The 1,153,433-nt window shown below is 36.5% G+C and overlaps 27 protein-coding genes, 5 long non-coding RNA genes and 1 pseudogene across 46 annotated transcripts; 11 read left to right on the top strand and 22 right to left on the bottom strand.

Annotated features, from left to right (window-relative positions):
- The first annotated feature begins 26,429 nt into the window (after nucleotides 1-26,429).
- Nucleotides 26,430-32,618, top strand: LOC121732456. Its single transcript, XM_042122332.1, has 4 exons — nucleotides 26,430-26,571; nucleotides 30,924-30,993; nucleotides 31,316-31,393; nucleotides 31,720-32,618. The coding sequence occupies exons 2-4, from the start codon at nucleotides 30,936-30,938 to the stop codon at nucleotides 32,205-32,207; spliced, it is 624 nt and encodes a 207-aa protein (XP_041978266.1). The 5' UTR covers nucleotides 26,430-26,571; nucleotides 30,924-30,935; the 3' UTR covers nucleotides 32,208-32,618.
- Nucleotides 32,619-41,774: 9,156 nt separating this feature from the next.
- On the bottom strand, nucleotides 41,775-56,715 carry LOC121732654. Its single transcript, XR_006036415.1, has 3 exons — nucleotides 56,668-56,715; nucleotides 55,470-55,477; nucleotides 41,775-41,785 (listed from the first exon to the last, which is right to left on the bottom strand). It is a non-coding gene; the product is annotated as an uncharacterized LOC121732654 (long non-coding RNA).
- A 32,836-nt stretch (nucleotides 56,716-89,551) lies between these two features.
- Nucleotides 89,552-90,940, bottom strand: LOC121732378 (probable tubulin polyglutamylase TTLL1). Its single transcript, XM_042122242.1, has one exon. It carries the CDS (start codon nucleotides 90,893-90,895, stop codon nucleotides 89,624-89,626), a length of 1,272 nt encoding a protein of 423 aa, XP_041978176.1. The 5' UTR covers nucleotides 90,896-90,940; the 3' UTR covers nucleotides 89,552-89,623.
- Nucleotides 90,941-103,735: 12,795 nt separating this feature from the next.
- Nucleotides 103,736-105,034, bottom strand: LOC121732691 (probable tubulin polyglutamylase TTLL1). Its single transcript, XM_042122642.1, has one exon. It carries the CDS (start codon nucleotides 105,032-105,034, stop codon nucleotides 103,736-103,738), a length of 1,299 nt encoding a protein of 432 aa, XP_041978576.1.
- Nucleotides 105,035-180,548: 75,514 nt separating this feature from the next.
- On the bottom strand, nucleotides 180,549-205,884 carry LOC121732491 (outer dynein arm-docking complex subunit 4-like). 2 transcript variants are annotated; one of them, XM_042122390.1, is made up of 13 exons: nucleotides 205,807-205,884; nucleotides 203,674-203,743; nucleotides 195,019-195,112; nucleotides 193,991-194,148; nucleotides 193,156-193,302; nucleotides 191,377-191,583; nucleotides 189,645-189,765; nucleotides 189,114-189,295; nucleotides 188,066-188,202; nucleotides 186,123-186,265; nucleotides 184,812-184,978; nucleotides 181,104-181,255; nucleotides 180,549-180,733 (listed from the first exon to the last, which is right to left on the bottom strand). In XM_042122390.1, the coding sequence occupies exons 1-13, from the start codon at nucleotides 205,872-205,874 to the stop codon at nucleotides 180,586-180,588; spliced, it is 1,794 nt and encodes a 597-aa protein (XP_041978324.1). In that variant the 5' UTR covers nucleotides 205,875-205,884; the 3' UTR covers nucleotides 180,549-180,585. The 2 variants fall into 2 exon arrangements, with proteins under 2 accessions (XP_041978324.1, XP_041978325.1); XM_042122391.1 differs by having other exon boundaries at nucleotides 184,812-184,975.
- Nucleotides 205,885-214,682: 8,798 nt separating this feature from the next.
- On the bottom strand, nucleotides 214,683-216,469 carry LOC121732493 (dynein intermediate chain 3, ciliary-like). The gene has a single exon (XM_042122392.1). The coding sequence runs from the start codon at nucleotides 216,450-216,452 to the stop codon at nucleotides 214,710-214,712; it is 1,743 nt and encodes a 580-aa protein (XP_041978326.1). The 5' UTR covers nucleotides 216,453-216,469; the 3' UTR covers nucleotides 214,683-214,709.
- A 1,749-nt stretch (nucleotides 216,470-218,218) lies between these two features.
- LOC121732689 lies at nucleotides 218,219-225,804 on the bottom strand. Its single transcript, XM_042122641.1, has 2 exons — nucleotides 225,720-225,804; nucleotides 218,219-220,145 (listed from the first exon to the last, which is right to left on the bottom strand). The coding sequence occupies exons 1-2, from the start codon at nucleotides 225,749-225,751 to the stop codon at nucleotides 218,219-218,221; spliced, it is 1,959 nt and encodes a 652-aa protein (XP_041978575.1). The 5' UTR covers nucleotides 225,752-225,804.
- A 4,579-nt stretch (nucleotides 225,805-230,383) lies between these two features.
- Nucleotides 230,384-264,857, bottom strand: LOC121732311 (transcription initiation factor TFIID subunit 1). Of its 2 annotated transcripts, none has more exons than XM_042122152.1 (36): nucleotides 264,822-264,857; nucleotides 264,496-264,747; nucleotides 263,626-263,693; nucleotides 262,720-262,958; nucleotides 262,346-262,460; nucleotides 260,924-261,102; nucleotides 260,339-260,513; nucleotides 259,612-259,764; nucleotides 259,205-259,332; nucleotides 258,366-258,604; nucleotides 257,889-258,048; nucleotides 257,480-257,714; nucleotides 254,578-254,763; nucleotides 253,505-253,677; nucleotides 252,581-252,701; nucleotides 252,115-252,272; nucleotides 251,501-251,696; nucleotides 250,084-250,347; nucleotides 249,150-249,283; nucleotides 248,675-248,843; nucleotides 243,560-243,671; nucleotides 242,743-242,942; nucleotides 242,323-242,411; nucleotides 241,762-241,906; nucleotides 240,893-241,057; nucleotides 239,971-240,195; nucleotides 238,806-238,950; nucleotides 238,354-238,484; nucleotides 237,648-237,810; nucleotides 236,780-236,922; nucleotides 236,178-236,340; nucleotides 235,265-235,321; nucleotides 234,462-234,554; nucleotides 233,955-234,085; nucleotides 232,568-232,687; nucleotides 230,384-230,494 (listed from the first exon to the last, which is right to left on the bottom strand). In XM_042122152.1, the coding sequence occupies exons 2-36, from the start codon at nucleotides 264,713-264,715 to the stop codon at nucleotides 230,420-230,422; spliced, it is 5,469 nt and encodes a 1,822-aa protein (XP_041978086.1). In that variant the 5' UTR covers nucleotides 264,716-264,747; nucleotides 264,822-264,857; the 3' UTR covers nucleotides 230,384-230,419. The 2 variants fall into 2 exon arrangements, with proteins under 2 accessions (XP_041978086.1, XP_041978087.1); XM_042122153.1 differs by having other exon boundaries at nucleotides 241,777-241,906.
- A 27,238-nt stretch (nucleotides 264,858-292,095) lies between these two features.
- On the top strand, nucleotides 292,096-304,827 carry LOC121732612. The gene is made up of 3 exons (XR_006036406.1): nucleotides 292,096-292,106; nucleotides 292,390-292,392; nucleotides 304,755-304,827. It is a non-coding gene; the product is annotated as an uncharacterized LOC121732612 (long non-coding RNA).
- A 75,891-nt stretch (nucleotides 304,828-380,718) lies between these two features.
- LOC121732413 lies at nucleotides 380,719-393,638 on the top strand. Its single transcript, XR_006036367.1, has 3 exons — nucleotides 380,719-380,933; nucleotides 381,685-381,691; nucleotides 393,627-393,638. It is a non-coding gene; the product is annotated as an uncharacterized LOC121732413 (long non-coding RNA).
- Nucleotides 390,921-425,193, bottom strand: LOC121732412. The gene is made up of 5 exons (XM_042122282.1): nucleotides 424,979-425,193; nucleotides 404,728-404,854; nucleotides 400,312-400,620; nucleotides 394,569-394,683; nucleotides 390,921-391,078 (listed from the first exon to the last, which is right to left on the bottom strand). The coding sequence occupies exons 1-5, from the start codon at nucleotides 425,037-425,039 to the stop codon at nucleotides 390,962-390,964; spliced, it is 729 nt and encodes a 242-aa protein (XP_041978216.1). The 5' UTR covers nucleotides 425,040-425,193; the 3' UTR covers nucleotides 390,921-390,961.
- A 364-nt stretch (nucleotides 425,194-425,557) lies between these two features.
- On the top strand, nucleotides 425,558-428,171 carry LOC121732182 (evolutionarily conserved signaling intermediate in Toll pathway, mitochondrial). The gene is made up of 5 exons (XM_042121976.1): nucleotides 425,558-426,059; nucleotides 426,550-426,776; nucleotides 427,124-427,331; nucleotides 427,529-427,648; nucleotides 427,965-428,171. Exons 1-5 carry the CDS (start codon nucleotides 425,672-425,674, stop codon nucleotides 428,126-428,128), a joined length of 1,107 nt encoding a protein of 368 aa, XP_041977910.1. The 5' UTR covers nucleotides 425,558-425,671; the 3' UTR covers nucleotides 428,129-428,171.
- Nucleotides 428,172-428,551: 380 nt separating this feature from the next.
- LOC121732184 (TM2 domain-containing protein CG10795) lies at nucleotides 428,552-430,231 on the bottom strand. Its single transcript, XM_042121978.1, has 4 exons — nucleotides 429,817-430,231; nucleotides 429,622-429,703; nucleotides 429,042-429,207; nucleotides 428,552-428,824 (listed from the first exon to the last, which is right to left on the bottom strand). The coding sequence occupies exons 1-4, from the start codon at nucleotides 430,040-430,042 to the stop codon at nucleotides 428,702-428,704; spliced, it is 597 nt and encodes a 198-aa protein (XP_041977912.1). The 5' UTR covers nucleotides 430,043-430,231; the 3' UTR covers nucleotides 428,552-428,701.
- A 3,817-nt stretch (nucleotides 430,232-434,048) lies between these two features.
- Nucleotides 434,049-454,992, bottom strand: LOC121732180 (nuclear pore complex protein Nup214). 2 transcript variants are annotated; one of them, XM_042121972.1, is made up of 28 exons: nucleotides 454,815-454,992; nucleotides 454,603-454,741; nucleotides 454,217-454,383; nucleotides 452,050-452,222; nucleotides 451,155-451,366; nucleotides 450,682-450,802; nucleotides 449,832-449,919; nucleotides 448,963-449,065; nucleotides 448,606-448,759; nucleotides 448,261-448,312; nucleotides 447,818-448,034; nucleotides 447,593-447,636; nucleotides 447,006-447,188; nucleotides 446,427-446,593; nucleotides 445,891-446,049; nucleotides 445,411-445,590; nucleotides 444,501-444,904; nucleotides 443,993-444,130; nucleotides 443,156-443,368; nucleotides 442,352-442,783; nucleotides 442,088-442,171; nucleotides 440,458-441,466; nucleotides 440,013-440,191; nucleotides 436,855-437,001; nucleotides 435,933-435,996; nucleotides 435,519-435,685; nucleotides 435,018-435,144; nucleotides 434,049-434,147 (listed from the first exon to the last, which is right to left on the bottom strand). In XM_042121972.1, exons 1-28 carry the CDS (start codon nucleotides 454,851-454,853, stop codon nucleotides 434,117-434,119), a joined length of 5,193 nt encoding a protein of 1,730 aa, XP_041977906.1. In that variant the 5' UTR covers nucleotides 454,854-454,992; the 3' UTR covers nucleotides 434,049-434,116. The 2 variants fall into 2 exon arrangements, with proteins under 2 accessions (XP_041977906.1, XP_041977907.1); XM_042121973.1 differs by having other exon boundaries at nucleotides 447,006-447,185.
- A 1,647-nt stretch (nucleotides 454,993-456,639) lies between these two features.
- Nucleotides 456,640-461,241, bottom strand: LOC121732183 (D-beta-hydroxybutyrate dehydrogenase, mitochondrial). Its single transcript, XM_042121977.1, has 5 exons — nucleotides 461,127-461,241; nucleotides 460,616-460,762; nucleotides 458,333-458,490; nucleotides 457,292-457,457; nucleotides 456,640-457,008 (listed from the first exon to the last, which is right to left on the bottom strand). Exons 1-5 carry the CDS (start codon nucleotides 461,224-461,226, stop codon nucleotides 456,659-456,661), a joined length of 921 nt encoding a protein of 306 aa, XP_041977911.1. The 5' UTR covers nucleotides 461,227-461,241; the 3' UTR covers nucleotides 456,640-456,658.
- A 5,461-nt stretch (nucleotides 461,242-466,702) lies between these two features.
- LOC121732181 (phenoloxidase-activating factor 3-like) lies at nucleotides 466,703-478,133 on the bottom strand. The gene is made up of 9 exons (XM_042121975.1): nucleotides 477,997-478,133; nucleotides 476,577-476,737; nucleotides 475,564-475,918; nucleotides 473,934-474,083; nucleotides 472,712-472,880; nucleotides 471,901-472,094; nucleotides 471,014-471,264; nucleotides 467,014-467,197; nucleotides 466,703-466,960 (listed from the first exon to the last, which is right to left on the bottom strand). Exons 1-8 carry the CDS (start codon nucleotides 478,058-478,060, stop codon nucleotides 467,015-467,017), a joined length of 1,527 nt encoding a protein of 508 aa, XP_041977909.1. The 5' UTR covers nucleotides 478,061-478,133; the 3' UTR covers nucleotides 466,703-466,960; nucleotide 467,014.
- A 16,283-nt stretch (nucleotides 478,134-494,416) lies between these two features.
- LOC121732645 lies at nucleotides 494,417-496,937 on the bottom strand. 3 transcript variants are annotated; one of them, XM_042122597.1, is made up of 3 exons: nucleotides 496,748-496,937; nucleotides 495,978-496,462; nucleotides 494,417-495,892 (listed from the first exon to the last, which is right to left on the bottom strand). In XM_042122597.1, the coding sequence occupies exons 1-3, from the start codon at nucleotides 496,875-496,877 to the stop codon at nucleotides 494,972-494,974; spliced, it is 1,536 nt and encodes a 511-aa protein (XP_041978531.1). In that variant the 5' UTR covers nucleotides 496,878-496,937; the 3' UTR covers nucleotides 494,417-494,971. The 3 variants fall into 3 exon arrangements, with proteins under 3 accessions (XP_041978531.1, XP_041978532.1, XP_041978533.1); XM_042122598.1 differs by having other exon boundaries at nucleotides 495,978-496,204; XM_042122599.1 differs by lacking the exon at nucleotides 494,417-495,892 and having other exon boundaries at nucleotides 495,912-496,462.
- Nucleotides 496,938-533,624: 36,687 nt separating this feature from the next.
- LOC121732188 (brain-specific angiogenesis inhibitor 1-associated protein 2) lies at nucleotides 533,625-781,585 on the bottom strand. Of its 4 annotated transcripts, XM_042121984.1 has the most exons (17): nucleotides 781,382-781,585; nucleotides 653,295-653,346; nucleotides 602,373-602,541; nucleotides 554,120-554,195; nucleotides 548,745-548,837; nucleotides 547,025-547,086; nucleotides 545,969-546,040; nucleotides 545,398-545,535; nucleotides 544,041-544,106; nucleotides 543,432-543,623; nucleotides 538,876-539,089; nucleotides 537,272-537,527; nucleotides 536,915-537,053; nucleotides 536,325-536,537; nucleotides 536,074-536,243; nucleotides 534,215-535,962; nucleotides 533,625-533,823 (listed from the first exon to the last, which is right to left on the bottom strand). In XM_042121984.1, exons 3-17 carry the CDS (start codon nucleotides 602,415-602,417, stop codon nucleotides 533,801-533,803), a joined length of 3,507 nt encoding a protein of 1,168 aa, XP_041977918.1. In that variant the 5' UTR covers nucleotides 602,418-602,541; nucleotides 653,295-653,346; nucleotides 781,382-781,585; the 3' UTR covers nucleotides 533,625-533,800. The 4 variants fall into 4 exon arrangements, with proteins under 4 accessions (XP_041977918.1, XP_041977916.1, XP_041977919.1 ...); XM_042121982.1 differs by having other exon boundaries at nucleotides 533,625-535,962; XM_042121985.1 differs by lacking the exon at nucleotides 534,215-535,962.
- Nucleotides 781,586-788,397: 6,812 nt separating this feature from the next.
- On the bottom strand, nucleotides 788,398-795,418 carry LOC121732688 (annotated as a pseudogene).
- A 923-nt stretch (nucleotides 795,419-796,341) lies between these two features.
- On the bottom strand, nucleotides 796,342-806,063 carry LOC121732257. Its single transcript, XR_006036342.1, has 3 exons — nucleotides 805,829-806,063; nucleotides 801,599-801,601; nucleotides 796,342-796,352 (listed from the first exon to the last, which is right to left on the bottom strand). It is a non-coding gene; the product is annotated as an uncharacterized LOC121732257 (long non-coding RNA).
- LOC121732256 (cathepsin B) lies at nucleotides 797,996-799,176 on the top strand. The gene has a single exon (XM_042122079.1). The coding sequence runs from the start codon at nucleotides 798,084-798,086 to the stop codon at nucleotides 799,092-799,094; it is 1,011 nt and encodes a 336-aa protein (XP_041978013.1). The 5' UTR covers nucleotides 797,996-798,083; the 3' UTR covers nucleotides 799,095-799,176.
- A 475-nt stretch (nucleotides 806,064-806,538) lies between the features above and the next one.
- On the bottom strand, nucleotides 806,539-812,786 carry LOC121732255. The gene is made up of 7 exons (XM_042122078.1): nucleotides 812,563-812,786; nucleotides 812,327-812,475; nucleotides 811,901-812,054; nucleotides 811,144-811,737; nucleotides 809,944-810,234; nucleotides 807,680-807,785; nucleotides 806,539-806,730 (listed from the first exon to the last, which is right to left on the bottom strand). The coding sequence occupies exons 1-7, from the start codon at nucleotides 812,618-812,620 to the stop codon at nucleotides 806,565-806,567; spliced, it is 1,518 nt and encodes a 505-aa protein (XP_041978012.1). The 5' UTR covers nucleotides 812,621-812,786; the 3' UTR covers nucleotides 806,539-806,564.
- A 320-nt stretch (nucleotides 812,787-813,106) lies between these two features.
- Nucleotides 813,107-816,141, top strand: LOC121732519. The gene is made up of 2 exons (XM_042122434.1): nucleotides 813,107-813,642; nucleotides 814,892-816,141. Exons 1-2 carry the CDS (start codon nucleotides 813,307-813,309, stop codon nucleotides 815,153-815,155), a joined length of 600 nt encoding a protein of 199 aa, XP_041978368.1. The 5' UTR covers nucleotides 813,107-813,306; the 3' UTR covers nucleotides 815,156-816,141.
- Nucleotides 816,142-817,880: 1,739 nt separating this feature from the next.
- On the bottom strand, nucleotides 817,881-819,010 carry LOC121732342 (UDP-N-acetylglucosamine transferase subunit ALG14 homolog). The gene has a single exon (XM_042122196.1). The coding sequence runs from the start codon at nucleotides 818,844-818,846 to the stop codon at nucleotides 818,211-818,213; it is 636 nt and encodes a 211-aa protein (XP_041978130.1). The 5' UTR covers nucleotides 818,847-819,010; the 3' UTR covers nucleotides 817,881-818,210.
- Nucleotides 819,011-821,462: 2,452 nt separating this feature from the next.
- Nucleotides 821,463-843,539, top strand: LOC121732428 (GPI inositol-deacylase). The gene is made up of 17 exons (XM_042122297.1): nucleotides 821,463-821,717; nucleotides 821,906-821,997; nucleotides 822,223-822,353; nucleotides 825,910-826,067; nucleotides 826,972-827,247; nucleotides 828,595-828,765; nucleotides 829,572-829,690; nucleotides 832,397-832,531; nucleotides 835,013-835,169; nucleotides 837,180-837,451; nucleotides 838,133-838,261; nucleotides 839,101-839,322; nucleotides 840,311-840,499; nucleotides 841,163-841,325; nucleotides 842,138-842,574; nucleotides 842,742-842,843; nucleotides 843,018-843,539. Exons 1-17 carry the CDS (start codon nucleotides 821,565-821,567, stop codon nucleotides 843,397-843,399), a joined length of 3,288 nt encoding a protein of 1,095 aa, XP_041978231.1. The 5' UTR covers nucleotides 821,463-821,564; the 3' UTR covers nucleotides 843,400-843,539.
- A 7,006-nt stretch (nucleotides 843,540-850,545) lies between these two features.
- Nucleotides 850,546-851,012, bottom strand: LOC121732660 (signal peptidase complex subunit 1). Its single transcript, XM_042122619.1, has one exon. It carries the CDS (start codon nucleotides 850,921-850,923, stop codon nucleotides 850,642-850,644), a length of 282 nt encoding a protein of 93 aa, XP_041978553.1. The 5' UTR covers nucleotides 850,924-851,012; the 3' UTR covers nucleotides 850,546-850,641.
- A 2,111-nt stretch (nucleotides 851,013-853,123) lies between these two features.
- On the top strand, nucleotides 853,124-876,018 carry LOC121732659 (serine-threonine kinase receptor-associated protein). Of its 2 annotated transcripts, none has more exons than XM_042122617.1 (8): nucleotides 853,124-853,326; nucleotides 854,087-854,221; nucleotides 855,000-855,158; nucleotides 855,475-855,596; nucleotides 855,855-855,936; nucleotides 856,805-856,972; nucleotides 874,291-874,496; nucleotides 875,784-876,018. In XM_042122617.1, the coding sequence occupies exons 1-7, from the start codon at nucleotides 853,212-853,214 to the stop codon at nucleotides 874,476-874,478; spliced, it is 969 nt and encodes a 322-aa protein (XP_041978551.1). In that variant the 5' UTR covers nucleotides 853,124-853,211; the 3' UTR covers nucleotides 874,479-874,496; nucleotides 875,784-876,018. The 2 variants fall into 2 exon arrangements, with proteins under 2 accessions (XP_041978551.1, XP_041978552.1); XM_042122618.1 differs by having other exon boundaries at nucleotides 874,291-874,513.
- A 1,339-nt stretch (nucleotides 876,019-877,357) lies between these two features.
- LOC121732656 (peroxidasin homolog pxn-2) lies at nucleotides 877,358-978,017 on the bottom strand. 2 transcript variants are annotated; one of them, XM_042122611.1, is made up of 24 exons: nucleotides 977,974-978,017; nucleotides 904,649-904,813; nucleotides 903,704-903,861; nucleotides 900,076-900,236; nucleotides 896,490-896,559; nucleotides 895,177-895,306; nucleotides 890,266-890,458; nucleotides 889,028-889,165; nucleotides 887,998-888,227; nucleotides 887,317-887,442; nucleotides 886,676-886,828; nucleotides 885,474-885,649; nucleotides 884,788-884,923; nucleotides 884,184-884,452; nucleotides 883,658-883,831; nucleotides 882,658-882,834; nucleotides 881,999-882,202; nucleotides 881,337-881,579; nucleotides 880,764-880,948; nucleotides 880,300-880,568; nucleotides 879,744-879,893; nucleotides 879,071-879,214; nucleotides 878,198-878,354; nucleotides 877,358-877,681 (listed from the first exon to the last, which is right to left on the bottom strand). In XM_042122611.1, the coding sequence occupies exons 1-24, from the start codon at nucleotides 978,015-978,017 to the stop codon at nucleotides 877,499-877,501; spliced, it is 4,035 nt and encodes a 1,344-aa protein (XP_041978545.1). In that variant the 3' UTR covers nucleotides 877,358-877,498. The 2 variants fall into 2 exon arrangements, with proteins under 2 accessions (XP_041978545.1, XP_041978546.1); XM_042122612.1 differs by lacking the exon at nucleotides 977,974-978,017 and adding an exon at nucleotides 937,102-937,214.
- Nucleotides 903,058-920,944, top strand: LOC121732661. The gene is made up of 3 exons (XR_006036417.1): nucleotides 903,058-903,067; nucleotides 904,435-904,437; nucleotides 920,819-920,944. It is a non-coding gene; the product is annotated as an uncharacterized LOC121732661 (long non-coding RNA).
- LOC121732658 (acidic repeat-containing protein) lies at nucleotides 971,228-979,282 on the top strand. Its single transcript, XM_042122616.1, has 7 exons — nucleotides 971,228-971,583; nucleotides 973,406-973,510; nucleotides 973,698-974,120; nucleotides 976,738-976,939; nucleotides 978,054-978,537; nucleotides 978,660-978,794; nucleotides 979,145-979,282. Exons 1-7 carry the CDS (start codon nucleotides 971,388-971,390, stop codon nucleotides 979,280-979,282), a joined length of 1,683 nt encoding a protein of 560 aa, XP_041978550.1. The 5' UTR covers nucleotides 971,228-971,387.
- LOC121732657 (sodium-independent sulfate anion transporter) lies at nucleotides 978,025-1,032,947 on the bottom strand. Of its 3 annotated transcripts, XM_042122614.1 has the most exons (14): nucleotides 1,032,832-1,032,947; nucleotides 1,023,035-1,023,241; nucleotides 1,019,442-1,019,637; nucleotides 1,017,141-1,017,280; nucleotides 1,009,510-1,009,590; nucleotides 1,004,203-1,004,366; nucleotides 1,001,032-1,001,186; nucleotides 999,661-999,822; nucleotides 997,662-997,774; nucleotides 995,166-995,339; nucleotides 994,483-994,633; nucleotides 993,764-993,937; nucleotides 989,584-989,751; nucleotides 978,025-978,097 (listed from the first exon to the last, which is right to left on the bottom strand). In XM_042122614.1, the coding sequence occupies exons 2-13, from the start codon at nucleotides 1,023,233-1,023,235 to the stop codon at nucleotides 989,597-989,599; spliced, it is 1,866 nt and encodes a 621-aa protein (XP_041978548.1). In that variant the 5' UTR covers nucleotides 1,023,236-1,023,241; nucleotides 1,032,832-1,032,947; the 3' UTR covers nucleotides 978,025-978,097; nucleotides 989,584-989,596. The 3 variants fall into 3 exon arrangements, with proteins under 3 accessions (XP_041978548.1, XP_041978547.1, XP_041978549.1); XM_042122613.1 differs by lacking the exon at nucleotides 978,025-978,097 and having other exon boundaries at nucleotides 989,444-989,751; XM_042122615.1 differs by lacking the exons at nucleotides 978,025-978,097; nucleotides 1,023,035-1,023,241; nucleotides 1,032,832-1,032,947 and adding an exon at nucleotides 1,020,569-1,020,590 and having other exon boundaries at nucleotides 989,444-989,751.
- A 13,111-nt stretch (nucleotides 1,032,948-1,046,058) lies between these two features.
- On the bottom strand, nucleotides 1,046,059-1,051,753 carry LOC121732419 (cysteine proteinase-like). 2 transcript variants are annotated; one of them, XM_042122288.1, is made up of 2 exons: nucleotides 1,051,210-1,051,753; nucleotides 1,046,059-1,046,126 (listed from the first exon to the last, which is right to left on the bottom strand). In XM_042122288.1, the coding sequence occupies exon 1, from the start codon at nucleotides 1,051,559-1,051,561 to the stop codon at nucleotides 1,051,214-1,051,216; it is 348 nt and encodes a 115-aa protein (XP_041978222.1). In that variant the 5' UTR covers nucleotides 1,051,562-1,051,753; the 3' UTR covers nucleotides 1,046,059-1,046,126; nucleotides 1,051,210-1,051,213. The 2 variants fall into 2 exon arrangements, with proteins under 2 accessions (XP_041978222.1, XP_041978221.1); XM_042122287.1 differs by lacking the exon at nucleotides 1,046,059-1,046,126 and adding an exon at nucleotides 1,047,446-1,047,490.
- Nucleotides 1,051,754-1,112,857: 61,104 nt separating this feature from the next.
- Nucleotides 1,112,858-1,145,678, top strand: LOC121732619. 2 transcript variants are annotated; one of them, XM_042122563.1, is made up of 6 exons: nucleotides 1,112,858-1,113,040; nucleotides 1,130,543-1,130,709; nucleotides 1,134,472-1,134,655; nucleotides 1,135,287-1,135,426; nucleotides 1,143,543-1,143,762; nucleotides 1,145,321-1,145,678. In XM_042122563.1, exons 1-6 carry the CDS (start codon nucleotides 1,113,007-1,113,009, stop codon nucleotides 1,145,389-1,145,391), a joined length of 816 nt encoding a protein of 271 aa, XP_041978497.1. In that variant the 5' UTR covers nucleotides 1,112,858-1,113,006; the 3' UTR covers nucleotides 1,145,392-1,145,678. The 2 variants fall into 2 exon arrangements, with proteins under 2 accessions (XP_041978497.1, XP_041978498.1); XM_042122564.1 differs by lacking the exons at nucleotides 1,112,858-1,113,040; nucleotides 1,130,543-1,130,709 and adding an exon at nucleotides 1,132,073-1,132,428.
- Nucleotides 1,145,679-1,153,433: the final 7,755 nt, after the last annotated feature.

The following is a 1,153,433-nucleotide window of genomic DNA, read 5'->3' as shown; positions in this document are numbered from 1 at the left end:
ACCTATCTATGTCAAGTGAGGCACAACAACCATTGTTTTATTTAAAAATCTTGATTTTTTTGGACTACATTTAAACACATTTATTTTACTCATGCTAATAATTCCTATCAAAATAAATTATTTCATCACTAAGTACATTTTATGTAGATAATATTTTGAATGATTAAAATTGGACGTTTGGTTTAGAAGTTATGGCGAAATTAAAATATTACGATAGTGGGCGAAGTAGGTAGTCACCAAGGCGAGGGTGCGCATGCGGGAGGAAGACAATCTGTGCAGTGTCAACTGTCAAGTGTGCAGCCTGACTGCGTCGTCGATGTCGGAGTCTGTGAATTGACCTGGCAATCATTTTGCTGACCAAGTCGTTCCTGGGTATGCTTTTTGCAGCAGGCGGCGGAGCTGCGGGCGACCGCTATAATGAATATAAATCAAAACTGCTGAATCGATTTTAATCATTTTTTTCATTTCAGCGACTCGCCACACATTCAGCGACTCATTTTTATATTATAGATTGTATCATAAGGTATATTGTGCCAGTTGGTGCTAGTAGCGCTCCATTGATTTGACCCTTGCGTAAGATTCCCTATAGGTATTTTGTCATTTACGCGACTTTTAACTTTTAAGAAAGAAGAATGTTAGCACAAGACAAACTTTCTCATTCAATTTCTGATTGACTTGAGATATTTGGGATGTATTAGATAGTTCAGTGTGTACAAACCTCGACTGTTTTGTGAAATATAACAATATTTTATACCAGCTGCTGCAATGGCGCTGTAAAAATCGTAATTTTTGTGTAAAAAGTAAAAATCTTGGAAAATTAGCTATATTTTTAATCACGAAGAAACCTTGTACTACACTAAGAAATAGTTATGATTTAGCTATAGTACTATAATATAAATTTTATTATAACATTATAATACTTACCGAACTTTATTATAATACCTACTTAAGAAACTTACTTAACGCCTCCGTGGTCTAGTGGTATAGAGCGCGGCTCTTGACTCGGAGGTCGTGGGCTCGATCCCCGCGTTGGAAACATGTTATTTCCAAGTTTGGTTAGGACAATGCAGGCTAATCACCTGATTGTCTGACAAGTAAGATGATACATGCGTCGGATGGACATGTAAAAAGTCAGTCCTGCGCCTGATCTCTCGCCGGTCGTGTCGGTCTTCCGTCCCACTGGGTTATTAGAGTAAAGGAATAGAGAGTGCTCTTGTGTACTGCGCACACACTTGGGCACTATAAAATGACTCCTGCGTAGCTGGCCTGGTTTCAATGAAACCGGCCACCGTCACCGAAACCGGTGTGGGAGCTATTATTATTATTATACTTACCGAGTTGTACCAAAGTAAAATAAGTTTTGTATTCATTAAATATTTCAGTTTCACAATTCCTTTCTCTAGTAAAGGCTCGAGGTAATAATTAAGAAACATAAACTTTAATTTAATATAAATTAATTGCTCACCTTCAAAGCTACTACAGCAACAACTTTAACTCAATTTTCGGAACTTTCTCCTTTGTTAATAATTCGTACTAATAAATAAATGTGAAAGTGCGTCTGTTTGTGTGGCTGTCTGCTGTTATATCTTATCTATACCTGTCTTATAAAATTCTGGTGTCACAATATTAGTTACCGTACTCCTCCGAAACGGCTTTACTGATGTTTACCAAATTTTATATGCATACTCAGTAGGTCTGAGAATCGGCTACTGGTTACTTTTTATATTGATAAGTGTATTTGTTGAATAAACAAAAGTAAATAATTATTACAACTCGAGACTGACGGCGGCCATTGTTTGTGCGACGGCATAGCGATGAACGTTGCCATTATGCCATACTTATTTATAGGTAATATTATGGGTGAAATACTTGTATATAGCAAAACAACATTTGCGGGACAGCTAGTAATGTACCTTTTGCATACAAAATTCAAACATTTTACCAATGCCAGGGGGCATACAAAATTAAAAACTTACCGTAATAGGTTTTGTGCGAAGCGCCGTGTAACAGGATACCTTTTGGTTGCAAACAAATTTTAAACGTCAAGTAAATAATCTGAGGTTGATGAATTGCTGCCCATGAATCCTGAAAGGCTCAAAAGATCCACAACGGTTCCCAGCAATTATCTAAGAAATTGGATTTTAAGTGGAAAAATGTAACATTTTTGGAGAGCAAAAAATTGGAAAAAATAACCGGCAATGTAAGCTTTAAATTACGTTGTGCTACACGTTGACTACGACTTAGGAAAATATACTCTAGGGAAATATTCATTTGTTACTCGGTGGCTATACAATTATTATTTTTTTATTTAATAATAATATATAATACTAGCTATTTGACCAAGCTTTGCTCGGTATTCGATAAAACACGAATAAAATGACATTTTCTAAAAATGATTCCTAGATCAATTTATCGCCCCCGAAACCTATATCTTAATATATATATTTCTTGTGTGCGTGTGTATGTGACTGAACTCCTCCTAAACGACTGGACCAATTTTGATGAAATTTTTTGTGTGTGTTCGTGGAGATTCGAGAATGGTTTAGATTTACAGTTTGGTCTACTAGAAAATGTTTTTTCAATTAATTTCTTATTTATAAGGAGTTGTTGATTTTGGAATGTTTTACATTAGATCCGGCGGACGGCGCTATCATCGCATTCAATATTATTCTATTTCAATTTTAGTTTGTCCTGACAGATGATGCTACGATTAATTTGAAAAAAAATTTGTTATTCAATTCATGTGCTGATTAAAATATTAAATAAATAACACATAGGCTACAATTTTAACCGACTTTCAAAATGGGGGAGGTGTTATGTTCGTTTTCTTATATTCAACGATTACTCCGCCGTTTGTTAACCGATTTTCAAAATTTTTCTTTTGGTATATAGGGTATCATCCCAATTTGGTATTATATTCAGAAAAGTGGTGATCTGATGAAGGATCCATAAGTAATCGAGGGAACTCCTGAAAACTTATAGGGAAACATATGGTGACTTCGGTTTCGTGAGAAGTATTCTAAGCATATGCTACCAACAAGTAAGATTTTGCACCGAGATATACCTGGTATACCGTGGTTCGGAAGGTGCTGAGAGAATTCCTGATTCTTTATAGATACAAGTTTGGGAGTTTCGGCGTTGTTTTAAGAACAGAAAGCATATGCTACTATGCAAATTACATTCTTCATCATCATCATCATCATCATCACTACCATATTATACCATTTCATAGTCTTTTAGATCGAGACTCGAGTTTGTCAAGCGATAATTAAAAAAAATCTATATCTACCTAATATTATAAACCTGAAGAGTATGTTTGCTTGAACGCGTCAATCTCAGAAACTACAGGTCCGATTTAAAAACTTATCTCAGTGTTAGATAGATCATTTATCGAGTAAGACTCATCATTTATCGAGAAGGTTATATTATATTATTACTCTAAGACTAATACGACAGAAGAAACTCAGGAAAATGTGGGAAAAACGGGGGAAATATTTTTTATGGGAAAATGTACCTACGGATTCTGTAAAATTTCTAATTTACGCGGGCGAAGCCGCGCGGGACATCTAGTACCCGAATAAAATTTGGTAAACATCAGTAAAGCCGTTTCGGAGAAGTACGGTAACTCACATTGTGACACGAGAATTTTATATATAAGATAATCATACGTATCAAAGGATTATAAAACATAATATTATGATACTTTTTATCACGAAAAAATGTTCTTGCGCAATAATCGAATTTTGGTGTAACGGAGTTGTGGGCGTCATGTATAAACAATAAATTAAAATTCCTCATAAAGGAAATCAGCGTAATTTCGTATGAAGTTAGTCTGTAGTACTTAAATAATAATGAAAATAATTTATTTTCTCACCACAAAAAACAATAACATAATTAACTTAGACTATATTATAACAATCTCAGGTTGTTGTGGGAGACTGGTGCCTAAACTGCGCGTGAACCTGTATTTCAGGACACCAATCCCAAATATCTTTACACAGTCTTGGTTACAGTACGTACGTAATAAAATAAAGTTAGCTGTAATGAAATTATTTAAAGCATCTTCATTTCTAATAAAATCGATTGTATCTAAAAACTGCTCGAATAGAAAATCCGAGTGAAGCCACATTGCTTCGTTGCGTTGCGGTGAGTCATCTTAGCGACGATGTTCCAACTTAACTTATAATTATTTTTTACTAGAAGACCCGGTGAACTTTGTTTCCCTTTCCTCCTGAATAAACCTTCCCTGGACTTTCAGGAATATTCCAAGACTAGGTAAATTGGTTCAGTGGTTTTCAAGTTACAGTAATATTTTTAACAAAATTAATCAATTTTTTCAAATTGAAATTATTTTTTATTTAAGTACTTAAGTAAAGATTTTTTGATTGATGCGTTTTGTTCTCGGATGCAACTACAGATAGTTATGAGATGAAAAGTGTGGGTGAAGGATTAGTTTGCGACGTCGTCTTGTATTATGTCGACGTGCGTCATCACAACGCCATGTGACATACAATGCGTTATGTCGTTCCGACAACGCTACGCGTTGGAGTTCCGTGGCCTCGCTCTAAGAAGCTTATGCTCCAACTTCTAAGTCTACTGTATACAGTAGACTTATAAGAAGCCAATGTATCCCATAGGATAAATTGGCTACACTATCATGGTACGTATTGTACCTTTACAAATATAATACTTTTATTATTTGCTGCCATGATAATGTCAATTTCTTATTTAGATCTACAAGCATTATATTACTAAATGACGTCCGCAACTCCGTTGCGCCAAGATTCGTTTATCGCGTGGGAATCGTACATTTTTCCAACGAAAACTATCCTATGTCCTATCCAGGGACTGAAAGTATCTGCATACCTTTCATCAAAATTGGTTCAGCGATTTAAGCGTCAAGAGGTTAAAGAGAGACAGATACACTTTCTCACTTATAACCATAAAGTAAATATACCTAGCGGAATAGAGAAACAAAGGCCTGAGCAAGCGAGATGTCACTATCAGTAACACTGCGTGGTAAAAAGAGACGTGTGATACATGACAGCAGCACTCTTTTTTTGACGTCCAGTCGGCACGTGCCGCACGTTGACAATTTAATCTCATAGAATTCATGTTCAGTCATGCTTATGTAAGTGTATATGCAAGTACACATATTTTTCACACAAATGAAAACCAATTTTGGTTTCGTTTGACAGCTCGAGATTGTTGCTCTATAATTCCGCTATGTATATTAACTTTATGCTTATAACTTATAAGTTATATATACTATTATGGATTATGTGATACTTGGTCGTTATCAAAATATAAATGTGCCAATTATATTTATTTTCTTACCCTAGTAAAATAAAACGGAATACAGTATTTTTCAATGTGGCGGTCCCACGTCACCGTATTAGGCTCGCATTTCCAAATCTCCACAAATCCCCGGCCGGGTATCAGGATTCAGGTATAAATCATTACCCTCCGTGTCGCATAAATGGCACATTAACATTATCTTCAACTATTTTTTGGTGACGATGATTAAGTGTGGTCTGGTTATCTATGCTAATAAGGAGTTTTCTTATATGCATCGTAAGGATTTCGTTACTCGATCGATTTTGAGAAAACTTTTTTTTATTTGGGTAAATTAAATATCACAAGAGAATACATACACTTAAAACAGTCTTAAGCAACATTTCCTTTTATTGTAATGTCTTGCCAAAAAATTAATAATACTTGGTAAACATAACCATCCTTTTGCCAGTCGCATGTCGAAAAGGCATAATATAAGTACTCTCGACAGTATCGAAAAATCGAACAAGGGGGAATAGGGTATCCCATCAATCATGTCCATATTGGTAATGTATTGTGTTACACTAATACACTCATGTGTCCAAACAAAGCGGCCCTAATTAACCCCTTTGTTCGTAACTCCCTGTTATAACAAGGGTTAAAGTTAGCTAGAAATATTTAGAAAAACGACACGTGTAGAGCCTAAAAGATTTTGTTAGTTTTATATGGAAATATTTGACTACCGATTCAAAAAATATTATGGTGCAATACTGACTTTTAATGCACCTGAAATCTGAATCAACATTTTGAGTACCTAAAAAAATTTGAATGCCACGAAAATATACGAATCACGAATTTTTGTCAAAAAAAAATTTGTATTCGATATGACGTAGTGTCTAAACTCATTAGGCTGAATTACGCCGGCGTAATTTCCGCCGCAAATGTCAAGCGCATACAAAACGTAATAGTTGTGGTAATAGTGTGTCACCCCTCGTATTCGGCCCGTATTTTGTATGCAATTTAAACGCGGCGGAATTTACGCCGGCGTAATTTCCGCCGCAAATGTCAAACGCATACAAAACGTAATAGTTGTGGTAATAGTGTGTCACCCCTCGTATTCGGCCCGTATTTTGTATACAATTTAAACGCAGCGTAAACGCGGCGGAACTCACGCCGGCGTAATTTCCGTCGCAAATGTCAAACGCATACAAAACGTAATAGTTGTGGTAATAGTGTGTCACCCCTCGTATTCGGCCCGTATTTTGTATACAATTTAAACGCAGCGTAAACGCGGCGGAACTCACGCCGGCGTAATTTCCGTCGCAAATGTCAAACGCATACAAAACGTAATAGTTGTGGTAATAGTGTGTCACCCCTCGTATTCGGCCCGTATTTTGTATGCAATTTAAACGCGGCGTAAACGCGGTGGAATTTACGCCGGCGTAATTCAGCCTAGTGTGTTTAGACCCTTTGAACTGTACTTACTGAAGACGATTGATTACATTCAAGTCTCTGAATTGAAGACATGAGTGGATGAATAACTATACTCAGTAACATTTTGAAAACTATCGTTTTTGCATTAATGGAGGCTTTAGGATCGGGAAAATGATTTGAAATAAAAAAAAGTTTATTCTATGTATAGTTAGATTAGACTTTATTATACTATTAGCCATAATATTTATTTATTTATTTCGATTCACCAACAGAATATCATCTCACACATTTAATAAAATACAAACAATAGTAACTTATAGGTTAAATGACTTCCAATGACAGGTGAAATACAGCATGTAATGGCGACAAAGAAATTAGTGATGAGAATGAGATGAAATGAGGTGAGACACGATTGTTATTTTTTAATGTATAATATGATGAAGTAGGTAAGTTACAAGATTTGTTCAACTTATAAGGTTATTACTCTTATGTTGTAAAATGTTACTTAACCACTAATTCATGCCTTCAATTATACCGAACTTATTCACTTTCTTACTCTGCCCAAAAATGTATATTTCACACAAAGGTTCTGAAAATACAATAAAGTCAGAAACATCTTTGACCAATCTTATTCTCTGGTTTCACTATATCGTGGAACTCATACAAACTATTGTATGAGTTCGACTTTCTCGTCGCATTAGACAACTCGTGGTAACATCTGCCACCCCTTCACAAACGAGTGAACTTTGTTCGTATAACTCACATTTTCTTTACTTCAAGATAACATTTGTATGAAACTTTAGTTAGTGGCTTCACTCAAAAGGATTCAAGCTAGAACGTTTTTTAAAACTTAGAAGCAAGGTTCTTGTTTAGCTCTCACTTATTTTATTCAGGCAACAAACAATTTTATGTTTTATAAGTGAACATTTCAACTGCCATGATGTCACTTATAATGTTTTGTAAAGACATTATAAGAGTGATTAGAATTTCTTGTATAAAAAAGTTGTCTGGCTCTAAAGATATTTTGACTTACGTATTTTGGTCAGGTAATGTCAGACCTTATTTATAAATAATTAGCCTGGACAAAATAGCGTACGCCTGAAGCAATCTGCCCGAATCAATTTTTATGATCATTTAGCCTTATCCTGTGAATCCTTACTACAAGAATTTCTAGCTTTAGTAAGAGACGCACTATAGCTCTTAAGTGTAAAGGCTAGGATAACAAATGAATCAATTGTAACTTTACACCAGTCACCAAGACAGTTGACAAAAGGTCGGCGCGGTTGAGGTATTCGGCGCTAATCGCCCAACTTTTAATTAATGGTACCGTTTAATCCGCAAGATAAGAACAAAATGTATCCTTTGTTTAACAAACTCGAGTACGTAACTTCAGTATAAAACCGCGATATATGGGTGTTGTTAACGAGGGTACTGTTCAGAAGTTAGAATTACGAATTCGAAATTTTGAAATGAAAACTCTTATTTTTATCATATTATTATTATGTAGGTGCTAAAAATATACCTGAAAAATAGTTTTAGCAAGCTCTAAAAGTTTAGAAATTAGAGCCGTTTCGAGTACCTAGTCATATTTGAGCCTGGATTACTAAATAAATTAATTGGTACTATGGGTAACAGGTATTTTCCCAAGTACGTGAAGTACTTAGTAATTTGTTTGGGAACCAATATATTAATTGTATTAATTTTCAATAAGGTTACTACTTCAATAAATAGTTCATCGAATTATTAGTCGTTTTTTCTAAAGTATTAGTTTTCTTACAACAAATGAATTCATGTTAAAATCTTAAGCTATCATTTTTTTGTTCAAACTACTAAATATTACCTACTAAAATATTATATAATTATAATTAATGTGTAATATAAATGAAATATATATCTACTACAAAAGGTTTCCTAGCTTGAATACTAACGAATTTAATATTTTACTGCAGAATATTTCGATATTCAAATTCCAGTGACCTCAATTGAAACTAGCCAAATTGACATTTTTTCGCGTGAAAACTAATACAATGTGGAATAGTCGAGAAAGGACACTGTATTTTCAATATTTTACGTATCATTTGTAATAATTGTAATGCATTATATTGGACTACGTACTATTTTATTTGTTTCTTAATATTTTAGAAGTTAAAGGCTTTTTCCCCGTTTTCTCAACTTTGTTATCGTAGTTATCAACTTTTGGGTCGCTATTTGGGGCTCTAATATTTCAAAAAGACATTAAATTAAAGGCTAGTTAAATTGAAGGCTAAGGGCCTGTTTCGCCACTCAATGATAAATGCCGGATAGCCGATAGGCTATCTGACAGATACTCCGAACTCTATCTGTCAGATAAGTTGTGGATTGTCTATCCGGCATTTATCCCTAAGTAGTGAAACAGGTGCTAAATGAAATATGACTTGCGATGCTCTATGTCAAAATATGACAAAACCCAATGTACATTTTTTTATGAAATAAGGAGGCAAACGAGCAAACGGGTCACCTGATGGAAAGCAACTTCCGTCGCCCATGGACACTCGCAGCATCAGAAGAGCTGCGCGTGCGTTGCCGGCCTTTTAAGAGGTAATAGGGTAATAGGGTAGGGTAGGGATGGGAAGGAAAGGGAATAGGGAAGGGTAGGGAAGGAAATAGGGTAGGGGATTGGGCCTCCGGTAAACTCACTCACTCGGCGAAACACAGCGCAAGCGCCGGCGTGAAACATCACGCCGGTTTTCTGTGAGAACGTGGTATTTCTCCGGTCGAGCCGGCCCATTCGTGCCGAAGCATGGCTCTCCCACGTTTAACATTTTGGATTTGGAACTTCTACACTATAGTGACGAAGAAATCTCAGCTCGGCAACAGCAAAGCATTATAATATCAAAAAAGAACAACGAACCTTACTGGCGTACCTAAACTTACAAGTAGTACCTACATAATATATAAAATGTCGTATTTTAGTGTACACCTATGAAACATACGCCAATCGATAGAGAAGATGTTAACAAAAAAAAATACTCTTTGACAAAATGTCGTAGATGTAATACTTTCTAAGTTATTTCAGTCTGAAAATGTAAAATAATTTTATTTCAGATAAACAACCGGAAATATTTCAAAATATTTCAAATATTAAAGCAATCAATAATTATTATTAATGATGAATTTTCGCAAGTCTTTCTAATATGGAAATAAAAATACTAAATTTAAATTTAGAATTCTAAATTTAAATGTAGAAATACCAGCTGCTTAGATAATTATGTTTGGTGATTTCTTTGTTTTCTTTTTATAAAGTTGAGATTAGGTTCAAAAACGTTTTCCCTGGGAGTCCAAACATTTCGGTAGTAATTTCCTTTCGCTGAAGTTCAAATCTGATTACCGCCGGCCGCCCCATAAATTTCTTTTGTCGGAAAACAAACATTTTTAACGCGGCTAAGATTGAGTTTACTAAATAAAGAATTACAAATGAAAAATTCTTACCTAATATCAGACAGCTGCAGAATAATGAAAGTAATTAATTAGTTACTAAAAAGCAACTGGTGTAAACAACAAAAAAGTTAGCACTTTGGGAATCCCAGCAGAAGTAAAAACGAAACTGCAGCAGCAGGCAAACATTTTCGCCGCACGGTAGAAAGAGGGGGAAACTACTGCTGCTTCTTCGACGAACGCCGGTCGCCTTCTTCTTACGAAGAAGATCAAGGTTGAGAACGCCACTTTAATTTTTTAACGTAAACCAAAATAGTGCACAAAAAAAAAAAAAAAAACTAGGCCTTTACATCCGTTGTGGATGATTTATACAGTATTTTTCAGAGCGAAGTAACCACTCCTCAAATATTTTAGTGCCTGGGACAAGATTTTTAAATGTCCGTATGGTTGCCCAAACGCATACGGCATTCTCGCATCATAGTCGGCCTAGTCCAGAGGAAAGAACTAGTCAATACGTCTGGGACCAACTATGTGCGGGTTTCCTCACGATGTTTTCCTTCACCGTACGAGCGTCCGTATTATGTACTTGAGATCAGAAAATGTCTCATAGGTACACGCCTCCACCCGGGTTCGAACATGCACTCTCTAGGAGTGCGAACCGAAGGTCTACCCATTAGGCCACGGACGCTCACTAAAATATAAATAGTGCACAATATACTAGGTTAATAATAATATGTTTTTAATTGAATACTGAATTTTCGTAACTTAAAGTTCACAAACATATTGTGACTATTTTGGGACAAAAATCTGTGCTTCATACTTTTTAGATTTTTAACCAACACATTGTTTTTTACGCCGTGTATAATCATAACATGGAAAAAATACGCGAATACAAATACACGTCTGCGCAAAAACGCATATCAAAACTAGGTTATTGAAACATTTTAAAACTAGGATGATTGAGGATAGAAACTAGGACTTAGTATCGACGTTCAGAAATATTTTTGTAAAAAAATTACTCTGAATAAAAAATATTTTGATTTTGATTTGATTACATGACTTGCATACACTTGCGTCTTGCTATAATATTGTTACGTGCTAGGGTTCGAAGGATTTGGAGAGAAAGACCTGCTGACTCTCTTGAAGACTTTATTCACTAAGTCTAGGTCACACAAGCACACACTAGGTCACAACACTTAGCACTAAGTCCAAACACTAATCACTAGGTCCAATCACTAAGCACTATCACTGTCCTAGGTCGTAGCCAAGTCGAAGGTTTCACTGGTTCACTCACTAGTCACTATTGATCACTTGTTGTCACTCCGAAATCGCCTTGATGATCGCTCGAACCGAACTGACTCACGGCCCGTCCTCCTGCGACTATTTATGTGGGTCGAGACGAGCCCGAGACTGTACTAGAACATTCCTTCTCGAATGTACACAAAAACACGTATACAAGTAAAAAAATAAGCAGGTAAACACGTAAACAACTGTTGGACTTTTCGAGTAGGTTCGAGTATGTACTTGCGCATCTCACTCCATCTAGTATTGAGTAGGGGATTTATGTTGCCTGTGTTCCCTCGGTAAGTTTCGCTGGTTTGTCGCTAGATGGCACTACGTGTCCGTATACCATGTACCGTAACAATATACTTGTAATTTCTAGAGCTTTCTACGTAGCATGTACATGCGTGATGCGAGTGAACGATCCTGTGATCAAAGCGACAATCGAATAATCTGAATAATGAGACATTCGAATCATGAGAATCTATTTCCCAGTAATATACAAACGATGATGATGTGTGAAAATTGTTATTGCGTGTGACGTGTTTAAAATATCCGGCCATCATTTCAGCCGTAGCAATATCATTAAGTGCAGCTGGTCGACGAAACAGCCTCCGTAATTTATTAGCGTTGCTTATGTCCCGGCAGATTTATGTTCAACATGTACATTGTACGTGTCATAATGTGCGCTTAGACGCTTTGAGAAATGTTTCAAGTTTTGCTACAAAAATGTCTTGATATTGTTATTTTATCTACATATATTTTATACGACATTTAGAATGTTGTTTTAAAAAGTTTATTATTATTTTGATTTTATTGTAAGTAGTATTTAAGTATCTTATGTTGTAATTTTATATTTTGTTTCATAGGGGTGGCATAATCGGTCACCGACAAAACCCCTTTAATAAATAGATTTAAAAAAAAATTAGAAATAGGCAGTCATGCTGGCTTATTATAGTGGACCACCGATCGCAGCCATTGATTTGACATAAAATATATGTCTCTAATGTCTAATGTGAGCTATTCCTATCTCTATACTCCACTCGGGCTAACCTGTCGCTAGCGGTCGTTGACTCCCTGTCAAAAACTTGTCATTTTCCATATAAACCGCGATTGACAATGAAGTGTCAGATATTGCCAATCGTGGTTTTATATGGAAAATGACAAGATTTTGACAGGGAGTCAATGACCGCTAGCGACAAGATAGCCCGAGTGGAGTATAGTAGGGCAAAATCAGAGATAGATCAAATATTGGGAACGGCCGTTAGATGATCGCCCGTGATCGCAGATGATCATGCGACAAATTTCTTCGCAATTGAGTTGCCAATCATAGAAGAGAAAATATGTAAGGTAAAGATTTCACAATGGTCCATGCTGGCCCACTACAAGCGATCGCCATTGTGTAGACGGGGTAGTGGTGTATGATGGCGACGATGGTCATGTAAATATCGTGTGCCTACAGTCTACACAATGGCGATGGCTTATGCTAAGTACTCACATACGATTTTACTCGATCGAGCAATCACGTAGAGTAAAACCCACGGCTTGGCCTTTCGTCTACTCATTCAGCATTAATCTATTATCGAGTGACGCGCGCCGTTCAATATTCACCGAACAGTTCGAGCCAAAAGATGACTGTTCAACTATGGAGACGATGGCTGCATTTAGCAATTCGTACACACACTTGAGTAAAGCTCGACGGCGTGCGTCGAATAAGTCCCAAGGAAATTACTTCTAAGTTATAGCTACCTATATATTATTATATATTTAATTCCATCGAGCCGGCTCAATGCGAGCCTTCGAGTTGTGAGTTTTGCGGTCCACACCATAATTTTTACTCGATTTGAAGTAAAACTATCGAGTAATACCGATAGCGAGTACTGACCATAGTGGGCCAGCATGAACCATTGTGAAGAGGCACCTTTAGATTGGTACAAAATGATTTATTAAGAGGATACACCAGGGGCTAGAGAAATGAAAAAAAAGTACGTGTAATATCTATAGCTGTCTCCCTTACCTCAAGCCTATACCGCAGAACGCGATAGAGACAACTGCAGAAAATCCAGAAAATCAACGATTCGTTGTCCCCTGATTCCTTCTCCAAAACTTAACCGATTTAAGTACTTTTTTCATTAAAGATTAAAAAAAGGCTTGAGCTGTGTTCCTATGTTTTGCTTTTTTTTGTATAATCTAGCCAAATCTGTTTTCTGGACGTTTGAATACAGCGGAAAATCTGGCCATTTTTTTGGGTTTTTGAACGTTCATATCTTATTTAATAATTAAATTATGAAAAAAAGGAAAACATAGGGACATTGTATTAGTGGCCGTAGATATTCAGGAAAAAAATTATAACTCTACTAGCATTATTCAGGGAGGAAACAGGGGACAACGTTTGTATGGAAAAAAGGGCGGTGTGGACTCCTCTTAATCAACAGTTTTTCAAAAATTCAAAACACTGTTTATATAATTCAAGTGAATTGGGTTATCCAAAAGATGTATAGTAGAAAACAAGTAACAATATACAAAACTCCCATTTAAATTTGCTAACAAGCTGGCGTAGGTTTTCACCATAGACACAAACTATTAAGGAGGTTTCTGAAAATTATGATTTATGTAACTCGCAAAAACTAGCATTAACATAGTATTTATTTAATAATATTATAATGTAAGGCTTTAGAGCACTCACACAGCTTTACAAGCCCTCCTAATTTCAAAATTTGCATAATAATATTATATTAACTTTATAAAAAAATCGGCCAAGTGCGAGTCGGACTCACTAACGAAGGGTTCCATGCCATTTAAGAGCAAAAATAGGAAAAAAAATATTTTTTGTATGGGAGCCCCCTTACATATTTATGTTATTTTAATTTTATTATTAATATTCAAACACTGTTAAGTATTTTGTGAATGTTTCAAGTGCCTACATGTAGCCATTATTGAGATATGGGAGCTGTGTCACAGTTTTAACTAGTACAGCTCCCAACGCTAAAATCACTGATCTCGTATTGGAATCAAATATGCCTTATTTATAAGCTTTCAATGATATAAAGCAAAAAAGACCGAAGTCGTTTGTTGTATGAGAGCTCCCTTAAATATTTGAATTATTTTCTTTTCATTTATATTTGGTATTTGCCATTATAGCGCGAGCGGCAAGAGTTGAAATTTTCACAGATTAGATATGTATTTCTATATCTAATCTGTGAAAATTTCAACTCTCTAGCTATCACCGTTCTTGAGATACAGCTTGGGGACAGACAGACGGACAGACATCGAAGTCTCAGTAATAGGGTCCCGTAACCCGTTGTGACCCTCTGGGTACAGAACCCTAAAAACGTTAATTTAAAATAAACTTACCTTCTTACAAAAAAATACACATTGATTTACAAAGTTTTGAACGCTCTGTGTAAATATATATCTGTGTTCGCCACATTCATTGGGATCTAGTACAGCCTCAACCGCTGCGAGGGTCAGATCCTAATCGGGCTGAATACAAACTACCAACCCACTTTTATGTTGTATCACAACGAATACTCGGCTTATTGCATGTTACACTTTAAAAAAAAGTATAAGCACACAGGGTGTTCTATTTTATCATTATACAGGTGATTTGGAATAAACATAATAGAATAATTAATTTAAAAACTATAAAATATTCAAAAAGGGAGCGAGGAGGATTTCCCTTCCTCTCTTACTTGTACTGTTTTCCATCTGACGAATTTTTGGCCCGGTCACGTGTATTCCTTCGAATTTAACATTTTAAATATTGGGTAAAAACCCATCCCTAAAAGAAAATGCAACGCCGCTAAAGAATAAGCTTTCACTTCAAAAACAATGCCAAAAATATAAAATTGTTGTATCACCCCACGATTGAACACAGATGTTTTCATATTTCCTTTTTATTTCACCAATAATTCAATACAGCATACTCAAAACGGATCACGTAAACGATATTGTTCCGAAGTCGGTCACGCTTCTGTCATGTTGCAAATATTGCTTTACCCTTTGACGAGACGGAAAAAAAGAAAAAAAAGACTTTGAACGTGGAACGTAAAAAAGTTGCTCCCTCAAAATACTCACTCGCAGAATGTCCACAGACACAAAAAATAAAGTGAGGTTTGTTCGCTTGAAACAGAAGTTTCAGTACAGTTTGCTAGGAGGTTTTCCGCGCAAATTATGTTGGAAATTATAGAGGTTTCACACCGAATTAAACGTTACTATTAAAATAAGTTAAACGACAAGTATAATATTTATATTTTAATTCGTTACATATTGTCACTTATTACTATATTTTATACTTAATAATAATACGCATATTAAAATATAGAAAAATTTCCTTACTTGTATAATACAACTTCATAATATTATTTAAACATGATTATATATTATAATGTCAAAGCTTTTATTAATTTTAGTAAACAAAGCTCCGTAATCCATATAAGGTATAAACCATTGTAGGTTAAAGTGCTATAACCATTTAAACGAATCATTTAAACGTCACCTCTTTAACACGCAATAAAATAATACAACGCTGCAAAATCAATCATCCGAGCAATTTTATTGCTTACATTGACATCAAAATGAAGTTAAACGGAGTACAAACGCTGCATTAGAAAAAAAATGTATTCATAACGATGATACGAGAATAGCTTCCCAGTTAGTTCGCGATTAATTTCCACCAAGAACTTGATTACAACTACGTGGATAATAAAGTTAATATTATACCTAGCGGAATAGAGCAACAACCTCGAGCTGTCATCGGTGTCAAAAATATGTGTATGTAAATATACACTTACACAAGCATGATTCAAATTCATTTCTGTGATATTAAATTGTCATAGTGCGACACGTGCCGACTGGACGTCAAAAAAAGAGTGCTGCTGTCATGTATCACACGTCTCTTTTTACCACACAGTGTTACTGATAGTGACATCTCTCTTGCTCAGGCCTTTGTTTCTCTATTCCGCTAGGTATATTAACTTTATGGGCGAGACAGTATTCGGCAAAGCACTCGGCATGTTTATTATGTGCTCGGCCGAGGGCATTGTCTCACCACTCTACTCGGTAGGTATAATCAAGGCATTAGCGTCCACTTACAGATACTAACAGTGATCGCAAAATCAGCTGTTCCTGGAACAGACTTGTGCAGATTCGTACGAATGAAACAATTACGCTTGCAAAACGAAGTCTGTTTTTACCATTTTACCGTCATTTGGTATTATTATTTCATTGCTACGTTTACAATCACAATTCACAATGCATAAATAAGTTATTTAATAATAATAATAAGTACCCTACTAATATTATAAAGACGAAAGTTTGTTTGGATGTATGGATTTATAGATGTATGGATGTGTGGATGTATGGATGTTTGTTACTCTTTCACGCAAAAACTACTTAACGGATTTTAATGAAACTTTACAATATCATAGCTTATACATCAGAATACCACATAGGCTACAATTTTAACTGACTTTCAAAATGGGGGAGGTGTTATGTTCGTTTTCTTATGTTCAACGATTACTCCGCCGTTTGTTAACCGATTTTCAAAATTTTTCTTTTGGTATATAGGGTAATATCCCAATTTCGTATTATATTCACAAAAGTGGTGATCTGATGAAGGATCCATAAGTAATCGAGGGAACTCCTCAAAATTTATAGGGAAACATGTGGTGACTTCGGTTTCGTGAGAAGTATTTTAAGCATATGCTACCACTAAGTAAGATTTTGCACCGAGGTATACCTGGTATACCCCACGGTAGGTGGTTCGGAAGGTGCTGAGAGAACTCTTGATTCTTTATAGATACAAGTTTGCGAAATTCGGCGTTGTTTTAAGAACGAAAAGCATTTGCTACTATGCAAATTACATTCATCATCAACATCATCATCATCATCACTACCATATTATACCATGTTATTGGTACCTTTCATAGTCTTTTAGATCGAGACTCGAGTTTGTCAAGCGATAATATTTAAAAAAAATTACAAGTACCTACCTAATATTATAAACCTGAAGAATAAGTATGTTTGCTTGAACGCGTTAATGACAGGAACTACAGGTCCGATTTAAAAACTTATTTCAGTGTTGTTAAGGCTTACGACCGAAAAAATTCAGGAAAATGTGGGAAAAACGGGGAAATATTAGAAATTACGAACTACTGGAGCAATTTTTATGGCAATATTTGGCACAGATATAGAGTAGACCAAGTGAAGGGAGTAGGGACATAAGCTATTTTTTATGGGAAAATATTGTACGGTTTCCGTAAAATTCCTAATTGACGCGGGCGAAGCCGCGCGGGACATCTAGTTATTACATAATATTATAATTATTAAGCATTATGCATACTCCGCGTTAAAATTTCTTGCTGAAAAAGTTACTGACAATTTCGTTACGAAAAGTAACAAAATTTAAAAATCTTTCAAAAATTAATTGAACCAGTTTTGTGTTCAATAAAATTATAATTAAATGCCACATTTCAATTATCATTTCATTTAAGGTCATGTTGACTATGTTGTCATTAAAAATTATTGTTCCGACATCAAAAGTAATTCACTAATGATTGTGTTTTATACTCATTAAATCCCAAGATAGCGATTTATCCTCGCAACATAATTCAAACGCCCAAAGTTAGGATAATGACCATCGGAAAAGAAAAAATATGGGCCCTAATCTCTTCCTAAAAGCAATTTTCCTAAACCGTATATCAGTCGAGCCGGAAAACTGATACGGCGGCCAATTAACTTAATGGCTGCACTTTACGGCCACATGGAGATTGTTTAAAGTTATCTTCTGGAATGATTTATTCTAAATATAATATAGATACAAAGCCTTCGTGGTCTTAAGTAGTTTAGAGCGTGGCTCTTGAGGGTATTCGTGGATTCTATTCCCGCGTTGGAAATTTTTTGTTTTCAAGTTTGGTTAGGATTAAGGACACTGCAGTCTAACGACCGGAGCTCCTAGCTAAGACATTTTCTTTAGCTAAGACATTTTATATATTATCAAAATGTATGGAATTGATATATTAACATGAGTCGAAAGTCGACTTTATTCTATTGTATGGTCATGTCAATTTCATACACGATTTAAATTGGCGATGAAATTACTCTTGCAAAGCTAGTCTGGTTTCAATTTATCCAGCCACCGTCACCGAAACTGGTGTAGGAGGCATTATTATTATACAATTAAGGAGCATAATAATCGTTATAGTTACTATTAAGATGTATGTTACGTAGGATTATCTTAAGTCGCTTACTGATGATTTATTATAATATTAATCCTCTACATGATTTAATGTTGGGCTATGCCGAAATGTAAATAGCCTGTCATGTACTAAGTCTAGATAATGATCAACATTTTTGGAATAAAATGCGATATCACATATTAAATATTTGATATTAGAACAAAACAGAAGAATGTGATTAAAGTGGGTGCCAATTTAAAGTTTTTTACAATCAAATTCACTAGCCCATTCACGTATAAAATGTGTTTATAGACTATGGAAATATATTATGTTTATGGTTTTTACTTAATTGTCTATCAAGCACTTTTTTAATGTAATAGGCAAGTGCAAAATATTGCATTACTAGCTGTCCCGGTGAACTTAATGTCACTTAAAAACCTTCCCTGGACTTCTACGAATATTTTAAAACTAAAATTAGCCCAATTCGTTCAGCCGTTCTCGAGTTTTGCGCTTAGCAACACATTCAGCGACTCATTTTTATATTAAGAATAAGAATAAGAATAAGAATACTTTTATTTCCAGCATCACACGAAACATCATAATAATTAAACAGTATTCAGTGGTACAGTTATTATGATCTAGTCACAAACAGTATATATAAGATCTATAAATATTATTACAATGCTGTGCGATGCCAAAAAAAATATTATAGATTATGTTCAATCCTCATTATCAAAGTAAATAAAAAATTCTCAAATAAAATTTCCTGAATTCAAAAAACCTGCTTGCCATTATTAATACAGTTCAAATCATAATATTTTTGTTCTACACAAAGCATTCTTCAGAGTAAAAAGTTTATGAGAAAAGTGACGAGGGTAGGTAATAATTGACAGTTTTATTATACACATCCCTTCAACGACAGATACCTATATAATAATATGAAGTCTGCAACTCCTTATGGATTGCTCTAAGTTATTATAACTTGGAGTTTTTAATAGAGATCTTATTGTCTTTGGCATTAAGATCCTAACTTCTATCAAAGATACTTAAAGTGTGAAGTGTAAATATTAATATTTTGTTTGTATACTCTCCAAAAATATTGGACCGCTTCTGATGTGAGTCACCTTTAGGAAAAGGAAATTTCATCGCTGCAAATGTACGGATGAATATCGTTTTTATTAGGCACAAACGTTAACATTATAAACTTAAGCATAGTACCTACACTGAGCTACAATATGTTATATTATTGGCCTTTGCACTGGCCATGCACTATAAAAAAGATACCAAAGACAATATTTCCAAGATAAACTTTTTCAAATAAAGAATACACCTGCGTATAGTGTTCATTATGTACTAACGTAGAGTACCTTCTCTTAGCTACAACGTAGAACATCCTTTGCACTGGCAATTCACAATAAAAAAAATAAACCAAAGACAACATTTTCAAGATAAACTTTTTCAAATAAAGAATAACACATGTTCATTATCGCCTGAGTCTAGACGGAGATTGCGCCGACGATTTAGTTTCGGTCCGAGTGAACGAGTGTTTTTAATTAAAGCGAGACGCAGAGAAAAAACTCGTCATTAGAGACCCCTACTTTACTGACTAATAGTCTTTTAAGTTAGTTGAGAGTCATCAGTGGAAATAGCGAAGCGGTTTATGATACATTATTATCAATTTCATCCTTTACGTACCTATGGTATTCCATAGGCATTATAAATATAAGTATCTGGATCCTTACAAAAGTATTCATTGGTGAGGACCCCAAATCATATTTCTAATGCAAAGGAAAACCTGTCTGACTGTCTGAAACTTTTTTTTACTGAAACTGCAAAACCATTTTGTTTTTTTTAAGTTCTTGGAAAGGATGTGTCATTTTTTTACTATAGCAACATGAACGGTCCCAGGCATGAAATACAGGCAACATCTCGTGAACTTTTAAACGCATGATCATTGTACACACAAATTAAACTAAATTCTAACTTTTAAGACGAGAATAAATGTTTTGCTATTTCAGAAATTTTGTAAAGTTCCTCCAAGATTACTTTTCTGTTTTCATCTCTGATTGTTGTGATAACTTTTTTATCTCAACAAATGGGTTTTTGCGTTGGATTCGTATTTTACTAGAAACCTTATTATTTTACTTTAGATATTGTTATTGTTCAAATTATAATTTCATTTCATAACTTAAAATCATACCCAAAATTGTTGAACTGAAGATTCACTCACTTGAGCTTTTCTTTTGCTTTTTTGTAGCCCATGCTGACTTCAAAATATAAATCAATCAACAACGCTGTTGATAAAATAAATTCCTGTAAAAAACCTAAGAAAAAAAAACTATTTAAAATGTTTAAACACTAATGAAACACAATTTCCGTGCACTTTTTTCATTATGATATTATATTTTATTATCAATTTTCAACAAGAATCATTATCAGGTGTGTGTATTATAGGTAGTCATTGGTGTCGTGTATTTCGTTAAAGTTGATAGTAATAGTATTGTGGAAAACCGGCCAAGTGCGTGTCGGGCCACGCGCAATATAGGGATCCATTTATGAATTATTCGGTCTGTCTGAATACTACATATGCATTGATGTGTAGGGGAGGTACCGTAATTTTTTGTAAAGATTTTATATACCATTTTGTCAGCATCATCAAGATTTGCATTGATGCCGAATTATAGCTTTGTAGGCCCTATAGTTTCTCTGAGAAAATCCGCGGACAGACCGAAATTATAAGGATTCCTTGTTGACTACGGAACCCTAAAAACCGACTAATTTATTTCAATACTTTTAAAATTATATTAATTGAAGGTGAAAAAAAAAAGTTCCAAGTCTTCCTTTTTAATAATATTTAAAAATTCAGAAAACACAATGGGCACCTCATTACGGAGATGTTTGGTTAAACATTATTGAAATAAGTCACTGATTCTGATGAAAAATTCTTTGTCGTTTATCTTTTTCAGTAAAATTTACGCAATATTAATATAATAAAAGATTTTAACGAATCGAATTCTACAATTGAATTAAGATTTTTAATTGCCTCATATTATGTGGGTACTAGACGACGTCCGCAACTCCGTTGCACCAAAATTGCTTTATCACACCGGAACCCTACATTTTTCCGGAGTAAAACTTATGTCAAAGTAAAACGTACCAAATTTCAGCAAAATCAGTTCAGCGGTTTGGGCGTGAAGATGTAATAGACAGATAGACATACTTTCGCATTTATAATATAAGCATGAATACTACCAATCATAAAAGCTATAAATATAAAGTTTTACTATTTTTAAAAGATACAATAATATCATAAAAGTTATGCCAAAATAAAAACTTTTATATTTTCAGATTGGAACGCATTATGCGTATCACCTGAGAATTGTTAAATAACTTCTTTGCTTATGCATCAAGGAAGGGAGGTTTAGCCATCGCGGGCTCTTACTCTATTATTGTGGTGTAAAATTATATTTGTGGTGAGAGTCGGGACAGACGGTCGGACGCACCATCACCGACCTTCGAGAGGGAGGAGTTCTGATCGATTGGAGTCGTCTACAGGAGGTTCTAAGGACGACTTCCGAACACGTCGCACCCCACGTCGCAGACAATACGTGTTTAGTGTTTTAGTGTTAGTTTTTAGTATAATTGTATGTATGTTAGTCTATAAGGTATTTATAATATGGGCTAAAATGCCTGAATTAAATAAATAAATAAATTATATCAGGCGTTTTCTTGTAACTTCAAATACAAATATTTTGACCAAAAATTGTTTAACATAATGCAATAACGGATCCTCACACTAGGCGATGCATGCCCTGTGGGGACGAAACGAAGTTTATAATGATTGCATATCATGTAACATTAAACAAAACTGCAAAATTTTAATATAAATCAGAAAGTTAATATTGGTCTTAAATATTATGCATAGTTTTATGTAATACGTCTGCGTCGGCGTTCTGTCGAAAAATTCTAATACCAAGATCTCGCTATTACATTTTCTTGCACAGAACGTACGAGCTTAAAGTCTTAAATGATGAACTGGATAACTAACATCTTAGGCGCTTTGCAGACCACGGGCCGGGACGGGCCGGTCAATTTCGCTGCGTACGTCAATGTCTGCGGCTGCCCGCGCCGCGTACACAAAGCACACGCCGTCTGCGTTACTGCATGTAAACTGGTTTGTGTGATCCACGGCGGGCAGCCGCGGACGTGCGCTGCCAGTGCACGCCGGGCACCTGCGGCGCGGTCTTTTTGCCCTCCGTGTGCGTTGGTAATATAGGATTCCTTTTGTGCTATCGTTTCGAATTCAAATCGAAAGTGACCGGCCAGCCCCACCCCGTCGTTTGCAAAGTGCCTTAGAACAACATAGGGGCAAATACTCATTTTTTCCCTTATAATTTAAATAAAACCTTGCACCTTACCTACTTCATCATTTGGCTCATATATCTGACTATACATAATATCTACATTGTTTTGATTTCAAATAATTTTTCCACTCCAAAAGCCTCCATTTGTGCAAAAAAATGAACATTTTCAAATTGTTAGTTACCCACTTTATCCACTCATGTCTGCTATTATTACAAACTGGCCGTCCAAGTTTCCGCTTGTAACAAAAAGTCACTTGAGTAAAAAGATAACACCGAGAGTTACACGGTTAGTTTATTAAACAAAAACCTTTTAGTTTCTTTACACTGCTATGTTATTTATATCAGATTAAAAAGTTTAACATTGTACAAAAATGCACCAGTCAATTATAAGTAAATATTAATATTTGTTGATATGTAATAAAGAGATGCTAATTTTAGCAGAAATGTGTTTACATTTATCGGTAATAATGTATATTGGTATAAGTTTGAATTTGATGCTATGAAACTAATCATACAGTCTGTAAATAGCAACAGTAATTTATTTTATGTATCATTCACTGTAGCAATAATTATTATGTTAAATTACATAATAATATTATTATTATCACGTTTAATGTTTATATTTCATAATATAAAAACATGAGACAGATATCATGAAAATAATATTGTATTTCACGATCAGCATTAACCGAGACTGGTGCAAGCTTAAAATAAAATTCTACAGTAGTAAGTTGTATATTTCGTCAATGTACTAGGTATGTTGATTTATATATGTACTTGGTTGCAAATAATTTTTTTGAACTTTGAACTTTGAACACTAAGCTCTACGCTGCGTAGTAGCAATCGCTACGCAGCGTAGCACCAAGCTCTACGCTGCGTAGTAGCAATCGCTACGCAGCGTAGCACCAAGCTCTACGCTGCGTAGTAGCAATCGCTACGCAGCGTAGCACCAAGCTCTACGCTGCGTAGTAGCAATCGCTACGCAGCGTAGCACCAAGCTCTACGCTGCGTAGTAGCAATCGCTACGCAGCGTAGCACCAAGCTCTACACTGCGTAGTAGCAATCGCTACGCAGCGTAGCACCAAGCTCTACGCTGCGTAGTAGCAATCGCTACGCAGCGTAGCACCAAGCTCTACGCTGCGTAGTAGCAATCGCTACGCAGCGTAGCACCAAGCTCTACGCTGCGTAGTAGCAATCGCTACGCAGCGTAGCACCAAGCTCTACGCTGCGTAGTAGCAATCGCTACGCAGCGTAGCACCAAGCTCTACGCTGCGTAGTAGCAATCGCTACGCAGCGTAGCACCAAGCTCTACGCTGCGTAGTAGCAATCGCTACGCAGCGTAGCACCAAGCTCTACACTGCGTAGAACCATTCAATATTATCTAATATAAAAATAATAAAAAGTAAAGCATAATATTTAAAAAGAACGTTGTTGTGTTTGCATTTTATTTTGTTGATAATATTAAGTTGTTTTATAAAACATTTCGAAGATTTACGTAAACAAAAACACGGATTTGTGTTCAAAAGAAAGATTTACGTTACAACGTTAGGAGTGACAAAGGTTGGATTACAAAGATTTTGAGATGGGTCCTCGCCAGCTTTGGTCTGTAGTCATTTGGATTTGAATCGATTCAGAGTTTTTATTTTTATTTTATAAAATATATTTTGAGCAGGTAAATACTATAAATTAAACAGTATTATTTTGTTGTTGAAAGTGAAAAGCATATTTTTTGTGAAAAGCCTTGTTCTTATTATAATTTTTATGTAAAAGAACTAATGCAGTGAAGCAGAATTTAAAATTCTGCAAAATAATAAATAGTACAAAACGGGCTTATTATACTCAATGGAATTGGATTAAAAAATTACGTCAAAAGTACTTTTAATCATGATAGGGAAACTCCACATTATCATTGGCAAAATCATCTTTAGAAAAAAAAATACCCCATATTTCCTGTTGCCAATTATAACCAAATCAGAGCAGCTAAGCTAGAAATTTAAAATGAAAATTGAATAGCAAAAGGAATTATTAGACAACTTTGATTGAAGTTTTAATATTGGACCTAAAATACGGGGCTGAAAATACAAAAGGTGAACAGACAAAGGCCGTAATAGAACGAACTCTTTCTGGACGTAATTGGTGTCTAATTTTAAAAATATGAAACTGAATTTAAAATAGATTCATTATCTAATGCCACCTTAAAATTAGCTCCTTATTTTCGGTATTGATTTATGTTATGGACGGGCGCATGAAGTAAGATAGGTTCGTTTAACTCTAAAGGTACCAGTCCGATCAACGCGAAAAGCGATCGTGACCGAAAAATTCAATTGAAATTCCACTTTATTACCTTAGCTATAGGTTTCATTTTGCTCTACGACATTACAAAGCGGCATGGGTCGCTAAAATTGACCTACCTTTTGACCTTTTGATATGAAATAGGTTTCATTTTCTAAGGGCATTGACCCTTAGAAAATGGAACCTATGTCATAAAGAAAGGCCGCATAACACTTCAGGAATAGTTCTTTAAGCTTAATTCTAAACTACTGAGGTAATGTGGATCTAGTAATCCAAATTAATCAAATGTCTAGTTCCAGCAAACGTTAGCTTGCTCATTAATTAATATGGAAGTATAACACGTAGATTTGAAAGAAATTATTTTGATAGTTTGGTTCCACACGACTAATGGGACATCAGGTGCTAGACGAATCCGATGCGTGAATCTTCTATTTTGTCATAGCATCAAGTAATCATACCTACATGGAAACAAAATTTTTGTTAGTCCAACTGACCAAACTGAACCCACAACTATTGAAAGAAAAATCTAGCTTTAAGCTACTGGACAACTTATTACCAATAAGCAATCTCTTCCAGTCAACCTTTTGTATATCGAATTGTCTATAAGAAATTGAGAAGGTCATATAGGTGTACAAACCAGGTAAGGTTATTTTATATGTAAATAGTATGAAAAGTTATAATAAAGTTTTAAATTGTTAAATGTGTCTACGTCATCTAATACATTATCAAAAAAGCAAGTATTGAAAGTAGAGTATCAGAAAAACCCAGCAAAGATTTGCTCATAAAATAAAAATGAATATAGCGAGGCTGAATAGCTGCATTGAAGCCTCGGTTTCGTGATACGAAACACTCAATAGAAATTAATTAACTCTTCAATAGCCACGAATAATGCTCGCCGGGCGTACGGCCTTCCCCGTATTAAACCTACCTGTAGACATGCAAGTTTAAGTATGGTGGGGTATCAAAGAGGTTTTACTACTGTTCAAATATTATGATTGCGGTTTCACAAGTTACGTACACAAAAAATCCATTGCGTAGTATGTTAGATTGAGTAGAATTATTAGCTTAACGCAAAACCAGCAATGTATTGTGTGGCATGGAATAAACACGTTCGGCGCAGTTTTCATGGTAGAATTTAGGGGTATATTGACTTTTCCAAGAGGAAAGCTTTCAGTGTTGTTCTGACTCGCGTTCGATACGGACGTGTGTAGAGGCAGCTCCGCGGCAGGAAAATCGTAAATAAGTTAATTGAAGTTTCGTGAAGTTGTTTTTTGCGAGCGGGTAGATTGTTTTTGTTTTTTTCTATTGTTTGCTGACGTCAGGAACAGTTACAGGTTAGTTTTAAGGTTTCTTCTGTAAAGTTTAGTAAGTTATTAAGTTTGTTTTAATATTTTTTATAATTAACTACTTAATCAAATAAATGTTCTAGAAAATTCTGAATAACTAAAAAATGTAACTAGAAAATATTTGTACGTTTGTTAAATTATTGACAAAATTTCGGTGCTATAACATAAATAATAATTTTAATTCAATGCATAAAATATATCGTTTTTTAGAAAATGAAAATAAATAAAAAATATTTCTTTTCATTTTCTAAGTAATTTTATAGTTCTCCAATTTTAGTGAATAAGTGAACAGGACTGAAATCTAAATAATTATAATTCTTTAAAATAAAGACTTATAAATAATATTATAGAATTTATTCTACACACAAAAAATTTTTGTACAAAAATCGCAATATCAAGCCAAGTAAAGTATTTTACATGGAACCTTATAAAACTTTCAAGAGAAATTTAATCTTGCTACAATTCTAAGACTTTTTGCTGGAACCGACAAGTTAAGCTCCTTGAGCTTTACATTGGCTTAGTTTATAAGTTTACATTTAGCTTTGCTCAAATTGTATACACGGGGGTTACTGATAAAGGAGATTCATATTGTTGTGTGTATATTAATGTTGTCACGAAATACACAAGGATATAAGCACACGGATCACCTGATAGTAAGCAATAACTGTCGCTCATTGAAACTTGAGACACTAGAGGAGTTATGGATCTCAATCAATGCAAAAAAGGAGGTTATCAATTCGACCCGTATGTAATATTTCAGCGTCTGAACAAATATGCCAAATTTTGAAAGTATGTGTATCGTGTATGTATGTATGTTTTTATGATTGTGTTCGCATATCTCCGGAGCTACAAGTCTGTCTGATCTGCCTTATTCGAACTTAGGAATCGTGCATTTCCGCGCTTTTAAAAGTAGAATATGCATAACTAGCCCGTGGTTAATAGACGGTTTACATTTTTCCAATCCAATGATCCAATCCGGTGCTGGATTACTGCTGGATTTCTTTTTTACATTTGTAAATGGACACTGGAATGCACTGGAATTCAATGTTGCAAAAAAGCGCTGGATTGGATCTCTGGATTGGAATAATGTTTATTTTTTATTACTCTATATCTGCGCAAATTTTCACCTGAATCGGCCCAGCCTCATCATTGTGACCATGGAAAATATTAATTACTAGATGGCGCCCGCAACTCTGTTGCACTAAAATTAGATTATGGCGTAGGAACCGTACATTTTTTTTGGATAAAAAGTATTCTATGTCCTTTCCTAGGACTTAAACTATCTCCATACCAAATTTCAGCGAAATCGGTTCAGCGGTTTAAGCGTGAAGAGGTAACAGACAGACAGACAAACGGACAGACAGACGGATAGACACACTTTCGCATTTATAATATTAGTATGGATTTTTGTACATTAGATTTGTAGATACAAATTAAACGCTACATGGCTATGGAAATGTCCATATTGCGTGACTGATAATAAGCAGACAGTGATCATATCAGTATCTAATAGATTATACCTAATTTACCAACGCCTGTTAGTTATCTTGTATTATTAATAATCATACGAGTATAACAAGCCTTTCAGAAACTAGTACTAGTTATTATTAATTTATGATAAGTGAAATTAGCAGTTTACCAGTACAACAAAATTTCGTCCTAGTTAAATGAGTTTCTAGACAACGAATTTAATATTTATTTTCTACATATTCATTATAATATTTTGTACTTGGAAACTATTATTATTTTAAAGTTACAATTATTTTCGTCTTGCTTTTAATATTTTAATATTCTGATGTTTATAGATTTTTGAATCTTATAGACAAATAGCTTGGCTTAAACCTCTTGTATACATGTCTTTCATAAACCATAAAACATGCAATAATGAACCTTTTCATTGCAAAAATAATTTCACCATATCAGCACCTAAATGATTAATGATATAACCGAAAAAATAATGCGTGCGTGTAGGGAACATTACGATAATGAAAATTCTTTCACGTTTCGCTACGGTTTATTATAACGTGGATAAAATAAATTATTTTACTACTTGCATATCAGAATAAAGATAACGTAGTTTATAACACAACAATACATAGACAACCTCAGTGGCTCAGTTAGTGCGTCGAAACTCAAGCCGGAGGTCGCAGATTCAAACTCCGAGGACAAAAAAATGTTCATCTACATTAATCTTATATATAAAATTCTCGTGTCACAATGTCCTCCGAAACGGCTTTACTGATTTTTACCAAATTTTATATGCATATTCAGTAGGTCTGAGAATCGGCTACTGGGTACTTTTTATATTGATTAGTGCATTTGTTGAATAAATCTATATATTAATACGTGAGAGAAAAACTTTGTAACCCTTTTTACGAAAAATGGGGAAACGTAGGTTTATGAAATTTCGCACAGTTATAGTTTATATGATGAAGGAGTGCATCGAGCTAATATTTTTTTTTAATTATGCTTTTATTTTATATATTTTTAACAAATAAAACGTTACACACACTACGACACTTCTACTAGGAAAAATGACAGATTTTTGAGTGACAAGCCTATACATACGAATTATACTCTTTTATTTATGGTTGAAGTCTGCTGACAACAAGTTGACAAATTAAAAATGGATTATTGTTTTTTTTTTATTTCATTTTAGATACTATTAGACAATGCTTAAACGGCCAGTCTGAGATCAGCTGAGTCCCAGAGACAAGAATTGAAAAAAACTATGACGAAGTCAATATTTTTTACAAAATATAGGTAGTAGTCCTAATGTCGTTGCAAGTAAGGTCGAATTTCGACCATTGGGCGATCTCTAGCAATAGTAAATTATTACAACTCGAGACTGACGGTGACCATTATTTGTACGACGGGATAGCGGTGGACTTTGCCATGGTGACATATTTATTCACTTCAATAAAATAATACTGGCGAAATACTTTCTACTACTCGTATGGCAAAGAAACGTTTGCCGGGACAGCTAGTATAATATAATAAATAAAGAGGTAGAGTTTGTTATTTTGTTTGTAGGAGGTAATCTCTGAAACTACTAGTCCGATTGCAAAAATTTTAACAGCGATACAAAGCTAGTGTGTTCCTGAGTGATATAGGCTATATTTCATGTATAAAAGCTCGGTTTTTTTTCTCGAAACGATAACGTTCTCAGAATTTCACGCGGCCGAAGCCGCAAGCAAAAGCTAGTGGCTCATATGGATGAATAATGTATATATAAAATATATTATGATGTATCCTATACTAAAAATCTTAAATGTATGTATAGGTAGCTTAAAAGTATAAAATACTCTGTTAACTAATAACACAAGTTCTTAAGAACATACCACGGGGCTAGAAGCATCAATAGATGTCCAAAAATAGATTTTAAATATTTTGCAACCCTTTTTGCTTACGAGCATACCTTTTAGATATATTGCGTTTAATAAAGTTTAATGCATCGACAATTTATCATCTACGTAATAGTAATTTTTGCGAGTCACCTAATTGCGAGTCACCTATTGGCAAAAACCTATCACTCATGCCCTAGGACACTAACGAGAATAAATTGAAAATATCAATCACCTAGGCGGCAAAAAAGTACCTATTTCTAGTGAGCTAAAATGTATTTGCAATATCTTTGGTGTGTAAATTTGTATTTTGTCTGTAAGCAAACGTAGGGTGAAATGAGTAGTGATTGGACAGTACTAGTTATTGGATAGAGTACAAAAACACAATATTTATTAAGGTTGCTTTAAAAACTACCTATTTCTCTTTAAAATCAGGCGTCCTATTACTTTAAAAACAGCCAGTTTTTATAGCAACCTTAATAAATTTGTGTGTTTTTGTGCTTTGTCCAATGACTGGTACTGTCCAATCACTAGTCATTTACCCTATATCTTTACTATGTTATGTAGGATAAAACTAACTAAGAGGGTTATTTACCCACTTACTAGTGCTAGGCAAATACAAGCAGATATTGTATAGTTATTAGCTGTGTAAAATATTTTTCATTCGAAACAACATTTCATACAGCGTATAAATATGATATTGAAATGCAAAAGGTTTTATATGCATTTTAAATGAAATATGAAATCACCATTATAATATTATTTACTATTGTTAAGCTGACGATTTTAAAAAACAATGCCAAAATTCTAGGGTCCATTTGCACCAGTCTGGTTAACTGTCAATTAGTTACAGAATAATATCATCTTTCGTCTTTTTTAAGTCAACTTATAATAGAGAAAACATGTTTCTGACAAGTTCGATAAGTTAGCCTAGAGATAAGTAGGACCTAAGTACTAAGTAGACTTAATAAGTAAACGATACTTTCGTTGTTACAGATTTTCACTGATATGGGATACGTGCTCCTTCAGTATGCATATTTAATTGTCTTTATGACATTCTATGTAGGTAAGTATAGAAGTCAGATAGTATAGTAAAAATTGTATTTTTTTTATTGTTAAATCTCCATATCTGCATACGTCCTAGTATCACGTCTTGTAGCTTTATTTTGAAGAAATTAAATTGTAATCCCACTTAAGTAATAATTAATTGATAATAGATAATAAACTTAAATAATAAATGAAGCATAAATAGTTATTTTAACCATGTAATTTAGAACTTTAACAATAGTTACGTACAATAATCACCAGGTATTAAAACTCTTGTCTAGTTCTTTACAATTAGATAATGAGTTAATAACTGAATTGTTAAAGGAGCATGTAATTTTCAGGTCAAGGCGATGGTCGACTGAAAAGAACAGCGAAGGACACCTTAAAACATGATCTGAAACTTTATAAGAAAATGATAGGTGAGTATATTCTAAGTCTATAGTTTTACTAATAAAACGATCTTATCATTTTTTTACAATGTTAATATTGTAGAGTACCGTATTCAATTTTTAGCACTGTATAATAGTACATTACAGTTTTAGGAAAGTCATTTGATAGAGAAGTACATTGCATAATTATAATGTCTGAATCACTTTTCATAAACAAGAAGGTTTATTAGCTTTACATTATTAAACTTTCTTGAACGACTCAGACCCTTATTTTATTCAGAAAACAACCAGGCAATTTCTTTTACTATTGCGTTTATAAGACGAAGGAAGTTTACTTAATTGTTTTTTTTTTACAGGTAAAATAAACAGGGAACTAGACACATTTTACGACGAGTATCCTGATGACCCAATGATAGAATATTACCAAGATGACATATTTTACATAAAATACTATGAAAAAGAACACAAACATCCAAAGATCGATGAAAATAATATTGACGACGCCATTATAAGAAAACACAAAAAAATAAAACATCACCAATCTTTACCGCTAAAAACACAAAATGAAAAAGAGCGAGGCTTGAACGAAACAAATCTTTTCCATATCAAAGATGAAAGGTATACTTGGCCGAAATTTGATGACATATTACTGGCTATGGGGAAAAAATACGACTGGAAGAATGACAGATGGATCAAAGTTAAAAGCAATATTGAAGATAAGACGGAAGCAAATACTTCACATAAAGAGTTCAATGAGAAACATCACTTCAAATATAGAATTGTAAAATTGAATAGAACGAAAAGCAAAAGAAATATCGTAATAGCAGTGACCGCGGTAAGATAGGTTCTTAATTTAATTTTAGCTTGAAATTCCCTTTGATATTAACGGGACCAAAGTGGTGAAAATTTGAACATTATCAAAGCTGAATAGTGAATATCTAATATCTGTTAAATTATTGAATCCGCGTTTATATTGTTTCCTTGACTGTGTAATATTATTTCATAATACTGTATATTGAAATGTTAAATAGAGCTGTGCCTAAAGTGTTAAAAGTTGTGTTGCAGTTGTAAAAAATAAGATAGTAAAAACTGTTAAGTAAATGCCATTGTAGAACATTGCAAAAAAAACATATTATTATTGCAATCAATAGTTATAAATCCTTCTGTATTGAATAAGCAAGACTACATCCACGATTGCAAAGCTGTCTAACGCAATGCTATGTATGATCGAGGAAATTGATTCCTAGACAGTTGACAGAACAACGTCATTTGGTCGGATCATGTCAATTCAATGTTAATTGTGATCTGTCTGCTGGGTTTGACGTAACGCGACCAAACTACGTAGGTCCCCCATCTGCCTGGGAATCAACTTCTCTGATAGTACTATCAGAGAAGTTGATTTCTAAGCAGATGGCGGACCTAAGTAATATGGTCGCGTTAAGTCATAACTCAAACCCATCCGACCGATCACAGCTAACATTGAATTGACATAAGCCGACCTACGACATTCGGTCGGGTTATGTTACTTTAATGTTAGTCGTGATCTGTTGGCTCGGTTTGGAATAACGCGATCAAATTACGTAGGCCCGATATCTGCCTATGGCAGGTATTACACGCATCAATATTATCATGATTCTAGTGTCACGCGATTCACAAGTGTACTGCGATACTGCGATTCGGCCTATTACACCATCAATATTATCACGGTATCGCGATAATATTGATGCGTGTAATACCTGCCTATGGATCAGCATCTCTGATATTACGGGCTTGTGGACGAATCTAGACGTCATGAGGCGTGTTTATATCAATTAAAAATGTATTCGCAAAAATGCGGGTTGGCATATTGTGTACGGCCAAATAAAATGTATAATCTTTTTATTAACAGTACGAACTCAACTAACCGTACTAATTATTTTCCTTAATCATACGGAAATTCAAAAATCCGGATGTACATGTAGAAAAGTGGGTCCGGTGCATATGTTCAGTACAATACATAATGTTTTGTCCTTGTTAAAAATAACAGAGAAAATCAATGTTTAATAAGTAATTATGAAGAGAAACATTCTCCGGGGCATTCCAGACAGTCACGATTTCGTTCAGGCTGACCGCATACACACGTTTTCCGCATATTTTGGTTTCTGAATTCGTTTTCCGTATTCGAATTTCCGTGAGCTTAGCGCAAACGTACGGCTCGCTATTGAAACCTACGTGCGGAATCGTTATGTTAAAAAAAAGCGAACGTGTGTGCCAATCAATTTATTTTCTACTGATTATAAGCATTCAGATTTCCGAATACGGAAAACTACTTCGGTAAACGTGTGTATGCGGTCATCTTAACTGAGAGCCGATAAATCGACTGTAGTTGTAAACGCGAGTTATCAATAGCCGACTTCGGTATCTGTTCACATACCCTACTACCAATACCTACTATATTATCTATACATCTATACATATAAATAAAATTGGAGTGTCTGTTTGTAGTATTGAAATAATCGTTTTTACTACATGCATATGAATATTTAGACGGTACATAATATAACAAAATAACAATTTTTAGAATTTTTGTCTGTCTGTATATCTGTCTGTTTGTTCCGACTAATCTCCGAAATGGCGGAACGGATTTTGACGGGACTTTTATTGGCAGATAGCTGATCTGGCTGATGTAATAACGAGTAACTTAGGCTACTTTTTAACCGACTTCCAAAAAGGAGGTGGATATTATTCGACACCTCTGACAAATGTAAATATATTTTATTCAAATGCACATAGAAACTCAACAAATTATATGCTCAGGCATATCATTTGTTGAGTTTCTTTCCCGAGGAATCATTATATCGATTGGTGAAAAGTGCATAAAAATCCGTGCATTAAGGCATTGATTGTATGGAAGCCTCCTTCAAATATTAACGTTACTTTGTTTTTAACGAAGTTTTACTGGCAATAGAAAAACGTAATTTATGACAATGCTAACTATCTAGCTAGCGCGGTTCTTGAGATACAGCTAGAGACCGACATACAGACAGGCTGCTGCTCTCTTTGTAATAGAGTAGAAAATTTTCTGTCTTTGTTATCAACTTAACACATTTTGTTGACGCGGACGAAGTCGCGGGTAACAGCTAGTCAATAATATAAAAACTACGCTGAAAACTTTCCAATATAATAGCTCTACCTTTGAAGTCCTGACTATCATGCGCTATTTTGTTGTAAAGCTTAATGGTTGGCATTTTCAGTTCAAACCAAATTACTGTACTCATTTCCAACCATAATATGAAATAAGAGTTGAAATAAAATAATTAAAATGTATTTGTTCATTTATTTCATCCTATTAGCTGCTAAAAGATGTATTAAAATTTACTTGTATAAATTTATCTTTAAATAAATAAAACAAGGTACTTTTTTCCTTTTAATGCAAAATCCATTGTAAGTACTTACAATACAGTATAAATAGTTAAGACCTGTTTCCCCGCTTTCTGATAAGTGCCGAATAGGCTATCCGCCACTTAACTTGACAGATGAAGTATGGAGAATCTGTCAAAAAAGCTGTGAATAGCCTATTCGACACTTTATCAGAAAGTGGTGAAACAGGCCCTAAAAGTAATAAAATAATTTATCTGTCTGTATCTATGTCTGTTGTTTTTTCATACTTAAGCTGTGGCTGTACTGACTGTAAGTCCTGGAAAGAACATGAGATTTTTTATTGAAAATTACCACAAATAAACTAATGTCTACGCAAACAAAATTGCGGCAAACATAACTTTTAACCAATCAAAGAAATACGAATTCGTGTTCGAACACAAATCAATAATATCGGAACGTATGCAACGGCTAGGCCCGAACCTTATTTACTTTGGGTCCCAACCTGAACAAATAGTAATTTCCTTTAGCAATACGGTGCACTTGGATCTATAAGGTAAATCTCACAAGATTGCTTGCATTGCTCTATTGTGAAAATCTACGAAGGGGAAACAATTCTGTAAGTTGGCAACTATATTTATAAATTCTTTGAGAATCAGCTGATTTGTGATAATGAACAGCTGTTCATTATCACAAAACTGTTAAACAATATTACTAGCTAAAAACCGAGCCTTGTGAGAGCTCGTGTCGTTTTTCTGTGTGGTAATAATCTTTAAGGAAGTTTTTTTTTATATTTTAATAGTAACCATACCTTGATTGATCGATGATGATACATCTACATATAAATACCACTTCCTGATAAGTGCCGGATAGGCTATCCACCACTAACTTGACAGATAGAGTATAGAGAATCTAGTGTCAAAAAAGTTGATAATAGCCTATCCGGCACTTTATCAGGAAGTGGTGAAACGGGCCCTAAGACTAGCAAGTTTAAATAATATTTATCCTAAAATTATCAATCAATTGTTTCAAAACTATTTAGTATTCAAAGGCTTAAAACAATTATTATTGTCTGTGTTGGAGTCTACAACTTCTATAAGTACAAAACTAGCCTTAATTTAATTTATAATCCTTACTTATCGGCCTTAATTTAATTTGTAATCCTTATAATAATTATAAATGCAAAAGTGTGTCTGTCAGTTACACAAACACATTTCGAACACAAAAAATTTTGGCGCAACGGAGTACCTTGAGTACCGGAGTACTATTTATTTAAATCAGGCATCTTGGCCTATAAGGTATAATATATATTATTATACCTTATAGACTAACATACATAACATTTATACTAAAACTAACACTAAGCACTAAACACGTATTGTCTGCGACGTGGGGCACGATGTGTTCGAAAGTCGTCCTCGGAACCTCCTGTAGACGACTCCAATCGGCCAGAACTCCTCCTTCTCGAAGGTCGGTAGATGATGCGTCGGGACCCTCACCACAAAGGAGCTAAAATTGACTTTGTGGCGGGACTCCAAGCGCTCGACCCTCAAGACGAAGTGGGTCTTGCTCCTGATGTAGTTCACGACCTGCTCGACCGCCGTGGACCAGTGCAGCCTGGACCAGTGCAGCCTTCACGTACAGCGTCGTCGCGGGAGTCTCACGACGCAACAGCTGCTCGGGTCCTTCGGGTGCGGTGCCGCGATGGTTGCGGACGACGGGTTTCTTCTTCTTCCTTTCCACTCTTATAAATAGTCAAGAGGGCGACTAACCCAAAAAATCATACATTGTCCTTCTCTTTACACTCACGCCGCCCGTCTTTCATATCATTATGCCAGGTGAAAAAGGACGACGCGGAATCATCGCCAAGTTAGTTTTTTCTTAATAACTCGATAAATATACAACATTTTAAAAATCCGCCAGGTCAATGTCTCAATGATAGAATTATAAACAATGTGTTCAAATATTAACTTAGTTTAATGCACGGTTATGGCTATAGATGAAAAATTCTTGAACATTAGATGCATCTTTGTGATTTTTTTCTATCGAGAACATTTTAAGATATCGTGTTTTTGCTCAGATCAAATTCTTGGAAATATAATGTTGTATCTATGTTTAAAAAACAAAACAATTCGGGGCTTATTTTCAAGTATAAAAATGAATTATAAAATCGACAATTTTGGGTTAGTCGCCCCTTAACCAGGACGTTGCTATTTGTGACCATCATAATTTATTGTTAATTAATACCAGTGTTTATTGTTGTTTATTAACATTATTATTTGATTTTAATATTATCATTATCACATTTCTAGATTGTACAAACAGACAACAAAAAATCTATACCCATTGTTATAAGCCTTTTTGATTTAATAAAACATTTTTAATTCTTAAGAGGTCGGTCGACCGTAACGAATCTTATACTATTTAATAATTTCATCACAGACACCATGGACAATGGTAGTCAAGTTGACTGTGTATACACAGACTATAGCAAAGCGTTTGACCGCATTGACCATGAACTACTAATTTTCAAGCTAAAAAATATAGGTATACATGGAGATCTTCTCCGGTGGTTCTCCTCTTATATCAAGAATCGCTCTCAGGCCACAGTACTCAATAATTACATATCTAGCTGGGTTCCTATACCGAGGTGGTGTACCTCAAGGCTCGCTACTTGGGCCTTTACTATTTATAATATACGTAAATGACATTGATTCCTGCTTGAAGTTCGCAAAACTATTATGTTTTGCAGATGATATGAAAATTTACGCTATTATAACTTCACCTGTAGATGTTCTAAACTTTCAATCAAAAAAGACCTTTCCAACCTTGAAAATTATTGCAAAATTAATAAACTAGATCTTAATCCTAGCAAATGTTCAATAATAACGTATACTCGGAAGCGTTTTGCCATAAACGCAAATTACTCATTAGGAGGCCAAATCTTATCTAGGTCGAGCTGTGTTCGTGATCTAGGCGTACATCACGATTGTAAGCTAATTTTTGATACTCAGATTGAGGCGATTATTAACAAAGCTTCCAAGGCCTTGGGGTTTGTGATGCGAATGTCAAACTGTTTTAACGAAGAGAAAACTTTAAAAATTTTGTACTGCACATATGTCAGAAGTCACCTTGAGTATGCCACGCAGGTGTGGAGCCCTTATTATCATAAATATATAGACCGTATAGAGGCGATTCAAAAACGTTTTATTAAATATATGTGCTATCATCAAAAAATAGCATACCATTCGGACAACTATCTAAGCCTATGTAAAAAATTTCATATCCTACCATTAAAAACTCGACGCATGATAGCTGACTGTACTTTGCTATTAAAGACGATGTCAAATGAGTTAGACTGTCTGCAACTACTTTCTAAATTCTCGATTAATGTCCCCACTAAATTCACTAGGTTCAACCCACCAATAGCTGTACCAATAGCATCTACTAACTACAGACAAAATTCGTATGTTGTGAGAGTGAGTCGCAACTTCAACAAGCTATGCCGGGATTATGATCTTGACGTATTCACTACAAAGGCAACGTCGATTAGAAACAGGTTGAGCTGTAATTTTTTTGATAATTTGATTTCCTAAAATTTGTATCAGTTGAAACCATATTACTTATTTTATTGTAAGTAGCATGTTGTTCTTTTGGTTTTTTGGCCATACCATCGTTTAAACCTTTTGCTATAAGTACTTGTTTTTGCATTGTATCCTATTTAAGAAACATTTCTATATAATGTAATTAAGACCGTTCACAATATCATGTATAATTTTATCTGTTACTTAGAGGTGAAAACTTGTAATTGGCTTTCTGATAATCATACATAAAATTGCCACCGACATTACTTAGCTGTAAGTTTTCCATGTTATATAAATAAATAAATAAAACATTATTATAAGGCAAAAGGCTTTGATTCGAAAACAAAAGACATTTCAATGCATTTTGTTATGAATAGACAAGCTCTCCTTTCAATTTTAATTGAATAGGAAGGACATCCTCTTATCTACTGGGAGATTCACAAGTGCGTTCTCGTCGTTCATTAGCCTGTATCTGTGTCATTATGGCAGTGCAATTGTACAATTGTACTACGTTTGTAGATTTCTATTTTAAAATTTTTCTATGAAGCGGTTTTGTTTGTCATTGTACTAGATAAATTGATTCTAAGTAGATGGTGACCGTCGTAATTTGGTCGGGTTAAGTCATTAGGTTTAAAGGTCTTTGGGTTAAGTCAGTTAACTTAAAGTCGGGTTAAGTTAGTCAATATTAGTTATAATCTGTTCTGCTGGGTTTGACGTAACGCGACCAAATTACATATGCCCGCCATCAGCTATAATATGAATCAACTTCTCTGATAGTGATAGTACAAAATAGTTTTACCTCCGCTCTGAAGATTAGGTACTTAGAAAAGTTACTTCAAAATAAATTAGCCTCAATTTTAAATTACGGTTTTATAGCACTATTATTTTCCTTTATTAGCCAAACGTAATAAGGAAGTGGCTAAAAGATATTTATTAGTAGAATAATTAGGAAAAAGAGATGTGTGATAATACGCATAAAATGCTTCTCAAACTTTTTCCACATAACACTCGAAAGTATAGAAGATACTTATGAGTTTTGAATATCCTCATACGTTTTGTATGAGAAATTTGAATATAATTCGGCGCTTCGTTTTTTATGTTATCTCTTCATTTAAGTAATCAGCCGTCAATAATTATATCGAACTAATTTTTCATAAATTAGCGCAAATTATGGTTACTTAGCCCCGACGAGTACACAGGATCCTAAATGTCCATTTCAGGATTCTAAAGGGTCCTGTAACGGTTCTTTAGGGACCTAAAGCGCGCAGTTTGGGAATCGCGAATAAATGAAGATTTATGCGTAAGAAGATCACAGAGTGGGTAATAATTCACTACGAAGCAGGAAGACCGAAACGCCGAGGGCTCACTAATCATTAACCACGTGTTTACACTGCTAATATATTATCACTGGTACCTTAATATATTTGCTGTATTATCTAGTTATTAACATACCTCTATTATAAAGAGTTTCTTACGCCGGTTCTTCTCGCCGGGATAGTTCCCGAACCGGTGGTAGGTACCCTAGCTAGTATTAACTTTCTGAAAGTATTTTCTTAAAATCTAGTTAGAAATAAAATAATTTTTATTTATTTATTTATTCAGTAATAGTATACAGATAATAAACTAGGAAACACTATTATAATATGAGGAAATTAAACTGCAATCTTTAGATACTTAAAATCTATTAGAATTTTAGGTTATTAGAATCTTAGGTTCATATTCTTAAGGCGCTGTGGTTATTGCAACTACGTAAAATGGGTTTTTAAATAATGTTTTTTTGTAAAGGAAATTATATTATTTAAGTATAAAAAAGTACCATTTTAAAATTGAGAAAATTTCCTATACTTACGCAAAGGTATATCAGTACACAATTTGAAAAATTCTGCTCAATAGAAAAAAATCTCAAAGATGACTGTTATAACGCTGTTTTTCATAATTAAATCATTTTATGGCTAAATTACACACTTTCTTTATGGCTAAATTACACGCTTAAACAAAAAAAATGTAGTATATTTGTCGTAACCTAACCTAAACGATTTGATATATTTGATTTGTGTAATACTAAAAACAAAAGGTTTTTTCTCCTATTTCCTAATATCAAGGCACGCGGCGAGCGCGTAACCGCCACTGTACAAGGCGCGTTGATATGAATGTTATTTTAATGTCCTTTACGTCGATATTCGTACTGACAGACATCGACCTGCTAATTTTAGGGACTACTGGGCATTAAAAGAAATGATAATATTTGTAGCAGCAGCAGATAACACATGTTTTTTTAAATTAGTATGTAGGCGTAGTCTGGTGCTGAAACGTTCAGAAACGTTTTTCAAATGAAATTACATTCAAATGAAATTAACAATATACTTTGTTTTCAGGCTATAGTTCTAAGTTTGAAATACTATAAATTCGTAATAGACTAAGGAAAATTTGCCTGTTACGACATTATTGTAACATTTATTGGATCAATAACTTAAGTTCTACATTTTATGTTTTGTAAAAAGTTAAATCATGTTTCTCTCGCCATAATATTTACTCGTATCGTTAACTAAAAGCTTTGGCAACTTATATACAACCATTATACCTAATGCTATTGCACTCAATAAAATAGTTCTCCGTACGTGTCCAATCTAAGGAAAGCGTACGAGGGGTGCTTCAGTCGAGTTAAACAAATTGAAGCTGCGTTTACCTCGACGTCCACTGTTCAATGGGATTTAAAGTGTATAGAAAAACGTCTTAACTTAATTGATTTTTGATAGATTTTTTATCACAAACTTCTATAGAGGTTGTAACGAAACAAAGTGATACTTAATACTGTCTTAAAAGTGTACATATAAATACATAATATATAAGTAATATAGGGACACCCCTCATATAGAGTTAACTGTGAAAGTAGCAGCGTTGAAAGATAAACTTTTTTTTACTTTTGTATGGGCAAATTTATGACGCTCGGTCACTTGCCCATAGAAATCACAAAAAAAGCTCTTTTAACACGATTCACATTTTGTAGGGGAAATACTTAAATCTATACTAATAATATAAATGCGAAAGTATCTCTGTCTGTCTGTCTGTCTGTCTCGCTTTCACGCCAAAACTACTGAACCGATTGCAATGAAATTTTGTACACAGTTATTTTAGAGTCTGAGAAAGGACATAGGCTACATTTTGATGTGGGAAAATATCTTATTTCCATGAAAATATCGATGAAAATTAATTCGCATTGCGCGTGGCCAGCGCTCATCCCGGGGGTCCTGGGTTCGAGTCCCGCAGGCGGAACAAAAAGTTTTCAATGTTCCTGGGTCTTGGATTTGTACTAAAATAATATTTCAAAAATCTTAAATATATTTTATGTATAATATTATAAAAAATTCAGAAATATATCGATGCAATGAACATTTTAGTTCTAATACGATTCAACAGATGGCGTTTTATTTTTTACTTCTTTATAACATAGAACTAATCATACTTATTAGTTATTATGTTTCTGTTTATAGTTTTTAATACGTTAGAATATTATGTTTAATAATATTATCACTTGGTATAATAATAATCAATCTATCTTATCTTATAGAACTCCTACTGCATTTCTAAGGAGTTCGAGTGTACTGTGTTGGCCTGTATTCCATCCAGAAAATATATCAATGCAATCAACATTTTAATTCCAATATATGTAAACAGATGGCGTTTTATTTTTGACTTCATTATTGTAAGTTGTGACAGAACTAATCATACTTACTTTATTATATATTATTGTTTTTATTCATAACTAGCTGTTGCCCGCGACTTCGTCCGCGTGGACTTTAGTTTATAGCGCGCGGTGTCAACAAAATTTGTGTCAAATTTAAAAACTTTTTAAAACCCTGGTAAGTGGTACCCTCTTAGGGCCGCGCCACACCGGAATGGCAGCGCTGAAAGTGCTCGCCTCGCCGCTGCCATTCTGGTGTAGCGCGCGGCCCTTAATTAATCAATATACCCAAAAACAGCTGTGCAGTGTGCACATAATCTATACTAATATTATAAATGCGAAAGTATCTCTGTCTGTCTGTCTGTCTGTCTGTCAGTCTCGCTTTCACGCCAAACGCCAAAACTACCGAACCGATTGTAATGAAATTTTGTATACAGATAGTCTAAAGCCTGAGAAAGGACATAGGCTACTTTTTTACTGGAAAAAAGGGTTGTAAGGGTCGTAAATTTGTTCAAAAAATTCATAATAGATGGCGCCGTGCGTCTTCTACATCGCGCTGACGCTTGCTCAAAAGTCTTTCTATAAGAGGTGGTATCATCTTACATTTAAGTCTCGATTTTTTTCGATTGTTATATCTATTCTACGGTATTAAATAACTCAGTACTTTATCTGTGCAGGCAGTGACGTAACCTTAAGACCAAATTTCACCAACGACTGTTAAAGCTAATGCCCGAATTAGTATCACGTTAGCTGTATCGTTTTTCATATGAATGAAAGAGAAGACAGGACATTTTAACAAGCTGTTAACACTAACAGACGTTGGTGAAATTGGGGCTAAACCTATCAATGATAAATAGTTTATGGGTAAAGTTGTATAATTGGGGGGCTAAATAAGCTTTAAAATTTGGCATAAAATATAAAGTTTAATATAAAACAATTAAGTACTTATTGTGTGCACACTGCACAGCTGTATTGATTTAAGGGGTACCAGGGTTTTTTTATAAAAGCTTTTGACACCAATTTTGTTGACATCGCGCGCTATAAACTGAAGTCCATGCGGACGAAGTCGCGGGCAACAGCTAGTAAACAATAAAAATAATATAGGTAAATGAAAAACAAAGACTATCAATGATAAAATATATTGACCACAAAGTAGGTGCATCATAATGCAATAATTTATACTAAAACAGCTGCATGTAACAAATTGGAGAAAAATTGTTAAAAACAAGGTAAGGATGTTTTGATTCGCGGATGCGAAACAAATAACAATTGCCCAATACGACGAAATCAACGACAAAATAAATTCAACCGTAGCTAAATGAAATGAAATTATAAATAAATAAAATAAGGTAAAAAGATAGGATGTAAAACAACTGTTAACACGTTAACACAAAACACAACTGACAGTTTGCAAGCCCGTATAAATTATTTTGGAGGTTGTTTCGTTACAAGTTACAACGCATGAAAACATCCATGTTGGATTGTAAATATGACTTAAGGCGGAGGAAGACCAAGCGTATACGCATCGCAATAAGATTCATTTTAGCTTAGCATAAAACTGTAGGTTCTCGGGCGGATCTTCTCTATTTTTCATGTTTTTTTTAAATATCTTTGGAAATAAATATTAAGAAACAAAATTGTTCGGTTAAAGAATTTTTAATATAGATTTGCTAACAATTTATTCGAATAAAATGTACAATTATCCTAGTTAATACTTATATTTCGATGAAATAGAGTTTTTTCGGAGGTAAGTTTGTAAATTAATTACAGCCAAAGTATTACGTTTTATTAAAATGTTTATGGTTTAAGGTATTTTAAATATTGTGCTTTATATCTCATATTTTTTAACACTTCGTTATTATATTGGAACTAGGTAAACCGGGAGTCACGGTATAACAAATTGGGGTTTATCCTCGCCTTAAGGGGCTGTGGTTGTTGCAACTACGTAAAATGAGTTTTTTAAATAATGTTTTTTGTAAAGAAAATGTCATTATTTAAGTATTAAAAAGTACCGTTTTAAAATTGAGAAAATTTCCTATACGCAAAGGTATATCAGTACACAATTTGAAAAATTCTGCTCGATAGAAAAAAGTCTCAAAGATGACTGTTATAACGCTGTTTTTCATAATTAAATCATTTTATGGCTAAATTACACACTTTCTAGTAAAAACAAAAAATGTAGTACATTTGTCGTAAGTTCGTAACCTAACCTAAACGATTTGATATATTTGATTTGTGTAATACTAAAAACAAAAGGTTTTTTCTCCTATTTCCTATTATCAAGGCACGCGGCGAGCGCGTAACCGCCACTGTACAAGGCGCGCTGATATTCATGAATGTTATTTTAATGTTCTTTACGTCGATATTCGTACTGACAGACATCGACCTGCTTATTTTAGGGACTACTGGGCCTTAAACGTTATGGATCAAATTCAACATTTACCCTGATGACTCACAGTAAGCTTTCACGAATGATTTGACCTTTGAAATTTCACTAGCAGCTAACCGCGTTGACCGTAAAATATATTTCACGTGTGACTGGTCGTCGGTAAACTGATCTACTTACGAGCTTACCTAAACTGTATATAATTCAAAATCGATGCGGAATTTTCGTTGTATTTATTTCTTTACTTGGTTTCTAAAGCTCCTGAGGCTATGTTACTATTCGATTTTTTTATTCATTTCATTTTTTTCACTATCACATTTTGATCGTGTGATAAAAAATAACACTCCAAGAGTGCCGACATTAGTGAAAATGAAATAGCTGTGTAAGCAATATATACTATTCATCGCGCGGTACAAAGAGAGGAGAGTAAATAATGAAATCGGCCAAGTGCGAGTCGGACTCGCGCACGAAAGGTTCTGTACCGTTATAGAGCAAAAGTAGGCGAAAATGGGCTTTGTGTATGGGATTAAATTTTTATTTTATTTAAATATTATTATTAATTAATAAAGTTAACATATAATTAAGGCCTTTGTGAAAATTTCAAGTGCCTGTCTGTTGCCATTATTGATATCGAGCAAAAAAGGCCAAAAAAATACGTTTTTTGTATGGGAGGGGCTCCCATACAAAAAACGTATTTTTTAAAAGCTTTTATTTAACTTGCTCTGTATGTATGTAAGTATGTATGTTACGGTGGAATTTTGGAACTCAATTTTGAAGTAGATATATTTAACCGATTGAGCTGAAATTTTGCATACACGTTTAGTTTGGATGACCATGCACGATGTGGTATGTGGCATCACTCTAAATCCAATATGGCCGACCATCCATGATGGCGAAATAGTTATTTTCTATGCAGTCCTACAATATGGATATTAAATGAAAGGGCTCATTGAGAGTATCATGAAAACGAATGTAATGTCATTCTACATCCAATATGGCGTCTCATTCAAGATAGGGGAATATATATAGTTATTTTTAATGCACTTCTGCAATATGGATATCAAATGAAAGTGCTCATTGAGAGTAACTCGGAAACGAATGTAATGTCATTCTACATACAAAGTGGACGCTCATCCAAGATAAGGGAATAGTTATTTTTAAAGCACTTCTGCAATAATATGGGTATCAAATAAAAGGGCTCATTAAGCGTCGTTGTGTCGTGTCGTGTCGTGTCATGTCGTGACGTGACGTGATGTGACGTGACGTGTCGTGACGTGACGTGTCGTGACGTGTCGTGTCGTGTCGTGTCGTGATGTGACGTGACCTGATGTAGGGTGAAATGACGTGACGTGACTTGTCGTGACGTAACGTGACGTGGCGTGTCGTGTCATGTCGTAATTTGACGTAACGTGTCGTGTCGTGTCGTGTCGTGTCGTGTCGTGTCATGTCGTGTCGTGTCGTGTCGTGTCGTGTCGTGTCGTGTCGTGTCGTGTCGTATCGTATCGTGTCATGTCATGTTATGTCAAGTCAAATCCAGTCTGGTTTTAGACAATTTTTGTTGAGTGAAATTTAAATTTTTAGTCATGTAGAAATTAACGAAATATTTAAACAACTCGCTAGATATAGACACGGTTTTTTCACTGATTAAAATCAAGTAGGTACGATTTCTTAAGGACTTAAGTTAATCAGATTTTAACAAATTCTTGAAACAAAACAAAAATAAGAACCGACTAAGAAATCTACCCAGAGATATCTAAAAAACAAAAAATAAATTACTTATATTCAAAAACCTTTTTGAAAAAAAGTTTTTATTTTAAAAACACTCTTAAAAGACGAAAATAAATTTCTGCTTGAAATGTATATTAAGGTATAACCTCTATATACTGTACAATTTGCATGATAATAAAATTTTGTTGTTATAGCGACAACATAATATATATACACAATCTGTGAAAATTTCAGAAGTCTGGCAGTGGTGAGAATGAGTGGTGGGCCAAAGCCCGTTTAATATTCGCACTGCCTACTAAATACTTGATTCTGAAGTCTAATTATTATTAGGTATTATCCAACCGTACTAAAATAAACTAAACGCGAAAGTGTGTCTGTATCTTACGCTTTAACCGCTAAACCATTGATGACTCGCATAAAGATAAAAATTCATTTCCCGAGAAGATTCTTAAATTGAGTCTTAAGGTCCCCACTCCCCATATACGGGATGGCCGATCAAATGGTTGGAATGATCACGGGCCGACCTGACTGTAGGTACTCGTTTTAAGCTTTCCAATATTTGTGTACAAGTCCGGTCGCTCAGCCTTGCGTCATGTCAGTCCAACTATTCAATCGGCCTCCTAATAAGGGCTTCACTTTTTTTTTTTCTTTTTTTTTTGATGCGCAGGGGAAACCCATCATGGGTGCCCCGGGTTGGGGATGTGCCTCAGTTAGCTGAAGCACCCCGGGGGTATGTGGGACTCTTACCCACTAAAACCACCTGCGGTTTGCCTTCAGCCGTATACGGAGGAATGTCCTGGATCTGTCTAACACAGGACTCCCTCCACGACCAGCCGGTCTACCTTAAAAGGGACCGGACTTCCACCAAAGTAAGGGAATGCTCCGGCAAAAGGGCTTCACCCCTTTTATTTCCATTCATAATACTAATTAGTGATTATTAACTATGATTTCAATTTACTTTACGCATTATGCGCTAAAATGCCACAAACGTGGGCCTTTAGCCTGAAGTAATTAGGATAATCGGGGTAAAATAATAATTACGTAGGCCGCGTTCATTACCTTTACGTTTTAAGCCGATTAAACCCAAGATAATCTCCATGATATCGGCTCGTTCGATCGTAAAATAAAAGTAATTAATTTTTCATCCCAATAATAATAATAACTGGTTGCTGTTTCATAACACAATTCGAGTGTACAATAATCCCGAGAGTAAATTGGGCGGTCAAATATGACGATGATCTACTGGATATTGTTTAAATACTGTGGGAATAGTGGACCCGACAGATGTTGTCCTGTATGGTTTTCTAAATCTGACTAGTTTGTGAATCAAAATCGTCTGGGTTGCTATACAAATGCATTAAAAATTCATTCGGTTCAGCCGCTTAGGAGGAGTTAAAGGGTATATATTTTTTTTTATGGAATAAGGGGGCAAACGAGCAAACGGGTCACCTGATGGAAAGCAACTTCCGTCGCCCATGGGCACTTGCAGCATCCGAAGAGCTGCAGGTGCGTTGCCGGCCTTTTAAGAGGGAATAGGGTAATAGGGGAGGGTAGGGATGGGAAGGGAAGGGAAGAGAATAGGGGAGGGTAGGGAAGGGAATAGGGTAAGGGATTGGGCCTCCGGTAAACTCACTCACTCGGCGAAACACAGCGCAAGCGCTGTTTCACGCCGGTTTTCTGTGAGAACGTGGTATTTCTCCGGTCGAGCCGGCCCATTCGTGGGAGAGCCATGCTTCAGCAAGCATGGCTCTCCCACGTATAAATTATACGACATACTCGCGTATATCGCGGACATACACGCGTACGGTCAGGACCGGACCGTGAGTTTAGTTAGCCCCAGGCTAATGCTACTTAGGGCCTGTTTCACCACTTTCTGATAAAATCCAATTCACAACTTTTTTGACAGATTCTTCATAGTTACTTGATCTGTCAAGTTAATTGGTGGATAGCCTATTCGTCACTTATCAGGAAGTGGTGAAACAGGCTCAGGGTTATAACATTTAACTGTCAGTTCGAAGTAGCTACCAACTCCTAAGTGCAGACTTGAATTGAATTAATTGAATTTTGATTGATAGTAGGATTCGTAGGACTGCAAACCACACGATCTGTTTAATTTAATTAAATTATGAATTCTTTCACATTGCCGACCATCTTTTACTTTGACTAGACTTAGGTGGGGGCCCCTTGAATTCGTGGGCCTCTGGGCTTAAGTCCAAAAAGCTTTTATGGTAGATCCGGCCCGTACTGTTGAATTATATCATAAATAAAGTTATAGTGTCACCGCAGACTTACAATTTAAAGTTGGCCGACTATCGTACAAACCACAGAAATAGATCAAGATAGAAGCGCCATGTCGCTCCAATTTGTATGAACACGAGCGTATGGCGCTTCTATCTTGATCTATCTCTGTGGTTTGTACGATAGTCGGCCAACTTTAAATTGTAAGTCTGGGGGGACCCTTAAGCAGCACAGCTAGTCAAAGCTTAAAAACAGCCAATGAATTGAAATCAAGCCGGCGTAGTTCCTGATATATTTTTTGTGCTGAACTCCATGACATGAAAGCTGATATTGTTACCGAGCGCGTCGCCCCTTTATCGAGAGTATTGAAAATTCCTTTTGTGTGTGCTCACATTGTTGACACTCGCGTCTATAGAGCCATTCAAATTAATTTAATATACACACACGTTAAAACATACTATAGGAAACGTGCAGGAAGTATGGGTAGCGAATGTCCAGTAAATAATATAGTACAGATTCGGATTTCTGATGCTAGTTGAAAACGCTTGCTTTGTAAAAAAAAACGTACTGGAACTAAATGACACTGGACAGAGTGGACATATAGTAGTATTTTATATAAAAGATGTAGAGACGTAATACGTGGGAGAGCCATGCTTCGGCACGAATGGGCCGGCTCGACCGGAGAAATACCACGTTCTCACAGAAAACCAGCGTGAAACAGCGCTTCCGCTGTGTTTCGCCGAGTGAGTGAGTTTACCGGAGGCCCGATTCCCTTCCCTATCCTCCCCTATTCCCTTCCCTTCCAATCCCCACCCTCCCCTATTACCCTATTCCCTCTAAAAGGCCGGCAACGCACCTGCAGCTCTTCTGATGCTGCGAGTGTCTATGGGCGACGGAAGTTGCTTTCCATCAGGTGACCCGTTTGCTCGTTTGCCCCCTTATTTCATAAAAAAAAAAAAAAGGTTTTCCTAGGTAAACGTAGTTGCGAGAATTAATAGTCAACATTTATTATAACAAAAACTAGGTCACGGATGATTTATACAGTATTTTTCAGAGCGAAGTAACTACTCCTCAAATACTGTAGTGCCTGGGACACGATTTTTAAATATCCGTATGGTTACCCAAGCGCATACGGCATTCTCGCATCATAGTCGGCCTAGTCCAGAGGAAAGTCAATACGTCTGGGACCAACTATGTGCGGGTTTCCTCACGATGTTTACCTTCACCGTACGAGCGTCCGTATTATGTACTTGAGATCAGAAAATGTCTCATAGGTACACGCCTCCACCCGGGTTCGAACCTGCACCCTCTAAGAGTGCGAACCAAAGGTCTACCTATTAGGCCACGGACGCTCAATTATAACAATACCACTAATAAAACATAAATTAATACGAGTAATTGTGTTAAAATACAGTTTTCCAATTCTTAAAACGATGTTATTCCATTGGGATTATATTGATTGGCACGATACTAAATAAATATTACTCGTGTTATATTTTATTTCCCTATAAAACGAAGTATATCGAAATCCCCGTTTAACTGCGATGTTCTTGGAATAATATTTTATATTAGTATTTTGCTTTACTTAAATATGATTACCTACGAGTATAAACTGTTCTAACCCGAGAACTTATAAGAAAAATCATATTATTATGTTTTGAGCTATTATTTAATAGAGAATAGGGTATTTTATATAGGAATATTTACGCAAAGGTCGAAGCAGCGGGCACCACTAGCGTATACAGTAATCAATCCGACTAAAATCCAACATATTGCACAGTGTGCAATGCACACGTCATATCAGAATATTGACAGAAACGTTGTCAATATTCTGATATGGCGTGTGCAACATGTTGGAAACGTTGAACAGAACTTATTTCTCTCTGTTTTGTGCTTCCGTCTAGCGTGAAAAAATTGCAGTAATATCCTGTTACTGTATTTTCCGGAACTCGCAACTAAATTAGGAGTTAGAAAGACAATCTAGTAAACCTTCTTAAGGTTCAATATGGGTAAAGGAGCCTGCGAAAAATGTTGCAAATTACCAAATCCGTTCAGTTGGTAAGGCGTGGATCTGAACATAGATTACATAATATTTTTGATATTTTCTTAAAGAAAATAGGTATCCCATGTTGTTACACTGTTCCAAAAATTATAGTAAACTGGTATCCACACTAATATTATAAATGCGAAAGTGTGTCTGTCTGTCTGTCTGTCTGTTTGTCACCTCTTCGCGCCGAACCGATTTTGCTGAAATTTGGTATGGAGATACTTTGAGCCCTAGGAAAGGACATAGGATACTTTTTATCCCGAAAAAATTTACAAATTATAGCACAACGTAGTTGTGGGAGACATCTAGTTGTACATACGAAATTGGTCAAATCAGAGGTAAATATGAGAGATTAAAGAGAAAATTATGGGGAGAGAAGAGATTAAGGTCGAGCTCAGATGTGGTTTCTCAAAAGCGACTTATAGACGTAAGACGAGTCTTAAGCCCGCAACATACCCGCGCTTATTGTAAATTGAATTTGAATACTGTATCATATTCTATCTAATAGTGTTCTTATAATTGCGCTTTTTGAAGAGATGCATAATATGTATAAAAAATTACTGCACGGTATAATATTATTATCTAAGTACTTAAATATTAAGTTTAATGATTCCATCCAACTAATATACTTACTTTACTTTTAAAATAAAATAAAGTCGCATTCCGCTGATAATATTATATCTTTTTCTTAGAGAACAATATTCATCACATAATTTACTTCTAGTGAAGGAAGGTAGATAGACGGGTAGATCGAAGGACGCAAGCCCATGAAAATGTTATTTAAAATAATTGTTTAAAATAATTGTTTTATAACATTTTTTTTATTATTTAAAATAATTGTTTTACAACAATATGTGTAAAAAGAAGTGATAAAATGGACATTTTAAATTAAAAGCTTTTGATAATTCAGATCGCAAGTACATTTATTGTTATTTCAATGTTTTATTAAAAAACGTAATAAAATTCGCTTATAAAGTCAAGTCTTCCCGATTCCGTACATCCGCCCGCCCTGAGCCTATCCGCCCTACCCGTATCCGGAAGCCACGTAGACATAAAACATCGTATCCGGACTCGCGGAACGCTTAGAAATTTTGTCGTTTACTTTACCCATACGACATCTGAATGAATATCTACAATTTATTTTATCCTTACTATGTAGTTAATATTATACTTGTAATTACTTAAGATATCGGCAGAGTTAACCCCTCTGAAGATGGAAGACGCAACCGTGGCCGGCCTAGGAAAAGATGGCGCGATGAAGTGGAGGTGTACCAGCCGGGCTGGCCAACGGTGGCGCTGCAGCAGCTGGAGCGAGACAAGTGGAAGACCCTGGGGGAGGCCTTTGCCCAGTAGTGGGATAGTGTAAGCTAACACAAAAAAATATTATGTATGTGTGAAAATGTGTAGTTCTGTCACCTCTTCAGGCTTAAACGGCGGAATCGATTTTGATGAAATTTGGTATATTAAAGATTATAATATTGTTGCGAAAAAATGTACGGTTTCCGCGTGATAAACAAATTCGGCGCAACGGAGTTCCGGGCGTCATCTAAATAATAATAATAATATAATAAAATCTATGGACGCTTCACACCACGTCAGTCTGGCCCCGTGCTAAGTACCTGAAGGAATTGTGTTATACACATCAGACCCGGGAACATTAAAAACTTTTTGTTCCGTCAGCGGGATTCGAACCCGCGACTCCCGGCTTGAGCTGCCAGTTGCCACACACTCAACCAATAATGATTGAGCCACAGAGGTCGTCAAATAGATGAGCCAACTAAGAAGTATGTATGTGTATTTTGGCATCGTATAAAATGTTTGCTTGGACGCTCAACTTTTTTAGAGTTTCAGTCATTTTAATTATATATATATATTTTAATTATATTTTAATATGGCCTCTTGTGAAGTGGCGAAGTGAAATTCATTTCCATGGTATTAAAACTGTTTAAAAAGTAGTGACCGGAGTTCTGGCTTCGGCTTCAGCCTAAATATTATCATGTTCGGCTACACATTTTTCTACAATTTCTTTTTAATTACAGTTTTCACAAAAAACACAGCTGATTTGGATGGTTTATTTCCTGGAAAACCATTTTCGAAATTGAACAAAATGTTATCTATTAGTATCAAATTGTATTTTAAATTATTACATATTGACATTTCTACGACAAGAGAAAAAATTGAATTTTTCTTAATATAATATTATTAAAGCGTTTTAATACAAATAAAAACAATAGTTTTATCCACCTCCAACATTAAAATATTTTTTGCGAGATTTGAAATCTTTTGTTTCAGTTTGGGCTCAAACCGATTAATAAGCCGAAACCGGCTTCGGCCAAAACTCGACCTTCAGTCGGGCACTATTAAAAAGTTAGCAGCGCAGCTTACTGTGTCTGAACTAAATGAAACAGAGTACTTAGCGGTATTCAAAAGTTTATATCAGGGTTGGGGCTGCGGGCAGAATACTAATAAACTACCCGGAATACATAAAATTTTCCCATAAAATACGTGAGTTAGTTTTTACGCAATGAATTATGAATTCAGAGTGGGATGAAAAGTCCGTGAAATAAATATTTTTGAACCGAATACTTTTACGACTTATATAGTTTTAATGGCTTTTGTCCACGGCTTGTATGACGAACAGGAATAGTATTTCAGGATGAAAAGTAATCTAGATTGATCCAGAGCTCTATGTTAACCGTGGCTTTATATCTGATCAGCATTTTCGCGTGAAAATGTAACCGTGTATCGATCCTCATAAACTTTCTATGACTGACATGGTGATCTATCAACACACAGCCCAAACCACTGGACCGATTGGGCTGAAATTTGGCATGCAGGTAGGCATCCGCTAAGAAAGGATTTTGATCTATTCTATCTCCAAGGGGTTAAAATAGGGATGAAAGTTTGTATATAATAATACTTCTAAACGCGAGCGAAGCTGCGAGCAAAAGCTCGTGAAGCTAATAAAACTGAACTTTATTTATTAAAATATGAGACTTTCCCTGCGCTTGTTTGGCGGTATTTCATGTTTCAAGACAATCGCCACATCACGTTGCAAAGTAAACTAACCCTAATAATAGTAGAATAACGCTAGTTTTTCATTATGATTTAGCTAATACTATGACAGGAAAGTCCATAGCAACATCAGGACTTTATTCTCGCGTTAATGACACACCTGATATGAGTTAATGAGTCCTCGTTAGATGGCGGCGTTTTTATATCGAGGGTGCGAGGGGGAGGGGAGAAAAAAGAGTGAGACAAAAGAGATCATTTATAACAAAACAAAGGTATCTGACAATGACATATAAAGGTATTTATTAAGAGCGCGTATATTTTTTCCTATCGTGGCGGGGGATTACACAGGGTGGTTTCATTGCCAGTGTTATGACGTGTAATTAAAGATCTGTCATATTTGGGTGATTCTATACAAAATATGTTTAATGCTATTGCTACCTTTTAAAATATAAACATTGCTTATATTTTTTACCCGATGTTTACCTTTCTGTATGTTACGTTTCTCACGAAAATGATTTCAAATATTGTGAATGGGAAAAAATATACTTCATTTTCTCAAACGTGTTGAATTTAACAAAATATTATATATTATTTACTGTTTACTCTACACTCTCCAGTTTGACGTTTCAGTAGGTTCGTTATTCAGTTAGTTACAGTTTGAGTTATAACTATACTGTACCATAGATTACTGTGTAGAGTGCACATAGTACATAATTATTATCTCTTGCTATCAACTTTTGTATACTTTGAGCAAACACACAATTTGACTAATCGATATACAGATAACTGGTTTAAATAGTAGGTAATTTACAATGTGTCTGCCTGATGAAAAAATTACAGAATTCATCCTTCAGCCTTAAACTGCTAAATCGTAGGTAGATATGATTGGCATAGTGTTCCGGAAACGAACATAAGTAAGCTTTAACACGTATAAACAATATAATACGGTAACCGTACATTTTTCTTCTCTCTCCTTCACTTGGTCTACTCTATATGTGTGCTTAATATTGCCATAAAAATTGCTCCAGTAGTTCGTAAATTTCTAATATTTCGCCCGTTTTTCCCACATTTTCCTGAGCTTCTTCGGTCGTATTAGTCTTAACGTGGTAATATATAGCCTATAGTCTTACTCGATAAATGAGATATCTAACACTGAAATAAGTTTTTAAATCGGACCTGTAGTTCCTGAGATTAACGCGTTCAAGCAACCATACTCTTTATGTTTATAATATTAGGTAGGTATAGATTTTTTTTAATTATCGCTTGACAAACTCGAGTCTCGATCTAAAAGACTATGAAAAGTACCAATAACAGGTTCATTATAAGCTCATAAGTCATAACCATGGGACGATGCATGGTATAATATGGTAGTGATGATGATGATGAATGTAATTTGCATAGTAGCATATGCTTTCCGTTCTTAAAACAACGCTGAAACTCCCAAACTTGTATCTATAGAGAATCAGGAATTCTCTCACCCGTTCCGAACCACGGTATACCAGGTATACCTCGGTGCTAAATCTTACTTGTTGGTAGCATATGCTTAGAATACTTCTCACGAAACCGAAGTCACCACATGTTTCCCTATGAATTTTGAGGAGTTCCCTTGATTACTTATAGATTCTTCATCAGATCACCACTTTTGTGAATATAATTACCAAATTGGGGTGACACCCTATATACCAAAAGAAAATTTTTGAAAATCGGTTAACAAACGGCGGAGTAATCGTTGAACATAAGAAAACGAACATAACACCTCCCCCATTTTGAAAGTCGGTTAAAATTGTAGCCTATGTGTTATTCTGATGTATAGGCTATGTTATTGTAAAGTTTCATTAAAATCCGTTCAGTAGTTTTTGCGTGAAAGAGTAACAAACATGCATACCTCCACACATCCATACATCCAAACAAACTTTCGCCTTTATAATATTAGTAGGAAGGAAGTAGGATTAGTAGAAAGTAGGATTTGGGCTGTAATTGTTAACTTAATATTTATTTTATTTATTTATTAAAAACTTTATGCACATACAAGTACAAAGGTGGACTTAATGTCTTATGGCATTATCTACCAGTCAACCTTTGGGCGATACAGGAACAAAATTGTATAGGTGCCAGTCAAGTTACAAAAATAAGAAAAAAGAAGTAACTAATATTCTCAGCTATAATAGTATTATAGGTAATGCCTGTGTTCGATCCCTTGTAAATATATACCCATCCAATTCTATCGGATTTTCCGGGATTTTTGTGCTTCGCCGGGATTCCCCGAGATTTATCGGTATTGTATAGGGTCATACGTCACGTTGGCCAATTACCGTCCGCATGTGTCACCGTCACGGGAACAGGCGCCGCCATTATTGGCCCATTGATTTCAATAATTAAATGAATAACAATTTATCCGTATTAATTTTGTAAAAAGTCATATTTTATGGTCGCAAAATTTATTATCGTCGATTTATATTAATGTACATTATACACGTTTATATTTCAATAATAACTAGGTGACCGTTTACTGTGCAGTAAAAGTACATTTTGCACTGATAAAACTATTATGTGTTCCTAGACTCATAATAATATTAATATATTTTATAAAGTTTCATTAAAATCAGTTGAGACAGGGCCCGATCTAAGGGGGCGTATCGTATCTTCCAAGTTACGCATAAGACTTGGGTGGTGGACCGTAAATGGCGTAAGGGTCAATTTATACTAGCGCAGAGTCGAAGCGAAGCGAATTCCCAAAAACTGAACACAGAAAATTCAACCTTCACTCCAGAGCGAAACGCATACATTACTTCTGCCAGGTCAATCAGCGTTGGTCGGGCGCATCGACGAGAATTCGCGCGGATGCGCGCGCCTTTTTAAATTCTCAGAAGTAATAAAGTGCGTTAACGCTTTGGAGTTAAGGTTGAATTTGTTATATTCAGTTTTAATAATTCGCTTCGTTGCGCTTCGGCTCTGCGCTAGTATAATGACCCTAAGATACGATACGCCATTTACGGTCCACCACCCAAGTTTGAAAATTTTACATTCTAACCTACTTCAGGTTGTATAGAAAATATTCAAGTATTTTATGTAAATCCCCCCCCCCTTGATCCCCAAAAAATTTGCTCAATAGTAAAGGGCGGCGACAATGATCTTTAGCTAGATCGGGCCCTCAGTTGAGGCAGGCACACTTTCTGGTTTTTAATGTTAAGTATGGATTTATTAATAATCGCTCGTTAAGAAATGTTCTTCAGAAGGTATATTTTATACATATTTTCTTTATATTACGAATAATAAAAACTAAGGAAGAGTACCCGTGTCAAAAAATTTGACCCGCGAGCTAGAAAATTTGTACCGAATACATGCATACTTTACCCGAATATTATATGCAAGAATTTTGTGTAATTGTAGACTATTATTTTCAACGGTTTTATTTCGTGTGTGTTTCGTAGCTATTGTCATATTTTAGTGTGCGAAAATGAAATAAATTCAAAACGGTTGAAGTATGGGAGTAACGTTTTCTTAGTTTTTATTATTCGTAGGTTGAAACATACAAATTCAACGTGAGGTGATGAAACAAGTATAACATATTGTAATAATATAAGGGTTATTTTCAAGGGAGGAAAACATCGTTTCGGTTCCTAACTCAAAGATAATAAAACAGATATTACGCAAGTATCAGAAGGAAAAATATGAATATTCTGCTTCGCCGAGCAAAAAATTATAGGAGCTGATAGCATCATCTCAATGGAATCTTGCCAAGCATAATTGACTCGAGCAGCTTCACGCTCCAGCTAAATGCTTTAATCTCATTACTGCTGATGCTTCGCTTAGCTTTTCACATGAATAATATAATAGTTATAATTTAATAGTATTTTAAAAAGATAAAACAGTAGCTCTACCATGAGTTTAAAGCTATAGTATTTATCGATACTCGATACCGACTAACGCTTAGTATGGAAAATTTTACAGCACCTAGCTTTAAACTCATGGTAGAGCAACAGACTTCAAAATTGTACCTGATTAAGAATTAAAATTCTCTAAATCAAAAAGTACTGAACCTGTTTTGATATAAATTTGGTGTACCAGGTATTGTATAACTTAGGGAACTATGTTGGACAATTATTCCTGGTACAACAAAAAAAGAATTACCAAAATCAAACTTGTAGTTCCGGAGATATGCGAATACAGACATAAAAAAATTAAACATACATTTTATACCCTTGAAATTTGGCACATTTGTTCAGACACAAATATAGTCTTACATACGAAAACTGGACTGTTCTGGAAATATTGCATAAATACGGGTTGAATTGACCTCCTTTTTGCAGTCAGTTTTTGCCATTTCCACAAATCCGATAATACTTTTATAACATAAAAGTATTTCTATTGTTTATTTAAACGATAGAAAACTATTAAGTTCTCAATTTAAATCCGTTAAATTTAACCCGTTGCTAAAGATAATTGGTATGACTGGTTCCTAAAAGCTTTCTACTCGTATTGTAATTTGATTCTAAGCAAATAGTTTATTTGCATAGATCGAAAAGATCTTATTTAACCGCCCGAAGATCGATGCCTACCTGGCAGTCTGAATTTTTTTTTATGAAATAAGGGGGCAAACGAGCAAACGGGTCACCTGATGGAAAGCAACTTCCGTCGCCCATGGACACTCGCAGCACCAGAAGAGCTGCAGGTGCGTTGCCGGCCTTTTAAGAGGGAATAGGGTAATAGGGGAGGGTAGGTATGGGAAGGAAAGGGAATAGGGGAGGGTAGGGAAGCAAATAGGGTAGGGGATTGGGCCTCCGGTAAACTCACTCACTCGGCGAAACACAGCGCAAGCGCTGTTTCACGCCGGTGTTCTGTGAGAATGTGGTATTTCTCCGGTCGAGCCGGCCCATTCGTGCCGAAGCACGGCTCTCCCACGTGAATTTGGGGAGAGGGGGTTATTGGCCCCTCCACTTCACCCTTGAAAACCTTAGGATAGATGTTCGATGAACAAAAAAAAATGCTTTTTAACTAATTACTAATGTTTACCGTCGGTGGTCAGATTATTATCTCACTTGAAAAAAAAACATTTTTTGTGTCTAATAAAGTAACATTATTGTTTTCTTTAAAAAAGTTTTGTTAGCCTTATGGTAAGGTGTAGACTGTAGATTTCTAAATGATTATTATGCAGGTGCCGTCTGGCTACTATTCAGCCATCTGGTGACGGAGATGAGATTGCAAAACTCGCAGGTATTGGTCTTGACGCATGGTTCCTTCAACCAAATATAGTCGACCATTCCTTTTTGAGCTAATTTCGCTCCATATAGTAACCGACGAAGGAGATTTTACTCGTTCAATAACACAGCTTTCATCAAAATTTTCAAGTCGCCTGCGGTGAACAAGCTAGGAATATACGTGGGAGAGCCATGCTTTGGCACGAATGGGCCGGCTCGCCTGGAGAAATACTACGTTCTCACAGAAAACCGGCGTGAAACAGCACTTGCGCTGTGTTTCGCCGAGTTAGTGAGTATTATTACCCTCCCCTATTACCCTATTGCCTCTTAAAAGGCCGGCAAAGCACCTGCAGCTCTTTCAAAAAATTGTCCTAGAGGATCTGAGTCAATTGGGTCATATTAAGGTTATGCCTTTAACCTGATAATTAAAAAAAATGCAGTTAAAATAACTTGATTTCCATCTTCCAGTATTCCTTAGTCCGATGCTAATATATTTTAGCAAACGCAAATCGTTTAGCACGCATTGGCAGCGGACGACATGAGCAACCGCAGACGACGTGTCGTCGCGACTATACTGTTTCTATGAAAGTGTAGCTGCTTCGTGTCGCTAGCTGCGCAAGGTATTTCAAAAAAACGTCGTCTGCTGCAAATCCATGAAGTCGGCTTCCAACTTGTACCTTAAGAGGAGTCCACACCGCCCTTCTTTCCATACAAACGTTGTCCCCTGATTCCTTCCTGGATAATGCTAGTAGGGTTATATTTTTTTCCTGAATATCTACGGCCACGAATATAATGTTCCTATGTTTTCTTTTTTTTTCAAAATTTAATTATTAAATAAGATATGAACGTTCAAAAACCCAAAAAAATGGCAAGATTTTCCGCTGTGTTCAAACATCCAGAAAACAGATTTTACAAAAAAAAAAAACAAAAAAAAACATAGGAACACAGCTCAAGCCTTTCTTTAATCTTTAATGAAAAAAGTACTTAAATCGGTTAAGTTTTGGAGAAGGAATCAGGGGACAACGAATCGTTGATTTTTTGCAGTTGTTCTGCGGTATAGGCTTGAGGTAAGGGAGACAGTTATAGATATTATATACGTACTTTTTTTCATTTCTCTAGCCCTTGGTGTATCCTCTTAATTCTTACGAAGCACTCAGCTAGTTATCATTGTAGTAATATAATTATCGCGCTCTGAATATTTCATTCGCGTTATATTTTATTCCATCTCTTATTTTAAGCGAAGTAAAATACTCGTTTATGTCGTTTGCAGTTGCGATAAGTTACTTAAAATTTTCTTTTTTGGGCATATCTAAACCAAATAGGATATAAGTTCAACTATTATTATAGTCTTATATTTAAGATGAATCTGTAACAACAACCAAAAATATCGGTCAAAATGAGCGAATGCCACCACCAAAATAATAATTTTATTGCCCCAAATACGCTAACGCTCTTTTTGCCACATAACCATAAATTTTAAGAAATCGATGTTCTTGTTTGTCTCTTATTTGATTTACAACACGCGCAATTTAGTCAATAAATATAATTTAGCTTAGCTTTTATTTGTCGAGCGCGAGAAGGCGAGAACATATTTTTTGCAATGTCACAAACATAATAATGACAAACGCCTCCCATAACTTGTGCGAGCGAATTCAATAATCATCTACGTGAGGACATTACGGGGAGAAATATTTTGTAAGGACTAGGTCTTGCCCGCGACTTTATTTTACGGAAAAACTCGTACAGGTGGAGGAAAATCCGACATTTAGCTATGTTTGTTTTCATATCTCTATTACCCATCTATCTAATTAGAAACATACCTACAGGCTCACACTTTCGAGACGAGACTTTCGAGACTTATGAGAGCAGAAAAAGAGGTTGATATTTCTTCCTCTCAACTGTGTGTGTCTACTTTACCTTTGAATTACGAATTTTCGATCCATTACTATTTAGGACAACACCACAACACCACCTATGGAACCGCCGCTATTCACATCAAAAACATTATCCGGCTTATTACAGTGGTATTGCAAATTTCATGCAGAATATACGATGAAGTATACAAATGCGGGGCGTTAAACACGCCAACGTTTTTCTGCCGCTTAATGAAATCCGAGAGATCCGCCGAATCGCTATCATTTCGGTTAACGAAATCGCCTGTAATCATTCGCTGAAAAAAGCGATTTGCGTCTGTTTATGGGACTGTTAAAATAAATGACTTTAATGGATTTGTCTGATTTGTTCTGGATTGTACAATTATTTGATTGCGTTTCGCTTCTTTTGTATACGTTGTTTTGTGTAAGTAATGAAAAAATATAGAAGCTTTTCATATATAACATTCATGGCTTCACGGACAATTTTTAGTTTCGGCAAACAAAATTATTGTATTCTTCAAAATGTCATATCGACGCGAATCGTGTTTCTATCTAGGCCAAAACTCCTATCAGAAAGTTTAATGATGAAGATAAGAATTTTGCTGTGTGACAGTATCCAAACTTTTGTCGACCTCTGTGGCTTAGTTGGTGGGCTGTTGGTAGCTCAGTTCAAATCCCGCCGAGGGAACAAAAAGTTTTCAAAGTTCCTGGGTCATGGATGTGTATTAAATATGTGTATCATATAATAAAAATCTTAAATATATGTATAGTATAAAAGTAATAAATATATTTCCGTTGTTTGGTACCCATAACAAAAGTTCTTTAGGTTAGGCCAGACTGACGTGGTGTGAAGCGTCCATATTAAACTACATTTTTGCAAGGTGCAAAGATGCATCAATGCTGGAATAAAACAGCAAAATCGGGGTACATTATATCAACACTGAAACTTGTGTTAAACGTGTTAATTATTCATTTCAACTATCTCGCTCTATTTCCATACAAAATACCGCTACCTCTTTTACTCACATAAGAAACCATGAAGGCCTACGAAATCGAGTGAAGTCATCCATGACCAACTCGATTCGTAGCACATTCTAGAACGAAACAAAAGAATGCGAGGAACCAAATCAAGATGGTTAGTAAATAGTAAAAAAAAATATATTATTCGACATCTAATCAGTAAACGAAGGAGACAACACGTTTTCATTTCAATATAATATAATATTATTATCTAAATTTTCATTTGAAGAGAATGTTTGCATATTAAAATATACAACACAATGAATATTTAACGTCCTCGTTTGGTGAATCTTTAAAAGGGGCAAGTCATGCATATTGAAAGTGCACGTCAGTTCATTATATTGATTTTACTCTTTATTAATTTATAATCAACCTAGCAGATTAACTGTATAAACATTATAGTTAATCTGTAAAGAGCTCATAATTTACAGAATGCATTAATATCTTAAATTGCCATAAAAATAATGTTAAGTTAATATAACCAGTACTATCATAGAAATAAGTTCATAGGCAGTTAGCGGATATGTGTGATTAAGGGTCAATTCAGACCGCAACGTGACGAGGCGAGGCGAGGCGTGGCGCGACATAAATTTGTATGGATTTGACAGATTTCAATTGCCTGAGACGTCTTGTGAATCTGTCAAATCCATATAAATTTTAAAATGTATCTACGCGTCGCGTTGCGGTCTGAATTGACCCTAAGTTGGTAATTTTGTGATCTGTTTGATGGGCTTAACATAGCCCGACTAAATTTCGTAGGTCTGTCAAATTTCCTGTTAATAAAAACAGTTTCATTTGATCAGTGTAATTGATTCTAGGTCGTTAGTAAAACTCAATTATTTAGCAAGACGTAAGTACTTACTGTCAAGTCAATGTTAATCATGATTCGATCACTCGGCCGAAGCATTTTGAAGTTCGGAGTATGGTTCAACATGATCTGATCAAATTACGTCCGTCAATTTCCCTGTGAATACAATAATAAATTAATAATAATAATAAATTTATTTATTCACAAAAAATACAGCGTTACAAAAACATTGGTGGAGATTTCTATTAAGTAGAGACTTGTGCCAGAAATCTCCGCTCTTCATTAGCAAAATATTTAAACAGCTTACTTCAGTTCAATACTTGTTACATAGTTATATACTTTTTTTTTTTTTTTTAAGAGCCTATGCTGTCCCACTGCTGGGCAAAGGCCTCCCCCAAGTCCTTCCATTCATCCCGATCCATCGCCACCGTTGGCCAACCTGGCTTGTATGTGTCAAGTTCAGTTATATACTTAATAATTAATAATTATTCTTTATAGTTTACTACATTAATTGTTGTTAGTAGGTATGTATGCGTGTGCGTGTGTGTGTGTGTGTGTGTGTGTGTGTGTGTGTGTGTGTGTGTGTGTGTGTGTGTGTGTGTGTGTGTGTGTGTGTGTGTGTGTGTGTGTGTGTGTGTGTGCGTGCGTACGTGTGTGTGTGTGCATCCTATTTAGTTATGTAAAGAAGGCATTCAGTTTCTTCATAAGGTAAGGACTTAAGCCATTCCGTGATACGGTTCTTAGACTCTATGTGGCTTAAAATATGTATGTTAAGGAGTTTATTTATACGATTGTATAATCTTACAGACTGAATTTCAAACTGTCTAGAAGCAAAATGCGTTTTACATGTTTTGTAATTGATGATGGCAGTTCTTCTTTTGGTTACATCATTTGGTTGCACAGGTAAGGTCTTACGTAGTTTGGTAACCGTGTTGAGTATGTATAATTTTCTGATAGATAACAGCTGACTCATGTTATAGAGTTCATTTGTAGGAAACTTATAGGGTAATCTGTACATTATTTTTATAAGGGATCTCTGTGTTCGCTCGACGTCGATAATTTTAGTTTTACAAGCTCCGCCCCAGACCGGTATGCAATATGATATGACTGATTGTGCTAGTGAGACATAAAGCTGGTTTAATAATTTTTCAGAGGCGATATGTCTTAGTATCTTAAAAACCCATTTCAGTTTTCCTAGCCTACCAACTAATGCTTCAATCTGCGAGGATCAGGTAAGCTTATAGTCAATGTTTAACCCTAAATACTTGGTGACACTTAATCGTTGAAGAGTGGGGCAATTGCATGATTTTGTAGCACTACAAGTATGGAGCTGGATTTTGAAAGTATCACCAGGCGAGGTACGGTTTGTGATAGAGAAACATAGGTAATTAGTTTTTGATATAATCAGGGTAATCAGATTGGATTCCAGCCACAGAGCAACCTTTCTTAGACCTGATTCTGCAGCTACCTGAGCAGCATTCCAAGTTGTACCCGAAAAAACCAAGGCCGTGTCGTCTGCATAGGACACTATTGTGGCACCATTAAGTTTGAGTTTACAGAGGTCATTTATGTAAATCAGGAAAAGCGTTGGTCCAAGAACGCTTCCCTGAGGCACACCGCAGGAGATGTCGTGATCGTCGCTAATATAGGCTCCAATTTTAACTGATTGCGTCCTTTGCTTCAAGTAGCTTTTTAAAAGATCTAGGGCTTTTTCTCTGATACCTATGTTTTCTAACTTTTTTATTAGAATGGATATTGAGACTGTGTCAAAAGCCTTTTTAAGATCTAAAAAGACTGACAAGCATTTTCTTCCCTTGTCGAGATGGTCAGTTATGGTGGAGGTTAACAGAGTAATTGCATCTTCTGTCGATTTACCCTTTGTGAAACCGAACTGATTTTTTGAGATCAATTTAAATTTGGTTAAATAATCAATTATGCGACTATTTATAAGTTTCTCAATTATTTTAGCAATAACAGGTAGTACAGATATGGGTCTGTAATTGCTTGTTTCAGTTGTTGTTCCGTTTTTAAATATAGGAGTAATAATCGACTTTTTAAGTACTGCAGGGAAAAGGCCTTCTTTGAAGGGGGCAAACGAGCAAACGGGTCACGTCGGCCATGGACACTCGCAGCATCAGAAGAGCTGCAGGTGCGTTGCCGGCCTTTTAAGAGGGAATAGGGTAATAGGGGAGGGTAGGGATGGAAAGGGAAGGGGATTGGGCCTCCGGTAAACTCACTCACTCGGCGAAACACAGCGCAAGCGCTGTTTCACGCCGGTTTTCTGTGAGAACGTGGTATTTCTCCGGTCGAGCCGGCCCATTCGTGCCGAACTCACGTATAAATCATGTTTGTACCCTCATGTTTGTATCTACAATATTATGTGTGGAAGTTGTATGTAATAAGAGCACGTCATGTCTGACGAGGGTGAGATAACAGCTGCACTGTGACTGACACCTCGCTGACCTGATAAATAACTCTTACTAACTTGAGATGAAACTACGTTCTATATTTATTTCCCGCAACTTCGTCCGCGTGAATGTATGTTATTAAAATCGAGATTTACAAAATTGAACACCCATCTACGACTATTTTATTTGGATCTACATTACACACGAAATGTTTAATGCACCACGAAAATAAACTATAATTATAAAAATTGTAACTGTACTAAGTATAGCTAAATTAATATTGGAATTTGTTGTGTTAGACTGTTGCCAATAATAATTATGACAAAAACGCTTGAAGGCACGGATTAATTTCCTGCTGTCCACGATCACCGTAGTATGCGACATCAGATTTACACTGTAGGTTGTCTAGCATTGTAGTTCTTTCGTCTTGGCAGAAAAAACTCTCCCAGAGAACATGATTCAAACATACCTACTGCCTTCGGTCGTACATATTCTACCATTTCTACCTATGTGCTCGACCGATGCTAGTAACTTAGATCCGTTAAGTTTGACTTTAAAATTTCCATGGCTGGTAACGAATTGAGATACGCAGTGGTCAATATCCATCCAGTGTTTGGATAAGCGTTTACGAATATTAGGAAAAGTTTTAAAGATCGACCTTTGCTAGAATTGGTAATCACTTTGGTTGTCGTTGTAAATTCCGAGGAGTTTCTTCAATTCCATTACTTATCAAGTCACCGTTTTTAGGGTTCTGTACCCAAAGGGTAAAAACGGGACCCTATCACTATAAGACTTCGTTGTCTGTCCTTCTGTCTATCTCCAGGCTGTATCTTAAGAACCGTTATAGCTAGAGTTCTGAAATTTTTACAGATTGTGTATATCTGTTGCCGCTATAATAACAAATACTGAAAACAAAGTAAAATCAATATTTAAGGGGGGCACCCATACAACAAACATGATTTTTTTGGCCTTTTTTGCTCGATACCAATAATTACAACAGGCAGGCAGTTGAAATTTTCACAGAATCCTATTATAATACTATTATCTTATCTTATATATAAAATTCTCGTGTCACAATGTTAGTTACCGTACTCCTCCGAAACGGCTTTACTGATTTTCACAAAATTTTATATGCATACTCAGTAGGTCTGAGAATCGGCTACTAGGTAAGTACTTTTTATATTGATAAGTGCATTTGTTGAATAAATAATAGTAAATTATTACAACTCGAGACTGACGGCGACCATTTTTTGTGCGACGGGATAGCAATGGACGTTGCCATGGTGACATCCTTATATTTTATTCACTTCTATACAATAAATATATGGGCGAAATACTTTATGTGGCAAAGAAACGTTTGCCGGGACAGCTAGTAATATTATATGGTTGTCATAATGTTCATTCAGAGCTTAATATATTATTTTTTGTTAAATAAATATTTTTATGTTTTTTTAATAAACGCAATCAACGATCGCTATGTCAGACAGGCGCAGTCGCAGAAGGAATATACAGGGTGTAACAAAACAATGTGATAATGCATCAGGGTGTGTATGAGTATGGATGTACTATCAGAGAAGTTGATTCCTATGCAAATCGGGGACCTAAGTAGTTTGGTCGCGTTACGTCAAACCCAGCTGACAGATCACAATTAACATTGAATAGACATATTCGACCAAATAACGTTGGTCTGTCAATTGTATAGGAATCAACTTCCTCGATGGTACATATCGATGGATATAGAGTTCAGTGTGAAAGTGGTGCTAAAAAGTATTTTTTAAGTTAGAGTGAATATCCTTGCTAGCATTAAGGCTGGTATAAATAGTCAGTAATCAAGATGCATCTCGGTCTCAAGACACAGTTCAGGCTCTGTGATTGGTTGGCTGTCAAAATTTGGACCAATCACAGAGCCGAATCTCGTCTCGAGACCGGGTCGCATCTTAAGTATTGACTATTTATACTAGCCTTAGTATCCTCATGGTTGAGGGACGTGACCAAATTTGCTTTTCGGGATAGGGCTCTCCACTTGTCTCTGTTTTTGGCCTGATGCAGTGCCTCCTGGAACGTGCAGTCAGCAGCTTCGACAATCGCGTCTGTCCATCGTGTAGCCACTCTGCCTCTGCCTCTTTTCCCCTCTAATTGCCCAGCTAGTATGAGACTCTCAAGATTATTAGGCTTCTAGCGGGATATGTGGCCAAAAGAGGCGAGTGATCGTTGTAGACAAAGCGTGGACAGGCGGGTGGTAATTTTGAGAATTGAGAGTAAATTATGTACTATCCTGAAATCGTCGTGACATAAGCAACGTACTATAACAACGTCTGAAATAACAGTAGATTGGGTACAAGTATGACGACCTCCGTGGCTCAGTGGTTGGGCATGTTGGCAACATCATGAAGGGGGTCACGGGTTCGTATCCCGCCGACGGAACAAAAAGTTTTCAATGTACCTGGGTCATGGTTGTGTATTAAATATGTGTATTGTGTATCTATAAAAATCTTAAATACAAACTCAAACTCAAAATTTTTTATTCAGAATAAATTTTTTCAAATATTCTCTGAACGTCGGGGCTACACAGATGCCTACCACCGGTTCGGGAACTAACCCGGCGAGAAGAACCGGCGTAAGAAACTCGCACGGGGCCATCTTTTTCTAAAAAGATGGAAAATTACAAAAAATATATTATAAAATAACAGTGTCATTATGACTAAATAAAATACAACGAATGTACAATTATTATACATATTATAATGAAACAGCTCTGCAGGGGGCGACCTTATTCCCATGGTGTACTATCATTCATGAAATCAGTAACTTTATAGTACGCTTTGGTACACAAACGTTCTTTAACAACTTTTTTAAATCTATTAATTGAGAGATTTTGAACGCTTTCTGGGATCTTATTATAAAGGCGTATACATTGACCTTTAAAAGAATTTTTGACTTTAGTAAGTCTAGTCACCGGAATTTCAAGCTTATGTTTATTACGAGTATTTCTCCCATGGGTATCACATTTTTTCGTGAATTGATATATATTCTTTTTAACATATAATACATTTGATAGGACATATTGAGAAGCAACAGTTAAGATTCCAGTTTCCTTAAATTTTTCTCTAAGTGAAGTATTACGGGCCAACTTGTAGATTGCCCGCACAGCTCGCTTCTGCAGCACAAAAATTGTATTTATATCTGCAGCATTGCCCCACAGCAAAATGCCGTAGGACATAATACTATGAAAGTAACTAAAATACACTAGACGTGCTGTTGTTTCATCTGAAAATTGTCTAATCTTACTTACTGCATATGCTGCTGAACTGAGTCTGTCGGCCAACCCAGCAATATGAGGGCCCCACTGAAGCTTGGAGTCTAGTGTAATACCTAAAAATACAGCTGTATCCACTAGCTCCATAACATCACCATTTAAAAGCACATTTTCCGTTTTCCTTACATTGGGCAATTTGAATTTAATACATTTTGTTTTTTTACTATTAAGTAAAAGATTATTAACACTAAACCAATGTACAATCTTTGAGAGAGCATTATTTACTTCGTCATAACACGCATTAAGCCGTTTGATATTGAATGTAAGAGATGTATCATCAGCAAATAATACTATCCCATGTTTATCTTTAATTAAGAATGGCAGGTCATTTATATAAATAAGAAACAGGAAGGGTCCTAATATAGACCCCTGTGGGACCCCCATTTCAATTTTTGCACCAGCAGATTTTTTACCATTTATCTCAACCCTCTGAGTTCTATTTGACAAGTACGATTTTAGGAGGGCGAGTGCTGTGCCTTTTATGCCATAGTGACATGTTTAGTATTAAAGTGTTAAATATATATTTCCGTTGTCTGGTACCCGTAACACAAGTCCTGCAGGTACTTAGCACGGGGCCAGACTGGCGTGGTGTGAAGCGTCCATAGATATTATATTATTTAAAAAAAATATTCTCATACCGTATGTAGCAGAACATAACGAGTATATTAACACTAATAACAGAATATCTACCTTGTATCTGTAACCACTACACATGTATTAATACTTGTGAACATATTATTCTACAATGTTCTAGAAGCTATAAATTCTCACTGGTCCAAGAACTTAGTTGGAAGCACCGTTGCTTACTAGTTACTGGTAAGTTTAGGAGTGATACTTAATTGGTCATAATGTTAAACTACACAGAACAGTTGCCTGAGAGAACTATAATTTACAGTCTCAACTCAATAGGTAAGTAGAGTCGTGAGAAATTTTGGTGCTTCAGTAACTTTGTCTTTCCAGTAAGTATAATTATACTAGACTAGAAGACTAACTCCGATGCGCCAAATTCGGCATGATAAGTCTAAAAAACATAATAATATATGATGTACATTACTATAAAAACTACCAACGAAAATTGGTTTGAACGTGATCTAACAAGTAGTTTTATTTATACGTCTTAAATGGTAAACCTTAAATTAACTTTCATTAAATCAACTGAGATATAAAATTAAATCAAAACCTAATAATTTCATAAAAATAAACCTTATTGCTGCCGCGGACCCCTCATGGGCGAGTCCAACTCGCACTCGGCCGGTTTTTTTATTATTATTCATAACTTACATACTTGCAAGCTAATAAATGTAGCTTTGAGTTTCATGAGCTCTATATCCAACTAATGAGTGCAAGGTACTCACTACTTGTATTTCATATTAATTTAACAGCCAAGCTAGAAATGAAAATGTATGGTATTTCACATTTATAGATAGTTCTTTCGAAATTTTCGAATACAAGCAGCATTCGCGCCAAAATCAGTTAGCGCGATGCTCTATAATATAACTGTCTGTTAAGTACTCAACCTTTTTTTACACGGCCGGCCGGCATGGCCACAAACTTATGGTCGAGCTTGGTGTCCGGGCCGCAACCAAAATTTTAGGATAAAAAAATATTGTTCCATAAAATTAGTGATTCAAAAATGGATTTTCTCGAGCTCATCTCACCCAGCACATCATCTAACAACCAGTTGGTACCTCAAACTAACACCCAAAGTATTCCCCTTCAGCGTCTGTAGGGCTACGCCCCTACGAACAATAAGTACGCCAATACCAATGATATAAGTATGCCAGAGATGTGCACCGCTTGTCTCATACGTACTCTTTGTAACTACTTTTAGTATTGACCATAAAAAACTTTTTCAGCCATAAAATGTGTAATAAGTTATTCACATCCAAAATTGCAAAGACACAGAGACGTCAAAGTTATGAAGAGAAGGCAAAGACGCTTCATAATTGAATACATGAGTGGATGAAGTGGGTAACTAATAATTTACAACAAAATAGCAATTACTTATTTTTTCCTTTATAATAGTAATATCTAATATATATTATATAATATCTATGGACGCTTCACACCACGTCAGTCTGGCCCCGTGGTAAGTACCTGGACTTGTGTTACGGGTACCAAACAACGGAAATAATATATTTAATACTTTTATACTATGCATAATATATTAACACTTCATTAGGCGCGCCTCTTTTTGGGACGTTAGTAGTCGCTCGCTCTACATATGTAGAACATTTTTAATATAAGGTTTTCAAAGGAAATTTTTATAAATTGAATTATATTTTTTGGTACTAATAAGAAAAACATTATTATAAAACTAAAACAAACAAAATATGACTAATTTAAACATGTCAGGAACAAAAAATCAGACTTCTTATACATAACTAAAAAACACAAAATTTTAACTTATATTATTGAAAGACTAATTTTTTTTATTCGCTCATGTGCTCAACCTCCGATTCTTCATTTTTAGCGTAGTCTGGACATAGAAGAACCTGATGATCAGGGCAAATCCACTTGTTACATATGTGTTAGAATGCTTCCTGGTTGACTTGTTGAGCGCTCTGCCACAGAAGGAACATTTTCCAACGCGACCGGTGTTGGGGGGTTTGTGCTGGACCCGGGTTCAACTCAGATGCATTTTTCAGACCGAAAATAATTTTTCCTTTTAGTTTTAATGATTTTGAAATGTTTTCCATAGATATTCTGCGCTTTATGCACGGAGCCACGAGTTCAAAACCAATTTCATGCAAATAATTGTAGCCTTTGTTTATTGTATGCACAAGATCCCCGTTGATTACATTTATATTCATCATATCAAAGAATACAGTAAGCGGCCAACGCCTGGATTTTCTGGAGACATAGTAAGAGCCGCACATCTTGTCCACAACATCCACGCCGTATTTGGTATTATTATAGAATGTGATAATTTCTGGCTTACTTTCTTCCTGTTCTGTGTCCGTATTATGTGTCGGATTCTTCTAAGTAGTTTTCTTTTCTTCTAAGAACAAATTTTCAGGGTCACTCTCCACGATATCTCCATCATCAGTGTCTCGAAATCGAGCAATCTCGAAATTCTTTCTTCTCCACTCCGTGAAGCCATTATTTTGGAAAAAATCATCACTCTAGTTAGTACTAACCTTCTTATAAATTGTATGTACCAAAAAAACATGAATGAAAGGTAAAAAATATACTTACAACCAATAAACATCGACCGCAGTTCACGAAAAAAATGTCGCGCGAGTAGTCGCGCGTTCTACAGTTGTAGAAATTCCCTTTTGTCGTCAAATATCTCCGGCATGTGGACGCATCAGTCGCCGCAAGAGCACTGAATGTGTTCATTGTCTTGTAATAGAAGAATAATAAGACTGTGTATGTAACAGACCTTGAGTAACCGATAATATTCCACAAAATGCACAAGCGTTCTACTAATAATTGTAGAACGCGCGCCTAATGAAGTGTTAATAAAGATTTTTATTATATAATACACATATTTAATATACTTACATCCACGAACCAGGAACATCGAAAACTTTTTGTTCCGTCGCGTCGGCAGGATTCGAACCCGCGACCCCAGGCTTGAGCGCTGACAACACGCCCAACCACAGCCACAGCTGAGGTCGTCGAATATTCTAAATACCTCTTGGCTCATTATTTCACGCCATTTTCGAAAATTTTCAATTTTTGAAAATGGCGTGACGGTTAAACGAATATTTAACGAATATTATTTTCTATCAGATTTTAGAACATGATACTCACACTGACACTAATTTATTTGCATCTCTGTTTTATTGTTTATGTTGTAAGAAGTGTAACAAATAGAGAAACAATATAAGCTGGCTTATATTTTTTATTTATATTAGGTCATATTACAATGCCCATTTTGGGCGTTTGACAGATAAGAGGATATTTTGAATAAAACCTAACTTACCTACTTAATCATCTAAATATACATAGAATGCACTTTTTTTATTGAAAACATTTTCCCGGTCCTGAAGCCTCCATTTACACAAAAAAGACAGTTTTCAAATTGTTACTTACCTACTTCATCTTAAGTCTTCAATTTCTCAGCGACTTTAAAGACCTCTTTCAACTATAATAAAGGTTTTCTTAGAACATCATGCACGGATTCTTGAATTTAATTAAAAGCCATCTCGCCATATTTTACGACTCACAAGAGACGAGCTCAAATTAAACGCAATATCAAAACCGATTTCAATACAATATAGTGTGAATACATATTTATATGGTACTAGAAGTTCGCTGTTTTCACGGGGTAGCCGCAAATTTTTCTGGGAATAAAAGTATGTAATGTCTTTTCCCGGTATTCAAGGTATCTCCATACCAGATTTCAGCTTTAGACATTTTTAACCGACTTCCAAAAAGGAGGAGGTTATATGTTCAGATGTGGATATTTTTTTTGTATATTCAACGATTACTCCGCCGTTTGTGAACCGCTTTTAAAAATTTGTGTTTTGTTATATTAGGTTTCACTCCAATTTGGTCCCATTTTAACAAAAGTTGAGGCTTAGCCGAATTCATAAAAAGGCACTATTAGATAGGAAAAATTATTTAATACTTTTTAGTTCTTATTGGATGTTATTATTGTTTTTACCTTGGAAGTCAGTTTTAATTTTTTGTTAAAAATAATAATGCATTTATAATATTAGTAGAGAGAGATTTTGATGTTTAAGCATTCTCAACCAAGCTTACATTGTAAATGGAAAGTATGTTTGTGTTTTTCTGTGTGACCTTTTCCCACTTTAGTTAATTATCTAGTACAGGGTTTCTCAAACTTTCGGCTCCACGAACCCCTGTTAATATTTCCAGGCGACAGCGAACCCCTCACTAAGTAATGACATTCCCCCCCCCCCTCCAGAAAGTAAAAAGAAAATGAAGAAAACTGTTGAAGAAAATTAGGTTTTTATTTAATTAAAAGGTAACATATTATTATAAACTGCCAAAAGAGTGCCGCACGTGCCTGCCAGTTATCAAGCCACCATTAGCGCGCGTTCAGACGTGCGCGTTTTCTGTACGTTTTTTGCTCGCGATTCAGCACATGTGAAATTGCTATGAATGATGAATCCGCGCGAGTAGAAAACGCACCGAAAACGCGCACGTCTGAACGCGCGCTGACTGAAATCTTGTCGCGTTCGCGTATCCCACTTTGAGAAACCCTAGTATTAATACAGGGGCTAGTATTAATAAAAGTATCCTTTTCGGGAAAAACACATTGGACAGATTCGTACCCCAGTAAAATGCACAGTTTAATAAATCTCTGATAAAATAGTGTAAAATATACGAATGTATGTGCATTGCGGACAACAGCTAGTATACAAGTTATTAATGTTTATTGACAAGTACTAAAAGAGCTAAAATATTTCTACTGACTTCTCTTTCAGGGTTATTTTCGTCATACGTGCCATTAAAATTTATGAAATAATTTCGTATCCATTCACTCTCGACCTAATCCACTTTCTATTCATTAGTTTAAAGTTTTCAGCGCATTACAAAAAGTAAATGAAACAGTGAAAATGTGACACACTTTTTGTGTCTCATTTATTTGTTACTCGAGGGCAAAAAGCACATTTCCACGACCCCTTTATTATGATTGTGTTGCTGGAATATTAAATTTGAGATGGGGAAAACGTCATTTTTTGGTTTTTATTGTCTACCTGTAACTATCTATAGAACATTGTTAAAATATTCCATTGTTTGTTGACTTTCTATGGCACATTAGCAATTTTCAAATTCTGAAAATATTATAATAAAAATTATTATCGTAGCGCACAACTGAGAATCAATAGTAGCTGAACAAAGCTGCATCTTAAAAGGGCTAGCTTATATTTTATGCACAAATGATTATCAATAGTAGCTAAAACAAAACTGCGTCTAAAAAGGGATAGCTTGTGTTTATAAATAGCCAGGCCTTAAACAAAACCGGCGTTAGCAGAAGGCCTAGGGCAGGGGTCACCAAATGGCGGACCGCCGACCCATTGTGTGCGGACCAAGCATATTCTAAGATGAACTTCTTTAAAAATAAATTTCGGTCTCGACTTACCGATAAACATCTTCAGGATTTAATGTCAATAGCTTGCACCAATTTCCAAACAAGCAACAAAAATTGACACTTTTCGCAATGATTTGTAAATAAATATTATTTTACAAAATGTGTGGACCGCAAAGGTCTTTTCATTTTTTAAAACGGACCCCGAACGAAACTAATGCCCCCCTGGCCTAGAGGTTGAATACTCTTCTGGTGTTAAAAGTATAATCGCTTATCGTAGCTAATAAAAACCAAAAAAAATAATGTTTTAAGATTTTTCCATTTAAAAAATTCTTAACAGCAACCCCAAGTGGGTAATACCGCTTTAAAAGCGTGGTTATTATCATTATAAAAAGTTGTAACCACAGCGAGGGGGATACTAAACGAAACTATCAACAAACAACTATCATTAGAGATTATTATAACAATTCCCAAACGAAAAATAACACGCAATGTTCTTGTTATAACTGAATTAATATTATTACAGTTCCGTGTTTCAGGCTTCTTATTTCTTTTGTTAAGTGGTAGTATTTCGGGTAAAGGATCATTATGGTATGTTCATATTGCCCACGTTCATACACCTAAAATATGGTATTAAAAAACTCATGCGTATATTTTACTCTAATGAAGACTTGCAGAAATGCAGTAGTCGTTGACTTCATAGAAGTGTATTTTTTTGGAGACTTTGTTTAAAGACTACTGTATAATTAAATTAACTATTGCATTTAACTAATATTATAATATAAACTTTTGTTAAATCGCTAACAATATGCCACGAAAGTTTGAGTAGAAGACAAACAAGGCTAAAAATGCCATGAAGACTTTTCCTAAAAAAGGCAGAAAATTTAAAAAACCTTCCAGGATTAACGACACACAGACACACTTTCACATTTATAATATTTGTATGGATAACTATGTAATCCGAATGTATAGGCTATTCACTAAAATAAATATCACTATAATGTCCGAAATGACTTTGGCCAACGATTGGATTGGATTCAATTTAAATCGCCAATGCGTCCAATGCATTTTCATATTACTAATTACTTTGCGCTCAAACATACGATTTAAATAATACAATGGCTATTATTAGTTCGGCGGGAACGCGTTGTTTTACTTTATTGAAAATAGTACCCCGATTCTATATTAATTTAGAGTTACAATGCAGCTACGTTGTTTATTTGGTTCGTTTATTATCATAAATGTTAAACCAATTAATATAACTTTAATATTAAATATATAACTGCTTCATGTTATATCTCTATTTTTTTTTCTTCGTCTTCAAAGAGAACAAGGGGTGCTTTTATATTGAATTAATATTATTATCATTGCAAAGATTTTTGTTTGAAAATAATTACTATCCCCTACTTTTTTGTTGAATTTAGCCCCATGCAAGTCTGGCACCCGTTTTTTTTTTCATCGGGGTTCCCGAACCAGTGGTAAGTCAATATGTTGAACAGTTCTAAAAATATGTGTTTTAAAGTTGTGCAGAAATAAAACCATTATATTTTGTTAATTTAATATTTTAAATAGTAGAATCAGGGTATATATTCCGAATACGTATTAGTTCAGCTATTATCACTGAATCATAATTAATCAGACCGTGTATCTAATTGTTTATTTGCATTTAATATGCGTTAAATGGGATTTTTCTGGACAACTGGCCGAAATTATAATAGTACCTTCACTTGTAGGTATTGATATTTTTTCTATTGTCTATCTACGAATTGTTAATTTTATGATTGTAACATTAACTTCTATATTTTTCCCTGGTCACCCGAGTTGACCGAACTGGATCGAACAAGGATCGAAGGTGTATTATTATTGTATTAAAATAGTAAAAATAGGATAGTATTTTGTTCGTAAGGTTTAAGTGTAAAGTTATAATTAACAGCTTAAGATTCAAGTTAAAATAAGCTGCCAACAAATTTTGGCTGAGCGTACCTTGTTCAAGTTTTAGTAGTTAAACCTATGAGAATGAAACTGTTAAATAGTTTCACAACTAATTCCAAACTTAGCCTAACTATAAGCTATAAATTTTGTATAACAATTTCTTACTAACTGGAACGTATCCGCACTGTGTTAAGTTAATTTTGGCAAGAGAACAGCTATTGTCCTTTTACACAACTACAGTCCGTCCAGAATCATTTTACCCCCCTACGACTCTTATATCGACGCCGTAAGGATCAGAACGGAACTTAAAAATTACATTGGATGTGACACTGAAACTGCTCATGCAGAAACTATTGCAGAATTACTGCAAAGTTCTAATTGATATGCAGTTATGCCGAAACTGTCAACTTACTCGTATATTAGTGTGATAGAAGTACTTTGCAATATTAAACAACAGTAGTTAGGACACGAATGATAAATAAATTCGATAGTGTCTCTTTCTTACACTCACATAAATATTCTGCTGATATAACGTGTACATAATATGAACGATATAACGTGTGCAATGTACATTTATGTTCTTTACTTATTAGTTATGTACTTTTGTGTACGAGTGAAAAAGACAAACAGTGATTAATTATGGAACAACTCTTTAGAAAAAACCAGACTACATTCTTATTTGTAATGAAAAGTATTAATTTAGTATTTATTGAATAAATCTGATTCACCAATAAACTAATTTGTCGAGCCTTCCTTTCAAAATAAATGCGTCTCAACTACAAATCAAATCATCAGGTTTAGCCCAAAATACAAATAAATAAATTGTTATAACTATCTGCATCTTATATCTTTAAACGAGCAATTCTTGTATATAATATGTATATATAATATAATTGGAATCTCGGCTCCAACGATTTTCATGAAATTTAGTATATAGGGGGTGTCGGAGGCGATAAATCGATCTAGCTAGGAATCATTTTAAGAAAATGTTATTTTATTCGTGTTTTATCGAATACCGAGCAAAGCTCGGTCGAATAGCTAGTATCAATAACTACATAAAATACAGCTTTAATAAAGTAATTTATGAACTGTACCAGTGTGCGTACTCGGTACTATCTATAAATAGTTATTTGCTTTGTAGACTCTCTGCATAAATTATATACGCAATAATAATAAAACTGGCCAAGTGCGTGTCGGGCCACTCGCAATATAGAGTTCCGTAGCACCGCTAGTTTTTTAAATTTTTTGTATGGTCAATGAATGTACATTAATTAAAATGTGTTTTACACTACAAACTTAAAGACTTATAGATTTTGTGCAAAATTTAGAAAAAATATTTTGAAGTATTAAAAAACTTACTTCTTTTGTGTACTTATTGAAAAATTTGACAAAAAGTTCACATAAGCTCTTAACCATAAAGTCAAGTCAAATAAAGTCAAGCAAACCAGCAAAAATCAATACAGGGGCCTGAATGTGTATAATTTAATGAATGCCCCGACTTCGGCTCCTGTTATCCAATTACATTAATTATGTGTACGTGTATCGACCTCCGGATTAACCTTTTTGTACAATTTGCCGACATATTTAAACAGTATTTTATACACACAAGTAACGTCTTCTTAGCAGGTGATAAAATTAATTAATGGCCTGAGTTTCAATATGCATAAATTATTATATAGCCAGGATATACAAGATGTTAGTGTGAACACCGTTATCCTTGAAACCATCAAATGAGCCCGTCAAAATGAACAACTTTTTCTATGAGAAGAATGCTGGGAACTCAAAAATACCGTCTTCATACCTATACAAATTGCCGATCCGGGCATCCGTATGGGTATGAAGACGGCATTTTTTTTGAGTTCGCAGCATTGTTCTCATAGAAAAAGTTGTTCATTTTGACGGGCTCACTTAATGGTTTCAAGGATAACGGTGTTTAAACAAACACACTGTAGTTTAATGAATTTATGATCCAGTTGTTTAGAGCTTGGCTTTCGCCACTGTGGTCGTGACTTTAATTTCCTATGGAACAAACCGCGTGGTGGATAATAGGCTTTTTAGAGGATTATCTTTCAAGTAAGGATTATACACGCGATGGACGAGTACGTAAAAAGTCCTGCGCCAAGTTATCCGTCCAACAACGCACACTCTTGGGCTCTTTATCAGAACTCCTGCGTCTAGGCTTGTTTCTAATGAAATGCGCCACCAACTCAGAAATATATCTAATAAGGAGCAATGTGTTTTGTTTTTTTAATAGTGTCGTCTGGGAAATATAACCGCGTGACTAAAGTAATCATTTTCCACGACGGTACATGATATTAGTGATAAGAAAAGTTGTCATAATATCATGTAACAGAACTAAGCGGATAATACATGGGTCGACACTACCCGCGGGCTACCTCAGGGACCCTAACCAGTACCTCGATTCTACTATTTTAATCCAACATTAAGGCGGCCCCTAAACCTACAATAATAATAATATGGATAATATCAATGGTGCAATAAAATTAAACGAGCTCAAACTAATATTTAAATATTTACCCTAAACGGAAAATAATATTGCACAATATGTAATATTGGTCAATCTAATTGATTAGATTGACCTTATACTGCTTCGCTTGAGTTTCGATGCAGTTTCGGTATTACAAATGACACTTGTTTAGTACTTTACGGTAGTCAATTATGTAACTAAATGAGTGAGGGTTTTTAATTTTTGTCTTGTATTTAAGTCCAGAGAAAGGTATTTGATATTAGGACGGAATCGATACGAAATTCACCGAGTCATCTATTTTATTAATGAATAAATTCACTTGTTCATGTCAAACCAATATTTTTTAATTGTTAGAGGAGATGGATGTGTTCGAACAAGCTTTTGCCGACGATATAGTCCTAGTATTCGAGGGAAATGCGGCCTCAGAAATTGAAAGGAAGGCAAACAGAGTCCTCGACAAAATCAGGGAATGGGGGCAAGCAATGTAAAAAGACACCATGTAATAAAGTAGTAAAAGAAAAATTACATAAAAAAGAAAAGAAAAAGATAAAAATGGAAAAGATATGAATAAAAGATAAAAAGCAGCCCTGATCATGTTAGGGGGAGAAAAAAAAACCAACATTAAACGTAAGTAGTTTTTGTTTCGAATACTATTTACCTTAAAAACTTTGCTTAGGGTTACTTTTTTGCCATTCCATTCGTGTGGCATGTTTATTTAAGTAAAAAAGACTGGCCTCCTATCACGTATCTGGCGAGAGCAATGCGATAGCAATTATTGCACGATAATTGCTCGAAAATTGCAATTTCGTATCACGTATCAGCCAAAATGCCACTATACATGACACCATTGTATGTGACATTCATGACACCCAGCAATCGCTCGCGCGATTATTGCTAGTGGATTGTTGATCGCTATTTTTACATGATAAGGTAGCGGATTCTTCCGGACTGTTTCGGAGCTGTATTCAAGTAGGTGTTAAAATAACTGTATTTTAAAAAGATGAAACCGACTTCAAAATTGTACGTAACTGAGAATTAATACTCCCTATCTCCAAAACTACTGAACCAATTTTGATTAAACTTGCACTGTTCCCTAAGTTGAACAATATTTAGTACAACAAAAAAAATTACTGAAATCGGAATGGTAGTTCCAGAGATATGCGAACACAAACATAAAAACGTACATACATACATACTTACATACATGATACACTTTTGAAATTTGTCACATTTGTTCAGACGCTATTATAGACTAACATATACGAAAATTGGGCAGTTCTGAAAATATTACATACATATTATGCGTCGAATTGATAACCTCTTTTATGAAGTCGGTTAAAAAAAGGTAGAATCAGGGTATAGCTGTTGAAACATCTGACGTTTTGATTATAATAGATGAACAAAGTTTTAATTGAGGGTAACATAATATCAGATGGGACAGAGTTATTACACCTTTATTATTATCATTTATCATTAACGAAAATTTTGTAAACCTAAACATTAAAATAATATTATCTTACACTATTTTAAATACGAATAAAGTCTAGGAAAGCTTTCTTTCGAGATTTATGTAGTATTTTCTAATTCTTATCTAGAAATATTTAATTTAAATATTATTTTATTTATATGAGTTATATTATATAATTATAGCTGAGTGCTTATCCGTTCCTGTTTTCAGATGACGGTTTACTAGGAACCACATAATACCAGGCACTGTGTTGTACGTCACGGTGATACGCCTGAGTGGTGTCCCTTTTGGCAGTAGACATGACAATGCACTACTTGTACCGTTCTTCATGATATTATTATGCTATTATTTTTGTAATTATTTTTATTTTATTTTTCTTTATGTATTGTAATGTGATGTCTATTGTAAATAAACGTTATTATTATCATTATTATTATTATATTTTAAAAAGAAAAGGAAAACACGTCATTAAGTTACAATTTTGTGATTACCAGATGTTTTCCGCAATTTAAGGCCGCAATGTATTCCCAGAAACGGACGATTTTCAAGATTTAAAAGTGACAGGAGGCATAAAAATATAGTTATTAAAATTGTAAAAAAATGTATGTGTTAGTTAAGGATCTAACACAGCGGAATTTATATTCCATTACACAATATCATGAACTTCACTCGATAGAAAAAAAATCCCAAAGTTACCTCTTCTTTTAACGAAATTGCCTTACTATGTCCAAATTATTTGGAATTTATAGATAATTTTTGTGCTGAATTAAAGAATATATCTAGTGCGTTTCGTTTTTTTGACTCGATTTAATTGATGTATAAAATAACGGCGATCAAAAAACTATAAAATTGCAAGCGCAAAGGCTCGGCTGGTACGCTTTCAGTCACACACTTTGCGCCTGCAATTTTATAGTTTATTATTATGTGCCGTATCTTTTTAGTTTTTGTTGTTTTTACGTTTGTGGTTTGGTCTACAATAATAATAATACTGTTATTTACTTTGACGGTATAGAAATTACTGCAATAATTGCATTATTTTAAATCTGCACATACCCTTGTCTGTATAGTTTGTTGAAGAACAAAACTCTCTTTCTGTTGTAATCGGGTAATATTATCAACTTACGGGTATCATCACTACATATTATAAAACAAAGTCGCTTTTTTTCCCTCATGTCCCTTTGTTCCCTTTAATCTTTAAAACTACGCAACGGATTTTGATGTGGTTTTCTTTAATAGATAGAGTGATTAAAGAGGAAGGTTTATAAGTACAATAACATTAATTTAATAGTGGGGAAATACTGTTATTGTTGGGGTTTCTAATCTGCCGTCATAAGCAAAAAGGCCGCTAAGTGATTTTCGCGATTTTCAGGTTTTGAGTCCACTGAACTAAATTCAGTGGACTCAAAACCTGAAAATCGCGAAAATCACTTAGCGGCCTTTTTTCTTATGACGGCAGTAATGTGATGTCGTAAATAATTACATTTTTTTCCGCTTACATTGCAAACGCAGGCTGAAGCCTACGAGATTTATCAAAATAATGAACTAAGTATTGTACACTATGAAAAGGTCTACAGAAAACTCCGCTATGGTAGGTATATGTCTATCTCTTATGAATATCCCACAATAACATTTTTTGTCATTTACTTTTAACTTCAAATGATGGCTAATTTTCGAATCGATTTTAACCAATACGGCAATCATTCTTATTCAATTAAATACTTTAAATACACCATTTGGCCCTTTACAGCATATTATTATGATTTAAATGAATATTTTCGAAGATAATAAATTATTACAGATTTAAAAATTGCGGGACGTAGCTTATGCGGCGGTAGTCGGTAGTCGGTACCGGGCGAGTAATGAATTTATTTAAAAACTACTAAATCGATTTTAATAATTTCTTCAGTGAGTGACATACGCTATAATATATTTTATACCCGTGCGAAGCCGGGGCGGGTCGCTAGTATCTTATATAATATGGAAAAATAAAAATGTTGTACAAATGATATTATTTTCTTTTATATAAGTATATAAAACATTTTTATTTTTCCATACTTCGTTATCGTTTTTTCTGTATCAAAAGAAAAGATGTTTGCGTGCGAAAAGCACGCATTTCTGTTGCGCGTTCTTTGTATTTCTGTAAATAAAGGCCGTATATATAAAAAAATACGTTTGTCCTCATTATTTATTCGTTTACAAGACACTCAAACACGTTCCATTGTCACCTTGGTCGGAGACCCTTGAGCTAGGTCAAGCGATTTTCCCCCTCAGTTCTCGAACGAGTATCAAATCTATTGGTTTGAGTATTATTTTCGGTGTTTTATGGAGTAACTGTAGTGACTCGACAGCTACATTCCAAATATTTTTATGTAAGTTCGAAAAGTTTGGTAGGTTTTAAATAGAAATTATTTACTATACTTACGCACGAATAATTATGTTCGGACACCCGTTGATTTTTTTAGTTTGAGGCATTTTTTCTACGTCGTACTGATTTTATTTTACCGGCTGAGACCTAAAGCATTTACTTTAAATTCTTGTGAGATTGCTAAAAGCAATTTCTTTTACCATGTATCAGAGCGAAGACATTTTTCATCCGGCTCTAAATAAACGCACAAGGGGTGGTATTTTCTAATCTTTCAAGTCATCACCGTAGTACACGTGAAACACATTAATCAAAACCATGTATCATTTATTTCAATTATTGCTGTTTATTGATTATTCCTCCCAAAATAGTGGTAGGTTGGAGGGGTAGGTCTAGTAGACGTTCAAAAAGGGTGTTTTATAATATCAACTTTGATAAAAATTAATTTAGGCATCCATTACACGATCATACAAGTGACAGTCAATTCCGTGAATCATGAATTATGTTTGACTGTTGGTGACTGATATACTGACGAATGGTATTAGACGGTCACTCAATTCTCTTCAGTTTTATGTCAGTCAAAGCCAAAATTTTCAAAGGTATACGTTTTTAATTTTTTTCCTATTTTGTCTGATGTGACAACACTCACTCAAAATTCGTGACTGATGGTTGCATGAAGCAAAAATCTAGATATCCAGATTTTCGTCAATCAACTTCATGCAACCGTCTGTCATGCTCTTACGCGGTAGGTTATCCATCAGTTACAGCCATGACTGTGGTAAAACTGACAGCAAAACCTACCGTGTAATGCCTAATGCCTAATTCTAAGGCATCCATTACAATACCAATACCATTCGTCAGTCCATCGGTCACCATCAGTCAAACATTATTCATGATTGACGGAATTGACTGTCGCTTGCGTGAGCGTGTAATGGATGCTTTATAGGGAATATTACGCAAAGGTCGAGGAATAGGGCGACTAGCACATACCAAATATCAGAAATATTACCAGAAACGTTGCCAAGCGTCGAACAAAACTTTTTGTTTACTCTCTGTGCTGCCTGTAGCACAGAGACTGTAGCACAGCTGAGACTGTGAAAATATTCCAGGAATATTATATCCATCACTAAGGGCGGGTTGCACCAACTTACTTTAATTATAACTGTAACTTTAACTATAACTTTAACTACAATGCAAAATGTCAAATCTTTGGTTAAAGTGAAAAATGGACGCCATCAAGACGCCATATTTAACCATAACCATAGAGCTTGAAAATGTTTTAAATGCTCGTGGCAAAAAAGGAACTAACGCTGTCAGCATACAAAAACGCAATTTTTGACAGTTCTCCTTTACCAGCAGCGCCCCCGCCCACGTCGGTCGTCGTCGGTCAAATTCTGTGTTCAAAGTTAAGATTAAAGTTAAATTAGCCTTAACTATAACCATAACTTTGACCATAACTTTAACTTTAACCACGCCTCTGGTGCAACCCAACCTTAATCACCTGCCTCTATTGAGCTTATTTCAGTAACCGAAACGGCTACCAACACTGAAGCAAGTTATTGATGTTTCATGTTCTTACGTTGTTACTAAGCAATGAACTAAACGAATATGCATACAATATACAATACACGTAAATATAATTTATTCTTAATTCAAAACATAATTTACCCCATAACAAAACGAAAATACGTTCTGAGAATACGTTGCATATCAAGCATATCAACTGAATGGCTCATCATTAACAATACTGTCATTTTTCGCCTACTCCTCTCAAACACGACCAAAATGTAAATTATTTCTTTTCAAAGCCTTTTGTTCGACACAGCTTTTGTTATCAGAAAAATCATTTCATTTCCTGATATGTTTTTATTGTTACCATTTTGTGTGTTTTTGTAGAAAATATTATGTGTTTTATACTCAACATAACATTATGTAGAATCTATATACTATTATATTATATTGTAGATATCAATTTTTCATGCTGAATTTCATGCAGAATTCCATTATCTAAAAGCAAAATATAAATTTTGGTTAACTTGTGTGTGTTTTTTATTACGCAATCTCCAGTGAATATAATAAAGACGTAATACTTGGGATTTTTTTTATGTACTTATATTAAAAATGTTAGTAATAATTACTCATAACAACTAACATTTTTTAAAGCTGATTCTAAAATATTAGGATACTATGTATTAGGTAGACTATCAGGTGATTTGTCTAATGTCCTAATCAGCCTTAAAAAATGATAGTTGTTAATATAAGTTATTAATAACATTTTGAATATACATACAAAAAATCCCAAGTATTTCTTTTTATATTCACTGGAGATTGCATAATAAAAAATACACACAAGTTAACCAAAATTTATATTTTGCTTTTGGATAATGGAATTCTTATAAACTTCAGAGTTTACGACATAAAGTCATAAAAGCGATAGGTTTTAGAGGTTACTATGAGAAAGGCAGCTTAGGATAATAGAAAACTATAAGGGAAGATTACTTCGCCGGTACTATGATTTTAAACTTACATAGTGTACGGTATGTAAGTTACATTATTTCTAAGGATTTTCGCGAGGGTCGAGACTATTAGTAAATACTAAATCTCACCGTTACGCCTAAATTCGTATATCGCTCGGAAATAGTACATTTTTCCGGTATAAAAAGTATACTTTTCCGGGACTCAAAGTATCTCTATACCAAATTCCAGCAAAATCGGATGAGCAGTTTGGGCGTGAAGAGGTAACAGACAGACATACACACTTTCGCATTTATAATATCGGCATGGATGTGCAGAGAAAAAGGTCATTTTTGTATAAGTATATTATTTTCACATATGTGAAAATAATAATATTTTCCTGTAATTCCATTGTTGTCGTTGGAAAATGACTGTTCCTTGCCAAATAAACATTGGCCCATATTTGGTCGTATGTGTTTTGATAGGCCCGGCGTCCAGGCTTACTAACAAAGCTGTTACGATAAAATAGGTTTCAACATTTCCAACTATCGCTATTTTATCGGTGTATTTCAGTTTGTTCTGCAATTTCTCCAAAGTCATACATATTTTATTGATGACCATAAAAATAATTAACGAAGCAGACGTGCAAACTTTTTTTTTAATGAAATAAGGGGGCAAACGAGCAAACGGGTCACCTGATGGAAAGCAACTACCGTCGCACATAGACACTCGCAGCATCAGAAGAGCTGCAGGTGCGTTGCCGGCCTTTTAAGAGGGAATAGGGTAATAGGGGAGGGAAGGGAAGGGAAGGGAATAGGGGAGGGTAGGGAAGGGAATAGGGTAGGAGATTGGGCCTTCAGTAAACTCACTCACTCGGCGAAGCGCTGTTTCACGCCGGTTTTCTGTGAGAACGTGGTATTTCTCCGGTCGAGCCGGCCCATTCGTGCCGAAGCATGACTCTCCCATTTATATATATGTGTATACTTCATAATTTATTTTTGTTACACCTTGTTTATGTAACCTTTCTTTGTTTAGCTTAAAAAAGTATTAGGAAATATTATTTCTCGCGGTGTATACTTAACTTCATAATTTATTTTTGTTACACCTTGTTTATGTAACCTTTCTTTGTTTAGCTTAAAAAAGTATTAGGAAATATTATTTCTCGCGGTGGCTCGTGCGTTATTATGTTAGCTGTGCTACCATGGTACTGTTTATATGAACTTACAAGCTTTAATTAATAAGACAAAAATTATTTAATAACAATAATTAATAATCGTTTGAATGATTTCCAAGGCATCCATTACACGCTCATGTAAGCGACAGTCTATAATTCCGTCAATCATGAATTATGTTTGACTGATGGATTGACGAATGGTATTAGACGGTCACTCAATTCTATTCAGTTTTATGTCAATCAAAGCCAAAATTTTCAAACGTACACGTTTCTAATTTTTTTCCTATTTTGTCAGATGTGACAACACTCACTCAAAATTCGTGACTGATGGTTGTATGAAACAAAAATCAAGATATCCATCTTTTCGTCAATCAATTTCATGCAACCATCAGTCACTGCATACACGACAGGTCAGGCATCAGTCACAGTCATGACTATGGTAAAACTGACAGCAAAACCTACCGTGTAATGTTTGCCTAAAACGCGTATAACTAAATCTTTACAATATTCTAGTCTCGACTATCAAGATGACAACTACAGAATGTTCTACCTAAATAATTTCGGGCTAAACTCTGAAAGCTAATTACGGCGCTAAACTTAAAGCTTAACTTATTAAAACTTTAATCCTTGTAACTAGAGTTGTCTACAACTTGTCATTAATGTTCCATGTTGAAAATAACTAATTATTGGTTTTAGTGCAATAGGCAGGTCTGATTGAAATGAAGTAAAAAGTAGCTAATCTGCTGAAAATTTGAATTCCTGTTGGTACTGCAATAATCATAGTGGCTCAGGTGAAATAAGCTCGAGTATCAATATCTATACCAACTGTAAATAATATTTACAGTTGTAAATAATATTTCATCGTTTGAGCTCATCACATATTATGTGATGAGCTCAAACGATGAATTCTAATAATCCAATAGCTAATATTGGATGTTCTTGCAAATATTTTAAACGAATTTTTTCATGTCAAGAAAAGGAAAAAAAAAGTTTATTGGTTGCTGCGTCAAAATAGGATGATTGGCACTGGAGCTTGTTACATATGAAAATTTTGCGAGTAAATAATTATATTCTTTTTTCTCCAAACTAAAGCCGTGTTTTTACGACTAGTTTTAAACGAAATAATTAAAAACGCTTCGAATGGAAAACTTTATTTTTTCAACGTGAATTTTTATCAGATTGGAAAGTAAGTTTTTTTGGCCGCATTCGGTACGGGCGGCCGCAAACTTTAAACAAGCACAGCCTAAAAACAGACAGCGGTGTTACTCGTTTGCTTTTCATTAAATGAAGTGGCCAAACTACCTTCAACAAGTCTGTACTGCGGACCGAACTATTTCAAGCTGCTCTACTTTAGCTTCAACATAAATAAGCAGCTTACACGGCTATTTTTATCATGTATTTGTGAATAAAATTGTATATTTATATTATATACAGTTGATATTCATAATTTTATGAATATCAACTGTATATAATATAAATATACAATTTTGTTAGTATACAATGTAAATATACAATTTCGTCAGTAGTTAAATGCTGTACCAGATTTTAACTACTGACGAAAAAAGAGTGGTGTTATAATTTCGTCGTGTCTGTCAATGTTTTCCTGTCCGTGACATCAAAACGGGTGGATTAGTGATTTTGATATACATAGTTTTTTGTTTTAAAGCTAACAATATTTAATTAAACTTGATAATTTATTGTATCAAGTTTATATAATTTTCAACATTGATTTTAAGTTAATTTTAATTGCATACCTTATTTATTCAGCGATATTATATGCCATTAGAAGTTGGAAAAGGGACCGGTAGCTTTATATCCACATACTATATATATATATATATATATATATATATATATATATATATATATATATATATATATATATATATATATATATATATATATATATATATATATATATATATATATATATAAACCACTGTAAAACTAAATAATAGCTTTATGATTGTGTATTTAGATTAAGGTTTTTATGTTTTGAGCTGAATAAACAATTTCAATTTCAATATGATAGAGAGTGTTCTAAGCAATATAATAGTTCATAATCAGTTCACTGTATAGGCTAAAATTTTCCACCCACTGCCGAAAAATTTTAGCCTTGCTAGCATTGATATACCATGCCTATTATTATGATTTTTCAAGATGAAGTCAAAGATGTAACATACATAATGTTACAATGACAAGTAATGTAAGTAGCCCTCTACAACAAAGCATTAGAGAATCAGAAAGCTCATTACATTGTTCGTAACATCGATCTGAAATAGTATATTTCAGTAAATAATAGGAAATTGTATCTTAGTATGCTCTTAGTTTCCGAGGAAAGTGACTTTGTGTTGTAACTTGTACGTCAAATCTATCGAATGTCTTTTGTTTCGTTCCTGATTGGATTTGTTATAGATCGTGTTTGTTGGCAGGTGCTTTAACACCTCCATTGTAGGTATCGTAGACACAATAGATTTTCAATTGTTGCTATGCGGCAGCCGGCTGCCCCTTGGGGATTGATGGGTTAACATTTAATTAGGTTAATACCTAATTAAATGTTAACCCATCTTACCTACTACCTTTTGCCCTTAAGTAACCTAATGGTTACTTAAGGGCAAAAGGTTTCGTTTCTCAACATTTTATTTGGATAACAATTTATTACATATTCAACGAATTGTTGAACACTAGAGTATAGTTTATATATATCTAATATAGTTTATATAACCTTATATAACCTAAGTCTAACCTAAGAGCCAATGTCACGAAAAGTAATTTTTTTATTGGTTTTTGTGACTAAATTTTGTATCCCGTGTTGTAGTTTGGGACAGATACCAAAAATTTAGATCGATTATGCCAAATACCTAAACCGTAGTAGAAGACTAACAGATCTAACATAATATTAACTATAAACTATTTTATAATTAGCTATTTATTAAAACTTAAATCCTAATACTGTCCAGCAATTTCTACAGCGCACAAATCATTTGTGTAAAAATATTCTTTCACACACGATAAAATTTTGAATAGTACAGAAATAGTAATAAAAATGACAAAAGGGAATATACCATTTCACGGTACATGGATAATCCTCGTTTGATCTGATCACAGGGACCCGATTCCCGGATTTGTTACCTAATACCTTGTAACTTTTATCAGGTAAAATTAAAGTGAATTCAAATCATCGGTAAAAATATTGAGCTTGAACAATATTGTAATCTGATAAATATTACAGAACTATATTTTATCCTGATAAATTTTACAGGAATACAATTAAAGTACAATAATTCTTTTCGATCAGAATAAAATTATTAATAACATTTTTGTGAACAAAATTTTTAGTTCGTGCAGTAGGTATTTTGTTTTTGTTAAAGGAATAATTATTGCATTAATGTTTAGTAAACGACTAGCATTGTTGTAAAAACATAATATTATTTTTGAAAAAATTCATAATATGCAAAAAAAAACCCTTATATCTTATATCTTTAAACGAGCAATTCTTGTATATATATGTTATAATTGGAATCTCGGAATCGGCTCCAACGATTTTCATGAAATTTAGTATATAGCGGGTTTCGGGGGCGATAAATCGATCTAGCTAGGAATCATTTTTAGAAAATGTCATTTTATTCGTGTTTTATCGAATACCGAGCAAAGCTCGGTCAAATAGCTAGTTATATTATATTAAAAGCTTCGATAAGAAAACACCCGAACAATTTATAACCTCGTGCGAGGTTTTGTGCGCGGGTTCACATCGTCCCTTTCTATTAATTCTTCATCAATCAAAACTTCAAAGTCTCCCAGCGCCTCCGCCGTCGGTATTTTGTTCCATCTCGCGTCGGGGACGCCGGCCGGGGGTACTACCACGGAAATGATGTTATCGATCAACTTGTGCTTCAGTATTCTATCGTTGTGCGTCGTGGACTGCAGGGACGGGGACGCGTTGACTTCGATGAGCCAGGGCTTAAGGGAGTCGTCAATGATGATATCGTAGCCGTAGCACTCGAAGCAGTGGCGGTCGTTGGCCATGACCGGCGCGACCGCCTTCAGCGAGTGAACGATTAGCCACTGGATCTCCACGAACAGCTTCTCCGTGACTTGACGTCCTCTTGTGCCCTCGAGGTACAAGCGTAAGTTCTGCACGCTCATCTTCCCCCCGTGGTAGCTGTTGTAGTCCCCGCCATGTTTTTGCACGCTGACGTTCGTCAGGTGCACGTACATGTTATCCAGTTCGGTGACGCTCGTGTCGTACTTCACGGTGCAGAAGCGACAAAATCCGTGCTGGAACAGGTAAGCCTTCAAAGGTCGAAAGGACGTTATCAGCACATACAATCTCAGATCGAACTTTTTGCCCCCGATAAGGAGCGGGTTATCTATGTAGCGCGAGATCACGTAGCTCTCCTTGCTTAGTTGAGGGTGGAACGAAGTTTTCGTTTCGCGGGACCACTTCTTTAGTTTGGAAAGTTTGTTTATTAGGAAGATGCCGGCGCCCTGTGATTTTCCGCACGGTTTGACGATCCACGTGCTCTGCGGTGACTTTCGGTACTCTTCAACGAACATGTTGTAATCGGCGGGGAGAACGAAGGTGGTCGGTATGAAGTCGAGATAAGCGTACCGCGTCACCACTTGACCGTTCGGCAGGGTGACTTCTGTTTTTTCGGCTAGGGCGTTGCCGTCTCTCTCTAATTCCCGCCGGTACCGTTTAATGTTTTTCACGAGCAAATCCTTCCGCGAAAGTTCGTAATGGTTTGGAAAGTGATTAATCATCTGGTTGTCGGCTAGGCGGTACCCGTTCTCGATGCTGAAAATATTACGGCAATTTTGCGTAAACGACCAGTAAATATTCCACTCGTCCTCCGGCCCCACTTGGAGCCAGCCGCGCCGCTCGAAATTGCTGATAATAACCGACTTCTCTAGATCGGTGCAGTACGTAACTTTATATTTTTCGTAGGAATTCCTCGAGGAAACTTTTTTAGTGTCCTGAGCCATCGTTAAATTTTTATTAAACGTAAACTGAAACCATAAAATTTTAATAAATTTCACTAAAGCATAGCCAACCAAATGACAGCTTTCTTTTTTTTTTGTACAAAATAATTTATGACATAGAGTCCTAGACACAAGCAAAATAAATTCATTTATTTATAAATATTTGTCAGTACTCAACATTGGTATTACTCTAGTTTTTCTCCAAATCGAGTAAAAATTATCGTTTGGACCGCAAAACTCACATCTCGAAGGCTTGCATCGAGCCGACTCGATGGAATTGAATAAAAATCTAATTTCCTTCGAACATACTCAACGCGAGCCGTCAAGCTTTACTCAAGAGTGTGTACAAATTGCGAGATGTAGCCACCGTCTCCTTAGTTGAACAATGAACAGCCCACAGATATCAGAAACAATATGTTGGTTTAATATCTCTATGGAACAGCCATCTTTCGGCTCGAACAGTTCGGTGAATACTGAACGGCTTACGGCGCGCGTCACTCGATAGTTTAATGCTAAATGTGTGGACGAAAGCCCAAGCCATGGGTTTTACTCTACGTGATTGCTCGATCGAGTAAAACCGTATATGAGTACTAGGCTTAAGAATGAATTGTTAAAAGTATTATACAATGTATTTGTACTTCCAAAAAGAGGGTATTAAATACAGATTACTCAACCTGACGACGTTTGTGACAGATAATTGTCTGCAAAAACAAGGGGGGTGAGAGTTGAGATACTGTGGAGATTAGCTGGGAGTTGGGACCCTCCAATAATGGCGGTCATCAATCCTAAATCTTCAGACATCAATAGTTCCATAAAAAGAGTCCGTTTGAAACACTTGTGAAACGCGATTTAGGTTTTTTTTTTATAAAATTGGGGCCGTCTATGGACTGTTCGTCTATATCCTTTTTTTGTTATTTTATTATTTACATTTTTCGCACCAAGGATAATTGAATCAATATTATAAATTTTAATTAATTGTAGTCCATCACGCCATGGACGTTTTTTTTAAATGTAATATATATATATATATATATATATATATATATATATATATATATATATATATATATATATATGTGTATATACTTAATAGGATAGACTATAATTTATACGTATAATAAATAAATATTTATTGTTTTATAAATTACTAATAATATTTAATGTTTTGAACGGTGTGGTCCCAGTCAGTGTGGCGGCCAGTAGATCCGACATTTTCCGATTTCCTTAGATTTTATGCTGCTCCACCCTTTGCCTTTAGATGTTGTGACATTGGCTTGGTGGAGAGGGGTCACTCAAGCTGGGTGGAGTTTCTAGGGTGTTAAAAAGATATCGTTCTGTGTCGAATCTACCCGCTATGTGGCTTAGGACTATATCGTTCCTGCCTTTTATAGCCATTTTTATGTTGTAGTCTTTTATGCGTTCGGTTGACACCTCCGTGGCTCTTTTTATGAAGCTTGCTACAGCGTCTCCATCAGTGTCAGTGTAATAGACACATGTGTTAGTGTGCCGGGATATAGCTACAACTGCATGAGGAACGCTGTCATGGATTGCCAGCTTTCGAGACTTGGTCTGTATGATGATCACCGAGGGACTCGTTAATCCCTGAGCTTCATGGATTGTGAGGACGTGAGAGTCCGTTCCCGATCCATAGCCTGTATTAGTGAGGGCTGCTTTCTCCTCTTGTGTGTGAACAAGATACAGGGTATTTAGATCGGTTTTAGGTATTCTCGCTCCTGTATACTTCATTAGCTTTAGGGACCGCACAATTTCCTTCGATGAATAGATGTTATTATAGACCATGCTTAAGGCGTATGCCACATCCATAGGGCTCCTGTGTGTGCAAGACAACTCCTGGGTGATGCTGGTTACCAGGTTTGGACGAGTGTAATTAAGTTTAAAGAGGTTTTCACGCTCTTTAAACGGAAGTTGGTTAATATCTCCAATGAGGATGACATCGTGGGCGCCTGTTAACTGATTCGCCATGACGATTGAGCCGAAATGGTTCATGAGGGCCTCATAAACTATCAACCTTTTGTAGGTTCCTTTTGTCCCATTTACCAGCAAAGAGGCCATGGTACGAACTTTATCTTTAACTTTGTTGCCAGTTCGTAGCGATAGCCTTTGCTTTAGATCATCGGCTGCTTCGATTGTCGTTGTTATTATAACATCTGTTTCCTTATTGAAGTTATTAATGATCCAAGTTGTCTTTCCACACCCAGGAACCCCATTGACCCACGAGTAGTTGATAGGTTTCGCGAATATGTCCCAGCCCATGCTGGATTCGGGGTCCCCAGATAGGACTTCTGCCATTTCTAGTATCCTGTCTTCCAGCATTATTCTGGTACATTCCGCTATTACCACTATTGGATTCTCAGATTTTGTGATAAATTTGAGTGTTCCCGTGCGTTTTGTCTCATCCTCGTCCAGAACCACGAAACCGCAGTCGGCACTTAATGCCGCCATATACTGCCCTGTCATCGCCCCGGCAATTATTGTGGAGGTGACATTGTCGTATATGGCAGCTTTTGCATCCTCGAGTTTCACTTCTAACAGCTTTTGATTTTTCCGCTGATCCGCCGTCAAGAGCTTTATGGTCTTATTTGCTCTTATTATCGCCTGGAACTCGAGGAAGGCATTTATCATATGATCTTCGGGGTTCTGGGCCAGTCTGAGTTTTGGCGGGAGCACTTGCCCGAGATCGGCCCTATATCTTTTGTTTTTATTTGCCGGTGTTTGTGTAGATGGTTCCCTCAAAAAAGCCTCTATTGCTAAAGCCTGCCGATTTGTTTGTGATGAAGCCTTGACCCGAGAAAGGGTGTTTTTATCCTCGATCATGTCTATTTTTTCACGATGAAGTACTTTTTTGATGGAGCCCACAAACTTTTAATTTGGCCATTGAGTTTTGAGACTTCATAATTTCATTTTTATCCCTCTCTTTCTCATCCTCTTTTTTGTTCTCCCGTGATTCTTGGAGTGGGTTGGGTTTTAGGTTAGTGTGAAAATTTTCATCTCCAGAACATTACAGAAAAACAATACGTTTTATTATCAACTGTATTATATTATTTTGTGGAAAAAATATTCCTTTACGTTTCCATTTTATGTTGAAAGTCATCAAAATCTGATAGACGAACTTTCGCAGCACTTGAGGAGGTTCTTTTCAAAACTTGACTATTCCACTTTTTGGATCTTTGTATAATTTAAAGAAATATAATTTTAAGAACAGAGTTACATGTTTAACATAAAATGTTGGTGAATTATAATATACAACAAGAATAGTGATTATTTCGTATGAGTTTCAAAATTTGAGCATTATTATAATATTGAATAAATCCAGAATCTTAAAATGGAATAATCAAGTTTTGACGAGGCTGATTGGAATAATCAAGTTTTGTTATGTGTTCTATAGGAATAATCTAGTTTTGATTCAAACCATTATGGATTAATCTTATTTTGTTCACATTAATTTAAAATCGTTCTTTACTAAGTAATATTTTATTTCACTAACCTCATTTTCATCTTGAAATAAAATAAATAAAACTAATGCAATATTAAAAAAATGTTTTTTATTTTATACTTACTTAAATTCTAACAGCCGTTTCATGTTCAAGGAAATCACATTGTTCATCATTGTCACAAGCATCTTCTTCATCACTATCAGAATAATTATTGCAACCATTTATAATATTGACATACCAGGAGAGCTCCTGGTTTTCTGCCCAATTTTCACCAAATTGTTTCACAAGCAGGTTTCTTACATCATTTTTCTTTTTTAAAGTCAGGTGTTTTTCTATTACCAATTCGGTTAAATCAAGATTAACCCGACTTGTTTGTCGTTTAAAAAGGGTTAATTTTGTATTATTTTCGACATCCGTTAAAAACATGTAATTTTCAAAAGTTTTAATGTGACATTGACGTTGGTTTCTTTTATTAATAGTTTTAATAAAAGTTATTCTTTTTAAATTCTGTATACCTGTAACTTTTTTGAAGCCTGACTCAACCTTTCAAAAACTTGGCAGATTTAGCACCAATGAGAACATAAAAACTTTAAAAGTTTAAAATACCTGAAAAATATGAGGAAAAAACATGTTTTGTTACAATTTCTAGTAATAAAAAAAATATCTTCAGGATTAATCATGTTTTGTTGCAATTTTAAAATCCTTATTTTGAACATGTTAATTCGAAGAGGAATAATCTACTTTTGTCGAAATCATGCGTTTTGAAATGTTTTTTTCTAGTGGATTGATCACGTTTTGTTAGGATTTTGTTTTCGATGTATATAGATTTCAATGTTACCAACTTAAAAAAAATAAAAAATCCACTTTGGTCGCAAGTGGAATAGTCAAGTTTTGAAAAGAACCTCCTCACTTAATTATTAACTACGATTTACGAAAGCTGTTTATCTACAATATTATTATTATAATAATTATTATTATAATAACGATTGTCACAAAAGTGTCAAACACGTGGGAGAGCCTTGCTTCGGCACGAAAGGGTCGGCTCGACCGGAGAAATACCACGTTCTCACAGAAAACCGGCGTGAAACAGCGCTTGCGCTGTGTTTCGCCGAGTGAGTTCGAGTTTACCGGAGGCCCAATCCCCTACCCTATTCCCTTCCCTACCCTCCCCTATTATACTATTCCCTCTTAAAAGGCCGGCAACGCACCTGCAGCTCTTCTGATGCTGCAAGTCGACGGCGACGGAAGTTGCTTTCCATCAGGTGACCCGTTTGCTCGTTTGCCCCCTTATTTCATAAAAAAAAACCTACTCCCAATTTTCGAATAAGTACCTACATCCAAATTCAAGAACCTTATATATAAATATATCTAATGTAGAATTAGATCTAGATAAATCTGGAACTCAAAGCGAAACAAAAACAGGCGAACTCAATCACTTTATGCATTAAACAGCGATTTCTCGAATAAGTCATGATTTATTATCGCTATAAAAGGGATTTCGCTGCTCTTTCGAGGTAAAAAATCTATTGTGACTTCAGGCCCCTTAGCCAATACATTTTCCTTATCGCTTCTTTATAGAATCGCCGATCAAAATGTACGGAATTGACAAAATCGACAATGGTCCAAAAAAAATCACATGTACTTTTTTTTTTTTTTTGTTAAAATACGGTATTTTAAGAATATAAATTAAATAATTTTGAAATTCATTGGCTAGTTTTTTCTCAATAAATTTTTAAAGTTTCGCTCTGACGTCATCATCGGCGGCCAATAATTATTGACCTCTGCAGTATGTTTTTTTCTTTTCAATCTTATTTATAAAGGCTGGTTCGTCAAATGCAAGTTCTCATTATGTGAAAGCTGATACGAGAAGCTTACCAAAAGTTCGAAACGTAATGTTGGTCGAATTTATTGCTAACTAGCTGTCCCGGTGAACTTTGTGTCACTTTAAAACCTTCCCTGGACTTCTACGAATATTTTAAGACTAAAATCAGCCCAATCCGTCCAGCCGTTTTCGAGTTTTAGCGCGACTAACACATTTGAAAATCTATTTTTATAAATTTAACGCCATTAAAGGTCAAAGAAAGGTTAAACATATTTGTTCAAAAATATAAGTAGCTAATTGGTATTTTTTTCGTTTATATACAGAAAAACGATCACTGACCTTATTCCTCGAAATGTTTTTGTAATGAGCAAAATTAAAAAAAAACTGGACAATCCCCATTATGAAGTTGACGTTCGACTCGTGTAATGTCAACTCCATACATTTTGTTCGACAATTCCATAAAGAAGCGATAAAGCGATAAAGCGATATTAAAGAGATTATGATGTGGGAGAGCTATGCTTTGGCATGAATGGGCCGGCTCGACCGGACAAATACCACGGGCTAACAGAAAACCGGCGTGAAACAGCGCTTGCGCTGTGTTTCGCTGAGTTAATGAATTTACCGGAGGCCCAATCCCCTACCCTTTTCCCTTCCCTACCCTCCCCTATTCCCTTCCCTACCCTCCCCTATTACCCTATTCCCTCTTAAAAGGCCGGCAACGCACTTGCAGCTCTTCTTATGCAGCGAGTGTCCATGGGCGACGGAAGTTGCTTTCCATCAGGTGACCCGTTTGCTCATTTGTCCCCCAAATGTCTTGGCTACAGGCTCAATTTGATACGGCCAATTTTAGTGAGCCAACTTCAAGTCTCACAGGAAATCTCACTCCTCACGCCTATTTTTATTTTCTCTTTGAGAAACATTTACGTTGAAATATTTGCTCTGCAATAAAATATTAGTTAGTCGACTTTGTACGTCAACTACTCCTGATGTTCGGAAATTCATTTATACAGACGGCATTTTTTAGTTATAAAATTTTGGTATTTTAACGGGCGTTCCCAATATTTGATCTATCTACGGTTTTGCCTTACTAGAGATAGGAATAGCTCACAATTGACATAAAATATATGTCTCTAATGTCTAATGTGAGTTATTCCTATCTCTAGTAGGGAAAAACCAGAGATAGATCAAATATTGGGAATGGCCGTTAATCGATTAAGCGACGAAGATGAATTAGACGAATCTAAATTATTTAAAAAATCTTAGAAGTTTCAAAGTTTTTTACCTTTCCCTTCCATTAACCGATTTAATACTACGAGTATAAATGCGAAATTTTTTCACGCTTAAACCACTTAACCGATTTTGATAAAATGTATGTATGGAGATACTTTGAGTCCCAGATAAATTTACGGTTCCTACGCGATAAGCGAAAGTTGCAGGCATCAACTAGTATTCTTAGAGTTCCGTACCCAAAGGGTAAAAAAGGGGGTCCCTTTTTTACCCTTTGGGTATTACGAAGACTATCTGTATGTCCGTCTGTCTGTATGTCTCCAGGCTGTAACTCAAGAACCGCTATAGCTAGACTTCTGAAATTTTCACAGATTGTGTATTTCTGTTGCCGCTATAACAACAAATACTAATAACAAAATAAATATTAAATATTTAAGGGGGCTACAACAAACGTCATTTTTGGCTATTTTTTGCTCGATATCAATAACGGCAATACATAGGCACTTGAAATATTCACGTAATACTGTTTTATCTGTACTTTAATAATTTATATAAAAATTTAAATAAATGAAATAATTAAAGGTGGCTCCTTGACAAAAACGCAGTTTTCAGCCTATTTTTGCTCTATTGTGGTACGGAACCCTTCCTGCACGAGGTTTTTTTTTTAACCCGGCGTCATGGGGGTTGGGTCTGTGAGACCCATCACTTTTTATTTCACTTGTAATTCGGTTACCATGCGTTCGGCGTTGCCAAATTTCTCAATAGCTGGAGCTGTTGAGTTGGTCTATAAGTCACAGGTAACGCGTTAGTCCTGCGACGGCCGCAGCGGTAGTAACAGGGGCCCAAAGTTGCATAAGGTATGTGAGACCCATCCCCGCAGTCAGTGTAACAATTTCGGGACATCTTACGCAGACATTATTGTAATAATTATCAGTCTTTTTAACATTTTTTTTGTATTTTTGTTGTGTTTTACAATGGAATTAGATAATTTATAGTAAAATGTATTATATTTTTTGTAGGTACTTACTTAATTACTTTTTTGCGTTTTTTGTAGGTACTTGAAGTACTTTAATCTTCGATCGTGGATTCTTGGAAATCTATTGTTATTATGTTGTTGTCGCGATCATCGGTGATCTTAATATGGATCTCAAAATGGATCGAAAGAGGCAGAACGACAACCCATTCTTTCAATTTTACAAGAGTCGGAACTCGGACTCTGATTTTACCTCGTCTGACCAGGAAATATGCGAAGAAGAAGATCTCTTGAGTAAACGTAGGAATTTTAGTGACGCAGAGCAAGATATCTCTGGCGATGATGACATTCCACTGTCTTAGAAATCGATTGTCGGAAGAGCATTGTCAGTACAATGCTCTTCCTTCTATTTGAATCGGCTAGTTCATGGCAAAGACGGTACAATTTGGTACAAGACGCCTATTGAAAAATTTCTTGGTGAATCATCAGGGGAACCTCCGACAAAGAAGCCGAATATTCGCAAAAGATGCCAAGACTGTCCAGCCAAAAAAGACCGTAAAACGAATTATTTCATTTGCGAAAGTTGCAACTTGCACCAAACACATTTGCTTTGAACATGTTGTACCTTTCTGTGCTGATTGCACCAAAGATAATGATTAGATGTGATTATTTGTTAATTTTTTATAAAAATATTTTAGCATTCTTTAAATAAGTGCCATTAAAAAATTAAAACTGATTGTTAATTAGTAATAGACTAACATTTAAGTAGAGGAGAAATATTTTGTTAATTTTTGTCGTTCTTTTTTTAAGGCTCTATTAAGTATGGTTAAAAATTATATAATATATTTATGTTTCATTAATTCATATAAATACACATTGAACTTAATATAAACATATAAAATAAATTGATTATTATAAAAGGTTAGACTAATTTTGATATCTAAGACACGGGTATGTGAGACCCACTCCAACGTCCGTGTAACAGTTTTCTGCCCCCATGACGCCGGGTTAATGAAATAAGGGGGCAAAGGAGCAAACGGGTCACCTGATGGAAAGCAACTTCCGTCGCTCGACACTCGCAGCATCAGAAGAACTGCAGGTGCATTGCCTGTCTTTTTTGGTAGGGATGGGAAGGGAAGGGAATATGGGAGGGTAGGGAAGGGACTAGGGTAGGGGATTGGGCCTCCGGTAAACTCACTCACTCGGCAAAACACAGCGCAAGCGCTGTTTCACGCCGGTTTTCTGTGAGAACGTGGTATTTCTTCGGTCGAGCCGGCCCATTCGTGCCGAAGCATGGCTCTCCCACGTAGGTGGCGCGAGTGCAACTCACACTTGGCTGATTTTTATTAGTATCACCTTTACCACAAGAGTCTAACCTCTAATCACACTCAACCACCCACTCAATATTATACGTATGTGTTTTACTAAGTGTAGGTACCTAATATTGAGTAATATCAAGTCGTATAGCGTTGGCTGCCGCGTAAGGACGGAGTAATAATTACTCAGCTACACCCACCAAACTGACAGTTAATTTGCTCAAAGTAATAACGTTTTTACTCACTTTGAAGAATTCATTATTGTACAAGCTCAGGTTAACTCCTTGTGGTTTTTGTGGCAAGATTTTTCGTATTTTTAACCGACTTCAAAAAAAGGAGGTTATCAATTCGACGTGTATGTATGTAATATTTCCAGAACTGCCCAATTTTCGTATATAATAGTCTATATCAGCGTCTGAACAAATGTGCCTTTCAAAAGTGTATGTACGTATGTATGGTTTTATGTATTTACCCGGAACTACTAGTCCGATTAAAGTAATTATTTTTTTGTTGTACTAGGTATTGTTCAACTAAGGGGAATAGTGCAAGTTTCATCAAAATCGGTTCAGTAGTTCTGGAGATAGGGTGTTTTAATTCTCAATTACGTATAATTTTGAAGTCGGTTTTGTCTTTTTAAAATACGTCATTATTGTTATGTATTTATTAATACTGTATAGTGAACAATCCATGCTAATATTATAAATGCGAAAGTGTGTCTGTCGGTCTGTTTTTCTGTCTGTCTGTCTGTTACCTCTTCACGCCCAAACCGATTTTGCTGAAATTTGGCATGGAGATACTTTGGGTCTCGGAAAAGGCCATAGGATACTTTTTATCCCGAAAAAACCGGCCAAGTGTGTTCCGTACAAACCTGCAAGGTTTACAAAGTTCGTTCATTACGACAATCGAGTCATAACTATGGTATTTTTATTGCAAAATGAAATTCATAACATTACAATGGGGAAAGATGGAGGAGCATAAATTTAAGACAAAGATCTCTTTATCGTTTAAGTAATAGCTCTACGCGTTCATGAGGAAAAAAGTAATAAGTTTATATTTATTAAAAAATATATATTTTGTAATGTAACTAAAAATTTAAGGTTTTCGGAATTTTTCCTTTATGTGTGCTATAAAACGTTGCTTCATGCCAAATTTCAAGATTCTAGGTCGACTGGAAGTACCCTTTAGGTTTTGATTCCCTTGCGAGTACTTGCGAGTTTCAAAATATGCAGCTTAAATTGCTGTTTCTTTTGATTGCGTTGACATAGAAGTTTGATTTTGTTACAGCTTAAAGGTATTATAGACCTGAGTATTTGGTATGAATTTCAATTTAATACCTCTACGCGTTTATGAGGAAATGGGTAGTAAGTTTAAAATTATTAAAAAAAAATATATTATGTGATGTAACTAAAAATGTATGGTTTTCGTAATTTTTCCTTTATCTATGCTATAAGACGTTGCTTCGTACCAAATTTCAAGATTCTGAGTTCACGGGAAGCACCCTGTAGGTTTTGATTCCCTTGCAAGTGTCGAAAATTTGCGGCATAAACGGCTGTATCTTTTGATTGCGTTGGCTTAGAAGTTTGATTTTTTCACAGCTTCAAGGGACAGTAGACCTGAGTAATTGATATAAATTTCAGCTTCATACCTCCACGCGTTCCTGAGAAAAAGGGTCTTGACAGACGGACGGATGGACAGACGGACAACAAAGTGATCCTATAAGGGTTCCGTTTTTTCCTTTTGAGGTACGGAACCCTAAAAAATGTACGGTTCTCGCGCGATAAACGAGTTTTGGCGCAACGAAGTTGCGGGCGTCATCTAGCAAATAAATAAATAATAATAATGATATTCTTGCCTCTTGTCTGTGAGATGAGGAAAAACTTCCTACAGACACGCAACATTAAGAAAACTCGGCCAAAATGGAAGGGCAATAAAGGAATTACACGGTGCGTTATTGGTAGATCCGCAATCACACGGTCATACGTGATAGTTACTGCACATGTGGTGATTTTACCGAGCGATCGTTACACTGTACGCGACTTACGCCTACTGTCAAAAACAATTAGAACGTATTTTTTTTTTATGAAATAAGGGGGCAAACGAGCCAACGGGTCACCTGATGGAAAGCAACTTCCGTCGCCCATGGACACTCGCAGCATCAGAAGAGCTGCAGGTGCGTTGCCGGCCTTTGAAGAGGGAATAGGGTAATAGGGGAGGGTAGGGATGGGAAGGGAAGGGAATAGGGGAGGGGAGGAAAGGGAATAGGGTAGGGGATTGGGCCTCCGGTAAACTCACTCACTCGGCGAAACACAGCGCAAGCGCTGTTTCACGCCGTTTTTCTGTGAGAACGTGGTATTTCTCCGGTCGAGCCGGCCCATTCGTGCCGAAGCATTGCTCTCCCACGTATAACGTATCTATATATTTCAACAGTTTTCTTTAGTATTTGCTACTACTTACTTTTTGCTTTATCATACATACTTTGCTACAAAGAAAGAACTTGTGTAGACTTTCCAAAGCGTACATCAAGGGGGTCGTAATTGCAGAAACATGACTAACGTTCTATGCAGTTAAAAATGAACCTTAATTGGCTTTTTAATCTGCAGAACTGAAAGAGCGTCGAGCGCTCTATAGCTATTGTTGCGATATCCGCCCAGCTAAGTTTGATACTTCATTAAAACTGCGCTTCGACTATCAATAAAGCTGGTCCATTCGGCCTTTCAATTATTCTTACCTGTGTTTGAAATACTCACGATTTGTACTAAATAATGAGAAGTGACTTTGGAATTAGGTTGTTTTAATTTGGTCTATGTATTTCGGGTTGGAAACTTAGTTTTGTGAAGATCGTTGGTTTATGCATCTTTCTGTCCATCAGAAGATTATTAACAAAGGTATAACTTTCGATAAACAATATTATGCCATGGGGTATCTCTTATTAGCTATACCTTTTTTTATTAAATAAGGGGGTAAACGAGCAAACGGATCACCTGATGGAAAGCAACTTCCGTCGCCCATGGACACTTGCAGCTTCAGAGGAGCTGCAGGTGCGTTGCCTGCCTTTTAAGAGGGAATAGATAGGAGAGGGTAGGAAAGGGAATAGGGGAGGGTAGAGAAGGGAAAAGGATAGGGGATTGGGCCTCTGGTAAACTTACTCACTCGGCGAAACACAGCGCAAGCGCTGTTCCACGTCAGTTTTCTGTGAGCCCGTGGTATTTTTCCGGTCAAGCCGGCCCATTCGTGCCAAAGCACGGCTCTCCCATGTCTTATAATATGGCATTAGTTAAAGTAAATGTAATGTATTGGTAAGTAAATTATTGTGATTTTACTATGTTTTTCGAAATCATTTTGAGCTTGTCTAAGGAACAATGTACCTTGTACAAGTACTAAACAGGAATATAAATTTTAGCTAGAGCGTCATTCAACTGAATCTAAATTTAACTTAAAGCTACATGAAAGCCGGCAATGGCACACGTAACTCCTGCTTATGAAGACTGTGCCAAAACTGGTACAAACGTCTGAGGTAGAATTCCATTTAATCCGAGCACGTGCGACTTCCCTTTGTACGGTCGTCGACGGCTCCATTGAGTTATTTTTGAACCTTACTGCTACGCAATAAGATCTTAATTTGATATTGATCTATGGGCGACCCAACATGTAGCCTTTGTAACGTCTTAACCTGTAAAGGCCAAAGGAAATAAATTTCACAACGTACATTTTATTTTATTTGATCGCGAAATTTTATCTGACTTGAATAGAGCTGTAGAGCCTTTATAGTGCATTCTGTAAACTATCTGTATCCATTCCAATCAATATAAATAAATAATATACAAGGTGTAACAAAAAGTGATAATAATTTAGGCTGTGCATGTGTCCCTTATATAAAAAAATTAGTATGGGCTAGCGCCCGAACGTCATGAATTTTCCCTTACAAAAGTAAAAAAAGCTTATCTCTCAGCGCTGCTACTTTCCTAAAGAACTGGATACAGGGTAATCATACACAGCCTAAAGTAGTATCACTTAGTTTTGTTACCATCTGTGTATTATATACACAGTTGTTCACGAATTCTTGCTTTTCCCATGCTTCGATGCCCGCGCGATTGAAGCCTCCTCTTTTTCTACTAGCTCCTCGTCTATGAGCAAATCGAAATTACCGAGGGCGTCCTGACTCGGGATCTTGCTCCAACGCACATCCGGCGTCCCCTCAGGGGGCAAAACCACCGACAAAATATTGTCAATCAATTTATATTTCATGATTCGGTCGTTAACGGTGGTCGAAGTCAGTGACGGGGAAGCGTTCACCTCGATCAGCCAGGGTTTTAATTGGTTATCGATTATTATATCATACCCGTAGCATTCGAAGCAGTGTCTGTCGTTGGCCATAACCGAGGAAACCGCCTTTAAAGAGTGCACAATCAGCCATTGTATAGCTGCAAAGAGCTTCTCAGTGACGCTTCTCCCGCGCGTTCCCTCCAAAAATAACCTCAAATTTTCGACGCTCATTTTCCCGCCGTGAATGCTGTTGTAATCTCCGCCGTGCTTCTGCACACTCACATTAGTGAGGTGAACGTACATGTTGTCCAATTCCGTCACACTCGTGTCATATTTCACCGTGCAGAATCTACAGAAGCCGAGCTGAAAGAGGTAAGCCTTTAGCGGGCGGAAGGACGTAACTAGCACGTACAATCTCAGATCGAATTTCTTGCCGCCTATTAGCAGGGGATTGTCTATGTAGCGAGATATAACGTAGCTCTCCTTGCTCAACTGCGGGTGGAACGGCGCTTTTGCCTCGCGGGACCACTTTTTCAGCTTCGATAGTTTGTTTATTAAAAAGATTCCGGTTCCCTGTGATTTCCCACAGGGTTTCATGATCCAAGTGCTCTGTGGTGATTTCCTGTACTCCTCGACGAACATGTTGTAATCAGCAGGGAGGACGAAGGTCACAGGTATAAAGTCTAGATGAACGTACCTTGTCACTAATTGTCCACCCGGTAGGACCACCTCAGCTTTCTCTCCCAAAGGGTTCCCCTCCCTCTCCAATTCTTTGCGGTACCTCTTAATATTCTTTACTAACAAATCCTTTCTCGAAAGTTCGTAGTGATTGGGGAAATGATTGATTATTTGGTTATCGTTCATTCGGTAGCCGCTTTCCACGCTGAATAAGTTTCTACAAGTTTGAGTTGAGGACCAGTAGAAGTTCCATTCGTCGTCCGGACCCACCTGGTTCCAGCCGCGTCGTTCGAAGTTGCTCATTAGCACAGATTTTTCCATGTCCGTGCAAAAGTTGACTCGACATCTCTCCAACGGCTGCGTATTGATCCTTCCGTAAATGTTCGTCTTTTTGCCGTCCAAATTCATTTTCGAACGTCCGTGTATTGTTAGCTCAGGATTGTTTCTTTTAAGCTCGCCGTAACCATGGAGCCTCAACGAGCTAATGGCGACCCTAGAGCCAGGCGTATCGATCAAATATTCCGCACGTCCGTAAACAATAATGTTATCGTTGTATTAAGTAAGCGATCCCAGCAGATATTTTCTTGAATCTGTTATAAAAACATTTATTTAGGTATCTAATTTTCTAAAGCTAATTTTATTTTATTTCTGAAGCTCGTACGTAGTGGGATGATCGTTTTTGAAAATCGGGCTTAGAATAACATAGCGTGGTTTTTGAGTGCGACTATATCATAGTTATAAAACCTAAGCAAGTATTTTGTGTAATGAAAAGTAGAAATTGTTTCGATCTTATGTTACTAACAAACTAATAATGATTTTATTATTATTTACCGAGACGTGTTGTACAAAAATAAAAAACTCGATAGCTAGAAGTAATAATTCTCCATACCTAATACTATTAATGCCAATCTCCAACTATTCACGCCCAAATCACTGAACTGATACTGGAATTTGAAAAGAGGAATTCGTAATTTATTTGTTCACATAAAGTACACTCTTAACTTAAAGTGAAAGCTAAAATCGAGCTACAACGCCAAGCTTAATATTCGACATAAGTTTTCTAATTTAAAGTTCATATAGGTGGAACTTGTATGAAATTAACACTGAATGTAATATGAGGTAGTTCTAAGCCAAAGGTGACTCCAAATTGGTATTGGTACGGCTTCAGTTTTGACTAACCCTAAATTCAAGAATCGAAAATTTTGATTTAGATTTTTTGTTAAATAGCTTAAAAGCGGGATTCTAGCGTAGAAGATACTAAGCGTGGGTTACACCAACTTACTATAACTGTAACTTTAACTATAACTACAATGCGAAATGTCAAATCTTTGGTTAAAGTCAATAATGGACGCCATATTTAATGATAACCATAACCGCAACAGCGACAGACATCTGTCAAATTCTGTGGTCAAAGTTAAGGTTAAAGTTAAGTTAGCCTTAACTATAACCATAACTTTGACCATAGCTGTAACTATGACAACGCCTCTGGTGCAACCCACCCTAAGGATTGTCATAATAAGTAAAAACTATTTGTATTAAAAAATAGGATCTATAATACAAAATGTTGAAAACACGTTCAAAATAAACAATATCCTTGACTGAACCTGAATGACATCGAAACACGAACAATGCATTAACTAATGGGATACGTTATAACAATATCAACACTTAGTTTGATGAAAACGCGGAAAAATATTTTACAATGTAATAAAATAACCAATATTTTTATATTTTTAACAAGTCTCAGCGCAAATGAAGTGGTGGGAAACATCTATCTAGTCTTAATATCTAGGCATAACAAAATGGCGAGCAGCACCGTGTGTAATATAAAATTCTCGTGTCACAGTGTTTGTGCGCGAAGTCCTCCAAAACGGCTCAACCGATTTTAATGATTTTTTATAATATTGTGTACATTCGTGAGGCCTGAGAATAGGTTTTTATCTACTTTTTATATTGATACTATAAATAATTCATATGGCAAAATAAAGTTTGCCGGGTCACCTAGTCTATAATATAAAAATGAGTCGCTGAATGTGTTGCTAAGCGCAAAACTCGAGAACGGTTGGACCGATTTCGCTAATTATTTTTAAAAAATATTCCTTGAAGTACAAGGATGGTTCTAACGGAGAGAAAAATTCTAAAAAAAAATTAAAATTTCCTGAAAAAGTCTAAAAACAACACTTTTCTATACTCCCATACAAAAGATTTGTGATAATACTTAAAAGTCAAATATATAAAAATGGATTTTCAATTATGTTAGTAACGCTATAACTCGAAAACGGCTGAACGGATTGGGCTAATTTTAGTTTTAAAATATTCGTAGAAGTCCAGGGAAGGTTTTAAATTGACACGAAGTTCACCGGGACAGCTAGTCTTCTGTATAAATAAAAATAACTATAAAAAAACTCGAGAACGGCTGAACCACCAATTTTAGTCTTGAAAATATATTCATGAAAGCCTAGGGAATGTTTATATTATAAGGATTAAATAATATGAAGTCATCTACTCGTAGTATAAATTTTATGAGACTCTAGAATTCCATATTGGAAAAGTTTTCTGATCGGAAACTATTAAATGTGGCTTTCACGTTGAACCAGAATGGGTAATATAGACGATTGTAAATACGTAGAGTGCTCCTTTTTAGGGTTCCGTAACAAACGGGACCCTATTACTGTGACTTCGATGTCTGTCCGTCTGTCCGTCTGTCTCCAGGCCGTAACTCAAGAACCGCTATAGCTAGACTTCTGACATTTTTAAAGAATGTGTATACCTGTTGACACTATAACAACAAACACTAAAAACAAAATAAAATTAATATTTAAGGTCGGCTCTCATACAACTAACGTAATTTTTTGGCATTTTTTGCTCTATATCAATAATGGCAACAGGTAGGAACTTTAATTTTTCTCAAAGTCCTTAATTATAATATGTGTACTTTAAAATTTAATAATAATATTAAAATAAAATAAAAAATAAGGGCTCCCGTACAAAAAACACAATTTTTGGCCTAATTTTGATCTATAATGGTACGGAACCCTACGTGCGCGAGTCCGACTCGCACTTGGCCGATTATTTATATATTCGTCATAGATTGCTCATGATTCTAGGCGATTGTGCTTATTGTTTCTTGAAAAAAAAATCTATCAGGGTTAAACGTACCTAAAGGAAATACTTTATTACCAAAAACCTTTGCTCAAATCATTTAACAACTAAATAGTCTGAGAAAAATATTATGGTAAAACTTATAACCGGCATTAAGATGAATCTTTTTACGCCTGGCTGATCCGCTTTGAGGGAGATGTTTTATACCGCGCATATATTTTAAGATTCATCGTAAAATGAATGAAATGAAAAACTCTTTTTCACGTGAATATAACGAATTCCAAAGTGAATGGCTGTATAAATATTATTTATTATTCATCATCACCATCGTCATATTTTTTTTAAACATGCCCAGCAAAACTGCTTACGCTGTTTCACTACAGCAGGTAACTAAAGAAAATAAAAATATAACAAAATAAATATACTATTTAATATTGTAAACTTACGAAAGGCGAGAAAAACTGTGGCGTAGATACTAATTTTATAAAAATACTAGCTGTCCCGGCAAATATTGTTTTGCTATATTATAAAGTATTTCGCCAATGTTATTTTATTGAAGTGACCAAATAAGTATGTCACCATGGCAAAGTCCATCGCTATCCCGTCGCACAAACAATGGTCGCCGTCAGTCTCGAATTGTAATCATTTACTATTAATTATTCAACAAATGCACCTATCAGTATAAAAAGTACCCAGTAGCCGATTCTCAGACCCACTGAATATGCATATAGGTTAAAATTAGTAAAGCCGTTTCGGAGGAGTACGCGGCCTAACATTGTGACACGAGAATTTTATAATATAAGATTTGCTTTTGAAGACTTTATTACATTGTAATAGGTGTTAAAAAGCAAATCAAAATTAATATTATATTATATATTTAGGATACCTACCTGCATGATGTTTTTTCGGAAGAAGGAATTCGAAAGAAAACCTAACTTTTATTATTTACTAGATTGTTGCGCGATAATTCATTATCGCGCAGGAACCGTACATTTTCCGGGATAAAAAGTATCCTATGTCCTTTCCCGGGACTCAAAGTACTCGTATCTCTATAAAAAATTTCAGAAAAGTCGGTTTAGCGGTTTGGGCATGAAGAGGTAATAGACAGACTGACAGCATGAATAATATTAAGTAACTAGATGGCGCCCGCAACTCCGTTGCGCCAAACTTCGTTTATCGCGCGGGAACCGTATATTTTTCGGGGATAAAAAGTATCCTATGTCCTTCCCGGGGACTCAAAGTATCCCGACACCAAATTTCAGCAAAATCAGTTCAGTGGTTTGGGCGTTAAGAGGTAACAGACAGACACACTGTCGCATTTATATGCAGATATAATTGCAGTAATAATATTGCAATGCAGTAATAAAAAACATAATAATAAAATTCTTAGCTGTTAATAAAAGAAATAATCTTATCTCAAAAAGAAAAGTGTAGAAGTTATCTTCAGACTATAGTTAAGTAACACCTTGTAGCAATTTATGTCTCTTTGTCTTATTCTTCTTGGCGAACTGCCAGAACAGCAACATGTGTTATTGCCACTTGTACAGTTTACTATTATTTGTTGAAGAAATAACAAGAGATACGCATCTTCGACCATTATAAGGATAGCTGCTATACTGTACTCGGCGAAACATGGCGATAGCTGTCATTGACTCCCTTTTTTTTATGAAATAAGGGGGCAAACGAGCAAACGGGTCACCTGATGGAAAGCAACTACCGTCGCCCATGGACACACGCAGCATCAGAAGAGCTGCAGGTGCGTTGCCGGCCTTTTAAGAGGGAATAGGATAAAAGGGGAGGGTAAGGATGGGAAGGGAAGGGAATAGGGAGGGTAAGGAAGGGAATAGGGTAGGGGATTGGGCCTCCGGTAAACTCACTCACTCGGCGAAACACAGCGCAAGCGCTGTTTCACGCCGGTTTTCTGTGAGGACGTGGTATTTCTCCGGTCGAGCCGGCCCATTTGTGCCGAAGCATGGCTCTCCCACGTATAAAAACTTGTCATTTTCTATTATAAACCGTGATAGACATTGGATTAGGAACATCTGACACGTCTTCATTGTCAATTTGTATAGAAAATGACAAGTTTTTTACAGGAAGTCAATGACCGCTACCGCCATGTTTCGCCGAGTAAAGTATAATCGAAGAAGAGAAAGGGCTCTTTTTTAAATTGTAGGGTCTACTGGGGCCGTAGCCAAAGTCCCTTTCGTTAAAAACGATGACGAAATTAGTTTTCAAAATGTATGGTATTTGACATTAGTCTTTGAAAGTGAAATGTCATTTAGCTATGACGTATGTCAAACCACATACATTTTGATAACGAATTTCGTCATCGTTTTACATTTTTAAAATTAAATAATATAACAATAATATTATGATTTACAGCTATGTAACAAAAAAATACAATGTAAAAAAAAAACTACGGTATGTGTTCTACGGTTTACACAAAATATTAGCACAGGCAAAATAATCTAGTTGCAAATGTTATTTTTTTGTTTATTTTAAGTTAAATATGATAATATGTTTCGTGAAACGATGTTTATTTGAGGTTGATTTGAAATTAAATATATTTTGCAAAATTTAATTTTAATAATTTATAATAAATACGTATTTTGTTATCGCAACAAATTATATAACTTTTTAATTCAGTTTGTAGAAAGCTAAAAAGTAAATCAAGGAATCATAAAAGAACAAAATAATATTATCAATAGACGCTTAAAGATTTAACCGTTAAAACGTTGCTTCACTTAATTAAAACAAAAGACAATTTTTCAAGTGACCAAAACCACAAGTCTGCTTGAAGCAAAACCTGGATTTAGAATAAAACAGTATTTCTTGTACTTAAAATAGATAGCTCAATATAAAGTGTACTTTATCTCTCTTGATATGTAGAAGTATTGTTTCGTAAAATATTTCTTTAGAAAGCTGTCTCTATTAATAAAACTTGCTGTGTTTCTCAAAGTTTTCCACAAAGTCACGTTCTGTCCCTCACATGTGGCATGACATGTCACTTCAAGAGACACATCGCGAGTGACATCTTGCTTAGATTATGAATTGCATGACAAGACGGTTTTAGAATGTTCATCTTCTCATATTATAACATGTAATGGATTATGCATGATTTGAAATATTTTTAGCTGTAAATATAATAAAAGTAATAAAATAATATAAAATACTTTTCATGTACTTATTCCACTTTATTAATAGTCAGGGTTCTCTAGAACGTTTTTTTTATTACTATCAAGCAAATTTTTTATCAGTAGCTTCAATTTGATAAGACGAACCACATTCTTATTTGCGAAAAATCTCGAAAGTGGTAGCTAACAGAGACAGAAAGGATTTCATACTTTGATTAAAAACATTTTTTTTTTAATGAAATAAGGGGGCAAACGAGCAAACGGGTCACCTGATGGAAAGCAACTACCGTCGTTCCGTCATGGACACTCGCAGCATCAGGAGAGCTGCAGGTGCGTTGCCGGCCTTTTAAGAGGGAATAGGGTAATAGGGGAGGGTAGGGATGGGAAGGGAAGGGAATAGGGGAAGGTAGGGAAGGGAACAGAGTAGGGGATTAGGCCTCCGGTAAACTCACTCACTCGGCGAAACACAGCGCAAGCGCTGTTTCACGCCGCCGGTTTTTGTGAGAACGTGGTATTTCTCCGGTTGAGCCGGCCCATTCGTGCCGAAGCATGGCTCTCCCACGTATAAAATATATTATATTCAACAATGAATATTCAAGCCTTGCTTACTAGTTAACTGTATTTTTCCTTATTCAGATTAGCATTACCATAAACATAAAACTGGCCGAGAAGTAATGTAAAAGGGGTTGGTAGTATATTTTTAGACATTAGGTACCGCTTGGGTTTTCCCGCGGGAGTGAACAGAAGGTGTACAGCGATCAATAGTGTTATGTGATAGTTTTACTTATCAAACGTTTACCCTTTTCCGGATAGTATCGTTATCAACAATATTATCGTGTATACCTAGTTTGGTTATTTAAATTTAACGTAGATAATAAACGTAGTGGTTTCATTGATGTTTATCTTAAATTTAGTTTTTTTTTCTGATTTTTGGTAACATCTTTACAAAGCTTTGATTTTTTATCAAGTTATGCAATTATAATTTGCTTACGTCTTTTTTTAATAAAATAAGGGGGCAAATGAGCAAACGCTTCACCTGATGAAAAACAACTACCGTCGCCCATGGACACTAGCAACATCAGAAGAGCTGCAGGTGCGTTGCTGACCTTAAGTCTAATCACACGCACACAAATACCGTGGCGAAGTGCGGCAACGCCACACTAGTCGGATACATTCTCCAATCCTTTAGGCTTTAAAGATCGCTAATGATATAATATTATTATATTAGCAATACACACTATATACTTACTTCAAATACTTAAAAACCACATTTCCGGCACAGAGGTCAGATAGTGAAAAAAATATAAATAATTCGTATTTCAACCTTGTTTGTCGTATAAGAACGCTTCACAATTTCGCCTGTCTTTATATTTTCTTTTATCTGTTTGGTTACCCACAATTCACATAGCTTCAATACGTCACGAGCACAAAACGAATTATTATCAAAGCGCCTCACTAACGAACCGGCGTTCTTTATTGACTATATTTTTTATTTCCACACGTCCCGACAAATCTCTGCTACGTAAACGTTCAACGGAAAAACGTGACGTAGTTGGTATAGGAAACGTCTGGATTTGTCTTAACGGTGGAACGTATCATGTTGAAAGACTTTTTTTATAAAATCAGGTCAGGCAAATTAGCAAAGGGTTCACCTCATGGAAAGCAACTACTATCGCCCATGGACACTCGTAACATCGGAAGAGTTGCAGATGAACTGACCATAAAATGCTGGAGTTTGCGGCTTAAACATGCTTTGATTAATATGCAACAACCAATCTTATAATATCTTTAAATAAGCAATTATATAAATTATATTATATAATTGGAATCTTGGAATCGGCTCCAACGATTTTCATGAAATTTAGTATATAGGGGTTTCGGGGGCGATAAATTGATCTAGCTAGGAATCATTTTTAGAAAATGTCATTTTATTCGTGTTTTATCGAATACCGAGCAAAGCTCGGTAAAATAGCTAGTTAATAATTAAGTGAAGAAACAGATAATATATTTGTATGAGATATTTTGTGATATAACAGGACAAAGTAAAACAATTTTCCCTGTTACGATAAAGCTATATTTGCCAACTTTTTGCTATAACCACAAACGACGAGTGTTTTAATTAGCCTCTAAGCTGAGAAAATTTTACGTTTTATTCGAACATTTGAGCTCTAACGAGAAAAAGAACTTGTATTTACTGCTTAGCTGTAATTTCTTTCCAGCATTAAGAAATACTGTTTCATATTTTTTATTTATATGTTGGTTAATTGCCTAAATGACGTCCCTAAAGTAATTTCATCGTGGAGAGCTTAAAAATTCTTTTATTTCTTTTCTCTTCAGGTACGCCAGAAAAAATGAATGACTCTTAATTTTAATAGCAGGTGTCGGATTGAATAAAAATTGTGAGATCGAGCAAAAAATCAGAAATGGCTTCCTGATTGCGGGGGTTTTAAAAAACGATTTCAGTACGACAGATTCGTACACGACCCGAAAAAGGTCCAATTTGAGTGCTTCTGCAAACTCATCAACCTTTGATGGTTTCGGCCTTATCCGCTACATCACAAATTTATACCTCAATTTAAAATTCATTGTATAAGCGTTCACCGTTTTATCTACCGACCAAATAAAAGAGTGATTCGTTTGCGTGCAGTTTGACGCGAACGAATAATTATTAATTATATTTCGCACGTAATTTTGTTCGTAGCGAAAAGTGCGTAGCACGTAGTTCATACTACGCGGTACGTAGTACGTAGCGCAAATTGCGTAGCACGTAGCTAGTAGTGCAGTGAGTAGCACATCGTTTGTAGTACATATTCCGTAGCACGTAGTTCATACGCTACGCGGTACGTAGCACGTCGTAGTTCATACTACGCGGTACGTAGTACGTAGCGCAAATTGCGTAGCACGTAGCTAGCAGTGCGTAGTACGTAGCACATAGTTCGTAGCACATACTATTCCGTTGTACGTAGTTCGTAGCAAATAGTTCGTAGCGCACAGTCTAGATTCTAGACATAATGTTCTAGACTCTAGAGTCTAGAATATTGTGCTGCAAGCCAGACTTAGAAAATTAATAATTGCAAGAGTAAATAAATATCAAATATGACATAAATAAATAAATAAAAATAAATAAATAAAAAATGGTATATTTCTGAGTAAATTTGAATCAATTTTTTTCAGAATGTCTACCTGATGCCTACCACCGGTTCGGGAACTACCCCGGCGAGAAGAACCGGCGTAAGAAACTCGCACGGGTTCCACTTTTTACCAAAAAAGTGAGAAAAATATTATTCTTTTAAAATAAAGTTTACAATTTTGTAACTTAATATTATATACAATGTCAACAAAAAAGTTATTTGCTAATACTAAGATAAACAATTTTTGATCCATATTTGACAAACATAAAATGAAAGAGCAGAATATTTTACAATAAATAGTATGTAAGCACCAGCATATTATGGAAAGTAGCGTTTAACATACCGTACCATTTTCTATTTCTCCGCCAGTTTTACATCGCGGTCATACTTTTCGCAATATCATCGAATTTCGCAGCAGATTTTACACTTTGCTCGTACAATTTCCTGAATCGAGTTTGAATTCGGTGCATTCTTGGTGGAAGTTGATGAATATGTATTAATTTTGAATGGCGGTATGCAGAACCTACTTCATTTTAAATTCTCGCCAATCGCCAATTGAAATAGACTGGAATAGCCGCGATACTGAATTCTGATATGCGATGTAACGAACACTGGCAGATTGATATTTGAATCTTGTTTTGTTTTAGAACTCATTGTTTATTGAGATACTCCCTTATGTCATAACTTTAAACCCTTTCTTAATAGTACAGCGAACAAATTTTCAATGTCTGGCAATTCGCAAATGCCTCAGCATAGTATAAGCGAGTCTTAAATAGCTTTTTAGTGTCTTTTATCTTTATCATTATTTCTTCAAGCCCCATAAGAGCACCGGTGATCGCGACAACAATAGAATACAATAGCATTTCCTGGAATCCGTGATCGAAGTATTAAGGGGTATAATATTATATTTGTGTTAAGTTGGATAAGAATCAGTGCAATATCAAAGACTTAGCCCCAATTTCACCAACGACTGTTAAAGTTAACGCCGGAATTAGTATGACTCTTTCGATTTTCATATGAACGAAAGAGAAGACATTACATTTTAACAAGCTGTTGCTAAGAGACTTTGGTGAAATTGGGGCTTAGCCTTTTGACATTCACATAGACTATTAACTCTTTCAATCAATATCAACACGTCGTGAATAAATACCAAAATGTGTTCAACCTCAACTCAAAATCTTTATAATAATAACGGCGCGGAAACCGTATATATAATATAGTATATACCGTACCATACATAAAGGAGCAAAAGTAAAGAGGCAGACAGGCTTATGCATTAATATTAGTATAGATTAACGTAGATACTCCACGTGACGTGGGAGAGCCATGCTTCGGCACGAATGGGCCGGCTCGACCGGAGAAATATAACGTCCTCACAGAAAACCGGCGTGAAACAGCGCTTGCGCTGTGTTTCGCCGAGTGAGTGAGTTTACCGAAGGCCCAATCCCCTACCCTATTCCCTTCCCTACCCTCCCCTATTCCCTTCCCTTCCCATCCCTACCCTCCCCTTACCTATTAACCTATTCCCTCTTAAAAGGCCGGCAACGCACCTGCAGCTCTTCTGATGTTGCGAGTGTCCATGGGCGACGGAAGTTGCTTTCCATCAGGTGACCCGTTTGCTCGTTTGCCCCCTTATTTCATAAAAAAAAAGATAGGGTACTGTTATATATAAATAGATTTAATATTGTAAATAGAATTAATATTGTACGTAATCCGCTAATTATCATGAACACAAACTTTATCATCAAAGGCAAAGGTTTTTACCGGTTATAATATGAATAACGTTTCATAATTTTCTTTGATGTTATTGTAAGCCTTACATGATCAAATATTTAATTATCTCTGCTCCTGTATGCACAAACACTGAGATAATATACGATTCAGTTTGTTCAAACAAACAATGTTAACAAGATACTTAAAGCAATTAAAAAAACTAGAGATCGCCCAATGGTCGAAATTCGACCTTAGTTTCAACGACATTAGGACTGCTACAGCTATATTTTATAAAAAATATTGACTTTATCTTTTTTTCAACTCTTGTCTCTGGGACTTAGCTGATCTCAGACTGGCCGTGTAAGCATTGTCTAATAGTATGTTAGAATTTAGATCCAATAAAAAAACTATAATCCATTTTCAATTTGTCAACTTGTTGTCAACAGACTTCAACCATAAATAAAAGAGTATAATTCGAATGTACAGGCTTGTCACTCAATAATCTGTCATTTCTCATTTGTATGTGTTGTAGCAATGATATTCTATGTTACTAATTGTGTTGTAGTGTGTGTAATGTTTTATTTGTGAAAAAAATTTATGATAAAAGCATAATTTCAAAATAATATTAGTTTGATGCACTCATTCACCATATAAACTATAACTGTGCAAAATTAACTGTAACTTTTGTAAATTAAATAAAGATTATTATTATTATTATTATTATTTCATGCACCTACGTTTCCCCATTTTTCATAAAAAGGGTTACAAAGTTTTTCGTTCGCGTATTAATATTATATGATGACTAAGTGCGAGTTGGGCTCGCGTACGATCAGTTCCATACAAAGCGGTTAAACAGATTTGCTTTATGGGTGCACTAATTAAACATTTTTATTATTAGGTTTTTTTTATTACTTATGATTAAGAATCTATACTAATATTATAAATGCGAAAGTATCTCTGTCTGTCTGTCTGTCTGTCTGTCTCGCTTTTACGCCAAAACTACCGAATAATGAAATTTTGTATACAGATAGTCTAAAGCCTGAGAAAGGACATAGGCTACTTTTTTACTGGAAAAAAGGGTTGTAAGGGGGTGAAAATACGAAAATTTGTTCAAATTAAGTTAGTTCCAAAAATTCATAATAGATGGCGCCGTGCGTCTCTTACATCGCGCTAACGCTTGCCCAACATCTTTCTATAAGAGGTGGTATCATCATTCATTTAGTTTTTAATCGATTTTTTTCGATTGTTATTTCTATTTTACGTTATTTAATAAGTCAGTACTTTATATTATATATAACAGTGACATAACCTTAAACCTATCAATGATAAATAGTTTATGGGTAATTGGGGAGCTAAATAAGCTTTAAAATTTGGCATAAAATATAAAGTTTAATTTTAAAAAATGAAATGTTATGTGCACACTGCACAGCTGTTTTGATTTAAAGGGTACCAGGGTTTTTTTTTATAAAAGCTTTTGACACCAATTTTGTTGACATCGCGCGCTATAAACTGAAGTCCACGCGGACGAAGTCGCGGGCGGGAGTATTGAATAATACTACCTTAAAAATTCTTACTTATTTTGTCTGTATGTTGTTTAAATTTATAATAGAAATTCATTCAATTAATACAGCTTTAAGGACAGAAGAACAGAATATCACGATGTCCAGTACTAAGGTTACCAAATTGTGAATTAAAATAACATCAATTGTATTTTAAAGTAGGGATTCCAAAGGCTAGCTTTATTCACAACACAAGCAGAAACCTTTTTATTCTTTTTCTCTCAGATTGTAACGTGTGTATATTTGTATAATGAAAAATAGTGCGTCACTCTGTCTAATGGTCCTTTTAAATAATAAATGAGCAACACTCTACAGAAATAGAGAGAAACACACTGCGCTTTGTAACTTTTAGCACTCCCCGCTAACAAATGTTGCGGTTCCATTAACACCTATTTCAACCTATGTTTATTTCCCTGCACTTTCAACTCACTATTAAACCTCAGTAACCTTGTTAAATGTACTGTGAGTTATTAATGTAGGATGAAGTTTTGCACTTAATAATTAGATTTATGGTTTATATATACTTTTCATACAAAATATAAATTGATCACAGTATTATGTATAAATTATAATAATTATTAAATATTTGTCCTCGTCTTCTAAAGCGTCTTTACAGACAAGATAAAAACAACTGAAATAATAATATGAAGTTAAGAAACTGAAAAATAACTTATAAGTCCCCATTTTTTTCGGGGGTTAAAAACAACAGAATTGGAAATCTCTGAAATCAAGTAGCTAATAGCTATATTAGTAATATCCACAAATAGCACCTACTAATACTCGTGTACTTATCATAATATAAAGACCAAAAATGTTTTATATTTACACGGTTTCGGTAGGTGCCAAAGTCTTGTGAAAATCTGAGAAATTTAAGTAATTAAATTCAAATTTACTAAACTACACAGCAGATATTACTAACAAATTATATTATACAACGTAATATTATCAGTGCCGAGTTCATATTCGAGCTTAATGGATGCGAAATGGATTGTAAACTTGTTAATATGTTGTAAACTGTCGCTCGTGTCGTCCTAACCGCGGCTTATTGTGTTTTAGGACAATGCAGTGGCGGAGATAAGAAAATGGGCAATCAGAGTAATATTGTTTCTTATTGATTGTTAAACTTTTGAATTATAAAACAAAGCTTTAATGCGATAGTATAATGCATAAAATTTAAAAGACAAAAAGTAATATTAGGTTTAATGAGTAATAACTGTTGATAATGATGTTTCATATATTTTGGCATATTTTGTAGTTACTTTTGGTTGATTTGTAATTCAATGAGGTGGTGAAAATTTTGGTGAAAGTACTTAAACGAATTCTAACGTTTATTTTTATTTTTGTTTTTAGTTTTGTGTTATTTTTTGTTTTAAGACTTAAGGGCCAAAAATATTGCGATCATGCTTCCAATTAACATTTAAAATGATTTAGTTTTTAAATGTCGAGTAAATGTAACTGTAGAATCGACGTTAAAAAAGTAAAAATCACATTGGGAGCTCTGCGAGAGGAACCAACCAAAGAAACCTGTGCCCTTTTAGCAAAAGTATAAAACATAAAACAATATGATTTCTCTTACATAATACGCCACTGAGTTCCATTATCAGTTAGAGGCACGTAGTTTGTCCCATGTTGGCGTTAATGTTGCCCACACTGTTGTTGATGAGAGTTTCTGACAAATACCACGGAAAGTGTCACTCCTACCAACAGTAATAAACGTGCTGATAAAACTTAGCTGGCTCTGCGGCTACATTAAATTAAGTTTCAAGATTTTTATCTAAAACTAGATGTCCCGGTGAACTTCGTGTCACTTATAAACCTTCCCTGGACTTCCACAATCATTTTAAGACTAAAAGTAGCCAAATGTGTCAGTATGTTATCATACTGACAGATATACTCTCTCCACTAAAACCACAAAGTAAACTGATTTTGATGAAATTTGGCCTCAAGATACTTTCAGTCTCGGGACAAAACAGAAGACCAGAGTGAAGATTTTTATCATAGAAAAAGTACTGTGCCTGCGTAAAAAATGAACAATGCCAGTGAAGTTGTCACTAACACTTTATAGTAAACAAAAAACTAAGAAAAACTTACGAACGTGAGATTTTAAGTCAGCTTATTGCAATAAAATAAATAAAAATACTTCATGCTAACGTAAGACGATTTATTACCACGACGGAGCAAAACCTGCCGTTTCCTACAATTTATTACTCAATTCGCAATTTGCACTATATTTTCTATTTCGCTTCCAATTAAATTGATATTCGAAAATAATTGATAGATTTACAGCGTTGCAGATTCAAGTTGTTAATTGGAATGAAATATATTATGAAATATTTGAATGATATAATAAAATGAAATAATTATCATGTAATAGTTGTACTCAGAAATTTTGTTACCAATTTATAATGTACTTTACTTGAAATTTCATATTTTATTGTTACAATCACACTAAGTATTGTAACAATAAAATATGAAATTTCAATTTAATTGTTCTTCAGTTTAGTAATTATAATATTAATTTCATTAAGTAATAATAATAATTTCTGTATTTTGTGGAGCTTTGGTTAACAGCCGTGTCACCTGCTAAGGTACATGCATTAGTAAAATTTATAATAATTAATATGCATATTTTAATAATATATCGAACGGTACATACCGTTTGGTGTCCTGATTAAAATATAAATAAATAAATATTAAATAATTATTATTCTTTATATTATTTTTATCCAACTAGAGCTAGTGGGAGGCTAAGGAAATGTATGAAGTAAAAGGAAAGTCTTTGTATGTCCACAAATTCTTCTACATTATTATAATGACCTGCATTAATTTATAAGTTAAATGATTATAATGATATTTTGTAATACTAATACGGGCTGGGTAATAACTATTAGGGAATATTACGCAAAGCTAGGGGCAGAGGGCGCATACAGAATAATAGTCTACCGAAATCCGACATGTTGCACACGTCTTAACTCATATCAGAATATTGGCAGAAACGTTGTCAAACTCCGAACAAAACTTTATGTTCTGTTCTGTCAAAAATCTATGTTGGTGCTGCCTCTCGAGTAAAAATAATGCAGTAATTTAGGTATCATAATTTAGTTATATCGAGTTATTATTTTTATATAAACAAACTAGCTGTCCCGGCAAACATTGTTTTGCCATATAAAGTATTTCGCCATATTATTTTATTGAGATGACCAAATAAGTACGGCACCATGGCAACGTCCATAGCTATCCCGTCGCACAATCAATGGTCGCCGTCTCGAGTTGTAATAATTTACTATTATTTATTCAACAAATCCATTTATCAATATAAAAAGTAGCCAGTAGCCGATTCTCAGACCTTCTGAATATGCAAATAAAATCAGTAAAACCATTTCGGAGGAGCACGGTAACTAACATTGTGACACGAGATTTTTATTCATTATAAGATGTTACAAACCATTACAGCATTCGTACAACATTTCTAAAGCGTCAAAGTATCTGTTTTTCTATTTCATCGTCATCGTCACATTGAAGCATTTAATTTTTTGCCTGACACACGAATCACGATAAAAATTGCAAGAGTGAGCGTTTCTAAAGCTGCCTGTTAAAGATTCACGCTTCGCTTCTGTAGGCAATAAGGGAGAACAAAAGTGTTATGCTCTACTGTGATCCTCGGCTTGGGTTTTATGTCTCACAGGTGACCTGTTTCCTACCCCTTCGGAACATTTCAACGTTTGACTTTTGAACTTGCAAGAACCACACAAACTTCGTATGGGAGTGCTCGCTGGGCGAGTCAAATATTAGTTTGGATTGGGAGGGTTACTACAGTTAATAATATTATGATCATGCTGACTGTATTTTATATTGTAAATATTATAATAATTATAGATACTCCTAGCTTTGTTCGTGCGGAAATATCTTTATCAAACGGAATCAGGAATCTGAAGATTTTCACAAAAGTATTTATTGTACTTTCTCGGACCCATTATCCATACTGATTATTATCAGGAGTTTATTCAAATTATCAGGAGTTTTACCGTTAATTCAATAGGCTGACAGACTGGCAAATTATAATTCTAAAGGCCTGTTTCACCACTTTCTGATAAAGTGCCGTATAGGCTATTCACAACTTTTTTAACAGATTCTCCATACTTTATAGTATGTCAAGTTAAGTGGTGGATAGCCTATTCGGCACTAATCAGGAATAGGTGAAACAGGCCCTAAGTGCGAATTTTATTTATTACTTTTTAATATCGCGCATGCAACTATTATGATAAAATGTATATTTAATAATAATAATAACAATAATCATTTATTTCGGACAACACATCCATAAGTATTAGTTATTAAGTTAGTAACAATTTTTCTTACACTAAGTTAGTAGTGTTAGTGGTAGTGTTAGTTTTGTTACTAACAATATTTTATCTTAAAAATTATGTTAGTAAGGTTAGTTGTTATATTTGAGCAACTTTCTTCGATTAATAATAATAACTCCCACACCGGCTTCGGTGACGGTGGCCGGTTTCATTGAAACCAGATCAGTTACGCAGGAGTAATTTTATAGGGCCCAAGTGTGTGCGTAATACGCAAGAGCACTCTCTATTCCTTTTACTCTCATAACCCAGTACGACTGAAGACCGACACGACCGGCGAGAGGTAAGGCGCAGTACCGACTTTTTACATGCCCATCCGACGCATGGATCATCTTACTTGTCAGACAATCAGGTGATCAGTCTGCATTGTCCTAACCAAACTTGGAAATAACATGTTTCCAACGCGGGAATTGAACCCACGACCTCCGAGTCAAGAGCCATGCTCTGAACCACTGGACCACGAGGGGGTTTTCTACGATTATTATCATTGAATTAAATTGGTATGTCATTTCTGAGTAAAACGTTCAAAGCTACGGTGTTCTAAAAGAACAATTTAATATAAAAGATAAGATTCTTGCACTGAAGAACTAGATTTTATTCTTGTATTTCGGTTACATTCTCTGCACAAACATTGTATTTTTATTAAGTTAAAAGAAAACTCTATAAATTTTAAACGTGAACTTCTGTCAGTAATGAATAGAAGATTTATTATTCTGTGGAATTTCATCCAGTGTTCCCTACTATAAAATTACTTTTTGCCAAGATAATAAAAGATTTTTATCCCCTTTGGGCTCAAAATGAAAAATGTTGAAACTGAAGCTTAGAAAAAGTGTATATTTAAAAAAATACCTTAATAGGTACCGTAGATACAAAAGTATCTCATTAAAATTATTCGTTGCTAAATGACGACCGAGAGACCGTAGCAGGAGATCGGTCATCTTGGCGTTCATTGAGAGAGGCCTATGTCCAGCAGTGGACGACTATAGGCTGATATAATGATGATGATGATGAAATGACGACGGCAACTACTTCACTAAAATTATCGCATAGGAAGCATACATGTTTCCTGATACACGTTACGAACTTACTCGGCTCGCGTTAGTGACACACGCGAATCGCTTACACTGGATCACCATGCCCCCAGGCTCGCGGCTCGCGGCTCTTTGCTGACACACAGGCGATTAAAATCGTCAAGCCATAAGTCCGCGTACTTACTCGTACCCCTTTAAGAAGTAATCTTAGATGTTCTTTCCCGGGATTCACAAAATATCAGCAAAATCGTTTCGGCCGTTTGGGCGCAAAGAGGTGACAGGTAAACACACTTATGCAAAATAATATTAGTATGGAAGTATGAACATTGGACATTACCATCACGGAAAACATCACAATATTATTTTACCATCTTCCAAAAAAGGCAGTTTGATTTCCGGCTAATACATTATATTGTTTCACTGTTTGCTGCTGACAATTAAGAGGATACAACAGGGGCTAGAGAAATGAAAAAAAAGTACGTGTAATATCTATAGCTGTCTCCCTTACCTCAGGCCTATACCGCAGAACGCGATAGAGACAACTGCAGAAAATCAACGATTCGTTGTCCCCTGATTCCTTCTCCAAAACTTTAACCGATTTAAGTAATTTTTTCATTAAAGATTAAAAAAAGGCTTGAGCTGTGTTCCTATGTTTTGCTTTTTTTGTATAATCTAGCCAAATCTGTTTTCTGGACGTTTGAACACAGTGGAAAATCTGGCCATTTTTTTGGGTTTTTGAACGTTCATATCTTATTTAATAATTAAATTATGAAAAAAAAGAAAACATAGGGACATTGTATTAGTGGCCGTAGATATTCAGGAAAAAATTATAACTCTACTAGCATTATCCAGGGAGGAAACAGGGGACAACGTTTGTATGGAAAAAAGGGCGGTGTGGAATCCTCTTAATACGCATATAAGTTATAACAGTACTTTTTATCAGGGCAGGCGAAGCGAGCCCTAGTACCCTATACCGCAACGAGCACTTTTGTGGTACACTTTACGGAAAAACTATCACGCCTATAATTATTTACATAGCAATTCTCATTTATGTGTAGATGTGTTATCATCGGTCAGTCAAGGTATGGTTACTATTAAATATAAAAAACTGCCTTAAAGATATTAATTATTACCATTTACCATGCAAAAAAACGACACGAGCCCTCACAAAGCTAGTACGTACAAATACGAAGATAATAATATTATTATTGTCACAAGAATAAGCGTAGTCATATTTACTTAGTATTAGAAATTCGTAGCAGAAAAACTCGCAAGAATCCTCGCAAATAACGGTTTCTGCACCTGAAAAAAGTGCTACATTATTTCAGGTACAGAAAGTCAAGTGGTATGACTTTTTAGGGTTCCGTAGTCAACAAGGAACCCTTATAGTTTCGGTCTGTACGTCTTTTTGTCTGTTTGTCTGTCTGTCCGTCTGTCCGTCTGTCCTTCTGTCCGTCTGTCTGTTCGCGGTTCTGCTCAGAGACTAAAGGACCTACAAAGCTGTAATTTGGCATGAACGCACATATTAATGATGCTGACAAAATAGTACATAAAATCTTAAAAAAAAAATATGTATTCGGCGAAGTATAAAGGAACTTTTCGTTCAAATTCCTTTAAACGGAACTGAGATGATGTTGTTAGTAGTGTAAAACACGTTATAAATGTACGTTCTTTGACCATACAAAAATTATCAAAAACTAGCGGTACTACGGAACCCTATATTGCGCGTGGCCCGACACGCACTTGGCCGGTTTCTTCAAATACGAAATGTATACCGAAGCTAATTATACAGCGCTCAAGCCAAAACAATTCCTTACTCAGAAGGTCGTTCAGAAAACGGCTACTTGTCAGACAATCAGGTGATCAGTCTGCATTGTCCTAACCAAACTTGGAAATAACATGTTTCCAACGCGGGAATTGAACCCACGACCTCCGAGTCAAGAGCCATGCTCTGAACCACTGGACCACGAGGGGGTTTTCTACGATTATTATCATTGAATTAAATTGGTATGTCATTTCTGAGTAAAACGTTCAAAGCTACGGTGTTCTAAAAGAACAATTTAATATAAAAGATAAGATTCTTGCACTGAAGAACTAGATTTTATTCTTGTATTTCGGTTACATTCTCTGCACAAACATTGTATTTTTATTAAGTTAAAAGAAAACTCTATAAATTTTAAACGTGAACTTCTGTCAGTAATGAATAGAAGATTTATTATTCTGTGGAATTTCATCCAGTGTTCCCTACTATAAAATTACTTTTTGCCAAGATAATAAAAGATTTTTATCCCCTTTGGGCTCAAAATGAAAAATGTTGAAACTGAAGCTTAGAAAAAGTGTATATTTAAAAAAATACCTTAATAGGTACCGTAGATACAAAAGTATCTCATTAAAATTATTCGTTGCTAAATGACGACCGAGAGACCGTAGCAGGAGATCGGTCATCTTGGCGTTCATTGAGAGAGGCCTATGTCCAGCAATGGACGACTATAGGCTGATATAATGATGATGATGATGAAATGACGACGGCAACTACTTCACTAAAATTATCGCATAGGAAGCATACATGTTTCCTGATACACGTTACGAACTTACTCGGCTCGCGTTAGTGACACACGCGAATCGCTTACACTGGATCACCATGCCCCCAGGCTCGCGGCTCGCGGCTCTTTGCTGACACACAGGCGATTAAAATCGTCAAGCCATAAGTCCGCGTACTTACTCGTACCCCTTTAAGAAGTAATCTTAGATGTTCTTTCCCGGGATTCACAAAATATCAGCAAAATCGTTTCGGCCGTTTGGGCGCAAAGAGGTGACAGGTAAACACACTTATGCAAAATAATATTAGTATGGAAGTATGAACATTGGACATTACCATCACGGAAAACATCACAATATTATTTTACCATCTTCCAAAAAAGGCAGTTTGATTTCCGGCTAATACATTATATTGTTTCACTGTTTGCTGCTGACAATTAAGAGGATACAACAGGGGCTAGAGAAATGAAAAAAAAGTACGTGTAATATCTATAGCTGTCTCCCTTACCTCAGGCCTATACCGCAGAACGCGATAGAGACAACTGCAGAAAATCAACGATTCGTTGTCCCCTGATTCCTTCTCCAAAACTTTAACCGATTTAAGTAATTTTTTCATTAAAGATTAAAAAAAGGCTTGAGCTGTGTTCCTATGTTTTGCTTTTTTTGTATAATCTAGCCAAATCTGTTTTCTGGACGTTTGAACACAGTGGAAAATCTGGCCATTTTTTTGGGTTTTTGAACGTTCATATCTTATTTAATAATTAAATTATGAAAAAAAAGAAAACATAGGGACATTGTATTAGTGGCCGTAGATATTCAGGAAAAAATTATAACTCTACTAGCATTATCCAGGGAGGAAACAGGGGACAACGTTTGTATGGAAAAAAGGGCGGTGTGGAATCCTCTTAATACGCATATAAGTTATAACAGTACTTTTTATTAGGGCAGGCGAAGCGAGCCCTAGTACCCTATACCGCAACGAGCACTTTTGTGGTACACTTTACGGAAAAACTATCACGCCTATAATTATTTACATAGCAATTCTCATTTATGTGTAGATGTGTTATCATCGGTCAGTCAAGGTATGGTTACTATTAAATATAAAAAACTGCCTTAAAGATATTAATTATTACCATTTACCATGCAAAAAAACGACACGAGCCCTCACAAAGCTAGTACGTACAAATACGAAGATAATAATATTATTATTGTCACAAGAATAAGCGTAGTCATATTTACTTAGTATTAGAAATTCGTAGCAGAAAAACTCGCAAGAATCCTCGCAAATAACGGTTTCTGCACCTGAAAAAAGTGCTACATTATTTCAGGTACAGAAAGTCAAGTGGTATGACTTTTTAGGGTTCCGTAGTCAACAAGGAACCCTTATAGTTTCGGTCTGTACGTCTTTTTGTCTGTTTGTCTGTCTGTCCGTCTGTCCGTCTGTCCTTCTGTCCGTCTGTCTGTTCGCGGTTCTGCTCAGAGACTAAAGGACCTACAAAGCTGTAATTTGGCATGAACGCACATATTAATGATGCTGACAAAATAGTACATAAAATCTTAAAAAAAAAATATGTATTCGGCGAAGTATAAAGGAACTTTTCGTTCAAATTCCTTTAAACGGAACTGAGATGATGTTGTTAGTAGTGTAAAACACGTTATAAATGTACGTTCTTTGACCATACAAAAATTATCAAAAACTAGCGGTACTACGGAACCCTATATTGCGCGTGGCCCGACACGCACTTGGCCGGTTTCTTCAAATACGAAATGTATACCGAAGCTAATTATACAGCGCTCAAGCCAAAACAATTCCTTACTCAGAAGGTCGTTCAGAAAACGGCGGAGCTTTACTGCCACAATATAAATAAAAAACAATAGTGTTCATACTAGATGGCTTTTTAACGTCTAAGTGCCTGTCCAGATGAGGCGAAGTCCATACGCGCGTTTCAATTTCTTTTGCATCCAGATACCGCCTTTTACGCGCGTTACTACGCTGGAAGGGATCAAAGTTCCGTATCGAAGTTATCACACTACATCGTTATCAAATACTACCCGCAACGGACTCGCGCATAGTACTGGACGCTGCAATGGTACCCAAGTATCTCGACTCTCGACGCGCGTCGCTTGCGCGTTAAACGGGCGAGTCGAGAGTCCCGCTCATTGCACGCGTTTTAGGCGCGAGCAAGGAAACGCGCGTAGGCATCTAGACGGGATATAATATGTAGCTCTAGTATTTCGGGTATGCGCGTAAAACCCACGAGTCGCGCACTCTCGCGTAAAACGCCACATCTGGACAGGCTCTAAGGGTTAATTCAGACCGCACAGTGACGTGTTGATGCATTTCTAAATTTGTATGGATTTGAAAGATTCGCAAGACGCCTCGCGCTCATGAAATCTATCAATTCAGTAGAAATGCATCTACGCGTCGCGTTTCGGTCTGAATTGACCCTTAGAGGCAATAAATGTTGGTTCTGTAGTTACAAACACTAAGTAATAATTAAAATTATATTATAATGAACTAGCGGTCCCGACGGACGTTGTCCCTTCATATCTATGAAGTTTTAAGTATCGAAAACTGTGGAGCTACCTCATCGGAACTTATTATATACGAAGGTGAAACAATAAATATTCTAATTTGTTTCGTTTTTTTTTTGTTCTAGAAGAGTAAACTGTAAGAAATAAATTTAGTTTCGTGTTTGTTTGATTGACTTGGCACACGCACACATTAGCGCTTATATAACTTTAAGTAGAAAAAATAACAAAGAATACTAATAAATGTGATCGTAGAGTTTAATTCAAGGATGGTGTTACTAGATGACTCTACTATAATGCTGTTTACATTATGGTTCTCCTCCGTATTTTTCAAATGTTTCTTTTCTGGTTTTGTATTACACCACTAGTTTTTAATCAACTTGACAGATGAGATTGCATGTCTGCACCGCTTATTAGTCAGGCTTACCTTAAAAAATATGTTTTGCATTTTCTTACTTTTAAAAATATATTCTTTTTGAAATATCGTACCTAGCTGGTTGTGCCTTTGAAGAGTCGGTTAGATTGTATTGAGGTATTCTTAGAGGTTTGAATACGTGGGCCTATTTCTTGAACTAGATGACCCCCGCGACTCCGTTTTCTCTTCTTTCTCTTATCGCGCTGGTAATTTTTTTTTCGGGATAAAAAGTATCCTATGTCCTTCCCTGGGACTCAAAGTATCTTAATGACAAATCGGTTGAGCGGTTTGGGCCTGAGGAGGTAACAGACAGACACACTTTCGCATTTATAATATTAGTATGGATGATATCATTATCTATGATATTGAATGTCCCGTAACTTCTTAATGGAAATTCATGTTTCACAGTAATAACATACACTTTTCATGCACTTTTTCCACTTTTATTAATTTATTTTATTACAATTATGTTTCACACGACCCGTTTCGATAAATAATACACCTGATGATGATTTTATCGAAACCGGTCGTGTGAAACATAATTATTGTAATAAAATAAATTAATAAAAGTGGAAAAAGTGCATGAAAAGTGTATGTTATTACTGTATATCATTATCAGTTGATGGAAAAAAGCGATTGAAGCCATAACTTGAATTTCAAAGCATGTCCCTAGGAAGCATCCAACAATTAGTGCTATTGTTTGCAGTATACCGACATTTTCATGCTACAATCCTCACTTCTTTGGCTGTATAATTCACTGGCTATTGACTTAGTAGTAATTAGAGATTTGAATCACTCATTGTTACCAGGGCGAGCGAAGCCCACATCCTTTACATTTTGTGATACACTTTACGGAAAAACTATCACGTCTATTGATTTGTGCTTTAAAATAGTAATTATTAATTATATGTAGCTGTGACCAGACAATTTATAATGTAGTATGTATGATCAGTCAGTTAAGCTCAGCTTTTATTTCAATTTTTTTTTTATTTGAACGGATATTATAGGTACCGGAGAAATTGATTCATTATAGACGTATCGCGGACCTACGCGTCTGTCCACATGTCCATTTTACGACGTCGTCAACGTGGAACGGTGCGGTAACGTGGCACGGTACGTTGTCGTGACGTAACGTGAAACTTACACGAACGTGAAAATTTACGTCAACGTAACGCCTATAAATCTGCACTAGCTGTGTGACCGAGCTTCGCTCGGTATCCGATGAAAATTACATTTTCTAGAAATGATTCCTAGCTAGATCGATTTATCGCCCCCGAAACCCCCTATATACTAAATTTCATGAACATCGTTGGAGCCGATTCCGAGAGATATATATATATATATATATATATATATATATATATATATATATATATATATATATATATATATATATATATATATATATATATATATATATATATATATATATATATATATATATATATATATATATATATATATATATATATATATATATATATATATATATATATAGTTATATATATATATATATATATATGTATATATATAAGATAATGAATAAATTCTATAAATAAATCGGTCTACAGTAAGTAGATTTTGACGTCAACGCTGTGGACATATTAGCATTTACCACTTAGTGGCTAGGTTCGTCACTTTCATTCAAATGGTATGGTAATGCGGCTGAAATTCAGATTCTAGCAACCGTATTGCTCAGGTGGTGTACTGTATCAAAAACTGTTCATTAATGAAAACATAGTCTAAATTGAATTCGACTTTAAAATTATTATTGTACTCCAAGATTTAACTGACTAAAATTAAATATAAATGCCATTTCGTCCAAAAAGTGATTGAATGATATTATATTATGAAACGAAGTAAATATTTCCTTATATTATAATAGTTAATCGTTACTGAAGAAACAGCCACAGCATCCTGAAAATTGTGGCAGATGATCCGCAAGCACATATATTGAGGAACTATGTGCGGATAATGAACAAATTCGAGAGCAGACCTCCAGGATACATCCGCTCTTAGTTCTAATTGGGTGCATGATTTAGTTTTAGTAGTATTAATTTAAATATTTTTAATATTACGATTAAATTTACTTAATTTAAAATTTTATATATCGTTGTTAAAAAAATATTTTTAATAAAAATAATATTTAAAAATTATATTTAAAAATTAATTCAGATTTTATTATAATAATTTAAATATTAATTTTAAGTTACATTTGATTTTTAACAAACCATAAATTTTAGTTTGTTATAATAGCCAATGGACCATAGTAGTCTGAAATAGAGATAAAATAATTGTATATATGTCGTAGGATGATTTGATAAATCAAATTTTCGCGAAAATTCTAGGGTTTTCGCGAAAACACGGATAATTAGATAATGTTGATTACATTTTTCAATCTTACTGACAAAAGGTACTGTTTTCGCGAAAATGCGAGTCGCCTTAGTACGATTGCGAAACGAATCGTTAGTTATTATCGAAAAAAATCACTGATTGGTCGCTTTAAGCGCCTCACAATAACATCTTCTCTGATTGGTTGAAGACTTGACATTTTAAGTGTCAATTCATTGTCACTTGTCACACGTTGTTTTGTTTGTGGTTGTTTTTGTAAGCGAGCTATCAGTTTTTGATATTTAATGTGTATAAATTGCAGTTGGACTTGAAAATTAGTGCGAAAAGTTATCTAAAAGTGTCTGTAAATACAAAATGACTGATACATGTGAAATTAGTACTGAAAGTTTAACAGAACCAGAAACTAATTCTGAGTTTTGTCCTTTATAATTCTATGGTGTACGAGCTTTTGCCCGCGGCTTCGCTCGCGTTTAGAAGTATTATTATGTACAAACTTTCATCCCCTATTTGAACCCCCTGGGGTTGGAATTTATCAAAATCCTTTCTTAGCGGATGCCTACGTTATAACATCTACCTGAATGCCAAATTTCAGCCCGATCCGTCCAGTGGTTTGGGCTGTGCGTTGATAGCTCACTATGTCAATCAGTCAGTCACCTTTGAGTTTTATATATATATATATATATATATATATATATATATATATATATATATATATATATATATATATATATATATAGATTACCTCAAAGATACATAGGAAAAGATAGTAACCAATCAGAATAAGAGTTGGCCAGTAAGCAAAAATCAAGCCAATCAGCGTTAAGAATGTGCAATGTTACTAAGGCAACTTGCGTTTTCCCAAAAAACCTAATTTTTTTAGGATAATTGAAAAATGTTATCACCATTATTTAATGATCCGTGTTTTCGAAAAATTTCTAGAATTTTCGCGAAAATTCGATTTATCAAATCATCCTACGACATATACATTAAATCTAATAAATAATTTCTTTATGAAAAGAAATAAATTATTTCTTATCCTCACAATAAACTTCTTTCTAATTTAAATTAATTTTACCAACCCAAAAATACTTTTAAATAAAATACCGAATATAAAATTGTACAGTTTCAACATTATTTTAAAAGTTTAAGATTTTTATGCCTTCATTATAGAGCCCTTGAGTGTATAAGTCTGTAGAGCGAGACGAGATTTTCAGGTGGAATGAATAAAATTCTAGACCTAGACTGCGTGATAAAGTACAACTTAAGTTCTATGAGAGTGTATAAATATGTAAGCACTATACAGTTTTAAATGTAAATAATTTTAGTTTATTTTAGGTCGCTGTATTTGAAATTATTTAAAGTTTTTAAACGTCGGTTAAAAATAGTGAATAGTAATCAGTATTTACTATTTTTAACCGACTTGCAAAGAGTCCTTCTGTGTTAGGCTGTTGTTAGGAGATGATAATATTATAGGTCGTTACCTGGTTCATTAAAAAAAAAACGGGTTGCACAAGTGAAAAATTAACTCTAACTTTAAGCATTTTTGGATTTCGAAGGAAAAGAAAAATCAAATAGTCATGTCCAGCTTACATTATTCCAATCCAGTATCCAGTCCAACGCTGGACTACTATTGGAATAATGCTAAGGATCACTGGAATGCACTAGAATGTAATTCAGTGTTCAATCAATGACTGTTTACATTAAGGTGACGCTACGTTAAAGTAAAAAACCGTGTTGGATATGTTTTAGATTGCTTATTTTCTATGAGAGGCCGGCCCGGTCACTCATAGAAAACAAGCAATGGAACAGCAAAAAATGGAAAGGGTGTAAGCGACAAAATGGTTTTTGTCGCGTAATTTAAACACCATAAATACATTTTATATAAACTATGGGCAAATTAAAGTGTATGATTTAACCAATTTATGTACAAATTTTGGAAGCTTAAATCACTCTCCTCTGTTGGCAAAATATGAATCCCTTTTTTACAGAGGTCTTTTTGTTTGATTATTCTGTGTTATAAAAGTTGACCAATCGAGTTATCCTATGGGTGATTCAAAGACAAATAATGATGAATAAAATTAATTTCTTAGCTTTAGTCGTTGCTGAGAAAAATCGATATTGCTACAGCCTAATTATCAAGGTGTCGCCTTAATCCAGTAGCATATTATCGTCGCTGGGTTGGCTCACTGGATTGGAATAATGTGTTCCGCTATCAGTCTATAAAATAATAAGATTTTTGATACGTTGCCGTCAAGGAAATTAGTTTGTATGTAGAATAGTCTGTATAATGTTATATTGTTACAATCTATACATGTAACAAATACTTTCTCTATCTGGTTCTATGTAGGTATTCTTATATACATTACGTTTTCGTTGCAAAGTTTTTTGTAACTATATTACTATAATGAATTACATTATAATAAACTGTAAGCACAACTTTAATATAACACTTCGTTTACTATTTTCAAACAAAATGTATTCGAAACTCCAATAAAGTATCTTTGAATATTAATTTACCTTCTCGAAGAACGAAAACGAACGACAACGGAACGGAACGGAAAACATTTTGTAAAGGTTTATTTACCGCTTTAACTTTTTATTGTACAGTTAAGTTTCTTCCTCAAAGTTTGAAACAGAACATATAAACTTCTTTTTTGTTTCTTTATGTAGGTAAAAATAATGGAAACTCTAAAACTATGACGACAAAAGCGATAAAAAATAGACAACACAACAACAGAGGACAGGAAGTTCATCGCGTCATCTAGTAGAATATCATACATATTACACACACACACACACACAAATAAAAGCCGATCACAACCCGTTTGCTTTACTGTTCTCTCAATCTGTCTACAGTGGTAGCTCCCAAGTCGTTTATCATACTCCAAGCTTTTTACTGTCAGCCGCCGAAATGACATTTTCCTTATCATCGCAGCTTCTAGAATATTAATATCATTCTTCAACTTATTTTGGTCTGAAGCACTAGGCCGTCGAGCTGTCAGTTTGCTGTCAGATCCAATAATACCGATCACGACAATCATTTTCAATAAATAACGTAGAATTGGTTTCGTTATTCGTTCCAATTTCTCATTTTTCCATCACTCAGTTACTACTCTGACACGTGCGTCAGGGACTTCATTTGTAGAGTTCGTTAGGATTTTTTTTTCAAATTTTAAGGGCGCTTTAATTTCCAGTCATGCATGCTGTCACACGCACACGGATATGGCCCATATGCGGGTGAGTGAACTGAAACTGCAATAGAAAAGAGTTGTATAATTTATTGCGACTCTAGAATATGACGCCCGCAACTCCGTTGCGCCAAAATTCGTTTATCGAGCGGGAACCGTATACCTTTCCCGGGATTAAAAACATCTATGGAGATTATGAACCGCTGAACCAATTTTGTAGAAATTTGGTATAGACCAAATTCAGCAAAATTAGTTTAGCGGTTTAGCGTGCAGAGGTAACAGACAGACAAACAGAGAGACACTTTCGCATTTATATTATTAGTATGGATATTTGTCTCATCGTGCAACGAAACGGCTTTGAACATCTTAATTACTTCCCCGTGAATAAGGACTAATTTTCCGCTCGCATAAATGCCGTAATTAACAACAAAATCTCACAAAATTTCATGACATGTAATTTAAGATCCCAAAAGCGGTTCCATGATCGTATTTCCATATTTTTAATTTAAATTCAAATTTATCTAACTAGATCCACAATCCAATTGTTGGTTTCGTTTTTTCATTGATCTAATTTTGACTGGAATCCTAATATTCTGGCACGCCCGCTGTGAACAAATGCTTGATGAAAAAACGAAATATTTTTAAATATAGGTTTTATTAATTTATTTATGTGCGATATTTTGTATTTTTTTTCTATAGACTACGAATATAATATAATAAGATATCGCTAGATGACGCGCGCAACTCCGTTGCGCCAGAATTCGTTTATCGCGCGAGAACATACTATTTTTCCGAGATAAAATCTATCCTTTGTCCTTTCCGGGGACTCAAATCACAAGCAATTGTACGTAACGATTTATGTAAACAGCGACATGCCGTTTCTTGTAATCTAGCGATGTTGCCGCCACACAGATCATAGCGACCATACCGCTCGACCGCGTGGACCCTTATTGTAAAATCGAGCCTAAGATAGGTATTATCAAAAATCAAAAATATTTATTTCCAAATAGGTTAACAAAGTTAACACTTTTAGAACCTATATCGTTTTATAAACGTTATAGGAACTATCTTAGGCAATTTCTTTCTTGCAATTTCTTGGCTACAGTCCAAAATGCAAAGAAATACAATAAGCCATTAATTTCCACCATCTTAAGATAAATTAAGAGAACTCGTGCTCATCCAACAAAGTTACTAATGCTCCGGTAGACCTTTGATAATTCGGAAGCCAAAATTCAACCGAGCAGAATACAAGTTAGCCGTTTTCAACAACGCCTACATAGAGTTAAATAAATTTAAGCTTCACCCTTCAGAGGTTGGGAAATAATCCCTTTAGTTGCTTAATATAATAACTATTTTAGCGAAGGTATACTTCGCTATAATAGATAGGTATAGTGTACATAACTACAAACTGTACCTTTCTACTTGACTTTAGAGCGAGGTACTATTATTAAAGTTGATGAAGACGAATTAACCAGAATTGTCGAATTCATAAATCAATGTTGTAGTTGATAATAGCAGATGACGGACCTACGTAGTTTGGTCGAGTTATACCAAACCCAACCATCAGATCATGACTATCGTTGAATTGATATAATCAGACTAAATAACGTATGTCTGTCAACTGCCTCTGTATCAACTTCTTCGATGGTACATTGCTTCGTAGCGTTGTGAAGAATCGCATCGTCACTATCCTTTTTAGGGTTCCCAGTAACTAAAAGGAACTCTTGTAATCTCACTGCGTTTGTTCGTTCGTCGGTCCATGCTTTCGTCAGTCCGTCCTTTCACCCTTCATGATTTCTGTAAGTATGAATAAAAATTAACGAATTTTGTATAGTTACTTTAATTGAAATTTGCCCCTACGGCTGCAAATAAATTTATCAATAACTTAATTTTAATTTAGTGACGACATTGATAACAATACATACATTTCTGTGAAACTCGACGTAATTAAATAAAAGTTAAGTTATCATTAGATGTCTCTGCAGAACAAAAATCATTCATCATAAATCGTTAACTTCATATTTAGATCACTGACAATAAAAAACGAACAAACTGAACGAACAAATAAAATGGACAACATCTGGTGGAATTTGAGTAGAGTTTGAGTCCAGCTCAAGTAAATAGCCTGTTATAAATAAAGCATATTTTGGCATTTTCAATCTTGTGACCCGACATAACGTATTCTGCTGGTGTCCGGGTCCGACTTGTGAAGGATCGGAAAAACAATCGTTCTGTAACATTTTGTACGCGCAGTACGACATTATTGGTGACATAAAAACACGCCAGATTTTACTTATATTTTGTACACTTCTTATTTTATGTATTTCCGTATCAATAGGTAATATTATATGGTTTACAACGGATTGTTAAATATATAAAAAAAATTACGGAAAACTATTGGAGAAGAATTAAATAATTGCGATTACGTTTTAAGCGATGGCGTTGTTATGATTAAGTTACAGTGATAGCTCATTAATCACTATGTATAATAACAATAAAAGTTTTACTAAGGCTTAGGGGATCATGTCTGGAGCCAAGATTGTAAGTTTAGTCACAACCTGCATTGTATTTATTTGGGTCCAGCTTGCAATATCTTGTAGCGAGACAGTCGTCGACGTAAAAAGTTGGCAGCGAGCCTGCCAGCTGCTGCGAGTAATAAAACTGTAAAATTTTACAGGCCTAGAAATATCCGATGTTTACAATAGGTAGTATCGCCATCCATTTTCTACCGAAATTGGCGACCCATGCCGCCGATGCTTTGTAGAGGCGTAGGGCAAAATGATACGAGATGGCTGCGTTTCCACCAGAGCTGAGCAGCGCTGTGTTGCGAGAAATGTGTTTTTGAGAACCAATAGCATCACCGCGCTGAGCGATGTCATGGCAAAGTCATATCAATGAAGCGATTCTATTGGTTTTTAAAAACACATTCCACGCAGCACAGCTCCGCTCAGCTCTGGTGGATAGACAGACTTAAACCGCTCCCGACGCGAGCCCTGCTAGCCGCGAGCTGCGCCGCGAGACGAGCCGCGAGCTCGAATTTACACTCTCGGCTCGTGGCGAGTCTCGCGGCTCGGCTTGCGGCTCGCGCGTGAGTGAAAATCATATTGTATGAAAGTATACAGAAAGTGGCCTTTTATTAATTGAATTTTTGTCAGTCGCGGTCTCATGCGGTAAGGATCGGATAGCCACGTTGGTAAGCAACGCGAGGCGATTACAATGATTTATGAGCCGCTTAAATTTGTAATAGATAGGCCAAAATCGCAGCTGATAAGTCAATTCAATGTGCATCTTCTTGTCTAGCCCATCAATCCCCAAGCGGCAGCCAGTTGTCGCATAAAAATGGAAGGTGATTGAGGTGCTAGTATGTAATAATGTTGATCCCGATACATACCATATCGAAAACAAGGTGAGAGGAAAGAAAGAAAGAACGAAGAAAACAAGTGATTTTTTTTCTGCGTGAATCTTTTGGTGTGAACCTTTTTCATAATATGAACATTTTTCTAGATAAAAGTGATATTTAAATTAAAGTGAATTATAATTTGTTACGTTTACTTATATTGAGTAATTAATTGTAATATTTTTCGAGAACCCATTAATTATGAAAAGTAAAAGATTGAGTTCAATTTGTTATTTTGTACGGAAATACTGAATCGTTTTTATTTAAGCGTACGAAACGAAATAAGCCGGTTTCCAATCGAGAGTAAATAAATATTAAATTTCTCAGAACTTGATACTTATCAATGGCGAATTACATTTACTTACATGTACTTCGCCATTTGTGTGCACGTTCACGTAATAATTAATCTTATTGAGTGAACTGTGTATAATTATAATATTCAAAATAACATTTTTTTCATGTTCTAGTAATTATGATCAATATACACTTACCGACGTGTTTAGGTACTTTGAGGAACCTATTTAGTATTTTGGGAATTGTCCCAAAATACTAAATAGGTACCTCAAAGTATTGACCCAAAATTTATAGATCGGTCCCATATTTGGTCCGGCTAACATAACCTAACCTAACCAACCGAATACCGATATACTGACACTAACTTGACATAACCCTACCGAATTACCTAGGTACACCATCGACCATTTTCCTCCAAATCAATTTTTTAAAATCGCTATACTCTGCAAGCGACTGCGTACTTTTCATTCAAATACAATATTATACTATTGTTGAATAAAAAAGTGGATATGACATAATATGGACGGACATACGAGACAGAAGTCGAGTTCCATGTTTTGCCATTTGGCGACGGGATGCTAAGAAATGGTCAACGAAACTCCAATTCCATGGCGTACTTTTAGTTAGGTATTTGGTCTTGCTAGTGCTTATTATACAATTTTCAATAAATAAATAAATAATAATAAATAAATATCTATCGACGCTTCACACCACGTCAGTCTGGCCCCGTGGTAAGTACCTGAAGGACTTGTGTTACAGGTACCAGACAACGGATATATATTTAATACTTTTTATACTATACATATATTTAAGATTTTTTATTATATGATACACATATTTAATACACATCCATGACCCAGGAACTTTGAAAAACTTTTTGTTCCGTCGGCGGGATTCGAACCCGCGACCCCCGGCTTGAGCTACCAACGCGCTCACCACTAAGCCACAGAGGTCGTCAAATTTTCGTCGTCGTCGTCAATATTTTACTACGTGTTTATGGCAGTAACTAGGGCCGCATTTAAGCGGTGTTATGTATGAGGGTTATCGTTCTATACTATTGTATTTCGATGGTATTTATCATTGAAGGGACGTATTTAAAATCATGAATTTGTGAAATGTTTGAATTAAGAGGTCCGCTAATAAAGAGCCACTTAGAGCCTGAAGCTTTTACCATTTAACGTTTAGGGACATTTGGGATGCTTTTACCGTTCTCTCTTGTGACTCCCAAAGTCATTTTAGTACAGAACCACTTTATCATGCACATTCAATTACGGAAATTTTATTTGAACGAAAAAAGTTGTTACATATTTAAACAACTTCAACTTCCATATTTTCTGTGACATAAAGTTTATATTTTGGACTTTAAGTTGTAGACAATAAATACAGATCCAAAGTTACCAAAACCTATTTAATAACCTACAAAATTTATTAGTTATAACTTTTTCTTCTACTTGGTCACGCATACAGATTAAGTTGTTGTTTTAAAAAGTCCTGGAAATGACTAAGCTATACACAATAAAAATTGTAACAAAATTTGAGAATACTGATAAACCTTCATGTAAATTGAATTGGATTTTATTATTTTTTATTACTCATAAATTTTGGCATCTTGGGTATTCATGCTACTTATTCTCCGACAATGCAACGATTTTTAAATCACAATAGAGGGAGAGAATACATAAAATTTTTCCATTCGCATATTTTCAGCTATCGGAAAGCCCGAACAAATATGAAAACATAATAAAATATACCTCCGGAGCGGACGCCTGCTCACCGAGCCAAGTGAATTTATATGCACCCGTAGTAGTTTATCATAATAAATGTACCCCATGCAGGAATGTAGAAATAGATAACGGATATAGGAATGTTATTCCGTTTATTTAATCTCGTTCCTTGTGATTGCACATTTTTTGTGGACTGCTGGAAAAAATGGCAGGTCGTAAGCGATAACCGTTGCTCAGTTATTTGGACAGCAATGACGAAGACTAGCTTTTGTTTTGGAAAAAACCTTGCCTGTATGATAATAGAGATTTGGCTGATTTTGACGTAGAGGCAATCACCGCATCGATAGGAATTAAGGTGACGCCTTGATAATTTGGCTGCAGCGTTATCGATTTTTCTCAACAATGATTAAAGCTAAGAAATTAAAGTTCATTGTAAGTATTTATCGTGTCTTTATCTTTGAATTACCCATAGCATAACACGATTGGTCAACTTTTATAACACAGAATAATTAATGAGAAAGACCTCTATAAAAACAGGGATTCTAATTTTGCCAACAGAGGAAAGTGATTTAAGCTTCCAAACTTAGTTCACAGAGTAGTTCAAGCATACACTATAATTTGCCCATAGTTTATATGAAATATATTTAAGTTTTTTTTAATTACGCGACAAAAACCATTTTGTCGCTTACGCCCTTCCCATTTCTTGCTGTTCCATTTCTTGTTTTCTATGAGAGGCCGGGCCGGCCCCAACAAGCGATCTAAAACATATCCAAAACGATTTTTACTTTAACGCGGCGTCACCTTAAATCAATACCTCACGCTTTAGTTGAACATTCGAAAATTTTAATAAGTATAAGCTATAATAATTATTATTATAAGCTTTTCGTAAAGAGTACGTTTGTACTTCGTAAATCCTTAATTAATAATAATACAATGTGTCCCGACACCGGTGTCCGATTCTTTAATGCCATGATCTGTGGCATATTTTGTCGACAAATTGGCTCTCAAATTTTTTCTCTCTCACGGTTGTAAAATTTCAGCCATTTTAGTTTTTTTCGGGCTTTCACACTAATCCGACCAGCACTTCCCATGTAAATATCCTATGAAGATAAAAAATGTCTCATTTGATAGCTTAATTTGTGGACTACGCTTACACATGCAATATGTTATAAATTTCGTGGAAATAAATATATAAAAATCAAAAATTAAGAAAAAAAAATCTGTATTTTTTAATTAATTGCTTTTTTTGAAAAATCTAGCGCATTAATCTGGTTTTTTTTCGTTTTACAAAGATAGAGGAGGTTTTCATGTTAAATAATTTCTTTACTTCAATGCTCTAAGCCAGATAGTTTTGAAGTTATAATAATTTTCTTATGAAGTATAGGTCAGATTAGTATGAAGCCAACGAAAAATTTTTTTTTCAAAAGTTGGAGAATAAAAATATTTGAAAGCCAACTTGTCACTAAAATATGCCATAAATAATGAGTAAAATTTTTTTTGTCCAACTTTTGAAAAAAAAATTATCTCTGAATTCATACTAATCTGACGTATACTTCATAAGAAAATTTTTATAACTTCTAAACTATCTGACTTAGAGCATTAAAATAAAGAATTTGTTTTAGATGAAAACCTTCTTTATCTTTTTAAAACAAAAAAGAACCAGTTTAATGCGCTAGATTTTTCACAAAAAGCCATTAATTAAAAAATACAGATTTTTTTTCTTAATTATTGGTTTTTTTATGTTTAATTCCACGAAATTTATAATCTATTGCTTGTGTAAGCGTAGTCCATAAGTTTAGCTATCAAATGAGACCTTTTTTATCTTCATAGGATATTTACATGAGAAGTACTGGTCACATTAGTGTGAAAGCCCGAGAAAAACTAAAATGGCTGCCATTTGACAACCGTGAGAGAGAGAAAAAATTTGAGAGCCAATTTGTCGATAAAATATTCCATAGATCATGACATTAAAGGATCGGACACCGATGTCGGGACACATTGTATATTTAATTTAAATGTAAATCCATACTAATACTTTAAATGCGAAAGTGTGTCTGTCTGTTAGCTCTTCACGCCCAAATAACTGTACTGATTTTGTTAAAATTTGGTATGGACATATTTTGAGTCTCGGAAAAATATACGGTTCCTGCCCGATTAAGGGGGCGACCTCAGAACAGGAAAATAAGGGGGCGACTAACCTAAAATTGTCGATTTCATAATTCATTTTTATACTTGAAAATAAGCCCCGAATTGTTTCATTTTCTAAACATACATACCACATTTATATTTTATAAGAATTCCATCAGAGTGAAAACAAGATATCTTAAAATTTTCTCGATGGAAAAAAATCAAAAAGATGCATCTAATTTTCACGAATTTTTCATATGTATTGCCATAACCGTGCATTTAACTAAGTTAATATTTTAACACATTGTATAAAATTCTATCATTGAGACACTGACCTGGTGGATTTTTAAAATGTTGCATATTTATCGAGTTATTAAGAAAAAACTAACTTGGCGATGATTCCGCGTCGTCCTTTGTCACATGGCATATGAAAGACGGGCGTGAGTATGAAGAGAGAAGGACAATGTTTGATTTTTTGGGTTAGTCGCCCTCATAACTAATTTTGGCGCAGCAGAGTTGGGGCCGTCCTCTTGTAATAAATACTTATTCGTTAATAGAGCTTCCCAAATTTTAATATAATCAAGTTGTGCGATAACTTCGAGTTTATTTACCGTGAGTTAATTTGTATTACGAAAGTTCAATGTAAACTTTAAATTAGAAAAGTTTTATCGAATATTAAACTGCGCGTATCACCGCGGTATTAGAAGTTGCAATTACTTACACTGTTTGACGGCCTGCCCAATTTGTAATACTCTTGTATAGATTTTAATTAGCACGAATTTGTAAAGGAAATATTTAAAGTTTTGAGGAAAATAGCTGGTAATATTTTTATACCTGACTATATATAATATATATTCTTTTTCTATTTACATGATACAAAATATTAAATGTATAAGTATAATAAACTTTCCTCTTGCTCTCGTCCTCTTAGATACTAAATTTTTAATTAAAATATGTTACGTACTTTTAAAGCTCTAAGAATTTATAAGACAGACAGCAAGAAGCTACTTATTTTTCATTGTATAATATAGTGATTTACACTCCTTATTATTTAAACCTCTTTATTAAGAAATTAATTACATTGCTTACCACTGGTATAATATTTAACCAGTGTCTTGTAATTCTTAACTTGCATAATATGCCAAAAGATTAAATGTGCTGGTTGGCAGCGGGCGACTTGCAACAACCGCAGACGTGTCGTCGAGACACTACTGGTTTCTTTGTATTTCTATGAAATACCCTCCGCAGCTGCTAGCGACACGAAGCAAGCGACACTTTTCATAGAAAAACATAGAAACGTAGTGTCGCGACGACACGTCGTCGGCTGCCGCTTCATGTAGCCGGCTTCCAACTTGTATCTTAATTCAGATTTTTTAAATACCCGATACGAAATGCCTATTTCAGGAAACCGCGAAACCTAATTTATAATTCCTTATCCGACATTTTTATTATAACGATATCACTCACACTTAACTCCTAACTGAGTTAACTCGGTCAGCTTATCTCGATATAAACTCGGTTTGATAGCCGTTATGGTCCCCGAGGAGATGTTTGTAGCGAAATATAAAATGCCTGTAGTACCAATTCTTGTGGGAAATCTCAACCGAAGCCTTCGAGATAAACAAGCCATCGAACTTAAAAAAATGGCCTCGTGAGGTGCTGCCTATTTCATCCTTGGATGAGTCGGGAAATTTACCCTATTTTTGTTAGTAATTTATCTTTAACCCTATTTTCATTAATAAACTAGATTACGGTCGAAACTATATTTACGCGATTACGCGATTACGCGATAAAATTGGTTTATCGCGCGCGCAATGTTAATTTTTCCGAGATAAAAAAGTATCCTACGTCCTTTCCCGGGAATCAAGAAACTTCATTGACGACCTCTGTGGCTCAGTTGGTGGGCTATCGGTAGCTCAAGCCAGGGGGTCGTGGGTTCGAATCCCGCCGACGGAACAAAAATTTTTCAAAGTTCCTGGGTCGTGGGTGTGTATTAAATATGTGTTTAATATAATAAAAATCTTAAATAAATGTATAGTATAAAATTATTAAATATATTTCCGTTGTCTGGTACCCGTAACACAAGTCCTTCAGGTACTTAGCACGGGGCCAGACTGACGTGGTGTGAAGTGTCCATAGATATTATTCATACCATCTGTTCAGTGGTTTATATTAGTATAATAGGTATTAGTATGGATTTTTCTCATGGAAGCGGGAATATGACGCTCTGACGAAAATATCTTTGGAATAAATAAAATACGTTTAGGATTAAAAAACAAGGTTGGTATTAACAAGGTTAACAAGGTTTCCTAGAGTTTTGGCGTGTACAGAAATGGAAATATGGTTGATGACTGATGAGATTACTTTCATCACGGGAAAATATATCGAAAAAGGTACTGTGATTTTTCAAATATTATTAATAAATGGTGATACAACGCTTTTTGTCCTACATAAAAGCGACCCCGTCATACATTCCTAGAGTGAGTAATTCTGAGGATCTTTTATTTTCATATTAATAACTTTTTTTATTTGGGTAAAATAATAATATCAAAATAAAATACACTTAAAACAGTATTAAATCTAAGTACAATTGATTTTGATATCCATATCATTCACCACATATACTTCTGTGGCTCAGTGGTGAGCGCGTTGGTAGCTCAAGCCGGGGTCGCGGGTTCGAATCCCGCCGACGGAACAAAATTATTTAAAGTTCCTGGGTCATGGATGTGTATTAGATAAGTGTATCATATAATAAAAATCTTAAATAATATATGTATAGTATAAAAGTACAATAATGTACTTTTATACTATACATATTATATTTAAGATTTTACCAGACAACGAAAATATATTTAAATATATTTCCGTTGTCTGGTACCTGTAACACAAGTCCTTTAGGTAGGTACTTACTACGGGGCCAGACTGACTGGTGTGAAGCGTCCGTAGATATTATTATTATTATTATACCTATTTATGTTGTCTATGATTCATTTAATTTGATCAAGTTGATAATTATTATTATGTTAAAGTAGTTAACGATATTATCTGTGTCAATTGAGTTGCCTTTGGCTATATAACTATGTTTTATCTATTGGTTTTATCAAAAATACATGATATTATCACAGCAATATGATAATATGTGAATTTCCCATTCACATAATATCGTATTACTATGATAATAATATTTAAAACAAATCGACCCGTTCCCCATATTAAGGATTTCGATGAAGGCCCGTATTAGAGATTTTACAGAGATCGACGGAGGTGTTGGCGCGTGAAATCAACTTTCTTGCTCATTTATTTTATAAATAGTTGCAATCTCCCAAGAAGGAGCCTCGGAAAATTGGTTAATAGTTGTTTTAAAGTTATCTTTGTGTCTATATTTACTAACCAAGGGCCCCAGTAGCAACAACGTTCGGCAAATGTTTGAAAAAAACTTATTCTGAATAAAAATTTTTGACTTTGACTTTAACCAAACCCATTTCGTTTCGATGTTTGTAAAATTGCGGGCACTTTTTGAGTTGTTGCAAATAAAAGCTTAAAAGAATATTAACAAGAACAATACAAACATACAGTTGATAAACTGCAGTTCAGTTTATTTTTGTCTTTCATTTTGTATCCGTGCGCCAAGCGTCGAGAAAAAAATATTATCTATTTGAATGTATCTATGTAAATATATTTTCTTGGAATGAACCATAAAGTTAATATAATGGAATGAACTTACAAATAAGGGTTGATTCAGACCACAACGCGACGCGTAGATGCATTTCTAAATTTATATGGATTTGACAGATTCGCAAGACGTCTCACGCAATTGAAATCTGTCAAATCCATACAAATGTATGCCGCGCCTCCCCTCGCCTCGTCGCGTTGCGGTCTGAAATCTGAATTGACCCTAAGGATACGAAATCATCAAAACATTTTTATTGTATCTGTTGCTAGATTGCTATATTGAGAACAAGTTGATAAGTTTATGCCGTAATGATTTTTATGTCATATAATATCTGATCTCAACTACTATAGGTGAACCGGAATTTGATGGCAAAAAGTGAGAAAATAAATTGACTCTAGCAATACCGGGATAGTTGGAATAAAACATTTTGATCCTTTTTTTTATAGCGGCTGATTCTGTGGGTTAAACATGCAAATATAAAAATGTATCCAATGATCAAGGATATTTTTGAAAAAAATTGCTGTCAAAAATTGCCATCAGATTCTGGTAGACCTATAACATCTCAACTACTTTGAGTACCGACAACGGACATACCTTTCTCGGTACTAAAAGCAGTTGCCGCCATTGTGTTATACTTGTGTTTTAAAAATGTCTTTAAATTGTTATAATAATATTATGTGTACACAAGAAAGGATATTTACTTACTTACTCAAATTAGTTTAGTCCAAATTTCAGCAAAATCGGTTCAGCGCTGTAGGCGTGAAGTGGTAACACATAGACAGACAAACTTTCACATTTATATATTAGTTTGGATGTTAATAAAATTAAACTGTTTAAAATTCCCCACAAGGTTCCCCATTCGTAGAGACATAAATCTGCCGCACGTGCTTGAACAAACCAAATGAAACTTGCTTTACCTCTACGCGTCTGGCTGGTGACATTTGGCATTGTCTCCATAAAACATAGATAACTTTATAATAACTTGGTAACTAGGCTATTTTTATTTTTTATAGTGGTACAGCTTAGCTTAAGCTCTTAGAAATTAATCTTGTATTGTTGTCTTTTGCTCGTAGTTTGTTACCAGTTTTCGTTTAACCCAGCTAATTATTCTCTTCATTTCAATCTCAATTAAACTATTGAAAAATAAATACAACGGAAACAAATAATTTAAAGCGTAATCATGATCCTTCGACCTAACTTACCTTCATTACCTTAATTTACTCTTTAAATAAAGACCTTATAATTTTAAACCTTAAATTAAATTTTCACTTTTGTGGATGACAGTCTTTATTTTTTTTTCTGTAAGTCTGTTTAAGTCTAAAATTGTTTACTAGGTAAACAATTTTAGACTTAAATAGTATGAATACCAAAAAAAAAACAAAAAAAAAACTTAAAAGTGGAAAGCCACTTTCAAGTTTTTTTTGTTTAAAATATTAGATTACATAAGTGAATTGATATAATATTAATTTTATTTTATTTTATTTATTTATTTAATTCAGGCATCTTGGCCCACGTTATAAATACCTTATAGACTAACATACATACAATTATACTAAAAACTAACACTAACGTCTGACACTAAAACACTAAAAAAATTAATGTCATGGGCGAGGACACTGGCCTCTGCAATACAGTTTACACTAGTGCAGGGGTCAAAGGCTTCTTACTGTACTACATTACTTTTGGTTTAAATAAAGATATTATTATAATATTAATTATTATTATATAACTAAATATTATGATATATATCAAGAGATATATTATATCATTAGTACTAGAAATAAGCGAAGGTATTTGTTTCATTTAAAATTTCTAACTGTGTTATCCGTACACGGATAACTTAAAAATTGGAAATTTTAAATTTAATTTTATTAAATTAAATTAAATTTTAAATTTCACTGTTACAGGAGTTATACAAAACTCCTATAACAGTGAACGAATTCACCTGAATTCTATTTCGGATTATCGAACTTGGTTTTAATGAAGTAAACTTGCAGTGACCGCTCCGCTCCCGATACCGGTCGGATTAAAAATCCAATCAAGATCCACTTAACTGTGCACTCTAACCTGTTAGTTTAACTATTTTATTAACTTCATGCTATTTTAAACTAGAGTTAAAAGAAAGACGGTTTTAGATATTTTGGCCGTTCAGCAGGTTTAGCTGAATCTTAAACCGAATACTTTTTGAATATTTTACTGTAATGAAAGCTTAAGAGGGGTTGATAAGTCTGAAAAATCAGGTAGCAGTCGCCACTTTAATATAATTGTTCACAGATTTTTTTTTAAATAGCGTAAACTTATTTTCCAATAGGTAGGTATCATAAATTGTAAACAAGAAGGATAATATTATTATACATAAGAATATCTTATCACATTTGTTAATCTTGCATAAACTCGAGAACGGCTGTACTGATTTGGCTAAATTTGGTCTTGGAAATAGAAGCCCAGTGAAGGTTTATATTAGGCGGAGAGTGATAAGAAGTTAACCGGGTCATCTCTATTAACCGGTGGTAGGCTAGTGCCTACCACCCTACGTTCAGAGAATATTTGCAAAAATTTATTCTGAAACAAAAAAATTGAGTTTGAGTTTATTTTCTTCAATCTTTATTTTTTATTCTACGGTAGGTTTCCGGGGATGTGACCTATTGACTTGAGGGATATACTCTATGCCACTAAGCTAGAGGTTTTTATTGCTAGATAACCTTGGAAAAGAAAATATATTATTGAAGGCACACAAAAATCTCAATAACTTTTTCTTTTATAATCGGGGTCTTAAGAGTTAATAAAAAGGAGAAAAATATTTCAGAAACCGACGTGTTTCATGTCTTTGTGTCCTCGTCAAAGGACCGAGACTCGCACAGAAATTGATAGAATTTCTACCTTTTCCATTATAAAAGTGGAATTTATTATGCATGTTGGCAATTTTGAGCTGGAATTACGGAAAGGAGCTTACGGTGGAAGCATTTGTTGTGCGCATTAGTTTTAGACTTTTATTTGTCCTTCTCATAATGATGTGTAGTTTTTGTACTCGGAATCAAAATTTTTGAAATATTTTTTTTATTTCTTTACAAATAAAGAATAATTCAGAATTGCAATCAGAACTTTCAAAATATGCTTTTCTTTTCTTCACAATTTCAATTCATTATGATAAAGAAAAAGTAATTTTAACTCTTATTATTTTACTTCCAAGATAAAACTCAATCTGTGGCTCAATGGTTAAGAGCGTGTGGCGGCTCAAGCCAGGGGTTGCGGGTTCGAATCCCTCCGACGGAACAGAAAGTTTTCAAAGTTCATGTGTCATGGATGTGTATTAAGTTTATGTATAATATAATTAAAATCTTAAATATATGTATAGTATAAAAGTATTAAATATAATCCGTTGTCTGGTACCCGTAACACAAGTCCATCAGGTACTTACCACGGGACTAGACTGACGTGGTGTGAAGCGTCCATAGGAAAAAAATAGATAGTCGAACAATAAAACTAATCACTTGCTTTTAGTTACCCATGTTAATAAATCGTAGGATTAACTGCTAATCAAACCATCAACTAAAGACTAACATTTAAGTTTTTAGAGAAATACTATAATATCCCCAGAGTCCCCACTTATATTAATTTCCAAACACTGGCAAACAATTGATAAATAATCGTAGCCTTAGTAGCATCATTAAACTCCTATTACTGTAATACCAGTAGCATTGTAATGTATTAAGTCCATTAAACGTAAAACGTAACAATAATTTTAAAATAAACCCATGTAGGTTGTAGTGCATGGCGAAGCATTAAATGTATGAGATACGCTGGCGAAGTAATTACTGCCTCGTTAACATAATATATGCTGTATATTATATTATGTTGCTCTAGATACACTAACTATTTTAGTTTATCTAGAGCTCAGAGTAGATTTGAATAAGTTTTGGCGATTAAATTCAAGGTTCCTAGTAACTAGATTGATATTTTTATCTATGCCACACTATACTTGGCTACGCCACGCTACACTATTTGCTACGCCACACTATACTTAGCTACGCCGCGCTACACTATTGCTACGCCGCACTATACTTAGCTACGCCACGCTACACTAGTGCTACGCCGCACTATACTTAGGTACCCCGCGCTACACTATTACTACGCCACACTATACTTAGCATTGCCGCGCTACACTATTGCTACGCCGCACTATACTTAGCTACGCCGCGCTACACTATTGCTACGCCACACTATACTTAGCTACGCCGCGCTACTCTGTTACTACGCCACACTATACTTAGCATCGTCGCGCTACACTATTGCTACGCTGCACTATACTTAGCTACGCCGCGCTACACTGTTACTACGCCACACTATACTTAGCATTGCCGCACTACACTATTGCTACGCCGCACTATACTTAGCTACGCCGCGCTACACTATTGCTACGCCACACTATACTTAGCTACGCCGCGCTACACTATTGCTACGCCGCACTATACTTAGCTACGCCACGCTACACTAGTGCTACGCCGCACTATACTTAGGTACCCCGCGCTACACTATTACTACGCCACACTATACTTAGCATTGCCGCGCTACACTATTGCTACGCCGCACTATACTTAGCTACGCCGCGCTACACTATTGCTACGCCACACTATACTTAGCTACGCCGCGCTACTCTGTTACTACGCCACACTATACTTAGCATCGCCGCGCTACACTATTGCTACGCTGCACTATACTTAGCTACGCCGCGCTACACTGTTACTACGCCACACTATACTTAGCATCGCCGCGCTACACTATTGTTACGCCGCACTATACTACTTAGCTAAGCCGCGCTACACTATTGCTACCACAAATTATACTTTGCTGCAAAGCGGACACTGTTGCTACGCTGCATCATCTAATTTGATATAAATTATGTAAATTAAAAGCATACAATTTAGATAAAAAGTAAAATAATTACATTGTCAAAGGATGAAAAGTTAAAAATTGTTTGTGGTTTTCGTTTTGTTTTAAAGTTTGGTACCTGGAAACAATTTAATTTTGAGGGTACAAGTTACATTTGATATTATCGTTTTTAAAAAGCTTCACATTTTGCAAAAAATGCATTTTCATTTATATGTAATTGATTGTACCGTTGGTTCTTGGTGGAATAAAAAATAATTTCTTAATATAGTGGAAAAAGTGCACGCAAACATTGTTTTATTCACCAAATCAAAAGTATATATTTTCTCTGTTCTAACTTCTTCAAATTATAAGTTTAATAAAATAATTATTATGGTGTACTCGTAAATATAGACCTGTCATCGTAAATATAAATGCTCTAAGTATTTCTCGGGACAAGCTGCTAATATTAACATAGGATCTCGTAAAGTGAATTTTAATCACGCTAACAGCTGATAAGATTGCCTTGATAATCCTGCTTAACTTTATTAATGTGATACGATTTTTCTGTTTACTTTTAAAGTTTAAGTAGTTTTTTTTAAGAAGATAATATACTTCACCCTTTAAATAATTATTATTATCTATAGATCATTTTATATTATGTAGAAAAGGCCATGCTTTGACATGACTGGGCCGGTTCAAAAAGTCAATACCACAGTCTCAAAAAAAAACTAAAAGAAAAATAAAACTTATAGTCATGCCGAAGCATGGCATAAAAATAACTACACATTTTAATTATTTTTTTTTATGTACACAGCATTAATAATTATATTAAGGTGTTTCAAATGTCTATAGACGGTGGTTGTCGCTTACTGCGTTATTTAATTGATACGCCGCATACAGTGGTATGGGTTATGTGTTTATCTCTTTTATTTATCTGATTGTACTTACTTTAAGATTATAACATGTTACGCTGTTTTTGTTCCAATAAAAAAACAACACCTAGTCTTGTGATAAAAAAATATTCAATTGAATTATATATATATATATATATATATATATATATATATATATATATATATATATATATATATATATATATATATATATATATTTTACCTATTTTTGCTCTTTATTGGTACGGAACCCTTAGTGCGCGAGACCAACTCGCATTTGGCTGAATTTTTTGTTATCGTAAAGTTTATTATTATTGTATCTGTATGATGTTTTATAATAATAATAACTAAATTCAAACCTGAAGCTGTTCAATTAATTGTGTATTAAGTTCTGGAGGATAAATAGCAATATCTTGGAGCTCCATGTTATTTAAATCTGCGAGGAGTTTTATTTTCATTTCATCTGTTTCGTCAATTTTTGTAGAAGGCGCTGATTTTTTTCCTGCCTTTTTTCTCATAGACTTGGCCATAATTGTGTTTTATTGTAATAAAATCATTAAATATGGTTTACGATCGAACGAACGACTTTCCGAACAACAAAAATCAAACCATAGAGGAAAACAATACAAAAAATAATACACGAGGCAAATCAAACCAAAGAATAAAACGTCATTTTTTATAATCCCACAACCTGTACATTTTGTTGTATACTTTACGGAAAAACTATTACGCCTATTGATTTCTGCTTTAACATAGTAATTTTTATTTATATGTAGATGTGTTATCATATAATTCATTGGTGGAAGACAGAGCAATAAACACTCTAGCCAGTATGATAAACTCTATATTATTTTCCTTAGTTTAGAAATTTTCGATGCCTATACCACAAAATAAAATACAGTGTGTAACAAATAAATAAGTGAAAATACTTTAGGGTGTGTACGTGTTCCTTGTAGAGAGTTCACTGTGAAAGCAGCAGCTCTGAAAGATGAAACATTTTTTTCATTTTTGTATGGGCAAGGGCCCGAGCGTCACGTGTTTCCCCATACAAAAGTGAAAAAAATGTTACATCCTGTATATTTCTTGATAAATACAAGAAAAATGTTATTATCGTCACAATAATTATTGTGTAATACAGCTAATTCACTTCGTCACCATCACGCTAACCGCGGATAAGCGCTAATGTAAGATCAAATCAACACAACCTGCGGAAGCCGCCGTGGCACGCAATATGCAAATCAGTCATAAATTACTGCAAGTGCACGCGTTAGAGTGCTCCGCGTTGCTCCACTGCGTTGCGATCATAAAGTTAATATACCTAGCGGAATAGAGAAACAAAGGCCTGAGCAAGAGAGATGTCACTATCAGTAATACTGCGTGGTAAAAAGAGACGTGTGATACATGACAGCAGCACTCGGTACGTCGCCGCAACGACGCTGCGACGTTTTATCTAACTCTGGCAGTTCCTAAGATAAGCGCATCCAAGCAAACAAACTCCCGTAACTTTGCAATAATATCAAATATATTTTCTTATGTCGTGCAGTACTTGTTCCGAAACGACTAAACCAATTGTGTTTAATTTGCACTGCTGTTGGTCAGCTTGTCAATATATTATTTTATATTATACCGTATTTTTAAGTCATTACCATAAAGTTAATATACCTAGCGGAATAGAGCAAAAATCTCGAGCTGTCAAACGTAACCAAAATTGGTTTTCATATTATGTGTGAAAAATATGTGTACGTATACACTTACACAAGCATGATTGAACATGAATTCTATGAGATTATATTGTCAACGTGCGGCACGTGCCGACTGGACGTCAAAAAAGAGTGCTGCTGTCATGTATCACACGTCTCTTTTTACCACGCAGTGTTACTGATAGTGACATCTCTCTTGCTCAGGCCTTTGTTTCTCTATTCCGCTAGGTATATTAACTTTATGGTCATGACTCAAGAAGCGTTATTTTTAAGACATAACAGGAGAATATGAAATAGCAGGATAGGTGATGCACTGTACTTTTTGTTTTTTATGATCACAGTACATAGAATAATATATTATACAAATGTAGCGGCGGTTTACCCTCAACGCTAACGCATCCGTGTAAAGTGGCCGCAGTCTTATTCCGAATTATTTATCTATCGCTCACAATAAATTATAGATTCTAAGTTTAGCCAAGTTGTAGTCATGTTACCATAAGTGTAATTTTGTATAACTATAATATTATATAAGTATAAATGGGGCCAGACTGACGTGGTGTGAAGCGTCCATAAATTATTATTAAAAATATGCTAGCTGACTGCTACGACTTTTCTCGATGGCAAATTCAATATTCATTCCCAGGACTCAAAGTATGCATGCTTTGGCTATTAATGTCTGGCAGTAGGAAGCAATTATTTTATGTTTGCGGTAGTGGCTAATGATACTGGAAAAAATGAGCTTTATACTTTAATAATAATAATAGCTCCCACACCGGTTTCGGTGACGGTGGCCGGTTTCATTGAAACCAGGCCAGCTACGCAGGAGTCATTTTATAGTGCCCAAGTGTGTGCGCAGTACACAAGAGCACTCTCTATTGCTTTACTCTCATAACCCAGTGGGACGGAAGACCGACACGACCGGCGAGAGATCAGACGCAGGAACGACTTTTAACATGCCCATCCGACGCATGGATCATCTTCATACTTGTCAGACAATCAGGTGGTCAGCCTGCATCGTCCTAACCAAACTTGGACATAACATGTTTCCAACGCGGGAATCGAACCCATGACCTCCGAGTCAAGAGCCGCGCTCTATACCACTAGACCACGGAGGAAAGAAACTTGGGTAGACCTTCACCACTTAACCCATCAATGCCCAAGCGGCAGCCGGCTGCCGAATAACAATTGAAAATCTATTGTGTCTGCGATACCCATGATGGAGATGCTGCTACTTCCTGAAGTAACCGCGACCCAAACTCCATTGTTGTTGGTCAATTTTACATCTACATGTACGGAAAAACTGTCAGCTTTTATTATATGTGGAAGAACAGGCTTCTCCTCCTCTATAATGTGGGCATAGCTTTTTCACTAACATACTATCAATATCAAACTCGACATTTATGTTCCAACTTTCATTACTTCGAATCCATTTAAATGCTTTGACATTTATTCATTGCTTTGAATGCGGCAATGTCACTAAAGTCCACCAAACCACCGTTTCACGTGTAATGAAATGCAATAATTTAATACATCACCATATTAATATCTGGAATCTCGCATGAAATATGGAGCAACAAAAATGCGGGACGCGTCCATCATACTCGAAATCCATTATGTGCTCGAAATCGGAATTGCATGCCATTAAAGTTCACTTAATTTGGTATGTGTTCGCATTTCCAATTTCACAAATTTGCGGTGCACTCAACCCACTTTAGAACTTTTTGGTCTTCACTATTATCGACTTGTCTACTCGCAAAGTGTTCGATTTTTATCGAATGCTTTATACTGTACGTAGGTGTTGCCTCGCACCTTTGGAGTACCGGAATTCATGCACAGGAATTGGCATTTTTAAATCATTTTTCTGGGATATAAACTATTCTAAAATCGGTTTAGCGGTTTAGGTGTAAATACAATATTACAGACAGAAACACAAAAAGACCTCTAATACCTATGCGGGCTCTACACTCGCGGCGCGAATTGCGGCCGCGATTCACGGATGCTACGCGCCGTGAACACGATGCGTACAAATACGAAGCCGCGAAGCGCGAAAGCGAAGACGCCAAACCCTCCACACTCGCGGTTCGCGGCCTTTGCGGGCTTTCGCGCCACAAGTGTAGAGCCCGCATTACATTTAAAATATTAAGAATGGAAGAAGATACAGACAAAATGAACTATAGTTTGATAACTAAACAAAATAATATATATATTTTTTAACCACACTCTAGTTATTGTGGGACAAAATATTCATCTTAAAAGTCGGTTACAGTTAGAGAAGGTTCTATTTTATAAAATATATTTTAAGTAATAATTTTCTGTAACTGTAACCGACTAATTAAGTGAATGTTTTGCCCCACAGGACAGCAGCTACGCCTAGTATGAGAATTTGTCTTAAACTGAGATGACCAAAGACCAAGTAATTTTTACTAAAAAAAAAAAATTGCATTTTACAAAAACGAGGGTACATGAACGAATAGTTCAAATTTCACCGTGAGAAATTAAAGTTTGAAAGATTGGAATGTGATCACAGCGGACTGTTGAGGTTTTATTTGAATGGAACATGCGGGTAGATGACAATCTCGAATTACAACGGCTACCTCGATAGTACTGGAATAATATTTTTACATTAGGCACCTCATATATCGATCCAGTTTTTCATTGGATTATAGGCAGAATTCTTCTTGATTAAACGAAAATAATAACATTTTTGATTTTACCTTATTTATTCTATTTTTACGCATGTATGTATTTAACGTAATTAAAAAGCAATACGTAAATAAATACTGTATCATACAGTATTTATTTACGTATTGCTGTATCATGTATGTAATGTTGAGGCAAAGTTAATTTAACTTTGAGAGTAGTCACCCAATAAAGGTTCACGACTCGAAAGCAAACTGAAGAACGAAGTACTACATTTAGTGGCTTACTTGTGGAAAATACAGTTTTTATAGGTCTATAATTTTTTAATCGACTAAATTAGCTTAACTGAAATATTTTCTAGAAGAGTATTAAATATTAACTTCTCATATGGATTTCCATCTATAATAACTTTACAGTTAAATCAATGCAACTGCAATCTCTTAGGTTCGGTTGCACCAACTAACTTTAACTATAACTGTAACTTTAACTGTAACTTTAACTACAATGCAAAATGTCAAATCTTTGGTTAAAGTTAAAAATGGACGCCATCAAGACGTCATATTTAACCATAACCGTAGAGCTCGACAAGGTTTGAAATGCACGTGGCGAAAAAAGGAACTAACGCTGTCATCATACAAAAACGCCATTATTGACAGTTCTCCTTTACCAGCAGCGCCCCCGCCCACGTTCATTTATAACCTTGTTGGACCAGCTGTCATCTGTCAATTTCTCCGGTTAAAGTTAAAGTTAAATCTAGCCTTAACTATAACCATAACTTTAACCTTAACTTTAACTTTAACCACGCCTCTGGTGCAACCCAACCTTAATTAATAATTCAATCGAATTAACTTTTGAAAGCGTCATCGAATTGTGTTTCAATTATGTATAATATTTAAAGTCAATTAAATCAATTATTAATTGTCAATTCTCATCCTATAAATGTATATTAAAATATCCAATTATTTTCAAAGCACCATTAAATACTTCAACTTCAAATATTGACTTTGCAAATTAACGTCAGCGACAAACATGCGTCACAGCGTTGGGGATATAGTTATAGGGGATGAGTTAAAATATATTGGTGAAAAACGTACGTTAAAGTTTATTAGCAGCTCTGGATTTAAGGTGATGCCACGTTAAGGTAAAAAATAGTTTTGGATAATATTATTATATTGTTTTAGATCGCTTGTTTTCTATGAGAGGCCAGGCGGTCTCATAGAAAACAAGAAATGGAAAGGGCGTAAGCGACAAAATGGTTTTTTGTCGCGTAATTTAAAAACCATAAATATATTTCATTTATGCTATGAGCAAATTATAGTGTATATATATGTACAAATTTTGGAAGCTTAAATCACTCTCCTCTATTGGCAAAATTATTCTGTGATATAAAAGTTGACGAATCGTGTTATGCTATGGGTGATTCAAAGATAAAGATGATGAATACTGACAATTAACTTTAATTTCTTAGCTTTAGTCATTGTTGAGAAAAATCGCTGCAGCCAAATTATCAAGGCGTCACCTTAATAATAGGCCGTATAGGCCGCGAGCTTGCGGCGGCGGCAAAACTTTTAAATTCTCAAAAGTGATGTGTGCTTTAACGCTTTGGAGTTAAGGTTGAATTTGTTATATTCAGTTTTGGTAATTCGCTTCGATGCGCTTCGACTCTGCGTTAGTATAAATTGACCCTTAGGAGGGCGGCAGATTTCGTATATGGTGTGGCGGAATTAAAATGGTATGGTATACATTGATAAAAAATATAAATCCGGCATTGTTTATTTGTAAGTATATAATTATAATATAGAGTATAGACAATCACCTACGGCTGGACGCAACATTATTTATAAATTACTTAAATGTAATTAAACGAAACTTGTGAGACGAACTTCATAATTCTATTAAAGTATTACATATTCATATCCTTTATTTCCAAGAAATTAATTACAAAACATCCGTTCAACGATTACAATTGTTTAATAGTCAAAACTCATATTATTAGTAAATACGTTGTAGCCTAACAATCCATATTATCCATATCCATACTTATTTAATATTATAAACACGAAAGTGTGTTTGCTTGTGTGTCTGTTATCTCTTCACGCCCTAACCACTGAACCGATTTAGCTGAAAATCGGTATGGAGATTCTTTGAGTTCTATTTAAATATGCAAATACATTAGAGAAGGAAGGAAAAACTAGTTTTCTCGCTCTAAATGCAATCAAGTCCTCAATCCGGTACATGATAGCCCTTAGCTCATATTGCGTTCGTTCGTTATTCCGGAGAGCTTTTAAATCTGCATCCACGGCATCTGATGTATGGATGACAGGGAATGAATGTGTCAAGCTATTTCGACACTAAAGCCTTCGAGATTTATAGCCATTCTAAATGCTAAATCTATTAGTTCCAGTCATAGATTCTCCGAACGATTCAAAGATTTTGATGTAAAATATTATGTTTTTTTTATTTTTTATCATAGAACTTAAATCTTAAATAGTAATTATTATTAGTGTTATGATTTATGTAATTTAGAACTTAGTTTATAGTTTTTAGAATACTAAATTATTATAACTTAACTATTTTGGAGTAAATTTGATGGTAGTTAATTATTGGTATAGATGTATTAATACTGGCCACACTGACAATGTGAAATCCCTTCTACGATCACCTGACTTGGAGTGGGAGTTGATGGGTAAAAATTGGGTATAAATACCCCAAGAGCATAGTATAGTTTGGTCTTTGGATTATGACGGAGGAACAACAAACACAGTGTGTACAGTAATATAATAATAATAATAGCTCCCACACCGGTTTCGGTGACGGTGGCCGGTTTCATTGAAACCAGGCCAGCTACGCAGGAGTAATTTTGTAGTGCCCAAGTGTGTGCGCAGTACACAAGAGCACTCTCTATTCCTTTACTCTCATAACCCAGTGGGACGGAAGACCGACACGACCGGTGAGAGATCAGGCGCAGGACCGACTTTTTACATGCCCATCCGACGCATGGATCATCTTACTTGTCAGACAATCAGGTGATCAGCCTGCATTGTCCTAACCAAACTTGGAAATAACATGTTTCCAACGCGGGAATCGAACCCACGACCTCCGAGTCAAGAGCCGCGCTCTATACCACTAGACTACGGAGGCGTTCAACAGTGTGTACAGTGTACAAATTACTGTGCTTATTGTACGAGTATAATAATGTATAATAAAAGTAGATAATATTACAAAATAATATGGAGTTTGTTATCATTAGGTTTTGTAATATTATGAAATAAAAACGGGTATTACTTTTACTACTTATATTTAAAATTTTAGGCATAGCTTTGAGCGGTGGACCATGATTGATATCCATGATTGCCATAATTATTGCGAACTTTAGTATGCATAATCACGATCATTAGCAATGAAAGACGAACATGGGGTATAATATATTCGTCCATATAATAATATTTGTCAATAATTGGCCACTGTGAAGAGGTCGCATTTATAAGAGTTCACATTTACAACTCTTTACTTCTCGATACGTTACATTTACAATTTTTTAGTTCTAGATTGGTATGGAATTGGAATGTAAGTAAAGGTTGAAGAAGGCCGGGCCATGCTGGGCAGCGGGGTGTGAGCATTCGAGATTACGACCATAATTTGCGGCGGAACGCGTCGCGTACATGCAATTTGCCCGTAACTCACCACAGGGGAGAATATACAGTAGGCCTGCTTTGGAATGCGGGTAGATTATAAATAATTATAATAATGCTTAGACATCCTATCATTATTTATAGTTATTATAAGAATGACTAATAACGACGTGGAAAAATAAACAATGTTTTCACAATACGTTGCAACTTTTCTAAGCGATACGATGTATTTATAAATAAGCCATTCAAAACTAAAGTTTATAATAGTGTACATTGATTTGCCAAACTTGCCACCTGCAGTGTTTGGCTGCCTATTCCAAATTTGAATAGCTCCTATAAAATGCATCGCATTGCTTCAACCACGCCTTAATTGCAAAATAATAATATTATTACATAAGTTTAAGTGTATAATCCTAGCTTAAAAGGCTACGTTTCCCTGAAGATAAACATATCCCATGAGGAGAAAAATAGATCCCTGGAGGTAGAAAAAATATAGAAACTTGGGAACTGAAGGCATATCACCAACGTCGGGGCTGGCAACATTCTTCAAACTGCATTTCAGTGGCACATTAAAGTATAGTTTTGAAATAATTATTTCACAGACGAACACACGCGTGACGCGAGGCGCTTCAGGCGGCCATTTTCTTTTTATGCGTCCGCGCTACGATTGGTCAGCGGGCGGATGCACGCTATGGCGTGAATATTTAAATATTATGGAATTATTATTTTTATGAAATTAGCTAAGTACCATTTTCATAATATTAAAAGAATAGTATGCTTACTATCAAATAAAACAGTTGTATGAATCAAGAGGACGATACCGGTATCTAATAAAACATAAATCCCTAACCACTCGTACATTATATTATTGTTATATTATTTACCTTGTTAGTAAAAACTTATTCCTAATTAAAACCTTTTCGTAATCATTCAAATTTCGAAACTGTGATTCTCAAATCTCAATAATTACAAATATATCTACTACCCAAAACAAGCTAACTTTTTCGAGATAGCAAGACGACGATTTGAAACTAACGATCCCAATCGACCTACTCTTTCAATTATTCTGTGACCGCGTTTACTAACAGCTGTGGATTCAATTCTGTTCCAATAACCGCCGATATCAGAGTTTATGTCAACGCTAATACTGCGGTCTCACCGAAAACTATCCAATTATTGTCATGTAACGAACATACCAAATATTTTTATTGTGTGGTTTTTGAGAATACGTATTATATTTATGTGTTATTAAGGTGACACCGCACGACGCGACACTTCACGTTCCATTCAATTGACGTTTGTGAAAAGCCTTATTGACATTACTCACATCAGTATTAGTATGCACACATACACAGAAAACGCTTAAAATAAGCACTTTAATTCATACTAGAGATCGCCCAATGGTGGAAATTCGAGCTTAAATTTAATTATCTTCTTCTTTTGGCTCCCCGTTTAAGGTATTGACTATATCAGATTTAATAAAAAAAACAATCTATTTTTAATTTGACAACAGACTTCAACCATAAACAAAGTAGTATAGTTATCCGTTTGTATAGGCTTGTCAGTCAAAACATGATAGTGTGTGTAATGTTTTATTTATTTAAATAATATTTAAAACAATATTACCTATCTCGATATTCTCCTTCTCCATAATATTTTAAACTACAACTGTACGAACCCCTACGTTTCCGCATTTTCGTAAAAAGAGTTCCAAAGTGTTTCGCTCGCAAATTAATATTTTATAGATACCAGGTTATAACTTATAACAATATGGCCTACCTCTATCTGTATAAAAATTATAAAATAATTGCCAGCGTAATTAATAACAATTATCAATTATTGTTATTAATATCATCTATTTCCTAATTAACTTTGGAAAAGATTATAATAATTACATTCAACAACATTATATTGTTTTGTATTTATATCATATTTATGTTAATGCAATGAAATGCTCTAGGCATTTCGGTGCAAATTCGCAGACGCGTAGTTGTAATCCCTAGCTTACTGCGGACAGAGCGAGCCCAGTTGTTCAAAATCCGTTTTGTTGCTGTCTTGTTCAGTAACATTAGGAGGGATTTATCATAATATATCATAACAAATCTACATAGCGAGGCCACAAACGTAAGCTATAATGCGTAAGTCGGATCAGAATTACGCATTGTAGGGGCTAGGCCACAAACACTACGTTGCGGCGTCGTATGTAGCTACGCAGCAGCTTTGCGCGAACTCAATCAAGGATCTACTTCATCTCCTGTCCATCGTTTCGTGAAAATATCGCGTCTTAAGCCGTAACGCTTTAATGTGGCTCAAATTAAAATATTAAAATGTATGTTATAAGTTATAACATTTTCCCTGCCCCTGCGGTAGTGCAACACGACGGAGTAATGTGGCTTCACTTTAAACATCAATTCAAAACAAAGTGACGCTTCGTTGCGATGCATTTTAAATGTATCGCAACGAATTCAAAAGTGGATCATCGCGGGCGGCAAGTCTGTCATTTCTTGGTGTATCTGTCGCATTCGACTGGTTAAAAAAACCATTAAATCAAACAGCCCTTTGACTGATCTACGCCATTCGTAGTTTGATCGAACGGCTATTTAAACAAGTTCGCTGCAACATAATATCTACTTGTGTAAGAATAGTAATTTTGAGCACATTAACAACTACATCGCAACGGCAGTGAAATGTCCCGATGTCGGAGCGTTGCCGCAACGCAAGCAATATTGTGGCTTCGGTCTAAGCGTTTAAACGCTAAACATAATCGGGGGCCATTCGTCAAGTTATTCCGTGTATCGGGACTTGTCCCATATATTGCCCACCTGGCTGACTTAGATGAATAGAGCTCACCCTATTGACCTCACATTCGAAGACATTTTACCGCTGAGAGCACCCTTATCTCAATCACTTAAGGATCACTTTCCTGGGCACTCTAGGTAGGACAAGTTTGAATGGGCCATACCTTTACACCGAAGGCTATTTATTTTGTAATACTTGCGTACATAAATCCGGACATATTCGGCCGTTTCAGGCCGTATCTGCATAAATGATGGGCCAATCCGGCCCCCGATACATGCTTTATATCACGGCTTGGCCTTTCAACTACATTATTTACAACTTATTCTGTAAGCCGTTTCAATGTGTCGGTGTTTTTTAATAAAACACTAGTCGACCCTAGCTGATTCGGAGAACGTTTTTTCTATAATATATTATATCTATGTTATTTCTGGTATGAAAAGATAAATACTGATGGATATCGTAATCTGAAAATCTACTCCGTAGTAGGTATATATACAACGGAGTAGATTTTCAGATTACGAGACAGGCACACAAAAATTTGTCCTAGTCGATACAGTCGTTTTGAAGAAGATGGGAAACAAACACCGCAACATATTATATTATGGGATTTATAATACATAATATCTATATATTAAATACGTGAGCCGCTCGCCAAAAATGTTCACGGCTATTCTAGAGTCAATGTTTCAGAGACTCGACTGGTCGTCACATGGGATAAATACTAACGGAGAGCGATTAACACACTTACGCTTCGCGGACGATATTGTGATCATAGCTGAAACACACGGAAGTCTGAAACATATGCTAGAGTCGCTCGACGCTGAAAGCCAAAAAATTGGTCTACACATGAACTTCAACAAAACAAAACTAATGACAAATGGTGAACAAATACCTATCCCATTAAATAATACAACAATTGAATATGTCAGCGAGTACATTTACCTGGGCCAGCAGATAGCTTTTGAAGACTCTACTTCCAAAGAGGTAGACAGGAGAATCGCTACTGCTTGGAAAAAATACTGGGCAAACAAAGACGTATTTAAAAGCAAACTCCCAGTACATCTGAAGAAAAAACTGATGGACAATACCATTCTTCCATCGCTCCTTTACGGATGTCAGACTTGGGCACTCACTAAAAATGTAATTACTAAAATTGTCACTTTTCAGAGAGCCGCAGAGCGTTCTATGCTGGGTCTAAGACTAATAGACAAAATAAAAAGCGTCGACATCAGACAAAAAACAAAAGTCTTAGATGCAGTGACGATGCTCTGCAGGCTCAAATGGAAATGGGCAGGCCACATCGCCAGAGCTACTGACGGCCGGTGGAGTGAGCGTATCCTCCACTGGCACCCCCGAGACAGCGCGCGCGGCCGTGGCAGGCCACGCGCCAGGTGGAGCGACGACATCGTGCAGGTGGCGGGCGCCGCCTGGACACGCATAGCACGTGACCGCAGCACTTGGCACAACATGGAGGAGGCCTTTACTCATTTTTGGGTGCCTTAATTAATGTACATTAATATTATTTAAGTAACTGTAAAGTATATTGTTTAGTTATAATTTCAGGCAAATAAAGGCTATATTATATTATATTATATTATATTATATTATATTATATTATATTATATTATATTATATTATATTATATTATATTATATTATATTATATTATATTATATTATATTATATTATATTATATTATATTATATTATATTATATTATATTATATTATATTATATTATATTATATTATATTATATTATATTATATTATATTATATTATATTATATTATATTATATTATATTATATTATATTATATTATATTATATTATATTATATTATATTATATTATATTATATTATATTATAAATACGTGAGCCAAAAACTTTATATCCCTTTTGACGAAAAATGGGGAAACGTAGGTGAATGAAATTTTGCACAGTTATAGTTTATATGGTGAAGGAGTGCATCGAGCTAATATTATTTTGAAATTATGCTTTTATCATAATTTTTTTTAACAAATAAAACATTACATACACTAAAACACACACACTAGGAAAAATGACAGATTTTTGAGTGACAAGCCTATACATACGAATTTATACTCTTTTATGGTTGAAGTCTGTTGACAACAAGGTGACAAATTGAAAACTGATTGTTAGCTTTGTCCATACTTTGCCTTTTTTTGTTCGTCAAGGGCATGCGTTATAGCGCAGTCAACAGCGAACGAGAGGCATGCCCGCGACGCATGCCCTCTGACCGTATCCAAAACTTCAAAAATGACAATATTGGCGTTGCGTTCCTTGACGCATTCAATTATTGAATGCGCCAATATGAAAGTTGATGACGAAAATTGAAGATGAAAGTGCACAGTGTGGACATAACTATAGTTCTTTTATTGAATCTTAGATACTATTAAACAATGCTTACACGGCCAGTCTGAGATCAGCTGAGTCCCAGAGACAAGAGTTGAAAAAATATAAATAGTCAATATTTTTTTACAAAATATAGGTAGTAGTCCTAATGTCGTGGAATTAAGGTCAAATTTCGACTATTGGGCGATCTCTAGTTTACTAAACGCCCAAAACTTCATACGGGTAGAAAATCGGGCAGTACCAGCACTTGTTGAAGATGTTCTTGCGGAAAAAAATATATTATTTTATTCATGCCATGTCAAGTAAAACATCTTTTAACTAATGCTCACCATTCACGTAATGTTAAGGTAATTTTTATACCGTTTTGTACAAAGCCTAGAAGACTTGCCTCGGGACGAAATTCTTCTATCTAGCATTTTTAGTATAATACTAAATGTCCCGCGCGGCTTCGCCCGCGTAAATTAGGAATTTTACGGAAACCGTACATTTTCCCATAAAAAATAGCTTATGTCCCTACTCACTTCACGTGGTCTACTCTGTGCAAAATATTACCATAACAATTGCTCCAGTAGTTCTGCTCCAGTAGTAGATTATGCTTACACGCGGAACTCGATATATTTATACTTCCAATATCGATATAACTTGGTGTATTGTAAAAAGTTTTGGGGCAAGTGTGCCCTTAAAAGTTTCGGTAAATCAAACAAACCCAAACGTTATGTATTTCTGACGACCTCTGTGGCTCAGCGGTGAGCGCGTTGGTGGCTCAAGCCGGGGGTCGCGGGTTCGAATCCCGCCGACGGAACAAAAAGTTTTCAAAGTTCCTGGGTCATGGATGTGTATTAAATATGTGTATCTTATAATAAAAAAATCTTAAATATGTGTATAGTATAAAAGTATTAAATATATTTCCGTTGTCTGGTACCTGTAACACAAGTCCATCAGGTACTTACCACGGGGCCAGACTGACGTGGTGTGAAGCGTCCATAGATATTATATAAAATTTGGGTTGATGTTGGGCCTCCTCTCTTGAACAGCAACGGTTTTGTTTTCATACCTACGCATTTTTTTCAGGATAAAAACAATCCTATGTCCTTTTCCGGGATTGAAAGTATATCCATACCAAACAACAAAATCGGTTCAGTGATTTGGGCGTGAAAAGGCAACAGACAGACACACTTACGCATTTATAATATTAGTAAGTTTGGATTGCTATTCGAAGACTGGATATTCGTGTTGTTTTGTCCGCGTCTGAACATACCTATTACCTGTCAACTTTGTTCACATCTATGTATTATCTTATATCTTTAAATGAGCATTTCTTGTATATAAATATATAATTGGAATCTCGGAATCGGCTCCAACGATTTTCATGAAATTTAGTATATAGGGGGTTTCGGGGGCGATAAATCGATCATTTTTAGAAAATATAATTTTACTAATAAATTATAAATCTGAATCATTTTTAGAAAATATAATTTTACTCGTGTTATATCAAATACCGAGCAAAGCTCGGTCAAATAGCTAGTATTAATTAATACAAGCATGATGTGAATTAATATTCAAATGCGAAGGTGGGATTACGGTGTAAAATATCAATCGTAATCCAGGTGACGTCACAAATAATAATTAATGTGATTGGATTATCGTAGAGAATTATTGTAGTCGAAATACGCGATAATTAGAGCAGCCCTTCTTAAAGTGAGTTTGTTTAAGAACCGCAAATCGGGGTCAAATTTGTCTCCCCAAAGAATGTAATATTATGTACATTACCCTGAAAACTAAATGTGAAAATTGATTTGTACGAGATCTAGCAAGTAATTTTTTTACTACGTCATAAATCGCAAACCGCAATTCAACTTTCATGCAATCAAGTTAGACATAAAAATAACTTTTTTTATGTCTAACTTTCGTGCGTGAGTCTGACTCGCATTTGGTCGATTTTTTTGACAAAAAATGTTAAAAAACTTCCTTAATAGGATCCCATTAAACTGTGTTTATACCAAACAAATGAATATATAGATTCTGAATACCTACCTAATAATGTGCATTACAAATTGGGATTATTAAACGTCCACACAACGTGTGGTTTAGTGTACGAGCATAATAATGTATGTTGAACAGTATTCTATTCTCACTCCGCGATCTATAACTAAACAACCACTATGTGGTTTACCTGTCGATATGCCGCTAAGCCTAAATATAGGCTAACATAGTGAAGGCTAATTTTAGTATTCAGTTTACAGTTTTGGGCTTACTAGGGTTGTTTTAGTGTTTCAATATCCAATAGGTAAACTCCCTATCATTTTGCATCTACATATCGATATATTTATACGCAAGCGAAAAACTTTGTATCCCTTTTGACGAAAAATGCGGAAACGTAGGTGAATGAAATTTTGCACAGTTATAGTTTATATGGTGAAGGAGTGCATCGAGCTAATATTATTTCGAAATTATGCTTTTATCAGCTTTTATCACACATTTTTTTTTTACAAATAAAACATTACACACACTACAATGACAGATTTTTGAGTGACAAACTGTTGACAACAAGTTGACACATTTAAAATGGATTATAGTTTTTTTTGTTGAATCTTAGATACTATTAGACAACGCGCTTTACACCGCCAGTCTAAGATCAGCTGAGTCCAGAGACGAGAGTTGAAAAAAAATATGATGAAGTCAATATTTTTTACAAAATATAGGTAGTAGTCCTAATGTCGTTGAAACTAAGGTCGAATTTCGACCATTGGGCGATCTCTAGTAATAATTATTACGCAAAGGTTTAGAGCAGAGAGCGCGCTGCTAACACATACAGTAAATAATCTGACCGAAATCTGACAATATGTTGTACACGTCAGAATACTGATAAAAATGTTGTTAAACGTAGAACAAAACTTTTTATTTACTGTGTATAATAATAATAGCTCCCACACCGGTTTCGGTGACGGTGCCTCGGTGGGCGGTTTCATAGAAACCAGCCAGCTACGCAGGAGTAATTTTATAGTGCCCAAGTGTGTGCGCAGTACACAAGAGCACTCTCTATTCCTTTACTCTCATAACCCAGTGGGACGGAAGACCGACACGACCGGCGAGAGATCAGGCGCAGGACCGACTTTTTACATGCCCATCCGACGCATGGATCATCTTACTTGTCAGACAAAGTCCTAACCAAACTTGGAGATAGCATGTTTCCAACGCGGGAATCGAACCCACGACCTCCGAGTCAAGAGCCGCGCTCTATACCACTAGACCACGGAGGCGAATACTGTGTGTTGCCTCTAGCGTGAAAACATTATTGTAGCATCACATGATAATATTATCCTTATGACACCAAAATATAAGTTATAGATATAAGATTCACGTCAAACTCACTGAAGTTGTTGAACTACCCGCAGATTCATCAATTATTATTTGTGCTCCGATCTACGTAGCACGTACTCACAGTGTCTTTGTCTCAAATTTTTGGGATCCATACTAATATTATTACAAATTCGGAAGTGTTACCTCTTCAAGTCTTCACGCCCAAACCGCTGAACCGATTTTGCTGAAATTTGGTATGCATATAATTTAAGTCTCGGGTGACATAGGATACCCTTTATCCCGGAAAAATTTACGGTTCCTGCGCGATAAACGAATTTGGACACAACACAGTTGCGGCGTCATCTACCACATAATATTTTTGCAGTCGGGTTATTTTTTTTTTATGAAATAAAGGGGCAAACGAGCAAACGGGTCACCTGATGGAAAGCAACTTCCGTCGCCCATGGACACTCGCAGCATCAGAAGAGCTGCAGGTGCGTTGCCGGCCTTTTAAGAGGAGTCCACACCGCCCTTTTTTCCATACAAACGTTGTCCCCTGTTTCCTCCCTGGATAATGCTAGTAGAGTTATAATTTTTTCCTGGATATCTACGGCCACTTATACAATGTCCCTGTGTTTTCTTTTTCTCATAATTTAATTATTAAATAAGATATGAATGTTCGAAAACCCTAAAAAAATGGCCAGATTTCCGCTGTGTTCAAACATCCAGAAAACAGATTTGGCTAGATTATACAAAAAAAATAAAACATAGGAAAACAGTTCAAGCCTTTCTTTAATCTTTAATGAAAAAAGTACTTAAATCAGTTAAGTTTTAGAGAAGGAATCAGGGGACAACGAATCGTTGATTTTCTGCAGTTGTCTCTTTCGCGTTCTGCGGTATAGGCTTGAGGTAAGGGAGACAACTATAGATATTACACGTACTTTTTTTTCATTTCTCTAGCCCCTGGTGTATCCTCTTAAGAGGGAATAGGTAAGGAGAGGGTAGGGAAGGAAAGGGAATAGGGGAGGGTAGGGAAGGGAATAGGGTAGTGGATTGGGCCTCCGGTAAACTCACTCACTCGGCGTGAAACAGCGCAAGTGCTGTTTCACGCCGGTTTTCTGTGAGAACGTGGTATTTCTCCGGTCGAGCCGGCCCATTCGTGACGAAGCATGGCTCTCCCACGTATATTTTTTATATTATATATAAAACTAATTATTAGGTAATTAATTATCAGGTTATAACTAATTATTAGTCAAATTTTGATAACGTCACGGTCTTTACTATTACCATGTCGTAAAACAATGCACCATCACCCTACACACCGACCCCATTACTCCTCCTATTAGAGGGTCCTCTAATTGGGTTCCGTATGAGGAAAGCTAATTAGATATGGTACCCCGTACCCTCCCTTAGATTTAATAATAACTCTCAACGTGCCGAAATTGCTGCGGTAATTCTCGCCACCGATGTCTATGGGCAAGTAGATAGCCTTATATGTATAGTATACAGATTACATCATGTAATAAAACTATGTGATAATATTTTAGGGCGTGTTTACTCTTTCAATCCGTTTTTTCCGTTTTAAGACATGAAATGACCTTCGCAGTCCACACATTTTTGTAGCTAATTATTATCGCTCTGAAGTTTGGAGTGAAATATTGGTGTAACTGCAGGCTATAGAGATGTTGAAGTCTTAAGATCAAAGAAGATCATCTTCAAACATGCTTGGTCCGCACACAATGGGTCAGCGGTCCGGATGCAGACCGCGGTCCGCCATTTGGTGACCCCTGCCCTAAAGTATTATCGCTTTGTTTTGTAACACGCCGTATAGGACTTCACTTAGTACCTATATTGTATTTTTAAATCTTAATACTACTTGTACACTATAACTTAGACAATAGCACAGGCCCGTATAAATAGTCAGTACCTACTTAAGATGCGACCCGGTCTCAAGACGCGGTTCGGGTCTGTGATTGGTGCAAATTTCGACAGCCAACCAATCACAGAGTCGGAACCGTGTCTTGAGACCGAGATGCATCTTTAGTACTGACTATCTATACCGGCCTTAGTATCTTGTGCTACTAAGGGCACTTCCCACTATAACCAAACGAGACAGTGCACAAAAGCAATTTGAAATTGAACAGTCAAGTTCTGTAACCTATTTATTAATAATAATAATATTATTATTATTAAAGTTTCTTTAAGTCGTGTCTCGACGTGATTGGTTTTATCTATAGACACAGACTAATTAAAATAAGGATAATTTGTCTCTTACGCAATGTATGCTGATTATACTAGTGCCACAGAATATAAATTATAATAGTAATACCACTAGTAGGTACTTAACTTCATTTTTATCGGCCCTTTTATTCTGATAAGATTTTCATCTCGATCCTAACCTACTACTGGCTATGGCTTTCTGAAGAATAATCTTCATCACTGTATGAGCTCGTCTGTACTCTGTACTATACTGATTCACTTTCACATCAATTAAAACTTGTGAGTTTTAACTGAACAATTTAAGATGAACTGCGAAAGAACAATAGAACTCGCAGACGTAGCGAATGCGTCGAGACTCGACTCGAGGACTTCGCGAAACTGTTACCGAGATTCGCGTCTTTAATGAAGCTATTCATTGTTATGACTTGAGTTATAAATTAGGTATTATTCTTAAATCTAGCAAAGAACTAAGTAGCTAAAAGCCGAGCTTTGTGAGGGCTCGCGTCCACACTGCCTGATGATAACACATCTATATTATCTATACATATTAATATATATTTTTTTATATCTTTATTTAAATAAAGGGCTTTTGCCATACATGGCATGCCAGCCCCGACATATTAATATTATAAAACAAAGTCGCTTTTTTTTCCCTCATGTCCCTTTGTTCCCTTTAATCTTTAAAACTGCGCAACGGATTTTGATGATTATTTCAGTGTTAGATAGCCCATTTATTAAGGAAGGCTATAAGCTTTATTTTATCACGCTAAGACTAATAGGAGAATGTGGAAAAAACGGGGGAAATTATTTGAAAGGGCTTATCTCGCGAACTACTGCAATAATTTTTATGTTATATTTTGGCACAGATAAGAAGTAGACCATGTGAAGGATCATAGGCTATCGATTTTAATAATTTTTTCAGTGAATATATATTTTATACCCGTGCGACGCCGGGGCGGGTCACTAGTCTACATATAAATAGAAATTACTATGTTAAAGCATAAATCAATAGGCGTGATAGTTTTTCCGTAAAGTGTACCACAAAATGTAATGGTTGTGGGATATACTAGGGTTCGCTTCGCTCGCCCTAATAATAACTTCAATGTATTTTGTAAACAAAACTTTTACTAAAATTTAACCAGTATCGCTCTAAGGGCCTCTCTTCAAGTTGGCATAACTGCTAAGATTGGTACCATGATTGCAAAGCTGTCTAAAGCAGCATTTACTGACTTTCATGCACATTGGACAGGTGGTTCACGTTCCTAACCGCTTGTAATGTTCTATGATCTATCATGGGCCAACGTAAAGAGCCCGAAAGACGCATCACATAATATAAGAAGAATACAGTATAATATTTACATAATATTTTAAGTGCGTTCGCTGCGTTGAGCGTGTGCCCGGCGCGGCTGCCCGTCGCGGGCGCCTGCGCTGTGCGCTCGCCATAGTAATCTTGCGACGGCTGACCCGCTCAACGCAGCGCTGCTCTATGGATGATATGAAACAAGCACGCCTCACGGGTGGCCGCGCCGGGCGCACGCTTGCGTAGCCCTAAGACATAGTAAAAGGAGGGGAAGTAAGTTATCCTCATACAAAGGCACCGCGCGCGGCTTGTATGTATGCGCCATAGTATCAACGCTTCGCCACGTACGGCACACAACAAAATCTCGGCGGTACCAGCCTCTAAAATTCGCCGAGATTTTGTCATATACAAGCCGCGCGCGGTGCCTTTGTATGAAGATAACATACTTCCCCTCCTTTTACTATGCCTAAGACCTTCAATCAAAAATCATACGTGACAGGCCTTTTAGCAGAGTAAACAGAAACAGAGAACTAACGAGTAGGCCGACTCAGAAGAGATCTCGAAATTTATATTATGTTTGACGTAGTATATAATACTATTATGTCATATCAAGTTGAAAGTCCGCCCGTTTGTTTGAAGTCGAGGTATTTATTTCTCGATATATTTCGACCTTCAGCCTACAATAAAAGAATCGAATATTGATTCTGCACGTCTTCTAAGTAATCACGTATACGTATGGAAATGTCCATTAGACCGGCACAATACAGCCGCCCGGGGCTACGGAACATGCAATAAAATATACAATATACTTCACGCCTGAACCCTTTGTGTGTTTCTATTACCTTTTCTTTTGTGTTTGAACGAATACGGTAAAATGATTGATGCTATATTCAAAAAGCTGTTATTTATTAAAAAATATAAAGATGATCTGATGATAAATATAATAATTCTCCATGTATGCCTTACAACAATAAATTGTATTAAGTTTATAGTAACTTAGTTTCACTGGTAAGATCTAAAATAGAGATTTTTTTGCTTTGTACTAATGAACGGTAGAAGGTATTATACATTTCGTAGCGGTGAAGCATCTGTTTTTTTAAGTAAAAAACATTTTTGGTAGCGTTAAGCGTCAGGACTCAGGACGTAGGACTATCCAAGAATAGACTGACGGCGCATCTCAATTTAAATTTATTTTTGGTGTAAATTTATCAGGGTCTCTGTCAATAATAGTATTTAAAAAAGATTAAACCGACTTCAAAATTGTACGTAATTGAGAATTAAAAGTTCGTATTTAAAAAACTACTGCACCGATTTTTATGAAACTTGCACTATTTCAGTTGAACAATACATAGTTTACGTATACACTTTTGAAATTTGGCACATTTGCTCAAAAGGTGGTATACTCTAAAGTATAGTTTTCACAGAGCCAGTACTGGCTGCCAATAAGACTGGCAGCCAGTATTGGCTTGGTATATGCCGCGTGTGAACAGTTTGGCCTGGCTTGAAAAACTGTTCACACGCGGCATATACCAGTACTGGCTGCCAGTCTTATTGGCAGCCAGTACTGGCTCTGTTAAAACTATACTTTACTTATACAAAAACTGTGCAGTTTTGGGAATATTACATACATACGCGTCAAATAATCTTCTTTTTTTTGAAGTCGGTTAAAAAATAATGTCACAAGTCACAAGCGCAGCTGCTCTCGATGTCGACTGCTGAGCGATTTATAGTGATGCCTTTCAGCTTTCATTAAATCGTTGTAATTTATGTTCAAATCCAATGGAAAACTGAATACAGTTGCAGTATTAAAAATACAGATCTAATAACTAAAAGCTTTGAAAAGAGTCAGTAAAACCGTTTTGATATTGTTGTTTTGTTACAATAGAAATTATACAAGATGTAACAATAACTAAGGGTGGGTTGCACCAACTTACTTTAACTATAATCTTAACCATAACAAAAGGTCAAATGAATTGTCAAATCCTTAGTAAAAGTCCATAATGGACGCCATATTTGACGATAACCTTAACCTTAACAGCTATAGCTACGCCTCTGGTGCAACCCACACTCAGTGATAATATAATACTTTAAGGTAAGTATGTGTCCCTTAGAAAGAGTTCACTGTGAATATAGCAGCGCTGAAAGAGCATTTTTTTGTGATTTGTATGCGCATGCTCCCCAGCACCATGCATTTTTCCATGTGAAAGAAAAAAAAATAGTTATTCTTTCGGCGCTTATACTTTCACAGTCAACTCTTATATGGGATTACATCACAATTCACACCCTAAAGTACTATCACTTAGTTACACCTGTTACACCCGTGACGTGGGAGAGCCATGCTTCGGCACGAATGGGCCGGCTCGACCGGAGAAATACCACATTCTCACAGAAAACCGGAATGAAACAGCGCTGGCGCAGTGTTTCGTCGAGTGAGTGAGTTTACCGGAGGCCCAATCCCCTACCCTATTCCCTTCCCTACCCTCCCCTATACCCTTCCCTTACCATCTCTACCCTCCCCTATTACCCTTTTTTCTTCTTAAAAGGCCGGCAACGCACCTGCAGCTCTTCTGATGCTCCGAGTGTCCATGGGCGACGGAAGGAGCTTTCCATCAGGTGCCCCGTTTGCTCGTTTGCCCCCTTATTTCATAAAAAAATACCTGTACATAGATAGGTACTTAATAAACGATAAATAAAAAGATAAATTATTAAATGAAAACAGACTCCTGAGTCCTGACATAAAAACCAAGCTAGGAAAACCCCCCACTTTGTTCCAGCAGTAAGCAAGCTGATGTTGATGAATTGTTGCTAAGAAGACTGTCGATCATGTCAAGTTTAAGATCTATCCAAATCGTTCCACGCGTTTGGAAGCTACGATGCCACGGAACAGACCCTCGTGTTTTCGTTGGGAGCTAAAAATGCATCGTATCGTCACGTTTTGTCTGTTTCAGTGTAGCGAACCTTAATTTGACGCTGTTGAATATTTGTGTATAATCCAAAAAAAAAAAAAATATATAGTGTATTGAGTTATGAATGCAGTCATGTTCTTTAGATCACGTAGAATAAGACTGCATTCATAATTTATTTTTTTGTGAGTTTAATACACAAATGCACAGATGCACAGCGACCCATTAATATGAGGTATGCAAACATAATAATATCTGTTTATCAAGGATACTTGTGTTTCGTACTACATCTCAATTTGCCCGCAACTAACTAAAAGCATGACAAACCGCTTTGTAAGACTAACCAACAATGCACAATGCTCGCTTAATGAATTTAGACTTAAATAGCTACATGAAAGGGTGCAATGTAGACCACCAAAACAGATCGTAATTAAGACAAGTCTGGAGTATATTAAACGTCTATAAATTCATAGAAGCATCTACCATAATAATATTAATATATTATTATTGTTTGTGGTGAGTAGCTGTAACTTGTCTAAACTAACAAAAACAATTCTACGTTTTTCTGTTCTGAATTTTTTTTTATCGAAAACTTGAACTATCAAAATCGAAAAAAAGGTAAGTATTGGCAATGTTGGTGAATGCAGTCGTAATGCATCGGAGTATTATATAGGAGCGTCAAGCAGCGTATTTTCATTTATTGGTGAAATTTAACTTTAAAGTTAAAGTAGTGAGTTCGTACTCCATTAGCCATTATGTATATTATAGTGTAAGAGACTTTACTTTAATTCTCACTTTGAATGGATGTAAAGACATTTTATTATGTCCGCGCGGAAGCATAAATATTTTTCATAATATCCTTTAAAATTCCATACAATGTTGCGCTGACAAGAAAACGCTCTTAATTTTAATATTCGAAGTTTTCATGTCGAACTAGATCTGATTTTTCTAGGTCAGTGGCCACGGAGGTAGATCTAAGATAAATCACTCGAAATATTATGTTTAAAATAGATAAATCTTTACGTTAGTCTTAAGATTTTTTCTTGAGAAAGTCTCAGTGATAGGTAGGTACCTACTTGTTTCTGTAAATGCTTGTTTTGAAGTTTCATTTTTATATAGGGTTTGTTAAGTGTAGTTATATCAATTAAAACAGGAGCGTAGATTGGACAGGGAAATTTGCAATTCAATTCATTTATTAATTACCAGAAAGTAGAATTAATAAGAATTGTGTAGACCGGTACCTAATAGCATACATTTTGTATAAAAAAAACCTTCAACCCTTCTTGGCGTGGCATTTAATCGTGTTAAAGAATGATTTTCATCTTTAACAATTAATTGACCAAAAAAAAACAGCTAGTACCATTGAAACTGACGAAGTACTTACCTATAACTACGTACGTCGATCACTATACGCATTACAGAAATACTTAAATATTTTGGGAATCATTTCTGTAATGCGTAGTGATCTGTGTGAACTGTAATGTCTTTGCTGCTAATATTATATCAAGTTAATTTTTTTTTATTCAACTTGAATTAATATTAGCAGCAGTTCACATCGATTTTGTTATTTCAATGCTATTTATTGAATAACAAGATATTGTATTTCAGAGCTAAGCTCCAATAATAGAATCCCATCAAGCTGAGAGGATTATCTTGTCTCGTCACTTAGAAGCCTGCAATGTCACTCGATAATTATTCTAATGCAATACAATTCATAACTAATATAGATCACACGCATAATGAATATATTGATAGCTGTTTTACTATGGATCCATTTACATAGTGACAACTTAATCACATTTCGTAAGGGTAATACGAAATGTGACAATGGAATACTTATGTTAAAGACTAGCTTGTACTGTGTAATATTATGCTGTATTGACAATAATCAATGTGATACTCAAGGACTAAAACTATTGATACATATAAAAACTTTAAGCACAATCTGTTCTATATGTGTTTGCTTGAGAAGCTACATTTAAAAACATAAGAATTTTATTCCATACTAATATTATAAATGCGAAAGTGTGTCTGTCTGTCTATCTTTTTGAGATAGACAGACAGACACACTTTCGCATTTATATGAATATGAATTTGGCATAGAGATATTTTGAGACCCGAGAAAGGACATAGGATACTTTTTGTCCCGGAAAAATGTACGGTTCTCGCCCGATAAACTAATCAATCAAGTCATCTAGTAATAATATAATGTGTAAAGACAAGGCTGTACTTATATTTTTCTGATAAGTAAGATTTTTACATTACCCCCGTACGTCGGAGAAACCAGTTTCATACAGAAAACTTAGGACAGCTACGAAGCCAATACGAGCAGATTTTATTGAATACATCCCCAAGATGTATTCAATAAAATTTCCGTGCACACTTCTAGCATAATAAAAATTTACACATTGTGGAAATTTAGGGAAAATTTTACAAATTCTCGAAGATACGTATCAGGAATATCATAAGGCTACGTGGAGAATTTCCTACGCGGGCTTTGTAAAGTTCCAGCCTCAAATACCATAGACTAGAGAAGTTGTAGACGTGACAAAATTGATATTATGAAGTAGGTACGGTTGGATTCAAAGTAATATTTTAAAGATTTCTTAGCTTCAATTTAATGAAGAGCCAAATATTATCAAGTGAATGGAGTTTATGTTATATTGTGTTCATTGTGTTCATTAAATTGATGTTAGGTACCTCATCATTAATATCTATAAATACAGCTGTAGATAAATAAAGCATGTTATGTTAGGTCTAGATGCACTAAGGAAGATGTTTTAATGTTGAAATTTTTTTAGAGGCTAATTTGTTTTAATAACGAGGCGTTTTTGAGCAAAAAAGGTAGTGCTAGTTAAAAAATAAGTTCTGTTTATTTATAATATTACTAGATGACGCCCGCAACTCCGTTGCGCCAAAATTAGTTTATCGCGTAGGAACCGTATGTTTTTCCAGGATAAAAAGTATCCTATGTCCTTTCCTGGGACTCAAAGTATCTCTGTACCAAATTTCAGCTCAATCGGTTCAGCCGTTTAGGCGTGAAGAGATAACAGACAGACAGACAGACACACTTTCGCATTTATAATATTAGTAAGTATGGATTTATTATTTAATTTATGGAACATTCATCCATTTCCTCACTCATGGTTTCGTCTAACAGGCATGAAGCCCGCTGGCGTTGGACTTTTCACTTGAATTGACTGAGATTTTCATACAGTGAAAAATTGGCTACACAGTTTTCCATCAGAAACAGTAGGAAAGTTGGAATGAGTTTTGAGTTTTTTAAGAAATGATATCTAAATTTAGACACAAGCAATTCCGTTTGAAAAAGACGGAAACTTTAAGAAGATTCCAGACTTAATAATAAAAGTATTTATTTGATTCCAGGAGGTTAATAGTTTCAGTATCTTCAAATCATGAGTAAAATGCAGATTTTGGTGATTTATCCTCTGATTTATTAATGATATTAGCATTTATTTTGTGGATTGAAGAAACATTGTTTTTTTATTCAAAATAATTTTGTGATTTAAAGTTTTTAGAATCAACTAGGGTTCTAAAAACTTTAGAGTAGTGCGTAATTTCAATAGCTCAAAAATATTCAAATTTACTCTCGCCATTTAGCTACCCCTAAAACATGCGTAATTTTCCAGACTTTATTTGTCCCACTAATGAACCGAAATATCATCGCCCCTGAAAAAAAAAACAGTTTCATATTCTGTGGAACAATGGCGAATTTGAAAATGGCGGCAAATGGTCGTTAATCATAAGAGAATGTAACAAATTGACGGTCACCCCCGCGCTCGCGGCTCTCCACAATTAATGAACTCATTCCCGAAACACGTAATTAGTGAATCGATGGCCCCATTTTTACGCCATTGTGATAGTGAATTGTAATTCACAATGGCCCTAAACTATACTTAAGGTGACGCCGCGTTAAAGTAACAAACGTGTTGGATATGTTTTAGATTGCTTGTTTTTTATGATTGTTTGAAAACAAGCAATGGAACAGCAAAAAATGGAAAGGGCGTAAGCGACAAAATTGGTTTTTGTCGCGTAACTTAAAATCCATAAATACATTTCATATAAGCTATTTTAGCAAAATAAAGTGGATGCTTGAACCTGAAATGTACTGGAAGCTTAAATCACTCTCCTCTGTTGGCAAAATAGGAATCCCTTTTTTTACAGAGGTCTTTTTGATTGATTATTCTGTGTTATAAAAGTTGACCAATCGTGTTATGCTATGGGTAATTCAAAGACAAAGACATGATGAATACTGACAATGAACTTTAATTTCTTGGCTTTAGTCATTGCTGAGAAAAATCGATATCGCTACACAAGTTGCAAACCGGCTACATGAAGCGGCAGCAGAGATGTGTCGTCGCGACACTACTGGTACCTATGAAAAGTGTCGCCAGCAAGTCCCTAGCGTCGTGTCACTAGCTGCTAGATTTAGAAATACAGATTAATTTAGAAATTACATTTCATTTACAGAATTAGGGTCAATTCAGACCGCAATGCTACGAGGCGCGGCGCGGCATAAATTTGTATGGATTTGACAGATTTCAATTGCTGATACGTCTTGCGAATCTGTCAAATATAAATTTAGAAATGCATCTATGGGTCGCGTTGCGGTCTGAATCAACCCTTAGGGTTGATTCAGACCGCAACGCGACGATTAGATACCTTTCTAAATTTGTATGGATTTGACAGATTTCAATTGCGTCAGACGTCTTGCGAATCTGTCAAATCCATACTAATTTAGAAATGCATCTACGCGTCGCGTTGTGGTCTGAATCAACCCTTAGAAATACACAAATACCAGTAGTGTCGCGACGACACGTCGTCTGCAGTTGCCTCATGTCGCCCGCTACCAACCACCAACAACAACCAAAAAATTATGTTTAATGTCCGCATTAAGCACTAGCTTTTCCGGGATCGACACTATTTTGATTTTAATAATATAATTTATTTTTATAAAAAAATAATTTTAAATATTGTTATACGATAATGGCTGAACAGATTTTGCTGTCCTGGAGTCCTGAAGTCCAGGAAATGTTTATACAGTGAAAAATTTTGTAGTTAAGTGATACGAAGTACACGGGTTATCTAGTATTTTATATTAATGATTGATGATGATTGAATTATTTCACTCTTAATAAATAGAGGTTAGAGGTATAAATACAGATTTATTTATATTTCCGTCTTCAAGTATACTCTCTAAAATGAAATACAAATTCTAAGCTTAATTAAGAGCGAGCTACCTTGAATGGTATTTTTGTTGGAGTGTATTGCGATGCAATTCTAGTCTTTATTGCAATGAAATAAGCGGCAAATTGTGATTCGTGGGTACAGCGTCTGGACAGGGCTTATGCACAGTCGAACAATTCGGACGGTACGGATACCGCAGCTAGGTACGTAACTGGGTAAATAAACGTTATTTAGACGAAGCCATTTTTAGTATTATCATCATCAGAAGCTATTATCTCGTATGTAACTACCACTACCACTTCCTGATAAGTGTCGGATAGGCTATCCGACACTTATCAGGAATCACTTAACATGACAGATATAGTATAGACTCTGGTATAGAGAATCTGTCAGATAAGATGTGGATAGCCTATACGGCACTTATCAGGAAGTGGTGAAACAGGCCCTTAGAGACAATTATTACTTTAATTAATAGTTTGTAATAAAATGTAAAGTTAAATAATCCCTGAATGTCTTTGGCTGCGGGCTGCGGCCGTTAAACCTATAGTTTACTTTCATTGAATTGTGAAAAAATTGGTACCGGTTAAGTATTAACCAATGCGTTTGACGTTAAATTGTAATTTTTTGAAAATACCATTTTGAAGCTAAAATTTTAATACCTAGTTGTTTTATGCACTATTATTCAGCTGGACCGACTTATAATTTAGTACAAAGTTCTAATTAAAAAGATAAATAACTCATTTGCATTTTAATTTTATACTTTACAAGTATTATACTCTCTTTTATACTCTACAATACTTTTATTCCCTGAAGCTAAAAAAAAATAGTATTATACTCTCTTTTATACTCTACAATACTTTTATTCCCTGAAGCTAAAAAAAAATATATTTTTTTCAAAATAAAACCTATCGTTTAGAGTCAAAAAGTTTAGATTCAAAACAAGCACTAATTCCTACTTAATTAACTAATAATAGACAATAGATCTACGTGATACCTTATAAATGAATTAATTGAATTATTAATTAGACATTAACCCTTTGTGCTGTCCGTGACACACGAGACATTAATTGGTCGTCGGTGTGACGTGACCCCCTGCCCCACTGTGGGGGGACGACCCCCCGGGGGGTCAGAGCTAGACCGAACTACGATGACTAATTTGAGAGCTAATTCGAGTGAAATATTAATGACTACCGAATTTGCATGATCCCTTTGACAATGAATTAGTGAATTAGTACTATAATAGCTTTGTCCACACTGTGCCTTTTTTTGTTCATCAAGGGCATGCGTTATAGCGCAGTCAACATCGCACGTGAGGCATGCCCGCGACGCTATGACACTTTTCTTTCCAACGCGGGTGTATTTTGACGCATTCAATTATTGAATATGTCAAACGAAAGTTGAATAAAAAGATGATGACAAAAATTGAAAATGAAATTGCATAGTGTGGACATAGCTAATGGTTATCGTGTTATGAGCCTCAGTTTAAATATAATTCTTTGATTATGAGTGAACTATCGAAGTTACCAAAGCTTGATTCTCTGACTTTAGTTTTGCTGAAAAATATTTTATTAATAATTATTTATAAGAAGGTGGGTACTGCCAAATCAGCCCTTTCAACATTCTCTTTCCATAAAATTTAAGCGTAAGTATAGAAAAAAAATATTGAAAGGTAGGTAAGGTCACAATTTATACAAAAACGATCTGTAAAAATGCAATTTAATTTATCAAAGAATTCTAAAATTAAATAAGTATCAAAATCCTGGAAACCTAGTGGGTTTTGGTGTATCGCGGTTCATTTATTTTTTTCATAAAAAAATACAATATAAATTTTAATTCATCAAAAAATTCTAAATTCAAATATCAAAATCCTGGAACCCAAGTGGGTGGTGTGTTTTGGTGTGTCGCGGCGGCGGCTGCGCGCGCGGCATGATGGACAGACGCCGGACAGACTTGCGCGGACCGGACTCGTCCGGACGACTGCCGGGGAGGACGGAGAAACGTCTGAAATGAGGAACTATTTTTACTGATTTCCCAAAAAGAGAGGAGGTAAACCAAGTTCTTAGCAAGCGGCTTTTCATCCAATATCTATTTATTAGTCATAGCTTTATAATCATTCGGTGAAACTAAAGGGTATCTATTGTAAACCAAAAAGTACAATGTGACAACCAAACAAACAAAAGTGTCACAATCTGATCACCATCTAACAATACCGCCCGCTCTTTGCGCATTACCCTTCCATTGTGGCTAAGAATTCTTGTAGTACGTGAACTATAATACCAAAGGTTTAAGGTAAAGTATCCATTATCAATACATAGATCACATCTTTATAAATCCTAACTATGAGCCACAGAATTTAAAAAAACATAGATACCTCTCAGTGGGTATAACTGACATCCTTCGGAACAGATGTTCTGCCTCCTTCTTCATATCCTCATCCTGCATGAGGCTGACCATGGCCTTCTCGCGCTTGGCCAATATGGCGTCCGACATCTCTACCTCTCCTTCCATCGCTATGTTTACACACTGAAATAGAATATAATATTGTAGTCACTGCAGTATCTAATTATGCCTTTAGCCAAAGTAGCGGACGAAATTTTTATATCCATAGTCCATACTAATAATGGTATAAGTTTGTCTGTCTGTTACACGTTTAGGCTGCCTTTCCACCAGAGCTGAGTGCAGCTGTGTTGCGAGGAATGTGTTTTTGAGAACCAATAGAATCACTTCATTGACATGACTTTGCCATGACATCGCTCAGCGCAGCGATGCTATTGGTTCTCAAAAACACATTCCTCGCAACACAGCTGCACTCAGCTCTGGTGGAAACGCAGCCTTAAGCCACTAAGCTGACTTTTATAAGGATAGTTTTTTTTATTCGGTAAAATATGCTATTCCGGCAAGATAAAGTCGAATTTTGGTGAAAGGAAATTGCGGGCATTATCTATGAGTATTTTACAATATTTTGTGCCACCTCCCAGGGTTTTAACCATAGCCTGGAACTGATAAATTGAACATAGCGTTACTGCCAACCGGTAATAGTGGAAACACGAACTAAGTAAATATTTTAAGGAATTCAACATAATATTTTTCAGTAAAGTAATTTATTAGTGCAGCAACATAATTAAAAAAACTTTCCACCTAAAATTTTACGTTACTTGTTTGTTACTATTTAACTTTTTGTTTTTAACTCTAAAGAGAGTCGTAATTTTCGCGTAATAGTATATTTTAGGCTGATATTATGTGAGATGGGCACATAACCGTAAAAGTTATACTTCCAGCCATAAGCCGGGGCTTCATAACGCGTTTTACACACTTCATTAGTTCAGCCTAGCCTAGCGTATGCGTAGATAAAACGATAACAGACAATTTGGCCTAGGTCTGTATACAGAATGTAACAAAACAAAATGATAACACTTTTATGTTGTTTCCTACATATTATATATACATAATATACATATTAGAGTTGACTGTGAAAGTAACTTCTTTTTTAACTTTGGTAGCATTGCTCCTTTCACAATTAACTCTATGAAAGGGATACATACAGTATTATCAGCTATCACTTTATTATGTTATACCCTGTATAGAAATTTTGATTACGATCATCATACTTAGTTTAAGATTTTTAGAATTATTGAACCATTGAATGATATACTATAATTGTATCTATAATATAATTCTTGGAATTGGTTTTTCATTTCGTTATGCGACATTTTGATAGTAGCATTATAACTTTAATTTTAGTTCAAAATAATTTGAAATTAACTCTATTAAAAATAGTATTATAAAAAGCCATAGAAACAAAACTACATTAATTACGTAGAAGAAACTGCAGACTTTTTTCTAAAGATTTGTATTTAATTGCTCGTAACTTTTAATACAACCACCGATTAAAATTCTTTCAGGTTTTGTAAACCTTTTTATCCTTTAAACTTCAATTAAAATCTTAAAAGGCTTGGAAGTTGCATAAATCGATTCTTGTAAACGGGCTGTCCTTTGAGAAGACACAATTCGCCTCAGGGCGGTACCTGCTCGGTGTAAAACGAGTCGACTGACGTTTTTTACGACTAGGAAAGGTTAAAGAAGTGTGATTTGAAATGTTTAGTACAACTGAGTTTTTATTACTTATAGGTTTTTAAATTAAAGTATTAAACTCCTTTGAGGCTGTGAATTAAAAAACTAGACTTTATTAAAGTATAAAATTATGTCAGTAGTTTAAACTATACTGTACTGGTTACACTTCTCGACCAGCCTCTTCTTTCTAGACTTCTAACTTTTAATTTGAATATTAATGTGCCTTTATTATTTTAAGGTTTTAGTTTGTACTACATAATAGTTATATATGGGAAACCTGTTATTGGCTTTATTGTTTGTTAAACGCTCTATGTAAATTTTTTTAAGTATGTAAGCTGTTGGTTTTCACAATAAATAAAATAAATAAATGGAAAGTCTTACTAACCATAGTAAGTATTCAGTAACAACAATGTTTGGGCAGAAAATACGGCATTCAGTTCACATTGTAACTTTGAAATTCAAGTTTGAAATAGGTAGCTTGACATAGCAAGTTTGTTAATTGAATCATATCTTCTTGTTTTCTAAATATAGTACAGTTTTGGATAGCTCATTGAAAAATGTATAGCCTCGCATTGACGCGTCGCGTTGTAATGCAAACTGACCCTAACGCTACCGACAGTTAATCGATCTCCTAATGTTCCAGTACCTATTTGCAAAGTTTCGTCACAATGAACACAACTAAGTAGTAGACCGACTTCAAATAAACTGACGAATCGGCGCGGGTACCGCTGCTGTCCGCTGTGAGCATGCTACGAACGGTTGAGCAACGCATCAATTCAGACCGCAACGCGACGCGTAGATGCATTTCGAAATTTGTGCTGAACTGACAGACTTCAATCGCATAAGTCGTCTTGCAAATCCATCAAACCCATACAAGTTTAAAAAAATTACATCTATGCGTCGTCTTGCGGTTTGAATTGACCCGGCCGATATGACATACTACTTCAAACGTATCGAGAACTCTTCTAAGTCGGCCTACTGGTTCGTTCTATCTATTGTGGTATCGTTAAACATAGTCGAACAAAAACCAATCATAGGCTAATTCGTGTTCAGCCTGCAAATTCCAGCTAAAATAGACTAAATAAAGTCACATCCATTGATTACTTCAATTCCAACGTACAGTCGAATTAAATCTGTGCCTCTATTCTACTAATTTATGTAGCATTGAAGCTGGTGAATAATTTTATTCAGCTTTTTACAAACTTTTTACAAAATAATTTCTGAATGTCGAAACTTATGGTGTCTACCACCGGTGTAGAATATACAATATGACATTTTGGGTCTTTTGGAACACTAGGCGCTGCCTTGTAAAGTGTCATTTTATGGACAGCGGTTGCTTACACAGTAGAGTCACTTACGTTCTCATCGCGCGCGGATTATATCCAAGTGCCAGAAGATCCTTGTAAAATGGTACAATTAATGTTGTGTCACGAAATGCCAAACCAACGTTTAACGTTTGACGTAACTTTTTTCTGTTTGATAGGAAACGCGAACTGAATCGAGCAAAAAACGAAGCTGCATCAAAGCCGTATAAAACAGTAGAATTGAGATACAATAGTCCAATTAGTAATAAATTGCTACGTTATATTTCCAGCCGTGAAGAAAATTAAGGATCCAGGCATTATAGAGCTTTGCTGTTTCAATATTTATAATTGTTTTTCTCAATTCGATGGTAAATTACAGAATTCTGGGGTGTTATTGGAGAATATTAATCATGGTTTCAATTATTGTGGTTGGATTTTACAGATTTTAATCACACGACATAATATTATATTACTGTTTAGTACACATAACTACGATGCAGAATCGTATCGCAAAAATACAACACCACAACTAGTCATACTAAAATATTCCAAAGTACGTGTGGGTAAGTAAATGTGATACGTTTTTTGCTGCGATTGTGCACGAACCTTTACAACTTCTTATTTAATTAATGAATTGACATAATATCTTCAATAAAGATAATGTAAATATTTTTATACTGGATCCAAAAAGTCTTGATACTTACAGTATCAAAGAACGTCGCTACATCGTGGTATCCAAAGGACCTGGCGAACGCGGCGCCTTCTAAGAGCGTCGCGCGGGCCTCGGGCACATTGTTGTGCTGGAGATGGCAGCGCGCGAGCAGAAACGTCGCGTTCAGCAGCCAAACGCGTTGCTCTTGCTGTCGGGCTTCTGAAAAACAACGAGTTGCACTTCGGGGGTGTAGGTAGAACTGAAAATCAAAGTAGGTACTAGAGAAGTTGATTCCTAGGTAGATGGCGGACCTAAGTAATTTGGTCGCGTTATGTCAAACTCATCCGACCGATCACAGCTAACATTGAATTGACATAAGCCGACCACATGACGTAGGTGACGGACTAACTAGGAATCAATTTCCTCGATGGCACATTTTCGAAACATGATACAAAGGAAAGGAGGATATTCCTTCTTCTACGCTGTGCCGTAGTTTACTCTTCCTACGTCTTACAAATTGTCACATGCCTTACACGAGCTTACACGAGCTTACCAGAAAAATCCTGCTTAGCTCTGATAATCTATAGCGGCGCTAAGCAGGCATTGATATAGCTACACAGTTCAGCCACAGCCCACATTTGCAAAATAATAGCTTTTACCAAGATCTACTAATTACAGTATTCCCCATGAGCACTGTAGATTTAAATAATAAATTATTTTTTATGTATGTTAGTAATTAAGGTATATATTGTATGGACCTACGTAGCCTGATTTAAATAAATTTAAATAAAAAATAATAGCAATCTTTGGCACTGGCGGTCATGATGTAAACGATTGTTCACAGAAAAACCTACATCAGCGGAAATATGCCCGCGGCACGAAATCCCGAAATACGCTTACAAAAGGACAAAAAGGCTTACCGGCTTGACATTTGAGGGCGTAGAACCTCGCTCAGTACGAGCGTTTTAACTCCTCGTGACGTTGCAATGTGAATTAACTACTCACTATTTGAACGTGAAAGCGACCGTTGATAAAAAATCTACGTCATCAAAAAGGAGAGTATGCACATCAGAGAAAAGTGAAAAAATCGTGACCTAGAAACACTCTGAAGAAGTTTCCCTTCAAAACCTAGTCGACAAATATCCAAGTGAAAGACGAAATCGACGCTCAGTTTCTCATCAGTTCAGTCCATCAATCTGTTAAAGATTGACGCGAAACCGAACGTCTAACCCACGGATTGACGTACTGATATTTTTTTTATTATATACTTTTCGGTCATCAGTCTGGCGTCAAACACAGATTGATGGACTGAACTGATCCCAGATTGACCGTGTAACCGTTGTCATATACGCTATTAGCTTACCAGCTTGACATTTGAGCGCGTAGAACCTCGCTCGGTGCGGGCGTTTGGTGTCGGCGTGTAGGCGCGCGAGCTCGTGCAGCACGTAGCAGCGCTCCGCCGCCCGCCCGAGCGATAATCCCCTCTCCAATACGCGGAGCCGCCGTCTGGAAGCGTAAAGCTGGCTCTACACGAGCGATGTATGTGTTTGTGTATAAATAAGTTGGCACGGTCTATCAGTTCGTGCAATCATACCGTTATGGCGTTTGATTATAATATCAATACTATTACAATAATATTATTAATTTAAAATTAGCTATGGACATCAGTCGCGACTGGAGGGAGCATATTTGCAAATATTTGTTGGAAGTAGAACAATACAGGGTGTAACAAATGCCTTCCCTCCCCTAGTCTTATATAATATATCTCATAGTCCCTTATATTATAGAGTTTGATGTAAAAGTAGCAGCGCTGAAAGAGTAACTTTATAAAATAATTGTATTGGCAACTTCATGACGGCATCTGTTTTCGTGGGGTGCTTGCCTATACAAATCACAAAAAAACAAATATGTATTCTTTTTCTCTCACAGTCAAATCTGTAAGAGGGCTACATGCACATCCTGATGTATTAATAATATTTAATATCACTTAGTATTGTATCTACGCCCAACGCGAGACATAACTAGCGCGGCCATCCCATCACTAGCGCGTCAATCCCAAATCTAGCCCCGCCGCGCCGCCATCTTGTCAACCAATCGAAAACCTCAAGAAGATATTTTTCAATACGTGTAAATCTTACATATGAATAAAAGCTGTGATTTTACTTGTAGACTGGTTATTGTGTGCAATTAGTGTTTCTACATAAATCACGCTTCCTGAGAAGAAACATATTGTTACTGCCTATATACGCGAAATTATTGTTGTGATGTGGCTTACTTTTGTATTTCTGTATAAAATATAAGTTGTTAAGTAGATTACACCAACGTCTATAAAAATATTAAGGTAACTCGGAAAAAGATGGTTTTTAGTTACTAAATCTACTTTGTAACTTATAACTTACTGACAAGTTATAAATAGAAACACATACAAGTTATTTCGTTAAACAATAAACAATGCGTGGGCTCAAAAAACACATAAGCTGTAAATCTTTTATGGCAAACAATTTCGAAGTTCAAAGGAAGTTAGGGGAATAAAGTGCCATGTGATGTCAACGTTCTTATAGAGTCACAACTCACAAGGCCGAGTAGGAATCGTACTATGAAATTGCTTTTTTATTTCTATACGTGATGTTATGAGTGTAATAATTATTAAAAATTAGATTTTTGTTTCACCTGAAAAAGAGTGGACCTCAGACATAGTACAAGTTTTCTTTAAGCCTTTTGAGGTAATACAAGTCGGTGAAACCAATAATAAGTTATCTTAATACAATAAAATATGGTAAAGAGTACCTGATTGTAAAGAGTACCTGATAAGACATACTTTGGATTCCGGGAATAGACAGAAAAGCAAAACTTATGTTGTAAGTATATTTTGATGATCCACAGATCAATAAGCTATGTCCACACTATGCGCTTTCGTCTTCAATTTTCGTCATTTTCTTTCAATCAACTTTCGTTTTGGCGCATTCAATACTTGAATGCGTCAACAGCTGTGTCCATACTGTGCACTTTCATCTTCAATTTTCGTCATCAACTTTCATATTGGCGCATTCAATAATTGAATGCGTCAAGGAACGCAACGCCAATATTGTCATTTTTGTTTTTTGGATACGGTCAGAGGGCATGCGTCGCGGGCATGCCTAACGTTCGCTGTTAACTGCCATAACGCATGCCCTTGACGAACAAAAAAAGGTACAGTGTGGACAAAGTAATTGCGTATTATGTCAACATCTGGCATATAATCAGTTTTTAATGGTATCTTCGACCAAACGTATTCGTATCGAAGTATTGATCATTATATTATCATACTTAGCATCCCGTGGCTGTGGAGGCCGAGTACGTATCATGGAGTCGCGGGGGCTCGGCTCGTGCGATATCTGTATGCCGAGCAGGATGTACGCGCGCCGCTCTATATCCTCGTCCGTCATCTTCTTTTTTACACGTTTCTGTTGATGGAGTATTGATTTTATAGTTGGAGTTATTTTATTGCAATACAATTTTTTTAATCAAAGTGTCGAAAACTAACGGTAAGTTAATCTTGATTGACATTATTATGGCAATTATAAGGATCTAAATGTTAATTATTATTTTGACTAGCCCTCTGACTAAAAGATGATATTATTCTACTCTTTTTGTGGAGATATGTCATAGTTCTACACTGTTGTGTCCGTGTTTATTGAGCTAGGTTCTAGACAGACAAGGACATCATAGATATAAATAATCGGCCAAGTGCGAGTCGGACTCGCGCACGAAGGATTCCTTACCGTTATAGAGCAAAATTAGGCCAAAAATTGTGTTTTTTATATGTGAGCCCCCTAAAATATTATTATTAATTATTAAATTACATAAATAATTAAGGATTTTGTGAAAATTTCATGTCCCTACCTGTTGCCATTATTGATAGCGAGCAAAAAAGCCAAAAAATCTCGTTTGTTATATGGGAGCCCCCCTTAATTATTAATTTTATTTTGTTTTTAATTGTAGTTTATTTGTTGTTGTAGCGACAATAGAAATACACAATCTGAAAGAAGTCTAGCTATAGTGGTTCTTGAGATACAGCGTGGAGACAGACAGACAGACGGATACACAGACGGACAGACGTTGAAGTCTCAGTAATAAGGTCCCGTTTTTACCCTTTGGGTAACTATAACGTTTATCTATATACCTGCTTCAACAGAGCCGTGCTATGCTGGATCGCGAGGAAAATGTTCTTAAAATCCAATAGGACCGATGCACTTAATCAAATATAGCAATCCTATTGGTTGCCAGAAACACATTCCTCGCAACGCAGCTTAGCTCAACTCCAGTAGAAGCGCAATTTTAAGGTTGTATTTCAGAAGATATTCTATTAAACTACCTGATCTAAGAAAGCTCGCGCCACGATATTCTGTAATTGCTGGATAAACTTGTCCTTCCCGGGCAACAGCTTGGCTGGGATTCTTGCGATTTGCTCCAATCCGAATTCGACAGCTTCCAGGCATTTCGCCGTGTCTCGTTCTGTGTACAGCGACTCGGCAGCTTGCAGGAGGCGCTTCGCATCTGGGTGGGTCGTACCAGAAGCGTTGTTATAGTTACAGTTATGGTAAAAGTTTATAATTAAGGATAACTTTAACTTTAGCTTTAACAATTACCATTTTTTTTGACAGATGTCTGTTGCTAAAGTTAATGAGGTTGAGAGTATAAAAATTAATTATCCATACAAATTGTCAGGAAAAATAATTTGTTATGGCAACAAAGTAAAATTTTTTAACTTTAACCCAGCGAAATCGCGTGGGTAAGGTTATTGTCCAATATGGTGTCAATTATTGCATTTAAGCAAAGATTTGACAGTTCATTTGATATTTTGTTAAAGTTGAGGTTATAGTTATAGTAAGTATGTGCAACCCACCTTTAATGTGCTGTTTTTGCGTTTTGCCGAGTCTCTCTGCTCTGGCTTTGGCGAGTCTCGCTTTAGCCTCTGCTTCAGCTGCAACTGCTGCGTATAGAGGACGCCGTTCGCGAAGAACAGACTGAAATATTTATTATTTTACTCATACTGAATACAGTTACAATTCCACTGAATAATAAAAGACATCATAATATAATTCCTTACTCAACGGGGATGCCTCATGATTGTAATTGTTTCTGTAATATTAGAAATAAAGATTTATTTATTTATTTATTTATTTATCACATAATAACTATATTTTGCGATTAGCCACTAAATAAAGGAAACTGTTTTTTTTATTTGGGATTAAAAGTAGTTCCTTACGTCTAAAAATATAATACCTGCACAGGCTAATTTTCTAAAAACTGCTCTACTAGATTTTGTTAAAAGTCGTTCAGTTTATTTCGAATTAAGAAGTTACAAACATACACACAACTCGCAAGCTCTTTCCTTTTTAATTACCTTAGTCATCATTCATGTAAAGCAGATTCCTAAGTGGACGAAATGTAAGATAAATTCATAAGCCCAATTCTCGTTAGGGTGAAGCCCACGAGCGTAATTTTGTGAGTCGTGAGTCGCAGAATTTCTGCCGCGTAAATATCTTTTCATACAAATCATGACTCACAAAATTACGCTCGTGCGAATCAAACAGGACTTTTGTATGAAACTGAATGCAGCAGAATTTCTGCCAGCCGAAATTCTGCGGCTCACAACTCACAAATTACACACGTTTGGCTTAACCCTTAACGTTTCTATCCTGTAATCCTAATCCTTAGGTAAAATTTAAAATTAATACGAGAATTGAACTTCTGAGTAAGACTAAAATTAACAACAATCTTACATAAAACATTATGCTAAAAGCAAATAATATTCCAAATTGTTTTTATCCCAAACGGTAAACACGGTGCCAATCCCGTTATTTACCTGTTGTTCATTCAAATGCGGACGCAAATATTTGTTTTACACTTGTATAGCTTCGTTTAATTCTGTTTACTCTGTAAATGAGTCGTATTGTATTTGGAATATTACTAGTCTGACGTGCTGTCTCGAGAAAATGTAGGAAATTTGGACAGCACAACTGAGGCTCTTATTTGCAGTAATATAATAATTTTCGTATTGCAATTTGTAACTTGCAGACACCTGAATACGTATTGAAAAATGCTGTAGAATAGTATACCTACTAATCAATAATTTAGTATAGATCTATGAATAATAATAGTCTTTATTATTCGTAGCATTTTGACCGCGTAGCTTGCTAATTGCTACGAATATGCTACGAGCGTGCTACGGCCTACGGAAAACGCTACGAATGTGCTGCGAGTTTTTTACCAGCACGCTTAGTATGACCACATATTATTAAGTGACACAGGAATTTATACAAGTAAAAATAATTTAAATAATGACGTTTTTAAACAAGTTAAGTATACGACAGATTTAATTTTAATACTGAAACTATAAGTGGCAGCACAATATCTAGCACATAAAGTCTAATAAAATAATCGTTAAAAAAAATCGGCAACGCACCTGCAGCTCCTCTGACGCTGCGAGTGTCCATAGTCGACGGAAATTGCTTTCCATCAGGTGACCCGTTTGCTCGTTCGCCCCCTTATTTCATTAAAAAAAAAAGGTTTGCCACCTGCCTATGAATCAACTTCTATGACAGTACTTATGTCTTGTCTCCTTATAAACTTACTTGTCTCTTTTCGATATCAGCGAGGGCCTTATTAGCCAAATCTTGGAGCTTTTCCGATCCTTGTTTGTTCGCGGAACGAAGTCGTTCGTCCCTACATAACGCCGTGAGGAAATGTTTATCATGGGCCATTTGCTCCAAATATTTGGACGCCATTAAACGAGATATATGTTCTGCCTTCTGTCTCTGCACGCGAGATATCTCTTGGACCTAGAGAATAGAGATATATCAGTATGCACTATAAAGTTTTCATCAGTAATGCATTTCCGTGATTCAATTCGCGAATTAAGAGGGCGATAAGCAAAAAATCAAACATCGTCCTTCTGTCTTCACACCCATGTCCGTCTTTTAGAGGATGTAACGATAGTAAGTGATTATACTTTAGGGGGTGTATGAGTCCCCTGTATTGAGTTCACTGTAAAAACAGCAGCGCTGAAATAGCATTTTTTTGTGATTTGTATGGGCATGGGATTCATTGCTGGAGAAAATTTCATTGCGCATACTAATTATGCTAATACTTTAGGGTGTGTATGTACCCCTTTCATACAGTTCACTGTAAAAGTAGCAGCGCTGAAAGAACATTTTTTTTTTATTTGTATGAGCATGCCCTAGCGACATGAATTTGCCCATACAAAATTTAAAAAAAGCTCTTTCAGCGCAGCTACTTTCACCACTTACACACACCCTAAAGTATAATCACTTTGTTTTGTCAAACCCAAGTAGATATATCAGCTGTATGCACAATTAAATCTCCAATGAATTTCAGTGATACAATTCGCGAATTAATGCAAAACTAGTGCCAGAAATTTTGTTATTTTCATCTTAAGTTGAAGAAGTATTATCTCAAAGTTTGCGAGTTTAAAGCCTAGCGATTCAAATTCTGTTTACTGCTTTACATAATTATGGAACAAATACCAATGACGAACAACAAAAATTAATCAGAATATTTTCTTTTAAAATTAGATATGCTAATTTTAGAACCACAAAAAGTTTTAGAAGCTTAGCTATCAGCTTTCATATAGATCTTATTTCCCAAGCCTTTGAAGATAAATCTTCAAGCAAATCATTTATTATTTGGGTTAAAAACCCATAATAATAAATGATTTGCTGAGAAAAAATACTTCTTTAGCGGTTTCTTTAAGCAATGGTGCTCGCTTCATTTAATTGATAGCTTATTTACCAAACAATTTAATACGACAGACAAGTTCTGCAACTTTTCGTCATCGTTCTACGCGAAAAATATACCATCTTCATCACCTTGATGAGTGGCAGTCTTTCACCGTGCGTTTTTCGCGTAACTTTCTGCCACGTACACGCACAAAACTCTGGAACGAAATGTCGCCAGCAGTATTTCCAGACCAAAATGACCTGACCTTCAAAGAAGAGAGCGTATTCCCTCTTAAAAGGTCGGCAACGCACCTGCAGCTCTTCTGATGTTGCGAGTGTCCATGGGCGATGGTAATTGCTTTCCATCAGGTCACCTATAACCTCACTTGCCGCCTTACTTTACTAGCTAAAAGCCGAAGCTTTGTGAGGGCTCGCGTCGTTTTTCTGCGTGGTTATAATCCTTAAGGCAGTTTTTTTAATATATTTTAATAGTAACCAAAACTTGACTGACTGATGATAACACATCTACCTAAAAATAAAAATTACTATGTTGAAGCACAAATCAATAGGTGTGATAGTTTTTCCGTAAAGTGTACTACAAAAGTGCTCAGGTTGTGGAATATACTAGAACTCGCTTCGCTCGCATTGATAAAATGTCCAGGATATTCCACTAACCGCTATAGACGGTGACGCTTGTCTTGTGAGTCTCGGAGGGTCCCCTTTGATATCTATGCTCACAGACCTCCTGGTTTCTTCGGGCTTGTTCGTTCTAGACGCGTACGCCAATACCTTGCTGGCACTGGTGTCGCAGCATTCCCTGATCTGAAACACCGACCCTAATTAATAATAACGTGTGTCTACGTGTGTCTGTCTTTTATAATACAAAATTATCTTTTTAATACCAAATTAAGTTGTCTATTGTCTTTCGACTCATTTGCATTTATTATTTCTTTTACAACGTTTACCAGGAAAATTAATTTTATAACATCTAAGAGGACTCTTATTAACTAGCGCAAGTAGAAAGATAAATAGAAAGAGATAATATGAAATTATTTTTATTTTTTAGCCCTTTTTGTTTGCTTTTAAAATTGTGAAAGCCATTTAAAGTCGACCGTAAACATAGCTAAACGCATGTTTTTAAGCGACTTAAGCCGCACATTTATTCAAAGACCCTATTTAAGTTAATGAATCCTTATTAATTGCTGTACCTACCTCAAAAACCATTGACGTATAATATGTTGGACATCGCTGGTACACCAAATTATGAACGCACTGAACACGTTTCAAGCCACAAAATCTATTAATTGAAATTGTATATTGAAGTACCGAACTAAGTACAAATAATTGACGGTGTTTTTGCCGTTTCATCTGTACATTTTTCATTTTATTACCTATGTCCCAATGGGGTATAATATCTATGCCTGCTAACGTATATATATAAACGCCTCAATGCCTGTTATGCCTGTTTGACTGTTATGCTTATTATGCCTGTAAAGCGTATAATTCCTACCGTTTCTTCAGCACATCTGGCGCAGTCGTCGAAGTGTGGGGGATATCTCCGCAGCCTCTGGCCGCGGTGTGCGAACACCAGTGCGCGCTCAAACTCACACTTCTCATATTCGGTCTGCGCACGGATGTGTAGTGCGGTGGTGTTGGATGGCTCTAATTCTGTAAGAAATGTATTACTGTTGCCAATAACGTACACCAGATATTTTAAGCCTTATTGCTACGTAATAAAGTTCAAAAGTATCAAATAATTGCATGTTGATGGAAAACTTTGTGTGGCTACATTAGATTAACTCGCTATATCGCGCTAAAGCTGACAGTTTGGTAAGAAAATTGGCAAAAGCAAAATTTTATATTCTTACGTGATGTCGCATCTATAAATAATTTTACTAAGAATAATAATAATTATTTATCTTATAGGCATGGGCGCCGGCAGAAAAATTTCCAAGGGGTGCAGATTTTAGTTTTCTTTCTGTTCTTTTCTTTTTACTTTTTACGAACAACAATGACTGTCTATTTATCAACATAAAACATTTAGTGCCGAAACATTACGAACTATCCTTGTACGGCATGGTAATAGGGTTACAAAATGCTTTTTATTTCAATAATTCCTCTTGATCCCGAGATTCCCAAGGGGTGCAAGTGCACCCCCTGGCACCCCTCTGCCGGCGCCCATGCTTATAGGATAACACTACAGGCAACTAACATATTACAGTATTTCTGTACTGCAAACTATAAAAAATCTCTATTTAATAATTCTGATGCAAAACCATACTCCTCCAATCTTTACTGCGATCTTTATGTCAAAATAGTGTTTCTATTGGAAAGCGGGAGCATCTGGGAAAAACTTTATGAGCTACAACTTTTATGCGAGACGAGAAGTAATTGCATGCGCTTTCATCACTCTGAAATAAACTCTAATCTATAGAGGATAGATTTGAAATTCGTACTATTGGCCCTTTCGGCAATGCATACGCTTTAGTCAATGTAAAATCATCTCTAAAATAAAGGTAATAGATTTGAGATTCCTACCGGTGGCCCTCTCGGCATCTGCAAGGGCTTCGACATAATGCGTCGCTTTGGCCCGAGCTAAACTTCGACCGAGGAGAGCTCGGACGTCGGACTCCTGTAAACAAGTCTTTATGTAATTGGATTAATCTTATAACTTATTCCTACTCATTATTTCCTTTGAACTAATAAACGGAAAGCCTTTTGAATGTTAGCATTAAGCGTATAGGAACAAAGTGGAGGAATTCTGTGAAACTCTCCAGCGTTTTCATTATAAATGTCAATTAGCATGAATTCATTATATTTATATTTCAGAGAATTACAGTCCTTTAAAGCTGCTAGCCATAGCTACATATAACCTTAAATATCAAATATTTTATACGTGGGAGAGCCATGCTTCGGCACGAATGGGCCGGCTCGACCGGATAAATACCACGTTCTCACAGAAAACCGGCGTGAAACAGCGCTTGCGCTGTGTTTCGCCGAGTGAGTGAGTTTACCGGAGGCCCAATCCCCTAACCCCTACCCTATTCCCTTCCCTACCCTCAACTATTCCCTTCCCTTCCCTACTCTCCCCTATTACCCTATTCCCTCTTAAAACGCACTTGCAGCTCTTCTGATGCTGCGAGTGTCTATGGGCGACGGAAGTTGCTTTCCATCAGGTGACCCGTTTGCTCGTTTGCCCCCTTATTTCATAAAAAATAAATAAAAAATAATACTAGTATTAATGTACAGTAGATTGTACAGTAGGTAGTTAAACTGTGTTTTTAAAATCAAACTGCAAATCGAACAACAACAAGCTGCATGACGTGATACTGCATTGTTTTATTATTTAGACTTATCTAAAACCTTGCTAATCTATGTTTCTACTTTGTAACGAAATATCTTAAAAACCTGAACTTATATAAAGAAAATTTCTAAGAAACATAGTATGATCAGGGCACAAAGTTCTTACAGGAACAGCTTTTAGTTTTCAGGCACCAAAACTACTGTGTGTGTTATTTATACCAATAAAAGAGCACGCTCTATCTTGGCAGTTCCTATATTCTGTCGACAAAGTGGTCTAGACAGGTCAGCGTGATATACCACAAGCAAGCCGTAGTTTTGAATGCACCGCACGACCTGTCTTCGTAACCAATTTTCCCAAACGACTGTAGTATAAAATATGTATAAGTATGGTATTTCCTGGTAAGAAGTAATATAAAATATTTGATTCGCAATGTATACATTATCTAAATAAATAAATAAATCTTACTACAGCTCATAAGCAAAATGCCATATTTATTTTCTAGAAATAAAGACTATAGTTAGTACTCTATCTTATATCTTTAAACTAGCAATTATTGTATATCTATAATAAAACTCAAAGGTGACTGACTGATTGACATAGTGATCTATCAACGCACAGCTCAAACCATTGGACGGATCGGGCTGAAATTTGGCATGCAGGTAGATGTTATGACGTAGGCATCCGCTAAGAAAGGATTTTGATAAATTCCAACCCCAAGGGGTTCAAATAGGGGATGAAAGTTTGTATATAATAATATTTTTTAACGCGAGCGAAGCCGCGGGCAAAAGCTCGTTTAATATAATTGGGATCTCGGAATCGGCTCCAACGATTTTCATGAAATTTAGTATAAGTACTTATAGGGGGTTTCGGGGCGATAAATCGATCTAGCTAGGAATCATTTTTAGAAAATGTTATATTCGTGTTTTATCGAATAACGAGCAAAGCTCGGCCAAATGGCTAGTATTGCTTAAGAGGAAATTATACACTCGAAAAACATAACCCTCAAGTCACAGTCGAGTAAATAGGCAATATAAAATGTTTGATCCCTGAACAGAAAGCAAAATATTATGTAGAAAACCCAGTTGTTCTATAATAAAATATACTTGACGAATATAGTGAATAAAAATGTGCGGGGAAAACGTTGAAAGTCAGTCTGAATCTGTGCATCGCTGAAAATGTTTCACAATTTACAAGCACTACATGAAAGTTAGTATTCAAATGCGAATTATACTTCACAATATTATTCATATTTTTGGTATCTACCTTGCAATTTAAGCCGAATCGCGCAAGATAAATTCGTTAGAATTCTTGAGCCTTATTATAAACGGAGAACAATATGGTTTTTGTCGGAAAATGTACGTTTTACTCTCAAATTTCGTTAAACAAATTTCGATGCAACACATTCGCGGGCGTTATCTAATTAATGATAATAGGCTACGAAATTATTCTACTTAGATTATCTACATTATTATTCTATTATAAGGACTTAAAAACAGCCTTTCAAAAGGAAATATAGTTCAACCACCTCGATTCCACAAAGGGAGGGATTATTTTGAAGCAAAATACGTAATTCTAATATTATATTATTTCAATACGAACATTCTCACATTGGCCGTGAGATTTCATAATACAGCGGGAAAACTTTGCGAATAAACTTGTCTGAGATGAAAATTAAACATCGCGACGCCCGCTCGTAATTTGGAGCTCACAAACGTTGATGTACGAACAATTTTTTAATACTACCGAACAATTTATTTTTGTCTCTGGAAGCCCGTTAACTGCCTTTGAATTTAGTTCTCTTATAACTTTACTCGTGTTTAGAAATAGATTTAAATAGTTGTTATGGAAATTATTTAATATTATTTAGTTTCAACAAGTTTTCATAAAGTGGGCACCAAAGACTTTTTAAATTTTGACGCTATTTTACAAACATAACTAGCTGTTTAACCGAGCTTTGCTCGGTATCCGATGAAAATGACATTTTCTAGAAATGATCTCGGAATCGGCTCCAACGATTTTCATGAAATTTAGTTTAAAGGGGTTTCGGGGGCGATAAATCGATCTAGCTAGGAATCATTGCTAGAAAATGTAATTTTATTCGTGTACTCGAATACCGAGCAAAGCTCGGTCAAATAGCTAGTAAATTATAATATGAGTATAATTGTTAATTTGTATGTTTTCAACATGTAAGCTAATATTTCTTTTTTAGTTTCGATTATACAGTTCTGATGCTGTGTCGAATTAATTAAATTAGAAAATGGTATTCTTACAAAATATCAAACGAATTTCTCTTAAATTATTTTTTTATTATACGAAAGTATTTTAAAAGCAGACAAATTGCGAATTGGGGTAGCCATATCTACAAAATATTTTAAGCTCCTGGGTTTTACGTGCGACGCTCCTGATTCATACGTATGTAATATCTTTACACATCTATACACATTTAAATAAAATTGGAGTGTCTGTTTGTAATATTGAAATAACCGTTTTTTTACTACAAGCATATGAATATTTAGACGGTACAGACATCAAAATAACAATTTTTAGAATTTTTGTCTGTCTGTATGTCTGTCTGTTTGTTCTGGCTAATCTCCGAAATGGCTGGACCGATTTTGACGGGACTTTTATTGGCAGATAGCTGATATAATAAGGAGTAACTTAGGCTACTTTTAACCGACTTCCGAAAAGGAGGAGGATATTTTTTACTTTTTTATGTTTTACCTATGTATTTTACTCCGCCGTTTGTGGACCGATTTTCATAATTATTTTGTTGTTGCATAAGATATGGTCCAAATTAGATACCATGTTCATAAAAAATAATAAAATAAAATAAAAAATGTTTTATTTCTGAGTAAATTTGAATCAAATTTTTTCAGAATGTCTACCTGATGCCTACCACCGGTTCGGGAACTACCCCGGCGAGAAGAACCGGCGTAAGAAACTCGCACGGGTTCCACTTTTTACCAAAAAAGTGAGAGAAAAATTATTCTTTTAAAATAAAGTTTACAATTTTGTAACTTAATATTATATACAATGTCAACATACATAATTGTAAGTCATAATATAATAATGTAGAAGTAGCCTTGCAAGAAGCCATCCTACTCCCAAGATGTGCCATCTTCTATGAAATCATTGACCTTATAATAAGCTTTGGCACACAAACGCTCTTTGACTACTTTTTTAAATTTATTAATGGAAAGATTTTGAACGTTTTCTGGGATTTTATTGTAAAGGCGTATACATTGACCTTTAAAAGATTTACTGACTTTACTAAGTCTGATCACTGGCATGTCCAGCTTGTGCTTATTTCTAGTATTTCTACAGTGAATGTCACTTTTAACTTTAAATTTATTTATATTTTTTCTAACATATATTACATTATCCAAAATGTATTGAGAAGCAACAGTTAGAATACCAATTTCTTTAAATTTATCTCTCAGAGATTCTAAAGCAGACATTTTATAAATAGAACGTATGACTCGCTTCTGCAGCACAAATATTGTATTAATGTCGGCAGCGTTTCCCCATAAAAGGATTCCATATGACATCCTACTATGAAAATAACTAAAATATACTAATCGTGCCGTGTCTTCGTCAGAAATTTCTCTAATTTTTCTGACTGCATATGCTGCAGAACTGAGCCTACCTGCTAGATTAGCAATGTGGGGACCCCACTGTAATTTACTATCAAGTGTAATACCTAGGAATACAGTGTTATCTACCAAATTCATCTTCTCATCATTTAATAGCACATTGGTTTGGACTTGCCTAACATTGGGCAAAGTAAACTTTATACATTTAGTTTTACTAGAATTTAAAAGTAAGTTATTAACATTAAACCAATGTACTATTTTTGAGAGAGCACTGTTTACCTCGTCGTAGTTCGACTGTTGTCGCTTCACTTTAAAAATAAGTGAAGTGTCATCGGCAAAAAGCACTATCTCATTATTATTATCCTTTACTAGATAAGGTAAGTCATTTATATAGATGAGAAAAAGAAATGGGCCTAAGATAGATCCCTGTGGGACACCTAATTCTATTTTGGTTCCATTGGACCTTTTACTATTTACCTCAACCCTTTGAGTCCTATTTTTAAGGTAAGAAGTCAAAAGGCTGAGAGCAGAGTCCTTTATGCCGTAGTGGCGCAGTTTCCTGATCAATGTAGCATGCTCAACACAATCGAAGGCTTTGGAGAGATCGCAAAACACACCTAAGGCATCCTGCGACTCCTCCCAAGCTTCAAAAATACTACAAAGAAGTCCTATACCAGCATCCGTTGTGGATCGACCCTTAGTAAATCCGTATTGGTTATCGTGCATAATGTTCATTCTTTGTTATCAACTTATCACTTTTTTTTACGCGGACGAAGTCGCGGGTAACAGCTAGTTCTTCAATATAACCTCAAACTCTCTACATCAATTTGCAGCGAAATATTAATATAATTTTATTTAAGTACTATTCAATAACATTGAACATCTTCGTTTGTATGTAAGAACCCGTTCACTATGAGAACCATTGAAATATCATGTCAGCTTTTACGCAATCTTAGCCTATTTATAAATGTAGGAACATTATATTATTGAAACGTAAAGTCTACTAACGTAGCATGTGAAAGTTTATGTACCTACATGGACTATGTTTGTTGTAGACGTATGCTACTGTTTCACTTAATTTTATTGGCATTCTTAGTTTTATCGCACTTAAGAGGAGTCCACACCACCCTTTTTTCCATACAAACGTTGTCCCCTGTTTCCTCCCTGGATAATGCTAGTAGAGTTATAATTTTTTTCCTGAATATCTACGGCCACTAATACAATGTCCCTATGTTTTCTTTTTTTTCATAATTTAATTATTAAATAAGATATGAACGTTCAAAAACCCAATAAAATGGCCAGATTTTCCGCTGCGTTCAAACGTCCAGAAAACAGATTTGGCTAGATTATACAAAAAAAAGCAAAACATAGGAACACAGCTCAATCCTTTTTTTAATCTTTAATGAAAAAACTACTTAAATCGGTTAAGTTTTGGAGAAGGAATCAGGGGACAACGAATCGTTGATTTTTTGGATTTTCTGCAGTTGTCTCTATCGCGTTCTGCGGTATAGGCTTGAGGTAAGGGAGACAGCTATAGATATTACACGTACTTTTTTTTCATTTCTCTAGCCCCTGGTGTATCCTCTTAAGATTATTCTTATGAGTTTTGCCCTACAATAAAACATATTTTATATCAGTGGTCAGCTTCTTCCAATGTATTGTAATTTGATGGAAATACCTTACAAGGCATTTCCATCAAATTACAATACTTTCGAAGAGTAGCTACTTTTGGGCTGGATTTAAAAACATCCGGGGAAAGCTCGTTTTTGCCGCTACACCGGGAGATCACAAGCATCAGTAGATATGTAACGATTCATATAAATAGCGGTGCGGTTAAGATTCGCGCTATCATGTACCATCGAGGAAATTGATTCCTAGGCCGTTGATAGACCAACGTCATTTGGTCGGATTATTTAGACTGGGTTGCACCAACTAACTTTAACTTTAACCTTAACTATAACCGGAAAAATTGACAGATGTATGATAATATGGGGTGTTTGGACGCCATATTTAACTTTAACTTTACCCACGCCTCTGGTGCAACCCAGTCTTAATAGTTAATTGTGATCTGTCGGCTGGGTTTGACGTAACGCGACCAAGCTACGTAAGTCCCCCAACTGCCTAGGAATCAACTTCCTTGATAGTACATACAATTGCTTGTGATATCGCGATGTAACCGTTAAACCGCGCGGTCGGGCGGACGTATATAAATCGAGTCTAAGGGTTGATTCAGACCGCAACGCCACGCGTAGATGCATTTCTAAATTTATATGGATTTAAAAGATTTGCAAGACGTCTCACGTAATTGAAATCTGTCAAATCCATACAAATATATGCCGCGCCGCGCCTCGCCCGCCTCGTCGCGTTGCGGTCTGAATTGACCCTTAGTTGATTTTCAATTAACACACTCGGGTCGGTCATACCATTTTCGTTGCTCTACCAACATTTTTACGGAAGGATTGAAGCGTTCCAACATATTAGAGTTATCGTTCCATAGGATGTTATTTCGATGGTGATTTCCTTCCTAAATCGCAAACAGTGTTCAAGGATGTATCGATTTTGAATTAGTCTGGGAATGGGCGGCTTATGAGTGACGGATTGGCCGAAATCAATTACTGCTAACTGATCGCTATGGCCACTGGTCTACGCCATGGCAAATATCAAACTATTAATGTAAGGCTGAAAATTTCGGAATTCAGGATATGGGAAGGCGTAACTACTAGAGAAAACGAGGCTTAAATTAAGAAGAAGATAAGTTATCTTCATCTATCACAAATGTGAAAATGCGCCTTAAAAACATAGAGAACTTTAGGTACAATTTATTGTTTACGATAGTCGGTTTAAATAAACTATATACAAAATATTTAACAGTGGACATCCTACCAAGCGCGGAAGTATGCTTTATCGCTGTATGTTACGATACGACCTGCAAACCTTCAAGAAAAGAGCGTATTCCCTCTTAAAAGGCCGGCAACGCACCTGCAGCTCTTCTGATGTTGCGAGTGTCCATGGGCGACGGTAGTTGCTTACCATCAGGTGACCCGTTTGCTCGTTTGCCCCCTTATTTAATAAAAAAAAATGTTTGCTCAGGTTAGAAAACATAACATATTTGAATAATGAGATTGTATAGTTAAGACCTCAGAAAACATCGATAGAGTCATTCAGGATTGTGACGCTACTAGCAAAAATAGCTTCCAAGCTATAAAGTGTTTCATTTTGAATTTATAGTTTATCAGTAATTCCTGATTGCATCCTTATTTTTATTAGCGAAGACAATAATAAAATAAGAAGACAGACAGACACACTTTCGCATTTATAATATTAGTATATTACTGCATGACTGGTGAGACATTTGCAATACTTAAGGAGTGTATTCGGTACTCGATTTTCATTATAATTATGTAATAAAATTAGGTACCTACTTAATTTTTTACCAAATTTCCTTTTAAATAAATGAATCATGTATCCTGAGTGAATTACGCGGCTAGGCAAGTAGGCATACTATGCGGCCAGCGCGGCGGCGTGTGCCATCAAAGAAACACTGCGCCGCTACCCCCCGCGCGCGGTGTCCATGCGTTGGGTAAATATTTATTTATATAACTTTAAGCTACATTTACTCAGTAATCAATTTATATTTTTTTTTCATCTAATATTATAGCCAAATATCATGTCGTCGAGTATTGAAAATGTCTCACCAGTCATCTATACATCTATACATATAAATAAAATTGAAGTGTCTGTTTGTAATATTGAAATAACCGTTTTTTACTACATGCATATGAATATTTAGACGGTACAGACACCAAAATAACAATTTTTAGAATTTTTGTCTGCCTGTATGTCTGTCTGTTTGTTCCGGCTAATCTCCGAAATGGCTAGACCGATTTTGACGGTACTTTTATTGGCAGATAGCTGATGTAATAGGGAGTAACTTAGGCAACTTTTTAACCGACTTTCAAAAAAGATGAGGATATTTTTTACTTTTTAAAGTTTTACCTATGTATTTTACCGTGGACCGATTTTTCACATTTTGTTGACGCGGACAAAGTCGCGGGTAAAGCTGGTGTTTTATAAATATGAAAGTGTCTTTTACCTCTTCACGGCTAAACCGCAAAAACGATTTTGATTTTTGACATGGAGATACTTTGAGTCCCGGGAAAGGACATAGGATACTTTTTATCCCGGAAAAATGTACGGTTCTCGCGCAATAAACGAATTTTGGCACAACGGAGTTCTAGTTTTAGAATGTAACTTTATTGTTGAAGTACAACGTTATGATATAATGGAATCACTCACATTCCATCTCAGGGCCTCGTTGTATGCGAGGATCGCTTTCTCGAATTGCTCCAAGCGCTGCAAATAATTCCTGCAAGATAATTCAACATTTATATCCAGGTATCCAGGTGCAATTTTACTTAGTATGGGATTAGACGACGTGATGTACGCTGCCTAGTTTATACTATTGTATAATAATAATAATATTATAACGCCTCCGTAGTCTAGTGGTATAGAGCGCGGCTCTTGACTCGGAGGTCGTGGGTTCGATTTCCGCGTTGGAACTATGTTATTTCCAAGTTTTGTTAGGACAGTGCAGGCTGGTCACCTGATTGTCTGACAAGTAAGATGATCCATGCGTCGTATGGGCATGTAAAAAGTCGGTCCTGCGCCTGATCTCTCGCCGGTCGTGCCGGTTTTCCGTCCCACTGGGTTATGAGAGTAAAGGAATAGAGAGTGCTCTCGTGTACTGCGCACACACTTGGGCACTATAAAATTACTCCTGCGTAGATGACCTGGTTTCAACGAAACCGGCCACCGAAACCGGTGTGGGAGCTATTATTATTATTACTATTGTATAAGTACCTATTATTTTGTGCTTATAAAAGAATTTGAATTTGAATTGCATACCACCGGGAGTCGGGACTAAAAGACGGTAGAACAGGTTCAAAAATATACTAAGCTAGATCAATAGACTACACCATACCTACTGGATTAACCTTTTCTCATAATTATTTCTAAAGTTCACACGTTTCTTTTCGCAGAGCACTTTTCTAATTATCTACGTTTTTTGGCTATGTTTTCAGTAACTGTGACCAAACAATATTACATCACATCGTCTGAAACTATAACTCTTTCTCCTTAAATTATGCTAAGGCGCGTTACATCTTTGGTATAAAACCACTGATAAAAAAAGTTAAATATGTAATGGAACTTCTACATTTTTGTGCTTCCCTGTTTTGTCCTAAGGCCGTGTTCACACCAAACCGACTGTCAGCCGCCGAATGTGAGCGAACTTTACGCAGTTTATTGTATTTCCATACATATTCACAAGGGCGTCGCCAAGGGGAGGCAAAGAGGGGCAGCTGCCCCCCCCCCCCACATTGGACTCTGTACTGTCACAAAATATATATTTGTATAGTACTAAGATACTGTTTTTATAATCGCTGTATATGTAAGGCTCGTAGTACAAGTGAAAACCTTCATGTGCTGTCGACTTTACCTACAATTCATACTTACTTTCCTCATTCGTAGACAATGAGAAAAGTATGAATTGTAGTAGGTAAAGTCAATTTGCCCCCCCCCCCCCCTGCGCCATCACTTCACATTCACTTTTTCGTTCATACCTAATCGACAATACGTTATTACGCTAGGCGCACATTCGATACCGTATATTTTCACGTTCACAGTGAGCCTGCTCACATCCGGCGGCGTATAGTCAGTTTGGTCTCAACACGCGCTAATGGTTTGCAACTGTCCAGTAGCTCGTAAGCAGCTTGTTACAGGACTATTAGTTTAATAATAATTATTATTCTCGTGGGATCACTAATTGTTATAGTTTTACTTCTGTGGCTTTCGACGACCTCTGTGGCTCAGTGGGTGGGCCGTCGGTAGCTCAAGCCGGGGGTCGCGGGTTCGAATCCCGCCGACGGAACAAAAAGTTTTCAAAGTTCCTGGGTCATGGGTGTGTATTAAATATGTGTATGATATAATAAAAAATTTAAATATATGTATAGTATAAAAGTATTAAATATATTTCCGTTGTCTGGTACCCGTAACACAAGTCCTTCAGGTACTTAGCACGGGGCCAGACTGACGTGGTGTGAAGCGTCCATAGATATTATGATTATTATTACTCTACATTACACAATTGCGTATGATGATGACAGTACCCTAAATTAAATATCATGAATAAGATATTATAATACTAGGTAACGCCCGCAACTCCGTTGCGCCAAAACCGTTTTATCGCACGGGAACCGTAAAATTTTCCGGGATAAAAAGTATCCTATGTCCTTTCCCGGGACTCAAAGTATTTCCATGAGAAATTCAGCAAAATCAGTTCAGCGGTTTGGACGTGAAGAGGTAACAGAGAGACACACTTTCGCATTTAAAATATCAATATGGATATTTTAATAATAGACGAATACTCACCCTCTAGATCGATACAAAGAAACAACATTACAAATCGGTTTTTCCTGCGGCACCAATTTTTTTCTCATTTTCCAACAATGTGTCACCAAAATGTAATATCTACATATTTTAATCTAGCTGGTTTCGATATTGAATCAGACATACCACATTTAGCTTAATATGTTCATAGTTAAAACAATATCTTTCTTCCTCGTGCCTACAGCCTAATCCAGGGGTTCCCAATCTTTTTCAGCCTGCGGGCGCAGTTGCGCGTCACAATATTTTGTCACGGCGCCTTACTCTACCTAGCCAATAAAAAATATACTCACCTACTTACATAAATATTGTAAACACCTTTAATGATTATAGTTGCGTAATACAGGTAAATAAGAATAAACAACGTATTTAATCATCCACCTGCTTCACCAAATTAATATTATATTAGGGAGTGCCTCCGCTGCCGGCGCCGGTTGCCGAGATAGCTGCCGGCGCCGTATTCCGAAGTTTGCCGAAGTCACGCGATGTTTGCCGAATAGGCTGCCGGTGCCTATTCGGCAAACATCGCTTGTCAAATGTAAATATTTTTTATATAATATATTTTGTGGTTTTGGAGATCGGCTCACGGCGCCCCTCTTGCCTTTCCACGGCGCTCAGTTTGGGAACCCCTGGCCAAATCAAATGATTTGACGTTAGATTTTAGACTTTTTTTGGCACTTGACTTACTGATAGTGGGTTTAATTCTACGAATAATAACACCTATCGTGGGTTCAATTCAATCAATTATTGGATCTTGTATTAGTAGTTTAATAAATAATAATATCGAAGTAGGTATTTATTAATATAATTAATCAATGAGATGGATATAATGTTTCATTACTTTAACTTAACATAACCTTACCAAACCTTTATAATATTTTCAAGAACGATGCATATATTACTAACGATATTATTCAGTATCCATAATAATCTGAAACAGATCAATATTAAACTGAAATATTTATGAGACGTAGCACTTATTATAATTAGCTACGGGTACCAAGGGAAATCCCGCAAGAAAAGTTCCAATTACTTTTAAGTTCAGAAATATTTTTCTTAAGAATTCATAAGATTTCAATATAGCCTAGATTTTGGTTAATATTTTAGTATTTAGTTTGTAATTTAATAATGACCGTCAAGGCTGACTTTAGCTTTGAGTTAAATAATTAAAAAAATATATATATTTTACTTGAACAATTACGGACGACTTATATATTTTTATACTCTACGAAAAGCTTAGAAAGCGCAAGTTCCGTAAGGACCCTGAGCCATGTAAGGCCAATCAAATAACGGGAAAATGCTTGTTATTCGTTTATTAACTAAATAAATTAAGAAAACAAATTATCAAGTAGTGCTCTGTTTTTTAACCTAGCTTCAATAGCCATTCAATAAACTTAAGTTTTGCTAAGCTCTTCCAAATGGCCTCGCAAGGAACGCAGCTCCAAACAAGGCCAATGTTATACATCAGTCGCTTAACTTGAAAATAGAGTTACAATTATTTATTTATTTGCTTTTACTAAAACGACATTATAATTTATTTCAATAAAGCAACACATTAAATGCTCAATATATTTATATTATCTAAAAAAAACTATAACGATCATTGCTTGAACATCATCTTTTAACTAAGAATATATAAATGGAAATTCTTTAAAAATAGTAGCAATGAGTATCACATTGACACCTTATAACTAATTGGCAATGAGTTTTATAATACAATCAAATTTTTTTAAATCTAAAATGGCCTTCTTATGGGCCCGTTCTTTATAAGGCCATAATGTTCAATATGCGTGTATAAGTTTAATAATCCTAATAAGTAAAGATGTTTAAAAAAAACAACATTATTTTAATTGTTACGGTACGCATTTATAACTAAAAATAACTGTTTATATGTTAATGGTGTTTAGATGTTCCTTGTAAAGTTTATGTTCCCTAGCAAGGCCAACTATCGAATCTTTGGTTGGGCCTTATAAGGAACCAGCGGCCTTCCTAGGAACATGACCAATATTTTAACGTAAATCGAGGCAAAAGTAGATTTTCTTTTATTAGTACCATATATATCCCTATACGATAATCCCCTGCAATAAAATTTGAGATAGATATAGGTTATGTACTTAACTAAAAACTAAAGTTTTTCAGGGTGCGGAAATTACAATTGTAGCTTCGACAACCAAAGTCTACAAACAGTGAGATCTCACTGCCACAATTGCGGCGCGATCGACTCGCCGCCGCGTTTGTGGCCATAAGTTTGATGGATCTAAGTGTGTAGTAGAAGGAAAATATCTTTACATGACGATAACTGCGACTTTTTGATAGTTGGCCTTCAAAGGAACATGGCCTTACATGGCTCAGGGTTCTTAATTGAAGCTTTAAATTATACTCATTATTATTTTAAATGTCAAAGTGTGTATGTCTGTAACCACTTCATGTTCAAAATAAAATAAATTTACATGTAAATAGGGGCAATATGTAATTTTTGAACCGGTACTCTCGTTTTTTGAACCGATAAGTAAAATACAGGGCAACAAAGTTGCATGTAATCTTTTTTAAATAAACGTTATAATGAAAATGTGTTGTGGCTGCAATATACAACTGTGGCAACATAAAGTTCGTCGCGGTTTTGGAAATATTCTCGCAATATCAACGCTCCATTCACTCAAAAAGATAATTTCGCTTTAAACATTTTAAGATATAAAATTACAGGTAATTGGTAATTACTACATAATATAATTTTAATAAGGCATTTAAACGTTTAAAAACTATTTTAATATGCCAAAAATTATTGTTTAAAAGCAGTATAGATATTGAAATTTGATTTTTTTTAATTAATAAGGGGGCAAACGAGCCAACGGGTCACCTGACGGCATGGATGAAGCAACTTCCGTCGCCCATGGACACTCGCAGCATCAGAAGAGCTGCAGGTGCGTTGCCGGTCTTTTAAGAGGGAATAGGGTAATAGGGGAGGGTAGGGTTGGGAAGGGAAGGGAATAGGGTAGGGGATTGGGCCTCCGGTAAACTCACTCACTCGCAAAGGTATATCAGTACACAATTTGAAAAATTCTGCTCGATAGAAAAAAATCTCAAATATCACTGTTATAACGCTGTTTTTTATAATTAAATCATTTTATGGCTAAATTACACACTTTCTAGAAAAAAAGAAAAAATGTAGTATATGTGTCGTAACCTAACGTAAATGATTTGATATATTTGATTTGTGTAATACTAAAAACAAAAGGTTTTACTCCTATTTTCTATTATCAAGGCACGCGGCGAGCGCGTAACAGCCACTGTACAGTGTACAAGGCGCGCTGATATGAATTGTTTATTTAAGATAATGTGTACTACTTGAGGGAAATAAAGATTTGTTTGTTTTGTTTGTTTGTTTGTTTGAATGTTATTTTAATGTCCTTAACGTCGATATTCGTACTGACAGACATCGACCTGCTAATTTTAGGGACTACTGGGCCTTAAAGTAAAAACCATGTTGGATATGTTTTAGATTCCTTGTTTTCTATGAGAAGCCGGGCCGGCACAACAAGCAATGGAACAGCAAAAAATGGAAAGGGCGTAAGCGTCATTAATAATTTTTGTCGCGTAATTTAAAAACCATAAATACGTTTTATATAAGCTATGGGCAAATTAAAGTGTATGCTTGAACCAATCTAAGTTCAAATTTTGGAAGCTTAACCTGTGTTTGCAAAATAGGAATCCCTTTTTTTACAGAGGTCTTTTTGATTGATTATTCTATGTTTTATAACATAGAATAATCCAACCAATCGTGTCATTGCTGAGAAAAATCGATATCACTACAGCCAAATTATCAAGGCGTCGCCTTAATAAGTATACTCGTATTATCCTATTATCTTATATCTTTAAACGAGCAATTCTTGTATATATATACTAGCTAGGAATCATTTCTAGAAAATGTAATTTTCATCGGAAACCGAGCAAAGCTCGGTCGAACAGCTAGTTATTCTTTATCCTCTGCGCAGTCACTTGACAAATATTTTTTTTATCTTCGAATCTACAAGCAATCTACGAAAGAGGATAAAACAAACGATTGAAGCAATAAATTATATAGGTACTTTATGACGTGATCACAAAGTGATAAAGAAACAAATAAAATTGACATAAACCTTTCTATAACTGCACAAGAAGAAAGTAATCGAAGAGACGGACTAAATTCCGTTTTACTTTAATTCCTGTTTAAAATCTATTTTCAATCTCAATAATCTATTTGTTATAAGTAGAGGTTGTAGATTAAGATCCAGTGACAGCCAAACTTTCGTCATTTTGTAGCTGAAGTTTTCTTATAATATTATGTATGTATATGATCGCCCTAGGTCCTAGACCTAGAGGATAAGAACGGCCAGCAACGATGGAGTTTCGGTTAAGGTAGACCTTCATAACTGAAAGTCAGTTATGAAGGTCTACCTTACCTTTGATAGGTATAAAGCTCAATTCTTTATCTTATTTTCTTGGCGATAAGTGTAGCAATCTCGTCTTCCATTGCCGGGCATTTTTGACAGTTGCTTACCACTGGCAGACATACCTAAAGTGAAGGCCTTTGAGTTTTCTAAACAGACTTACTGTAGCATACTCGTATTCTGATACTATACTCCACTCGGGCTAACTTGTCGCTAGCGGTCTTTGACTCCCAGTCAAAAATTTGTCATTTTCCATATAAACCGCGCTTGACAATGAAGAGTCAGATATTGTTTATTGTGGTTTTATATGGAAAATGACAAGTTTTTGACAGGGAGTCAACGACCGCTAGCGACAAGCTAGCCCGAGTGGAGTATATTATATAATTTAAGTCTACCATTTTCTAGTACACTTAACGTATCTATAATAACAACTTTAATACTTTAATAGGTATGTTCTATGCAGTCAATATATCAAAATGTAACACAGAATGAATAAACAAAGCGTGCTAGGAAATGAATGTTTGAAAACGTACGGAAACTTGCCAATTTACTGCCCCGCAGTGCAGCGCAGTGTTTTATTTTCGCTGTGAAACCCGGTGACATGGTATCAATGATATATTTAACAACGCGGATTGGCGGGGAATATGTTTGCGGTTTTTTAAAGTTGTTAGACAAATAAAATGTTTTTTTTAATATTATATTTTATATAAAAGAGCTGATAAAGAATAATAATTGGTCGCTGTTTAGCATTTATGTCCCAGCCTGTGGTCCTAGCCCTAGCCTAGCCCACAACATTTTTGTTGTTAAAGAATGCAGTCTTAGTCTAAGTCATCTAAAGAACATTTAACTACATTCATAAATCAACACATGATTGTTTGAGGGTTAGTACCTACTTAGTACCTACGTTAGTACACGAATGCTTTGGTAAGCAATTATGAGGCTCGATTCATATGCTATATCTCAAGCAATTATTGTACGTAAATGACAGCGCAGCCGCGCCGCTATATTTTAAATAAATGGTTACAAACTTACAATATTATGCTTGTGATCTCGCGGTGCGGTGTAGCGAAAAAGCCACGGGTTCATGAAGTCACATATAAAATATCAATCAAGCCTTATTAGGACTTACTCATCACAAAGTTCAGAAAATAACTCTATCTAGAATCCTATTCGTATTTCTCATTATGTTACTAATGAACATGCTCTTGCAGTATGCATTTTGTATACATAATAAATCTCTACTTAGCTGCGACTTAGCACAAGGACAAGCCGGCATAATTAAATTATTCAGTCTCCAAGTACTAGCAATCTAAACGGCTCGTAAGACCCGCTACATAAACTTGTTACTTAAAATTCCTTTAGTAAGTCGCGTTTAATCCAACTTAAAGCGTTCTAAATACAAACCATAGACAGAGTTAGGATTTGGATGCGGAAATTCTACTCTTAAACTGTATGTAATAGTCATTTGGTTTGAATTGTTAGAAATATATGAAGGTGAAAATTTAGATCGCAAAAACCCGCGACAGCAGTTTAGTATACTTAACTCTCGCAGTAGATATAGGCAGAACTGACGCACTGAAGCAACTGACCCACTCGCACATGGAAGTAACTCGTATGATGCGAACCTGCCTGGGTTACACGGTGCGAGCTGGCCTAGTACTGAGGTGCAGCTACTTGCACCGCGTGACCGCATCATACGAGTTACTTTCATGTGCGAGTGGGTCAGTTGTTCAGTGCGTCAGTTCTACCTATCTACGAGTACTGCGACGTCAGCAGCGTGCATGGTGTGATCCTGCAGGGAGGCAAGTCGAGCTTCTCTCGTGCGAGTACACAGGCACAGTATCTTCAGCTGCTCGCACTGTGTAACCAATCCTCTACTACGACTAGGCGTAATTCGTCTAGTGCGGTCTCACCTTAACTTTACTTTAGATGATAACTTCCGCGCGTCATGAGGAACTGGTAGCTTGATAGTGCCTAGGTTCCACGGCAGAAAGAGCGCGTGGGGGGTTTTTAGTTGGTAAAACTCCAGCTGCCGGTGGGAGTTCGACATGTTGCTTCCCCGGGATGGGGGATGCCTAATGCATTTCTTCTCTTTACCAAAAATTGCATTGCATTTTTTTATTAACTAATGCAATTATTATAATTCGCATATGTCTAGCCGCACGCAAACAAACAACGTACCGAAGTCTGGCAACGTGCGCCAAGCACCACACCCCGAGCCACACCGAGTCGAAGTCTGCCAAACTGAAACGACGTTAGACGAATTTTAGATGTCTTTCGTTACGAAATTTCTTGATTCAGTCAGATAAAAGCTTTATCACCTTTTAAGCTATTACATATACTTACCTTCAAAGGTGATAAATGTCAATAGTACAGTAGCGTCCTAAAACAAAACGCGTTATGCTGTGAACCTAATATGCCGTATCTACTCTTATAAGGTCTACGTTAAATTCCTACAGGTCCGAGGGGGCCAGGCGTTTGTCCGGCACTGAAGGCGCCTTATTTGCATAAATGACGTCACTAACGGACAACAACATCGGCCATTACAACATCCAGCTTCAAGCGAACTCTAATTAAGAAGACATTTTCAAGGAGCGAGATTACCGGATTTTAGAGCAAAATACTGCTAATAGAATGGATATTCCAATTCATATAACATGTTAAGTAGCACTTGTAAGTGCAGTTACAACATTTTGCATAGAAGCAGCAAAATACATTTATCCGGGGTCTAAGAGATGTAATAATATGCCCCTTTCATCCCGTAGACCCCTTGTAGTTTAAATGCTGGTCATTCTCATTATTTAGGGAGATTTATGATAAGTTAATTATTTAGTTAATGAACAATAAGACATAAGTGGTTTAAAGTATTTCAGTTTATTCAATTCAAAAATCGAATTACTCGTATTCGAGAAACGGAAGCTTTTATTTGTATCGAGCTTAAAGTCACCCCCTGTATATTATTGTAATTGTATTGAGCTGAATGATTGGATTACCAGGGTCCAGGACATTTATTTAAGCCTACGAAGGTAAATATTTAACTTTTTAATACCAAAAAAGTACCACGACATAGCATTTTTTCCTCTAAAATGTTACGGCTAGGCTATCACTTTTCATTCACTCAGAGATTCTGAGTCTATTCATTTTATAAACATACAAAACTAAAATTATTATACCGTCTTGGTCCTAAGCAAACTTAGCAAAACTGCATTCCATGTAAGTATGTACCTTACTCTTTATTATATTGTCGGCATATAAATATTTTATGATTTTTTATAATACTTAATATTACAGTAAGTACAGAATATTTTAATAGGGCCTTTCATAATTGACATAAAAATCCGAGTTACTGCGTTGCATATTCTAGTCAGGTTCTTTAGTTTTCTGCCAGAATACTATATTATTTTCAGCAACATTTTCTAAAATTTCTTTTTAATACCTTTTGTGTATTTAGCTGAGTACTGTCAAAGTTCTCAGAGAGCTTTACTTGCTGTCGTAAAGTTGTGAATAATCTCCTTTTGCACTCAGGTTCTAACTGATAAAGACTGCACTAGTCGGACCATATTCACATACCGCTGTAACTAAACTATATAGCAACTTAAAATAAAGCACACATGATCAGATATTAGTATTTATTTAGCATAATTTTATTAAAATTAGAGAAATTACTAAATTTATAAGTAAACGAGCTTTTGCCCGCGGCTTCGCTGGCGTTAAGAAATATTATTATAAATACAAACTTTCATCCCCTATTTGAACCCCTTGGGGTTGGAATATATCATAATTCTTTCTAAGCGGATGCCTACGTCATAACATCTACCTGCATGCCAAATTTCAGTCCGATCCGTCCAGTGGTTTGGGCTGTCCGTTGATAGATCACTATGTCAATCAGTCAGTCAGTCACCTTTGAGTTTTATATATATAGATAATTAAAAAGTTAACTTAGTTACTTATATTATATACCTTCAAAGTGATCTAAGCAAAGAAAAAAAGAACGTAATAAATTATTTTAAACAGCTATTTTTAAGAAAAGATTGACTAATACCGACTAAAATTAAACTTATGTTTATTTTTCAGTTATATGACTTTTTCAGGAAATACATTTAACACATTTTTCCATAGAACAAAATAAATAAAAATAAAGCTTCATGTAGGATACCTGCCTACCTAGCATACGCCAACGAGATATCTCACTCTCGAGATAATTAAATTTTGACATTATGAGGCGAGTAGTTACTAGTCTCACAATGTCAAAATCTCGACATTATCTCGACCAAACTCTATAAAAATGTGCTATTTCGATGATAGATCTATGCGAGAAAAATTTTTTGTCATGCTAGGGTGAATATAGATGAAGCATGTATATATTATGTCTATGAGATGAAGAGACAAACCATCAAACATCGAGAAAACATGTAGTGTGAGATATCTCGTTGGCGTATGCTAGGTAGGCTGAGAGGAATTCTATTTTCTTCTTATAGCCTGTGGAGCAGGCCGCTCGTGAGTAACGCCTGCGCGCCTGAACTCTTCTGCCACAATTTTCCTGTACTCGTCCTCTGTCGTCTTCAACTGAACTGGATCATCCACCAATACGGTCGAAGATTGTATTGCTAGTTTACTTGTAGATTTCAGCTTCGCCAACTTGATCTCCTTAATCCTAGCTTCTAGAATATGCTCCCGACGTCCCTCGCGCTCAAAACACTGCAGCATCAGCTGCTTGTCCTTATCTCCAGACGTTACCAAATTCTGGGAGAGGGATAGAAGATAAACAGCACCTTCAACATCGCCTATTGCTATAAGTTTTCCTTCCTCGTTGGGCACTACTTTAAGCAGGGGATGCTTCGAAATGGGCAGTGTATAGGTCGGTTCGCGATACTTCCGCAAGAGATCCCAGTAACGGAATTTACCATCAGCGCCCACTGTCATGTACCCGGAGACTCGGTGCGGTGCCCACACGACGTCCGTAATCTGTCTCCGTTGTCCAGTTCCCGACACGATGGGAGAACCACGCACATCATCACTCCAAATATGAGTTGCCCAGTCTCCACAGGTGATGAACACTTTGGAGGTACATGGGCTACGATGCACCGCCTTTACTGGCCCATTATGTGCTTGGAATACCGCGCTCATAATCTCAGTATGGCTCTTGCCTCTTCTGTTCACGTTTATGACCATTCCGGTGACCGTGCCACATAAGAACTTCGTCGGAAATGATCTTTCGTATTGCAAGCAGCTTACGCCTTCAGAATTAGCGAGACTCACGGGCTCTCCCGCTGGGACGTTAACGGACATGATCAGAGTATCAGTGGGTTGGTCGAGATTCCTAATGTCCCACCACATACATTTGCCGTCGTGCGATCCACTGAAAAATTCCGTGTTAGTACGCGACGCAATAAATACGAGGGCGCTCACTGGGTCTCTATGCGCCAAGTGCATTGGACTTATACTGCTGTACTCGCTTTTAGCGCGTAGGTCAAAGAGGCAGACTCTCCCATCTTCGAGACCACCGATTATACTGCGAGGACTTCCAGGAAAGCAGGCCACTTGCCAGCAAGCCGATGGGGGCAAAAAGTCATCAGACGGCTCGATCGGATTTTCCACATCCCATACGTAGCACAAACGATGTTCGTTCAATGGTTTGAGTATTGGATAAGTTTTATCGCAGTACGATGCTACTAGCTTCGGATCTTCCTCGGAGGTCCAAGCGATAGAACTAACGGGACGCTCATCGGGATCCTTGAAAACATTCGTGACGCGAACGGACGATTTCTCTATCGGTTCCAAAGATGGCATATCTTTGAAATACACATTGTACATTTCGATTGCATTATTCTGGTCGGCGTAATGATTGAGTCGAGGGTACGTACGCAGAACGGCGTCGATATATGCATCGTCGCGTTCGTATTTTCTTCTGTGTCGAGCGGTTGTTTCCTCGTCATCATAACTGATCTCCTTTGGCCATCCTCCTTCGGCGTGGCAGATGCCTTGTTCACGGGCGACTATACGCGCTGTGTTCACTTCGTGTTCTGCAAATTCTATTCCAGTCTGCGTGGCCTGATGTACCGGGTTCCGTAGACCATACCGTTTTTGTTCTGTCTTGTCAGGGTCGATGGAGTCGAGCAGGGCAACCGGTACTTCACTGAACAAAGGTTGTTTGCCGAATTCATGACGTTGTTTTATGTACGTATAAACTAAATCTTTACTCATCTTTATCGCTTTTTATTAGAAAACAAAACCTATCTAAAAATCAATTTTATACTCAACTAACGTTGCAGAAATTGACAAAAGTTTGTGCTGGTTTGTGCCAAAGTCATGCCACATTGAATGCTGTATTTTTGACATTTGATAAGGATAAAAAAGTATTTTATGTTTTCAATATTTTTATGAAACCTTGGGTTTTTTCTTATTTACCTGTTTTGAGGGTTTTTTCTTTATATTGTAATATCCACTCACCTATATATTATCTACTCTAAATAACGGCAATTAAATAAATAACCATCTATGAATAAAGCCGGCTTGTATTTCGACGCAAAAAACATAGTTTTCCAGTCACGTTGAAAGCATCAAGATGTTTTGTTAGCAATTTGTTTCTTTTATTCCTCCGGACGTATACGTTCGAGGCCTGATAAATTACTTTGTTTTCGACGGAAAAAATATGCAAACTAGATCGTTCTTTGTTATATTATTATCATGCAAAACATCTTATTTACTGAACAACACATATCGTTCAAACATAATTTTTCATGTCGTAATCAGAGTAACAAGAAACAAAATACTTACTTGGCATGAACCATAAAGTCAATATACCTAGCGGAAAGGTATATTAACTTTATGGCATAAACATCGTTTTGTATAAAAGTGCTTTACAATTAAGTATTGTGTTTTGTTATGAAACGGACTGTATCGAGAAAGGAAAAGGTAAAGCAGCAATAATGTTGCCTGAAAATACTTATAGAATCGGGGTAGCCTTTAATCGTACCCTCCTGCCTTGCATACTGAATTAACTTTTCCTAAACATTTAATTGTATCCTAATGAACGCTATTAGGGAGACTTTAAAACCAGGAACGATCACGATTAGAAGTCAATTAGGAACGCTTTAAGCAAAGTAATGGAATGAAAACTCATTTGCTTCGAATTTCAAGAATATCTTGATGTGACGAAAATTACATTTTGAAGCAATAAAACGGTTTTTAGGGACCCGTACCCAAAGGGTAAAAACGGAACCCTATTACTAAGACTTCGTTGTCGGTCCGTCTGTCTGTCTCCAGGCTGTACCTAACTCAAGAGTCAAGAACCACTAGGTATAGCTAGACTTCTGAAAATTTCACAGATTGTGTATATTATGACGTATATGTTGCCGCTATAAAAACAAAATAACTTTCTCTATATAACTGTACGGAACTGTTACTTGGTGGGTCTTGAGAGACTTTTTAAAAAAAATCACTTTTATTAAAACTTGAATATTTATTTAAAAAAACTTAATAATTATCTTAAGAGAAAACCTGCACCCGACGAAGGTCCAATTCGATCTGATCAAAAAATACGGAAAATGGAATAACAGAAACAGCAAAAGTTTGCAATTGCAATTCATGGAAATGCAACTGAAAACCTAAGCGTTTTTACTACACATACGTTGACATGTGACTTCCGATATAACAGCCCCCCCGTTAAGATCGATCATCACATGTCAAAGTGATGAGAGATTGAAATAAAGTAATTTGAAAGTAATTTGAAAAACGCGGGAATTTGGACTTTCGTTTGGAGTATACAAGGAAGTAGCTAAATTATAAACTATTTAATTAATGACATTTATTTAAAAATTAAAAATTAACTAATACACAATAAAAACACAAAATTATAAAAAGACACAAAAATTTTGATAAGAGATTATTATAATATGTAATTATTATAGAAAATAATATTTATCATTATTTATTCAATATTCAAATAAAATCATACAGTTATAAAATTGTTACATTTCATGATCCTTTACAACATTAGTTATAACAACATTTCTTTTCAAAGGAGTCGGTGTGCTTACAAAATTTGTTTCTTCCAACATAGAATCATTCTTTACACTATTATTATCTTTAAATACTACAAGAGATGTTGGATGATCAGTGCGAGTCTTTGAATTATGACACTGATTAAAGATTTGAATACAACAAGGATTTTTCTGAGAAGTAATATTTTTGCGACATTTATATAAGAGATAAAATATGAATAATATGCTACTAAATAAACTTAAAGACATGTAATAATTTCCATATGTATCAAAGTGAGATGGATTTTCTAAATTATACAACTCATCTTCCATCGAACGAAGATGGATGCTGGCATGAAGTAAAGAATCAAGATTACCAATGTTCTTTAAATTAGAATGTGGAAGTTTAGAGAAAGTTTTATTAATTTTAGTTTGTTCACAACAATCGTCTAATAAAATGTTGAAATTGGAGATTACATTTGTTACGTTGCCGAGTGATGTTTCATCAACTGCGGTGAACTGCAAAGTCTTATAAAATGCTTTACAATGTTTAGGTAAGGTCAGGATGCCAGTACCAAATAAAATTACATCTAAATTTACGTCAGACTTTTCGCAGGTAATATGAGATTTCCCTGGTTCTGATTGTACAAAGATCCAACGGTTAAAACTAAGCTTATGAAATACATCTATAGAACCATGAACAATTTTAGCTACACAAGAGTCTGGGAGTTTAGTAACCACTTCAGTTAATAACGTTGTTTCACACGTAGGATTGGCAACGACTGAGAACAAGTCGGCGAGCACACACACAAAACACTTTTCACTTATTAATTTGCACTTGTCAATGTCCCTTAATAGTGAATAGAACATGCGATCACCTGTTACTGCTACATATGAGCTAGTCGGCTCTATTAGAATATAGGTGTCTGGTTTCAATATATCGTATGGGACGGGTAATGGTATTATATTATAAAGATTATAGGTTTGAGGTAGGACTAAAGGAATGTGAAGGACGAATATTATTTTATTTTGATGATAATAGCAAACTAATTTAGAAATATCGGTTAATTCCTGAATATTTTGTAGCGTTAATGGTATAGGCAAATCATAATGGCTAGGGAGTTTATTTCTATGTTTATCTAATTCGTTATATAACTGATAGGGACTGAGTACAGTCGGGTGTAAAATGTTAAGTTTTGCAAATAAAATAGCATTATTTATGTCGTCGATATCGAATGACGACGTTAAGATTATAGCTTCCAAAGAGTTGGATAAAGAGTTAATTTGAGTTTTTAAAGTAAGCTTATCATTAGTATTTGAAACTGAATCTAATATTGTATGTATTGTTTCCATATTTTCCAAAAGATGTTTTTCATTTAAATTAACTTTTGATATAGAATTATTAAACGATGAAATAGTGGATTGTATGACATGAATATTATCTTTCATAAGATGAGCGAGATGTTTCTCGTCTGTCTGGACACTATTTATAGCCTCTGAATATTTGACAGCATCTTCGGCATCCAATGTACCGAAGATAGTTTTCAAGATAGAACCTCCTAAGTCAATAAGACCTCTTTTAAAACGCTGTTTTGCGTTATCATTTTGAAGCAAATATGAAACCGAAGAAAACTTATTAACATTAATAAGGTGCTGATTTTTCAGCGCCGTAAGAGAATTTATGCAATCCGACTGTATTTTCGACGACGTAAGAGAATTACAAAATACGCTTAATTTTTCTAATAAAAATTCTACCTTATCTAGATTCGGTTGAACATGACTTATATCTAAATATGCTAAGACTTTCCAATCATTATTAGTAAACTTAACATCTAAGAGCTTATCGAAATAGAGGCCCGGACTACTAATGATGGGCGATACGTAATCTGATATAGCTAGCGGCGACAGCGCGCATCTGAAATAGAACGAAAGGACTTATGTTACGATTATGTTATAGTTATTATATAGTTACTACTAACTTACTGACCTAGGACACTATGACGTATCGTCACTTGCTGGCTTTATTTCATCGAAATGATGACGTACGTGCTTACGATTAATTAATAACGTAGCCGTATGATTACCGTTGAGCTTTATTATTTTATAAGGGCCTTTCCACACTGGGGACAAGGCTTTATTTTGCTTATGGTGGCAACGGACATACACCATATCGCCAGCATTATAAATGATAGGCTTTGTTCGTATATCATAATAATTTTTTGACTTTTCTTTAGACGCTTGAATATTTTGTAGAGCCTTTTGACGGCTATAATAAAGACGATGATTTAATGCTCGAATATAGTCTGTATATGTATTATTATCGAGAACATCTATGCTAGATGGTATGTAAGGCTTAAAACCGAATAGAAGTTCTAGAGGGGAATAACCCGTTGTACTATGCACATTTGAATTATAAGCTATCATGGCGCTCGGGATATAAAGGTCCCAAGTATTTTGATTTTCGCCTATATAAGATCTTAAATATTCTTTAAGGGTGGAGTGGCTCCTTTCGAGAGCTCCACAAGTTTGAGGATGGTATGGTGAAGCGAAAATATGCTTAATACTGAATAATTTAGCTAATTGTTTAAAGAGATCTGAACAAAAGTTTGTGCCTTGGTCTGAAATTATCATTTTAGGTATTCCCATGTGAGCAATATAATTAACGAGAGTTCTAGCTGTGTCTTCAGCTGAACATGACTGCATAGGATAAGCCTGTGAAAATTTTGTGAGATCATCTTGAACGGTAAGTAAAAATTTATATTTATATTCATATGTTTCAGGCAATGGACCGACAAGATCTAAATATATTTTTTCATTAGGCCGCGATGCTGTGGAAGTAATTATCATTGGAGCCCGATTGGTTTGACGTAAGGGCTTATTAACTTGACAGGAGCGACAATTTTTAACATAATCTTCGATATCTTGTCTCATATTTTTCCACCAAAATTGAGATTTTATTCTCTCCAGCATACGCGAGATACCGGGATGTCCGGCTACAGGTGAGTCATGATTATCTTTTAAAATTTGCTTAATTTCACTAGGTGTAGGATATTTTATACAATTATGATAGATATGAATTTTAATATTAGTGTTATGAAAAAGAAACGAAATAATATTATATATTTTTGTGAACGAAAGTTTAGAGAAGGGATCTGTGAAATCTGATATTGCTATCTCTTTCTCTTCGGCATACCAGTATTTTATCATGTCTCTATATTCACGAAGGACATTAAATATATCTTTGTAAGTCATTTCATCAAAATGATTTAATTTAATAAACAAATGAGTAAATACATGATTATCGTTAGATGTTGAATAATATGAATGAAGTTCGCGTTCAATATTTCGAATATTAGGCTCACTAGTAGATGCGTCTATAATTTCGCTACAATAAGGAATAGAATCATCTAAATCGACTGATGTAGGATACGCGATTAATTTTATTTTAGTTTTTAATAGGTTTTCATTATGTTCTTGAATTACGGTGTCAAAAGTAACACCGGATTGTTTCGAGATTTGAAGAAATTGTTCGTAAGTTTCAGATATTGACGGAAGGTTATGAGAGTCGATGTCACTTCCGGGTGACAGTGTAGGATTACATAACATTGAATTATCAGTTGTATTTTCATCTAAGGCATGTACTGGATAACGAGATAATGCGTCAGCGTTAGCGTTTAATTTTCCTTTTTTATATACAATTTCATAATCATACTCTTCTAATTTAAGGCGCCATCTAATGAGTCTGGATCCGGGATCTTTGACACTGAACAGCCACACTAATGGTTTGTGGTCTGTTATTATTTTAAACTTACGGCCATATAGATAGGGACGGAACGTTTTTACACCGAATAAAATCGCTAAGAGTTCTTTCTCTATGGTAGAATAATTGCCTTCGGCATTATTTAGGGTTCGTGACGCATACGAGATAGGTTTATCTTTGCCTATGTCTCCTTGCGATAATACAGTACCTACCGCGTAATTAGAAGCGTCGGTAGTTAATAAGAAAGGTTGATTGAAGTCTGGATATTGAAGTAAAGGTGCTGAAGTTAATTTATCTTTAAGGTTATTAAAAGCTAATTCTTGCTGATGAGACCAATTAAATATTGCATCCTTTTTCAATAGAGATGTCAAAGGTTTTGTGAGTTGTGAAAAGTTATTTATAAAACGTCGATAGTATCCGACTAAGCCTAGGAAGGATTTTATATCCTTTGGATTTTTAGGAGTTGGGAATTGAGTTACGGCCTTAATTTTATCTGGATTTGGGCAGACACCTTTGTCTGTGATTATGTGACCTAAATAAGCAACTTCGCGCCTGAGAAACTCACACTTGTCGGGTTGTAATTTTAAGTTAAATTTTCTTAAACGATCAAAGACTAATTTTAGTTTTGAAATATGACTCTGAAGGTCGTGACTATAAATAATAGTATCATCTAAATATATATATGCATGCAACCCCTGAAGACCCGAGAGAACCGTATTCATCAGTCTCTGAAATGTAGCCGGGGCGTTTTTCAGCCCAAAAGGCATTCTAGTGAATTCGTAGTGTCCAGAGACACTCGAATTTGTATTTATAGTGAATCCTGTCTTCGGGGCGTCTTTAGAACTCATCCTAACCTGATGAAAGCCACTAGATAAATCGAGGGTGCTGAAATATTTACTATGTCCTAACTGATCTAAAATATCTGTGATGAGAGGTAGCGGATAACTTTCTGATACAGTGACGTCATTTAACTTACGATAATCTATTACTATTCGCCACTTCTTTTTACCTGAAGCGTCCATCTTTTTAGGAACGACCCATACAGGAGCACTCCAAGGTGAAACCGAAGGACGTATGATATTTTGGTCAAGCATTTTACGAATCTGTGAATCTACCTCTTCCTTATGACATTCTGGGAAACGATATGATTTTACGTAAATAGGAGGCGCGTCTCCTGAATCTATGTTATGTTCGATCGCGCTTGTAAATGTTAGGGGTTCACCTTCCATATGAAAAATATCTGTGTAGTGTGAGCAACATTCCAAAAGACTTTCTTTTTCTTCTTGATTTAAATGTGAGCAGCGAATAAGATCGAGGACTTTTTGGACTCTATCAGAACTAGAATAAGAAATAGAATTTACGGATTGAGACGGAATATTACACGAAGAATTTTCTTGTTCGAAAGGGCTTAACTCTACGGAATAATCTTTAATTTCGATAGCTGAGTCGGTAGTATTTAAAATTGAAACATTAAATCTTTTATTTGATTTTATAGTGACAATACTATTAGCAAAATAAATACCATCTTTTAAAGTATGGTCTAATAATAAACCTTGATTATTCGGATAACGCTCAGGTGTGTAATTAGATACCGCGCACTCGATGACGGCTTCGGAACGAGCTGGAATTATATAAGTTGGTTGGACATAGTTCATATCCATGGTTTGCCCGCAAATATTAATTGTTTTAGAATCGTAGTTAATGTTGGCTTTAAAATGACCGAGAAAATCACTACCGATTATACCGTCATATTCTAAACTTACATCGTCATTAAATATATGAAATTTATAATTATAAATATTATTAGATAAGTAGAAATTAATTTGAGATGTACCTAGAGACTCGGAGCATTGCTCGATATTATTTATTCCTTTTATTTTAATGATTTCGCGAGACAAAATGTATTTATTATTTAAACTAGATTTTTTAATTAGACTTATACTTGCGCCAGTATCAATAAGAAAACGTAAATTACGCACAGAAAATTCAGTTTTTAATTCGATATGAGGCAATGATATTTTTGTTATAAATGATTTTATTTCATAAATTGGAGTTTCAGATTGGACTTGATTTTTGTTTTGAGATTGGGCACATATTTGGGACTGGTTACCCGCGGCTCTGCCCGTTGATTTTCGATTTTGGACACATATTTGGGACTGGTTACCCGTGGCTCTGTCCATCGATTTTTGATTTTGGACACATATTTGGGACTGGTTACCCGTGGCTCTGTCCATCGATTTTTGATTTTGGACACATATTTGGGACTGGTTACCCGTGGCTCTGTCCATTAAAATATGATTTTGGACACTACTTTGGGGCTGGTTACCCGTGTCTTGGTCCATTGAAAATTGATTTTGGACACTACTTTGGGGCTGGTTACCCGTGTCTTGGTCCATTGGAAAATGATTTTGGACACTACTTTGGGGCTGGTTACCCGTGTCTTGGTCCATTGATTTTGTATTAAAATAAGTTAATTTATTTTTAGATTTAGAAGGAATTCGCAATGTGCCTAAATTAGTCGGAAAACGGCGGCACTTTTTCGTAATCCGATCATTTAGTTTAAAGAATTGTCGCCGACATTTTCACAAGAAATTTCATAAGGTGTCGGTGACGGTGGCGACGGCGGCTCGTATGTAATATGATGCGCGTTCGCGGACTTATTGTAATTATTAGAATGATTATTATATGAATTGCGATTTTCATGATTGTATTTATAAGAATTACGATTTTCATTATTAAATTTCCTTCTATAACAATCTTTAATATCATGACCGTCTTTCTTGCAATATCTACAAAAAGCTTGAGAGCTGGATTGATTATTATTATTTAAATTAAATGATCTTTGACCTTGAAATTTTGAAAAATCACGAGGCGGATAAGAACGTCTATCTTTATAATTACATTCAGATTCCGTATGCCCTGTCTTTCCGCAGGTTTTACACCTAGATTTAGTAATATTAGTTTTATATAAAAGATTTTGAATTTTTTCTTCTTCTAGAGCAATATTGATGGCGTCATTTAGATTTTTAGGACTTCTACATCTAACGATATTACTTAAGCGCGAATGTAACCCTAATGAAAATGAAAATAATGCTAAATCCTCTGTCATAGCGATGCGACCAGAGATATCTTTTTTAAGAGAATCAGAATTATAGATTTCGGACTGTAAATCAGTAAGACAACTTTCAATACGCAGAGCAAATTGTGCAACAGATTCATTTAATTGCTGCTTACATGACTGTAGATCTAGTAATAAATGGTTATAGTGTTTTCTTTCGCCGAAATTTTGTTTGAGGAAACTTTTTAATTGATTAAAATCTTCAAAAACTTTATGTGAACAGGCAATTTGAGCCTTGCCTTCTAGACGCGATAATATATATTTATTTAATAAATTCTTTTGAGACGGCGATGCTAAATCTAAGGCGTTTTGACAATTAGTTAGAAAAGCAGTTAGAGTTTCACGATCTCCTTTATAGGGACTAATAAAATTACATAATACATTAATAGGGAATTGTTCGCTTACTGAGACTTCTGCCTTTTTATCGACCGACATTTTTAAATTAATTTAAAGAATTTTTTTTTTCCTAGATTAATTTTTAAATAATTAGGTATAATATTGTTACTTTATGGATAAGAGATTGGTAAGGAATTTGGTAAGTATATTGAACGACACTGATTAAAAATATAGCTGAAATGTAGCAATAACAAATAATAATATGCTTTACTCACAGGGACAGGAACACTAGGAACTTGAGCGGCATAGCAGCACGGCGAGCGACAGCAGGCAGCGGCGGCGCGTTTCCAAACGCAACCACGTCAGGAGCAACGAGAGTGACAGCAGAAGGGCAGCACGACGACCGGGACGGCGGCAGAACAGCAGCAGGAACAATGACAGGAACGATGGCAGGAACGGCGGCGTTACGGATTTATCGCGATTCGCGCGCGAGATGTCGGGGTGCAGGAGTGCAGGACTGGTCTGCAGGCTTACGACGAAAGGCTTATTGTCGAGACACAGTGCACTTGAGTTTTACGAAGTGGACAAGGACACAATCACACTCCGGAGACGAATTGGTTCATAGTTTTTCTATTCACTCAGTTCTTTTTTTCACTTTTCAGTTCAGTTTTCGCGAACCGTTAAGGAATACCAGCGAAACGACGGATTTAGTGCTGGTATCCCACTTCTGACACCACTGTTACTTGGTGGGTCTTGAGAGACTTTTTAAAAAAAATCACTTTTATTAAAACTTGAATATTTATTTAAAAAAACTTAATAATTATCTTAAGAGAAAACCTGCACCCGACGAAGGTCCAATTCGATCTGATCAAAAAATACGGAAAATGGAATAACAGAAACAGCAAAAGTTTGCAATTGCAATTCATGGAAATGCAACTGAAAACCTAAGCGTTTTTACTACACATACGTTGACATGTGACTTCCGATATAACAGAACCCCTCGTGCGCGAGTCCAACTCGCACTTGGCCGAATATTTATTAACTAGATGACGCCCGCAACTCCGTTGCGCCAAAATGCCGAATTTATCACGGGAGAACTGTACATTTCTCCGGGATAAAAAAATATCCCATGTCCTTTTCCGGGATTCAGTCTTCAGCAAAATCGGTTCAGTGGTTTGGGCGTGAAGAGGTAACAGACAGACAGACACACTTTCGGAATAATAATATTAAGTTTGGATCTCGTACCTTTTTTTGTAACTTCGCTATTGATACTATCAAATGCAATTTGACTAATTGACCAAGTACCCTGTCTTTAGACCGTTGCTGTAACAGAAGTTTAGTAGGTCATAGGTGCCTATTTAATTCCTCCGTTTGCACTACTCAAATCTATCTACCTTTAAGTAGAATCGTACCAACACAAACTATGCTCTAAATTCTAAACATTCATAGCGAGACGTGCATGGAAACTATTTCCGTAATTAATTTAATGTGCAGTGCGAGTGTCCGTCACATCTGAAACAGGGTGGATTCGGCCATAGACATGAGAACTGGTAGGTATGGCCTAAATTTATGTGCGAACCTAGTGGTTCCTAGTGGTAGTAAAGTGGAAATTGGTAGTAGAAAAGTGTTGAAAAATAGGTAGAAAAGTGATAAAAAACTCACCTTGAAAGGTAGGAACTGAAGGAGTCACCAATGTCGCAACTTCGCCGGCCGGCTTGTAAAATTCTGCGAAGTAAATCTTGTTGGCACAACAACTTTTATCCGCAACAAAATATATAGATTGAGCACAATTATTCAGTCAGTAAATTTCTAGCAAAGTTATAAGGTGGTTTTGAAGTTTTCTTTTTTCAGAGACGAACACACACCAGACGCTTCAGTTAATTTTTTTTTCAGCGCCCGCGCCTTGCGAGTTGCGCTGTTATTCTGTTATTGGCTAGCCGGCGGATGCACACGATGGCGCGAAATCATCCAACAACTGAAAATCTGTCTGTAATTCCCACGATCGAGGTATTAATGTATCGTTAAATAATTTCAATGCTAATATTATCATTTATAAATGAGAGTGTGCCTGTCTATTTGTTAACTCTTTACGCCCAAACCACTGCGCCGATTTTACTGAAATTTATAATATTTCATTGCGAAGCCATATCTAGTTTCAGTAGCCCTGTTAATAAGCACTTATTGCAGCCTGTGTACAGTAAGCCACTAATTTACCGCTATAAAATGTAACTTCTGTGAACGTGGGCCTATGTTGAAAATTCGTGTTATTATTCAACATTATTTTACGGAAAATGTAAATATCGTCCCTTTTAATAATTTCTTCGGCGACGCACCAAAACTTACTTGATTATGGCTTTGTGATTTTGTACTCTCACCTGGCATCAATTAGTAGTCGCTCGCTAAAGTTAAAAAATAATAAAATTAACCTGCTAGAACTTGGCCTGCGCACTTCCGTGCACTGCCTTGCAGTTGCCGAGTTAGTGTCACACTGTAGGTTCCAAATAATTGTAGTTACTTTTCATGTAGTGACTAAACTCGCACTCAGTACACTGCTACGTTTCACCTACTAATAGGGAGCATAAGAGATCGAGGAAAAAGTATCCCGTATTCGTTTTTAAGTTTACCTTTTTTTTTAATTCTTTTATTTAAATCAGGCCACCTAGGCCCATACAATATATACCTTAATGACTAACATACATAAAAATTATATAAACTTAACAACTACACATTATCACGAATTAACGGCGACGTGACGCGCGCTTCATTCCGGAGTCTCCCCCGGAACCTTCGGTAAACCACATCAGTCGGCCAGAATTCCTCCGCTTCAAAGGTCGAGAGAAGATGCGTCGGTACTCTCACCACAAAGGAACTGAAGTTGACCTTGTGGCGAGACTGCAGACGCTCGACCCTCAAGTGGAGGGATGTCTTCTTACTGATTAAGTATTAAGTTCATACATACTATAATAATATTATTATTATAGTACTATTATAATATAATAGTACCCTACATACTATGAACTTAGTAAGGTGATGCTGTGTGTATGGTGGGATTGGAAGGCATTATTCACTTTGAACTGTTAAAGAAAATAGTTGAGAAAAAGCGTCCGGAATTAATCAACAAAAGGGGTGTGGTTTTTTACCATAGATGTTGGACGTCACATACAGTGTGTTAAGTGTAAACACCGTTATCCTTGAAACCATCAAAATATGAGCCCGTCAAAATAAACAATTTTTTCTATGAGAACAATGCTGGGAACTCAAAAAAAATGCCGTCTTCATACCCATACGGATGCCCGGATCGGCAATTTGTATGGGTATGAAGACGCATTTTTTTTGAGTTCCCAGCATTGTTCTCATAGAAAAAAATTGTTCATTTTGACGGGCTCATTTGATGGTTTCAAGGATAACGGTGTTTACACTAACATCTTGTATATTTAGATTTTAGACACTCAGCAAAAATTGTCTTGATCTTGCACCTTCAGATTTTTACATTTTTTTATGAAACAAGGGTGCAAACGAGCAAACGGGTCACCTGATGGAAAACAACTTCCGTCGCCCATGGACACTCGCAGCATCAGAAGAGCTGCACGTACGTTGCCGGCCTTTTAAGAGGGAATAGGGTAATAGGGGAGTTTAGGGAAGGGGAGGGAATAGGGGAGGGCAGGGAAGGGAATAGGGTAGGGGATTGGGCCTCCGGTAAACTCACTCACTCGGCGAAACACAGCGCAAGCGCTGTTTCACGCCGGTTTTCTGTGAGAACGTGGTATTTCTCCGGTCGAGCCGGCCCATTCGTGCCGAAGCATGGCTCTCCCACGTATACTACATTACCTGTTTCGATTTCTGCAGAATTCCGTAGGCAGTGTCAGGTAACAGGTTAACATCACGAGAGGACTGCCAAAACAACTTGTTGCAATTTTTTTGATAAGCCCCAAGCCCCAAAATGATTATAGCAATAAGATCACGTACCATGCCTACCTACAAGATATACAACATATTATATAAAAAAAACCTTTCGATTTTTTATATAATAAGCCAAGAAACTTTTCCCCAACCTAATATTATCTATACTTAAAATTAATTAGTAAGGATATATCGATTTCAGATAATAATAAGGTGATGTTGTTGTAATATGATATTGTATTCATAACATTTAAAGTTCTTTGTTTTGTCTACAAATGAGTATACCCGAATATTCAATACCCTTGTTATCCACAAAGTAAAGGTTACTAATTGGACAACCTATATTTACATTAACTTATGTAGAATATAATATTAACCTGACGATGAGTCACATAATTTTACATTCGACATTGATCGAAACGAATTCATTGTAAGTAAATTAGTTTAAGGCGACGCCTTGATAATTTAGCTGTAGCGATATCGATTTTTCTCAGCAATGACTAAAGCTAAGAAATTAAAGTTCATTGTCAGTATTCATCATATCTTATCAAAAAGACATCTGTAAAAAAGGGATTCCTATTTTGCCAACAGAGGAGAGTGATTTAAGCTTCCAAAATTTGTACATAAATTGGTTCGAGCATACACTAATTTGCCCATAGCTTAGGTATATGAAATGACGTATTTATTTATTATTAAAACAAGCAATCTAAAACATATCCAACACGAATTTTTTACTTTAACGCGGCGTCACCTTAATGTTTTTTTGCGTATTTTGCTGTAAGAAATCTTTGTTACGTTAATTTTGATAGATCGAAACGATCGATCACAATCGAGTGGCTGCGCTTAGCTGTATAACAAAACACAGTATCTATATTACTCATATTGTTTTGAGTTTTTACGTACGTCTTTGGAGAATGTTGAGAAACATTTTAGTTTACGAGTGAAAAAAAATTGGCACGATTAAAGACAAAACGCTTTTTATAATATTATAATATCAAATATTTTATTGCTTATTATATAAATTAAACTAACCATTTCAACATTATAGTATATAAAATGAATAAAATTGCATATTTTAGAACCACAACCCGTCCTCTGCCTCCTCTTCGCTGTCAGTAACCTGCAGGTCGTCTTGTATAGCGGGCTCCGGCTAAAACAATAAAATAACACTATCAGAGAAAATGATTTATAGTCAGATTGGGGATCTGCTTAATTTGGTCGACTTGTCGACAGATCGCAATTATAAACATTGAATTGACGTGATCCGACCAAATCACGTGGTCTGGCACCTGCCTCTGAAACAATTTCCTCGATGGTACAATAATTTCTGCAATAATTCTAGATGGTTCTGAATAAGCACATTCACAACTTTATCCCAAAAGAGTAGTGTTCTCGTGGGATACCCAAATATCCACCGTCCATTTATTCATGACAATAATAACATTAAACTATTAAACTAGTAGGTTCTTAATAATTTCAAATTATCCCAAAAGAGTGGTATAAAAGACAACTTAAAAATTATTATCTGACTAAATCATTGAACAATAATGACACGGATCAAACATTGTTTAGCCTTGTTAGTCATTAGATTTTTTAACTTTTTTAACTTAGTACGAGGGCTGCTATTTATGTATCCGGAACTGGCCACTTACAAGAAGAATATTTAAAAAGTAATTACAACATTTGAAAATAGAACTCTTTGGTTGAAGAATACATTTTGTTTCATGTGACTGTCAATTATTTTTCCATTGTGGCGTCATTTTCAAAATTGCGTGTCTTCATTTGCCATGGATTTAACGCGTGAACATTTTCGTGCAATGATTTACTACGATTTTCGGCGTGGGCTAAATCAACAACAGTGCTTTATTCAACTCACCGCAACTTTTGGAGATGAAGCACCATCAAAAACCACTGTTTATCACTGGTACAGTGAGTTTAATCGTGGGCGGTCTATGCTCACGGATGAAAATAAAGAAGGTCGCCCAAAAACAGCTGTTGTCCCACAAAATATAGATGCTGTGCAGGAACTAATAATGCGTGATTGTCATGTTACATATCGCGAGATAGAGGCGTCCTTAGGCATAAGTATGACGAGCATACATAAGATATTACACGAACATTTGGCTGTAAAAAAAATATGTTCGCGTTGGATTCCGCACAACTTGACAATCGATCAAAAACGGGCTCGTGTCGATTGGTGCAAAAAAATGATAAAAAAATACAACCGTGGTACGTCAAAAGCCGTTTATAATATCTACACAGGTGATGAATCTTGGATCTATGCATATGACCCCGAAACTAAACAACAGTCAACGGTGTGGGTGTTCCAAGATGAGCCGAAACCAACAAAAGTTACTCGTGCAAAAAGTACTTTGAAGCAAATGGTCGCCTGTTTTTTTGGAACTAATGGACATGTGGCTACAGTGCCATTAGAGAATCGTAAAACGGTTAATTCTGAATCATTTGTTTACCAGAAGTCTTTGAAGAAATAAGAAAGGACAACCGACAACGCAGAATCATATTACATCACGACAATGCTAGCTGTCACACCTCAGCTGAAACAACTCAGTTTTTGGAGGGTCAAAAGATCGAATTGACTGGTCATCCGCCGTACAGCTCTGATTTGGCACCTAACGATTTCTTTTTATTTCCATACGCGAAGAACAAATTACGTGGTCAACGTTTTTCGAGCCGCGAAGAGGCTGTTGATGCGTTCAAAATGCACGTTTTGGAGATACCTCAATCAGAATGGAAAAAGTGCTATGAAAATTGGTTCCAGCGTATGCAAAAGTGTGTCGATCATCGCGGCGAATATTTTGAAAAGCAATAAAACCATATTAAATGATATATGTTTGTTTCTTTTTTTAATTCCGGATACATAAATAGCAGCCCTCGTAGTAGGTAATTAATAGTTTTTCATCGTGTACTTTGGCTTTAATTGTTTCGTGTTTGTGTGTGTGTGTGTTTATTAGTTTTAGTTTGTTATGCACATTATGCATCCACTCGTTTAAGTTATCTTTATATCAATGTTCTAGTCGTAAGATGGTTGCCTGGAAGATATCGCTACTTAGCGATAAGGCCGCCAGAATTGAGTTGTCCTTTTCAGATTTTAGTGTTTTCTTGTATTATTTTGTGGAATGCAATAAAGTATATTATTATTATTATTATTCTCGTAAAATACCTAAATAACCACCATCCATCCATCCAATATAATGCCACAAACCTGCCAATTCTCCATGGGTTCCTCCTTGAACTGCGGCGGTTCCGGCAGCGGGCCGGGGGGCAGCGCCGCGCCCGCGTCCAACGGCGGCTCCATACCCATGTCCGGCTCGATCGGCTCCTCCTAAACGAAACAGGAAAGCGAGTAAGAATACGACAGTATAAGTGATAAATAGTATTTTAAAAAGATAAAACCGACTTCAAAATTGTGCGTACTTGAATTCTCGACTTCGACTAAAAATTCTCTATCTCAAAAACTACTGAACCTATATTGATAAAACTTGCAGATAAAAGTTGGACAAAGCCTCTTTAGCCTAAGTACAGGTCAAGAAAGAATTACTTAAATCGGATTTGTAGTTCCGTAGATATGCGAACACAATCATAAAAAACATACATACATACATGCACTTATAAAATTTGACACATTTGTTCACACGCAGATACCTGATATAGATTAACATACGCGAAAACTGGACGGTTCTGAAAATATGACATACATATAGGGGTCGAATTGATAACCTCCTTTATTTGAAGTCGGTTAAAAACATATGTCATTTCATCAGCGATATGTCAAAAATTACAGGACTGTATCGATTCGAAGATCTTTCGAGCGAGGTGTTATGCTCGGACAGGCCGAAGCCCACTGATTTTAGCCGTCAATAATGACCGACTGACCTAGGAGCCAGCGATAGCTAGATTCGTCTATACTTACTAAAATAATTATAAATGCGAAAGTATGTCTGTCTATCTGTCTACCTTCACACCCAAACCGCTGAACCGATTTTGCTAAAATTTGGTATGGACATACCTTGAGTCCTGGAAAAGGACATAGGATATTTTATCTTTTATCCTGGAAAATTTTACGGTTCCCGCACGATAAACAAATAGCGCAAGAGAGTTACGGGCATCATCTAGACATTTTATAAAATCTGAAAGTTTAATGTGAGAACGACCAGCAACTATGGAGTTTTGGTCTCGGTTACTTCAGGATGTATCCAGTTCTTAAGGTCTAACAAACCTTCGATAAAGTATAAAGCTCCATTGTAGCGTATATTAGCTACTAAAGTTACTTATAAGGCACAGTTACACACGCTTATTTCGAGCACGCTCAAAAATTTACAGGCGTGCGATTTTTTAGCCCCCTATTGCTAGCCTCTCACGGCGCGTAATATCACAAGCCGCACGCGCCGGGTGGCTTGAGGTGACGCGGGCTGGCTCGAGCAGCCGCGTCCGATCCAATTGATATACGGCTCCTGATATTACGCGCCCTGAGAACGATAGCGAGGACTCGCCTGTTGGCTCACTCTCACTCGTACAAATCGGCTCGGCACGGCACGGATATCACTCGCCGTGAGAAGCCAGCATAAGCCTATCTCTCTAGGGAATCTCACCTTGACGATGGGCGGGAAGGTGTAGTCTGTGCTGTCGAGGTCTACCAGGTCGGTGACGTGCGGCGGCTCGTCGGGGATCTCGCGCTTGATCGTCAGCTCCGAGTCAAACGACGTGCCGGGCATGTCCTCGTCTATGTGACAACAGTATTTGAGTAATCATAAATATAAGTAGAGGTGAGTAGAAGAATCAGGTAAGTTACAGTTAAAAAATTGCCGTTTTCAGGGTTTCGTACCCAAAGGGTAAAAACGGGACCCTATTACTAAGACTTCGATGTCTGTCCGTCTGTCTGTTTCCAGGCTGTAGGCTGTATCTTGTAACTACTTTTTTATTTCAAAGTATAGATTTATATGGACAGGTCTCGAAAGCCACTCGCCGCGCGGCCTACTAGACGGCTTGTCCATATAAATATATACATTGGAACGCGCCGTCACCGCTTCCGCCCCGCTGCCCGCTAATTTCGAGACTGAAGCCTTATAAAAAAGACATTTATAAAATTATATAATGACCTGGATTGACGGACAGTTGCACCATGGTCTCCGCCGCCTCCTTCTGTTCCACCTCCTCCAAGCCTGAGCTTCCGCTATCCGAATATTGCAGATCTGTGGAAAGTGAGGGTTTTCGATATATCATTTTGCCACCAGAGGGACGGTAGGGTCTTTCGTGTCAAATGTCGTGTCAAACAGATGTATATATCAAACAGATCTGTGGAAAGTGAGGATTTTCGATATATCATTTTGCCACCAGAGGGACGGTAGGGTCTATCGTATCAATTGTCGCGTCAGACAGCTGTCATATATCGTGACATATGACAGCTGTCTGACACGACAATTGACACGATAGACCCTGAGCTACGGCTACATAGCGCCATAAAACCCTCATTGGCTAAAATCAGAACTAACGCAGCCTATAGCCACATTGAAGAATGTAACTTAAGAGTCAGCTGATTAACTCCTGTTAATGTCAACCAAGTATAATTTTTCACGTGGCTTAAAAGAAAACGCTGCCATAATTTTGATTACGCCTCTAGTCCACCGACGCTGCGAACTGCGAAAACTCTGCGAAACATCAATAGAGCGAGATGCAATATAACACAATGTCGTGTGGCGGATGAGACAGTAAATCGGTTCGCCGCTGTTTCGCAGTTCGCAGCGTCGGTGGACTACAGGCGTTAACTATTGCTTTGGATCCATGCCCCCGTGACGACGAAAAAATGTAGAAACATAAAATTGTTTCCGTCTTCTCTTTATGATATTATGTTTTGATAAATAAATGTGATCAATGGTATCAATGGTACAAATTTTAAACTTACCATCAACAAGACTGTTCTGGTCTTTCCTGGGTCGGCCGCGTTTCCTTGGTGTTGCATCTGTGAAGATATATTTAAACATTACCAATAACGTTTAAGCATTCAAAAAGACGTAATTCTTACTATAAATAGATAATAAGAACTATAAGAGAAAACAAAGAATATGGGTGAAAAGCTACTTCTTGTTCAGCCTATGAAGACGCTTAAGTCTAATGTAAATAAAATAATTTAAATAAACTTTTGGAAAGACTAGATGACGCCCATAACTCAGATGCGCCGTTTTATTGCACGGGAACCGTACATTTTCCAGGGATAGAAAGTATCTTTATGTCAATTCTCGGAACTCAAAGTATATCTATACCAATTCACACAAAAATCGGGCTTGGATATGAAGAGATATCAGACAGACAGATTCACTTTCTGATTTATAATATAAGTATGGATAAAAATCATAAACAGCCTATGCGTCGTATCGAATTTACTTTTAACTGGTCCCCTAGACGATCAATTGTATTGTGGAATATCACGCTTAACTTTTATTGAACAGTTTATTTAACAATTTGATTGAAGGCGCGATGTTCAATATCAACCCTAGACGGTGAATAATATTATGCAAAACGTGATATTGCGCAATAAAATTGCTCGTCTAGGCCGCTAAGATTATAGCGTTCATCACCGGTATTACTAAAGTCACGTTAGATTTTTTCTGAAATTAATAATTATAGAAACTTTTTTTGCGCTAGCGTTTAGAAAAGGTCATATAAATAGCTCAAATTCAAAAACTCAACCAAATCCAACTGGTGCGTTAGCCGCCTGGTTTGAAGGTGCCTATTTTTGACCACATCTTCTTTATTTTTCTTTTTTTTTCCAAAAAATTTCGCAATAAAATTGCACGTCTAGGGGCCGCTTAGCTTACCGTCGGCTGACGTGGACGGCTTGTGTTTCCTCGGTCGTCCGCGGCCGCGCTTCTCGTCCGTCGTCGTGGGTTGTTCCTCCTCCGTGTCGGACTCCGCCGCCTCCAGCATCTTCTGTTGCACTCGCACGATGTTCGCTTCCAGTTGCGACACGTGCTCGTCGAACTGAAAATTATAAAAATTATAAAATAAAAAAAAACGGGCAAACAGGTCACCTTATGGAAAACAACTACCGTCGCCCAATAGAGACTCGCAACATTAGGGCGTGCGTTGGAATACCCTATTTTTTTGAAGGTTTGCAGGTCGTATTGGTGCAGAAATACTGCTGGTGACAGTTCATTCCAGAGTTTTACCGTGCGCGGCATATGCTTGAAAAGTGGTACAGTGGATGTTAACCTGTGTTCATTTCTCAGGTCCAAAATATTTATTGCCTCGAGATAACGCTCCTATAAAGATTAAATATAATAATATATGGCGCTTTTGAATTCTGTTTTACCATACTTATCAAATAGGAGCATTTGTAAATGATATTTCCTGTGCTTACAAAGAATATAATAGTATAAATAACTTATGGGTTAAATAAACACGATTTCTTAACTCTCACCTGTTCCAAAGCCTCCTTCGTAACTTTTAGTATAGCTTCGGCCTGCCGCGTGAACTGAGAGTTGGGTCCGTTGTACGCGCGGCAGTTGTCCACCAGCAGCTGTATGTCACGCAAGAACTCCTCGCGACTGTGGTATTTGTGGGCTAAAAAATATGAACAACTGTTAAGAAAGTTAGCAGAATTTTCATATATAATATTCTACATATTTCTCGACTTCATCTTTTTCCATCACTTTCTATAGTTAAAATATTAAAATTATATGAAGAATATATTATTTATAATTAGTGTATAACGCAAAAATAAAGTTATTTAAAACTAATTAAACAAACGTTTTAAGCTATTGCATAGCTTTTATCGGCTTTATTTATGGGCTTTGAGCGCGACCGAATCAAGAAATTCCATGACATAAAAACCTAATTAAATAATTATACACTTTCCTTGTATTTATTCCACTTTACTACATAATTATAAATGCAATGAAAGTGTATTATTATTTAATTGAATATAACCACCAAGAAGTTACAGTACATTCAATATCATATAAAAAAACTTAACATCCCTCACTCCGACCGGTCGGTGCAGCGTAGCCAGACTTCGGTGTTTGTGTGCGTGCGGCTAGACGTATGCGAATTATAACTGCATAAGTTAGTAAAAAATGCTATGTAATAGCTTTACCGCGGCAGTCTCCGAGTGACACGAGTATTTTTTAGTCATTCTATGTCTTCTTTCAGTATACGAAAAACGATAAAGAAAGCATGATATATTTATTTACGATTAAAAGCCAAGACTGGCGTACTCTGAGTTATTGATATTGTACACGAAGTTTGAATATTTTTCCTTCCGTTGTATATTTATTATTTTTCCTAACCTTGAATCTTTTTCCCAATAGTCTCCATGTCGATAGGCTTCTTGATGACATTGTAGTAGTCCTTCACCTGCTTCTTGTTAACCGGCTTGAGGAAGGGCCACGCCTCTGGCATCACTTTCAGTTTGGTCGTCAGTAAGTTTTCGAATATGAAGGAAAGGGCAACCTGAAAAGATACAATATTGAGATCATTTCAAGTAATTTCGTATCTTATTGCATGTAAAAGTAGTATACTGTATAGCCTAGCACTTTCAATATAGTTTGCATTTAACTTTATCGCAAAGAATGTTGTATTTCACATGTCATTGGAACATATTTCATCCATTAAAAAAATCAGTTGTATCGTTTTGTATTTTTGTTTGTGATTCTGTTGGTGAATCTGTAAATAGTGACATCTCGATTATATAATTTAATCGTATTCTATCTGGTTGTCAGATAGAGATTCAGCCATAGAACTTTAGCTATATTACTTGAACCTTTACACGCACAAAAATAATTATCGACACCTTAATTCCACGCATACGATAAAAATACTTACGAATCTATTACGAATATAGTTTAATTAATGGACGAATTTCTACTATCCGGCCAACGGACTTTATCAAATTATATTTCTATAACTTTACATGGTTTAGATAAGTATAACTTTTATAGTAAATTCTATCAGCTATACCATTTAGAAATCATTAAAGGCGTGTTAATCGCTTACCTGATCATTGTCATCTAGTAGCGGATTAATTTGTTTCTCGAGCTTCATAAACTGTTCCTCTTTTTCGGCCAACTTCTCGAAACAACGCTGCATCATGCGCTGTGCCGCCACCGTCAAACTGCTATTCTGACCTACGGACATAAGAATGTAGTAGTTTTTTGGCTGATGGCTTTGACGATGACAAGTTTGCAATTTTATTCTTAATAACTCAACCTTATCTACCTACTACTTACCTTAATGCGCCAGAAATATTTATCATAATTATATGAAGGGTATGAATATTTGTGCTTATATGCTCAAGGACTAGAACTTAGAAGATCTATCGCACTAAAGCTCTCAAGGTTTCATCTTAGATTTATGTTAGCCTTGAAAATGACATTCAAGTATATATCAATGGTATATTATGTGTGTATTTGTGTGTCATTTTGAATAAATGGTCAGGTTTAACTAACCGTTATACAAAGTAGAGTTTTCCACGATCTGGTTGACGTCAGCCAAGAACTCCTCGCGGCTCTGATAATGCTTTTGTCTGAGGTTTTCTCTAATCGTCTGTAGATCCATCGGCCGTTGAACTATGCGGTGATAATCGGCTACCAGCTGTAAATTATTATCATGTAATGCGGCATTTTTATTCAGCCCTGTTGGGCAAAGTGGGTAGGGAAGTGCTACCCACTAGCTGGGAAGTGGGCAGCGCAATAATGCAAATACAGTGGGTGGCCAAATTATTAATATAATCAGTGTGAGATTTTTACGTAGTTTCGTATTGGTTGATGGATTTTTGTTCACCAAAGGCGACATGATTTTTTTTATAAAAGCTGTGTTATTGAACGAGTGAAACCACCTTCGTCGGTTACGACATGAGGCGAGAATAGAACAAAGGGGAATGGTCGACTACACCTGGTCGAAGGAACCATGCGTTAAGACCAATATCTGCTAGATTTATAAAGTCATCTCTATCCCCAGATAGCTGAATAGCAGCCAGACGGGACCTGCATATGTATGCAGGACTCTGCACCTTACCATAAGGCTAAAAAAATATTAACCTTTTTAAAGATAAAAAAAATTCCTTATGAGACACGAAAACTTATTGTTTTTCAAGTGAGTATAATAATTTGGCCACCGACGGTAGTCACTCGCGCTGCCACTCGTCATGCCGCTGCCGCTGCCCGACGCGGCTAGTATATAGAGGGCTAAGCGTAAACGCTCATTCGCGTCGTTACTACCGCAGAAGTATTCAGAGTAATATTGCCGGCAGCGCGAGGAGCAGCGGCAGTGGCTGAGTGTAAACAGCCCATAAATATGTGCATAATACATATATTATGGATATTTTTGTTTAAATTGTAAGTATAAATCTAAAAGAAGATAAAAAAGAGTTATATGCATTAGGCAGTATCGAACATGTCTATCATTTACTTAAATAATGCCTCGTATTTTATCGGGCACCTATAAAATAAACTCTTACCTTCTGATTAACAGGGAACAAGAAGGCTGTAAATCCGGCAGATGGCGCATATGATTCAGCACGTCTTCCAGTAATGACGACAACGTCACTAGCGAGTCCGGACGGGATCTCTCTGCGGGAATAACACTCAAAACAGGGTATATATAAACTGTTACCTTCTGATTAACAGGGAACAAGAACGGCTGTACATCCGGCAGATGGCGCATATGATTCAACACGTCTTCCAGTAATGATGACAACGTCACTAGCGGGTCGGTACGGCGTCTTTCCGCCGGCCGCCGCACAAGATAGTCGCAGTCGCTGGGGTTACGCCGGCGCCGCCCGCGCGAGTCGCGCCGCCCACCGATGCGACGACCCCGCTCGTCAACTTGATCTAAGTTCTGTTAACGAGATTAAGTGAAAAGAAAAGAAAGAAAAACAAACATATAATCAATCTGTTATAAATTCCAAAAATCAAAAAAACATTAACACAATGAAAATCTAAGTAACACTAGTAACTGAAGTTTTAATCTTGTTTTTTTCTAGCTCATTGTAAAAGTCATTTCACAGACAAAGGCAGCGTATTTTAAAACAGCGCGATGCTATCAATTTATAAATACAATCACCCTGACGCAAAAATATGTTTTATTTATTTATTTAAGTAATACAAATTATAACTTATGTCTAATTGAGAGTGTACCATAAACCTGCAAGGTTTGTCTGGTACAGCTTAGAAAGTTCACCACGCGCAACATTATATCACTATAATCTAGTAAGAAACTAATAAACAAATAAACTTGTACAATAATCTATTGACTAAAGTAATTCATCCTTCACGGGGAAGAACAACTAATAACAAAGATAGTGTAGTATAAACTAAATATAATATATTTTGCAGTTGTAAATAAAAACATTATTATAATTTAATTTGCTAAACTACATCACTTTTCAGTATAACAATATAGTGTCAGCTGTGAACTGCGGACTGCGACTGGACCGGTTTTTGTCGTAAGCATCGACCCTTCACATACAGGTGTTATCATTACTTTGTGTACACTAACTAACTAATATGTAAACTAACATAGTGACGTCACAAACCTTAATAATCTTCGTAGGCAGCGTCAGCTTAGTGCCATCGACGTACCCAAGCTCCTCCTCATCGGGCTCAGGAGGCGTGTCGTGTTCGGGCGACGGCGCCCCGCCCGTGTAAAGCGGACACGCCTTGTTCGTACGCATGTGTCCCACTTGACCGCACGCGCCGCACTGTGACGTTATGTTTTTTTTATTTCATGTTGAAGCAAGGACACACACACAAAGGGTATATATGTAACCAGTAACATATTTAAATAAAAAGGCAAAACCTACAATTAATAATTCAAAACGTTAAAATCAAAATGTCCAGGCTCATTATAAAATCATGCGCAATGTAAACTTAAAATCTTAAAACCTTCATGCGCCAAAATATTACAAAACAAAAGCAAACAATGAACTAGCTTTTAAAATGGATATTCGAGCGAATTATTAAACTCTATTCTACAACTTGCAAAGCAAATAAATTATTTTATTTCAGTCAGTAAAATAACATTTGATTGCCATCCTTTTTAATTTGTCACTTTATATTTTTATTAGGTTTGGATTATTTAGAATAATAATTGCTATAGCTTTGAGTTTCATTTGTCACTTTACTGACTGAGATAACTCATAAAGTCAATTCTCGTGTAACATATAAAAGCAATAATTTATTATTTACTAGAAGACCCCGTGAACTTCTCATCACTACCTTCCCTGGTATTCCACATATATTTCAATACCAAAATTAGCCAAATCGGTTCAGCCCTTCCCGAGTTTTAACGAGAACAAAATTGGAACTTAATTTTGACTCATGTTTTAACTTGACAATTTTTTATTACGAGAACTGGCCTCAGAGTACAGGACGGCACAATATTGAGAAAAAAAGCAATACATACTTTATTTTTATTTACCTTCAGCTTGAGATCTGGTTTGAGTTTCGGGCGGCGACGGGATGGGGTCGGCAAGTCGGGTTCTTGTTTGATCTGACCGAGCGGGATGAGACCGGGGGAGCCACGGTCCAGCATTGACGATGACATGCTCATCATACCTGCAGGGTGGAAAAGGTTAAGGATCTACACTAAACGAGGAGTGTGAGGCATAGGAGATAGAGGTCATTTAGTGTGCAAAAGTACGGTTGTGAAGCATGTAGATTATCGCTACGTTGTACTATCAGAGAAGTTGATTCCTAGGCAGATGGGGGACCTACGTAGTTTGGTCGCGTTACGTCAATCCCAGCCGACAGATCACAATAATTAACTGCCTGCCTAGGAATCAATTTCCTCGATGGTACATTTACGCATTAATATGCTTCTATGCTAATACTTCTATAGCGTACTTGCTCTAACGCGATAATATATTTAGAACGGAGTGAAAGGGACCGGACATCGCGTATCTATACGTAAACTAAGACTATTTTAAATGTCGTTAATTGAAGCAATATTCAAAATACAAAACACATACTGTCATTACTGGGCGTGGCCGGTACGGTGACATTTCCAGCCAGTCTCTCCCTTTCTTGATTCCTCTTGATACGACGCAGTTGTTCCTGTATAAAAAAATTCAGCTGATGTAAAAATCACTTATACATACGCATTACTGAAACTAAAAGAAGCTGAGAATTTCATCTTAGCTATAAACTATATTATGTTATATTATTATCACTAGCCAGTCACTAAACAATAATTGACTTAGTATGTACCATCACGCCACGCTTTTATGTTAAACTTCTCTTTACTTTAAGCAAAGTTTGGTTTTCCAAGTTTTGTTCTTGCAATGTCGTTAGATCTATCTGACTCTAAGCGTTCAATTTATTTAAAAACATATATTTTTTTTATTAGGAGACTTTGAAAATATAATAAAAACTACAATCCACAAACCTGAATCCTTCGTTTCTCTCGTTTCATCTCCTCCTTTTGCGTCTCATCCATGGTCGCGAACTGTCGTATGAACGCTTCGTCCTTAGTGGATCGTATTTTGGTATACGCTTCAATGATGGCCGCTTTACGGACTAACTCTACGCGCGTGTACCGTTGACCCGTCGCGTTGCGGAACGTACGCGCAATACGCAGCACGCGCCCTGCAACAAACAAAGAGTATTAGGGCCCCCGCAGACTACGGACATTTAGTCAGCCGGCCTGTCCACATCTACACGTCACGACGTCGTCAACGTGGAACGGTGCGGTAACGTGGCACGTTACGTTGTCGCGGCGTGCAAATTTACGTCAACGTAACGTGAAAATGCACGTCACGACGACGCAACGTTGCACGTCGCCGTGCCTCGTAAAATTCTACTTATTATGCATTAACTAGGGTACGTTATTCGAATAGAAAAAGTGTACGGTAAATACGGCAACGTCACCGTAAAACTGCACGTCACGTCAGCCGACATGGCTCGATCCGTTGCGCTTGCTCAGTTAATACTTAATGAATCGTTTTTAGAAGTGATCAGGTTTCTGATGCTGGTTTCCGATGCTGGTTTCTGATGCTGGTTTCAGCATAGCTTAGTGTCAAGTTTACAATGCCACTCAAAATTTTATAATACCGACGCGACTCTTGATTAATATCCACTTCTTGTAATTTATTCCAAATAAAAAATTCGAGGTCTTTAGACCTCGTACCTTTTATTTGGATTTGCATCAAAAATTTTGCTTTTAAAAGGTTTTTCGAACAACCAAAAAGTTTGAGGATCACTACCTTGATTATTTGACTGTTGGTCATTTTGGTTGATCTGTGGTTTCTTCTCCGACTGCCCGAGAATCATCTTCCTTAGCTCCTCTCTCTCTGCTTCCTCTCTTTCTTTGGTCAGCTACAAGTGAGATAAAGAATAAAATATATTATAACAAAAGCGATCGTCACTTGTTAAAATAGCAAGCAACGAACTCAAAATTTTTTAATGAATACAAAATCTTATATATAAAATTCTCGTGTCACAATGTTAGTTACCGTACTCCTCCGAAACGGCTTTACTGATTTTTACCATATTTTATATGCACATTCAGTAGGTTTGAGAATCGGCTACTGGCTACTTTTTATATTGATAAGTGCATTTGAATAAATCTTATATCTTTATCTTTATATATATATATATATATATATATATATATATATATATATATATATATATATATATATATATATATATATATATATACAATTGGAATCTCGGAATCGGCTCCAACGATTTTAATGAAATTTTGTATATAGGGGGTTTCGGGGGCGATACATCGATCCAGCCAGGAATCATTTTTAGAAAATGTAATTTTATTCGTGTTTTATCGAATACCGAGCAAAGTTCGGTCAAATAGTCAAATAGCTAGTAATAGTAAATTATTATAACTCGAGACTGATGGCGACCATTGTTTGTGCGACGGGATAGCGATGGACGTTGCCATGGTACCATACTTATTTAGTCACTTCAATAAAATAATAAAGAACTACTACATTACAAAGTTGTATGGCAAAACAACGTTTGCCGGGACAGCAAGTTTTATATATAAAAACTAGCTGTCTCCGCAAACGTTGTTTTGCTATATAAAGTAGGTATTTCTAGGTAATTTTTGGTGTAGACAAAAATAACTGACTTATTGTAAGTGTTTAAGGATGTGGTATATATGCGTGAAATAGCCACGGAGCGGCGTGAACTGATATAAAAATAATAAATGCCAAACATTATTATTTTTAAGTTACTATTATATAATTGATTCCTTAAAATTACATAAGTACCACTAATTAATTACGACAGTAAGGGCCTGTTTCATCTCCTCGAGGGTAAACCTAGCTATTTCTACCAACATTTATCTGGATGATATTGTGTATTTCGATTCATCTGAAGTATTTCGATTTACTTAAATGGAAATATATTATGGTGATTTTTTATTTTTGTTTTGTTGTATAGAAATCATAAAGTTAAACCTAGCGGAATAGAGAAACAAAGGCCTGAGCAAGCGAGATGTCACTATCAGTAACACTGCGTGGTAAAAAGAGACGTGTGATACATGACAGCAGAACTCCTATTTTGACGTCCAGTCGGCACTTATCGGCACGTTGACAATTTAATCTCTTAGAAAGATGCTTGTGTGAGTGTATACATACACATATTTTTACACACAGATGTACTTAAATCAATTTCGGTTTCGTTAGACAGCTCGAGATTGTTGCTCTATTCCGCTTAGGGTCTGTTTCACCACTTTCTGATAAAGTGCCGAATAGGCTATACGCAACTTTTTTGACAGATTCTCCATACTTGATTTGTCAAGTTAATTGGTGGATAGCCTATTCGTCACTTATCAGGAAGTCGTGAAACAGGCCCTAAGTATAGTAATTTAATGATAGAAATACTATTCTGTCCTTTTCTTCTTCCCGACCAACATAACTGACTAGTTTAAGATGACCCGCTACCTGCATAGGAATCAACTTCCTCCAGTGTACTGTTTTGCGTCTATTGACCGTGAAAGGGCGTGACTGTCGTTTTAATCTTATTTCATTGCAGTCAGCTCGTGTATTTTCTGATCGTTTTTGACGCAATTGCGCCATTCTCACACGTGCATCAGTAATTTCTTGCTGGATTTGTTCTTCGGTTCTTTGGCGTCTCCTTTTTTTCTTGCTTCTAGCTATACTTGTATTACGGCTCAAATCAGCCCCTCGGCGTTTTCTTGGCATTGCTCACTGTACAAAGCACTGATAAATAGAATTAATAAAATTACTTAATGATGATGAAAAACGTTATAGTTAAAATTAGGGCCAGGATTTTACCGCAGTTTTGAAATAAAATTGTAATAAGTACGTAGTAATAATAGTTCAATGCTTTCGCCAAATCTTTTTCGACCATTTCCAACAACAATATCAATATAAATAAAGAAAAGTATACTTACAACACAAAAGCCGTTGCTGCCAGCTCGTGCCGCGTGTTGAGTACTTCTAAGCTTATGTAAATCACTTGATTAACTAATCGTGCAAAATCATTTTTTGCAAAAAAAATTTGATCGCGGCGAATACGTCACTCATGACGTCATCATTTACGCTCAGGCAACGCTCAAAACGACCCACGACGAAGTTGGGTCAAAGTGGGCGTTCTAGTTTTTATTTTCAGGGTTCCGTGCGTACCCAAAGGGTAATAACGGGACCCTATTACTAAGACTTCGTTGTCTGTCCGTCTGTCCGTCCGTCCGTCCGTCCGTCCGTCCGTCCGTCCGTCCGTCCGTCCGTCCGTTTGTCTGTCTGCCTGTTTGATCTTAGCGCATGCTTTCGAAAGGCTTGTCGTATCAGCGGTAACTTATAAAGTTGTGTCAAGTTTTGAAGCTTGAAAAATAATTTATTTTGATAGGAAATCGGAGAAACTTTCTTAAAGTATTAGACGTTAAGGGTATCTGGCTTAATGTTCTGGAATCTTCTTTCTTTCGCTATCTTCTTTAATGTTCTGGAACATTGCTGCTCTTAAGTTATTTAGGTTATCCAGTTCTTTGAGTCCGCGGTCTTGTTTGTATGCATAAGAGTGACAAATCTTTCAGCGTTACAAAATCGTTCTTCTGTTTCTTCTTCTTTCTCAGAGAAGTGCAGAACGAGTAGTCGCACAACATTGTCGCGAAAATTTACTGTTAACAGTAAAAAGCTTTACAATCAATCACATGTAGTATGAAACGGGTATCAGCTTCTTCTTGAGTACTTCTCAAATGAAAATCTTTTCTTTGTAAATATATTAGAACTATCATGTTCTTCGTCCAAATATCCACCTGAAGTTAAAAGTTCCTGTGTTGTGTCAAGTTTTGATGCTTAGATAGTAATTTCTTTTCAGCAACACGTTATGTTAGCAGAACCGCAAAACGCCTAAGTAGCAAAGCCCACGTTTTCTGAACCCATAGGCTGTGGCTGAAAGATCGAGGATACCAATCATTTATTGATTGCCGGTTATTTCATCCGTTAATTCAATCTCATTGAAAGATCTCGAACTTGTAATATCAATCCCGTCAATGTAAAGCTGGTTGTTATTCATCCCGTTGTGGATTTTTGGATATTATGTCATGTCGGTTACAAATGTAATCTTTCTAGAGACTTTTGTTACCAGTGTAATTATTCAGAAGATACAGATCAGGTTAAGGACATTAATAAAATAAAATATTTTTTTTTTAATTATTTTATCAGTAAGTTTAAAGGGCCTATTCACGGCAGGACTGCCGTGCAGTCCTGCCGTGAATGGGCCTCTTTAGTACAACAAATACCTATCTATACCTATTATTTAGTTGATCACATAAAAAAAACTGTAAATACAACCTATGAATAAGTACCAGCTTACTTTAACATATTTTTATTACTTCATTCATGCTTTTTATTCAAAATTCTATTATCATTCTATAGAAAACCAGCCCAGTAGCTTAGCTACTGTCATGGGTTCAGCGCTACTGAAGCTCATTCAAACGGCTGCAGTTCTGTTGTTTATAGCTTCATTGTAATGATTTAAAGTTCATTAGAAAGCTGATAAAAGTAGCCAAATATTTTATAATTACCTATATTTCCATGATCCTGAGGGTTACCAAGTTATATACATAGGAAGGAAAAAATATATATTTTTTTAATTATGTTTTTCCGAAATATTTCCCTTGGTAGTTAATTCACATTGATAGTTGTTAGGAATAAAATGATGATTATTTAATAACCTTTCTTTTGAAACCGTATTTAAGTAAATCGGTTCAGTAGTTCTCTTCTGAGTCGGCCTACTCGTTAGTTCAGTTTACTCTGGTAGTATATAGATACAAATAAACCTCCACAACACCATGCGTCATCACGTTATGTCCCTATTATTGGTACTTTTCACAGCGATTTTTCAGCGACCAACGCTGATTGGTCTGGCGCAGAATGGCAGAAGTAATGTGTGCGTTACGCTCTGGAGTTAAGGTTGAATTTGTTATGTGAATGTGTTAGTGTTGCGGTTACCAAGGTGGCAATTTGATCATGTGACCTATGAGGTATGTATAGGAAAGTCGTTCAAATTTATTGGGACAAATATCGTTCTATTAATGTCGTTTTTGTAGTTTAATCATATTTCTTTATGTTGAGCTGATGAGTTTCCATGCGGAAGTGCTATACACTGTACTGTATGAGCGACAGTCACTGAACAGAACTCTAGAGCCTGTGAGATAGGTGTCTGAACGTTTTATTTTCAGCATTGCTTGATAAACTCTAAGCGTTGTATATTATATGTAAATGTTTGGAGTTCTTTAAGAAATTCTGAAGTGCAGGTAGTTAACTCAGAATTCAGATAATTACTTTTTATATTATGAAAAAAAATTAAGGGTGGACATTGGACAACCCTAATCACTTAGGGGTGTAAAAAATACATAATAGCCGATTCTCAGACCTACTGAATTTGCATACAAAATTTGGTAAAAATCAGTAAAGTTGTTTTAGAGGAGTAGCTAGCTTTCCCGGCAAACGTTGTTTTGCCATATTATAAAGTATTTCGCCCATATTATTTTATTGAAATTACTAAATGACATACTTAATGTCACCATGGCAACGTCCATAGCTATCCCGTGCACAAACAATGGTCGCCGTCAGTCTCGAGTTGTAATAATTTACTATTATTTATTCAACAAATGCACTTATCAATATAAAAAGTAGCCAGTAGCCGATTCTCAAACCTACTGAATGTGCATATAAAATTTGGTAAAAATCAGTAAAGCCGTTTCGGAGGAGTACGGTAACTAACATTGTGACACGAAAATTTTATATATAAGATGAACGCAAAACGCTAGAGCGAAAAACAAAGAAACCGGTCCTGTTCTATCGTAAATCTAGTATTTAAATACAACTCACTTGCTCAGTAGTCTTCTTATTGGCGAGCATATTCTCTAGATTCTTGCCCATCTCCTCAAGATCAGACTCCTCGCTGACAGAACTTTCCGCTTCGTCAGTACTGAGCACTTCTGTACTCTGCAGCACTCGGTTTTGTAGCTCGAATATACGCTGACACTCTTCTTTGTATCTGTAAGATAAAATATAATATTGTAGAAAGCAGTTTGCAGGGTGTGTTTCAAACTATAACTCAGTATAATGCTCATGTGTTTATGACGTCATGAATTAGATGCCACATGAAAAGACAGATGGCAGATAAAAGAAGCGCATCTGGAAGTTGCGGCATAAGGAGGGGGGCGGTCGCCCGCCGAAGAAAAAGGGGCGCTGAAGGCAAACAAAAGGGGCACCAATTTTTTTAGCACCCTGAGCGCCGAAAAAATCTCGCCCAGGGTGCTAGGAGTACCGGCACTGTGCGTTAATAATTAAGTTTTTATACCTTTCTTGATGTTCCGCTATGGAGAATCTGTTTCCTCTCGAGAACTTAGTCATTCCCTCCTCGCCGGCCTTCGCTTTCTCCGTGGACAGTGTTCTCACCACGTCAATAACTTCCCAACGGGACAGCTTTTTGATCTGAAATTATAGATAGGAACTTAAGCTACATATTTTACTTGCTAGCTTATATCCACTTACACCAGACTAAACTCATTGTTGCTAATAATCGTACTTTGTCTTAATATGATGCCTTCTTTTTCATAAATACTGAAAATGATAGAGATAGCGCGATATCCACGACTGTTGACTGCAGCCCACAAAGTGTCCATTGTGGGCTGCTACGTCAGACAATTAAGACCGGACTGGAAAAAATATCAAACCACGCTAGCAGCGCCTACACACTCCGCTATCCTCCAATCGTGATATAATGATTCCATGAATCGTGCCTGCATGAATTGTACTTTGCGCTGCAGCTAATAGTGAACAATATCGCGTAACAACGGTTCCCGCATTATAGCACGAAAGTAAAGATCGTAAGTCCCAAAAATGTTTTTGATGATTACTTAAAAATTAAATACAATACTAATATTTCCTTTAGCCATTATTTTATAAAGTGTATGATTGTAGTAGTGCAAGTTATTTAATGATAGTAACTCAATCAGTGTAACAGATATTTGTTGAAAATCCCAGGAAGATTAATAATTTCGAAAATAAAACTATTGAGTCAAAGTAAGTGAATCGTGTTTTCCGTTAGGCAAATATCAGATAAATATACAATGATTAAATAAACTCAATTTTATTTAAGTCAATCGTCTTCCGGGATCGTAATGCTTATTAGAAAACACAGCAAAATTTTAAAGCCCGCTCTTAAAAACTTATTGCAATAATTATATTCAACGATATACCGTTTAATGTTAGAATGAGACAGTGAATCTTACCTCCTCTTCCGGCACACCGAACTTGCGGAGCAGAGCCTTTGCATTGTTCAGACTCAGTCGACGCAGATCGGCGTCAGTACCAGTAACCGTGCGTTTGGGTTGCTGCTCATCCGTGGGTTGCTGGGTGGGTTTATTCGGAACCCGGACGTAGGAGAACCCTTCCCCGCAACCTGTCGGGTCAGCCGGGCCCGTCAGCTGCAGCAGACACTTGCCCCGCATGGCTTGAATGTACGCTCGAGTTGTGTTCCATGGAGCTACTTTCACCTGAAAGGGGAATTAGTTTAGTGACCTAGTTCAAATGTGAAACTATAGTCTGTCAAGAAACTGAAGAAATAATAAAAAGTGGCAACATCGTAGTAACCTTTCAAATCAATCTAAGAAAAAAGGGATGACACTAAGGCCGGCATAAATAAGATTCAAAGACTTTATTAGCATCCAAGTATAGTATACAATATACAAACTCAGCACCTTGTACAGGCGGTTGCTTATAAAATAGTACTTAACAAGATATATTTTGGATTGTAATTTGTTAACTACTTACATAAGTAACATAATATTATGTATTGTTCGTTTCTTAATTTCAACAGTCATAAGTCAATAGTCAGTACTTAAGATGCATCTCGGTCTCAAGACACGGTTCAGGCTCTGTGATTGGTTGGCTGTCAAAATTTGGACCAATCATAGAGGCGAACCGCGTCTTGAGACCGAGATGCATCTTGAGAACTGACTATTTATACCGCCCTAAGATATTGCCACTTTTTAATTTCTTCACTTTCTTGACAGAGAAAATTACTTATTAAAACCAAAGTTACGAGTATATTATATTTATGTAAAACAGGTCGATGCTTTTTCATTATTCAATTCAATTCAATTAATTTATTTCAGATTTTCATCCATAGTGTCAGTTTCAACAATAGGTCCTTAATCTAGTGTTAGTAAAATATGAAATAAATTGGAATAACATCATTAATTAATTTAATTATATATGTGAACCGAGCTATCGGAGCATGGAGCTGCACCCAATGCTTCAACAACGTGGAATCCCACCTGCTACCCAACACATTCAGGTGTCTGTTTGGACTGTTATGCACACTATCATTGACCTCATTTACCTGCTCACCTAACAAAAATCATTAAAGATGATTACTTTTGTATATTTTTCTAATAGCTAGGTAAAGTAGGGCGCCGCCGGCCGCGCCGTGAAATATTGTGAAGTGAAAGTGAAAAAAATTGGGAACCCCTGGTCTATACATTATACTGCACATAATTCACTTTTAACTCCAGTCAAATTCACTTCTTGCATGACATTTTTATTTGTTTAGGATCGTAACGAACTATAGCTGTACCTATACTCTCTCAAAATTATTATACATCTTCAACGACATACTTCTACGTCATGCACGACCTGACTACTGACCTCATCATCCATCTTCAGCTGCAACTCCTCATCATCATCCTCCTGCGGGGTGAAGATGAACTTCTCGCCGTAGCCGGCGTCCTTGAGCCGCTGTTCAGCCGACGCCATGCTGAAGTACGCGCAGCATTGCTCAGGAGACACCATGGCTCGGATCTCCTCTTCGGAAGGCAGACGGAAGTCGGGTTTGATCACCCACCTGAGGAGGAAAAGGTTAATAAGAATAATGCGCTAGCGCAAGTTAGGTCAATGAGTAGTTTTGATGATATACTATAAAACATCATCATCATCACTTAAGCGTACGAGAGCCATGCTTCGGCACGAATGGGCCGGCTCGACCGGAGAAATACCACGTTCTCACAGAAAACCAGCGTAAAACAGCGCTTGCGCTGTGTTTCGCCGAGTGACTTTACCGGAGGCCCAATCCCCTACCTTCCCTTCCCTACCCTCCCCTATTTCCTTCCCTTCCCTACCCTCCCCTATTACTCTATTCCCTCTTAAAAGGCCGGCAACGCACTTTTTGATGTTGCGAGTGTCCATGGGCGACGGAAGTTGCTTTCCAACAGGTGACTCGTTTGCCCCCTTATTTCATTTTAAAAAATCATTTTACAGCTTACCAATTGGAATCCAGCCCCGTGCGTTTGAAATCCGCGCACAGTTTCAGCCGTTTACGTATAGAACTCTCCGAGTGCGAGGGGAACGCGCGCTTGATGTCGTCCATTTTGATACGACGCGGGTTGTCGCGCGACTTCCAGAATAACCTGTATATGAATACCTGGAAAAAATAATATATTTTTAATAAATTACTTCTTATCGTCGACTCCGTTAAATATTTGCATATTTCTTACATCCCTTTCATGTCTTACATAGATGATTGATACAGATATTACTCAGGCCCGCTGCGGATTACAATGATATAACAGATGTATAAATTGAGGTTTTTTTCTTGGGTTCCTAAAAGAATTTAACGGTGATTTCGATACTATCTAACAAAGATTTTATTTAGCTTAAAATTGTTGTAACTTGTAAACAAGAAGTAGGTAAGTATAGGAAAATAGTAAAATAATAGAATATGGTGCTTACCTGTAAGAAGTCTCGGACAAAATTGTTAGCTCGTTTGGAGTTAGGTCCCGGCACTTCATACAGTGGACACTCCTGTCCGGCCACGAACAACGCGTCCACTTCGCGTATGTAGTAGGATTGTCTGAAATAATGTTATTTAGATAAGTTATGCAAATAAATTAGGGCCATATTGATTTATATATGAATGCCAAAGTGTGATTTTGAGACCCACAATTTCATAACACGAGTAGGTTTAAGATAATCAATTTTGTGTTTATGAGTTATTTTACAATCTATTAATAATTAACCCGTCGATCGTAGGAAAACAAGACACAATAGATATTCTATTGTGTCTCATTCACCGGTGAGCGTATGGGGCTTAATGAATTAATCTGTCAATGAAGATGTTTGAAATTCTATTCGCCAAAAGTGCCGCGTTCCATTTAGCGTTTAAAACTATCAAAACGCTCAAAATGCCTCCTATTTTGAGCGTTTGGTGAATGGAACGCGGGGTATGTATAATGTAGCTTTAGGGTCTATCGTGTCAAACTGCTGTCATAATATGTCACGATATAGCTGTCATGTGTCACGATAATACGCCTGTTTGACATGATAGACTACACAGCGGCACCAGCGTAGCTAGCACGGGGTTTCCCAGTCGATTCTTCGGAAGAAAGTAATGGCAGTTTCTTTCCCATGTCTACATATCTTATTCCCGAGCATGGCACCACCCATCGACTTGAGTTTCAGTGGACAAAGACAAGAAACTCTTTCCATAGCAACCATTAAAAGCGAAAGATATCGAGATACGAAAGAAACTTTTACTCCAATGTTTTTCCGGTAAAACTGTCAAAATTTAGTTTCTTTCGTTTGTCTACGTGCTTGTGCTAGCTATGCTGGTGGCAAATAGAAATCCAACACCCATTATATCTCATTAAATCATACCTCGTCCGTATAATAAGGAAGTCGGTCTGCGGCAGATCATGGTTGTATATGGGCGCGCGGTACATGTTATTCTCTATGACGGGCTGCGTCGCGCCCGGCGCTAATATACCGAGGAACGGGGACGTATGCGCGTACGCAACTTCCCCGTATTTTAGCGGCTTGGGACCGCTGTCCTGTAATAAATAAAATCAAATCAAATGATGTTTATTTGGATAAAATATGGTTATATAAATCAAACACTTATTGCGCACTCAGAAACAAATATTAATTACTTGATTGTTATTAAATGAAGATTCTGACATAAGCCCCCAATACATTATTCGTCATAATATACTCGTCATTAAATTGAAGTTTAATCAACACTAAAATTTGAATGTATCTCTGTCGCACTCAGAGTTGATAGTGGAACATTAATTACTTAAATGTAATTGATTCAAAATTTTGACATAAGCCCCATACATTATCTGTCAAACTCTTCATTTAATTGAAGTTCAATCAACATTAAATGTCTCTGAGTGCAGCAGTATAATATAATAATACTTTTTTTTTTTATTAGCCTATAGTGTCCCACTGCTGGGCAAAGGCCTCCCCCAGGATCTTCTATTTTTCTCGCTCCTGCGCCACCGATAGCCAGCCTGGCTGGTATGCCTCCAGCTTGTCACGCCACCTTTTTCTAGGCCGGCCTCGACGGCGGCGTCCATCTTCGGGTGCCAGTAAAACTACGTCTATGTATTTAGTACATGATAATGCGCGCAACTCCGTTGTGCTGAAATTCGTTTATCTGCGCTGGAACTGTGCATTTTCCGCAACAAATCTATCCTATGTCATTTTCCGTTCAATTCAATTTAACTTCAATTGGTTCACCCGAAGCGTAAAGCGGTGCCAGGCAGACAGACAAACTATCACATTTATAACATTAGTATTATTAAGATAGTAGAGATTGGTTAATTGTCTTTACCAATCGTTATAAATGATAATTTATATTGGAAGTAAAATCGAAAGTGTAAAAAAGTCGAAAGTCCATCATTATGACATACCTTCCGGGCATGACATACTTAACAAAAAGATCTTACCTTGGTAGTAGTCCGCTTGTAGTAATTCTTGATCTTGGAGCACATGCCGACCTGGCTGATGAGCGGCGGGTGCTCCTCGCAGAACTCAACCAGGACTAGCTCGCCGTCCCGACCGCTAAGGTCTTCGGGCGTACGCATGAAGAACACGTCGCCGCCGCCAGACGCGAGACGCTCGGCTTCGCGTTGCTGGAATAAAACGTTGATGTAAAAAAAAGGGATATTATTAAATCATCCATCAGAATAATTTTTCAGCACACTAGGTAACTCCACTAATTAACTGAATGCATACCAGAAAAACTAATGCTGATCAAAAAAAACAATTGATTAACTGAACATGTCCTTCAAAAAAAACTTAAACATCATACAAAACGAGACGACCTTTATAACCGAATTCACACCAAAAATATGGTTCATACATCGGATATATTATTTGTAAAACGAAAATTTAAATTGTTTATTAAAAATACTAACTTGCACTCTAAATTGGACAATCTTACAACGGAATTTCTAAAAACGATATCGAAAAGTGCACCACCACAATAAAATAAATTTATATTATCAAAACAAGTCTACAAATTGACAAATCGTGCAACAAAAAATTGTTTAACCTAACTTTATTTTCTTTTTGTTTTTCTGTTTTACTGAAAAACATGTTGGGGCCTCCTTAAGGGGCCTCCTCATCTAACGCCGCACTCACTCCTTTGCGCTCGCTCTTTACTCTTTAGCGACCACAGATATATCTTGATCTATATCTGTGTTACCGACAAAGATTTTTGGTAATTTTTTTTTTTATGAAAGAAGGGGGCAAACGAGCAAACGGGTCACCTGATGGAAAGCAACTTCCGTCGCCCATGGACACTCGCAGCATCAGAAGAGCTGCAGGTGCGTTGCCGGCCTTTGAAGAGGGAATAGGGTAATAGGGGAGGGTAGGGATGGGAAGGGAAGGGAATAGGGGAGGGTAGGAAAGGGAATAGGGTAGGGGATTGGGCCTCCGGTAAACTCACTCACTCGGCGAAACACAGCGCAAGCGCTGTTTCACGCCGGTTTTCTGTGAGAACGTGGTATTTCTCCGGTCGAGCCGGCCCATTCGTGCCGAAGCATGGCTCTCCCACGTATAAGGTAATTATGATATGGTGAAATATTAATTCCAAAACTATATAATTCAAGGTTTCTTGATAAAAATAATCAAAATTCACTACTGTATTGTAATTGTATGGGTTAATAATTTATTAATGATTCTTAGATAATTAATAGCAATGTTGGCCCAATACGACTTGATTGGGTTAGGTTAGATGGATAGATATAGCCTTAGCCATCGTGGTAATTTTTTTGTGAACCACCCAGAAGTAGGAGTAGCGGCGCGTAGCGGCGCTCCGTCTACTCATAATTGAAGCCAGTTGTTTTTTCTTTTTTTTTTCTTTAGTAGCTTGTCAACCCCTAGAGTGCAATTCCTAAGCCGGAGGCTTAATTATTTTGCAATATATATCGGTAAGGAAGTCTTTGTGCGCGAATCCGACTCGCTCTTTGCCGATTGTTTAATTATAATTGTTTATAAACTGAGTTACCATTTAGTGTGCCAAAGTGTAGTCCATGTTAAGTTAGCACTTGATGATTTTTATGTGTTCTTAATTATATGAATATAAAAGATTAAATCTGGTTTTATTTTGAATAAATGATGTTCCTAAAAGTAATTTAGGTGATGGTTTTCCTTTAAAAAGTTGTAGTATGTTTGTTGAACTAAGGAATTGTTAGATATGCTACTTTAATAATAGTTATTCGTTCAGTAAAACAGTTTTGTAAATAACTTTAAATAGTACGCTTAATTCGCATTATTTAGGGTGCATAATTAGTGTGCAAGTCAGTAATTTTGGTGAAAATTTCAAATATTTTGATCGAAAAAAGGGAATATACAGATATTGATTTAAATGCATGCCTAAAAAAAATATTATGAATTTCTACTATCAGAGAAGTTGATACCTAGGCAGATGGCGGACCTAATAGTAATTTTGTCGCATTAAGTCAAACCCATCTGACTGATCACATCGGTCCGTCAACTGCCTAGGAATCAATTTCATTGATGGTACAAAAGGCCTTGTTTTTACGTGACGCCTACCATCGGTTCGTAATTAAATATATTACGTGTACATATTTTCCTTAGTCTATGCGTGTACTTACAAACTAATGGGTACATGTGCGTCCGTGTTGTGATTCTTACGCGTCGTTTATACTCAGCTCTGTTGGGCAGTGAAGTGAGCAGCGCGAGAATGTAAATAGTCATGCAGCTGCCGCTGTCTGACGCAGCAAGTGAGTAGAAAGCTGAGTGTAAAAAAGTATTCAGGGAAATATTTCCAACAACACGAGGAGCAGCTGCATTCGCTGAGTGTAAACGACGCTTATATTGTAAATCTAGTCGTATTGTTACGTATACGGACACACAGTGCCATCTAGCGTCAACTAGTTGAACCACTCAGGGTACACAGACAACATAAATTCCCTACTCGATACTAGATGGCGTTAGTACATGCGCGTATTTTCTAGAAACGTTCAACCCATATGTTTACGCGAGTCAGGTACGTTCTAGAAACGAACTCTCTGGAACAGTCTGGGACTCGCCTCGGCCCATATAAATAGCCGCAGTTAGCCGGGCCAGCGAATCAGTTCAGTTTGAGCTATCACTTCACTTATTTTCACTTCATGTCCCCTTGAGGACAAGGGGACATGAAGTGAAAATAAGTGATCAAGAGTGAAACCTACGACTTGGCTACGACCTGGGACATTGTGAGTGCTAAGTGTTTGGACCTAGTGCTTTGTATTAGACCTAGTGAATGAAGTCTTCAAGATACTGCTGACTATCTATCATTCTCTCCAAATCCTTCGAACCCTAGCACATAACAGTATTTACCTTAGCCTTCTTATTGATGTGTTTGATCAACGGTTGTACGGGATGCGGGCCTGGGGCAGCTAGCGGACCGTACGTTAGTTTCCGCATGGCGGGCCGGTGGAACGCACGCAAGCGGGCGGGGCCCATGTGCGTCTGTATGAACGGCGCGCGCAACTCCACTACGGGCGTACTGTGCTGTATTAGTTGCCCGCCACCTACTTTGAGACGCGGGTTCTGGGATTTTGGTTGGTAGTATCTGAAAAGAGAAATAAATAAATTTTAAGCAGAGTTTTTTTTTATCAGCCTGATAGCCGATAGGTGAAAAAACTAATCTGGACGTTATGACGTTAAGCCCTATCTATTGACTTGATATACCCCACCAAATAGTAGGTCCACTATCTGCCTACAAATAAATTATTCTTATACTTACACGTCATTAGATATATTGAAGGGATCCCGATCTGGGGACTTGGGCGGCGGCGGTGGCGCGTCCTCTTGCAGGACGTTGATCACACCAGCCTTGCCAAGCAGGATCTTGGACTTTTTCACGTGGGGATGAGGGATCTTCACCTTGGGAGCTGGTCCCCTTTCTGGATGTCATTAAAAAATTTACTTGAGGTACACTATTAAAAATAAAATAAAATAATACTACAATATAACTTGTAATGACTTACACTATTTTAACGTAACATTTGATACAATTCCCTGTTTATGCTAAGCTACAAATAGTATTCTCAGTAAATGTCGAAATCAACGTGTTTAACGTTTGTTTGATGTTTGGTAGACAGCGAAATGGATCGAACAAGGAATGTAGGACTTCATTCCTAGTATTAACCGAGCATTCCTTGCATTTTCAAACAAAATACTAAAAACCAATAATAGGACTGCCAACGAGTATTTCGCCTACCTCTAGTGATCTTTGACGGGTCCACGTCATCTGGTATCCCCAATATAATGTTCTCATCGTTGGGGTCCAACGTCAGGATCTTGGGTTTGGGTACCATGGGCATATTCTCCGCGTCCCATATGACCTCCTCCTCCCACGTCCCATAGACCAGCTCCTCATTTTCCACTGGGAAGATGCTGTACCAGGTGTTGTCTTCGCCTTCTGCTGGAGTCCCAGTCCCGCTGGTTGATGTTGACGTCCTGTAGATAATATCAGTAGCGGCGTTAGGGGGGGGGGGGGGGGGGGGGGCGACGCTGGGCGACCGCCCAGGGCACCGGATAAAAAGGGGCGCCGCCTTTATTTTAGCACTATCAGCATCCTGGGTGCCGAAGGAATCCCGCCCAGGGCACTGGTAGCGATGAAAACCAGCCCCGGATATTATTGTTTTTGTATGAGTTACTGAGAAACGAAAGGCACACCAAGGACAATATGATTACACTCGGCATCTATTCATTATGTATCATTCGGATTATGTACTTTTTCTGACAGCAAACATAGCACAATATCTGCTGCTTGTCTAAAATTTCGTAAGTATACGTAATTTCTGACAGACATTGTGCTGTTGTTGTCAAACGCCTGATGCTTACTTGTCGCAAGTAATCATCCTTCGGGTCAGTAATGCGTTTTTATAACAGCATCTAGAGCCACACACACACACAGACAAACACGTCAAACTTATAACACCCCTCTTATTTCTTTGGGGCTTATAATCAAGTTAGCACATAATCAAGTTGGGAGTGTCCATGGGCGACGGTAGTTGCTTTCCATCAGGTGACCCGTTTGCTCAAAAAAAAACTCACGTGGGTAGTTTAGGTGTAACAAGTGTGGGGGGCTGCGGGCGCGGGTGCGAGAACTGCTGCGCGGTGCGGCTCACTGACGTGGGCACCCAGCCCGCCGCGTTACTTTTGCTGTTGAGACGAGCTAGCACCTGCGAATACATTCAAAGTGATAGCGCATACAGAGGAATGACCAAGCATGTTGTGACGCATCACCCGCCGTGAAAGAATTTTTGCAATCACGGTGTGTATTTATACGCGCTCACCAAAAAATTATCACACGTAAAATCTGACAAAAGGTCCGACAAATTGAAAAATTAACGTGATGTTAGCGCTCTCTCCTAATGCTCCTTACTCTGACCCATAAACAACCATATTCTTGCTAAGAAAATAACTTTTCTTTGCTCAAAATATTTTTTTAAATCCTTCACCTTCTGCTTAATCTCACTGCCGTCCCATATAACTTCATCCTCCCATTGCAGCTGGGACACCATCAGAAACGCATCATCTGGGAAACCGCTGTCGGGAGAGTCCACCTTCTCTGGTTCCTCTGCAGGCTTCGCTTCGGGGTCCGGTGATGGAGCCTGCAAGGTAATTTTTTATTTAATAAACATGATTTTAGCCAAAATTATAAAGTTAGTATTATGAAAAATCGACCAAGTGCAAGTCGGACTCGCATATGAAGGGTTCCGTACCGTGAAAATTTCAGACGAAAAGACAGACATCGAAATCTCATGAATAGGGTCCCGTTTTCACCCTTTGGATAAGGAACCCTAAAAACAGGTAGATACCTACTGTTATTTTCAGGACAGTATGAGTAAAATTTTTGTTTTGTCAACATATCCATCATACATGCCTATGTCTGATATTTAGGAAAAGCCCCAGACAGACAAAGAGTGCAATAAGGGGCGTAACATAAAAATGGATTTATTGTAATTTAAGAACGAGTAAGTTTATAGTCATCATTGTAAGCTATGTTGAAGTATTTTAAACTCTATCACCTTGACTTTGAATCCATAATCGAATCCCTCGCCGGTCTCCGGTACGTTAAGCATGTCGATGTCGTACCACGCCTGCGCGGGGCCGAGGCGCCAATGCGCCGGCGTCGGCTTGTCATTATAAGCTGCGTTCATGTTAAAGTATTTTAAGCTCTATCACCTTGACTTTAAATCCATAGTCGAATCCCTCTCCTGTCTCCGGTACGTTGAGCATGTCGTACCACGCCTGCGCGGGGCCGAAGCGCCAATGCGCCGGCGTCGGCCTCTGCGACTTGTCGCCTGTGTTTGAAGTGTTGTTGTCATTCTGCGAGGATTGGGTGTTCTCTTCCATTGGCCTGTTGGAGTGTATTTAAATATGTTACTAAAAACATAGACGGTAAATTGTGTAAGTACTCAGTACATACTATCGGAGAAGTTGATTCATAGGCTGATGATTATGCTCCATGATTATGACTAACTTATCCAATAACTATCTGCCTATGAATCAATTTGTTTACATAAAATTTAAGTTATTGTAAAGTAATATGTAAAGAGAAAAGACCAATTTTGATAGAATTTCTCAAATATACAGTCTAATTATTGTACTTAAACAGAATTTCCAGGTTGCAAGGAACTTGTATTAAGTTTATTACTATGAGGCTCAGAGAGATTAGCCCTATATTAAAACACACACACAGTTTTGCATATAGTTATTGCCAGTCATAAAAAATATTCGATAATAATTATTGAAGACTCAACTACATACCTGAGAAATTTCTCCTCATCATCACTAGCGTACTGCGGCTCCTGTACTTCAGCTGGCAGTGGCGTATCGCTGGATGTACTGCCGCTGCGCTTGCGCCGCCTACGCCTCTTCACGCCGCGCCAGATCTGAGGCAAACTGGACAACTTCCCTGGACCGAAGAGACGCGAGAATAGGAGCACCTGAAATATTATAAGTTTCATTTAATTACACAACAACTACATAATTTTGAGATTTAGATGACGCCCACAACAGCACAACTCCGTTGCGCCGTTGCGTATTCGTGCATCGCGCGGGAAATGTACTATCAGAGAAGTTGATTCCTATGCAAATCGGGGACCTAAGTAGTATGGTTGCGTTACGTCAAACCCAGCTGACAGATCACAATTAACATTGAATTGACATATTCGACCAAATAACGTTGGTCTGTCAATAGGCTACTTGACCTCATTTTTTTCTTCATGCTAATCGCTTCATAATCATACATTATTACAAAAAAAAACTAATATTTTAATATTTTACACAGTAGAAACCCATAAAAATGTTAATTGAAAAATATGCCTTATAAATGCCGCCGAAAACACTGTCGGCCATAGTGTGACGTCATACGTTTTGTATTTTAAGCTATCTTTATTGAACATTTTTTTATATGCTAAATGTACGCGTCTAAAAGTGCCCAAAAATTATAAAAGAATTAAATAAGAAATTAGAAATCATTTGTAATGTTGAAAACTTTTGGAGAAAAGTTTTGGCCATTTCATTTCCCGTCTACAATAAATGGAGATAATTTATATAACTGATGTTTTATTTGAATTATTCAAGAAAATATATTTTACAAATCTTTCTAGGCTTATTTTTATTATTTATGTACAAATAACGAGCGCGATAAATAAAAAATTACGAATAGAATGACGTCACATCCAATTCGGAAGTACCGCAAAAGCGTTTTCGTCAGTACAAATCCTATTTTCATAAAATCATATTTTCAAATCGACTTTATTTATCAATCATAAGCTTTTGTTTGATGATAAAGGTGAAATACGGTTTCCTAGGCCAAGTTCTACTAGAAATATGTATTTGTTCAATGAAATTGAATATAGGTCAAGTAGCCTAATATCAACTTCCTCGATGGTACATTTTCCGGGATAAAAAATATCCTATGTCCTTTCTCGGGACTCTACATAGACATTACATACAAAATTTCAGCAAAATCAGTTTAGCGTTTTTGGGCGTGAAGAGGTAACAAACAGACAGAGATACTTTCGCACTTGATAATATTAGTATGGATATACAGGCTCAGAGTGCACTAAAGAAATAAAACAGACATAATATTATTGTAACTTAAAATAATTTGAACCACCACCGCCAGGCGAAGAAATAATATTTTGATTAGATTTTAACTCATTTGAATAAATTTCAACTCACCTTGTCCGGTCTAAAATCAGGAAACAGCTCCGTAACATCCACGTTTGCATATTTCGATGGCAACATGGCTGCCAGTGGTGTTTCCAACTTCTTTGGTTTATCACCTTTTTGTTTCCTAAAAATACAATAATATTGAAACAAGGTTAATAATAACAACTAGTTGATCCCGCAACTATCCTGCGCAGAAATTCTGTTATAACCATAACTATACTTTTTAATTCTTTCTTCTCCCAGTACTAAAAGTATCTCCATACAAAATTTCATCAAAATCGGTTCAGTGGTTTAAGTATAAACAGGTGACAGACACACACACTTTCGCATTTATAATATTAGTAAGGATTCAAATTGTTTTTTTTTTTAATTGTTAAACTTACGGAACACTTGAAGGGGGTGGCATAAGACCTCCATCTCCTTCCATGTCACCTTCGTACCCTTCATCATTATTACGTTGTTCCGTCTGACTGTCATAATCAGTATCTTTCCAGTCACTTTCCTCATTTGCCTTTGTCAAGTCACCGCCGTCTGCAGAAGATTCTTGCGGCACATTTTCTTCATTGCTCTGATTTAATTCTGAATCATCATTTTGTTGTTCAATTTTCGGTTCATCATCAACCTGCCAAACATAATAATTCTAAGGTTTGAGGTAACAGGCATGTATGAAATGCTTCATCAATCAATTATGGGCATACCCAGGTAGGGGCAGGGGGGGCAGCTCCCCCTGGAAGATAAAATAAACATTACTTTTCCTGGCAAGTGGAAATTAAAAACGTGTTACCTACTCTGCGCAAAATTAAGTTTTGGTAACAAAATATATTTTCAGTCTGATAAATAAAAGTCAATTTTCATGATTTTTTGTTTCAATATACCAGACCGATCATTTTATCATATGCTGCCCCCCTAGCTAAAATCCTGGGTGCGCCCATGAATGCTTTGCTTGAAAATAAGTAATTATTGAAAGAAATTATTGAACCAAAAACCATATAATAGGCTTTTATAATGTAATGTGAGTTTAATTTTTTGAGGATAAATCAATAAGTGATCGGGAAAAGTGAAATAATCTAACTAAGAAATAAGTAGGCTTATTTTGATAAAAATATTTATTTGCTGTTATTTAAAATTCAAATTTTAATATAAAATATTCAAAATAAAATACAATTATTTATTACTAAATACTAGTTGGAAATACATATATACTTATTAGAAATTACAAAATAAAACCTTTGCATACCCCATAATATATGGGATTGTCATTTCTTAGATCCATTATCTATACCATTTACCTGCTCTTCCTCCGCTACTTCTTCTGTGTCGAAAAAATCAACCGCTGAAGGACTTTTCTCATTGTAATCTGCAATACAATTTGAATACAAACATATTTAAAAGGTTATTAATAATAATTAATCACTTGGTAATCCTTTGAGAAACGCACAGCGAGGCTAAAATGGTCACATTTAGCAATTCCTCTACTCCACTTAATCAATTCAGCAACTGAATTGTCAAAACTGTCAAACTGACAAATGTCAAATCAGTACAAAAATACAGAAATGAATTGCAAGCAGAGTTGCATTTTGCGATTTTAGAAAAATTAATCATATTATGATTCATATCATGATTCTTCAAAGCGACTATTTTAGCCCCGCTGGAAACATTTAGATGCAACAAGGCATAATAATTGCAGTAGTTACGATATTGCATGTCAGCAAAATATGAACATTTGAGGCAACCTATCATAATTTAACCCGTCGATCGTGGAAAAATGAGACACAATAGAATTTCTATTGTGTCTCGGTCACCGGTGACCATATGGGGCTTAATGAATTAATGAGTATACGGAGGTGGCTGCACTTTTTGACCACTGGAAATGGATGTTATTTGAAAAAATACAAACAGTTATGCATAATGTAAAACCTTTTTAGTGTTGTTCGAAACAATAAGAAATTCACTGTGTAGTATGATTGTGAATAATGCTATCTATGTTTTCTAGTTAAAGCTGAGGCTTCAACAAGAAAACATAGATAGCATAATTCAGATTAACCCCCAAGTGGCAGCCGGCTGCTGCATAACAGTACCTATGCATTTTACATACTGAGCTGAAATCTAAAGCTGGTCCAGCCTGACTAAGCAATATTTTATAAACTTCTAACACCAACCTTTATCCTCATCATCATTGTTTGGCTCTTGTTCTTCTAAAACTTCAGACAGCATAGAGCCGAGTCCTAGCCGACTAAGTGAAGAGAGCATCCGCTTCGAATCTCCATCGAGCAGGCCATCATCTTCCAACTGGCCGCTCTCGTCGATGTTTCCAAACAGAAATCCAGTCAAATCCAGGCCGGATCGGCCCTGGTCGCTTGGGTCATCACTATCGCACATTCTGTTTTTAATATCATGGAATGTTTTTATTCCTGAAATAAGAGCAGTTTATAATTTATTTGGTTTATAATAGAATAAGAGAAATCAGAAACATTCAATAACTTACGAGAAAATTAATGTTTTTTTATTTCACAAGCTCGCACTTCTTCCACCGCATAAACGTCAAACAATGTTTGACTTTTCAAGTGAAGTGACATTGACATAATTTTTTTTTCTTATTATGGCACTTCGGCTATATAGCCATAGCCAGTGTCAAGTTATAAAAATGGCGGGAAAAGTGAAAACAGTATTGTTGCATACAATTTTCAGCATCGTTTCTTTATATTATATCGTCAGGTCAAAAGTCTAGTCAAAGTTGAAGTAAAAAATCAATACAGTCAAGGAGTCAAGTCGGTCGATTCAGTAAAGTGGAAGCTTTACTGAAACTTTCGATAGAGTTTTGGAGGGAACACAAAATAGCTCGTTTCTGGATATTGCATCACTTTCCTACACTTGTGCACGATAACGAATATCTAATGGTTAATATCACACCAATATTACCTACACATTAAAAACCCCATTACACCATTTTAGGAAAATAATCCAAAAACACAACATCACTCTTTCACATTCCCGAATCCCGCGCCCGTATTTTTTTTTTATTTTATGTTGATACAGGTTTAGAACGTTATTGTATATACCTACTATCAATGATATTCTACTTATACAGATATGTTACGTCCATACTATTTTCCGGCTTAAATCTCTCCCGAACAATTTTGAAATTCAAAATTGCAAACATTTGTCAAATTTGACAGATAAGTGAAACCAAAGACACGAAAAACCCTTATAAAAGTCAATGGAAAAACCATTTAAATAAAAGAGACAGTTCTATTTTTAAACGTCGAATCGTATCGCTGTCTTTTTCTTCGCCTGAGCTATGACGAAAATTCGATTTTTTCCAGATTGTTCGAAAAAATAATTGAAAATGTAAATAATCGAGGTATTTATTGCAATCAAGACATGTGGTAAGAGATTCCATGTGTTTTGTTTACTTTCGAGTCATAATTGGTACATTTTCGAAACACACACGACGTCATTTTCCATTTATTTAGGTAAGGGCCAACCCACACGTACCACAACCACACGACAATCGCAACCACACGACAAACACACGGTGGTGTCTATCTCACACGTAATCGTCGAAATAGAATTTATTGGTACATCCTTTATTGGTAAACAAAAGTCAAAGTCAATTTCGTACTGATTATAGCGGCATATAATATTAAAGCGGCAAGTGAGTGGCAACAGATATACCATACACAATCTGTGAAAATTTCAGAAGTCTAGCTATAGCGGTTCTTGAGAATATACAGCCTGGAGACAGACGGACAGACAGACGGACAGACATCGAAGTCTTAGTAATAGGGGCCCGTTTTTACCCTTTGGGTACGGAACCCTAAAAAGTAACAATCTGCAAACATTTAATTATAACTTAATAATTAAACAAAATAGTGTGTCAAATTAGCAATACCTAGCCATACACCATCACCGACATTATTAATACAAGCAGACCGCACAGCGTCATTAGATAGAGCAAATATGCGGTTAATTGGGTACATAAACTAAATGCCGTAGTCGGCGCTGACCCGACCTCAGATATTTCATCACAAACAACAATAGCAGAAATACTAATATACGTGTGGCACTCGGGGACTGCCGCGGTAAAGCTATTGCATTTTTATCAACTTATGTAATTGATTGTACTGTCGGTTCTTGGTGGAAATTCATGTTGTACACTAATAAAACACACTTTTCTTGCACTTTATCCACTATATTTAGATATTATTATAACTTTTAACAAATAACACGACCGGTTTCGAAATTATTCATCATCAGGTGTAAGTTTAACGTCCTACCTAAAAAGTACCGACGTTAAACTTACACCTGATGATGAATAATTTCGAAACCGGTCGTGTTATTTGTTAAAAGTTATAATAATATCTAAATATAGTGGAAAAAGTGCAAGAAAAGTGTGTTTTATTAGTGTTTATCAACTTATGCAATTATATGAAATTGGCGTTTTGTATGGGAGGAATATAAAGTCGATTTTTTTGTATCATATTATATTTAATTAATCAAATTATATCGCGGGCTTCAAGCCAGAGGGGCGTATAAGCAATACCCCTACTTTTCAGGAGACAGAATAAACTCTCCAATTTTTTTTCAGACCATTTCTGTAACTGAAAACTTGCATTATACTATGAAAGTACTTCTTTATTACCGTGAAATGCTCTTTTGCATTGTAAGTACTGAAATACTCAAAATATTGCGCTTACCTCTATTTGGTTCGACATTTTTAGAAACATCGCGCGTAATTTTTTAAACAAAAATACTTTCATCTGATGGACGTATAGTAAAAAAAATAATAAATGAATAATTATTTGAAAAAAACATTCTAACTCAGAATAGACCGTATCGTTAAGTGACATGAATAAATATATTTTCATATAGTTTATAGCAGTATTTCTTCCATTTTTGGAGATTATACGACCATCTAGCTTGTCAAAAATAAAAACCGAGGGTTGTTTCAAGGCAGACGTAAAGGTTTAATTTTGATGGTTTTATGGAAGGGAAGTGAAATTAAAATCAAAACACGTAAATAGTACAAAATATTATTGTTTAAAAAATAAAACATTTAACAAATAAACTTAATAAAAAAACAGTCTATAGATATCTGCCGTAAGCCCGTAACAGTTTGGCCAGATTTTAAAAAGCTGTAGGTAGTGAACGACACCGGCAGTAGTCCACTCACAAGAAACTTTCGCTACGTCTAAGTCGCACAGAAACACCGTGCCGAAGTCTGGTAATTATGTTACTAATGACTGAAACTAGCTAAATTAGATGATCATTTATTTATAATTAACTAGATGTCCCGCGCGGCTTCGCCCGCGTAAATTAGAAATTTTACAGAATCCGTAGGTACATTTTCCCATAAAAAATATTTCCCCCGTTTTTCCCACATTTTCCTGAGTTTCTTCTGTCGTATTAGTCTTAGAGTAATAATATAATATAACCTTCTCGATAAATGATGAGTCTTACTCGATAAATGATCTATCTAACACTGAGATAAGTTTTTAAATCGGACCTGTAGTTTCTGAGATTGACGCGTTCAAGCAAACATACTCTTCAGGTTTATAATATTAGGTAGATATAGATTTTTTTTAATTATCGCTTGACAAACTCGAGTCTCGATCTAAAAGACTATGATATGGTAGTGATGATGATGATGATGATGATGATGATGATGAAGAATGTAATTTGCATAGTAGCATATGCTTTCTGTTCTTAAAACAACGCCGAAACTCCCAAACTTGTATCTATAAAGAATCAGGAATTCTCTCAGCACCTTCCGAACCACAGTATACCAGGTATATCTCGGTGCAAAATCTTACTTGTTGGTAGCATATGCTTAGAATACTTCTCACTAAACCGAAGTCACCATATGTTTCCCTATAAGTTTTGAGGAGTTCCCTCGATTACTTATGGATCCTTCATCAGATCATCACTGTTCTGAATATAATACCAAATTGGGATGATACCCTATATACCAAAAGAAAAATTTTGAAAATCGGTTAACCAACGGCGGAGTAATCGTTGAATATAAGAAAACGAACATAACACCTCCCCCATTTTGAAAGTCGGTTAAAATTGTAGCCTATGTGTTATTTATTTAATATTTTAATCAGCACATGAATTGAATAACAAAATTTTTTTCAAATTAATCGTAGCACCATCTGTCAGGACAAACTAAAATTGAAATAGAATAATATTGAATGCGATGATAGCGCCGTCCGCCGGATCTAATGTAAAACATTCCAAAATCAACAACTCCTTATAAATAAGAAATTAATTGAAAAAACATTTTCCAGTAGACCAAACTGTAAATCTAAACCATTCTCGAATCTCCACGAACACACACAAAAAATTTCATCAAAATTGGCCAGATAAGATAAATCCGTTCAGCCGTTCTCGAGTTTTAGCGAGACTAACGAACAGCAATTGATTTTTATATATATATAGATTTATCTTTCGATTTCTATATAGTCTTATTAAAAAATAATCGGACAGAGTAACAACTTAAGTTAGCTAAAATAAAAAAATAATCGGACAGAGTAACAACTGAAGTTAGCTAAAATTGTGTTTATTTATGTACTATGTATTTTGAGACTATGCAACTTTGTCGCGTTCGCGATTCACTTTCACTTTTGTTGAGTTTCAGAACGCGATATTAGGTCCTCCAACGCGCACGCGAATTTGAACTTTATGCAGCGGTAATAAATTACAAATTGACTCTCCATTTTATTTAGAAAACGTTTGTATGGGAAATAGAAAAATGCTGTTTTGAGGATTTTCCCGGCAATTATTCGAATTTTTCTCACCTTTTAAACCTTCCCTAGACCTCCACGAATAATTCAAGACCAAGATAAGATAAATCCGTTCAGCCGTTCTCGAGTTTTAGCGAGACTAACGAACAGCAATTGATTTTTATATATATAGATGATCATGTAATTTAGCTTTATTATTATACATAATATTTTCATTCTCAAATTCCGGGCTTTTAAAGATCCCACGCGATCTACCAAGCGTTAACTATTCAAAACAGTCACAAGACTTAGCACGTGATACCTATAATTTGAAGATCACCTCAATTTAAATTAATTATTAAACCTCTAATTAGGATTAATTTCACAAAGGGAGTACTTAGCATTAACAATGTACTAATTTTGATAAGCGGATTACAACTAGACCAGTTATCATCCTCTCAAATTGGGATCATGTGCTTAGATGATCTGTTAAATTGGGAGCAAGCTTTTAGCATAATCTAACAAACTTTCCATAAAATATTACAGATCATAAGTCTTACTAATACATAACCACGTAGATTAGTGTTTATCATAATATTACGCCTGGTTCAATGAGAACTTTGTGGATTTTTTTAAACGTGGGAGAGCCATGCTTTGGCATAAATGGGCCGGCTCGACCGGAGAAATACCACGTTCTCAAAGAAAACCGGCGTGAAACAGCGCTTGCGCTGTGTTTCGCCGAGTGAGTGAGTTTACCGGAGGCCCAATCCCCTACCCTATTCCCTTCCCTACCCTCCCCCGAAGGGAATAGGGTAATAACCCTATTCCCTCTTAAGAGGCCGGCAACGCACCTGCAGCTCTTCTGATGCTGCGAGTGTCCGTGGGCGATGGAAGTTGCTTTCCATCAGGTGACCCGTTTGCTCGTTTGCCCCCTTATTTCATAAAAAAATAAATTAATACTTTGCATTTCATGCAATATAATAATATAAAGACAAGATGATGATGCAGGCAACTCCGTTGCGCCAAGATTCGTTTATCGCGCAGGAACCCTACACTTTTCCGGGATAAAAAGTTTCCTATGTCCTTTCCGAAGCGCATACCAAATTTCAGCAAAATCGGTTCAGCGGTTTGGGCGTGAAGAGATAACAGACAGACAAACAGACAGACGGACAGACAGATAGACATACACACTTTCGCATTTATCATAATATTAGTACGGATATGGAATAATTACAAACAATAATAATTATATTTTGTATCTAAAAATATACCCTCGCACCAATACAGAAGTTTTAGTTACCATTTATAGAGGTTTAAAGGAAACTTCTGTCTGCAAGTTTGAAACCTTTTATAGGTGACAAAACAATTTTTTTCATAAGAAGTTAAAGAAGAAGACTGAGAGACAAGGACAAAACTTTTTGTATTTAATTATTATGTCTGTGTTTACAATATTGTGAATTATTTATTATTATCGAAGATAATAGATAAACCGAATTTTATCACGATCGTTTTCCTAAACGTTTCAGTAAACGCAATTTGATGGAAGTGCAGTAACAGTAAACTTAACTTAGACGTAGGTAACCCTCTTACTTAAAGACATATAATACTTTTGTGCTGACAGAATGTACGGTTACCGATTTATTATTGTCGTTGAAAAATGGCTGGTAACATACTTATCAGGGCTAGCGAAGCGAGCCCTATAGTATATCCCACAACCTTTACATTTTGTGGAACACTACGGAAAAACTATCACGCTTATTGATTTGTGCTTTAGCATAGTAATTTTTATTTAAATGTAGATGTGTTAATGTTATCCCAGTCAGTCAAGCTCGGTTTTTAGCTAGTCTATACTAATATTATAAATGCGAAAGTGTGTCTGTCTCTCTGTCTGTCTGTCTGTCTGTTACCTCTTCACGCTAGAACCGCTGAACCGATTTTGCTGAAATTTGGCATGGAGATACTTTGAGTCCCGAGAAAGGACATAGGATAATTTTTATCCCGGAAAAATGTACGGTTCCGCCGCGATAAACGAGTTTTGGCGCAACGGAGTTGCGGGTGTCATAGTTAATAATATTTTCAGCGTTAAAAATTTTTTCGTAGCACCTCGAACAGTCAATTAAAACAAAGAATATTTGTACGCGTGTCGGTCCAGAGGACCAGAAAGTAATTGTGACCGGTTGGAAATCAATAACGGTGATTGGAAGCGAACGAAATGGTACATGTTCAGTTTTCGCCCACCTGCTGTATGTCAACTAGACAATTGCAGTGTACACGATAACCATTATAAACTAGACAAACCTTTTAGGTTTTTTTAAATGAAATAAGGGGGCAAACGAGCAAACGGGTCACCTGATGGAAAGCAACTTTCGTCGCCCATGGACACTCGCAGCATCAAATAGCTGCAGGTGCGTTTCCGGCCTCTTAAGGAGAATAGGGGAGGGTAGGGATAGGAAGGGAAGGGAATAGGGGAGGGTAGGGAAGGGAATAGGGTAGGGGATTAGGACTCCGGTAAACTCACTCATTCGGCGAAACACAGCGCAAGCGCTGTTAAACGCCGGTTTTCTGTGAGATCGTGGTATTTCTCCGGTCGAGCCGAAGCATGGCTCTCCCACGTATAGCATTAGGTATATTAGTATAGATTTTATTAAAATCGCTTGACAAACTCTAGTCTTAACCTAATCATAATAGACTCATAATCATGGGAGTTGGGACGATGCAAGGTCAATATGGTAGTGATGATGTTGATGAAAACGAATGTCATTTGCATAATGCATAGTAGCATATGCTTTCCATTCTTAAAACAACGCCGAAACTCCCAAACTTGTATCTATAAAGAATCAGAAGTTCTCTAAGCACCTTCCGAACCATGGTATACCAGGTATACCTTGGTGCAAAATCTTACTTGCTACCAACAACATATGCTTAGAACACTTCTCACGAAACCGAAGTCACTACATTTCTCCATATAAATTTTGAGGAGTTCCCCCGATTACTTATGGATCCCTTCATCAAGTTACGACTTTTGTGAATAAAGTACCAAATTACAAACGGCGGAGTAATCTTTGAACATAAAAAAAACGAACATAACACCTCCCCCATTTTGAACGTAGGTTAAAATTGTAGCCTATGTGTTATTCTGATGTATAATCTATATTATTATTGTAAAGTTTCATTAAAATCCGTTCTGTAGTTTTTGGTGAAAGAGTAACAAATATATCCATACATACATCCATACATCTATATATCCGTACGTCATTAACCGACTTCCAAAAAACGAGGTTATATATTCGGCTGTGGATATTTTATTTTTTTATTTTTGTATGTTCAACGATTACTCCGCTGTTTGTGAACTGATTTTCGAAATTTTTGTTTTGTTGTATTAGGTTTCACTCCAATTTGGTCGCATTTTCACAAAAATGGTGACCTGATGATGGGAATCAAGAGTAATCGAAGGAACTCCTCGAAATTTATATCGAAACATATGGTGATTTTGGTTTTATGAGAAGCATCCTAAGCATATGCTACCAAAACGCAAGATTCTGCATCGAGGTATACTATGGTTCCGAAGATACTAAGAGAACTCCGGATTCCTTATAGATACAAGTTTGGGAATATAGGCGCTGTTTTAAGAACTGAAAGCATATGCTACTATGCAAATTACATTCATCATCATCATCATCATTACCACGTCAAGGTCACCAATGTCACCAAAGTCACCAAAATTGAACATAGCAAATTCAGCCTTAACTCCAGAGCGTAAGGCACACATTTGACATTACTTCTGAGAAGTAAGCTGCTTCGATAATACAAGTAACATACCTGTCTCACTTCCATACAAGAGCCGCAGCGGCCAGGCCGCGGCGGCCATCGAGATAGATATCTTAGTATGCAACCGCCATAGCACGCCATAGACCACGCGCACCTGGGGCCCAATTCTCAGGATGTGAGAAAAGTTCATCTTCGAATAAAATACCGAATTATGAGATTTTTACGAGCGTAACACAGTTTGTGTATTCTCAAAACTTCACACTCAAAATATTTCGTGCAAAGATCGCTCGAGTCGAACGAGTGGGACCGGTTATACTCGTAGAATATGTCCAAATTCGTACACCACATGTGGCCGCTTGGGAGTTGAAGCGTTCGAGACCGGTTTCCTGCACGATATAATTTGTTGCTAATAGTTTGTGTATTCTCAAAAGTCAAATCTTCACACTCGAAATATTTCGTGTAAAGATCGCTCGAGTCATACAAGTGCTAGGGACCGATAGTCCGAATTCGTACACAAATTCACCCTCCTATTGGTGGATATGTAGCAAAGTAGTTGTCAAATAAATAAATTACGAACAAATATTGGTGCTTGTGTTTCTTTTACGATATAATTTCCTACTTATAAGTTAATGTGTTTAAAAGAAACTAATTATAATTTCGTTAAGTTAGAGTAGCTTGTACAAATGTGTATTCTGTGGAGTTGCTGAATTAGACTATTAGAATTTTATCAGAACTTTTGTTCTATTATGTAGTTTATATACGTTTTAGGATAATTACGTTTATTATAATATGGGAACTAATTTTTTGAGCAGTTATTTAAATATTTGAGATGTTATTATGATCAGTTTAAAAAAATATTGAGCAGTTATTTAATTTTAAGGCGGTTGATTAATTATTGCGACTGTAAAACATGGACAGTAATATAAAAATAATTGAGCAGTCCAATAACTGAATGAGCGGTAAAAATGATAGAATGAGCGGTTCGATAACGACTTAACAGAAGGCCTACTTAACCATGGACACCGTAGCGGGGGTTCGGGGGAACAAACACAATCCAGAAAGTCCAAGAGTAGGTTAGGTTAGATTAGAACTTAGACCACAAGTTAGACCACAACACACAACAATGTTGAATACATAGGTAAAAAATAAAAAAGTAAAAAAAATGACCTCTTCCTTTTTGGAAGTCGGTTAAAAAGCAGCCTAAGTTACTCCTTATTACATCAGCTATCTGCCAATAAAAGTCCTGTCAAAATCGGTCCAGCCATTTCGGAGATTAGCCGGAACACACAGACAGACATACAGACAGACAAAAATTCCAAAAATTGTTATTTTGGTGTAAGTACCGTATAAATATTCATATGCATGTAGTAAAAAACGGTTATTTTAATATTACAAACAGACACTCCAATTTTATTTATATGTATAGATTAGTAGGATATTAATAGCTGATGCCCGCAACTCCGTTGCACGCATGCGAGAACCGTAGATTTTTTCGTTATAAATTAATGTATCTTTTGCTGAAATAGAGATAGTTTGATATTTCTATACCAAAATTTTAGCAAAATCGCATGAGTGGTTTGGACGTGAAGAGGTAACAGACCAACAGACAGATACACTTTCACATTTATAACATTAGTAAGGATAAATTTGTGTCTAAAGTCTAAACACACTAGGCCGAAGTTACGCGGCGTAAATTCCGCATGATTCCGCCTGAAATGTATTTTAAATTACCGATGACACACTATTCCATCGCGTTCTGTCCGTATTTTGCATGCTTTTGACATTGCGGGCGTAATCACGCGGAATTTACGCCGCGTAACTTCGGCCTAGTGTGTTTAGACACTTAGACGTTGCGCGTAATTTTGTTTATTGTGCGAAAATCGTACATTTTTCTGAAACTTGAACTGCATTCGAAATGTGTTTTAAGAATGAAGATAAGAAATAGATAGACATAAAAACACACCTTCGCTCACTTATAAAAGTTTTAATACTACCATTTAAACTATGGTTATATTGTTTACGATTTTTATCGGGGTTTTGAAATAAAATATGTGATCATATTTTCCTATTACAATAGTATTAAGTAAGTCAAAGTAGTAATACCAATAATCCCATACAGTCGTTCATATTTTTGGTATGTTAGTATTTTGCAGTGAATCTTTGTACAGGAACCTAGGTAGTTATATCTTAAGCTGCATAATAACTCAACTATGGTAAATTTTCTCGTATGGGAAATGATCTTGGTATTACGTTTGTATGAGAATTTCGATGGCACCCGGACTCTTAAGGTTTAACTTTACAATATATTATTTTTACAATTACAATATATTATAACTTTACAATATATTATTTTCACTTACAACGTAAAATACCCAAAAATAAGAATCCCCCTAAAGTTTCATATGTAATTATCATAAAGACGATACGTAGCTTAGGCCAGCCGCCTGAGTAATCCTTTGTTTGGCCAAATTGCACGATTCGAGTATCAACTTCAAACAAACTCCAAGTATTATAATAGGGTAGGCCCTCGATGGTCGTTATAGTGGTTCCACAAAAGTGGACGGATGGAATATAATTTTCTGACCGCGTTCCGCCTCCGTACTCAAAATACTAATTCTTAATAAAGTTAAAATATATTCGAGTGAAGCGATCCCGGGCATTTCAATGTGCTTCAGGTAAAATTTGGCCCTATTGTTGGCATATAAAAGGGCTTAATAAGCATAATATGGGTCTCCAAACTTCCGAATAGTTTTTATTAGGTTCGGTATTGTATAGGCACTTTCGTAGTAGTTTGTGTGTACTTTTGAATATGTTTCCGTTCGGGATTTGTTTTCCTGTACCCCAAATATGATTTGAATTATTTATGAGGAAAAGTAAAGTGTATATTATACACTTGACTTTTTTTTTATGATATAAGGGGGCAAACGAGCAAAAGGGTCACCTGATGGTTTGCAACTTCCGTCGCCCATGGACACTCGCAGCATCAGAAGAGCTGCAGGTGCGTTGCCGGCCTTTTAATAGGGTAATAGGGTAGGGAAGGGAAGGGAATAGGGGAGGGGATTGGGCCATCGGTAAAGTCACTCACTCGGCGAAACACAGCGCAAGCGCTGTTTCACGTCGGTTTTCTGTGAGAACGTGGTATTTCTCCGGTCGAGCCGGCCCATTCGTGCCGAAGCATGGCTCTCCCACGTATGACTGTAGGATAACTGTCGCTTTTTGATACTATGGGAACTTTAGCTAAGAACATGACTATTGTCTGATTCCGTAGCATGCTACGAACAAGCTATGCCGTAGCAAACTACATTTAAATGGTATAGCTTGCTACAACTTTACCAAACTATCTACCTATGAATCAATTGATTTGGTAACATTTAAAAATTTTCTTTCCATACATTGTAAAAACATATACTTTTAGAAGATGGATAACGTCTTTCTGTTTCGTCAATATAATCGCAGCTAGCACTAAATACGAACGAGGAAACAAACAATTTATTATTAATTAAATAAGTTTGAAATCATTTCTCGAAGTACATAATAAATATTATGTACAAAACATGTTTGGAATTTGCGTTGTTGCTTCTTGGTTATTATGAATATTTAATCATTCGAATGCTACGAGAAGAAAATTCACGAATACAGGTTAAAGTAACAAGTGGCTACATAATATCACAAATAATATTGTAAAAAGTTTCATCATCATCTACCTACTATTATTCCTATTAAAGTTAGGATACATGAAAGTTATCAAGACCAGATTATAAGGATAGTTATCAGGACTAGATTACTTTACCTATTTTGATCTTTTTTTTTGTTAGGGTTCCGTACCCAAAGGGTACGGAACCTGAGACTTCGATGTCTGTCCGTCTGTCTGTCTGTCCGTCTGTCTCCAGGCTGTAACTCAAGAACGGTAATAGCTAGAGAAATAAAATTTTCACAGATTATGTATTTGTGTTGCCGCTATAACAACAAATACTAAAAACAAAATAAATTAAATATTTAAGGGGGGCTCCCATACAACAAACATGATTTTTAAAACAGTTTTTGCTCGGTATCAATGATGACAACAGGTAGGCACTTGAAATATTCACAAAAGCCTTAGTGATATGTGTACTTTATTATTATTAATAATATTTAAATAAAATAAAAATTTAAGGGGGGCTCCCATACAAAAAACACAATTTTTGGCCTATTTTTGCTCTATAATGGTAGGGAACCCTTCATGCACGATGCCGACTCGCACTTGGCCGATTATTTAATTAAAAGTTGGCATGATTAAAAATGAATAAAGATGTCATTAATTATGATCATCAGCTATACTGTATATTAAAATATTTTTTAACATTTATAGCTGTAGTGAGTGTAGTATTTAATAAACCATACTGGATTAAAATTAAAATACAGATTATAGCGAGCCACTTATTATGTTGTCTATTAATCTATTTTGTGTAGATATATTAAGATTAAATTTAGTATCACCTGAGGTAACAAAATGGCGGCAAAAGTTTTACAAGAAGACGACAGCGACTTGTTGTTTTTATGGCTCTCATCCAAGTTTCTTTATCACAATGTATTTGAACCGTCTCCATGGGACACAATTCTCGCTGTCATAATAAACTGGGATTCAACTCAAGATTTAATCAAACTTACCTAAGAAGATAAGATACAGTTTCACTTTTAACAAACAAAAATTAAAATTTTCAACCTACATGGCTGCATGCTGGTGGTGTTTGCACGTTCTTTCATGCGAGTGTACGCATATGCAGTGTAGGAAAGAAAGGATCAAGGAGGTGTTGTAACGCATACCTATGCTTTTCACTTAGGTGGTAGGTTAATACTTACAGGTTGTGGTTAATTTCACGGGATATTGCTAGAAAATATGTATACTAGAACATACAAAAAAAATATGCACAGCCGAACATAAATATAACCTCCTTCTTTTTGGAAGAAATAAAACTACATTTTAAGCAGACAAGTTTCTGGTACCTAAATTCAATTAAAATTCAAGACACAGAAATTATTTATTGTACAAGCAATTGTTGCGAAATAAGAAACCATTAAAGTAACAAATAGTATGAACATTCCTCGTTTCATTCATCAATCGTAATGGTTATTTAGTTGTAAGACGCTCACGAATTGCTCCTGAAATTTTATTGCTATTTATTACTACAAGAGCAATAAAAGTGCTCGGCAAACACATTAAAAGACAAAAGCGGCCACGTGATGCGAAAGTTTTTTTAGTTTTTTTATGGTTTTATGCGCTAAGTTGTATGAGTTAATGCTGTTTGTTACAGCAAGTTTTAGCCTTTATATCCTTTTTTTTTTTTTTTTTTTTTTTTTAGGAGGGGAAATGCATTACGCATCCCCCGCCCCCTCGGGGGAAGGGGCAGGGGTATGTCGGACTCCCTCCGGACCACCGGAGGTTTACCGACTAAAACCCCCCCATGCCCTCATCAACGCCACAGGCGAAGGAGCGGGATCGTTGTCGCACCGCGTCCTCCGCAGCGCTTGCCGCATCCGGCACCACAACACTGCAGCAGCCTATGCCACCGCCTGCCTTCACCGAGAGGCTCCCCGGGCATCAGAGGAGCCTGTCTCCTCGGGGCCTATATTGTGGGCGGTGATCCCCCGATCAGCCACCCACAGGCCTAGGCTTCCACCTCCATGGCGGGGACGTTTTGACTCGCCCCTGCCTCATCGGCTCCGGGCCGCTTACGCAGCCGAGCCTTAGAGGGAGCCTTCGTCTTCCTCCTAGCGCCAGAGGGCAGCTTTTTGACCGCTGCTATGCAGCCACTACCTCCCAGCACGTGGGCGCTCTCCTTCCCGAGCTCGGCGCAGAAGAAGCAGCTCGGCTCTTCTGCGCAGTCGGCGGCCTTGTGCCCCGGCTTGCCGCAGCGGAAACAATTCCCGCTACGGTCCTAGCCTTTATATCCTAGATTTGTTTTAAGGTATTGCATAGCTTCTATCGCGGGTATTGAGCGCGGCGAGTGGCGACCGAATCAAGAAATTCCGTAACCAAAATAAACCTAACCGATTTTGATCTAGGGCAGGTATGCGCAAGTAAGGATTACATTACATCTAGACTACTTTTTGCCTTTGTCTAAAAACTACAGTTTTCTCGCGAAGACTATAATATTAAGTATTTTTACAGGCAATGTTTTTAGCAATACTAATGTTATATTTTGACCAATACGTGGTGTCGAAAATGCCAAAAGAAGAAATCATAACAAGAACAATCAAGTATTACGAGCTAAACGTAATTGAACTGATTTCCGAAGTCGTTACAGATGCAAATAGAGTCAAGTTCGGAGCAGAACCAATATAATTATAAAGTTGAAGCGTCAAATAGAAACCACTTTTATACACTGACGTGATATTAGGATTTAATCCATATTTATACATCCATACAAACATTATAAATGCGAAAGTGTGTCTGTCTGTCTGTTACCTCTTCACGCCCAAACCGCTGAACAGATTCTGCTGAAATTCGGTATGGAGAAACTATGAGTCCCGGGAAAGGACATAGGATAATTTTTATTCCGGAAAAATGTAGGGTTCTTGCGCGACGAACGACTTTTGGCGCAACGGAGTTGCGGCCATCATCCAGTAAGTATAATTATAAACTTTAAGCGACAAATCACTTTTCTACACAGACTTGATATTAATACAGAATCCCATTGCTTAAGGTGACGCCGCGTTAAAGTAAACTACGGAACCCTAATAAAAAACCGTGTTGGATACGTTTTAGATTGCTTGTTTTCTATTTTATTTTGCAAACAAGCAATGGAACAGCAAAAAATGGAAAGGGCGTAAGCGACAAAAAAAGTTTTTGTCGCGTAATTTAAAAACCATAATTTATATATTTCATATAAGCTATGGGCAAATTAAAATGTATGCTTAAACCCATTTATGTACAAATTTTGGTAGCTTAAATCACTCTCCTCTGTTGGCAAAATAGGAATCCCTTTTTTACAGAGGTCTATTTTGCTTGATTATTCTGTGTTACGGGTAATTCAAAGATAAAAACATGACAATGAACTTTAATTTGTTAGCTTTAGTCATTGTTGAGAAAAATCGATATCGCTACAGCCAAATTATCAAAGCGTCGCGTCGCTTTAATTGTAAATACTGTGTTCAGGCCTGTATGACACAAGTTGCAATCATTATTTCTTTAATTTACCTTCTATACTAACATAAAAAGTTGATTGTTCTCTGGTGGTAGTTGATACCTATTATACTTGAATACGTTCTTGATAACATTTTCTGAAACATTAAACTCTTATACGACTCTAGCTACATGTAAAAACTGTATGATGTTATTTGGGGATGGAGGACACACTAAAACCATCATCAGGCACTTGGCAATGTAAACTATAATTTGTGCCTATTTACTAGTAAAAGTCTATTTACATTGCAATGTTATGAGGAGAAGGATCGTAGCGGTAAAGTCACAAGTATTTTAACATCCATACTATTATAATTTCTATAAGAAAGTGTGTCTATGTGTCTGTCTGTCCGTCTGTCTATCTTTCTGTTACCTCTTAACTCCCTTAATAGCTGAATCGATTTTGCTGAAATTAAATGTAGAGATACGTTGTTATTGGAACGAAGTTCCTTATCGCGCGTTCGGCGTAAATCTGAAGGCTAGACAGAACGATATTTGACCTTGTCACTTTTTTATTAGTACTTACCTGCATGTTAGGGGAAGAGGGCGTTGATAGTAAGTATTCCTGTGCGTCAACTAGATGGCGTTTTTTTAGGGTGTGTATACAGGTTTTTTGAACATAAGAAATAGCTTCGTTCCATTCGGGTGTCCCTAGACACCTCTCAAGTTTTATTTATCCCGGAAAAAATGTACCGTTTCCTGCGTGATAAACGAGTTTTGGCACAACAGCCCTAGTAGACAAGTGACAAGCGATTATCGTAAACGCTAATAAAATGTATGCGATTTGACATATTAAGTCATCGCTTCGCCAGCGAATACTAATGTCAAATCCCATACCTACATTGTGTGACGTTGGCGTTGGCGTATACGATAATCGCTTGCCGCTTGTCTAGGCCCTCAGAGTTGCGGGCGTCATATTATGGTACTGTATAAACCAGTGTTTACTTTATGTCACCCTTAAATTGAACGCAAAGGTCTAGTTTTCAACCCTAAACGTAGACCTTCGTTAAAAGTTTTACGAAATGTACTACGTAAGGGATTTATTTATTTTAAGTTAATGAAACTACAACTTTAATTATCTTATAATTAGGTAACTACATGTTTCTTGTGCTACCGAATTTCAATAATACTGTTTATCTCTGATTGAGAAAAATCATCTCTCTCTCGGTAGCCCATTTTTTATTGTAAGAAATCTGATATAATAATTAGTCCGAGTTCCCTATTTTTTTTTTTCATTTGATTACGACTATCCACCAAATTTTTCGTGAGTAAAATTTGCTTGATAGTAATAAATTTTAAGCGTGGGAGAGCCATGCTTCAGCACGAATGGGCTGGCTCGACCGGAGAAATACCATGTTCTCACAGAAAACCGGCGTGAAACAGCGCTTGCGCTGTGTTTCGCCGAGTGAGTGAGTTTACCGGAGGCCCGATCCTCTATTCCCTTCCCTACCCTCCCCTATTCCCTTCCCTGCCCACCCTCCCCTATTACCCTATTTCCTCTTAAAAGGCTGGCAACGCACCTGCAGCTCTTTTGATGCTGTGAGTTTCCATGGGCGACGGAAGTTGCTTTCCATCAGGTGACCCGTTTGCTCGTTTGCCCCCTTATTTCATTAAAAAAAAAATGAAAATTTCGAAGATTTGAGCTGCCAAAGTTGCAATATCTCAAATTGGTAAAACTTTGGTAGCTCATGGCGAACAGTAGGTCGGCCAGGCTCCATATAAAAATCTTCATACCCCTTTAACTCTCAGCATGCCTAAGCAAGTTTAACTTTAAAAATTTATTTCGCTCGAAGGTGAGAAAACAATTCATGAAGGAAATATTCTGTCTATCGAGTCGAGAGAAGTCCTTAGCAAGAATATAGCGGGTTTAGTTATCTACCTGCCGAAAATTACTATTTTTAATTATTTTTAAAACTTCATGAATCGTAGAGTGTTTAAGACTTATTAAAAAGTAAACTCAAAAGTACTTACAGAGTTGTTCGTAATTTCTTGAGTTTTTTTTTACTTTGAAGTGATGATATTCTGTTTAATGAGCTGTTTGGAAAGTTTGGACGGAGAGTTGAATAATTAAAAGAGTTCGGCTTGGCTGTTTCAAAGCTGATTTCGCTGGTGTTTTCGATCCAATAGTAGTTACCGTTTTATCCTTTGGCATCACACCAATTTTTGTACAAGGTTTTAAAAAGGGATTTAAAAAATTTGAATACGAATTAATGTTTTTTTAGAAGCTTTTTCTTCGTAAACCAATATACTTCGTATTATACCCTTAATGTTTTTTTTTTATATTTTGGTACTTAAACCAATTTAATAAATGTAAATTGTGTTAAAATATTGTTATTTAGCGATTGTGCTTAAAAGAGTATGTTTTTAAATGTATGGAGTCTGGTCCAAATTTCCACCACTAACGAGACCTATACATATAGTAAAATTGTCTATTGAATACTGAATCACTATAACCTGTCCGCAATCGAAAATACCCTGTCAGTGAAAAGTTATGGCTGAATGAAAAGTCGTGTTTTTTACCATTTTGTATGAAAAATATTGTAGATGTAATAAAAATGTATTGAGTTTGGAGCAAATGTCCACAACCGATAACATTGACGTAATGGTCTGTTAAATACGGAATCATTATTACTGGACCGCAACCAAAATTATCCTGTTAGTAAAAAGTTATGACGGAATGAAAATTTTTTCTACCATTTTATTACATAAAATAGTATTAATATGGTCCATTGCACTTTTTAACTACTCAATCTATGTTATGAGATGTTGCTTGGCATTTCCTATTAGGTTTTCACTGAAATAGAGGAATATCAATATCAATGTTTTCACTCAAAAAAATATTTTTCTTATGGTTATAACTTTTTACTGACAGCTTATTTTTAATTTGTCTCATAATGAAAGTTACTCTATATTTAATGGACAATAAGTGAATATGGGTCTCGTTAGTGGTGGAAATTTGGACCACTTTACTGCATTTTCTTTTGAAACTGACCGGCCCGACCCGATGCCCTCTTGAGTGAGTCGTGAGAGCCAAAAGCTCAAAAACCTGATTCTATTTGATAAAAATTGATTTTAACATACCTACCTTTACATAAAGTAACGTTTTGTGACTTTATGTTTGTTATGTCGGAGTAAAATTATCATGGAAAAGTAGAAAACTTGAGAATATCTCGGTCTCTGTATAGAATTGGTTCAGATGACGTAAATTTACCGCTTTTCATAATTTAAACTTCATAGTTAAAATTGTTAAGTAAGACGGGACACCGCTGTCAGGCTCGCTACTAATAATATATTCCAGTATCTTGCAACACAATATTAGGCTACAAACATATGGAAAATGGCAAATTAGTATAAGTTCATAATAAGGTATTTTAAGCGCTGTATTTCGGTAAAGCTTAAGCCGCGTGGCTAAGTCCTATGTACGACATTACGCGACGCGACGGGGATCAGCATTCAAATTCCAAGTTGTTTGTTATTATAATCTCGAGTTTTATATTTATTTTGTTAAATAATTTGATAGACGTATTGTTTAATAAGATTAAGAAATAAAGAAAGACATTAGTTTCCTTACTTTTCAATCATCACCCTTCTACCAATAGCATAGTATCTACCAATAAAACAAAGCTTTCCGCCTGACTATATTTTATTACATCTAAAAACAATGATGGATTTGACTGCGGATTCATGAAAATATAGAAAATATTTGCAATATAAATTTTGAATACAGTAAAAATCAAATTGTTTTAGAGGATCACTAGATTCTTTATTAAAATTGGTATAATATTCAATAATAACGATTCAAGTAATAAGATTAATATATTATGTGATAATTATGTGATTAAAAACTCTTTACTATACTTTAAGAAATCGGTATACAAACGGCAAAGAGGAGATTTTTACGTAAAAATATATTGGGTTGTAAAATTTTTTAAGATAAAAGTAAAGTAAAGAAAAGATAAAGAAGTAGATAAAAATTAAAAATGCAACATATATGAAGAAGCTACACTATTAAGTTAAATTGTCCCATCATACATCATGTTATAGAATAACTAGAGACATTACGTTCTACAAGGCGACTAGCCTTGTCATCAATCAAGCTTTTCAGTTCGTTCCGAAGTTCCACTAGATAGAGTTGTTCAAATTATGTTATTACTGCAGTATATTGCAATTCAGTTTTCAAACAGACATAATATTATAGTAAACTAAAAGATTATCATAAAGATTTTCACTTGGACTTCTTCGGCTTGATCAAAAATTTATTTCAGCAAAACTAATCTCTGGCTAAAAGAAACATTTTGTCAAAAAGTTTGTAGGAGTTGTTTAACAGTATCACTTAAGCAATACTAGCTATTTGACCGATTTTGCTCGGTATTCTGTAAAACACGAATAAAATGACATTTTCTAACAATTATTCCTAGCTAGATCGGTTTATCGCCCCCGAAACCCCCTATATACAAAATTTCATGAAAATCGTTGGAGCCGATTCCGAGATTCCAATTATATATATACAAGAATTGCTCGTTTAAAGATATAATATATACGATCCAGGTGTCTACAGAATAAGTAGGTAGGTAGTTTTTTTTTACACGGGGAAATGCTTTTTTGTATATGGTAGTACTTCAAGATTTCTTCTTCATCCTTATTCCATGACTCATAATCGCAGTTAAGCACAACTTTTACCTGTAATCTAAATATTCGCTATTCAGCGCATTATCCAAAATGTTCGGCGCAGAATGTCAAATACAACCGTTCCGCATACGCGACCGCGATGCCGCAATATAGATTCAAATTCATGCACGTAATAAGCACCTTTGATCCCTCGTAATGTAATTTTATTTGAGGCGATATATGGGAAAGTGTGGCAGATTTATATAAAATTCTAGTGTCACAGTGTTTGTGCGCGAACTCCTCCAAAACGTCTCAACTGATATTAATTAATCGTTAGGCCTGAGGTTTTTATCTACTTTTTATATTGATACTAGAAATAATTTATATGGCAAAACAACGATTGCCGGGTCAGCTAGTTGTGATATATAATATTATAGCTTATTACAACTTTATGATTAAGTACTAGGCTTAAATGGAGGGGAATGTGGCGCGATATTCGATTTTTGGGTATCTTCTATCATTTTTGGTAGATCGCGTTCATGGTACGCGTCATTAGCTATGTCCACACTGTGCACTTTTATCTTCAATTTTCGTCATCAACTGTCATATTGGCGCATTCAATAATTGAATGCGTCAAGGAACGCAACGCCAATATTGTCATTTTTGAAGTTTTGGATACAGTCAGAGGGCATGCATCGCGGGCATATCTCATGTTCGCTGTTGACTGCGTTATAACGCATGCCCTTGACGAACAGAAAAAGGCATAGTGAGGACAAAGCTATTAGTATATTCTTATGCCCAACTTAATAGTAACAAAAAGTCGTATGTAAATTGTAAATCCAAATAAATTATGTACTAAGCTACATTCTAGAAGTTAGTACAACAAAAATTGATTTCCTGTTTAAAACACTAATAAGAATTCACTGTCACGTAAAGTTTTATAAAATACATTAACTTTTATGTCCGCCATCCCATGTAATCCAATTTTGTGAATAATTCGATTTCCGAAAAATATTTCCATCATTCACAATTCGGGCTACGAATGTTCCTAGTCAGAAGTCAATAACAAATAAATCCATACGGAATTCAATTTGCCGTGGATGTGATTTTTGTTTCAATTTGTTGCAATTGCTTGTATGGTTTGCAGTTTCTAACTTTCTATTCCTTATGAAATCCAACGTCTCCACAAAGCTGGGATGTATCAAAGGTACTATAATTTATACCAATAGTGCTAACGTAATATTCCTAGGAGCGCTTTTGAACTACGTCCGATCCGAATACGATCCGAATCCGAGATTCACGGACGACGGAGAGAAGTGAGTCAGGGCCTGTTCACATCTTACGTATAATGCATATCACGTGTAGCAATATTGTACGTCGCCATGCCTTGTAAAACTGCTACATACTTCACTACTGATCTAGATGTGGACCGCACAATACGTATTCTGCTTTTGCGATTGTTAAAAACGGAGAAGGAGAAGAAAAGACGTGCATTTTTACTTTACGTTGTCGTAAATTTACACATCACGTCAACGTACCGTTCCACGTTGACGACGTCGTGACGCAGAGATATGGACAAGCCCTTATCTGGAGCCGGATTTGGTGGTTGAGCTATCTTAGATATTGTTCACCTTTTTACCGTCTTCAATTATTATGGGACCGGAGCGAAAATAGTGTAAAAGCGCTCTAACAGGTAAGACGCATCAAAGGTGGTTGACGGTCACATAATACATATTATGTGTTTTTATCTATAACTAAATGACGCGCTTAAGGCGAGGATAAACCCCAATTTGTTATTCCGCGACTTCCGGTTTACCTAGTTCCAATATAATGACGAAGTTTTAAAAAATATGAGATATAATGCACAATATTTAAAATACCTTAAACCATAAACATTTTAATAAAACGTAATACTTTGGCTGTAATTAATTTACAAACTCACCTCCGATAAAAATCAATTTCATCGAAATATAAGTATTAACTAGGATAATTATACATTTTATTTGAATAAATTGTTAGTAAATCTATATTAAAAACTCTTTAACCGAACAATTTTTTTTCTTAATGTTTATTTCCAAAGATATTTAAAAAAAACATGAAAAATAGAGAAGATCCGCTCGAATGACTACAGTTTTATGCTAAGCTAAAATGAACCTTATTGCGATGCGTATACGCTTGGTCTTTGGTTGTGTGCAAAGTTATCGTTTTGGATTGAGATTTGAGATTAATCCCCGCCTTAATTCCATTACGCCAAAATTTGTTAATCGCGCTAAAAACGGTACATTTTTTCGGGATAAAAGTATATTGTGTACTTTCCCGGGAATCAAAGCATCCCCATACCAAATTTCAGCAAAATCGGTTCAGTGGCTTGGACGTCAAGAGGGAACAGACAGACAGACAGATACACTGTCGCATTTAGAATATTAGTATGGATTTATTTCTGGGATATACGATATCGTATCGTATAATCTGAGGACCCTCTAAAGCTACAATGTTACTTGAAGTAACACTTACAAAACTTAACTTAATACTGACAAATTGTAGATCAAATATTAGGCAATGTTAGTTGTATTATTTTAACACCTACGCCTTTCATCTCCCCCATCGGCATATTAATATAGTTACATAATATATTTGGTATATAAGGTAGCAAATTGACATGTGTTATAATATCCTTTACAATATTATAGTTACGCTTAATGCTAAGTACACACATACGGTTTTGCTCGATAGTTTTGCTTGAAATCGAGCAAAAACCACCGTGTGGACCGCAAAACTCACAGCTCGAAGGCTCGCATCGAGCCAGTTTGAAGGCTCGAATCGAGCCGGCTTGACAATTTTTTTGACACTAGTTTTTATTATTCGTAGCTAATTTCCTTCGAACAGGAGTAGAACTATCGAGCAACACTGAATGTGTACACACATTCAGTGTTGCTCGATAGTTCTACTCCTAAAGCCCGAGCCATGGTTTTTACTCTACATGATTGCTCGATCGAGCAAAACCGTACTTACACTAATTAACGTTTAAGTTCGCATTCACTCTATTTAATTCCTGCTTTTATATTATTTAAGGTTATCTAGGATTATCTATTTGATCAAAAGCCAAACTAAAGATAAATCAAGTTCAACATCGTTAAAGATTGTAAAATCGATGATACTGATAAATTTAAAAATATACAGGTTGTTATAAAACTATGTGATAATACTTTAGGGTGTGTATGTGTCCCCTGTATAGAGTTTACGGCAAACTCACGAGTCACGACGCTGGGGTGCTTGCCCATACAAATCGCAAAAAAATGTTCTTTCAGCGCTGCTGCTTGCACAGTAAACTCTATACAGGAGACGTATACACACTACACACCCTAAAGTATTAGCACTTAGTTTTCTTAAACTCTGTATAGGTTTTTAGGATTCCTACTATATTTTTACTTATCAATGTGTTGCAAAAATTTTTGCTAAAAAGTTAACATACTTTTTACGTTCGATAAACGAAATTGAAGTGTTTCAAGAAATTTATCTCATAATGTTTCAGCTATGATCGCTTCCACAAGAAACTCTCATGAGAACTTGATCGGGATAAAAATTAACGATCCATCTTCGTGTCGCGGTGCGAACTACTTCGGAGATCTATTTGTAGCGCTGATTTGTTTCTAATGGCTTTTAAATGTTTTTTTTTTTTTCAAGAAAAAAAGGCAAAGACGTAGGGTAAAACGACTAGTGATTGGACAGTACTAGTCATTGCACAAAGCACAAAAACACAATATCTATAAAGGTTGCTTTAAAAACTACCTATTTTTAGGGTTCTGTAGTCAACAAGGAACCCTTATAGTTTCGGTCTGTCCGTCTGTCTGTCTAATCACTAGTCATGTTCACCATATTCTAAACTTTGAAAAAAAGCGATGACGCATTTGAAACGCGTGCGACGATGGTGTTACGAATTTGTGTCACCAAACCACATAGGCTATCTCAGGAATAGCCTGTATAAGTATTTTTGGTAAGGGTAATAATATATTCGTTTTCGAGAGTAAGCTTTGCCCAGAGTAAATTTCATTGAAGTACTAAAAACCGTTGCCGAGAAATTAATTACTCGTATAATTACATCTCCCGTGCAAAGTATAAGATAATTATTATAATTATTCGAATAATAATTCGAAACCAGATAAAATTATTTGAATAAATTATTATATTTATTGTACAATTATAGGGCTATTAAGATAACATTTATATTATAACCTTCGTGGTTTGTTTAACATAAACTTGGGAGGTATATTATATGATGAACTTGTATTTCGTGCGTAAATTTTTTATTGTTTATTCAAATATTCCGAAGGCATATCTCTTGGGCCATTTGTTTCCCCACCATAATGGAATTACGAGCCTAATAATGTTTGTATGTGGCCACAGATCTTAGAAATTAAGACAGTTTCAGACAACGACAAACAAAACCTTTCTATACCATTACTTATGCTATGTAAAAAGTAATATCTACAGCTAAACATATAACCTCCTCCTTTTTGGAAGTCAGTTAAAAATAACACCGACTCCTATGCAATGAACTTGTGTTCATGGCTTTCATGCGACTTCGCTTGCCCTAATTATTATTCTTAGTGCTAGCATGTATTATAAACTAGCTTACCCGGTGAACTTCGTATCACTTTCCTCTTAATAAAAACCTTCCCTGGGCTTCTACTAATATTTCAAAACTAAAATAAGCCAAATCGGTTCAACCGTTTACGAATTTCAGCAAGACTAACAAAATTTAAAATCTATTTTATTTATGTAACAGAAGATAAAATATTTTAAAGTTTGTAAGCTTCGATACTAAATATATTATTATTTTAACTCCTCACATCAGGCATTGCATTTTATGTTAATTTTGATATTTTATATGAAGTTATATGCCTCGATTTGCCGTTTGTTTATCCGTTTTTTTATATTTCGTATTCAGTACTTTTTCCTTCCGATTGAGACCACAAGCCCTTACACCATAAAAGCTTATCCCTTCTGTGAATTCTAAAATCTATGGTTAATTCCTGTGGGTGATAATTAGGCAGGTAGTAACGGTCAAAGGGTTTCTGTCTCGAGTCGTGTTAAGGACAGCCATCAGTATTTCATTATATTACCCTTATATGGACCATTGAGGACATGCCCCAATTTGTAAGTGTACAAGACAGATCCGACTTACCATTTTGACGCTCACTAACAAAGAATAGACACTAGACGGTAGACAGTTCAATAATTCTTTTTTATTTATTTATGGACGCTTCACACCACGTCAGTCTGGCCCCGTGCTAAGTACCTGAAGGACTTGTGTTACAGGTACCAGACAACGGAAATATATTTAATACTTATTATATACTATACATATATTTAAGATTTTTATTACATGATACACATAATATTTAATACACATCCATGACGCAGGAACTTTGCTAGCTTTTTGTTCCCTCGGCGGGATTCGAACCCGCGACCCCCAGCTTTAGCTACCAACAGCCCACCAACTGAGCCACAGAGGTCATCAAATTCATGTGACACTCGGGAATTACCGTAATAAAGCTACTGCATAGCATTTTTATCAACATATGCAATTATAATTCGCAAACGTCTAGTCGCACGAACACAAACACCGTGCTGAAGTCTGACAACGCCGCACTTTGTGCCGGTCGGAGTTGAGTGTGTTAGGTTTTTTTCGATACGGAATTTCAATTCAATTCAAATATTCTTTATTATGCACACAATACAGAGAGAATACAAATATAAAAACAAAAATAATACATAGGTGTCACAATGGCGGCCTTATTACTAGGTAGCAATCTCTTCCAGGCAACCAGGAGCGAAGGTGAAATTGCAGAAGAGATAAGTGTGCGTGTGCAAACAAAAGAATACAAATCTATTGTTAAGATTACCTATATGAATTAATATACAAATATACATAATATATACAATAATACTATACATAAATACTAAATTTATCATAAAATAATACTATATTTATATTATAAATATTTCTGGATTGCCTGCGATACAAGTTATGCAAGAGCTTAAAAGGTACTAGTTTTTATTACTCGCAGGCCTTTGATGAGCTGTTTGACATTAGCCAGTGAAAATCTCAAGCGAATAGATAAAAAACCGAATGAAACACCTCAGAAACTGCAGGTAATAAATCTGGTAAAAAATGTTGATTGTCGAACTCTGTAGTTAATTTAAAACATCGAGCAATATTTTTAAAATAGAACTGTTTTCTCTCAAAATTCCTCCTGTTTTATATAATTTTAGCTTGCATAAATATCGCTATCATTGCGCGCATTATTTATTTAGCCCTGTCAGTCTCTCCCGTAGGCCTGTGGTTTCTCTAGGGAGTCAACATTAGCCGAATATTCGGTAAAATAATGTTTAGCCTACTCTACTATTATACGATACTATCGTAAACTCGTGTCGTGTTTTCTTCCTAATAATAAAAATAAACATACACTCCATTTTTTACTTAAAGTATCCACTAGGTGTACACTAGTACTAGTAAATTTAGATTGGCTGGTAAACACTAATATATTATACGGTATACGGCCTCTCCTTCTTCAAGCAAAAATAGTTTTTAATGATCCAAATATTTCATGGTTACTTCACTTAATCAAATAGAGCAAAATAAATATGCGAAAAAAGCATTTATTACTAAAAAATCTTGTACTGAATATTTTACCGAATAAATTTTGTTGTGCTGACATGCTGACAAATAAATTGCTATTTGTCAGCATGTCAACACAAGGCAGCGCAAGGCAGCGCTAATGGAGCGACGTACAACGCTAAAATATTCTGATAATAATATAACCTTTATGGGCTTACGACACACAAAATATCTTGTACCGAATATTTTACTGAATATTCGGCATCTCTTGCTATTTGTCAGCATGTCAGCACAACGGTTCAGCACACAAATAGCATATTTATCGCAAGTCAGCGCTAATTGAGCGATGCCCGATAAATAATCCGGCACAAAATTTTAAGCCGTGTTAACTTTTAATGATTCCATTGATTTTAGGCCGTGTCTTTTATGGCGCGGTGGCAACGGACGCGAATTTTTGAAATCACCCAATATATTTTATTTAAAGAACGCAATCAGAGTATTTTGTCGTAATTTTACTGCTTTTTGCTGTACATAAGAATATTATATTGAAGTCTTTTTATATGCTCAACCGACAGGGAGAAATTAACAAAATATTTATGTTATTTTATTTTCGTTTATTGGGGTCTCCAAACAGTCTTACATGAATATTATATATATATATATATATATATATATAAAAGAAAGTCGTGTTTGTTACAACACTTATAACTCGAGAACGGCTGGACCGATTGCCATGGTTTTTGATTTGTTGGATTTGTTTCCGTCCCGAATAGCAGAATACATATTAAAAACAATGAAAACTCGATAATTATGTGTAATGAATGTTAATAATTTCAATAGATGCTGATTTGTTTATTACATGTCAAACATTTGTTGTCCAATCCTGTCAAATAGTGTAACAACTATTTTTTTGGAGCCTGGTTGCTGAGACCTTTAAGCCACAACTTTATTTTTTTCTGAAGACATCATGTGTGCGTTCAGAAATTTATTTTTTGTAAAATGTCTACAAAGTTCAGGTACTGTTATATTTGTTTGTTTTAGACATTAATTTTTGAAAATTATTTATTAATTATTTAATTTTTAATTCCCGAATAATACCTAAGATTTATTCTACAGTAAAAACATAAAATCATCGGAAAGGAACGGAATTTAGGGAATAAAAAATCAGTTGGTAAAGATTAAAGGCCTGTTTCACCGCTTCCTGATAAGGCTATCCACCACTTAATTTGACAGATGAAGTATGGAAAATCTGTCAAATAACCCTATCGGGCACCTTATCAGGAAGCGGTGAAACAGGCCATAAGGAAAAAAAAACTACAGGTTAACAAAAGTGTAAATGTCTTTTTATAGGTTGTCTATGATTTTTCTTGATAAGCTATTCATACGTAGTGGTTATAATATACTCTTTGAGCTATTGTCTATGTCTCGAAAGTTCAGGCACTGTTATTATAATTAATTGGTGGTTTTATGCGAGTGCACATTTTAATAACAATGCCGCGTCCTAGAAGATCTAATCTTTCCCAGCGAAGCCGTAATGCAATTGGGCAACGGAATATCGCGAGTCAATTATCTGATGGAGAACGAGAAATTGCACGAGAACAGCGCCGCGTTAGTATGGAGCAAAGAAGGGCTTAATTCGTGCTTCTCAAACACAAGAGCAAAGAGAGGCAGCCCGTGAAACGGCTAGGTTAGAAACGAGTATATAAAAATAAGTCGGGTTTTCCTTCCTGACGCTATAACTCCAGAACGCACGAACCGATTTAAAACGGTTTTGCATTCGTTGGAAAGGTCTCGGGCTCCGTGAGGTTTATAGAAAAAAAATCAGAAAAAACTTCAAGAGAAAAGCAGGAAAACAGGGAAAATCATTTTATGGCAAAACAACGTTTGCCGGGACAGCTAGTATTTACTAAATGTAAAACCAACAGCGGTGACCACAGATGAATAATTTAGTATAGGAAAAAATAGAGATTAAGGAAGTAGAGAGTAAATTATATAATATATAATTAATATAAGGGCATATTTGTGTGTCAATGGTGTGTTAAGTGTGTTTGTTAATAATAGTTAAAATAGTAGTAAAATTAAATTTAGTATAATTGTAAGTGTAATGTTTGTAAGTTATTTATTGAAGAGGAATGCAAGGTTTTAATTATTTATAATATGTAAATTTTTAAGTCTATCGATAAGACATTTTTTATATTTGGCATGTTTGAGAGAAAATATATCTATACCATATAAATGATTATTAAAGTTACGAACTATTCGAGTAATGGGGGATTGCATACCTGCGTTGGTTCGGCTAAATGGAGTAGCAAAAAAGTTATACTGTTTTTTTGTTGTTGTGAACCGATTTTCAAAATTGTTATTTTGTTATATTAGGTTTCACTCCAATTTGGTCCCATTTTCACAAAAGTGGTGACTTGATGATGGGATCCATGAGTAATCGAGGGAACTCCTCAAAATTCAAATGGAAACATATGGTTTTTTTGGTTTCATATGAAGTACTTCGGGCATATCTTACCAAAAGTAAGATTTTGCACCAGAATACACCATGGTTCGAAGGTGGTGAACAGAACTCCTTACTCCTTATAGATACATATTTGGGGGTTTCGGCGTTGTCTTAAGAACTGAAAGCATATACTACTATGCAAATTCAATTAATAATCATTATCATCACCACTATTCCACCATACGTCCATGAGTAATCGAGGGAACTCCTCAAAATTTATATGGAAACATATAGTGATTTCGATTATATGAGAAGTATCCTAAGCATATGCTACCAAAAAGGAAGATTTTGTAATTAGATAATATACCATGGTTCCGAAGGTGCTAAGAGAACTCCGGATTCCTTATAAATACAAGTTTGCGGCTTTCGGAGTTGGTTTAAGAACTGAAAGCATATGCTACTATGCAAGTTACATTTATGATCATCACCATCATCATCACTACCACCAGTCACCAGACCATGAATTATCTAATTATAACCCTTTTATTGGTACTTTTAATCGTCTTTAAGATCGAAACCCGAATTTGTCGAACGATTTAAAAAATTATAATGTTAATTCAATGTAAATGATTCGACCTTGACCTAATGTTTAGGTTACCAAGTTAGCAATTTGATCATGAGATCTTTGAGGTATGCTATTCTCCTTAAAATTTATACGGACGATTATAGTTATATTTGAGCATCTATATATTAAAATGGGGAAACGTAGGTGAATGAAATTTTGCACAGTTATAGTTTACCTGGTGAAGGAGTGCATCGAGCTAATATTATTTTGAAATTATGCTTTTATCATACATTTTTTTTAACAAATAAAACATACAACACACACTACAACACACACACATGAGAAATGACAGACTTCTGAGTGATAAGCCTATACATACGAATTATACTCTTTTATTTATGGTTGAAGTCTGTTGACAACAAGGTAACAAATTGAAAATGGATTATAGTTTTTTTATTGAATCTTAGCTACTATTAGACAATGCTTACACGGCCAGTCTGAGATCAGCTGTGTCCCAGAGACAAGAGTTGAAAAAAATATGATAAAGTCAATACTTTTAGTAGTCCTAATGTCGTTGAAACTAAGGTCGAATTTCGACCATTGGGCGATCTCTAGTAATATTATAATAAGTTGAGCTGATGAGTCTTCATTAGTGTAATGATAGAAAGAAAGTCACTGAACAGAACTTTAGAGCCTTTAAAGACAGGCGTATGTTATGAACATTAATTTTATCATTACTTGATTAACGCCAAGCATATTATACAGTGGTATATGCTTGGAGTTGCTTAAGTAATACTGAAGTGGTAGTGATCTCAGACAATGAGTTCTCACATCATGAAAGTGTATCCTGGACTGATTCCAAAGTCACTAAGCATAACACATTAGTCTGTACAGGAAAACTTATAAATGACTAAAAAGAGTGAAATTATTATTTTTAACAAAAAATTAAAACCGACTTCCAGGGTAAACACTAATAATTTATAATGAACAAAAAAATATTAAATAATTTAATAATTCTTACTCTTTGAAGTGCCTTAGGCATAATTCTCCTATACCTCAACTATTTCTGTACACAATATCTTCATTATTTTGAAGAATAATAAAAGTACAGAAATAGTTGAGGTTTAGGAGAATTACGAGTATGCCTAAGGCACTTCAAAGAGTAAGAATTATTAAATTATTTAATACTTTTTTGTTCATTATAAATTATTAGTTTTTACCCTGGAAGTCGGTTTTAATTTTTTGTTAAAAATAATAATTCAAGTAAAATTTTGTGGTCTACTCTATCGAAGGCCTTACGAAATACTATCAGTCTGTTTATTAGAATCTAAATTATCAAAAAGACAGGAAGTATAAATGACTAAGTTAGTTGTGGTAGATCGGGATTTTACAAAGCCGTGTTGCTGGGGTATTATTAATTTATGAAAATGAGGATAAATTGCTTTGTGAACTAGTTTTTCGAAGACCTTCGATAGAGTAGAAAGAATGGATATTGGTCTATAGTTTTCTACATCTTTTTTGGATCCACCCTTATGTACAGGCACAATTCTAGCAGATTTCCAAACACTAGGAAATGTTCCTTCTTGAAGGCATTTATTAAATAATAAATATAATGGAAAACTAATAGAACGAGCAGTAGCAATAAAGAAAACCGGAGGAATATTATCTGTACCAGGACCCTTTGTTATATCAAGTGACTTAAGAGCAGAGAGTACTTGTTGCTCTGTAACATTAATATCACAAAATATATCAGATGATACATTATAACTAAAGGAACTATCAGACAAGTCGAAGTCATCTGGGATTGAAGAAGGCTCAAATACTGATTCGGAGAATGTCAAAAACAAATTACAGATTTTTTCTGGGTTATTACCCGTTTCATTTTTATAGAAAACAGAGTCTGGAAGAGTAGAATTATTTCTCTTGTTGGAGATATAAGTCCAAAAATATTTGATGTTGCAATGGATACTATGCTCTACATTTTCTATATAATCTTTATAACATTTGTCACATTCAGATTTGAATCTACTCCTATACATAGCAAAATTATTATAGTCAGAATCACAACCATATTTTTTCCATTTTATCCAAGCTCGATTTTTATCATTGAAAATGTGTATTAATGCCTTGGTAAACCAACATGGATATTGTGATCGTTTATTTTAATTGGAACATATAATTTAATTAAATTGTAAATATATGGTGCTCGTCCGGTAGAACAAGAGGTGTGGGTGCAGCTGAAATTTTGCAGTCAGTTACGTTGCTAATAAACAAATCTAAGACGTGATCATTGCTATTCATTATGCTATTTAATTGAGAGAGATTGTTTAAAGATATGAAATTAATTAATTCTATATTTGTGGGGTTATAACTATTAGAAATAGGGCTTAAAGTAGGGCCATTTAAACACCAATCTAGTGAAGGTAAGTTAAAATCTCCAACAATTGATAAGTTTGTGTAAATGATCCTGTACGTAGTTATAAAAAGAAGAATACACATCAGTTTTCTGATTAGGTGGAATATAGACGGCGCATATAATGTGAGTTGAATTGCCCGCGAAAAGTTGCAAGATTACATAGTCAACGATGGGCGGGGGCGCCCGGGCGGCGGCGGTGGGCGGCGCGAGCGTGTCGCCGCGAAGTGCCAGCGCGCGCGCCGCCAGCCCGCGCCGCACCGCCACCCACACACCGCCGCAGTCCCGCCGCGCCGTGGCCGCTCGGTCACGGTCACTGCGATACACTATGTACCTCGAGTCCATAAACTCACTATCCAAGATATCTCTGTGTAACCATGTTTCTGTAAGAACAATTAAATCGTAATAATGCGACAGGATGTTTATGTATAAAGTATGCAGCTTTGTGCGGAGCCCACGACAGTTCTGGTAATACAAGGATATATTATTATCAGCCATTAAAGAATGTATAACATAAGCAGTTTTACCAAAAGGTGTCTTAACATTATAATTGTTATTAGATGCAAGATGCCTTAATATTAGGTAAACAAGTATTAACGTGTACTTTATAAAATTTTTGTTCATAAAAATAAGTGTGCATGAGAATATCGGATTAAATACATAATATAAAAATTTATAATATATACATATTATTTATCTATAATATAAAAATGAGTCGCTGAATGTGTTGCTAAGCGCAAAACTCGAGAACGGTTGGACCGATTTCGCTAATTCTTTATTTAAAATATTCCTTGAAGTACGAGGAATGGTTCTTACGGAGGGAAAAATTCTAAAAAAAAAATTAAATTTCCTGAAAAAGTCTAAAAACAATACTTTTCTATACTCCCATACAAAATATTTGTGATAATACTTAAAAGTCAAATATATAAAAATGGATTTTCAATTATGTTAGTAACGCTAAAACTCGAAAACAGCTGAACGGGTTGGGCTAATTTTAGTCTTAAAATATTCGTAGAAGTCCAGGGAAGGTTTTAAAGTGACACGAAGTTCACCGGGACAGCTAGTAATATATATATTTTGCATAGTATGTTTTAAATTAAATTTTGATTTAATAATAGTTAAAACACGTTTCAGGCTAAATTTGTAGTCAGTTTCAGTGTTTATAATCATGAATCGTCATATTATCATTATTAATCATTGTAGTTCTCAAATATTTCTTATCGTGTAAATTAACTTTAAACAGAAATGTAAATTTTTATGATTTTTCGTCCTGGTTTCGTTTCGTTGGTTGGTTTTGGTCTGTTTCGTTTATTTTAATAATAATATTCGTTCTTCGTATATTATGATTTATGATTATTAAAATATTTTAATGTGTGGTAAATTCAACCATATAACAACAATATTTTTATTGAATATGAAAGTTATTATGGAGTTGGCTGGAAACTGGTGCAGTCGCTTCTAGCCACTTATCTACGGGAAATTAGAGTTTCTGCAATTTTCTCGGATGGAATAATTTTCCAGGCCGGCTTAAAATATAATTTGAATGTAATAAAAGTACGACTCGGTAAGCTGGATGGTTTTAGAAAAACGCTTTAGGACCATTCAGGTATTTTCTTGGAGTGTAATCGGTTGCTTTATTACCGTGATGGGAGGTAGAATGATCTAAGTACTAAGTTATGATTTCTCGCTATGCTATTGTAATATAGTTGTTGCACGCAACTTTTTTCCCCTAAATAGGTAGGAAACCGTTTTATTCGGTATAAAATAATTCTATGTTCTTTTCCGAGACTTAAAGTATCTTTTTACATCAAAATTTCAGTGGTTAGAGGGTAAAAGGTGATAGACAGACACACTTCGCATTTTTAATATAACTATAGAATAAATAGCAGCTTTGCATTTTGTTGTGTACTCAAAAATCTTAATTATTTATCCTTTTGTTATAAATCGTAATTAAACGTCTTATAATCTTTAATTTTCATTTTTTGTCGGAAAATATTTAGGCCAAAAAATTAAAGGTTTCAGTGTCTTCGAAAGGGGATTACCGTAAAGTTCCACCATTAAATTGTGTTTAGCAAAACTGATCTAAGTTTGCGCTTTACAAGAAAGCGCTTGTCCATAATACTTTGCTAAGTCTTCACAGGATTAACAACAAAGGTTTCAGCTCACGTGAAAAACCTTTTATCCGTTAAACAGATAGTAACTAGGTTATTGAAGTTTTTGTGTATAAAATTGAAATGTACAAAGGTATATTGAAATATACCTTTTTCTGGGTTATTACCCGTTTCATTTTTATAGAAAACAGAGTCTGGAAGAGTAGAATTATTTCTCTTGTTGGAGATATAAGTCCAAAAATATTTGATGTTGCAATGGATACTATGCTCTACATTTTCTATATAATCTTTATAACATTTGTCACATTCAGATTTGAATCTACTCCTATACATAGCAAAATTATTATAGTCAGAATCACAACCATATTTTTTCCATTTTATCCAAGCTCGATTTTTATCATTGAAAATGTGTATTAATGCCTTGGTAAACCAACATGGATATTGTGATCGTTTATTTTAATTGGAACATATAATTTAATTAAATTGTAAATATATGGTGCTCGTCCGGTAGAACAAGAGGTGTGGGTGCAGCTGAAATTTTGCAGTCAGTTACGTTGCTAATAAACAAATCTAAGACGTGATCATTGCTATTCATTATGCTATTTAATTGAGAGAGATTGTTTAAAGATATGAAATTAATTAATTCTATATTTGTGGGGTTATAACTATTAGAAATAGGGCTTAAAGTAGGGCCATTTAAACACCAATCTAGTGAAGGTAAGTTAAAATCTCCAACAATTGATAAGTTTGTGTAAATGATCCTGTACGTAGTTATAAAAAGAAGAATACACATCAGTTTTCTGATTAGGTGGAATATAGACGGCGCATATAATGTGAGTTGAATTGCCCGCGAAAAGTTGCAAGATTACATAGTCAACGATGGGCGGGGGCGCCCGGGCGGCGGCGGTGGGCGGCGCGAGCGTGTCGCCGCGAAGTGCCAGCGCGCGCGCCGCCAGCCCGCGCCGCACCGCCACCCACACACCGCCGCAGTCCCGCCGCGCCGTGGCCGCTCGGTCACGGTCACTGCGATACACTATGTACCTCGAGTCCATAAACTCACTATCCAAGATATCTCTGTGTAACCATGTTTCTGTAAGAACAATTAAATCGTAATAATGCGACAGGATGTTTATGTATAAAGTATGCAGCTTTGTGCGGAGCCCACGACAGTTCTGGTAATACAAGGATATATTATTATCAGCCATTAAAGAATGTATAACATAAGCAGTTTTACCAAAAGGTGTCTTAACATTATAATTGTTATTAGATGCAAGATGCCTTAATATTAGGTAAACAAGTATTAACGTGTACTTTATAAAATTTTTGTTCATAAAAATAAGTGTGCATGAGAATATCGGATTAAATACATAATATAAAAATTTATAATATATACATATTATTTATCTATAATATAAAAATGAGTCGCTGAATGTGTTGCTAAGCGCAAAACTCGAGAACGGTTGGACCGATTTCGCTAATTCTTTATTTAAAATATTCCTTGAAGTACGAGGAATGGTTCTTACGGAGGGAAAAATTCTAAAAAAAAAATTAAATTTCCTGAAAAAGTCTAAAAACAATACTTTTCTATACTCCCATACAAAATATTTGTGATAATACTTAAAAGTCAAATATATAAAAATGGATTTTCAATTATGTTAGTAACGCTAAAACTCGAAAACAGCTGAACGGGTTGGGCTAATTTTAGTCTTAAAATATTCGTAGAAGTCCAGGGAAGGTTTTAAAGTGACACGAAGTTCACCGGGACAGCTAGTAATATATATATTTTGCATAGTATGTTTTAAATTAAATTTTGATTTAATAATAGTTAAAACACGTTTCAGGCTAAATTTGTAGTCAGTTTCAGTGTTTATAATCATGAATCGTCATATTATCATTATTAATCATTGTAGTTCTCAAATATTTCTTATCGTGTAAATTAACTTTAAACAGAAATGTAAATTTTTATGATTTTTCGTCCTGGTTTCGTTTCGTTGGTTGGTTTTGGTCTGTTTCGTTTATTTTAATAATAATATTCGTTCTTCGTATATTATGATTTATGATTATTAAAATATTTTAATGTGTGGTAAATTCAACCATATAACAACAATATTTTTATTGAATATGAAAGTTATTATGGAGTTGGCTGGAAACTGGTGCAGTCGCTTCTAGCCACTTATCTACGGGAAATTAGAGTTTCTGCAATTTTCTCGGATGGAATAATTTTCCAGGCCGGCTTAAAATATAATTTGAATGTAATAAAAGTACGACTCGGTAAGCTGGATGGTTTTAGAAAAACGCTTTAGGACCATTCAGGTATTTTCTTGGAGTGTAATCGGTTGCTTTATTACCGTGATGGGAGGTAGAATGATCTAAGTACTAAGTTATGATTTCTCGCTATGCTATTGTAATATAGTTGTTGCACGCAACTTTTTTCCCCTAAATAGGTAGGAAACCGTTTTATTCGGTATAAAATAATTCTATGTTCTTTTCCGAGACTTAAAGTATCTTTTTACATCAAAATTTCAGTGGTTAGAGGGTAAAAGGTGATAGACAGACACACTTCGCATTTTTAATATAACTATAGAATAAATAGCAGCTTTGCATTTTGTTGTGTACTCAAAAATCTTAATTATTTATCCTTTTGTTATAAATCGTAATTAAACGTCTTATAATCTTTAATTTTCATTTTTTGTCGGAAAATATTTAGGCCAAAAAATTAAAGGTTTCAGTGTCTTCGAAAGGGGATTACCGTAAAGTTCCACCATTAAATTGTGTTTAGCAAAACTGATCTAAGTTTGCGCTTTACAAGAAAGCGCTTGTCCATAATACTTTGCTAAGTCTTCACAGGATTAACAACAAAGGTTTCAGCTCACGTGAAAAACCTTTTATCCGTTAAACAGATAGTAACTAGGTTATTGAAGTTTTTGTGTATAAAATTGAAATGTACAAAGGTATATTGAAATATACCTTTTTCTGGGTTATTACCCGTTTCATTTTTATAGAAAACAGAGTCTGGAAGAGTAGAATTATTTCTCTTGTTGGAGATATAAGTCCAAAAATATTTGATGTTGCAATGGATACTATGCTCTACATTTTCTATATAATCTTTATAACATTTGTCACATTCAGATTTGAATCTACTCCTATACATAGCAAAATTATTATAGTCAGAATCACAACCATATTTTTTCCATTTTATCCAAGCTCGATTTTTATCATTGAAAATGTGTATTAATGCCTTGGTAAACCAACATGGATATTGTGATCGTTTATTTTAATTGGAACATATAATTTAATTAAATTGTAAATATATGGTGCTCGTCCGGTAGAACAAGAGGTGTGGGTGCAGCTGAAATTTTGCAGTCAGTTACGTTGCTAATAAACAAATCTAAGACGTGATCATTGCTATTCATTATGCTATTTAATTGAGAGAGATTGTTTAAAGATATGAAATTAATTAATTCTATATTTGTGGGGTTATAACTATTAGAAATAGGGCTTAAAGTAGGGCCATTTAAACACCAATCTAGTGAAGGTAAGTTAAAATCTCCAACAATTGATAAGTTTGTGTAAATGATCCTGTACGTAGTTATAAAAAGAAGAATACACATCAGTTTTCTGATTAGGTGGAATATAGACGGCGCATATAATGTGAGTTGAATTGCCCGCGAAAAGTTGCAAGATTACATAGTCAACGATGGGCGGGGGCGCCCGGGCGGCGGCGGTGGGCGGCGCGAGCGTGTCGCCGCGAAGTGCCAGCGCGCGCGCCGCCAGCCCGCGCCGCACCGCCACCCACACACCGCCGCAGTCCCGCCGCGCCGTGGCCGCTCGGTCACGGTCACTGCGATACACTATGTACCTCGAGTCCATAAACTCACTATCCAAGATATCTCTGTGTAACCATGTTTCTGTAAGAACAATTAAATCGTAATAATGCGACAGGATGTTTATGTATAAAGTATGCAGCTTTGTGCGGAGCCCACGACAGTTCTGGTAATACAAGGATATATTATTATCAGCCATTAAAGAATGTATAACATAAGCAGTTTTACCAAAAGGTGTCTTAACATTATAATTGTTATTAGATGCAAGATGCCTTAATATTAGGTAAACAAGTATTAACGTGTACTTTATAAAATTTTTGTTCATAAAAATAAGTGTGCATGAGAATATCGGATTAAATACATAATATAAAAATTTATAATATATACATATTATTTATCTATAATATAAAAATGAGTCGCTGAATGTGTTGCTAAGCGCAAAACTCGAGAACGGTTGGACCGATTTCGCTAATTCTTTATTTAAAATATTCCTTGAAGTACGAGGAATGGTTCTTAAGGAGGGAAAAATTCTAAAAAAAAAATTAAATTTCCTGAAAAAGTCTAAAAACAATACTTTTCTATACTCCCATACAAAATATTTGTGATAATACTTAAAAGTCAAATATATAAAAATGGATTTTCAATTATGTTAGTAACGCTAAAACTCGAAAACAGCTGAACGGGTTGGGCTAATTTTAGTCTTAAAATATTCGTAGAAGTCCAGGGAAGGTTTTAAAGTGACACGAAGTTCACCGGGACAGCTAGTAATATATATATTTTGCATAGTATGTTTTAAATTAAATTTTGATTTAATAATAGTTAAAACACGTTTCAGGCTAAATTTGTAGTCAGTTTCAGTGTTTATAATCATGAATCGTCATATTATCATTATTAATCATTGTAGTTCTCAAATATTTCTTATCGTGTAAATTAACTTTAAACAGAAATGTAAATTTTTATGATTTTTCGTCCTGGTTTCGTTTCGTTGGTTGGTTTTGGTCTGTTTCGTTTATTTTAATAATAATATTCGTTCTTCGTATATTATGATTTATGATTATTAAAATATTTTAATGTGTGGTAAATTCAACCATATAACAACAATATTTTTATTGAATATGAAAGTTATTATGGAGTTGGCTGGAAACTGGTGCAGTCGCTTCTAGCCACTTATCTACGGGAAATTAGAGTTTCTGCAATTTTCTCGGATGGAATAATTTTCCAGGCCGGCTTAAAATATAATTTGAATGTAATAAAAGTACGACTCGGTAAGCTGGATGGTTTTAGAAAAACGCTTTAGGACCATTCAGGTATTTTCTTGGAGTGTAATCGGTTGCTTTATTACCGTGATGGGAGGTAGAATGATCTAAGTACTAAGTTATGATTTCTCGCTATGCTATTGTAATATAGTTGTTGCACGCAACTTTTTTCCCCTAAATAGGTAGGAAACCGTTTTATTCGGTATAAAATAATTCTATGTTCTTTTCCGAGACTTAAAGTATCTTTTTACATCAAAATTTCAGTGGTTAGAGGGTAAAAGGTGATAGACAGACACACTTCGCATTTTTAATATAACTATAGAATAAATAGCAGCTTTGCATTTTGTTGTGTACTCAAAAATCTTAATTATTTATCCTTTTGTTATAAATCGTAATTAAACGTCTTATAATCTTTAATTTTCATTTTTTGTCGGAAAATATTTAGGCCAAAAAATTAAAGGTTTCAGTGTCTTCGAAAGGGGATTACCGTAAAGTTCCACCATTAAATTGTGTTTAGCAAAACTGATCTAAGTTTGCGCTTTACAAGAAAGCGCTTGTCCATAATACTTTGCTAAGTCTTCACAGGATTAACAACAAAGGTTTCAGCTCACGTGAAAAACCTTTTATCCGTTAAACAGATAGTAACTAGGTTATTGAAGTTTTTGTGTATAAAATTGAAATGTACAAAGGTATATTGAAATATACCTTCAAGCGTAAGCGATCGACGAAGCGAAATTAACCGTAAGCGACATAATAATATGTCGCTCACGGTTTTTTGTATGTTTTTTCGTTTATTACGTCCAGTTGGACGGTTTTTTTGTTTTAGTTTTGGCGGCCGGCCAGTTGTGGATAGTTTACATAAGTATTGGTTCGATTAATATGAAAGCCAGAGAAAAACCAAAATGGCTGCCACGAGAGAGAAAAAATTTGAGAGCCAATTTGTCGATAAAATATGCATATACATCATGACATTAAGGGATCGGAGAGTGATGTCAGGACACATTATATAGTGTTTATTTCCTTCAATGACTATTTTCCATTTCACTAATTTATTGGCCTTATAAACTAGATCAAGTATTAAACTCGATGCAAATAATGCCATGGCAGTGTCCGCATACATCGTCTATCTAATCCCTAGAATACGTAAGCTAAAAATCCTCTTAAATTTATATCCAGTTAGGCTGTGCTCATTACTGGTGTATTTTAAGGCTTATCTCCAGCGGAGTGCCCTAATAACAAGCTGACGCGGTTCGCTGCACTAAATGCTCAATTTTACTATCATTATTACGTAATAGGGTAAAATATCCGATTATTGGCACTTTTTTTTTCTTTGTGGGTTTTAAACGATAAACGAAACGAAAACGTATAATAATTATCCGATAAAAATACGTATTAAGTTTGAATGTAGTTATGTTCTTAACACTAGAAAGACCGGAGCGGTCAAATGACCGCATTTTCATTTTTAATTTGCGATATTTTCGTTACCGTTGCGTGAAATTAGTTTTCTTCTCGTGACATTTAATAATTTTCGATAGTTTAAATTGAGATAACGTGTTTTTAATGATTGCCTAATAATTATAAGTTTTAAATAACAACCTACCTAAAAAGACCGCAGTGGTCAATTGACCGCTTGAATAAAATTTCTAAAGAAAGTGGGTTTTTCTTGCAAGTTTTATTTTTCTTTCAAATTTTTTTTTATTATTATGTTTTGTTTATGTATTTTATTTGAAATTTGATTTAAAATGTATAAAAAACTTGACTGAAATAGACTTGTCAATGACTCATAGGACAAAAGTGGGATAAATACTTTTATTTACATAAATAGTCTAAAATTTCACATTTTTATATATGAAAATAATGGTAATATATTTACAAATATAGTATGTGCACAAATAAAACCTTTTGCCTTGCCTGTTTTGATATTGTAACGTATTTCAAGTTTTTTGCCTAATGAAACCCTGTTTTTTGAAAATTATCAACGTTACTACAAAAATCTGTGTCCATTTTCATAGTATTGTTGCTTGAGTTGACCTTACACAGCCAGGGTTTATTAGTAGTTCGAATTTCAATAAAATATTTATGCTGAGTTAATTTAATTTTTTGTTTTACCTACACAAACGAAGCAAATAACAAACTAAAGGTTGCGAAATTGTAGTTATATGAAAATATTATGATAAAAATTGTTATATTTATGCTAATTTCAAGTATATTTCATTTCTAAAGCATATTTTCGTACTTTTTTAGCTTTAGTGATAAAAGATTTTTATATTGGGACCAAAAATACGACACGAAATAATAATAGTTTTGTCCTCCAATAGGGTATTTTCATCAAGATGTTCATGGCGTCTAGACGTGAATTACTGTTCATGAGAGTAACTTTACCATTCTATTGCTAAAATGAGAAAATATAAAATCTGAAAAAATTGTGTTTTATGCTCAAATACAGGAACAAAACCAATAAATATTTTGGAGTCATTATAATGTCATTATATCAGTAGCAGGTCTATAAAATGCTTTTTTAAATAAATTTCCTGAATATTTGTACTATAATTTAATTTAGTTACATTTATAAATAATTAAATTATCAATAAAATGCAAAAGCAAGATAGTAAGACACACAAAAAATGTAAAAACATACGTTGGGTCATTTGACCGCTCTTGGTTTTTCTAGGAAGTTCAGAATTCCGGTCTTTCTAGTGTTAAGACCATTTAGAATAAGACTTCATTTATAATTCAACAAAAATAATGTGGGCTAGTACACAAAAGCTTAACAGCGATTATATTATATTTACATTATGTAACTTCTTCAAACAGTCATTATTAAAATGGAAGAATCAATGACATTAAAAATATTATTGGCATTCCTACTTGAAACAAATCTAAGGTATCAATAATGGGATGACTGCCAATAATAGGATATATATTGTCCTTCGTTTAGTAAATTAGTATACACTAACATTCATGTTTTATCCAAAGGAAAGGTCATTTGGTTGCATATAGAATATATTCTACCCTTATAATATATATAAATATATAAATCCCCCCTTACCCTATAGGGTAAGGGCGGATTTACATCATATTTAGTTAAAATTCGGCACGGTGATAGAGTAAACCACGTCGGCTACTTTTATTGTAAAAAAGTAGGCTTTTTTTATAAAATAAGGGGGCAAACGGGTCACCTGATGGAAAGCAACTACCGTCGCCCATGGACACTCGCATCATTAGACGAGCTGCAGGTGCGTTGCCGGCCTTATGGTTCTTAAGATACCTATATATTTTTAAGCAGCTGGAGCCGCGGTTATAGGCTAGTAATATAATAATAGCTTTCACCCGCTTATTAATGTTATCTAAATGGAATGGCTACATGATAATAGGAAACAAACCCGATATTTTACCAAAATATATAATGCATAATATTGTGAAAATCACAAACTACATTGCAAAATTAAAGTTTCAACTAGGCACTCGTGTTGTAGATTATCATAAAGTGGAGCATATATAAAAAAATCAGCCAAGGGTGAGTCGGAATCGCGCACGAAGTGTTTCGTACCGTTATTGAGCGAAAGTTGGCAAAAGATTGTGTTTTTTGTATGGGAGCCCCCTAAATATATATTTTATTTTAATTTTATTATTAGTACAAATATAAATAACAATTTAAAATACTCACAAAGTATTTTAAGTGCCTCACATTAGTTTTAATTTGTGGCAAGCAAGTATGGTAATGTTAAAAATATGGTTTGAAAACCACTAATTAAGCATTTTTGCAAAATTTGCGGAAAAAACCCTTTAATTTATATAAAGATAAAAAAGTAAATGAAACAATGGGGGCGCTAAAAATATTTTGTTTTTAAAGTGGGCAGTGGACAAAATAAGTTTGGGAACCCCTGCCCTAAAGCATTAGTGAAATGTAGAGCTGAGCTTTTCCACAAGGTCATTCGGTTTGGACGTCGAAAAACTTTCAGTCACATGAGGCTTATTAAGTAGTTTAGAAACTCAATTATTCATTGCACTAGAAATATCCCGGTCATTAGAGAGAAAGAGAGAATGGATATCGTTTAAAGTGCTATTATCTATTTTCCCTTTCCATCCCTACCCTCCCCTATTACCCTATTCCCTCTTTAAAAGAAAAATTGTCAATTATGTAAATGTCTGTTACTACATAAATAATATATAGAATAACTATATTTTAGGTCTTTGTCTTAGATCACACTAGAAGTTGATCTCTATCAAATAGGTACAAAAGCAGTATCCAGCGGAAATTGTTTTTTTCCGTTATGAAAGTATCCTTTATCCTTATAACTTATAAGTATAGAGTTATCTTGTAATAGAGAACATAGAGGCATGGACATAGTGTCTTTAATCAAAATCGGACCATCAATTTCTAATCCAATTCGATTCTAACAAATAAAATACTTTTTTCCTTTTTAATAAGTATAAATAACGAGGTTATTATAGGAACTCACATTCAAGGTGATTACTATTAATGCGTTTCACACTTTAGTCGAAAGGTTGAATTAAAAATATCAAAGAATGTTCAATTTGAGCTTAAGCCAAATCCTCTTAGGCCAGGTTCAGACCTATCTTTATGCTTTGAGAAGGCTGCCGCTCACACTTGAATAATTCTAGAGCCGCCGGCTTTGCCGATACCATGGCTAAAGCTTGTTCATTGTAAAATATTGCTTCCCAATTCTAGCTGTAGCTGGTGATACCTTTATTTCTTACTTCGTTTTATTTCATTAAATGTTAGCTTTTAACTTGACTAAATTAATGTGCTTCGTATTATTTTGCAAGGCTTATACGTAACGTTGAAATTGGTGGCATCGTAAACGCCCAAACTCACTTTTTACCAAATTTTATATGCATATTCGGTAGGTCTGAGAATCAGCTACTGGGTACTTTTTATATTGATAAGTGCATTTGTTGAATAAATAATAGTAAATAATTACAACTCGAGACTGACGGCGACCATTGTTTGTGCGACGGGATAGCGATGGACGTTGCCATGGTGACATACTTATTTAGTCACTTCAATAAAATAATACGGGCGAAATACTTTATATGGAACGTTTGTCGGGACAGCTAGTTTTCATACAAAATTATTAAAATATAATGTCAAATTCACCTTAGCCTCTGGTAATACAAGCGTTTTAGTAACAAGAAAATACCCGTAATACATGATATTATCTCATATATAAAATTCTCGTGTCACAATGTTAGTCACCGTACTCCTCCGAAACGGCTTCACCAATTTTTACCAAAGTTTATACCCATATTCAGCAGGTCTGAGAATCGGCTACTGGCTATTTTTTTATACTGATAAGTGCATTTGTTGAATAAATAATAGTACTTAAAATTATTACAACTCGAGACTGACGGCGACCATTTTTTGTGCGACGGGATAGCGATGGACATTGCCATGGTGACATACTTATCTTCACTTCAATAAAATCAATGATGTTTTTTATAATAAAATATCACTGGGCAAAATACTTTAGATCGCAAAACAACGTTTGCCGGGACAGCTAGTAATCATTTAAATTTCATTATTATGATTATTTGCAACTAAATAAAGCCTGGGGAATCCAGAAGAAAATTGAACAGGACACCTCCTACAGTAACCGGGATCGAACCTCGATCGAAAAACAGGTAAAAGCTTTAAATCTATTAAAGTACTGAAAGTTTGGCTGTCGCAAGATCTTAGGTTATTTTTCGCAAACACGAACTAATTCCGTTTATCACATCAGCGATTCTCTGATAAACCATAAATGTCAAGCGCCGAATTAATACAAATTGTGTTACCGACTTAGCGCGGCCGACATTAGTATTCCCATCATAGCGGCAACTTCTATATTATTATAATAATATCTAACGCCGTTTGTTCACCGACGCAATAAATATAGATCGACAGCCTCATAAAAATTTGAACCTGTTAACCTTATTTACCAACTTTGATCAAACGGTGGGCACGTAAGCATCTTTCGACTATATTTATTTTTTATTTAATTTATTTACTTATTTAACTCCGGCATCTTGCCCCATATTATCAATACCTTATAGACTATACTAAAAACTAACACTAACACTAAAACACTAAACACATATTGTCTGCGACGTGGGGCGCGACGTGGGGCGCGACGTGTTTGGGAGTCGTCCTCGGAACCTCCTGTAGACGACTCCAATCAGCTAGAACTCCTCCTTCTCGAAGGTTGGTAGATGGTGCGTCGGGAATCTCACCACAAAGGAGCTAAAATTCACTTTGTGGCGGGACTCCAAGTGCTCGACCCTCAAGACGAAGTGGGTCTTGCTCCTGATGTAGTCCACGACCTGCTCTACATTCACAACAAAATCAGTCTAGTCTACAGAAAAGAACTGGTATAGGACCAACCATGTGCAAGTTTCTTCACTATAATTTCCTTCACATGTCATAATAGAGGTAATATTCTAATCAGTTATGTCGCATCTCTATTTTTTTTTTGCAATTCATGACGTCAGTCTAGTTCTACATCGGAAAATTACATGGCAATGTATCTTAGAGTTAGAGTAAGAGAATAAATACAATACTTTTTAGTTGACTTCTAAGGTAGTATTTGTCTGTGAATTGAAGTCTCAAGATTCCAATATATAGACAATATCGTCCAATAAACTCCTACTCTTGAACATAGTTTATCTTTGTACTATGGGATTGTACATAAACCAAACATACCAATTTGTCTTTTTCTTATCAATTTTTAACACTGCATTTACTATTTTACCATAACAGTGTGGTTTGAACCAAATATGCTTTAGTAATTATGTATTTGAGTCTTGTGAATATTGGATAATATAAATGAAACAAAATGTATCGAAGCATTTTCTGTCACAATATAAATATCAGCAATGAGGTGAGATTGATGTCACAGTTTATATGTCATAGAGTAGGTACTCAACCTAGGCGTGTCCTAAAAATGAAACATCAACACAGAAACAAGTTTAACGCGTATGCAACACGATACTGCTTTGCTTTACTACTTAAGTTACCTTTAATCAAGCTTATGTATGCGTGCACCTGATTCGTGTTTTTTATTTACTATAGATGTAGTAAGTTGGTGTACTGTATATTATTTATATTGTGTCGATGTGAAGGCGGCTAGCCCGTTCATTAAATATAGTTAATAAGCTGTAATGGAGTTGTGTTGTTTAAAAGGTTTATGAGTAATTGAATATGAGTGCAGGTTTTTCACGTCTATATTTTATATAATTATTATTGATTTATCTGTTATTCTCTAGAAAATACAATGGGGGCATAGATGTGAAGAAACTGGTAATCAAAATCAAATATGTTTTCATTTTGGTCGTATACAAATTATTCTTTGATGAATGTTTTGACTTCCGAGTTTTTTACGCCGGTTTCAAGTTTCTTACGAAGGTAATTCTCGCGACTTTAGTTCCCGAATCGGTGGTAGCCGGTAGGCATCGTAGATTTTCGAAAAAGAGTAACCGACTTGGAAATAAAAGACTTTGGAACGTAGTTCCTTATCGCGAGTTCTGAGGAAATTACCAGAAAGACCATTGCTACACATGCATGGGTGTAAAAAATCCTAATTTCATTGGCAAAAAACCGCCTTGTAAGCCTGTCTTGACTAGCAGTTTAAAAAACCGATACTGTAAAAGTTTATGGTAAGTTAGGTCAGCGTAACTTACAATTTATAAACTGACCTAAATACGAACCCTTGCAGAATTGTTCCAGCAGTCATTTTGAATACTTTAAGCGGAAAGTGCGACGTTATGCCGGCCCATAACGCTGGGCCATCATTAGGAGAATTACTAGAGCGGCCCGACTAGCCCTAAACTGCATAATGGACATTTAGCTCCAGTCAGTTGCGATGCCAAATGATAGACCTGTATGTAAATGTTTTGCTGGCTTATTTTGAAATATGGGTATCAATTAGTGCTTAGAATTTAATTTTTGTTTTTTTATACCTCGACAACATTTTGTTAAAACAAAATTGTGCTTATAAACAAAATTGTTCTAATTTACGTAAAAACTAATGTATAAGTATTCGTTACTATAAATTATTTTGAAATAATATGTCACCCACAAATTGTACTGAAACCGAAACCGTTATTACACCTATCTCAGGTCCTGTCGCGGGTCTTAAGCTCTCTTAAGTGCGCGGGTCTTAAGTGGTAGGCACCTTAGCAACGATGTTCGGAAATATTTTTGTAAAAAAATTACTCTGAATAAAAAATATTTTGATTTGATTTTGATTTGAACTATGTCCTTTATCGGAATCGATTCTAGGTTTCAGAATGAATAGGTATCAGGCAATCACGTTTTCGCATTCATAATATTTTTCAGTATAAAAATATAAATAAGTACCATGGAATAAATTGATTCAAGGGCAAATGGCGGAACTACGTAATTTATTAGCAATATTATTTAAAACTGAATCTATAGGCTACGACTAATATTGAATCGACATAATCCAAGAAAATAATTAGACGGGCCTGCCATCTTTCTATGAATCATAACTGTATCGATAGTACATTTAGAACAAAGAACGCTCAGTTATATATTAAAACTATTTCTAGTAAGAAGTTCTTGAACGTTTTTCTGCGATTGCTGATGATGGATGTTCCTGTAAATGCGCTACTTAATGCAGCATAATGTTCGATAGCACTTGACCGTCTCTGGGGCTACATACATCGACGATTACGATTAATGAGAGGGCGTTGTTCACGTAACTCCGTTCAGAAAACTTACTTGTCAATAAAAAGTGTGTACCTACGAGTATTTTTTAATGCTTCAGTAAATCCATACTTTACTAACATAATAAATGCGAAAGTGTGTCTTTCTGTCTGTCTGTTACCTCTTCACGCCTAAACCGCTGAACCGATTTTGCTAAAATTTGGCATGGAGATACTTTGAATCCCGAGAAAGGACATAGAATACTTTTTATTCCGGAAAAATGTACGGTTTCTACGTGATATACGAATTTTGCCACAACGGAGTTGCGGGCGTCATCTAGTTACACATATAATTTATTGGCTTTGAAAGTAAACCTATTAGTATTATTATATACAAATTTTCCTCCCGTATTTTAACCCCTTGGAGGTGGAATTGATCAAAATCCTTTCTTAGCGGATGCCTACGTCATAATATCTACCTGCATGCCAAATTTCAGTCCGATCGGTCCACTGGTTTGGGCTGTGCATTGATAGATCACCATGTCAGTCAGTCATCTTTGAGTTTTATATATAATATAATATTACAAACTAATCCATCTAATAATTGAAATGCTTGAAGACTGGTGTTTAAAAATAGAAAATTTTGCATCTTATTAGTTGAGGGAGCAGTATAAGATATTTTTCAGATCAAAAATAAGCATTTACGTACTTATACTTAATTATTATTGTAATAAGAATTCTTGTAAAGCTCATGCTACTAGTAATCTTAAAGAAACAACGTATTATCTTCTTAGAAAACAGAATGGAATTCAGTTTTGCGGTTCCTGAACGTTTTACTTAAGTTACATTACATTGAACTAATTAGCTTTTTATCATGCAAGTATTATATTTAATTTTGCACATTAGCATTTTATTACAATTATAATTAAATTACTAGTTTTGTCGGTAAAACCTGGTTTCAGAGAGCGCGGCCGCATTATGGAAATATATGCTGTGTTCGCAAATAAAACAGAGCTTTCGGTCTCTCATAAATGCTATTAAATAAAAATCAACGGTATTACTCTGCAGGTAAACTAAAATTAAGTTTTAAGTGCTGGATTAAAAATAATTTGAAGATAAATACTACTGCTGATAATGCTAAAGCTCATATTATAATTAATTTAACAGGGACTTTATGTAAGAAATTCTTAAAAAAGGATACCACAGAGTGAAAGCATTCAAGGCGTATTTATGCTCTTTAGTAATTAGTACTAGGCTGTACTAACTGTACAACAAATGTCATTATTTCAAGTCCACCTCGGCCACAATATTTATGTATAATGCATGGCTGAGTTTAATGTTATTACATCGCTGGACCTACAGCGGTTTCCAGGCTTACCGATGCTTCGAAATTTATTGTTGTCATAATGAAAAAATATATTTTAGTGCGTAGATGTTGCGTAGCACTGGCGTAGATGTTGCGTAGCACTGGTGTAGCTTTAGCGTAGCACTGGCGTAGCTTCAGCGTAGCACTGGCGTAGCTTCAGCGTAGCACTGGCGTAGCTTCAGCGTAGCACTGGCGTAGCTTCAGCGTAGCACTGGCGTAGCTTCAGCGTAGCACTGGCGTAGCTTCAGCGTAGCACTGGCGTAGCTTCAGCGTAGCACTGGCGTAGCGTCAGCGTAGCACTGGCGTAGCTTCAGCGTAGCACTGGCGTAGCTTCAGCGTAGCACTGGCGTAGCTTCAGCGTAGCACTGGCGTAGCTTCAGCGTAGCACTGGCGTAGCTTCAGCGTAGCACTGGCGTAGCTTCAGCGTAGCACTGGCGTAGCTTCAGCGTAGCACTGGCGTAGCTTCAGCGTAGCACTGGCGTAGCTTCAGCGTAGCACTGGCGTAGCTCCTGCGTAGCACTGGCATAGCTTCAGCGTAGCACTGGCGTAGCTCCAGCGTAGCACTGGCATAGCTTCAGCGTAGCACTGGCGTAGATGTTGCGTAGCACTGGCGTAGATGTTGCGTAGCACTGGCGTAGCTTCAGCGTAGCACTGGCGTAGCTCCAGCATAGCACTGGCGTAGCTTCAGCGTAGCACTGGCGTAGCTTCAGCTTAGCACTGGCGTAGCTTCAGCGTAGCACTGGCGTAGCTCCAGCGTAGCACTGGCATAGCTTCAGCGTAGCACTGGCGTAGATGTTTCGTAGCACTGGCGTAGCTTCAGCGTAGCACTGGCGTAGCTCCAGCATAACATTGGCGTAGCTTCAGCGTAGCACTGGCGTAGCTTCAGCTTAGCACTGGCGTAGCTTCAGCGTAGCACTGGCGTAGCTCCAGCGTAGCACTGGCATAGCTTCAGCGTAGCACTGGCGTAGATGTTGCGTAGCACTGGCGTAGCTTCAGCGTAGCACTGGCGTAGCTCCAGCATAGCACTGGCGTAGCTTCAGCGTAGCACTGGCGTAGCTTCAGCTTAGCACTGGCGTAGCTTCAGCGTAGCACTGGCGTAGCTCCAGCGTAGCACTGTCATAGCTTCAGCGTAGCACTGGCGTAGCTTCAGCGTAGCACTGGCGTAGCTTCAGCGTAGCACTGGCGTAGCTTCAGCGTAGAATTGGCGTAGCTCCTGAGCTCTGATGTTGTTTTTTTTAAATTTAAGTATTTAAAATTTAGGTAATTCATAATAGTGACAATCTAAAATATTGTTAACAACAAGTTTTAAGTTCCTGTCCTTCTATATTTTCGTTTTTAAATAAGTTTTCACGATTTCATATTGTTTTTGTTGTCGTTCAAAAATCATAATTTAATAACTCGGTCAAACGTAAATAAATATAATATCAGACATCTCATTAAAATATGAATATTTTAATATTAAGGCCACATTAATTATAAAACGACCGCGTCGTGACTAGTACAAGCCAACGGAACTAAAAAATCGTACTCCTGATTATGAAGTGTTTATCATTAAGTTCCTTTTAATACAGCGAAACTGATGTTATGCTAATATTTTAAATATCTAAACAGGGTACTTAACGTCTAACATGGTTCTACTAAAAGGCTCAAAATCATGGGATGATCCCATGATTTTGAGTACGACTTCAGTATTGCACAATTCGCAAATAAAGTTTGCAGCTTTCAATATAAAAAGTTTACAAAAAGCGATTTTGCTAATTGTTATTAGAGTCACATTAGACTTATTAGAGTTACTTAAGTACAAGCACAAACATTGCTCAATATAATATTACAGCGTTAGTACATTTAAAAAAAAAGAATTCTAATATTAATTTTCAAGTAAGATACGAAAATAAACGAAGTAATAATTAAAATAAAATGTAAATTTTCCTAACTTCAAGTCGTTTACGTTGGCAATATTATGATCTTTAATTAAAAATATACAGAGAACATTAGAACGCCATTTTAGCTTTTTCATAATAAAAACATGAATCAGAAAATATTATATTAATTTACTAGATGACGCCCCCAACTCCGTTGCGCCAAAATTAGTTTATCGCGCGGGAACCGTACATTATTCCGGGATTAAAACTACCCTATGTCCTTTGTAGGGACTCAAAGTATCTCCATGCTGAATTTCAGCAAAATCAGTTCAGCGGTTCGAGCGTGAAGAGGTAACAGACAGACAGACACACTTTCGCATATTTTTTTTATTAAATAAGGGGGCAAACGAGCAAACGGGTCACCTGATGGAAAGTAACTTTCGTCGCCCATGGACACTCGCAGCATCAGAAGGGCAATAAGAGAGGGTAGGGATGGGAAGGGAAGGGAATAGGGTAGGGGATTGGACCTCCGGTAAACTCACTCACTCGGTGAACCACATTGTAAGCGCTATTTCACGCTGGTTTTCTGTGAGAACGTGGTATTCCTCCGGTCGAGCCGGCCCATTCGTTCCGAAGCATGGCTCTTCCGCGTATAAATTTATATTATTAGCATGGATTCAGCTGCGTTTGGGCGAAGTTTTCTTAATTTAAGTTTATTTAATAATAAAAAACTGTTTTCATAAGAACTATGAGTTACGCTCAGATGTTATTACTAAAGTTTTCGAGAAATGGAGAGAGAGCTTAAAAATTGCAATTATAGTGTCCATAAAACAAAACACTTCCATCATAAAAATTAATATCAAAAGTTTCATTTTTATTTATAGTGAAACTTTCAGAGTTTTCTAAGGTAAGGCAAATTATAAGTGAAATAGATTAATATTATTGTTTAGCATTTTTGTATAATATATAAATTATTATAATTTATAAAACATCTGTTTGCGTTATTGCTGCGCATACTGATTCAATATTTTTATACTGTAACGTATTTCTATCGTTCATTTTCTTTTTATAAATATTTTATTCATTTATTCATTTCCTACAGAGTCACCTTAGACAATACTGAAGAGTATCGTTATAGTTGTTAAAATATTGGCATAATTTTTAAATAATCATATTAAAATATAACAAAGTAGATCGAAAATTAGCTGCTTAAGCCTGCTGGAAACGGGCCACCGTCACCGAAACCGGTGTGGGAGCTATTATTATTATAGATGTAAAAGTGTGTCCGTCGATAATTATATCGACGGACACACTTTTACATCTATAATAATAATAGCTCCCACACCGGTTTCGGTGACGGTGGCCCGTTTCCAGGTCAGCTACGCAGGAGTAATTTTATAGTGCCCAAGTGTGTGCGCAGTACACAAGTAATGTGTAATCTGTGTAAAGAAATGTGTACTGCGCACACACTTGGGCACTATAAAATTACTCCTGCGTAGCTGACCTGGTTTAAATGAAACGGGCCACCGTCACCGAAACCGGTGTGGGAGCTATTATTAACATCAATATTGCAAATGTAAAAGTGTGACTGTCTGTCTGTTACCTCTTTTTTCTGAAATTTGATTTTGCTGAAAGACATGGTATGTCCATATCAAATTTGAGTCCCGGGAAAGGACATAGGATACTTTCTATCCCAAAAACGTGGGAGAGCCATGCTTTGGCACGAATGGGCTGGCTCGACCGGAGATATACCACGGGCTCACAGAAAACCGGTGTGAAACTGCGCTTGCGCTGTGTTTCGCCGAGTGAGTGAGTTTACCGGAGGTCCAATCCCCTACCCTTTTTCCTTCCCTACCCTCCCCTATTACCCTATTCCCTCTTAAAAGGCCGGCAACGCACCTGCAGCTCTTCTGATGCTGCGAGTGTCCATGGGCGACAGAAGTTGCTTTCCATCAGGTGACCCGTTTGCTCGTTAGCCCCCTTATTTCATAAAAAAAATTACGGTTCCCACGCATTAAATAAATTTTGGCGCAACTTAGTTGGCGTCTTCCAGTTTACAATATTAGTATGTATTGCCGGTGCCAATTTAATCGACTAATCGAGTCGGAATCAAATCGAGCATTCATCGCAAACTGGCTTGCAGTTTCCTAGATAGAATGACAATCGGTATCAACATACATCTAGGTACGTTCAGCTCGACCGCTAAATTAGTTAGGTAATCTCTCCACAATCTCGGAGCACTAAGATATTAGGTTTCAACTGTAGGTATAAATTCAATGCTGAATTCCAATACCTGGTGCACTGGATATTGCGCTTTATTTGTATACTGCTAAAGTTTAGCTTTGATTGCGTATATTTAATATATAAGGGCGATTAATTAGCCAGAGTTATTATAACGGTCCCTACAATGTAATTAGGATGTCATGTGGTGGTTTCTACTACGCAGGACGTAAAGAGATTTTATTTATTTTTATTACGAATATTTTTATATTTCTTTTTGTTTATTTATTAATATCGTTGTAATAGGTAAATTAATATTAAATACAATATTATAAAGGATAACAAGTTTATTTTTTTAAACAACAATTATAAATGCTGTAAACTCTCAAAAAGTATATTACTTAACCCTTCTTGCCGAAGGCAAGGGTTATATTATTATATAGGGTATATTATGCTAATATACCCTATATAATATTATATTAATATCAGATTATTAAAACGATAACAAAACAGAAAATAACATTAAAATTGAATAAAATCTCTTCACACAATCTTGTGTAATTGAAACCTCAACTAAGACTTACTTCTACTTAACCAATATATTACAACTCAATTTCTTACTTATCTATATTATATTAATACGTGAGCCAAAAACTTTGTATCCCTTTTGACGAAAAATGGGGAAACGTAGGTGAATGAAATTTTGCACAGTTATAGTTTATATGGTGAAGGAGTGCATCTAGCTAATATTATTTTAAAATTATGCTTTTATCATACATATTTTTAACAAATAAAATATTACACACACTACAACACACACACTAGAAAAAATGACAGATTTTTGAGTGACAAGCCTATACATACGAATTATACTCTTATATTTATGGTTGAAGTCTGTTGACAACATTGACAAGAAGGTGACAAATTGAAAATGGATAATAGTTTTTTTTATTGAATCTTAGATACTATTAGACAATGCTTACACGGCCAGTCTGAGATCAGCTGAATCCCAGAGACAAGAGTTGAAAAGAATATAGTATAATATAGGTCGTAGTCCTAACGTCGATGAAACTAAGGTCGAATTTCAACTATTGGACGATCTCTAGTTATTATCAAAAGTAATTATTTACTTTACCATTATGTTACCAATAATATCTACAAAGCAAGAACTATCGGAATCCTATTAATCAGAGCAGAACAAATTTAAAGTGTACCATTTCTCACGCTGCACACAATCATTATTCAATCGGCAATTTGAGTCATTCGTCTGCATTACAAATAAAGAAGATAAAAAGAAGAATAATGGGTATCAATGCAAATCCCCGCACGTGAAAAATCTCCAGAGGGCGCAGCCAATACGTTTTATTTATCGCTTCTTTATAGAATTGTCTATCACAACCGTTTGGAATTAGCATAGCTTATTGTATCGAATCAAAAATATATGAAATTGACATAAACGTTCGATAATATGAAGTTGAAATTCGACTCATGTCGTTTCAATTTCATGCATTTTGATCAAATCAAGTCAATAATTTTTATTTAAAATTGGTAAAACACATTTCACTGATTTTAAATAGTTAAGGAACTAACTTAGGGACAAGAAATGGCGTAAGAAACTCGCACGGGGCTACCTTTTCCCAAAAATGTGGGAAATTATAATTTTTTTTTTTTTTCGGATTGGTGATAAGGAAAACGCGTTGGCTAAGGGCTCAGGTACGATAAAACGAAGCGAACTTTCCCGATCGTAATTATTTATTGCCTCGTGAATAATCTATCAGTATGTTAATGATTGTGCTTTTGATTGCTTTTTATTTTTCGTCTGTTCAATGATTAATTATTTTATGTAAATCGCGGATTAATCGATGCCAGAGGCGGGTTTAACGTTATGAGCGTAGGCAACTTACCGGTGCCCTTGTAACATGCTAATGTTATAACACCGCTATTATGTGTGTTTTATTTAACACTTATGTTAACAACGAGTGTGTATTGTGACTTCTTCGGACAAAAACTACTGATGCAATAATTATTCTGAATTAGTATTCTACTACAATAAGTTCATGTTATAGTAAAGGCTCTGGACTAACACAGACCTTATGCAACTTTTTATCCCGAAAAAGTATAGTGTTCCCCTAGGACAGGGATCGTGAAACTTGTCGTATTAATGTGCCCTTTTTCTGAAGAAATTATTTGGTGAAGTCATAAAGGTGCCATTCAATAAATTTTTGTGAACCGATGCATATTTCAAAATTTCCCTAATTTGGTACCCATATGCAGAGGTGGATCTATAACCTTTATTAAGATATTACTAGCTCTTATTTTTGCACTAACAATATTTTGGATCGAATTCCAAAAAATATCATCCGTTTGTGACATCTGCCCCCTTAGCATGGCCACAGTAGAAATGGGAAACACTGTAGAGATAAACTAAAGGTACCGTTCCGATCCTTATCGCTTCTAACCGCGACTGACAGATATTTAAATAAAACGTCACTTTATGACAGACTATAGTCAAAAAATCCAAAAAATGCCACTTTATGACAGACTATTGTCAAAAATCAAACATTCTTTCGCATTTCTTCTGTGGCCATGCTAAAGGGTCTAGTGTCTTCGCGCCTCTAGGACCTTAATTGCCTTCAAGATAATACGCCACTGATCCTTCCCGGAAATTATTATTCATCAAACTTTTCCGTCATCTGCTGCGTTTAATAAACAAAGTTGATATTGTCGGCGTTTTCCTCTGGGGACTTTTTATATAGTACAATCAGCGAAAAATCTGCGAGCTATAAAGCATTTAAATTTAAATAACCTCATTCATTAAAAAAACGGAATCGAGAGACCATTTCGTAAGTTATTTAAATGTTTCGTAAGTTTAATGTAAAAGTGTAAAAATATTATCAAAACGGTAAAAACGAAAAATAATGCCCCTCTTTACGTATCTACGTACGAACGAAACGGTACGAAAAAACCTTTTTTTCCTTAGTTACCTTTTAGCACTTTATCAACGTAGTATGTGCACATAAAATAAGGCACTCTTAATATTGACTTATTAGCTCTTATTAGTCTTACTTTTAGAGAGATTTTTTTATACTAACAAAAACTCTCCATGATATGAGGACGCGAAACGCAGTAGAGTATGGCCAAAGAAATTAATTTTTATACCTCGAAAATAGTGTACATAGATCTTGCACGCCATTTGTATGGCAAAATATATAAGAACAATATATTAATTAATGTTAAGACCTATGTAACACTACATTCTTGCAATAAAAATATTCTTTTCTATTCTGCTCTTGACAGAAACAGGTGAACACCAAAACTAATTAAGCCAAAGTGGTCATATATCACGGTGATATCTTGTTTATATACCCAAATGCATTTAGGATAGCTAATAAATAATTCTTGTTGGTAAGGCAATTTGCTGTGAAGGGTAGGATTATACTCGCATGTGTAATACAAGTATCAATTTATGGCCCTTTTGAAGCCCTTGGGCTACATTAACCTATTTTACGCTTCACTTGAAACTAATATTCAATCATAAACTACCAAGATTGTATACAGGGTAGCTTACCGATAATTGACTCGTTTATTATTCATTCATGTATTTGTGTGTTTAGCTATGTTGTAAATACGTTCCTTTTTATGCTTAGAATATCAAGATTGAAAAGTTTTTTTCGAGGAAAAATTAGCTGCCTTACAAAGTTGCAGATAACGCCTATTCTTTCATGCGTATGAATATTTTCGTATAAAAATGTCATTTCTTGAATGAGAAATTTAAAACAACGATAATTATTTAACATAGTAAAGCTATAGTAAATTTACAAAGCTTAGTGTAACTATAATACTAGTCAAAACTCAACTTAAACATACAAACGCACTTAAATTTACATAAAATACGAGTAAGAATATAATACTAAACTTTGTAATTATAATAACAATTTGAAAAACTTAAAGGTGAAGTTACACCCATACGTGCTATAACGCGAACTTTGGACTATTACTTAACTTGGAAGTGTTACTCTCAACGACAGCGGCCATTACGCTGTTTCGTACTTGATTAAATCCTGCCATTATATTATAAAGTCTTGTATAGAAGCTATAAGGTTCTTAAGTGCGGGTTCGATCCCGGATGTTGGCATATGGTATTGTAATTTTTCTTTTGCAAACTTGAGCAAAATCTATATTAAAAAGTCGATGTTACTTCACGTTGCTTAATAATGTAAGAAACTTGGCGTGTGAGAAAAATTGTCTAATGTTAACAAAGCCTTGTTTATTTTCATTAGCACCATTAACGGTTAATCAAAAGTTGTTATTAAGTAACCACAAGTTTGTAAAATATTAATTAACAGCTGTTTTGTTAATTGCTTGTTAAAGTTACTTAAACATCTACTACGATCGTTTAACAGAAGATTACTTAAAACGTGTTGGATTTTTTCATTATTAAAAAAATTGTTGTTGTACTAATTAAAACGAAAAATACGGAACCCTTGAAGGAAAAGTATTTAATAATAGGCAATTTCTTATAACGATATAAAGTATAATTTCTACGGTATTTAGTCAAAGTGACTGTTAATTTAGATTTTTTTTATCTTAGCATTATTCTTTATAGATGTTTGTGACTTTAATGCGTGGCGTGGTAAAAATGTTGCCATCTTGAAAATTTTTATACGCATAATTTTGCATGTAACCGAATTATGAATTATCACTGGTGTCATGGCAATATCATCTTCTTTTGCAGGTCTGATCAAGATCCTTATATGTGTATTAAATTTAAACAGTAACAGTCTCACAAGCCAAGACCAAAAGCTAGTTTCATCAGTAATAGACTCTAAAGTCTAAACTGTCAATAGTTCATTATCTATTATCAAAGAATAGACTCTAAAGTCTAAACTGTCAATAGTTCATTATCCATTATCAAAGAACGTATAGAGAGACTCTCGTGGTCAGTTCATATTGTGTGCGTGTGTTGTGTGGTCTGCCTTTGTTCGTATAATATATATCATTGTTGAGTAAGGGTCGGTTCAAACCGCGACGCAACGAAACATGACGAGTAGATGCTATTTTAGGTTGTTCATTCCATACTAATATTATAAATGCGAAACTGTGTCTGTCTGTCTATTTAACCTCATCGCCAAACCACTGAACTGATTTTGCTGAAAGGTATGGAGAAACTTTAACTTATTATTATTATTTAATTTCGTGGGAAAGGACATAAGATGCTTTTTGAAGATTGATAAACGAATTTTGAGTTGCGGACTTCATTTAGCATTTAAAAACTAGTCAATAATACATTATTTTAAATTTTAACATAATACTGAACAGCACACTTTTCTGGTTCGGTTCTAAGGTCTCCATAATAGTTTATCGTTTTCCGTTCACGGAAATCTTTTTACACTACTTTTACATTATCCACTTTTCTTTTCAAATACTACATCATCTAACCAAATCAAGTAAAAAATAAAAAATATAGCAAAAATATGAAACGAAAAGCCCACGCTAAAATCCATTAAATTTTCCATCCGATATCCGTATCGATATTAGGTTTTAAAATTTTATTGGCAACAAATAGTCGGTGCAATCGCAAAGTGCACTATAAATGCGGTAATAGTGTAAATTGGGACGGATATGCGAGAGGGAACCACGTCCGTGTACGTGTGCTCATTTGTACAACTAGGACGTTTCTTTTAAAACTTGACATTCGCGTTAAGCCGTCCATCTGGCTTCGTCCGTGGAGACTTGTGGATAAGTATAACGACTTTTCATAACTTAAGAGTTGAGACCTTTGTTAATGTGTACATTCATCATCATCACAAATACATACACATATACTAAACGAGCAAACGGGTCACCTGATGGAAAGCAACTTCCGTCGCCCATGGACACTCGCATCATCAGAAGAGCTGCAAGTGCGTTGCCGGCCTTTTAAGAGGGAATAGGGTAATAGGGGAGGGTAGGGAAGGGAATAGGGGAGGGTAGGGAAAGGAATAGGGTAGGGGATTGGGCCTCCGGTAAACTCACTCAATCGGCGAAACACAGCGCAAGCGCTGTTTCACGCCGATTTTCTGTGAGAACGTGGTATTTTTCCGATCGAGCCGGCTCATTCGTACAGCTACAACTACAAACAGTTTGGTACTTCCATACTAATATTATAAGTGTGTCTATCTGTCTGTCTATCTGTTACCTTTTCAGGCCCAAAGCTGAACTGATGTTGCTCAAATGTGGCATGGAGATACCTTGACTCCCGGGAAAGGACGTAGGATACTTTTTATCCCGGAAAAATGTACGGTTCCCGCGCGATAAACTATTTTGGCGCAACGCAAGTGCGGGCATCGTCTAGTCTAGTAGGTTGTATTGTTGTATTTTGCTAACGAATATAAAACCTTAGGATGTTTCCATTACTTGAGTTAAGAAATCTTAAATTTCTTGCTTAGAATATAGTTTTTCTGTCTTGTGTCCTCTTAATGCCCAAAAAAAATGTATGATACACATTTTAAATATTATAAGCATTTGATTTGATTTGTTTCATAGCACTTTAACATATTTGACTAGAAGATGATCCGTTGAACTTCGTATCACTTTATTATACCTTTTAACATAAACTTTCCCTGGACCACTAATATTTCAAGACTAAAATAAGCCAAATCTGTTCAGCCGTTCCTGAGTTTTAGCGAGACTAATAAAATTTAAAACTCGTTTTTTTATATAAGTAGATCTCAAAATAGAATTATTTTATGTTGAGTAATATTTCACTCATGTAAAGTCGGGCTGCAGTAGTAATACTAGTTTCGAACTGCGAGACGCGAATTATTTTCACTTCACACTTGTCGACGATAAGAAGATCGATGTACTTCAAACTACTTCTATCTTTAGAAATATTTTAAACTTACATAGTACAGAAAGAATTCAAGATGTTTAGTATTAAATATCAGCTATAGTAAAATATGGAAAGGTGGTCATTGGCCACCTAAGTGTGACCTATTAAGAGGATTCCACACCCCCGTTTTTCCATACAAACGCTGTCCCCTGTTTCCTCCCTGGATAATGCCGGTAGAGCTATGATTTTTTTCCTGAATATCTATGGCCACTATTAGCATGTCTCTATGTTTTCTTTTTTTTCATAATTTTATTATTAAAAAAGATAAGAACGTCCAAAAACCCAAAAAAATGGCAAGATTTTCCTTCGCGTTCAAACACCCAGAAAACAAAACTGGCTAAAATATACAAAAAAAATAAAACATAGGAACACAGCTCAAGCCTTGCTTTAATTCTTAATGAAAAAAGTACTAAAATCGGTTAAGTTTTGGAGAAGGAATCAGCGGACAACGAATCGAAGATTTTCTGTTCTTTTATTAGAACTTTTGTCGTGTTGTCTCTGTCGCGCTCTGCGGTGGGAGACTTGAGATTGGTGAGACAGCAATACATCTTCAAATACCTATTTTCAATTTCTCTCGCCCCTGGTGTATCCTCTTAAGTTTTTAACCTATCAAGGCCCATACTCATAAGGACACCGGTGACCGCGACAACAATAGAATAACAATAGATTTCCAAGAATCCGCGATTGGAAGATTAATGGTAAACAACTGTTTCATCATGTGTAATAAAAATATGTAATATGAAATTTGTTTTACTGTAGCGTGTGACTTATAATATTTTTAGCCCAACTTCATTGTTATATTATAAGTACTACCAGCAAATAAACTACCTCTATCTTTCATTTATTATACTTTTCCTGTGACACAAAATGTGCTTATTGGAAAAAAAAACATTTTAAAATCATCAACCTATGTAAACAGTTAACATCTGTCAGGCCTTGTATAATATAAAATGTATTTCACATACGGCCCATTAGACTGCGCATGTTATTCCACACAATAAGTTAGTTGCTAATGAGAAAACTTGGTGTAATTGTACTAGAATGACCTATGTATGTAGGCCATGCGACACAGACCTTGCTAGATTAAAATATGAGACACAAAAATGTGTCAGCTCACTAACTGCCGCACTCAGAGACGGATATCTATATATTAATACGTGAGCCAAAAACTTTGTAACCCTTTTGAAGAAAAATGGGGTAACGTAGGTGAATGAAATTTTGCACAGTTATAGTTTATATGGTGAAGCGCATCGAGCTAATATTATTTTGAAATTATGCTTTTATCATACATTTTTTTAACAAATAAAACATTACACACACTACAACACACACACAAGGAAAAATGACAGATTTTTGATTGACAAGCCTATGCACATGAATTATACTCTTTTATTTATGGTTGAAGTCTGTTGACAACAAGTTGACAAATTGAAAATGGATTATAGTTTTATTTATTGAAACTTAGATACTATTAGACAATGCTTACACGGCCAGTCTGAGATCAGCTGGGTCCCAGAGACGAGAGTTGAAAAAAATATGATAAAGTCAATATATTTTTTAAATATAGGTAGTAGTCCTAATGTCGTTGAAATTAAGGTCGAATTTCGACCATTGGGCGATCTCTAGTTAATATTATTTGACGATAATTTAATAAAGATTTTGACATAAGTCTCATACAATATCTGTCAAACTAAACACACTTGACCGAAAATACGCGGCAGAATTTCGACATGATTACGCTTGCAATGCGCTGTGCATACAATTTCGCGAAGTAATTTCAGCATGGTGTGTCATCAGCTTTTTAAAATACATTGCAGGCGTAATCTTGCCGAACTTCGGCCGCGTTTTTTCGGCCTAGTGTGTTTAGACTTAAACTCTTCATTAAATTGAAGTTTAATCTTAAAATTAAATGTCTTCAGGTGACGCGCGCGAGTATGACGGTAAGAGCGGGTTTATAATACTACAGCGAAGCCTGAAAGGTAATGATTTTTGCAGTCTATATCTGAATATTAAATATGTATACTCGCTCTTTTTCTCTAAGTGTTGTATATCTAACTATCTGTGTACTAACCTATCAGGTTCTCAAAAGCTATAATATTAATTCTATCAAATATATTAATTTATTCTCTTATTTATAACATAGCCCTAAAATACTAGTCTAGTATTTTCGATGAATATGTGAAAAAAGTAGATTCGTTATGACAGAAAAAATAACATTTGTGACTTATTAACGTGTTCTCCTATTAAAATAGACATAAAAGATAAATAAGATAGAAAAGTAGGCGACGACAGCTAGTAAACTTCAAAGCCATTTTTCGCGAAAATCGAGATGTCAAATAGTTTACAAAATATCCCTGTGCAGTTCGTTTGAAAATTCCTGTAAAACTAGCGGAACAAAACTGGAAAAACCCGTGAAATATTAGTAAGAAAATACTACCGGCAAACTTTCAGTTAGTTTTAACTTTTCCGTGTCTGTTATGCATTGAAATGACTCCAGATAACAAAATGCGTACACAAAATGTTGGCACATACTGCCTGGTATTTTTACAATGCAGTACGAGTTTCTACGAGGGGCAGCTATGTGCTTAGACTTTTACAAAGTCTCTTTTGTTTAAGGACGTATTTTAAGTATACAATCTACATTATAAATACTGTTACATACTATTTTTACAGATAATTATTATACTTTAAATATTATTTAAAGTGCTAAAATCTCTCCTAACTAAAGATTAAGGTAAAACCAATTTATATTGTTACGTGCTAGGGTTCGAGGATTTGGAGAGAAAGACCTGGTGACTCTCTTGAAGACTTTATTAACACTGCACTAAACACTAGGTCACAACACTTAGCACTAAGTCCAAACACTAATCACTAGGTCCAATCACTAAGCACTATCACTGTCCTAGGTCGTAGCCAAGTCGCAGGTTTTACTGGTTCACTCACTATTGTTCACTTGTGTTCACTCCGAAATCGCCTTGATGATCGCTCGAACCGAACTGAATTGCCGGGCCTGCCTGCGGCTCTTTTTATATGGCGAGACGAATTCCAGAAATTTCCCGATTTCACGTAAACAAGTAAACAACCGTGGGAAATTTCTAGTAGGCTCGGGCATGTGCCACAATAAAACTGCCGTCCTTGCGATAAGTGCAGTAAGTTGAATTTAATTTAGACCTTATGGACTCAGTCATAAGGTCTAAATTCAAACACGCTAACAAATAAAGGGTAAACACGTAAACAAACACTGGACCTTTTTAGAAGGTTCGAGTATGTACTTGTGCACCACGTGTCCGTATACCATGTACCGTAACACTACTCCCCTCTTAGAGATGCTCGTCCCGAGCATCATTGTTACTGCCATGGTATCGCGCCAGACGGTCTATGTGTACCACTTTGAATGTCCCTCTTGGTTGCTTTTGAATCCTGTAAGTCACATCATTCAATCGGGTAACCACTTTGTATGGGCCGTCCCACTTGGTCTGCAACTTTGGAGATCTGCCTTTGCGGCGAGTTGGGTTATGCAGCCACACCAGTGACCCTTCTTCGAAGCCGCTTGTATTCGATTTCCGGTCGTATCTGGTCTTCATGTTCTCACTTGACTGTAACCCATTTTCCCGAACCATGGCGTGTATATAGCGCATCTTTTCCCTTAAATCGCAGACATAATCTGGTACGGTCTTTGGTTCTTCCGGTGATCCTCCTGTCAAAAGGTCTACTGGTACTCGTAGTTCTCTACCGTAATTGACATACGCCGGGGTAGCTTTTATGCTCTCATGCTCGGCGGTACGGTACGACAGAAGGAAGAGTGGTATATACTTGTCCCAGTCCTTTTGTTTGTCATCTACCAATTTCGCCAAATGCCTCTCAAGGGTCTGGTTAAATCTCTCAACCATTCCATCAGACTGTGGATGGTACGCGATGGTCCTCGTTTTATGCATTCCCAAAATTCTGCACACGTCCTGGAAGACCTGCGATTCGAAATTCCTGCCCTGATCGGAATGGATTTCTAGAGGCACACCAAAGCGAGATATTACTTCTTCGACTAGCTTAGAAGCAACTGTTGTAGCTTCCTGGTTTGGTATGGCGAACACTTCTGGCCATTTGGTGAAGTAATCCATGACAACCATAAAATACTTGTTTCCTGATTCCGTTACAGGAAATGGCCCAGCTACGTCAACTGCGATTCGTTCCCACGGTGCGCCAACGTTATACAAGCGCAGGCTCCCACGGCTCCTTGTCTGTGGTCCCTTCACTGCAGCGCAAGTAGTACATTTGCGGCACCAATCCTGTACATCGTCTCGACAATGCAACCAGTAGAATCGTTCTCGCACTTTTGTTAACGTCCTCTTTACTCCTAGATGACCTCCTGATACGCCATCATGCATTTCACGGAGAACATCCGGTACTCTCGTTCTTGGGACCACTATCTGAAGATGGAACTCTCTACCGTTAGTCTTCTCCCATTTCCGGTAAAGTATTCCGTTTTGAAGAATCAGACTGTCCCATTGCGCCCAGTACGCCTTAGTGACAGCGCCAGTGGGTGCAACCTCACTCCAGATTGGCTTTACGTCATCCCGTTTCTTCCATGTGATGATGTGTCGAAGGTCGTCATCTCTTTCTTGAGCCTCTCTCATACCATCATTCTCCCATGGACCCAAAGGACTTGTTTTCGTTAACTTTAATGTTACTTCATTAGATTCCTGCTTAACACAATGTTTGCAGTCTTCTGAACACGGCCTTCGTGAGAGTGCGTCGGCATTCCCATGCGACTTTCCGCTGCGGTGTTCCGTCTTGAAGTCATACTCCTGGAGTTGTTCTATCCATCGAGCTACTTGGCCTTCTGGGTTCTTGAATTGTAGTAGCCACTTCAAGGCTGCGTGATCTGTTCGCAGTAGAAACTGTCTGCCGATGAGATACTTGCTGAAATGTTGTAGCGTCTTTACGACAGCCAAGAGTTCTCTTCTTGTCACACAGTAGTTTCTCTCTGGCTTAGATAAAGATTTGCTGAAATATGCAACTACAACTTCTCTTTCACCCTGTTTTTGAGATAACACCCCTCCAATAGCCGTGTTGCTTGCGTCCGTGTCGACTATAAACTGACCTTCAGGTTGTGGATACCCCAGGATTGGTGTTTCACACAGATGTTTCTTTAGTTTCTGAAAAGAATCTTCGGAAGTCTCGTCCCAAATAAACTGTCGTTTATCTTCTGTCAGCCGATGTAATGGCTTGGCTATCTCTGAGAATCCCTTAACAAAACGCCTGTAGTAGGAGCATAGGCTGAGAAATGCCCGCACTTCGGTTTTGTTCTTAGGGGTTGGCCAATTTTGGACTGCTTCTAGTTTCTCCGGGTCCGTCTGAATTCCATCACTGGAGATAACATGGCCGAGATAGTTCACCTTACTCCTGAATAAACGACACTTTTTCGGATTCAACTTTAACTTGGCCCCCTCTATTTTGGCGAAAACTCGTTCTAAGTTTCGCAAATGGTCCTCGAAGTCGCGGCCAACAATGATGACGTCGTCCAAGTAGACTAAGCAAGCCTCTCCAACTAAGCCTGCCAGTACACACTCCATGAGTCGCTCAAATGTGGCAGGTGCGTTGCACAATCCAAAGGGCATGACGTTAAACTGCCATAAACCTTTACCGGTGGAGAAAGCTGTCTTCTCTTTGTCTTTTGGATGAATTTCCACCTGCCAGTATCCAGATTTCAGGTCCAGGGTCGAGAACCATTTCATGCCACTCAAGGTATCCAGAGTGTCGTCAATTCGAGGTAATGGATAACTGTCCTTCTTGGTGACATCATTGAGACGTCTGTAGTCCACACAAAATCTTGTGCTGCCATCTTTCTTTTTCACTAATACAACCGGTGAGCACCACGGACTTGCAGACGGTTCAATGATCTTATGCCTTCTCATGTCCTCCAAAAGGCCTTCAACTTCTTTTTCCTTTGCAATGGGTATCCGTCTTGCTCGTTGACGAATTGGGTTCTCGCTTCCGGTATCTATCCTGTGCTGAACCATCGACGTTCTTCCAAGGTCGCCTTCCTGACTGGAGAAGATATTCGCGTGGCGTTGTAAAAACTTCTTAGCTTTCATGCCCTGCGAATAAGTCAGATTACTCTTGCAGTCATCGAGTAGCTCAGTCACTATTCCATAGTTGCTGGTGTTTGCTGAGTCTGAGCCTGTGATCGAACTACACTTTCTCATCCAGACAACTTCCTCGCACTTTCCAATGACGTCACCTTTGTTCAAGCAGATCTCGCGATCAGCAAGATTCAAAACCCTGACCACAGCGTTACTGCTTCCACTAACAAGGGTTCTCGCCGTCATCAGTTTTTGCGCTGATGTCTTGGTAGGTGTGTCTTCGATCAACACGCATCTATTCAACTTCTTCTTTCCAGCTGGCGGTAGTTTCACCAGCACCCGAGCTTCCGCACGTCCAGGTATTATGACTTTCTTTACACATTCAACTTTCCCGCAGGCGCCTCCAAGGATGAAAATTTCTTCTTCACCACACTTGAAAACTCCGTCAGCGACATTAATTCTGCAGTTGTGCTTCTTCATGAAATCCAAACCCAAGATGCAATCATCCATAATCTCAGCCACGATAACGTCATGAGGGTATGAGGACTCCCCCACATTCATCGTAACTGACATTTCTCCCAGGACGGGTATTGGCTGACCGGAGGCGGTAAGAAGCCGACAGTTAATTCTCCTCTTGTGCCTCCTTGCGGCTTTTATCAAATTTGGGTTCACTATTGTTCTAGAGGCTCCTGTGTCTAGAGTCATTTTGCAGTCCATCCCGTTAATAGTCCCCTGAATCACCAGACTATTCCCGCTACTTGCTTGGGAGACAACCGTTATTGGGGCTTCCTCCGTGTCAGCCAGCACTCGCCCCTTAGTCCTGGCTTTTATTCGTTTCCCTGCTCCCGGACAGGGGACGAAGCCCCTTGCTTCTTCAGCTCCTCCATTTGTTCCTCGAGCCTTTTCATTCTTGCCATCTGGGTCTCCTTCTGCGGGCAGTTGAGCTGAAGATGGCCCCTCTCGCCGCACTTGTAGCACATGGCTCCAAAACTTTTCTTCGTGGGAGCCTTGACCTCCTTGACTTCCTCAGAGACCTCGTGGATCTTATGGGTCTGTCGTATGTCACGGCGAACAGCCTCGACTTCCAAAGCATGCGCCAATGCTTCCTTAAGCGAGGTGTGGTGACGAAGCCTCACCGCAGCTCTGACCTCCAGATCCCTGATTCCGTCGACAAATGCTTGCACAATATTCGTGTCGACCATCTTGGCGTCAGCTCCTGGGTGTGCCTTCTTGACGAGTTTTTCAATTTCCAGCGCCCATTGTTGTAATCCTTCTCCTGAGCGCTGGACTCTGTCACGAAGTTGAGCACGGAACACGTGCTCCAGGTGTCGCTCCCCGTATCTGGATTCAAGGGCTTCCATCAGGTCTTTGAACCCATTTCCTGTATGTGCCTCCAGGACTGACAAGGCTTGCCCTCTGAGCGCGACAGTGAGAGCGGTCAGGCATTGTTCGTCAGTCCATCCGTTGGCAGAAGCAACCGTCTGGAATTGCTGACGATAAGCGTTCCAGGAAGTAGTACCGTCGTATGGTGGCACTTTAACTCTTGGTCCTTGTACCACTACGGAAGCTCCACTAGACGCCGCGATTCCTGTGGTTTCCAGGCGCACTACTTTCTTCTGTAGTTCAGTGAGGCCGGTTTTCACATTTTCCACATCCACTCCTAACCCGGTAACGCGTTCGTCCATTACGTCGACATCTTTACGAAGCTTAGTCACCGTGTCACTGACATCCTTTATGGCCAGAAGCGCTTTCTCTTGGAGGTCCTTTTGTTGCTCTTGTGACTCCTGCAAAGCGCCGAGCTTGCGTTCTTGTAACTCTTGCAAAGCGCCGAGCTTGCGATCATGTGACTCTTGTGACTCTTGCAACGCGCTGAGCTTACGGTCTTGTGCCTCTCGAATCGCTCTGATTTCAGCCCTTTGCAGCTCCATTAATTCAATTAAACTTTCTAAATGAAGGGCCACTTGGGGGGCTGTAGGAGCTACGGGTGGGGCCTGGTGGGCGGGGCCAGTGGGCGTGGCCTGAGTGGGCGTGGCCTGGTGGGCGGAGCCAGTGGGCGTGGCCATGCCCAAAGTGGGCGGAGCCTGAGGGGCGTGGTCAGTGGGCGTGTCCCGGTGGGCGGAGCCAGTGGGCGTGGCTTCATCCAAAGTGGGCGGAGCCTGGTGGGCGTGGCCAGTGGGCGGAGCCATGTGGGCGGGGCCAGTGGGTGGGGCCTGTCCCTCAGTGGGCGGAGCTTGGTCCCCAGTGGGTGTGGCCTCCGCAACTCCTCTCTCGGAGTCAATGGCAGCAGCTCGCTGCGCCCTTGTCCTGACACTCCCCTTGAAGTCCTCTCTCGGAGTCAATGGCATCTCCAAATCGCACTTCTGACACCAGTTGTTACGTGCTAGGGTTCGAGGATTTGGAGAGAAAGACCTGGTGACTCTCTTGAAGACTTTATTAACACTGCACTAAACACTAGGTCACAACACTTAGCACTAAGTCCAAACACTAATCACTAGGTCCAATCACTAAGCACTATCACTGTCCTAGGTCGTAGCCAAGTCGCAGGTTTTACTGGTTCACTCACTATTGTTCACTTGTGTTCACTCCGAAATCGCCTTGATGATCGCTCGAACCGAACTGAATTGCCGGGCCTGCCTGCGGCTCTTTTTATATGGCGAGACGAATTCCAGAAATTTCCCGATTTCACGTAAACAAGTAAACAACCGTGGGAAATTTCTAGTAGGCTCGGGTATGTGCCACAATAAAACTGCCGTCCTTGCGATAAGTGCAGTAAGTTGAATTTAATTTAGACCTTATGGACTCAGTCATAAGGTCTAAATTCAAACACGCTAACAAATAAAGGGTAAACACGTAAACAAACACTGGACCTTTTTAGAAGGTTCGAGTATGTACTTGTGCACCACGTGTCCGTATACCATGTACCGTAACAATATAAAACTATATGATGCGGGCACTCCGTTGCGCCCAAAATAGTTTATCGCGAGGGAATTGTACATTTTTCCGGGATAAAAAGTATCCTAAATGTCCTTTTCCGGGACTCAAAGTATCTACATACCAAATAACAAAATCGGTTCAACGGTTTGGGCGTGAATAGGTAACAGACAGACAGACACACTTTCGCATTTATAATATTAGTATAGATTTAGTAGATTAGTAGCAAGTCCGGCGCGAAAACAAAGTGCTGCACAAAGAAGTTTGTATCACGACTTTGTACGATCTATTGTACCTATTAACAATTTCTTATTATAGGTAACCATAACCTTATTACATTATACAATTATGCATACCTATAATATACACTTCTAGCCAGACTATGATAGAAACAATATAATATGAAAAATTAATTGATTTTAATAAACATTGTGACAAGCAACAAAACAAATTTAATATTTAATGTCCGATATTTAATATGAATGTTAGGAAACTCATCATTTTAAATTAACATCCATCAACATGAAATGTTTCAAATTATTCGTCTGAGTGTTTTGGCGTGTATCGAATAACGAGGAGTCCCCGCGGCATAATCGGGCTTTTAACCGATTTTGAAAAAGGCGCCAGTTGTAACTATTTGAATTCAAAATAAAACATTAACAACTGGTTTCTTAATATCCTTCTGTAATACGAAAAGGTCGGCACAGAGGGCGCTACTAGCACATTCAGTAAATAATCCGACATGTTGCACACGTCGTATCAGAATATTGACGTTGTCAAACGTCGAACAGAACTTTTGTCAAAGGTACAATTCCGTGCATCGCGATCGATCGGGGCGGCGCGCGTCATACGACTGTCGTCGGCCGCTCGCGACAATAGTCAGAGTATGAAAATGTATGGCACCGCTTCCCGGGCCCGCGACAGACGCGCGCGACCGACGACTGTCGTAAGCCGCGCGCGGCCGTGTCATGAAGTTAAGAGGATACAACAGGGGCTAGAGAAATGAAAAAAAGTACGTGTAATATCTATAGCTGTCTCCCTTACCTCAAGCCTATACCGCAGAACGCGATAGAGACAACTGCAGAAAATCCAGAAAATCAACGATTCGTTGTCCCCTGATTCCTTCTCCAAAACTTAACCGATTTAAGTACTTTTTTCATTAAAGATTAAAAAAAGGCTTGAGCTGTGTTCCTATGTTTTGCTTTTTTTGTATAATTTAGCCAAATCTGTTTTCTGGACGTTTGAACACAGTGGAAAATCTGGCCATTTTTTTGGGTTTTTAAACGTTCATATCTTATTTAATAATTAAATTATGAAAAAAAAGAAAACATAGGGACATTGTATTAGTGGCCGTAGATATTCAGGAAAAAAATTATAACTCTACTAGCATTATCCAGGGAGGAAACAGGGGACAGCGTTTGTATAGAAAAAAGGGCGGTGTGGAATCCTCTTAATACGTGTATGTATTGTATACTTAAAGACACGGCCGCGCGCGTCTGTCGCGGGCCTCAGAAGTGGTGCCATACATTATCATACACTGACTATTGTCGCGATCGGTCGACGACAGTCGTAGGCCGCGCGCGGCCGCGATCGATCGCGATGCACGGAATTGTGCCTTTACTGTCTATGCTGATGATGCCTCTAGTAAACATAGCAGTAATAATATATCCTATTATAATAGTTATATAAAACTGCGATCATTGTTATAGCAACACTTCCGCTTTTCATTCTTTTCGAAAAGCTTCTAATAGCTGTAAACTGTGCACGAGCGCTATCAGCGGTCGAGGACCTGGCCATTTAGCCGAAACTTTTTTGTTTTAGTTTCGTTATAGAATCGCCGGTCAAAATGTATGGAATTGACATAAGACGAGTCGAACGTCAACGTCATATTAACGAACGTTTATGTCAATTCAATACATTTTCATCGGCGATTCTATAACGAAGCGAAATCGAAAAGATTTTGGCTCACCTGACGCAAAATCCAGACCAAACACAATCGCAAAATACTCTATTATAACCTCTTCCGTACCCATACTATCCATACTTGATAATAATATAAATGCGAAAGTGTATCTGTCTGTCTGTTACCTCTTTACGCCCAAACCGCGCTGAATCAATTTTGCTGAAATTTGGAGTCACTTTGAGTCGCAGGAATTGACATAAGATACTTTTTATCCCGAAATAATGTACGATAAACGTGATAAACGAATTTTGGCGCAACGGAGTTGCCGGCGTCATCTAGTCTAAATATTGTATTTATACAATATTTAGACTAGTTATTATAACTCAAAGTTGACTAACTATCACTGACTGACATAGTGATCTATCAACGCACAGCCCAAACCACTGGACGGATCGGGCTGAAATTTGGCATGCAGGTTGATGTTATTACGTCATCCGCTAAGAAAGGATTTTGATCACTTCTACCCCCAAGGGGATAAAATAGAGAATGAAAGTTTGTATGAAACTTTGCCAATTATAAACCGATCGGGCTGAGACTATGATTCCTAATTATTAATAATAATACTTCTTAACGCGAGCGAAGCCACGGGCAAAAGCTAGTTATTTATAAATTTCTCGGACTCACAGTGTATTAAATAAATTGAAATGGATAACGTAAAAGCGTTTTAAATGTACGTGTATTAATTTGAATATCTGACGAAAAACATTAAATGCCGTCCATAAAACGGCCCACTTTTATAGGTCTTAGAGGAAATCCGACAATGGCCGTAAAGAACATTTTATGGTAATTTATGACACACCGAATTACGCGTGATGAACGATTAATATAATTCACTTAATTCTCCTTATATATTTTTACTTCGAAATTACATTGGATAAAAATATATTTTGTTTTTCTTGTATATTATTATATATAAAATTCTCCTCTGAAACGGCTAGACCTTTTTACATTTATGTTTTTGTTCATCTGGATATATTTCTTTTTCATATTTGTTCTAAATAATCTACGTGACAAAAGAGCGAGGCTAAAGAATAATTTCCGCGAAGTTTTAAAAAACTGCAATTAAAAAAAATAGTACTTCAATAAATATTTATAGGATTGTATTAAGTAAGAAAAGTAAATACGTGATAATCTTCTTATATCTTTAAACGAGCAATATATATATATATATATATATATATATATATATATATATATATATATATATATATATATATATATATATATATATAGTTGGAATCTCGGAATCGGCTCCAACGATTTTCATGAAATTTAGTATATATGGGGTTTCGGGGGCGATAAATCGATCTAGCTAGGAATCATTTTCAGAAAATGTCTTTTTATTCGTGTTTTATAGATAATCGATAAACTGAAAAATATGACTCTTCCTGACATCTATTGGCGAATAATAATACTATTTTGTTAGCAACAAATTGTTTTAACGACCAGCAGATGGCGTTATTAAGTAACACGAAGTCAATGAGTGTTTGCTATACCGAGCAAAGCTCGGTCATCCAGGTACTATTAATAAAGTTAGCTTAGAAAGGATATGTTTTACTAAAACGCAATGGACCCTTAATAGGGTACAATAGGTATTAAGTGTATATTCCTTTAAAATTATGGTCATAAAACAGCTTGAGGTCATATGTTAGGGAAAACTCAAATGCGGTAAGCTGTTTAGACTTATCTTGACAAAAAATATGTACACAAGATTATAAACGCATTGAGACCCAACACGCGAATTTTTCGCACCTTCGATTTTTATTTGAAAATTCTATGAACGCAAATACTAGAATTTTCTATAGTATGATCTCTTAGAGTGATAATATTTGGGTGTTTTACTTTAAATTATAAGAATACAATGATAATATTATTAAACACGAACCATCGATAAAACATCCGTAGCACTTCGTAGAACAGGTGCTACGCCGTAGCGCCATCGTAGCGCCTTCGTAGCGCCGTAGCATAAGCACTCAATAACATTAAGTTTTCTATGAAAAACCTTTGTATATTCCTTGGCACTTTATATTTTGAACGAGAAAATAGGAAGCATTTTCATAATATACAGCTCATTTTGCACCGATCTGGCTGACGTAGCGTCATATTTAAAAGACAGCGTTTACTTATCGAAATTTAGTATACAGTTTGGTAACATATTTTAAGAAATAATAAAAATGTTAAGAACCTAATCTCCTCACTGATGACTACTGTTGTTATTATATTATTAAAGTACTACTTATACTACTTGGCAAATGAGCTAAGGTTTCTATATCGATTGTGGGCAATCATAGACGCTCAATAAAACTACACTACACGTTTATATAACCACTTACTCATCATAACCCAATTTTTAGTGGCCAAAAACAAGGTATGTATTTGGATATTTATAAGGCTACACCGGTAATGTTGTGTTAGGTGTGGAAATTCGGAATTATAATGAAACATTTCTCTTGCACTCGTAACCGCAACAGTTTGTGGCGCACCGGACATAAATACGAATTAGACGTGGGAGAGCCATGCTTCGGCATGAATGGGCCGGCTCGACCGGAGAAATACCACGTTCTCACAGAAAACCGGCGTGAAACAGCGCTTGCGCTGTGTTTCGCTGAGTGAGTGAGTTTACCGGAGGCCCAATTCCCTTTCCTATCCTCCCCTATTCCTTTCCCTTCCCATCCCTACCCTCCCCTATTACCCTATTCCCTCTTAAAAGGCCGGCAACGCACCTGCAGCTCTTCTGATGCTGCGAGTGTCCATGGGCGACGGAAGTTGCTTTCCATCAGGTGACCCGTTTTGCATTTAATGATCGTGATGATGATGATGAATATGATTTTCAATCAGTAGCATATACTACGTTTACATAGTGATTAAGAACGTTTGTGAGTGATTAAGAATATAATCTAAAATAAATTATAATACAATCCTCAATTTTTTTTAATAAAATATATAATACAGAAACAAAATTGATTAATTATAATTATAATTTTTTAAATCAAGATAAAAATTCATTAAAAGCTAACATATAAACATTTTATGAAAAAAACCATTGTATTAACATACTTACATTAGAAATAATTTTCTACTGTGAAACTGTAGTTCTTCACACGAAGCCAACTATAGAACTTGACTACTCGTAACATTAATTAATTTTTAAATTAAATCATACATCTTCTTTTCCCATTTCCATACGTTATTGTTATTGAACAATAACGTAAGAAAATGGGAAAAGAAGATGTATGTATAAAACAATATGCTTACTAAAATTGTAAAACCTTAAGTGTGTATGTCTGTTATATCTTTGGAAGTCACTGAACTGTTTAATAAAGACATTGAGTCCCAGAATAGGACACATACATATTTTTACTATGAAAAATGTCCTATTCTCGCGCGATAGACAGATTATTGACAATATTACATTTTATAACTTGCATCTCGCCGAGTGAGTGAGTTTACCGGAGGCCCAATCCCCTACCCTATTCCCTTCCCTACCCTCCCCTATTCCCTTCCCTTCCCATCCCTACCCTCCCCTATTACCCTATTCCCTCTTAAAAGGCCGGCAACGCACCTGCAGCTCTTCTGATGCTGCGAGTGTCCATGGGCGACGGAAGATGCTTTCCACCAGGTGACCCGTTTGCTCGTTTGCCCCCTTCTTTCATATAAAAAAAAAAAAAAAAAAAACTTGGTTTGGACCATAGCAAACATCCATTCCATTCATCCAATACATTTGTATGGGAACAGAATAATTACAGCTCGTATTATTGATATGGAAGTTATTATCGGTGTTGGTCGTGATTTATCTTGAAGATTGCTTCGTTGACGAGCACACGAGCATAATATATTAATATTAAGAGGGCGACTAACGCATAAAATCAAACATCGTCCTTCTCTCTTCACACTTACGCCCGTCTTTCATATCATATGCCAGGTGAAAAAGGACGTGACGCGGAATCATCGCCAAGTTAGTTTTTTCTCAATAACTCGATAAATATACAACATTTTAAAAATCCGCTTCTCAATGATAGAATTTTATACAATGTGTTAAAATATTAACTTAGTTTAATGTACGGTTATGGCAATGTATGAAAAATTCGTGAAAATTATTAGCTGCATCTTTGTATTTTTTTTTCTATCGAGAAAAAATTAAGATATCGTGTTTTCGCTAGATCGGATCCTCGGAAATATAAGTAGTATCTATGTTTAGAAAATGAAACAATTCGGGGTTATTTTATGTATAAAACTGAATTTTAAAATCGACAATTTAGGGTTAGTCGCCCCCTTAAGATCAATTAGTTGATATTTACATAGAAAATCCTGTCTTGTTTTCGCATAGTGAATGTGAACTTCGTGCATTTAATCTATGGCGTGGGCACCTTGTATTTGTGTTTAATAAAAGGTCATCCTTTCTTGGAATCATAAGAATTCAAAATAATATTTTACTGAGCAGGTCAGTGGTTTTAGCCTGAAGAGGTCTTAGACACACTTTTGTATATTATTAGACACAATTATAACTAAAGCGTCAACCATTTTGCCGATATTACCGATCCACGCTTCAGACCACCCTGACTGAGTAAATGTGTTTTTTTTTTATGAAAGAAGGGGCAAACGAGCAAACGGGTCACCTGATGGAAAGCAACTTCCGTCGCCCATGGACACTCGCAGCATCAGAAGAGCTGCAGGTGCGTTGCCGGCCTTTTAAGAGGGAATAGGGTAATAGGGGAGGGTAGGGATGGGAAGGGAAGGGAATAGGGGTGGATAGGGAAGGGAATTGGGCCTCCAGTAAACTCACTCACTCGGCGAAGCACAGCGCAAGCGCTGTTTCACGCCGGTTTTCTGTGAGAACGTGGTATTTCTCCGGTCGAGCCGGCCCATTCGTGCCGAAGCATGGCTCTCCCACGTATGATTTTACCATAATTAGAATAATTAGAATTAGAAACCATAATTAGAATACCATAGTTAGAATACCATAATCATAATCCAAGCCGCATAGTACAAACTTTCACAAGGAATGGCATAATATAGAAACCACGCAGTGCACTGTGCCAATCTTCATAATACCACCAACCATATCAACCGCGTGAGTCGGCATGCCAGAAACCAGCATCATTTGACAAGCTAGAAACTTGTGCCTTAACATGCCTATGCAATTCAGCATGCCAAATATGTTTGCTAATAATAATTTTTTATTTTTATTTTACTTTCTTTAGGAAACAAACAGTTTTTTTTTTTTAAATTAGCTTAATATAATACAATTTTTACTTAAAAACTAATAGTTCCATAAAATACATAATAATATATTAATTTGTAGTTTGTAATAAACTAAACTGCCGGTGGTAGGCAACGTAGTTTCTTCGTTCGACTTTCAAAAAGTGTATCATGATACCCATTTCGAATAAAAAGATATTTTATTTTTATTTATTTTTAAACCACGTAGTGATTATATTCTCTTTGAATTAAACAAAAATATTACAAATGACAATTATACATACCTTAGTATTTATATATATTTTTTATTTTATTTATGCGAAAGTGTATCTGTCTGTTACCTCTTCACGCCCAAACCGCTTAAGAGTCCGGGTGCCATCGAAATTCTCATACAAACGTAATACCAATATCATTGTCCATACGAGAATATTTACCATATTTGAGTTATTATTCAGCTTAAGATAGTAATTACCTAGGTTCCTGCAAAGATTCACTGCAAAATATTAACATACCAAAAATATGAACGATTACAATTTAGTATGTAAATATTGTAATCGTTCATATTTTTGGTAAGTACTTATGTTAAAATTTTTCAGTGAATCTTTGTACAGGAACCAAGGTAATTACTATGTTAAGCTGAATAATAACTCAAATATGGTAAATATTCTCGTATGGGAAATGATCTTGGTATTACGTTTGTATAAGAATTTCGATGGCACCCGGACTCTTAATGAATTTTGCTGAAACTCGTTATGGAAATACCATGAGTCTCGAAAAAGGATATAATATGATACTTTTTATCCTAGAAAAATGTACGGTTCCATCGCGATAAATAAATTTTGGCGTTTCGGCGTCAGCAAGTTATTATAATATTTTCATCATACTAAGTAATATTATGATATTTCAATTTTTCTGTTTTAAATATTATTTGACACAGAAAAAAAACAAACAGAAGTGTAAATAGGATGAATGTTTCTCGTTATATACCAGTCAGTAAATGATTGGTTTTGCCGCGACTCGTTTTCGAAGCTTTGCATTTAAATGAGGATTATAAAGACGGGTGCACTTTCAATATTTCATAAAAATCTTGGATTTTCCGATGACTTCACAACGTTAAACTCTATTTGAATAAAGCTTTGATTTTTATACAATGAAGCTGTGAAATTAATAAGATTTTGTTATTTCATCTTTGTTGTTCTTATATTTAGAATCGACTTAACACATTAAAAGCTTTCGCCAATGTTTGAGTGTTATCGGTACACACTATGAGTGCACGCGCACACTACAATAAAATAGACCAATTAAGCGAAGGCGTCACGATCAAAAGGAAAGATGCTCATTGCTCACCCAAAAATTGGTGGGGCGCGTCCGGCGCGTCTTTGTGGATTGCAGGACTATATTAAACTATTACTTAAAAACAGATTACTAACCCAATAAATAAATAAGTTACTATAACGCTTGTATAGTCTCGCATAAAAGCTGTGAAGTTCCGCTTATACTAGTAAAGTGTTCCATATCTGGCTATATCTATACATCTATACATACATATAAATAAAATTAGAGTGTCTGTTTGTAATATTGAAAGAACCATTTTTTACAACATGCATATGAATCTACATAGGGTACATACACCAAAACAACATTTTTTAAAATTGTTGTCTGTCTGTATGTCTGTCTGTTTGTTCCGGCTAATCTCTGAAATGGCTGGAGCGATTTTGACGGGATTTTTTTTTGGCAGATAGCGGATATAATAAGGAGTAACTTAGGCTACCTTTTAACCGACTTCCAATAAAGGAGGAGGATATATTTTTAATTTTTATATTTGTTCATTCATATTTTGTACTTTCAACTTTCTATCAGCCTGCAGACATACTACTATAATATTATTGCCGCGGACGAAGTCGCAAGCAACTGCTAGTATTATATAAAACTAGTAAAGTGTGCCATATCTGTAACACGTTATCGCGTACATGGTGTACGTCGAAGCACTTAGCTCTCACGTTTCAGTACTCAGGTGTCCTGGCTGCGAAACATCAACAACTTTCTACTCATTTGCATGCACCATGGCTGTGTTGTTACAGGGACAAGTCCCGCGTTATATGAGTTTTGTGTTGATAACATTTTGTGTTATGCAAGTTGTTTTTGTTATTGAATAATATGCGTTGACGGTCGATGCCATAATAATATTATTATGTTATGTTGATAATATTTGTGTAAAAACTGTTGTTTTCAATCTATTTGAATATATGCTACTTTGAAAATATGCATGAAAGCCCTAAAGTAAAATATACGCATAACGCTCAGTTGCCTGTCTGTATATAATATTGTGAAAAATTTTAAAAACTATGATAGCACGATTAATAGATTGCGGTGAATTTTAATGTAGGTAATCAATATTACATAAAACGTCAGCCGTTAGTAGTTCAAAATCCGACTTTGAGTTTTAGTTGTTAAAGATAATACTTGGGTTTCACTAACCTCCCTATAGTTTAAATTCGGCGAACGCAGTTGTGCTTAATAAGTAACTTTTTTTTTCTGTTCAAAGTAAAATGATAAGGATAAGATAAAACTGACTTTAAATTCCAGCTTACGCTGTGCGTCAGAACTCACTAAAGTACTCAATAACATTTATGTTAACGTGTAAAGATAAAAGCATCCCTGTTTCTTCTATACAAATGATGGTCACCCTATCGCTAGCATAAAATATGGGTGCGCTGTAATCGTATGAAGGAGCGCGGCGTAAGAAACACCGTTTTTGATAAATTGCCGCATGCTTCTGAAGTAAAATCAATTTCACATTCCCAGCAACTCAAGTTGTATTAATTAGTAATTTAATTTAATGAATGTGTAAGCTAAAACTTTGTAGCTGTTGGGGCCACAAAGTTACAGAGTTTTTTTTTTATATTTACGGGAGTAGGTCCAAGATTTGGAAGAAAATACGAAAATACTCCTAAGGGAGTAGATTCATTGCGAATTCCTGGTACAGATGCAAGTCTAATCTTCGAAATGTCCAAATCGCAAGATTTCGTAGTCGTTGTTTGTAGCCAGAAGATATTTTGTTACGAAAAAGTACCATTTCATAAGTATTTTAAAACCAATTAGTGAAATTCCCGTTTTTAAATTAAACACTACAAGAGAAAAAAATGTATAAAAATACATCTCGCACAAATGCACAAAGGTTTGAAAGATCTCAAGCACTAAATTCTCAGCTTCTTTGAAATAAATAAAAATTCTTTTAAGTCCGAACTAGAATAAAATAAAAATTAATATCGTATCGGATTTATGGAAGCGACGAACGATATTCAGAGAGTATTCTTGGGGCTTTGAAAACGTTAAAGGAATTTTAATACAAAGTGTTTCCGTATAAAATGAGTTCCCGTTTTGATCCTCAGCTGCGAAATTACAAAGTAAGATCGCGGAGATCACGAGTGGTTACGGATCTGCATTGTTTAGTGTTTACTACGACTCTATGCTTACGTAGTTGTAAACGTAAAATGTTGAATCCGAACTAATAATATTATAAAGCTAAGCTTTATACGCAAACAGGCGTTTGCGTAGCGGAGCGTCAAGTTGTCAAATGTGTGCTTTGTATACAAAAAACACATTTGACAACTTGACGCTCCGCTTCGCAGACGCCTGTTCGCGTAGGCTTGGCCTAAGCTTAATAGGGGTGTAGACTATTTTTAGGAAATATATTTATTTTACAGGTGACATTTGTTACAGCTAAAAATGTGTATAAAAAATAAATACACTCTTATTTAAATTTAAAAAAAACACTTTATTAAATTTATTTTTAAAATTTCCCGCTAAAACGCTAAAGTTCATCATGGCGTCGCTATAACGTCGCGGTCCTCCAAACAACAAAAATCTTTGTATGGATTTGACATCGAATTGTCACTGTCAAACGCAATGTTTTGGAGATGTTTGCCATTAATAAAAGAAGAAGAAGAAGAAGAACACTCTGTGATGGTTGTTTGCAATCACGTGATATTACAGATTAAATAAAATAAAAATATTATAAAGTTAATGAGTAAAAATATGTCATTTTCGGTAATTTTATAAAACAAACTCTCAAAAAAACAATAATTTGTATTATATTTCGATTACTGTCTACACCCCTGGCCCTACTGTGTAGGTGTATCTGTCTGATTGTACACAGATTTACGCTAATTAAACTAAATGTTTACTTTTTAAAACGGCTCTTTGATGTTTGATTAAGTCTGTATCTTGGCATGTGTAAAAATTCGCCATTATTTTTACTTTGTAAAGCAAAAATAATGACTAATTTTTACTGTCTTCACTTTTTTTAATCATTCTTTATTAATTGTATTAAATTAAATTTATTCCAGAATGAATAATTAATGACTTTCAGGAGTAAATGTAAAATAACTTAAAATACTAACTTAACCTACATTAAAAAATCCTGGCTCGTGTTTAACCTACACTGATTACATAATAATGTTCACGTCTGGACATCACCGGATCACGTTTCCCGTATACTTACCTTTTTTGTGAACACGTTATTTGAGGGTTAAACATCCGACCATACTTATCTGAGTTTAGGTTATTGTTGGCTTGGAATGTTACATACCTCTGTGAATTATTTAAGTGTGTAAAGATGAAAATTTAAATGTTAAAAATTAAACAAATTCAACTTTTTTCTCATACTAGCTTTTTGAGTAAAGGTGCAAGGAATAATAATAATTAATGATGTACTATAATTATTTCGATGCATAAAGTAATTTCAAAAAATTTTAGTAATTTCGGGATTAAAAAATTGCCCATGTGTATGCAGGAACTTACATGCATAATATTCGATTATAAGGAATCAACAAACATTTGTACAAGCTTGCGCCTTGACAAGTATAATAAAACTGCCACTTTGTTATCATAAATTTTAGTCTTCATATTATTTTATAAGCAGTAGCTTACATTATCTAAGGGCCTAACTTACATGGCAATGTTTACCATATCATACATTAGTATTCCGCGCCCGTCCAGTATTTGTTTTCGCACACCTGCCGAAGGCCTGACTTAGCATACACCTGAACCAAACAATACCAAGTGGAATAAATCAGAAGTAGGATCAGCACAGCATGTTTTATATCTATACAATGATTTTATAGGTAAGGATGAGCCTGTACAAGCTTTAAGTAAGTCTGCTAACTATAGGGGTCGGTTAACTATACAAAACGAAGACAAACAATCTTTATATATAAAACTCAAAGGTGACTGACTGACTGATTGACATAGTGATCTATCAACACACAGCCCAAACCACTGGACGGATCGGGCTGAAATTTGGCATGCAGGTAGATGTTATGACGTAGGCATCCGCTAAGAAAGAATTTTGATAAATTCCAACCCCAAGGGGTTCAAATAGGGGATGAAAGTTTGTATATAATAATACTTCTTAACGCGAGCGAAGCCGCGCGCAAAAGCTCGTGGAATATAGGCAATTTTGTATCGCGATTATGCAACGTTGATTCGCGCATCGTTACATAATAATAATAACAACATTAGTAGCACTATTGCTATGATACATTCTATAATTCGGCTACATAAAGTTCTATTTTATTTAGTAAACAAAACATGAAACCAGATATCCAAGTTTCTGATCCTCGCTGCTGTACACTGCTCTATGCATCATCTCATTGTGCTGTTATTTGTCAACATCTTCCACATATCACATGTCTAACCAACAAAGATTCTTTACGTACCGTCGGGCCTCGTCAGGACCTGTCCTAAGTCCTAACACCAGTAATAAGTTAGAAATCTAACCGCAGTAAATCTGACCTTTGGATGCTTTTAACTTTTGATCCTGTTTTGACTAACATATATTTGTAAGAATTGGGACTATCTTTAATGTTATTATTTTTTTAAAGGTTTATAGTATTTTGATACGCGATGCCATGATGACTCTTATTTTCACGCTGTTAAGCATTTGTGTATCATCCCAGAAAAAAAAACGTATTGGTTATGAATGTAGTCATGTTCTTTAGACCATTCAGAACAAGTCTTTAAGCGTGGGAGAGCCATGCTTCGGCACGAATGGGCCGGCTCGACCGGATAAGTACCACGTTCTCACAGAAAACCGGCGTGAAACAGCGCTTGCGCTGTGTTTCGCGTGTGAGTGAGTTTACCGGAGGCCCAATCCCCTACCCTATTCCCTTTCCTACCCTCCCCTATTCCCTTCCCTTCCCTATCCTCCCCTATTACCCTATTCCCTCTTAAAAGGCCGGCAACGCACATGCAGCTCTTCTGATGCTGCGAGTGTCCATGGGCGACGGAAGTTGCTTTCCATCAGGTGACCCGTTTGCTCGTTTGCCCCCTTATTTCATAAAAAAAAAAGTCTGCGTTAATTACTCAACAAAAATATTAGGGTTATACAAAATACTTAAGAGGGCGACTAACTCAAAAAATCAAACATAGTTCTTCTCTCTTCACACTCACGCCCATATGAAATGCCAGGTGAAAAAAGGACGACGCGGATTAATTGCCAAATTAGTTTTTTTCTCAATAACTCGATAAATATACAAAATTTAAAATAAAACCGCTAGGTCGGCTTCTCAATGATAGAATTTTATACAACGTGTCAAAATATTAACTTAGTTCAATGCACGGTTACGGCAATAAATGAAAAATTCGTGAAAATTAGATGCATCTTTGTGATTTTTTTCTATCGAGAAAATTTTAAGATATCGTGTTTTTGCTCAGATTGAATTCAGTATGTAATTTTAGAAAACGAAAAAAATCTGGGCTTATTTTCAAGTATAAAAATGAATTATAAAATCGTAAATTTTGGGTTAGTCGCCCCCTTAACAGGTATAATTACTAGAAGCGAGTAATTAAGAATAATTCTTAATTTAGTAGGCGAAGTTGTAGACAAATTAACTTATATTGATCGAAGCATAAGATCAGGTGCCGAATAGCTTATTCCATGAATAATAAATTGATATTAAAATAAATTTCCATAATACCTACTTGGTGACGATTAGTACAGCGGTAAGCTTATAAAGCTTAGCTGGAAAGCTCCACTTGTGCGGCTTCCGAGCTTTGCTTAGCTAAGCTGATGACGCTAACTTTAACATAATATTGTTAAAATGAATATTTATATATTTTTATCAATTAACTAAATGGGATTCCTTTAATTAATATAATATGCTTATGTAAATATATTTTTATTTTCCAGCCTACACGGCATAAATATTTAAATTCAATTTATTTTTTCCTAGAAAATATACAAACATTTTTCTACATGCATATTTGATGTTCATTAAAACGCTTCAGCCCGTTTAACCGACTGCGAAAGAAGAAGTTCGTACAGAATGGGCACGTGGAGGGACTTAAGTCATTCATAAGATATGCCAAGGGTTAGATTTAGTTGGGTTTATTAAATTACTGCGCTGTGTTCAAACAGTAAACCTATTAAGGTCTGAAATATATCTCCCCTGCTTTTCAGAGAAACTTAAGAAATGTTCATTTTGTGCGCACTTGTAGAGTTCGCATAGTAATTTAAAAAATAATTATTGTGAGAACGTTTTTAATAAAAATATAAATGGATACGCTGTATAATATTTTGTTCTTGTCTATCAAGCAATCTATGCAACGTAATAGACGATGAGAAAACATTATAATATAGTTGTTTCTTTCAAATATCACTGCAAAAAGGTTAATACCGAAATGCAATAACACTTGAAGCAAGAAGCAGGGGAAGCAAAAATTTGTTATTTTAACATTTACAAACATTAATCCTTCAAGCCCCATAAGGACACCAGTGACCGCGACAATAGAATACAATAGCAATTCCAAGAGTCCCCGATCTTATTGTGCAGTGAATAAAGTTTAACTTTGAATTCATTTTTACACCTCTGCTATTCTCGTTGCGATGTAACAAAAATATTCTCATACTTGATGACGCCCGCAACTCCGTTGTCGTCTATAGCGCAAGTACCGTACTTTTTCGCGGGACAAAAAGTATCCTATGTCCTTTCCCGGGACTCAAAGTATCACCATACCAAATTTCATGTTAATCGGTTCAGCCGTTTGGGCGTGAAGGGTAACAGACAAACAGACGGACAGACAGACAGACAGACACACTTACGCATTTATAATTTTATAATATTGTATATACAGTGTGTAACAAAAATAAGTGATAATACTTTAGAGTGTGTACGTGTTCCTTGTAGAGAGTTCACTGTGAAAGTAGCAGCTCTGAAAGACGAAAAAATTTTTTCACTTTTGTATGGGCAAGGGTCCGAGCGTCACGAGTTTCCCCATACAAAAGTGAAAAAAAAAATTTGGTCTTTCAGAGCTGCTACTTTCACAGTGAACTCTCTACAAGGAACACGTACACACCCTAAAGTATTATCACTTATTTTTGTTACACCCTGTATAAATATACAATATTATAATATTGTATATATTGTATATGAATATGGATATCTCGTTAGTTTCCCAAAACATTAACCCGTAAAAACTCTACCTGGTAAATACGGCCCAAATCAGTCAATCACGTGACCGCAGTTTATTTATCGCGGCCCGCCGCTTACCACCGCTTACCACGCTTACCACGCATCACACGTCCGTATGTTTGCCCTCGCTCGATGCATTAACTGAACAAAACTTTCAATTAAGTCCAGCGTTTATATTTTACATTTTTTTTTTGTACACGTAAAGTACTAGCCTTTGTTACTGTGTGATAAAGCTGAAAACTTGTTACGACGAAAGACATAGGTAGGTACCTGAATTTTGTATTTAATAGCATTATCTACCAACGAATCGATCTACGGTCAAAACAAAGGTTCGATATATATTGTTCTTTTCTGATTAAGATTAAAGTTATTATACCTAGCGGAATAGAGCAACAATCTCGAGCTGTCAAACGTAACCGAAATTAGTTTACATCTGTGTGTAAAATATGTGTACGTATACACTTAAGTACACAAGCATGATTGAACATGAATTCTATGAGATTAAATTATCAACGTGCCGATAAGTGCCGACTGGACGTCAAAAAAAAAGTTCTGCTGTCATGTATCGCACGTCTCTTTTTACCACGCAGTGTTACTGATAGTGACATCTCGCTTGCACAGGACTTTGTTTATCTATTCCGTTAGGTATATTAACTTTATGTTTTATACATAGGCAAATCGCGCTTTGTGTCATCTTCTTTCAGTATGAACTGACCCTTAAGGCGAGGATAAAGCCCAATTTGTTATTCCGCGACTTCCGGTTTACCTAGTTCCAATATAATAACGAAGTTTTAAAAAATATGAGGTATAAAGCACAATATTTAAAATACCTTAAACCATAAACATTTTAATAAAACTTAATACTTTGGCTGTAATTAATTTACAAACTCACCTCCGATAAAAATCTATTTCATCGAAATATAAGTATTAACTAGGATAATTATACATTTTATTTGAATAAGTTGTTAGTTTATCTATATTAAAAATTCTTTAACCGAACCATTTTGTTTCTTAATGTTTATTTCCAAAGATATTTAAAAAAAAACATGAAAAATAGAGAAAATCCGCTCGAGTGATTTCAGTTTTATGCTAAGCTAAAATTAATCTTATTGCGATGCGTATACGCTTCGTCTTTGGTTGTGTGCAAAGTTATCGTTTTGGATTGAGATTAATCCCCGCCTTAAGGCCCTGTATTCCAAATCAAATCAAATCAAAATTATTTTTATTCGGAGTAATTTTTTTACAAAAACTTTACCGAACGTCGATACTTCCCAGAAACGGACGATTTTCAAAATTTAAAAGTGACATTAGACATAAAAATATAGTAATTTAAATTCTTAATTACTATATTTTATTAAATAAATGTTAGTTAAGGATCTAACACAGTGAAATTTATATTCCACGAGCTTTTGCCCGCGGCTTCGCTCGCGTTAAGAAGTATTAAATACAAACTTTCATCCCCTATTAGAACCCTTTGGGGTTGGAATTTATCAAAATCCTTTCTAAGCGAATGCCTACGTCATAACATCTACCTGCATGCCAAATTTCAGCCCGATCTGTCCAGTGGTTTGGGTTGTGCGTTGATAGATCACTATGTCAATCAGTTAGTCACCTTTGAGTTTTATATAAGTAAATAAAAAATACAGTATACAGATACAGATTACACAATATCATGAACTTCACTCGATAGAAAAAATCCCAAAGTTACCTCTTCTTTTAACGAAATTTCCATACTATGTCCAAATTATTTTGAAGTTTCAGATTCGATTGATGTATAAATTAATAACGACAATCAAAAAACTATAAAATTGCAGGCGCAAAGTGTGTGACTGAAAGCGTACCAGCCGAGCCTTTGCGCTTACAATTTTATAGTTTTTTGATCGCCGTTTTTTTATACATCAATTAAATCGAGTCAAAAAAACGCCCTAGATATATTCTTTGTCTTTAATTCAGTACAAAAATTATCTGAAAATTCCAAATAATTTAGACATACTATGGCAATTTCGTTAAAAGGAGAGGTAGCTTTGGGATTTTTTTCTATCGAGTGAAGTTCATGATATTGTGTAATGGAATATAAATTCCACTGTGTTAGATCCTTAACTTAAATTACTATATTTTTATGTCTTCTGTCACTTTAAAATCTTGAAAATCGTCCGCTTCTGGGAATACAGGGCCTTAATTATATCATCAGACCAACACGACTACCATCAGTATCCAGAATTCATGGTGATAGTTTACTACCCATGACGATGTGTCGTTATTCTGACTACGCCCATTTAACGTTAAATGGTTAACGAGTACACATTTAAATCGCTTAATTGTTGGCATTTAGGATTACACTCCAAATGGACTAGTTTGGATTTCATTTTAAGTTAATAATGGATACTCCATTACCGTAAAACAGTGTCTAGTACGCCAATTGTACTATTTTAATGTGCCATTAATGCAGCTTCGTTTCTTGTTAGTTCCAGTTCTAGTAAGCTACAAAATGGTATTCTCATGAGTCATGAAGCATTTCAGAATGTCAAGCGTGCTGTGAGTTGTGACTAAAACAACTCTAAAACATAAATCTCTATAAGTTTAAATACTCTAAAGTTTAATATTCTAATACTCTTAATAGGTACCATTCCAATTAACGCGGCAAATAAAACTCAAGGGTGACTGACTGATTGACATAGTTATCTATCAACGCACAGCCCAAACCACTGGACGGATCGGGCTGAAATTTGGCATGCAGGTAGATGTTATAACGTAGGCATCCGCTAAGAAAGGATTTTGATCAATTCCAACTCCAAGGGGTTAAAATAGTAATAAAGTTTGTATAGAATAATCCTTCTCAACGCGAGCGAAGCCGCGGGCAAAAGCTCGTTGAAATATAAAGCCAGTTTATGACGTAATGTATGTTTTATTTTGCTCTACACCCTGTCGGTAGAAAATGAAACCTATTGTTTGAATAGTTGTTGTTCCCGGTCGTTTTTCGGCAAAGATCGGAAAGTGACCTTAAGGATCCGGATTAGATTAGAGAAGAATTTTCCGAATAATGAATATTAACTAGTAACTGCCTCAAAATACAAACCTAGGTGTAGAAATGCACTAATGTCACTGCGTTTTGATGGCCGTATAAGTAAATATAGGCAGTCTTTTTTTGTTACCATTCTCTTCTCCTATTTTAATTCAAGAGTTGAAGCTGTATTACTATTGCTCCAAAATATAATAGAATCAGGGTCCTGGTTTATACTTAGTGGTCCGCTTCAGTTATCAATCATTTATGTACAATATTGAATTAACGTTGATAGAGGTTGATATAATGTAAAATTATTTAAATTATGGATTTCGTGTGCTCCATTATAGTAATCAATAATCATACAAAATATTATAGTAAATAGTTATTACAATAATCCACTTTTATATTATTAATGCGAAAGTAATAATATGTCTGTCCATCTGTCTATCTCAACTGTCTGTTACCTCTTCATGCCCAAACTGCTGAAGCGATTTTCCTGAAATTTGGTACGAATATATGTTAATATGTGGGAATTATCCCACACCGGTTTCGGTGACGGTGACCGGTTTCATTGAAATCAAGCCAGTTACGCAGGACTAACTTTATAGTACCCAAGTGTGTGCGCAGTACACAAGAGCACTCTCTATTCCTTTTACTCTCATAACCCAGTGGGACGGATGACCGACACGACTGGCGAGAGATGAGGCGCAGGACCGACTTTTTACATGCTCATCTGACGCATGGATCATCTTACTTGTCAGATAATCAGGTGACCAGCCTGCATTGTCCTAACCAAACTTGTCAACATGTTTCCAACGCGGGAATCGAATCCACGACCTCTGAGTCAAGAGCCACGCTCTTAACCACTGGACCACGGAGGCGTTAAAGTTAAAGTGAATTTTGGTATGGAGATACTTTAGGTCCCCGGAATAGACATAAGATAATTTTTCATGAAAAATGTACGGTTCCTGCGCGATAAACAAATTTTATTGCAACGGAGTTCCGGGTGTCATTTAGTAATGAGTACATAAAGAATGGCCTTCTGCACATTTGCCTACCTAAGCCTTATCCTTACATATAATAAAGCTGACTGATGTTATAAATAAGAAAGTATGTTTGCCTTTTTTATTTCTTTATATAATAACTAGCTGTCCCGGCAAACGTTTCTTTGCCACATAAAGTATTTCGGCCGTTTTATTTTATTGAAGTGACAAAATAAGTATGTCACCATGGCAACGTCCATCGCTATCCCGTCGCACAAACAATGGTCGCCGTCAGTCTCGAGTTGTAATAAGTTACTATTATATTTTATTCAACAAATGCACTTATCAATATAAAAAGTAGCCAGTAGCCGATTCTCAGACCCACTAAATATGCATATAAGATTTGGTTCGAATCAGTAAAGCCGTTTCGGAGGAGTACGCTACCTAACGTGACACGAGAATTTTATATATTATAAGATTTAGCATTTCACTCGGTCATCGGAAGATCAGCAAGATTTAAAACAGTTTTTTATATCCAATTAATGTATCATGTTTCATCACTGAATAGATAATTATTCCTCAGAATATTGTACTACAAAATGTTTAATTTTATATAAAAGCTAAGGAAAATAATTTTAAATATTCTCCGTGTTACATGATATCAAATTAATATACTTTTTGTGTGTGGCTGAATGTACTTTTTGAGTTACTGAATAAGCCTGATTAAAATATAAGAGTAATTCTGAGAAAATATTTTTAAGGATTATAATATGAAATGTAAAAACAATTGTCTTCTGTCGTATCCGTTCAGAATGCACGTAAAGTAATTATTAGGTCAGAATCTTAAGAGCTTCCGTAATATTCATCCCGAAATCATATTAATCCAAGTTTCGAAATGTGCTAACGCTGTGTCACGATTGGGTAGTTTTTTTTTTGTTAACTTTTCATCTGTTTATTATGACGCAGCCTAAATGTAATAGTCAAAGAGTAGACTTACTGTATCTAAATAGCCACCTCCATAATATTATTAATGACTAGCGACCCGCCCCAACGTCGCACGGGTATAAAATATATAGCCACTGAAGAAATGATTAAAATCAATATCCTATATTATAATCTTTCACGTGGTCTACTTCTTACCTGTGCCAAATAACATAAAAATTGCTTCATTAGTTCGCGAGATAAGCCCTTTCAAATAATTTCCCCCGTTTTTTCCACATTCTCCTATTAGTCTTATCGTGATAAAATAAAGCCTATAGCCTTCCTCAATAAATGGGCTATCAAACACTGAAAGAATTTTTCAAATCGGACCAGTAATTCCTGAGATTCGCGCGTTCTAGTTAGCCCTTTTAGATAATTTTCCCCGTTTTTTTCTACATTTTCCTCTATTTCTTCACTCCTATATTAGTTTTAGCGTGATAAAATATAGCCTATAGCCTTCCTCGATAAATGGGCTATCTAACACTAAAAGAATCATCAAAATCCGTTGCGTAGTTTTAAAGATTAAAGGAAACAAAGGGACATGAGGGAAAAAAGGGACTTTGTTTTATAATATGTATAGATTAATGCTAAGTATACTCATTTCAAAGTATAAAATTCTTCTCATGTATGTGAGACTCTCTGCTCAATGCTAACTCAGCCATCTATCAGAATTTTTCAAGTGTATTTTTGTCTAAGCAAAATATTTATTTTTAACATCTTATAATAACTCATACTGGATTAAAATCTGTGTTTCCAGTATAATTAAATATAATAATACGCTGAAATGCACACCGGGTACTAGTGAATTTGATGTCAGCGATCATGCCAATAGGTTTTTGATTGTGGTTTAATTTCCCCCGTGTATGAACCATACAAATAACATGATAATGTAGAAAATAATTGGTATGAATAACAAACATAATATTGTTGATTCATTTTATTTTAATGTAAATTTATGTTGTTTCTAATTATTGAACTAAACAAAATGACTACTCTGTCAGTCATCACACAAAATAATGACTGTATTTCATATTATATTATTCAACTTTTCCCTTCTTTTGCACACTTAAATTTGCAACGACGACGCATTAAACGAAACGGGAAATATTAGTAGATTGTGCATGTATTTATATGTACAGAGGTATTTCTACTAATAGTAGATAGAATCTTCAAGATATTATGGCTTTGTAGTTTAATCACCGATTAGTATAGTTCTAAATATATTTAGCAAACGATTACAACATGCACAGCCGGGAATGCTGACTGGAGTAACTACTTCCGGAGGCTTTGAGGCTGGCGTTCACTCAATTCTACACATTCTATACAGCCTTACTCAACGGGAATGTCTATGTATTCAAAATGAGATGTTATATCATTAGTTGTCTATGTAGAAACTATCTTTAGGAGAAATACTAAAATTTTCGCGTATTACGGCCGTTCCCAATATTTGATCTATCTCTGGTTTTGCCCTACTAGTGATAGGAATACCTCACAATTGACATTAGATGTCTCTAATGACTAATGTGAGCTATTCCTATCTCTAGTAGGGCAAAACCAGAGATAGATCAAATATTGGGAACGGCCGTTAATCTATATATCGGATCGTCGAGCGGTATTAGAAACTGATTCAATGGCCATGGAATAACATTGCATTCATCCTCCATGGTTGTGGGCGTACATTAGGTGCTGAAATAAAGCTGTGATTAACCAGATATCGTCAGATTTGGAGCAGATGGGTTTGGGAGCATCCACCGTACTTCCCGACATTTTTAAATCTGGGCATTTTCCAGATGACGGTTGTCACCTATCCAAAATGTCCATCGTCAGATAGACAGCGTCACTCAAAACCCCATATGGTACTCGCCGCTCCAACAGATAACATACATAATGAAACTTATCTCAAAATAAGTTGGCAATAGGCATCCGCTAAGAAAGGATTTTGATCAATTCCAACCCCATGGGGTTAAAATAGGGGAAGAAAGTTTGTATATAATAATACTTCTTAACGCGAGCGAAGCCGCGGGCAAAAGCTCGTTATTATTTAATATAGAATAATGTTTTAAAGAACCACTCTTTCAATTAATAGAGTTGTAAGTGAATAGTAATTATTTATTATTCTCTGCAATACAGACGTTATAGTTACACAATAAAATGTGTTTGCCTGTCAAGTTACTTTGATTACTTATCAAAGAAAGACATAACATAGCGTAAAGAATTTTCAATTTTCTTTTTGTCTCAATCAATTTTGATAATTTTATTCTGATAATATTAAAAATAATATTAATACTTATTGATTCCTAAGCAAACTACGGCTAAGGTTTAGGGATGTGTTCCCTTCGATGAGCACAAGAAAAGGGTTAATGGGGTAGTGCAGTCCCATCAATACGTTAGGGTGTGTTCTACGGGGAATAGGGATGCATAATACAGCGAGGGGTAAATAATGGCCTATCAAAATCGATCGGTTTATACTAATTGGGTAAGGTAGGTTGTTACTTAGGTATGTTTACCTAATATCTAATCGCTAAGTTTAAGCTAAGTTTTAAAGCGGCCATGTGACTTAAGACTTTGTTTTCCCAAAGCATTGTTTTCAATCAAATTACCTTTGTAACTTTGTGCCTTTTAGTAAAAAAATATTTCACATTAAAAGCTGCAAAATCTTTGATCAATTCACCATTTTCATTGATGAAATACCCTAATATGTGACATCAGACACATTTATTCATAGGCAAGTCTACTAGGCTATTAATTGATTTGGATACCTCACAGAGATAGACATAATAGACGTAGCACCGCCACCTACCTATGAATAAGTTCATCCAAACATAATATACTAACAATCAAAAGCCCTAAATAATTCCGATTTACCGGGTTAGTATAAATATTACATGACGGCACACTTAAGTTTCTATTCGCCAGTTTATAAACATGTATGCCCGTCGCCGCTGACAGGCGTGATGGGGGTCACGACAGACCCGTCGGCGCCGCAACCTTTATCAATATTTATATACTAGCCGCTTGATGCTTATGTATAATATAAAGGTTTCACACACCTGCTTCTTGAATAAGAAAGCATCTTGTCTGATTGTCTGTCTATGTATGTAGGTAATATATAAAAATTCTTGTCGCAGTTTTTGTTGCCAAACGCCTCGGAAACGGCTAGGAAGATTTTTTGAATTTCAATGTGCTTACCATGTAGATTTGAGAATCGGCTTTCATCTATGTTTTGTACACATAACAACGTTGTAGCGGAACGTGAACGGACAATTCTGAATAGCGCTATCGACGTTTATCTGAAAGTTGGAGGGTCTAAATAAAAGACCCCTTATTACGTCTAAAACTATAACTATAGGCTCGGTTAGAACATCTTTTTTTGAGGCTCTCAAGTACGAGTATATTTCCACACAATACAACCATCAAATGAGCCCGTCAAAATGAACTTTTTCTATGAGAACAATAAGCTAGGAACTCAAAAAATCCGTTTTAAGGATAACGGTGTTCATCCGAACAACCTGCATATGGCAAAACAAAATTATGATGCTTTTGAGCCCCTCTTAAAATTTTCTGAAAGTAGCTGCTAGTGTTTACATTACAAGTAAGTAATGCATGCAGACTTAAAATATTAGAAAAACATTTAAATGTTTCGGCACGAATGGTTCTCACAGAAAACCGGCGTGAAACAGAGCTTGCGCTGTGTTTCGCCGAGTGAGTGAGTTTACCGGAGGCCCAATCCCCTACCCTATTCCCTTTCCTACCCACCCCTATTACCCTATTCCATCTTAAAAGGCCGGCAACGCACATGCAGCTTTTCTGATGCTGCGAGTGTCCATGGGCGACGGAAGTTGCTTTCCATCAGGTGACCCGTTTGCTCGTTTGCCCCCTTATTTCATAAAAAAAAACATTTAAATTGTTAACGTAAAGTTAATTGAGTAACAGACTCAAAGACAAATCGTCTGCATCCCCTAAACAATTTGTAAAGGTTTCAGGGAAAATGACTGAAAACGTACAGTGATTTCGACGAGCATTGACTAGGTGTCTGCGGCGAAAAAAGAAATACAATTTACGTGGGGGCCAGTTTTTTAAAAATGGAAACTTTCTTTCATGTTTCATACTAATTTTGGATGCCACTGGAACCTCCTTATAAAAAAAGAAAAAGAGGAGAAGAGAGAAGTGGAAGAATTTCATAATTTATTTGACTTTAGGATTAATTCCATTTTATTGTATAATCAGAAGTAGAAATTAATGTTTCATTTTTTTTGTTGGTTGGATTTGATATAGCAAGTCCAAATTACATAGGTGACAGTGACCTATGCCTAATGTGACAGTGTCTGCCTAAATCTGCCCAGTTTCTGAGGTTTTCTGACAAGAGTTTACCTTTTCAATAACGTTGTTGATTGGTTAATTTTTTGACGCTAGCCAATCAAAAGCAAATTTATTAAAAAAGATAAACTACGGTTATAAAACCTCAGAAACTGGGCATTAATTAGTCTGATATTTCTGTAAACTTTTTCGGATTTCCTTTTTATACGTCTTGCTTTGTTTTTTTAACCAAGCAGCAATCTAAAAATTAATCGTGCGACCACAAGTAGCATTAAAAACTCCATCGCAAAATTCACTTCTGTTGAACAAAGACTTTAAAAACTAAAGCAAAACAAAGAACCAGCAATCATGTTATACTAAAAAGCTTTTATTTTGTTTCCTTTGTCGTTTCGCTCAACAATCTTGCACAGTTAAACTGTTAAATTAAATTTTGAACCCGTTATATTGTTGAACACACAATTGCGTAAAAACTTTGCATTAAGAGGGTAATAGGGGTCGCTCTGGCGCGAAACAAAATCCTTTGCTTTATTAAGAGGAGTCCACACCGCCGTTTTTCCATACAAACGCTGTCCCCTGTTTCCTCCCTGGATAATGCCGGTTATGATTTTTTGCCTGAATATCTATGGCCACTATTAGCATGTCCCTATGTTTTCTTTTTTTTTCATAATTTTATTATTACAAAAGATAAGAACGTCCAAAAACCCGAAATAATGGCCAGATTTTCCTCTGTGTTCAAACATCCAGAAAACAAAACTGGCTAAAATATACAAAAAAAATAAAACATAGGAACACAGCTCAAGCCTTGCTTTAATTCTTAATGAAAAAAGTACTTAAATCGGTTAAGTTTTGGAGAAGGAATCAGCGGACAACGAATCGAAGATTTTCTGTTCCTTTATTAGAACTTTTGTCGTGTTGTTTCTATCGCGCTCTGCGGTGGGAGACTTGAGATTGGTGAGACAGCAATACATTTTCAAATACCTATCTTCAATTTCTCTCGCCCCTGGTGGATCCTCTTAAGATAGTTTACGTTTTCTTTAACAAAGGTATCTAGACATAAAGGCTACGGTTCAAGCCACGGTCCACGAGGCTAATCTCGAATTGCCGAATTCTGTCCATAGCGGTCATTGACCCCTGTCAAAAACTTAATTTAAAGCGATATCGTATTTTGCATTCTAGATGTGAACTGAGTATGAAGTTTATCACTTCAAACTCATAAATGGTTGGAGATTGTCATACTCAGAATTACCAAAAGGTTTTGCGATGAATTTATAATAGTCTGTGTCTTGATAGGAGTTTTATTTTTTTCTTACGTTAACGGAATACAGTGCAAGCATTTTTCACATAGCTCCTAGACTAGAAAAGTCAATGACCGCTGACACCATCTTTAATTATTTTGACTTTAGTTACAACATTTTATACTGACACTTAAAAACTGGATGTTGTCGCCTGTGGGATTTATCTGAGAAGATAATACCATTTCTAATCAAAGGAATATGTTTATTTTAAGTCCTATGGTGCAGCCAGAGGTATTAAGTCACAGAGCTTCAAATTAAGGGTGGGTTGCACCAACTTACTTTAACTATAACTTTAACTATAACAAAATGTCAAATGAACTGTCAAATCCCTAGTAAAAGTCCTAAATGGGCGCCATATTTGACGATAACCTTAACTATAACAACGCCTCTGGTGCACGTTGCAACCCACCCTTAATCACAGAATATATATTAGTAGTGCCTTTAGAGGAGTCCACACCCCCGTTTTTCCATACAAACGCTGTCCCCTGTTTCCTCCCTGGATAATGCCGGTAGATAACATTTTAAACTTTCGCGTTGTATTATAATTAAACTTTTTAATCGGGACTTAACGCGACTTATTTAAGTAACTTAATGCTACTACGAGTACATACTTTTTCTCGACGTTTCGGCCGTGTTGCAACGGCCGTGGTCACGAGGGGACTGCAGGAGCGCGACGTCTTCGTTTGCACCGGGCGGTCGGTTCTACGACTACCCTCGAGTTGTCCAATATTTGTGTTCCAATACACTGAAAGTCAGTAGGTTCACTGCGACACACAACACTAACTGTATCCGGGTTTACACTTATAGACACAGGTGACACACGTGGTTTGCACTTATTGATCACTGGATTTCAGGCGGGCGACAATTTAAATCCGTCCTCACGATTGAAATTTTTGTACTTTTTCATTTCAATGGCTTCACGTATTACTCTCGTGTGGTAATTACGATCCGTAGAGAGGATTTTAGGGTCGTGTAGCTCCATCCAGTGATTAGTCCCCATATCGAGCAGATGTTCTGCTACCGCGGATTTATTTGTCTGGCGATTTTTCACTGCGGCTATGTGCTCTTTCACTCTTTCGCCAATAGTCCGTTTCGTTTGGCCAATGTACGAACTACCACAGCTACAATCTATTTTATAAACCCCAGGAGTTTGGAAAGGTAAGGAATCCTTTGGCGACCGAAGTACTTGTGATATTTTACGTAACGGAGTATACACAGTCTTAATGGAGTATTTCCTCAGCTCTGTTCCAATTTTGTCCGTTACGCCTTTGACGTATGGTAAAAATGCTGCTTGACGGTTCACCTCTGGATACCTCGTTTTCTCCTTTCTGTCTTCTCAATCCCCTCGACACCTTATACCCGTTACGTCTAAGTACCTCCTGAACATGTGTTAGCTCCTTGCGCAAATGTTCAGGGTCACAAAGGTTATGAGCTCTGTTTGTTAATGATGATATAATAGATTGAAGATGCCGAGGATGATGATGAGAAGATGCGTGTAGATATCTGTCAGTGTGTGTAGGTTTTCTGTACACAGTGTGGGATAATGTACCATCCTCCTTCACTTTGATCTCCACATCCAAAAATGCGAGGCATCTGTTTTTCTCCATCTCGTAGGTGAACTTTATTTTTGGATGGATTGAGTTAAGGTAATTAACATACTGTTCTACACGACCCTAAAATCCTCTCTACGGATCGTAATTACCACACGAGAGTAATACGTGAAGCCATTGAAATTAAAAAGTACAAAAATTTCAATCGTGAGGACGGATTTAAATTGTCGCCCGCCTGGAATCCAGTGATCAATAAGTGCAAACCGCGTGTGTCACCTGTGTCTATAAGTGTAAACCCGGATACAGTTAGTGTCGTGTGTCGCAGTGAACCTAGTGACCAAAGAGAATATAATCACTACGTCTAGTGACTTTCAGTGTATTGGAACACAAATATTGGACAACTCGAGGGTAGTCGTAGAACCGACCGCCCGGTGCAAACGAAGACGTCGCGCTCCTGCAGTCCCGTCGTGACCACGGCCGTTGCAACACGGCCGAAACGTCGAGAAAAAGTATGTACTCGTAGTAGCATTACTACTTAAATAAGTCGCGTTAAGTCCCGATTAAAAGTTTAATTATAATGCCGGTAGAGTTATGATTTTTTTCCTGAATATCTATGGCCACTATTAGCATGTCCCTATGTCTTCTTTTTTTTCATAATTTTATTATTATAAAAGATAAGAACGTCCAAAAACCCAAAAAAATGGCCAGATTTTCCTCTGTGTTCAAACACAATATACAAAAAAAAATAAAACATAGGAACACAGCTCAAGCCTTGCTTTAATTCTTAATGAAAAAAGTACTTAAATCGGTTAATTTTTGGAGAAGGAATCAGCGGACAACGAATCGAAGATTTTCTGTTCTTTTATTAGAACTTTTGTCGTGTTGTCTCTTTCGCGCTCTGCGGTGGGAGACTTGAGATTGGTGAGACAACAATACATTTTCAAATACCTATTTTCAATTTCTCTCGCCCCTGGTGTATCCTCTTAATGATAAAACTTGTATATGATTTTGAGTATGTCTTGACGATGTCAATAGCAAACAAACATTAGGTCATAGGTAATGTTAAAGACGAATCAAATAACTATTTTTTAGGTGACGATGATGTTCATAAATTCCTAGTAAAAAAACTAAAAGACCAATAGATCTCCATGTACGAGTATGTTGCCAAAAACGGCTAAGAGCGTAACTCTTTCAGGGGTTCTGTAGCTTATGAAACAAATAAATCACTTTACCTGCGCAACGAAAACTCATTACTTAGGTACAAGACGTAATATTTAGCATTCAGCAACTCAACTTATATTTATAAACGCTCTTTAAAAAAATAATACAATAAATTAAAATTAAAATTTTATAATCATAAATTTGTGCCATAATTCGTGGTTTAAAAATTAGGCTGGGTATAAGTAAAAAAACTTAATTGACGTTACAATTTCGTGAAGCGACATAAAAGTCCTTATTCCTTCAAGTTTCAACGATAAAATATACGCACAAACATACTGAACCCTAAACTGTAACAATTTGAGTCAAGTCTCGATTGTTCTTTTTTAAACGCAGGTGCATACAAAACTATTCATTTCAATTTATACAGCAACACGGTCATATCGCCGGACAAAGCTCGGGGACACAATTTTATTGTGCCATTCGTTTACAAGTTTTTTACTATTGCCGCATTTTTCGTGCGTTTTAATAGTTTGTAAATTTTTGTAGTTCAAAGCAAAGCAAAAAAAAATTTGAGCAAGCTTTGGGTAGATATTATGCAGAAAGATATTATTAAGATATTATTTTATACGTGGGAGAGCCATGCTTCGGCACGAATGGGCCGGCTCGACCGGAGAAATACCACGTTCTCACAGAAAACCGGCGTGAAACAGCGCTTGCGCTGTGTTTCGTCGAGTGAGTGAGTTTACCGGAGGCCCAATCCCCTACCCTATTCCCTTTCCTACCCTCCCCTATTCCCTTCCCTTCCCATCCCTACCCTCCCCTATTACCCTTTTCCCTCTTAAAAGGCCTGCAACGCACATGCAGCTCTTCTGATGCTGCGAGTGTCCATGGGCGACGGAAGTTGCTTTCCATCAGGTGACCCGTTTGCTCGTTTGCCCCCTTATTTTATTAAAAAAAATACAAAGTTGAAAACTGCTTCTTAGTAAAGGCGAATTATTTCGAATCTAATGACACCTTAATCATTAAAATCATAACTAGGCATTACAATTTACAGTAGATCAAACATAAATTATAATATTTTCATATAAAGCCTCCCATAATTATTAACTATTTTGAATCTTCTTATCGGTTTGGCTTTGCCGTAGTCGGTTAGAAGTGACTACAATCGCTAACTTAATACAAAAAATTCGTATATAAAACGCAAGAACAAACTAGGTAAATATCAATAAACTTTTTATATGAAATAAATAAATTATATAAGATACAATCCAAACAGTATTATAAAATATAACAGGTATAACGTGTATTGTCACAGCTAAATAAATTGTGTCGCGTCCAGCAATCATGTACAGAGATCACGTACGGCCCCGATGAAAGGTATAATCCAATCAATTATTACGCTCGTGCCCCAATTCTGCACTGAAATGCAAAGGGAAAAGATTTAATCCCGAACAAAAAAGTTACGGAGCCCCGGCCTGCTGAGCAGAAAAAGTTACGGACCCCTGGCGCGACGAGCAGATAAAGTTACGGAGCCCTGCCTAGCCGAGAAAAATGTTACGGACCCATAGCTTGCATTGATTATGGCTTGAGATTCGGTAATTTTTGGTCTCTGTGTCTCACAAATTCTCAGGGGATACTCTTTAAATGCATGTTTTTTTTTTAAGTTAGTAGGCACCTTGAAGGAAAATAATTCAACGTGTAATAAAAAATAAAATTGTTTTTTTTTTCCAGAATGTCCACTCGTTTCAGACCTACCTGCCATCGGTTCGGGAACTATGCTAGAGGAGCCAGCGTAAGAACACGGGCCACTTTTTGGCAAAAAGGTAAAAATATGTTCTTTTAAATATGAAATTAAAATATATCTCAACTAAGTATGTAAACCTTAAGAGGTATTGTGATTATTTTTGTTTTTTTTATAAAACAGTCACATTTTCGCCTAAAGTCTTGGCTAACTCAAAAGTATTTAGGTAACTTTATGTAATCTACATGACTAAATTCTCAAATAAAATACTAATGTAGTACGTCACTATAACCTAGCAAATATTATGTAATAACTAATAACATGTTAACAAACGTAATCCATCTTTAGAAAATGTAACTAATTAGGAAAGTCATTGAAAATTCTCCGAAGTACATAATATGTGAATGCTCATAAGTCGTAACCTGGAGACGAGATGAAACATTTAGACTTTAGACTTGGTTCACACGGCCCAATCCTGCACGATTTTTACAGTATACGCAGAGTAGACAGAATTATAGAGTATGTCGACTTAGAACTGATGTTGAAATTTTTAAATTTGACGTATTATGACGAAAATCGTCGCTAGGGTTGTTAGCTTGTTACCTACGAATTTAAAACTTTGACATATTCGCTAGACGTGTTCCTCTGTGGTCGTATTGTTGTTTGTGTTTTGGCACATGCGATTAAAATTGTCAGAATCCAATTTTGAAATCTTTATTTTAAATATTTAAAAATAAATTATATCAGCCAGCGCGAGGCACATTCCGTTCATAATCCTAGTGAAACCCGACGAATTTGACAGATATCGAAACCTGTCCGTCTCTTTGCAGTCGAACTACTGGTAGTCTTAACACCGTCCGTCCGTCTTGGTACCGTCTTAACATTCATACTTCGTATGTACGAAGTATGAATGTTAAGACGTAAGTATTTGTACTGCAACAAATCGTGCAGTACAATCGACGTGTGAATTATACAATATACATTGTATACACCACTGTTTATTCGTTAAGACGTATACTGCAAAAAAAACGTGCAAGAAACGTGCAGGACCAATGCCGTGTGAACCTGGCCTTAGGTTTAGCGAAAAATACTTAAATGGCATTTAATTTTACTTGAGCAGTTCTTGGTTTAAGTTAAGCATAAATATAAATTTGTTTTGTAGTTTGTACTGCTCAAACTAAATGACGCCCGCAACTAAATTACGCCAAGATTCGTTGGGTGAAGCCAACCGAGCGTAATTTTCTGAGTCTTGAGTCGCAGAATTTCGGTCGCGTAAATTATTTTTCATACTACTCATGACTCTCAAAATTACGCTCGTGTGAATGAAGTAGGAATTTCCTATGAAACTGAATGCTGCAGAATTTCCGCCAACCGAAATTCAGCGAACCACGACTCACAAAATTACGCTCGCTTAGCTTCATCCTTATCGTGCGGGAACGTTTTTCCGGGATAAAAAGTATCTTATGTCCTTTACCGGAATCCAAACGATCTCAAAGTTCATCAAATTGAATGATGCTTGAGCTTGAAGTTCAGATGTTTAAGTGTGAAGAGGTAACAGACGGACAGACACACTAGCTAGAAACTAACACTTTCGGAATTGTCCTCCATGTAACCTACCACCGCTTCCATGCAATTAATAAGCTTTATAATTATATTGTATTATTTGTCTTTATATTTTAACAGACAAATAGACATAACATATTATAACATACAGAATATCTGACTTTGAGATCTGTTTCGTTGAATCTGAAATACTCCAAGGAGTGCGTAGCGCCGCAAATACAGATCAAAGGTATCACGATTCACGACTCAAGCATGAATCATTTATTTGGCAATTGTCGAGACGAATTTGTTCTTTTTCATCCTTGTGTAATTTAAAATAAAATAGGAGACAGACATGTTTTTTTGTCTCTTACTTTTAGGGTTCTGTGCCGTAGACGCGTTGATCTAACTTAGAAATTTTTAAAATACCTAAGAAAAAAATATAAAAATGACTAAAATCTATTACATCTTCACACATTACCTCACTTTTAGAAAAAGTGTCGAGGCCAAGTGTCGTTCCGTCTAGCCTCCTTTCGCAACGCGCGATAAGGAACTTCGTTCCCAAAGTCGAAGGTAGACTAAGTTACTCCTAGCATTAACAGATAGACAATTTTTAAATAAATAATATACGCATACAGTCATACACAAATTAATTATGTCTTCTATAGATAAAGAGGCCTCTATTTATTAGTACAAATACCTTAAAAGCCTCCTAAAATAAAGGTACGGAGCCCCAATTAGATACAGATTAATGATCATCGGGTACAAATACATTATCGGAGGTCCCGACTCCAGTATATTACGCTCACTGCGACATACATTACCTGCGTTTCGCAATTCTTTGTCGCCGACATATTAATCGGTGTGAATATATGAAGACAGATACTGAGACAAACGATGTTCGCGTGTGATGCTTCTGTTTGTTTTACGAGGATATTTTGGCGCGTGACTTACGAATGCTGCTATATTAATTTTTATTTTTATATTAATTAATTATTGGAGACTTGAGTGGCCTACGAAATCTTGTAGTTACTTGAGGGGTGAAGGACAGTAAAGTGTCTAAACATACCATGCCGAAGTTCCGCGGCATGATTATCTCAGCAATGTCAAACGCATACTGCATACAATATAACGCGACGTGATTTCGGCATGGTGTGTCATCGGTAATTTAATATACATTGCAGGCGGAATCATGCCGAACTTCCGCCGCGGAACTTCAGCATGGTGTGTTTAGACACCAATTGTTTGGCATCCATGACTCATGACGATCCAAGTGCCAAACATCCTTACCGGTATGTATTTCTTGGGTAATTAAAATAACTATACTTTTCTCTTTCACTGCGTAGCGCTTAAATTCAATAATCCCGTGGAAAGCGTTTCTGTATACGAAAATTGTTGTTTTTTTTCATGAAAAAACTATACATACATTTAGTAGGACTATGGACCAAATCCGTACATTTTATCAACATCGGCTCAGGCTCAGCGATTTAAGCGTTGAAAGATAATAGACACACATAATATGCATTTTCTATATCAGTATGGATAATGAGGAGAAACATTAGTAAAAGTTCCTGAATCTTCGTAAAACGGAAAACAGAATTAAAAAATATAATCTTAACAGCGGAAATAAAGCTAATATACTGTGAGACGGCGGAACAGCTTAGACGTGACGTCTATACACGTGGTGTTGCCAGGACAAAACAGGAAACATCCCAAATTATGTGTCAAAATAATATGCAAAATAACATATTTTGTAATAGGTGAAAGAGAAAAAATATGTTTTAGCATTGGTTTCGAAACTACCCTACTGATTTGGATGAAATAAATAATACATCGTAGAATATAGTATAGAGGTTTAGAGGTTGAGTATAGAGGTTTGACGACCTCTGTGGCTATTGAGCCACCAATTGTGATTGAGTGTGTGGCAGCTCAAGCCGGGGGTCGCGGGTTCGAATACCGCCGATGGACCAAAAAGTTTTCAATGTTCCCGGGCCTGGATGTGTATTAAATATGTGTATGATATAATAAAAATCTCAAATATAATATTATGTATAGTATAAAATTATTAAATATATTTTTGTTGTCTGGTACCAGTAACACAAATCCTTCAGGTACTTAGCACGGGGCCAGACTGACGTGGTGTGAAGCGTCCGTAGATATATTATTATTAGGTTAGTTTGTATTGCTGACAATACAGTATACGGTTCCTGTAGAATTTCCTTTTATGTGTACGTGAAGTCTAAGAAAAAGAAAAAGAAGAGGTAGAGATAATCCAATTGATTCTCTATAGACTCATAGCAGACTCTACTATGCACTCTTTTGATTGAATTATTTCATTGTTTCAACTAATAAAAACTTACTAGGTGTGTTATAAAGTTTTATGATTTGTCTTTTGGACTTTATTTACTTTCTCGAAAATCTTCAAATCTGGCGAAGTGTCACGTCTGGCAACACAGAGAACAACAAAAGAGAGCTGTTGAGAGGAAATGAGGTAACTTCGCTAAGCTGAGCTAACTCGCGGGATCAAAGAATAGTTAGCGATCCTTTGTCTATCCAGACTCACTTAGTTGTTACTTGTTTTTTGATGATTTCCACTAAGTTTAATCGGCGGTACATTTACAAAATAACTTTGTAATAATTTAGATATTATACCTAGTCTGTCAAAAAAGTGAAGAAATTAAAAAGTGGCAACATCGTAGTGCCCTTTCAAATCATTCTCAGAAAAAAGGGATGACACTACGATGTTGCCACTTTTTAATTTCTTCACCTTTTTGACAGACTATACTTAGGTTGTATAGCCCTTTTAAATTTGACGCCTTTTTAAAATATCCTCTATGGCTCTGTGGTTGAGTTACCACTCAAGCCGGGAGTCGCGGGTTTGAATTCGAACGTTTTCAATGTTAACGCCTGTCATATAATAACTATCACGAGGTAAGTTATCTAATCCAAGTAAGTATTATAAAGTATTACTTTATACTTAATCAAAGCCCAACGTAATGGGCATTGTCCAAAAAAAATCACATGTACTTTTTATATATTTTTTTTATTAAAATAGGGTATTTTAAGAATATAAATTAAATAATTTTGAAATTCGTTGGCTAGTTTTTTTCAATAAATTTTTAAAGTTTTGCTCTGACGTCATCATCGGCCGCAATTGACCTCTGTAGTATGTTTTAAATTTCCTTTCAATCTTATTTATAATGGCTGGTTCGTCAAATACAAGTTCTCATTATGTGAAAGCTGATACGAGAAGCTTACCAAAAGTTCGAAACGTAATGTTGGTCGAATTTATTGCTAATTTAACGCCATTGAAGGTCAAACAAAGGTTAAACATATTTGTACAAAAATATAAGTAACTAATGGGTATTTTTTTCGTTTATATACAGAAAAACGATCACTGACCTTATTCCTCGAAATGTTTTTGTAATGAGCAAAATTAAAAAAAAATGGACAATCCCCATTGTAAAACAAGTCGTTTAGCCTATTCAGCTTTTCTTTCCTTAATCATCAAGGCCGAACTATATTTTGTTTGATTTAAACTTTGGTAATTTTGTACAGAAACTCATTTAGCATAATAAGCTTACGAGAAACTCTCTGAGAAGTTGTCTTCGAAAACACCCACGGACATTAAAGATTTGTAAAGATTAAAATCTTCATTATGATAAAATCTTTGAAAACACGTGACTCGGGATATCGACCTTAATAGACTAGCAACTAGCAAAATATATTTATTTTGTTGAAAAGTTTTTATGCTTCTTATTGCCGCACTCAGAGTGGAACATTAGTAATTATTGTAACTAGAGATCGCCCAATGGTCGAAATTCGACCTTAGTTTTAACGAAATTAGGACTACCTTAGATATTTTGTAAAAAAATATTGACTTTATCATATTTTTTTCAACTCTTGTCTTTGGGACTCTGCTGATCTCAGACTGGCTGTGTAAGCATTGTCTAATAGCATCTAAGATGCAATAAAAAAAACTATAATCCATTTTCAATTTGTCACCTTGTTGTCAACAGACTTTAACCATAAATAAAAGAGTACAATTCGTATGTATAGGCTTGTCACTCAAAAATCTGTCATTTTTCCTTGTGTGTGTGTTGTAGTGTGTGTAATGTTTTATTTGTTAAAAAAATGTATGATAAAAGCATAATTTCAAAATAATATTAGCTCGATGCACTCCTTCACCATAATATAAACTATAACTGTTTTTTCATTCACCTACGTTTCCCCATTTTTCGTCAAAAGGGATTGAAAGTTTTTGGCTCACGTGTTAATATAATTATAGATGTAACAAATTAAAAAATTTTACATATTATAAGCCTCATACATTATCAGCTGTCAAACTCTTCATTTAATTGAAGGTTAATCATAATTAAATGTATCTGAGTACGGAGGTTAGTTTTGTACACAAACCAAAAGAATTAGATTTTTTTTAATAATAAATATCAAAAAAGAATATTATTTTAGAGGTAAATTAAATAACAACGCACAACAGGTTCAATAAATTCTATTAGTACTAATACTAATAGAATTTATTGTTCCTAAACGCCTAAGCGTTTCAAAATATTTTTTGATTCTTCGCTGAAGCTATTTTAAGGCTCTGGCAAAATATTTTTAACCATCTTTTGTTCGCGCCAAAATTGTTATTTGACAGTTTTGACGTTTGCCATTCTTTTGTTCTTTGTTGCACACACAACAGCAACAATGACCACAATCTGAAATATTAAATACGTACTTAAATTATTATGATATTATGTTTTAATTATTATTAAAAATATAATGTCATTAAGCCAACAATACGAAAACCGTTTTAATTATTCAAAATGTAACTTATTATCCTACGCTTATCATTCAAAATTTCAGAATATCCACACATTTTTATTATACCTAATCATTATTATTCAAATGTATTCTTCACCGAGTTATTTTCAACATAAAATACGTCATACATCATTTCAAACCCAAAATCTGATTGACTACTGAATACATTACGCGAGGCAGGCCTTTATTTTGAAGTAAAGTTGATATTTTATTTTATAAGGAGAAGCCACAGTATAAACTGTATTATACAGTAAAAGATCGTTTTTTGACATCAAATTCAACATTATACAGTGACGCATTTATGTGCTTCAAGCTCTTTCAAATTGCGTGCCTTTAAATAATTTGAAACGACTGGTATAGTATGAAGATGGCCTAATGTCAGGGCCCCCCTACCATATGTGTAATGTGTGTAATGCACACGGGCGCCATCCTCTAGGGGCGCCAAATTGCCATTTTTAGGGGCGCAAGGAAACCTAAGGTCCCAAAAAATTTGCCTAAAGGGGCGCCAAAATCCTTTTTTTGCACACAGGCGCCAGTAGCCCTTACCGGCCCTGCCTAATGTACTATCACTTATCAGAGAAGTTGATTCCTAGGCAAATGGCGGACCTAAGTAATTTAGTCGCGTTATGTCAAACTCATCCGACCGATCACAGCTAACATTGAATTGACATAAGCCGACCAGACGACGTAGGTCTGTCAATTGCCTAGGAATCAATTTCCTCCGCTACACATCTACACTAATATTATAAAGAGTAAAACTTTGTTTGGTTTTGTTTAATTATTGTAATGAATAGGCTCAAAAACTACTGGACCGATTCTAAAAATTCTTTCACCACTCGAAAGCTACATAGTCCACGAGTAACGTAGGCTAAATTTAATTTGGGAAAAAATAGGGTTCCGTAAGATATTTGGGTTTTTCTGACACAAGGTGTAAAAATCAACCAGAAAAGTTACTTATTTTGCGTACGCTGCCTAAACTTTAAAAGATAGAACCATAAATGAATGTTCTAATTAATTTTAGATCTTATCAATATCTACAAAAAAGTCCGCGACACACTATATCTATCTATGTCGACTGAGGCACAACAACTTTTTTACTACATTTAAACGCGTTTATTTTTCTCATGCTATTAAACCGTATCAAAATAAATTACTTCATCACTAAGTACGGCTTATCAAGGGTTCAAGCCATCACCCGAATTCCTTTCGCCGGTCAGGCACGACAAAATTCCCGGACATTTCGCCGAAATGTGGTTATTTCCCCGGACACCTCCTAAACAGTATTTACGATAACGTCTTGTCAATCTGACTAACTCAAGTCCGTGCAAGAAACCGTGTGTATGCTTAGCGAGTTTTTATCTTTCGTTTATTGCCGCATGACTTAAAAGTTAAATTTCTCTCATCAAAAGTGTCTGGATTTCAACCGGACACTTTTCAAAAACCCGGCCGGACGCACCCCGAACGCCCTTCAAACTAGGACAAATCCAGGTAAATCCGGACGGATGGCAACCCTAGGCTTATGTAGATAATATTTGGTCTTTGAATGTATAAAATTGGACGTTTGGTTTTGAAGTTGTGGCGAAATTAAAATATTACGATTTCTGCTGCATGTGCGAAGTGGGTGTCACCAAGGTGCACGTGCGGGATAGATATTCTATGACTGAGTAAATTACTTTAATACCTTATTAATAACAATACTTCTTAACACGAGCAAAGCCGCGGGCAAAAGCTTTTATTTATATTGTGACAAAACTCGACACAGTAGCAAAGAAAATAGAAATAACAATAAATCATAAATTGGGTTTTCATTACAATGACGTCCGTTACTTGTGGACGTCGCATTCGTGTTTGGTTGCAGATACCTACTACATGTATGATGTATTTTAGTTCCAATCTATTGTATTACGTTGTCCTATGACAATAGATTGTATGTGTATTCAATAAATTTAAATATAATAATATAAAAAATCAATGATCATCATCTCATTCTCATGCCAATGTCAAAGACGAATGGCAGTGTGCGTAAAAACATGGTTTAATAATTTACACTGTATTAGATTAAGTTTGTGATTGTATTTTCTTTATAGTTTATTGATAAATAAAAATAAAAAAATGAATCAATTTCTCTGATGGTACATCAACGCCGCATTAACTCAATCGGTACGTCCAATTTCGATGTCAACATCTCCATGTTTTTGGTCTTTGTGGTATTTCAATGATAAAGGAACATGAATATTTTGATGTTGATATTGCTAATGGGTTTGCTCGTTTCTGCACTTTTACATTTATGTTGATTGCAAAATGCTATATAGATTTAATTATTACCAGATAGAAATACCTTAGGTAGTGTACTAATATTTAATATTAAATTAAATATCATTAAATATATAAAATATAAATAAATATTAAATAAGTAAGTTAAATATTTAAATATATAAATATAATATTATAAATGCGTCTGTCTGTCTGACCGTCTGTCTGTTTGTCTGTCTGTTACCTCTTTACGCTCAAACCGCTAAACCGATTTTGCTAAAATTTGGCATGGAGATACTTTGAGACCTGGGAAAGGACATAGGATACTTTTTATACCGGAAAAATATACGGTTCCCGCGCGATAAACGAATTTTGGCACAACGGAGTTGCGGGCGTCATCTAGTATTAAATACATACTATTATGATTTTGAATTTTGATATGCTTACTATTTACGTTAAAATAGAACTATGCGATGAAATTTGGAGTCATCTCTTGCTGGCGAGGCAACTGCATTTCTCTGAAGATTGCCCTTCACGCGACACGCAACGGAGTTGCAGGCGTCGTTTGCTAATAAATAATTGTATTTTTTTTTTTTGTTAGGACATCAATTAATATAAGTTCACATACAGAACTAGCACAGGGGTCACCAATTAGCTTCACTCGGGGTCCATTTTAAGAAATGAAATGTTTGGGATGCAAGCTGACATTAAATCCTTGAAAATGTTCATCAGTAAGTCGAGACCGAAATTTATTTTTAACCAAGTTCATCTTCGATAATGCTCGGTCCGCACATAATTGGTCGGCGGTCCGGATGCGGACCGCGGTCCGCCATTTGGTGACCTCTGGACTAGCACGTCATATTCTTATAGTCTTCTGATAATGGTAACCTCGATAATGCATGTGCATAATTCTTCAACATTTTTAATTTTTCTTCCCCCACTCAAAGGTCGAGAAAAAATTTTCTTTAACAATCGCCTCATTAGGATTCCATAATCTACGGACATCTTTTCACTGAACAACCGATATTGTATACTTGTAATATTCAGTTAATATTCCTATAGAACACTGGTTCTCAGTGGTTCTCCGTGATCCATCAGTGGTCCGTAGGAGCTTAGTTAATATGGTCCGCAAATTTTTATAAAGATAGCTTTGAGTCACAACATTAATCCTAGCCGACCTCTTGAAGATGATGAAAGCTCAGATATCCCATTCTAAAATACCACAGTTTTCTTTTTATGTAATTTCCTGTGAGTTTTTATTCACTTCAAAGTGGTAAAAATTGTAAATAGTCGTGTTTAAATCTTAAAATGGTCATAATCATAATCTTGGTCCCTGACCAAGAAAAGGTTGGGAGCCATGGTTTAAACTACTTTCGGATACCTTTGGATATTCAGAATTTCTTATGGTTTTTTTCGCCGACTTCATAGATTATGAAATATAATATTATTATTATTATAAGATGCATACTTTATGCAATAAAATAGAATAATGATATTTTATGCAATAAAATAAAATAATAAAATAAAATTATGTAGTCATCGACAACAAATAGATATTATAATCAATAAACTTGGTTTCTTTTTACCCGACTATGGCAAAGCAAAAGGAGAGTTATGATTTTGACAGGCTATGTATGTATGTATGTATGTATGTATGTATGTATGTATGTATGTATGTATGTATGTATGTATGTATGTATGTATGTATGTATGTATGTATGTATGTATGTTCATCTGTTCCCTCGTAACTTCTAAACTACTTATCAGAATTCGACAAATGACATATCATTAGAAGCGTCTTAATTGTCCGCTGGTTATGGATATATGGGGTTTCACAAAATCTAATGTGGCGCCCTCTAGCGGACAAAACATACAGAGTAAAAAAATAAAGTTAAGATAAATATTCGTGTTGGTTTTTAACATTTGAAAGCGCTTTACTTTTACATTTTAAATATATATATATATATATATATATATTACTAGCATTTGCTCGTGACTTTACCTGTATTCATGGGCTGATTGCATATAAACGAAAAGATGTGAATTATAATAATTCACATCTTTTCGTTCATAGCTTCTCTACTACTTATCAGAATAAGACCACTGCAGTACCATTAGAAGGGCCTTGATATTCTGTAATTTATCGTGTGATTCTTAGCCCCAAAATAATTGAAATAAAAATAAAGTAAAAAAAAAACTAAAACCCGACTACTAAAACACGCTCTAAAAAGTATGAAACAAGAAAACAGTTTATAGGGATATGGAAATGTTTCAAGGATAGCCATAGTCGTATGCGTGGTCGTATGCCTCGTCTGTGAGGAGGAGGATGAAACACCTATTCACCTTCTCCTCGACTGCCCTGCTCTACTACAGAGTAGAGCACAGAGGAAATTCGTGGCACCAACCCCAACCATATCGTTCAATTTATGAGCAGTATTGGGTTGGGGATGATACTCTAATGCGAAGGAGTCACAATAGATCCTCAGGGGTCGCAGTGACGTCAGGGCTACAGTGACCTGCCTTCTTTAAAAAAAAAAAAAAAAAATGCCACCTACTATAGCAAAACAGCTTCATTATAGATAATAAAGGGGCATACATACGACCACGGCTATCCTTTAAACATTTCCATATCCCTATAAATTGTTTTCTTGTTTCATACTTTTTAGAGCGTGTTTTAATAGTCGGGTTTTAGTTTTTTAAACTTTATTTTTATAATATAAAGTAATTTGTTAATAGCAGCCCCATAAATTACGTAAGGCGTAAGCTATTATACGAGTAGCTTACGTATAATTTATGTGCTTTTAATTCTTATGACTTTTTATTCTTATTATTATTAATACAGAGATAATACAGAGGCTATACTTACTAAGCGATTGAGAAACAACATCAATATTATAATTCCTACCTGCTATACAGCTTTGTACCCCTTTATACCTTTAAGCCCCCTTTATAATCATTCACAGATTATACCTGCCCGGTGTGTATTACAGGGCCAAAAGGGCTAAACTGGGATTAATCTAGTGCTCCCACTTCACAGGCCTCCCTTTATGACCTAAATCGGAAAAACCAGTTATGGCCTGAAATTCAATTGTTAATCTTGGAATGCAGGGGTCTTTTTCCAGCTTTTGTTAAAAATACTATTGCCTAATATCATCATCATCTTTTCGTCAGCCATAAACGTATATCTTGTTTATAAACCTTGGCCCTTAGCAAACATGATTCGTTGGTTTCACTATCGAAATTCAAAATGATAAGAGTTTGGAATTTTTTAAATAATAATATCTATGGACGCTTGACGGTTCACACCACGTCAGTCTAGCCCCGTGCTAAGTACCTGAAGGACTTGTGTTACGGGTACCAGACAACGGAAATATATTTAATACTTTTATACTAGATACATATATTTAAGATTTTTATTATATGATACACATAATTATACACATCCATGACCCAGGAACTTTGAAAACTTTTTGTTCCCTCGGCGGGATTCGAACTCGCGACCCCCGGCAGAGTAGACAGAATTATGTCGTTATGTCTATTGTGCCCCCGGCTTGAGCTACCAACATCTCACCAACTGAGCCACAGAGGTCGTCGACTAATACATTTTTTATTTTCAACTTCGTTATCGAAATTTTATGAGTGCGTTTTGATCAATAATCTTGACCTCAGTTACCTAGCTATACAGTTTATATCAATCCGCAATTTATTATTATTATTATTAGTTACAGGGTTAAGTCCATATTGTTTTAAGTACTTAATATGGCCTAGCTTTTGGATCTCCAAGATAATCCAGAATAAGTATCTACTTATTCTTAGTTATGGCCGCGCATTTTTATTTTTTTAGACCAGAATGCCTGATACCCTTTTAATTTAATGACGAATTTTACAGAAAATTAATTCATCAAGCCCCATACGCTTACCGGCGAAGGAGACACAATAGATTATCTATTGTGTCTCGTTTTCCCACGAGCAACGGGTTAATGGGGCTTATAATTATTATTCGTCTCTGAGTCAAAAGCATATAAATGCTTAATTTTAAATTTAAAATAATAGTATTTTAAAAAGATAAAACGGATTTCAAAATTGTACGTAATTAAGAATTTAAAATTCTCTATCTCAAAAACTACTGAACCGATTTTGCTGAAACTTGCACTATTCCCTAAGTTGAACAATACCTGATACAACAAAACAATAATCACTTAAATCGATATTGTAGTTAAAGAGATATGCAAACACAAACATAAAAACATACATACATACATTTATGAAAATTGGCACATTTGTTCAGACGCTGATATAGACCAACACAGGGCTTCCCAAACTTATTTGTACTGTGACGCCCTTGGAACTTTGCCATTTCCTTTACGACGCCCCTCAACCCAGTCCCCAAAAATACTTTCTAATTTTAGAACCAGCCTACATAGGTTATCATATAAATACTATTTGGATATTTATATTTTTATTAGGAAATAATGACCAAATCAAAACATAAGCATAAAAATTAAAAGAGATATTTATGAAAGATATTAACGCCAGCAAGGCTGGCTTATGTGAAGGCTGCGCTTGCTTTTCTGAGCATAGCTTCGTAAACCGGGGATTTAGACTGCCCGGGAATCCCGGGATGTATGATTGACATCGCGACGCACAGTTTAGGAAGCCCTTCTGGAAATATGACATATATACGGGTCGAATTGATAACCTCCTTTTTTGAAAAAGGAAACGAATAATAATAACTCTTAATAATAATTTAAGAACCTATTAGATTTTTTGTCCCATCACAAAATTGTACCCAGTTTTATTAGGTCACTAATCACTTTGAAGTTCTCAACTCTTGATAATAATAATAATTACTATAAACTTTTAAACACAAACTACCCCAGAACTTCGCATCCCCAGGGGGTAGTTATAACTCGCGACTTTTCTATTTTGTTTCGAATTTAACAGAACGGAAACGGACGTAGGAAGTGAGTTTAGTTCCAGATTGAATTGTTGATATTATACGAAAGGTTTTAAAACCTGGAGTTTGATTGGTAAATTAATAACAATAAAAATAATAATATTTAATATTTTGTAAAAATATCGAAAGGTAAATTTAGTTTTCATAGCCCTACGGAGGATTGGATTAAATATGTTAGGATTTTTGGCATTTTTTATTTATCTATATAAGAGTCCATATTATTTAGTGGTTAAAATTATTTGTATATAATACTTATGATAAAATATCAAACAATTTGTATTCCATGTTTTTATACCAAAAGCTCTACATGTATGCTAATAAACATAGGTTCACAATCAAGGAGTCCTAACTAACGTATGTATGTGACTACAATAGCAAGAAAACAGGCTGAACAGCTTACGTGTTACATAAATCACACTAAATTCTCGTAGCACGAGCTACGACGTAGCACAAGCTACGACGTAGCACTAGCTACGACGTAGCATGAGCTACGGCGTAGCACTAGCTACGAGGCCACGCTATCAATATGAAAGTTTAGCTAAATGATTCTCGTAATAGACTCCTAACACTATTATAATATAACTTATACAAGATGTTGTTCGCAACACCGTCGCACTTCATTTCGTTCATCATGCGTCAACCGTACTTTTTTGCGAAAAAAAAATCTATGTTCGTTTCTGTTTCTTTCCCGGAACTTAAAATATTTGATACTAGATGTCGCACGCAACTGTGTAGCGCCAAAACACGACGTTCTAAAAGAGTTAACTTCGTTAACCGATTTGGAAATAAATATTTTTGATTTTGATTTTGATTTTTGAACCCGCTTTAAATAGTTTGGGCTGTATGTATATCTCCAGTAGTCTAATCAATTCGCATACGTATTAAGAGCCTAATATGACAAAGCAATAATTTGTTGAAATAAAAAAAAACAAAAAGAAACTGTTTTTTATTTTATTTTTTATCTATTAAGTGCGGCCAAACTATTATTTATTCGAATTGCTAAATCTAGAAGGATCCAATACGAATAGCTAATTTATTCAGCTATTATTTCACAAGTCAAGTATGTATGTTTGTTTGGAACGCTCTGCATCCTAAATGACTTGGATTGGACTTGTTCGTAAATACCGTGACAGTAACAATGACAGCGACATTCGTAATTACTGTAACACTGCAGGGTACATTAAAATTCAGTCGGCCAGTTTTTCAATTACCCTCTCTCATTAGGTATATGAAATTTTTTTTTTTATGAAATAAGGGGGCAAACGAGCAAACGGGTCACCTGATGGAAAGCAACTTCCATCGCCCATGGACACTCGCAGCATCAGAAGAGCTGCAAGTGCGTTGCCGACCTTTTAAGAGGGAATAGGGTAATAGGGGAGGGTAGGGAAGGGAAGGGAAGGGAATAGTTGAGGGTAGGGGAAGGGAATAGGGTAGGGGTTAGGGGATTGGGCCTCCGGTAAACTCACTCACTCGGCGAAACACAGCACAAGCGCTGTTTCACGCCGGTTTTATTGTTACTGTCTTTCAAATATTATAATTATAAAAGTATTTAAACCAAAAATATATTAGTATATTTCAGTAACAGTCCACGCCGACTTGTGAATGGAGTTTTGCGTCCAACTCGGAAAGGCTTTTGAAGTCATTTGATGAACGTTTTATTTACAGACCTGCCAGCTATTTGCTGCCTTACGTCTGCACTCGGACAGTCCAGCGCGAAATAAATAGATATTGCGTTTCTTGTCTAGAACATATTGGAAAGTATTGATAAAGTAATTAAGTTGGTACTCCGTACGTAGGTATGTCAGAATAATTCGAAAGGTATAGTATGTATTAAAAGTGAATGGGTAATAATCTTATATATAAAATTCTCCTGTCACAATGTTAGATAGCGTACTTCTCCGAAACGGCTTTACTGATTTTAACCAAATTTTATATGCATACGATTTTATTAATCAGTGGGTCTGAGAATCGGCTACTGGATACTTTTTATATTGATAAGTACATTTGTTGAATAAATAATAGTAAATTATTACAACTCAAGATTGACGGCGACCATTGTTTGTGCGACGGGATAGCGATGTACGTTGCCATGGTGACATACTTATTTAGTCACTTCAATAAAATAATACGGGCGAAATACTTTACATGGCAAAGAAACGTTTGCCGGGACAGCTAGTTATATTATAATATAATCCATACTTCCAAACTAATATTACAAATGTGAAAGTGTGTCTGTCTGTTACCTCTTCACGTCCAAACCGCTGAACCGATTTTGCTGAAATTTGGTATGGAGATGCTTTGGTTCCGGAAAAGGACAGGATACTTTTTATACCTAAAAATGTATGATTCCAAAGCAATAAACAAATTTTGGCGCTACACAGTTGCGTGCGACATCTAGTATCAAATATTTTAAGTTCCGGGAAAGAAACAGAAACGAACATAGATTTTTTTTTCGCAAAAAAGTACGGTTGACGCATGATGAACGATTGTCAATATTTGTTCCATAGTTTGTTCAAACAAATCGTACAACCCTGATGGAGGCCTGTATACGCTAATAATAATAAGCTGACTTAACTCTATGCAGGCCACTTCTATTGTCCGTTCAGCAGAAAGACTTACAATATCTTTACGTTCCTTATATTTCAAATTATTTCTAATTAATATTAAAGAGCCACCTCTGATGGCGTTTTTTCTACTGAACGAACTTGCTACTTGGTGATCATGGAGATTGAAAATGAGTTCATGTTCCCTAAACCAGTGTTCTGAAATACAAATAATATCAATATTAAACTCTTTTAGAAACAACTCAATTTCAAGCTCTTTACCTACCATTCCTTGTAAATTCTGATGCACCAAGTTAAATTCATACTTATTACTGTTATTTATTTTCCTTGTATTACTTTTGGGTGGATTTTGTACAAGTAAACTATTTGTGCAAGAGGCATTCTCTATTGTCTTATTATCTAAATTAAATAATTTGTTGGAACATATTCCAACTCGTTACTACTATAACACTGTTCAATAGAAGCCGTAGTTAAAATTTTATTATTTGGAATATTTTCCAAGTTGTTACTAAATGTCATATATTATGACTAAACTGCTCAATAGAAGCAGCTGATGTCTTACTAGCCAAGTACTTGGCTGAGTTCAAATATAGAAAAGTTGATAGCGTACTAGCTATAAGCATGGGCGTACCGAGGGGGGGGCTGCTGCCCCCCCCCCCCCCCCCCCCCCCCGGATCATGTTGACGTCCCTACGAGGGCTGCTATTTATGTATCCGGAACTGGCCACAAGTTACAATGTTACAAGTTACAAGGCTTACAAGAACAATATTTAAAAAGTAATTACAACATTTGAAAATAGAACTCTTTGGTTGAAGAATACATTTTGTTTCATGTGACTGTCAATTATTTTTCCATTGTGGCGTCATTTTGAAAATTGCGTGTCTTCATTTGCCATGGATTTAACGCGTGAACATTTTCGTGCAATGATTTACTACGATTTTCAGCGTAGGCTAAATCAACAACAGTGCTTTATTCAACTCACCGCAACTTTTGGAGATGAAGCACCATCAAAAACCACTGTTTATCACTGGACGTACAGTGAGTTTAATCGTGGGCGGTCTATGCTCACGGATGAAAATAAAGAAGGTCGCCCAAAAACAGCTGTTGTCCCACAAAATATAGATGCTGTGCGGGAACTAATAATGCGTGATCGTCATGTTACATATCGCGAGATAGAGGCGTCCTTAGGCATAAGTATGACGAGCATACATAAGATATTACACGAACATTTGGCTGTAAAAAAAATATGTTCGCGTTGGATTCCGCACAACTTGACAATCGATCAAAAACGGGCTCGTGTCGATTGGTGCAAAAAAATGATAAAAAAATACAACCGTGGTACGTCAAAAGCCGTTTATAATATCTACACAGGTGATGAATCTTGGATCTATGCATATGACCCCAAAACTAAACAACAGTCAACGGTGTGGGTGTTCCAAGATGAGCCGAAACCAACAAAAGTTACTCGTGCAAAAAGTACTTTGAAGCAAATGGTCGCCTATTTTTTTGGAATTAATGGACATGTGGCTACAGTGCCATTAGAGAATCGTAAAACGGTTAATTCTGAATGGTATACGACCATTTGTTTACCAGAAGTCTTTGAAGAAATAAGAAAGGACAACCGACAACGCAGAATCATATTACATCACGACAATGCTAGCTGTCACACCTCAGCTGAAACAACTCAGTTTTTGGAGGGTCAAAAGATCGAATTGACTGGTCATCCGCCGTACAGCACTGATTTGGCACCTAACGATTTCTTTTTATTTCCATACGCGAAGAACAAATTACGTGGTCAACGTTTTTTGAGCCGCGAAGAGGCTGTTGATGCGTTCAAAATGCACGTTTTGGAGATACCTCAATCAGAATGGAAAAAGTACTATGAAAATTGGTTCCAGCGTATGCAAAAGTGTGTCGATCATCGCGGCGAATATTTTGAAAAGCAATAAAACCATATTAAATGATATATGTTTGTTTCTTTTTTTAATTCCGGATACATAAATAGCAGCCCTCGTACTAAGTATATTATCTAGTACTTTCATCTATAAAAATAACGATTTTTTGCCATTTGTTTGCAATACAACTAAAAATTATTATTTTTTTATTCTTTATAAACACATAGCTTATAAAAAATCTGATTTGCCACCCCCTGGCCCAGAATCTGCGTAATTTGCCCCCCCCTGGCCCAGAACCTGGGTAATTTGCCCCCCCCTGGTCTAGAACCTGGGTACGCCCATGGCTATAAGTCTACAAAAATAAAAAGATAAAAAGAAACAATAGGTTAATATCAGACTAGACAGAATATGATACTCTCCTAGAGTAACAAAAGTTATTTTGTAAAAATATCCCTTCTTTTATATTCAACTGAGCAATAAGAAGTATATTTGTATGCATGGTGCGTTTTTAGAATTTTTCACAACTAATTTAATCGAACCGGAACCGGCTTTAACTAACTTTTCATACAAAATTAGTGTGGATTGATAAAAAGTTATTAAGTCGTGGAATCCTTATCAGAACACTTCAGCTCGGTGGCTCGGCGGGCGGTGGGAAAATTGAAAATTTGTGGAATTACTTTCGGACATTTCAGCATTGTAACTATGATTTTGTTTATAAAACCCCATGCAGATCTGTGACATGATATTATAGGTCTACCAAAATCTGATGGCAAAAAGTGAGAAAATAAATTGACTCTAGCAATACCGGGGTATTTGGAATAAAACATTTTGATCCTTTTTTTTCTTACAGCGGCTTATTCTGTGTGTGAAACATGCAAATATAAAAATTTATCCAATGATCAATCATCAAGGGTATTTTTTGAAAATATGCCATCAGATCATTACTCAGAGACATTTGAACATAATTTAACTTCAATTTAATGAAATTTGACATACAGTGTATGGAGCCTATGTCAAAATCTTAATTTAATTACAGTTACGTAATTATTTGTCGTCTCTGAGTGTCAATGTGTCTGACATTAGCGTGATTTCGGTTAACCTGAAGTGTTAAAACAATACTTCAAGCAAGCTTTACATTAAACTCAATTTGTGTTAAGCAAGTTTTGTTGCTGGGAAAAGGGCAGAGTTTTCCTGCCGGTGGTCATTCATTGCAACCAAACCAGTTCCACAGGAGTATTTTTATAGAGCCCAAGTGTGTGCGCAGCACACAAGAACACTCTCTCTTTCTCATAACCCAGTGGGACGGCTGACCGACAGCGAGAGATGATCATCTTACTTGTCAGACAATCGGGTGATTAGTGATTAGCCTGCGTCTTCCTTTTCAACGCGGGTATCGAACTCATGACCTCCAAGTCTACACTCTACAGTCTAAACTACTGGACCACGGAGGCATTCTGAAAACAACAAATGAGTTTTATTTTAAAATATACTACATATTATTGAGAAGCTGGCATCTCGTCTATTTTAGAGGCTTTTTTATCAAACTCTCGAGCCGACTTTGTATACCTAGAACGAGACTTCTAGTCTAGACGCGATATTACCAAAATAATTTGCCAAAAATACCTTTTTATATTAATGACATATAAAAATTGTAATTTCTCTTAAACGTTTACAATTTACATCCATTTATCACCCAAATATGAATATTTTGGCAGTTACACGCCACTTATCTGATCATGTTGAGTGTGGGGAAGTCTGTAATGGCTCTTCACAATAATTGCGAAATAGGTACGAATTATTCTAATCACTAATATAAATATGATGAATCCGTTTTTTGTCAAATTTGGCTAACACATTGAAAAGATTGTACAATATTAAGGGCCTGTTTCACCACATTCTGATAAAGTGCCGAATAGGCTATTCACAGCTTTTCTATCAGATTCTCTATACTTCATCTGCCAAGTTAAGTGGTGGATAGCCTATTCGGCACTTATCAGGAAGTGGTTAAACAGGCCCTAAGTATCAACAATCTTTTCTCGTATGCAAGTTTTAAGATTTTATTTGGCCAAAAATATTCTAAGTGTTTGCAAAAAAGTGTCTGTTTGTTACTTACATCTTAATTCTTCAATGGCTAGACCAGTAAATATGAACTCGGCATGAAGAATCACTGGACCCTGGGAGAGGTCATTATTATGATTGTTTTTTTTTTTTGTTTTATCACGAAAAACTGAACAGTGCCCGCGCAATACAAATTTTCGCGCAGAGAAGTAGCGCATTTATGTACATTGTAGACTGTACAGCCTGTGGTGTTAATAAATGCGCTATTACTATCTCCAGCAATTGATTTGAGTATAAGGTAATTCATTTTAGTGTATTTGGTTATTTAGAGTCTGGTCCAGAAAGAATTATTGTAGTAAGAATCGCAGTAATAGTCGGAACGAATTACCGCATCTAGTATGAAACACCACAACTGTACAATATAATCTACACCTACACCTACTCGCTACACGCCTACACACTAATTACGGATTATATGCCTAGTTGCCTACATAATACATTTCACAGCTTCATCTAGATCTAGTTATGTATCTGAAGTCCTGGGTTTTCTTCGGTGGGAAATAAAACATTTTTTTTTATGAAATAAGGGGGCAAACGAGCAAACGGGTTACCTGATGGAAAGCAACTTCCGTCGCCCATGGACACTCGCAGCATCAGAAGAGCTGCAGGTGCGTTGCCGGCCTTTTAAGAGGGGATAGGGTAATAGGGGAGGGTAGGGATGGGAAGGGAAGGGAAGGGAATAGGGTAGGGGATTGGGCCTCCGGTAAACTCACTCACTCGGCGAAACACAGCGTAAGCGCTGTTTCACGCCGGTTTTCTGTGAGAACGTGGTATTTCTCCGGTCGAGCCGGCCCATTCGTGCCGAAGCATTGCTCTCCCACGTATAAATACTTGGAATTACATCAAACTTTCCACGTTATTTGTCTTTGTGTCGTGTTTTTATGTAGGTACGACTTGAAATGTCCAAATTATTGAATACTTTTTTTATTATTTAAAGCGAGTGTTATTTATCACTGTAGATTTTACCCAGACTGTCATGACTGGCTGGTAATCAATAAAATTGTTTTTAGGGTTCCGTACCCAAAGGGTAAAACCGGGACCCTATTACTGAGACTTCGATGTGATTTTGTAAGTCTGTCTCCAGGCTGTATCTCATGAACCATTGTATCTCAAGAACCGCTGTAGCTAGACTTCTGAAATTTTCACAGATTGTATATTTCTGTTGCCAGTGCTATAACAACAAATACTAAAAACAAATCAAAATTAATATTTAGGGGGGTCCCATACAACAAACTTGATTTTTTGGCTATTTTTGCTCATTATCAATAATGTTAATAAGTAGGCACTAGAAAGTTGAAATTTTCACAAAATCCTTAATAATGTTACTCATGTGTATATTGTATTCTTTGTATAGAAACAAAGAACACGGTACGGAACCCTTCGTGCGCGAGTTCAACTCGCACTTGGCCGATTTTTTAAAAAATCTGTGAATACGTAGTTGAGTGTACCATTGTTTATTGTTGGTATACGTTTAAAAACATTATGAAAAAAACCAATAACCCTTTTATTTTGATGCTAGTTAAACTATTATGGTAGAGGACCTTGTAAGATAAAAAGCAAATATGAACAAAAAATTAATCTTTATTAATTGTATTACAATTTTGTTTTAAATGATTTAACATTGAGTACATATTCTACAACATTTCTATGAAATGTCTAGGATTATATACAATGATTACTTATTATATACAAAATAAAGTACAAATTATTATTTAATAACAATCATTACCTATTGAAGATTTTAATAATTCTAAAACTATTCATTTGGTACATAACATTCATTCAGAAACTTTACAACACATTTTCTCACTTCACATTTATTAAATTTAGAATTTTTTAATCTTTTTTTTTTATCTATATCAAGTAGTTAAGAGGGCGACGAACCCCAAAAATCAAACATTGTCCTTCTCTCTTCACACTCACGCCCGTATTTCATATGCCAGGTGAAAAAGAACGACGCGGATTCATCGCCAAATTAGTTTTTTCTCAATAACTCGATAAATATACAACATTTTTTAAATCCGCTAGGTCGATCTTTCAATGAAAGAATTTTATACAATGTGTTAAAATATTAACTTAGTTCAATGCACGGTTACGGCAATAAATGAAAAATTCGTGAAAATTAGATGCATCTTTGTGATTTTTTTCTATCGAGAAAATTTTAAGATATCGTGTTTTTGCTCAGATCGAATTCTCGGAAATATAATGTAGTATCTAATTTTAGAAAATGAAACAATTTTCAAGTATAAAAATGAATTATAAAATCGACACTTTAGGGTTAATCGCCCCCTTAAGAACAAGAACAATGTCTTAAGACAAATAATAATTAAAGGTATATTGGTATATTTATCAATAAAGCAAACATTTACACACGTCACAGTACACTAAAACTTGCGTTATAATAATTAAAGTAATAACTTTTATGACTTGTTAAGATTAACAGTATTAATAATAATAATTTGATACGATATATTTTATTACATATAAATGATAATAATTTTAAGACTCCACATAAGCATTTCGATATGTTCTTTTAGGTAGAGACTAAATATATATTTTTTTAAGTCAATAATCCAACTCTTATTAGCAACTTATTCGAATACGTCTTTTAATAGCAACAATTGAAACAATTTGAAATCAGCTGTCTTTAGTCGATGACCCTAGAACCAAACAATAATTTGTTTTATTAATACTTAGTAAGTATACAGGATGTAACAAAAATAAGTGATAATACTTTAGGGTGTGTACGTGTTCCTTGTAGAGAGTTCACTGTGAAAGTAGCAGCGCTGAAAGGCCAAAAATTTTTTTCACTTTTGTATGGGGAAACTCGTGACGCTCGGGCCATTGCCCATACAAAAGTGAAAAAAAATTTTCGTCTTTCAGAGCTGCTACTTTAACAGTGAACTCTCTACAAGGAACAGGTACACACCCTAAAGTATTATCACTTATTTTTGTTACACACTGTATAAGTATCTAATATATTTCTGAGTTACAGTTTTCCACTTACTGCTGCACTCAGAGACGAACAATAGTATCTTATCAATTAAAAACATAGGTAATCTATACATTCCTTAATACATAACATACAATCTATCACAGAATATATGAGCTACGCATAATTTAAAAGAATATTCAACTTTTTACAGCTAATAGGTCTTTTCACAAGTCCTTAAGGACTAAATTGCAACACTCGAAGCATAGTAAAAGGAGGGGAAGTAAGTTATCTTCATACAAAGGCACCGCGCGCGGCTTGTATGTGTGCGCCATAGTATCAATGCGTCGCCACGTACGGCACACAACAAAATCTCGGCGTGTTTTAAAGGCTGGTACCACAATAGACATAACTACCAGTAGTTCGACTGCAAAGAAGCGGACAGGTTTCAATATCTGTCAAATTCGTCGGGTTTAACTAGGATTATGAACGGAATGTGCCTCGCGCTGGCTGATATAATTTATTTTTAAATATTTAAAATAAAGATTTCAAAATTGGATTCAGACAATTTTAATCGCATGTGCCAAAACACAAACAACAATACGACCAAAGAGGAACAAGTCCATCGAATATGTCATATTTTTAAATTCGTAGGTAACAAGTTAACAACCCTAGCGACGATTTTCGTCATAATATGTCAAATTTAAAAATTTCAACATCAGTTCTAAGTCGACATACTCTATCATTCTGTCTACTCTACTGGTACCGCCGAGATTTTGTTGTGTGCCGTACGTGGCGACGCATTGATACTACGGCGCACACATACAAGCCGCGCGTGGTGCCTTTGTATGAAGATAACTTACTTCCCCTCCTTTTACTACGCTCGAAGCATGTACAACACGTATATTACTGTATGTAAGGAAACTTATTAAAAATTAAGCAATAGTTACAATTTTTCACTAACTTAACCCTTTTTAACAATAAAAAAGATCTACATAATATTATGTCACCAGTATACAGACCATAAAGTTAATAATATACCTAGCGGAATAGAGCAACAATCTCGAGCTGTCAAACGAAACCGAAATTGGTTTACATCTGTGAGTAAAAATATGTGTACGTATACACTTACACAAGCATGATTGAATATGAATTCTATGAGATTAAATTGTCTACGTGTGGCACGTGCCGACTGCACGTCAAAAAAAGAGTGCTGTTGTCATGTATCACACGTCGCTTTTTACCACGCAGTGTTACTGATAGTGACATCTCGCTTGCTCAGGCCTTTGTTTCTCTATTCCGCTAGTATATTATCTTTATGATACAGGCTAATAAAAATATGCAAACAATGCATCAGCTACACAATGCATACCTAGTCAACAACATTAGAAAATAGAAAAAAAATTACGGTACAGCTCTATCCATTATGCAATTACTTTAGTAGCGTAACGGACAAGGACATAACATTATTAAACGTATACGCAGTGTAGATCTTTTTATTAGCAGGGGAACTAAAATATTGAAATGTTCGTACGGTAAACTACTTATTAATGTTCATTACAAAAATAAACTCAAAACTTTTTCATAGTTTCAGGAAGACTAGACTAAATCCATTTGAAATGCCAATAATTTCATTTAACTCTTGCCGACCAAGGTCTAAGGGTTAGTACACACCCAAACGAGACGTGACAATGCGTTATGCGAAATACCGACAATTTCTTGATCTGGCGTTAACTGACCCAAAGACCGAGTAACAACCTACACTAATTTCGAAGTGAAACTTCTTTAGATGTAGTAGGTACCTACGATTAAAATTTCATGGTAACGCGGCTCGCGTTTTTATTTTTAAACCGACTTCTAAAATGGAGGTTCAATGTTCACTTGTGAATATTGTTTGTGATAAAAGAAGTTTCACTTCTGTGCCGTGTACTCTGTACAGCTTTATAGACTATGTTTAACAATATAATCATTTATTAATAACCAGATAATATTAATCTCAATTTTACCAAACATGCCTTACAAATATATTGCCTTCCAATCTTTCTACTAGCATGCAAAAGGGCATGGCATTTTGCAGGTGACTGACTGACTTTGACAGGAAACGTGCAAAAAATTCATTTCTTAAACAAGATGGCGACGTGATTCTGATTTTGGCAACGTGCCATAGAATCCTTGCAGAGCTGTACTGCCAAGGTCTTATGATCCTTCCACAGCTGTACTGCAAAGGTCTTATATGGTTTTCTAAGACATAATAATATAAGACATTTGCTACAGTGATAGCATAAGTGTAAAACAGCCATTTCTTAAGGTGGCTTTCCCGTCTACGCGGCATGTAACGCCGCAAAGACGTCGCGCTGCGAGGATCGGAGGGCCACCTTTACCTCACAAGATGGCGGCGTGATTCTGATGTTGCACCACGAAACCGTTTTTAGACTCATACAATCGTACGAGAATGCCGCGTCCTGCTTTAACAAACGTGAAATGACGTTGTTAGAGCAGGATGCAGCATTCTCATCCGATTGTTTGAGTCTCAAAACGGTTTCGTAGTAGGCCTACTGATTTCGACAACGTGCCAAGAGTTCCTTGTAGGTTTGTGCGACAACGATCTCAATATCTACAGAGTGCAATTAAACCTTCCTGCCAAATTTTGATAAAATAATCCTTGTTAAAAATAAAAATACTCTTTTTTTTTTCTTTCATAATCACTCAGTACTAAAATGTTGAGAAATAGCTTCAGAAAGTTATCCTAAAAAACACTACAATTAATGGACACGACGCGTCGCCCGCGCGTGATGTGACCCCGCGCGCGCGCCTCCCCCCGCGTTACCCCCTCTTATTCCCCCGCATCGCGAGTGACCGTTCTGCAACGATTTTAAATAGGATAACATATGTCATTGAAAAAAAAATAACACCCAATTTTTTTGGTTAAATGGACTCTCCTAGTGATACCTAAGCCCTGGAAAAATTTTGGCAGGAAGGTTTAATTGCACCCTGTATAATCGTCTTTCCCTGGAAAATGACGATTATCTCGCTACTAGCCGAGTGACCGTTCTGCAACGATTTTAAATAGGATGACATATTATGTCATTGAAAAAAATTTACACCCAATTTTTTTGGTTAAATGGACTCTCCTAGTGATACCTAAGCCCTGGAAATTTTTTGGCAGGAAGGTTTAATTGCACCCTGTAAAATGACTTTCCCTGGAAAACGACGATTACGGATTACCTCGCTACTAGCATTTAAGTGTGAAATAATTTACGTATATTCTAATCACAATCTCTAGCTCAGTTAGCTACATTAACGGGACTTAGGACATAAATTATGTACATTCCAGTGAGTTTTCATTGTACTACTATATTCGGTATCATTAAGGATTTACGCTGGCGCCAGTACTGTGTACACAAAAATAACTAACGTGGCAAGAGGCAGGGTGGGGGTTGACGCCGCTCCCGAGACGCCGCACTCTAGCCCGCGGTAGTCCAGGCAGAAACTCTGAAAAGAGAGAACAATCGTTACATTTTAATATTATTAACTTATTTTGACGACCTCTGTGGCTCAGTGGTGAGCGCGTTGGTAGCTCAAGCCGGGGGTCGCGAGTTCGAATCCCGCCGACGGAACAAAAAAGTTTTCAATGTTCCCGGGTCTGGATGTGTATTAAATATGTGTATAATATAATAAAAATCTTAAATATATGTATAGTATAAAAGTATTAAATATATTTCCGTTGTCTGGTACTTGTAACACAAGTCCTTTAGGTACTTAGCACGGGGCCATTATTATTTCTAAGAATATGAGTTACTTATTTCTAAGAATAGAGTGAGGTTGTACTGTGAGAAGTTGACTCATAGATAGGCGGCCTGCGTAATTCGGTTGCGCTATATCAAATCTAGCCGACATATTATCTCTACTAACATTGAGCCCCCGCAGACTTTCTATCGGCCGATATAGTCAATTGGTCGGGTTGGGCTGTTAGTCTGTTAGCGCGCACACTAAGCCAACTATATATCTTAGAATATCTATGGACGCTTCACACCACGTCAGTCGGGCCCCGTGCTAGGTACCTGAAGGACTTGTGTTACGGGTACCAGACAACGGAAATAGACTAAACAGTTGGGTCGGTGGTGAGTGCCCAGACTAGACACTAGACAACAGTCGGTCGATTGTTCTTGCACGATCTCATTCACAGCGATGGATTTTTGAGTGGAAAATTTTACACGATTCGGATTTCTGCCCAGTCGGCCGACCAAACAATCGGCGATGTTCTATCTACCTAAGTTTAGGGCTATACCAGCAACTAGAGAAAAGGAAGAGTTCCAGTCTTGTTGTCTTAGTAGAATTACGTTGCAAACTTAACTTAATACTGACTTAAGTTTTATCCATAGAGTTCTTCTGCCTGCCGAAAAAAAATAACAACAGCTGGTCTGAGGTGTCTGGGTCGAAAAGCCAGAATAAAGAGCTCTAGGTCACTTAGCTTAGCTCTAGGTCAACTTGACAGATCAAGTATGGAGAATCTATCAAAAAAGTTGTGAATAGCCTATTCGGCACTTTATCAGAAAGTGGTGAAACAGGCCCTAAGTATTTTAAAGTCGTATGTTTAAAAAGCGCCTGCCAAAAAAGTATTAGCAATGACTTAATACAAACTATAGAATTACTCAAAGGAGTCTTATGAAAGCAAAGAAGAAAACGTAAAAAAGGTTTCAACAAATATTTTTAGCCAAAACAGATATGTAGGACTATATTGTACTTATGAAGTAAAATGTAATTATTGGTCTTTGACAAATCCATCGGCGCGAGTCAGGGATCTAACGGTACATTCGCTTTACCGCACATTTCGATTAGCTTTCGAGCTTATCATGACCATCTAGGTATATCGGACGCAATTAACATTTTTGACATCAAAACAAAGCTACCTTAGCCGGCCTCTAGACGATAAATTGTATTGTCAATATCACGCTTCAATTTTATTGAACAGTTTATTTGACAATTAGATTGAAGGCGCGCGACGTTCAACATCAACCCTAGACGGTCAATAATTTTATGCAAAACGTGATATTGCGCAATAAAATTGCTCGTCTAGGGACCCGTTAAGGCTCAGGTACACAGAGACGAGACGCGACGCTGCATTCAGGCTGCAGCAGTGCAATGCGCCACGCCGTTTTTGCAATGAAATGTAAATTTTGTTTTTTTTTTCTATTCAGGTTTCTTGATGGTAACAATTCAAAGTTTAATTTTGAATTATTACCATCGAGAAACACTCGACTAGCAAATTGCAATGCATTGAACCTGTACTTGATAACGAACTTCTCGCGTAGTAGACATTATCTCTAGAAAAGTCGCTTACCATCAGGCAATTCAGTCAACATATTTAGCGATCTTACACTAAAAAATGTAAAGATTTTAACCATGAAATTCTTAACACAGCCACAGATATAAAGTACTGACACAGCCTTTACTAAATAAACAATCAGAAAAACTTGTTTATTAAAATAAATAAAATATTTCGATCCTACGCAAACAACAAACATTTATTTTAAGATTTTTTTTATTTGAACAAATAAATGATTTTCGTTTCGTAAATCACGTCAAATATTTATTTATTGGAAAATGTAATTGAGTATTGAAATCACGTTGAAATGTTGAATGTAGTATGAAAAGGGAATTTTGGACGGATATTTTTGAACTGAAAATATTACACCTTTTTTTTTTTTTTTTTATGAAATAAGGGGGCAAACGAGCAAACGGGTCACCTGATGGAAAGCAACTTCCGTCGCCCATGGACACTCGCAGCATCAGAAGAGCTGCAAGTGCGTTGCCGACCTTTTAAGAGGAAATAGGGTAATAGTTGAGGGTAGGGAAGGGAATAGTTGAGGGTAGGGAAGGGAATAGGGTAGGGGTTAGGGGATTGGGCCTCCGGTAAACTCACTCACTCGGCGAAACACAGCGCAAGCGCTGTTTCACGCCGGTTTTCTGTGAGAACGTGGTATTTATCCGGTCGAGCCGGCCCATTCGTGCCGAAGCATGGCTCTCCCACGTATAAGAGACATTATATTTACACACATATCCCGAGAACTCGGCCTTATCTTTCAAGATCGGTTTTATTTATTTAAATGAAACATCTAGTTGGGTTTATCTCTACAATGTTGCGCATTTTTGAGTCATTTGTTTTTTCCTCATAATAAGATACCAGTAATTTTGGCTATCAATAGTTTAAAATGTGCATGTGACTCAACATAATATCTAAGGTATATAATATCATTATGATCTATGCGTCAGGCTTTTTGCGTTGTAGAGCGTTTTACCAGACATGCGTAAGTCTGCAATTACAAAATATTATGACTGTACAGTGTACATTTTTTGGGTAGTTTGGTTTTTTTTTTTTAATTTTTCAAATTAATTTTACATGGTTTTGACAGCACGATTTAATATAATATATATTGTGAGCGGTAGAATGCATCATTAGAAGAAATACCTCCTACCTTGCCGAAAAAAAACGCTTCTCCTGAAAGCTAATCTCAAATAGAGAACTATTCAACTATTCATTTAATGCTTCAATTTCAAGCAATAGAAAAGAGAATCAGACAACAAAGCTCCAAGCCTCCATTATAGAATTACGTGGAAGTCCATTTAATGGATGATATTATATCAACATTTCACGTGACACTTAAATAATAATAACTCCCACACCGGTTTCAGTTACGGTGGCCGGTTTCATTGAAACCAAGCCAGTTATGCAGGAGCATTTTTTAGTGCCCAAGTGTGTGCGCAGTAACTGGCGAGAGATCAGGCGCAGAACCGACTTTTTACATACCCATCATGGATCCTTTTACTTGTCAGACAATCAGGTGATCAGCCTGCATTGTCCTAACAAAACTTGAAAATAGTGGGTTCCCAACGCGGGAATCGAATCCACGACCCCCGAGTCAAGGGCCGCGCTCTAAGCCACTGGACCACGGAGGCATTAAACACTTATAAATAAACGAACCTTAATGATATTGGAAGCCATACGGCGGAGGAATTCGCTGGTGAAGAGAGCCGCCTCGTCCCCACACGACCGCTGCACCGTCCGCTCCGAACACGTCAGGAACTCTTGGAATGAACTGCGGACAGACAGACAACGTGATAGTAGGTACTAAGTAATAATAATAGTCTATACTGTGTTGGTAGCAAACCCGACAGACGTCCTGCTGCGCGCTTTTAGATGGCAATCCGATGCCAGCTGGTTGATTTGTGAATCTAATTCTAAACCATCGCGGGCGCCACCCGAATGAATAAAAAAATCATGCAAATTGATGCGTTTACTCGTAATAGGAGTTCTCCCAACCCACCAAAAATATAAATGTAAAAAAGGAGAGCCAAGTTCAATACAAACATTGTGCTTGTCTAAGGACTTCGCCGTAAAAAGAATGGAGATTTAAATAGCTATGTCCACACTATGCAATTTCATCTTCAATTTTCGTCATCATCTTTTTATTCAACTTTCGTTTGGCATATTCAATAACTGAATGGGTCAAAATCCATCCGCGTTTGAAAGAAAAGTGTCATAGCGTCGCGGGCATGCCTCACGTGCGACGTTGACTGCGCTATAAGTGATATAACGCATGCCCTTGATGAACAAAAAAGGCACAGTGTGGACAAAGCTAATGAAGTGCCAAGTTCTATGGAAAATCGAAATATGTATTAGGAACTAAATAACAGTATGAACAAATAATAAATTGAATAGACTTTATTATTTGTTCATACTTTGCATTATTGAATATCCATAACAATGTTGCTGTTATTTAAATAATGTGAGATCTTAAAGTAGATTAGATTTAACTTGGCCAATTATCATTAAGTACATCAGTCATTTCATAAAGTAATTAAACATTTTAATTCTGATTAAAACTGGCCAAGTTAAATCTTATCTACTTTAAGATCTCACACTGACTTGACACGCTGCCGCGTGTTTTGTTGTTTCGTTGGGATTTGGGGGTTACCTCTGGATCTACTAGATACCAATTGTAATTACTTCCTGAAAAACTTGTCATCACATTGAGGGAGAGTCAATGTTAAGGACTCTGCCGAGATTTTATGGTCTGTATATTGTTACATAATATATTTACGCATGGCCATATCAGTAATAGATTGGACACAAATCGCGGATCAGCCGGAGGCCTTTGCCACAAAAAAATGAATTGAAAGAACATAACTAATACGAAATTAATCCTTTATCAGACGATACAAACTGTTTTTGTTTAAAAAAAAAACTTAATTATCTGAATTAATTTACAACCCACGCTTGCTTACATTGTCGAATAAGGAAAAAGGATATTCCGAATGTGTGGGATAAGAATCATGTTTTTAAGTGGTTTTATTTTGTTATGATGCAAGTGCGTCATACGTCATACTTATAAAAGTCATCAAGAGTTAAAATATTTACCATTTCATAAAAGGTATGGAGAACTTTTGAGTCCCGGGAAAGGATATGGGATAGATTTTAGACCGGAAAAATGTACGGTTCCCGCGCGATAAACGAATTTAGCGTAACGGAGTTGCGCGCGTCATCTAATAAATTATATAAAAACGAGCTTTTGCCCGCGGCTTCGCTCGCGTTAAAATGTATTATTATTTACAAACTTTCATCCCCTATTTTAACCCCTTGGATGTAGAATTGATCAAAATCCTTTCTTAGCGGATGCCTACGTCATATCATCTACCTGCATGCCAAATTTCAGCCCGATCCGTGCAGTGGTTTGGGCTGTGCGTTGATAGATCACCATGTCAGTCACCTTTGAGTTTTATATATATAGATAGATAGATAATATATTGCATTATTTCCACCAAGACAATGCAATTAATAGCAATGTAATAAGAAAATCATCTTTTAGTCGATAAAAATTACTCAAAAGAAAATATCGACGAGTCCTCGAAGCTGCGAATAAATTCCGCAACAAAAGAAACCGTATCTATTTGTCGCGTAATGAGCAACTGAACGAACAATTTTACTGCGAGCAAATGATTTCTGATCTTATTTCCAGACTGTTCATATCGATTGAGCAGAAAAATAGCATTGTTTTTTTTTTATCTTTTCGCTGTATGAGAGCCAGTGACGTTGAAATCCTGTGATACAACGTTTGATCACGCCGAAATAAGTGGATATTTCGTGGAATATTTTATGGTATCTTCCGCTCGTAGGGTTGCTGCTTTAACAAAAACAGGTCTTAATAAAATCGGTCAAATGCGATTCGGACTCGCGCACGAAGGGTTCCGTACTGATACAGAGCAAAAATAGGCAAAAATTGTGTTTTTTGTATGGGAGCCCCCCTTAAATATTAATTTTATTTTGTTTTCAGTATTTGTTGTTATAGCGGCAACAGATATACACAATCTGTGAAAATTTTGGAAGTCTAGCTATAGCGGCTCTTGAGATACAGCCTGGAGACAGACAGACGGACAGACAACGAAGTCTTAGTAATAGGGTCCCGTTTTAACCCTTTGGGTACGGAACCCTAAAAGTATAATAAAATATCTACCCTATCATATTGTAGAAAATATGATTGTCGACTTCTTCAGAGATATTTTTTCTAAACTAGTTGACGCCCGCACCTGCGTTGCGCCAAAATACGTTTATAACGCGGGAACCGTACATTTTTCCGGGCTAAAAAGTATCCAATGTCCTTTCCCGTGACGCAAATTACTTCAATACTAAATTTCAGCAAATTTCAGTTCAGCGTTTTGAGCGTGAAGAGGTAACAGACAGACACACTTTTCAATTTTACACATTTATAATATTAGTATGGTTGCGTAAAATGTAGGTAGATGCCGTAACGTACGGTCTACTCCAGGTACGAAATGGTTTCTCCATTATAAGATTTTGATTTGATTCCGCACTCGTTCTAACAAAAATATCTTTTGAATTTAATTTCGGCATTGATCCTTCAATCAACTTATTGAGGCCAATAAATTGTAATTTAATGAGACCAATGAAGTTCACAATTTCAATATTGAGTATGATACGGCTTTAGGGCTTCCTATTAATTACTTTTATAATGCAAAACATACAAATGTTTAATGATTATTTCCTTTAATTTAAGGATATAAGGTCAAATTCCGTACCTACTACATCCAATTAAATTATGAAAGTACTAAATATGTAAAAAATTGGACACCCAGACACTAATTATTAATTATAATGTTTTTTATAATAGATTTTTAAAGAACTATTCGATATTTAATTATTATTGAAAAATGTTTTGTTGTAATTTGACTACCGCAAATGGCGGCCAAGAAAGCTCGGCAAAGCTTTAAATGCAGGTGGCAAAAAAAGGAACTAACGCTGGCACATACAAAAACGACATATTTGACAGTTCTTCTTTACCAGCATAGCTAGCACAAGCACGTAGACAAACGAAAGAAACTAAATTTTGACAGTTTTACCGGAAAAACATTGGAGTAAAAGTTTCTTTCGTATCTCGATATCTTTCGCTTTTGAAAATCTATATGTCAAGCATGACGATCCGCTTTTGACATTTAGTATCTTGATTCTGTTTTTATTTTTATTATGGCACTTGGCTATAAAACCATGGCCAGTGTCGAGTTAATGGCGGCAAATTCAAAAAATCGATGAATAGCAACCCTGTCTATAGCCGGAATTATAGTTTTGATCTACAAACTACGAATAATAAAGTTCTTTAGTTTTTATTATTCGTATTTCGTACATCAAAACTATAATTCCGGCTATAGACAAGGTTGCTACACGCCGATTTTTTTAATTTGCCGCCATTTACTTGACACTGGCTATGGTTTTATAGCCGAGGTGCCATAATTAAAAAAAAGAACCAAGAAACTAAATGTCAAAAAAAAATAATTGCCGTTGCTTTAATGGTTGCTATGGAAAGAGTTTCTTGTCTTTGTCCACTGAAACTCAAGTCGATGGGTGGTGCCATGCTCGGGAATAAGATATGTAGACATGGGAAAGAAACTGCCATTACTTTCTTCCGAAGAATCGACTGGGAAATCCCGTGCTAGCTACGCAGCAGCGCCGCCGCCCAAGTTCATATAAAGTCTTGTCGCACCATTCGAAGGATAATTTTGATAAATTTCAATTTGAAATATTTCCTCAGAATTACCGGTGAACCCACTTTTTTTTGGGCTTAAAAAATCGCAAATCGTACAAAGAAATTAATAAGCAGTTTTTTAGCTGTTTATCTTTGATACAAAGTTCCCAATTCTGACGAATTCTCAAAAATTTTAACACTTCCGGCAAACATTACGTGTGATAAATGGAAATTTTAAAATGAATTATTTCACGTAACTTGTCGGTAAGGTATTAATTTTTTGGTATCAATCGATGCAGGATGTTTTATTCTACTATATATTTCGAATTTAGGTCAGAATCTTTGAATTTATAAATGTTATATACATCCTTAAATTGGTATAATTACCCTCTTAACTGTTTTACATCTTAGTTTCTCCATTTCTAGCAATTTTTTTATAACATTGATTGATTTTATACAACTGTACTCAACACGATAATACGTCTTATTGCAATAGTAACATAGGGACTTGCTACCAACTTGTCTATACTCGATTTACACTCGCGCGCGAGCCACGAGACGAGCCGCGAGACGCGCCGCGAGCCCTGAGTGTAGGCTCGCGTCGGGAGCGATTTCCAAAGGAGCTCGAGGGGGACGCGAGCTTTGTGTTTACACTCGCGCTTCGACGCGAGCTGCGAGACGCGCCGCGAGCCGAGCCACGAGACGCGAGTATAAATCTCGTATCACATGACTATATGTCACGTGAGTCATGACTACTCGTTTGCATAAGAGGGTAGATAATTATTTTTCAGTCTTTCATATTCATATCGTCAAAATGCAAGCAGTTTCCAGCATATAACTTCATTTAATAGAAAACAAACGGTAACTTTACGCTCAGGCATGAGTAAAGCACTATTTTACATATCATGCTCATTTCAGTGCATTCAGTGAGTTAGTACTTCGTCGTAAATACTTTGTTGGAAAACTTTACGGCCAACTCCTTTGAACTCTCTGATCTGTTGAGTCCGAGTTTATATTAAATTTTAAATTCACAAGGAATATAAGAGTCGGTATTCAAATGAATTATAGCGCCAAGATGCTTATTATGGCATCTTATTGGACGAGTCAAGTATTTGAAAAGAAATCTTTATTTGATCTCGTTAGTATATAAACCAGGCTACTGGAAGCAAAGCTTATATCGTAGTTAATGATATCAATTATGTTTTCCAGATGCCTTAATTAAGAAAACATATTTAAATACTGTTGCAAAATTTCGACTGTCCTGTATTGTTTTTTAGCCCCACGTTGGGCACCAATTTTAGATGGTGCTTAAATAGAACCTGTTAATTTTTTTATATAAAATAAGGGGGCAAACGACTAACGAGCAAACGGGTCACCTGATGGAAAGCAAATTCCGTCGCCCATGGACACTCGCAATATCAGAAGAGCTGCAGGTGCGTTGCCGGCCTTTTAAGAGGGGAGAAGGGGAGGGTAGGGAAGGGAATAGGGGATTGGGCCTCCGGTAAACTCACTCACTGAGCGAAACACAGCGTAAACTCACTCACTGAGCGAAACACAGTGAGCCCGTGGTATTTCTCCGGTCGAACCGGCCCATTCGTGCCAAAGCATGGCTCTCCCACGGCTAAATCAAATATTAATTGCTGAATGTATCAACGGGGAAAATAAAAACAAAATAATAAATTTGCTTACCAACAAACCGTCCTCAAATGATCTTCATGACTAGTAGCGACATCAGTGTTGTACTGATCCTTCTTCTGATGGCCGCTCAGCGCCGTTAAAGTCACTTCATACTTTCTGCTACAGACCTCGTACTCCGGCCTTACATTCTTCACGCATACTGCATGCCTTAAGTACTCGTCCTGGTAATTACCACGTGTACACAGATCCTGCACCACATCTCTGATGCCTGCGTAGATTTTCCTGAACATTTCCTGTTCATTCTTCTCCATGCAAACTTCTGTGTAGTTGTCTATGCATCTTATGCCAGCTTGCAGCTCTCTGAAACAAAATCGAATCATGTAATCTGGAATATGAAAAACTTTTTAAAATCTGCCACGTGGTAGTGGTTAAGAACTTAAGACCTGAGAACCAGATACTAATTCTTTATTTTTTATCATTTAAACTCGCATCATCTTAATTTTTTTATCATTGAAACTCATAACATCTAAACTCTAAACTTCTCTATTATTAGTAGTACATAATGTGATCATAGAACGAAACCCAACAGCGTAAGCACAATCTTATTCGATAGTTGTTCTTAGTGCCTTCAGATTCATTAAGCCAGAAATCAAAATCGCCAGCGTCAGTTCATTAGTGAAATCGCCGCAACTTCAGTAACTTATAATAACGAAGTACACAACACAAGCGTACAAGTAAGTCCAAACAATAACTCGGTTGATACAGCTGTACAAACTTAGGCTTCATTGGCTATTCAGCGGTCCAATCAAGCGTTGGTAACTTGGACATTTGGACCAGCTTCAAATTACAATTTATTACAAACAAGAACGCTAAATGGGGAGCTAGCCGCTGGGTCGGAATTCTTCTTCAATTCAGAAAGGACCAAGGACTAGTTGCATGACTTCGTCGCGTCAAATTCATTTATAGCGCAGGTACGATACATTTTTCCGGGATAAAAACTACCCTATGTTACATATTATATACCCTAACTAGTAACTACCCTCACAAAATGTCATAATCATAGAATGTATTAAAATAGGGTTTACAGACGTATACTTGAAGAGAATATTCGTTTGGAAATAGATTTAAAATTATTCTCGAGTTAACAGCTGATATCTTTAACTTTTTCAGGAGACCAACAACATTTTTGGTAAAAGTTTTCACTATGTGAAAATCACTTTGATTATAATGTTAAACACCTGACAAAAAAACTGGTAAGTACATATAACTCCGGTGCCAGAAGCGGAAAAACTTAATGAACAAGAATTATCTATCGATAATATCAAACAAAAAGTTGGTTACTGCTCCGTCGCAGGCCGTAGCCCGGAGCTATTCTGTCTGAAGTTTCAGAGCGTTGACAACGCGATCGGCTTAAGATCCGCTAACTTTTCTAAATCCGTTAATGAAGATTGAAGTTGTTTTCCAATAGGGTTATGCTCAGCTGAGGTGTCTTTGTGATTTATTTTATTAATCTCCCTTACTAACGCTAACATAACCCTAAATGAATTTTATGGCACTAGGAAGTTATTGTCAAGAGGTCGTGGATGCAAATCTGATAGACAACACCAGCAACAAGTTACAATTTGGCCACATGCAGAATTATACATTGAGACTTTACAAGATGGCAGAGTTCTAATTTCGGGCACACGACAAAACATCCTTAAGAGGATACACCAGGGGCTAGAGAAATGAAAAAAAAGTACATCTTATATCTATAGCTGTCTCCCTGACCTCAAGCCTATACCGCAGAATGCGATAGAGACAACTGCAGAAAATCAACGATTCGTTGTCCCCTGATTCCTTCTCCAAAACTTAACCGATTTAAGTACTTTTTACCGACTTCCAAAAAGGAGGAGGTTATACGTTCGGCTGTATGTATCTTTTTTTTTTGTTTTTTTTTTTTTGTATGTTCAACGATAACTCAGCCGTTTGTGATCCGATTTTCAAAATTATTTTTGTGTTGTATAGGGTTTAACTCGAATTTGGTACCATGTTCACAAAAGTGGTGATGGAATCCTGGAGGAATCGAGGGGACTCGAAATTTGTATGGAAACATATAGTGATTTCAATTTTTTCTGAAGCATTCGAGGTAAATGCTACCTAAAAGTAAGATTTCGCACCAGGTTATACATATATATATGAATCTGAAGGTACCCAACAGAACTTCTGAATCCTTATAGATACAGGTTCGGGGATTTCAGCGTTGTTTAAACAACTGAAAGCATAAGCCAACACATTAATTTATTTGATCATCATCATCAAAATCATAATTATGCCATGGGTCATCACATTATGACCCAATTATTGATGCTTTTCGTGATATTTTGCATCGAAGCAGATGTTTTTGATGATTATTTCGCTGTTTGTGGACCGATTTTCAAAATTCTTGTGTTGTTGTATAGGGTATAATCTTGATTTTGTATAATAATTACGAAAGTGGTGAGCTGATTATGGGATCTATGAGCAATCGAGGGAAATCCTTGAAATTTATCAAAAGACTAGTTATAGTGGTTAAAATGTTGTTTCTAGTAACTTAAACATATTATGTTACGAATATGAGAAAGTTCATACGAAAGTGTCTCTTAGTCCAAAGGCACTGAACAGAACTCCTGAACCTTTAAAGATAAAAGTTTGGAAATTGCAGCATCGCTTAGATAACTGCAAGTATTTACCACAATTTCGCTTACAGTAACATAATGTGAATAGTTAACATTCGTAGTGGTTATTTACGCATAAAGCCTTATCTTGTAAATAACTAAAAAGAGTGAAATTATTATATTTAACAAAAAATTAAAACCGACTTCCAAGGTAAAAACAATAATAATATGAACTAAAAAGTAATAAATAACTCTTACTCTATAATAGTGCCTTTTTCAGAATTGGTCTAAATAATAAAAATAGTTGAGCTATTTCTGTACATACTACAGTCTTCATTACTTTGAAGTCGGTACCAGTCCCACAAGCTTCAGATATTCTGACATTGACTGAACTCACGATAAAATTAGCTGGTACCGACTTCAAATAATGAAGACTGTAGTATGTACAGAAATAGTTGAGATTTAGACCAATTCTGAAAAAGGCACTATTATAGAGTAAGAGTTATTTAATACTTTTTAGTTCATATTATTATTGTTTTTACCTTGGAAGTCGGTTTTAATTTTTTGTTAAAAATAATAATTTCATTAAAGATTAAAGAAAGACTTTAGCTGTGTTTCTATGTTTTGTTTTCTTTTTGTATAATCTAGTCAAATCTATTTTCTGGATATTTGAACACAGCGGAAAATCAGGCCATTTTTTTGGGTTTTTGAACGTTCATATCTTATTTAATAATTAAATTATGAAAAATAAAAGAAAACCTAGGGACATTGTATTAGTGGCCGTAGATATTCAGGAATAAAATTATAACTCTACTAGCATTATCCAGGGAGGAAACAGGGAACAACGTTTGTATAGAAAAAAGGGCGGTGTGGACTCCTCTTATGGCAAACAACCAAGCATGTAAGCCAAACTGGTTTATAGGGGAATTCCCCCAGTCCTGATATTGCCTTTTTACCAGTCTGCGACGGAGTCAAGGAAATGGAAAATATATTATTATTAATTTAAGTACTGGTTGGATTCCTACAAAAATACAGTTTTGTAAAAGTAAAACCCGCAGAAATCTTACAGCCTACAGGTTTTTTCAAATAGCTTTTACTGGCAACAGTAAAAAAAAATCTAGATAAAAAATCGGTCAAGTGCGAGTAGGACTCGCGCACGAAGGTTCCCGTACCATTATAGAGCAAAAATATGTAAAAAATGTGTTTTTGTATGGGAGCCCACCTTAATTATTTATTTTATTTAAATTTTATTATTGATTATTAAAGTATAGATACAACTGAGTATTTTGTGAACATTTGAAGTGCCTACCAATAATCGAATTGCCATTATTTAAATCGAGCAAAAAATAGCAAAAAGATTACGTTTGTTGTATGGGATTATATTAATAAATATTTAATTTATTTCGATTTTAGTATTTGTTGTGAAAGCAGCAACAGACAATACATACTTTGTGAAAATTTCATAAGTTTAGCTACAGCGGTTCTTGAGATACAACCTGGAGACAGACAGACAGACAGACGGACAGACACCGAAGTCTCAGTAATAAGGTCCCGTTTTTACCCTTTAGGTACGTAACCTTAATAAAAGAATACCATGATTCTGACAACCCTAATGTTTGTTTTAATTATATTTAATTATTTAAAACTACCGACGTTAAACTTACACCCGATGATGATTTATTTCGAAACCGGTCGTGTAATTTGTTAAAAGTTTTAATAATATCTTAATATAGTGGAAAAAGTGCACGAAAAATTGTGTTTTATTAGTGTTCAACATGAATTTCCACTAAGAACCGACAGTACAATCAATTACACTAATAAAAGAACTCACATGCAACTCTTATCCAGCTCTTCTCTGGTGACAGCGAATGAGATATCTGGTGAACTGAGCACTGGCAACGCCATGGAACACCTCTGGTACAGATTCTCTTCCTTGTTGCATTTGTTTTTCGCTGCTCCTGGGAACAAGGGAAATATTTTAATTATTTATATTCAATGCGTTATGGCGTAGGTTATGGCATTATAATTAGAATTTAATTATTATATTTAATTCTATATTGTACACAGCGAAACATGGCGGTAGCGGTCATTGACTCCCTGTCAAAAACTTGTCATTTTCTGTACACAGCCGCGATTGACAACATCTGAAACTTCATTGTCAATCGCAGTTTATATAGAAAATGACAAGTTTTTGACAGGTTTCAGCATTAAAACAATAATTCAAAAGGATTTATATACGCTTAAAATATTATATTTTCAGTATTGATACTAATAAAATCAATATCATAATATTATCAGAAATAATAGGACAAATATTGCTGCCTCGTTAGTTCCAGCTGACAGGTGATTGGAGTAAGTACATCAAAGCTTTGACGCTCGCGGCTCATTAAGCACACTGCAACTTTTAAGCGCTTAAAGCTCTCGCAGCTTTTTTCGCACCTACCCTCACTCGTCAATTACTATATTATGAATGAAAGCTCTATAAAACGCTACGTAGTTTTTCGCTTACTAACTCATCAAATATTAAATGGTGAATGGCGATGTTATAAAATTATGATTTTTAACATTCCAGTGGTGTTAACGTAACTTTTTTTTTAAGGTTCCGTAGTCATCAAGGAACCCGTAAAAATTATAGTTTCGGTCTGTCCGCGGTTTTACTCGGAGACTATAGGACCTACAAAGCTGTAATTCGGCATGAATGCACATAATATTAATGATGCAGACAAAATGGTATATAAAAAAATATATTTTTTATGGTAGGTACTTCCCCTACACATCAAGCGGGGATGATTTTTTTTTCGCGTCCACCCCACCTTTGACCCCACCGTGTGGGGTATATCGTTGGATTTTTTAAAATGATTTTGCATGCCACTTATTAGGCAGATTGTTAAATAAAAAAATATATATATTACGCGTATTCATAGCTCATTTTCCGGGGGTTCAAATAAGGGGGCATACGAGCAAACGGGTCACCTGATTGGGGCTGATGGCAAGCAACTACCGTCGCCCATGGACACTCGCAACATTAGAAGAGCTACACCTTGTGTTGCCGGTCGAGAGAATACGCTCTCTTCTTGAAAGTTTGCAGGTCGTATTGGTATTTTTTTAAAGATTACTAGATACCAAAATGCGATTGCGAAAATTCCGTTGTGTTGAGCGGGAACCTATTTTTCTTTATCCGATGTGCTTTTCCTAGACTAAAAATATTAGACAACACTTTCATATTTGTATTGATATTGATAATATTATAGACTAAAATGTATATAGAGGTACTCTATGATATAGACTTATAAGGAATATTTAGGAAAATAGAGGCCAGAATATTCTAATTTCTAAATAATATCAAATACATTTGATATTCAAATTGTGATTCAAAGGTGTCTCTAATATTTTGAATGGGAAATGCAATCAACAATACCGAGCTACATTTTGTCGGTTTGTATTATAAACAGCTTATTTGAATTCAACTCCTGTTAAGCACTAAATCTGATAGCGTTAAACACTAACCGCCGAAAATTCCAGTTAAATGTAATATTAATTTGTTATTTGCATTCTGTTGGTTTAATTTGTGCTGGCTCAATATATAATTATTTTTGGTGAGAGGATTAATTGCTCGTTTTCTGATGGTTTTTATATTTATCAGTTCAGTATCGTTTTTGCTTGGCTAACACGTCAAATTAACCAAACAAAATCGCTATTACAAAGATCCTTATAAAAAACCCATAAAATTACTGTTTATAAACGCCATTGGATTTAAATGATAAACTGCTTCCCAAACACCTCACAAAATGAACATAATTTGTGTTAACCAAATTAAAAACTTGCTTTTAGCCTTACGCCAAGACATCTTTGTTGGACTGCAGAGATCTTTGTTAAACTTAAATTTAATGAAGAGTTTGACAGATACGGGGCTTATCTCAAAATCTTTATTTAATGGGGATTGTCCATTTTTTTAATTTTGCTCATTCCAAAAACGAGGAATAAGCTCAGTGATCGTTTTTTTGTATATAAACGAAAAATTACCCATTAGTTACTTATATTTTTGAACAAATACGTTTATCCTTTGTTTGACCTTCAATGGCGTTAAAATAGCAATAAATTCGACCAACATTACGTTTCGAACTTTTGGTAAGCTTCTCATATCAGCTTTCACTTAATGAGAACTTGCATTTGACGAACCAGCCATTATAAATAAGATTGAAAGGAAATTTAAAACATATGCAGAGGTCAATTGGCGGCCGATGATGACGTCAGAGCAAAACTTTAAAAATTTATTGATAAAAAACTAGCCAATGAATTTCAAAATTATTTAATTTATATATTATTAAAATACCCTATTTTAACGAAAAAAAAAATATAAAAAGTACAAGTGTTTTTTTTTTGGACAATGCCCATTAATTACATTCGTCTCTGAGTGCGGCAGTAAATCACAATGCACATAAAGGCAGTATTTACTCCAGTAGCGTTTCGAAGGTCAAAATAATCATACAGTAAACAACCTTCTATAAGTGATCCATAAACTAACCATTGTTTATGTATTAGGGCTGCCAAAAATTAGAAATTTAAAACTTTATCTCTCATACTAATAAAAATATTAAGGTACACATCCTTACTAATGTTATAAATGCGAAAGTGTATGTCTGTCTGTTTGTCTGTCTCGCTTAACACCTCCATCGTGGGTATAGCAGACACAATATATTTTCAATTGTTATGCGGCAGCCGGCTGCCGGTTAGGGATTGATGGGTTAAACGACTGAACAGATTTAGATGAAATTAAGAGTGCAGATATAGAGGACAGAAGAATAGTTTTTGTCGCAGAAAAAATTGGAGTTTTCAGCGCAGCCCAAAAAGGTTTGATTGTCTTTGTCAGACACATTGGAAAAGTAACGAATCAGACAAAAACAGCACACACAAATATAATATAGTCTCCAATGTAACTAGAAATTAAATATGAAAATATTTAGTAACATTAGTGACTATTTTTAGATCGTATGCACTGTACAGTTATTAACAAAATAAATGAAAACGACGAAAAATAAAAAATCCAGCCTAGAAATTCACATAACTTGCGACGTGAAACTTTGAGTTTAACCCCTTGCTTAAATTTTATAACTATACAGTACACTGTGTATACTGTATATAGATGATATAGTTATCGTATGATTTAGTTTCTAATACGTTAGAAGACTACCTTGAACAAAACTTGACAAAACATTGAATAATAACGTCTGCCCTACTATCTATATCACCAAAGTGGCGCTTAAAATGAAGACGTAGGAAGCAGCCCTATTTATTAATTTTCCATAATATTATCTGTGTAGAGTCTGTAGACATTGTATAAATAAACACGCGCACGTCACACGCGGGTGATCGCGATTCACGTGCGCGCGCGCAGATGGCCGATATATCGGAAAGTGAGGTTATCATGATAGAAAGTTAGCGCCAAATATCGAAAATTTTGCAATCTCCTCTTTATATTGTGTAAGGCAATGCGATTATGAGCCAATCTACCGCTATGTTAAGAGTGAGAAAACTAAAAACGCGACGTTGAAAGTCCCTTCACTTTCACATTTTTATCAAACGCACTCAGGTTCTTCAAAATTTTAGAGACTACTAAATATTAAAGCAAATGCTTTTATCAACGCTTTGGGTACGAAGAACTTAGCTGACATAATAAATATTAGTCATTGGTTAAAACTTATTAAGGGTGAAGCCAAACGAGCGTAATTTTGTGAGTCGTGAGTCGCAGAATTTCGGTCGCGTAAATATCTTTTGCAAGGGCGTACCCCAGATTTGAGCCGGGGGAAAACCCCTAGGTACGCCCACTCTCTCTCTCTCTGCTTGGTGAAATGATAGCATGAGAATACCGCTTATGAGGTTTTTTCATTGAAGTTTTGAATTGGTCGACAACGGTGTTTAAAAGAGAATCTTTGTCAAAACCTGAGAAACTAGGCTAGTCAAACAGCCGTTTGAGTATTCGACCGTGAGGTACCAAACAATGTGTGACTAGTCTTTGATCTTAGTTCATTGTAATCACCATTTGCCAAATGATGATTACAATTTAATTAATGTTCAATATAAATTGACTTGAGAAAAACCCATTTAAACGATAAGACCGACTCTACAATAATTACCCTTTATATAACTTACGACCATGAGAACCAATAGCTGCCTGAACAATTTACATATCAACGTGATAATTTTCCGAAGTCATTCGATCTATGGATGACGATTGACGACATTGGCCCATCTCTGTCCAGCATGTCCCATATAATTTAGCCAGTTTATTTTTACTATGCGACGCAAGGCCAACGCACTTGGCGACACGGGTACGATACGATCATCATCTTCATAGTCGTATGGCCAACATGATCCCATAACTACTAGCTACGTAGTAAAGACATTTTCACAACGGATATCTTATTAAGTTAGCTGTCTTTAAATGTGTTTAACACACAGCATCGCCTATTTCATTAGTTTAAAGAGACTTGAAAAAAGTTTACGGATGAATAATATCCAAAGATCCTCTACCGATAATATTATCCTTACCAGAAATCCTACTCAATGCCTCTTTCAGACTATCTAATATCGCCGTATATCGTATCGTCAAGCGACTAGCAGCTGCATTCCATTGGTATAGTGGGGAGCCGAGCCCACCACGCTACCGTTTTCTATTGGTCGTCGAGGATCATACGATGTCGTGCGTGTGTGGGTGAGCGTACGCACACAACACAAGACACAAGACGTAATTTAAGATTCGTCGCTCCGAGATGCCATATAAAAACTGTATCGCCTTGAAATTGCTGTAAACAATATGCAGTTTAAAATTACATTGTCGTTTAGGAGCAATTTCTTATAATTGGATGGCTATTGGTCATCGGCTAGGTAACTTTGTAACCAGTTAGTCAACTCTACATAATCATATTCTAACATTTTACACGCTCTTTAGTGTTATATGTAGAATGTAGAGTTTTGTGGCATAACATGTTTCACTCGCTTTTGCGCGCAGCTAACTAATTTTTTGGCAAAAAGTTTTAATATGCCATATTATAATACTTTAACTATGGCACGTACGTAGGTACATATCTATATATTAATAGGTGAGCCAAAAACTTTGTATCCCTTTTGACGAAAAATGCGGAAACGTAGGTGAATGAAATTTTGCACAGTTATAGTTTATATGGCGAAGGAGTGCATCGAGCTAATATTATTTTGAAATTATGCTTTTATCATACATTTTTTTAACAAATAAAACGTTACACACACTACAACACACACACTAGGAAAAACAGACAGACGGACTTTTGAGTGACAAGCCTATACATACGAATTTTACTCTTTTATTTATTGTTGAAATCTATTGACAACAAAGTGACAAATTGAAAATGGATTATAGTTTTTTTATGGAATCTTAGATACTAACGGCCGTTCCCAATATTTGATCTATCTCTGGTTTTGCCCTACTAGAGATAGGAATAGCTCACATTAGACATTAGAGACATATATTTTATGTCAATTGTGAGCTATTCCTATCTCTAGTAGGGCAAAACCAGAGATAGATCAAATATTGGGAACGGCCGTAAGACAATGCTTGACACGGGCAATCTAAGATCAGCTGAGTCTCAGAGACAAGAGTTGAAAAAAATATGATAGTCAATATTTTTTTACAAAATATAGTAGTCCTAATGTCGTTGAAACTAAGGTCGAATTTCGACCATTGGGCGATCTCTAGTACTTACAAAAAATGTACCGATTTTGATTGTGATGTTAAAATTTGCTTTAACCACTCGGTCTTTATGCAAATTTTACAATGATACCAGCCAGTAGTCAAAATACTGAATTCGTTATTGTAACAATACCACCAAATTATCCACCATTCTCGTAATCAATCTCTTTTGTTTCATCATTATCACTCAATCATGGACCATAGGGTGACAAAAACGTGATAATTAAATAATGAATGTCCGATGTAATTGTAGAGGTATAGCATGCGGATTTTATATGTTTGAAAAATACCAATGCGATTTAATTTTATGAAAGGGAGAACACAACAGTGTGTAACAAAAGTAAGTGGTAACATTAGGGTGTGTATGTGTTCCTTATATTATTATAGAGTTCACTGTGAATTTCAAGTTGTGAAGTTCATGACGCTGGGGCGCTTGCCCATACAAATCACAAAAAAATGCTCTTTCAGCGCTGCTACTTTCACAGTGAACTATAATTATAAGGAACAGATACATATTACACACCTCAAAGTATAGTATCACTTAATTTTGTTACACCTTGTATATTATCTATTACAGGAGAGTTTTATTATTATCTCCTACTGGCAATAGAGAATAATAAGCAACCAATTTGCTTAAACCTACACTCGACGAATGTTTTTGATGTCATTCACGTGGTTGCGATTGGTAAATCAAATTGACATCAGCGTACACTCTGCTTGGTTTGTTGATGATACACCTACAGCAATGGCTAAATGAAGCGTGGAGATGCAGCAGTCATGGCCCATCCAACAGCCTATAGGTCTGATAACGCCTGCCGAGTGTGGCGAGACTGCTCTCGGCCGAGCGCATATTATGTGGCGGGCAAATTCTGTGAGTATAGTACTCGTATTCGTTGGACAAAGTTCTAATTTTGGCCACACGTCAAAATCGCCGGACAACGCGAAAAATTCGAAATTCGATCATGATTCTTAAAGGTTTCTTCACATCCTTCGTGTATGACTTATGACTGCACACACTTTTTTGAGCCACATTGCCGAAACTGGACAGGTTTTGCCAGTATGCGCAATACCCTAGCAAAACCTGTCCAATTTGTTATTTAGCAAACGAGTTTTGAAATTTAAAATTAGATATTGTCCTTTCCAATTTCTAGTCATTTTGATCAACAACGCTCTCACAAATAATTTCACAGTGTTGAATACAATAGCATTACTCGCGCAATAATTACGAGTAGTAATGAGTATAACAATAGGAGATATCGTAACGTTTTACTAAGAAATTAGAATGTAGATTGCACAAAACCTAGAGCATTGTGAAAGGAGAAAATACATGAACAGAATATGGCCAATACTGCAAACATAGAAGACGTAACAATTATATCTAGTTATGTATTAATATACGCGATCGAAAAACTTTGGATCCCTTTTGACGAAAAATGCGGAAACGTGTAGGATATAGGTGAACTAAATTTTGCACAGTTATAGTTTATATGGTGAAGGAGTGCATTCGAGCTAATATTGTTTTGAAATTATGCTTTTATCATACATTTTTTCAACAAATAAAACATTACAAACACTAAGGGAAGGGATTATTATGCGTCCACTGGGTTATGAGAGTATAGAGAGAATGCTAGTATCACTTGGCAGTGTGAACTATAAAACGGGCCCAGTTTCAATGAAACCGACCATCGTCACCGAAACCGGTATGACAGGAATTATTTTATAATATAATTATATAATATTTTATACATATATAATATTTTACACGTGGGAGAGCCATGCTTAGGCACGAATGGGCCGACGCGACCGGAGATATACCACGTTCCCACAGAAAAACGGCGTGAAACAGCGCTTGCGCTGTGTTTCGCCGAGTGAGTGAGTTTACCGGAGGCCCGATCCCCTACCCTATTCCCTTCCCATCCCTACCCTCCCCTATTACCCTATTCCCTCTTATAAGGCCGGCAACGCATCTGCAGCTCTTCTGATGCTGCGAGTGTCCATGGGCGACGGAAGTTGCTTTCCATCAGGTGACCCGTTTGCTCGTTTGCCCCCTTATTTCATAAAAAAAAATGTTATGAGTATTTAAGGAGCGCAGTTGATCAGTATTCAATACTCATTTTAATACAATGCTCACGCACAATCATTTTTTTTAATGATAGAGTCAATACTGTATACTGTATAGGAATCGGAAAATTTTCGGGTAGAAATGCTCTCTGTAAAGTTGAAATTTTTGTTGAAGTTTTAAATTAATAGCTGCTGTCTTCATGTGTACATAATAATTACTTGTTAACCATGAACAGCCAATTTACTTCGCAATAACGCGGAAGTAGATTCGTAGGGCTATCAGACGGTGTTTTAAACTTGGATCACGTAAAGATAGCATGTAGACGACGTAATCTTATCATATCTTATCTTTTGCCATCTTGCAAAAAGTTGACTTATCAATACGCATACGACAGTTTCTAGTACTACGAAAACAACAGCTTCTACTATATGACATACACTTTCCAGACTCATAGTTCTCAAAATAATTTTTAATGTCTTATATTTCCTCTTGTAGGTATATCTAGATGCGAAAACGATGTAATTGTGTATCTTCTTGCTATGTATTTATTGTTTTATTCATATTGTTACTTAATCACTGTTTTGTTTTCCGGTAAAATAAAATAAAATAAAAAATAATATGACATATCTACAAAATTATAAGTATGTAACAGTAGAACGGCTTCATGTAAGACATCCCAAATCAAAAATCCAAAAATGTGGTATGATCTATACTCTATTCCATACCAGTCGCAATCCATACTAATATTATGAATGCGAAAGTGTGTCTTTCTGTCTGTCTGTCTGTTACCTCTTCAAACCGCTGAACCGATTTTGCTGAAATTTTCATGGACACACTAAGTCCCGGGAAAGGAAATAATATGTCAATACTTTTCATCCCGACAAAATGTACGGTTCCCGCGCGATAATATACGAGTTTTGACGCAACGGAGTTGCGGACGTCATCTTGTGTGATATAAGTTAAAATGTTAACTTTGTTCATGAATCAAATTTAAAAAAAAAACAAAATATTGTGATTTCACTACTTCTGGGAAACTCTGAATATTTGAACTGCACTGATACAGAACTGTGTTGATATTTGAGTGAGGAAAGTTTTAAGTGATTAAATATACATATAAAACCACATTTTGTAAACCAATAATATTTTCGACGACCTCTGTGGCTCAGTGGTGAGCGCGTTGGTAGCTCAAGCCGGGGGTCACGGGTTCGAATCCCGCCGACGGAACAAAAAGTTTTCAAAGTTCCTGGGTCATGGATGTGTATTAAATATAAAAAAATCTTAAATATGTATATGTATAGTATAAAAGTATTAAATATATTTCCGTTGTCTGGTATTGTAACACAAGTCCTTCAGGTACTTAGCACGGGCCAGACTGACGTGTTGTGAAGCGTCCATAGATATATATAAATATATATATATACAGTGTGTAACAAAAATAAGTGATGATACTTTAGGGTGTATACGTGTTCCTTGTAGAGAGTTCACTGTGAAAGTAGCAGCGCTGAAAGACCAAAAAAAATTTTCACTTTTGTATAGGGAAACTCGTGACGCTCGGGCCCTTGCCCATACAAAAGTGAAAAAAAAATTTCGTCTTTCAGAGCTGCTACTTTCACAGCGTACACACCCTAAAGTATTATCACTTATTTTTGTTACACACTGTATAAATGTGTCAGTTCGATGAAGTACGTAACATCCTGATTACGAAAACGTACATGAAGGTGGACCGTGGAGGTGTTTCTTAACTGCATGAACTAAACTAACTTTTTTAACATAAACTACGTAAAATATGTTTAATTAATAGACTAACTATTTTAGAGAAATAACAAAAAAAAACTATTTCTTTTTGGAAAATGAGAAAGTTAAGAGTGATCAAAGTTTTCTAATCCATGTCTTTCTAGGTAAACATATTATGACCTTTGTATGTAGGCGACATGATATCAGGTCATAGTAACAAATTCCAAAGGCCAATTTAGCGTCTTTGCAAATACTTGGAACGTTAAACGTATGGGCCGAAGGTTTTGAGTTTTGACTATGTTCATGTAGACAGAGGTCAATAAATTTCGTGCACCACCCACCGGTATGACATGGTAAGTAAATACTAAATTTTTACTCTAGTAATATAAAAACTTATTAATAATTATAATATTAGTATTAATATTATAAATGCGAAAGTATCTGTCTGTCTGTCTATTACCTCTTCACGCCCAAACCGCTGAACCGATTTTGCTGAAATTTGGTATGGAGATACTAAGTTACAGTCCTGGGAAAGAACAAAAGATACTTTATCCCGGAAAAATGTACGAATTTTGCCGCAACGGAATAGCCCGCTATCTAGTTATCATGTATTTTTATACTATGTAATCTACGAATAATAAAAACTAAGGAAACATGAGGAAACGTAACTCCCATGCTTCAACCGTTTTGAATTTGGTTCCTTTCTCTCTTATAAAATTTACCAAATAAAGCCGTTGACATTAATTGTCACTTCTATACAGGGTATAACAAAAATGAGTGATAATACTTTAGGGTGTGTACCTGTTCCTTGTAGAGAGTTCACTGTGAAAGTGGCAGCGCTAAAAGATGAAACAAAAAATTATCTTTTGTATGGGCAAAAGCCCGAGCGTCACGAGTTTTCCCATACAAAAGTGAAAAAAAATGTTGGTCTTTCAGCGCTGCTACTTTCACAGTGAACTCTCTGCAAGGAACACGTACATACCCTAAAATATTATCACTTATTTTTGTTACACCCTGTATATATTTACACAAAATTGTGTACCAAATACACGCATAAAGTATGCATGTATTCGGGTCACATTTTGTAGACTCGTGGACAATTTTTTTGACACAGTTACTATTCCTTAGTTTTTATTATTCGTAGTACTTATGTAATAATGTTAAACGATTGAAGGCATATTTAAAGCAAACATTAGCGCGTATTATACCCTAAATAATCCAAATGTAATGATGGGGATATTCGGCAGTGACTGGCTCATGGACCGGATCATTTGTCATAGCCGTGAGATAAGAAAACTTTTTCCACGCCCCACTGGCTCAATCTGTGACTGAGGAAATCGAATCGCATTATCTTTATCGAAGTGTTAGCATCCGCTCTGTGCTTACGCAATCATCGATCATCGTTGTTAATAACATGACAGTAGTATGTATTTTATAATAATTATAATTTATTCTGAATCATTAAATATAGTGATAAACGTTGATCATAAAATAACTTACATATTTTATAAATAAATAAAATTTATTTTCAGACAAGGAAGCCCATATTATAAATAATTTTTAACAATAAAATAATTATGAACTAAACAAATAATCACAATGCAGCTCATCAGCTCATCTTGCTACCCTGACATGTAGCTCAGTGAGTCTGCGAAGGAGTGGAGAGTCAATTCGCTCCGCTATCATCTTCAGGACACCATTCCGGCTCTCCCGAACTCTATGCACCACTGACGCTACCTTTTTCCGCATAATCGCATGGAAATCGTCGACTCCTGCATCGGCAAACATCCCGGATGCACTGCAGTATCGAGGGAGCCGCAATAGAGACCTGAATATGTTATTGTAAAGGACCCGCAAGGCGCCATAGGTCCGTTGAGTAAAGCTGGCCCACAGACCACAGGTGTAAAACGCCTGACAAAATGCTTTAAAAAGCGTTATCTTGACAGGCGCTGTACACCTGGCAAACCTGTGTGCCAGCATATTACCGCGGACCGATAGCGCCCTGCGCTCCCTCTCAATATCCTCCTCATCACTAAGAGTATCTGTCACCACGTGACTGAGGTATTTAAATTTTGTAACACGACTCAGAGGTACTCCGTAGAGTAAAGGTGGTGGACATTCTTGGTGATTGAAAGTCTTATTATTGCATTGAAATATCATGTACTCACACTTACCAACATTGTACAATTTTATTTATAGGGTTGACAATATAATTTTGATATTCAATAAAGTACAGTTTGTAATGCTAGTCATCCGTGTAGAGAAGTCTCTATTTCGGACCACATCGCCCGATTCCGTTTGCGAGAATGAGACAATCTTGTTTATTTATTTTTAAGACTCTCCTACCGCAGGAGAGAAAAGACAATTTAGCTAGTTCTTATCCCTTTCCCTGGGTATTGTACTATCAGAGAAGTTGATTCCAATGCAAAGGACCTAAGTAGTTTGGTTGCGTTACGTCAAACCCAGCTGACAGATCACAATTAACATTGAATTGACATATTCGACCAAATAACGTTGGTCTGTCAATTGCATAGGAATCAACCTTGATGGTACATAATAAACGTGGAACACAACTATTTTCAAAGACCATGAGTCGTGGTAAGTAAATCCCTTCAATTTTAACTTATTACTATGCAAATAATTTACTCTACCACTCAAATAATCACTCCACACAAGACTTGCAAATAAAATAGCATGTCAAACAGCGCACCGCAGCGCACAGCAGCGCGCGGGGTGATCATATATTTTGTGGAAAGAAATTATTTTCCTTCCTCTGAAGCAGACGCATAGTTTGATTTTTCCGGGAAAACCTGCCTAAATTATAGTCATATTTAATTAATGATTAATTTATCAACTACGTCACCAATCAGCATCTGACTAATAACGTCCGCGTCATGATCTTTCCTTTTGGTGAGTCCACTATAAAATTAGTCACAATTTTCGTCGAAAGGGCGTCACGTCTGTTTCCAATTTGGTTGCAATTTCGGCGACGTAATATTTGCCGTTAAACAAAATTATCATATAAATTGCCGCGAAGATAAATGCATTTTGGCAAACACATTAGCGGTTACGGAATTAACGTACAATATAATTATACGTGGCGAAATAGATCAAAAGTTACTGCATCGAAAATATTTAAGCCCATCCTGTGGGGTCATAAATTAGGATAAAACAATTCGGCCGGCATTCCAAACTGTGGACATAAATCCTGATTAGTCCTCAGCAAGTATTATTCGACAGATCACCTGGTGCTGGCCAACTTTATATTAATTATATTCGCCATTTTGTAAATCGCTTCTCGTTTTGGTTACATGACTAGTTGCTACAAGATGATATATTTCGTTTTTGCAATACTAAGAAGGTCTGGTGATATCACGTCTTCTGAATGCATATTTTGTTATGAGGAAAAATACATCCCAATAAAACGTTTTGCTGTAGAATTTTGCCAAAACGAGTTTAATAGCTGGGACTATCAAAACATAAAAATTATTTCTTTGCAGTAATATAATGTCAGCAGGCGCGGTCACAGCCTGAAGTTTTGGAGGGGGTCACTCACTAGTCACTACACTAAATTGCTGTTAGATATAGGATAACTAGAAATTCCCTTTTATTATTTGGCAAGATTTTTTCAATTTGACCTTAGATTTGGGGGGGGGGTCATGTCCCCTGTGACCCCGCCCCCCTGCAGACCGCGCCTTCGGACCTTCCAGCTTCCTACACAAACTCGACTGTTATATCCTGATTTTCACTCTTGTAGTGTGAAATTTCAAAATGATGAATCTAGATCAATAATTCGACGAGAGGCTTCGAGAAAAGGTAGCTACTAGAAAAGCCAGTCAAGTAGTGTCCACGTGTGCTTTTGATTTACTTGGCACTGGCAATTTATGGCCCCAGAGGCCAGATGAGACTCGCTAACAATCAATTTAGAGAATTTACTTACTTAATTTATTTACCGGAGCTAATTTATTTTGCTGTGTTATTGATAACCAATAGAATCGCTGACCTCTCTGAGCCAAGCGATTCTTTTGGATCTTAAAAACACATTCCTCGCAACGCTGTGAACATCTTTCAAGATCATCTTTTACTTTATCATGGTTAAGGGAGATCGCAGACGGTACACTTTTTGTGCGATCGAGTCTGCGGCGCACATACAGTCGGCAAGGCGCGGCCATGCAAACTGTATGTGCGCCGCAGACTCGATCACACAAAAAGTGTGCCGTCTGCGATCTCCCTTAACCATTTACCAATAGCTCACAATACACATGCCAATAGGTCTAAACTCTAAAGCGATCCCTCATTAAAGACTAACGATTTTGAACTTTGATTGACCTCTTCTGGCATTCGCACGTCGCTATCAGGTTGCCAACTGCCAAGATAAGAACTGGCACAGACGTTAATGAAAGTAACGATTGAAGCCTATCCTGATTCCTGACAAGTGTTTTGACGATGGAAAATTACATTTTTCAATTGAATCGAGCTTAAATTCTCAAACTGTTGTTAAATTAAGTGGCTCTTAAGTCACACGATTTCCTATTATTTTGTCAAGCCAAAACCATGGATCCAGACTGTCAGGTGAATGACAGACCACACAAGTCACCAGTCCTCTTTTAATAAATATTATATAATACAAAATAATATACATATACCTACAGACATATTGTGTACTAATTGCTAAGTATAGGTACTTTACATAATATGTGTACTTTATGTAATAACTTCAATAACTTAATCACGACGCGAACCCGGAGGAGACGGGAGGCAACACCTGCCGCGCTCTCCGCCGCCCGCGCCGCGCCGTACCTACTCTGCGCGAGGGCTTTGCGCTGCACGATAGTCCCTTTCTAGTTTCTCCATTTAGCAATAAAAATAATGATTTAGAATACAATGTATATTCAACTGAGGATAATATGGGTAAGTGTTAACTATACATAATATACTAAAGTTAAAATATAAGTATATTTAAATATAAAATACATACAGTAACCAACATGCATTAATAGTGTATCTTATAATATTATAATATATTTCTATTCCGGTTTAGGTATGGTAACATGGCAACGAGCTTGTTCGATTGTCGGTTCCAAATAACGTGTAGCTACAAGATGGTGACAGCTGAACTGCACCAGATACGGTCAGCATACCTAGCTGGCAATGTTGGGGCACCCTGACCCACCGTGCTACGGCTCAGAAATTGGAGGGTGAGTAGAAATAACGACATCATTATCATTACAAGTATGATGTATGATCATTAAATTAAAATAGTAAGTACTTGAATTATGCAATTATTCGAATCTAATACTGTGACAAAATTGCAATTTGCAAATGTAAATAATTAGTTACTTATAATTTTATTTGTATATAAAATATAATATTAATACTATGAAAGATTAAAAAAAAAAAAAAAAAAAAAAATTAATAATAATAAAAATGAATAAGCTAGTTTAAAAATAAGTCGCTAATCACTATATTATACTGATTTGTTCTTGTAGCAGTAGGGTCTTAAATTTGGTCTTAAAATTTCCAATTTCTTTCAGAGCACGAAGAGAAGGTGGCAAAAGGTTGTTCCATATTTTGCTCGCTAGATACCTAAAGCTACCTCTGAAAGCCGACGAATGGTGAAGTGGAGCTACTAGAAGATAAGAAGACCCTCTGGTGGTAACGGTCAGCTGATTACTGCTAGCCCACTGTAGTTTATCGTACAGGTAGGACGGGGTTTTAAACTTGACCACACCAAACAGTAGCGTAGCCACATGCAACTGACGGCGAGCTTCCATCTTCAGCCATTTCAAGTTGTTTATATATGGCGTCACATGTGCGCGAGGAGGTATGCTGCAGCAATATCTTGCGCATGCATTTTGTACCTTTTGTATTAAATGTTTAGAGCGTGCAAGCAAACATGGGCCTATTACTGCGTCTGCGTAGTTTAAATTAGATAGAACTAGCGATTCACACAGCATAGCGCGTAGGTCTTCTGAAATAAAGTTTCTTATTCTATATAAGAGCTTTAACCGATAAAAGCATCGACTAACTATTGTAACGATATGCTTTTCGAACCTAAGACTCTCGTCCATTAGGATTCCAAGGTTACGAGCTTCTTTAACCCTGTCGATGGGAATATCCCTTATTAAAATTTTAGGCTGGTTAAGGGCAACTTTTTGAACTTGGACTTTGGTGCCCACTAGCATGTACTTCGTCTTAGTGGGGTTCAGCACTAGTGAATTGTTATAAGACCACTCACTGATGCGCGCCAAGTCCTCGTTCAGCCTTTTAATAGCCTCGATAGCGTTCGATGCCTTAAAAGTAATATATAGCTGAATGTCATCAGCGTAGATGTGATACCTACAAAATCTTATGCATTGTATTATGTCCGCACAAAAGATGGAAAAAATTAGGGGCCCAATTACCGAGCCTTGGGGCACGCCTCTATTTACACCACAAGTGCGTGAACGCAGTGGCGAGCCCTCACTACTATTTACCTCCACCGTCTGTAGACGATCCATTAGATAGGAGGCGAACCACGCAATGACCCCGTCATCAAAACCATAGTGTTTTAATTTGGCTAGGAACAATTGTATATTGATAGTTTCAAATGCCCGCGAGAAATCGAGCAAAACTAAAATTGTGACCTCCCCCTTATCCTGCCCTGTGATAATGTTATCCACCACATCAAGCAGCGCAGTTGTCGTACTATGTCTTTTGCGAAAGCCCGATTGTAACGCAGGTAAAATATTGTTTTCCTCTACGAACTTGCTGGTCTGCCTGTATACTACCCTTTCGAGTACCTTTGACAAACACGGCAATATACTAATAGGTCTTAGGTCTCGGAAATCGGAAACAATATCCTTTTTTGGCAAGGGTTTTATAATTGCTAGGCGCCATAGATACGGAAAGGTACCAGTGCGGAGAGAGGTGTTAATTATGTAAGTAATTACACTTAGGCAGCTAGGAATGCGGCTCACCATAAGAAGCATATCCAAATTTATATTATCAGCTCCAGTCGCCTTAGACTTAATAGATTTAAGAATTTTAAGGACATCATCATGACTGACCAAGGAGAATCTGAATGTCTGAGAAACTTTAGGGACATTGGAATTGAAGTTGGTAATCGTTGATTGTGATACAAAGTTACTGCCCGGGACGTCTAAGAAATGATCAATAATAGCATTAGGATCCTGAAGGTTAGTGGGTAGTGTAAAATCCGATTTGAGATTATGCCCATTTATGTTTTCTTTCAAATGTTTCCACATTTGCCGTGGGTTCTTAATATTAGCGTTAACATAAGTGTTAAAATAAGCCGCCTTCTCCCTAACTATTGCTCGTGAAACTTCCCGCTTGAGGTCCTTATAATAAGTAACGTGCGACTCGTTTTTCGTGGAACGTGCGCGTTTATGTGCCTCGTCTCGTTTTTTCATGAGAAGTTTTATATTATACGTTATCCACGGATATTGGCGATCTTTTACATAGAACGTTTTGATAGGAGCAAGTAGGTCGAAAACGGACAAAATGCAATAATTCAAATTACTTACCATCTCGTCAATACTGTCTAATTTTGTAATATTTTGCCAATCGATTGCATTCATTAATTGTTCGAAGTCCTTATCAATAATATCATTCATGGCTCTATAAGATATTTTTTTAGGTAAAATCTTAGTTTTAGGAAAATCTATCATAAATGATATGAACGCGTGGCTACTGAGATCTGGAATGTGTTCCACCCAAACACGTTTCAGGTCCGCGTTGGTGCAGACCAGGTCGAGTAGAGTTGCAGTCTCCCCAGTAAAATGTGTAGCCTCAGAAGTATATTGGCGCAACCCATGTATAGATAAGAAATCTTCCAAAAATTTATAGTGTGTGGTGCTTTTGTTAAAAAAATTAATGTTGAAATCACCGACCAGATATAGGTAATCAAACCCCGCCAAGGCGCTAATGGTGTCAGTTAAAGTATCCATAAACAGTTTGACCGATAGCCAGGGAGGCCGGTACGCAGTACCTATAAATACGACCTTGCCATTATGTTTTAAAGATAACCACATTTGCTCTACGCATTGTGACGTCCTAAGATGTTTTATTATTTGAACGCTCAGTCCTTTCAACAAATAAAAACCTACACCGCCACCGCGGGAGCGGACACTCTCATCTCTCGGCAGATGAACTAGCCGATAACCCGGTATACGCGGAGCACGGCCCTCCTCGCCCGGTCGCAACCAAGTTTCATTTATTGCCACTAGGTCACATTTCAGCCTGTTAACGGCTACTAACAGTTCGTCATGTTTTGTACCTAAAGAACCGGGATTTAAGAACCCAATCTTTAATTTGTTTTAATTGATTTAAGAACCCAATCTTTAATATTGTGTGATATTATTGTCTACTGGCAAAAGAATTTAAAATTGGTTTATTTGCTGCGTTTAACGTAACTTAATACTGTCTATTTAAAAAATAAATATTATTTCTTTCGTCTTTCGTATTAATGCGAGAAAGGCATGCCGCATGCTGCATACAGTAGATTGTAGAGTGTAGACAAACAAAAAGTCAACGACAATCGATTTTCGTCAGTTACCATCAGTTTAATACGAATACTTTTTACACGTCTTGTACATTTGGTTTATAATTTATACCCGGTTTATGAAGTTTTTAACACAAGTTTATTTTTTACTAGAGCGTTTAATAATAATTATTGTCTGAAGTTAGTTAATCTTGTCTTGTCATAAAACCACCATACCATAATTATAATAAGTAGTAACTTATTCAGTGATTATGAATTTATGACTAAAGGTGAAGCCAAACGAGCGTAATTTGTGAGTTTTGTGTCGCAGAATTTCGGCTGGCAGTAATTCTGCTGCATTCAGTTTCATACTCACAGACTAGACTCACAAAACGCTCGTTTGGCTTCATCCTAAAGGTGAAGCCAAACGAGCGTAATTACTAATTTGTGAGTTGTGAGTCGCAGAATTTCTGCCGCGTAAATATTCTTTTCTACAAATCGTGACTCACAAAATTACGCTCGTGTGAATCAAACAGGACTTTTGTATTAATCTGAATGCAGCAGAATTTCTGCCAGCCTAAATTCTGCGACTCAGTGTCTAAACACACTAGGCCGAAGTTACGCCGGCGTAAATTCCGCCGCAAATGTCAAACGCATACAAATACGGACGGAACGCGACGGTATAGTGTCATCCCTCGCGTTCCGTCCGTATTTTGGTGGTATTTTGTATGCGTTTGAAACGCGACGGAATTTACGCTGGCGTAACTTCGGCCTAGTGTGTTTAGACACTAACAACTCACAAATTACGCTCGTTTGGCTTCACCCCTGTTCAGTGACGAATGTAATTTTATTAATACACACGGAACGAAATCTCGTGGGCGTTTGAACAATTGCCCAAATTATTGTTTACACGTTAAATATCAAGACGTTCATGCGGTGAGTACAGAGCGCCGTCAATTATCACATAGATACGTGATAAATAAACAATATCTGTAGGACTCATACAATATCCGCCTTTTACTGGTAACGTACCAATGTACATAGTTTAATCCTTCGATCGCGGATTTCCTTTGAAAGTTTCATAGGGTTATCCACCTTGCATTTAAAAGGTTACTAATCTACGACGAGCTCACCTGACTCTAAAAATCAAACATCGTCCTTCTCTCTTCACACTCACGCCCGTCTTTCATATGCCAGGTGAAAAAGGACGGCGCGGAAACATCGCCGAGTTAGTTTTACTTGAATAAAAGACGAACCATAACGATTATGAAAAAAGTGTTTTGAGCAAATTTAGGTTTTATCAATACCTTTTTAGATATTAAAAAATATTAAAGAAAAGACAGCAAACTTCGAAGATCCAAGCAAAAATGTGTCTAAAACAAGGTTTTTTAAAAAAGAAACTATCGAGCATTTTTTGAGTACAGAGTAATCGTGTTTTCGTCTTGAGCATTTAATCTTTATGAACTAAAGTTACTTGTGTCAAAAAATCAGTTTTCTAGACCTTACAGATTTTTATATATCTAGGTTAAAGTATGTAGTCAAGTCAGGGTCATATGGGCTCTTAAAAACTATAGCAAGGTCGTTTGGACTTTGGTGAACGTAATACGCATTACGCATGTTGACAAAGTTACGCATATTATAATAAAGCTGTTATGACACTGTTTACGGAACTTGAAGAAAAGCCTATCCCACAATCTGAACAGTCAAGACAGATACCACTTTTCATTTTTATTTCATGTTTATCAAATAAAAGTTCAACAGTGTTAAGCCGGATCTGCCTAACGTACGGTTTGCCTTTAGAAGAAAAATTCAGACGCGATGACCACTGGTCACGGTATGTGACTTTTAACAATAGGTTCGTAATAATTTATACTGTGGCGGCATAAAATATTGATGTAGTGGTGTCAATTAATTCCTTGATCGGGGATTCTTGGAATTGTTATTCTATATTAAAATTTTAAATTATTAATAATTCTTAAATTCCATCGGCAGCTCATTTTCTAGAATATTTTTTAACTAATAACTATAACTTATAAGATAAAAGGTATTTTACAATTTACACTGCTTTATCAACTTACCCGCAGTATTCATGAGTAGAAAGATGTTCAAACACAAAAATAACACTGTTTTAGGTACCATTATCACTTTTAAAAGTTATAAGCGAGAAGTAACTTTTTAATTCCTTTCTTGGTAGAAGTTCGTTACTGGAATTATTAAAATTTCCCCACGAATAAAGTTTACGTGTACGTATCGCAACTTTCTTTACGAGAGGCAGTACCTTCTCACGTCACGATAAAAATTGAACTGCCAAAATAAAGTTCCAAAATTGAAGTTTCAATCAAACTTCAAACTAGAAGAACATGGCGCAAGATGTCAACTTTTTAACTCTCTGGATACAAGGTGTTTGCTCTAACATTATGTTTATATTTGTATATTATTAAAATTCGTATAAAATAATGATTTTTGTACATAAAAAGTTTAATTTGAAAACAATTTATATTATAAAATAAGGCAATACCCAATAATAAAATTAAAAATTAACAATAGGACTTAATAGTTAAATACATCACCTTTTTTCTAAAAAAAAAAGCTCTTTGAGTTTTGACAGTTAGGGAAATGTCATTCTGACATATTAAAAAGAAGGAGACATAAACAATATAACCAAAAAGTTAAAATAATCCAAATTGTAAATAGTTTTTAAAATGGGAAAATAGTGGCACCTTATTTACAAATTGTTATTAAATACTTCAGGAAATTGTTTTGTTTTCACAATGTCTTTTAGAATACTGAGAAATTTTCTCACTGCTAGGCAAAAGTGTATGTTACTGCACCGTCCTTATTCCAACAACTCGAAGGATATAGCACCTTACGACTCGTTTTATTCTAAGCCTCAAAAGACTAAGCAAACTTATCTAGAAGTTATAAAGAAGTTCGAAGAACAAGACACGAGGCGGCGGGGTCATGTGGAATTTATTTATGCAGCTCTTAGTAGGATGAAGGAATTTGGAGTTCATAAAGACTTGGAAGTTTATAAGGCATTAGTAGAAGTTCTGCCGAAAGGAAAATTGATACCCACCAACATTTTTCAAGCTGAGTTCATGCATTATCCAAAACAGCAACAGTGTGCCGTAGATTTGCTTGAACAAATGGAAAATAATGGTATTTTTTCGAAAGTTTATTTTAACTTCTTAGATTTATAATTGTCTTATAGCGTTTTCGGCATCTGAACTGCCCGGAGCAGGGTGGGCCGACAGGATACGGAAACATCCGAAGTTTAAATTAAGAACATAAACTACATATTGCATAGTACTAGTGCAATACGTTCTTAATATGTTCTTAATTTAAACTTCGGATGTTTTCGTATCCTGTCGGCCCACCCTGCCCCGGGGCAGTTTGGCCGTTATGCCGAAAACGATATTAGTCATAAGTCTTAATAGAATGTGGATTCACTGTCTTGTTAGACAGTGAATTTGAAAGTGGTTTACTTTCATTGATTTATTTAAAAATTATTCTATTTTCAGATTTCCTACAAGCATGATTCACAAATCACAGTCTTCTTAAGCAAATACACTATAAATTATAATGACAAGGACTTAAAGATTATGTTTTAAACTTGTGGATTGTTTATCAAATTATCTTTTTATTCCAGGTGTAATGCCGGATACGGAAATGGAGCAAATACTACTCAACACTTTTGGCCGCAGAGGGATACCATTAAGAAAGTATTGGAGGATGATGTACTGGATGCCAAAGTTCAAACACCTCACACCTTGGCCTTTGCCAGAAGAGCTGCCACAGGAGGCACTTGAGCTTGCAAAATTAGCTATACAAAGGATAACATCTGTTGATGCAGATATCAATGTTAATGTTTGGCAGGTGATTTCAATTTCATGTAAATACGTAATACTTTAGTAATGAACATAGAAGTTTAGTTTATTGGTCCGAAATGCTTATTACTGACAGAGTATCTCGACATGTCTTTATATTGCATTGATGTTGGTGTGATTGCATTAACCCATCAAGTCCCTCAAAGTGGCAGCCGGCTGCCGCATAACAATTGAAAATCTATTGTGTCTGCGATACCCACGATGGAGGTGCTACAGTTGAGGCCAAAGATAGTTTGTCAAAACATTACATAGTAAAATATATTACGGCTTCATATTATACTAATGTAAACAATAGGTTGTTGGGTTTTAATAAAAGTTAATGGTAGATTTTGTCAGACAGAAGAGATTGAGGCATCATTGGACAAGACATGGATCGTGAGTGCCCAGAGTAGAGCACAGCAAGTACTTTTAACGGAACAACCTACAGATGACCCACTCGTCATAAAAGGACCGTACCTTGTGTACTTGAGAGATCAGACTGTATCATACTTTGTACTGCTTGGAAAAATACGACCAGAAGTTATTGATGACAAAGATCTGGATGGTAAAATATTTTAGACTGTCTTGAGTTTTTTTTTGTACATTTTAAGATATATTTTACAAGCTTTTTGCTATTTGGAAGAAACAAACTTCTTAATTAGCTTTTTCTTTAATTTCAACTGTTTAAAAAACAAATTAAAGTTTTTATATTCAAAACAGTTTCGTACTTTGGGTTAATATTTTATCATTTTTTTGTTACAGATGTATCTAATATTAAAAAGCCAACAGGTATACCTGGTGTGGGTAGAGTGAAGTTACCTCAACTAAAAAATACAATTCATGAACAGGATGATGGAACTATTGTTGCAGTATGTGCTACAGGTGATTGTTGTTTGCTAAGATAGTGGTTCTCAAAGGAAGTTGAGAAATATGAACATAGTTAAAGCCTTTGGTCAATTTTAGGTTTGGACTTACTTCAATCTTCTTTAATAAAGTACTGTGATGGGCTTTAAATGAGAATTTGCCATGTAAAAGTAATTTTTTCCACTAAAGAATCACCTTTGCTTATAAAATAAGTGTACTGTGTAGTAAATAATTTGAAATTAGTTTAATACAATCAAATCTTTCTTTATAATAATAGCTATACTTCAGCAAATTTAGCACACATTTTGGAATGATATTCAAAATTCATTTTCAGGTACCTCCTCAAGAGACTCCTTACTGTCATGGATAAGACTTCTAGAAAAATATGATAATCCAAGTTTATCAGAAATACCAGTAATATTTACATTACTAGCACCGCCAAGTGATGTATCATTATTTGAAACTCAACTAGCTGAAAGCGAAGAGAAGAAAGAATAATTTATTTTTATTAGGGTTGATAAATAAATTATTTAAGTGTTAACTATATTTTATTTACATTTTTACAAATCACTTACATTTAAGTACATCACCAACACAGTTCACAGTTCACACACATTTATCAGTCTGTGTAGATGAAAACCTTTACAAAATTACTTCTCATAATAATAATTTATAATAATTACATAATTAGAACATTAATTAAAATTTTAAGATCTCATGTGCTTACACATTGCACACACTAATGATTATAGTGCATCAAAAAAGTCATGACAGGCGGGAAAATTTTCTAAATGTAATCATGCTCAAAAATTGTATTTTTTCTTTGTATTTTCACAGAGAACGATTATTACATTTTAAATATTGTCATCTTGCACATTTTTATCTCGAATTAATAAAGCTCTTATTTTTTATTCCATTTAAAAAATTTCCCGTCTGTCATGACTTTCTTGACAGACTATATCTATAACCTTTCAGGATTTTTTATTCTATCTTCACAGACTAAACACGAAACAACTTTTATGTCCATTCGTAGTCCTCATCAACTTCAAAGAAGGAAATAGTTCCCCACTGTCAGGTGATATTGTGCCAATCTGCCTGAGGAAGGAGGTAGGTCTCATTGTCACTCCGAACTACAGTGACACCAGCTCCGTAATATGGTATGACATATGCTGAACCATCTGCAGGACCAACCACCTGAAATGATAAATGAAATAGTATAATTTGCAGTTCTAAACAGAACAGAAGTGTTTCTGTGAATAAATATGTTACCACAGTAAAATGCTTTTATAACTGCATCATTTTAACAACAAACTTGATTGAAAAATAGAAAGAGTCCGGCTTGTGTATGTGTCCTGATGTGATAACCAATTTTTACTGTAAAGTGTTGATAACATTATATGTTTTAACGTACCTGTGCAGCTATCAATATTATATCTAATAATTGTCCTAGGAACATAAAACCAAGAGTACATAATTTTGCTAATCCAATCCCTGGATATCCCAAATAAAATCTGTCTAGACCAAACATGCCTAAAAACACTGACAGAAGTAGAGATATCTCCAGTGAGTATCCATTTCTGAAAAAGAAACAAAACTAAATTAGTTATTTTAAACATACAAAATATTTTTCATTCATAAGAAATAAATAATTTATTGTTAGTTGCAACAAAGTCGCAATTATCTATCATATATATCTTTAGTATATAGGGGGTTTCGGGGGCGATAAATCAATCTAGCTAGGAATCATTTTTAGAAAATGTCATTTTATTCATGTTTTATTGAATACCAAGCAAAGCTCAAATAGCTGGTAAGTATATATAAAACTGGATTTCCAATTGTGTTAGTAACGCTAAAACTCAAAAAGGGCTGAACAGATTGGGCTAATTTTAGGCTCAAAATATTCATAGAAGTCCAGGGAAGGTTTTAAAGTGACACGAAGTTCACCGGGACAGCTAGTATAAGGATAGAAATATTAACTAACAAATACTTACGTCCATTTACATGGCAATGTTTTTGTAAATGTAGAGTTGTTAGTCTCGTTACAAGTAATTCCCTCTGCGGCAAGACAAATCACTGAAAATTTAAAATGGGATTATTACATGTTATTGCAATTTGTGATGAAGTGATTTTTTATTAAAAGAATTCTTCAAAAGAATTAAAGAGCTTATAAATTAGTTAGGCAATACCTTTAGCTTCTCCTTCCGATGGGACTTCTTTTCCCTTAGTACATCCACGGTATTGTTGAGTATCAGGGTCAATAGGATTGTAATTAGGATCCGGGCAAATGTATTGACCTAAACGTAATGTGTTGCAGTCTACGACTACGTTCTTCTCCACGTTAGCTTCGTCTGATGCTTCTCCACGTGAACAAAGTAATAATAAACCTAATGGGATTAAACTAAGCCGCGACATGCTAGAAGACACGGTTCGATGATCAGTCAAAAAATTAAGTTTCGGATATTCATAGCTCAAGTGTGAAAACTGCGTTCCATTGTTGCACCTACAAAGTATAAAAATACTTCAACAAATTTCCCAATAACAAGAGTATAACAATAATTATTTTCTACAAAACTTTTGCACAACACACAAACAAGACACCCATTTGACAGCTGACAGCTATGGATGACAGATCACAGCTGAAATTAATTTGACATTGACAGCGCTTCTTTTTTCTCTACGGTATATTTTTTTTTAATATAGGTCTACGGTAAACAATCCTGCAGCCAACCAGCGTCAAGTAAACTATATGGTCTTTGAGTAAAATGCACGAAAACAAAATCGTCAAGTTTTATGTTCAAAGTGTAAGCAAATCGTCAGAGTAATCAAGTCAAGTCTAAGATTTAGTAAAGTAGTAGACATTTTTACTTATGATTTTCGGGAAGAACGCTAATCACTTGCTCACATTTGAATTTTGTGCACGATACCGAATGTTGAAAATATATAGTTAAATCAATAATACTCATTAAACACCCAGGTAACATAATTTTGGGAAAAAAAAGCTACAAAAACATAACGTCACTCATTCATCGCCAAAACGTCTTTTTTTCTTTTCTTGTTTTTTTTTTCTTTTTTGAGCCATGGAATGAAATGAGACCGATGCGCCGCGCGCGCGTCCTTCCGAATTCTAGATTTTGTTCTAGAATCTAGAGTCTCGAACTCTCGACCAACTCTCGACTTCCGTGGACCATGAATACCTGGGTATAATATAATTTCCGCAAAATTTCCTGTCAGATTTTGAAAGCTTATAAATATATATTTCCCTTTTAGCACTTACACGTCTTACGATTTACAAGTTTTACTTCAATAAACTCAATATGTATATTGTATGAATAAATTAATAGTCCAGCTACTGCAGTAGCCTGTAACTTACGTACGGTACCTACCTAAGTAAGTAACGAACATAAACACTCTACGCTTTCATAAAATTTATGTGATGTTAATAAATTATAAAGCATTTAATATTAGCTACCTAAACACTACAGTCTATACAATAGCTTTTAACATAGAATACATTTTATAGGCGATTAAAACGTCAATCGTTTGAACGAGCTGTACCTACTCGAGTTGATAGAGAGCCCTCGACCGCCTCTACTTTGTCGCAGTCGTTAATTGAATTCGCTTTTCAATTTCAACTTTTTGTTCGATCAATCGTGATTGGTTCTCAATAAAATTCTTGTTTTTGATTAGTCTTTACTGGTAGTTGGTACAATAAAGGGGTCTTGTAGGCATCGAATACGCTCCGAAAGTACATACTTTATCATTAATTATTACTAATGTAGAGTCGATCACATCACGCCAGCCGAGGCTTTATAAATAGGCTGTATAGGCCGCGGCCTATGAGCGGCTTCGTCTACGGGCCTTCGCCCACTGTGACTTTTAGTAGAGATGTAGTCGCGCGACTATGAAGCGCACGACTGCATTGCTACTAACGCGCGTATAGTTGCATTTGCAACACCATACAGGACATACAGCTAGCGACTGCATCGCGACTGTATCGATGCAAATATGCGACAGTATCGCGACTGCATCGCTACCAAAAGTCGCAGTGGGCGAGGGTCCTAAGGAGATCCGCAGATTTCTTACATAGAGCGGCGAAAATAAAGTGTCCTACAAATCCTACACTCATAAAAATATAAATCCGGCATTTTATCACGCCTGATACATCGTGATTGTTTTGTATTCGAACGGAATACCGAGTTAAAGAAAATAAACCGACGCCCTTTCCCTTCCCTACAGGGCTGAATGTAAACATTCAGCCCTGTAGGGAAGGGAAGTGGGCAGGCAAGTGAGTAGGGAAGTGGGCAGGTAAGTGAGTAGGGAAGTGGGCAAGCAAGTGAGTAGGGAAGTGGGTAGCGCGAGAATGTAAATATTATATAGTCACTCGCGCTGCCACTCGTTATGCCGCTGCCGAATTTAACATTTGTGAAATGAGCATGACTATAAGGAAAATAGGTATATTTTGTCTATAAGATTACATTTATACGTGGGAGAGCCATGCCTCGGCACGAATGGGCCGGCTCGACCGGAGGAATACCACGTTCTCACAGAAAACCGGCGTGAAACAGCGCTAGCTCGCTGTGTTTCACCGAGTGAGTGAGTTTGCCGGAGGCCCAATCCCCTACCCTATTCCCTCCCCTATTCCCTTCCCATCCCTACCCTCCCCTATTACCCTATTCTTTTTTTTAAAGGGCCGGCAATGCACCTGCAGCTCTTCTTATGCTGCGAGTGTCCATGGGCGACGGAAGTTGCTTTCCATCAGGTGACCCGTTTGCTCGTTTGCCCCCTTATTTCATAAAAAAAGTTGGTCCGAAAACTAGACAAGTATTGGACAAGTATATTTTATCTAAGTACGTTTTATTTTGCCTGTAGCTGAAAAATTTTACCTATTGAGATTTGAGCGTTTAAAAATTCACCATGAACCTACAAAATATTCAATTTACAGTCTAACATTTTAAATTCCCTTTTACATTTCCTTTGAAATGTGCGCGGAAAAATAAAATAAACTAAATAACGCGATAATTAAGTCGTCATGGCGCGGAATCCGCAATTACGAAGAGTAATGGGCGAAGATGTGGGGCTTAGTTTTATATCGCTTGCTGTATTCCCGGCAGTTAGTTGTGCAATATAGTATTTAGAGATTTGTTTTGATTTACAGTAATGTAGGTTTACATTTTAGAGAGTTGTGGGTTTTGTTTTTGTATGTTTTATTGCCTGCGACTTCGTGAGCGCAAAATACAAGGAGCCATTTATATTACACACTGTCATGTCGTTATGTAAAAAGTGACCATTTATTTGTGTGTCGTCTCTACTCTCTGTGCCCAATTTAATGAAAATTGGTCCAGAAGATTTGGAGCCCATACATACGCTTTTCTTCTTTATAATAAGGGCCTGTCATAAATTAATAATTTTCTGTAATGATCCGTCTGATAACCTTACCAATCGCTTCTTCCCAAACCCCCAATCCTCATGTTAGCATAACCAGATAACTAACTTAGTTATCTGGTTATGCTTTACTTAAACTAAGTTACGGATATAGATTCGTAGGATTGCTCATTAGTAAGTGCGGCGCGTCCAACGTGCATTGTGAAAACTCCACATTATACTTCCAGATAAGTTGGCAACAAATGAACCCTGGAAATACTGACCGAGAAGTATAACGAACCAACTTTATCTACAACTTTGTAACTTTGTGTACTGAATCTTTTTTACATAAACTTATGAAGTAGGCTGTAGTCTGATGAAAACTTAATAAATCCATTTTGTTGCCAACTTAGGGTGGGTTGCACCAACTTACTTTAACTTTATCTGTAACTTTAGCTTCAATGCAAAATGTCAAATCTTTGGTGAAAGTCAAAAGTGGACGCCATATTTAACCATAACCATAGAGCTCGACAAGGCTTTAAATGCACGTGGCGAAAAAAAGAACCAACGCTGTCATCATGCAAAAACGCCATTTATGACAGTTCTCCTTTACCAGCAGCGCCCCCGCCCACGTTCATTTATAGCCTTGTCGGACCAGCTGTCATCTGTCAAATTCTGTGGTCAAAGTTAAGGTTAAAGTTAAAGTTAGCCTTAACTATAACCATAACTTTAACTTTAACCACGCCTCTGGTGCAGTTAGGCATTTGTACGTGGGAGAGCCATGCTTCGGCACGAATGGGCCGGCTCGACCGGAGAAATACCACGTCCACACAGAAAACCGGCGTGAAACAGTGCTTGCGCTGTGTTTCGCCGGTTTATACTAACATTTAAGGGTGGGTCCCTTAAATGGTAGTATAAACCAATATTTTACTAACATTTAAGGGTGGGTCCCTTAAATGTTAGTAAAATATTGCCTAATTTAAATATGTTTTTAGACGATATATAATTCTAAATAATGCAAGGAACGAAATCGAATGAGTCATAATTATAAAGGTTCTGATTTAAAATTCGTAGTGTATTCTGCATTAAAAAATATATTAACATTATTTTTCAGCTTGATCCTTCTTATCCTCTCCAGCCAGTGAATGATGGCGACCTGTGACAAAAAAGAATAGATACATTAATTGTTAATAAAAATTAATAAACATAATACAGTACAAACATAATACAGTACATCACCATCAACAAGAGCCAGTCCACACTGCGCGTTGCGTCAGCGTTGCGTCGACTCAGCACTGTCGCTGCGTTGTTTTACAACCAAATAACCAAGGTGTTCACACGGTGCGCTGCGTCGTCGCAACGCACACGCCATGACAAACAGCAGCCCCCGAGACGAAGCGGGAAGTGTTGACGTTAAGGCCGGTATAAATAGTCAGTACTTAAGATGAGACCCGGTCTCAAGACGCGGTTCGGCTTTGTGATTGGTCCAAATTTTGACAGCCAACCAATCACAGAGCCTGAACCGTGTCTTGAGACCGAGATGCATCTTGAGTACTGACTATTTATACCGGCCTAAGATTGCTTCGTAGTTCGTAATAACGCTGCGATGACGCAGCGCCCGTGTGGCCGTCTATGCGTCAAACGGCAGCGCTGCGTCGACGCAACGCTGACGCAACGCGCTGTATGGACTGGTTCTAAGTAAAACTAAAATTACACAACATAATATCACAGTTATATATTATGTTGCTTGCAATGTCGTCCCACAAAAATTCGTAATATGCGTCAACCTATTTCCGCGGTGCTTCATGGTAATTTTACCCGCCTGCGAAGACTTGGTAGTCATTCGCCGTTGGATCGCTAAACACCAGATTGTTCGTTTCCTACGGTTTTTCAAGATAAAAAGTACCCTATGTTCTTTCCCGGAACTCAAAGTATCTCCGTACTAAATCGGTTCAGCGGTTTGGGCGTGACGGACACGGTAACGGACAGACAAGACAGACGGACAGACATACACATGTATACTCACGTGTTGAAGCTGGGCGCGGACTGCGGCGCGGGGCCGGACTGCTGTGCGAGGTTGCCGAACGTCAGCGTGTTCTGTGTCGCCAGGTTCTCGAACACCGGCGCCGACTGCTGACTCGGTGATCCGAAACCTGCGAATCATAAGTTAAATTAGTATTAAGTTATCCGACTGTGGCAAAGAGAGCAAATGACGCAATGTTTGAGGATTTTAGTCAACACACGATACAGTATGCTTTTGTAAAGTAACTATTTGACCGATGCCAGACTTGACTTCTGACTAGGTAAACAGACATAATATTTGATCGTTATAATACAAGCGGTTGGCGAGTGGATTTATACGGAGCGAGTACGCAGGAAATACGTCGCGGACGCTAAACGAACCCGCAGCTGCGCCAAGACGGACATATTATGGTATCTAGTTGCCAACCGCAAGTATGATAAAGCCGCATAAAAACGCATTTCCTGCAATTTAAAAACATTCTATTCCATCTGCCATCTAACTCACCAGGGCTAGAGCTACCGAACACTTTCCCCGGGGAGGCGCCACCGAAGGCCGGGGTGCCGAACGTGGCTCCGCCCCCGAACGCGGGCGCCGCCCCAAACCCGCCGGGGCTCTTGTTGAAGGCCCCTGTGCCTGTTGCACCCGCGCCACCGAAACCGGGGGAGCCGAAACTGTGGAAACATTATTATTTGATGTGAACCTACGTAAACGTAGAAAAAACAAAGCATTTACATTTTTTAATTTGATCAGCATGTTGTTACATAATAATATTATATCACATTAAAAATCATCCACGTTTAAATATTAGATATAAAGCATTTAAACAGGCCAACACCGTAAATAATGTCATTATTCATTCATTCATTATACAAAATTCTTTTATTTGACATTAAAAATATTATTATTATTATTATTTACCTGGGTTTACCACCAAACACTGGGCTTGAGCCGAAGACTGGTGAACCACCGAAGGCTGGGGCACCTGAATAAATACGCGTATCGTATAATTGAGTAACAAAATATATAATTATTATTTGTAATAATTAAACTGTATTGACATTAATGCCATTAAAAATTTGTCTCCGATGAACGGACTGAGTGCTTATTCAAAATAAATTCGCCAGTTTCGATATCGCACTTGGATGTCAAAAATTGGGGTTTGACTAGGGTTTGCCTTTCATTTTTATTGGGAAATATCATTGGAACAATATTATTGAACAATTTATTTGACAATGACATTGAAAGTCGGGCGCGTTCAATACCAACCCTAGACGGTCAATAACATTGTACAATACAATAATATTGCGGAATAAAATTGATCGTCTAGGGGCCGGCTAAGGCTGCGTTTCCACTAGAGATGTGTCGCGAGGGCAGTGTTTTTATTTTTTAGGATCCAATAGCATCGCCGCGCTGAGCGATGTCATGGCAAGCTTACGTCAATGAAGCGATTCTATTGGTCCTCAAAAACAGACTCCTCGCAACACATCTCTGGTGGAAACATAGCCTAAGAGTCATGGCGCTTGCGATGCGTAATGACAAATCGTCGTTGCGCCTGCCAAATCCTGTATGTGTTTTTAGTCAAATTTTCAGTGGTAGATAATAAACTATTTTATTGAATGATTGATGGATTTATCAATATATCTAGGTCTCAAACATAATAATTAATAAGATTTGCCACCATACTGCATTTTTAATTTATTGATAAGTCCAACCATCATTAAGTAAAATAGTTTACTGTTTACCTCTAAAAATTTGTCTAAAAACACATACAGGATTTGGCAGACACAATGACGAAATGCCATACACTTTGACTTAGTAGTCTGCTCCATCGTGTACGTACCAGTCTGCTGCTGCGGCGTGCCGAACACGGACTTGTTCTCTCCGCCGCTAAACGGCCCCGGGCTGCCGAACTGTCCGCCCGGCGCGCTGAAACTGCCGCCCGTTGTGCCGCCGAAGATGGACGACGCTTGGGTAGTCGCTTGTTGACCTGCGACAAATAAATGAAGAATAAAAAAAAATCTGAATGTATTTGAATCAAATACTTTCGGAACGTCGTAGCTACTGGTGCCTACCACCGGTTCGGGAATAAACCCGGCGAGAAGAACCGGCGTAACTCGTACGAGGCCCTGTTTTTTTTAACCAAGAAAACTGTTTTTTTTTAATAAAAAAATTAAAGGAATAAACGAAAGTGTCTCTTTGTAACGATTTCGAAGAAGAAAAATTTACGGTTTCCGCGCCATAAGTGAATTTTGGCACACAAAAGTTGCGAGATGTTTTGCTGGAGTGTGCTCGGACTGCAGAACTAAGGTGACTTTGGCTGCCTGCACAATGGACGGATCAATAGTGTACTTAGAGCCGTTGTCTTCAGAGGCTATAAAATTATATAGTTATTTGGATTTGTCCCTTATGTAGGGGACACTGTATTCACCTATGAGGCTGACATTAACACTGAGTGTTAAAAGCCTCTGTAAAATAAAAAGATTTAAAAAAAAAGTTGCGAGCGAAATCTAGTTTGTAAGTAAATTAGGGTAAGCCTCGTTACGGTCATTCCTAGGAGTACCTAGGAATGACCGTAAATGGGCAGCGTCTAGTAAGACGCTGTCCATAATTTCGTTCGTGCATTTAGCGGCGAAAACCGTACATTTTTATGATAAAACTAGCTGTTGCCCGCGACTTCGTCCGCGTGGACTTCAGTTTATAGCGCGCGATGTCAACAAAATTGGTGTCAAAAGCTATTATAAAAAATACCCTGGTACCCCTTAAATCAAAACAGCTGTGCAGTGTGTACATAATATTTCATTTTTTTTAAATTAAACTTTATATATTATGCCAAATTTTAAAGCTTATTTAGCCCCCCAATTACACAACTTTACCCATAAACTATTTATCATTGATAGGTGTAAGGTTACGTCACCCTATGTAATATAATGTAAAATATATTATAAGGCTTATTAAATAACGCAAAGTAATAACAATCGAAAAAAACCGAAACTTAGGTGTATGATGATACCACCTCTTATAGAAAGATGTTGGGCAAGCGTTAGCGCGATGTAAAAGACGCACGGCGCCATCTAGTATGAATTTTTGGAACTAACTTAATTTAAACAAATTTTCGTATTTTCACCCCCTTACAACCCTTTTTTCTAGTAAAAAAGTAGCCTATGTCCTTTCTCAGGCTTTAGACTATCTGTATACAAAATTTCATTACAATCGGTTCGGTAGTTTTGGCGTGAAAGCGAGACAGACAGACAGAGATACTTTCGCATTTATAATATTAGTATAGATTAGTATAGAACGTGTATAACGTGGGAGAGCCATGCTTCGGCACGAACGGGCCGGCTCGACCGGAGAAATACCACGTTCTCACAGAAAACCGGCGTGAAACAGCGCTTGCGCTGTGTTTCGCCGAGTGAGTGAGTTTACCGGAGGCCCAATCCCCTACCCTATTTCCTTCCCTACCCTCCCATATTCCCTTCCCTTCCCATCCCTACCCTCCCCTATTACCTTATTTCCTCTTAAAAGGCCGGCAACGCACCTGCAGCTCTTCTGGTGCTGCGAGTGTCCATGGGCGACGGAAGTTGCTTTCCATCAGGTGACCCGTTTGCTCGTTTGCCCCCTTATTTCATATTAAAAAAAAATAACAATCGAAAGAATCGAAAACCCATGTTTAACATGGTACAACCTCTTATAGAAATACGCATGAGCAAGCAATAGCGCGATCTAGGGGACTCTTGGCGCCATCTATTTTGAGTTTTTGGAACTAACTTAATTTGACCAAATTTACGCATTTTCACCCCCTTACAACCCCCTTTTCCAGTTAAAAAGTAGCCTATGTCCTTTCTCAGGCTTTAGACTATCTGTGTACAAAATTTCATTACAATCGGTTCAGTAGTTTTGGCGTGAAAGCGAGACAGACAGACAGACAGACAGAGATACTTTCGCATTTATAATATTAGTATAGATAATATTCTAACGTATTAAAAACTATAAACAAAAACATACTAACTAATAAGTATGATTAGTTCTATGTTACAATAAAGTAAAAAATAAAACGCCATCTGTTGAATCGTATTAGAACTAAAATGTTCATTCCATCGATATATTTCTGGATTTTTTATAATATTATACATAAAATATGTTTAAGATTTTTGAAATTTTATTTTAATACACATCCAAGACCCAGGAACATTGAAAACTTTTTGTTCCGCCTGCGGGACTCGAACCCAGGACCCCCGGGATGAGCGCTGGCCACGCGCAATGCGAATTCATTTTCATCGAAATTTTCATGGAAATAAGATATTTTCCCACATCAAAATGTAGCCTATGTCCTTTCTCAGACTCTAGAATAACTGTATACAAAATTTCATTGCAATCGGTTCAGTAGTTTTGGCGTGAAAGCAAGACAGACAGACAGACAGACAGACAGACAGAGATACTTTCGCATTTATAATATTAGTATGGATAAAATATATTTAAGTAAAATATAAAACGCCATCTGTTGAATCGTATTAGAACTAAAATAAAATAAAACGCCATCTGTTGAATCGTATTAGAACTAAATTGCATCGATATATTTCTGGATTTTTTATAATATTATACATAAAATATATTTAAGATTTTTGAAATATTATTTTAATACACATCCAAGACCCAGAAACATTGAAAACTTGTTCCGCCTGCGGGACTCGAACCCAGGACCCCCGGGATGAGCGCTGGCCTGCGCAATGCGAATAAATTTTCATCGATATTTTCATGGAAATAAGATATTTTCCCACATCAAAATGTAGCCTATGTCCTTTCTCAGACTCTAGAATAACTGTGTACAAAATTTCATTGCAATCGGTTCAGTAGTTTTGGCGTGAAAGCAAGACAGACAGACAGACAGACAGACAGACAGACAGACAGACAGAGATACTTTCGCATTTATAATATTAGTATGGATAAATAAGACTATAACATTTTCATACGAATTTGATTGAATCATCAAAAAATACCAACCAAACGCCGGAGTACCGAATCCAGATCCACTATTAGCGTTACCGCCGCTCCAGAAGTCAGCAGCGGGTTTCTGTCCCTGGTTGAAGCCACCGAAGATGTTCGCCGCCGTGGGATTTGACCCACTGAAGGACGCTTTGCCCCCAAACACGTTACCACCACTGCTGCCGAATACTGACGAACTGAAATGGTGATGACTTTTTGTAAGCAGTGTCTAATGACTTACATTATATTGTTCCCATGTTTAAACATGGTTCGTTTTATGACCTTATACAGTTGGTGAGCGGCTTCGCGGCAGCACGGGGACTATTATTTTTTTGTTGAATATCTTTGTGATAGCTTATATATAAACTGTGTTATTTTTAGGTCGATTCCAATAATAATATTTTTTTCGTTTATGTTAAAATTTATCTTGTATTTAAAGTAACGAAACAAAATCTACACTTACCCGCCACCGAAAATGCTTCCCCCGCTAGTAGGTGACGACGCACTGGTAGTAGAAATGCTGGCCGCAGCAAACAAGTTAGACTCCGCACCGCCAAATATAGATCCACTCTGAGTAGTAGCTGGCGACCCGAACACGGAACCACTTTGCGTCGTCTGCGCCCCGAAAACGGACCCCTGCGATGGAGTCGACCCGAATACGGACGCTTGAGTAGTTTGGGTCGGCGTACCAAATACCGAAGCTTGGGTCGTCTGGGTTGGGGTACCAAATACTGACGATTGAGTCGTTTGTGTTGGCGAACCAAACACTGACGCTTGGGTGGTAGGCGACCCGAATATCGACGCTTGGGTCGTCGGTGACCCAAACACAGAAGTCTGATTAGCAGATCCAAATACAGACGCCGGCGTAGATCCAAACACACTTGACTGTGTTGTAGTAGTAGCAGTGCCGAATACACTTTGAGTATTCGCAGGTGTACTTCCAAAAGTATTTGTAGCGGCCGCACTAAATATACTCTGTGCTGACGATGTGGCTCCGAAGACTGATGATGTGGTCGTAGTTTGACCAAATGCACTTTGAGTTGTCGACTGAGTACCAAATACTGATGATTGAGTGGTAGTTGTACCAAAATTAGACGCGTTAGCCGAAGCGAAAATCGATGAAGCACTAGTGGTGGTTGCAAACACAGGAGATGTAGGTTTAGAAGTCGGCGCAAAGACGGAAGGAGTACTTGGCGTACTTGCATCTGATTTGGCGTCAGTATTCGCTGGTTGTATAGAAACAAACGCCGATGCTTGCGTTGTTTGTGTTGCAGGTTTGATTGTAAGAGATGTTGATGTGGATGTAGCAGGCACAGTTGCTTTTGTATCACTTTCACTCGAAGTTGTTTTAGTTTCTGTTTCGCTTTTTGTTGCTGGTGTTGCGGAATCTGGCGTCTTCTCCTTTGCAGGAGCTATTACAGTGGAACCGAATATTACTTTCGGTTGAACAGCAATTGCTTGTGGTTTTGAGCCTACAACAATAAAATATGTAGGGAAATAATGTATGAAATTAATATATCTTATATTTTTAAACGAGCAATTCTTGTATATATATATATATATATATGTTGGCCCCGTGCGAGTTTCTTACGCCGGTTCTTCTCGGCGGGGTAGTTCCCGAACCGGTGGTAGGCAACGTAGTTTCTTCGTTCGACTTTCAAAAAGTGTATCATGATACCCATTTTGAATAAAAAGATATTTTATTTTTTATTTTTTTATTTTATATACGGCTCCAACGATTTTCAATGAAATTTAGTATATAGGGGGTTTCAGAGGAATAATTTAAGGAAAATGTCATTTTATTCGTGTTTTATCGAATACCGAGCTAAGCTCGGTCAAATAGCTAGTAAATGTTTAGACATTTACTGAACACACCATGCTGAAGTTCTGCGGCGGAAGTTCGGCATGATTCCTGCCTGCAATGTATTTTAAATTACTGATGACACACCATGCCGAAATTATGTCGCGTTATATTGTATGCGTTTGACGTTGCTGACGTAATCATACCGAACTTCTGCCGCGGAACTTCGGCATGGGGTGCTTAGACACTAATACCACTATAATAATTTAAATGTCTTCTGGGTGACACTTACTTGAAACAGGAGCTGTGCTGGAAGCACTAAAAACTGTGGCAACTGGCTTTTCAGCAGGACCATCGGTTTTTTTCTTAAGGTCAACTGTAAACATTTTATTATTATGTTTCACCCATTCCTGATAAGTGCCGGATAGGCTATCTACAACTTAACTTGACAGATAGAGTATGGAGCATCTGTCAAATAAGTTGTGAATAGCCTATCCGGCACTGTTTATTTACGTAAACTGACTTTCATTTTCAACATTAATATTTAATAACTTACCAACAATAACGGTTTGATTAACTGGTGGTTTATTAATTTCTTTTGCGTTTTCATTTTCTTTCTTACTTTCCAATGGAGCTTCCTTTTTCTCCTGAATGTTTTCTTTCGCATTCTCTGATTCCTTGTCTTGTGTCTTTTTATTATCTACTTGGGTGAAGCCAAACCCTTGGAAACTCTTTTGGATATCGGGAGTACTTTTTTGAGAATTTGCAGGAGGTGACGTTGGGACGTTGAAAATGTTTGAAGTAGGTCTAAATGGTACATTTTGTTTTATCACTACCGTTGCCTCTTGTTCGCCCGTTTCGTCCGACTTTTGTTTATCTGTTGCCTTAGGTTCCTCTGGTTTAGGTTGTGGAGCGGAAAATTTAGAGAATATTGAATTATCACTTATAGGTTTTGCGGTAAAAGTGTTCGTAGGTGGTTGCTTTGAAACTGAAAAGAAATATATTAAATGGTTAAATACAAAAATTTGTGTGAATAATGAATTCACGTGTCCCTTGTGAATCGTAAATAAGTTTTGTCTATTCCTATAATAGAATCTAAAGAAAGGCAGCTGTTGGTAGATTAGTGTTCAGGCAAGTCTTTATTGGTAGCTATTGAAAGTATGTTTAAAACTTAAAAGTAACATTTTCCCATTTCAAGTTTCAACAACTTCGCCAAACGATCTTTAAGGTCTGCGCGATTTGTGTGATTAACATATTACGTATGTACTTTAGGCCGTGTTAATATAGCCTTGTAGCGCTTTATATACTTAACATATTACATATTTTAAGTGAAGTAGCCACAAATTGAGTTAATACTTACAGCTGAACGCCGTCGGAGCACAAATTTTTTGTCCCATGAAGGTGTTTTCAGTATTTTTCACTTGGGCAAACGATTTAGTGTCGCTTGTGAGGACACTATGTAGCACGCTCGGCTGCGCTGGAGTAGATTTTGGCGGTTCCGCTGGGGCGAACGGACTTTTGTTTGTCTGTTGGCCGAACACTAGCGTTGGCACTACTGGCTCTTGTTTAGGTTCTGTTAAAAATAACACAAAAAAACTCTCACTTATAAAATAAAATTATATAACAAATAACCTAAGGTGCGCTTGACTTTGTAACATTGGAATCGTAACCGGAAGTCATCGAAAATTACCCTTTGGGTATGGAACCCTAAAACAGGATGTTAAATAGGCTGCGTATATATTTTATTTGTCAGGCGGCAGAATTTTTAAAAGCTTTGCGATTCATGAGAAAATTTTCGACTCTTTCAATTTCAAAATATTAAGTCCATAAAAATACTTAAGATTCTACAAAGCACTTACTTAGCTTCATAACAATTTTATTATTATACAGTGTGTTAGTGTAAACACCGTTATCCTTGAAACCATCAAATGAGCCCGTCTAAATGAACAACTTTTTCTATGAGAACAATGCTGGGAAATAAAAAAAAAATGCCGTCTTCACACCCATACAGATTCCCGGATCGGCAATTTGTATGGGTATGAAGACGGATGTATTTGAGTTCCCAGCATTGTTTTCATAGAAAAAGTTGTTCATCAAGACGGGCTCATTTGATGGTTTCAAGGATAACGGTGTTTACACTAGCATCTTGTATAGTAAAAAGACTTAATTAGTAAGATAATTTATTTTAAGCACTTACCATCTGTAAACAGCGTCCTAGCTACGAGTCCCGTGTTTTTGACTGTCTTCGCATTGACGGGGGTGAACGTGGGAATCGTGATCGGTGACTCCTTGGGCTTGTCAGGCTTAGCTTCAACTTTTATTGGCATCTGCGGGACTAAATAGATTTAGGTTATTATCGTGACGTCACAAGTCTCAGATATCACTTTCTTTCTTTATGTAAATTTACATAAGGATCCTGTCACCGAATAGGGATACTTTTTAACAAAGACCTGACACTACTTGTCCCTTTCGCGCAACACAAGAATTTAACGTTTGTTTTCACAGATACGTAAATAATAATTTTCTATTTGGCGATAGGATTTTAGATTTAGACAGTGTATCATGTTTTATAATTTTACCAAAAAAAAAAAAGAAGTAAAGAGATACAAACTTAAAAATGAATGAAATAAAAATATATGTATTTGTATTCATTATCTTATAAGCTGCTCATAATAATAAAATTGCTGTTAAAAAACGTTGCTTACTGAATGGTTGTGCCTGAGGTATACTAGGCGCAACTTGTGGTTTTGCTTGCGGCATACTAGGCATAGGCGGTTTTGCCTGTGGTTTCAGCTCAAACGCACTTTGTGCCGGCTTCGGTTGAGGCATCTTAACTTCAACCTGAGTTAAACACGGTTCAACCTTAACTGGAACTGGTTTAAAATCTTTCAATTCTTCTTTCTCTTTCAAACTCTTTTCGTAGCGTTTCTTCATGTTTTCCACGTGTTTCCGAAGGTCAACGTGTACTGGTTTTATTTTGTTCGGCGTATGATTTGATAGCATATCTCTGAGCGCGTCCAGTTTTTGAGAGCTAAGTAGTTCTTTCGGCTTGGTTTGTGGTTCGATGCTCATGTTTAGAATGTTTTTGGTAAGTTTGGATAATGGATCCCTATAATAATAACAAATAATTATTTCTTCCAACTTTCGCATCACAATATGTATAGTAGAAAAATTAAGAACTCTTTCAATTTTGACTTTACAAATACGACGATTTAAAACAAAGCGACCACCAATTGAACTTGATACATAAGGCATGTTTATTTCGTTAGGTTAGGCATTACAAAGATTGACATCATCGACAACAACATAAACTATAATATTTAGCCTTCAATCTTATTACAAGAGTACTTCGATTTTGTCTGTATAAAATTAAAAAATACTTGAGAGGTGTCACTCGGATGAAACGAAGTTATTAAAAAAAAAAAAAACAAAAAAAAAAACCCAGAGAGAGACAGGGTGAGAAACACGCGCTACCGCACGGCATACAACTATATCATTTTTGCTCTTGTTGTAATATACCGACACTTTTGTATCATGTCGTTACTACTTTTTTCTCTAGCCCCCTTTCGCAATGCGCGATAAGGAACTTCGTTCCAAAAATTAAAAGTCACTTACTTTTTAAAAGGCGTGCTCCGTAATATCGACGTGGTCTTGAACATGGGGCTTATGTCGCATTCTTTCAGCGTAGCTCTCAACGTACGTAGCACCGCTTCTTGTCTCGTCAATATCTCCTGTTGTTTCACTAGCGGTTGGTAGACGTCGTCTAGGATCGGACGTATCATACGATCTCCTGGCCTATAAATAAATAGAAGGTAACTAAAAATGCGCGGTTTTCCAGTGATAAGATAATTCCTATTCCTGGAAAACCGCTTAGGCTAGAACTAGTCTTGTCCCCAAAATCTCCACCCGACATACAGTATTTTTAGGAAAAATCTCAGCTCAAGATACAAACCGAAATATCGGAATTGGCTGCACTCAACGTGAATCAAGTCAATATTACATGGCGTTAACCATTCACAGAACAATTTTAGACTGTAAACACGCCATTCGGATTGTTCGGCGACTTAAACATTCAGTACAAATCACTACACTTACTTTCTATATTCATCTTTCATAGCCATTTCGTTCCATTTATGGTCCAAAGCTCTGCGCGCTTGGTCCAATTGGCTCTGCACGTAGTAGGCTAGCTTCTTCACTGAGGCTATCCGTTTGGCCGTGAGGGGGTCTTCTTGCGTCCATTCTTCGTCCTTGGCTCTGAAATAAATAAAATTTTAATGTGATTACACTACTGAGGAGCTACGCAACACTATTAGTTCCATAGTACTGGAGTTTACTGTTTAGCTCATGCAATGTCAAAGAATGATTTGACCGTATTGTGTCGTGTTGCTTAGCTATAATGTAGTTACTATAGTGCGGTTATACTCCAAGCATTTGGCTTTTCATGCTGTTAGCTATAAAATATTTTACAGCTTTATTACATATTTATTTTACAATTATTATTAAAGTTAAAGACAGCGAAACTTTAATAATATATAATAGTTATACTCTGCAGAATTAATATTTTCGGTAAGTTAATGCATTAAATTGTCAAGTGTAAAAAAAATAAAACTATGTAAACTATATATACATACTGCGCATGCGTTCTCGCCTCAGCGACCACCGCGCATGCGCGAACCAGCTCTAGTTTGAGCTGCACAACAGACTCGTGTAGCTCCTCAATACTGCAGTCTTTTTGCAGTTGTTCAGTGCTGAGATGGTGTAGGTCGGGCACATTCGCCGTCTGTATGTCGTTCTGGATCTGGAATTAAAGTTACACTAGAAACTTAAACTTACAATAAATATACAATGGGTTATTGCACTTTTACGAGTTACAACTTAATACGGTTTCTAGTCATTTTAGGCATAGGCTTTAGCGTCAGGTATGTTAAAGTAATATTAAATATCGTTTTATGTCCTATGTTTCTTGAATGTAAGATATGAGGATATTCTTTTAAGACAGGATACGCAATGACCTACTGTAATTGTTTACTAGACATGATTTATCACTTATTGGATTTTTTTTTATTTAACTGTCATGGGATCACTTTGTCTTCCTTGCAACTTTTCCAATTTGCTCAGACCAACAAGTACCAAGCATTGTATATCCTATCCATTACATAGATATCTTTATTAGTGAAAGGGACAATTAACATTCTGTTTAAGGGAAATACCTGACACAATTTGTCTACAGTTTCTTTCCTAAACTGGTACAACTCCATTTGGAAGTCGTTCACTTCTTTGATGAGCATTTTCTTAAGTTCTTCGAGGGCCTTTGCTTTGTTGATCTTGATTTGTTCCGCTTTTAATGCTTGAGCCTCAGCTGCGCTGGGCGATTGTATTGCTGGTGGTTTCTGCTGAAAGAATAAATAATTAGAGACTTACACATAAATAAAAATATATAGTACACTTTATTTTATGTCAATTGAATAAATTGACTTATTGTAATAATTTGACCAAATTGGTATGGATGGTATTTCTTTGTTGCGTGGCTACTAATACTTGACTTTTAAATTAGTAATATAATAGCCAAAATCTTTTTTTACTTTTAGTTCAAAGTGAAATTAGGTTATATTTTTTTTATCAAAACCCATCTAGCGACTGCCTAAATTGTAAGTATGTTATCCAGGTTATAATGGAAATTAAACATACATACCCTTCCTTTTAGCTTCATCATAGTAAGATTGAATGGAAATAAATACTTATTAGACTTTTAGAACTACATAGATAAAATAATATTTATAAAATTCATAAAACTTACCAAGGAATCAGTAGCAGGCGTACTCGGCTTCGGAACTGATAGAACTGAAATTGAAAACGATTTTCACGAAACATTTTTTTGAAAACATCATTAGGAAAATTACTTTTCTGAGAATTCCAAAATATTGAGGCTTTTGGAAAGAGGATTGTTATTTTAACTAGCTGAAATAATACATACTATATTAAATTATTAAATTATAATATTATAATCATACTACTTTTATACCTGTAGGTTCAGTTTTAGGCGCAGGCTTCACAATAGTTTGAGACGCTTGAGCAGAAGCGAATGATGATGAGAAAGACGGCTGCTGCGGTTGGGGTAGCTGCTGTGGCTTGAAACTCTGCGGTTGAGCTTGCACGGGTTGCGGTTGAAACGGTTGAGGTTGCTGTGCTTGAACAGGTTGCGGTTGAACAATTTGTTGCGTTGGTTGCGGCTTTGGCGGCTGAAAAAGATTAAATTAGATAGAAGTACTGTTAAAACAACTCATACTAAAAAGGTAAAAATTTAAGCAATTTGTGTGTTTGTTATTATTGAAAATCAAACTTTTTAATTAAAGTTAAAGCCGCAAGTTATTCAGCCACCACTTTAGCGTCACTACAAAACGTCATAGGTAATTTCATTTCGAAAATATCACAGATTAATTCATGTTTCAAGATAACTGAATTTACCGCTTGTTGCTGTGCAGGTTCCGGTGCAGGCGGTGCATCATCAGGAATTTGGCTGAAAAAAAATAATTTCGTTACGAAAGCAGCCATAGTAATATAAACAATAGGATAAATAAAGATTGCGGCTAGTAGCTGTAATTGTGGTCAACCTTAACTATAAAAGGCCGCGCGACGGCATCGCTGAGGTTGATCACGTTGGAAAATTGGTTACAATTCCACGTTACCTTATGTTATATTCCCATAATATTGTCATGTTGTCATCATGTCTCTTTATTCTTCAGTATAAAGACACATGATGATCAAAAATTAGGTTGAACCCAAATTGGCGGTAGTGTGTTGCTGACCCACCTCGTCATGGCGAGCTGGGGCAGCGCGATGTGCTGCGGCGGCGCACACAGCTGCGCGGCGGACTTGCCCAGGTTGACCACGTTGAACACGGTCAGCAGCCCCGTGTGCGACACCACGTGCAGCAGCGGCATGGGCGGAAGTTGCTCGTTCTCACCTTAACAATTTACAGCATTAAACATAAGACTCTCCTGCTAATATATTTTTTTTTAATTTTAGCCTATAATAATTGTGCAGATAATAATTATTATAGGCTAAAATTATTTCACTAAAATATGCAAAAACATTGAGTGCATATCTTCAACATAAGAGCCAATAATTAAGATGATTAAGATTTATTGAAATTGTTGTAAGACTTACCCCATGGTAATTGGTGTATGGCGCAAGTGTCTATGGAGACACCAACTGGATAGTTCTCTATCTTCTTGTTTGTTAGCGGTAGCTCAGGTCTGGCATCATCCGACTGAAATCATCATAAAACAATTTATTGGACAACAATATTATGTCTTTACAGAACTCTGGTAATAGGTTAAAGTTATTAGCAACGTGGAATTAATAATTAATATTAAGAGGATTCCACACCGCCGTTTTTCCATACAAACGCTGTCCCCTGTTTCCTCTCTGGATAATGCCAGTAGAGTTATGATTTTTTTCCTGAATATCTATGGCCACTATTAGCATGTCCTTATGTTATCTTTTTTTTCATAATTTAATTATTAAAAAAGATAAGAACGTCCAAAAACCCAAAAAAATGGCCAGATTTTCCTCTGTGTTCAAACACCCAGAAAACAAAACTGGCTAGAATATACAAAAAAAAATAAAACAGGAACACAGCTTAAGCCTTGCTTTAATTCTTAATGAAAAAATTACTTAAATCGGTTACGTTTTGGAGAAGGAATCAGCGGACAACGAATCGAAGATTTTCTGTTCTTTTATTAGAACTTTTGTCGTGTTGTCTCTATCGCGCTCTGCGGTGGGAGACTTGAGATTGGTGAGACAGCGATACATTTTCAAATACCTATTTTCAATTTCTCTCGCCCCTGGTGCATCCTCTTAAAGAGGAAGTCCTACTTTGTAATTCTGAAATGTTTTTATTATGTTTTTTTTTTAAGAAAAACACATTTAGGCAAATAAACAAAATGTTGTGCCAATCCTTCTTGGGTAAGACGAAATGGATGAATTTTTAAACAACGATATAGGAGATGATACTAACAGAAGAACAATGTTACCTGGCAAAACTGAAGCCAATTTGATCCATCGACTGAAGCTAGTGTAGCTACTTCCATACTGTTCGAAGATGCGGTGAGTATGAGGTTCCTGGAAAAAGTAAATCTTTGATAATTTGGGTGCCATACTTATGTGTCAAAGAAAAAAAAAATAGGCACTAGGCATGGTCACCTGCCTAGTGCCTATTTTTTTAAATTTTACCAGGTTATGTAAACCCCGCCATCTGTCTTACTATTGTGTAAAACATGTTTGATGTAATTTACGTTTTCATCAAACAGCAGCGCAGATGAACAAACGTGCATCAAACAAGTTTGTCAAACAATTAGCTAGAATCGGTTTGAGATCATGAGATCTTGTTTGACAAATACAGCGGAACACGTTCAAACACGTTTGTCAAATGCTACGCCAATGCAAATTTTCTTCAAACAGGTCAAACACATAGTTTGTTTGACAAACGCTTCAAACAAAGCTGTACACTATCAAACTGTTTGACAAACACGTAAAATTTGACAAACAATTTGATCGTTTGCACCCCGCAAATGATCAAAACTTTACACACACATGTTTTCAACATAGTCTAGCAGAGTCTTAATAATACAGATAAAGTATTTTTTAAGAAATAAAAACTTTATTGCCAGCAATTACGTGATTGTTGTACAGCACATTATGTTTCTATCAATATTATAAAGAATTTAAGCACCTGGCTCCTGCTAACCCAAAATAGGTTAGAAAACTTAGGGCAAGCCCCTTTGTTCTGGATATAATAATAAAGTTACAACTTTAATAATTAAAGTTTGGTATAAAACAGTCAGTTGATTACACCATACCATAAAATAAAAGAACATCACTTACCATTGTGGTATTCCAAACAAGTAGTAATACCAAGGTCTGTTGGAACCCATGCTGTAGCAAACATCTTCATAGTTAATGCAGGACATTGCGCTCCCTTTGGGCGTGTTTACAATGGCGACAGCTGGAAAATATTTCAAGGTTTACACTTCTAAGTACACATTATACTAAAAAACCCTTACTCATTAAAAAGATCTAGTGCTTACAATACTTTCCTTGATACATTAAAAGTCACTCGCTAAGCAAGGACAAAACATAGAACAACTAAGAACAATAAAGGTTCAGATTTGATTGCAAGCTAAAATATTAACTATGCATGTTTTCATAGTATGTTACATGCAATATGAGTACGAAATCAACATTTTCATGCTTGTAACCCATGAAACAGCCAACTGGCAAAAGGTAAAGAGGCATCTCTATTGATTTATAAAACATTTTTATAACTTCTATATTTACTTTCCAAAATGGGCTCTTACCTGGCCGACTATCATTCGACGCATTTCTATACGTCACAGCAAACTGGTATGTAGCTATCCAGTATATCGCCAGCACCTCCACAGGAGCACCTTGGAACAAGTTGGGTGCGGGCACAACTTTCATCTGCGTCAGATCAGGCTTGTATTGGGTGAGTGTACCATCATTGTTGCCAGTCACAAATTGCTTTCCCTTTGGACTCCAGCAGAGGCACCTACAATGGAAAATAATGATTCTAGTGTGGAACATAATTTGTTAGCTAGTAAACTGCTAGAAACAAAGTTTTGCCACCAATATCAGTGTCCTATCATAGCAAGCTTTTGATTCAAAGCACAGTACACAATAATTTAATGATATGTTATTTCTAAGTTGTTTGGAATGAATTGTAGGGCCTATGGCATCCGCAAATTAGCTAAGCCCTATAAACCGTGAACTAAAATAATAACCCATTAAGCCCCATGAGGCCACCGGCGGCCGCGTAACAATTGAATATCTATTGTGTCTCGATTTCCCACGATCGCTACGTATTAATACTTAATAATTAAATATGGCATTTAAATACAGACCTTTACAGTTTACAACAATATAATGGCATACAATTAATATTTTGTATTCAGTCTATATATATAAAATTCAAAGGTGACTGACTGACTGATTGACACAGTGATCTATCAACGCACAGTCCAAACCACTGGGCGGATCGGGCTGAAATTTGGCATGCAGGTAGACGTTATGACGTAGGCATCCGCTAAGAAAGGATTTTGATAAATTCCTACCCCAAGGGGTTCAAATAGGGGATGAAAGTTTGTATATAATAATACTTCTAAACGCGAGCAAAGCCGCGGGCAAAATCTCGTTTTAATAATATAATTAAAGTTACAGATTTAAAAGTCTTACTTTGCATTTGACTGTATCTTCTTAACTTGCATAGTACTGACTTGACATGTTATCAAAGTTCCATCAAAATAGACAAGACCAATGGTGTCAGGTATGCATGGGTTCCATTGTAAAGCTGATATAAAGGTTGAAGGATTCACATCACATTTTATTGATGCAGCCGGACCAACACCCTAAAAAACATTATAATTATAAAAAATATCATATTCGTATGTTAACATTGAAAGAATAATTAAATTACTTCATATTAATGTAAATTTTGCATATTCTAACAATTTTCTTTAACCCATCTAGCCCCGTACGCGCACCGGTGATCGCGACAACAATAGAATACAATAGCATTTCCGAGTACCTTATTCAAGTTCTCATGAAATTTCAATTTCAAAGCCTTTTATTACCAAAACTTACAAATATTTACTAAACAATTCATTAAAAATATTATTTAGAAATGGGAAGCTGCACGTCAGCCTCCTTATTGGCGTGTCCTTCTGACACAAAGGCCTCCTCCAGCCTTTTCCATTCGCATCTGTCACAAGCCAGCCGAAGCCACAAAGGGCCAGCAGAAGCCCTGATTTCATCTGACCATCTTTTAAGTGGTCGTCCTCTTTTTCTTTTTATATTGTATCTTGGAAACCATTCTGTTGTTATTTTTGACCACTTTTTTTGTCCTCTTATGACGTGACCTGTCCATTGCCATTTTAGTTTTTTTATTTTTGAACATACATCCTCTAACTTAGTAAGTTTCCTAAGGTCAGCTGCTCTTTTCTTGTCTCTTTTTGTAAAGCCTAATATACTTCTTTCCATGCTTCTTTGACAGGATTTGAGCTTTTGGATGTTTTTCGAAGTTGTTGCCCAGGTTTGACTTCCATAAGTTAGAATCGGCAAAATGCAACTGTTGAATATTTTTTTTTTGATTGCCACAGAGAAGTCTTTATTTTTCATTATGCCCTTAAGAGACCAGTAACGTTTCCACGAGTTTGCAATCCTTCTATCAATTTCAAGTTCCATTTGGTCTTGGAACGCTATAAGCTGCCCCAGGTAAATATAAGACTTGTCATAGTCTAAACTTTTTAATCGGGACTTAACACGATTTATTTAAGTAGTAATGCTACTACGAGTACATACTTTTTAGTGAAAAATCGCCAGATAAATAAATCCGCGGTAGCAGAACATCTGCTTGATATGGGGACTAATCACTGGATGGAGCTACACGACCCTAAAATCCTCTCTACGGATCGTAATTACCACACGAGAGTAATACGTGAAGCCATTGAAATTAAAAAGTACAAAAATTTCAATTGTGATGACGGATTTAAATTGTCGCCCGCCTGGAATCCAGTGATTAATAAGTGCAAACTGTGTGTGTCACCTGTGTCTATAAGTGTAAACCCGGATACAGTTAGTGTTGTGTGTCGCAGTGAACCTACTGACTTTCAGTGTATTGGAACACAAATATTGGACAACTCGAGGGTAGTCGTAGAACAGACCGCCCAGTGCAGACGAAGACGTTGCGCTCCTGCAGTCCCCTCGTGACCACGGCCGTTGCAACACGGCCGAAACGTCGAGAAAAAGTATGTATATGATAACTACTTAAATAAGTCGTGTTAAGTCTCGATTAAAAAGTTTAATTATAATGCAACGCGAAAGTTTAAAATGTTATATTGACATAGTCTATTGTATTGCCCTCCACCGAGATAGGTATTTCTATGTAGTTCGTCATCAATTTAGTCTTGGTTTGGTTCATTGTCAGTCCTACTGCTCTGATTTTGCTGGCAAAGTCTTCAATCATAGTTTGCATATTGTTTGCGTTGTCTGATATGAGGACTATGTCATCTGTCTCTCATGAAATACTTTGTAAAAATATAGTAATCAGTATCATTCTTAAGTCCTTTGTTTTAAAAATAATTGATTGTGTGGCTCTTAGCTTAATAGTCATATTATTATACTGCCATATTATACTGCATTCCATCATTTTGTTCCTAATCCTAATACAATTGTTTGCCCATAAAAAAAGTCAAGTAGCTATTTCAGAAACTATGCATGATATAGGTTTTTTCTTTTCAGCTCATGATAGCCTTGGTTATTAAGACATTGTTTTAAGAAATAAAATAAAAAAAGTTTATTTTGCACATCCAACATTGTTAATAGTCACTGACAAAGTGTATACCTGATTCTGAAAATCCTGACACTTATAGACAATGAGCATCTGGTCACCAGTAACAGCGAGCCACTCTTGATCGCAGTTGACGGCAACATGAGTTGGTTGTATTGGCAGTTGGACTGTCACATGTTTTGGTTCACAGTCTTTATTAATAATGTCTTTTAGGTAATAAGCTGAAACATAAGAGATAAAGATTCAGTATATGGACCTTATTAATTTGTTTTATATGTCAAGGAATAAGAAGTAAGTACTGTGTAAATACTGTCTGCTACTCACACACTTGGCAGCTACTGTCTGCTTCTTGGAGTTAGAGACAATATTTTCACAATATCTTATGCTGTGTCAGTACTTCATTTTGTGTTTTATAAGTGTGTTAAAGTCTTCAAACATACCTGAAATTGTTTTGCTTGGCGATGCAATGAACACAAGCCCATATTTACTTGAGCTTGCAACTAAATTGTAGCCTCGATTAGGAAGGGGGTTATTTGTATTAAAAACCTTGATTTTACGTTGTAACTTGTAAAGAAGCGTCTGTTAAAGAGTAAAAACGGTTTAAAATACTAAATTCATCAAAATATCGTCGAAATTAAAAAATACAACTTACCGGTTCATCCACGGGATTCGGACCTGGCTTTACTTCCATGTTTAGCTATATTAAATATTATTTTAAAACATTCCTTAAACTGTATGTAAACCTTGTCTATAGGCTTAAAAGCTCAAAGCATTTAAAATAAAATATATTCTTTAGCTTAAAAATATGAGAAAGAATTTCAACGCAAAGTAATTACGAAGCTGATAGCTGAGTGACAACTGACAACTGGCAATAGACACTTGACATTGACATCAACTGACAGCTGTCAAATGTTTTTTATTTTATTTTTGTTTAGCGTTAAATAAACCATTGCCATTGTGACAATTTACAAGCGGGAAAACAAATAGCGTTTTCGGCATCGTGAGTTTCTACAACGCGACGTCGTGCCGTGTATCGTGGCACGTTACAATGTCGCGACGTAGTTTTTTTTACTATGCTTCTCGTAGATTCCCACGACGCGACGTCGCATCGTGAAACGACGCCGCATCGTGGTACGCCGTACGACACGACGTCGTATCGTGTTTATGTGTCCCGGCCCTTAGATCTTTATTTAAAACAATGCATGGCACTTACCGCCTTACTCAGAGACATTTAATTACGATTAATTTTCAATTTAATGAAGAGTTTGACAGATAATGTATGGGGCTTATGTCAAAATTTTGAATTAATTACAATTAACTTATTAATGTTCCACTCTGAGTGCGGCAGTACGACCCTTAATTAAAGTTAGTTAGAATTGGACTTACGGTTTTCTTCAGATTGTCAACTAAAATGTAATTTTGTTGTAGTCACTGATAATACTTGGTTCTTTCTACACAAAGATATTTTATCTTAATATAAGACGTATACTGTATTAAGATTTAAGGGGCGAAACGCGCGTCGAGATTTTCAACCTGCATGGTTGCAAATCAATCTGCAAGGTGATGGGCCTTGCACGGATTTGCCAACATTATTGCTTGTGTGGTGGTGGTGTTTGCAGGTTCTTGCATGCAAGTGTACGCATAGGCAGTGTGGGAGAGGAGGGAAGTGCTGTAAGCATTCCTATGCGTACACTCACTCAATGACTTAAAGGTTGAGGTTTATTTCGCGGAATATTGCCAAAAATAATAACAAACTAAATTTTAACCAATATTACACGTCATCAAGAACTGAAAATATAAAATTAAATTGTGGAAAAATCCGTCTCTCTATCACATACCTACAATATGCCAAATTTTACTCTAAATAACTGAAACATTAATAACTAATATCCTCAGAAAAATATTCATTCATCATTCATCGCCAAATTTTACTCTAAATAATTGAAACATTAATAACTAATATCCTCAGAAAAATCTTCATTCATCATTCATCGCCAAATTTTACTCTAAATAACTGAAACATCAATAATAACAAATACTTAATTAATATCCTCAGAAAAAGCTGTCCAATGACAGCCGCGTTTTCACATCGATATCGGATCGGAACGATTTATCGATCCGATCTCTCTTGTAATTTGTAAACTTAGGTAAGTAACAAAAGTTACACGTGAGATAACCTACTTATAATTAATTACTTACTTTAATAATAATATCAAAACAATGGTCGGACATCGGATTTGGTCATACCTAAATTCCTTGAAGACAAACTGACGATTCTCAAACTGCAAATCCATAGGGCACACAAAATTTCAACGCCGTCAGTCTAGCCTTTTCAGAGAAGATTTGTAACAAGTATCGCGGTCCAATGTGGTAGAAAAAGACTACTGTAGACTTTCTAACATACCTAATTAAACGGGTTAAGTAATTTGCACCTAATGGTTTAACAATATAATGATATAATAAATACTCAAGTAATGTAATTTCGATACAATTTATTCAAGAATGTTCTAGCGACGGTAGGCTAAGAAATCTTTTTAACAGCCATACACGAATCCTCTCGTGAAATGGTATTTTGAATAGCGTGTAAAACATTTTGTATCGCCACGATTCAACTTTGTACAATTCTTTGGGCTCATCAGTAAGAAGAGCCTGCATAAAAGTTTCAAGTATATTTTCGTCTGTCAGAGAATCAAAATTCGCATCATCACCCATTTTCTGTAAATAGCTGATAAGTTTCGATATCCGGTCTTGGTATAAACTTTTTTGCTCATCGTCGAAAGCTTCTAGCATCGCCTTTCCATTTTTTGTCTGGTTTGATAACAAACTACTCGAGTTTACAAAGCCACCTGAAAATCAATTCAGATTAGGTCCTCAAGGCATAAAAAAATAGGCTTTTCTTCATAGTCAAGAGCATTTTAACATTACACAGTACGACATCCGATATCGCATAGACAAAATTGGTATGAGAGTGACTTGACAGAGACAGTACAATTTAAATATGCGTGCGACATGCGATAATTTTCTCAAAATTGAAAGACGGCAAAAACAATAAGTAATTTGCAGTATCGGATATCGTATCGCGTAATGTGAAAATGCTAAAGCCTGTGATAAACAGTGGCCTCCGCCTACCAGGTATAAATGAGACTGCTTTTAAGCCGAACTCTTGATTTTCAATCCGCAGCGCTTTAGTCAGTGCCAACAAGCCGGCCTTGCTAGCGCTGTAAGGCCCAAATCCAGGTAAAGGCTGCAGCCCACAGTGGCTCGCTATGTTAATGATACGGGGTTTTACAGCTCCCTGGAACATAAAATAAACGTTACCTTTGGATTCCTTCAGTGGATTAAGTATTCTAAGTCAGCGTTTAGCCTCAAGTTTTTTATGACGCAATAAAAAAAGATACAGCGGAAAGATAATATGCGTATAAATTCTCTTGGGAGAGTCTTATTTTAACCCTTCGTTTGTAGGAGCTCTGCTCTTTCTTTCTGAATTGTTACCGTAATATTTTGTTTCTTAGTAAATATTCAAAGACGCAGAAAGTTTTTTTATTTTTGGTGTCGCTTCTTAGCTGCTCTTTGTAGAGTCCCTATCTCAACTGAGTAAGTAGAGTTCTTAAACAGACCTACAAGAGAGTTTTGGCCAATAGGAAAAATTGGAACTAACGTCGCTAAATAATTGTAGAATGTTGTCTCACTCATGCTCTGTGAATCTCATCCAAGCATTATTTTGCATATTATGTGATCTAATCTTATATATAAAATTCTCGTGTCAAAATGTTAGGCCGCGTACTCCTCCGAAACGGCTTTACTGATTTTAACCCAATTTTATATGCATACTCAGTAGGTCTGAGAATCGGCTACTGGGTACTTTTTATATTGATAAGTGCATTTGTTGAATAAATAATAATAAATTATTACAACTCGAGACTGACGGCGACCATTGTTTGTGCGACAGGATAGCGATGGACGTTACCATGGTGACATACTTATTTAGTCACTTCAATAAAATAATACGGGCGAAATACTTTATATGGCAAAGAAACGTTTGCCGGGACAGCTTGTTGTATAATACTTATCGCAAATAAAGTGACGGCTACTTCGCATCCATTCATCCATCCATCTAACGTTATCCACCCGCCAAAACTACCCTATAGTACAGCTACTCTAGGTACTTAACTCTATGGCTGTCCTCCTCAATTCAGGTAGGAATGTCGTCAAAGTTCGCATAGCTCCGAGTAAGTTCACGTTGATTGTGTTCTCTATTATCTGCGGTGTTTGCCATTCATAGTTTCCGATCGTCATCACTCCGGCGTTGTTGACTAATGCGTATAATTCTGAAAAAAAAAAGAAAAACATTTAAAAGGGCCCATTCACGTAAATGGGCCTCACTGACAACACTGATTGGTTCACACTCGGTGTTGCCGGCCGGAAACACCGAGTGTGAAGCAATCAGGCCTCTTTACATACTTATCTAAATTTAAAAATTAAATAATTTTTCCTAATAAAATATTAATAAATAATTATTAATAATCTAATAAATTACAATTTATCAGTATCAAAGATCACAAATAAATTGAAATTCTTGTTTAATCACAAGTTCGCAACTCGCAACATAGGGCATTAAAAATTAAAAAAAAAGTTTTTGAATTTGGAACCTACAAATTCTACGAATAGTGAACACCACAAAATTACCGCGAAAAATATAATTCCAGTACAAACTGGCACCAATAAGCATCCATCAAGCTAAATTGTTGCTCTACTTAGAAGAACAACAATTTCAAATGAAGATTAATTATTTTCCAGTAAGTAATGAAACTTTTCTGCATAATCGAATAAATATCAATCCATTACGGCAAGGCGACGTTGATCGTTGAGTCTCCGGAGGCAGAACTGAGACATGAAGAATGGGGTTATTTACGTAAAACGTGCAAGCTTGTTCAAAAGACGTGTACATTATCGACTAATCTAGCGTCTCGGCGTTTTATCAATGTAACTAATATGAGTTTGAATTAGGTTTAATCCTGACAAAAAAAATTGAAATGGATCCATTTCAAACATAAAAGTAAGAAGGAAATACCTCTTAAAAGTCCGCCAACGAACCTGCAGCTCTTCTGATGTTGCGAGTGTCCATGGACGACGGTAGTTGCTTTCCATCAGGTGACCCGTTTGTTCGTTTGCCCCCTTATTTCTAAAAAGTAAGCTTGCAATATTTAGAGTAGATTACTAAAGAAATTTTCTCTTAGAAGCGGTCGTCCGCTAGATGTTGTCTGCAACTTAGTTGTGCAGGAATACTTTTGTGTGGAAACCGTACCTTTTTCCGCAATGAAAAGTACCGAGATTCAATGTAACAACTATGTAAAGAGGCATAGGCAGACACTAGGTACTTGCTTTCATAAATAGGGGATAGACTTTGTAGTTTCTTGTAGTTTCTTTCTTAGCTGGTAGCACATTTACCTTTATATATAACTAGATGTCCCGCGCGGCTTCGCCCGCGTAAATTAGGAATTTCACAGAAACCGTACATTTTCGTATAAAAATAGCTATAAATACTCCTTTCACGTGGTCTACTCTATATATGTGCCAAATATTGCTATAAAAATTGCTCCAGTAGTTCGTGAGCAAACATGTCACCTGATGGAAAGCAACTACCGTCGCCCATGGACATTCGCAACATCAGAAGAGTTGCAGGTGTGTTGCCAGCCTTTAAAATGGAATACGCTCTATTCTTGAAGGTTTGCAGGTCAAATTGGTCTGACTGTTCGATGCAGTGTTTTACAGTGCGTGGCAGGAAAGCTACGCAAAGAACGCAGAGTGGAAGACGACTCATCATGGTGTTGATGGAGTTGAAAATTTTCTCGTGGAACGATGGCGGAAAGTTGCAGGAGGGTATTCCAAACAATTGCTCGGAGCACTCCCCGTGATCCAACCGATAAAGGATGCAGACGGAGCCTTATCTCGGCGTAATTCCAAGGGGTCCAGCATGTTCGAAACACTATGGCAGTCAACAATCCAGATCGTTGGATACGATTCAGAGGGAGTAATTGGTATTTTGGCGCCCCTGCCCAGAGATGAGAACAGCTGCTGTATTCCATGTGAGGCCAAATCTGCGCCTTATAGAGCTTAATAGGCGTTGGATCAGACTGAAAAATCATTAAAATATACAGTGTGTAACAAAACTAAGCGATAATACTTTAGGGTGTGTACGTGTTCCTTGTAGAGAGTTCACTGTAAAAGAAGCAGCGTGGAAAGACCCAAGTTTTTTTTTTACCTTTGTATGGGCAAGCGCTCCACCGTCACGGGTTTCCCTATACAGAAGTGAAAAAAAGCTCTTTCAGCGCTGCTACTTTTACAGTGAACTCTATATACACGGGACTCACACAGAGCCTAAAGTATTATCGCTTAGTTTTGTGACACACAGGGTGTCACAAAACTATAGTATATAGTAATAAAACTACTTACTATAACTAGGGTTGTCTGTCAGCAGGTCCGTCACGTATTTCCTGAACTCTGTCACGCTGGCCGGGTCCGTCACGTCGAGCTCGCACGGGTGAGCGCACAGCGACTTGAGTGCCAGAGCCGCGGCCGTGTCGGTGCCGTGGTACATTCCTGCATGCAGTACTTGATTAGGTCATTTAGTTCTTAACTAATTTCGATAATAATTTCACATAATATAAATATTGCAGATGATGTTGTTTACGATGTAAGAGTAGGTATAAGTAGATTAGCAATGGGTATAATTATAAAATAATAGGAATTTATCAGCTACGGAACCGCAACCACGCGAACAATTTTTGATTTCTACTACCACAGTTGTCATAAGGGCAAAAACAGATTTCCATAATATTATAAAACATCTGCGTTTAAAACGTATTTTTATAAAAAGAAACATCAATACCTCAATACGCTTTAGTCGGCTATTATAGTATGGAGTTAATCAATCTAAGTAATCTTGACTCTACCCATACATTACCTGCCACAGTGACCAAGCCCTCCCTAGCGGCGCGTGCGGCTATCGCCCAGCCGAGTCCAGAGTCGCACCCAGTAATCGCCACCACTCGCTTCCAAGACATCCTGAAACTTTTAGAGACGTAGATTTATAATTAATATTCAGGGGTAAGTAGTTTGATATTCTGTTAAATGATAACTACAGCGGGCTTCGAAAAGTTCTCCCACATCAATTAGTTGGAGATTTTTGGAGCTCCCAATCGCGCAGTCGTGTACGATATCGGTAACCTAGACTAGGAGATGCGGGATACGACAAAGTAGCTAGATAAAAAAAAAAAACTAATTAAAAAAGTGCTGAATGCAAAAGCACAATAGCATAATATTATGCAGAAGTCAGGACTCATGGGAGTATCATTTGAAAATAATATATTATTGTGATCAAGAATGAAGCTGTTATGTTATCCTAAATACCTAGCTGTATTGGGGTATTGCTTCGTCTTAAAACCTCTTTAATTCCAGGATTTCCAGGCAATATGTGATCGCTTACCATCAATCTCCTTTGTCTCAACTCACTCTTAAGAAAAATAAAACAACACTTATGTATGCAGCTGTTGGTGCCCCAAGCTCAACTGGCGTCCCTGACCGCGCGTCAGATTTCGTTGCATATTTATACTGCATTTCATGTTTAAATTACATCTTGTTTTTCAGCATACGACACCATAGTGCTATTTATAAGTTGTTTACGTTATCTAACTTAACCATCGCTTAAAAAAATTAAGGTGATGTAGCGAGAAACAAAAACGGTTTATTCCTATGATAGTCTATTAGAAAAAAAGTTTATTATCATATTGAGTAACCTTTTTTAGAGTTACCTACGTACCCGAAGGGTAAAAACGGGACCCTATTACTAAGACTTCGATGTTTGTCTGTCCGTCTGTCTGTTTCCAGGCTGTATCTTAAGAACCGATATAATAGCTAGATTTCTGTTTTTTTTATATGGACACACAAGTAGAGTTTGATGTTTAGTCTGGATTATTTTGGAAAGTATTTTGCTAAGAGTCTATCTTTAATTGACCATGTTGTTAAAAAGATAAACTTCTGATGAATTAAGTTCATAAGTAGATCAGAACCAGTGCCGATTGCCGCAAATCTTCATCATAAAAGATAATATTTATTGTATACTCTCCTTGATCTGCCTTTCGCCTAATGTTACAAAACTTTCCTCTCCCATATAATATATTCCATTAAATTAAAACCATACGTCACTAGCGCGAACAAGAATTTAAGGGCAAGAATGCCTATTTCCCTAACAAATGAAAACGTCTGAATGCTCGAGCGGCGCCAATAAAAGGGGATCACTTCAGCACGACTACACAGCCGACAGATTAGAGCTATTGGACGGAAACAATCTTGTGTTTCTACTTCGCCAGCCCGTATCGGACCCGAAATCGTTACTAACCTCGTAATTATAGGATATCGGACGGTTTAAATTACGTTTACTATATCCATCTGTTATATTATAGTGGGAATATGTTTTGATAATGTAGAGCTGATGATGAGGAAGAATGTTATCAATATGATATTGCACTGTTCCCGTGAAGTTTTCTTTTGCGCCCACTTAAAAGCTGTGATGTTAGTAGCAGTATTTTGTTTGCCATTTTTTTTAAACTAGACGTTCCGCGCGGCTTCGCCCGCGTAAATTAGATATTTCACAGACAAATTAGTGCACAAAAAATAGCCTCTGAACCTTCACGTGATTCTCTGTGCTGTGCTAATTAACAGAAAAATTGCTCCAATAGTTTTTTTTTTTTTTTTATGAAATAAGGGGGCAAACGAGCAAACGGGTCACCTGATGGAAAGCAACTTCCGTCGCCCATGGATACTCGCAGCATCAGAAGAGCTGCAGGTGCGTTGCCGGCCTTTGAAGAGGGAATAGGGTAATAGGGGAGGGTAGGGATGGGAAGGGAAGGGAATAGGGGAGGGTAGGAAAGGGAATAGGGTAGGGGATTGGGCCTCCGGTAAACTCACTCACTCGGCGAAACACAGCGCAAGCGCTGTTTCACGCCGGTTTTCTGTGAGAACGTGGTATTTCTTCGGTCGAGCCGGCCCATTCGTGCCGAAGCATTGCTCTCCCACGTATAAAGGGGGACGGGCACGGGCTTATTACACGCCAGTTCGTGTAATAAGCCCTTTCAAATAATTTCTCCCCTTTTTTACACATTTTTCTCTATCTCTTCGCTCCTATTAGTCTTAGCGTAATAAAATATAGCTTATAGCCTTCCTCGATAAATGGACCATCTAGCACTGAAATAATTTTTCAAATCGAACCAGTAGTTCCTGAGATTAGCGCGTTCAAATAAGCCCTTTCAAATAATTTTCCCCCATTTTTTCCACATTTTCCTCTATTTCTTCGCTATTTCTATTAGTCTGCGTGATAAAATATAGCCTATAGCCTTCCTCGATAAATGGTCTATCTAACACTGAAAGATTTTTTTTAAATCGGATCAGTAGTTCCTGAGATTAGCGCGTTCAAACAAACAAACAAACTAACAAACTCTTCCGCTTTGTAATATTAAGTACAGATTTTAGCAACAGACAGCAGTTGTATATTATTATATATCGCTATAATATCGTTTGCTATTTATACTTACTTACTCGTAGCACATTCGTAGTATATTACGTAGTATGTACGGTCAAAAGTTGTCTGACCGTGACAAATTGTTTTGAAAGCTGTTTTTTAATGGCACAGTAGGGAGAGCTTTTTAGGGATGGCAAAAATGTACAGCCATATCGATGAATCGTATTAAAAATACTTACATCAAACTTACATAAAAAAAAATATCTTGATAATAATTTATTCAGTAATAGGTAGACAGGTTTTAAAATATTCCTTGAATTTACATCCACACTAGATGAAGCCCGCAACTTCTTTGTGACTAAATTCGTTTAACGCACGAGAACCGGAATAAAAAGTATCCTATGTCCTTTCCCGGGACTCAAAATGTCTCCATACCAAATTCCAGAAAAATCGGTTCAACGGCTTAGGTGTGAAGATGTTACAGACAGACAGACAGACACACTTTCGCATTTATAATATTACTAGACGATGCCCGCAACTCTGTTGCGCCAAAACTCGTTTATCGCGCGGGAACTGTACATTTTTTCGGGATAAAAAGTATCCTGTCCTTTCCCGGAACTCAAAAGTATCTCCATGCCAAATATCAGCAAAATCGGTCCGGTGGTTTGGGCGTGAAGAAGTAACAGACAGACAGACAGACAGACGGACAGACAGACACACTTTCGCATTTATAATATTAGTATGGATATGGATTATTAGTACGGATCTTCTGAATATTATTTGATCTTTATTTATAGCGTGGATTTTGAGAGTCTAGACAAATTGTGCAAATTGAACTGAATTTATATTCTATCGCGATATTCAATACATAGAGTAATTCAATGTTGTTCGAAATTCAAGTTTAAAATATTCTATTTTAGAATTTGAATATAAGAATGAATGAGAAAAATAACTCGCTCTCACACCTACAAGGATGTTAAAGGGCCCATTCACGGCAGGACTGCACGGCAGTCCTGCAGTGAATGGGCCTCTCTGATTGGTTCACACTCAGTGTTGCCGGCCGGAAACACCGAGTGTGAACTAATCAGTGAGGCCCATTCACGGCAGGACTGCCGTGCAGTCCTGCCGTGAATGGGCCCTTTAACTCCTGTATCCCCATAAGGCCCACTTGGGCCGCGCTTAATGTCAAGCGCCATATAGCGCTTGGATGTTTATCATAAATGCGTCATCCACATCTGACAAAACTGTCATCCAAAATGTCAACATCGTCCATCGGTTATTACATAGAATCTAGAATAATATTGACAGAAGCGTGTTCAGTATCTGTCACTATTTAACTCAATATTGATTTGCTTGAATTTAGGGTGAAGCCAAACGAGCGTAATTTTGTGAGTCGTGAGTCGCAGAATTTCTGCCGCGTAAAAATCTTTTCATAGAAATCATGACTTACAAAATTACGCTCGTGTGAATCAAACAGGTCTTTTGTATGAAACTGAATGCAGCAGAATTTCTGCCAGCCGAAATTCTGCGACTCACAACTCACAAATTACGCTCGTTTGGCTTCGCCCTTAGGCTCTGGATCCTATTAAACTGTAAATAGTATTCTGATGGAAACTGAATCGTAGTTTGACGTCAGATAAAAATAGCAGGATCTCTCAGGGTACTCAGGGTACTCTTCCAGTAAACAGCCTTGTAGGTCTGTAGATGTCGTTGTAATATAAGTCTTTGAAATTATTATCAATAAAACCTTTTTTGGTAGATATAGTCAAGCGTGGAGAACGCTCCATTTTTTTAATATAAAATAAGAGGGTATACGATACGAGCAACGGGTCACCTGATGGAATGCAACTACCGTCGCCCATGGACACTCGCAACATTAAAAGAGCTGCAGGTGCGTTGCTTTATATTTTTACTGTATCTCCCTCAGTACCTACAGATTATTATCTCGGTCTCTTTATCGATATCGATAGCGTTCCTATATCGACTAGCAAATAACAAAGCGCGTCTCTCCCAGCGGGACACGCACTAATTGTGACACGCGCGGATGTTTACCGCATCGTTCTTTATTTGCTGCATTGATTTTACATAAATCTCCCGATAGACCCTATTTATTCCCTCCACAAAGAGATAAATTCTTTTCTTTCAATTCACGATACATAAAATTCAAAGTATGAATAGGTTTTGTTCGGGTAAAAAAATTATCAACTCGCTGACACGTCGGAAAGGGAGGAGTTACAATAAATTTTCCGTGACATATTTTTCGTCATTTCGTCGTCGTTTTTCAAACGTTTGTTAACTTTGTTATAATCTAGTACTCCTATTGTTCACTTGTTTATAGAGTTGAATTTTGTTTCTGCACTGATTGATTGAAATATCTGTGTTCAACATAATATACAGACCTTACATAATTTAACAACTACAATAGTTTTAATATTATATTTTGCTTTTTATTTCGTAGATTTCTCCTTCCATTCCAGGAAATCCATAATTGAAATATGTAATTGCATTTTAAGTCTCCACTTACAGCATAATTTCAAAAGATGATAAGTGGTTTTTTGCAGTTGGCCTGCTTAAAAATATAGTTATAGATAACGCTGATATCGAGTAACAAGCTAGAGTTGTAAGACTACGGAATCGTACAACCATCACAGCTACACCTAATCAATTCTTTGGCAATGTAATTTAAAGAAAAGTGCTAGCGGTCAATGGGGCGACACTTTTAAGCGGAGTGCCCCCAGGGGAAATCTCACGGCCACTTCCTGATAATAGTGTTTGTTCCGGCGAGAGTCCTCGTCGGTAACACGTGGGCATTGTTTGACACTGACGCACACACACACACACGCCATACACACACAGAAACACATACTAACATTAATCACACTAATTATCAGTGTATGTGTGAGAAATATTTAAACAAGAAACGCGAATGAAAAGAACAAACCATTGGAAATGTTGCGAGAACAGCGAGATGCAACAACTTGATTATGACATAGATAGGTAAGAGTTAAGAATTATTACCAGTATAAGATAACAATACTACAGGTTATTTGTTTATTACATAACATAAGATTTATCAATATAAGTTTAGATACTATCCTAGGAATAAAATGTCCAGTGGCGTCGCTAGGTGACCCAGGGACAAAAAATAAAATAGGCCCACAGTCAGCGGTGACGCAAACAACAAAAAAATTTTGTGTCAAGGACCAAGGCCGTCTGAATCAGAAATTGTCTTTATTATGTAAACATGCCAATGAATTTCTGCAATTTCAAATCAAATTACTTTACTTAAAGTTACCTTAGAAACATAGCTATCTATAATTTAGAGGCCATTAATTTTAGGTCACCGTAGCACCTGGAACCCCAGAGAAACTCAACTGGTCTCGTCTTAAAACCCCCTTTATCCAGTCAATATAGTTGAAGACGTTTGTGAAGAGAGACGGGACGGTGGAGCCGCAGGGGCTGTCAGCTCTCTTCCCGCTCACCACACCCATCAGGTAGTACCGTCCTCGGGACAGCACCTGAAAAAGTCAAATGGTTAAAAGTCAAAAACGTGGTACTTTTCATACCACCTGCAACTTTTCGCTATCGTCCCACGCGAAAAACATACCATCCTCGTCACCTTGATGAGTGGCAATCTTCCACAGTGCGTTTTTCGCGAAACTTTCTGCCGCGCACTGTAAAACTCTGGAACGAACTGTCACCAGCAGTATTTCTGGACCTATACTCCTATACCGGACCTATACGACCTCCAAACCTTCAAGAAAAGAGCGTATTCCCTCTTAAAAGGCCAGCAACGCACCTGCAGCTCTTCTGATGTTGCGAGTGTCCATGGGCGAGGGTAGTTGCTTACCATCAGGTGACCCGTTTGCTCGTTTGCCCCCCTTATTTAATAATAAAAAAACTTGGCAACAACTGCTTACTGACTTACACTATAAGACTGTGTTTCCACCAGAGATGTGTTGCGAGGAATATATTTTTGAGAACCAATAGAATCGCTTCATTGACGTGAGCTTGCTATGACATCGCTCAGCCCGGCGATGCTATTGGATCTTAAAAACACATTTCTCGCAACACATTTCTGGTGGAAACGCAGCCTAAAGTTTCGTGCCACGTCTACAATCTACATACAATGAGGGTATTTGAAATTCTATTTGCCACCGTACCGCTCTGGTACCGCTATGTAGTCTAAGGGTCTATCTTGTCAAACTGCTGTCATTTATTAGGTCACAATATAATAGCTCCCACACCGGTTTCGGTGACGGTGGCCGGTTTCATTGAAACCAGGCCAGCTACGCAGGAGTAATTTTATAGTGCCCAAGTGTGTGCGCAGTACACAAGAGCACTCTCTATTCCTTTACTCTCATAACCCAGTGGGACGGACAACCGACACGATCAGGCGCAGAACCGACTTTTTACATGCCCATCCGACGCATGGATCATCTTACTTGTCAGACAATCAGGTGATCAGCCTGCATTGTCCTAACCAAACTTGGAAATAACATGTTTCCAACGCGGGAATCGAACCCACGACCTCCCAGTCAAGATTCGCGCTCTATACCACTAGACCACGGAGGCGTTAAGTTCACAATATAGCTGTCATGTGTCACGATAATGTGCCTATTTGACACGATAAACTATAAAGGAGTGAGCACACTGAGACGGGCCGTGCCGGGGCTCAGCGTGCCGGGGCGCATCGCAAAAATCCGCCTCCATACAATTTGTATGGAAGCGGATGCGCGTATCGCACACTGTGCCGGGGCGCATCGGCGCGGATTTTTGCTTGGCGCTTGGCGACAAGAGACGCTGCGCCCCGGCAAGACCCGCTGCACCCCGGCAACAGTGTGCTATAGCAAGCGGCGCGCGGATGTGATGCGATGCGGCCCGGCAAGCCTCGGCTCGAAATCCGTCCATGCATTACGCGCCGACATGCCCCGGCACAGTGAGCGTTAAAATCTGTCAATGCGATGCGACCCGGCCCGGCAATAGTGTGCTATAGCGCATTTTGCGCTGCGCTGAGCCCCGATCCGCCCTGGCACGCGCCGACAAACTGTGCGCTTACCTGGTGACTAGAATTTCAAACACCCTCATGACACAATCGAAAACATGAGGTGGGAAAACTCCACTGTAGCTGTTAATATTGTGCTCTTAATTTTGTGATTGGCTAGTGCTAGTTTTTGAAATCAATGGAAATGGTAAAGACAGTGCAGAGCGATGGAACAGATATGCATACAGGGTGCAATTAAACCTTCCTGCCAAATTTTGATATATTGGTCCTTGTTAAAAATAAAAAGAGTAATAATTAATGAAAAACTACAAGACGTATTTTTTCTTTAATCACTCAGTACTAAAATGTTGAGAAATAGCTTTCAAAAGTTATCCTAAAAAACACTACAATAATTATTAATGGATACGATGTGTCGGCCGCGCGTGACATGCCCCCCCGCGCGCGTCTCCCCCCGCGTCACCCCCGCTCATTCCCCCGCGCCGCGAGTGACCATTCTGCAACGATTTTAAATGGGATAAAATAATATGTCATTGAAAAAAAAATAACACCCAATTTTTTTAGTTATATGGACACTCCTTATGATACCTAAGCCCTGGAAAAAATTTGGCAGGAAGGTTTAATTGCACCCTGTATAATACGACACCTAGATTCTGCTAGTTATGCTCAATCAATGCTTTAAAATTATATCTCCATAACACTGCACTATTTCAACTGTGTGTTGATAAATGAGACTGTGCAGAGACTAAGGCTTAATAAAATCGTTAGACTGACTATTGCTATACAAAGTATATGAAGCTATCTATATATTAATACGCAAGCGAAAAACTTAGTATCCCTTTTGACGAAAAATGGGGAAACGTAGGTGAATGAAATTTTGCGCGGTTATAGTTTATATGGTGAAGGAGTGCATCGAGCTAATATTATTTTGAAATTATGCTTTTATCATACATTTTTTTAACAAATAAAACATTACACACACTACAATACGCACACTCAAGAAGATGACACATTTTTGAGTGACAAACGTATATAACATACGAATTATACTCTTTTATTTATGGTTGAAGTCTGTTGACAAAAAGTTGACAAATTGAAAATGGATTATAGTTTTTTTTTATTGAATCTTAGATACTATTAGACAATGCTTACACGGCCAGTCTGAGATCAGCTGAGTCCTAGAGACAAGAGTTGAAAAAAATATGATAAAGTCAATATTATTTTTTTACATAATATAGATAGTAGTCCTAATGTCGTTGAAACTAAGGTTGAATTTCGACCATTGGGCGATCTCTAGTACTCTAAAATATCTTATAAACGAATCTTCATTAGCGTAAAAACTGCTGCGTGGCAAGTCTGACTATTATTTTTCGACGGTTGTACTGATTTGTATCATACCAAAGATAGTCAAGACTCACGACTGAGTAATGTATTCATATGTCAGTCTTTAAGTAGGGTTATTGCCTTAGGTAAGCGCTAAGAATAAGTGCTAGGCTTAGATAAGCGCTAATAGTATTGGATCCGACCGTAAATTCCTGCAGGAATCGTTTTTTTCGATCAAATATATTTTAAAATAATCTTTAAAACGTATAGAATGGATAAATGTTGGGTTGCCTTGTCAAAAGTAGCCGCAAGTACCTCTAATTATGTTGAATGTTCATGAGATAAATGCATTGCATAAATGCAAATTTGCATGTATATTTTTTTCAGTAAATTTTACATCATTTGAAAGAAAATGACGTGAGAAAATAAAGTATAAATGGTTGCCAGCTCTAAGTCGGCCGCAATCTAGGGTTGCCAGTCCGTAAACAGACATAGTTCTTCATCAAAATTTAAGTATCGATTTTTTTAATAATTTTGATACCAAATTAAAGTTTTATGCATTTTGTACATGAATATCCATGGTTGCCAGTTGCACAATAGCCGCAAACTGGGGTTGCCATCACTTTTGTATATGACAAATGTTCATGTCTACAATTATTATGCCTGGCATTATTTGAGGACGTCGAGAACTCGCAAGATTGCTATTTTTATTTAACAGGCGTTTTTATTTTTATGTGTATTGTCCTGTCATTCATCAATGTCATTCCTTCTTAATTCTCTTACTTTTCTATTGATTACACGCAAGTTTGTATTACGGGCATTAATTTTGCTCAATTAGAGGTACTTGCGGCTACTTTTAACAAGGCAACCCAACATTAATCCATTCTATAGAATGTAACGTATACGTTCTAAAGATTATTTTAAAATATATTTGATCGCAAAAAACGATTCATTCAGAATTTTACGGTCGGATCTTAGGATATAAGAGTAGGCGTTTAGAAAAAAATACCATCAGTGGTCCTCCTGAATCGCCTCTACAAGTATCTTGTCCCGTACTACCCACAGCACAGATGTGGTCCTTTGATATATTCGGGTAGGATTTCTCGCACTCCTCCTTCGAGATGAGTTTGAGGATCGTCGACTGTTTGACATTAGTGAAGAACTGACGGTTCTGTCCCCAGCCCGCCACCGCCAGGGAGAGATTGGTCAGCACCGGTGTGTCTATGTTGAGCGGCGCCAAACATATAGGGCTGATGGCGTCTGGAAGAGGAAAACTCCAGTTTATGGCGAGAAGATTAGGGTATGATGGTATGCTTTGGCGGTATGGCCGTTTAGAAGCCTTTCCGATTTAATGCAAACATGGTTTCCATCCAAACGAACTAACATAGACAGGTACATTTTTAAGTACATTTTTGGACTGGTAACTTTGAACATTGTAAATTGGAAATCACCTTTGAAAATTTCTAAAAAGTGAAGAAACTAAACATACTTTCGCATGTATTGTAACTTGTAAGTTTTGTCAACTGCGGTACCTATCCGAAGTACATTATTACATTTTGATTATGTTATCTAGTTATAAGTTCTTGCAATCTACGAGTGCGCGTAGCCTTTATTTGTAGTTGTAATTGTAATATAGACATTTTCGTTAGTGTGCGTAGGTACCTGACGGAGCAGTCAGTAGCGAGCGAGCCATGTACGCGTGTATAGATATGGTCACTCACACAACTAAGGGCGCCGCGCACTCGTAGATTGCAAGAACTATAATTTAATTTATTTATTAGTCTATGTAAAGCAGTACTTCTCCACAGATAGAGACACTTATTCAACTCCCGGTTACGCTTAAGCCAATTTAAATTATCCTTAATCGAATCACCAATGTAGAATTTAATATCTTACTCGTGTAGGGCGCGGGGAAGCGGAGTTTTATTACAGCGATGTCATTATGGAGCCAAGTCTCCTCGTACGAAGGGTGAACTGTTACGCTCTGGGCGGGAATTACGATATTTTGAATACACTTCCGACCTTCGCCCGCCGCAATACAATCGTTGGGGAAAGTTCGCTTGTCGTACTCCGCTAAAGTGATGTCGAGTCTGAAATGAAGAATTACCAGTGACACATTATTCATTTGTTATCACTTATCAGTATAAGAAACGTAACAGTGTTGCGAACTTGCATCTCCAAATCAGTAACTTGTACCTACTCAATCGATTGAGTAATTCAAGAGATTACTACCTATAATTCTTATAAGATGAGCGAAAAGAAAGAAAATACTGCCTACTGACGGCTAAAACCCCCCAATCCCTTATGCTGTATTTTTTACTTGTCATTTGATGCCACCCATTGTCCCTACACGATCCCTATGCGAAGAAAATTTTGGTTACAAGCCTAGGATGACAGTGTCCGCTTTAGGCTACATCACAGAATATAATATATTAGTAGTACCAAGCTACATATAGGCTGGTATATATAAATAGTCAGTACTTAAGATGCGAGTGCGACCCGGTCTCAAGACGCGGTTCGGCTCTGTGATTGGTCCAAATTTTGACAGCCAACCAATCACAGAGCCTGAACCATGTCTTGAGACCGAGATGCATCTTGAGTACTGACTTTTTATACCGGCCGTAGAGTTCCTTTTCAGTACGCCCAGCATGCCACTATAAAAACGTTTTTACGATACTTTTGCATATTGCATCCAATGTAAACTTACTTGACTAAAGTCGCATCCTTTTCCTGAACGCAGTGTGCAGCAGTGATCACATACATCGCACTTATCAGAGAGCCTCCACAGGTAAACTCCTCCACTTCGTTGCCAAATCTGAACACAATCCGCAATAGCACGGCCCATGGATACTGCTCCAGTTCGGTTTCATTGCCACCTATAAACACGGTTTAGTGGGCAAAACGAAAAGTTTAAAGTACGCAGTAGGCGTCTAGGTGTTAAAGCATTTATACGATTTCCAAAACTCGTTTATTGCATGGGAACCGTACATTTATCCGGGATAAAAAGTATCCCATGTCCTATCCCGGGACTCAAAGTACCTCCATACCAAATTTCAGCAAAATCGGCTCAGCGGTTTGGACGTGAAGAGGTAACAGACAGACAGACAGACACACTTTCGCATTTATAATATTAGTATGGATATAAAGACATAAGTTTGTGAGTGTTGACTGTGTATGCTAATATTATGTTTTCCGTAGAAATTACAAAAGGGATTTTGATCAAATCTGCCATATCACTTTTTATGGCGACAACGTACATTTTTTCATGGAATACTTTTAGAAAATTAGATACGGTCGGGGCTTAATATCAGACTGCTCAGGAATTACTAAACATCTACAAAAGATGTGACCATTAAATTTTGTGATAAAAGAACACAGGAAAGATGAGGCTGATCAGTTCGGCCTGCTATCAGTCCGACCATGACCATCGGCCTTTGGTGTGTTGTGACGCCTAGTGTGTACGCAACAGAAAAGTAACAAAATTTAGGTCATAACGTCAGGTCGCTTACGCCTTCCTCGAAAAATTAACAGAGCATGTGATGTAAGTCGAGTGCTTTCAAATGTAAGTGCAAATTAAATAATTAGTTTAACAGTAATATGCTGTTAACACTTAGTTCGTTATTAATATATTAATATTACCGCAATATTAATTACTATGTATTAATGTTTTGGCTACACAATATGAGATTATTATTATTATAGTACCTATTACCTATCATCAAAATAATTTGCATGACGTCTCAACTCTCAAACCATAATCTAGCAAATTATGATTATGATTATCATGAGACGATTCCTATGAGACGAGACACAATCTAAAGTGTGACCTTATGAAGTTTTGTGACTATGATAATATCAGTTATATTTTTGAATCAACTGAACTGATTAAATTACACAACCCTTATTTAAAATACCCGATGATCTCTTACCTGATATTTTAGGGTCTAAATCCACAACATTAGTTTTGTTCCCTGTTGATCCATTGATTTTCCGTTCAGTTGGTTTGGCTGCCGGCAAGAAAAACTGCTCCCACTTATTGTTGACTAGGGGTGCGTGAGTGGTCTGGAAGCTTTCTAAGTCTGTAATAATATATCAATGGAAAATAAAAGATAGTTCTAAGGGAAAACAGAATAATTGCATGCTAATGCAATTTTCCTGCGGGGCTAAAATGGTCGCTTTGGAGAATCATAATTAGATTCTTTTTTTTAAATCGCAAAATGGTCACTCTGCTTGCAATTCATGTCTAGTAAGGGTTGATTCAGACCGCAACGCGACGCGTAGATGCATTTCTAAATTAGTATGGATTTGACAGATTCGTAAGACGTCTCACGCAATTGAAATCTGTCAAATCCTTACAAAATGCCGCATCGCACCTCGCCTCGTCGCGTCGCGGTCTGATTGGCCCTAATTCGTACTAAGTTGACATTCGTCAGTTTGTAATACAATTATACAACACAAAGAACGCAAAACTGAACGCTAGACCGCATGACCGCTCTTTGTCTGATAGGTCCCTAAGGCATACAATCCAGTTATTAATTCGAAGAACAAGCTATATTAAGTAATCTCGAGATAAAGGAACATAATAGTGCTTTTTGTTGGCAAATCGCGTAATTATGCCCAAGTACATTAGACGCGAAAACATTGAGAACAGGAAAATAGTACGCGCTCGCATGTAATTGCTTTTACTGGGCGAAATGAATGCAAACAAAGACTACAGACTGCAATCAGAAACAGACAGACTTCAGATTATGATTTGTTTATCTGAGTTATATCATGTTACCTAAATATGCTTAAACTAGGCCTTTACATCCATTGTGGATGATTTATACTGTATTTTTCAGAGCGAAGTAACCACTCCTCAAATACTGTAGTGCCTGGGACAAGATTTTTAAATGTCCGTATGGTTGCCCAAGCGCATACGGCATTCTCGCATCATAGTCGGCCTAGTCCAGAGGAAAGAACTAGTCAATACGTCTGGGACCAACTATGTGCGGGTTTCCTCACGATGTTTTCCTTTACCGTACGAGCGTCCGTATTATGTACTTGAGATCAGAAAATGTCTCATAGGTACACCGCCTCCACCCGGGTTTGAACCTGCACCCTCTAGGAGTGCGAACCGAAGGTCTACCCATTAGGCCACGGACGCTCTAAATATACTTAATTATCCGTGAAATAGATTTATAGGAAGATAGTTGACCATTATTTGGTCGCATTATGTCAAGCCGTTAACCGACAGAATCTCATGACCAACATCGATATAGAAACACTAAGTAGATTCGTCAGTTGAATGAATTTCTTAATATTATACATTTATATTGTAGGTATTTTATTAGAGGAAAATTAGTTTGAAATATGATCAATGCACGTTGCGATGTCGCGAGGAGCGATGCGCAATTCTATTACTGCTCGCTTTGTATTTGGTCTGAGGCTGACTGGTCTAAATTTGAATAGCTTATTTAAAAATGAATTTTTGCTGCTTGTTCCCTGTTGACTGTTCCAAATTTGAATGGCTTATTTAAAAATCGTAACGTTGCAATAAGAATTGACCCTCGTACTTACCAGTTATCCTGTCAGTATCCGACGTATCTATACCACAGCAACCACTCTCTGGTTCTGGCGGGTCACTTAGCGGCCTACACTGCTTATCCGTTGGATCATTTGGGGGGTTAACAGGAGGGTTAATTGGCGGGTTAACGGGAGGGTTTACAGGAGGGATAACAGGGGGTTTAACAGTCTTTTTGAGAAAGAACGGGTTGCTTCCATTGTCGACTTGTCGTACTCTTCTGTGTATCTCGGGAAGGTTTCTTACGTTAATGACAGAGGCGTTGTATTTGGTGTTTGCTTTTCTTTCTACCCTCGGTTTTTCCTCTGCAATGTTTTCATTCAGTTGATTTATGTGAGGACAGCAAAGTACCTGAAAGTTTTAGAATATGAAAATTATATTATTGGAAAAAATCTGTCAAGAAAGTTAATCTAGAAATATACTTAAAGTAACTCAAGGTCTAGGTAGTAGGTAGCTATATTTATATCTCTGTGGTCCAGTGGCCCAGATCTTGGTTTGATTGGGGGGTTGTTGGTTCGATGCTTTTTTCTATATAGCTAGGCACAGTTACCGAAACAGGTGCGGGAGATATAATAGCATATTAGCATGTTACAATGATGTATTAATTATGAATTGTAAATTAATAACTCGACGAAATATAAAATCTGGACTGTTAAAAATTTACTGCCATATTTGCTAGCTCGCCGCGCTCGTAACATTGCCAATGAAAATAAAGCATCGCTGATTAGATCTATCGGCAAATATTTCGAGATCGGTCGTAAAATTTTATTTCGTCTCGTGTACATTTTAATATTGGTCTAAATAGCTGGCAACGAGGTCTTTTGAGATATTTCGAGTCCTAGCGCAGGAGCAACATTTTTTACCGTTGTATGGAAAAATTCATGACGGCCTTGCCCACAAAAATAAAAAAAATTCTTTCAGCGCTGCTACTTTCACAGTGAACTTTATGGGATACATACACATCCTAGAGTTTTATTATACGTTGTTACGAGTAATTAAAAAACACTACACTATCTCCTTTAGCGATGGCCGAGAACCCGTCGTATATCTTGGTGGTGCCGATGGTGATAGTGTCACAGTGGTACTGCGTCATCCACGCCCGCTGCTCCTCAGCAGTCAAGTCGCGGACGAACGGACACTCCTCGACCGGAACACAGGAGCTGCATGGCCCTGAAATTGTTTTTTTGAGAATTTAAACGAAGAAACTATTGCCATCACGCTCCACCCTGGACCGGGACGCGTATTGTGATAGAGACAGATACAGTAAATCGAGATAACGCAGTCCTCTAATTCCTCCTTCAAAATAGAGCCTATCTAATTATTATTCTTATAAATATCTTCAGAAAGAGTGAGTCTATGCCTCTACGTTTTTATTTTATCTTAAAGATTTTTCAAATTTGTTTTATGGTCGGCGGATTGGCGGGGTACGGGGCATTCATTTTTTGCAATTTGTGAAGGGTCATATTTTTTATTTATTAGTAAATCTAATGTAAAGACTACGAATAATAAAAACTATTTATTATTCGTAGTGTAGAGACATAGCTTTAACAGATCCCATATAGTTATTGACATAAAAAAATTATTTCTCTAGACGCATTGCCCAGGGAGTAAATTGGGGAATACATTTGTATGGAAAAACAGTGTTAGTTACTAGATGACGCCCACAATCGTTGCGCCACATTCGTTTATCACGTGGGAGCATTTTTTCGGGATAAAAAGTATACTATGTCCTTTCCCGGGACTCAAAGTATAAAATTATCTATACCGAATTTCAACAAAATCAGTTAAGGGGCGTGAAGAGGTAACAGACAGACTGACAGCCAGACAAACAGACAGGACAGACACACGCATAGATAGACAGACACACTTTTGCATTTACAATATTAGTAAGGAAGTAAGGATGTTTGTGAGACTTGAAAGTCTACCTCTACAATTCAGCTACATGTTTCTTAGATTAATACTTCGATCACAGATTCCAGGAAATGATTTTGTATTCTATTGTTGCCGCGATCACCGGTGCTCTTAAGGGGCATGAAGAATTACTTTTTGTAAGTGATTTATGTAAGTGTAGTTTTGTAAGTGTTAATAGAGATTTATGAAGTCCCGGGGAATGATAGAAGATACTTTTTATTCCGATACAATTAAAGGAATTGAATTAAAATTCTTTTCCACTTGCCGGTGTATAGTTTTAAAACATTTTAAATAATTTATTTGACATAGATTTCGTGACAAAGTATATTTTATTATACTTATTTAAATATAAGAAAAGTTTATTGATACAGTAACAATAGTATTTATTGTGTATAAAACTGTGGAGTCTGTTTTCTCGTAATCGTAAGGTTAATGACAAACGGGCTCTACATATTTTAGCGATAACATATTTAGTGATATTATGACAATAAACAATAAGTAAATATATGAATATTTACCAAATGAACTCTTCCCTTGCGAAATACCGTAAGAGCACAGTAAAATAAACTGTACAATACGCATTTTTATACTTGTTTATTATTTTAAAGACACTTTGTCAGAGTTCAGACACTGATGTGACCATCTCATGTCACACACAACTTCGTACTAATTCTTCTGATTGTTCATAGTATAGGATCTTAATTGAAGACGTGAGTGGAAGAACACAATAAGTAACAGTGAATATTTATTTTAATAAATGGAGGCTTTCGGGCCGAAAAAATTATTAGAAATAAGAATGTGCATTTTGTGTTTAGCCAGATATATAAGTCAGGTGATGAAGTAGATAAATTACAAAAATTGTTCCGATTATAAGGGAAGAAATGAGTAAATATTCGTATATTACCAAATGTTAGTTATCGTGTTCTTCAACTCACGTCTTAATTATTATCAATTGATGACAATAAGGCATCTTTTAATTAAATGACATTACACTAATGGATTTGATGATGCTGCAATAATTATGTTTACTAGCAAATTAAATAATTATCGTGCAATGCGACAAATTATTGGAAAATCCCTTTGTACAATGTAGGAGGAAACTTGGTGAAATGTAAAGGACAGCTATAGCTCTTAAAAAATAACAGGCACAGGACGCCAAGTATATTATGGCCGGTTTACATTATTCCAATCCAGTGATCCAATCCAGCACTAGATTGCTCCTGGAATCATGTAAAAGGGGACTGGAATGCACTGGAGAGTAGTACAGCAGCGGGGTGTAATGGCCACATCATAAAATATCAGATAAATAAATTCATAGTTGGACCGTGGAAACCCTATTTGGTCGGATTATATCAAGCTGATATAAGTAATGAACTTGCGATATATATATATTTCTTCTCTACCGAGAACTCAAACGACGCTTGCTAGCTGTCTTGCTCTATATAAACGCGTTTCAATATGATAAACAAAGACAAAAGTAGTTTTATCGCTGTGTTTGCACACTTGAACACAGCGGCCCAGAAAGGGTTGCGCCACATACGTTAACTTTTTACATGCGACCCATATTGGGCTTCGCCACTGGTGAGGGGATATTTTTATTATTTTAATGTAATGATTTCATGCTACAGGCAACACCAGCACAGACAGTAAATAAAAAGTTCAAAATTGTTCGACGTTTGATAACTTTGGATCTGTCCACATCTCCACGTCACGACGTCGTCAACGTCACGCCAACGTACCGTGCCACGTTACCGCACCACACGTTGACGACGTCGTGACGTGGAGATGTGGACAGGGCCTGTAGACAAGTGGCAAAGCGCTAACGCTAACGCTAACGCAAGCGCTACAAAATGTATGCGATTTGACATAAGTCATCGCTTCGCTAGCGAATACTAATGTCAAATCCATACATTTTGTAGCGCTAGCGTTAGCGTTAGCGTAAGCGTTTTGCCACTTGTCTACGGGGGCAGGCCCTTTCCTGTCAATATTCTGATATGACGTGAGCAACATAGCAGATTTTGGTCGGATTATTTACAGCTGTAGTCTGTATGTTAGCGCCCTCTGCATTTACGTAATATTCCCTATTATTATAGGTCTACCAGGATCTGATGGCAATTTTTGACAGCAAATTTTCAAAAAATATCCTTTATCATTGGATATTTTTTTATATTTGCATGTTTAACACACATAATCAGCCGCTAAAAGAAGAAAAAAGGGTCAAAATGTTTTATTCCAATTACTCCGGTATTGCTAGAGTCAATTTATTTTCTCACTTTTTGCCAACAGATTCCTACATATTTTTTTGATAGACCGATCTATTGACAGACCTATATAATTTTTTGATAGCACCACGATAGCTGTATAATTTTAAATTCGTCTTGTATTAGCCTCATAAAACTTTCGACGACCAAATTTGAGCACCGAATTTCTAAATTCAAACCGAAAAAAGAACAGCCTTTCCCGGCATAAACGTTTTAAATGCATTTAGCATTCCGCACGATTTTAAAGCTTTCGAGTGTTTGAGTTATTTTCGCAGTCGCAAAGTGAATCGCAAACTAGTCTGTAATTGGTCAGTTACAACGGAAACGGAACACGCACCTAATTCGAACGTAGAGCATTCGGCCATAGAGTATACCTACAGAGTTCGCCCATAGACTGCAATCAATTAGTCTACTGTCACTGTCAAACGAAATCAATGGCGTTCACAAAGCTGCCAGCCGGTATTTGTTTTACTTTAGAAATGCCAAAGCAACTGGATTTGCTGGAATCGAGGCAGAAAATTAATGACTGAGTTCGTACGTTTGAGTTTTTGTAATAGGTACTCGTAGGACGACCGAATGAAAGGGTCGTTTAGTGGGTAATTGATTTGAATAGATGTTGGGAAACAGTAAAAAAAAACTACCTCAACATGTAGTTACATATAACTCAATGTACCTCAATTAATATATTGTAAAAATCTGTACCAGTTACAATGTCATGGCATAGATAATCCTACTAATATTATAAAGGCGAAAGTTTGTTTGGATGTATGGATGTGTGGATGTATGGATGTTTGTTACTCTTTCACGCAAAAACTACTGAACGGATTTTAATGAAACTTTACAATAACATAGCTTATACGTCAGAATAACACATATTATGCTACAATTTTAACCGACTTTCAAAATGGGGAAGGAGTTATGTTCGTTTTCTTATATGTATTCAACGATTACTCCGCCGTTTGTTAAACGATTTTCAAAAATTTTCTTTTGGTATGTAGGGTATCATCCCAATTTGGTATTATATTCACAAAAGTGGTGATCTGATGAAGGATCCATAAGTAATCGAGGGAACTCCTCAAAACTTATAGGGAAACATGTGGTGACTTCGGTTTCATGAGAAGTATTCTAAGTATATGCTACCAACAAGTAAGATTTTGCACCGAGATATACCTGGTATACCGTGGTTCAGAAGGTGCTGAGAGAACTCCTGATTCTTTATAGATACAAGTTTGGGAGTTTCGGCGTTGTTTTAAGAACAGAAAGCATATGCTACTTTGTAAATTACATTCATCATCATCATCATCACTACCATATTATACCATTTTATAGTCTTTTAGATCGAGACTCGAGTTTGTCAAGCGATAATTAAAAAAAAATCTATACCTACCTAATATTATAAACCTGAAGAGTATGTTTGCTTGAACGCGTCAATCTCAGGAACTACAGGTCCGATTTAAAAACTTAAACTTATCTCAGTGTTAGTTAGATCATTTATCGAGGTATATTATATTATCACGCTAAGACTAATACGACCGAAGAAACTCAGGAAAATGTGGGAAAAACGGGAGAAATATTTTTTATGGGAAAATGTACGGTTTCTGTAAAATTCCTAATTTACGCGGGCGAAGCCGCGCGGGACATCTAGTACATAATATATATACTGAGAGTCGTGGCGTCAATGTCCTAACTTTTTATAATTTAGCAACAGTTAATACTTAATGTCTATCAAGTGACACAAAAGCGGCAGAAAAATTTTAAATTCACCGCCGAAGAGCCTTGTGGGTCTACTCTACATCGATCTTTTCTAATATCATCGGCGATTTTAAGCGGATTACGGATATTTTATATTGAGATGTTAATAATAATTAATTCATTGTCATCATTATTAGGCTTCGATCATTATAATATTAAGATTTTTACTTTTTTTTTTTTTTATTAAATATGGGGGCAAATGAGCAAACGGGTCACCTGATGGTAAGCAACTACCGTCGCCCATGGACACTCGCAACATCAGAAGAGCTGCAGGTGCGTTGCCGGCCTTTAAAAAGGGAATAGGGTAATAGGGGAGGGTAGGAAAGGGAATAGGGGAGGATAGGGAAGGAAAAAGGGTAGGAGATTGGGCCTCCGGTAAACTCACTCACTCGGCGAAACACAGCGTAAGCGCTGTTTCACACCGGTTTTCTGTGAGCCCGTGGTATTTCTCCGGTCAACCAGGCCCATTCGTGCCAAAGCATCCATAGCATAGGCTTCATACCTTTACACATTTTTAACAACATCATACTAAGATCAAATCTTCATGCTATCAAAATATTAAGTATTACCGTGTGTAATATTAGGGAGAAGAATCAGTGTTTCGCCATTGGTGCATAGAGTGAGGATTTTAAAGTATCTCCATAAGACCATACCCACCCAAATAGTAAATACTAAATACATATTTGCAGGGCTATATAGTATAGGTCTACCAGGATCTGATGGCAATTTTTGACAGCAGATTTTCCTTGATCATTGGATAAATTTTTATATTTGCATGTTTAACACACAGAATCAGCCGCTAAAAAAAAGGGTCAAAATGTTTTATTCCAATTACCCCGGTATTGCTAGAGTCAATTTATTTTCTCACATTTTGCCATCGGATTCTGGTAGACCTATACCTATGACTATACCTATACCTATGACTGTAGTTTAATAACCGCCTGAAAAAACTAATAGCACATGATTTCTACGAAACAATTTTGTTCGACGCGCTTTTCTATACGTTTAAAGCGAGTATCTGGTATCAATTTTCTGTCAATTATCTTCAGGCTGTTCACACGAGTGGCACTTGCTCCTAATGGGTGCGAGGGTGCATGGAGTAGCTGTAACGAACAAAGGGTGGTTGTAACATAATTATAGAAATAACAGGGATTGTTGAAATAATAGTTTTTTTTTATATAAATGATGCTGGTTCTGAAAACTTAGATTTTGGAACATAATATTTTAACTTAATGAAAACTTCTTTGTTTGGACAAGTATTAAAATAAACTTCCACATTTCACACAATAAAAAAGTCTAATTTCTTTGATTAAATTGCTTCATCAATTTAATCAAAGAAATTAGACTTTTTATAAATAATTTTGTAAATACGAAATTTCATAAGAAATTGTGAGTAGTTTGCATTGTCTATCTCACCTACGCATTGCCATTCGGCGAAATTGTTACACGTTACTACCAGCTTTTTATTTAACTTTTCTGAGTCCAAAATAAAATAAATTGTTGATATTGCGCTGAAAACTTTGGCTCTATTACGGTTACGGCCCATTCACAAAATTACATTAAACTTTTGATTCGTAAGAGTTTTTGTCGCAAAATTTAAATAATTACAAAAGGAAATTACGACTGAATGTTTTTCTCAATTTTTTTGTTGTTCTAAGAGCAATATCAAGATTTTTAATTATAATATTGTATAAGTAAACAAAATATTGGTGTTGTAATTTTTGGACTAAGATCTGAAAGTGCTTCCATATTTCATTTTGTATTGTTTTTTTCATTTTGTATTGTTTTCTTCGTCATTTTGTATTGTTTTTACGCATCGTCAAGTTGCGCCTCATTTGTTCGGTGTAAAAATATGTACTTAACGTAACTTTTCAAGAATCTCGAATTCTCAAAAATCTTCAAATATTATTCACAAGTAACGGTTTTAAAATTATACGCTTACATCTGAATAATTTAAACGGTCCCTAGATTGAAATTCTAATTCATCACTAACTTTACCAAATTGGTCTCCTTTTATGCGCATAGTGATGAGAGAGAAAAAATATGTTGTCAGCGACACATGCAATGCTAATAATAACTTGGTTTTGTGTTGTTCATATTTGCAAGTTAGAATAAAGAATAATCTGAAATCCTATCGCTACTCGTTACGGACAAAAAAAGTAAAAAAGTTTAATCGACATGACATAAACAAAAAAAATAACTTGAATAAATTGATGAACATTTGTAATTCTTTAATGTGTTGTGAATGTGACATTTAAATACCTACAATCTACATAGTATTGTAATATTATATCCGTCTTTGTTTATATTTAGATCAAAGAAATAAAGTATATTATATTTTACGACGAGTAGTAAACTATAAACAATCAAAATGATCTAATGCTTGATTTTAAAATCAAATAAAACGGATTGAAAGTAGTAAAATCTCGAAACTGTAAACTAAAATATTTCAATGCAACTAGCAATCCATTTGATTAGCTTTCACTCTCTAAAAAGTTTGGGATCACGTGTATTATAGTATGTATGTTCTATTCACGTTTTCAGTATTCGTATAAACGTCTGGCTTAATTTGAGCCCTCCATTTAAATCTGAATAGCGGCTGTAGTGCTTATAGTGGTTTAACTAGATCAGTTATTCCCAAAGCGGTCTAGTTGGACCCCTAGAGGTCAATGGGCGTCTGTGTAGGGCGCGAACGTGACAGAATATGAGGGACTGGGGGTCCATAATCGTAAGCAGCGATCCATGAAAATTAATTTGATTTCTATAGAGGTGAACTAAAATGTTGGCTTGACTTTTCCTGATCAGTTAAGGTTCGATTGTTTGATGGTGTATATATCATATTTTAACTGTTACTTTTAAAAATCTTCAAGTTTTTTTTCAATTGAATTTAGAAATTTGTAGAAAATAGAAATATAGCCTCAGGAGGTTATAAACAGTTGTTGCTGCGTATCAGCAAGTCGAATTTTGAAATTGCTCATCCGGATCAGCAATTTGAAAGTGGTCTATGAAACAAAAGAGTTTGGGAACCTCAGATCTAGACGAAAAACTGCCTTTTCACTCGTTCTCTGAATCGTCAGTACAATGATCTTTTGACTGGTGCCAGAGCCAACAGGAATATAAAGTAACGTTTTTGTTCGTTTTGCGATGGTTTGGGTGCAGCATGAAATTAAACCGTATCAGAGTAGCCAGGGGCTGAAATGCTTCATGGACTTCGTAAATTGTAATGGTAAATCTGTTTTTTTTTCATAAAAAAATATCAAGTCTACAGTTGGTATGTTTTTCCGCAAGTTATTTATTTATTAACGTCATATTTTTATGGTTAATTAACAGAAATCAGCGACAGTCATAATACATAATAATTGTGTTTTGTAGAATATTATATTTCCATGGGTTATGCTCTGGACTCCAGGTAAAAATAAATAGATGTAACAGAACTAAGTGATAATATCTTAGGGTGTGTAATGTGTATGTATCCTTATATTATATTATAGTATTTTTTTTTGTAATTTGTATATTATGTGCAAGCGCGTGTGTCCGTGTCATGAATTTTTCCATACAAAGGGAAAAAATAAATTACTCATTCAACGCTGTGACTTTTACAGCGAACTCTTTATAGGAAACACATACACACCCTAAATTATCACTTAGTTTTGTTATAGCCTGTATAAATACACACAACACAGGTTTATTTTATTCTCAAAAAAAAAAAAATACTGAGCTGCTCCTTTTTTACATTATCTTATGTTCTGCATCTACAAAATGTTTTGGTGGTAAATAAAAAAGATTGTTTTTTCTTGAGGTTATGAGAGTAATAAAATATGAAGCTCTTACTGGCGACATTATATACCGCGGTTATCTTATCTTCAGGAGCAAAGGCAAAATTACTTTTTGCATACGCTTAGCTTTTTTGCTGAAACATTTATCTAGGTTGCTGTAGCTTTAACGGCCCATTTAGACACGTTTAATGATGATTTAACTTCAATTTAATGAAGAGTTTAACAAACATAATATTATACCTAATTAATATGTCAAAATTTTCATGCGTTAAATCTCTCTGAGTGCGGACAAAAGCATAGGAAAACTGTAGTGAAAAATAACGCATTTAGTTACATTTCACCGCGCGAACAACATGAGCAATTTATAGCTAAGAGCTATATTATATTGCCTTTATTATATTATATAGCTATATTATATTGCATAGTTTTCTAATAGGATCAGACGCTCATATTAAGGAGGCGACTAACCCTAAAGTGTCGATTTTACAATTCATTTTTATACTTGAAAATAAGACCCGAAATGTTTCATTTTCAAAAATTAGATACTACGTTATATTTCCGAGAATTCGATCTGAGCAAAAACACGATATCTTAAAATTTTCTCGATAGAAAAAAATCACAAAGATGCATCTAATTTTCACGAATTTTTCATTTATTGCCATAACCGTGCATTGAACTAAGTTCATATTTTAACACATTGTATAAAATTCTATATTTGAGAAACCGACCTAGCGGATTCTTACAATGTTGTATATTTATCGAGTTATTGAGAAAAAACTAATTTGGCAATGAATCCGCGTCGTCATTTTTCACCTGGCATATGAAAGACGGGCGTGAGTGTGAAGAGAGAAGGACGATGTTTGATTTTTTGGATTAGTCGCCCTCTTAAATTACATTTCACCACGCGAATAAAATGAGCAATTTGTAGCTCTTATAGTTTTCTAATAGGATCGGACACTCCTATTAACCTATTAACATTGGTACTGGTTCTCAAAATCTCCATCAAAAACAACATGTTAAAACCTATCTTGTAAAAAAAATATATTAAAAACTTTTCGTGAGGCAATGATTCCTTAGACAAATTTATACCTACTAACCTACCAATACTTGTCTATGTGCTTTATCGCTCTCACATGGTGTTGTTAATAAGAGGGTGGCGGTACCTACTGTCTACAGGGTGCGTTATTTGCTATTCTTTGATATTAGTCGCACAGCGTGCACTGGGTATCGTCAGCAAAAATATGACTAATATTATAAATGCGAAAGTGTGTCTGTCTGTCTGTCGATCTGTCTCTACCCAACCGCTGAACTGATTATGCTGAAATTAAGGATGGAGATACTTTGGGTCCCGGGAAAGAACATAGAATATATGGTATCCCGGCAAAATGTACGGTTCCAGAGCGATAAACGAATTTTTGCCCGACGGAGTTGCGGGCGTCATCTAGAAATATTATAAAAACAAAGCTTGTCTATTATATGTATTATCAGAGAAGTTGATTTCTAGGCAGATGGGGGACCTACGTAGATTGGTCGCGTTATGTCAAACCCAGCTCCGACCATAAAGTTAATATACCTAGCGGAATATAGCAACAATCTCGAGCTGTCAAACGAAACCAAAATTGGTTTTCATCTATGTGAAAAATATCTGTACGTATACACAAGCATGATTGAAAATGAATTCTATGAGATTAAATTGTCAACGTGCGGCACGTGCCGACTGGACGTCAAAAAAAGAGTGCAGCTGTCATGTATCACACGTCTCTTTCTACCACGCAGTGTTACTGATAGTGACATCTCTCTTGCTCAGGCCTTTGTTTCTCTATTCCGCTAGGTATATTAACTTTATGGATCCGACCAAATGATGTTGATCTGTCAACTGCCTAGGAATCAATTCCCTCGATGGTACTAACAAAATATAATATGGGTGCATTATCTGCTAATATAAAACATTATAATGAAAAGTAGGCATATTACAAGTTACAACTCCATCGAAAAATAACGTAACATATAAAAACGTTTAAGATAATATAATTTTTATACAGACTATCGCCGTTCTATGTGAAATAAATAAGGTTTTTGCTTCACATTTTTAGCCTTACACCGTAATCTGATATTTTTGCTGACTCTACTTGGGGTGGTTCTGTTATCAAGCCTCTACAGTGCAGCTAAGTGTTTGTTTTACTAATACAATATTTGCAAATGTACTTACTATGTTTTGATGTTTTTTATTTATTTTATTTATGCTTTGCGTAAATATTTGGACTTTATCTTGAGAGAAATTTATTAGATTTTTTTTTAATTAAAGTATATTTTGTAGATATAATATCTTAAACGTTTAGTTCAATTTCACGTTTTAATTAAAAACATGTTTCTTGAGGAATACCTGAAAATATTTAATTGTTAACATAGCCTCTAGTAAGAACCTAGGCCTATAAGGGCCAACTCACACGTAACACAATCACACCACAACCACACCACGTGGTCGGCCGTATATATTATTTCGTATTGTAAATGAACTGGACTGTGTCACATTTTGTACCATGTACCACATTTTGCAGTCGTTGTCGAACAATAATTGTGTGATACCAAACATCACATGCACAAGCGAACTAGTGGCCGACCACATCGCAAACACAACGTTGCGTCGATGCGCGCTCTTACGCCCCTCCGTTTTATTGACTTTCGTACGTAACCATCGCAACTTACTACTGGCGACAATGCAACCACCTCGACATTTTGTCGGTACCACAATGCAACTACAAAAAGCTGCAGTCATTCACACGTAACTTCTGCGTGACGGAATTTTGTCGTTGCGACGTGGTGTGGTTGTCACTTGTCGTTCGTGTGGGTTGGCCCTAAGACCTTCGAGATAGAGTTAACAGAGAACATCCCAATTACAAAATATACCTATCGTCAGCATTCAGCAAACATCGTTTATATATATTACAAACTTGCAACGTCAATCTTAAAACGAAATCTTTTTTGTTTTTAATAAAAGTAATGTCTAATCTAAGAATGCGATAAGGATAACAAAGTAAGCAGAAAATATAAATAATGACGCGGGAACCGGGAAAGAGGGAACGTATAGGCTGATTTATTACCCCGTCCGGAGGGAAAATATTTTGGTGCTGGCAACCCTGACGACTCGACGTCAGGTGGCTAATATTTTTTTAAACTACCGCCACACGAGCGGTGACATTTCACTTTAGGTGTAATTTATTTACAGCTATCTGCTTTAACAGATGCTCCCTTATATTAGAAACGTTTGTTATTGTCTAGTCTAGACGGAAACGATATCTTTTTCGAGGATATTAAACGTCATAAAGATATAACTGAAATGGAATAAAATTATTTTTAAAGCATATTTGCATTGTTCTTTAGGATCTCAATATTATAAATGTAGGTATACACCATAACCACACATACACCATAACATAATATATATGTATTGTGTACAAATTATTCAAAAATTCAACAAAGCAAAATAAGAAGAATGAAACCTAACCTAATCTAATGATCTGTTTTACCAAAATAAAAATGCATTAGAATAAAATTAAAGATGTCTTTTTAGTACACTGGAGTACATCTCATCTACTTGATCTTGATTGTCTTCTCTTCTAAAGTCGAAGAATGAGACTGACAATATATCAAGTATTACCTTTAAGCCGACTAATGCAAAGTCGTAGCAACAATAAAATAAAACAGAGCAGTAAGCTAAAACAGTAATTATGCCACGGTGCCCCAAAAGTTTGTCGTGTGGCCGCAACTGGTCCCAAAACGCAGCGAGCGTCTCTATACTGCTTAATTTTATTGTTATTTCAACATTTGTGCTAGAGTTTTAGTACTTTCTATAAAATACAACACAAATTATGGCAAAGGTAAATTACGATTAAGATAGAGTCCTAATAGGAAACTAGTTACGGGAACTCCATTGCGCGTTTATTGCGCGGGAACAGTGCATCTTTCCGGGATAAAAAGTATCCTATGCCCCTTTTCGGGACTCAAAGTGTCTCCATACAAAATTTTAGCAAAATCGGTTCAGCGGTTTGGGCGTGAAGAAGTAACAAATAGATATACAGACACACTTTTGTATTTATTACAATATTAGTATGTCTTTTAGTCTTAAAGTTTAAACTCCTTTAACCTATTTAAGTTATAAATTATAACCCACTATCGTTTAAAGAAAGGAAACGGAACAGCCCAATTTGTCCATCGCACACGCGTTAGCATAGCATAGCGTTTGGCACGAAACTGTCGAGACTATTCACATTTTTGGTGTCAAGATGCATCCAGAATATAAAACAGCCTTTTTTTTTCAAAAGGCAAAATCACAGTCTAAAACAATTGTTTGCGCACAACGGAGCGAAGGCCTCTCGTTTTAATTGGAGGACGTACGTTTAGCTCCGCTTTACATTATGTTAAGGATAGTTTTTGACGAATGTAGGTCACTTTTATACGTAGGAGAGCCATGCTTCGGCAGGAATGGGCCGGCTCGACCGGAGAAATACCACGTTCTCACAGAAAACCGGCGTGAAACAGCGCTTGCGCTGTGTTTCGCCGAGTGAGTGAGATTACCGGAGGCCCAATTCCCTTCCCCATCCTCCCCTTTTCCCTCCCTATCCCATCCCTACTCTCCCCTATAATTATCCTATTCCCTTTTAAAAGGCCGGCAACGCACCTGCAGCTCTTCTGATGCTGCGAGTGTCCATGGGCGACGGAAGTTGCTTTCCATCAGGTGACCCGTTTGCTCGTTTGCTCGTTTCATAAAAAAAAAACTAAGGTGCGAGGGCATTATTAATTTTTTACTTGGTTACCTTAATAAAGGGAATTTTCATGCAAATAAAATGATATGATTCTGACACAAGCTTCTGAGCTCAGGTTTCTGATCTATTCTGACAAAAGTTATTGCAATCAATAGCGTGATTAAAACGTAGCTAATAACATGACTGGTGAGACATGTTCAATATAAGGACTCAGTACTCGATTCTCATTATAATTATATTGTAATAATATTAGGTACTTAATTTTTTACCAAATTTCCTTTTAAATAAATGAATCATGGACACTAACGGTCTTACCACAAAATATCTAAACATCTATTCAGTTGTTTTGAGACCATTTTGTACTTAATTTTTCTCTAATCAACTGTTCAACAGGTGTTTAAATCTCGATATTAATTTTTATATTCTTTTTTTTTCATCTAATATACGTCCTTGAGTATTAAACATGTTTCACCAGTCATGCTGTATAGTGGTTTTAGACAATATTATTTATCACTTCAGGGCTTTTCACCAAACTTCACAAGTTTTGGGTTAGCCTACCATCTGCTCCTCAAATTCAACTTAGTTATAAACTAAATAAAGATAGGATTTTCTGTATACCTAAAAATATATACTTCATACAGACACTGTATAGAGGTAATCGAATAGAAATGGAAAAGGAATAAAAATTTTATACGAGAATAACTGTTAGGCAGGTTTCCAATCTTTGTTTCTGTATTGCTACTGTATTGAATGCCCTAAATAATCTAAAATCCGTACCTAAAATTATTTCCAAGTCCAAAACTAGACTTAATTTTAGTCATCTCAAATTTATTAGTATTGTTATTGAGGTCTGTTAGCTTAGTATGTATTATCATAGTATTATGCTTCTAAACTATTATCATAAAAAAATAACCAACTTTCTAACATTGTTTAAGTAAGCAATATTACATATATACAATGTAAGCAATGTCAATGAGGTAGATATAGTAGCATTTTCGAGATAGCTATATAGTAGTTACTGCGTTCCTTCTTTTCCATAACTATCGGTTAGCCGCCCTGCGTCCAGCTAAAATAATGACGTCATAGCCAAAGTTTGAGCCATCGAATTTATCCGGATAATAATAAAATGACCCAGGACAGCGTTCAAACTTTTGTAATATAGATATCGGCTACCAAAATAAAGGTAACGTTCGTATCGTAACTTTGATAAGGGTCGAATGTTACTGAAACTAATCTATACCAATAGCAGCCAATAGGATATAAAACTGCAACAGTGCAGCACCAGCATAAACCAGTAAACAAAAAGTTTTGTTCGAAGTTTGATTTTTGAGTTTTAACAACGTCTGTCATGCTCCGACCTTTGTGATACCATGAAACCAAAGGTTTCTTGTCTTTGCCATAGAGGAATTAAATATAGGTCTCTGTCTTTGCCGAAAAAAAATATGAAAAAAAGCCGATCGATTTGATTGAAATTCTGATCGTAGGACTTGGTCTACTTTCATCGCGGAAAAAATGTGTTGTACCCTTGGGTCATATTTACACAGACGAAGCCACAGTCTAAGCTACAATGCCATAAAATTGTGGCATGGCGTGGCGTGTGCTCCACAAACAAAGCGGTCCAATTGGCTCCTCTCCAGTACGTAACGAATAAAAAACTTTTGTGTCACAGCGCGCTTAGGAGTATTCGTTATTTTTATGAATTCTAAAATATAATAATATAATGATTCAGGATTTTAGAATTCAAAAAAATAATAAAATATATTGCATAACAGGTTATCCTATATGTATAATATAATATAACTAGATGTTGTCTACGTTTTTCTCGCAGAAGTTCCTTTCACCCGGAAAACGTACATTTTTCCATGAAAGAAAACTATGTTACCTATATTATGTTATATTACCTATATTTCTGTTATATAATACATCGACGACCTCTGTGGCTCAGTGGTGAGCGCGTTCGTAGCTCAAGCCGGGGGTCGCGGGTTCGAATCTCGCCGACGGAACAAAAAGTTTTCAATGTTTACAACGTTTTTCTCGCAGAAGTTCCTTTCACATGGAAACCGTACATTTTCCCATGAAAGAAAACTGTGTTACCTATATTATGTTATTTCTGTTACATAATACATCGACGACCTCTGTGGCTCAGTCAACAACTCAGGCAACGTCGAGAAAAAGTATGTACTCGTAGTAGCATTACCACTTTAATAAGTCGCGTTAAGTCCCGATTAAAAAGTTTCAATAGATATTATTAAGTATGAACAGAATCTCAGTAAGAGTATCAGGATATTAATTAGCACACATTTCAGACAGTTTAACCCAAAAATGTTCTAAGCTAAACCCTTTACGCTCTTGCCTCATACTAAATACCTAACAAAGACTTTGCAAGATGAATTAGCATTTTTGAAAGTTTCATTACATAGTTTAATAGAGTCGGTGGCGATATGGCGGAGTGAACGGCGAAGTTGGTGTATGTAAAATCGCAAAGTTACCCACAACCAGTGACGTAGCTAGTACAAGGTGGGACTGCGCCCCGAGCTCAGTAGCCCCAATCTCCGATTTATAATCTATAAATTGTAGATATTTTGTAGCTGTTACTTTTTTTTCTATTTCTAAGACATCTCTCAGATAGTAATTAAAGATATTTGATTTGAGTGCGCAAAAGTCAACTAGAACGGGAGTCAGGATGTTAAGCTTCCTAAGTACGCCTCCAGATGGCATCGCACTACATTAACGTCTTGCGAGATGCATCACCTCTGTTTGGGTCCTTCTTTATTTTTCGTCTCAGGCTTTTCTGTTACTTAGCTACGCCACTGCCTGCAACAGCTGATCACGCTGATGAATAGTTTGTAATAGCATATTATATTCAACGTCTGGCGTCTGCGTGGATATAGAAATATGTAGATATAAGAGGGTTTTCAATTAGTATCATAAACTTTGACAATACCTACCTGGCTTTTATTATTATTTAATTGGATATCTCCTACTCCTCCTAAATTTCTTCTGATTTCGTTGCGGGTCCCAAGACAGATTTAGCTTGTCCCTCGGGCATCCCTGAGATCATATCAAAGGGTTTTCGTGGTTGGTTACCACTGTTGATCCAGGAGACACAGGACTCAGGAGTTGCAGTGGTGGGAATGTGTGGTAGGCCTTTTGCCAAAAAAAAAGGCTTTTATGAACATATAACAAAAAAATAATACCTATGATCTTATACTTATGCAAAGACTAGGCAGAAAAATAAATTGGTCTGTAATAAGTAAGCTTATAATTCTGAAACTGAGTCTACTGAAAGCTGCATTAATTACTTAAGACAGTATCAAGGAAAGTACATCCAAATCCGACTTTACAAAATATAGTTAGGTATAAGTACATAATATAGGTAATTAGCAGTATTGTATTCAATAAGCGCAGTTAATCTTGGCCAGAGCTTTTCAAAGCTTTACAACTTCTAAAACTTTGTTAAGAATCAAAACTGAAAACATAAAACTGAAAATAGGTATCTAGCATTATCCGAACCAAAGTTACGAGGGTGCAAAAATACGACGAAACGTTTCGAGAAAGGGTAGGTAGTGCCCTTGCTCGCTTCGCTTGGCTCATCTTGGAGGGGGCACTCCCGTACACCCAGATATTGTCAGTTTTGTATTTTCAGCCTTGTCAAATGATTTTCTAATGATCCATTTCAATTCACTCTTAAAATTAATTTCCCAGCCAACTCGTACATTTACTTACATCTATGTTCTGCGACATTTCGCTATGTACTCGATCATCCCACATAACACAATGTACCGGGAAATTCTCTATAATGTCTTCATCCTACCTGTTAACTAAGCAAACAGGTTGAGCTCCAAAGCGGGGTACACGTGCCGCTAAATTTCAGGGATACATTGTTATTTCGTAGAATTTAGACGAAAATACCTGTTTGTACCTTTAGGGCCTGTTTCACCACTTTTATAGTGCCGAATAGGCTATTCACAACTTTTTTGACAGATTCTCCATACTTGATCTGTCAAGTCAGTTGGTAGGCTATTCGTCGCTTATCAGGAAGAGGTGAAACAAGCCCTAATTCTACATAAATGCCTTTTAATTATTTTTTATCCGTACTAATATCCATATCCATACCCATATCCATACTTCCATACTTCCATACTATATTATAAATGCGAAAGTGTGTCTGTCTGTATGTCTGCCCGTTTGTCTGTTACCTCTTCACGCCCAAACCACTAAACCGATTTTGATGAAATTTGGCATGGAAATACTTTGAGCCTCGGGAAAGGACATAGGATACTTTTTACCCCAGAAAAATGTACGATTCGACCGAATTTTAGAGCAACGGAATTGCGGGCGTGATATATATTCTACATTATATTATCTATGAGCGGTAGTTGCAGTGTTGCCAGATACAAATTTTATTTTCCGGGAAGTATACCTATAAAAATCCGGGAGTCTTAAGGTAAGATTACAAAAAAAATCGGGAGATTTTTAATACATATTTTTATTATGTTTCTGTAAAATTTGGTCTTTAATTTCGAAACTGAAGCAATTAGAATTTTTCAAAATGTTTTTGGTATGCAGGACTCCCGATATTACCGAGGTAGAGAGTTGGTTCCGTAACTTTGTTTTCGTTAAATTTATTTGGGAAAACAGCCTTTCCACAGATGCACTTGAGTGTGGCAAGCACATAAAACTAAAAACTGTCGAAGTTAAATTTGGAAACATTTTGCTGCCATCACCCAAATGCATCTGGGCTATCTTTTTCCAGAAAGCTCCTACTTCTAAATTTTCATCTTCAGTGTTTAAATTCGTATTCCGAAGTAGCCGCCATTCGGTGTCAATCTGTTGAATAACATTTGAAGGAGCTATATTTGGGAACCTTCCCAATATGTCGGCGATGGATAGTATTTTGCCACTACAAACTTTTTTTGGATCCATAAACTCCATTTTTTTTTAAATTTCCATATCGTCTTCAAACGGAAATCGCTGTAATAGTTGTTTAATTGCCTCAATGTAAAACTCCAAACAGCGGAACTTGAATTTTTTTATCTCTTCGGGACTGATTGTTAATGTTGGTGAAGATAATGTCGCCCCTACTTCAGCGCCTAAATACCAATCTTTTATATCCATGTACTTTCTAGGATTTTTATAGTCGATGTTTTTGTGATCATTTCTTGAAATGTATTCATCTTTCACATAACATCCCAAAATTGTGTAGATTACGGTCATGACCCTGTTGTAAATTATGTGTACATTTGTATTTTCTGATTGCATGGTTCTGTTTAGTTCGTTGAATATACCTAAGGCATACGCCATAAATTGCAGATATAGCTTGTTCACTGGATTTTCTATCATTTTCAATATGTTTTCTGCAGCTTTAATACGGTCACTGAAAATAGCGTCTCTAAAGTACAACTTTAAGGCTTCGTATTGTTCTAGCAGCCTCTTTACTACTGCCTCTAAAGAGAGCCACCTTGTTTGGGAAGGTTGCAGCAATTTGTGTGGTTTTAGTTCCAAAAAATCCTGGAATTCTTTCAACAAGCCGGTACGTTTTGGGCTACCATTCAAATAGTTATACACATCCCGTGCTAGATCTTCGGGTTCTCGAGGCAATTTTAAGCAAGCGTTAGACGCTACAAGATGTACAGAATGGCATACACATTTCATAACGAAAAGGTGTGGTATGTCTTGTTTGAACTTCGTGGCAAGAGAATTGTTCTTTCCCATCATTACGTTGGCACCATCTGCGGCCAGCCCTATCATATTTTTTTTATATGGAATCCCCAATTCAGTCATTTTTTTTGTAATTATTTCATGCAATTTTTCGGCGTTACCTTCAAGAATTTCAAATAATTCAAAGAAATAATCTTCCACCTGAAAAAGAATAGGGTTTAATAAGTAAGTATACAAAAGTAACATATTTGAAATGTAAACTTTACATTATAAACATAATATTTACCTTCAGATTACTTCGAGCAATCCTCACAATTACTGCCAAATGCTTTTTTGTACTTTTATCAGTACTTTCATCAGCTGTTAATGAAAATCTATTTGTCTGCATTGCTTCAACCATGATATCAACGTCACTTCTTCCCAACACCTCCGAAATAATTTTTGTTGTTTTAGTACGTCCACAGGTAATCCTTTTTGCGACTTCAGAATCTGGGCATACTGCTCTTATTAAATCTGGGAAATGTTCCATCACATTGATCGGAATATTATGTTCAACTATGAATGCGGCAATTCTAATTTCTGACTGTTTAACTAGTTTTTCTAACGATGTAGATTTTTTTGTTATCATCTGGTCTAGACTCTGTTGACCTCGAATTTTCAGCTTATTGCTTTCATGTTTTTTTGTCTCTTTATGTCTTTTAATATCATTTTTACCCCCTCTCGTTATATTTATATCGCAAGAGCACACTTTACAATAAGCGAAATCTGGACCTGAAAAGTATATTTTTTAATATAGCCTAAATATTCCAACAAAAAAGCGTTAATTTCTCAAGACGACAAAACTGCCGTACTTTAAGAATACTATTTTAAACTGGCAACATTTTATTAGGTCGCCGCCGCGCCACTACATGATGAAGTTGACAGTCAGCTGCCAAATTGCGAAAAAAGCCGCGTAGTTGAAAAATGAAACGAACACGGCTAATACGAATGAATAGGTTTTTGTGATCAATAAGTTTTTATCAGCGAGTATCTAAGAAAGGCTTTTATATCGCTTACCTTTATTACTTTTTGATAACCATCCCTCAAACAGATCATCTTTTTCCCAATCCGGCTTATAGCTGACACTGTATTTCTTTTTCTTTGGGGGTGTATTTTGCACCTCTATATCGCTCTCAGAACTAGACATTCTAAATTCTGACAATTACAGCTTAAAAACTTGTTTAAAATACTTAAAAACAATGATATTTAGTCCGAGGCAACAAAATCACAAAAGCAAAGTGGTTGCAAATGCAAGCGAACAAAACTTTGCTCACTTCACATGACGCAATCTAATGCTGTTCATTTAAAATACCTTACTTATCCTTACAATTACTAGACTGAACTATGTCTCTTAATTTGATCGTATAATAATGAGAAATACCGGTTTGTCTGGACTCTGGTGTTATCTGAATTCCAAAGTTTTGCTATTTGATATTCAACTTTATTCCATTCTGTCAAGGCATACTTTACGCTACATACTTTACAAACTCATTACTTTTGTTGAGTATTGCAACTTGTGTAGGTTATTTCGTTTCACGCACTTAGACGCAGTGTTTTTTAGTAACTGTTCAAGATGTGGAAAAAATCGGGAGGTTTGACTGAGGATCCGGGATATCGGGAGACATTTACTAAAATCGGGAGAACTCCCGGAAAATCGGGAGACCTGGCAGCACTGGGTAGTTGGATGGAGGTTGCCATGGTGATATAATTGTTACTGGACTTCATATAATAAATATTCTTTACAATAAAGCACTACGATACAAAATGCTATTTTAACTACACAACAGGGCGTCATAAAGTAAAATATAATTTGCTGCTCGAACCAGTCCGTTTCATAATATCCAATGATTATCTATGTCCACACTATGCGCTTTCGTCTTCAATTTTCGTCATCTTCATTCATTCAACTTTCGTTTTGGCGCATTCAATAATTGAATGCGTCAACGAACGCAACGCCAACTGTAATTTTTAATAACAAAGCGAAAGTTTTGGATATACGATCAGATGGCATGCGTCGCGGGCATGCCTCACGTTCACTGTTGACTGCGCTGTAACGTTGACGGCCAGAAAAAGGCACAGTGTGGACAAAGCTAATGATTGTTATTATTAATATACGTGTGCTATAAAATTACCTACAACATTTCCATAGTTTTCATGAGAAACATTAACCAAAGCCACAGTGACTAAATAACACTGAAGTGATCTAATGTTTGGCTACGTTATTCTACCTTGATATGCCTAGATATCACTTAATTTACTCTGATATTAAAACGCCCATGGTTTATTAAATTTTTACCGGTGGGTAATGTAATTTCAAGCAACTTGAAATTTTTATTAAAATTAATTAGAATCAATAAGGAAGGTGCCCTTAATTTTCGCGTTGATTTACTATTATTTAAATAGATAATGAAACGATAAAATTTCTTTAAAGTGACTGTCACTATGCGATATAAACTTTTAAACTAGATTCCAGAATTACAATAACTGATAGTCCAAAATTAGTTATGCAAATGAATCGGCTATCTTAGTAACTACATTAACATAATATTTTATTGAAGGTCCGCTTTTTTTTTCCGTCATGACACATTTTCGATGTGTTTATCATTATCAAGGCGTTGCCTTAACAAGTGCAACAGAAATTAGCACTCCTGTATCTCCGTGGGGATGGAAGTTGGCATAAATGTCAAGGAGCGTGCTACTTATCTCCATCTTACTTAGCCAGAATAATGCTAGCGACAACTCCACGTTTTATTTACATATTTTACAATTAAAAGTTTTTAGTTACTTTCCAACTATAGACCTATAAGTTTAATATCACACTTGTACAAAATTTTTATTAAAGTCATACAAAATCGCATTGATTACCAATTGGATCTCCACCAACCACCTGAACAAGCTGGATTTCGACCAGGCTTCTCAACAACCGATCATATCCACACCGTGAACCAAGTCATAGAAAAGTCTAATGAATTTAATGTACCCTTATACTTAGCCTTTATTGATTTTAACAAAGCATTCGATAGCATATTCCATAACAAAATTTTTTCAGCCCTCAGTAAACAAAATATCGAACCTACTTACATAGATCTACTTAAAATAATTTACAAACATAGTTTAGCTGCCGTAAAACTAGAAACTACAGGCCCAAAATTCAAAATTGAACGGGGTGTCAAACAGGGTGACCCTATCTCTCCACGCCTATTTACGAGCGCCTTAGAAGAGGTTTTCAAGAAAGTCTCAACAGGTTGGGGGGACAAGGGTATTGTTGTCGACAAGAAAAGGCTGACAAACCTTCGCTTCGCCGACGACATAGTTCTGTTTGCCACTTCTGCACAAAACCTGCAGGCCATGCTGCAAGACCTGAGCATGGCAAGCCACGAGGCGGGACTTCGGATGAATCGATCAAAGACCAAACTCATGACTAACAGCACGAAACGTAAGGTCGAGGTAGACGGGTATGAGTTGCATTATGTTGACGAGTACGTATATATAGGCCAAATAACATCCTTTAATAATAGACAAGACAAGGAAGTAGACCAAAGAATTGAGAAGGCATGGAAAAGCTTTTGGTCTATGAGAGAACTAATGAAAGGGGACCTTCCACTTTGCCTAAAACGTAAACTCGTCGACGTGTGCATCCTACCTATCCTAACTTACGGTGCTCAGTCTTGGTCTTTGACCGACTTACAGAAGTCCCGGCTCGGAGTTTGTCAAAGAGCTATGGAGCGCAGCATTTTAGGTGTCAAAAGGATTGACCGTATTCGAAACACCGCTCTGCGCTCCAAGACAAGAATAATGGATGTGGGTAGAAAAGCTGCTGGTCTAAAGTGGAGCTGGGCAGGGCACGTCGCCCGCATGCACCCGGACAGATGGGCGCGTCTAGTCACGGAGTGGCTACCGAAAGGTCGGCGAAACAGGGGCAGACCCAAGAAAAGGTGGCGCGACGAACTAGACGCTGTTGATAAAGAGTGGCCAAACACAGCAAAGGATAGAGACGTGTGGAAGGATAGAGGGGAGGCCTTTGCCCAGCAGTGGGACACAAACGGCTAATTAGAATAGAGTTACTTTTATTGTAAAATATATGCCAAGTTATTTTATTTACAAACTAGAGGATGCCCGCAACTCCGTTGCGCCAAAGTTAGTTTATCGTGCGGAAACCGTACATTTTTACGGGATAAAAAGCATCCTATGTCCATTCCCGAGACTCAAACTATCTCCATACCAAATATCATCTAAATAGGTTAAGCGGTTTAGGCGTAAAGGAGTAACAGACAGACAGACAGGCAGACAGACACATTTCGCAATTATTAGTATTTATAATATTAGAAAGGATGAAATTATTTTGTAACTAAAATAACCTGGAACTTCTTATTTTGCGTGAATTGTTAATGGTCATAATGACAATGGAATTTGAGGATCAAAAATAATATTTAAAACATCAGTCCAGTGCTAATGAATCGTCTATTTTTTATTTTAATCGTATAATCGTATTATACAAGAAAGTAACGAAAAACAGACACTAGTAATTATAATAGACAATAGTTGCTGTTCTTGTAGAGCTAGATTAATGATGATTTAAAAGCGCGCCACTTTGTTGCGCTAAAATTCATTTCTAAATCTTATCTAAATAGCAAATATCAAGGTCGGTTCAGTGCTTTAAACTTTACAGACGAACACAGAGAGAAGCATAGACTGACAAACACATTATCGCATTTATGTTACTTGCATGAATTAATTATTATTATTAGGTTATTGAGAGAGGCCTATGTCCAGCAGTGGACAACTATAGGCTGATAATATGATGATGATGATGATTAGGTGTAGCTTCCCAGTTTTAAATGCATACGCTAACAATAGGTCTACCAGAATCTGATGGCAAATTTTGACGGCAGAGTTTCAAAAAATATCCTTGATCATTCGATAATTTTTTATATTTGCATGTTTCACACACATAATAAGCCGCTATAAGGAAAAAAAAAGGATCAAAATGTTTTATTCCAATTGCCCCGGTATTGCTAGAGTCAATTTAATTTGTCGCTTTTTGCCATCAGATTCTGGTAGACCTTTACCAACATAGGCACCTTTACAAGCACGGTACAAGTTAATTTTCCTGTGGCGACACGGAATTGATCGTCCCCCAGGATACTCCGTCTGCTCAAAAGTGCATTCCGGATCGTTTACAAGCCACCGTAACGAGGGGACTGACCTTCTTTATTCCTAAGGGAGTTTCTGCTTACGTTTAAATTAGAAATCTGTTAGATTTTTTTAAGCAATGTTTCTTCTTCTTCTTTTTTCTAATGGCAGCCTCAGTGATTTGCCAATGTGAGTGTGGTTTTGTGTAGACTTTTAATGTAAGCCTACTTATTATAATAACGGACGTGAGGCTTAATTAAAGTAGCAAATCTAATTAGAGTGAATAGATAATAATAATAACTCCCACACCGGTTTTGGTGAAGGTGGCCGGTTTCATTGAAACCAGGCCAGCTACGCAGGAGTAATTTTATACTGCCCAAGTGTGTGCGCAGTACACAAGAGCACTCTCTATTCCTTTACTCTTATAACCCAGTGGGACAGAAGACCGACACGACCAGCGAGAGATCAGGCGCAGGACTGACATTTTACATGCCCATCCGACGCAATGAATCATCTTACTTGTCAGACAATCCGGTGATCAGCCTGCATTGTTCTAACCAAACTTGGAAATAACATGTTTCCAACGCGGGAATTGAACTCACGACCCGCCAGTCAAGAGCCGCGCTCTATACCACTAGACCACGGAGGCGTTGTGGAGTGGAGAGAGAGTAAATACTGAATAGATAAACTCTTGTCAAAGTCGGTGCAAAAATATAATGATAATATGTAACGTTTATTTCGTTGAGACATTCAAAACACTGCAGTAACAATATAAGATAATTAAAAATATTTTTATCCAGCGAAGTTTCTAAAAGGAAATGGCGCACTTTAAAATTCATAGGCTCAGAATTATACAGTTTAAAAATTATGATTCTCAGTGCGATGTACGTGAATGGCTCTCCTGTGATTTCCCTACTGAATTGGACATCGTTAACTTCTATTCACATAAAGTACGATTTAAAGACATTTTAAATTCAATCTTTTTATTTTTTAATTTAAAATTACTTCTTAATTGCGCGCGAGTATATTCTAAAAGGTTCTCTATGTTGTTTCGTTTTTAACACTTTAATTACACATTCAAACCTTTTCGTCACTTTATTTGAAGAATTACTAAATACGCCTATGGAAAAATAATTTTGCAACAATTTTAAGATAATATTATATTAAAAGAAGGGAAAAATGTGAAACACCCAAGTACCTACTATGTTTTCATCTTACAAGAAGGGAATTGTCATATGTACTTAGTGAAATTTTATTATTAAAGTTTGTAATATGCACGTATAACTTTAATGAAAACAAGTTATTAAATTCGAAACTAAATTTCGGAACACCTAAAACCGTAAACGAAAAGGGTTGTTGGCAAACATTCTGCGACTACAACTTGTGTCATATTAAACTTGTTCCCGATTCCAAATATCGCCCCGAAACGAAATTATTATAAACGTTACTTTAAACATAAGCACGTCTATTTGTAAATTTGAAATTATTAATTTTAACCTATGCTTCCATATCTATACTAGTTGTTATTACTAGTATGGATATGGAACAACAGACAAATAGACATAGTTTCGCATCCATACTAAAATTATAAATGCGAAAGTGTATCTGACTGTCTGTCTGTCTGTTACCTCTTCACGCTTAAACCGCTGAACTGATTTTGCTGAAATTTGGTATGGAGATACTTTGAGTCCCGGGAAAGGATATAGGATACTTTTGTCCCGGGAAAATGTACGGTTCCCGCGCGATAAACGACTTTTGTTCAACGGAGTTGCGGTCGTCATCTGGTAGGTAAAGGTAGTTTTATCAGGGCGAGCAAAGCGAGCCCTATTATAATTTATATCCCACAACCTTTACATTTTGTGGAACACTACGGAATAACTATCATCCTATTGATTTGTGCTTTAACATAGTAATTTTTCTATATTACTAGCTGTCCCGGCAAACATTACTTTGCCATAATATAAAGTATTTCGCCCGTATTATTTTATTGAAGTGACTAAATAAGTATGTCACCATGGCAATGTCCATCGCTATCCCGTCGCACAAACAATGGTCGCCGTCAGTCTCGAGTTGTAATAATTTACTATTATTTATTCAACAAATGCACTTATCAATATAAAAAGTACCCAGTAGCCGATTCTCAGACCCACTGAATATGCATATAAAATTTGGTTAAAATCAGTAAAGCCATTTCGGAGGAGTACGCGGCCTAACATTGTGACACGAGAATTTTATATATAAGAATGTAGATTTGTTATCATCAGTCAGTCAAGGTGTGACGACGCGAGCCCTCACAAAGCTCGGCTTTAGCTAAATTAATACACTGGGATAAAACTTTTGCTATTGTTTAGATTTAATCCAACTACAGTTTTTATTATTAGTTTTCAACATGGATAGCAGTACGCGGCAGACGGGAGACGGGACACCACACACATGTAAGATCAGGATAAATCATATCCTTAGCCTTCGATATATTTTATTAAACTCGGGACGAATACAGGAACAGTTGACAAATGAGTTTTTGTGGAGACATAGCTGAAGGTTGCAGTATGAATACGAAAAAAAACTTTCAAAAGAGAATAAAATCACGCAATTTCAAGAGAGTCATGTCCGTCAAGTTGTTTATTCAGCACATGATTAGCTGGCACAGGATATGTTTACACAATAAACAAGTGAAAAAAAGCTTGAGAAATAAATAATAATAATAGCTCCCACACCGGTTTCGGTGACGGTGGCCGGTTTCGTTGAAACCAGGCCAGCTACGCAGAAGTAATTTTATAGTGCCCAAGTGTGTGCGCAGTACACAAGAGCACTCTCTATTCCTTTACTCTCATAACCCAGTGGGACGGCAGACCGACACGACTGGCGAGAGGTCAGGCGCAGGACCGACTTTTTACATGACCATCCGACGCATGAATCATCTTACTTGTCAGACAATCAGGTGATCAGCCTGCATTATCCTAACCAAACTTGGAAATAACATGTTTCAAACGCGGGAATCGTACCCACGACCTCCGAGTCAAGAGCCGAGCTCTGAACCACTGGACCACGGGGGCGGAGAAATAAATAATATCATACTAAACGTAATTTGTATCCTACGGCGTCGGGAGTACCTAAAACATAAAAGTTTTAATGAATTTACAGATTTTTATCACAGGTTATTGACTTAAAAAAAGAATCGCACATGTAAGTAGGTATATACAATATTTAAAAGATCATAAAAACAACACTCAGGAAATGAACGAAGCGTTCATAAAATCGTTGATTGCGAATAAATTATACTAAAAGTTATCGAATATCGGGTACGGATGCGGTGCGTGAGGAAATGAGCTAGGTAATACGGTTCAGAATATCATTTCCCCCGCGCCGCAGACTTAAACAGATTTTCGAACAACTTCCTAATTTAAGACCGACATTGACGTACCCTGTCTAGAGATGTCACGAAATACGCACATCAACAAATCTAGGGGTATCAGATATCTACACAGGATATCTATATATTAATACGTGAGCAAAAAACTTTGGACCCCTTTTGATGAAAAATGCGGAAACGTAGATGCATGAAATTTTGCACAGTTATATTAAATACAAAGACTTATAGTCAAATTAGAAAAAATAGTGCTATAAAATAACAATACTACGAAAAGTCAATCTTGCTACGAAATGACAAAGTTGCTACGCAATAGTGCTACGAAATGACAAAGTTGCTACGCAATAGTGCTACGAAATGACAAAGTTGCTACGCAATAGTGCTACGAAATGACAAAGTTGCTACGCAATAGTGCTACGAAATGACAAAGTTGCTACGCAATAGTGCTACGAAATGACAAAGTTGCTACGCAATAGTGCTACGAAATGACAAATTTACTACGAAATTTCAATAGTGCTACGAAACTAAGCTACGAAATTATACATTTTCTACGAAATGACAAATCAGTTTATGGCACAAAAATACTTATTTTAGGGTAAAATTAACGGGACCCTATTACTAAGACTTCGATGTATGTCCGTCTGTCTGTGTGTCCAGGCTGTAACTTAAGAACCGCTATAGCTAGACTTCTGAAATTTTCACAGATTGTGTATATCTGTTGCCGCTATAACAAATAATACTAAAAATAAAATATATTAAATATTTAAGGGGGGCTCCCATACAACAAACGCGATTTTTTTGCTATTTTTTGCTCGTAATCAATAATGGTAACAGCTAAGCACTTGAAATTTTCAGAACAGCATTAATTATATTTGTAATTTGTTATTTAATAAATAATAATAAAACACAATTTTATTGACGTTAGAAAGTAAAATAATTAATTAAATTAAGTACATAATGCAAACTACAAAATTAACAATAATATTATACAGGTAAATAATAATAATGTAATAATTGAAAAAAAAACTTAATCAAAAAGACCACCCCGCAGCGCACCATGCTCAAAAGTCCCCATCACGCTGGCCGCATTGCCGCGCTGAATGGCCAGGGAGACATGTTGGTTGTTGTACATAATAAAATGAAAATAAAATAAATATTTAATATTTATCCCATACAAAAAACACAATCTTTAGTCTACTTTCGCTCTATACCGGTACGGAACCCTTCGTGCGCGAGTCCGAATCGCATTTGGCCGATTTTTTGTTATTCGTTTGATACTGTTCATAGAACAGCGACAACCGTCTGTTGCTTTAATACATAAATAGGTAATATTAATAATATGAAGTTTTGTCTATACCGTCAAGCTGTAGTCTGCCAATCTCTGAAACACATTGTCAGTAAAATTACCTGTTACTAGATGACGCCCGCTTTGTTGCGCCAAAATTTTTATACCGTGCCTAACATTTTTCCGGGATAAAAAGTATCCTGTGTCCTTTCCCGGGACTCTCTCCATAATATAAAGCATCTCCATATCCAGCAAAATCGGTTCAGTGGTTTGGGAGTGAAGAGGTAACAGACAGACACACTTTCGCATTTATATTAGTAAGGGTCAATTTACAATAGCGCAGAGTTGAAGCGAAGCGAAGTGAATTCCAAACTGGACACAGAAAATTCAACTTTAACTCCATAGCGTAACGCATACATTACTTCTGCGAGGCCAATCAGCGTTGGCCAGGCGCGCGCCTTTTTAAATTCTCAGAAGTAATAAAGTGCGAATTTGTTATGTTTAGATTTGGTAATTCGTTTCGATGCGCTTCGACTCTGCGCTAGTATAAATTGACCCTAAGATATATCTTTAGATGGGAATACTATTAACAAACGCGCTCTCTTGATACTATGGTAGGTACGTCAAGGGATTGTCGAACTTCCTTAAGGCTAACTTCATGAAGTTTGAGTAACTTTAGCATTTTATGCGTAATCTCGGGTGTAGGGTTACTCCAGCACTAAGTGAGCTCTTGTGTTTGTTTTGTAGTTTTTACTTTTATACTCGAAGCAAAATGTTTTGTCTATACTTATAGAAATAGTACGGGAGCCCTAGAACATTTTTTTTAATACCTATCAAGCTAAGTTTTAGTGAGTACTGCTTCATTTTGATAAGACGAACAACATTTTTATTTTCGAAAAATCTCGAAAGTGGTAGCTAATTACGGAGATAGAAAGGATTTCATACTTTGGAAGTTTATCGGGTTATCTAGTAACGAATAAATACTTTTTAAAGGAAGCAAATGAGCTAAAAAATTGTAGCTGCTAATAATTTTGTCGGTTCGTAAGAAATAATTTAACTTTCGTTATCGGAACAACATAATGTGGCTTTCTCTGTCACTTGCTTAAAGTTTTCGCGATAAAAAGTGCCCTATGTCCTATTCCAGGACTCAAAGTATCTTCATATCAAATTTTGCAACATCTATGCAGTGGTTTGGGCAAGAGATTAAACAGGCAGACAGACAGATGGACAGACAGACACACTTTCGCATTTATAATACAATATAAGTATGGATTCTTAATAAAAAAAGAACCTAACCAAAAATTGACACTGTTAAGCATTTCACTCATTTGTGTCCTAACCCACAAAAAAATTACGTGTTGAGTTATGAATGCAGTTATGTTTTTTAGATGATTTAGAACAAGACTGCATTCAAAATTTAACAACAAAAAATGTTGTGAGTTAGGACACCAATGCTTAACAGCGACCAAATAGTCTTACACGTGTAACGAAGAATCCATAAAAGATTGCTCAAACGATTAAAATATTAATTAAATTTTCATTTAAGATATTAATAAAACAAAGAAACTTCAGCAGCTCTGACAAGTACACAAAGTAATTTAATGACGTTCACACTTCCCGTTTACACTCGGAGCTCGGAAAACTACAAACTTGCCATGATTTTCCCATTCCGCGAGACACATTATTTTAAAATTAGTTAAATTAATTGACCAAATAAAACTAAACCTTAAATACAACTCAAATTAAATTGAGACTTCTTACGTCTAATGTTGGAAACCTATTTTTTTTTATAAAATAAGGGGGCAAACGAGCAAACGGGTCACCTGATGGAAAGCAACTTCCGTCGCCCAGGGACACTCGCAGCATCAGAAGAGCTGCGGGTGCGTTGCCGGCCTTTTAAGAGGGAATAGGGTAATAGGGGAGGGTAAGGAAGGGAATAGGGTATGGGATTGGGCCTCCGGTAAACTCACTCACTCGGCGAAACACAGCGCAAGCGCTGTTTCACGCCGGTTTTCTGTGAGAACGTGGTATTTCTCCGGTCGAGCCGGCCCATTCATGCCGAAGCATGGCTCTCCCACGTGTAGTTGAATGACTAAACATAGCTTTTCAAAATTAAAACAGGTTTATTAATTATGGAGAAAATTTGAAAGGTTTATCATTTCAATGTTAACTGACCTCTACGAGATATTTAGAGATTGGCTTTCTCTCTAGTCTCGATACTCAATCCTTCGATTTTGAACTCTATTATAAATCAATCCCAATTTTCTATTTCTATTGCTCTTCGACTTTCTAGATTATATTACGTACGTTCCTGCTCTGATAAATACTAATCTAAAATCCTATTTTATCCCGGTAGTCTGGCAACACTACTATACGGTGCAGTCTAATTAGATAACGAATAAACGTCTTTCCGACAGGCACTGTGTATATAACTCATCAGTATCGTAATTTGAATACGTTTAAAGTGATCCAGATAGTGCATGTTAGCAAATACGCCCGTTTTACCTTCTGCTTGGAAATTGGAATGAGTTGAATTTTTCGTATGGTGGTTTTATTTAAAAGATAGTAAGATTACAGTCTAGGATAGACTAAGGGCCTGTTTCACCACTTCCTGATAAGGTTATCCACCAATTAACTTGACAGATCAAGTATGGAGAATCTGTCAAAAAAGTTGTGAATAGCCTATCTGGAACTTTATCAGGAAGTGGTGAAACAGGCCCTTAAAGTCTTATTTAATTTATTAATTATGAAACAGGCCCTGTTTCACCACCTACTGATAAGGCTATCCACCAATTAACTTAACAGAGCAAGTATGGAGAATCTGTCAAAAAAGTTGTGAATAGCCTATTAGGCACTTTATCAGAAAGTAGTGAAACAGGCCCTTAGAGCGCTTACAGACGAACGACACGTGTCGGCGGCACGCGTCGGCGGCAGTCGACGGCAGACGACGGCACGTGTCGGCGGCAGTCGACGGCAGTCGGCGGCACGTGTCGGTGGCAGTCGGCGGCAGTCGACGGCAGCTGTCGACAGTTTATCACGCTTGCAGTTGTGACGTAGCGCGTAAAGGTAAAGATGCACAGGTCGGTATCGTACGCAACGGACGTCTCGCATCAAACGGATATTTTTTTACAGTACGTCCACTATATCGGCAGCGTACGGATTACCGACTAGACAGTATGTTTATCTTCAAATTAGTCCGAACAAAATTTCTAAGTCAAAATTTCTGCTTTCGACTATTCCATCCACACCCCCCTTTTGAGCATTCATTTACTAGACTATTCGATAATCCGTACGCAGCCGATTCAGCGGAAGTACTGTGAAAAAATTATCCGTTTGATGCGAGACGTCCGTTGCGTATGATACCGACCTGTAGCCGCTTACCTTTAGGCGGTACGTCACAACTGGGGGCCTACCACCACCTCTACTAAGCGACACCGTTTGACAGATAAGCAATAATTACTTTAACGTCAAGCTAGCGATTATAAAAAAGTTGATATTTCACAGCGGATTTAACAATATTTTGCATTTTTTACTGTTTTTTAGTGAAATTATATTTGAAAAGTGAGTACGGTAATGTTATTATAATCTTACAACAAAGCTTTCTGGAAACATGATCGTTTTAGGAAAGGTAGGTCCCCTGCAAGCGTCATAAATTGTCAACGGCTGCCGTCGACTGCCGTCAACTGCCGTCAACTGCCGTCAACTGCCGCCGACAAGTGCCGTCGACTGCCGCCGACACATGCCGCCGACACGTGCCGTTCGTCTGTAAGAGCGCTAGTCTAGATATTCTTTTCCAGAAACTGCGCACCTTAGTATTTATCAAATTAATGTTGACTCAATATTTTTGTTATTTAATGAAAACCGTGCATTTTTTAGCTGTGCAAGACACTTTAGAAACCTTTAGGAACTTAGGACTCAAAATATGTCCTATACTTTTTCTTCTTTCCTTTACTGATCGCTTTAGCGGTTTTAGCGTGAAAAACCTACATTGTCACATTGAAGTATACGTGAGGCTTAAATATTTCAATTTTTTTTATATTACATTCGTCTCATAAAATGGTAGATTACGCTTGTGTACGTTCAACGGTCCATGTTTTATTAAAATAAGTTTTTTAAAACTTTTATCAGTTTTTAAAGTTGTAAGAATTATTGCAAACAAACGGTTTTATGTAGATTCATTCAGAGTTCAGACGTCTGAGCTAAAAGTTACACACTGTCTTCATACAGTTTTCAATTCATTTAATGTGGAAATTCCGACTAGACTCCCGCCACGATGTTACTATCTAATTTTAGTACAATGAATTTCACTAAGACGCCTTACCAAACAAATTAATTAATAAATTATGTTCTTTTAAAATACACTTCTGTATGGATGTATTAAGGCGTTACTGAAGTAATCTGAACCAACGCCGCTTATAGAGTATAGTTTGAGAGCTATGCTTGAGAGGATCTTTTCTGTTGATGTCATCCTGGTAATAGTGTTACAAATATGGACACACAGTGCCATCTAGCGTCAAACCAGTGCAATTTATCGAGGAAACGCAGATAGCTTAAATTCGATTTCCCTATTCGATACTAGATGGCGTTAGGCTTCCAGAATTATTCCACACTTGCTTACGCAAATCTTGTACATTTGGGAAAGGAATATATAATATATATATAATAATATATCTATGGACGCTTCACACCACGTCAGTCTGGCCCCGTGACTTGTGTTACAGGTACCAGACAACGGAAATATATTTAATACTTTTATACTATACATATATTTAAGATTTTTATTATATCATACACATATTTAATACACATCCAGACCCGGGAACATTGAAAACTTTTTGTTCCGTCGGCGGGATTCGAACCCGCGACCTCCGGCTTGAGCTACTGACGCGCTCACCACTGAGCCACAGAGGTCGTCAAGAATGTTCTCGTAAAGTCTAGGGCTCGCCTCAGCCCATATAAATAGTCGCAGGGAGACGGGTCGACAAATCAGCTCAGTTCGAGCGATCGTCAAGGGTAACTTCGGAGTGAAAACAAGTGATCAATAGTGAGTGAACCAGTGAAACCTACGACTTGGCTACGACCTAGGACAGTGATACTGCTTAGTGTTTTGGCCCTAGTGCCTTGTGTTACACCTAGTGCTAGTGATTAAAGTCTTCATAAGAGTCAGCAGGTCTTTCTCTCCAAATCCTTTGAACCGTAGCACGTAACAATATCATTTTGCACATTCTACATGAGTGGAATAAAAAATAGATGTTATTTACATTCCAAAAAGAACTTTTTTTATGAAACAAGCGGGCAAACAAGCAAACGGGTCACCTGATGGAAAGCAACTTCCGTCGCCCATGCTGCCGCCATAAGAAAAAAGGCCGCTAAGTGATATTCGCGTATTTTCAGGTTTTGAGTCCACTGAACTAAACCTGAAAATACGAGAATATCACTTAGCGGCCTTTTTTCTTATGGCGGCAGCATGGACACCCGCAGTATCAGAAGTGAGAAGAGCTGCAGGTGTGTTGCCGGCCTTTTAAGAGGGAATAGGGTCATAGGGGAGGGTAGGGAAGGGAAGGGAATAGAGGAGGGTAGGGAAGGCAATAGGGTAGGGTATTGGGCCTCCGGTAAACTCACTCACTCGGCGAAACACAGCGCAAGCGTTTTTTCACGCCGGTTTTCTGTGAGAACGTGGTATTTCTCCGGTCGAGCCAGCCCATTCGTACCGAAGCGTGGCTCTCCCACGTGTCCCAGCTTTGGTGATTTGCATCCACGCCCCTATGTCATCTACGATTCAAAACATCCTTGTAGGTCTATCTGAAGTAATTTTGTTTGCTAACGACATAGGTAAAGGATATACATCTCTAACACTATCAATATCAATACAAAGAAACTCTTAATTGTAATATAAATCTGATTTCCGAATGAACTGTAAAACTCTAACTCATTCTCTAACCCTAAAATACCAAACGTATAAAATTCCACATTCAAAACCAAACGGTAAAAGGACAATGTTAACAAATCGTTTGATTAAAAAGTCACATAAAACATCTCCAAGCCGGAGTTGGAAAAAGCGGCATTAGTATATTCCATTTTTAACCTTTCGCTGCCTTTCAGTATTTATCATGGCGGCCGTCAGGTGTACTTGACGAAGATTTATTCGCCATCTTAAGTAGAATAATTCGATGAATTTTTGGCCTGATATTATTTTTTTGTTGATTTATTACGAAATGAGTTATGGTTGATTTATTTTTGTGATTGTTTTTCCCAATACTTATAAAAATAATTGTTCACATTATTTTTATAACTAGGTTTGGTGCATTTATTGGTGCATTGAACATAATTAATGATCCTGATCAAAATATAAAAGAACTTACAAGTACATTCACACTCACTTGGCTTAATATTATGTGATGTAAGGTGTGATAAAAATATTATGACTTCGATTCTTAACTAAAAGCGTTTTGCCCGTCTTCAACTACTTATAAGTACTTGAGATACTTTGTTGTTCTAAGGCAACAAAGTAACTTCACATTCTCTGAAGACAGTTTAGCCATGCAGTATTTGCTTCATGCTTTTTAAAATCCACGCTGAAAGGCTGAAAGCTCATATTCAAGACGTCTCGCACAGGTATTCTGTCTTACAAGTTCCGGGAAGAAAATTACTGGATAAATATTAAACAATGTTGAAGAAACCAATGAATTTGTTCCTTTGAAAGGCTTGAGATATAATTTTCTTCTTGTAACACTAAAGATTGTGTCATGAACAATTTAGTATATTTAGTAATTTAGTATTTATTATGTAGTAATATTTTTTTTATGCTATTGCGATAAAATCGCAGGCTTTCAGCGCAGCGACCGAATTAAGAATTTCGTCATCAGTAAACTTTTTTTTTTCAAATAAAATATCCACCCTGCGTGCGTCATTTAAAATTATAACATTTACTGATTATCTCGATAGACTAAACATGGAATGGATATATATTTACATTATTTATTTCTTGAACATCGATTATTTTCTCCAAACAGGAAGCACCTGTGTCTTTTAGTTTTGTCTCTGCTACCACCCAATGGTTGACTGGTAGAAAATGCCATATGGCATTAAGTCCGCCATTGTAGATTGTGCAAAAAGTATAAATAAATCGAAGATAGACTTCAGTCTATCTTCTATTAATATCTTGATTGCAATTCATTGCAATCAATATAGACAATTGAAAGTAGCTCAAAGATCAAACAGCGTTGAAATCCAATGCGAAACAAGATCGCATTGTTTTGAATTTTATCCGCAGAGTGCTAGGGCATACATAGGTCTCTGCTACCACCCAATGGTTGACTGGTAGAAAATGCCATATTGCATTAAGTCCGCCATTGTAGATTGTGCAAAAAGTATAAATAAATCGAAGATAGACTTCAGTCTATCGTCTATTAATATCTTGATTGCAATTCATTGCAATCAATATAGACAATTGAAAGTAGCTCAAAGATCAAACAGCGTTGAAATCCAATGCGAAACAAGATCGCATTGTTTTGAATTTTATCCGCAGAGTGCTAGGGCATACATATTCTAGTAGCTACAAGATTCAAGTTTCCGCGATTTGTTTTAAAAGTAACCAGGACGCTTGCAGGTTAAACCTTAACATTGTTTCTGCTGTATAATTTTTACGTCTAGACTCTAGACTTTTAACCAATCCCCAAGCGGCACCCGGCTGTCGCATAGCAATTGAAAATCTGTTGTGTCTGCGATTCCCACGATCCAAGTATTAAAGTAAGCCATGGTAAAAATTAAATCGATTGATTAGCCAATTTTTAACCGCCACCCAAATGACAGAAAGTTATGAATTCTAATTTTTTTATTGTATGTTACTCCATTGCACCACCGTCTGTGGACCGGATTCCCGAGGTCTCATTGTCACCATATTGTAGATTCGGTGCCTTCATAATATCACCAAATCCTAGAGGAATTGAGATAACTGCTCAAAGAATATCTGTAACGAATATGGTTTTTAAGTTTATTCAAGAACAATGAAGAGAATCGCCTCTGAATATCTTTCGAGTGACAGACAAGGGCAAAACTTTGCTCGCGTATCCGTTGTACGAATACTTCACTAGTAGGTAAGGGCACGGGCGTATATTTAGCTTTGGTAAGGGGGGGGGGGGGGGTCCCTAATAATAAAAAACGGCCAAGTGCGAGTTGGACTCGCCCATGAAGGGTTCCACAGCAGCAAATAGGTAACGTGTTTAGGAAATCAAATGTATTTTTTAAAATTTGACATTTGAATATATTATATTTCTTATTTATTAAAAAAAAAAGTAATGCGTTCCACAGTATAATGATACTTAATTATTTTCACAAGTAAGATGGACAGTAATGGGGGGGGTCCGGACCCCCAGGAGCCCCCCTTCTATACGCCCATGGGTATGGGATTATAGATTACCATCGAATTAAAACCTTACAGAATCTGATAAAAACACCTAATGTAGCGTAATACCAAAACACTATTACGAATTCGCTTAGTATCTTTAACGTAACTAACTTTTAACATGAAAAAGATAACGAAACACGCGTTTCGAGCTCACGGAATTAAACACAAAATCTGTGCAGATCCTATCACGTAAAAAGCGATAATTAATGTGACACTAAGGAACATTACAGCAGCCATTAAAGCCGGCTAAGGGTTACCCCGTTGTAAAATATAATGAGTATTTCTTAACTAATGACCACCAACTAGGAAGTCACCTCACTTTTAATGGTTTTCTATTCATGGCTGGTTATTCCCAAAAGGTCCGGAGCTGAATTCAAGATTCGTACGACTTTAACTCGCTTAGGTAATGATCTCCTTTCAGTTAAGTTTTTTTCTTTACAGTCCATGGTTATTTTATTCTAGATTATAATAACTGGGATTTAAATATTACATAATAATATTAAAAGAAATGTTTTCGCTGTTTCTTTGTTTTATATATAAATAGAGTTGAAAATTACGTTATTGCAATTTTTTATATTCTGTGCAAAAAGCATATCAATCTTCCAATTACTTTCAATAATTATTAAGAGTTATGACTACAATTTAAATAACATTTAGCCCGGGCGCGCACTAGCGGCCAGGTCGCGGCGGCCATCCAAAGTATGGTGTGGCCGCTGACCGCGTTGCGGCCAGGTGCGCGAAGTCCCGGGCTTAGGCCGGGCGCGCACTTGCGGTCAAGCGGCGGCCATCGAGATACATACCTTAGTATGAAACCGCCATAGACGACGCGCACTTGGCCGCAACGCGACCTGCGGCCACGCCATACTTTCCATCGAGATAGATACATACGTATGAAACCGCCATAGACGACGCGCACTTGGCCGCAACGCGACCTGCGGCCACACCATACTTTCCATGGCCGCCGCGACCTGGCCGCTGTGGCCTGGCCTCGGCGGCCATCGAGATAGATACATACGTATGAAACCGCCATAGGCGACGCGCACTTGGCCGCTAGTGCGCGCCCGGGCTAAGCGTTCACGCCGTCGTCCTTAAAATATAAAAAATATATATTGTGTGGCACTCAGGGATTGCCGCGGTAAAGCTATTGCAATGCATTTTTTTATCAACTTCGCATACGTCTAGTTGCTCGCACACAATAACCGTGCCGGTCGGTGCGACGAGCACAACACCGAGCCGAAGTCTGCCGAACTGAAACGACGCTATACGAATGTTAGGTGTTTTTCCAGGAAAAATACCATAATAATCGCCAAGGCGAGATCAATTAAAACGTTTTCATTTCCCATTTTCAAATTAATCACAACTAAACGTTACAAAGCTGCAAACACTAAAATAACTATTCACTTTAATGAATTTTGCCTTATCTTTATAAAAACGAATCTTTTTCTTACGTAACCCTTCGCTGGCGCGGACATATTAATCGCACGTCAGGTAACATGACGGCTGCTCCCTCACAGCCTCACCCTCGGCGAACATTGAATCATTGGTTGCGTTTTGTCATCTCACACGTCGCGGAGACAGCTAACACTTATTGGTTTTCCTGTTCTTTTTATTGAAGTTCAAAAATTATCGCACGAAAATACGGTGACTTTTTATGCCGATGTGACGTCGCCATAATATTATAATGGACAACATAATTTTATGTTTATACGAATTTACGAGATAGGTACAAGCATAGAGTAATAAATATACGTACAAGATAATAATATTATAATGATTATTTTCATACGCTGTTCTAAGTTCTTAACCAGTGCTACAATTTAAACATTTCCAAAATAAAAATGTCACCAAGGAAGAAAAGCATAACAAACCGAACTTTAACACGAAACCCAATACACGCACACAGCAAAGGTTCGACATGTTTTATACATTAGGAACAACGTGGCCACTTTTCCTCAGGGCGTCTTTGTATTGACATTTACTTTCCGAGGGTAAACATGCAGTCTCGAGCTCGCGTCACGCGAATTCGAGGGGATTATTAGCTTAAGCTTTCGCCATTTTTTACCTGACATCTTAATAAGTAATTCGATTTTGATAAAATTCATCCGCCATCAATTTGGTTTATTATGTTATCGAGTATTTAGAATTTCATGTTTTCACGAAATACAATTTTAGTGACTGTTTCGGAGAAGAGAAAATCAAACCCTTTTGGAGATTAGCCAAAAAAGATAAACAAATGTTACAGCAAGCTTCCAATAAATATAATTTTATATCTATTTGCTTAGCATTTTGTTTTTATCCTGGATTTTCCCGAAAATTGTAAACAATCATAAAATCGTACATAATATTATACATCATATTTTTACTTACAGGTAAAAATATAATTTCGAATATACAGGGTGTAACAAAAATAAGTGATAATACTTTAGGGTGTGTATGTGTTCCTTATAGAGAGTTCACTGTGAAAGTAGCAGCGCTGAAATACCAATATTTTTTTTTCACTTTTGTTGGGGAAACTCGTGACGCTCGGGCCTTTGCCCATACAAAAGTGAAAAAAAATTCGTCTTTCAGAGCTGCTACTTTCACAGTGAACTCTCTACAAGGAACACGTACACACCCTAAAGTATTATCACTTATTTTTGTTACACACTGTATACCTACTAAGTATGTAACATTAGTGAAATTAACTCGGTACAGACAAAATAAGTAGATATACTTATCTCGTCTGTAGTTCTGTACCAAGTAAACACTAATGTAATACGCATTAAAGGCTTAAGTGTTGATCAAACACATGTGACATGCAGGACTCATAGGAGCATTGTGCTCACATAATCCTTTTAACGAAAAGATTCCCCGTTGTTTTCATGACTACCGGAGGGTTATGACTTATGATATGACTTTTCAGCATAATATGACTTACTAGATGATGCCCGCAACTCCGTTGCGCCAAAACTCGTTTATCTCGCGGGGACCGTACATTTTTTCGAAACAAAAAGTATTCTATGTCCTTTCCCGGGACTCAAAGTATCTCTATGCCAAATTTCAGTAAAATCGGTTTAGCAGTTTGGACATGTAGACGTAACAGACAGACATACAGACAGACAGACCGACACACTTTCGTATTTATAATAATTAATATCATAATGTGAAATATGACTTATGGGCAGCTCACACGTGTATTTTCTTGTGTAGTAAATAAAGTTTAGTATGGAAAAGGTAGGTATTATCATAATTATTACCTAGATTTAAGCGAATATTACCGAAAAGTGCTTTGCGATATACTCCCTAAGATTGCTAGAGGCTTAAGGCGATTCCATTATCGCGGGTGCAACGATTTGACACACTTAAATCTTACAGGCCAAATAAAACATATTTAATAATAAACTATACCTTAAAGGGATACATTTTTAACAGTTTAACAATGAATTATAAATGAAAACCTTAACCAAATATATGAAGGGCCACAAAACAGGTTTGAAACGTTATCGCAGGTGCAACCAAATCCAAGTTTATATTATGTGAATACTGGTTATTGTGAAACTTTTACAAAATAACTTGCCTATAAGTAATTCAAAATAGCATAAAACAAAGAAACTTGTGTAACTAGATAAAAGTAATTATAGTAATAAATAAGTACTTATTAGAAATTATTAACCATTTCTACGATCGCGGGTGCAACATCGAAACTCTCAAATCTCTTAAAGGTGAATTTAATCGTAATTCTCTAAAAGATTTTTACACTTTCAACAAGGAATATATAATATTACTATAAGTTTGTAATAAAACTGCATCAATTTTTTTCTTAATTTTCAGTTGTTTAGTAGCCTGACAAAATTAATCGTCTGATCCTTTACTGACTGAATTGTGTTCAAAGAGTTTCAATGAGCTGACCAACGCATCCCCGGCGTTGGTGATTCGTTCAGTTCCCTGCACATTTCGAGGTAACCATGGGCGCCGGCAGGGTGATGCCAGGTGGTGCACTTGCACCCCTTGGGAATGTCGGGATCAACAGGAATTATTGAAAGAAAAAGCCTCTATTGGAAATTTTTTTTTTATCTAAATGTATTCCGTAAATAGACAGTCACTGTTGTTCGTTAAAAGTAAAAAGAAAAGAAAGAAAACTAAAATCTGCACCCCTTGGAAATTATTTCTGCCGGCGCGCCCATGGAGGTAAGTGCTTATATTTTTTTACATGTATTAAATAATTCACTGATTATAATTTTTACCCTAAAATCTAACGTTTAATGGAATATGCTCGATCAAGTTGACAATTGTATTGGGGTCATTGCAGCCCCACGATCGCTGATTGTTGTTTTCTATTTTATTGTTCTCCACCCTCACCCCAAAAACAACAATAAAGATTTGTTTGTTGTACTTCAATTTGATGTATTACTATTTATTACAACAATTATATTGATTACGAAATGGAGAGGGTAGTTTGTGAAAAAAATCGAATATTTATTATGCCGCGGTCACACATGCGTCTATCGTACCAACCTTCGTGCGAGAGTCGAGACGATACCATTGGTTCGCAGATCGTCCAATGATAGTTTTAAGCACGAAGTACAACGCAGCGGAGCTAAAATGGTCGCTTTGGATAATCATAAAATGATTCATTTTTTAAAATCGCAAAATGCAATTCTGCTTGCAATTATTTATGTCTAGTAATTTGTACTAATTTGACATTTGTCAGTTTGACAGTTTTGACAATTCATTTGCTGAATTGATTGAGAGGAATTGCTAAATGTGACCATTTTAGCCCCACAGGTGCGGTCCGAGTATTTCACTTATCGAGTTGTAAACTAAAACCTGTGGGAATAAGGATAAGAATGAAAATAGATTAATAAATGGTAATCAAGTATAATGTGAGGACTGAGGATAATGAACGGATATTTAAAGTAGGGCTTAAAAATGTATTATCTAGAATTTACATTCTAATACTCACATAATGCACTTTCATACACTCCGTCGTTATTAGCTCATTAGTATGAAAGTGCATTATTCTTGAAATATAATTTTATCATTACCCACACATAATGAAATTTCACAACAATTTTACTATAACAATTATTATTTTTGTTTTGTAAATTTAGACAGACGGACAGTCTGCTACAATTTGTTAGTTGTTGTCATGCAAATATCAGAAACAAAGGACGTGACGAACCAACCACGTAAAACTATTTAATACAATTGAATATTGTTCTTTTGTATGTTTTTGTTGATTTTTAACATTGTTATATTTTATTCCTTACGACCATATTATGACAAAATTATTAATGAAGTATTAATTACTTTAATTTTAAATGATTATTTAGACATAAACTCCATAATTATTTTTTTAACTCTTCATTTAATTAAGGTAAAAAAATAATTACCTCATGTATCTGAAAGCGGCCGTAAGATACCTTTGTCTATATTACCGAATACTTACATATCTATATTCAAAGTTAGCCATATAAAATGTGAACAAAGGTAAACACTGATATTATGAGCTACGCAATCCGCCGCAAATGTAAGTAAAATGTTTCTCCCAAAATTGGGTTACCCAAGCTCTAACTCTAGAGTGAGTTTCCCTGCCAAAGTTAAAAGATAAGGCTAAGCCACTAACGCAATCCGATAGCCCTGCTATACGGTAATGGTGGAGGAAACCAGTTAAGGTGACTTCCCGATCTCCCGCAAGCGAGCGCGACCGACAAAAATTCAAAAACCTTCCGATCACCTTATACAGGCCTGAGTTTACCAGGTGAGTATGTGTTTTACTCAATGTAATAATTGTCATGTTGGAAATAAACCATTATTATTTAAATAAATCAAATTTATGTCATCGGCTATAGATTTAATTTTTACCGTCATTGGCCTAGCGACCCATGTCGCAAAGCGCAAAGATGTGTATAAGATGTGTGTGTGCATGAAATATGATTAAAAAATAGAGTTTTTTCTTCTTTGCTAGTGTGTACGCACCCGCCGCAATATACACCGCACCGCACCGCAATATCGTTGCGCGAGACCGAAATGGAAAAGGGAAGGTATTTCTAAATAAAATTTAACTAGGGTCCAGCACTATACTCGTATTCATTAAAGTTTATTCGCCGCTGCGTCTGAAAGAGAAAATCATGTAGGGAGGAAATATTATTAAAGGAAGCCTGCAACACTAAAATATATATCTATTTAAAATATATATTATATTATTATAGTATTTAGGTATACGAAAAGTTTAAGCATAACGGGCGTAGCATGTCCACATTTTAAACAAATATAAATGCGATGAGATAGAAATTTTGACTTTTTTTTGAGTCTATTTTTAATCCTCTAATGATTTGTAATAGGAGCCTGCGTGATGCTTGATCGTCTTTGAAAATATTTCGTCTACGAAATTATCTAATAATTATTTCTATGGAAGTGGTCAGAATATTATCATATAGACTGACTGACTTTTTTTTGGTTCACTCTCAACGTGGCTAAAGCAGTTTATAGATACTGTGTAGAAAGTAGATACTAAATTCGAAAAAGGAATACGAATATTAAATGTTATCCACTTCAATATCCAATACTCATACAGCCTAAAACCACTTTAATTTCATGAATAGTAAGCCAATGTTCTATCCCGATTTCACTGCCAATATAAAATTTGGCTCATACACTTGGCTTCGGAAATAGGACAATAACAAATGAGAGTAAGGCCTGTCGATTCCCAGGCCTCTGATTGGGCAGAGATGGACGAGGCCATTTATAATAACGGATAGTGCTTATAAGTGGCCTGAATCCGATAACTGAATCCGTCATCTTTCACCACTAGGCAGTTCTTTGGTTATAACTTATAAGTAATTTAGGAGTTAGGGGATTGGATAAATCTCTTTTTACCGAAGATCTTTACTTCTTTATTAATATTATAAATGCGAAAGTGTGTCTGTCTGTCTGTCTGTTACCTCTTCACGTCCAAACCGCTGAACCGATTTTGCTGAAATTTGGAATGGAGATACTTTGAGATCCGCGAAAGGACATAGGGTACTTTTTATCCCGGAAAAATGTACGGTTCTCGCGTGATAAACGAATTTTGGCGAGACGGAGTTGCGGGCGTCATCTAGTAAGACTAAAAAGGGAGGTTTTATAAGTTTGACATGTCTGTGTGTGTGTCCGACCGTGGCATCGTAGCATCTAAACGGATGGACCGATTTTTATTGTTTTTTTTGTGTTTCGAAGCTAAGATAAACAAAAATTAATTTATTAAATCAATATTTAGGATTGTTTCACACTCACTACTAATAAAATTATCAGGCAGCTGGTTTTCAAACTTTAAAACTAGTGACTTGCGACTGAGTGAAAAATGCAAATAGCTGTGATTTATCAGTAAATTATGAACCAGTCTTTAAAAGATTTTGTAATTAATTATAGAACTGTAATTTTATATTGTAACTAGCTGTCCCGGCAGACCAGACCTACTCAATATGCTCACAAAATTTCATGAGAATCGGTCAAACCGTTTCGAAGGAGTGCGGGAACGAACATTGTGACACGAGAATTTTATATATTATTTAAGATAAAATTGAATAAAAAATGAAAATCTAATAATAATTATCGGTGTCAATGATTGAACGTACTAATAACAATAACATTGATTCTATTGCCTTTATCCTAGTCATCTTAGTAATTTATCTATCTTGTAATTCAGTTTACAAGTTTAACAAGACCCCTAATGGGGTTTGGAACACGCAATTTGGATGTTTAATATAATTTTGTCGTTCTATTAAGATAGATGGCAATAGATCCCCCTTCAAATAACAGCCACTCAAAGAGAACGTGATAATATCTTAAGATTAATATGTTTTATGTTATTTACTAAAGCTGTTTGAAGATTCGAAAGCTTGGGTTGAATAATTTTACTATTATTAATATTTAATCTCTGTTATTTCTTACATCGATTTATATCGCTTACAGGCTGTTTAGTGTAGAGGTAACCGTTGATAAGAGAGCCATGGTAAAGTATTTTGACCAACTTTTTGAGCTCTGCCATAGCTGACCTTAGTATAAACATTAATAAGGTCGCACTGAGGGTCAATTCAGACCGCAACGCGACGCGTAGATGCCAAGGGCGTCGCCAGCCGATGGCGAAGGGGGGGCAAGTTGACTTTACCTACTACAATTCATACTTTTCTCATTCTCTATAAAAGTCGACAAGCACATGAAGCTTTTCACTTGTACTTCGAGCCTTACGTCTATGATCTACAGCGATTGTAATAACAACAGTATCTTAGTACTATATACATATAATATATTCTGTGACAGTACAGAGTCGAGGGAGAGAGATGTGTAAAGCTTTGTTTTAGCTTCGTGGTAAAGCTACACGAGCACGAGCTCTTGACTATGCAATAAAAAACTTGTAAATAAGTTATAATAACATTTATTAGAAAAATAGAATAAAAAGGAGTTTGAATTTGAATAAGTGTATGTACATCGTACAGCGTATTTTTTTTTTTAATTTACCAGATTTTAATATTATAGTGGTCGTTGTTTGCATTATATTTGGCAACTTTTTTAGAATCTCTAGGGTGGGGCAGCTGCCCCTCCTTGCCCCCCCCTAGCGACGCCCTTGGTAGATGCATTTCTAAATTAGTATGGATTTGACAGATTCGCAAGACGTCTGACGCAATTGAAATTGGGAACTATATTTTCTATCACCAAAATTTATATTTGTCATCAAGTTGTATCACCTAATAAATAGATCTATCGCCACGAAATATTTTCGTTCTCAGATAAACAAAAATTGTTCCCAGGTATGAATTATCAAATTACTGTTTATATATGTGTAAAATAAGAGATCGATAACCAATTATATTGCATTACATAAATATAAACTTCGTTCTTATAATAACAGTTTTGTTACTTAAATAATAGCTCTGTGCTCAGAATGGTAGATCTGTCACCAAATAAATCGATTATCGATCCCTGACTGCGACTCCTTTTTATTTGATATTTTGTCACCAATACAGTAGTAACATTTTATTTCGTTCAGATATTAAATTAATAGTATTCGTTACCAATTTAATACATCAATTTATAATTTTAATGAAAAAATGATCAAAGGGGACTAAATATAAATATTGATTATTTTAACTTTAATTAAGTGTTTTATCTACAATTATGCTAGCCATAAGCCAGCTATTAAACCAGAGCTGATTATTCAGTGATTATTATTTTTAAGAATAAATATTGATTATTTTAACTTTAATTAAGTGTTTTATCTACTATTCTGCTAGCCATAAGCCAGCTATTTTAAACCAGCGCTGATTGTTCAGTGGTAATTATTTTAAACAATAAATATTGATTATTTTGACTTTAATTGTTTTATTTACTACTCTGCTAAAAATTTTATTTAAATATAATTTATACTACCAGTGGAAATTTAGAACCTTGGGAGTCTAGTTAAGTAGCAGAATCTTTTGGTGGAAACGATGATGACAACCCTAATTTTTTATTTGAACTTAATGCAATTTTCTAGTAACATAATATGATTCATTGGTGATCTCTTTAAATTGGTTTGCTTAAATACTTATTAGGACACACCTATTATAATACATACAAAAACATTTATTTGGTACTAGACCTTATATCTCAGGATTTTAGGTGATTTATTGTGGAACTGATTTTGCATTGTTTGGTGACTACATTTTGGTGACAGATCTACTATTTTGAGGACAAACCCTATTATTTAAGAAACACAAAACTAATTAAATTGGTGATAGCTTAAATGATACCCATTGAAATTTGTCAAATCCATACAAATTTAGAAATGCATCTACGCGTCGCGTTGCGGTCTTAATTGACCCTTAGAGATATTTACATACTTTAAGTAATTTGATCCAGGTTTTGACATACACTGCGAATTCACATCGCATCGCAAATATCTGCGACAAAATACAGTTCCATACATTTTCTGTCACTTTTCAGTAAATAACCATGTACCCATTATTATTTAGTACCTGGATGACCGAGCTTTGCTCGGTATAGCAAACACTCATTGACTTCGTGTTACTTAATAACGCCATCTGCTGGTCGTTAAAACAATTAGTTGCTTACAAAATAGTATTATTATTCGCCAATAGATGTCAGGAAGAGTCATATTTTTCAGTTTATCGATTATCGATAAAACACGAATAAAAAGACATTTTCTGAAAATGATTCCTAGCTAGATCGATTTATCGCCCCCGAAACCCCCTATATACTAAATTTCATGAAAATCGTTGGAGCCGATTTCGAGATTCCAATTATATATATATATACAAGAATTGATCGTTTAAAGATATAAGATTATGTACATCAATTCCTCTATCGATATCTGCTATAGTTGAACATTATACTAAAACTGAACCGTAGGTTATGTATTTAACATAAATTAGGGCAGAGTTTACGGCGCGGCTGGCGCTGTGATGGAGGTGGCCGGCCGTGCCAAATAGCCCGCCCGCTTATCAGCCAGATTACGTCCATTTACCATTATACTACCCCCGAAATAACCTTTATCCTAACGACATAAGGACCATTCTCCAAAAACTCCGAGGGAAAGTTTGAACGTTGCCCACAATACGTCACCGATAGCACATTTTAAATTCATGGATATCGACTAAGCAAATGATGCTGAACTATGAATAATGCTGCTCTTCTCGAAGCGTTAAATACAGTATAATTATGTAGTTAATGTCTGTTGATCTTCGTTTTTGTATGCATTACTATAAGATGAATCGGTGATCTTCGTATCACCTTCCTCTTAATAAAAGCCTTCTCTGGAGTTCCACGAATATTTCGAGACCAAATTGGTTTAGTAGTTCTCAGTTTGAGCGAGACTTACACATTTTTATTTTTATAGAATATAGAAGATGCAGCTCATGTGTTTGATCGTTATAAGATATTATCATTGTGGTCGTAAGCGGAACTCCTACTGTAAAGTGTAAATGCATCAAGATAGATGCCTCAGTATGGACATTGGACAGACACTAACACTATAAATCTTCAACTCCTATAAATAATAAATGGCAAAATTATAAAATCTCGATTCTCGACGAAACATTCATTTGTAAAATCTTTTGCAATTTGGAACATTGAAAATATAACGAGTGCCGGTCAAAGATTATTTTTAAAATTCCACACGTGTTCGGAGAAAAATAAAAAGAGTGCACACTCCGTAGTCCACTTTAATTCGCATTCCTCGCCCAAACATTAACGTCCAAAACAGTTTTATTTTGTGTCCGTTGGCTAAACCGCACTATTTCCTTTATATGTCGCCAGTTCGCCAGTTCACATCGACTGAAATTCGTCGGGAAATACTTATCGCTTTTCCAGAATTTCCGAGTGGAACGGAGAGAAAAATCTGGAAAAACTACATACTGCAGGATATGAGGGGGCTAGAAAATTTTTGTAACATTTTTAACCTTCAACAAAAATAGCGTGTAGATTCCAAAAGGATGACCAAATTTTTATGTAGTGTTTATCATTCAGATTCAGACCGCTACACGACGCGTAGATGCATTTGTAAATTTTTATGGATTGGACAGATTTGCAATCGTCTCACGCAATTGAAATCTATCAATTCAGTACTTGACAAATGCATCTACCTGAGTTGATCCTTAGTTACATTGGCTCGATTATTTACGATAAGGAGAACAAGAGAATCAATATTATACCAACTTCTAAACTATAATACTAATTCGGCAAACTATATTTTGTACACCTATCATTAAATTGGATTATAGGTTCTTAGGGCCTGTTTCATCACTTCCTGATAAGTTCCGAATAGGCTATCCACAACTTAACTTGACACATAGAGTATGTAGCATCTGTCAAATAAGTTGTAGTCTATCCGGCACACCAGGTGGTGAAAAAGGCCCTTAATCTCAATGCTCCAAAACTATAACAGGATCATACGCTTTAGGTTGAATCTAAAATTGTTGTATGCAGCAACACATGGTGTGGCTATCCATACTTTATATTTATTATATTGACTGTCGATATAGTAAATATCGATTCAACGATGTCTGATGATAATTTGTAGCACAGGTGCTGAACAGTGGTACGCGTCGTACATTATTAATGATTTTGCACCCAAAACATGGGAACATGCATGTGGAAGTATTGTATGGGCAGTGCGATTTTATTTTGAGTTCAATTAAAAGGTTTTAATATTCAATTTTAATATATTTAATAATTTTAATATTCAATATTCAATGCAGCATCGTAACTTTTTACGGTCCTTTGATATCTGAAACAAATGTAAAATGTTCGTTTACTTAAAAAAGCTTAACAAAATAGAAATTTATTGCAAAAACAAATAATATTTTGCACATTTCTATCGAGAATATCAGACGCAGACAAATAAACATTTAGATTTCAAATCCAATAAAGGATATCTCCACATTCGTCGGGATCGCAGCATAAAAAATTATCAGCGCATTTTATTTGTAAAGTGTAAATTTTTCCAACCCAAGTCCCTCTGAGGAACCCGATGACTCGGAAAACATTGGTCCAACGCTCGATTTGCACTGTAAATTGATTTTTACTTCGATACCCGCGGTTCAATAAGCTTTTTTGTTTGTCATCGTTGCTCCACCATCATCTTTTGTTATTTAAATCGTACTACAAATGACACGTAAAATGTATTGAAAGTCGGGTTTTTCGACGGGGGCAAACGAACTCTTTTGAAAAAGTTTTTATCGAGTTACTGTGGATTTTGTTTGAATTTTATAATTGACGACGTGAACCATTATTTTATAACAAGAATCAATTTATTAAAAGCTTTTATTTAGCTGTTCGTTTGTGTGAATATCCATCTAATGATTTTTTTTGTTGTATAGTTCTGAATATCAAGTTAACGATCTCGAAAAGTCTCTGAACAATAAAAGCGACATGCAGTTCTTACACAAAGATCATATGAAACTGTTTCTTTTTCTTTCTTTGTAAGTATCTGATTTGTTTCATTAATGGTTTGAATAAAGAGTTTTTTATTTATTTATTTATCATTCAGTTTTGTTAGACAGATATTAAAAGATACTCGTAATTGTACTATTCTAAGAACATACAACAAACCTAAGATAGAGAGAGGTAGTCCTAGATATTTTATGAGGATTTGCGTCAAGTTGTGCAGTTGGTTGCAGTTTTCTGGAACATTCTAGCTGGCAGCAAGTTGTCTGATCGGCTTACAGGCTTAGAGCAGGTTCCGTCGGCGTTGCACTTACGCTTTTAAAGGTGTGAATAACTTATCATAAACTCTACAACTTTCCATATTTAGTTGTATCAAGTTTTAACTTAGATTTATTGTGATATATTTAAGGCGATACGAGACGCGATGTGACGAAACTTAAATAGGTATAGCTCAATGTTTCAATTTTCAAAGTATTGCTTTTATGTCTTATCCATCTAACACCGTTTCGTTTTATGTCAGTGTGAACAGACTCCAGCCGGCCTAAGATGCGCACGAGATATCTCACTCTCGAGCGTAGTTATATTGTCGATATCGATATATTATATTATCTCTTTTACCCTAATATGCGTACGTCGAGAGATAAATTTCTCGTTCGTAGACTAGCTTCACAGACAATAGATATGTATATTATATCGACAAACTACTCTTCTCGTTTGTCAATATCTTGACAAAACTCGATAAAAATGTGTTTTCATGTTAGGGTTTGTAGACAAAACAAAAAATAGCACAGATTAAGAAAAAAAATACAACTATCTCTAATTTTGACGACAGACACGAGAAAAAAGTATAACATGTTAGGGCGAATAGAAATGAAGAGATAAACCAGTTAACATCAAGAAAACATGTAGACAAAATTTTCTCATGTGCGCATCTTAGGCCGGCTGACCCTGACTGCCATTATCCGCTAGATATTATGGGCAAAACTCATAGCTTTATTTACATACTTAGACTGTAGTCGTATACTATTATAAAGCTTAGCAAAACGTAAGCAGTAATTAAATATAAAAATAATTGTGTGACCTCAATATCTTCTGTTGTAGATAAACTCTATGTAAGTACCTACTTACAACATAGAGCATTGAATGAAGTTTCCTAATATTATATACATATTTTTATTCATGTCTCTCATGCTAACGCACGTCTTCGTGAATAAAATGTATGTGATGTGGCGTTACCGAAACGCGCGTCGAGTCCTTGTATCTATTTGAATACAGCCTAAGATTATGTAGAGCTGGGAGCCGGCAAAAAATATAATTGCAGTCCTCCGCTCAGGCAGTACTCGGTGTGCGGGAAATTTCTTGTGAACGTGCCTTTTGTGACGTTCTACTGTGTTGCTTCGTAGTTTTTTATCCTTATGCCAAAGACATAAGGACCTCATAGAAATCCGGGTACGGACAGGAGGCACAGGTGTACTTGGTTATTTCAGTACGCAAAATATATTCATCTATAGAGAAACGTATTTTTCGTACTTATCACTTGACAATAAAGTTCAAAGAGGCCAGCCAGATCTTCAGAGTACATGCGTAGAGTAAATACATAATAATAATCTTGGAAATATTAGAAGTTTTCAAGTATTTGCATTCCTATTTTCTACTGCTTCTAATGATTTTAATTAATTGAATTAAGTAAGTATATACTTATATATTTTGAAAAAAAAAAATAGGTATACTTTAGATATACAGGGTGTAACAAAAATAAGTGATAATACTTTAGGGTGTGTATGTGTTCTTTATAGAGAGTTCGCTGTGAAAGTAGCAGCGCTGAAAGACCAGAATTTTTTTTCACTTTTGTATGGGCGAGCGCCCGAACGTCACGACTTTCCCCATACAAAAGTGAACAAAAAAATTGGTCTTTCAGCGCTGCTACTTTCACAGTGAACTCTCTATAAGGAACACATACACACCCTAAAGTATTATCACTTATTTTTGTTACACCTTGTAGATAAGAAAATATCACACTCTGCCAAAACCTTTAGCATTAAAGTGTACGTAATACTTTTTTCAGCTATTTACGCATAGGAAATAATAATAGCAATCTATCAATTTACGTAATAGCAATCTTTAAATTATAGGCGTATCAAAAGTCTCTTAAACCGAACACCGTCGCTAAAATATCCCCGCAATAAATCACAATTAATTACTGAGAGAATTTTGATAAAAGCAACAATATCAGGTAGGTCGTTTATCTTCGTATCGCGGCAAATTGCAGGCTTACAGCTTGCTGCAGCTAACTCGAGGCGACATAATACACCAACTTTACCGCTTACTCGGTACCTATGCGGAATATGCTGTTTAAAGCTATGTGATGTTTATGTGGAGTGAGGCTAGAATGACCTATTGTACTCGTAAGTCGTTTTTTTTTTTTTAATGAAATAAGGGGACAAACGAGCAAACGGGTCACCTGGTGGAAAGCAACTTCCGTCGCCCATGGACACTCGCAGCATCAGAAGAGCTGCAGGTGCGTTGCCGGCCTTTTAAGAGGGAATAAGGTAGTAGGGGAGGGTAGGGACAGGAAGAGAAGGGAATAGGGGAGGGTAGGGAAGGGAATAGGGTAGGGGATTGGGCCTCCGGTAAACTCACTCATTCGGCGAAACACAGCGCAAGCGCTGTTTTACGCTGGTTTTCTGTGAGAACGTGTTATTTCTCCGGTCGAGCCGGCCCATTTGTGCCGAAGCATGGCTCTCCCACGTATAAATAGGCTACATACGTATATTAGACAGTATATTTTATTGGACCGTTTCGACAACGAATGTAAAGCTCAAAAAAGTAATAGCGAATCGTTATGCTAATTAGAAAAGAGGGTACGGATGCACAGATGGGCAATCCAAATTATGACTGTGTGTCTGTTAATTATTTAATGTGTATTTCTATGTGGTAAATAAAGTTCATCATTGCATTTACATGGTTCAAAATGCATCGCATTGCATCGACGCGTCACGCAGCAAAGTTGACTGATGTCGATAGATATTATATTATATTTTATTACTAGATGACGCCCGCAACTCCGTTGCGCCAAAACTCGTTTATTGCATGGGAACCGTACATTTTTCGAGATAAAAAGTCTCCTATGTCCTTTCCCGGGATTCAAAATATCTCCATATCAAATTTCAGCAAAATCGGTTCGGGCGTGAAGAGGTAACAGACAGACAGACAGACCGACACACTTTCGCATTAATAATATTAGTATGGATGGATGATACGGGATTAAATTTCATCATTAAATACCTCGGCATGTGTAGGTTTTTGGCAAAAATAATATCCAAATATCCTTGTATAAGGGGAAAATATTTTGTGTCGGCGCCCATGGCTGTTGTGTTAGATAGAGGAAAATCTACCGGAACCGATGTCACGATAAATCATCCAACATTTTTGGATACAGCCGATTGACATTGATTTCTTTTTATGTTCTTGTTGTTTTTGTTGTTACTGTATTAGAGGATAAATAGCTTACAGAAATTTCTTCATCCTTCATTCCATTGACTTTTGTGTCGATAACAACAGTAGGAATTATATATCTTTTATCAATTACTAAATGTTGCCCGTTGCTTCTTTGCGCAAAAATTATAAAGTATTTGCATGTTATGAGTTTATGACTTATGTCCTCAAAGTATCTCAATTTATCAGACATAATATTAAACACTAGCAAGACTTTTAAATAGTGTAGTAATATATTATAATATACCTTTTGCTAACCTAGTTTCAGAGTTTTAGGGTTGATGTGCAAAAAAGTCCATTCACTTTTTGCCTCGACTTATCTGTGGATTTCCAATTTACTGATTAGTGATTACAGGTTACTAAAATATTAGAAGTAAATGGTCGCTTTTAAGCATATTTTGTGTGTTTTAAATGCAGTCTTGTTCTAAATGATGTTAGAACATAACTGCATTGATAACTCAATACGTATTTTTTTGTAAGCTTGGTCACAAATGCATAACAGCGTTGAAATAGCTAATGTTTTTGATAATATTGCGCACATACTCCATATCATGTCAAACTAAGACCCATACTTTTAGCCTTTAGGACTGTTAAAAAAAAAAAAACTCAGTCGAACATATAACCTCCTCCTTTTTGGAAGTCGGTTAAAAATAGCTATATACACACAGACATAGATCAAGATAGATACCGAATGTGTATGTACTTCGCGTGCCCTATCGCGTTCCAAAACGACGAGCAATGCTCGTCTTTCGAAAGTCTTTTCTTTAGTCTGCTATCGGAATCGGACGTCAATCGGAATTTTAAAAATGCCTAAAAGCGCCGTATTGGGCTGCAGAAATAGAAACGTTGGCCTAAAAAATGGACACGTTTCTTATCATCGGTACATCACAGTAATTATTTTCATACAAATCGAGCGACATGCGGTATCTATCTTTATCTATGTCTGTGTATATATACAACATAGTATGTTAACGCTATATCTGGCGATTTGTTCGGCTGGCCTGCTCCATCAGCAATGCCCGCAACGTCCTGCTTGTTATTCCGTCAGCGCCGCTACTATTGGCTTGAACTCACCATGTTTATAACGATTGTGTGGCTTGCTTTTGGGTTGGAAAACTTGGAAATATGTTGATTGTTGAATTAAGGTGACGCGGACGCCGCGTTAAAGTAAAAAACCGTGTTGGATTTGTTTTAGATTGTTTTCTGAAAATAAGCAATGGAACAGCACGAAATGGAAAGGGCGTAAGCAACAAAATGGTTTTTTGTCGCGTAATTTAAAAACCATAAATATAATATATCATATTATAAGCTATGGGCAAATTAAAGTGTATGCTTGAACCAATTTTTTTTTATATTTAAGTAATACAAATTATAACTTATGTCTAATTGAGAGTGTACCATAAACCTGCAAGGTTTGTCTGGTACATCCAATCCATGCACAAATTTTGGAAGCTTAAATCACTCTTCTCTGTTGGCAAAATAAGGGAGATCGCAGACGACAGACTTTTTGTGCGATCGAGTCTGCGGCGGCGCCCATTCAGTCGGCACGCACGCACGATCGCACAAAAAGTCTGTCGTCTGCGATCTCCCTTAGAATCACTTTTTTACAGAGGTCTTTTTGATTGATTATTCTGTGTTATAAAAGTTGACCAATCGTGTTATGCTATGGGTAATTCAAAAACAAAGACATGATGAATACTGACAATGAACTTTAAACTTAGCTTTAGTCATTGCTGAGAAAAATCGATATCGCTACAGCCAAATTATCAAGGCGACGAAGTCATTTTAGTTCCTAGAGATAATTTTAGAGGCTCACTTGCGCTAGTTAACGATGATGAGTGATAAACAAAAATATCCCGTATATTATTAACCTAATGATAGTCCTAAAAGGACTGTTAACAACTATAAAACTGGGTTAGTTTAGGTTCATACCTAAACTACCCTAGTTTAAGGGTTGATGTGCAAAGTGTCTATTCACTTTTTGCCTCGACTTCCCTTATACAGTATGTAACAAAACTAAGTGATAATATTTTACGGTGTGAATGTGTTCCTTATATCTAAGAGTAATAATATCTGTTATAAAAAGTAAAAAAATACTCTTTCAGCGCTGCGACTTTCACTGTCAACTCAATACAGGGGACTCATACACACTCTAAAGCAGCGGTCGGTAACACGCGGCCCGCGGGCCGCATGCGGCCCTTGAACGTCTTACTTGCGGCCCGTGAATGTGTTATGAATAAGTTATATGACGTATCAAAAACAGTGTTTTCTAATATTGCCAGTAGTAATTGCCTCGCTGTTTGTGTCATTTTATAAGATACACTAAACTTATTTTCCTTCATTACGTGTAGGTATATACTGAGTTTCTAGTGTTTATACTACGAATAATAAAAACTAATTATTCGTAGGGTTTATACGAGTAAGGCCGCCATTAGTTTGTGTTGCCACCTTGTGGCCCTTGCCTGCCAAAAGGTTGCCGAGTGCTGCTCTAAATTATTATCACTTAGTTCAACTTAGTTTAGTTACACCTTGTATTAATTATAATAATATCAGCTCTATCATTCTTCGCATTTATGAAAGAGTAGGAATAGGCAATGCCAAGACATTTTTTGATAAACGATCAATTTGCAAAACCTATTTGCGCACTATTTTCGCAAGAATGTTCTTTTTTACTTGCAGGATTTTAATTTTATGAATAATCCTCTTGGTTTCATTTGGTTTAAAATGGATATTATTTATTTATCTCATTTTCGTAGATTAGTTCATGAGTTATCACATATGATACTTTTATGGACTTGTTCCTAAATTAAACTACATATAATTATAATATTTAAATACCATATTGTACTAATTGTATTGTACTAAAAATAAGTTTATACTATATGCCTATATGGTAATTAATAATATAATTTGCAAGCCCAAATTATATTAGTAGGTACTAAAACCCTTTAGATTTTTATTTTACCAGAACTGTAATATAACTTATCTGTAAAGCTATCTGATTCAGACATCCGGTGATCCTTAATATCTGTTGCATATGGAACTGTTGGGTTTACATAATCTACATCTCATTCGTCAGTAGAATTGATCACCCTTCAAAGATCTGTGAAGCTTGAATGCCCTTTGCTATTGTATTGTACGAAATGCCCTATTTTCAACTTGTGTACAAATGTTTAAACCATAGGCGAAATTCGAACTTAAAAGTCTTTTCATTGAGTTAGACAAGTCTATTTTTTTATGCCGATTTAGTTACTTACTTAAAATGTATGGGTTCCTACAGGGTATACAAATAAAACAACCATTATAAAAATGTGATATATTTTTTTCTTAAACTATGAATAACTGTACAAAATACACGATGCTTCTAATGTACATATAAATATATATTTAACAAAATAAACATAATAATAATAATTACGGTAATAATTCATTCAATGGCAGGTGACGACCGATCATTTGTTAGGGCCTTTCTCAGTTTCACTGTGGCGAATTGTTGGGGCCTGTGCAAAAACATATTAGTTACTGACAACCCTAATTTATCAGGTTATTTATATTACGTTGTAATTTCATAAAGGGACGAAAATTCCAATATCCCCATGTTTATACATGTTATTATTAACTCGTTATTATTAACGAGTTAAACATTTGTACAATTTCTAAATATCACGATAAAGACTTGTTATGACAGTTAAAAAACAAAAATATAAAAGTATTCTAAGATTTAAGAGTATTTTGTTAGTACACTAAATGGTATATAAGTACTTCAGTACATAACAAAACAACGTATAAACTATGAAGTAAAGATACAAAGCGTCTAATCTACATTAGCACTTACGACGAAGAAGATAAAACAAAAAGTAAATGACTATTTATACATAGACGTTTCCCTACCCCATAAGTCGTACCACGGTCCAAAAGTGTGACCGTCTTCGGGCGCCTCGTTGCTGTCCACGGGTTTTTTGAGCAATTTAGTCCGAGGGAGCAATTGAGGTCTCTGCTGCTTCAAGGCTTCATTGAATTTCTGATCATCCGATTCACTGTAAGGCGCCTCACTTCGACGATCCATTATACGCCTCGCTTCGAGCCGAGCTTCTTCCTGCCTCATTTTTGACTTTTCGGCCTTCTTCGAATCGGTTTCATAATCGTATCGCGAAGCTCGTCGCTCCTGATCGCTGAAATAGGATATGTTTGACTCGTAGTATCTCTCCTCCCTCCTACCGTTGTATGGCAAACTACTGTCATCGTAGCTTCTATTCAATCTATTTCTGTTTTTAACATCTCTGCTATTAGTATTTGAAAAGTCTTTTCTCGTATTACGTCTGTCCAGTGAGTAATCAATTCTTGGCTCGGTGGCGTGGTATGGACGCTTTTGGCTTCTAGCTTCTACTTGGGGTGTTTCTTTTTTATGGCCATTAAATTGCTCTTTACGAGCTTTGTCCTCGCTCGATCGCTTCTTATATTTTAAGGTTCCGCTGTCGTTACCGTTGTAATTATCACCGTTATGAATTTCATTATTGTTCATCTCAATCGGGTTACCGTAACGGTCAGTTGGCTGTTCATTATCTTTATACTTGAGAGTTTCAGATGATGCAGAGAAAGTTTTGATTTCCTTCGAGCTGTCTTTAAATGTTTTGAACTCCATGGTTTTGGGTGGAGATGGCTTCTTTGACCGGTCCGATGCTAATGTTGCCCTAATATGCGGCCGTATTGGAGTAACCTCTATTTCTTCAAACTCGGGCATATACGCGTTTTCCTTTGAAGCTTTTATTTCATTTTCCATCGAATTAGTCTGTCGTCGACGATTTATTTCTTGTTGCTTTTTAGAAGTCATGTGGTCATCAACAATTATACAATCGTAAGGGTCCGTGCTTGAAGCCACGGAATTATTATCATCTGAGTTGCTATCATTATCGTATCTTTGTAATATTTCTCTGCGCTTTACAGTTTTCATAACAAATCCTTCACCGTTTTCGTCATTATAAAAGCTATTTTCGAAATTGGTCTTTATCGTGCTCGTGTTAGTCAAATCAGAGTGTCGGGATTCAACATTACGAGGAACAAATCCCTCTTGCTTCTCTTCTACAACCGATTTTTCTGAAGTACTCTTTTGTTTCATTGCGGGTGTTTGAATTTGGTTGGTTTTGTTCATCTTTTCTTTATCTTGACGATCGTTGTACTCAATGGATCCCATGCTTCGGGCCTGTCTCATTCCGTTGTTGACTTTTATATCTTTACGATCAATGGTTTCCTGTGGTCTAGAAGGAATAGCATTTTCAGCTGGTGCAAGTTTTTCGTTGCTGATAACTTTTTTAGGGTCCGGTACTTCCGGGGCAGGCCGCAATTCTTTTTTCAGCTTAACGAATAACTTTTTCTTAAATTCGGGGACAGTGTCAACTATATCGCGATGCTGCCATAAGCACATCCCCTCCATTATTTCTTCCGAAGTAGTACGTCCAAATTTCCAGAATGATTTGGTCCTTTTAACTCTTTGAGAATCGTTATCCATCATGTTACGGAGGAGTAACTGTTGATCATCAGTCAAGTATCCATTGTTAGAACTGTTGAGTCTCGTTCCTCGCCTCAAGCTTTGAGTTTTTAATAAATACGCTTTGTTGTCGGTGTTACGTTGAGATGTCTTACTATAAAATAAAGGAAAACAAAAAAATGAACATAGCGCAACTACAAATAAAAATTCAAGCAACCAAATAAAAAAAACAAAGCTTGTCTACTTTTAATGAATGATTAAATACCTGATCGGTACACGATGACGATGCGCTTCTTCATCACTATAATCAACGTCAGGTTGCGGTGGAGGCTCATTAGAAAATCCAGAATCATTAGAGCTGTGTAATGATACGTTTCCAACTGCGCCCACCGCTGAGACTACAGTTTTTGTGGGACCAGCTTTATTTTGTGCCATCTAAAAAGAGCAAATAAATTCAAATGAGTTTTATTCGGAAGGAATGAACTATTTCATTCCGTTTAATATGCTTGTCTATACCTGTGATCTCAAAGGTAAAGTTTGGGGTCCAAAGCTTCGGGTCTCGATGACGGCGTGAGTTGTGAAATTGGCGGCCGAGGTCGAATTCTTGACGCCGGTGGGTGCGGCGCTCGGCGTGGAATGGAATGTGGCGCTGGCAGACGAGCTTAGTGCGTTAGGAGATGGAGCTGGCAGTTGAGGCGGTAGTCCAGGGGCGTTAGCTGACAGCCGACCCTGTAGAAGAAAAAAGTTTAAAATACATGTTATAATAATCAGCTAACAGTGTCACTTTTAGTCAAGTTAGCTTCATAATTGAAGACGTCAATGGTAGAATACAATAACTAACAGTAAAAAAAAAAAAACGTTTTTTTTGCACAAATGGAGGCTTTAGGGCCGGGAAAATGATTAAAAAAAGTGCATTTTATGTATAACGAGATATATTAGCCAGGTGATGAAGTAGATAAGTTACAAGGTTTGCTTAAATTATAAGGGAAAAAATAAGTAAATGTCCGTATGTTACAAAATGTTAGTTATCGTGTTCTCGTGTATCTAGTATCTGTTTTCAATAATTATTATTATTGATCTTATGTCTTTAAACAATATAGTTTTACCTTGGCGACGTGATGAGCAGTGACTGTGTCGCCGAACATGCGCGGTGGATGGTGGTGCGAGGAAGCGTGTGCGACCGGCGCTGGCGGCGGCGTCTCGCTCGGTGTCTGCACGATGCTCCAACGCGCCGGGGAATTCCCTCTGACATTTGAATTTTTAACACGTCATTTGAGCGCAAGTGAAAAGTTATAACTGAGAAACCGGGCATAAATGTCTTTGGAAGCTTAGAATTTGTGAATTCGGTCTACCATTATATTTTTAAGCTGACGAAATGCACAAGACTGATAACACAAACTGAAAAGATGACAAGTTTTCACTTTGGGCGAACACATGAACTTGTATTCAATAACGCAACTTACCCAGACTCATCATTAACGATCGGTTCGGTGTACGCCAGCGGGAACCATCCGGAGCTGTGAGTGCGGAGGTTCTCCCCGTACTGCCAGCCCTTGGTGCGGTCTCCCAGCAGCACCAGCATGTCTCCCTGCTGGAAACTCAGCTGGTTGTCTCCAGCTGCAGCGTAGGCGTAGAGCGCTCGGGCCAGAGGCGGGTCTCGCGAAGTGCAGGTTGGTGGAGCGAGAGATGTCGGACGGGTCTTCGTGCGGATGTCGGTGTCTGAGGAATGGTGTTAAATGTTAAGCCTACTTAAACTTTGGGAATTTGATTTCGAAAAAAGTAACTGCTCCAGCGCTGTTACTTTTACAACTCTACAGTAGGGACAACACAACATAAAGTATTATCATTTATCACTTTGTTTTGTAATACCCTGTACAAAAACGAGGGGGATAGAACCATTTTACTGGGAATTATAATCTGTATAATGTATGATATCAAAATTTTGGATGATAGATATTTTTCACTGTGTTGACATGACACTGACCTGCAGCTCTCTGAATTCGACAAATAATTAAGCCTATCATAACATCCCATAAAAATATAGGTGGGACATGAGAAATTGACTGTACTTTTAGGACGGCTAAAATTATGTAAAATTATTTATAACCTACATTTTTGTGTCCCAAATGAATTGAAAATTAAGCTGTTATTTCGCAATAAACCTATCTTTTAAATGGTTCAAACATAAAAAGTAACGATATTGTTTTATATTAAATTGGTTACGTTGTAATAGCCTGATCCACGGAGGAGTAATTTACTAAGTCAATATTATCCTGTATTATGCTCGGCGGTAGTGCTCTGTATTCATTAGGCTTAACAGTTAACACTATCCATTTCGAATGTAGATATAAAGTCGTTCCGTCTCTGTCAATGTGCTGGGAGTACCCTAATTCTATAGTGGTTTTCCTCGGTCTTAGAGACTATAGAGGAGAAATATCCATTCTTAAAGGTAATGATCTTGAGTAGTTAATGTGATTATAAGAAATTTCTGTGCATTATACTTGTTAAAGGTTCATCTGTTTTGATTGAAAGATTGACCGGTTATATGGTTTTTGGTTAAGGTCTCAGAAACAGCGTAATAAGCTTATGAAGTTGCATTTGGCAGTATATTTTTGGGACAAGGATGTCCACATCCTTATTTTTTTGTTAATTAATCTTTTGGAACATTAATCACTTCCATGTTACAAAATTAAACAACTTATTTTAACGTGCAAACATAATTTAATAATAAACTGAGTACTGCAAGTACACTTTTGCATTGTGTCTACCATTTTAAAAATTCACCTTGATTATTCGAAGTGATTTACAGACTCCCAACCCACCTGCTTAACACCTCAATCGTGGGTATCGCAGACAATAGATTTTCAATTGTTATGCGGCAGCCGCCTGCCGCTTGGGGATTGATGGGTTAATTAAAAACAATCCTAGCTATAGAAGTGAAAACGACTACTCTCCCTCCGTCCTACAAATTTTCAATGATGTCACATGTCCTGACGTAACATAAACATTTTTAACATCCCCGAAAGTGCGCAACGCCGCTCTAGAACGATTCCCTTCAAAGACTCACCATCATCATGCAGCGTAGCCTGGAGGTTCAGGTCAGACTTGGCTCTGGACAGCCCATGGGACGGGGAACCCAGGTCCCCGATGGAGCGGACGTCCAGGCAGGAGGCGTCCACTGAGCGAGTCTTGCGCAGCGCCGAGCCGACTGAAGCGCGATCATCATCGTCACCGATACGCGGGCTCGCGTACACGTCCTCGTCCGCCCAGAATGACACTTGCTGTGGAATGGAGTGGGAATTAGAAATATAAAGGTATTAGAAAAGTTATAAGATATCTTGACAGTGTCTCATTCTGATGGTGTAACTTAAGGAGCTTTAAAAGAGACTTTAATAATATACTGGGGGGTAACAAACAACACAATTAAAACGATTGAATGGACACCGATGGACCATATTCGAACCGATCACATGTACACTTGTACAGTGTACACCAAGACGGAGGATCAATTGTCCTCCAGTCACCACCAAAACCTGAGACACGTAGTGACTCCTTGGAATCCTACGAGGCAGGGAAGCCAGTGTCGCCAAGCTGGTCTAAATTGGCGCCGATTAGATGTTTCCCACATAAAAATTATGTTTTAAATAATCTTCTTTATATATAAAATTCTCGTGTCACAATGTTAGGCCGCGTACACCTCCGAAACGGCTTTACTGATTTTAACCAAATTTTATATGCATATTCAGTGGGTCTGAGAATCAGCTACTGGGTACTTTTTATATTGATAAGTGCATATGTTGAATAAAATATGATAGTAAATTATTACAACTCGAGACTGAGGGCGACCATTGTTTGTGCGACGGGATAGCGATGGACGTTGCCATGGTGACATACTTATTTAGTCACTTCAATAAAATAATACGGGCGAAATACTTTATATGGCAAAGAAACGTTTGCCGGGACAGCTAGTAAGGTTATAATACTTCAGAGCTTAGAGTGTGTTGCATGTGCCCCTTAAACAGAGTTCACTGTGGAAGTAGCAGTGCTGTAAGACTATTTTACTTTTGTATGGGAAAGTTCATGACGCTCGGGCGCTGGCCCATACAAATCATTAAAAAAAACTTTTAGCACTGCTACCTTCACAGTGAACTCTAATTTATGATTAAGGGACACATAATATACACCCTAAAGTATCATCACTTTGTTTTGTTTCACCTTGTATATTATACTAATAGTAGCTTAAACTTAAGAACGCTCAAATTAAGATATTATCTTTCTACCTGTGATTATTCTGCAAATAAATGATTTGATTTGAAGAAATTGTCGTTGAGTGGCTTGAAATTTCAATTATGTGTCGCATTTTTTACGTATCGCCTAGTCATTGCTTTTACTAATCTTGAGTATAAGAAAAAGATATACAATTAAAATCTAATTGGTGCTAATTGTATGTACGATTGTAAGATGTTAGCCTATTGTTAAGTCTGGGAACTGCAACAGTTTTGTTAAACTGATCTTTACATTCATTATGTTAATCGTTTGCATTATCATGGAAATGTTTTACATCACTTTATCTTGTTTCCCTTTCAGATCATCTCGTTGTAAGTTTTTCTTTCATTTTCATTTTTCTACTATTTTAATGACTGAACTGCTAACACAACATAATATGATTTAGCAAATTAGATAGGTAAGTACCTATTATATGATATCGGTGTAAAAATACACATTTTTAAACCAATCTCTTCAAATTTCAAATGAACCAAAATATATGATATGATTAAGCTATGATGGATAACTGTGCAATTTAAGCGAAAATTTTCTAATTATTTACGACATCACATTAGAAATTTAAAAAATAACAGTATTTCTCAACTATTTAATGGATGTTGACATATAAACCTTCCTCTTCAATCACTCTATCTATTAAAAAAAATTGCATCAAAATCCGTTGCGTAGTTTTAAATATTTAAGCAAACAAAGGGACATAGATTTTAGTGATTATTGATGCTGGTAAGTACTCCATGTTGCCCCACGCTAAACGAAAAAACCGATTACGAAGGTGGAGAAACATAAGGGACCGTTCTCTACATTCTGAATTCAGATGACTTTTTATGTTCACGAAATAACATTCGAACTAAGTACATAATTTCACGAAAGTACTATAGCCTGCTTATTATGTTTATCATCTAAATGAGAATGTCTCGTGTACGACTAATGAGGTTTATGTATCAAAGGACTAGTTTGTGTTCTTTTATCATGTGTCTTTAAGCTCGTTTAGTCAAAGGCTAGAAGATAATTTGAAAGATAATATTATGTCTGAAGACTTAATACAGAATTTTATAATTAGATAGCGAAGTTTAGAAACGTTAAACAGTTATTTCAAAGATAATTTTTATACTGCGGAACCAATTTAGAAGGTATGGAGATGCTTTAAGAGTCGGGAAAGACGTATTAGGATGATTTTTATACCGAAAAATGCACAGTGATAAACTAATTTCGGTGCTACTAATACGGTAATTATTTAGGGACATAATCTTATATATAGAATTCTCGTGTCACAATGTTAGTCACCGTTCTCCTTCGAAACGGCTTTACTGATTTTAACCAAATTTTATATGCATATTCAGTGGGTCTGAGAATCGGCTACTGGGTACTTTTAATATTGATAAGTGCATTTGTTGAATAAATAATAGTAAATTATTACAAGTCGAGACTGACGGTGACCATTGTTTGTGCGACGGGATAGCGATGGACGTTGCCATGGTAACATGCTTATTTAGTAACTTCAATAGTATATGGGCGAAATTGTAGAGCGAAATCACAGAAATAAATCAAGATAGAACGGCGACGCGCGTGCGTTGCTATTGCTAAGGAATCGATCGTGTAAATTTTTGCTTTGCATTTAGTTAGATCAAATAACTTACCCGTGGAAAGAAATACCTCCTTTTGACCGATTCACTTTCGTACTTCTATTTTTACAATGAGGCATTTTTGCACAACCGCTCCGGTGTAATCAAGTCGAGACGTGCGAGCTGACTAAATGAACGTTCAACAAATCTTGCTCACTTGTGCAAGATTGAAACACGCGTACTCCATCCGCTTAGCCGTTCTATCTAGATTTATTTCTGTGGGCGAAATACTTTATATGGCAAAGAAACGTTTGCCGGGACAGCTAGTAATTTAATAAAGTTCGCTCTATCCCTATCACAAAGCATTTGAAGAAGATTTGGTTGTGAATCTGTGATTGGTTTCGATTCCAATTTGCAACGGAGTGATGGGTACTGGACAGTGCAATCACTGGAGGCTTTCTACTACTGGAACAGTACGCATTTACATTTGGTATTCTAAAATCTACATTTTGATACAATTTTTTATTATACTAGATGGTGCAATTCATATTATTTTCCTCCTCATCTAAACCTTTCCTGGACTTTCACGAATATTTCAAGCCTAAAATTAGCCAAATTTGTTTAGCCGCTCTCGAGTGTAAGCGATACTAACAAAATTAAAAATTATTTTTTATTTATATGTAAGATTTAAATAAATAAAAAACATCTAATACTTTACAAACTCTGATAAGTATGAAAATCAATTTCCGATGGTTACGCTAATAATATTCTTCATTAAGTATTAAAAAAAAAGTCAAAATAAAATTGTGAAAAAATAAGTAAGTAAATGGATTTGGTTTTATTGCTTTCACGTTACTTAACGGATTTGGTCCCGAAAAAGGTTGGTTTCCTCAGGATACGTAGGATATTGTTTTACGCGGATAGTGTCGCCGTGAGCGTCAAAAGGATCGAAATAGTTTTCATCGCAAAGCTGCGTAATATCTATTATCGAAAGTTATAAAGTTTGTGAAGATGTATAAAAGGATCAATAGAAATGATGGATGGATGTTTGCTACTTTCGCACAACTCTGCTGAGTGGATTTCAATGAAATTTTGTGAAGAATCAGTTTAGATCTGGATTAATACAGGCCTAGAAAGATCTCCTAATATTTAATAACATTTGCTTACATTTAATATGCTATTGATTGTACCGTAAGTTCCTGGTGGAAATTCATTCTTAACATTAATAAAACACTAACACAATAAAATACGTGGGAGAGCCATGCTTCGGCACGAATGGGCCGGCTCGACCGGATAAATACTACGTTCTCACAGAAAACCGACGTGAAACAGCGCTTGCGCTGTGTTTCGCCGAGTGAGTGAGTTTACCGGAGGCCCAATCCCCTAACCCCTACCCTATTCCCTTCCCTACCCTAAACTATTCCCTTCCCTTCCCTTCCCTACCCTCCCCTATTACCCTATTCCCTCTTAAAAGGCCGGCAACGCACCTGCAGCTCTTCTGATGCTGCGAGTGTCCATGGGCGTCGGAAGTTGCTTTCCATCAGGTGACCCGTTTGCTCGTTTGCAAAAAAAAAAAAAAAACTATCTTGTTATACTATTTCCACTATAATATTTAGCATTAAGTAGTTATAGTAATATGTAATATAATTTGGATTAATTAATGAAACCCTATAGGCCTATACTGTTGTACTATTTCCACGTTCTTATTCTATGATTTCCACTATAACATTATTTAGTATTCAAAAATATTTTTTACTTATGTTAAACATCTGCTTACCCTCATCCTGCTAACGAACATGGCTTCCACGTTGGATGGCAGGAACTCGCGGGTGCGAGAGACCTCCAGCCACTCATCAAGTCCAGCGTTGTAGGCGGCGCTGCCAGCGGCGTGGTAAGCCAGCCAGTGCTTGGCCAGCGAGCACTGACGTTCGAGAACGAAACCGTAGCGACGGCGCTCCTGTGTCATGGCCTGATGAAAAAAAAAAGCAAATTGCATTTAAATTAAAAACATTTATGACGAGTGCTTTATGGTGGAAAATTTGAAATTTAGAATAAAAAAACCATAAGATTCAAATTAAGAACATTAGACAGCCAGTGCTTCGTAAGTTTAAAAAAATATATGTGGTCTGTCAAAAAAGAGAAGAAATTAAAAAGTGGCAAACATCATAGAGTGGCATCCCTTTTTTCTTAGATTGATTTGAAAGGGATGACACTACGATGTTGCCACTTTTTAATTTCTTCACTTTTTTGACTTTAGTTTTAAAATGGAACTCTACTCAAATTCCTGACTCAACTTACATTGCATGTTCTACGGGTAATTTTCCGTAAAATAAGTAGAATATTAAACTTTATTATACTATATTAAAATAAATATTCGTATACTCACATTCTTCAAGCTTTGTTCACAAAATGCGTCCAGTTTGGTTTTCTCCTCCTCCAAGATTTGCATATTCTGCAAAGACAAATGGAATTCCTTAAAGTTCTTACCAACTTGTATCGTTTGTATGTCAACTATCAAAACGAAATGCCACAAGAGATAAGCAAAAACTTTAACTATTTTTCAACGAGAATTTCATTCTTTACTCTTTCGTAGAGCAAAACGTTATTTAAGTATTTACTTTTATTGTAAAAATAACCTAACTCGTGTCGAAGTTAAACCCTTTTCTAAAATCAAGAAAAAAGATGAAGAATAATTTATTTTAGTTATTGTACAAACAGCCATTATTACATAATAGCAAGAAGATTAGCAAAGAGGATTTTTGGAGTAAAATAAATTTGCGGAGACCTTCCAAAAAGTTTCGTAAGGCTCATGAAAATAATTAGAAGGCTTAGGGCCTGTCCACAATATGTTCACGTTACGATGTCGTCAACGTGGAACGGTGCGGTAACGTGGCACGGTACGTTGTCGTGACGTGAAAATTTACGTCAACGTACAACGTAAAAATACACGTCACGATGTAGCAACATTGTACGTCACCATGCCTTGTAAAGCTGCTACATTCTTCACTACTTATCCAGATATGGACCGCACAATACGTATTCTGCTTCAGCTATTGTTAAGAAGACGGAGAGAGAGATTTAAGAAAAAAAAGATGTAAAATGTTGCTACATCGTGACGTGCATTTTCACGTTACGTTGACGTAAATTTTCACGTCACGTCAACGTACCGTGCTACGTTGATGACGTCGTGACGTGGAGATCTGGACAGGCCGTTAATTAATTATAATTAAATATTAATTCTTCCTCGTATTTATCCTCTTAATATTTGAGATAGGTAATGAAATTATTCAATTAGATTTTTTATTAAACCTACTTTATTGTATTAAGTACTTGAGCTTTGTTTTGAAGAGTTTTTACAATAGTTACGTAGGGTTAACTTTGAATATTGTTTGACATACTTACTGTAAAATTTATGTACTCAAAAATATTTAATATTATTATGATTAAAGTTAAGGTATTAATACTGTAATTGTTATAATATACAATAGTATTTTTGATATTATTTTAATGGGTCGAAGTCGAAATTTTGTCGTTCAGATAATTATTTAAAGCACGTTAAAATGACGAAATAATCAGAAGTTTATCGAATAGTAATGCAGTAATGCTACAATAATTGAAGAGTCGTTAATTATTGATTACTTACTTAACTTTAATTTGTATTAAACTTTAAATTCAATATTTATTAATCAATAACGTTTCTGAGTTTGACCGTAACTGTAAGTAACATAATAGAAGCATCCTACCTTCATTTCTTTATCCATGGCCGAGCCAACTTTGGTGACGTTAGTCTTCTTCTTCCTCTGTTTCTTGATGGTGGCGGCCGCCTTGCTGTAGCTCTCTGACCGCAGCTTGTGCTGCTGCAGAAATCTCTTCTGTTCCGACTACAAAAAAGAAGTAGATGAGCTTACTGTACTAAAAGTGCCGAGCCTAGACTTGAGGCACATAATATTTATTTATCTCAAGGTGTACCATAATTGTGATATTGACAATGTTAGACATAGACTAAAAGGCACTTTGGTGTGCTTACGCCGCCATATTGTAGATTTTTAAGATTTAGCTGTTTCACGTTCAAGCTTCTCAATGTGCAGTGTCCAAAAAGTAACGCAGGCGTCATTTTTCGGGAACTTGCACACAAGTTTAAAAAGTTAACGCGCCTAATCATCAGACTTCTGTCTAAGTTTTTAAATTAAGTAACCAGTAAAGTATATTATAATATACTTCCGTGCCTGCACGTCATAAGTTTCAGAAATTTTAATAGCCATAAAATCGTAAGTAGTAAACGACTTTCTCATAAAAGCGTATAACTTTACAAACCTGTACAACTTTGGTGTCTTTCTCCAAATTCGTCTCCAGCGGTACCAACAAATCCACATAGAACGCCTTGAGCTGCGACAAACAAATAAATTACCAAGGCAGGAATAAAAAAGTTTTTACGACAATATTTTATGTGAAACTATGAAATGACATTGTTGGTGTTGCAACTACGGATGATGTATATGAATAGAATACTAAAATCTAAATTTGTTTTACAAAAACACTATAAAAGTAAAAGAAAAGGTAAAGAGATGTTATAATATTGTTTCTCTTCCTCTTCAATTTTGTGTAGTTGTATGTTTTAGAAATAATGCTAAGTCTGCTGATACAATAGCTTAGAATGGTCTTTATGCCTAACTCGCCTAGGTTGCCTAGGTTGTAACTTTGTAATATTATAAGTATGTACACAAATTCATACATGATAAAAGTTGAGTTATATCAAATTAATACATTGAAATAACTTCCAAATCTATATAAAACTCAAAGGTGACTGACTGACATGGTGATCTATCAACGTACAGCCCAAACCACTGCACCGATCGGGCTGAAATTTGGGATGCAGGTAGATGATATTATGACGTAGGCATCCGCTAAGAAAGGATTTTGATCAATTCCACCTCCAAGAGGTTAAAATAGGGGATGAAAGTTTGTATTTAATAATACTTCTTCACGCGAGCGAAGCCGCGGACAAAAGCTCGTCTTATAATAAGTTCATTTTAATACTATCTAGACATTATATTTATCAGAACATTATGATACAAATGAGATATTATTATTAAAAATATGGCCAGACAAAGAAAAAAGCTTAAACAATATAAGATCAAGACAATGCAATCCAATCATTATGATTATTATTCTGTGTCTATAATATAGATGCTTTCATTATATTATTATGAAAGCATAATATACTTTCTTACTACGAAACAATAGACAACATACAATACTCATCGACAATATTTAACGGTAATTAATAATATTAAAGAACTTCACAATTCTTTCTTCAACATAAATGAATGGATGGAAATGAACGAACAAATTGAATGGTATGAAACTTACAATATTCATCTGTTGGTCCTGAATCTCTCGGTACACCTCGACGACTTTCATTAGCGCTGTTCCTGCAATTGTTATTGTCACTTTCAATGACTTTAACCCTCTGCCACTGACGTGACGTCTGACAGACACCAGGATACCTATGAGTAGTTGCTACGTTGCCAATTCGCGCCGTATAGTTTTGTCTCTCTCTGTACCTTCCTGCGTGGACGCAAGCCGCCCGCCAGTGCAGTGTAGGCAGCTGCAACGCGTGTATGTGTGGAGCTAGAGCTGTTTGGTGTCTACCAGACGTAAGGTCAGTAATAAATGATGGATCTGGCAGACGTAACGTCAGTAATATCGCTATAATTTCATATAATAATTTCATATAATCGCTATAATTTCAGTGTCGTAAATACGTCTGGTCAGTAAATTAATGATTGAACTTTTAGCGCAGCTACATTTATTATCATAATTATATTATTGCTTTTAGATGGCAAGCAACTCTCAAAGTATAGACCTGCAAGGAAGGGAAAGGCTCCTGAAAACGTCAACATTTTGAATGACCAGCAAATTCTGCAGTGGATAGATGAAGATCAGGATTTTGCTCGAGAATTAGTACTCCCTGCACTAAAACAAAGAGTTTATAATGAAAGATTACCTAGAGAATTGAGAATGACTTTACGTCGTGTACTAGGCAATGATTTACCTCCTCCACCCCCCAGGGAGCCTGAATCATCATCAACAAGGAAGTTATGTCGAGTTCGCCCAAGCAAATTGAAAATAAAACAAGATTTGCCTGTTGTGCTTGCGCAAAACCTATTTGTCTGCAATGTTCCGTACAAATTTGTGAAGACATAATAGAGAAGTTTAAGGCTGATTAAAAAAAAAACTACTCTAAGGATTTCTTTTTTATTGCTTTTTTTGGTTAATTTTATGTTTAAAGAAGACTGATTTAAGTTAAAAGTGTTGATTTTATACTACGTTTTATTTTAAATAATATTTTAAAGGAGGCTGTGACAAATGTTCCTGTTATTACTATGATAATAAAGATTTAATATTTTCGTAATTACGTGTTTCATTAAACATAATTAATATTAAAATGAGTTTTTATATAATACTATACATATTATATCTAAACAACTTAATTAAAAAAGTTAACCATAAATTTTTTTATTGATAATCAAAGTTTACGTCTGACAGACTACTCCTCAGTAGAATATTTACAAGAACGCCACCTCAGTGGCAGAGGGTTAAATAATTAAAATCTTCCGGTATTTGTGGCTATGATGTTTTGTCACTTATTCCAATATTTTTCTAATATTTTAGTTTTATTGTTTCCATCTTTTTATGTTGAAACTGGATTTGCCAGAATGGATAATTTCAATACATTATCATAACATTTTGATAGGCTAAGAAGATAAGCCTGCGACATTTTTCTTCGATTTTTTTTATCGCTTTTGTATTGCTCGCTGATCTGATTGACTCGATGATTTACTTACGGCCGTCCCCAATATTTGATCTATCTCTGGTTTTGCCCTACTAGAGATAGAATAGCTCACAATTGACATATAATATATGTATCTAATTCTAATGTAAGCTATTCCTATCTCTAGTAGGGCCAAACCAGAGATAGATCAAATATTGGGAACTGCCGTAAGCGTACCTAATTGTTACCCTATTTTACTTTGTCGTCTTGTATAAAAGAAAAATTGCCAATGTCTTTGCTCTCAACTAAACTTACCAATATCGGCGCATCCTCCCCAAGTCCCCTGCTGGGCTTGTCGTCCCAGTTTGCCCACGGCATCCACATATAGACGTGAGGCGGCGGCCGCACCTGAGGGAAGAAACATTGTTGTTAACTTAAAACATAGAGTTCTGTCGTTAGCAGTTATCCTATTATTAACAATTTAATACCTTATGTTTTTGTGTAATTTTTTTTTAAATTAGGGGCAAACGAGCAAACGAGTCACCTGATGGAAAGCAATTACCGTCGTCCATGGACACTCTCAACTCAAATACCAATAATAAGATTTTCTAAACCTTACAATATTATTGTAGTGCCAATAATAATCGGGTGTTATGGCTCTCCGTCGTTCTTCGTATTTAAAAAGATATGAATGACATTTTACTAAACTAGGGCTTTAGAACTTAAATTGATTTATTTATTACATGGTTCACTAAAGAATTTATAAAATGAAACTAAAGAAAATTATCACTAAATTACTAACTACACTAACTATCTTATTGTATTAACAATAAATAATAAATTCTAGCACAGAAGTAACTGTAGTAACTAGTCTCATTGGTTAGGTAATAACGCTCAGAATTTCCTGCTTAAATACGCTTATACAGACGTATTTCCTACCTCAAAACATTTTGAGGCTATAAAAAGGCTTTTAGCTCTAGCGTAGAGTCTCTGAGTAAATGAAATCTATTGTACGGGGCACGGGCTAAAACAGAACGCTGAACGACCAGTTGAGAGTGTACTAAAATTTATTCCCGGTGTTTATTTTCTAGGTATTTTCTTGTATAAAAAATCCCACCAAAAACATTTTCATGTAAAAATGTTGCCAAGCCAACCTAAAAAATAAACACCAATAATTAGGAAAACCTATGAATAGTAGTTCCTAGTGAAGACAGAACTTAGTAATACCACTGTACGGCAATATTAACCCCAAAATTATTATCAAGGTCTTCATACAGCTGATTGAGTGTGGTAGTGACTCTAGATAAATCCCTTAAAATTATTATCAGAATATCGACTATTGCGAAATTGCGAATATCGACTATTTAATGTTACTATTCGATAACAAAATTATTTTGGTGAGCAAAATATACACATTTATATCATCGCAGAATTCTAATTAAACCTTCAAAGATATGAATAGCTGTTTAAATTCCGGTGTATTGTGCGAATAATTAAGCTATAAAGCTTATCAAATAACCATTATAAATTATATTTAATTGAACTTTACTATTGGTTGGGTGAATTATGGTCGAAAATTAGGTCAACGTGAAAAAATAAGCCGAACTGAAGCGGGCTCCCGCCACGAGCCATAATACACTCAATTTGTGTACGAACAAACGTAATTTGGACGCTGTTAAGCATTCGTGTACTAACCCACATAAAACTTACGTATTGAGTTATGAATGCAGTTATGTGCTATAAATGATTTAGAACAAGACTGCATTCAAAATGTATCAACAAAAAAAATTGTGGGTTAGGACACTAATGCTTAACAGCGACCATTTATTTATAATGAGCGAGTCAAATGCAATAAATTTGGAGATTCTATAAAAGAAGGCACGAGCCGCTTATGCTTTTATTTGTTATTTGATATGTATTGCTCTTCATACTATGTTATGTAGTAAGTGTACAAGATGTTGCCTGCATTTTGTATGCACAGAATTTTAATATAAGTAATACATTTTCAAGACAAACTTTAAAGTTGTTACCCCTGTTTTACCCCTTATTGGGCTGATTTTCGGAAAATCAAAGTTTGTACCTACAAAATTTAATGTGTCTATTATTGAGATTTCGAGATTAACCATTCACTGAAATAATTTTCTTTTTATATTGAAAAACTTGTATGTGATGTAGCCCTATGAAACCGTTAATTGTCAGTTATATTGAGGTGCGGTTCATTTGTTCTTATTGTTCACTAAGTAGCGCATAACAGAGAAAGTATGGCTGGTGCTAAAATTCACCACAGATGATCTACTGACGGCATATTGAGCCTCATTTGGCGAGTGCGAGTTTTTGCGAGAGCCGAGAAGTTAGCTACGATTTAAGTTTAACAATTTAAGAATAGGGAATATTATGCAAAAGTCAACCCCTAATTAAATATAGATTAAAAAAAATATATGCAAAAGTCGGAGCAGAGGGCGCTACTAGAACATTCAGTAACTAATCCGGCCAAAATCCGACATGTTACACGTACGTCATATCAGAATATTTTTATAAAAGTTGTCAAACGTCGAACAAACCTTTTGTTTATTGTTTATACTGGTGCTGCATCTATAGTGTTAAACATTGCAGTAAAATACCTATTGGTTAATAATTATAACTATTTTTTTACTTGTATTTTACAATTCTCTATTTTTAAATTCCGTTTATAATTTTTATATTTCTAGTTTACTACGTTATTACGTTAATACTTTTACATTTCTAGTTTTTGCCAAAATTACAATATAATTTTTGAATCAAATACTTTATTGTTTGCCGCTGCGTACTAGAGAAGTATTTTTAAACCCTTACCCCTGTGAAAACGAGGTTCAGTTTTAAAAACTAAGTTTTCAGTAACGTATAAACTGAAAGTTTCTAATTAACAGAGTGAAAAATGGAAGTCAAAGCTAGACCAAACCTTTATTTACCTTCAGTCTCTAAAAGTTCGTTGCCTCCAATTAAAAGGTCCAAACTTTTGAATTCAATTTTTACGAAGAGGCCGTTTTTGATACGATAAATCTGTACATACCTACATAATTGCAGTGTGCATATAATTGTCTACATCTATATTCTATTCTATGTATCTACATCCATATATTCGAAAAATATTGCTTGCAACTTTGTTGCGGCGAAATTTGTATATCATACGGAAACGCGCGTTTTGTTTTGGGCTGGATTTATATGCGTCCACAAGATCGCGCGTTTTGGTCGCTACACCGTGAAGTTACAACCAATTTAAATAGCGGAGCGGCCGCGCTGTCATTTACTTACAATAATTGCTTATGAGTTATGATAGTGATCTCGTGGTGTAGCCACCAAACCGCGCGTTCGGACTTCGGGTGGACGTATATCGAGCCTTAATAAAGTGTTTGTAATCAGTACTTGAATAAAATTTGTTATAACTTCATAGCCGCTCCTAAAAATTTGGCACGGTACTATGAAAGTCTGATTCAGCGATTGAAATACAACGAGTCTAGCGAGAAAAATCAAAATTACATTATTTTTATGCTCAGTGATTTTGACTTTTCAATTTACTGTTATACGGATTGTGCCTTTTTCCCCGGGTCCCAGATTTAGGATTTGTCATGACGTGGGTCCTACTCCTCTGTAGCCCTTCCAAGATAGTAGTAGGAGTAGGACACACATGACACATCCTAAATCTAGGCAACTCCTACTAATTTTTTAACGCAAAGTATGTCTTTCCGATAGCCTGTCCTCCTGTCCGCTTATTTGTTACTTCTTCACCACTTCATGCTAAAACGGCTGAACCGATTTAGATGAAATTTGGTATAGATATACTTTAACAGACAGGAGGGACCACAGATAAAGATCAAGATAGATACCGCATGTGTACTTCGCGTGCCATATCGCGTTCCGAAATGACGAGCAATGCTCGTCTTTCGAAATTCTGTTCTTTACTCTGCTATCGGAATCGGTCCTCAATAGGAATTTTAAAAATTCGAATAGAAACGTTGGACTAGAACTCACCGTCACAGTAGGTAGGAAAAAAGTGGCACGCTCGTTTTCATACAAATGGAGGGACATGCGGTATCTATCCTATGTCTGTGAGAGGGACATAGGATAGTTTTTGGTGTGCTTGTACGACTTTCGTCCAATAAACGTATTTTGGCGCACCGCGCCACTGGGGCCATACCACGAAACCGTTTTGAGACTCAAACAATCGTACGAGAATGCCGCGTCCTACTGTAACAAACGTGAAATGACGTTGTTAGAGCAGGACGCGGCATTCTCATTCGATTGTTTGAGTCTCGAAACCGTTTTGTGGTACGGGCCCTGAGTTGTGATCGTCATCTACTTACTACATTAAAGTATTAAGGGCCTGTATGATCACTTCCTGATGCCGAATAGGCTATCTACCACTTAACTTGACAGATGAACTCAATGTAGTATAAAGAATCTGTCATGTTAAGTGGTCAGCCTATCAGGTACTTATCAGGAAGTGGTGAAACAGGCCCTTAGTGTTTTATTTCGATAAAAAATTGAGCTTATTACTATCCGTGACCCTACCCCAACATTCAGGATATAGGTACAAGTTAGAAGCCGGCTACATGAAATTGCAGCAGACGACGACGTGTCGTCGCAACACTACTGGTTTCTATGTATTTCTATGAAAGTGTCACTAGCTTCGTGTCGCTAGGATATTACATAGAAATACAAACGTCGTCTGTGGTTGCTTCATGTCATCCGCTGCTAACCGGCACCGCGCCTGCATTAAAGGTATCTCTCAGGTTCAATGATTGCATTTAGCAACAGTCGCTAAATCGTGGCGGTGTTTATGGCGTCTACTGCCAGATAAGCCAGGCAGACAATTTGGCACACGCCCCGTCCCAGTTTCGCAGCCAAACAAGCACACAACTCTGAGGTTTTGCATATAGATGCACCCATTTGGCTCTATGTATATAAATTAATTGTTTACGACCGAATGAGCGCAAGTCTCGCAAGATTATGATGTCACAGGATAGATGTCAGATGGGGTAAACGCTAATCGTTAAACAAGCTTCCCTTTCCCGTTCTCTTTCATAAATACGGGGGTCGGGGAACGAGTGAGAAAATGTAAACCACGGTTACTTCTAACCTTATACCTAGACTGTGAATCGGCTAAACTAGATTTAAGGTAATCGTAGATTAAATTTGACTTTGAAATGGATTTGATTGAAATATTATTACGCTTTATGCTGCTATGCTTATCTACTATTAGAATACCGTATAATGTTATATGACTTAAAATTTAAGACTTTAAGGGCCTGTTTAACCACTTTCTGACAAAGTACCGAATAGGCTATTCACAGCCTTCACAGATTCTCCATACTTCATCTGTCAAGTTAAGTGGTGGATAGCCTTATCAGGAAGTGGTGAAACAGGCCCTTAGTATAGATAATCTGTCAAAAAAGTGGTGAATAGCCTATTCGGCACTTTATCAGAAAGTGGTAAAACAGGCCCTTAGTCTCCTGCCTTTTGATATTATGGTTTATTAATTTAAACGAGCTTTTCGTAGGTAAATAAATATTAAAATTAACTTAAATCAAATCCACATTCAATTTCAATATTGCTATTTTGAAATACTCTGTTTATCTACTTGCCCTGTTGCCTTATTAGTTATTACATAAAAGCGATGACAACTAAGAATTATAATAATATAATGAACTTACCATGTAGAGCTTTCAGATAGGCCTTGCCGGCCGTGATCATCTGCCGCGCGCCAGGATTGAACTTGTCCAGGATATTCTGTAACAAATAACAATATTTTAATTTGATAATATTCCTTATTTATTTATCTGTACTTAACAAATAATTGTTTTTGTTAATGCGATGCTTTTGCAGTCAATTAGACTGCTAAGTGCTAGATGATCGTTCTTTCAAAATTGCATACCCCTATTTTCAACCCCTTTGGAATCAAATATCTATTTACGTAGGCAAGTCCGCAGCAAAAAGATTGTCTATTACAATAATATTATTAATTACACAATTAAGACGCAAGGTGAGGTTTTAACCTACTCAATAATATTTATTGTATTCCACGCCTTAGAGCCTTCTTGTAACCTTGCATAGTTATGTAGGCAACTTTTTCTAAGATGAAAGTACAATCGCTTATCATTTATTATACTACAAACATGCTTACAATTTAAATAGTCAACTGGTATTCTAGTTATACGAAGTTTAGCCTCAATAAACCTTGAGCTTAATACATTTTTTGTAGCTTAAATTACTATTTAGGGATGTAATTACGGTAATCAAGTTCTAGTAGTTTGACTGTACCTACATAGTACAAGATATAATTTACAGTATCTAAATATTATACCGTCCGAATCGGATGCACACACACATTAGCGTAGTTTCAGAAAACTTAAGGGCGCAACACTGTTACATGGATTATCACGTCATAAGCACGTAAAAGCCTACACTTTGGTAGCCCAAAGTGGATGACTATTTATCATGTTTACCACCATGATAGCGAAATTTCTACTACATACAAAATTGAAGTTGATGGATTGGATGGATTTTTTTTATGAAATAAGTGGGTAAACGAGCAAATGGGTCACCTGATGGAAAGCAATTTCCGTCGCCCATGGACACTCGCAGCATCAGAAGAGCTGCAGATGCTTTGCCGGCCTTTAAAGAGGGAATAGGGTAATAGGGGAGGGTAGGGATGGGAAGGGAAGGGAATAGGGGAGGGTAGGGAAAGGAATAGGGTAGGGCATTGGGTCTCCGGTAAACTCACTCACTCGGCGAAACACAGTGCAAGCGCTTATTCACGCCGGTTTTCAGTGAGAACGTGGTATTTCTCCGGTCGAGCCGGCTCAGTCGTGCTGAAGCATGGCTCTCCTACGTCTGATATATAAAATTAAAAAAGAAACGCCTCCGTGATCTAGTGGTATAGAGCGCGGCTCTTGACTCGGAGGTCGTGGGTTCGATTCCCACATTGGAAATATGTTATTTCCAAGTTTGGTTAGGACAATGCAGGCTTATCACCTGACAAGTAAGAGGATCCATGCGTCGGATGGGCATGTAAAAAGTCGGTCATGCGCCTGATCTCTCATCAGTCGTGTCGGTCGTCCGCCCCACTGGGTTATGAGAGTACAGGAATAGAGAGTGCTCTTGTGTACTGCTCACACACTTGGGCACCATAAAATTACTCCTGCGTAGCTGGCCTGGTTTCAATGAAACCGGCCACTGTCACCGAAACCGGTGTGGGAGCTATTATTATTATAAAAAATTATAAAGTACGAATAATATTATGGGGCATTAACCCTTTTTTATCGTAAGTCCAACATACCAACCAAACCAAACCAACGCGGTGAAACCACTTAAAATTTACCTCTACATAATTTCAAGGACATGTCTGTTAGTCTACTGTAAAATATATTGTGGTTTTCGTGTCAATTCGTGTCAAAGGAAATGCGGTTAGACCGTAAAGAGTCGGAATGTGGCCTTTCAAGGATGCTGCGGCTGGCCCCGATAGGCGCGCCGACCACATTCCTAAATATTGCTTGGAGCTCTTCAGATATCATGTGTCGAATCCAAGATGATATGACATCGTTTTGAACAATAGCATTTTTATGTGCAGTAATTTAAGACCTCAGAAATCGGATTTTGCTCGTTATCATAACGACGAAATACGCTTAAGTCTATCAAAAAACATTATAATTGCAATTTATATAACCTAAAATAAAATATATTATGTAAATACTAAATAGTAAATAAGAAAAAAAAATATTTAATTGACTTGTAAAAAATTTGCACGCCAACCAAAGGCAAAATAAGAAAGCTTATTCACCTGAATACCTACGTTATTTTAGCGTTATTCGCTAAAATAAGGTACAAAATTATTTCTATATAAAAAAGCTTAGGTACAGATTTTCCTTTACCTAAAACATTTGTAAGCTGGATACAACGTTACCTAACAATCCTAAATGTTTGTGGCGCTTCTTGGAGCTCAAAGAAAACTCTAAAGACAGAGTCTTTGAGTAATTTAATTAAATGACTACCGCATGTTTACATTCTTTGAGCTATTGTGTTCAAAGAAACCACCGTAATAGTACAGGCTGTGTTTTTCAGAACGGCTAAAAGCATTCCTCGAAAGCGTTCTACTTACATGTGTTTACTCTAATCCTGCGTTTTACGGTACGCCCGCAATATGCCGGGCTGCAATGGGCGCAAAAGTTCGCTCACACCGCTTGAATACAATTTATGTGAATCATCGCACGATTGCGTGCGGCTGTGCGGCTGATTACTTATTATATTTTGTCCTTCGATGCCACCCCGTTCCGGTGCTTCAACTATAACACGTTGTATCACTTAATAGCAACTCCATTTTAGCAGTCTGCAGTACACGGTGCTCAAAATCTGTCAATGCACTGCCCTCCGCACCAAAACGCTGCGGCCCATCATATTGTGTGCGAACCTTAAAACGTATAGCTGTCTTTGTGTATTTAAATTTTAGTGTTGCTATTTACATTTTGTTCACCTGTCGACGCTAAAAGGTTTCAGTATTTTAACGGTAGATACGCGTGACATTTAGAAAACGATGGGACTTTGCCGTGAGGGTAATTGAAGGAAAGATAACATTTAAATGTCAATAGACAGCATCTTTTTCTGTTTCATATCTACTGAGATAATAAGAAAAGTATTTTTAAGCCTAAAATAAGTGGACCGTTTCTGCCAACCTTTTAGTATTTATTCTACTACTCACAAACTTGTGAATCTTTATCTTATATTTTATCCTAAAAATTTTTTCTTACCTAATTGATGTTGAAACTTATATTTTATAAAATAACCAACTACGTATCAAGATAATTGTATTTTTTCATATGTTCGCGTATCTTAGATAAAATCTTAAATTAATTTTAACTAATTCTTATCACACTTGAAAACGTAAGTGGATGAAGGCTTTATGGCGGGGAAAACGATTTGAAATCAGAAATATGTGCATAAATAATATACCTATTAGCCATATGATGAAGAAAGCAAATTACGAGGTTTGTTTCATTTCTAAATGTATACAAATTTAGTTATGCATCTACGCGTCACGTTGCGCGGTCTGAACCGACCCTCAGGGTTATTTATTCACTTCATCAGTTCATCCGTTTATGTCTTCAATTGTGCTCGCATATCTTTACGCCAATGTATGCTATTTTGTATACTTATTGATTTCAAACCTTTTAATGTTCATTCTCACTCCGTAAAACCCCATATAGCTCAGTATACATAATGTACTATAATATCTAATAAAACTGCGCGGTAATTTAATAAAAGTATCAATTTACTTTTATGTTATACCTTACTTAAAGTACCATAGTTACAGCAGATCAAAATTGGTCAAGCCTTAATATCGGTATGTTAAGCTACGTTCACACTTAGCGACTCCTTCAATTGTACCATCGAATAAATTGATTTATAGGCAGATGGCAGACCTGCGTCATTTGGTCAAGTTATGTCAATACAGTGTCTGTCGTGATCTGTCGACTGGGTTTGATATAACACTACCAAATTACGTAGGCCCGTCATTGACTTCTCTGATAGTACAACTGAATAGATAGTGATTATGATTTACGACACGTCATAAATTTTGGTTTCCGTAAATTGTAAAATACAAATGATACTTTATATTTTATGGATTCCAGACTGCCTTTTCGGTGGTCAGCTTGAATACTGGTATTGACCACTGGCATAATTTTATTTATTGCTACGGTAGATGTGAAAAATATTTGTACATTGACCTTTCAGACGCCGCCTTCAGAACAATGCACATTTTTTCCATACGATATAGCTACACAGGGATGATTTTAAAAAAGGCAACATAGACGAATTTCGAAACAATATTCTTTATGAATTTTCTTAACTTTCATAAAATACCTTGTCAAGTTTAAATTTTCTTTTTTAATTTATTCGATTTTATCTACACACATACCTACACAAATAAAACACAATATTGCGTACATTTTTTCCACTATAATTTATATATATTTCATTACGTAATTAATGACTATAGTGAAAAATTTGAATTTCCACCAAGAACCGACAGTACAATCAATTTCATATTATTTTATCTGCTATTATTCTTTATTTTTATCTGCAGTATCCAAGTGCGTACTCTAAGAATGACAGTGCTACCGAATTCCTGCTCAATATCGACTTTATAGGGACATTACAAAAACGCCATGTATTATCCCTTTTGCCCTTCGGGGGCACGGCGGGGCACGTGCTAATGTCTTTTACGACGTCATGCCTCACAATACCTACCGGCAGACGTGATATTAAACATCCCCTTGATACGCGTGTGATAGAGGCTTTATGTTTATTTACTGAAAATCTACAACCGAATACACACTTAAACAGCCTGCTTTTTGGAAGTCGGTTAAAAAATCTAAGACGTTGGATGCACAGTATAATTACATCTTTAGTAGATCTTTGTACAAGACAGAATTGCCTGCACGTATACATACAATTATGTGATTTTTTTTAGAAGGTGCTGCTCAGACTGACGCGCGCAAAATGAGAACCAGCGAAACATTTTGTCGTGATTAAAAAAACCTTGCTATTTAGTTGTCTATATAAACGATCACCTGATATATTAACGAAAGATTCTCTTCTTTGAAAAAGTTACTGATATCTATTAGTTTAGTGTTACCTACTCCCCCATAAGGAACTCTCTTTTTTCTCTCCCTTAAGAGGATACACCAAGGGCTAGAGAAATGAAAAAAAAGTACGTGTAATATCTATAGCTGTCTCCCTTATCTCAAGCTTATACCGCAGAACGCGATAGAGACAACTGCATAAAATCCAGAAAATCAACGATTCGTTGTCCCCTGATTCCTTCTCCAAAACTTAACCGATTTAAGTATTTTTTTCATTAAAGATTAAAGAATGGCTTGAGCTGTGTTCCTATGTTTTATTTTTTTGTATAATCTAGCCAAATCTGTTTTCTGGATGTTTGAACACAGCGGAAAATCTGGCTATTTTTTTGGGTTTTTGAATGTTCATATCTTATTTAATAATTAAATTATGAAAAAAAAGAAAACATAGGGACATTGTATTAGTGGCCGTAGATATTCAGGAAAAAAATTATAACTCTACTAGCATTATCCAGGGAGGAAACAGGGGACAACGTTTGTATGGAAAGAAGGGCAGTGTGGACTCCTCTTAATGCTAAATTCAATTTCCACATGTCAGTCATGAATGGAAAATACTTTCTATACAGTTCCCGTGCAACTAAGCTAAAGCTAGCTTAGCGAAGTTTGACTTTTGACTTTCACGCCAGGCTTCAACCATATTAATTCAACCATATAATATTTAAAACAGTATTTTAACCCTGCCGTGTCCTTAAAATCAAATTATTTAAACACAGATATGAGTTTAACGCGCATGCGACGCATCACGTGATTTTTTATTACTTTACTCTCTTTATTATAAAATTTATGTAAAATGCTTACGTGTGCGTGTGTTTCACGCGGTCTATTATATAGTTGGTCTACTGTGTTTAAGTTATGCTATGTCTCAACTGACAAACACATAATATTTAAAGCGAAGCTTATTTTATACGGAGTTTAAAAGTAATCTCGAACTCGACACTATGTTAAAGTTCGCATTATAAACTCAGGGTCAGTTCACATTATAAAAGCGAAAGTGTGTCTGTCTGTCTGTCTGTCTGTTACCTCTTCACGCCCAATCCTCAGAACCGATTTTGCAAACAATTGGAGATACTCTGAGTCCCGGTAAGGACATACATAAGGTACTTTTACCATACCCAGCAAAATCGGTTCAGTGGCTTGAGCGTAAAGAGCTGACATATAGTCAGATACACTTCCGTATTTGTAATATTAGTATAAATCTATGGCCTGCTTTTGCCACGTTTCGTTTCGTTCCTCCTCAAAAGTCATCTTAGCATTAGGACGAAAAGTACTAAGATGACCTAAAGCCCGCTTCTTTACATGGGAGAGACATACTTCGGCACGAATGGGCCAGCTCGACCGGAGAAATACCACGTTCTCGCAGAAAACCGGCGTGAAACAGCGCTTGTACTGTGTTACGCCGAGTGAGTGAGTTTACCGGAGGCCCAATCCCCTATCCTATTCCCTTCCCTACCCTTCCCCATTCCCTTCCCTTCTCTTCCCTACCCTCCGCTATTACCCTATTCCCTCTTAAAAGGCCGGCAACGCACTTGAGCTCTTCTGATGCTGCGAGTGTCCATGGGCGACGGAAGTTGCTTTCCATCAGGTGACCCGTTTGCTCGTTTGCCCCCTTATTTCATTAAAAAAAAGCCCGCTTTGACTTTAGGTTATCTTAGTACCTTGCGTTCTCGGCTCCTGAAACCGTCTCTCAAAATCTAGGTTGTCACCTGCTTACTTCATTTTTATAGTAGGTGGTAGTAGTGTGTGATAGTAGCGATACAAAAAAGGTTTCTAATGGGTTACTCTACTTGCTTTCTAAGAAACCAGTTCATAAATAGTTATTAATAGGCTAAGAATAGGTCATTGTAATGTTACTCACATACATCTCATTACTAAAGCCAAAGAGTTTGGGAACTTCAGATCTAGACGAAAAACTGCCTTTTCACTCGTTCTGAATCGTCAGTACAATGATCTTTTGACTGGTGCCAGAGCCAATAGGAATATAAAGTAACGTTTTTGTTCGTTTTGCGATGGTTTGGGTGCAGCATGAAATTAAACCGTATCAGAATAGCCAGGGGCTGAAATGCTTCATGGACTTCGTAAATTGTAATGGTAAAGCCAATATCCGTTTTTTTCATAGAAAATATCAAGTCTACAGTTGGTATGTTTTTCCGCAACTTATTTATTAACTAAAATTATAATTTGTTATGGCTAACACAATCATCATATTTTTATCATCATATTAACGCCTCCGTGGTCCAGTGGTTCAGAGCTTGGCTCTTGACTCGGAGGTCGTGGGTTCGATTCCCGCGTTGGAAACATGTTATTTCCAAGTTTGGTTAGGATAATGCAGGCTGATCACCTGATTGTCTGACAAGTAAGATGATCCATGCGTCGGATGGGCATGTAATCGTCGGTCCTGTGCCTGATCTCTCGCCAGTCGTGTCGGTCTGCCGTCCCACTGGGTTTTGAGAGTAAAGGAATAGGGAGTGCTCTTGTGTACTGCGCACACACTTGGACACTATAACATTACTTCTGGTAGCTGGCCTGGTTTCAACGAAACCGGCCACCGTCACCGAAACCGGTGTGGGAGCTATTATTAGTACTAAAGCTTCTAGGAACAAAATATGTTTAAGATGTGATTGTGAATTGTCTATAAAACATTTGCTTATTGATTGTTCTATGTTTAGTTCAGCGGGGCTTAAATGGTCACATTTAGCAATTCCTCTCAATCAATTCAGCAAATGAATTGTCAAAACTGTCAAACTGACAAATGTCAAATCAGTACAAAAATACAGAAATGAATTACAAGCAGAGTTGCATTTTGCGATTTTACAAAAATGAATCATATTATGATTCATGTCATGATTCTTCAAAGCGACCATTTTAGCCCCGCTGAAAGAAGTAGTGTAGATCTTCAAAGTACATTAAAATATTGTCTTTTAAATTGGAAAATACCTTTTTAAAGGTTAACTGGATATTATTCTGTAATCTAATGTCCAATATTGTTATTACTTGTAGTCGCTAATGACCTTGATTTTTAAAGCGACTTAAAATAAATAAATAAAAAAAAACAGTTCATACCAGTTCCTTTGCGATGTATCGAAACGATTGATCGCAAATTACGATACTTAAATAAGCCAATTAGCATGACATTCTATTTGTATCAATTACTTTACACTAATTAATAAGAATTAATTAAATACTGCTAGCAATTTTTAGTCCTCGTTTTAAAAAATCAGAGAAGTGTGAGTTGGATTCGCGCACGAAGAGTTCCGTATAGAGCAAAAATAGGCCAAAAATTGTGTTTTTGTATATCCCCCATACAACACAATTTCACAATCTTATGATTAATATCAGAAGTCTAGCTGCAACGCCTCTTAAGATACATCCTGAGAACAGACGGAAAGTCGGACAGACAACGAAGTCTTAGCAATAGGTAGGTACCCGTTTTTACCCTTTCGGTACGGAACTCTACAAAAGTCGAATGCGTAATTCTAAAGCGCTAGTAGGTAATTACTTATACGTGTTTCGGATTTTTTGTGCTAAGATTTAATCGTTGGCTTATACATTTAATTCAACATTACCACCTGCACAGTCTGAGGATATTAATCTCCCCTACGCACAGGTTGTCAGACAGATCTTACGATAAGGCCTTTAAACATTATTTCTGTATTCGCTGCTTGCGAGTACGTTAGCGCTTTATAATTTTATTATATTAAACTGGCTGTCCCGGCAAACGTTGTTTTGCCATAAAATGATTTTCCCTGTTTTCCTGCTTTTCTCTTGAAGTTTTTCTGATTTTTTTTTCTATAGTATATATCTCACGGAGTCCGAGACCTTTCCAACGAATGCAAAACCGTGGACATCGGTTCGTGCGTTATGGAGTTACAGCGTCAGGAAGGAAAACCCGACTTATTTTTATATATCAGATTGTATTTTTATATTTATTTTGTATTATTTATTTATATTTATGATATTTATTTAATTATTTATTAGCGCGGGAACCGCAAATTTTGCCGGATTAACTTCTGTCCTTTCCCGGGACTCGATCTGTCTCGACTCACATGACATAGTTTCGACAGTATTTTGTTCCGTTTATAACAAAAGCCAGTTCAGTTTCTAGCGAAACGAAATTTACATTTTGTCTAAATAAAAACTGTTTTGGCCTCTCCCGGGACCTGACATAGGTACCTAACCTACTGCTGTGGTTTAATCTAGGGGTGACGGACACACTTTCGAATTTTTAATAATACTAGATGACGCCTGCAACTCTTGGTGCGCTAAAGTTCCTTTATCGTGCGGGAATCGAAAAATTTTCCGGGACTCGAAGTATCCGATCCATACCACAGCAAAATCGGTTCAGCGGCTTAAGCGTGACGAGATAACAGACAAACGGATACACTTTCGCATTTAAGTTTTATAATTTGAATACGAAAACGCTTTGCCGAATATTTCCTATTGCTCCAATTAGAACATTATAACATCCCTTTCTAGCGACATTTCAAACGTGTGATTCCAGTGAAATATAAGCTTCCCTTACCAAGAAGCCTTAATAATATGTAACAAGAGTCATCCTCCGAAATTGGCGGAGTATATTGAGATACGCGTAATATTTTATCCTGTGGCTTCACCCCCGTGAATTTGTACTTAGAAGCAAAGCCCGATTTTAACACCCTTAGGGGCGTAATTTTAAAAAAATCCTTTCTTGGTGTTTAGGTGAATATTTTGATACTTTTTGGCATTCTTTTTGTAAGAAAAGAGTTTGTTTAATACCCTATCCCCTCACCAGTGGCATGCAAAATGGCAGATTTTGGCACATCTGTGGCTCCCTGGGGGGGTTCCGCACAGTGCGAGGTCCTACACGACCAGCATACACTAAAACTGCAATTTCTTGTTCCTTGGTCTTGCAGGAGCCCATAAAAGGATCTAAATCATTTTTTAATTAAATTTTCTACCTATAAAATAGTACTTTTATGTTATATTTGACGGCAATAATGTTATACAGCTGGTATAATTACTGGGTACCAAAATGTTCAGTAGATTTTGGGTCATATTTTAATAATAAACCACTATGTAGCGAGCCAAGAGTATTTATTTATAACCTTATAGTACTACTTACAAAATAATATCACTCAAGTCATGACTCTCATACAAATATTTTATAAAATCAAAGATTTAAGTACAGAACAAAAATGGAGGCTGCCTTTCAAACAGCTTCAAGTAGGCTGTGTATTACATGATATCTTAAAGTAATTTCATACTCTAGGCGTTACAATACTACATAAACAATAAATTAAGGTTATTATCTGGGTGGTACAAGAGTATCAATATTGTAGGTTCAGTAAATAATATGTAGGAGTTATACTTACCTACCTACTTTGATACTAATGCAATTTACAAAATAAGTACTAACTTTTATCCACAGAAGTTTGATTTTCTTATAATTATAATTAACAAACTACAAAATAAAATCCTCCAAATTACATGAATTAAAGGAAAACTGAGTAGAAACATGAAAAGAAAACTTGCAAAAATGCTAAAATTTTCATAAATGAGTGTAAGATTAGTATGGATAAGACCTTTTTCATCCAGTACTTGGATGCATTGTGCAAGCGTTTGACCATCGCAGACAAAAAAGAAAATTTGTGTAGTGTAAAAGTGTAACAAAAATAATGGGGATTGTCCATTTTTTTTAAATTTTGCTCATTACAAAAACATTTCGAGGAATAAGGTCAGTGATCGTTTTTCCGTATATAAACGAAAAAAATACCCATTAGTTACTTATATTTTTGAACAAATACGTTTAACCTTTGTTTGACCTTCAATGGCGTTAAATTAGCAATAAATTCGACCAACATTACGTTTCGAACTTTTGGTAAGCTTCTCGTATCAGCTTTCACATAATGAGAACTTGCATTTGACGAACCAGCCATTATAAATAAGATTGAAAGGAAATTTAAAACATATGCAGAGGTCAATTGGCGGCCGATGATGACGTCAGAGCGAAACTTTAAAAATTTATTGAGAAAAAACTAGCCAACAAATTTTAAAATTATTTAATTTATATTCTTAAAATACTCTATTTTAACGAAAAAAAATATAAAAAGTACATGTGATTTTTTTTGGACAATGCCCATTAGTGATAATACTTTAGGGTGTGTACGTGTTCCTTGTAGAGAGTTCACTGTGAAAGTAGCAGCGCTGAAAGACGAAATTCTTTTTCACTTTTGTATGGGCAAGGGAATGAGCATCACAAGTTTCCCCATCCAAAAGTGAAAAAAAATTTTGATCTTTCAGCGCTTCTACTTTCACAGTGAACTCCAACAACAAAATGATTCGGCTATTCCATGTTATGCGAACATTCTACTAGCGGCCATTAAAACTCAGAGGAGGCGTCTGTGAGGCCCCCCGATACGGGATGTCACCTGTCTGTGACAAAACCCTATTCCGGGCTCTAATCGGACGGTACTAGTTTTCGTCATTATTTAGAAATTAAAGAACGTTTTATTAGTGTTAGAGTTCAGTTAAACGAAACTACGTTAAATTATCATTACAGTAAAGTAATATGAACTGCATAAATATGTTATTTAATGCTTTAAAAGCCAAAATCATTGTGCGAGTAAGGGCCATGCACGGGTTAGATTGCCGTTTCAACTCTTTTTTTTACTTCTATTTGTTAAACACACACTTCATTCTAATAAAAACTGAAAGATTACTTACATAATATGCACTTCCCAGTTCTTCTCAGCAAATAACTCTGTTTTATAACTTTTTAAAACTCTTTTAAACTGCGCTGTCCTTACTCGTCGCGGCCGTTTTTTGAAGTGAGATTTCGCATTCCGTCCTTGTCTACCGAGAACTCAAATGACGCTTGCTAGCTGTCTTGTTCTACTTAGACGCGTTTTAATAGGATAGACAAAGACAAAAGAAGTTTTATCGCTGTGTTTGCACATTAAACATGTGAGGGTACCCATCGCCCCGGAAAGGGATTGCGCACAGTATCGAAATTTTGAAGTGCGCCCCCTAGCGGGATTCGCCACTGGTGAGGGGCTATGATTGTTATATTAATACCTCCAAATACTGATCGGTTAAGCAGATTTCGTCTTAAACGTAACAAAAAATCTTAGGTAACAATATTTAGTAGGGAATATTAAAAATATTTCGTTCCTGATAATATATTATGAAATAAACTAAACTAGTATTAAAGCGGTTCTGATTTTACGACGACAGATTTAAAGAATATATTATTGCAAATTACAATTAGGTGCTATAATATAATATATTATAAAATTTGAATACCTGTAACATAAAGTATAGCAAATTAATGTATGGGACAGGCCTCGCCTTGATATTTTATTATGACATGCAACCTACGAATAACAAAAACTAAGGAATCGTAACTCCCATACTATTAACGTTTTAAATTTGGTTCCTTTTGATCTGTCGTCGTAACGTCAGCCTAGTACCGCTCAAGGTCACCTAAATATTGCAAATGTATTGAAATGTGTACCTAAGGTACACTTTTTTGACAAGTATTGTGGAGCATGTTTTTTGACGGAGTTACTTTTCCTTAGTTTTTACTATTCGTAGCATGCAACGCTACTTTATCTTAATGCCAGAACTCGTTTTATCTAAAATTATTAATATGATTAAATAAATTATAAACTATTTGCATTATTTCGTAATAACGAAGTAATAAACGAAGTCATCATCACAAGCTACTTACATAATGATGACTTGCATATTTTTTAAATTAGGAATACATACATACACACACATACACGGCACACACACATGCACAGCATACATTTTAATCCTAATTCAATAAAACAAACGCCCTGGGATGTTACACATTTGCATCTAATTGTGTCGTTAAAAAAAAAACAGTTTTTGAAATCTATCTCATCACTTCACGTCTCTTTAGACATTCGTAAAAAGAATTCGTAAATAAGTCGGCTCTAAATTGATTATTTTGGGACTAAGTAACGGCTTCAAGAGATATACCGATATTTCTTTTTATTTGTGGGGCACGTAGAAAGCGACATGTGGAAGTAAATTGCCTTAGGCAGAACCTCTCGCCGGGTCACACCCTTTGGAACTACTTTTTTCTTATGTCTTTCGCACGCGCCCAAATATTTCTGGTTTATTCTGAAATTGTGTTTTACATTTAATATTATCTTATATTGTGAAATATATTTTAGATATTTTTAGACGTAATATTAATGTTATGATAATACTGGTTTCTACAATACGGAAGCAGAATATTAAAAAGTAGGTGTTTTAAGCACTATTACAAAAGATTTAAAAAATAAAACCCCGGAACATTTTGCAAATATTCAAAGAATTTTCGCCCCAGACTGATCCCAGTCTGCCATTTTAAATCCTCCTTTTCAATAGGCTCTATAAAGATTTTAGATTATAAAGTTCAATTTTTAAAAATTCATATTTCTATGCCGCCATCTTGGAAGTTGGAATAATATTTTCAGATCGGAGTTGTTTTCTGAACACTTGTTGTACCACTATGCGGCGAAATAGCTATACTATCTTAGGTACATAGTATAGTTATTTCGCCGCCGCATTCGTAGTAGCTAAGTAAAGTCAGCAAGAATTCTCTTGAACATGGAAATATTTTATATTTTCACTAGATGTCCCGCGCGGCTTCGCCCGCGTAAATTAGAAATTTTACAGAATCCGTAGCTACATTTTCCCATAAAAAATATTTCCCCCGTTTTTCCCACATTTTCCTGAGTTTCTTCTGTCGTATTAGTCTTAGAGTAATAATATAATATAACCTTCTCGATAAATGATGAGTCTTACTCGATAAGTTTTTAAATCGGACCTGTAGTTTCTGAGATTGTCGCGTTCAAGCAAACATACTCTTCAGGTTTATAATATTAGGTAGATATAGATTTTTTTTAATTATCGCTTGACAAACTCGAGTCTCGATCTAAAAGACTATGAAATGGTATAATATGGTAATGATGATGATGATGATGATGATGAAGAATGTAATTTGCATAGTAGCATATGCTTTCTGTTCTTAAAACAACGCCGAAACTCCCAAACTTGTATCTATAAAGAATCAGGAATTCTCTCAGCACCTTCCGAACCACGGTATACCAGGTATATCTCGGTGCAAAATCTTACTTGTTGGTAGCATATGCTTAGAATACTTCTCACGAAACCGAAGTCACCATATGTTTCCCTATAAGTTTTGAGGAGTTCCCTCGATTACTTATGGATCCTTCATCAGATCACCACTTTTCTGAATATAATACCAAATTGGGATGATAGCCTATATACCAAAAGAAAAATTTTGAAAATCGGTTAACAAACGGCGGAGTAATCGTTGAATATAAGAAAACGAACATAACACCTCCCCCATTTTGAAAGTCGGTTAAAATTGTAGCCTATGTGTTATTTATTTAATATTTTAATCAGCACATGAATTGAATAACAAATTTTTTTTCAAATTAATCGTAGCACCATCTGTCAGGACAAACTAAAATTGAAATAGAATAATATTGAATGCGATGATAGCGCCGTCCGCCGGATCTAATGTAAAACATTCCAAAATCAACAACTCCTTATAAATAAGAAATTAATTGAAAAAACATTTTCCAGTAGACCAAACTGTAAATCTAAACCATTCTCGAATCTCCACGAACACACACAAAAAATTTCATCAAAATTGGTCCAGTCGTTTAGGAGGAGTTCAGTCACATACACACGCACACAAGAAATATATATATTAAGATATTTACATCGTAGAGGTAGGTAAAGGTTCATCAATGTACAGTTTAAGAAAATAAATATTTTACGTTCTTCTTACCTTTTAAAATCGAAAAAAAAAATTAAACACACCCAAAGAAGCAAAACAACTAGGCTAGCTAGCGTTATATTCTACGCGTAAGTATTTAAAATAAGCTTCTTTAGAGCAAAACTATTGTACTAACAGTTGAAAAATTAACGTTTAGTTTTACTGACCGTACCTATTAGTCTCGCAGGTGCAATAAAAGTTGCAAAATAAAACACACTTAGCCCCGTGTGTGCGCTCAACAAACAGATAAACCGCAAATAATTCTTTAACTTCGCAAAACAATTCTCAAATTATTACCTCTTCATGTTGTTGTTGAGACGCGTTATTCCCGTTCGCTCGTGCTGTTTATAAACGGTTATTGTTTTACAATCATTATAATATTGTTGTTGAAACAACACAGTAGCTTACAATTCGCTAGAATGAGGGCAAATTCTGTATTCGTTAAGTTAATATAAACTTTGCGCAAGCCCGAGGTAAACTGTCAAGCAAAAACCTTCTGTTTCTAACTTTTATTTGTTCGATTAAAGCGTCTTAAACATCCGGGGTCAATGTACAGGATTTATCTCTTTTGGTTAATATCTAAGAAAGTCCGTTGCGAAAAAGTGTGTCTGGCAGTTCGTTAACTCCACACGTCTAAACTGCTGACACTATTTTGATGAATTTTGGTATGTAGACACTATAAGACCCGGAAAAGGATATATAATAGTTTTTACTAGTGACATTAACAGTACCCGCGCGATAACTGAATTTTAGCGCAACGAGTTTGAGGGCAATACTAGTTCTTCATATTCGAAATGATCGAAGCCGTGTTTACAAAAACAAAAGGAACATAACAAGCCTCAACCGCTGTAGCTAATACAAGAAATCACCTTACATTCGTAACAACCTCGTACGTGATACGAATCGAATGTTCGTAAACAGCGTAAGTATTTAGGCCAAACTTACCCACTTCATACAATTGGTGAAGTAAAACAGGAAATTGGAAAGTTAGATTAGTTTTTTGGGGCTTTTAAGTGGCCATATATCGTGGCTTAGTGGCCGGATCTATAAAGGGATGTTTTTACCGATAGTTCATCGGACCGATGTCGATTCGATACGAAGCATAGTCGTTCTTTCGTTAAACATTCCTAGGTGAAAGAGAAACAAGAGTATATAAGACACTATACTCACTACTCATTAGACAACTTGTGGATTGCATCTGATTTTTTACTAAAGTCACGATTTTCTATTAAAAAAAGAGCACACAGAGCTAAATTAAATTCGTATGTACGTAATAAAAGAAGAGTAAAACTGTTTGGAACGTTTATTAGCTTTTTGCAGACATTAAACTAGCACATAAAAAGGTGAAAACTAATTTATTCCTCTATGATTGAAGTCGTAAAGAAATATTCGAACGCGAAACGAAATCAGCATAAAGAGATACCTTAAATGGAAATGCAAAAAATGTTCAAAGTATTTTCCCATCGGAATTAATTAAACAATTCCTTTCCGAGGGCGGTGCCGATGAATTCTTTTCAAAGATCGTTATAAAGGTAACAGTTAGGAGTTCTTAACGTAATCACTGTGTGCAATTTGTTACCGATTCAACAATGCGTCTTTTAAATCTTAGCCGGGGAAATAAAAGTATTAGCCTCTTAAAGTTCGGTAAATGAAGTCGAGTACAAAAGGCAGAACGCAATCGGAATGAGCGCTCCTCCACCGCTCCTGGCTTCGATTTCGTTTGAGAAGTTTAATTTTTACAGAACTAGACGACGGAACTTTTAAATATACTTTGGACTGGCGTTTAATGATTTATATTAAACTACTGGTATGGATGGCGCATCTCGGAGTTTTAAATAGATTTAAGTTTACTTCGCAGTGAAATTTAAGTTTTAATACTTCGAAGTGCAAGATGTTTTAAGCTTGTTAAAATATTTAAGGAGCTAATTACGAGTCTGTGCTTCTAATTGCCACTTTGTATGAAATATTTGTGCAATAAAGAAGGCATATTTTGTTTCAAGATTACGGAACTCTAAACTTATTCATCAACAAAACAATTGCGTTAAAATTAAAGTCATTTAGTATATATTATTATGATTTTTACATCATAATTACTTCATTTTAAGCTTTTTTCAACTAATTAGAAGTCATATAGATATGGTAATTTATATGAAAACCGAATCGGAAATCCTTGTAGCTCACATTTAGCGACAGGTACTTAGTTCAAACAAAGCGTGTTAAGAGCAAGGACAGAGCGTGACAGATTAACAAAATATATTTGTGTCAAACTTAAGGCCAAAACATTAATTGTGGCAATTGTGTGTTAATGTTGAAGCGCAGCGAACACTATGGAGTTGTCACAAATTTTAGATTTTGAACTAGAACGCTATCAAATAATTAAAGCGAGGGAGATAAGTAAACTGTAAAGTAATATCCAGAACTTTTCAAGTCAAAACATTATTGTAAAGTAGTTAATTGTAAAATAATAAATGTTAATCTCCTTTTTCGAGATCACCTTCGATCTTGAAAAAGGAGATTAAGTATTTAGAGATTAGACCAAAGTTCATCAATACATATCTGGATAGACAGAAAAAAACACTTTCGCGTAGAATTTTTTAAAATATATCGTTTAGAAACGACGCTGAAAGTCATCATTTTATATGAGTAGATAGTCTATGCTTTTGTGCAAAAGGTATTTTCTTTTCGCTCTAAAGCCTGTTCTTAAGTGAGCTGGCAGGGTGCCTACTTCAGAATCAAATTGGACGCATTCGATTAGCATCGATAAAATCTTACAGAACTTTCCTGAAATAACTTTTCTAAGTTATGCGTTTTTACCAGACGGTAGTCATTAAAATGTGCTTATATTAAATAGTCGTAATGTTTAATCATAAGTATAACTATGGTGGCAAATAAGTACTGCTATTTTTTATGTTTAAGTATCTATATTTTTTTAAGTCACGATTCTTAATAACTTTAGAGAATTAATAAGATATATTCACTAACAAGGCATAATATTATCGTCTCTACCATTAGACGTAGAAACCAAATAGACATTAAAATGACTAAATAAAATGAATAATATATTCAAGTGTGCGGTGCGCCTTAAATATCAGTGAACATTTTCAGTGAATGCCTGTCACAAGTAGTAAACAACAATTAGCCCCCAAGGTCGCTCGCACACTAAACTCGCTTTTGTCAACTTAACAAGGCGTTTGAACTTAGAAACTAGGGTTAGTTCCAAATAGTTTGTTTTGACTAACTTTAAGCTACAACATAATACTTTTAGTTATTGTTCCGGCACAATATGTATAGTAGAAGTAATCTGCCGATATAATAATGAACGTAAAAAATACCTCTACAGCGTTTAATTATAGGAGTTTATTTTTCAACTAGCTCCTTTGAAAAAGCATCAACCAATCAGCAAGGGTGTTGCGAGATAAACTTTTGTCGAAAACCTGAGCAGATCGATTTCACTCTCTCAGAATGACAAAAACTATATTTACAGTGTGTAACAAAGCTGAGTGATAATATTATACTTCAGGGTGTGTATATTGTGTTCCTTATAGAGAGTTCGCTGTGAAAGTAGCAGCGCTGAAAGATCAATTTTTTCACTTTTGTATGGGCAAGTGCCCCAGGGTCACGACTCACGAGTTTCCCCATACAAAAGTGAAAAAAAAACTTTGGTTTTTCAGCGCTGCTACTTTCACGGTGAACTCTCTACAAGGAACTCATACACACCCTAAAGTTATATTATCACTTAGTTTTGTTACACCCTGTATAGTATTGTTTCTTGGCTTATATTAATTAATATATGAAATAATAATATATTACGAGACAGTCAATTAATATAATTTATACTTTTTTTGTGTTGCGAACTCCGAGCGTTATTAATTGTATCGCAAATGCTTCCAATGATTACTAGGTACTAAGAGTACATGAAAAGAATGTAAGTATGTAAAACAGGTGGGTCAATGTTATCCGTGTCACGACGTCGTTCGCTTCCTACCTGCTATGATCTCATTTATAACTATTTGCTAGATAACGTCCCGGTTGTATATTATACTAGCTGTCCCGGCAAACTTGTCTTTGCCATATAAAGTATTTCGCCCGTATTATTTTATTGAAGTGACTAAATAAGTATGTCACCATGGCAACGTCCATCGCTATCCCGTCGCACAAACAATGGTCGCCGTCAGACTCGAGTTGCAATAATTTACTATTATTTATTCAACAAATGCACTTATTAATATAATAAGTACCCAGTAGCCGATTCTCAGACCCACTGAATATGCATATAAAATTTGGTTAAAAACAGTAAAGCCGTTTCGGAGGAGTATGCGGCCTAACATTGTGACACAAGAATTATATATATAACATGTAATTTGTATCATTATTGTATTTTAATTTATAATGTAGGACATTAATTATAACACAGTCAAAATATCTGTAACGCTGCGTTCACACCAAACTGATTATCAGCCGCCAAAAATGAGCAAGCGTTACGCAGTTTACGACATTTCCATTAAACACTTTTCTCTTCACACCTAACCGACAGTACATAATAATATTCATAGTACATTCTACGCAGCTATAGCTTAAAGTCAGCCTAGTGGCTGGGCAGTTTGGTATGAACGACTCCTAAGCCTGATTTCATCGCTTATTATTATCAGCCGATTCTACATTTTTATTATTATCTGGTTGGACTAGAATTTAAAATCTAAGATTATTATTTTATCTAGCCTATGCTGTCCTAATGCTGGGCAAAGGCCTACCCCAAGGTCTTCCATTAAGCTCGCTCCCGCGCCACCGCTGGCCAGCCTGGCTGATATGAAGATTAAATTAAAAAGGGACTTTTTTGTAAAAGTTGAGCAGCTTAGCTATTAATGCAGCAAATATTAACCCTACTTGCTTAAAAACCCCTTTACAATACCTATTCTCCATAAAGAAATTTTGTTTTAGCCATTTCAAATGTAGTTCCACAGCCATCGTTTTTGAATTTACCTGAAACAAACAAAGCATAAAAATTATAAGTAAACTTTTAATTATTATTTTACTTAACAATAATATTATGTCGAAACCAAATCCATGCTTTCGTACTGTACCTAATAATAATTGGGATGGAACTGTATGTATTTTTCTATGTAATTTTCTACGCAATGCAAATGAGATAAACCTGATCTTTCATAATGTTCTGGCCTCTGAGCTGGCCCACTTACATTATGATGATTGTGACAGAAATCAGAATTAATTTAACACTAATAAAACAATATTTTCGTGCAGAATTAATTTATTTCGTCTTTGTTTTATAGCGCATTGATACAGCTAAATAATAATTACTTTGATTCCATAAATAAATAATCTGCTGTATGATAAAAATATTGTTTGATATTATGGCAAACGATATTTTTAACATCAATAACAATTGAGAATGATCTAACGAGAAATTAATTTCTAGTCAGATGGCGAACTTTGTAATTTAGTCGGGTTGTACAAAGCCCAACTGACAGATCACGTCTAGCATTGTGTTGACCAAATAACGTAGACCCCTGTACGTAAATTCTGTAAGTCAGTCTTTGTTCATACAGTATTATAGGTAAAGCCACAGATATATGTTTAATAGGAGTCCACACCGCCCTTCTTTCCATACAAACGTTGTCCCCTGTTTCCTCCCTGGATAATGCTAGTAGAGTTATAATTTCCTGAATATCTACGGCCACTAATACAATGTCCCTATGTTTTCATTTTTTTCATAATTTAATTATTAAATAAGATATGAACATTCAAAAACCCAAAAAAATAGCCAGATTTTCCGCTGTGTTCAAACATCCAGAAAACAGATTTGGCTAGATTATACAAAAAAAAAACATAGGAACACAGCTCAAGCCATTCTTTAATCTTTAATGAAAAAAGTACTTAAATCGGTTAAGTTTTGGAGAAGGAATCAGGGGACAACGAATCGTTGATTTTCTGGATTTTCTGCAGTTGTCTCTATCGCGTTCTGGGGTATAAGCTTGAGGTAAGGGAGACAGCTATAGATATTATACGTACTTTTTTTTCATTTCTCTAGCCCCTGGTGTATACTCTTAACTTGATCTATTTCTGTGGGTACAGCTTTCTTAATGCTTAGATTTATAATACGTGTGGCTTTATTATTTGCAAATTGTACTTAAAACCTGAAAACACTAGGGTCGTATTATTCTGCTGAGTCACAAACGTACTGGAAAAGATAGCACCAGACTAGCCAAAACAAATCTTTTATAATATTTGGCATACGCACGCACTCGATTTGGCAGCCAAATCATATTCAATTACTTGTCTCTTTTATAAAATATCTAGAATTCATACGAAACTCTTTTATTAGGTATGAAGTTTCAAACTTTGTACCTACTACATTTTTTAAAATGAAATAAGGGGGCAAACGAGCAAACGGGTCACCTGATGGAAAGTAACTTACGTCGCCCATGGACACTCGCATTATCAGAAGAGCTGCAGGTGCGTTGCCGGCCTTTTAAGAGGGAAAAGGGTAATAGGGGAGGGTAGGGATGGGAAGGGAAGGGAAGGGAAGGGAATAGGGAAGGGTAGGGAAGGGAATAGGGTATTGGTTTGGGCCTCCGGTAAACTCACTCTCACTGAGTTCGCCGAGTGCGGCGGAGTTTCACACCGGTTTTCTATGAGAACGTGGTATTTCTCCGGTCGAGCTGGCCAATTCGTGCCGAAGCATGGCTCTCCCACGTCTGCCTAATACAATACGTCTAATACAAGCCCGGCCATATTATGGTATTTGTCAAAAGCTCAACATGCGAGCTTTTCGCAAGGCCAATTCCCGAAATCGTTCAAAAAGTAGGACAATACTTCTGAAACCAATTGTTTCAAATTTATTTCTAAATTAAGTTAAACGTTTTCCGTTCCATTTTAATGAAGCAATTTTCATAACTATTGAAATACCTTTCTATAGTCATCATACTAAGCGTCCTAATAACCATACTAATATTATAAATGCGAAAGTTTGTTAGTCTGTCTGCCTATCTGTCTCTTTGTCTGTCTGCCTCCTTAAACCCAAACCGCTGGAACGATTTTGCTGAAATTTGGTATGGGAATATTTTGAGTTCTGGGAAAGGACATATTTTTACCCATAATATGGTGTACGAATATACGGTTCCCGCGCGTTAAACGGATTTAGGAGCAACGGAGTTGCAGGCGTCATTTAGTTCAAATAATTATAAGAAACATCAAGCAAACAATATAATTGCATGTCCCAGCGATGGGAGTTTAGCAACTGAAATGGTAAGGATTAACTCAACTCCCTGCGGTAAAAGACAGCAGTGAGCTGTGAGTTTACAATTTGCCTTCTCGTGTTCCCTCACCCGCTACTAATGAATTATTTGGTTTCCATTTTATTCCGTAATCTATATATATATATAAAACTCAACGGTGACTGACTGACATGGTGATCTATCAACACACAGCCCAAACCACTGTACCAATCCGGCTGAAATTTGGCATGCAGGTAGATGATATGACGTAGGCATCCACTAAGAAAGGATTTTGATCAATTCTACCTCCAAGGGGTTAAAATAGGGGATGAAAGTTTGTATATAATAATACTTCTTAACGCGAGCGAAGCCGCGGGCAAGCTCGTCAAACTATAAAAGTCCATAAATCCATAATATTATTCCATAGTAATATTATAAGTACGACAGTGTGTCTTCCTTAATCGCACAGCATTTTGTGTATCTCGAGAGAATTGTAATTTTTTTTGCAATAAAAACTTCACATCAAATTTTATTCAAACCGGCACAGCTTAAGAGGGCGACTAACCCAAAAAATCAAACATCGTCCTTCATTTTTCACACTCACGCCCGTCTTTCATATGTCGGGTGAAAAAGGACGACGCGGATTTATCGCCATATTAGTTTTTTCTCAATAACTCGATAAATATACAACATTTTAAAAATCCGCTATGTCGATCTCTCAATGATAGAATTTTATACAATGTGTTAAAATATTAACTTTGTTCGATGCACGGTTATGGCAATAAATGAAAAATTCGTGAAAATTAGACGCATCTTTGTAATTTTTTTCTATCGAGAAAATTTCAAGATATCGTGTTTTTGCTCAGATCGAATTCTCGGAAATATAATGTAGTATCTAATTTTAGAAAATGAAACAATTCGGGGTTAGTCGCCCCCTTAAGGAGTGAAAATAAAAGAAAGAAACTCACTTTTATGCATAATAATTACTTTCTATCCCGGAAAAATGTACGGTCTCCGCACGATAAATGGATTCCGGCGTAGTTGTGGGCGTCATCTAGTTCTCTATATTTACTATTTAATAACACTCATAGTATTAATTATATTAGCTGATTGCGGATTAATAGCACAAATTGTAGCAAACAATGTTATTATAGTTTTAAATCATTACCATAAGTGGTATTATGACCTTAAGGCTTTAGTTGTTGAGCTGTTATTATAATAATGTCAATAATGAGGATAATAGTTACATATTTTAATAAATATAGCGCATATCTAGACCAAGACAACCGAGTCAACTGGACAAGGACATGCTAAATATTTCATCTACATATAGTTGTAACTCAGATAGTATGAATAAAATGTAAGGTTACAATGGATTAGGAGCTAGCTATTTTGCTTAGAATTTGCCTACCTATCCAAGGCTAAATAAGTAGGGGCAAGCCCCTAACCTAGCTCTTTGTGGTAATAGACACTAGCTATTTGACCGAGCTTTGCTCGGTATTCGATAAAACACGAATAAAATGACATTTTCTAAAAATAATTCCTAGCTAAACCCCCTATATACTAAGTTTCATGAAAATTGTTGGAGCCGATTCCGAGATTCCAATTATACATTTATATACAAGAATTGCTCGTTTAAAGATATAAGATTTGCACCTTAAAAAAGTTATAAAGAAAATATATAAGGTCTGAAGAAATAGTTGTGATCTTGCGGTGACGTCACAGATGGAGCAACACAGCAACACAAGCAACACCCGCATTCCGGGCTCTTCCGCGGTACATCGCAATACTATTGCAAAAATGTGCTAATTGGTCTATCTTGTAACGTGTGATATATTTATGTTATTTATTTACACATCTGCTTCTACGTATTTATTTGTATTCATTCAAAGAACGTGACTCTTCTTAGACTTCATTGTACCATTATTACAACTTACAAGTAATAACAAAAATATTATGTTGCCAGTTTCCCAACAATGCCGTTGGTATTTATCGCTCCATAAACGAATTTCGGGACAGTAAATTTCTTTGTCGTAGGCCTTGCAGCATCTAGTGTTTTTATAGATCTTCTAACTGCCGTACTCAGAGTGGAACATTAATTACTTAATTGTAATTAATTCAAAATTTTGACATGAGCCCCATACATTATCTGTCAAACTCTTCATTAAATTGAAGATTAATCGTAATTAAATGTCTCTGAGTACGGCGGTTAGTGTCTATTTAATTTTCATACTCTCTTAATTTTTTCATTATTTTTTTTAATTATTACATTTTGTAAGTCATAATGAGGGATTTTTCTATATTTTTAATTTGATTGTCAAACATTTTCCATTTTAGTAACTAGATGGCGTATAGGTAGACAACTATCGGTAATACCAGGGAATACCATCAATAATTATTGCTACAAAACTGGGCAAAAGAATGTAAAACTTGATACATTTCAACTTGAAAAAGACGCAATAATATTCCAATGAATAGGATAATAAAGTTATTATAACGATGTTTTAGCTAAAATTCACGAAAGAAATAGCCCTATTTACCGATATTCACACCAAACGTCACAGGAATTATACATTTTGGTTTTGACAACATCTTACCTGCACTTGTGCAAGATAACAGATATTTAATGGCTAATATTTTACCAATAATGAATATCAAAAACCTAAATAACACAATTTGGGAAAAAATAATAAAAACCACACCAACAATAAAAAGTAGAAGAAGTTTGAAAGTGACATGCCCGCCAAAACTCTTTCAGTTGTCAAGTTTCAGTTTGACAAGTTTTTATTATGTCAGCGTGTTCCTAAAAAAAACCAGTGTAATGGCCTAATCGCTTAGGCCAATGATCGCTTAGGTTTAAGATATTTTGATTTATGTCACACTTGACAGTACACTGATATTTTTTGGAAACACTACCCATATGTAGTCAGTGATGCCAACCTGCAGATAATTTCAGATCGGTGAGGAACCAATAGAAAATCTAGAAGTGTCTATCCTTTTCCTTACGCCATCTAGTTAAGATTGTTAAAATTAAAATTAAAAAATATAAATGAAAATCCCTCATTGGTCGCTGTCATTGCATCATTCATAACTCAATAATCTCAATACCTATATAATTTGTTTTGCGGGTTGATACACAAATGCTTAACAGCGTCTACTAGCCAAACTACTAGTGTTTTATTTTAATTAAGTTATTAGTTGTAAGCCGTATTAAATTTTGTAGTCTATGTTATTTTATGATGTAACTTTGTTTTAGTAAATAAACCATTTATTCATTATATTTTAATAAGCAATAAATCATTCTATTCTACTCTAATTTCTTCATTCATTATTTTGTTCTTTTAGGAAGTTTTTTTTGTCACAAAACAAAATATATCTTATGAATTCGAAGATATTTTAAGCGGACAATAGATTTGGTTTATTTTGTTTAAAACGATGGTGTGATGAAATATAACAAAAGATTTGCGCGGTAAAGGCCGCAATTTTACCATAATGAAATTTTCCTTCTTGGGATTAAATTTTAAGTAATTGCACCGGTTTAAAAATATTGTAAAGCTTGTAAGCTGTTTTGTTGTTATTGTACTTGCCCTAGTTCTACAAAAAACCATCCATTAAAAACGGATGACTTTTGTTTCTTTAAATGTAATATAAAAACTCTTCATAGACTTTTTTCTGACACATTTTACTTCAGTAAAGTAAAAGGTAGATTTTAATCTATAAATGTTACGTTCGTGTAACATAATAACCGAAAACAAAATGAAGAACTTCAATATTGAAAGTACTATTCTATATTTTTTTACAACTGAATAAAATATAGGCAAAAACATTGGGTCAGTAAACTCCGTTTTTAAGCTTTATATATTTTAACGTTATTCGAAAAGCCAATTAGAGGAAACAATCATTAAAAAGTTTTGTGACCCGTTTATACAGTTATACCTATGTTCAGAGCAGACGGGCGACAGTGAGTAGGTACTCTTGCTATACTAATACTAATAGTAATACCTAATCGCACTGAATAAAGGTGAAAGCACAGAAATGGTGAAAGTTGAAATGGGTCGGCTCGACCGGAGAACTACCACCTTCTCACAGAAAACCGGCGTGAAACTGCGCTTGCGCTGTGTTTCGCTGAGTGAGTCAGTTTACCGGAGGCCTAATCCCCTATCCTATTCCCTTCCCTTCCCTATTCCCTTCCATTCCCTTCCCTACCCTCCCCTATTACCCTATTCCCTCTTATACGGCCGGCAACGCACCTGCAGCTCCTCTGATGCTGCGAGTGTCCATGGGCGACGGAAGTTGCTTTCCATCAGGTGACCCGTTTGCTCCTTTGCCCCCTTATTTCATAAAAAAAATATTTAAGGGATACGTGTATGTAGCCTGTGGGTAAAAGGGAGTCGACAGGTTGTATCCTTGGCATCGCGGTTGATTAATTCTGATGCGGGTCCCAAGAGGACTTTCTTCCTTTAGGCACCCCCGAGATGTTAGCACGAAAAGGTTTTGTTGGTTGATACTTGATACAGGTGGCATAAGCAAGGTTTGACATAAGCATTGGAAAGTGACATAATGATATTTTAATCGTCATTTTATCGTTTAATGCCACAACCACAAAAATACTGTTTTCAATTCGTTTAAACTTTAAATTAAGCTTGACTAAAATTCCAGGTGATACTTTGATAATATGATGAAATGGATAAGTCAATTATATTTAGCTTCTTTGTGTCCCGTCTGCACCGCCGTAACTTGTATATCAAAGTTTGATGAAGTGTGCCAACGCTTTGACATTATAATTATGGCTGTGGGCGTAAAAACAATGGCCACTTGTAAGCAATCATTTAAATTGCAAAGGCTGCCTTGCGAAACCTACTGAACGAAATTTATCCAATTTTAATTTGTATTGGTGAAACCTACGTGAACTCAAAAATACAATTTGGCATTGATAAAACGAATCTATCTTTAGGTGGTTTTAGTAAAATTCTAAATTTTAATACACGTTTTTGCTTACAGATTAAGCAAAAAAACATGATACCTCAAAAATTTATGATTTTGCATATCACGTAATAGGGGTAAAAAATGGGGAGCTAAATTACCGCAAGCAGCCACCATTAAATTATCACCTCCTAATGGCAGTACGTAATTCGTAAAATTACCAATAACTGTTTCTTATAACGTGTAAACATAAAATGATAACTATCAAAACTTGTATTTAAGTTATTTTAGGTTGGGTTGCACCAGAGGCGTGGTTATAGTTAAAGGTCAATTTTACCGGTTATAGTTAAGGTTAAAGTCAAAGTTAGTTGGTGCAACCCAGTCTTACAAGACAATTATAATATGTCATCGTTTATTCTATTATAAACAAATCATAATCAAAGAATCACCGTTTATCCTATTATTCTTGATCGAACAAAAAAATAACCTGTTTGATAGTCGTATTGATATGTTAAACACACGGTCAAGTAACTGTACAGCCATTAATCGGTAGAGCACGTAGTCGGTAAATATTTGTGGACACAGATTTACATGCGGACTGTACTGGCATGGTAATGGTTGGACCTATGTTGGCGATTAAGTAGGAATATAGGACATATCGAAGTAGGCGGATATTATTCGGTTCCAGCAATTTAACTGAAGTAATCGAACTTAAAAACTACTGAAATAATAACACGAAGACCATAATTATCGAGCTTACAAACCTTAGAAGTTTATCCTAGGGTCAATTCAGACCGCAACGTGACGCATAGACAGAGTAGACAGAATGATAGAGTATGCCGACTTAGAACTGATATTGAAACTTTTAAATTTGACGTATTATGACGAAAATCGTCGCTAGGGTTGTTAACTTGTTACCTACGAATTTAAAAATATGACATATTCGATGGACGTGTTCCTCTTTGGTCGTATTGTTGTTTATGTTTTGGCACATGCGATTAAAATTGACAAAATCCAATTTTGAAATCTTCATTTTAAATATTTAAAAATAAATTATATCAGCCAGCGCGGGGCACATTCCGTTCATAATCCTAGTGAAACCCGACGAATTTGACAGATATTGAAACCTGTCCGTTTGTTTGCAGTCGAACTACTGGTAGTTATGTCTATTGTGGCATAGATGCATTTCTTTTGTATGGATTTGACAGATTTGCAAGACGTCTCACGCAAATGTAATCCCACCAAAAACATTTCTTGTAAAATGTTGCCGAGACGACCACATTAGGTTTACCCTGTGGAAAAGATATGAGATCTCATGTCTTAGAGCCAAGTAGAGCCAAGCTTCTGAATCTACACGGCCTAACTCTACCGATCCTAACTACTTCAACAAATTCTATATACCAGTAAATATGGGCATTGCTCATCGATATTATTGACAAACAAGAAAATACACTGAAAACCACTAAAAAAACTTTTTAAATTAAATAGGGACATAGCTCTCAAGTCTCAACATCTTCTCAGTCTTTCCAGCAGCAAAAAGTGTGATATCGGCTTTAAAGTGTTGTGTGACAAGTCACAACATATTTAACGCACCACCACTGGCCACTTCGCTGGAAACGAAGACAATGGCGACGCAATAGTTTGGAAACATTTGTTACCGATACGAATGACCCTTCTATTGTTAATCGGGAATTCTAGAGGATAAATGATTGGCTAATATATTTTCTTGGCTTCGTAAGTGATTTGGCTCGATAGTAGAAAAAGTTAATGAAAGATTTGTCTTTCTGTAACTACTTATGTATCGTAACTGATATAATGCTAATTGTATTCAAAACAATTTTGCCTGTCGATATGTTATCGTTATATTTATTGTACTAAGGGCCTGTTTCACCACTTCCTGATAAGTGACGAATTGACCACCAATTAACTTGACAGATCAAGTATGGAGAATCTGTCAAAAAAGTTGTAAATAGCTTATTCGGCACTTTATCAGAAAGTGGTGAAACAGGCCCTAAGTGTGAAGAGGTAACAGACAGACAGAAAGACAGACAGGCAGACACACTTTAGCATTTATAATATTAGTATGGATAAACTCCTAAAAAATCTAAGAAACCGGTTTTATAGAGAAATAAAGAAAGTTAACTTAGGTTATCGCTAGACGCTAAATAGCTAATCACAGCTATGTTACATATTATCTTACATCAAAATTAAGCATAATTGTGCTACACGACATATTAAACGTTAATTCGAATAGGCAAAGCAATTTATTTGAAGGCAACGCGATGCTCTTTGTGTGATGTAATTAAGAAAATATTTCGTATGTACCGAATCCGCGACGAGACATGGCAGAAATCGTGATAGAACAGAATGTAGGCAATTACTTAAACGACAATCAGAAGACGGGAATAATGTAATTAAAGAGGTTAGAGATATGCCGCGTTTGCTATGTTATGCTCGATTTATACACGTCCGCCCGAACGCGCGGTTTGGCGGCTACACCTCGAGATCGCAAGCAATTGACAACATTTCAAAATTTTTAAGCCTTAAAATAAAAAATACAGGTTCTTTAGTTTCTTCTCCTGTTAACAAAAAAATATTAAAAAAAAATTATACTGCTTAATTACTGAGAAAATAAAGAAAAACTGAAAAATACGCTGTGACGTCATACTTACGGCATAATATCATACAGTTTGTTTGCCTGGTGTAAAATAGTTTTAAAAAGACAACATGAAGTATAAAAACAAAAACGTCACTGTCAACCACCTGTCAACAATGACATTTCTAAAAAATAACATTACCTCATTGGTTACCTATCCTCCAGGTTGACGATGACATTGACAGACGTCATAATAAACGTAACAAACTTACATTGACAGATTTTTTCTTTTGTTAAAGTGTAATGAAATTAACCGTTCAGATTTAAGTATGACGTCACTTGGCGCTTACGTCCCTTTAGAATACGAAGGATTAAAATCTATTTTTTAGGTATCATAAAAACATAATTTTGAAAAAGCAAGAAACACGTGTCGTCTTATTTTAAGTCTACTTTCATATAAAATAATAAAAAAGCCATCTTAAAATTTTGAAATGTTGTCAATTGTACGAGTATGTAATTAATGATGGTGCGACCGTGCACTGCGCAGGTATTTAAATAAGGTGGGATTTCACCAGGCATACTCAAAACTTCGTTTTATAAAACTTAGTTCTTATTGAACGCGTTCACGCAGTGACGTAAATCTCGTTCTGTTTCAAATGGATTTCACAAACCTCTTTTGATCGCGATTAATAAATCTAAGTTTACGTGACGTCACGCGATTATTTCACATGTTTTATTTTGGAGCCTTGTCAGTTGTCACATTAATTTAACAATGTGTCAAAACTGCTTGACATTTCTTTTGTTTGTTTTTCGTTCCGCCATGACACTACACTGACAGGGCTTGAACGGGTTTAACGACGGTAAACTTCGAACATTGGGCGTTCAGAAGATAAAACTCGGATTTGCTGTGAATGCGTTCAGTTTATGTTGGTGAAATGCAATTCGATGTTAAAATCGCGTTTATACGTTTTGAACCGGTTCAATATGCACTGAACGCGTTCCATTTCTTTGGTGAAATCGCCCCTTAATCGTTACATACTATTGCTTGTGATCTTGCAGTGCTACCAAACCGCGCGTTCGGGCGGACGTAGATAAATCGAGCCTGATATTGTATCAGAATAAAATATGTTGCCCGCACCAACGATTGCTCAGAAACTTGCTATCGGTTAGTAGCCGTACATACGATAACTGTCTTCTCTATCTGTCTGCTACCCAAAGTATCTCCGCACTTTATCAAAATAGGTTCAACGATTTGAACTTGAAAATTTAGCTTTGATTGAAATCTACGAGTATAAAAACTAATTGAGTTGTGATGAAATCACATTTGACAAATTAATGTCAATAATCAATAGTAATTAATGTGCGTTACAATTTTTATTATTCGTAGGTTACAATCGAAAGATTTTGCAGAAGTTAGGCACAATGCACAGAACGAACCAGTAGGCCGACTAAGAATGGTTCTCTCGTGTTTGTCTAATTTTGCCTTTCTCAATTCTTGAGTGGTAGATAACTTAGCTTGTCATTACACTAACGAAGATCACGATTATGTAACTTCAAGTGATTCAAGTTTATGCAGTGACAAGTAAAGAAATTAAGTAATAATGAAAGTACTTCCTGAAGAAACGGAAACATAAAATAATTTCTTCTACGTCAAGACTTTTCAAATTACGTACATTGCGCGAAATCACTTTCTACAAAATCAAAATATATTTTGATTACTCGACTACGATGAAGCCTAAAGAAGAGGTAATAATCTTGGCAGTCTGAGGGTCAATTCAAACCGCAACGCGACGAGGCGAGGCGAGGCGCGGCGCGGCATAAAGTACGGATTTGACAGATTTCAATTGCGTGAGATGTCTTGCGAATCTGTCAAATTCATATAAATTTAGAAAGTTGCGGTCTGAATTAACCCTAATTCTTCATAAATTCAATGGTAAATCCATTGAAGAAATTGATCCATAGGCAGTTGACACACCCACGTCATTTGGTCAGATTGTGTCAATTCAATATAAGTTATGATCTATATATCGGCTGGGTTTGACATGACGCGACTAAATTACATAGGTCCACCATCTGCCATGAATCAACTTCTCTGATAGTATGATGTATTCCTAGTAGTGGCTAAGCTACTGGTCTGATTTTAACAAATGAGGTGTCATATTGTTTGTAAAGATGCCGCGGGGACATACGCTTGTTTTCTTTGTATTAATACAATATAGTCAGGTTATTGTTTCAATCTTATCACTTGCTATCTTGAACTAGAACCATCTGGTTATGTAGAGCAACAACCCACAACGCCGTACGCGCAGAAATTCGTTTATATCGCCACAACTGTACTACTATCAGAGAACTAAAGTCATACGCAGAGGACAGAACTTCGTTATTCGGTCGCCTTATGTCAAATGCAGCCGAGAGACATTGAATTGACATAAACCGACCAAATGACGTATGACATCTGCCTATGAATAGGGAGGCTTACGCCAAAAGAAGAAGAAGAAGAAGAATCGATTTCTTTGAAAATTCTACCATAATTTTTTTGCAAAAGCAATCCTTAATTCATTTGGGGGACTCCAAATATCTCTTTTCTTTCTCCAAATATTCTTCTTGTTATATTATATATTACTTATATCTTGTTATATTATAAATATTGACTATAATTATTACAATTAATAATACTGTATCAATTATCCTTGGTGAGAAAAACAACGGCGGACGGCCCCAAATTATAATAAAACAAAAAAAAATATCTCTTTTCCAAAGTCAATCCATATCAGTCCATCGGCTTTGGCGTAAAGAGATAAAAGACTTTTTAATATTAATAACTGATATTGAATAAGTCAATTGAATATTAATTTAAATATCTTAGTTTAATATAATTTTATTGAGAATCTGAATTCCAACAGACAGGTTCTTACTTGAAAGATAATCTTAAAGCGTTTGTATTATTAAAAAAGTTTTAAGAAAAATATTTGCTATTAAATTAATTGCTTTTTAGATCTTGGGATAAAATTAACTAGAAACTAGACTAATTAAATAATTATATTATATAAGTCTTCTTTGTTTTTTTTTTTTTTATCTATGGACGCTTCACACCACGACAGTCTGGCCCCGTGCTAAGTACCTAAAGGACTTGTGTTACAGGTACCAGACAACGGAAATATATCTAATACTTTTATACTATACATATATTTAAGATTTTTATTATATCATACACATATTTAATACACATCCAGACACGGGAACATGGAAAACTTTTTGTTCCGTCGGCGGGATTCGAACCCGCGACCCCCGGCTTGAGCTACCAACGCGCTCACCACTGAGCCACAGAGGTCGTCAAAGGTGTTTGAAGTATACTTATAATATTTGTTTTATTTAAAAAGGTTTTTTCTTGAAAATCTCATAGCGTTATCCTTTGTAGTTAGTTGATGTTAGACCTATTATAAAGAGTTAGTTATGTGTGGGTTTAAAGATAACAAAATCAGGTTTGTACGATTGGGTTTGCACTGGTTTCTTAGAAGACCTTCATACAATGTAAGAAATTGCAATGGATTGCAATTGAGATGGCCACTGGCTACCATTAGACAGCAGCCACGTGATCACGTCGTGCTATGAGTGCTACGCCGACATAGCTCGGTTAGCTATGAATTTTAATATTAGATAATATTTTTTAATCGACTTCCAAAATATTTAAAAGATGTTCTATCCCGGCTGTAAATATTTTACTAAACTTTGACTGATTTTAAAATTATGTATAATCCCTTTCTGAAAAATAAGGGCCACCAAAAAAAGGCTCAGCCTATTTCATGGTTCTACTGATAAAAAAAAAATCGCTGTCAGTCTGCTGTGATACCGCAGTACAGTTGGCACTACTGTTGGTCACGTGCCAATCACGTGCCCGCTGCCCGGTAATTCCCCCAATCAGATCTCCAACTACCCACACTTTTATCTAGTTTTGGCGACGCTACAGCAAACTTAGGTTCTAGAGATTTATTTTAGTTGTTATAATATTTCTACAAAGCAACTGAATCCATAAGTTAATATTATGAATGAGAATGTTGGTCTGCCAGTTACCTCTTCATGCAGGAAACGCTGAATCAATTTAAATGATATGTCGTATCTATAAATATATTTCTCATGATGAAAAATGTCGGTACGGTTCCCGCAAGAAGTTGCTACCAACATCTACAATTGAATATTGAAGACAATCAACATTCAATTCTAGATGATGCCGTTCTGATTGTCAGCTAGCAAAAAATTAATAAAGCAAATGCACGGTTCCCGCAAAAAGTTGCTACCAACATCTAGAATTGAATATTAAAGACAATTATTCAAATTGATATTAATATTAATTGCCAGCTAAAAAAATTAATAAAGTTTTTAAAACAAAGAAAAAGCAGCGAAAACAGTTATATTTTAAAACACATAACAAAACATTAATATTCTATCGCCTTTCTAAATTGAAAGCGGGCAACACATTTCAACTAAAAGCTTAACGGACAAATAGAAAATCATTTTCAATACCTAATACCATTAGAAATATCAAAACAAACTTCTGATACCGGTACACGGGGCTTAACGTTCATACAATAGTGTATTGTATTGAAAACGCTCGGCGAATCCTTAAATGACATCATATTTTATCACGGCTAGAGGTGACCGGAGCTCCATGAATAAATTAGTTTTATTTTCAAAGAAACGAGTTTTAAGGACTTTGTCTTCAATGTTTTGAGTGTACGTTGTACGCATCTAGAAATATTGTGTTTTTGCAGTGGTTTTTGCCGTAAACTAAAACAGCTGGTCATGGTGTATTATGACTTGAAATAAAAAAAAAGTTAACATGTCAAAACTATCAGATTTTATTGTGAAACACCTCCATCGTGGGTATCGCAGACACAATAGATTTTCAATTGTTATGCGGTAGCCGGCTGATGGGTTAAAAAGTTGAAACGTTAAAACTTAGATTAGCCACTGGCGGCATAGCCTATATCCTCTTGGCTTGTGGTTGGAGTTCACTATGAGAGTTAATAAGATGTTGTATACTGTCTATAATTATAATTCTGCAAACTATCAGATATTAATAGGAACTGTTTCTCCATCAAACCTCGGAACTGACAGGAAAACCACAGAACTAACTATGGCAAACTGGCCAAGCAATATCCTATTATAATCAACTACTGTGAACTGTGATCAATAATAATAAATAATATCAATTATCATCTAAATTACTAAATAACTGTAAGACTAAAAATCGAAAAATTAAAAAAAAAACATTTAAACTTAACTAGTTTTAATAATCTGTCAATAAATTAGCATCATAATTATTATTATATGGGAAAAGACATGACGTTGGGACCTTTCCCATAAAAACATAGTTCAAATAAGCGCTGCTATTTTTACATTAGACTCTACAATATAAGGGTCAGCGCATACGGAACGGCGTGCAGTGAGGAGTATTTTACTAACGCATTTGAAAATAAACTTTCAAATTATGAAACTAAAGTAAGTAAATGCCTGAACCTTAAAAAATTGCTTGCTTGTGCGTCCTCGAAGAGACGCGGGAATCCCATATGACACTTTAGTTTAATAAGTTTAAAGTTTATTTTCAAGTGCGTTAACAAAAACATCTCCGCTGCGCTCCGTTGTCTCTGCGCTGACCCTAAGAGACACATACAGTATGTTACACATTACACACCCTACAGTACGCTTAAATTTGTTACACGCAGTATATTTTTTACCCCGAGCCACGAGCCAATTTCCTACCATAAATTGTGTTTGGATGAATACGCGTCAACTTAGTACATATGCGACCCAAATGACAAATTAAATTTATATTTCCCTCTTTCCCATCGACTCAAATACGTTTCTGTTGTACGGGACGTGGAAATTCGTTTATTTCTCGGATATTAGGTGTATTGTCACAAATTTTATCGTCTATAAAATATAATATACTACTAGCTGTCCCGGCAAACGTTGTTTTGCCCTATAAAGTATTTAGATTTTCGCGCATATTATTTTTTTGAAGTGACTGAATAAGTATGTCACCATGGCAACGTCCATCGCTATCCCGTCGCACAAAGAATGGTCGCCGCAGTCTCGAGTTGTAATAATTTACTATTATTTATTCAACAAATGTACTTATCAATATATAAAAAGTAGATGTTGTCCGATTCTCAAACCTAGCCGCTTCAGAAGAGTTGGAACTCCTCTGTGAACCCCGTGACACGAGAATTTTATATATTAGATTGTATTTAAATTACAAGAAATTATAGAGAATAGTAAGGGACATTTAAATAAGCAATTCAGTTTTAATATTATGACGAGCTCTCAAATAAGCATGAAAGTATATCATTTTTGTTACAATTTGAAACAGTTGATAACATAAAATAAAATAAATAAAATATATTTTTATTCAAAATGGGTATCATGATACACTTTTTGAAAGTCGAACGAAGAAACTACGTTGCCTACCACCGGTTCGGGGACTACCCCGCCGAGAAGAACCGTTCTAGATGTTACGAATACATGCGAAAACGGCACGTTACAGTCCCTTATAAAAATTATAGAATAAATTGAGATTTAAGCTGGTATTTAAATCATTAAAAACAATTAGTTCTTAATCTAAGTTTTAAAGATTCTTATACGTCATAAGAACGCAGAGCGAAGCGAAACTTAAGATTTTAATGAGCTTCTTATGAAAATTCTCAAATAAAATATTCCCTGTGCAGTCCCATTAGAGGAAAGCTGGAAATCTTAGGATTATGTCATTGCTTTGACTGTCAATGAGACTTCAGTTAACAATACCAGCACTTTAATTAGCACTTGACTGAAACAAGAAAACTTATTACGAACTTATTATGTACCTAAGGCCGTTCTTTCCTTAGTCTTTGTGAAATGAGAAAATGAAAAAACTTTCATTTCAAAGTAAGTGAGAAAAATCCTCAAAGATTTCCTGATGGGAAAGTCATTCTGCTCAGCAATAAAACAGCAGTTTTAATACTTTCAATTTATATGTCATCATTTTTTTTTACTTTTTCCACCTACGAATAATAAAAACTAAGGAAAAGTAACTCCGTCAAAAAACATGCTCCACAATACTTGCCAAAAAAGTGTACCTTAGGTACACATTTCAATACATTTGCAATATTTAGGTGACCTTGAGCGGTACTAGGCTGACGTTACATGACAGATCAAAAGGAACCAAATTTAAAACGGTAATAATATGGGAGTTACGATTCCTTAGTTGATATTATTCGTAGTTTTTCACCAATAATAATATTATTTACTAAATTCCTATTGTTAAACCAACTACGGCCAGATTTTTAGAAGCACCAGAAATGTAACCTTGGGCTCATGTAGAGTACCTACAATAAAATATGTACCTACATGCCATAAGATTGCACCACTTTTTTTTTGCTAACTGGAATAGATACGGGTATTTTCTCGTTCCACGTTCGATAGTACTGTTAAGAACGATGATGAATTATAGGGTGCAATAATATGTAAAAAGGGCGTCCCCTAAAACATTTTATCTCATTTCCCCCAAAATCCTGTAACAAATAAGAAGCAAATCCAGCTTTATCGAGCTCATACCGAAAGCTCATACAATATATTAGGATCGATTGTAAGTTGTAACTTGTTCGACATGCCAAGTGCGCATGGAATATATGATTTTTCATTTCGACAGCCTTACTTATGACCTTCGGCGGGACTGGTTACGTTATTAATGTTCGCACTTAAATAATAAATGTTAATTGAAATTCTTAAAGCTCATAAATTGTCTAGCGAAATCATAAGCATGAAATTGCTTCGTAAGAATTGACAATTATAGTTTTATCTCCAGAAAAATAGCTGTGGAGTTCTCACTTAAAATTGTTTATGGACTAGGAGTACAACATTGCAGGCTCTAAGCCAGCAAGAGATAAGGTGAATTGTGGTTTCACAGGGATAGGCCTCGAATACCACACAGTGATGTTACATGTGCTAAGATAATTTGCGTCGAATTCTCAAGCCGAGCTGAAACGCTCTACGAGCCAAAATTTAGATAAACTCGTGACAGAATCGTTTTGATAGGCTCAGCATAATTGGGGATTAACCCAGCGAGCCCAGGCCGAGCCAACGAAACTTTAGACTCCCTATCCTTAATTTTGTTGCTTAAAACTTTTGACGTTTAGCAGAGCCGATTTTCTAATCTGCGTCTACGTATGATACCATTACGCGACGCGCCGCCTTCTTAGCTTAAGAGGGCGACTAACCCCAAAAATCAAACATCGTCCTTCTCTCTTCACACTCACGCCCGTGTTTCATATGCCAGGTGAAAAAGAACGACGCGGATTCATCGCCAAATTAGTTTTTTCTCAATAACTCGATGAATATATCCGCTAGGTCGATCTCTCAATGATAGAATTTTATACAATGTGTTAAAATATTAACTTAGTTCAATGCACGGTTATGGCAATAAATGAAAAATTCGTGAAAATTAGATGCATCTTTGTGATTTTTTTTTATCGAGAAAATTTTAAGATATCGTGTTTTTGCTCAGATCGAATTCTCGGAAATATAATGTAGTATCTTATTTTAGAAAATGAAACAATTCGGGGTTTGTTTTCAAGTATAAAAATGAAATATAAAATCGTCAATTTAGGGTTAGTCGCACCCTTAATTACCATCCTTATGTTGAGTTGCAATTGTCTGGGATATTGAATATAATCGCAGCTTAAACTCTAAGACCTAACCCTCTTCACTTTTATGAGAAAATCAGTTCCAGAGTTTATATTAGTCATGTTACTAAAGCTGACTTTCTTTGTTTGAACGAGCTAATTTCAGGAACTTCTGGATGTATTTTATATAATTTAGCACATACATAGTGTATTCACGGGGATGATAAGTCCCTGAGGCCTAGACAAGTGGCAAGCGATTATCGTAAATGCCAACAAAATGTATGGGATTTGACAATAGTATTCGCTAGCGAAGCGATGACTAATGTCAAATCGCATACATTTTGTTGGCGTTTACGATAATGGCTTGCCACTAATTGTCTACTAGGGCTTGTCTCTAATAATTATTGTATTCGGCAAAATTTTTAGGGGAAATTTTATAGTTCCCGAAGAATTCCATGCCTACGCGGCTGGAGCCGCACGAAATATATAGTTTACAATAAACCGTAGTTGCTATAATTCTCTATGGAGTTGACTCATACCGATGCGAACGGCCATGTGACGTAACATAATTCGACGTATCACGTACCGTCTGTGGCAAATTTTAAAGAAATTGCCGCGTCCGATCCGAGATTTCACGGTTACTACGCCCTGCATTATATCATGATCTTCGTGCTGGTTTTTCCGGTATGCAAAATACTCCAGTTTTAAATAGCTGATAAGTGAGCAGAAATAAGTGCAAGTAAACAAATTAGTTTGACAAGAATAGATTTCTATTCGTTACTATAGCGAACGCAACGAAGATGCTGATAAGTGGTTTCGAAACCTGTATTAGATTATTTACTTCACATGTCAATAATAATTATTTCTGAACATAAATATCCTGAAATTATATTCTATACGTGGGAGAACCATGCTTCGGCACGAATGGGCCGGCTCGACCGGAGAAATACCACGTTCTCACAGAAAACCGGCGTGAAACAGCGCTTGCGCTGTGTTTCGCCGAGTGAGTGAGTTTACCGGAGGCCCAATCCCCTACCCTATTCCCTTCGCTACCCTCCCCTATTACCCTATTCCCTCTTAAAAGGCCGGCAACGCACTTGCAGCTCTTCTGATGTTACGAGTGTCCATGGGCGACGGAAGTTGCTTTCCATCAGGTGACCCGTTTGCTCGTTTGCCTACTTATTTCATAAAAAAAAAAACGTTCTCCTTTGCAAAGTGTTGCCTGCGTCTAACATCCGATGCTTGCACCTATATTCCTGCACATTTATATTCCCTATGGTAGTACAAATTAGGTATATTGTAGCAATTACGCCGCATCTAAGAACTGCACAAGGTTCATAGCTACACTTGAATTGTCGAGATTAACGATAATGTTAGATAAATCATCCATATACACGTCCAGCACGTACCCGATCGTGATATACGTTTGCCCTTCGCATGCTTTGAACCCCGACCTTTCAATGACAGATCCGAGATTCCCATGGCGTTGCATCATCTAATTACTTACGAAACACGCATAATATAATTACATCTCAACAACTATCAAGATGACCCTGCTATAACCAAATCTTAGCTACTTTAGAAGACATATTTAATGAGTAAATCTATCAGAATCAGAAAAAAATACATAATATCCATTATCCCGACATAGGTCCGCCATAGCTGCTTTAATAATACCTACAACACAAACTTAAATTATTTTAAAGTTTAAATCATAGAGCTTTCATAAAGGTATAATATTAGGATTAAACTTAGGAAGGTATACGAACTATTTTGATTACAGATAACAAAAAACTTTAAAGTAAAGTATTCTAGTTAGTAGTTTTACAGGATAGGTATTGAATTAATGCTAAGCATGAGGTAGAAAATGTGTATGGAATATCTTTCGACAAAATTGTTTACTTCATCACAGGTAGACTATTTGTACATGCAGATAAGCGTGAACTACATAACCGTGTAATATCATTTCTATACGCTATTACATTATGGAGACGCTTTGCGCAAATTCCTGCCATAATTTCCTCACTTCCGTCAAAATAGCTGGAACGTTAAGTAGAATGGTGCATTAAGAAATGTCAAACTTGTGTGACATGAATTTTGATGACGCGGCCGCGGCCTGAGCAGGCAGGGGATAGAGTAAACATGTTAACATAATATTTAGTCTCAATATTAACTTTGATGTTAAGCTGGGCGTAACTGATATGTAACATTTAGAAAATCGCAACTAGGAAAGATGGTTTATTAAAATTTACAAAATTACAACTCTCTCTACCAGTTGACAAAGGTTGTATCACTTGTATCGTAATTATTGCACTAAATTTACTCACACTTTTAAAGGGTATTTATAATAATCATTGATTAGAAGAAACAATCCTTCATTATATTACTAACAAAGATATAGAAATCAACACTAAAACTATAATAATTGTTCAAATTCAGAAACCTACAAAAAGTTATTCATGTAATAGTAGTCAACCATGTTTGTTGATTACAGAACCCTATAACGGAACCCTAACGAGCTGATTTTTTGTATATTAATAGATTAATAGTCATTTGATTTAATAGTAACATTGTCCTACAAATAGAACAATCCATATTTTAGAACCATCACGTCGAAGTATGAAATCCTTTCTATCTCTGTTAGCTACCCAATGAGTTTCTAGTAACATAGAATATCATTGTAGCTACCACTTTGGAGATTTTTCACAAATAAAAATGTTGATCGTCTTATCCAAATAAAGCTACTCACAAAATTTATTAACTTGATAGTAATGAAAAAAATTGTTCTAGCGCTCCCGTACTATAAGTGTTTATGCCTTTAAAAAACCAACGTAGCCATATTACTAATTTAAAGAAAGGTTTCAGTGGTTGAATTTCTAAATCAAAAGAGGTACCGGACCATACTACGAAGTTGGCCATTCTTATTCAAATAAGTGCGCCGAGAGATTTTCCCCGGAGAGTCGTCTGCACACGGGCTAGATAAAGGCTAGGACTACCCTTTGAATTAGAGATTGTTTGACTATACCGCCCGACTGTGCTCCGATGAAAATTCATCATTAACCATTCAATGTAGAGAGGGATATTTCATATTACATTTCGTAGATTCGAAATCCAAAATACCTAAGTAAGAGTTATACAAAAAAAATTTAGATTCCATTTAGTAGATTCAAAATCTAACATGAATGGAGTTATACAAAACAAATTTAGATTCCTATTAGAATAATCAGCTGCTCCCGAAGTGTAAGGAATCGTAATATACAAGAATGCCAATAAAAAACTCAATAAAAGCAGTTCTTCGTCCTCTATCGTAATGTGACCGGGTATAAGAAGTCGAGATATTACATTATGCGTATGACATCACGCAGCAGTCATTTGTTTTAGCGAAGCATCCTTTATTTCAACTCCTACTTATACGACCCCTCGTATTTTTATTTAGAACGAAACTAGAAATAATGCCTGGCCATTTTATTTTACTTTATGACTTACATAACAATGAGATTGCTTTTTCGGTAAACGGGTTTGTGGTCTTTTGTCTGCATGATATTTTCCATCTTATTTCGTTCATTGGTAGAAAACTGTTCTTCCGTACACTTACGTCAAATCAAAATAAGAACGACGTTGTGTGAATTATGTTAATCGCTCTCCCTTCAAAGTAACTATACGGAAATTGCATTTACGAACGTAATCGGGTAAGGAACGTAACGTGAATTTCAAAACTCTGCTAACCCGGTGAATGGTTTAACCGTGTACTTCGTGATAGTAATTTTTAAATTTTGTAATGTGATGAAACACAATTTCAATTTCGTGATCGAGTACATAATTATGAAAATTATTTACAAGAACTTAGAAATCTTTATAAGGATCTCGGTATTTCCTAAGATGTCGTCGACCAAAACATTCGGCGAAACATATTCACGAATGATAATTATATTTCCTATACATTTATCCCTAAAAGCCTCACGAAACTTATCCCTCAGCTCCGGGAAGTCAGAACAAACAGAGAACGTAACGACGAAAATTTACATTAGGCCGGTTTAATGTCGCGAAGCAATCCCATTCTAGTAAGAAAATCAAGTGGAGCCAGTATCACTTGACCTGTACTAACCCCGCGGCTGATCCCACCTCAAACGAACGATACAGATCACTGGATTCTGGTTGTCTCACATCAGATGCGTCGCCCAATCGCAGGAGACAAATGTGCATATCTTAAACAGCCTCGACGTTTTTATTGCGAAAAGAGAAAATTCAATTTAGTAGCGGCCATTAATAAAACTTATAAAACCAATTATGAACTGTTCCGCTTTATGTTACTTTAGCCGTTTTAACTGTTATTATACTTTTAACTGACGCAAGGAATGACGAAAGTGTTATCGTTCTATTTTTTTTTCTTTTATATAATATGAAAATCTTATTTTAAGTTGAAAAAGAACAGGCAGTGTCCTTTAGCCGTTTCACAAAGTATTGTGACTGAGCGACAAAAGTGTTTTGGAAAAGGAACAAGAAACAAAAGGATTCTTAGTAGGACACAGAATTGTTTCATGTATTACCCCGTTTTGTGAGGTTAAAATGTTACCAAGCTCAGCGGCGACAAAACCTGCTTAACATCTCAAAGAGTAGGCACTTCAGTCGGAACTAGTTCACAGCGTTACGTAACAAGCCTTGATCTTTAGAGGCATGTTTAGCGAATTCTCCTGTAATTTTGATGCTCGACATACCTTAGTGATAACTCATAGAACCAAATTAGGCAATAAAGATTTGGGAACTGTTAAAAATTGCAAATTAGAATATAATAATATATCCGGGTTCCAAAGAGATACTATTGAGAAGAAAGAAAACTATCCAAGAAATATTGATGCAATAATATTAATAACACTTCAACAATAATCGGATATAGCAAAACAGAAATTCTGAAAAACTTTGAATTGCAATTCGATCTTGTACTAATGATACAAAATATGTTGCGCTCCAATAATTTTGCAGCTTCTGAATCGATGTTACAAGAAAATATAATAAATAGATACGAGATTGCAGATACGAAATCATTAAAATATGGAACTCATTTATAAACTTGTTTCTGAGCATCCTTCATATTTTAATGCTGCATTTTTCGTCCATAATAATAAATAATTAATAATCCAAATTATCACATTATGAATAATAAAATTTATGATTTTGACAAAATTGTCGTAATAATATTCAGAAAATATAGAAAAACTACAGTAATAAAAAACGACGAGAACCAAATCTATGTCGAGGATATTAAAGTCGCACTTTTATTAAATCCCGAAGCGTTATTAGGCGAAAGTCTGGCTGAAGTTTATAGCTTTCACGTTACAACTTTAACATCGGTTTTGCATTGAACCCCAGTTATTACAGTGTAATTAAATCTTACGAGTTCTTTAGCTCAACCAGAGAGATTTAAGTCGTCTGTGGTTGAGCAATTCGGGATAATCGTTGGGACATTGTCTGCATAAATTTAGAAATTTAGGATGGCAGGGTCTTATTGCTGCTGCAGGATTTTGTTTTTTATTGGCATCGTCGTATTTTTGACGATTTTTCATATCTACCGCCGCTCTGAATTTAAACTACTTAATTAACTACTACTAATTTTAATAATCTTTGACGGTAATTAAAATGGACCTTTGTGAGACCTTTCTGAGTGTCTTTTTCTTGACGAATTCGAATAGAGACAAGTCAAAAATATTCTAAACTTTTTTATACTCGTACCTTGATAAATGGTTGAAGTATTCAGAGTTGTACCTATATTACTTTACAATTTACAACTTTATGTCTATTAATATAACTTCAAGTTTATGTCTATTATTATAATTAAATTAAGCAAGAATCTATTTCAAATTAATCAAATGATGAAGCGCCTATTGAATATATCCATCGTTACGAAATTGGAGGACTTCTATTTCATTCCAGAGTTATTTAGTTTCAGAGTTTGCTATTCGGTAGAATAATCATTTCAATTTATAAGCATTAATTATGACGAAAGAATGTATCTGAAATTTGTGTAATAATTAATCTTAAATAGTTTAAAAAGAAGATAGTTACTACACCTATAGTACTGTATAAAAATAATGACAAATAATAAATATTAATTTCATTTGATTCAATAATTCTTTCTTTGTAGACTTCCATCTGTAGTATTATATCTACGCGCTGCGGTGATAAAAAATCGACGTTCTTTACCACTTTTCTTTAATTGCTGACCAGACTAAAGGACTTGCGAAGAACTTTGAAATTCCAAAGTGAAGATGTTGAGTACTTTTAATTTGAGGATTAATTGAATGTATGATATAAATACTATGAGTTTTGAAATGCATGCAAAGAAACCTGTCAAGGGTTCTAATGTGATTACATGAAGCTGAAGCGAGGTCGAAACTTGCGGAGGATTAAGGTGACCAATTAGGGCCATGGTCTTCAAAGGCTTGTTATAGATATTTAAGTCTATATTGAAAATTAAATATCTGTAGCATTTGCTTCAGTGATTTCATATAAATTGGTTTCAATAACGTCGTTTACTATTATTATGTTTGTTGCTACTTACTCAAAAATGAGTTTATGTGTAGGATGTACAATTACAAATAACGTTGTATGTTTTAATATTTAAGACACATTATCTTAAATTATGACAACTTTAAGAGGATACACCAGGGGCTAGAGAAATGAAAAAAAAGTACTTGTAATATCTATAGCTGTCTCCCTTACCTCAAGCCTATACCGCAGAACGCGATAGAGACAACTGCAGAAAATCCAGAAAATCAACGATTCGTTGTCCCCTGATTCCTTCTCCAGAACTTAACCGATTTAAGTAGTTTTTTCATTAAAGATTAAAAAAAGGATTGAGCTATGTTCCTATGTTTTGCTTTTTTTTGTATAATCTAGCCAAATCTGTTTTCTGGACGTTTGAACACAGCGGAAAATCTGGCCATTTTTTTTTGGGTTTTTGAACGTTCATATCTTATTTAATAATTAAATTATGAAAAAAAAGAAAACATAGGGACATTGTATTAGTGGCCGTATATATTCAGGAAAAAAATTATAACTCTACTAGCATTATCCAGGGAGGAAACAGGGGACAACGTTTGTATGGAAAAAAGGGCGGTGTGGACTCCTCTTAAGCACAATAACCTCCTCGTTTTTTGGAAGTCGGTTAAAAACAGCAAGATTTACTAACCTAACCTAAAAAAATATACCAAGAAAGATTTTGTGGCAGCCCTAAGCTGCTTTCTACAAAGGTCAATCAAATTGTCGTTTAGTCACATGTCACAAAAACGGCCACCTCTTACGCCTTACATAATTTGCTTATTAGATAACGCCGGAGAAAGTACTCGTACTTGCCACATTTTGCTTTGACATCCGTCTTACTCTAATCCATTAGCTAGATAGAGATGAAAGTGTTCAGTTTGACCATAAATGATATGTTAATATCAAAAACTTAATTTGATTTAGTTGCGTAATAGTTGCTTCTATTGCATAAGGTGATCTCGTGTTTTGTGGCCAGTTGCTGCGTTAGTCATGTTGATTTTTATTCTATTTTGTGTGTATGTAGACTTTTTTATTTAGGTTTTTGTTTAAACATTTGTCATATTCACGGAGTCAATTTTTTGCGTCACTGTTTTGTTTTAGCGTATTTTTATACCGTTTTTGTTATTCATCTAGACATTTTTTGCTTGCTTTATAACTTCATTAATCATATTGACCAAACACAAAGGCTTAGCTTTAAAATTAATAGGCACTTGTCAAGTGTTCAACGCATTTTGTCACAACACGTAAAGATTAGAATAGCGTTAAAAGAGAAATTTTGAAAGCCATATTCGGTGGAATGCCATACACAAGACGGAGAAATCGTCGAACTTGTCTTTGGGCGGTTGACCGTTTGACCTTGAGGAGTGACATTCGGAACAGGTGTGGATCCGCTTTGTGTGTGTTTTCACTTTTCCGTCCCAGGAATTTAAAAGGTCACGGGCTTCGGCAGGCGCGTACATCGATCGTTTGATTAAAAAAAAACTCTGGACATTTTTAAGCCGATAAACCAGTTATGATTTTTTAATAACTTATAAGGGTGGGTTGCACCAGAGGCGTTGTTATAGTTAAGGTTAAGGTTATCGTCAAATAAGGCGTCCATTATTGACTTTAACTAGAGATTTGACAGTTCATTTGACATTTTGTTATTTAAGTTAAAATTAAGTATAGTTATTAAGTAAGTTGGTGCAACCCACCCTAAGTTAAGGTCTGTATTATGTTGATTTTAATCGATGGTATTTTGATAGGGTTTGATAGGGTTTCTAATATTTATAAACTAACTAACTAAAGCATTTTTAAATTTGCTAAGTTTATTTGGACAGCAATGCTAATAAAGACAGGAAATACCAGCTTTTTAAGTAGTAGGTAGCTTTTCTGTTTATCCTTCTTAATGTCCATCAATAAATTAGCATACCTTCGATAATATCCTTATCTACATAATGTGTGGTTTAAGTCAATAACTTATAGTGCCTAGTGAGTAGTGCCTACTCAAATAATTTTCTCGTATTGTCATAATAATGACGATAAGGAACAACAATCAGGAAGCACTTGCGCCTTGACTAAGATAAAATAAAAAAAATCCTTCAATTCACATAACCGATTACTATCTACTAGCTATTTGACCGAGCTTTGCTCGGTATTCTATAAAACACGAATAAAATTAGATTTTCTAAAAATGATTCCTAGCTAGATCGATTTATCACCCCCGAAACCTCCTATTTACTAAATTTCATGAAAATCGTTGGAGCCGATTCCGAGATTTCAATTATATAATATATACAATATACATTATACATAATACATATACAAAAATTTGCTCGTTTAAACATTATAAGATAATATATTAATACGCGAGAGAAAAACTTTGGATCCCTTTTGACGAAAAATGGGGAAACGTAGGTGAATGAAATTTTGCACGGTTTATATGGTGAAGGAGTGCATTGAGCTAAAATTATTATTTTGAAATTATGCTTTTATCATGCATTTTTTAACAAATAAAAATTACACATACTACAACACACACACTAAGAAAGATGACAGCCTATTCATACGAATTATATTATACTCTGTTATTTATGGTTGAAGTCTGTTGACAACAAGTTGACAAATTGAAAATGGATTATAGTTTTTTTATTTTATTGATAGGTACTGCAGTATATAAGAACTACAATTAGAGCACAGTAAATAACCTTTCGGTTATGTGCGATGAGCGATCCATTTGTGTATGTATAAAATATAATAAGTATTCCAAAATTTTCCTTGTTTATACCTATCACTGATTACCATCTCAAGGCCTAAACATTCAAAAACTTGACTCAACTAATAATGCAATATACACCGCAATAATATACTTAGTTGTAATATAAAAATTGCGAGACAATAAAAGTAGCTCATTACAGAAAATTACAAAATGTCGGGCGCGAAACTTATGAAATCTCATTATGTAGGAATTCCTATTTATGTTTAGCTTAAGATCTGATCTAAGGTCGTATCTTACGACAGCGGCCTTAGAGGCCCTTTCACTATGATAATAACCTGTTAGAAATCAGGAGGCAGGTAGAGTTTCCCTCGCCTATGCCAATAATATTTACGTCTGTGGAACCGGATTTAAAAAAAAAGTGTATTTTTTAATTTACTTAAAAGAACCGGGGATATCTACATGGCACTGTATTAAAATGTTACCGTCCTTGTACGATAGAAAAATATTTCATGTAAATAATTTGCGAAGGCTCCTTTTACGAGCTTATTTGAATAGTAGAAAAACGAGGAAAAAATAACATTCATTTACAGACGAATATTTAACTTTACTTATTCAAAAAAAAGAGCGTTTAAATCTTTTCAGACGCAAATTTTTTGTTTTACTATTTTTTGCATTAAATTTTCTATGAAATAAAAATTGTGTGTATTAATTTTACTTTGTAATATATGTGTGTATTAATTTTACTTTGTAATAGATAAACCGATTTCAATCCTAGTTTTTATTTACTATTTTTTTACTCATAGATACTCTAGAAAAATTAAAAATTACCTTGTATATCCCATCCACAAGTTTGGTAAGCTCCTCCGTCTCCATGGCTGATAATCTTCAGACGAGAGTAAACAAACAGTCACACAAACATCAATTCACAGGAAAAACGGATTTAGCACAACAACACAGAATTCACATTGCAATACACAGTACACTACACTTGCGACATCTGAAACAAAAGAAAAATACGTTAAATGCTGGCTGGAAATGTTAAAAAAGAATTCGCATTTAACTTTTTCAAATTAAGAATAATACTGGCTGATTACAAAAAAGTTGTTGACATAAAAAATTAAATTAAAAAGTTTGTCGGCACCTCATAGATGCGATCGAGGCGTCCGTCTAGCGCGGAGTGAGCGGCCGGAGTCAGAATTACCTAACGTGTTTGGAAACTCACTAACTCACTTAAGTAATGGAGTTGTCTCAAACATTTGTTCCACTAAACATCCGATTGCTCGCGGAATGTAAACCTTTTACAGTTACATCCTGTATAATGTCCAAATATTTACGAGAAAATGGCGGCCGCATTCCAAATTCGCTTTTCGTACAAACTTTTAAGTTAAATTTTGCAATCATAACCATGTCACTACTTACTTATTTTAAATTCTCATTAAACAAATTTTAACATGTGTTTCGTAAAAACCAATTTACTAAACCTGATTTACATTTACTAAACAAAAATGCAAGATAAAATAAACTCTACTTTAATAAAATATGTAGGTCTGTATATTTTTTTTTTAATGAAATAAGGGGGCAAACGAGCAAACAGGTCACCTGATGGAAAGCAACTTCCGTCGCCCATGGACACTCGCAGCATCAGAAGAGCTGCAGGTGCGTTGCCGGCCTTTTAAGACGGAATAGGGTAATAGGGGAGGGTAGGGATGGGAAGGGAATTGGGGAGGGTAGGGAAGGGAATAGGGTAGGGGATTGGGCCTCCGGTAAACTCACTCACTTGGCTAGCGCTGTTTCACGCCGGTTTTCTGTGAGAACGTGGTATTTCTCCGGTCGAGCCGACCCATTCGTGCCGAAGCATGGCTCTCCCACGTATATGGCAAAATAGTAATCTAGCTGCGTAACTTTTATGTGTATATATGCGTATATACACACAAAAGTTACAACTAAGGTTGGGTTGCACCAGAGGCGTAGTTAAAGTTAAAGTTAAGGTTAAAGTTATAGTTAAGGCAAATTTAGCTTTAACTTTGACTTTAACGGAGAAATTGACAGATGACAGCTGATCCAACAAGGTTATAAATGAACGTGGGTGGTGGGGAGGGGGCGTGCTGGTAAAGGAGAACTGTCAAAAATGGCGTTTTTGCATGATGACAGCGTTGGTTCCTTTTTTCGCCACATGCATTTAAAACCTTGTCGAGCTCTATGGTTGTGGTTAAATATGACGTCTTAATGGGGTCCATTTTTAACTTCAACCAAAGATTTGACATTTTGCATTGTAGTTAAAGTTAAAGTTATAGTGAAAGTTAGTTGCAACCCAACTTAGTGTTGGGTTAGTTACTAAGTTACAACTAACAATTTTAATTCTATATAATATATTATAAAAGCCCTTTTTTTGACGGAAAACAAAAGGATTAAATCGAGATTACAATAGTAGATTCATGTATAGGGAATATTAAGACACTGTAATATTATGAACATGAAACTTGTATTAAGTTCGTGACAAAAAAATTGTCTCGCTCTCAAGTGAATGCTCGCAAGGCATACAAGAATAACTGACACTACAGACCTAGAAGATTCCTTTATATGTAACTAGATAACCCGTGAAATTCGTACCATTTTACTCTTCTCTAACCGTACAAACATTCCCTGGACTTCTACAAATATTTCAAGACAAAAATTTACCAAATCAGTTCAGCCGTTCTCAAGCTATAGCAAGACTAACAAAATTTAAAATTAATTTTAATTTCTATAGATAATATTCGTAAAGATGCCTGCAAAAGAAAAATACAATTCTAATGATAAGGAACATTGGTTATAAATGTTTGTAGCCGGTTTTTGGAGTTTTTTTGTCTGTTGGTTTTCTATAATTTATCGCGTATAGATTGGTTAATTGGATTGGCTAATGATTGGTCAAAATAAAAAATTAGCCTTATGTCTTCGACTTGTCGAGCTTGAGTCTTGACCGAAGTCGCTAAATCTCAACTTGAATCCACTGTGATAAATTCTAGTCAAGTTACTTTATTCATACAATAGTCATTGGTCAGTCACGACTTATTTCATAAGAACTTTACTGAATGGTTCACTTGTTCGTCTATTTGTTTGTAAGTTTTTATACCATTTGTATCAAATAAAAATGGTACAACAGTTATATAATGATTAAGTTGAGCTATTTCACTATAGGTCCAACATTTTAAACCATGAGGCGAGTTTTTAAATTTTGAACAAAATAATGTACTTACATAGTACAGTACTTTTGTATTGTACTTTACTACTGGCCTAACATAGAACCTCGTTAACCAAGTCGGTTAAAATAATTTAAGTGTCTAGGGTGTTTACATAATTTCGAGATGCACTTGCGAGGGGCTTATCGTATGCATAGCCTGTCTCAGCGCTTAACACTGTTATAATAATCTAGGTTTAGGCAATTCCTGTTTAAAACATAATATTATATTAACATTTTAATATTTTAACAAGCTTTAAAATGAGCGTCTCGGTTAACGCGTTAAAATAAACAAGTAGGGCTGATGTGCCGGTCGTCGGTCGTCGCTTCAGTTCGGCAGACTTCCGCCTGCCTGAAAAGACGTCAGACGAGTGGGTGTTATTCGTTACGGAATCTCTTGATTCGGTCGCTGCTCTCAAAGCGCGCGATAAAAGCTAAGCAATAGCTTGAAACATAAAAAGTATTTAATATTTCATTGACCTACTGCTTGTGTCTTTATGTGCGTGTTGTATCCTCTTCTTATCAGACTTGTGGACCGAATTGAGACCGAGACGAGACTAAAACGGGACACTAATATTCGTCTAACTTGCACAAATAAATAAATTGAGAATTTTCTCTCTACTTAGAAGTAAACTCTTCCGGTGAACTTTTCTTCACCAAAAAACTAAAATCGACCGCTCAAAATGTCTGAGTACAAGCTCAATACAATCGGATTTGTCTCTGAGACAGTGCAATATGAATATTCAGCAGCCATATATTATATTCAGGATAACAAGACTCGTCAGCGGTAGCACATTTTGCGCTCGTTTCATGCCTAGACTTGGCACAATAACCAACACCCCGTATAAACGGCTTACGTAAGTGTCTCGCTAGGTGCTATATAAAAGACGCTTTAAATTGTATGTTCTTGAATGTATCGTTTGTATAAATGTTTTTTCGTGACTTTGTGGATCCTGCATCCCATAGGTATACTAAGTATTTAAGGTTGCAAGGTTTACTCCGAAAAATAACTTTCATGTACGTAAAAGTTAACAATGTAAGTATAAGTAAGTATTTTTTCATAATATATTACAGGAAGAAAAAAATACTTAATGAAAATTCATTAATCAATATTACGTTATACGTTAATCTGTAGTCAGTTTATACAACAACATTATTTTTAATTCCAAGATAATATTATTGTTATATCAACATCGCTAACGCTAAAGAAAGAAAATATAAGTCCAAGTTTGAGCCCTCAGGCTGAAATAAAAAATAAACTTTATTGAACGCTCCTTATAAAGTAGGAGCTAACTCAGACAAAACTTTAAGAAAATATATCGAGTCGTTTCTTATTTCCATACTACAGAATAGAAAGAAAGTGTAAATTTAGTATTGTCATGCACATATAGGGGAACGAGCCAGAATCTATTTCTAATGGATTTCAATGGAGTTACCGATACACTTTTACCTGAGAGTAGATAACAAATAGATATGCTACGTCATTTTAAAAATCTAAAGAGGAATTCGAAAAACTGACGTGCTACAGATTAAATAAACAGAGCTTTTTCAGATTAATAGATATTTAAAGATGAGAAATCGTTAGTGCAAAAAGCTACAACATAATAATATTGTAGCTTTTTGCACTAACGATTTGTCATCTATTTATCTTACTACTAGATGATGCCCGCAACTCCGTTGCGCCAAAAATCGTTTATCCCGAAGGCACCGTACATTTTTACTGGATAAAAAGTATCCTATGTCCTTTCCCGGGACTCAAAGTATCTCCATGCCAAATTTCAGCAAAATCGGTTCAGCGGTTTGGGCGTGAAGAGGTAACAAACAGACAGACAGACACACTTTTGCATTTATAATATTAGTATGGATTTATACAATCTGTACTAACAAAATATGCGTTATTCACACACAAACAAATAGACTTTGCAGATTGTCGAAGAGACAGGGTTAGTGTGTCTGTTCGTTTGTGGGTGTGTGTGTGTTTGTTACCATTCAATAGGCAACCGTTGAGCCGATAGCTGGTGAAATTACGTTTAGAATAATTTAAATCCCGGAAACTAAAAATAGGAAAACTAAGGTTTTTGCTTGTTAAAAAACCAACAAAGTTTAGAAAAAATTACTTTATATTTTTCTTTAAGCCTAAAAACACTATAATAAGGTAGAAAATCCCGTAAAATTCCCGAAATGACCCTTCCACAGGGGCAATTTGACTAATGAAACCGAATAGGCTGCAAAACTCCGTCCGGAAATCAGTCACCTGTCAGACGCAGCAGTCGCCCTGGACTTACGGTAATGATATTCCGATATACTCCGGGGACGTGATCCGTCATGACACAGGGGAATGATCAATGACGCAAATGACGTCATTAGTAAGTGAATCTATAATCTATAATCTATATATATAAAACTCAAAGGTGACTGACTGACATGGTGATCTATCAACGCACAGCCCAAACCACTGGACGGATCGGGCTGAAATTTTGCATGCAGGTAGATGTTATGACGCAGGCATCCGCTAAGAAAGGATTTTGATAAATTCCAACCCCAAGGGGTTAAAATAGGGGATGAAAGTTTGTATATAATAATACTTCTTAACGCGAGCGAAGCCGCGGGAAAAAGCTCGTTAAGAATATATTTGGTTGATGTTGAGTGATTGAGGTGCGTTTGTTTTTGCATGAAGCGTAAGAGTGTAGCAGTAGCGTAGAGTTCATATTGTATTTTAAGTTAATTCAAAACAACTTAATTGTTACAGATTAAAGATTTTACCAGCCTACGTCATGTTCGTCAGGAGGATGAGACCTTTCACCTTCTTCTCGACTGTCCTGCTCTACTACAGAGCAAGAACAGGCACCTTGGTCGCCACGAATACTCATCCACAGAGGAAATTCGTGGCGCCAACCCCAACCATATCGTTTAATTTTTTAAGCAGTATTGGGTTGGGGATGATACTCTAATGCGAAGGAGTCATAATAGATCCTCATGGGTCGTAGTGACGTCAGGGCTACAGCGACCGGTCCTCTTTAACACAAAAAAGCCTTCGTCACCTGTGTGTAGTTTATCTTATATCTTTAAACGAGCAATTCTTGTATATATATTTATAATTGGAATCTCGGAATCGGCTCCAACGATTTTCATGAAATTTAGTATATGGGGGGTTTGGGGGGCGATAAATCGATCTAGCTAGGAATCATTTTTAGAAAATGTCATTTTATTCGTGTTTTATCGAATACCGAGCAAAGCTCGGTCAAATAGCTAGTATATTCTAATTATGAAAAAACTAATACAATAGAGCACGTTAGGGATATTATAGTCACAATATAAATGAAAACTAAATATGGCAAAGCGTACGTCCTCTGCCGCGAAGAACTAAATTGGCTTTTAGAAAACTTTGAATGGCCCCCGGAATTGTTCATCTCGCGACGGCCCCAAAATCCCAGGGGATCTGAGTCATTACCAGAGAATGATTACCGTCTGAGTTATAGTGGGTTTCCGTGACTATAAAGGGAAAACGTCTGCTAATATATACTATAATTAAGACTAGTTATTTTCCGGATTTGTATGCGTAAAATTAATCTGCAGAAACCGTGTAATTTCGTGTTTAAAAGAGAGATATATTCTTCTTTGTTGCCAAGTCTGCGCTGTATTATTAATAAATTAATATATTGTAATTCACGCGTGATAGACTTAGAAAAATAAGGATTTATTTCATGATATTTCATGTATTTTCATTAGAAACAAACAGTCATTAACATTATCATTAAATGTCTGGTATCATTTTGGGGTAAGAATACTTCGATCGCAGATTCCAGGAAATGCTTTTGTATTTACAGGTTTATCCTATTTTAAGTATCAGCAGAACATTAAATATGTATACAGCCACGAACTTTCCTGTATCATGTAATTTAAAATGAAACTTCTCAAAGTTTGAATCGCTTAGCAGACAAGGAAAGAAAATTGTTTAACCATCATCATACATAGATATATATTTTTAAAAGAATTATAAGTAAGGATAGTGTTTAAACACGAAGGGGAATTGGAAATGTAAAATTTAATTCAACGAAGCCGGCACGGGTCCTGCAAAGTACCGCGCTCGCTTATAGGCCGGCAAAATTTTAATGTAAAAGTTGCGCTCATTTACATTTTAAGTGTTAATTTTTGCTGACACAGCACTTCCTAGGTAATAAGTGGTCTGTGGCGCGAATCGCGATTTATTTTACGATTAAACACGGGATATTACTGTGATAAACCTTTGCCTTTATTGGTCCAATATAAAATTTTGCGGGCCAAATTATTATCATCCAGTAATGTCAGTTAATAGTATTTTAGGATAGATAAGTATACAATTCAAATAGCATATCTCGTATATTTTCTAGCATCTCGTATTTCACTTTATATAGTATATCTTCTGTAATTTCTATTTCAATACGAATATTGTCGAGATCAAAAAAGAACTTGTTTTAAACAAAAATGTGGTAAAGTTCTACCCGTACGAAGACTGAATAGGAGCCTTTTAAAACAAAAATTTCTAACGTGACGAACCAGACGCAAAAAGAGCGCCAGACATTGTCAATTTGATATCAGCATCGATATAAACTTTCAGCGACGTGATATCATTGCCCAATTGCTGAGAAATTGCGTCTGGCGTAAGCTTGCGGAAAATTGCCGATATCTTTAATATTCACCCGAAACCAGCGGCTCACGTGGCGACTACAAATAACGAAGACGCCGCCGTAGATTTATGCTCTGTCGTTTTAAGTGATATATAGGCCTCGGGCCGATACTCCAGTTATCGATGAGTCTCAAGTAACTGTTTATGGCGATGATATGTCTTAAATATTAGATTTGATTGGAATCGTGCGGATATGGCTTCTACGCCTTCTAGATCGAAGCTTCTAGAATCTAGAGCTACCCGAGTCCGCCGATTCGGGTAGCTCTTGAAGCACGCACACATGAGCGCGACTTCAAGTAACTAAAAGGTCTCCAGATTAGACGTCACATTTCAAAACATACCTATGTATTCTAAATTTAGTAGTCATAGTTTTATATGTCATGAGCCATGTGACATGTCTTACATGAGTTATGAGTCATGACATAAAATTATTTCAGAGCAATCCACTCGGAGACAGTCTGTCACGCTTCACGCTTGTGCTGTATTATTCTACTGTATACTTGATTTATATTGTGGCACTAGCTTCGAGAAAAGCGTCTTTTCATGCGTATTTTTGCCTGCGTGCAGATTCTATCGGTACGTATCTAGTACCTACTATGGTAAAGGAAGGAAGAAGTGTGTGAATATCGACTATCGTAGTTTTCGTTTATGCTTTTTTACCTCTGATAAGACCTTTATGCCAACTACATAAAGATCACGGAACTCCAGTAAATTAACTCTGAACAGATTATAGATTAACACCTTATCAATGAGCTACAAAGTGTTTACGGTATATAATATTATATAATATTTTCTCCATGTCTGTCAAGCGCGTTTTCAAATCAATCACTTTGCATATATTCGAAAACGCGCACACACTCACAACATTTTTACATGATCGTAGCGTAGGTTCTGTTCCAACCCAAAATCATCCTTGTAGAATAGAATGTTCCTATTATGATATCAAGTATAATATTATAATATAATTCTATAAAATATTTGGATCAAAATATACATAGTATAACCTAGAACTTCGAACATTTGCGAAAACTCATATATTATAATATGAGTTTTCGCAAATAAACAAATATACTCATATATCAATTTAAAAAATACAATTTCTTCCATGATACAGCGACTTCGTAACAAGTTTGGTTAAGTTGGAATAAGTTGGGAGCGATACTGTTCACGCAGAAAATTCGAGGGAAAAATATTCTAATCATGTGTAGACCCTTGTTAGAGGTGCCCGAATTCTGTCGATGCTGCGTGTTCCATAGTTCTGTACGTCAGTGAATTCGGATGTGTTATTTAAGAATTCTGCTTATCGTGTTTTAGTAGTTCTCGGTCTTCTTATCCTTTTAAAATCAAGAGGTCTTTACTAGTCCTTTTAAATCCACTAAATATTAGTCGTAAGTACCAGTTGTTAAGGATAGTTATTGCCAGGAGGGAATCCCTAGTCTATTGGTAGGCAGGTAAGTATTTGCATGACGGCGTTGCAAAATTTTCATTATATCTATCTATATATTTCAAAATGGATTTTCAATTGTGTAAGTAACACTAAAACTTGAAAACGGCTGAACGGATAGGGCTAATTTTAGTCTTAAAATATTCGTAGAAGTCCAGGGAAGGTTTAAAGTGACACGAAGTTCACCGGGACAGCTAGTAAGTAATATTTGTTCCACAGGCAGGATATTATGTCAAGTCAATGTAAGACATAAAAATATCATATTAAAGTTGTATGCGGGCTATTGAAGATCGCCTAGCTATTCAACAAGTGCAAAATTACCAATGCGTTTATTCGCTGTCGTTTACAAGAAACAGAGATGCTTATAAACGTAAATGTCACCGGCTTGAACCAATCCATCAAGTATCAACCCTTGTCTCCGAAACTAAAACGTAGGGAAATTTCGTTACAAGTCGAACGATCGATTATATAACTTGTGTATTTGACATTGCCTTTGTTCTAGGAAAATTACAGTTTTCTCGTAGCGTTTTATGTGAATAACGTTATTTGGTGGAAATTGTGTGGAAGTTCGTAAGCTCGTTAATAATTCTAAAATCTGGCCTTAACTTAACTACTAATATTTTAAATGCGAAAGTGTGTCTGTCTGTCTGTTACCCCTTCACTAAACCGATTTTGTTGAGGTATGTAGATACTAAGAGTCCCGAGAAAGGACATAGGATACTTTTTAACACGGAAAAATGTTTGATTCCTGCGCTATAAATGAATTTTGGCGCAGCGATGTTGCAAGCGATCTTGATGGATTCCAATATTAATATATTGGAAAACTGAATTACTAATTTTGTGATCGTCGTTAAATGAGCGCTACTACTTACTTAGGGCCTGTTTCACCACTTTCTGATAAAGTGCCCGAACAAGGTATTCACAATTTTTTTGACAGATTCTCCATACTTCATCTGTCAAGTTAAGTGGTGGATGGCCTATTTGGCACTTATCAGGAAGTGGTGAAACGGGCCCTTAGCCTTCTCGTGAATACTAATCCATGAGATACCAAACTTTAGATACACATAAAATGCTCTTTGATCTAGATGTCTAGACTTTAGAAAAACACGTTCATCACGTCATAAACACTTAAAAATATTTACTTGGTCCAAAAATTAACAAAATAATTCCAAATTCCCCTATAGATAATGTTAGCGTCCCGAATATTATTTACTAGACGACGCGTGCAACTCCGTTGCCCCAAAATTCGACATTAATCGCGCTGGAACCGTACATTTTTCGGGCATAAAAAGTATCCTACGTCCTTTCCCATGCAAATCGCATTTTTAATATTAACTAGTATTTTCCTGTAAATGGATCGAGGCCGAAAACCCCGCAATGTCCAATGAAGTACTCGTATGTGAAAGATTCTTAATTTTTCAGGTATCGTTCAAACAATATGTGCCATAAAACTCGTATAAATATTATATTGGAGAAGAAAACGCCATGTGGTACAAGTTTTACGGGTCCGAAAATTGGTGATGAAATTTTATGTGTATAGCGAATGCGTGCGGAGCAGCCATAGAGGGAGGAAACGGGAGATATGGGATATTAGAGAGATTAACACGTGGTGTTCATTTAATATATTCGTATTAGATGTGGACGACGTCTCTTAATAATTATTGAACATCGTGCTCGCTTAGTTACTTGTTTGTTATGCGATGTCGGTACCAATTAATTATACTTCTTATAGTATTGTATCATGTATGATCTTAATATAATTGCTTTTAATTAAAGTTATTGAGAATGTTTTTTTTTTATACCCAAATTCAGAAAATATTCGTATTTCAGCGGCTTCTTTTACGAGAGGTTTCTTTGCAATATTTCATCAGACCGCTCATTGCTTGGAATCCATTTCAAGAAAGGTTGTAAGCAACTTCCAGTTAATTAATTTTAATATTTTTCATTCTGATGCTTGACTCTTACCGCCGTACTCAGAGACATCTAACTATGATTAACCTTCAATTTAATGAAGAGTTTGACAGATAATGTACTCGTATGGGGCTTATATCAAAAATTTGAATTAATTACATTTAACTAATTAATGTTCCACTCTGAGTGCGGCAGTTTGATATTCGAATCGGAAGTTGTTTTTTTAATTCAATTTTCAAACATTGTTAAACGAAAATGCATAGTGCATTATATATAATATATACCCAGCCATTAAAACGTTCATGTCTAAAATAATATTATGTCTACGGGCTCCCTTACTCTATGGCGCCGTCATATACTGGTCTGATGTTTCATTCCAGTGCCGTTAAGCTGCGGTGACGAGACGAGATAAACTTTTATGCTTTTACAGCTTGCACTCCCGCCATTTGTTTAAAGCACACAAAAATTATGTAAAGTATAGTACCACCTATACCTACTAACAATATATCTATCGAACGCCTCCGTGATCTAATGGTTGAGAGCGTGGCTCTTGACTCGGAGGTCGTTGGTTCGATTTCCGCGTTGGAAACATCAAACATAATATTATGTTATGACTTAATTCCAAGATTGGTTAAGACAATGCAGGCTGATCACCTGATTGTCTGACAAGTGAGATGATCCATGCGTCGGATGGGCATGTAAAAAGTCGGTCCTGCGCCTGATCTCTCGCCAGTCGTGTCGATCGTCTGCCCCACTGGAGTAAAAGGAATAGAAAATGCTCTTGTTTACTGCGCACACACTTGGGCACTATAAAATTACACCTGCGTCACTGGCCTGGTTTCAATGACGCCGGCCCCACTGGGTTATGAGAGTAAAAGGGATAGAGAGTGCTCTTGTCTACTGCGCACACACTTGGGCACTATAAAATTACACCTGCGTCACTGGCCTGGTTTCAATGAAGCCGGCCCCACTGGGTTATGAGAGTAAAAGGGATAGAGAGTGCTCTTGTCTACTGCGCACACACTTGGGCACTATAAAATTACACCTGCGTCGTTGGCCTGGTTTCAATGACGCCGGCCCCACTGGGTTATGAGAGTAAAAGGGATAGAGAGTGCTCTTGTCTACTGCGCACACACTTGGGCACTATAAAATTACGCCTGCGTAACTCGCCTGGTGTCAATGAAGCCGGCCACCGTCACCGAAAACCGGTGTGGGAGTTATATTATATTATCGGAGAAGTTGATTCATAGACGGAGGATATTAAATATTTTAGTCAGGTTATATTGTGAAGTGACTTTGTCCTGTAAAGTAACGATCAGCATGGGCTGATTGTGGCCATAGAAAATAATAATATAATGTTCGTGGGAACAACCACGGAAACACGATTAAAACTACTTATATAGTTTTTGTGATGCAGACTATATCCAATATAATAATAATATTATGTACCTATATTCAGTACCTACCCAGGACTTCAGAGCAACAGATTATGTAGACTATAATAATATACGCATCTACTAGAGTAAAATTTTGCATTAGAAACAAATTAACAGCTATTTAAACACTCCATAAAGTTAATTGTGTATCCAAAATAAACACGAATGCTGTACCTAATTATTATAAAGCAAATATAATTATGTCCTCAACAAATGTTTATTATGGACTAGTAACGATAGCCGATCGCACCACGTTAAACTAATTAACTTGTTTTGGTCATTATTGTATTTGTGTACTTGTTACTAAAACAATAGAAAAAATCTCCAAAACAAAAGACCATGCGGTGTACGGAGTTTCACTTTTATAAGTCTGTCTTCGTCTTGATCTAAGTCTAAGATCAAGACGAAGCTAATGATACACTTAAGCTCAAATCTTTAAAAAAATCGCGCACGAAGAGTGCCGTACCGTTATAGAGCAAAAATATACCAAAAATTGTGTTTTTTGTATGGGAGCCCCCCTTAATTTTTTATTTTATTTTAATATTATTATTAATTATTAAAGTACACATATAACTAAGGGCTTTGTGAAAATATCAAATGCCTACCTGTTGCCATTATTGATATAGAGCAAAAAATCACGTTTATTGTATGGGAGCCCCCCTTAAATATTAATTTTATTTTGTTTTTAGTGTTTGTTGTTATAGCGGCAACAGATATACATAATCTGTGAAAATGTCAACACTCTAGTAATAACTGTTCTTGAGATACAGCCTGGTGACAGACGGACGGACAGACGGACAGACATCGAAGTCTCAGTAATAGGGTCCCGTTTTTACCCTTTGGGTACGGAACCCTAAAAAGGTTAAGGATAGGACACGAAACCCGATCGAAACTGATGGACAAAAAGTAGCTACCGCCGGATAGGAGAGAGTTTTCTCACTTTTTTTCTAAAGCATCCCACTCCTTTTACCGTGCAGCAAAAATGTATGCTTGTTCTACTACATATATTTGCTCTTTACTTTGACCAGCGCCCCTGGAATTCTTTTCAAGAAACTTTAAAATTAACAACAACAATATACAGGTTGTAACAAAACTTTAGGATCTGTATGGGTTCCTTACATAGAGCTCGCTGTGAAAGTAGCAGCGCTGAAAGACTTTTTTTTTGTGATTTGTATGGTCGAGCGCCCGAGCACGATGAATTTTTCCATACTTACAAAATTTATTAAAAAAAGTTTCTCTTTCAGCGCTACTACTTTTACACTGAACTCCACACAGGGGACTCATACACACCCTAAAGTATTATTACTTAGTTTTCTTACACCTTGTAAAATAATTAATAAGTAAGTAAACGCTTTTCGGACAACCTTGTATAATAAGTAAAAGCTTTTCGGACAACATTATGTAAAGATTCTGACAACCTCCGTGGCTCAGTGGTTGGGCGTCTTGGCAACGCTCATGCTGGGGGTCGGGGGTTTGAATTCCGCCGACGGAACAAAAAGTTTTCAATGTTCCTTTGTCATGAATGAGTATTAAAGTATGTGTATCATATAATAAAAATCTTAAATATATGTATAGTATGAAGTATTAAATATATTTCCGTTGTCTGTAACACAAGTCCTTCAGGTACTTAGCACGGGGCCAGACTGCGTGGTGTGAGGCGTCCATAGATATTTTTATTATTCTTAGTCAGGCCTGTAAAAACATAGACGCTTAAGTAAACATGTATCATGATCGGGCACATATAATAATATTATTTACTTCAAACGAGCTCCAGTAGTCTATAAACACACTTTATTTCGACATTAGATCATAATTTACCTTTGAAGTGGGAAATACGAAAACGCGGTCGTATTTTTCTGTTTTTTTTTTCTTTTTAAGTGAGCGCGTTTTATACAAGTGGCTACGAGCACCATAATATCGCTAAATACAAGTTAAATTTTATTTTTAATAAAAATTCGAGCGCAGTAAATACTCAAAAGTTATTAAATTGATATTGTCATCAATCATCATTTAACCTAAGACAAGAATTTTTAAATTCAGTTGTAAATTGTTTTTATTATTCGTGGTTATTATGACACAGATTCGTATGCAAAAATCAAGAACATGTTTCCCACGACTCTGTAGTCCCGTAGTCCGTACTTTTCATAGGGTTGTTTTGCGATACTTTCGATCCATCAGAAATGTACTGTTTTCATTGGAAAACATTTTATTGTGACTGCTTTCTAAGAAACCTTTATTTACGATGAATCGTAAACGGCCATTCATATAAATACTCACTGATTGTAAGAAAGGAAAATGAAGGCATAAAGCCACAGAACAAACAAGGAAAGTGTGAAGAGGCATGATTACCGCAAACTCGGAAGTTTACGCCCCAAATTAGTTATGTTGTCCCGTCACTGTGTACAAGAAATACTTATAATTAATTTTCGCTAGAATTATCAGAGATTGTCCTTGTGTTATTTTTGTCCTTGTTTGTGGACATTATTAAGTAATATAATGTCCACAATCAAATAATATAATGGAACAAATCTTGCTGACAAATCACGTAGTTTGGCTCGTGTCGTTGGCTTAAGATGCAGATGGACAATTACTGAAGATTATGATTATGTAGAGGGAATTCGTGTATGCACGTGATCGACGTCGATTGTGCGTGATATAGAGGGTGTAAAAAAACTACTAAGTGATAATACTTTAGGGTGTGTATGTGTCTCTTATATAGAGTTCACTGTGGAAATAGCAGGGCTGATAGAGCAATTTTTTTGTCATTTATATGGGCAAGCGCCCCAGTGTCATGACTTTTCCCGTACAAAAGTCACAAGTCAAAATGTTTTGTTACACCCTGTAGAAAACTTTGCTATTAAAAAAGAATCATGGCCCAAAGTAGAGCCTTTACGTAGGTACAACTTGTACGTTAAGGCTCTACTTTGGGCCATAATCGACGTCGATCACGGGCAAAGACGAATTAAGTAATTTGCACCTTTAGACATGCCATGATTCTTTCTTGAATATTATATTAATATTAATATAATATATTATTTGGCAATAATATTGTTTACTTGTAAGGTACAAGTAAACAATATTATTGCCAAATTATAATATAATTTGATAACCAAAAAGTAACCAAAAGTATCATAATCCTGACGTTTTAAGCTGAATTTATAAGAGAGGAAATACTTATAACGATATTTTTTTTCTTTTCTTGTACAATAAAGCCTTCCAAAATACACACCTCGGCGCAATTTCCTCACTGAATAAACCATAAAAGTGTTTAGCCCTACAATAAACAGTGGTTACGGTAGGCTTTTGTTTCTACCCCGGCTTTTCTTATGATTTATATCTCAGTCCCGAATATGATGAGCCGCTTTGAGAACCTCTTAGTTCTGTAACTAGTTTGTTTATACAACTTTAAGCCGTATATTAACTTTTCGCCCATATCCTTTTTCAAGATTTATTGTTTACTAGATGACGCCCGCAACTCCGTTGCGCCAAGATTCGTTTATCGCGCGGGAACCGTACATTTTTCCGGGATAAAAAGTATCCTATGTCCTTTCCCGGGACTCAAAGTATCTCCATGCCAAATTTCAGCAAAATCGGTTCAGCGGTTTGGGCGTGAAGAGGTAACAGACAGATATACAGACAGACGGACAGACAGACATTTTCGCATTTATAATATTAGTATGGATAATTTTATATTCAGAAAAAAAAATAGTGTGGTGTGGGGGAGGCCTTTGATATAAGGCAATCAGATAATATAGATAATAAAAATTAAAGCAAAACTTAAATAATAATATCTAAAAGATGTAAAAGATGTAAATTGTACAAATAATATAGTTTTATTAGTAGTATTCATCTAATTTTAGACCATCATGCTTGAGGACTTTTAGGGTTTTTTTGCTGTTTTTACTTTAGGTACAATTTTGTCTCCCCTATTTTATGTCATAATGTTGGGCTCTATGGGTATTTTGATCACATGAAACGGGAACAGTTTAAAAACACTTTTCTTTTTCTTTCCTTTCTTTCCTACAAATATTTATCATCACCACTCGGCAATAGCAAAACATAAACACTCTTAATTTTCTTTACCCTTCTCCATTTTCCGACACAGAACGCCATTAAGGGTATCCGGGCGGCCATACTTTTCTATAATCTTAAAATATTGTTTAAAACTTATGTGTGATACTGTTAGTGCCGGCCAATCCGGCCATTAATGGCGCTCTATGATAAGAATGCTAAAATAAAAATATTTTTAAATTCAAACTCTAAACATTTTAGCGTAAGCGGTTAAGCTCGCCAGTCAAAGACAGGTGAAATAAAGATTTAGTGCACGCTTAGAAAAAAGTCGAATATTTCAACTATATTTTATTCGCTTTCGGTGGTTCGCAGTTTATAAATCTAAAATATTTGTGACAGTAGGTTACGTAGTTTAAGCTTTAAATAGAGGCCTCATAGAAATTTCCACCTGAGTTTATGAAGGACATACACAATATTGCCTAGAAAAGAGAGATAAACTTTGTAGAACTAACTATGTCATTACTAATAAACGGTATAATTCAGAACTCCTTTAAAATTTCGACACGAATCTTCGCAATTCAATTGGGCAATTAGCATTAGAAATATTTCTTTGCGGAAATCCATAGCATAAAGTTGGGATAAAAATATAATGTTACACACACTGCACACATAACCATACTGATATTATAAATGCGAAAATGTATCTATCTGTCTTTCTGTTACCTCTTAACGCCCAAACCGCTGAACCGAATTTATATTTGGTATGGAGCAATGCGCAAGCGCATGGGCAAGCGTCCCAGCGCGCAGCGTCACGAGTTTCCCCATGCAAAAGTGAAAAAAAAATTGGTCTTTCAGCGCTGCTACTTTCACAGTGAACTCTCCACAAGGAACATATACACACCCTAAGGCCTAAGTATTATCACTTAGTTTTGTTACACCCTGTGTAATAAAGTCACGTGGACTAAACCCTAAAATGTTTTAAAACAGCTATTCGGCGATTTAAGTACCATCAACATGACATCAATGTTAAAAGTCTCTGAAAGTTTTGTTACGTAAAAGTACGCCGCGGTCCCAGGAGCTGCCTTCATCTCTAGTGTGCTTTTAACGCCGGGAATGTTCGTTCAGAAATTAGCTCGTATGTCCCAATCGACGTTTAAGGCTTTCAAACTTCGAAGATTACTTCGGAAGTGAGTTTCATGTGTCACAGAAGTTGGATTCTTTTATGTCTTCGCTTCAATGTTATTTTTAATAGCTTTTGTGCTAACGAGTTTGTTATAATTGTGTGATGTTTTTTTTTTTGTTTTCAGAGCTCGTAGTTTCAGTTGAAAATGTGCAGATAAAATTGGAGACTTTATGAAATTGTGGTGAACTCAATAAAATAATGTAAATACTAAAATTACTAATGTAATAAAACGTAATATTGATAATAAGATTTGAACGATCGTTTTCGTTTTCTTAGGGTTTGTTTCACCACTTCCTGATAAGTGCCGAATAGGCTATCCACCACTTAACTTGACAGATGAAGTATGGAAGATCTGTCAAAAAAGTTGTGAATAGCCTATTCGGCACTTTATCAGAAAGTGGTGAAATAGGCCTTTAGTATTGCAAAAATAATGTTTTTTATGAATTATCTCTCTGTATATTCTTTCGAATAAAGTTTGTGTCGGAAAATTTGTATTCTCTAGCCAACTGCTGCTGGCTGCAGTAAGCAGATGTATAATTAAATACATTTGCTTACTGCCCACCAGTAATAGTTTAATAATAATATTATTTCATGAAGGAAAATATAAATTTAGCTTTTCTTATAACTAAACAGTTGATCACTTAAGTATAGTCAAGTAAAAAAATTCATACGTCTGTATGTCTGACCTCTTCACGCTCGAACAGCTAAACCGGTTTTTCTGAAATTTGGTAAGTATAGAATCCCTGAATTAAAAGGACATACTAGGATACTTTTCATCCCGAAAAAATGTACAAATTTTCGCGCAACGGAAGTGAGCGTCATCTAGTCTACTATGATTAAGACAATGCTATAATATTATAATAAGCGATATGTTATGGTGTGCGGTTGTATGTAACACCTGTTCGCTAGACAAAGGGTCGCGTCATATTACACCATTAGTATTCTGCATTTATATTAAGGGCTTAGTACAACTGTTGTGCGTATAATTCATTTTAACTAAATAACTTAGTGTTTGTATGTAATTTAGATGAAATGTTTTGTCTCAAATTATGTGAATGCAGTAAAATGTAACTTATGCTCTCTGCTTGACTAATATTCATGATTTTATATTTTAATTAAGAGTGTATTTTTTGTATAAAACTATAAAATCAATATTATTTGGTTGATCTACGTGCCTGTCTTTCTATTTATCTATATTACTCTTAACGCTTAAACAACTGATGTTGCGATATTTGGGCTGGTCATACTTTGAGCCCTCAGTAAAAATACAGGTTTTCTTTCTTTTCTCAGTGTAAACACAGCATTCATGCCGGGTAAATGCACGGTTCCTGCGCCATAAATGAATTTCGGGCAACATATCTAATTGTACATTTTAATATAGTTTCGTAAAGGACATAGTATTGTTATAATATTTCGACAGACACAGCAGCTTCGCAAAAAAACAGATGCAATAAAATTTCTCACGTAGGGAAATTTAATTTTACGTGGATGAAAAACAAAGTTCTACATTAAACGATATCTTGCAATATAGCACGTTATTATGTGAGCAATTTAACTGTGGAAATATCTGCATTATATGCATTGTAATGCAGCGTTGTAAACATAACCTCATTATTAGATTTTTAATTAAACTAAAATTAATTGTACGGAATCCAATTAAAAATAATTATCAAAGAGCGGGAGACGAATTCAAAATGAGTGGTTGTATTTTAATTACAATACCTCACAATATCTGTGTTTTATATTAAACCATTAATTATGATTCATTCATATTATATGCTACAATTAATGCCAGTAAAAGTCAAAAATGTTAATATATTATAAGGGTTACATAACACCGATATTAAGGCACTGTATTTTATAAATCCTGTTTTAAAAAGCCGGCCAAGTGCGTGTCGGGCCACGCGCAATATAGGGTTACGTAGTACCGCTAGTTTTTTAGGGTTCCGTAGCCAAATGGCAAAAAACGGAACCCTTATTTAAATTTTGGACGCAAAAAAAATCATCCCCGTTTTATGTGTAGGTTGGCACTACTTGGCACTACTAATATATATTCTGTGGAGTAGGGACGGTACCATATTATTATTTTTTTTAAGATTTCATGTACCATTTTGTAGGCATCATTAATATGTGCATTCATGCCAAATTACAGCCTTGTAGGTCCTATAGTCTGTGAGCAAAACCGCGGACAGACAGACAAACAGACGGACAGACAGACGGACGGACAGACCGAAACTATAAGGGTTCCTTGTTGACTACGGAACCCTAAAAACGCAGCGTCACGTTGCGTTATACGCGTAGCGTCTTGGCGTAAAAATTGCTGTGGCAACAATAATAACGAGTAACATAGATACATATTATTATTTTAAGTAGTTTTAGTATTTTCTATCAAAGGCTTTAGCCCGCCCTTGGTTAAGTTTTCCTTCGCAACAAAATCGGTTCAGTAGAAGCATCTCCTCAAACTTTAATCTTTATAATAGCAGTATCCAACACATTACATTTTCAACAAACACGAAAAGACTTTTAGAGATTGATTTAATATTATTTTATATACGATCCCTTAGTAAGGCAGATGGCATCACGGTCATTTCAGCAAAGGCCCATTAGGGGTGAATTTTACCCCCAACGACCCTGCAGGGAAGAACATGCCCCGAAAAAGGAAAAAGGATTGCATTGCGTTAATGGCTCCAATACTAAGATGCTTTGGGAAGTGATATAAAAATACTGTATTTTCGTTCCTGGGACTTAAATTATAATATGTCGTTTAAAGCGTGGAAAAGTAACAGACAGCCAATCGCATTTATCACAACTAGCTATTTGACCGAGCTTCGCTCGGTATTCGATGACAATCGAATTAAATGACATTTTCTAAAAATGATTCCTAGCTAGATCGATTTATCGCCCCCGAAACCCCCTATATACTAATTTTCATGAAAATCGTTGGGGATAGATGGGGGGATGGTAGATATAATTATTGTATTTGTACATCATAATATTAATACGCGAACGAAAAACTTTGTAACCCCTTTTTACGAAAAAGGGGGAAACGTAGGTGCATGAAATTGGAGTGCATCGATCTAATATTATTTTGAAATTATGCTTTTATCATACATTTTTTTAACAAATAAAACATTACACACACTACAACACACACACATGATAAATAACAGATTTTTGAGTGACAAGCCTGACAAGTGAGTATGTATATACGAATTATAATGTTTTATGGTTGAAGTCTGTTGACAACAAGTTGACAAATTGAAAATGGATTATAGTTTTTTTATTTTTTTTTATTGAATCTAATACAATTTGACAATGCTTACACGGCCAGTCTGAGATCAGCTAAGTCCCAGACAGAGACAAGAGTTGAAAAAAAAAAGGTAAAGTCAATATTTTATACTAAATACACTAATACACTAATACACTAATTATTTCTGCTGCTATATACTTGAGTGCTCGTACTTAGTTACTAACAATTATATGCTACAACTAATAATAATAGCATACATTGTAGAATAATTCCGAGGCAGGCTTTGTTTTACACAGCTTGCTAATCGGATTCCGAAGCAAGCTCTAACTACAGAACGTTGCAATACAATGCAAAATGTTTCAATGCATCGGCTGTAACAATACTTTTTATTGAAGTATTTTAAGGGTTTATTGTCAATACGAAGAATGAAAAACTATTACAGTTATTCTGATTAGGTACCTTATGTATCAATCGAACTATGATGAATATTTTTCAGAATGAATACACTTCTGAATACAAGCAACGTTTTCCATGGCAGCAACTTTCCAATTGAAAAAGTCAGGTGACTAAAGCGCCTGAGCGCTTTGCAGCTGATTTTCATTTTATAAATTACTAGCTGTCCTGGCAAACGTTTATTTGCAATATAAAGTATTTCACCCGTATTATTTTATTGAAGTGACTAAATAAGTATGTCCCCATGGCAACGTCCATCGCTATCCCGTCGCACAAACAATGGTCGCCGTCAGTCTCGAGTTGTATTAATTTACTATTATTTATTTAACAAATGCACTTAACAATATAAAAAGTACCCAGTAGCCGATTCCCAGACCCACTGAATATGCATATAAAATTTGGTTAAAGTCAGTAAAGCCGTTTCGGAGGAGTACGCGGACTAACATTGTGACACGAGAATTTTATATAAGTATTATATTAGAATCTCAAAACTAAAATATATGTGCGCTTTACGTTGACATTTGCTTACCTGTATTTCAGCACTTTATAGGGTACATAGTTCCTAGAACATAGGGCTCGAAAGATGTTTTAATTATATTTTTCTTCTTCCTTTGCTCAATTAATTAATTCTTATAATAGCACCAAGCTCGTAAGACCGGGATATTTCCAATAATTGAGATCAAGACTTAAAAGAAACTTCGCACACCACCGTGTACGGCAGACGACGAGCACGGTGTACCACAATGGACTTTATTTCTATTGTAGTAAGACACAACTACGAAGTGTAACCACAGCTGTACAGTGTACACCACACATGCTGCATCGTAATACATACGCGTAGGAATCCGTCCCGCTGACTTGAAATAATAAATTTAACGGCATTTTATAAAGACAATACTCGTACACGTTTTCTTCTTTATTGTCCTTTTGTAGGTTTCGAGGCGTGAGGCTTTTACTCGGCACCAAGTAAAAGAAACAGCATGGTCTTTATTTAATCCATTTTAACAAAAATAATAATAAAATTTTAATATTTGATAGATAGGAATTAACTTGGTAACATGAACCCTAATTATTAATTAAGTGTTTTCTTTTATAATAACCACAAATATATATATTATGATTTCTGTCGATATATAATTTCATCTCCCTTTTCCTTATTAGAGGGCTTCTTTCCCCGTCTCTATGACACGTAATATCATCGCTTTAATAAATCAAAAATGTCTTCAGCTTTATATTTTTGGCAGACGAAAATCCCTTTCTTCAAATTAACCCTGTTTTGTACGTTATTTTTCTCTCGACTTGCATATAAATTCTCGAGATGGAGTTTATTAAAACCTGCTTATTTTGTAGTGACAAGAAAAAACTGTATGTGGATGAAGTTTGGGGGTAGTTACCTATAAATATAACTTACTAGCTGTCCCGGTGAACTTCGTGTCACTTTAAAACCTTCCTTGGACTTCAACGAATATTTTAAGACTAAAATTAGCCCAATCCGTTCAGCCGTTTTCGAGTTTTAGCGCGACTAACACATTTGGAAATCCATTTTTAATTTTTATATATAAGATATAGATAAGATTTTAGAAATAATTTAAAAGTTTGTTTTAAAATAAATTAATTTTACCTTGTTTTTCACTTGATTACTTATTTTACAGTATCACACTCTTCTATTCTCTCTCTCTTCTATTATTAATTATACTACTATTAGATATACATATTGGATTTTTGTAATAAGGCAAAATAATATGTATTAAGAATTCCAGACTTACTTTTTTACACATTTTTTAAACCACTATATTTTGTTCTCTTACATTGTGTGCATCGAACTGTCGCAATATTTCCACCACATAGCACGCATAGTTAGAATTGTCCAACCACTGGCATTTTATTGATTTATCACAATTTCGCAACAACTCGATCAACACTGTGGACGTATGTCACTTGTATAATTAATGACAGTCAAACAAAAATTATTGCATTATGCCTCACATGGAGTGAATAATGATTGAAGATGTAATTAACATTTCATTATTGAGCTGACATCGTTATTATGAGTTTTCCGTTACGGACTTCAAATGAATATAAAACTCGTTATAATTCAGTTAACTATTTGGTTGATTGATTGACATATTACTGTACTTATAATATATAGACAGTACGGTATTATAAGACTTGAGAACGACGGAACCGATTTGCCTAATTTTAGTCTTAAAAAGGTCGTGGAAGTCTACGGATGGTTTATGTTAAGAGGAAAGTTTAACCAAATTCACCGGGTTATCTCGTAATTTAATAAATTCCTTGTAGTTATCATAAAATCCTAGATTAAGGTTTGTCGGCATGTTTTTTTTTTTTTAACTTTTAGTTGTGAACTCATAATTACGGTTTCTGACATTTCAAAAACCGTCTTTCTGCACTGCAAAAGGAATCTGCACCATTGTGCAGATTTATAAGGGTGGGTTGCACCAGAGGCGTGGTTAAAGTTAAAGTTATGGTCAAAGTTATGGTTATAGTTAAGGCTAATTTAACTTTAACCTTAACTTTGACCACAGAATTTGACACAAAAACGTTGCTGGTCCGACAAGGCTTTAAATGAACGTGGGCGGGGGCGCTGCTGGTAAAGAAGAACTGTCAAAAATGGCATTTTTGTATGATGACAGCGTTAGTTCTTTTTTTCGCCACGTGCATTTAAAGCCTTGTCGAGGTCTATGGTTATGGTTAAATATGGCGTCCGTTTTTTACTTTAACCAAAGATTTGACATTTTGCATTGTAGTTAAAGTTATAGTTACAGTTATAGTTAAAGTAAGTTGGTGCAACCCACCCTTAATTGACAAATTTTATAAAATAGTGAGACTTTATTACTTATTGCTCTTCTCATATTTTCTTTTGCGCAGACAATGCTTCATTTTGTCAAAAGCGCAAACGTAGAGTATTTAAAATATTATAAAGCCTCCATACCATTTTCGTATGCAAAACAGCGATGACAGTAAGAACGCTAGAACGTTTATCTGAAAGTACATTCCTGTTCAAGTATTTAGGTATTCGGGTGTGTCCAAACGCGAAGTGCATTTGGACTTCAACTATTATATTATGAAATAAAAAAAAAGATTTTTCACACCTTTTCACAGCCACGAATGAATTTCGAAAAAGGTATTAAGAGGGCGACTAACCCAAAAAATCAAACATCGTCCTTCTCTTTTCACACTCACTCCTCTCTTTCATATGCCAGGTGAAAAAGGATGACGCGGATTTATCGCCAAATTAGTTTTTTCTCAATAACTGGATAAATATAAAACATTTTAAAAATCCGCTAGGTCGAATTCTCAATGATAGAATTTTATACAATGTGTTAAAAAATTAACTTAGTTCAATACACGGTTGTGGCAATAAATGAAAAATTCGTGAAAATTATATGCATCTATGTGATTTTTTTCTATCGAGAAAATTTTAAGATATCGTGTTTTTGCTCAGATCGAATTCTCGGAAATATAATGTAGTATGTAATTTTAGAAAATGAAACAATTCGGGGCTTATTTTCAAGTATGAAAATGAATTATAAAATAGACACTTTAGGGTTAGTCGCCCCCTTAAAGTTATATTAAGTGTTTGGTAGCCTCTGTGCTATCCCACAGGTTCTGCAGTTTTAGTGTGAACAAGTGACACAAGACACAAACGCATATTTTATAATATTATGAGTAGTTATGGATTACATTAAGAGAATACACCAGGGGCTAGAGAAATGAAAAAAAAGTACGTGTAATATCTATAGCTGTCTCCCTTACCTCAAGCCTATACCGCCGAACGCGATAGAGACCACTGCAGAAAATCAACGATTCGTTGTCCCCTGATTCCTTCTCCAAAACTTAACGGATTTAAGTACTTTTTTCATTAAAGATTAAAGAAAGGCTTGAGCTGTATTCCTATGTTTTGTTTTTTTTTTTGTATAATCTAGCTAAATCTGTTTTCTGGATGTTTGAACACAGCGGAAAATCTGGCAATTTTTTTGGGTTTTTGAACGTTCATATCTTATTTAATAATTAAATCATGAAAAAAAAGAAGAGGACACAATGTGTTAGTGGCCGTAGATATTCTGGAAAAAAATTATAACTCTACTAGCATTATCCAGGGAGGAAACAGAGGACAACGTTTGTTCCATACAAAAAGGGCGGTGTGGACTCCTCTTAAATAGTTATCTAATATTATGGTAATCACACGTGATATGATATACATGGTAATTTAAAATAGCTAAAAGTAGAGAAAGTGTTGTGCAATATCTTAATTATACAAAATTATGCGTGTCTCAAAGTATAAATTATAACTGTAACAGTTGTATAATATTTGTATTATTACATAATTTATGTTTATAAATTATGTAATAATACAAATATTATACGTATATATACAAATATTATACATATAGTACGCGAAAAAAGGGCGCACGTCTGAACGCGCCCTTATTCTGTGCTTTCGTTCGTTTGCCTTGGAGCATTTTGAAAAACGTTCAGGCACTTGATACGGGTGGGTGCAGTTTTGGGTCTGCTTCATATTGCTTTACCCGACCATGAAGTGGTTTTATTTCACCAGTTATTGCCCGTCGAGTCCTAGTTAAATATTCTTAAGTAATTGCGGTGACGTTTGTTGGTAGAGTACATTTGTTAATATTTCATCTGTGTATACAGTATTTCTGTGACGACAAATTTTAATATTTCCAATATAAATGTCACGTAAACCAAGTAGAAAATAAATTTCGGAGAATGTGGACACAAGTTGTGCAAATCACTTTTTTTTTAAAGGACGCTTCACACCACGTCAGTCTGGCCCTGTGGTAAGTACCTGAAGGATTTGTGTTACGGGTACCAGATAACGGAAATATATTTAATACTTTTATACTATACATCTATTTAAGATTTTTATTAAATACACATCCATGACCCAGGAACTTTGAAAACTTTTTGTTCTGTCGGCGGGATTCGAACTCCGGCTTGAGCTACCAACAGCCCACCAACTGAGCCACGGAGGTCGTCCAAAACTTTAATCATAATCATAATTTTATTTGCTAGAATATGGTAACAAATTGATCTTAGCATTAAATATTAGAGAACACATATTCTGCTAAAAGCATGGAAATTTTTATATCTTAAGTGCTAATTAGTTACAAAATTTATCAAAAGAATAACATTTTAAAATAAATATACGGCAAATATTTTGTGATGTACATAGTCAAATGCTTGTGTCATATCGCAAAAAATAGCAGAAACTGGAGTGCTTTTATCAATTTCATGCATAATGTTTTTTAAAAAGTCATATATATAGCCAGATTAATATTTTTATTTTTTTGAAACCCTTTTTGTTCGTCACATAAGATATTATTTTTTTCTGAGAAGTTATAAATTTGGTAATAGAAATACTTCTCAAAAATTTTAAACACTGAAACATGTGCTATTGGCCTGTAAAACTCTTTTAACTCCCGGTTTTCTTTTTTAAAAAGCGGTTTAATAATCGTTAATTTAAGATCATCGGGAAAAATCCCAGTCGTTATACACTGATTAATTAAAAAGCAAATGTGAGGACAAATGTATTCGTTAACAGCTTTAATAATTTTAGTTGAAATACCGTCAAACCCAACACTATGGGTATTTTTCAGAGATTTTATAATTTTATAAACATCTTGAGGAATACATGGAGCTAAAACATTGAATTGTTATAAGATATAAATGTATTATTTGAAATTAAAGTGTCATTTATTATTGGTTTCACTTTATCTATAAAGAAGTCATTGAATTAATTTGCAATTTCTTGGGGATCAGTAATATATTCATTATTATTATTTTTAATTCTTATAATCGTCTCATTTGGCAAGTTCAAACGTGTTTCATTAATAAGTTCCCATATTGTTTTACATTTATTTTTTGATGTTAAAATTTTATAATTGCTTTGTGCTCTCTTTGTTAATGAAATAATTTTCTTAAATAACTGACAGTATTTTCTATATTTTAAAACATTTTCAGGACTACGTTTATATCTTAAATTCAAAAACATTTTTCTCTTTTTACGACTGCAAAATTTTATCCCTCGTGATATCCACTTTGGTTTGCGAAGAATATTTACTGTAACATACTTTTTTGGGAAACATAGGTCGTAAAATAATTTAAATTCTTCGATAAAAGAATGATATGCTTGTGAAGCATCACTTGTCCACAGCTCAGAAAATGACAGCTCTTTAATGCATGCAGCATGCCTTAAATTTTAAAATATTTTCAGTAGAATAATCTCGCACTTCCTTGCGCCAATATTTTATTTGAGGAATTTTCTTTACTGGTAGTGTAATTATTTGAGCTGTGTGATCAGACAAACCAATTTCTCTCACTTCCGATCTACATGATTTTTTAAAATCATGTATAAAATTATCAATACATGTTTTGCTTGCTAGTCGAGTCAGTTTTTTTATAGCAATTTTTAAATTATAACTTAGGAGGATGCATTCCAAATTTAACGTGGTATTATTTGATTTTAAAATAGGTATCTATATTAAAGTCACCAGCTATAATAGTATTTTTAAATTTAGATTGGAAATAATAATTCAAAATTAAGTCTAATTTATAAAAAAATGTTTGTAAATTATTATAATTAGGTATTCTATACATACAAATTATTAGAACTTTATAAAGAATTAGTTCTACAGCACAACATTCTATTACATTTGGTATAGATAGTTTCTGAACATGATGTACTTCGTTCCATTCTAAATAATTCTTTACAAGGATGCAAGCTCCACCTCTTTTGCTTTATTGACGAAAGAACGAAGAGCCTGATGCTTCTTCAAATATTTCATTTTCTGATTGTAATTCCTCAGATTCATAGTTATTTATTTGATTAATAGATTTTTTATATTTATATATATCATTTATCTGAGTTGGTAGATTATCAAATATTTTGTTTATGCCATAATTATTAATCGAGCCAGAGCGACGGTGAAACATTTGAAAATTGTATTCCAAACTCTCATTTGAGTCCAATATGTATGCATTTTCATGTGTTGTGATATCTAAGTATAAAATATTATTAAATGTTTCGACTCTCCAGTTGAACATATCTTTGTAATAGCCATATTTATAAGTAGGTAGGCAAATAATAACGTTTGTATGTTGAATTTTATTCAGCGTCTCTCTGATAAATGTTATCAGGCTGAAGTAATCATTCGTTGCTTTAAAATCCTCATCGCCAATAAAGATGACACAGAAATCATTGGGTGTAAAATCTGTTAATTTATTTTCAATGCATCTTAGAATTTGTTTTAATATAATGACATATGTTTGTATAATCTTTTAAAGAATCTTGTGCGATGGGTAAAATTTTATTATGTTTATTTGTGCTAAGAATGCATATTTTTCTCTGTATCATTTGCTTGTTTTCGTTAACGGGAATTTTAGTTATTGTAATCTGATCACGACATAGTTCTCCATTACTGCAGATGTCATCAGTTTTATTTGTTGGGGAATATGATATTTTATGTTTAGTTCTGCCATTTTTAGAAACAATGTTTTTATTTTTCGTGGTTTCATTATAATGTTTAAGATTCCTGTTTTGTTCCGATAAGGCCTCAATTTGTTGTAAAGCATCGTGTAATTCCGTTTCTAGCTCTCGTACTAGGTCTCTTAATCTGGCACATTACTTTGGACATTGTATCCACTACATAAGTTTGCTTATCACCCTATACATTAAACTAGACCCCTTAACCACAGATTAAAACCGCTTGGGGACAAAAGTGACGCGTCAGCGTGTCGCCGTCACAATGACGCCGCGCCGCGTCACGTCAGAATGCATCAGACATATCGGAAGCGATAAGATTGCTCTGTCTCGTAAAATTGGGAAGATAAATCCGTAAGCAATAAAGGACACCGGACAAAAGACGAATAATTTGTTCGGAGACAAAGAAAAGATATTATTTCTTTCTTCTTATTGTGTTACATAATATTTAGGAATTATTATTTAGTAGGTAGTATTGTTTTATTTTTTATTTATTTTACCATTTATTTCAGACATATTCCAGGCCCATAATACAAATACCTTAAGGACTAACTTAATACATAATAATATTATACACTTAAAAACTATTTTTTGTCACGTGTTGACGGCTACGTGACACGCTTCGTTCCGGAGTCTCCCCCGGAACCTCGGGTAGACCACATCCATCGGCCAGAACTCCGGCGCCTCAAAGGTCGAATTATGTACGTAGAGTCATCAAGAAGTATTCATATTGTTTTTATGTTTGTCCCGCGAAGCAAGTCGCAAATTTAATGTCATAATTTGTATTAAGTTTTTGCTTCATAATAATAATTATTATTACGTAGTTATTCAATAATTTATACTCATAGATTTGTGCATACTAAGTTTTCCTTATAAGACATGCAGAAGACTTTCAAATGTAGCAGTTTGAGGAGATCTACTCTGTTTCTGATAGGTATAGATAAAAATATAGTTACTATATTGTTACTAGTGTAAAAGCATTGCGAAGCTAGCAGCAAATTTCTCCAGGGAGGTAAACGGTGTTTCCTGTTAGCCTGCAGGTTATTGATGATCGATTTGTTTAAAACGTTTTAGAATACGATGGACATAACATGTCCATCAAAAAATAATATTTACCTTCGATCCTAGGGGCCATTTTTCTTAGATCTTTTCTTTCTGCCGCGCCGACGAAAATATATACTGGGGCCCGGGGTACTGTCAGTTTGACTTTTCTCTCTGTCTGTGTGTTTATGCGTCCGTAGAGTCGTAGCATCAAAACTGGTTGGTCATTTTCGTTGATTAAAAGTTGACATGATCGAGATTCGAGAGTGTTTAGCCACACTTGTGTAATTCATTATTATCAACACGATCACTATAATGTTTGATTTATCGATTCAGAACGTTTTTACGGGGACTTATAAGTCTTTTAATTTAATTTGTCTTCACTCAATCATAATATATCAGTTACTACTTTTCTTGCTTGAAGTTTTTTTACTGTCTCATGCCCCATCCAGAATTTGAACTATCCCCGCGTTTCATATGATGTTAAAAACGATCAAAACGCTCAAAATGCCTCCTATTTTGAGCGTATTGATCGTTTTTAACATCAAATGGAACGCGGGGTATGGTTACTTTCTTTTTTAATTTAGAAGCATCTAGAACTGGCAATTAACTCTACCATATTCTACATAATACATTTTACAATATCCGCAGACAATCCTGAAACCTGCAGGCGATTTGCACACGAGCCTACCTAAACTAAACCCGAATTAAATTCAATGCAGTGTTTAATCCCTGTAAGCTTTCCTGTGTATTACCATATTGAATTTCTACTAAATATTTGTATAGCCTTAGGGTATTAAATGTCGGTACTGGAAACAGACGTCAAATATTGTATTGTATTCTAATATTGATTTACATGCAAACCCAATTTACCATTACCTCAACAATAAAAAATGTTTTATTTCCGAACTGGTAAGAAAGTAACACATTCGAATAATTATGCCGTATATCATAAAAATAAAATTATTATTAATATAATATTGTTAGTACCTACCTCGATGACCTATGCTCGGATTTAAAAAGAAAAACTTAATAATGCAGACAGCAGATGGCTTAAAGTATTATATTAGTGTAGTATTAATCTATCATTAGTTCTTTATACAAACATTTATACTTTACACTTGCTTTTCGATCAGAGTTCCCATAGATATTGACTAAGAAATTCCTCATCACGCCGACCCACTTTCTATAGAAATGCGCCGCCATTATTTCTTGTTTCTTGCAAAACAAAAGTCACACAAGTCATACATCATACAGGCTAAATAATATACTTTCCCGATCTTCTGCATCGTTAGCATAGTGATTATTGCAAGTATTCCTTATGTCGTTAACTTTGCGACTCATCTGTCAAACACATTCGTATTTTAAAATTGATATTCTTCATTCAAATTTGAGAATTTTTATATAATTTTTTTCATTGTTAAGTATAATGGGCATAGTCATTTGCCGAAAAGTGTTGGAAAATAGTAAAATGTTCTGTTGTCGTAGATAATTTTGATCTATTTCTACATTCATTTTGATCAAAATTAATCCGATATCATTTTGATCATAGTATTAAACCTCGACGTTGTCTTCCAAATATAACTCCACTTTAATAAACGCACTTTACCGTGCGTTTAGAACTCTACCATATACGCTACAATACTTAAGTTTGGTTTACACTTAGACCAAAACAAATCGAAACGGCACAAATGCTCTCAGAGAAGGCTGCAAGATATTTACTGATATTTTATTAAATAAACGCTGTTAATGAAAACTGCCTTGACAAATATCTGTTCGTTAACTTATCTAAACACATCTATGATGGTACACACCTAATGAAGGTAATACTTACTTGAAGCTGTTGGTTCGCCTTACTTTGCTTCATTAGCAGCAACTTAATTATAGTACAGTCAACAACTGTCTCATTTTGAACCCTACTCCTATAGAAATAAGATCGATACATAGGTATTTGTCAGCGTAACGGCAGTAAAGACGCTGATTGGAATACGTTCTGCGGTGAGGCCGTACATGGAGTTGACAGTTGCGTTTACTTGTAATTAAATAGATAGTAACATGAAGGTAAGGCTGGATACTTGATATTTCCCTGCAGCTGACTATAATTCTGTACATTTCGGCCATAACAGATAACACAGTCAAAGTTACGGCAACATCTAGTAATCACTAAACAATAATCGGGGGGCTTAGCCAACATGTTTCCTTAATCGCTTCCCTACAGCATCGTTGATCGAAATGCATGGAATTGGCAGACGCGTTCGATAATATTATGAACTTGACATTTGACTCATATCATGACTCAGTTCAAAATTTTTATCGGCGGTAAAAAAACGATGTAGAAAACTTGTTAGCTAAACCCGCAGTCCCTTATTTGCAGCGTTTTTCTTTTAAGTTAACTAAAATCCTATTAATAACACGCGCTGATTTGAAGGCCTGATATGAAGAAGATCTACCCATAAGGAATAGCAACATAATACAGTACACTCTACTCTAATATGAAAAAGGTCTACCCATTAGGAATAGCAACATTATGGTATATAGTACACTCTACGCACAACTTCCATTTCTGTTTTAGCACATATCCAGATTTCACAGAACATAGAGCTCAGAAACGCGTAGACACGCTGCAGATGTCGATGACAAAAGGTCGATAATGAGGGAACCGTGTTCCGGCGGATTGCCCATTGAATAGTGATCAGAGAAAGTGGACAACCGACACTGCCATAGAACGCGCAGAGATGACGCTGAATATTGATAGGTATTTGCGGCAATTTTTGCAAATTAGATGGGAATTAAGGCAATCTAGGTTGCGAATTAAAATAAGCTTTGTAAATGAGTTTAGAGTTAGAAAATTCGCGAATCGGAAAATGAAAGTTTAATGTGAATTATGTATAATGGTACAAATGGTGCAAATAAACCTTCCGAACAAATTTTTATATCAATTAATCCTTGTTGAAAATAAATGGTCGAATATTTTGCAAAAGTTTGATTATGTCATAATGTTGGTTGGTTGGTTGATAGGTATAAAAATATTACTACCTACCTACTACGCTGTTTCTTCTATATTAAGTAATCACTAGTTATTTTTTCTTACTTTAAATGCTATGTTTTGGTATCATATTTTTATTGTTATCAGAATAAATAAATAGGTAGCCGCCACATCTGCCAATGCCTACATCTGGGTGTGTACCGGTAGACTGCGACACGTCTCTCGTACTAAGAAGTGAGCGCGCACAATCGACATGTAAATCACCGTGTACAATACACTTTCTTCTAAAATATAACACCTTCAAACATTTATTTATTTTCCCATTTTAGTAAGAGTGAAAATATACACACTGTGTATGCGCTTTATTAATTAATGATTTATTTTGTTTTATTCAAAAAAGTTACAGCTCGTCAATAATTACAGACAATACAATAGTACCTACTAGATGATGCCCGCAACTCCGTTGCGCCAAAATTTGTTTATCGCGCGGGAACCGTACATTTAAAAAGTATTCTATGTCCTTTCCCAGGATTCAAAGTATCTCCATAAAAAGTTTTAGCACAATCGGTTTGGGCGTGAAGAGGTAACAGACAGACACTCACACTTTCGTATTTATAATATTATTAGTATGGATATACCATGGAAGTATGGATAATTGGATATGGAATGGATATGGATATAATATACTATTGTATCTGAATACTTTGTTACTTACACTTACTATAGTAATTTTTTTTTTTTTTTTTTTTTTTTTTTTTTTTTTTTTTTTTTTTATTAAATACTCTTGTCCCTGATTTTTATTCGAGGGATTTATGTTCTGAATACAATTTATACTGTCCTATGTCTATACACTTATCTCCTAATTCTATTTTGTGTTCTGTTAATACTATTTACTCCTTTTATTATTTTAACACAATATAGCAAAAATTCTTCCCTATTTTTCTTATCTTTTACTATTTCCTTTATGCTATCAACATTAATTTCTAGTCCTATTTTCATCTCCAGATCATATTTTGACCTCGAGTATATTGGGCATTCTGTTAGAAGATGTGGTACATCTTCTATTTTACTAGGGTCACACCTGCACGATGGGCTCTCTTTGCACCTGAAGCGGTACAGATACTATAGTAATTAGGTAAGTACCTGGATGACCGAGCTTTGCTCGGTATAGCAAACACTCATTGACTTCGTGTTACTTAATAACGCCATCTGCTGGTCGTAAAACAATTAGTTGCTAACAAAATAGTATTATTATTCGCCAATAGATGTCAGGAAGAGTCATATTTTTCAGTTTATCGATTATCGATAAAACACGAATAAAAATACATTTTCTGAAAATAATTCCTAGCTAGATCGATTTATCGCCCCCGAAACCCCCTATATACTAAATTTCATGAAAATCGTTGGAGCCGATTCCGAGATTCCAATTATATATATATATATATATATATATATATATATATATATATATATATATATATATACAAGAATTGCTCGTTTAAAGATATAAGATTAGGCAATAGGCCAGCCTGTGACCGAAACTGTATTTGAGGTGCAAGAATCGGGCCAAACAGTTCAAACCAAATGATACTCATTAAAAAATTTAACGAAATTTCCGAAATTTTCCTTCATAACTTCTGACTTTTAAACCAACTCAAAACTTCGGACTCTAATAAAAATATTTTCCATATAAACCATCTCGGTCGAATATTCAAATTCATTCGAACATTTTGAAAGAATACTTCGGCTTATTTATATCCGGTTTTATTTTGATGGAATCAAACGTTTTGTTACGAGTGAAATCGCCAATAAAGCAGGATCGCTCTCGGCCCATTATGAATAAATTTATTGCCGAAAGTTCGGGAACTTTCGACCGTAATCGCCGTCGCGGAGATGATATTCCGGAGAAATAAGTTTTCAATTTTATTTCCCTTATCACTTTAGCATATTTTAATGACCGATATTGGCCGAATTGCAACCAGTTGTTGGAACTTCGTGATTAAAATTTTCGACTATTAAGCCGCCAAATACATAAACGCTACATTAGATCAAATTCAGAATAATGGGCAATTTTAATTTATATTGGAACAAGCAAATTATGAACATAGTCATAGTAAAAGGAGGGGAAGTAAGTTATCTTCAGCAGTAGTCAGCCTCTAAAACTCGCCGAGATTTTGTTGTGTGCCGTGCGTGGCGACGCATTGATACTATGGCGCACACATACAAGCCGCGCGCGGTGCCTTTGTATGAAGATAACTTACTTCCCCTCCTTTTACTATGGCATAGTTCTACATTACATTTCATATAAATATCAAAATGTAACAGTAAAGTTACTAATAACTATGCATATAGCCCTACCTTTGATAAAGTGAATTTTTTGATAAGTGGGTACATAAATTACGCCTCGGTACTAGACTACTAGTAGCCTAATGAGTGTTCCACCGATTTAGGTGGTTTTAGTATAAGATGGTGATAATTATGTAGCTCCACTGAATACAATATTTCCATTGTGCTAATACCAATAATATCTCGATTAGCCAATCACTGCCTACAGCAAATACAATATCAAAACATTGCTTAATCAAAATTAAATAACATTCGTGTTTGTGCGGGATTTAAAATCAATTATCCTCACATCCAGCGGGAGTCGAGTGCGTTACTCGATACAACTAATTCAATCGATACGGATCCGATTCAATTCGATAAGTTTTCGAACGTGATTCGAATCTTGAACCCGATTCGATCGCTAATGTATCGCGTGACAAAGGTGTAATCCGATTACTGCTATCAATCAAATAATTCGAATATTATCAGACGCCATCATATCATAATAAGCTCATAGGTTTAGTCCAATGTTATTATAAAACAATTTCCGTAAGAGCAGCCGCAGCAAATACTTAGTGATATGAAATATCTATATTGTGTTATCAGTATTTTTATTTACAGGACGCTGACAAAGAAAAATCTTTTGATTCTTACTGCATAATATTTCCATTTAAATTACGTTTCATCGATATCATAAAACGTTTAATCTTGTCAGACAACCAGGTGATCAGGCTACGTTGTCGTAAAGAAACTGAGATACAACTTTTTGTAACTTTTATCCATCACGATAATCGAACTCACGATTAAATTGGGAATGGGGATTGTCCATTTTTTTTTTTAATTTTGCTCATCACAAAAACATTTCGAGGAATAAGGTCAGTGATCGTTTTTCTGTATATAAACGAAAAAAATACCCATTAGTTACTTATATTTTTGAACAAATATGTTTAACCTTAGTTTGACCTTTAATGGCGTTAAATTAGCAATAAATTCGACTAACATTACGTTTCGAACTTTTGGTAAGCTTCTCGTATCAGCTTTCACATAATGAGAACTTGCATTTGACGAACCAGCCATTATAAATAAGATTGAAAGGAAATTTAAAACATACTGCAGAGGTCAATTTGCCGCCGGTGATGACGTCAGAGCGAAACTTTAAAAAATTATTGAGAAAAAACTAGCCAATGAATTTCAAAATTATTTAATTTATATTCTTAAAATATCCTATTTTAACGAAAAAAAATATAAAAAGTACATGTGATTTTTTTTGGACAATGCCCATTGAGTGCCTAGTTCTAAAATCTAAACCATGGAGACCGAGAAGGCATACATATGGAACTTTATTGAAATACATATATTTTTTTCTAAATATGTACTACCACTCCATTTTGGTGCAAGCCTACTTACTTATAACGTAACAAACAAAATATTACTTATCTAGATGACGCCCGCAACTCCGGTGCGCCAAAATTCGTTTATCGCGTGGGAACCGTACATTTTTCCGGGATAAGAAGTATCCTATGTCCTTTCTCAGGACACAAAGTATTTTAGCAAAATCAGTTCATCGCTTGCGGCGTGAAGAGGTGACAAACAAACAGACAGCTAATACACTTGCACCGAAATGGAGTGGTGGTATATTTTCTAAATACCGCTACCCCATTTTGGTGCAAGTCTGTTTACTTACTCCGTAACAAAAATAATCTATATCTATATTCTCTATCTATATAATATATAAAACTCAAAGGTGACTGACTAACTCATTGACATAGTAATCTATAAACGCACAGCCCAAACCCAGTGGTTTGGGCTGTGCGTTATGATCGGTCCAGTGACCGATCGGGCTGAAATTTGGCATGCAGGTAGACATTATGACGTAGGCATCCGCTAAGAAAGGATTTTAATAAATTCCAACCCCAAGGGGTTAAAATAGGGGATGAAAGTTTGTATATAATAATACTTCTTAACGCGAGTGAAGCCGCGGGCAAAAGCTCGTTTATATATAAAATAGATAAAACTCAAAGGTGACCGACTGACGTGGTCATCTATCAACGCTCAGTCCAAACCACTGGATGGATCGGGCTGATATTTTGCATGCAGGTAGATGTTATGACGAGGCATCTGCTAAGAAGGGATTTTGATAAATTCCAACCCCAAGGGATTAAAATAGGGGATGAAAGTTTGTATATAATAATATTTCTTAACGCGAGCGAAGCCGCGGGCAAAAGCTCGTAATATTATATAGACTATATTACACCGAATTAGAGCAATACATAAGGCGATAATTGCTCGCTTAATAAGCGATTGAGTGCACAGAGCCGCAATTACATCGCGCAGAGTCAGCTAAGACTCCGGTCTCCGCCACCGGAACCGCCTACGACCGCTTACCGCCAGTTACCGCTTACCGCCCTAGCGTCAGATGTTTTTAGCGTGAAATTATTTATTGCTCTAGCTATTTTATTGATACTCGTAGAAGAGGTATTGTTGCTGGAACTGGCAGGAAAGTGGAACAGTCCTAAGGAGGAACTTAACTCTCCCAGGGTTCCTCCTTAACTTCTGCCTATCTTAATCTGTGATGCCTATTCAAGACGTCGTCATCCCTAAAATCTCGTGTTTGCTTCTTATTTATGTTCATTGTGCTTTTCCCCCAATTTTGCATGTTGTGCTTATATTTTGTTTGTGTCTATTTACCTTGAATCTCAGCCAACTTAATTCGTTAAAGATACCTACTACAAATTATCGGTTATCTACAATTTTATACTAACTTTACTTTTTTACATTCAAACTTTACTGTACCAAACCAAAACTATGTAGAGTCATAGATTTAAATTAGTCATTTAATATCTTCAAAATCTCGCGAACAAAAAGCTGATGAAAATATAATATTAGAAATGTCTGCAGACTTCAAAGAGGGGCTATTTAATTTACCCAAAGCTGCCTTCGAATAAACAAAATTGAAGTTGAACTCGAGATATTTCTAAGAAATTTAATAAATTAAATCTCAACTAGAAGGTATTTTTGTAATAAAGGTGATAAGTGGCGAATATTTTTATTTGCGTTTGAATAGAAGCTAGCGTCCTTAGTCCTTACTCGATTATTGTTAGACTATGTAGACAAAAATAGTATGACTAAGACTATTGAAAAAGATGTTTTCTATTACACATAATATTATCTATTGCATTTATGTCAAAGCTGCAGAGGAAGACAAGGAGAAGATGGGAAGGCGATATCCGAAAAATAGCTGGACCACAATGGAGATATAATATAGCACAGGAAAGAGAAAAATGGCAATCCTTGGAGGAGGCCTTCACCTGAGAAGGGTTCCTAAAGGAAAAATATAATTCAGATTAGTAAAAATAGAAAATAAAATATCTTTAAAATGTAATAGTTAGGGCAAAAAAATAATGTAACTGTAACATACTTTTTAGGAAATAAAAGGCTTTTAATTTTTAATTGTTTTAATATTAAAGATCTGAAATTTATGGACATAGGCTTTGTATAAGATAGAAATAGATGGCCAAAATAACTGTATGTAAATTATATCACACTAAATAGTAATGCATTTATCATCATTATTTGTGTTTAATTTCAGTCACGTAAACGGTCTAAAAGTAAAAACACATTTCATTCTAAATTATTTTCAATGAAATTATTTTTTAATAAAGTGGAATAAGAATTTGCAATATGCAGAACATTCTTGCAGTCATTACATAAAAGACTCCGACATCGGCCCGCTGTTCTCTACACATGGTTCTATAGGCCATAGATGAATGATAATGGTAGAATTGTCTGCGAATTTCGTAAAAAATCGATAGTCACAAATATAACGATAGGTAGCTCTGATTGCACTAAGCTGTTGCATAAATGAATGTGCTTCGTCCAGTATCTCGATTTTACTATTTTGATGCAACATCGATTTCGTCTTTTTCCAGATTCACTCCATTTTCTATCACACAGTAAATTAATTTTCCCATAAACGTAAAAGAAACGTCCAACGTCCGACCTTTGATATTGGTCAACGCGTTTGCCGTTTGTCTGACATTACATCAGAGTACCATTTTGTGATTTGATAGGAAACAAACTGGATGGAACAAAGAACAAAACTGCATAATATTGCATTAAAATAGTATCTTGGTCTAGCTCACTAACGACCGCTTTCAGAGGTATTTAATGATTAAGTACCTTTTTTTATGAAATAAGGGGGCAAACGAGCAAAGGGGTCACCTTATGGAAAGCAACTTCCGTCGCCCATGGACACTCGCAGCATCAGAAGAGCTGCAGGTGCGTTTCCAGCCTTTTAAGAGGGAATAGAGAAGGGTAGGGATGGGAAGGGAAGGGAATAGGGGAGGGTAGGGAAGGGAATAGGGTAGGGGATTGGGCCTCCGGTAAACTCACTCGGCGAAACACAGCGCACGCGCTGTTTCACGCCGGTTTTCTGTGAGAACGTGGTATTTCTCCGGTCGAGCCGGCCCATTTATGCTGAAGCATGGCTCTCCCACGTATAATTTATAACATTATGCTTTGCTGATTATTATAATGAAAAAATATAGTTATGAAAGAGCTCAGCGGCCAGCGCATTATAGGAAACGACATCCACTAAGAATCACGTACCTTAGTTTAATTTGATAAAAATAATGTTTAATCGATAATTATTTTATTACGTCACACTCTTAATAAACAATATTTGTGTGTATATGGAATGAAAGTAGGTGTAATGCAAGATTGAAGAAATAACGCCGTAATTGTATTGCAGATCAAAGATAGTGACTTGCAGCACATAATTGCCGGCTTGGGACTCCATCTTTGCTCGAGATAATGCAGTTTTATAGGTCATACTGCAATCTGTACTAACTACATGACAGTTAAACCTGCGAGTAGACCGCAAGTTGGCGTGCAGTGAAATTATTACTCGATCCAGATTTCCAATGCGGTATCTTGGCTGGTTAGACGAGGAGGGTCATGCAGACACAATAGCCCCTTTAAAATCTAGGTAATAATTATGGGCAGCACACTTATGCCTAAAACTCCTGTGGCCTTAGCATGGTCATGGTATAAATGCGAAAGAATAGAAACACCGTAGAGATAAATTAAAGGTACCTACGGTGCGGCCGTTGCGATCATTCCCGCGGCTAATACAAAAATTGTCTATGTCATAAAGTGGCATTTTATTTGAATTTTTGTCGGTCGCGGTTAACCGCGTAAAAGATCGCAACGGTACCTTTAGTTTATTTTTCAGTGTTTCTATTCTTTCGCATTTCTACTGTGGCCATGCTAAGGGTCAATTCAGACCACAACGCGACGCGTAGATGCGTTTCTAAATTTTTAAGGATTTGACAGATTTCAATTGCGTGAGTTGTCCTGCCAATCTGTCAAATCTATACAAATTTAGAAATGCATACTACGCGTCGCGTTGCGGTCTGAATTGACCCTGACAGCTGGTCATGCCCAAAGTTCAAGCTACAACAACGTGGCAGTTTGAACTATGAACTAAAACTTGTACAAGACTTGTACAAGTACAAGGACTTAGTCCGTAAATAAAATGCTGTTGCAAAAACTTGTAAGGTGGTAGAAAAATGGTCTATCTACGTCTTTGTAAGTCTATGCCTGGAACAATTATTGTATTGGAAGGTCAGCACTAATTTAGTTTTATCGCAAATGAAGCTATTTTATAAATTTACATTTACAAGAGTCTGCGTTTTCTAAACTATCGTACTTCGTCGTTTTATAGAGATTCCAATAAAAGGCCCTAAAAGGAAATCAATTTACTGTCTTTCCCCTATTTCTGAAATTGTTGTGTATTTCAGCAATAGCATTTTAATCTCTTATATATAAAAAAGTCTCGTGTACAATGTTAGGCCGCGTACTCCTCCGAAACGGCTTTAAATAATAAAATAAATAATAAAAAATGTTTTATTTCTGAGTAAATTTGAATCAAATTTTTTCAGAATGTCTACCTGATGCCTACCACCGGTTCGGGAACTACCCCGGCGAGAAGAACCGGCGTAAGAAACTCGCACGGGTTCCACTTTTTACCAAAAAAGTGAGAGAAAAATTATTCTTTTAAAATAAAGTTTACAATTTTGTAACTTAATATTATATACAATGTCAACATACGTAATTGTAAGTCATAATATAATGATGTAGAAGTAGCCTTGCAAGAAGCCATCCTACTCCCAAGATGTGCCATCTTCTATGAAATCATTGACCTTATAATAAGCTTTGGCACACAAACGCTCTTTGACTACTTTTTTAAATTTATTAATGGAAAGATTTTGAACGTTTTCTGGGATTTTATTGTAAAGGCGTATACATTGACCTTTAAAAGATTTACTGACTTTACTAAGTCTGATCACTGGCATGTCCAGCTTGTGCTTATTTCTAGTATTTCTACAGTGAATGTCACTTTTAACTTTAAATTTATTTATATTTTTTCTAACATATATTATTTACCGATTTTAACCAAATTTTATATGCATATTAAGTGGGTCTGAGAATCGGCTTCTGGGTACTTATTATATTGATAAGTGCATTTTGTTGTAAATTATTACAACTCGAAACCGACGGCAACTATTGTTTGTGCGACGGGATAGCGATGGACATTGCCATGGTGACATACTTATTTAGTCACTTCAATAAAATAATACGGGCGAAATACTTTGTATGGCAAAGAAACGTTTGCCGGGAAAGCTAGTAGTATTATATAAATGCTACTATAAATGTTATAATGTATTCTGAACATAATATAATGTATAGTTATTTTAAGTTGATGCTCCATCAATAAGACTAATTTTAATGGTTTAGTGATATTATGATTGTTACGTTTTGTTTTTTAAGTCTGCTGAAATAAGTAAAAAAGTATTTCTAGATAACTGTCTTTAAATCATCGAGATACTATAGGCTTATCTATGCTTTAAATACTTCAGACTTCAAGGTTTTTTTTCATTTGGAGACGTTCAGTTTTATCCTTCATATAACAAACCCTGAAACTGCACTGAAACGATGATTGTTGGTCTAATATTGTGCGCTTGTATTGCGGATGTCGAGGGACTGATTGATCCCAATCCCGCGTTTGCAGTCCCCGCCCGTGTCAATACACTGTTTACAAGCAATATGACGTCACTGTCTGTTACAGGTGTCGCAATCCCACGCAATAATGCCAGCGCGGCTCGCCCAGACGATGGCCCAAAGTATAAACGGCTGGATTTTGCTCAAACGCAAAAATCGCTTATCAACAGGAAAATTAAATTTTTATTTTGTCCTTTGGCTAAATCTTTCATCTCTAAAACTTAGTAGTTTGAGCGTGAAGACGTATCATAAATGTTATAAGTTATAAGCACGCAATAATTAACTTGGAACATCACTGCTTCTGTAGAGTTTACTAAGACGAACTGTCTAGGTAACTTCTGCTTGATATTTGGCCAAAAAGTTATCAGCTATGTATAGATGAGGTAACCAGCCATAACGAAAGCGTTTGACCAATAATGATCATTAGTCTGGTGCCCATTTTACAATAGTTACGTTTAAAAGCCGATTACGCCCACGGTTGGAGTTATTGAAAAGACTTACCAACAAAGCATTACATAACATTACCAAATGCAGGTATGGATCATGATTTCTTAGCTAATTCATCTTATCAGGTGCTTTCAATAATAGTATTAATCGTCTACTGACACAAAGACAAGACTTTTGCGTGCACACCTAGTGACATTCTATAGTTTGTTTTACTCTCTTAAGTTATCTAAAATTACGCTCATGTGTGCAATGCACCCGATTTGGATAATGGACAGTCTAGCTTCAAGATGGTTTCTGCTAAATATTTTTCCACGCCATCTGAAATAGAGCATGATAAAAACAACCTACTTATTATTAGGTATTTATGATAACAGTTGTTGCTAAACCATTCAGAGTGAGCCAGATTAGGCTAAGGTAATCTAAGATTGAAGAACGTAATTCGTAAATACTAAATATGATGGCTTACTTATTGGTTCATAAAATTCTTTGCAAAAATATTTGAAAAGCAAAATATATTGTATTTTGTACCATACACGGATACGGAATCGTTGTTGAAAATCTACCGCCTGTCCCTTTGCTGTTGTATCGGAGGAGCAAATTTACACACCGCGACTCGAATTCAGGAACAAAACCTCGCAATATCGCTGCCATATAAAAGTAACGAATACGCCCCGAGCGGTGAATAAAATACGTATAAAATTTTATTCCTGACAAGAAATCTTCATAAAAACTTATCATACAATCTCATTTGCTGCGCTTGAAATGCACATTGTAGATGTTTCATTGGATTTTATTGCTTTCACATTTTCTTTTAACATGATTATCTACTCAAAACGATGATATTTAATCGTAATAATATCGTGTGTTGTAGTATCAACAAACAACAAAAATAACACTTCTGTATGGTTGTTTTTTTTTCAATTAGGAAAGTTGATGTCATAAAAGTAGATACAGAAGTTAGCATCTACCTTTATGACATCAATCTATGTATTCATTCTGTAAAGTAAAAAGTTAGAATTCACCCTGTGTATTTTAACTGTGCTATGTGTCACAGGACACAGCAACAAAAGTGTACACTCATTGCCGTGGCAAGTGGCGCGGCAAATTGCGAGCGAGCGTAGATACACTGGGGTTAACATTTAATTACTATTTTATTAATTGTTTCATAGCCGAGACTATGAAATACACTGAAATCCCCTTTATTCGTACGAGACTGGAAATATTTGTATTGTTACTTCACGTCTCTACCTTTGTTTCGCATATTTTGAGAAACGGGTTCGACTATAGTAGCATTTTCAGGAAAGCTACAGAGTCTATTTGTCTGTAAATTCTTAGCACTTAAAATGCTGAACTGAACCTTGGGGACTGGACAGGACTTAGAAATAAAATCGGTTGAACCGCTGACTAATCTAAGATAGGCTGAACTGACATTGAGTAATTTGTAAGGCAGATTTTTTCAGTGCAATAAACGAACTGTAGAAGTCCACAACATCTACTATTTTATCCTAGCCAACTGGACATCTATTTCGACGATATTTTGACGTGCAGCCAAAACAGATCGATTCTAGTCAAACGTGATTCGGGCAGTTTATCAGTGCAGAGCGCCCTGGTCGAGTAGTGCGTTTGATTTGTTTTATTCTGTTCCCTTCCCCATTCGTATGAATCAAACCGAGCGGACTCGTTTATTCGAAGCCGGGGACTCCCCTAAACAGTTAATATCCAAGTGGAAGGGTTAGGTAACTGTGTATAGTTATACTAGCTGACGGCTATATAGTTTGAGTTTATTGCTTATCATCAAGAGTTGCTCAGCATGTGACGTAGTAAACGGGTATCTACAGAAAGTTATAGATTTATTAAACTTCATAATATTACCCAAAATATTATCTGCTGTGATATATTTTTTGTAAACAAATTTAGTAAACTTACTTTGCATCTTACACTTTTAGTTGGTTAGTATCGGAACCTTTTCACCTCTACATGCACTCTATTATTAATGCTATGTTGGAATATATGCCAGCTATCACCCTTAAGAGCTCACCTGACTCTAAAAATCAAACATCGTCCTTCTCTCTTCACACTCACGCCCGTCTTTCATATGCCAGGTGAAAAAGGACGGCGCGGAATCATCGCCGAGTTAGTTTTACTTGAATAAAAGACGAACTATAGTGATTATGAAAAAAGTGTTTTGAGCAAATTTAGGTTTTATCAATACCTTTTTAGATATTAAAAAATATTAAAGAAAAGACAGCAAACTTCGAAGATCCAAGCAAAAATGTGTCTAAAACAAGGTTTCTTGTAAAAAAGAAACTATCGAGCATTTTTTGAGTAATCGTGTTATTGAGTATTTAATCTTTATGAACTGAAGTTACTTGTGTCAAAAAATCAGTTTTCTAGACCTTACAGATTTTGAGATCTAGGTTAAAGTATGTAGTCAAGTTAGGGTCATATGGGCTCTTAACCCTTCCGTGCTGAAGCTTATATAAAGCTCTGCAGCGATTGTAGCGCGATATTTCCTAATCCAATCATGGATTTGCTGCTTCCCTTTTAGTAATTTTTACGTTCTCAACTTGGTAGTAAGTACAAAGTTACGGATTAAAACATTGTGTTGTGTGATGTGCTAAATCTTTTACATATAATTTATTTCTTGATACTGTAAATAAAATTACCTGTAATCAATAAAAATAATTTATATTCGTCAATAATCGAATCGAATTAACAAATTGGCCACTAATGACTCGCAATTCAATCGCGTCTGAGCTTCGCCAAAGTCAATTATGTAATTCCATCAAAATGAGGGAGATTTTGAATCAGCCGAGATTATCTCTATCCACCTAATAAGTGAACACTTTACAAAATTATATCTTAATGAGCGAGGGTCAGGGAATTCCGTATTTCACTATAATTTTGTCAAGATGGCACCAATTAATTAATTTAATTTTAGAATGGTTTCGTAGAAACTGTTACGCTTACATTTATATTTATTTTAGAACAGGATACAATTTAAGAAATCCTCCTTAAATAATTAAGCAATTGTTATAAAATTTCATGTTGCCAAAAGTGTGTCAGTCTGTCTGTTACTTCTTCACAATTTAACGGCTGAACCGATTTGGATAAAACTTTTATGGGGATATTTTGGGAAAGGACATTGGATACTTTTTATGTCGGAAAAATGTACGGTTTCCGCACGATTCACGAATTTCGGCGTAACGGGCGCCATCTAAAATAGAATAGATAGTATAATTCAAGGCATCTCAGTTCCCCATGATGGATACTTGCGGTCGTTTTAGTGGTTTGTGGGGAACAGTTAAGGTTGAACCCTCCACTTCCGATGCGGCTTCAAGGCCCTTACGGAATGTATAACACGCAGAAGTTAACTAGGCATTTTGTTCTAAATAAAGTATACGGAAGCAGGTAACTAACTTATTTTTGCGTGTTGTTTTTCAGCTGCAACAGAGATGTGATACATTTTTATAGAGGCATTCAAAGGTCAGCGTTCGATAAAAATAAAGTCGACATTCGACTCTTCTTATGTAAATTTTATACATTTCGATCGGCGATTCTCTCGGAAGAAGCGATAAAGAAAACGCCTCGGCTTCCATCAATTTTTGACATATAACTTGGCTATCAAAACTAACAACTCAGAGCGTTAGGGTCAAATCAGACCGCAACACGACGCGTAGATGCATTTCTAAAGTACTGAATTGACAGATTTAAATTGCGTGAGACGTCTTGCAAATCTTCTAAATCCATACAAATTTAAAAATGCATCTACGGCTCTAAGTGTCACGTTACGGTCTGAATTATTGACCCTTAGGCCGGTATAAATAGTCAGTACTCAAGATGCATCTCGGTCTCGATTCGCGGCTCGGCTCTGTGATTGGTCCAAATTTTGACAGCCAACCAATCACAGAGCCTGAACCGTGTCTTGAGACCGAGATGCATCTTGACTACTGACTATTTATACCGGCCTTAGAAGGAGTGATATGACGAAAACTCGAGGTGCGGTAGCAATTAAAATCCAATATGAAATTGGCCTAAAAGATAACACCTACGCAGCTATTATCCGAGCACTTACGAATTTCACGTTTAATTACGCTAAAAGCCCATTTGCACGTGGGTTGTACTTTTTATTTTCAAAATGGTAATGTTAATTCACAGTGTAAACATGCCTAAGGCCTTTTATACTAGCAGCGTTTGCAGTAATAGCAGAGACGAAAAAGTAAGAAAGCAATAATATGGGAAACATTGGATGACTTCAAAAAGTTAGGTTATAGGTACAGACATTGAGATTTTATTTTGTGTTCTTATTATTAATAATATACAGTATAATAATATCTATGGACGCTTCACACCACGTCAGTCTGGCCCCGTGGTCAGTACCTGCTGGACTTGTGTTAAGGGTACCAGACAACGGAAATATATTTGATACTTTTATACTATACATAATATATTTAAGATTTTTATTGTATAATACACATATTGAATACACATCCATGACCCAGGAACTTTGAAAACATTTTGTTCCGTTGGCGGGATCCGAACCCATGACCCCCGGTTTGAGCTACCAACAGCCCACCAACTGAGCCACAGAGGTCGTCAAATCGTCGTATTATTGTTATCAGTTGTAGAGTTTTATTTTTCTAGCGCAAAAAATAGCGAGCTAACAAAATGGTTTGTGACAGAAGCAGTGTAAGTACGCAATTACAAAAAACCTGTCGGTAATTCTGAAAGGCCCCCAAAACATTGTTGTAAGTTTAAAAATACCCAAACACGTGTAACCCTTTAATGGCCGAAAATTACTTCCCTTAAAGCAATTTCGTAATGCTGAAAGTTGTAGGTTTTGATACTATAGATACAACATTGATAATTAAAACTTTTTATGACACGTTGATTTGTGTTAAATTAATAGTAGACGCTTTGATTACAAAATGAAAAAACAATCAATTAATGTTTATACATAAATATTGAATATTGAAAAACATTAATTTTGTTAAACATTATATTATTATTATCAGCTTGTTTCACCTGCATCGCATAATAAATGTTTACAAAAGACCTTTAGCTTAAGACGAAATTTTTGTTATTATTTAGCACATTGTAAGCAGCTACAAAGCTTCGGGATACTATTTTTTTTTAATGAAATAAGGGGGCAAACGAGCAAACGGGTCACCTGATGGAAAGCAACTTCCGTTGCCCATGGACACTCGCAGCATCAGAAGAGCTGCAGGTGCGTTGCCGGCCTTTGAAGAGGGAATAGGGTAATAGGGGAGGGTAGGGATGGGAAGGGAACGGAATAGGGGAGGGTAGGAAAGGGAATAGGGTAGGGGATTGGGCCTCCGGTAAACTCACTCACTCGGCGAAACAAAGCGCAAGCGCTGTTTCACGCCGGTTTTCTGTGAGAACGTGGTATTTCTCCGGTCGAGCCGGCCCATTCGTGCCGAAGCATGGCTCTCCCACGTATAAACGATTCAGTAGTTTTTAATTATATTCATTTGTACTAGTTACTACCCGTAGCCCGTATTGGTCGGTACCACCGCAAAAGCAATTTTAGAATCTGCAATATCTTCGAAAATATTCATTTAAATCATAATATTATGCTGTAAAGGGCCGTATAGATCTATATTAAATCAATAATGTATTTAAAGTGTTTAATTGAATAAGGATTATTGCCGTATTGATTAATATCGCTTCGAAAATTAGCTATTATTTAAAGTTTTATTTAAAACATTTTTTATTTATTTATTTTAGTTAAAAGTAAATGACAAAAAAATGTTATTGTGAGATATCCATAAGAGATAGACATAATATACCATCGCGGAGTTTTCTGTAGACCTTTTCAATAGGTACAATTATATTTGGTACATTATTTTAATAAATCTCGTAGGGTTCAGCCTGCGTTTGCAATGTAAGCGGAAAAAAATGAAATTATTTACGACATCATATTAGAAACCCCAACAATAACAGTATTTCTCCGCGATTTAATGAACGTTATATTACTTATTATACTTATAAACCTTCCTCTTTAATCACTCTATCTATTAAAGAAAACCGCATCAAAATCCGTTGCGTAGTTTTGAAAATTAAAGGAAACAAAGGGACATGAGAGAAAAAAGCGATTTTGTTTCATAATATGTATTGAATAGTGATAATAATTTGAATGTTGTTGCTATAACAATAAATTATTATATTTGCGACAAACGTAATTTAATATATAATTGTTCTAAATCTAAACTAATGGATATCAACTATCAGCATAAAGCAAAATGTAGGTAAGTCGAAAACTCGTTATTTCGACTAATAATTCTGAATCGCAATAATTCTTTTTCGCATTTTTTTTCAAATTAATTAAAAGTCATCGGCTAGCTACAGGCAGCGAACGTGCCCAAAATACGACAAACTTTTACTCATTCCAACTACTTTATTTCTGTCTGGTCTTAAATTAAAACAGAAGTTATTCGTGCCTAGAAAAAATGAAAAATTACCGAGTTTTTAATGAAATAAGATTGTACTTTTTGAACCCTTATATAATTTATGATTGACTCATAAATCTCGTTATATTTTGTTTTCCTCTTTGAGATGGTCTTTGTGTTTATATTTTTCGTAATTAAAACTTTTGAATGGCTTTCTTTTAGAATTATTTAAATTAAGACACTTGAACAACAGTTGACAATAATTTAAAAGGTGACTAATTTTAAAATAGCGATGTTTTCTATTAACATCACATGAATAAACGCAATATAAACCCCAAACGAGAAATACCTCCGGCACACAATAGCCGTTAAAAAATAGAGCTACTCGTATGTAGTAGCTACGCGTTTCATATTAAAATATTTAAACTAAAATCCTATCAATTGAAATCCTTCAATTGCACTCCCGCGGATCCAATTTTGATATTTTATAGAGTAAAAAGTTTTGAAGCGCAGCGCCAATGCAGCGAAGCGTGACGTTAAAAAATTTGAAAATACGTTATGTTCCACTTACCTTCTTTTGTCACTCGAATGAGAGCAATTATTCTCTATTTAAAAAATTAAAACTTAACGAATTTGGAATACCTATGAATTCAAGCAGGAAAATAATTTAAATGGCCTTTTAATTAATGACTAGCTGTTGCCCGCGACTTTGTCTGCGTCAGCAAAATGTGATAACAAAGATAATAAAAAAGAGAAAAAAATCCCCTTTTTAAGGTTCCTTATTAATAAAAGTGAAATATATCCTTTTCGGAAGTCGGTTAAAAAGTAGCCTAAGTTATTCCTTACTACATCAGCTATGTGCCTAAAAAAGTCCCGTCTAAATCGCTCCAGCCATTTCAGAGATTAGCCGGAAAAAACAGACAGACATACAGACAAAAATTGTAAAAAAAAAAAGGTGTTTTGGTGTCTGTACCCTATATACATTCATATGCATTTAGTAAAAAACGGTTCTTTCAATATTACAAACAGACACTTCAATTTTATTTATATGTATAGATGTATAGATTGCTTATTCTATAAAAAAATATTTTACTGCGTTACCTATGTTGAAAAGGTGATAACTTTCCTTCGATCGTGGATTCTTGGAAATATATTGTTATTCTATTATGTCTCGCTCACCGGTGACTGGTGAGCTTATGGGGCTTGATGGGTTAAATGCATTTCTAAAATATCTGCGAATAAACGAAAATTGTTACAATTTAAACAAACTACATAATTAATTATTTCAAAACTTTTTGTAGAGAGCAACCACAGTTTTCACTAATTTTACTTTAAATTAAATTTACTATTTTTATTCCCTCTGTACAAAACGTCATGCAATGCAAAAACTCTTGAATAATTTACTTTAATCATAAAACTTGGCTCTCTAAAAAAGTTTTTATAGGGCGTAAAGCGAATGGCTTTTTGCTTCGAAAAGTTTTTTGCACATAAAAGTATTTGTGGTTGAGTGGTAACGAGAAAGTTGACGAAAAACAGCGGTCAGCTGAGGTAAGAAGCCACTTGTGCAGCAGCGGAGAAAATTATCCCGGAAGTATGAGTTTATGTATGAGGTTGCAAAATGCAGATATCTCCCCAGAGGAATTACTAGGTTTCGCCTTTCTAGTTTCTACAATAAGGTCATAAGTTCTAATAGTATTAATTAATTTGATGCATATTTTATTGCATATTTATGCATGCAGGATCGAGTAATAGTGCAGGACACGGGAGGTTACCCGAAAAACTGTAAGTATCGCCTTTTTTCGAAAAACTCTGAGATTACCTATTGACATAGTTGTCTTAAGGTGCTCCCTCATCGGGAGCATTCGCTTGTAATGTAACGTTACAGAGTCATCAGTGAGGGAGGAGAACCTCACTGATACACAACAAATTACACGTGGGAGAGCCATGCTTCGGCACGAATGGGCCGGCTCGACCGGAGAAATACCACATTCTCACAGAAAACCGGCGTAAAACAGCGCTTGCGCTGTGTTTCGCCGATTAGCGGAGGCCCAATCCCTTCCCTACCCTCCCCTTTTACCCTATTCCCTCATAAAAGGCCAGCAACGCACTTGCAGCTCTTCTGATGCTGCGAGTGTCCATGGGCGACGGAAGTTGCCTTCCATCAGGTGACCCGTTTGCTCGTTTGCCCCCTTATTTCATTTAAAAAAACTAGAACTACTACTTAGGACCATGATCACACCTACCGGGTGTACTGGCGAGACAGTGCTCTCGGCCAAGCACTTGGTACGTTTTGTATGGATGTGCTCGGCTGAGGGCACTGTCTCTCTCTCTACTCAGTAGGCTTAATCAGGCCATTACTAATAAGAGCAGTAGAAAGTATACTTACTTAATTCCCCGACAGCAAGTCACTTCTTAGCATCACCAAGACTGTGAATTACCTAAAATAGAATAATAGTATTGAAAGAAGAAAAAAGGAAAAAAGTTTTAAGTTCAAACAACTTTCGAAGTTGACTGTGATACGAATAGACAACTAGGTATAGACAATATGTCATATAAATAAGGTATAATGTTAGGCATCCCTATATAAATATTATAAATGCGGAAGTGTGTCTGTCTGTCTGTTACCTCTTCACGGACAAACTTCTGAACCAATTTGGATGAAATTTGGTATAGAGATTATTTGAGTCCCGGGAAAAGACCTAGGATACTTTTGTCCCGCAAAAGAGCATGTGACATTTTAGTATGAAGCCTGGTATACCTACCTACAAATTCGCGATTTAAAAAAAAGGAAATACTCTTTGGTAAAATGTCGTAACTGATACGGTTTCGGAATAAATAAGAGTTAAAAAATATATTTTTATGCAGCATTTTTTAACTCTTATTAATTATTGTTCTTATTCTTATCTCTTGCCGCCAAAATGAGTTTTTTTCCAATATTTGCAACTTTAGGCCAATCAATTAGGTTCCATGCTCTTTACGGTTTCCAAACTATAAACGAATTTTGGCGCAACAGAATTGCGGGCATCATCTAGTATATCATAAAGCTGCACTTGCAAACGTTTAAATGAATATATTACTATTATCATTTAACGAAATTGACACTCATTATATCCACCGAAAAGCACAAAAATACCCTGGAATCATACCTGCGTTAAATAAAGCAACACATTAATATTGGTTTTATAGCGTGATAGTAATGGGACGCGCCGCATAAGTTTTAATCACCGTTTATAATTTACAGAGAACATCTGACATATAATTATTTCTAGAATATAGAGATCAACCGCTTCAAGTTTAAAAACTTTATTTGGTTCTATCTCAAATCCATACTTCCATACTGATATTATAAATGTGAAAGTGTGTCTGTCTGTCTGTCTGTTTACTGTTACCTCTTCACGCCCAAACGGCTGAACCGATTTTGCTGAAATTTGGCATAGAGATACTTTGAGTCCCGGGGAAGGACAATAGCATACTTTTGTCCCGGAAAAATGTACGGTCCTCGCGCGATAAACGAGTTTTGGCGCAACGGAGTTGCGGGCGTCATCTAGTAATTTATAATTGAACGATATTAAATAATGAAGATATATAAGTAGAAACCGTGAGTGCCACTATTTTTTATTGCATAGCTTAGAAAGCTTGCTTAGCTTTCTTGAATCAAGAAATTACGTAACGAAAATAAACCTAACAACCAACTCGTTGCGTTGCTGACTGCTGTGCATCGTTTATCGTAACGTAGTTTCAGCTCGACAGACTTCGGCACGGTGTTTGTGTGCATGGGAATAGACGCATGCGAATAATAAAAATGCTATACAATAGCATAGCTACTAGTCCCCGTGTGTCTCATAATATATTTTTTGTATTTTTATTATAGTACTGTTAACTTGTGACCAATTGTACAGCTGCCACACGATGTCAACTACTATTCCTGCTTTCCTCATTTTTAAATTAAATTATTTATATAATTAACCCGTAAACAAAATAAAAGGCAATTTATTAATCAAGTACACTCCACGGCACAATAAACTAAACAGATTGCGGCAAGTGATATAATAGGCGACGGCTATTACATATTTAATTTTATAGACCATATAATGCACTCGTTTAGCGTTAATATTCATAATAACGCTGTAAATAACTTCACGGTAAATATGGTTCATTTAAACACAGGTATATTTGGGACATTTTAAATACTAAAAAAAAGTTTGAGCTGTAAAACGGACACAAATTTTATGCCTAATAAACTTATTACATGGCCGCATTCAGAAGCATTTAATGATAACATATTCAATGGAGGCTTTTCTTTTACATTAACTCCATACATTGTAATAAAATACATAAGTTAGAATAAATAAGGTTACTGTGAGCTACTTTTTTCACCGATTTTTTTAAACTCTCAAAAGGGAACAATTCTGTCATACTGCATACATGATTTTTGTGAAACTTCGACCGTTAGCGCTTACAGACGAATGACACGTGTCGTCTCGCATCAAACGAATATTTTTTTTACAGTACGTCCACTGTATCGGCAGCGTACGGATTACCGACTAGACAGTATCTTTATCTTCAAATTAGTCTAAACAAAGTTCCTAAGTCAAAATAGCGCACGCAGCGTAAGTTCTCAATAGGAAAAAATACCCCGATTTTTTAATAAGTGCGTGATATCTGAGTATATTTCTTCTTAAATAATCGGCCAAGTGCGAGTCGGACTCGCGCACGTAGGGTTCCGTACCATTAGGCTTTCTTCAAACCTACGCGACCAAGCGACTGCGAAGCGGGAGCGTCAAGTTGTCAAATGTGAGTTTTGAAGTGAGACTTCTTTTTTAAAACCGTTTGACAACTTGACGCTCCCGCTTGGTCGCGTAGGTTTGAACAAAACATTATAGAGCAAAATAAGGCCAAAAATTGTGTTTTTGTATGGGAACCCTTAAATATTAATTTTATTTTGTTTTTAGAATTTGTTGTTATAGCGACAACAGATATACACAGTCTGTGAAAATTTCAGAACTCTAGCTATAGCGGTTCTTGAGTTACAACCTGGAGACAGACGGACAGACAGACAGGTACGGACAGACGGACGGACATCGAAGTCTCAGTAATAGGGTCCCATTTGGACACGGAACCCTAATAACAACAAAATTGATCCTGATCCAGCAATATTTTGTTCATCAAGACAGGCACAAGGTAGCCTGATAAATTGTTTAGTCTTGAAAGTTAGAAGATTCGTAATAGGGTTAGTCAGGAGTGTCGATAGTTGCCCATAGCGACCTCGTTACAAGTGTATCGATATTTAATAGGCGACTAATGAAGATCAAGGGAAGGCGATGAAGGTATTTTCACTGAAATTAATAGCATAGCTGTCTAGACTAACCGTGTCTAAAAACAATCTAACACTACATGCCGATGAACCTACATACAAACAACATTGCGTAAAACGTAATATTTCTATTCCTCACGTGCAAGTACAAATATCGCAGGTGATTTGATGATGACCACTATAATTTATTATTTATATACTGTATAATATCTCTTATTCTACTATTCTATTACAAAGCTTGTATAAAAAATATATGAACAGATTAATAAATTATGAAATTAAAATTAAATTAAAAGTCTCGTTTCTATTTCAGTCAGGCTATTCGCGCTTGACGCGCACCACAACAGATATCGGACGTTAAAATATTAAAATCGCATTCGGGCTGGCAAAAAAAAGAAAAAAATCATTCAGCCTTTAGGAGCGTGCATTTATCAATAAAACATGCGGACAGTTTACAGTAACTGGACGTTTTAATTCCACTAAAAGCGTCCGAATCATTGTGGTCCATGATTCCCGGACCGTCCTCCCAGATGACTGGGAATTTCCAATTATCTTTACGTGTTTAAATCTTCGATTCCAGTTGATCTGTTCTGATGGGAATGCAAATTATATTGTGCGAATTCGTTTTCATTTTTATGAGAGCAAACATGAGTCGACTATTGTATCGCAACGATAATAACATAATTTTATCACAAACCGACTTCCAAAAAAGAAGGTCATATTTTAAGAGTGATATAATATATATTTATTTTTTAAACAATTTACTACTACTTTTCGGTCGCAGCAAAGACCCACATATTTGAAGGTAGGCCATAGGATCCCCGCAAGAATTTAAATCATTTTCTTGGCACGCAAAATGCGGGATCTTATAAGGGCGCATTTTCATTAGTCGTTAACTCGTACGGTATACAGCATACGGGGAGTCTATGACAACGAATGGCGCATGTCTATTGGTCGTGGCATGATCTCCCGCACCGGCCGCACCCCGCATGCGGGCCCTATCGACCAGTGACAATGCGCCATAAAGCAGTTACGACAATGACTGAATGAATGAATGACGGTAAAAAGACTAAATAAAGGTATAATAATATTATAGTGCTTATAATAAGAATTTTATATAGTACAAAAATAAACTCTCTACCTAGCTGATGTTTAGTCTTCGTAAATAGACAGTCCCAGTAATTATATTGAGGCAAACATCCAAAGCAATTAGTTCGCGAGACAGGCAAAGGCGTACCTTCATTATTGGAACAGATACATGAACGTGTGACTTGCGAAATCAAAGAACAAAGGAGTTTGAAATATGACTATTAGCTATAATATTAAGTGGACTATAAAATAGAAGACAACAAGCAACAGAATTAAAATCTGACGTAAATAAAAAGCAGAGAGCAGCAAAGTTTTATATATTTCACTTACTACTATCCTCTTTCATTGAAAAAAAAAAGAAGTAAACTTATATCTAATTAATATACAACGAATGTGTATTGTGTAGTGCGCTAAGCTCAAAAACCTACGTGCAATAATGATAAAAACATACTTGTAATAATTCTTATCAAAAAGGTTCCTTTAACGACTAGTTTCACATTCCCTACCTAACCTAACCTAGCCTAATAAATGACGAATACATTATCCAAAAGTATTTTTTCCAAGCGAGCAACTTAATAAACCAGCGATTGTGAAACAGGCCCTTAATAGTACTTATAAATTAAAAGATAGAGCTTGAAATGTAGAGAAACTGCCTTTTCATTAGCTCTGAAATCCTACTACGTACAGGAATAATATACGACGAATTTCGGAGCAGAAGTGTTACAATAAGAGTCTAATTTAATTATGTAGTTAATTGTGCGCGGCGTGCAATGGAGTTTAACCACAGTATAATTATATACAGTAAGCGAAATATACTAGAGTGCCAGAATTGGTCCAGATTTTTAAGCACAAAATCAGATATCTTTAGAGAACAGGGAAAATAAGCTTGTAATACACATAATACGTCATCACGTTCTAAGTAGACACTTAATATTATGTTATACCAATTTAATACAACAAATACAATTAATATCTTTATTGCAGACTACTCTGTGGTCCATTGGTTAGTATTACATTCATTATTTTTTTTAGGTTTAGTTAAAAACTACGAAAAATAAAAACTAAGGAATCGTAACTCCCGTACTATTACCGTTTTAAATTTGGTTCCTTTTGATCTGTCATGTAACGTCAGCTTAGTACCGCTCAAGGTCACCTAAATATTGCAAATGTATTGAATTAATGTGTACCTAAGGTACACTTTTTTGACAAGTATTGTGGAGCATGTTTTTTGACGGAGTTACTTTTCCTTAGTTTTTTTTTTGGTAGGTTAAAAAGAACTAAATGTAACTTAAAATAAATAATTAACACATCTAACAATCTGACAACGGGTGAATATTTAACAATTTTGAGCTTGAGCTGTCAAAAGCTGAATATAAGTCATGTTTGATAACTTTACGATAACTTTATCTTCAGGAACTCATGCTCAGCCCTTCGAAACACGCAGTACCTGGAATTATAACTCTGTGTTTTAAAGAACACAAAGTTGCACTACTATGTGTACGTGCACTGGTATTAAACGTCGAGACTTGAGTCTCGAGACGGACGGAGTTGCTACGATTGTTTTTCTGATGCTACAGACTTGTTTGTTTAGATTGTAATTAAAGATATTACCGAGATTAATTCATTAATGCAGACTAGATATTTATTAAACAAGTCACAAGTTAAGGATAAGAATTTTTAACTTGTGACTTGTTTAATAAATAAAAAACTTAAAATACGTTATGGAAGAATTTTGTTTAAGTGATCGTAAAGTAAAAATGTATTTTTTGTTTAAAAAACTTAAAACTATCCTACAATGTGAAGGCGCACTTTCACTGATGAGGGTTAAAGTATAACCCTGGATAAAGTATCATGCTAAACTCTTTCATTAATATGAAAAACACGAAGGACGAAGGAAGGATATTATTAAAAAGATATGATTCTCGTATATTACCTTAACCAACGATTAACTCTATCGCAAATTACAAAATACATAACTTTGCATATATTTTTAACCCCCGACAAAAAGAGGGGTGTTATAAGTTTGACGTGTCTGTCTGTCGGTCTGTCTGTCTGTCTGTCTGTCTGTCTGTCTGTCTGTCTGTCTGTCTGTCTGTCTGTCTGTCTGTGGCATCGTAGCATCCAAACGGGTGGACCGATTTTGATCTAGTTTTGTCTACCGATTGTAATATGTGTCTTATGTTGGACTACAACCACTTTCTAGAAGTTTCCTAGAACTCGATACAGGGAACTAGCTACGGTATCGCTTAGTAAGACTAGAAGATATACACACTACAGGTTTAGCTATATTAAACACTTACAAAATCTAGACATCCCATACTAATGTAACAGAGGTATGGTCAGTTTGTTTACTTTGCATGTTTCGGAACTAATGAGCTGATTTTGATAAAATTTGGCACAGATACAGACTAAAGCACAGGGAAGGTGCAAAAATGCTTAAATTAGACAATTCGTTTATGGCATTAGCTAAAAAAACCAGAGTTGAGATTTTGAAAAACACGCAACGTTAAAAAATGGTATCATAATATTAATACGCGAACGAAAAACTTTGTAATCCTTTTTACGAAAAATGGGGAAATGGAGGTAGGTGCATGAAATTTTGCACAGATAGAGTTTATATGGTGAAGGAGTGCATCGAACTAATATTATTTTGAAATTATGCTTTTTTCCATAGACATAATATAATGCTAAGTATATATTATGTCTATGCTTTTTTCATACATTTTTCAACAAATAAAACATTAAACACACTACAACACACACACTAGGGAGATGACAGATTTTTGAGTGACAAGCCTATACATACGAATTATACTCTTTTATTTATGGTTGAATTCTGTTGACAACAAGTTGACAAATTGAAAATGGATTATACCTTTTTTTATTGAATCTTAGATACCATAAACCTATAGTATATATTAAGTCTATGTTAGATACTATTAGACAATCCTTACACGACCAGTCTGAGATCAGCTCAATCCCAGAGACAAGAGTTGAAAAAAAATTGATAAAGTCAATATTTTTTACAAAATATAGACCGTAGTAGTTCTTAATGTTGTTGAAAATAAGGTCGAATTTCGACCATTGGGTGATCTCTAGTTGTCATAAAAATGCCAATTTTTAGTTTAATAATATTACATTGTTAACATATCAAAACTGTAGCATTGTAAGATAATAGATCAATCTGCAGAAGCCAAGTCTGAACACGCCCTATCTTAAACTCGTTGAGTATAATCAAAACTAACTGTAGTCTAAATAGGAGCCTTTGATATTAAATTACGTCTGAAATAGCTTTATTGTTACCGTATTTAATTGCACGTTAGTCTAAACAAGATCAGTGGACCAGGAATTTGCCGATACTAATTGATACGAACTTCCAAATTATTCGCCCCGACGAACTGAAAACGTTGTATCTAGGGAAATATCTGCGACTATTTTAGGTATTTTCTTTAAGCTTTTAAGAATTTTATTTAAATTTATTGTATTATTTTAATTATTGTTAAGGTTTGTCTATAGTTTGGGTGGCTAGGATGACCAGATTTCAGGAATTTTCCTGACATGTCAGGAATTTTAGACATATTATGTCAGGAATGCGGCCGGAAAAGGGAAATGACAGGAATTTTCGGAAAATAATTGAAACAATAACATTTTATACACTAAACTTTTATCAATCACAATAACAAAAAAGGTTTTAGGCACAAGTTCTTTGGAGCTTCATAAATATTGTAACTTATAAATAATCGTAATAATATTTTTACGATATTAACATAAATTAATCAACATTAACAAATTAAAAATTAAAAAAAAAAAACAAGAAATAAATAGCTCGTATCAGGAATTTTGGACGAAAATCAGGAATTTTGTCAGGACTTTTGAAATTTGTATCTGGTAACCCTTAGTAGGTCCACAAAGGACTTCCTTCCCTATGTTGTAGTATTAGACTACCAGTACTAGTGTAAGCTTTACATAGACGTGGGAGAGCCATGCTTCGGCACGAATGGGCCAGCTCGACCGGAGAAATACCACGTTTTCACAGAAAACCGGCGTGAAACAGCGCTTGTACTGTGTTTCGTCACAATAGACATAACTAAGTGTCTACTCTGGTTTCGTCGAGTGAGTGAGTTTACCGGAGGCCCAATCCTCTACCCTATTCCCATCCCTACCCTCCCCTATTACTCTATTCCCTCTTAAAAGGCCGGCAACGCACCTGCAGCTCTTCTGATGCTGCGAGTGTCCATGGGCGACGGAAGTTGCTTTCCATATTCAGGTGACCCGTTTGCTCGTTTGCCCCCTTATTTCATAAAAAAAATAGAGTATAATGCTTTATGCAAGCTTAGCTTTAGCAGCGGAGGAGTCTGGTGAGAGAACAATTATTATAGGTCTATCAGGATCTGATGGCAGATTTTCAAAAAATATCCTCGATCATTGGATAAATTTTTATATTTGCATGTTTAACACACAGAATCAGCCACTAAAAGAAGAAAAAATGGTCAAAATGTTTGATTCCAATCACCCCGGTATTGCAGGAGTCAATTTATTTTCTCACTTTTTGCCATCAGATTCTGGTAGACCTATATTCTTTAGCACTAAAAATGTTTCAATATAATCAAATGGCTGCTTCCAATTTTCACGTAACTAAGGGGAAAAACAATAGAAAAATTCAAATGAGCGTAAGTTCTATCGCAGGAAGAAGTTTGCTCCGCACAGTTGTATTTTGGTTCCCAAGTTGGAAGGTTCGGATGCATTTCATTTGTAGCGGCGGCCGGCGGAACCTCCACGCAACTGTCAATACCAAACTTCCAGTTACAAACTTTAATACGCGTTCATTTTTTAAACAAGCAACATTTTTAAACTTGGTTTTCCTTTGCGCGCAGTGTTGGTAGTATTGTCTTTTTTTATGATATAAGGGGACAAATGAGCAAACGGCCGACACTACGGCAAAAGCAACTTCCGTCGCCTATGGACACTCGCAGCATCAGAAGAGCTGCAGGTGCGTTGCCGGCCTTTTAAGAGGGAATAGAGGAGGGTAGGGAAGGGAATAGGACAGAGAATTGGGCCTCCGGTAAACTCACTCAAACGGCGAAACACAGCGCAAGCGCTGTTTCATGCCGGTTTTCTGCGAGAACGTGGTATTTCTCTGGTCGAGCCGGCCCATTCGTGCCGAAGCATGGCTCTCCCACGTTTATGTATGTCTCGGATAAAACGTTATAGACAGAGTTTTAAACACAATAATGTTGAGTTTTCATTTACGTGTGATCACTGACCTCTATAATACCAGAGAAGACAGAATGATAGAGTATGCCGACTTAGAACTGATGTTGAAATTTTTCAATTTGACGTATTATGACGAAAATCGTCGCTAGGGTTGTTAACACACATCATGGTGTTACCTACGAATTTAAAACTATGACATATTCGATGGACGTGTTCCTCTTTGGTCGTATTGTTGTTTGTGTTTTGGCACATGCGATTAAAATTGTCAGAATCCAATTTTGAAATCTTTATTTTAAATATTTAAAAATAAATTATATCAGCCAGCAAGAGGCACATTCCGTTCATAATCCTAGTGAAACCCGACGAATTTGACAGATATTTAAACCTGTCCGTCTCTTTGCAGTCGAACTACTGGTCGTTATGTCTATTGTGATAATACACTGGACAGGCTATACCGTACATAATGACAGCTATTTCTTATGCCGATTGTGCCGCGGTGAGCCTACTGTGAACTAATTTATATAGAAAATGACAACCGCCATTTGCAAAATAGTAGTTCCAAGTACACTCCCTAGTGCTTTCACATAGCAATCAGCGCCTTTATGGCGACTTTCAAGTAGGCATATTTTATTGATAGCGATCGCCTGTCCAGTGTATTATAGAGGTCAGTGCGTGTGATTGAAATTACGCTACCTCAGAGGTTGTTCGAGTACAATAAATGCATAGTAGCGTAGCTTTAAGTACATTATGTGTGGGTGAGCACGTGAATATAAAAGCTTCAGTTATAACAAAGGCTTTATTGGTTCTATATTTGATCTCTAACTTATAGAATTTTTTGTAGACTTAGGGCCTCTTTTACCACTTTCTGATAAAGTGTCTAATAGGCTATTCACAACTTTTTTGACAGATTCTCCATACTTAGGCCCTGTTCCACCACTTCCTGATAAGGTTCCGGATAGGCTATCCACTATTTAACTTGACAGATAGAGTATGGATAATAATATGTCAAAAAAAGTTGTGGATAGCCTATCCGGCACTTTATCAGGAAGTGGTGAAACAAGCCCTTAATCTGTCAAGTTAATTGGTGGATAGCCTTATCAGGAAGTGGTGAAACAGGTCCATAGAATTGGTTGATATTGATGCAAAGATGCCAGAGTTACCAGAAATGTTTGCCGCAAATAAAAGTTTTTCAGCAAAAGGCATCATATTGCATACTTATTACTTAACCCATCAATCCCCAAGCGGCACCCGGCTGTCACATAACAATTGAAAATCTATTGTGTCTGCGATTCCCACGATCGAGGTATTAAAACACCTAAACTTAAAATGTAAACAGCTCAAGTGTAAACACTATAAAATTATGCATATCGGGGTGGGTCCAATATTGCGTTAGGTCAGACAAATTGGGATCAGCTAGTGAATATATTACCGGCGGCGTTGGTTAATCGCGCCCGTTATTTATTCCCAGTTTAACGGTTAGGGGGACCCCCGCATTAAAAATTAAACTTCATTACCTACGGCGATGGATGAATGGATAGATAGGAGTAGGTAAGTCTTGGACAAACATTCGGGCATAGTTCATCCATTCTAACAAAGTTTGTTTGTCTGTCTATCAGTTTGTTATACGTGGGAGAGCCATGCTTCGGCACGAATGGGCTGGCTCGACGGGGAAATACCACGTTCTCACAGAAAACCGGCGTGAAACAGCGCTTGCGCTGTGTTTCGCCGAGTGAGTGAGTTTACCGGAGGCCCAATCCCCTACCCTATTCCCTTCCCTACCCTCCCCTATTCCCTTCCCTTCCCTACCCTCCCCTATTACCCTATTCCCTCTTAAAGGCCGGCAACGCACCTGCAGCTCTTCTGATGCTGCGAGTGTCCATGGGCGTCGGAAGTTGCTTTCCATCAGGTGACCCGTTTGCTCGTTTGCCCTCCTTATTTTATAAAAAAAAAAAGTCTTGTACAAATACGTGACATTCATACTATCCCAGTTTGTATGTATGTCTTTCAATTTAACTGTATTTTTTAACTAGTAGTGGCTCACGGTCTCACCACACATTCTCACCACTTCTACTCCTGAAAAATTTTAGTAAATATCAAGTATATTGTTAGTGTTAAATAAGCATCTAAAAGGGGTATGAAGATTTTTATATGGAGCCTGGCTGACCTACTGTTCGCCATTGTGTTTTTCCGCGTTCACCAATATCTATCCATTTTTGAAAAAAACTTTCGTGAACGCGAAAAATCACAATAGCGGACAGTAGGTCGGCCAAAATCTTCATACCCCTTTACAGTTATACGTCTACGCCTATGACATTTACCACCAAGAAAAACCCTTGATACGACCTCAGGGCTGTCCGAGGCCTGATAAACATATTATGCTTCGAATTTTGATTGGTCCAAACTCCAAAAATATATTTTGTCTTTTTCTAGACGTACATGACAATACTATTTTGCCATTTATAAGGGCTAGACTGAAAAGGGAATATGCTAGACTGAAAAAGCTGCAAATAATGTTGCATTAAAAAGTAGAAGGTCTAAATCGCGAGCGCGCCTCCTCCGCACTCGAATACATTACAAGGGAAGCAATTTCCTACCCTACGATTTATGCCTTCAACCCATTTTGTTCAAAGGAAGTTATAAAAAGGGCCAAAGTTGAAGTGATGAATATTCACGACATAATGTCATTTAAAAACCGCCGCGACCCGCGAAATTTCAAGCACATCTTTATAAATGTTAATAATGTAGATTGCATTTTTTATATTCAAAAGGGGTACCAAAATTGTGTTTTACTTTGACACTACTGTGCCCACAATTTTACTAACGCAAAAATTCGTTTGCTACATACAAGCCGTGCATATTGCCCAAGTATGTGCGCAGTTTACAGAAGAGGGAGTCTCTTCCATTTACTTTCGTAACCCAGTGGGACGGATGAACGGCACCACCTACTGACTTTTTACATGCCTATACGACGCATGGATCTTTATTGTTAAACAAGGTTTTTTTTTAATTTGGAGGCTCCGAGTTTAATGCTTAACTATTGGACAAGTTAAAAGCTATGCTCTGTGCCACTGGACCACGAAGGAGTTAAGGCGACGGTAGTATAACTAGTAACCAAGTCAATCCTTATGTCTCTATCGAATTCACCAAATACGATAATTAAATTTGTGTTAGTGGAACTAGGCTGAAATATAGAGTCGGCATGGAGTATAGAGGGTGTGGGGTGTAATCTATTCGGTAATAGACAATCACAGAGGGACAGAGGTCTAATGAATGTTTCACATACGTTCCCACCCGTTTACCCGCTAGATGTGATTTTAATTACATTTTGATGAACAAATGTTTTAATCGTCCAACGTTTCTCTATGTGCTGAATTTTACCGAATAGCGCGTAGTAACGTTATTTCAAAATGTATTAAAAATGTAATAAGTTGTTAGAGAAACAAATAATATGAAATTAAAAGACATGATAATAACAAAACAAAGGGTAGCTAATGCTTCTGAGATGATTTGTTTCTGAAAATTTCGAATGGTTAGTAAAAAAATAGTAAAATATTGGTTTAATAAACATTTTAGGTAAAATAAAAATGATATTACAAAAATTAAAAAAACCGGCCAAGTGCGAGTTGGACTCGCCCATGAAGGGTTCCGCAGCAGCAATAAGGTATATTTCTATGAAATTAAAAGGTTATTGATTTTTTTTTATATTTCAGTTGATTTAATGAAAGTTAAATTAAAGTTTACCATTTATGACGTATAAAAAAACTACTTGCTAGATCTCGTTCAAACCGATTTTCGTTGGTAGTTTTTATGGTAATGTATATCATTTATTTTTTTTAGAATTATCATGAACTTACTTTAGAAGTTAGAGGGCGGGACACACATTTTACCACTTTGGAAGGGTCTCTCTCGAAAACTGTTCTGGCTAGAAAAAGAAACCTCAATATGATTTTTGAAAACCTATTCATAGATACTCCATACGCATAGGTTAGATAATTTTTTTTTTTTGTTTCAGTTGTACCTATGGGGACCCCTAAAATTTTTAATTATTTTTCCATTTTTGTATCAAAATCTTAATGCGGTTCACATACTACATCTACTTACCAAGTTTCAATAGTATAGCTCTTATAGTTTCGGAGAAAAGTGGCTGTGACATACGGACGGACAGACAGACAGACAGACAGACAGACAAGACGAATCTATAAGGGTGCCATTTTTTGCCATTTGGCTGCGGAACCCTAAAAACATATTACAAAGAGCGATAGTGTTTTTATACAAAACGCTTCCAATTTTGTTCAAAAGTTAGAAATAACTTTTCCATGAAAAGATTGTTGTATAATTTTATTGTTTTTGTATAACTTATAATAATTTGTACGACGATTGTTTAATTTCTTAGTACGCCTTAACATATTATTTTAAGTACGCCCTAGTTAACCTTTATTAAAATTATATGTATTGACTTAGATAAAAATAAAAAGGAAATAAATATTATATTATTTAGACTTTATACACTATATTATACAAAAAAATACGTATTATTTTATTGGATACATCATACACACCTTTTAGCTGTAGTACTTACAATACTGAATTGAAATTTGAATATTTGATGTTGCTTAAATGCTGAAATCTTGAACTTGTCACAAGACTACACATACATACACTCGAAAAACACAACTCAAGTTAGCGTAGTCGAGCAAAAAAGACTTCCATTTTAGCATGTTCCTATCAGTATTTTCAAAATTGAACGAAAAGGGGATTGAAATTGGCACCGGCCGCGGCAGTGCTGTGGGCAGATAGACTTAACCAATCTTCCGTGTCAGTAAAATGACTAGTGTTTTTAAATCACCGAACGAGCAGAACCTTCTATACGTGGGAGAGCGGCACGAATGGGCCGGCTCGACCGGAGAAATACCACGTTCTCACAGAAAACCGGCGTGAAACAGCGCTTGCGCTGTGTTTCGCCGAGTGAGTGAGTTTACCGGAGGCCCAATCCCCTACCCTATTCCCTTCCCTATCCTCCCCTATTCCCTTCCCTTCCCTACCCTCCCTATTCCCTCTTAAAAGGCCGGCAACGCACTTGCAGCTCTTCTGATGCTGCGAGTGTCCATGGGCGACGGAAGTTGCTTTCCATCAGGTGACCCGTTTGCTCGTTTGCCCCCTTATTACATTAAAAAAAAAACCTTTTTTTAAATACACGTTCGAAGTGTGGATTTGAACACGCCTAAGCTACGCAAGACTCGGATTTCCGTGTCTGTGAAATGAAATGAAGCCAAAAAAAGCCATTTTATCCCTTGTGATGTAGTTAAAACTTAAAACGTGACATTTAAATGGTAAGTCAAAAGCTTGAAAATGACGATTTATAGCTAGGTGATTCAACTTAATTTATGATTAAAAGTTACGTTACGAATATTTTTCATTCAAATTAGACTAAGGCACAATTTCGACTGTTAAAGTTAATGCTCGAATAAGTATCACGTTACCTCTTTCGCTTTTCATATGAATAAAGGAGAAGACATGACATTTTAACCTGCTGTTAGTTGAAATTGGGTCTAACTATGATAATAAAAGCTAATTCTGTGCATACCCCCGCGGACTAAATTTTGTCGACAAAAAATCTGCCGAAATAGAAATCAAAGGGAATTTAACAGGCACTATTAAGTGGACATCCAAAGGGTTTTTTGTCGGGAGTTGACTTTTAATTAAACTCCAGTCTGTATTCGCGACATTTTTAACGTCCCCATGCTTTACATGCGTAGCTTCATTATGTCTGCTACAGCGTGTTCGGAAATGTTGTACTTAATTAAAACAAATTCGGAGTACGCCGTATAAATTTTATTAGCTCTCGAAATTAGCGTTTCGAGGAAACTCGTGTTGATCTTTTTCCGACATGCCGGCAATTTGTTCTAATGGTTGGAATTTTTGTCTGTTTGATGTTTCAAGTTGCCAATAAGCAGACCATTTAATCGTTTGTTACATTTTCTCACTTAGAAGTGTTGCATTGGCGAAAAGGTCTTTTTATAGGAGACATATTAACGCGATAAAAAACAAACATGGCTGGCTTCTATCTTCTATCCAAACGAACGTAATATGTGCGTGCATTTTTGGAATGTGCATCGGCCATTTTGTTTAATGACTGCTGTTTATGCACACTTGCACAATCTTAGTACCTTAAAACCCAATGAATAGTAATGGATATTATTTTCGATATATTTATATCTGAAAACATAATATAATATTTGGTATTTACCCATAGCAAAAATGTAATTTCTATAATTGAGTACAATATAAATGAACACAAAGTGCAATCTGGCTCGCGCTGTCAATATAAAAGGCAAATATCACACGCGCGTGAGTAATTAATAGAAATATTGACACTGTCAGCCCTCATGAACGAATTGGAAAGTCCTGGATCGGGTTTTGATTGGGCAAACTTAATCAGCAGCTAATAAACTATGTAGACTCAGTATAATTGACTCAGCTGCCGCGTGATAATATGATTTTTCGGAATGAATTTCCATCTTGTTGAACCTCGTTCAACGCCTGTGATTGCCCATGTTGCTGGAGTTTTCTAAGAGAAGTTTATCCATTCTACAGTGTTGGAATAGAATATACTTTATTGCGTTCAAGATATTGTACAAGCATGATTTAAAATACATTCAGCAAAGAATAAAAATTCATGAACAGAAAGGCGGCTTTATTGGCATAGGAGAAAAGAAATTTAGAAGTCATGAAACTATTAAGGCCCTGTATTCCCAGAAACGGACGATTTTCATGATTTAAAAGTGACAGTAGACACAAAAATATAGTAATTTAAATTCTGAAAAAAATATATGTGTTAGTTAAGGATCTAACACAGTGGAATTTATATTCCATTACACAATATACACAACTTCACTCGATAGAAAAAATCCCAAACTTACCTCTTCTTTTAAAGAATTTTCCATACTATGTCCAAATTATTTGGAATTTTCAGATAATTTTTGCACTGAATTAAAGACAAAGAATATATCTAGGGCGATGTATAAAAAAACAACGATCAAAAAACTATAAAATAGCAGGCGCAAAGGTTCGGCTGGTACACTTTCAGTCACACACTGTACTTTATACATCAATTAAATCGAGTCAAAAAAACGAATCGCCCTATATATATTCTTTGTCTTTAAGTCAGTGCAAACATTATCTGAAAATTCCAAAATGATTTTTTTCTATCGAGTATTTTTTTCAGAATTAAAATTACTATATTTTTGTGTCTACTGTCACTTTTAAATCTTGAAAATCGTCCGTTTCTGGGAATACAGGGCCTTAACAAGACATCATTCAAGACTAACGTAATTGTTTATTGGTTGTATTTTAAGGCAAGTCAAAAGCGCTGTAAGAATAAACAAACTTTAATCGAAATGTTCTGAAACTGGATATCAAGCCGCTAAATCTGAGACCACCATACGTTGCAAATTCAGAAGGTATGCGCGTAATTTTTCCGTACGCGCTTAAAGCCTTCTCTCATGTTCGTGGACGCATCTGTGAATGCTGATGACGTCTTCGGATGATTTTCTCTTTAGATGAAGTAAATAGCCAATTACCATACATCTGATACGTAATTGAGAGAACTTAGCAAGCGACTTACAAGGATATTTTGGCCTATCGCGTCGATATGCCTCGAAGACGATACAAAACAGCTGTAACTTAAGTAACATTTTACAATATGGCGGCACAAAGTTAGTTTCCATAATACTCACTCGCCAAAACAGTTCAGTTCTTATTAATTTTAAATATATTTTGGTGAACAGAATACTAACTTGCTGGCGCCTCCGTGGTCTAGTGGTATAGAGCGCGGCTCTTGACTCGGAGGTCGTGGGTTCGATTCCCGCGTTGGAAAAATGTTATTTCCAAGTTTGTTTAGGACAATGCAGGCTGATCACTTGATTGTCTGACAAGTAAGATGATCCATGCGTCGGGTGGGCATGCAAAAAGTCGGTCCTGCGCCTGATCTCTCGCCGGTCGTGTCGGTCTTCCGTCCCACTGGGTAATGAGAGTAAAGGAATAGAGAGTGCTCTTGTGTACTGCGCACACACTTGGGCACTATAAAATTACTCCTGCGTAGCTGGCCTGGTTTCAATGAAACCGGCCGCCGTCACCGAAACCGGTGTGGGAGCTATTATTATTATTACTAACTTGCAGAGTCAAATCGAAATCTTCCAACAAAATATCTCCCTGCATAAACAACGAGTTTTGTTTTGTTTCAGTTTCAAGTTTAGCTAAAGCTTTAAAAGTCAAGTGGTGGATTTAAAATAGGAATCCCTCTCTCCGGGACTCAACCGCGGCCAGACATTGACCAAACCTTTAATTTACTAAGGGTCTTTTAAGTAATTGATTTCTCCTGTAGAAATTACAATAGACCAGAAAAAAGGAATTCTAACAAAGGAATAAATTTGAAAACTCGAATACTTTTACAGTGCCTTTTACAGTATTAGGATATTTAAATAACTTATTCTTCTCCAAACAAAATTACCTATCATTATTAACCAGCAGAAAAAACACAAAACTAAGTCCGCTTTTCCTGGCATGCGTGTCACCGCCTACACATAAAATATAATTTGTATGAATTTCATCAAATCTGGATTTGTATGAATTTCATATCTACGTATTTCATACTATGAAAATATACGCAAATAATTTTTCCATTAGACTAAAACAAATGGTACCCAAACTTTCGATTATTAAATTAAATTCCATCACCATAAGACTACCCCATAAGCGTCTACTTGTAAAAGTAAGTCTTTATAAACATGATGCTTAATAACAGCTTGTTCCTGATGTAACTAATAGCGCAGTAAATCCTCTTCTAAGCTAAGCAATTTCTTGGTGACAGACTAATGAATGACCTAGGTCCTAGACTGATACAGTTAAATATACAAGCACGAACCGCGACCTTGTCATAAATATTTAAATTAGGTATACCCTTACCTACCTTACACGTCAGTTGTCTTCCCATTATCAATGGGAAGACAACTGACGTTAAAAGTTTCCTCTTTTATTAAAAAAATGCACTTTATAAACAAAATATATATTATTACACTTATACTGTCGAATTAAGAAACCTCCACCTTTTTGAAAGTCGGTTAAAAGATAGATTGTCTTAATATTATATTGGCCAAATAACGGACGTTTCATCGAGAAATATGTATTGAAGAGTGTAAAAAATGTAATACTATCTGCGGCCCGCGCCCCAAAGTAAATTGAACATTCCAGAAAATGCCTCCATAATTTCAGGCTTTACTTTAAATTTAGTACGTAAGCCGCCAAGAAATGTAATCTTAAAATTATTTTCCTTTCTCTCACTGTTGCCGGGGCAATTATAAATCAGAAATAAAGCTTTATTCAATTACTTTTGCATTGCTTCCTTTGAATTAATTTCGATTTTGGGATCCGTACGTTGCCCGTTATTACCTGAACGGAAAAGATAATTTTTCAGTATTGAAATAATAATAATTAAAAAAGATAATTTTTCAGAATAGCCTATGTGAAGGCAAACATCAGATCCAACGCCGCACTGCTCTTGTAAAGTCTAAATTGGGAGATAGTACTGTCAATATTATTAATTTGTCCCGTGTGGCCGTAATAACAACTAACGCTGGTGTCACGAGTGCTTTTTATTTTGATAATGTCATTATTATAATTTACACGGTAAGTCGAGACTATACGGTTAATCATTGACCTCCTATCTAAAACGACTTTTTCAAACTCCTTTGCTTTAAGACTATATTTTACGGTCAATGACCGCTAGCGACTATTCACCTCATTTTGACCGTAGGTGCAAAAAATCCCTGTACGTTTATGCGTGGGAGAGCCATGCTTCGGCACGAATGGGCCGGTTCGACCGGATAAATACCACGTTCTCACAGAAAACCAGCGTGAAACAGCGCTCGCGCTGTGTTTCGCCGAGTGAGTGAGTTTACCGGAGGCCCAATCCCCTAACCCCTACCCTATTCCCTTCCCTACACTCAACTATTACCCTATTCCCTCTTAAAAGGCCGGCAACGCACTTGCAGCTCTTCTGACGCTGCGAGTGTTCATGGGCGACGGAAGTTGCTTTCCATCAGGTGACCCGTTTGCTCGTTTGCCCCCAAAAAAAAAACGTGTGTAATACATCACGGGCAATTTGAACCAAAACAAAAAAACCTCCTGGCCAACGATTACAAATGTCAGCCAAATCCCGCGATGCCCATCTGAGATTAGACTAATGGTTTTTAAAATGTCGTACAATATACGAATGTGAATTTATCTGGCGCGGCGGATACAATGAAAATATTTTAACCAATATTTTGCAAAACAAAGCTGGATTTAAAGTTGTTTTATCGCAAATATATCGCGGCGATTTACCGTCACAACTTCCAACTCTAGTCCATATTCAGCCTCGATTTATTTTAAAGCATAGTTTTGGGGTTCAGTATGATAGTATGGAAATTATGAAGTTGGTTGAAAACATTTTGCCTATATTAGTTTGTTTCAATAATAAAGATATCCAGTAGTCTTTATATTAGCTCCGTGGTCATACCATAAGGAAAGAATAGTAATAATAATGTACTCAACATAACTTATTAATTTACTTATGACCTGAACGATATTTTTTTTTATGAAATAAGGGGGCAAACGAGCTAACGGGTCACCTGATGGAAAGCAACTTCCGTCGCCCATGGACACTTGCAGCATCAGAAGAGCTGCAGGTGCGTTGCCGGCCTTTTAAGGGGTAATAGGGGAGGGTAGGGAAGGGAATAGGGGAGGGTACAGAAGGGAATAGGGGAGGGTACGGAAGGAAATAGGGGAGGGTAGGGAAGGGAAAAGGGTAGGAGATTGGGCCTCCGGTAAACTCACTCACTCGGCGAAACACAGCGGAAGCGCTGTTTCACGCCGGTTTTCTGTGAGGACGTGGTATTTCTCCGGTCGAGCCGGCCCATTCGTGCCGAAGCATGGCTCTCCCACGTCACAAATAATATCGAAAAAAATGATTAGGAAGTTTATCGCTTTCTATTAAGTAATTCTTTTGTTCATGTGCCCTTACAAAAGATCCTATTACTTAATTCAAAAGTATAAAAAAAAGTAAATCACGTAGTATATCAAAAACAACATCACAATCCTGATTTACGTAACATAATGAAATCAACACGATACGCTATACCACAAAGTATTCAAATTAACTCCATCATGTTTACGCATATTAAAATAACTCGAAATCATTGATCAAACATTTAACAAATCACATTAGAATTGTGTTTGATCATCCGAAGAATTTGGAATTTTGTGCACTGTGATCACATATTAATTACGAGTGCGCTTGATGTAGTCTATATTACACAGTATAATACAGTACAGTAACTGTAGAGTGTCCTTGAAATCAAACTTTCTTAATACGTAAACTAGGTATATAGGTATAGGAGATACCAGGTTTTTCAGCAGATATAAAATGGTGAAAATTATTGAATTGTAAGTACAATGACGTGTTGAAAGGTGCTCCACAGTAACTTCTTACTGTTTACGCACAATTCACAAAGCGCCTTTAGACCTGCTGCTCTTTTGATTTACCTGTGACTGAGGTGAGTATGAGTTCAACGAAATTATTACGTCAGATACCAAAATATGTCAAATATAATAATAATGTCAAATATCATAATAACAAAGTTTTTCGTTCGCGTATTAACGCGAACGAAAAACTTTGTAACCCTTTTTACGAAAAATGGGGATACGTAGGTGCATGAAATTTTGCACAGTTATAGTTTATAATATGGTGAAGGAGTGCATCGAACTAATATTATTTTGAAATTATGCTTTTATCATACATAAAACATTACACACACTACAACACACCTACATGGGAAATGACAGCTTTTTGAGTGACAAGCCTATACATACGAATTTTACTCTTTTATTTATGGTTGAAGTCTGTTGACAACAAGTTGACAAATTGAAAATGGATTATAGTTTTTTTATTGAATCTAAGATACTATTAGACAATGCTTACACGGCCAGTCTGAGATCAGCTTAGTCCCAGAGACAAGAGTTGAAAAAAAAATGATAAAAGTCAATATTTTTTACAAAATATAGGTAGTAGTCCTAAATATTATGTTGTTGAAACTAAGGTCGAATTTCGACCATTGGGCGATCTCTAGTAATAATAATATTGTAGCTGTCTATAACTTTTTAACCACCATACATTTTACTTTTGAGTATTCAAAAGCAATACGTCATAAAGTAGAACTCTCTTTCTCTAGTCTCTCTGAAAACCACGCTAAAGATTCATTTGATCGGGCCAGTATCGAGTTGGTGTACTGTATACAGTTTATATTGTGGTATTAGACTGGAATTCGGTCTATTCCCACTTGTGAATTTGCGGTGAACCGTTTTAATGAGCCAGCCTTTATTAGCGGTTTCCAAATGCCGCTGATGCACATAATATCAGACGCCGCGACGATTATAAGATCGCTGATTTTACATTGTTACTACCTGGGCCGGCAAATGTTGTTCTTTCGTGTATGTGTATGTTAGCTAATACCTACTCGATTAGCACAAACATTTAGTTAAAATCGGTCTAGCCGTTTCGGAGCAGGGCTTAACAATTTGGCAACCATATTGAAAGGGGATGGTCCTCATTTTGACGTTTTAACTTTTTAAACAATTTAAAAGTTTACACATAGACCTTAAATGACAACCAGCTGAAGAGTACTGTAAAGTCAAAATCCTTATTAAAATTAACTTTGTCGAACTCTATTAAGAGGGCGACTAACCCCAAAAATCAAACATCGTCCTTCTCTCTTCACACTCACGTGTCGTCAGCTTTCATATGCCAGGTGAAAAAGAACGACGCGGATTCATCGCCAAATTAGTTTTTCTCATTAACTCGATAAATATACAACATTTTAAAAATCCACTAGGTCGATCTCTCAATGATAGAATTTTATACAATGTGTTAAAATATTAACTTAGTTCAATGCACGGTTATGGCAATAAATAAAAAATTCGTGAAAATTAGATGCATCTTTGTGATTTTTTTCTATTGAGAAAATTTTAAGATATCATGTTTTTGCTCAGATCGAATTTTCAGAAATATAATGTAGTATCTAATTTTAGAAAATAAAACAATTCGGGGCTTATTTTCAAGTATAAAAATGAATTATAAAATCGACACTTTAGGATTAGTCGCCCCCTTAAAACAAGACTACATTATATCTAAAATTCTCACTTAGGATATTGTTTGTAACAGAGCTTGGTAGAGAGTTCAACTTTGACCACAGTTTATGCAGTGTTACCAGTATATTAAATGAGATTAAGTGTATGCACTATCTATAATTATAATATTTTGTGCTTTAACCAAATAATGTTGTTTATTTTTATGTAACGATATTTCTTTGGTAATGGCTTAAAGTTCTTTCTTTTAAATTTTGCATAAAAAGAGAGAAGATAATCTTGCTGCTTGCTGACAATATTGTCCCACGTAAACCGTATGTTTTCTACGTTGTTTTTAAGATTTCTTTCTTTTCACGCTAGAATTTCTATACACCATAGAATAAACTATAAATAAGTAACGAATCTTATCTAACCTAACCTCCAGGACAATCCCCTAGCGGTCATCGCAACAAAATACTATACTTGAAAGTACATACATCATAATATTAAAGTAATTTTCGTCATAGGTGGAAACAATTACATACGAACTACTAGGATTATACTTAAGATCGCTACGGCTGTGCAGGATTTCAGTCCTTCAAAAGTTCCTCCATTAAAAGTAATGGCAGAATTTCGTTCTAATTTGGAAAACAACCAGCATTACCACTAGCATACTTTTAGTTTTCCGAAAGCGAAAAGTTTGAGAATAATGTTTTTTAAAACTACCCCCGTAATCAGCCGGCCGTCAATTTGAAAAGTTCGACCTCCGAGCTTTCAATGGGGGTGAAGATACCCTAATATAGGTTATAAAAACTTTTCCGTTGTTGTTGTTTTATGGTAAAGCTTTTTTATGTAAAAATGTCCGTCAAAAACAGTAAATGCAAGCCTAGAAATAACAAATAACAAGGAAAACATAATCGACAATTTTCTTTTTTGTGTAACCATTCAGTATACGTTGTAAGCATATTTTATGTGCTGGTTTTCAGATTTCGGTACCTATTTCAAATAGCTACTCATTTCTCTCTTTTATGAGGATAAGAGCTATCGTCAAAGTTACCGGTAAACTAGTTATACAGTTAAAGAAAACGTTTAACTAAGGGCCGGGACACAAAAAGACGATACGGCGTCGTGTCGTACCACGACGCGACGTCGTAACGTGTCACGATACACGGTACGACGTCGCATCGTGAAACGACACCGCGTCGTGGTACGACACGACATCGTGTCGTCTTTATGTGTCCCCGCCGTAATAGCAGTGTTGTTGAATAGTTCGCACTGCACATTACAAATATCCTTTTAGAATTTAGATACTTAGTTCAACTAAGTCTGAAATCGTAACGATCGCCTTTTTGTCTTCTGAACATATTTTAAGACGTCCTAGTAAAATATGTTTTAAAACTGTTCAAGGACGATCGATTAAGCCCCACACATTATATCTATTAAACCCTTTATTCAATTACAAGTAATGAATATTCGTCTCTGAGTACGAAGGCTTAAAAATCACGAAGCGCACTAAAATTAAAAATACTCAACATGTCAACTGTGAACGAGTCGAACGCCGCGCCTAGTTGCCGAAGGCTAACTTGTTCGCTACAATCTCTTTGATCAACTCCAACTTGGCTTGTTTGGAAACTTCCACTTAACATGCAACTTAATTGAATTGTCCAGAAGTCGGTTCGATTCTTCGCAGCATTTCCGCGCTAACTATTCAAACTTTGACTATCGATCTTGTACCTGTTAGTCGTATTGACATTTGACATAACAAGTTCATACGTTATGCAGAGATTTTTTAAGCAATTGCATAGCTTTTACCTTTTACCGTGGGCTTTGAGCGCGGCGACCACAGAAATAAATCAAGATACCATCAAGAGAACGGCGACGCGCGTGTAGGGATTGCAATCCGGAAAACCGGATCCGGTAGTCCGCCGGATCCGGCATCATTTTACGGGTACCGGATCCGGTCCCAATATACCGGATCCGGAGACCGGATCCGGTGCTAACAATTTGTGGCAAATTGATAAGGTTTTTGCACGAATAACTTATTTTAAATGAGTTATACCTGGTAAATAAGCTTTATTTTGCTGACAATAAGGCCGATTAGTACACGAGTCTCTAAGCAGCTCTATTAGAAGTCGTTTGCCAGGTTACGCTTTGGTAGTGAGTGGTGACACTGGAGTGACTTTTAAATGATGAGCAACAAATTGGTATTTATCTTCAATATTAAATCGCCATTAACTTCAGCTAATTATGGTGGTAGTGAGGATGCAGGTTCGATCCTGTGTGAAGGCGTGAACCAATGAGACATATCAGATTTCAAGTACATAATACGGACTCTCGTACGGTGAAGGGAACGTACGCAAGGAAACCCGCATATGGTTAGTTCCAAATCATTCCTCTAGACTAGGCCGACTATATTGCATTACTGCCACACAGAGACAGTATTTCAGTCTAGTTCAACGCCTACAACACTACAACTAGTGTTCCAAACAGGCTGGACCCCTTGGAATTACGCCTAGATGTAGCTTCGCTCTGCATCTCCTATCGGTTGTATCACGAGGAGTGCTCTGAGAAATTGTTCGGAATCATACCTCCTGCAACTTTTCGACATCACTCCACGCGAAAAATTATATACCATCCTCATCACCTTGGTGAGTGCAGTCTTCTCTCGACCGAACTGTCACCAGTAGTATTTCCGGCCTTATACGACATACAAACCTTCAAGAAGAGAGCGTATTCCCTCTTAAAAGGCCGGCAACGCAGCTTCTTATGTTGCAAGTGTCCATGGGCGACGGTAGTTGCTTTCCATTAGGTGACCCGTTTGCTCGTTTGCCCCCTTATTTTATAAAAAAATCCGTAACTGCTTGAGCAACCACACGGACGGGGGGGGGGCACGGGGGGGCGATTTCCGGTTACCTCCAAGTGTGCACGTTTACTTCTCCAGTCTTTCGGTGCCGCCGACTAACGGATTAAATCTGTATGTCGACGGTTCTCTGGGTTCTGGTGAAGTAATCGTGACGGTGTCCCTGGGCAACGTTCGCTTGAAACATCTGCGGATGTGGCAAGCGGGCGGCCGATCGACCGGCGGACCGGCTGACCCCGGATCTGACTGCGGCGTTGCCGCCGTGTGGGGGAGGGAGCGAACTCGGCTCGGCCTGCCGGGGCTTGGCTGTGCAAACAGCCAGGTCTCGACGTGCGGACGAGTGCGTCTTTACCCCCGAACGGTTGCGACAAGTTGCTGTCAGATTTGGGATCAGTCGGTCTGGGTTGGGTTGAGGTCTGGTCTGGTTTGGGGTTCTAGTGCTCACAGCATTGGAACCCCAACCCAGACCAGAACTCAACTCGACAACAAAAACCCAATCCAATCGGTGTTATCCGACCCGTGCCGAAGGATGCATGGCTGGGGGAAGTCAGCCGCGAACGGAGGGCCCTCGATACCAGGCGACCTCGAGGAGTAAATAGCCTTACCCTTGCATGCGGGGCTCTGTGGGGGTGGACCTTTTATTTCCCTAGCTACTCGTGGGATTTTAATGGAAATTGAAAAGGACCAGGAAAGTCTTGTGGCCGAACTGGAAGCTTTATGCTCCACGGAGGCGATGGAAATCGGCGTAGCCGAGGACCACCTATTGTCTGGGTCTGTCGGGGCAGAGGACACTTCTGTGTCTGGTACCCCTTCCGACCCTCTACCATCTAGCGCTTCTGCACCTTCTTCTTCTGAAGTTGGGGCTGGCGCTACCGCTAACGCCCCTAAGAGAAGAAGAAGACAACTCAGTGGGGCAGCCAAGAGACGCATTGAGTGGTGGATGGCGAGGGGTAAGAGCCTCGAAGAGGCGAAGACCCTTTGTCAGAAACCACTCAGTGAGTTTCCTGAGTATGCCGAGGAGTTGGAGAAGCGTTCGAGCTCCAAACGGCAGCTCTCTGACACCGCCAACTCACAGGAAAGACCGACGAAGGCAGCCAAGCACACCAGTGCTCAGGCGCCCAAGCCGAGTTTCAGTGAGGCGGCGAGTGCCATTCGTGTGGGCATCCTCGATGCTGGGGGACCTCTCTCACAGGAGAACGCCGAGGGGTTGAAGAAATGCATTCTTCGAGTCATCGACGATCAACCGGAGGGAGAGGGACCTAAGCTAATAGGATGCGTCCACAGATCGGGTGGACTTGTCTTCACCTGCGTCGACGCTGCCTCCAAGCAGTGGCTGGCGCGGCTGATAGACATGATCCATCCCTGGGATGGAGCAGCCCTCCGCGTCGTTGACGAGGCGGAGCTGCCTAAGCCCCGTTACGCTACGGCGTGGGTTCCTGACCTAGAGGTGGACGAGGTAGGAATCATCAAGCGACTGACCTCGCAGAATGGAGGTATGGGAATCCGGCTTTGGAAAGTGGTCAGCAGGAAAGCCGATGGAAAGGGTCAAACTTTTACCTTTTCCTTCGACGAATCTGCGGTCAAGCTACTTTCCGAGCGGGATTTTCAGCTCTACTTCGGGTTTAACCGGGTTCAGCTTCGCTTGAAGGGACCAAAACCGGCACTCCTGTCAAACCCTGTAGGGTCTGACGAAGTGACGGCAACACCTCTGCTGGGCTCAACTTCCCAGCCCCACACCTCACATAAAGGATGGCGGCCAGCACCTCTTATTAAGCCTATAGGCTATAGAGGCACGGCGCCGCCCCAAGCTAGCAGCAGCGGCACATCATCTGCCACTGTTACTGCTCAGCCCAACACCCTACACGTGCAAGCACAAAACTTGCACGTGCACACCAGCAGGGGAGGCGGACGCCCGGCTGCTCAGACCAATCCCATACCTCAAGTTCCCTTGAAAGTGGCAACTGTGAGTAGGGGTAGGCCTGGACAGTCCCGTGGTGGACGCGGACGCGGACGTGGTGGCTCTGGGGGCGCCTGCGCTGTGAGGAAGCCAGCACAGCTGCCCTCATTAGCGCAGGAGCACTCAAGTCGCAAAGTGGCGCGAAACCCCCTGCTCCGACTACCTAACCTGCACCACACAGACTAAACACACACACATCCATCCACATATACTCACTTTAACACTCTACAGCTACACTTCACAGTAACACTACACAAAAAAAAAAAAAAAAAAAAAAAAAAAAAAAAAAAAAAAAAAAAAAAATGATTAAAGTAATACAAGTCAACTTACGACACGCGAAGGCTGCCACAGATGTACTCTGTCAGAAGTTCATCCGGGAGGCGCTCGACATTGCTTTAATCCAAGAACCGTGGGTCAACGGGAACACGGTGATGGGCCTTGGACTGGCAGGTAACGTACTTTATTTTCAGCATGGCCAGAGGCCCAGATCCTGCATCCTCTTCAGCAAGAGGATGAAATTTTTGTGTGTCTCTTGCCTGTGTACAGATGACACTGTAGCTGCGTATATTGAGGAGCCCGGAGGGACTGCAGGCAAACTGATGGTTTGCTCCGCCTATCTACCTGGAGACACTCAAGACCCCACTACGCAGCTATCACCGATAATAGACTACGTCGAGAATCAGCGCATCCAACTTATCCTGGGAAGTGATTGCAACTCACATCATACAAGTTGGGGCAGCACCGACGTAAACTTCAGAGGTGAGAAACTATTTGACTTCTTACTTACTAATAACCTCCACACTTTGAATCAGGGTACTAAACCAACGTTTATCAACCCTCTGAGACAGGAGGTCCTTGACATAACAGTATGTACAGGCCCTATACGACATCGCGCCTGTAACTGGCATGTATCGGACGATAACTCACTGTCCGATCACTGTTACATTAGGTTTGATATACATGACAGTATGCCTGGGAAAGAGGTAACTTATAGGAATCCTAAGGCCACAAACTGGAGTGTATTCAGAGAGGAATTGCAGTTAAACCTCGCAGCAGTCAACAAAGCTGTCAAGACCGTAGAACAACTGGAACTAACGGTGGGAGAGCTGGAGCATAGCTTGAATGATGCTTACCTCAGAAGCTGTCCTGTTAAGAAAACGTCAAATAAACGTAATGTACCTTGGTGGAATGGTACTCTGGCGCAACTCAGGAAAGAGACTCGAGCTCTGTTTAACAGAGCCAAAAGAGACGGGAACTGGGACGCATACAGAACCGCCCTGACGACGTTTAATAGGGAGCTAAGGAAGGCCAAAAGACGCTCTTGGGCAAGGTTCTGTGAGGAAGTGAATAACACCTCGCAAACCTCCAGACTATATAAAGTCATATCTAAGGCCCCTAGCTCTCATCCCAGCACTCTGAAAAGGCCAGATGGTACTTACACTAAAACGGCGGAAGAAACGCTAAGATTACTAGCCGACGTTCACTTCCCCAACAGTATCCATCTCGAAAATCACGAAGCCTTCTCTCATACGATTATTAAAACGAGACCATCAGTTGACGATTGGAGAAGAGCTTCCGTGATCTTTAAGCCTGACCGAGTCACTTGGGCAATTGACAGTTTCAAGCCTTACAAGACCGGCGGCGAGGATAATATATTTCCGGCCCTCCTACAGCAGGGCAAGGACATTATCCTTCCTATGCTACTGAAAATATTCAGAGCAAGTTTTGCGTGGGGCTACATCCCATTGGCATGGACAAAGGTAAGGGTGTCCTACATACCCAAAAGTGGGGACAGAGACAAAGCTCTACCAAAGTCATACAGACCAATTAGCCTCACTTCTTTCATGCTTAAAACAATGGAGAAGGTGGTCAACCTACACATAAGGGACACCTATCTCACTAAAATGCCGCTGCATGAAAGACAACATGCCTACCAAAAAGGCAAATCTACCGAGACGGCCCTAATGGACTTGGTAGATCGGATTGATAGAGCAATTGAAGATAAAGAGATTGCGTTATGTGTCTTTCTCGATATTGAAGGCGCATTCGACAACACTTCAACCGGCTCTATCACTAATGGCCTGGCTTCAAAGAATATAGATCCAACAACTAGAAAATGGATCAAAGCCACGCTCGACAATAGGGTAGCCTCATCGACTATTATGGACCTGACACTCAAAATCAGGCTGACACAAGGTTGCCCACAAGGAGGTGTGCTGTCACCCCTGGAATGGTCCCTGGTAGTGGATGAGCTACTAAGGGAACTGAACCTCATAGGTTACTACGCTCAAGGGTACGCTGACGACCTGGCGATTATGGTGGTGGGAAAATGCGCATCGGTGGTCGCTGGGTTGATGCAGTCAGCACTAAGAGTCGTCGAGAATTGGTGCCAAAGGGTCAAGCTAACAGTAAATGCTGATAAGACGGTCTTGATACCTTTCACCAAAAAGAGGAAGTTGGAGGGACTAAGACCCCCAACACTCTTTGGGAAAACTATTAAGTTTGCGGGTGATGTCAAATATCTAGGAGTAATCCTAGACAAAGGACTCACTTGGAATAAGCACATCGAGTATATTACGAAAAAGGCTAGATGTGCTCTGGGTTCCTGTTGGAAGCTTGTCAGCTCTAAATGGGGTATTCGGCCGAAGGCAATGCTATGGCTATATACAGCCGTAGTGAGACCGATTACCACATATGGCTGCGCAGTGTGGCATAAAAAGGCTGAACAAGTAAACTGTCACAAAAGACTAAACAGCGTACAGAGACTGGCATGTCTAATAATCACGGGTGCACTCTCGTCAACACCCACCGCTTCCCTCGAGGCCCTGATCAACTTAACTCCGCTTCCTCTGCTTGTTCAGATGGAGGCCAAAAAGGTGGCTCTCAGGGCCAGGACGGCGGGTGGGACGAATTGGGTCTCCACCCCATTTCGACAGCTGGAACAGTCTCTCAGTGAATCACCTATCATGGCCATGCCATCAGATGCCATGATCAAGGTGTATAGCTTTTCGAAGCAGTACCAGGTTTTTATACCTTCCAGGGAGGACTGGGAAAGGAAAAATCCAATCGATGTCCGCCCTAGCGACATAGTTTGGTTCACGGATGGATCAAGGAAAGACAACCGTGCGGGAGCCGGAATCTACGGAGGCAGGCCACCAAAAGGCAAATACGCCTGTTTGGGGGAGCTTGCGACCGTGTTTCAGGCTGAAGTCTTCGCTATCCTCGGTTGTTCACTAGAAAGCCTGGAGATGGCCCTAGTTAATAAAAACGTTTTTATCTTCTCCGATAGTCAAGCTGCACTTAAAGCACTGACTGCCGCAGAAGTCTCGTCCAAATTAGTTCTGGAATGCATTGAGACGTTAAACATGCTGGGAAGGAACAACAACATCCGCCTAGTATGGGTCCCGGGCCACAGCAACGTCCCCGGCAATGAAACCGCTGACGAGCTGGCTAGGCTTGGGGCCGAGAGTCTCATATATGGTCCAGAACCATTCTGTGGTATAACTCCCAGTACCACAAAGCAAGTGCTCAAGGAATGGGGTCACAGACTATGCAGGAAGCAATGGGCTGAGACCCCTGGCCTTGAACACTCCAAGGCACTAATTCCTGACTTCAACAAGAAACAATCAGAATTAGTGCTCACCTTGGGTAGGAACCAATTAAAAATCCTTACCAGAAGCCTAACTGGGCACTGCAAGCTCAACAAACACCTAAACAGAATGGGTATTTGTAGCATAATGACTTGCAGATTCTGTGAGGAGGAGGATGAAACACCTATTCACCTTCTCCTCGACTGCCCTGCTCTACTTCAGAGCAGGAACAGGCACCTTGGTCGCCACGAATACTCGTCCACAGAGGAAATTCGTGGCACCAACCCCAACCATATCGTTCAATTTATGAGCAGTATAGGGTTGGGGATGATACTCTAGTGCGAAGGAGTCACAATAGATCCTCATGGGTCGCAGTGACGTCAGGGCTACAGTGACCTGCCTTCTTTAAAAAAAAAAAAAAAAAAAAAAAAAAAAAAAAAAAAAACCACACGGACATTTTAAATCTTATGTTAATGTAAGACTGGTTATTTCGCTTTAAAAACACTGTATAAATCAGCTACAAGGGATGTTGTTCTTGAATTAAAAAGCAAGCCGCATTTATAGGAATCCGGTGAAATCCGGTCCGGATTGAAAATGACGCCGGATTGCAATCCCTACGCGCGTGCGTTGCTAAGGAATCGCTCGTGTCAATTTTTGCTTTGCTTTTAGTTAGAACAAATAACCCGTGGGAAGAAATACCTCCTTTTGACCGATTCACCTTCGTACTCCTGTTTTTACAATTAGACACTGCACAATGAGGCATTTTTGCACAACCGCTCCGGTGTAATAAAGTCGAGACGTGCGCGCTGACTGAATGAACGTTTAACGAATCTTGCACGCTTGTGCAAGATTGAAACACGCGTACTCCACCCGCTAAGCCGTTCTATCTTGATTTATTTCTATGGCAGCGACCGAATTAAGAAATTCCGTAAAGAAAAATACCAAAAAATCCCTGTGTTACTCTGACCACTGTGCCGGTGCCGATGGGGCGTTGCCCGACTTCGTCACGGTGTTTGTGTGCGTGCAACTAGACGTATGCGAATTATGATTGCATAAGTTGATTAAAAAAATGCTATGCAATATGCTTTACCGCAGCAGTCCCCGAGTGCCAAATTATAGTTATTTTTTATAGGCGGATTAAGCCAACATCAGCCGAGCATTACTTTAACATTGGGTAGATCTACGGCCGCGATAACGAGCGGTTTGGCCGCTACATAACAAGATCACAAGCAATTGCGTGTAACGATTCATTTAAATAGTAGGCCGCGTAGCTTTTTATAGACAACTAGATGACACCCGCAAACTCGTTTATCGCGCGGGAACCGTACATTTTTCCGGGATAAAAAGTATCCTATGTCCTTTCCCGGGACTCAAAGTATCTCCATGGCAAACTTCAGCAAAATCGGTTCAGCGGTTTGGGCGTGAAGAGGTAACAGACAGACAGACACACTTTCGCATTTATAATATTAGTATGGATTGCTTGTGGTCTCATGGCGGGTGTAGCGACTAGCGGCAAAACCGCTCGTTCGCGCGGACGCATATAAATCGAACCTAACACGACACGACACTGCTTATCAGTTTCTCTGTCAGTCCTTTCATAAAATGCTCAACTTAACCAGCTTATACTTTAAAACATCAATCGCAATAATTGCGCGATGAAACTACAAGGCGAATTTGCATGCGCGACTCAATGAAGCGATAATAGGGGAGATTAAATTGAAATATTAATTTACATATTGGATTCCATTATTTTTATATAAGTTTACAATGCAATCACATTACCGACTCGAAAAATTAACGCCATTCCAGATGAATGAAATCAGAGCCCTTTTCAAATTTAAACTTTTTAACCGTCCAATATCTCGCTTTTATGAGTTTTCATTATAATATTACGGCTGTAATGAAACAAAATACTCAATATTAATTTACTGTGAGGATTTACACGTTTAGTTCATTATTTAATTATTTCAATCTGCAGTATATATAAAACTCAAAGGTGACTGACTGATTGACATAGTGATCTATCAACGCACAGCCCAAACCACTGGACGAATCGGGCTGAAATTTGGCATGCAGGTAGATGTTATAACGTAAGCATCCGCTAAGAAAGGATTTTGATAAGTTCCAACCCCAAGGGGTTCAAATAGGGGATGAAAGTTTGTATATAATAATACTTATTAACGCGAGCGAAGCCGCGGGCAAAAGCTCGTACATCTATATATATATTAAATTAATAAATTTAAAAAAACCCCCGCCAAAACAACTTTAAAAAGTAATGAAATAATATTTACTGCCTTTGAGTTCAAATAATTCAAATAAAAAGTAATATTTTAGTCCATAATTGTTGTCACGGTGAGTCGGGGGACCGCCAAGTAAACTGCAACCTACAACCGCCAAGTCGCTGATTATACCTATTTCGATTCAGATCGCTGTGAATTGATCCTTAAACTTGTTAAGTGAAATTAAACATCTACATTAGCGGTCCCCCGACACACCTTGACAACAATTATGGACTAAAATATTACTTTGCACAAGTTAGGAATTATTTGAACTTAAGGGCAGTAAATATTATTTCATTACTTTTTAAAGTTGTTTTGGCGGGGGTTTTTTTAAATTTATTAATTTAATATATATATAGATGTACGAGCTTTTGCCCGCGGCTTCGCTCGCGTTAATAAGTATTATTATTATATAGTAGAAATTTAAAAAAACCCCCGCCAAAACGGCGGGGGTTTTTTTAAATTTCTTAATTTAATTTTATTTCATACTTTTTAAACTTGTGTTGGTTATAGTGCAGAATAATTCCTATCAACAGAATCATATTCTCATGATTACCATCTATCAATGTCCTTTTCGATGAGGCCGTTAAAATGAGCCCAAACATGAAACCTCCACTTTGGGTTCATACGAAGCTCGGTTCCTATAGAATCCAGGTGATGCTGCAGTAGCAGCATGTAAATAATTACTGTTTATACTTTATCTACTTCTTACTGGTTGTCACAATTAAAATGAGCCCAAACACTAAACCTCTGCTCTTAGTTGGCGAGGAGTTGGATATCCTATTGATTACCAGGTGATGCTGCAGCACCAGGTCAACTTTCCATTATTATGTGTATACGTATATTGTATATTCACAAATATCACGAACTAGAATGAAATATAAAACCCATCAAACGAATACAAGTTGCTAATGGCATTTCATGAACCAGATAAACCCTGATTGTCCAGGACTGAGTAGGCTGATGATGATGAATTATAGCTAAGAACACTCTCGATCATGTCAGCTTTCAAACAAAAAATTTAGATCAAAATCGGTCCACCCGTTTGGATGCTACGATGCCACGGACAGATACACACATAGACAAACAGACAGACAGACAGACACGTCAAACTTATAACACCCCTCTTTTTTGTCGGGGGTTAAAAATGGAAAATTACAATGTTATGTCTTACAGCTATGTAACAAAAATAAAAGAAAAGTAACCTGTATGGAGCCACCCTATTCCCAAGGTGTGCTGTCCTCGATGAAATCATTGACTTTATAATACGCTTTAGTACACGAACGTTCTTTAACTGCTTTTTTAAAATTGTGTAAAGGTAGATTTTGAACATTTTCTGGGATTTTATTGTATAGGTGTATACATTGGCCTTTAAAGGATTTGCTTACTTTGGCTAGTCTGAACATTGGTATTGCTAACTTGTTCTTATTTCTAGTGTTTACATTATGATTATCACTTTTCTTTTTGAAAATATTTATGTTCTTTCTAACATATAAAAGATTTTCCAAAATGTATTGAGATGCGACGGTCAGAATTCTTATTTCTTTAAATTTTTCTCTTAGAGTTTCAAAAGATGACATCTTATAAATAGAACGAACAGCTCGCTTCTGCAGCACAAATACTCGTATTGTATTAATGTCCGCCGCGTTTCCCCACAAGAGGATGCCGTAAGACATTATGCTATGAAAGTAGCTAAAGTAAACTAATCGTGCGGTCTCTACATCAGTGATTTCACGAATTTTTTTAACAGCATATGCTGCAGAACTAAGCTTATTTGCCAGTTTTGCAATATGTGGACTCCATTGTAACTTACAATCCAGCGGTATGCCTAGGAACACGGTGGTGTCTACTAAATTCATTTTCTCATCATTTAGTAGTACATTGGTTTGTGCTTGCCTAACATTTGGCAAGATAAATTTTAAACATTTTGTTTTCTTAGAGTTCAAAAGTAAATTATTAGCACTAAACCAATGTACTATTTTTGAGAGAGCACTATTTACCTCGTCATAATTAAATTATCGTCTCTTCACATTAAAAATTAGTGAAGTGTCATCAGAAAAAAGTACTATCTCATGCTTATCTTTAACAAGATAAGGTAAATCATTGATATAGATGAGAAAAAGAAAAGGGCCTAAAATGGACCCTTGTGGCACACCTAGTTTTATTTTGGTTCCATTAGACCTTATGGAGTTAACTTCCACCCTCTGCGTTCTATTTGTAAGGTAAGATTTTAGAAGTTTAAGTGCCGTGCCCCTTATACCATAATGGTGTAGTTTTCTTATTAGAGTATCATATTCCACACACTACACAGTCAAATGCTTTAGAGAGATCACAGAAAATACCAAGTGCATCTCCCAAGCTTCAAAAATACTACACGGAAGACTAATGCCTGCATCTGTTGTTGACTGACCTTTAGTAAAACCAAATTGATTCTTATGTAATAAATTATTTGAGTTAAAGTGAGCAAGTAATTGATTTAAAATTATTTTTTCAAAGATTTTACTTAAAGTCGGCAATATGGATATTAGTCTATAATTGGCTGGGTCTGATTTCTTCCCAGCTTTAAATAGAGGCATCACCTTGCTGTGCTTCATTAGGTCTGGGAACACACCACTTTTAATACAATTATTAAAAACTAAGGCTAGGTAAGGGGCAATGATGTCAATTACTGATTTTATAATTTTTGTGGACATACCCCAGAGATCAGTGGTACTTTTAATATTGATTGATTTGAAAGTCTTGATAATATCTCTGGAGTCAATATCTTTAGAAATAAAATTGATATCACATTCCTTGACATGTTCTCTAAGTATTTTTTCTGCAACTGTAGGTGATGAATTTAAGTTCATTGTAGTTGAGATTGGAATGTCTGCAAAAAACTTCTCAAAAACTGTCGCAACCTCAAGATCAGAATTGATTTTTTTATCATTAATTAAAAGTTCAAATTTAGAGTTACGACAGACGACTCTTCCAGTCTCATCCGCAATTATTTTCCAGGTGGTTTTCACTTTATTTTAGAGTCTTTAATTTTATCTTTAATATGAAGTGCCTTCGCTGCTTGACAGGCATTTTCGAGTATCTCTTGACGTACGATTTAAAAGATTCACTCCGGTTTATAGTTTTCTCGTTATAAAAATCATACAATTTTTGTTTACTTACAATAATACCTGCAGTTGCCCATTTTTTGAAATTATTTCTTTTATTATTCAAGCTTACCGTTTTAGAAGTAAATACAGCATTATATTGCTGTTTTACTCTATTAAATATGTTATTAAACGCTTTATCTGGGTCATTTGATACATCCAAGTGCTCAAAACTTGATAATAATTTACTTCTAAACTTCTTAATACGTTTTTGTATTTATAGGTATATATTCAATTTTTTCTTTTAAATTAATATCACAATTTATATTAAATGAAGCTAACTGTCCAAAATGATCAGAGCTTAATACATTAATTATTTCCTTCCTATGGGGAGTTATGTTAGTGAAAACATTATCTATGCAAGTGGCAGTTGTATCACATATTCTTGTCGGTTCATTAAATAAATCAGTAAGGTTATATGAATTGACCAATGATGTGAATCTAACAGTGGTGGAGTTTGAGTCTAATAAATTAATATTGAAATCACCACATAATAATCTTTTTGTTAGATGCACATTGCACATACTTTTGTTAACACTTGCTCCATTATTTGTTCAAAAGAATCGTATAAACCTGATGGAGGCCTGAGGATGTATACGCTTACAATAATAAGGTGGCTTAGCTCAATACAGGCTAACTCAGCAATTCGTTCAGTAGATAGTCTAACAATATCCTTACGTTCTTTAAATTTTTAACTTTTTCTTAATCAGTATTAAGGAGCCACCACTAATGGCATTCTCTCTAACGAACTAGCTAGCTGGTGATCAGAACAATTAAATAACAATTCATAAATTCTTAACCAATGCTCTTAAACACATAAAATGTCAATGTTACATTACATATTTTTACATTACATAACTCAATTTCTAATTCCTTTCCTATTATTCCTTGCAAGTTTTGATGCACCAGGTTTATGCTAAGACTATAGTTTTGTTTAGAATTCTTACTAGGGTGGTAGGCATTAATATTATTATTATTATTTAATACTTTGCCAGAGTGAGTCTCTGTTGTCCTAAAATCTAATTTAAATTATTTGGAACATGTTCCAAAGTCTCATTAACATTATTGTCAGAATTATTAATAATAGCTGTAGATCTAGCCCCCAAATTCAGATGCAAATAAATGCGAGCACCGTAGATTTTGGCACGATAAAAAGTACTTTATTTTCTTCCAAATGTGATCAAAATCAGTTCAGTAGTTTCGGAGGCTTTTTCTTACAAACAAACTAATCATTCATCTTTATAGTAGGTATGGAAAAGCTATTTCCGTCACGTCGCACTTATGTAAAGCACATTTGCGTATGAATTCATCATAAAAGGTTCCTTTAAGCACGTTCGTGATCCAGTTCAATTATTTCAAATAGATCATATCAACAAAATGCCTTAATGGACAACTTGCATTATATCGCTCGATCGAAATAACGAGTGTAGACATGCGAGAATGTTAGATATAACACGTTAAAGATGAGCTTAACCCTAGGGAAATATTTATGGAAACGCATACTTATTTATTCTTTTATTAAAGATATACTGTTTGTATATCTTTAATAAAAGAATAAATAAGTATGGCACAATATACACATTACGGCAACATTCATTATTAAAATCTACTACAGTAATTATGATAAGATCTAACGCAATAGTCTATTACAGGTATATACAGCTGAAACAAAGATTCTCCATATTTAAGATAAAAGAAAATTAAAACTTAAGAGTAAATTCATGCTTAAAAATTGACCCTATTGATACTACAACTTAACTTACATAATCAGTTTAAATACCGATGTTACAAATGCAAAAGAGTGTTTATTTGTCTGTCGGTTACCTGTTATTATTAGATTTTATCCGTAAAAATGTAGAGTTTCTGCCTAAGAGACTTTCTGCGTGAAAGAAGTTGCGGGCAACATCTAGTATTTTTATGATATTATTATTTCGGCAAAAATATCAATAAACAGGGTTTATAAATGGAATCTCAAATAAGGGGCTTATGCTGTACCTCTACTAAACCGCAGTATTAGAATGGTAAAGTATTTTTGGTGTACTAGCCACAACCTAAAATGTCTTGTCACATCATAAAGAACCAAATAGAAAATATTACTTTTACTAACTAATTTTTTTTAATATATTGAAAACCCAAAGAAACTACAATAACAGATATTATTTTCAAGAAATAAAGACTTAGCAAGTTCTAAAATTCTCGACTACCCCTCAGGGTTATAAGATAATATACTCAATGAAGCGACAGCACCAAGTCCTTCAATATCAACGTCCCAAGACAATACCGAGGCCAACTATTAAGATATTAAAGAACCTACGCATTTGCAAGAAATTGGGCCGATTGTACTTAATGACGGTTATCTGGCTGGGTGGAATGTTCTCGTAATTTCTACGGTAATCTAGATTGACGTTTACTGAGTGGATAACACCTTAGATAGAATCCCAAGGCGGAGTAATCACCTCGACAAAACCACACGCTCGGTATAAACAGGATGTGGCAAAAACTTGTCACGGGTAGATGTCTATTTCTAATGCTGGACATCGTTAGGATGCATTAACGAAGTTTAAATGTAAGGCTGTATGTGTAGCTCTTGGCTTCAAAAAAATGTAAGTAACTTAATAAATTTTTGAATGGTCAAATAACTTTTTTCTAAAGAATTTTAACTCTTTGGCAGATTTTGTAATAAAATCAAAGTGTAGGATTTTCTCCTGTAATAAAAGATATCAGACGATAAAAATCTGCGCAGTATTGGTATAATTTAGGCAGCTGTATGTTTGGAAACATTGTCATACGGTATTTGGTGATTTTTGACACAAAATTAGTATCAGAAAGTTTTAATGAAAGTTATTTTTATCCAATCAGTAATCACAAATCATTTTAACAAATGTTGTATTTTTTTTTCAGATTTCAACACCGAGACAAAACAAAGGTGAGTTCTTACTATACCTATACACGCTTATTACAACCCGCGGTGCTTTATAAAGAAATAGGAGGAGAACAATTTTGTCCCAAACATTTTCCTCAAACAGGAAAATACGATTCCCCGCGGAACCTTGTACCGCGTGTTTATACAGGGGGCTCCACAGACTGTAGTGGGTTTTTTAAACTTCACAAACCAAATTGGTTTCACTGACGTATAGGTATTGTACTTTCCGGGCTTCGCTTTACGGAGAGCATTTTAGGGTTAGACAAATTTTTTGTTTCTCTTTCTTTTTTATGGGTTTTTTTTTGTTTGACAAAACAGATTTTGTGAAGTTATAAATCTGCAGCTAAAATTCCAATTATGGTCTCTCTATAAATTTCTTATAGTACAGACTTGGAATGAATATAATAAATAATAATATACCAAAAATAGAGTACATCTTATATATAACATTCTCGTGTCACAATGTTAGGCCGCGTACTCCTCCGAAACGGCTTTACTGATTTTAACCAAATTTTATATGCATATTCAGTGGGTCTGAGAATCGGCTACAGGGTAATTTTTATATTGATAAGCGCATTTGTTGAATAAATAATAGTAAATTATTAACACTCGAGACTGACGGCGACCATTGTTTGTGCGACGGGATAGCGATGGACGTTGTCATGGTGAAATACTTATTTAGTCACTTCAATAAAATAATACGGGCGAAATACTTTATATGGCAAAGAAACGTTTGCCGGGACAGCTGCTAGTAATATTATAATGATTACAAAAAGCACTACATATAAACACAACGTATAATTACATCATATTGTTTTTTAAAATCGTGTAAACGATAAAATATTAGGTATACTTACTGTAACTAGGACGGCCTTTTCATCAAGAATGTAGATCAAAGATTCTAGATGAATATAGATCACCATTTATCTCAATCTATCTAGATCTAGATTCAAGGCTCTAGATCATTATAGGTTCAAAAAGATATATCTCAGTAAATTAGGTATAGCGGTAATAAATCTTAACCCGACTCTGTCGCACGCAGCACCCTCTTCAAGTGGCAAGAAACGTATAAATCTTTATGAGTGAAATCCAAACACTACAAATATAGTTGGCCTCACGTTCGGGATATAAAATATCTTATATCCCCTCTGGAAAAACACTGTCGACATGCGTTTTATTATCACAGCTAAGTAGACAGGTTAAATGAGAGTTTTGCGTCCCAAAGTTTAACTACGAGTGCTGTGTTTTTAGAGTTTAACTGTTGATGTTAGCGCAGCTTCCTCGGTTTCGTGAACATTAATATTATGTTAAATCTTAATTTATAAAAGAATATCCCGACATACATTGACTTCAGATAATTCATCAACCTATAAATCAATTTCTTGATGGTACATCGTCTCTCGATTCGATGGAAAAGCCATCTATATATATATAAAAGTCAAGGGTGACTGACTGACTGATTGACATAGTGATCTATCAACGCACAGCCCAAACCACTGGACGGATCTGACTGATATTTGGCATGCAGGTAGATGTTATGACGTTGGCATCTGCTAAGAAAGGATTTTGATCAATTTTAACTCCAAGGGGATAAAATAGGGGATGAAAGTTTGTATATAATAATCGTTCTTAACGCGAGCGAAGCCGCGGGCAAAAGCTCGTAGGCAAATAAGTTTAATATACTTACTTCTTTTTTAAATCGTACTCTACATTATGTAGGTACCGACTCGTGTGTGTTTATGTTTAAAAATAAAAGTAATAAAAATCATGAACCCATTTTTATGCGGCATAATCTATTTACGTATAAGTGCAGAAATAGAGCCTTAATGAGAATGACCTTCACTGACACTTTAAAGTAGATAACAAGAATTTTTATTCTATTTTGTGTAAAACGCTATTGGTTAAGAATAAGAACAGATACAGTAATTGTTACTATTGCAATAAAAGTCGTTAAACGCAACATTACCAAGTTCTTAGTTTATAGAAACTAATATAGCACAAATTACATGTTTTAAGTTTTTAAAGCTAGTCTTTCAAGCGATAAACAAAAATAAAACTAAGCAATTTGATAGTGTTTACTTAGTTTAAAGGCTAAAAGAATCCTTAAGCTTTTAACTTATAGTCAATAAAAAAGTAAAAAGTATTTGAATCAGTAGTTTAAAGACCATAAAGGCTAGCATTCAAACCCTGATGTTTTATACAATATAACAAACACAATTTAAATTCTATTCCCTTGTAATAAAGACTATAAGCAGAGCAATGTGCACCTAATTAGTAAACCTAACCGCCGCTTTGCCAAGCCGACATTAATGTATAAGGGGCTGGATTTCAAAAGGCCAGAATGCAATATGCTTGTGAACACTGTTTTAATATTTATACCTATATAATAGCGCCTATTCTGAAGAAGTTGCCTAGTCTAGGAGCCAATAGTAGCTAAGGAGGCTAGTCTAGGAGCTCTCGATCAAATATGCACAGCCTGTCTGCTCAACTTAGAAAAGACTCGAATCTTGTTACTTCATTATGAGACTTAATTTTATTCTAGTTTGCACAAGTTTGATGAAGACTGTTTACACTGTTTACTTAGTCTTTGTGCATCTATTTAAACTCCACCTTTTTTTTCTTAATATTTAATGAAAAATGTAAATTGGAATGTATTCAGTGCGTTTTTAATGTGTAACGTAGTAACGTAGGTTGAAGTGAAACTATACTTTGCTGAGACATTCAATTTGCTCGAAAAAATATACACAGACTTTTCAAGTTTTGCCCAATTAGTATGGCAACCAAATTGCTGATTTAAGATACATACTGCATTGAAACTGAACATTCTTATTGAATTGGCTCACAAAATGATACCTAGCTAGACCAGTGTGTTTTCAACGAAATTCGTAACTTATTATTCATTTTATGTTAATCTTATAATATCACAAAATGCACGGGATTTCGTCATCCCATTGTAAAGTATACAATGGTAATGTAGGTGTCTTCAACCTACATATTCGGTAGTTCTCTATGGAAATTCGTGTCGCTTTGTTTTATATCCGAAAGATAATAATATTGATTTTATAGTCATTTTTATTGCTTTATTTTTATTACTTTTCCGTGTATCGTTGCGGGAGACGTAATAATGTAGATTGTAATTTTTGTTTACAATCTACATAATATATATTTCTTTTACATTATTACATTCTTTTGTATGTATACTGTATAGACTTTGTGTTGCTGTACCGACAGAAAAAATATAATTTCAAATTATTGTGTCCTTCAGCAGAATCGCTCAAGGTATCCTCTAGCTCGGATCTTTACAAATACGAATAAAAACTAGGCCTTTGCATCCATAGATGATTTATACAGTATTTTTAGAGCGAAGTTACCACTTCTCAAATACTGTAGTGCCTGGGACAAGATTTAAATGTCAGTATGGTTGCCCAAGCACATATGACGTACGACATTCTTGCAACATAGTCGGCCTAGTCCAGAGGAAAGAACTAGTCAATACGTCTGGGACCAACCATGTGCGGGTTTCCTCACGATGTTTTCCTTCACTGTACGAGCGTTCGTATTATGTACTTGAGATCAGAAAATGTCTCATTGGTACACGCCTCCACCCGGGATCGAACCTGCACCCTCTACGAGTGCAAACCAAAGGTCTACCCATTAGGCCACAGACGCTCGATAAAATACGAATATCGATATTATAAAGTCACCTATCTCAAGTACTTTCCTATCGGCTTCACCTTTTACATTTTGAGACCATCATCCAAATAACTAATACAAGTTTTCCACTAAAGAAAAGCCTTCACCATCGACGTCCATAATAAAATGCATGCGTTATGAAGAGAAAGCACATTAAAGTGAAGATGCAGTAATGCACATAACTACGTGCAATTGCTGCGCCATCGGCATAAGTAAAATCTGCAATTTACAAAATGGCGACGTCCCCGTAATTGCGAACTGTTGCCAATAGTCGAAAGCGATAAATAAATATGGATAGATTTCTCTCATTGCCTTGTTAGGACAGGTTCAGATGAGGTAACACCGTACAGACAGGTAAATACAGTAACTAGATACAGTATAACAGTGATGTGCATCCTACAAGTCTCGCAAAATACACGTTATGCTAGCTTCACACTAGGCAAGCAACTTGTCTAGTGAGAAAATCCTAGTTTGCGGGCTTGCTAAGACAGCAGTTCATACTTCATACAGCGTACTTCTATTAAGCTGATTCTAATTTGAGTGATCAAACTGATAGAATACATTTCTTTAGACATGTTTCCAGTAAAAGTAGAGCCTCTGTTTGTCAAGCTTCTTGCCTAGACTTTGCAGACGATATTTTATGACCACTTCGCGTTGGACTATGATGGCCATCATAATAATATTACTTGTTACTACTTGTAATTTACTTAGTAGTAAGTGGCGCCTGCTATGTTTGAACTTACTACTCATACTGTATATATTTTTTTTTTTTATGAAATAAGGGGGCAAGCGAGCAAACGGGTCACCCGATGGAAAGCAACTTCCGTCGCCCATGGACACTCGCAGCATCAGAAGAGCTGCAGGTGCGTTGCCGGCCTTTTAAGAGGGAATAGGGTAATAGGGGAGGGTAGAGATGGGAAGGGAAGGGAAGGGAATAGGGGAGGGTAGGGAAGGGAATAGGGGAGGGTAGGGAAGGGAATAGGGTAGGGGATTGGGCCTCCGGTAAACTCACTCACTCGGCGAAACACAGCGTAAGCGCTGTTTCACGCCGGTTTCCTGTGAGAACGTGGTATTTCTCCGGTCGAGCCGGCCCATTCGTGCCGAAGCATGGCTCTCCCACGTATATAAAAAAATATTTGTGAGGACCTGTAATTGGCTTCTTATTTTCTAGTATAAGTTATTTACTGTTTTTATTGATAGCTGTTGGTCTTCCTGACAAAAATAAATAAATTATTGCTCTGTATACTTTATTGACGTTATAGCAAATTTAACCCTCTACAAGATTTTAATCGCTTATATTCATCGTAGGCCAACGTAGAGCGGCCTTTACAGCTGCCGCGCTAGTAAAAGGTTTAAACGGTTGTTGATCCCCGTACGAGCAAATATGACTTGCGGCAACCGAAATCACGTCTATTTTAGCTTCACACCCGTTTTCCATCTAATGTTAAGTGCCGTAAAGCTGCATTTGCTGTACACGTCCCTTAATTGGTATATTAACGCGAGTTTAAATATTTGGAATTTTTAGCGCATCTCGGTGAGCTAATTACATTTTATAATACGTTTTGTCTGGAATTTGTTCTGAGATATTCTGTTTATATCATAATATTATAATGATAACATGGGAATCGAAAAGCTCTTCAAGTATTTTGTATTTCAGAGTAAAACTAGTTATTTATTTAATGCTATCAAAATAACAAATTATATAATAATATGTACCTTCTAGGTATTTATAAAACTGTAATTCTTGTAATTCATTTCATAAATTCTAAGCTAAATATTAAGTAGCATAATAGATACAAGTGATAATACTTTAGGGTGTGTACGTGTTCCTTATAGAGAATTCACTGTGAAAGTAGCAGCGCTGAACGACCAAAAATTTTTTTCACTTTTGTATGGGCAAGCGCCCGAACGTCACGAGTTTCCTCATACAAAAGTGAAAAAAAAATTGGTCTTTTAGCGCTGCAACTTTCACAGTGAACTCTCCATAAGGAACACATACACACCCTAAAGTATTATCACTTATTTTTGTTACACCTTGTATATATATATATATATTATGTATATAAAACTCAAAGGTGACTGACTGATTGACATAGTGATCTATCAACGCACAGCCCAAACCACTGGACGGATTGGGCTGAAATTTGGCATGCAGGTAGATATTATGACGTAGGCATCCGCTAAGAAAGGATTTTGATAAATTCCAACTCCAAGGGGTTCAAATAGGGGATGAAAGTTTGTATAAAATAATACTTCTTAACGCGAGCGAAGCCGCGGGCAAAAGCTCGTAGGTATATAAAAATGGATTTCCAATTGTGTTAGTAACGCTAAAACTCGAAAACGGCTGAACGGATTGGGCTAATTTTAGTCTTAAAATATTCGTAGAAGTCCAGGAAGGTTTTAAAGTGACACGAAGTTCACCGGGATAATATATAAAAAGTTCCGTCCAAAGTTTGAGCACCCCTGGCTAATTTTAAAACCTGTTTACGATCAACTTGTGCCGTACAAAGCATTTGTGTTGACTGTAAAGCGTGTACCCGCAAAACTAGTACAATTCACTATCACCGAAACGGTTCTATTGTACTACTAGTCAAAATAGAACTTTAAACGAGGCCGCGACACCTGCATATGACATTAAAGCAAGTTTCACAATACAAATACATACAGTAGAACGTCTTCAAATACAAATTCCTTACTAAACACACATAATAGTTTAAAACACGCAGTGTACATCACGTCGTCTAAGTCTACAAGTAAGACTTAATCATACGAATATAAGCTTGGTATAAAATTAAATTGCACAATAATGGAGTATCACACGGCACACTACTCTATAATTTTAAAGTCATTAATGCAAGGAATAAAAAAGAATAAAATAAAATAATAAAAAAGTTAAAATAATAAAAAATAATAAATTTGGAATTGGAATTGATCAAAAAAGGGACGAAACTACATTAAAATAGTTGGGCTAATCGTCTCTGTGTTGTTTGATTTCAAGCACTGAGTTACTCTACTGTATGATATACTATGTTTGTATGGTCGGTTCGTTATTACCATGTAGTTTTTATGAGATGACCCTGGATCCTTGTCGATAACATAAAGGCGCAGCGCCCCTCTTGCCTTTCCACGGCGCACCAGGGCGCCGCGGCGCACAGTTTGGGAACCCCTGGACTAGGGTATATTAAAATTTATGTAGCCGGCTACTGAAAGACCTTTTCGCTTCGAAAATGCCAATCCGAACTAAAAGTTTCCTGGTATTGATAGTTCAGAGATTAGTTTTGTAACGTTTTGAAACTTTGTGCTTTAGGCATTGTAATAGACGTATACCTTAACGCCTCCGTAGTCCATGGTTTAGAACGTGGCTCGGAGGTTGTGGGTTCAGATACCGCGTTGATTACTATTAGTTTGGTAAGGAGGCTGATTATCCGACGAGGAAGATGATTCTCATCGAATATAGAAAGTCGGTCTTGCATCTACGATTTAGTATTTTGAAATATTATTATTTCTTTAGTATCATTACTAAATATCTTATTTGATTGTTATGATATAAATGTAATATTATTATTGTGGTGAGAGAATAAATAAATTATAAAAAAAAATCAAAACTTTGAATACCCAAATTTTTATGTTTTTACTTTTTGTCTTGTAAAATTTTAGTATGTTATGTAAAAAAATAATTATTTTTTATCCTATAAATAAAGCATTTCTTCGCGGCCTAATTGCACATATTTTATCCTCAAAGTCTGTTATATGCACGTTATAGCGGCGCACTTTCCAGAAAAATCTAATAAGAAAATGTTGCCCTGCGTTACTCTCTTTAAGTGCGTCATTAATATTAATACCTTACGTCTTTTTACAGCTGGCAACATCCTTATTAATCAAATTGTATATTTACTTTGAAAAAAATATAGACTCGCAAAGCTTGGTTTCTGATAAGAATAAGAAGGCCGCCATATTTTGGAATGTGACTTGAGAAATAGATATACATACACAACGCCCTCCTAGATACAAAGAAAATCATAATCGTTACTAGGAACAAAAATAAAAATATATTATATTATGAAAATATCATGCTTAGAAGGCCAAATACTTTTTTCTATTTAGAGTTTTTCTAGCAGCTTTGCCGCATACCAAATGTAAGTATGCCGCATAACAGTGTATTTAGATGATTAAGTAATATTAACTGTGCGGCTAAATTTTACAATTATGTAAATGCCTTACTTCTCATCGCAGACAAGAAGAGTGTTGAGGAGTTTTTTTTTTTTTGTAAATTCAAATACTCCAAGAACCAAGACAAGTAGCAAAATATGGTAAAAATATGAAAATTCAAAAAGTGAAAATTTTCAACGTTTAATAAGTAATACGGAAGTTATGGAGCGTCCATTAGTGAATAAGGGGAATCTGTTTTACAATTACCATAATTTCAATTTGTGAGGTTGTATTAAAAACTGATAATTTTCTAGCGAAAGATTTTATGAAAGCGCCATAAGCGAAAAGCATTAATTTCGTGTCTTAAAAATGATTTACATAATTTTGAAAGGGTACTTACGTTTTTGTTATTCTAGAAATTTCCAGCGAGATCTTTCCCCAAAATTTCTTTAGTATTAACAGAATATGTAAATAAGCTGTTTGATTATGCTATAACCTTTTAGATTTCTTATGTTTATAGTGAAAACGTTGAGTTGGCTTTCGATATAAAAAAAAATTATACATCTGATTTTCTGATAAGATTAGATTCCTCATAATCTTATCAGAAAATCATCTTACTTCTGACGAGTTCAGAGAGATTAATTCGGGACTTACCTGTAAAAAAAGGAAATATTATTTTATGACCTATTTTTTTTTTATTTAATAAGGGGGCAAACGAGCAAACGGGTCACCTGATGAAAAGCAACTTCTGTCGCCCACGGATACTCGCAGCATCAGAATAGCTGCAGGTGCGTTGCCGGCCTTTTAAGAGGGAATAGGGAAGGGTAGGGAAGGGAATAGGGTAGGGGATTGGGCCTCCGGTAAACTCACTCACTCGGCGAAACACAGCGCAAACGCTGTTTCACGCCAGTTTTCTGTGAGAACGTGGTATTTCTCCGGGCAAGCCGGCCCATTCGTGCCGAAGCATGGTTCTCCCACGTGTGAAATATGAATATAATATGATAATATTATAATAACATATCAAAATTGTTTAAAATTTCTTCAAGCCCAAACCGCTAAACTGACTTTTCTGAAGTATGAAGATAAGACTTTGAGTCCCGGGAAAGGACATAGGATATTTTTATCGTGGAAAAATGTACGGTTCCCGTGCGATAAACAAATTTAGGCGCAACTGAGTTGCGGGCGTCATCTAGTTATAAATGAGGCATTACATCCAAAACGTTTTACCTGAACCTCTCTTGACTCAACAAAATATAGATCCTAATTGCCTCACTACCCAAATACAAACCAGTAATGCAGGTGTAAACAGAATGTAGTGTCGGTAGTCATCCCGTTAGCACTGAACCGCGCTATTTGCATAACTACTTGCCGGTTTAGAGGCTTTATGGTCGTGTACAGTCTAGTATTTATCAAATATCAATGGTTCGAGTATAGCTGTTGTGATAGAGACTAGTGTCTAGATGCTACGTATTCCTACTTGATGTTATAAATGCAAACGTTTGTCTGTCTGTCTGTTAATTTTTCATAATTAAACCGCTGAACCGATTTTGCTAAAATTTAGTGTAGAGATACTTTGAGTCCCGGGAAAGGACATAGGATACTTTTTATCCCCTTAATCGTCATCGACGTCATCTAATATTAATAAAAACGCAAAAGTCTGTCGACTGTTTGTCTGTCAGCTTTCCTAATGGTGGTTAAAATTTAGAAAGGTATACTTTGGGAAACGGAAAAGAACATAAGGTAGTTGTGAAAAATGTACGGTTACTCACGCGATAAACGGATTTCGACGCAACAGAGTTGTGGCTTTGAAAAGCGATAAAAAAGTAATAGGAAATGTATACTTTGCATGGATTTTTGTGACTAGTCTCGTTTTGACCATACTTATTTTTATTTATTTATTGAAAAGCACAATCCTACTAATATTATAAAGGCGAAAGTTTGTTTGGATGTATGGATGTATGGATGTATGGATGTTTGTTACTCTTTCACGCAAAAACTACTGAACGGATTTTAATGAAACTTTACAATAATATAGCTTATACATCAGAATAACACATAGGCTACAATTTTAACCGACTTTCAAAATGGGGGAGGTGTTATGTTCGTTTTCTTATGTTCAACAATTACTCCACCGTTTGTTAACCGATTTCCAAAATTTTTCTTTTGGTATGTAGGGTATCATCCCAGTTTGGTATTATATTCACAAAAGTGGTGATCTGATGAAGGATCCATAAGTAATCGAGTGAACTCCTCAAAATTTATGGGGAAATATGTGGTGACATCGGTTTCGTGAGAAGTATTCTAAGCATATGCTACAAACAAGTAAGATTTTGCACCGAGGTACACCTGATATACCGTGGTTCGGAAGGTGCTGAGAGAATTCCTGATTCTTTATAGATAAAAGTTTGGGAGTTTCGGCGTTGTTTTAAGAACGGAAAGCATATGCTACTACGCAAATTACATTCATCATCATCATCATCATTACCATAATACCACACTGGCAAAATTAGCGGAACATAGGTAAAAAGGGCCAAAACTTGAACTCAAGTGGGTCGGGCTGTCTGAAAGCCTTTTTTATAGCTTCTAAGCTCATTCAAGAAATAAAATATTGAACAAAACTGAAAAGTTGACAGGTTTTTATAGCAATTATGCCCTAATAAGTGTTTTTCGATTATTGACGTTGTAAGTGTTCCTGATAAGAATGGCGTTTTAGCGGGGTGCAAGGTGTGCTCAGCTCATTTGATTGTTTGGTTTTTGGAAGAACACATTGCTTAGATACAAAACTAGTGATTTCCCAGCATCTGCGACAACTAGAGTTGTAACCACGATAGAGAAAGGTCACACCTACCGTTCGGTCAGTCAGGCCTTACGTGTGTCGGCTTCCGTGGTTCATCGTAACTTTCAACGCTTCAGAGAGACTGGATCTTACGTTCGGAGACGAGAATAAGGCAGATATCGGGTGACAATGGTTCAGGATGACCATTTTGTAAGGAAACAAAACTTAAGAAATCGACCTCAAACTGCTATGCAGACACGAAACCTGACGGAACAGGTCCAAGATGAACGTGTAAGTGATTGTACAGTAAGAAGAAGATTCAAAGAAGTTAAATTAAACTCAAAAGTGCCAGCAAGGGCACCAAAACTTGAGACAGGACACCGAAGAGCCAGGCTAAGATTTGCGCGTGAACATCAAAATTAGACAAGCGAGTGAAATCTTGTGCTGTACAGTGATGGGAGCAAATTCTGTGTACATTGTATTGACAGGCGATAAAGAATGTGGATAAATCATAAGGAAAGCTACAGGCCATCAAACTTACCGGAAACAGTGGCCTATGATGCAGGCTTCGTAATGGTTTGGAGTTGCATATGATTTGGAGCCCGCATGGAGCTGATGATTATAGATGATGGTACTTTGACAGTACAGGGCTATAGCACCGACATCCTGGAACTGCATGGTGTGCCTTTTACACAGTTTTAGGTAGTAATTTCAATTTTATGTGCGTCCATAGAGTAAGAAAATCGGGCATTATTACCTAAACGATGCTGGCGTAGCCCAGGTGGAGAGGCCAGCGTGGTCTACGGATATGGATCCGATTGAAAACGTGTGGCACATCAATGGGTGAACGGTACGAGTTAAAACTCCAGCTCCAAAATGTGTCCAGGAGCTCGAGTTGGCGCTACTGGAGGAGTAGGAGAATATCCCACAGGAAATGATTGACAATTAAAATGCAAGCATGGAATGGCGTATCCAGGCCCTCTTGAGATCCATAGAAGGCATTACACGCTTTTAACATAGCATTTCTTTAATAAAAATGGAGAATTTATCTTAAAAACTTACTACTGAAATTTCAAAGATTTTCTTAATTTTTTTATTTTTGCTGATTTTTTTCTATTTTTAACGTTTTTATGCCCTAAATTTATATAAAATTTCTTTTTAATAATCAATTAGTAAATAAATAAATAAATAAATATATAAAAATCAGTGAACAATTTAAAAAAAATTAAAAATTTTGTTATGTTCCTCTAATTTTGCCGGTGTGTTTATTATACCATGCATCGTACCATGATTATGAGCCTTTTCATAGTCTTTAAGATCGAGGCTCGAGTTTGTCAAACGATAATTTTAAAAAAATACTTAATATTATAAACCTGAAGAGTATGTTTGCTTGAATGCGCTTATCTCAGGAACTACAGGTCCGATTTAAAAACTTATTTCAGTGTTAGATATCTCATTTAACGAGTAAGGCTATAAGCTATATTATATTATAACGCTGAGACTAATACGACCGAAGAAACTCAGGAAAATGTGGTAAAAATGGGGAAAGTATTAGAACGGACGAACACGTACACGAACTACTGGAGCAATTTTTATAGCAATATTAGGCACTTATATAGAGTAGACCACGTGAAATGAGTATTTATAGCTATTTTTATTCGAAAATGTACGGTTTCTGTGAAATTCCTAATTTACGCGGGCGAAGCCGCGCGGGACATCTAGTACATTTATATTATAATAGGAATAAAAAAAGTAGGAGTATGACCTCCGCAAGTCTTTAATTGTTTATCGCGCGAAAACTGTACATTATTCCGGGATAAAAAGTTGAGTTGTTTGTATTGAGCGTGTAGAGATGGCAGACAGACAGACCAATACACTTTTGCACCTATAATATTAGTATGGAAAATGGATTTATGAGCTTCTCATGCTTCTGTGACTTATAAGCTTATTAAACTTTGTATTCTTGTAAAAGTCGGGAAATGACGGCGGAATGCAATAACTTTCAGTCTTTATCACATAAAGTGGGTAAGAAGGCGAACTTTCTATGCAGTCCAGAACCTACATCTTACCTCGTAGACACGACATTGCTATTAACGTACAATTCGTTCAGTTAGTTCACCTCGGTATTTATTTAAAATGTTCGGTATGTCGACGGCATAAGGTGCACAATAACTTCGAACTACACATAATGAGCTTGCTAGTGATGGGACGCAAAATACGATTCCACATAACGTTAGAATAGTAGAATAGGATATATTACTGCGGCAGCACCACGGGGGGCGTTTGTTTGCACTACACGGAATTTTACCGTCCGGCGTGCATAACTTTCACGTTTGCCATAATATCAAAACGTGAGAAATCGGGACGCCGAAAAGCTCCGGATGGTAAAATTCCGTGTAGTGCACAAACGCCCTAGACAAAAAGTTTTGTTCGACATTTGGAACCGTTTGTCAATATGACGTAGCAACATGTCAGATTTTGGTTGGAACATTTTACTATAATGTACTATACATTCTCTGCGCCCTCTGTTTAAAAATGAATATACGTGGGAGAGCCATGCTTCGGCACGAATGGGCCGGCTCGCCCGGATAAATACCACGTTCTCACAGAAAACCGGCGTGAAACAGCGCTTGCGCTGTGTTTCGCTGAGTGAGTGAGTTTACCGGAGGCCCAATCCCCTACCCTATAACCTTTCCTACCCTCCCCTATTCCCTTCCCTTCCCTACCTTCCCCTATTACCCTATACCCTCTTAAAAGGCCGGCAACGCACATGCAGCTCTTCTGATGCTGCGAGTGTCCATGGGCGACGGAAGTTGCTTTCCATCAGGTGACCCGTATGCTCGTTTGCCCCCTTATTTCATTAAAAAAAAAATGCGTTGCCTAAAATTAAGTAACCGATTGTTGGTAAATATAGCTCGCCTCATCTTGCATTAGAGATTGCAACTTTGCAGTTATAATTTGGCGCAAATATTATGCCTATTAATTATTTCACATAAATTATTAACATGTAAGGTCCAACACTAGCTCTAACGTGCTGACGGCGAACGAATCAATGGGGGAGTATTGTGGAATAACTCTATACTTTTGACCCTTGAAGCTTAATTCACTTTGTTAATTAAAGCAATAGACCACCATTTAATTTAGAATTTGGGCTTCTAATCTACTTTCGACGAAATTATTTGTGGGGCCCGATTCTTGTACCTTCGACCTTCATTAGATTGTAGGCCAAATCACGAGTAGCGAACTTGTAAGGCTTTCGAATAATACAATTATTTGAGATTTAACACTAGTCTCTTGGTTGTATCCCACAATTTTAAATTAACGGAAATTGTAATATTTGGCCGGTATAAAAAGTAGAGGTCTATCTTGTAGTCTACTCTATATCTGCACAAATTTTTATCGTAATAGATCTATCATGGAGCCTACTTATATATAGCTGTCATAAATAAGTAGCTTTTTTAATTGCTTAAAAATAACTCATATTATTTGTAAATACAAGTGCTTATGCCCTTATGCATATCAATATTGCAATGAATATAATATACATGCAGCGGAACATAAAACCTCCTTTTTGGAAGGCGGTTGAAAACAATACGAAGAAATATTCAAAGAAGTAACCGAGCATATTTTTCAGTTGCGAACGAACAAAAACTTCTGTTATATCAGTGAAAATACTATTCGTAGGATATTTTCAAGTATTTTTTGATTGAGAGATCGTTCAAGTATGGAAACAATACGAAGATAAAGCCAGTTCTTGTGGATCATTAATAACGAGTCGAGGGTCTGTTCAGACCTTGCATACAACTCTTGTGTTGCTCTATAAAATAATCAATAGTAACCCGCTCCATACGTGGCGGTATATTGAATATCAGGCTCCAGAATGATTTTTAAAGCCTGGACTAAAAGATAATTAGGTAGATATGAGAGTTTTATAAATTAACTAGCCGTCCCGGACTCGAATGTTTTTCTGTTGAACTCACTCTTAAAATTTTAAACCTTCCTCAAAATGATGATTTTTTTTTAGTTTCTGAAACTTTATCATCCGGCCCTTTTTAAGTTTTCTCCAAACTTTAACTCCAAATTATTAGTAGCTACTACAATATTTGATCGTACGCATCTGCTTGAATATTAGTTAGGATTTTACTTCTTCTTTCTTCATCTTCTTCTTTCTTCTTTATCTTCGGCGCTTACTTAGCTAAAAGCGGAGTACAGCAGGAAAGTATATCTTAAACTATTCAATTTTAGAACCGTAGCTTAGGGTGATACATATTATAAGCAATTATACAGTTCAATCAATTATCCCAAACAGTCTATTCAAATCTAGTCGGTTGAACCGTTCTGAAAAGACTTTAATTTGCTCAATTCGCGCTCGCCGATTCCTGTATCGAGTGAGAACGGTTTAATAAACCCGTGAGCGTTTGTTATTACATGATTTATAACGCTGTATGAATAACTTCTCTTATCAAGGGAGGAAAATTCGATTCATCGATATCGATAAGATTTTTCGTTGATTTTGTTCTTGAAAAAAGTTTGCATTATGACATGTGATCCCATTGAAACTTTGTAAGGCTGAAAGAGAAAAGACCGCCTTCGTAAAGCTTGGTAAGCTTGGTAAAGAAGTGTAATAACCCCTGTCTCTTTATTCCTTGCTATTTTGTTTTTACTTTCCTCCTGGTATGCAGCAAGTTTTTTTTCTGTTCCTAAATTTATAGCCTAAACCTAACTATTTAATAATATTTTAAAGATTAATAATTTAAAGGGGTTTGGGTAAAACTGGCTTGATTTTCAAAGTCAGCGGCCACTTATGAAACTTACAATAGTTATAGTACACCACAAACCATAACTTTTTTATTAGTACAATATTTGCTTAAAGTGTATCGAAACTCAGATATTTGAAAAAATAGAATCCATTATATCCGTTATTTGTATTCGTCAAAAGTTGCATATTTCGAACTTATCCCACTAATTGATAACAATGGACGATTGAGGGTCAACTGTGGATCACTTAGACCAATCACAAAACGTCATTTGTTTACCTGCGTCCGGGCACAGGGGGGCGCGGGGAGCCGCATGCGACCGCTCAGCGGTCGGCGCTCGCTGCTCGCAAGTCGCATATTTCTTTATCACTCACCATTTGGCTTGTGTTAAGTGTGTGCGTAAATCTGTTTCTTTGTTGTTTATTCTCAGTGACTTGACTTGGCTTGATTTCGGACTTTGATACTTCTTTAACGATCAGGCTTAGTTATTTGGATTTCATGATGGAAGACACAATTGATGTACTGTGTGTTGCTTGCCGGCGCAGCTTACGTCGCATCGGTGGGAATCGTCGAAGATCTATAACGCTAACAGCAGACTTCATGGAGAGACACCAGTATTTGATAGCATATTGCGTGGAAGTTATTAATATAAATCAGGTACGTATTTTGCAATTGTTTTATTATATAAATGTTCATAACTATTTCATACTTATGTACCCCAAAGAAGTATTTTATGCCTCTTTGTAACTTACAACTTCTTTGGCGAGTTACAAATAATTGTAACTCGTCAGTTTAGTATTAGTATTCCATTTTAGAAAGTACATAATTGCAATCATACTGTCAATTCAATATGTGCAATAACACACGTTTTGTTTTTTTTTTTGGAACGTAGTTCCTTTTCGCGCGTTGCGGGGGCTAGACTGAAAAAGTTGTAACGACACTTTTTTATTATATATTCCTGGGCGTCAATTGTTGGCGTTTTTTTAAATATTTTTTTTAGTATTTATGTATACAGGTTTTTTGAACATAAGAAATAACTTCGTTCCATTAGGGTGTCCCTTGACAGCTCTTAAGTTTTTTTTTATGTTTTATATTACTCATTGAAAATGAAACTACTTTTATGGATTTTATAGCGGTTTGTTATATTTTAAGTAGTTTATTCCGATGTTTCGGCTACTTTCCACTTCGCAGCTGCCACGGTAGTCGGAAGGACTGGTAGTTTTGCTCGGTCTCGAATAAGTCTAGGTATCCGATTTCACTGATGTTATAAAATATATTTTCTTTATTTTCAGTTTAATGGAGGCGAACGAATATGCCGACCATGTTTTCAACGTGCTCAGCGCTATGTTCCTCAACAACAACGTGAGCATACTATGGACGGTAATAACCAGCAACCGCAAATAATAGAAGAGAGACACGATGAACCAGTGCAAGAAGGTAACAATTCAGCATTAGCAGAACCCAGTATAATAAATCAAAACGTTCGAGATCAAGCGGTTCAAGTGAACAGAATGCAGGCAGTCGATTTACCTGGATATTTACGAGCACCATTTAATTCTCAATTGTGCATTTATGCTCATTGCAACAATAATAACCTTCAGAGAATTAATATTGCTCTTAGAACCACGATTCTCCAGGAAAAATCATTTTATATTCCTAGAGGATCACGTGTATGCGAAGAGCACTCCAACTCAGTATGGCAAGATATTGAAACGAATACACGCCATGTATTAAGCTCGTTCTCACCAACAATGATTAAAGATATGATGGACATTTTAAAAAACCGCAAGCCTTTTCTAGACTTTGAACGGCTATCTTCAATCAATGACAGTGTATTTCATTATTACATTGGCTTTTCTAAGCAATTTTTCAACGAAATTCTCCAAAGTACACCAAGCATTGCACGGCGACATAAAAAAAAGGCCGGAATGGCTCTTGCTACAGTCCTTACGAAACTTCACACAGGTGAATCGAATGAAAGACTATCTACAGTTTTCAAAATATCAAGAAAAACATTGGAAAAGACTATGCGTCTAGTAAGACAAGACTTAATGGCAGAGTTCGTTCCCTTACATATGGGTTTTGGCCTTATAACGCGAGAAGAAGTAATATCTCGGTGCCTATCCATTCCCAATGCTTTATACGGGAGCCCCGAATCCCCTTTATTCGACCGAAAAGCCATAATTATATTAGACGGCACGTATATTTATTTGCAAAAAAGCAGCAATTATTTTTTTCAGAGAAAATCTTATAGCCTTCATAAGTATAGACAATTGGTAAAACCTTTTTTAATAGTTTGCCCAGACGGTCACATAATTGATATATATGGCTTGTATGAAGCTACTAAATCTGATGCAAAGATTATGTCAGAAATGATGCGCAGAGAGAGTGATCCGTTCCATCAAACATTTCGTGAAGATGATGTCCTGATATTGGACAGAGGATTTCGAGATAGTGTCGCTGAAATAGAATCCCGTGGGTACCGTGCATATATGCCTGCCACAAAGGATGAAGCACAATATCAACTAACCACACTACAGGCAAATGAGTCAAGAAAAGTGTCGATGTGCCGTTGGGTTGTAGAGACAATAAACGGAAGATTAAAAAATCAATTTCGACAATTACGGTCTCAATATTTTAATGTGGCTGCATCACACTTATTCGACGAAGTAAAGATTTCAGGAGCACTTTTAAATGCATTTGGAAAACCGTTGACTGACCATTACTTAGTTAATGAAATAATAAGAGAGATCAGGCTGAGGGAAGGTGAGCATAATCGTTTGAGCGAATATGTTATTGCGAATAATATGAATCGGAGACGGGCTAACTTTCAGGTTATAGATGCCGCAGTTCTTGATGGTGATGAATTTCCAGCCTTAAGTCCTGACGATTTAATTATATATGCCATGGGTACATACCAAATACAACAAGCTCGGAGCTATTACGGCGAGCACATTAAAAATGGTTCCTATTTAATAGAAATATTTAAGGAACCAAACATAGAAGATTTATCAAACGAAAATCTGGACCTCATTGATCCTTGGCTATTAAGAGGAAGAATACAGTCAAGACATGTATCAAGTCGGACATATTATGTTTATATTTTATTGGAAAGGGGGCTTCAAGGCCGGGACGCCCTATTAGGGCATTACTGCTCGTGTATAGTGGGAAAACGAACATTAGGCTGCTGTTCACATATAATGTCGATAGTGTGGTATATGGGCTGGGGGAGACACCAAGAAAATCTGTCTCCACCGGCTCAGTTTTTAGACCTTATAATTAGGCAAGATGTAGAAAATGAAGCTGACGAAGATAATGATCATGAAAACTAGGTCTATAAGAACGTTTACCGATACCTTGTTTAGCTGTAATTACCATATTTTTATAAATAAATACATTAAACAGTGCTTACTTGCATTTTAATTTTATCCTGAACTTGATCTTATGTCGCAATCCATAATAAAATAGAAAATCCGCATTTGATACAAAGGCGAACAACGTTTAGCTCTTACACACAATGGAAACCTTTGACCCGAAATATCTCGGCTTCGATACTACTTACGCCCAAATTTTTTTGTCAGGAATTTATCACACATACAGTACTATTAAACAAATGAAATTATTTCGGTGGCCGCGCAAAAAAAAATCAAGCCAACCTTCAAACAAATTTACCCAAACCCCTTTAAAGATTTATATTTCAGATTACAGAAATAATAATTGGCATAAACAACATTTTATTTTTATTGCAAACCAAAGCATGATGATTTTTAAAGTTAATTAACTATAATATCGATTGCGATTTTTATAAGTATCAGTAATAATTATAATGTAAGTCAAATTGAATAAAAATCAAAACATCGATACTTTTATAAGCAGGTTGTTACCATCCCTAACATTAATAAAGTGGAATATTGTACAGCAAGTAATTGAATTTCGCGAGTGTCTCACTTATCAAATCGATGCCTTTGATTTTTCTCCGTCAAAAAGCTAGGGATGTGATTAATATTTATGGAAAACATCGATATGTGAATTATTATTAATGTTATATTACTAAAATACATTTCCTGACATGAATACACAACGAAAAAAACATTTAAACATAGGTTTTTTTTCAATATTGACATAATATAATAACATATACGAATAACTATAAGATTATAAAATTTATATTTATTTAATAAATTCAGCCATGCTCTACACTTACCTATTAATTATCATTATATTATAAAGGAAATAATACAGGATAGTATAATATTTTAATTTACAATACATATTGCACAAGTTAGATGTCATGATCTTTGTTAGAAAAATTTCATTAATTAGTACAATATTTCCAACAGTATAATATTATAATAAATATTGCACAAGTTAGATCTCATGATCCCATGCTACGAATTATTATAAATATATATATTCGTAGATCCCATGTTATTCCCGTTAGCATTACTCGTGTTAAGTCGCAAACTTTGTTACGGCCTTTATGCTAATAAAGATCCCTCGATAGCTATTTAGTTATGAGTTATGACTTATCAATTACTCTGTAGGCCTTTTTGTAAAAGGAAAATGGCTCTTGGGCTTAAAACCATTATCCCGAAGGTATTTATATTCAACTAGATAACGCCCGCAACTCCGTTGCGCCAAAATTCGTTTATCGCGTGGGAACCGTACATTTTTCCGGGATACAAAGTACCCTATGTCCTTTTCCGGGACTCAAAATATCTCCATAATATATTTTAGCAAAATCTGTTCAGCGGTTCGAGCGTGAAGGGTTACAGACAGACAGAGAGACAGACAGATAGACAGACACACTTTCGCATTTAAAATATTAGTATGGAAGTATGGATTTTTAGTCCTGTATCTAAAATAGGTACAACAGCTAATTCTAGATCACCTTACGTGTTATATCACACATGATTGCTTTTAAGCTCAAATACGATAAGCTATTTGTGCTCTAGGCCGAGACAAACAAATAAGCACACATACATAACCTCGAAAATTATACTCGACGCCTAAAAAAAGACGTATAGAGAATAAAATTGCTTATCAAAGATAATTTTAATAATCTATTAAGTAATAAGATATTGGACACTCCAAAAGAATATCGAAAAAAGATTGTTAAGTTTCGAAAATCTCTAACAAAAATTGTTCTCAGAACTCCTTTGTCTGAAACCTTAGATTATGATTACCCAATTTCTTTTGCTTCCAATGTAATTAGCAAATTCAATTATCAAACTCGAGAAATGAACGTTGGGGACCCGTGAAGAGGAATAGCAAACAAAACCCTTTCAAGATCTTTAAGTAGGCAAAAGTTGACAAAGTTTATTGGGCTGTGCTGAATTCGGTAAAATTTTACAAAGAGACATTCAAAAGTCGTTAATAATAGGAAGTCAGCACGAACGAGCTTTAAAGTTCCAAGGAATGTTGATGCGCTACGCCGCGCTACGCACATCTACGATGCTCTACGGAGCGCTACGCCGTTCTACGCCGCGCTACGTCGTGTCGTCGTGTTTATTGCTACGACTTGCTACGTCGGTGAACTACGATACAATATGTCAAACATAAACATGTCCATACATAGACTGTTTAACTGTCAAAAATTATATTAAAAGGTTAGGTAATTAATAAAATAAAGTCCATTCTTACAATTCAAAATTATTATTCTCTCTAATTAGGTAATTAGTATGAATGTTATTTGATTTGCTATAATAAATGTTGAAACGCTTCTAATAACTATTTTATTCCCATTAAATTGAATTTTATGCAATATTATGTTTAACAAATCAACATTAGTGATCATCGTACGTTAAATACTAAACTCACCACATATTTGAAACAACAAAATATATCGTTAGATGCAATTGTACATACGTAATGAGGGCTCGGTCGCGTATTAATTGCCTGTCCAATATTTTATTTAACCCCATAAAGTTTGTGGTGAACTGATGAATTATAAATACACGATCTGTCGCTTAATCGAATGCGGGTTCAAAAATGTATAAAAGTAGCCGATTGTGCTGGACATACTGGCAAATATCGATACAAAAAGAGCTAATAATAGTCATTCAAATTCCGAGAGTAAAACGTTTCCCACAATACATTGTAGAATAAATCTCTTTCAAGATTTTTTAATAAAGCGTTTCAATTCGTGTAAACAGAAAATAAAAACGACAAACGAGAGGTTATGTGCTAATAAATTACAATCACAGTGCAATTTACAACAATTAGTTTGTTTGTGCACTCATTGCTTTTAGTTTTCTACGGCACTGCAACGCATGGTTACGGCTCGCGCTACGACGCAAGATTGCGCGCTACGACGCACGGACTCGCGCTACGACGTATAGACCGTGCGCTACGACGCATAGACCGTGCGCTACGACGCATAGACCGTGCGCTACGACGCATAGACCGTGCGCTACGACGCATAGACCGTGCGCTATGGTACCGTATAGAGATATAACGGTCGCTTAATCGACCTAGTAGAAGCACTAGCGCACCGGTTGATGAATGGTCAACAGTTTAGCGCCATGTGCCGTTTACGATCCACATTTACGACTTTACTTTCTCTGTGGTAGAGTTTTTATATTTCTAAAATGTCCTTTCGACTGAAACGAAAAGTTGAGGAACGTTACACAACTTATTTATATTACCTGGAATTTATAGTTAGTAACAAAACTATACAATTTTCACACTTTATTCACATAAGTAGAGATTAAACCAAAAAAACGTCATGAAATAGAGACATGCTTTGTTTCTTAGACAGAGCTCTTTCGTTGTTCATGTTTATTGTCATGATACAGCATTTTTATAGAACTAACCATGCCAAATTCATAAAGAGAAATCTCAAACATACAAGTAATGTTGTACATAACTCTACATAATTATGTTTTATCTCTTATTATGGTAATGTCAAGCGCTGTTTGTTACGACAGAGATAATACATATTATTACGAAATATACGAGAAAGTATAAATATTTGTATGTAAAATCATTTATAGTATAATTTAGGTTACGTTACTTATAAGGTAGACTGCTAGTAAACATACTAAATCAAAAACATGTTGCAGAAAACCATCATAATTTGTATTGATAAATTTACTCATGTAAACAATTAAACTCAATTATTAACGTTTAAAATAAAAAAATCTTTCCAATGTTGCCAGTTTTATCAGGCCATATCAGCTGATGTATTCATTATCATATTTGATATTTCTATTTTTTGCCGATTTTTTTACCTACAGCATAATGTAAAACAGCGTAAACCACTATAAAACCATAAAGCTAAAAGTTAAGTTTAACAAAGATGAATTTTTGACGAGAATTTAAATTTTTAAAGAACATTACTCTGTCCAGTAGAGATGACTGGCCTCAGGGGTTAGTTCGTACAAAGCGGATTTTATGAACAACCTTTCAGAAGTAATTGAATTATTCTTCTCAAAAATATTTCGGCGCTAGAAGGGTCTCGCGAAGTAACGTTTCCTTCCCGTAAAGTATTAAATTAGGGGACCAAATTGTCCCTTACAGAATGGCTCCCAACCAAAGGTCTCTAAGATAAAGTTGATTAATCATGGAAACGTTTTTCTAACATAGTTTCATACGGTGATGCAGTTTTAAAAATATATTGTTTTTTTAACGTTTTTCTAGTTTCTTACAGTATGACAGCGTTTCTTGCTTTGAAAGTATATTGAATTTGTTGTCATTATTTGATGCATTCGTGGTCCAGTGGCTTAGAGCGTGGCCATTTGAATCGAACAGCGTGGGCTCGATTCCCCTCGTCGAAAAAAAAATTGCTTCCAGGCTTGATTGCAAGGCAGGCTGATCACCTGATTGTCTGACAAGAAGGATGATGTCTGTCTTGCCCCTGATCTTTCACCTGTCGAGTCGACCGTCGGTGCCATTGAGTTGAAGAGACTAGAGGACGACCGCAACCGTACACTTTTTCGGGATAAAAACTATCCTATGTCCTTTTTCCGGGACTAAAGCTATATCCATGCCAAATTTCAGCAAAATCGGTACAGCGGTTTAAGCGTGAAGAAGTAACAGACAGACAGACAGACAGACAGACAGACAGACAGACAGACGGACAGACACACTTTCGCATTTATAATATTAGTATGGAAGTATGGATATTACTTGTTGACTGCGTACACATAAACAAATACAGCGTTAACGCAGTTATTATTCTTAACTTTTATTGGCACGTTACCTTTTTGATATTTACATGGCGCACAGAACATTTATTAAAAAGTTCAAGATATTCCAAGCACAATAACGTAGCCAATATTAACTTAGCCGGTATCATAACACCTCGAGACCTCAACAGAAACGGGCGAGATCTATAAAAAGGCCTGACTTATGTTTTATATCAGTAACCACGGTATTACGACATTAACGAACGCGTTGATCTAATATCGACCTTCCACCCTTCGTCTCAAGGCAGCATATCCCTCGCCCCCGATTTAATATTAACATCTTTATTCAGACTGCTATGAATTAAACAACAGGCATTTACAAAGGAGACGCCGATACGCCTTTTTCGCTGTAACTTCATTTAGATTTTGAATTAGGAATTTCTAATTTCGTCATGAATTCGGTGATAATTGAATACTCGGAATTGTAAAAATATTTCTTAATTATATCGTTATTTATACTTTACAGCTGAATTTTAAAGTATTATAGTAGTACCGGAGGCCCGATTCCCTTCCCAGGTGACCCGTTTGCTCGTTTACCCCCTTATTTCATAAAAAAAAGTTCTAGTGCTAAAAGTATTTTTATACACATCAGCATCAGTATAGCGGCAAAAGTATAAAGAGTAGAGATGTGCCGATCATGACTTTGGCCAACTAGCCGACTAGCCGGTTATTCGGCTGCAAAGAAGCCGACTAATCGGGCGACTAGTTGGCCAGCCGATCGTGGTTTCGGAAGTTTCTGTAACACTTTTTTTACTGCTGATTCGCGGGTATACAATTAATGGTTTTGAGGAAATATTTAATATACTTACATGCAATCTTGATTTAATAATACATATAAACAATTTGTTGTTATATTTCATAAACACAACAACAAATTGTTTATTATATTTTCTAAAATATTTCTTTACTAGCAAGTAATTTCAGAAGCACTTCATTTAATTTTAAAATGTGTAAGACTTATGAAGTGTGATATGAACACATTATAAAATATAAATAATCAAGGTTTTTCTATAATGCAATTTCAATAATTATAGCAAAAATTTAAAAAGTAATAAGCCGGATAGTCGGCGGTTTTTGCCGACTATTCGCCGACTAGTCGCCGACTACAAAAGTGGCCGGATAGTCGGCTTTACCGACTAGTCGGTACATCTCTAATAAAGAGACATTTACTTCCATATAATATTTTAAAATATTAAACACGGATAGAAAATCTTAGTACCAAAGTAATAGTAAAAACGTTCACTTCAATCTACTATTTATGGTACTAACTCCTAACCGCTAAAATGACCTTGCTTTGTTTCAGTCCGTAGAAAGTGAAAGCCTTCTCTCTCCTACTGTTAGTGCAATAACTATCAACGTTGTTTTGACTAGAATCTTTACTTACATTCTAATAATATAATCAATAATGTAAATTTAATCTATAATATAAAAATAAGTCGCTGAATGTGTTGCTAAGCGCAAAACTCGAGAACGGATAGACCGATTTCGCTAATTCTTTTTGTTAAATATTCCTTGAAGTACGAGGATGGTTCTTACGGAGAGAAAAATTCTAAAAAAAAACTGAAAAAGTCTAAAAACTCTTATATATAAAAATGGATTTTCAAATGTTAGTTGCGCTAAAACTCGAAAACGGCTGAACCGATTGGGCTGATTTTAGTCTTAAAAATATATTCGTAGAAGTCCAGGGAAGGTTTTAAAGTGACACGAAGTTCACCGGGGCAGCTAGTTATAATTAAAAATGCAAAAGTGTGTTTTTGTGTAACTTTCTCTGTTTATTTTCAGACGTGGGAGAACCATGGTTCGGCACGAATGGGCCGGCTCGACCGGAGAAATACCACGGGCTCACAGAAAACCGGCGTGAAACAGCGCTTGCGCTGTGTTTCGCCGAGTGAGTAAGTTTACTGGAGGCCCAATCCCCTACCCTATTCCCTTCCCTACCCTCCCCTATTCCCTTCTCTTCCCATCCCTACCCTCCCCTATTACCCTATTCCCGTTTAAAAGGCCGGTAACGCACCAGCAGCCTTCTGATGCTGCGAGTGTCCATGCTCGTTTACCCCCTTATTTCATAAAAAAAAACCTATTTAGACAAACAAGAAACCTATAATTGGGACAATGGAGATTTTATATTTTCATAAGACTATAATAATATTATTTGTCCCATCGAAATGGTTAGTTTTCTTGGGTTTTCCTGTCGCGTGCACTTTATTGGGCCACTAATTTATATAATGAACCTTTCCTAAAGTCAACACCCTATTATCATAACAAAAACCTAGCAAAAGGTATAATTACGGTTTGTTTTGTCTGTTTGTTCGTCACAAGTGCGTGTTCCCACATCCCCAGTGTTTGCTCAACGGAACCCGAATAAGTGGCGTGAAATTGATATCGCCTCTTCATACGCCATTTTCTTTGGTGTAACTTGATACGGACGTGTTTCCAATCATTATCTTGTTTTGTTATTGGTTACTGTACTGGTAAAGATATGTTACGTATAATATAAGGCCAGTTGGGTTATGGGAAGTATTTATTGTTCTGAATATTGGGAGGAGTATTGCTAACGACGACCGGGAAAAACAGTTTTCTGGAGATAGCTGAAAATTGCCAATGTTATGTCCAGTCTAGACTCTAGAGCAGGGGTTCCCAAACTTATTTTGTCTAATTTTGAGAAAAAAAATTTTTTTTGGCACCCCCTTTGTTTCACCTTCTTTTAAGTTTAATTCTCTACACAACGCCCCCGTTTTTTTTCTGGGTCCCACATGGCCTTCAGCGCTTACAAGGGGGCGTTATCGCCCACTTTGGGAAAGGCTGCTCTAGAGGGTTATTTATAACATAATATAGTTACTACTTACTCAAATAGAGGGATAGCACAAAACTGCTTTTTGGGAACTTAGAAACTCTGTACAAAATTACTTATCAATACAGATTCTATACTTATTTACATGCGCTGCTAACAAACGTTATTCTTTCTTATGCCACCAGGCTACCAAATGATTCGAGCAATATACTCGTAGACCACCATAATATGTCACAGATAGAACACAACATGACAGAAAAGAAAAGTGACAGATTTTACAGAAAATATGACAGATTTCCTTTGTCAATCTTTCTCTTTTCTTCCGTAAAAACCCTTTCCGGTGCCCATGCTAAGCGTAACTACGGGTTATTTTGACACATGGGTAATTCTCATCAGCTATTTGTGTTGAGCCAATAAGTTGTTCCGGTATTTATACACATTAGCATAACATTATACAGGGTGGGGGCAAATATTTAGCTAAGCAGGAGTTTTGTTGTAAATTTATACCTCATATATCCTGACAAAGTTTCTCGAATCAAGGTTATACTGATTATTATAATTTGGTTAAACTTCACTCATATAGTGGATGATAGGTACGACATTATATTAAATAGTATAGAACAGTAGATAATATTATACGTTTGAAAGGTTAAATTTAATTTTCATTATTTGTTCAGCGCAACCAAAATAAGGTGAGTTATTAAGTTATTGCATGCAATCAAGAAATTCCGTAACGACAAAACCTAACACCCCCCACTCCAACCGCTGTGCGGGTCGTTGCCAGATTTCGGCATGGTGTTTGTGTGCGAATTATAATTGCATAAGTTAATAAAAATGCTGTGCAATAGCTTTACCGCGGCATTCCCCGAGTGCCACCCTAATTTTATCTATAGAGTCATTAAATATCTTGACTATAATAGCCCTTATGCTTAAGAAATAGAAATAGCCAAGACATATTGTGCGAGATCTATTCATAAAGGCACTTTACATTGGACACGCCATACACTTGTCCAAATCCCATTACAATTTATAATATTAATATAAATGTTGCACAATGCCATATTGTATGGCGTATTGCGAAATATTCAGCATACATTACGTACCTAATGGTCTGTGTGTATGATGGATGTGACAGTTCGACACACGACAGCACACGGCTTTCTATTAGGCCGACGTTGAGGGAAGTTTTGATGATCTTATCGTGGGTGTAAGGTACGGTATAGGTAATATGAAATAAAGATTAACTTAAAAATTTATACGTGGGAGAGCCATGCTTCGGCACCAATGGGCTGGTTTGACCGAAGAAATACCACGGTCTCACAGAAAACCGGCGTGAAACAGCGCTTGCGCTTGCGCTGTGTTTCGCCAAATGAGTGAGTTTACCGGAAGCCCAATCCCCTACTCTATTGCCTTCCCTACCTTCCCCTATTCCCTTCCCTTCCCTTCCCATCCCTACCCTCCCCTATTACCCTATTCCCTCTTAAAAGGCCGGCAACGCACCTGCAGCTCTTCTGATGCTGCGAGTGTCCATGGGCGACGGAAGTTGCTTTCCATCAGGTGACCCGTTTGCTCGTTTGCCCCCTTATTTCATAAAAAAAAATGCAAACTGATCTAGCTATGCAAATTGCAAAACGATACATTTTTAATTAAACCATTTAACTTTATTAATTACATCAGAAGATACACATTGAATTGAGAGATGCAGCTTGTGGTTTCGGGCTGAGTTATACAAATTCGTATAACTCATTTAAAACTATACCATTTGTGATGTTGAATTTTGAACTGACCCTGAATGAAAAAATCAGTAATACCCATGATAATTAAAAAAACGGTAGTTCTAAACTTTCACCAGACGCACAGTTTTATATATTTTCTAAATTTGCACATATTTTTATAAATAAAACCATATCTAGGTTTGCCCAGGGAAACCCAGAATTGAAACCGTAGACGAACCTCCTTATACACACATGTCTATTCCACCCCGTTACATAATTCATTTCGTTCTTTTCAGTTCTGAATTTTCGATCTTTTGAATTACGAATTGTTTTTTTTTTTTTTAGAAAAGAGCGATGATGACGTAGGGTTATTCCGCAAGCTGGCAGCCTGGCACATGACTTGGTACAGCCGCTGTACAAATTATGTAAGTGGGCCAAATTTTGATTGATTCGTATTTTCCCTCGTGAATATCGAATGACTAACCTGAGCCAAGCGTCCTGCGATTTATTTTCTGGTTATATTTTATGTAACACTATACAAAGCCTTCAGTCATAAATAATTCGACAGTGAAGTTTAAAATCGAAATTGTTTAAAATATTATGCATGTGATAGAGAATACCCAACAGTAAAGAAAAATAGCATGAAAAGACCTCATAGATCACATCGTTACATAGTGATAAAATCTGCTTTACATATGATCATTATTCATTTGCCAGTATAATATAAAGATTTAGCGCACGACACAATCATTAATCTTTTTTACAGCCTCTAACTTTTTTTTGAGCAAACGGGTCACCTGATGGAAGCTACTTCCCTCGCCCATGGACACTCGCAGCATCAGAAGAGCTGCAGGTGTGGTGTCAGCCTTTTAAGAGGGAATAGGGTAATAGGGTAGGGATGGGAAGGGAATAGGGGAGGGTAGGGTAGGGGATTGGGTAGGGGATGGGGCCTCCGGTAAACTCACTCACTCGGCGAAACACAGTGCAAGCGCTATTTCACGCCGATTTTCTGTGAGAACGTGGTATTTCTCCGGTTGAGCCGGCCCATTTGTGCGGAGGCATGGCTCTCCCACGTATAACTACTAAAAACTGTGATTTAAAAACTAAAAATCCCTGATAACAAATTATATACATACATGCATCCTCTCGAAAAACATACCCCTCGATCTGGCGCAAATAAAAACTCAAGCGTGTTCTTGAATTTCAAAAGCACTTCTTTTGCTCTAATTCTGTACAATAAAAGTTGTAAATCGCGGAACTAACCCACCTCTCTCACTCAGACCCTACGCACTATAAAAGTTGTATATTACCCAAAAATACATCCTATGGCGCAAACTAATTCCACGAATCCCTGTCGGTACAATTAACATTTCCTCCGGTGTCACCATTAAGTCTGCTCAAACAATGGAGCAACGAACTGTTTGTAGAGTCTTAGCTGCAGGGTACACAGTTGACTCAATTCGCGACGTTAATTACAATGTTCTGATACCTTTTGTTCTCTGAATTATGCCTCCATTGCCAATTAAGACTGAAACAATGACGAGTATTGCTCAATACTGCAACAGACTTATCGATACAAAATGGAGAATCAGGGCTAAGGAGTATCATTAGTATATTGTGTTATTTTTAGTAGAATACAGCTTGGCTTGTATGGATAACAAGCATAAGCATTGAATTATTATTCAATAGCAAGAGCTGCGTATTGTCAAGTCTTCAAACGTAATTTTTAGGGTTCCGTACCCAAAGGGTAAAAACAGGACCCTATTACTAAGACTTCGTTGTCTGTCTGTCTGTCTCCAGGCTGTAACTCAAGAACGGTATTAGCTAGAGAGTTGAATTTTTCACAGATTATGTATATCTGTTGCCGCTATAACAACAAATACTAAAATAAAAATAAAATAATAAATTTTATGGGGGCTTCCATACAACAAACGTGATTTTTTTGGCCTTTTTTCCTCTATATCAATAATGACAACAGGTAGGTACTTGAATTTTTCTCATAGTCCTTAATTATATATGTACTTTAATATTTAATAATAATTTTAAACCAAAATAAAAAATTAAGGGAGGCTCCCATACAAAAAATATAAATTTTGACCTAATTTTGCTCTATAGTGGTACGGAACCCTTCGTGCGCGAGTCCGACTCGCGTACTTGGCCGATTATTATATTTTCATGATGTAGATTAACATCCTTGTCTGTTTCAATATTTAAAAGCTTTAAAAAATTGATTACGACACACCAAATCATAGCATATTAGAGATTGCTTAGTAGCAATAAGTTCGCCTTTGTACATCAATTAGTACTATTAGTAATATTTATTATTGTATCTTTCATATTATGCACTATATTTTGGTGTGCAGTAAAGAGTTATATTATATTATATTTAATTTTTGTCGAAACTAGGAACACTCAGAAAAAAGTCGGGAAATTATCGACCTTTAAGTCGGAAAACAAACGAAGCTAGTTCTTAGATAGTAAATCGAAGGAAATAAAACTAAAGAACGCCAGTCTTGCTAGAATAAAGTTGCTAATACTTTTAATCTGAGGTCCTGAAAAGCAAATCGATGTAACCGAGGTAGGGTTGCCAGGTCGCTAAACCGAAAGACCGGACTTTTGTATTAAGAAGTTGGAAGCTCTACTATTGAGTACTTAAAATCTGAACTCACAGTGTAACAATACGTTCGACAGGACGTGTACTTTTCTGTTTTATTAAGACAATTTAATATGAAATAGATACAATTTTACTTCTTATGAGGTGCAAAACTGTCTTAAATTTGTAGGACTTTCATATAAAATGATAGATTCAAAGCTCTACAAAAGATATACTATACTCTACACACATCTGGGGGCACGGTGCCCCCGCCAAGATGAGCCAAGCGAAGCGCGCAAGGGCACTACCTACCTTTTCTCGAAACGTTTCGTCGTTTAATTTTGTCCTGATCAAAAAGCATGCCTGGCAACCCTAAACCGAGGCAATAAAGTGTGTAACTAACCGGCCAAGGAAACTGGGTGAGCCTTATCTTGTTGATTGTGATGCTATCTTAACGAATAGCTTCGGGAGTTGTCACACAAATAACACCCCTAATGCCCACACAATAGCGGCTGTGGGTTCTGAAAAGAAACGTTCAGAATAACAACGACAGGATTTAATACATTTGCATTATGAATAAATTTCTTTTATGTGCATGTGTGCGTGTGAATGTTGTTTATATAAAATAGATAATATGTAAAATCGTCCTTACATAAAGTTTATGTACTTAGGCTTTTCAAAATTAACATTCATTAAAAATATAATATATATAAATATTTATGCCGAAGGAGAAAGGCCATTGTTGTATAGAACCCGTACCTAAGCTGTAGGCTGTAGCACGTCCACACATATATTATATCAAATGAATAATCTATACATATAAATAAAATTGGAGTGTCTGTTTGTAATATTAAAATGACCGTTTACTATATGCATATGAATATTTAGCCGGTACTTACACCAAAATAACAATTTTTAAATTTTTGTCTGTCTGTATGTCTGTCTGTTTGTTCCGGCTAATCTCCGAAACGGCTGGACCGATTTTGACGGGACTTTTATTACCAGATAGCTGATGTAATAAAAGAGTAACTTAGGCTACTTTTTAACCGACTTCCAAAAAGGAGGAGGACATATTTTTACTTTTTTATTGTTTACCTATGTGTTTTACATTTTGTTGACGCGGACGAAGTCGCGGGTAACAGCTAGTAAAACATAAAATGTTCAACTTTTCAAGCCCTTTCATTTGGTATAATAATTGTATCTCAAAGTGCTACAATGGTGGGTGCGATATGCTCCTCCTTCTTACTAATAAGCTTTCAAGCTGTAATAACAGTAACCAGCTGTTTGGTTTAATTAACAATGAGACTATCCACTAAACCCAAACCTATATAATACAATACAGCGAATTAGATGATATGGTAATCAATGTGGTATTATACTCATAAGCTTTTAGTATTCTAGTATTCCAATTTCAATTCCATTTCAATACGATGCAAAACGTTAGCTAAATACGTATGAACCGATGCAAATCGATTTCAAACAATCTGACATTCGAAATTAACTTGTTCACAACATACCAAACAACTCCATACAATATCAAAATCCACTACTCTTTTGTCAGGGGCTGAGCTATCAAACGTGAGCAAACACGACGCTGCACAAATATACAGCACGTAGGGCTGCCACAAACCAGATCTTAAAACTGAAAAACTGAAGTCAACAGGTCTTTTTAGCTATTGCATTATATGCAATGGTGTGAAATGCAAATGTGTGTGGATTTTAGCCAAGAAATGTTTATCAAACGGATGAGGATCAATTCAAAGTGAAACATCGTGAAACGTTGTGATGTATTTTTTAAATTCGCCATTCAAAATAGAAATCTTCCTACACAAGAAGATACACATAGAATTAACTGTCGCCTGAGGTATCGATCGGTGTGCTCCAATTTGAATGAGCTCATTAAAAATTGGATCATATCGACACGTTGCAATTGACCCTGATATACGTAAGGGCAAAGTTCATAAAGAAAGGTAACCGGATTCTGCCAACCCTAAGCGTGTGCATTCAAATCAGTTAATGTCAAAAACATATGAGCCGGAGCCATTCAAACATATACTAAAGCTCCCACAACAACTTATTCACGTCAAAGTATCAAAACACTGCGACATTTATTTAATTTCCGCTTAAAATCCTAGTATTCAGAACATTATTTTTAGAGCGACAAATAGTAATTAATATTTAGAAGTTAATTAAAATGTTTTCAAATTCCTAACTTTTGTTTAGATGGCTGTGTAGTTTGTTAAGCGTTGAGACAGTTTTTTTTTATTCCTATGTAACACTTCCATCGTGGGTATCGCAGACACAATAGATTTTCAATTGTTGGATTGACGGGTTAAGTTAGAATGGGTTTAGTTTTGTTGCTGAAATGGATTAATAACTCTTACGTTTTAATATGCCGAGCTTACATAATCAGAACTTTATTCAACATAATCCTCGCTAATATTAATTTAAGAGATTGAGACAATCCTTTAGGCTTACAGACTGACAGATGTATGTCCATAACCTTTTCAAGATTAAGCCGCCAACCGATTCAGACAAGCATGGAGAGATACATAAAAAAACCTTTTACTTATCCTTCGGTGGCCCACAGCACATAGGTATTATTATAAATACCTTAAGTATCGAGAAAAAACATTGTTTTATGGAAAATCTATAGCTCTTCTTCATGGTATATAGTTTTAGCAGCCATGGTGCACATGAACAGTTTCTATGCGATCGTTGAAAATATCAAAGAAATAACATGTAGGTAACCTATTTCCATATAAAAAATCCTAATCTCGTTTACGATGCATCCATTCGGGCGACCTGGCAACACCGTCGTTGTTGTTTTAACAGATTCGCAAACAACACGTATTCATTTCACCGTTGCGCATTGTTGCTAACGTAATTGTTGCCAGCAATTTAAATGATCCCGCTGTTTGGGCGGATGCACATAACAAAACGAGATTTGACGAAGCTTGTGTGTAGCTGTAAAGCTGTTAAGCAGTTAACACAATATTATGTTGGACTTATGGCAGGTTTTAGAGATTCAAAGACTCTATTTGCGAGTTTTCTAAGGTATCTAAATTAATTGACAGTTAGTAGACATGAGCCAATCAAATATAATATAATATAATAGAATGGATGGATATGAATGGAAACTTAATTTGAATGAGAAAACCATTAGGTGATAAAAATAATTTTCAAACATTAAAAATGACAAAGCATATATAAATATAACAATACAGGAATTCGAAAAAAAATAAGCATAAACTCAACTGTAAATACTCGGTTTAAATACCAAAAGAGCTGTAAAACCCCTTTTAGCTTTTTCGGCGTTTAGCCGCAATAAAACGGCTTTGGGATACTGCAGTAGTTTTCGGCCCAAATGACTCCGACCGTAGATCATCCAAGTCAAACTCATACACGGGATTAGTGTTGGAATAGCATGATTAAAGAGCCGGGGATTAGAAACAACGGGTTCCAACTTAAATCGTTTACGTCAGCCAGTATCATCATCAACGTGATTTAGGCTCGATTTATTATGCGACCGCGTGTATGAGCGGTGTGGCCGATACACAACGAAATCAAAAGCAATTGTATGTAAAGAGCGTCTCGACCGCGCCACATAAATAAAACGTTGCATACAATTATTTCAGGATCTTGTTGTGTAGCGGGCAGCGGCGAAACCGCTCGATCGCGCGGTCGAATCGAACCTTACTTCTTAGAGATGTAATAACCAGTAGTACTTACACAACATGCATTCAACAAAAGTTTTGAATGTCAAAAACACTCAAAAACCGGGCATCAGCGAAACCTTATGTTAATCCTAAACATTTTTGATTTGCCTGATCAATAGTCAAATCAACAAAATCTTTGCCTACGGTATGTTTTTAGGCAGAATAATATCAGATTTACATGCATAATTTGAAAATTGAGTTGTAGATCTTATAAACATGGTGACTATTTATGAATTTTTTATTATTTACTTTTAACTAAATAATACAAAAAACACATGGTTAGAAATCCTGAAGATTGGCGGCCTTATCGCTTTAAGCGGTTTCCTACAGACTACTGTCATAGCTACGTTCCGCGCGGCTTAATTAAGGAATTTCACGGAAACCACACATTTTCCGCAAAAAACAGCCTATGCTATATATCCCTTCATGTGGTCTATTCTTCATGTGTGCCAAATAACATAGAAATTGCTCCAGTAGTTCTTAAGATAATAAGCAATTTTAAATATTTTTCCCTGTTCTTTCCACATTTTCCTCTATTTCTTCGCTCCTATTAGTCTTAGCGTGATAAAATATAGCCTAAAGCCATCCTCGATAAATGGGCTATCTAACACTGAAAGAATTTTCAAATCGGACTAGTTGTTCCTGAGATTAGCGCGTTCAAACAAACAAACAAACTCATTCGCTTTATAATACTAGTAATAAATAGATATAGCTATAACTGTAGCATAAAGTTAAACTGGCAAATAGAATATAACCGCTAAATAATATGAGCGAAACCTCCTTATTACCAACTGCAAAGCCATGTATCATATTCTGTGGCAAATTAGACGTTAGCGCCGCGGTTTCGAAGGGTAGTTCCTAAATTACGACTGACACTTTTGCGGCGGTGGAATTTGAGAACGCGGCATCGGGTGAAAAAGGAGTTCGCTCATTTAATATTGTAACATTGTTTTACAGCAACGGAAACCATTTTAACGCGCATAAAATTAAGCAAGAATTTTAACAACTGTCGTTTCTTTAAGCTTTGTTATTTATCATCGCTTTACCCGCAGTAGGTATAGTTTTCGGAAAAGCTAGTTATTACAGTAGCCCACGGGTACACTGTACTTTTCCAGAGCCTGAGAGAAAGAGAACTCAGAGCTAAAATGTAACTTTTTGGAGTTGGCTATCGTAGTCGGTCAATGGTCATTCGACTTTTCCAACGTGTCGAAGAAATACAAGTAGCCCTTACAGCTATTCGTTGTAGTAATACTTTCTAATAAGGGTTTACGTAGCTATACATTTCTCTTCACACATTAATATTTCCACAAATACCCAACAAAAACCGGAAGCTTAGAGTAAAATCAATTCGCCGAAATATAACTTGTTCAGACAACCAAAAAATGGACGTCCATAATTTAGAATTCCCAATAAGCCTGTGATTATGTTTACGGATAGAACGGCGATTGACGTCTGCAATGTGCGGTGACCTGTTTCCGAACGAGGGTGACGCTTGACACTTGCCCCAAATTATGGCCTTCATTATCACCATCAACAGAAATGACCGGACAGAAATTAAACACATACAACTACTAGATGACGCCAGCAATTCCGTTGCGCCAAAATTCGTTTCTCGCTCGGAAACAAAAAACTGTTTTTTGGGGATAAAAGTATCCTATGTCCTTTCCCGGTCCGGCCCGGCCCAGCCCGGTCCCGGTCCCGGGAATCCAAGTATCTCCATACCTAACATCAGCAAAATCGGATTAGCGGTTTGAGCGTGAAGAGGCAACAGACAAAAATGAAAAAATTTGAGAGGTGTCAACGGACACCAGTTCAAAAAACCTGTTACATAAGTACATAATACACTCAAAAAAAGTATTTAAAAAAAACTACACAACTAACAACGCGTCGGTTTAATCTCAAAAAACGCCATCTAGTAGACGCACAGGAATACTATCAACGCCTACCTACCATGCAGGTACTAATAAAAAAGTGTCGAGGTCAAAATATATTATTCTGTCTAGCCTATCTAGCATTTACGCCGAACGCGCGATAAGGAACTTCGTTTCAATATTATTACAGTACCGTATGAATTATAGTTCATGCTACTATTAAATTTTTTGTAAAGGAAAAGGGTACTTGAAGTAGATATCGTACTCAAAGGAACTGTCTGTAACAATTGGCGTCGATTGATTTTGGGATGGAGTGGAAAAATAGTAGACACATTATGGCTGTCTGTTTCTACGTTCTGATGTTTTAGTTTTCAGACATGTTTCGCTGTAAACGTTGCCGTCAGGTCCATTTTTTAATAGCTATGTCCACACTATGCGCTTTCGTCTTCAATTTTCGTCATCTTCTTTGTATTCAACTCTCGTTTGGCGATGCGTTAACGAACGCAACGCCAACATTGTCATTTTTGTTCAGTTGCAGTGTCTGTCAGCTTTGTAACAATATGTGCGACGAGAACGTTTTGCTGGGTGGAATATGTGCGGCTTATTTGGTCATAAGAAATTCCAGAAAAAATAGAAAAGTTTTGGATACGGTCAGAGGGCATGCCCGCGTATGACACTTTTCTTTCCAACGCGGGTGGATTGGAATGAATGAGATGGAATAAAAAGATGATGACGAAAATTGAAGATGAAATTGCATAGTGTGGACATAGCTATTGTTCCATAATATCGTGCCGCAAGGATGAGAAAGGTGAAAGCTTCAGCAATCTTAAAATTACAAAAGGGACGCCAAAATTTTAGTATTTTAGAATGTTGCAACTAGGGTATGTTATTCTATATAGGGTATTTTATATATAGGGTATTTTATGGCCATGTAAGCTTTGTCTAATAGTATCTAAGATTCAATAAAAAAATATATAATCCATTTTCAATTTGTCACCTTGTTGTCAACAGATTTCAATCATAAATAAAAGAGTATAATTCGTAATGGAATTATACTCTTTTATTTATGATTGAAATCTGTTGACAACAAGGTGACAAATTGAAAATGGATTATATATTTTTTTATTGAATCTTAGATACTATTAGACAAAGCTATATATGGCCAGTCTGATATCAGCTGAGTCCCAGAGACAAGAGTTGAAAAAAATATGATAGTCAATATTTTTTTACAAAATATAGGTAGTAGTCCTAATGTCGTTGAAACTAAGGTTAAATTTCGATCTTTGGGCGATCTCTAGTTTACAAAGGTTTATGTTGATAAAAGTAAAAATTAGAATTGCTTACTTCGTAGTTTTAACATAATAGATTGTACATGGTTGTACGAAGTTTTTTGTTACTTTTGTTCAGAGTTTTCAGCATTTTTCAAAAATTTTGCATTATTCGAATAATATTCGAATTATTCGAAAACTTTTGTAAAATATTCGAATTGTTCGAATAGTAAATTTGTCAAATAATAACATTCCCTAATTGCAACTAAAATACTAATGTATTTTATAGAAGCAACGAAAACAAATATATTTCTTCGAAAAGAGAAGCTATCAAAAGTAGTCTGTAACTAGTTTAAAGCCGTAGAGTTATGAGTTCGTACAAAGAAAGTTGCCTGGCGAATAACAATTTAGATAAGCGACAAAAAACGGGCTCTTCAATTGAAGTTATATCAACCCGAGATGATACGAGACAACAGGGTTGCCAAAAGGACAAAAAAGTATATTTTTGTTGTTAAGACTGTGTATCCTTGGATTTACTATAAATAGTATAAGTAAACGTATGACTAGAAAAGATAAAAATAAAATTATAATACTAAATGAGTTTTAAATAAAAAATAATCTATTGCCTTATTTGATTGATTTTTCATCATTATATTTAATAAAAAATCAATCAGTTTTCATCATTTGGTATCATTATTATTATCATTATAATCAGAATTTGAAGTCGGAATTGGGAATCTAGATTGATTCTTAAATTAGGTATTTAATATTATTATTAATCTGATCTTAATTCTTTGTATTTCGTAAAAAAATATGTACAACAATATAATGTGTAACTCACCTTAAAGAGAACACGTAAGAATAAAATGCAACAAAAATCTTGACTTACTTTTAGTAGGCAACCCTAGTAGTTCGTATACTCAGTAGGTCACACCTGAGATAAGACTGTGCGAAATTATTCGCAACTTTTATGTTCATATCGTAATATTTCACGATTCCAAAAGGGTCACATAAAGATGTGAGGGGCAAGTTACAGTGCCAGTTAGTCCACTAATTTTGTACCTTTATAAAGAAACTTCGGCACTTTCGAGGACCTAAGAACTTACCCTTTTAGCATTGTTTGAAGCTCAGTCGCTTTGAGCCGAAATTTTTCGGTGAAGACACTTACCTGGAAATAGAAAATAATATTAAATTAACTGTATGACAAATTATCTAAAAGTTCTGTGATCACACATAATTATAGGCAAAGGGTGCAACGATTTTGAGCGTAGCAAAAGAACTACATACATGGGAGAGCCATGCTTCGGCACGAAAGGGCCGGCTCGACTGGAGAAATACCACGTTCTCACAGAAAACCGGCATGAAACAGCGCTTGCGCTGTGTTTCGGCGAGTGAGTGAGTTTACCGGAGGCCCAATTCCCTTCCCTATCCTCCCCTATTCCCTTCCCTTCCCATCCCTGCCCTCCCCTATTACCCTATTCCCTAAAAGGCCGGCAACGCACCTGCAGCTCTTCTGATGCTGCGAGTGTCCATGGGCGACAGAAATTGCTTTCCATCAGGTGACCCGTTTGCTCGTTTGCCCCCTTATTTCATAAAAAAATATATATATTATCATATTGAGCTGTACCTAACAGCTGCACTCAAGGACTAACTGATTAGTGATTACTTTAATTTAAATGAAGATTTTGACATAAATTACTATACATTTCTCTCAAACGCTTCATTAAGTTAAAGTTAAAGTTACAACTAACTTAAAACATAACTGACTATAATGTTTTATATTTTGCTATATTAATACCTTTATATTAATTATAACAGAACCTCTGACTTAAACCCGACAAAACGTAAGCTCTTTCAACCATTTTGTTACGCTGAGATTATTTACTTAGAGCATCTACCATACAATTCGCTCACTAGAATGAACCATAAGTAACAATTATTATCACTTACGGCAACCTTATGTTAATCCTAAACATTTTTGATTTGCCTGATCAATAGTCAAATCAACAAAATCTTTGCCTACGGTATGTTTTTAGGCAGAATAATATCAGATTTACATGCATAATTTGAAAATTGAGTTGTAGATCTTATAAACATGGTGACTATTTATGAATTTTTTATTATTTACTTTTAACTAAATAATACAAAAAACACATGGTTAGAAATCCTGAAGATTGGCGGCCTTATCGCTTTAAGCGGTTTCCTACAGACTACTGTCATAGCTACGTTCCGCGCGGCTTAATTAAGGAATTTCACGGAAACCACACATTTTCCGCAAAAAACAGCCTATGCTATATATCCCTTCATGTGGTCTATTCTTCATGTGTGCCAAATAACATAGAAATTGCTCCAGTAGTTCTTAAGATAATAAGCAATTTTAAATATTTTTCCCTGTTCTTTCCACATTTTCCTCTATTTCTTCGCTCCTATTAGTCTTAGCGTGATAAAATATAGCCTAAAGCCATCCTCGATAAATGGGCTATCTAACACTGAAAGAATTTTCAAATCGGACTAGTTGTTCCTGAGATTAGCGCGTTCAAACAAACAAACAAACTCATTCGCTTTATAATACTAGTAATAAATAGATATAGCTATAACTGTAGCATAAAGTTAAACTGGCAAATAGAATATAACCGCTAAATAATATGAGCGAAACCTCCTTATTACCAACTGCAAAGCCATGTATCATATTCTGTGGCAAATTAGACGTTAGCGCCGCGGTTTCGAAGGGTAGTTCCTAAATTACGACTGACACTTTTGCGGCGGTGGAATTTGAGAACGCGGCATCGGGTGAAAAAGGAGTTCGCTCATTTAATATTGTAACATTGTTTTACAGCAACGGAAACCATTTTAACGCGCATAAAATTAAGCAAGAATTTTAACAACTGTCGTTTCTTTAAGCTTTGTTATTTATCATCGCTTTACCCGCAGTAGGTATAGTTTTCGGAAAAGCTAGTTATTACAGTAGCCCACGGGTACACTGTACTTTTCCAGAGCCTGAGAGAAAGAGAACTCAGAGCTAAAATGTAACTTTTTGGAGTTGGCTATCGTAGTCGGTCAATGGTCATTCGACTTTTCCAACGTGTCGAAGAAATACAAGTAGCCCTTACAGCTATTCGTTGTAGTAATACTTTCTAATAAGGGTTTACGTAGCTATACATTTCTCTTCACACATTAATATTTCCACAAATACCCAACAAAAACCGGAAGCTTAGAGTAAAATCAATTCGCCGAAATATAACTTGTTCAGACAACCAAAAAATGGACGTCCATAATTTAGAATTCCCAATAAGCCTGTGATTATGTTTACGGATAGAACGGCGATTGACGTCTGCAATGTGCGGTGACCTGTTTCCGAACGAGGGTGACGCTTGACACTTGCCCCAAATTATGGCCTTCATTATCACCATCAACAGAAATGACCGGACAGAAATTAAACACATACAACTACTAGATGACGCCAGCAATTCCGTTGCGCCAAAATTCGTTTCTCGCTCGGAAACAAAAAACTGTTTTTTGGGGATAAAAGTATCCTATGTCCTTTCCCGGTCCGGCCCGGCCCAGCCCGGTCCCGGTCCCGGGAATCCAAGTATCTCCATACCTAACATCAGCAAAATCGGATTAGCGGTTTGAGCGTGAAGAGGCAACAGACAAAAATGAAAAAATTTGAGAGGTGTCAACGGACACCAGTTCAAAAAACCTGTTACATAAGTACATAATACACTCAAAAAAAGTATTTAAAAAAAACTACACAACTAACAACGCGTCGGTTTAATCTCAAAAAACGCCATCTAGTAGACGCACAGGAATACTATCAACGCCTACCTACCATGCAGGTACTAATAAAAAAGTGTCGAGGTCAAAATATATTATTCTGTCTAGCCTATCTAGCATTTACGCCGAACGCGCGATAAGGAACTTCGTTTCAATATTATTACAGTACCGTATGAATTATAGTTCATGCTACTATTAAATTTTTTGTAAAGGAAAAGGGTACTTGAAGTAGATATCGTACTCAAAGGAACTGTCTGTAACAATTGGCGTCGATTGATTTTGGGATGGAGTGGAAAAATAGTAGACACATTATGGCTGTCTGTTTCTACGTTCTGATGTTTTAGTTTTCAGACATGTTTCGCTGTAAACGTTGCCGTCAGGTCCATTTTTTAATAGCTATGTCCACACTATGCGCTTTCGTCTTCAATTTTCGTCATCTTCTTTGTATTCAACTCTCGTTTGGCGATGCGTTAACGAACGCAACGCCAACATTGTCATTTTTGTTCAGTTGCAGTGTCTGTCAGCTTTGTAACAATATGTGCGACGAGAACGTTTTGCTGGGTGGAATATGTGCGGCTTATTTGGTCATAAGAAATTCCAGAAAAAATAGAAAAGTTTTGGATACGGTCAGAGGGCATGCCCGCGTATGACACTTTTCTTTCCAACGCGGGTGGATTGGAATGAATGAGATGGAATAAAAAGATGATGACGAAAATTGAAGATGAAATTGCATAGTGTGGACATAGCTATTGTTCCATAATATCGTGCCGCAAGGATGAGAAAGGTGAAAGCTTCAGCAATCTTAAAATTACAAAAGGGACGCCAAAATTTTAGTATTTTAGAATGTTGCAACTAGGGTATGTTATTCTATATAGGGTATTTTATATATAGGGTATTTTATGGCCATGTAAGCTTTGTCTAATAGTATCTAAGATTCAATAAAAAAATATATAATCCATTTTCAATTTGTCACCTTGTTGTCAACAGATTTCAATCATAAATAAAAGAGTATAATTCGTAATGGAATTATACTCTTTTATTTATGATTGAAATCTGTTGACAACAAGGTGACAAATTGAAAATGGATTATATATTTTTTTATTGAATCTTAGATACTATTAGACAAAGCTATATATGGCCAGTCTGATATCAGCTGAGTCCCAGAGACAAGAGTTGAAAAAAATATGATAGTCAATATTTTTTTACAAAATATAGGTAGTAGTCCTAATGTCGTTGAAACTAAGGTTAAATTTCGATCTTTGGGCGATCTCTAGTTTACAAAGGTTTATGTTGATAAAAGTAAAAATTAGAATTGCTTACTTCGTAGTTTTAACATAATAGATTGTACATGGTTGTACGAAGTTTTTTGTTACTTTTGTTCAGAGTTTTCAGCATTTTTCAAAAATTTTGCATTATTCGAATAATATTCGAATTATTCGAAAACTTTTGTAAAATATTCGAATTGTTCGAATAGTAAATTTGTCAAATAATAACATTCCCTAATTGCAACTAAAATACTAATGTATTTTATAGAAGCAACGAAAACAAATATATTTCTTCGAAAAGAGAAGCTATCAAAAGTAGTCTGTAACTAGTTTAAAGCCGTAGAGTTATGAGTTCGTACAAAGAAAGTTGCCTGGCGAATAACAATTTAGATAAGCGACAAAAAACGGGCTCTTCAATTGAAGTTATATCAACCCGAGATGATACGAGACAACAGGGTTGCCAAAAGGACAAAAAAGTATATTTTTGTTGTTAAGACTGTGTATCCTTGGATTTACTATAAATAGTATAAGTAAACGTATGACTAGAAAAGATAAAAATAAAATTATAATACTAAATGAGTTTTAAATAAAAAATAATCTATTGCCTTATTTGATTGATTTTTCATCATTATATTTAATAAAAAATCAATCAGTTTTCATCATTTGGTATCATTATTATTATCATTATAATCAGAATTTGAAGTCGGAATTGGGAATCTAGATTGATTCTTAAATTAGGTATTTAATATTATTATTAATCTGATCTTAATTCTTTGTATTTCGTAAAAAAATATGTACAACAATATAATGTGTAACTCACCTTAAAGAGAACACGTAAGAATAAAATGCAACAAAAATCTTGACTTACTTTTAGTAGGCAACCCTAGTAGTTCGTATACTCAGTAGGTCACACCTGAGATAAGACTGTGCGAAATTATTCGCAACTTTTATGTTCATATCGTAATATTTCACGATTCCAAAAGGGTCACATAAAGATGTGAGGGGCAAGTTACAGTGCCAGTTAGTCCACTAATTTTGTACCTTTATAAAGAAACTTCGGCACTTTCGAGGACCTAAGAACTTACCCTTTTAGCATTGTTTGAAGCTCAGTCGCTTTGAGCCGAAATTTTTCGGTGAAGACACTTACCTGGAAATAGAAAATAATATTAAATTAACTGTATGACAAATTATCTAAAAGTTCTGTGATCACACATAATTATAGGCAAAGGGTGCAACGATTTTGAGCGTAGCAAAAGAACTACATACATGGGAGAGCCATGCTTCGGCACGAAAGGGCCGGCTCGACTGGAGAAATACCACGTTCTCACAGAAAACCGGCATGAAACAGCGCTTGCGCTGTGTTTCGGCGAGTGAGTGAGTTTACCGGAGGCCCAATTCCCTTCCCTATCCTCCCCTATTCCCTTCCCTTCCCATCCCTGCCCTCCCCTATTACCCTATTCCCTAAAAGGCCGGCAACGCACCTGCAGCTCTTCTGATGCTGCGAGTGTCCATGGGCGACAGAAATTGCTTTCCATCAGGTGACCCGTTTGCTCGTTTGCCCCCTTATTTCATAAAAAAATATATATATTATCATATTGAGCTGTACCTAACAGCTGCACTCAAGGACTAACTGATTAGTGATTACTTTAATTTAAATGAAGATTTTGACATAAATTACTATACATTTCTCTCAAACGCTTCATTAAGTTAAAGTTAAAGTTACAACTAACTTAAAACATAACTGACTATAATGTTTTATATTTTGCTATATTAATACCTTTATATTAATTATAACAGAACCTCTGACTTAAACCCGACAAAACGTAAGCTCTTTCAACCATTTTGTTACGCTGAGATTATTTACTTAGAGCATCTACCATACAATTCGCTCACTAGAATGAACCATAAGTAACAATTATTATCACTTACGGCAATCATTCACCGTGAAAATTTAATTTGCGAATTAAAACTATTTTAATCCGTTAGAATAATTAATTGATGATATGAGTGGATAAAGATGATGACTAGCTGGACTAGCATTTTATAACATAAGGGCAAATGCTCAATTTTTCCTTTATAATTTGAACAACTTGTAACCCACCTACTTCATCATCTGGCTTATATATCTGGTTGATCACCTGATTATCTGACAAGTGAGATGATCCATGCGTCGGAATGTGCATGTAAAAAGTCGGTCCTGCACCTGAGCTCTCGCCGGTCGTGTCGGTCTTCCGTCCCACTGGGTTATGAGAGTATAACGAATTGAGAGTGCTCTTGTGTACAGCGCACACACTTGGGCACTATGAAATTACTCCTGCGTAACTGGCATGGTTTCAATGAAGCCGGCCACTGGTGTGGGAGTAATATATCTGGCTTTATGTAAATCCTCATTTTATTGATTTCAAATCATAAAGACTCCATTCATGCAAAAAGACGACAGTTTTAAAATATTATAGTTACCAACTTCATCCATAATTCATGGAATCATAATATTATACCTAACCAAAAAGAAGTCAAATTAAGAATATTTTTTGATTGGCAATCAAACAGTTAACCAATCAACTACACCATTGAAGAGATATTGAAGAGAAGAGAATAGAGAGACTTGGTAACATAAAATGGTATTCTTCTAACCCTTACCAATAAAGATTTTTACGCAGCGTTCTATTCAAGGTCCGCTATCTTTGTTGGAAAAGCCACTTATCAAGTGACTTTTCTTATGTGTCAAAAAATAGCAGACCTTTATATGTATACACGCTACGGTCTACCGGAGAGGTCCACCAGTGCAGGTATGCCTGCGCAGGTAGACCGGAATGTGTGTGGAAAATGGGAATAGATTTGCGCCGGTCGCCTGTGCAGGTCGAAAAAACTGCACAGGGCACAGGTCTATTCCCACTAATGCGGTAAACCGTAGCGTGTATGGCAGGCATAATTAGGGATTTAAAATACAAAAATGTGTTTATTCTGTTGTATCCAGAGAACACCCGAAACACAAAACGGATAAGCGAAAGGCAGTGATAAACTTATCCGGGTCGCAGGGTCGTATTCATTTAGTAAGTTTCGGCCATAAAAGATAAAGAGGGCGTTACAGCAAGTAATAACGGGACAACGGACCTCCCGATTGGTAAATTAGATGCTGGTACCAGATAGCCCCAATTCAGGAGCATAGATAACTTTTTATAACCTTCACTCGTGTGCGACAAATAAACGAATATTACGTAATAGCCACAGTTGTGATTTGTTCTTAGTGCTTTGACAACTTTTTTTTTTTATGAAATAAGGGGGCAAACGAGCAAACGGGTCACCTGATGGAAAGGAACTTCCGTCGCCCATGGACACTCGCAACATCAGAAGAGCTGCAGGTGCGTTGCCGGCCTTTTACAAGGGAATAGGGGAGGGTAGGGAAGGAAATAGGGGAGGGTAGGGAAGGAAATAGGGGAGGGTAGGGAAGGGAAAAGGGTAGGGTAGAGGATTGGGCCTCCGGTAAACTCACTCACTCGGCGAAACACAGCGCAAGCGCTGTTTCACGCCGGTTTTCTGTGAGAACGTGGTATTTCTCCGGTCGAGCCGGCCCAAATGTACCCATTTGGCTAGACCTTTTTAATTACGCTTACGGTCGTAAGCGTAAAGTTAGGTAGCAATTTTTATTATTCTAATGCCTGTTTTCACCAACCGCCTCCTAACGCTAAGTGGTCCCCTAGCGGCCATTAAGGGTACATATCCTTCAAGATTTCACGAATTTTTGTGTGTCACGTTCGTCCTTAGGGCGTAAGAACTTTTGCAAAACATTACTTTTTTTTAAGGTGTTTGTTTTAAGAGTTATTTGACCCGCAAAGATCGCTAGGGAACACTTAGCGTTAGGAGACCGTTGCATTGGTGAAAACAGGCATCAGCGTTGTAAAGAATAAAGATAGAACTGATAGAACCGATTCCTGAAATACCTATAATATTGGAGTTATTAGCATGTTATGCTTCGAACAGAGGATATTTTATTCCAAACATCCATTAACGGTTCACTAAATAAAATATAATAATAATTGTTTTGTTGTCTACGGGCCTGTTTCACCACTTACTGATAAGTACCGGATAGGCTATGCACAACTTATCTGACGGATAGAGTATGAAACATCTGTCAAATAAGTTGAGGATAGCCAATCCGGCATTTATCAGTAAGTGGTATTTAAAACAGACTAAATGAAATTACTTTCATTTTGATAGCATAACTGGCTATTGAACTCTGTTTCCTATTTTTCTGAGTTCCTTACGCCGGTTCTTCTCGCCGGGTTAGTTCCCGAACCGGTGGTATGCATCATGTAGAGTTTCAGAAAATATATTTAGCAAAAATTTATTCTGAATAAAAAAAATTGAGTTTGAGTTTGCTATTGCAAGATATAGAAGCTAAGTAATGGACTGCCCAAAGTTCCCAAGTTAAAAAGCACATACCTATAGAGCAAAGAAATCGATCGTCCAAAGTGTCATTAAGCGCCGATAAAAAAACTATGCCAAAGTTTCAATAGCTGGTTGGCTACCATTAGTTTTCTAACGTCATTAGTCCAACACCGGCCGGCACTTTGAGTGTTGAAATATTTTGGTGTCGTAACCTTTTGTTATCCAACTGTTGTAATTTACAGGTAAATACCATTAACCCTTCTAACGTTTACACAATGTAAATTATCTGTTACTTTTCACTTATAAAGTAGACGTAAAAGTAAAGAATTATACAGGATGTAACGAAACTAAGTGATAATACTTTAGGGTGCGTACGTGTTCCTTGTAGAGAGTTAACTGTGAAAGTAGCAGCGCTGAAAGACCTTTTTTTTCACTTTTGTATGGGCAAGCGTCCCAGCGTCACGAGTTATATTTTCTGCGATGTTTTCAAGGTAGAGGCAGCACCAGTATAGACAATGTCAATAGACGTGTACAACATGGTGGAATGTTTACTGCATATGCTAGTAGCGCCCTCTGCTCTGACCTTTGTGTAATATTCTCTATTACATGAAATTTATTAATCTTTTAAAAAATTACAAGGTAAAATCAAGGTATAAATTAAGTAATAAATTTATAGATTTTACCTTTCATTTCATTAATTACTTCATTTATATAATTTTATACGTGGGAGAGCCATGTTTCGGCACGAATGGGTCGGCTCGACCGGAGAAATACCACGTTCTCACAGAAAACCGGCGTGAAACAGCGCTAGCTCTGTGTTTCGCCGAGTGAGTGAGTTTACCGGAGGCCCAATCCCCTACCCTATTCCCTTCCCTACCCTCCCCAATTCCCTTCCCATCCCTACCCTCCCCTATTACCCTATTCCCTCTAAAAAGGCCGGCAACGCACCTGCAGCTCTTCTGATGCTGCGAGTGTCCATGGGCGACGGAAGTTGCTTTCCATCAGGTGACCCGTTTGCTCGTTTGCCCCCCTTATTTCATAAAAAAATATATATATATATATATATATATATATATATATATATATATATATATAAATGAAATAATTAATTTTAACCGACTATAGAGAAATATTAAGGAAGAGGTTCTATGTTAGGCTGTGGGTTTATTTTTTTATGTTTAAGTTTTATTTTGTTCATTAGTAGACATCGGATTATATACAATTGCATACTTGCATATGCAAATCTATATAATGGCACTTTTTAGGCAATAGTGCATAATTTGGCAATTTTTCGTTGATAGTGCATATTTCGGTAGTTTTGTGCCCTCGTAGTCTCCAAACTAGCTATCATGACATACACCGAGGCCACAAAACAGAGGTAGGATAGATCAAAACACTTTAAATATGTGGCTCCATCCCCATTTAAAGAATGCAATAAACCCGTACAATATCTTTCTAGAAACAAAATTTTTCTTTGTAGTTGGCAACATTAGTAAAAAATTTGAATAAAGTAACTTTACCGATTTATTAAACTTCCATGGGCATTAAGATTGCAATCGGAAATTGTTGGTAGAAAATTATTATCGGTGCTGTATAAAATTCGAAAAATCCTGGATTTGATGAAATTATAAAAAAAATCCGGAAAGCTCTTCAATAAAATAATAAATTTTAATAATAAGTGACTTGATTGTGCATACTTGCATGCATATATCGGCACTTTGATCGTGCATATAATCTAGATGTCTATTCATTAGTCATTACATTTCCTTCAAGCACGCAGAAGGCAGATACAAGTTTTACATTGTAAGAGTGTGTAATGTAACATTGTTACTATTATGTAAAATATGCATTATAAAGAGCACATTAAGATAGATAAGAACTATAATTATTATGTCTACATTAAGATAGATAAAAACTATTATATCATAGGTGTCAAAATACTATTCCATCTGCAACGTAACTTATTGTTAACGACCAAGTACTAAGTTAATAACCTACATCTTTAACGAACATAACCAATCTAGATGGAAGAAAAGATAAAGAAAAAAAATACAAAACTAACGTCCATTTCAGATATAGAAAGTGATCCTGATAGTGATCTTTACATCTTTACGGCTATATCTTTATATAGTCTGCCGTCAAACTCGAATGCAAAACGCTACCGTGACAAACAAGAAAGTGGTTTAGTGACTTTTATATTCTAATGATAGCTAGAAGAAGTGAGCAATATAATAATGATAATAAAATAAGAACTCCATATTTGCAGAAAAAACTTGAGAGGTATCAAGGAATACCCAAATGGAACGAAGTTATTTCTTACTAGATGACGCCCGCAACTCTGTTGCGTCCAAATTGGTTTATCGCGCTGGAACCGTACATTTTTCCGGGATAAAAAGTATCCTATGTCCTTTCCCGGGACTCAAAGTATCTCCATGCCAAATTTCAGCAAAATCGGTTCGTTGGTTTGACCGTGAAGAGGTAATAGACAGACAGACAGACAGACAGACGGACAGACAGACAGACAGACACACTTTCGCATTTATAATAATAGTATAAAAGTATAAATGTTCAAAATATCAGTGTACGTATTATACACTCAAAAATATTATTAAAAAAACCCCATCTATTGACTCCCAGGAATACTAACAACGCGTCGCTGTTTATTCTCAAAAATTGCTAATTAGTTGACGCACAGGAATACTATCAACGCCCTCTGCCCCTACCATGAATGTACAAAAAAAAAGTGTCGAGCTCAAATATCGTTCTCTCTAGCCTCCTTTACGCCGAACGCGCGATAAGGAACTTCGTTCCAAAAATTTAAAAAGATTACAAAATTAAAAAAAACGATTTGGCGGCCTTACCGCTGGAAGCAGTAATAGGTAATTAGGACTTAGGTACCAAATAGAAAGAGGGAGAGAGTACGGTAGTTAGTTACGATTTTCTGGTTTCATTTAAACCAAGAGAGCTACTTAGAAGTGATTTAATAGTTACCAACTGTATGCAATTCAAGAGCACTTTTTTTTATTTGTCGACATTGGATTGGACATTGTGGAAATAGATGTGTACCTCTTGTATATATATAGGTACAAAACGACCATGAGAGGCAGTCGCAAATATGTGCATTTCACATTTGTACAAGCCTTTATTTGCATCCCTTCGGCAGATGGCTGTTTTTTCACGTACTCCAAAGGGCACTAAACACTTATTTTTCCGCTGACACGACCTTAATGCTGACTACATAAGAACCACTTTCATAGGAATTCCGAAGTAAAATAACTCTTGTACGCACGAACTGCATATAACGGTAGTGTAACACCTGGTTAATAGCTCAAAGTGTACTACATAGACGACTGCGTGTAAATAGTAAATTCTATACTTATATTACAAAGCTAAAGAGTGTGTTTGTTTGAGCGTGCTAATCTCAGGAAGTACTGGTTCGAATTGAATAAATATTTTTGTGTTGGATAGTCCATTTATTGTGGAATGTTTTAGGCTATATAACACGACGGTGCGACCAATAGGAGCGAAGAATCAAAGGAAAATGTGGAAAACCGGGGAAAATTTTATGTTACATTGGCTAAATTTTGCGCGAAAACTGTACGGTTGCCGCGAAATAACTCATTTACGTGGTCGGCACATCTAAGCAAATAAGCGTAAAATTGTTTATGGGATTGTTATATAACTGGTGGGATTATAATTTATTAAATTATTAGCTGTGCTCCGCGGTGTTACCCGCGGTTTTAGTGACATAATATAATAAAAGACTATAAAAGTACCAATAATAGGGTCAAAACGGTTTATGGTAGTGATGATGATGATGAATGTAATTTGCATAGTAGCATATGCTTTCCGTTCCCAAAACAAGAGTCAGGAGTTCTCTCAGCACCTTCTGAACCATGGTATACATTGGTGCAAAATCTTATTTGTTGGTAGCAAATCATTTTCATGAATATGGTACTAAATTCGGAGGATAGCCTATACAACAAAAAAATTTGAAAATCGGTTGACAAACGGCGGAGTAATCGTTGAACATAAAAAACGAACATAATAATAATAATAATATCTATGAACGCTTCACACCACGTCAGTCTGGCCCCGTGGTAAGTACCTGAAGGACTTGTGTTACGGGTACCAGAAAACGGAAATATATTTAATACTTATATACAATACATATATTTAAGATTTTTATTATATGATACACATATTTACACATCTATGACCCAGGAACTTTGAAAACTTTTTGTTCCCTCGGCGGGATTCGAACCCGCGACCCCCGGCTTGAGCTACCAACAGCCCACCAACTGAGCCACAGAGGTCATCAAAATAACACCTCCTCCATTTTGAAAGTCGGTTAAAATTGTAGCCTATGTGTTATTCTGATGTATAAACTATATTATTGTAAAGTTTCATTAAAATCCGTTCAGTAGTTTTTGCGTGAAAGAGTAACAAACATCCATACATACATACATATTACATGTACATCCAAACTTTCGCGTTTATAATATTAGTAGAATAACAGCTGTTACGTAGTATATGACATTCTCTTTGATAACAGCAACAAAAATAGAATTTTCCACGTGTAAAAAAAATCCAGCATATTCTAATGAAAAGTTGAAGTGATCATTAATAATATTATATTGCGAAAACTTCATCTCGAATCAAATTTATATTTTCACATCGGATATTGAACATGGAATTTATGTTGAAGATTTTTTCTACGTTCGTGTTTCGAGTGGATGTTGAAGAGGACTTTATGTAGCGAGGTCAAAACATATTTCTCATTATATTCATAGAAAAAGCTCGATAATTATTGTGATAATATTGTAGAGGTCAGTGACATAAAAAAATTCAACTAAGCAGTGATTTAGCATATTTTAATATTTTAAAGTAATAAACAAGAAGACATAATCATCATAATATTAATACGCGAACGAAAAACTTTGTAACCCTTTTTACGAAAAATGGGAAAACATGAAATTTTGCACAGTTATAGTTTCATATGGTGAAGGAGTGCATCGAACTAATATTATTTTGAAATTATGCTTTTATCATACATTTTTTTAACAAATAAAACATTACACACACTACAACACACACACATGAGAAATGACAGATTTTTGAGTGAGAAGCCTATACATACGAATTATATTCTTTTTATTTATGGTTGAAGTCTGTTGACAACAAGTTTGAACAACAAAAACAAATTCAAAGCGTTTCCTTAGTTTTTATTATTCGTAGTTCGTAGGAATTAAATATATCGATTTGATACTATTACGAAGTCTCATAAAAACAATAATAATTTATAATGAACAAAAAAGTGTTAAATAATTCTCACACATATATGCCTGGAATGCTTCACATATTATGAAGCATTCCAGGCATATGTGTGAGCCAGGCATATTTAAACATATAGTTTTTTTTTTGATTTCATAAAACGAAAAACACTATATGTTTCCATTTGAATTTTGAGGAGTCCCCTCGATTACTCATGGATCCTATCATCAGGTCACCACTTTTCTGAACATGGTACCAAATTGGAGTGAAACCTAATACAACAAAACAAAAATTTTGAAAATCGGTTCACAAACGGCGGACTAATCGTTGAACATACATAAAGAATAAAAATAAAACATATCCACAGCCGAACGTATAACCTCCTCGTTTTTGGAAGTCGGTTAAAAAGTCGAAACCAAATTCTACAATATTCATACAGCTCATTCTTTATTCAATTCAAACTTCTCTGATAGTACATTCAGTAGTTTTTTTCTTTTTTTTTTTTTTATATACACCCTGGACCAAAACAACAAACTTAGCTGCAATAGTAAAATTAGTAAACAGACCGCAGTCCAGGTGTTTTACCCAAAAATTATCCTTTTCAAAATTCGCATAAATTTCCCCGGGATTGGGTAAATTATGCGAATCCCGCGCAACTTTTAAGTGGGAAAATAATTATAGCAACTTCCGTCTAAGTTTCGTGTAATATATTAGCAGTCCCCGTAGAAACCTTGTTTAAGAAGACGGAATGTTACTTGAATACAAAATGGCGTTTTCTCAGTCATTTACATTCAGTCCTACCTGTGGCACTCGTTTGTTGTTTTAAGGTAACTAGATATAACTATAAATTGTCTCTTTTAGACTCAAACTAGTTAGGACACTTAAAACATTCTCTTTATGTAACTAGTTTATTCAATTTTGTGTTTAGTAGTAAATGGCTGTAATATTTTATTGACGACTTGACGATAAACAACAGCAGCTTTAGACTCAAAACACATTAAAATCTGGGCACACGGCAGCAATCAGTAAAACATTCTAAAAAGCAAACAATTAAAGAATTTACCTAAAAACACTTCCTTATTCTTACAACGCTACTTCCTTTGTAATACAGAAATCAGTTATAACATTTAGATGACAAAAAATGGCAAACATTTGCACATCAGCGGGGCTATAAAGGAAATTTTAAGATGACACACATTTGAAAGATAAACGCGCGAGCACTCGGCGTTGCATTTTATGGGCAGAAGTTATCACAAGAGTCAAAAGCTCTCCACCCAAGTAGGGTAATGTTTCGTCCATTACCAACACTGTACGAGGGAATTAAAACCACAATATAATAATATACAGTACCTTAATACTAGACTATTTAAACGCACGCACAAGTATTAGCGTTATTTCAAATAGCTGACTTTCGAAGCTCTGCCTGCCGCACTCAGAAACTAATATTAACTACTTAAATGTAATTAAACGAAAATTCCATTCATTATCGGTCAAACTCTTCATTAAATATTTTAAGTTTAATTTTCATTAAAATATGTCTCTGAGTGCAACCGTAAGAGCCTTACTTAAAGTCAAAGTCAAAGTCAAAAAATTTTATTCAGAATAAGTTTTAAATTTAGTTTGTTATTATTTTTTTTAGCAATATTCCGCGAAAACAACTTCCACCTTTAAGTAAATGAGTGAGTGTACGCATAGGTAATAAGTTTTTTTAAACATTTTCCGAACGTTGTTGCTACTGGCGCCTACCACCGGTTCGGAAACTAGCCCGGCGAGAAGAACCGGCGTAAGAAACTCGCACGGGGCCATCTTTTACCAAAAAGATGGAAAATTACAATGTCATTATGACTAAATAAGAAATAAAAAAACTAAATACAACCAGTGTACAATATTACAATAAAATAATATACAGAAACAGCTCTGCAGGGGGCGACCTTATTCCCACGGTGTACTATCATTCATGAAATCAGTAACCTTATAGTATGCTTTGGTACACAAACGTTCTTTAACAATTTTTTTAAATTTATTAATTGACAGATTTTGAACGTTTTCTATGATTTTATTATAAAGGCGTATACATTGACCTTTAACGGCCGTTCCCAATATTTGATCTATCTCTGGTTTTGCCCTACTAGATAGTAATAGCTCACAATTGACATAAAATATATGTATCTAATGTCTAATGTGAGCTATTCCTATCTCTAGTAGGGCCAAACCAGAGATAGATCAAATATTGGGAACCGCCGTAAAAGAATTTTTGACTTTAGTAAGTCTAGTCACCGGAATTTCAAGCTTATGTTTATTACGAGTATTTCTCCCATGGGTATCACATTATTTCTTGAATTCATATATATTCTTTTTAACATAATAATTTAATTTATATTTATAAAAATATAATATTATAATATAGTAAAAATTAAATAAAAATATAGTATTTTGGTCATGTCGGATAATGATAGCATGGGTGACATGGATTAGCGTAAAGTATTTTTTTGTTAACGAGGCTATAAAAAAGATCAACAATATAATATTATGCTTTACCACTACCGCGTCGCGCGCTTCTACCTTTGTGTTGCACGAATTTATTTTAAAAAAACGATAATATGTTACTCTACTGTATACATTTACATTGTGTAAAAACTGTCTCTGCCAACATATTGAATAAAGCCAAGATAGGTCATAAGTGACGCTAAATTAAGTCAGAAACAATGTGACCAACTTTAACATTATACAGAGTTAGTTAATTTAATCAAAAACAAGTTAAGTGTAAAAAGTAGAATATTAGAGCTAGTATTCAGACTTCAGAGTAAATAATTGAAGACGTATGTCATACAAGTATCATTTTGTACGTAGTTTCGTGAACTTTCGTGCACATGGATGACATACTCGTATTAACATGTCTTGAGTGTAAAACTACCTAAAACTGTCTCTCGAGTGACATTTTAATAGATAGTATACTTAATATGAGAACGTTGGTTTTATTTATTTCATGATTAGAATTGAAATAGTTAATCGAATGTCTAGTTAGGCAGTAGTAGTAATAGTTACTAGGAATGAAACGAGCGGTTTCGAAAAACAAATATTGAACACATTGATAATGATATCTACATAATTCCCCTGTAGGTGCGGGACAAATCCAATACACCTTATTCCAAGGTCCATTTCACACCCCCAGGTGATGGAAACATTAAATACGATTACTGATCCCTAATGGGGGCCCAGGGTTGCCACGCGGAAGTTTTTCCCGCACGTTTGGACGAAAATTGACGTATCGCCAACCCTGAGCCCAATTCTTATGGTTATGGCACGAAAATTCGATCGCAGGTGGTCAGTTGTGCGTGCGACACGATCCAAATTCTCATTAACCTGGAATGTCGTTTCGACCAAAGGCTATATTTTGTTCTCACACATGCTGTCTCAAGCGCGAAGGATACCACCTGCAATCTAAGCGATTTTCGAAGAATGAAAAGCCTAGTATGAAAAAACGGGACCCAGTGTGCGCGCCAGACAGTGAGCGCTCGAAGCGACTCGATGCATGAGAATAGGTCCCTTTTCCCCGAAATCGCCGAATACACTCTCCATCAAGATACGGCGCAATTTTCTCAATTACCGAGGATCAACGAAAAGTAAATGAAACGAGAATAATCATTATTTCATCCGTCGCCTTACAATGCCCGCCCTAAGCATTAAAGGACTGCTGTGGATTATCACACAATTTATTCAGGTGCTTAATTTTAGCGGCAATCCCACTTTGAGTGCAATTTATATTTTTTTATTTCACTTAAGGACGGTATCCGGGAGATTTCCCTTTATAATTTTTTCCTCCCTTTTCCCTAGATTATTTGTATAACTTTGAAGATGATTAGCTCTTTTATAGAGCCTATTAGAAGAATTAAGTTCGAAGGAGTACGAAAGAACAATTACTGAAAATATGCATCTTTTTTAACCGACTTCCAAAAAACGAGGAGGTTATAATATATTCGGTTATGGATTTTTTTTTTTATTAGACGCGTCCCCCCGTCTTGAAGAATAGGATTTATTATGTTGGTGCAAAGTTTAGACTCTACAGTGCAGCACCAGCATAGACAGTACCTAGTCAGAAAACTAAAAGTTTTGTTCGACGTTTGACAGCGTTTTTGTGACTATTCTGATATAACGTGTGCAACATGTCGGATTATTTACTGTGTCTGCTAGTAACGCCCTCTGCTCCGACTTTTGCGTAATATTCCCTATCAAGCAATAGTCGAGTGTACATACAAGACGTTAGTGTGAACACCGTTATCCTTGAAACTATCAAACGAGCCCGTCAAAATGAACAACTTTTTTTATGAGAACAATGGTGGGAACTCGAAAAAAAATGCCGTCTTCATAATTCATACCCATACGGATGGCCGGATTGGCAATTTGTATGGGTGTAAAGACGGATTTTTTGAGTTCCCAGCATTCCCGGGCTCAGTTGATGGTTTCAAGGATAACGGTGTTTACACTAACATACTGTATAGAAATGATCGGATAGATTTCGCCTGCAAATGAGCAGCAACGTGACAGAAAAGTAACAGCCTAAAAGTTACCGGATAGATTTCACCTGCAACTTGGCTCTAATACGAAAGCCAATGAAGTAGCCTAAATTAGTCCAACCCAAATTCCAAGCCGAACTAAGCACATTTTAAGCTGACTTAGACACTGGAACTTGCAAATTTCCCCTCATCCAGACTCCAGCAATTATCTGAACAAATCGGCATTAGATCGAACACACATAGCCGGCCCAGGCCTCGGTACTCCAATTCAAACTTTTGATTAAAATCAAGCAAACCACCGTGCATTGATTCTGAATATCTTTATTTGTTCAGCTCAAGTTTCTAATTGAAATTCTAATATGTACGTATCGATTGAATCGGTATGTATCTGATTCAATAAATCGAATAATGTAATGCGTGATCTGTTTCCAGAAGTGATCCTTCGATACCTTTTAGTATTCGCATTAGATACCTTCCTTTGCTCAACTATTTAAAAGTTAATAGAATTTTCTTTTAAATCAACTTCGAAGTTTGCCAATAGGTAGAAAATGGTTTTGAATGATATACATATTATGTATGATTTTCTTTTCTTCTCTATTTTATTTCTCATTATTCTCTTTATTAGCTCTGTGATTTTAGAAATATAGACGCAGTTGACAAAGGCTATAATTTTTTTCTTCAAATGGTGCATATTTGGTATAAACCGATTACGTTAAAAATGCACCATTACCTAATAAGTTTAAAAAGTAAGTATAAAGTTTTTAAGCATATTAGTCGTGCGTCTAGATGACGCCGGCAACTCCGTGGTGCCACAATTCTAAACAAAAGAGACAAAAAGTATCCTATGTTCTTTCCCGCGCTTCAAAGTATCTTCATGGCAAACTTCAGTTCAGCGGTTTGGCCGTGAAGAGGTAACAGACAGACACACTTTCATATTTATAATATTTGTATGGATTACATTAAACATCAGCAACACCCAGGTTATGATTATTGATTTTTGAATGCCTAATAGAAATAATTAACTTATCGTCATATTTATTCAAAAAGGGGAGATGTAAGTGGTAAAAGCGTCGTACCAAGTACCGCCCCCTATATCAGCTTGTTAAAAGTTCTGTAATATTAAAATGAGCTTTGTCGTCGGGCTGGTGTTGAAATTGCATTAAGTGATGTCAATATTATTGATTAAAAAACCGGCCATGAAGAAAAACGGCCCTCCAAACTTAATACTAATTTAAGACAAATTGGAGTGAAACCTAATACAACAAAACAAAAATTTCGAAAATCAGTTCACAAAAAAAAAAAATATCCACAGCCGAACATATTATAACCTCCTCCTTTTTGGAAGTCGGTTAAAAAATGTTCTCCCTATTAGTATTATAATTAGTGATTTTGACTTTAAATATTTTAAAATTGCAAATTACTTTTAGGGCTTTGTATAACTCTGGCTGGTTATGTTTAAAAATCTATATTTGACTTTGTAAGATATTTTGATGTTGTCAGAAAAATTGTGAACTATTACGAGAATATATCGGTTTACATCAAGACGTGGTTTTTATCTTTATTTTACATTTAGTTTCCAGTCAAACATTTGGTCGGATTAGAGCCGGATAGAAATATTATCAGTACCTATGGATACATTACTAAGCATTCAGGAAGAACTGAAAGAACAACTTTTAAAATTGAAAATAAACTTTAAAAAATGTTCCAAGGAAAGGATTACAAAAGCGTATATAGAAACAAGAGTGCAAGCCCTAGAGACAAAATGGCAAAAATTTAATGATAATCATTTACAAATTGTATCAGTACGCAGCAAGGAACAGGAATTGCCATATTTTTCGGACGATACGTACTCTGTGATGGAAGAATTTTTTTTGGAATTCAAATCGGAATTACAACACCAATTACAGGAATTTGCGATAGTATATAGCGATAAAACCATGGAAGAAGACTGTGCTGGAAATTCTAAACAGGCCAATTCGTTTGTAAAGTTGCCACAGATTAGTATACCAATTTTTTCAGGTGTCTATACTGAATGGCTCAGCTTCCGGGATTTGTTTATATCACTGATCCACAACAACATGGCAATAGACAAAGTTCAAAAGCTGCAGTACCTGAAGGCCCATCTCATCGGAGAAGCTGCGCAACTTATAGTTCATTTACCTATTACTAATGATAATTACGACCAGTGCTGGACTTTGTTAGAAGGGAGGTATAACAATGAACATTTCTTAGCCAATTGTATACTTAGAGATTTTTTTAATCAACAGGACCTTCCAACAGAGTCAGCTATGGCTGTTAAACAATTATTAGATAATATTACTAACATGTTGCACTGTCTCACAAATTTAGGTATTGATACAAGCACGTAGGACATAATTGTTATATACGTAGTAAGTATGAAACTCGATAGGGAGTCAAGGAAACTGTGGGAGGCACGGGTAAGTGAGTTTACCAAATTTAATAGATTAGCTACTTTAGACCAATTCAAAGATTTTTTGTTAAATAGATTCCACGCACTTGAATATCTAGAAGCAAATATGCCAAATTATGTACCGAAATTTCAAATAAATAATAGTAAAATTAGGCCTGGTGAAGTAGTACACTCCTTACACTCCTACAAGATTCCTTGTTGCTTTTGTAAACAAAATGATCACAAAATAAGTAGCTGTCAAGAATTCGTAAGGTTGTCAATCGCCCACAAGCGTAACTTTGTCCTAGACAATAAATTGTGCTTTAACTGTTTAGCCAATAATCATATTGCAAAAAGATGTCTGAGTTCAAATCGATGTCAATTTTGCAATAAGCAGCACCATTCACTCTTGCATTTTATTAACGATGATCGTATGAATCTATCAGGTAATAGTAATAGTCCGAACACGAATATTGCATCGCAACTGTTAAATGATAGGGAGGAGCATTCAACAAATAGTTTTTTATCTCAAAATAACGTAGGTTACTATTCATTATTAGCTACGGCGATCGTTAATGTGAAGTCCAAGACAGGAAGGATTTTACAATTACGGGCTCTGATTGATCCAGCATCACATATATCATTTGTGTCAGAGGCAGCTGTTCAATTACTTAGCTTGAAGAGATCAGTGGTTAAAGAAAACATATCAGGAGTAGGAGGCGTTCCATCTGTTATAGTGAAGTCGAAAACCGAGCTTAATCTTTATTCAGCTGATAGTACAGTCAAAGTCGAAGCGTTTGTCTTAGACAAATTAACAGGCTTATTGCCACCTAGGAGAGTAATAATTGAACCATGGCCGGTTCTGAATAATGTCAATATGGCTGATCCGGAATTTTACATACCTAATAAAGTTGATCTTCTGTTAGGAGCGGATGTTTATGGATTAATTTTAAAGGAAGGTTTATGCAAGGGCCCTTCAGGATCTTTAGTCCTACAAAATACTATATTCGGTTGGATAGTAACTGGGAGCAATAAAAAGCAATCAATAGGAGATTTTTCAACTAGCATGCATGTTTGCGTTGATGAGCTTATTCAATCTTTTTGGGAATTACAAAATGAACCCAATCTTACTAAAACAATTTTATCCGAAGGGGAGCAACGATGTGAAGATATATTTACAGCTACTACAAGTCGCGATGAGAACGGTCGGTACATTGTTGAAAAACCCTTTAAGACTGACAATATACAGAATTGCCTTTACAGCCAATCGCGGAATATAGCACTTAAAAGATTTGTTTTATTGGAACGTTGTTTAGAGGAAGATTCTTATTTAAATACAGAATTTATTAAGACATTGATGCTATTAGCAACAGACGAAGGTGGTAAATATCTACTAGCGGCCGAAAGAGTAACAATTAATGACCTTTACATGGATGATAATATTTTGATGTCAGGTTGTCAAAATATAAATGAAGCTAAACAAATATACAAGGAAATGAATGGTATAATGAAAGAAGGCGGGTTCGTGCTACAAAAATGGAATAGTAACAGTGAAGAATTAAGAGAGTATATGCAAAAGAATGTAAGGGAAAGGAATGTAGAAAACGTTAAGCTAGAGGAACAATCTGAGATTAATAAAATGCTAGGACTTACCTGGAATCGCCAGCAGGACGAATGTGAATACGGAGTAAAGTTGCCATTGAGATCACTGGATGGACAATGTATAACTAAAAGAAATGTTGTCGCGGATATAGCAAGATTATATTATGATCCGTTAGGAGGGATAGCACCAAGTATAATTAGAGCAAAAATGTTTATTCAGAAACTGTGGATATCAGGTATTGGTTGGGATGAGTACTTACCGAAAGAGCTTCTCGAAGAATGGTTTATCTATCGTTATGATCAAGAAAGGCTAGCGGAGTTTCGGCTACCACGTTGGACTAATTCAACGACGGACAACGGAAGTCGAGGAACTAAGGGGTATATATTTGTCTTTTTGTATGTATGTCTACCAGGGCTGTCCATCTTGAAGCGGCTAGTGATTTGTCATCTAAAAGTTTGTCTGATGGCTTTTAGGAGGTTTGTTGCTAGAAGAGGGCATGACAGTGACTTGTATAGTGATAATGGGACATTGTTAAGAAACATACCGGGTTGGACAAGGTTACGCGGATGGGAACAGTAAAATGTAAGGATACGTGTGTTTAAAGCGATCGGTATCAAAAATTTGTGTATTACCAACTGTTGAATAATATAAATTATTTCATTGAAATATTATAATAAATTTTGTTCTCACTATATATAAACCTATATATTATAACAAACTCTGCAGAATTATAATATTAGTATAGATATGATAACTAGTAATTGGTTGTACTATGTCTGATTGTGAGTCTAATTGTTTTATTTTTTTGTAATTTCAATATGTTTAAAGTTAATTTTATTTATTGTTATGCTACTGTTATAAGTCTTGTTAATGTATATTATGTTGTTAAACTTATAATAATATGATACATTTTTTTTCCAAACTATCACTCGTATGATAAGAAGTAAGCGACCATATTTTGATTGAGATACAGTCCACTTAATTACTATATTTTAATATTTATGTCATCATTTTCACCCGTGGGAAATGTTATGTTAAGTTTATTGTTACGAGTATATTATCTTTAGTTGCTATTTATTTTAGAGTGCTATCCTTTTCTTATATTATAGTTAAAGACTGTCGTCTTTGGGGGGGGGGCTATGTATAACTCTGGCTGGTTATGTTTAAAAATCTATATTTGACTTTGTAAGATATTTTGATGTTGTCAGAAAAATTGTGAACTATTACGAGAATATATCGGTTTACATCAAGACGTGGTTTTTATCTTTATTATACACTAGCTGTTGCCCGCGACTTCGTCCGCGTGGACTTCAGTTTATAAAGCGCGATGTCAACAAAATTGGTGTCTTTAAAAACATTTTAAAACCCTGGTAAGTGGTACCCCTCTTAGGGCCGCGCTACACCGGAATGGCAGGGCTGAAAGTGCTCGCCTCGCCGCTGCCATTCCGGTGTAGCGCGGCCCTTAATTAATCAAAATACAAAAAACAGCTGTGCAGTGTGCACATAATCTATACTAATATTATATATGCGAAAGTATCTCTGTCTGTCTGTCTGTCTGTCAGTCTCGCTTTCACGCCAAACGCCAAAACTACCGAACCGATTGTAATGAAATTTTGTATACAGATAGTCTAAAGCCTGAGAAAGGACATAGGCTACTTTTTTACTGGAAAAAGGGGTGAAAATGCGTAAATTTGTTCAAATTAAGTTAGTTCCAAAAATTCACAATAGATGGCGCCTTATACCAAGTGATAATATTATTAAACATAATATTCTAACGTATTAAAAACTATAAACAAAAACATACTAACTAATAAGTATGATTAGTTCTATGTTACAATAAAGTAAAAAATAAAACGCCATCTGTTGAATCGTATTAGAACTAAAATGTTCATTCCATCGATATATTTCTGGATTTTTTATAATATTATACATAAAATATGTTTAAGATTTTTGAAATTTTATTTTAATACACATCCAAGACCCAGGAACATTGAAAACTTTTTGTTCCGCCTGCGGGACTCGAACCCAGGACCCCCGGGATGAGCGCTGGCCACGCGCAATGCGAATTCATTTTCATCGATATTTTCATGGAAATAAGATATTTTCCCACATCAAAATGTAGCCTATGTCCTTTCTCAGACTCTAGAATAACTGTATACAAAATTTCATTGCAATCGGTTCAGTAGTTTTGGCGTGAAAGCAAGACAGACAGACAGACAGACAGACAGACAGACAGACAGACAGACAGACAGACAGAGATACTTTCGCATTTATAATATTAGTATGGATTTAGTTTCCAGTCAAACAGGCTTGTTTTATTTTTGTCTTACAAATGCTATGCTTAATTAAATGATCTCTTGCCAATTACGCACATGCGCCTTTTACCCCCTTCTTCAGTTTCGCCGAGCAATCTTAAATTTCTACGTGGCCTACGCCTAGCCGAAAATCACAACACAGATCGAATCGAAAACAAATAATAAATATTCGATTGAATAATACAATCAGTCGAAGGGAAATCCAATTTGGAAAACCCTTCGATTGCCGTTTAATATTCATTGAAACAAGTTCTAATTACATTGAGGTTATGTTAAGTTAGACGTGCAGTAAAAATCATATAAGCCAAGTCCATCCTGCCGTGAAGCCTTTGGATTAATGTTGGAGGCATGTGCCAAGTGGCTGACTCCGTAAGGATCCGTTCAAAGTTATTTTGCCCCAACCAGAAGACTTATGCCAACGACATAAGGGTTGTATTGAAACTTCGATGTAGGTACTGGCAGTATTATGAGTGCTTTTACCTTTGCTGTATTATTGCAGTTTAAACTGCCTTTGAATTTTTGTTTATGCAGGTTTACAGGTTAAATCGTAGACTGTTTAGGGTTGAAATTATCGTCGTTGATGATTTTTTTATAAGTACATTTAATAAACATTTCAAGAATAATTAACAGATAAATTAATTCAACGGCATATTGGTTAAGTGTACATTACTCGGATAGGTTTTATCAAGTTATTTTTTTGGTTAAAGATAACGTAAAAAGTAGGTCCACAATCTACCCATGAACAAATTTTTCCGATAAATAATGAAGATAAATAAATGACTTTAGATCTTAACAGATTTTCAAATTGTCACTTTCTCTACATCATCATTTCAAAAGATTGCCTAGAACTATATTATGTACTGTACCTATAATAATAATAATATCTATAGACGCTTCACACCACGTCAGTCTAGCCCCGTGCTAAGTACCTGAAGGACTTGTGTTACATACTTTTATTATTACGGAATACGGAAATATATTGAATACTTTTATACTATACATAAATTTAAGATGTTTATTATATCATACACATATTTAATACACATCCAGACCCGGGAACATTGAAAACCTATATTTTTGCTTTTTATATTTCCTTTAATAGAAAAGCTTGACCATATCAATCATGCGTACTTTTCGTCCGCAGGATGTATAGAGTAAATCAGGTGAAATCTTATTTGTATCATTATTTAGGTATTTTCTCTTCACGTTGTTAACATTTCTCTCTTAAGCTCTACATTTACCGAATATCTTGTTTATTTAGTTTACATTTGTGTTATTCGCTTGACAAGGGTACACTTTATTCTTGTAATTTTGTTTTCCTTTTGAGCGTAAAGATAAAATAAATTGGACCATAACTACTTTCTGGACATTAAACTTTTGGGTTGAGGAATGAGAAGGTTACTTGAGATATTTTTTACATTTATAAATAGAAATTCCGCTACAAAAAACACCCTCTGCCTCTGTTGACACATTCGGGCTATTTATAGTGTTTACTAGCTGTTGCCCGCGACTTCGTCCGCGTAAACTGCATACAAAAAAAGTAAAATATATCATCCTCCTTTTCGGATGTCGGTTAAAAAGTAGACTAAGTTATTCCTTACTACATCAGCTATCTGCCAAAAAAAGTCCCGTCAAAATCGCTCCAGCCGTTTCGGAGATTAGCCGGAACAAACAGACAGACAGACAGACATACATACAGACAAAAATTGTAAAAAATGTTGTTTTGGTGTATGTAGCGCATATACATTCATATGCATGTTGTAAAAAACGGTTCTTTCAATATTAAAAACAGACACTCCAATTTTGTTTATATGTATGTATGTATAGATGTATAGATTATGTTTTTTCTTCTTTTGACGCCCGACATAAAAAGATGGGTGTAAAGTTCGAATTTGGGTTTGTATGTGTTTGTAAAGGTTTGTTTGAGATTTCAATTCAATTTTAAAAATCACTAGATAAGTTAGAATACTATCATCTTACTGTTTAATAGGAAACTAGAATAGACAAAAAACGAAGAATTCATCTTTTATTTAAATAGTAGAATTGAGACTTTATAATGTTCTTAGTAGTTTAGTAGACTGTTTAGGCAGTTAGGTGAACCATAAAATATCCGATATAATGGTACAACTCCCAAGCGGCCACATATGGCCGCGAGAACAATAGATATCCAAGAATCCGATATCCGCGTCATCACTGCTGTCCGCTAATTAGAATAATCCATTCGTTTGTCACATAAGTGGATTGGCGGTAGAAATAGCATTAATCCTCATTAGCTAAGTAATAGATAAATAGAGTTTAGAATAGACCAGACATATAAACCACTAATCCTAGGGCATGTTTTATGCCAGCCATTCTCAAAGTGTGCTCCGTGGATCCCTGAGGCTCCGCAAAAATACTAGCAATAATGATAAAAATACACGTCTGCTGTCAATGAATGTCCTTATTTTACTTTTTATGAATGATACGATTACGCTTAAAAAGCGTAATAACTACGTAAATATTAATTTAATAACGACTAACTATAATTAAAGAATGCACATAACTTATTCTTTTATTTGGGGTGCCGTCAGAAATTCCACTTTTCAAAAGGGTTTTGCCACCTAAAAAGTTTGAGAACTGCTGTTTTACGCCCTACATGAGAGGAGCCAAAGTGTCCAAACACTAGGCTGAATTACGCCGGCGTAAATTCCGCCGCGTTTACGCTGCGTTTTAAGCTCATACAAAATACGGGTGGAACGCGAGAGACGACACACTATTCCGACCGTATTTTGTATGCATTTGACATTTGCGGCAGAATTCACGCCAGCGTTTCAGCCTAGTGTGTTTAGACACAAAGCCCTAAATCTACAGCTAGAACTTAAAGGCTTCCTTGATAGTACAACTATATAATTATACGATGCACCGTGTAATTTGTTTCGCCGATAGCCCTAATCCTTCTGTACCGGGACGCGTAGCCTGTTATCATGTCCATATATTTTGTACGGACAGGCTCGGTTTCCCGTTATCTTTATAAAGCGGAGCCACATTCTACCTTTACGTTGCGTCGCCGCAGTATCAACGCTGCATTTTAATTGATAATTTATTATGAGGTTATAATTTATTTTTCCGTTTTGAGCCTTAGCGAAACGGACAAACAGGAGTGATTTTGCAGTCTACCCCGAATTCACTAATAATAATTTATCCTATACTATTTACTATTCGATCCAGTCTGTTTCCAATAAATGAGCAAAATAGTATTCTCATATAATACGTGAACCAAATTTTATCTGCGTTGGTTTAGAGTGGCGTGAGAGTACTATTTCGTAATTGGATAGAACAAGGCACGATTCGAACAAGGAATGAAACAACACAGGAAAAAAAGATAGGAGAGTCGGGGTTAGGTACTGCAAATATTCGCGACTCAAGTGAGCGATCGCCCTAACGGCCTGTCCACATCTCCACGTCATGACGTCGTCAACGTGGAACGGTGCGGTAACGTGGCACGGTACATTGACGTGACGTGAACATTTACGTCAACGTAACGTGAAAATACACGCACGGTGTAGCAACATTTTATGTCTTTTTTTTTCTTCTTAACAATAGCAGAAGTAGAATACGTGTTGCGCGGTCCATATCTAGATAAGTACCTAGTGAAGAATGTAGAAGTTTTACAAGGCATGGTCACGTACAATGTTGCTACATCGTGACGTGCAATTTTACGTTACGTTGACGTTAATTTTCACGTCACGACAATGTACCGTGCCACGTTACCGCACCGTTCCACGTTGACGACGTCGTGACGTGGACATGTGGACAGGCCCTTACAGTGAAAGGTGGTTTTATTTAGGGTTGTCAATTCCGTGTTCCCAACTTTCTATGTTACTCTCGGGAGTCATGTATTACCCTAACATCGTCAAGAGAGCTTTAAATGTTAAACGTTACAAAAACCGTCGGTAAAATATATATTTAGGTACGAGTTACGACTGATATAACCAATTAATGGTTTAGGCTTCGAAGCGAGGTTCGAGCTTCTGTCATTTACCTCTTCACGCGCAAACCTGAAACCGCTGAACCGATTTTAGTGAAATTTGGAATGAAGAAAGTTTAAGTCCCGGCAAAGGACATAGGATACATTTTTAATCCCAGAAAATGGAGAAAAAGAAATAAAAATGTACGCTTCCCGCGCGATAAACGAACTTCTGAGCAACGGAGATGGAGGCATCAACTATAGTAGACACATTTTAAAACATGATGCATGAATCATGCATGACTAGGGTTGCCACCTTTATTTTTTGCAAATAAAGTACATTGGCCACTTTAGGTGAGAAAAAAAACAGTACACAGTATAAAAAATTATAAAATTATCTGTATAAATAAAAATGAATTCTGTACTTTGTTAGTTTCTTTAAAACTCGAGAGATAGGAGATACGAGGTTCATCGGGTCATCTAGTTTGAAATAAAGTATTTTGCGTACTTTATTATTTTCGTAAAGTACAAAGTACAATTGCCTGAAATAACGTACAATACTTTATAATAAAGTACGAGTGGCAACCCTAATCATTATAGATGATGCATCACAGGTTAAAGGTGTGATGCTTGTGTGTCAATTAAATGTTTGATACCCACTTTGGTATTGTGCAACTAGTACAAGTTACTATTGTTATATCAATTTTTAAAATGCTGTCATTGTTTTTATAATATGCTAATCAATAGTATGCAATCAAAGCTTATTATAATTTCGGCGAGTGAACCTTGGTCGAGAGTTTGGATGATTCTTACATAACCACCAACGCACACTAGCTGCTTTTAATAACATAAACAATTAACATACAATTTAAACACCGCACTATTTCTTTAAAAATTTTACTGTTTTATGCATATTGCATACCTTTATAGAAAGAGGGAGGTAAAGGGACTAGTGTTTTGTTCATTGTCCACTTTTGATTGCTGAGCGAATATGTTTTAAAATAAATAGGTATTATTTGCCATCCGAAATGTCTCGATCGAAACTATAATTTCTAATAGTTATGAAAATATACTTTGTGGCAGTAAAATCGGTTCATAATTTTCAACAACGATCAAGAATCAAGTGTGAGCACTACCTAATTTGTGTCCTCTCATATTGCTTCATACGATTCATTCTCATTCATCATTCCAGTCACGATCATCGTCCGACCTCTGACCTCTAATATTCCACACCTTGGCTTTAATCTACGTATGCACGTTTTGACAATTTTATCAATTTTCGTCAAGGCGTTGATGTAGATAGTGACGAGTTAAAAGCCTTTTTAAAGGTCTTGGTCATTGTTTTATTTTTCTTTAAAACGAATGGATTCTATTAGTAACATTATCAAATTTTGGAATAAAGACAAAGTTAAATAAAAAATAAGCTTACTTTACAACTAAGTCACTCTAATTATATATACTTTCGTAAATTTTTTTCTATAACTTAGTGTTTTTTAAGCTTTATTTGTAAAATAAAAAAAAATGTTTTGTAACATAATATCACGTATATATTTTGTAGTCAGTTAAAAATATATTTTACAAAAACTATGTGTGCCATAACCTTTGAGTCTTTGTTAATATACCATTATGCACGAAAACGTAAGGATTTATTTCATTTACCCTGGTTCCATATTTAATGACTTGCCATTTTAAAACAGTTTTTACGAACACATTTACTGCAAAGGGTTTATTGTTATTTTATGAGTGAAGAGAGTATTAAGTACGAAAACAGAATGAGTACTAAAATACAAGTGTTGTAAAAAATAAGGGCCGCAACTCTTTGCATGTTTCATTTTTACCGTGCGGATTCGCATGGGTTTTTTTCCATTGCCATATGTATTTATAGCTTTCTGTAAAGCCATTAAAAATGTTCCTTTGTGAAAAAAAAATTACAGCCAAGGAGACTTTTTGAAACAACTTTTCATTGAAATTTTACGTGCCAAACGAAACTTTATTCGTGACTTAAATACGCATATTATTAATAGTACTCGAACGTAATATGACTTAGAAGTCTAAGGGCCTGTTTCACTACTTCCTGATAAGTGCTAGATAGGCTATCCACCACTTAACTTGACAGATAGAGTATGGAGAATCTGCCAAAAAAGTTGTGGATAGCGTATCCGGCACTTTATCAGGAAGTGGTGAAACAGGCCCTTAACCTAGTAATTTTTAAGAATAACTATATTTCTTAGTATAAAACAGCGCATAATCTTAGTATTTTATATTTAAACAACATTAAAAAAGAATTCGGAACCCTGAAAAGGAGATTTTTAGTTCCTTAAAAAATATTAAGTATACGAAAAAGTCTCAAGTGTGTGCAGGACCTCACGTCCCGTTACATAACAAAACGAGGATGCCAGACATGTTTGCCAAATTACATTATTCCTATGAATAAATACGTTTCCAAATTCAAGACAACCCTTAGCGTAATCAGGGCGAAATTTAATCATGTCCAAATATGATTACGAAGTTAGGATCTTAAATCATATAAAATTAATTCGAAGAACATTAATTATAATATATTGTGTTTGCGCAATCCAATTAAAAAGTAATAAATTCCTTCGTAACACGTAAACATGGTCAAATAAACAGCTAATATATTTAAGTATATCGAGTTATATCTGTATGGTACTTTTGAACTATGTAACTTATATCCAAATTTCAAGTAACATTATGTCCCTCTAGGCCTCTACCTATAGAGGAGAGTCGAGGGGAGTCTAGCGATATCTCACCATAGATGGATAGGGGTTTGAAGATCGTGAAAAAAGGTCTCACGCAATTTATGAACGTACCCTAAGGAGTGAGCACACTGAGACGGGCCCATAACCTTATAGTAAAACGCAGTGAGTCGTTCCACAGATAATAAATTTATTTCATAGAAAACACATACTTAAATATGCACAGACTATAATTACAATAATTTTGTTACCATATTAACAGTGCCGGGGCTCAGCGTGCCGGGGCTTATCGCAAAAATCCGCCTCCATACAATTTGTATGGAAGCGGATGCGCGTATCGCACACTGTGTCGAGGCGCAGCGGATTTCCGCTTCTATACAAATTGTATGGAGGCAGATTTTTGCGATGAGCCCCGGCACGGCCCGTCTCAGTGTGCTCACTCCTTTAACAAACAACAATACAATATTATGTAGATTCCTCATTTACTAATACAAAAGCCTACTGGCTACTGCCTATAGGCACATAGCTCCATCCATCGTCCGTCCATTCATAAAATGGCCGATGAAATTCGCTCCATTTGTAATTCACTGTGGGTAATAGGGTGCCAGGGACAGGCGATACCAAAAGTTCATTAACAAGAATCGACTTTCAATGTTTTTGACATGTTCGCAACCAAAAGGAAGAGTCGTGAATCGTGATTCGATTTCTGGGTTCCGTACTGGGTTATTTAATAATATTGGGGGTATTTAATAATAATATTATTAAATACTGGGGTTATTTAATAATAAGGAATAAGAATTAAGATTAACTTATCGATGTCACTGGCATTGCCTACGAAAAGAACAAAGACAGCAACATGACAGAAAATGTAGAAATTTCAACATGGTAGAGCCATTCGACACGAATGGGCCGGCTCGACCGAAGAAATACCACGGGCTCACAGAAAACCGGCGTAAAACAGCGCTTGCGCTGTGTTTCGCCGAGTGAGTGAGTTTACCGGAGGCCCAATCCCCTACCCTATTCCCTTCCCTACGCTTCCCTATTCCCTTCCTTACGCTATTCCCTCTTAAAAGGCCGTCAATGCACCTGCAGCTCTTCTGATGTTGCGAGTGTCCATGGGCGACGGAAGTTGCTTTCCATAAGGTGACTAGTTTGCTCGTTTGCCCCCTTATTTCATTAAAAAAATGTTGGATTTACTACGGTTACACGGTCAGTCTGGCATCAGTTTAGACTGAACTGTCCATCCCTGACTGACGCCAAAATAATGGCCGGAAAGTACATAATAAAAAAACGGCCAAGTCGGACTCGTACACGAAGGGTTCCGTACCTTTGTAGAGGAAGAGTAGGGAAAAAATTGTGTTTTTGTATGGGACCCCCCTTAATTATTTATTATATTTTGAGTGCAGTTCACGTCAAAACATTAACGCGAAAGCAGGAGCGACTTCCGATGCAACTTTTGACACTTCAATTTTGAACCAATTATTTTTCTATATGTGTCTAACCCATAGGCCATAGGGTAAGAAACAGTATTCTTTATCTACTGAGTCTTTGCTGTCTATCTGTCAGTCAGTCTGTCACCTGCAAGCCATGTCTCCATAACCGTATCTTGATTCACTGTACCTATTATCTCAAAACGAAATAAACTACATCCGTTTATGAAAGTTACTTAAATAAAATAATTTAATGTGATATGAAAATCAGAAAATTCTTGCTCTGATTGATACATAGTTTACTATAAAAACGCAAGTTATAAAACGTTAATATTAAAAGTAGTCAAATTATTATGATACATTTATTATCTTATTATATTACACAATTCTTGTTTTGCATAAATTTTAAGTGAAAGTTCTACCTAACTGTTCATAAAATAAATATAGCGGATTAGTAAACGATTTTAATAGTTTAAATAATTTACTTTAAATTATTTAAATGAGACATTCGTCTCTTTTTTGGTAACCTAGTATGGGGCATAGTATTTATTATTAGTAGGATAACTACGAGTACACTAATGGCATTTTACTTTTACATAAAACTAGTCCATAAACCCTGGTTTGCCTCAACAATAAAACAGTGAACATTAACATTAACTACGGTCGCTGGGAGAACATAGCTTGTAAACACCTCGTAAAACTAACGTAAAATATCGTAAAAAGTTTTATGTATGGCGTAACAAGACGTAACATTGAAATATGAAAAGGTTAGAGGATATTATAGAATTTTAGCACTCTAAAAGGTAGCTTGATTAATAGTTAGAGCACTTTTCCTGTCATGCGTGTTGTCACCCGCGCGCGGTATTGTCCGCATGCGGGCGACAACACGCTCCTGGCCGTACGCGATGACAGGAAAAGCGCCATAAGTTCGGTCACCGGAAATGTAGGAATTCTATCATTAATTTAAATAAAATTGCTTTTCTCATCTAATAATAATAATAGCTCCCACACCGGTTTCGGTGACGGTGGCCGGTTTTATTGAAACCAGGCCAGCTACGCAGGAGTAATTTTATAGTGCCCAAGTGTGCGCGCAGTACACAAGAGCACTCTCTATTCCCTTACTCTCATAACCCAGTGGGACGGAAGACCGACACGACCGGCGAGAGTTCAGGCGCAGGACCGACTTTTTACATGCCCATCCGACGCATGGATCGTCTTACTTGTCAGACAATCAGGTGATCAGCCTACATTGTCCTAACCAAACTTGGAATTAACATGTTTCCAACGCGGGAATCGAACCCACGACCTTCGAGTCGCCGAGCCGCGCTCTATACCACTAGACCACGGAGGCGTTTTCTCATCTATGTGTATACATTAGTACTTATCAGAGATGTTTCCAACGCGGGAATCGAACCCACGACCTTCGAGTCGCCGAGCCGCGCTCTATACCACTAGACCACGGAGGCGTTTTCTCATCTATGTGTATACATTAGTACTTATCAGAGATGTGTATTAAATATTAATGGACCTAAGTAATTTGGATGCGTTATGTTAAACCCAGCCAAAAGACCTAGGATTGTTCATGCGATAGTGTACCATTAACAGATTTTTATTCATAGGCCAATGATCAAGTAAGTGTTAGTCGTGATTTTATGTCGGCTAGGCTTTACTGTTGACATAACCCGACCAAAAACCTAAGTCAACAATCTAATTTCTCTGGTAGCACACAATATACACATACACGCAAAAAAACTTTCCTCTAGTTTTCCCGCGTTACTTTTTTTTATTCTTGTTTTAACAAGAAAATGACAATTTAAAAAACCTTGTCGCCATTCACACTCTCTCTAGCCAAAGCAGCTGGTACAAAGCTAATAACTCTTATAAAGCTAATATTAGAGACTCAGAATATAGGCTGTTGTAGAGCGGAGAATCATAATTTACAATTTCCCGGTAAATCTGAGCTGTGGTTAACTAAATTAGTAACAAGTCGTGCGTGCTATAGTCTCGAATTAGTCGACTCGCGCGGAGAGAATTCACATTACACTTGGACTAGTCCGATACCGATCGATTTTAAATCATACTAGCTGTCCCGGTGAACTTTAAAACCTTCCCTGGACTTCTACGAATATTTTGAGGCTAAAATTAGCCCAATGCGTTCAGCCGTTTTCAAGTTTTAGCGTTACTAACACAATTGGAAATCCACTTTTATATATAAAGATAAAATCATGATTGGCTATTAATTGCAAAAAAATATTTAGTGATGTATTAACGGAAGAAATTAAGTGACACAAGACCAGAACTATAATATTATGCTATTATTTGTATTATTAATATTATTGATGTCAGATATCCACAATATTCCCGGTTTCTGAGGTTTTCTGAATGGAATTTATTTATCCACTAGGCTTTGATTGGCCTATTGGATTTGGAAAACTAAGTGATAATATGGTGTGTATGGAGATATATAGAGTTCACTGAAAAAGTAATTTTTTTTCACCTTTGTATGGAAAAACTCACACGGGTGCTTGCGCATATCAATCACATAAAAGAATTTGCTCTTTCAGCGCTACATAAATAATATAAAAGTACCTAGGTTCAGTAACGATAGAATCATTATTGTCATTTCAAGAACATGTCGCGAACAAAACAACTATAACTACGTTTATTTGTTTTTTTTTTTTATGAAATAAGGGGGCATACGAGCAAACGGGTCACCTGATGGAAAGCAACTTCCGTCGCCCATGGACACTCGCAGCATCAGAAGAGCTGCATGTGCGTTGCCGGCCTTTTAAGAGGGAATAGGGTAATAGGGGAGGGTAGGGAAGGGAAGGGATAGGGAAGGGTAGGAAAGGGAATAGGGTAGGGGATTGGGCCTCCGGTAAACTCACTCACTCGGCGAAACACAGCGCAAGCGCTGTTTCACGCCGGTTTTCTGTGAGAACGTGGTATTTATCCGGTCGAGCCGGCCCATTCGTGCCGAAGCATGGCTCTCCCACGTAAAAAATGTTGTTCGTAGATTAGTCTACATTTCTTGCAACAAAATATCAGCCGTCAAGGTCATTGCTCCTAGACCACTAGGGCCAGAACCGGTCGGAGTACCGCAACTCGCTCAGCTGATCGAAAGTGTTAGATATTGGAGCGAAAGTGATTGAAAGTTATGGCTTTTTACCTGACTACGCCGGAAAGAGAGTTTTTCATGTTTATAGGCAGTTGACGGATCTACGTCAATTGGTCTGATTATGTTAGTAGTAAGTAGGGGAGATCGCAGACGGCACACTTTTTGTATGATCGAGTCTGCGGCCATGCAGATTGTATGTGCGCCGCAGATAGTTGTAGGCCATGCAGATAGTTGTGATCTGTCGGATGGGTTTGACACAAAACGAACAAATTACGTATAAAATCTGCCTAAGAATCACCTTCTCTGATAGTATGTTTGTCTGGCACTCTGCAGTCTGAACGGCTTTGTGTCTGAAAGGTGGCGTTACATTATTTTCTGTGGTGAGTAGTGACATCCCCAGTATGAAACGCAGTCGGATTTTTGTATTTTTAAATTACCGCTTTTCCTTGTATTCGTTTTATTGGCAATTTAATTCAGTATTTTCCCGTCTGGATCCAGTATAGCATCCATACTAATATTATAAATGCGAAAATGTGTCTGTCTGTCTGTATGTCTATTACCTCTTCACGCATAAACCGCTGAATCTATGGAGATACCTTGTATCCCGGGAAAGGACACTTTGACAGGATACTTTTTATCCCGGCAAAATGTACGGTTCCCGCGCGATAAACGAATTTTGACGCGACGGAGTTGCGGGCGTCATCTAGTGCTAAAATAATAACAATATTGCAATTTAAATAATTACTTAACTTCAATATTATATAAAACTTTTAATATAAAAATTTTAATTCTAATATTTTAGACCCTGTATAATAATATAATTGATTTACTTCTAAGTTCTGAGTTACTATAATTTTATGTAACAACTTTTTCAATTAAAATAACATTATAATGTTGAACAATTTAACTTTTTCACCATAAAATCATTTAGAATTTAACGGAAAGATATTAATTTTGTACGAACATGGTGATTTGTATGGAAATTATGCATTTCATACAACGGAGCGGTCGAATTAATTCCAGACTTTGTTTCGTACGTGTTTGAAACGTAATAAGTCAAATACGTTCGACAATTTTTGCTCCACACATTTTCCCAAATTATTTTCATTTATCGTGTGTCATTAGTTCATTATTCATTACTGAATTTTCCCGTAAATCTGTATCTATATTCTATACTTTTATACGTCTAAACTTTTATAGTCTATACTCTTTACTAATACTTCAAATGCGAAAGTGTGTCTGACTGTCTGTAACCTCTTCACGCCCAAGCCGCTTAACTTATTTTGCTGAAATTTGGTATTTGGATACTTAGTTATCCCGGAAAAGTGTACGGTTCTTACACGATCAACGAATTTTGGCGCAACGGAGTTGCGGACATTCCCGCGATTGTGTAAAATTGCCCGTAGAATCCCGCAGGATTTTTTTTTTTATGAAACGAGCAAACGGGTCACCTGATGGAAAGCAACATCCGTCGCCCATGGACACTCGCAGCATCAGAAGAGCTGCACGTGCGTTGCCGGCCTTTTAAGAGGGAATAAGGGAGGGTAGGGAAGGGAATAGGGGAAGGTAGGGAAGGGAAGGGAATAGAGGAGGGCAGGGGAGGGCAGGGAAGGGAATAGGGTAGGGATTGGGCCTCCGGTAAATTCACTCACACGGCGAAACACAGCGCAAGCGCTGTTTCACGCCGGTTTTGTGAGAACATGGTATTTCTCCGGTCGAGCCGGCGCATTCGTTCCGAAGCATGGCTCTCCTGCATATAAAATTACACATATTGTACACTACATATTGTACATACAAGATAAATAGTGTACATAATGTAGGTCCACTATTTACCTTCGTCCTTTACAACTTTGAACATTGCTGCAATATTGTGACACCGACAAATGCGTGATAAACTAACATACGAATAAACTAAATAATCCATGTCAGTAAACATCATTTCCTTAACGCTAAACAGTAAACGTTACAAAATGTTTGGCATCTCAGGTATTTATAGTATGTTAACTGCTATATTACCGAAAAGACCCTTATTCCAACCACGTAAGGATCAATCATAAAAATTCCGGGTTAAAATGTACACATGTTTGTATACAGTAGACCATCTACAAACTTAATAGGTGTGAACCATAAAGTTAATATACCTAGCGGAATAGAGCAACAATCTCGAGCTGTCAAAAGAAACCGAAATTGGTTTCATCTGTGTGTAAAAATATGTGTACGTATACACTTACACAAGCATGATTGAACATGATTTCTATGAGAATCAATTGTCAACGTGCGGCACGTGCCGACTGGACGTCAAAAAAAGAGTGCGGTTATCATGTATCACACGTCTCTTTTTACCACGCAGTGTTACTGATAGTAGCATCTCTCTTGCTCAGGCTTGTTAAACTAATATGTATTCTGTGCTCAGGCCTTGTTTCTCTATTCCGCTAGGTATATTAACTTTATGGTGTGAACTTTGTAATATGACACGCATCTGACTTCTGAGTTCTGATAAACCTACAAAACGTAGAAAAATAATGTCATATCAATGGCACGCGTAGTAACAATTTATTTCTATTCGCAGACCGAGGACAGAGCACGGAGTTACATTTTGGCCGAACATTTCAAAATTGGTTGGAAATTACCAGTATGTATGCCTTTATACCAGAGTCGGTAGCCATTAACTTCAGTATTCGTGGCCTTGTGACAACTGACTTTTTATTAACACGGCAATCCCTCTCTTATGAAAGTTGAAAATCCTTTTTTTAATCGTTATGCAAGGAGTTTTAGTTCTTACAAACTAGCCACTCCGTTACACCACCATCCCTTTGCGACACCACCATGCCCCACAACATTCCGGTAGCTGAGTTAAACTACTTTATAGCAATTATACTGTGGTATGTTTCAACACTCGTACCGCGTGCTCATTTACGATTGCGCGCGAAAGGCTGTAAACCTTTTGTAACAGATTCTCAAATACTTAATAAGAGGTAATTAAATTTATTGAGAAATTCGCGCTATGCTCGCGCAATTTTACACGTTCGTAAACAAATTTAATAACATTAAGTAATCGCTTTTGTAAAGCTGCTCCATCACCATTGCTTGTAATGTAACGTTACAGAGTCGAGCATTACATCAGCGAGGGAGGAGAACCGAGCATTACAATGAGCAGCTTGTAATGATACAATGTGTAATATCTTGATGCTACACATTGTATCATTACAAGATGCGACTTGTAACATTAATGCTACGTGACAGTGAAGTCAACTTGCTAGAATCAAAGTCAAATCTGTACTGTTACATTGCACGCGAATGCTCGTCAGTCAGGGAGGTAGTATTGTAACGCCTCCGTGGTCTAGTGGTATAGAGCGCGGCTCTTGACTCGGAGGTCGTGGGTTCGATTCCCGCGTTGAAAACATGTTATTTCCAATTTTGGTTAGGACAGTGCAGGCTGATCACCTGATTGTCTGACAAGTAAGATGATCCATGCGTCGGATGGGCATGTAAAAAGTCGGTCCTGCGCCTGATCTCTCGCCGGTCATGTCGATCTTCCGTCCCACTTTGTTATGTTATGAGAGTAAAGGAATAGGGAGTGCTCTTGTGTACTGCGCACTCACTTGGGCACTATAAAATTTCTCCTGCGTAGCTGGTCTGGTTTCAATGAAACCGGCCACCATCACCGAAACCGGTGTGGGAGCTATATATATTGTATAGTAATACTCAAAGTCGAACCTATAATGTTACATTACACGCGAATGCTCCAGGTGAGGGAGCACCAATGAGAATTATATTAATTGCCCAATTTCGTAGCATATTGAAAGTATGTCATTTCGTTTATGTGATTACCTACTGTTTGTTAAACGCAATCGTTGCGCGAAAACAGTGCATATTTGCGTGGTAAAAACTCCCATGTCATTTTCCGGGACGTAGTTATCCTACTAGGTTTATAAGCGTCAAGAGAGAGAATATAATATTAGCATAGAATATATACTAATATTATAAAGCGGAAGAGTTTGTTTGTTTGAACACGCTAATCTCAGGAACTACTGGTCTGATTTGAAAAATTCTTTCAGTGTGAGATAGTCCATTTATTGAGGAAGGCTATAGGTTATATTTTATCACGCCAAGATTTAGTGTGAAACAATAAAAAAAAATGTGGAAAAAACGGGGGAAATTATTTGAAAAGGCTTATCTCACCAACTACAGGAGAAATTTTTCTGTTATTAAGAAGTAGACCACGTGAAGGATCATAGACTATTTTTTGTGGGCTAACTTGTCTGTGAAATATTTAATTTATGCGGGCGAAGCCGCGCGGAACGTCTAGTAAATAGATATAGCTCCTAAGAACTTCCCTAAGGACGAAGTAAAATTACCAACTATAATATAAAAATCTCTACATCAGTAGTACTATAAAGAAATATGAATGAAAATTATTTATAATAAAAGTCCCCAACTTGTTTTTCGAACAAGTGCAAAAACCCGAAGAAAATACGGGTAGCCCCAATAAATCCCATAAACCCCTAAATATCGAAAGTGCTGAGAGCGCGCTTTTCGCCCATCTTCCTCTCATAAATTATTGTCGTGCTCTCATTTATAATATTTGAATTTGGAATTTCAATAAACTATATATGCCATCTTTATATAAGTACTGTAATGAATAATGTTATCATATTGTCATGAGTTCATTACTACAAGTAGAAATAAAATAATAGAACTGACAGATTCAAGGCAAAAACTGGCAGATTTTTTGTCGTAGTTTGTTCATCTTTCTGTAGAAGGAAACCAAAATCAAACCTAACCATACCAAGCATGCAGAATCTAAACAAAATACGTTATTTTTAAAAAAATACGACACAAATTTTCCCTTAAAACAATATAGCTGTTCTCGCAAATATTCTAATTAAGTTCTCTAGTCAGACAACAAGATATTCAAGTATTAAGAATATTCAAGTTTTAATACTTTACAAACATTTAAAAAATACCGAATCTACATTCTTGATCATATTGCAATGATTGAAATGTATCAGACCACTTTAGACGTTCCGTTAGTGAATGTGTCGCAGCCGGATTGTATAATCCGCCGTTTTACATTACGGCTAGCTGTTTTACAAAACAGGGCCGTTTTGTAATGCGGTTTTACGATTAGCCAGATTGTCATTGCAAAACGTTCTTCAATAAGGCGGTCCACGTTTAGCCGCATCGTACTTTCCTCGTACCGGTACTTTTTTTACTGTTTTACATCGAGATTATTAGAAATTCTTTAATTGCACTAGAAAATTGTTCTGAAATTTACTGATTTCTTTGTTTAATTCACTTAAAACTTCGCAATTTAGCAACACACTTTCGGTATTCAACGCCATTGTTGTTGTTATGTCACAGGCAGCGCCAAGAGCCTTAAGAATCGGAACTAAAAACTGTCAAAGAGGCGACTTATCTTTCGCTTTTTTACATTATGGCTAGCCGTTTTGAATAACGTATGGCGCCAAATACATTCCGGCGATTTTTCATTCAATTCGGCTAATCAATAAATCGCCGCATTACAAAACGGCCCTGTTTTTTAAAACAGCTAGCCGTAATGTAAAAGGGCGGATTATACAATCCGCCTACGACTCATGCACCGTTACCTATCAGTCGCGGTGTGGCGGTTCAATCGACCTTGAGACAGACGAGGAACCTACTAAAACACTTATAGCAACTAAAGACTCACTACTAGTTACTATAATTGTTTTAAATAGACAATGAGCTTACATACTAAAACAATTATAGCAACTAAAGACTATCAGTACTAGTTGCTATAATTGTTTTAAATAGACAATGAACTTACATACTAAAACAATTATAGCAACTAAAGACTATCACTACTAGTTGCTATAATTATTTTAAATAGTCAAGGAACTTACATACTAAAACAATTATAGCACCTAAGCCTAGCACTACTAGTTGCTATAATTGTTTTAAATAGTCAAGGAACTTACATAGTAAAATAATTGTAGTAACTAAAGACCACTAGTTGCTATAATTATTTTAAATAGACAAGGAACTTACTAAAACAATTATAGCAACTTAAGAGTTAGTTGCTTTAAATGTTTTAAATTTTAGACAATTGATTAAGCAAACAACATTTAGGAAACATACTTTTCTCTCATTATTTCCACTATATTTACTTTAATTATTTATATTAACTTTTAGCAAAATTCACGACCTTTGTCGAAACCAGTCGTGAATTTCGTGAATGAATCAGGTTATGAAATGCATTTTTACTGACTTGCCTCATGGTGTCATAGAATAGTATTTAAAGCAACATCTAATAAGTTTCTTAAAATATTACTGGGTTTAGTATATTAAGTAGTATAGCTTGGTACTACTATAGTGCTACAAATATGTATTCTGTGGTATAGCATAGATATTTTAACTTGAACAAGCGAGTTCACTTTTGCAGGTTTATAAGATAAAAGGTAACATTTTATTTTTACTGATACTTTAATAGAGAATATAATATAGGCTGTAGAAATTATTATAATAATTCAAAAATATAAAAATACTAGATGACGCCCGCAACTCCGTTACGTAAAAATTCATTTATCGTGCGGGAACCGTACATTTTTCCGAGATAAAAGTATCCTATGTAAGGGACATCCACGTATCTCCATACCAAATTTCAGCAAAATTGGTTCAGTGGCTTGGGCGTGAAGAGGTAACAGACAGAAAGACACACTTTACCATTTATAATATACTAGATGACATTCGTTTATCGCGCGAGAACCGTACATTTTTCCGGGATAAAACCTATCCTCTGTTTTTTCTCGGGACTCAAAATATCTCCATGCCTTTCAGCAAAATCAGTTCAGCGATTCGAGCGTGAAGAGGTAACAGACAGACAGACAGACACTTTCGCATTTATAATATTTAGTATGAATAGAGAAGTATGGATTAAGAATGGATTGGTTATATAACAAGATTCAATGTTACGGAGATGCAACAATTTACGTAAACAAAGTATCCTTTAAAGCCGAGAATAGATGAACCATGTAAAGACTTAACGAATTTCCGTGTAAAATCAATTTTCATACCTCAACTAATACAAACATTGAAACTTCGGAACCGGCGAAGTTAGTCGAATCCGGCTCGAAATATAATGCTGTAATGGCCGAACGAACAGGGCTGCTACACGCCAATTAAAACGTAAAAGCCGGACAGAAAAGATTTTTGAATTTAGAAAATCTGGTTATAATTAAAAAGTACCGGTCAATGTGATTGGAGCTGACGTCAGTATTAATTATTTTAGCAATGTGAAACTTATGCATACATACGAAGAACATTTTAAGGTATAATCAGTACGAATGCGAATAACATTTCGGCGTGGCCGGTGCATTCATTATATTATATTGTATAATGTAAGGTATTTTCCGACATTAAATAGTGAGGTAATTTACCGCAAAGCTTAATTCCACATCTCTAAAGAACAACCAGTGGTTCTTACATTAATTGCTCTTTTAAGTCTTGTGCAATATGCAATCCCGTGTGTGTACCTGCGATCAGTCCGACCGGATTCGTTCGGCCTCCCCGCATATTAGGCGGATCCAGATTTGTGGTAGCCCTACATCCTAAAATCTTCAGAACTTCGGCACCGAAGATTCGTTACAACCCGATAAAGTTTAATGAATAATTATTATAAGTCTCATAATCTTTAAATAATTAAATTACACTCCAAATTTTAATCATTTTACATTAAATTTTGATCATGAAACTTTATTACTAAGTTTGTAATTAATTTTTGATACTTATACATATCCTTTTAGCTTTCGTCTCATTTCGATTGTAGAGTCACTCTGGTATTTGAAGTCGTTTTTGGTGGGACTTCAAAATGGATGTAATTAATCGCTTCTCATCGATTTGACAATTTGGCGATTCATCACAAAGTAACTGCTAAACTAGGTAGCAATTAAAATTTACCAGATATGTTTAATCTAAGAAGTTAACGCTACTGTTGGTCGGGCCCTGGCATATTGTACAAGTATAATATAATATTATGTATGTTTAAAATTAAAGGGAATTAATTTTTTTTCTTAAACCACTATATTAACAACATGCAAACATAAATATTAAAATACCGTATCATGTTCTTTAAATTTCATTATATATAGTTAGATATATAATGAAATTTAAAGAACATTATAATGTGTCCAAAATCGCTCAATATTAGTGACGAACAGGTTTTCATAATCCATAATATGCTTTCCCATTCCTCTTTCCTTACACTTTAATTTTAAGACACGTGATAATAATCCAATAAAACTAGGAACATTATCAATTTTATGTTGTGCCTTTGTTTATGATGTTAATTTAAGTTGGTTGTTTAGCTTTAGTGAGGTTAAGACGTTACTGTCATTAATCTCGAGGCAGGGAGGACTTGAAAAGGGCCTAAAAGCTTTCCTAAGAAACTTCATTTAATTAGAAGTACCACAATTGATACGGCGTTTCTACGGGCTTAAGTAAGGGTTTTGCAAGTGTTGAACATAAAAAAGATTCAATGAAAGATACACCTTTAAAGAGAAGTCAAGGTTCTATTTAATGCATAAGTTTGCAATTTAAATGTCTTGCTAAATCTCGAGAATGTAACAAGACGAATATTTGGCTTATTTTTGTCTTTGAAGTTATAACAATCGTATCAGCTAAGGAATTGCTTAAATGGCAGGAGATTTAGTGAAAATTGCGGAAAAAAATATTAAACCTATCCCTATTCATAATATATTTACGAACAGAATTGTGACGTGTTAACCAGTGGGATATTAAAAAAAATTCTAAATAAGTCCACAATTCCTCCAAATATAAAAAAAAAAAAACACTCCATAATCCTATCACACTATAAACATAATCCCATTTTTCTTTTTTTAAAGAACACCTAGGATTGGCACTTATTTTATTGTATTCGAATCTCGATCGATGCTAACAAATCTGTTTTAATGCGAGTCTTATCAGTGATCTCAGACGTATCCCAAAGGCAATTTTACCGGGCAATAAAAAAGAGTAAGGAAGACAGGAAAGGATTTTATTTTCCATCACAATAAGATGTAGGCCAAAGTAGTATAAAGCAGTGAAAGGAACTGTTGACAAAATTCGCCCTGTACTGTATTCATTTTGAAATTTAATGTAAAAAATTTGAGAGGTGTCAAGGGGACACGGGACACACAAATGGAACGAAGTTATTTCTTATATTCAAAAAACCTGTATACATAATAATAATAATAATAGCTCCCACACCAGTTTTGGTGACGGTGGCCGGTTTCATTGAAACTGGCTACGCAGGAGTAATTTTATAGTGCCCAAGTATGTGCGCAGTACACAAGAGCACTCTCTATTCCTTTACTCTCATAACCCAGTGGGACGGACGACCGACACGACTGGCGAGAGATCAGGCGCAGGACCGACTTTTTACATGCCCATCCGACGCATGGATCATCTTACTTGTCAGACAATCAGGTGATCAGCCTGCATTGTCCTAACCAAACTTGGAAATAACATGTTTCCAACGCGGGAATCGAACCCACGACCTCCGAGTCAAGAGCCGCGCTCTATACCACTAGACCACGGAGGCGTTAGTATACACTCAAAAAGAATTATAAAAAATCGCCATCTATTGACGCCCAGGAATAAGTATCAACGACGCGTCGCTGAAGTTTATTCTCAAAATGCCATCTAGTTGACGCGAATACTATCAACGCCCTCTGCCCCTACTATGCAGGTACTAATAAAAAAGTGTCGAGGTCAAATATCGTTCTGTCTAGCCTCCTTTCGCTACGCCGAACGCGCCATAAGGAACTTCGTTCCAAAACTCGACCAAATTAATTAACCATCTGTTTATTGCACGGGTAATATTATGTGTGACATTTAGTTTGATAGCATTACCTAATCAGTGATATTATTATGATTATATTATAGAGGTCTTATAGACATGCGAGATGCGTTTACATTTAGATGAAAATCAATTTAAAAATACAATTAATTTATTCAACCCATCGGTGGTTCAAAAATAATAACATTTTCGTTGTTTATTTCTTTTTCAGAACTTCTGACTTCGAAATTAACCGACTACTGTATTTTAAAGTTGCACATTTTGTAACGTAAATTTTTACCAAAAACATATCCTAATTTTTAAAAACAAAACAGTAATTTATGTTGGCTGTAAATATCAAAATACAACTCACTAATTGAAAAATACTGCGGCGCGCTCAAAATCGACTCACTCATTTTTCACTCATAAAACATCACTTTAGGGTGATATATCAAAACATAATATATTATGATCAGGCCACAAAATTCAAAAGGTTTCAGGCAACAAAACTACTGTCGACCAGTGATATTATCATTAATGGCAGACGGTAGGCACTTGAAATATTCACAAAATCTTTAGTCATAATTTTACTTACATAATTTATAATACAAGTAAAATAAAAGAAATATTTAAATTATGTATTTGGGGTGGTTTCCATACAAAAAACACAGTGTTTGCTTAGTTTCACTTTGTCCGACTCGCACTTGACCGAATATTTTTTTTTTCCCTATGCTTACACACAATTACCAAGCTGGATTCCAAATTTCATTCTTCTAGGTCATCAGCTGGAAGTGGGTTAGAATTTTGATCTAGAGATCAGTCAGTCAGTCAATGATAAAAATGTAGATTTTCGGACGTAAATAACTATCTTAATAACCGTTCGAGATCTGTTTATGAAATTTAGAGCCAAACGTTTATGTGAAATAATTTCTGAATTATGTGGGGGTCAAAAGTGGCTGCAAATGGTTCGTGTAATATTACACACGGTGCTTCTTGCCAGTTCTGTTATACTTGAACTTGGCTTGACACGCTACCGCGTGTCTAGATCTGTCAGTTATCTCTTCACGCCCAAACCGCTGAACCGCTTTTGCTGAAAGCTACTGAGATACTTTGAGTCCCGAGAAAGGACATAGGATACTTTTTATACCGAAAAAATGCACGGTTCCCGCGCGATACATGGAGTTGAGTGAGGCATCTATCATAAAGTAGTAAACCAGTAAGTACCATTCATATCCTGACAAGCGTATTGATCAATATTCGGTGAAACTCTCACATTTAACAACCTTGATTCAAAAATAGAATATGCAAAATGTAATAAGTAATTTACATAATATCTTCACATTCATATACCAATTACTCGCAAATGTTACAAAAACATTGAACCAGAATTACTTTTACGTAATTTTCTGTTATAAAAACTCTATTTCAGAATTAGAATGGCGTCTTTAATGCCGTAATTAAAAGTTTAGAAACCAAAAAGATCACGTTAAATAACGATAAGACATCGGGCAGAGGTGTAAAAAGTGGGTTGAATGGACCACAACAGTAGCTTAGGTATTCCTATCAAGCTCTAACACTAACAGCAACGATACAACAAAATATCATAGGGTCGAATGCCAAAAAACGTTTGAAATCTTTGAAATATAATAATGAAAAAGAAAACATAATAGGTATCATATTTGTTAAAATTGACCAATTTTATTCACGTTTACCCTCTACTGTAACTTTTTCCTGCTCTCCCATTTTAACCAGTTTTTAGGCCCCAAAGTCGACATTAGTATGATATTGTAATAATATACTATGTAGTAAATGAATTATGAATTTTTATGAATGAATTACTTCCATTATGGAATGACATTGGTGATGCATCCATTTAACCATAAAGTTAATATACCTAGCGGAATAAAGAAACAAAGGCCTGAGCAAGCGAGATGTCACTATCAGTAACACTGCATGGTAAAAGAAGACGTGTGATACATGACAGCAGCACTCGCAGCACTTGTTTTTTGACGTCCAGTCGGTACGTGCCGCACGTTGACAATTTAATCCCATAGAAATCATGTTCAATCATGCTTGTGTGAGTGTATACGTACACATATTTTTACACACAGATCAAACCAATTTCGGTTTCGTTTGACAGCTCGAGATTGTTGCTCTATTCCGCTAGGTATATTAACTTTATGCATTTAAATTTAGTTTGTTATTATTATTATTTTTTTTAGCAATATTCCGCGTAAACAACTTCCACTTTTAAGTAAATGAGTGAGTTTACGCATAGGCATGCGTACAGCACCTCCCTCCTCCCACACTGCCTATGCGTACACTCGCATGCAAGAACTTGCAAACACCACCACCACACAAGCAATATTGTTGGCAAATCCGTGCAAGGCCCCTCACCACCATGCAGGTTGAAAACCTCGACGCGCGTTTCGCCCCAACACCGGAGCATCCTCAGGATGTGGACTCTACGAACAACGTCCGTTAAGTCTTAACGGACGTTGTTCGTAGAGTCCACAGGGAGGTGCTGTACGCATGCCTATGCGTACACTCACTCATTTACTTAAAAGTGGAAGTTGTTTTCGCGGAATATTGCTAAAAAAATAACAATAATAACAAACTAAATTTAAACTATGGATTTCCGCAAAGTAACGCCTGATTCCATTAACTATTTATGCATTTAACTAGATGACCTGCCAACACTCGAATGTCAAAATGTACGTCCGATTGGATGGAAGCCATGTTTTTAATTATTTGGAATGTCTATAAAGTTCCGCCAATGCATACCATAAACAAAACAAACCACACCATAATCCATATAAGTCATAGACTAAATTTCGCCTAATAAAACGACCCCTGCTCTTCAAACTCTATTAGCTACTGATGATAATGTGTACGGAACCCATTACCATAAGCCAGCAACTAATCTGCATACTAACTGCACTGCATTGTGCTGTACTTGCAAAAATCGAATTAAATTCATTAAAACTGTTGTCTAGCGTTCCGGGGTCACTTAATGTTATTGAATTATTCATGTGTGTCTTAATTTTATATTTTTTCGGTAGATTTTGCTATCATTAGTCTTAGTTTTGCCACACATCCGTCGTAGTATAAGAGCCGGGACACATAAACACGATACGACGTCGTGTCGTACCACGTTTCACGATGCGACGCCGCGCCGCGTCGTGGTACGACACGACGTCGTATCTTGTTTTTGTGTCCCGGCCCTAAAACAAAGCCGCTTTACGCTGTCTGTCCCTATAATAATATTATTATAGATCATGCATAGATATTTGAATCTACGAAACCAATTTTTAATTGGTTTGCTTTAATAGAGTGATTCAAAATTTGGTTTTATTTTTATAAGACATGCTTTATATACTATAGTATAATGTGCATGGCAAATAAAAGTCTGCAGGGTCTCAGCAATTTAAGAAAAAATCGGATAAAAGAACTCCTCAAACTAGGTAGAGTTCTATATTCATGTTTACCTTAGCTTGGCATATAAGTACCTATATTACATTATAAATCAGCATTATTTAGTAATCATATTTCATTATTAACCAGTTCCAAAAACTAGCTGATTATTTAGTCTGGACTCTGGTGTATAGTACATGAACCGAAAATCAAACGCTACATAGAGCCTTCACATCACATCTTTATCAGATAAACGCAAGGTTCTTGCAGAACATTTTTCTTCGGCGCTTCCAAGTTTTCCTCGTCCATTATTTATATTTTTAATCTTTCGGAACACAGGCTCGGTCAGGGAGAATTTCTTTAATCCTAATTTACCAGGATAATGATAATAAGTGATGGCACACGGCAGGATATCCTGGTACCCGGGAGTTAATGCTCTCTTAATTTTTATTAGGATCTCGTACCTATCAGGATCCTAAACAACGTAATTAGGATAGAGAACCCTTTTGATATTATGTAAGACCTAAGCGTTTTGTTTTTGGGTTGTACGTTTTCTGAAGATGAGATTCGGAACTAAGACTTACCTACACTTTTTTTTTTATTCTGAAGCTTCAGAATAATACTGTTGCATGATAACATGAGAAGCCTTAATTCTTAACTTTTGGGGAAAATAGAGAAAAAATGCTCCTAAATTTTGACTTTCCAATGAGTATTGACATAAATTAGCTTAAAAATATAAATACATATATGAAACGAAAAAACTACAAAGGATCTCAACTAGTTATCGTACTTTGTCTACATTATTAATGTGTACATTAATTTTATTTGATCGCGTTATAGTCGAGGCTAGGGGGTAGCTCTTGATAAATGGTATTTTTAACAATTCCTCATGAATATCTCCCCCATTTAAACGAAATTTAAGCACTCCTTAGCTGTTATTTGCATTTATTACCGATAATATCTTTAACTGCTATAATATTATACTCGACTCTTAGATGTTTCCACGTTTTTACTTGGCTATTTTAGAGTTTAGACAGTGGAAAATATTAACGTCAAGTCAACACCGTACTCGTATTTTGCTTGCTATTATAATATATTATAAAGGCAAAAGTTTGGGTGTATGTTTGTAAGTTCTTTCCCACTCAAAAGCTAACCAACGATTTAGATCAAATTCAGCATGGCTCTGGGTTAGCACATGGGCTATTTATAATCTCGAAAAAGTGCAGAGTTCCTGTGTAATATTGAATTACAATAATACATTGACTAATCTGGGTGCATGGTAGTGCTCCCGCCGAGACGAGATATAGGGATAAACAACGATGTTTTATAAGTTTAATTTTACTCTACTCCTTATAAATTTTTAGTAAATAAAATTAAGAGCCTCTTATATATAGTTTAATCACAAAGACCCTTATTATATTTTCATCATTATTACTCACCGTATTAGGAAACAGTTGATTCGCATCAATAATCAAACCGCGATTTCTTAACAAAACCGCGCCGATATTGAAAGTGTTTGAAAAGTTTATCACCGTGAAGTCACTTAATCCTTACACAATCCAATTTCATTCACTCTTCCACGAACGCGTTCGGAAAACTTCAGAAATTTCAAATATAGAACACCCTCGGACTAGCGCGCCGCTCGGCCGTCGAACAGCGACTGATAACGAAACCTCCGAACCTCTGAGAGGGCTCGCTTCTTTCACCCCGAGCTCGCACAAATATCAACCCTATCTAAAGGTCGTAAGGTGCAAATTATATGACGTATTCCAACTCGAACTCATGTAGAACTCTCCTTATAATTTTTTAGTAATTTAATCAAATATCAACCCTATCTGAAGATCGAAAGGTTCAAACGCAAATTACATGTCGTAATCGAACTCGTGTACAACTATCCTAAGTAATTTTTCAGCGTAATCCGGTTCTTGGCAGTATGACTTAAGGCTTTTTTCCGAGTCGTTTCTCGCTTGAGTCGTGTCCGGCCTAGGATGTGGTCGCCAACTTTCTAAACCGATGTGATAAAATAGTTCTAGATATTGGCTAGGTGCTATAGTTTGTGTTATGATACCTAGTGGCTACTGCTAAGTTATATTAATGTAGAAACTAGAGACCAGGCGTAAGAGTTTTTAGAACTTTACTATATGACGCCAGCATCTAGTAAAGTTCTAAAAACTCTTTATCGTATATCCTTTCCCGCGTCTCAAAGAATCTACATGCCAAATATCAGCAAAATCGGTTAAGTAATTTGGGCGTGAGGAGGTAACAGACAAAAAGGCAAACACAATTTGTGTTTGTATTATTATTAGCATTTAGTATGGATTCCCATCAGCCACATTTACTTCTTACATTTTGAAAAACTCTACCTATTTATACCGACTAAGGGCTTTTTTCTGAAAAAACTTTGAAAAAACCTTCGCTACTAGTAGAAACTCGCCTGTTTATAAAAAAATATATTTATACTAATTTATAATGTAGGATGAAATGAACGTTTTTAGTATCAGCATGCTGAACTTCTTAGAAGCACTCCGTTTATATTTTTTCCACGTCTAGTAGGTACTTCTTCGCGAATCTATGTTTTTGTATTATTTCTAAACTCCTAAGATGGAATTCTTTACGTGACATCATTATGTTTTTTGCGTAGTGGCTAATACTGTGGTAAGGACAGGCTCTGTATAAGCGTTAATATTATGTCTTCAAAGTGACTATTTGGACCAAAGCTTACGTAGTGAAGACTATTTAGTAATCTATGCCAAAGCATGTTTTCTTTTGAGTTAGCTTATAAATTAATGCTACTCACATCACCCTAAAAATAAAATTTAAAGAAAAGTGTCTTGCGTTTTCTCTACATAGTTCTGCATATTTTGTGTACTTCTGGGTAAGTCAATCAGTTTACGCTGGATACGATTTACGAACTATTTTCAAAACTGTTAACAATAAGTCACAAACACACAATTTTTTTAATTTTTACATACATTTTGTGGCGCTTCTCATTGAAACGTATTAGGACTTTTTATTTAGGCTTGAATGACGCTTTAAATCTATGTGCGTCAAGACTCAGCCTTACTTTCGGATCACTGTTTTTGCACTGTCGTGGGTTATTATGGTTGTGGTTACTTGGTGTCAATTTACAATGCGGTGAAGCCACACAAGATCGCGGGCAAATTGGATACAGTTTCTACCGGAACTTTGTGAAGGTTATAATCTACTGATATTATGGGTCAGGATACTTGCGTCCTTCGGGGTTAGGAGATATGAAAATATACAAAGATGGCGGTCATAGCCAAGTTTTAAATGGGCCTATCTTTTTCCGAAACATTTTATGGGTTTTCGTGTGACGTGGCTCTATATTTCCGCTGCTAGGAGTATTTTTGTGAGCCTATATTTCCGCTTCTGAATGAAGCTAGACTAAAGTTTTTTTGAATACATTACTAGTGAGGCGAGCTAATATTCTAATTGAGAATTTTTGATAAGAACCTAATTAATTAATCAAATCATTTTTATTTGCAAGGAATATAGTTTTTCCATTTATTATATTATGTAAGATTTCACGTTCGTATTCTGTAATTTAATTCATTTTTAATAATAAAAGTTTCAAGAAGGTGGGAAATTAATTAATACAAGATTGTAAAAACTTTATACAGAATATTTTGCTTCATTGGGACTAAAGACCTACGATTGCCTCGACCGTAACTGCAAGACTATATAGTCACAATATTCTTAACAAAAACCTTTAATAACAGCTGTGACTAGCTTATAGACTTTGTTTAGGCCTGTAGCATGCTTCTAAAATCTAAATACTTTAAGGCAGCCTTAATTTCGAATCACTGCTTTTGTACTACGTTGTGATATTTTTATGTATATTAGTTGTTGGTTTTGGGCCAAATTCTATTCTTATTTTCAAGAAAACAAAAAGGAAAGGCACATTTGGGGTCCATAAATAACTACCTTCGACCACTGCCCCGTTTGGGCCCATTACTGGAGGTCAGGTGGGGAACATTCCATCAGGACGCCAGAAAACTATCCTCATAAGTCATATCGGGGTCTTGTATCGCGGATAACAAATATTGAAAACCCTAAACCCTTCCCGAAGTGGGTCAGGATCGTAAAATAAAGGACCTTTCATACGTTAAGGGCGTAAGGGCGTATAATTCCGCTAATATTTATAAACACATTTCTTGAATTATCTATCGTTTGTTCCTTAGGTACTTATCATAACAAATATTGCAGTTTTGATTAGTACGAGTTGACAAAAACCTATATTATATTATTGATGATGTTGAACATGAATTTCTACCAAAAACCCATGTAAGTACAAGTAATTAAATATAATTGAAGAGAGTTAAAGTTAAAGTTTTCAAAAAAACAGTTGCTAATAAAAAACACATTAAAAATATATTGTTTTAATGTTAAAATTTAACAATAATTAATATCCTATTCATTACTCTAAGGGCTTTAGTTATGGTATTATTTTACAACATTCCTATACTCAATACTAAACAATATGCTACTACGGTAATACTATTACAGATAGCTACATAATATTATATCTTTGTTACCCATTGCATAGAGTCCTGATCCACTGTTTTTAAAAACACGTATCAGAATTCAGAAACACGCAAATGTGTTTATAATATTTCCGTTTTGTTTGCAATCCTCAGCAGGCAATTAATCATGTCAGCCCGAAGTGCTCTTTGAGGGATAAGCTCGCCCTTCGGAATCTTTTTCATCGGAATCATATTTTCCTACCTTTGTAATTTTGTTTACGCTCAAATAACAGACAATCAAAATTAAAATACTTCGCTTTGAGACTTGCAATTCGCGGTAAATTAAATTTCATAAATATTTTTAAGCATACTAATATTATAAATAAGCATACTAATATTATATATATGGTGTGTCTGTCTGTTATCGCATTACTCCCAAACCGGTGAACCGATTTTAGTGAAATTTGGTATGGAGATACTTTGAGTCCCGGGAAAGGACGTAGAATATGTTTTATCCTAGAAAACTGTGCGGTTCTCGTGAGATAAACGATTTCTGGCCAAACAGAGTTGCGGGCGTCATCTAGTACTTTCTAAAGTCTAGCCTAGCGTATCTAAAATATCATTTATCCTCGATGAATATAGATCGACATATCCAGACCAAGGATATGAAAGATCGAGTGACCACAGATGTAAAGAATTGTAGATGTGCCAGGGTTTAAAATAACTATGTAGTAGATGTGCTAATATCTAGTCCTAAATAATCAAGCTAAACAGCAGGCTTACAAAGACTGCAATAGAAAAGTGAAATAATAGAAATATTGAATAGAAGAAAATGACAGATTACAAAATAGTTTAGAATCAAAACTTTTGCAATAGCAGGCTAACCGGCAGAAAGGACATAATTATTATTTACGGACTTCTTTTATCAATTTGTCTTTTGTAGAAAAAAACCTTCATTATTTTTAATGTGGTCACTGGTCAAGGATCATGCTAGCTGTACGTAGAAGTCTTAGGGCTATGATATAGTAGAATGTACCAAATTTTCTGGATAAATGCTATTTAAAATAGAAGTCTTTGGATAAAAGTAGATACCTATGATGAAAACTATATTTATAATGATTTAATGATTACACTTATAAAGTTTTCAGACCAGTTTAAACATATTTTAATATTAAGTATAATATTTTAATTTTTGCTCATACAATAATATCTAGCATTTACTTAGTCTGCGCTATAGACATTTTGCTTTCTAAGCTACTATTCAAATTTGACCTCACTTTGCCGACGACGTCAACGTCAAAATAATGTTCCCTAGATATGGGATAAGTTTTCATCCTCTAAACTTAGGGGTCATTCATAAAGGATGTCACACCCAAAAGATGTCTACGAAGTGTGACAAGGGGTGGGGGTCCTAAGTTTTGTGAAGTAATTTAAGATATGTTAAAAGTAAGAGATATTGAGATGGTGCTAATTTTTTTATATAAATTAGCAAATTTGTGACGTCATACTATTGCGGGATCTCACAAATGTGACCTGAGACAAGGGGGGGGGAGGTCTAAAAATCATGAAAGTCGTGGACGTACTTTATGGATGGTCCCTAACATGAGTATTTTCCCAGTGCATAAAACTGTTTTGACTGATCAAGTTAGACGTTTCAATTGCAAATGCAATGGGTAAAGTTGTACCTGTGTGGTTTACGATAGAACTCCTGTGGGGATATCGCAAGTGTGCAAGTAGGACGCTTGATAGTTCTGTCTTATTCTATAGATATCTCTCGGATCTTTGAACTATGATAGATACTAGATAACTATGATTGCTAATCGTACAACTGTCTTCAGCTTATGACGTCGAATATGGGCAATTAAAAACTGCGAGAGCCGTTCATATTCATACATGTTCATGATAAGTCGATCATAATATACAGTCGTATTTGTCCATCTTGGCAGCTTAGAAAAACAGCACAGTCACGCTGAATAAAGAACGAAATGAACGGCACTGTTGGTGAAGTTGTGGCGAAAATATAAGACCTAATTTCCTCAATAGCATCACGCGTGGCAGATTTTGATAAAATTTTGTGCCGGTATAGAAAATGTAACATAGAGTCAACTCTACAGGAAAGTGCGTTGTCGCAGGAGAGAGCTTATAAATTATGGCCGTTCTTACGCCGGTTCTTCTCGGCGGGGTAGTTCCCGAACTGGTGGTAGGCAACGTAGTTTCTTCGTTCGACTTTCAAAAAGTGTATCATGATACCCATTTTGAATAAAAAGATATTTTATTTTATTTATTTAAATGGCGACAGAAGGTTTTTCGAACAGCTAGTTTACTCCTTCAAATGCGGCTAAGCATAACACACACCAAACATAGTACATTAAGAAAGCATAAAACAGTTTCGGTCCTTATACTTTAAAGAACGTAAGAACACAGGACAAAGCCGTATTGTGGAGCAAAGATCCCGTACAATGGTGATCACTTGACACAATGCTCGTATTATACACCTGAACGTAAGCCTGTGAGCCTTTTCCAACACTGATCCTTTTCTCTTTGCAAAGTCTTTGTGGGCAGATCTCGATGCTGAGCCGATTACCAGTAAGAATATTGTACCTTAGTGGATTATAGTTTATTTTTATAATAAAAGTAAGTGTTAAAAAAGATAGTATAATAAAATATGCTATGATATTGTAAATATATGGTACTGGAAAATGAAGCTAGCCCCTGGATATCAACCAAAATGAGATTTAATTATCAAAAATCATCTGAAGCGAGGCAGTACATTTTTCCGGGATAAAACTTTCACAGGACTCAAAATACCTCCATAAAAAACATCAACAAGTCTTAAAGTAATATTATAAATGCGTATATATTATTATACATTTATTATATACGCATTTATAATATTAGTAAAGGTAGCAGCGAAAGATCTTTGTAGTTCTGTATTCTGTAAGACTTTTGGCGCATAACTTTAAATACCACACACATCAATCTATACTCGTATGCTTCACAATATTTTTCTAACACTTTTTCGTAAAAATCTTGTTTAAGTTAATTATATTTGGCTGGAAATAAAGATGAAAGGAAAAACATTAGAGAATGCCATTAAACCTGTCGCGTTATTATGCCCAACATGTCCATTATTGCATTTCAAGTGGCACGTGATCAGAGTCCGCAAAACCTTCCGGTTTAGAACACACATACTTTAGGTGCAGGGCAGGGACAGGGGTTCCCAAAACAGGAACGCGGAAGTCCGTGGAACCCTGGAGTCTTTAGCTTAATCGTAGGGGTTTCAATTAAGTCAAGTAACGCATTTCATATTGTTATTAACCAACCACAACAAATATATAAGACAAAATTACAGTCGAGATTCATAAAAATTATTTAATTTTAAATTTCAAAAAATGTAATATTTTGCCTTAATTCTAAGGGCCTTATCACACTGGCGATTAGCGAGCGATTTGAAAGCGACGCGACTGCGCAGCGCAAACGCCGCGATGACGCCGCGATTGCGCGGCGTGCACGCAGCTTGCCTTCGGCGTTTTGGACACACAGCAGCAAAATGGATTCTGACGTCACTCCCTAGACGAGTCTACTATATATAATAACTAGCTGTTGCCCGCGACTTCGTCCGCGTGGACTTCAGTTTATAGCGCGCGATGTGAACAAAATTGGTGTCAAAAGCTTTTATAAATAAACCCCTTAAATCTCAACTGTGCAGTGTGCACATAATATTTCATTTTTTAAAATTAAACTTATATTTTATGCCAAATCTTAAAGCTTATTTAGCCCCCCAATTACACAACTTTACTCATAAACTATATTTTATCATTGATAGGTTTAAGGTTACGTCACTGCATAGATAAATAAATAAAATAAAAATAAAATACGTTTATTGCGGACTATTACAGCCCATAGAGGTTAGTATTAACAATAATCTTATTCCTATGTTAGTAAAACAATACACAATGATTTTTTTTTATCTATTTGCCGTATTTGCGCCACGGTACCAGCGCACTGGGGACATGGACATGGACGTGCTCCCAGTGCGCTGCTATCGCGCTATCGGCTTGCCAACATATCGCCTTCATGCTGTTGTCACTCCCGCGAACCCTGTACATCAGTGACGCGGTGCGCTTACGTAAAACTGACGGAAAGTCGTCAGTTCTAGCGTCAGCGAACATGCCAGATGCACTGCAGTATCGCGGGAGTGCCAGCAGCATCCTGAAAGCGTTATTGTATTGGACACGAAGAGCGTCAAACGCCCGCCTCGTATATGCCACCCACAGGGCGCAGGTATACAGTGGTTGACAAAAAGCTTTAAAAAGTGCAATTTTGACCTCCACTGTACACCGCGCAAACCGGCGGGCTAGCATATTGCAGCGCACGGCTAACGCTCTTCTTGCCCTCTCAATATCATCATCATCTCTGAGGTCCTCGTTTCTATGATAATATGTCCCAGGTATTTAAATTTCGTTACTATTTTAAGCGCGGCCCCATTTAAAGTAACAGGTGGAACATGCACAGGTTTTGCTTTACCCACCTTAAAAACCAAAAACTTACTCTTGGAGACGTTATATCGCAGGCCATGTACACTCGCATAGGTCTCACAAATCGATAGCAGCCACCTGAGCCCGCTGGTTGACGGGCTAAGCAGCGCCATGTCGTCCGCGTAACTGATGCTGTTAACGCAAACACCATCAATCGAGCAGCCGACACCGGTACTGCTCAGCTCCTCAATCAGATCGTTCATGTAGATGTTAAATAGGGAAGGCGAAGTGAGTCCACCTTGTCTCAAGCCACACTCAAGTTTGTAAACCTTGGATAGCTCACTACCCCAGCTAACCTGGTTGGTCTGCTCGCTATACCAATATTCGAAAGTGCGGATAAGCGGTTCGGGTACTCCTGCCTTCGCAATTTAGTCCAGAGACCTTGTATTTGACTAAATCAAATGCCTTCGATAGGTCTAGAAAGGCTTCATACACCGGGATCTTCCTTTGTGTATAGTACCTAACGGTGTACTTAAGCGACAATATAGATAAAGTCAATGATATTCTACTTATACAGATACGTTACGTCCATACTATTTTCCGGCTTAAATCTCTTCCGAACAATTTTCAAAATCAAAATTGCTAACATTGACAAATTTGACAGATAAGTGAAACAAAAGATACAAAAACCATTTACATAAAAGAGACAGTTCTATTTTTAAACGTCGAATCGTATCGCTGTCTCTTTCTTCGCCTGAACTATGACGAAAATTCGATTTTTTCCAGATTGTTCAAAAAAATAATTGAAAATGTAAATAATCGAGGTATTTACTGCAATCAAGACATGTGGTAAGAGATTCCATGTGTTTTGTTTACTTTCGAGTCATAATTGGTACATTTTCGAAACACGCACGACGTCATTTTCGATTTATTTAGTTAAGACAAGACGCGGCACGTTCGTGACTGCGCTCGATGCAGACTAAATAACAGACGGCACAATTGGGCCGTATTTGAATCTTCGCAACGCGCGCGGTAGTAACATATCTGCTTTGAGTTTTTCATCATTGGAAAAAGTACTGAGTTATTTAATAATGTGAAAATTGAAATAACAATCGAAATAAATCGAAACTCGAGAGTACGATGATACCACCTCTTAAAGAAAGACGTTTGAGCAAGCGATAGCGCGATGTAGGAGATACACGGCGCCATCTATTATGGATTTTTGAAACTAACTTAAGTTGAAAAAATTTACGCATTTTCACCCCCTTACAACTCTTTTTCCAGTAAAAAAGTAGCGTATGTCCTTTCTCAGGCTTTAGACTATCTGTATACACAATTTCATTACAATCGGTTCGGTAGTTTTGGCGTGAAAGGGAGACAGACAGACAGACAGACAGACAGAGATACTTTCGCATTTATAATATTATAATATTATAATATTATTAGGTTTAAAAATTGCGGGACGTAGCTTTTGCGGCAGTAGGTACCGACCAATGCGGGCCACGGGTAGTAATGAATATAAATTATTTATCAAAACTACTGTATCGATTTTAATCATTTTTTAGTGACATAGGCTGTAATATATTTTATACCCGTGCGAAGCCGGGGCGGGTCGCTAGTACTTGTATAATAGTAGAATGAGTACTGGAGTAGGTACTGATTTCTAGCTAACTGATTTTATTTTTAATGACATAAGGACTTTCTTGTTGCGTCTTCTACTGTACACTGTGTCCTAAGCCACGTACTTACCTAGTTGATTCCTTCACTATATCAACTAAGCCCCGTTGAAGCACCTATTTGGGATTCCTATATCTTAAAGTTTGGGAAACCCTGTTCAGGAATATCAACATATTCAGGGGATTACAGCTGGGGAAACTGTATGTAAGGAAAAACTAATGCATTTCATTAGAAATAGAATACATAGAAAGAATGACGACACAGAACTATTTCTGAAAACCTAAAAGTGCTTCATTAGATTTTCCTGATTAAATAAAACGAAAAATGACATAACTATATTACCTCTCATATTTTTCGTTTAATTTTTGTTAAGTATCAAATATTGGCACCTTATATTTTTATTTGATACACTAGAATGCCAATGATAATAAAAAAATCCGTAGTGTCTATATTTTATAATAATTATATAAAACAAAGTCGCTTTTTTTCCCCTCATGTCCCTTTGTTCCCTTTAATCTTTAGAACTACGCAACGCAATCACGCTAAGACTAATAGGAGCGAAGAAATAGAGGAAAATGTGGAAAAAACGGGCAAAATTATTTGAAAGGGTTAACTTGAACGCGCTAATCTCAGGAACTGCTGGTCCGATTTGAAAAAAATATTTCAGTGTTAGATAGCCCATTTATTGAGGAAGGCTATAGGCTATATTTTATCACGCTAACACTAATAGAAGAATGTGGAAAAAACGGGGAAAATTATTTGAAAGGGCTTGCGAACTACTGGAGCAATTTATTATGTTATTTGGCACAGATAAGAAGTAGACTACGTGAAGGATCATAGGCTATCGATTTTAATCATTTTTTCAGTGGCTATATATATTTTATACCCGTGCGACACCGGGGCGGATCGCTAGTTAACTATAAAATGCCAAATTTTTCCACAGCAAATAAATAAAATACAAGTATTTAGCAATATTTAGTACACAAATAAAGGAATTAGAGTTGAAAAAGCCCGTCGCGCTGCAGCGTGCATTCATCCCGGCGAGAATTTATTGCTCACTTAAGTGCGGGAAAGTCAGAATGTTGGAACCTAATTAAATGCATTAGCGTTTTGAACGCCACGGTATTATATTATTAAGATTTATACTAGAATAATTGTTTGGCGTATAAAACTTATGGTTAGTATAAATATTGTGTTAGGACTTAGGTAGTTATTTCAATATCATCAACGACCGCACGCAGAGATTACCTACTAAATAGGGGATAATATATCCTATGTCCTTATTCCTTCCCCTAGACTCAAACTATCTCCATACCTAATTTCGACGTAATCGGTTCAGCGGAGGCGTGAAGAGGTAACAGACAGACAGACACAATTCCGCATTCACAATTATTAGTATAAATTTTTAATAACTGTCGTACCATGCTTTTCGTAATCAAACTCGGAAAACGGCTTGGAAACAGCTCGACCGATTTTGTCGACAATTTGTGTGCATATCCATCTAAAATTGGCCCATATTATATTATTCCTCCTTGAAATAGGTAACGTTATGACTTATGACATTCTTAACAACGCACAGTTCTGAATCACGCCTATCGGAGTATCACAATTCACAACGTCTTCATGAATCAACCATAACTGTGTAATGATAAGAGTTTAAAGCTCAAATGTAGGCTCAAGCGACAAGCATATTCCAACACCGTATATGGCCAAATCTTTACGTGGGAGAGCCATGCTTTGGCACGAATGGGCCAGCTCGACCCGAGAAATACCACGTTCTCACAGAAAATCGGCGTGAAACAGCGCTAGCGCTGTGTTTCGCCGAGTGAGTGAGTTTACCGGAGGCCCGATCCCCTACCCTATTCCCTTCCCTACCCTATTCCCTCTTAAAAGGCCGGCAACGCACCTGCAGCTCTCATGGGCGACGGAAGTTGCTTTCCATCAGGTGACCCGTTTGCTCGTTTGCCCCCTTATTTCATAAAAAAAAAAACATTTGCCGGGGCGTATTTCTTATATTATTAAAGTCTTAATATTGTTATAGCATCCGGTATTACAGGATCAAGACTGTGAAGCAAAAAACGTTGTGTAAATAACCGAGGCTGCACCGGCCAATTTTCCCCGGCGGATATGAGGGGAAGATGCTCCCCTTTTCATGCAATTGTTATTTTTCGCCAGTGATGGGCTCGAATGTCGATATTTTTAATAAAAAGTATTAACTTATATCTTTTTGGTAGAAATAGGAAATATTGTACTGTCAGAGAAGTTCGTTCCTAGGCAGATGGGGAACCTACGTAGTTTAGTCGCGTTACGTCAAACCCAGCCGACAGATCACAATTAACATTGAATTAACATGATCCGACCAAATGACGTTGGTCTGTCAACTGCCTAGGAATCAATTCCCTCGATGGTACCTTAGGGCTTAGATACCACTACATTTGGTACAGTAGTAGCTATGATAATCTTGGATAATTTTGTAATTGGAGCCTTCATAAAAAAAACTACTACAGGGTAAAGAGTTGCGCTCCAGGAGTGCTTGTTGTTGAATATACTTCCTTTCCGACGGTCTAGGGACTCTTCCTTCGTCTTACTTTTCGATCAAATCCTGACGCGTGTAAAACATCTCAGGCATCCCAAAAAAATGCACGACGCTAAACAACTTTTCATTTCAAAATATTTTGTACCCTGTAAAATATCGACACCCCTATTCTGCAACCTCACTACGCGACGTCACGGCTTCCTTTGAGTTCGACACCATCAAAATAACGTATAGTTGGAGCCTAGTTTATGGGGGCGTTGCCTCGGGCAATCATCCTGACTTTATCCATACACCTATTACTTTTATTCCTTCCATAAAACTAATGAGGTCCCCGGAGAATGTAACTAACAACCACTTAGGCTATATTTCGTGGAATACGCTGCATTATCCGGTTTAAGTAGCCTAAGTAGTAAGTTTATTAGAGCAGCCTATCTTAGTTCGATTGTAGATGATTTTCTCCTCTTTGGCAAAGAACATACAAAGGTGATAGTGCAATTTGTTGAAATGCAAGCCTTTGTGATAATCTAGACTTTTGTTACGCAGTACTATTATATATTCTGTGCTTTGGTACCAGAGTCTACAAACATAAAAATCTAAATATTTTTAACAGAACTGTAACATCCGTCCATTCATTCAAAACCACACAAATAACTTTTAAGGGTTAGTTCACACTCATGCGGGAAGCAACGAAGCGTGATTTGGCGATGCAATAAGCGAATAGAAAATTAAAATGTCAAATAGGGAAACGATAACGTTTCAATTTTGTATCGTTATTCTGCATCGTTGCGTGGCATCTCGTAACGTCTTGTATGGGTGTGAACGAGTTACTTACCTAAAATTATATGTTTCAGGTAACTTTCGTCAAGATAAGTCAGTAAGAACTTACTTATCTAGGACTTTATCCAAGTAACCAAACCTCAAGTCACGAAAGTTCTTTTATCTTCTACGATGCCAGCAATAAATTCCGCCAGAAGGTATCCGATATATAATGGAAGGTAGCACCCCATAAAGTAAATTAACCCCTATTTCCTATCAGATAGGCCACTTATCAGCATACGAAGTTAGAGGACCCATTTATAATAGGGAAGACTCTATAAATATTCGCTGTCCGCTATTATATCACGATCTACAAGTAACCGAAGCTGAGAGTGGTATTTGATTTAATATTTAAATAGGTACCGGTCGAGAGGATTACTCTGGAAACTCGAATCCGAAATACAGAATCGATTTCGAGATAAATTGCGAATGAAAAGGAGTTAGCGCTCTTTATGTCGCAAGTCCCATCCCACAATCAATGTACCTATTTTGTTCAAAACAGGATAGGCACATCGAATTCTTGGCAGTAGAACTAGCTAGTAGTTGAGAACTTGGAGTACAAGTTACAAAATTAGAAGTCTTACTTTAAAAAATGTCCTAAACTACTGCACAACATCAGAAGTACTTACAAGCAAATCGACACAAATGTTATAAGTAAAGATTGCTTGTATCATGTATGTTTGTTTGTAAGTATTTGCTGGGCCTTAACTTACCTACTCCTAAAGCTATAATTGATAAGCTTATAAAGCTTTTAATATTCTGAATAATAAAAAAATATATTATATTTTATCAAAATATTATTACTGTCAATTTGTGAAACAATAAATAAACTACCCTGTAGTGTGTACCGTATCGTTCGAATAGTACAGCCTTTCCCAAAGTGGGCGATAACGCGCCCTTGTGGGCGCTAAAGGCCTACAGGGGGGCGGTGTGGGACCAAGAAAAAAATGGGGTGTCGTGTAGTGACATCGGGGGTGATTTGTAACTTCATTTAGCTAGAAGGCCTTTTAGATGTTACCAAACGTGGCGGCTTGCGATTGTTCTGTTGAGTAAATGGGAACCTGATATCATAATTATTAACTCTTGTGGGTAAAGTAAAAGTAACAAAATGTTGAGGGGGCGCTCAAAATAATTTATTTAGTAATTACAACTCGAAGATCTAAATACAAATTATTGCAAAATCGAGTATCCGTAGACCGTAGTAGGGGCGTTTTCCGCGTGATAAAGTAACACCTTTCGCAATGATACGAATATTTTATGTATTTGCTGGTTTATGTGAACGTTATAAGTCAGCGTTGACTAAGCTTTGCCAACAGCTAAAGTCCACATCTGTGAAAAAATAAACGTGTTTTATAATATGTTTTTACCTCTGTTTAGCAATTCTTAACTCCTATCACAAAAAAATTGCAAACCTTACGTACGTTCTATTTGCCTCGTTTTTGATAAAGGAATCAAATGTAACATCGTATTCTAAACTTACTTCATGTTTACCACAATAACTATTCAAACTATGAATTCAGAGAACCGTTTCGGATGTATGAGGCCAGCCTCACGGCCGCACTTAGATTTAATGATAACTTAACTTCAACTTAGTAAATAGATCGACAGATATAATAATGAATCGAAATTATGCTAAAAGCAAGCATATTTTTACCCGACTGCTGGGAGGGTTATAATCTCTCTAAATGCCGTCGTTAGTTATGACGTAATCCTAAATGAAATTGGTACAGGCATTAACTACGTGTATTGTTGTCCTACGGGAGTGGATACAATTTTAACTTGGGGACGGACAAAAGAGTGGTCTATAGTGTTGCGCCTTTGGGAATCCTATCTAATTCAATCCTGGAACATCCCTTATTGTTAGGGATGTTTTGTTCACTTTGTCGTAAATTCTGATGAGGTTGTAAAATAAGATTTTGGATATGGAAAAGGTTTTATTGATCTTTTTATTGCATAAAGTTGGTACACATTAGTTATAATGATTTAAATTATTTATAAGTAACGAGAGAAACATACTGTTATTACTGTAGATAAGTCCCTAAACTTGCTTTTAAACTACTAATTTCTGTTTTTATACTTGACCGTCTCCTTGTAAAAAACGTGTTAAAATAATCTAAATTACAAGTTGTAACTTAGATTAATTCTATTGTTGCACCAGAGGCGTGGTTAAAGTTAATGTTATGGTTAAAGTTATGGTTATAGTTAAGGCTAATTTAACTTAAACCTTAACTTTGACCACAGAATTTGACAGCTAAGACGTTGTTGGTCCAATAAGGCTTTATTTAAAGAACGTGGGCGGGGGCGCTTCTGGTAAAGGAGATTTGTCAAAAATGGCGTTTTTGTATGATGACAGCGTTAGTTCCTTTTTTCGCCACGTGCATTTAAAGCCTTGTCGAGCTCTATAGTCTATGGTTATGGACTATGGTTAAATATGGCGTCTTTATGGCGTGAATTTTTAACTTTAACCAAAGATTTGACATTTTGCATTGTTGTTAAAGTTACAGCTGTTATAGTTAAAGTAAGTTGGTGCAACCCACCCTAAATGTTTTTTACAACTTCGTTGCCCCGTTATCGTACATTTTTAAAGGGAATCGTACAATTTTCTGGGCTAAAATGTCTTCTGTTCCCTGAACTCCAATTTACTGCACACAATATGACTAAATTGGTCTAGTGATAAAAAATTTCAAGAATTATATTCACAAAAGTCCAGTACTTAATATTAAGATTCTTACGAATAAAACAAACACAATATACACAGCCACAATGAAGTTATCAGCTTGTACTACTGCCTGTTATAATTAATGAATGTTGTAATGGGAAGACGATTAGCCAGCTGGTGTCTTTAGATAAATACATAATACAATATACTGGATGTATAATGTATATCTGTAAATATCTAACACACTATAAATCATTCAGATGCAAACTGTAGATACGCGGTTTGATAATTCCTACGAATAATAAAAATTAAAAAGTAAAAACTAAGGAAACGTATCTCCCATGGACAAATTTTTGACACAGTTATTCTTTCTTAGTTTTTAATTTTTATTCAGTATTCGTAGGATAATAATTCACAGGAAAATGTGAAGTGTGAACCATACTAAATAGGTATCAATATAATATCTATAATCACTTTTGCTAATAGTTTTGTTTACTTTGGTATAATAAGGATTAAGTAAACTCGATTTGTCACGTATAGGAATTCACATAACTATATGAGGCAGTTACACAGTAGTCAGTACAATAAAATGATAATATAGTTGTATTGTGCGGTGTGCCATTTTGTGCTAGCTGAGTGTCGTAAATAAAACATAATAATAAGTTACTAATACAAACATTTATAACTTACTAAAGGAAATATAAATATTTTATAGGTTCCAAGAAGGGAAAATGGAAAAGTATTTTAATACCTATTAAAATGTAAAACATATTAATTATCTTCTTATTGAACAAAAATTACAAAATACATATTAATTTTGCATTTCAGAGTTCCATCATTTAGACTCCCTAAGTAGTATAAACTATAAAATATAATTTGAATTTTGTAATCACGAAAGATGACTACTCATTAGAACTTATCTACAGGGTGTAACAAAAATAAGGGGCAGCGCTGAAAGACCAAAATTTTTTTTCACTTTTGTATGGGGAAACTAGTGACACTCGGGCCCTTGCCCATACAAAAGTGAAAAAAAGTGAAAAAAAAGCGCTGCTACTTTCACAGTGAACTCTCTACAAGGAACACGTACACACCCTAAAGTATTATCACTTGTTTTTGTTACACACTGTATATCTACAAAATACTTAGTAATTATTTTGTTTAAAGAAGAAGAATCTTGCTAAATAAAGTAATAAGTAAGTCGTTAGTACTACTTAATCAGTCTTAGAAATTTTAACAAATAAACACTAAGCTGCTTATCACAATGTACACGATACGTTTTGACCTTTGACTGTGCAGGTCATTCGCTTTCTTGACCTCACATCACGCTCCAGCCGATTACTCACATAATAATTAGTTCGCGATTCACTGACCAACCGCCACGCTACGCCACAAAAACTACCGCACACGCCACACTCAATATCATACTCAGTCGACGCGCAGCGCTCCCGAAGAATGAGCGCTTAGTTTTACGGTCGATTTACCAAAGAAATAATGATGTTACGTGTCGTGCTAATAGTTTCCGCGTATGCGCTAGCATTTACCAACGCTGATACCGATCCTCATCCTCTATCCGAGGATTTCATCAGCCTGATCAACTCGAAACAGGACTCATGGAAAGCGGGACGCAATTTCCCGCCGACGACGACGCTCGAGACCCTAAAAAGGATGATGGGGGCGAAGCCCGATCCTAACCTCATGAATCTGATGAGCGTGGAGCACGAGGACGACGTCATCGCCAACCTGCCCCACAACTTCGACCCGAGGGACAAGTGGCCGAACTGCCCGACCCTCAACGAGGTGAGAGACCAAGGCAACTGCGGCAGCTGCTGGGCCTTCGGCGCCGTGGAGGCCATGTCGGACCGCTACTGCATCTACTCCAACGGCACCAAGCACTTTCACTTCTCCGCGGAGGATCTTCTCAGCTGCTGTCCAGTCTGCGGGCTCGGATGCAACGGCGGTATCCCGACGCTGGCCTGGGAGTACTACAAGCACTTCGGTATCGTCTCCGGCGGCAACTACAACTCGTCCCAGGGCTGCGTACCGTACGAGGTGCCGCCGTGCGAGCACCACGTTCCGGGCGACAGATTACCGTGCAAGGGCGACACCGCGACGCCCAAATGCTACAGAACCTGCGAGAAGGGCTACCCGAAGACTTACAAGGAGGACAAGAAGTATGCGAAGCACGTTTACTCGATCCGAGGCGGCGAGGACCATATTCGGGCTGAAATTTTCAAGAATGGACCGGTCGAGGGGGCGTTCACCGTGTTCGCGGACTTATTGACGTACAAATCCGGCGTCTACCGTCACGTAGCCGGCAGCGAGTTGGGCGGACACGCCATTAAGATTATGGGCTGGGGAGTGGAGGACGGCAAGAAATACTGGATCATCACCAACTCCTGGAACACCGATTGGGGTGACAACGGCTTCTTCAAGATCGTCCGCGGTGAGGACCATTGTGGTATCGAAAGTTCCATTGTGGCCGGCGAGCCATTGTTTGAGTAATTATTATCAAATACGTAATAGACAATGAGCAATTATAAGTGTGTTATGTTTAGACAATATTTTCAATAAACTTATAAGCATATTTCTTTTACTTTTTTTTCTTACAACAGCATTTTATTTATTATAGCGCACCTATACCTATTAAATGCCTGACTTCCTAATTAAATAGTACATAATAATATGTCTGCTGTATGGTCTGCTCATGGACCTAGACATTTCATATCTATAGGTAAATATTATGGTATGTATCTGAAGTCTAAACTCTGATTAGTGCTTAGGTAATTGCTTAAGGGTGGGTTGCACCAGAGGCATAGTTATAGTTAAGTTTAAGGTTAACGTCAAATATAGCCTCCATTATGGGCTTTTACCACCTTTTACTAGGAATTTGACAGTTCATTTGACACGGTTAAAGTAATTATAGTTAAAGTTAGTTGGTGCAACCCACGTACAAGTCCCGTAAGCTAATTCACATTTAATTATCATAAGTACTGGTGCCTACTGGTACTTGGTAGTATACCAAACGCGTCAGTAAAATTCAAAGGTATGGTTGTACCGAGACGGGTATCTACGGTGCTAAATTTTTCCCCTCCGTCAACATTATGTTCAGGCATAATAATTGGACAAATAATTATTGTTGAGGGTTCTTATCTTGTTTACATTTCGGTGTCATTGTCTCTAAACATCTGTTTGCTGTTCCCTAACTTTATGATAGCAAACGCCTGAAATAAGAAGATAATAATACCTATACAATGAACAAAATGTTAACAAAGTTAAGAGATATTAGGCGCAACAGCTACTTATACCTAAATTAGCTCCGTGTACCTAAATATGCAAAGATGTGTATTAGGGGGCGTCTACAAATTACGTGAGGTGTAAGGTGTTTAAGGCGGGCAGGGTGTCAATTAGTCAAATCTCATCTAATCTTACGTTGGGGGGAGGGCAAATCTTACGTATTTTTTTGCTATTTGTTACAAAAATAAAATATACTATTATTTAATCGCTTCATTACACGTTATGCGATTAAGATCGTTCTCTAATTCGTTCGAAAGAAAATAATTTCATTCATACTTTGACGTTCCACTTTATACATCTACTGACTGTCAAACAATCCAACGCGTTTAAGTAAGAAACCCACATTTAAAAAATCTTACGTGAGATTGGGGGGTGGGGAGGGGGTTAAATAAAATCTCACAAAATCTCACCAGGGGGAGGGGGGTCAGAAAATTTAAAAAAACACCTCGCGTAATTTGTGGACGCCCCTTTACATCAATTGTTCTTATTGAGGTGGCATGATTTACAGTAATTTAACGTAAGTATTGTGGTATTTTTATTTATTTATTTAACAGTTTATTGCACACAAAAACATTTAACAAATTATACATATGAAGAAAAACGACACAATGGTAATATATAATACTTACTAATTATTTAGTATTTACCATAATTATTTATTACATTACACATAATATCAATATTAATAAGTATATTAAAAAGAAATGGAGTTTAAGCTGTAGTCTTAAGTTAGCTAAAAAGCGAATGGTCAGTCCATTCTCCTGTACTTTTAAACCACTGAAATATATTATTATGATTCATGTAGGAAGATGGGCAGGCGCCAGGCGGTGTAGGTAAGAGTGTAAGACTAGTTACTTGATTTTAAGTAGACCGTATAGAAAATTGCGGATAAGCCCGAAGTGGTTTTGAAAAGTTTGAAGAGATTTAACTCAAAGCTGACCGCCGTTACCGAGCTGAATTTTTAACAACAAAACGGATACTTTACCTACCTATTACTGCACTAAATTTCGACCTTAACTCAATGGCAATAAAGTCCAAAAGAGGTTAAATGTGTTTGTTGATGTCCGAGGCTTTTCCGTGTTGAATTAGGGGACGCTCAAAGTTGGTAATGTGTGGTGAATAAAGATGCGCCAATTATCCACTTAACCGACACAATTAGTCTTAACTGGGATTTGATTGTGAAATTTGTTTACACAAGCTTTTATATGGGGTATTTTGAATGTATTCCTACTCCACAGGTACTTACTTACTTACTTACTTAGTAAGTAATACTTACGGCAGTGCCCCCGCCAAGTCGATAATATTTAGATTAAAAGAGAAGAATTTTATTCTGAAGATAAATACCTAAATAATTATTATAATGAGAAAGATTCTACAGACGTTTATTATAATCATTTAATTAATTGTTTCGTGTTTTTCTGCTTGGTTGAATATTCTTCGTTTCTATAGAAATACCTAACACCATAATAATATAATCATATCGTATGACGAAACCAAAGACATCGCAAATGGACATCCAGGAAATTCATTCTACAAAATGTAACCACAGGGTAAATAAACCTTACACCTCATAATTAAAGTACAGTCTTTTGAATTATTTGTACTGCGCTTGCATTCATGTCCACTAGTACGAGAGTCCTCGAGTACACATTATTCTGCCATACGAATCGTTAGTTGGAGAGGTCGCAGATGCACTGAGAATTGAGATAGACACACTTTTGAACTTTATTTCCAAGGAATAAGGTCGAGAAGTGGTTGTAGATTCGACGACTGTGCTGACATTATGTACAAAAGTAGGTTTACAGTTCGTCCCAATTACATTTTCTATAAACAATATAGTCCTACACTATTCTGATACTTTGTTATACGAGTAAATGTGTTTTTTGCCCTTGAACACTCTCTGGTGTTAGTTGTTACGAGTTACGACTTACGAATGTCCATGGAAGGACGGTATCCATTAATTGTTTGTAAAGTTATTGGTAGGTAAAAAATTCTATGTCGATAATTTTTAATATGTGGGAGAGCCATGCTTCGGCACGAATGGCCCGGCTCGACCGGAGAAATACCACGGACTCACAGAAAACCGGCGTGAAACAGCGCTTGCGCTGTGTTTCGCTGAGTGAGTGAGTTTACCGGAGGCCCAATCCCCTACCCTTTTCCCTTCCCTACCCTCCCCTATTTCTTTCCCTACCCTCCCCTATTCCCTTCCCTACCCTCCCCTATTCCCTCTTAAAAGCCCGGCAACGCACCTGCAGCTCTTCTGATGCTGCGAGTGTCCATGGGCGACGGAAGTTGCTTTCCATCAGGTGACCCGTTTGCTCGTTTGCCCCCTATTCCATTAAAAAAAAAAGTACTTAGATAACAAAATATCATATCAGTTGTGAAATGTGATCCGTCGGCTGGGCATGACAGAGCCCAACCAAATTAAGCGAGTCCGCCATCTGCCTATATAATATTATCGTTTGTCTGCATGGGCGTACCGAGGGGGGGGCTTGCATGGTTTCTGCAAAAAATTTCGCATGTTCTGTAACAAACTATTATTTAATTATTATTTTTTTATAGGTTTAGGGCCAACTTCACCGATGTCAAGTTAATTGTTGATTAACACGTCATCATTTTATATCGTTCTTCGTACGAAATTCATACAATGAACGAGAGAGAACGCATGATATAAGGAAATGTTAGGAAAATTAACCAAAGCAATAAAATACAACATATTTTAACAACACTTTATTCTAAGAACTACAAATCGAATAAAAATTGTGGTGAGAGGCATGACCATGGGCGTACCCAGGTTCTGGGCCAGGGGGGGGCAAATTACCCATATTCTGGGCCAGGGGGGGGGGGGGGCAAAACACCCATATATTGGGCCAGGTGGGGGCAAATCAGATTTTTGATAAGCTAGGGTTTACAAAGAATAAAAAATTAATAATTTTTAGTTGTAAAAATATAATAATAAAAGATAAAAGTACTAGATAATATACTTAGTAGGGACGTCAACATGATCCAGGGGGGGGGCAGCTGCCCCCCCCCCCCCCCCCTCGGTACGCCCATGGGCATGACTGTGTTCTATTAGTAAGTAGGACGCAAAAAGAAAATATTACAATATTAGCGCCTTTTTAATGCGAATTCTGGTATATATTATATTGCTAAGTACTCACATACGGTTTTGCTCTATAGTTTTACTCCAAATTGAGTAATAATAATTAATGTGTGGACCACAAAACTCACAGCTCGAAGGCTCGCATCGAGCCGGCTCGATGGAAACATCAATTTACAGTAAAACTATCGAGCAATGCTGAATGTGTGGACGAAAGCCCGAGCCGCGGATTTTGCTCGCCGTGATTGCTCGATCGAGCAAAACCGTATAGTCCGTCAAAAAAGTGAAGAAATTAAAAAGTGGCAACATCGTAGTGTCATCCCTTTTTTCTTAGATTGATTTGAAAGGGACGACACTACGATGTTGCCACTTTTTAATTTCTTCACTTTCTTGACAGACTGTATATGAGTACTTAGCATAAGACAGACATGATTTAGTTATGATTGTTTTTAATATTAAGTATAATAAAAATCATTTTACTCACGCATAACACTAATATAATAAGACTTTAAAGACAATTTCAGATATAAAAATCAGTCAGTTGAAATTTCTGCTTTAGGTGTAAAAAAATAATAAAGTAGTACTTATTAGAAACAATACATTATTTATTATTAGAATTACTAAGTCAATAATATAAAAATATAACAATACGAAACATAAATGAATGCAGTAATATTGATAAATAATAATCAAATAAAAATAATTCGAGTGAAAAGTTTCAATAAAAATCATATCTTTTATAAAATACATTTTTATTGTAACAATTTCTTGAATTAAATTTTTATGTTCAGTAATATTATTTATAATTAAATTTGTATACAGTCGTTCCCATTCTCACTATGGACAATTAAAAAAAAAGAATTAAAGATTGAATATTATGTTACTTAATTTTATTGGAATCGTAATTTTATTAGACATTGAAACACTCAATGCTGACCCAAAAATTTACCATGCAATGATTCGTATTATAGTCTATTATACCAATAATATTATTTATTGTAGTAAGCTTGACCATGGACAAAAGAGGAGCCACATATTAGATTTACATACTAAACTCTAGACTTGACTTAAATACCGCTATAGGAATATAATGTGCATCTACATCATGCATATATCTATGTCCTAGAGTCAGTTCACACCTGGCGCGACGCGATGCGATGCGGCGCTGAATGTTTAAAATAAATATTATGTAATCAAAATTGAAGTTTATTTACTACGCAAGAAGACACTGTTTTCGTTGCAGTCACGTGCATCTTCTTGAATTGGTAGCTTATAAATTATAATGCAGCGCCGAATCGTGTTGCGTCGCGTCTAGGTGTGACTAACCCTTACGCTTCATACAAAATATAAACGAAAATCTGTCGTAGCTTATATCTATACCACCTTACTAATAAAAGTATTAAAACCATTGTTTAGCTATTTAGTGTTCCCATCCTTTTCTATCAATTGACTTTTCCATAGTATAAGACAAAGACGGAAACATTGGACAGCTATCAAAAACAATCAGGTGTTTGAATAATTTTATTAGAAAGGGGGATTCTATACCCTATAATATCACAAAACCTGACTGACAATAATACCACAGTAAAATAATATACAGTAGATCATCTGCAAAGCAAATGACCATCGAGCCCACGCACACTTAAGCATGATTTTAGATAACTTTAAGTAGTAAAATAATACAGTATCACGTTCCACGTGTGTGTTAAACTTGTATGAAACTACATGGGCGTAGACAGGATCAGTCAAAATTTAAAAAAAAATGAGCGAGCGAACTGGGATTGAATGCCTCCCCTCTCACCCCGCAACTCTCTCCGCTCCACGTTTAGGTATGAAACTCGTGAGCATTAGCGACTGAAAGCTGCCCCCCCCCCCGGCCCCTACCTCGCTACGCCCATGAAAATCAAAGACACTCCTTTTACTCTACTGTAGGATATTTCTATTAATATTAATAATTCTACTGTGATCACTGATCAGTGATATAATACAATAAACAATTCAATGATTTAAGTTATAAAAAATAGCTTAGGCGAAAAGATAATCTGTATATAACATAATATTATATCTAATAAATATTTATAATACGTATTTTATAGTATAGCAGCTTTTTTTTGGTTTTAGTTATGTCCGCTAATAATGTTAAAGACCTCAGAAACAAGAGAATTTCTCTACATGCTCCAAACATACAATTACTGTTGTGCCAATACAAAAACGAAAGAGACAAAATGACAATTAACCAATGATTAACTTTAACAAGGTGAAAGTGGCTGTAGGTTACATTAAATACATTGATACAATATTTCCTTTTGTAATATTTATGAAAGGCAAATGGCACAACTATCACTTTATAGATATAAAATTTATTTCATTATAATATTATTAACACCCCCACCGTGGGTATCGCAGTCACAATAAATTTTCAATTGCTATGCGGCAGCCGGCTGCCGCTTGGGGATTGATGGGTTAATCACGATTTCTTTTTTTTCAAAGTCGTGTATGATTTGTGCTATATTTTTTTTAATGCAAAACCAAGATTAAAAGTAATGTATAATTAAATAGGTACTCTTATTTTTAATGGAATGCTATATGTATGAATGTATGTAGGTCTGTACTCTGTAGTCTCTCTTGAGTCGCATACAAGCCGAGTTTTTAAGATATTTTTGGTTGTAAATGTTCCTTTATCTCACTTTAATAGATATTTAGGCATAGTATTTCAATAAGCAATGAAAATTTTACGGTCACATATTTTTTAATTTTATTTAATTAGGCCAACAGCCCAATTTATACATTTTGGCCTTTTATTTTCATCTGTTAAAAATTATGAATATCTTAAAAATTTTACGTCAGCAGCCCAACTACCCAACTTTTATGACCATTTAACGGTCTTGGTCATTATTTTGACTTCGACCATGGTAAACAGAATTTAAAAAAAGTAATGTCAAACTTTTGTATTTTTAAAATTGTGTTTAAACATCGAAATTATGACCATTAATCATAAAGTTCAACTTCCATTCTAATAGTTGATATCGTAATTCTATAATAATACTAGCTGTCCCGGCAAACGTTTCTTTGCCATATAAAGTATTTCGCCCGTATTATTTTATTGAAGTGACTTAATAAGTATGTCACCATAGCAACGTCCATCGCTATCCCGTCGCACAAACTATGGTCGCCGTCAGTCTCGAGTTGTAATAATTTACTTTTATTTATTCAACAAATGCACTTATCAATATAAAAAGTACCCAGTAGCCAATTCTCAGACCCACTGAATATGCATATAAAATTTGGTTAAAATCAGTAAAGCCGTTTCGGAGGAGTACGCGGCCTAACATTGTGACACGAGAGTTTTATATATTATAAGAAGAAGATTATAGCGATTGATTTTCGAAGAAAGTGTGTAGCAAAGTAAAGCCCCAACTTTTCTCTATTACTTTAAACATGACTTCTTAATGTTACTAATAATTGTACGTTTTACTCACAAAAACTCTATAATATGAACATAATAAAAAGCAAAACTATATCTGCGTTGCCTTAGTTTTTACAATAAATATTATATAATAGACAAACCCACCATGTTCTTACGTCATCGAGTCGTATCGTGTGTCGGACGCGAGCGGATCGGTGTCGTCTCGTCGCCGGAAGTCGAACGCGTTCCGGAAACTGTCACGAAGGCGCTCCGTGAAGGATTTGTAGTCGAAATGTCCTTGCTGACCGAAGTCGAAGTCGGCCACTTCTACGGTGTATCTGTAAATAAAAATTATTAAATCTATACTTAATATTATAATTGGGAAGAGTTTGTTTGTTTGAAGGCGCTAATCTCAGGAATTACTGGTCCGATTTGAAAAACTCTTTCTGTGTTAGATGGCCCATTTATCGAGGAAGGCTATATGCTATATTTTATTACACTAATACTAATAGGAGCGAAGAAATAGAGTAAAAGTGTGGAAAAAACGGGGGAAATTATTTGAAATGTCTTATTTGAACGCGCTAATCTTAGGAACTACAGGTCCGATTTGAAAAATTATTTCAGTGTTAGATAGCCTACTTATCGAGAATGGCTATAGGCTATATTTTATCACGTTAAAACTAATAGGAGCGACGAAATAGAGGAAAGTGTGGGAAAAACGGGGGAAATTATTTGAAAGGTCTTATTTGAACGTACTGGAGCAATTTTGATGTTATTTGGCACACAATTGAAGAATAGATTATGTGAAAGGACATAGGTTTCTTTTTTTGCGGAAAAATGTACGATTTCCGTGACATTCCTAAATTACGCGGGCGAAGCCACGCGGAACATCTAGTTAAGGATAATTTAAACTTAGCGAAGTTTGTAGGTTAGAAGGAAAAGTATTATAGGTCTACCAGGATCTTTGGATAAATTTTTATATTTGCATGTTTAACACACAGAATCAGCCGCTATAAAAAAAAAGGATCAAAATGTTTTATACCAATTACCCCGGTATTGCTAGAGTCAATTTATTTTCTCACTTTTTGCCATCAGATTCTGGTAGACCTATAATAATATACCTAATTATTACAATTTTCTGGTTTTGCAAATTGCAGGAGGGTTTGTTAATCAATTCATTCCTTTATCTTTTACTTGCGCACTGCCCTTATGCTTGAGAAAATGTAACAATTTACTTGTCCTTGAGCAAAACTTGGCTTATCTAAGCTATTGATTTATAATATTTACCTTGAGCGGTGCTGATAGTAGGCAACACCGAACACCACCAGAATAACGGCTACAAGACAGAACACCACAGGCACCACAATCACAGACAGCTGCGCATGGACTGACGCTGAAAACAAAACGTTACCTCCTCGTAAAAATAATACAGAGAATAGACTCAAAAGTAACTTAAGTACATAGTTATAAAATCATATTGTAACATAATATTATATTACAATATGATTTTCAAGAGACTTAAAAATATTAACACACACAACATACATTTCTTCATCTTTTTTCTAATGCAGAGGTTCCTAAAGTTATTGTGTCTAGCGCCCACTTTAAGAACAAATTATATTTTAGCGACCCCATTGTTCCAATTTAAAATGCATCCCGATGAAAGAAATCACCCCCAAACCTCTACACAACACCCCCCGTTTTCTTGGCTCCTACACCCAGACCTTCAGACCTTCAGCACCCACAAGGGGGCGTTATCGCCCACTTTGGGAAAGGCTGCTCTAATGTATGAAACATTGGAAAAACCATGAAGCTAATATAGAGAGGAGGTGTCGTAATCGAATTTCCTTAACAAACGACGCGTGACAATTTGCGGGGTGTCAAGCTCCGCCCACTTCTCAATATTTCATCTATCGGCTAAAAGCAAAACTACTAGCTTAGGTCGATGTTGATGTTACTACGTAGTTCAGCTATGGGCTATGAATCAATTTCTTCGATGGTAAGTACATGAAAGATGATAATCCACGCGCGATCAGAATGGGATCGCAATGACAGTTTTGTTTGCTAAAAAAGTAGCGTTAGCAAAATTTTCTGATAACATTAATTTATAGATAAGTAATCAACTAATTCTGACTCAAGACTGATTCAAGACTGGGTTGCACCAACTAACTTTATCTGTAACTTTAACTACAATGCAAAATGTTATAAAGTTAAAAATGGACGCTATCAAGACGCCATATTTAACCATAACCATAGAGCTCGACAAGGTTATAAATGCGCGTGGCGAAAAAAGGAACTAACGCTGTCATCATATAAAAAACGCCATTTTTGAAAGTTCTCCTTTACCAGCAGCGCCCCCGCCCACGATCATTTATAACCTTGTTGGAACAGCTGTCATCTGTCAATTTCTCCGGTCAAAGTTAAGGTTAAAGTTAAATTTGCCTTAACTATAACCATAACTTTAACTTTAACCACGCCACTCTGGTGCAGCCCAACCTTAAGGTATTACCTTGTTTTTGGTCAACCCCGTGGCAGCTTCAACTCTTTCAGTTAAGTACTTTATTTTTTATTTTTGAGCGAATCCAAAATTTTCATGAAAAAGATTTGTGGTAATATTTTATCAATGATTGTGATTCAGCTATTATTTTATTAATCTATTACTATAATAATATCACATATTACCTATTATTATCACAAAAAAATTAAAACAAAAACATAAAAAAAATGTCCGCAAATAAAAACGTTTTTGTTTGTCGACCCTACGGCTGGCCAAATATCAGCCGCGCGCGTCAACAATCAACATTAGCAAATATACAACCTACTCGTTGTTTGGAAGTCGGTTAATAAATTTAATTCTAAATACGGCCCTGGATATTTGTTACGTTCAAAATAGTTATCCAAGATGACGACAGATGGCGCTTTATAAGTAATATGATAATAAAAGCTATATAAGTACGGTTTTAGCTATTAAATGTGTTTAAGACAAAGTGTATAACGGTTTTTAGTATTCAAGTATGATTATTGCAATAAACTTATGCAAAATTATAAGCATTTACGTCTGTATTATCTTTCAAAGGTCTGGCCATCTAGTGTCAAGTAGTATAATTAATGCTGAAAGCTAAAATGTTCTAGAACTTTTATATTTAAATTACATTTAAAATTATTTGCAAATGAAATGTGATAGTATTTATATTATCAGAACGTCTGTCTGAGTGTTTTCGACATTGTAAAACACAATACTTTATCCTTTCCTTGTTAAAAACGCAAAAAACACCAATTTATTGGGAGTCTCGTTACGTGTGCACCTGACAAACGCTGAAAGTGTACTGACTTAAGCCCCGCCCACAATGATGACGTCAGGACCTATTTGAAAATCACAGTGCACAGTTGCTTAGGCCAGCTCCTCTCTGTATTAGCTTCATGGGAAAAACCATTTGACAGACAGTCTTATCCATTTTCTTCCATCTTGTTTTTTTTTATTTTGATTGGTTTCTCCATGTATGAGACATTGTTAATATGGCTCCTAGTGTGGTCTTATAATATGAACATACCTTTATAAATGTTAATAGTTGCTCGGGACACTGCTTTGCCAATCTCATTTTCAATAACAACAACCACAGTATGTTGATCGCTGTCCGAGAAGTAGTGCACAAGAGGAAATGTGTTGGAAAGAGTTGTGGTCTTGGATACACATGTCTCGTTGCCTGTTACGTTGTACTGTCCCCATTTATATATTGCACAATAATCAAACGGAGGACTACCGCTGTATTTTACTTGTAAATTTAACAGGTCTCCATGCTGTAGCCAGTTCAATCCTGTTATGTTGATTGTAGATATTGTTTCTGTAATTATATTTAAAGTTATACAACATCCCAAGGCTGCAGGGCAACTGGAGGTTTCCAATGAGGATGTCCAACAGCAAATAAGTTATAAGTATGTATCGAAAATTGCAGTTGTCAGGGCTGGTTTAAGTTAAAAAGTACAGTGCTCCTAAAGTGATAATGCGCATAGAAATTTTCGTAATTTTTCGGCGACGATCGTATTTTCCGAGCGTCGGAAGACGTCGCTGCAAGCGCTGTTTTATTCTTAACTTTAAGAAAAACAGCGCTTTGCAGCGACGTAGAGGCGCCTGACGTTGCTTGGACGATACCATGGTAATGCCGCGATGGCTTCCCGGTGAGTTAGCGACAGCAGACAGCCACCGGCTACTTTTATTTCCTTTGAACAAGGTGCAAAATGCAAGTTTCATAGATTCGGGTGTTTTAGTGATTACGACAATTAGCGAAGATTTCCATGCGCATTATTAATTTGGGAGTACTGTACATATTTCTTTTATGAAATAAGGGGGCAAACAAGCAAACGGGTCATCTGATGGAAAGCAACTTCCGTTGCCCATGGACACTTGCAGCATCAGAAGAGCCTTTTAAGAGGGAATAGGGTAATAGGGGATGGGAAGGGAATAGGGGAGGTAGGGAAGGGAATAGGGTAGGGGAGTGGGCCTCCGGTAAACTCACTTAGTCGGCGAAACACAGCGCTAGCGCTGTTTTTCGCCGGTTTTCTGTGAGAACGTGGTATTTCTCCGGTCGAGCCGGCCCATTCGTGCCGAAGCATGGCTCTCCCACGTATAACATAATATTATTACCAGTTTTGTACAGTGCTTACACAGTTTTGTACATCACATAATTATAGTTACTCTTGGTCTGTTGGTATGAAAGATACAGTTATTCTAAAATATAAAAAATAAAACTTACCCCTAATACTTATACTTTCTTGATAATGTCCATATGTGTATGTTGGGCCAATAGGAACAATACTGGAGTTATGGCATATAAAATCTTTGATTGCTTTTTCTTTTTTCACTGTTTTATTATTTATTGCTCTCTTAGATATCTTGTGTTCATTACTAGCTGTTGTATTTGCAGCTGGTGTTATTGTAGATACCGGAGTTGACGCCTCTGTTACATTTGGTGGTTTTGGTGTTGTAGTTGTAGTAGTGGTAGTGGTTGTTGTAGTCGTTGTAGTCGTAGTAGTAGTTGTTGTAGTGGTAGTCGTTGTTGTTGTTGTGATTGGTGGCAACGGTTCGTTATTAGCAACCACTAAAGCATCAATATAGTGGTCCCCCATTACATCAGTGTATGTGTAATTCAAAGACATATCTGTGGTTTGATCAATGTATATGCAATCTATAAACCAGTATGTGATAACGGTTGATGCGTTTTGTTTGAGAAATTCCATCTCATTCTCAGGCAGTCTCACAAAATGATGAACGGTTTTGTTAACAGCCACAAATTTGTTTGGCCTATCTAAATTATCTTGGTTTAAAACAAGATTTCCGTTAAGTGAATCTAAAAAAATAACATATATATATATATATTAATATAAAAATATTATACACAAGCGTTAATTACATATTATTATATTATTAACGCTTTCGTTGAATATATTCTTTAAATTATATTATATCTTTATGTATTACAATTTATAGCAAACATTACAAATTATTATTACCTGTTAATTTAAAAACTGTGGTTGCAGTTTTGTCAAGGTACCAGAATCCAATGAAGTTTTTTAACAGATTAACTTTCACAGTGTATTCCCGAGCCTCATATAGATTCTTTGGATATTCCACTGTCCATGTGGACACATTTGATGATAATGTAAACTGAAAACAAAATATTTTTATGTGAAATTTCCGAAAGTTTCAAGAAGAGTGTTACATTCTCTTTTAAAAGGCCGGCAACGCATTTGCAGCTCTTCTGATGTTGCGAAAGTCCATGGGCGACAGGTGACCCTTTTGCTTGTTTGCCCCCTTATTTTATAAAAAAAAGCAAAAACACTCAATCCTAAAAGAAGGCAATTAGCCCCCCATAGGACCAGCTTTGGACCAGTCTGAGGGACACAATTTTTAAAATAGTTTTTCTAATTTGGCATTACCTCAGCACTGTGTTGTGGTTGAGCATCATCCCAGAAGGCGAATCTAAGGTTTTCACCAGCGTAATCTCCAACTACAGCTGTGAAAGTCACGTTCGAGCCGCGTACTGCAGGGCCGTTGCTTTTTAAAGATAACTTAAGGCCAATTACAACTGAAAAATGGGGACCATTTCAGGTGAAACATATGGAAAATCTTATATATATTTAAATGTTCGCACAATATGAGAATAAAATCTTACCTTCTAGAAATATGAACATAAAACAAGTTAACGAAAAGATACTACGATATCGTAACATTTTGCAAATAGTTACGGAACATGAAAATGTACGTAGTCCTTGTCGTATGCGGTTAACCAAAATTTTCCACTCAGATTGAGAGTACGGTATAAAATTGATTATAATTTTGCGTAAAGGAAAAACAGATATTTTTATTTATAATTTTTTACAAAACAATCTGCGTCATATATAAATTAACTTCTTCTCCTTCTACTTTAATCCATAGAGAATGGGTCTGACGTATGTTTTTCTTTTTATAGTTTGACAGCTTCAAACAATCCAATAGACTAGCCTAGTAGCCGGACGCCGGTCATCAGTCATCACTCATGCCGATGGATGATAGGAAGGATGGTGTATGGCCACCATAAGAAACAGAACCGTGAACAAGTCAGTGCTGCCATTTAAAAATATCCCCGGGATTTTCATCCCTAGCTTATTTTGCTATTCTGTGATTTTTATTTTTTACTTGATATAAATGTCAAATAGGTATGTTATCGTTTTAGCAGAATCGTTTACATCACTACTTTGATCTCTGCGTTGCGAGTTGCGACTGCATGTGCATTCGAATGCAATGCAAAATATATTTATGATAAACACCGTTTTTACACCAATTTTGATATTGAATTATTGTACTGTGCTTTCTGAAATGTGTTCATAGTGACAACAAGTGTTATATTTGTGCGTTATTTTCGTATAAATCATTAGAAATGGCTACCGTTTTCGACAGTCCATTCATACGACAACGCTTACATCGTTTACGGAATCGGGATTTTGATTTGGATGAGGATCAAAGATTTGGCAGATGCGACTGTACCAGCTACTCCTACTTCGTACTCTCAATGGTGTTGTTTTCTGTTGGTACTGTTATAACAGTGCTAGCCTTGGGAGACGCCGATGGATATATCCTTAGCAATCTAGGACACATGTGGCTCGTCGGACCAATATTTATTTGCTCAGGAATGATGGTCGCCGTGAAAAGTATGCTCTACTTGCGCAGAAAGAGTATAATCCAAATGCTTTTGCATCAGAGAGCGATTATTAGGGTAAGTCATGTGACTTGTATCCTATTGTTAGCATAATATTAAAGAATGTTGTTCTACTTAGGTGCAAATTGATATATTCAATACAGAAGGTAACGGTCCCCATTTTACAGTTTAGCAGTGTGAATTGTGATACTGACAGCTCAAAACATATTTTGCTTATAAAACTGTAACAATATCTTTCTACAAGAATACTATTTCACTCATCTATATTCTATTTCCTCGTTTTGTCACACATGAACTACCTATTGAAATGAACATAAAAATATTATCATATTGGTGACTCGCAGTCTTATAAACTTGATGTAGGTATGAATTGGCTTAGTTAAAAGGAAAAATAAAACCCAGCTTAGAGGAAAATAAGAAACAAAATGTCATAATTTCCAATAACAATATAACTACAGTATACATATACTATATTTAGATACATATAAAATGCCCAGTATAAGAGCTGGTACACGCTTTGCTAAAGCGCGTTTTGTGAACCCCGGATTCTATTGAAGCATACACATGCAAGCGTGCATTAAATGTCCAATGTGTACCAGCTCTTATGGTTACTATGATGCATTGTAAACTTTACATACTAGTTGTTTTGAACTTAGTAAAGTTCAAAACAAAGATAATATAAGAAAGACTTATAATTTATCATATAAGTATTACATAAATATCTTATTCAAAAACTAGGTTTCAACTTTTCCTTTTGGATAATTGATGTAATTTAAGCTGAATTTTATTACTTCCTGTGCTGAATTATTGACGAGAAAATAGTTATTAAAAAATCAGTCAGTCTCTCTGTCTGTCTGTTACTTCTTCACGTCCAAACCGTTGAACACATTTTTCTGAAATTTGGTATAAAGATACTTTGGAGTCCCTGGAAGGGACATAGGATGCTTTTTATTCCCACGCGATAAAAGATTTTTTGTGCAACGGAGTTGCAGGCGTCATCTAGTTAAATCTATTTTTATTGTAATAAACATTGTTTATTACTTTCTAATAAGTAATGTAGTTTACTTATTATTGATTTGTTTTTAAGCAAATGCAAGTTACAGTAGAAAATTACACTGTGTCTTAATTTTGTTTCATCTCATTGTCAGTTATGTGCAATCAATCTGAAGATCATTTAAAGCAGATGTGATAAAGCAATGTTCGCAGTTCAGATAATGTCGTTTTGTTTTTTATTATAGATTTAAGGGGCTAAAGTTCATAATTGAAGAGTATATACCACTAAACTAATTTGCTAATAATTTTGTAGGATATGGCGACTGCGCAGGCTGAACAGGCTTACAGTGGACAAGTGCCGAGGACCGCATCCAGTGCCACATTACCTCCATCCTACGAGGCCTTAATAACAAATGACACAACAACTAAACCACAGCCATCCAGCTCCGAACCACCACCCCCCACTTATGACGAGGCTATGTACCTTTTTGGCGATGAAAAAAACACTTTGGATAATAAAAACAGTAAACAAGAAACTAGCAACCAAAACAATTCGGACACCGAAAACAAACCGTGAAAACTTTATTTTACTAGATGTGTAAGGAAATAACTTAATTCTTCCTTTTGTACTTATATTTTACATTGTAGGATTGTTCATATCTCATATGTGCCTGTAATATTGACTTGTTGGCAATATTATTATAAAGTGTCTTTAATTTACATGTATAAGGATGTAGTTTGTAAGATATATTTGAAAGAAGCAGTGTACTTCTACTGATATGTAGATATGTCCTTAGTCATATTATTATAAGTTCATTCATGACAGTTTAAAGTTTTAGTGTTCTGAGTGAACCAACAGCATAAAACTAATTCACTTAGTATTACTAAAATTATATATTTAATTATTTTTATTGTTAGGTATATAAAAAAAAGGTTTTGTTCATAAGTGACTTTGCACTCACTCCACTAAGATTTCAATCTCAAGTAAGATTGTTTATGCATGTAAATTAATTGTTTTTGCATTTCAAACGTTTATAAATTATATTGTTTATAATTAAATGGTCTATGATGCATTTTGGTTTAAACCTTGATAGATAATGTGTAAAGTACACGCCTATAGTACACAAGGTAATGTTTAATGTACACTTATCTGTGTTACATTATCTTAAATGAGATAGGTTCCTATTTGTTCTTAATAATCTCATTTTATTAGGTCACTAAATCACAGTTCTTAAGTCTTGAGACCCCATATAATATGAGAAGGCCAGGTGGATCAATTATAGGCCATAATGACTGGACATGTTTTGGCATTTCTGTGTGTGTCAGTGTGTAAGAGTCTAGTGAGGTCAGCCTGCAATCAGTTTGACCGCATTGATCGGCCTTCTCATATATTGTCCAAACCATGAGATAAGTCACAAAGTCTCATAAACATTTTGACATTTTCAAATGAAGATTTGTAACTTGTCTTGTGGTTTTTTGGTCCATAATTGAAACAAACTTGTACATGACCTAAATACAAACTTACTGTTAAGAAGACTGAGACAAGTGTTTTCTTTGTTGATATAATAAAAATTATAAAAAATGAAAACTTGGCTTTTAGGATTTAAATGTCCATTCCGATTTTCCAACGTAGAAATGCAAAATTTAATTGACAAAAACAGCTAGTATATATTTATATAGTTAAATTTAATTTAAAAAATCTAGACACATTAAGATCATGTAGGTTTATCATTTCTCTATTGGTAGCCACAAAAATTTTATATTAGCTATTTCAATAGAATCCAAATGGGTAAAGGCATTTTCGTAAATATTATAGCCCGGTCACAGAACACATATTAAATTCATCAAGATATTAGAAATTGATATATCACTCATTGATTGTACTCTTTTATGCATTCTAAAATCTATTGTGCTCCGTTGCATACATGCAGAGCAAATTTTTGGCCGCAAGTAAAACAACGGACGGCATTATCGTTTTACGATAAAGTCCTTTATTTAGAACAAAAAAAAAGTAAAACAATAGTGATAGGTCAATGGCTTATGGCTGTATTCTGTGACCAGGTTATATAAAACATGTCTTCTAATTATTATGCGAACAGATTCTTTTTACTTTTTTCCTCATTGGACATTTAGTCCATTATTTTATATTGATCTTGTGATAATACACAAAACGCTAATAACAATGAAACAACATTGGTTTTGTATAGGCGCAGCGCAGACGGCAGACTATCCATACGTACGGACTAAAAAGTGCGTCACGGATAGCCTGTCGTCTGCGCCTTATTAAGGTGACTATATTTATCACCATTGCTATAAAAAAATTCCCACCATTATACTGGTAATTGCAATAAACATACTTTGTAACATATTATGATGTCCATTTATAAAGTCATAGTCATAAAATCAGCTTTAACTAAATCATTTTAAGAAATTAAGTATAATATTTATTTATTAAAATGATTTAATACCTAATAATGCTTGCTTTTTTTAAAGTTTTGTGAAAAGAAATAGGAAAGGTAAGTATCTACTCTCTGTCCATTAGGGGGAAACAAAATGTTAATAAATAAAAATAAAAACTGCTTGTTATGTAAATAAGGAAAATAGATCAATAAGTAAGTAATTAAAATAGAACAACTGTTTTGTTTTGCATTTTTAATTTGCAATTCACATCAATATTTAATAGCATTATAGACATCAATATTCAATAAGTACAAAATATTTTCCTTTTATAACATGTTCAGACAATAAGTTATAATTTTACTATGGAAAAGTATGAAGGACATAAAATGCTTAATAATATTATATTAATCACTAATGTCTTGTCGTATGTGATGACCAGCAATAAATCATCACCATAAAGTTTATAAAAAAGATGTTTTAAAGTTCAGTCATTTAAAAACAACACAATATGTAAATTTTGTCAAAAATTTCATTTAAATTTAATATAAACATTCAAATCTTCACTAAAATAAAGCTAGAATTGTAATTAATATAGTTAAAATAGATTCTAAAAATAGTTCTTAAAATAGACTGGTTTTCTCAGAAAACCTTGAAAAGAATGTGTAATGCTTATGTGTTATAATTGGTTGCTGTTATGCATCAGTGTCCTAACTGAGGTCCTAATCCACAATTTTTTTTGTTGTTAAATTTTTAATGCAGACTTGTTTTAAATCATCTAAAGAACACTGAACTGCATTCATAACTCAATACATATATTTTTTTTGTGGGTTAGTACACAAATGCTTAACAGTGTCCAATAATAACTATAAGTTTTAACTTTTTTCTAAAATTTGTGGCTACAATAAAAACCAAAATATATCATTATGTTGACTACCTATAGTTGACTATTAAGATTAATTTCACACTTAAATCTATTGATATAGGTAATTACGCCTTGGAAATAGTTGTATTCCTAATATTATGACTTACTTTGAGATCAGTCATGTGAGCTATAGCTCATTGCCTTAAATATTGACTTAAAAACAACAATAAATGTAAAATAATAACAAGATGTTACTTTGTACTTAACATGTAAGTCGGCCGAATTTTATAATTAAATGGAATATTTTATATAAATTATGCAATCTCCTTTACAAAATAAACCTGTCTAGTTACACATGCGTTTCAATAGTTTAGGTCAGTCTGCCGAAATATTGGCCTCGTATGCAAACATCCCTCAATTGAGGCCACTGTATAATGAACACATCGGCAAGGAACTGCATTATCTTGCCAGAGAGAGACAGCGTTCTGACTCTACAGATACTCTCAATGAAAATAACTCTGCAGTCTAGTATGAAAAGACATCGTAGGAAAAATGCTACAAAACAAATAGGTACACAAGTGCCAGGTCCATTCGCGATTATAACCTGTGGCTTAAACTTGTAGATTATTGGAAAAGTATGTAACATAGCCCTTAGAGTTGAGAATACAGAAGTGAAATAGGACTGGTTTACGTTTCGGCTTCGAGGAATGCGATGGATTTCGAAGTGTTTCTCTTGAGCTTCCAGTTTTCGAATCTTAACTTCACTGCTAACATCGTTATCGGCCATAACATAAAGCCGTGGTAGATATTTTGTAGCATTAAGTGTGCCGACTATTCGCAACATTTCCGTAGTATGCCCACCGGATCCGATACTTATTAGTGTTCTTAGTCTTGGTTCATCACTTTTTAGCTGGGATTTCCCAAAAATTATTTTGTATAGTAAGTATAATACTCTGAATACGAAAAAACAGATAAATGCACCAAGAAAATATGCAATCGTTTCCATCTTAAACGTGCAGATTTTAGTTTTTATTTATCAATGATCCTGATAAGAAACTTTAATCTTATCGTTTTTTGATAGATGATAGGGCTTTCTTTGAGATAAATATCAATTTCTTCGATAATTTAGATCCGATTTTTGAGTTTTGGTCAAATGTCAAAAGTGAAAAGTCAAAACCAAAACAAACACGGCGTCAACTGTCAATACAAGTCTATGTTTTTAACCGACTTCCAAAAAGGAGGTTATATATTCGGCTGTGTTTTTTTTTATTTACGCCTCTAGCCCACCGACCGCGACGCATTCGCATGCGGCTGGCGGTATGACGAGTTTTGGATACGGTCAGAGGGCATGCGTCGCGGGCATGCCTCACGTACTCTGTTGACGGCGCTATGATGCATGCCTTAAGTAGTGAGCACATTGAGACAGGCCGTGCCGGGGCGCATCGCAAAAATCCGCCTCCATACAATTTGTATGGAAGCGGATGCGCGAATCGCACACTATGTCGGGGTGCGGTGGATTTCCGTCAATGCGACAAGGCCCGACCATTGAGGTAATACTTTATCTATGGGCCCGACAAACCCGCTGCGCCCCGGCAACAGTGTGACCACACTTCACATAGATTTCCACTTTTTGGTAGATTTGAGGTCAAATGAATGACGATTTAGTAGTCCAAAATTTTTTGTAAATTTTAATAGAATATCGATAATAAATAACAAATAATATAAAAAATTAAAATGCATAATGAATATTGAAGAGAGTCCATATAAACATTTTAGTTTTATTTTAGTTTCAACCACGTAGAATACATTGATTAATAAAGGTAGATTTTCGGTAGAAGCTAACCCTTACAATCGATGAAATTTTTAACCCATTTTTTATTAAAATCGTTTTTTAAAAAATCGATTTTTTTATTAATCGAAACCCTTGCAATTTTTTTAACCCATTTTTCTGAAAATCGATTTTAAAAAAATCTTTTTTTTTAATTAATCGAAACCCTTACAATCGATTAAATTTTTAACCCATGTTTTATGAAAATTGATTTTTAAAAAATTGATTTTTTTAATAGGCTACTTGACCTATTTTTTTTCTTCATGCTAATCGCATTATAATCATTCATTATTACAAAAAAAAACTAATATTTTAATATTTTTCACAGGTATATATTAAGTATATGGTAGAAACTATGGTAGAAACCATAGACTTAATATATACTGTCTGCATTATAAGTTTATGGTAGAAACCCATAAAAATGTTAATTGAAAAATATGACTTATAAATAGCGCCGAAAACACTGTCCGCCATAGTGTGACGTCATACGTTTTGTATTTTAAGCTCTCTTTATTGAAAATTTTTTTATATGCTAAATGTACGCGTCTCAAAGTGCCCAAAAAAAATAATTAAATAAGAAATTAGAAATCATTTGTAATGTTGAAAACTTTTGGAGAAAAGTTTTGACCATTTCATTTCCCGTCTACAATAAACGGAAATAATTTATAAAACTGATATTTTATTTGAATTATTCAAGAAAATATATTTTACAAATCTTTCTAGGCTTATTTTTATTATTTATGTACAAATAAACTTACATATAACGAACGCGATTAATAAAAGATATTAAATTAGGAATGAGATGACGTCACATCCAATTCGGAAGTTCTGCAAAAGCGTTTTCGTCAGTACAAATCCTATTTTCATAAAATTATATTTTCAAATCGACTTTATTTATCAATCATAAGCTTTTATTTGATGATAAGGTTGAAATACGGTTTTCTAGGCCAAGTTCTACTAGAAATATGTATTTGTTCAATGAAATTGAATATAGGTCGAGTAGCCTATTAATCGAAACCATTACAATCGATTAAAAAATATCGACAATCGAAAAAAAACAATCGATTGTTCGATTAATAGATTTCGATGTTACAACACTACTTACGGTTTTTCGATCAGCACGAGAATCTGACGCGAGTTTCACAGTTTTTACCCATCCGGCATCCCACAAAAGTGCTCAACGCCGCTCAAGAAGTTTTCACTTCAAAAATGACATTGTTAATAATTGTTATGTAGGGGTTTTTGGAAGAATGTGAAAGAGTGATGTTGTGTTTTTATATTATTTTCCTAAAATTGTGTTATCTGGGTTTTTAATGTGTAATATTGGTAGGATATTAACCATTAAATATTCGTTATCGTGCACAAGTGTGGGAAAGTGATGTAATAACCAGAAACGTGCTCTTTTGTGTTCCCTCCAAAACTCCATCAAAAGTTTCAGTAAAGCGTCCTACCACTTAACTGAATCGACCGACTTGACTTCTTGACTGTATTGACTTTATACTTAGACTTTGACTAGACTTTAAACCTGACTGACCTGACGATAATATAGAAAAAATTGTATAAAGAATATTGTTTTCCCGCCATAATATTATACTCGACACTGGCCATGGTTATAGCCGAAGTGGCATTATATGAAAAAAAAAAATTGTTATGTAAATTGTCAATGTCAAAAGTGTTTGAAAATTTGTGTTTTGTGTTGTGAATTGTGAAATGTGAGCGCAAGTTTAAAAATATTTAATTAGCCTCATAATTAATTGAAATGATTAATTGAATGAAAAAGAAACGACACATTTGTAATTCATTTTGAAAAAGATTCTATTACAATGATATTTTTGTTTCCATACAAACAGAAAACAAAGTTCTATTTTTAGTAATGAAATAACATAATTATTCAAAATGAAGTTATTTAACTTTATTAGTTCAAGCATTTTCCAAATAATATCGTTAGTTTTCGTAATCGGCTACCTTCTCGGAGCTCTCAACATTTATTTTTCTGACAAAAACAACTACTGTGCTATGACTTATATGTTTGAATATCCTCAGTTTGTTGTAAGTTTTACTCCATTTATTTATTATTGTTGCAAGTAAGGGCTCTCGCCTTCTACGACTCGCCAGTAGTGACTGACTATTATGAAACCAGCTGAACTGGTGTCCTTATAGTGAGCGAGAGCCCAAGAAATGTATCAAAATAAACTTAGACTTAAGTACAATGTCTGTAATATAAAATATTATTCTAGCACATATCCCTTGAAGCAAATAAAATTTTTCCTCAATATGGACTATATGCATATAGTGAGGGACGTTTCACAGAGAGAGCTAGGAAAATGTGGTAAGATTACAATAATTAGGGCCTGAGCTGTTTCAGCACTTCCTGATAAGTGCCGGATAGGCTATCCACCACTTAACTTGACGGATAGAGTATGAAGAATCTGTCAAATAAGTTGTGGATGGTCTATCCGGCACTTTATCAGGAAGTGCTGAAATAGACCCTAAATAAATATTATTTTTAAGTTATATCTCCTCATTAATGTTGTGATTCTCCCTTAATTGTTAGGTTTGATGGTATACCTGTGCTGTTTATACCTGGGAACTCCGGGAGCCACATGCAGGCAAGGTCTATAGCTTCTGTAGCACTACGGAAGGCCTTGTCAAGAGATTATGGATATCACTTTGATTTTTTCACGAGTATGTATGGTATTTGTTATTTTGTGGTTAGACTTGTAGTGAGTATTAATTGTAAATATAATGTCCTTAGATTACAAAACGTCATATACTTTGAGTAGAGGTTAGGTAAGTTGTCTACTAATGTTGTGAGTTGCCCCAAATGTCTTTTATCACAAGTAAGTATTTGTTATTGTGTACTTAGCTTATAGTGAGGTTAAGGGCCAACCACCCACATGTACCACAACCACACCACGTCGCAACGACCAAATGCCGTCAAGTAGTGGTTACGTGTAAATGGTGTTGCTGCAGCTTTTTGTAGTTGCGTTTGTAGTTGTGGTACCGACAAAATGTCGACGTGGTTGCGTTGTCGCACGTAGTTGCGATGTGGTTACGTACTATACTGGATGAGGAGGGGGGGGACAATGACTGCAAAATGTGGTACGTGTAAAACAGTTCATTTCAGGTTGTGGTTGTTGTGTGGTTGTGGTATGTGTGGGTTGGCCCTAATAAGTTAGTTATAATGTCCTGAGATTAAGCGATTCCTTGCCGCCTTTATTTTTCGAGCCTATTCGCCCCGGCCCCATATTAAATTAATTGACACGCGAGACGTGTCATTGGCCCTCCTAAATGATGACGCACCTACTTATGAGTTGTAAACATTTGGATCGAAAATCAAAAAATCTTCGTTTTTTATATCAAATCTACTGATTGGTGAAACAATGACACAAGGTGATTATTTTATAAATTTCCGGCTTAGATTGGTAGGTTTGATTCCAATCTATAATATGGATTGGAATCAAATATTATATCAAATCAATATTAAATATATTATATTAAATCATACAGTCCGGATAACTTGCCAGCCATATTTTTTTTGTTAAAATAGGGTATTTTAAGAATATAAATTAAATTATTTTGAAATTCATTGGCTAGTTTTTTCTCAATAAATTTTTAAAGTTTCGCTCTGACGTCATCATCGGCGGCCTAGTGACCTCTGCAGTATGTTTTAAATTTCCTTTCAATCTTATTTATAATAGCTGGTTCGTCAAATGCATGTTCTCATTATGTGAAAGCTGATACGAGAAGCTTACTAAAAGTTCGAAACGTAATGTTGGTCGAATTTATTGCTAATTTAACGCCATTGAAGGTCAAACAAAGGTTAAACATATTTGTTCAAAAATATAAGTAACTAATGGATATTTTTTTCGTTTATGTACAGAAAAACAAAAAACGAGATATTTCTCGAAATGTTTTTGTAATGAGCAAAATTAAAAAAAAATGGACAATCCCCATTTCTTATCGCCACCGCTTCCATGATTGCTATTCCCATTACGCTGCTATTTAGAAGGTCGTTAAGTGAAGGAGTGGTGCGGGGTATTTGGAAATTCGCGTTCATCGCCCAGGTACATAAAAAGGGACCTAAAACTGATGTCACTAATTATAGACCCATCTCAAAGCTGTGTATAATTGCTTAAGTGCTTGAACGTATTTATATAACCAATTATTATACCCCGCTTTGAATACGTCCTTTAGTACATCTCAACATGGGTTTCTCGGTGGCAGATCCACTGTCTTCAACTTGGTGACCTTCAATGACTATATAACGCACGCCATGGTAGCTGGTAAGCAAGTCGATGTGGTGTATACCGACTATTCAACATGTTTCGACCGCATAGATCATAGCATCCTTATTAAAAAGCTCGAATCCATGGGGATTAGCGGCAATCTTCTGAGGTGGTTCTCCTCCTACATCCATCGAAGGTCCCAAGCTGTAGTAGTTAAAAGATACATTTCCAGTTGGGTCGACATGCCGAGTGAAGTTCCCCAAGGTTCGCTGCTTGGTCCGCTTCTTTTTAACATATTGGTAAATGATATTCAAAACTGTTTACACTCGTCTCTGTTGCTTTGTTTCGCAGATGACATGAAAATATTCTTATCTATCTCGTGTCAATCGGATGCAGATGCTCGGATGAGTATTGTTCCCAAAATCGTCTCGATCTCAATCCCTCGAAATGTTGGTAGGCACCAGTGTAGTCCCGAAGTTCAGAGAATATTTGAAAAAAAATTATTCTGAATAAAAAAAAATGAGTTTGGGTTTGAGTTGCGTTGTCACCTTTTCTAGAAAACAGAACGTAATACCAACAAGTTAAACGCTCAAGCAACAATCGTCACAACGACTTACGACAGTTCGTGATCTAGGATCACGACTCCAAATTATTGTTTGACGTACACGTGGATCAAATAGTATCTAAAGCTTACAAAGCACTAAGCACTTTGTGCTAAGGTGCGCTACGTCTTTTAAGGATATAAAAACAATTAAAATGTTATATTGTACGTACGTTCGCACTCATCTGGAATACTCCTTGCAAGTTTGGAATCCCATGTATAATGACTATATAGATCGTACCGAAAACATCCAAAAGAAGTTTGTCCGATACCTTTGTTATCGTTTAAAAATTTACTATACTTAGTTCCGATAATTATCTTGAACTTTGTAAAAGGCATCATATGGTTCCGCTTAGGATTAGACGCCATGTTGCTGATTTAATTTTTCTTTTATAGCTAGCCTTTAACAAAATCGACTCCCCCGTAATTTTAGAAAAACTTAATTTAAACGCACCCTTTAGAATTTATTGATTTAATCCCCCCATATTTGTACCATTAGTTTCGACCAATTAGCGTCAGAACTCGTTTATCTTGCGCAGATAATAACTTTAATAATATTTCTAAATCTGTAGAAACTTGTTAAGGCCGTCCCCCGAGCAAACGACCTTGGCCATACATTTGCCGCGTTGCCGAGATCGCACCAAAACCCTATTTTTTTTACTTAACTTAGTTCAAAATTGTCCTAAAAAAATTTAAAACGGGGAATAGTAGTTTATGATATTGTCGATCTATTGGCGTGTGTTTCAAATAAAAGTATGTAATTTGTAAATCCTAAGGAGATGCTAAATGTATGCTTAAATTTTGATAAATTGGTTTTACTTTGGAAGCTGATATCAGGAGTATAATAAACAAAATTAGAAAATTTAAAACTTTAAAACGGGGAAAGGAATGTTGGTACACTGAAGATTATTGCTGTATTTTTATTATAACTTTGTAGCTTTCAAATTCTGAGTTTATAAGGCTTTAAATACGGTAAATTACGGAATCTCCGTAGGGAAGGCCCTTAACTAGCATTGCGACAGCCAAGCGACTGCTTTATGCATATCTGCTCCGGTAACGTTCGTTCACACAACTGACCCTTATTAACATAACTCATAAGGGACAGTTGTGTGTGGCTGTTTTTTTTTTGTATTTTATGTTTGTTATTTGTATTAGATGTTTAAACTTCTGTAAATGTACTAAAATAATCACGTGGCCACTGATGTTATTGTATCTGATGTATTATTTTTTATATAAAATAAAATAATTTTTGGTTTAAATCGAATCAAAAGCATAATTACAACTATTTTCTAAAATAATAATAGGTCTTTTGAAGATAGTTCTGGTTCACTAATTTTAATCTTATTTCTTGGTTATAAAATCTTTAACCGTACTGCAAAAGGTTATTAAAAATTTTTTTATGTTATTTTAGTAAGCTACAATGAAGAGTTGTCAGGGCTATATGGAGGGGTCCTACAATATCAAACACAGTTTGCTGCTGCCTGCTTAACCAAAATACTCAGCTTATACAAGAGCAATAGATACACAAAGACAGTACCAACATCAGTTATTGTCATTGGTCATTCAATGGTAATATTTTTACATTTTAGAATTGACAGATTTATATTAATTATTATAGTTAATCTCCGCAACTCTGTTTCGCAGAAGTTCGTATATCGTGCGGGTACATTTTTTTGGGATGAAAGTAAGTAACCCACACAGGCGCGTTATTATCGGTCGATAATAACGCATGCGGTATTGCGATAATGCGTCCCGATTATTGCACACAGCTGCGATTTTATCGTCCGATATTTCTTACGAGAGAGCGCCGCGCCGCGACTGCACTATTATACCAGCTCATACCTGAGTATGCAAGAAAATTGCGTTATTGCGATATACTTCCATTGCAGTGTTATTATCGCAGCAGTGTGTAACTACATGACCCTCGGCGTTGCTAGACGTCCCGATTTTTTCATCAAAATTCAATGTCCCGTGCGGGACAGGCTCAGTCCCGCTTTTCGGGGAAAGCCCGAACGTACGTGCAGCGTGCTGAGAAAGAAAGGAGCGTAATGAAGATAAGAGTGTGGGAGGTAGAGGGGTGCATTTTCTTTGGCTACTTTTGCTATCTATTGTCCCGTAAACGTTATTTAACGCAAATAAAATGGTAAAAATTTAATACCTTTTTTTACTTTGTCCCGCTTTTGACTAGAGAATCCCGCTTTTTCACTCAAAAAGTTCCAAAGTCCCGACTTGGCACAAAAAAAATCTGGCAACGCTGATGACCATTCTAAAACAAAGTGTACTGAAAATAGATCTAAGAGAGAAAATATCGCAATAACGCGCCTGTGTGCGGGAGCCTTAAATCGCTAAATCGATTTTAATGAAATAGGATAATTTTTATCACAGAAAAATGTATGGTTGCCGCACTATAAATTTTCTTCGTGTTTTTCTGCGCAACAGAGTTGCGGGCGACATCTAGTGTTGAATATTTCAGGGTGGACTCATAGCGAAACGTCTCCTCGCATATCCAAGAACGGTAAACATTACAAACATAGCGATAACTCTAGCGGCCCCACTGTTGGCGCCAGTGGTGAATTTCGACATGATCATGAACGATTACTACATGAGAATGGACAGAGAATGGGACGCGTTGAGAAGTGATCCAGCATTGTATGAGAAGAAGGTGCTGATTAGTATTGGAAGTGGACCTCGGGATGTGCTGATGCCGGCTGGAATGACTGCGTCCAATGATAGCTATATTAATACATTGGTGAGTTATTTTGGAAAAAAGGTATAAAATCGAACTGCATGAAGCTAAGTCTCGTTGTTAGCTCGTGACACGTCTCTCAGTGTAGTCTAACATTGACAGTATTTCCACAAATACTGTCAGAGAAATTTGATTCTGAAGGTGACTTTCCGATTCTGGCAAGCGACCGCGACCGACAAAAATTGAAATAAAATGCCACTTGATGACCTAGGTCAGGGATTGCTAACCTTTATATAAACACATGCCACTTTTCTGAAGAATCCTTTACTGATATAGACGTGCCATCGAATAATATTTTTCTTTGTAATCCTGACGCGAATTCAAAAATATAATGCCGCAATCACTTGGCGCTTTAGTTGAATAATCACTGTAATAATTTTGTGATCAGTAGCGTGCTCAAAATTTTATGTCGCGTGCCGTTTCTGGCACGCGCGTGCCATTGGTTCGCCATCCCTGACCTAGGTTATAGGTTGGGTCTCTAGACCTATATGAGTAGAAAATGTAACCTATAGCCTAGTTTAATTGCGTATATTTTTGGTTGCGGTTGCTTGACAGCGCTATGTTGATCGGAACGGATAGAATGCTTGTATACCTTTAATTTGTCGATATTTTCGATTGCATCTTTTGTTTGGTTTTGGATTAAAAAAATAAAAACCTAAAAATGAAAACTATTTTATTGTAGGTAAAATGTCGACACGGCGGATCAGAAAAAAAGCTTGAAATATACCTTATTTAATAGGCTTTCAGGGGGAATACAAAATTTTATTAATTACGTAAAAATTTTGGAGATATATGGATTTTTCGCTTCCGGGACGCAAAAAATCGCTAAACTTTGGTAGCTCGTAGAATAAAAACTATTGCGAATTGACACGCGGGTGTTCTACTCTCGCATTCATAATATTAATTCCTATTCAAAATTTAAGAAAAAAGACAATTTCCGATTTTTCGTCTCCTCCGTACACTTTGTGACGGTGGTCCATAATCATAGACTTAATATATACGACAGTATATATTAAGTCTATGTCCATAATATTATTTGTCATGTTTCTCTGTGTGTTATGGTTTGTATTTTTTATGTCAAGATAATGTTGCCATAAATCATAGAATAATGCGGTTGACTTTAAAGCATTAACGCTAAAAATGTTCTACTTCTTAGTAAAAACTAAAAAGTAATTACTCATAATATCTACTTGTTTAAAAATATGTAACTCCAATTTGATAGGTTAGGCTACGTATTTGATGAGGTATTTATTATTGCACCCCCAAAGGACTGATAATAACAGATTCGACATTTTTTCGTGCAACGTGCACTGCATACCTAACGCATAGACTATAGCTTATTTTTTTCAGGCAACATCAATTCCCGGAGTATGGGTTACTCCGGACCACGTCAGCATGGTATGGTGCAAACAGCTGGTGATGGTGATCAACAAGTTCCTGTTTGGTTTGGTAGATGTCACCACTAACCAGATCACAGAGAGTGTTGACCGTGTGAAGACGAAGGCGAGGCAGTATTTTCAGGTATATAATAAAATCCTCCTATAGTTTAAAGGTCCCCATCCCCATTCTATTGGGGAATTGGGTCATCGACCGGAGTATGTGAGTCCCACCCAGGCCACTAAAACCCCATGGTTCTCCACTCCCACTTATGGCAAAGTTGCGAAAAGGTAATAGGTATAATATAAGCCTTTCTTATGGTAATAAATATAATATAATAGTTTAGCGGCATAGTTTTGTGGGGGGGGGGGGGGGGGGGGCAGATTTAGAAAATCCTAGACTTCGAATTCGTGATTTTTAACATGAGTATCTTACGATAGTATTGAAGGTGTCAGTTAAAAACAAAATATGAGCGAGCGAACTGGAATTGAATGCCTCCCCTCTCACCACTCTACTCTCTCCGCTCTAAACTGAAACTCGCGAGCATTAGCGACGGATCGCTATTGTAGGGAGGGGGCAGCCCCCCCTGCCCGTACCTCACTATGCCCATGAGTTTTAAACTAATCACCAATTATAAACTAATCCTACGATACCTCAGTATATTCCTAATTCCTACCCATAGTAATATTATGAAAATTTTTATGTCCGTCTGTTACCTCATCACGCCCAAACCGTTGAACCAATTTTGTTGAAATTTGGTATGGAGATATTAATTTGGGTTCTGGGAAAGGACATAGGATAGTTTTAGGACCCAAAGTAAGTTATTTTAGTACTTTGAGTCAAAAACATTTGCAATTAAAAACTAATGATTCTTGTTCCTTTTCCACATGTTACCTATATTTAGTACCACCAGTACCTAAATAACAAAAAATATTTTGTTTTTTTTACAGGCAAACCGTTCAATGCTGTTGCACGTGGAGTCTCCTAACACAGTATCTATGGTGATGGACGCTTTCTGGTACGAAGACAATCGGCGCGTGTACCAAATATCCCGTCCAGACATAGACCGGTAATGTTTTTTTTTTATAAGGGGGCAAACGAGCAAACAGGTCACCTGATGGAAGGCAACTAGGTACCGTCGCCCATGGACACCCGCAACATTAGAATAGCTGCGTTGCTGGCACCTGCGGCTCTTGTTCATATGTTTTGATTTATGAGCAAGAGTATGTGAGTTTAATTGCGTCATTTGAGTGGCTAAATTCTTAATCGAGAGGTTTTTAAATATTAAATCCATAAACTGGATGGCGCCCTCAACTACGTTGCGAAATAATTCGTTTATCGCGTGGGAACCGTAAATTTTTCTGGGATAAAAAATATCCTATGTCCTTTCCTGAGACTCAAAATATCTCCATACCAAATTTCATCAGAATCGGTACAGCGCCTTAAGCGTGAAGAGACAGGTACACAGACACACTTTCGCTTTCATAATACAAGTATTAGTATGGGCCATCACGGTTTTGATTGTCTGATGTCAAAAAAGTATAACCAATCAAGTTGAATAATTTAACTCCTGACATCTTTGTTATGTTTTACATCAGGGGTTCCCAAACTTATTTTGTATACCGCCCACTTTGAGAAAAAAAATTTTTAGGCGCCCCTTTTGTTTCACCTACTTCCAAAAAGGAGGAGGTTATATGTTCGGCTGTGGATATATCCAAACAAAAATTTCGAAAATCGGTTCACAAACGGCGGAGTAATCGTTGAACATACACAAATAAAAAAATAAAAAGAAAAATATTTCTTTTTATTTTTTTATTTGTGTATGTTTAACGATTACTCCGCCGTTTGTGAACCGATTTTCGAAATTTTTGTTTTGTTGTATTAGGTTTCACTCCAATTTGGTACCATGTTCACAAAAGAGGTGACCTGATGATGGGATCCATGAGTAATCGAGGAAACTCCTCGAAATTTATATGGAAACATATGGTGATTTTGGTTTTTTAAGAAGCATCCTAAGCATATACTACCAAAACGCAAGATTTTGCACCGAGGTATACTATGGTTCCGAAGATACGAACTCTGGATTCCTTATAAATACAAGTTCGCGGGTTTAGGCGCTGTTTTAAGAACTGAAAGCATATGCTACTATGCAAATTACATTCATCATCATCATCATTACCACGTCAGGGTCACCAATGTCACCAAAATTAAACATAACAAATTCAGCCTTAACTCCAGAGCGTAAGGAACACATTTGACATTACTTTGAGAAGTAAGCTGCTTCGGTAATACAAGTACATGCATGTCTCCGAGGGATATACGTGGGAGAGCCATGCTTCGGCATGAATGGGCCGGCTCGACCGGAGAAATACCACGTTCTCACAGAAAACCGGCGTCAAACAGCGCTTGCGCTGTGTTTCGCCGAGTGAGTGAGTTTACCGGAGGCCCAATCCCCTACCCTATTCCCTTCCCTACCCTCCCCTATTCCCTTGGGATTATATTCCCTATTTCCTATGGGCAGGGTCCCATCCTTACCCCTATTACCCTGTTCCCTCTTAAAAGGCCGGCAACGCACTTGCAGCTCTTCTGATGCTGCGAGTGTCCATGGGCGACGGCAATTGCTTTCCATCAGGTGACCCGTTTGCTCATTTGCCCCCTTATTTCATAAAAAAAAATGTCTCACTTCCATACAAAGTTATACAAACGGCGCGAAATCGCCGAGATATTATTTACCTACTATTCTGCAAAACAACCTAATTTCAACCCTATGCATTGCGTTTAGCGTTCATTAGTACAATAACTGCCGTCTCGCCTGTGGTCTCGCTTCATCTGTCGACTGTCAAGCGAGCGGCGCGGCGGCGCGGGGCCGGGCGCGCACAAGCGGCCGAGCCGCAGCGGCCGGCCATCGAGATAGTCATAGATACCTTAGTATGCAACCGCCCGCGCCATGGATCATGCGCACCTGGGGCACAATTTTCAGGATGTGAGAAAAGTTCATCTTCGAATAAAATACCGAAGTATGAGATCCGAATTCGTACACCACATGTGGCCGCTTGGAAGTTGAAGCGTTCGAGACCGGTTTCCTGCACAACTTTGTTCAAAATTCTTCACAACGCCCCCATTTTTTCTGGATCCCATACCGCTCCCCTATAGGCCTTCAGCGCCCACAAGGCGGCGTTATCGCCCACTTTGGGAAAGGCTGTTTTGCATAGTCAAATTCAGCTTACCTTTCGATAAATCGAATCAAAGCTTTATACAATCAAAGTTTATCATTCCAACGCTATTTATGAAAGAAATGATTTATTCTACAAAGACAGTAAGATGTGATGATAGATACATTAGCGTATTTAGGAGCTGGCTTATTTCCAGAATTTCAAGCAATCATAATCATTATTTTAAGGTATGATATTACATCATTTTGGTCTATTTTAGGTGTGAAAAATCTTTCCTGATTAGAAATCAGTTCTTGCTTATTTTTTTTTCTCACTCTCACTAGTTTTGCGTAAATTACGTTGCGGGCAACGCTAATATCCATATGATAAATTGCGAAAGTCAGTCTGTCTGTATTTAACGTGTTTATGCATAAACCGCTAAACCGATTTACATAAAATTTCGTATGGAGATACCTTGTCCCCAGTCCCAGAAAAGGACGGTAAAAGTATGGTTATAAAAATATTATATTATTTAAACAAACATACTTTCTGTTTACCTCTTAAATGTTGCAAGGTTACAGATAAAAGTGTTTGATTTATTTCAATGTCACATTTAATTTCAGAATGACCTACTTAATGATAAGGCTGGTGAAATTTCCCCAAAATCGTTTTGTTGCTGTGGAATCTGTGAATTTGGATGACAAGGATTGGATATTCGGATGTAACGCGAATCAAGTGCACAACACTTATCGATATTGGTGAGTATCGATTTAAAATCGATTATTATAGAAACCAAGTTTTTTAAAGGAGTTTTGAGTATAAAGGCGAGACCGCACTAAGCGACACGACGCGACGCGACACTTCCATAGAACTGACGTTTTACAAACGTGAATCTGACATTGACATTTTACAAACGTCAGTTCTATAGAAGTAAAGTGTCGAGTCGTATCGTGTCGCATTAGTGCGGTTTCGCCAAAAAGCTGATCGCAGATTTATTAAATCTACATTTACACGAAATGCGACGCGTACGGTGCAAGAGAATGTGCGAGGTTTCACATCATTGCAAATGATTTTATACGTGGGATAGCCATACTTCGGCACGAATGGGCCGGCTCGACCGGCGAAATACCACGTTCTCAAAGAAAACCGGCGTGAAACAGCGCTTGCGCTGTGTTTCGCCGAGTGAGTGAGTTTACCGGAGGCCCAATCCCTTACCCTATTCCCTTCCCATCCCTATCCTCCCCTATTACCCTATTCCCTCTTTAAAGGCCGGTAACGCACCTGCGGCTCTCCCGATGCTGCGAGTGTCCATTGACGACGGAAGTCGCTTCCCATCAGGTTTGCTCGTTTGCCCCCTTATTTCATAAAAAAAAGACGAATTTTAAAATGCGGTACGTACGGCGCGTGCGGTGCGTACGTTGCTGACAAATATGTGATCACCTTAAAACATCTTAAAACAGACGCATGGTAAAAATTAAATGACCTCCACCTCATTTTTTATTATCAATTTTTATGACTAAAAGCCTTTCGTTTTTTTTATGTAATTTGCGCTTTGCTGTATGTAAATGATTGAGGGCCGCGCCACATCGGAATCGGAATCGGCGCTGCGAGCACTTTCAGTGTCATATGATTTTAAACTTTATCTTCATTATTGTAATTATAGTATCGCTTGAGAAGTCAGCGCCCACGGGCGGGCGGCCATCGGGCGGTGATTTCTCAAGCAATACTATGTATTACAATAATGAAGATAAAGTAATCACTAAATGACGCCTGCAACTCCGTTGCGCCAAAATTCGTTTATCGAGCGGGAACCGTACGTTTTTTCCGGGACAAAAACTATCCTATGTCCTTTCTCGGGACTCAAAGTATCTCCATGCCAAATTGCAGCAAAATTGGTTCAGCGGTTCGAGCGTGAAGAGGTAACAGACAGACATACAGACAGACAGACGGACAGACAGACAGACAGACACACTTTCGCATTTATAATATTAGTATGGAAGTATGGATATAAGAAGTTTCGACCCAGTAGTCCTAAAATAATATAAAATCGGCTAAGTGCGAGTCAGACTTGCGCATGAAGGGTATAAAGTTGTCAGTCCCTAGATGCCTAAATTAGTAAAACTAAAATTTTCCTAAAATAAGGCATAAAGTGACTGGCCCTTTTAGATAAGACACAATTAATTGATCATCTATCATGTACACTAACAGGGAATTTAATAACAAATTAAATAATATGATGAAGACAAAATATCTTCAAAAGTTGCCCTATTTTTGTGAAAGCACCCATATAAATAGACGAACATATAACCTCCTCCTTTTTGGAAGTCGGTTAAAAATCATATGACACTGAAAGTGCTCGCCGCGCCGCGCGCGGTTGCCATTCCGGTGTGGCGCGGCCCTAAAGATGAAATTAAATAAAGTTATTTAATAAAAAACGCGGTTTCTTTGTTCTTTATGGTTAAGTAATACTTAACAATGCAATGTTAGAATTCAGGAAGTGAAGATTAATGCATTGTTTGTATGTTATTGTTATCATTATCACTAGCCGAGTATTCGCAGTATGTCTGGTTTTCTATGTCTGCTGAGAGATAGTAAATTATGATGAAAATATTATGTTGAAAAATTCGGGAATCTACTAAATGACTTGCAAAGGTGACGTTATCCATACTGTAACTCCGTCACGCTTAAATTGCTGAACTGAAACTAAATATGCTGAAAGAGAATCGTCACTAGACTTTGAATAAAGTAAATAAATAAAGACGCCTTTACTAATGGGCGTATATAAGGGGGTGTCCTGAGGGTCCGGAAATTACTATGCGAGCGTCACGAGTTTCCCCATACAAAAGTGAAAAAAAAATTTGGTCTTTCAGCGCTGCTACTTTCACAGTGAACTCTCTACAAGGAACACGTACACACCCTAAAGTATTATCACTTATTTTTGTTACACCCTGTATACGCACGTGTCTTTACTATTAATTCATCAAGCCCCATAAGCTTACCGGCGAGCGAGACACAATAGAATAACAATAGATTTCCAAGAATCCACGATCGAAGGATTAATAATGCTACACAGTATACAACATGTTTTGTAAAGTGTCTTGTCTAATTTATCAGACAACACATTTTATAGCGTGTCTATCGTATAAATATTTTTTAATGATAGAGAAAATCTAGGTATATCTTGTGAGTTGATTTAGTAAGATAAATATTTTAGTAATGGAAAAAATCGATAATTCCAGCAAAGAAGCGACGTCGCTAACCCAACTCAGCCGCTGGTCCGGCGCGGCGACGGAGTTCGGCAAACGGAAACTGGCCACAGTACACTTGCACCACATCATGGCGAGACGGCCGGACTGGACGCACGTGGTCGTTAAAGTGTCGCCCACTAATAAACCGGTTTGTTCTAGCATAATATTATGTAGTTCAATTTGACAAAAAAACCTACCTCAAACAGTATTTCCTTTTAATGGGACCATGTTGAAGTATCCTCTTTCCAACAAAAAAAGGAATTACCAAATTCGATTAGCAAGCGGCGAAGTAATCCGCGAACAAACAAAAAAAACATATAATATACGGTCGAATTGAGAAACCTTCTAGAAGTCGGTTAAATAGAACGAAGCGACGTTGCAAATCTTTTAATCCAGCTAATCCAATGTATCGCAAATGTCTATGATTCACAATGAACTGAAAGGTCAAATATAAGAATCCACAAAAATAATACGTGGGAGATCCATGCTTCGGCACGAATGGGCCGGCTCGGCCGGAGAAATACCACGTTCTCACAGAAAACCGGCGTGAAACAGCGCTTACGCTGTGTTTCGCCGAGTGAGTGAGTTTACCGGAGGGCCAATCCCCTACCCTATTCCCTTCCCTACCCTCCCCTATTCCCTTCCCTTCTTATCCCTACCCTCCCCTATTACCCTTATTCCCTCTTAAAAGGCCGGCAACGCACCTGCAGCTCTTCTGATGCTGCGAGTGTCCATGGGCGACGGAAGTTGCTTTCCATCAGGTGACCCGTTTGCTCGTTTGCCCCCTTATTTCATAAAAAAAAATGTTGTATTCTCTTTTATCACTCAAAAAATGATTCATTAACATTGAAATGAATAGCTACTCTTTATAATATTACATCTTGTAGCGGTACGCACAATTAGCGCCACATTCCTGCATATCGCGCTATTGAAGTTTTCTAAGTGCTTCGGCCTGACCAAGTATAGCCACGTCTCGTCACGTCAATATATTTACCACGTCGACGTCGTCAGCCTACTGAAGGACATCAGGTTCCTGAAGGAGGAGCTGGCCGGAGTTCGAGGTAGATTGCAGGCATCAGAGTCTACGATCAGTGACTTACGTATTGAATTATCGCAATTAAAAAGTGGTAATTCAATATGTAGGTCACCTGATGCTGATGCCGCATTCGTCACTACTCGTCGTGGCGCGCAAGCGAGCACGTTTAGCCCGTCAGCATTATTGGACGGGTCAACGAACACCGCCGCTGCCGCCCCCGCTCCCCTCCCGGTTGCGCCGACCCCGAGTCCTCAGGCGACTCAGAAAAACTTTGCGACTGTTGCTGGTCGCCCCGCACCTCCCCCGCGGGCGAAAACTAATGGGGCGAATGAAAGCCGCAAGGCTCCGAAGAGTCGCGAGACTGAGAGCCGCAAGGCTACGAAGAGCCGCAAGGTGGAATCTTCTCGGCTTGGCAAGGACGAAGGCAGGAGGTGCGATGAGGAGGGCTTCATACTGGTGGAGAGGAGGAAGAAGCCCGCCGCCCGCAACCATCGCGGCACCGCACCATATGTACCTGAGCTGCGTCTGCGGAGCGAGGTCCCCGCGACGCCCCTGTACATATCCCGCTTGCACTGGTCCATGGAGGTCCAGGATGTCGTGGACTACATCTAGAAGAAGACGACACTGCGCCTGAGGGTCGAGCGTCTGCAGTCTCGCCACAAGGTTAACTTTAGCTCCTTTGTGGTGACAGTACCGACGAATCTTCTGTCGACTTTCGAGGCGCCGGAGTTCTGGCCGATGGATGTAGTCTATCGGAGGTTCCGGGGGAGACTCCGGAACGAAGCGAGTCACGTCGCCGGCAAAATGTGACAGTGTTAGTTTTTAAGTATATATAAAATATGTATGTTAGTTTTAAGGTATTTATTATATAATTATATGTATGTTAGATTTAAAGTATTTGTTATATGGGCCTCTGATGCCTGAATTAAATGGTTTGATTTGATTTGATAGCACCTCGCTCGGTCGGAAGATCTTTCTTTGCAGCGGCACACACATGGGAATATGCGACAATCTCAAAGGTTTAGAATTTTTGCCACGCCATAAACATCCTTATAGAAACAGATCTGCAAGGCTGTTTAGGCCACATGCCATTACTAATAAGGATTATGTTTCAAATTTTAGATAATACTCAACGTTGACATAAACGACCATGCGTCTAGACAGATCAACGTGCAACTACCCTCACCTTTCTCCTTCACAAGAAACATCATTATCGAACGGACCGAACCTAATAGTATATACTACGAGTTACTTCTAGATGACTTCAATTTAGTATACCAAGCGTATTTATTGTATGTGGAACCTTCTGGAAATTGTCAGGCTACGCAGTACCACGTATCTGCTGAAATGCATGTACCCTGGGCGGAGAATAATGAAAACTACCATTATTTCACGTGAGTCGGTTAAGTTTTGTTTCTTAACTATCTTAATTGCATGTCAATGCGTACTGTACCTTGATTCTACTATTTAATCTTATATATAACATTCTCGTGTCACAATGTTAGTCCGCGTACTCTTCCGAAACGACTTTACTGATTTTAACCAAATTTTATATGCATATTCAGTGGGTCTGAAAATCGGCTATTAGGTACTTTTTATATTGATAAATGCATTTTTTGAATAAATAATAGTAAATTATTACAACTCGAGACTGACGGCGACCATTGTTTGTGCGACGGGATAGCGATGGACGTTGCCATGGTGACATACTTATTTAGTCACTTCAATAAAATAATACGGGCGAAATACTTTATATGGCAAAGAAACGTTTGCTGGGACAGCTAGTTATGTATATTTTTTTATTCAAAGTGGGTGTCAGAAATACACTTTTTGAAACTCGAACTTACAATGATTTTACCACTTGTTCTAGAACTAGCTCGGCGAAAAGAACCGTCGTAAGAAACTCGAACATAACCTATCAAACTTCAAATTAATAACATTCGTGAGATTACTATTTTAAATTTAAATAGTTTGATGGAAAATGTGGAGTGGATTGAAGAAGGAACGTAACTGTAATATTTTTAAAGCAGCTGAATTATTTTAGTTGAAACATAAAACAAAACCTTTTATTACAGGCATTTAAAACGTACGCCCATGAAGATGCGCCTATTTAAAAGTAACCCGAATGTCACAGTCGGACTGGACACTACGGACAAGGTTAAAATAACGCTCTTGTTAGATCCACAGTGTACTTTCACAGTAAGGTAAGCTTTACATTAGAATATGTGTATTGTAATGTAGCATATTGTGTTACAATTTGTTTGTTAAAGATCGCATATATTTATTTTAATTCAGTCGGTTCGTTAGCTGTCTATAGTTTGGCCGCAGAGAACGAGAAAACTAAAAATTAATACATCGATTTTGTCTTCTTCACTCACGGACATAACAATTTGTGTGTAAGAGAGAGAGAAAGAGCATGCCTATCACTTGACAAAAAAGGGATAGCTGCGATATATCGCAAGTTTCTTGTCCCTTACAAGAATAGTTTTGTCAATGAACGAATATCTGCTTACTCCGCGACTATATTAAAAATTGTACTGGTGACTGGTGTTATAATTTTGAACATTCGTTTCCAGTTTTAAGAACAAACACTAATTTTAGTGTCTTAACTCTTAACATACCACGCCGAAAATACGCGGCCGAAGTTTCGTGGCCGATATTACCTTCCGACGCATACGGCTGATATGACACGATAAGAGCCGAAATTACGCGGCGGAAATTCAGTTACGCAACGTTGTCCGAGTATTCAGTGTCTCGAACGCCGCGCCGCCGAATTGACGCTGAAAAAAAACATTGCCGCCGAATCGCTGCCGAACTTACGCTCGACCGAAGTTTAGCTGTACGCTAAATGCGACGTAATTTCAGCATGGTGTGTCATCGATAATTTAAAATACATTGCAGGCGTAATCTTGCCGAACTTCGGCCGCGTATCTTCAGCATGGTGTGTTTAGACACTTAGATTTTACTAAAGTAAACATAAAATAAAAGCATCTATCAACTAAAGTGCCATTTTTCTCATTATAATAATAATTTTTGTCCCCAGCATTTCACAATCATGGTACCACTCGCTGGCTCAGATGGCTCGCAACTACACACCACTGTTAGTGCCTTATATAGCTGCTATAGTGCTACTAGCGGCTAGGAGTAGTTTACTATACCTAAAGGAGCATGGCTCCTGCCTGAGTATACATGGTGCTCTAACAAGTGACGGCGTCAAACCGTACTATATATTGGTGTTTGGACGACTGGGATCGACTTTATTGTTGTAAGTAATGTGTATGTTATACATATATTATAGAACTGCTTAAGTCTGGTAGCGGAACAGAGAAATTTTGATAAACTATTTGCTACTATTTTCTTTACTCGTGCGGCCTTGCGTTAGCGTTTTTGTTCTCGAGTGAAAGAGACAAGTAGCGTTATGCCTTTTTTAAATTTCTTACTGTTTGGTGGCCGTAGTATAGTGCCTTATGTGAACTTTGTAGAACAGCTAAAAGTAGTACCTTCAGCCAAGTTACTATTGCTTATTTGACGACGAAAGTTGAAAAAAAACACATTACGTTAAAATAACTACAGAGCCCTCTAGAGGGCAATGGTGCCCCCATTGCCCTCTAGAGGGCTCTGTAGTTATTTTAACGTAATGTGTTTTTTTTTCAACTTTCGTCGTCAAATAAGTATAGAAGCATAAAAAATTACGTTGCCGTATGGGGTATCAAATGAAAGAGCTTTGTTAACACATTTCAAACAGCTGTTACCCGCGACTTCGTCCGCGTGAAAAAAATGTGATAAGTTGATAACAAAGAATGATCATTATGAACATGGTATCTTATTTGGACCATATCTTATGCAGCAACAAAAGAATTTTGAAAATCGGTCCACAAACGGCGGAATAAAATACATAGGTAAAACATAAAAAAGTAAAAAATATCATACACCTTTTTGGAAGTCGGTTAAAAAGTAGCCTAAGTTACTCCTTATCACATCAGCTATATGCCAATAAAAGTCCAGTCAAAATCGGTCCAGCCATTTCGGAGATTAGCCGGAACAAACAGACAGACATACAGACAGACAAAAATTCTAAAAATTGTTATTTTGGTGTATGTACCGTCTAAATATTCATATGCATGTAGTAAAAAACGGTTATTTCAATATTACAAACAGACACTCCAATTTTATTTATATGTATATAGATTTGGTTTACAATTTTTTTAAACTTACTACTTGTTGACGTATTTTTATAACTTTTGTTATTTCAGTTCAATTCCAGTACTGGCAATATTCTTAGAGAACGCTAGTTGGAGTAACCTAGAACTGCAATACTTTACTCGATCTCTACTCGTGTTACCCGTGTATATGACGGGCTTGGGCATACTGAACATAGCGGCCGCGGCTGTGCTCGTTTTGATGGTGTTCTCGTCGCAGATCGCTCATAGAGTGCTGTTCAGGTGAGTGGCGAAAGGGTTGAAATGTCTTACATGAATTGTGTTAATTTCTGTTTTTTTTTTTAATGAAATAAGGGGGCAAACGAGCAAACGGGTCACCAGATGGAAAGCAACTTCCGTCGCCCATGGACACTCGCAGCATCAGAAGAGCTGCATGTGCGTTGCCGGCCTTTTAAGAGGGAATAGGGTAATAGGGGAGGGTAGGGAAGGGAAGGGAATAGGGGAGGGTAGGAAAGGGAATAGGGTAGAGGATTGGGCCTCCGGTAAACTCACGCACTCGGCGAAACACAGCGCAAGCGCTGTTTCACGCCTGTTTTCTGTGAGAACGTGGTATTTATCCGGTCGAGCCGGCCCATTCGTGCCGAAGTATGGCTCTCCCACGTATTCTAAGGTCCTTGTAGTATCCAAAGTACTACAAGGACCTTAAAATAGCGATCGAAATAACCTGACAGCTATTGGGTGACTTTAAAGTAACGCTATTTCTGCTAATTAGTAAATATTTCTTCTATGACATTCACATAGCTGCCCAACACCATTTTTATCAAGTTACATTTTACAAGTTGGCGATGTTAATCTAAATTATAGGCACACGTTAGAAGATCTAAGTGGGACTGTCTTTAAGGGACTTTTTTCGCACTTATGTATTGTATTCGTGACATGAAACAGGATAGTCTGGCGCGGTGGCGGCGCTAGCAATCCTCTGGCCGAGAAGATAACGGCGGGTCTGCAGCGCGCGCCGGCGGTGGTCAGCTGCGGCCTGCTGTGCGGCGCGACGCTCGCGTGCGGCGCCGCCGCGCTCGTGGCGGGCGCCGCCTTCTACGCGTTCATGGTAAGTGTGTGTGCGTGTGTGTCCGCACTCAGCGTGCACAATAGCTGAGGAGATAATGGCGGGTTTTCATCGCGCTGTTCGTACTCGGCGTAATGCTTTTTTCTGTTATTGTCACAGAACAAAGATCAACTTGGAATTGGATCGTAATAGTATCGCCACGCCGTCAGCCAGGCGTCAATTTGACTACTCGCAATTGACGTTTGAATCCAAACGCTTATCGTGACAGGGGCAAAAGTAGACGATAAGTCGTAAGCGCGGTTCGAGCCTGTTCTTAGACGAAACGATTACGTTACTTTTCCGATTAGTGTGCGTTGCAGTAGAAAGTTTTACTAAATGGCTTGAGGCGATACGGTAACGATGAGTTTCAGAGTTACTATGAGTGCTGTAAGCATGGGCGTACCCAGATTTCAGCTAGGGGGGAAGGGAGGTGGGGGGCAGCTCATACCTTCGAGAATATGGTCGGTCTGGTATTTTGAAACAAAAAATCATGAAAATTGACTTTTATTAATCTGACTGAAAAGATATTTTGTTTCCAACACTTAATTTTGCGCAGAGTACACGTTACTGATTCCCATTTGCCAGGAAAAATTGACGTTTATTTTATCTTCAGGGGGGGGGGGGGCAGCTGCCCCCCCCCATGCCCCTGCCCCTTCCTGGGTACGCCCATGGCTGTAAACTGTGGCCACTGCGCCTTACCTATTAGTGTCATTGGAACATGTACAACCAGACTATGTTAGGAAACCTAGCTTCTTAGCTAGACTAGCGTATTTGCTTTTTTCATAATTGATTTCATTGAATATGCTTTGTTTCAGCTTTCAAAAATGTACGAGGAGTATTTAGAAGATTATGTGTATAAACTAATGGCAAAAATTGGTACACGAATATGTCGGATATTCAAATCTAAGCCCAAAGAAAAGGAATTGAAAACAGATCTAAAAGCTATCGAGAATAAAAAAGATGAAGATGGGAAAGAAGAAACATCAACAAAAGGTGACGAAAAGGAAAAAGAAATATCTAAAACTGATTCTGCAAATAATCTGGAAGCGATAGAAAATAAAAATGTAAAAGAGGAAATGGAAAAAGATGACAAAGATAAAGAAATAGAAGTAACAAATAATAAATGTAATAACGAAAATGAAATAGACGAAGATCTAAACAATTTGAATTTCCACATGATGTTGTTTTTCCTGTGGATGTGTGTGACGATAGTCAATATACCGGCGCTGTTGACGTGGGCTAGAAATTTCAAGTAAGTGTTATTATTTATAGACAAAAAAAAATTATAGATAAAAACCATAGACTTACAGAAATTGACGTAAACACGGACTGCAGAGTGAAAAAGAGATGAAAGAGCGAGAGGCCATTAGTTTTCTTAGTCTTTTATTATTAAAGATCTTTAGTAAATTTTTTTTTCAGGTACAGCATAGCCCTAAAACCTGACACATCCTACTACACGGGCTTAGTCATGTCAGCTTGTTCGTGCATTATCTGGCAACAAAACGGACCAAAGAAAGAAGCGTAAGTATTTAATATACTTAATTTGGTGAAATATTGTTTGAGTTATTTTCTCATAACATGTCTCTTATTATTTAAGTACTCTATAAAATACCATTTAACATTTTTTATCTATGGCTTTATTAGGCTTTTTCATAAAGACGGCAAAATATACCTACAGCAATGTGTTTTTTTCAGAAAATACAATGACGCTGTATGCTCCCTGATATTTGCCATGGCTGTTATAATTATTGCCCTTGGACCGTTTTCACTGTCGATTATGAATTATGGAATTACCTACATATTTGCCGTCATCACAATACAACAGGTATGCACAGAAGAAGAGCCAGAAAAATTTGCACAAGAAAATGACCCTAAAGAAGATGAGATACCACCTGAAAAAGAAAACGTAGAAAAAGATGAAACAGAAGAAAATAAAAGTGACAATCCTGCAGAAGAAAAAGAGGGAGAAAATACTAACAGTGAAAACACTAGTGACTGCAATGTATGTAGTGAAAGTAGGATATACAGTATGTTTAGAAATCTTAGAGAAAAACTAAGTTTTGGAGAAAATGAGTAGTCGAGTCACAATAAAGCCACAAAATATCCTCCTAAGTAATCGACAATAGTTTTTAAAATTATGGCTTATAAATGGAAAATGACCTTATGGTATCTTTCCTCTTTTATTCAATCTCTTTCACTGCAAGTTAAATGTATTTACTTAAATATAAAAATGAGTATTAATTTCAATGAACATCAGCCTTTGATACTATAGTTTGTGCGTTTAGATGATATGGGTGACACTTCTCATATTCCTTGCTACGGGTTTTTTTTACAAGAAAACAAAAAATCAAAATGTAATAAATTATATTCCATCTACAAAACAAATGTTTCCTATAATTGTAAATGAATAAAAATGAAAAGTTGCTAAATGGTAACTTATTAATATAAAATTATAAATTTTAACTGTAAAAATTATTGTTACGAAAATATTTGAAAAATGTCAGATGCATGAAATGGAACTTATGCCAATAGAGATTGACACTGTTGAATCGAAATCAAATCGATAAAAAGGGCGGCCATTTTAAAACGCCGGCGCCACACAGTGGATCGAATCGACAATTTCGGGGACATAGGGACCAATTATTTTTGTTTTTCAAATTTTTTTTGTGCCAATGGATAGAGCTAATTAATCTTAACAAATGTTATTCTTTGCAATTTTTTCTTAGGGTTATTATTTAAGTAGAAAAAAACATATTTTTAAATTTCTTGTATGGAAAAAAATATATTATCCCAAATTTTTGTCAAGTCCTGATAGATCCCGCGCTCAAACCTTTTTTTTATATATTTTGGCTACATTGCTAGTATTATGTACCATAAATGTGTGCCTAAAGTTGCCACTCTGCCAGAAATAGCCGAAGAAAATTACAAAAGATTTAATTAGTAACTAATGACTTCCTAAAATTCCTTAAACTATTCTAGGCATATTTCATGCAAAATAATTATTATGCTAGTAAAACAATACTTATAATTACTTAAAATTAGAAAAAAAAAACTAGAAATATCGATTCCCCATATGACCCTCAATTCTTTCGACCTGAAGAATCTACATAACCTGGAAGAACAATTAATTCTACAGAACCCTGTCCAACTAAATCAAATATCTTCTTCACTGTACCATACAACGTTGCCCCTATACACGTTAGTATTTGGTATAGTTACAATTTCCCTTATTCTTATCATCCGACGTCGCCGCTTGCGTCGACAAAAGGACAGTGGTCTAAACGAGGGTGTCACTCCAACCAGCCAAGCTGATCAACCAGTCTACGCAGTTCCTGTAAAGAATCAAGAATCTCTGCCAGCAACTTTCTCGCTTAAAGTCCTCAAATAGTTGCTTCTCTGGGGGTGGAGGAATTACGCACGGACCCCTAAAGGAGAATGCTGATGCAGCCGCACGTGCCCGGTCAACGCCATCGCCTTCGAGGTAACACATCAGCAGTTTCAGCATAACCGCGTTTTCGTAATTATTCATGTTCTATCAAAAATTGTCATTCCATTCCGGTCTAGGATCGATCGCGGAGCAATTATTGTAAATGAAATATAAGTTAGTTTAATAAATTTCTTAGATAATTTCTGGTTTTTTTTGGAAGCCCGGGCTGCCGAATTCGTAATTAATTTGAATTGTGTATTTTCTAACAATCGCTTACCTAATGATAATGAATCGAACAACATTCAAAATAAAGAGCTTAAGTAATTGCATAAGGGCTTATACCCTCATTAGCCAATCATTAATAGTTATAAGTATCTTTGTTAGGTGTGGAAAATTATAAAAGGATCGTAATTGATATTTCAAAATTAGTTATTGTTTAAACGTGCTACTACATACATCGTATTTTCACAGTGTTTAATTTTCTTTATTTTGGTATAATGGACGGTCTTGTGAATAATATAGATTTATTTATGGTATTAAGATACCAATTGAAAAGTTTGTCAGATAGTAAAAAACTATTTGATTTTCTACAATCGAAAATAAATGTGACTGAAGAGAATAGTGCCGTGCTTAGAAAGTTCTGTACGCGTTTTTGTTCTAATATATGTGCCAGATGGGAAAAATGCAACCGAACATTAGCTAAATTTATTAAAAAAAATGGCGATTGGTTAGAATCGTCAATAAATTGGCCCCAAGAAATCAATTTTGATGTTATCAATACTGAACCAATAGAACTCGAGGTTTATGATAATACTGAGAATCTACCACCAGCACTTTCTACTTCAGACGCTTCCACATCTACGTTTACTCCGAGGAAACCTTTTGAAGATTTATGTGATCGACAAAAACGGAGACGTTTAGATGAAATAAATAAAAATCTTTCATTTTCTCCGGAAGAAATGTCTGCCATATCAACAAGGAGTTTAAAAAATAGTGGAAACGAAGATATTTCAAAAATAATGAACCATTTACTCAATCATCCAGAAGATTTAAATAAAGTCAAGGCATGCTTAAACAACGATAAGGTTAAGAGTGATACGTATTCACCTGATAAGGCACTAGCTTTATTAGTTTCGCTAAAGTTATCAAAGTGGCAATATATAAACTTAAGAGAGTCTGCGAGTGAAAATGGTTCAGAGTTATATCCATCGTACTACAAATTGCAACAAGCTAAATTGAATTGTTATCCAGATAAAAAAGATTTATGTATTACTGAGGACGGGGCTTCAATTAAACTGCAAGCTTTACTCAACTTGACTGTATCAAGACTTTTGGATGCAATATCCATGGATTTGGACGCAACAATAAATTTAGAGCTTGTAAGTAAATGGGGTTTTGACGGAGCTTCTGGTCAAAGTGTGTACAAGCAAAAAGTAAACAAAGACTCCAGTATTTTTATGGCCAGTCTAGTACCAGTTAGGCTACAACAATCCGATGGAACTATTGTTTGGGAAAACGAAAGACCATCGTCCACGTTTTACTGTCGTCCATTAATGTTTCAATTTACGAAAGAAACCCAGTCCACTGTTATGTCAATTAAAAACAGAATAACAGAAGAAATAAAAGCGCTTCAGCCATCAAAACTGAATCAAATTGAAGTGTCTCACCAGTTACTTTTGACGATGATTGACGGAAAGATAACGTCATATTTATCAGAGACGTCGACAGCCGTTTGCGATATTTGCAAAGCAAAGCCATCGGAAATGAACAATATTGAACTGCTTGACCAAAAACACAAGAATGAAGAAATTCACCAGTACGGACTATCATCTTTACACTGCTGGATAAGGTGTATGGAGTGCCTTCTTCACATAGGTAACAATAATTATTCTTATTTATCATACCTTAGCTATTAATTACTTTACAGCCGCAAGTCATTGTTCTTTTACAAAATATTCATTTTCAATATTAATAATGTCCCATTTTTCTTATGCAGCCTATCGTATGGATTTTAAAAAAATGGAGTGGCAGGGGCGAAGATCAACAAAAAATTAAGCTTAGAAAGTTCGAAATTCAGCGAGCATTTAGAGAAGATTGCGGATTACTAATAGACCAGGTGAAACAAGGAGAGGGAACAACTAATGATGGCAATAGTGCCCGAAGATTTTTCAGGGACGCAGACACTGCAGCCCGTATTACTGGTATAAGCAAGGAATTAATAGAAAGGTTACATGTAATACTCCAGACTGTAGCATCTGGAGAGTGCGTCAACCTTTCTAAATTCTCCTTATTCTGTAGAGAGACTGCAGAACTCTACATAAATTTATATCCCTGGTATTATATGCCTTCTAGTTTACATAAGCTGCTTATACATGGCGCTGATATTATCCAGCATTTTGCTACCATACCTATCGGCAATCTGTCAGAAGAAGCAGCAGAAGCTCGTAACAAAGATTTCCGGAAATTCAGAGAGAGTTATTCCAGAAAATTAAGTAGAAAAGCCACAAATGAGGATATTTTACATAATCTTTTAATATCATCAGATCCAAATATCACAAGTTTTAGACCAAGACTATCAAAGCATAACAAAATAGCTCTCTCTTCACGGGCTAAAGAGCTTCTGTTAAATTTGCCGACAGAATCTGAGATAGAGTTCATTGACGTTAATGAATTACAGGATAATCATTCTGATAGTGAGTAAGCTTTTTGAGTTTTGTAAATTAAATGCAATATTTATTTAGAAATAATTTTATTACTTTTATTATAGTATGTATGGTATCGTAATTTTTATGTATACTCACTATTTTTTATTTTTCAATTTTATTATTAATAGGGAATATGTATGTAACGCTTAAATGGAGAAAATATTATTATTTGTAATCTTTATTGTCAAAAAACCATATTAATGCTATTTTTTTATGTTTTTTTCGATACTTAATAATAAAATTTAAGTATCAAAAATTGTTTTTTTTTTAAATTCCTTCGCAAATTTTTAAAACACTACGCTATTAGCAAAACAAAACGAGATAGTATTATATTCCATGCCACACTAATAATAGCTAATGAGGGTATAATTAAAAGCCCTTATGCAAGGCTACTTAAGCTATTTATTTTGAATGTTGTTCTGTTCATTGTCATTAAGCGATTGTTAGAAAATACACAATACAAAAGATTATTTACTATTGTCAAACGGATTAGTTACTTGAAGTTAATGACCGATCACAATATTTACATGGAATCGATTTTTCTTTTTTTTTTCTAATTTTAAGTAATTATAAGTATTGTTTTACTAGCATAATAATTATTTTGCATGAAATATGCCTAGAATAGTTTAAGGAATTTTAGGAAGTCATTAGTTACTAATTAAATCTTTTGTAATTTTCTTCGGCTATTTCTGGCAGAGTGGCAACTTTAGGCACACATTTATGGTACATAATACTAGCAATGTAGCCAAAATATATAAAAAAAAAGGTTTGAGCGCGGGATCTATCAGGACTTGACAAAAATTTGGGATTATATATTTTTTTCCATACAAGAAATTTTAAAATATGTTTTTTTCTACTTAAATAATAACCCTAAGAAAAAATTGCAAAGAATAACATTTGTTAAGATTAATTAGCTCTATCCATTGGCACAAAAAAAAATTTGAAAAACAAAAATTGGTCCCTATGTCCCCGAAATTGTCGATTCGATCCACTGTGCGCCACTCTGAAACGTCAGTACGAAATCGATAATTTCGATTGCAATTCCTTTACGAAGTGATTCGATATTTTTAAATTATCGATTAATTTTCTTAGGTGGGAAGTTACCTACTATTGTCAATTATAATGTGTCACCCATATCATCTTAAAACGCACAAACTATAGATGGGTAAAAAATTCGTTGTTTGAAATGATCTGAAACTTCGCACATGGCATTCTTCCGGACCGTGCGCGCTACATTTCGTTTATGCTGTGCGTACGGCGCGTACGGTCAGGCCAGTCTCACTTCCAGACAAAGGGAGCGAAATCGCCGAGATATTTACCTACTATTCTGGAAAACAACCTAATTTCAACCTTTTACATTGCGTTTAGCGTTCATAGTAAATTAACTGTCTGCCGTCTCGCTTCAATCTGCCAGGGCTGTCAAGCGAGCGGCGGCTAGGCCGCGCGAGTCGCTCAGCCACAGAATACAAAAGTGCCAGCCTATTGAGACTAGTCCGGTGACCGGACGCTTGTGTTTATTCATACCTAAACTCGGGAGTGACACTTCTGTACCGTAAGGTACTAATTATGTATTCTGTGGTACGGTGCTGACAAATGTGCGATCAGATTTACTCGAGTTTTGTTTCTAGATGCGTTGTGAATCTTTCACAACAACGCGTCTAGAAGTAGCAGCAGAATATAAAGGAAAATAAACATAACGTCTTATTATGAACTAGAAATTATAGTTTTGCATTGTCATAATATTTACTTTTAATTATTATTAGTATTTACTATTTACCCACCTAAAAATGAGATTCTATCAATCAATACAAAGTGTTGCACACTTGCAGCATATTTTTTATATGCAAGCTTTTTTGTTGAAAGTTTTATTATTACAATATTATTTGAATGACTATATGTATATTGTATAGACAGGAAAAGTACCTTAAACATTGCCCATGTTTATGCTGATTAAAAAAAAAGAAATATGCAGTAATTAGAATAATATTTTTTAAATCACAGTAAGCCTAAGCATCTCTGCTATTCCTATCATATCAGTGGTAAATTAGTTAGGTCTTCTTTGTCCAAAGGTTGTGTATTTTGTTCTTTTATAATAAAATAATATTGTTAAAGTTATGATCATTATCAGGGTGAGGAAAGCGAGCCCTATAATATCCCACAACCTGTACATTTTGTGGTTCATAGTAATTTTATTTGTATTATATATATAATATGTCTTATCATCAGTCAGTTAAGGTTTTTATATTATGTATATATGTGTTATGTATATATCACCAGTCAGTCACGGTGTGACAACGGAAGCCAAAGCTCAGATTTTACAAAGTATTATAGCTTATTTTAGGACAATGGAAGCATTTAAGAACTTGTTTCATGCTTACACAACTATATTTTTATAGTAACTTTATATTTTCACAGTTCCTTAAGTTTTGGGCTCATTTCTTACTTAAATGTTAACTAGAATAATTTTAGTGCAAAAGTTTTAAGTTCTTTGCTTGGCCATGAATAGTAATTATACTAAAAAACACTGTGACTAAAATGGGTCAACAGAAAGTCTATCATGCATAAGCCTGTAATCCTGTAGCCCGTAATATCTTGGCAACACCATGTTTTCTTCGTATTTATTATTCATAATTGCTTTCAATACTTACATCAAAACTGCTGCAATGATTTTGTAATATTGTCTAAAATAACAATGTCCTGCAAATAATCACAATACACAGGTGCAGTGCTGTGACCTGTGGTGTATGATTTGCTTGGGTCATGTCCTCTGTGACCACTTATGGATATTGCATCTATTAGTTTGGATTAAAAATCGCATGATTTTTTCATACTAGGTACAGCAATAAGAATTTGTTAGATGTCACACAACAGAGGCTATTTATTTATATTTTATGCGTTACAAATGAGGACACTGGTAGGAACACTGGTTTAATTTGGAAAAGGCTCTGAATAAGATTATCTAGTCAAAAGATTTTTTTTTTACTTTTCATAAATATGATTAACATATCAACAAAAGTTTTGTATGTACTTAATTCAGACACAAATCTTTATTTTGTAAAAATTTATGTATGATATTAAAACACATATTTCATATTTTTTTGTGTATTTTATTTAAAAGTTAATAGATCCTCTCAATTTCACAGTTTGTAACATAAAATTAACATAGACACGTCACTACGAAACATCTTCATTTTTTGGTCTTTTTCGCCGCCGGTTTTTCTTCTGTCTTCTTAGGATTTTGCCAATTAAGTGGATTCCTCCTGTACATTGGCCATGGTGGTAAAGTTAGAATAGCAGCTAAGATAAATCCGGCGCCTAAAATGTAGACTGACTGCGAAAATTGTTGAACAATATAACCCCATACAAATCCGACGATACTGAAGAGAGTTATAATCGCACGGTATAACTTTTCTGCTTTAGCTTGTCCGACGTAATCAATATGCGTGGGAATGTATTTAAAGACGTCCATCGTTAGCTATTATTTATATTAATTTACTCAAATTCGAATGCTTTTTTTAGAATCTCAAAACAGTTTCTATCGACAAGTGACAACAAATTTGACAATTGATTATTGACATCCAGGGACCAGGGTGAACGACACGTCAGACTTACTTCTTCTTCTTTGCCTAAAGGAGGCCGCCGTCTGACTGTCAGACTGCCGTCCACCGGACGAATGTGTGTGTGTGTGATAGTGAATGGTGCCCGGTGTCCCGTGTCGTTGCTGGCCGGCCATGGGCATTTCTCCAGATTTGGATTATATAGTTGATTCCCTGGTACATTTTTATTTCTGCATATTTTTTTAAATCAATAATCGCATATTATTCTTAAGTGAATTATAAAAATAATTATCTATTTGGGCACTTTTTCACTTCACAATTTTAGAAGATATTTTGATTTAAATTTTTCTAACCTAGGGAATCAACAAAGCTAATAGAAAAAAACTTTTTCAGCTTAATAAACATGTTCAATTTAAATACAAACATGTATAAAATTGTCTACAAACTGAACTTGTTCGTTAAAACCAAATACAATGATTGGAAAATGAATTTATTTGAAATATTCTGACTTTAAGAAAAAAAAAAATTAATATATTTTACTTATTGGTGTCATTTATTTGTATCAATATATGAAGATAATGTAATTTATTAAATAAACAGATATGTACCAATTAGATAAATAAATGTAAAATATTTTGATTCCCTACTTAAAATACCCAGGGAATCATCAAAATGTGTGTAGAGGGAATCAATAAAAAGTTAGTTTTTCCTGAGGTGTACAAAAACTGTGCATGTACGTTAAACAATAAATAGTCTAACTAAAAACCATACTCATTATCGTCGTTTACATCGTGTCTAAGCAAACTTAACTTTGGAAATGACATTGTAATTAGCGAATAGGGAATCAATTGTGTAAGGAACCAAGGTTGAGGGAATCAGATATTTTCCTTTGTAACTCGGAAACGGAACAACGAATTGTGTGACCTCCTTCCATGATGTTTAGAGGGCTACCGAACCTCCCGCCCTGCGCACCCGCAACCACGTGCTTCTTATAACTAGAGAGGTACGAGCCTCCAAGTGAAGCGTACAGGGAATCACTATGTGAGCCAGGACAAATCTTAAAATGACTTTTTCTATTTATGTAACGATACATACGTTTATATACAATTGTTTTATAAATATTTTGTTTATACTCTTACGATTTATTTACTTTGAAATTAGAATTTCATCGTATTTGTGGGATTTTTTTGGGAATTTATAGTGAATTCTGGGGACAGGACACGTCCAGCGAATCAATTTTTCGACCTTTAAATTAAATTAAATTATATTTACAATTAAGTTTTTCTCCAGAACTTAAGTGGCCCAGTTAGATCACACCTTATATTACTATAAAAAAATACAATGGTCTACATATGTAACTCTGCGGGTAGTTTATACGTCTGGACAACTAAATTTTGCGATTTGGAGAATCAGTAAGCCGCTCCGTGAGTAATTTGTATTCTGTCCATAAAGTTAATATACCTAGGTATATTAACTTTATGATTCTTTGATAAGCTGGCGGACGCCAAGGCGGCCTGCCGTGAATAAAAAAAATGGCTCCTTAAATTACAGCAAAATATTATTGCCTTCACATGGCTATTTGTATTTGCGTATTTGATGTATTCGCCAAAAAATCACCATGTGTGTGTTTGACAAAGTATTGGCATTTGGCCTTATTTGCCTATTTGGCAAATAATATGACCAATACCAAATACACGTATCCGTACCTTTTTCGGTTTTTGACGCACATCAAAAGAGTTAAATAGGCAAGTCTTGTAAATAATTAACAAAATCAAGTAAAAGTTTGGTAGGTATTTGACGTCCAGTACAGTAGGCCGTAGCCCGTATTTGCCTTTATTTGATTGTAACTTGTGTATACGTCAATAATTTTGCCAAATGCAACAAAAAGCCAATAGCAAATACAAATAGCCATGTGAAGTGCCAGCATTATAACTAAGTAGGAGTTGGGCTTGGGACTGGGGTGTAATGTGTGTACCGTGTACGTGTACGGTGTAGTGTGTACCCAGGCCACGGTATCAAACCATTGACAATATTTTTTCAAAATGGCAATCTTTGTTTTGATTTGATCGTTGTCGCTTTCGACATTTTCCGTAATCCGTCAGTCGATTGTCAACATTCAGTACGATCAGACTCATTAGGTTAATTTTACAAAAATTATTTTATTTTATAAAAAGTACAACACAATTAAATTTCTTTTACGATGACAACCTTAAAGCAAGTTCCTCTTACATGTGGTGGCCATACGAGACCAGTCGTGCATTTAGATTTTAGTGATGTTACAAAAGACGGATATTTTTTGATTTCGGCTTGCAAAGGTAAGTTTCTTGATTGTTATATACTTATAGTGCCCTTTTGCCTTGGCCTAAATGTAGGCGGAAGCCTTAGGAGAGTGTTTTGGTGTGTTAATTGGCGAGTTCGCTTAACATATGCTAGACGTCGGATGAGACCTAAAAACCTTCACTTTTCCCTTTTTGTAAGTTGATTTATAGTAGTGCATTATGTGCATATTTGTTGACCTTCTGTCTCCGGACATGAGGAAGTGCCTTGAGTGGGCACAGATATTTCCTCCCAGTGGTAGCTCGCCTTGGTTTTCGATTCTCGTACTTTGTGCTTACAACTTAAGCTGCACTTACATTTTGCGTGAAATTGCCCTAGAGCTAAGCTTTCTTGAAGTCTCGTTGACATTATACAAACAACTCTGGGTCACCTTGTACTTTACCAAGGTTTGTATAAAAACCCGACCTAATAGTTCCATAAAACAAGCAATGTAAATTACATTAAGATATTGTAATTCATTGTACAATTTACATGTAAACAATAAAATGATTGCTAACTTAATCAACCTTGTCTGTCATGAATGGCTTATTCAAAGTTTTTTTGCAATTATTTTAATTATCTCTACATAAATAGTTCAGTACTAGGTCAATAAAAAAGTAATAGACATCTACCATTTTTTGCATCTGAATAAATTTTTAATTGGTTTAACCCATCAATCCCCAGCTGCCGCATAACGATTTAAATTCTATTGTGTCTGCGATTCCCACAATCGAGATAAGTAAAGTATCTTTATTACAGATGGAAAACCAATGTTAAGACAAGGAGAAACGGGAGATTGGATTGGAACTTTTGAGGGTCACAAAGGTGCCGTGTGGGGGGTGGCTTTGACACAAAATGCTAATTTGGCTGCTAGTGGTGCAGCAGATTTTTCAGGTAAGTGTGTTTATTCTTGTTTACTTTGTATAACACTTTATATTTTATATTATGTACTGTACTAACGAATAAGTTACTAATAATTTTCTCCGCAATCTCTAATATCTATAATAGTCTTGTTAGTTTTACATTTTCAAACTAATATTGATAATATAGAGTTTGGTAGATTCTATTTAGGACCTTCGAAAGTAAGAACCTTTGTCATGATAACAACACCATGACATGTTTTTGTAATTTATAAAGGTCTCATAAACATTTAGAGAAATCATTACAGCTATCATGAAATACATAATATAAATTCTCTAATATATTCTCTGTATAATTTCTAAACTTAAACAAAACTAACTAACCAATACCAATGTCACATACTATTTCTTGATGTAAATTGGTAGTATTATAGCCTTTTATTTTAGATAGCAAATCAGTTTGAATAGGAGCTTGATTTCCTTTATCAATACAAATATATTATAGAATAACTACAAATTAACAAAACACAACAACTTGTTGTGTAAATCTGATTGACCTCACTTGATATTGAATTGAATACAAAGTGATATCAAATGAAAGTGATATCAGGAAGGTCCTAGTGTTACGACATATAAGGAAACTTCCCTGTCACATTGTTAAAGCCTATTCTTCCACTTCCACGACATAAAGCCTTTTTTGTATTTTGACCTTCAAATCTAGCGGTTTTGCAACCATGTAGTAATAATTGTAAATAGTTAGTCCGTATTTGGATTATAATGGAAATAAAAAGGATCTTTTGTTGCATTTTTAGCAAAACTATGGGATGCAAGATTTGGAGAGGTCGTACATACATTTGATCATGAACATATAGTGAAGAGTGTGAATTTTAATGCTGATGACAATCTCCTGTTGACCGCTAGCAACGAGAAAATCATAAGAGTGTTTGATCTCAATAAATCAGATGCTGGTGGTAAGTTAAGGATTTTATACTTTTTATTTAACAAAATATGTTAAAAGTTCTATTAATGTCCAAAGAAAAGAAAAACAAACACTGATATTGTCTAAAAAAAGCTCATCAGCCTGTTCAAAATTCCAAATGATTTTTTTAGATAAAATTATTAATCAGTGTAATTTCTTTTTTTTTACTTCAAGCTAATGTGGCTAGTGCATGTGGTGACTGTCAGAAAGTGCCTTACATGCCCTTGCGCGGGCTATTAACCACTGGCACTTGCCTAATTTTTTTACAAAGTCAATTTTTTATAAATATCTCGTTTACTATTTTTCAGCAATTGAGAAGATCAGCGCTCACACAAGTAGTATTAGACATGCTGTCTTCCTACACAATTCGCGCATTGCCAGTGTCAGCGATGACCTGACGATGCGAATTTGGGATCGAAACAGTGGGCAGGTGTGTATAATTAATATTATTAAAGTAAATAATGATAAGGAGATTTAATGCTTAACAGTAGTAATTACATTATCAGTTTTTTTTAAGTTTTTTGTCATCAGTGGTAGTTTTAGTTTTAATGCCACCAAAACTACAAATATAAATGACTACTTTTTATCATACTAGTAATAATTCTATAAGTTAATAATTTACCACTGGTGAAAATTACCTTTCCTCCCCATATTTCTTGTGTTTAGTTTGAATGTTTTGTTTTTGCAGGAGATACAGAAGATAGAGTTTCCAGCTGTTCCCAACAGTATGGAGCTATCGAGAGATGGTGCTGTGTTGACAGTTGCTTATGGTAAGAATTGTTAAAATTGAGTGTACTCATCTTTTAAGGTTTCATGATAAATAATCAACATTATAAAATATGTGAATTGGATATACTGATTCAATAGCAAAAATACTAAAATGTATGATGTTGACAAAGTTAAATATTATGTAAAAGCTTAAAATCTATTTTAAATTTGAAACTGGGAAAATACTTGGTCAAATGGTCACATGTTATGTGATTTGACTCATATGAGTAGTAACATAAAATATATGGTAGTGGTCGCAGAAGATCTTCCGACTGAGTGAGGTTGCATAATCGCTCAGGCCAAAGCCCACTGACATCATTTCAGACGTTGTATTGTGTGCCATTTTAGTCTGTTATTTTCTGTTTCGCTGGATATTATTTCTGTGAGGCTTCCTTAAGATTTTACTGTTTGATTCTCTTACTCTCTTTTTATCGTTTTTTTATGAGTACAATAATTGCTGATATCAGTTTTAGCGCCCAAAGTAACACGGGCCAACTATTAATTATAATAATCTAATATAAAAATCTCAGTTTGTGCGCGAACTCTTCCAAAACGGCTCAACCGATTTTAATGAAATTTTGTATGTATACCCGAGAAATTCCTGGACAGTTGACAGACCTACGTCGTTTGGTTGGCTTATGTCAATTCAATGTTAGCTGTGATCAATCGGATGGGTTTGACGTAACGCGATAAAATTATTTAGTCCGCCATCAGCCTAGTAATCTTGTCTATCAACTTCTCTGATAGTACATTTGTTAGGCAGGAGAATAGGTTTTTATCTACTTTTTATATTGATCCTACGAATCATTTATAAGCCAAAACAACATTTGCCGGGTCAGCTAGTTTAATAAAAAAAAACTGTTCTTCCAGGTACAAACGTGGCGTTCTACTCGACGGACACTATACGCAAGATGCGCGAGTGGGCGGTGCCGACCAAGTGCTACAGCGCGTCGCTGGCGCCCGCGCGCGCCGCGTTCGTCGCCGCCGGGGAGGACCTCAAAGTGTACAAATACGATTATAACACCGGGACGGAGTTGGGTGAGTTATTTATTAGTTTTATAATACGTTCATATTATCCTTTTTTTCTTTTTTAGGATTTCGTACCCAAAGGGTAAAAACGGGACCCTATTACTAAGACTTTGTTGTCTGCCCGTCTGTCTGTCTGTCGCCAGGCTGTATCTCAAGAACCGCTACGGCTAGACTTCTGAAATTTTCACAGATTGTGTATATCTGTTGCTGTTATAACAACAAACACTAAAAACAAAATAATATTAATATTAATATTCCCATACAACGAACGTGATTTTTTTGGCCTTTTTTGCTCTATATCAATAATGAGAACAGGTAGGTACTTGAATTTTTCTCAAAGTCCTTAATTATATGTGTACTTTAATATTTAATAATAATTTTTAAATTAAATAAAAAATTAAGGGGGCTCCCATTCAAAACATAAAATTTTTGCCTAATTTTGCTTATAATGGTACGGAACCCTTCGTGCGCGAGTCCGACTCGCACTTGGCTGATTTTTATTTATATAATGTTATGTAATAAAGAACTATACAAAGCTTTAACTATTTAAACAAAGTGGGTATCTTGATATACAATTAAATTAAATTAAATAGTTTATTGCCATCAGAAAAATAAATACATAACATTTTATAAAGAACAATTATAAAGCTGTTATTACATAGAATATCTTGTTATTTGCGCAGCCCCTACACTAAGAAATTCTTGTGCTGTAGGGGTTGCCTGCCAATTATTAACATAAATTATGAAGACATATTATTATAAAAGACATCAGAAAGATTTGTAGCAGTACCTACGTTCGTGCGCCGATTGAAACAAAGAAAACAACGCGCTCTGAAAAGAACGCACGCCGTCTTTGTATACGTTCGTTATAGAAGATGAAACACAGAAGAAAATCGCTCTGCAAAGAACGTACGTTCGCAATGACAAGAGAAACAGCTGTCCGTGTAATAATACCGGACATGAACCGGCCTTGAAAAAGGCATTTTTCTAATAAGAATTCTTCGCAACACTACGCGTCTTCACATCGAGGTTACGTCGAGCGAGAGATCTTCGCAGCGTGGCTACGGTCTTCATGGCGTTTGCAGAGCTTCCATCTTCCCAAAATGGCGGCACTACTATAATTATTACCGGCACGGCGGCGACCGGCAGCGAGACGTCGTCGGTATGGAATGCGCGCGCGGACTGAATTCGCGGCCCGCGAGAGCCCATATTTATACTCGGGCGATCACAGCGCCGCGCGCCGCGGCGCGGCCAGTTTCTCGCGCGGCAATCATAATTACCTTGTAAATATTTCTTATTCAATTTTTTTCCCTTTCTAATTTTTGTAAATGTTTTTATCCCTTTCTGTACATCTCTTTCTAATTGTAATAGCCAATCACAATCAATCTTTTAACCTTTGTACATTTTGTAATAATAATAATTAACTCATTTTTTTGTATATAAGCAGCGCATTTTTGTAAATAAATCACTTCAGTTCACCACAGTAAATCGAGTTTTACTCTTTACTCCTCCGACCTCTAGTGAACTCTTAGAGAGACCAACCGGTCCTCTAAACTGGTGACCCCGAAGGACAACAAGCAACCTCTGCAAGAAGAAACTCTGCCCGAAGAACAGCAAGTACCTTCAAAAGGAAACTCTGCTCGGGAAAACTCTGCACGACGACACTGCACCTCGAATCGCTGCACCACTGCAAATCCCTGCATCACAATGGAAAACAGAGGCGAATCCCTGCCCGAAACCTCGGCACTCACCAGCAACACGGCGACGTCACCGTCATCACAGGAAATCGCCGGAATTGCCCTGTCAATGCGAATCCCGCCATTCTGGAGGGACAAACCCAGGCTCTGGTTTGTCACATTCGAGGCAGCCACCAGCAATCTTCAGAAAAACCAAAGCCAGCTCTCCCAGATGGTCATCGCTCGTCTGGAAAAAGAAGATATAGAACAAATCGCCGATCTTCTGTACAACCCGGCAGAAACAAACGAGTATCAAGCTCTCAAGGACCGGCTCATCTCCGCATACGAAGAATCCGACAGTCGGCAATTCCAAAAGCTACTGTCGGACATGGAATTGGGAGACCAAAAACCGTCACAACTACTACGACGAATGCGAAACCTGGCTCGCAACAAGGTCCCCGATTCCACCCTACAACTCATGTGGGCCAATCTCCTCCCGACAAATATTCGCTCCGTCCTGGCCGTCAGCGAAACATTCAAGGCGAAGACCGCACTCGACGAGCAAGCTACGCTGGCCGACAAAATAATGGAGCAGTCATCTGTAAATACTGTACATAGCATTTCATCATCAACTCATCGAGTAAATAGCCCCGCATCAAAATCATCGAACGTCGAGTGCCTGCTCATTGAAGAAATACGCAAATTATCGTTAGAGGTCGCTGAATTGAAGAGGCATCAATACAACAACAATAATTATAGAAGAAAAAATTACTATCAACGCTCAAGGTCAAGACATCGATCGACATCAAGACTCCGGCAACGATCGACATCGCGTCCTCGGTCTACATCACCATCGCCATTCTGTTACTACCACAACAGATTCGGCAAGGAAGCGAGAAAATGTACACAACCATGTAAATACAACACATCGGAAAACTAGACCGAACGTTGGCAGCGGCGGAATCCGGCGTTCACAACAAACAATACCGCCTATTCGTCACGGACAAGACTACGAATCTCACTTTTTTGGTAGACACGGGTGCAAACATATCCGTCATACCAAAAAAGAAAGGCCTCCATCTCCAGCCGCTACCTTTTCAACTCTACGCCGCCAACAACACCGTCATACCGACATACGGCGAGAAGACACTTGAACTCAACATCGGACTTCGCCGACCGTACAAATGGAAGTTCATCGTCGCAGCAGTATCAAAACCAATCCTCGGTGCCGACTTCCTGCAACACCACGAACTCAATGTCGACTTGAAGAACAGAAGACTCATCGACGGGAGAACCAGTCTACACATCAACGCTCTCGGACGCTACACGGACGTACCTACTGTCCGTAGTGTCGACAGCACGCAGGCGTACCACGACATACTAGAAGACTTCCCCGGCATCACGAGATTGACAGCGATGAATATTACACCGAAACACAGCGTCGAACATTTCATCGAGACGTCTGGGCCACCACTACATTGTCGCGCCCGACCGCTACAACCGCATCGCTACAACCAAGTGAAAAAAGAATTCGAAAATATGATGCAACAAGGTCTCTGTCGTCCCAGCAAGAGCGCCTGGTCTTCTCCACTTCACGTCGTACCGAAGAAAAACGGCGACATAAGGGTATGCGGCGACTACCGACGACTAAACGCAGTAACGAAGCCCGACCGCTACCCTATTCCCCGACTACGAGACTTCACCTTCCAACTCGCCGGAAAAACTATTTTCTCAACGATCGACTTTAACCGAGCCTACCAGCAATTACCAGTCCATGAAGAGGATATAGAGAAGACAGCAATCATCACACCATTCGGTTTATTCGAATTCCCGAGAATGTGTCCCGGCCTAAGAAACGCAGGCCAGACATTTCAACGTTTTATACACGAAATACTGCAAGGCTACGACTTCGTCTTCTCATTCATCGACGACTTGTTGATCGCATCCAGCAGCGAAGAAGAACATCGCCAACATCTGCGGTGTGTTCTTCAACGCCTAGAAGAAAACGAAATCACGATAAACCCAGCCAAATGTGTACTCGGAAAACAAGAAGTAAAATTCCTCGGCTTCACCGTAAACAGCGACGGAATCAAGCCGCCACAAGATAAACTACAAGCCATCGAAGATTTTCCGCTACCGAAGAACATAGAAGAATTACGACGTTTTCTCGGCATGCTAAACTTCTACCGAGACAGCATTCCGAACGCCGCTACAATTCAAGCCCCGCTACACGCATACCTACATAATGCGAAAAAGCGAGACAAAACACCGATCGAGTGGAACGAGACATCAAAAGAAGCATTCACAGCATGCAAAAATAGCATCAAAAACGCTGTTTTGCTCGCCCACCCGAATCACAAAGCACCGATCGCTATTTTCTCCGACGCCTCGGACACCGCAGCGGGAGCTGTAATTCAACAATACAATAACAATAAGTGGCAACCACTCGGCTACTTCTCGAAGAAATTTACAACAGCGCAAACGAAATACAGCACCTACGATCGCGAACTTCAAGCTATCTACATGTCAGTAAAATACTTCAGAAAAATATTTGAAGGCCGAGAACTCATCATATTCACCGACCACAAGCCATTGACATTCGCCCTACAGAAAAAATCATCAACATCGGAAACTCCGAGAAGAACTCGACAACTACTTTTCATCTCCGAATTCACGCACGACATTCGTCATATCAGCGGAAAAGACAACATAGTCGCCGATACATTCAGCCGCATCGAAACAATCAACACGCCGTCAGCTGTAAATTACGAAGAGTTATCTCGCGCGCAAGAGCGAGATAGCACGCTACCTACACTCTACAGCCAAGAAAACTTAAGTTTCAAAACAACTACGCTACCTAACTCCGATATCAAGATTGTATGCGAAACTTCAACAAAATACGTTCGGCCGTACATTCCGCAAGACTTTCGACGCGCCGTGTTCGACTCCATTCATAACATAAGTCATCCTGGAACAAAAGCATCAAGAAAACTCATCGCGCAAAAATTCTTCTGGCCGTCAATGAACTCCGACATTAGCGAGTGGACGAAAACCTGCATACAATGTCAGCGAAGCAAAATACAACGACATACATCGAGCGCCGTGTCGACATTCCCACAAGTCGATCGCTTTCAACATACACACACCGACATCATCGGTCCGCTGCCTACAACAGCGAGTGGTCATAGATACCTACTTACTATGATCGATCGCTCGACAAAATGGCCTGAAGCTGTACCACTCACCGACATCACCGCCGAAACCGTCGCAAGAGTATTCTACGAACAATGGATAACGAGATTCGGGTGTCCGACTACAATAACAACCGATCAAGGACGCCAGTTCGAGAGTCAGCTGTTCGTCAACTTAACACGATGTATGGGTATCGAAAAAACCCGTACAACACCGTATCACCCGCAATCTAACGGCATGATCGAACGCTGGCATCGAAGTCTCAAGAATTCACTGAAAACAAGACTCATCAACAGTAATACATCGTGGATCGACGAGCTACCTACAGTTTTACTCGGACTACGCGCCGCCATACGAGAAGACACCGGAGTCAGCGCCGCCGAATTAACCTACGGCCGTAACCTACGTTTACCGGCCGACTTCTTCGAAACAACATCATCATCGAGCTTAGATCATACCTACATCGAGCAACTACGAAAAAACATCAACTCTCTCAAGCCGAAAAACAATGTACAGCGCCACGGTAATCAACGCAACATCTTCATACATCGTGATCTACTTACGTGCGAATACGTATTTTTACGTAACGACGCCGTAAGGAAACCACTTCAAACACCGTACGACGGGCCGTACAAAGTTCTTCGACGAGAAGAAAAATACTACGTAATACAACTACCCGATCGCACAGCAACAGTATCCATCGATCGTTTGAAGCCCGCCTACATACTGAGTGAAGATTACCTCGGCGAGTCAACGAGCAATGTACAACAGTCACCGGTAATTCTCAACTTACCTAATACCAATTTACCGGTTACCTTACCTTCACATACCAATAATTTACCTCAAAATACCTCATTACCCTTACCCGTTACCTCATTACCTTTACCTGTTACCTCACAACCATTACCAAGTGCAACACCGATCAAGCAGAAGACACCAGCAAGTCCAGTACAGAAGACAACAAGAACGGGCCGTGCCGTCAGACTGCCGGTACGCTTCGCTTGAGGGGGAGCACTGTAGCAGTACCTACGTTCGTGCGCCGATTGAAACAAAGAAAACAACGCGCTCTGAAAAGAACGCACGCCGTCTTTGTATACGTTCGTTATAGAAGATGAAACACAGAAGAAAATCGCTTTGCAAAGAACGTACGTTCGCAATGACAAGAGAAACAGCTGTCCGTGTAATAATACCGGACATGAACCGGCCTTGAAAAAGGCATTTTTCTAATAAGAATTCTTCGCAACACTACGCGTCTTCACATCGAGGTTACGTCGAGCGAGAGATCTTCGCAGCGTGGCTACGGTCTTCATGGCGTTTGCAGAGCTTCCATCTTCCCAAAATGGTGGCACTACTATAATTATTACCGGCACGGCGGCGACCGGCAGCGAGACGTCGTCGGTATGGAATGCGCGCGCGGACTGAATTCGCGCTCATCGATACGTCGTCTCACACCTGGCCCTGGATGTGGGCCTGGGTGGGGAAACATGGCCAGGGGCTAAGCCCCTCTACATGTGAAGTTCCTTTTTATTTATTTGTTGCGCACCCGGTATGGTACCGGGGTGCGCGGAGAGAGACTAAAAATTTTTTTTTTAGTGGGAAAAACCCCGCGGTAACGCGGGGAAAAACCCAGGGGCCTGGGACGACCAGGTGGTAACTTGCGGCCGGAAAAAGCCGAACTCGGCCGGGACAGGTAGGGTCCCGGCGGCGCACGAGGGTCCCCGCCCGGGGGCGGAGATAGCGTGTATGGGACCACTCCCACGCGCGCCGTCTTTCCACTACGCTGTGGGCCAGACCGAGTTGGGAAAATAAAGGGGGGGAGTTAAACTTCCCGGAGCCCTGGCTTTGAGTGCCGGGGGGGAAAGGACACCTAGGGGTCGGCGGTAATGGCAATAGGGCTGCCACTCGCCAGGCCCCTGGTGCCACATAGAATTGAGAGAGTAGCCGCGTTGGGGTTTAAGTGCCCAGCGCGGGGGAGGCTGGTTGGGGGGCTGCATCCGAGGTTGCAGCTGTCGGAGTGGTGCGGGGCGCTGTGGCGCTCGTCCGCACGGCTCCTCCTCTTCGGGGGCGCTGCGGTGGGCGGCGCAGTTTTCCCTCCTCCGTGGGGATGGTGTCACGGGGGAGCAGCAGGCGGTCGGGTGGGCGTGCGTGCCAGGGAGCCAGGTCCTCCAGCTCGACCAGGCTCGAGGCATCGGCACGCCTGAAGAGGTTGGATGAGAGCCTAGAGATAAATTTCTCTACGCTCTCCATCCTGAGGTCCCGGGCGATGGTGGCGTTGCGGACGTAGCGCGGCGCGCCGACAACGCGGCGCAGCACCCTGTTCTGCTGCCGCTGTAGCAACTCTCGTCGCGACTCAGACAGCAGCTGGTACCAGGCAGGGGCCGCGTATGTCAGGCGGGATCGCACGTACGTCTTGTACAACGCCAGCCGCATGTTGATGGGGATCTGCGGGGCAGCGAAGAGGCTGCTAAGACAGGCAGCGGCGGCACGGGCGCCCGCGACGGCTTGATCGCACTGGGCGTTCATATTGAGGCGGCGATCAATAGTGACGCCCAGGTACTTGGCCGTCCTGCGCCACGGGATCTCGCAGTCATCAATCTTGAGGGGCGCCGGTAACCTCAACTTCCTGGTAACGGCGAGCGCTTGCGACTTACTCGCGTTGACCGCGAGTCGCCACTTGCTCAGGCACTCAGGAAGGAGGTCCAGCGTCCTCTGTACCTTGATGGCGGCGTGATCCAGGGTGATGGAAGAGGCGATAAAAGCCGTGTCGTCGGCGTATAGCGCCGCCGTGGTGGCGGGATGCGTGGGCATATCGCTCCCGTAGAAATTGTAGAGCCCAGGGGAGACAACCCCCCCCTGGGGGACGCCAGCTGTGATGGGGTGCTCCTCCGATAGGGCTCCATCGACTCTGACCCGGAAAGTCCGGCCGGTCAGGAAAGAGGCCAGGACCCGAACAATGAATGCAGGCACTCCCGCTTGGATTAGCTTGAATATCAGCCCGTCGTGCCAGACCGAGTCGAAGGCCTTCTGCATATCCAGGAAGACGGCCACGCTGGAGTTCTTCTTGTTTGCAGCGGCGGTGAGCTGATGGACCACTCTGACCAGCTGAAGGGTCGTGCTCAGCTGGGAGCGGAATCCAAACTGTTCCCTCCGAGGAGGGAGGTAGGGGTTGAGGTACTTTAGGAGCACGATCTCGAATACTTTCGAGAGCGTGGAAAGGAGAGTGATGGGGCGGTATCCCTCAGGAAGGCGCAGGTTTTTGTGCGGCTTCGGGATAGTGATTATGAGCCCCATCTTCCAGGAGGAGGGAAAGTGGCCGGTCCTCAGAATCCCGTTGTAAAGTCGGGTGAGGGCGGCCACGGTGCGGAAGGGAAGGTGCCGGAGAGCGGAATTTGGTATTCCGTCGGCACCGGGAGCTTTGCGGGGTTTAAGGCGTGAAAGGACTTTCCTAACCTCTCTGGGCGAGAAGGAGAAGTTAGGAGCATCGCTGGGAGAAGGAGGGGATTCTAGAAAGGATCTCACCTCCTCAGAGATCGCAGCTGCGTGCTCTACCGCCGTGGTAGGCAAGGGAGAGAACTGCTTCTCCAGGTGGGCCGCATGAATTTCGGCTCGGTCTTCTGGACGGTATCTGAGATTCCCGTCGGGGTGCATCATCGGTCGGGTCGGGGCGGTGGAGTGCGTCATGCTGCGGCACAGCCGATGCAGCGAGTGCCAGTCCTCGCCGGCGTCCATAATGCGCCGGGACCAATCGGCCGCATTATGCTCCTGCATCAGCTTCTTCACTCGCTCGGTGATTCGGTTGACCTCAGTTTTCAGCTGAGGGCAACGGGACGCTTGCCAGCGCCTACGCAGCCGCTTCTTCTCCTGTATAAGAGCGGCTATGTGGCGCGGCAGAGCATAGCGCTTCCGGCAGTGGCCGGTGGCCGGCTGAGAGGCCACTTCCAAGGCGGCAGCGATAGAGGCGGTGACCTGCTGCGTCAGGTTCTCCACGTCTTCCGCAGAGGTCACCGGAAAGTTGGGGGTTGAGTTGTGCAGGTGCTGGGCAAACACCTCCCAGTCGCGGGCGGGGCGCGGTGGCGGCGGTGGGATGGCCACAGGCGCGGCGCTCACAATCGCCAGAACTGGGAGGTGATCAGAGCCGTAGGCCTCCTCGAGGACCTCCTGCTCGAAGTTCCCCGGGAGGCGGTGGGTTATGGCGACGTCCAGTACATCTGGTGCGTGGGTGGGGCAGTCGGGGTAGTGGGTAGGCCCATAAGTACCCACTACGCTGTACCCCACGCGCTCGGCGTCGGCAAAGAGGCGGGTGCCGTCTCGGTTGGTGGTACGCGAGCCCCAGCCTGGGTGCTTGCTGTTGAGGTCCCCCGCGATCACAGTCGGCTCTACCGATAGGAGCCGGTGGATCTCGGAGGTGTCCAACCGCATATGCGGGGGCTTGTAGCTCGCGTACAGGTGAGTGGCAGTAGAGCCAAGCATGAGCTCGACGCCGAGTGCGTGAAAGGAGGCAATCTCCGGATCCGGGAGACGCTGGTGGAGCAGGCTACGTCTGACGAGGACAGCAAGTCCTCGACAGGAAACAGATCCATCTACGTAGTCCTGCCTGTACATGTGATAGCCCGGGAAGGCCAGGCGATCACGGGGGGAGAGGTGAGTCTCACCGATGAGGGCGACGTCAACCTCATAGGACCTCAAGAGGTGCAGGAGTAGAGGTCGTTTCCCCCGGATGCCTCTGGCGTTCCAATGGACCACTCTCAGGCTCTTTGGGGCGTCGGGGTCCATTGGGAAATTAGGGCTGTGATGATGGCGGCTGCTGCAGGAAATGCCTGCAGAAGGGTTGTCAGGGTCTCCTCCCCGGCTTGGATCCTAGAATAGGTGTCCATGGCCAGGGAGAGCAGCTGCTGGATGAGCTGGAAAACTGACAACCCTGCTAGGTTGTCTGGGTCCGTCGGTGTACGCCCCTGGGCGTGCATCGGGGCGCCGGGAGTACGAGCTGGGCGAGCAGTGTCGCCCCTTTCGGAGGCCCTTGCGGTACGCCCGCGTGAGGGCTGGCGGTGTGCGGTAGCAGGGGCGGTCGCGGGGGCTGCGGGGGCAGCGCCTCTGACGGCCCTGGTAGAGGCGGTGTCGTCCTCAGGCGCCCTAGGGGCGCGGGGGGCGCGCGGGGCGCGCGGGGTGCGCGGGGTGCGCGGCGGGCGTTGCGGCCGCGGGTGGGCCACGGCCGTGTCCACGCGGTCGGAAGCGGGGGGCGCCGACATCTCCAGCTCGGAGTCCGTCGGCGCAGCCGAAGAGGTAGTGGGCCTCACCCTCTTCCTGATGCGCACCCTCTTCTTCTTCGGCCTCTGCTCCTGGGCCGTCGAAGGGGTGCGGCGGGGGGTGGGGTCGTTGGCCTCCGCCATGAGTGAAGTGGCGGTGGGCGGGGGCGGGGGCATCTCCTGCTCCGGGACGGAAGGTGCAGTGTCAGGGCGGCTAGGGCGGGTAGGGCGGGCGGCACCGGTTCTAGAGACCGTGCCAGCCTGCCTATTGCGCGCCTCCGCAATATATATAGGGCACTTCTTGCTATTTGCCGCGTGCGGCCCTTTGCAGTTGGCGCACGTCGGCCTCTCGGTGCGAGGGACGGGGCAGTCACGCGCGTAGTGCCCTCCGGCACAGCGCACGCAGGTCAGAGGGCGGCGGCAGTTCAGGCTTGAGTGCCTGAATTGTTGGCAGCGGTGGCACTGGGCGGGGTTCCCTCTCCCTCGCCAGGCGGAGATCTTAATTCCCGGCATACAAAGTAGCTGCGTAACTTCGTATATGCCGGGAGTGAGGTCCGGTGTCCTGGTGAGGAGCGCAAAAAATATGCACCCAGGTCTGTCGGCCCTGGCCGACACCTTGGTGACGTGTTCCGCTATGTAGCCGAGCTCCCCAAGCCCGGCTACCACGTCCTCGGGGGTGGTGTTGGTGGGCAGGCCGGTGATGCCCACCTTTAGGGCTCGCTCCGCTGGTAGCGAGTAAGAGAACCAGCTGAGCCCCTCCAGCTGGTTCAGGTACCGCTCTATGATGCGGTATTCCCCCTCAGTGCGGGGGGAGAAGCGAACACCGGCTCCATAGGGTTTCGCGTTCGGCGCGTGCCCTAGGAGCTCAGTGAGCTTCTTGAAATGTCCTACCCAGCCGTCTAGTTTTTCCACAACTAGCGGGGGGTAGCGGGGAGGCGGGGGCGGCGGCGGTGACGCACGCGCAGGAGCAGCGGGGTCTGTCTCCATTGGTGTCGTGCGGGGGGCGGCGGGCCTCGCGCTCACCTCCGCGTACGATACCTGTCGGTCGGTTCGTTTCGCGGGAGGTGAGACACCCGTCGCGGCTTCCGGGCGGGGCCGCTTGGCGGCAAGTGCAGGGAAGGGGGGCGGGGGGGGCATATCCCCCGCCGGTGATGTCGTCGGGGTTGTGCCCTGACGCATGTCTTGCCCCATAGTGCCTCGGCTCGTGCCTTGCACCATAGGGCACGGCTCTACGGTGGGCAGGGGTGCGGGGGCAGGGGCAGGGTGCCCGAAGGGTGCGGGGGCCACGATGTGGACCTCCGGCGGCGGCGAGGCCGGCAGAAAGCCGGTTGCACCGGCTATGTAGGTCCCACTCAGTGCGCGCGGACTATGGGCCAGCGCGGGGGAGGGGGCCTGCGGAGCGGGGGGTGCAGTCATGTGACTGTCGCCACACGACTGCGATGGTGGCGCCGCTCGCGGCTCCGCGGCGAAACTATCGCGCGGAGGCGAGGTGCGCACGGGGCCAAGGTCGCGCGGGGGCGACGCCTGCGCGGGGCGGGTGTGCCTCGGCGGTGAAGCTGGAGCGGCACGCTGCTCACGCTTCGCAGCTTGTGCTGGGCGCTGCTCTCGCGGCTGTGGAGCTTGCGATGAGCGGGGGTCACGCGGCTGGGAAGCCTGCGTGGGGCGGGGGTCGCGCGGCGGGACCTGCGCAACGTTCCTCCGTGGGTCTCGCGGCGGGGAGGCCGGCGAGGGGCGGGATGCGCCATCGGGAGCGCGGGACGGGCCCGCGGTAGCGGCGTCACGTCGCACGGGGTGGGCCAGGGGGTGGCGAGGGCCACCACTCTCGGCGGTCGGGCGCTGGGAGCGCTGGGTATACGCCGAATCCTGCTCGGCAGGGCGGGGCGGGACCCCGGACTCATGGCGGGGCATCGTCGTGCATTGGGGCGGGGGTGTGACATCACTACCCCGCGGTAATGTCGACGGTTGCCGGCCGTGGGCGGTATCCGCGCCGCCGCTGCTGGATTCAGCGGTGGAGAGGCGGTGCACGCGTTCGGGTGCCGAACGGGAGCTGGACCTCGATGAGGTCGTGCTCCGGGACGACGATCCCGAGGCGTCGCGGGAGCGGCCTCGCGGGTCACGGCTCATGGGCCGCGGTTCGCGATCGGCCATCACTCACAGATAATCACAACACTTTGTGTCAATGTCACATAGTAGCTGTATAGCTAGTCACTATAGTTAACGAATGGGTGTACTCACGTACTGGTCCGGTGGTCACTGCACTGAGTGTACTTCACGTCGCCACAACACTACACACACACTCAGGGTAACTGTCTCCCCGTGACCCCGACACCGAAAATATATTCCGGCGGGAAGTCAGGGACAGGTCAGCACCTAGCACGGCGACAATCCGTTCACTATTTCGCGAGAAATAGCGGCAGGATATGTCGGCTGCTATATGGGCTTATAAAAAGCCTGTCACTGCACTCCGAGGTATCAGCACTGCATCCACAGGTGGTAAAACACTGCATCCACAGGCGAAGACGCTCGGAAGGGATCGGCACGGTCGCACAACTCGCGGGACGGCTACAACATACGGAGAGACCTCAACGTATAGAGCACGAAGAACACGGGTTGCGCGGGTGAGAGCCAGGACGTTCCTCGTTGAATTCGCGGCCCGCGAGAGCCCATATTTATACTCGGGCGATCACAGCGCCGCGCGCCGCGGCGCGGCCAGTTTCTCGCGCGGCAATCATAATTACCTTGTAAATATTTCTTATTCAATTTTTTTCCCTTTCTAATTTTTGTAAATGTTTTTATCCCTTTCTGTACATCTCTTTCTAATTGTAATAGCCAATCACAATCAATCTTTTAACCTTTGTACATTTTGTAATAATAATAATTAACTCATTTTTTTGTATATAAGCAGCGCATTTTTGTAAATAAATCACTTCAGTTCACCACAGTAAATCGAGTTTTACTCTTTACTCCTCCGACCTCTAGTGAACTCTTAGAGAGACCAACCGGTCCTCTAAAGATTTATTCAACAATTCAATAGGTATATCTAAATTATATTATTATTATACAAATGTCAAGTTATTATATTTACTTATATGAATTCTTAGTGACAATTTTGATACATTATTATTACTTATTTTTTAATTTATCAATTTAACATTATAACATTAGAGAAATTAGCTTAATTTTATTGTTATTATTATTAAATCTAATTGTGTCTGTGTGTGTGTGTGCGTGCGTGCGTACGTGCGTGCGTGTGTGCGTGCGTGCGTGCGTGCGTGCGTGCGTGCGTGTGTGTGTGTGTTTTGTTCACTCTTGATAGGTAAGATGTTTTTATTTCGTGATGTGTATTAGATTTTCAGTTTCGTCATATTTAAGTGTGATTAGCCAGTTGTTCACCGCAAACTTGGCATCTCTAGTGTTCATTACGTTAAAATTCTCTATGACTTTGCTGACATTATTGTATAAAAATGGTCCTAGGAAATATTGTTGGTGTTAGGCCATTTCACTATTAGTTTTAGGTAGTATGCATACTTTGTCCTTCCTTCTTTTATTACAAAGATTTTTAGTTAATTCTGTATCACTGGCGTGGCGATGCTGTGTCAGTATTGATTTTCTAATAAACAGTTGTCTGACTGTCAGTGTCTTAGTGAGTTTGTAGAGTTCATCATACAGCTACTTTCAATACTGCTCTTTGGGCTCTTTCTAACTGTATGATTAACGTTTTGCAGGCTCCTCCCCATACTGATATACAATAGGACAATATTGATTCACATAGAGCACGGTAAACTTCAAATATTAGTTTTTTGTCAGCGAAATTGCGTAATTGCTTAAAAATGTAAATTAGTTTACGTACTCTTTTGGTAAGCGCTGATATATGTTCTCTCCAGGACAGGTGTTTGTCTAACATAACACCCAGATATTTGATGTTTGGTACTTCTTGTAGCCTGGGACAGTCATTACAGAAGTCGTCCTTGCAGTTTTTATGTATAGCAAGATCAATATGTGCTATCCTTCTACGGTTGGCAGTAAATTTTATAAATTTTGTTTTACTAACATTTAGCGTAAGTAGATTTTCAGATAACCATTTAGCAACTATGTTTAATCCAAGTTGGGCATGAGTCCGAGCCTCCTCCCAGGTCTTTCCATCGAAAACTAAGGCAGTGTCATCTGCGTAGGAGAATATACTACCATTGGTAAGCGCCATGTTACAAAGTTCGTTCACGTATACTAGAAAGAGGCTCGGACCCAATACACTTCCTTGAGGAACGCCATACGTTATGGTTTCTTCTTCACTAACTATATTAGCTACTTTAGTACGTTGAGTTCTTTCACTTAAGTAACTTTTAAACAAGTTCAATGCAGAATCCCGTATGCCTAAGTGTTCAAGCTTTTTAATAAGTGTGGGGACACAGACCGTGTCGAAAGCTTTTGCCAGATCCAAAAAGACCCCAATTACTTTATTCCTACCATCTATCTCCCTAGTAAATAATTTTGTAAGTTCAGAAACAGCACCCTCCGTAGAGCGACCTGATCTGAATCCATACTGCTGCGTTGAGAGTAAATTATATTTTTCTGAGAAAGATGTTAGTCGATTATTCATAATTTTTTCAAGAATTTTAGAGATAGATGGTAGGACAGATATGGGTCTGTAATTCTCGACACAATCTCTGCTACCACCCTTATGTATAGGAGTAATTAATGATGTTTTAAGAGGCTTCGGAAATATGCCTTCAGACAGACATAAGTTACAGACATGTGTTATGATTGGTATTAAAGTTGGAGCTGATTGCTTAAGAATTTTTGAAGAAATGCTGTCAATTCCGGCTGCGGAGTCACTTTTTAATTGTTTAATTATGTCACTAATTCCTGTTTCATCGGTCGCTAATTTTTTTTTTTTATGAAATAAGGGGGCAAACGAGCAAACGGGTCACCTGATGGAAAGCAACATCCGTCGCCCATGGACACTCGCAGCATCAGAAGAGCTGCAAATGCGTTGCCGGCCTTTTAAGAGGGAAATGGGGTAATAGGGGAGGGAAGGGAAGGGAACAGGGGAAGGTAGGGAGGGGAAGGGAATAGGTTAGGGGATTGGGCCTCCGGTAAACTCACTCACTCGGCGAAACACAGCGCAAGCGCTGTTTCACGCCGGTTTTCTGTGAGAACGTGGTATTTCTCCGGTCGAGCCGGCCCATTCGTGCCGAAGAATGGCTGTCCCACGTATAATATTCCCACGTATAATATCCCCATTGAGTTACCTTGTGACACAGATTTCTCACTTCGACCACCTCTTAAGTGTGTTGTCCCTTGTAAATTAAGTAATAGTTCCCGAACTGGTGATGGGCACACATCGGACACTTTTTGAACTTCGGGTCTACAATGATTTGTAGACTCGATGTTCAAAAAGCGTATCTTGATACCCACTTTGAATAAAACGTATTTTATTTTATTAATTTCATGTTTGTCCATCACATCTGGTTAAAATCAGTAACCACGGAATGAACTCGAATTAGCGCTGTAGACTCACGCAATTGCTCATTTATTTACCAATTAAACTTAGGAAAATTCAACTTGAGTCTTATCAATCAATCAATCATTTATTTGCATTAAAAGTGGTACATTAGATGTTTACATAAGTTCATTGGTCAGGTCTTACACTTTTAACTATGAAGATAGCATGCAAATATTTTAAAAGTCATAGAATCTAACAACATTTAACTAATAATACAAGGCAGTCTTTGTGAAAATATTCAGAAAAAACAATAAAAATGTCACATCATTCCATAAAATTATTAAAATAACAGTTAGTAATAACTGCATAACATTTTTAGAATACAATAGGACAGTTACAATTATACAATTACAATAAATACAGCAATGTCAAGAATAATAAATTTAGTTTAAGTTACAAGATTAATATGTCAATGTCAATCATTAAAATACAATAATATAATATAATTAGTTAAAAGTTTATTATTATAAAATTATGTCAAAATGATTATAAGATTCATTCAGCCTTACTATTAAATAACTCTTTGACTGAGTAGAAGTTTTTACTTAACAACCATTTTATGATTTCCCTTTTAAATTTGTTGTATGGCAAACATTTAAGGGTCGATGGAATCGCATTGTATGTTTTTATGCACATGGCATAAAATTGTTTTTGGTATAAGGTTGTTTTGGGAACCACATCTAACACTAGTCGGTCGGGATTTCTTGTGTTGCGGGGATAAATGTCACGAGCTTCTTTAAAACTATGATAGTTTAACTTAGTATAATTTACTAATTCATAGATGTACAAACTCGGTAAAGTTAACAGTTTTAATTTTTTAAATAGCGGTTTACACGAATCATATGGTGGCTTACCACATATAGCTCTTAATACATTTTTTTTGAGCGATGAAGGCTTTGTCTATGTCCGTAGAATTACCCCAAAGCGATAAGCCGTACCGCAAAACTGAAGCGACATAGCCGTGATAGGCCGCCAGGACCGTTTGTAGAGTCGCTACTTGTCTGAGCCTATTTAGAACGAAAACGAACCTATTTAATCATTATTTAAACATTTTTTAAAATAGAGCTGCTATTCTGCATAATCTGCGATGTTACTTGAGTTAAAGCGAGTCAGTAGCTCGAGTTGGATACTACAAAGTACAAACCCTGTAACCATTACAATTATACAGGGTGTAACAAATCTAAGTGGTGTACATGCAGTATGTGTCTCTTATAAAAATTTGTATGGGCAAGAAAAAAAAGTTGCCTTTTCAGCGCTGCTACTTTCTCGGCGAACTCTATTTACAGTACTCCCAAATTAACTATGCATGGAAATCTTCGCTAATTGTCGTAATCACTAAAACACCCGAATCTATGAAACTTGCATTTTGCACCTTGTTCAAAGGAAATAGAAGTAAATATCAAATAGCCAGTCCGTTAATAAGTGCTATAACTCACCGGGAAGCCATCGCGACGTTACCATGGTAACGTCCAAGCAACGTCAGGCGCCTCTACGTTGCTGCAAAGTGCTGTTTTTCTTAAAGTTAAGTTTAAAACAGCGTTTGCAGCGACGTCTTCCGAGTTCCGACGCTCGGGAAATACGACTGTTGTCGAAAAAATACGAAAATTTCTATGCGCAATATCAATTTGGGAGCACTGTACCCATGCATACCGTAAATTATTATCACTTAATTTTGGTAAAACCATTTATAATAAGGTTAACAACAAATTCCAGAATGCAACAAGGGTCACTTCGGTCCGGTCCACTGCGTCCGGTGGTCGCCGGATGGGGAGCTGTACGCGTCCGGCTCCGAGGACGGAACGGTCCGGCTGTGGCAGTGCGTCCCCGGCCGCGCTTACGGCCTGTGGCGCCGCAGCGCCGACGCGCTAACCAACGGCTTTAAGGAGGTCGCTGCTAACTGACAGAGCCGGGACGCCTCAGTGAGTTTACCCTCAGAGTAATAACCTAATAGTCGTTTAACACGTTGATTGCCAAGCCAAAAATAGTAAACTTATCGAGATGGCCAAAACATAAATATCGTTTAAGTGGGTTATTTTGTTATTCTATATTCAGGCCACGCCCCCCGCCAAAAGGTAAATCAATACTAATGCTATTAACCATTACGCTACGGCCACTTTTTTAACCTTTAACGTCACGGGCGGGGTCTACGCAGACCCCACGCGCTGCAAAATGTGTTCCCGACTAAAAGAAAATCAAATTGCACACATCATATACAATTTTAATGTCTCTGAAAGTTTTTGGAAACATTTTGGAAGAGTTAGAGTTAGCTAGACCTAGTGCACCAAAAATGAAGCGAAGATGCTATTTTTGTCCCAGAACTAATAATTATAATCCGTAAGCCTTGCTATAAAACTATTTGCAAGCCTCATTCAGTAAAATTATTTATTACTTACCTTGCCTATTCAAGGAATAATTTTAGTTCAGGGTAGTACTTTCAAGGGTTGTCAATTTTTTTTCTATAATGAATAGTGTTAATTTTTATTTTGATTACTTATTTCTAAGTCTTATTTTATAAGAAAAAAATAATAAGTTAGTCAGAAGCAGACATTTTTGTTGAATTTTTGTACATTAAACATGTGCCCTAAAAATTCGATGCCCGAGATTGGTTAGTTCATAAAAATGTTCTTTACTGTCTAAATAATGGTTAGTTTATAGTTTATAAATGCTTTTCATAAATAGAATAATATTTTTTTTATAATATAAAACAGGCTTAAAAAATTACTAAACAATTCTGATTTTATATGTATACTTATATTGGGGTACTTCTAGACCCCACGCGTGTTTCCCAAAACAACGCGTTTACTTAAAGGTTAAGCGTAAACAAAATCGTCACGTACCACGTGACGTCGCGTGGTCGGCCACAGGGTAGAGGACTGCATCACGTGACGTCGCGTGATGTGGTAATGAACGTGATAAAATTAAAGGGCTTAGGGGCTGTTTCACCACTTGCTGATAAGTACCGAATAGGCTATTCACAACTTACCCGACAGATGCTCCATCAGATTAGTTGCAGATTATCCGGCACTTATCAGTAAGTGGTCAAACAGGCCCTTACTGCATCTTTTAGAAGAGGACGCTTTATTTGAGAGGGGGTCAAATGTCAATGAAAGCTTAACCTCAAGTTTGTGGGGTTGCCGCCTTTGTCCCCTAGCCGCCATCTTGGAAAAAAGTGTGCAAACATTTGTATGTTCGTATGATTTTTTCAGTGCGAAGCGAGTGAAGAGGAGCAATAGGCGCACATCGGTCCGCTTGGTGGACTCATCAGCGCTGGACAGTGAACACTGAACACTGTATGTGACGGACGGAACATTAATTAGGAAACTGTGTTTGTGATCGTTATATACCATACCACTTTTTTATACTCAAATGCAACGTATTTATTGTAAAAAGAAACGAAATAGACTCGAAAAAAAGTATAAATGAAATAAAAGTTTGTAAATATATTATAGCTTTTTTATTCACGAGGATTCAGAATTCGCAGCATTAATCGCTATTAAACAATAATAGTTATTAAAACTTTCCATAATAATTATTATATTGGTCATTACTTTTTAATAATGATCAACTAAGAGCACTTTCAGAATCCCGCATACAAAAATTACATCTTAATTACAAATTTTATGACTAAATGTACAAAATAATTATGCCAATATTTTACAATAATTTACAAGAACTTATTCTAAACAACTAGGCAGTGATCATCACAAAGTAACAATATGGTGAGTAAATCTGAAAATGGTAACGGTTGGTAAAACTATAATAATGGTAGATTATTTTGTGACTATTATTTTCAAAGGTATTCGCACTTATGAAATATTTAATTTAATTAAAGCTTAATTAATTAACTTAAACTATATTTTGACAATTACCACAAAAGTGGCTACTTGTAAACAACCATAGATAAAAATTGACATATTCTTAGTATATTCGAAATGCGTGGGTTTTTATAAAAAGGGGTCAAATGTTTTCATTTTTTGTAAGAGTATTGAAAAAATATATTCGATTTTATAAAAAAATATGGCGTTACTACTTGTCCCCCTTATATTTACCTGCATTACTTAATACTAGTTAGATATAAAAAATAATTTCTTATTCAAAATTGAGATTCAAAACTTTTCAATTATGAGACAAAACGACTCAAATTCTTATTATCTTATGAAACGCGAAAATTGAAATAAATTCGTTGTATAGTGTTTATATTTATAGTTCTCTGTTTTATCTTTTATTCGCCATCAGTGTCTCACCATAAAAATAGATTAAATTTAACTATGTCCAAACTACATTGTAAATGCGAGATTACGTGGTTTGGACACATAAATATTCTTCATATTGCGTTCGAATAAACGGCGTACGCGTGGCGTCACGACGCTCTACGCGTTTTGCACGCTCAGTTGGCGTTTTATTCACTTTATAAACACGCGTGAGTTTTTCACTATAATATTAATAGTCCAAACGACGAGTTTAGTCATACAATTACAAACGTTATTTTTTTATTCAAATAAAATAAGGGGGCAAACGAGAAAACGTGTCACCTGATAGAATGTAACTGCCGTCGCCCATGGACACATTTGAAACATCAGAAGAAATGCAGGTGCGTTGCCGGCCTTTGATATGAAATTGTTTGTAGTTTGGACCATACATAAATTACATTCATACTGCGTCATATTAAAATGGCGCACGCCTCACGACGCTCTGACGTTTTTATTCACTATTAGATGACACCCGCAACTCCGTTGCGCCAAAATAGTTTATCGCGCGGAAACCGTACATTTTCCCGGGATAAAAGTGTCCTATGTCCTTTCCCGGGACTCGAAGTACCTACATACTTTCAGCCATTTGGCTGCGGATTGAGCGTGAAGAGGCAACAGACAGACAGACACACTTTCGCATTTAATTAAGTATGGATTTCTAGCCTTTCACTTCAGTTGGCGATGAAAGGCGTGAGGTCAGGGAAGTTGAAGTTGACGTTGTGTCGTCGAGGTCCGCGCGCGGGGGGCGGTGCGCCGCACTGCGCCGCGCATACGTCGTCGCGCGCGACCGCCTCCGCCGGCCACTCGCGGGCGAGTTGCGCGCAGTCCGTGATGCGCAGGGACGCGCATTGCGCCTGGAAATAGATTATATTTGTTAAATAAATCAAGCGTTTTCGAAAACAACTGATGAGAGATAGAAAAGCGACGCAGACCTCTTGGAATGCCTATGATAAAGTCTACATTGACGGCGTTAAACCATTCACACAAAAATTGAGGACTGTCAACAAGACATTTAGATTGATGTACGGCTTAGTATAGAATATAGATGTAGCAGCAAAATACAGCATGGTATTCTTATAGCTGCGGCGCCGCGTATCGATAGAGCCAAGCAAGGAAAAAGTCGCCAAATGTTCTGGCTTTCTAAACAGTTATATTGTTCTGCTATATCTCGCTTCACGCCACATACCATCGTAAAAATTGATTCAATAAGCAGTTGAAGGACCTTTGTCTTAAGGTCAGGTTATGTCAATTAAATATGATAAATCTAAAGTGATCTATCGGCTGGGTTTGACATAAAAAGACCAAATTACGTAGGTCCGCCCCCTGTCTATGAATCAACTTCTATGATAATAGGTGCGTTTATTACTCACCCCTTCAGCGGTGCATATGCACGAAGTACAGGGCGAGGGGAAGGCGGAGTCGCCGAGCGGCACGGAGCGGCCCGCTATGAGGCAGCCCTGCGCGCTGTTCTCGCGCCACGCGGATAGGTCGATCTTAGGTAGAGAGGCGCAATGGACGCGGGGGTTCCTGGAAAATAGATGAATATTATATAAAATATTCAATTAAGAAATTTAAAAACATCCCCGGATTCAAGAATTTTAAGTAAATCTAACTCAACTTTTTCAGCACTGAGCGGGCTGATAATGATGAACTATAGCTAAGAACACGTTCGATAATGTAAATTGTAAGCTTTGAATCATAAAAAAGGAGATCAAGATTGGTCCACCCGTTTGGATGCTACGATGCCACAGACAGACACACACACAGACAGACACGTCAAACTTATAACACCTTTCTTTTTGTCGGGGATTAAAAAAGAGTGTACAGAGTACATGTGTCAGACTTCTGTCCAAAAACGTTTCGACGTTGTGAGGCAATGTTGTTATTACATACCTCAACTCTCTTATTTTCATGACGTGACCTTAAAATTTTACTCCCAAATCCCAATGCACCTAAAGTGAATCTTTCACTTGAAAAAATATTTTGTGTGCAACTATTTCATCTAAACTCTAAAGTGACAAATGAAAACTATTATAGGTCTACCAAGATCTGATGGCAAAAAAATGATCAAGCATATTTTTTGAAAATCTGCCATCCAAATTTGCTATCAGATTCTGTACAAATATCTTAAATAAGTTATATTTTACTGTGTAATACCATAATATTTCTGTGGGGCATCATTGGGGCAACATGCATTGAAATGACTGGCTTAAAAACTTTTTATTATTTTAAAGATTACTCACAGGAAATTGCTAGGCAGGTCGAAGGCAGCTCGCTGTATATCTGTGGGCACGTCGAAGTTATCACACAGGAGTTTGGACAGCGTCGTCTTGCGGATCTCGGCCAGCTGCTGCTCGGTGAACCGCACCGAGTTGTCGTTCTCGTACCTGTTGGGGTGAGAGTGAGAGGGTGTTATGGAGACATAGCGTGTCAGAAAAGGATAAGTATAACAAAACATTATGATATACTTACTTATAATGTTGATCTGTCCTTTTAGATGTTATCTCTTAATAAAAATATTAGTACAGCTGATTTTTGCAGTTTCTGTACTAGTCTGTCAAGTGTTAGGGTCTACACAGACGGACCGCATTTTAACTGCAATCCAACCGCAAATTGCAGTTCAAGTGCAGTTTGAATGCAGTTGACACGACTGCAATATAACTGCAACAGGGTTCTAGCCCTTCTAATGCATTAGAATTGTAATGTGCGTATTATGTGTAATATTATATAAGGTATTGCGTGGGGAAGAGACCAGATTTAAACCGCGATAATTGCCTGTATTTACTTTTAAAACTGTATGACCAATCGCACTTATTTCGAGCTGCCTGCTTTAATATCATCAACGGTTAGGGAAATGACGATAATAAGCAACTTAATGACGAACAATGGAACAACATAATTATTAAAGATACTTACCAGAACCTATCGCACTTCCTAAGCTGCCGGAACTGTATGGCGATGATGCAGGCGAATGTCGGTCCCACCAGCCCACCCTGCAGCGGCCGCTCGCTCATACCACCAGGGAATAGATCGATGTCGTCCACGGTCGGGTAGATGCGCTTTAGTCTGGAAAGGAGATTTTAATGTGAGAGAGAAAGAGAGATTTCAGTGGAGATTTTGTTAAGGATGGGAGAGAGAACAGATAAGTTGGAAACAAAATTTTAATGCATCATGAATTGATTCTCTGTTAATAGAGTAAGACGGAAGAGTCTGGAAGTTAGACAGTATTCCAATTTTTAAGAGAGACAATGAGGGGTTTGAATATAAAATCGGATTGTTGCAAATTGACATTCTGAATTCTCTTGACTCTATAAGAAGAGGATCGAACCTTGAAAATGTTACTTATTTACTGGTTAGAATAAGTTTGTCTTATTGAGACGAGCAGTTAGGAAAGTTGTAGATTCAAATTTTTTTAATGACACTATAATTGGTTATGTGCAGCCTAATTTTATCTATATTTTCGTTAACTTACCTAGCAATAACTTCATCAGGTATCTCCCTGGCCAGGTCCTCGAAGGTGGAAGCCCTCTTCAGGTTACACAGCGCTCTGTAGTTGTTGTAACTTGGTATACCGTGGTCACGTGCTCTTTGGATGTTCAAGGCCACCAAGTCAATGCCAGAAAACGGGATCCTGCGGTCTTCGAACAGATGGTTGGTGACTTCACCCGTGATGAACTGATCCAGGGTTTCCATGGGAGTCGAGGATAGACCGCGGATCAGCTCGTCTACCATTGGTGGATGCTGAAATGGAAGAAATTTTATTTATATGCTGCAATTGTGCCTGTCACATAGGTGAAAACCGCCATGTGATTTTGTGATTTACATTATTTACTTACTTAAATATTTCTAACGCACGTCCATGGGCAGCTGCCTCCCCCTAGACCGACCATCTTCTCGAAACAGGTATGCTAAGTAAGTAACTCAGTAACAACTCACGTCCATAAACATGTCTGGTCGGAAGAACCCGTCTCGGAGTAGTATGGGCGGGTCTACTGGCTGGTAGCTGGGCGACAGTCGCGGCAGATGCGGCCGCAGCAGCGAGTGGCCGAAACGGAACGCGGCAGATGCAAACTCGGTCACGATCGACGGGTTGCAAGTGGGTGAGTATTCTTTGTAGTAACCTGATGAAGATAGAGATGTTAATAAATGGGAAACAATATTAGAAGATTGTTGTTGCGTAACACAAGATTATAATTTGCGTAGTTACAGAATAGATTTTGTGTCAAGTTACCATTATTAGTGACAAGATAAAGAAGAAAAATATAAAATTTGATGTAGAACTAAAACATTAGTAAATGCATTGAGTCAAATGTCATGCATAAAGGTTTTTAAACTCCATAAACGTCGTAAGGGAGCATCCATATTTATCAAGTAATACATAACATTTGCAATATTTTGAATCCCCCCTCGATTTTACTTTTTTTTAAGAATCCGGATAGGATATCAGCAATGAGCAAACGCACCAAAACTTTCACCCCTATTGACTAACCATCCAACAGTCCAACTCACCAGAAGGCAGCAGCTTCAGTCCATACAGATTAACAGCGTTCCACGACAGAAGACGGGGGAGGAACTCATTATACACGATATGCTGTATCTCAGCTGCCATGATGCGGCGGGTGTGCTCGAACAGCTGCTCCGCGTCCCAATGAGGGTTGACGCCACGTAGACCCTCGACTATACGGTTGTGTTCGCGGAGGAACATCGTGTGGATGGCTGTTAGACCGGGCTGTTCGGAGGCGCGACCGTCTCCTGAAATGGGTAATACATTTTATAACATAGACAGCTCTGGATTGATGTATAGGCAGTATAGGCCATGGCCTATGGGCGGCAGCGTCCTATGGCGTCCTAGGGGGAGTGGCAGCGTCCTAGCGGCAGAGTTCGTACACATGGGCGGCAAAATTAAAGAGGCCTATACTCATAAAAAAATAAATCCGGCCCTGCCATTAGATGAGTAAAAAATGCTATTAACATAGCAAAACATGATTATACACCTAGCACGTGTAGAGCCAACAAATAATAAGGTTTTGGCGTTTATAATCCAGTGCTGGATTGTTACTGGAATTTGTGCTAATAAACTTTTCGTCTGATCATTTTGTATATACAATATACATATTTTATTACTAAAATATTGCCCACCATCGCTGTCTTATATAACGACAGTAACTCACCAGCAATAAAGCAGAATCCGCTCGGCGCCTTACACTCCGGATGGCTGTCGGATCTCGGCAGGAACTCTCTGCCGTTGAGCGGGTTGGCAGTGGCATTGAGTCGGCCGTTGAAACCTCTCAACTTGCTCACTATGCACGGGTTTTCGCCGTAAACTACTGAGGCGTCGATGAAAGCGGAGTTCTGGTTCACTTGTTCACGGGGTCCTGTTGAATTAAAATGAATTTTGAGTTATAAAATGCTCTCGTAAATAAAAAATAAGGGAGGACTGCATTTGAGTAGCAATAGTGTCGCAGGGTCTTGCATGCAGCTTTGTGCTGTTGGAATGGGTGATACGCCAGTATACTGACTTAAATTAAGCAGCATCCTTTACCGCTGTAGTTACAATGCAGTTACTCATAGTATTGGTACACAGAAGAGATATGAAAGAAAAATGCTTATGTAAATGAACGACGATTCGAGCAACACAGAATGACGATGGCGTACTGTATATCTACTGTGACCGAACTGTGCGGCTTATTGTTACCAATAGCTTTCCCAGCTGCTGACTTTTGGGTAGTAGTGGTCGCCGCGCGGCACGGGGAACGGGTTGCACTCTGTTGCATGCTGTTAGAGTGCAGTCGTAGTGAAGTTAGAGTGCTGTTGGAATGCTGTCACTCACCGAGCTGCTGCTGTCCAGGCAGACTCCTCATGGAGGGGAAGCACAGCCGCTCGCCTGACGTGATGTTGACTTCGGGGTAGTAGTGGTCGCCGCGCGGCACGGGGAACGGGTTGCATTCTGGGTGAACGGTGCGCGGCGAGTCGCAGGAACGACAGTCCGGGATCGACTCGTGGAATCCTAAATAGCAAATTCTGAGTTAGATCTTCGTCCTATATAATTATTTGATGTATCGCAGTACTTCAACGCTTGTGATGATATATTAGGCTGCAACTTGCATTGTGGCGTAACTCGTGGTTGTGCGGTCCTTTACATACGGTTATGTATGAGCGACTCACGGTTCAAGGTATTATATATTAGTTATTAGTATATCAGTGAATGTTTTTTACAATCATAATCATCGGCATCACCTGATTATTTTTGAATGTAATAAAAAACGGTTTTTTTTTTATCTTTTACTGTTCTGAGTAAGTTTACGTAGGTAGGTTTTGTATGACGTGTTATGTATTCTGAGACATATTATGTACATGTCTGCTGAAATCGTGAAGTAGGGGTCGTGCAGTAGTAACCTACCCCAACCTAAAACTCAAACCTAACCCATTATGGATGAGCATACTAAAATCCACCCCAGTGCCCTCTATCTATTCCTAATCAACCCCGACATTTTAATTTATGCTTATTTTTCGATTGTCACTATTGGCTCCGGACCCTCTCCACACTGTCTATTCCCCGGTGGATACCACGCGTTTATTGTATCAAGGTCATACGGCCAAGACGTGTCATTGTAAGATCGTGGTCATGACCACGAAGTTACATTTATGTATGGGCGTCATGGTGAGCTCGTGGTCGAGGAACTCCGCGAACTACATCAACATGAGCTTGTAGCGGGTGTGCAGGTTGGAGATGTCGGGGTGGATGACGGTGAACACCACACCTTTATTGTATCAAGGTCATGGGACCAAGATGTGTCATTTTAAGATCGTGGTCATGACCACCAGGTTACCTTTGTGTATGGGCGTCATGGTGAGCTCGTGGTCGAGGAACTGCGCGAACTGCATCACCATAAGCGTGTAGCGGGTGTGCAGGTTGGAGATGTCAGGGTGGATGACAGTGGACACAACACGGGGGGTCGGGAGGGGGGTTCCGGTGACTGAGTTGATACGGGGACGGCTGACACCTGGAAGAAAATTTAACATGATGTAGTCTATTATAACTATCATAATGTACACAGAATTTAAGTTATATTACTTCAGAAATAAGTAACAAATTAACATTTTTATATTTGGACACTTTTTATACATGCTTTTGATGTCATAAATCGTTAAAAATCTACTATAGTCCGGTCGCGGAGGCGACAGACATATTATGTCCATTGGCCCATGGTTACTTCTCTCTTTCACTCGCGCATGAACGCTATCGCGTTTCTATGTCGAAGCTGTGACAATGAGATAACAATATAATATACGCATGCGAGTGAAAGAAACAGAAAGCGGTAGACGAATTTCAGAGCGCCACTATCACCAACTCACCATCTTCATACACCGGCGGCAGCAATCTCGCGAATGTCGTCAAACTCTTTCCAAGGTTCGGGTTGCGGAGGTTGTTGCAGTAACCCGTGTACGTCCTGAACGGGTTGTCCGGGTTGCAGGAACCGTTGTCGTCGCATTGCGGCTCAATAATCGGCCCCGCTTGGTCTTGGCCTAGGAAACTATTGATGTCAACGGATTGCAGAGATTCGACGAAGTCGTTGGAGAAACCGATCGAGTCGTCGAACAGCTGACGTTTGCGACGACGGCCTCTGAAATGTTGAGGATAAAATTTAAAGTTGCTGGATGATATTGGCTGAGGGTAAGAGTTGGGTTATGCTTTTGTAAGTGCTTACTATGAGAAAAATTGATTTGTATGAAGATGGCGGACCGAAGCTATTTTGTAAGGTTATGTGATAGTCAAGTTAGTCGTAATCTGTAGATACCTAACTTGATTAAATAACGTAGCTGGTCAACCATTTTCCTATAAATCTTTGTGGCTTGGATATTATGACACTTTACGCAGTGCTGTTGTGCTGTGTTATATTTTGTAGTTATCAGAGCCATCAAGTCAACCCATAATTCGTCTTCGAAACAAAAGACTTACCCATTTAATGAATTGAGCAGTTCATTAGTAGCGAACTCAAAGAACAATGAAGAGTTAGCTAGCTTCAGTGCGTATTTGTTGGCCTTGGAGAACGATGCGGCTGTGCCCACCGACGACTTGGGATCCGCACCACCACCTGAAATTATAATATACTATAATAATAATTAAGGCATCTTATGTTAGCGAGATCTTAGATAATAGCAAAACAGCTCATGTTAAGAGTTTTTTGCCGCTGAGGGTAGTTAAAAATAAATCTTGAATTTCATCTTATTATGTTATCTCTTTCATTTTCTGTAAGTATATTATACAAATGAGAAGACATGTTAAATAAAAATTGCATTGGCGTGGAACAAGAAACTCTCGACTCAGAAGAGAAGCTATCAATATTTTGAGGTTATGTTCTAACTCAAACTGTTAACAAATTACCAGCGAGGAAATTGATTCCTAGGCAATGACAGACCAACGTCATTTGGTCCGACCAAATGACGTTGGTCTGTCATTGTTCATGTCAATTTAATGTTAATTGTGATCTGTCGCCTGGGCTCGACGTAACGCGACCAAACTACATAGGTTCCCCATCCTCCTAGGAATCAACTACTCTGATAGTATTTATAAATTAAAGAGAGCAGGCAGTTCATATTAGTACGTAGCTTTCTACATTTCCTCCAAATTCAACGGCTACTCACGTGCTTCCCACAGCATATACTCCAGTCGTTTCCTATCGGCCATCTCCTGCTTGGCCTTCTGCAGCGCCGCGGCCACCGCGTCCTGTGACACTCGCTCGGCCGCGCGCGCACCGCTGTTGTCGCGCCACGCTGATACTTCCAGCCGACTATGTTGGACGCATTGTTGGGCTGCGTTCCTGTGAAAAAAAATCAAAATATACTCTACGCCTAGTTTAGACACCAGCCACAGGGCCAGATCTAGCTATTTAGCTGCTCCTGATAAAGATCATTTTCTCCACCCTTTACATACAGAAAACCATATCATAAGTCATGAGGTGGTTTTTTTGGGGGCAAAAATATTCCCCATTTTTAAGTAAAACACTTAAACATTTCCACTATCCAACCTGAAGTAGGTTGGAATGTAAATAGGAATAAGTCAATTTTGCCGCCTCTCATTTTTACCGCTCTGGACAAAGCGCAGCTCGCTCCCCCTTGGATCGGGCCCTGGCCTCCCATAAAACCTGTGGTCTATGCAGAATTATTAACTTCATCACTGCTTTGTGGTGTTTCATCGTAACTTTGTGGAGAGAAAAATACAAACAAAATTGCATATCCCATCAATCCCCAAGCGACGCCGGCTGTCGCATAACAATTGAGAATCTATTGATACCACTGATCTCCATTATACAACTTGTATAATGGAGGTCAGTGATTGATACCCACAATGGAGGTGTTTTTGTTGGTTTACCGTCGCAAAACCGCATGACAAAATTAAAAGTCTTAAATTTGATTAAAAGAGGTTTTATTGCAGACAAATACCAAATTTAGCAGCGCTCGCCGAAAGTGTGTTACGAGATGGAAACTGTGTTACGGCACGGTAACACATATAACGTAATTTTACAATTACTTACATAAGTCTTACAACTTTTATTTAGACAGTCAGGTGCTAAGTAGTAAAGTAATTTTTCAAAGTTACTAAATATTGTAAATCACTTGCAATTTTTGGCAATGAGAATTATAATACTTGTACTTATCTGCTACCTATTTCATTACATATTCAATTTAAGCTAAGGTTTATTTTGTAAGTGTACCATGACATACTTATTATATCTTTCTGTAAATCTGCAAGCAGTCCAATTAAGGATAATAATATATTGATAATAACTCATAAAGTGAATCGCCTGATGTATTCAGTGGTTTGAATATAGCATTGATGTACTTACAAGTAAGGATCTTCCTTCACGAAGGCTTTAGGTTGTATGCTCTCGAGAGTATCATCAGCGCCACAGAGCAAGCCCGACAGAGAGACCTTCCTGATCGCTGCGAGTTGCTCCGGAGCAAAGGAAGATGGCGGTATGTCGTTCTCGTACCAAAATCTGAAAAACCATTAACATAATTTACAACCTATAAAATGGGTCTCATTGGCTCTCTTTGGGGCCTACGTTCAGCTGTGGATGGTAACAGGCTGATGACGATGATGAAATTGGGTCTAATTTTGGTTTTCTAAGGTTTTTAACAGGAACTTATCCATATAATGACGAATATATTCCCTTTGATTGGTTAACATAAACTTTTCAAAAACTAAAAAACTTACATTAATAGTTCATTTGTAAGTTTATGTTAAATTAGTAGTTACTAATTTTACAGCTACTGTTATCTTTATAATCTACAAGCTAACCTATTTTGAATTGGATGATAAATAATTAATAATATTGATGGATGCAGGAGGAGGCCTACAAAAGTAAGAAAGACCTAGTAGCGCCTACAAAAGTATAGGAAGAGTCTTTTAAAAACACTTATGCCAACATTGAAAAAAATATTTAACACAATTTACTTCCAAAGCTGAGAAGACTGAGAGGGTTACCTGTCACTCTTCTTCAAGTTGGCGAACTGTAGAGCCAGTACACAGGCGAATGTGGATCCGATGACCGCACCAGTAGCGGGCTTCTCCATCGCGCCGGCTATCATCAGTTCCACATCTTCGGCATTCCTGGAAGAAATTGAGCATAACGTTGTACTTGTACAAATAACATACAACATTTTACTATATGGATAAGATTATACACAACAAGTAAAATAATTGAAGGATTTTTATGTAAACTGTAAATATAAATACAGTCATCTTACTTCTTTACTTTAAAGAAATGTAAGCAATGCTAAATGGGCATAATATGTTTTTTTTTTCATTTTTTCAGTTGAAGTGAAGTTAATTTGTCAAGAGTTTAAAGACACATCGACTCTGTGCGATGAAATTTATGTAGGTAAGATTATTTAAATGAAAGTAAGAGCTAGAATTGTATAGTTATAAATACTTAATCTTCTTTCTGATTGAAAGATTAATTTTTCTCACTTTTTTAATAAAAAGTGGCCCCGTGCGAGTTTCTTACGCCGGTTCTTCTCGCCGGGTTAGTTCCTGAACTGGTGGTAGGCACCAGTAGCAACCACGTTGTGGAAGTTATTGATTCAAATCTATTCAGAAATCAAACAATTTTTTATTTTATTTTTTATTTGATCTCTTTGTGATTTAATTTTGAATGAAACCCACCTGTACATATCAGCCAGCATCTCTTGCTGCGTCCTATTGAAGCCCAGCTTCTCGAAGTCGGCGTATGACTTCACCGTCATCATGGGTTCGCACAGCCTCAGCACTTTCAGGTATGAGGGTACGCCGTGGTCTCTAGCGCGGTTGAGGTCCCATACCGCTGATGGGCTGAACTTGGAGACTTGATCCACGCTCGTCTTGACTAGATCTTGGAGGGTCACTGTGGTGTTCAACTGGAAAAAGAAATTAAAAACATGATGGGTACTGCAGAATGCTTGTAATTATTTTTAATGAAATAAGGGGGCAAACGAGCAAACGGGTCAAAATTATTAGGTATTTAAAATGTGACACTTCTGCTGCGACCATAGTGTCGTGATGAGCGACCTTGAAATCATTGCCCGATTAAAATGACACACGTGTGACTTTAGGGGAGGGGGCCAGGCCCCCTCATTGCTTATCTCCAAACTAACTAGCAACAGACTAGTTATAGCCACGATTAAACTACCATGGTCTTAACCAGACCAGTAGCTTAGACCCTTTCGAAAAAAGAAGACCTTGAAATTTCAGTTATTAAGTGAAGTAGTTTTGAGCAATAGTTTATTGGATAGACAAATTTAACACAAGGCAAGTTTTTCAGGATATCTATTGTATGAAATATTGTTGACACACTTATGTATTAGCACATTTCTTTTTGTTTGAAACTGCAGCCTTACATGAAGTTAGGATTAAAAACAATCCTACATTGTATTACGTCAAGTGAGCTAACACTATTCTCTTAGTTTGGGTCTCGCTCATTTAGCCACTCTTTTGGAGTTTCGGTCAACCCAAGTCCAAAATCCATGGGTGATAATCGCTTGCCGTCCCGATATAGTTATTGATATAAACGGTAAGCCCCTAGGATCACGTGATCACCATGCCCATCATCAGTAGCGGCGCTAGGCGGGGGGGGGGGGGGGGGGGGATGCACTATCAGCACCCTGGGAGCCGAAGAAATCTCGTGCAGTGCTAAAACCGGCCCTGCCAATCATCTCACCAGTTCATCGCTCATCATGGCGGTGAAAATGGGCGCGACAGCCACCAGCTCGGTGTAAGCGCCGTTGCGGTTGGCGCTGGAGTACCCGCGCCAGAAACCCAGGGATGTCAGCTTCAACTCCGCTTTGGCCATGCCGACCTGAAAGATATCGAAAATTAGTCTGATATAAGAAATATGAAGTAACTTATAAGGAAGGTGTGATTAAAATTATATGTTTTATAATAAAAAAGTAGGCATATTCAAATCGTCGTGGACTACATCCAGAAGAAGACGACACTGCGCCTGAGGGTCGAGCGTCTGCAGTCTCGCCATAAGGTTAACTTTAGCTCCTTTGTGGTGAGAGTACCGACGCATCTTCTGTCGACTTTCGAGGCGCCGGAGTTCTGGCCGATGGATGTAGTCTATCGGAGGTTCCGGGGGAGACTCCGGAACGAAGCGCCAAGTCGCCGGCAAAACGTGTCAGTGTTAGTTTTTAAGAATATATATAATATATGTATGTTAGTTTTAAGGTATTTGTTATATAATTGATATGTATGTTAGATTTAAGGTATTTGTTATATGGGCCATTGATGCCCGAAATAAATGATTTGAATTTGAATTTGAAATATCTATCCTTTTTGGATACGAAGTTATTAATCGCGCGTTTCGAAAGGGGGACATGGACACTCGCAGCATCAAAAGAGCTGCAGGTGCGTTGCCGGCCTTTAGGGAAGGGTAGGGAAGGGAACGGAACAGGGAAGGGTTGGGAAGGGAATAGGATAGGGATTGGGCCTCCGGTAAACTCACTCGGCGAAACACAGCGCAAGCGTTGTTTCACGCCGGTTTTCTGTGAGAACGTGGTATTTCTCCGGTCGAGCCGGTCCATTCGTGCCGAAGCATGGCTCTCTCACGTTTAAGTACTACTTGGCTAGGTATCAATTTCCTCGATGGTACTTCGCGGGATCTGTCTGGATCTATGTCTGTGCTCTTTGCTATAGTTGTAAGCCGTGCGGTAGCGCGTGTTTCTCTCTCTGTCTCACTCTCTCCCTCTTTAGTTTTTTTTGTTGAGTGTAGGTATACAAATTTTTTGTACATAAAACAATAACTTCGTTCCATCCGGGTGTGCCTTGATCTTTTACACCTTTGAAGGATATTTAGCCATAGCAGATATTTAATTTAATAAATTCTAGTTAGAGTGGAGTCCAACAAGAGTCTCCTATCAACCACAGTTAAGTACATAATTGATCAACCAAACTCACCTCTCCCAACAGCACTGGCAGGAACTCATTGTACGTGATATGCTGTATGATGGCAGCTACCGCGCGTCTCGCCTCCAGGAATATCGCGTCGTCTTCCCAGAACGGGTTCATTGAGTATAGCTCGCCGGCGATACGGTTGTGTTCAGCCAGGAGGATCTTGTATAGTGGAGCGGTTGGGGAGCCGTCGTTGCATCTGAAAAATATGGAGGATGATATAATAGTTGTGCTATGGTTGAATACGCTGAAATTAATTCTTTTTCAAATAATTTCATGTTATAGTTTCGGTTTGATAGTACAGAGCAGCCTTTTCCAAAGTGATAACGCCCCCTTGTGGGCGCTAACGGTCTAAAGGAGGGCGGTGTGGGATTCGGAAAAAAATGGGGGCGTTGTGTAGAGGCTTCGGTAGTGATTTATAATTTCATTTTATCTCGATGCTAAAATGCATCGAGATTGGAATCATGGGGGGCGTTAAAACATAATTTATTCTCAAGGTGGGCAGTAGACAAAATAATTTTGGGGACCCCTAGAATAGAGCGTCATTTAAAGGATGCTAAAGTGAGATTCGAACATCACTTAAACTCTACTAGATAGTCTAACGAGCGAATGCTGAAACATTCGTTACCTTAATAATCTATGATTTCAGAATTCAGCCATAAGAATCGTAACATAATACTTATATTATGATGTTCCGTCTTTTAACATGCAAGCTGCAAAAATTGTATATAAAAATTCTATAAAGTAGAAAATGAGTAGAAAAGAAAATAGTTGTATTATGTATAGTATTGAGAGGGAATGTACCAAAGCAATTACTGTATTTGCAATTTAAAGGGACTGTCTATCGATTGCAAGTTAAGGCTTATACTGACGAAGGAGTATTAGAGAAGTTACAAAATACCATATTGTTATAATAATATGGTCGTTGTTAAGCATTAGTGTCCTAACCCACAAAATTTTTTGTTGTTAAATTTTGAATACTGTCTTGTTCTAAATAATTTAAAGAACATAACTGCATTCATAACTCAACACCGAATTTTTTGTGAGTTAGGACACTAATGCTTAACAGCATCCATTATTTGGTACGTAAATTGTTACAAATTTGCGATTAAAATCTATCGGAATGTAGAACATCCGAAGGGCATCGACTAGTTTAACACACAATCTATTTCGCGACGTGCTGACATTCCGCGGTAATTGTTTGATAAAGATGTGCTTTATTGTTTACCAAGCTGTTATTTAATTCAATAGAATAGTTGATTAGATGTTGACTTTGTAATGGTTGTTTATCATTAATTTTGGCCATTACTGACGGTATGTGGAAATTAAAAGAGATAAAGATGGTGACGTTGAACAAAATTACTCTACTTATATGCAGTGGCGGCCCTAGGGGTTGACGAACAGAGTAATCGCCCGGGGCCTCGCTTTTGCAGGGGCCTCGTAAGGTATTTTTTGTAAGACAAAGGGCCTCGCAAAGACCTGCCGCCCAGGACCTCGCAAAGCCTTCCGCCCGGGGCTCGCCCGCCACTGCTTAATTGCTTATATGATTTAGAAGAAGCACAAAATTTAGTACAAATTAGTATTCACTATTCACCAACCATATTATTTATATTCGAGGCTTGATAGCCATAGAAGAGTATGATCCTCTACTGCAGCAGGGATGGCGAACCGATGGCACACGACATAAAATTTTTAGCATGCTACTGATCACAAAATTATTCTACAAAAGCGCTAAGTTATGCTTAGGGCAGTATATTTTTAAATACCTACTCATCTGGATTACAAAGAAAATTATTATTTGATGGCACGTCTATGACATCACTAAATAATTTTTCAGAAAAAATGGTACGTTGATAAGGAAAGGTTCGAATGCTCTTTAGTATACGTGGTCGTATTGACTATTGTATTGGTCCATGATGGATTAAAGTAAAGAAGCCGCTTTAAGCACACTTCCCAAACCCTGTTGCTAACTAATCAAATAATAATTTACAAACAATAAACGTGACGAAATGTCAAATTTAATCGTATGGCTCTAAAGGAAGTTTAATTAAAGTTAAACCCGCACGCAAACTTTTTGCGTTTACATACAATGTGTCGACTGTCGATGTCTCGTTAAAATTGAGAATATACACAAGATATATTACCTATTGTATAGTATATTCATAGTTTTATACGATATTGATCCTTATGTTGTGGGAATAAAGGTCGTATCAGTGATAAAACTAGAAATAGGGTCAAGACGTCTACTTTGGCAAGGCATTGTTGATTTTCACACAGATTGCTAACGCTGGGGTCATACGTTTTATCTTCTGATAAATTTAATGATGATGTAGAGTTAGCGTTATGTAATCACGTACAAGAGGTTGTTAGGAGATTAAAATAATTGGAAAGGTTGTCAACTGGCTTCTGTTATGGTTCAGTAAAAGCACAACTTGGTAGCAGGGCCCCCGTAAGGGCTACTGGCGCCTGTGTGCAAAAAAAAGGATTTTGGCGCCCCTTTAGCTTTAGGCAAAGGGTTTTGGGTCCTTGGTTTTGGCGCCCCTAAAGATGGCGATTGGGCGCCCCTAGAGGATGGCGCCCGTGTGCATTGCACACGTAGCACATAATATGGTAGCGGGGGCCCTGCTTGGTAGCAAACAACATGAAACTTCAGTAAACCGGCGTGAAACCGCGCTTGCGCTGTGTTTCGCCGAGTGAGTGACTTTACCGGAGGCCCAATTCCCTTCCCTATCCTCCTCTATTCCCTTCCCTCCCCATCTCTACCCTCCCCTATTACCCTATTCCCTGTTTAAAGGCCGGCAATACACCTGCAGCTCTTCTGATGCTGCGAGTGTCCATGGGCGACGGAAGTTGCTTTCCATAAGGTGACCCATTTGCTCGTTTGCCCCCTTATTTCATAAAAAAAAGAAAAGCGAAGCAAAGCGAAATCATGGGACCTCACTGGTTTCTATAAAATTCTTCGTAGTTAGGGCCAGGCCACAACACTGCGTTTCGGCGTCGCATCGTATAAATCTACGACGCCGCAGAACGCATCGTGAAAATTTTCCGATGTAAAGAGTGCTATACTATATGAAATTTTTGCGTTGCGACATCGCATCGCCTTTCTGTGCGATGTTGTTTTTGCGATACGACGCGACGCCGCCACAACGCAGTGTTGTGGCCTGGCTCGCGATGTTAAGCTAGCAATAAAAATAAAAAAAATTCAAAAGTATATTCACATTTTGCTCATATTGTCCGCAACTGGCTTAATTAAGAGGGCGACTAACCCTAAAAATCAAACATCGTCCTTCTCTCTTCACACTCACCAAATTCATCGCCAAATTAGTTTTTTCTCAATAACTCGATAAATATACAACATTTTAAAAATCCGCTAGGTCGATCTCTCAATGATAGAATTTTATACAATGTGTTAAAATATTAACTTTGTTCGATGCACGGTTATGGCAATAAATGAAAAATTCGTGAAAATTAGATGCATGTTTGTGATTTTTTTCTATTGAGAATATTTTAAGATATCGTGTTTTTGCTCAGATCAAATTCTCGGAAATATAATGTAGTATCTAATTTTAGAAAATGAAACAATTCGGGACTTATTTTCAAGTATAAAAATCTATATATATATAAAACTCAAAGGTGACTGACTGATTGACATAGTGATCTATCAACACACAGCCCAAACCACTGCACGGATCGGGCTGAAATTTGGCAGGCAGGTAGATGTTATGACGTAGGCATCCGCTAAGAAAGGATTTTGATAAATTACAACCCCAAGGGGTTCAAATAGGGGATGAAAGTTTGTATATAATAATACTTCTTAACGCGAGCGAAGCCGCGGGCAAAAGCTCGTGAATTATAAAATCGATACTTTAGGGTTAGTCGCTCCCTTAAGTTCAGTCTATTAAGCTAATGCAAAGTTTAAATTTTGTATAGGAGTAATTATACTACAATCTTCATAAAGCTAGCAATATAGGTATAAGTTGCAATGTTATCGTCCATATTTATACAATAATAATTTAAAAAATTACACAATTTACATAATATAATTATGTTAACAGTAGGCATATTACGCACCTGCATGTAATCTGTGAGTGCAGTAAACGGTTAGATCATTACTGTACGACCTCCACAGTGGAGATTACGATAAATATTATAATTTACAAAAAATGTTCTTGTAAGTGCATATTGTTATAATATGATGCCTCTACGAGGTCGCTAAGATTCTTTGTAACCTTAGTTTAGAGGGAATCCCTAAAACTGATTTTGATAGTTTTATGTAGGTAAGTGCAGGTACTATTTCGTATTTATTGAGATTATTTTATGTTATTAACTTTTTATAATAATACATAATCAAACAATTAATTTAATTTCTGTGTTTTTCACACCATGCTACGCCACTAAGATGCTTGCTTGTAATTCGCATCATACAGACTCAGCATTGCCACAAAGAAATACCTCAAAAGAATAGAAACACTGACAGATTTTAGGGACAGGTCTATAATTATACCGTGTAAAAGCTATGTCCACACTGTGCACTTTCATCTTCAATTTTCTTCTTTTTGGCGCATTCAATAATTAAATGCCTCCACGAACGCAACGCCAACATTGTTATTTTGGTTCAGTTGCAGTGTCTGTCAGCTTACTGTAACATGTGCGACGAGAACATTTTACTGGGTGGAATATGTGCGGCTTATTTGGTCATAAGAAATTCCAGAAAAAAAGAACAAAGCGAAAGTTTTGGATACGGTCAGAGCGCATGCGTCGCGGGCATGCCTCACGTGCGCTGTTGACTGCGCTATAGCCTATAACGCATGCCTTTGACGAACACAAAAGGCACAGTGTGGACATAGCTAATGAAAACCTTTCTGTAATGGCATACAAAAGATGCAAGCAACTTTAATTATAAAGGTTGTCACTCACTTGCGACACGACGCCAGATCCAGCTTGCCAGCATCATACAGTCTCAGCGAACGCAGCTCCTTCTCCTGGCTGCCGTACAACGCGGAGCCGTCCAGCACAGACGTCGCCAAGTTCATTTGGTCTCGGTATTCTGTTGACAATATAGGCTATCAAAATTGAGCTTTTTAATAAAAAATACGTGTGGCAATCGGGGACTGCCGCGGTAAAGTTTTACGCACGTGCACAAACACCTTGCCGATCGGAATGCGGGTGTATTAGGTTTTTTCGTTACGGAATTTCTTGATTTGGTCGCCGCACTCAGAGTCCGTTTTTTAACAATCGCCCCCTGTCGATATGTGTTCTCCAGCGGCTATTCTAATTCTTTATTTAATTAAAGTTATGTAAATGTAAACGTATGTAAATTAATTACATCTCATATTTCATGTTGACTTACGATTTATACGCCTCAACCCTCATTGGTTTAGAATCCATTGCGTTGATCATGAATCTAGTACAGACACCGCCACAAGTGCTAAATATATTTTAATCAACATTTGACTTTTCGTAATAAATAATAATAGAATATTAGTAGTGGATATATGTACGTTCTGGCGCACTCATAAACCAGTGTAAGAAGATCTCTCTGTTGTATGTATAATGTATGTGAGTGGTGTGTCATGTTATGTTGGTATTTGTTGAAAAAAGGTTGATTTTTAATGATCATGATCAGCGTCAGCAGGTGTAGGTATGTGTGTGTGTGGACGGCGGCCGCTGCGGCGACGGCTGGTGCTGGTGCTGCGACCTCATGAGCGCGGTGTTGGTGTGTGGGGTAAGGAGGTCACGGGGTTGTTGCATATCCAGTTAAAACAGGTTGTAACTGGTTCAACAGCTGCTGTTCTGTTTGAAGCCCATGCTGTTCTGTTTTTATTATCAGCTGTTCTGTTTATATTATCAGCTGTTCTGTCACGCAACACCCCCGTGACCTCCTTACCCCACACACCAACACCGCGCTCATGAGGTCGCAGCACCAGCACCAGCCGTCGCCGCAGCAGCCGCCGTCCACACACACACATACCTACACCTGCTGACGCTGATCATGATCATTAAAAATCAACCTTTTTCAACAAATACCAACATAACATGACACACCACTCACATACATTATACAAACAACAGAGAGATCTTCTTACACTGGTTTATGAGTGCGCCAGAACGTACATATATCCACTACTAATATTAGAAACCAAATACGAGGAAGATAAGTTTGTACCTACTGCAAAATAGTATTCTAATTAATTTGAGGAAATACTTAAAAATTTCGATTAGATACTTACCAAAACCGCATGAGTCAATATTTCTTGCCGGCGCCGACCGAACGTATTCACAAGAAGAGTCCTCGCATTTCTGGAAAATGATTACTCATAAACAAAAACATTCTATGTAAATTATTTATCATTAGCGCATTTGGACATTCAGCTAAAGGTCAGCCTAAAATAGATAAGTATTTTCGGCCCAGTGATTGAAAACTCGTTTAGACGTTTTACCTGGCGCTACCACACTTATCTTAAAATAAATTAGTAGCATATTGGGACTGGTTTTTTTCCGAATTATTCTTCCATCCTCAATCTCTAAGAACAAGTGATTATATTCTCTTTGTCTAAGAATTCCACTACTATTTTTCGTCGCTTACGACTTACGAGCTATGGCTATTTTACGATGTGTATAAAAAATAATATGTAGTTGTAAAAATATGTCAGTAATCTGCACAAATCTGAATATAAAGGCTGATATAAACTGACAAAGGTACCAGCGTTATTAGATTTGCACGTTGGATCATCAGTGTATCAACGAAACAATAAAATATATTAGATACTGGACTTGTTTAGAACACGTTCATATTGATACAAACTAATCCAACGCCGGAATCCAATGATGCTGGTATCTGCTACTTACTGCACCAAAACTACTTTAAACCTTTGTCTACACGTCAGTAGCACGCAGTAAACTAATCTATACATATTATAAAACAAAGTCGCATCCCTTTAATTTTTAAAACTACGCAACGGATTTTGATGAGACTTCCAGTTTTAGATAATTATTTGAAAGGGCTAACTTGAAGGCGCTAATCTCTATACTGGTTCAAATTGAAAAATTCTTTCAGTGTAAGATAGCCCATTTATTAAGGAAGGCTATAGCGTATATTTTATCACGCTAAGACTAATAGAAGAATGTAGAAAAATGAGGGAAATTATTTGAAAGGGCTTATCTCGCGAACTACTGGAGCAATTTTTATGTTATTTGGCACAGATAAGAAGTAGACCACGTGAAGGATCATAGGCTATCGATTTTAATCATTTTTTTCAGTGGCTGTATATTTTATACGACGACGCCCGGGCGGGTCGCTAGTAGTAAATAATTCGATATTATTATTTCTAACATTGAAGCCTTCTCTACGCGACAGTACACAACATTTCCTGTACTAGAGAATGTTCGTATCAGTTACCCTATGACTGTTATGTCATCGCTTTCACTAACCTTTGCGACTATCACCGATCACGAATTGCCTTATAAAGCGAGTAGTCATTATCTAAAATGTTCACATAGCATTCAAGTCCAATTTGTTGTAAAAGCGTTTCCGAATCATTAGTTACACCTAATGTCACCTATCAAATTGTTGTGCAGGGGTCTTTATGTCACTTTAATTTGTGTATTCTTTTCTTCACTACTTAAAAATTGTACAGTTTACTTATATTTAACTAACCACCTTACTAAAATCCTAAAGTCGCTCTGTAAGTGTCATTATGATTTTTATCAACCTTTTATTTCACTGTAAAAACAAGTCAAAAGGTAGGGTGTCCTATATACTATAACATAAAACTTAAATCCCACTAACATATTACAAATGCAAAAAAAAAATATGTCATTCACGCTTAAACCTTTAATACGATTTTGATAAAATTTTTACTAAATTTAGTATGGAGAGTCCTCGGAAAATAAATGATATTTAAAAATGTATAGTAGGCATGACAAACGCATTAGGTACCTGACCTATAATGGCCTACGGGTTAAACATTTCTAGATGTTTACTACCAATAAATAATAATGAATAATATCATCATCATATTTCCAGTATCCTGTGCTATAATGAATATCTCAATTTCGGCCAAGTTCAGGCGTTCGCGTGACACTGTTGTCACATTGCCTCACCAGTCACCGCCTTCACCCCACAGGGGTCAATTACATGCTTGTTGACGGCAAAGGTAATTCATTAAGCACACGTAAACATACATTCATTGAAATTAGGGGCCTTACATTAAAAATTACTTATTTGATTTATTCACTACACGAGAAAAGCGTCGGTGGATGCCTCTATTGAGTACTAAACCTAATATTAAAAAAATTGAGACGAAGTACACTTTGATCAATTAATAAGTAATAAAATAATATCTAGGATAAAAAATTGTAATGTCGTAAAATTTGCATCAGAATCATTTCGTTAGTTTATTCCGTATCCTTGCAGATTAAACCTAAATAGGTACAATGATACAATCTAAGTGGTTGTAACTTGTAATAGATTCTTCACTTTGGTTAAAATAATGAACTTTAATGTTATTAATGTTACTAAAATTATAAGGCTAAAATTAGATTATTTAATTTTTTTAAACATAAAATAAAAAACATTTAAAGAGTAATATTTTTAAAATCTATCCATTATGTTTTATAGAGACGAATCATTTAAATATTCAGAATATGTGTTTTCTAATATTTAATGCTAAGATTAATATGTTACCATATTCTAGCAAATAAAATTATGATTATGATTCCTTTCTGAGCACCCGCTATAAAATAGCAATAATAAAATTAATATATAGCATTTATTGCCGATAATACGTACATCAATTACTGATTACATCGTAGCATTAATGTCACGGATGCGCTAAAGTTCAATGACACGCATTAATTATTATTATTTTTTCGTGCAATTATAAACTGTTTTTATAGTAATTATTCCTATTATGGTGATGACAAATTATTTTTAAGGTATTTTTTTACGTGGAATTGCTTACAGCACTTTATTTTCGTTTAGGTCGTCACATAGTGAGCTTACAGTGAGAGTCAAGTTAAGTGGTGAATAGCCTATTCGGTACTTATCAAGAAGTGGTGAAACACGCCCTTAATGTAGTAACACAGGCAGGGCGACAGTTTACGTATATCATTGTGCATGTGCCGACTTTTCGATTGACAGCAGTTTTGCATCCACGCCCCCCGCTAAGTAGTCGAAAAAGCATCCTTGGAGGTCTATTACGTAGTGTGAGTTATTTAACTGACAGTCAAATTTTAATAGCTCACATTATAATTTATAAGAATCAGTTACCAATGCATTGAGGCGATTGAGGATTCTGTAATCTGTCGGGGACTTGTGCACCCCAACACCACGGTCCCCTGTTCCAAATTTGAATGGCATTTAAAAATGGATTGCAATGTCAACTGACACTTACACTTTTTTTTTTAATGAAATAAGGGGGCAAACGATCAAACGGGTCACCTGATGGAAAGCAACTTTCCGTCGCCCATGGACACTCGCAGCATCAGAAAAGCTGCAGGTGCGTTGCCGGCCTTTTAAGAGGGAATAGGGTAATATGGGAGGGTAGGGATGGGAAGGGAATTGGGGAGGGTAGGGGAGGGAATAGGGTAGGGGATTGGGCCTCCGGTAAACTCACTCACTCGGCGAAACACAGCGCTAGGGCTGTTTCACGCCGGTTTTCTGTGAGAACGTGGTATTTCTCCGGGCGAGCCGGCCCATTCGTGCCGAAGCATGACTCTCCCACGTATTTTACATGACAATCGGCAACATCACATTCGCAATGTCAAGTGACACTTATATTTTTTATTTCAAATGTCATTGTGCAAAAGTCTCACCTTATTCCCATTGGCAGTAGCCACCAGGTCGTCCATGAGGAACTGGCCCCAGGCAGCTATGAGGCTGGTGACGAGTTCGTGCTCGGTGGAGTCAGCCAGCTGGGTCACCGCGCGCACCGCCAGCGCCGGTTCCGGCGCCGCCGTGATGGGCGTTGACACACCTGAAGAAGGTTGATAGGTTAGTTTCATCATCATCAATCATCATCATAATCGTCAAAAATCGACAAACTTAAACAATTGGGGATTCGATATATAAGAATCGTGTGTAAAAATGTGAAATTTTGTACAGATAAACTTGGGATGTGAAAAAACTAGAGTAAGCTGATGTTTCTGAGGCCGTGTTCAAACCAAACTGACTGTCAGCCGCCGAAAGTGAGCGAACGTTACGCAATTTATGGTATTTCCATAGATATTCTCTTTTTCGTTCACATCTAACCATAAACCTATAATGCTAATTTTTTTTTTTTACTGATAAGTATACCTATTATGTGGTTAGGCTTATAGTATGCATGTCTTTTTTTTTTTTTTTTTTTCTTTCTCTGTCTTTATTGTTGTGTGCTTTGTTCTATTGTAGTGTACTGTGAACTTTGTTGAATAAATGTTTATTATTATTATTATTATTATTAATATATTAAGTCTATGCATCTAACCGACAATACGTTATTGTCTGTAACGTCTCTACATTTCTCAATGTCTTATTGTAGGTCTGCTGGTAGAGATCTCTTCTGGAGATATGCACACTTCTGTACTCTACTAACGTATTGTGTATATTAAGCTAGTTTTAAAAAATGTACAGAAAGAATAAATAAATGAATATTGCGCTATGCGTAGGCTGCTGACATTCGGCGGCCGATTAATATAGCACGTCACTACGCTTCGCCGACGCTTATTGGTTATGTAGCTACGTCAGCGTATAGTCAGCATACTGTAAACGAAAAAAACCGTTTACACTGGGGCTCACAGTGAGCCTGCTCGCATTCGGCGTCTTACAGTTAGCTTGGTTTGAACACGGCCTTAAAATTTGATTGAAAATTTTTACGTTTCTACCCATCAAGCCCCATAAGCTCACCGGTGGGCGAGACACAATAGAATAACAATAGATTTCCAAGAATCGACGATCGAAGGATTAAATAAGAGTGTCTGGTTTATTAAAAAAATAATAGACGGAACGGTAAAAATTGAAAAGCTTGTCTTTTCTCGTACATCTAACTTTACCGTATTCTGCGATATTAAAATAAAATAAAACCTTTATTTATAGAAATTATGTAATAAAAACAACTGTTAATTATTATAATACGTGTTTAAATTGTACTTCAACATGCCAGTATTTGTAAAGTAAAAATGCTCATTATGAAATGTATTTCATAAGGTGTGATCAAGTTACGGGACATTTTTGCTATGTAAATTTATTTGCATATAAAATAACCTGTATTCGTAATCGAAATTATAAGGTATTTGTAACTACGCGACCTACATTTATAGGGTTTGCACTGAATACTAAGTGCTGCTTAAAAACAATACATAACATTATGTAAAGGCACATCGGAGGTCGATCTTGGTTTAAAGAAAAAATCAATAAAAATCCAAATGAAAAAAGGCCAAGTGCAACGTAAAATGGCGATTCTATGGGAGCCCTTTCTTGGAGCCTAAATTGAAAAAGATACAACGGGTTTTACTCCGGGAGTGCTTGCAGAAGTAAAAACGAAATAGCAAAAGCAGCGTTTCCTAAAGTACGGTCTACACTATACAACCCCTCCGTCTTACGAATTTTCGATCAGATCAAACCACATTTTACCGATCGCATAAAAGTGAAAAACGCGTAAAGAAGAAACATGAAACAATAATATTTTTTATAAATTAACACTCAATTACTGTAAAAAATCCTGAACTTTATCAATAATTTAATAATTATTGAAAAATTTCAGTGTAATCATTTAATCATTACATTAAATACCAAGTTAATTTTACTAGTTAATTCACTTAAAAATAGGCTACACGTGACCTACAGTTGTACCAATTCATTTTATCTTTTTTTACAATAAAAAGTGTATAGTTTAATGACTGACGAAATGGCAAATAGTCAGGTACAATACATGTTTTCCTACCTCAACTTTTAAGCATACAACAATTCACCATTATAAAGTGACCATAGAGATAAAAGGGACCTATCAGACAGTGTTCATGCGGTCAAGCGTTATATACACACAGGAAGTGTTCTGACCTTGTCAGAATGCCTTCTGTGTGATTACATAAAGAACGCAGAACTGACCGCTTCAACGCTTGACCGCGTGTACGCTCTCTGTCAAATAGGTCCCAAAGCGCTATAAAGAAAAGCGATCTCCTCTTTTAAATAAAGAAGCAGTGAAGGAAGAAATCTATCTACAGGGTGTAACAAAAATAAGTGATAATACTTTAGGGTGTGTACGTGTTCCTTGTAGAGAGTTCACTGTGAAAGTAGCAGCGCTGAAAGACCAAAATTTTTTTTCACTTTTGTATGGGGAAACTCATGACGCTCGGGCCCTTGCCCATACAAAAGTGAACATTTTTTTTCGTTTTTCAGAGCTGCTACTTTCACAGTAAAGTATTATCACTTATTTTTGTTACACCCTGTGTATATATATATATATATAACAATGAATTTTCAATTTTGTTAGTTTCGCTAAAACTCAAAAACGACTCAACCGGTTTGGCTAATTTTAGTGTTGAAATATTCATGGAATTCCAGGGAAGGTTTATATTAAGAGGGAATTAATACGAAGTTTACCGGGTCATCTAGTTATTTTATAAAGTTGTCGTGTCTTTCCTTCTTACGCTATAATATATCTTTTGCTGCATCTGTTATCAAAACATTAATATCAATTATAACTATAGGTGCCTGTATTTACACAAAAAAAAATTGAAAGTGAAGCCTGAATTGTAATATTGTTTTGCGGTAACAACTAAAAACGGATCTTTTTAAACGCCACTAGAAAACCATTAAGCAGCTACTGTAGTGGCTACATAGCCGGTATTATTACCTTTTTATCATATTTAGGATCAGTGTGTTGTAAACATTAATCCAAGTAGAGGTGGAGACTTTGTAACCCGTTATTAAGATAATTGTTTTATAACAGACATGATTTTACTTCGATTATAATTACTGTGATTCAGAATTTGAGGAATAATTTGTATCTTTATCCTTATGAGGAATGATTTATGAGGAAATACTATTACAAACTACAATGAAACTAATAATACTTTGTAAGTAATAATTCATGCAACGAAATATTCAAATGATTACTGAGTTTGAATGTCGAATCATCTAAAATTCTAAATCGTAATTGTTTCAATATCTATGAGAATATTTACTGAACAAGTTAGGTTAGATTTTACCTAGTCTAACCTCTTGACCATTCAACTCGCACTTGGCCGATTTTTTCAAGTCTGCTTGAAGCTGAGCTTCTCAAAATATCTGTCTATAGAAGTCAAGCTAACATAATATTTGTTCATCAATTTCTCCAAATTAATGTTCATGCTTACGTTTGCGGGCCTCTTTTTTTGTTACGTCCAACGTAATCGATCTTTCTTAAATTCCTAAGGGTCTACTTGGACCACTTTGGAACTCTAAAAGCACTGCAATGACACTCACCATCAGCATAATTCGGCGGCAGCAGCCTGAGGAACACGTCTCCGCGTCTGCCCCAGGGTCGGTGCCGCACGTTGTTGCACTCGCCGCTCGCCGACCGGTACTTGCTCGGCGGGCACGGCGTGTTGCTCACGTCATCCTCGTCTGACGTGCAGTTTTGTCTGAAGATGAAATATTCGTCAATAAAGGTGCCTGTTGGCAGTAGACAGTACGAGACTTACGCAGACGACGTGTCGCAGCGACACTAGTTTTTATAGACTTGTATTAAATTCCCTTCGTAGTAAACGATGTTAAGTTCTTATACAAATTCATTAAAACAAGACGACGTGTTGTCTGTTGATGCGATATGCCGTCTGCGGTTGCTTTATGATGTTCGCTACCTCTATAGGTTGTACTATTATCTATTCTGTGCTATAGGTTAGGTTAAGCTTGCACTGAACTTCGAGCTCGTGCTTACTTTAAACACGACAATGATATATGACACGATAGACTACAGATATAAATCAAATTATAGAAATGCACACACTTCACACACATAAACAAATATTTTATATCTATATATATAAAACTCAAAGGACTGACTGATTGACATAGTGATCTATCAACGCACGGCCCAAGCCACTGGACGGATCGGGCTGAAATTTGGCATGCAGGTAGATGTTATGACGTAGGCATCCGCTAAGAAAGGATTTTGATAAATTCCATCCTCAAAGGGTTCAACTAGGGGATGAAAGTTTGTCCATAATAATACTTATTAACGCGGACGAAGCCGCGGGCAAAAGCACGTTGCTGTATAAAGACTCTCGTATCTTAAGAGAAATTTAAATTTTTGGTTACAAGCTTCAACTTCTTTATATCGATGCCAACTTGCCTTTTAAGGCCATACTAAAAAGTTTAAAAATATAAATTTAAATTACTATGATTATAGAAGGTTTATAGTAAACTTACGCGTCATTAGCTCCTAGCAGGAACCTTCGTTCTAACGCCAGGGCCTCGCTGACTATTCTTCTCAGGTCACTGGGCACTGTTTGTACATTCGTGTCTTCTGTTTTCTTCTGTGCTTGTGTTTGAACGAGACATGAGACTGCTAATATCCATAAGATTCGACTTAACCTGAAATAAGATGCATATTTAGAATAATTTAGATCTTTAGCCCGGCCGCACATTATCCGAATTTCTGATCAGAAAAATTCGGACGCCCCGCTCATATATTTTGACACGTAAGAAATTCTGATAGTGTGCGGGGTCTACAACAAAATGTATGAACAGAGTGCGTTCCGGCGGGCGTCCGAATTTTTCTGATCAGAAATTTCGGATAATGTGCGGCCGGGCTTAATATTCTGAAAAAGATATTGTCACTTACATAAGAACATAACATTAGCAACCACCAACCAAAACCTACAACAGGTTAGAACAGTATATTAATTTTGACTTGATTTTGTACCGACAAAATCTAGTCAAAATTAATACACTGAAACACATAGACTGAAAAAAATATTGTAAGTTACTAAATTAAAATTTCATAGGATCTGCAAAAATTTAGGAGGTTTGTTTATATTATTATTACAACAAGGTTTTAATACAAATCTTATTTTATTAAAATTGCTTTTAAAGTTAGTGTCTATTATGCTTTATGAGATAGTTTACGATATTATTGCTTTAACAAACACCTCTGAAAGTTACCTAATTAGAAATCTTATTAACTGTTTCATACTCTGTTATATAAACGTGATAATTTGACAAACGATTAACACTAACATGCCTTTAGTGAAATAAGGAGTTACAAATGTTAAAATTTTAATAATTTAATGACAAACTAGTCCTAATATGTAGTTCTTGAAATCGATCTATTTTACAATCAAATACCTATTAAAATATTTAAGCTACGAATTTGACCTTGAAGATGCAACTCAACTTAGTATTTACCAAGACTTGCGAATGAGCCTTTTAATATCCAGGAAATTGGTGACTTATGGCGGCACCAAAAACATTATTATTAAACGCGCATTAACAATATATATCGCATGATTGATCGCTAGTTTCAAGTTTCGTAGTGGTCTGGTCAGGAAGTGGGTGCATTGACATGCGCGTCCTTCAAATTCACAGTACCCAGTCAATAGCGCAATTACTTTTATAGGGTGTAACTAAAATGTCTGTACAGTATATTATTGGGGTGATCTTTATTTATGCAGTATGCTTAACAGTCTATTATCTTTAAGCAGCGTGATAACTAGCTGCTTAAAGATAACAGTGTTTAGAATATCGATTTGTTTTTTTTTTAATTCTTACCTATACAGAGAGTAACAAAGTGATAATACTTTAGGTGTATACAGGGTGTTACAAAAATAAGTGATAATACTTTAGGGCGTGTACGTGTTCCTTGTAGAGAGTTCACTGTGAAAGTAGCGGCGCTGAAAGACCAAATTTTTTTTCACTTTTGTATGGGGAAACTCGTGGCGCTGGGGCTTTTTCACAAAAGTGAAAAAAATTTTTCGTCTTTCAGCGCTGCTACTTTCATAGTGAACTCTCTACAAGGAACACGTACACACCCTAAAGTATTATCACTTATTTTTGTTACACACTGTATAAGTCCCCTGAATAGAGTTCACTGGAAGAGTAGCAGGCATCAGCTCAGATGAAAGAGCAACATTTTTTTATGTCTGAAACGAAGTTCCTTATGGCGCATTCGGCGTAAAGGAGGCTAGAGAGAACGATATATGACATCGACACTTTTTTATTAGTACCTGCATAGTAAGGACATAGGGCGTTAATAGTATTCCTGTGCGACAACTAGATGGCGTTTTTTGAGAATAAACAGCGACGCGTTGTTAGTATTCCTGGGCGTCAATAGATAGCGTTTTTTAAAAAATTTTTGAGTGTATAATGTATATTATTATACAGGTTTTTTTTTTTTTTTTTTTTTTTAAATTCTTAATTTATATAGGCCATACATCTTAAAGATTAAGTCGGCCATACAGGTTTTTAGAACATAAGAAATAACCTCGTTCCATTCGGGTGTCCCTTGACACCTCTCAAGTTTAAATTTTTGCACGGGCAAACTCATGACACTGGGGCGCTTGCCCATGCAAATCACAAAACAAAATTGCTCTTTCTTCTCTGCTACTTTCGCAGTGAACATAATAAAACCCTAAGTATTATGGCTTTGTTTTGTTACAGTAGCGATTTGGTTTAGCACTTGAATTGTGGTTTGAAGAAAACCACAAATTTACAATGGCCAATTATTATGATATTATATTATTATCAGATTTAGACCAAATATCTTCTTTATCAATAAAGACCCAAATATAATCATAAATTTTATACCTGCACTAGGGTGAAGCCAAACGAGCGTAATCTGTGAGTTGTGAGTCGCAGAATTTCGGTCGCGTAAATATCTTTTCATTCAAATCATGACTCACAAGTCACAAAATCACGCTCGTGTGAATCAAACAGGACTTTTGTATGAAATTAAATGCAGCAGAATTTCTGCCAGCCGACATTCTGCGACCCACAACTCACAAATTACGCTCGTTTGACTTCACCCTAAATGTTGAAATACGGTAGATTTAAAGTGATTGAGGGATTATTTTAATGACTTTAAAGTATTTTTAGCTTGACTCAAAAAACCTACCTCATTTTAAGGTGACGCCGAGTTGAAGTAAAAAACTGTGTTAGAAATATTTTAGATTGCTTGTTGTATGTACTGATTGTATGAACTTTAATTTTTTAGCTTTAGTCATTGCTGAGAAAAATCGATATCGCTACAACCAAATTATCAAGGCGTCGCCTTAACAATCATTATTGGTTTTCTGTTGTCAAAGATTAGGCCTGACTATTGTATCATGCTGAGCTATTCACAACATTTCCGGTATTAATAAATCAGGCATTTGAGCTGGCTATAAAACTAGCTAAGCCCCAATTTCACGTTTGAGTGTTAACAGCTTGTTAAAATATCATGTCTTCTCTTTAAAAATTCTCTTTATGAATTTAGTTATAGGATTTAAGTGTTAGTATTATGTATTTAAATTGTACTAGTTTAAATGTTGTGTCTTTAGTGTACATTGCCCTGTTTTCACACCATTTTAAGTTTCCACTACTGTTTATGGTTTGCTGGAAGAGATCTCTTAAAGAGATAAGTACGCCAATATTATACTGTCACTTTTATAAATATGTCTTAATTTTGTACATAACGAGAATAAATAAATAAATAAAAATAAAAAGAAAGATACTAATTCGAGCGTATACTTTAACAGTCGTCGTTGAAATTGGGGCTAAGTTAGCTACCTAGCTAACCTATTGAGTCTTAACCGGTAAACTTCAGCCAATTAGACAACGGCTGACATTGAACCTATCATTTCACGATACCGCACCATCACCGGATAAATACATTTTTAACTAGATGACGCCCGCAACTCCGTTGCGCCAAAGTTCGTTTATCGCGCGAGAACCGTACATTTTCCTGAGACAAAAAGTATCCTATGTCCTTTCCCGGTACTCGAGGTATTTTCATACCAAATTTCAGCAAAATCGGTTCAGCGGTTTGGGCGTGAAGACGTAACAGACAGACAGACAGACGGACAGACGGACAGACGGACAGACAGACAGACAGACAGACAGACAAACAGACAGACATTCTTTCGCATTTATAATATTAGTAGTATGGATAAACTACACACTTATTTATACATAAAATTTAATTGTAGTAAATATTTTATTCCACACGCAAGTATCGTATTAACAAACACGGTCATATGTGCCGGAAGTGGCACATAACATATTATTTAACGCTGTGACATAATAGTTATGTGAATTAAACCAACTTGCAAGTTGTATTTTAAATGTTTTCTTTCACACCTATTTATTAAGAAGGCGACTAACTCTAAATTGTCGATTTTATAATTCATTTTTATACTTGAAAATAAGCCCCGAATTGTTTCATTTTCTAAAATTAGATACTACATTATATTTCCGAGAATTCGATCTGAGCAAAAACACGATATCTTAAAATATTCTCGAGAGAAAAAAATCACAAAGATGCGTCTAATTTTCACGAATTTTTCATTTATTGCCGTAACTAAGTTAATATTTTAACACATTGTATAAAATTGTATAAAATTCTATCATTGAGAGATCGACTTAGCGGATTTTTAAAATATTGTATATTTATCGAGTTATTGAGAAAAAACTAATTTGGCGATGAATCCGCGTCGTTCTTTTGCACCTGGCATATGAAAGACGGGCGTGAGTGTGAAGAGAGAAGGACGATGTTTGATTTTTGGGGTTAGTCGCCCTCTTAAGCTTTCGACTAATTAATTTTGGCTTCTCTTTAGAATTTACATTTAAACGTTTCCAAAAAAAAAAAATATTTTGTGTCATATTTTTATAGAGTGCCTCTCTGGTATCGCTTTATTTAAAAAAAATTCTTGTTGCCGACGAGTATTTTATTTAGGAACATAATTATTTCATTTTTCCTCAAAAAGCAATTCAAGAACACGACAGAAAGAGAAAAAAAAATGTGTAGGAGCTTCTGTGACTTATATCTAAGAGGTCATTGAACTGTTTTTAACCTTCAAACATAAATATAATTTTTCCCTGCGATTCCTTTCAAAGAAAGGAATTCTTAGTAAATTTTATATTGTTGTAATACATATACAGGGTGTAACAAAACTAAGTGATAATACTTTAGGGTGTGTACGTGTTCCTTGTAAAGAGTTCACTGTGAAAGTAGCAAGGCCAAATTTTTTTTCACTTTTGTATGGGCAAGCGCCTCAGTGTCACGAGTTTCCCCATACAAAAATGAAAAAAAAAAAATTGGTCTTCAGCGCTGCTACTTTCTCAGTGAACTCTTTACAAGGAACACGTACACACCCTATAGTATTATTACTTAGTTTTGTTACATTCTGTATACGGGGTGTAATAAAAGTGTAGTAGTACTTTGGAGTAAGTAATACCTGTGGTAATTCTAGGTGTCCCTGTTTACTGCGGAAGTATAACAGAGCTTAAAAAGAGTAAGTTGTGACTTCCATGTTCCTACAAGAAATGCCCTAATGTAACGTCTTGAATTTGCCCATACAGCAAAGTAAAATATAACATATTATAGGTAACTATTTCAGCGCTGCTATTTCCACTGCATACTCTACTGTCTTATACTTCCTATATAAATAAAGCTATTAATTTTATAATTTAGTCTAACTACGTACTTATTCAAATGCTAAGTACTCAAATGCGGTTTTGCTCGATAGTTTTACTCCAAATCGAGTAATAATGTGTGGACCGCAAATTTGACAGCTCGAAGGCTCGCATCGAGCCGGCTCGATGGAATTAAATATATCGATTTAGAATAAAACTATCGAGCAATGCTGAATGTGTGGACGAAATCCCGAGCCGCGGGTTTTTTCTATCGAGCTAAACCGTACTTAGCATTAAACGCACTTTGTTGGCATAATATCAGGATAGTATTGTGCCAATGTCAAATTGCAATACTGACCTTATAAGGGAAAGTGCGTTAAATCGAGCCGAGTAACACTACGTGGTTTGATATTCATATTGTGTCTACAAGGTCGAACATTGTGAAAACTGTCTCGTCTGAGTTCTGACTATGAAATTATGTCAATAGGTCTGTATTGGACGCATCTATACATTTATTCGAATCTGACAAGATTCTGACTGGATACAGTCAAATAATTTCCTTGAGTTAGGGCCTGTTTCACCAATTCATGATAAAGTGTCGGATAGGCTATCCACAAGTTTTTGACAGATACTTTATCTTTCATGTTAAGTGGTGAGTATTCACATTATTCAAAGAATTTCCAAAGGTAGGGCAATAATTTTGACAATTATTGTGTTTCTGTGAGTTTCTGCACATATTTACTTTTGAAGTCGGGTCACAATTTTCAAGTTCAATCATATTTGTTTTGTCATTAATTTCTAAAACATTTTTAATTGATTTATTATCTTAAAAGTTTGTTAGTTATTTAAAAATAAATAAATTAATTTTAAATATTTGTCAATGTTTTATTAATGCGCTGCATTAAAAATAGTGGACATTAAATTACCATACTCTGATTTAAATGTCGCTATTATTACACAATCAACATCAAATGAGATTATTATGAAATAATGCGTAATCTAATAGCTAATTTACACAATAATATAAAAAAAATATAATAAAAAAATCAAATAGAGTAAAAGTATCTAACTTAAGCTCGTTAAGGCCGCATGCTAGAGCAAATAGTTATTTAAAAATATTTGCTCTAGCATGTGGCCATAGCATATAGGCATAGAAATTTTAAGTTATAATTAATTATAGCTCTTAACATTGACTTGGTAGCGGTAGTTAGTTTTAAAAACCAGACTAACAAAATAGTTTATTTTGAAAATCAAAAAATTTGAAAATCAAAAATCCTGATCCTGGGCTCGCCAAATAATTATTCTGTAAGCTACTCTGCAAGTATATTAAACCTCTAGCAGAAAGAAAGTTGACAAACACTATTGTAATAAAGTATGCAACAGATTTAGTGTAGTCTTGGTGGACCGAACATCTAGGACCTAGGTTCTAGAAGCAAACATATTTTTCTTCGGTCACGCCCATCTCACGAGTCATAACGAGGGCGTTGCCCTGCATTTTTGTTAAGATAGTATTTTTAACGACGCTCAGATATTTCATTAACGAGTCGCCTTCTTCCCCAAAACCGCAATGCCAACTGCATACAGGATATCCGTATTGTTTAATGATGATCCGAATTAAAAAAACCGTTTCGGAGTCACGCGGAGTGACCTCACGAACCGGATTCACGCCGACCTTTGCCGACATCCTCCTTGTTTTATTAAACATGTTTGCCGAAATAATTATCGCGGCGCGACTATTATTGCGCTATTGCTAGGGATCCAGACATGCCTTTCGACAGTTATGCTGTGCGATATTAAAAAAAAAGGTTTAAAAATGTTTAAAAGAACACATTTTTCACTAAAAGGTGGCACTGAATGATTGTCTGGGTATGTGTTCAGAAAGCATATTATGTATCCGGCTATACATATGCTGATAATAAAAAAAAAATGCTTCTTGCGAAAAACTGTATTTCGAAAAGCGCGTTACCAAAACCCGCGTTTAGTGCTTGTCATCTGAACTTAAACTGTTACCTTTGAGCGTTTAAACCTCTGAACTTTAGATAAGCAAAGATTTAAGACCCGGTAAAGGACTAAATATATCTTATATCTTTAAACGAGCAATTCTTATATGTATATGTATATATATATATATATATATATATATATATATATATATATATATATATATATATATATATATATATATATATATATATATATATAATTGGTATCTCGGAATCGGCTCCAACGATTTTCATGAAATTTAGTATATAGGGGGTTTCGGGGGCGATAAATCGATCTAGCTAGGAATCATTTCTAGGAAATGTCATTTTCATCGGATACCGAGCGAAGCTCGGTCAAACAGCTAGTATTTTTTATGAATGAAAATTTAAAAATGTACGGATTCTGAGCATGAAGCAAATTTCTGCTCCACAAAGCAGCGGGCAGCAATAATATTATAATACACTTGCAGACAATGTTAATCGCATTAGTCACGTTCAACCACCCACTGACTTAGATAAGAGACCACGTGACTATAACCCGGCCGATTGTAGTCGGTGGCCGTCGCGGCTGCCGTGAATACACAACGAAGACCTCTTTCTCGTGACAATTATCTCGGCTGAGATGAAGCAATGTGGTTGTGAAAACCTACCGGAGCGGGAAACGGCTTGCCCAATACAATGGCTGTGCTATTTGAATCTTAGTCTTAGGCTTGGACCTTTGATTCTGAGGGCATTTAAATCTTAGTCTGGACTTGGACTTTTATTTTGAGGGCATTAAAATATATGTCAAGGACCTTTGATTGTAAGGGCATTTGAATCTAAGTCTGGACTTGGACCTTTGATTCTAAGGGCCCTATCAACCACAATATTTAATGCATACAGAAGTAGTTGCTGTAATCTATGTTGTACTTGTATGTATCTTATACTTGCCGAAAATCCATTTGATAGGAAATGAGAGCAACTTGGATTAGCGTAAACATGGAGTAAATATTTTTTATAAGACCTAGAGTCTAGGTATAGGTTTAGGTCCTTGACCTTCTCTGTTGTATCACAACTTACAAAAACTAGCAGTAGATAATATAATAATTGGTGCAATTTAACTATCACATTGATTTTGAGAGTACTAAACCGTCTTAAAAGCCTTGAACTTATTAATACCGTTTCATTACGCTTATTCAACAACAAACTTAAATTCTTCAACAATAACTTAAAGTTTTACCTTATAATATCTACCTAAAAAACCTGTCTGCTAAAAACTTGTGAAGATGTTTAGATTTGTCTCGCTAAAATTTGCGCATAGCAACGCGTCGACAAGTCTAACTTATCTTTACATTAGGGCCACGCCACAACACTGCGTTGCGGCGTCGTATCGCAAACACAACCTCGCACAGAAATGCGATGCGATGTCGCAACGCAAAAATTTCATATAGTATAGCACTGTTTACATCGAAATTTTTTTACGATGCGTTCTGCGGCGTTGTAGATTTATACGATGCGACGACGCAACGCAGTGTTGTGGCCTGGTCCTAAGCTATACGAAGGTTTATGGTTTAAATCACGGGTCATTTACTGTTTGTAACCTCTTTACGTCCAAACCGCGGAACCGATTCTGCTGATATTTGGTATGGAGATATTTCGCGTCCCAGGAAAGTACATAGGATACTTTTCACCCCGAAAAAATGTACAATTCCCACGCAATCGAATTTTGGCGCAACAGATTTGGGCTCGTGATCTAGTCCACAATTAATATTTTGGCACTCTATGTTTGTTTCACTTCAGCACTGCAACGATTTTGGTGAAAGGGGTGTTAATAGACATAGAATAGACTTGTAATAATAATTAAAAATATGTTAATTATGTATTTAGAAATCCTAACTACCATTATGAATAAGACAGCTTATATACCTAGTTGGTTTTCATGGAGTAAGCGCTGAAATACTCAACGATATTCATATAATTTTCCACAGCTATTATTATAAATATAATACTAAAATGTGCCATTTACAGCTTCCATTCATAAACACAGACAAGTCATAAACATTAAGAAAATGTGTCATCTTTGGAACACTTTAGTATCATTTGTAAGCGTTCCGCGTAAGTCATATAGCCCACTCATCGCTACAGTTTGTTGGGAATTTTCATGACTGCTGTGCCATTTCAAAACGTGTGATGATGTCATAAATTAGCATTCAGAATGTTGGATGCCAATGAAATAGCTTTTTGGACCCCTGTCAAGTATTTATTGGCTACCAAAAAACTTGATTGTAAATTCTAATTTAAAACATTTGATTTCGTTACGTTTAATTTAAATTTTAAAACTAGAATTTCTATTGTTATGCTATGTTGTTTATTATCTCAAAAATTCGTCTACAGAATCGACCACGCCTAGTTCGGTGGACCGTACTAATATTAATTGTTAATTTTTGTGAAAATATCACAATTCACAATGCGTTTATTTATATTTAAAAATAGTGATTTGGTTTTAAAAGTGATCTTTTTCTTAACAAAATCCCTGCGTATTTCAAGCAAGTTTTCCTAGATTAACAAGATTCTAGAAAACATGATCGATCTTCCTCTGAGTAAACTCACTCGATAAGTATTGTGTACATGTTATAATTATTTCCGATAATGGAGCCATTACGTTTTATTAGTTATCGCTTATTAATAACTTATAACGTAAACGTGAATGTAAACAACGGGACGGATACACCGACACGACCGGCGAGAGATCAGACTCCTCCGATGTTATTCTAACTAAACTTGCAAACAATGTGTTTAAAAAAAAACAATATTCCCAGAATACAGCATGTTTACGTCTGTAAAAACGTATAGTAATAGTGGATTCCTCGACGGACGAGCGGATTCCTTAATAGTAGAGAAATCCATAGTAAGGATAATGATCATCTGTATTCACAGATGTCAATGTGCCTAAATACGCACAAAGTTTTAGACTTAGAAAGGATCTACACTGCCTCTTTTGCCTCTATCCGATACTTGATAGGTTAGAAAAGTGGTTTGACAGACAATGGGCCTAGAGACCAGTGCCAAGCGATTATCGTAAACGCCAACGCCACAAAATGTATGGCATTTGACATTAGTATTCGCTAGCGTCGCATAACATAAATCACATACATTTTGTTAGCGTTAACGATAATCGCTTTACTATACATGGAAGAGCCATGCTTTGGCACGAATAGGCCGGCTCTACCGGAGAAATACCACGTTCTCACAGAAAACCGGCGTGAAACAGCGCTTGCGCTGTTTCGCCGAGTGAGTGAGTTTATCGGAGGCCCAATCCCCTACCCTGTTCCCTTCCCTACCCTCCCCTATTTCCTTCCCTTCCCTACCCTCCCCTATTACCCTATTCCCTTTTAAAAGGCCGGCAACGCACTTGCAGCTCTTCTGATGCTGCGAGTGTCCATGGGCGACGGAAGTTGCTTTCCATCAGGTGACCCGTTTGCTCGTATGCCCCCTTATTTCATAAAAAAAATCGCTTGCCACTTGTCTAATAGGGCTGGACATAGCATTTTTTATCATTCTGGATATTTTTCTTAGTAAGAGAGTATGTATATTATAAACCTCACTATAAACTCCACACTAGTCTAGTTCCCTAGTCTAAAGTTGCAGCAATTTCCGTTCTTTTGTTCTTACGTTTTTACACACTTTTTATTGCTGGCAATTAACTGTCGATAATTCCATAGATAGGTTGACTGGCCTTTGATTACTTCCTAACGTGGGAGTATTCGCGACCTTTGACTACTCACTGCTTATGCATGCCTGGTATTCGCTACCAATACGCACTTATGGCAGACTAGAAATTTTGCCATAATATAAGTAATTATAATAATTAAATTTCGCCCATATTATTTTACTAGATGTCCCGCGCGGCTTCGCCCGCGTAAATTAGGAATTTTACGGAAACCTATAACTCCCTTCACGTGGTCTACTCTATATAAGTGCCAAATATTGCCATAAAATTGCTCCAGTAGTTCGTGAGATAAACCCTTTCTAATATTTCTCCCGTTTTTCCCACATTTTCCTGAGTTTCTTCGGTCGTATTAGTCTTAGCGTGATAATATATTATAGGCTATAGCATTACTCGTTAAATGAGCTATCTAACACTTAATTCTTTTTTTAAATCGGACCCGTAGCTCCTGAGATTAGCGCGTTCAAGCAAACATACTCTTCAGGTTTATAATAATAAGTAAGTATAGATTTTTTTTTAAGTATCGCTTGAACTCGAGTCTCGATCTAAAAGACTATGAAAAGTAGCAATAACAGGGTCATAATAGGCTCATAATCATGGGACGATGCATGGTATAACATGGTAGTGATGATGATGATGATGAATGTAATTTGCATAGTAGCATATGCTTTCCGTTCTTAAAACAACACCGAAACTCCCAAACTTGTATCTATAAAGAATCCGACGTTCTCTCAGCACCTTCCGAGCCACGGTATACCAGGTATACCTTGGTGCAAAATCTTACTTATTGGTAGCATATGCTTAGAATACTCCTCACGAAACCGAAGTCACCATATTATGTTTCCCTATAAATTTTGAGGAGATCCCTCGATTACTTCTGGATCCTTCATCAGATCACCACTTTTGCGAAGATAATACCGAATTCGGATGATACCTCATACACCAAAAGAAAAATTTTGAAAATCGGTTTACAAACGGCGGAGTAATCGTCGAACATAAAAAACGAACATAACACCTCCTCCATTTTGAAAGTCGGTTACAATTGTAGCCTATGTGTTATTCTGATGTTTAAGCTATATTATTGTAAAGTTTCATTAAAATCCGTTCGGTAGTTTTTGCGTGAAAGAGTAACAAACATCCATACATCCACACATCCATACATCCAAACAAACTTTCGCCTTTATAATATTAGTAGGACTAGTAGGATAGTAGGATTGAAGTGACTATATAAGTATGGCACCATGGCAACGTCCATCGCTATCCTGTCGCACAAACAATGGTCGCCGTCAGTCTCGAATTGTAATAATTTACTATTATTTATTCAACAAATGCACTTATCAATATAAAAAGTAGCCAGTAGCCGATTCTCAGACGTACTGAATATTTATATAAAATTTGGTAATAACCAGTAAAGCCGTTTCGGAGGAGTATGTTAACTAACATTGTGACACGAGAATTCAAAGACAAAGAGAAGGTCATCCGTTATCAACCTATCAAAGTCCTTCCATACCGCGTCATACTGGTCTTGTAAAAACTGGTCGAAAAATATTTAACTACCACAGAGCTAACCATCCGAGCAGCCTGTTATCATTAGATTGCTCTATTATTTAACTGAAATTCATATGAATTCCGCAAATAAAAAAAAAACATTGTTGCAATTATTAGTACATGTTTTAAAAAGGGATAATAAAAGTAATAAACCTTATAGAAAGTAATTTTTAAAATATTTGAATGAAAGCCTAAGCTTTTAATAAAATATTTACAACTGCTGTAATAAAATTGATGTTTTCCTGGGATCTGATACATATTTGGAAGCAGTAGCAATAAATAATAATAATTGTGGTGACCTTTTCTACAGTCAACACTCAGTATTCATATATGTCCGGTATTCATACACTCATTTATAATAACTGCGATATTAATAATATTATAATGTAAAATGTGGACCCATTTTATATGACGATAATAATTAAAATATGGTGTATCAACATAATTGTGTTTATACGACCTGCAAACCTTCAAGAAAAGAGCGTATACCCTCTTAAAAGGCCGGCAACGCACCTGCAGCTCTTCTGATGTTGCGAGTGTCCATGGGCGACGGTAGTTGCTTACCATCAGGTGACCCGTTTGCTCGTTTGCCCCCTTATTTAATAAAAAAAAAATTGTTATGGTGCTCCCACACTGCCATTTATATGTTATTATAATAGTATTAAGTTTTCTATGTTCCTATCTATAATTATTGTAATAATTCTTGCGACTAGGCTGCATACGCAAATCCTTTTAATGATTAACTTTAATTTAAATAGAATTATGTCATAAATTTAAACTAAAGTGTGTCTGTCAAGCAGTTGGCTTCTTAAAATTTTGTAATATGCTGCTAAAATGAGTACAATAATTATTTATTCCAAGCACTTGCTGGTGACATCAAATATTTGCATGAAAAGTGGGCGAATATGTAGGTAGGTCCATAACAGGACGTACAGCCTTGGCAGGCCCTACCTGTAGCACTATAATTGACACCAAAATGTAGATCAAAGATGTGTAGCGCAAAAAATCACATGAAGTTTGTTTATGATGACAAATTTAGAATAATGTGGGTTGCAGCGTTTGTGTGATGAATAATGTATAATTGATATACAAGAATCCCTCTTCCTTTTTCCTTATCTATGAAAAAACTTATGAATAAGGAACTTTTTATTTGAGATTTTGTACATTATATCTGTTGATATCTCGTAAAAACCATTGTGCTTGCTTTATTACTTTTCACTTTAATTAAACGTAATTTTTACATGTAGATTTTTCATAATTATCATCAATTTTTTTTCAGTTTTAACAACCAACGGAAATGAAAAATTTAAAAGAAGAAATATATTTGTTTCTGATCGAATCCGGCCCTCTAGCCGGGTCATCTAGTGTAAGTAATAACTAAGAATTATGTAGTACATAATATTATATAATGCTCGCCACTCCTTTGCGCTAAAATAATTTATCATGCGGGGACCGTACATTTCCCGGGATAAAAACTGTATGTTCCATGACTCAAAGCAACTTCATACCATTCAGCAAAATCAGTTTAGCGGACGTGAAAAGATAACAGACAGACAGACAAACACTTTCGAGTTTCGTATTTATAATATTAGTATGGATATCAAAAACCTACCTCAATTTTCATCTATGCACTCACTATTCTTTAATGGGCATTGTCCAAAAAAAATCGCATGTACTTTTTTTTTGTTAAAATAGGGTGTTTGAGAATATAAATTGAATAATTTTGAAATTCATTGGCTAGTTTTTTCTCAATAATTTTTTAAAGTTTCGCTCTGACGTCATCATCGGCGGCCAATTGACCTCTGCAGTATGTTTTAAATTTCCTTTCAATCTTACTTATAATGGCTGGTTCGTCAAATGCAAGTTTTCATTATGTGAAAGCTTACCAAAAGTTCGAAACGTAATGTTGGTCGAATTTACTGCTAATTTAACGCCATTGAAGGTCAAACAAAGGTTAAACATATTTGTTCAAAAATATAAGTACCTAATGGGTATTTTTTTCGTTTATATACAGAAAAACGATCACTGAACTCATTCCTCGAAATGTTTTTGTAATGAGCAAAGTTAAAAAAATGGACAATCCCCATTCCTAACGCGACTAGACTATACATTACAGCTCTACTAATTATGACTGAAGCGCCAGTGAACGTGACCGCCACAGGTTACGTGCGCGGTGCGCGGTGCGCGTTACGTCTTCCTTCCTCGCCGCCCATTGCCCAATACGCTTTATATCATAACCGTAATGCGTTAATGTCAGTCATGCTAATGTTGCTAAGTTGGGTTGCTCTATGCCACCTGCCAAGTTAAGTTGTGTTGCTAAGTTGCTGTACGGCGTTGAGTTAGCAACACTTAAGTATTCGGGGAATCGAGGATTAAGAAACAGGCGGGTTTCGCGGTTCGTAACATTTTTGACAATACCTCGCACGCAGAGAATATATAATATTGAGGAGGGAAGAGGGGATTTTGGGACAAGCTCGAGCGTGTCAGATTAAGCTTGTATAGGCTTCCGACATGTGTCTAGTTATCATGGTGTAGAAATGAGATTTCTCACATGGTGGGTTAAATTATTTTTTAAATTTTGAAATGTCATCGGATCTGTCAGACTAAGATAGATGTTTAGTATACCCCAAAAAAGCTTCCATATAAAGCACTGACGATTCAAAGGTTAGGTAAGCCTCTAGGGACATTTTAAAATATAAAAGTAAATAAAGCTTCATATTTTCCTAACTAAGCTTCGCAGATATTTTATTTTGTACTAAACTAAATGATTTAGTCCATGTTGTCTAAAATATATTTATAATTAACCTAAATACTTAAGCAATTTTCTGGATATATTTTCTTTTTCAAAACTTTAAAATGGCTGCAGTATTTGAACCCACCGCTAAAATAAAAAACGCTCTTATAATTTTTTTATCAGTTTTACCTAATGTAAAAAACCTACTAGGTCTCCATGATGCTCGAGTGACTACAAAATTAGCACCTTCCCCTCCCTTACTATAATATGGCTATATCCTAGGCAAATCAGTCGTATTGCTAAGGCCTAAGTTGTTATTCAAACCCTCAGCGGTGTACCGTAATTTAAGTTGGTTGTTTTATGGTCCAAGTTGAGCTCTTGGATATATTTATATCCATCTTAAAGCTTCCAGTGCAAGAATAATGAGAGAAGGAGAGAACGAGAAAGAGTAGGCAGGAGAAATATTATTTTGTTTTTAAGCTCGAAAAAGTACTCAGAAGTACCGATATCAGCTTGCATAATATTAGTGGTCAATCATGATTTATGACAGTTACTAATTTAATGAATACTACTTTACAACCATGCGATTTGACCCGAGGGTCAACAATGACTCTTATCTCACACTGGCACTAAAGTAAAAGAAAGAGAAAGTAATATTTTTGACAGCAAAAATCTTATTATCCAACAGTACAAAAGACTTCAACGCGCGCTACAGTTCATTATAATTTTCTTTTATTACATAAGCCAATATTATAACCTCTAATATGCTTATTGGTTTGTACTTGATTAAGGCACATGGCTATTTGTATTTGCTATTGGCTATTAGTTGCATTTGGCGATATTAGTGACGTATACACAAACATGCAAATAAAGGCAAATACGGCCTTCCACACATGGACGTCAAATACCAAACTTTTACTTGATTTTGTTTACTTGCCTATTTGACTCTTTTGATGTGCGCCAAAAACCGACAAAGATATGGATTACGAGAAAGATACGGACGGTATTTGGTATTGGAGGGTATTGGTCATATTTGTCAAATAAGCAAATAAGGCCAATATTTGTCAAACATACCGTTACACATGGTGAATGTTTGGCGAATACATCAAATACGCAAATACAAATAGCCATGTGAAGTGCCTCCATTACATGTATAGGTCTATTCAAGTTAAAAATTAGTATAAAATACTAACTGTCCCAGCAAACGTTGTTTTGCCATATATATTTTTTTGGCATGAAAAATAGATGTTGGCCGATTCTCAGACCTACTCAATATGCTCACAAAATTTCATGAAAATCGGTCAAGCCGTTTCGGAGGAGTATGGCAACGAAAACTGTGACACGAGAATTTTATATATTAGATAATGTTGAATAGAAATATTATATAGATCAACTAGAGGATCCCAACTCTGATGCGCAAAAATTCGTTTATCGCGCTGGATCCGTATTTTTTTCCACGATAAAAGTATCATATTATGTCCTTTCCGGTTTCGGGACTCAAAGTATCCCCATACTAAATTTCAGCAAAATCGGTTCAGTGGTATGGGCTTGAAGAGGTAATAGACAGACGGACACACTTTCGCATATTTTATAATATTAGTAAGTATAGGGCAGATATTATGTATGTATTGATTTCATTAAGGAGTCAGTTCATGATGAGTACAAAATATGACCCTAATAAAAAAGACGGGTTGCACTCCGGGAGTGCCGGCGTGCGTGCGTGCGGCGTGCCGGTAGTGAAAACACGATTATTAACGATGTGCATTTTTTTAACCCATTTTTTATGAAAATCGTTTTTTTAATTAATCGAAACCCTTACAATCGATTAAATTTTTAACCCATTTTTTTATGAAAATCGATTTTTAATTAATCGAAACCCTTACAATCGATTAAAAAATATCGACAATCGAAAAAAACAATCGATTGTTCGATTAATCAATTTCGATGTTACAACACTACTCTCCAACCGTCTTACGGTTTTTCGATCAGCACGAGAATCTGACGCGAGTTTCACAGTTTTTACCCATCCGGCATCCCACAAAAGTGCTCAACGCCGCTAAAGAAGTTTTCACTTCAAAAATTGTATTGTTAGTCTCGCTGTAATTCGGCTCAGCGCCGATTTGGTCAATCTTAGTCTTGAAATATCCGTGGTAGGCCAAGGGAGGTGTATATTAGGAAGGAACTGTTACGAAGTTCACTGGGTGACGGGTCATAGTTTGTTTTAATACCTGGGTGTTCCCCAATTTGACTCATGTACCTGTACTGCTCTGTTACGGCGAGTAGACTATGGGTTTTTTGTTTGATTGTAATTTGACGGTACAACCCGTGTGTAATTTCGGTAGAATCCATGGCGATAAAAAACGCGATTCACAATTTTTTCCGTCTTTTCCTTATCGTGATTTTGAAAGTCATTGACACGATTAACAATCGATCAAGTTTTAGTATTGTAGTTAAAAAAACCCCATACTATATTGTAAATGAAATAAAAGAAATCAAAATAATGAACTGAAGAATCTATATATATTAATAATTAAAAAAAAACATTAAAACCGACTTCCAAGGTAAAAACAATAAGAATATTAATTAAAAAGTATTAAATAATTCTTTCTCTAATAGTGCCTTTTCCAGAATTCGTCAAAATCCCAACTATTTCTGTACATATTATAGTCTTCACTACTTTGAAGTCGGTACCAGCTAATTAAACCATGACTTCAGTCAATGTATGTCCCAAATATCTGAAATATTTGGGACTGGTACCGACTTCAAAGTAATAATTTTGCTTTTCAGCCCTGGATACCCTATTTTAAGTTTCTTTTAATTAGCCTATACTGTCCCACCGCTGGGCAAAGGCCTTTCACTGATTTTAGTTATCTACAAGACAAGGCTTTATGCGCAGATAACCACTACGAATATTAACTATCCATATTATATTACTGTAAGCAAAATTGTGGTAAATGCTTGGAGTTATATAAACGATGCAGTAATTTCCAAATTTTCATCTTTATAGATTCAGGAGTTCTGTTCAGTGCCTTTGGACCAAGAGACACCTTCGTATGAAATTTCTCTTATTTGTAACATATGTTTATATTACTAGAAACAACATTTTAACCACTATGTTTTGATAAATTTCAAGGATTTCCCTCGATTGCTCATAGATCCCATCATCAGCTCACCACTTTCGTAATTGTCATACAAAATTAAGATTATATCCTATACAACAATAAGAGAATTTTGAAAATCGGTCCACAAACAGCGAAATAATCATCAAAAACATCTGCTCCGATGTAAATATCATGAAAAGTACCAACAATTGGGTCTTTGTGTGATGACCCATGGTATAATTATGATTGTGATAATGATGATCAATCAAATTGATGTGTTGGCTTATGCTTTCAGTTGTTTAAACAACGCCGAAATCCCCGAACCTGTATATATAAGGATTCAAAAGTTCTGTTCGGTACCTTTGGATCCAGGGTATAACCTGGTGCGAAGTCTTATTTTTTGGTAGAATTAACCTCGAATGCTTCAGAAAAAATCAAAATCACTATATGTTTCTATACAAATTTCTAGGAGTCCCCTCGATTCCTCATGGATCCCATCATCAGATCACCACTTTTATGAACATGGTACCAAATTCGGATTCAACCCTATACAACAACAAAAAAATCATGAAAATCGGCCCACAAACGGCGAAGTTATGGTTGAACATACAAAAAAAAAAAAAAAATATATATATATATATATATATATATATATATATATATATATATATATATATATATATATATATATATATATACAGACATATAACCTCCTCCTTTTTGGAAGTCGGTTAATAAAACTCAAAGGTGACTGACTGACATGGTGATCTATCAACGCACAGCCCATACCACTGGACCGATCGGGCTGAAATTTGGTAAGCAGGTTGATGATATGACGTAGGCTTCCGCTAAGAAAGGATTTTTATAAATTCCAACCCTAAGGGATTAAAATAGGGGATGAACTTTGTATATAATAATACTTCTTAACGCGAGCGAAGCCGCGGGCAAAAGCTCGTCATACTATAAATAGATTGTACCATCGAGGAAATTGATTCCCAGGCAGTTGACAGACCAACGTCAATTGGTCGGATCATGTCAATTTGGTAATTTTGATCTGTTTGACGTAATGCGACCTCTAATAGTACAATGTATAGCTAAGGTCCATATTTTGCACTAATCTACGTTAGACTCGTTGTATTATTGTTATGTTATATTGTTCCTCGTATTAAGGGAGACAAAGAATAATAAGTCTCGGCTTATATAGGCAATCAAAACTTGCTTTATCTCGAGTTAAGATGGAGTTTATCATTATTATTAGACGTACAATATTTTAACAATTTTAAAATCCAATTTCTTCGCAATTTACGTGGGAGAGCCATGTTCGGCACGAATGGGCCGGCTCGACCGGAGAAATACCACGTTCTCACGGAAAACCGGCGTGAAACAGCGCTTGCGCTGTGTTTCGCCGAGTGAGTGAGTTTACCGGAGGCCCAATCCCCTACCCTATTCCCTTCCCTACCCTCCCCTATTCTCTTCCCTTTCCATCCCTACCCTCCCCTATTACCCTATTCCCTCTTAAAAGGCCGGCAACGCATCTGCAGCTGTTCTCATTCCGCGAGTGTCCATGGGCGACGGAAGTTGCTTTCCATCAGGTTTGCTCGTTTGCCCCCTTATTTCATAAAATAAAAACCATTTCCTCCTTTATATCGATAATAACACGTAAAAGACGCTTAATAGGTGAGGAGTCCGCGTCGCCTGCGGCTTAAAGAAATCTCGTTACGTCAGCGGAAGTTCGAGGGCCCACTTGTTGCGCAAAGGTTGGAGCTGTCACCGTACAGACCGTTTAGAACAGGACCTTTACATCGACGAGATAAGGTTCACTTTGAATGAAATCAGAGGTGAAATAATTCTGAATGGTGTGCACCGCCGGGCCAACGACGCACGACGACGTAATGCAATCAGCTGATGTATAAAGAATAGTTAATTCAAGAAACTTTACAAATAAAAGGTTGTTTGTTTTAAGAGAAATCTCAAAAGCAAATTATTTTCAAAATATAAAAGAGAAATTTTACGATTTTTAATCACGATCACGAAAGAAAAGAATATTTTAGTATTTAAAAATACCATGTTGTTTTTTTCCATAGAAAGCGCCATGCCTAGAAATTGCATCAATGTTTGCAAATATTATGCCTCCAAGTTCCTCCATATACGCCTTTATTCATACCAAGACTGCAATTATAATGCTCTTACACACAAACCAACAATTAAGTCGTATCATATGATTTTCGTAGGATCGTAGTATCGTGACATAATACACAATTAGCGTACATTAAAACCGCACGCGTAAAATTTCCGGATTCGTTTTCCTGATCCGGAGATCCGTGTGATCATCGTGTTTTATTAATCTTGATGTTAGTACGCTATTTTTTAATGGTTCTCAAAAAGATGTCAGGAAGAAGAGAAAGAACAAAGAAAACTACAGCGACAGTTTACGTCACACTCAAAGACATTATGATTTTATGAAGTTATAATATTTTAATGAAAATTATAACGGAAATTACACATGGACTTTTGTCAAAAAGTTCATCTAAGTTCCTCCTTAAGAGTATACGACCATAAGATATTTTAAAGAGGACTATAAATAAATTGGGAATGCCTTATAAGGCCGTTAGCTGGTAAAATACTTCAGTGACCAATACATAGGAAACCCAAAATATTTTTAGCACAATTAACAAAGGAAGGAATGGATTATACCATGAACGACACGAGGGTAGTAGCCTCTCCAGCAATTAACGTATGTAATTTTATTGTAATAGAAAGCGTATGGCCTCACGCAAAATCCATCAAAACAATGTCGTGTGACGCAACGCCGTCGTCACGTCGTCGTTACGAATGTGCGTGCCTTTAGTCAATGGATAATTATTGTGACATTGTTTCTCTGACCTATATCACCTGCTTCTTTACCAGTGTAAAGAAGCAGGTGGTAAACAAAATAATCCTATTGATTAAGAATAGGATCAAAATTATTGAGCAGGTTAAAATAACAGTAAAAAACTAGTCGGAATAAAATAGTTTAACAAGGATAAGATGAAAGTAGCAAACAATTTGGAACCAAAGTGGTTAATTCGTTAGAATTGCAGAGGCAGACAAAGATGGAATCTATGTAGTAGACAAGGATCTCATAATCAAAATGGTAGCCTAGGATAGAATCAAAGTGGTAGACTTTCAAATCAAAGAAATAGACAAAGATGGAATAAAAGTGGTAAATAAGATAGGGACCAATGTTTATTCGAAATTGAAGTCAGAATTCAGATTCGAATTTCAGTGGCTAAACGAAAAGAAATAGGTGATCATGAAACATTCATATTTTAGTAGTGTAAGTAGAGTATACGTTCTAATAAGTAAATGCATTAGACTAGTTATAAATCAGATAAGGATCAAGCGGTTAACAAGCGTGAGATGCCGAGCGGTACAAAAGCATAAAATCCAAATGAACTAGAAACTAGATTTCATAACTTATTTCTTATGGAAGGTGATGTTTTGTATATTTTAATTTTTGACGCACGAACGCTTAGTTTATTTTCTTAATTTTTATTTAATATTAATTTATTTAAGTAATACAATTATAACTTATGTCTAAGAGTGTGCCACTACTACTAATGTAGCGGGCCGACTAGTGCCACAATTTTGCATCGCACTATAGAAGTTTTCTAAGGGCGGCGTTTTATAAACGCCAGCTGATCATCAATCAATCTAGTGGCTTTCGCCCTGACGCATAGGGCCTAACTTGTTACACCTACCAAGGAGAGCAAGAGTGTTCCCAGCTATTAAATTGTCTGTTTGCACTGTATCGTCACTGTACTCGGTAGGTCTAACTAGGCCCATAGTTCCCCACTCGGTCGGAAGATCTTCTTTTTAGGCTTCCAAACATCCCACACTAACAATTAATGATTTTACCCTATGCCTTAGAAATATTTTTTTGAATTCCTAGTAGAGTTCACGTTTATCAAGTGTTTATAGTTTACACCATATGATTATCTCTCTCATCAATGATTTAATGTCTCGCAAACACATTAATAATTCTAAGAAACAATGTATGTGATGGATATCCTTACTTGACTGGTTCATAAATAATATACAAATAAGTTGAAGATGTTGCAAGCTACTTATGCAAGAATTTCCAATGAGGAAGAGCCTGTAGTGGCATCCCTCATTTGCATCGAAGCCTCCATTAGTCGACACATGGTCAGCTACTTCGCTGGTGACAGAATAAATTAACGCATTACATAGAGAAGCATCTTAGCGTTCGTTGTCGTCTAACCTCCTTACTAATTAAATACATAATAATACAGACGTTACGGCTCTACATTTTTCTTTGTCCATCAAGTTATTTTTGAGTGTATCAGACAAGGACATCTTCTATAAATATTATAAAACAAAGTCGCTTTTTTCCCTCATGTTCCCTTAATCTTTAAAACTACGCAACGGATTTTGATGATTCATTCAGTGTTAAAAAGCCCATTTATCGAGGAAGGCTATATTTTATCACGCTATATATTTTATACTCGTGCGACGCCGGGGTGGGTCGCTAGTTATGTATAACTTTAACGCCTGTATACACCGTATGTACCTTGTTTTTAGTCAGTAGGTAAAACAAAATATTGATAAACATGCGGTCTTTATTCGTATAAATTACTTAAATTTTACGTCGAATTTTCAGCAAATTCAAATAACCAAAATGACTAATCATTCCTATTGTAAAACAGGCCGTATTTTTGAGAAAAAATAATAGGAGAAAGAAGCCTTTAAACATAAATATTTTAACGTTTTTTTATTAATAAAAAATGCACCTAAAATTATTAGCGCTTGATATTTAAAATATTTCCTATTAAATTATTCTTGTTTTTTTTTCTGATTTTTTGTTATATATTAACGTATTACGTTACAAAGTTACGTAGCTCTCTAATACTCATTCACCATGTCTATCATCGTTTCGTGTTGTTCGCCAATAAATCAGTAATGGTATATTACGGATATAAGCCTTCCTAGAACGCATCGTGATTCCCACACTTCTTATGTCTTCAATTTATCAGTTCAATTACGCGTTTCCAATTTTATATTGCTTCGTCGATATAAAGTGACAGGGGGAAATGTTAATCTGTTTTTTATATAATAAAGTAAAGCTTCATGTATTGCTATAAGTATAAAATCAATCTGTACTTCCGTACTAATATTATAAATGCGAAAGGGTGTCTGTCTGTCACCTTTTCACGCCTAAGCCTACTGGTTTTGTTGAAATTTGGTATAATAATAATAACTCCCACACCGGTTTCGGTGACGGTGGCCAGTTTCATTGAAAGCAGGCCAGTTACGCAGAAGTAATTTTATAGTGCCCAAGTGTGTGCGCAGTGCACAAGAGGACTCTCTACTCCTTTACTCTCGTAACCCAATGGGACGGACGACCGGCAAGACTGGCGAGAGATCAGGCGCAGGATCGACTTTTTACATACCCATCCGACGCATGGATCGTCTTACTTGTCAGACAATCAGGTGATCAGCCTGAATTGTCCTAACCAAACTTGAAAATAACAAGTTTTCAACGCGGGAATCGAACCCACGACCTCTGAGTCAAGAGCCGCACTCTATACCACTGGACCACGAAGGTTAAATTTGGTATGGAGCTGGGTACTTTGAGGTCTAGGAAAATTGGAAAACATACGATACTTTTGTCGCGGAAAAATGTACGGTTCCCGCGCGATATACTAATTTTGTCATAACGGTAGTTGCGGGCGTCATCTAGTTATAATATTCAATAACATTTTATGACAATTACACTTCTATAGTATTTTTAATTTTACATAATTTACTGATTTGAAAACAAGGAGGTTATCAATTCGTCTCGTAAATACTTAATTTAAAATATTACAAAATGTGAAATTCATAACGTTGAAGTTAAAAATGACGACTGCTTGTTTAAAAGATTATAAAAATAAAAGCTTACAAAATATTTGCAATAACAATAATGGGAGCCTCGACCTGGATTGTGGTACTGACATAATGTTTAGACCCAGCCGTCTTCACTTGACAGCCAGCTGTGAAAAGATTACGATACACAAACAAATTATTTTAGGTCATGTCCATCGAAAAACTTACTAAAAAAATATTTACACATGTTTACCTCGTTTTTCAGGTTTATGAAAGAAATAGAATGCTTTTAAATCTAGAATAACTTTGGTAACATAATTATTAAAACTTGGATTAGGTTTCTTTTCAATTTGTATTACAAATATAGAAGTTGGATATGACACAGAGCTATTTTTGTATTAATTTGCAGAAGTAACGATTCTTTTTTGTTTATAGAACATTGGAAATCATGTCTTTAAAGCCTTTTACGAGTACCCCAGTGTCATTGGTAAAAGTAATTTTAATGGAATATTCAAAGCTTGATGTGAAAACAAACGTGTGCAGAATGTAAAAGACTATATTATTAGCTTTCTGTATTTTGTAATATCGTGTTTTAATTTTGCTTTTGCCTCATTTAGGAAAAAAAAAACTAAGAAATCAATGTACCATCGAGGAAATTGATTCCTAGGCAGTTGACGGACCTACCTCAGTTGGTCGGCTTATGTCAATTCAATGTTAGCTGTGATCGCTCGGATGGGTTTGACTTAACGCGACCAAATTACTTAGATCCGCTATCTGCCTAGCAATCAACTTCCCTGATAGTAATGGTTATGTATTGCGGGGTTACAATGTTATATTATTTTAATTAACAGCGTTATAGCCGCCTATAGTGAGCTCCGTATACAACGAAATTAAAGTGAATAGGATATATTACTGCAACGTTTTAACGCAAGAGGTAGCACCAACATATTATACAGCTAAAACAAAAAAGTTTTACAGTGCTCCCAAAGTGATAATACGCATAGAAACTTTCGTAATTTATCATCAACGGTCGTATATAATCCCGAGCGTCGGAAGACGTCGCTGCAAGCGCTGTTTTAAACTTATCTTTAAGAAAAACAGCGCTTTGCAGCGACGTAGAGGCGCCTGACGTTGCTTGGACGTTCCCATGGTAACGCCGCGATGGCTTCCCGGTGACCGGCGACAGCGGCCAGCTACCGGCTATATGATATTTACTTCTATTTCCTTTGAACAAGATGCAAAATGCAAGTTTCATAGATTCGGGTGTTTTCGTGATTACGACAATGATTAGCGAAGATTTCCATGCGCATTATTAATTTGGAAATACTGTATTCGATGTTAAACAACGTTTGTCAATTTTCTGTTATGACAAGTGCAACATGTCGGATTTTGGTCGAATTATTTACTATATATGTGCTAGTAGTATTGTAAGCCTTATTTTAAAAGATTAATTTTTTCTCACTTTTTTTGGTAAAAAAGTGGGCCCCGTGCGAGTTTCTTACGCCGGTTCTTCTCGCCGGGCTAGTTCCCGAACCGGTGGTAGGCACCATGTAGACGTTCAGAGAACATTTGCAAAAAAACTATTCTGAATAAAAAAGTTTGAGTTTGAGTTGAGTGCCCTCTGCTCAGACCTTTGCGTAATATCCCCTAATGAAACAGAGTTAAATTAATCATTAACTGACGTTTATATCAATCTTCATTGACAAATCATTATGTCAAATTGACTTTTTGAGAACATAAATCAATGTAGACATAACTTGTAATTAATTAAAGTTTCTAATAATTAATTAATCTTTGTAATTAATTGTAATCAGTTATTCTTCTTCATCATCATCATGTCAGCAGTACAGCAGTATGTCCAGCAGTGGACGAATATAGGCTGATGCCTATATTCGTCCAATGCTGGACATAAACCTCTCTCAGTTGTTCTTAGCGACAAACAATTTATTATTTCCCCTACAAACAGCTGTAAGATTAAAAAGTTACAACAATAATATATATTTTCTTTACCATGATAGTAATACTAATGAGTAATGATAGATCTTTAAAATAAATATTAATATATTTATATATAATAATAACTAGACGTTCCGCGCGGCTTCGCCCCCGTAAATTCGATATTTCACAGACAAATTAGTCCACAAAAATAGCCTATAATCTACTTCTTATCTGTGCCAAATGACAGAAAAATTGCTCCATTAGTTCGTGAGATAAGCCTTTTCAAATTATTTTCCCTAATAAATGGGCTATCTAACACCGAAAGAATTTTACAAATCGGATCAGTAGTTCCTGAGATTAGCGCCTTCAAACAAACAAACTCTTCCGCTTTATAATATTAGTATAGGTAGAGACCATATAATCAATTGCAATGTATGACCGTAAGACCATTTTTATGTTTGTTTCAATAAATATCCAGGATAGACAGAACTTTTGTTACGTTGGTATTAGAATAAATACACTTTTGTAATGTTAAAACTGCTATCGGGGTGAAACGTCAAACTCTGCTGATCCATTTGAAATATACTGATAGTAAATTTTAGTTTTTTCCAAATATACTGATAGAAAATTTTAGCTTTTGCCATACATGGTATGTCAGCCCATCGTATTGTTTTGCATCACTCGCAAGTGAGCATATTATACATACATACCAGCCAAAAAATTAAACTTTCAGATGAACAAAATAGGTTGATCACGGGCTCAGAAAATTTTGATATTTTGTATTAAAGGCTTGGCTATTTCGAGTCAAACCGGTATGGCCACAAGAAATTATCCAGCGACTTGCGTAACAACTGACATCTAACTTCATATCCGGCTAGTGATTTGAATTATACAGATAACAGATAGTGGACTTTGTGCATCATGAAAAATCCCGATAAGAATGAATAATATACTCCTGTTTAGAGTAAAAGGAGAAGGTTTACATCGAATAGGCAACAGCCGACCGATTTTGATAGAAAAAAAAAACAAAAAAAAAACACTTTAAATATAGACGGGGTCGGGCGCAGGCAATTCCAAAAAAGGCATTATTATTTTTAAACAAAAAATTAAAACCGACTTCCAAGGTAAAGACAAAAGTAATATTCTTAAATGAACTGAAAAGTATTAAATAATTGTTATTCTGTACTCAGTATTCCTGTTCTCATTTCTCAATCTTCATTATTTTGAAGTCGGTACCAGCTAACCTAATCGCCAGTTCTATGATAAAATATTATAAGTTTATAACTCAATTTATAGGACTGGTATATATAATAATTTCACTCTTTTTAATTATCCTTAGGTTAAGGTTGTCTATACAGTTTTGGTGTTTTAATCGATAAACAAACTACAGAATAATGATCAGAAACATCAGTCTCGATCTATAAGACTATGAAAAGTACCAAAAATTATGGTCATAATGCATGGTGTAGTGATGATGATGATGATGATTAATATTATCAGCATAGTAAAATAAAATAAAAATAAATATAAAATAAAATATCTTTTTATTCAAAATGGGTATCATGATACACTTTTTGAAAGTCGAACGAAGAAACTACGTTGCCTACCACCGGTTCGGGAACTACCCCGCCGAGAAGAACCGGCGTAAGAAACTCGCACGGGGCCATCTTTTGCAAAAAAAAAATGGAAAATTACAATGTTATGGCTTACAGCTATGTAACAAAATTAAAAGAAAAGTAACCTGCATGGAGCCACCCTATTCCCAAGGTGTGCTGTCCTCGAAGAAATCATTGACTTTATAATACGCTTTAGCACACAAACGTTCTTTAACTGCTTTTTTAAATTTGTTTAAAGGTAGATTTTGAACATTTTCTGGGATTTTATTGTATAGGCGTATACATTGGCCTTTAAAGGATTTGCTTATTTTGGCTAGTCTGAACATTGGTATTGCTAACTTGTTCTTATTTCTAGTATTTACATTATGATTATCACTTTTCTTTTTGAAAATATTTATGTTCTTTCTAACATATAAGAGATTTTCCAAAATGTATTGAGATGTGACGGTCAGAATTCTTATTTCTTTAAATTTTTCTCTTAGAGATTCCAAAGACGACATCTTATAAATAGAACGAATAGCTCGCTTCTGCAGCACAAATATTGTATTAATGTCCGCCGCGTTTCCCCACAAGAGGATGCCGTAAGACATTATGCTATGAAAGTAGCTAAAGTAAACTAATCGCGCGGTCTCTACATCAGTGATTTCACGAATTTTTTTAACAGCATATGCTGCAGAACTAAGCTTATCTGCCAGTTTCGCAATATGTGGACCCCATTGTAACTTACAATCCAGCGTTATGCCTAGGAATACGGTGGTGTCTACTAAATTCATTTTCTCATCATTTAATAGTACATTGGTTTGTACTTGCCTAACATTTGGCAAGATAAATTTTAAACATTTTGTTTTATTAGAGTTCAAAAGTAAATTATTAGCATTAAACCAATGTACTATTTTTGAGAGAGCACTATTTACCTCGTCATAATTAAATTGTCGCCTCTTCACATTAAAAATTAGTGAAGTGTCATCAGCAAAAAGTACTATCTCATGCTTATCTTTAACAAGATAAGGTAAATCATTTATATAGATGAGAAAAAGAAAAGGCCCTAAAATGGACCCTTGTGGCACACCTAGTTTTATTTTGGTTCCATTAGACCTTATGGAGTTAACTTCCACCCTCTGCGTTCTATTTGTAAGGTAAGATTTAAGAAGTTTAAGTGCCGGGCCCCTTACACCATAATGGTGTAGTTTTCTTATTAGAGTATCATACTCCACACAGTCAAATGCTTTAGAGAGATCGCAGAAAATACCAAGTGCATCCTGCGACTCCTCCCTAGTAGTAGTAGTAGCTTATGCTTGTGGGTCCTTAAATTAAACAACGCCGAAACTCCCAAAAATGTATCTATAAGGAATCAAGAGTTCTGTTTAGCACCTTCGGAACCATGGTATACCATGGTGCAAAATCTTACTTTTTGGTAGCATATGATCAGAATACATCACAAAAAACCAAAATAACCATATGTTCCCATTTGAATTTCATGAAATCCCCTCGATTCTTCATGGTTTCCATCATCAGACCACCATTTTTGTGAACATGGTACTAATTCGGAATAATACCCTGTACAACAAAAGAAAAATTTTGAAAATCTGTTCACAAACGGCGGAGTAATCGTTGAACATACATAAAAAAAAACACAGTCGAACGTATAACTTCCTCCTTTTTGGAAGTCGGTTAAAAGGCGAGTAGATCGCAGCGACTTACAGGTACCTATATTTTATCGTTGGAAAATGTACGGTTCATGCGGGAATTTATTTTGCGTATATCGTTAAGAATTCAACATTTCATCTCGTCTAATTTCTGTCGCATACGCACGCTGTACTTCATTAGAACTCATTTTATCCGCAAACTTTTATGTACAAATTTGAAATGTCACAAAAAGTGCTGTTCTGTTGGTGAGTCTATTAAATAAATAAATAAATAAATAAGAAAATAGATGTAGAGCTTCTCTAAAGAAATACCTGCTAAGAAAAAAAGGCTAAGATTGAGAAAAATGATTGTGTAGAGTTAATGAGTAACATTTTTTTTGTTAACTTTGTCAAAAGTCTTTCTTCAAAAAATGTGATGTATACGTATGTAGGTTGTGCGCTCTATTTTTCACTAATTTATCGAATTTGAACGTACGTTCGTCTAACTTCCAAGTAGTACTTTTAAACAGAGTCTTCTTGGAATTACGCAAATTAGGATTTACCCACAAATTATTGACGTTTGTACTTATATCTAATTGACGTATAATGTATTGTATTTATATAAAATATTTGATCGTGATAACTGATAAACGTAAATACTCAGAAGTATCAAAAGGAAAACGGTAGGAAAATCATTTTCCCTGTATTATCATGTTTACAACTTAGTCGGTACAGCGAACTTGAAATATATATTTCAACGTTTATAAATAATAGTGTTTTTCGAGAAATAACAAGTTTCGAGAGAGAGCCAAAACGAGCTTGCTGGCTGGTGTTTTAAAAAAATATTATCATATCGAAATCTCTATGTCACTACCGGTCACACTCAGAAACATCACTTATTAATTACTTTAATTACGAGATTCACAGATTATTTATGTATGGGTGTTATCATTAAACTTCTCTGAGTGTAGCCGCAAGAGGCATCTCAAGTAGATCAAATAAATAAAACAATAACCAACACATCAATAAGAATAATAAAAACTAAGGAAACGTAACTCCCATACTGCAACCGTCTTGAACTTGGTTCTTTTTCGCACACTAAAATATGACAATAGCTACGATACGAGTATGGCAATAGCATTCAAATTTACATGCATTTACATGCTGTTAAACTTTTTACTTAATTATTGTCTGCACTTGTATTAATACATCAAATTGTGTACCGAATACATGCACAAAGTATGCATGTATTCGGGTCTCATTTTCTAGACTCGCGGAACATTTTTGACAGAGTTACTCTTCCTTAGTTTTAAAAAACTTTTGAGGATTACTAAACTCAAATTAAATGAGGTAAGTATTTATGGATTTCAAGTTTAACAAATAATATAAAGGTGCGATGTAACAAAAACGGAACACCTGTATAAGATCATCTGATAGGTTATTAACACCCTGTAGGTTAAAGCCACTACTTGGTTCTCTCCTATCCGGTTTGTGGCATAATAGGTGTAAGCTGTATGCCATTACCTTATGTAACTTATGGAAATCCGCCAAACTTGTGCCACTAAATACTTCATGTTCTAGAATGTGCGATTCGGTATTTGGAGTAACTTGATTTAGGTTTTCCATTTCAATTGAATTACTTTGCTTTAGTGGAAGAAGCTGTTAAACTTTTTACTTAACTTGTAATTAATGAAAATCAACTTACATCTAGTATTATGTTAGTACTTGAGTCACTTGTACTAGATAACCCGCTACCTTATCACGTAAATAATATAGCGATCAACAATCCACTAGCAATAATCGCGCGAGTGATTGCTGGGTGTCATGAATGTCACAAATAATGGTGTCATGTATAGTGATCGATTGCAATCGTATTGTTTTGGCTGATACGTGATACGAAATTGCGATTTTGGAGCAATTATCGCGCAATAATTGCTATCGCATTGCTCTCGCAAGATACGTGATACGGGGGCGGGTGAACTTCGTATCACTTCCCTCAAATTATAAACCTTTCTTGAACTTCACGAATATTTATAGACTTAAAATCAACCTCAAAATCAGTCAGCCGTTGTCGAGTTTTAGCGAAATTTTTTTATATAGATAGAAGATAGATAATAAATAATAATTGCAGTAGTAACTACAAGACGTACCAAAGAAGTTTTCATGTACTTAGGTAACTATGTACCTTTTTAGACTATAATTTTTAAGATGACGACGAATTTACTATCTTTGTTATAGGTGATGGCTTACACGAAGGTAGCAATCATTTTGTTCACCTTTTGAACTTATTTATTGTGATAGTGCAATGCAGGAATAAGGCGCTGGTTGGTTTGCCACAATACTTCACTAACAATGTTGATAAATCCGACGAAAAAGATGGAAAAAGCCGACTACTTTTGCAACAACAAATATTTTTGCCGCAGTCCTAGAGGTTCATCTCTATATTAGTTAGAAGATAATAATTGAACAAAAGTTTATTCTGTTTTATCCTTAGTGTCAGTACTCAGTTAAAGTAAGAATTTCGACCTTTAACTGAGAAATTACAAAAATTTTAGTGATATTTTTGCCATCTAAGTAAAATATGTTATAAGTTTTTTAAGTACGTCATAAATTAAAATTCTTTCAGCTAATTTTCTTTTAATTTTCCATATTTATTATACATTTGTCTTATTCAAGTGAATAGGTAGAATAATATTTCAAACGCAAAGCTTAAAAATTGTTCACAACTTTTACAAGGTTGTTTCTCAGGGTCAGAACAAACTTAACTATTGTAGTTACCGATGAAGTTTGTAGATAATAACAGTGGTTAATGTATTAACCACATAGCTTAAAGTTGAACTTGGACTACATTAGACTACTGCCTACATCTACACTGTATAATACAGTGTAAGACAGTAGTCTAAGATACATTATGTAGCCTGAATAGAGTTATGCAAGTGATATGCAAATGAATTAAAAGGTTAATTAGGATATCTGGATTTTAGGTTATCTATAATTAAAATCTCGTATTGTAGGTCTTAGTAACAGATGAACGATTAATTGAGGTGAGAAATATTACCTAGGCATTTATTATTGTTTGTACTAGCCTTAAATTTTATCTTATTATAAATATTTAAATAACATCATTTTTTAAATAAAAAATATATAAAAATCTTACTTATTATCAGATCCCATTTTCACGTTTCACTCAAACAACAATCATCAAAAAACATAAAACAACCACTGTATTTAGAGTTCAAAATTCAAAATCACACACGAGCGTACTACGTCGCCGACTGGCGCGGTGTGAGGCTGGATGGATCCTTCGGTTGATCGGTTGAAGGGAGAAAGTTAGCGGTTACGTCGCGATGACGCTACGGTTGCGTATCCGATGACGAATTCGAGTCTGCACTACTGACATCGTGAACGGCAGCCCTACTTTTCGTATTTACATTTTTCAATAAAATTTATTTGGTTTGAGTTGAATTTAATACGTTACATAATATATAGAAAATAATAAAAGAGACTTAGGACCTTTTGTTTAGTTTAGCTTTTGTGTATATTTTTTTTGTCTATCCTACTGACGTCGTGTAAAGTAGCCCTACTTTTCGTATTTACATTTTTCAATAAAAATTTGGGTTAAATTTAAATTGAATAATTATGTTATATAAGGAGGGATAAAATTAAAATAAATTTAGTACTGGATGAATAATTTTCTTCTGCAGTATTGACACCGTGAACGGCAGCCCTATTTTTTGTATTTATATTTTTAATAAAAATTTTGATATGATTGTTAAATATGTCACATAACAGAAAGCCCTAAAAGCCTTTTAATAATACCTTTTGCTTAGTTAAATGTTAAGCTTATGAGTAACTTTATTTGTACTACTGACATCGTAAACGGCAACGTAACACTTTTCGTATTTATATTTTTCAATAAAATGTATGTAGGTTGAATTTAAATTGTTTAATACATTACATAACAGACATCATCACTACATATTATAAAACAAAGTCGCTTTTTTCCCTCATGTCCCTTTGTTTCCTTTAATCTTTAAAACTACGCAACGGATTTTGATGCGGTTTTCTTTAGTAGATAGAGTGATTCAAGAGGAAGGTTTATAAGTATAATAACATTAATTTAATAGCGAAGAAATACTGTTATTGTTGGTGTTTCTAATGTGTCGTAAATAATTTAAAAAAATCCGCTTACATTGCAAACGCAGGCTGAACCCTATGAGATTTATCAAAATAATGGACCAAGTATTATACACATTGAAAAGGTCTACAGAAAACTCCACGATGTTATGTCTATCTCTTATGGATATCCCACATTTTTTTTGTTATTTACTTTTTCCGACAAATCATGGCTAATTTTCTCAGCAATTTTAATACATACAGCATTAATCCTTATCCAATTAAATACCTTAAATACATTGTTGATTTAATGTAGATCTATATGGCCATTTACAGCATATGATTTAAATGAATATTTTCGAAGATATAACAGATTAAAAAATTGCGGGACGTAGCGTTTGCGGCAATACAGGCCATTAATGCGGGCCACGGGTGGTAATGAATATTAATCAAAACTACTGAATCGATTTTAATCATTTTTTCAGTGAGTGACATAGGTTATATTATATTTTATACCCATGCGAAGCAGGGGCGGGTCGCTAGTAAAATATAAAAGAAGAGTTTTAAGGACTTAAAGGGGACCTTTTACTTAGTTTAATGTTAAGCTTTTATGAGTAATTTTATTTGTCTGCACTACTGACATCGTGAACGGAAGCCCTACTTTTCGTATTTACATTTTTCAATAAAAATTGTGGGCTGATATTTAAATTATTTAATGCGTTACATAAGGACCGATGAGACTAAATTCTAATATTTGTAAATTAAATAAAAAGGAAAATAAAAACTTTTGGCACTATTGATATTGAACGTGTCGAACTACTTTTCTTTTTTCAGTTGAATAGAAAATTTCAGTGAAATTAAAATTATTTTACATGGTTGAAAAAAGCGGATTAAGTCCTTGCAATTTGAGGTAGCTACAATTCATTTGTCGATTTTACTAAAATAAAGTAACACTTTTTTAAGTGCTTGGTTTAATTATTACTAACGTATTATTATTTCTAAAAATTATGTTTGTTTGCAAAATCTTTGAAGTTTTGTTACGTGACATGATATACGCTAATGACGTGAACTACCATATAGCTAATTTGATATAATTATTTTTTTTATGAAATAAGGGGGCAAACGAGCAAACGGGTCACCTGATGGAAAGCAACTTCCGTCGCCCATGGACACTCACAGCATCAGAAGAGCTGCAAGTGCGTTGCCGGCCTTTTAAGAAGAAATAGGATAATAGGGGAGGGTAGGGAAGGGAATGGGATAGGGGATTGGGCCTCCGGTAAACTCACTCACTCGGCGAAACACAGCGCACACAGCGCAAGCGCTGTTTCACGCCGGTTTTCTGTGAGAACGTGGTATTTCTCCGGTCGAGCCGGCCCATTCGTGCCGAAGCATGGCTCTCCCACATATAAATTATTTAATTGTTTATGTTATTTAAGGCAATACTTGGTTTCATTATTATACAGATTTTAATTAATCACGTTAATTTGTTAAATTACTTCACAAAGGTTTGTATTAGATTGTAATTACAATCTTTCCCGCTATTTCTCAAAAGAAACTATAATTAGAATCTTCCAAAGAGGTCATGTATCTTGAAGCGGGTTTAATACTTCTGTCTATCCCAAAAAAGTACACAATGTGCCAACCAGAAGATTTTACTTTAAAAATTTCGCGTTTTTAAAATGTTAGTAATCTAGAGACATAAACTCCTAAACTAAACATGTAATTTTAGTTCAATTTGCATCTTTTGTACTCAAAATATTATTACAGTATAATACCATATAGTAGATTGACTTAGCCGTGTCCCTGAAATCATACTCGCTCCACACAGAGACAAGTTTTAAGGGCGTGCGATGTGATATTGCATTGTATTGCCTCTTAAGATTATCTAAAACTAGATAAGAAATTCCACGGAAACCGAACATTTTCCCATATAAGTAGCCTATGTCCTTCCCCATGGTCTACTTTATATCTGTACCAAATCACAATATCAATAGTTCTAAGGATTAGCGTGTTTGAACAAACAAAATCTTCAGCTCTATAATTAGTACTTATAGTAAGGATTACACTCCTGTGAGCGTGCGTTTGATGCGGTCTAAATTTAAGCATGAAGAATATGGTCTACTGTATTATTTATACTGTCGTATTATGGCAATTACCGATTACGTTCGCAAATCGCATGTGACGTAACATGCAGGTTAAATTGAATAAATATTGGATTGTGTCGCTTTCACTTTTGCATGTGCCTGATAAGACGCGTATGTGGGCGACACATCGAAATACCGTCATATAGAACAATACAACCAGACATAACCAACATAATATGGCTTCAGTTTAACTGGTAGTTAGAACAGTACTTATGTTACTTTTCTTTAGCTGCCTAGTTTTTGTCATAATCAGGTGATTATGACGGTACCTATTTACTAAGTACCTAGCTAAGACAGCGAAAATTGTATGACCGATCCAAAAATGAAAATCAACTAAGCTTCACTCTCACTCAGTTACACTTCCATAGTTTAGTATTTCGATGGAGCAGCATGTATTATTTAACCAATGTCATTTTAAGGAGATCTGTGGGGCAAGGAATATTTGATAGGCACGTAAGACTCTTGGGCCATGGCCATGATGTACAACATTCAATGCACGACAATTATGGGCAATCATAGACGAATATTCTGGTCCTATTCATAAGAGCTCGTGGTAGTTCCCCGCGGGAGTACAACGCAGAGAGCCCCATAATATAAGAGTACCAGCTATTAAACGTCATCGAAAATATTTTTTATAAGAATATATTATTGACGGCCTCTACATAATTGAAATTTGGATATTCTATACGTTTAGGAAACTAACTGTCTGTATTATATTATTATATCTTACAATTTCATCAAAGGAATCAAATGAAAGTATACATTTCAAAAGTAAAAAAGTCAAAGTAAGATAATACTGGGGTTTTAAGCTCTATTATTTGCCATATATTTACGTGGGAGAGCCATGCTTCGGCACGAATGGGCCGGCTCGACCGGAGAAATACCACGCTCTCACAGAAAACCGGCGTGAAACAGCGCTTGCGCTGTGTTTCGTCGACTGAGTGAGTTTACCGGAGGCCCAATCCCCTACCCTATTCCCTTCCCTACCCTCCCTTATTCCCTTCTCTTACCTTCCCTTCCCATCCCTACCCTCCCCTATTACCTGATTCCCTCTTAAAAGGCCGGCAACGCAGCTCTTCTGATGCTGCGAGTGTCCATGAGTGACGGAAGTTGCTTTCCATCAGGTGACCCATTTGCTCGTTTGCCCCCTTATATCATAAAAAAAATATATATCCATATCGTTCTACGATAAAGTCCTTTCTTGTCTAGATTAAAAAATATATATATTTGCCATAATATTAAAGGTCAATAATATATTATTTGGTAGTGCAATGTTCCTAAAAACTGTGATGAGACATGCAACATCCCATCAATTTACAAAGTAATAACCGAGCAATTTAACATAATCTTTTAATCAGCAATTTCACTTAGTTAACTAGATAGTTAGAACATAATTTAACTCTTATGAACTATTTAATCAATTCTTGTAGTATGCTAAGTTGTTTTTGTGTATATCTTGCTTAAAACTATCATGAATAATCTAAAATTTAAATCCATTCCTAGGAACAGGCACTCGCCAGCGTAGCTGTAAGCTCACGTAATCCCGCGGCCCGCGTAGGGAGAATAGTGGAGTGCCGCCGAGTTTTTAGTGGGTAGGGGCTACGTCAACTACCATCTTTCGTGCCTTATCACACTGGCGATTAGCGAGCGATTTGAAAGCGACGCGACTGCGCAGCGCACACGCCGCGATTGCGCAATGCGCGGCGTGTACATCGCGACAGCGCAGCGTCGTCGCGGCGTGGCGTGGACGCCATTTTGTACACTCGTGTACACAGATTATTACTATATAATATAGTAGATTCGTCTAGAGAGTGACGTCAGAATCCATTTTGCTGCTGAGTGTCCAAAACGCCGAAGGCAAGCTGCGTGCACGCCGCGCAATCGCGGCGTCATCACGGCGTGATCGCTGCGCAGTCGCGTCGCTTTCAAATCGCTCGCTAATCACCAGTGTGATAAGGCCCTTCGGGCGCAAGATGCTTAAAAGCATTTTCTCGGCGAAAAAAAAGACTCAAGTGTTGTAGACGTAAAGAGTTAACAAACAAAATATAAGTAGACATACTTTTACAATATTAGTATGGATATTTACTATGCTAAATTGTGTTAAATAGTGGCGAAACTTTACGTTTTTTTGTAATTTCAGCATTGCCGAAAGTGCCTTAAATACTTGCACCAAAAAATTCAAGTTAATAAGTTATATTCAGGGCATATTTTGCATGCCATTGGACAGGCCAAGGTTGATATAGTTAAATATTCACACCTTAAGCACAGTACAAATATACAGTAGAGTCACTTGTGTTATTGACATAGCTCAACACAGAGACGAGTTTACGCTCGTGCGAAGTGGTACTAAATAATGATGCTACCTAAAGTTATCTAAAGTTACGCCTATGTGTGAGTTTGTCTTATTCAAATGGGATAGTAAGAATGTGTTCTTATCATTATCATCTGCCCAAAGAGAGCAAAAATCCCGATCTTAGGGAGTCTTCAACTATCCCCGAAGTACTGTATTCTATTTGTATAGGGAATATTAGGTACGCAGAGGTCGTATCAGAGGACGCTACTGGCACGTACAGTAAATAATTAATCTGACCAAAATTCGACTTGTTGAGAGGACGCAATTTTATTTTTGACGTGGGAGAGCTATGCTTCGGCACGAATGGGCCGTCTCAACCGGAGAAATACCACGGGCTCACAGAAAGCCGGCGTGAAATAGCGCTTGCGCTGTGTTTCACCGAATGAGTGAGTTTACCGGAGGCCCAATCCCCTACCCTTTTCCCTTCCCTACCCTCCCCTATATTTCCTCTTAAAAGGCCGGCAATGCTGCGAGTGTCCATGGGCGACGGAAGTTGCTTTCCATCAGGTGACCCGTTTGCTCGTTTGCCCCCCTTATTTCATTAAAAAAATGTAAGGGTGGTCAACAACTGCTTAACCTCAAGTTTGTGGGGTCGCCACCCTTGTCTCCCGGCCGCGCCGACATCTTGAAAAAAGGGCTGACAAACTGACAACACTATTTATCGCGATATCTTGGAAACTATACGTCTTACAAAGTAAAAAAAAAATTTCCACAGCCGAACATAATATAGGTTATATTTTCGTTTTTGGAAGTTGGTTAAAAAATTGTAAAATCATAATTTGTTGCAAATTATTTTGCCTACAGTTTGTTTATAATATAACTTTTTGCCCTAATTTAAAAAGTTATAAGCAATAAAGTGAGATTTCGTGAAGAAGATGTCGAAAATCAAAACAGTTTTGGTAGTGAAGGGCCTAGTTTTTATTACAAGAAAAAATATGATCCATGGGACCGTCCGATTGCAAAAACCACTAGGCTATAGTCACAAAACTTTTATCAAGGTCGTTATAGTAAGACGTACGTCATATTCATTTGCAGATCTTGGAAAACATCTTGTCATCTTGTAAATCCATACACTATGAAGATACATAATAAGATGCTGCCAGAGATCCTAATGGGGAACATAACGTAGATAATAATCAACATGTGACATGAGCATCAGGTGAAAGCGGGCACCAAACTTGTCCGGTGACATTATGTCAGAGATGTACAGAACAGGAGTCACAGACACAAGAACCAAGAAGCGATAAAAACCTAATCTATAATATAAAAATGAGTCGCTGAATGTGTTGCTAAGCGCAAAACTGGAGAACGGCTGAACGGATTGGGCTAATTTTAGTCTTAAAATATTCGTAGAAGTCCAGGGAAGGTTTTTAAGCGACACGAAGTTCACCGGGACAGCTAGTAGGTAATAGATTTAAGTTGCATTTTAGTTGTATGGGTAGCAAGATAAGTATTAAATTTATCACATCTCCAGTATTAGTTTAGGCCGAGCGTTCACGACACGACAGTCTTAAGAGGAGTCCACACCGCCCTTTTTTCCATATAAATGTTGTCCCCTGTTTCCTCCCTGGATAATGCTAGTAAAGTTATAATTTTTACCTGAATATCTACGGCCACTAATACAATGTCCCTATGTTTTCTTTCTTTTCATAATTTAAATATTAAATAAGATATGAACGTTCAAAAACCCCAAAAAAATGGCCAGATTTTCCGCTGTGTTTAAACGTCCAGAAAACAGATTTGGCTAGATTATACAAAAAATGCAAAACATAGGAACACAGCTCAAGCCTTTTTTTAATCTTTAGTCAAAAAAAGTACTTAAATCGGTTAAGTTTTGGAGAAGGAATCAGGGGACAACGAATCGTTGATTTTCTGCAGTTGTCTCTATCGCATTCTGCGGTATAGGCTTGAGGTAAGGGAGACAGCTATAGATATGACACGTACTTTTTTTTCTTTTCTCTAGCCCCTGGTGTATCCTCTTAAGACAGACTAGCAGTATGAAAATATTTATTCAAATATTTTCGAAGCCTCATACAAAAAAACGATAATTTACATATTATTTTTAGCTATTCACTTCATCCACTTACGTCTTCATTTGACCAAAACGGATTATGCAAGCGTACCGAATGTGGTACAAGATAATATTGACAAAATTTCACTTTCATTGGCTCCGTATGTGTCGACGCATTCGTTCAGCTTTTCCGACGAGACAAAAGGTTCCTTGTCGCTTTCGCGCGCCATTATTATATCAGACATTTAAACAAATAGTGCCACTACGGTTCTCACAAACACAATGTGTTTTTGGTACGTGAAATCAGGACATTTTCACGAAAATACAAAATCTAGTGTAACACGACAGGTAGAATACTTATGACAGTGTAGACAATATAACTTTACGCACAAAGAAACGGCTGTTTAGGTAGCTAATAGCTATCGAATTGATTTCACCACTACAGGCATACAGTGTGCACAAATTTTTATAGATAAGGTGACCACAAAACATGATAAGACATTAATTGTGCACACATAATATTATAATGTGCAGTTGCAGTAGTGAAATGCATGTGATTCTCTGTCCAGAACCTATTAGTACCTATATTAGTTTATCCTGTTTGTAGTGGATATTATGAACTTATTTTCTTGTTGTCAGAGATATAGCCTCCAAAGTGGAGAAGAGAGATTGATTCGACACAAATTAGATAACGCCTATGTTCTATTTACATTTATATAATACGAGCTTTTGCCCTCGGCTTCGCTCGTGTTAAGAAGTATTATTATATACAAACTTTCATCCCCTATTTGAACCCCTTGGGATTGGAATTTATCAAAATCCTTTCTTAGCGGATGCCTACGTCATAACATCTACCTGCATGCCAAATTTCAGCCCGATCCGTCCAGTGGTTTGGGCTGTGCGTAGATAGATCACTATCGGCCGTTCCCAATATTTGATCTATCTCTGGTTTTGCCCTACTAGAGATAGGAATAACTCACATTAGACATTAGAGACATATATTTTATGTCAATTGTGAGCTATTCCTATCTTTAGTAGGGCAAAACCAGACATAGATCAAATATTGGGAACGGCCGTAAGTCAATCAGTCAGTCACCTTTGAGTTTTATATTATATATAGATATTCTATTGCACTATTAAAATAATTGTAAAAATCATGATAGATTTCGTGATTATGATTTCAAACTGTTATGGCGGCCGCAGTGTTTGAAGACCGGAACAACAAAGCACGAAGGAAATAAAATGTAATAATTTTGGACATAAATAATAATTGCAAATAATAACCATATTTTATAAATCACTTAATTTATGTCAAAATGATGCCTAAAATATTATAGTTGAGCAGCAAATAGTTTATAACGCGACAATCTCTATTATCTATACATATAATAAAACTGTAGAAATGACAATTCTGTACATTAAAGATATCCAAAAAATAATAAGCGGGGGCTGTTACTACATCGCTATAGAAGCCAAAACTGTGATTAGTTTTTTGTCTGTCTGTCTGTCTGTCTGTATGTTTTTTCTAGCATCACACGAAAACTACTGATCCGATTTGAATGCGGTTTTCGCAGATATATTTGTCTTCTCCCAACTTAACATCTGGTGTACAAAAATTTTTCCCCCCACCTCTCCAAGGGGTCAAAAGAGGGGGTAAGATTTTGTACCAAACTTTTTTCTTTAACACGAAAACTACTGATCCGATTTGAATACGGTTTTCGCAGATATATTTATCTTCTTCCAACTTAACATCTGGTGTATAAATTTTTCCCCCCTCACCCCTCTAAGGGGACCAAAGGGTGGGTCAAATTTTGTATCAAACTATTTTCTTCAATGGACTAACTTCATATTATTAACTGTATTTTTCAATTTAACATCTGGTGTATAAAATTTTTCCCCCACCCCTTTAAGGGGGTGGAAGAGGGGGTCAGATATTGTATCAAACTTTTTTTTAACATGAAAACTACTGATCCGATTTGAATATGGTTTTCGCAGATATATTTGTCTTCTTCCAACTTCATATCTGGTGTATAAAAATTTTCCCCCCCAACCCTCAAACGGGACCAAAGAGGAGGCAGATTTTGTATCAAAATTTTTTCTTGAATAAACTTACATCATATTATAAACCGTATTTTCCAATTTAATATCTGGTGTATAAAATTTTTCCCCTCACCACTCTAAGGGGGGACAAGAGAGGGGGCAAGATTTTGTATAAAACTTTTTTCTTTAACACGAAAACTACTGATCCGATTTGAATACGGTTTTTGCAGATATATATGCCTTTTTCAAACTTAGCATCTGCGCCGCCCAAATCCCCCCCCCCCCCCTCCCCCCCCCCCCCTCCCCCCACCTGGTAATGTTGCCAAGCAAAAACATGTTGCGTCGTTAGTGTTGAGTTAATTCTTATTCCTTAGAAACAAAATAAGTTATTAATTAATAGTGAAACATGTGAAACATACAGATTTCGAGTGTCATTTGATTAATATGAGGGAGGCTTTGCCTGGATATGGACAGACGGACAGGCTGATATTATATCTTTGTAATCGGGTTCCATTTTTTACCATTTGAGTAAGGGACCATAAAAAGGAGAGAATTATCCATTTCCGTTATTATACTATATTAACGCCTACGGGAAACAGCTATCCATACTAATATTATAAATGCGAAAGTGTATTTGTTTGTTTGTTTGTTTGTCTTTTCTTCGCAGCCTAACGAAGCAACCAATTGACTTGATTTTTGGCATCGACTTAGTTGAAAGGATAGAGAGTAACATAGGCTACTTTTGGTCTTGGAAAAACATCATGTTTCTAAAGGAGATTTGCAAGAATATTCGTATTGTACACGATTTTCGAATTCCACGCGAGCGAAGCCGCGGGCAAAAGTTAGTATTATAATAATTCCATTTCCATTCCCGCAACTATAGTTTAAGCACGAAGAGATAATAGACAGACATACATGATACATTTGCATTTAAAACATTATGAATGGTACAGTTTAAAACGTTGGACATAGGAGAGCCATACTTCGGCACGAATGGGCCGGCTCGACCGGAGAGATACCACGGGCTCACAGAAAACCGGCGTGAATTTCCATCAGGTGACCCGTTTGCTCGTTTGCCCACTTATTTCATTAAAAAAAAATGATGGCGTATGAATAAAAGTACCTTGATCCTTCACTACGATTATAGTTACCAATTGCCATACCAACAGCTTATTATAGAGTGCATTCGCCCGGATATATTCAGGTTTACAAAATGTAAGCTAAGACATTATAAAAAATTCAGCTGCATACAGCTTCCGCCTATCTACAACCAAGGTGACTAAAGAATGTCGGATTTACGACCTTATGGCCATTCGGTTTTGTTTTTCATAATTACGTTTTATTTCGAGATATAATATCAGATTTAAATATAGCACTCATGAAACAGACATATAGTAATATAAGTTAAATGCAGTAGAGTCTTTTTATACAAAATCGAAGGATATAATAGTTTTGTCTCAATTGGGAGAGTGTTAATGGATATCATAATTGAATAAACTAGAGATCGCCCAATGGTCGAAATTTGACCAAAGTTTCAACGACATTAGGATTACCTACTGCCTATATTTTGTAAAAAATATTGACTTTATCATATTTTTTTCAACTCTTGTCTCTAGAACTCACCTGATTTCAGACTGGCCGTGTAAGCATTATCTAATAAAATCTAAGATTCAATAAAATAACTATTTAAATCTATTTTCATTGGTAACCTTGTTGTCAACAGACTTCAGCCATAAATAAAAGAGTGTAATTCCTATGTATAGGCTTGTCACTCAAAAATCTGACATTTTTCCTAGTGTGTGTGTTGTAGTGTGTGTAATGTTTTATTTGTTAAAAAAATGTATGATAAAAGCATAATTTCAAAATAATATAACTTTCATAACCATATTAAAACTGTGCCTTAAGATGACATATAGTATGACTTTTCGTGGCCTATCAACAAATCCTTCTTAATCACACCTACCCCAGGTTATACAATGTTCTTACAAAATCTGGTTAGTCCGTTGAAATTCCTTTCACCGTCACGTGACCAGCACTCGTGACTCCCGGAGAATGGTGGGGCTCGATTTTAATTGGTCCAAACTCATTGTGTAACATCGACCTTTGTTTACTTCAATCATTACAATCCGCGCGAGGACTGGTTGAGGATCGGGGGCAGACGCGCCTCCGATGGCAAAATATCCAGCGTTATCCTCAGTAAAAACGTACTAAAAACCCATAATACAATTCTTTGAAGTTGGTGACACGAGTATGTTATTTCACACCCGCTTCGCCAATCGTTTCTTTTCTTAGGGGATATGTTTACAAAAAAAATTAATAAGGCAATAAACATTTAGTCCCTATCCAAGACAGCATGCAAAAAAAGAGTTAATGAATGGCCGCTAACTCTATCTTACAAGAACACTGAAACTCTCATTACTTTACCTGACTAATACACACACTCACTCAAACACACACACACACGCGCACACACTATACTATCACACTATCACTAGTTGAGTATGTGCTACATAACATTGTATTGATCTTAATGTGGTGAGATAATAAACGAATTTTTATTTATTATTTATTTAAATTTTAGAAAAATGATGAGTCACAAAACTCAGCAAAGCTTTAATACGCAAACAGATATTAATTGAAAAGTAGTTGTATACCTATTCTAATTTTGAATGCAGCAAACATCGCACCGCCTCGTCATGTTATATTGTATTAAAATATTTTTATATTAAAAATACCCAAAGATACTAAAAACAATACCCTATATTCTTAACCACCGAGTCTGTTACATTAGTGATGAGCACATCCATTCATCTTTCTGCGCCGTCTTCCTTTACGGCTCTTGTTGCCACCACAACACAAATAATGCATTAAAAGTAGGCCATGCAACATAGTATTTTTTCCCTTATTTTTATTTACTCTCGAAACAAAATGATCATAGGAAAACGTGTCTCGAGTCTCGGCGCATCATTACATCGCACACATCGATTTGAACAATGTTCAGTGAGCTAGTGGAGGTCAGCTCGTGTTAGAAGGGAGCTCAAGGATCGTCGTGACCGGGCGCCATCATTGTTTTATTTATTCATTAATACCTCATCATTATCTTATTTACTATTTTTTTAATAAAATAAGGAGGCAAACAAGCAGATGGGTCACTTGATGGAAAGCAATTATCGTCGCCCCTGGACACTCTCAACATTAGAAGAGCTGCAGGTACGTTGCCAAGATGACAGCTTCAGAGACAACGCTATCATTATTTGACAGCGCTATCACGTGGGAGAGCCATGCTTCGACACGAATGGGCCGGCTCGACCGTAGAAATACCACGTTCTCACAGTAAACCAGCGTAAAACAGCGCTTGCGCTGTGTTTCGCCGAGTGAGTGAGTTTACCGGAGGCCCAATCCCCTACCCTTCCCTACCCTCCCCTATTCCCTTCCCATCCCTGCCCTCCCCTATTACCCTATTCCCTCTTACAAGGCCGGCAACGCACCTGCAGCTCTTCTGATGCTGCGAGTATCCATGGGCGACGGAAGTTGCTTTCCATCAGGTGACCCGTTTGCACGTTTGCCCCCTTATTTCATTAAAAAAAAAATATTCATTAACACCTCATCACGTTTATGAAAACGTATTGTCGACGAAATTCCTGTTCGACCGAGCTTGGCATAACCGCCAAGTTAAATATAATGACGAATTTTAGAGTCTAAATAGCACAATGGCATAATGGAAAGAGTTTAATTTATTACTTTTAATCTCGTTATTAAGGTTGGGTTGCACCAACAAACTGTAACTATAACTGTAACTTTAACTACAATGCAAAATGTCAAATATTTGGTTAAAGTTAAAAACAGACGCCATCAAGACGCCATATTTAACCATAAACATAGAGCTCGACAAGGTTTTAAATACACGTGGCGAAAAAAGGAACTAACCTGCCATCATAGAAAAACGCCGTTTTTGACAGTTCTCCTTTACCAGCAGCGCCCCCGCCCACGTTCATTTATAACCTTGTTGGACCAGCTGTCATCTGTCAATTTCTCCGGTCAAAGTTAAGGTTAAAGTTAAATTTGCCTTAACTTTAACCACGCCTCTGGTGCAACCCATCCTAAGGAATGTCGTCTGTACGTCTTTTAGTTACAATAATTTTTAAGTAACTTAAATACTATCGACACATTAATTCTGTTCGATCAGTATTAAAACTTTGCCTTTACACCAGGACTACGTATATTTTGAGACACAAAAGATGCGATGATGTAGATATAGGTTGTATTATTTAATTGCAGGCTCTGTAAAAAATAGTTTCGTTAATAAAATTCAATGTATTGTTTCCTTTTAAACTTCTCAAATTGTATGACCTAAAGTTCATAAGAACACTATATTATTTACAATTTTCATTCGAATTCGAATCATCCATGTTTCCTCGGAATTCAGATATATTTGCTTTTAACGCATAAAAACCCTACCGCATATAATATTCTTGGTAAGATAAAACTAAAAGCCACGAGAGCCATCATTTACTGAGTTTATCAACCCGGATAACAATTTCGCAACGCGGACTTTTCCCAAAAAGTACATCCCGTATATGTGATCTGCTAAAATTAATGATACCTCGGCGTGTATGTGGTTTTATCAAGATCGAGACATTTTTTAAAGGAAATGACATACCTACATCATGTATATCTCTATAAAGATAGGTAGTTGAATGAGTACAATGAACTCGGGTAGTAATAGTGAAACTAAGCGATGAAAATTAAAAATATATTACTCACTAGCTGACGCACGCAACTCCGTTGCGCAAAAATTCGTTTATCACGCAGGAAACGTACATTTTTCCGGGATAAAAAGTATCCTATGTCCTTTCCCGGGACTCAAAGTATCTCCATGCTAAATTTCAGAAAAATCGGCTCAGCAGTTTGGGCGTGAAGAGGTAATAGACAGACAGACGGACAGACAGACACACTTTCGCATTTATAATATTAGTATGGATATGGATATAATATGTTTTAGTTACGAGGATGAATGATTATTTAAAAAAAATATATATAATAACTAATAACAATTACCTACTATTAAAATATATAGGTGAAGCTTATTACTATTCAAGTTTATACACATACTAGTTGAATACTCCATGAGTTTATGTAAATAAGGATTTTTAATCCTCGAAAATATGTCATCAAATGCTTTCAAAGTATATTTAGGAGCATAAAAAATGTATTGAATAGTTTAATAATGCCACAATAATGATTTATTTTAATTTATTATAATGAAAGCACCGAGAAAATGACGACAAGTTATCTACAAAATAATAATATTATCAATACTATTTTCAATAAAATGGTTTCTGTTGCTACGCGGATATATTATTGGAGGAAATCTAATTAAGTACAGACAATAAAATATGAGGAACGTTATGTAACTGAAAGTCTAACGCGGTATCAGGGTCAGATTTATATAAGTAATATTTTTAATGAGTATAGGCCACTTAAATGTTGACGCCCCTATGTACTCTGCCGCCATCCTAGGACGCTGTTGCCTAGGGCTGGTATAAATAGTCAGTACTCAAGATGCATCTCGGCCAGAAGACGGTTCAGGCTCTGTGATTGGTTGGCTGTCAAAATTTGGACCAATCACAGAGTCGAACCGCGTCTTGAGACCGGGTCGCATCGTAAGTACTGACTATTTATACCAGCCTAGGACGCTATAGAACACTGCCGCCTATAGGCCATGTCCTAATACTGCCTTAGATACATAAATCCAGGGCTGCGCGGTATACTAATTTTGAGGAAGACGCGCAGGCCATCATTTGGAGTGTAGGTTCTTGTCAAGAACGACCTTGGTAAAACCGCAATGAAACATGGGGAAATGTAAGTGTTTCGTTGTCATAGTAAAATTTTTGTGTTCGTAAAATGAGGCAAAAATCAAAACGATAGACTTACGTTTCCTTAGTATCGTATATCGATGACTAGGTACTTTTGCGCTGGACAAATCTTGTAAGATAAGGAAAATATGAATATTTTGAAATTCCCGATGACACAATCTCCTAATTAGAATGTTCTTCGAACATATTATAGAATCTTCTCTGTAGGGAAATTTGATATGGAGGAAATTTGTATGAGAATTTGTTTACTGACTAGCACTTGCAATGATTTTGATGTAAATTTAGATTGAAAAGACGTAAGCAACTTTTAAAATGTACCAATCCATGAAGAATCACAACAGAAAAGGTGTTCGTTGTATGTGATGACCTAATAATTAGCAAGCATCAATATTAATTAAATTGATATAGATATAGACCGGAAAGATAGAAAAAGACTGGGAAGTATATAGGAAACTTTTTACAGAGTTGCCTACAAACATTTGCAATGCTAGAGGACACTTAAGATCATTTCCGCCCAAGTTAGGTTTTTGTTCTAGTAGATGTTAGAAGTCAGCAAGCATCTATGATTGAAAGGTTTAACCAGGTTTAACTAAATATTGACTTAGCGAGCCCCTAGACCTCCAATAATATTGAACAATATTTTATTAAACAACTTATTTGACAATAATATTAAAATACGTTCAATATCAATCCTAGATGGTCAATAATACTGCACAATACGTGATATTTCATATTGCACAATAAAATTGATCATCTAGGGGCCCGCTTACGAATAGGCTAGTTATTGAAAGGAAATCGAGCAAAAAATATCGGCAAACTACCGGCCTTGTCACTTATGTCGGTATGTCAATGTCATTGTCAAATCTGTCAGTGACGCCCCATGCCTGATTGATTTCCTATATTTTGATGAATATCATCATCATTATCACTTTTTACCCTTAATAATTATATTATCGTCAGCCACAGTTTTTAAAGGTTAGATATAGAATTTGTTAAGTTTAATAATACTTCAGCGTTTTTGGCGTAGAAGTTTCTAGATTTTAATGGAACAAAGAAATAATAATCGGTTCAATAATGCCACTTATAGGTATCCTGATTTTAATAATGCATTCATTAAAATAAAATTTATAGCTCGATTACATGTCACGTAAATGTCACTTAGTAGCCCAGATAAGCTATTATGTGTTTATACCTAATAAAAACCTAATACGAATATTTTATCTACCACATAAAATTTCCAAAGTTCCTACTTTCAGATCATTTAAATATGTAATCCAAAAGCATTACGTATTTGAAGAATATTTTTTTCTAATAATAAAAAGTATTAATCAGGTCTGATTCCAATTATTAAAAAAAAAGTGGACTCAGGCAGGCTGTTGTCATTATTATTTCGGAGTTCACTTTTTACACAATATTTTTCGTACACGATTGGCCGACTGGCAACACATCATATATTAATACGCGAACGGAAAACTTTGTAACCCTTTTTACGAAAAATGGGGAAACGTAGGTGCATGAAATTTTGCACAGTTATAGTTTATATGGTGAACGAGTGCATCGAACTAATATTATTTTGAAATTATGCTTTTATCATACATTTTTTTAACAAATAAAACATTACACATACTACAACACACACACATGAGAAATAACAGATTTTTGAGTGACAAGCCTATACATACGAATTATACTCTTTTATTTTTGAGTTGACAACAAGTTGACAAATTGAAAATGGATTTTTTTTTAATCTAAGATACTATTAGACAATGCTTACACGGCCAGTCTGAGATCAGCTAAGTCCCAGAGATAAGAGTTGAAAAAAAAAGATAAAGTCAATATTTTTTACAAAACATAGGTACGGTAGTAGTCCTAATGTCGTTGAAACTAAGGTCGAATTTCGACCATTGGGCGATCTCTAGTAGTTGAAATTATACGTGAAAATCAAATCAAATTCAAATCAACTCAATTATTTTATTCAGAGCAAATTTTTTACAAAAATTCTTTCTGAACGTCAAAACCATGGTGCCTACACATGGATGAAAACTAGCCTCAATTATTTGTTTTAGTAGAGCTATTTCAATTCTAATTCGGTCTGAGATCATTTATAAATAAAAATGTTAATCCGTGAACTAACCGCAACCAAACAATAAAAGCCTACAAAATAAACCTTCGATAACAAGATAAATGATCTATAGATCGATGAGCACGTATCAAATGTACATAAGGAAGGCAGTAAAAGATGTGAAGAGTTTGCAATTGCCCTTTGCGCCGTGGAACGCATATCGGAGAAAGTACTTCCTTGATGCAGCACATACGACTATGAATGTCGGCGACACACGCGTATTTCATAAGTTTATTGCTTCACGCCATTTCCACCTTTTTAACGTTAATGTAAAGGCTAAATTCGCGTGTATAATTTCCATTGTTTACATACAAACACGTATGCGAAACGTAAACTGGGCTACTGTTACGTGAGGTTACGTGGTGTTTTGTATTTCTATCATGTGCCTTATTGACATAGAATGCTGTGTCGCAATAATTAACTTTTTGTGTTTCATGTGAACGATGGAATCAACCTATTTGTCCAACAATAGGGCTGTAGTATCGCCATTGTGTTGAATTCAAAGTTACTATCGTTGGTAACCCTACAAAAGTAGGGTAGTTCTCAAATTAAACATTACACACACTAAATTTAAAGAAATTGGTATTCTAACTGTTGCTTCTCAATACATTTTGGATAATGTAATATATGTTAGAAAAAATATAAGTAAATTTAAAGTTAAAAGTGACATTCACTCTAGGAATACTAGAAATAAGCACAAGCTAGATATGCCGGTGATCAGACTTAGTAAAGTCAGTAAATCTTTTAAAGGTCAATGTATACGCCTTTACAACAAAATCCCAGAAAACGTTCAAAATCTTTCCATTAATAAATTTAAAAAAGTAGTTAAAGAACGTTTGTGTGCCAAAGCCTATTATAAGGTCAATGATTTCATAAACGATGGCACACCTTGGGAGTAGGATGGCTTCTTGCAAGGCTACTTCTTCATTATTATAGGACTTACAATTATGTATGTGGATATTGTATATAATATTTAGTTACAAAATTGTAAACTTTATTTTAAAAGATTAATTTTTTTCTCACTTTTTTTGGTAAAAAAGTGGGCCCCGTGCGAGTTTCTTACGCCGGTTCTTCTCGCCGGGTTAGTTCCCGAACCGGTGGTAGGCATCATGTAGGACTTTCTGAAAACATTTATTTTAAATTTATTCAGAAATAAAACAATTTTGATTTTGATTTTGATTTTGAATAAACATAAAATACATTTACAATGTAGGTAACATTATTATAATTTTTGTCTCTATAATTAAAACCAGAAGCGTAGCTAATTTTTCCTATTTTTTAATCTTTCAATGAAAAAACTGTTTGTTTTGCAGAATAAATATTGGGTTACCTTTTTTAGTTGGTAAGTTTTTAGGGTTCCGTACCCAAAGGTTAAAAACGGGATCCTATTACTAAGACCTCGTTGTCTGTCCATCTGTCTGTCTCCAGGCTGTATCTCAAGAATCGCTATAGCTAGACTTCTGAAATTTTCACAGATTGTGTTACATATCTGTTGCCGCTATAACAACAAATACTAAAAATAAAATTATATTTAAGGGCCCATACAACAAACGTGATTTGTGGCCTTTTTTACTCGGTAACAATAATGGCAACAGGGTAGGCACTTTAAATTTTCACAAAGGCCTTAATTATATTATGTGCACTTTAACACAAAATAAAAATTAAAGGGGGGTTCCCATAAAAGAAAAACACAATCGTTGGCCTATTTTTGCTCTATAACGGTACGGAAACCTTCGTGTGCGAGTCCAACTCGCATTTGGCCGATTATTAATTAAAATGAAATTGCAAAGGAAACCTCCTTAAGAGGATACACCAGGGGCGAGAGAAATTAAAAATAGGTATTTGAAAATGTATTGCTGTCTCACCAATCTCAAGTCTCCCACCGCAGAGCGCGATAGAAACAACACGAAAAAGTTCTAATAAAAGAACAGAAAATCTTCGATTCGTTGTCCGCTGATTCCTTCTCCAAAACTTAAACGATTTAAGTAATTTTTTCATTAAGAATTAAAGCAAGGTTTGAGCTGTGTTCCTATGTTTTATTTTTTTTGTATATTCTAGCCAGTTTTGTTTTCTGGGTGTTTGAACACAGAGGAAAATCTGGCCATTTTTTTGGGTTTTTGGACGTTCTTATCTTTTTAAATAATTAAATTATGAAAAAAAAGAAAACATGCGGACATGCTAATAGTGGCCATAAATATTCAGGAAAAAAATCATAACTCTACCGGCATTATCCAGGGAGGAAACAGGGGACAGCGTTTGTATGGAAAAACGGCGGTGTGGAATCCTCTTAAAGCGCCTGATCGAACAAAATAGCTATTGTATGTACTTGTAAAGTACTAATTGTTTTGTTCGATATATTAACTTTTTTTTAAGACCAAGCATCTTCACTTATTTGTCTGGTATGAAAAAGGGTGCATTTTTGATTAAGACAATGAACACTTAAGATTTTAGGCGGTCGCGTAGGTTTGGCCTAAGCTTTAGTTGTATGTAGCAAAACAACATTCCCGGGTCAGCTAGTATTTTTTATATAATCAGCATAAAATAGCCGTAATCCTGACTTCAATAACAATAACAGTAAAACAAAAGGCCATTTTGTAAACCATTATCATTATTGGTATGCGATTGAGTCCGTACCGGAGTCATGTAATGCTATCGACGGAACCTTGCACGTGCGAAGCCGGATCAGACGCTGTATAATCCAGAAGAAAAGTGTTAAAAATAATATTTTTGTATAAAAATAGCATAGTCAGTTAGCATAGAAGTACTTAATGGGTTTTTTGGGTAAAGAAGTAGTTGGCCTAGTATTTTTATCTAATAATAATTAAATGTATTTATTGTATCGCAATTCTTTCGACCTATAATATGTTCATCATCATTTGTCGACCTATATTATGTTCAAATGAAAACCTAAAAAAGTTTTGTGTCAAAAATATTTGATACGAATGAACGCGACCCTCGTTGATGTCTTTTGTATACAGCGCAGTTTTTCATCCTTATTATTTTATATTATAATATGCTTAAATACATTCCAATTTGCAATTAATGTTTCCATCGAGCTTTGAATATTTTCGATAGCAATGACATTTCCAAATATTATGCTACTATAAGTTAAGAACTTTGAATAGATGTGATGCGCGTTGAAGTCTTTTGTATGGAGCGTTTTTATATTACAGTTTTATGTCAACCGCTTCCTAAAAATAAATATCTTAGCACAAAACGACACATTAATTATACTATCAGAATAGATAACAAGCGAAATTATAATAAACTAGCTGTTGCCCGCGACTTCGTCCGCGTGGACTTTAGTTTATAGTATTATAAGTATGATTAGTTCTATGTTACAATGAAGTAAAAAATAAAACGCCATCTGTTGAATCGTATTAGAACTAAAATGTTCATTGCATCGATATATTTCTGGATTTTTTATAATATTATACATAAAATATATTTAAGATTTTTGAAATATTATTTTAATATACATCCAAGACCCAGGAACATTGAAAACTTTTTGTTCCGCCTGCGGGACTCGAACCCAGGACCCCCGGGATGAGCGCTGGCCACGCGCAATGCGAATTAATTTTCATCGATATTTTCATGGAAATAAGATATTTTCCCACATCAAAATGTAGCCTATGTCCTTTCTCAGACTCTAGAATAACCGTGTACAAAATTTAATTGCAATCGGTACAGTAGTTTTGGCGTGAAAGCGAGACAGACAGAGATACTTTCGCATTTATAATATTAGTATGGATTTCAGGAGAAAAGCTGATAAGAATCTGCTTGTATCCCAACATAGGATTTATCCCATATCCATTGTATCCCGATACCGGATATCCGTTTCCGGTTCCAGCATTTATCTCCACGAGTGTACCTTATCGCTAATTGCGGTACAGTCACCATTTACCCGTACCCGCATCGTAGATCAAAAACACTTAGACATTATGTATATTATTAAAGTTATTATTTTTTATCGTTTCGGCAAAAAACGCTTTAAGGCCTAATAATAATGGCTTAATCACTAATGAGTGATGGTGTTTCTTTGTTCCGTAACCCTGGAGATGGTTAAATTGTTCTACAGTAGAAATAGGTAATACATACATAATATTGTCTAACTCTACATAAGTTTATAAACAAAAAACGCCTTCGTGGTCTAGTGGTATAGAGCGCGGCTCTTGACTCGGAGGTGGTGGGTTCGATTCCCGCGTTGGAAACATATTATTTCCAAGTTTGGTTAGGACAATGCAGGCTGATCACCTGATTGTCTGACAAGTAAGATGATCCATGCGTCGGATGGGCATGTAAAAAGTCGGCCCTGCGCCTGATCTCTCGCCGGTCGTGTCGGTCTTCCGTCCCACTGGGTTATGAGAGTAAAAGAATAGAGAGTGCTCTTGTGTACTACGCACACACTTGGGCACTATAAAATTACTCCTGCGTAGCTGACCTGGTTGCAATAAAACCGGCCACCGTCACCGAAACCGGTGTGGGAGCTATTATTATTATTATTATAAACAAAAAAGTAGAATTATTTTTTTCGCTAGCTATTGTTATCAGACACTCGTATCAAAAGACTGATTTGGCGAACCAAGCCCAAATTCTCGTGTAAAACTTAGAGCCTGTATCACAACTTTCTGATAAAGTGCCGAATATGCTATTCAAAACTTTTTTGACAGATTCTCCATACTTGATCTGTCAAGTTAATTGATGAATAGCCTATTCGCCACTTATCAGGAAATGGTGAAACAGGCCCTTAAACTTTCAAATTATATCACTGACTTATAAAATGTCTTTTTCTATATTTTAAATATCTTTATACCGATTTTTGGAAATTTCAAGCAAAAGAGATGCTTGATAAAATTACTAAGCAAAATTTGCGCAAATAGGCCTTAGATTCTAGGATGTAGAGCTCCATTTGACGTCACGTCAGTGGATTTGTGACGCAAAGCTTCGTGTCATCCACTCTATCGCCTCATTAGACACGCCTTTATTTTGCCGAGTAAACTTTGACTTATATTATGTAATATTTGCCAACTAATGTAATGGAGAAAAGCATCCATGAGCCTAGAATGTTTAACATCAATGTTATGTTATGTTAATAATTTTTTTTTATGAAATAAGCTGATGGAAAGCAACTTCCGTCGCCCATGGACACTCGCAGCATCAGCTGCAGGTGCGTTGCCGGCCTTTTAAGAGGGAATAGGGTAATAGGGGAGGGTAGGGATGGGAAGGGCAGGGAAGGGAATAGGGGAGGGTAGGGAAGGGAATAGGGTAGGGGATTGGGCCTCCGGTAAACTCAATCACTCGGCGTCAAGCGCTGTTTCACGCCGGTTTTCTGTGAGAACGTGGTATTTCTCCGGTCGAGCCGAAGCATGGCTCTCCCACGTATAAACGTGGCTATTAATTAGGCTATTAATTGAATTATCATAATATTACCAGAGAAGACAGAACTAAAGAGTACCTCGACGTCAAACAAGCGGGTGATGGTGCAATTGACCTAATTTTTTCTTTTTTTTTTTTGCAGATTTTTTTATTTCATTATATTTCAAAAAACACAACATTATGAAATAGAATATGTTCGTCTCAAAGCCTCCATCAAACGATTAGTATGTAAACTCAAATGATGCAAGTTCGCTGCGGGTGTCACCGGAGGAAATGTCAAGGATGCTATTGTTGGTCACATGACCGTCATCCGGCCTCGTCACATGACCGCATCACATGACTGGGTCATAAAACACGAGTTTGGGAATACGCCCATTTACTTTAAATACGAAATAATGAGAATGACCCTTTTTTTATGAAATAAGGGGGCAAACGAGCAAACGAGTCACCTGATGATAAGCAACTTCCGTCGCCCATGGACACTCGCAGCATCAGAAGAGCTGCAGGTGCGTTGCCGGCCTTTTAAGAGGGAACAGGGTAATAGGGGAGGGTAGGGATGAGAAGGAATTAGGGGAGGGTAGGGAAGGGAATAAAGTAGGGGATTGGGCCTCCAGTAAACTCACTCACTCGGCGAAACACAGCGCTAGCGCTGTTTCACGCCGGTCGAGCCGGCCCATTCGTGCCGAAGCATGGCTCTCCCACGTATATAACTTATATTGTGACGTCCCTTGTGACGTAACAATATAAGTTAGGGGCAATTCAGACCGCAACGAGACGCGTAGATGCATTTCTAAATTTGTATTGAATTGACAGATTTTGTGAGCGTGACCTGAACGTCTTGCGAATCTGTCAAATTCATACAAATTCAGAAACGCATCTACGCGTCACGTTGCGGTCTGATTTAACCCTTAAGGTACGGTAGCACTATTTTATTCACGCGGTTATGTTTTCAACTGACTTATAAAAAGGAGGCTGTTCGGCTGCAAATATTTTATTTTACAGGATAATAGATATATACTTCTCTATTTTTCTTCTCTATTATAGGTATATTTATATTTACACGTATAAAGTATTTATATTTACACGACAATCTATCGCTTATGAAATAAACGACTACGGAATGCGGAGTTATTTAGTAACAAAATTATTGTTTTAGTGCTATAATAAAAGGTCGACATAGCATGCAATTAAAGAGATTGGCTATTAATTTTAATTATGTTACTATGTCTTTTTAATGTACGCAATAGTTTGTAACGTTTGCTTCTTTCAAATAACTAATTCCAAATGAAAATTTGACTTTAACAAGTTTTTACTTTACAAAGATTACTTAAATTTTATGTATTATTGTACTATCAATAATCAAATGAACATAATAAAAGTGAGAGTTTGTTGTGACTTCTTCAATCTTCACGAAAAAACTATCAACCGTATTTTATTGACACGGCAGTAGTTTAGGCTCTGTATAAACACAAGCTTCTCTACATCCCTAAAACGTGGGTTTAAGATTTTAGTTTCTTTAATGTAAAACTACAGCATGATTATAGGCTTTATATCTACTACCACATTCATATTTTAGTTTTCATGCATAAGCGCGTTTAAATCTTTTTCTCTTCAACAACAGAAATCGTTCAAACCATACTTAACAGCGACATCTACACAAAGTTTTAAGAATCGCGAACGTCGTACTTTCACAACTTATTATAAGTCAAGGTGGTTATGGTCACTAGCCAGCGAATTCATGTCTACAATCGGCAACAGATGGCAGGAGGATATATTTTTATATATTTCACGTAGCTATGCTTCGGCACGAATGATTTGGTCGATGCATCAATGACCTAACATAAAACCAGCGTGAAACAATGCAACGCTTGCATTGTGAGGTTGCCGAAGATCTTAGTGCTTTTAGTGTTTATGAGGATCAGGGAATTTAGACAAGATGCCTTCTATAAGTCTCTACAGAAACGGGAACAACTAATTATGACATTCATATTCAACAGTGTACTATTCTTTTGTCACACCAAACGATACTATAGTCCAGGGGTCACCAATTAGTTTCGCTCGGGCTCCGTTTTACGACATGAAATGACCTTTGCGGTCCACACATTTAATTTAAAAAAAATATATTAAACAAAGTTAATTATTGAAATAACAAAGGTATTTTTTTAGATATCAATGAGAAAAGTGACCATTTTTGTAGCTAATTATCTCTTTCAAATTTAGAGTGAAATATTGGTGCAAGCTATAGATATTGACATTAAATCCTGGAGATGTTGAAGTCCTAAGATGAACGAAGATCATCTACGAACATGCTTGGTCCGCACACAATAGGTCGGCGGTCCGGATGCGGACCGCGGTCCGCCATTTGGTGACCCCTGCTATAGTCTATACTAGAAGCCCAATTGAGTGATTCGAACCCATTTGCCTTAAGGAGACTTTTTGACTGTCTTAGCTGCTTCTCCACCAATGAAACAGAAAGAGCTAATTCACCCTAAGGCCCGGTACACATTGGGCGTTTTGAATCTCGCGCTTTGCTAACGCGCGTTTTAGAACCCCAGATTCTATTGAAGCGTACACATGCAAGCGCGCGTTACACGCGCTTCAAAACACCCAATGTGTACCGGCTTTAATAGCTATCTCGCTCTAATATGACCAATAGTGTACTACTGTTGATCCTGGCAAAACAACTCCAGAGTCCAGGTAGGAGTGGTGGGCCAATTGCCTATAAATAGCTTTCTAAGTAATCAGGTATAGCGTATACTCGTAGCAGCTGTCATTCAACTTGACACTGTATTAGTGGTGCAGTCCCAGTGACCTGATAAACGCTTAAGGTTGAATGATGGACAGCGATATCAAATCACAGATGAGATAATAATATGTAGTCAAAAATACACTAGCTATTTGACCGAGCTTAGCTCGGTATTTGATAAAACACGAATAAAATGACATTTTCTAAAAATGATTCATAGCTAGATCGATTTATCGCCCCCGAAACCTAATTTCATGAAAATCGTTGGAGTCGATTCCGAGATTCCAATTATATATATACAAGAATTGCTCGTTTAAAGATATAAGATGAGATAACACTCGCTGTCACAAAGGCGTCCGAAGAAAGCTTTGTTCGGAGTTTAACGCAAATATAAATAAGTCAAGGTTCCTCAGGGATAGCACCTGGATGTATTTTCTCATAAAAAATTGACATAATACATCTTATATTCAATATCAATCCTGAATTACTTATATCATAAATATGAAAGTATGTCCATCTGTTGATTAGTTTCAGTTCAGTTTTGGTTCAGGCATGGTACGCTGAACCAATTTAGGTGATATCAAGGCCCTTATAAATAGTCAGTACTTAAGTTGCGACCCGGTCTCAAGACGCGATTCAGCTCTGTGATTGGTCCAAATTTTGACAGCCAACCAATCATAGAGCCTGAACCGTGTCTTGAGACCGAGATGCATCTTGAGTACTGACTATTTACACGGGCCAAAGTAAACTTACGTAGAGTCCCGTCATTGCTCGATCTCCGCACAATAAACGAATATTAGAATTTGGAGCTGTTACGTAGAGTTGTTCTTTATACAGGGTGTAACAAAACTAAGTGATAATACTTTAGGGTGTGTATGGGTTACAGTTTGCTGTGAAAGTAGCAGCGCTGAAAAATTCATGACGCTTGAGCGCTTGCCCATATAAACCACAATAAAAAATTTGCTCCTTCAGCGCTGCTACTTTGACAGCCAACCAATCATAGAGCCTGAACCGTGTCTTGAGACCGAGATGCATCTTGAGTACTGACTATTTACACGGGCCAAAGTAAACTTACGTAGAGTCCCGTCATTGCTCGATCTCCGCACAATAAACGAATATTAGAATTTGGAGCTGTTACGTAGAGTTGTTCTTTATACAGGGTGTAACAAAACTAAGTGATAATACTTTAGGGTGTGTATGGGTTACAGTTTGCTGTGAAAGTAGCAGCGCTGAAAAATTCATGACGCTTGAGCGCTTGCCCATATAAACCACAATAAAAAATTTGCTCCTTCAGCGCTGCTACTTTCACAGTGAAATCTCTATGAGGGACACATACAAACCCTTAAGTATTATTAGTTTTGTTACACCTTGTATTTGTCGAAGCGACGAATTGATCTAGTTAAGTCACACATCAATGGCACAGTCCTTGTGCGTGGAAAAGCGCAGACGGAAATGACGAACTCGAAAGAAAGTACTTAAACCAGCCGCCATAGTAGGCCAGTCGACTTGCCTCTGCGTTTGTTTGTCACATATACTCGTACTGTGTTTCCACATCCGTTGGATGTTAGCTCATTATTGTACACGGCTCTTTGAGTTTGTATAGCATGTACATTCACACTAATATTATAAATATGAAAGATTGTCTGTCTGTCTGTTTGTTACCTCTTAAAACCCAAATCTGAACCGATTTTGCTGAAATTTTGTATGAAGTTATTTTATGCGTCGGAAAAGGACTAGAATAACTTTTTTCCCGGAAAATGTAAGCGATAAAAGAATTTTTGCCGAAACAAAGGAGGAAGATGTGTTTTTTTTTTATAGCTTTAACATTTAATTAAAAGAGATAAAATTTAACATACAAATCACAAGAAAAGAGCATACAAAATGTATCTAAGACTCTACAGTCTATACTGACCGTTCGCGTTGGAGAGAAGTAAGCTATTCGACTCTTGAGACACTAAAAATACCAGAAGCGGCCAAACTACGTATGCAAATAATACAGAGAAAGTACAGAAAATGTTTATTCTATTAATTAACGAATGCGCGATGATGATGATGATTACGTAACAATTTCACAGAAAACTTTCGGCGGACCAAATTCTAAGAAAACAACCTCTGTCATATTTGCAAAGTTTTCCTCGTAAGTAGCCTTCTGTCAACAATTTGACTGGACAAAGCTTTTACGGGCGGTCACTCATTTGCGATAGATAATTTCGATCCATTGCCTATGGACTATGGAGTGGTTCTTGGACAGATAAAGTTTTTAAAAAACAAAAACATGGATTTTAAATGACGGACCTAAAATATCAATCGTAAATGAGTAAAGTAAAAGCCCAAGTAAAGTACTAAAAAGAAAATTATAAAAAAAACACTGTATCATGTCATTTCGCTCTTTTAAGTTTAAAAAACTATTTTGTTTTAAAACATAAATATTAAAAGGTACGTCCTACTAATATTATAAAGGCAAAAGTTTGTTTGGATGTATGGATGTATGGATGTGTGGATGTGTGGATGTATGATGTTTGTTACTCTTTCACGCAAAAACTACAGAACGGATTTCAATGAAACTTTACAATAATATAGCTTATACATCAGAATAACACATAGGCTACAATTTTAACCGACTTTTAAAATGGGGGAGGTGTTATGTTCGTTTTCTTATATTCAACGATTACTCCGCCGTTTGTTAACCGATTTTCAAAATTTTTCTTTTGGTATGTAGGGTATCATCCCAATTTGGTATTATATTCACAAAAGTGGTGATCTGATGAAGGATCCATAAGTAATCGAGGGAACTCCTCAAAACTTATAGGGAAACATGTGGTGACTTCGGTTTCGTGAGAAGTATTCTAAGCATTATATGCTACCAACAAGACGTAAGATTTTGCACCGAGATATACCTGGTATACCGTGGTTCGGAAGGTGCTGAGAGAATTCCTGATTCTTTATAGATACAAGTTTGGGAGTTTCGGCGTTGTTTTAAGAACAAAAAGCATATTATGCTACTATGCAAATTACATTCATCATCATCATCATCATCACTACCATATTATACCATTTCATAGTCTTTTAGATCGAGACTCGAGTTTTTCAAGCGATAATTTAAAAAAATCTATACCTACCTAATATTATAAACCTGAAGAGTATGTTTGCTTGAACGCGTCAATCTCAGGAACTACAGGTCCGATTTAAAAACTTATCTCAGTGTTAGATAGATCATTTATCGAGTAAGACTATAAGCTATATTATATTATCACGCTAAGACTAATACGACCGAAGAAACTCAGGAAAATGTGGGAAAAACGGGGGTTATATTTTTTAAGGGAAAATGTACGGTTTCTGTAAAATTCCTAATTAACGCGGGCGAAGCCGCGCGGGACATCTAGTTATAATATAATTCATTACATGTTTTAAAATATAAAAAAAAAAAAAACTTTTTAGAAAATTTCTTAACTTGTAAATGTGATATCATGGCCATGTTGTGATCTCCATGAATTAAGCGTAACTTTAGCGAAAGCATGAAATTACATTTTTATGGCCTACGATGCAACAAGTTTCATTTCGTGTAAAGTTGCTGAATCATTAATTTTATTATGCCAAAATATTATCTCATTCATATTCCATTTTTGATTATCCTTTGTGTTTGTGTGAGGAAAAAGTTGAAAAGAAATGTATAAGTTTTTAGAATATATTACAAGGTCGACTACGGGATTAACAAACTCTTTAAAAACACAATATGACATTGACTAATCTTATCTGGTAGTAACTATAATATCCAGACTTTTTTTTTTAATAAAATAAGGGGGCAAACGAGCAAACGGGTCACCTGATGGAAAGCAACTTCCGTCGCCCATGGACACTCGCAGCATCAGAAGAGCTGCATGTGCGTTGCCGGCCTTTTAAGAGGGAATAGGGTAATAGGGGAGGGTAGGGAAGGGAAGGGAATAGGGGAGGGCAGGAAAGGGAATAGGGTAGGGGATTGGGCTTCCGGTAAACTCACTCACTCGGCCAAACACAGCGCAAGCGCTGTTTCACGCCGGTTTTCTGTGAGAACGTGGTATTTAATACTCAGTGATAAGCTGGACAGCCCCCTCCTGAAGCACTGGGTCCATGCACACGTGCATGTATCCGGTGCACCAGAGGGTGGCAAATATTTAAATTAATAACATTCATTTCCTGCTAGTTTAAGAATTTTCCTATGGGTTATATTTGACCTGAAATAAACGTATTTTTTTTTATTTTATTTTTATTTTATTTATTTTTTATTTTTATTTTATCCGGTCGAGCCGGCCCAATCGTGCCGAAGCATGGCTCTCCCACGTATGACTAAAATGTTTCAATTAAATTAATGTCCGTCTATTGCTTCTCAGGATTTTGCATTTAACCAGAAATGCAAAATCCTAATGTAGAGTGGCAAGGAAACTATTTAAAGCTATACCTATTAAAGTAAATATTAAATGATAAATTTATGATAAATTAATAATTTTTCATTTGCTTTTCGCTTGATGAAAGGCACCAACATTGAGTAAGTCCAAATGCATCGCATATATGCATCTGCTCTGCAGACAAGATCTAACAGTTCTAGCGATAATTTTCTTTAGCTCCCACACATTCGCGCGATACATCGAGTGTATAGGAGGATGGTTTATGTAATTTGCCATCAACGAAAAACCATCAAAGACACCACCACCACCAATTACAACACACAGCCTGCTCCTATGACTAGGCATTCGTTTCCGAAAATCTATGCAAATGTCGCATAATTGAGTGTGTCAACGTTTTACAAGTGGCATTGTGGTGGCACTGGGTGGTGGCAGTGTTTGCAAGAGAAAGTCCTCGAGGTCCATTCACAGGCCGCATACAAATATCTGCGGTCACCTACTATACCAAAAACGGGTTTAGACTTTTCCCGGTTTGGTATCGTGCGATTTTAGCAGGGTTGTATGAAAAAAAAAGTTTAACCTAAACGCAATGAGTTTCTAAAATACTAGAGTAGCAATGTCTTACAAAAGATTCTCAGAAATGCGTAACCACTTTTTTGTTCAAAAGACAATGTCAAGTCATATATTCTTTATGTCATTATGTATGTGAGATATGCCTGCAGGCATCTTCGAAGTGGCAACGCGTTGCTACCGTAAACTTCCAATCTAGTTACGTTAGTAACATAGAATATCATTGCCTAAACGGTAGTGCATATGACTACGCCCTCTGTAGCTCGGTGTTTGAGAGCGTGGTAGCTCAAGCCAGGGGTGGCGGGTTGGAATCTCGCCGATGACACATCGTAACGAGATTTAGAGAGCGCGACTAGGCGATGCAAAAAATTACGAAATTGCATGGCATGTAAAAATATAGCGTGACGCCACTTGACATGTCAATTTTGTATCGCTATTATGTATAACTGCGTCGCGTCTTATTTTGTTTCATCTGTGTAAACTCTTACATTCCTAGATATTATACACAACATAGTCGACAAAAATCCGAGTAGAGCTAAATACATTATTGCAAATAGAAGCTATTTGACGACCTCTGTGGCTCAGTTGGTGGGCTGTTGGTAGCTCAAGCCGGGGGTCGCGGGTTCGAATGCCGCCGACGAAACAAAGTTTTTTAAAAGTTTCTGGTTCTTGGATGTGTATTAAATATGTGTATCATATTATAATAAAAATCTTAAATATATGTATAGTATAAAAGTACTAAATATATTTCCGTTGTCTGGTACCTGTAACACAAGTCCTTCAGGTACTTAGCAAGGGGCCAGACTGACGTGGTGTGAAGCGTCCATAGATTTTATTATTATTATTATTATTCTTGAGTTGAGTATTTTAAATCAAAGTGCTTTGAAGATTCAAATTGTGCCTGCCAAGCAATGTCTTTCGCTTCTTAATTAATGTTAGGATTATATGCTTGTGTTTCCCGATAAAACTTATAAACAAGCTGACACTGATTAGGAATTAAGATAATATTATAAAAGTATTACCACTCAAATTGTAGATTACGAAATACGAAGTAACGACTGCATCGACTACATTGCAAGAATGTTCCGAGAAGAAAAATATAATTTCGCAATTGGGATTTTTGGCTTATTCAGAATGTCATGGACTTCAAGATATAAAAATATTTTCATAAAAACACAAGGTAGAATTTAATCAGAATATAAAAACATTTCGATTTCATTACAAGAGCCTACTAAATATTTAGCTTAAACTTTGTTGCGCTTAAATTCGTTTGTCAAGGAATTGCCATTTTTTTTGTAATAATCCTTTGAGCTTTTTCGGAAATCAAGGTGCTTAGATACCCTACCTGGGTATCTTTGGTTCAGTGGTCTAAAATGGCAATTCCTTGATAAACGATATCAAAGAATTGCCATTTTTTTGTAATAATCCATTGAGCTTTTTCGGAAATCAAGGTGCTTAGATACCCTACCTGGGTATCTTTGGTTCAGTGGTCTAAAATGGCAATTCCTTGATAAACGATATCAAAGAATTGCCATTTTTTTGTAATAATCCTTTGAGCTTTTTCGGAAATCAAGGTGTTTAGATACCCTACCTGGGTATCTTTGGTTCAGTGGTCTGGTGGTCAGACATTTTCGAATCAAAATAATTTCATTAGAGATATTACAAAAATATTGAATTATTGGATTGCCACTCATTTTTATTTAGTATCAATCTAGCCTGAAAACAGTTGAGGTTATTGGTCAAGCGAATGCACTTGCTTAGACATGAAGGTTGCTGAACTCTATACAGACGACATTGTCAACAGCTATTCGTCGATCTTATTTGATAAATATTCAGTATTATTGTTTATGTTTTTTATCGCCAATTTGAATGTTTAAGCAGCCCATGCTGTCCCACTTCTGGGCAAAGACTTCCCCCAAGTTCTTCCATATTTGAAAAAAAATTATACTTAAAAAAAAATTACCTACTCTATCAGATAGAGCACAACTAGCTTTACTGAAAATTGCAGTTGTCTCAAGAAAACCCACTAACATAATGTAGATATTATCATAGAAACTATTAACAATAGAACAATAATTCAGAAGTCGAATAAATACGTTAAAAATATATTAATTTGAAAAAAAAATCGTTTTAACGCTAGAACCACAGCTAGAACCATCTCGATAACGTTATGTTTGAAATAAGAAATAGCCATCAAAATCTCTATTACTTAGTAATTACATTACACCTCTATAACTGTAGTGCGTAGAAAAACATACAACATAAAAACTTTGAACTTATAAACTTGTTGTAAACTACCAAAAACACAACTCGCGTACATTAAAATAATTTTACCACAGCCTTTAAAAATGACCGTTACATAACGCATATCCTTGTTGAGTAAAAGTGATATTTTCGGGTCTCTAATATATCAGAGTTACGTTATAAATTACTATAGACGATTTTGAATACATAACATCAAGTGAAAGTGAGGTTTCGGGACCCACATACTAATGTTTTAAATGTTTAAAAATTCCGAATCCACACGCCAACACTTTTCTCCAAGACATACCGAGACGGCGAATAAACTGAATAAATTAGTCAATCGAACTCGGCCTACCCCCCTTCTGATAATGAAGACTTTGTTGTTGACAGATACGGACTTATAATGTGAATAAATACAATAGTAAACATTTACGACCGCACCTTTAGAGGGTTTGACTTTAACTTGAATATTATTTAATGAAGATTTTGGTATAAACTCCATTTATCTCAAACTCATCATTAAATTAATGTGATCAGTAAGTAACTAGAAGTGTGACCGTTAGTAGACAAGGAATTAATCATGTATTTTTTTTGGGTATTTGCATTTTTATAGCAAATTAAAAATATGAACAAATTGAAATTAGAAAGTAATTTATAAAATTATAGCTTAAATAATAATTGTATCAACACTATTTTCCGTAACTTGTATTAATAATATATTTAGGTAAATAAAATAGGATCATTATTTTTTTGAAAGTTGTTGTTATAATGAATTACATTTAAATGTGAACATTACAATCCACAAATCTTCACACTAAGGTTACTATACATATTAAGCCCTTCAACAATCCGAATGGCACATTCACAGTCCAATTTCGATAACTCAAAGGTTAAATCGCCGTCAATTTAATATAGACACGTCATGTTTTATTTATAGTGCAGCCATTCCAAATGGACAGCTCGTGTAAAGTCATCTTCAAAGTAAGCCACTTTATGTGCACACGAAAACACAAACCAAAAAATCTTTGTTTGTGATTTCTAACGAGTAAACAGCGAATAAACTACATTTATTTGTGTTTAAATGGGTTCAAGTTTTCATTAAACATAAAAATTTATTACGCAAAATTGTCGGGAGAAAGTCTACGTTATCGCTAGTCTATGGGCGGCGCGGCTACCATCACTACTTTCATTCCCCGCGAGTGTGACGTAACTCTATAAAAGAGAGCGTATTGAAGACGCCGCCGCTATATCGTTTGCGTTCGCCAGGCTCGGTCAGTGTCCCGATCCGGCATAGGATACGGGCGGAACTCTTCCGCTGGAGCCCGAGGACTCGTGTGAAAAGTCAAAAGGTGAAGTGGCCAGTGCGTGTGATAGTGAGAGTGCTGTGTTTAGCGACAGTGTCGGGGACGGAGGCACTGTGGTTCTGGTAGGCATCACTAAAGGCCTCTGTTTGTTTCAGATACGAGATGAGGTCGTTGTGGTTATTAGCGGCGTTGTGCTGCTTAGTGATCTCGGCTTACGCGAGCCCCATCAAGGTCGCGGATGGAAATGAGAAGGAGTCGGGCAGGCAGGCGGCCCCGGCCGCGGCGCCGGCGGCCACCGACGACGATGACGACGACGATGATGATGATGACGACGATGATGATGGCCTAGACATTGGAGGTACGTCCAATTAAATTGTTATCTCGGATTGGAAGAAACTTGATACATTTCGGGTTTCCTTTAGTTATACGAAAGTAGATAACTTTAATAAATCGTTTACTAAGGGCCTGTTTCACCACTTTCTGATGAGTGCCGAATAGGCTATCCGCCACTTAACTTGACAGATGAAGTATGGAGAATCTGTCAAAAAACTTGTAAATAGCCTATTCGGCACTTTATCAGAAAGTGGTGAAACAGGCCCTTACTTTATTATGATTAGTACCTAGATTGTAAATTATAGTAAACAACAGCGGATTAGATACCATTGCTTTTAAATTTGAACTTTCATTCAAGCTTTCGTCTAATTGGATAATGAAAAGGCTAAACACTGTTAAAATATAACTTCCATTATTACATGTACTTAAATTACAATACGTTAAACGCTTTAAAAGTTTTAGAAAAGTTTTATCAAAGCTTTTATTTTTCCAATGAAAAGCTTGATTATATAAACTAATATACCGTACAGTTCATTAAATGTTAAGGTATGAATAAAATTTAACGCATATACAGGCTGATCTCCGTTTACCGTAGTAGAAAACAGGACCTAACGGCTTAAAAACATATCGTGCTATTATCGCTTCATTAATTCGCTAGATTGCAATCACCTTACTCTATCTATTTAATGACTCAATTATATCTCCAAGCTAGGAATGCCGGAAGGTAATCAGCCGAGATTACCCTCCGACATTCTTAGCTAGGGATTTTAAAGCGGTGCAAGATGTAAAAAATATTTTCACAGTTTGTCTACAAAATCAGAAACCTTTTTGTTTTGAAACTAAACTACAATTTTTTAATGTCACGCAATTTTTTAATATACCGGAAAAACCGTAAATTTTAGCAAGTATACACAAATTATTGTGCTAGTTACTAAGTACAGTTTTTTAAACAGTTATGTCAGCATGTAGGACGTTTAAAAATATTTACTCAAAATTTCACACCATTCTATTCAGCAAAGGCACAATGGATTTTGAGAGCTTGGGACTTTACGGTTATTTTACGTTTGAATTTACATATCTATATATATAAAACTCAAAGTTGACTGGCTGACTCATTGACATAGTGATCTATCAACGCACAGCCCAAACCACTGGATGGATCGGGCTGAAATTTAGCATGCAGGTAGATGTTATGACGTAGGCATCCGCTAAGAAAGGATTTTGATAAATTCCAACCCCAAGGGGTTCAAATAAGGGATGAAAGTTTGTATATAATAATACTTCTTAACGCGAGCGAAGCCGCGGGCAAAAGCTCGTCTTTAATAGAATTACGATGCAAGAGCGTCAATTCTCTCAGAGAGATTTTACTAGAGACTAGTAGAGAGAAGAAATTGAAGAGAAATATATTTCCTTGACGAAAGTGTTACAATCTATAAATTCCGTTGAATCAGGACGCGCAATCGGTATGTGAGGCGAGCGTGACAGGTGTTCTCATTCAATAATTAATTCAAACAGAAAGACTCAATCAGAGAAAATGCTTTCTATCTTTGAAAGCCAGTAAAGGATTTCACGCATCACAGCGTTCGATTAACAATCTCTATAATTACGACTAATTGAATTGGCACAAAAACCGTTTCTTAAACTTAAGAGCGATGATATTTCTAGACTTGAAATAAATAAAGTTAGTAATATTTTTATCAAAGTTTTCTTATGTCATTATTATGACATAAGAAAACTTTGATTTCAATAAAGATAATTATTATAATAATTATCTTTATTGAAATTCATAATTTAAAGCTTTAATTATTTGGAAATCTAGTAACTAATAATTAACTTCATAGGAGCAGTCGACGACGATGACGACGACGACGATGACGATGATGATGCTGAAGAAGCGGACGATGATGAAGATGACGACTACTTAGAAAGATTCTTCGATGACATTCTAGGAGGTAAAAATAACTTTTAAGAATATAAATGGTACTATTGAGTTTTTAACAGCAAAATTTATGATTGCTAGAAATTAAAATAGAACAGTTGAGAGATTAAGAAAATTAAACTTGTAATATCACATTTAGAAATCGATTTAGTTCATGTTCCTTTGTTTTGGTGTTATATTAAAGTTTTGTTATGTTGCAGGAGAAGACGATGACGATGATGACGACGAACCATCAGGCGTACAAGCGATCGTACCCGCAGCTGATGTCGCCGCAGCTGCTCCAGCAGCCGCGGCCGCTGCCGCCGCGTCCGTCGAGGAAGGCGCCGTAGGTTCCGAGGAAGGCGAGATCGCCGGAAACGAGGCTCTCCCCGAAGGCGAGGAGCCGGAGGGCGGACAGAGGGAACCCGCGAGCGCGGAAGTCGAAGCGCCCGTAGCCGCCAGTTCCGAAGTCGCCGCGGCCGCCGCCGAGGTTGAAGACGACGACGAGGAGGAGGACGAGGACATCACCGACGCGCTAGAACCCGAGGACGATGATGATGAAGATGATGACGATGACGATGATGACGACGACGATGATGATGACATTTCGGACGCCCTCGGCAGGAACATCTCCAAGCACTCACGTGAGTCAAAAAAATTGAAAGCCACCGGCGCTGCGTACCCCAAAAAGAGCGTGAAAAAAACCAGCCACCTAAAAGTTAAGAAAACCAAAGCCACGACAACATCGGCCGCAGTCCCGGCCGCTGAACACAAAAAGTTTAGATAGTTAGATGATGCGGGAGATCGGGCACAGGCCCAGCATCCACCTAAGCGGCCGTGAGGCCAAATTAGCTAAGCTATTTATTGACTATTTATTTATTCTATTTATTTTATTTATTAAGTGAGTGTGAATGATGTGTGAAAGTGTAAGTATGAGTTGAGACAAAAAGTTAAATTAATGTCTAGATTATGTCACACTGGTTCCGTGGCAGTTTTTAAATAAATCTGTTTGTTCTATACGATGTGTTAAATTTATTAAACAATCTTCCTTGCGATGATTTGTGCGTTACGAAATACTGCTCTATCGGTCAGAACTCTAGTTGTATAATTTGTCAGTGACATTATCTAGTCATAATTTAATTTTGAATGCTGATAAATAAATATATACTAGTCAAAATATTTATTCATATTTATATTCCTACCTCCCTTCCCCGATCATAATATATTCTATAAAAATATCTATAAATATTTGGAAGTACCGTATTTTTAAGTATTTACGTAACTAGCTTTTTGACCGATATGTTTATGTAACGCACAAAGCATTTTATCCTCATCCCTTTTCCCATACTAGGATACGTATGTATTCTATTTATGTATGTAGATTGTAGATCATGAACGCATTCGATAGTAACTGAAATCGCCGGATCTAAAAAAGCATCGCATAGCCAGGCCGCTCTCTATAGCTTATTAAGGAGGAACTAGTTTTATTTGGATGTATGTTATGAGGTCGAACTCAGGATTGCGGCTGGCGTCCGCTTACTTTCCCATCCGGAGCACGTTCAATGAACCCGCCCGATTTCTTTTCCAGCCTTGACACTTTCTTTAACCTTGCCCGAACTTTGGGAGGCGACCTTGGGGGGGTCTCGAATCGAACATTTTCCGTTCTCACGAAAGTAAATCGAATTAAATACTCTCACTCGGTGACGAAACCACGAAATTTGCGTGCCGAACGCCGGCCACAGTGAAAACGAGGTAATGAGATGCGAAAAGAGAAATTTTTAAATGTTTGTCGTCGAGAAATTCTGGGAGAGTTGCGAGGAGTCATATTCGACCTAAATGAAACCCGTCTGGTACCGGTAACACTTGAAACAAGTTGATAGATCACGATCACGACTTCCTTTCACAGAAAAGAAATTAGTCACGTCTAGTCTGGTAAAATACTATGTAGGGATTTATGTTCTCGAAACGCCAAGCTCACTCGAGTTTTTCAGCAGAAAGCTGTACAAGTACGGCTATATCTGTTGTCTGATATATTGTGGAGCGCAATTAGGTTTCTTCGAGTGTGCGCAACCCGGCATGTAGTTTCTTTTACGTGTGGAAAATAGAAAATCCACCGTTGACTGGACTTATTAATTGTTATGGGCTATTAGAATTCAGCCGGCTCGCAGAGATGGAAACAGTTAGGAGTTCGCGTGTTGCTACGTGCGCAGCATTGGACGTGCATGAATTATGATCGTAGTATAATTAATAGCGAGCAGCAATGCATTCGCGTGATATCATGAACAAATACGAGACACCACATTAATTGAGCTGACGGTGTAATGATGATGACTAATAGATAAACCACAGCTGATAAATGATAAAACTTAGACAGGTGATGTAAAATGTAGGCTGGTAATGATTAAAAGCAAATGTTAATGAGAGTAAGATTTTATAGGCTTGTGTTCACGGGCGCCGGCAGAAATAATTTCCAAGAGGTGCATATTTTAGTTTGGTTTCTTTTCTTTTTGCTTTTTACGAACAACAGTGACATGTCTATTTACGTCAACAGAGTACATTAGTGCCGAAACATTACGAATTATTTTTGTACGGCATTGAAATAGGGTTACAAAATGATTTTTATTTCAATAATACATGTTGATCCCGAGATTCCCAAGGGGTGCCAGTGCACCATCTGGCACCCCCCTGCTGGCGCCCATGCTAGTGTCACAACTAAATATTAAATAACACTATTGCAATTCAAAAAGATGAATGATGAAAAAGCGTATTATAATATTACCCAAATAAAAGTGTTCAAGAAGTCGTAAAAGCGATATCACATTTCAACATGTTAAAGACGAAATTAAACTACTAACTTTCTCCTCAATTAATTTGAATACGACTATTGAATTAGATTTGAGAGTAATTTAAATGTTGTCGAAAGCTTCATTACTATTTTTATGGGATAATTATTAAGATGTTAAAGTTTTAATTGATATTGTCCGACTACGATAAAATACTTTTATAATTGTAGTAGTAATTAATTTAAATTGTCATTGAGATAGATAAGAGAAAGCATTTTGGGAATTTAGGGACGTTGTTTATTTACAATTTATATAATTATTTTAAAACCGACTTAACAATTACAAAATGGTTATTAATTAAGAAATTATAATAATTCTTATGATGCTAAAGCAGCCATTGCTTAGAAAGCCATACAAATAAATACCGAAGCTTTTAAATACTAAAGGTAGTTTAAAGTAACTTTAAAATATACCACAGGTGCTTTATCGGACGAACCAGAAAAGAAACAAGTAGTACCCGCAGTTTATATCACGAAATATAACAAATTCGTCGACAATATACTCGAGAAAATGAACGAAATATTGAGACGTTCGTACGATCCCGTCAGCGTCAAGCTACAACCGATCGACGCGAGCAAGAAGAAGTCGAAACCGAAGAAGAATAAGACGAAATCGAAGAAGTAAGTAAAGATTACATATTTTTGATAACATACAAAGTAAAGATGAATTTGAGTAAGAGAATACGTTAGGCTTCTTACAGACGAACGGCACGTGTCGGCGGCAGTCGACGGCAGCCGTTGACAGTTTATGACGCTTGCAGGGGGCCTACCACGACCTTTTCTAAAACTATCATGTTTCCAGAACACTTTGTTGTAAGATTAAAATAACATTACCGTACTCACTTTTTAAATATAATTTTACTAAAAAACAGTAAAAAATGCAAAACATTGTTAAATCCGCTGTGAAATATCAACTTTTTAAGTATCGCCAGCTATCGAGCTAATAAAATGAATACTACTTATCTGTCAAACGGTGTCGCTTAGTAGAGGTGGTAGGCCCCCAGTTATGACGTACCGCCTAAAGGTAAGCGTCTACAGGTCGGTATCGTACGCAACGGACGTCTCGCATCAAGCGGAAAAATTTTTTCGCAGTACGTCCGCTGAATCTGCAGCGTACGGATTACCGACTAGCCTAGTAAACGAATGCTCAAAAGGAGGGTGTGGATGGGAAAAGTCGAGAGCAGAAATTTTGACTTAGGGACTTTGTGTGGGCTAATTTGAAGACAAACATACTGGTAGTCGGTAATCCGTACGCTGCCGATACAGTGGACGTACTGTACCGCCCTGTGGACGCTTACCTTTACACGGTACGTCACAACTGCAAGCGTGACAAACTGTCGACGGCTGCCGTCGACTGCCGCCGACACGTACCGTCGTCTGCCGTCGACTGCCGCCGACGCGTGCGGCCGCCGCATGCCGCCGACACGTGCCGTTCGTCTGTAAGCGCTCTTATACTAAAAGTAAAAGTGAAAGTATATATATAATATCTCAGTTTTCGTTTTGCATAAAAAATGTAACATTAACTACATTGAAATTCAAGAGTACCATTAATATCTTCGTCTTCATAATATTATTTGTTCACGACATTATTAAACTAATGTTACATAACGTCATAATGCCTAAAAGCTGTGATTTGAAGAAAGTAAATAACTTACCTTTGAATCACGATTTTTCGAAAAACATAATGAAATTTCGTCATATTTCTTCATCTTTTTAAAAATCTTTTTATTTTAAGGAAATCTTCAAACAAGAAGAAGACCTCCGCCCGCGGAACTGTACCTGAAATAAAAAATGAAAATAAAATTCCTGAACAAAATAATGAAGTGAAAACTGAAGAAAAAGTGAAGGAAGAATTAAACAATATCGCAACTGAAAATGTAGCATCTGAATCTAGGGAATTGAAAGAAAATAACAGGAACGAAAGGGCGAAAGCAAAAGCAACCACTGCAAAGCCAACACCAAAGCCAAAACCTCCTAAGACTACTGCTAAGCCCAAACCAAAGCCACCAGCAAAAACTACGACTAAGAAGCCAGCGAAAACAACTAATAAAAATAAGGTCAAAGCAGGAGAAAAGAGCAAGCCAAGAGCTAAGGGCACTTTATATGGGCTGTCTTCATTGAGAAGAAATGGTGATGTTGCAGTCAGTATTAGCTCAGACTACACCACGATAAAAAGCAATTTCCAAGTTGGGCCGCTGATATTAAGAGTGGAAAAGGAGGTAAGTAAAGTTAATAAAGCAATTTTTTATTCACAAGCAAAAAAGGATATAAGAATGATCTTGTTAAACGTTGAGTTCTACTTACTGTGATTGGTCTACTTAATAATTACGTTCATTTTAAGGTTGGTCGTGGCGCTAAAAAAGAACTGAAGTCAGCAACTGCCACAACGGCAGAGATGTCTGGTAAAATCACACTACGTGTCAACAATGAAGGCGTGGCTACGTTACATTCCATCAAAGTTTTACAACCAAAGCAGGTAAGTTATGATTTATATACGTACCAAAAAACTTTAGCGATAGTTTTTTTTGTGTTTATACTATTGTACTATCAGAGAAGTTGATTCCTAGGTACTAGGCAGATACGTACTTTGGTCGCGTATCAAACCCAGCCGACAGATTTGATTGAAATTATTCGACCAGACGACGTAGGTCTGTCAACTGCCTAGGAATCAATTTCCTCGATGGTACTAGCGAATAGCTAAGGTCTTCCTGTATATTTCGTCAAGCACACTTAAAAGTTTCATGACAAACAAGTCAGTGAACCTCGGATATACTTTGCGTAAATATTTTTAAGTAAGAGTAATGTTTCACTTCAATTTTGTTTTAGGTTCGCGTGGATAGCAACCACGAAAGAACCCGCGAGTTGGTTTGGCAACGCAGTGCAAGGATAGCACACGTCGTATCAGAAAAACTCAAGTCCGCCTCCAAACCTATGTTTCAGACGCAGAAAGTAGTGAGACAGTAAGACTTATACGTATACTCAAGGAAAACATCTTAAAGGCAAGCGTTAATTTACTTAAAATCGGGAAATTTGTCTAAAGAATTTAGTAACTTCAATGTTTAAAGACTGTATCGACAAGTTTCTTAAAGACTTCTCATTATCCTCTCGATTTTAAGTTATACAAGTTGTACTTAAAATAATGAGTTATTTTAAGAAATAACTATAATAATGTAATCAGAGAAGCGCATTTATTAGCTATAGATTTTATATTAGGTTTAACGTTACTTGGAAGAAGAAAGTTGCTTATTGGCAACGATCGCGATAGAGGAATTTTAATTTCTCAATTTAAAGATGAAGATACTCACAAACGACAAAGTCACAAAATGCATTTATTATTCGTAACTTAATGGTGCTAAGATATTTTAGATGTATGTTTATTTATTTTAATAAATTTTAAAAAAGTTTATGTTTTATTCTATACCGACTTGGCTAAAATTAATGTAATAATGGGAAAAACAAAGAAAATTTAGGAAAGTGCACTAAAGTGTGCGTTGCTGACAAATGTGAGATCACCTTTTTTCAATTATTTGATAGGTACTCGTATGTACCTATGTTATTACTTATTAAGTTATTACCCATCATTCTTTGGAAAATTTTAACTTGTCATAGCAATAATAACAACACAAAACGCATCGCCAAAGACTTTATTACAAAACCACATACTAATAATATTCATCACACCATAGCATAAATTCCTTTTGTTAGTACTCCCTGGACACCGTTACCCAGTGTTAATTTACTTGTATATGAATATATCTTATTTAATATTTGGTATGTAATAGTAACACTTGAGTAACATAACGATTATTATTGAGCAATGAAAATCTTTTTCTGTATTGACAATTATAATGCTTATCATGCTAATCATTTTAAAAAAAATAAACCCTTCTCTTTCATGAATACAAAGAACGAGAGAGATAACACGATAATTTAACATAGACAGTAGTGCGCCTAGATACGTGGCACAAATATATTGCGAATTGCGTTTAAATAGCATCGCCATCTATTGGCAAGAAACGACTTTATTGCCGTGAGCACACTGATGCCGTGGACCGCACTAGTAGGGATGATGACAAGGTCAAAGATTAGCGAATTTTGTTAATAAAATAAAGAAATCACGGTAAAAAATAAGTTTTCCCAAAATTTCAGCTTGATAGCATTTGTATTTTTTTTGTTATATACCTTTAAAGTTGGATATTCAAGTCTTTCTGTCTTTAAATTTCTTAATATTCGTATACAATTCGATAACTTATGCAATTAAAAGCAACTTTTTTTTTTTTTTACTATACCTGTCGAACAAAGTTGTCTCCCGATGCGTACAAACAACGAAAGACTGACGTCAGTCTTTCGTAGCACTTTGTATGGAGCGTTTCGGGAAGGTGAATTTTAGTGAATTTTTAAGCTATCAGAGTCATTCTTTAAACGAAGTTTCTATTTTTTAAGTGTCCTTCAATTACCGATAAGAAAAAAATATAGTCGTCATGCCTATTGTCGTAAAAATTGTAAATGTAATGCGGTCGTCACGTTAGTCTACGATAAACCAATACAAGCGATTATGCACGTGTAGTTGTTCACCAGTTATCGTTCATGGTAGTTTTTTGGCAATCATAGTAACAATTATGCCGGCCTATTTCCAAAGTTCCTAAAGGCCTCTGACTTTCAACCGTACATTTTTTAGCAGATTACAGTATACAGTTCGCAGCGTCAGTGTGCTAAAGACGTACACCATAAAACTGTTCACTGGCAGAAATACCACTTCTTATAATTTATTATTTTAATCTTTATTCAAACCATTAATGAAACAAATCAGTTGATTGATACAAAGAAAGAGGAAAAAACAGTTTGAAATGGCGGCCTTACAGCTGGAAGCAGTTTCTTCCAGGCAACCGTAAAGTATACCTTTGTAAAGCAACAAAAAAACACAGCAAGTGTATAAAAATTGGCAAGACTTATTAGTATAGGTAATTAGTAAGTAAAAGTGTAAAATAAAAATACTAGGGAGTAAAATACTAAAATAAAAGCAAAGTCAAACTAACAACTAATAATACTAGATGATAAATAAATAAAATATCTACTGGTCATGATTGTTTGTTAGTAAGTTGCGAGGTCTATTAAATTTTAGAGAGATTAGTAAAGGATGTATAAATGTACGATACTTGATCACCATAAGTCACGGGCGTATACATAGCTTTGGTAAGGGGGGGGGAGGTCCCGGCCAAGTGCGAGTTGGACTCACCCATGAAGGGTTCCACAGTAGCAAATAGGTAACGTGTTTAGGGAATAAAAGTATTTTTAAAAATTTTAATATCGGAATGTTGAATATATTTATAAAAAAAAGTAATACCCTCCACAGTATAATAATACTTAATTATTTTCACAAGTAAGATGGATAGTAATGGGGGGTCCAGACCCCCAGGACCCCCCCCCCCCCTTATATACGCCCATGCCATAAGTACTTAAATAAATGACATAATTATTGTTGAAGTATAATGAGGGTGTTTGATATTCTATTTGCCACCAGGTGTCGCTATGTGGCCTTAGGGTCTATCGTGTCAAAGTGACAGCTATGTACACATGACAGCAATTTGACACGATAGACCATTGATTCCCAAAGTGGTCCAGGACCCCCAGGGGTCCACTGGAGAACGACAGGGGTCTACGCTTGCGTGGAAAAAAATGGGGGTCCACAAGTCGTTAACGGGGGTCTATAAAAATGTATTTGCTGACCCGACTTGACTTTTCCTAACCTCCTTTATTTTAAAATGTAATGCCTCTAACCTAACTTGGCGCTTTTGTAGAATAATCACTATAATCAGTCTGCGTTTCGCAAGCAAACAGAGCACTCGTGTACGCGTATCGGTTGTCCCGAACGTCAGGGGCGCATAACCTTCTTTCTGTTGTGTCTTTATAATATCCGTATTAGTGCAAGATGTTTAAGTGCAGCCAATGTGATGTTGAGTTTATCGATGGTCCGCAATGTTCGACCTGCAAGAATAGGTTCGATTTCCGGTGTTCTGGGATTACAGAATCAGGCTATCGTAAGCTCGGAGACCGTAAAAATAACTGGAAGTGTATATCTTGTAAGAATAAGGGATCGACGCAGACTCTTGCTCCGGTCGGAGGTGGATCCAGCCCCTCTTCACCAGTTCCTTCTGATCTCGATAGTGTCTTGAAGGATATTAGACGTATAAGTATTCAAATGGCGGCCCTTCCTGAATTGGTCTCCGATATTAAGTCAATCAAGTCCGATCTAGCAGATCTTGCCTCCCTGAGATCTGAGCTGGTCGAACTCAAAACGTCGGTTGACTTTATACATCAAATGTTTGAGTCTACGACGGATAAAATCTGTAAACTAGAGAAAGAGGTTCAAGGTCTTCTCAAAACTAACGACGAAGTCAAGTCACTCCAGCAGCGGATCGACGGTCTCGAACGCACTGTACGTGAGAATGAACAACGTTCGCGCCTAAATAATATCGAGATAAAAGGTCTCCCTATGACCTCATCTGAAAACCTATTTACGATAGTCACAAACATTGGCAAATTTATTAAATGCCCTATCTCTAAAGAGCAGATTAATTACGTTGCCAGGATTCCTTCATCTAACGATAAATTACCTAAACCAGTCATCGTGGCCCTTCATAATAGATATTTAAAGGAGGATTTTGTTGCGGCAGCGAAGAAATGTAATTTGTCACCGGGGGATCTAAACCTGCATGGAACCGGCAGAATTTTCATTAACGACCATCTGACCTTGGACAACAAGCTACTGCTGAATAAAACAAAGTTGCTGGCGAAGGAGAAAGGCTACGCTTTCACTTGGGTCAAGGGGTGTAAGATTTTTTTAAGAAAAAATCCCGAGTCACGCGTCATCCTTGTAAGATCAGAACTAGATTTAAAAAAACTGGAGTAAATACTTGTTACCTTACTAAAGTTATTGTTTCTCAGTACTGTAATAATTGTGAACTAAATTTCATTTTAATTTTATTTAATTGCAGTGATAGTATAAAAAGGTTGCGCACCCCTTGCATTCTTGTTTACAATTTAGCCTACCGCCCATTCATATTGTTAGCTCGCACAGCTTTTGTTGAGCATTTGTTCCTATCTAACACTATAATTGTTTTTGTCAACATAAAACCTCAAAAAAATAAAAATTTACGTGGTCTATTAGTTTATTTAATATATGTTTACTATAATATCTCTGATAATGATCTAGTTTTCTACGGTCGCGATATAATACAGATGTTTGTCTCACTCGCGCTTGAGTACTGCCCGTGTAAATCCATCTCGCTTGCTCACTCCGTTATGCCGGTACTATTGTCTTTACTTATCAGTGATCGCGACTCGTGCGTAAGCAGTTTACCATTCTTGCTATTTACGATACTATTTCACCCTGTTAATATCTATTTAGTGTTTTTCTATACGTATAATTACATTTCTGTTTATCGACATGGGTAACGACGGCTTGAATAATTTAAACATCTACTACCAAAATGTACGTGGGCTCCGTACTAAGTCTATAGAATTTTATCGCCAGTTAAATCTTAATACGTACGACTTAATTATACTCACAGAAACGTGGCTAACTGATAATTTCCTAGACTGTGAACTTTTTAGTGATGAGTATATAGTGTGGAGACGAGACCGTGATTATGTCACGACCGGCCAGGCGCGCGGCGGAGGGGTGTTGATTGCGGTACGACGGTATGTATCGGCTGCACCTGCACCTACTTTTCATTCGACGGCGGAAGACCTTTGGATTACTATTAGCATACGTGGTAATCACCTGAGTAACTCCCGATCGATTAGGTTACATATTTGTGTTGTGTATTTGTGTAAACTCGGGCTTCTTAGATCATTCTCGGACCAACTATCTAATTTTCTAATCAAGCTGAATGACTCAGTTGCTAAATGTCCCCTTGACAATTTTTTGGTTATTGGCGATTTTAACTTGAGTGGAATTAATTGGGTATATAACAGCTCTGTCGATTGTTACTGTTCTAGCAATTTATCTGCTCCAAATAATGATGAATGCTTGTTATTGAATGAAATTCAAATATTGTCACTTAATCAATATAACGGCATACGAAATAAACAAAATAAAATACTTGACCTTGTCTTATGTAATGACAAAGTTTCCGTCCGTGAATGTCTCGATCCCCTCGTCCCGCTAGATACCTACCACCCTGCTTTGAACATAGAAGTGCCCCTATCTATTAAATCGTATTTAAAGTCAGCTGATACCATGCGCTATGATTTTACCAAAGGAGACTTCGAGAAAATCAATAACGAAATATCCCTGATTAACTGGCCATGTGAACTGAATCATAGGAGTTTAGAAGATGCAGTGTCATTCTTCTACGAAAGTATTGAGAATATTCAAAACAAACATATCCCACTTAAGAAATTGAAGCATAGCTCTTATCCAGTCTGGTTCACTCCTGCACTAAAGCGCCTGATTAAACAAAAATATAAATTTCTTCATAAATTCAAATTATATGGTAGGGTATCGGACCAATTAACCTTTAAACTTTTACGTACTAGGGTAAAAAAATTAGAAACCGAGTGCTACAATGGCTACATTCAAAGTACCGAATCGGCGATTGAAAATAATCCAAAGCATTTCTGGAATTATATCAAGCACAGATCTAAGTCTAACATACTCCCAAATAGTCTGACTTTGAATGGTGCTATTGTTTCATCCGGTGAATCCATTTGCGAATCATTCTCTCAGCACTTTCAGTTATCTTTTCTAAACCTAGGTAATCTTAGTCACAGTGATGGATATGCAAGCATCAACCATGCTGAGTCCGCTTCACATATTAACTCAATTAAAATTACACTTGATTCTGTTAAGAATCAGCTAAGGCACCTTGATCCCAATAAATCTGCCGGACCAGATAATCTTTCCCCTAAGTTTTTAATCAAATGCTATGAAACGATATCACTACCAGTATCACTACTCTTTATTAAATCTATCACATCTTGCACAGTCCCTAGAATTTGGAAATTGGCCTATATTACTCCAGTGCATAAAAAAGGATCCAAAACTGAGATTGAGAATTATAGACCAATTTCCAAGCTATGTATATTAGCGAAGGTCTTGGAGCGTATTGTTTACAGGCAAGTTTATACATCTTTAAGCAGTGTCTTCAGTAAATCACAGCATGGCTTTTTAACTGGCAGGTCTACTGTTTCAAATCTAGTGCTCCTAAACGACTTTATAACACAGAACATGGATGAAGGTAATCAAGTCGATGTAGTTTATACTGATTACAGTAAGGCATTTGATCGTATAGATCACACTATTCTTAAAACTAAACTTTACAATATTGGCATCAGAGGTGATCTTTTTAGGTGGTTCAGTTCTTACCTTGAAAATTGTTCGCAGGCAGTAGTGGTGAATAATTACATGTCTAGCTGGGTTCCCATCCCTAGTGGCGTCCCACAGGGCTCTCTATTAGGTCCACTTCTTTTCATCATCTTCATTAACGATATCGATATTTGTTTTAAACATGCCTTCACTCTTTACTTTGCCGACGACATGAAAATTTTCTATCCCATTTCTTCCGTCGAAGATGCTGAAGCGTTACAAGCTGATTTACTCCGTCTGGACCAGTATTGTTATAACAATCGTTTAGATCTTAACCCCCAAAAATGCCTACTAATCACCTACAGTAGAAAAACTAATATTTTCCCGACGACCTATTATCTAAAGGGCTTCGCTATACAAAGAACTAATATTGTACGTGACCTAGGTGTTTATCATGACACTAAACTAATGTTTGATACACATGCTGATCATATAATTGCGAAGGCCTCAAAAGCACTAGGTTTTATAATGAGACTAAGCTCCCCCTTCAAAAATGCTAAAACCCTCAAAATTCTGTATTGCACCTACGTCAGACCCCATTTAGAATATGCCTGTCAGGTATGGAACCCGTGCTATGATAAATATATTACACGGATCGAGAATATACAAAGGCGATTTATGAGATACCTATGCTACAGACTTAAAATATACTATAATTCAGATAACTACCTTAACCTTTGTAAAAAATTTCACATTCAAACTTTGTTTAATCGTCGGTACATTTCTGATTTCATATTCATTCTAAAATTAATTAACAACGAAATTGACTGTCCTGACCTTCTCAGCAAAGTAAACTTTTATGTACCAACTAGACCACGTAGATTTAATCCACCACTAGCTATCCCATGTTATAATTCTAACTATAGACGTAACTCCTGTCTAGTGCGAGCTAGCATTGAATTTAATAATGTCTGTAAAAAAATCTCTTTCGATCCTTATACATTGCGGACCAAGAATGCAAGAGACAAACTGAACCTTAACTTCTTCGATTAATATTTTCTATTGATTTATAATTATTACTGTTCTATTCTATATTCTATTCTCTTAAACATCATTGTACTTTGTAACCTTAGTATATAATTATAGTTACACAAAATTTTGTTTGTTGTGTTAAAAAATCATGTTTGTTTGCTAGATTATCTTTGTTAATGGTGAAAACCTGTCATTGGCTTCTTGTTTTATCTATAATTTAACTATTTAAGTAAAATTGTAAGCTGTTGGTTTTCCAATATTAAATAAATAAATAAATAAATAATTTTGTGATCATTGACAATAATTGTCACTGATATTATTCAATTATTGACATGTTCAAAATTTTATGTCGCGTGCTATTGGTTTGCCATCCCTGGCATAAGCGGATACTTTGTTGATGAAAAGCACAGCGATTGTTACTTAAAATAATAGCAAGTTTCATGGATTAGTTTTGTAGGGGGTCCGCAGTGCATCCGCAGTATGCACCAACACCTTACAAGTGAGCCACGGAACAAAGGAGTTTGGAAACCTAAGGCTTATACATAGCGGCACCTGGTGGCAAACCGAATATCAAACACCCTCATTCGCACGCAAGCTTCGAGGAATCAAGGGCAGAGGAAAGGGACCAATATTTTCACTAACCTATATTTTTTCTATTTATACCCCCCAACGTTTCCACAGCGTTCACTGTATCAGTAGGCCTACTACAAAACGTTTTGAGACTCAAACAATCGGACGAGAATGCCGCGTCCTGCTCTAACAACGTCATTCCACGTTTGTTAGAGTAGGACGCGGCATTCTCGTACGATTGTTTGAGTCTCCTAACAGTTTCATGATACAAGGCCAAAGTCGGGCCGTATGTTCCACACGTCGATTTTAGATGTTGCAATGAACCAACGAAAAAATGATTCATAGGCAAATGGCGGACCTACATCATTTGGTCACGTTATATCAGACCCATCCGACAGGTGACGACTAACATTGAATTGACATAACCTGTCCAAATGACGTAGGTCCGCAATCTGATTATGAATAAATTTTTGATGGTATATGAGAACTTTATTAATTCGAGATAAAAATGTGCAAAGTGACAATATTTAAAATGTAATAAGCGTTCTCTGTGAAACTACAAAGAAAAAAATACACCATAAAAGCGTGATTACGTTTAGAAAATTTTCCCGCCTGTCATGACTTTCTTGACGGACTATACTATACGGTATACCATACAATTTCAACAAAATTCTCAACGGCATGATTCCGATGAAGTCGACAGCTTTATGATTATCGATTGATATTGATATGATTAGGTTAGTACTATGTTCTAAAATACTACAGGCAAGTAAATGGTCATATTATGACTTATGATAAGTACCTCTTGGTTTATTCACTTTTAGCTGAATATGGTAAATTGTGACCAACATTAGTCTTTTCGTTATAGTAAGATACAAACTTGTGCTCCATAGGTTAGTTACTAGTATACTTACACTGAGACGAGACACGGCGATGCATTTAAAATATATATTCGAAATTGAACTTTATTCCTTGCTTATAAGATATATATTTCATTGTTAGAGTTTACATCACTGGGTCTGCATCGAATTGCGTATTCGTTCTTGCAATGAAACATGTATCTTCGTGTGTAGCAAATAAAGTTCAATTTTGAAAATGCAGCGCTGTGGTTTCAGTGTGACTGACCCAAATGTTTATAAATCAGACTTAAAACTAATTGTTTACAATTCAAACTATCTACTCTATACCAATCACTGATACTACCAGTGATAAATATATTCACAAAGTTCTGTGTTCATCAACACGGATTGGCCGACACGACCGAAGAGGTAAGCTTGCCTGACAGAAACAAATTAACTTACAGAAACTGTTTAGGCAAGTTTAAATACCTTTGCGTAAGTACAGCTTCAGTAAAAGAAAATACAACTCTGTGAATTGATACCAATACTACAACCGCAAGAAGTATAATATATCGCGAAGCTCGTAGAAATTAGCATTTTTTTTTATTATTCAAATTGGGGCCGTCTATGGACTGTTCGTCCATATCCTTTTTTTGTTATTTTATTATTTAGATTTTTCGCACCAAGGATAATTGAAGTAATACTATAAATTTTAATTAATTGTAGTCCATCACGCCATGGACACTTTTTTTTATATATTTTTTTATTAATATATATATGTGTATATACTTAATAGAATAGACTATAATACATACATATAATAAATAAATATATATTTATTGTTTTATAAATTACATAATAATAAGATTAATGTTTTGCACGGTGAGGTCCCAGTCGGTGTGGCGGCCAGTAGATCCGACATTTTACGATTTCCTTAGATTTTATGCTGCTCCACCCTTTGCCTTTAGATGTTGTGACATTGGCTTGGTGGAAAGGGGTCACTCAAGCTGGATGGAGTTTCTAGGGTGTTAAAGAAATATCGTTCTGTGTCGAATCTACCCGCTATGTGGCTTAGGACTTTATCGTTCCTGTCTTTTAATTGAAATTCGTACATTGACCCGTCGATTTTCTCTTTCACTCGCACACGAATATATAGCTATCTTGTTTCCACGGCAATGCAACTGGAATTTTATCCTCGCTAACGTAACGTTAGCTATAGGGCCAGGCCACAACACTGCGTTGCGGCGTCACATCGCAAAAACAACATCGCACAGAAATGCGATGTCGGAGCGCAAAATTTCATTGGAAATAGTCATTGTCGCATCTGAAATTTCCACGATGCGTTTCTGCGGCGTCGTAGATTTTTACGATGCGACGCCGCAACGCAGTGTTGTGGCCTGGCCTATACTTCTCGAAGGAGACTAGCAGAAAAGGCCAAGTAAAATTTTCTACACGCTTCGCGACCGGACTTTATCTAACATACTATTTTAGGAACCATTAAAATCAATACTAACAATAACTATAATATCACGTGACCTCCCTCTTCAATTCCGTGCTATTTAGTAGAGGCGTTGTGTTCTCTGTCACCACTTCTATGACGTCATCGACTTGGAGGGAATTGTAAGATGGCGGTGGGGTCACCTGTGTGGTTATCTCCGGCAAAGGTATTTCGCCGGTGAGTCCTGAAAAAGAGATAATTTTAATGTTTTTTTTTCATTTCTTGCGTGGGTATGTATAACATTAATATGTTAACCTTTAAATATATAGTGTGCGCTGTGCAATTTTTTTAAAGTAGACTTTTTCATAAGACAAAATGTTTGTACGTCGCTACTTGGATATCCAAAGAAATATGCAGCGTTAATTTTTTTTCTTAAAGCGTAAAAGGTTATCAGATAATATGGATTATTGTAATTAAATCAGAGGAGATAGCGATGATTTTTTTTTTTGCTGAAGGCAGGTCAAGTAGCCCTGATGTCACTGCGACCCTTGAGGATCTATTGTGACTCCTTCGCATTAGAGTACCGTCCCCAACCCAATGCTGCTCATAAATTGAACGATGTGGTTGGGGTTGGTGCCACGAATTTCCTCGGTGGATGTGTATTCGTAGCAACCAAGGTGTCTGTTCCTGCTCTGTAGTAGAGCAGGGCAGTCAAGGAGAAGGTGTATAGGTATTTCATCCTCCTCCTCGCAGAATCTGCAAGTCATTGAGCTACTAACACCTATTCTGTTAAGGTGCTTATTGAGCTTGCAGTGCCCAGTTAGGCTTCTGGTAAGGATTCTTAATTGATTCCTACCCATGGTGAGCACTATTCCTGACAGTTTCTTGTTGAAGCCAGAAATTAGTGCCTTAGAGTGTTCAAGGCCAGGGGTCTCAACCCATTGCTTCCTGCTCAGTTTGCGAACCCATTCCTCGAGCACTTGCTTTGTGGTACTGGGAGATATTCCACAGACTGGTTCTGGGCCATATATGAGACTCTCAGCCCCAAGCCTAGCCAGTTCGTCCGCGGTTTCGTTACCGGGGACGTTACTGTGGCCCGGGACCCATACTAGGCGTATTTTGTTGTCCTTTCCTAGCATGTTCAAGGTCTCAATGCATTCCAGAACCAATTTTGACGAAACTTCTGCAGCAGTCAGTGCTTTAAGTGCAGCTTGACTATCAGAGAAGATAAAAATATTTTTGTTAACTAGTGCCATCTCTAGGCTTTCTAGTAAGCAACCGATGATTGCGAAGACCTCAGCCTGAAACACGGTCGCAAACTCCCCCAAACTGGCATGTTTGCCTCTTGGGGGCCTACCTCCGTAGAATCCGGCTCCCGCACGGTTGTCTTTCCTTGATCCATCCGTGAACCAAACTATATCGCTAGGGCGAACATCAATTGGGATTTTTCCTTCCCAGTCCTCCCTGGCAGGTATAAAAACCTGATATTGCTTCGAAAAGCTATGCACCTTGATCATGGCATCTGATGGCATGTCCATGATGGGTGATTCACGAAGATACTGTTCTAGCTGTCTAAATGGGGTGGAGGCCCAATTTGTCCTGCCCGCCGTCCTGGCCCTGAGAGCCGCCTTTCTGGCCTCAATCTGAACAAGCAGAGGAAGCGGAGTTAGGTGGATCAGGGCCTCGAGGGAAGCGGTGGGTGTTGACGAGAGCCCACCCGTGATTATTAGGCATGCCAGTCTCTGAACGCTGTTCAGATTTTTACGACAGTTTACTTGTTCAGCCTTTTTTTGCCACACTACGCAGCCATATGTGGTAATCGGTCTCACTATGGCTGTATATATCCATAGCATTGCCTTCGGCCGAATACCCCACTTAGAGCTGACAAGCTTCCAACAGGAACCCAGAGCACATCTAGCTTTTTTCGTAATATACTCGATGTGCTTATTCCAAGTGAGTCCTTTGTCTAAGATTACTCCTAAATATTTGACTTCACTCGCAAACTTAACAGTTTTCCCGAAGAGTGTTGGGGGTCTTAGTCCCTCCAACTTCCTCTTTTTGGTGAAAGGTATCAAGACCGTCTTGTCAGCGTTTACTGTTAGCTTGACCCTTCGGCACCAATCCTCGACGACTCTTAGTGCTGACTGCATTAACCCAGCGACCACTGATGCGCATTTGCCCACCACTAGAATCGCCAGGTCGTCAGCGTACCCTTGAGCGTAATATCTTCTGAGGTTCAGTTCCCTTAGTAGGTCGTCCACTACCAGGGACCATTCCTCAGGTGACAACACACCTCCTTGAGGGCAGCCTTGCGTCAGCCTGATTAAGAGTGTCAGGTCCATGATGGTCGATGAGGCTACCCTATTGTCGAGCGTGGTTTTGATCCACTGTACAGTAGTTGGATCCATGTCCCTCAAAGCCAGGCTATTTGTGATAGAGCTGGTTGAAGTGTTGTCGAATGCACCTTCAATGTCTAGAAAGACACAGAGAGCAATATCTTTATCTTCAATTGCTCTATCAATGCGATCTACTAGGTCCATTAGAGCCGTTTCAGTAGATTTGCCTTTTTGGTAGGCATGTTGTCTTTCATGCAGAGGCTTTTTAGTGAGATAGGTGTCCCTTATGTGTAGGTTGACCACCTTCTCCATCGTTTTGAGCATGAAAGAGGTGAGGCTGATTGGTCTGTAGGACTTCGGTAAAGCCTTATCTCTGTCCCCACTCTTTGGTATGTAGGACACCTTTACCTTTGTCCATGCCAATGGGATGTAGCCCCACGCGAAACTTGCTCTGAATATTTTCAGTAGCACTGGGAGGATAATGTCCTTGCCCTGTTGGAGGAGGGCCGGAAATATGTTATCCTCGCCGCCGGTCTTGTAAGGCTTGAAGCTGTCAATTGCCCATTTGACTCGGTCAGGCTTGAAGATCGTAGAAGCTCTTCTCCAGTCGTCAGACGATGGTCTGGTTTTAATAGTCGTATGGGAGAAGGCTTCGTTACTTTCGAGATGGATACTGTTGGGGAAGTGTACGTCGGCTAGTAATCTTAGCGTTTCTTCCGCTGTTTTAGTATAAGTACCATCTGGCCTCTTTAGAGTGCTGGGATGGGAGCTAGGGCCTTCGATATTACTTTATATAATCTGGAGGTTTGCGAGGTGTTATTCACTTCCTCACAGAACCTTGCCCAAGAACGTCTTTTGGCCTTCATTAACTCCCTATTAAACGTCGTCAGGGCGGTTCTGTATGCGTCCCGGTTCCCGTCTCTTTTGGCCCTGTTAAACAGAGCTCGAGTCTCTTTCCTGAGTCGTGCCAGAGTACCGCTCTACCAAGGTACGTTACGTTTACCTGACGTCTTTTTAACAGGACAACTTCTGAGGTAGGCATCATTCAAACTAATCTCCAGCCCTCCTACCGTTAGTTCTAGTTGTTCTACGGTCTTAACAGCTTTGTTGATTGCTGTGAGGTTTAACTGCAATTCCTCCATGAATACACTCCAGTTTGTGGCCTTTGGGTTCCTATAAGTCACCTCTTCACCAGGCATACTGTTGTGTATATCAAACCTGATGTAACAGTGATCGGACAGTGTGTTGTCGTCCGATACATGCCAGTTGCAGGCGCGATGCCGTATAGGGCCTGTACAAACTGTTATTTCAAGGATCTCCTGTCTCAGTAGGTTGATAAACGATAGCGATGATACTACATGTATTACAATTAATGTACCAAAGATCACTTTTCAGTTGAAGTGCTAAATAACAATTTTATGACAATGTTGGAAACACAAAATAAAAAAAGACAATATTATAACCAAAACATAGAAAGCGAAATAATAAATATAGATCATATTTTGTTACTTTATTTTAAGCAAACGGTATAAAATTAACACAATAATATGCACAAATTAATAACACATTAAAACTTCACAATATTAATAAACTAGAAAACTACAACATTACCCACACCCATTAAATGGCAAAATGGAGAAGAATATAAAACATACACTAACGAATAAGGATACATAGACAACATACAAGAACAATATCAATTACTTTAAGGCATTGAAAATAAAGTTTACATATACATGCTGTAAAAAAATTACCAGAATAACTCTATTACATATTTTGTAATTGCTACTTTAAGACAAAAATGAGACACATTCACATACAATTAAAATATGACACATAAGATTACCGTACGTATTGTCGATATCGTATTTTTGTTATGGAGCAACCAGACTAAATTCTAAAGGTAAGTATGGCACGTACCCTGCAGAGCGCGGTCAAGGTCAGCCGCAGCGGCCACAACCACGACGCTGGTCGCCGCGCCGCTAAACACAGCAGCTACTGAGTCGCGCGGCGCGAGTAACACTAGCGGCTGTCCGCGCGACCGCAGCGAGTTAGATAGTGCGCACAGACCTTTAGCCGCGGTGAAGTCCGCTCCTAGATAGTACGATTTAGGAATGAGACTTATTTTAATATTGGAACAGTTCTCATTTATCCTACGGACCTTTTACTAAATGCAACGAATGTACTATGTATGTCGTCAGGTATTTTTAGATTGTCATTAATATATTGCTTGCTGGGAAAACTATCAGTAAAACACATCATTTTAAGATAAAAGCAATCTATAATATCACGTGACTTATAGGATAGTGAGGAAAACGCAAAGTATTTTAGGAGACCTAAAACTCTTTTACGATAAAAGCAAACTATAATATCACGTGACCTATGGGATAGTGAGGGAAACGCATAGTATTTTAGGAGACCTAAAACTCAACATTAAACATCTGACCCGCTTACCCGGGGCGTGCGTGCATGGGATCACGCTATTGGTGATAACCGATGAGAATTGTCTTTATTGGTGACATGTTTTGGCAGTTATTATACACATTATTGGTAAATATCGTACACATGCACCTATTGCCTCCTCCAGTTTAATGTTCTACGCCACCTATTATAGCAAACGTGTCGACAATCATACTCACCCAGTACATATCGACAGTCAATAACAACGGGCATGCTACACGAGCCCTGCTTGTTGGCGGCGCGCGTCACGTACTGACGTATGTACTCCACACCGGGGAAGTAGAGGCTGTTGCCGACCGTGATTAGGACGTAGCTGAAGCCTGATGCGCTCTGTGGACAGAAATAAAAAAGTAATATGGAACATACATTATTTATTATCTTTAAAAGGAATGAGCAAAGAAATTGAAAATAACCTGTGTAGTTGCCAGTTGGAGTGTATATTAGCCTCAGCTTCTGTGGCCTATTTAGGAATAGCCTCAATATATGCTTACTGTGATGGTCTCCGCCTCAAGCTGCGGCCTCGCGCTGGGGTACAGCAGCAGCATCACGTTCACGAACATGCCCGCCACTTTGCCACGCCTACTACGGCGTATCACACTCGTGTTACAGTATCTCACCGTGACGATCTCCACCTCGAGCTGCGGCCTCGCGCTGGGTAGAGCAGCAGCACCACGTTCACGAACACGCCGGTCACTATGCCACGCCCACTACGGCTCTATGGCGTATTACACTCGTGTTACAGTATCTCACCGTGACGATCTCCGCCTCGAGTTGGGGTACAGCAGCAGCACACGTTCACGAACACGCCCGCCACTATGCCACGCCCACTACGGCGTATCACACTCGTGTTACAGTATCTCACCGTGACGATCTCCGCCTCGAGCTGCGGCCTCGCGCTGGGGTACAGTAGCAGCACCACGTTCACGAACACGCCGGCCACTATGCCGAGTTCCACGCCCACTATGAGACAGAGCGCGAACGTTGCGAACGCTGGGAGCAGATCGGCGCGACGTGACCGCCACATCGGTTTGACCACCTAATAATTATTTGAAATTATTGTTTAGTTTAAATTATAAAAGAGAGAGGTATGAGCTTGCTAGTCTACTATAAAACATAAATAATAATGAAATTCACAGCGCATTATTTTTAAGGGGCATTTCATACGAGCGGTTGGCGAACGTGTTTAACAAACCCCCCGCGAATGCACGGCTAAAACGTTGCGCTTTTTGCTGCACAGTCTCAACCTTGTTGTGTATTGTATCAATTTAACATTTTTTTTAAATAAAATCAACATGTTTGTCGCGAACACAATAATATTATATTCGCGACGTATACATAGGGCTACGTGCCCGTTTCACCCTAAATCCGCTCACCAAACGATGTAAGATCACACATCAAAAGTGAAACATGTTGATTATATTTTTTTTTGCAATACATGTTTTTACATAAGTTTACTACAAAATTACTGTTAATAGGAAAAATGGAATTAGTTTCAGTAATTATACTGTAATTCCAACAATATCGTATTACGAAATGAAAATAATGAGTTGTTAGTATTATAATTAACTTTAAATAGTTTCGTCGCGATACGGTGCTAAGCGAACTGTAATATATTAGAGAATGATAAAAAATACAATATAATATTGTAAGTATACTTATATTATACCGTATGCTGTATGTTATCAACTTTCAATTCGTTTGGGATCACGCGTACTGTCAAAGGACATCAGGATTCAGGCAATTTCCATACAATGTTGGTCTAAAGCAAATAGCTGCGCGGCCAGACCTAGGATTATTTAAAATAGCTAGGCCATATTAAGAACTTAAAAAATATATATGGACTAACCCTGTAACTGCATTTTTTTATATTAAGTATTATTTATTATTATTATGAGTTACCTAAAACTTAAATAACTGCTAAAAAACGTATAGTAACAGTGTTAAATTCATGGAATTACTTTAAGGTATAAATAACCTAGCTATTAGAAATATTCTTAGTTCTGACCGCGTATTTATTTATTTTTAGACCAGAATGCCTAATGTCCTTTATTCATTCTTCTAGATTCTAGAATATCGTGTGTTATCTATATAAATCTATACATTGGAACATGCCGCCGTCGCTCCCGCTCCCGCCGACTGAAGCCTTAGAGCGCTTACAGACGAACGTCACGTGTCGGCGGCACGCGTCGGCAGCAGTTGACGGTAGACGACGGCACGTGTCGGCGGCAGTCGGCGGCAGTCGACGGCAGCCGTCGACCTTGCAGATGTGACGTAGCGCGTAAAGGTAAAGGTCCACAGGTCGGTATCGTACGCAACGGATGTCTCGCATCAAACGGATATTTTTTTTACAGTACGTCCACTGTATCGGCAGCGTACGGGTTACCGACTAGACAGTATGTTTATCTTCAAATTAGTCCAAACAAAGTTTCTAAGTCAAAATTTCTGCTTTCGACTATTCCATTCACATCCCCCTTTTGAGCATTTATTTACTAGGCTATTCGATAATCCGTACGACACCGTTTGACAGATAAGCAATAATTACTTTAACGTCAAGCTAACGATCTTAAAAAAGTTGATATTTCACAGCGGATTTAACAATATTTTCCATTTTTTACTGTTTTTTAGTAAAATTATATTTGAAAAGTGAGTACGGTAATGTTATTGTAATCTTACAACAAAGCTTTCTGGAAACATGATCGTTTTAGGAAAGGACTGGGACTGGGACTGCCGCCGACACATGAAGCCGACACGTGCCGTTTGTCTGTAAGAGCGCTTAGGGTTTATTCAGACCGCAACGCGACGCGTAGATGCATTTGCAATTTATATGGATTTGACAGATTCGCAAGACGTCTCACGCAATTGAAATCTGTCAAATCCATACAAATTTATGCCACGCCGCGCCTCGCCTCGCCTCGTCGCGTTGCGGTCTGAATTGACGAAGGCGAGACCGCACTTGACGTCACTACGCAGCAACGGAGTGATGCGACACTTCGCTCTTTATAGAACTTGGGGAGCTGTGTCACAGTTTTAACTAGTACAGCTCCCAACGCTAAAATTACTAAATTTGTATTGAAATAATTTCAAATGTGCCTTATTTATAAGCTTTTGAATGTATATGATTTAAAAATAAATAAATAAATGATTATTATATAACTGTACTACTGTTACGCGTAGCTCTGCTACTCGCGTACTGCGCCTTAGCTCATCCGATTTCTTCGGTTCCGATCCGATTATTAGCCGTCAAGTGTTGCGTTTCAGCGCTGCAGTGTAACTACACGCTTAACTAGCGTAGTGCGTTCTCACCTTTAGAAGATAATTTAGCTCTAAGTAACGGCTAGTATGTGTGTAAGTTTGTTACCTCATACTCAATCATGAATATCACAGCGCATATGACGACGGCCGCTAGTGACGCCTTCGGAATGTAGTAGAAGTACGGCGTTAGGAGACTGAGCGCGAGCAAAACTAGGATACCTGAAATAAAAAAAAAAAAATCTTTAATTATACTTACTAAAAAAATAAATAAATGCTTCAATATTATAAATGCAAAAGTGTGTATCTTTTTAAGCCAAAAATATTGCGAGCAACATCTTCTACTCTATTAAAAAAAAACAGATATGGACCTTTGTATTCTTCTTCAAATGTTTTTAGTCTATATTTTTGGCCTTTGCAATATCTTAATATATATATTTCTTGTGTGCGTGTGTATGTGACTGAACTCCTCCTAAACGACTGGACCAATTTTGATGAAATTTTTTGTGTGTGTTCGTGGAGATTCGAGAATGGTTTAGATTTACAGTTTGGTCTACTGGAAAATGTTTTTTCAATTAATTTCTTATTTATAAGGAGTTGTTGATTTTGGAATGTTTTACATTAGATCCGGCGGACGGCGCTATCATCGCATTCAATATTATTCTATTTCAATTTTAGTTTGTCCTGACAGATGGTGCTACGATTAATTTGAAAAAAATTTTGTTATTCAATTCATGTGCTGATTAAAATATTAAATAAATAACACATAGGCTACAATTTTAACCGACTTTCAAAATGGGGAGGTGTTATGTTCGTTTTCTTATATTCAACGATTACTCCGCCGTTTGTTAACCGATTTTCAAAATTTTTCTTTTGGTATATAGGGTATCATCCCAATTTGGTATTATATTCAGAAAAGTGGTGATCTGATGAAGGATCCATAAGTAATCGAGGGAACTCCTCAAAACTTATAGGGAAACATATGGTGACTTCGGTTTCGTGAGAAGTATTCTAAGCATATGCTACCAACAAGTAAGATTTTGCACCGAGATATACCTGGTATACCGTGGTTCGGAAGGTGCTGAGAGAATTCCTGATTCTTTATAGATACAAGTTTGGGAGTTTCGGCGTTGTTTTAAGAACAGAAAGCATATGCTACTATGCAAATTACATTCTTCATCATCATCATCATCATCATCACTACCATATTATACCATTTCATAGTCTTTTAGATCGAGACTCGAGTTTGTCAAGCGATAATTAAAAAAAATCTATATCTACCTAATATTATAAACCTGAAGAGTATGTTTGCTTGAACGCGTCAATCTCAGAAACTACAGGTCCGATTTAAAAACTTATCTCAGTGTTAGATAGATCATTTATCGAGTAAGACTCATCATTTATCGAGAAGGTTATATTATATTATTACTCTAAGACTAATACGACAGAAGAAACTCAGGAAAATGTGGGAAAAACGGGGGATATATTTTTTATGGGAAAATGTACCTACGGATTCTGTAAAATTTCTAATTTACGCGGGCGAAGCCGCGCGGGACATCTAGTTATATTATATTTCTAGTAATTTGCCGCAAAAGGCAAGTATCAGCGCGACGAATAAGGATGCGCTGGATGGCAAAAATTTACACACAGAAATAAATCAAGATAGATTGCGACGCGCGTCCGTTGCTAAGGAATCGCTCGCGTCTATTTTTGCTTTGCTTTTAGTTAAAACAAAAATAACTTAAGTAACTACGGTAAGAAATACCTCCTTTTGACCGATTCACTTTTGTACTTCTGTTTTTACAAACAGACACTGCACAATGAGGCATTTTTGCACAACCGCTCCGGTGTAATCAAGTCGAGACGTGTGCGCTGACTGAATGAACGTTCAATGAATCTTGCACGACAGCAAGATTGAAACACGCGTACTCCACCCGCTTAGCCGTTCTATCTTGATTTATTTCTGTGAGTTTACACTGTTGCATTTCAACCACAAAGTTGCACAAGCGCCATCTATACTCTAGCGACAGACACTAGGCTTGTGGTAAGTACTCAGTGTTTGAGGCATGTGTGCAATAGTATTACCACTGGCTGAGGTAAGTACTTACCAGTATACAAACTGCCGAGCTGCGTGGCTACTCCGCTGGCGTGAGCGACAGCGCTGCGAGAGAAGGACCCAGTTATCGGCATCGCGTTCACGAATGATCCCAGCACGTTGGCCAGAGATAGGGTTATTAGCTCCTGTGTCGCGTCAACTGACTCGCCGCTCGCTGGAATAAACACACCCTTATATTAAAAAAAAAACATAATTACTCCATGTCTATACAATGCTGTATCTTTCTCTATCAAGCGTCCTCTCCAACATAATATGGGTTATTGGTAAGGGCGAGTGTTTGTTACCATTAAGGTCCACTGACCACTTCCATTATTAGACTGCATTATTGCTAATTCAGTGTGATTAAACCAGGTATTAACTGACTTAACTGAGTTGCGCAAGGTAGCATAATACAGATTCAGATTTAATTCAACATAATTCTCACTAAAAAGATTACACTCTTCCAAACATTTAAATGCTTTATTAATATTAACATTTTAAACGTGGCATAACTTAACACATTTTGTGCTAACAACCAGATATGTTTAGGTAAACTTAAAATAGATCTAGCATTAACGGTAAGTACAGTTAATATTACTGAACTATAACGGTATATTTACATAATCTTTAAAACTGAGTAAATATTAATATATACAACTTTAAATCACTATATCTTAAGAAAAAATGGTTGTCTGTAAAGTCGGTTTACAGACGGTAGTTTGACGTGACACTGACAACTAGGAACTGAGCCGATCATGCCTCTCTCTCGTTCGTGCCGCGCTCTCGCTTGCGGGACGCGACAATAACGTCACGAATGCATGCATCCCGGCGTAGATCCTGTCCAGGTGAGGCGTTTTACGCACGAGCGAGTGAGCGACTCGCGCGTTTTACGCGTGTACTCGAGATACTAGAGCTACATAAAGTATCGCTTCCAGATGCCTTCGCGCGTTTTGTTCCTCGCGCGTAAAACGCTTGCAAAGAGCGGGACTCTCGACTCGCCAATAAAACGCTCGAGCGACGCGCGAGTCGAGATACTTGGGTGCCATTGCAACGTCCAGTACTACGTGCGAGTCCGTGGGGAATGGACCGTGTATTTGATTGGAGCGTATTCAACTTCGAGTCCATGTTTGTAGCGTAAAAACGCGCGTAAAACGCGGTATCTGGAATGGAATTTTTCAATTTCCATTGCATCCAGATACCGCGAGTATACACTTCGCGCGTAAAACGCCTCATCTGGACAGACACGTAATAACGAGTTATTAGACGTTGTAACGCCAAAATGCACCAAAAACTAAGCATACATTTGTTATAGAGACTGACTGTGGGAAGCAGCAAGTTTGTTTTGTACTATGTAGTGATAAGACGTTACTATTCTGAAACTCACCAAACGCTTTAGCTATAGCCACGTTGCCTAGTACTGCTATGATAGGCACAAGTACTATGGAAGACCCCAGGTCTGAGCACATCTCTACGAAGGTGACGTTTCTACCATCGTATGATGTACCAAACGGGGGTAAGGACCATGGTGGGAGACCTTCTCTGAAAAGAAAAAGCAGGGATGTACGCAACTGACAATATACGTTACTAATTTTCCGCTATATCATGCAATTATAAATGCGAAATTTTCTGTTCCTCTTAACGCTTAAAGTTGATCTCTTAAACGTGGGAAAGCCATGCTTCGGCACGAATGGGCCGGCTCGACCGGAGAAATACCACGTTCTCACAGAAAACTGGCGTGAAACAGCGCTTGCGCTGTGTTTCGCCGAGTGAGTGAGTTTACCGGAGGCCCAATCCCCTACCCTATTCCCTTCCCTACCCCTCTCCTATTCCCTTCCCTCCCCTATTACCCTATTCCCTCTTAAAAGGCCGGCAACGCACCTGCAGCCCTTCTGATGCTGCGAGTGTCCATGGGCGAAGGAAGTTGCTTTCCATCAGGTGGCCCGTTTGCTCGTTTGCCCCCTTATTTCATTAAAAAAAAGTCACATTTGTCAGCATCGTACGCGCCTCATAGTTTACGAAATGCGGCGCGTACGGTGCTGACAAATTAATGTGCGAGGTTTCACATCATTTCATACAACGAATTCAGATGCGGCGCGTATATATATATATATATTTCTGCCACCATATTTTGTTTGGTTGCCTGGAAGAAACCGCTGAAAATAAAGAATTTATTTTCAGCGGTACCAAGCAGTATTTCCGGACCAATACGACTTGCAAACCTTCAAGAGAGCGTATTTCCTCTTAAAAGGCAGGCAACGCACCTGCGGCTTCTAATATTCCGAGTGTCCATGGGCGACGGTAGTTGCTATCCATCAGGTGACCCGATTGCTCGTTTGCGTCCTTAAATATATTTCCGCTCAAACAAAGTCACGGGTAACATCTAGTATCGCAAGAAATTAAATATCTACAATAAGTAACGGAAACGATAATGAAGTTATAAACTTTAAGATTATTGTGCAAAATTGCATCGCAGTAATAAATTAATGATTAGCATATCCAATTATTATTCATGCATTTCGTTTTAATTGTAATAAAGTTTTGTTTATAACAGTAATTGCAACTTAATTTAGACAATATATTTTAATGATCGTATTTTTATGTTTCAAAGTTTCAAAGATTTTATTAGCATCTAAGTATAGTATACAATATACAAACTCAGCACCTTGTACACTGTACAGGCGGTGGCTTATAAAATAGTATTTAACAAATATTTTGGTTTGTAATTTCTTAACTACTTATGTAACATAATATTATGTATTATTCGTTTCTTAATTTCATAGATAAACAATTACAATGGTACATTAATTAAAGTAATATATTTTATGAACTTATTATTCTTTAGACCTTAATCTTCTTTAGAAAAAAAATCTTCTAGCGAATAGAAACATTTTTCAGTTAAATAGCTTTTTAATTTTCTCGTAAATGATAATAGTTTTGTTTTATTTTTAATTGCATCTGGGAATGCCCATTTTCACCAACAACACCTAAAATTTAGGTGTCCCTTAAGCCAATATAAGGGGCACCTAACGTAAGTTTTGTTTCAATAATATAGGGGATGAATTGACAACCCCGTAACTCTTAGGTGACGTATATCACTACATAGTATAAAACAAAGTCGCTTTTTCTGTCCACATGTCCCTTTGTTCCCTTTAATTGCGGTTTTCTTTAATAGATAGAGTGATTAAAGAGGAAGGCTTGTGATAAATATAAAGATATTTATGGGAGTTCGCTATTTTACAAGTAAAATATCAGACGGCCATTCGATAACAGATTCATTGTCAAGGCAACCGTCATCTAACGTCGTCGTCGTTGCCACATACGTCACCTAAGTATTACGGGGTCGTCAATTCATCCCCTAAATTATAAGGGTCACCTAATGGTTTGGCGGATGAATCGCATAATAGGTTGTTTTAATCAAAATATACGTCACCTAAGTTTTACGGGCTTGTCAATTCATCCCCTAAATTATAATGGTTTAGGTGTTACTTAAACTTCGGTGAAAACAAAACTTGCGTTAGGTGCCCCTTATATAGCCTTAAGGGACACCTAAATTTTAGGTGTCGTTGGTGAAAACGGGCATTATATTTTAACAGACATGTAGTATGGGCTTTCGTTTAGCATTTTAACTCTGGAGTAAGGTAATTGTAGTCTGTTTTTGTGTCGTGTGTTAATTTGCTATAAGACTTCGAAAAAACTTTTGATTGAGATTTGGGATATATTTTGCTAAGGTTATAACGGTGTATGATGTAATCGTCACCACAGCACACAAGTTTTATAGATAAATTAACATAATGCATAATATATTTTTGTACTTATTGTAATATTATAATTTATGTTTAACTATTTTTTGCCGATAATATTGTATACCTCGAAACTTATGTGATTCTCATGTCGTAATATTGTAGCTGTTAAAAATATATAACTTAACGCAGTGCCGGTTTTAGCATTACCGGCGCCCTGGGCGCGATTTTTTCGGCGCCCAGAGAGCTGGTCCCCTCACAGAATCGAAGCACAAAAAGTTGAGAAGTGACAACAGTTCCATATCCATGTCTACAAAACACTGAAGTATATTTCGAATGACAGCTGGTTCATCCTTATCCCGCTACCGCTCAAAACTGTCAAAAGATCCTTGTAGTAATCACTTCACAGTCCCATAGCCGTTCATCTGTCACGAACTGTCAAACCATTTTCGAAAATACTTTTGAATAGTCTTATGCTAAGTACTCACATACGGTTTTGCTCCATAGTTTTACTCCAAATCGAGCAATAACCACCGTATGGACCGCCAAAACTGACAGCTCGAAGGCTCGCTTCGAGCCGGCTCGATAGAATTAAATATGTCAAATATGTCATTTCCTTCGATTCGGAGTAAAACTATTGAGCAAAACCGTATGTGAGTACTTAGCATTAGAGTAAGACGCCCATTTTGGGCGCTTGACAGACGAGCTAATAACAATCGGAGTACAAAACACTGACGTGACTTTGGAATGACAGCAGGTTCATCCTTGTGCCGCTGTCAATGTCAAAACTGTCAAAAGATCCTTGTAGTACTCACTTGACAGTGCCCGTCAGGTTGAACAGCGACATCTCACGGGACTCGCACACGAAGGCGATGACAGAGCACACGACCACTATGATCGCATTACGCGAGGTGGAGAGTAGCCAGAGCGTTTTCTTCACGCCCTTCTGACCCGGCGGCAGCTTTATGTCTTTCATTTTCTGGAAAGAAAAGGGAAATATTAAAAGTTATAATAGTTTCTTTTTTTATCTTCTTCGTAGAAATGTAAAAAATACATGATAATATTAAGATACACATTTACTCAACTTGGTGGAAAGCGAGAAGATACGCCCGCACTCAGATATTAATTAACTTTCAATTAATGACATACCGCCGTACTCAGAGACATTAAGTTATGATTAACCTTCAATTAAATGAAGAGTTTGACAGATAATGTATGGGGCTTATGTCAAAATTTTGAATTAATTATATATTTTAACCTACGAATAATAAAAACTAAGGAAAAGTAACTCCGTCAAAAAACATGCTCCACAATACTTGTCAAAAAGTGTACCTTAGGTACACATTTCAATACATTTGCAATATTTAGGTGACCTTGAGCGGTACTAGGCTGACTATTCGTAGCATTTAACTAATTAATGTTCCACTCTGAGTGCGGCAGATAAACTCCTAACTTTTTTGTCAAACCCATCATTAAATAAAAGCTAAGTAACATGTCTCTGGGTGCAGCGGTCGTTTGTATTTAAGCCGAAGCCATCATTAATTGGAATGCAGCACTAAAACTAGCCATCATTATAACTTTTATACGACCCCACGTGTAAGTTATAAGACGTTTAACTAATCTAATAACTATTAAACCTGGAAAGGCTATTCGCTCTGCCAACGCTATCATCAACTTGACACAGCAATTGATGGCTCAATATATTTTTTTATACTTTATCTAGTTATTTTGACCGTAACTCCGTTGCGCCAAAATTAATTTAGTTAATTTTTCCGGGATAAAAAGTATCCTATGCCCATTTTTCGGCACTCTAAGTATCACCAAATTTCAGCAAAATCGTTTTAGCGGATTGGGCGTGAAAGGGAAATAGACAGATAGACAGACACACTTCCGAATATACATTATTAGTATGAATTTGATTGAATGAATTTTAATTTAAATTCCGAATAAAAACATATGAAAATCAAGACACCGCCACAATAGACATAACTACCAGTAGTTCGACTGCAAAGAAACGGACAGGTTTCAATATCTGTCAAATTCGTCGGGTTTCACTAGGATTATGAACGGAAACGCCTCGCGCTAGCTGATATAATTTATTTTTAAATATTTAAAATAAAGATTTCAAAATTTGATTCTGACAATTTTGATCGCATGTGCCAAAACACAAACAACAATACGACCAAAGAGGAACACGTCCAGCGAATATGTCATAGTTTTAAATTCGTAGGTAACAAGTTAACAACCCTAGCGACGATTTTCGTCATATTACGTCAAATTGAAAAATTTCAACATCAGTTCTAAGTCGGTATACTCTATCATTCTGTCTACTCTGACACCGCTAATCATGTGACTAACCATATTTATAATATTAGTAATGATATTTTTTATTTACGCATTTGCATAATATTATACGTGTACACGATAATACTTTATCATAATCATTCAAAAAAAGATAATCGGCCAAGTGCGAGTTGGACTCGCGCACGAAGCGTACTGTACGATTATAGAGCAAAAAATTTAGTGACCGACCGAACTTTCGGTTTCGGCCAGTTTCGGCCAAAAAATCTAGTTTCGGCCTTAGTTTCGGTTTCGGCCAAAATATAGCCGAAACCGAAACTCATGCATCGTTCGGTAAACTTCGCAGTTAACTCGAGCTTGCTTGCCAGCGAGGCCCTGGCTCAGTTCGCTACCATCTATTTAATCATGTTTTGAGATTATGTATTCCAGATTAGTCGCAAATCAAAAATTAGCACTTTTACTACTAATTATATATATATATATATATATATATATATATATATATATATATATATATATATATATATATATATATATATATATATATATATATATATATATATATATATATATATATATATATATATAACTGTTGGCAAATTACGTGCTATTTTAACAATGTTTATATAACTAAATTGGTTATATTGTGTGTGAACTTTATTTATTTAAGAACGAGCTTTTGCCCGCGGCTTCGCTCGCGTTAAGAAGTATTATTATATACAAACTTTCATCCCCTATTTGAACCCCTTGGGGTTGGAATTTATCAAAATCCTTTCTTAGTGGATGCTTACGTCATAACATCTACCTGCATGCAAAATTTCAGCCCGATCCGTCCAGTGGTTTGGGCTGTGTGTTGATAGATCACTATGTCAATCACCTTTGAGTTTTATATAATATATAGGTTTTGTTTGACTGTGAGATTAAAAGATATCTTAGGATATGTCTTGTGAGATTTATCTAAAGTAAATCATCTCGCCTCACTTTTTTTTTTTAGACACGCAATCTCTTAGGACTTAGACCGTTCCTACCCTGCTAGAATCTTATCTAGCCCACTTCCCCGTAAGCTTCACTCTTGCGGCCCTCAGTATATTTTTCAGGTTTAGTGGCAAAACGCTTTCTGGAGAAAAAAAATGTGACGTCAACTGCAAGTTTGCTTAGTCATTTCGTTTTGAACTTCGATCGCGGTCGTGTCCATGTCTCCCATAAAAATAATATAAGTACTGCAATAATTATTGATTTTGTTTTCAGTAGTACGTCGTTCAGTAGTATGTCTAAGGGAGGATTTCACCAATCGCATAACTTCGTTTTATAAAACTTAGTTCTCATTAAACGCGTTCCTACGGGGATCAATAAAAAAGCAAGAAACGATATATAAACTACCCAAACGCATAATTTTTTTCGTCTATGATTTTCGATTCGCCATGACACTACACTGGCAGGACTTTAACAGCTTTAATGAAGTTTAGCCGTGCAACATTGGACGTTCTGAAGATAAAACTCGGATTTGTTGTGAACTTTATGTTAGTGAAATGCAATTTGGTGCTATAAACGCGTTTATACGTGTAGAACCGTGTCATTTTATTTAGGTGCGATTACACGTTTATACGTGTAATCGCACCTAAATAAAATGACTTCAAAATATAACTTCTGCTCTTGTTTCTTAGGGTAATCCTTCGTTATAATACATTAAGGGAAATTTCACCAATCACACTTAAACGTTTTATCAAACTAAGTTCTCATTGAACAATGAACGCGTTTATATGGTGACGTGAATCTCATTTTGTTTCAAATAGATTTTACATTCTTCATTTAATCGCGATTAATGAATCTAAGTTTACGTTATACGTTTGATTGATGATTTTGATACGTTTTATCATCTTTGAGCCTTGTCACGTTGTTTTAGTAACAAATAGCAAGAAACGATAAATAAGCTAACCAAACGCATATCTGTGAAAACTGTCAACTTAACAATTTTTTCGCCTATGTTTTTCGATCTGTCATATACTACACCGACAGGACATGTGTTTTTTGAAGTTAAAACTCGAATATTGGGCATTCAGAAGATAAAAAAATCGGATTTGCTGTGAATGAGACGAAACGCATCTTCTTGGAATCGCATAAAAAACGGAATATAGTATAAAAAGGTATTCGAGTCTAAGAATAATAATATTTATGGTAAGAAATGTCGCAAAAAGTAAAAAATTCAATGTGGTACTTTTTCTTTTTAACATAAATTGTAATTTATGTTAAAAATCAATAAATTTCAGTAAATAATCGTAATTTTGAATGTTTTACCAAGTTTCGGTTTCGGTTTCGGCCGAAACTAAGAGTAAGGCCGAAAGTTCGGTTTCGGTTTCGGTTTCGGCTGAAAAATCAGTTTCGGTCGGACACTAGCAAAAATAGGTACTTAAAAATGTTTTTTTTTGTATGGGAGAGAGAGGGAAACAAATGAATTGAATTTTGTATTTGGATTTTGTATAAATAATATTACTATTTAGTACTAAGTTACGATTCCCTAATTTGTTGTTAAATATTCGTAAAGGTATTGGTAAACTTTTATTCATATTACATTAGTGTTAGCACATAATTAGTAAACATGATAAGTCCCACTTTAGAAGGACTTAATTCTATTTTATTGTAAGTGTTTGCTATTTTAGTGCAATGATTTGCATTTTTCATAACACATTTTATGATGTAAACATTAATTTTGTGATATACGAAATTCTACCTGTTGCTTGTTATAATTAATTTTGGAAGCAACAAAATTATATTGCACGCAAACTTCAAAACGTCGCTATGTCACTGTATGGCTCTTATTATTAGGAATTTAAAGGCTTGCAAGCAGACGGCTTAGTATAGGTTGAAACGATAGGTATGTTTAAAAGAGAAACAAAAATAGTAATTTTTGTTGAACATCACGGATGCAAAATATCTAAGAGCAATTTATTTGGTCCTAAAATACCTTCCAGAATCCAGTATCAACCTTAAAATATGTTCGTTGGAATAGCACTTAAAAAAATTAAACAATAGGAAAAAAACTTTTTAAACGCAAGCTGTATAAATGCTAATTTATATTTTGCCACGCGATCAACATGCATCGATCCGACGTATATTCCAGTCAGACAATCAGGGTATTAGTTTGCTTTGTCTAAATCAAGCTTAAAAACATTTTCTTTAAACGCGGGAACATAATCCATGACCTCATAATAAAGGAGACATTGATTCTTTTTCAAAAAAACACAGACCCTAACAGCCATGCACACTATGCCTTTAGGGGCATTCGCTGGCAGGGTCGCGGTTGTGCATCTCGCGTATCCCGTGACTCTGCCTTAAGGAGTGACCACACTGAGACGGGCCGTGCCAAGGCTCAGCGTGCCGGGGCTCATCGCAAAAATCCGCCACCATACAATTTGTATGGAAGCGGATGCGCGTATCGCACACTGTGTCGGGGCGCAGCGGATTTCCGCTTCCATACAAATTGTATGGTGGCGGATTTTTGCGATGAGCCCCGGCACGCTGAGCCCTGGCACGGCCCGTCTCAGTGTGCTCACTCCTTTAAGCGGAAAGTAGGAACACTCGTTGGGTTTTTAGTGGGTGGTGAAGTGCCGCGCCCGGGCATGTCCCACATACCCCGGTAGACCCAATAATACACTAACACTTTTAGCGCTGCATCTTTCAGAGATAATTCTATATGAGGGTCACACAACCTAAAATATTATCACTCAGTTTTGTCACATGCTGTTTATTGTATATGGATTACCTACCAAAGACCTGTACATAATATACAATGTATATTAACAGGTACAAAGTGACAAACTTACCCTCATCAAGAGCAGGATGATGATACACAGTATTCCCATTACGCTATCAGCTGTTTTCGCCTCGGGGATGTGCATTATCACCTGTAACAAAAGCATTTTCATTAAACGAATGTATGAAACTTTTATATTGGACTGTCAAATTTAATTGGGAATGGCCAGATGTAACGTTACATCAAGGAAGAGGTTTATACTAAACGTAAGTGTTGAAAATATCTCTACTAATATTATAAAGCTGAAATGTTTGTTTGTTTCGACGCGAAATTCTTAGGAACTACTGTTTCAAATTGAAAAATGATTTTTGTATTGGATAGTCCATTTATCCAGTAACGTTTTAGGCGATTTATCATCTCGGTGTTATTTGCCAGATTTTTTTAAACGAACGACGTCGTGACATTGTGCACTTTTTTTGGAATGGGTAAAAAATATTAAAATCGCATGATCTCATCGAAAATTAGTAAGATGGAGGGAGAGTAGACGGGCGAAGAGGCACAGGAGAGCGAGTCTCCCTTTTTTTCTAGGCAGTGTAAATATATGCTCCTGCTTTTTCGTTTTCTCCTGGCCCTCTCGGAAAACCTTTTTTCTTCTGGCAAATACAGTGTGTTTGTGTAAACACCGTTATCCTTGAAACCATCAAATGAGCCCGTCAAAATGAACAACTTTTTCTATAAGAACAACGCTGGGAACTTTTTTTTTATTAAATAAGGGGGCAAACGAGCAAACGGGTCACCTGATGGTAAGCAACTGCCGTCGCCCATGGACACTCGCAACATCAGAAGAGCTGCAGGTGCGTTGCCGGCCTTTTAAGAGGGAATACGCTCTTTTATTGAAAGTTTGCAGGTCGTATAGGTCCGGAAATACTGCTGGTGACAGTTCGTTCCAGAGTTTTACAGTGCGCGGCAGAAAGTTACGCGAAAAACGCACTGTGGAAGACTGCCACTCATCAAGGTGATGAGGATGGTATGTTTTTCGCGTGGGACGATGGCGAAAAGTTGCAGGTGGTATGATTCAGATAGAGGATGCAGATTGAAGCTACATCTCGGCGTAATTCCAAGGGGTCCAAGCTATTTGAACACTATGGCAGTCAACAATTCGAGCGGCCTTTCGTTGGATACGATCCAGAGGGAGCAGTTGGTATTTTGGCGCCCCTGCCCAGAGGTGAGAACAATATTCCATATGAGGCCGAACCTGCGCCTTGTAGAGTTGTAGGCGTTGGTCCGGACTGAAGTACTGTCTCGCTCTGTTAAGAACACCAAGCTTCTTCGAGGCTAATTTGGCCTTACCCTCTAGATGACATCGGAACTGGACTTCGCTCGATATGTTGACGCCAAGTATCTCAATGCTAGGGGAGATGGTTAAAGATGTGCCCTCGAAACGAGAATATACGACATTGGTGACTTTTTAGTGGTGAACGCGCAGACTTGTGTCTTGGCGGGGTTGAATTGGACCAAGTTACGCCTAACCTATTCAGAGACCTTCTCCAATGAATTCTCCACCTTAGACACAAGTTCGTTTCGACTCTCAATGACATTTTGCCGAGAAACATTGGGGGAGCCGGTATATACAGCATCACCTGTACTATCATCCGCATAGCAATGAATGCCGTTGGTCTGTAACATGTCATTGATATGCAGTATGAATAGAGTAGGCGATAGCACACAGCCCTTAGGGACACCAGCATCAACAGACTGAGTTTCCGAGCATTCGCCGTCAACTACGACCTTTATGCTTCTGTCTGCTAAGAAACTAGTGACCCACTTACATAATTTCTCGGGCAGCCCGTATGATGGAAGCTTTGATAGCAGCGCTTTATGCCAAACCCGATCAAAGGCCTTCGCAATGTCCAAACTAACAGCCAATGCCTCTCCCTTCGACTCAATTGCCTGAGCCCGACGATGAGTCAGGACGCCAAGAGATCACCAGCCGAGCGACCCTTACGGAACCCGTATTGTTTGTCGCTTAGTAATCCCTGGCCGTCCAAGTATCGAAGAAGCTGGCTATTGATAATGGATTTCATTATCTTCGAGAAGAGAGAGGTTATAGCGATTGGTCTGTAGTTGGAAGGATTTGTGCGATCACCTTTTTTGGGGATCGGGTGCACCAAGACTGTCTTCCAGGAAGCCGGGACGATGCCAGTGGAATAGGAGAGCCGAAAAAGACGCGTCAAGATTGGAGCCAACTCTGGAGCACACTTTTTCAACACAATAGGCGGGATTCTGTCAGGCCCACTCGACTTTCGGATATCAAGGGAACGGAGGGCTTCTTTGGAACTCAAAAAAATCCGTCTTCATACCCATACAAATCGCCCAGATCGGCAATTTTTATGGGTATGAAGACGGATTTCGTGGTGCCAAATTCTAAGTTTGAAAATCGTGTTTCAATGATATTAAAAATCGAATATTCGTGCATCTTGAGGCAGCTGTGTGTAAATTGTGTTATATTATGCGCATACTGTTAGCAGTAATGTACGTTCGCGATATTCAAATGCATCAGCTTGTAAAAGCTTGTATCTGAATGCATACATTATTAACTGCATAGCATTAAATAATTATAAGTACCTTTTAATACGTGAATATCTCTACCATTTACGTATATTTTATTGAAACTTTTATTTACTGAGGCTTTACTAAATTTAAAATCAAATAGATATACATAATATACATAATATTATTTTACCCTCCAATATTCATTGCTGAGAAAAATCGACATCGCTACAGCCAAATTATCAAGTCGTAACCTTAACTTGACTCTTACTAATAAGATATTGAACAAAAGAAACGCTATAGAATGTCTCTTTGTCAAATACAATGTTTTGTCATTGTCTTTCGTGCGATTTAACAAAGTATTAAAAAGACAAAACATTCTATAGATACGTAATATTGTAATTCTTAACGTAAAAAAGTATTTGCTGCAATATTTAAGGGGGGGTCCCATACAACAAACGTGATTTTTTTGGCCTTTTTGCTCAATATCTATAATGGCAACAGGTAGGCACTTCAAAGGCCTTAAATATATGTGTAATTTAACAATTAATCATAATAAAAAATTAATGGGGGCTCCCATACAAAAAACAAATTTTTGGCCTATTTTTGCTCTATAACGGTACGGAACCCTTCGTGCGCGAGTCCAACTCGCACTTGGCCGATTTTTTTTTTCTTTAACGCGGCATCACCTTAATATTCTACTATACTAATTAGTAATTATCGTAATTAGTATAATTATAATCATTGTGGTGACAGCGCACGACAGCTGTTTGTCGTGTGCGACAACATCAGTCTAGTCGTAGGCTGTCGCGAGATCTATTTTATTGTTGTTGTATGTTCTATATTGTTTTAGTTGTTTGTAATCTGTTGTAATTAGTTAATAATGATATCCATGTCGTCACTAATGTCTCTTGCGGAAGACCGGCGCTGAATATGCCCCTGGGTGTACCAGCACATGCCGAGCATGAGCCAATTTGCGGCTGCAATTTGGAATTGTCTTGTTTTAAAGTATGTGTGCATGTATCATTAATGTAGTTGCAAATAAATTTTATTATTATTATTATTATTAATTACTAAAGAAAATAGCTTAGTTATATTACAAGTTTTGTTCAAAACCAAGGTTACAAGGGATTGTTATTTCTATTTCCTGTTATAAGACAAATTGTAATTTCCCGGTTGGTTGCAAAATGCATTAATACTTAGAAACCATATTATTTAATAGAAATTAATAATAAATCATTATTACAAAATTAAAGATATTAATATTATATTTTGGAGATTGGCAAAGAATCTTTGTACGAATTGTCAAATTGTAGATCTTTTAATTAAATGGACTGCAGGTCGTTTTAGTAAGAAATTATATTATAAGTTACTATTGTCACTAAATTGCATAAGACAGTATAAACAATATATTAATTTATATTATGAATTGTCTGTTTACAATATTATAATAAAATGGAGATTATAATGCAAATAAGGCGCTGTATATCGTTTATTTTCTAATAAAGAATAGAAATTCGTGCCGCGGATTTCTTTGAGTAGTTAATATAATTAAAAGAAATATTGCCGTTAAGACAAATAATGTTATTGTTTAAATTATGTATTTAGTTTCATTCATGCAACAAAATACATCGAAAGCGCAACAACGGAATTGTAATATAAAATATATGTATACATATAATAAAACAAAGTCGCTTTTTTCCCCTCATTTCCCTTTGTTCCCTTCAATCTTTAAAACCACGCAACGGATTTTAATGATTCTTTCAGTGTTAGATAGCCCATTTATCGAAAAAGGCTATAGGCTATATTTTATCATGCTAAGACTAATAGGAGCGAAGAATTAGAGGAAAATGTGGAAAAAACGGGGGAAATTATTTGAAAGGGCTAACTTGAACGCGCTAATCTCAGGAACTACTGGTCCGATTTGAAAAATTATTTCAGTGCTAGATTGCCCATTTATTGAGGAAGGCTATAGGGTATATTTTATCACGCTAAGACTAATACGAGAATGTGGAAAAAGCGGGGGAAATTATTTGAAAGGGCTTATCTCGCGAACTACTGGAGCAATTTTTACGTTATTTGGCACAGATAAGAAGTAGACAACGTGAAGGATCATCGATTTCATTCAGTGGCAATATATTTTATACCCGTGCGACGCCGGGGCGGGTCGCTTCCTATAATATAATAATAAACATACATACTATTCTATCACCTATTTTTCAACTTAATGTAAGTAGTAATGCTCAAAGTCGAATCTTTAATGTTACATTACACGTGAATGCTCGCGGTGAGGGGAGCACCTTAAGATATTTATTTATTTCATAACATGTAAAATTACAATTCTGACAAAATATTGTCTGACAAAGTATTGATAGATTTTACAGTTAGTATATTTTTAAGGGAATGAAGTTGTGTGCTACATCTAGTTAAGTATAATTTAAATTTTAAAGCGTATTTCTATAAATTAATAGCCTCGATCACAAATTGATCGACTACAAAAACTTACAATGATCATAAAATCATAATTGATCGTTTCAACATCACAATTATTAGGTACTGCAGTAAATAGTATTCTTGACCTAAAAAAATCTTATTCAGCTAACTAATATCTGTTAAAATAATACTATTGCGGAAGAGTGCAGATCAGAATAATTATATATTTTATTGCATATAATATTTTCAATAGATACCTACCCTAGTAGACAAGTGGCAAGCGATTATCGTAAAAGCTAACAAAATGTATGCGATTTGACTTATGTCATCGCTTCGCTAACGAATACTTATGTCAAATCCCATACATTTTGTGCTGTGGCGTTGGCGTTTACGATAGTTGCTTGCCGCTTGTCTATCCCCTCTAGAAGTTAGAATCTTAACCAAAGAGTTCCACGAAATACGAACAGCCAAGTTATGCAAGTTTTCTATGTATGTGTGAGTCAACCTACACTATAACACGAAACATAACCCAAAGTAGCGTATTAATATTAATGTGTCTGGGTAATCGCGAAATAAAGTGGCTACAATGAGACCTACAACTAAAACCGGCCAAGTGCGTGTCGGGCCACGCGCAATATAGGGTTCCGTTGTACCTACCGCTAATTTTTGATTGGTCAATGACAAGATATTTATAACGTGTTTCACGCTACTAGCAACATCATCTCAGTTACGTTCAAAGGAATTTGAGCGAAAAGTTCCTTTATACTTCGCCGAATACATTTTTTTAGTTGATGTAAAAAGAGAAAAACTTATGTAAGTCATCTTAGCCGTGATAATTTTCCTTTTAAATTCAGCATATTTCCTACTCTCGTGAATTTTTTCACATTTCTAGAAGCAACCGTTTAGCTGATAGAAGGGAGGGACACTGGACTCAAATAATTTTTTCCATTTCAAACTTTCTTGTTGACTACGGAACCCTAAAAACATAACGCGCGTTTCACAGTCCTTTGCAAAGTTTCTGGGTTAAATTATCAGAGTCCTATATTTTAGGCGAGATAAAAGGTGCTGCAAATAAACTTTGCTTTGCCTTGCTTTGCATACGTCTGAGCGCCTGAGGGGTTCCATGAAAGTAAAACGCTGACATACAAGTGTATCTTGATAGCACGCGAGATTTAAGGGTGCGTTACACGTACCAATCTGTTGAAAACATTTGTTTCCGTAATCTGCTGGTTTGTAGAGTGTAGACAGCTATGAAGTTTATTACAGTACACGTTCAATGTTCATACTAGAAGTTCACGGAAACCATTCATAATAAATAGCCCATGTCTCACGTGGGCTACTCTATATCTATGGCAAATCTATATATATAAAAATGGATTTTCAAATGTGTTAGTCTCGCTAAAACTCGAAAGCGGCTGGACGGATTGGGCTGATTTTAGTCTCAAAATATTCGTAGAAGTCCAGGGAAGGTTTTAAAGTGACACGAAGTTCACCGGGACAGCTAGTAACATATAAAAATTGCTCCAGTAGTTCGTGATATAAGCACTTTCGAATATTTATCCCCGTTTTTCTCAAATTTTCCTCTGTATCTTCGCTCCTATTGGTCTTAGCGTAATAATAGACTGAAAGATTTTTTCAAATCAGACCAGTAGTTACTAGTTCCTGAGATGAGCGCGTTCAAACAAACAAACTCTTCAGCTTTATAATATTTATATTTAATTACAGTATTTACTATTTAGAAGAAAAACGTTAGCGGTCTCACTCAAGGACAAGACTTTATGTATTGAAGATTTTGACAGAAACCTATTAAACTTTTTATTAAATTAAAGTTGATTGACGGCCTGAAGCATCTAAGGCATCAGCGATGCCAGTTGAATTAATTGTAATATTAATAATATTAATCTCTGTCTGTTACCTCACCAGTCATCACGCTTTTAAAAGAAATTTGGTAATAGAAATATTTTGAGTTAGGGCCTGTATTCACTTTGATTAATGCGAGTGCAAGTGTTTAGTGCAGGTGATAAGTGATTAGGAGATAATAAAGGACTTGCTCAAATCAGTCGCTGTCCACACTTGCTTTCTCCTGATTACTAATCACCTGCTAAGTACAGTGAATACAGGCCTTTACGGATAGTAATTTTATTCAGAAATGTACGGTTTCCACACATAAAAGAACTTCTGCTCGTTCGTAGTTGAGGGCAAAATCTAGTTTAGAATAACTTTCTAAGTAAAACACTCCAAGTTCCAACAGACTGACTTATTGCGACAGAAGTTTAACCGAATTTTGACTTATGTAACATTTATTTATTATGTATTCGGGTATCGACCATTATGGTAACAGAATTGAAACTATTCAAATGTTAAGGAAAACTACTAGGTATCCATATTTCTTTTTTCACCCATTTTCAGTCCGTACAAAGGAATTTCCAAAAATTTAATGCACTTAAATTAATTACATACATAACACATAAAACAAATATTACAAATGCCAAAGTGTGTTCGTCTACCTGTCTACTAACAAACCGCTGAACCGATTTTACTGCAATTTGGTATGGAGATACTTTGTGAGCCAAAAAAGAACATATCATACTTTTTATCCCTCAAAAAGGTACGGTTCCCGCGCAATAAACGAATTATAGCATAGCGTAGTTGCAAGCGTCATCTAGTCTGTCATATTTCTATGATTTCGCAGTTTCTATGGTCATCCTGAAACCTTACCTTCTTAAAGGTATCCAAGAAGCCTCTGGACTTGAACTGCAGTCCCAGCAGTCCCTTCAGCTGCGACACGGCGATGATGACTGAAGTCGCGGACGTAAAGCCCACGGTCACAGGTACAGATATGAAGTCGATCAGCACGCCTGGTGATGAAAAAAAATTAAATATGGAATATCCGTGGCCGGCCTAGGAAAAGATGGCGCGATGAGCTGGAGGCGTACCAGCCGGGCTGGCTAACGGTGGCGCTGGAGCGAGACAGGTGGAAGACCCTAGGGGAGGTCTTTGCTCAGCAGTGGGATAGCATAGGCTAACAAAAAAAAATGGAATATCAAGAGAGAAAAGTTTATCAGCCTAGTGGAAGATAAAAGAATTTAAAAATATTCAAATATCGAACTTCAAGTCAAGAGAAATAAATGAAGTCGATCAGCCTGATGAAAAGAATGATGAAGTAACGACTGCACTCAGATACATTTAGTAATTATTAAACTTCAATTTAATAAAGAGTTTGACAGATAATGTATGGGGCTTATGTCAAAATATTGAATTAATTACATTTAAGTAATAATTGTTCGACTCTGAGTGCGGCAGTAAAACATTTAAATAATAGAACAGTCTTTCCCAAAGTGGGCGATAACGCCACATTGTGGGCGCTAAAGGTCTAAAGGGGGCGGTGTGGGACTCAGAAAAAAATGGGGGCGTTGCGTAGAGGCTTGGGGGTGATTTATTTCATCTGGATGCATTTCAAACACTTTAACATCTACAACTTCTAACATCTTTATTAACACCCATTTTGCAAATAAAGAAATTGAATTGAATTAAATTGAAACGATGGGGGCGCTAAAATGCTGTTCTCAAAGTGGACGGTAGACAAAATAAGTTTGGGAACCCTGTAATAGAACATCAAGAGAAATATAGCGATTAGAGACTCCTAAAAATCTTTAGTTTCCTAAGATAAGCGCGTGTGGCATATTACTACATTGTTCTGCTATGTAAAGCTACTTAATCATGCTAACGAAATGCAAGGAGCTTATTGTCCCTTTTCTAGTTTAGACCATTAATAAACAGTTTTAATGAAAATTATAGAAATACTTGAACTCCCAGGAATAGACCAGGGATAATTTTATCCTGGAAAAATGTGATCCACGCGAAGTTAATTTCGACGCAACAAACAAGATCTAGTAGAATAATTATAAACTAAAATCTCAAAAGATCCCTATTTTAACTTCCTCTTAATCCTATTAGTTGCTATGTCTTTAATCTTTGCACAACACACATTCCTTTATAAGAGGTATTTACAATGCTTACTAGTCACTGTCCATATTTCTAGGAAAATGCTCATCCTCAGAATAATTAGAAACTTTCAATGGACATTGTCCAAAAAAAATCACATGTACTTTTTATATTTTTTTTCGTTAAAATAGGGTATTTTAAGAATATAAATTAAATAATTTTGAAATTCATTGGCTAGTTTTTTCTCAATAAATTTTTAAAGTTTCGCTCTGACGTCATCACCGGCGGCCAATTGACCTCTGTAGTGTTTTAAATTTCCTTTCAATCTTATTTATAATGGCTGGTTCGTCAAATGCAAGTTCTCATTATGTGAAAGCTGATACGAGAAGCTTACCAAAAGTTCGAAACATAATGTTGGTCGAATTTATTGCTAATTTAATGCCATTGAAGGTCAAACTAAGGTTAAACATATTTGTTCAAAAATATAAGTAACTAATGGGTATTTTTTTCTTTTATATACAGAAAAACGATCACTGACCTTATTCCTCGAAATGTTTTTGTAATGAGCAAAATTAAAAAAAAATGGACAATCCCCATTCTTAGTATAAAGTTATAAGTAATATAAGTATGTGCATAGATTATGCATTGATCAGAGGTTCTCAAACTTATTTTTTTCATGAACCTTCAAATTTTGCGGGTTTTGATAGCCCCCTTTGATAGATAGGCCCCTTATTGTCAAGACTCGCGGCACATTATATTAAATAAATAATACAATATTACATCTCAATATTTCAATTTAATTTGAATTCAAGATGGAATTATTTTATTTCCTAAATTGATTCAGTAATATTTTTAGAAATATTCATCCGTCCCATAATTATTCAGCAAAAAAATCCGACGCGGGTAAAAAATTAGATGGATAGAGTATGACAAAACAACGAAACAATCACCGCATTACAGTGTAGAATGTAGATCCTTATATTATTATTAGTGAGTATTTTCACTTACAACACCTAAAATACTCATACATATAACATCATTTTAATACCTCACTACTGCAGTAAGTACACTCACCCAAATGCAATATTCCCATTAGCATCTGAACCACACCGCTGAGCAAGCACAGGAGGATTGCGTAGTCAGTATTCCGCCCTTGTATTTGCTCGTACGTCATAAGAGATAGCAGCGCCGTGGGCCCCAGCGTTATATCCTTGCATGAGCCGAATATTATGTACACGAAGCACCCCATGAATGATGAGTAGAGACCGTACTGAAAGGAAATTTGTATTATAACTTATGTTTATGTGCAGATGGAAGAGACTGGTCTCCACGACACGGGGAATCCTAGTGCAGATTTTTTTGAGTGAAAATAAAGATTTGTTTGTTTGGTTATATGAAACGATTTTAAGTGAAATATCCTTCATTATTCATATTTAATTTTTTCAAAATTCAGGTGTTCTCAAAGTGTGCGCCGGGCCCCCTAGGCACCAAAAAATTTAATTTAAAAACTTATACTGTAAGACAATAGATTGTTAATAATCAATATAATATTGCCATAATAGTCAGTATCGCATCATATATTATAGTAGTATATTATATACACACAAATTATAAATAGTAATTACTGATTTGTGATTAGTTAATTACTATTGTAATCATTTTTAAAATCTAAAATGTCTTTTAAAACAAAATAATTAAGGTCTGGCAGCTCTAGAATTTCACTATGTCAAAGTAATCTACAAAGTTTTACTGTAAGACTTTCTCAGCCAATCTAGAGATACCCAGGAAATATATTACGCTTCATCGCGCGGTTCCCAACTAATTTGGCAAGCAATAAGTCTTAGATCTAATTACAAATAGACTGACTTGGGAACAAAGTAGTTCTTTGGGGAAACTTTACGTGCTACGTTCTGTTTGTTGTTTTGCACAAATACTGTCCAAACTAATTACACTGAATTTACAGTGTCTTTAGGCAAGTTTCGAATCACATCTTTTATGCCCATCTGACGCTCTGAGAGCACTGTTCAGACTTTAGGCTCTGAATTTACTATATTACCTACTATTTATTACTCAGTTACTAGGTTTAAAGCAGAAATAAAATTTATTATGTCGTAAAGTTTTATGGATACTATATAAATAAACATTATTATGTTGATTGTAACTAATTATGAATTATGATTAATTTCTATAAATACTAGTACTAATATTCAGTATTTTTTTCCATTCTCCAAATTGAGACAGATATTATGTTGATGTAGATTTACTGTTTTCGCTAAAGCTACTGAATGGACTTCCTATACTGGTGATAAGTATGGTAGAAGTGCTTTCTGATTGCACAATACACATAATATGAATTACATTTCACAACAATCTAATAATGAAATAAAGGAGTAAACAATTGTGGAACATCCAAATAATGACGTCAAAATAGTACACTGTACAGTACAGTCAAATACAGAAGTAATTGTGGATCGGTTTCGTGACTGCAGGAATTGTAACAAAGATTGCTCAACAAAGACCAATACACGCGAGCACATACTGACAACATTGGGTTTGAATTGGAGCTAATGATGTCGAATTGGCACGACAGATAGTCCATTCAAAGTTATTTTGCGCTCGTATTTTTACGAGAATGATCCTTATTCTTAAGACATAAAGGCTTTGCAAGAGGTAAGACAACTCTAGACAGAGATACTCTAACCGGAACGTTAATTGAAAGAGGGTATGTCAAAACTAAGGAGTCCACTAACTAACTTGAGTTTGCGATTTGCATAGCTGACAATAATTGCTATTCTGAGAAACTAAGCGACCGTTTTAAATATCATTTAAATAGTAACTAACTAGTAAGTGGCAAGTGGTACTATATTATGTAATTATTGTTTAATCTAAATTTAAATTTGCTATTGCCGAATTTCTAGGTTTACATCGGACTTGACAGGATTTTATTTGTTTTATATAACGCCAAAGCCAAACAGGTTACTTTATTAACAACGCTATGGAAAAACCCTGTTAAAATTATTAAACTAAAAGTCAGTCAGTCACTGTACGATGATTCATTCGTAAGTAAATTCATGTAAAATACCTTATCGATATCCGAAATAATCTGTAAAATATTTTTCATTTATTTATCTTATCAGGGGCGTAGTAAAATTTATATAGTATTTCGATTCACTAGATACGTTTGTTTATGAAATTTTATTGTGATAGCCAATATGCTCTCCGGAAACTGAATTAGAGGTACAAGTTTATGACTTGGCGTGCTCCCGTTTTACTGTCATCGTAAAAAATCCCTGAGCTTGGATTGAGGAACGTTATACAAATAGAAACCTATTGATTTATCTTCTTTGAATTCGGTGAAGACTGTACTTAGACGTTTGGAAGGATTTTTTTACAATTTTACTAGAGCTCATTTTTACTAGAGTATTTTCATTAATGGTTTAATTCTAATCGATTTCCACTTTTTATGTGATAAGAAAACAAAGAATACTCTTAATATTTTATCGCAGAAATCTATCGTAAAATCTCTTTTTCCAGAGCCCATATTTGGGACCTATTCTAGCCAATTTCTCTATTTAAACGACTAGCCTAGGTAAAGGTAAAAAACTTCCCTTACTTAATTTCATGCAGTTCGCGTTCCTAAGTCGCGTTGTTTGAGAAGTAGAGATAATACATTCTCAAAGAGTAGATATTAAATAAGTTTGGTCCCAGAGAAAATCTTCCCAGCAGTTTTCAGAAAATGTGATCCAATTTTCCACCAATGTCTGGGACTTACATAAAGGGTTTAAACCGAGTAAATATTTACTTATTTGTTTTCCCAACAATATTAGACGAGTTAAAGTCGAAATAACATGTTAGATCGTCAATGGTCGAGGATAAACTGAGGAGTTAATGGGGTAAATAGAGGGATGTGTAAAGAAAACCTTTGTAATATTTACACTCGTTTCTGGTTGAAATATCTGCCTTTAGCAACCTAACACTGCGATTCGCTGAAAAGCATCTAACAGATCTATCTTAATGCATTTTGTCGCATCTCGGACTATCTTTTTTTCGTGGTTTGCAGCGTCAGGGTGCCGTTATCGAATTTAATTTTTTAGCATTTCATTGCTAGTCAAGCTAGTGATTAGCCTAGGCCGTAAGCGTTTGAGTTAATTAAAATAAAGGGTAGTGAAATATTAATATTCATTGGATACAAACATTACAACTATTGTTATTCCTATATCCATTGACTCTATGTCCATCCGACTCACGGTTATTATTACACTTATAGGTTGATTGAATTCCTCTGATACTTTTTTGTATAGTATTATCACGATTCTCGGCCCCTAGGGTATCGCGGCGCATACTTTGGGAACCACAGGCTTAAACGAATGCCTAAGAAAATGGTGGTTTAAAGTTCCTGACACTTTTGAAAAAAAAACCATAAATACATGTTTTTTTTAATAATCAAAGATCGCATCAATTCTTGAAAAAAAAATATCTGTGGAGACAGTCGTCATAGGTCACAGGTCGCATACGCCAGCGCCTAAGAGATGACCGTTAGACCCACCGTCACACCGGCTATGAGGTCCGCCACCGCCTTCTAAGAGTTGTACTCCGGTAGCCATCTTGTCACCGGTATCCTCTTGTTGACGATTCGTCGTATCTGAGACTACTTCTGATATAATTACCTGTGGTGGCAATCCAGCCAAGGTCGCATACGCCAGCGCCTGAGGGATGACCGTCAGGCCCACCGTCACACCAGCTATGAGGTCCGCCACCGCCTTCTCCGAGTTGTACTCCGGCAGCCATCTTGTCACCGGTATCCTCTTGTTGATGATTCGTCGTATCTGAGACTGCTTCTTGTATCGACTCTTGGACGGGGACGACATTTTCACCTGTTTGAATAAACGTAAAGAGTTAATAAGCAGGAGGATGAAGGATCATAAATGCGAAAGGTAAATTTACTCGGTATGGAGATACCTTGAGTCCCGCAATTACCAGAAAAATGTACGGCATAATCGAACAGAGTTGCGGGCGTCAACTAGTGCTTTAATAATTTAAAAATCTACTGGGCCAGAATCAGGTGGGTAGAAGTTCGAGCAGGTTAAGCTGCAAACAAATTCATACTTTGTCAACTGGGGTTCGAAGTCACTAATAACGCAGAAACCTCGCTAGACGCTGAATTCAGTTATTTAAGTCCATAAAAACATTTATGCACACTAAAGTCCTATTTTACGCCCAGGAATTTCGCATCCGTAAAAGAAAAACGTCCAACTTATTATTAACAAACTTATATTATGGAAGTAGGAGCGTTATGAAAATGAGAAGCGCTTGATATAATAGCAACACAACAGATAACTTCCCTGGAATAAAATTATACGAGCGAAGTTGGTCCCGTGTATTATTTGATATTTTGCTTCAGTGGAAACTCAGCCAACTCGCATTTCACCGAAATGAGAACAGTGATTCTCTATTTACAACGTCGTATTCAAAAGTTAAATTACATTAACTGGGGGTTGTAACTTGTAACTGTCCCTTGTTGGACCTTTGTAGGCCAAAGCAATTATCTGCTATAAGGGTCTTGACTGTTTTAATTGTAAGCTGTAATTGGAAAAATCTATTATCTTGGTTTTGCAGGTACGTAAACAGTATTGTTAAACAAATTATACTTATACGATATTTATGTTCGATTTCAAAGTTTTTTTTTCAGGGGTCTGTCTAATAACGCTTTCGATTTGTTTTTTAGATGTTCTAAAGGATAACCAATCAACAACGCTCTTCAAAAGTATCCTGTCAAATACCCCAGAAAACAGGCACAGGTATTCTGATGATGACGCTTGCAGGATTGTTTTTCTTTATTTAAATTTTTTAGGGACCCCAATTAAATTATTCAAATGTCTCAAGTTGTTTTATAGTTGCTTCAATTGACGACGCTCAAAAATGCTGTAGGTGACTGGGGACACGATAACCTTTTAGGGCCCAAACTTTTGAGACACATAACTTTCTAGTGCCAACTTTTTATATTGCACCCAATTTTCGTACATTGTTGATTAAAAAATAATCATCATCACTTCTCCTACGATATCTTCTCATATATAAAATTCTCGTGTCACAGTGTTTGTGCGCGAACTCCTGCAAAACGGCTCAACCGATTTTAATGAAATTTTGTATGTACATTAGTTTGGCCTGAGAATAGGTTTTTATCTACTTTTTATACTGATACCAGAAATAATTTATATGGCAAAACAACGTTTACCGGGTCAGCTAGTTTTGATGTAGATTAGGGAATATCAGTTTATCTCTAATGATACTGTTCAGTCGAATTGTGATACCTCTTTAGATTTAAAAATAATACTGTTGACAATAGAAATGTGTCATATTGTTGTCTAGGAAAATGGCTTGTAACATCAACTTGTGAAAATGAATAAATTATATTTGTAACGCTTTACAGCCTTTAAGTATTAAGAAATACTTTTTGGTATTAAAATACCAAAAAGTATTTCTTAATTGGTTTTGTTCTTAGGTTCCATTACGCTTGTCACTTTTTTTTTAATCTGTATCTCGATATTATTTTACTGTATTTTTATACCTACCCTCGCAAGGACCATGTTTAATACTCGAAAGTCCTTTTTGATTTGACGAAGAAGACCATGACCATTTACTTCTCAGAGGTCTGGGACCATGTTTACTTCTCAGAGGTCCGGGACCATGTTAATTCCTTTACTCAGAGGTCCGGGACTATATTAATTTCTTTAAGGCCTTGCAGGACCATATTAAGTTCTCAGAGGCCCTGCATGTGACCTCGAAGATTTATAAAGATGAAGGACCATGTTACCTTCTCGAAGGTCCTTTTGGATCATGTTCTTCTGGTTGAATCTCAGAGGCTCGGGACCATATTTAATTCTCAGAGGTCCGGGACCATATTAATTTCTTCTTCTTGAGTTGACTGTATACATTTTCCATTTACTTTTTTGCTCGAAGGACCATGTTTTTAAACATGGTCCTTCGAACTTAAGCTTAAGTATTAAGAAATACTTTTTGCTATTTAATACCAAAAAGTATTTCTTAATACTTAAAGGCTGTAAAGCGTTACAAATATAATTTATTCATTTTCACAAGTTGAACACCGCCGCCATCTCACAACCATCGCTGGCGCCATAAGCCATCCTACGCCACTACGTCCTCCCCACGCTGGGCCATCGTGATGGCCAACTACGCTGGCCCATCTTGTAGAGGCGATACACTGCCGCCACCCCACAACCATCGCTGGCGCCATAAGCCATCCTGCGCCACTACGTCCTTCCCACGCTGGGCCATCGCGATGGCCAACTACGATGGCCCATCTTGAAGAGGAGCCATAAGTATTAAGAAATACCTTTTGGTATTTTAAACAGATACTACGAATGGATCATTACTAAAACCATTGTAACGTAATTCTAGGCTGCACTCTAGGCCTTTGTTAGTTAACCACACTAATACTGCAAATAAGTCGTAATGGTAGAGAATTGACGGAAATGAATTATTTGCTTTAATACCGTAATTGTAATTTGTACCAGGGCCCGTACCACGAAACGGTTTTGAGACTCAAACAATCATACGAGAATGCCGCATCCTACTCTAACATACGTGAAATGACGCTGTTAGAGCAGGACGCGGCATTCTCGTCCGATTGTTTTAGTCTCAAAACCGTTTCGTGGTACGGGCCCAGGTTTTAGTATCATTCATGTTAATTACCAACTTATCAATATTTATAGAAATCCCTTTTTTTTTACGGCGCCTAACGCGACGTATAGAGTGCTTTAGATGAAACCGTGATTATTTATTGCCATCATTGAGTGAAAAGCTGTCTCTCTTGTCCACACTGTGCCTTTTTCTGTTCGTCAAGGGCATGCGTTACAGCGCAGTCAACAGCGAACGTGAGGCATGCCCGCGACGCATGCCCTCTGACCGTATTCAAACTTCAAAAATGACAATATTGGCGTTGCGTTCCTTGACGCATTCAATTATTGAATGCGCCAATATGAAAGTTGATGACGAACATTGAAGATGAACAGTGCATAGCTTATAGCATGTACCATCGAAGAAATTGATTCATAGGCAGGTTGCGGTCCTATGTCATTTGGTCGAATTATGTCAATTTAAAATTAATGGCTGCCATACACGCAGCTACGGTCTACCGGAGAGGTCACCTGTGCAGGAATGCCTGCGCAGGTGTCAGTCGAAAGAATTGATTTCAATTTTTGCGCCGGTCGCCTGCGCAGGTCTATAATTCCCACTCACATTCCGGTCTACTTGATGCGCAGGCTGCACCGGTGGACCTGTCCGGTAGACCGTAGCGTGTATGGCTCATAAAGTTAACATACCTAGCGGAATTAACTTTATGGTATGGCTACATTACATAATAGTCATGAACTGTCGGTTGGGTTTGACACAACGCGACCAAGTTACGTAGGTCTGCAACCTGCCTATGAATCAACTTCTCTAATATTACAAATGTGCTCTAGTTATTTAGAGCATGAGTTCCAGTTGTTTAGAACAGTATCTTCCAATCTGTGGGTCGCAGCTTCTTCAAAATCTTTTTTCTCACTTTTTTTGGTAAAAAAGTGGGCCCCGTGCGAGTTTCGTACGCCGGTTCTTCTCGCCGGGTTAGTTGCCGAACCGGTGGTAGGCATCATGTAGACTTTCAGAGAAGATTTGCAAAAATTATTCTGAATAAAAAAATTTAAGCTTGAGTTTGAGTTTGAGCAACCCCCTGGGGGGTCGCGATTGGTGGCCGAATTTACGCTTTGTCAATTGTAGGCGTTGAATCGGACTAAAATAATACAAAAAAAAACACTGGTTTAGAGCGTGGCTCTTGTTTTTGAAGTCGTTTGGTAGAGCCAGGATAACGCAGAAATATCATCCTTACGTCGGATGGCCATGAAGAAACCAGTAAAATGGTGACAAATTATGTCGATATTGATGATAATTCCAGAAACTTATAAAAAATAATGAAGAACAATAAAACCCACAGCGTTCTCACACTTAGATTATACGTTACATATTTATCCCAGCAATCTGAATTCTCTATGAAGCCACGTCTAGGATTTCAGATTGAGACAAATCAGGATATCCCATTTGTTGAAATTGGATTCGCGGGATTGGGTTTTTCTGGTCGTGTTACATTCGAAATGGGATTGCGGTTTCATCCAAAATGTATAAAAAATATTAAATTTAATGTGTAGCTTATGAACTAGCTCTAGCTATAACGCCCGCAACTCCGTTGCGCCAATATTTGTTTATCGTGCGGTAACCGTACATTTTCCGGGATAAAAAATATCCGGGAAAGGATATGTCATTTGCCGGGCCTCAAAGTATCTCCATATCAATTTTCAGCAAAATCATTTCAACGGTTTGGGCTTGAAGAAGTAACCGACAGCATTTATAATATTACTATGGTCGAAGTATGGATTAATAAAAATAATAATAATAATATCTATGGACGCTTTCTGGCCCCGTGCTAAGTACCTGAAGGACTTGTGTTACGGGTACCAGACAACGGAGATATATTTCATAAAAATCATTTAACTACATTTTTCCAAAAAAATATTGGCGCTCTCCAACAAAAGACGAAATTACGACCATATCAGAGTAGACAGAATGATAGAGTCACTAGAGTATGCCGACTTAGAACTGATGTTGAAATTTTTAAATTTGACGTATTATGACGAAAATCGTCGCTAGGTTTGTTAACTTGTTACCTACGAATTAAAAAATATGACATATTCGATGGACGTGTCCTCTTTGGTCGTATTGTTGTTTGTGTTTTGGCATATGCGATTAAAATTATCAGAATCCAATTTTGAAATCTTTATTTTAAATATTTAAAAATAAATTATATCAGCCAGCGCGAGGCACATTCCGTTCATAATCCTAGTGAAACCCGACGAATTTGACAGATATTGAAACCTGTCCGTCTCTTTGCAGTCGAACTACTGGTCGTTATGTCTATTGTGACCACATCTTGTCCAGATAAACTTATTGTAGTTTTTGCGGAAAGATTTATTATACCTACTTTTGTAATATTATTATGTATTGAACAAAATAAAGAAATAAATTATCGCCTAAGCAAGATCGAAATGGTCGGTTCAAAAATAAAAACGCACCACACACTAAGTATATTTTTGTTCAGTATGTCATTGACACTTTTTCCAAGCGGGCGGAAATATCGTAGTTTCACGTAAAAGTAATAATTCATTTACTTATTTGAAAAACGTCGATTTACGGTCGTCGTCGCACAAGGTTTTTAGGGTTCCATACCCAAGGGTAAAAACGGGACCCTATTACTAAGACTTCGATGTCTGTCCGTCTGTCTGTCTGTGTGTCTCCAGGCTGTAACTCAAAAACCGCTATAGCTAGACTTCTGAAATTTTCACAGATTGTGTATATCTGTTGACGCTATAACAACAAAATATACTAAAAATAAAATAAATTAAATATTTAAGGGGGGCTCCCATATTTTCAGGGGGGATTTCTGTGTTTCTTTTTCTTGTGTGCACAATAAATAATATTTCATTCAATCATTATTTGAATGTATTTATTCAAAAAACATCGATCTAACATCACATTCATAACCAAAAGAAAAAGCTCATATTGCAATAGACTGTTGCACGCACAGTTGCACGAGTATAGTATAAAGGACACGACCAAGTTACACTACTTTATACATATATATTGCGGCTCAAAGTTACACTACTGTATACATTTACATTGTGACTGGAGCTGTCGGGTGCCATCACGTTCTTACATTCATCAACCCCCGGTCTTCGATCAAGCTGCTATCTCCACGAACACCCTACTAAATTAACTGCGAGATTAATCAAACGCTCCTTTTAATTGTAGCACCTTCATTATCATGACTCATGAGGCGAGCACGAGTTGGGTACTTAGTCAAATTACATTCGACGGCTAAGTTAGAAATATTTTAGAAGCCATTGGGCGTTTTTCGATTAGCCAGTCCGGCAGCACCGGCACGGGCCGCATGGCGTCGATAACGGAAGAGCAGAAACATACTTAATTAACTATTATGATTATTATTTTTAACAAAAAATTAAAACCGACTTCCAAGGTAAAAACAATAATAATATGAACTAAAAAGTATTAAATAACTCTTAGTCTATAATAGTGCCTTTTTCAGAATTCGTCTAAATCTCAACTATTTCTGTACATACTACAGTCTTCATTATTTGAAGTCGGTACCAGCTAATTTTATCGTGAGTTCAGTCAATGTCAGAATATCTGAACTAGGTACCGACTTCAAAGTAATGAAGACTGTAGTATGTACAGAAATAGTTGAGATTTAGACGAATTCTGAAAAAGGCACTAACTACATAGAGTAAGAGTTATTTAATACTTTTTAGTTCATATTATTATTGTTTTTACCTTGGAAGTCGGTTTAAATTTTTTGTTAAAAATAATAATTTCACTCTTTTTAGCTATCTACAAGATAAGGCTTTATGCGTAAATAACCACTACGAATGTTAACTATTCACATTATGTTACTGTAAGCGAAATTGTGGTAAATGCTTGCAGTTATCTAAGCGATGCTGCAATTTAAAAACTTTTATCTTTAAAGGTTCAGGAGTTCTGTTCAGTGCCTTTGGACCAAGAGACACCTTCGTATGAACTTTCTCTTATTCGTAACATATGTTTAAATTACTAGAAACAACATTTTAACCACTATGAGTCTTTTGATAAATTTCAAGGATTTCCCTCGACTGCCCATAGATCCCATCATCAGCTCACCACTTTCGTAATTATTATACAAAATCAAGCTTATACCCTATACAACAACATAAGAATTTTGAAAATCGGTCCACAAACAGCGAAATAATCATCAAAAACATCTGCTTCGATGCAAAATATCACGAAAAGCATCAATAATTGGGTCATAATGTGATGACTGATGACCCATGGCATTATTTATCGTGCCGGATCTGTACATTTTTTCGGGATAAAAAGTGTTATATGTCCTTTCCCAGGACTCAAAGTATCTCTATAACAAATTTCAGCAAAATCGGCAGTGTTTTGGGCGTCTACATGTTTTCTCGATGTTTTATGGTTTGTCTCTTCATCTCTATTCACCCTAACGTGGGAGAGCCATGCTTCGGCACGAATGGGCCGGCTCGACCGGATAAATACCACGTTCTCACAGAAAACCGGCGTGAAACAGCGCTTGCGCTGTGTTTCGCCGAGTGAGTGAGTTTACCGGAGGCCCAATCCCCTTACCCCTACCCTATTCCCTTCCCTACCCTCAACTATTCCCTTCCCTTCCCTACCCTCCCCTATTACCCTATTCCCTCTTAAAAGGCCGGCAACGCACTTGCAGCTCTTCTGATGCTGCGAGTGTCCATGGGCGACGGAAGTTGCTTTCCATCAGGTGACCCGTTTGCTCGTTTGCCCCCTTATTTCATAAAAAAAAAAAAAAAAAAAAAAAAAAATGACAACACATTTTTATCGAGTTTTGTCGCGATTTTTACGTTATGAGAAGAGTAGTTCACTCGAAAGTGAGATATCTCGTTGGACGCAAGCTGGGCGCACTGGTGTCTGGTACATTGAAACAAAAAATCATGAAAATTGACTTTTAATAATCTGACTGAAAATATATTTTGTTTCCAACACTTCATTTTGCGCAGAGTAGATAACACGTTTTTAATTCCCACATACAGGAAAATTGACGCTTATTTTACCCCTACCTGGATACGCACTGTATGTGTGTACGTGTGTGTGCGGGTGGGGGTGAAATTCAAAATGGTTTAACCACACGCGGGCCATTGAAAACAAAATATGTAAGCATCAACTATCACGTAGCAGAGGAACGGTTAAAAAAATCGGCCAAGTGCGAATTTTTAGAAAAAAGTTTTTCTGAATGAAAACTTATCGTAAATTATTATATTTATCAATGAAATAATTAATAATTAAGGAAATCTGATTATGAGCTATCTTGATAATATTGTAATAAAATAATTTGTCAGTTACATCACTACCTATAATCCCTCGATCGTGGAAAAACCAGACACAAAATATGTGCGCTTTTAAAATTTTGGACGTGGCGGTAATATTGTGGACGTCCGCAGTATAACGGTAACATAGGGAAGTGAAATGTATGGAAATAATATATTATATGAAGGCGCTTTTAAATTTCCCTCGACGATAATTTTTTAACGTGCATGTTAGAGGACATCACAACGTCTACACTCTTCTGAACCACACAAAACTTCCGCGGTGCGTAAAATTAAAAGGGCATTTAACGTACCCAACGCTTTATCGTGGAAGCCCGCGTCCACGATGATGTGACGTCCAGAATTATAAAAGCGCACATTCTATTGTTATCGCGGCCATATATTATTTCAATTCTATGCTGCTTAGAAAGGTACCATAATATTATATTTCTAAGGTACATAATATTATTATTTATTATGTACCTTGTACTAAATGTAAATGTTATTCCAGACTGCATATCATGTTATGAATAAATTACGAAAACACTCTACCTGCTTGCAAATTAGATTACCAGATAGTACATTATATTATATTTACAATTTACAACAAAATGATATAATAAAACCAGAAACCTGCAGATGACCTTTTTGTGCAGATAAATTAAAAAAATATTATGAACTCAGTTTAAGGTGTACAGTAGGGCCTCGTTAGTGCGGAGAGGCAAAAACAAGACCCTTTTCGGATTATCGAGGCATCCGGATTATAGTATGCAATATTTATGTTAATAAAACACATGTTTAACCTTAGTTTCTTTAATCAATTTGTTTAATTACAGCGATCACTGAACAAGTGGGAGTCCGGATTAGCAAGGCCCTACTGTGTTATCATTGGAAATATAATTATACAATTATTATTATGTTCCATTCATTCACTCCACTGTAATTACTGGTAAGTTGTGTCTTTGATACCCACGACGGACGGGTTAAATAGCATAATTTCGGATCAGCCGTTCTAGAAATTTAGAGGAAATTAAAGTTACAATCAATATAAATTATAAATACTTACCTATTTAGTTTAAATTAGCACAATGTTTTTATAGGCTGCTTAATAACTTCAAAGTTTATTGCAATAAAGGTTGGAGAAAAATGGTCAAAACAAAATATATCTTTGTAATATTATGATAGTTGCCCATATTTTTGTTTGATGGACATGAAGGTAGAATTTATATAAAGTAAAAATACCATTAATGCAGGCTTACTTTGACACTTTTTATGTTTATGAATAAAATATGTCAATGTTCTACCAGAATATACAATTAAAAAATTACTATACTTAGCACATGTTTTGTTGACTTGTTACTAATGAAAACACACGTTTCACAAAGATTAAAATCAGATTTCCAATGTATATTACATAAAACTATTGTCGGCTCAGCAATTTCCTAATTAACAAGTGTCTAGTTATAAGATCAAAGTACATGCTTTTTGTTAATAAAAATACGTACCTTATGTATATAAAATCAGCTCTGCAACTTCGTACACTTTTACAATAATTCAGAATTTACATTACAATATTCTTAAATCATGCAACCACTTCATGTTGATAAAATTTAAATACTAAAATTATTATAGTAAACACAAAATTAATCCATAGCAAATTGACATTTTCGACTGTCATAAGATGTCATAACTCATAAGTCATTTGTCAAATGTCAATATGGACAGTGACAATCATAGATAAAGTATTATAGTATAGATGTAGTCTTAGCCCGTCATCGCGTGGCCATTGTCAAGGTGCTTATTGTCATCATACAAGTAGTGTGCGTATATTTTCTTGAATACGGTATTTCTATTTGTCGATTATTTCAAAGGACAATATGATACAGGAAAGAAAGTCAATTAGTTCATACTTCATGATATCGATTAACTATAGTTCAAGTGATGAGAATCCGTAAACACACGTAAAAAGCTATGCAATTTTTATGGCCAAATTATTAATTGATGTGACATTTTTAGCACTAATGCCTTACATAGTACGAATAAGGGATTAATAAACTTATAAATTATATTTTTAGCTAACAAAAATACCGATTGAAAAGCCCAAAAAACGTTGTTCAAAACTTACGTATTTAATGCTAAATCCACGTGTTTGAGGCATTCTTTGACCATTCTTATGGTTTATTATTTAGCGGAACCACAAAACTCAACAATATCTACCATTAAATGTTAACTAAAAACCTTTATTAACACTTTAATTACATGAAATATGCAGACCGACTCCTTTGTTATGTCCTAGTAAGTAGGACATAACATTACACGCTTTTGACGTTTATATTATATAGTACCTCAATGGTGACAATAATAATTACAGTTCGACAAGGCTTTAATTGAATGTGTCAATGTCAGTAAATGTGCGCTGCTGGTAAAGGACAACTGTCAAAATGACGTTTTTAGTTAGTTCCTTTTCTCGCCACGTTCATAAACAGCCTTGTCGAACTCTACTAATAATTATAAAATACTTTTTTACTGTTACCATTAAAAGTTAAAAGAAACATTTTTGATATGCCAAAAATAATTTAGGGGCTGGGAAAGGTATGGCAAGCGAAACAATGTTTGTGAGTGTTAAAAAATATGTTCAAAGGTCCAACATTTATCCAACACAAATAAATTTCGATACTCGTAAGTTGTAACTTTTAAATTCTGAAGATGAATTATTCAAACCATTAATAATCTAAGAACTTTTTTTCAGTAAATATTCTGATATTTTGACAATAGAATATCAACAGAAAAGCCATTGAGATGGACTATATAGGAGAGAGCCTTATATCGGTGTATCACATAAAGATAATATTACCTATCGGAATAGAGAAACAATCCCGAGCTGGCAAACGTAACCAAAATTGATTTACATCTGTGTAAACAATTATGTTTACGTGTGCGTGTTAATGATGTACTGTATACATCTTGTAATTCGACAAAATATCGATCATGGAATAATAATTGTAAGATTGTAAAATAATAGAATGGGATAAAATAAAACTGCATAGAATAATAATAATATTGTAATTTTGGAGAAAAATATTACTTTTATCATTAAACATTTTTGTAGCAAAAAAACAAAAGATATACTTACTTATTTATAAATAACTTATTTATTTATTCATGCTATATGCTATATTATAAATGCGAAAGTGACTCTGTCTGTCTGTCAGTCCATCTTTTACGGCTCTACTTCTGAAATAGCAGCTGCTATTTCTTATAAGTCACGTACAGACTACAGTGTACGCGACTTTTAATTAGTATCCTACCTACTCCAAAAATGTGCCATCGTTTATAAAATCATTGACCTTATAGAATAACTATAGGATTTGGCACACAAACGTTCTATGACTACTTTTGTAAATTTATTAATGGAAAGATTTTGAACGTTTTCTGGGATGTTATCGTAAAGGCGTATACATTGACCTGTAAAAGATTTATTGACTTTACTAAGCCTGATCACCGGCAAATCTAGCTTGCGCTTATTTCTGGTGTTCCTACAGTGAATGTCACTTCTAGCTTTAAATTTACTTACATTGATATCTAAAATATTTACTGACTTTACTAAGTCTGATCACCGGCATATCTAGCTTGTGCTAATTTCTGGTGTTCCTACAGTGAATGTCACTTGTAGCTTTAAATTTACTTAGTTTATCCTGTAACTTAGTGCATTTAGATATAAGCTTAGCTTTTCTTTTGATATAAATTCTAGTTGAAAGGAGGTCGATGGTGAAGACAGTTGTGGCAGCGTTGGTGAGGACGTAGAATGCGATGACGACGGTATACATATTGTGGCTAACTCTGGTGGTACAATGTCTCTGTAAACGTAGGATGACACAGGCTTTATCTTGATCTATAACAAAAAATGGCTATTACTCTTACTTACTACTATATTATACTTTTTTAATTTAAATCAATATGCAGATACACAATATAAAAACAGACAAACTAAAAAACTTTTCTATAAACGATTTTTGTTTTGTAAAACCATAACTATGATTCATGGCATAGTACAATATAAGGCAAACAAATCGGTTCGTTTATTCATGCAAATATTTATGATGTATGGAAGAATATCTAGCTTATTTACTGACCATGCCCTTTACCGAGCTCATCTTCTATTGAATGAATGATCTGATACCTGATCTAGTGAATATGCCTTAGCCATATTGGATGCAAATAGCAGTTCTTGAGATACAGCCTGGAGACCCGAGACAGACAGACGGACGGACGGACGGACGGACGGACAGACGGACAGACGGACAGACGGACAGACGGACAGACGGACAGACGGACAGACGGACAGACGGACAGACGGACAGACGGACAGACGGAAAGACGGACAGACGGACAGACTTATAGCGGATAGCGGACAGACGGACAGACGGACGGACGGACAGACGGACAGGCAACGAAGTCTTAGTAGTAGGGTCCCGTTTTTACCCTATGGGTGCGGAACCCTAAAAACGATAAATTATGTATGAAAGTAAGTATATTAATATAAACTAATAATAAAGTACGGACCAGTTATGTTATCATGTCAACATTCCTAGATAATTAGTATAACTAAAAAATATATTCATATCGATACTACTTATCGATAACCTGATGCAGCCCTAGTGTAAAATAGATAAAAATTGTTTACACAAAATATCCTTAAATTGTGCATCATGCCTAGTCAAGTAATGTTTTCCATATAAATAAACATATATAGAAGTGAATTATTACAATCAATACCAATAAGTCGTAGGGAATTGGCAAAAATAAACTTAAAATTAGCTCCTGTCGATGTAGAATAATTCACCTGTTAAATGAATATTTGTCCGGGTTTTTTCGATGTGTTGTACCACAATCGGTGACCGAACAAGTTACCATATTGTTGCGAAAGCAGTATTACTGAAAATTATTCACTTTAACACATAAAATCACAATTTTTCTGAGAGCCCAAATTGACAACGTGCCGACCGGATCAGACAGATTGTCAAACAACAAAAACAGATGAAAAAATAGGTATACAACCTCAAATCACGCTTCTCTTTCTACCACGCAGTGTTACTGATAATGACATCTCGCTTGTTCAGGCCTTTGTTTCTCTATTACCGATATGTAATATTAACTCTATGGTGTATCAGAGTGAAAAGCATGTCAAGTTAAGTCCGACCTACTCGGTCACAACAAAGGATAGGGATTGCAATCCGGAAAACCGTATCCGGTAATCCACCGGATCCGGCATCATTTTAAGGGTACCGGATCCGGTGGCAATATACCGGTACTGGAGACCGGATCCGGTGCTAGCAATTTGTGGCAAACTGATATGGTTTTTGCATGAATAACTTAATTTAAATGTGTTACCCCTGGTGAATAAGCTTTTTTTCGCTTTTTTATGATTTAATTTTGCTAACAATAAGGCCGATTAGTAGACTAGTATTTAAATAGAAGCTGAAAGGGAATTTCGGCCATAAGCAGCTCTATTAGAAGTCGTTTGTCAGGTGAGTGGTGACGCTTTAGTGGTGACACATGAGTGACTTTTAAATGATGAGCAACAAATTGGCATTTATCGTTAAATATTAATTCGCCATTAGCTACAGCTAAGTATGGTGGTAGAGACTAGGGAGGGTGCAGGTTCGTACCTGGGGAAGGCGTGAACCAATGAGACATTTTAAATTTTAAGTATATATATACGGGCGCTCGTATGGTGAAGGAAACATCGTAAGTCAACCCGCACATGGTTAGTTCCAAAAATTGATCTGCTTATTCCTCTAGACTAGGCCGACTATTTTGCGATAATGCCACATAGAGACAGTATTTTAGTCCAGACTCCAGACTAACGCCTACAACACTACTGTTACTGTACTGTTCTCATCTCTGGGCAGGTGCGCCAAAATACCAACTATTCCCTCTGAATCGTATCCAACGAAGGGCTGCTCGAATTGTTGACTGCCATAGTGTTTCAAACAGGCTGGACCCCTTGGAATTACACCGAAGTGTGGCCTCATTCTGCATCCTCTATCGATTTTATCACGGGGAGTGCTCTGAGGAATTGTTCGGAATCATACCTCCGGCAACTGTTCGCCATCGTTCCACGCGAAAAATTTACCATCCTCATCAACTTGATAACTGGCAGTCTTCCACCGTGCGTTTTTCGCGTAACTTTCTGCCTCGGACTGTAAGACTCTGGCACGAACAGTCCAGTAGTATTTCCGGACCTATACGACCTACAAACCATCAAGAAGAGAGCCTATTCCCTCTTAAAAGGCCGGAAACGCACCTGCAGCTCTTCTGATGTTGCGAGTGTCCATGGGCGACGGTAGTTGCTTTCCATCAAGTGACCCGTTTGCTCGTTTGTCCCTTTATTTTATAAAAAAAATGCCGTAACTGCTTGAGCAACTATACGGACATTTAAAACCTTATTTCAGGCACTACAGTATTTAAAGAATGGTTATTTCGCTTTAAAAATAGTGTATAAATCAGCTACAAGGGATGCATAGGCCTTTTTTTAATTTAAAAGCAAAAATAGGATGATTTTCGCTTTTTAGTTCAGATTCATCAATCCGGTCCGGATCCGGTCGGATCCGGCCGAATTAAAGTAATACCGTGACTAAATGAAATTATCAAATTTTACAGGGTAGCAAATATTAGAAAATAGTCACTGTTTTTTCTAAATAAAATCTGAGTTCAGGGTTTTTTAAGATATTTAATGAGTTTATATGATAGATTTCTGTTTATATTATGACATGCCATTTAAAAAAGTTAATTATAATATTTACAGCTTTATTTATTTTGATTTATATTTTTATAGTAACACTTTACCACTAATTTTTTTGTTCATTACTGTAAGTGCAACTAATGTTACAAAACAAAAAAGACTATTAAAATTTCATAATTTAACATAATTTAAAGTTAAGACAGTATCTTACCGTCTTAACTTTTAACTATCCTATACTTTTACATTTTAAAACACTTTGACTGAAAGCAGCAGTGCTATTCTCTAAGAGCAAATATTAAAACAGCCGTAATTACATCGGCTGTTACAGCCGTGAGATCGAGATTGGTATTCACTTGTTTATGTTTTCTAGGCTGTTCGATACTAGCGCCGCGCGGCTGTAAGCGGGGTGATATAGAATCACTTTTTGACATTTCATGTAAGAAATTCGTATTCTCTAAGCTCAACAGCCTACAGCTTCGATTACAGCCTCGGCGAACGCCTACAACTTTTAATGTCAAACGAAAAGCTACTATTTCGTGGCTGTCGCCAAAGATTTTGTATGATTTTGTACTTATTTACTGAAATGAACCCTAATTAATGCACTTTTTTAATTTTTTTTACGTTTAAACCAAAAGTCAAATGCTAAGTCACTATAAAAATAACTCTTACGGCTTACCTCAAAAAGTCGCTAGAGCCCCGAGTCCCGACTTCCCAGTCCCGACAATGACAAAATTGTAACTCCACACACAAAAATCTTGAAATTCACGTTTTGTATAAATCTTTCTACTAGTATCTAACTTTCTTCTACATACCAAACGGCGTTTTTATCGAGTTTTTACACTTAGCTTAGAGCTTTTATGAACACTGAGTACAAAACATTAAACATACGCGGGTACATAGTTACATACCAAGTATTCAATATTAGTTAATTTTTACGTAGCACATTTAGATTATTACTTATTCACTTATACGAAACCACATTGATTTACGAAACAAGAATCCAACTTTCACGAATCTCAGACAAAGACTATTCAATGTTTATGAAATATTATGTTCCACGAAATATTTCAAGTGGTTGGCGCGGGTCACTCGAGCCGAGGTACACTACTCTTATCGCGTAGCTAGTAGAAATTCTTTTTGTAAACAGTAAAACTAAAGCTATAAGTATTTAAATGAAGTTTCATCTATTTCATGTCCCTTGGTTTGCACTTTTGTTTACATTCTTTATATTTTGTTTACATACGTAAGTGTAGAAGGCCAAGCGAGTTTTTTTTTTATGCGACGAGTAACTCAATGGATACGAGGTTCATATCTTGGTACTTTCAACTTTTTGGATATTTTTTCGATGCATTACTTAATAATTTTGTCTATTTGAATTGGTTCAAATATGTACTACAAATGATTATTACTATAAAAGTTCTAATAATATAGAGTTTATCGGGACAAAATAACTAAAATTCCTAAGACAAAAATGTATCTATAGTCGAGTCCACTATCTGAGCCGCAGCCTCGCCGACAGCCGCAGCCGAGACATCGTCGACGAGCTAATAGAGCTTACAGAATACGAATTGTACAGCCGTGGTAACAGCGAACGATGTGACGGCTGCGACATCCGTGATAACAGCGGAGAGCACAGCCTTAACGTGTTCCTTAGAGAATAGCCTAGCAGCAGTGCTATTCTCTAAGAGCAAATATTAAAACAGCCGTAATTACATCGGCTGTTACAGCCGTGAGATCGAGATTGGTATTCACTTGTTTATGTTTTCTAGGCTGTTCGATACCAACGCCGCGCGGCTGTAAGCGGGGTGATATAGAATCACTTTTTGACATTTCATGTAAGAAATTCGTATTCTCTAAGCTCAACAGCCTACAGCTTCGATTACAGCCTCGGCGAACGCCTACAACTTTTAATGTCAAACGAAAAGCTACTATTTCGTGGCTGTCGCCAAAGATTTTGTATGATTTTGTACTTATTTACTGAAATATACACCCTAATTAATGCACTGTTTTAATTTTTTTTACGTTTAAACCGAAAGTCAAATGCTAAGTTACTATAAAAATAACTCTTACGGCTTACCTCAAAAAGTCGCTAGAGCCCCGAGTCCCGACTCCCGAGTCCCGACAATGACAAAATTGTAACTCCACACACAAAAATCTTGAAATTCACGTTTTGTATAAATCTTTCTAGTATTTAACTTTCTTCTACATACTAAACGGCGTTTTTATCGAGTTTTTTCACTTAACTTAGAGCTTGTATGAACACTGAGTACAAAACATTAAACATACGCGGGTACATAGTTACATACCAAGTATTCTATATTAGTTAATTTTTACTTAGCACATTTAGATTATTACTTATTCACTTATACGAAACCACATTGATTTACGAAACAAGAATCCAACTTTCACGAATCTCAGACAAAGACTATTCAATGTTTATGAAATATTATGTTCCACGAAATATTTCAAGTGGTTGGCGCGGGTCACTCGAGCCGAGGTACACTACTCTTATCGCGTAGCTAGTAGAAATTCTTTTTGTAAACAGTAAAACTAAAGCTATAAGTATTTAAATGAAGTTTAATCTATTTCATGTCCCTTGGTTTGTACTTTTGTTTACATTCTTTATATTTTGTTTACATACGTAAGTGTAGAAGGCCAAGCGAGTTTTTTTTATGCGACGAGTAACTCAATGGATACGAGGTTCATATCTTGGTACTTTCAACTTTTTGGATATTTTTTCGATGCATTAATAATTTTGTCTATTTGAATTTGTTCAAATATGTACTACAAATGATTATTACTATAAAAGTTCTAATAATATAGAGTTTATCGGGACAAAATAACTAAAATTCCTAAGACAAAAATGTATCTATAGTCGAGTCCACTATCTGAGCCGCAGCCTCGCCGACAGCCGCAGCCGAGACATCGTCGACGAGCTAATAGCGCTTAGAGAATACGAATTCTACAGCCGTGGTAACAGCGAACGATGTGACGGCTGCGACATCCGTGATAACAGCGGAGAGCACAGCCTTAACGTGTTCCTTAGAGAATAGCCTAGCAGATCAACTGGAAATAGCAATTTAAAAAAATAAACATAGTAACGATTACAGCCTCATTTCTCTATCCACGAGAGGTAGGTACCTACTTTGAGCTAACAAAAGTAATGTTTACTTCTATCACTTAATTTAAGAATAATGAGTTTAACTCATTAATTGACATGATAATAATATTTTTTGATTATAATGAAAAAATGTTACACTCTAGAGATAAACCTTATTGGATTAATCTCTAAAAAATTAAAGGCAATTTGTGACTATACAAACTAAGACATTCCATCTAATGAAATTGAATTATAAATTGCGTTATATCATAACACGAAAAATGTGTCTAAACAAATTGAAACACTTTACCTATTCAAAAAAGAAAATATTTTGTGAGTGATTGTGACTTAAAGCCGTGTTTATCCAAATAATCACACTGTTGTTTAAAACTTCCATCATCACTTTATCACGATCATGTTCCTATTGGTATAGACACAATAATGTATTTATCGACCCGAACATAACTCGGCTTAGTAACGCTTTGATTTACCGCTAAATACCGCAAAACACAATAGTTTACGTTTATTTTAGATAGATGGCATTGATACCTCAATTTATGAAAAATTTCGTTTAGTATATTACTTTAAAGGTGCGAATTTCACCGCCTCTCAGGGATGCTTCGGCCGGTACCTTTTCGGGATCGTTAGAAGAGGGAGTGCCATGCTCCGGCACGAATGGGCCGGCTCGACCGGAGAAATACCACGTTCTCACAGAAAACCGGCGTGAAACAGCGCTTGCGCTGTGTTTCGCCGAGTGAGTGAGTTTACCGGAAGCCCAATCCCCTACCCTATTCTCTTCCCTACCCTCCCCTATTCCCTTCCCTACTCTCCCCTATTACCCTTTTTATATTTTGATATCGTTGGCCGGGCCACCGACTCTGTACTTACCGCTAATTTTTGATAATATTTTTTGTATGATCAATGAACGTAATCATTTAATTTTTATAACGTGTTTTACACTACTAACAACATCATCTCAGTTTCGTTCAAAGGAATTTGAACGAAAAGTTCCTTTATACTTCGACGAATACATTTCTTTGGTTAATCGACAATTACTCTGTACTCAATAACTATTGAAGTCGTGTCGTTGAGCCGTGATAGTTTTCCTTTTAAATTCAGCATAATATTTCCTACTCCCCTGAATTTTTTCACACTTACAGAAACAACAGCTTAGCTGGTAGAACGGGGGGAACGGGGGAAATACTCATAGTATTTTTTTAAAAACCTATCGAACTACACCCCACACAATGGGGTGGACGCGAAAAAAAGTCGTCCCTGCTTGATGTATTGGGGAGGAACCGTATTTTTTTAAAGATTTTATGCACATTGTCGCCTTATATATTGCCTTTGCCCGTGGCTTCGCTCGCGTTAAGAAGTATTATTATAAATTAGGCATTAAAGTATCAGCCCGATCGGTTTAAAATTGACAAAGTTTTATACAAACTTTCATCCTCTATCTTATCCCTTTGGGGGTAGAATTGATCAAAATCCTTTCTTAGCGGGTGCCTACGTCATAAAATCTACCTGCATGCCAAATTTCAGCCCGATCCGTCCAGTGGTTTGGGCTGTGCGTTGATAGATTACTATGTCAGTCAGTCAGTCACCTTTTGAGTTATATAAATATTTAGATTTTGTCGGCATCATTAATATGTGTCTCTGAGCAAAATCGCGGACAGACGGACAGACGGAAGGACAGGCTGAAACTATAAGGGTTCCTTGTTAACTGCGCAACCCTAAAAAATACACATAAAAGATATACAGCTGAACATATAACCTCCTTTTTTGGAAGTCGGTTAGAAGAGGCGCTTCATAGATTTTGCGCACAAGCGCTGTGGGGGGTCGGATCGGCCCTATATACCTAATTTATTTTTTTATTTGAGGTCGAATTTCGACCATTGGGCGATCTCTAGTTTTACTAAAAACACGAAAATATGTTGTTATGAGTTATTATGCCATATAAAGTATTTCACCCATATTATTTTATTGAAGTGACTAAAATATAAGTACAGTATGTCACGATGGCAACGTCCATCGCTATCCCGTCGCACAAACAATATTATGCACTTTGCAATATTGATATCAATATAAAAAGTAGACGTTGTCCAATTCTTAACCCTAGCCGATATGTTCGCTAATATTCACCAAAATCGGTCGAGCCGTTTCAGAGGTGTTCAACCAAGCACTTCGTGACACTAGAACTTTTTAAATTAGATGACAAGTTTTCTGACAGGGAGTCAATGACCGCTACCGCCATGTTTCGCCGAATACATAACATACCCTCTGCTCCGACCTTTCTGCAGACCGCAGAATAGGGAATATTATACCACCACATATTATTATACCATAATCTTCTATCCCGCGTGCTCATAAAAAATATAATAATAATTAAACTGTATATTTTATATTAATTTATGTAAGTACTTACCTATGATATTTAATAATTTAATAATATAATTATATTATATTTTTCGTCCCTTCTTCTTATACAAATAACTATACTTTCGCTTACATTAAAGTTCTCCAGTCAACACAAAGGTTGTCTGGAAGAAATCGCTTTTAGCGATAAGATCGCCTTTGCCCACATATTGAAATAAGTACCTACTTAACTGTTTTAATTTGACCTTGTGTTACGTGTAATTTTTTGTAATTGTGAGCAATAAAGTGTTTTATTATTATTATTTTAATAATTAACATTAAAACAAAATAAATATTATGCTAATACAATGTTTTGTCCTTGTCTTAGAAGTGACTTTTTCAGACGGACTAAACATCGTACAGCGGGGCTAAAATGGTCGCTTTGAAGAATCATGATATGAATCATGTGTTAGAGTGGAGACCACGCTTAGGCAAACGTAGTGTAGGACGTCCCGCAGCACGGTGGACCGACGATTTGAAGAAAGTGACTGGCAGCGGATGGATGAGGGCTGCCCAAGATCGGGATGGTTGGCGCTCATTGGGGGAGGCCTACGTTCAGCAGTGGACGGCAATAGGCTGATGATGATGATGATGATATGAATCATAATATGATTCATTTTTCTAAAATCGCAAAATGCAACCCTGCTTGCAATTCATTTCTGTATTTTTGTACTGATTTGTCAGTATTGAGAGGAATTGCTAAATGTGACCATTTTAGCCCCACAGTAACGGGCTTATAACAATGCTTTTATGCCATTTTAATAAATAGGTATAATATTATACATACGAAAGTGTATTTGTCTGTGTGTCTATAATTTATTTTTATCTATCTGTGTGTCTGTTACCTCTATATACCTACTTAAACCGCTGAACCGCGCCTGATCAAAAATAACAGCAATGTCGTTAAAGAAATGCCTTAAATATTTTATTATTTTTAGTGATAAATGATTGCAAAACCAAACAGACTGTCGAGTAAACCGGTTTATTTGCATGACAGAGTTTTACCATCGGTATTCGGCACTGCAAAACAGATCTGGGACGGCAAAATCCGCCAAAATAGAAAAGTCGTTTGGTAGATGAATATCAAATAACTAGCGCTGTTTGAAAAGTAATCTGCTTTAACAGAAAATATTGTTGTTTACTGTTAACTCATTCAGGCTTACATACCCACATACAGTAAAATATATGAGCTAGGTAATGGTAACCTTTGTGTTAAAACATAAAAGTTTACGGATAAATATAATATTTTTTAGGCTTTACGGCAAGGGTGGCCAATTACACGCGGCCTGCGGGCCACATGCGGCCCGCCGTCTATTATCTTGTGGCCCGCGGAGGCGAGCACATTTTTAAAAAAAAAAAAAGTTGATACTAAAATTACCTTATCATACCTACTATAAAAAGCAAACAAATACTTCTTTTCTTTTACTTTCAAAATAAAAGCTCTAACTAAGTTCTAATAGGAAAAATAATAGTATCCGATTTTGACTAATTTCATTCCACTACGAGTAAGTATACTTACATAAAATTTGGTAGTGCGGCCCGGGGTAAAATTCTACTTCCGAATTTCGACCCAAGTGTCAAAAAGGTTGACCACCCTAATTGCTTTACGGCATGGCTATTGACTACTATGCCGGTATTTTTGCTGAAGAGCGCTAGTTATAGCGCTATTTTTTTATCAGCTAGTTGTGACTTGTGCGTTAGGGTCAAGTCACATTGCAACGTGTAAAGGTGATGCGATAGATTTTTATACCATGACCCATACTCTGTTGATTTTATTCAATACTGGGTGTTTATTTTCTACTAGATGACGCCCGCAACTCCGTTGCGCCAAAATTCGTTTATCGCGCAGGAACCGTACATTTTTCCGGGATAAAAAGTACCCTATGTCCTTTCCCGGGACTCAAAGTATCCCCATACCAAATTTCAGTAAAATCGGTTCAACGGCTTAGGCGTGAAGAGACAACAGACAGACAGACGGACTGACGGACAGACGGACAGACAGACAAACAGACACACTTTCGCATTTATAATATTAGTATGGATAATTCATAATTATCTACTAAAAAATATTTACACAATGGATACTACTTAGCACGTTTAGGGTCTGTTTCACCACTGCCTGATAAGTGTCGAACAGGCTATCCACCACTTATCTTGACAGATAACGTATGGAGAATCTGTCATAAAAGTTGTGAATAGCCTATTCGCCACTTAATCAGGAAGTAGTGAAACAGGCCCTTAGTCTTTGTTTGATACTTTGGAAAAGTTGCTTGATAGATAAAGACAATGTTACATAGCTTATATTTTATTGTGTAACTATTTTTATTAGTCTAAACGTACGTACTTTACATACTTCGGCACGGTTGCCTCTATACAATAGGTTTATGCCTCAGGGACCAAGAGGATTTTGGAATAATTCAAGTAAACTTACCATGAAAACTCTTATGGAATAGGTAAATAAAACGTCAAACGGTAAAATAAATTCAAATGTATTTAAATAGATGTGTGGTGTATAACAGGATGGTTCCTTCGTCGCGATTCTGGAAGCAGAGAATACGGATTTACATAACACAAAATACAAAATTCTAAACTGAAAAGCGAGAGAAGTCCTTTATTGAAAACAATAATATAATATATTCCTCGTATGTCGATATAGAATTCACATTTCATATAATATAATACTTAATCTGTGGTAAAGATAATAGTGGGGCGTCCATAAATTGCGTGTGACGTTTATGTTTTGAGTTTTGACCCCCTCTACGGGAGGAGGTCAAAAATATGATTAGAGCTGATTCCATCCCACGCTCACCAAATCTTACGTGATATTTGACAAAAATACAGTATTAAAAATGCATTATAAATCCTAACATCTTTATAAAAAAAACTGTGTGTGAGTGAGTGTGAGACTTCGATGTCGGTCTGCCCGTCTGTCTGTCTCCAGGCTGTATCTCAAGAACCGCTATAGCTAGAGTTCTGAAATTTTCACAGATTGTGTATATCTGTTGCCGCTATAACAACAAATACTAAAAACAAAATAAAATTAATATTTAAAGGGGGATTCCATACAACAAACGTGATTTATTTGGCCTTTTTTGCTCGATATCAATAATGGCAACAGGTAGTCACTTGATATTTTCACAAAGGCCTTAATTATATGTCTACTTTAATATTTAAGAGGGCGACTAACCCCAAAAATCAAACGTCGTCCTTCTCTCTTCACACTCACGCCCGTATTTCATATGCCAGGTGAATAAGAACGACGCGGATTTATCGCCAAATTAGTTTTTTCTCAATAACTCGATAAATATACAACATTTTAAAAATCCGCTAGAATTTTATACAATGTGTTAAAATATTAACTTAGTTCAATGCACGGTTACGGCAATAAATGAAAAATTCGTGAAAATTAGATGCACCTTTGTGATTTTTTTCTATCGAGAAAATTTTAAGAGAGCGTGTTTTTGCTCAGATCGAATTCACGGAAATATTCGGGGCTTATTTTCAAGTATAAAAATGAATTATAAAATCGACACTTTAGGGTTAGTCGCCCCCTTAAGAATAATATTAAAAGAAAATAAGAAATTAAGGGGGGCTCCCGTACAAAAACACAATTTTTGGTCTTTGTTTGCTCTATAACAGTACGGAACGCTACGTGCGCGAATCCGACTCGCACTTGGCCATTTTTTTTACATATAAACTTAGGTACAGACTGTTCACGTTAAGTTTGTACTTTGTAATGAGTCATCAGTGGAAAATTCATAATGATCTAAAAAAAAACAACCCAATACGTTAATAGTGCTCAAAAAAATACGTAGCTTTTTCGGAGACTCACCCCTATCCTACATGAGATTCGGTAAGATTTGGTTGAACACCTTTCCCCCCTTGCGTAATTTGTGGACGGTCCCTGAGGAAGTAAACTTACAACTTACAAGTTATTTAAACTTATAAATCCTTAATATAACCTTATAAGTGTAGGTGTGTATAAGAATTTTTATGATTGAAAATATTTTAAAAATGTTATAGAATTTGTCTAAAGAGCACATTGATATGGTCATATTTATTTTTATATTACTATTATCATATCAATCCAAGACCACTTTTAATTTTTTTTAACTAAGTAATCTAGAAGCAAGTAGATCGATAATCAATCAAGGACATCTTTAATATAAATTAGGTCTTATACTTAACAAGATACGGTAGTAATACTATCTAAACTTACATCCTTACTTCCTCACTAATCCATACTTTTATACGTGGGAGAGCCATGCTTCGGCACGAATGGGCCGGCTCGACCGGATAAATACCACGTTCTCACAGAAAACCGGCGAGAAACAGCGCTTGCGCTGTGTTTCGCCGAGTGAGTGAGTTTACCGGAGGCCCAATCCCCTAACCCCTCCCCTATTCCCTTCCCTACCCTCAACTATTCCCTTCCCTTCACTTCCCTACCCTCCCCTATTACCCTATTCCCTCTTAAAAGGCCGGCAACGCACTTGCAGCTCTTCTGATGCTGCGAGTGTCCATGGGCGACGGAAGTTGCTTTCCATCAGGTGACCCGTTTACTCGTTTGCCCCCTTATTTCATAAAAAAAATATATAATACTTCCATACTAATATAATAAATGCGAAAGTGTGTCTGTCCCTCTGTCTGTCTGTCTGTTACCTCTTCACGCCCACCGCCACCGCCAACCGCTGAACCGATTTTTCTGAAATTTGGCATGGAGATACTTTGAGTCCCGGGAAAGGCCATAGCATACTTTTTATCCCGGAAAATTTTCATTTCCCGCGCGATAAACTCATTTTGGCGCAACAAAGTTGCGGGCATCATCTAGTATTATTATAAATGCGAAAGTGTATCTGTCTGTTACCTCTTTACGCTTAAACGGCTGAGTCAATCGAGAAGGGAATGGAGACACTTTGAGAGACGGGAAAGGACATATGATACTTTTATCCCGGAAGAATGCCCTGTTCTCGCGTGATAAATGATTTTCTGGGCATCGGCGTCATATAGTTTAAATAATAACTAGCTATTTGACCGAGCTTTTGATAAAATACGAATAAAATGACATTTTCAAAAATGATTCCTAGCTAGATCGATTTATCGCCCCCAAAACCCCCTATATACTAAATTTCATGAAAATCGTAGGAGCCAATTCCGAGATTTTATATATACAAGAATTGCTCGTTTAAAGATATAAGATTATAACTAAGTAAGTATAGGTAAATTGCGAATAGTTAGATTAATCCTTGATCCTTGGTAAAAAAATGTTAACCAGATTTCCGAAAAAATTTATATGCACATAATACCAAAACAAAATAACACACCAAGTACCAACACAAACACAATATGGCAGTGGGCACATATATCACGGCCGCGCACATAACTCATGCGACACGGACCACGTGACGTCACACCACGGATGTGGGCGCTGGATATGGCATTCACGATGTATTATGAAGCAAGATATTATATTTTTAAAACACATCATTATTATTATATCTGTTGCGAAACCTTAGGCGTTAATTCAGAACGCAACGACAACGACGCGTAGTACTATGCATTTTTAAATTTGTATTGAATTCACAGATTTGCATGACGTCTCAAGTCTGTCAAATCCAAACAATAATTGCATCTACGCGTCGCGTTGCCATCTGAATTGACCCTAATATAAAAAAGTCAAGCTTTCACAAGCCGTGATTAGTTTTAAAAACTATAACCTTACTTCGAAATTTGAGATTTTAAGTTTTTTGCCAGGAAAGGACATAGCCTATATAATAGTTTTTATAGAAGCGAGTTCAGTTTCCGCACGACAAACGAATGAAGTTAAGTATATAGAAATACACATGAATAACGGACTCGCCTTACAAAAAAGTACATCTGTAGCTTAGGTAGGTGGGCTTTATAAAGATATCGATAGTATACGAGAAATCTTTATCACACTACATTAATTATTTCACTATTGGATACTGCAGTCTTACAAGAAATATACGTCATTTTTATACGAAAAACAGCAACATCATGCTAATTTAGGCGGGCGAAACAGCTGGAAAATGTTAGTACCATCGAAGAAATTGATTCACAGGCAGTTTGCGGATCTACGTCATTTGGTCGAATTATGTCAATTCAATAGTTAGCTAGTAGTAATCTACCGACTAGGTTTGACATAAATCTACCAAATTACGAAGTCCGTCATCTGCCTATAATAAAGTTTGATTGATTGAACGTCAATCACGGCAAAGACTTCTATTTAAACTGATGATCACGGGTGGTCTGAACCTCTGTATTAGGTACTACGAAGTGCACTTCCAGTAGTAATACTTACATCATTGTTTTCAGTATAACTGAATATTTTCAGTATCTGTAAACCTACTATACAATCCCCCGCGGTGAGAGACACAGAGGTTATCATAGGGTCCCTATTTTAATTTATTATCCAAAGCTTTCGCCCCTTCCCTTTGTATGAAATAGGTCGTAGACCCTCCCTTTTCACGGAAAAGAAATACAGAAAACAAGGATACGATTTCCTAACAGCTATACGTATATTGTACCTCTAATAATAGAGGTCACAGAAATGGATATAGTTAGAACCGCCATGTCGCTCAAATTTGTATGAACACGAGCGTGTCACTTTTTTCATACCTACTGTGACGTCACAAGAGCGCTTTAGTGATGCGAATACCCGTACGGTACGCGCGGAATCGATTCGAAGGCATCGCCGCGCCCCGTCTCTTATGCCATTTTAATAGGTATATCGATTTTTTAATCGATTATTATTCGAGTTAATATACAGAGGAATGATAAATCTAAAGATACGTGCTTGCCAGGACAGCTAGTAATATATCATATTATTCTAAACTAAATCACTAAACAGGAACATAAATACATATTACATAAAATATAATTACCGAGTCACAAAATATCCCAAAGCGAACATTATCATTCCTCTGGTCCAAGTCTGTTTCGAAAATCGATTAATTAGAATCGAGAATATGTACAACACTATTTTCTTCATTTGACAGAAAAATGAGAATATTGACTGTACCTCGAAACTAAGCGATGAGTGAAAGTATCGATTGTTTTATTTCCATTGCGCGCTCAATAGCGGACAAACAGAACGGCCTCTATAATTTTCTAACTAAAGCGGCAATGTATTATGAATCATGCGGTACACACGCAGTTACGTAGATTTCATGGTAAAAACTACAACCACCCACGATTAACATTAAATAATTGATTTTAAAATAAAGGAGACATGATTTAATAATAAAATTACTTACCGATGAAAAGAAACGTATCCACTATTTAGACCAACGTTTCTAGTCGAATTTCTACAGCCTAATACGGCACAATTAGACATTTTTAGAATTCCGATTGACGTCCGATTCCGATAACGGTGGAGCGCAGACTAAAGAACAGACTTTCGAAATTTTGACATTGTACAACGTTTGGGATCGCGATGGCACGCGAAGTACATACACATGGCAGTTTTAACTATATCCATTTCTGTGATAGAGGTATATTTTTATACTTATAGGTATAAAAATATACCTCTATAAATGATTGGGAAACCCACTCTTCTTTGAAGTCGATTAAAAACTAAAGCTATTACGGAAATATAATATATACCATTCTATCTGCCCAATACACTGAACTCCTTTTCGGCGAGATCCGCAAACAGGTTGATGTCAGCCGACGACGTGCCACTTTTGTTGATCTTGTTAATCTCCTTCAAATTCTTATAGAAATTCTGATAACGCTCCTTCCGTTCGGCATCCGATTTGTACACCTTCTTGTACTCAGCAACAAACTTCTCGAATAGCTTCGGCGCGTCCTTCAAGTTGTATATCTGTGGTTTCACATCGTCGTCCTCGTCAGCAAAGTCTTCTAGGATGGGAAAGTCGTCGTCTTCATCATACTCGAGACACGCGCTCAAGTTAACTATGAAAACTAGGAATATCGCTAGCTGTATACGTTTCATGTCGAAGTCTCGATGTGACTAACCAAATCCGACTATCGACTCTATCGGCCTCGGTAACTCGTTACTAAAGGTCAAAAGCTGTTTTTGTGGTCAAAATTAATGATGCTCAATGTTACGAAATTACTAATACCAATGTTGTTTTCAACGTGTTGTCTGCGATTCTACTCAAGGAATAAAAAACTGATAAAGCTGTGCGCACAATGGGTTTTTCGCATACGTATAGATTGCGCAAAATTTTAAGGTCGCTTGTCAAAAATACTCGATTTTTAGGTGTGTGCGTGCTGAAGGTGAATCTTTATCGGTAGACTAGCTGTTGCCCGCCACTCCGTCTACATGGACTTCAGTTTATAGCGCGCGGTGGTTGATACTACTAATATATATATTCTGTGGCGGTGGTTCCCGTTTCCGTGAGAATGCCGGGATAAAATGACGTATCCTTTATCATTGCAAAGTTTTCACGACAGAGTTACTTTCGCGGTACGCATATTTCATTGTTTTAAATAAACAAAATTAGTGTCTAATTTCAAAGCTTCGTAAAACCTTCGTAAAATGAAATTGAAGTACACTTGTACAGATTGCCCCATCCAGCAACTTCCAGTTTCAACTAGCGATCTTAAAACTGTGCGATGTCTACACCTGCCTATACTTACAACTACTAAACTGGGTTAGGTTAAAAAAGGCAAAATTGCAGGACAAATTCTGTTTTTTTTTTTTAAAGAAAAGCAATTTTATAATATCAGTAAATTAAAAATTTTAAATTGTGAAAATCATCAATTACATACGCTTCACAGTTCACAGTTTTAAGCGTTATTTTAATAGCAAATTTCATTATTTTTCAACGCTCTAAAGTCGACCTCGACAAGTTTATTTATTATAATTTAATATTATAAAACAGTGTGCGTCCTGCCGAAGACCTTTAATTAATTTTTTGCACCTTCTATAGATTAAATTAGAATTGATTGACTTAATTCAGTAAAAAATAACACGTAAGATAATAAAGCAACACGTAAAATAAGTTTTTAATGACCGTGATTGAACTTACTCATTGCCTAGACGTAGTTTTTATTATTCGTAGTCTAGACGTAAATACATATCCTTAGGGTGGGTTGCACCAAGTTACTTTAACTATAACTGTAACTTTAACTATAACTACAATGCAAAATGTCAAATCTTGGGTTAAAGTAAAAAATGGACGCCATATTTAACCATAACCTTGAGCTCGACAAGGCTATAGACGCACGTGGCGAAAAAAGGAACTAACGTTGTCATCATACAAAAACGCTATTTTTGACAGTTCTCCTTTTTTTTTAAATGAAATAAGGGGTCAAACGAGCACACGGGTCACCTGATGGAAAGCAACTTCCGTTGCCCATGGACACTCGCAGCATCAGAAGAGCTGCAAGTGCGTTGCTGGCCTTTTAAAAGGTAATAGGGGAGGGTAGGGAAGGGAAGGGAATAGGGGAGGGTAGGGAAGGGAACAGGGTAGGGGATTGGGCCTCCGGTAAACTCACTCACTCGGCGAAACACAGCGCAAGCGCTGTTTCACGCCGGTTTTATGTGAGAACGTGGTATTTCTCCGGTCGAGCCGGCCCATTCGTGCCGAAGCATGGCTGTCCCACGTATAGCATGCCTCCTTTACCAGTAGCGCCCCCGCCCACGTTCATGTAAAGCCTTGTCGGACCAGCTGTCATCTGTCAAATTCTGTGGTCAAAGTTAAGGTTAAAGTTAAAGTTAGCATTAACTATAACCATAACTTTGACCATAGCTGTAACTGTAACTGCGCCTCTGGTGCAACCCACCCTTACTATCCATACTAATAGTATAAATGTGAATATGTGTTTGCCTATCTGTTTGTTACCTCTTCACGCCCAAACCGCTGTTCCCAGTGCCGAAATTATTTTTATGAGAGTAGGCCACTTTATTTCCACCGCACCTTGCACGTAATCTGTAGGGCCTCTATGGACGCTGCCGCCCCCTAGGACTCTGCCGCCCGCGCGCCCCTAGGCCGTGGTTTTATAACGGCCTATTTATAACTCCGGGTCTTGACGTACGGATTTTGCTGCAATTTAGTATCGAGATGAACTTTGAGTCCCGGAAAGGATTTCCATATTAATTCTGGTAATATTATAAAAGCGAAAGTGTGTCTATCTATCTGTCTGTTACCTCTTTACGCCCAAACCGCTGAAACGATTTTGCTGAAATTTGGTATAGAGATACTATTTTGTCATTGTCATAGACTAAAAATAAAATCGACTTGAAATAGCAACAACGAAAGTGTGTCTGTCTGTCCGTCTGTCCGTCTGTCCGTCTGTCCGTCTGTCCGTCTGTCCATCTGTCCGTCTGTCCGTCTGTCCGTCTGTCCGTCTGTCCGTCTGTCCGTCTGTCCGTCTATCCGTCTGTCCGTCTGTCCGTATGTCCGTATGTCCGTCTGTCCGCCTGTCCGCCTGTCCGCCTGTCCGCCTGTCCGTCTGTCCGTCTGTCCGCCTGTCCGCCTGTCCGCCTGTCCGCCTGTCCGTCTGTCCGTCTGTCCGTCTGTCCGTCTGTCCGTCTGTCCGTCTGTCCGTCTGTCCGTCTGTCCGTCTGTCCGTCTGTCCGTCTGTCCGTCTGTCCGTCTGTCCGTCTGTCCGTCTGTCCGTCTGTCCGTCTGTCCGTCTGTCCGTCTGTCCGTCTGTCCGTCTGTCCGTCTGTCCGTCTGTCCGTCTGTCCGTCTGTCCGTCTGTCCGTCTGTCCGTCTGTCCGTCTGTCCGTCTGTCCGTCTGTCCGTCTGTCCGTCTGTCCGTCTGTCCGTCTGTCCGTCTGTCCGTCTGTCCGTCTGTCCGTCTGTCCGTCTGTCCGTCTGTCCGTCTGTCCGTCTGTCCGTCTGTCCGTCTGTCCGTCTGTCCGTCTGTCCGTCTGTCCGTCTGTCCGTCTGTCCGTCTGTCCGTCTGTCCTTCTATCCGTCTGTCCATCTGTCCGTCTGTCCGTCTGTCCGTCTGGCCGTCTGTGTCGGTCTGTCTGTTACCTCTTCACGTCTGTCCGTCTGTCCGTCTGTCCGTCTGTCCGTCTGTCCGTCTGTCCGTCTGTCCGTCTGTCCGTCTGTCCGTCTGTCCGTCTGTCCGTCTGTCCGTCTGTCCGTCTGTCCGTCTGTCCGTCTGTCCGTCTGTCCGTCTGTCCGTCTGTTTACCTCTTCACGCCCAAACCACTAAAACAGTTTGGCTGAAATTTGGTATAGATATACTTTGAGTCCCGGGAAAGGACATTATGATACTGTTACGGACATGTGGTGCCATCTGGCGACAAACCAGCGAAACTTACCGAGGGAATACAGGCAACATAAATCCCCTACTCAATACTAGATGGAGTGAGATACACAAGTACATACTCAACCCTTCTAGAAAAGTCCAACATTTGTTTACGTGTTTACCGGTTTATGTTTATTGTGGTACATGCTCGAGCCTCCTAGAAAGTTCCCACGGTTGTTTACTTGTTTACGTGAATCGGGAATTTTCTGGAATTCGTCTCGCCATATAAAAAGCCGCAGGTAGACGGCCCGGTAGTTCAGTTCGAATCGAACTATCAAGCGATCTTCGGAGTGAAAACAAGTGATCAATAGTGAGTGAACCAGTGAACTTACGACTCGGCAACGACCTAGGACAGTGATAGTGCTTAGTGTTTTGGACTTAGTGCTTAGTGTTTGAGACCTAGTGTTTAGTGCAGTGTTAATAAAGTCTTTAAGAGAGTCAGCAGGTCTTTCTCTCCAAATCCTCGAACCCTAGCACGTAACAATACGGTTTATCCCGAAAATAATGTACGGTTTAGCGCAATAAACGAATATTGGCGCAACAGAGTAACGGGCGTTATCTAGTCAAGATTTTAATTTTTATATACGTATACTAACTCAAAATAATTACCCTCAAGAAGTATTGTAAGAACGAAGATAGGCTTTCAAAATGTTTTGAATTGCTTATAGCGATTTAAAACTTTACTCACGTCTTGTTGGTTTTATGCGAAGATATTAAATAAACCCTTTTATTCTTTCTTAATAATTTATGAATTGTACATTCAAATATGGTAAACTTCATATTTTGTCACATTACTAATTTCGAGCTGCAAAGAATGGATGGTATCTCCTTATGTAGAGAATAACATTCAATTTTAAATCGCTATGTTCAATATCGGCTGTGTTGTTCCTCAGTTTGAGCTGGCCTTAAGAAGGCAATCAATTCATCAATCCATGTCACAACCGCCAAAACTTAATAATTATAAAAATGCCTAAAAGTGGTCATTAAATTAAAACTTGATGGCATTCCTAATAAATTGTCTGCTTAGTGTCAAATAGATTCGATTCGATGTATTAGACAATATATTATTTTAAAATCTATAAATCTATTTGAGGATATAGGCATTTGAAAAAAACCTGCTTCAGTTGATTAAAAAAAATGATTTTTGAGTATAAGCTTTAAATTACACCTAAAAATCTGCTAAAACCTTTTACATAAATCATAAAATGTCGTAATCGAATAATAACATAAAATACGGGCTTCTATATCGCGAATGTAGAATATTAACAAAACAATGAATAATATATTTTTGACCCAAAAAGTATCCGATATTATATTTCGTTTAAAATCAAAAATATTTTTAACTAAATTAAACAGGCGAAAGCAGTATTTCTGTTCATTATTAAGTTAATTCAACCGCTGAACAAACCGCCGCCGCATTCAAATGTAAAACTAAGAAGGGACAATGTAATATTAGAGTTTTAAGGCCGAATCCCCGATAAGGCCACAAAGGCTTATCACTTTTATCAAAGCAGAGTATGGACACAGCCGGATTAAGTTGGGAAGAAACGACTGGGCTTTTCTTTATCTGTCAACAAATGCCTACTTCAGATGCGAAGATGAAAGCTATTGTTACACGGAATTTTTCCCTCTTATTAGATTGACCTCAAAACAGACTAAACAAGATATTTCCCGACTAGATGATTCCCGCAGATTTGTTGCGAGTTATTTTCCATAAAACTGTACATTAAGAAAAAGACTATCAACAGGATAGTCTAGATCTTTTCCGGGACATACATCTAAGTACCGATCTGTATCAGTATAATCATGAAGAGGTTAGGGCCTTTCCACACGACGTATTTTTTGCGCACTGACGACGCGCCTTTCTGATGTGCTCGTTTTCATCGCGTTTTGGCAGATATTAAAGTTTGAAACGTGTCGGATTCCTTGCGTTTGCTGAGCGTTCAACTTGCGTTTGTATCGATACAAGCGTTAAAACGTCGTGTGGAAGGGCCCTTACACGCACACCCACGCATTTACAAATATGGATATCGACATATTAAGCGACTCTCAATAAGTAAAAAAGTTTAATAATATTCAAAATATAAACTTGACCGGAAGGTCAAGAACTATATTGTGGTCGACGTCATTTTGATGGCATTGAAATTATAGTAAGTACATTATTAGTCGATCATTTTTAAGATGGAGGGAGATCGTCCACCAGTTTACAAAGAAGTAATATACAAGTAATATCTCTCTTTATCTATTCTTTTCTAATTTCTATGTAACAAAATAATTCGGAATAAATTTTGCAGTAAATACTTCCACAACATCCTAGGAACCACCGGTTCGAGAACTAATCCGGCAAGAAGAACCGCGGAACTCACACGGGGCCGCTTTTTAGGAAAAAAAAATGAAACTAAAAAATAAAACCTTACTTTCGCTTCTAAAATAGCATTAGCCTCGATTTCAATATTTAATGTTGTATTATAGAAACCGAGCACTGATTACTCAATACAGGCAGTTTATTAAATAACTTTGAACTGGAAATGTTAAACAAAGACTACCTATTGCTTTTATATCAGTGTCGAAACTGGGGATATTGGATTTGACCAGTAAAAACAATGAGACGAGGGTCAGGGGAATGAAATTCTTGTCCGTCAGTATTTAATCGTGTTTCGTAGACGCTTCGCAATCCATGAACAACCTTATATCCTTTATGTTTTGATTGTAAATTAAATTAAGTGGAAATTGGTAGAGTTGAAAAGCTTGTGGCCATAATGCCACTACAAATTGTTAAAAATAGTGTAAAATAGATATTTTTAAGCAAACACTTCTTTAGCGGCGCGCTAGGCACTTTTTGGGATGGGTAAAAATTTTTAAAGACGATATTATCTCGAATTTTCGATCTTGCTCTATCAAGCAAGATCAAAAATTCATAACACGCAAAAAGGATAGATTTGCCGGCGCGGCGTAGGAGAGGAAGGTTTATGCCCCTTATTAAGCCTTATTTTGCCTTCACGTTAAGGGTTGATTCAGATCGCAACGCAACGCGTAGATGAATTTCTAAATTTCTATAGATTTGACAGATTTCAATTGCGTCAGACGTCTTGTGAATCTGTCAAATCCATACTAATTTAGAAATGCATATCTACGCGTCGCGTTGCGGTCTGAATCAACCCTAATCGCTAACCGCGCGGCAGCCGTGCGACTGAGGCGCGGCTCGTTTTGGTATGGCAATCGCGCGGCAGCCGCACTACTCGCGTGAAGGCAGCCTGTGATGCGAATGTGTATGCCGCTTTTGCTACCTACTTCGTTTTCTTTTCGCCGGCCGCGGCACTCATATGGAGTTCAATTTGTTGTTTTTTATTTTCTATGTACTATCAGAGAAGTTGATTCCTATGCAAATCGGGGACCTAAGTAGTTTGGTCGCGTTACGTCAAAAACAACTGACAGATCACAATTAACATTGAATTGACCCAACCAAATAACGTTGGTCTGTCAATTGCATAGGAATCAACTTCCTCGATGGTACATTGTACGCATAATATTATTATTTTTAGGCCCTTACCCAATATTATGTTTTCTTTTCTTATGTAATATTCTAATTTTTGGTTTTAAATTTCGACTTAAACTAACCAAAGTATCTTGGCGTGTTTTGTACAGAACGACGTGGTTCTTTATTCTCTCTATTAGCCATTAGGAGACCACGAAAGTGTATACTTATAAAATACCCGAATACGTCAACCAATATCGTGTAGATGTCGTGTAGATATACGTAGGTATACGTATTTTGAATACTTAATAGATAACTTATTTTTAACCCCCGACAAAAAAGAGGGGTTTTATAAGTTTGACGTGTCTGTCTGTCGGTCTGTCTGTCTGTCTGTCTGTCTGTCTGTCTGTCTGTCTGTCTGTCTGTCTGTCTGTGGCATCGTAGCATCCAAACGGGTGGACCGATTTTGATCTGGTTTTTTTTGTTTGAAAGCTGACTTCATTGAGAGTATTTTTAGCTATAGTTCATCATCATCAGCCTGCTCCGTGCTGAAAAATCGTGGTTCATCTGGTTCGTGAAGGGCCGATTAGCAACTTGCAGTCGTTTGGTGGGCTTTATTGCATTCTAGTTCGTGACATTTATGAATATTTACACATTACTGGAAAGTTGACCTGGTGCTGCAGCATCACCTGGTAATCAATAGGATACCCAACTCCTCACCAACTTAGAGCAAGGGTTTCGTGTTAAGGCTCATTTGAATTGCGACAACTAGTAAGACGTAGATAACCAATAAATTTTTGCATGCTGCTGCTGCAGCATCACCTGGATTCTATAGGAGCTGAGCTCCATATGAACCCAAAGTGGAGGTTTCATGTTTGGACTCATATTGACGGCCTCATCCAAAAAGACATTCGTAGATGGTATTCATTGGGATATAATATGATCCTGTTGATAGGAATTATTCTGCACTATAACCAACACAAGTTTAAAAAGCATGAAATAAAATTAAATTAAGAAATTTAAAAAAAACCCCTGCCAAACAACTTTAAAAAGTAATGAAATAATATATTTTACTGACTTTAAGTTTCAATAAATCCTAAGTGTAAAGTGATATTTTAGTCCATAATTGTTGTCACGGTGTGTCAGGGGACCGCTAATGTAGATTTTTCACTTAGGTAACATTATAGTTTAAGGGTCAGTTCACAGCGAACCTAATCAAGACAATCAGTGACATGGCGATACAAAATGCAAACGACACTGTTAGCGGTCCCCCGACACACCGTGACAACAATTATGGACTAAAATATCACTTTACACTTAGGAATTATTGAAACTTAAAGTCAGTAAAATATATTATTTCATTACTTTTTAAAGTTGTTTGGCGGGGGTTTTTTTAAATTTCTTAATTTAATTATTTTATTTATAATTAACAAACATAAAAAAGAGAAGATTAAAAAATATTATATTCATAAACATGTAACATAATAATACGAGTATATTAACACATTGAGTGCCAAATATATTTTCAGGTCAACTACGTAACACTACGTACTCGGCACCCTGTTAAAAAATGGCATGTGTGGTGCCACAATCTACGTAATATTGCGTGCCGTATTCGCATAATTTTACCTACAAAACATGCATAGGTTGCTACGTTTGAAAGACCGGACATCCGAAATACGGTTCTTGAAGTTTTGGGAAGATTTTGTGAAATATCTACTGGGACTGAACTGTGGCTATACTACTACCAGAGCTGCAGAAGCACCTGGACCATAAATACCGCCAGTACAGCCTAAACAAGTTCAAGCAAATAGCAACGGCGATTGGTCTGCTGCAGACCCATCGTCGTTGCTGCCTGGGCCCTCTGTACCACCTGCATCGCCGGCCGTTCATAAAAGTCGTGTTCCGTTGAGAGATTTTCATCACTTAGAACAGCTCCCACCTACAAAGAAAGCTGTTCCAGCGAAGCGTTGTCGTGTCTGCATCAAAAATAAAAAACGAAAGAAGTCTTTCGTATTTGTCACTTGTCCGGAAAAGCCTGCCTTGTTGTCAACTGTTTCTACACCCACTACACTGATCCTCGTTTTGCATAATTTTGGATGATTTTATATAAAATTCTATAGATGTTCTTAGATGTTGCTTTTTTTACATAATTATAGTTATCGATCTCTTTATAAAACTAATTTTTGATCTCATTATAAAACTGTACTTTAGGCCTTCAAAGTGCTTATAAATTTTGTGATTAGAATAGTTTTAAAATAATAAAGTTACTTTTTTTCCTTGTCACGTCCCATTTGAGATGCAACGAACCTAAAAACGTCCTTTCCAGGAGGCCTAATAATGCAAATACCCATTTGAATTGTAAGAAAGTGCTACGTTGCATTACGAATTTGGCCCCCAGCATTACTAGTGCCTACGCAATATTATTACGTAGTTGGCATTCAATGTGTTAAATTATGATGTCGCTAAATAATTTTTTCATATTATTAAGGTCACATCATAAAAAAGGTTGAAAAACACTGATCTAATCTATGTTACGCAATATCATGATTAATTATATTAAATGTAAATTCATCTATGTTAACCTTGAAAAAAAAAAACGAAATCACAACTAAAAGGACATTCATTTTCTAAAAAAAAAGAGATATATTATTTGTGATTAATATTTTGATCTCAGTTTTGTGAATTTTGTTGAAGCTTTAATTAAATTAAATCGTAAATTTATTCCTGCTCTTTACTGAACTCGAACTTTATAGAAATAATTTTGTAAATTTTACCAAAGATGTAAATTTTCGTCTTTTTAACCGACTTCCAAAAAACGAGGAGGTTATATATTCGGCTGTGGGTTTTTTTTTATTTTTTTTATTTTTGTATGTTCGACCACTACTCCGCCGTTTGTGAACCGATTTTCAAAAGTTTTGTTATATTAGGTTTCACTTCAATTTGGTCCCATTTTCACAAAAGTGGTGATCTGATGATGGGATCCATGAGTAATCGAGGGAACTCCTCAAAATTTATATGGAAACCTATAGTGAATTTGGTTTTATGAGAAGCATCCTAAGCATATGCTACCAAAACGCAAGATTTTGCACCAAGGTTTACTATGGTTCCGAAGATACTAAGAGAACTCCGGATTCCTTATAGATACAAGTTTGGGGGTTTAGGCGTTGTTTTAAGAACTGAAAGCATATGCTACTAAGCAAATTACATTCATCATCATCATCATCATCATCACTACCATGTCAGGGTCACCAATGTCACAACTCACATGGTTGTATATGGATACAATATACACACAACACCATAAAATATCATCAGTCATCACGTTATGTCCTTATTTATTTGGTACATTTCAAAGCGATTTTAATACAAAAAAAAATACTTAATGTTGTTTCAAAATACATAATATTTCAAGTATCACAAAATTGAACATAAGTAACAAATTCAACCTTTACTCCAGAGCGTAAGGCACACATTTGGGTTGGACTGAAGGAAACGGGGCACTATGGAAAAAATACTTAGAATTTTTTTTCCACAAAATTTTAACCTCTTATAAACACCCTTTTTGAATATACTAATCGATAGGGGGCGCAAAGGGGAGCAACAAAGCTCAGATAAACTTTTCTCAAAATCAACCCCTGTCGAAAGACAGACCGAAATGTGACCCTCGTTAGCACGGAGAAAATACTTAGAAAAATTTGGACGAAAAAATTCAACCTCTTATAACCACCCCTTTTGAATACACCAATCGATAGGGGGCGCCAAGGGGAGTAAGAAAGCTCAAATAAACTTTTCTCAAAAATCAACCCCCGGCCAGATACAGGCCGATATACGAACCAAACGGGGGGCTCGGGGGGCGCAGCCCCCCGCCAAAACAAAAACAAACACAATCTAGAAAGTCCAAAAGTAGGTTAGGTTAGGTTGGAACTTAGACTACAACACCCAGATATAGGAGCCCCGCTACTCGGGGCTCCGTCGACTTTATTTTGTAGTAGTTTGTCAAATAAATTGGGGTAGGTTTGTAAACATTTACCAAGATTAAGATAATATTTACTACCGGGGCTACAACAATACATACAATTTGTATGGAAGCGGAAATCTGCTGCGCCCCGACACAGTATGCGATACGCTTAAAATACTACATACAAATTGTATAGAGGCGGATTTTTGCGATGAGCTAAGGCCCCCGGCACGCTGAGCCCCGGCACGGCCCGTTTCAGTGTGCTCACTCCTTTAGTAGGAAGCTGTAAAAACTTACTGAAGTTGGAATGGTGAGATCTAAAATAAATTATGTTTTCGACAAGTCGACGCTCTCAAGTTATGAACCGAAAAAGTACTTATTTTAGACGAAGTGCGGAAACAAGATAACCATTTGAGGTGGATTTTTGAAAGTTAAAACATAAAATTTTAAAACTTAGAATCAAAATTCTGTATCGCAGGAAATACAAAATTTTAGAAATCGTTTTGATATCGAAAATGACCAAAGCATAATATTATAGCCAATAGGTTTTTCTTTATAGCTTCTTTTATTTATAGAATGGCCGATCAAGAATATGCGAAATTGACTTATAAGCATACGATAAAAGAAAGTCGATATTCGACTTACGTCATGTCAATTAAATACATTTTGATCAACGATTCTATAAAGAAAACGTGTTGGCTAGGGGCTTAGATAGAGAGGAGCAACTGTGGTGCACTAGTAATAATAACTCCCACACCGGTTTCGGTGACGGTCGCTAGTTGTATTGAAACCAGGCCAGTTACGCAGCAGGAGTAATTTTATAGTGCCCCAGTCTGTGCGCAGTATACAAGAGCACTCTCTATTCCTTTACTCTCATAACCCAGTGGGACGGAAGACTGACACGACTGGTGAGAGATCAGGCGCAGGACCGACTTTTTACATGCCCATCCGACGCATGGATCATCTTACTTGTCAGACAATCAGGTGATCAGTCTGCATTCTTTCATCTGCAACCAAACTTGGAAATAACATGTTTCCAATGCGGGAATCGAACAAGAGCTCCGAGTCAAGAGCCACGCTCTAAACCACTGGACCACGGGGGCGTGCTCTAGCATAAGTACTGAATAATCAAAGCCACAACACCAGACTGCAACTGCATTGTTTTTAAAATAAATATTAAATACGTTTTCAGCTAATAATTCTTCATGATGATTACTATTCACTAGTAACTTAATAAGTTGATTTGAAGTGCGAGAAAATACTTTATACTGTTTTGTTCTGTCTGCGACTAAGGCCAGTTCTCTAGGGTCTTCTGATAGTAGTTTAGCTATTTGACAGTATTGTTAATGTTTTGTAGTTAGCCAATCAAAAGCACTAACGAAAAATAATCTTCTGTCAAAGAACCTCCTAAGCTCGGTATTAAAGATTATACTATAGTCCAGCAACGATATTTCTTTCCTGGCTATAATCTTATTTCAGACACATAACTCTCTGGGATGTAGGTACACATAATATTGCGTTAATATTTATTTAGCTGTATAATTGCTTAGGATTGTGAGCTTATTTGAACGGGATAGACAAATATAATAATAAAGGATAAACCTAATCCTTTTATTTAAGATTTAGTTATTTACCGATTCTACGTATAAGCGCAAATATAGAAAAAAATCAAACAATAATATCAATTATGGATTGATCTACCGGAGCAACATTTTAAGTTAGAAAATCAAAGAAAAAGCTACATATTATTATTCTTCTCTATTTTGTGCAAGGAACGTACATTTTTCCATCATAAAACCCGAACTCTATGACCCAAACGACAGTCGACTCTACAAATCCGTGACAAATGTCACCAAAATTGAAATTTGCAAGAAGACTGTGCATATTTGCACTATTAAGCTATTCTTTCTTCTTTAAAATATGTATCATTCGTTTAATCCTCAGTCTACAAATAATTAAAAGACGCATCTAAACGAACTATAACGAAATCAGAACTAAATGCGACCGCAATCTTTTCCTAATTGAGTGGAGTTTAGCAGGCCCGGGGGCTTCGGCTTGCAATTTTCTAGGTTGTTTTTGTCAACAGTCACGTCCCGGTTTGCTTAATCATGAATGACATGTTTACGTATTCAGAAGACGCGGCCGACTAACGAGACGACGAGATAAGTTTTGTAAGCTTTTCCCAAAACCTCGGATTCGGTTATCTAGTGCCACAATACAAATGTTCACAGTATCGTAACCAGAGCCTCTAGCCAAGATCTTTATCACTTCTTTATAGAATCGCCGATCAAAATGTGATGTATATCAAACGGTGTTCACGCCCGATAGTTAGTTTGCTATTTTTATCTATCAGGCGTTTGATTATTTAAGATATTTTTACGTCGTGTATAATTATTGTAGAATTGACGGAAGAAAATTATTTTGTTTTTGTCATACTTCTAACTGCGACTTTCGCTTCAACACAAGTTAAATATTGTAATAATTCAGATTATATCTTCTAAATTCATTTTTTCGAGTTTCTTTTGGAAATTCCATATCGTTCCCTACGAGACGAAACAAACGGAATTGACATAACATGCGTCGAATATCGACTTTATTCTATCGAATGCTTATGTCAATTTCATACAATATATTGATCGGCGATTCTATAAAGAAGCGATAAAGAAAACGTTTAGAACTCAGGAGCGCCATCTCATACTCATATTTTGATGACTCGTAAAAATGGGTTGCAATCCGGGAGTGCGTGGTTCGCGGCATACGGCTCGCGGCTCGCAGTGTTGCCAGACGTACGAGCCGAGACGAGCTACGAGTAAAATTCCAAGACGGCGAACTTGCGCGGCAATCTTTAAGTACCCGGTTTTTAGGTGAGACACAGGCGATTAAGATCGTCGAGCCATAAGTCCGCGTATTTACTTGCACGTCTGTCACCCCATTAACAGATATTTGTTGAAAAGCCCAAAAATATTCATAATTACGAAAAATATACCTATATAGAGTCAAAATAAGTGGATCTTGTTTTCCGTTAGGCAAATATCAGATAAATATACAATGATTAAATAAATCTCAATTTCATTTAAGTCAATCGCTTTCCGGGATCGTAATACTTATTAGAAAACACAGCAAAATTTGGCAGCCCGTTCTTAACGATCGAAGCGTAACTCTGAAAGCTTTTTGAAATCAAATACGTGCACGACAAGTTTTACGCGTACGCTAAGTATCATTGTTCTGCTCTAGAAAATCCTCTAAAATGCTGAAACCACGCTTTTGGGAGGTTTTGTATAAAGATGGTCTACTGTATCTTATATTTTATGAAGTGCTACTGTTCGTTCAGAGTTTTTATACCTCGTAGTCTCCATGATAATGAATCTTATGTCTTTGGCATAAATATATTGTCACAGGTAAAATAACTATAAACGCAAGGTAGATAACGCGGTTTATGTGTAGGAAATGGTCTGATATTGTACGATTCAAATGCCGGTAACTTGTATCGCTTCTTTGATATGTTATTCGTTGTAATTATTTATGAAATTCAATAAGTTTTATTTTTTTACCATGACTTTGTAATTGTATTTTTTTTTTTATAAATTTCAAAGTCTTTTGTCATATAAGACTCAGTGGTTGTAGGATTAAAATTACTACAATTTTTAATCCTACAAATTTAATTAAAATTAGAAGCAGAATCTTTCAAGCTCATTGGTCAATGTAAGCGTGGCAGGCGTTGATTGGTCAGAATATAATCAGGATTGAATTAACTTAACTTATAAAATTGTATGTACAGTCTATTTTGAAAGTATGATAGTAATTTTAAATTTTGGAGGACTTTATTAAAAGTCGTGTTTCTAGACAACCGTTGGTAAAGTTGCGGTGCGTTGATCGTGTCCGTAACTTTGCTTAAGCGGGGAGTGGAGCACTATGGCGTTTTAGTGGGTAGTTCCTCGGAGAGTCCCACATACCCCGGCCCCCAATCCGCCGGGGATGCGTAAAGCATTTTCCGATGTAAAAAGAAAGGTCTGATGCTTTTAACTTTTTATTATGTTTATTTAATTGACATTCATAACATGGCATTAGCCGGCCCCTAGATGATCAATAATTGTATTGTCAGTATCACGCTTCAATTTGATTGAACAGTTTATTTGGCAGTTTGACTGAAGGCGCGCGATGATTAATATCAATTCCCTAGACGGTCAATAATATTACATAATATATTGCGCAATAAAATTGCTTGTCTACGCGCCCGCTTAGGATACTTCCTTAAATTATCACTTTACAAGATGACGGTATTATTTAATTTTGACTACGCACCAAAAGAGTCTTCTATCCTTGTCTATAGCTACTTATCTGCTTACTGCTATAAGCATAACACTCATAGACATCAATCAATTTACAAAGGCAGATTTGTGAATTGATATACACATTGTAATCTGTCTACCGTATGATTTGATAAATGTGAGCTTTCCACTGTATATTTCCCAGAGGTGCTATTCGTTGTGTAAGAAGGGACGTCCTCGACAACTCAACTTTAGGTGACATGCCGACGGATCGAAGATAGGAAAAGAATACTGTTTGTAGGTATTTATTAAAAAAATATATTTAAAAACTCAAAAAAACTCAAACAACTTTAAAAAATAATGAAATAATATATTTTACTGACTTTAAGTTTAAATAATTCCTAAGTGTAAAGTGATATTTTAGCCCATAGTTGTTGTCAAGGTGTGTCGGGGGACCGCTAATATAGATATTTTAAGGGTCAGTTCACAGCGATCCAAATCGAGACAATCAGTGACATGGCGATACAAAATGCAAAAGACACTGTTGGCGGTCCCCCGACACACCGTGATAACAATTATGGACTATTATTATTTTTAACAAAAAATTAAAACCGACTTCCAAGGTAAAAACAATAATAATATGAACTAAAAAGTACGAAATAACTCTTACTCTATAATAGTGCCTTTTTCAGAATTCGTCTAAATCTTGACTATTTCTGTACATACTACAGTCTTCATTACTTTGAAGTCGGTCGGTCGGTCAATGTTATCTGAAGCTTTTGGGACTGGTACCGACTTCAAAGTAATGAAGAAGTAGTATGTACAGAAATAGTCAAGATTTAGACGAATTCTGAAAAAGGCACTATTATAGAGTAAGAGTTATTTAGTACTTTTTAGTTCATATTATTATTGTTTTTACCTTGAAAGTCGGTTTTAATTTTTTGTTAAAAATAATAATTTCACTCTTTTTAGTTATCTACAAGATAAGGCTTTATGCGTAAATAACCACTACGAATGTTAACTATTCACATTATGTTACTATACGCGAAATTGTGGTAAATGCTTGCAGTTATCTAAGCGATGCTGCAATTTAAAAACTTTTATCTTTAAAGGTTCAAGAGTTCTGTTCAGTACCTTTGGACCAAGAGACACGTTCGTATGAACTTTCTCTTATTCGTAACATATGTTTAAGTTACTAGAAACAACATTTTAACCACTATGAGTCTTTTGATAAATTTCAAGGATTTCCCTCGATTGCTCATAGATCCCATCATCAGCTCACCACTTTCGTAATTATTATACAAAATCAAGATTATATCCTATACAACAATACAAGCATTTTGAAAATTGGTCCACAAACAGCGAAATAATCATCAAAAACATCTGCTTCGATGCAAAATATCACGAAAAGCATCAATAATTGGGTCATAATGTGATGACTCATGGCATAAATATGATTTTGATGATGATGATCAAAAAAATTGATGTGTTGGCTTATGCTTTCAGTTGTTTAAACAACGCCGAAATCCCCGAACCTGTATCTATAGGGATTCAAAAGTTCTGTTGGGTACCTTCGGATCTAGGGTAAAACCTGGTGCAAAATCTTACTTTTTGGTAGCATTTACCTCGAATGTTTCAGAAAAAATATTGAAATCACTGTATGTTTCCATACAATAATAGAAATAAATACATAATTTTGAGTAATAAAACGGAAGCGCTATAGCTAGACTTCTGAAATTTTCACATAATATCATGTATAAAATATTATATCTGTTGCCACTATAACAACAAATACTAAAAATAAAATAAAATAAATATCTAAGGGGGCTCCCATACAACAAACGTGATATTTTGGCTTTTTTTGCTCGTTATTAAATAATAATAATAAAATATAAAAAATATTGGCCTATATCTGCTCTACTCGTATAACGGTATCCCTACTAGATGACGCCCGTGACTCCGTTGCGCAAAACTGTAAATTTTTTGGGATAAAAAGAATGTATGTCCTTTCCTGGGACTCAAAGTATCTCCTTACCAAATTTCAGCAAAATCTGGCCAGCGGTTTGGGCGTGAAGAGGTAACAGACAGACAGACACACGTTCGCATTTATAATAATATTAGTATGGAAGTATGGATTTAATGTTCAAGTTATTCCTACTTAACACTGAGTTATTATTAAGCGCTTAATCCAACAATTTTCCTTTTCATCATATTTACGAAAGCAACAAATTTGGCGAACGGAATAAGCTAAAGGAAGATTTAATGATGTTGTTAAATTACCCCTTTCCACTTCCAAACAGTTTAAAAGTCGAGAAAGGATGACGAACGCCTGTCAAAGTGCTAACAACTTGCGAAATTGAGGACGTGAGTTGATGAAGGGATTAACTAGCATTATGAAAATCGTCGTTCGTCGTCTTATAAGTGGCTTTAAGACCAGGAAAATGATTTGAAAAAAAAAAAAAAATGTGGATTCTATGTATAGCTAGATGATGAAGTGGGTAAGTCACATGGTTTATTCAAATTATAAAGGAAAAAATGTATTTGCCCTCATGCTATGAAATGTTAGTTATCAACTTCATCCCCTGACTTCTTCCATGAAATAACCCGAGAGTTCTGTATCTGCGAGGTTTCTCTGGATTTCGGTAAAGGTAATTAATGTTTTTCCATTTCGGAGACTAATCCAAAAGTTTACAATTATTAGAATTCTGAAGTAGAATGTTTACAATTAGCTAGACTCATATTTAAGTTTTGTTAACATTTAAGTTTCGTCTCTTGCTTAACAAAATATTTTAGTAGTATTGCAGGGCTGTAAAAAAGAAGAGCAATTCTCTTTAGGCATTGTTGCTATTAGAATGAATAGAAAATTTCAATAATTTATTGGACGGATTCAAGAGTTGTTACAGAGCTAAGTTTTCTAATCGATTATTATATTACTTTAGTAATAACTAATAAGTATGTAGTGAGACAGCAAATATTATTATGTAAGAATAACTATATTTAAGCCGTATTTAAATATTTGTATTAAAAATGTAAAACCTTGTACTTATATTATGTATTTAAGAGCCCATATGACCCTAACTTGACTACTTACTTTAACCTAGATCTCAAAATCTGTAAGGTCTAGAAAACTGATTTTTTGACACAAGTAACTTCAGTTCATAAAGATTAAATGCTCAAGACGAAAACACGATTACTCAAAAAATGCTCGATAGTTTCTTTTTTACAAAAAACCTTGTTTTAGACACATTTTTGCTTGGATCTTCGAAGTTTGCTGTCTTTTCTTTAATATTTTTTAATATCTAAAAAGGTATTGATAAAACCTAAATTTGCTCAAAACACTTTTTTCGTAATCATTATAGTTCGTCTTTTATTCAAGTAAAACTAACTCGGCGATGATTCCGCGCCGTCCTTTTTCACCTGGCATATGAAAGACGGGCGTGAGTGTGAAGAGAGAAGGACGATGTTTGATTTTTAGAGTCAGGTGAGCTCTTAATGTGGCGTCCAAATTCGTAGGCAAAATCTAGCCTTTCAGACTAATATGTATGTTTTCAAACTATCTTCCAGTGCATAGTGACCGCAGAAAACTGAAAATGATATTCATGCAAAAGTATTATCCAGAAAGCAGTATTTATGCTAAAGTCAGACTCCTGACATATATTTTTACGCTACGCACCTTCACCCTTTGTTGTGTTAATATACTGGTGCATGTTTATCCAACATACATTTCCTCTGAGCGTTTACGCTTCACGAAAAATGAGAAATTCGGGAGCTCAGCTTTCCATTTGTTACGTTTTAGAGTAAACAGCGCATCAAAGGTATATTTTTTCGTGTGATATTGGGAATGTTTTCATGCTATTTTTTTTGCCATGCCACTTTGCAGCACGTACCCCGTACGTGCTGCAAAGTGGTGCCAACAATTTGAAACTTATACCTAATTTGACTTAACTATGAATTATTTAATTTATTTAATTTTATTATTAATTATTAAAATACAAATACAACTCAGTATTTCGTGAATATTTCAAGTGCCTATGTGTTGCAGTTATTGATATCGAGCAAAAAATAGCACAAAAATCATGTTTGTTGTATGGGAATATTTAATTTATTTTGTTCTTAATATTTATTTGTTGTTATAGCGACAACAGATATGTAACACAGTCTGTGAAAATTTCAGAAGTCTAGCTATAGCGGTTCTTGAGTTACAGCCTGGAGACACACAAACAGACGGACGGACAGGCATCGAAGTCTTAGTAATTGGGTCCCGTTTTTACCCTTAGGGTACGGAACCCTAAAAAGTGAAAATAATATAACGTCTTCATTCTTTCTATACTAGGGGGGAGACAAGGGGCAAGGGGGGAGACGATTGAGAAGGCAATTTAAATAATAGCTATTTAGATTGGTTGCGCATAAATAACTACAAAAAATGGCCATGAAACAGTAATAATATCTAATGGAAAAATAGGGTAATCCTATTTGGGATATTTACCGAACAGCGACGAATAATGGAATAGCCTATTTTCCAAGCGTTAAACGTTATCGTCCTCGAAATGTATATTGTTTATTGTGATACAAAACTTTGGTCTCGAGATGCAAATATTTCGGAAGTGGGTCAAAACATGTTCATATTTTTCTTCTATTGAATATATAACATAGAAGTTTGTACGTAACTCCAACTCCAAGTTTTCTAAATTTTGCAAATATGTATTATATACTATGGCAAAAGACAAGGAAACTTTATCGAAAAATGTACAGTAGCAGTTGCAAAAAGTTTTGATAAAAATATATTAAAAGGTTTCTTAGTTTGGGTTGCACCAACTAACTTTAACTATAACTGTGACTATAACTTTAACTATAACTACAACGCAAAATATTAAATCTTTGGTTAAAGTAAAAAATGGACGCCATATTTAACCATAAGAGCTCGACAAGGCACGTGGCGAAAAAAGGAACTAACGCTGTCATCATACAAAAACGCCCACGTTCATTTCAACTTTTTTCGGACCAGCTGTCATCTGTCAAAGTCTGTGGTCAAAGTTAAGGTTGAAGTTAAAGTTATGGTTCTAGTTAAAGAACCATAACTTTGACCATAACTTTAACTCCTAAGGTTGGGTTGCACCAGAGGCGTGGTAAAGTTAAAGTTAAAGTTATTTTTATAGTTAAACTAGATGACGCCCGCAACTCCGTTGCGACAAAATTCGTTTATCGCGCAGGAACCGTACATTTTTCCGCGATAAAAAGTATCCTATGTCCTTTCCCGGGACTCAAAGTATCTCCATGCCAAAATCGGTTCAGCGGTTTGAGCGTGAAGAGGTAACAGACAAACAGACAGACAGACGGACAGACAGACAGACACACTTCCGCATTTATAATATTAGTATAGATATGGCGTCATTTAGCTTTAACTTTAACCTTAACTTTAACCGGAGAAATTCACGTATGAGCGGAGGTAATGCCATATTTAACTTTAACCAAAGATTTGACATTGACATTTTGCATTGTAGTTAAAGCTAAAGTTAAAGTTACAGTTAAAGTTTAAGTTAGTTGGTGCAACCCAGTCTTAATGTAAAGTTTTTCCAAAACACACAAAATTTTTCTTCGAACAAAAACAAAGCCTATGAATTGTATGCATGCATAATATTCTTTGTATACCCAAATTATATGAATAAATAAGCCATAAATTTTCTGTGACATCAAATCTACATTGGGGTTGTATAAACTCCCAAGTGACTAGCACAAGTTTTATCTAGAGCCATCCATATTCTAAGACTATTAGGACCCTTTTTAGGTCTTAGCCTGGGGTAGTCCCCAATATTGTTGTTGCTAAGAACCAAGCAAGGAAAATGAAGTGAAATTAAAAATAGGGGTCTAATGTGAAGTAACACAATCACACAAATGTTGTACTCACTTTTTATCTCGAAAAATTGTACGATTGGGATACTATTTATTTATTTTATTTCTTTATTAGACTCGCCAACAGCAAAACACAGAAATACATTTAGACTTAAAACTTAAACTAAAACATGCACTTATGTGTAAGCCAATTATAGGCGTGTACGGCATTCATTAGAACAGTAGATATATTATTTCTTAAATGTAATAATGATTACTTGATATGAGTTTTAATTTTCGAAAGCAGAAGTTTGAGTATTATAATTGGTTAATTTGGTTTTTAAACTCTTACAGGAATCATTAAAAATATCTAAGTCTCTTACAGATGTGCAAGCTAGGTTGTAATCAGAACAGATATTAGATAAGGGAGAGTATTTTAGGATGCTAGTTTTGCTTTTAGGAATGTAGAATAATTTGGTAATTGGATAACGAGGATAGTGATACGGGACATTTAATTTTATACAACGAAGTAGGTTGTCGCAGTTAATAATTCCGGATAATATCTTTTTTAAGAAAATTATATTAGTTATCATTCGGCGATTACTAAGTGTCAATATTTTAAAGTGTTTTAAGCGTAAATCATAAGTAGCACGATGAGAAATACCAGGAGAGTGAAACGCGAGATGTCTCGTGAATGCACGTTGGACATTTTCTACGCGCATGGAGTTATTGACATAGTAAAAGGAGGGGAAGTAGGATAACTCCGGCCCAATCCGCGATATAATTACCTACTTTCTTAGGCCCGTATAAATAGTCAGTACCCGGTCTCAAGACGCGATTTAGCTCTGTGATTAGTCCAGATTTTGACAGCCAACCAATCACAGAGCCTGAACCGTGTCTTGAGACCGAGATGCATCTTGAGTACTGACTATTTATACGGGCCTTAGGGTTGTCAATTTTAGGCGGCGCGGAGGCGCGGCGGGTTGGTACACTTGGAAGCGGCCGTCCGCGCTTAGTTCGCGCAACCGCATGAACAGCGGCAACGTCGCAGTCTCCCGACTTTTAATAAAAAGTAAATCTTTATTGTGCATATTTTGTGCATATTTCGGCCATTTTTCGTGCATATTTGCATGCATATTTCGGCACTTTGATCGTGCATATAATCCGATGTCTAAATAAAATTATAAAAATACCCTGTAAAGTGTAAAACAACATTAAAAACTAACTTCTGTCTCTTATACTATAAACAAATCTGTTGTTATGATTCGAAATTTTCCTTAAGTGTATTGTGATTTACAATTAGTCAATTACTTATTTTTAATTACGATTTAAAATAAGTAATAGACTGTAAGTAGTTAGTTAATATACGGTCTACAACACAGACAAATCGGCAAATTACTATTACGTAAACAAAGCAATAGCGGCAAATTATTTGACGAATCAAAAGTACATAAAATATTATCTTATTTATACTACGTTCGAGTGGGAAAGTAGATCTACCTTATTACCTACTTCCTTTGTGTGATAGAAAACTAATACAATAAAAAAGAAGTAAGTAGGTATCTGATCATCAAGTAAAAATTATTATATTATGCTAGAATAAGTAAGTAGTACTGACCCTTCCTGTTCAACAGGTAATTTAAACAAAGACAATTCTGGAATTGTTGCATTACTATTAAAACACCCAAACACACAGCAATATCTATTACTCCTGCTATTATGATCGGACATTTTTGATACGTTTAGCCGTGGCGCGGCGCGGCGCGAGCGTGCAGCGTAAAGTGTTAGCCCCGACTGGTTATGCCGAAATATTGTCCGAGATTTTGTTGTGTGCCGTGTGGCGACGTATTGATACTATGGCGCACACATACAAGCCGCGCTCGGTGCCTTTGTATGAAGATAACTTACTTCCCCTCCTTTTACTATGCTATTGAAGCCTGGAAGCCTGGATCTACTCAAAGAAAAGCTGCCAGTAGAGGTATTTAATTAATCAAACATACAGCTATACATTTAACAACGTGACTTTCCAATGTTTCCATCGCTACTAAAAAAATACTTAATCCATACATCCATACTTAATATTATAAATGCGAAAGTGTGTCTGTCTGTCTGTCTCTCTGTCTGTCTGTCTGACTGTCCACGCCCAAACTGCTGAAGCTATTTTGCTGTTATTTGGTATGATACTTTGAGTCCCGGGAAAGGACATAGGATACTTTTTATCTCGGAAAAACGTACGGTTCCCGCGCGATTAACGAGGTTTGACGCAACGGACGGGCATCATCTAGTACTTAATACTTGACACGCGTCTAGATCTTGTCTGGATCTCATCAACCCTAACAGCGACTACGGGGTGTAACAAAACAGAGTGATATAATAATACTTTAGGATGTATGAGTCCCCCTGTATAGAATTCACTGTGAATGTAGGGGGGCTGAAAGAGTTACCTACCTTTTTAAAAGTTTTGTGTAGGCAAATTCATGAGATACATTACAAAAAATATTCACAATAAACTCTATATTATTATAAGAGACACATAAAACATCAGCATTTTGATTTGTCACACCCTGCATATTCAGCAGTGGCGAGTGAATCCCAAGATCGACGACGATCGTGCAAGCTAAACAAAGCATGGTGGTTTTAACTACCCATCATGGCAAACGTGATGCCAGCCTGTAGGCTGCCTTTCCACCAGAGCTGAGTGGAGCTGTGTTACGAGGAATGTGTTTTTGAAAACTAAGTAATAGAATCGCTTCATTGACATGACTTTGTATTGACATCGCTCAGCGCGGCGATGCTATTGGTTCTCAAAAACACAGCTCTGCTCAGCTCTGGTGAAAACGCAGCCTTAAGCGAGAATACCCCGGAATTCACCTGGTTTCTAAGATATCAAATGCCAAACCGTCTCTTCGGTTTCACACAACTGCAAATTGTTTGTAATTTGCGGATGCCTAATGCTCTAATGACCCGATGGTATTTCTAAAGTACATTCCTTGGGTAACCCTTTCTCTAATAAATTTCATCCACGTAGATTAAGCAAAGATTTATTACTAGGGCTTGTTTGATAAGTAAACAAAAATTGTTTCAATTTTTCTGTAATTTATTTATACTTACTACTTACTTACTTACTTACCTAAACCGTTCTATGTTATACCTTGTATTATTATCTATTCTGTGGTTATACTTAAAATAAGTTCAGGGCAGTCTAAGACAATCTGAAATTATAAAAAATGAATCTCTATAATTAGTAACAGTTGGAAAATTTACGATTCCTGTGGAGTTTGATTCGATTTTGAATACTCAAGGTGTAGCTTATACTAGAATTAATTTTCGCCTGCCTCACAGCGTTTGAGTGGGTTTCCTTTGACATTTAAATATTAACCTTTGAAAAAGGTTTTTTGTGTTAAAGTCTGACAAAAGTGTGTTTAATTTGGAAGGCTGGGCCAATAGCAATATTAAAGTAAAATGCCAAATTGCATGACGCGGTATATTTCAATTTTCTATCGCCATTATGCATCGTCGCGTCACATATCGTTACTCTTCATTTATAGCGGGTTTCCAGTAATCCAATCCAGGGTAATCCAGTGATGAAATCAAGCTGGATTGCTAATAGATGATCATTGGATTACTAATGGAATAATGTAAACGGGCACTTAAATGCAATTCGGTACATTCCAGTGCATCCTAGGATTCCTAGTGCATACTAGTGCCCGTTCACATTATCCAGTAGCAACCAGCGCTAGATTAGATCACTGAATTGCCATAATGGAAACCCGCTATTAAGGACTAAAGATGATATACCTACCATTGAACGTGTCCAATAAAATATTTTCCATCTAACGTTCATATTTACGAGCGGTCATTTATCCGAACGACCGCACAGTACAAATCGAATTGATCAAAGAGAGTTGTAGCCTTTATGATTCTAAAATCAAATGTTAGAGCATAGATCAAACAGAAGTTGTCAGGAATGGGATGATTTACCGGCCCAGATAACACTTCTGCCTCGATTCTAAATATTTATGACTATCTGTGGTCCACTGAAATTAATCCACGGCGTCAAAATTTCATTTAAAATTCAAATGATCTTTGTGTATCGAACGTTAGTCGCTTGGAACTGCTGTTTGTTATATATAATGTGTAACAAAAATAATGATAATACTTTAGGGTGTGTACGTGTTCCTTGTAGAGAGCTCACCGTGAAAGTAGCGACTGAAAGACGATTTTTTTTTCGCTTTTGTATGGGCAAGGGCCCGAGCGTCACGAGTTTCCCCATACAAAAGTGAAAAAATTTTTTGGTCTTTCAGCGCTGCTACTTTCACAGTGAACTCTCTACAAGGAACACGTACACACCCTAAAGTATTATCACTTATTTTTGTTACACCCTGTATACGGTACCGTCACGTATTCTTAACCAATGGCCCATCACCACCATGCAGGTTGAAAACCTCGACGCGCGTTTCGCCCTCTTCAGGATGTGGACTCTACGAACAACGTCCGTTAAGTCACTTAACGGACGTTGTTCGTAGAGTCCACATCCTGAGGATGCTCCGGTGTTGGGGCGAAACGCGCGTCGAGGTTTTCAACCTGCATGGTGGTGATGGGCCTTGCACGGATTTGCCAACATTATTGCTTGTGTGGTGGTGGTGTTTGCAAGTTCTTGCATGCGAGTGTACGCATAGGCAGTGTGGGAGGAGGGAGGTGCTGTACGCATGCCTATGCGTACACTCACTCATTTACTTAAAGGTGAAAGTTGTTTTCGCGGAATATTGCTAAAAATAATAACAAACTAAATTTAAACTATGGATTTCCGCAAAGTAACGCCTGATTCCATTGACTGTCGGCTTCCCTTTGAAATGTATGCGAGCGCGCACATCAACGACAAAACTGTCTAGCGGTGTACCTAGTGTGATGTATGCGTTGCGTCTTCGTTGACAAAACAGTTTCGTCTCGGTATACGCCGCGTGGTACCTAGACGCAACTGTTTTTCTTTAATCGTAAAGCTGACTCGACTCGTCGTGAAACAAGATTGTCTAAAAACTGTCGTGTCTCTGTGCGCTCTCTCTTAGCTGGTACCGTCTTCAAAATAATGAAGATTGTGAATAGAAATAGTTGAGGTTTAGGAGAATTTTGCTTAAGGCACTATTAAGGAGTAAGAATTATTTAATACTTTTTTGTTCATTTAGTTCATTATGATTGTTTTTTCCCTGGAAGTCGGTTTTAATTTTTTGTTATTGCCTCAACAAACAACGAGATTGAGCAGAAAGCATGTCTGTTAACAGCCTGAAATCTCAATTTTAATTTTAGACTTTAACCCTATGATAATAAGATCGAAATCAGTTTTACAGCGTCTTCCGACCGAAAATTAGTAGTCAAGGACATTGTAAGGCTTTCTTCAGGAAAATAATCTGGGTTTCCCGTATAAATTAATTCCTTGAATTACGGATAAAAACCATTTCTATCCGAAATTTCTTTTTGCAATTAAAAGCGTAATCGGAAACCAGATCAAAAACGAAATCGTAAACATTAATCACGAATATTTGTATTCTACTGAAAACATAAAATTATGAAATACAAATTCCTTAAAAATAAGCCGTGCGTAACATGAAAGTAAACAACTGTCATCCCAGTATAAATGTTATTTAAAGTAGAACATCTTCATAGTCTCAGAACAGGAAAATAAGTAGTAGTCCGCCTGAATGTACCATCGAAGAAATTTATTCATGGGCAGTTGACAAAATCATGTCTTTTTTTATGAAATAAGGGGGCAAACGAGCAAACGAGTCACCTGATGGAAAGCAACTTCCGTCGCCCATGGACACTCGCAGCATCAGAAGAGCTGCAGGTGCGTTGCCAGCCTTTTTAGAGGGAATAGGGTAATAGGGGAGGGTAGGGAAGGAAATAGGGTAGGGGGTTGGGCCTCCGGTAAACTCACTCACTCGGCGAAACACAGCGCAAACGCTGTTTCACGCCGGTTTTCTGTGAGAACGTGGTATTTCTCCGGTCGAGCCGGCCCATTCGTGCCGAAGCATGGCTCTCCAACGTATAAGTTCATTTGTTCAGAATATGTCAATTTAATGTTAGTTCTGAATTCTGATCTGTGGGCTGAGTTTGACATAACTCGACCATTCTACATAGGTCTGCCATCTGCCTATGAATCAATTTCTCTGATAGTACCTACTACGCGCGTAAAACTTGTAAAGTATTGAGTGAGTCTGTTTTCAGTGATACTGCTGTATGATACTTATACTGTGGTGTCATGTTCCCTTTATAAGGGCCGTGACGAACATTTAAAATACTCATTAGTCCTAAAACAACATTAACTTGTGGTATATTTAAACAATCTGGGTCCGGGGTCCGATTATGGCAAATCTAAACTCGGTTCGACTCTCAGCTTATCAATTGAAATTGCTTAGACGATCTGAAATTTTAAATATCGATAATCGAGGTATTAGAATTGACCCCTGTGGTCCATAAGCAAAGGTCGGAGCAGAGGGAGCTACTAGCAAAGTTAACAATCCCACCAAAAGCCGACATGTTGCACACCAATGATATTCTATGTTACTAACGTAACTAGATTGGAAGTTTACGGTAGCAACGCGTTGCCACTTCGAAGATGCCTGCAGGCATATCTCACATACATAATGACATAACGAATATATGACTTGACATTGTCTTTTGAACAAAAAAGTGGTTACGCATTTCTGAGAATCTTTTGTAAGACATTGCTACTCTAGTATTTTAGAAACTCATTGTTGCACACGATCATATATCAGAATATTGACAGAAACGTAGTCAAACGTCGAGCGAAACTTTTCGTTTACTGTCTATGTTGATACTGCCTCTAGCGTGAAAACATTATTCTTATACCTCGAATATCGCCTCAATCAGACTGTCTAACTCTTATCCGTATTCAAGAGAGTGACAGCTATCGAAGTAACTTCGATTTATGAGAATCGCGCGTCCCTGAAATCACGTTTCATTATACATTCCTCAAGTTGAGTACATCCAATAGCCGTCAGTTGAAACTCGGTCGGCTTTCTAAAAGTTTCCGATCTTTGGCCACTTTGAGCCTTTGGTACCGTTGGCAGACGTGGAAAGAATTTCTACTTTAAAACTTCTGAATCGATTGGTTGTATTTTTAGTATTCAGTAATAAGACGAGACGCTTGGCAATAAATTCGGGAAAAATCTTATTTTGATAGCAAAATAAGTTTGTTTTTAATGTGTATAATATTCTACGGTCTTATATTCGAACGGTTCAACCAATTTTCGTCAAACATGGCTAAGGTTGGGTTGCACCAACTAACTTTAACTAAGTATAACTGTAACTTTAACTATAACTTTAACGACAATGCAAAATGTCAAATCTTTGGTTAAAGTTAAAAATGGACGCTATCAAGACGCCATATTTAACCATAACCATAGAGCTCGACAAGGTTTTAAATGCACGGGGCGAAAAAAGGAACTAACGCTGTCATCATACGAAAACGCAATTTTTGACAGTTCTCCTTTATCAGCAGCGCCCCCGCCCACGTTCATTTATAACCTTGTTGGACCAGCTGTCATCTGTTAATTTCTCCGGCCAAAGTTAAGGTTAAAGTTAAAGCTAAATTTAGCCTTAACTATAACCATAACTTTAACCTTAACTGTAACTCTAACCACGCATCTGGTGCAACCCACCCTAAGAATATTCCCAAAAATTCTAAAAATAAAAAATATATAGCCGCTTGGCTATATACTTTGCTTGTGATCTTGCGATGTAGCGGCCATTCATCATCATTTTCAGTTTCACCGGAAATGTCTTTTGTTATCGTAGTTAACATTTCGGTTATCTTCCGAGGACGTTATTGTTCCTTTCACGAATAACAAAATTTTCAGAAAATTAATTACCAGAGAAATTAACCCTTTCCCTACAAAAACATTCGTGATCTGTGAAAATCCAAATTCTAATTTCAATTCAACATAATATGAAAATTTGGTTTTGTGCTTAGTATAGGGCCTGATAATATTTTAGGTTGTGGCTATGACTCTTATATTTTAGAGTCCTTTAAAATAAGTTGTATAATGTATATTAAATATTAAATTCATGTCGTTGAGGCATTTCTCATACAAACAGAAGTCAAAAGTAATACTAAACTTTCAGTGGTGCCACTTTTATACTTAACTTTATATAAGAAACAAATGCAAACCCTAAAGTTTGTTTTTACATTATATAACGACTAGATGTCCCGCGCGGCTTCGCCCGCGTAAATTAGGAATTTTACAGAAACCGTACATTTTCCCATAAAAAATATTTCCCCCGTTTTTCCCACATTTTCCTGAGTTTCTTCGGTCGTATTAGTCTTAGCGTGATAATATAATATAGCCTATAGTCTTACTCGATAAATGACTAACACTGAGATAAGTTTTTAAATCGGACCTGTAGTTCCTGAGATTGACGCGTTCAAGCAAACATACTCTTCAGGTTTATAATATTAGGTAGATATAGATTTTTTTAACCCCCGACAAAAAAGAAGGGTGTTATAAGTTTGACGTGTCTGTCTGTCTGTCTGTTTGTCTGTGTGTGTATCTGTCCGTGGCATCGTAGCATCCAAACGGGTGGACCGATTTTGATCTAGTTTTTTTTGTTTGAAAGCTGACATGATCGAGAGTGTTCTTAGCTATAATTCATCATCATCAGCCTGTTCAGTGCTGAACAATCAGGGTTTATCTGGTTCATGAAAGGCCGTTGGCAACTTGTAGTCGTTTGATGGGTTTTATATTTCATTCTAGTTCGTGACATTTGTGAATATACAATATACGTATACACATAATAATGGAAAGTTGACCTGGTGCTGCAGCATCACCTGGTACCTAATCAATAGGATATCCAACTCCTCGCCAACTTAGAGCAGAGGTTTCGTGTTTGGGCTCATTTTAATTGCGACAACCAGTAAGAAGTAGATAAACAGTAAATATTTACATGCTGCTGCTGCAGCATCACCTAGATTCTATAGGGACCGAGCTTCGTATGAACCCAAAGTGGAGGTTTCATGTTTGGGCTTATATTAACGGCCTTATCAAAAAGGACATTGATAGAATATGGTAATTATGAGAATATGATTGTGTTGATAGGAATTATTCTGCACTATTTAAACCAACACAAGTTTAAAAAGTATGAAATAAAATAAAATTAAGAAATTTAAAAAAACCCCCGCCAAACATCTTTAAAAAGTAATGAAATAATATTTACTGCCTTTAAGTTCAAATAATTGCTAACTTGTGTAAAGTAATATTTTAGTCCATAAATTGTTGTTAAGGTGTGTCGGAGGACCGCTTATGTAGATGTTGATTTCACATAACAAGTTTATGGATCAATTCACAGCGAACTGAATCGAGATAATCAGTGACTTGGCGGTTGTAGGTTGTAGTTCACTTGGCGGTCCCCCGACACACTTTGACAACAATTATGGACTAAAATATTACTTTACACAAGTTGGCAATTATTTGAACTTCAAGGCAGTTAATATTATTTCATTACTTTTTAAAGTTGTTTGGCGGGGGTTTTTTTAAATTTCTTAATTTAATTATCGCTTGACAAACTCGAGTCTCGATCTAAAAGACTATGAAATGGTATAATATGGTGTGATGATGATGATGATGATGATGATGATGAATGTAATTTGCATAGTAGCATATGCTTTCTGTTCTTACAACAACGCCGAAACTCCCAAACTTGTATCTATAAAGAATCAGGAGTTCTCTCAGCACCTTCCGAACCACGGTATACCAGGTAGATCTGGGTGCAAAATCTTACTTGTTGGTAGCATATGCTTAGAATACTTCTCACGAAACCGAAGTCACCACATCCACATGTTTCCCTATAAGTTTTGAGGAGTTCCCTCGATCACTTATGGATCCTTCATCAGATCACCACTTTTGTGAATATAATACCAAATTGGGATGATACCCTATATACCAAAAGAAAATTTTTGGAAATCGGTTAACAAACGGCGGAGTGATCGTGGAATATAAGGAAACGATTATAAGACCTCCCCCATTTTGAAAGTCGGTTAAAATTGTAGCCTATGTGTTATTCTGATGTATAAGCTATATTATTGTAAAGTTTCATTAAAATCCGTTCAGTAGTTTTTGCGTGAAAGAGTAACAAACATCCATACATCCAAACAAACTTTCGCCTTTATAATATTAGTAGGACTAGTAGGAAGTAGGATAGGATGAATAAAGAATGCCTAATAACTACATGTAACGTACTACGTAGTCATTAGGCATTCTTAATTTTTTCTTTTTTGGTTATACTTAAAAATATAATCAGTTGCACTAATCTGGCAACACCATCCAATGATGCAGCAGTCAATACTGCTGTAAAAACATAATAAAAAAAACTTGAGAGGTGTCAAAGGACACCCGAATGGAACGAAGTTATTTATTATGTTAAAAAAACCTGTATACAAAATATACTCAAAATAATTTAAAAAACGCCATCTATTGACGCCCAGGAATACTAACAACGCGTCGCTGTTTATTCTTAAAAAAAGGCCATCTAGTTGAGGCACAGGAATACTATCAATGTCCTCTGCCCCTTCCATGCAGGTACTAATAAAAAGTTGTCGAGGTCAAATATAGTTCTGTCTAGCCCCCTTCACACCGAACGCGCGATAAGGAACTTCGTTCCAATATTATGCCCAGTTTCTCAGGTTTCTTGAGAATCGGCAAAAAACAATTTTTTGACGAACCCGAAATACCGTTAATGGCAAGACAACACTTGCCGGGTCAGCTAGGCTAGTCTAAATATTGATAATACCAGAAAACTATTTCTCGATGTAGGCAAGCGGGAATTATTCAAACGGTGTTATGATTTCGTAATTAAAGAACTTTTAATTAGCGAAGTATGGTCTAATCTGATTACTTGGTTCACGAACTTCGCAAGTAATAAATGTTTATTAATTATTATTATAAGCTTAGAGGGTTATACTAATTAGATGTTGAGATGTTTTGTTAAATTAATATAAACAAAAATTCTAACATTGCTAATCGCCTTATTAACTTTAACAAGATGATTAATATTAACTTAAATAAGATGATTAGAAGTTATCTTTAAAATAGTTTAATCGCCCGCAATTTTGTTGCGCCAAAATAAATCTATCGCGCGGGAACCGTACATTTTTCGGGGTTTAACACTAGAAGGGCCGGGCTTCATGCAATACCTTCAAAGACCGCAGCGGTCAATTTGACGGTACTAGAGATTAAGTCAGAATTCTTATGAAATTATTGCATATTTTGCATAAAAATAATAAAAAATTATCTTTTTATTAATAGTAAACAATTTTAGCACTAAACTGAGAAACATTTCTAGCAAGTAATAGTTTTTTTTTTATCTCTTTTGTACATTTTCCACAAAGAGCTTTTTAACAGATAGAGCTGTTTTCACATGATTTTTTTTACAATTACTATTGATTTGACATTGCTGTCTCTTATTGTTTGTAGTTCACTTGTTTCAGAATTCGTTTCGTGTCTTTAAATCGCATTTGAAGTGGGTTTTTTTTCACATAATCTGCACCTACTTCGCTCACTAGTTCAAGGATAAAATCATAACGAGAATTTTTATTCCTATGACTTTTTATATAGAATTCACGGGTTTATAGCTGCTAAATCAAGTATATTGCAAATATATGTGAACAGGCCAGGCTAGGAAGTATATTTTGCTGGCTACGACGTCTTACTCCACTAGCGTCTGGAGGAATACAAGTCCATTCTGTGCCGTCACTTGCTACTTGTAACATACCGACTTCCGGTACTGAAGATGTCCTAGCTGATCATCCACCGCATGCTGTTCACAAGTCGCTAATGGATCTATCAGATTACAGATACCCCGCGTCCTCTGCGCGACGTGCGATTTACAATAATATCTTCATTTGTAGCAGATAAATCTACTCTCCTTTGATGTAGAAGTGACCTGTTCCGGCTGAAATTCTGCATCATGGTATTCATGTTAATGTATACAATGCAATATTTTAATATATTTTAGTCTGTGTGCAAATAGTTTTTTTTTGTCTATGAAGATTTTCTATTGTCATGGCGTCCGGAGTTGTGTGATCTGTCAGATATATAAAAACTAAATTATTGTGAAAGTAGATACCAATAAAACCTTCTTAAAATTAATATTGTGGCTTCATTTAATCACATCAATTCACTAGCACTGCCTGTTATATCATCACTACTTTCATCACCCGACACATCTTCTTGTATATCCATAAATCACAACAGTTCTTGTTCTATTTGAGAACTTCTGAGGTGGCGTTTTTATGACTGCTTGAAATCAATATTTACTATAAAATATAAACAAGCAAGGCAGTAACAACTTACTCAGAATTCAATTCAACATAAACAAAAACAAATATACCCTCTTAGTTTGAAGAAATCGTTGTTCACTATTCTTAACGCTGCCTCTATATTATTATGTATGCCGTCACATTGACGGTGCGTGGTCTTATTAGGTATTTGTAATCGAATCTCTTAAACAACATATAGTTATTTTTTTTTAATATAGATTAAGCCTAACAATAGCAAATTAGGAAAAGTCATAAAGGTGAGAGTACCGACGCATCTTCTCCCGACCTTTGAAGCGGAGGAATTCTGGCCCACTGATGTGGTTTACTGAAGGTTCCGGGGGAGACTCCGGAATGAAGCGCGCGTCACGTCGCCGTTAATTCGTGATAATGTGTAGTTGTTAAGTTTATATAATTTTTATGTATGTTAGTCATTAAGGTATATATTGTATGGGCCTACGTAGATTGATTTAAATAAATAAATAAAATAAAATAAAATATGAAAAGAAACAAAAACATAGTTTGTGAAATATTTAGGAATAAAATTGCCTTGCGCTCAAATTGACTGCCTTGGTCTTTCTAGTGTTAAAAGTATCCTAGTATGTCCTTTTCCGGGTCTCAAAGCAAAGCATACAGCAAAATCGGGGCTTATTTTTAACCGACTTCCGAAAAACAAGGAGGTTGTATGTTCGGCTGTGGATTTGTTTTTTCAAGAATAATAAAAATGCATTATAAAATCTACAATTTTGGGTCTATGCCAAAATTGCTGAATTGTTTCATTTTCTTAACATAAATACTAGGTACATTATATTATTTCCAAGAATTTGATCCGAGCGAAAACACGATACCTTAAAATTTTCTCAAGAGAAAAAAGTCACAAAGAATCATCTAATTTTCACGAATTTTTCACATATTGCCAAAACCGTGAATTAAACTAAATTAATATTTTAACACAATGTATAAAATTCTATCGTTGAGACACTGACCTGGCGGATTTTTAAAATCATTCAAGTTATCAAGAAAAAACTAACTTGGCGATGATTGCGCGTCGTCCTTTTTCACCTGGCATATGAAAGACGGACGTGATTGTGAGGAGAGGAGGACGATGTTTCATTTTTTGCGTTAGCCGGGCGTTTTGACGTGAAGAGGGAACAGACAGAAAATAGACAGACACGTTTTTGCGTTAACAATATTAGTATGGATTTACACAGCTAATAATAAACAAGGTCTGTTTGTCAGTGTTTGTGTCTAAACACACTAGGCCGAAAAAACGCGACTGAATTTCGGCATGATTACGCCTGCAATGTATTTTAAATTGTTGATGACACACCATGCAGCAATTACGTCGCTTTGCTGGCGTAATAATGCCGAACTTCGGCCGCGTATTTTCGGCCTAGTGTGTTTAGACACCTAGTCTTACATGATAGACAAACACAGCTAGCATTGAATATACGTATACGTTGCGTAAATATTTTATAGTAAGGGGTAAGGGGTAACATGTTTTGATAGGTGTTACGTGCGATGGATATGGATGGATGGGTTTATTGCGATAAACACTGGAATAACATGTATAGACAGAGTTTAACGAAACAAAGCGAGGCTCACTCTTCATGTATGGGTAAATCTACGCTATACTGTAGTAGTACGAGAGCCCTAGAACATTTTTTTTTTATTACTAACAAGCTAATTTTTTGTGAGTAGCTTCATAGCACGGAACCCTAACAAGCTGATTTTTTGTATATTGGTAGGTTATATAATTTAAAAGTCATATTGTCCTACAAATAGAACAATCTATATTTTTGGACCACCAAGTCAAAGTATGAAATCCTTTCTATCTCTGTTAGCTACCACTTTAAAAGTAATATTGTCCTACAAATAGAACAATTCATATTTTAGGACCATCAAGTCAAAGTATGAAATCCTTTCTATCTCTGTTAGTTCGTCTTATCAAAATGAAGCTATGCACAAAAAATTAGCTTGTTAGTAATAAAAAAAAATGTTCTAGGGCTCCCGTACTAACGAATATACAATAAGTTGATCATCACATACGAAAGGTAACGCACACCTGTGTTTGATGTATGTGTGTAAGCGTTAATAGAGGAGCTTTTGTTAAAACAATATTAAGATCTTTTGTTTGTTAGTATTTTTTTCTCTTTACGATATTAGTATAAAAATAGTTGCTTATCATAATATTATATTTCCACGAACTCTCTTCAGCTGTAAATAACATGCATACTAAAACATTTTATGAATATTACCCAACAGAAAATATTATCTTAAGCAAAGTACCCAGTAAATACTTAAGCGGGGGCGAGAGGTGTCAGTTTAGAGATACTTTCTGGAAACTTCCCTGTTGACACTTCTGAAATCTCAAGAGATGCATGGCCCCTCAAATACGGCGTCTTGGACAGTTTCGTCGTTGAAATTTATGTATTTCGCCAGATGAGTTTTGAAACGTGTCACAAATCATCATGAGCATCTAAGGGACCTATCAGACAGAGAGCGGTCACGCGTTCAGAGTGTTCCGCGTTCGCATTTTGCGTTCGAGCGGTCAGTCGCACAGAAGGAATTTAGACGCGGTCAGAACGCCCCTGTGTGAGTAACGTAATACAACACATAATAAAAGAACGCAAAACATGACCGCTTGTACGTTTGACCGCGTGACCGCTCTCTGTCTGATAGGTCCCTTAGATTGTAACGGCTGACTCAAACCATAATTAAACTTGAGAGACTCTTGGCAAAATTGCATTTTTACTTCATTGATTACATATTTTATTTCTCAAAGTTATAGTTTCTCAATTAATAAAGCTGAGGATTAACCTACGCGTCAGTGACGGAGCGTCAAGTTGCGTCAAGTTGACAAATGTGTGTTTTGTGTACAAAAAACACATTTGACGCGTAGGTTTGTTCTTAGCTTAAACTCTTTTTAGTGACTCTATCCGCATAAATAGTAAACACGGTATCTTTAATGTTTCGCATATTCATTCATATAATATTCCAACAAAAACCCCACTAGACCCTACCTATAATAATTGTTGTCTTTTCTCTTAATTTCCTTATAAACTGATTTTAATGAATACAACTAATTCTAATAAACTGATAGAGATATTATCATTTACCTGGAGATAATTTGTCGACCTCTGTGGCTCAGTTGGTCGGTTCCTGGGTCTTGGATGTGTATTAAATATGTGTATCAAATAATAAAAATCTTAAATATAATATTATGTATAGTAAAAAAATATTAAATATATTTCCGTTGTCTGGTACCCGTAACACAAGTCCTTCAGGTACTTAGCACAGGGCCAGACTGACGTGGTGTGAAGGGTCCATAGATATTATTATTATAATTTGAGTCTCAGGGTATGATAAAAATATAGAGCACTTTTTATTACAAAAATGGTACTTTAGCAACAAAATTGCAGGAACTTCTAGTTTACCACCAAAATGTACCTAAATTATTTCATATAAAGAAAGTCAATATTTTACTCAATTAAGACATTTTATCACTTATTAGTACTCTATTTTGGTACTGTACGGTTACATAAATATGTTATTTTTGTGTTATATCAATAGCAGAAATAATTAAGTCATGTTTTCTTAAGCCCACGTCTAATTTAAAAATAAAATAAAAGTATAAATTACTCAATAGAGGCTTATTAAATTAGTTATTATTACTATATAAAGCAGAATAAAATCGACTTCCATGTTGCAATTCTTACGCATATAACAATAGTTCAAATTGCTCTTACGCAATTATAACGCAATGCATGCGGCATGCCTAACGTGACCATACATCTCGCTTTGGGCGGGACAGTCCCGCTTTCAGGCAGTCTGTCCCGCGAGGCCGAAATTGTCCCTCTTTTGCAAACAGACCAAACGACAATAATTTCAAAGTATTTTTATGTTTGAAATGCCTGGGCAATGCCTGGAAGTAACGCATTCATACAACAAACGTGATTATTCTGCCATATTGTGCCAAATAACATAGAACTTGCTCTAGTAGTTCGTGAGAAAAGCTCTCAAATAAATTTTCCCGTTTTTTCCACATTTTCCTCTATTTCTTCGCTTCTATTAGTTTGGGCTTTATAAAATATAGCCTAAAGCCTTCCTCCATAATGAGTTATCTAGCTAACTGACAGAATTTTTCAAATCAAACCAGCAGTTCCTAAGATTAATGCGTTTATACAAACAAACTCATCCGCTTTATAATATTATAGTAAAGTTAATAATAATAATGTAAGATAGGCACTTTGAAATACATACATAATTATTCATGTATTTCATAGGAGGGATTCTGTATTGGTCCCGCTCTGAAAAAAAAAATGGTCACGTTAGGCATGCCTGAGGGCATGCCACATCTGCGTTGCGACGACGCTACGGCGATGCGATGAATAAATAGAACGAAGGATAAGACATAACTTACTTTCTGATTTACATATTACATATTAAATAAATAGTTTATTGCCATCAGAAAAACGGATGATGGATGAAACCATAGGTTCTTAGTAGTGCCTCGTGTACTTAGAATACCTGCGAATTTGTGTAGCTCTAAGTGTGACACCTGGTCAGGTACCAGGTAACAAAGTTGACTAAACTTACTTACTTTACTTATTTTATTAGGTATGTCTTATGTATCACAATGTTTTAAAATGACGCAGCGTTTACCCAACGACGCAAAGAACGGAGCAATATATGGCCTTAACCATCGGACTAAATCTTGATATTAAGTTCAATCGTGACTTGTCCAAAGTTAGACGTGGTTGTGTACGGAACATTACTCATTGAGGCTCATACGTCGAAGTAGAAGCACGACCCACATACGATAACTCACCTTGATAAAACACCGCTTAATCTATGACAATGAATATTCGTGGAATATTACCGAAATCTGCAGCGCGTGCTTAACGTAAGCGCTCGTGAAATATCAATTTTAAGCTGTACGCGTCTGAGTGATGAGCGATTTTTGATCCCCTGTACGCGAGTAAACAGCTGAGTAGAAAACATAGTTGGAAGTAGGTGTAATATAACCTAATTGTCATAAAAACTTTATTTAAAGTTTTATTAACGGGGGCACTTAAGATAATATTTTATAAAGCCGTAACTGTATAGATTAAATTATAGTAAAATACCTAAAAATAATATAACGTTTGATAAATAATTAATAATTATACTGCCAAGAATATGATACATTTTTTAATCAGAAAAAAAATTACCAATCCTTAAATTACCAATTTTACTGTGAGTCGCGCACGAAGTGTTCCGTAGTTCCGTACCATTATGGAGCAAAATTTGTGTTTTTTGTATGGGAGCCCCCCTTATTAACTTATTTTATTTAAATTTTATTACTGCTTATTAAAGTGTAAATACAATTAAGTACTTTGTGGATATTTCAAGTGCCTGGTTGTTTTTGTCTTTATTGATATAGGTAGAGGAAAAATTGCGAAAAAATCACGTTTATTGTATGGGAGCCCCTCTTAAATATTTAATTTATTTTGTTTTTAGTATTTGTTGTTATAGCGGCAACAGAAATACATAATCTGTGAGAATTTCAACTCTCTAGCTATTACCGTTCTTGAGTTACAGCCTGGAGACAGACAGAGAGACGGACAGACATTGAAGTCTCAGTAATAGGGTCCCGTTTTTACCCTTTGAGTACGGAACCCTAAAAATGAAAACGAAATTCAAATTATTTAAGATAATTGGGTACGGTATCCTAAAAATGAAAACGAAATTAAAAAAATACGTCAAGTTAAAATACCTACCACTGGTTCTGGAACTAGACCGATGTTAACCGTGTGACGTGTCGCCTCTACATAGCTCCCTCACTTATATCTGGGATTCACGATATATTTTCATATACTCTCGCTTGCGTGAAAACGGTCCCTCGGTGCAGATTACAGCCTCAATGTAAGCAACATGAAAAATGATTGCTTATGCGAACAGAGCGATCGCTCGATCATCGCTAACATAACAGGGTTTGTTATATTTTTAAATTAGATCAAAAGTCAAAACATCGCATACATTTTAAGATAACAATGATCGTTTCATTGGTATTATGTTAAATAAATAATCGGACTCGCGCACGAAGGGTCCCGTACCGGTATAGAGCGAAAGTAGACAAAAAAAATGTGTTTTTTGTATGGGAGCCCCCCTTAAATATTTACTTTATTTTAATTTTATTATTAAATTTCAAATATAACTAGGGATTTTGTGAAAATTTCAAGTGCCTAGCTGTTACCATTATTGATTACGAGCAAAAAAGGCCAAAACAATAACGTTTCTTGTATGGGATTAACCCTTAAATATTAACTTTATTTTATTTTTAGTATTTGTTGTTATAGCGGCAACAAATATACACAATCTGTGAAAATAACAGCAGTCTAGCTATAGCGGTTCTTGAGTTACAGCCTGGAGACAGACAGACAGACAGACAGACAGACGGACCGTTGGACAGACAACGAAGTCTTAGTAATAGGGTCCCGTTTTTACCCTTTGGGTACGGAACCCTAAAAATTGTGATTTTTTGTGACCACTAGGCGTGTCTAAATAACAATTACGGCACACTCAAAATTTTGAATTTATTTTCTTTAACAAGTAAATTGCGATCAACCCATCAATCCCCAAGCGGCAGCCGGCTGCCGCATAACAATTGAAAATCTATTGTGTCTGCGATACCCACGATGGGGGTGCTACAGAGGTATAATATACATAATATATTATACATTTTATTGCAGTTAGCGAAGTTACCTATATTATAAAGTATGATAGAGTATCGAAGAACGTGGTTAGTTCCTTGTGTTTGTTTTATATTGCACGCAGAACATTCTAAGAAAAATCTAACAACTTCCAAGAAAACGATTGAGGACGTGCATATTAGTGATGTTATGAAATCTGCACATTCGCCAAAGGCGAGTACTACCGGATAATATTCGACAGAACAATAATAATTATTGTATCTAAAGGCCTCTTTCTAAGTCCGTCCATGATGGATGGAAATGATGAAATCAAAATAGATAACTAAATTAAACATGTTGGGAAGCTTTCTACAGAGGGAGTTGTACTTGACGACGATCAAAGACAACCGTAGATCGTTTATAATCATTGGCCAGAGGTTGTATCAGGTATTAAAATTCATGTTTTCAAAATGCTTTCATAAAATTTTGTCAGATTAAGTCAGTAGCTGAGGTAAATTTAGTAAACGTTTAGAGTGACCGCAACTAAACCGTATAGTAAGTATACCAATAGCTATAGCGACTTATGAGAGCTCGCACATTGCATCTAACTAATTTGTACAACTAAATAATTGGACACCAATCGTATAAGAACCGCGATTCATTTCCCATTACCTGTACAAATTAAATAGTTGTCCAATTAAATTGTAAAATTGTAAAATTGTCGGGTGCGCCGGCGGTCCGACAACGCCCGACCAATATTAATAATAATTATGTCGGGCCGACCGCTCAACAGACGCCCCGATTCGGTCGGGGCTGACGAAATTGGGCCGACCGAATCGGGACATCTGTAAGGGCTCTAAGTCTGCGGTCACTCTTAGCCAATTAAATACACAATGTTTGTGTGTACAAATAGAAGGCAGAATGATTGACGTCTCGTGAATGTCACGGACAGTTCACCACGTTCCAACGTGGAAAAATACTTTAACTTGAAATGGAACAGTAATCAAATGTACTTTTCAACAATCGAATATCGGAATTTAAATTCCGAATATTTGAATGTATCGAATAATTCAAAAGTCTCACTATTCGACGCCCGTCTCTAGTTCATCTCGGTGCACTCAATCAGTTTCGAATGCAAAGGAGACGCGAATGTATGATCAAAGTGCGACTCGTTACCTCTCATTTCCTTCGGCGATTGAGTAATACTAAACGTATGGAAATTTACAGAAATTCAAATATCGCATTAGAATATTTGTAGCATTCGTCTGTTCTATTCAAGAATATGTGATAGCCTTTGAAGCTACATGACATCGAGTTTATATAACTAGAAATGACAAATATAATTAACCTAGCCTCGCTCACTAAGCCCGGCCGCACATTGTCCGAAATTTCTGATACGAAACATTTGAACGTCGGCCGGACCGCCACACCGCACACTATCCGAAATTTCCTTCCGGCGAGTTCGAGCTCACTCGGCTCAGTACAAAATGTAAGAGAGAGCGCGATCTGTCAGAAATATTTGAACTGCCATCGGATCGACGTCATCTGAGTAATCTGACACATAATGTCAGACGCCCGCCGGAACGCAATTAAAAATTTCTGCCATCCGATAGACGGCATCTGACAACTCATCCGGACCGGTAATATATGAGTAGAGTGCGTTCCGGCAGGCATCTGACATTATGAGTCAGATGACGTCGATCGGATGAGTACACTAGTGTTTCGTCCCAAGTTTTTTAGGCCCAGTGGGCCCAATGACCAGATATGAATTTTTAACATTTTATCATCTGGCAATTGGTCCCACTTTTATGATTCATTATTTTCTGGCAAGAAATTTTGAAGTAGGCACAAAAACACACACAAAAATAATACGTTATAACCATAATATTGTTTTGTAAATTCAAAAAATATCTAACATAATATTATAGGTCACGTATTGGATATGCGAGTTTTCATTTTACTAATTATTGCAACACCGCATTAACAGGAAATATTTAATATTCAAAATAATAATAATTAATTACATAAATAATAACTTATTTAATATTTATTTAAGTCAGATATAATAATTGATAGAAGAAACTATGCCGATTAAGCCCAGCCGCACATTGTCCGAAATTTCTGATCCGAAACATATCTAACACTAAAAAATATCTAACACCTTTGGAAAGGCAATAGCGTGTAAATAGCTAAATTGCCTGCGGGATAATACAAAGTTCTCAAAATAAAAAACACTCCGGAATCCGTATCATGCCCGACTAACCTGTTCCATAGTCAGCAGGGGTGCTCATCAGGCAATTGCAGTAGCAGCAAGCCCGTTGGATCTTGTAGGAGCAAGATGATTGTCTTCTGTAGCGCGTGGTCCGCTCCGGAGCGTAGCTGAAGTACTCTTGAATTTTGATGCACTTTGGTCGGCCGACCACACAAAAGGTTCACAGCGATTATATTGAAAAACCAAAAGAGAAAAAAACTTGAAATTCAAGCTGGATTAAGCCTTTTCAAGGAAAAATTATCAGAACAAAATTTTCTCGAATGCCATCAAAGCCGATCCGCGGCAAAAAACGGCCAGCAAAAACTTGTCATCTGTCAAGTGTCAAAGATATGTATTCTTCGTCTTCTTCCGACAGTGGTGAATTGCCATATTATGTTAAAGGTTCATCCAACGGTTGATGAACAGAAACTCCCAAACTGAGCTACATCTCAACAGTGGAAATCAAACACAACACAAATCCAGAGTGTAATTTGAGAACTCATTATTTAGTTATTAAGGAAATTAAGGAAATATATTATATTAAATTATAACAAAATTAAGTGCAAAACCAACCTTAAAACTTATATTATTATTATTAATAGCTAAACATACTGCGTCGAATCAAGTTTTTAAAAAATACCTGCTCTAATAAGTACTGCGTGAAATTTTAATGGTTGTTTTCCCATAGTAAAATGATTCTATCTTAGTTGTACGATAGACTTGGGAATTTTTTTTTTATTCAAATCATAAATAGCCGCTCGCGCCTATCGGCATAAAGTTGCCATCGCGCCTACGTGACACAAAATATTTTTCATTTTCAAATTCAAATGTCTTTATTGCCAGAATGTTGTTGATATAAAGGTTTTATTAAATACTTATAGTTTTAACATTCTGCCACAACAATGGCGCGTAATTGAATTAAACTTACTTATATAAAATTAATTAATTAATTAGTCGTTCTCTTACAAAAAAAAATATACCTATAATTTGCCAATTAAAGAAATATATAAGCTTTATATAAAAATAATAATTATAAATAAATTTTAAACTGAAATAACTATACAATAATAATATAATTAGATTATTTAGAAAATAAGTACTTTTTTTATTATTTATGTCATAAGAGATTTTAATATATACATTTTTTCTTTAAATATCATATTATATTCATTCAGTGTATAATAAATGCTTTCATACAAAGCAATTATTTTGTTTTTTATTCAAATCTACAACTTTAGACTACAACTTTTTTTTCTTGCTAGCCCTACGGACATAAGCCCAAAAGTCATAAAAAATAATTACTTGGGACCAATCGCCAGATGAAAAAAATGTTAAAAATTCATATCTGGTGATTGGGCCCACTGGGCCCAAAAACCTTGGTTGAGCCGAAACACCAGAGTACTCGATCGGATGGCAGTTCATATGTTTCTGATCAGAAATATCGGACAATTTGCGGCCGGCCTTAGATCGTTTTCTCACTATGGGGTATTTACTACTTAGGATGTGACATTAAATTAAGAATCACTAACAATTATTAGTAACATGCTTTTTGCCATGCCATATTTTAAATCCCGTACATTTTTAATTTTCTAAGTAAAATTGATGAAGTAAAATATTTTCATATTTAATAAGAAACATCAGCTTACCTACACGTTTGATACTGTTAATTTAATTAAAAGCTATAAAAGTATATACTATTAAAATTCCTTCAAACTGCGACGAAAACCGCATATTTTTTTAAATTATAATTGACGAAATAATTATCATGCATTATGAAAAATTCATTCTCAGAAATTGAATTTTCATTTCCATCTACAATAACGCAACAGAAGGTAAGCACGCAATAAAATCTTTTCACATTCCGATAACTTCCAACCTACGTCAATAAACCGCCATCGACAAGAGATAGTTCAGATCTCACATGCAGACATCCATAATATAGCGAACATTATAAAGGTGGTAAGCGAAATCTTATGACTTTTGACATATATCCAATATTCCGTCCTGAATGCAGCGGAACCGGTACACTCACGAACACAAATCAAATGAGAAAAATGAAAGAAAAGGCAAGACAAAACGGCTGCTCGATCGACAAGAATTTCATTGTGAAATATGTGTTATTTGCAATGAAAAATGTATTCGGATTTTAGCTCAATATATTTTCGATTCATGAGTGCTTAAGTGTACTCAGACGTGAATGATCGTAACTAATGAATCAGTTTTATGTGCATGAGTTTTGGAATTTGGATTTGGAATTTGATTGAATTTATACCGTTCAGTTTATTCGCCAGACCGATGTGTGTGGTTTTTAACCGAATTTAAATATAGAGGAATTTCTATTTTAGTAACTCAGACTTGACTTCTAACATTTTGAACACCGTCATTTAGATATCCACCTACTTGCCCAAAATAGCGCTTTTTTTAGGAAAATTCAGCTTAAGCACTTTTTAATACTCAGAAATAATATACCTATAGTGATATAATAAAATAATAGTATCAAATCAAAAGTAGGTATAAACTATGCACGATACTAATCATTACATCATTTCATTACCTTCCATTCGATTCGTCACAGCACCCATAGAAATTGAACATTTATTAAATTACCATCCATTTCAACTTTGCGAAATTAAATCCACGTCGAGCCATCTCCGCCGATAAATATGTCAGAAGCAATTCCAGCTATTGAGACGTACGATTAGAAAACCACGCCAACTTGCATTAATAAAGTTGCTAAGGTTGGATTAAAATAGTATTCCAACTAAATTGAAGATATAAGTGGATGAAGCGGATAACAATTTGATAGGTATTTTTGGCTGACTTCAAAAAAAGGCTGGAGGTTATCAATTTGATACGTATGTATATTATAATATTTCTAGAACTGCCCAGTTTTCGTATAATATGTTAGTCTTTATCTGCGTCTGAGCAAATGTCAAGTGTCAACTGTCATGTTCCAAATTTCAAAAGTGTATGTATGTATCGTATAATATATGTATGTATGTTATTCTTTTTATGTTGTTGTAGGTGTTGTTCAACTTAGTGAATACTGCAACTTTCATCAAAATTGGGTTCAGTTATTGAGATAGGGAATTTCAAGTACAAAGAAGTCGATTTTATTTGCTTAATATACATTTTTTGCATAAATTCCATTAATAAATGTTCCGCTTTAAGACTAGAAAAATGATTTGAAAAAAAATGGACGGCCAGATAGTCAGATGATGGTAGGTAACTTACAAGGTTTTTTCAAATTATAAAGGAAAGAATGAGCAATTGTCATTGCTTTATAAAATGTTAGTTACCGACTTCATCCGCTCGCGTCTTAAATTGTTTGGATTTCCGGCTAGATACAAGTTTTCCCGAAGGGCTTAGAGCTTGTTATCGTAAATATTCTACTTAAGATACACATTACACAAGGTAACTTGGGATTTTGAACTTTTGCTGTTTGTTGTATAAAGTTGTATTTTATCAGGCCGTATTAATTTGTATACGGTATTATTATATTCAAGACCGGTTACCTTTTTTTTTTTTTTTTTTTTTTTTTTTATGCGCAGGGGAAACCCATCATGGGTCCCCCGGGTCGGGTATGTGCCTCAGTTAAGCTGAAGCACCCCGGGGGTATGTGAGACTCCTACTCACTAAAACCACCTGCGGTTCTCCTTCAGCCGTATAAAGGAGGGATGTCCCGGATCTACCAAACACAGGACTCCCTCCACGACCGGCCGGTCTACCTCAAAAGGGACCGGACTTCCACCAAAAATTGGTGGAAGACCGGTTACCTACCTCTTCTAATATGTATTTCTCTTCATTATTATGTACCCTTAATCCTATGGTGATCCAAACCAGGTATAGAGTCACAATCCATACTAATAATCACGTTCCCGCCCGATTTTGATAAAATTTGGTATGGAGATACTTGGATCCCGGGAAAGCACACATGATATTTATATTTCGGGAAAAGTACTAAGTAGTTAGCGCTAAGAAGTCGTGGGCGTCATCTAGTATTTTAATAAAATGCCAAAAGGTTTTTAAGATTTTATGTCTAGCCCCTTTGTTTGGACTAAATACACGTCTTGTGATCAGCTTTTCTTTGATAAGAGGTCGTGTCTGTTGCGGAGGCAAGGATAGAGTGAGCTTATAACATTCAGTGACAGTATTACTGGAAAACATGAAAGTTTAAAACACAATCTTATACAAATTACACACATACAGTTTGTGACAAAACAAAGTGACAATAATTATACCAAAGGATGTGTATAAGTCCCTGTATAGAGTTCATTTTAAAAGCAGTAGCACTTAAAGAATAACTTTTTTAACTTTTGTATGGATAAATTCTTAATGTTAAAAAAGTTTCTCTTGCAGCTCTGCTACTTTCACAGTGAACTCTATATAATATCTACGCACCCAAAAATATTATAAAATAACTTTGTTCTGTTACACCCAGTACATATACAAAACATAACCAAATAAATTCCGAAAAACCTGCATTGCTGGCGATTTCCTGTAAGACTCCGCTTTGCATCGAAGAATTTTGTTCATGCAATTTTTTAGTGAAGTCTCTTTGCGATATATGTCCAAAGAACGTGACTTTTAGCAGAGGAGACAGAGCAGCCGTCCATTCCATTTTTCTCTGGGACGAAATTTGCGCGAGAGAAAATTGCAAATTTCTGCCACGGCGACGGGGTAAGTTGTTAGATCGAGCTACGTAAAATAAATTCGATAGCCGATAGGATTTTTCATTACACGAGAAAACTTGTAGACTGTGTGCTTTAGAACTTTGTACGGTGTTACTTGATGTTTATAAACTCTTTGTTTAGTAGACCGTATATGATATTTAGAATTATTTCTGATGAATTTATTTCTGAAATGATATATTTTAGTATAATAGAAGTAGTCATAAAATAAGTTCTAATATATCCATACTAATATTATAAATGCAGTAGTGTTTGTCTGTCTATCTGGCCGTTTTCACGCCCAAACCGCTTAACAAATTTTGCGCTTTGATATGGAAACACTTTGAGCCCCGTGGGAAAAACATAGGATACTTTTTATCCCGGAAAAATGTACAGATCCCGCGCAAATCTTGGCTAGTATAACCAAATTTCAGCTGAATCGGTTAAATATAACTGCTTCAAAATTGAGTTCCAAAATTTACAGAGCAAGTTAAAAAATTCTGAGCACGCTATTATGAGCACGCGTAGCTAGTTTTCGACTAAGTATTATTGACAAAAATTTTATAAAATTAGACCCTACAATTTCACAGTAGATAAAGGGACCCTAGACGATTATGCAGCAAGACATGCGTTACGTGCTTATCAGTCATGCACGTATGATCGTTTTAATTGTATCGACTGTGCTGTTCATTGATTGACAAGTTGTTTAATTTTTTTGTCCTGCAATATGTGCATGACGTGCACGCATGATAGTTTCGCGATCGGCATGTCATGCAACAATTAATACTGCCACGTAAATGCATTTCATGCTGCATTACCGTCTTGGGTCCGCTTTGCACCTTGCTATCCTTACAAAGTCGGAAGTAACAACCTATAGTTCTGCATTACATTATGACTCTTTCATGCGATTTTATCATTAGGCTTTTGTGCTACCACCATAAGTCAGTCCGGAAGAAAGTTTTCGTGAAACCGGGTCGCAGTTAACAAAGAGGAATTTCTCACCGTCCACATTAGCGGCGGTTTCCTACCGACTAACAAATGTAGGTAATTTGTGTGAACATCTATCACTTAAAGAACAGTTCTCGTCCAAAACGCTTGCAGTTGTTTATAGTAGCTTCTTATATTTTATAGCACATTATTTTATTAGATACTATCATGGAAATTAATTGAGTCGTAGGCATTCAGCGTTATTTCGTAGGGTTGTTTCAAATCAGCCTGTAGGCTTGACATAACCCGACAAAAAATATTATGTAGGTTCCATCAGCCTATGAATCAATATTATCTAAAATAATAAAATACAATGTAAAATCAAATTTCTCTGATCGTACATAATGTTATGAAGAAAAATATTTTAAATCATGTAAAATTGCACATTTTAATTAAAAGTCACAACTTTGCCGGCAGGAAAATATGGTGGTATCTGCATTTATATCAGCGATTTTATTTCACCATTTTAGACCCACATTAAATGAATGGGAGTTTTTATGATTGATGCCTGAGGTAATTCCTGTGAGTAAACGTACATTAAACACGGAGTGTGTCAGCTATCTTTGATGGTTTGTGTTTTTGCGTGTTTTGTTTGCGTAAACATTGCAGAAAAATACAATATTAAAATGTCTTTAAAAGTGTGATTATGTGTGTATGCTGACTATAATAATAATATGATAGCGTTTTGTATTTACATTGCACAGTATACGTTTGGTACTAAACAGTGTTAGGCTTATTTATTTAGGACAACTTTTTGACCAAGTTTGACATTTAAATGTAGATATTTTGAGTGCATAGTAAATGTTGGTGAATTAACAAATTTTCATTGTCAAACCTAAAGCTGTTTTAAGTGTAATCGATTGATTTAAAGAAATCTTCAATAAACTCGGTTTAACATAAGGCATTATACATATTAAGCTCTTATATGTATAATATGTCGTAGTATATACTTAAATCTGCTATTTGATTGAATGAGTAGCGCGTTTATTGAATGACGATTTTAATTGAATAACTAAAGGACAACTCGATTATGTAACATTCAACGTCTTGACTGAAAGCGACCTCATAGAAAACCAGCGTCAAATAACGCGTGTATTACTTACTTTTTTCATTTTTAACGTGACCGTTTTACGTGACCCTCGTTCCTTCGATATAAATTGATTTCGAACGTCAAATATAGTAAATTTTCTAGTTCAGTGGGCGACTTGGAACGCTGTGTCGCGCGTCGAGTCAGCGAGTTCTATGGCTCGTAAAGAGTAAAGACTGACGCTTAGGTAATCGGTTTATCGCGTCTTTACAGGTTCTTGCTCTTTGTTTATTACTTTTATCGAACTATTTTTGTTGGAACTTAAGCTTTTTTTTTCTGTAAGTATTATCACTTTACAGACAGACATACAATTTTTTTTATAAGTTGTTTATAATACAAAAAACTATAGTTGTTGTAGTGGGAGTATATTTTAAAAATTGTATCAGAGGTATCAGGTATGATGAATAGTGATTAATGAATACAATTTCCTACGGGCACCCTGTATAGTGTATATATACAGTAAAAATATTTTGGTGTACAACTAGCCTATGTAAGCTTTAATTTTAGCAATAACTATCTGTCCCGGTAAATGTTGTTTTGCCATAAAATGATTTTCCCTGTTTTCCTGCTTTTCTCTTGAAGTTTTTTTTGATTTCTTTCATTAGACCTCACGGAGCCCTTTCCAACGAATATCAAACCGTGGATATCGGTTCGTGCGTTCTGGAGTTATAGCGTCAGGAAGGAAAACCTGACTTATTTTTATATATTAGATTTTACTGTCACCATTATAATGTTAGTGTGAGTAAAGGTGACAGTTAAGCCCGGCCGCACATTGTCCGAAATTTCTGATCAGAAACAGTTGAACGTCCGCGCTGTCTCTTACATTTTGTACTGAGCCGAGTGAGCTCGAAATCGCCGGAAGGATATTTCGGATAGTGTGCGGGGTGGCGGTCCGGTAAAAATCAACTGTTTCTGATCAGAATTTGGATAATGTGCGGCCGGGTTTAATCTTTGCTAAAATTAACCCGCAAAAAAAATCCACAGTCATTCAATAACTTTAAACAATATAAACATCAAAATATATTTAGTTACTCCGGATCTATTTTCCAATATAATAATAAAAAAATGTGAACAATTATTATGCTAAGTACTCACATACGGTTTTGCTCGATAGTTTTACTCCAAATCGAGCAATAACCACCGTGTGGACCGCTAAACTGACAGCTCGATGGCTCGCTTCGAGCCGGCCTCGATGGAATTAAATATGTCAAATATGTCATTTCCTTCGATTCGGAGTAAAACTATCGAGCAAAGCCGTATATGAGTACTTAGCTTGTAGAGGTATAATCTCGATTTTCCTACAAAGTTCGGTTTGTAGTAACCAGTGAGTAATAAAACACCATCTGCGTTTTTATCGCCACTAACCGAGGACATTAAATCCTTCTAAATAAAAAGTTATGTGTAATAAATTTTCGCCTTGCCCTAATAAGATCTAACGACTAGTTATTGGTTTGCAAGCATTTTTAATGAATTTCCTAACTTAAGCTATTTTATTGAAAGGTATTTACAGGTGCTCTTAAAAGTTTTACGTTAATACCAGGTATATACCAGTACGCTGTATACCAGGGATCACGGTATTTTTTAACTGCGCTCGCATTACACTGCATTAAATAATTTCTAGTACCTGCGACAATTATTTTTTTGTTGTTTATTTTTTATTTTACTTTTTTACTACCCAAGTGCTTTATTGTTTTTTTTTAATTTTAAATGTATATTTTTTATCTTTCATTTTCTGTTTTTACTGTCATCTGTTGTAATGTGGTGTAATGTGTACGTGCTTGTTGAATAAATGTCAATTTTTTTTTTATTAAAATATCTTTAAGAATACATCCTTAGTCCTTAGATACCGGTTTCAATGGCTCCTTTCATTAAAACCATGCCAGATACATACAAGTTTTTCTTCTTTCTTCTCTTCAGTCTTTATAGTGCCCAAGTGTGTGTGCATTACACATTAGCACTCTCTCTCTTTTTACTTTCTGAATAACCCAGTGAGATAGATGACCGACAAGACTTGCAAGAGATAAGACGCAGGACTGTTTTATATTCCCATCATCTTTCTGACAATCAGATGATTAGCCTGTAATCCAAAACAAAATTTTCACAGCGCAGGTTTCGAATCCACGATCCCCAAGTTGAAGACTACGTTCTTATTAAGCCACTGGACAATAGAGATTAATTATTTAAGTTATGAGATGATTAATACCATGTGTATACGCATCCATGCAGTATTGAAATGAAATTGACGGCTAACATTGGGGCTATATCTCTGTACGTATCTCTTGGTCAGTGCCATAACGGCATAAGATAGCCTATCTCTGTATCAGCTATTATTTCAGAGTATCGTTAAAAATACGGCACTTAACGCTATCGAACAGAAATATGACCGTTAAATTTTGTGGCGGAATTTTATTACGTAGTGTTATTTTAGACGGGCCGGAAATGCGGGTGGAGCAATAAATTAGGGTTCCCCGGGTTCCCGATAGAGCCCATATTTCGGCGGACCCCGATCTCGATGTAATTTCGTGTCTGTAAAGTTCCTTTCTCGTATTGTAATGTAAATTTTCCCCGTTTAGGGAACTTCGTCGAAATCTTTCCTTTTGTCCCATTCAATGCTAACAAAGAGATTTAATATTGAGTCCTGTAAAATCCTCTTTACGACCTCCACTCGGTGTTGCTTATTTCATGCTGGATTATTTGATTATGTTTCGTATTGGAATATCTTCGTTTCTTCGATTCCGTCATGTTTCGCTTCATTGACTTTTGCTAAAAGATTGAGTTTTAATTTTGCCAGACCTTTGAGCAAAATAATGTTTAATTGAGTTTAAAGCATAAATAACCTAGCGGAATAGAGCAACAATCTCGAGCTGTCAAACTAAACCGAAATTGGTATACATCTGTGTGTAAAAATATGTCTACGTATACACTTACACAAGCATGATTCAACATGAACTCTATGAGATTAAATTGTCAAAGTGCCGATAAGTGCCGACTAGACGTCAAAAAAAGTTCTGCTGTCATGTATCACACGTCTCTTTTTACCACGCAGTGTTACTGATAATGACATCTCGCTTGCTCAGGCCTTTGTTTCTCTATTCCGCTAGGTATATTAACTTTATGGTTTAAAGACTACTCGATTCGACTATCAGAATGCAAAATATCGAACCGATAAAATCACATGGTAGTAACGACGTGTTATGAAATAGATAAATGCAAATTTTCAAACACTGAGCTAACTGATGATGATGAAGTATTGCTTAGAACACGATCATGTCAGCTTTGAAAGAATAAGTCAAAATCAGTCTACCTGTTTGCCATATATACAGTGTGTAACAAAAATAAGTGATAATACTTTAGGGTGTGTACGTGTTCCTTGTAGAGAGTTCACTGTGAAAGTAGCAGCGCTGAAAGACCAAAACTTTTTTTTACTTTTGTATGAGGAAACTCGTCACGCTCGGGCCCTTGCCCATACAAAAGTGAAAAAAAAAATTATACACACCCTAAAGTATTGTCACTAATTTTTGTTACATACTGTATAAGCCCCCACCCTTTACGTCAGGGGTAAAAATATTTGTGTTGTATGAAGTAGTATTAAAAAAAACACGATTATCACTCACTAACGAAACCTAAGGGCTAAGACCTTATAAATAATACAACGATTCCTAGAGGTCGTTCTATATTATATTGAGATTGAAACGGGAAACTTGCACGGATTTTTCTTTGAAAACGAAAACGGAGCAATACCATAGACGAATTTTTCTCGTAACACGAATCTTATACGAACTTTACACGAAATCAAGAATAAGACGAGAGTCGTGGTTTTAATATTTTTAACCTCCGACCAAAAAAGGGGTGTTAGATTCACTTGTCTGCCTGTCAGTCTTTACGTGTGCATGTGTGTGTTTCTATCCATGCCATCCGGGTGGAGTGATTTTGATCTATTTTTTTCTTTGAAAGCTGACACAGTTCTTGGCTAGTGATTCTGGTGCCTGACGAATTATTGATTTCGAATTGGGGGTTGTTTTTACGGTTCCGTACCCAAAGGGTAAAAACGGGACCCTAATCCCTATTACTGAGACTTCGATGTCTGTCCGTCTGTGTCCAGGCTGTAGCTCAAGACCCGCTATAGCTAGACTTCTGAAATTTTCACAAAATGTGTAATGCAGCTATAACAACAAATACTAAAAACAAAATAAAATAAATATTATTAATAATTTAATTTCCATACAACAAACGTGATATTTTTCGCCTATTTTGCTCGTAATCAATAATGGCTAGGCACACTAAATACTGACAATACTATTAATTATATTTGTTCTTTGATATATAATAATAAAATTAAAATAAAATAAATATTTAAGGGGGGCTCCCATAGAAAAAAAAAACACATTTTTTTCCCAACTTTCGCTCAATAACGGTACGGAACCCTTCGTGCGCGACTCCGACTCACAATGGGCAGATTTTTTATTATTGTTAAATCTGTCTATGAGGACAGGTTTGTTAATCAGGGATTTTTTTATAAAAAATTTCAGATGATAATTCTGAAACAAAAAATACAATAAAAATGTCTCAAGTAATTTGAATCCTACGTATTTGAGGAAATTTTCGCTAAAAGCTTCAGTGACAGCGACGAGGCTCCACCAGGGACAAACTTATATTGACGAGAATTACTTCACAGAAAAAAAGACAATTTTGTCGGAAGCAACAATTTTTGCTAAGCTATTGCAGCTTAATAAATTGTTAGGCTAAAGGATTAATTCTCTACGCTACTACAGAGCAGCGGCGGCATAGGCCGCTCGAAAATGAAACCTATAGGTTGCGTTTTAAAAACGTCTATATTATTATAATATGAATACGCGAGCGAAAAACTTTGGACCCCTTTGACGAAAAACGCGGAAACGTAGGTGATTGTAATTTTGCACAGTTATAGTTTATATGGTGAAGGAGTGCATCGAGATAATATTATTTTGAAATTATGCTTTTATCATACATTTTTTAACAAATAAAACATTACACACACTACAACACACACACTAGGAGGTTTTGATTGACAAGCCTCCACACACGAATTGTACTCTTTTTTTTATTGAATCTTAAATATTGTTAGACAATTATTACGCGGCCAGTCTGTCATCATTTGACTTTATTAATCTGAGACTGTCGCAGGAATTATGTCAAATAATAAAAGTCAATATTTTGACAATAGCATATCAATAGAAAAGCGTTGTTTGATACTTATATTTAATTAAATTTTTTATTTGAGGTTGAATTTCGACCATTGTGCGATCTCTAGTTCAAATAAAAAGCCATCCTATGACTTATCATAAGGTGGCAATATCAAAAGTCAGAAAAACGGCAATAGCCAATAAATGATTTTTCAATCAACAGATAACTTTTTCAAAAGGAAGAAATTGACACTTTTTTTTATAAAATTGCCGGCCAATGGACACTCAAAACATCAGTAGAGTTGCAGGTACGTTGCCGGCATTTTAAGAGGGAATATGCCCTTTTCCTTGAGGTTTTCAGGTCCCATTGGTTGGGAAATACTGCTGGGGACAGTTCGTTCCAGAGTGTTACTGAGCGTGGTAGAATGTTACGCAAAAAACGCACGGTGGAAGACTGCCACTCATCTAGGTGATGAGCATGGTATATTTTTCTCGGGGAACGATGGCGGAAAGTTGCAGGAGGTATTATTATGAACAATTCCTCGGAGCACTCCCCAGTTTTCATCCAAAATATTTCAAAGTGTCAAATTTATTATTCAAGTACAAAAACATTGCTTCCTTGTTCCTTATTTTCTTCATTAATAAATAATTAAAAATGATTCTTCATATATTGTTTTCATATCTATGCTTGTATAAATTAAGAAACTTTTTGCCATATTTCATGTTGACTCGACGAACTGAGGTATATCTTTAGGAGCAACATCAACTTAGATTCAATTTTCTACCGAATTCACACTTGCAGCAGCCACATACCAAGTTACGTAAGTAACTTGGTTCAGAGCGTATAAGAACCTACTTCAATGTAATCACAATTTGAAGAATAATGGACTAAGTTTTTACATCTTGGCACAAACCCAAATTATCTTAGTTCACCAAACGCCAAAATCCTCATTTTTGCTTCTTCTGCCCTGGATACCTCAAGAGGTATTTTACAAATAGCCCATTAGTTAGCCCACTGTCCATGAGATGGTAGTAAAGAAAATAATATGCCAAGTAATCGATGATGAATTGATGATAATTACTAAAACAATTGATTTTTTTTGTGTATTTTTGTTTGGGTCAATTTACATTGTAGCGTGACGAGAAGATGCAATTTTTAGACTAACAATTTAAAATTGAAATATACAGCCCACAAAGAGAACGGCAAGTAGACTCAATATAGGTATCTTCTCGTGTAGTGAATAAACGTCAGTTTTTAATAACTCCTTTAAAATGCATCGTATTGCATCGCTTCGTCACGTAGGAATATAAACTAACACTATATTCCTGAAGTTGATGTTAACTTTTTTCAATACAGTACTACAGCCGAGCTACTTGATCATTGCCATACTAAAAGAAAAATTGTTTGTTCTGTTACTATTAGAACAGCTTATAAAGAATTAATTGCAAATATCGTAGCAAATATCAAATAATATTACGAATGTTCCATTTTATGACATTGATTTAATCTTCTACACAAATATTGTTTACATAAATATTTCAGATAATATTATGTGCTTCGTATAATATTATGTGCAATGTTTTTTACTAAATTAATAAAGAACCATTTTTGCTTCTACATTCTATTAGTAGCAGCAATAATTACTTCTTACTAACAGCCGCACGTTCTTTCGTAGCAGTCGTATTGTAGCAGCGTATAGTTTCGAAGAAGCATGTAGTTTCACAGAAGTCACGTAGCAGCAAATATATTAGTTTCGTAGCAGTCGCGTAGCAGCATGTAGTTTCGTAGCAGTCACGTAGCAGCAAATAGTGTCGTAGCAGTCACGTAGCAGCATGTAGTTTCTTAGCAGTCACGTAGCAGCATGTAGTTTCGTAGCAGTCACGTAGCAGCATGTAGTTTCGTAGCAGTCGCGTAGCAGCATGTAGTTTCGTAGCAGTCACGTAGCAGCAAATAGTGTCGTAGCAGTCACGTAGCAGCATGTAGTTTCGTAGCAGTCACGTAGCAGCATGTAGTTTCTTAGCAGTCACGTAGCAGCATGTAGTTTCTTAGCAGTCACGTAGCAGCATGTAGTTTCGTAGCAGTCACGTAGCAGCATGTAGTTTCGTAGCAGTCACGTAGCAGCATGTAGTTTCGTAGCAGTCACGTAGCAGCATGTAGTTTCGTAGCAGTCACGTAGCAGCATGTAGTTTCGTAGCAGTCACGTAGCAGCATGTAGTTTCGTAGCAGTCACGTAGCAGCATGTAGTTTCGTAGCAGTCACGTAGCAGCATGTAGTTTCTTAGCAGTCACGTAGCAGCATGTAGTTTCGTAGCAGTCACGTAGCAGCATGTAGTTTCGTAGCAGTCACGTAGCAGCATGTAGTTTCGTAGCAGTCACGTAGCAGCATGTAGTTTCGTAGCAGTCACGTAGCAGCATGTAGTTTCGTAGCAGTCACGTAGCAGCATGTAGTTTCGTAGCAGTCACGTAGCAGCATGTAGTTTCGTAGCAGTCACGTAGCAGCATGTAGTTTCTTAGCAGTCACGTAGCAGCAAATAGTGTCGTAGCAGTCACGTAGCAGCATGTTGTTTTGTAGCAGCAAATAGTTTTGCAGCAGTCACATAGAAGCATGTAGTTTCGTAGGAGTCACGTAGAAGCATGTAGTTTCGTAGCAGTCATGTAGCAGCGGATAGATTTGTAGCAGCCATGTAGAAGCATGTAGTTTCGTAGACACCACGTAGCAGCAAATGGTTTCGTAGCAGTCACATAGCAGTATGTCATTTCGTAACAACCACGTTGTAGCAAATATAGTTTCGTAGTGGTCATGTAGCATCGTATCATTTAGTAGCAGCCACGTAGCAGCAGCAAACAGTTTCGTAGCAGTCATGTAGCTACTATAGGTCTACCAGAATCTGATGGCAAATTTTGACGGCAGATTTTCAAAAAAATATCCTTGATTATAGGATAAATTTTTATAATTGCATGTTTCACACACATAATAAGCCGCTATAAGGAAAAAAATGGTCAAAATGTTTTATTCCAATTACCCCGGTATTGCTAGAGTCAATTTAATTTCTAATTTTTTGCATGCAGTTTCGTAGAGGCACATAGTCTGGTAGCAGTCATGTATGTAGTACGTAGTTTTATAGGAATTGGAACGCCTCCGTGGTCCAGTGGTTCAGAGCTCTGCTCTTGACTCGGAGGTTGTGGGTTCGATTCCCGCGTTGGAAACATGTTATTTTCAAGTTTGGTTAGGATAATACAGGCTGATCACCTGATTGTCTGACAAGTAAGATGATCCATGCGTCGGATGGGCATATAAAAAGTCGGTCCTGCGCCTGATCTCTCGCCAGTCATGTCGGTCTGCCATCCCACTGGGTTATGAGAGTAAAGGAACAGAGAGTGCTCTTGTGTACTGCGCACACATTCGGGCACTATAAAATTACTCCTGCGTAGCTGGCCTGGTTTCAATGAAACCGGCCACCGTCACCGAAACCGGTGTGGGAGCTATTATTGGAATCACGAAAGCTGCCTTTTCGTTTTCACTGTTGCCTGCACCCTAAGAGAGAAAAACTCGGAGTTTAAAGAAGAACATATTTTTTAAAAACCGAAAAACTACAAATTTTTGTAACTGTACTCTGGGAAAAAGTCGTACTACGAAAATAATTTTGATATTGCCAAAATAAAAGTGGTGTCGCAATACTTCATAGTTTATAGGCAATCAACACGGCTAATCTAATTATATACAGCGGGCAGACGAAATGTGCTTTAGACACAGTATACCATGTATACAGTAGCTGAAAGATGTCCAGAAAACTTTCCAAAATCAAAGAAAACACGTCTAATCACGTAAAATTATGATTCGTTTGGTTTTATCGCTAAGCGTTTCGGCAGCACCGTCAGAGCGCGCGCGTTCGAAGATGTATGGGAGTAGTAGTAGCGTTTTTTTTAATGAAATAAGGGGGCAAACGAGCAAACGGGTCAATGGATGGAAAGCAACTACCGTCGCCCATGGACACTCGCAGCATCAGAAGAGCTGCATGTGCGTTGCCGGCCTTTTAAGAGGGAATAGGATAATAGGGGATGGTAGGGACGGGAAGGGAAGGGAATAGGGGAGGGTAGGGAAGGAAAAGGGTAGGGGGTTGGGCCTCCGGTAAACTCACTCACTTCACGCCGGTTTTCTGTGAGAACGTGGTATTTCTCCGGTCGAGCCGGCGCGCTCCCCCATACATCTTCGAACGCGCGTGCTCCAACGGCGCTGCCGAAACGTTTAGCGATAAAACCAGCCTTAGGAATAATATCGAGTCAACCTACTGTTTCTCTATACTGTGGCATGGCGTAGTCGGATACGCATAATGTTGATAGTAACCGCGCGATAAACCGCTTTTATTACACAACATTAGTCACATTGGCAAATAATATGGCCTAGCCTATATAATACATTACAGCTAGTCTATATTAAGTGGAAAGCCTCTGAATAATAAAAAATACATCTTTAGATTGCCTATGAAATGATATTTGAATACATACATTTTCTTGTAAAAAAAATGTTTTTTTTTATTTCTTCCTTATTTTATGAGTTGTCAGATGAAAATTTCATTAAGAGCGGTTGTGGTGTGGTGGTTTATGAATGATATATGGTGAATAATGATAGTATTGCTATGAGATATATCATGGGGTTAAAAATTAAGCAAACAAAATATTATATTGCCTATTGCTTCCGTCACAGGATTTGTAAGTGTAATCAGAAGACCAAAATATTTCGATGTCTTTCTTATGGCAGTTAAGTATTTCTGTTTTTATCATAGATGCTTAAAATAGACATGGCAGAAGCGAAAAATGTAGCCGAATAATTAATGATTAAAACTGTAAATCAAGCCACAACATTTCATAATATTACACAAAGTCAAAGTATAAAATTCTGTGCTTCGTTATTTTAATTATGCTGTAACTACAAAAATCCGATTGACTTGGTGGCGAACTGATCGCAGGCCGACCTGCGATCAGTTCGCCTTGATATGATTGACATAAGCGTTCGTTAATATAATCGAACGTCAACTTCACATTAACGAACGCTTATGTCAATTCCATACATTTTCATCGGCGATTCTATAACGAAGCGAAAACGAAAAGATTTTGGCTTACCCCCCTGACTTGTTTTGTGCATTCTGCCGCACGATCAGCGGATTTTTTTCTTAAAAACTTCACTGTGGAGTAGCAGCGCTGAAACAGTATTTTTTTTGTGATTTGTATGGATAAGAGTCCCAGTGTTATGAGTGCCATATAAACATAAAAAGTTACTCTTTCAGCGCTGCCACTTTCACAGTGAATTCTACAAGGAGTACATGTATCCTAAATTATTACACTTAGTTTTGTTACACCTTGTATACGAAAGCTTCTAATTTTTTTATATACAATAAACCGAGCAAATGGGTCACCTGATGGAATTAAGCAACTACCGTAACCCATGGACACTTGCAACATTTGAGGAGCTGCAGTTGCGTTGCCGGCCTTAATAATCCTAATGGGATAATTTTACATTTAAGTGTTAAAAACTAATTTGCGCCGCAATTACAGTTTGCGGTCGATTAATATGAAGTTGGGTGGAAGTGTCACCGGCAGTGACGTGTCTTTGTGCCGCAACTACTGCCAACTAATTAATGTTTGCAAGTCACACATGGGCGCGGGATTCTTCTGGGGTCGTTCTTTGAAGTTCGAAATTTAAATAAGTTTTGGCATGAATGTGACGACGTAAACGTAGCTTTAGTGGGCCCCTAGACGATCAATTTTGTTGCGCAATGTCACAGACAATATTTATTGAACAACTTATTTGACAATAAGATTGAACGGCGGGCGTATCAACTCTAGATGGTCAAAAATATTGCAAAGTACGTGAGATTTCATATTAAAATTGATCTGCTAGGGGCTCGCTAAGATCTCAAAAATGTAAGTATCACATTATTGAACAGGGAGAATTATGCAAAGGTTGGAGCAGAGGGCGCTTCTATTACTTTTTTAAATTATCCGACTACAATCCGACGCCTTATTAGCCCATTTACATTACGAGTCGCGCGGCGAGGGACGAGGCGAGGGGCGAGGTGCGAGTGTGAAATATAATATCAGGTTATTGGCAGAAACGTTGTCAAACGTCGAACATACCTTCATTTGTTTACTGTTTAAGCTGCTACTTTTAGCTTTAAAAAAGTATATATTTTTTGAATAGATAAGCTTTAAATATTCGTTACGAAGATTTTTTAAAAACAGCATACCTAAACGATTTATATAAAATTTAGTTCATGGTTGAGGGTGGAAATGTTTTTAAAGTTTTTTTTCTTTTGTGCCTTTATTTATTTTTTTAATCCGAATTTATGGCCGCAGTCAACTTTCACTAAAAAGCTTGAATGCAGTGACTGCAGTACATCGTCCAGATTTGCGTTTATTTTATTACTTATTCTTTCCATCCTTGGCGCAGCAGTATAATTTTTTATGCAAATGTAAAAACGTGCCCGGTTATAAACCACAATAAAAACTCCAATACACAATAACTCAGCTCACATAACTTATATTGTACAGTAAACTTTACTACCACTTGTAACCTTCTCAGCAAATAATAAAATCATAACATTTTTACATAAAACCTAACTATAAACCATCTTATTATTTAATCAAAAGTAGTGGGTTACTGTTACGATAATACAATAATCATGATAATAATCCATGGTCTTTACGAGGCTATGAAAATATTAATGATTATTATTTTATTATAACTAGATAATATTCCTTTTAGTAAAAATAAAATCTTTTAACTTTTTTTGGAATCTTTATTTAGGACTTGGCTATCTTTTAACTTAGTAAGAAGTTTAGTTTAACATATCTCGTTTATTAAGTATATTAAATTGTAAAAATGTATTGTACACTTTTTTTAATATCATTACCATCTTTACAAGAATGGTATTAAAATACCATTATATTACAATAATAGTCACATTAATAATTTAATAAATCACTGTTATTTTAACTGGAATTATCGAATTCCCAAGCCGAGTTACAGACGGCTTCATCACAAACCCATTTCACAAATCTAAACTCCTAGACATAATCTTCCAATTGTTAAACCCTGTCTCACTTAATTTACATTAATAAACTTTGACATTAATAAAGAAAATCGACCGCCACTGCGCATGCCTCTAAACTCGCGGGAAACCGGAAATTCGTAAAACCAAGGAGCCCAAGGACATTCGCCGAACGTACCTCGCGAGCGCGCCACGTCTGTGGCAGACCGTGCCTAGTGAACGATAGCGAAAGTCAACATTAAAAAAAAACGGTTTATTTTTTATTTTGTGCTAGCACATGACGCAGAGAATTTTAAATTTAGAAGCCGCTTTTTATTTTTTCTGAGCGCAAAGTGAATATGGCAAATACAACTGTTAGTGGACGACTGAAGTTTTAGTGTTTGTGTGACTTTTCAAGGAATAAAATGTAATAGTGGCGTAATTATGATGAAGATTTTAACATTTATAGCGCTATGCGGTAAGTTTTACTATATTTTATTGTAAATTAACATAAGTAATTTAGAACAATTTGTAAATTAATGATTTTTAAACAAGCATTCTGAAGGCAACAAAATTTAATAGTAATTTTCATAGCTTTTGCCTATGCCGCCTGAACAGTATACATATGTACAATTGTCACAGACGTTTAAGATACTTTGAGGCTCCTGAAAGACAATACAATCGATTCTCGCGAAAATAAATCAGTACCCTTATTCTGCTTTTTCAATATAAAACTATTACAGCTTTGACATAGTTTCATTAGAGTCTCGGTGTAATAAAACTATTTAGAAAATAGTATTCCCATAAAATGTCGTATACCAATGTCAACCGCTTGCTGATTGTTAAAAAATATATGAAAAAGTTAACGTTTGAATTTTATTTCACGTTAATTAGTATACCTACTATTATGTTTTTACTTGTTACCTTAAATCCGTACGGGATTGAAGCTGCATTAAGGTTGCATTAAAATAGCATAGTCTGAGTACATAGTTTCTGTGCTAACAAAAATGCTAAATACGTCTAGTTTCACTATAGTATCATAATTTAAGACATATTATGAGTGGATAAAGTGAATTAATTTTTTATAACATAAGGGCAACTACCTTATTTTTCCCTTACCTACAAGTTACAACCTACCTACCCAACCCTGCCCTACTTACCTAATTCATCATCTGGCTGTTTAGCCAGATTATATAGATATATTTTATGTTTATAAAATACACATTTCTTCCAGTCCTAAAACCTCCTAAATGGAATTTAAAAAAATCAAATTGTTACTTACCCACCTCATCCATGACTAACGTCTTCAATTAAGACCTTAGAATCGCCTATAGCCTGTATCCAGGCTACAGCACTTATAGAATTGACTTCGTAGGATACAGTATATTATCCAATCACGGTTGAATAGTTTAATAAGTTTATTGCACTTCCTTTGATGCACTATTGACGTAGACAATTTGAGAACTGAGTCCGCGTTCATATAATTTACTACTATACTCAGATATTTCGATTAATTAACTTAAATTTGCACATACAACTCAAATTTGAGGATAAAGCATCATTAAATCTATCCAAGTACGACCATTAGACTTCCAAATTACAAATTTCAGTAATTAAAAATTGTAGTCGTTTTTTGAGAATAGAGAATTTTTACGAGTTGTCTTAATCATGGTTATCATATTGAACGTGATTTGGGACTAAAGATTGTATCCAAACCAAATACTATCTGTATTGTAGTAAGATTCTTTGTGTGTGTACCTCTATAATTGCTAAGTACTCGCATATGGTTTTGCTCGATCGAGCAATTACGTAGAGTAAAACCCACGGCTTGGGCTTTCGTCCACACACTCAGTATTGCTCGATAATTTTACTCCAAATCGAAGGAAATTAAATATTATAATATTTAATTCCATCGAGCCGGCTCGATGCGAGCCTTCGAGCTGACTTGATGCGAGCCTTCGAGCTGTGAGTTTTGCGGTACCCACTGTGGTTTTTGCTCGATTTGGAGTAAAATTATTGAGTAAAACCGTATGTACTTAGCATAATTATGGCAGAGAATATAGTATTTTGTACCTCACCTTTGAACTTTTATCGGAGAATACTAAAGCTATAAATATCCAACTTGGATACTAAAACGTGTAGTGTAAACATGAATTAATAATATGTGAGTATGTAAATATTTTTGGAAATATTACTTATTGGCTTTTGCTTACTGATGATAAAGGGTCTGATATCAGGAAATGATAATAAAGGATCCCACCAGATAATTTGGAACTAGTTGACGCCCGCAACTCCGTTGCGCCAAAATTAGTTTATCGCACGGGAACCGTACATTTTTCCGGGATAAATTACCCTATGTCCTTCCCCGGGACTCAGAGTATCTTTATACCAAACTTCAGCAAAATTGATTCAGTAGCTAGGACATGAAGAGGTAAGGCATCCATTACATGCTCATTCAAGCGACAGTCAATTCCGTCAATCATAAATTATGTTTTACTGATGGTGACTGATGGACTGACGAATGGTATTAGACGGTTACTCAATTCTCTTCAGTTTTATGTCAGTCAAAGCCAAAAATTTTTCTAATTTTTTCCTATTTTGTCAGATGTGACAACACTCGCTCAAAATTTGTGACTGATGCTTGCATGAAGCAAAAATCAAGATATCCAGATTTTCGTCAATCAACTTAATGTAACGTCTGTCACGCTCTTACACGGTAGATTATCCATCAGTTACAGCCATGACTGTGGTAAAACTGACAGAAAAACCTACCGTGCTCCGTGTTATGGATACTGTTAGGTTAACAGACAGACAGACAAACACAGCTTCACATTTATAATATCAGTTTGGATTTACAAAAATATCGTTCAAATTCAACGTTTGACTCCTCGTGACTAAACAATATAGAACAAGAGAACATAGAATGAACTATTCGGTGCGTATAAAAAGTACATTTGTGCCGAAACATTGGAGGGACGTTTATTGTCGGGGAAACAATTCCAGTCCATCGTTTCATTGGTGTCGGGCCTTTGTAACAAAACCATATGCTTGATACGATCAAAACAAATAGAAAAACTTAAGTTGGACGCTTTTGTTTTCGTTCTGGGTTGACTTGCGAATGTTATTGTTGTCGGTCCTTTGATAAACGATTTGTGTTTGCGAATCTTCTGTTTCGATATATTTGCAACGCAAATCATTATTTTGAATAGAATAAAAATAATATTAGCTAGGTTACAAGAGAAATAACCCTTGAGGCTTGAGGCCGGGCTGTCATATAAGACTATTGTAAAAAATGTTGGCCTACAATCACTGACCTCTATAATACACTGGACAGGCTATGCCGTACAAAATGACAGCTATTTTTTGTGCCGATTTGAAGCGCCGCGGTGAGCGTACTGTGAACTAATTAAATAGAAAATTACAACCGCCATTTGCAAAATAGTAGTTCCAAGTACACTCACTACTGTTTCACATAGCAATCAGCGCCAATATGGCGACTTTCAAATAGGAACATTTTATTGATAGCGATCGCCTGTCCAGTGTATTATAGAGGTCAGTGCCTACAATTTTTATCTGAGGTATTTTTATAAAAAAAACTTACCGTTTCGCCGAAAATCGTGAAAAAGTAATTTATTGGACCTTCGACCTTTAACAAAATATTTAGCAGACATGGGAGTTATGGGGAACTTCCAATTTTTTTTCATAATCACATTCTAAACAATGTAACCGATTTCCAGCTTGGTGCGAATTTATGCAACCTTTGGTCTAACTTAATTAGCGGTGTATATAATCACAAATTCAAATAATGTCCTTTTAAATGAATCAACAGATATACCTACCTACTAGTTTCAGTGATAAATGCCTACTGCCGTTTTATTGTTGGTATAAAAAGTCCGGCAATTTGGCAATGCAGATAAAACAACGAACTACAAAAAATAGAATAAAATAATTCCAGTTTTTATTCTATTTTTAGTAGTTTGTTATAAAACTGATCCGGCGACAGAAATACTGTCCGTGACAAATTCAATGTCTAACTATCTCCACCGTAAACATAAAATTTAAAAACAATGCTATCACAATCCGTCCGAATGTCTTTATATGTAGTAAGATATTATGTTTTCGATAATTTCATAAACAAATATTTAAATCAGAGTAACAAAATAGGCTAAGGCCCAGGCCATTTTTGGAGACTGACTGACTTGTGAATATTATGGTTTTAACGTAAATACTTATAGGGTTTTATATAATATTATAACGACAGTCATAAGACATACTCATAAATCACATAAAGGTGCTCCCTCACTGCGAGCATTCACTTGTAATGTAACACTTACCGTTTCACCGAAAATCGTGAAAAAGTAATTTATTGGACCAATAGGTCCACTTTTGGACCAATCGCTTGGTCAGTACGCGGCTATTAGGTAGGTACGCGATTTGGAAATTATTTGTTAAATCAAAACTAATCCATAAAATATCCTATTTGAATTGCTTAAATGCTTAAATTATTTGGATCGTATTCGTTTTGATATGCCTGCGTATGCTAACGCCAACGAGATATCTCACTCTTCATGTTTTCTCGATGTTTGATGGTTTGTCTCTTCATCTCTATTGACTCTAGCATGACGAACATTTTTCTCGCGTAGATCTATAATCGAAATACTTAACACATTTCTATAGAGTTTTGTCGAGATAATGTCGAGATTTTGACTATCTCGAGAGTGATATATCTCGTTGGCGTATGCTAGGCAGGCTGATGTTGAATTGCTTGTTATTTATTTAAGCAGATCCAGTGATTTGAATGAGTATGTATTTAAAGGTATTTACATTCATATTATAAAATTATTAAATGGTGGCTCCGATTACTTTTTTCTACTCTTAAAGTCTTTGCTTAAGGGGGCGAATAAAGCAAAAAAAAATCATACATTGTTCTTGTCTCTTCTTACGCCCGCCATTCATATGCCAGGAGTAATAACGGAGAATAAAAGAACAACTATTTTTTGATTTTGCCCATACAACAGTTAAAAAAAAAATGCTCTTTCAGCGCCGCTACTTTCACAGTGCACTCCTATACAGGGGACTCATACTCTAAAGTAATATCACTTTGTAACACCCTGTATAAAGCTCATTATATTCTACCTGTGTATGTTCTGTGGAAATTCTCGGATTTCTCGGAATGCAGAAGAAAAATCCGAAAATTACGATGATTAAGGCTGCTACGGTTTGTAAGCCGTATTTTTGGTTATACGGTATTCCAGGAATTGGATTCAGTATAGAGTGGAATTATTTTGAAGCAAATTTTTGTTTTTGTTGTAAAAGTTCATTTTTTATACAGCTCTTTTTTGTAAAAATATGTATATCTAACAAAACCATGACTCAGAGACTATTACAAAGATTTTGACAAAAAATGTATGGGGCTTTTCTGTTGAAAATTTTCTGAGTGCGACAATAATAATTAGAGACAGCAAATACCAGTTACCCTTTTTTGATGTTTTGTGACAAGCACACGTGTACCTTAATTCACCAGCGCTTGCTGGCTAACGTCGAGTCAAATCATCAATAACGCTGTTAAATAGATAAACTAATCGACGGAGAGAATGAATTAAGGTACAAATATAATTACTTAAGGATAGCTGTTACCATTATTGATTTAATACAGCTGAACCTAATTTTTTTTTAATTTTTTTCCCCACCCCACTACTCCCACACCCACCGCTCACGGCCTGCCAGCACGTAGATTATGAGAAAGGGTTGTTCAGGGAAGTAGCTAACGGAGTTTTAATACAGCTGAACTTACATTTTTTTTCAATTTCTTTCCCCACCCCACTACTCCCACACCCACCGTCCACGGCCTGCCAGCACGCAGATTATCAGAAAAGGTTGTTCAGGGAAGTTGCTAATGGAGTTTTAATACCGCTGAACCTACATTTTTTTTCATTTTTTTCCCCACCCCACTACTCCCACACCCACCGCCCATGGCCTGCCAGCACGGAAACCACGTAGGGTTTATCTGCGATGCAGCGAGTCGCTAATTTGGATGTATGGATGTTTGTTACTCTTTCACGCAAAAACTACTGAACGGATTTGAATGAAACTTTACAATAACATAGCTTATACATCAGAATAACACATAGGCTACAATTTTAACCAACTTTCAAAATGGGGAAGGTGTTATGTTCGTTTTCTTATGTTAAATATTGTATTTGTTTTGATAAGTAAATAAACGATTAAAAAAAACTTTTGCCTTTATAATATTAGCAGGATATGAAAAGTACTAGATGTTGCGCAGTTAAAGCTTTGCTGGAACTGTACAATTCAAAGCAGCTTGGGTCTTTTCTATTGGTTTCCTGTATACGACCCCAAAATTTCACTAAAATCGGTTTAGTAGTTACGAAGAAAATTGTAAATTAAACATTTTCTTACTCACATTTTAATAAAAATTCAAAACCTACTCATTTTAATTTCATGATTCGTGTACCTGTTTAAATGAATAAAACACTTTAGACTGTTACTTTTAAGCATTGCTTAATTTACTTAACGGACGTTTTGCATGTTAAAAATGTGGTCAATCATTAAAAAGCATATTACAATAACTAAAATTAGGTCAATATTCATCGAAACATGTGCATAAGTACCTCTTGAACTCCTTCGCGCTCAAAATTTTCCAGAAATCAGCATTCGGTCTGTTAATAATAATTTTGATGTTCATCAGCCATAAAACTGCTATAAGAGCTCATGGTAGGGGGGCTGGAGATGAAAAACAAACACTGGCCGCACTCTAAGCTGCATTCGTTAAAACTTCAAACATTCTTCAATCGTCAAATTCCATCGGAAATTGAATCATGGATCCAAACGAACTTAGCATTGGCCGTCTCGGTTCTTTTATCTCTCTTTGAATAACCCTAATGCAGTTACTGATAGAAAGAAATGAAGGAATGAAGATAAAATATATGTATTTAAGTACTTAGATTAAATAAAGCCAGAGTTATGTAAGTAATAGTATACTGACTTCTGGCACCTTCTGGTTTTATTTAAATGTTTATGATAGAGAGAGAAACATAATATTAATATTATTAATAAGAGTTATAATTTTAATATAGTCTCAAACTTTACATCTTTTGTCAATATTTGGAAAACGAATCTAAGAATATTCTCATCACTTAATTATAATCTATTTAATATATTTTTACGTTTAGGCAAATTAGAATGTTAATACCAACAAGATCCATTTTGCTGTTTATAAAGCATCCTTTACACATAGAAAAGACATCTCTACTTTAATTTAACGAAGATTATACAGAGAATGGATATAGTTTTTGACAAAATCGTTCATTATAATACTCGTATCTGAGATAATATTATATTAAAGTTATGTAATCTTTAAGTCTCTCTGCGTGCGACTGTTAGTAAAAATCTAGTATAATACTACCTCTATTGGCTGAAATTGCTTCCAAATCCAAATTTACCGCAGGTACACTTTCTTAGCATACCAAATACTTCTTTGATCTTAGCCGCGAAGCTCTATAAGTTTTTGAACCACTTCGACTCAGTTGGTCGGAAATATGCAAATCCAATGCAATCTCAGTAGCAGGTCTCCTTTAGGAATCCTTAATCCCGGAGAAAATAATTTCAATTCTTTTACATTTTAATAACGACTAATATTTGGGCTGAGTTTTATTCACGATCGTATTTTCATTCGCTTTTAAGGTGCTTTAAAGGTTGTCTGGAAGAAATCGCTTGTAGCGAGAGGATAGCCTTTTTTACTTTTTTTACTCAATAGTTTTAAGTTCTGTACGTCATGGTTGTTTTGGTGCAAAAAAGAATTTTTATTCATTCATTTATATTTTATGCCATAAATAAGTAGCTAATATAAAGGTCCACCACCACCAATTCCTTCGTGGTTTATACTTTTAACGTAAAATGTTATTAGTTTAGTTATAACAGTAAATGCAGGTTGATCATAATAATATCACAGTGTAATAAATACTTATTATTGTAATAACTATGTAACTGTGTAATAATGTAATTATGTAAAAACGGTGTACAAAATACCTATGTAATAACAATTTATTTTTTACACTGTGATAATATGTTGGTCAATGCGTCGTTTGGCAAGAACTAATTAGTGACTACTTACTAATTGAAGAAATTAGTACACAAAAATAATTATAAATTACTACAATCCATTAGTATCAAAAATAAAATTCAATGTTCCCAAAAGTTATAAGTGTATCGTGAATAAATAACAAGTTCGAAAATAACGCAGAAAATAATTGAAACAGTAAAATGTTAATGAAAGATAAAACATTTTAAAAGTAACCGTACAATTTCATTATGGGCCTACAAATTTCTTTTGAACTTTGCTACGAGGATATTAATTATTCATACTTCGCAATGTAAATTTTGTTTGCGAGTATTGTGGAACGATTGCTTAATTGTTTAGAAATACATGAGCTTCGCTTATAACGGGAGTGTGGGCTGCGAAATGAAAACTTTCCGCGTTTACTTCATAATGATAATACATTGAAAAAAAAAATATATTTATACAGGAACTGAATTTTAATGGCTTATTAGTTTTTTTTTTAATGAAATAAGGGGGCAAACGAGCAAACGGGTCATCTGATGGAAAGCAACTTCCGTCGCCCATGGACACTCGCAGCATCAGAAGGGCTGCAGGTGCGTTGCCGGCCTCTTGAGAGGGAATAGGGTAATAGGGGAGGGTAGGAATGGGAAGGGAAGGGAATAGGGGAGGGTAGGGATGGGAAGGGAAGGGGATAGGGGAGAGTAGGGAAGGGAATAGGGTAGGGTATTGGGCCTCCGGTAAACTCACTCACTCGGCGAAACACAGCGCAAGCGCTGTTTCACGCCGGTTTTCTGTGAGAACGTGGTATTTCTCCGGTCGAGCCGGCCCATTCGTGCCGAAGCATGGCTCTCCCACGTCTAATTTAAAACAAAAATGTATGGGCTATAATAAGATGACTGCAAACGACTTACAGAATAATGTTTTAAAGATGTGTTGATATGATTTAAATATCTCAATCAATCTGAAAAACATATTTTCATAAAAAGGAGTTTTAACAGAATAACTATCTTTAAATCCAGTATTTTAATGCCAGCTACAAAATGGTGAAGAGAAAAATCAAAAAGTTGTTATTTACTTACAACTCGTATGACAGATATAATACCGCTAAAATACCTTCATATACAGCTGAAACAGAAACTTATGATTGTGGCTGAACAGGGCGCGTGATGTTTTTCATAAAACAGAGCTTACCACATATTAAAAGCGTACAATGTCAAAAGTGTCATAGTTTTATAAGCAATAGTAGATATTTCAAACTTGAAAGAATAAAATTAAAAGGATGTTTGGAGATCATTGAAATGATAGGCAGATATTTCTATAAATGAAACTACCAGATCTTCAAGCTCACTAAAGTATAATAAAAAAATGCGTGTTCTCAAAATCAACATCTAGCTTGTCGCTAGCCATAATAATTTTTAACCATCACGTCGGGGTCACCACTTTGGAGATCATTGAAATGATAGGCAGATATTTCTATAAATGAAACTACCAGATCTTCAAAGCTCACTGAAATATAATATTTAAAAAGTGCGTGTTCACAAAATCAACATCTAGCTTGTCGCTAGCCATAATAATTTTTAACAATTTGTCAACCAACTGTCTTCCGTACATTCTTTTCCTCTCCAGCCTTAAAATATAATATAAACAATAATGTCATAGACTACAAACTAAAATTATCAGATTAAAATAACGATCATTAATATTAATTAAAATTAAGCTCGCAGGTGCGACTGAGACGCCACAGATGAAAAAAGTTGTAACTAAAACATATACCAACTTATAGCGTTTTTGGGACATCTTCAATGAACACAATTAATCTACTTACAAATACAGAAAAAACGTGTTGACAAAATTTTACATAATTGTTATTAGAGCAAAAATTATTATTAAGAACATAATCAATTTTTATGATGACAACGTGACAATGAAAATTTGTACATTATTCTGGCTTATAAATTCTGCATATTTTTAGTCCTATGATGAGTCTAATCGTTAAGATTAAGGACTAATCTAATTACCCACTAGGTATAGTTTTTCAATACGTAAGAACGGTATATTTTTATCCAAGGTACAAACGCCGATTGAGTCAACGTAACAACCCTTAATTTCAACCCTATTACCTGACAATAAGGTATAAAGGAGATACAACAAGACCACTGTGCCTCATGCATACTGCATACAGCAACACAGAGTACACTTGATGTGAAATGGAGCAGGTTTAATGCAATTTTCCATGGGATAGGTAGCAGTAACGTTATTTCCGAGAAGCTATAGAGTATTTTAGCTATATCATATTTTTAGAGCAAATACAATATGCGAACCAATATAATACCGATACTGTACTCGGCGAAACATGGCGTTTGCGGTCATTGACTCCCTGTCAAAAATTGTCATTTTCTATATAAAGCCGCGATTGATATCTGACACTTCATTGTCAATCGCGGCTTTGTATATAAAATGACATGTTTTTGACAGGGAGTCAATGACCGCTACCGCTATGTTTTGCCGAGTACAGTATAGTAAACCATTGAATATTATTTTTGTTCAACTATGCTTACGCAAAATGAAAATTATGCTTAATTCACTATAGCGTCTCTAACTTAGTTCTTACGTATGAATCTATCAGGTACCTCTGAAAATACCGAATTAAAGAATTAAAATTGTATATTAGTCAGTACACTCATATATAATATTATGTACTCTTAAATATGTGAGTATACTGAAGTCAAAATAACGAGGCACAAAATTTTATACCATTTCAACATTTAATCTGAAGTGCCTCGATTCGCTGTTTGGACTTTAACCTACTGAAAAATAACAATACAAACTTTCAAAGATTAGTATATACTAATCTTAATCTAAGCTAAATTAATGTCGGCGCCATAGTTAGGTACCATGTGTGATGTGTGTCGTTGCAAATTCATACGAAATTATGAAAGCGAGCTAACTTGGAATGTCCAACTTCATAACTTCGGTCCCGAGGTGGTTCGGTGTCTGATTGATTTTGCAAAGTTAACTGGATTATAACTTGTACGAGAAATTACATACGAATCTTCGTATACTTATTTTTAGGGTTCTGTACCCAAAGAGTAAAAACGGGACCCTATTACTCAGACTTCGTTGTCTGTCCGTCTGTCGTCTCCAGGCTGTATTTCAAGAACCGCTATAGCTAGACTTCTGAAGTTTTCATAGATTGTGTGTATTTGTTGTCGTTTTAACAACAAATACAAAATTAATTTTTAAGGGGGGCTCCTATACAACAAACGAGATTTTTTTTGGCCTTTTTAGCTCGATATCAATAATGGAAACAGTACTTGATATTTTCACAAAGGTCTTAACGTCTACTTTAATAACTAATAATAATATTAAAATAAAATAAAAAAATAAGGGGGCTCCTATAGAAAAACACAATTTTATGGCCTATTTTTGCTCTATAACGGTACGGAACCCTTCGTGCGCGAGTCCGACTCGCCCTTAGACGATTATTATTCTACTAGCTTTGGCTCATGACCTCGCTGGACTGAACTCTTAAATAGTATGAGTAACTTTTGTGAACTTTTGGCTTTTTGGATGTTTAGTGTACAAACATCCATCCATTCTCACAAATATCACATTTCTAACAGCAATCCATACTTCCATACAAATATTATAAATGCAAAAGTGTGTCTGTCTGTTACCTCTTCACGCCCAAACTACTGAACCGACTTTGCTGAAATTCGGCATGGAGATACCTTGGGTCCCGGGAAAGGACAATGGATACTTTTTATAGCGGAAAAATGTACGGTTCCCGCACAATAACCTAATATTGGCGCAACGGAGTTGCGGGCATCATCTAGCGTTGTATAATATATTTACCAATTGCTTTGACCAGACTAGTAAAATAATTTTGTAAAATATAATAGTGTAAGAAAAACAAAACTTTTTTACACAACTAGTTTTTTTTTAATGAAATAAGGGGCAAACGGGTAAACGGCGGGTCACCTGATGGAAAGCAACTTCCGTCGCCCATGGACACTCACAGCATCAGAAGAGCTGCCGGTGCGTTGCCGGCCTTTTAAGAGGGAATAGGGTATAGGGGAGGGTAGGGGAGGGAATAGGGTAGGGGATTGGGCCTCCGGTAAACTCACTCACTCGGCGAAACAAAGTGCAAGCGCTGTTTCACGCCGGTATTCTGTGAGCCCGTGGTATTTCTCTGGTCGAGCCGGTCCATTCGTGCCGAAGCATGGCTCTCCCACGCAAACTATAATTTATTATTTTTAATTTTACGCTTGCTATAATTTAAAATTCAATTTTTAAGCTTGGACCCCATCACCCCACCTGTCTTGAAAACAAAGTTTCCAAATTCAAATTTAAACTATATAGATTTTAGTCATATAAAGTAGAAAATAATTTGCTTCACATACCTGCCAAGTGCCAATCACGCTTCACTTACTTTCGTATTTTTTCGTATTTCATGCAAAAACGTAAACGCTGGGGATTCCAGAGGTTGCAAACTGCGAGCCTCTTCCAAATAAACGAACGTCGTTAAAATCGGTTTCCGCACACGAAAACTCTTTCATGTCTATTCAAACGGAGGATTTAGAGTTTACACAATCCAGGCTGGAATGGCGCCAAACCAAACGCAGCTATGTTATGGACAATAGAATTAACAATTATTTAACAATTTAGTACCGGATTCGGGTATCCGTTGACCGACATTGTTACAGTCCAATACTTAGATATATTGGGAACAAAATTATAATGTAACTACAAAGAAGAGGATAATATCCTCTTATATATAAGATATTATATAATATATTATTATTATTATTATTATATTATTATCTCCTTTTATATATAAGATATTATCTTAAATATAAAATTCTCGAGTCACAATGTTAGTTACCGTACTCCTCCGAAACGGCTTTACTGATTTTTACCTAATTTTATTTGCATATGTCTGGCTCGGCTACTGGCTACTTTTTATATTGATAAGTGCATTTTTTGAATACATAATAGTAAATTATTACAACTCGAGCCTGACGGCGACCATTATTTGTGCAAAGGGATGCGCGATGCGAAGCGATGGACGTTGCCATGGTAACATACTTATTTAGTCACTTCAATAAAATAATACGGGCAAAAATCGAAACACTTCATAAGTCAACAACGTTTGCCGGGACAGCTAGTAGATATTATGTAACAATATTTATAATAATAATATTCTTTATTTGCAAAATATGGTACAATAAACTGATTAAATTTTATCAGATATCTCACATAATATTTTTACTGATTTTATCGCCGTGCAAATAAATGTTAATGGAACAATATTGCTCAAGTTAAATTAGTTTTATAGCAGTAGTTTAATAAGTCAAAAGTAGATATTTTTAAAGGGAAAACTTCTTTATTGTACGATTTGGAATGAGTAAAAATTTCAAATTCACGTCAAGAAACGTGTTATGTGACCTGGCTGATGGCACAGACTAGATAATAGTGATGGTACATTTACGTAACACGTATTCATTCTCTCATATTCATTTTATTATGTGGGTTGTATGCGCACTGTAGTACTAATTACACAGAGGAACCATAATGACATTGAAATAATACGTATAAAACCCATCGGAAATCGTATATCCTCTTATATTGAAAACACTCGAATAATACTGGAATAAAACTCGAATAAAAATAAGGATAATATCGAGTCTGTTTACAGGAAGTTATTTTAATGTATTACCGCGGGTCTCGCCGTAATTATTATTCAATCTTTATCCGAGAAAAGTCAGGCTTTGGTTAAATTACTTTTGGTAAAAGCATTCCTTCCCCCCGAACGGAAGTGCTAAAATAAATGGCGTGGAACTTTGGTTTGACGAATAAATTACTCAGAAGTAATACAATAAATTAATCGATATCTATAAAATCTTATGAATTTCTTTTGCGATTAAGGTTTCTTTGGGGATACTTCAATTTATCGAATTTAAAAAAAGCACCTTTCTACTATTTTATGCAACAGTAACCTGGTAATTTTGAATCAAACTACAAAATTTGACCTTTTATAAGAGTATAGTTTTATAGGAAGCTATAATAATGCTCTAATGCAACTATTTTATTTAAGCACCGATCTAAAAAAATGCTAGCATAATATTATTAAATACTTGAAGCGCTTACACGGGCAACAATTGCGGCAATAATAATAATTGTTCGGCGACACGAATGGACCGATCTGGAGCAATATAGTGGAGCAATATAGAGCAATTTCAATAAATTGCGGCAATTATTTCGGCAATATTGTTCCAGATATTTCATATCGCTCAATGTCGCCGATATGAATTGACAAATATCCGATGGGCTCGTGTATGACAGTATTGCCTAGTAACTAGTTGATAAAGTTGGGCCCCGATAGGTAATATTAACTCTATGGTTGCGCGGTGCGCCATATCGCTCAATAATTGTATTGCGCAATATTGCTGCTTGTTGCCAAAAATTGCTTGATGTAGTCGTGACGTCAAAGCTGACGAGAATTGACTGAAGTGGAGCAATTTTAGTTGCCCGTATAAGCGTACCTTAAGAGTACTTGCGTCAATTAAAATATGTACTATATTTTAATTGACGCAAGTACTCTTAAAGTAAAGTACGCAAGTACTGGGTGACCGAGCTTAGCTCGGTATAGCAAACACTCATTGACTTCGTGTTACTTAACAATGCCACCTGCTGGAATAGCTTGGCTATTGTTGTGTCGTTAAGGCAATTAGTTGCTCACAAAATAGTATTATTATTCGCCAATAGATGTCAGGAAGAGTTAGTTATATTTTTCAGTTTATCGATTATCGATAAAACATGAATAAAAAGACGATTTTCATGAAATTTAGTAAAAAATACTATACATTTTTTTGGCAAACTTTTCCTGCCGAATTCGGACCTTTGATGTCTTCGCGAGGAATTTTCACGCCGTGATCACTCAATCGTTTGCAAAGAAAATCTAATTTGGTGATTTAATAAACGAAAATTCCGCTTATAATCGAATCTATATTTGAAATAAGTTAGATTATGGCTAGAAATAGAAAAAGGGTCACTATTTCTTTGAAACATTACTTAAATAAAGATATATAGGTATAATATTAAGTACATATTATTATATTTCTTTACCCATATCTATACTATACTAATATTATAAATGCGAAAGTGTGTCTGTTACCTCTTCACGCCCAAACCGCTAAACTGATTTTGCTGAAATTTGGCATGGAGATACTTTGAGTCCCGCGAAAGGACATAGGATACTTTTCATCCTAGAAAAATGTACGGTTCCTGCGCGATAAACGAATTTTGACGCAACGGAGTTGCGGGCGTCGTCTAGTCTAGTATAATATAAAATTCTCGTGTCACAGTGTTTGTGCGCGAACTCCTCCAAAATGCCTCAACCGATTTTAATAAAATTTTGTATATACATTCGTTAGGCCTATGAATAGGTTTTTATCTAGTTTATATATTGATGCTAGAAATAATTTATAAGGCAAAACAACGTTGCCGGGTGACCCTTATCACGTTGGTATAAAAAAAAAAGGTCTTATCGGAGGTGAAATAATGATATTGTGATTGACGGCACGTGCTGGAACAACAAAAGGTGATAAAGTTTCGTCTCAATTTAAGATTACTCCGGAAATTCTCTCACAATCTCTACAGTTTAAACACAATATACAGTAGATCACCTTCATTATTCCGTTCGATTCAGGCGCACGCAAATTACCGCGATTTTAGGTACTTGAAGTAGAAAACTACTGCACTGCTAAGGAACCTAAAACTTGTATTTATAATAAGGGAAAATGGCATTTTATTATTCAGGGTTATAATAATTATGTTATTATTCGATAATAATAATTATTGTCACCCTAATATGTACTTTTATGGATTTTATGGACTTTTAATCTATTAAAGTGTCATTTAAATTGAACTCTTACCGCCGTACTCAGAGACATAAAGTTATGATTAACCTTCAATTTAATGAAGAGTTTGACAGATTATGTATGGGGCTTATGTCAAAATTTTGAATTAATTACATTTAACTAATTATTAATGTTCCACTCTGAGTGCGGCTGTTAGTGACACAAAATATCTTATATCTTTAAACGAGCAATTCTTGTATATAAATATATATTTGGAATCTCGGAATCGGCTCCAACGATTTTCATGAAATTTAGTATATAGGGGGTTTCGGGGGCGATAAATCAATCTAGCTAGGAATCATTTTTAGAAAATAGCTAGTATTAAGTTTAATGATCGCGACGTGATACTTTCGTATAAGTCTTGGAAATTCAAGTTATCTGAAATCGCGCAAATGTGAGTGTGGCTGATTAGGTTAGATCTAGTACGGTCTAGTATGAAAATGCTCTACTGTATATATTTATACTGTAATCTCCGTGTTTATTATTCAGCGGCTAATACCGTACGCCCAACTTTACTATTTTTGCTCAACTCCTGGGATCGACTCATTTTTGACATAATTTGCTCCTATTAACCTTTACACAGCTTTGATTATCGATTTTCATGTAATGAAGGCAAAGTGTGATTAATTTCAGGTAAAAAGATGAGAAAGAGTACCTACTCTAGTTTGTTTTTGATTAGTGTAAAATTAATTTAATCGTCCGATTTAGCAAGCAATGATATTATAAAAAAAAACTTTATACTTCGAATAATTATTATTATTATGTACTGTCGCTGTTAGTTATCTAGTAGTTTCAGGAATTCCCTGTCCAGTGTCCAGTCCTTAAAACCATGCATTTTAAGTTTTTCCCTTTTAATCTTCAAGCAAAATTCAGTGTCCCAAGTTCTAGTGTAGCTATCCCCAACCCGCCGCATGCGGCCCGGTGGGACTTTATCTGTGGCCCGCGTGATGTTAATGCCATGCCATTTTGAAATTCACGCCCACCGGCAAAATAATGTAAACTCGTCGTCGTTATTTTTTAACCCTAAAATTTATGTTGCGGCCCGCGACATCAAGATCAAAACATGTTTGTGGAATGTGGCCCGTATGCCGTATGGAAAAAAGGTTGGGGACCACTACTGTTCTAGTGTCTAATTATTATTCTAATACCTTAACAACCGTTCTAATAACAATAAATCTTAAAAAGCGAATTACTTTACAAAGGCTGCTTGTCCTTGAAACATATTGAAAGAAATTACATGACAGCAAAACTTAAAATGTTGTACACTGCGTATTTTTACTAGTTAGCGGGATGGTATCTTATGCTAAGTACTCACATACGGTTTTGCTCGATAGTTTTACTCCAAATCGAGCAATAACCAGCGTGTGGACCGCAAAATGACAGCTCGAAGGCTCGCTTCGAGCCGGCTCGATGGAATTAAATATGTCAAATATGTCATTTCCTTCGATACGGAGTAAAACTATCGAGCAAAACCGTATGTGAGTACTTAGCATTATATCTCTCGTTCTTACAGCACTGTACAGCAGCTCTACCAGCGACCTCTATCATTAATTCTACTTATCTTCTAAGTCGTTAAGATCCTTATTGTTTTAAATATTAACACTGCTTAAGGATCGTGAAATATCGCAGATTAAAAAGCAGGGAGATAGGATTTACAAACCTTTATTCCATAAGGAGCTTAATTCCGCCGGCCAGTGATTCTAATTCTTCGTTGTCGCTGGATTATCGTAGCATGAAATCGCTTTTAGTATAATTCGCCGTAAAATTCCTTCCTCTAAAGTCAAAAATGTAATTTATAGTGCTTGTTTGTTTTACATTTTGTTGGCGTTTACGATAATAGTTTGCCACTTGTCTAGGCCCTCTGAGCAGTCTGTATAACTTTTCGTACTTGACATACTTTAAAATAATTATTTTCTAGGCACCGAAGCTTTCTCAGCATTATTTTTGTAGTTTACTAATTTTGATTATATTGTTGCAGCTGTGACGTCAGCGCACGAGATCAGTCAGCTGCAGGTGCCGCTGTACGCGGACCCGCGGCGCGAGGCCGAGCTGAGCTGCCACTTCCGCATGGACGACCAGCGCCTGCACTCCGTCAAGTTCTACCGCGACATGTACGAGATATTCCGATACAACCCCTCGCAGACGGTATGTACTATAATGTTGTTGCAGCTGTGACGTCAGCGCACGAGATCAGTCAGCTGCAGGTGCCGCTGTACGCGGATCCGCGGCGCGAGGCCGAGCTGAGCTGCCACTTCCGCATGGACGACCAGCGCCTGCACTCCGTCAAGTTCTACCGCGACATGTACGAGATATTCCGATACAACCCCTCGCAGACGGTATGTACTATAGTGTTGTTGCAGCTGTGACGTCAGCGCACGAGATCAGTCAGCTGCAGGTGCCGCTGTACGCGGACCCGCGGCGCGAGGCCATGCTGAGCTGCCACTCCCGCATGGACGACCAGCGCCTGCACTCCGTCAAGTTCTACCGCGACATGTACGAGATATTCCGATACAACCCCTCGCAGACGGTATGTACTATAGTGTTGTTGCAGCTGTGACGTCAGCGCACGAGATCAGTCAGCTGCAGGTGCCGCTGTACGCGGACCCGCGGCGCGAGGCCGAGCTGAGCTGCCACTTCCGCATGGACGACCAGCGCCTGCACTCCGTTAAGTTCTACCGCGACATGTACGAGATATTCCGATACAACCCCTCGCAGACGGTATGTACTATAGTGTTGTTGCAGATGTGACATCAGCGCACGAGATCAGTCAGCTGCAGGTGCCGCTGTACGCGGACCCGCGGCGCGAGGCCGAGCTCAGCTGCCACTTCCGCATGGACGACCAGCGCCTGCACTCCGTCAAGTTCTACCGCGACATGTACGAGATATTCCGATACAACCCCTCGCAGACGGTATGTACTATAGTGTTGTTATAGCTGTGACGTCAGCGCACGAGATCAGTCAGCTGCAGGTGCCGCTGTACGCGGACCCGCGGCGCGAGGCCGAGCTCAGCTGCCACTTCCGCATGGACGACCAGCGCCTGCACTCCGTCAAGTTCTACCGCGACATGTACGAGATATTCCGATACAACCCCTCGCAGACGGTATGTACTATAGTGTTGTTGCAGCTGTGACGTCAGCGCACGAGATCAGTCAGCTGCAGGTGCCGCTGTACGCGGACCCGCGGCGCGAGGCCATGCTGAGCTGCCACTCCCGCATGGACGACCAGCGCCTGCACTCCGTCAAGTTCTACCGCGACATGTACGAGATATTCCGATACAACCCCTCGCAGACGGTATGTACTATAGTGTTGTTGCAGCTGTGACGTCAGCGCACGAGATCAGTCAGCTGCAGGTGCCGCTGTACGCGGACCCGCGGCGCGAGGCCGAGCTCAGCTGCCACTTCCGCATGGACGACCAGCGCCTGCACTCCGTCAAGTTCTACCGCGACATGTACGAGATATTCCGATACAACCCCTCGCAGACGGTATGTACTATAGTGTTGTTATAGCTGTGACGTCAGCGCACGAGATCAGTCAGCTGCAGGTGCCGCTGTACGCGGACCCGCGGCGCGAGGCCGAGCTCAGCTGCCACTTCCGCATGGACGACCAGCGCCTGCACTCCGTCAAGTTCTACCGCGACATGTACGAGATATTCCGATACAACCCCTCGCAGACGGTATGTACTATAGTGTTGTTGCAGCTGTGACGTCAGCGCACGAGATCAGTCAGCTGCAGGTGCCGCTGTACGCGGACCCGCGGCGCGAGGCCGAGCTCAGCTGCCACTTCCGCATGGACGACCAGCGCCTGCACTCCGTCAAGTTCTACCGCGACATGTACGAGATATTCCGATACAACCCCTCGCAGACGGTATGTACTATAGTGTTGTTGTAGCTGTGACGTCATCGCACGAGATCAGTCAGCTGCAGGTGCCGCTGTACGCGACCCGCGGCGCGAGGCCGAGCTGAGCTGCCAATTCCGCATGGACGACCAGCGCCTGCACTCCGTCAAGTTCTACCGCGACATGTACGAGGTAGTCCTTCAAGCCCCATAAGAGCACCGGTGATCGCGACAACAATAGAATACAATAGCATTTCCAAGAATCCGCGATCGAAGGAATTCCGATACAACCCCTCGCGGACGGTATGTAATGTTCTTGCAACTGTGACGTCAGCGCACTAGATTCTAAGATATCTTCGGTCACCCTTACGTACTTTAGTATAATAATAAAGTAAAGTATAATAATAAAATTTTGGCAATTATGTACCATCGAGGAAGTTGATTCCTATGCAATTGACAGACCAACGTTATTGGTCGAATATATCAATTCAATGTTAATTGTGATCTGTCAGCTGGATTTGACGTAACGCAACCAAACTACTTTAGGCACAATAGACATAACTACCAGTAGTTCGACTGCAAAGAAACGGACAGGTTTCAATATCTGTCAAATTCGTCGGGTTTCACTAGGATTATGAACGGAATGTGCCTCGCGCTGGCTGATATAATTTATTTTTAAATATTTAGCCCGGCCGCACATTGTCCGAATTCTGATCAGAAACAGTTGAATTTCGCCGGACCGCCACCCCGCACACTATCCGAAATATCCTTTCGGCGAGTTCGAGCTCCCTCGGCTCAGTACAAAATGTAAGAGACAGCGCGGACGTTCAACTGTTTCTGATCAGAAATTTCGGACAATGTGCGGCCGGGCTTAAAATAAAGATTTCAAAATTGCATTCTGACAATTTTAATCGCATGTGCCAAAACACAAACAACAATACGACCAAAGAGGAACACGTCCAGCGAATATGTCATAGTTTTAAATTCGTAGGTAACAAGTTAACAACCCTAGCGACGATTTTCGTCATAATACGTCAAATTTAAAAATTTCAACATCAGTTCTAAGTCAGCATATACTCTATAATTCTGTCTACTCTGCTTTAGGTCCCCGATTTGCATAGGAATCAAGTTCTCTGATAGTACATAGGCAAGCAACAATTACTAGATAGATTATAATTATTCTGTAACTATAAGCGAAGTGCTTAAGTTACAAATTTAGGCAGCGCAATTTAAAACTTCTATTTAATTGGGCTTCTAGTTAACCCTGCAAATTGTTGTTTAGAAACAGATCCTAAAATAGACGTTAAATTAATATTTTGCAGGCGTCCGTAAAACAAATGTTCTAAACAGCAATTAAAATTCTCAACATTGTGATTGAATAAATTCTTTGTCGGAAAATGAACGCATAACAACAGGAAAACATTTAGCGTTGTAAAAACAATATTTAGGTGCTGATAAAACAACAGCGTGGTCAGAATGAAATTAAAACACAAGAAAATGTTTATGTTGTTTGGTCTCGCAAATACGCCAATTCATGCCCCTCGCTCGGAATCTCACAACCACGCTTCCACTAATATTATCCTTGAACGGTGTGCGAGCAATATTGACATACCATATTCATGGCGTGATGGAAGATATTTTCGCGAGCAACCTCAATTATTTCTTAATCGATTTTGTACGAGACATTTTTCAGACGGAGGAGCTTATCTTTAAAGCGATATGGCATTACGTAAGCGCTAATGAGAAATCGGAGGCCCTGAATTTTATTTAATGGATGCGGACTTAATGGATGGATAAGGTTTTCTTAGAGGAAGAGTAGGTTCACACGGCACAATCCTGCAGGTTTTTTGCAGTATACAATATACTTCTTAACATTCATACGCCGATTGTACTGCAACAAATCCTGCAGTACAATCGACGTGTGAATGGTCTATACGCATTGTATGCGCCACTATTTATTCGTTAAGACTACTACAAAAAAACGTGAAGGAAACGTGCAGGATTGTGCCGTGTGAACCTGGCCGAAGTGCAGCCTTATTTGACGGTATTGCTTATTATGATTATTTGTTTTAGCCACCGATTCGGCTGTTCAACGTGTCAGGAGTGGCGGTACAGGGCGGCGAGTGCCTGGCGGCGTCGTGCGCGGTGCGCATCATGCCGCCGCCGCTGGCCGGCCGCGCCGCCTACAGCTGCGAGGTCTCCACAGAGGGACCCAAGTTCAAGATCGCGCGACAGACCAAGCACATGACTGTCGTCGGTGAGTGCTGCAAACTCTAGCTGCCATCCGATCCGATCCGATCCACCGCGAGGCCTCAACCGAGAAGCAAAAGTCATTAATTAAAGTTGTAGGCTTGTTAATAATAGGTAGTTGATCTTGTTCAGCTATTATCAGCAAATGAGTTGTCAAGGTAGATAGAGAACGCCTTTAAAGTATCCCGGGAGATATCGCCCTTACGTATTTGTTACAGACTATATCTACCCGGTTTCTGAGAATTTTTGACAGTTTATGTATTCAACATCGTTGTGGATTGGTTAATGGTAAGTGTTTATACGTGAGCCCATCAAGAGCGCTAGTAATTATATAAACCCCTGTCCAAAAAACCTACCTGAAAATTGAGCATGTTTCTCTTGCTAAGTACTCACATACGGTTTTGCTCGATCGAGCAATAACGTCGAGCAAAACCCGCGGTTCGGGCTTTCCTCCACACATTCAGCATTCCTCGATAGTTTTACTCTAAATCGATATATTTAATTCCATCAAGCCGGCTCGATGCGAGCCTTCGAGCTGTGAGTTTTGCGGTCCACACAGTAATTATTACTCGATTTGGAGTAAAACTATCGAGCAAAACCGTACGTGAGTACTTAGCATAACAGGTGGAATTTTTTAGCGATGCCAGACAGCGACCCTGTGATAGTGGGAGCTCCTAAGCTGGTGAAGCCTGGCGAGCAGGTGCTACTCAACTGCACAACCGCCTTCTCATTACCACCGGCTGACATCAACTGGTTCCTTGATAATGAGCTTCAAAAGGTAACATACATTTTTGTTTAATGGATATTTTGAAATAAGACCAAACATATATTTGGGATGTTTTTGTCGTATTTTCAATAAATTATACTATGTTTGCATTAGAAAATAAATTTACAACTAAAATTACTATGACAAACAATCTTCTGAAATCAAAAGAACCTACTTTATAGTCCTAAATAATTATCGCACACATCTGTCTACCTTTCAAGCTTGAGCGCATTCCAACAATTCCGTATTCAAGTCTATGTGTGTCAAGACCTGTCACTAGGCTTAAGCACTGGCCTTTGAGATTACAATCCTGTACCGTAATACCCTACAGCAAACTGACGATGTCTTCTTAGCCAAATAGACGGCCATTTCCACTTTTATTTTTCAACATCTTTTGTCTTTCGACCTTACTATATTTACCTATACTACCGAACAGAGGCTGTCGCCCTTTTTTGGCACTAGACATTACTTTATGAATCAAAGCATACAATTTTAAGATCGCACGGCAAAATTGGATAAATCATACGGTGCTTTTAAGATCGTACGGCAAAACTAGAGGGGGCAATCATGTCCGAATGTCTATGATTTATATCCACAAAATATAATATTTATACGTGGGAGAGCCATGCTTCGGCACGAATGGGCCGGCTCGACCGGAGAAATACCACGTTCTCACAGAAAACCGGCGTGAAACAGCGCTTGCTCTGTGTTTCGCCGAGTGAGTGAGTTTACCGGAGGCCCAACCCTCTACCCTATTCCCTTCCCTACCCTCCCCTATTCCCTTCCCTTCCCATCCCTACCCTCCCCTATGACCCTATTCCCTCTTAAAAGGCCGGCAACGCACCTGCAGCTCTTCTGATGCTGCGAGTGTCTATGGGCAACGGAAGTTGCTTTCCATCAGGTGACCCATTTGCTCGTTTGCCCCTTTATTTCATAAAAAGAAAATATAAGGTGACACTGTCAAATCGCTTAAACGCGTCGTGTACTAAACTATACTTTCAAAAGGATACTTCTGATCACAAATCTACCAATAGCGAGTTTCGTTCTTGGTCACCAATCATGAGACTTGCTGAATGATCGCAGATATCCTGCTGAATCTTATAAAAGGTACGTAACTATCGAACGCTTTCATTTTTTAATTTTTGCCAAGCGACTTTAAAGTCATACGCGGCCTACTACAGCAGCTATGATTTACACAATGCCCAATATAGAGGCAGAACAAATTCTTCCAAAAATATTCTTTACCGGCTTGCGAATTTTTTTGCAGTTTGTCTGAATTTCATAATAAGATTCGACCAATATATGTGTAAATATTTCTTTGTTGTATCGGAATATTTATGTAAATCAAAGGTTCTATTGTTGCCCTAGCATTCCGTATATAAATTGTAGTAACGCTTGGGAAGGATTATTAATATTTCAAGGTTTCAAGGTTGGGGTATTTAGAATGACACCTCCGTGGTCCAGTGGTTAAGAGCGTGGCTCTCGACTCGGAGGTCATGGGTTCGATTCCCGCGTTGAAAACATGTTATTTCTAAGTTTGGTTAGGACAATGAAGGCTGATCACCTGATTGTCTGACAAGTAAGATGATCCATGCGTCGGATGGGCATGTAAAAAGTCGGTCCTGCGCCTGATCTCTCGCCAGTCGTGTCAGTCTTCCGTCCCACTGGGTAATGAGAGTGAAAGGAATAGAGAGTGCTCTTGTGTACTGCGCACACACTTGGGCACTATAAAATTACTCTTGCAACTGTAACTAGCCTGGTTTCAATGCAACCGGCCACTATCACCGAAACCGGTGTGGTAATTATTATTATTATTCATAATTATTATACATCATACATTTTTCGTACCTAATGAAAAGAATCTTGTGTCTTTGCTCAAACTCTATATTACCAAATTTAATTAAAGTCGATTTAAAGGTCTAACCGCCGTACTCAGAGACATTTAATTACGATTAACCTTCAATTTAATGGACAGTTTGACAGATAATGTATGGGGCTTATGTCAATATTTTGAATTAATTACATTTAACTTAATAATTAATGTTCCTCTCTGAGTGCGGCAGTAAGTGTGAAAAGGTAACAAAACAAAGTAATGACCTTAAATTTTTCTTTTGGAGCAAAATGTGTATCAGTTAAATAATAGGGATGATGACAAGGTCAAAGATTAGCGAATTTCGTTAATAAAATAAAGAAATCACGGCAAAAAATAAATGTTCCCATAATTTCAGCTCGATAGCATTTGTATTTTTTTTGTTATACGCCTTCAAAGTTGGATAATCAAGTCGATTTTTTTTCAATTATATTTCTTAATATTTGTATACCATTCGATAACTTATGCAATTAAAAGCAACTTTTGTTACAAAACCACTTTCATAAACGCAATATTTAACCCTTCGTGCTCCACGTGGGGTCTGACAAACCCCAGACGTACAAAAAATTTCATAACTTTTTTTAAATTCGTGTGATTTTTTGACGCTTTATGTAGCTGGAGTTAAGACGTTGCCTTACCGTTTGGCGGCACTAGTTTAGGATTTTCTTCACCGATGCAACGAACCGACGTGCACAAAGTGTGCTGGGGTCCCACAAACCCCACGTAGTTCAGCACGTCGTTAAAAAGTTGCATAGACAGAATATTGTGAAATGTGAAAAAATCAATTTTTCACGCATATTTGAATTCATTTCAAATAAATAATATTCCTGAACAGGTTTATGAACAAATTAAGTATGACTTTCATAGAAGAAGATTTGAAAAATCGCAAATATATAAACCATGGATACTGAGAGGTTATTGTAAGCGGTTTCACGCATTTCTTGGCAAAGCAGCCCCTGGACCACCAGAAAAATTATCAAAATCAATAAAGAAGTGTTCAGATTGTATCAGGAATATAAATTAAAAACTCAAATACGGTTGTGAGCACAATAATAGACCTATTTGCTTACACATACCGTGCCCACTTTCATTGTAAGAAATGTACTGATTTCAACTTGCCTGAATATCGTGTTGACTGATTATATTATGTTAATATTATTCAATTTGTATTTCTTATATAGTTAGTTTTATAATTTTAAAGCAATACGGGAAATGAAAGGTAACTTTTCAACTGTGGGAGCTCACCAAAAAAGAGTCTTACGTTTTACTTGGTAAAAGATTAGTAAATTTTTTGGGTGTCAATGTTTAAAAAATGGGAGTTATCTCAGCAAGTATCGTTTTATATTACAATTAAATATATAAAAAACAGTTATTTGAAATAAAATGAACAAATAAATACAAATTACGCATTTCTTGCCCAGGTAAGTCTTGGGGTTTGACAACCCCAAGACTCACGTGGTGCACGGAGGGTTAATATACTTATCGAACAAAGTTCTCTCCCGATGCATACAAACTACGAAAGAGTGACGTCAGTCTTTCGTAGCACTTTGTATGGAGCGTTTTGGGCAGGTCTATTTTATGAGATGTTTGAATTGTCATTATCTTGGTGATTTTTTAAGCTATCAGAGTCATTCTTTCAGCGATGTTTCTATTTTGTAAGGGTCGTTCAATTACCAATAGAAATTAGAAAAAAAAATAGTCATCAAGCCTTTTGTGTTTAAATTACCTTCGTGATTATATTTTCTTGATTTTAGCAACCATTCTACAACAAAACTAGACTACGACCTCCTTTTTCTTCATTAAATCTGCATTAGAGAAAAATTCTAACCTACTTTGTGAAATGCCCACCCGCATTATAAGAACACTTTATAGATTTTTTCTTGTATAGAATAACCTCTGCATTTCTAATGCTCTAAGGAAATGATAGTAGTACGTTGACTTAAAAAATAAGAAGATTTTTACTCGGAATATATTTTGCGCTTTCCGTGCCCAGGTAGAAATATAAAAGAAGCAACAAACTTTACATAACTTATACGTGGGAGACCCATGCTTCGGCACGAATGGGCCGGCTCGACCGGAGAAATACCGCGTTCTCACAGAAAACCGGCGTGAAACAGCGCTTGCGCCGTGTTTCGCCGAGTGAGTGATTTTACCGGAGGCCCAATCCCCTACCCTATTCCCTTCCCTTCCCATCCCTATCCTCCCCTATTACCCTATTCCGGATTCCCTCTTAAAAGGCCGGCAACGCACCTGCAGCTCTTCTGATGCTGCGAGTGTCCATGGGCGACGGAAGTTTCCATCAGGTGATCCGTTTGCTCGTTTGCCCGCTTATTTCATTTAAAAAAATACATTCTTAATATAACAGCCTATCCTACACTATACAGGTATTTTTTCAATAAGTACATAAGAAACTAGAAGAGTAACTAACGTATTATTCTTACTTAAAAAATTTATTATATTGTATGATACAACATAATAAAATTGCAAGCTAACAATTCTTAATAAAACATCATTATCATAATATTAATAGTACAATAATTGTGTCTTTTATCTCTAAACACCGGAAGAGTATCTGTTATCTCTTCACGTTCGAACTACTGACTCCATTTTAGTAAAATTTGATATGGACATAGAATAGTTTTATAAACTGAGCTGCTGTCAATAATTATAAGTACCCTTTAAATTTCTTTATGCGAGCTAAGCCTTACAAATAGATGTAGGATTTACGGCTAGTGTGATCCTAAATCACGTAATTTACTATCGAATCGATTCCAGCGAGGGATCGAGTAGGCTTCGCTCCGTTGTTCTGATAATTGAAACAGGACATCAATCTATCCAGGTTCAGTTGAATTTTCAACGACGAGACTCGAGATCGAAGCCTTAATTTAAAATACGTTAGCTTCAGCTTTGTTTATAGCGAATTTACAATGCTAAAATGTTGAACATTCGTTTACTTAACTTTGCATAGCAGAGCACAGTTTTAGATTTAATTAATCGTCAAGTGTGTCTTAAGTTTAGCTTTAGTATTGGTAGTATGCAAATCATTTATTAATGAATGTAACTACCCTCAACTACGTTTATCCAGCAATGTATATTGCCAAAACAACCCTTTGTCCTTTTTCGGGACTCTAAATATTATGTCTATGCCAAAATTCATTTAAATCAGTGCAGTGGTTTTATAGTCAAGAAGTAACAGAGAGAGTGACACACAGGATTTACAATATTACAGTACAGAATGTAACAAAACAAAGCGATAATAGTTTAGGGTGACTCTAAATCCTGCCCCCAGACAAATTATCTTTCATTAAAAACTATGACGAAATTCGTTATCAAAATGTATGCGGTTTGACATAAATCATCGCTAAATGACATTTTGCTTTCGAAACTCATGTCAAATCCCATACATTTTGATAACGAATTTTGTCATCGTTTTTAACGAAAGGGACTTTGGCTACGGCCTTTATAGAGTTCACTATGAAAATAGCAACGCTGAAAGAGTAACTTTTCTTTTTACTTTTATATGGAAAAAATCATGACGATAGTGTCCATACAAATCACAAAAAAAATCTCTTTTAGCGCTGCTACTTTCACAGTGAAATCAACACAGTGAAAATAACTACTGCAAGTACTAACTGCTGCATTCAGAGACGAATATTTATTACCCCATACATAATCTGTCTAATTCTTCATTTAATTTAAGTTTAATCATTATTAAAAATCTCCGAGTGCAGCAGTAAAACTATTACATGAACATGTATTGGTATCGCTTTACAAGTACACTCACACAAAGCATTGTCTGACTGATCGCCTTACGAAATAGTTTTACAAAGGCAACTCTCGAAGTCCGCCCTCCTAGTTTTAGGCTAAGAAGTTTCTTGGTCGTCCGCTAAGAAAGAATTCCTTGTCTGGGAGTTGGTCGAAACTTTTCTATGCGGGAACAGCCGGCCGTGTAATACGTTAATACGGTGGAAAGAGAACAATAAAATGGCTTCCTTATAGACAATTTTTAAGACAGTATTATATCACTGGTTTTCACTTTACTTACGTTATTATTAAGCTTGTTAATATTCATACGTGGGAGAGCCATGCTTCGGCACGAACGGACCGGCTCGATCGGAGAAAAACCACGTTCTTACAGAAAACCGGCGTGAAACAGCGCTTGCGCTGTGTTTCGCCAAGTGAGTGAGTTTACCGGAGGCCCAATCCCCTACCCTATTCCCTTCCCTGCCTTCCCCTATTTCCTTCCCTACCTTCCCCTATTCCCTTCCCTTCCCTCCCCTTTTACCCTATTCCCTCTTAAAAGGCCGGCAACGCACTTGCAGCTCTTCTGATGCTGCGAGTGTCCGAGTGTCCATGGGCGACGGATGTTGCTTTCCATCAGGTGACCCGTTTGCTCGTTAGCCCCCTATATATATATATCATAAATATCATAATATCCTTTTCTCGGGATCAAAGTATCTCCATACAAAATTAATATATATATATATATATATATATATATATATATATATATATATATATATATATATATATATATATATATATATATATATATATATATATACATATATTAATTTTGTATGGAGATACTTTGATCCCGAGAAAAGGATATTATGATACTTTTCATCTCGGAAAAATGTACGGTTGCCGCGAGATAAATGAATTTAGGCACAACGGAGTTGCGGGCTTCATCTGGTTGATAATAATCGTTACTGCAATCGTGAAGGCTTTTTATTCAATTTATATTTGAAAATCCATAGTTTTTCTAGTTGGCTAGGCGAATTATTAATAATCATAATTCATAGACTTCTTGAGCCGGTAACTTAGTTATATAGCACCTAATCATACATAAGTATGTATAATTACTAACTATAATACAAGATAGGTATATTATCGGGCCGATCCTCTAATTAGGAAATTAGTAAATTAATACGAAACAACACAGAATAATTGGACGCTGTTAAGCATTCGTGTACTAACCCACACAAAAATTACGTTTTGAGTTATGAATGCAGTTATGTTCTTTAGATGATTTAGAACAAGACTGCATTCAAAATTTAACAACAAAAAAATTGTGGGTTAGGACACTAATGCTTAACAGCGACCAATAATAATACTGTATATAGATGGAAATTGCAGTCTTTATCAGCTTAAATGAGGGCAGTTGACCTCTCGTGTTTACGCCGATGTAAATTATGACGACTGTTTCAATTTCATAAATTACTGCAATTTGGTTGATTTTCCCTTTGACGTTGCTTTAGATTTCCAAGCTATTTGACATAAAATAATATTATTAAGTTCCTAGGTAAAGTACATACTTGCGTTACCATCGTAATTTCTAAATGCTACACACTTCTAATCAATTTAGAATAAATTTTAAATTGTAGCCGAAGGTTGCTTTAGGATTATATTATACGAGTTTTTGCCCGCGGCTTCGCTCGCGTTAAGAAGTATTATTATATACAAACTTTCTTTTTTTTTTTTAATGAAATAAGAGGGCAAACGAGCAAACGGGTCACCTGATGGAAAGCAACTTCCGTCGCCCATGGACACTCGCAGCATCAGAAGAGCTACAGGTGCGTTGCCAGCCTTTTAAGGGGTAACAGGGGAGGGTAGGGAAGGGAATTAAAGGGGAGGGTGAGGAAGGAAATAGGGGAGGGTAGGGAAGGGAAAAGGGTAGGGGATTGGGCCTCTGGTAAACTCACTCACTCGGTGAAACACAGCGCAAGCGCTGTTTCACGCCGGTTTTCTGTGAGGACGTGGTATTTCTCCAGTCGAGCCGGCCCATTCGTGCCGAAGCATGGCTCTCCCACGTCAAGAATTGATCAAAATCCTTTCTTAGCGAATGCCTACGTCATAACATCTACCTGCATGTCAAATTTCAGCCCGATCCGTCCAGTGGTTTGGGCTGTGCGTTGATAGATCACTATGTCAATCAGTCAGTCACCTTTGCGTTTTATATAAATAGATAGTTCTATGACACCCTCAAAGTCCAAACTACTTATCACATTTTAAGCATGTGATGACCATAAGAATATCTTAGCTATGTTAGTGACACACATTTAAGAGGCCGGGTCAGTGTTTTTAAATAAATCATAAGCTTATTCGATTCTTTGAAAGTACTTGTTTTCCAAAATTCTAATAACACAATAGGACATCACTGTCACATGTCACTGATTGGCTACTGTCGATTAGGATGGCGCTGCCCATTAAACTGTTTAGCATTTAGGAACACACCTTATATTATCTTTTTTTCAGCAAGAACCATGGCAGAGGACGGAGTTGTCCCCCACCCAGTCTGGCGGGCTCCGCGCGTCGTGGCGCGTCCTGCGGCTATCCGTGCCGCCAACCGCGAGCGGCACGTTGCGGGTGCGGTGTGAGGCGACCCTAAGAGTCGAGCCGCCGGTCGTCCGGGAGGCCGTCACCACCGTCACCGTGTACTCGCGAACGCAGCTCTCGAAATATGTGTCTAATAGAGGTGAGCACAGAAATAGATCGTAAGCAATAGCGCCGTTGATTGGCCAAGTTTTTGTCTTCAAGCAATCAAAAGCTGGCCTAAAAATAAATAAATAAATTATAAGCCCCTGTCAAAAAACCTCAGAAAGTCATTCAGTGGTACAAGTTGACCTTCCGATGCTGCGCCAGTAATTGGTGCGTGATGCAAATGAACATAGGGGATTCGTTTTCTCTTAATAATAACTTGATGTTCCGCGCGGCTTCGCCGGAGTAATTTAGGAGTATCACGGAAACCATACATTTTTACGCAAAAAATAGCCTATGTCCTTTCACGTGGTCTATTCTTTATGTATGCCAAACAACATAAAAATTGCTCCAGTAGTTTAAGATAATTAGCAATTTCATATAATTTTCCGTTTTTTCCACATTTTCCTCTGTTTCTTCGCTTCAATTGATCTTAGCTTAATAGCCTCCCTCGATAAATAGGCTATCTAACACTTTTTTTTAAATCGGACCAGTAGTTCCTGAGATTAGTGTGTTCAAACAAACAAAAAAACAAAAAAAGTTTTATAATATTAGGCATGGAAAAGCATAGAAAATAGTGCAAAAGAGTAAACTGAAGAAAAGCGATTGCAAGCCTCTCTGGAACTCAGGTTTATTGATATAATCCTGTGTTAAAATAAAAATGCATTTATAATAATATGAAGATCGGAAGAGACAACCAAGAACCTTTCAAAATTTCACTAACGGCCGTTCCCAATATTTGATCTATCTCTGGTTTTGCCCTACTAGAGATAGGAATAGCTCACAATTGACATAAAATATATGTCTCTAATGTCTAATGTGAGTTATTCCTATCTCTAGTAGGGCAAAACCAGAGATAGATCAAATATTGGGAATGGCCGTAAGACGTGATCACAACCACTAAAAAGCTAATTGTGAACTTAGATCCACTTTTTTCAAGTAAACTAGAAGTCGTTGTCGATATCGAAAGGTTAAAATGTTGTATGTTGACACTAGATACTGATTAATGTTCGCACGTGAAATTTTATTTACTTATCCATTACCAATCATAGTAATTTTCAGAGCAATCATCATTACGACCGATGCCAATTAATAATTCACACTCCATTGAAAATATTTTCATTAAAAAAACAATTACGTCTCACAGGCCAAAAATGATATTTTAAACCAATATACGGGTTCGAAATTCATGAGTTTGCGAGCGCTTAATTTCAATTCAAGTGTGTGCAACTTCAACTTGATGCATTTTTGGGCTTATTTTTTTAATAAATATTTATTAATTGTATACTTCTAGAATTTGATTTATAGTAGCTTTTGTATTTTACGGTGACTGGTATTAGTATTCAATGACTATAATATGAATAATAATTCCAAAAATGTGTCTGTTTGATTGTCTATATTCTCTCTTTAAGCTTAAACTTTTGAAAAGTATTTGATCAGTTTAGAGATACTATTACTTACATAATACATTTTAATAATATTATCTTAAATAAACATATAGTTACTTTATCTGATGGTATCTACTTTAAATTCTGATAGCGTTTCTTTTGTTTCAGGTACAATATTCGAAAGAGGATTAAAACTGTGTTGGACTTTATTAGTCATTTTGAACTTTGTGAGCTTATGAGGTTTGATGAAAACATAATCTAAGTGATACTAGTGTAAGTATAAATAATAACTGACGGGCCGAAGTGGTGCCAAAATAGAGCTCTTGTACAGAAAGTTAAAAAATATTGCCAAATAAAGTTGTTTATTGCGTTTTAGATCGAAACGTATTTATACGATTTCTTTTTATTGTATTTTATGTTGTAAGAATTTAATATAAGTTTGAAATGATGGGTAAAACTAATTTATTCGTGTTGCTATCACATTGATATTTTATTTGAATAAACACAATCTAGAATAATACCAGCTTAGGAAAATTTAAACTGTGCTTGAATATTTTATTGTGTGTTACGTTATAAATAGGTATTAAAAATTAAGTCTATTTGGCTGTTCCGCCTTTATTTAAATGTTTCGTTAACTAAAATTTCGCTTTAATTTCTATATTGTGTAATATACCTGTAGTTTATGCAACGTATAACGTCGCATACATTTTTGTAAAAGATAAATATGAAATACAAAGTGTGTGAAGTTATTAATAATAATTGTTTGTAATTAATTGTGTAAATGCGTAATAATGGCTGTGTTTCACTTTATATCGTCAATTCATTGCACGAAAATGTTTGATTGTAACAAAAATTGTTTTGTTTCAATGTTTTAATAGTTTAAGTGAAACCTAAATAAATAAATGAATTAATTACTGGATAGTTTCATTTAACTATACTTAGATTTGTAAATGTTAACACCAATTGATCGTCATCAACACAAGTTGAAAATAATTATTATAATGTTTAGTGGTCCTGACCATCAATCTTAAGAATTTACTTAAGAATAAACATAATTAAAGAAAAAATTAGCTCTGTTTTAAAAAATATTAAAAAAGAATTACTTGTAAAACTTAGTTTAGGGCCTGTACACAAAATTGCGACGCGATGCGAATTTGCAACGCAAAAAGTTGCGACGCGAATTGTTGCGATGCGATTTCGTGCAACATGGCGTCTTCCTTCCACTACTAAGGTGACCATTCCTTTGACAACCGTCAACCGTACTGGACGTATTTTAAAAACTAGGTTGCGACATGGATCGTAAAAAGACGTGTGCACTTTTATTAGTGCTTAGGAGATACATGCAAAAGAGACGAAGAAGATTTTGGGTTCATACATTTATTTCTATTATGAACGCTGATCGAAAATATGAAGTTCTGAAAACCGACGAAAGATTTTTTTTTTAATTATTATTTGAGAATGAGCTTATCTTCATTCGAAGAGATTTTTGTTTATAGTCAAAACATCTTCAGAAACGATCATACAAGAGGAGGGTTCTTATTATACCTCTGGAAATGACTGACTCACTATCCGGTAATAAGTAAAACAATAATAGTTATATTTTACATTAGTTTTTATTGAGAAAATACATTGTCTCAAAGCCGACTAAAGTATTGTCAACAAGTGTGACGTAACATCGCAGGAATGCGTGATGCGACTTAATTCGCAGGTTCTTGCAATGCGATGTCGCATCGCTGTCTTGTGAATAAGCCCTTAGTCCGGGCGCGCACTAGCGGCAACTCTGCCGCTGTCTACTCAGACAGATTGTGCTAGCGGCCATCGAGATAGATACCTTCGTATGAAACCGCCATAGACGACGCGCACCTGGCCGCAACGCGACCTGCGGCCACACCATACTTTCGATGGCCGCCGCGGCCTGTCCGCTAGAGCGCGCCCGGGCTTATGCCTTTCTATATTGTCAATCTTATTTCGTTTTAATAAGTCTACTCAGGCATATCTAAGACTTATGATGATTGGTTGTTAGGAACCTTTCTGAAAGATTTGGGTTGATGAAACTAATAAACTTTCCAATTTCCCGACTCCCAAATAAAATGTTTTATTATTTACAAATCCGTAAGATCTTTCATGAAATACTGTAGGCCGTATAAAATGAGGTTGCATGATAGTATAAAAGATTAACCCAACTCAAGTTTAAGAGGATAAATTGGAGTGTATTGACGTTCGAAATATCCAGAAAACTTTAAGTATTCGTGGGATCTAGTTGCTTCAGTAAATACATCAAATAGGATTTACTTTTGGACTTACGTCAGTGATCTACGGATAGGGGATTGAGATACGAAATATACTTGAATAGGCAAATTAAGGCGTTGGCAAATAAATTTTTGCCGTCTACAAGATCACAAAAATGTATACATTTTATGAGGCGCCTTTATTTATGAATACGATGAATACGCATGTAAATATAATATCTAAGTTAATTTAGTATCACCAATTTACGTTTGTATTATACGAGTAGATACCTATGTTATATATAGGTAAAAAAATTAAGTCTACTTTATGTATTAAAATATACAATCCACAACAAACAGTGATATAAATACATATTATAATTAAATGTTAGTATTGACCAGAAGGTGATAATAATAGTCATATAATTTTAAATATCATCGAACACAATATTTTAAATTGCATTGTTATTTAAATAAATTACCACGTTGGAAGGTAATGAAACGAATTTTAAATAAATAAGTCGACGATGATACCATGATAATCACTTTAGCCAGTTCATCGCTATCCAGGCTGATTAAAAAGCGCACTTTAACGGCTTAATCAACTTAATAAAACCAATAATTTGTTTAAAAGGGTAAATATAAATGTTAAAATTATGATCCTGATAGTATAGTCAAACACCCTGCAGGCTGCAGTGCTGATTATTTAATTATGATAATTTACAATTAAGCTTTTGTGTTATGAGTATTTATTTTAAAAGAGACATAGTGAAGGGAACAGAATCAAAAGGCGAATAATAAAAGGTACTGGACGTTGTATAGAGGTATCTATATATTAATACGCGAGCGAAAAATTTTGGAACTCTTTTTACGAAAAATGTGAAAACGTACTAGGAGCATGAAATTTCACACAGTTGTAGTTTATATGGAGAAGGAGTGTATCGAGCTAATATTATTCTGAAATTATGCTTTCATCACACATTTTTTAACAAATAAAACAGTAGGTACACACACTAGAACACACACACTAGGAGATTTTGATGGACAAGCCTATACGTGACACGAATAGTACTCTTTTATGGTTGAAGTCTGTTGTCAATTAATTGAAAATAGGTTTAGTTTTTTTTTATTGAATCTCTGTTAGACAATTATTACACGGCCAGTCTGTCATCATTTGACTTTATTAATCTGAGACTGTCGCAGGAATTATGTCTAAAAAATTATAAATTCAATATATTGACAATAGAATATCGATAGAAAAGCGTTGGAAACTTATAATTTAATTTTTTATTTGAGGTTGAATTATATTTCTTAGGGCCTGTTTCATTACTTCCTGATAAGGCTATCCACCAATTAACTTGACAGATCAAGTATCGAGAATCTGTCAAAAAAGTTGTGAATAGCCTATCTGGAACTTTATCAGGAAGTGGTGAAACAAGCCCTTAAAGTAATAAAATTACCTGGAAGAGACTTATTATAAATTTTTCAAATAAAGGTCAGGTTACACTGAAACATAACGCAACGGCAATCAAATTGAAATATAAAATATTTCAATTTTGCATCGCTATAAAAGCTAGAAGCAGCCATAAGTCTTGTTATAAAATGTATGAACATTTTTGGTACTTACATTATTATGTTCAACTTAGATTTAGAAACGCTTTTCTTCGACACAAAGCAAAAATCTTTTGATTTGCTTTTAGAATTATTTAATCGAATGCAACGGAACTAACTGCTGCACTAGACGAGTATTAATTATACTTAAGAGGGCGACTAACGTAAAAAATCAAAATTTCTCTCTTCACGCTCACGACGACGTGAAAAAGGACGACCCGGAATCATCGCCAAGTTAATTTTTTCTTAATAGCTCGATAAATATACAATATTGTAAAATCCGCCAGGTTAGTGTCTCAATGATAGAATTTTATTACAAGGTGTTAAAATATTATTAACTAAGTTTAATGCACAGTTATGGCAACATATGAAAAATTCGTGAAAATTAGATGTATCATTGTGATTTTTTTCTATCGATAAAATTTTAAAATATCGTGTTTTCTCTCAGATCAAATTATTCTTTGAAATATAACGTAGTATCTATTTTTAGAAAATGAAACAAATCGGGGCTTATTTTCAAGTATAAAAATGAATTATAAAATCGACAATTTTGGGATGGTCGCCCCCTGAACTGTCAATAAATATTTTTTTATGAGTCCCATTCATTATTTATCTGTCAAACTCTTCATTAAATTAAAGTTAAATCATCATTAAATGACTCTGAGTGCAGCCGTAAAGGTCTCAGTCACCGCTTTTTCCCTATACGCTTCTCTTAGACATTAATGATATACATACACGACATTCCAAGAATATCTTGCAAACAATTTTAATGATTTATACAGGAGGTATTAGCTATTCCCAAAATTTGTAAGAACTTGATGTGTGAGATGTTAAATTAGCTTTTACATTCTGATTACTCGAGTTCCGTATATGTCTTAATATTTAAAGCTGTCCAAACTCTTTGATATGACGTAGGTATTAGAATTTGTAAGATGTAACTTCGCGTGGTTATACAATGAAGTGAATTTGAAAGTAATAGGATATAATTTTATTATACAGGGTGTAACAAAAATAAGTGATAATACTTTATGGTGTGTACGTGTTCCTTGTAGAGAGTTTACTGTGAAAGTAGCAGCGCTGAAAGACGAAAAATTTTTTTCACTTTTGTATGGGCAAGGGCCCGAGCGTCACGAGTTTCCCCATACAAAAGTAAAAAATTTTTTTGGCCTTTCAGCGCTGCTACTTTCACAGTAAACTCTCTATAAGGAACACATACACATCCTAAAGTATTATCACTTATTTTTGTTACACCTTGTATTACTGCTATGTTTTCACGCCAGAGGCAGTACCAGCATGGACAGTAAACAAACATTTTGTTCGACGTTTGACAACGTTTCTGTCAATATTCTGATATGACGTGTGCAACATATCGGATTATTTACTAGCTTTGTCCACATTGTGCCTTTTTTGTTCAACAAGGGCACGCGTTATAGCGCAGTCAACAGCGAAAGTGTGGAATGCCTGTGACGCACGTCAAAATCCACCCACGTTGAAAGAAAAGTGTCATAGCGCGCGCTACGATTTCAACGCGCGTTACGGGCATGCCTCACGTTCGCTGTTGACAGCGCTATAAGGCATGCCCTTGATGAACGGAAAAAGGCACAATTTGGACAAAGCTACTGTATGTGCTATTAGGGCCCTCTGCTCTGACCTTTGCGTAATATTACCTACTAGACGTTCCGCGCGCCCGCGTAATTTAGATATTGCACAGACAAATTAGTTCACAAAAAATAGCCTGTGATCCTTCACGTGGTCTACTTCTTATCTGTGCCAAATAACAGAAAAATTGCTCCAGTAGTTCGTGAGATAAGCCCTTTCAAATAATTTCCCCCGTTTTTTTTCACATTTTCCTCTATTTCTTCGTTCCTATTAGTCTTAGCGTAATAAAAATATAATCTAGAGCCTTCCTCGATTCCGTTCCTGAGATTAGCGCGTTGAAATATGCCCTATATATATAAAATATAGCCTATAGCCTTTCTCGACTAATGTGCTATGCTATCTAACATTGAAAGAACTTTTCAAATCGGACAAGCAGTTCCTGAGATTAGCGCGTTCAAATAATGAGTGATTTAAACTTACAAAATTTGTACATGGGCATAGCTTATATTTTTAAATAACGCGACAAAAACCATTTTACTCTCTCTTACGCCCTTTTTATTTTTTGGTGTTCCATTGCTTGTTTTCTATGAGAGGCCGGGCCGGGCTCTCATAGAAAACAAGCAATCTTAAACATATGTTTTCTACTTTAACGCGGCGTCACCTTAAGTATAGATTTTCATCTTTTACTTCGTAAAACTCTACAATATTTAGAATACTATATTATGATTCATATGCTGATCCTTCAAATATTGAAACAAGCAGATCGTAAAGCTGACTTCAGATTTTGATGACAGTAGTCAATATTGGGTGCACATGCAAAAATGTTGGATGAAAAATTTGGTCTTTTAACGATGTCATGTATTTATAGTTTTAGAAATTCTAAATTACAGTTATACAAATATTTTACATTTTATCATAGTTATCTAAGATCTCCCTAGCCTAGACTAGCATCAATTGGGCTAAAATAAAAAATAAACTGAACCAAAAATATAAATAGAGAAGGATGGCTAGTCAATTGCAGAGACCTAGAAGAATTGAAACACCCGTAAACATTATATTATAAAAGCGTCATAAATAACATTTTAATTAACAATTAAACAACGCTGCAAAATAAAATTAACGTTTAAAATGTTCCGATAAAAGGATAGCTTTTAAAATCGATGTTTTATTAATGGCGATGCATAATTTAAGCGCTGCTCAGCTGCTAACTGACGTTTGGTAATAGATTGCTATGATAGGAAAAATCACAGCTGACCTCATTTAAAACATTGTTAAATTACGTTTTAAAATGTTTTATACTAAGATTAATTTTATCGTAAACTTAGGGTGGGTTGCACCAGAGGCGTGGTTAAAGTTAAAGTTATGGTCAAAGTTATGGTTATAGTTAAGGCTAACTTTAACTTTAACTTTAACTTGGACCACAGAATTTGACAGGTGACAGCTGGTCTGACAAGGCTTGAAATTAACGAAAAATTAACGCGCTGCTGGTAAAGGAGAACTGTTAAAAATTTAATCTTTATATAATAATACATTTATGATAGGTATATCGTCATGATCGTAGAATAAAGACTGATCTGATTTTTTTCAATTTTTGGTTTATTGCATAAATCGACTTGTATTTATGTGTTTTATCGACTGATTATAAAATTTAAAAAAAAATCCACCAAATGCCTGATTTATACACTAGAAAAACGACGGATTTGATTGTGTGACCGTAGTACAACGACGGATTAAACAATGCGTCTGAGTTCGGTGGACAGCGTCCGTCCCCCACCCCCCGCTCACCGCGACGGATGGTCAATACCGTCCCTGTTCTACGGTTACGCGTACTTTTTACTCGTAACGCACTTTTTAATATTTTTTAAAGAATATTTAAATAGTTTATAATACGTATTAGGCATATGTTACTCGAATAAGTCCAAAATATTATGCATTCAAGGTTAAAACGAATGTTAGCGTTTGTGCAAAATGGTGATAATATTATGGGTAAGTTTAGACAATAAAATATATTTAGACAATATAACAAATTGGCTAAATAATTTATGCTGCTTGAAGAAAAAAAGTAAGTTCTAGGTAGGCACCTAGCAATTACATTTATTTTTTAGCGGAGCAGACTCCTGTAATGCAATGGCGTTATAGGTGTCTGCTCCGCTAAAAAATACGTACAACAACAATATTAATACATACATATTTTATACTACAATATTTCAGCAGATCCTTGTGGTAATGACCACAAGGAGCAGATGAAATATTGTCAACTTAGCAAATGCAAGATGTATATTGTATGGAATTATGCCTTTTCAGAAGACGTGTTCAAGAACCATCTCATAAAGGTAAATAATATCACCAAGATAAATTAATTGCCTCCATTTCTATTCCTGAAAATGACGATCCTTTTATGCCTGCAGATGAAATGACGCCTATTGGGGCAAACGAATTTCCTCAATCAGAAACCTCACAAGTTCTCAGCAACGTTAGATTCTCAACAACGTTGACTCCCATTTTTAGTACTTTATCATCTGTATTAACTGAAAATATTCAAGATTATTCTCAAGTGTTAGTACCCAAAACTCCAACTGCATCACCAGTAAAAAGACATGCAAAATGTGATGACCCGTTTTGTTGCCAACATGAAACTGATGATTATTTCTGCCCTTCTGTATCTACTATTAGCAGATACTTGAATCCATCATCTCCATCGTGTTCAACGATCTTAAAGAACAGAGGGAAAAAAGCGCACTCGAAACCACAAAAAAAAAAGAAAAGTGGAGGCAAATAAAACCAAAAGCTTTAAAAAACTTATGCAAAACGTATGTATTAAAAAAAGGGCGTATAGTCGATGC

Source organism: Aricia agestis, chromosome 12 (genome assembly GCF_905147365.1).
Source record: "Aricia agestis chromosome 12, ilAriAges1.1, whole genome shotgun sequence".
Taxonomy (NCBI): Eukaryota; Metazoa; Arthropoda; class Insecta; order Lepidoptera; family Lycaenidae; genus Aricia; species Aricia agestis.
Note: the sequence above shows the minus strand (reverse complement) of the source record. Positions and strands in the feature narration are given on the sequence as shown.

Bases quoted from the DNA above. Each gene is read 5' to 3' on its own strand.
- LOC121732456 (XM_042122332.1), top strand. From the start codon at position 30,936: ATGGGATACGTGCTCCTTCAGTATGCATATTTAATTGTCTTTATGACA. The intron at 30,994-31,315 runs GTAAGTATAGAA...TGTAATTTTCAG, and splicing joins CTTTATGACATTCTATGTAG to GTCAAGGCGATGGTCGACTG. The intron at 31,394-31,719 runs GTGAGTATATTC...TTTTTTTTACAG, and splicing joins ACTTTATAAGAAAATGATAG to GTAAAATAAACAGGGAACTA.
- LOC121732378 (XM_042122242.1), bottom strand. From the start codon at position 90,895: ATGGCTCAGGACACTAAAAAAGTTTCCTCGAGGAATTCCTACGAAAAA.
- LOC121732691 (XM_042122642.1), bottom strand. From the start codon at position 105,034: ATGAATTTGGACGGCAAAAAGACGAACATTTACGGAAGGATCAATACG.
- LOC121732491 (XM_042122390.1), bottom strand. From the start codon at position 205,874: ATGAGAAAAAAATTGGTGCCGCAGGAAAAACCGATTTGTAATGTTGTT. The intron at 194,149-195,018 runs GTAGGAATCTCA...CATTTCTTACAG, and splicing joins AGATGCCGAGAGGGCCACCG to AATTAGAGCCATCCAACACC. The intron at 189,766-191,376 runs GTAAGTTTATAA...TAAATATTTCAG, and splicing joins CTGATATCGAAAAGAGACAA to TCTGTTCTTCGCGAACGGCG.
- LOC121732493 (XM_042122392.1), bottom strand. From the start codon at position 216,452: ATGAGTAAAGATTTAGTTTATACGTACATAAAACAACGTCATGAATTC.
- LOC121732689 (XM_042122641.1), bottom strand. From the start codon at position 225,751: ATGCCGCTCAAGTTCCTAGTGTTCCTGTCCCT. The intron at 220,146-225,719 runs GTGAGTAAAGCA...GTTCTATTTCAG, and splicing joins TTCCTAGTGTTCCTGTCCCT to ATGCGCGCTGTCGCCGCTAG.
- LOC121732311 (XM_042122152.1), bottom strand. From the start codon at position 264,715: ATGTGCGATAGTGATGACCCAAGCGACCAGGGCCGATCCGGCCTGGAT. The intron at 252,702-253,504 runs GTATGATTTAAT...ACATTATTTCAG, and splicing joins TTCCTTATTATACGGACGAG to ACAATCCTACTACATACGCG. The intron at 238,951-239,970 runs GTAACAGTTTAT...AATAATTTACAG, and splicing joins TGTTCCCTGTTAATCAGAAG to CTGGTAGCCGATTATCACCG.
- LOC121732412 (XM_042122282.1), bottom strand. From the start codon at position 425,039: ATGGTACCTAAAACAGTGTTATTTTTGTGTTTGAACATCTTTCTACTC. The intron at 400,621-404,727 runs GTGAGTTCTTTT...ATTTTGTTTCAG, and splicing joins GAGCTGGATAAGAGTTGCAT to AGAGCTGCAAGCTGGCATAA. The intron at 391,079-394,568 runs GTTCGTTTATTT...CTCTCTTTTCAG, and splicing joins TGGCTTCCAATATCATTAAG to AGTTTCTGCCTGGACTACCG.
- LOC121732182 (XM_042121976.1), top strand. From the start codon at position 425,672: ATGTCTTTTAGAATACTGAGAAATTTTCTCACTGCTAGGCAAAAGTGT. The intron at 426,777-427,123 runs GTGATTTCAATT...AGATTTTGTCAG, and splicing joins TCAATGTTAATGTTTGGCAG to ACAGAAGAGATTGAGGCATC. The intron at 427,332-427,528 runs GTAAAATATTTT...TTTTTGTTACAG, and splicing joins TGATGACAAAGATCTGGATG to ATGTATCTAATATTAAAAAG.
- LOC121732184 (XM_042121978.1), bottom strand. From the start codon at position 430,042: ATGTCGCGGCTTAGTTTAATCCCATTAGGTTTATTATTACTTTGTTCA. The intron at 429,208-429,621 runs GTAAGTATTTGT...TTTCTTTTTCAG, and splicing joins ACATTGCCATGTAAATGGAC to AAATGGATACTCACTGGAGA. The intron at 428,825-429,041 runs GTACGTTAAAAC...TTATCATTTCAG, and splicing joins TAATATTGATAGCTGCACAG to GTGGTTGGTCCTGCAGATGG.
- LOC121732180 (XM_042121972.1), bottom strand. From the start codon at position 454,853: ATGGAAGTAAAGCCAGGTCCGAATCCCGTGGATGAACCG. The intron at 440,192-440,457 runs GTAAGTGTAGAT...TCACCATTTCAG, and splicing joins GGAAGCATTTTCGGTGGCGG to TTCGTCAGTATTCGGCAGCA. The intron at 435,686-435,932 runs GTAAATAATAAT...ATGTTTCCACAG, and splicing joins GTGTTTGGTGGTAAACCCAG to TTTCGGCTCCCCCGGTTTCG.
- LOC121732183 (XM_042121977.1), bottom strand. From the start codon at position 461,226: ATGTCTTGGAAGCGAGTGGTGGCGATTACTGGGTGCGACTCTGGACTC. The intron at 458,491-460,615 runs GTAAGTAGTTTT...TTTTTTTTTCAG, and splicing joins GACAGACAACCCTAGTTATA to AATTATACGCATTAGTCAAC. The intron at 457,458-458,332 runs TTAAGTACCTAG...TTTATGTTCCAG, and splicing joins TGAGGAGGACAGCCATAGAG to GGAGCTGTAAAACCCCGTAT.
- LOC121732181 (XM_042121975.1), bottom strand. From the start codon at position 478,060: ATGCGTATTGTACAGTTTATTTTACTGTGCTCTTACGGTATTTCGCAA. The intron at 475,919-476,576 runs GTAGTGTTTTTT...TAAAACTTTCAG, and splicing joins CCATCGCTAAAGGAGATAGT to GTACTTTGCTGTCCTCACAT. The intron at 474,084-475,563 runs GTAAGTACGAGG...ATATTATTACAG, and splicing joins GGATACTGACAGGATAACTG to ACTTAGAAAGCTTCCAGACC.
- LOC121732645 (XM_042122597.1), bottom strand. From the start codon at position 496,877: ATGTCTAGTTCTGAGAGCGATATAGAGGTGCAAAATACACCCCCAAAG. The intron at 496,463-496,747 runs GTAAGCGATATA...TATACTTTTCAG, and splicing joins GTTATCAAAAAGTAATAAAG to GTCCAGATTTCGCTTATTGT. The intron at 495,893-495,977 runs GTAAATATTATG...ATTCTTTTTCAG, and splicing joins TTGCTCGAAGTAATCTGAAG to GTGGAAGATTATTTCTTTGA.
- LOC121732188 (XM_042121982.1), bottom strand. From the start codon at position 602,417: ATGGAGACGGAGGAGCTTACCAAACTTGTGGATGGGATATACAAG. The intron at 537,054-537,271 runs GTAAGTTGCGTT...TTCAAATGTCAG, and splicing joins ATCGTTAATGATGAGTCTGG to AGGGAATTCCCCGGCGCGTT. The intron at 536,244-536,324 runs GTATAGACAAGC...TGCTCTTTTTAG, and splicing joins CTTTACCTTTGAGATCACAG to ATGGCACAAAATAAAGCTGG.
- LOC121732256 (XM_042122079.1), top strand. From the start codon at position 798,084: ATGATGTTACGTGTCGTGCTAATAGTTTCCGCGTATGCGCTAGCATTT.
- LOC121732255 (XM_042122078.1), bottom strand. From the start codon at position 812,620: ATGTTACGATATCGTAGTATCTTTTCGTTAACTTGTTTTATGTTCATA. The intron at 812,055-812,326 runs GTAATGCCAAAT...TTTTGTTTTCAG, and splicing joins AACCACAACACAGTGCTGAG to TTTACATTATCATCAAATGT. The intron at 806,731-807,679 runs GTAAATATTATA...TTTTATTTACAG, and splicing joins TACTATCAGCACCGCTCAAG to ATACACCGTAGAAGTGGCCG.
- LOC121732519 (XM_042122434.1), top strand. From the start codon at position 813,307: ATGGCTACCGTTTTCGACAGTCCATTCATACGACAACGCTTACATCGT. The intron at 813,643-814,891 runs GTAAGTCATGTG...ATAATTTTGTAG, and splicing joins ATCAGAGAGCGATTATTAGG to GATATGGCGACTGCGCAGGC.
- LOC121732342 (XM_042122196.1), bottom strand. From the start codon at position 818,846: ATGGAAACGATTGCATATTTTCTTGGTGCATTTATCTGTTTTTTCGTA.
- LOC121732428 (XM_042122297.1), top strand. From the start codon at position 821,565: ATGAAGTTATTTAACTTTATTAGTTCAAGCATTTTCCAAATAATATCG. The intron at 838,262-839,100 runs GTAAGCTTTACA...TTTTGTCCCCAG, and splicing joins CAGTGTACTTTCACAGTAAG to CATTTCACAATCATGGTACC. The intron at 839,323-840,310 runs GTAAGTAATGTG...TTGTTATTTCAG, and splicing joins CTGGGATCGACTTTATTGTT to TTCAATTCCAGTACTGGCAA.
- LOC121732660 (XM_042122619.1), bottom strand. From the start codon at position 850,923: ATGGACGTCTTTAAATACATTCCCACGCATATTGATTACGTCGGACAA.
- LOC121732659 (XM_042122617.1), top strand. From the start codon at position 853,212: ATGACAACCTTAAAGCAAGTTCCTCTTACATGTGGTGGCCATACGAGA. The intron at 854,222-854,999 runs GTAAGTGTGTTT...TTGCATTTTTAG, and splicing joins TGGTGCAGCAGATTTTTCAG to CAAAACTATGGGATGCAAGA. The intron at 855,597-855,854 runs GTGTGTATAATT...TTGTTTTTGCAG, and splicing joins GGGATCGAAACAGTGGGCAG to GAGATACAGAAGATAGAGTT.
- LOC121732658 (XM_042122616.1), top strand. From the start codon at position 971,388: ATGAGGTCGTTGTGGTTATTAGCGGCGTTGTGCTGCTTAGTGATCTCG. The intron at 971,584-973,405 runs GTACGTCCAATT...TCATAGGAGCAG, and splicing joins TGATGGCCTAGACATTGGAG to TCGACGACGATGACGACGAC. The intron at 976,940-978,053 runs GTAAGTAAAGAT...TTTTATTTTAAG, and splicing joins AATAAGACGAAATCGAAGAA to GAAATCTTCAAACAAGAAGA.
- LOC121732656 (XM_042122611.1), bottom strand. From the start codon at position 978,017: ATGACGAAATTTCATTATGTTTTTCGAAAAATCGTGATTCAAAG. The intron at 882,203-882,657 runs GTGAGTGACAGC...TTAATTCAACAG, and splicing joins GCCTGGACAGCAGCAGCTCG to GACCCCGTGAACAAGTGAAC. The intron at 879,894-880,299 runs GTAAGTTAACGA...TCTCCTTTCCAG, and splicing joins CCTGATGAAGTTATTGCTAG to ACTAAAGCGCATCTACCCGA.
- LOC121732657 (XM_042122614.1), bottom strand. From the start codon at position 1,023,235: ATGTCGTCCCCGTCCAAGAGTCGATACAAGAAGCAGTCTCAGATACGA. The intron at 1,017,281-1,019,441 runs GTGAGTGTACTT...TTTCATCACCAG, and splicing joins AATGGGAATATTGCATTTGG to GCGTGCTGATCGACTTCATA. The intron at 995,340-997,661 runs GTAACAAACTTA...AATAATTATTAG, and splicing joins TATTCATGATTGAGTATGAG to GTGGTCAAACCGATGTGGCG.
- LOC121732419 (XM_042122288.1), bottom strand. From the start codon at position 1,051,561: ATGAAACGTATACAGCTAGCGATATTCCTAGTTTTCATAGTTAACTTG.
- LOC121732619 (XM_042122563.1), top strand. From the start codon at position 1,113,007: ATGATGAAGATTTTAACATTTATAGCGCTATGCG. The intron at 1,113,041-1,130,542 runs GTAAGTTTTACT...ATATTGTTGCAG, and splicing joins AACATTTATAGCGCTATGCG to CTGTGACGTCAGCGCACGAG. The intron at 1,134,656-1,135,286 runs GTGAGTGCTGCA...GGAATTTTTTAG, and splicing joins CAAGCACATGACTGTCGTCG to CGATGCCAGACAGCGACCCT.